This window comes from Castor canadensis, chromosome 2 (assembly GCF_047511655.1).
Source record: "Castor canadensis chromosome 2, mCasCan1.hap1v2, whole genome shotgun sequence".
In the NCBI taxonomy this organism is placed as follows: Eukaryota; Metazoa; Chordata; class Mammalia; order Rodentia; family Castoridae; genus Castor; species Castor canadensis.
Window position 1 is genome coordinate 143,718,977 of NC_133387.1, and position 1,149,679 is coordinate 144,868,655.

A 1,149,679-nucleotide genomic window follows, 5' to 3' on the forward strand; every position below is an offset into this window, starting at 1 on the left:
TTTCATGGAAAAGTTTAAGGAGAGTTGGTATTAGTTCTTATTTAAAGGTCTGATAGAATTCAGCTGAGAATCCATCAGGTTCCGGACTTTTCTTTTTTCGGAGACTCTTTATTTCTGCTTCAATTTCATTTTGTGTTATAAATTATTCAGGTGATTAATATCCCATTGGTTCAATTTTGGATGGTCATAAGTATCTAGAAATTTGTCCATTTTTTCAAGATTTTCAAATTTATTGAAATATAGGTTCGCAAAGTAGTCTCTGATGATTCCCTGAATTTTCATGGTGTTAGTTGTTATTTCTCCTTTTGCATTTCTGATTTTACTGATTTGGGTTTTTTCTCTCCTCATTTTAGTCAGGTTTTCTAGGAGTCTATCAATCTTGTTTATTTTTTCAAAGAACCAACTTTTTGTTTCATTGATTCTTCATATATTATTTTTTTGTTTCTATTTCATTAATTTTGGCCCTTACTTTTATTATTTCTTTCCTCTGCTTGTTTTGGGTTTTGCTTGTCCTTGTTTTCTAGGAGTTTGAGTTGTAGCATTAAGTCACTGATTTGAGGTCTTTGTTTCCTTTTAATATATGCTCTCCTGGCTATAAACTTTCCTCTTAGGACTGCCTTTGCTGAGTCCCATAGGTTCTGTTAGGTTGTGTTTTCATTTTCATTATTTTCCAGGAACCTTTTAATTTCCTCTTTTATTTCATCAATTACCCACTGATCATTGAGAAGTGTGTTGTTCAGCTTCCAATTCTTTGTGTATTTTCTGCTGTTATTTATGTTGTTGAGCTCTAGTTTTAATGCATTGTGATCAGAGAGGATACATGGAATTATTTCTATTTTCTTATATTTGCTGAGGTTTGCTTTGTGCCCTAAGATATGATCAATTTTGGAGAAAGTTCCATAGGCTGCTGAGAAGAATGTATATTGTGCAGATGTTGGATGCACCATTCTGTGGACATCAGCTAGGTCCTTTTGACCTATGGTGTGATATAGTTCTAGAATTTCTTCATTGATTTTTTTTTGGTTGTATGACCTATCTATTGGTGATGGGGGTAATAAATTATCCCAGTACCACTGTGCTTGAGTCTATATATGCTTTTAGGTCCTTCAGAGTATGTTTGATGAAATTAAGTGCATTGACGTTGGGTGCATATAGGTTGGTAATTGTTATTTCTTTTTGTTGTATTTCTCCTTTTATTAGTATGGAGTGTCCTTCTTTATCTTGTTTAATCAATGTAAGTTTGAAGTCTACTTTGTTCAAGATAAGTATTGCTACTCCTGACTGTTTTCAGGGGCCATTGGCTTGGTAAATCTTCTTCCAGCCTTTCACCCAAAGCCAGTGTTTGTTTCTGTCAATGAGACGGGTCTTCTGTAAACAACATATTGTTGGATCTTCCTTTTCAATTGAGTTTGTCAACCTTGTCTTTGATGGGGGAGTTAAGTCCGTTAACATTCTGTGTTAATATTGATAGGTATATGGTGATTCCTGTCATTTAGTTGTTTTTGTTGTTTAAGTGTTTGTGTGCAGTTGAATCAATGTTACTGTTTTATTCCTTGTCTTTTCTTCTCATGGTTTTGTTTGCTTTCATTTCCTGTGTGCAGAATTACTTGGAGAATCTTTTGTAGTGGTGGCTTGGTGGTCACATATTATTTTAGTTTCTGCTAATCATGGAAGACTTTTACTGCTCCATCTATTTTGAATGATAGTTTTGCTGAGGTTTTTCATATCATGGGTCACTTCCTCTTTAACATTGTATATTTTTGTCTTTAATTCATTTATCTCTCTATTTATAGTGTTCTCTTTCACTTTGTTGTTTATTTAGGGCTCCTATGAGTTCATTTATTTGTTTCCGTGTCTCTTGTATTCTTTATTTTTGTTGTCTTGAAATTTCTTGAGTGCATCTTGTACATTTTGGTTAACCATGTCTAGTAACATCTTCGTGAAATTCTCAGTGATTACTTGTAGGATTTCTTCTTTGAGAATGTTCTTGTGGACATTGTTGGGTTCTTTGGCATCATTTATCTTTGTTTTGTTGGAGTCTGGAATTGGGTATCTGTTTACTTCATTTCCCTCTGAGTCTTGTATTAAATTATTTTTGGGGGAAGAATGGTTTCTATCCCTTTTTCTTCTTCCCATCACTCTACTTGGTTCTGTGCAACTATGTTCTTTATAGGCTAGTTTGTGGTCTCAGTCACCTGTTTTCTTTCCCTTGGTTTAATTTTGTTTTGTTGCTGTATTGAGTTTTTAGCTAAGTGTGTGTGTGTGCTAATTCTGTCCCTGTTCTGGGTGTAATTTAGTATTAACTAATTCACAATAATAAAAATAACAACAAAAATAAAAAAAAACCCCAAAGAAATCAATGGGGAGAGGTGAACAAACAACAAGAAACAAAACAAACAAAGTCCAGGTTCAGTAACAATAGAATTTTAGTCTTAGTTTAAGTTCTGGTGTTACTCCTCCAGCATCCAGTCCTGGTGTTGGTATTTAAGCAGAAGCTCTGTCATAGTCTCGCCAGATAGTTGGCCTGTAGGTAGTGTTTTATTTTGTTTTTTTTTTCTGTCTTTCAGTGGCAGTTGCTTTGTAAGCTCCTCCCCCAGTGAGGTGTGGCAACTTAAGCCTGCGTGCTATCCTCAGGTTCAGGACATCAGCTCTGCAGACCACCAGCTGTCCTGCTTTGGAGCTGGCTTTTTGCTGTGCTTGTTTGCTGGGGGCTTGTTTCTTTGCCTCACCCCCTTTCCCTGGGGAAGGTCAGTGATCTGTCAGCTGACCCCCTGCTGTCAGTGTGTTCTGATTGTTCACTGTTTGCTGCTCAACTCTGGAGAACCATCTGTCTTTGGGTGCTGCTCACTGGTCCAGAAATTGAATCCTGTGGTCTGCCAGCTGCCCTACTTCAGGCAGCGTCTTATCACCCACCTGCTGTTGGCCCTTCTGCTTTTCCAGCTGTTTGTTTACTGATAGTTCACGTGGAGATGAGCTCCTTGCTCTTCCCCTCTTCTCCAGTGTGCTTTCAGCAACCCTGCCTCTAGTGTGCTAGTTTTCAGTTTGTTGTTTATTGTTCTTTTTTTTTTTGAAAATGTGGTATCTATACACAATGGAATTTTATGCAGCCATGAAGAAGAACAAAATGTTATCATTTGCTGGTAAATGGATGGAATTGGAGAACATCATTCTGAGTGAGGTTAGCCTGGCTCAAAAAACCAAAAATCGTATGTTCTCCCTCATATGTGGACATTAGATCAAGGGCAAACACAACAAGGGGATTGGACTATAAGCACATGATAAAAGCGAGAGCACACAAGGGAGGGGTGAGGATAGGTAAGACACCTAAAAAACTAGCTAGCATTTGTTGCCCTTAACGCAGAGAAACTAAAGCAGATACCTTAAAGCAACTGAGGCCAATAGGAAAAGGGGAACAGGTACTAGAGAAAAGGTTAGATCAAAAAGAATTAACCTAGAAGGTAACACCCACGCACAGGAAATCAATGTGAGTCAATGCCCTGTATAGCTATCCTTATCTCAACCAGCAAAAACCCTTGTTCCTTCCTATTATTGCTTCTACTCTCTCTACAACAAAATTAGAAATAAGGGCAAAATAGTTTCTGCTGGGTATTGAGGGGGGGGAGAGGGAGGGGGCGGAGTGGGTGGTAAGGGAGGGGGTGGGGGCAGGGGGGGGAGAAATGAACCAAGCCTTGTATGCACATATGAATAATAAAAGAAAAATGAAAAAAACATAAATAAAAAAAAACATTCCTGAAAAGGTTTACAAAGCAGAGTGTGATAGAATATTTCTTTTGGGTTATCTGGATGAGGTAGTGTGTTCCTATTAATAGATCCTCTAAAGGAACATGTTCACATGAATTTTATGATCAACTATAATCCCAAGATTTAATTTTTGTTGCTGAAATAGATTCTTTCTACCTAATTCTTGTACATTTAAATTTCTGAATCAAAGTGTGAGGCTTCAGATTTATCATTGATAAGACTAACTTTGCCAATAGTTTAGCATTCATGACATGGTAGAAATACTTCAAGTTATATGAGATCATTCAGAATTTTAAAATTTATTCATAATACGATAAGAAATGCTGGTCTATATAAGTCTAGTTTTTAGTTGTTTGCTTTTTAAAATAAATCTTCCAATGGTAAAATTAATATACTGAAAGATTCTATATTTGAACCTATCATCAAGTTAAATTTTCTCATTAAATCATATTATTTGGGTATAGTTTTTTAACAACTGTGAATCCAGCTAAATATATTTTTTGTTAAGCCTATGATCTTATACAACAGTGTAATTATAAACTTTATTGCTTGCTTTCTAAAAGATAATAGTGTTTTAAAAAGCCCTGTCAAATATAAAATGACCCAACTCAACAATTTCTGCATGTTATTTTTATTTTTTAAAAGCTCATTAGATTTTTTTATCATAATAATAATTTTAAAAAAACATGTTACCACGTTCCTCCAAAAAGCAGAGCTTTAGGCAATAATGAAAGTGCTCAAACACATGTATGTTGAGATTAAGGGTAAAAAGAAGAGAGAGTGTGCACTGGTGGTTCATGCCTGTAACTCTAGCTACTCAGGAGGCAGAGATCAGGAGAATTGTAGTTTGAAGCCAGCCTGGGCAGGTAGTTCTCAAGACCCTATCTTGAAAACCCTATCACAAAAAAATTGGACTGGTAAAGTGGCTCAAGATGAAGGCCCTGAGTTCAAGTCCCTGTACCACACACACACACAAAAGTGAGGCAATGACACATAAAACACAATGGCTACAAGCAGATCTAGCAGGTTGCACAGTGGGCATATTTGCTTAGCATTCAGTGATGCTCCAGAAAGACTGCATAGAGGAGTTCTACCTCAGAGTAGTTCATGGAAGATTTAAGAGAGAAAGATATCTGCCTACCTGTCTCACTCCTGTTTTACATTAGTCAAGGTTCACCTACACTAACTTCCCATATTCCCATGGACATGCTATCTTATTATTCCAATGTAGTCCTTGTCTGAGTATATTTGTGCCAGCCTGTACATCATTAGGAGTCTTCAAATATTGAGTATGGGATTATACCAGATGTATTATCTTCTTGGGCTGCCATAATAATATACCATCGATCACGAAGCTTAAACAACAGAAATTTATTTCTCATAGTTAAAAAGGCTGGGAAGTCCAAGCTTAAGGTGGTAGCATGGCCTGGTGAGGACTTTCATCCTGGCTTGCAGATGGTAATCTTATTCTAGTTGTGTCCTCATATGGGGGCCAGGGAGAGGGAGAGAGGGAGCAAGGGAGGGCAGGAGAGAGATGTTTCTTCTTATAAAGTCGTAATTCCATCTTTTGTTGGCCATGCCCTTATGACCTCATATTAAGCTTAATTATCTCCCAATGACTGCTTCTTCAAATACCATCACATTGGAAATCAAGAGCTTCAGAATATGAATTTTGAGGGCTCAGAGTTCCCTCTATAGCATCCTTTCCTTTCCTCCCTCCCTCCCATTCATGGCCTTCCTGCATGCAAAATGCATTCATTCCATTCCAATAGTCCCTCACATTTTAACTCAGTCTAGTATCAATTCTAAAGTTCAATATTTCATCTAAATATCATCTAAGTCAGATATGGATGAGGTTGAAGGTATGATTCATCCTGAGGCAAAACAATTCTCCATCTATGAATCTGTGAAGTCAAACAAGTTATGTCCTTCCAAAACACAATGGTGATCAGGCCATGGTAGACATTCTCATTGCAAATGGGAGCAATCAGAAGGAATAAAGGGATGACAGTTTCTAAGGAAATCTACAGTCTAGCAAGGTAAATTCCATTAGCTCTTAGGGCTCAAGAGTATTTCTCTCTGGTTCTGTGCTCTGCTCACCAGGGCCATCAAGATGGTAGAAACACCTCCATGTATTTGCATGGTGGACCTGAACCCTTTGCCCATTATTCATTGGGAAGCAATGAATTGCTAATTATGGAAATTATACAGTCTGTCTAGAGAGCAGCTTTGCAATGCATATCAAAACCCATAAAATATTGTATATCCTTTGATGCAGTATTTCAGATGCTAGCATTATGATAGATAGCATTTATCATAATGATATACATGCACAAAATATTTCAATAGAATAATTCTTATCACAGTTTGTATATTATAATGAAAAAGATGGAACTCCAAATGTCAAAAATCAGAGATTTATGTAGTCATTCAAACTAGCTTGCAGCTGAAATGTGTGACAATACCATACTCAACCATTTAATAGCAAGTAAAATTTTGAGGAATAACAAAAGAACAAATCAGGTTATCAAACAACACTGACACTGAGCTACATGCTCTGTGTGCCATATCCACATATCTTCACCCTCCTATAGCATATTCTTGCTGTAATTGCTAGTATCCACTTTGTGAAATTTTCTTTGTTTATATGCTTAGCAGGCCAGAAGAGCTCAAGAACTTTTCCTTTGGATAAGCACTTAATCAGTGATTGATAGAGGTCTTGTATAAAAACCCCAGGTCTCTCACCCCTTTGTTGAGATGACTTTGAGATCCATGTTTGATATTGGTACCTAATACTACATATTAGGTCAAAGAAAAATGTCAGTAATCCCCCAAAGAATAAATTCTGAAACTATGAGGTAACACCACAAGAAATCAATCAATAAAAGATGGTTAAAGCAAAACAAAACAAAGGAAGACAGGAAAAATAATGTCAAAAATAACTTTAAAAAGGACTTCTAAGAATGCAGCTTAAAGAGGCAAGTAAAATGTGGTAGAGAGGGACAAAAAAGACTTTTCAACTGATATTTTTCTGTATGCAAATTACTTATGGTATGTCTCATTTATAACAATAAATAAATAAACACTTGTAAGTACACATCATTAAAATGTATTCTTTTTTGAAAGAAAAAAGATTCAAAATATAGAAGTTATCCATTTCACTTTAAGAGGTAGATAAATAACAATAATAAAGAATAAAAATGAGAGAAATAATGACACTGAGTAGAGATTAATGAAATGGAAAACAGAAATATTGTCTGAAGAACTGTTTCTTTGAAAAGCCATATCGACAACAAAAATACACAACATCAGTAATGAGGACACATTTATTCAGATAATGAAGAAATGTAAACATTTTAAATGAATACTAACTATACATTCATATCAACAAATTTGAAAATTAGATAAATTTTTTCCCCAAAATAGGAATTCAGATTCAAGAGTAGTTAGAAACTATGAAGACAATCAAAGAGTTCTCCTCACTTCACCCCAACCCGTGAGCATTAGATCTAAATTTGTGGTCAGAAATCCAATCCAATTTCAAGGTATAAAAATTTAAGACCTGTAAGCTATTGTAAAGCATAAATTAATCATTAGAAATTCAACTAATGCATATGGATTAGCAATTCATTCTTGAACCTGGTATGTCACTAGTTTCAAAACTATTGAGGGAAAACACCAAAGTTGAAATTTATCTCACATGTGAACATAGAGACAAAAAATATTAAAAATACCTGTCTAATATAATCTAGCAGAATAGTAAAACAACACTATACTATATTTCAGAGATGCAAAGATGATTCAACATTCAGAAAACTGTAGAGGTAATTCACTTAGTAATTAAGAGGAGAAAATGAGACTGCTGATAAATGGGCCAGTTGGGGAAGTTTGCCATTCATTTCTGAGGCATGTCCTTAGTTACTTAAAAAGCTTAGGTAAGATGTTTAATTTAAAAGAATATTTTATCAGAAATTAACAGTAGAATCATACTTTGTGGAGAAAACAGTATGAATACTCAATAAATTTGGGAAAAGGCAAGACACCTACTCATTACTATTCTGTAATATTGGACTGGAGGACAAAGATACAAAAGGACTGAAGAAAAGCAAATGAACAATAAACACAGGAAAACTTGATCAAAATGTAAAACTTTGATAAAATACAATTTTACCTATCAGATACATCAATAATAATGTTCATTTTTGATTAAATTACTCCCATTAGTTAAGGCCCTCTTACATTTTAGGAGGCCTCCACATCCTGCCCTCCCTCTTTTGGCACCCCAGCTTTTCTATGGATTACTGAAAGCCACCTTTAGACTACTTCTTTGTTAATTTTAGAGCCTCAAGACATTCATTGAAAGTCAATGGTATTCTCTTCTGGAAAAGGCTCTGCAGATGGGAACATTCTGAGTAACTGAAAGAGGGATAGAGTGAAATTGGGAGAGAAGTCTAGTCCTGTGGATGGTCCTATATTTTTTCTTAAGTATCTCAGAATAAATACATCTTGCCAGCGTGAGAACTGATTTCCTTCCCAACAATTAACATACTTTGAATCCTATTTCCTGTAAAATAATAACATTTGCATCCTTTTGCTAAGGTGTTCTTTTGCCCTCCTAATTATGGTTATATTACAAATATTTATTACATGCAACGTTTATTACCTATGACTAGAATGTAGCCCTGGAACTCTACTGAGCACATGACTACACTCCTAGGCAGGCAGGGGAATGTGGAGGAAAATGCAATGCACTCTGACTATCCTTGCCCTGACCATTAAAAAGAAACACAGTCCAGGGCCATTTGGATGGTAGTCGATGGTTCTTTATAACAAAAGGACTAATTTAAACAAAGTGTGGAGTAATCTATTTGAGGATCAGCCTCTGGGTTATCTTTCCTGGACCTGGAGTTGAGTGCTGGACTATGATAACTGCCAGTAGAGTATAAGTGGAGCACACAGAAACCTAAGAACCTTTGCACTCTGCCCCAGCAGGTTCCCTATTTCTGATTAATGTAAAAGACTTTCCTGTTTGGGAAGATTCTCATGTGCAAAAAAATGCACACTTCTTCTTTAAGCCACAAAAGTTTGGGTCAGTTTTGGTTTTGGCCAATCCTTAAAATTACCCATATTGTCTGGAGAGATATGGATAAATTAAAATCTTCAGCTAAAGATTCCATTTTTCAGAGGTGTAGACAAGCTCTTCAAAGTTTTCTATAAAGTTCTCACAAGAAATATTTAAAAATAGTAATAATCCTAAAGATGAAAAAGCAAACTGATAATTCAGCATTTTGGGAGAGAGAGACAGAATCTTCAATCAGGGTCTGATCCTGGATCAGTGTCTGGGATTTAAAGGAATAGTGTTTAAGGTTAAGACTGACCTGCAGTTAAGCAGACTACCACATGGGGACAGCAAACCCTTGAAATCATGAAATGATAGTGCCATTTGCTTTAAAACTGCATGACGCAGATAACATATAATGGATGAGCTACCTAATATATGTGAACAAGCATTCAGATAATAGAATAAAATGCCCACAACTTTGTTTTCTTTTTAAGAAATTTCATGAGTAGAAGAAAACCATTAATATTTCTCTCTATGATGTCATGTCAATGCAAAAGGGAATCCATAGAAACTCTCTTGTGGGCTTAATTACCTTTTCTCTCAATATTAGAGATATGTATTTCCTCCCCTTGAAGCCAGTTATTTAATAATATTTGGGGGTTCTTGTGTGTTTTTCCAAATACTTTATTCTCATGATATTTGTGGTTTTATGAAGATAAATCCTTTTGGTTTCTCATTATAAATACTTTTCCTTCAGTAAAACTGGAAAAATTTTAAGTTCAAGACTTCATAAGTAGTTTTTAGCTTATCAAGCTTCATCCACCAAAAGTATATTCTTCTTACATCTCTCTTTCAAGCATAGATTTCAATCTTTATGTTATATTAACATGCTGAAGTTGGACATGGTGGCACATGGCTGTATTACCATCAAGTCAAGATGCAGGAGTATGGTGAGTTGAATGGCATCCCAGGAAAAGTTAGTGAGACCCTATCTCAAACACAAACAAAAACAAAAACAAAAGCAAATACAAAAGATCTAGTGGCATAGCTCAAATGGTAAAGCACTTGCCCAGCACAAACTAGGTCTTGGGTTCAACCACCAGTACCGCAAAAACATATGACGAGTATGTTTTCAGTCCCCTTAATATGCATTCCACTCCTTTCTACCATAAAGGACACAACTCCTTAATCTTAGATGGGAATGCTACACCTTTTTACTTTTTTCTATTTCCCATTACCCAGAATGGAGATGTTCTGGACCACGTGAAGGAGGACATTGGCCCAATGATGACAGGGCAGCAAAATGGAAAGTCCTTGCCACCAGTTTAACTTCCTAAGACTGGTTATAAGAATAACACACTTCTGCCTTATGTCTTCCACTGGAATGTGAGGCTTTTGTTACAGCAAGTGAGACTATGCTCTCATTAAAGCATTTAATTTTTGGCAGGCAGTAATAAACACTTTGTATTTTCTCACATATAATCTTCACAGTCCATCCATAAGGTGCGCCATTTGGGCTTTCCATCATAAATATGAGTAAACCAGACAGAGGTTTATGAAATGTGACCCAGGCATAGCAGCTACCAGGTGGACTATAGCATTTGCCATGACCCACACTTTCCCTCCACACAGGGATGGTTCCAGACATTCCCTCATTCCTCACATTTATAATCAACCCCAAGGCCTACAAATCATCTTGATAATAGTGTTGGAGTCTTTTCCTTTTTCCCAGCTCTAACACCACATAGTCATTCTCTGCTGGAGGTCTGACTCAGGCAGATCCCTGCCTAGCAAGTAGGAAGTCTTGAGTTCAAACTCCAGTATTGCAAGTCATCCTCATTCCTCCAGTTGACTTCCCACCTGCTCATTGTGTTCTATTCTAATTCCAGTTCATTTTCATTTGGCCTCTAAAATTATCTATCCTCAAATTTGATTGTTCTGTGTTGCCTTTGATTTTCTTCTCAAATTATTTTCAAAGACTTCATTTATTACATGAGTCCTGAATGCCTTATGGCCTTATTTTTATTCTTCTTTCTCTGACAATCACCTCTTCTCCCATTCTCTAGGCTCTGATGACACCCATCAACCTTACACATATATGTCATGTCCAGCCACATTTATGTTCTTTCTTGTCTTGGGGATTTTGTATAGGGCTAGAATGTTTTGTCACATTTTGATCCTACATGGTTGAATCATCCTTCTCCTTCAAGTTCATCTTACATGTGAATTCTGGGAAGCATTCTCTGACCCTTAGTCTAGACTGGCTGATTACTTCCAGAGCAATTTCTGCTCATTTATATTAGATATAATATTCTTTCATATCTTTGACATCTTCCTAACAATACTGAGCAGCTTGCTCTGTTTAACAAAGGAGATTTAAATCGTATGTTCTCCCTCATATGCAGACTTTAGATCAAGGGCAAACACAACAAGGGGATTGGACTTTGAGCACATGATGAGGCAAGAGCACATCAGGGAGGTATGAGGATAGACAAGAAACCCAAAAAAACAAGATAGCATTTGATGTCCTCAATGCAAAGGAACTAATGCAGAAACTTTAAAGCAACAGAGGCCAATAGAAGGGGACCAGGAACTAGAGAAAAGGTTAGTTCGAGAAGAATTAATTTATAATGTAACACATATGTACAGGAAAGCAATGCAAGTAAACTTCCTGTATAGCTATCCTTATCTCAACTAGCAAAAACCCTTGTTCCTTCCTATTATTGCTTATACTCTCTCTTCAACAAAATTAGAGATAAGGGCAAAATAGTTTCTGCCAGGTAGCAAAGGGATAGGGGGGAAGAGGGAGGGGATGGGGATGGGGGAAGGGGGAAGAAATGACCCAAACATTGTATGCACATATGAATAAAATAAAAATTACAAAAAACCTCAGGTTTCTTGAAGAAATATAACATTGACAAGTGAATTTTGAAATTCATGCAGAAATGCAAATAACAACAAACAAACAAAAAACAAAAAAAAGAAATGCAAATAACATAGAAGAGCCAAAGAAATATTGAAAAAGAGGAAACACTTTTATTTTGTAGCCTATTATAAAGTTACATTATAGTAAGTGTAGTATTGACATGAAGACAGAACATTTGTTCATCATAAACTTCAGTAACAAAGGGGATGGTGGAGTGGCTTAAGTGGTAGAGCACCTGCCTACTAAATGTGAGGCCCTGAGTTCAAACCCCAGTACCACAAAAAAATATATATAAAATTCAGTAACAGAGCCTCGTATGTATTTTAAAAGGTGCAAAGTAGAGAAATTAGAGAAATAACAAACTTTGCAGCAAATTGTGATAGAACAATTGGATATGTATTTTCAAGAAAAACTCATCTCAGTCCTTACCTCTCACTTTAAACAAAATTGATCTCAAAATAAATTATAATTACATAAATTATGTACCTAGATATAACAATTTATATAAATAAATTATTTGTACATGTAAAACTTAAAACTATAAAGAAAAGTCTAACCTTGAGTTAGGTAAAGTTTTTAAGATATGACAGTATAAAAACTATAATCTATGAAAATCAAATTGAGAAATTGAGCATTAAATTTTAAAATGGACCTCTTGAAAACACCATTAAAATATGCAAATTTCAGCCAGCGATTCCACTACAATATTGGATAAGAGAGGTGATAGTGACAACCCTTTTCTTGTTATTAATCTTTGGGCATAAGCATTTAGTCTTTCATCATTATACAAAATGGTGTTTTCTGTAACTTTTTGAGATATTTTTCCTACTAAAAATGTTTTCTTTCATTTTTACCTTGCTGAGAGATTTCTTTAGGAATTGATGATAAATTTTATCTGTCCCCCTCTTTTTCCAGTTTCTTAATATGGTGAATTATCTTGACTAATTTTTTAATTAGTCAATACAGTTGGTTGAATAGTTGTCAATATAATTGTCAATATAGTTGGTTGAAATGAGTTAATATGGTTAGTTGAATTTTGCAACCAACCTCTTATTCCCAGGATAAACACAGTTGGTCATAATGTATTTATATTTTTGTATATTGTCGAGTTTAATTTGCTTTGTTTTGTACAGAATATTTGCATAGATGTTTGTAAGTGATATCTATTATTTTTTCTTATATTGTATTTTACGGTTTTGATAAGGAGTAATTTAGCCTCATAAAAGGAGTTAAACATATCTCCTATTCAATTTTATGGAAGAATTGGTAAAGAATTATTATATTTTCTGCAAATGTTGGTATCATTACTTCTTTAAATCAAGAACACAAACAACAATAAATGTTGGCAAGGATGTGGAGGGGAAAGGAACCCTTATGTACTGTTGGTAGGAATGTAAATTAGTACAACTATTATGGAAAACAGTATGAGGGCTCCTCAAAAAGCTAAAAGTAAAACTACCATATGATCTAGCAAAACCAGTCATAGGCATAAATCTAAAGGAATGTAAGTCACTTGCACACTCATGTTTATTATAGCATTTTTCACAATAACCAGACTTTAAAAACAGCCAAGATACCCCACAACTGATGAATAAATTAAGAAAATGTGGTATTTATATATAAATTTTATTCAGCCACAAAGAAGAATGAAATTTTGTCCATATGGGTGGAACCGTAGAACATCATCTTAAGTGTAATTATCCAGGTTCAGAAAGCCAAAATCCTCATTTTCTCTCTCATATGCAGAATATAGACCCAATACAAATACAAGCAATATCACATATACATATAAATATAAACAGAACATGTACCCAAAAGTGGACCGGGTAGATAAGACTAAAGACGGAGGAAAGGAAGGAAAGAAAGATATTGAATAATAATGACTTATGCCACTTCTATGTAGGAACAAGACACAATGAAACACACTGAAAAATTTTGAACACAGGAAGGGGAAAAAGGTGAGGAAGTGCAGCAGGGGAGGGGGTTAGATTGACTTAAGCACAGGTAAAACACCAAGGCAAAAATCTCACTGAAGAACAAACAAAAACCTCAACAATGAAGGACAAGAATGTAAAACAGGCCAGGTGGTAGTGGCTCACATCTGTAATCCCAGCTACTCAAGAGGCAGAGATCAGGAGAATTGCAGTTCGAAGCCAGCCTGGGCAAATACTTTGCAAGACCCTATCTTAAAAAACCCTATCACAACAAAGTTGAGCTGGTGGAGTGCCTCAAAGTGAAGTTCAAACCCCAGTAACTCAATGTTCTTATACATTCCCCAATAGGTAGATGTTTATAATAAAAACATCAGCTAGATTTTAGTGGGCAGTTACTCTCTGTGAGGTGCTATGCAAACTACTTTAATACATTATCTTATTTAATCCTTTTGCTAATCCAAGGGGTTATGTATCATTCGTATTATTCTCATTTTACATAGGATAGCACTGAGGCTTAAATAAGTTATAAACTGCTCCAAGGCTGAGTCTGTCTGACTCCTTTTCCTATGTGCTCCTCCTCTAGGACATATTTTCTTCAAACACAGCATGTTCTGTGCCTTTACTTACGTTGTTGAAATTAGGCTTTGGAAATTGCCTAATTATTTTCTGATAGTACTGGGGATCAAACCCAGGGGCCTTGTGCCCACTAGGCAAGTGCTGTGCAACTGAATTATATCACAAGAGAGAATTACCCAATTAAATACGTCCATAATGTAGATAAGAGAAGAGAGATAAAGGTCAAGGCCACACATCAAAACTCCCAAAATGTCTCCCTAACTATCCTATGTATCCCAAACATATAGGGCCCTCAAAACCTAGCTCTGGTATCCTTCCTTTCAAAGCCTTCCCTGTCCAGCTTAGCTCTCAGTGGTCTCATATTCCTCTGAAACTTAGGTGAAATGCTTATTACTAGTGTCACTCATTTTGGTGCTTTCACACAGACTGTCTTGGCATTTCTTTAATTGCCATGTAACTAATTGATAAAATAATTTCATGTATGCATGACTTCCCTCCCTACATCTATTATAAGCACCTTGACAGAAATTTAAATTATTTCCTCATGTGGCAATTTCACTTCAGTTTCACAAAACTATTAAAAACCTACTGAGGCTAACACAATGTCTTCAAATATAAGTAAGAAAATCTGTAACTTCAAGGAACTTCCTGATGAGCAATGAACATAATTTAAGTGCATAAATTGTTTTTATTTTTTATAAATTATTATTTTAAAAAATAAGAAATTATGCTTCTGCCATAGCTATGAAACTTGAAAAGAAACATCACAATTGATGGGGGGCGCTTTGAGAGGCTGGCTTCTCAGAGGAAGATTCAAGATTGGCTTTGAGACTGAAGGAGTGAATTTAAAAGTATTTAAGGCCATTATTTCTTTTCTAAGTAAGAAATAATGAAGGGAAAGACAAACAGTGGTGAGAGTGGAGAAAAGAACTCTCCCTTCCCTCTCTGTGGGGCCTGTGGTATCTCAGCTAGTGGATTGTAGACCATAGGCTAATTTTGCTGATTTTTCCCCCAATTATAATCTGAATGCTTTTAGATAGATCATGTTTAGCCTTTCTATTCCTTACTGCTGCACATTTTGCCTTGCCTACCTACGCCCTGAAGGTGCTTGAGCTAGGAGACATAGATGCTAAGGTATCTAGGAAGTCAATGTTATGTTAGGGTGAAGAGTTTGCACTGGAGAGTGACACAAGTTTTGAGCTGAGCAGTAATGGGATGGGAGGTACTTATGGGTGACACTCTGGCAGTGGTTTTTAAGACTGATGAGCAGAGAAGTGGGAATCAAGAAAGCAACTTGATTCCTCACAACTCATGTAGTCATTCTTCTCCAGTACAGTAGTTCATCTTCTCCTTTCTTTTTTGAGGCAATGTCTCCCATGTGGGCCAGGGTGGCCTCAAACTCATGATCTACCTGCTTCAGCCTCCTGAGGCAGTGCTGGGATTACAGATGTGTGCTACCCACCTAGCTTCACCAGTAGTTCTTGTGGTCTACATTAACAATTTAGCCCTGTCCTGTGTTCTCCAGCTTTTCTGTGGTGGCATTCTGTACTTAGGCACTAGTAATCTGGGGTCATGTCTGGCACATTTTATGTGTCGCTCAATGCCTATGCATGGCAGGCAACCTGTAGAAAGTTGTTTGGCTGGCACGAAGAGTCAGCACCACTTCCCTAGAATAGGCAGGGGTGATCAGGAAGGGAGATTAATGTATGTGCTGGACCACTTTAGATAGAATAGCTCCCAGATCTGAGTTCACGGCTTCAAGGTGCTTTTATTTTATTTGGGTTTGGTCCCATGTAATGATTATCTGTACTAAATCATTTTTCCTGCTTAACATAAAATATCTTTCATTTTCTTCTCTGACATGCATGATGTGCATGTCTGAATTATTCATGACAGTTTTTAGCTTTTGCTCCTGTCACATTTTGAAATCCAATATTGCACAGAAATTTTGGCAGAAGGTGGAACTAAACTAACTCATCAGTATATAGGAGTCTTTGTCTAATTCAAAGTACAAGTAGCAAACTTCCACTGAGTTGCAGGGAGGCACCTTCTCAATTGAGCCATCCTTAAAAATGTCCCATCACACCTTCAGTGCTATAGTTTCAAAATTAAGTCTTCAAAGACTGCCTTGGTAGTACATAGATCCCTATAGGAATAGTGAACAGGCCTAGCAATCCTGCTGCCTCGTTATTGACCATATTATAAAACCAGAATGTGACAATACTAAGAAAATGCTGCAGACATGGATCAATTTCTTCCCTAAAAAGTCCCAAGTCTCATACTGCTCACATAGCACACTGTCTGGAAAATCAAATGGGTAAAGATTGAGTGTTGTCAATGCCAGGCTTTCTATGTTTCTACTGATTTTTTTATAACATTGTTTTTTAAATAAGCTTGTCCAGATTCCTGGAATTTTCCTTTCTCTCTCTCTTTTACAAAATATGGATAAGAGTGTGGTTATTAACCATTACAGCTACTCACTTATCTCTGTCTCAACCTGTAATTACTTTTTTTTTTGGTAGTACAGGGCCTTACACTTGCTAGGCAAGTGCTCTACCACTTGAGCCACTCTGCCAGCCCTTAAAACCATGCTTTTTTTTTTTTTTTTTTTTTGGTAGCACTAGGGTTTAAACTCAGGGTCTCACATTTGCTCAGCAGGTACTCTGTCGCTTGAATCACTCCACCATGCCCTGGAATTCTTTTTTTATTATATATTTAGTCTTTATGTGATTATAAAAATGCCAATGATAAAACAAAAACAACAGCCAAACACAGAGGTAAGTAAGAGAAGCTTCCTGTGATTTCTCTCCCTAATGATAACTGCTGCCAACTTTCATAGTTGGATGTTCAATGAGTGGGATAGGTATAGATAACTGATTCCAAAGAATCAATAATGGCATTTCTGTAAGTCCGGCTATTACAAGTTCTTCAGGCATCAATGAGCCAGTTCATCCCGTATTCATATTTTCATCTTGTTCTAAGATTCCAAAACTTTACTGGGGTTGTTTCCTAACTCAGTGGCTATCGATGAACTACTTGGAGCTAGAGCTCAGGATGCTCATCTGTGCACTAATTTGAATCAGTGGCTATCGATGAACTACTTGGAGCTAGAGCTCAGGATGCTCATCTGTGCACTAATTTGAATCAGTGGCTATCGATGAACTACTTGGAGCTAGAGCTCAGGATGCTCATCTGTGCACTAATTTGAATCAGTGGCTATCGATGAACTACTTGGAGCTAGAGCTCAGGATGCTCATCTGTGCACTAATTTGAATCAGTGGCTATCGATGAACTACTTGGAGCTAGAGCTCAGGATGCTCATCTGTGCACTAATTTGAATCAGTGGCTAAGAGTACTTGTGGCAACTTACTGAGTCCAAGATCCTAAAGGGAGTCTCTCTCGGTGATTTAAGAAGTCAAAATAAGGTCTGTCTGGTTTAATATGGTAACATACCAAAAATCTAGGTTCAGAAATTATTTTAAGATAGTCATTCAATTTGATTAGATGAATCATGCAAAATATTCCAAAATAATTTAAGAAGTCAAAACAAGGTCTCCCTGGTATAATATAGTAACATAACAAAAATCCAGGTTCAAAAATCATTTTAAGATAGTATTCAATTTGATTAGATGAATCATGCCAAAATATTCCAGTGTTCCACAGGCAGTTTGTCACAGAGCTAGAAAGGACTCTGGTCTCTTTTGTTCTTGCCCTCGCCAATGCCTCCTGCCCCATCAGTCCATTTCATGCCTGTTTCTTCCCAGAATGAGCAGAAGCTCTTGAATCGCAGTCTCAGAGAAAACAGACTCTAGTTTAGGGAGGGTCTTGCTGTGAATTTCAAAGGGCTATGTAGGGCTGATGTTGCCTAAAATCTAGGTCAACATTTATAGAAATTAAAGAAGGAGAACTTTACTTCCTCAGGGACTAGGAAAAACATTGGAAAGAGAAGAGGAATAGATCATCTTTTTACTTTATAAAAATATATCAAGTTAAAATGTATGAATAGAAAAAGATATGACTATTAAGCGTAGATTCGGATGAGGCTTGTACTGTGTACCCTGTGTAAACCATACCCAATGAACAGAGAGAACATGCCCTTCTCTTTGACAGTCCTTTAGATCTTCTGTGACTGGCGATTTCAGTCACTGTGGAATCATTTGTTTGACTGTTCTTGACCTTCATGTTAATGGAATCGTATGGTTTGTTCTCTTTTGTGACTTACGGTGATTTAAAAAATTTATCCTTGTCATAATTATAATTGTGTCATAATTATTTATCTTATAGTATTAAATATGATTGCACTTTATGAATAAATCACATTTGTTTACACATGAAACTTAAAAAAATTTTTTGATTTTATTTGTATCATTTTATTTTCTGGTTGCTGCATTTTCAATCTTTGAACTGAACATAGCTGTGTTTATGGTGACTGTTTGGAAATGAATAATCATTGAAATTTGCAGTCAACTTGGAAACTTCATCTATGCCAACTAGTATTACCTCTGAGCTAACAAACTTTAAATCAAAGCTGTGCTCTCTGAAAAGCCTGGGTGTAGCTGGCAATCATGCTTCATGCTTATGTAGGACTCTACAGTTTACAAAGCACTCTCATACACCATATTTGCTTTTACCTTCATCCACACTCAGGTCTTAAAATAGAGAGTGGGGCTTCTGGACTCTGTTCCTTCCCCTGACATTTCTAATTTTGTGATGTGATGTTTCTTTGCACCTATAAAATTCTCTGTGTGGCCATAAAGGGCTGGCAGAGGTTTCAATGACATCAACCTTGATATCCTCCTAAAAGTTCCTGTTTATAAGCCCATGGGTCTTGTCTGTGCCACTCTTTGTCTGCTTTTGGCCTTTCACACAATACTTTTTAAAAGTTAGGAGTATCTGGAAGCCTCCCTAAAAGATACATGAAAGAGCTGGCTGCTTTAAGTCAAGATATTTTAAATTCACTTTTTTGTCTGAAATCACTTCAGAAAATTAAACAAGGCCCACTGTGTTTTTAAAGAATTACTATGTTTTGTGTATGGAACCAGCCAATAGTGAATCTCTGAAGCAAAGAAGGTGCATGATAAGCCATTTGATAGCTATAGGATGATCTTTAGAAAGTTTGCTGTATTGTGCTATGAACTCTTTGACTTTACCTTTTAACCAATTTTTGCTTGAATAATGGAAACAAATCTGGGTAAGACTTGCCTGGATAAGAGTCCTGTTCAAATTCTCATTATGTGGAAGACATGCCTTACACATTTTGATTTCCTTGTAAAAATATCATATCAAAGAATAAAATCACTTCTTGCAAAGAAAGGAAACTTCCAAGAATTTTAAGTGGATTTAATATTCTTTTGTAATTTTTATATCAAAGGCATATATAGAAAAAGAATTTCTTAATAATTACATATGGACTGCATCAGTAAGAAATTTTTTGCTGAGACATATTTGTACATATTTAAGGAGTAACTGATGATAATTCAATATATGAATGCAATGTTTAATAAACAAGCCAGGGTACTAAACATTTCTACCTCTTCCAATATTAATGATTTTTATGTGTTGAGATTTTTGTACTCTTCCTGTCATTTTGAAATATATCATAGGTTGTTTTAACCAACAGCTACCCTTCTGTGCCAAAGAAGGAAATAATTCCTCCACTCTGTTTTGTTGCGCCTTACTGAAACTTTTACTGCTGCACCTTCCTGCATGTCACACCTCTAGCAGCCACTGTTCTGTTCTGTTCTTCTGACAGATTGACTTAACAGTTTTCACAAATGAGTGAGAATGTGTGGCATCTGTCTTTCTGTGCCTGGCTTATTGTACTTAATAACCCAATTCTATCCATGTTGAAGCATATGACAAAATTTCTTTTTTTATGATTGAATAATATTCCACTATGTCTATGCATCACACATTTTATATTTATTATTTTATTGTATTATTTCATTATGCCACTTTCATACATGTGTATAATGTAGTTTGATCACACTTACTCCTCTATTTTCTCTTACATCCTGTCTTCCCTCCCCCATCCTATTCCACATCTCTAATAGTTCTCCTTTTACTCTGATGTCCTTTTAACTCTCCCTTTAGATTGCATATGAGAGAAAACATGTGAAATTTGTTTTGTGAGATTAACTTATTTCAATTAACAAAATAATTTCCAGTTCCATCCATTTTCCTGAAAATGACATAATTTTGTTCTTCTTTATGACTGAATAAAACTCCTGTGTGTGTGTGTGTGTGTGTGTTTTCTTTATCACCTGGACTGATTCCATACACTAGATATTCAATGCTATAATAAACATGGGGATACATGTATCTCTATACTAAACAGACTTTGGTTTTGGGTGTGTACTGAGAAGTAGTACAGCTGGATCATATGGAAGTTCAATTTTTAATTTTCAAAGAACCTCCATACTTATTTCCACAGTGGCTGCACTAATTTACATTCCCACCAGCAGTGTATAAGGATTCCTTTTCCCCTCAATCCTTACGAACACTGTCAGTTTTTTGTGTTCTTGATAATAACCCTATATCATACTTTATCCATCTGCTGATGGGGATCTGGATTGATTCCATATTTAAGCTATTTTGAATAGTATTACAGAAATATGGGAATGCAGGTGTCTTTTTGGTATAATGATTTTATCTCCTTTGAGCATCTACCCAGCAATGGAATTTCTAGCTCCTGTGGTAGTTCTGATTTTTAGTTTTTGATGAATCTACGTACTGTTTTCCATAATGGCTGAACTAATTTACACTCCCACCAACAGTGTGTAGGAGTTCCCCATCTATGCAACCTTTCCAACACTTATTTTTTTGTCTTTGTGATAATAGGTGTTCTAACTAAGATGAGAGGACATCTTATTTTGTTTTGATTTGCATTTCTCAGGTGACTGGTGAGGTTGAAGATGTTTTTTCATGTACTTATTGGCCATCTGTATGTCTTATTTTGAGAAGTGTCTATTTAGTTTGTTAGCCCATTTTTGTTTTTTATGTTCATCTTTTTGAATTCTTTTTAGAAGTATGTATTAATTGTACAACATGAGGGGGTTTCATGGTGCTACATCCACAGATGCACATAATGTACTTTGATCAAATTCACCACCTCTATTACTCTTTACTGTCCCCTTCTGAGCCTGCTCTCATGCCTTCTCATCTTTCTTGGATTTCTTAAAAAACATGTATTGTTATGACCTTTCATACATGAATACAATACATTTTTATTATATTCTTCCTCTTTCTCCCCCCCACCTCCTGCTTGTTTTCTTTTAAGAGTCCCCCTTTTACGTTCATGTCTTTTGTCTTTAGATCTAGATTCTGCATATGAGAAAAAACGTGGTATTTTGTCTTTCTGATTCTGGCTCATTTCTCTTAATATGATGATCTCTGGTTCCATTCATTTTCCTAAAAATGGCATGATTTAATTTTTCTCCATGGCTCAATAATACTTCATGGTGAATATATACCACATTTTCTTTACTCCTTTATCAGTTGATGGGCATCTAGGCAGATTCTTCAGTTTGGCTATTGTGAGTAGTGCTGTGATGAACATGGGTGTGTAAGTCAGTCCATTATATAGGATTAGAGATAGAGATCTAGTTTCAGTCTTCTATCTGTAGATGTCCAGTTTTTCCAGCATTGTTGGTTGTCTTTTCTCTAACATGTTTTTGGTGCTTTTGCTAAGAATCAGATGATTGTGGCTACATGGGCTTATTTCTGGGTCTTCTATTTTATTCTGTTGGTGTATGTATCTGCTTTATTTCATTTATTAATTTATTTTTCCAATACTATGCTGCTTTTGTTACGGTAGCTCTGTTAGTATAATTTGAAACCAGGTATTGTGATACAATCGCTCCTTTTGATCAGGATGTCTTTGGGTACTCTAGGTCTTTTGTGTTTTCCATTTGAATATTTGGATAGGTTTTTCTTTTTCCATGAAGAAAGTCATTTGAATTTTCATGGATATGGTGTTGAATTTCTAGAATGCTTTTGGTAAAATAAAGTCACTTTTACCATATTAATTCTGCATAGCCATGAATATGGGAGGTCTTTCTATCTTTTAGTATCTTCTTCAATTTTTTTTCTTTATTGTTTTATAGATTTCATTGTAGAGGTCTTTCACATCAGTTAAATTTATTTCTTGAAGAGGTTCTCTTTTCTGTTCCATTGGTCTGCATGTCTGTTTTTACACCAGTACCATCCTGTTTTCTTACTATAGCTTTGTAGTATGTTTTCAAGCCAGGTATTGTGATGCCTCCAGCGTTTTTTTCCCTTTTCAGGAACACTTTGACTATTTGGGATCTTTTGTGGTAAATTTAAGAATTTTGTTTCCTATTTCTTTGAAAAAAGTCAAAAGTATTTTGATGGTGATTATATTGAATCTATAAATGACATTGGGTAGTATTGTCACTTATATAATAATTCTTCCCATCAAATCTTTACATTTTTGGTACTTTCTATAATTCTTTCCTCAGCATCTTATAATTTCCATCATTGAGATCTTTCACTTTCTTGGTATTCCTAAATATTTTGTTTGTACATGTTGTGAATTGAATTGCTTTCTTGACTTCATTTTGCAACAAATTATATTGGTGTATAAAATGCTTTTATTTTTGGTATGTTGATTTTGTATCCCTGCAGTTTTACTGAATGTGTCTGTAAGTTCTAATGTTTTTACAGGGTATTTAGGTTTTCTATGTACACAATCATGCCACCTACAAATATGGACATTTTAACTTGTTCCTATTAACTTTGTATGTCATTTCTTTCTCTTGTCTAAAACTCCCTTTACTACATTGAATTTGAGTGGTGGAAGTGGAAATCCTTGTCTTGTTCCTAATCTTAAAGAAATATTTTCAGCTTTTCCCTGTTCAGTACGATATTGGCTGTGAGTTTTTCATATTTTGCTTTTAGTATTTTGAGGTATGTTCCTTCTATTTCTAATTCACTGAGTTTTTTTTTTAATCTTGAAGGGATGTTGAATCTCGTCAAGTTTCTTTTCTGTGACTACTAAAATATTTATGTTTTTTGTCCTTCATTCTGTTCATGTGTTTGATCACCTATATTGGTTTGCATATGTTGAACCATTCTCCTGTCCCTGGAATGAATCTTACGTGACAATTTTGTATGATCTTTTTATGTAATGTTAAATACAGTTTTCTAGTATTTTGCATCTATGTTTTCCAGGGATAGCGTCTATAGTTTTCTTTATGTTGTATCTTTCTTTGGTTATGGCATCAGGGTAATACTGGCCTCACAAAAAAGTGTTTGGCAGGGTTCCTTCTGTTTTAATCTTTTGGAATAGTTTTAGAAAATTGGAACCCACTTTTCTTTAAATGTTTTCTAGAATTCAGAGGCACAGCCATCAGGTTTTAGAGTTAGATGGGAGATTTTTAAGTATTGCTCAATTTCATTCATGATTAATACTCTGTTTATATTTTCTTATTCTTCTATATGCAAATTGGCAGGGTGTATATCTTCAGGAACTTATCCATTTCTTCCAGGTTTTCTGGTATTTTAGCATGTAATTATTCACAGCATTTTCTTATGATCATTTGTGAGTCTCTGATGGAAGTTGCAATGTCTCCTTTTTCATTTCAGCTTTTATTTATTTGTGTCTCCTCTTTTTTTCCTTTGTTAGTATAGCTAAAGATTTGTTTATTCTTTCAAAAAATCAGCACTTTGTTCCATTGATCTTTTGTATAAGTTTTGTTTTTATTTATTTCTGTTTTGATCATTATTTCTTTCCTTCTACTAATCTTGGATTTGATTTGTCTCTGCTTTTTTAAGTCCTTAAGGTGCATTGTTAGGTGGTTTACTTGAAGTCTTTCTATTTATATTTCAGGTATGCATTTTTGGTTAAAAGCAGAACTGCTTTTGCATAATCCCACAGATTTTCATGTTGTATTGTAATTTTCACTTGTTTCTAGATTTTTAAAAATTTTCTTTGTAATTTCTTCAATTAAGCATTAGTCACTTAAGAGCATGTTATTCTATTTCCACATGTTTGTATACATTCCATTTTTCTTTTGTAGTTTATTTGTTGTTTTATTTCAATCATGGTCTGGGAATATACACAATATGATTTCAGGTTTTTAAAATTTAATTTGTGGCTTAAAATGTGATCTATCCTGGAGAATGTTCCATGCATTGATGAGGAGAATACTTAGTCTCTGCTGCTGATGCAATGTTCTATAAATGTCTGTTATGTGCATTTTCTCTACAGTGTGTTTCAACACAGATGTTTCTTTGTTGCTTTTCTGGTTTATTGATCTGTTGAAGAATGTGGGGTGGTGAAGGCCTCCACTATTATTATACTAAAATCTATCTCTCCCTTAAGAACTAATAGTATTTGCTTTATATATTTGAGTAGTCCCATGTTTGTTGCATACACACACACACACACACACACACACACACACACACACACACATGCACACATATAATTGTTATATCTTATCAATGAATTTCTCCTTTTATCAATATATAATGGCCTTCCTTGTCTGTTTTTACATTTTTTAATGTAAAGTCTTCTTTATCTGATGTGATTATAGCTATTCTTTTTGCTTTTGACTTCCAATTAATGGTTCTTTTTTCAACCCTTCATTTTAGGTCTCTGTGTATCTTTACAGTGAGGTGAGTTTAGAGTAGGCTGCATATTGTTGCCATTATTTTTAATCAATTCAGTTAGTCTGTGTCTTGTGAATGGTGGATTTAGTCCATCTGCATTCAAGATTTTTATTGAGAGGTACGAACTTCCTTCTCTCATTTTGGTAATTGCTGTCTTCCTGTTTTGTATACTGTTTATTTATTTCCACCATTCTCATTTGTTTTGAATGTGATTTCTACTTTTCTGTCATGCTAAAGTTTAAGTCTCTTTTCTTTTTTGTGTGTTTGTTCTTTTAGTTAGTTTTGTGTATTCATGTGTTTTCATGATGTTTTTTATTGTACTTTTGTTTCTAGAGCAGGATTCCCTTAAATATTTTTTGTAGGGTTCACCAGGTAGTGATGAATTCCCTCAGTTTCTGCTTATCTGGAAAGTACTTTACTTTTTCTTAATTTTAGCAGGATAACTTTGTTGGTTATAATACTCTTGAATTTCTTCAGTATTTTAAATACTGAGACTCACAGAGGGCCCAAAGTGTGTCCCTTCCTTAGAGGAAAGAAATCCTATTAAGACCAGCGAATCCCCTAAACTTGATGTAAATTCTGTGATGACCATAGATTCTCCTAAGGTTAGAATTGCTGGTCTCATGCCATGACCAAGGCTGCTGGCACTTTCCCATTAACCTTTTTATTGGCGAGTTACAGCCTTCATCCTTGGGCAGCTTGAGTTGAAGGTGCAAATTGCTCTGTTCATTTCTCTAGGTTGCTTTTCAGACTCTATGTGCTGTTTTCAGTTCTAATCACCTCTTTTCTAGTTTCCATGGTTCTCCCATCCTCCCTCATTCTCTTCAAAATATGGTTTTTCTTTTGTTCCCTTCTCTATGGCACAAGGCATTAGTGTTTGCCCACCTTCACTGTCTATACCTATTTTAAGTATACTGTGGTTCTTGAAAGTAAGTTTGGACAAGTCCTAAAATAAAAAGAAAATAGATACTAGTCATATAATTATATTTTACAATAAATATGTATGGTATAATATAAAGTTTAAATAGGTTTGTCATCCTGCATATATGTGTATATGTAAAGTCACTTTTTGGGAGTGTTGTTGATTGAACACAGGGCCTTGCTCATGCTAGGCAAGTACTTCATCTCTAGTTCTGTATGTATTGTGTGTGTGTGTGTGTGTGTGTGATTTTTCATTATTTTGGGGCCACACAGTTTATCAAGGATGATTTATTTAAATAAAAAAATCCCAAAACCCATGTGGTTACTGTACAAAATTCTGTGAGGTAAGCAGGGCAGGTATTATGTCCGTTTTATGGACAAGGAAGGGTGACCCTGCCCTGTTAAATGGTTAGCAAAGGATGAGGCTGAAATTAAAATACAGGTTCTCTGGGAGATACTTTCCAGTGCTCTCGCTGCTCCCTACAGGGTCTGCAAGTGCCAGACCAGGAGCCATTGGTGAATGGTAATTTTACTCCATTCTGAAAACTAGAAAGCTTTTTGAAAAAAAAAGAAAAGCTGTTTTATAAAGATTGAGGTAACTAGATAGCAAATCAATACTCATACAGAATAATCTATAATAACCAATTACTTCAGTTTCCAAGTAGTTAATGTGTGTTGTGGCAGCTTTGCAATGTTTTCCTGAAGAGCTGAAGAAATAGTCCAATAATGTCTGAGCTGCATGTTTGGTTGTCAAAGAGGATTGCAAGCAGTGTTTTGGAATATAACCTCAGGTCAGCATTTTGTTGACAGCATGAAAGGTTCAGCTCAAGAACCTTCCTGTGAGGTCAGCTGGGTGTTCTCTTGGGACCAAATTCTATCTGTTATCAGGATAACCTGCCCTGCCCTTGAAATGAGAGTGTGTCTAACAGGAATTAACCATGACCTCTTCCTGCTCTCTTTAAAAGCAACTTCTTTGATGTTCTTTGTTTTCAGATTTTTTCTTCCACTGAAATCATCATAAGGGAAGAGTTTGGGAGAGAGCTGTTCTGCTGAGATATTGCAGCAGATAACAGACAAAATGGGATGCAAGGTGGTACTCACTGCCTCCTCCAAGACTATTGCCTCTTATTCCTGTTAGAGAACAGCCAAGTGGATTTCAAGAGGACAATGGTTTTGTTTTCTTTTTTGTTTAATGGAAAAATTATTATTTTTTTATTGTTGTGCTGGGGGATTGCACTGTGGCATTTACAAAGGTTCTTAAAATATATCAAATATATCATACTTGAATTCACCGCCTCCATCATTCTCCTTTACCCTCACCCCTTTTCTGGAATAGTTTCAACAGGCATCATTTTTCCATTTACATTCATGTGTACACAGTATTTGCACCATATTCACCCTCCTACACCCTTTCCCAACCTCCTCCCCCTCCCACTGGTATCAACCCCCCCATGCAGGACCTGTTTTGCCTTCCTGTTCTCCAATTTTGTAAAAGAAAAAAAATTGACATTTTTGCTTGTTTAAGATAGCTATAGGGAGTTTCCTTGTGGCACTTCTATGTATATATGTCAATGACTTTGTTTTAACATGTATGAATAAAAAAAGTGACCTGTGAGAGTTTCAACATGTAAGGCAACATAAAGAAATGTACCAGAGAGGAAAGGAACTTGGAGGGGAAGAGATAGGAACCAATCATTTTTTATATACTGCCCCAACTAATGTCGACCTTGCCAAATGCATCACAGTTGGAGTCATTTTCAGTAGTGTCTGAGCCATAGCAAGGAGATCAGTTCACCAATGAAGGGTTGAATTAATGCTTCTAAGCTTTTCCAGGAAGGTGGCATGGTGTGTGTGTGTGTATGTGTGTATATGTGTATGTGTGTGTGTGTGTGTGTGTGTGGTGTGTGCATTTGTGTGTGTATGTGTGTAAACTTAAATTGGTTTTATGTCTTTTGCTGTAGTGAAAATGTAGAAATGAAACTCATGAAGTAGATCAGTTCTTTATTCAGAGCCTCAGAGAAGCCAGGCCATTTGTAGAGATCACGGCTCACCCAAATTTCCATGGTTAGGGGTGTGTGTGTGAATTCAGGTGTGTGTGAATACTGGGGTTTGAATTCAGGTCTTCATGCTTGCTAGTGGCTTGAGTCACTTCTCCAGCCCTTTTTTATGTTGGATATTTTTGAGATAGGGTCTTGCTTTCATTTCCCAGGCTGGTCTCAAACTGCGATTCTCCTGATCTCTGACTCCTTAGTAGCTAGGATTACAGGTACAAGCCACAGGTGTCCATGGAGATTAGGGAATTTTTAGAGCTGAAAATTGTATTCAAGCCTGTGAAATAGTATCCTAGCCCATGTTGTTAAAATATCATTTAATATTAATTGTGCAAAGGGATTTCATTGTGATAGTTCCATACATGCATGTAATAATTTAATTCGCCCCTCTATTACTCTTTCCTGTCCCTCTCCCTCCTTCTTAATGTTTAATGGGTTTCATTATTTTATTTTTCATACATGCATATAAAGTACTTTGATCATAATGTGCCCCCATTACCCTTTTCTATCACCCTCTGCACCTCCCACTGGTTCTCCCCAAAAACTTCCTGTTTACATTCAGGAAGTTTTTATACTTTTTTTTTGGGTCTAGATTCTGCATATGAGAGAGGATGTGATATCTGTTTTTCAGTCTGCCTTATTTTGCTTAAGATGATCTCTAGATGCATCCATTTTTCTGCAAATGATATTAGTTTGTCCTTTATTGCATAAAAATAACACATATACCACATTTTCTTTATTCATCAGCAAAGTTAAATGATTTATCTTGTATCATAATCATAACTTCTAATTTGAAGACATTTGAAATCAAATTCATGAGAATTTTAGTTCTCATGATGCAACCCAGGCTGACCTCGTCATATGAATTTGAAGTCCTGCTTAGCCATATCTCAATTTCAGCCACTTTAAGTCAGATAAACACAAATGAGAAATATGTAAAGAGCATCATTCAGAGAATGAATCAGGGCTAATAACTTCCTCTAGATCCTCTTTCCTGGTCACAGTTTTGTTGTCCATTGGTGGACATCTGACTTTAGGCAGAAATGAGAGCTTTTAAGCACCTGATTAGAAAGTCCTTATATCAATCCTATTTTATCATGTAAATTTTAATATCTGAAAGCTGAATTTTTGACACTTGTAGAGTCTTGACCAATACATTATTTACTTGGGGAGTACTTAGAGGGCTCACATTCTCCATCTTTCAATGTCATCCCAAGGGGTGAAATATTCTTGCATTAGTTAGGTAAAACCAAAGGATGTTGTTAAAATACAAATATTACCAATAAGGCCCATATATTACACCTCATAATCACTTTAGCATGACTTTTTTTGTGCTGTCTAGGCAGCAATCTCTTTGATCCTCAACAGAAATGTTAGCACAGCTCAGTTTTGAAGAAAAAGGAAGGCCAGAAATGAAAGTGAGAGGAGGTAGGGATAAGACCCCTGGATTTGAGGATGTTCAGAACCTAAATGATTATGGGTAATCAAGCTTTGCACAATGAGTATAAATAATAGATCTGAAGGATGTATGAAGATTAATTAGGATAAGGTATTCAATGTGTGACTTTATTTTATGTTCAGTTACTGGTATTATAATAAAATATTTAACATAACCCAGTGGGTTATGCATCATTTATATTATTCTCATTTTACATAGAGTAGCAACTGAAGCTTAAATAAGTTGTAACTGTTCCAAGGTGTGTCTGTCTGACTCCTTTTCCTATGCTCTCCTTCTCTTGGACATATTTTCCTCACAGTATTTACTGTTTATTTTCACTCATGACAACAAATACTGTTGCTTTTTGCTTTGAAATATCTCCTCTCTATTGGTCATAGGTCTGCATAAAACACATTTTTGGGGTTTTTGGTGTAGTCACAAGCAAAAACCTTAAAGATAACTGTCTTTTTACATCACATTCAAGAGTTACTTTAATTTTCTTAACCCAGAAAGAGATAGCCAAATGCCAATTCAGGTCTATCACATGTCCTTTCATAGAACTGTTGGTAAAGCAATTAAATGCCTAAGTGACAGAAATGATAAATGTTGGTTCCATTATTGCTATTTAATGCAGGCAGACTAAGTGTTTTTCCAAGATTAGATTTTTATGACAAGATTTTTTAAGTCATCATATCATACAGAGCTGTTATTTGTCAAAGAAGCTATATTGGTTTTCAACTGTTGACAGAAATCTCAGAGGAAAAATTCACAGGTTCTACTTTACTTTTAAGAAATGCATAAATATGAACAGTTTTTCTTTTTAAATAGGTTTTGTTTTGGCTTTGAAAGACTCAGACTTCCTAAAAGTATTCTAATATTTGGAATAAGTACATAAAACATTTCAAGGTACTCATTTATCTTCCCTCGCCATACTGAAAACATTTCTAGGCAGAGTCTGAGGGTAACTTTCTCTCTTTCTAGTTTTGCCATTTGCCTTGATGCTGGGTTCTGTGAGGCTATGGGCAGTTCTGGTCCCATGCACAACTGAGTCAAGATGTCCACAGAGTAAGCAAAAATCATCACAGTTGTTAGTGTGATTAATAAGAAAGCATCACAGAGTGAGTCTTTTAGGGTAAAATAGCAGAATACAAGTAGTTTTGCATGACTCAATGAGTGAAAGAGTCAGTACAGCACAGGAGAGAGGGAGAGAGAGAGAGAAACAGTTTTGGGAATCAAGAAAGAGATGACAGGAAAACTAAAGAGCACAGAGAAACAAAAACAACTTAGAGAAAAATAAAAAGCACACTGCCACTCCAACCCTGCTCCCCAAGGTATGGGAGCCCTGAGAGTTCAGCAGCCACAGTGATCACAAGAGATTGGCAGGCTTAACTGAGGAGAAACCCAGGGTTCTTACAAGCTATAAATCCAGTTGCAGGGGTGGGGTGGCAGGGGTTGGTCTGAAAATGGCTCCTCAGATAGATGGAGGAATCCAAATGAGTTTTAGGGAAGAAATCTGTTACATAAGTCATCAGTGTGCTACAACCCGAGACATCTTGAGAATGGCCTTATTGTTATGGGCTGATCTACTCTGGGGATCAAAAAACCAGAACAATCACAATTTGGGGTTCCTGGGTAAAACCCCACTACAGTGACTGTGGGGAATGTGACAGTCATGAAGAGAGGGGGCAGTCTGTCACAGAACTGCTAAGAGGATTGAGCAGCAGAGATTATGGGTTGTGGATGGCATGGTGACCAGTGGCCACACCCTCTGTGGCAAAGAGCAAGATGAGCTGTGTGTGAGATAGGTCTGAGAGCACTGAATCTGAGGCTGGTGAGTGGCTCAGGTCCTATGGCACAGACCTTAGTAGTTTGTTTGATTTCCCCACTGTTGCCACCTCTCTGGGGACACAAATTGAAGGCCTCTGTAGTGAATGAGTGGCCCACATAACTAGAAGCTTGTGGTCCTCCAACACTTGCCATGGCCACTTGCACACATGGTCTCTGGAGGGAGTGAGCTTCTGTCCTGCAATAATACCTCAGAAGTTGGTCAGAGATAGTAGTGGCTCCAGGTGCACACACTAAAAACCTCTGGAGGGAATACAGACTTGCTGTGCCCCTAACTGGACTGGCAAGAGATGTGGGGCTAGACTCAGCCTACACATAGCACAAATCTGGTGAGAGCTGAGAGGAATTGCCACAGGTCTCAGCTGCAGCCTGCTAATTACTCCATAACTGGTGGATTCCAGTATTAGAGGACCTAGAAAGAAGTTTCTCTATCACCTCAGCTAGGAGAAATAGTTGACTTTCTTTTCTTTTCTTTCTTCAGTATGTCTTTCTTACATTTGTCTAACTTTTTTACTTATTTTTATTCTTTAATTGGATTTTTATTTTTTATCTTTTTTCATTTTTAAATTTTTATCTTCTTTTTTCACTCTTCATTTTATTAATTATATTATTATTATTAATTTTATCTTTATTCAGTTTATTTTTTATTATTTTGGCCTCTCTCTCTTTTCTGTTGTTATTTGTTTTGTGGCTATATCATTTTTTGTGTCTATTTTTGTACTGTTACTGCAGTTTGTTTTTCTTTGAGTAGTACCATGGATTGAGTTTCCAAGAGAAGGCTGCTCCCTAAGAAGACACTAACATAAAAGTAAGAGATAGCCATTCTAATTGATGGACAAATCTCAGTATAGAAACACATGAAATATGAAAAAATCAGGAAAACATGACTCCTCCAAAAGTCCATAGTTTTCTAGTAACTGCATCTAAACATATTAAAGTGGATGAAATGCTGGACAAAGAATTTGAAGGCTATTTAAATTTTTCAACACGTTCAAAGAAGATAACAAATTTAACAACAAAAGAATAAGTAATCCTGTTAACACATGATCTGAACAGACACTTCTCAAAAGAACTACAAGTTTCAAATACATGAAAAATGCTCAACATTTAAGGCCATCAGGAAAGGCAAATCAAAACTACATTAAGATTTCATCTCACGCCAGTCAGAAGGACTATCATTAAAAAAAATTGAACAACCAACCACCAATAACAAAAACTAAATACTGGTGAGGATGAGGGGGGAAAAAAGGAACTCTTATTATTGTGGGTAGGAATGTAAATTAGTCCAGCAACTATGGAATTTCCAAAACAAAACTCAAAATCTAGAACTGCCATGTGACCCAGACATACAACTCCCGAGTATGTACCCAAAGGAATCTAAAGCAACATACATAAAATATACGTGTATATCCCTGTTTATCATGGCAATTCAAAAATCCAAGCAATGGAATCAACCCAGATACCCATCAACAGTTGAATGGATAAAGTAAATATGATGTATATCCACAATGAAATATTATTCAGCCATAAAGTAGAATGAAATCAAGTTGCTTTCAGGGAAAATAGATGGAACTTGGGGGCAACATGTTAAACAAAATAAGCCTCACTCATAAAGACAAATATCACATGTTTTCTCCAATATGGATAAACTACAAAAAATGTAAATTAAAATTAGTAGAGGGACTAGTAGGAAAGCCAAGAAGACTGGGGAAGGGGGAAAGAGGAGAAAATAAGAGTGTAGTTGGGAGATTGGATATAATCAAAGCACTGTCTATTCATGTATGAAAATGTCATGTAGTTAAGCCTATTAATATGTATAATTTATATACATTAATAATTACAATAAGAAAGAATATTAGCACGGAGAAAAGTCACAGAGTCCCTCAGGCTTGTAGAAATTGTCAAATCAGCTATATAAGCCTGTCACTTTTCAGATTAGAAAGTGAGATGCAGAGAAATGACAGGACTTATCAGGGTTTTATGGTCATCTGGTGTCAGGTTGTGGTATAGTCTCACTGGCCTTCCTTAAGACAGTTTCTCCATTTTCTCCAGATCCTTTCTACTTCATTCTTTACTTGTTACCCTTCATTCCAGATGGCTCCTGATCTTGACAAATCTTGTTTTGCATCAGTTCTGCCCATTGGGTATATTTACTATGTTCTGCATTCTTTGAGCAGTTTTGTCTTGGACATTCTCTGTTGGAGGATTTTACTTCCTAACTACCTAGAGAAGGTCTCCTCCAGCTCTGATCTTGTTTACTTTTATTCTATTATCACAGTCATGGTCACCACAACTTGTTCAGTTCTATTTTCTTTCAGATACTGTGTATTGACCTACTTTGCTGTGTCTTCTCAGCAGACCAATAGAAGCATCTTCTTCAGCAGCCTTATATTAAGAGTTTCCTGTCAGGGCACTTAACTGCATGAATGAAACAAGACAGATATTTATTGAGTACAATATACATAAAAACATGCTAGAAATTGTCACATATATTACAATTGATTCCCACAGTAATTAAGGTATGGAATTTCATTCATATTGGAGACATTAAATGAATTATTCAAAATGGCTAGAGTTGATTTTGAATCTAGGTGAGACTGACTTGCTCTATCTCACCAGGCTACCTTTGGGTGCTCCAGGGCTCGGGGACTTAGGACTTTTCCTGTCCCGTCTATCATTAGGCTCAGTCCATGAGGGTGAAGTAGGGACCCAGGCTTCATAAATCTAGATTTTTAAACAAACAAAAGTGTCTTTTTTTTCCTCAAAAACAGAGAACAGATAGGTAAAAATGGGTCCCATCTAGGGGTTGGTACCAGTGGGATTAGAGAAGACATAAAGAAAGGGTATAGGAGGATGAATATGGTAGAAATATTATGTACTCAAGTATGAAAATGGACAAATGATATGTGTGGAAATTATTCTACAAATTGGGGGAGGGGAGATAAAGGAGAATGATGGAGGGGGTGAATTTAACAAAAATATATTGTAAGCACTTTTGTAAATGTCACAATGTACCCCCAGTACAACAACAGTATGATAATAAAAATAAAATGACTCTTCCTTACTCTCTGGACTACTTATCTCTTTATCAAATAATGGTAATTTACATCTTTATACAGAGTCAAAATTAAAAATCTAGATCTTCCTTAAGTTTGTATTTTCTCTTCCCTGCTCATCTACTAGAGGGGTTCTGATGAAAACAACACCCCTATTCTAGTCTGCCCTGGGGAGTGTGGGAGGCTGATGCTTTTTGCCTTTATCAAAGACTCACATATTCTTCAACCTCAAGGTTTCATGAAAAATCAAGGTGACATGTGATTTTTCTATGTATTCAGTCCCAAGGGAAAATAATTCACCAACTAGCATAACTGATTAATTTCTCCTTCTAGGGATTGATAGCTCCAAACCTGAACTTGCAAAGCAAGAATTATATTCCTAACCATTGCTTAGGAATGCTCAGTCTCCTCTCTCTCTCTCTCTCTCTCTTTTCTCTCATTCTATATAATGATTCTCCCTATCTTAGCAATATCTTACTCACACACACTATCAGTATGCACTCTTTTCCTTTTAAAAAACACTTCTTTATGTGAAGCTGAAAATTATATAGGTTATAAAATAACTCATCACCTTTCTAATCTTGAGTTCCTGTTTTTCTGAAAAATGGTGAGAGTAAGCTTATATCCTTCGATATATATACTGAAACATATTTCAAGATTCAGTATGTTTATTAAGCTGGTTAAAACACATGAACTGTAATGAGTCACTGTGGTCCTGCTTTGCTCTGTAGATGTTTAAGTAACGGCCTGCCCCTAGCAGCAAAAACATGACTGCCACTGTGCTCTGCAATGAGGCCAGGATATGTCCTCACTTCACTCAGGTTCAACTGGTGCAAAGCCTCCTTCTTTCCACACCCTCTCCATGGACATCACCTTCTCCCTGCAGTCCCCTTACTTGTTTCTTCATCAATCACCAGTTCATTCTTTCTCTACTAAGGTCAATCAAGCAGGGGTCTGCTCTAGACTTTCCCCAACTCCCTGAGACCCAACCTGTCCAGACTCTTAGAGATTTCCTTAGACCACATTCAATTTAATAATCATTTGTTTAGTGATGACCATGTGCAAACCTGTGATGGCTGTTCTTTTTGCATTCCAGGAACCCAGATCCACCAAGGAAAAGTTTTGTGGAAGGAAAAGCCTGGGGTGATTTTAAGAATTCTTCTAATCTTTTAAATAACTTTTCAATATTTTTACTATCCAAATAAAATATTATTTAATAATAAGCCCTGTTCTATAATATAGAAGCCTTATCAAGAAAAATATATACCACAAGTTACTTTAAATAGTTTAAACCTTCCAAACAGGAAAAGAATACACCTATCAATTAGTATAAGCATATGTACTGTATACATTACTGGATTTTTAAAAAGCCAACAGAAAAGACATTTTTACTTTTTAACTTTATTTGAAGTATAACAAACAAACAGAATAAAGAAAAAATTTCCTGGGCAGCTCAATGAATGCTGCAAAGTAAACTCACTTATAACTAAGACAAGGGCATTAATTACACATGTCAATTCTTGGAGGGCCTTTTGGCTCTCACCCTCATCACCAGCCCTCTACCGCTTCTAAAGGAAATAACTATCATTAATTCTCAGTGTCAACTGTTTATGATGTTATAAATTGAAATATAAAATTACAGTTCTTTTGTGACTTGGCAGATTTTATGCAATATTTTTGAGATTATTTAAATGCTTCCATGTAGAGTTCATTTTTTTCTTTCAGGTGACCAACAGTAAGTAGGCGATTGCATGGCTGATTCACATTCGGGTTGTTTATGGTGTTTGGCTACAAAGTCTGTGTGTCAGTGCATACATTCATGTCTGTTAAAAACGTTGCTGGGTCACAGCGTATTGCTGTGTTCAGAGCAGCAGTACCAAGGTGCATACCCACGAGTGCTGTTCTACTGTTTTTCCCACTAGTCATGGTGAAGAGTCTTTGTCTTTCATCATTCTGGAGGGTATGTAATGATAACTCCTGTAAAATTATTTAACACCTTTGTGATTACTCATTGTAGAGCATCTAGGTATTATATGCACTGTCAATTCCAGTTTTTGACCTTATTTCTAGTGGACTGTCTACTTTTTCTTATTATTTGGGAACATTTAATATCACTCTGAGCCATTTCTTAGTTGTATCCTATAAATTTCTTTCCTTTTCTGTTGTATACCAAAATCAGTTAAACATAATTTTTTGATGAAAAGTTCTTATTTTAGGTAGTTGAATTTGCCAATTTTTTTTTCTCTGTAGTATTACTGTTCTTTTTTCTCCTCTCCTCTCCTCTCCTGTCCCTTTCTTTTTTTTCCCAAGACAGAATTCTCCCTAGCATAGGCTGGCCTGGAATTTACTTTGTAGCTAAGTGCTGTGATGTGTACCACCATACCCAGCTTCCTTGTTTCTTTAAGAAACAGTCTTCTGTATGAAAACCACTAAGGTATTCTATGTTATTTAAATATGTGTATATATGTGTATACATTCTTTTCTTTATTATGCTTGTATCATTATTTTGTATCAAGATTAAGGTGAAAAACATTATTTGTAGAATTTCACTTTTTTAAATTCTTTGAAGAGATGTTTAAAGTTGTCATGATTTATTTCTTAAGCTTTCAGTTGAATCATTAACAAAGTCATCTGAACCTCCTTGAATTACTTTAATTATATAGTCTATATGTTATGTTATTCAAATCCTGTTTTGCTTTTTAACTGGCTGAGGTAATATCAGACATAAAGTTACTGTTGGGCTCTTGGCTTTTTTCCCTCGTTGCATGATATTTATCTTTAATGGCTTAATGATAATCTGTTGTATGAATGTTCCAAATGTTGCTTACGTATTTTTTATAGTTGATCTGGCAGACATTGTAGATTGCCTTATCTAATATCCAAACCCAACCTCTTTCTCCCTTTCCTTGCCACAAAAGAGAAAGTAAAGTCCCATTACTCAGTTTCCCAGAATTCCTTGCAGCAAGGCACGGTTATCTGGTTGGTCTGGAGTTGGAGGCAGAGGTCTGCTGATATTATCGCTCTTCTTTCTTACGCCTCAAATAGAAGTATGATGGTTGAAGTTATAGCCACTGTTACAGACAATGAGAAAGGGAATTGTTGAGACCTTACTGTCTTGAGAGGAATTGCTATTAGAGAAATAAGCCTCCTTTTGTTTAAATCACTTGAGTTAAGTTTTATAACTAAAACATTCCTTTCTAAAAGAATTGGATATGTATTTATTCATTTATTTGATTGTAAATACTTTTTTACTAATTTGTAAAATCAGTCTTTATTTTAGAAAACTGATAACATTTACCAAAGTAAAGCAATTAGTATAAATTAATCCCCATAAGCCCATTATGAGACTCAACAGCAATCAACTCATGACTGATCATATCTCATTTAAGTATTCCTCCCCTCCAGACTGTATTATATTGGCAATTATAATACTTCCAAATTTAAATAGTATGTTAGTTATCTAGTGATTTTTTTTATGAATAAAGCCTTTTCTGTTGTATTATTCCTTATAAATGAAATTATTAGGTTAATAAGCGTTTTGGAAAATAGGTTATAAATGACTCCGAAATGGTTGATAATGTCAAAATATTAGATGAGGTCATTGAATATTCATAAATTGATAAAATCAAAATATATTTTCTATATAATAAATACTTTAGAGTGCTTTTATAAACATAATTAAACTATATCCCAGTTTGAGTAAGCTGTAAATCTAACTAATAACATATACAATCCCTTGTAAATGAGTTTTGTATTCTCCAGCTGTCTGTGAGATTAGAATGTGTGCAGATAGCTCAAGAGTGAATAGTGCTTCTGTGTTTCTTAGGAGTTACAGATGAGAAGGATTTACCCATCTCTGAATTCATATCATCAGTATATTCAGTTTTATAATGCACTTCACATTCTTCAAAGATTTGAGAAATCACTGCTCTTTCATGAGCATTGAAAACATGAAGCAAAACTAACATTCACCTACTGCTTAATATTAATATCTTTGACAAAGATAGGGCTCTCATAAAATGTAAAAAATTAAGCATTTCTGAATCTGTAGGTGAGTTTATGTCTAGGAGCCCAATATTTTATTTTAGTTTATTTTTTTGCAATACTGGGGTTTAAATTCAGAGCCTGCACTTGCTAGGCAGGCACTGTACCATTTGAGCCATGCCCCACCCCTCTAGATCAATTAGTCCAGTGTTTTTTCAACTTTGTCATTTCTCTGAGTTTCTTTGGAGCTTGCAAATATTTTGATTTTTGCTTAAAAATGCTCTCGGAAAAATTAAAATTACAATAAACAGATAAAATCAACACATGGACTTAAATATGCTAGTGTGAAATATGACACACTCATGATCTTATCAAGTTAAATTCAGTTGCCAGTGCTTTATAGTTCGGTGGAATCCCTATAACAACACTTCTCCCAGTAATCTCTGTCAATATATTCAAATTAGTTATAAATATGCTTTTGGTTGAAAAACATGGAACTATTAATGTTTCATTTTTAATTTGACTTTCAATTTACATGTGACAAGTGTGAAACATACACTACTGGAGCATATCTGTATTAAACATAATTAAGCAATAAAAAGGCTAGATCTAATAATGGATTATGGTATTTTTGCTGTAGTATTAGCACTAGCTGCTTTGCCCTTCTGGCTCAGTTTAGTAGATTTTTCTGACTTTGCATGCATTATTTGTTTTGCAAAGATGTCACTTGAAAATATTTCTGTGTAAATCAGCATTAAATTCTTGATGGGTACAGGATGCCAGTATGAATATTGTCACAATATTCACTTTTATGATTATTACAATAATAAAATTGATGCTAATACAGGCACATTTTTAAACCCCTGAGCCTTATGGAAAACTGGTTGTTGAATTTCCACTCTGTCCCTCTTTGTTAAAGTAAAACAGGTTATGTTTAGGGCAGGGACCTGCTCAGCTGAAAAATAACTATGATTTCTAAGCTTTGTGAATGTGTAAGGAGTGCCTGCTGGAGACTTGGAGGGGAATCCAGCTTTCCTAATGGAGGAAGTATTTAGTATTCCTTTTTCACCTCCTTCCTAGCATGCCCAGAATGTGAATATGTGGTAGTCATCTGGCACCATTACCATGAATATATAAACCCTAAGGATTATTATTAGAGATACCAAAGATACCCAGGACACTGATGACAGTATGAAACTACTCCATCATGCCAAGATCACCTACCTCCCAACTTCTTGCCTAATGAGAAAAATAACCTTTTATTTGAAAAAGATAAATAAGTTGTTGGGATTTTCTGTTGCATGTAATGACTTAAAATTTGAAAACTACTGAGTCCAGCCTCCTTAATTTGCAGACAAGGTAACTGAGTCCTAATCTCCTCCTCTTTATAAAACCTCATCTAATGTTATTTTTTCATGATGCCTAACATCAGTTGAAACTATATATTTGTTCTCTTTACTCTGTCTTCCACACTAGAATATGAGTTCCATGAGGTTGGACTTGTTTCTTCTTGTCCATTGTTACATCCCTAGAATTTAGAATTTAGAAGACTGTCCCAGAACACAATCAAAGCTCACCGAAGAAATGAATGAGTCAGTGAACGCTTAGAGGGGCTGCAGTGATCAGATCAAGAAAATGGCAAAATTGGGATTGAGGTGTTTCCTCTTGATTAACAGATCTAGAATATTTCACTATACTACAAGATGCTTTGGGAGTTTTTTCAAATCCTTACATAGCAATGATAATTTTCTACAACACATTTTCAGTCCAGCAATTCTACTCACGAGGCCATCATACTCTTGCAACATCATCTGTTCTAGATGGTCCCTTTCACGATGTCATTTTTGCCACTTTTTCCTGAATTTACATGACCAGAAGCTATCTCTTAAATGGCTTTGTATGTAGATCTTTTCCTTGGAATTTCACAAACAATATTACCTATTAAATGTTTTGAAATGCACTGTTATAAAAAAATCCATTTTACCTTACCATCACACTTTATGAGTTTATTTTAACTCAAAATATCCAGCTTGCCTTCATTTTTCTGCTTAACCTTGTTTAAAAATTGTGAGGGATTGATGTTTGCTTTGAAGAATCCCAGATCTTGATCATTGTAGTGCTAGTTGAGAATCTTAAGTCCTTCAATAGCTTATGATAAAAGCTTGACATTGGTATCTAATGATAAAATACAAATGTTCTCATATTGAGTTAACTCTTCCAGCTGTGAGACTCATGCTGGTCAGTTCAGCGTAAGAACTTCTGCATCACTTCCTCCTGCTGGTACTCACAGTCCTAAAAATGCAGCCTGCTCTCCTCTCTGCAGAGATGATGACCACCATCACCATTGTCATCATCATCTTCTAGAGTGACAGTTAGGACTATGGGATTATTTTTAAAGCAGTCATGTTTTAAACATGTTGCTAATAAAATTATTTTAAATGAACAGTGATACTCTAAAGTTAGCAAATGCAGTTTTTAACCTAATTTGTTCTAAAAATCTATTTAAGTTCTTCTACACACACACACGTTTTCCTACTAGCTATAGATATTCTTCAAGAACTCAAACTTTTCCCCAAATAATAACCTAAAAAGAGAGTTTACTTTGAATTCTTCCAATTTCCTAGTAAACAGGAAAAGATTCAAGAGACATCAGCTGCCTGAGGAAGAAGACTTGACAGTGACATTTTTTGATTAATAGGGTTATTTTCCCTCCTTTACTGAGGTAGAGTTGCCAAATAAAATTGTATATATCTAAGTTGTGCAACATGACTTGATATATGTATGTATTGTGTATTGTGAAAGGATTACCATAATTAAGCTTATTAACATACCCATCTCTTCACATAGTTAATTTCTTATGGCAAAACAGTGTCTATTCTCAAATATACAATACATTGTAGTTACCATATTGTACATTAGATCCATAGAACTTATTCATTTTGTAACGACATTCTTTTCCCATCATTTTCCCATCTTCCCACCACATCATCCCTGCAACCAACGTTTTACCCCCTGCTTCGGTGAGTTTGACTTTTGCTTGACTCTGCACATAAGTGAGATCATGTCTTTGTCATGTATATGTGGTTTATTTCACTTAACAAAAATGTCCTCCATGTTTACTCATGTTATTGCAAATGTCAAGATTCATTTCTTTTTATGGCTGAATAATATTCCATTGTGTGTGTGTATTACCACATTTTCTTTACACATTCATCAATTCATAGACACTGCAGGTCTTCTATCTTGGCCAATATAAATAATGCTACATTGTTCATAGCTTAATTTTCTTGAATATTATTAGAAAGCAGTCATTTAATTAGACAAATCTGTTTTCCAGACTCAAAATATTGAGTTACTGCAAAGCTCTACTCTTGGCTTTCTTTGTTCCTCCATAAACACTCCGTGAGAGTTCTGAGACCCCGGGTTTTAAATATCACTTGATCTCCTAAGAACACATCTTCAGTCTTGAACTATCTGATGATCCTCAGATTTGAATATTCAAGTGCTTCCTTTTACTCACTCCTCTTTATGAAAACCTATTAGACATGCTGAGATTGAGATGTTTTAAGTAGAAATCTTAAATTTCTACTTCTACTTCCTCACTGCTTTGCCTAGTCTTCACCATTTCAAGAATGGCCCAACTGAGTTGCCCAAGATCCCAATCAATCAAATTTCTAAACTTTCTTTTTCTCATGTATCCAATCCATTAATAAGTCCTGCCAGTACTTCCTCCAAAATATATCCAAATGACAAGCTGAAATTGTCTGTACTGAGAGACCTTGATCAAACCACTTTTACCTCTCTCTGGACTATTGGAATAGTCTTATAATAGGTCTCCCTAGCTATGCTCTTGTCCTTTTACGGTTCATTCTGTATATAGACAAAGTAATTGTTCCAAAACCTAAATCATATTACTTCTCTCTCTTTCCTAAAGCTCTTCAGTGGCTTAACAGGTCAATTAGAGGAAAATCCAATTCCTGGCCAGGCAAGGTGGTGCACACCTGTAATGCCAACACTTAGGAAGCCGAGGCAGGAGGATTGCAAATTTGAGGTCAACTTGGTCTACCTATATAAGATCCTGTATATAAAATTAAAGAAAGGAGGTGGAGGAGGAGGTGGAGAAGGAGAAGGAGAAATTTAAGTCCTTACAATGGTCTACAAGTCTCTGCCTGATGTGACTTCTGCTTTCCTCTCTGACCACATCTTCTGCCACTCCTCCCCTTCCATCACATTTCTGCAACCTGGGATGTTTTGACTTTTGGTGCTTTAAACACACCATGCTCATTTTTCTCTTGGGACCTTTGTGCTTATCTCCTCTTCTGCTGTGTTTTCCTACACCACCCTCACTTTCAGTACTTAGGACTCAGACCAACATCCCTTCTCAAACAGGTCTCCTCTGATCACATTAACTCCATTAAAAGTCTGTGTATTTGAGCTGTGTATGCAGGTCAATATATCCTGTGGGACTACTACACTTATTTATGTACATATTTACTATCTGCATCCACTGGAATATAAGCCTTTTGAAGTCAAGGGATTTGATAATTGTGCATCCTCAGTGCCTAACAGCCTCTCACGAGAGCATCTGCATATTCACTGTCTTGAATAAGGACCATTACACACACACTTCTTTGTCCTTTTTGACTCTTTAAACCATTCTCCTTCCAAATTAAACTTCTTTTTTCATTAGCATAAATGAATTGTACAAAGGAGTTTCACTGTGATATATATATGCAGATAATGTACTCTGATCAAATTCATGTCATCTATATTGCTTTCTCCTATCCTCCCTCCCTTCTCCCCCTCCTTTGTTAAAGTTTTTGTTGGGTTTCATTAAGCTATTTTCATAGTACATATATTATTCCACTTTGATCCATTTACCCCCCCTCCACACAATTGCCTTCTCCTTCTCCTGCCCCTTTACTGATCTTTCCTCAAAGCAGTCTCCTATGCAATCATGCCATATTATTATACTTTATGGTATAGATTGTGCACATGACTGAAAACATGCAATACTTGGCTTTCTGAGCTTGGCTTATCTCATTCAACATGACAGACTCTAGTTCCATTTTCCTGAAAATGAGATAATTTCATCCATTTTTATTGATGAATGATGCTCCCTTGTGTATATGTACCATATTTTCTTTATCCATTCATCAGTTATTGGGCACCTAGGCTGACTCCATAACTTGGCTATTATGAATAGTGCTGCTATAAACATGGGTGTGCAGGTATCTTTATTGTGTGCTCACTTATATTCCTTCAGATATATGCCCAAGAATGATGTAGTAGGATCATATGGTAATTCTATTTTAACTTTCTTGGGGAAACACTGTACGGGTTTCCATAGTGGTTGCACTAATTTGCTTCTTGAAACATCACCTTCTTGTGTTCAAGAATATACAATAGCTTCCTTAAAAAAAGTCAAGTTACAATCTCCCCTTCCTGAATTTCAAGATAGTAATTCTTTGCACTCATCCTTCTTATACAGCCTTTCCTACAGTGATCCCTTGGCTGGAAGACTGACCTCCATGTCTCAGAAAAATCCCTTTCTAATCTCTTATCTTTGTTGTTATTTTACCCTTTAGAAAGTCCCACTAAAGTCCACATGATTCAAATACCACTTCCCCCAGTAAATACTGCTTCATCCTATAGAAAGCCCTCCCTTTTCTGCCATGTGCATATTAAATTTTATATTGTTATCAGATTGATATAATATATTACTATCCTATTTTCTCTGAATGTAGAGAAGCCCCTGAAAATAGACTGAAACCTCATATAAAATAACCCCTTAATCTTCTACAAAATGCTCCCACAGATAATGTACCTGTTTAATTCATAATGATGTGCCAGAATTATGACATGGATTCAATTCTGAATTACAAGTTTAAATATAATAATTTGTTATTGGCATATAAAATTATATAATTATGTTATTAAATATTATATAATAATTTACTATTAACGATAATATAGCCCAGATTTATTCCAGGATTGAAGATATTAGGTTTATATGACCTGATCTATACAAGTTATGTAAGCTAAAGTATTGTGTTTAGAGTGTAAATGTGAAAGAGATAGAAATATTTTACACCTTCACAGATAAACATGCTCTTACTTTTTGTGAAATGTATGGGCCTTTCAGGTTATTTTATTTTTGTTACTTTTGACAAAAATTATTTATTATAAATAATATAAGAAAGCAAGGGTGATGACAATTGACCTTTGAGCTCATTGGTGGCAACTGACATTTGATCTCATTATCAGGAAAGCAGTAAGATATTGGATATTGGATGTAAAAGGTTGGTTTGTGGGTAAAATCAGTCATACAATTTATCTCAGGAGGATAGCCATAGCACATTTCCAGGGGATTATTACTATATCAAATTGGAAGTGTGGTATTCGTTGAGTTTCTTTTTTTTTTTCAAGGTGAGACATATGCTTATCATCTATGTCAAATTCCCAATTTTTAAATGTTCAAGATATATAGGCCAGATCCACCACCTTGGTTTTTGTACTTTTTCAAAGCTATGTTATTAATTAAATGACCCACAGGAATCCATACTTCATTCTCCCCACTTTATCTTCATTTTCCATAAATGCTTAGTCTCTTTCACCTTTCCAATATTAGTCTTAATAAATTACTAATCGTTGTTTGATTATATTGACAATATAATCAAACTTTTGAGGAGATTCCAAGATGGCGGCTAGAGGGAGGAAGCAGAAAGCGAGCCTCCTATAGTGAAATCTTGGAGAGATGCTGGAGACACACATTGCAGGCAAAATCACCGACAAGAGGCAAAACTTTGACCCCTCCACATCTCCAGCCCGTGCAGAGAATCTCCACTTCACGTTAAACAGAGAAACAAGGAGGGCCCCCCGGCCACCAGTCGCCTACGCCCAGACGGCTTGGGAAGACGTGGACAAGGTGAGTTTTGCGGTACCGCGGTACTCCCACAGACAACCCTGGGCCAGAGCAGCACAGCCCCCTGTACAGACCGACCTCCACCCAGGGAAAAAAGCAGCCATGAAGAAGAACGAAATGTTATCATTCGCTGGTAAATGGATGGAATTGGAGAACATCATTCTGAGTGAGGTTAGCCTGGCCCAAAAGACCAAAAATCATATGTTCTCCTTCATATGTGGACATTAGATCAAGGGCAAACACAACAATGTGATTGGACTTTGAGCACATGATAAAAGCAAGAGCACACAAGGGAGGGGTGAGGATAGGTAAGACACCTAAAAAACTAGCTAGCATTTGTTGCCCTTAACACAAAGAAACTAAAGCAGATACCTTAAAAGCAACTGAGGCCAATAGGAAAAGGGGACCAGGAACTAGAGAAAAGGTGAGATCCAAAAGAATTAACCTAGAAGGTAACACACACGCACAGGAAATTAATGTGAATCAACTCCCTGTATAGCTATCCTTATCTCAACCAGCAGAAACCCTTGTTCCTTCCTATTATTGCTTATACTCTCTCTACAACAAAATTAGAAATATGGGCAAAATAGTTTCTGCTGGGTATTGAGGGGGTGGGGGGAGAGGGAGGGGGCAGAGTGGGTGGTAAGGGAGGGGGTGGGGGCAGGGGGGAGAAATGAACCAAGCCTGTATGTACATATGAATAATAAAATAAAAAAAATTAAAGAAAAAAAAACTTTTGATGACAAAATTAATGTGCACCTCTAGAAAACTTGGAAACTACTAAAAAGTAATAGAATATAAGAATAGTTCTATACATTGCTATAGTTTAATTTATTATTTACTTTATGTAATCAATAGTATATATAATTAATATAATAAAATCATCAGTTTTTAAAACAAAAATTTCACCATGAGCTTAAGAATTCTCGGTACACATCATTTTTTTCTATTTATTCATGTATTCATATGCATATACATTGTTTGGGTCATTTCTCCTACCTGCCACCCCACTCCCTCCCTCTCCCCTCTACCCCCATTGCTTCCAGGCAGAACCTGTTCTGTCCTCTTCTCCAATTTTGTTGAAGAGAAGACATAAGCGTAATAAGAATGACAAGGCGTTTTTGCTAGTTGAGATAAGGATAGCTATACAGAGAGATTCCTACTGTACAGAGAGATTCCTAGCATTGCTTCCATGCACAAGTGTATTACAACCTGAATTGATTCATCTCTACCTGACTTCTTCACTACTTCCAAGTCACCTTCCTATATTGACCTCTGTCACTTTAAGGTTTCTGTGTTAGCTCCTCTGCAGTGGGGACATCAGACACTTTCAAGTTTTGGGTTTCCTACTGATACCCATACCTCCTGTATGTGCTCTCCCCTTATCATGTGATCCAAGTCCAACAACATTACTGCATTTTCCCTAGATCTAATGTCCGCATATGAGGGAGAACATACGATTTTTGGTCTTCTGAGCCTGGCTGACCTTGCTCAGGATGATGTTCTCCAGTTCCATCCATTTACTTGTGAATGATAAGATTTCATTCTTCACGGTTGAGTAAAATTCCATTGTGTATAAATACCACATTTTCTTAATCCGTTTGTCAGTATTGGGGCATCTTAGCTGTTTCCATAACTTGGCTATTGTGAATAGTGCTGCAATAAACATGGGTGTGCAGGTGCTTCTGGAGTAACCTGAGTCTCATTCCTTTAGGTATATTCCCAGGAGTGGGATTGCTGGATCATATGACAGATCTGTTTAGTTATTTAGAAGCCTCCATATTGTTTTCTAAAGTGGTTACACTAGCTAGCATTCCCACCAGCAGTGTATAAGGGTTCCTTTTTCCCCACATCCTTGCCAACACCTGTTGTGGTGGTGTTTTTGATGATGGCTATTCTAACAGGGATGAGTTGGAATCCTAGTATGGTTTTCATATGCATTTCCTTAATGGCCAGAGATGGTAAGCATTTTTTCAGGTGTTTTTTGGCTATTTGAATTTCTTCTTTTAAAAAACTTCTGTTTAGTTCAGTTGCCCATTTCTTTATTGATTCATTAATTTTGGGAGAGTTTAGTTTTTTGAACTTCCTGTATATACTGGTTATCAGTCCTGTGATGTACTGCTGGCAAATGTTTTCTCCCACTCTGTGGGTGGTCTCTTCAGTTTAGAGACCATTTCTTTTGTTGGGCAGAAGCTTTTTAATTTTATGTATTCCCATTTGTCAATCCTTTCTCTTGATTGCTGACCTGCTGGGGTTCTATTCAGGAAGTCCTTGCCTATACCTATTGCTTCCAGAGTATTCCCTGCTCTTTCCTGTACTAACTTTAGTGTTTCAGGTCTGTTATTAAGGTCCTTGATCAATTTTTAGTTGATACTAGTACAGAGTGATAGACATGGATCTAGTTTCAGTTTTTTGGAGGCAGATAATCACTTTTCCCAGCAATTTGTTGAAGAGGCTATCTTTTCTCCATCATATGCCTTTGGCGCCTTTTTCAAAAATAAGGTGGGCATAGCTGTGTGGATTCATATCTGGGTCCTCTATTCTGTTCCACTGGTCTTCATATCTGTTTTTATGCCAGTACCATGCTATTTTTACTGCTATTCTTTTGTAATATAGTTTGAAGTTGGGTATTGTGATAACTACAACATTGCTCTTTTTGCTGAGTATTGCCTTGGGTATTCGCGGTCTATTGTGTTTCCAAATAAACTTTAAGGTAGATTTTTCAATCTTTGTGATGAATGTCATTGGGATTTTGATGGGAATTGCATTAAACATGTATGCTTTTGGTAGTATAGCCATTTTTACTATGTTGATTCTACCAATCCATAAGCATGGGACATCTTTCCATTTTCTGTAGTCCTCCTCGATCTCTTTCTGCAGGGGTTTGTAGTTCTCCTTGTAGAGATCATTCACATCCTTTGTTAAGTTTACTCCTAGGTATTTGATTTTTTTTTTTGAGGCTATTGTAAATGGAATTGTTTCCATATATTCTTTCTTAGTTTGTTCATTGTTGGTGTATAGAAAAACTAATGATTTTTGTAAGTATATTTTGTATCCTGCCACCTTTCTGTAGCTGTTGATGGTGTCTAGGAGTTTTGGGGTAGAGTTTTTCGGGTCTCTAAGATATAGGATCATGTCATCTGCAAACAGGGATATTTTACAGTTTCTTTACCTATTTTTAGTCCTTTTATTTCTTCTTCTGGTCTAATTGCTCTGGGTAGGAATTTCAGGACTATGTTGAATAGGAGTAGGGATAGTGGACACCCTTATCTCATTCCTGATTTTAGGGGAAATGGTTTCAGTTTTTCTCCATTATGTATGATGTTGGCTATAGGTTTGTCATACATAGCCTTTACAATGTTGAGGTACATCCTTCCATTCCTAGTTTTCTTTGAGCTTTTATTATGAAGTTGGATATTATCAAAGGCTTTTTCTGCATCTGTTGAGATGATCAAGTGGTTTTTGTCTTTGCTTCTATTAATGTGCTGTATTAAATTTATAGATTTGCATATGTTGAACCACACCTGCATCCCTGGGATGAGGCCAACTTGGTCATGGTGAATGATATTTTTGATATGTTGTTGGATTCAGTTTTCCATTATTTTCTTGAGGATTTTTGTATCAATGTTCATTAAGGAGATTGGCCTATAGTTCTCCTTTTTGTAGGTGTCTTTGTCTGGTATTGGGATGAGTGCATTGCTGGCTTCATAAAATGAGTTAGACAGTGTTCCTTCCCTTTCTATTGCATGGAAAAGTTTAAGGAGAGTTGGTATTAGTTCTTCTTTAAAGGTCTAGTAGAATTCAGCAGAGAATCCATCAGGTCCTGGACTTTTCTTTTTTGGGAGATTTTATTGCTGCTTCAGTTTCATTTTGTGTTATAGATCTATTCAGGTGATTAATATCCTCTTGGTTCAACTTTGGATAGTCATAAGTATCTGAAAACTTGTCTATTTCTTCAAGATTTTCAAATTTATTAGATTATAGGTTCTCAAAGTAGTCGCTGATGATTTCCTGGGTTTCTGTTGTGTTTATTGTTATCTCCCCTTTTGCCTTTCTGATTTTATTGATTTGGGTTTTTTTCTCTCCTCATTTTATTCAGGTTTGCCAGGGGTCTGTCAATTTTGTTTACTTTTTCAAAGAACTAACATTTTTTTTCATTGATTCTTTGTAATTTTTTGTTGTTATTGTTGTTTCTATTTCATTAGCTTTGGCCCTTATTTTTATTATTTCTCTCCTTCTGCTTATTTTGGGTTTTGCTTGTTCTTGTTTTTGTCGAGTTTGAGATATAGCATTAGGTCATTGATTTGACATCTTTCTGTCCTTTTAATACATGCACTCATGGCTATAAACTTTCCTCTTAGGACTGCCTTTGCTGTGTCCCATAGGTTCTGGTAGGTCGTGTTTTCATTTTCATTAACTTCCAGGAACCTTTTAATTTCCTCTTTTATTTCATCAATGACCCATTGATCATTGAGCAATGTGTTGTTCAAATTCCAATTGTTTGCATTTATTCTACTGTTGTTTTGTTGTTGAGCTCTAGTTTTAATGCACTGTGATTAGAGAGGATGCATGAGGTTATTTCTATTTTCTTATATTTGCTGAGGCTTGCTTTGTGCCCTAAGATATGATCAATTTTGGAGAAAATTCCATGGGCTGCTGAGAAGAATGTATATTGTGTGGAAGTTGGATGAAATGTTCTGTACTATTAGCCAGGTCCATTTGATCTATGGTGTGATTTAGTTCTAGAATTTCTTTCTTGATTTGTTGTTTGGATGACCTATCAATTGGTGATAGGGGGATATTAAAGTATCCTACTACCACTGTGTTGGAGTCTATATATGCTTTTAGGTCCTTCAGAGTACATTTGATGAAATTGGGTGCAGTGATATTGGGTGCATATGGGTTGATAATTGTTATTTCCTTTTGTTGTATGTCCCCTTGTTTATTTTCAGTTTGCTTTTTTTGGGGGGGGAGGTGGTGTCAGTCTGCCTAGGGGGGATATGCTGGTTTATCCTAGGGGTGGCTGGGAGAAAACCATGTGATGTCTCCCAAGCAGGTTTGGAGCCAGCTTCTGGCGGCAGGGCAGCCCTACTATTTTCTCAGTGTAACATGGCATGGAGAAGCTTTCTGCAGGCTAGGGGTTCAGGATGTTGAAGTCTTGTTTCTCCTTACTGTTTTTTTTTTTCTGCCAAGTGTGTCTCCAGAGTCTCAGCAAGGGTTTGGAGCCTCAGAGTTCACTCTGTCTGCTTCTGCACCCTAGTTGCCATCTTGGATCTTGATCTGGTAGTGTCCAAGTTTTTACTTGTATCTTCACTTGTTAAACCATAAATAGATATTGGGCCAGGTACTGATGAAGTAGCAGTAAAACACAATCCCTGCTCTAAGAAAGTCAAAGTCCCAATGGCAAAGGTGGAAGAGCTATTCAAATCTTCCATGATTTTTCCTAAATACTATATGTCATTCATCAGCAGACTTGGTCCTCATTCTAAAATATTGCCTTCATAAGCCCAAGAGGTCCTAAAGGAGAGTATCAGTGGTTATTGACTTCAAACTACTGACACAGCAAATGACATTCATCATATGAAATTGAGTCTCAGCTAATTGGTCACTTAAATAAGAAGAACATTTAAAGCCAAGACTGAGAAGCCATGGAAGTCTGCCTCCTTTTGCAACTCAGCTACTGCCTCATGATTGGTACACATCATTTGCATAGATTTCTGTTGCTTGGAGGCACTATATGTAGCCACTTGCTTATCACTTAGCAATTAGTTCACGTTCATGTTTATCCTCATAATGAATAATATGGCAATGATCATTTTTGTGCCTAAATTTTTGTCTGTATTTTGAACCAGGTACTTAGAAATAGCATAAATGGATGCATATATATGAATATTATAAGCACAAATTTATTTTCAAAAGCATTTTCCAACTTATAATGTCACCAATTTTAAAGTGTATATCTTACTGCATAAAAGTATTTGGACAGTATTATGAAAAAACTTTAAAGGCAATTGATTATTCCCTCCTCTTCTCAAGTTGTTTCTTTTCATCCTATCTAAGCAGACCAGCTTTATTCCTACTTAAAGTGAAAACCATGGATCTAACCCTTTTAGCTTCAAGATTATTCATAGCCATACTCATTCTCATTCCTTTCTACTTGCACCAGTGGCTAATGCACCACATGTGCTTTAGCTGTCTTTGCGTTGTGTCCTCCACCAGTATGCTTTCTCTGCCATGCTGTCTCCAATATTCTAAATACCTCCCGCTCCTTCCTCATAGCTTATAATACTGCTCATTTTCCATTAAATTCTTCTCTCATTTTAGTTTAACCTTCTAATTTTACTCTTATTTATCTTCTTTTTATTATAGCAAGATTTGTTTGAAAGAGTGGTCTTAATTTACTACCTTTTCTTCTCCAACTCCAACACCTCCTTAGCAACAAGATTATTACTCCCCTGGAGTTTTGCTCAGATCACCAGTGATAGAGTATTTGTGAATATGATGGTCTCTGGATTTACTTTACTCATTCTTTACAATCCTTTAGTTCCCCCCCACCAACCCTGATTCCACCTAAGTGTAGGTTCCTGGAGATACTCATATAGATTGGAGAAGGTTACAGCCAAATTTTTACCTCAACAGATACTCTATCTATGGCTAAGAATTGCAGTAGTGGAAGACAGTGAAGGCTTGATGTGATTGGAAAGGAATAATCTATCAGCTAGTGATTGTGGAACACCAGAGCCTCACAGAAATACTTTGGAGCAAAAGAAACTTTACATAGTAGCAGGAAGAATAATTAGGCAGAAGCTGACTGTAATGACAAACAAGAGTTGAAAAAAGAATTGAGACTATCAAGTCTACTTTATTCATTAATTTATTTAATTAACTCATATTAAGTATTTCCTACATGCTAGGAACAGAAAATATAGTGCTTGAAGAGGTAGGTAATTCGCTCTTGATATCAACAGAGTAAAATATTTGTACTCAGAAAAGCCAACACTTAAACAGATTGGCAAAGGGTCTTCAGAGGGTTAGGGAGTCAACAATGTATAGTGACTATAACAGCAAAAGGATCCTGGTAAGAACAGCAGTGGAGGAGGTCAGTTATATTATTTTCAAATAATATGAGGTATGAAGGAAGGAAATAGTATAAAAATTAATGACATCAAAGATGGAAGGAAAAAAAACAGAAGCAGTAGTAGCTTCAATGATTTGATGCAGATAACAAAGAAGATGCAAAGCTGTAATGGGATCTTGATAGAAAGTATCTTTGGAAGAGACCAATGATGATCATATAGGCAACCTAAATATAGAATATGTTTGAAGTGATTAAAAGATAAATCCAGTGCAATCACTTGTATAAATAGTATTCTCTAGCACAGGGGATAAGATATTCATTAAAAAGTTAAATGTGTATGTTAATAATGTAGATAGTAGTCTCTTTTGGAAACTGTAAAGCTATTATAAACTACATGATATCAGATCAACTCAGATTTCAAGATTGCCTTGACCCCAACAGATGTAACACATTATAATTTCCTAGTATAGATACAGGAACTGGGAATATTGTTCTGCAGTCCAAGATTCCCTGATGGAAATCTATTGTAATAAGTCAGAAGCACATCCATCAAATGTCATTTAAAATATTTCAGAGTATAATCTCTACAGAATAAATAATTACCATTCTAATTAAGTTTCCTGAGTTTGAAACCTAGACAGGGGAAAACAAATCCAATGACAGTCTACTTCATTAATTTAAGATTATGATGATATCTCCATGTGGAATTAGATGACCACAGTCTGACCTGACAACTTTGTTCTCTTTGCCAAATCAGTATAATGATAATTCCTATTAATCTCCAACCTGTCTACAATTATCAACCAGTTTACACTCACTGCTGTCAAGTCACACTCTTTAGCAGTGTCTATAGCTTTACAGTAGGCATAAGGAAAGCAGCAGTAGACATGTTCTGGTATTGGGAACTAGAAGGTGTACGGCTTTGTTCAAAACTAGGCTGGGCAGGAAGTCATATGTACTGCCTAATTTGCTGTGAATGAGGAGGTATTTAGTTACTTGGGATCTCTTTGACAGCTGCTTTGATATATGGAATAGTGAAAGAAAAGGAAGATACAAAGTTCTGCCATTTAGATCTTGAAAGCACATTAGAAAAGAATTGCAATGTGAAGTAGAGATGACATTGTGCAATGACAAAAAATGTTTAAAAAACAACAAAACCTTGAACCTCAGCGAGTCTTTAACATGTCTATCACACAAAGCCAGTAATTCTTAACTGGTTGGATGGTTTGTTGCTTAATTAGCTTAGTTGGCCAATTGCAATCCTTAGAATTATGATTTTTAATCTTTTTGAATGTTCAGTACAGAAACCTTGTGGTTGGGAAAATTGAACATTCCTGCTGGAAAGATGGATCTTGTTGGCTTTGTTTCCATTTTGGAATAGTTTCATATGTATCAAATAACTCCAATAATTAGCATTTCAGGAATTTATGGTATCATGGATTTTCTCATTTATAAATGATTTAATATTTTATGTATACAAATTTTTTTCTATAAATAAATACACATCACAACACAGTAATTTGAAGTACAGATATGTAATGAGAGAATTTCATTTTAATTTTTGTCCATATGCAATATTCTCTTGCATTGTACAAAAACAAAAAAGATATCAGTATATAAATAATATCAATAAAATGAGCAAAATCATTTCAGTGTTTGCCGGATTAACTCTAAACTATTTTGTTTGCCTTGAAGTTATGAGGTGCAAAAAGTAGTATTCTATTACTTTTTCAGAAACTAGTATTCTGTTTTGGAAGGTAGTATTCTATTTTGGAGAGCTCAAAATACATTCACAAACTAGGTTATCCTGAACTTTATAGAGAAATCATAAAATCTTGAAATTTTTTTATTCTCAAATAAGACATTCTTTTCACAAACTTTATGTAATTGAGAAAATTCAGGGTCATAAGCATACATTTTAGAGTGAATTTCAGGGTTTAGACCCAGACTCTATGAATTACCACTTATGATACCTTGGGTGGGTTATTTAACCTTTGTGGTATCCAATTTTGCTTAAAGAGTAATTTTAATAATAGTTCCACCCTACAGTGTTGTTTTGAATATTAATTAGACAATGAATAAAACATAATAAGTTTTAGATACTTTAAAAATATCTTTAAGGTAAGTAGTTATTCCAAAGGCCTTGGAATTAAGGCATGTCCAGAGAGGAAATCACCACTAAAAATGGTTCATATTTTTAATTTATTTTTATTAGAATGTATATGTTATATATGGGGGATTCATTGTGACAATTCCAAATAGGCTCTCGCTAGAGGTTAGATCACCTCCACCATCCCTACCCACCTGTGAGTCCCTCCCTGCCAAGAGATTTCATTGTACTATTTTGTATATACATATGAAATCCATTAGATCCCCTCACTTTGATCTCCTCCATTCATACTCCCACCTCTCACAAGTACCCTCCCACACACACACATGCTCTGTAAAAATGGTTCATATTTCTTGGGTAATAAAGGCATCACACATGGAGCCTCCTGCTTTAGAATAGGTATTAAAAATAGAAGGCATGTGGTGCATCCATTGTGGAAAACAGTATGGAGTTTCATTTAACAAATTAAAAATAGAACTACCACATGATTCAATAACCCTGCTACAGGTGTGTACCCAAAGGAAATGAGATCAGTATCTCCTAGAGAGAGTTGTACTTACATGTTTGTTGCACCATTATTCACAGGAGCAAAGATATGGAAATAACCTAAATGCCCATCAACAGGTGAATGTATAAAGAAATGAAAAAAGAAAAAGAATAAACACAAAATAGACTATTATTTCTCCTCAAAATGAAGGAAATCCTGAATTGGATATCTTAAGTGTTCTCATCACACAAAACAAAGGTAACTACATGACATGGTGGACGTGTTAATTAGTTTGATCACAATATATACTTACATTGAAACGTTACATCATATACCTTAAAAATAGAAGATAGGTTACTATCTTGACGTATCAAGCAGATTGAAAGGAGAAATATTGTACAACAAATGTAAATATCTACTTACCACATCTTTGCTAGAGTGAAGTGTTTTGAGGCCAAGGGAAATCTGGACAAACATGAAAAGTTTCTGTAATGGAATTATATGAACAACATCATGACTGCTTTAGGCCTATCAATTCAAGTTTTTGAATTTCAACAAAATTTTATGGTCAATATCCTCTTTAAAAACATCTGCTTAGGTGACATCTGATGATTCTGTGTGGCAACTATTCTCTTCATGTCCAGTTATGCCCCTTCCTGTCCTTTTGCATGTGCATAGATGGAACCGTTCATCAATATGGCCCATTCTTGCCTAGCCAAGAGGTCAGTCAGGGCAATTCAACTTTACTTTGAGGATATTGAATCTTGAGTGAATTGATTAAAATGGTTAATTAAAAAATGGTTATCAGCCATTCTTCCAGATGTTATTAACCAGACCCAGAAGTCTGTGTTTTGTTTTGTTTTTGTTTAATTTATTTATTTGGTTGGGTTTTTTTTTTCACAATTGAGATTTCTAGAGTTATTCTGCTTCTTGCCCTTTCCAAAGTTTGTTTCTGAAATTTTCCTTCAAGTATGTGAGATACCCAATCTCTTTCTAATAATGTCAATGTTTTAAACATAGAGAATCTTTCTGTTTTATGCAAAAAACTACAATCATTAGATATCTACTTTATATAGTGAACACTCCATGATGTTCCCTATTTTTTGGAAGTTGGTATATATTCTTAACTGGTAACACAATGCACTAAAAGACTTAGGTTTAAATTTTTTAACAAATATTTATGATACATGTAATATTTGCAATAAAGGATTGGTATTGTGTGAGCTAATAGAATAGATGCTGTCTGAGATGAAGGAGAAAGAAAGAGGTAGTGCAACTTCAATTTTGCTACAAGTAGTGGACATTAGATCTTGATCAAGTTACTTACCCTGTCTTCTGAACGAGTTTCCTCATCTGTAATAGGAGATAATACCTCTGTTGAAAAGTTACTATACTTAGTGAGTGAGATGATGCTTTTGAAAGTACCTCACAAATAATTTCACTCATGTTAACAATTTTATAAATAATAATTTATTACTATTTAATTAATATTTCATGTCTTTCCTCTTTGCCAGAGAGAAGGGCCATTTTAATTTTCTTTACCACTATTTCTCTAGTCCCAAGCATAATGATCAAAATAAGTGGTGCCAAATAAATATTTATTGAACAAATAAATAAAATAAATGAAAGCAAAACAAGGTCAACATATCCATTTTAGTGATTTTTATCACCCTTGACCTTCAATTTGTTTCTGATTTTGTTCTAGTTATAACTGATTCCTAATATTGATAATGTTTTCAGAAGATATGTATTTTGAATTTTCAGGATTTATTTCAATTAAACTGAGAAAGAAAGAAAGAGAAGTACTAGGGAATTTTTCCCTTTAGAGGTATATACTAGTGCTTTTAGCATAGTGTAAGACTAGGCAGAGTGAGAACACCTGAAATTGTTATGGCTGCTCACTGTTGGGTGCAGACTCATCATCTTCCATGCCACGTGCAGGGCCAGCCACACCCTTGCCACTCAGTGGGGTGCTCTCGTTTGTCCTAGTGTCCTTGTTTGTCCTATTTTTACCCTACTAAGTTCACAGGGAGTTGCAGTGTCACATACACTCAGGCCCTACTGGAAAGTTCCTGTGTAGTGGCACATGAACAAGTCAAAATACATTCTTAGAGTTAACAGGGAACACTTTATTTCAGGGTTCATGCACAAAACACTGGTCAGGATAGAAGCACATGACTTACTGGAGAGAGTTCATTAAGTTAAAAATGTGGTGTGTGAACACCTAGTTCTATACATATTATCAAAAATTCCTATTTAAAAATACCTAAAATGGATTTTTTTAAAACATTGGTTGAATGTTATGGTAAGAATGATATATGCTAATTTTTTGCTTTTAACATTAGTACATTTATTTTATTTTATTTTTTATTACCATATTATTGTTGCACTGGGGGTACATTGTGACAATTATAAAAGTGCTTACAATATATCTTAGTTAAATTTATCCCCTCCACCACTCTCATTTATCCCCCTTCCTGCCTTCTTAGAATATTTTCAAGGTCTCATTTGTTCATTTTCATTTATGGTAATATTTCTACCATATTCACCCTCCTACATCCTTTCTTTATGTCCACCCCCCTCACCAGGACTAAGCTGTTTTATCTCCCTGTCCTTCATTTTTGAAAAAAGACATTTTTGTTTGTTTAAGATAGCTATACATGGGGTTATATTGTATCATTTCCATGTTTATATGTATTATATCCTGAATTGGTTCATTGCCTCCATTTTTCTCCTTTCTTCCTTAGTCCTCTTCTTATCATGAGCTCAACAGGTTTAAACATCCTATCTTCATTTTTATGTAGAATGCACAACAACCATGTTCACCTTCTTTACTTCCTTCTTTTACCCTCCCCGCTCTGGTTAGTGCTTTCCTCTTAGTGTGACCTGTTTTTCATTCTTTTTTTTTTTTCTGTTTTTCATTCTTGTCCTTTGTTATTTAGGTGTCTGTTTGTTGTTCACTTGGATTTTTGCTTGGTATTATACCAGTACATGCATTGTGCTTGAGTCAATATAAGCCCCCAAACTGCACTTCCTCACCCTTTTCTCCTTATCCTGTGTTGTTCAACAGTTTTCAGACTTTTTTCTTATGCCTTGTTCCTACACAGATGAGAAGTATTTCATTATTATATTTGCTATCTTTCTTTCCTTCTTTGTTAATTTTAAAACATTAAAATGTTGAAAATATTAGATATGATTTTATCATTAATACAAACATTTCCAATTATTTGTTCAATATAGACATAAACACATAGTTTGTGTGCATAAGTATATGAAACATATATATATATATATATATATATATAAAACACCATTTTGTTAAAACATATTCATGATAAAAACACTGAAAATCACTCCCAAGGTTGTCAGACTCCTGTTTCCTGAGGACCCAAAGAAAATCACCATCCCTAATTTCCTCTCTGTTCTTTTTGGAATACCAATGTATATAAGCATATTTATATGTACATATTTTTAAATCTAGATTAGAGCACTATCCTGCACAGTGCTTTCTTTTAACCACCTTATCATGAAGATTTTATTTATTCTATGGTAGCACATATTAAATTATAAAATATAAGTTGAAATTCAGTGGAACCCCTGAATCATGAGCCCAGGTCATGATTCTCATGCTAACACAGTCCAACTCCCCCTTTTATAGATAGAGATTCTGAGACTTGTGAAGGTAGTGTAGAAATGAGACTAACGGAGCAGGGAGCAGAACACAAGTATTCTGGTTCTCCATCCTGTGACTACATTACACTTGGAGGTAAGTACACAGAAGCCTGAGTAGAGATTTACATCCAGGGCAAAGAAAAATACTGAAAGGAAGAGGAAAAAATCACAAGGATGATCTATGGTGAGTCATTCACACTGATAAGATGGGTGTGGACATCTTTACTAAAAGTTTTGTCTGGAATGACTTGTACTTCTGATTCCATTACTGATAAAAGTTGGAAGAGATTTTTAGTGCCCTTGGGAATTTTTCTGTGGTTTGGGCTGAGTGAAATGAAATGGTGCTGCAATACTAGCCAGTTAAAACAAGAGAAATTTCATGTTCCTTTCCTCTAGCTGCATAACCTTGATGTGCCAAAGGACTTCCATGAGAGTCTAGGTTGATTCCAGTGAAATTCGTTTTCTCCTTTTCTTTTTTTCTGGTGTTGGGGATCGAACCCAAGGCCTCGCACATGCTAGGCAAGTACCCTGTCACTGAGCCACACTCCAGCCCGATTCCAGTGAAATTTGATCAATTCTGGCCTCAGCAGTGAGGGCCAAGCCACCCAGTTCATCAATGAGAGCTTTGGGTGCTCTTTGCTTTGCATATACATTTTCTATTATTTTTTATCAACTATCTTTTAGGCCAAATGAACACACTCAAGATATCTAAGTAGTATTTGGAGGTACATCTAGCTGCTTCCCCAGAAAACTGCCAAAATTCTCTTCTATGGGTATTTTTCTGAGCTATCTTTAGCATAATTTAAATTTAAATATTACTGTGAATTTAGAGATATGCCATTCTTCTGAAAGAGTACTACTAATGTTAAAAATTAAGACATTAAAAAATTTAATAAAGCCAGTGGATCCTGACTTTGATTTTAATTCTGCAAATATACTTTTAAGTATATGTAAGGATTACATATTAGATATGTTCTAGGTCCCTGTCCTGGACTGTTAGTTCTTCTGTCGCCATTTCCTGAGCTTTCTCACTGCTTACTGTACTGTAAGACTATACTGCTGTGCTACTTCTTCACACTGTAGCATACTAAAAAAATTGTTTAATAAATAAATAAATGGAGAGATGGATTGATGGGATAAATGAATAAAAGTCAATATGTATGGAAAAATACTAATGGAATATTCATTGCGCTTTACATCGGTTTCCTTACTGTACAATGAAGGGAAGGAATGTATTACGTAAGATCATTTTATTTCTTTTACGACGCAAATACATTTTCCCAACATTTTGGTTGCAGTACTATGGAATGAACCTCAGGCCTTGTTCTTGTTGGACAAGCCCTCTTCCACTTGAACCATAACCCCAAGTCCTTTTGTTTTTATTTTGTTTTTGAGACAAGATCTCATTAACCTTGCCTGGGCTGGCCTTGATCACAGGTTCCTTTTGTCTCTGCCTCTCTAATAACTGGGTTTACAGGTGTGCAGCTTCATGCCTGGTTCCAAGTTTCTGTTACATTATAAGATTTCTTATACTTTTGACCTGAAAATCTATAAAATAAGCATCTAAAAATAAAAATTTTAAAAAAATTGGTAAACTGCATGTGGTGGTTAGGGAGACTAGGTCCAATTTAGGAAAGGGATTTAATGGAATAGTTGGAATCCCAGGGCAGGAGCCAATAGCTCAGTTCATTGCTAGCTATACCTAAGCTTGGAAGACAGACTCAGGGGAGCTGATCCCATGACTATCAGACAAGTGTCAGGGTGTGGTGGCAAGGTCTCCAGATCAGTCAGAAATAGTCCAACAAGATTTATTTGAGGACAAGCTGCACAATGAGAATTCTGTGTGTGATTTATCCACAGTAATTCCCCAAACTACTCAATCGTTAATGAAGTTTCTTTCTTTTCTTGAATCCAGGCTGGCCTGGAATGGGAAGGATGGGGAAACAATGGCACTGGGGAAGGAAACTGGGTCCTATCAGTAGTTGAAGGGCTGGGAAATAGAGCTACCTGCATTTGCCAGGACAGAGACTCTTTGTAGTGATGTTAGGAGTCTGTTCCTATTTCAGAATTATGATAGCTGCGTTCTAAAATTGCAGACTACTAGACTTAATTCAGAAATAAAATCCCTATTCCTGAGAACATGTACTTTAAACATCTTCTCAAAGTAATTTTCATGCACTTGAAAAAAGTTTGAGAACCATCAAAAGACAGCATGGTTAAGTGACACATAGAAGTTTGTTAGGAAACTATGTATTCCTAGATTCCACACTAGAGAGGCTGCTGTGTTGCAGCTGAGTGCTGCCAAAGACTCTGCATTTTCACCAAGCAAGTTGGGTCTTTGAGGTAGGTTGTTCACAAGTATACTTTGGGAAATAATGTTACAGATTCTTTGAATGAAGTTAAATAGTGGTAGGAAAACAAAAAGTTCAATGACCAGACTATAATTAGATATTAAGCAAAATTCCTTTTTTATTCATTTATTCTTACAATAGTACAGTTCCAGTGAATTTGTTTAATATTTAAATAGACATGAGGATATTGTGGAAGAAACTTGCTCTTTCTTTTTGCCATACCATTGCCATCTACTAAAATGTAGATTGTAAATCTTCAATAGAATGACTATAGTAGGTTCAATTATGGTATGTGAAGAGTGATTTCATCGGATTGAACCACCATGGATTCTTTAAGAGTTGATTGCACCTGAAACATGCCATCAAACACCTTCCTTGTAGCTGCTTTAGCCTTCAAGTTTGGCAACCAGAGCAAAGTGGGAAGGCACCAGGCTCCCAAAAGAAAGAAAAAGAAAACAGAAATTTGAGTTCTTTTGTTGCCCCCAGGAAGAATGGTAAGTACACTATTTTCTTAATTATTAATTGTCATTTGTTTGAAAACAGCCTCAAATTTGGTGGAGAGATAGGGAACATGAGTACCCCTAAACTCTTAAGAGGAAGTTATGAATTTAGAGAGGTGTAAGTAACAGGTAAACACACCATAGACAGAAATGAGCACATATGTAAGGGTTCCTGACAATCTTCTCTTCCCCCACCTGACCCCACACCACAGACATATACTTTAATCGTTCTGTTATTCTTTCCGTGGAAGATAAGAAAGCAGGACAGGCAAGGCATATTCAAAATGAAAACATTTTTTCAGGCTTGGGACTTCTTGGCTACTTTCATTCATTTTGTTTGAGAAATAGTATTTTTAAAAAATGCTTTTTGTTAGTTTACTTTCTGTTTTGCTGTCCCTAAGTTTTTAGTAACTTAAAACACATTCACCTGTCTGCTCTTAGATAATGTAAAGAATGGGAAATTTTTGTTCAGTGTAGTTTCGTTTAGCGGGTTTTAAAGAAAGTAACATATTCCCAGGGCTGTTGGCAACAGTTGGATCAGAACAATCCAGAAGAGGAAGTAAGACTCTGAGAAGGAAGACTGGGAATATTTGTATAACAACTGCCCCCATGCCTTCCAAGAATCTCCTGCCAGTATTTTATTTGCTTAAAATTTGGATGGCTTTTAAATTGCTTTAATAAGAACACTAGTTGCTCACTTTCAACTCTGACTGGCTTGTTTTGTTTTTGCTTATGAAAAGCCTTCAATTGCGGAAGCAACAGGGACTCAAGTCAGCTGAGTATTGAAGCCCTGTTTGTGCTGCTCTGCCAACTAACCTGCAGCTCCAGGGACAGGTATTTGGCTTCAGGCCCAGTTGTCTCCCTCTGTTGTCAACAAACTGTTTATTTCTCTACTCAGATTACTTTTGTCCCTTTACCCTCTTGTTACAAGTCGTACTTATTAACGGCTCGTTAACAGTCTTTATGGTTTAGGCATAGACATAAACAGATTCTCAACCCATAATCTTTAATAGCTTTTAAATTTTCCCAGGGATTTGATATTTTTTGTCCCTGGCTGGTGAATTTTATTTCATCTGTACTGAGCAAGTCAATGCTGAGCACAGGGACTTCCCTGTCCTTGTAGCTGATAGGACACACTGACTGGGGGTAATGGAGACTGTGCACTCCCACAATCTGATGACTGCTGCTGGGTCCTGCAGGGACTCAGGAATTGGCTCTTTTTCGAGGCAAAACTAGTGGTGGAGTGTTCATGGGAAGGTGCTGCCAGATGCTTCTTCCTGAAAATGCCTGTTATTGGAGAGCCTCTATCCCACACACCATGAAATTTGTCTGGTATACAAGTCATGCTCATGAATTTGGTTGCTGCATTGCATAGAGCTTAAGAGTATTCTTTTTTAAAATAAAGACATGAGCAGTTTTTCTAGTCACAGCGTATGTCTTCCTTCACTGCAGGAGGGAGAAGTGAACAATGGAGTCTTAGTCTTTTCTCTCCTGTCTTTGTTGTGATACATAAGGGTATGGGAAACTATAATTCATGCACACTTAACAATATAGCATCGAAACAAGGGTTTTCTAACTTGCCAACTATTTCTAAAGTTTTGCAAATCTCACATTCTGGTAATGGCACAGTGTAATGGTTACATATATGGGTTTCTGTTTCATTTTCTGACTTTGGACACTTACTCACTATATGACCTTGGGCATGTTATGTAATTATGGTGTCTTAATTTCTTTTTTTTTTAAAATGGAGTTTAATACGAATGCCTAATCTGTGAAGTTGTGAGGATGAACGGAAGTAGAATGTTTGGTGCATCATCAGTGAGCGTGTCAGCCATTGGTACAGAGATTAAGAAAGCCTATTTGTTTCTATAGGAGAACATGAGAATCAGGGCTTTTAGGATGGAGCTTCCCTGGATGGGTAATGAATTATCTCCCTGAATGGAATCAGAGAGGAGTTTTCACAGGATGGGTTCTAGGAGCTGTTTTCAGTCCTGATTTCTAACCAGAATGTAGCTAAGCTCACATACAGTCTGGGTCTGTTGCATGTCCAACCCCAACACCATCAATTGATGAGAAACACACCGTAATATCTTGGAAAGTTGGCACGTTTTTTGTTTTTAATTTGAGATCATATCCAGGTATACTCAAAAGTTGTAAGTCATAGTTTCCAAGAGTAAGGCTAGGAGTCTATAGTACTCACAGTCTTCATTCAAAAGCATAACCCGATAGTTCTTTACACTAAAAGATAGGCTGCACTCTCAAGATAGGTATTCAAGTTTTGGCTCAAAGTGTTCTGCAGTCAGTCTACGAGTACTACTTTATGTAAACTTTCAAATTATTATTTTGATACTAAAACAAAAGTGAAATTTGAATGTTCAGCATGTTCTTGCCACAGTATTATATCGAGTTGCTTTTCTTTTCCATATTTCCTTCTAATACATATCTATGGATAAATATATCTTTGTATGTTAGTAGATATATAATTTTATATGTTTGTTTTTACTCACTGAGTCTTAATTTCTACATCTTATAACAAAATGTTTCATATTTATTCCTCTTAATATGTAAATAACATTCTACTGAATAGCTATGTCTTGTTTTACCATTTCCTTCTTGTTGGTTAGTAAGGTTGCTTCCATATTGTTAGAATAACACTACAACATGTAAGTTTGCATATAATCTGTTGAGCTTCTCTTAGATTCTTTCTCTAGTCATCAATTTAAAAAGTAGTAGTAGTAGTGTATTCATAATTGCCAATTTGATTTTCTTATTTTTATGAAATGTTAGCTCTTTGGTGTCTAAGTCTCTTTAGGAATAACAACCCTAGACATAGAATTTGAAGGAAAATATGTATGACGCATGGCAACTGAAAATGGACAGAGTCTTCCTCAAAAAGATCCATTTATTTTCTCAAAAAATGTTAACTGAGTATTTTGCATGTTCTAGGTACTCTGCTAGATCCTAAGAATAGGACACACAGCAAAAGGACATGATTCTTGTCCTATTAGAGTTTGAATCTGATGAGGGATACAGTTTCATCAAATAATTATATAAACAATAATAAATCATATTTCTGATAATAACTGAAGAAATAAGTTGTACATATGCCAGGAGGAGTCAACTGTGGGGTGTGACCAAGGCAAGAGGCTAAGGATAAACAGGAATTACATTAGAAGGCTGGGGTGTCTTCTATGCATTGGAGAGAGCACTTGAACTGGCCCTGTGCAGAAGAGGAAAGGCTCATTGGAGATGAGGAAAACTTGCATGGGTAGCCACAGCACAGGTGTTAGGTCTTTTAAGTGTGTTTGTGACAGTAAGTCACATTGCTTAAGAATATTTTCTCTGGATGTGAATAGTAGTATTGAGTCAATGTTTTCATTACTTTTTACTCTGAACACTTTTCAGTGCTACTGTAAAAACTGGCTCTAATATTGGTAAAAAGCTTCAAAGCCAGTGATCTATTTTTTCCCATTGGAAATAATATTCCAACTTATAATCAATAAGAAAAAAAAGTAATTGCCATATTATTTATATTGCTCTTTTCAAGGGAGGAAATTCACATCTATGATTTTCGGTCAACAAAAGCCATTTCAATTTCAAAATAATTTCTGAGTCAGGCAAAGCAAATATAAATGCTATGCTTGACATTAAGGTTGGCCAAATCTCTGTAGAGACTCTATATTAGAGATGAAAGGTAGTCAAATTGCTTAAACATCTACTATTCTCTGAGCTCTCCAACCTAATAGCTTCTTCAGTGAGATATCAACTTTCTAAATGTCAGGACAAATTACAGCTATTTATGACTTAATCTTCCATGAGGCAAAAAGGACTGAAGGCCTGGCCTCTCACTCTGGCATGTACATAGTCATGGATGGATTTGTATTACTTTGGGTCCATATAGATGTCTATGATTAGTGGGTGTGTTATGCCACCTCATATTTCATAGTGCTTTAAATTTTCTAAAGTACTTTCATGTTCCTTATACATACTATTAAAAGTCTTGTTTTAAAAATAGAATGGACTTTAAGGGTCATTTGATTTAGAAGTACTTTTAATGGAAAAAGCATAGACATCATATAACATAAGGCAGTATTTGGTAACTGTGATTCTTGAAATTAGTTGGTCACAAAATCAATTTGTTGGGTTGTGACTAGCATTAAAAAGAAATTGAATAGATCAGAATGCAGAAAGAATAATCTTGCTTTCTGAGACTTTTATTTTAGTGGCATTTATGTATATGATTATTTGGTCATACTTAAAAATAAAATGCCATGGTAAAGTAAATAAATGACATTTTGATTTCCAGGGGGAAAGAAAGTGATGAGCTTGGTGAACTGTTCAAACTGCAGTTCTGCAACCTATTAACCAATTGGCTTTGAGGAAATCACAGAGAGTTCCAGAAACACAATCTCCTCACTACTAAACTGAAGCTAGCTAACACCAAATTCATGAATCTGGCTTGAGTAAAAATTGAGGCCATTATCTGTAAAGATTCCCAGGAGATGTTTAATCTATATGAATATTTTTAGAAATACAACCCAGGCTCACACACAAACAAAGGGACAGGACAGTATACAAGTAAGTGGTTGTTTTTATGGATTTTGTTCATGATGAAATGGAAGCCAAAGGGCAAATGACTTGTGCATGACCACTTAACAAGAATGAGTTACAATTACATCCAAGTCTCTTAACTCTCTCATACTGACTTCTATTCCTATCCCTTCCCTTTGGAATTTCTTTCCCTGTTCCAGGTTCTCATCTCCAGGGATTTCTTTCTTTTTATATTAAGCAGAAAACAAATAGAACACCTGGGGGTTCTATTAATCTGACCTCAGACTATCGCTCTTATGGCTTACAAAAAACATCTTTCACTATAAATTATTGACTTATAATACTGAAGAAAGATACTAAATTGAATGTCAGAGAATCAAATTTGAATTTTTAAAATTTTGGTGAGTATGGTTTTAAATGAGAGGTTTTTTTGGCTTTGGTTTTTTTTTTGTTTGTTTTTTTTTTTGCCTTTGGCAGTACTGCAATTTGAATTCAAAGCCTCAAGCTTTGTAGGCAAGTGACCTACCACTTGAGTCGTGCCTCTAGTTCTTTGTGCTTTAGTTTGCCTTTAAAAAATATTAATAATCTTGAAATTTTATTTATTGTTGTACTGGGTGTACACCATGACCTTTACTAAAGTTCTTACAACATACCATAGTTTAATTCACCCCCACCCCATCATTCTCCTTTATCCCCCCTACCCTCCATTACTGGAATAGTTTCACATATAGTTCTGTCTTTTGCTGGGGGTCAGCTTTGGACTATGATTCTCTTAGGGCCACCCTCTGCACTGCTGGAAGCCAAGCTTGCTTTCTGCGATAGGGTCTTTCTAACTTTTTCCCTCAGGCTGTCTTTGAACCATAACCCTCCATTCCTATCTTCTGTGTGGCCAAGATTACTGGCATATGCCACCAAACCTGGCTGACAATTAGTCTTTCTATGCCCTACAGAAAATATTTGACTAGGCTTTAGTTAAGAATTTTTCTACCCTTAATATTTTGAGAATCTATACATAGCTGTAACAAAATATCTGTTACTTACCAGAAGCAATTATCAACAGTGAAATACATGGTGTGAGTTGCAGGTGTCATTTCATAAAGCCATTCTATACACAGTTCAAGAGGTTGTGTCTTTCTTTTTTTTTTTTTTCCTTTTTCTTTTATTATTCATATGTGCATACAAGGCTTGGGTAATTTCTCCCCCCTGCCCCCACCCCCTCCCTTACCACCCACTCCGCCACCTCCCTCTCCCCCCACCAATACCCAGCAGAAACTATTTTGCCCTTATTTCTAATTTTGTTGTAGAGAGAGTATAAGCAATAATAGGAAGGAACAAGGGTTTTTGCTGGTTGAGATAAGGATAGCTTAAAAAGCCATTCTATACACAGTTCAAGAGGTTGTGTCTTTCTATTAAAATATTTCACTCTTGAGTTGGAAGAGGCTTCCCATGAGAACTGATGTGTCCATCTGTGTTTGTTTCTGAATTGCAGCAGGAAAGCCTTCCTCTTGATTGAAATCATAAACTGTCGAACACTGAGTCATGTGATTATTACCACAATAAAAATTTACTTATTTGGTCAAAAGTAAATAAATTCTGCTGATTTCAAAAGTTAATAGTTTCTTCTTTATGAAGGAATGTTGTTTATAAACTGAGGACATATGGCATGTGTGTTTCCAAGCCTGCCTATAACTAAGAATCCCAAGGTGTGATGAGAATTAAGCTAGCAGTAGAAAATTGTGCTTTCACAGCTGTTCTGGGCCAAATATTGAATTAGAGTATTGTTTCAGTCAATAGTTTTTATAAGTGAAAACAGCACTTAGTTTCATGGGGAATGTCGCAGGAAAAAAGAAATTTGTTTGCATTATTCTGCTTTTTCAGAAGAGGGGATAAATGCCACCAAGTGATTAGATTGGGTATTCATAGACTTATATAGTGATTATATTAGATTCTTTTCAGACAGTCAAAGGGAAGATATTTCCCCAAAATAACAGTGAAGGACATCATATTATACCTTTTCATATTACAAAAAAAAATTAAGTGCTCTAATCTATAAAGCGGAGAAAACCACAAGATGCTTTTGTTTGGGGCTATCAAGATTTCAAACCCCAAAAGGTCTGTGTTTGGCATCCCAGCCTCTCCTTCCCAGGAGAGAAGCTTGTTTTCTCTGTGGCAGCTGGCATTTGCCACACACCTGAATTTGGAAGGACATCTGAGGTGAGAAAACATTCATTTTAGATCTTTGATATAAAGCCCCTTAGTCAAGCAATATAGAAATGTTTTTGCATGCTCTATTCTGGCATTTCTTAAACTCCCTGGAATGGCTGTCTAGCCCTTTTGTTTAGATTTTAAGTACCCCGCTCTCTCAGCTGGTAAAATTACAGGCTCTGGGAGTCTGGCTGCCTCATTTAATTTGTGGTGTCGGGAGAAACAATCCCTGGTGCAAATGTGAACACCAGACTATTATTTACCAGTGACCCTGGCTCTGAGCCTAATCTTCAGGTGGCTCTAAAAATTATTTTTTTTTTTACAGAAAGATCTTCCTTGTTTCTATCTCATGAAAAATCTTCATGTCTGACCAGGTGCTTCGTTTCTGTGGCAATTCCTGGCTGGGTCTATAAAATATGGCATCTCAGATGAAGATTCCTTATCTGGCTGCAAGGACGTGGTGCCCTTGAATAGTATGCATTTTGGTCATACCCAGAGGGAAACCCAGAGTGTTTTTAAAAGATACCTGTCTGGGAGTTAGCAAGACACATTGTAAGTAAAAATTGCATGTGACCGGCAACATTACTGTATTATTCATGTTCGTTAAAGCAAGACAGCTTAGTTGTCTTTGTTCACTTTATTGATGAGGAGGAAATGAATCTTGCAAACACATTAAAGCAGAGGTGCTTCTTAAAGGAGGTGGAGGGGCAGTGTCATTACTTTTTAGAGTTTAATATAAAATTGTCATCTTAAAGGGAGGGTCTATATGGAGAGAAAAAATGCATAGGATCTGGAATTGCAAGCCCTATATTTAATAATGGCTTCAGAATTTTAGGGGAAACATTTAACTTTGAGACCTCAGTTTTAGGCCAGTAAAGTAGGCATAATTCCTTTTAGTCTTTTATTCTATGTATCAAAATAAAATTATATGTGCCTCATGTTGTTTGTGTATATTGTAGCATATGATATTATCACTACTAATCCTGTTGGGAGAGGAAAGTCAGAAATAGAGAGTGAGGAAATATAAATACATGTTGTAGCACTGAGGGTATAGCTCAGCATGCATGATCCCCAGTACTGAAAAAAAAGTAAAAAACAAGTATTTAATGTATCTTATGTCCCATGGTAGGTGTTATACATGCACAAAGATAGAGAGATGTAAGATACAGTCCCCGACCTCAAAGAGCTTGTTTGGTAGGGATGATAAGCTTGCCAAAACTATAATTGCAAGGCAATGTAGTAAATGGAATGATTCCCTAGATCCCATAACAGCACCAAAAAGGAAATGAGCAGGTTGGCTTCAGTGAGTCTAGCTATCCCTTCTAGATATCCCTCCTTTGTTGCTTAAAGGATTAGTGAGAGTTCTACCTGCATTCCAGGAATAGAACATTTTAGAGGGTTGGACAAGGAGGAATGAAATGGCAGAACAGGTTGAGATTTGCAACTAAACTTCTGTGTGTAGAATTCTTTCTCTGAGTAAGCACCTTTCCTCTAGAGAAAGGACTGAATCAGATAAGTGGCATTTATTTAACATATACTTACATTGCACTTACTAGGTTACAGGCATAATTTTAAGGATTTTACAAATGTTAATTTGTCTCATCGTCATGACAACCAGGTGATGTAGTTATTATTTTCATGCCTATTTAACTTCAGAGGCAAGTGAGATGTAGAAAGTTTAAGTAGAACTCCCAAGGAGACAAAACTAGTAAGCAGTGGGACCAGGATTCAACCCGGGCTCTGGAGTTCACATTCTTACCCACATTACTGTTCTGCCACTCAGAATTGCTTCCATGTCTTGAAACAATCACTGTGTGAGGGATGAATTGGAGAGTAGGCAAAGCGACAGGCAGGGTGAACTATTGTGTGCAAATGTGTGCAAGAGTCCAGACAAGAAATGATGCATCAGTGAGGTAAGAGAGAAGAAATGGATAGGTTCAAGGATATGTTTGGAGGTAGAATTGACAGTGATTAGCATGCCAATGCTAACAGAGGATCCCAGATTTTAAGGTAGAATATGATTCCATTAACAAGACAGGAAGTGTTAGAGTGAGAATTGGAAGAGAATGACCATGTGATTTTGAGGCAGCTGCGGAATCCGCATGGGGCCATGTACAGAAGAGAGGTGGGTCTATGAAGCTGGAATTCAAAGGAAGGTTTGGAGTGTGATATGTAGTTTGGGGAGCCATCACTAGAAATTGTGGGTATGTATGTGATTGCCCAGGGAAGCTTTAGAAAAAGATTCCTATTGGTTTGATCTAGCTTGCAAATATGGGCAATTGATTTTGCCTCATTTGGAATAAAGTGGGAAGAACAGACTTGGAAGAGTGGGAACAGCTCTTGTGGAGCTTTTAAGAGTAGAAGAATGAGAAGAAGCAGAATAAATTATAGAATGAGCAAAATGGTATGCTTATTGTGCCAGTAATTAGTAGAAATACACTTGTGTAACTAATTAAAGTTTGACAACTTGAGAAAATAGTTTAGAAAATGAAGGGATAAAGCATGTCTATATGTTGAATATTCCAGCATAGAGATAGAATATCTAGCTATAGAAAAATAAAGCTGTGTTTAGATTCTCCTGGTAACATGGTAATATCTGCTTTCAGCTTTATTATGAGAAAATATCACTTTGAGCTCTTGCAGCTGGAATTTACAGTGCAGTGTGGCTTATAGTGAACAGCTTTCTTAGGCAGACCACAGTGTGATTTTGGAGGCTCTGCTGCTCCCACACAGGACTGGGAGGTCTCACTTACTGTTCTGCCAGTTGTGTATAAGCCATCTTAAGGTACACAAGATTCTTTTTGTCAGCAAAAGAACAAATAATTTCAGGAATGTTCATGTCCTATATGATCACTTTGGGAAGTCTCCAGATTGAAAGTTAGCCCCAAAGAAAGTGGTGAGGATTGTGTCATGACAGGAGAGAACAGTTAGGGTTTACTAGGTTTTTCAGGGAGTTTATTTCATTGTGACAAGTTATTTTGAAATGCCAATAAGTAAAAATAGTATCACCAGAGGACATTTTGATCAGTGCATCTACCCTTGGTAATTTTAAAACACCTAATACTAAAATTAAGAATGATAGAGGAAGAAACTATTTTTAATTAGAAAATGTTTAATATTTAGGTAGTGTGTAATGATTCAGCTTAGACATGAATAACTTTTTTTTAAGTGCATGGGAGTGGGAAGGCTTCCAACCTTAAGTTAGGGTTTGCCTTCTTGTACTCACTACTTTTAATATCAACAGAATTTTAAGAGTGAAAACTTCTGTGTATTTGAGAATTTCAAGTGTTGCGGGAAATTATGAGCTGAGATAGGAGTCTCTGAGGCAGATTAGCAGGAAGTAGCATTTATTGTGCCAGCACAGACCCAGTGGACTCGTTTCCAAAGGCTCAGCGCCGAGAACAAGGAGGTCTCACCTTATGTACCTGTGCAAGCAGGTTACAGAAGCAAAAAGCAAAGCTCAACCCACATATGGCTGCATGTGACTTCGTTAGCTATTTCATTCCCCCAGCACTATGTGTTTAAATTCTTTAAGTTTTATCTCTCTGCTTTGCCATCCCCTCCCCATCTTGTCATCAGAACACAGTCTGTTTCTTTTCTGCCCCCACCTATCTTTCCTGCTAAACAAGTACCATGAATTTGGTTATAAACTCTTTAACAGAAAGACTGTCTCTATTATAATATTATCTGGGACTGTACCCATTGCAAAGTTTTAGAAACCAGCCTTTCCCAAGTAGACCACTAAACCATTGTATAAACTGGTTCTACTACTATAGTAAAAGAAAATAAGACAGAATTTCTATGAGAAAAGCATCAAAAAGAAAAATAAATAAAAATGCTAATAGTGATATAGAAGGGGAGAGCTGTGAGATCACTTATTTCAGTTATCTATTACTTTGTAAGAAACTACTCAAAACATAAGTGTTTCAAACAATAATGACTTACTATGCCTCACCATCCTGAGGGTGCCACTGGTGGTCTTCTGCTCTGGCCAGAGTCACTGAGTTGACTCAGTTGGCCACTGGTCTGGGCTGGAATATGCAAGATGACCATTCTTACTTGTCTAGGGCCTGGATACTATCAGCTGATGCACTTCAGTTCTCCTCCAGGGTCTCATATCATCTCTCTCTACATGGCCACTTTCTCTGGCAGGAGATCATGAAATTCCTTACAGCATGGTGATTGAGGGCCAAGAGAACAGGAGTGGATCCTACAACTCCTCTTAGTGTCTAGGCCTGAGCCCACACAAACCCCAGGCTTGGCACCCTATTGCTTAGGCCAACTCAGATTCATAGGAGGGGAATTATCTCTACCTCTTGATGGGAAATAGTCTGTGACTAGAAAGGCTATGACATTGTTGGTGGGACCTTAGAGATAATTGACTGTGTTATTGAAAGATTTTTCTAGAGAAAAGGGCTGCTTTTCCTCCTTCTAGGGCAGTGGTTGACTAAATGCATGGAAAACTGTACATAAGAAACCTACATCAGTTTGCTCGTGCTATGGAAATTTGTTTCTAAGTAGGCTTTGCTGGATTTTATTTATCTGTATCATTACAGAATAATGATAATGTACAGAGTTTTCAAGATTGCAGTTTAGCTTTTTCATTTGGTCCACAAGACATTAGATTCAATTTTGGGGAAACAGCCATGAACAATGTCGACAGAGTTGCTTCCCTTCTACATTTCAGTGCTGACCCCTTAAGAAACTTTTTTTTCAATGTTGAGATTTTTAGAACAAGGAAAATCAAGTTAGATTCAAGCTCAAAGTTGTCAATCTCTGTGGAGAAGTTAGTCGTGTCAAATGAAAAATACGCTCTAGCTATTTTCTAATGGGTTCTTGCTAAATTGAATGCCCTGAATTGAAAAGGACATGTAAGAGGTTTCCCAGGGAGAAACCAGCAGATGACAACTATCTAATGCTATTCAATGATGGTGACTTCTTCTTATGAGGTAAGTTTGCTTCTCAGACAGACAGTTTGTTTTTCCTTGTTTGTTTATTAATTATAAATTTTGCATTACAAAATGTGTGTGTATATAAATTCATTGATTCTTTCTTATTGGTATATATTAAATTGTACATAGTAAGATGTTTCATCATGACACTTTCACATATGTATATAAAGTACTTTGATCATACTCACCCTCTCTGTTATTCTTTCTTATTTCCTCCTCCCTCTTTTCCCTTCCATCTGCCTACTAATCCTCATGTTTCCTTTATCTGTTCATCCATTGATGAATACCTAGGTTGATTCCACAACAAGCATGAGTACACAGGTCTCTCTATTAAGCTGATTTTTATTCTTTTGAGAAGCGGTATGGCTAGATCATATGGGAATTCTATTTTCACTTTTTCTGAGTAACCTCCATAGTGATTCCCATAGTGGCTGCATTGATTTACATTCCTACCAGGAGTGAATAATGGCTCCTCCCTTCCTCTATCCTCACCAGCAGTTGTTGTTAATTGTTTTCTTAGTGATACAATTCTGACTGGGATGAGATACACTCTCAACATAGTTTTGATTTGCATTTCCCCAATGTCTAAGTATATTGAACATTTTTTAATGTATTTGTTGCCCATTTGTACTTAATCATATGAAAAATGTCTGTTCAGTTAATTTGCCATTTCTTGACTGAATTATTCTTTTGATGTTTAATTTTTAAATTCCTTATATATTCTGAATATTAATGTCTTGTCAGATGTATATCTAGCAAAAGTTTTCTCCCATTCTGTAGGCTGCCTCTTCACTCTGTTGATTGGTTTTTGATTCTTTGTTCCTAAACATACATTTTTCCTGGGTGATTCAGGATGATGGGTTGATTGATAGAGCCCTTGACTTCTACAATATAAATCTAGCACATGATTTAAAACTCATTGTTAAGGCAAATAAATCAGGGTAAACACCTCAGTGAGTTTTATGAAAGACTGTGACTCTTAAGAAGAATGAAATTAACAGCTGTGTTTTGATTAAAACTATCCCCTATATTTTCCTAGTATGTCAAATGCCACATATAAGCATGTATGTTTTAAGTTAATTTAAGTCCCTTTTGTTAACCATATTGTGAGTGATTCTTATAGTAGGAATGAAGTAATTTACCAACATGGAGATGAATAATTGAATCATTTGTTAATATCTAGCCCCTTGATCAGGGTCAGTGTGTTTAACCACCTACAATGTGCCCTTCATGTTGCTCTTAGTTTATCATCTAGGTGCTGGGTAAATAATGCTGACCTCTCACATTTAAATGACAGACAGAAATGTTTAAATTGAGAAAAGTATTGATGGATTTTCTTTTATAAATTGTAGTCTGTCCATAATCTTGAGATACAAAACTAAGTGCAATTTGTCTGACTGCAGATGCTCAATAAATACTTGACACTGTTAATGGGAAGACAGATGCATGAGGCAATGCTGTTTCCCTAAGGCAATGAGACAAATCATTTTTCTTCCTGACATTCTCTCTTACCTGGGCTTGCATGACTCCCATCTCTGCTCCTACTCTTCCTACTGACGTAAGCTTTTCTTCTGAGTTCCTTTTCCTGCCTTTTCTTCCTCTGACTTTCCATTAAATTTTGAAGTTCCCTTAACCTCATTTCTATTTTTCCCTTTTCACTCCATGTACTCTTGTCTACTTGTATCATCTTTGACAATAAGCTGGTAACTCCCATCAATATTATTACTGATCCAGGTCTCTTGAAGAAGTTTAAAACCTATTTACTTGACTGTCTCCTAAACATATCCTTCTAATTGTCATGAAGAATTTCACTGTTAAACATGTCAAATATGATCTGGGTGAATATGATTAAAATACATTATATTCATGTATGGAAATATTACAATGAAACCCCTTTGAACAATTAAAATGTGCTAATAAAAAAGAAGAGGATCTCATTATTTTTCCCATCAACCCATCTCCATTCCAGGCTCCAATCACAGTGCTGCCGTCCGTCACTACTTGTACCTTTCACTCTGTCCTCCAACCCAGGAACACAGGCCCCATGCTGACATATGTCCTCCTTCTCCTCTCTTTAGTTTCACAGATGACTCACTCCCATTTGTTATCTTTCCTTAAGATCCTACTTGAATAATCCCCACCTTCCTCTCCAACTCTGAAGCTATTGACATAGTTCAGATCCTCATTATCTCAGCATGGATGATTAAAATACTATCCTAACTGGTCTTTGTCTCTAATATATACTCCGCATTGCCCCATCTCCCCTACTAAGAATTCAACTTAAAGTAAAAATCTCATTCCCAGACTAAGATGTGGCTCAAATGGAAGAAGACCTTCCTAGAAAGCATGAAACCCTGAGTTCAAACCCAGCACCACCAGAAAAAAAAATCTTATTTCTTTATGGTACTTCTTGATACCTTAATATTAACAGTTGTCTCTGAACATTGAAGATGATGTATCAGCAAAGAAAAACTTAAGCATGTTCTCCAATATATGTATATTTATTCACCTAATCATAGACATGCATTACTATGCAAATATATTACAATATAAAAATGCACATGAATAGAAATCAAGGATGAGATTAAAGTAAATGAACTAGCATTTTTAGTGTTTACTTCCCATACTCCAGCACAGGGTACTATAGCACTTGGGATGGGTTTACCCCCTGTGAAGAACTTTTGGTCAATTTCAAAATCTTCACTATATTTCTCTGGTCCAGTCTCCACCACTCTGGCCATTGACCTTAACATGCATCAGCTCTCTGTGCCATGGTCACCCTAAACCACTGAGCTCCCTGACTGCACCATGTAGCTTAGTGCCTCTATGCGTGGGCTCGCTCTTCTTTTTTAAATTGGAGTACCCTCCCCAATATTCTCTGTTTGGTGACAACTTGTTGAATTTTCAAGAATTAGTTCATAAATCTTCTCATCACTGAAATTCTTCCTGAAATTGTACCCAGTAATATTTTTATACAGAGCTTCAGCAAGGACACAAACTTCACTGTACTTGGTTATACCTGTCATTGTCCTCTGATACTTGGCCTTACTCAAATGTAGCAGAGTTCTTCCCTCACTCTATCTCTCTGAATCTTCAGATCCCTAGCACTTAAACATTTTCAGATAATTGTATGTGAATAATAAACACTTTTTAAATGAATTAATACATTTATTTATCCTCTAGTCAGTAGATAACTGAAAGTTCTAGAATAACAAGCAAAATTACCAATCACTGAGGGTCAATTAATTTATATTCATACAGTGGTCATATTTTAAATTTTATTTTCATTAATATGTTTTAATTATACATATTAATGGCATTTAGGGAAATAGTTTAATACATGCAAACCACATGTATTAAATCAAGCTTCTCTTTATCTAATGCCCCTCTTCCTAGTAGGAAATACTCTGGAGTTAGTAGGTATAGGTAAGAACTTTCTCAACGAAACCCCAGCAGCGCAGCAACTAAGAGATAGTATAGATACATGGGACCTCATAAAACTAAAAAGCTTCTGTTCATCAAAAGAAATGGTCTCTAAACTGAAGAGAACACCCACAGAGTGGGAGAAAATATTTGCCAGCTACACATCAGACACAGGACTGATAACCAGAATATATAGGGAACTTAAAAAACTAAATGCTCCCAAAACTAATGAACCAATAAAGAAATGGACATGTGAACTAAACAGAACTTTCTCAAAAGAAGAAATTCAAATGGCCAAAAAACACATGAAAAAATGCTCACCATCTCTAGCAATAAAGGAAATGCAAATTAAAAGCACACTAAGATTCCACCTCACCCCGTTAGAATAGCCATCATTAGCAACACCACCAACAACAGGTGTTGGCGAGGATGCGGGTAAAAAGGAACCCTCTTACACTGTTGGTGGGAATGTAAACTAGTACAACCACTCTGGAAAAAAACTTGGAGGCTACTTAAAAAGCTAAACATTGATCTACCATTTGATCCAGCAATACCACTTTTGGGGATATACCCAAAAGACTGTGACACAGGTTACTCCAGAGGCACCTGCACACCCATGTTTATTGCGGCACTATTCACAATAGCCAAGTTATGGAAACAGCCAAGATGCCCCACCACTGATGAATGGATTAAGAAAATGTGGTATCTATGCACAATGGAATTCTATGCAGCCATGAAGAAGAATGAAATGTTATCATTAGCTGGTAAATGGATGGAATTGGAGAACATCATTCTGAGTGAGGTTAGCCTGGCCCAAAAGACCAAAAATCGTATGTTCTCCCTCATATGTGGACATTAGATCAAGGGCAAGCACAACAATGGGATTGGACTTTGAGCACATGATAAAAGCGAGAGCACACAAGGGAGGGGTGAGGATAGGGAAGACACCTAAAAAATTAGCTAGCATTTGTTGCCCTTAACGCAGAGAAACTAAAGCAGATAACTTAAAAGCAACTGAGGCCAATAGGAAAAGGGGACCAGGAACTAGAGAAAAGGTGAAATCCAAAAGAATTAACCTAGAAGGTAACACCCACGCACAGGAAATTAATGTGAATCAACTCCCTGTATAGCTGTCCTTATCTCAACTAGCAAAAACCCTTGTTCCTTCCTATTATTGCTTCTACTCTCTCTACAACAAAATTAGAAATATGGGCAAAATAGTTTCTGCTGGGTATTGAGGGGGTAGGGGGGAGAGGGAGGGGTCAGAGTGGGTGGTAAGGGAGGGGGTGGGGGCAGGGGGGAGAAATTACCCAAGCCTTGTATGCACATATGAATAATAAAATAATAATAATAAAAAAATTAAAAAAAAATAATGACCCTCTTCCTAATCTCTAGTAATCACCATTCTGTTATTCAGCTCAACTTTTAAAAAAATTCTTAAGTGAAACATAACAGCATAAAAATTATACATATTAGTGGGGTATCATGTTATTTTGGGAGTAGTTCTGGGGATTGACCCCCAAGGCCTTGCTCATGCTAGGCAAGTGCTCTACCACTGAGCTGTACCCCCAGTCCTCCATGTTATATTGCATAATATTTAAATTAGATTAAACACATTTATCTCCTCACATAATTACCTTCTCTTTATAGTGAAAACTTTCAAAATTCTCTCTTGTAGCTTTTAAATATGTGAATTGTTATCTGTATTTACCCTACTGTGCAATAGCACACTAGAATTTCTTGTTCCTTTTAACTGTATCTCAGTAATCATTAATATTCCCCATCTCTCCCCTCTCCCCCTCTCTCTCCCTCTCCTCTAGTAGCCACTGTTCTATAAGAACACCCTTTTAGATTCCACAGATGAATGAGATCTTGCAGAACTAGTCTTTCCATGCTTGGCTTATTTCACTTAACATAATAATCCATCTATGTTGTAGAAAATAACAAGTTTTCATTCTTCCACGACTGATAGTATTACATTATACATATGTAACACAGCTTAAGGAAGTTTTGAGCTTTTCTTAAATATAAGATCCTGTCATCTGCATAAAGTAACAATTGACATTTTGACCCCTTTTTGCAATTTGGATGGCTCTTATTTCTTTCTCTTGCTTAATTGCTCTGGCTAAAATTCCCAGAATTATGTTGAATAAAGGTGGTGAAAGTAGGCATCTATGTCTTGTTCTAAATCTTAGAAAGCTTTCAGTTTTCTCCCATCCAGTATAATGTTAGCTGCTGGCTTATTATAAATGGTTGTTATTTATGATGACCTTGAGATGTGTTCCTGTATGCCTAATTTTTCAGTGTTTTTATGGTAAAGGACTGTTGAATTTTATCAGATACCTTTACTGCATCAATCAAAATGACTGCATAGTTTTTGTCCTTCATCCTGTTGACAAAATATATCAAATTCATTGATTTGTGTATATTAAACTATCTTTCCATTCCTGGGATGAATAATTATGCTGAATGATAATTTTAATGTGCTCTTTGATTCAGTTTGCTATTTTTCCCCATTGAAGATTTTCGCATTTGTGTACATCAAGAATATTGACCTATAGTTTTCGTTTTTCTTATTGTGTCTTTATCTGGTTTAGTTAATGCTATCCTTCTGGCATGTGTTTGGAAGAATTTCTTCATATTCTAGTTTCGGGCATAACTTAAGGAGACTTGGCATTAATCCTTTAAAAATTTAGTAGAATTTAGTGGTGAAGCCATCTGGTCCTGGACTTTTCTTTAATTGTAGACTTTTTATGCCAGATTCAATCTTGTTACTTGTCTGTTTGGATTTTCTCCATGATTCACTCTTACTAAGATGTATATGTCTAGGAATTTGTACATTTCTTCTAGGTTATCAAATTTGCTGACATATAGTTGCTCACAATTGTATCTAATGATCTTTTGTAATTCTGTGTCAACGTTTGTAATGTCTGCCTTTTCATTTATAATTTTGTTTGATTCTTCTCGTTTTCTTAGTCTAGCTAAGGGTTTGCCTTTTTGTTTTTCTTCCCAAAGGACCAACTCTTTGTTTCATTGATCTTGTATTCTTGTTTTAAATCTTCATTTTTTGGAATTTTGCTCTAACCTTCATGATACCTTTCTTCCTATTAATTTGGGATTTGATTTGTTCTTTTTTTTAAATCTAGGTTCTTGAGATTCAGTGATAGGTGTTTTTATTTGAAACCTCTCTACTTTCTTGGATACTGATTGCAGTACTTCCCTCTGGGTGCTGCTTTTGCTGTACTATGTATGTGGTTGTCCATTTTGACTTCATATTTGACTCCCAAATATAAGTAGTACTTGTCTCTGGCTTATTTCACTTAGACATTATTTTAAGTGAATACCCAATATTAGTTGCATCCAATTTGCTGCAAATAACAGGGTTTCATTCTTTTTTATGGTTGAATATATATGTATATTTATGTATATATATGTATATATATGTATACATATATTAAAAATATATATCACATTTTCTTTGTCCATTAATCCATCAAATGGCATTTAGTTGATTCTGTATCCTGACTATTATGAAAAGGGGTACAATAATTCTTGGTGCACATATCTCTTTAATATCTTGACTTCATTACCTTTGATCATATACCTAGAAGTGACATAGCTGAATTTATATGGTAGATCTATTTTTAGTTTTTGAGAACCTTCCAATTTCCATACTATTCTCCATAATGGTTCTACTAATTTACATTCACCTCAATGTGCAAGTGTTTCTTTTTCTTCACATCTTTGCCAGCATGTTTTTTCTTATAATAGGCATTCTAACTAGGGTGAAATAATATCTCGTTGCAGTTTTGATTTGCATATCTCTGGCTGCTGATATTGAGAATTTTTTATATGATAACCATTTTTATTTCTTCTTTTGAGAAGTATCTTCTCAGCTCATTTCCCCATTTTTTAAGTTGGATCCTCTTTTTACCTCCTGTTATTTATTGAGTTCCTAATGTACTTTGGTTATTAATCCTTTGTCAGGTGAATAGTTTGCAAATATTTTTTCCCACTTTGTTTATTGCCTCTTTGCTCTATTGATTGCTTTGCAGAAGACTTTTAGTTTTATGTAATCTCGTTTGTCTATTTTTGCTTTTGCTTCCTGAACTTTTGAGGTTCTATCCAAAAAATCATTACTTGCATCAATGTCTTGAATTGTTTCCCCTGTGTTTTCTGATAGTACCTTCATAGTTTCAGGTCTTAGATCCATTTTTGAGTAGATATTTTAAAACTGGTGAGCAATAGGTCAAGTTTTAATTTTTTGCATGTGGATACCCAGTTTTTCTAGAACCATAAATTGAAAGAGTCTGTCTTTCCTCCAATGCATATTTTTTTTGTCCCTCAGTTGAGAATCCAGGCCTCAGGGGCCTGGATTTATTTCTGAGATGGCTATTCTGTTCTTTTGGTAGTTCTGTGAATCACACTGTTTTAGTTCTATAGTCCTGTAATATTTTGTGAATTGTGATATGATGTCTTCATCTTTGTTCTTTTTATTCATGATTCCTTTAGCTATCCAGAGTCTTTTGTGCTTCCGTATGAATTTTAGGACTGTGTCTTTCTAGCTCTGTGAAGAATTTCATTGGTATTCTGATGAGATTTTGCTTAATCTGCGTATTGCTTTGGGTAGTATGGACATTTTAACAATATTACTTCTTCCAGTACAAGAATGTGGTAAATAGTTCCATTTAAAAAAAATCTTTTTCAATTTATTTTATCAGTGTTTTGTAATTCTCATTGTAGGGGAAATTCACTTCCTTGGTTGAATTTATTCATAGGCATTTTATTTTATTTTGTAGCTGTTGTAAACAGGATTGTGTTCATGATTTCTTTCTCAGCAAATTTGTTTTTATACATTGTTTTTTGTATCATACAACTTTGCTAATTTTTTATTAGTTATAATACTTCTTAGATGCAGCTTTTTTTCCTCCTATATTATAAAATCATATAATCTGAAAACAGGGATAATTTATCTTCATCTTTCCCTACTTATCTGCCTTTCATTTCTTTATTATGCCCAATTGCTTTAAAACTTCCAGAACTATATTGAATAAGAGTGGTGTGAATGAATGCCATTTCCTTGTTTCTGAGCTTAGAGTAAACACTTTCAGCTTCTCCCCAAACAGTTGTGTGTTCATCATATATAAATATAATTATGTTGAGGTAAAATCCTTCTATATCTAATTTGTTCAGGGTTTTATTATCATGAAGGGATGGATGCTGATTTTATCAAATGCCTTTTGTATATTGATTGAAATGGTCATGAGGTTTTTAACCTTCAATCTGTTGATGTGATGTATTACATTTATCAGTTTACATATGTTGAGCCACCCTTGCTTCCCTAGGATAACTCCAACATGATCATCTTGAGTAACCTTTTTATGTGCTATTGCACTTGATTTACTTGTATTTTGTTATGAATTTGAGATCTATGTTCATCAAGAATATTGAGCAGAGTTCTTCTCAGCTATTCCAAATAACTAAAAGGGAAGAAACCCTTCCAAACTCATAATTGAGGCCAGCATTAATGATGAAAAAGAAGGCATTACAACTGATACACTACATTTCTTTTTTTTTTGTCCTGATCTTTATTATTTCTGTCCTTCTGCTGATTTTGGATTTGGTATTTTAGGAATTTAAGATGCACAGTACATTGTTTATTTGAGATCTGTTTGCACGTAATGCTTATTATTATAAATTTCCCTCTTAGTACTGATTTTGCTGCATTGCATAATGTTGGTATGTTTTGTTTCCGTTTTTTATTTAATTCAATTATTTTTTAAAATTTACATTTTGATTTCTTTAATGACCCATTGTTTCTTCATAGTATGAAAAATGAATTTGTACAGTTTTTGAAGTTTCTGTTAACTTATAATTTTATTCCATTTTCTCAGAAAATACATGATATTCTGGTTTTAAAAAATTGTTGAGACTTAGATATATGGGCTATTCTATACAATATTCTATGTGCTGAAGAAATGAGTGTGTATTCTGCAGTTGGTGGATGAAATGTTCTGTAAATGTTAGTCTACTTGACCTATAGTGTAGCTTAACTCTGCTGTTTCTTTGGGATTTTGCTTCTGGATGTTCTGTCCTTTGCTAAAGGTGCAGTATTGTGGTCTCCCACTGCTACTGTTTTTGGCTCCATTGCTCCCTTTAGATCTAATAATGTTTGTTCTATAAAATTGGACTTTTTGTCTTTAGGTACATATACTTTTATTACTATTATTTATTCTTGTTGAATTGATTCCTTGATAATTATGTATTGATTTTCTTTGTTTCTTTTTACAATTTTTGTCTTGTGTTATATGTGTGTGTGTGTGTGTGTGTGCTCTATCACTGAGCTATACTCCCAGACCTACAGTTTTTATTTTTAAATATACTTTGTCTGACATAAGAATAGCTAGTTCCATTTGATTTTGCATTCTGTTTACATGGAATATATTTTTCCATCCTTTCACTTTCAATCTGTCTGTCTTTCATGGTGAAGTGAATTTATTGTAGGTAATGTATCATTGGGCCTTGGTTTTGTAGCCATTTGGCCAATCAATTTCTTCCAGTTGGGCAATTTAGTATATTTACATCAATTTTATCCTGGAGAGTTGTGTTGGAATGTCAGTTCTGTAGGCAATGTTGGCTTTGATTACAGATTAGCATCCTTTCTATAGTTTGTGTGACTATGGGTACAGTGTGTAATTTGGCAGATTTAGAGTCCAGCTTTCCCTGGGGAGTGGCATACCAGAGTAGGGACCCTCTTATGGCACAGGCAAGTATGGTGCACATAGCAATGTACTGTGTGTTCATCTGACAGTGAAATGGATGGGGCCAGCTGAGTGACAGATGTTTCCTCAACCAATGCTATAGCAGGCTCTGCTACTGGCAAGGACCTCTAGCATTGGCAGCCCCAGCAGCAGTGAGGGTGCCTGAAGTATCTGTCCTTAGACCAGTCGGTAGCATGGTTCCATACACGTCATGGGGAGAGTTGACTGGGAGCCACTAACACCTCCTTTAGTGCTCACTAAAGGAGTTCCGATAGTAGCCTGTGCTCAGATATAGCATGGGAACAGGGTTTTTGTGGTAGGTCCTGCTCAACATGATGGGATGGCACGCTCACATCTGGCATGGGGTGGAGGATGCAGTCAGTGGAAAACACATGGGTATCTTCCTTCTGTTCCAGTGCTCACATGAATCTACATGTATCTGAAGTGCCATGATCAATCAGTTATTGAGGTTATCACTCTCTTTCTCCCTCTATTCTGAAACACCTGTCCTTGTAAATACAGCATATAGATTGGGCAAGCATTCTGGGTCACAGTTGTTCTGCTGAACACCAAATTGGATCCTTGAGGATCCATTTCCCCAGACCAGTGTGATGGAATGTCTGTGGGATCCCAGAAATGAAGATATGGAGGGATTTCTGATCCTTAGAGCCATATGAATTCAGACAACAACAATCCTCTCAAGATGGCACCAGTCACTGCAGTCAGGAATCTGTAGAATTGCCTATAGATGCTATGAATGACTTCTCCAGAGCTTCTTCCTTGTGGAGGAGGAGGAGGAGGTGAGTGTCAAGCTATCTTTGAGATCTATTATAGACTTTTAACTAACATTCTCTCCAATTCCTAAAATAGTCTTAGAAGGTGTATGTCTTAATCTATCAGGGTGTTATAACAAAATAACATTGACTGAGCTGAAAACAAACTTAGTCCTCATAGTTCTGGATGCTGAGAAATCCACAGTCATAAATGCTGGCAGACTTAGTGTCTAATGAGAACATGCTTCCTATTCCATCATAAGCCATCTTCCCCCATGTCATCTCATGGGAAGAGGGGTGAGAGAACTGTCTAGGGCCTCCTCTTTCTGTTGTTGTTATAGTACTGGGGTTTGAACTCAGCACCTTGCACTTGCTAGGCACTTGCTGGCGTTCTACCACTCGACCCATGCCTACAATCCTTTTTGCTTTCATTATATTTTAAATGATACATTTTTTCCTAGGCTGGCCCAAACCACGATCCTTCGTATTTATACCTCCCAAGTAGCTGGGATTATAGGTGTGAGCCCCTGTACCAGGCTGTGGGGCCTCTTTTATAAGGACACTAATACATTCATTTATGAAGATTCCATCCCTATGGCCTGATCTCCTCTCCAGGGTCCTGCCTCCAAGTATCATGATATTAGAGGCTAAGAACTGAAAATCTGATTTGTGTGTGTGTGTGTATATATAGTGGGGTCGGGGGAGGCACAGACATTTGGTTAATCATAGTGTTTTTCCTCATTTCTATTTTATATAAAAATGTATTAAGCTACAGTGATGGCAAGAGCTTCCTCAACATTGTCCAGGATGTTTTACTACATTTATTGCTAGTGGTAGCCATTGCCATAATTTCTCGTGTTTTTTTCTTTTTTTTTAAGACTTTTATTCCCTCTACCACTGTTGGGTTTTGTTAGACTGTATCAGTGACTCCTGATGTGAGGAAAAAGGGATCATAGATTTTGAACTTTGTTTACCAAGAACCACCCCATACCAGAAATCATAATACATAGAGGACAATTCTCAGTTGTTAGCTGTATTCCCTTCTGTTCATTTATTTGGAAGATATCAAGTGATTTTTTTTCCCTTTGGTGCCAAGGAAATGAGGCATTTATTTGTTTTTCTTTTCTGCATCTGAATCTAGACCCATAAGTAAACTCTTCTTCTTTTAACTAATGTTTACCTGTCTTTTTCCATCCTTTTGCTTTCAATACACATAGATGGTTATATTTGAAGTTAATTTCTTTTAGGCAGTATATAATTGGCCATGTTTTTAAATTTACTTTTTCTATCTCTATTATATAATTGATTTATTTAGATGACTTACATTTAATAGTATTATTTATATTTAACATAAAAAGGCTTACCTCTGTAACTTTAAGATGGCTCCAGTCTTCTTAATTGTTGTTGTTGTCTCTTAAGAGATCTCAAGAAGGAAAAAAAAATTGTTATTTGGCTCAGGTTTTGAAGTCATTAACACAAAGCCTAGTAGGCTCTAATGAAGGTTCTAAGTTATTATGTGTGGTATTTGAGCAATCAAATGAAACTGTCCATCTTTTATTTCTTATTCCCTAGTTTTTCAAACATAAGTCTAGAGGTTGATTCAAGCCTGAAGTGATAACTTATATGCAGTTGATCAACAATCCATATGGGCTGCCCTGGACTCTTGAATCTATTCCAAGAGTATCCCATTCATCCCGATTGATTTCTGAATTCAGCACTATGACCTAGTGAGAAGGGTGAGTGGAGAGTATTACCTCAAACTCCAAGAGAGCGGTTGTGTCTTTTCTTTTCAACACTGTATTCTTAAGATGTAGCTTAGTGGAACACATGGAAGATATTTGAAGGAATATTTGTCAAATGAATAAACAAACAAAGTAGAACACATTTATTAGTGCTAACCTCAAGAACAGTCCTCCATTCAGTTAGGATACCCTTTCCTAATCTGTCCATAGCCAATCCCCATCCTCCACATCACAGTTTAAAATCCAGTGTCTTATTCCTCATTTGATAACAATATGAGATCTAAATTCAAAAAGGTCCTCAAAGAACAACATTCCGGATAAAACTACACATAAATGAAGATGGGTGTAAAACCTACACATGAAAATTTATTATTAGAAACAATTTTTCCAGCTGAAAGCAGGATACATTAGAGTAAGTGATTTGTTAGTCTTAAAAATCATTTCTTCATAACACATTGCTACAGATGCTAGTTAAATAAAAGAAAAACATTTAAAAGAAAGTTCACTTCTTACATAGCATTTTCTGCATTCTTTCCCAACTTGAAGTAATGTCTTCCTTTCTGGAAATCTTGCAGTCTTTTGTCAGGGATCACTTTTTGCCGCTTATTGCAGAATTTTATTCACATGTTTTATTATGACCCACAAGGCCTCTTATCTGTGTCCTTTTCATGTTATCACAATGAAACATTTCTTTCTTTCTTTCTTTCTTTCTTTTGGCAGTATTGGGGTTTGAACTCGGGGACTTGTGCTTGCGAGCTAGGTACTCTACTGCTTGAGCCACACACCCAGCCTGCCTCTGATACATCTCTTGAACTCATTGAAGGCTCTTGTTCAGTGTCTACTAGCAGAAAATCATGGCTGCTTGTAGTGGTTGCTGCTGCCCTCTGGGAGTCCTTCCATGATGGTGGTGAAGGGTTGTCAAGCTGAACTTTAGCCTTTCCTCCAGAGAAACAGATGGGCAGGAAAATACCTAGGACCAAAATTCCCATGTTATATCTCAATGACTTTGTCTTCAGAAACCTATCATGACATAGATTTTTGAAAGAGACAATCAGTATCTTCTGATTAAAGATTCATCTGTTGTTTTAACTTTATTAGGTACTGGAGACCAACAGGAATTTATTATATTTTATCAACCTAGGGTTTTTTTTTATTTTTATGAGTTCTTAAATTAGTAAAGCTATGAAGGGGTTAGGAAATTGAAATGAATCTAGAAAGGTATGGATATTATTCAGGCGAGTAGATAGCCTTTCAAGCAATGGAAAGGAGAAGAATAAAGGCACATTCCCAATACAGATCATGGTGTGGAGAGATCTGACACCAAAGTGAGAGGCAGGAGAATGATAACAAATGAAGCCAGAGAAATTAATTTCAGAGCCATTCAAAAAGAGCTTGGAATTTATTCTTTATGCAACATAAACCACGAAAGACATTGCCTATTAATTCATTTATAACTATTCTTATCCTAGGCACTGCCCTAGGTGTTAGAGACATAGCAGTTGTCATGACAGAATGCCTTCTGTCAAGGGACTCATACTCTAGTGGGAGGAGCACAGAAATGACTAGGAAATTAAAAGTTAGTGAGAACCTATCTAGAAGCATAGTGGGGCATATCTATAATCATAGTTATATAGGAGGCAAAGATAGAGGATTGCAGCCTAAGGCCAGCCATGGGCCAAAGCATGAGACTCTATCTGAAAAATAACTAAATCAAAAAGGGACAGAGGTATGGCTCAAGGGTTAGAGGGCCTGCCTAGCAAGTGTAAGGCCTGAGTTCAAACCCCAGTTCTTCAAAAAAAAAGAGAGTTACCAATATTTTAGATTGCTTATTCTTGGTTCAGTTTGGAGGATGGCTACAGGCTGTCAAAATCTAAGACACTTTATTTGGGTGAAGTTCTACATTGGACACATTTGGTCATTGTTCTGGGTCACTTCCTACTTGTTGGAAGGGAGATTGGCAGATACTAAAAAAAATTAGCACCCGTTTAGGAATCACTCATTGGAGTAACCAAGAGGTCCACAGAAGTTTCATTTGGACTTGTGTTATGTTCTTTGTTTTACAAGAAAAGTAGACAATAAGTTGCAAATAAATACTTCGTGTAGAATGAATTCTCAAAGATTTTCTGGTTATGGTCTGAAGCACATAGTCATTCTATCCTTTTTCTCCCATAGCACCTGTGTATTTCTCCATGTTTTTTTCTGTGTGGCAATCATCTGGCAGTACTTCCCAGGTTTAGAGGACCAGGAGCACTGTTGACTGAGCTGAATCCTAAGCAGAGGACTTGCTGCACCAACCTGCTGCATCAGAGAGAGTTTTCTGAAAGCCTTTTCCCAGGCTACTTGAGTAGATTGCAAAATGCCAATTCCTGGAGCTCTGAATAAATCCTGATTTATTCAGAGGGCTTGAGAGTTTGCATTTAAAAACCATTCTCAAAAAATTCTTACATAAACTAATTCTGAGAAGCATTAAATGCTTCTCAATATAATGTTAGTTGTTGAGCTGATTTTCAAGAACTTGATTCTCTTTTGAGTGAAGAAGGTATCTTATAATAAATTCATGTTTAACTAACATGATATCTGACCTCAAAAATCTCCACTATCTATTTTTGTCCTTTTCATATTTTTGGAACCACTATCCTCAATGTCAGAAACATAAGCAGGAAGAAGATATAAATGTCAATATGCAGAAAAACACTCTTACCTCAGTACATTATATCCTAATGTATTGGGGGAAAATCCACATTAATCCAGCAAGGAAACTCAAAGTCATCTCTATGGTAACTTCTAAAACTTAAAATACAAAGAAAGAGCTGGGTAATGATGATGCGCTATGGAGAGCTGCCGGGTAATATGTTCCTTTATATTTATGAGTTGTTTAACCTTCACAACAGCCATATGAAGTAGAACATTTTATTCCCACTTTATAGACAGGATATTGAGCTTTGAAAAGGTCAAACAGTTTGCCCAGAGGTCTCTTCAGTTTCTATTTCCTTTTGTTAAGTAGCTTGTCATTTTTTTCCCTTTCCTTTTTTTCCTTTGCTCAAAAAAATATCAGCAACAACAAAAACAGAAGCTAATAAAGGTTCTTGCCTCTGTAGGAGGTTTTGATGTGCACCTGACGCTTAGCAGCTAATTGAATGCTGGTCATTTCCAGTATAATTTTTCAGTGCTCTCTAATTTTGTAGTGATTTCTCGTCTCTAACAAGTGAAGACAGTGATTGAAAAGTAAAAGGTGTGAGCCTACACTCTAGGGTTTTTGTAATGTAATTTTGGATTATATTCAATAGGTCCATCTATAGCATCCATCTGCACAGTAAAGCAGCCAATCCTTCTCTAATATAGGAAACCAACAGGAGAAAGTCAGATTTGATTCTGGATTCTAGTGCTAAGGACACAGAAACAGAGAGTAGCAAGAAATGAGGATGCATTTTTCTCTCAGCTGGGAGAACAAGGTCAGAGTTGGTACTCGGCTAGATACTTTGTTTGAATTAGTAAGAAGCATTTATGTTCAGAAACTTTTAGGAAACCAGCACATGTGAGACAAGTATATTCCTTCATAAATTTATTTCCAAAAGTTTTGGGTCTTCATGTAATAACATTTAAAAATATATTACACATAGAAGTTTATTATATTAATCTGGTGAAAAGACCCCTGGAGTTAATCTCTGTTTTCTAATACTGTGATGGGAACATGAGGAGACTATACCTTTTTTCTGAAGCCTTTCCTAAACTGTAAAATTGGCAAAGCCCCCTCTGCCAAATTTTCTTTAATGACTATTTATATGTCTGTAATAAGCGTAAAAATATCTAATTTGACTCTTAATTGTTGTTCAGCTCAATAAACTTACATGAACAGGAGACTTGGCATGACAAATGTCCTGTCAAGGGTCAACATATAAGCTAAACTGGAGATCCAGGAGCCTAACTTGACTCCTTTCAATACTTACCTGACTTTACATCTATTTATTCTATAAGGGCTTTCTTTGATATTTCACAGAGCCATGTGAATAGCCTCTGTGAAACCATTTGGGGGAGGAAGTTGTCTACTATGTGGGCTGCCTCAGGTGTGCTGGAGACAGATCTAGTTTAACTGTATTACAGAATAATTATTGTTGTGATCCTTTTCATTGTCAAAAGTGGATTGGTTTGCAAAATTATGAGGTCACTTGTAATTCTTCAAGAACACTGTATATTCAGTTGAATGAGTGGTCAACCCTTAAGTTACCTATAAAGAAATCTTCAATTATATAATGTACAGAATTGGAATGGTATAAGTAAAATGTTCAACTTATTCATATTTTGATTAATAAGAGGTAAAAAAGATATTCCTATAAGTATGAGGCAAAGTTCTAGGTAGAGTCACACCTAAACAATATTTTTAAAAGCCCCAAGAACACCCACGGGAGGAGAGGAACAGGCTCAACAATTAGCGTGCAGGACAATGCAGACGAGAAAGCCTCACTGCAAGATTAAGTAACCAGTGCTTTTTAAATTTTTTTTAAGTGACCAGTTATTTCTGGTAGCCTTAGATATCTGCTCTGTGCCTGACTCCAAACCTTGCTGGAACTATACAGTCTCTATAAAACCAAATATAATTCAAAAGTTGTATATGAGAAGAAAAAGAGGGAAAGGGGGAGAGGGGACAGGAAAGGGAGGGAGAGAGAAAAAAGAAGGAAGGCAGGTAGGCAAGAAAGCAAGCAACTGAAGCCTTGCTAACTTGATATTTTAAAAAAATCAGTGACATTTAACTGGAAGAAAAGAGTGCAAAGCTAGTCTCTGGCCCTTTTGAAACACTGGATACTAATTAGGGAAGCGTTAGCCTGTTACAAATTATTGTCACCATAGTACACAGAAGCTTGCATAGCTCATGAGACAAAGTGGCTGAAGCCAAGGTAGCAGAATTTTTGCAATTCTCTTTCAAATAGTTTAAAAATTAGTGATAAACTACTCTCCCTATTCAGAAATATCTTTCTGTAAAGGATCCAGCTAGGTATATGCGTATATGAAAATATCACAATGAAATCCCTTTGTACAATTAACATATGCTAATAAAAAAAGAATCATTTAAAAAAAAAAAAACGAGTGACCCAACTGGAACTTCAACACTGGAGGGCAGTGTTCCTGGATCCTTTCCTCCCATCTTTGCAGCTGTGAAGGCCCTGCCATCTCCTGCTGCAGGGTCTGCCCTGAGATAGAGCACGAAAATAAATCCAAATCCTCTGTTCAGTATTGGGCATGCAGTCTCAACCCCTCCTTCCGCCACAGTACACTTTCAAGTGTCTGCCTTAATACTCAGGGGATAAAGACCACTTTTGTTACAGAAATTATTTTCACGCAATATGACATTCTTTACTTTTAAATGTGAATAACTTTCACTCCTAGAACATTTTCCTTATGTGAACTCAAATCCATCTTGTTGCAAGTTCAGGTGCTTCCTTTGGCTCTGTCTCAGCAGAACTAGAAAGCAGTTGGTCACGAGGATTCCATCTGTGTTCAAGGTGTACTTACCCCAAGCCTCTGTAAATGGAAAACTTTGATGGAAAAGAACAAGTAGAGGTTGTATCAGATGATATGTGCTTCTTGGACTTGTGCATCTACTATCAGATGGTGTGAGACTCTGAGTGATGGGCTGAACTGCTATTCTTTTTTTTAGGGGGGTGGTAGTGGGGTTTGAACTCAGTCTTGTGCTTGCCTGGCAGGTGTGCTCTACCACACTGTTATTGTTAAGCTAAAATGCATAGTAGATAATTCCTTGAGTAGTCATTGTTCAGGAAAGAAAAGGAATAGGGATTCTGCAGACCTTGGACACATGGCCTTGAAGCTATGTGGTCAATGTTGTAATGGTGTACAGAAGTGGAACAAAAACAGGGTGACTAAATAATAAATGTAGCACTGGAGATTAAGATAATCATGTTACTTGTTAGGACAATACTGTCTTCCCTATTGTATATCAAAGGGAATTGATTCATAAGCTTTTAACTTGTTTCTCAGTGTCATATAAAAATAAGTTAGATCTTAAACTAAGAATTCCTAAGTGTAAATAATACTCCTGCTTATCAGTGAACTTTTATTAGCCATTATCAAACATTTGAGCACCAACTAATTAGTCCAGTAGTTCTCAAATTGTATTCCCACTTGAAACACCTTAGGATGTTTTAAAAACTACTGTTTTCCACCTAGCTGCCAAGCTAGACATTCTGATTTAATGGTATGGTGTGATCTGGGCTTGGAATTATCCTTTTAAAAGCTTACCAGATAATTTCAGTGTGTTAACCAAATTGGCACTGACCCAGCACTTGCTTAAGAGCTAGAAGACCAAGGCAAACTGGTACTCTTTAAAACTGCCAATGAAATTGGAGACTCAAAGTCCATCTCTTCTAGTCAAAATAAACATAGAAAACATTTAAGTACCAGAACCCACAATGTTCACAATGTGCAGGGAAGGAATATGAAAAAAATGCTAAATTTTGCAATCTGAGTGTCTTTTTTTTCTGAGAGGTTTAGGGAAGAACATAGCAATGTGAAAAATAAGACTTTTCAAGTGCCTTATATTTCTGTGGAGTGCAAAATGTGAAATGTATGTTCTATGCTCAAAACATTAAAGTAGTAGATGTGATTAGAACAAATTGCTACTGACTTAGCACCTCACAATAGCTATTCTCTGGGGGCAATTTAGGCTTCCTTTTATATCGTACTTCAGACTTTGCTGTAATGAGAGGATTTTGAAAAGCCCTTTGAGAATTTTCCTTTTTCCTCAGATTCATATGGTTAAATGATCAGACATCACATTTTATTTCTATAAAATGTGGAGGACCCCCATTAATTTGATGCAAAGCCGGTACTCTTGAATCCGGGGGGAATGAGAAACTGATAGCTTTCCTTGTAAGTGCATGATGGGTAAGCAGGAAGCTGGGTTGTGTCTCCAGGCAGCTACTGCTTGCTGCTCCAGGTGTCCCCCGAAGAGGTCCCCCAAAGTCAAGGCACATTAGTATTGAATCTCCAGCTGCTGTCCAATGCAACCCCAAGGAATCTTTAGCCTTAGGGATATTCCTGGAATAGCAATATTAAGGCATCACCCAAGAATATTACAAGACAAGCAAAATAAAGATTCTCCTTTTTGGACTTGGCTAAAGCTTGAACAAGTTTGCTCTAAAAATGGATGCATTACAAATTGGGGACAGTTGCTCTGTGTCAGCAACCCGAGGCAATGACTCAGAGGCCTGATGGGTATTTTGATATAATCTGCATGTCCAACAGTATTTGTCATTATTCATGCCACCACACTAGGGATTAATTTTGCATGTGAAGTCATGGGATTAAAGAGGATATGAAGAGATTCTAGGGCTTTGTGATTCCCTGCTAAATTGCTCTAAGTCATGTAGCCTCAACGAGAATCACAAATCTCTCCTTGCTCTCACATTCCCTGGGAGCAGTGTCCGAGCAGAATCCAGAGCTTCTTATTAACTGGCTGGCACATGCTATGTGCAGTTAAGTGTGAATAGACATGTTCCGTGGCTGTAAGGGACACAGCGGCCATGCAAAGACGAGTGGCTCCGAGCTTCAAGTTGACAGAGTACAAGAGGAGCACAGTTCCCCTTAATTCTCTATCCCTTTCACCTTTTTCATTCAACAAAAAGAGCCTGGTTTTCTGACAGTTATGAGTTGAGGGAGGAGTAACTACTGTGGTGTTCACCTACTCCATATGTCCATCAGAAACAGCGTGTTCCATGTCTAGATCTATAATGACACAATACTTGGTGCATTTCCTATTATACCATGGCTTCTTCTTGACTGTACAGTGTTTCTCTTTGAACTGTTATTTGTTAGCCCACCTTTTCACTTAATGTTGGGCATAAGTATGAATTTATTTAGATAGTTCCTGGTAGTTGCCAAGGGAGTAAGTATTGAGTGAATAAAGAACACTAAATCCAGGAGGTTCAAATGTAGTTTGCACAAGTGTGCACACTTAATCAGGCAAGCTGGGTATTCAATTGCACAGCTGCAATTTTGGGTCCCAGTGTTCTTGCTGTTACCATAGTCTCCTTTGACCACGAAGGTGAAATCCTAAATTAGATGTCATGATACCTTTTCACAACTTGCTACTAAGTGAGCTGTCAAGGTCTTGTCTTCCAACTCTAGGCCAGAAATGAAAGTTACGAGTTTGATTTGTCTTTTTAGATGGTGCCCAGAATAAGGGTAGGAAAGAACAGTAAGAGTTCTCTTTAAGGTTTGGCTTATGTTAAGAGAGAGGATATTCTCAGTCTCCAATGGAGAAAATTTATATGAATAATTACAAAATGCTATGTTTATATTTATGTTTCAAAGACATAGTAAATAAACTATATAATTCTAGTCAGGCATGAAATGACTGTGTACAGTTAGCAATCTTTTCACTTGTGTTTCTAATATATGTTCATACTGAAGTCAGGATTAAAGGTCAATGCTAAAGGTCAATGCTAAAGGTCAGCATGACTGAGAAACTAACATATATTCACAGTCCACTTATAATGCTAAAAGGTGAGTGAGCTGACTAACACAACTGAAATTCAACTCATAGTTTTACTTAAGATATTTTGGTGAATATAAGAAGAGAAATAGACTATATACATGTAGATTCTCAAAAGCACCCAAATATCAACACCATTAAATGCAAAGAAATTTCAGACAAGTATATATTTTGAGCGTGAATTACCTAGATAATAATTTCAATTACCTATAGTATTTTCATTCTGTAAACAAAGATGCTAAACTACCTTTGGATATTTTTGCCTTTTTTTGTTCTGCAAAGCTATGAATTTTTCTGATACTCATATGTACATTTTAGCTAGAAAAAATCATAATGAGAAAAGAGCAATCTATAAATAACTTGTAATATTGAACATGATAAATTTAGGAATACAAAACCATAAGAGACAGGGTTAGTAAGAGACACAAATTTTTAGCAGCTGTACTGCTGTTATTTCACTAGAATGGAAGGAAGTAGGAAATAAAAAAAAAAAAGCTTGAAACTGCTCCAGCTAAAATGATGTGGGTAATTAGAGAAATCTCCATTTGGCAAAAACACAGTCAAAGCGACAAGGCTGTTGAAATTCTCTCTCTACAACATTGAAATACATTCAGATAATTCTCTGCAGAAGTTTGGGGCAGTCATGATGTAGTGAAGTGTACATTAAGCTGGTGGCAACAGCTTAATAAAGCATGGAAGGTAGAGTGCACACAGACAAGAGGTAAGCAATTAGTTCCAAAAATCCAGTGGCTTTTTATAAATGCCCAATCACCTTTGTGGTCTAGTGATGCCAAGTCATCTCCTTTGCCTATCCTGATGCCTCCTCATCTTGATCATTTTAACTAGATTTCTCCCATTTAAAACTATGTAAGAATGGGGCTGGGCATCATGGCGCTTGTTTGCTATCCTGCCTACTCAGATGGAGAGGATCATGGTTTGAGGCCAGCCCTGGCAAAAAGTTTGTAAGAACCCATCTCAATCAATGAAAAGCTGGGGATGTGCCTGTTACCCCAGCTGTGTAGAAAGCGTAAATGGGAGGATGGTGGTCCAGGCCTAGCTGGGTATAATTTGAGACCCTATCCAAAAAACTACTAAAATAAAAAGGCTGGGGTGTGGCTCAAATAGTAGAACACCTGCCTAGCAAGCACAAGGCCCTGGGTTCAAACCCCAGTACTTCCACATGTATATATGTATGTCTGCATATATATATATATATATATATATATATATGGATTATTGGTATATTAAACACATATTTGCTATTTATAATGTGGAGGCAGGATATGATGATGTTATATGCTCAGAATGCTGATCTAGAAGAGTCATACATCATCCTGATCCAAACTCCTTAATTATCATGTGATAATGTCTTAAATGGGGTTTGTCCATAAAACACAGGGACAAAGAACAGGATATGGACAAGGATGTCACAGAGATGATAGATTTTGTCAATTAAGTTGTATATGTTGGTAACTGATACAAGTTAGATCCTTGCAGATTGGGGAAAAAAATTAGCCGCTTACAGGCAAGGAAGGAAAATTTATTGAATTTGGGCAAGAGCCCAAAGTCTAGTGGGAGATGAGGAGGTATCAATAAATCCCTCTCTTATGAAGCAAAGTTAATGATTATAACTTGGACTCAAATAATTTGTTTTGGTGAGGAAAGGAGATTGAAGACAATCTTGTTCCTTATTCCCACAGCCCTTTAAAGAGGTAAACAGTGCTAATATGTTCTCATCTATATTACTACAATGTATAAGGACACTACTTACAGGGAATTTTAGACATAGTTTGTCACCTAATGCCCTATCTCCATTCTAGCTAAAAGAGACTTAAAAAAATTGGAGTCAAGTGTGAATAATCAGAACAACCTAATTTTGGATAGTTCTAGAAATAATTACAAAATCCTGTCTTCCCAAAATTTGCTCTCTAAATTTCAAATGGACTCAGTCTCTGGGTTCCACATGACTGCTTAATTTAGATATTCTCTTTCTCCTTGTTTCTTCCGCTGCTCAAGTCAAAGTGGAATGAATACCTGTTTCCACTGTTTCATTTTCAGTATGTCTTGAAGACTTAATGTTACTTTACTTTCTTTCCTTCTTTTTTTTTTTGATGAGGGTTGGGGAGCTGAACTGGCTTTTGAACTACACCCTCATGCTTGCTAGGCAGGAGCTCTACCACTTGAGCCTTGCCCCTAGTCCTTTTGACTACAGTTATTTCTTCTATAGAGTCTCATGTTTTCACCTTGGGCTGGCCTTGGGACTCAATTCTCCTACCTCTGCCTTCCATGTAGCTGTAAGTACAGTTGTGAACTGCCACACTCAGTCCATGTTACTTTATTTTCAATGAGGCAGAGGTCATAATCTGAGGGAAATTAGAAAGTATTCAATGTAAATACTTAAACTAAAGAGGAGCCATACATAGTTCCCTCCTTGGCCAAAGTTATCCCATCTTCTGATGATGGAGTATTGAAAATTTTCAGGTTCTCTGACCCACTCCAGACTCCTCTTGCTGCCTCTGCCTCCTGTCTGATTTCCTACCCTTGCTGAGTTCATGCTAGTGGTCTTCTCAGTTTAAAGCCCCCTGTTGATTCTCCACCTATACCTGTTAGCTTCCTCACAAGAAAACAAAGGTGTTCCCTTTGGTTTTTAAAACTCAAACAAAGATTTCTGATTCTGTTTGATAAGGTATTGTTTGTATTGTTACTTGACAGGGATTTGGTGGTATTGTTTGTGCATTAAATTTCACAACAGAAAACAGATCCAAGTTGCAGTATTAAGGTGGGAAACTCAATAGGTTATAGGTGGTGAGCCATGTTGAGTAGAATAAATTTTATTGCCAAATTTTTCATAAAGTGAATTTCTATTTACATTTTTCCCATGGACTTTATTACAATATCTGAGTTGGGTATCACTGCAATAAAATTAAAGAAGCAAATCTTTACAAATAACATTTTGGAGGAGAAGAAATTGTGACACTTTAATAAATGTAGTGAAGTGGTTAGAAGGCAACATTTAGAACTCCCTGGATAATTATTATTTTTCTCATTCAAAAAAAAAACCTTACAGTTTATACTTAAAAAGAACAGTACAATCACCCTCTTACCCTGGCTTACAGCAGGCATTCAGGAAGGGAACTGTCTCCAGGAAGTTCTGCCATTTTCTCCCATCCCACGAGTGACTGAAGGTCATTGCTATCAGAGCAGAACCAGGTCTGAGGGGATCTCCGCTCTGCTATTGCCATTTTGGGCAACTAAGTGATTCCTCTAACTCTTCCTTTCTTTATCTGTGTAATGGGCTAATGTCTACTTTAGAGGGTGGTTGTGAGACCTGTATGTGGTCCTATGGACTAACCAAGTGTGAAACTCACCACACTCTTTCTTTCCTCTAGCTGGTAAAGTAGGTTTTATAGTATTTCAGGAATAGAGAGCCTATATAATTTTGTATTTTTTTCTTTATTCATTTATTCATATGTGCATACATTGTTTGGGCCATTTCTCCCCTCTACCCCCTCCCTTCTCCCTCTCCCCCATTTTTTGTCTTGTTTAAATTTTAATTAACCTTTTAAGGTCACAAATATACCATGTAATGAAAGGTTTGAAACAAGAGGCCCAAGAACTGTATCCCAGGATATACACACAAACTGTTGAAAATATAGCTTCCTATTTGGAATTACTGTGAATATGGGTTAGTATAATGCAAAGTAAGGATGTAGTCTGGAAATGACACAGATTACTTGTTCAATAGTCAATAAGCTCTCTGGCAGCCTAAATCCCAAAGCATGCAACTCATTGTAATACTCAGACTGCTCATTGTAATGGTTGATGTGTTCATATCGATTTTAACTACTCCTAGCATGCCAGGTTTTTCATCACGTTACATTTGATGTTTTTGTCTCCTTTGCAGTCAATGTGTCTGTCTCTACCCTACTCTGAGCATGCTCAGTTAATTTTCCCTTACGTATCTTCTCTAGATTCACATACTTTTTGTAATAGGCCAAAAATACCATGCAAGTACTACAAATAATTCTTAGGTGATGGCTGAATTATAAAATTACTGGATTGTTTTGGCAGGACAGTTTAGACAGGATCTCACTATGTCACTCAGACTGGCCTTGAACTCATGGTGTAGCCCAGGCTGGCCTTGAACCCATGTTCCTCCTGCCTCAGGCTCTTGAATGCTGGGATTACAGGCATGTATCACCATGTCTGACTAAAACTACAATTTTAACAAGTTTTGTTTACTCTGTGTGTGTGTGTGTGTGTGTGTGTGTGTATTCCTTTATCTATAATGTATAGATGTGCAAAATTCACTTTTTGAGGAACTGCCTAAATTTTGATGTTCCATGGATCTCTTTCCCTCCATCCCTAAAGTTTTGTTGCAGCCATTAGTGAACAAGTCCCTAGAACTCCTTGGGGTTGGGGAGAGGGGACTTCTGTACAATGGAGCATCACCAGTAGAGGAATATTTGCCTCTCCCAAGTGTTGCCCATTTGCCCAGCATATGGCCATGAGTTCCCCAAGGCTTTGGCATTGCCACTCCTTCCCCAGAGAACTCTGCTGTGGCAGCCCTTCTCTCTGAAATGTTTTACCACTTAGCAAATTGTGTTGTTTTCTAACAGGTCTATAGAAGCTGGGGTTCCAGATCTTTTGCCTGAAAACCACTGCCCTCAACTTGTCTTCGTGATGAAGAATGAGTGTATAAATTGGAACTTTAGTGCTTCTTTCTTTTTCTTTTTTTTAAACTGGGGCCTTGGAGACACAGTGCACAGTTGTTAAGAGCAGGTCTAGAATCACAAATAGCAGCACACAATGATTTAAAGTTAGGAAACTATGTTTGTATCCTTATTTTCTAGTTGGGCTACATCTCTAAGTCTTCACTTTTCCCAACAATGAAATGGAGAGAAGTGGAGGTTGTTGAGAGTACATTAAGTTGGTTAATGTAATTATGTAAGTGCCTAGCATAAAATGTTGTTTTTTTTAATTTGGGTGATATTACTGCTGTCACCAAATAGGCTTCCCTGAAATGCCTGCTCACTAGTTTCCTAGTCACCACAAACATGAGATAACTCACTTTATACAAATACATAGTACAACAGAACAATCTGTGTCTCCAATGATACATAAGTGGGAAAACCCACAATCCAACCTCACAAAGCCAAGAATTTCTTCTTGTTTCACATATTTTTTTCTTATCTTTAATACTTCTTTCCATTTCTCCACTTTTATTTATATTTTCAAACTTTAGGAGTTGCTGAGTTATACGTTTCCTCCAAGATCTAGCTCCTCTTTACCTCTTTCAAGTAACTTATGAAAATTGAAGCATGGGTACTATTTGGATTGTTTGTGTTATTTTAAAATTCTGACATTGATGAAAACTATAATCCTAAATCCTTGTTTGAATTTTCTTTAAGCTCTAGCATCTAGCTAATAGCTGACAATGCTAAATGTTTTGCTGTCTTAAGGTACATCATTTTTCCATACAAACAACTTTAATGAGGATATTGACAAATAAATATATGAATCCATAAGTGAGAAATAGAACCAGGTAGCACAGATTTAAAATATTACTTTGTTAATTTTCAGATATTGCTGTTTTAAAATATTTGACTCAGTTACTATTTTTATGTATTCCTTCTCTTGTAAAGTTATGATTTCTTTCAAGTCTCTGAAATTTCTTTCAAGTGTGTATGTAATGTGTGGGTTTTGATGTGCAATTGCCAACCCATTTCCTGCAGAGAACATGTCTGATTGCATAATCATGTCAACAGAGAAATACAATTCCCTTAACTCCAGTGGAAGCCACAGCAAACTTAGTGACTCATCTGTTTCAAAAGCAGATGAACCTATATGGTGCTCACTGTTCCATTTCTGAGTTTCAGTATTCATCCAGTAGCTGTCTGCAAAAAAAAAAAAATTGCATCATTACAGAGAAGAGGGGAATAGATTGGAGCAAATGTCAAGGTTTTTAGTGTCTTTTTTTTCCTTCAGACATAAAATGGAATCACAGAGGTGAGCCTCTGCTCTAATTAATTCTTTCCTTGGTTAGAATGTCAGCCTTCTCCTCACCTTCATCAGAACTATCTAAAGGGAATAGCTAATAAGATTCATCTGTCATCTCTTATATGCAATAAAATTCCTACTCCTTAGAATTCAAAGATAACAAGTTATGCCCACCTGCAAAGAAATTAAAATAGAATATAATAGTGTTGCATTTTTTCACATTGGCTTGTGGAGATAGAAAACCAAAAAACCAAAAAACAAAAAACTGATTTCCCAAAGTGCAAGAGATGGGTTCTATTTTAATGACCCTACTACAGTGGGGTTCTGGCCTTGCAGAGAATTATTGATTATTTATTTATTTGACACATAAAATTGTATGTATCTATCCTGTACAACATGCCTATGGGTTCCACTTTGCTGAGTTCAACTGATCACCAATTGCAATTATTTGGAAAAAACCCTGCATCTGTTATGAATGTGTACAGACATTTTTTGTCATTATTCTATAAATACTGCATAAAAACTGTTTGTCTAGTATTGATATGGTATTGGGTATTATAAATAATTTACAGATGATTTAAAACTATGCATAAGGATGTTCATAGGTTATATGAAATACTGTGCAATTTTCCTTAAGGAATTAGCATCCACAGATTTTGGTGTCTGTAGGAGTCCTGGAACCAATCCCCTTTGGATACCAAATTCCCAGGTGATGACTATTCACATACATTGTGGAGTGGCTACATATAACATATGTATTACCTTACATAGCTCTAATTTTTGTGATGAAAATGCTTAGCAGTCAATCTTAATTTTTTAAAGAATACAATATATTGTCATTTTCTCTAGTTGCTATGTTTAAGATAAATCTCATGAGCTTATTTCTTCTAACTTTAATTGTATATTCTTTGATTGCTACCCCTCAACCTACCTGCACCAATATCCCCAGCATCTGGTAATCCCTGAGATTGTATGAGGTCAAATTTTTTAAATTCTACAAATGAGTCAGATCATGCAATATTTGACTTTTTGTGCCTGGCTTATTACATTTAATGTTATAGGGCCCAGGTTCACCTATGCTGTGCAAATCATAGGATTTCATTACAAAGCACAAAATAGATTACGCCAGCAGGGGGCAAACATTAGCCATGAGAAAGCCTCAGATTTACTTTCTGGTTTATAGAGGCAAACATGAACTTTCACCCTATGTGCAGTCACACACTTTATTTTGGGGGCTTTATCTTAAAAATTTTCAAAACTAAAAATTATTGTAGTTTCTCTATTGTGAGAAGACCCACAACTGCTATCTGCCTAACTCACCAATTATTATACCTAGACATCTGATTTTTTTGTTTGTTTGTTTTGTTTTGCTTTTCTTTGTTTTAAAGCTTTCAAATATGGAGAAAGCAGCTTAGCATAAAGCAATGCATTGATTTTAAGTTTTGAAATAAATCAAGCCTTCCTGGGTTTGAACTGCTAGGCAATATATGACCTGAAGCAAATGCCTTGACTTCCCTGAGTTTCAGTTTCTTCATTAGTGAAGTAGGGATATGGAAGGCTCATACCTCATTGTGTCATGAAGATACCTACCTAAGATAACATGTACAGTGTGTAACCTCTGTATGGTAAACTCCTGATACGTATTACATGTCATTAGCTCTTAGTACAACTCCTGGGAAGGAGTATATTCTAAGAGTAACAATACCTATTACAGGAGCCCTGCAAAGCATAAGTTTGGGAAGGCTCATTACAGGATGGGCTGTGGGACTGAAGGATGGATGCTTGAGGGAGAGTGATGAACATTGCAGGTGGCAGAGATGAAGCTACCATAGCAAGGAGCCAATGACTGAAGTTCACAGTTCACAAACCTAAAATGACTGAGAAATTGTCATGGGAATTGAATGTTATACTTGAGAATGGAAATAAAATAGGCTGGATAGTTTTACAGTCAAGCAATATAATTTACAGTCAAGCAATTGTGTGAGAACAGACAGAGGGATTTTCTGCATCTATTTTTAGCACCCAAGTCCTGCTTAGCAGGATTTGGGGAAGAACATATCTTTTGGAATTTGTCAAATCACAAATAGATACATGTGTCTGGAGAGAAATGGTCTTTACCCATTGTTCATTTATAGCTTGGAGACTTGATATGACCTTGGTAAAGAAAAAAAAATCCTATGGAGTAAAATGAACACCAAGAAATCTCTTGAGAAAAGCCCCCTCTGCCTCTTTAGCCTAAGCGGTGAATTGTGGGGTAACTAAATCAAACCACCTTATAAAAAGACTTTTGAAGCAAATTAACAATTTTGCAATGATGCTTATCAACCTAGTGGAAAGAGTAAGCACGGCTAATCTGTCTCTCTACCTCCCAAATCCTCTGTAGAGGTAGTATTTTAAGTCTAAGAATTACACTTAATACAAACACTATATTTTTGCAGTTATTCATACAGAGCTATCCCTATAGGGAATCTATGAAGACTATGTAAAAATAGCTTTTTAAAAATAATTACTGAGTAGCCCATATTTCTCTGTACTCCAAAGACATGCCATGTATCTCAATAAGGTAAAATAAATTCTAGGGTGAGGCTGAGGTATTCTGAGGTGCTTAAGTCTACATCTAAATACAAACCCAAATTCTTATCTGAGCCAGAGGCTCTCACATTAAACAAAGACTTCACTTTCAAGATTAAAGATGATACATGAAATTACATGCATTTTTAACTCTGGGTAATGTGTTAGAAATAGCATCTCATCTAGAATCAGGTGAAGATTTGACAAGCAGCACAATGACTTATAATCCTCTGGCAACTTGGAGGTTCTGACAGTAGCCTGTGACACTAGAGGGACATGATAGCACAGCTTAAAACCATGTTGTCAGCCACAATCATCACATAGCGTAGGTGCTTAGATGATTTCTGAGTTGCATGCATTTTGTGAAGGCAGCACCCGGCAAAAGACTTTTTCCCCAGTGGTACAGGTGCGTTTTGTCATGTACAACGTAACTGTCATAGCATAGTTGGCATCAAGATTTACCTTTGTGCCAGTGCTAGTGGCTAATTCCTATAATCCTAGCTACTTGGGAAGCTGAGATCAGGAAGATTGTGGTTCAAGGTCAGCCTAGGCAAATAGTTCAAGAGACCCTATCTCAAAAATAATGAGATCAAAATGGATCAGAGGTATGTATGGCTCAAGCAGTAGAGCATCTACTTGGCAAGCACAAAACCCTGAATTCAAACCCCAGTCCCACCCAAAAAAAGAACTGTCTTTGAGAAGTTTGTTAACTATTGTATAAAGCCCCTCCAAAGGCTTGTCTCATCAGTATTTAGAAATAGTTTCTGATATTTTAAAGACTGAAATAGTTTAGGTTATGTTCTGCCCAGTCCCAGACATACATCTTCTAGGTAAGCAAACACAAGTGTGCAGGAAAGCAGTGTGAATGATATGTTTTCTTCTCTAAGTATGCTAATAAACTCCAGAGAGGGGCCAGGAGCAGTGACTCATGCCTGTAATCCCAGTCACTCAGGAGGTGGGGATTGGGAAGATAGTGACTCAAGGTCAGCCTGGGCAACAAGTTAGCAAGACTCCATCTCAACAAAACAAGTCAGGTGTGGTGGTACCTATCTGTAATACCAGCTACATGGGAAACATAGGTAAGAGTATCTCATTCCAGATAAGCTCTCAGGCCGTGGGCCAAAAAGTGAGATTGCCCCTGAAAAATAACCTGGAAAAAAGGTCTGAAGGCATAGCTCAAGTAACAGAGCTATTGCCTAACAAATGCAATGCCCTGAGTTCAAATCCTAGTATCCTCCTTTTGCCCCCCCAAAATATAATTTTTTTATATTGGTTTGGAAATATTGGTACCTTACATTCACACAAGCACAAAATAAATTGACTCCTTTATAGTGTGACCACTAGGCGTAATTACGTTTATTATATAAAATTTTAAGCATTTCAGAGTAGACATGTTATTCTAATGAACTCCCAGGGGCCAATCCACTGATTTCTGTGATTATCAACACATGACCAGTTATCTATACCTCACTTTCCTTCTCCTTGTCTGTATGAATTTTAAAGAAAATTTCAAATATATCATTTTACCTATAAAATATTTCAGTATACATTTTTACAACATTTCAACATTTTAATACAACCTATATAATTTTTCATAATTAGAAATGGTTATATAATCACTGAATATACATTTGAATGTTTAAATTTCCTATTATCTAACAAAATTTTCTTCTTTTTACTTATTTTTTTGCCTAGTACTGGGGATTGATCCCTGGGCTTTCACTCCACCACTTGAGTCATGCCACTTTTGTCTAATTAGCATCCAGATAATAAATGTATTTATGTCCTTCAAATGTACTTTTATCTGTAGGTTTTCCTCTGTACCTCTTCTGCTCTTTCTTTTTAATACTGAAATGTATTTATTGAAGAAACTTGAAGGGTCATTTAGTCTTGTACTTTACAGCATTGTCACACTCTGTATTTTGCCGATGAGATTCCTGTGGTGTAGCTAATATTCTTCTTTTATCTAAATCTTCTATGAATCAGTACTTGCATTTATTGACTTTATTAGGCTCAAGTTCAATTTCCTTTGGCAGGACTGTTTCATAGTTAGCGATATAAGAAGGTATGTGACATCTGGCTATTTTGTGACATTAACAACTACCGATGTTCAATGTTATCATTTTTTTAAATGCTGACCGAACCTCATTTGTATTGGTTATCTGAAGTCCTTAGAGTGCATTCCTCAAGAAGAGATGGCAGGAACAATAGGCCTTTAGTTTCTGTATGTTTATAGCAGGTTGTCTCTTCAAAGTCAAGGTGTCTGAATGTCAAACTCATGACTCATCTTTTCTTCACTTAAATGCCTTCATTTTCCAACCCCATTGCCTCTGGTATAAAACTTGTCAAAAAATCTGAAGACATTCTGACTCTTGCCTCATCAATAACTCTACCTTTTGGTCTAGATGTCCAAACAATTTGCTAACACAAGTCCTGGAGTTACACTTCAAGGATTGGTTTTCCCAGGCACGCAGTATGCCCTCTCATGATAAGATGCTTCGGTTTCTTTTTGTTGTGTTTTGTTTTGCTTAATTTTAGTCAACTTCCCTGAATTAAGGCTTTTACTATCTTTTCTTCTTTGGGGGTCCCCTCATATGTATATTAAATGTTCTTTTCCTAACTTCTTCAGTTGCCATTTTTTATATATAGTCTTTTTACTATTTTACATATTTTTATTTAAACACTTTCTTATTTTCCTTATAATTCTCCTAGAGTGGTATCAGCTGTGTTTATAAACTCTATATTCTTTCATTTCTAAAGTAATTTTGCTTTTATTTCTATTCTTTTCTGAATTCAGTCACCTCATTTCTAGTTTTCCTAATTACAATCTCTATTCAATTTTTATCACCTTTCTTATCTTTTTAACATTTATTTGAAATATTATTTGGTTACCTTTTTATGTGTTTTGTGAATCTGTCTTTATGTTTTCATTTTCTGGAGAAATGCTCTTATATTTCAAATAATTGTTATCTTTTGGTTAACAGTTTCGTATGTGATTTAGATGTGTTCCTTCTCTATTCTTTACTTAAAAAAAAATGACAGACATTTTGCAAATTATCCTGAGCTGAAGAGTATAACCATTGGCCTCAAATAGCCACCATACTGTTTAAAAAAAAATCTTAGAGTTATTTTCATTTTCAAATGTTTTTATTAATGCATAGAGATGTATGGAGTGTTTTGTTGTGACATTTCTATATATATGTACAAAGTACCCCAGCTTGGTTCAGCCTTCCATCATTTCTCCCTCTTTCCCCTTCTTAAAATGACTTCAACAGGTTTCAATGTTCCATATTCACACATGTATTCATCCTCCTTACCCTCTTCATTTACCTCTCTCTCCAACTGGTACCCATATGTTTAAGAGAACACATTTGTTTACTTTTGAGCTAACTGGTTCTCAAGTCTTTCATATTCCTTGTTCTTTCTTTCTACTTTTTCTCTCTAGAAGATGATAACTAGGATCTTATAGCTATTTTGGGATTCAGGGGGTATCTTTTTTTTGTTTGTATCACTTGGTTTTGAACTTAGGGCCTATGGCTTGCTTGCTGGATAGATGCTCTGCCACTTGCGCTACACTCCATCCCTGTCCTTTGCTTATTAGTTACTTTTCAAGTAGGGTCTCCTATTTTTGCCTGAGGCCAGCCTTGGAACCCTAGAGTGCTTGAGTAGCTGGGATTACAGGTGCAAACCAACCCCGTCCCCCACCCAGTGGGGATAGCTTGTCAACTGCTTTTATTTGTTATGTATGGTTTCTGTTGCTGTCCTATTAATCCGTCTAGCCCTTAGAGATGTATCCTTGAAATATTCTTAAAGACAGCTCATCTTACAGATCAAGATGGGGGTGGGTGGGAAGGAGAAGCATAAATCACTTTGAGCTGTTTGGCTTTAATGAAGTATTTATCTTTCTTGGATATAAATAACTATCTGGCATAAGCCAATTTGCTGAAATTAGTTTGGTGGTTTCATATAGTTAGTAAAATATGGAACAGTATTGATTGCAATGCATTGTGCTTTTTCAAAAAATTACTTGTAGATCCTGTAAAGTTTCTGCTCTAAAATAGTGGCTTCATTTTTTTTTTTCTGTGTTAAAACATTTTACATGTTTAACTTCAAAAAACTACTGAGAACTGACTTCCATACCTGGAATTGAATCTATACATTCATCCTGTGCACAGTAGAGAACATATCTGATGGTGAATTAGAATTATTTTCATGGGTTTTAGAGACTTGAATCTGGATACTAAAGGAAAGGTAACCCAATTTACTGCTATCAGATGGTAATTGGGAGAGTAGATGCAATCTACAGTATTACAGAAGCTCATTTCCCTAGACATCTCCAAAGGATTTGGATTGTTCCTATGAGAAATGGTCCTAAATGAATTTTAAAATTTAGCTCACAGTTGCTTTTAGGGGTTCCTGCTATTGAAAGGCTTCTGTCAATCTAAGAGTAAGCCACCAGTAAGAAAAACATAAACACAAAAGATACCACCCTTTTCTTAGGAATGTTCCAGGGAAAACATTCGGACTAAGCAGATACGCCCAGGATTTGAGTGGCAAAGAATAGAGAGTCTCAGTACACTCACTAAAACTGCATGGGAAGAGCTTTTATAATCAAAGCCTATTAGGTAATGACAGCCCATGGAAGCCTTGGATATCAAAAAGAAGCACCAGAAAGACTGTTGAGCTAAGAAAAGACTCCAACTCCTAGGGTTACATGAAGTCCTGCTAGAATATATCCATGAGAAAAAAGTCAGTCTGTCTTTGGTGTGAAATTTGTGTTAGAAGATCTAAATTTCTTAATTCCTTTGTGCTTTGTAGCAAGAATCCAAAGCTGGTGGGCAGCAAACTGGAAGGAGCCCACCTTTTTTTTTTCATTGCTGTTTTGTTTTGCATGCAGATTGTTTTAAACACTGTAAGAATTTACACAAATTTCTAGGTTTTTTTCCCCTATTTTGAGAACAGATTTTATTACATGGGACTCCACTCATTAGGTGGCTACCTGATTAATGAGGGCATGTGCTCTACAACTTCCTACAGTTCCTGTCTCTCTAAATTTTATCACAGTCAACTGACTTTCTACAGACATGGCTTTGACCGTTAAAGGACTTGTGTTTGCATCCTTTGTGCTATAGAATAAAGACAATAAAAGCATTCCAAATACCTGGAATGAGTTTGCATTTCAGAAACTCTGGAGTTCCAGAGATCTCAGCCCCATAGATGGTAGAAGGCACAGCTAGGCAATCATTGCAGGTCATTAAAGAGAGTCAGAGAGCGAAAACTGACTATTGGAAATACCTTAAAGAAACAAGAGCAGGGAGAGAGAATATTTGAAAAAGATGAGGCATCTCTGGTCAGCCTCTGCTCATGCTTGTAAGATGCTCAGGATGGAGGCCATTTCAACATTCTGCCTTCCATTCCAGGCAGGAGCAAGATAAACCAGTTTTTGAATGGTAAAACAGCTTAATACCTCCTTTTGATACCAGCATTTAAAAAACTGTTGAAATAGGAAAAGGGGACCAGGTACTAGAGAAAAGGTTAGATCAAAAAGAATTAACCTAGAAGGTAACACCCACGCACAGGAAATCAATGTGAGTCAATGCCCTGTATAGCCATCCTTATCTCAACAAGCAAAAACCCTTGTCCCTTCCTGTTATTGCTTATATTCTCTCTACAACAAAATTAGAAATAAGGGCAAAATAGTTTCTGCTGGGTATTGAGGGGGGGGAGAGGGAGGGGGCGGAGTGGGTGGTAAGGGAGGGGGTGGGGGCAGGGGGGAGAAATGAACCAAGCCTTGTATGCACATATGAATAATAAAAGAAAAAAAAAAGAAAAAAAAACTGTTGAAAATAGCACAAAATATGCCATTATTACCATTTTTAAGTGTTCAGCACAGAAGTATTAAGTATATCCACATTGTTGTGTTACAGAGCTCTAAAACTTTTCTGTGAGTTTGACTTCCTAACATACCTCATTTAAATGGAATCATATAATATGGTTATTATTTTGTGACTGGGTCATTTCACTTTGCATAACGTCCTCAAGGTCTATCCGTGCTGTAGATTATGACAGAATTTTTCTACTTTTTTATGGCTGAATAATATTCTGTGTATATATTACCTTTTATAAACTCTATCCATATGTTTTGGATTGCTTTCAGCTCTTGGCTTTTGTGAATGATGATGTGGTAAACACGAGTGTACAGATATCTCTGAGATCTCATTTTATTTCTTTTGAATAAATACCCAGAAATGGAATTGCTGAATCATTTGGTCATTTTAGTTTTGAGTTTTTTGAGGAAATTTCTACCTGTTTTTCATAATAGCTGTATCATTTTGCATTTCTACCAACAGTTTACAAATGTTTCAATCTCTCCACATCCTTGCCAACATTTGCTATTTTCTGTGTTATTATTTTTCTAATACTGACCATCATAATGGGTGTGAGATGATATTTTATTGTGATTTTGATTTGTATTTCTTTAGTGATTACTGATGTTAAGCATATATTCATATGCATGTTGGCTATTTGTATATCTCTTTTTTTTATTTTTTGGTGGTACTGGGGATTGAAAGTAGGGTGTCATGCTTGCTTATATCTATTCTTTTGAGAAATATCTATTTGAGTTCTTTGCCCATTTTTAAAAATCAATCATTTTTTGGTAGTCTTTAAATTTTTCTAGATATTAATCTCATCAAATAAAGACCAGTGAACATAATAGAAAACACAGGGGGGAGAAAACCCTCCTATGTATGGTCAAACAAATTTTTGACAAGGCTGCCAAGTCCATGCAATGGAAAAATAACAGTCTGTTCAAGAAGTGGTATTGAGAAAACTGAATATATTTATGCAAAAGAGTAAAACTGGACCCTTACCTTATGCTATATACAAAAATCAACTCAAAATGGATTAAAGACATAAATGTGCAATGTGAAGCAATATAATACCTAACTTAAGTATGTAGTGTAAACTAGAACCCTGAAGAAGACATAGGAGCAAAGACATTGAACTTGACAACGATTTGTTGGCTATAACACCAAAACAGTGCACAAAAAAAGGAAAAATAGACAAAAGGGACATCAAAATTTTAAACGTCTATACAACAAAAGTAATAAGCAAGAAAGTAAACAAGTTAACTAAGAATAGGATAAAATATTGCAGGTAGCAGCATTTTAAATTTAATATAGTATTCACTAATCTAATTTATTTTTAGGAGGAAAGAAAATAATAAAACTTTTTGTTTATCCTCATTTTTCATCATTCCAAATTTCCATGATGGCTTTTTGTTAGCATATATTAATTGCACAAAATAATGGGTTTCACTATGGAACCACTTCACGTTTCATGTGACATTTTTCATAATGCACATAATACACTTTATATATCTGTTTTTGATGTAAGTATTTTAGACTGCTTCAAAGAAAAGCATTCCTGATTTTACCGTGTGCTTATCTGAAGCAGGGTGTTTTTGTTTTTCACAGAACTAGAAGTTGAATTCAGGCCTTATGCTTGCTAGGGAGATGCTCTACTTCTTGAGCCACACTCCAAGCCCCAAACCAGTTATTCTTTTATTTTTTATTATTTTATTAGCACATAATAGTTGCACAGGTGGATAAATTGTGATATTTATATATGTGCTCACAATATATGTTAGATTTACCATCCATCATGCTCCCCTTTTCCCCCCTCCCTCTTCTTAGAACAATTTCAATAGGTCTCATTCTTTTATTGTCATATATAGATGCAAAATACATTCAACATATTCACCCTCATTCCCCTGTCCTTGTGCCCACCCACCTCTCATTGGTACCCACCTCTGGAAAAGACCTATTTTTCTCTCCTACCCTTCATTTTTTAAAATGTATATTGATAGTACAAGGGGATTTTGACTTGGTACTTCAGGCCTATGCATACATATCATGCTTTACTCAAATTAAACTGGGCAATTCAGATCTTTAATACCAAGTAGACAAAGGACATATCTCCATAAATTTTGAATGTGAACAATTTGTGATCAACAAATAATGATTTCATTCAGTCTGCCTGGTGCTTCTGTAGAGCTTATTTTAGTGTTCTTAGAGTCATCAGCACCTGTTGAATAACTCCTGAATGGCTGGCATATTACATTATTCATAATTGTACTTCTTTATCTTCAGAAGAAAGGAAAAGAAGTTATTGTTTTGGGAGAAAGAGAAACCTAAGAATCATTTATTTTTCATTGCTATAGGTATTTTATCTGAGACATTTATGTCTTCTAATATTGAACAAGGTAGCTCAATTTATATAAGAACCTGATTGTCAAGCATCTAGAAATGTTTAGTGGGCATAAACATTTATTGGATGAATATAAAACCATTAAGATTATAGTTTTTATTTTTGTCAAAGTAAATTGAACTTTTTATTTGAACGCCATCAAGAATAGAAAAGGAAACACACATATGTAGTACGTAGTACACACATTTTGAGTACAGAACATATTCACACATAGAACACTGAAGTTCAAGGAAGTCACACAAAAGGAGTAAGGCCATAAAGGTAGAAAGTAACAACAGAACTATGGATCAAAAATAAAGCATTTGGTATTTTAATATTATTTGTATTAAAACTTTTTAAATTTTACCAATGAAAGCACTTGATGTATGACTGTATCTACTATAAGACCTTACAGATATTATTTCATTGGAGTCATCAGCAAGAATATGAATTGGAATTGCTTTTATACCCATTTCACTTTAAGTAAGTGTGCTTAGAGAGTTTAAGAAACTTGACCACGTTAGGAAGACAGTACTTGTTATAACCGAGATTGGAAACCAAGCACCCTGACCTCATTGTCTGAGTTCTCCAGTGTGGTGCTGTATCTCTAAGTCATAGTACCCTCAGTCAACGAAAGTCAAAAGAATAAAAAAAAATTGAAAATTTCACTCAATATTGCTCAAATACTGTGATTTTTCAAACTTTAGAACCTCTTTTCAAATACCTTCATCTGATTCATTGGACTACAGTGCTGACACTAATTTTGCTAAAGGAAATAAAAAATAAGCAGCAGAATGAAAGTCTAGAGGCTGTCGCAGCAAGTAGTACTCAATATCTAATGATCATTGCATAAGCAGAAAGGTTCTGAATGTCTTCTTGAATAATTTCACTCCCTTTAATTAATATTTTTTAAAGAAAACTCACAAATTGTGTCATATATAATGTCAGATTTGTAATGGGACCAGTTTTAAAGTAGAAGGTGGATGCCACATTTTCAATCCAGTCTCCAGTTTTTACTAGTTAGTTCTACATAAGATCAGACACACTGTTCAGCCTCTCTGAGTCTGTTTTATTGCTGTTGTGTGGGGACAATGATAGTAGCACTATAATGTTTTACAGATTTCTAAGAGATAAGTATAAGTTAATAAAAAATGTCATGACTCTTGTAAGGATGCTTAACTTTAGATATTATTATTATTGTGATACTTAAAATTGTTAGACTATGCAGTTAGAAGGTTTGCTTGCCCACATTTGTTGAGGCACCAAGTGAAAAGTAAGGGTGCCATTTGGACCAAGAGACAGAACAAAGGTAATTGGCTATTTAGACACTTGACCCATGCCCTAAACCTCATTAACTATGTGCTTTACTAAGCATACTGTCATGCTTTCAATCTAGCCATTCCCTGAGCATTTGTTGACATACAGATGAATGAACCATGGTCTCTGCCATCATAGAGCTAACAGTCTAGCAAGAAAAGGCAGGAAGATGAGCAAATTAATAGTAAAACTACTTCATAATAAATCAGTGCTACAATAGAGATTTATCATCCTGCTAAGAATGTATAGATAGAGCACTGCCAATAACACTTAGGGAAGCATGACATTCTCATCTTGTAACTGAATTTGTTGAGCCTAAAATTTTACTTCTCAGAACATATAGGTACATTGAAATCTCAAAGTTAAACGATAGAAAATCTGATTCCTCTTTTTGACATTTCAAAAGTCCTTTTTTCTTTTTTTTTTTTTTTGCAGTATTGGGGCTTGAACTCAGGGTCTATACCTTGAGCCATTCCAACAGCCCTTCTTTTGTGAAGGATTTTTCGAGGTAGGGTCTTATGAACTGTTTGCCCAGGCTAGCTTCAAACCATAATCCTCCTGATCTCTGCCTTCTGAGGAGCTAGGATCATAGAAATGAGCCACCTGCACCTGGCTTCTTTCTTTCTTTGAAATAGTGAACATTTATTGTCTCAGTTTGTGTTGGCCATAGATTCAGGAATGGCTTAGCTTGGGGTTTCTGCCTTGGAGTTTCTGGTGCAGCTTCACTCAGAATGTCAAGGGTGGCTGCAGTCACTTGGAAGCTTGAATGTGTTTCCAAGGTCAGCTTCCAAAATGGCTGGTATGGGGAGAAGGGCTCAGTTCCTGTCCTCTGTTCCTGTTCAGGTGCCTACCTCCTTGACAGTTGCTTGGTCAACTAACCTTCTTCAGAGTGAGCAACCTAAGACAGAGTGGGCAGCAAGGAGGTGTGAAGTCTTGTATGATGACATCTTTGCAATTATACACTCTCAGTTCTGCCCAAAGGTAAATCTTTAAGTGACCCTGACTTAAATGGGAAGTTTAACTTCAAAACAGAACAACTTACATGTAGCAAATCTTTCCAAACTGCATTAGATGCACCAAATATTCCCAAATATTTGTTCCCAAATACTTTACCCACTTATATAGAGCTAGAAATATCAACTTTCTATGTTAAAAGTAACTATAAAGCTGGGTGAGGTGGTACAAGCCTGTAATCCCAGTTTCTCAGGATGCAGAGGCAAGAGCATCTCAGTTTGAGGCCAGCCTGGCAAAATTAGGGAGAACCTATCTCAAAAACAAACTAAAAACAAAAAGATTGGGACTGTGGCTGAAGTGGTAGTATACAAGCATGAGACCTTGGTGGGTTCAATCTTCAGCACCACAAAAAAAAGTAGTAGTTGTGATTTTGTCCTCAAGAGTCTTGGCAATGAATCTCTTATACCAATTCATTTGCATAGATACAGAAAGCCAATGACCAGACAGCAGTTTATTTATTTATTTTAAAAGTGAGGTCCAATGATTGCTTACTAATTTCCCAAAATAAAGGGTAAGTCTTCTGGAAAACTCCAAATATGATTCAGTGTGCACAAGACTGTTTTATGATTTTATTCCTTCTCAAGAATTTCCCCATTGCTTAAATTCAAATATATAAGAAGTTAGAGAATTCTTACAAAAGTTCTTATCCATTTGCTTTAGTCAAGTTTTACTACTAATAAATAATGACCAATGACCTAGATTCCTTGCTTTCCCTCCCAAAACATAAATGAAATGAATAATCTGTGATATGGAAGGTAAGTGGTTTCCCGGAGGTTTTACTCTTCCTGAAATTACTGCTGGTGGATTTGGAGAGAAATGATATTATTTAATCACTCTGTAAATTTTGAGGCATATACCTGTACAATAACAAGAATGTAAGTGGAAATTACACATTCCTATCCTGTGTTGTTTAATGTTGCTAATTTGACAATTTGAAAATTGTTTGTGGAAATGGAGTGCATGTTACACATAAGAATATGTAGCATTCTAACTTACTATTATACTCACATTATTGTAATTATGTATTATTCAGAGCAAGTCCTCAGCAGTTGGAAATTACCCATCAAGAGCCAAGTAAGTTCTGTTAGGGATTTCAGTGTCCCTGCAGGTGAATGAAGTCTTAAAGCTCTCTCTGTCACTGTTTCCAGAAGTGACATTTTATTAGCAGCCTGTGTCCCTCAGATACATAATCCCTGCCACTTTCAGAGATGTAAACAATTTCCATTTTGAACTATATCACCAGAATCTGAATCATTAGAGCTACACAGTGCATTCATCAGGACACATTTACCAGGACTGGAGCATCCATGGAACATTGTTTGCTACTATAAGCAAAGACTGATGGTCACTATCCCTGTATGATTTCCTTCATGTAAGTATTTGAATTGAGTAATATTTGCACTACTCTTTTTATTGCACTACATGTACATTCTATACATCACACATAGTTATAATCATTTTACACTTATATTCCTTTTCTAGGTTTAAACATTTAAATCACTGATATTATGTCCCAAGTTACGGAAGACATATATATGCATTGTGCTGGGTGCTCTAGGCTGAAGACAGCGTTAGCATTTTGGTCTGGTTATTTCATACCAAAAAAAAAAAAAAAAGAAGAAGAAGAAGACTGAACGCATGCTCCTTCCTCTATGTACTGATGGACATAGTTCAAAACATTTAGGCTAGACTGAATTTTTCTATATTAAAAAAGTCAAGTTTTGCCCTGTCATGTACTTTTAGATCTAACCAGTTTTCCTTTGCTACTCTCAAGTGCTTGCAGCCAGGGGCAGTAGAGCTTTGTCCTGCCTGCCTTTCCAGTGGAGCACTAAAGGCATAGAACACACTTGCCCCAGTGTTTGCCCCCTGGTGCAGGTCATAAGACCTTGAACAGCTGCTAAAGTCCATTAACAGTCACTTAAGCAGCAGGTTGGGGAAGCTGTGCTGCTATGAGCTCAAGGTGGGGCTGGGAACGCAAATGGAGAGGGCTTAGTTGCCAGTACCTAGAGTATATATTTATGCCCAATTTGGGGACAGTTATATTTTAAATTATGAAATTATTTATTAGTTGTCATATATAGTGGGTAGAATGTTTTGCTAAAAATGTTCTGTCAGACTTAACTGTTCAGTTGGTTGGCAAGTATTATATATCAAATGTTCATGGGCAAGTAGAGAGTTGATCTAACCATTCTCTTCCTTATATGTATTGAAAACTGATATGCAAATCTGAGGACATACATCTTATCCTGTTTAATCTCAGCTACTAGTTGGCTGTTCTTTAGTCTGGGAAATAAATATCCTCCCATTTTCTACAAAGCAAAGGAAATAAACTAAGCCAGTATACCAGAAGCAGCTTAAAACCTACAAATTATTTTTCAAGACTTGAGCTTGTTTAAGGCTCTATTTTAAGAGTCAGTCCTTTTTATATTTGTCTCAACAAGAGGCTTAGAGGATTGAAATATTTAATTGGTGGAAAGTAGGAGCTATTACTCCCCCACCTCCTCTACTCAGCAAAAGAAAAAAAAAAAAAAAGCAAGCAAGCTCATTCAATTCCTAGCCAGATCTTTAAAATGTTAACATCAAGTGGCAAGTCATTATTCCTAAATCAGAAGAAAAACCCTTGAAACACTGTTTCCACCATAAACATATGTATGTGTTTTAAATTCAAATTATTGAGGAATCACCTTCAAGTGGTTTTCCATAACCACTAAATATAAAAAGAATCACCACCACCTGGGAATGAGATGTCACTGTCTCTTTCATCTACATAAGGGGTCCTGTTAGCTGCTTCTTGGTGTCTTATTTGGGAATTGTACTGTGGGCAGTGTATTTGTCATGGTTCCAAGCTATCCCTAAAACAGTCATTATTAAATAAAAGGAATAATTTAATAATTGTCCTTATTATTCTACTAATGCTCCTAACAGAATTGGCCAAAGGATCCTCTCCTAGGTCATCTTCCAGAGATAAAGGAAGGATTAGGCATCCAGGCGTTGCCCAGGGATGCTGCTGCTGTGCCTCACACAGTTGTCAGTGTGGTAGTGACGGCCACACCTGGCAGTGGTCACCGTGCAGCTCCTGTGAGTCAGGGCTGTGGTTCACCCTCACAGAGCTGCTCTGATCAGCTCCAGCGGCAGTAGAGGGAGCCTAGGCTCTCTTGAGGAAGAGGAGACTGGAGGGTCCCTGCTGCATTCTGAGAAGAAGCGGCCGGCTGCAGCCTCCATGTGTGAAGTTCCCAGCACGCACTCAGCTGGGCTGCTCCACACCCTCAATTGTGGATGAGCCCTGGAGCTTGTCAACGAGAAAAAGAGAGAGCGAGAGAGCGAGAGAGAGATCCCATCTTGCTTTCTTAGAGAAAGGGCTGAGGAATGTGCTACCCAAGAAATTTGGCAATGAGAAGAGTGAAAGGCAGTTTTGTGCCAGCAGCTAAGTTGTAAAATTGCTTTGGAGGCTACCCAGGGAGCGCGAAAGAACTGACAAAAGAACAGACACCATTGCAGACCAAAGGCATGCCTGATTGCAAGAGTCGGGTCGCTGGGACGCAGCCTCCGCTCCTGCTCTAACTATGTGTGGCTGAATAAGGAAAAGGAGACTAGAAACACAATTGCAAGTGGTAGTCCTGAAAGGAAAACATATACATCCCAAAAGGAGGGGAGGAACAACCCAGCTGGTGTGCACCCTTTTTTTTTTTTAAAGGAGAATCCCTCAGGTATGTTCTTTCCCCTCTATATGCACTGCCTCATCTGCATGTGATTTTACCTTTGCCTTTTCTTCTTGATTTTTTTTTTTTTTGGCACTTTGAATCACAACCATGGGACTGTCTTAGTGTAATATATGCATTTATAAAAACTCAGCTCTCCTGTGTTTATAATCTATATGATTTTATTGAAGATCAAGTTGTTCTCAATCATTGCTTGCTTTTCAATGCAGAATGTAAATGCTTGTTTAGTTTTCAGTCAACTTCCTGGGGGAATATCTGCATAAGGACAAACAGGGTTGGGATAAAAGCATGGATATTCCCTACTCCGTAGAGTTTTCCTGGGAAAATTAGAGTGAAACAGAGAAGAAAAGTTGAGAGCTTCCGGGAAGGGTTAAAAGCCAAGATGTCATAGACTAGTATTGTGTCATTCAAGTGTTTTTCCAGCTGGGCGTCCGAATCTGGAGCAAATTAAGCTTTCCAATGGTTTTCTTTATCAGTTCTTCAGGATGAAGATCCTGAAGATTTACTTTCAAGAGATGAATTGCTAAGATTGTGTGTTCGGTGGTTCTGTTTTACAACTGTTCTATGATGCTAAAGGAAGCAGTCAAAAAAAATATTCAGTTGCTCCAGCAGCATGAGTAAACCCCAACTTCTGCAATTACATCACCAGTGTATTTGTATAATAAAGAGAAAGACAATTGTGGCAGCAGTAGTTGTGTTGGCTGCCTTAGTACCTAGGCTGATATGACAAATTTTAGCATCAGTTTTCCTTACCAGGCTTTTAGAGAGAAAAAAATGAAAGAGGTGGGAAAGTAACACACATAAAGATTGAGTTATTAAAAGTAGTCTGCATTTCCTTAAAAATTTTACAAATTTATATCATTTGTAATTAATAATAAATGTAGTGCTTTTGGCAAAATCATCTTGCCCTCTTTTACTCTTGAATACTTTATTTCCAGAGGGGGCAAAATTGGCAATAAATTCTATGCACACATATTTAAATGGGCTTTTCCAGAGGAGAGAAATGAGAATGAAAAAGTTTTCTGTACATATGTAAATATTTCATGGATTTTTTTTACTGCTTTGTTAACACAAAGATTTAATGCTAAAGCACTTGACTTTTAATTATTTGTCCTACTTTCTTATGATGTAAAAGTACAAATGGCATAGGGACAAATGAGCTTTAAGTTATCATTTATGTACACTAAAGTAAATCACCAAACTGCTCACTTAAAGCTAAAACCTCATTTTGCCAAATGGCAGCGATCTGGAGTCCTAAGTTGGGCTATACACCAACATCAGGTAATCAATTGCTTCAAAATTCCACACATTGCTATAATAACAATTCAAAATTATGGTAAGTAATTACAGGCAATTCTTAAGATGATTAAGAATGATAGAGGATATACAAAGTAGTAAGCTTGCATTCATCACTCAGAAATAAAAAACACTGTATATTTCTTCTATGTTGACATTTGTATGAGGAAGGTTTTAATAGTTTCTGTAGATGAAGTGTTACACTAATTATGCAACAGTAATTTTATAGAATCCTTTAAGTGATTATTTTTTAAAATAATAAATTGATATAAAATAATATAAAAGGTATTTGAAACATTTACAAATGTGTTTGCCCTTTCAAACTATAAAAGTTGTTTTCAAGCTCCAATTTTGTTAAAGTATTTTCAGTAGAATTGTGGACTTAGATTTGAGGGTAGTTATGGACTTATTTCTTAAGTAGTCAATTATCTGTTATTAGATTTTCATCAAAGAGATTTGGAAACTTCTCCCATAGATCTCCATCACCAAATAGTTGGATCAATCAATGCCCAGGTGAAATCTGAGGCGACTATATGAGATTAGCCTAGAGAAATCACTTTTCATATGCTTATTATTAACCATGTAAATTGTGTTCCTTCCTAGATCCTACAATACTTTCAATGACTGGGAGTCTAAATATCAAGCAGTGAAGTATGTGGTACACAGAACTAGTTGCTTAAGAGCTGTAGGAAGGTGAAAGTGTGGCAATTCCTCTTTCAAAGACAAATTTCCTTAAGCGTATGTGTGTATAGTGTTGAGGGAGTATCAGTAGAGAAGGGATTGTACTTCAATGTCTTTGCCCACTTAGGGAAAACCTGTGTCAGTACAGTTCTGATATGATAATATCTTTTCCCAATGCTCTGAGCACATTCATTTCCATGGACCTTCTCAGCTAATACAATGAAGAAGCCCTACATGAACTCTTTCTCTGGCATTGTGCCACCTGTAAATCATCTTCTAGTTCTAACACTACCAGCTTCTGTTATGCATTCTTTCCATCTCAGCCTTTACCAAATAAGCACATGCTCTAAAATCTTTGAAGATGTAGATACTACCTTGCCTCCTGAGAAAAGCATCTCTGGTTTTCAGATAGGAATTTTAAAAATTTTAAATGCATGCCAAATTTGTTTGTAAAATATACTTTTAAAGATAGAAAGCTATATCAGTACATATTAGCTATATTATAGATTATACCTAATATCAACTTATTTTGTAGTATACATTTAGAATAATGTTACTCAAGCAATAGTTGCAAATTCAAAGAATTAAAATTGAATCTTTTTATTGTTGCTGCAAACCATTTCTGGGTCTTAAATTGTCTGTGTTTGAATTGCAAGGCTCAAATTCTTTCCTAACTTCAAAAAAAGAGGATTTATTAATAACCCTTTCAGTCTGTAGCTTTTGAGTATAAGTACCTGGTTGTGAAATCTCCACAGAGGTCATGAATGCCACACCTGTAGCCTTTCAAGACATAGTTAAAGACAGGAATAAATATTCTAACCTCTAGAGCAAGTCTTCCAGAGAAAATGTTGATATGAAGAAGAAACACTGAATCTTTTTCTCCTTCACTTGCAAAACTTGACCCAAGAGTCCTATGGGTTTCCTATCTCTTGTATATCCTAATTATATTATATGTTTGAGCATTAGCGTACAGAAATTATAATAGTCTTGATAAAAGAAAGATTTTCTATTGCTTCTGCTACATAATTAGAAAAGTATTTTGTAGAAATAAATGCTGGATACCAGGATAAACTCGATACTTTCTATCAGTTATACTCAGGATTTTCAAAGTATTTAAAAAAGGTAACCATAAAAGGTGGGTTTTCTTTTTTTATTATTGTTGTGCTGGGTGGGGGTACATGGTAGCATTTACAAAGGTACTTACAATGTATCAAATACATCATACTTGAACTCACCCCTCCACTGCTCTCCTTCTTTCAAATATTTCTTGTCTCCATTGGACTTGTGTTATCCTACTTTTATTCCTAACACTCAAATCACTACTGGCCAGTGACTCTTGAGAATCTAGGTGCAATATGTGTGTTTGATAAGGGAAAAGTGTGTTGCATGAAAATATCTTATTTCATGTCATTTATAACTGGCAATTACATGCTCCAGAAGCAGCTTTTCTAGGTACATGCAACCTAAAGGGGAAAAAAAGAAGAAAGGAAAAGAACATCTATCAAATAGGGATGATTACTACTTTACAGGTGGGAAGACTTAGGTGTAAGTTGGCATTTTTCTGAGTGGGGCACTGTTGACATCCCAGAACACCCAGAGAAAGAACAAATGTTTTGAGTCATGCCATTGTTAAGTGGTGTGCAATTACAGAAACTTAAAAAAAATTTGCTTTATCAGTGAGAAATCTTAAGTAAAAGTTGCAAGAGAGATAAACCTAGAGAAGTAGTGTTCATATTTCAAAAGCAGTTATATTTTTCTGCTCTCTAATAGAAAACACTGGAATTTATAAGATTCTGGGTCAGTTTCCCACTGGCTAGGAAATTTGGGATTTTTTTTTGTTTGTAAGTCTTAATTTTCTTGTCTGTAAGACAGTGTAGACACTCATGAAGATCCCTTCTAGTTCTGACTCAGGGATTTTTGTTAACAAAATCATTTCCTTTATCTTGTAAAATTAGTATATATTAATTGTTCAAAACAATGGGTTTCATCATAACATCCTCAAACATGTATAAAATGTAATTTGGTCATATTTGAGTCCCCCATTACCTTCTCTTGTCCCCTTTCTCCACTCTTGCTAGTCTCCTTCCTCTTCCCAAAAGTCTGTAGGGTGGAGTTCATATGAAATGCAGTTATGGAATTATTTGGATCTGATTTTCTTTTCCTTAGTCTCTCAGGAAATGAAAAAGCACATGTTTGCCTAATAAACTGAAGAAATAGTATTAATCCTTTTAGAATCCAGTACAAAGTTTGGTACTTTGTTTTCCTTCAGATAATTGGTAAAGTATTGTCTTAATTATAGTCTACACAACTGCACATAATCACCCTCAATATCCAAAGAGAATTGGTTCCAGGATTCCCCCCCAACCCCCCCAGACAGCAACACTCCAAAAATGTTCAAGTTCCTTGCATAAAATACTTTAGCATTTTCATATAACCTAAGTACATCCTTATGCATACCTTGAATCATCTCTAGTTTACTAGTTAATACCTAGTACAATTTAAATTATATGTAAGCAATTGTTACACTAGATTGTTTAGATACAAATAGCAAGAAAAAGTGTGTAGACATTCACTACAGGTGAAAATTTTAAGTATGTTTAATCTATAGTTGGCTGAATCCATGAATGCTGAACCTGTGGATACAGAGTCTGACTGTGCTTGTAGAAGGCCCTTATCTGAGAGTCATGACATAATTGCTTTACTTTGATAGATGGTAAAATGCTGCTTTCAACAAACAAGAAATAAATAATGTTAGAGTATGTAACTGCTCACTTTTTGAGAGTCAGTTTATACATTTTAAAAAATAAAATGTATATAAATACTTATCAGTAGAATAGTTTCCTTACTCTCCCTCCAGCTCTCTTCTTCTCTGGATGGGGACCCTCAGTGAGAATATGTTGAAAAGTAAGGGGTTGTAGGATCTCATAGCTAAGAAGGCAAACTTAACTAGAAAAGCTTTTTAAATCTAAGGAAAATTTATATTTCCCTTTAATTTCAAAGGAGATTTATTCACAGGAGGCAAAATATGTGGAGAGCTTCATAAATGTAAAAATATATAATTCATTACTTTGTAGAAAGTAACCCATATGGATAAGAAAATTGTGTTTAATTAACCAATAAGGTGTCACAATATCATTGGAAGGTGGTTGAGGAACACAGTTGTTCAAATAATAAATGGTAAGAAATATAATACTTAATATATAAATACAGAAAATTGCAAGAATTGCATCCTTTAATTGCTGTGTTCATTTAGCCTTGAGTCACACTCAAGTATTCTTATTCTCTCTCTGGATTCTTTGTCTTAGTGTTCTGAATTTCATCATGGATGGTGCTGTCTCTTTGAATGGATTTTCACTAACACATCCTACCAAGTTGAGATTCAACTCTAGCAGTTTCCCCAAATAGCTCCTCTTCCTCATTTCCTCTTCCTCACAGACTCAAATCTTGACTCATCCTCTCTGCCCTATTCTTCCCAGTGTCTCACAGTCAGTTACTCCCCAGTTCTTATTTTTTCTTTTATAATCATCTGCACCTGCCTTCTTTTCTTTCCCTATCACTACCCTGGTTTGTGTTCTTATCACTTTTGTCTAGAATACTCTCAACTCTTCCAATTGTTTCTCTGTTATGAACCTCTCATCTAAGCATCTGTTCTGCATGAAGCTGCCAAATTCAATGTCCTAAAAAATGTCATGACACATATTGTTCTCTGTTTGAAAATTCCAAAGACACCACACTGTACTTACAATCAAAACTAAAATCCTTTCTGTGGCAAGAAACACCTTTAACTGCCAAGTCCCAGACTGCTTTTTCAGCTTTACTCTTCTTTACTTTTTACCTGATCTCTGCCCAAATTATACAGACTACTCACAAATCCAAACACTGACATGCCGTATAATTACATAGCACTGAATAACTTCTCTAGTTTATTTGTTAATGCATCATATACTTTTTCTCCTATTGTGTTGATCTTCAGTGTTTCTTGTTACGTTTAAAAATAGTCCCAGCTAAAATATAAACCCCTTAAGTACAGTGTATATGCAAACATTGGACAATTACTTAAAATTTCTACATCTTAATTCTTAACTAGAAAGTAATAGCACTATAAAAAATATTGCTTCCACAGAGTCTTTGTGAAGATTAAACGAAATAATATACAGAAGGTATTCAATGAATACCATCCAGAATTAATTGTAGTCATGTTCATGTTTCTAATTATCTGTGTATAGAAAGTGTTTGTTCGTAAATATGGGTTTGATTTTCATATTTTGTGTACTGTAATATTATCAGCTATTAGGGATAAAAATGAGTAAGTGAAAGAGAAAGTCTGGTATACAAAATAGGAAATAACAAAACAAAACCCATGAAAATCAGAAAGAAACTCAAACCTTTACTGTGTCCCAAGATAGTAATGACCTCAGTAGTTACATTTAGGACACACTGGAATAGCTTTGGATGGCCTTTTTTTATGAAATCAAGTGCCCCAATATTCCAGTATAAACTTGTGTGTGCTTTACATAGTATTATGACAGAGATCTCAAAGATTTTATACAGTGCAGCTGATGTGGGTTTCATGAGGACTCTACCACTATAAAATGCTCCAGGTCAAAAGAAGAGTCTGGGCAGCAACCCTGATTTATTCTCTTTGTTCCAAGATCCTGACTTCAGGAAGCACTGGTAACTGAGCAATGGACTTGTGAACATAACCATTGAGTGGCAGAAGAGTTATAGGGATGTGGAGAATGGCCATTTAATAAGGAGCTGTCTACTGAACTTTATCTAGTTCAGAGCTATGACACTCTGGAGGCCCATGTCAACTTGTTATGGTGTTCATCTCCCTCTTCTTGACTGGGGGTTCTGAGACTAAGCACTACTTTATTTTTCCAGTTTGTTTCTTAGAGTAACAGTATTTTTCTCATTGGTTCCATATTCTAATATCCTTCCTTCCTTATACTGATCTAAATTTTCCTGCTTTGTCTTCAGTTGATAATTTAAATTGTAGTCTAAATCTCTCCTATTTTATTTACTCCTACAGCATACCAAACAAGTCCCCATTATTGGTCTCTACCACTATGGCTCCCACTTTGTGGCATCTAGTTCCCAATGGGTACATCAATAGCCAGAGTTATGAAAAGAAATCCAGGGAACCCCTAATGGTCTGCTTTAGTTTTGTGGAAGAAATTCTTAGAACGTCTGTTTATTCCAAAATAGGAGGCCATGTGCATGATTATAGATAGGTACATTCTCCTGTGATATTTTCAATTGATATTTTCATCTCTTGAAAAATGACGAGGAGTCTGAGAAAAATATGTCTTGAATTCTTCCTTTAAGCTTGAAAGGTGACATAATGTCAATTAAGATGGATGAAGTCATAATTTTGTCAGTTCCAGAATCTACTGAGAAAAAACTTGAATGTGGAGTTGTTTTTCTTGTGAATTTCTACATTTTGTACTACTTTCCTCTTGAGCACTTGACACTGTATACCTTGATGAATTTCTCTTATAGTTGGTCTTTATTTCAGGTCCTTCCTGTAGGATATTATTTGCTGACTGTTGTATTCAGAATATAAAGTATATTTCTACAAGAATGAAGAAGACATTTCTTAGAATGCAAAACACTTGAAAAGTATACAAGTTGTGACACAAATTTCAAATTCGAGTAGAACTGTAAAACAATAGACATGGTTTTCAATAATTGTGGAGTATGAAGAAAGTTCTCGTTAAAGTAGTTTTCAGATACTTGTTTTTCAATTGCTTCTTGGTTAATTTGCACATAAATTCTCACTTTCACTTGTAAACTTAATCTTAGTTCAGCTATATGAAACTTCTATAGGACAGATGATTTACTGCACTACTTACTGCCAGATAAAAATGGAACAAAAATCAATGCTTGCTTATATTTTAATGCAAAGAAATTTGTTACTGTATGTCTGGGAAAATTAGGGATAAAGACAACTACCCTGAAATCCAATGGAGAAATACTGTGAACTTATCAGAAATTCAAATGCTAATGAACAATTAATTACAGCAGTTACTTTCAAAAGATGTAAATATAATAGCTATTTATAGGTGGGTATGCTATTAATTGATTAAGACTTGCCATCTTTTGTTTGCAATATTGTACAATAATGATATATATTCATTATAATGGCATAGAAAATTCTCAATTTCCCCTTAGTGCTTTCTCCATTATAAATACTAAATTGTGTTTAACAAAATTGATAATCATATAATAGTATGCTTCATACTTTCTAGTTATTTGAAATTGATAAACAAATACTGTGGATAAGTAGAGGTTTTCTATTCAGTTAAATAATATAATAATAAGGGATGAGGATACAATTCTATTTTGTGTGGTTTGAGAGCTAGTAGAAATGATTCTTCAGAAGGTAATTTAACTCCTATATGGATTAATTCTCAGCATTGAGGGAAATACTCAGGTATGAGATCACATACCTGAATCCAAACACATCCTTAAAAAAGGAATAGAAAGGAGATTGTAATTATGAAAAATTCATCATTTTCCCAGAAAAGTAATTCAAAGCCAGATCCTACTGAAGGGGAACTGGAACTTTGAAAGCAGTGCTTTTTTTATATTCCTCAGTGCCAGCAGGCTTGTCTTAAATACATTTTGCTTAGGGTACTACTGAAATTAGTCTGGGTCTGGAGAACTCAGAAGTTAGCTGTGGAAGAAGATAGGGCAGGAATGTCATGAACAATAGGAGAAAGTCAAGCTTGGATTTGAAACATCACCACAACACAAAATCTACACTGTAGAGATCCCAGCACGCTGAGGTGATGGTGTTTACATTTTCTGTTCTTGCTGTATGCCTTAGGCTATCTAAAAAAAAAATTGTAGTTTTCTGATTGAGGTGTATCTCCAATCACTTGGGCTGCTTTTTTTTTGTTCTAATCTGAGTATTTATAAAACACTTTGAGTCTTAGGGGGTTGCTTCTGGGTTAACTACAGACTGTGAGCAGCTTTTGCAGAAATGAAGTTCAAATTCAGATCAGATGTATCTATGTGGGTTTTATGTATAGTCTCCTGTGTAGAAGACTAAAGGCATGACTTTCCCAACATCTGTCTCTCACCATATAGATGAGTTTGAATTTCTATTGCCTGTCTTGGTCTTCTCTTCTGCTCTTCAGAAGATTGTGAGTTTTATTGAAAACAAATGCGTTTCTTTCAATACAAAGGTAGTTGAATGTTTTCATGGGTTAGGTATAGATACAGAGAGGAAATCTGGTGAATTAAAATGGCTCTAATGGGATACAATACAGTAATTTCTGATTTTTGTCATTAATAAGAAAAACAGTATTTAGTTTTATTTAAGATGACTTTGGACACTTTGCTTCTCCAAAGAAAGGAGTGAACATGAATAGAAAGGGAACCTACATTTAAAAGCTCTTACATCTGTTGGAGGGGGAAAACATGAAAATGAAGGAATGAATTATGAGTCCGTGTTGCAACAGGGATGGTCTGATGAGCAGGAAATGAAAGTACATTCTAAGCAAATGGTAAAGAGATGCCTTAGGTTAGAACAGAGAATATATGGTAAGGAGTAGGGCTATTAGTAGTTCTGAATTTCATGGAGTAGACATCAAACAATCACTTTTTGGTGAAAGGAAAATAGTATTGTTTATTGAAATCTGTTCCTTAAATAACAATCAATTCACTTTGATCTTACAAAGGCAGAAACTATTATGGATTGTTCATCCCGTTCCCCCAATCCTTCTACAGGTCACAATGCATAGCTGGTCCCAATAAGTATCTGTTGGTTCAAAGAATAGTTATAACCTCTTCATAATGCTAGTATGCTTAAAAGCTTTTGAATTCAAATACAGGTTTTTAGCTAGTTACTGTCTTTATCATCATTAGGAACCTACTCTGCATTGACTACTGTACAGGTACGGAAGTTACAAGAGATTGTCTTTTAAATGAGTGGCTTATAGCCAAGTATGGACTCAGTAAAACATTATGAAGTAAATTGAGCTGTTTCTATAATATCAGCATATTGTTCAATACTGTTCAATTTGAAGGGGACTGTTAAATACCTCCCCTTCAAATCATGATCAGATATTTCTTATCTGAACACTGTGGTTCAATTTGCATTTATCAATGAAGGCAAGATTATGCAATCTCAATTACAATCTTGGAAAACTGTCAACAAAATCTGATTAATGAGCACTGCTTAATTGCTTTGAAAAAGACCCAGGTGATCTTTCTTGATTTCTGCCTGAAACAAAAACCTGGTAGGACATTCAGTGATAAAAACAGAAAAAATTAATCCAAATAGTTCCTAAAGATACCACAACATAGCAGTAGCCTTAAATTAGAATTATCATTTCTCACGATTCCCTTATTTTGCCATTTAATTTATATATTTACTCTTTGAAAAGAATAATTTTCTTATTGAACCATGTTCCTGTTTTTTAACTGTTGGATCCAAAACAAAAAATAATCCAGTAATGGTGCACGTGCCTGTTATTCAACACTTGTGAGGCTGTGATGGGAGGACCATGAGTTTGAGGCCAGCCTGGCTCACATAAGGAGTTCCAAGCCAAGCCAGACTACATAGTTGGATCTGTCTCAAAAAATAAACAACAAAACCCAGCCAAATACACACCAGTAAGATTATTTCTACTTTTGTCCAGGTGTTTCTTAATTTGTACAACATATGGAATTTCAAAATATCTCCAAGTTAATATTAACGTTAAATGTCCTAGAGAACTATCTTTTTTTGTTTTCTGGAGAGGTGTGTTAAATGTGTGTGCAAATCAGTACTCACACATTGATGTGCCTTTTTTACAAGCATGGACTTGCTTATACTAATGTGTAACTGGGTTTTTCTTGAAAGCATGGCAGCATGACCGTAAGTCACATTTTAAAGGAGCTCTCCTAGGTGCTGACAGGTAGCACAACCATAGTCTTGCATCTCAGAGTTTTGGCAAAGATTTTTTGCACTGTGCCACAAAGGAAATCAGAGATAGAACAATACTCTATATTCATATTTCTTTCTGTGATCTTGACCTTATTCCTAATCAGGGAAGTGAGGAAGAGGTTAATTGATTAGGGAAAAACTTCCAAAGGGTGAACAGGCTAGCTTGTCCAACAAGCTATGATAACTTTGAATATCTGTTTAGCCTCACATAGCCTTTTTCACCTTAACCTGATTCTCTGTGCTTTTTTCAAAAATTCCTTTCCTATTAAAATATATTTGCTTCCTCATCCTCTTATGTGAGACTCTTTAAAATTTTCTAAACATGCAAATAAATATTCCCAATATCAATAGGTCACCCATAAAAGAAACCATGAATAAAGAATTATAGAGCTTTCAAGTTAACCAAGAAAAGACTAGGGAGAGGAAATGCAGAGCTGGAGTGAAGGAGACTTTCTGTCTTGTCCTCTGCTGGGAAGACACTTTTCACACAACTCCAGCTTCGACTGGTATACTCATATTTATGTATAAATAACATATTGGAGTCACACCTATATGTCATATGATAAAAATTAAATATATTTTGGTTTTTTTCTATTAATAATAGATGAACATATTTTTCTACTTCATATTTCCTTCTTAAAATTTAATTTTTGTTTATATTTTCCCATTACTAGTTTAGGTGGACTCAAATTTTTCCACTACTAAAGTTTGAATTGTTAGAGAGTGAAAAATAACTTAAAGGGAAATAAAGGTGTGTTGGGAGGAGCAAAATAATTTTGCTTATTTAGTAAGCTTTTTAAGGTCAAGATTTTCTATGATTAGAAAAATCTCACCTGTCTTCTTCCCCTCCACATACTAATGCTTTGTTCCAAATATCTCAGAAAAGTAATGAATTTAGGTTGCTTCGGTTATTAACAACTCTAGTCATCATATTCTTCCTTACAAGTTGCAGTAGGTCATCTAAGGCCTGAGTATATTAAACATTTAAGGCACAAAAAAGAGTAAGTAGGACAAAAAAAGTGTACACCAAGGAGGCTAGGGTTTGGTGACAAAATTTATTTCACAAACCTTGAATTTCCAGGGGTAGGTATCTCTGTGCCCCTTAGCTTCCAAAATTCAAACCCATGGGCTAAGAATTCCATTAGTTACTAGTAAGCCTTTCATTTAGGATGGTGTTCCATAATTGCAATATAGCTGGGAGATGGAGAATCTGCCTAGGAGAAATAATTCATAATAAGAATCCATCAAGAATGATTCCTTCAATATTATACAATAATATATCAACAAAGGACCCTATCATTAGAATATTTAGTGTGTTTATTAAATGCTATAATAATGTGGACAACTACAGATTATAATTATTTCTCTGGCATACAAATTTAACTTATATATTTTTCATGCTGTCTAAACATGTTTAAGACTTTGCAGTTTCATAACCTATATTCAGATGTAGGTACTATTATTTTTTAGAATTGTGGTACTGAGATAGGTGGTTAGTTGTGCCAGGCCACAGTTTTTCCTTTCTACAATAGGAATAAGTATGGCACATTTTGTAGAGGATTGTTTTCATGGTTAAATGACATAATTTTTAAATGTTTAGCATGTGCCTCGAACACAGGAAGCAAATATTACATGACAAGTACTATTCTTTGTTACAATTAGCCTGCTCTGCTACTTATGATATGCTGTGAAAATAAACATTTTGTAGTTTTGGAGTCAAACGACCTAAAACTCAAAACTAGGAAATACTCCAGATAAAGAATAAAAAGCTGTAAACTGGCATTTTTGCCAATCCAGGAGCCAAGATTTGTATCAGTTGAAGGCCATTACTAGTGGCTGATTCTGTGGAGTGAGTACCTTAGTCCTAAAGGCATCCATTCCATCCATCCTATGTTCCTCCCAAACCCATATGCCTTGTATGACAAATCAACATTATCCTAGAATATTTCCTTCAAAATTCTGGTTAGTTTATTTTCCAGGGAAACTGTCATAAAGAAGATTTTTAAAATCGACTGAAGTCCCTATAATTGCAGTTGGTCTCAAGGCCAGAAATTATTTCCCCTCCCTTCTAGTACTCCATGCACACCTATGGCTAGTACCTCTGTTGCTCTAGTGGCTTACTTGATGACATGGCAGATTATGACCCCTAAAGAGTCTTAGCATTTGGTCATCTTGCCATTCTTGTCTATTTACAATCAAGTTGGATAAGGGGTTGTAAATATTTTCTTTAGTGGCTTATCTGAATGTGAAGTGAATTCATCTTTGCCCCCTTTGTGTAATCTCTGCCCAATATTCTGCTAATGATCAGAGTCATTCATCCTGCTGTAAGTGATGTCTCAAGATTGCATTTTATTTTACATGTCTCCTAGTAAAAGCAGCCTCTTTCTGGGATCCAGGTCCTCTATAATCACAGAAGACAAAGTTGCGGGGATAGGAAATAAAAGCACTCCAAGTGGGACACTGAGAGTGATAAGTAGGATTATTGCTACTTTCACCCCTTTGTCCTTAGGCCTTTGCACACTATCTACTGGGTATAAGATAGTCACATATTTAGAATACATAATGCATTCAGAATTATGGGACTCCACGTGACCAAGATGTCATTTATAAAGCTGGTGCTTTAAATGTATCTTCAAAGGCTGTTTCTTTGTCAGACTGGAATTCTGTAGGCTTTGATGTGAAGGGACTAGTGGAGTCCCTGGTAACAGACCCAATGCCATACCTCTACTACTGTTTGGTCAACCCCTGGGTCTAAAATGAAATTCTTGTGGGCAGGAAAGGAAAATATGTATCCAGAATTGTGTTTATTCCAATTACCATGAGACTCTGTTCTTTACATTGCAAAAAGTTATCCAGTGTAATCAATGGCTACTCCAAAACTGGTCATTTTCCTTGAGTGGTATCCATGTATCAGGAATGGATCTTGATTGCTGTCAGATTAGATATTTGGCAGCAACAGCAATGCCTAGAGCAATCAGCTTCAGGTGATTCTTATTTTGACAGTTGTCCTCAACTTCCTGATCATCCAATATTTCTTTTGATTTTATAAATTAAATAATATCTGTGAATATAGGAAAAATTCTCCCATATTTAAATTTATAGTACTCTCCATTGACCCAGCACCAACAAAATGCATTCATAAGTACTCTCCCAATTCCTGCTTCTGTATAAATTTTGGCGAGATGCTATAGCTTCTTCAATATATAGTTTCTTTCTTCCTTTAATAGACCATGTGATTCACCAACTGGATTATGCTGTGACTTTACCCTAGTTATTGGACTGGAGATCCAGGGTGATACTTGCAGTAGATTTTTAATAGGGATGAGCAATGTTTCTTTTAAGTAAGACCATATTATCTAGAATCGAGGATGTAGTGCTGGCCCCTGTGAGGGAGGATAGGGTTGTCTTTGTGTCTTAGATGATTCAGTGGAATCTAGGGATTCAAAAATTTCAAGTTAATTAACACAGATATCCCATGACTTTAGTTCTGTTGTTTCCAATTAAGGCCCTGATCTTGGCATAGCCAACCTGCCAAAGTAGAGAATGGAGATATGCTCTCTCATGATTAAGTCCACAACAGTTCCTAACTTTTCCCGCATCTATTATGAGAAGCGAGAATTTATTTATATGGTGACATGGAGGTCTGCTGTCTTTACATTTACCCCTACATTCATTAGTCTTGAATCACTGTCAGCCTTTCATTGTCTTTCTCCACTGTACCAAGGGGTCCCAGGAACAGTTGCACTTTTTCTCAATGCTAATTAATTCTTGTTCTGAATCCTTCAAATACCCAAGATATTTTATGCACTAGTAACTTTCCTTCTACTAGTATTCCAACCATGTCTACACCAGTGAGAATGCTAGTAATTGCACTTCTGTAAAAAGCCACAAGCTACCACTTTCCTACATAGTGTCAGTGATTAGATGTCATACGGATAGAACATCTCATTCACACTCACACGGTCAGTGATCCTTTAGAACCAATTTTCTTAGAATGGGTTCACTGGAAAACAGACTGTGAAACAGAGATATGGGCAGAGCTTCTTTTGAATTATATATAGGGAGATGCTGAATGAAAATGCATTTTCAACAGCAGTCTCAATCAGTTTTACAGAACGCTCAGTTATTGACAGGATCCATGTATTGAAACAAGAGTGCCAGGCATTTGAACCCCATATCCATTAATCATCGAAGGTGGGCTTCCCCAGAGGAGGAGGAAGGACCTCTTGACCATGGACCATTTTCAGAGAATGACTCAGATATGATCCTTCAGTAACCAACACAACACTCTTGGAAGTTGGAGGAATAGTAACAAAATCTTGAGGGGGACATCTGTGTAGAGAACCATAGCTTTGACATATCTTTCCACTTATTCTGAGGGTAGATTTGGATGGGAGACTGAAATGCAAATGTTACAATTGATATTACATTTATTTTAATTCAAGGTGTTTGGAAAGTGTACATTTCCTTCTGTGTCATTTCTTCAAAGTCATGAAAGTATACTCAAAGGAAATTTTCACTAATTAAAAAAAAATCTGCGTGTAAAATAGTTTCTGCTGGGTATTGGTGGGGGGAGAGGGAGGGGGCGGAGTGGGTGGTAAGGGAGGGGGTGGGGGCAGGGGGGAGAAATGAACCAAGCCTTGTATGCACATATAAATAATAAAAGAAAAATGAAAAAAAAATCTGTGGTGTTTTAGAAAACAAGAACATTGAGGTCCTTGGGTGTGAAAGATGGTCTCTAATTTCTCACATCCTTCTTCTAGGTCTTCACTTTATAGCTATACTTGAGGCCTAAGGAAAGGGTCTAGGATGAGTTAGAGGACCAGAAAAACACAAGAGCCTTAATCTTAATGAGATTAAAAAGGAGAAAGAGTTTCCTTCCTTTGTGGGAAGTGGCTTTGGATAAGTAGACATTGTATAATTTTACCCTTGTGGTTGTTAAAGTTACTGTCTTAATGATTTTTTTCTTTAGATTTTCACATCATTTCCTTCATTTCTTTCTATTTTCTCACTTTAATCATGTTGGCACCTAGACTTGCCATAAATCTACTTAACAACTGCATTTGTTGTGATTATTCCCAGATATTCTATAGGTAAAAGTTAACTTACGCTAAGCATGTTTTGTTTTAAAACTAAAATGATTTTAAATGTACATTTTAGTATTCCATAATAATTATATCAGAGTTACTTTTGGTGGCTGTAAGTATTGAGATTTGAACTCAGGGCCTTGCACTTGCTATGCATGTTCTGTATCCCCCGCTCCCCGCCTTTTTTGTTGCTTTAGTTACTTTTCAGGTAGAGTCTTGACGTTTTTCCTAGGGTCAGCCTCAGATCACTATCCTACCTATGGCCTCTTCACATAGCTGGGATGACAAGCATGTACCACCATGTTTAGCTTGTTGAGTGAGATGTGGGCTTTTGCTAACTTTTTGCCCAGGCTAGCCTTGAATCATGATGCTCCTGATTTCTGTCTCCTGAAGTAGAAATTTTCAAAGAATTGAACTGGATATTTGAGTTGTTTATTGGGGCATGTGTTACCTATCATTATATCGAATATACTGACTTTGCTGAGAAAATAAAGACACCTTACTTTTAGGAATTTCAAAATAATTTCTCTTGAGATTTACTTTGAAAGCACTCTGTGATACAGGAATATGATGAAATTACAGCTCTGTTTAGTGACACTAATTTAAATTTCCCATGCATTTATCAAGTAGTTCCAGGATCACTTGAAAATACTGTTCTCAAGGCTACACCCATTTTTGCCTGAGTACTTTGAAACATAAATAATTGACTTTCATCCAAGAATTAGAGAGAATTGCACTGGATCAAATCCTGCAAAAGAGAAGGGAGGTAGGGCATAGTTCTGTCAGCATTTAAGTTCTGGTCTCTTGCCATACTGTGTAACATTTATTAAAATTTAAAATTCTCACTTTTATTATGAACAAGAACACACCTGGGGTTATGACCAGTGAAGTAATAAGAACAGCTAGGAGGTCATAACAATAGTCATATATAAAAATCTGTGTTGAAGATTAAGCAAATTTATTTATTATTTATTTCTGGTACCAGGGTTTGAACTCAGGATTCACACTTGGTAAGTAAGCATTCTGCCACTGGAGTCATACCTCCAGCCCTTTTTGATCTATTTTATCTTTCAGGTAGCATTTTGCTTTTGCCCTTGGCTATCACTGAACTGTGATTCTCCTACCATTACCTCTCATTACACCATTGAGCCTACACAAAATGTTATTTTTTTGTGGATGTTTGTTTTCTAAAAGACGTCAATAACCTCCAGTGAACATTGATGAGGGCCTGAGCTGGGTAGATCTGAGAATGGGAAGGAGGTATGGGGAATGTCAGACCTTGTAAGGAGCATAAGATTTAGACACTTGTTAGGAATGTGTGGCAAATTGAAGAATTATGAATAAGTCCACAGCTCCAGTCTTCATTATTCGGAGAACAATTTTGTTAATAAGTAGTCCAGGTAAACTTTAAAGGACATTGTAAGTATTGGATGAAAATAAATTTGAAAATTTACAAGATGTCTTAAGTGTCAATGAATTCCAAATTAGCAACATTCTCTTTTATGTTTAGGGCTTATTCTTTTATTATTATTATTTATTATTATTATTATGTTTCTCACTAGGATATATTCTTTATAGGGGGGATTCAGGGAGACAATTCTGATTAGACCGATCTTGTACATTATTTACATTTCCCCCCATCGTCTCTCCCACTCAGCCCCCTCCCAACCCCACTTTAAGCAATTGCAAGAGATTATTTAGTTCTGTTTCTATAGGTATATAAAGTCCATCAACCATATACCGTCACCTTAATCTTCTTCCTTATTCCTTAAGAAAATTTCTATACCTTAAGTTTGTGACATTTGAAAAGTATTTTCTGCCTGAATCTTTATAGTTTTAGTCCAGGTTAAATTAATTCTGTACACGAACAGTATAAGCTATTTTCCCGATACCAAATCATTTTTTATTGCATGAATAGGTGTTGAATTTGGCCAAAGGCCTTTTTTTCTTTTTGCATATGAAAGTGAATATTATTGCCCCTTTACTTCTTTTTATATGTTCAATTATATGGTTTATTTCAAGAATTAAATTAGCTTTACTTTCCAGAAATTACTCTTTTTTATATGTTCATTTATATGGTTTGCTTCAAGAATTAAATTAGCTTTACATTCCAGAAATAAACTGTACTTTGTCATGATGAATTGGCCTTTTCACAGATTTTTAGGTTTTATTTGCTTATATTTCATTGAAGATTTTTCTTTTATATTCATAAGGGACCTTAATCTGATTGTTTTGCTTCTTCTGTAATGTTTTTCAAATGTTTTGCAACCATATATTTCTGGTCAGATAAAGCAAGCCAGACAGTGTTCCTTCCTCTATTTTCTGAAAGTTTATATAAAATCAAAATTTTCTTAAAGGTTTGCAAGAATTTTCTCATGAAACGAGCTGCCTAGATCTTTCTTTGTGTGATGGCATCCAGAAAAATTCCTCCTGAGATTTTATAATTTATAGTCCTTGGGAAATTGATAAAATTTATGTATTAACATAAAGTTTGTACAATATTCTCATTCTTTATGCTTATATAATTTTTAGTTATGAACTCTTTCATTTCTCATATGTAATTTGTTTCTCTTTTCATCAGAGAAACAAATTTATTATCTTATTTGTATTATTTTCTTGCTTTCACTTAGTGTGGGTTTAATTTATTCTTCTTTCACAAGCTTCTAAGATCAAAACTTAGAACAAAAGTTTTTATGTCATTTAAAGCTATAACTTGCCATTTAAGCAATGTTTTAGCTAGTTCTCATAAATTTTGATGTTTTAAAAATGAAGTTCAAATTATTGTTATTTTCCCTGTTTCTTTATCGACCCATTAGGTTATTTAGAAGAATGTTTTTAGCTTCAAAATGTCATGGGGGTTGTTTCTAAGTTTATTCTTATAATTGATTGTTAGGGTTTTTTTATGAGCACAATATATGTTCTGCAAAATATCAATCTTTTGACAATTACTGATATTTGTTTTAAGACCTAGTGGTCAGTCTGTCTTATGTAATGGTCTTTTTTGCATGTGAAAAGAATGAGTTCTATGATTTTTGCATGTAATGAGTACATGATATTTTAACATAAAAAATTAGATTAATTCTCTATATTCCTAATTTTAAAGAAAGGCGCATTATTTGAGTGAATAATCCCGAGGAGGAAGTTATAGAGTATACTTCCTAATAGAGTCCCAAAGAATGACTGAATGACCTTTTAAAATATCATAGCAATATCAGAGGCTCAATAACAGCACTTGGTTATAATGAAAGGAGAAAGTTTCCACAAGTCAGGATTACTGGAATTTAGATCTTTGACCTTAATGAAGTCAAATAACATCCCCAAATCGATCTTTTGGGGTCACTGGTCCCCATGACTCCCACTCCTTATAACTAAGCATTCTAACTATTTTAAAAATTGATCAAGATAATATATATGGACATTATTTGAAATCTATGTGTCATAAAATGTAGGTGATTATATTCTACCATAACGTGGCATAAATCTTATTGCTAATTTCAGTCAGATCGTAGTGAAATCAATTTAAAGCTGCATATCACATGATTTTAAAGTGAGTCAGCATTTTTTTGTATACCAAAGCCTTACAAAATCACAGTTAGAAATCAGCCTGAAATTACTAAACCCATGTTTTGCCTTTAAGGATGTGCTTTTGTCATTAGAGTGAATTTATAGACAGGTTAAAAGTAATAAAACTTAGCACAATAAGTGAGCAGCACAAAGAAATGCTTTGTGAACAGATTTTTATTGAGATACTCAAAGTGCTGAACTCTTTAGGTGTTGTTAATTGGACATGTGGACATCTAATCAATATGCCAATTTGCCAGCAATGTTCACAATTTCTAGTTAGAGATGCATGTAGTGTCATTTTAGCATAAGACATTTTTCACTGAAATATTTTATTACATAGGCTACTGTTGTGGAAATATAGTGCAGTCATAAATTTGCATCTTCCCCTTTCAGAATGCATGATAATTCCTACATCTAGGACGGTAATATATTTGTATTAAGCACTAGATAACTCTTTTTACCTTTTTACTCTACTAACATTTAGGTCAAATTCCATTTATGGTTGGGTAGATTAGTGATGGTTCATAATATGTTTTGATACATTTATTTATTGCTTTTTCATTCATATGTTGCTTTTGTTCAATTACGTGGAAATTGAACAACTATTGAAATGTCAGGTACTCTGATAAATTCCTTTAGGGATAACGGGTGCAGAAAGGAGGGGTTATATTACCTCATGTCATATGCCATAATACGTGCAATATAGTATAGTAAAGGTGTGTGGATATTTTGGAGAAGATGTCTGTGATGCTCAGCTGAGGCCCTGACAGAGGGAGGAGTGTGTTAACTCCTGTCTGCATCATCAGGGAGACTTCTGATGGAGATATTTCTTGGCCAGGATTTAAAATGCAGCTTGCCAAATAAAGAATTCGAAATACTCTGTCTTCCTGGGTTGCAACATAGAGAACATTTCGTTAAAGTAAAAGGAGGAGAGCCAGGAGCTGGTGGCTCACTCTTGTAATCCTAGCTACTCAGGAGGCAGAGATCAAGAGGATCGCAGTTCTAAGCCAGCGTAAGCAAATAGTTCATGAGACCCTATCTTGAAAAAAATCTATCACAAATAAGGGTTGGTGGTGTGGCTCAAGGTGTAAGCCCTGAGTTCAAACCCCAGTACCACCAAAAAAAGGATAGGGAGAAAATGGATGTTAATGAACACACCAATGTGCCCTACCAAGAAATATGATAGATATGTTCACTCTTATTACCACGTTAGCTGGCATATCTTACGAGCACCCCTATGAACTAGATAATATCATTTCTGGATAGTATGGAAGAAAAATGAACTTCCTGTTGTGCTAGTCACAGTTTCAGAAATGTTAAAATGTCCAAATATATATCTTTGAATCAGTAAAATACAAAAAATCATTGCATGAGTTTATCTACTCTTTTAGAGTAGATAGTGTTTTAGAAGAAATATCTTTACATTACATATAACACTGCAGACTTTCAAAATTAGTGTGATTATTACTATGCCTGAAAAAGATAGTGAATGGTTTTCCTTAGTCACTGTGGCTGCCCAGCATTTGGGACTAGGGTAAGTGAAGGGTCTACTCAGATGACAATATTAATTAATAATGTTTAACAATGACAATATTAACCAACATGTTTAGTGCTTCTGATGTTCCAAGTACTGCTCTAATCACTTCTAATTTAATCCCTAAAGCAACCTAAGGAATTTAGTACCCTTATTATCTACTTGTCAGATGAGGAAACTGAGGAATAGAAAGGTTAAACAATTTATTCAACGTGTGTGCATGGCAAAGCATGATTTAAATTAGGCTTCCCCTACATCCTCCCTTAGTGATGAATGATGTAGGCTGGAGTTAAGATGGGCTTCAAAATATCATATCCTGCCTACTCATCAGGGAGGAAAATGCTCCTCAATTTAATTGACATTATGTCACTTAAACAGCCTGGTATAGTTTAGCACCCACACAGAGGTTGTTCCAATCCTAGCTCTATCATTGAGTCAGTTACCTGGAATCTCTGAGTCGAACTTTTCTTGTCTTTAAAGTGAAAACAACATGTTGCCTTGTGTAATTTTTTTAAGGGTGCTGATTAATACTCTTAACAAACTGAAGACAGAGTAGACAACTTCTATGGGGTGACAATAGTATATAATACTCCGGAAGCACACAGGAGTGGGTCATTATTCTTACAGAAATATCGGCACCCTGTCTTGGCATAAAGGTATGAGAAACACTAGAAGTAGTTGTGACTTCTGCTCCGTAGTAGTTGTGTTGCTCAGTGGCTTTCCCTTACAAAGCTTACCTCTCTAGTAATAATTCCAACACGTGAACAGTGCTCACAGGATTTACTCTCAGAAATCTCTTTTAAACTCAAAGAACTTTAAAATCTCAGAAAATTATAGAGTTAACAATAGAAACAAGTTAAATTCAAATTATTTGGTGTTAGATCGATCGCACTATCAAAAAATGCTGGAATATAGACAGAAGATGAATGTGATGCCTTTAGAGGAAAGACAGCACAGAACAAGATAAAGAACAGTCCCAACTCTGCTGTGTAAACTCACTCAAGTGTTTTGATCTTTCATGCTGGGCACAAGTTGAGGATTAGCCCTGTTGACACCATATTCCTTGCCCTTTGGGACTCTGTCAAGGGCTGTAACTTGTGTGAAAGCAGTAGGATACTGTGGAATTCCAGACCTGCTGCATTAGTCCAACCTCAGGAGATTTGCTTTTGTGAGTTATGTTCATTGAGTTTATGTGCCAGATTTTGTTGAGAAAAATACAGTGGGTGGGAAGTTGGTGGTGGCTTCAGGGGACAAAAACAAACAATAATAATTTGGACCTGCAAGTATGTTTTTCCAAGTTGCTCATGTGTAAACCAAGGTCCCTGTGCTCTGCGTTCTTTGCAGTAGGCAGAAGTTGCTCAGACTAAAGAAGCCATAGTGCTTATTATCAAGGAGTTGCATTTAAACTGGCAGCAGGGCCAGGCTACACCATGACAACAAGTGGGTCAAGCTGATTCTAGGCTCCTCAGTCTCTCACTTCTGGTCTAGCGTCCTACCTATATCCTTTGGTGGTAGACTCTTTCCATTTTTAGACTCATTCATGTTCCCTTCGCTCTCCCTTTTAGTCTCAAAGAATGTTCACATAAATCACTATTCCAAAGTGTGAAGTGTGTTGTCAGCTTTCAAACATAGGAGTTCCTTGAGTTAGACTTGCATTTTGACAAAGATCAAAACCTTAAATATAGCTCTATTACTAGACACTCCTACAGATTCTTCTTAAGAGAAGAGTTCTTCAAGCACATACATTCACCACCACCTGTTTCCAAAGGCGGGTCCTCCTGGGTGTAGTAGTATAGCATAGTGTTTATGAGAAAGGACTCAGAAGTCAGTCACACTGTGTTGCAATTCTAGTAAACTTCTAAATGCCAAGTTCACCTACTTTAATGCATTTGATAAGGCACATAAAATTATTGATCTGAAAATGTTTTAATTCAATTCTGGTTATGATTTAGCAATGAATGCTGCTTAAAGGTTAATCGACTTCTTTAAGTTCACTATGACATCCAACTTTGGTCATACTAAGTAGTTCTTTCACAAAATGAATTTGTTAAAACTAATACTAGTTTCAGGGTTTTCATACTTGTAGCCCAAATCTGGACCTCAGAGTCAAGGATGTGTTATTAGCTGCATGATCTGAGATACATTTCCAAAAACTCAAAACCTCAGCTTCTTTATCTAGAAAATAATAATACTCATTTTATGCAATTACTATGGGAATGAAATTAGGTAAATTTTATAAAATTGCTTACCCAGTGTTTGTTGTGTAATAAGTAATAATTAAATGTTATTTCTGAGACTTTCTACAACAACATAATACAATATTTTAATGTCCCTCAAAGATTTTCCTCCCAAAACTTTAATTCTTATCCTCAAATTTCATTACTTAATATAATGTGTGCTGTATAATTAAAATGAACACATCTGGAGGGTAAGAATGAGCCTCTGAATTCAAGTAATCAAGAATTAGATGATGGTATCCTGATTCTCTTCCCACCCTCTTACCCATATTGATTTTGCTCTGATCAGAGCTATTTACTTTTTAAACAAATGAACTTCAGGTCTAGTGTAGAGGCCCATGCCTGTAATCATAGTTATTCAGAAGTGGAGGGAGGTAGATCACAGTCCAAACCTGGCACAGGCAAAAGTGTGAGACTCCATCTGAGAAACAAACTAAAAGCAAAAGGGATCAGGTTGTGAGAACTTGCTTAGCAAACGCAAGACTCTGAGTTCAGTCGTCAGCATGAAATCAAAGCTTCAGAGAGACTAGGTATGTGGGTTGGCATCGGTGCATGTACGGCATGTGTCAGTTACCACTGTATTATTCACCTTACATGCAGAGTGAGTAACTGCATAGATTCCAGGACTAAAAGCCAAGCTATACGTTTGCTTCATTTAGCTGTGTAATTTTGTCCCTATCTCTTCAGCTCTTTGAATCTCCTGTCTTCTCAATCCACATAAAAGGCAAAATAATGCCTTCTTTCAGAGTTTCAGGGTGTGTGGGGGAGATTATTGGAATAATTTATATCTCTGGAGTCTAACAAGTGATCACTAAATGCTAGATCAGCTTCCTTCCATATTCTAGCCATTTGTCTTAAATATATATTGGATACACACAGGTACCCCAACCTTCTAGCTGGGAAGGTGACATTACAGTTTTAGGAATTTGTGGCCAAACCATAGACAAGTAAGGAATCATCCTTTTTCCCTTTCCACCTGCTTCTGTAGAATATCCTTATTCTTCATCTCATCCTCCAACCAAGAGGGATTCCTAAGTTGCTTCCCACTTCTACTACCTTAATTTTCACATCAGATAGCTCCCAATTATCTTTTCCCTCCCATTCTCAGTACTAATGATAGGTAATATTTTCTCTGCTGTGCTATGTTCTAGACATTGTTCTAAGTACTTTGCATGCATTAACTCATTTAAACCTTAAAACTATTCTGTGAGCAGGTTCTATTTCTGTCCCACTAATAAACGTACCAGCTAAGGCAGTAGAGAACTTCAGTAACTTTCTCAAAATCACACAGCTGAGATGTCTGAGCTGGGATTTCAATACCAGTAATATGGATCAAGGAACTGTGCTGAAAGACAGGAACCATTAGTGCTTCCTCATAAAATAGAACTTAACTTAGATTTAAAAGTCTGTATTCTGTTTCCATTTTCCTCAAACTCTAGTCCCAATCATAACCACTCCTATCTGCCCAAGGAGATGTTTATCTATGGACATACCACGAATTTCTCTGATGCTTCACTTTTGCTCACACCACTGCTTTTATGAATTGTTTAAGACCCATTTCAGCCACTTCAGGCTTTTTGGAATCTTTATTATTTATCTATTAATTCATGGGCTTATTATTTGTACATTTATTCATTTGCTTATATGTTCATTCATTTATCCAAAAGATACTGTGAGTACATTATGTATCAAACAATGTGAACATTTAAAGTTAAATAGAACATGACCCCTTCTTGTCAAAGGTCATAGGAAAAATATGTCACATAAATAATTATTGTTGCCTTAACAGAGATACATTCAAAGCATTGTGAGAGCACAGACGAGGAAGTGTTAGAATCAAGAAGGTCTGATAATCTGATACTGGGTCTAAGATACATACATATTATATAGATATACACAAGAGACATGTGCACGAGTAGGGAAGGTTAAAGGAATGGAGACAAAAGGAAAAGCATGGAAAAAGGTACATTGTTAAAGAAAATCATCATAATCAAGGAATTGCTATTATTGAACATGCTTGGGACAAATGTGCTTCTAGGAGTGACAGGAATCAGGACTACTAACTTAGTGTTTTAAGTAGGATTTATACATTTTTAAGTGTATTAATTTTAGAGAAATTCAATATTTGAATGAAAGACTAATTTCGTGTTAGGAAGATCTGTTGGTCAGATTTTTGAATTTCTGTGACAAAATACCTGACATAAACAACTTAAGGGAGGAAGGATTTCTTTGGGCTCACAGTTTCGGAGGTTCAATCCATGGTCACTTGGCTCTGGGTTTCTCACTCTATACTTAGGCATATCAGGGCAGTGAGGATGTGTAGAGGAAGAGACTGTTCACTTCATGGCAACCAGGAGGTGGAGCAGAGTAGCAACAAGAAGGGGCTTGGGCAAGATATAGCCCCTATGCACACCGTTGCAATAGCCTACTTCCTCTAATCAGTCCCCACATTCCACAGTTCCACTAACTCCCAATATTCTATTAAAATTTTTAATCCATCAGTGGATTCAGAGCCCTCATGATCTAATTATTGTGTCTAGTAATGCCTCCACAGAAATACCCACTGGTGTTCTTTACTTATCTCCTAGTCCAATCAAATTGACTATCAAGATTAACCATTACAGAAGACATTAATCCAATAACAATAGTCCTGATAAGAAATTATGCCAGTCAGGATCATGTTAGTACTAGGAGGAAATCACATAGTGATCTCGGGTATGGAAATGGGATGTATTATATGGAATCTAGAAAAACTCCTTGATAGATGTTTTGGGAATGTGAACAATTATGATAACATTAATCAAGATTAATAATTGAGAGAAATGACTAGGTATTGGATGGATTTTAATTTGGGCTAACTAGGTAGAGACATTTAGTAAGTGGTTGAAATGTATACCAATTCTTCTACTAAAAAATTTAGTGTGCTAGGTTTAGGATACTTAAAACTATGACACAGTTGTTACTCTTTAAGGGACATAGTGCAATGGAGGGAGGCAGAATTGTAATTGCAACATGAAAGAATTCTAATGACTACTAACTGGGTCACAGGAGAGTGTGGCTGGAAGAGAGAAAAACTCGATTTGGTGAATGAACTCTACAAGGAACAAATGCTTTTAGAGTTTAAGCACAATTTTTACAGATGGGAAAGGCTGGATATGAATGATTTTCCAGTAGAGATAACAGAAGTCACTGAGGTATGAAATAGTGCAGGGCCTTAGTGAGTAACAACCTGTTCCGTGTGGTCGAAATAAGGAGCAAGGGAGTTCATATGTTAAACTGTGAACACATGATCTTGGGTTATTGTTTAGTGGGGCAGGAATGAAGATTGAACTTTCCTGCTCAAACTTTTTCTAACAGTTATTGCCTGGAAAAATACCTCTAAAGTAATACAGGTCAAGAAGTTTAGACATGAAAATATCAGAGGCATTAATAGAATTGCTGTTTTCATTTAAATAAAACACAGGTATTTGTTTCTAGGTTTGGGGAATCTGGGACTTTAAATTGAGTGATTGGCAAAATACTTCTTCCAAAATCGGTTTTAAAATAGTTTATTTACCCTGCTGGTGCCTCACTTTCCAAAGTCTTCTCTTTTAAGGAGAGGTCAAAAATGGGTATAATAAAAACTTTTTGAGCTTAATTCAGGAGTCAAAAATTTCTTTAATTTTTGCTCGTAGAAAACAGTTCCTGGCTTATAATTATGAATGAATACTAAACTAGTTCAGAGAAGAGATATTGTACACTCACAGCTTATGAAATCCAGAAAGACATGGACTTTTTTTAGGTAGCCCTTTTCTCTCCCCCATTGTGTCTCTTGACTTTCTCTTTCACACTCCCCTGGCTCTTGAGAAGGTTGGTTCTTGGCCAGAGCATGTGTTCCCAGGTCCCTGCAGAGCCTGATTGATGTGAAGTTGGCAGGTTTCCAAGTTGGGAGCTGAGAGAATCAGTAGGCTAAAACAATGGCAGTTTATGATGTATTCTTTGGTGAATTAGGTAACTTATTTATCTACCCAAATACATACCTCAAAACCATCAATCGGCTTTTGGCTGTTACTGTTATTCTGAATATTCAATTCAACTTTGAGTACCTGCTATACACCATGCCAGCAAACCAGCAAAACTAATTCATGTAATCCAAGAATGCAGCCATCCTAAAGATTACTTAGTGTGCACTCACTTGCATTTCAATATGCCAGATCACAGAGTGAACTCTAGATAACCAGTTCTTGATGATCTGAATGCTTATTGTATCCATGCTACAGTTTCTTTTTGTGATTTGAGACCTCCATCTCTAATCTGGGTCTTAACTCCCAGGGTAGGTTTTCAGTCATGTGCCACAAGACTGCACTAGCGGACTCAACTAGTTTTGCTGTATCAAGCCACAGATTTTCAAGTTGTGCATGCATCATCTGCAGATCCAAAGATATTTTAGTATTTTTATAAAGCTATATAATCTTAATTTTTTTTTCATTTTTCTTTTATTATTCATATGTGCATACAAGGCTTGGTTTATTTCTCCCCCCTGCCCCCACCCCCTCCCTTACCACCCACTCCACCCCCTCCCGCTCCCCCCCTCAATACCCAGCAGAAACTATTTTGCCCTTATCTCTAATTTTGTTGTAGAGAGAGTATAAGCAATAATAGGAAGGAACAAGGGGTTTTGCTGGTTGAGATAAAGATAGCTATACAGGGCATTGACTCACATTGATTTCCTGTGTGTGGGTGTTACCTTCTAGGTTAATTCTTTTTGATCTAACCTTTTCTCTAGTACCTGGTCCCCTTTTCCTATTGGCCTCAGTTGCTTTAAGGTATCTGCTTTAGTTTCTCTGCATTAAGGGCAACAAATGCTAGCTAGTTTTTTAGGTGTCTTACCTATCCTCACCCCTCCCTTGTGTGCTCTCGCTTTTATCATGTGCTCATAGTCCAATCCCATTGTTGTGTTTGCCCTTGATCTAATGTCCACATATGAGGGAGAACATACGATTTTTGGTTTTTTGAGCCAGGCTAACCTCACTCAGAATGATGTTCTCCAATTCCATCCATTTACCAGCGAATGATAACATTTCGTTCTTCTTCATGGCTGCATAAAATTCCATTGTGTATAGATACCACATTTTCTTAATCCATTCGTCAGTGCTGGGGCATCTTGGCTGTTTCCATAACTTGGCTATTGTGAATAGTGCCGCAATAAACATGGATGTGCAGGTGCCTCTGGAGTAACAGTCTTTTGGGTATATCCCCAAGAGTGGTATTGCTGGATCAAATGGTAGATCGATGTCCAGCTTTTTAAGTAGCCTCCAAATTTTTTTCCAGAGTGGTTGTACTAGTCTACATTCCCACCAACAGTGTAAGAGGGTTCCTTTTTCCCCGCATCCTCGCCAACACCTGTTGGTGGTGGTGTTGCTGATGATGGCTGTTCTAACAGGGGTGAGGTGGAATCTTAGTGTGGTTTTAATTTTTTTCAACTCATGATAGTCCATTGACAAACTTGATGTCTGCCTAAGACCTTTTTGCTCTTGATATGTATTCCTCACGTAAAAACCTATTTATTTTGATTACTTTAGTCACTGTTTAAGAAAGTTACAATCATTGAATAGCTTGAAAAATAAGAGATTGTCCAGACACTGGTGGCTCACTCTTATAATCCTAGCTACTCAAGAGGCAGAGATCAGGAGGATTATGGATCGAAGCCATACCAGGCAAATAGTTATTGAGATCCTATCTTGAAAAAATCCTTCACTAAAAAAGGCTGGTGGAGTGGCTCAAGGTGTAGGTCCTGAGTTCAAACCCCAGCACCACTGAAAAAAGTAAGATTATTTAATTTAGAAGATGTCTTGCATAATAATCTTGGATAATATAAATCTGGTGAATTTTTAAATCTAAGGTAGGGAGAATATACTTAAATGCTTATCTGCCTGTAAATAAATAAGAGTTTAGAAAAGGAAATCAAGTGAAAATGACATTAAGAAGTTTATGTAACTATTTAAATTGTCATTTTATTGATGTTCTTTCAATAATCTTTATTACCTTTTATGACTATCTTAGTTGTGTCTACCCATAAGTGATTTAGGAAAAAGCATTAAAATTTATAAATAAATTTGTATTTAAATTCAGATATTGCCCTGCCCTCTCTGCAGTTTTTCATACATGTATATCATGAATACTTTTGTATTCATGATATGTATGTTAGAAATGGGATAAATTGAGAATTAAATTCTGAAACTCATTTTCAACGTTCATTTCTTTTCAGACTCTGTGTGAAGTTATGTGGAAATGAGAAAGATTCACAAAACCCCTCCTTCAGGAGAGAATGTCTTTGATAAATGCAGCATTGCTTCTGGTTTCCACAGGACATTGACATTGTGGCCTTCCTTTCTATTTTCAATGATTCCCAGAACATCTGAACTGTGATGCTTGCCTCAGATTTACAGATTTTCATCCTAATACCTTGTTTACTTTTTTGGGGCAGAAAAGCTTGCACTAATTGCTCTCCATGGTGGCTAATCTTTTGAAGAGCTTGATTTTACCTTATATACATAAGCTTTGCAAAGGAATGTTTACAAAGAAATCGGGAAATACAACTCAAAAAAAAGAGAATCAGCAGCAGAAAAAGGATCAAGGTTTTCCTATTGCCAGCCAGACCAACCTCCCCAAATTTTCTAATACCTTAAAAAGCACTGTAAAGAAGTTCGCAAAGTGTTCAACTACTCGCAATTTATCTACTGAAGAAGACGAGGCTAACAAAGACTTTTCTCTCTCACCAACATTCAGTTACCGGGTAGCTATTGCCAATGGCCTGCAGAGGAATACTAATGTAACCAGTGGTGAGCGTGAGGATCTACTTCAAGAGTTCTCTTCAATTGAGAGTTCCTACTCAGAATCACTAAATGAACTAAGGAGCAGTACAATAAACCAGGTGGAGTCAGTACACACCATGCCTGTTAGACGCAATAGAAAGAGTTCAAGCAGCCTAGCTCCCTCTGAGGGCAGCTCTGACGGGGAGCGCACTCTACATAGCTTAAAACTAGGCGCTTTACGAAAACTGAGGAAATGGAAGAAGAGTCAAGAGTGTGTGTCCTCAGATTCAGAGTTGAGCACCATGAAGAAAACATGGGGAATTAGAAGCAAGTCTTTGGATAGAACTGCCAGAAACCCAAAGGCAAATGCCCTGGAGCCAGGATTCAGCTCCTCTGGTTGCATTAGTCAAACACATGATGTCATGGAGATGATATTTAAGGAACTTCAGGGAATAAGTCAGATTGAAACAGAACTTTCTGAACTCCGAGGGCATGTCAACGCTCTCAAGCACTCCATTGATGAGATCTCCAGCAGTGTGGAGGTTGTACAAAGTGAAATTGAACAGCTTCGGTCAGGGTTTGTGCAGTCTCGGAGGGAAACCAGAGACATCCATGATTACATTAAACACTTAGGTCATATGGGGAGCAAGGCAAGCCTGAGATTCTTAAATGTGCCTGAAGAAAGATTTGAATATGTTGAAAGTGTCGTGTACCAAATTCTAATAGATAAAATGGGGTTTTCAGATGCACCAAATGCTATTAAAATTGAATTTGCTCAGAGGATAGGACACCAAAGGGACTGCCCAAATGCAAAACCTCGGCCCATACTTGTGTACTTTGAAACCCCTCAGCAAAGGGATTCTGTCTTGAAAAAATCATATAAACTCAAAGGAACTGGCATTGGAATCTCAACAGATATTCTGACTTACGAAATCAGAGAAAGAAAAGAGAAAGGGATACCATCTTCCCAGACATACGAGAGCATGGATATGAAGTTGTCAACTCCAGAGCCTAAAATCAAGAACACTTGGCAGTCACCTGATGACAGTGATGCAGATCTAGAATCTGACCTCAATAGAAACAGCTATGCCATGTTTTCCAAGCCAGAATTTCCAACAAAGGAAAGTACTTCTAGGTCAAGCTCAAAATCACACAGTGCTAGATCTAAGAATAAAAATGCTAATAGCAGCAGGATTTCAAATAAATCAGATTATGATAAAATGTCCTCACAACTGCCAGGATCAAATAACTTGGAAAAGCAAACCACACCCCAATATGCAGAGGCAACACCTCTCTGGCATTCACAAAGTGATTTCTTCACTACCAAACTTAGTCGTTCTGAATCAGATTTTTCCAAACTATGTCAGTCTTACTCAGAAGATTTTTCAGAAAATCAATATTTTACTAGAACTAATGGGAGCTCCCTCTTGTCATCTTCAGACCGGGAACTTTGGCAGAGGAAACAAGAGGGCACACCAACATTATATGACAGTCCTCAGGACAAGCATTTGGATGGGAGTACTCAAGGTGTCCAAGCGCAGAGTGAAATTGAGAATACAGAAACTGTAGACAGTGGAATGAGTAATAGCATGGTTTGTGCATCTGGAGACCGAAGTCATTATAGTGATTCTCAGCTCTCTTTACATGAGGATCTTTCTCCATGGAAGGAATGGACTCAAGTAGAACAAGGGGCTGATTTAGGCTTGGATTCATCTATCCAGGAAGTTTTAGACTATGACACAAACAGTCTATCTGACCAACAGCTAGATGTCTTCAATAAAGACCTAGAAGACTTGGGAAAATGTCACAGTGACTTTCAAGATGACTCTGAAAGCTATGATTTAACCCAAGATGACAATTCATCTCCATGCCCTGGATTGGATAATGAACCACAAGGCCAGTGGGTTGGCCAGTATGATTCTTACCAGGAAGCTAGTTCTAATGATCTATACCAAAACCAAGGCCAGTTGGCCATGATGTATCAAAGTCAAAGTGAACTGCAAAGTGATGATTCAGGGGATGCCCCACCCAAATCTTGGCATAGTCGATTAAGCATTGATCTTTCTGATAAGACTTTCAGCTTCCCCAAATTTGGATCTACCCTACAGAGGGCTAAATCGGCTTTGGAAGTAGTATGGAACAAAAGTACCCAGAGTCTTAGTGGGTACGAGGACAGTGGCTCTTCTTTAATGGGGAGATTCCGGACATTATCTCAGTCAACTGCAAATGAATCAAGTACTACCCTTGACTCTGATGTCTACACAGAGCCCTATTACTACAAAGCAGAGGAAGAAGAGGACTATAGTGAACCAATGGCTGATAATGAAACAGACTACGTTGAAGTGATGGAACAAGTCCTTGCTAAACTAGAAAATAGGACTAGTATTACTGAAACAGATGAACAAATTCAGGAGTATGACCTCCCTTCATATGAAACACCTTATGAAACCCCACAAGATGAGGGTTATGAAGGGCAAGCAGATGATATGGTTAGTGAAGGGGAACTGGAACTCTTAAATGAACCAGCAGCTGAAATGGAGATAAGAGAAGATGAAAACCAAAACATCCCTGAACCACCAGTGGGAATCACAAAGCCAAAGAGAATTCGTCCTTCTTTCAAAGAAGCAGCTTTAAAGGCGTATAGAAAGCAAATGGCAGAATTGGAGGAGAAGATCATGGCTGGAGGTACTTAATGTTTAGATGCTACTTTATGAGCTAATCCTATTTTAACATTAAGTGGTGCTGCTTTAGAGGATGGTCTGCTTTTACTTGGGAGAATTGAGTTTGCATGTTTCCCCTGAGAAATATTTTGTGTTACTCATATAGCTCTCTAACAGGTTGGGCTTGATCATGTAGATCATATTTCAAATACTTCTTATTATCTATTATTATCTAAGCCCAAATTTATCTCCACACACTGTAGACCAAGATTCTCCTGCTAGGTTGACACAAACCCATTAGCAACTTTGATGTATTGATTATCAAGGAAAGAATTGTGAAATAAAGGGTGGTCCCTTCAGACAGCAGCCTGGGGTCTGCTCCTAAATTCTATTAGGTTTATAAGAATGAGAGAAAGGTATAATCTTAAGGAACTTGAGAAAATAGACTCTCAGACTTCACCTGTCCTCCATAAAACAATTTGGAGCTTAATGATTGAAAGAGTTGGGTTCAGAGTCTGCACAGCTAATCCTAAACAGTCCCATGAATGATCACACACTTCCTTGCCAACTGCTGATCCAGCTAAGGGAAAAACAATACATTCAAGACTCCAGATGATGGGTGAGAGGCCAAAAGCCATTCTTTGAGTATCAATTATAGGTTTCCTTTTTAAGAGTGGAGTAGGATTCTCTTCCCCATTATGAAAATGAGAGGAATACCTTATCTAAAATTTCTTCTTAATTGCCAGGGGGAGAAACTTTGGATCGTGTATAAATACATGAGTTTATTGAGATTTTTTAAATTTCTCAACCAAACTTCATCTGCACCCACCCCAATTTTTTATCATTTATTGTATGTATATGTTTATTACTATATTTTAGGATCATTTATTATCTCATTTTCATGAATTATACATTGTCAATGTTTTCCTTGATTGTGCAATTTCATCTTTAACTAAAATATTTACTCTATATGATATTTCACAAAATATATATTTATGTGATTAAGCCTTACCTGCTATTATGGAGTAATATAATAATTTACATAGTCAGTAGTTGATTGTGGCTTCTTTCTCTCAGATAAGACACTCTTCCTATTTGGTTGATATGGGTTGATTAGTGAATAATCAAATACATTTATTGTTTAGCTGTTTCAGGACCTAAGAGAATTAAAATAACAATTAGTTTTCTCTGCTCTAAAAATCCATCTGTAGAAAACAACACAGCCTATGTAATTTATTTAAAAACAACATAAATTGAGGGGACTTGGGGTGCACTGGCTGTGATTTTTTATTTATTTCAGAATGGGAGTAATTCTTTTATCCTTAAGACTGACTGATTTGAAAATGTAAACTACTTAAATGTTATCTAAATATAATTCATGTTAGTATCTGTCTCATATAACAGAAATGTATGATAGAGGTCTTTTCTCTGATGCTCGGTTGATAAGTTCCTGGCAGAGAGCTAGAAGTTTGACATTGTGTTTTATTTGTTGTTGATTCACAGAAGTCTCTCCAAGATAAATTAAGACTAAACGTTATTTTGTGTCTGTGTGTGTGTGTGTGTTTGATGTGATATAACTGATATGTGTTTAATGTCAACTTGTTAGGTATCTGTGGGAACATGATAAATAGAACAGGACCATAAACTTGAGAAAAAAAATGGATCGTCAATTTTAAGAAACAAACTGTGAAGTATATAAATAATGGCTTAAAAAAAGGAGGAAACATGGTTCAACATGGATGAAACTTGAAGACATTATGTGGAGTGAAATAAGCCAGACATAGAAAATAGATTGCGTGTTCTCCCTTGTATGTAAAATTTTAAAGCAAAACAAAAGCACAGTCAGGGCTTAGTGTGGCTAATTAGTAGAGCATTTACCTAGCACGTACAAGGCTTTGGGTCCATCTGCAGCACACACACACACAAAGTAAGTCAAATATATAGAGAGAACAAAACGATGGTTTGCAGGAATGGGGTATACTGGAGGTTGAAAAGATGCGAAATAGCAGATATGTAGGATGAACCAAGCTTAGGGATCTACTGTACACTATAAGGACAATAGTTAATAACAATTAATTGTATTATGGATTTTTGTTAAATGAGAAGACTCTAGCTGTTCTTGACATATGTGTACACACACAAGGATAACTATGTGCGCAGATGAATGTATTGATTTATTTCACTATAATATTTCACTACCTATACATATCTTATTATATTGTGTATTTTAAATATACAAAAAATTTATTAAAAAATTAAATTTAGAGACCGGCCTGGGCAAAAAGTTAGTGAGACCTCTCCATCTCAACAAAAAAGCTGGACATGGTGTCTCTCAAATATAATCCCAGCTTCTGCGTAGGAGAAGTCACTGTCTGGGGCTGACTTTAGGCAAAAACACAATACTCTACCCGAAAAATAACTAAAGCAAAAATGGGTTGCAGGGTGTGGCACAAGTGGTATAGTACCTGCCTAGTAGGTGCTAAGCCCTGAGTTCAAATACCAATACTGCCAAAAATAATTAAAAAATAAAAATTAGCAGGCCTCTACAAAGTAGATTGTTATGGTAATGCCCCTTCAACTAGCTAACAAATTTAGCAGTCCAGTGGTACTTCTTAGAAAACACAAACACACTTAGTTACCCATGTGCCACCAATGTAAGAGTCTAAATCAGAGAAAATAATCTTCTACCATATTCCTGCTACAGTGGACTCAGACCCCTCCACCATCTTGGAACATTACTTGTTGTCATTTTGTGAGCCAACTTTGAATGGGATCTGTTGGATATCATTTGTGCTAAAGGAAATTGGCATACACATCTTTAAGATACTCTCTGGTTGCTGAAAGGCACCAGATTGACTACCCAGGAGGCTGCAGTAGCCTAGATTTTAAAGGCCATCTCAGCTCCCCTTGGCAGCAGTCAGGAAGTTTCCCCATCCTGTGCTACCAATATGCTCCTGAAGAAAGGGCAGCCAAAGAAGGGCATTTTCCAAGCCCTTTCCCTGCTCAGAGCATCCCGTGAGGTGCCAATTGTCAGGATGGTTTTGCCCATGGCCATCTGCTTACTGAGTATTGGGCAAAAGTCCAACATATTTTTCTCTTCTTGTCTACCCAGTCATAGTTAGGTACCAATGCTGTCTGTTCTCTATTACTAACCTGGCCAGATTGGACCATAAATATCTTGATGTAAAACTCTCTGTGGGGTGCTTTTTCTCTGATAGAGCTTTATAAAATAATAACCTCACATACTTGAATTACGTTTTCTAATTCTTCAGGGTCTGAAAGACAAGAAAAGCCTAATGTTTGTAGCTATGGATATTTGATGGTACTATTTCTGAGAACCTTCACTTTGAACAGCATTCCAATAGGGTAAAAGATAGAGTATGTGTGGCCAGAAACTTTCCCATGGGGTTGTTGCTGGGCCCTGCTGAGTGGCACCATTTGTGTAACTAGCCCAAAGTCAGCACTGTGGTAGTTACTATCTGATCCCCTACCTCCAACCCTGTACTACCCACCAATTGGAATTAACTATTGCCTCCTCTTGATGCCCATGCATCTGCCTCCTATGGTCCTGGATTCCACCTTATATTTGTACATTTCTCGTTTTCTCTTCTAAACTGTAATCTAGAGTCAGGAGGTCCTGTTTCCTTCATTGTTTCTCTGCACTGGGTCTAGACCAGTCTTTTATCCAGAGATGGCAATGGGTTCTGAGAACTCAGAAGAAGAGTTAGAGATACAAGCTTTACTCAGCATTATTATATACCAGGAATTTTCCAGGCAGCTTACTTTTTTTTTTTTTTTTACTTCTTTCAACACCACTGTGAATTTGATTCCATTTTTATTCCACTTTACTGGTAAGGAAACTGAGATGCCAAACTTACAGAACTTGCTCAATGTCATATGACTAATTAGGGGATCATTCAGAATTGAATGGATACTTATTGTGGTTATTTGAGTAGCCATATATTTCTTCACTTCAAAGGTTTCTTTATGTTCATGTCTTAAGTTGGGAAAATAAAGCAAAAAAAAGTCTGGGTCATGGCTAAGGTGATAGAGTTCCTGCCTAGCACCAGAGGGCCCTGAGTTCAAATTCTAAAAATAGACAAAAAGGTAGGAGGACTTTGAATGTCTTCTTCATAGGGAATTGATAAATGTTTGACAAGGTAGATATGTTTACCCTGGTTAAAATATTATACAATGTGTATACATAATAAAGTACCTCATGACACTCCATCAGTAAGTAAATATTTAGGTTTTTATTTACCAGTTAAAATTTAATTTAGAGAGCAAACTGGACAGTTCTCCCCATTCTTTAAAGAAAGAGAATTCCAGATACCTTACAACTTAAATACATATAGGTGTTCTTTGTTTTCTGTAAACATAAATATTATAACCTCAAGTGTTCATGTTGTTTGCATGTAGTATATGAGAGAAACACCACATAACATGTAGCAAAACCATCTTTTAATGTTACTACTACATTCTCTTTGATGACACAAAAATTTTCCATATAGTTATTGCATAATTTATTCAATTAGCCCCCTACCATTAGACAGTTAAGTTTCTTACAAACTCACAAATAATAGCCCTATCATCTATTTTTGGGCAATTGAAATAGAATATATCTAAGTTAAATTTATAGGGATGAACTTACAGGGTCAAGGGGTTTGTTCCAGTTTATGAGAGGTAGGAACTCATGAATACCAGGTCAATTTCAAGTATGTCGTTATAATAGCAAATACTCAAAAAATTTCTTAAATAGGTAAGCACTGGCCTTCTCTTTAAGCTGTAAGACTGTACAGTGCCATACTAAGTGGAGATTTCCTTAAATACAAATAAAATCTCATCTTTGTTTTCTCAAGAAAAATGGCATTTCTTGATTACATATACTTGAATATAGTGCAATAACTTTTACTTGGGTTTAACAAAAGAAACAACTGAATGTGAAAATATGATTTTTCCCTCATTTGGCTCAGATAATCTCATCTATGATCAGACTAGTGATTGGCTATTTTATGATGATGTAATCTATACATCTTTAAAAGCTCTTTCTTTTACTTAAGTCTCAGGCTTCATGTCTAAGTAGAATGAAGATTTTGGCTAACTTTTGGAGCCTTACTGTCTCCAATTATGAAGAAGTGCTTCTTAAACTTCATAGTGCGTCTGTGCAGAGTCAAGGTTGAAGTCTGACATTTTAGCAAGCTCCCCCAGTAGTTCTGACACAGGTGCTCATCAGAGCACATTTGAAGCACACTATTAAATGCTGTGCAGAAAATATACTTGCCCAAACAAGATTCCTTAATTTCCTTTTTCTTTTTAAATTGGGAGAGAATCAGTGTAAACAAACATGTTCATGATTTTCTTAATAAACAAATAATGATGTGCCAGCCCTTCAGAGTGGTAGGTTGTTACATTTTGCAGAAAGACTTTACTAATACCTACATATTAAAACACAAAGAAGCAATAGACTTATTCCTTAAAAGGTGTGTGTAGATTGCAAATTGTAGAAATCATGTATTTTAAAAATCCCTTGGAGATTTTGCTTTAGAAATCATTTGGTGCATAGTTTTGCCTACAAATACTTCTGCATCATCCCACATTATATCTGTTTTTGTAAAATTGAGGTTTCCTTCTCTTACTCTTCCTCTCTCTGCATCCCCCTCACCTTTTGACCCTTCCTTAAAACCTCACTACTGATAATAATGGAAGCCAAGTTATTTGCAAAATGTTTCACTAAAATGCAGTGCATGGTTATAATCTTTTGGCCTAGTATTGCTTGTTTTTTAGCACTGTAGAATTGCATATAATGTTAAGTAGCTTTAACTGGCAGTAATAATGGAGTATATTTATGGGGATCCAGCGTGATGTTTTGATCTATATGTACATGGTAGGTAGATTCAGTCAAGTTAATTAATACATTCTTCACCTCACTAGTTTATCTTTAAGATATATTTCTTTAGCAATCTTGAAATTTACAATGCATTATTATTATTATTACAAGGCAAATATGTCTTTAACATACCAATTTCATGTCCTTTGGATATATACCTGAAATGGGATTGGATCAGGTGATGGTTCTATTTTACTTTTACCAAACCTCCATACTGTTTTCCAAGATGGCTATACTTCTTATATTCCCACTAACAGTGTACAAGTGTTCTCTTTTCTACATATCCTTGCAAATATATATATATGTATATTAAACATATATATATATAACATAACTTTTTATGTCAATAACATGCAATATTACATATGAGTTGCAAGGAAGTAAAAAGTAAAAGGTGCTCCCAGGTGCCCTCTGTCCAGGCATCGGTTTGCATTTTTCACCATTCACTTCATCATCCACTCTCTTGAGAGAGACAAGAACATATATTTACAGAGATTATGCCAGATTAATCCTAAATGCTTCATTGTCTCTTTCTTTAAAACAATATTTTGTTTTGCTAGTGTTCTGTGAAAAATATTTTCTTTTTTTAAATTTATATTCATTTATTCACATGTGCATACATTGTTTGGGTCATTGCTCCCCCTATCCTCCATCTCCCCTCCAATTCCCCTCGCTTCCAGGCAGAATCTGTTCTGCCCTTATCTCTAATTTTGTTGGAAAGAAAACAAAAGCAATAATAAGAGAGACAAAGTGTTTTTGCTAGTAGAGGTAAGGATAGCTATACATAGACATTTCTAGCATTGCCTCCATGTACCAATGTGTTACATCCCAAGTTAATTCATCTCTTACTGACTTTTTCACTAGTTCCTGATCCCCTTTTTCATGTTGAGCTCTGTTGCTTTAAAGTTCCTGTATTAGTTCCTCTATAGTAGGAACATCAAATACTTTCATGTTTTGGGTTTCTTACCTATCCCCATACTTCCCGTGAGTGCTCACCCATTATCAAGTGACCCAAGTCTAACTACATTGCTGCATTTGCCCTAGATCTAAAGTCCACACAGGAGGGAGAACATACGATTTTTGGCTTTCTAAGCCTGGCTAACCTCAGAATGATGTTCTCCAGTTCCATCCATTTACTTGCTAATTATAAGATTTCATTCTTCTTCATGGCTGAGTAAAATTCAACAGCAGAAATTTATTTGCTCACAGTTCTGGATGCTAGAAGTCCAAGACCAAGGTTGGCAGGGTTGGTTTCTCCTAAGGTCCCTTGCAAGTAGCTGCCTTCTTGCTGTGTCCTCACATGGACTTCCTGTGGTACCTTTCCTGATGTCTTCTTTGTGTCCAGATTTTTTCTTATAAGGACACCAGTCATATTGAATTAGAAACAATCTTCATGACTTCATTGTAACTTACCACTTTTCCATTTGCATTTCTTTCTTTCTTTTTCTTTTGCTATTGGGTTGTTTGAATTCCTTACATATTTTTGTTATCCCTCTCAGATATCCTCCCAATCATGGATTACCTGCTTATTTCTTTGACTGTACAAAAGGTTTTTTTGTGTTTTGATGGAATCCTAGTTACCTGAGCAGAAGCCCAAGGTGAGGAATGAGTCTCTGAAACCGGTAAAAGCCTTATTATTCCAGTCACATTTGTGGATTTAAGTTCGTCTGCAGACAGAATGATTTGATACTGAGTCCAGGGAAGTCAGAGACCCTAACCTCAAGTAGAACTGTTCCCAGCACTAAACTGACTAATTTAGATTGCCTCCACAGACTACAGAGCTAACTGCAGATTAACTTCTTTATCATGCTTTCTTTCAACCTATGATATGCTTCTGTTAAGGAAAATATATGGTATCAAAACTTGTTAAGCATCTCATTCATCACGTTTGGTTCATGCTGGCTCTCAGCTACTTCCAAAAATGAAAGAAACCTTTAGAGGCTAAAAATGATTGACAGTTGGCAGATTAAAAAATTGTTAGCTGGGCATGGTTGTATATATCTGTAAACTTAGCTACTGGGTCAGGGGATGGGAGGCAGAGACAAGAGGATTGTGAGTTTGAGACCAGACTAGTTAGCAAGGCTGAATCTCAAAATTCAAATAAAAATAAAAGGGCTAGGGGTTTAGTTAAGTGGTAGAGCTCTTGCCTGGCAAGTACAAAGCCTAAACCTCTATCTCGAGTATAGTACAAACAAAACAAACTGTGGTGTGACTCTATAAGCAATACCAAAAGACCCCAAAGATACTTTTAGCAATGTCACTCTGTTTAAATATATCTCTTTCCATCTCACTAGCTTCAACTGTCTTCAATGCCTTCAGCTTATCTTTCACTTTCTCCCTTATTCAACCATGATGATTTAATTAAGGTTAGTCCTGATTTTGATGTATGAAATTTGACATGTATGTACATTTAATGAAGCAGTAATACAAAAACACATACTTTCATCAACTTTCTTACAAACTCATGAGGTTCATAGCTTAATAATGGGTAACATTTTCTGAGTACGTTATTATGTGCCAAATGCTATTCTAAATATTTCTACTATATTAAATTATATAATTTTCATGATAACCCTGTGAAAAAGGTACTGTTATCAACTATATTTTGTTGGTGAGGAATAAACTGGCAATTTACCTACAGAGAGGAAAAAAAGGCAAGAGGAGTAGAGTCAGGATTTAGACTTTGGTGTTATTCTTCAAGATTCTGTATGTCTGAATTCTAGCCTCATTTAAGGTTTCAGAACTTAAGTATTGGTATTCAACTTTATAAGGTGGAGGAAGAGAGGTATCAAAATGCTGATTTTCCCAATAGCCCAAATTTGTCAGCATATGCAGTTACCAACTATTCTCCCCAATCATGGGCCAGCACTCAGGCTCTCAAACCTTTCTCCCCTTATATCTGATACCATCATAGACAACATAATTATCCCGGTGTCACTGTGTAACTTGTGATAAAAAGAACTTGTGACTGCCTATTATAGTGGCAACAAGCAGTAAGAGACTAAATATGATCTTATTTTCCAGACATGTAGGTTAAACTTCCTCTCTTCTTAATGCCTTTTCTAATGCTTATTATAGTGTCTTGTGGAAAGTCCATAGTTTTAGGATTTACATTACTGTTCCTTAGCAATTATGGTTGAAGGCACTCACACACATACACTAAGATAAAAATCTGAATTTACTTACTGCTTAATATATGGCATTTTAATTTCTAAGAGAACTGAATAGGAAATACTCATTAATCAACATTAATTGAAATTCGCTAACATTAATTGAATATTTTTAAATGTTTACAATCATATATGTTGAATCATTATAAAAGTCAATGAGACAGACCATAGTCAATGTATTCTAGTCTCTGTTCCCTCAAAGTAATTACCAGTAGTAATGTAGACTATAAAATGTGATGAGAACGGATGTTGGCCCAAGGGATTCAGAGTCCTCCTGTGGGATTCTCTGTACAAAAGCATACTCTTAGCTACTTGTCCATATTTGTGCTTCTTTTTATTATGATGTTAAAGCACCTATCCTGCAATGCAAATTTCTGGGATGTATCAAAGGTATTTCTCTACTGACTTCTAAAATTAATGCTTCTCAGACTCCAGAATGAATGAAACTCATCTGGGCCACCAATTAAAAATACACATTTCTTGATACAATCTCACTGATTCTGATGCAGGGCTACCCTGGGATCATGTTAAGAATGCTTAATAGTTGATAGCTAATGAGGCATCCAAGTCCCTCTTCTTTTCACTCTCTTGAGTGGTATCATTTGCTCCATTGATGAGTTACCATCGGTGTGCAGATGATCCAAATCCATGACTTTGAGCTGATTTTGCCGCTCCAAAACTATACTGTTGTATACTCTAGTTATTAACTCATGGTCTAGTTCATTCACTATTCAATAAATATTTAATTGCCTGGCTGGATATTTAGTATCTAGTGGTAGTAACAAATCACATTTGGTCTTTGTTATCATTAAGTAGGTGAGATTAGGTTTTTTTTTTTTTAACATTTCATTATTGTATTTGAGTAAATTAATTGAACAAGTGGGCTTCATTGTAACATTTCCATACCTGCATATAATGTACTTTGATCCAATTTACCCCTCCCTTACTTTTTTCCCTCTCCCCCAGCTTTGAGTGGGTTTCATTATGCTATTTTCATGCATATAATGTATTTTTATCATATCAACTATACAAATGTATAATTTTAAACTTTGATTACTGCTATAGAAGTAAATGCAAAGTATTTAAAGAGCCTATTATGGTTTATAGGCTAGAGAAGGCTTCCCTGAGGAAATGATATTAGATGTGAGATCTGAAGAGTAAATACATTGAACTAGGCTGAGAGAAAGGGACAAGACCATTTCATGCAGAGAAAGTGGCATAGGCCAAAGTCTTGTAGCAAAAATAGCTTGACATGACATATTTGAGAATTAAAATAAAGCCCAGTGTGGCTGGAATACAGCAAGCAAGATAGAGAATGGTGTAAGATAAATATGGTGCAATAATCAGAGGCAATTTTTTTACATTTTGGGGATCCTTTGGAGATTTTGGTTTTTTCTCCCAAAAGCCACAGAAAGACATTGAAGAGAATAGCATAATGAGTGGTAGGAGTTACATAAAATAGTTTCCCATGTGGTTGCATAAAATAGATATGTCCTTTTGTCTAATGCTGAGGGCATTTCTTCCACCATGTCCAAATCCTGCTTCTGCTCCTGGTTTCCCTATCTCAATAAATGGCACCACCATCCTTCTCTTTGCTTCTTCTGTCCACACTATACAGTGGATATTTGCCCTTTTTGTTTTGTTTTTTTGGCTGCTCAGTATCTGAGTTCCTTTCTTATCCCTCAGTAAATCATCTCTTAGAGGGAGGTAGCACCCCGTGTTGCACCACAAAGCTAAAGGGAACTAGAAATTCCTTCTCCTCCCCTGCCGCCACTCCTTGAGAAGATGGCAATTCAGTCCCGTGGAGGCACCTGTCCAGGACTTTGAATTTGGAGACACTGATCAAACTAGGGATGAGTAGGAATGATTCATTAGTAGTATAAATGGTTGCAGTTGCCCATTGTTTAGAAACGGGTCAGGCTGAACTGTGGGGAGTCTTGGCTAAGTTCTGTGTCACCTCAAATTCTGTATCTCAACACAGGTTCTCCAAACTCTTAGCTGATTCTATGCTCTACTCAAACTTTTTTTCCCTTTTATTAGCAAAAGTTTTATTATGTGGAGCACACACATCACTTCAAATCCATTCATTTAACAATCCCCAGCAAGTGTGCCTCTTAATTTCATTTCTCATACAGCAAATTCTTTAATCTCCATTCTTTCTTTGCTAGTTCTGATAACTGCTATCTGTAGCCTACACTATTAGGACAACCTTCTAAATTAGTCTTTGTGGAGACGTGCTGAGTTCAGCCCCCCAGTACTAATAAGTAGTCTTCCTGTCTCTGTGCTCTGCTCTCCTTCAATCTGTAAACTTTGTTTATATATATTCCAGAAATGCACATAAATTTGTTGCAAAACTGTAAAAATGTCATATTACTTTTAGGATGGGATCCAAACAAGCAGTGAACCTATGATACTGAAAATATGTTTTCTTGCTCCTGGGAGGTAGATGCAGTGCCTTGTACCTGTGTCACCTTTCCCACTGCCTACCCAAGGCCAACAATGAGTAGCTAAGCATGGTACTTAAGAACAGGGCCTCTGGGCTCAGTCCACAAATTGTATGATCATTAGCAAATTGTTTAACTTCTCTGTGGTTCAGTTTCCTCACTTAAAAATGCAGATAATAGTAGTCAATGTGATAAGAATAAAATACATAAAAACAATATGAGCAGTCAAACCATGACTTGTTTTGATTTTAAACTATTTCTGAGGAATATGAACTGGAAGCCAGATGCTAAATTATCTTCCTATGTATATATCAGTTGAACTAAATTAACCCTCCCAAGTGTATTTTTGGAAGTGATCAATTATTTGATGTTTTTTGGTGATTAGAAACTTTGATAGACTCTAGGCACAGGCATCCTGGTGGAACTGGACACAGTATTAATAGTTATATCTGCTGATGTTTTCATGAAACACAAAAATCATACAACTGCTTGGACACTCTGGCTTGTTAACTGCTTTGCCTTGGGGCAGTATCAACATAGAGAACCACATCCAGCAACATCTACTGAGTGCCTAGAAGTGTGTTAAACTTTAGAGAATGAAAAATCTTTTGATAAAAGATATGGATTCTTTCCTGATACCTTTACCATCTAGTTCAAAGCAATTAAAAATTCTTTCCTGAGCTAATTACATATTATAATTCAATTGTATTTTAAAAATACATTTATTAGTCCCTATCTGTAAGTGTAGCGTGAAGGACATCATGAATATAAGTGGAATACACAGAAGAGAAAATGAAGTAACTGTATGACCAATAGTATTACAATGTAATTATTAACCATTGCTTAGTTATAACCAATTAGTTATTACTAGTCATAAACTGAGAAATAGTTATAAAACACTAGTATTTGTTCAACCCAAAGTATATGACAGTCGAGTACTTTGCATATGTTTTTCTACTGAAGCCTTCACACAACTTCAGGAGGTGCAGTAGATATCTTCTTCAGAACCCCAGTGTGCCCTACTCAACCTTCCTCTGATTTCAGCTGCAGCTGCACAGACCATAGCATACAATCATGCTAAGTTCCATCCTCACTCAAATTTGCACCTTTATCCTTTCAGATTTCTGCTTCTGAGTCTTCCTCTCAGTGTCCCTCATCCAGTAGAGGACAGCAGATAACAACACAAAGGCTACAACTTTCTATCTTTCAGAATTACACACTGGACCTCTGGAGGTCATAGCTGAGTCAAGCCCTGTTTCCTACAGCAGCCACCTCAGTAACACACTCTTATGTTGGATTTTCCTTCTCTGCCTAATTCTCCTTGCCCCTCATTCCTGCTTCCAGGAATATAACATTCCCAAATAAGCATGCCCTTCTCATGTCTTTTTCTCAAGCTTTAATGAATTAAGGCCTGAGGTCATGATTATTAATTTCTTCGTCTCAACAATGAGGTAAAGAACTTTAAGTCATTAAGATTAATTCCACTTACCTAGTTGACTCACCTGAAATAGAGACAGAACTCAAATACCTGCCCCTGCTATTAGTTTTTTATATAATCTCTTGTGAACAATATGAAAGTAATTGTGAAAAAGGCCTAACTAATTGCAATACATATGCATAGATTTGCGAGGACTTAGAAGTGACCTCAGACAATGAGGTCAATTGGATTAGAAACTATTAGTAGTAACAGTAGTAAGTGAGCAGATCCAAATATTTATACATTGAAAAACACTAGAGCAAAATTGGATAAAAGCGAATGGAGATTTCATTACCTTGTTTCACTGATCTTGGTCTATTTGTGCTGCTATGAATAAGAGAACACCTGTACTGCATAATTTATAAGGAACAGAAATTTATTTATCATAGTTCCAAAGGCTGGGAATTCCAAGATAAAGGTATTACCAAATTCAGTTGGATGGTGAGGACTGTTTTCTGCTTCCAAGATGGTACTTTGAACACTGCCCTCAGCAGAGAGGAACATTGGGTGATCACATGGTATAACGGACAGATAGAAAAAGGAGTTAAGCAATTCATTCCATCAACCTCTTTAATAAAGGAATCTAATTTGATCCATGATGGAAGATCCCTGATAGATTAATCATCCCCAAAGATTCCAGTGCTGTTGCATTGGAGATTAAATTTCAATGTGAATTTTAGACGAGGGTAAAAACATCTAAACCATAGAATCTACCTTTTCTCAGTCTTTCACCCCACTCCCAAACTAGGTGGCAATGCTGTGTCTTCCAGTTGTTAGGTATCTGTTAAGCCAGTTGCTATTTTGTCTTTTCCCACCATCCTTCCCATCATTGCTCTGTAGAATGATGCTGATGTTGAGTATACTTGATTTTCAGTTAATAAGCTACATTGCCTGAGGATGTTTGTATCTTATGCTTTTTCTTTTTCCTTGTGGAAGGAGAGATTTTCCTGTTGATAGAGGCATTTTACACATTGGGAAGCTTGAAGGGTGCAGTTTTTGGATGCCAGTGCTTGTCTAGATATCCTGATAGCATATGATTTTAGCAACTGAAGACACATACACCTGAGTTTGAATGAAATAAACTTAGAACAATCTGATGCCTCTACATTTTTAGGTAAAGTGCTGAGAGAGGGACAGGGAGAGAATCAGAACACTAGTTCTGTACAATATTTAGGAAAGGGCACAAGTGTGTGTGCATGCGTGCATAATGACTTAACTGTAGAGGAAGCTGCATGATATTTTTTGAATATAAAAGTTGTACGGGGTATACATTGTGACATTTACATATGTGCTTATATCTTAATTAGATTCACCCCTTCCATAATTCTCCTTCATCCCCTCTCTCCCCCTTCTTAGAACAATTTCAACACAAATACAAAATACATCCACCATATTTGCCTTCCCTCACCCTCTCTGTCTACCTTCTCCCCTCCCACCAATACCTACTCCTGGTCAGGACCTGTTTTACCTGCCTGTCCTTCATTTTAGAGCATACTGATTATTCAGTGGTGTTTCTCCTTGATATTTCAGACATGTATATACCAGGTTTTAATCAGATTAACCCCCTCTATTACCTTCTCTTTCTCTATGGACAATAGTTTTCTTTGATGTCATTTATAGATACAATAGTAATAAGGATCAAATACAGTAAAACTTTGATCTGGTAACATAAAATTAACCTCACTCATGGTCAAGTATGTTACCTATTACATATAATAACATTATTATTGAAACATTATTGTGTGCAAAACTAATTTTCACATATTGTAGATGAACTTTGATGTAAATTTTGTTTTTAACTACACTTGAATTATTCCACAGGTACTTGATCCTTATGGTCTGATGCTTAAATAACTCATAAATGGTTATGGAGTTATTAGAAGAAGGATTTTCTTATGGCAAAGACATGATCCTACATGTCATAAAGTTCAGGGTTAGATGACTGTTATGTTCTGAGTCATATTATACAGTCATGAGTATATTCTTTGATTACTGCACTTCAATTCTGTTGGTAGTTTTGCTTTCTCTGGCACTACTCAATTTTAGTATGTTTAGTATATTTTATTATATTTATTTATATTTAGTATGTTTATTTAGAACAAGGCTGAATAAACATGAAGGATGTTTGGATAGGCCTAGAAGCCAACTTTCCCTACTTCCTGGGTTTCTTCTTTGCAGTGGAAATGCAGACTCAGGTTCAACATGTAAATGACTATGAGTTCTTATTTGTTATACCCTTGAGCACAGATATTAGGTTGTTTTTTTTTTTTCAGCCACTTGAACCACTCAACCAGCTGAGTATTTTCAAGATAGTTTTACTAAACTATTTGTCTGGGCTGTCTTCGAATCACAATCCCTCTGGTCTCTGCCTCTTGGGTTGCTAGGATTACAGGCATGAGCCACCGGTCCCTGGCCAAGATACTAGGTTTTGAAAACTCTTAAAGTATAATGGCAGAAATATATATTTAATGTGGTATTTTTTAGACCCATGGGATTTTAGACTGTAGGAGTCCTTGTAAATCTTTAGGCCAATGCTGTCATTTAACATTTGAGAAATCAGGGTCTGGAGGTCAAATATTTTGTCCAAGATCACACAGGTAAGTGTTCTGGAGAACTTACTAGAAACTGGTTCTCCATATGTGCTTAGCTATAGAAGTAAACACTTACTTGCAATAAAAGGATTGGTAGTTTAAAAATACCTGTTCCTTTAACGATGGCATAAATACAATTAATAAGATTAATAATTGCTCATTTCCTAATTTATAGAAAGACAAATGCAAAATCCTTAATGGTAGAGTGGCTCAAGTAGTAGAATGCCTGTCTAGCCTGCCCTGAGTTTAAACACTAGCACCACCCCTAAAAATACTTAATTTACTTCTGTTTAACAATATTAGATTGCAAATATAAAAATTAAAATTAAAGGATAAGAAAATGTTCAGACACATTTGAAAGAGGTGAAAGACATCATTTCTTTGGATATGTCCTGCTAATTGTCTCCATTTTGATGAGGAGGAAAAAATGAGTCGTTAGTTCATCTTCCCAAATTTCTTATTGTCTTGGCATTGGGGAATTGGAATGGGACTTGGAGAGCATTGACTACAGTTATTCTCCAATATGGATGCTTTCCAAGATCACTTGGGTAAAGTTTTATGTATAAAAGATCTGGATTTTTATACCTAAAGATTCCATTTCGGTATGCCTGGAGAAGGACCTAGAAATACATGTTGATGGTCAAATTCCCCTAAGTTTCTGAAGAATTGCCAAGTTGAAGACCCCCGAATCCCCCATATAACCCAATTCTCTTGTTTCACAGATAAGTAAAACCAGACTCCAAAGAAGTTACATGTCTGGGTCATGGTTGTTTGTCCATATGTCCATCTGTCTGTCTATCTACCTGTCTATCTATCTAACAGCACATGGGGTGTGAAAGAGGAATGTAGCCCCACTTAGGAAATCAACCCAAGTATAAACTTTGTAAAAGATCTCATACTGAGTTGGTTAAGCACATGACACTTACCCTTTCATTTTTTTTTTTTTTTTTTGTGAGCCAAGAAAAGAATTCAACAGCAGTGATCTTTCCAGTATGATCCTGGATTCATAGCCAGATCCTCTATTCTGTACCACTGGTCTTCATATCTGTTTTTGTGCCAGTACCATGCTGTTTTTATTGCTATTGCTTTGTAATATAATTTGAAGTCAGGTATTGTGATACCTTCAGCATTGCTCTTTTTGCTGAGTATTGCTTTGGCTATTTGCGGTCTCTTGTGTTTACAAATGAACTTTAGGGTAGATTTTTCAATCTCTGTGATTAAAGTCATTGGGATTTTGATGGGAATTGCATTAAACATGTAGATTGCTTTTGGTAGTATAGTCATTTTTACTAGGTTGATTCTACCAGTCCATGAGCATGGGAGATCTTTCCACCTTCTGTAGTCTTCCTTACTCTCTTCTTTAGGGGTTTGTAGTTCTCCTTGTAGAGGTCATTCACATCCTTTGTTAAGTTACTCCTAGGTATTTGATTTTTTTTTGAGGCTATTGTAAATGGAATTGTTACATGTATTCCTCAGTTTGTTCATTGTTGGTGTATAGAAAAGCTAATGATTTTTGTAAGTTGATTTTCTATCCTGCTACCTTGCTATAACTGTTTATAGTTTTAGGAGTTTTTGGGTAGAGTTTTTTGGGTCTTTAAGGTATAGGACCATATCATCTGTAAGTAGGGATATTTTGACAGTTTCTTTACCTATTTGTATTCCTTTTATTTCTTCTTATTGCCTAATTGCTCTGGCTAGGAATTCCAGGACTATGTTGAATAGGATTGAGGATAGTGGGCACCCTTGTCTCATTCCTAATTTTAGGGGAAATGGTTTCAGTTTTTCACTGTTAAATATGATGTTGGCTGTAGGTTTGTCATATGTAGCCTTTACAATGTTGAGGTACATTCCTTCTATTCCTAGTTTTCTCAGAGCTTTTATCATGAAGTGATGTTGGATCTTGTTGAAGGCTTTTTCTGCATCTATTGAGATGATCAAGTGTTTTTTGTCTTTGCTTTATTAATGTGCTATATTACATTTATATATTTATGTATGTTGAACCACCCCTGCATCCCTGGAATGAAGGCAACTTGGTAATGGTGGATGATCTTTCTGATGTGTTGTTGATTTCAGTTTGCCATTATTTTATTGAGGATTTTTGCAGCGATGTTCATTAAGGAAATTGGCCTATAGTTCTCCTTTTTGGAGGTGTCTTTGTCTGGTTTTGGGATGAGAGTAATAGTGGCTTCATAAAATGAGTTAGGCAGTGTTCCTTCCCTTTCTAATTCATGGAACAGTTTAAGGAGCGTTGTTATTAGTTCTTATTTAAAAGTCTGATAGAATTCAGCAGAGAATCCATCAGGTCCTGGAACTTTTCCTTTTTGGGAGATCATTATTGCTGCTTTAATTTCATTTTATGTGATAGATCTATTCAGGTGATTAATATCCTCTTGGTTCAGTTTGGATGGTCATAAATATCTAGAAATCCATCCATTTCTTCAAAATTTTCAAATTTATTAGAATATAGGTTCTCAAAGTAGTCTCTGATGATTTCTTGGATTTCTGTGGTATTTGTTGTTATCTCCCCTTTTGCATTTCTTATTTTACTGATTTGGGTTTTTTCTCTCCTCATTTTAGTCAGGTTTGCCAGGGGTCTGTCAATCTTATTTATTTTGTCAAAGAACCAGCTTTTTTGTTTCATTGATTCTTTGTATGTTTTTTTTTGTTTGTTTGTTTCTATTTCATTGATTTCAGCCCTTATTTTTATTATTTCTCTCCTTCTGCTTGTTTTGGGATTTGCTTGTTCTTCTTTTTCTAGGAGTTTGAGATGTAGCATTAGGTCGTTGATTTGAGATCTTTCTGTCCTTTTAACATATGCACTCATGGCTATAAACTTTCCTCTTAGGACTGCCTTGGCTGAGTCCCATAGGTTCCAGTAAGTTTTGTTTTCATTTTCATTAACTTCCATGAACCATTTAACTTCCTGTTTTATTTCATCAATGACCCATTGATCATTGAGCAATGTGTTGTTCAGCTTCCAATTGTTTCCATGTTTTTTTACTGTTGTTTTGTTGTCAAGTTCTAGTTTTAATGCATTGTGATCAGATAGGATACATGAGATTATTTCTGTTTTCTTATATTTTCTGAGGCTTGCTTTGTGCCCTAAGATATGATCAGTTTTGGAGAAGGTTCCATGTGCTGCTGAGAAGAATGTATATTGTGCAGAAGTTGGTTAAAATATTCTGTAGACATCAGCTAGATCCATTTGCTGTATGGTGTGATTTAGTTCTAGAATTTCTTTATTGATTTTTTTGTTTGGATGACCTATCTATTGGTGATAGGGGGTATTAAAGTCTCCCACTACCACTGTGTTGTAGTCTATATATGTTTATAGGTCCTTCAGAGTATGTTTCATGAAATTGTTTGCATTGACATTGGGTGTATATAGGTTGATAATTGTTATTTCCTTTTGGTGTATTTCTCCTTTTATTAGTATGGAGTGTCCTTCTTTATCTTGTTTGATCAATGTAAGTTTGAAATCTACTTTGCCCAAGATAAGTATTGCTACTCCTGCCTATTTTCGGGGGTCATTGGCTTGGTAAATCCTCTTCCAGCCTTTCACCTTCAGCCAGTGCTTATTTCTGTCAATGAGATGGGTTTCCTCTAGGTAGCAGATTATTACATCTTCCTTTTTAATCCACTTGCCAAGCAGTGTCTTTTGATGGGGGAATTAAGTCCACTGACATTCAGTGTTAGTATTGATAGGTATGTGATGATTCCTGTCATTTAGTTGTCTTTGTTGTTTAAGGGTTTGATTGTGTGCAGCTGAATCAATGTTACTCTCTACTTTCTTGTCTTTTCTTCTCCTGTGGATTGGTACTTCCTGCCCTTTCATGGTTTTGTTTGCTTTCACATTCTGTGTACAGAATTCCTTGAAGAATCTTTTGTAGAGGTGGCTTGGTGGTCATATATTGTTTAGTTTCTTCCTATCATGGAAGACTTTTATTGCTCCATCTATTTTGAATGATAGTTTTGCTGGGTAGAATATCCTCAGGTTGAAGTTATTTTTATTCAGTGCCCAGAGTACCTCACTCCATGTTCTTCTTGCTTTTAAGTTTCCATTGAGAAATCTGCTGTGATTTTGATGGGTGTACCTTTGTATGTTATTTGTTTTTTCTCTCTTACAGCCTTCAGTATTCTTTCTCTATTCTCTGTGCTTGTTTTAATGATAATATGTCATGGGAGTAGTTCTATTTTGGTCAAGTCTGTTTGGTGTTCTGGAGGTATCCTGTACCTGAATGGGCATAGTTTTCTCTAGATTTGGGAAATTTCCTGTTATCACTTTGTTGAATATATTATGAATTCCTTTTGCTTGCACCTCTTCCCCTTCTTCAATGCCCATGATTCTCAGGTTTGATCTTTTGATGGAGTCGGTGAGTTCTTGCATATCCCTTTCACAGGTCTTGAGTTGTCTGACTAGCAGTTCTTCAGTTTTTCCTTTATTTTCCATTTCATCTTCAAGTTCTGAGATTCTGTCTTTTGCTTATTCTAGTCTGCTGGAGTGGCCTTCCATTTTGTTTTCTATTTCTGTTTCATTCTTTTTTCTGGTGTTTTCCATATCATGGGTCACTTCCTCTTTAATATTATCAATTTTTGCCCTTAATTCACTTATCTCTCTATTGTGCTCTCTGTTTCACTTTGGTGTTTATTTAGGGCTCCTCTGAGTTCATTTATTTGTTTTTGTGTTTTCTCACATTCTTTATTTTTATTGTCTTAGAGTTTCTTGAGTGCCTCCTGTACGTTTTGGTTAACCATGTCTAGTAACATCTGTATGAAATTTTCATTGATTACTTGCAGGATTTCTTCTTTCAGATGTTCTTGTGGCTTCATTGAGTTCCTTGGTATAGTTTATCTTTGTTTTGTTGGAGTCTGGATCTGGTTTTTCTTCATTTCCCTCTGAATCCTGTGCTCATTTATTTTGTGGGGGAGAATGTTTTCCATCCCTTTTTCATCTTCCCATCATTCTACTTGGTATTGTTTCTGCTCCTGGTCTATGTGTAATTTAGTATTAGCTAATTTACAATAGTAAAACTAACAAAAGCCAAGAAAGAAAGAAATGAAAAAAAAAAAAGAAAGAGAAAAAAAAGGATAACCAAAGAAATCAACAGGGAGGGATGATGTACAATCAACAGTGAACAAGACAAACAAACACTTAAGAAAAAGAAAAAGAAAAAATTCCCAGTTCAGGAACAGTAGAATTTCAGTCTTAGTAGTTCTGGTGTTACTCCTTTAGCATCCAGTCCTGTTTGTCTGCATCTCCTAGGCAGGTTTGGAGCTGGCATTTGGTGATGCTGAAGCCCTCCTGTTTTCTCAGTGTAATGTGGCGTGGAGAAGTTTTTTATAGGTTGGGGGTTCAGGGTTTCAGAGTTTTGTTTCTTCTTTCTGTTTTTTTTTTTTTTTTTGTCAAGTGTGGCTCCAGCAGGAAATTATTCTGTTTGGTCTGTTGAAGGTCTCCCAAGCATTTTTGGAGCTGGCAGCTGGCAGGCTGGTGGGCAAGCAGTGGCAGCCTGGCAGACAGGCAGGGGGTGGCCTGGCAGGGCAGTGGCCTAGTGGGCAGTGGGGCTGCAACAGCATGGGGGTGGCAGCCCACCTGTTCTTTCAGTGTACTGTGGCATGGAGAAGACTTCCATGGGTTAGGGGTTCAGGATGTTGAAGTTTCAGCTATCCCTGGTGCTGTACCTCAGCCAAGTATGTCTCCAGTATCTCAGCAAGATCTCTGATTCACAGAGTTCACACTGTCTGCATCTGTATCCTAGTTGCCATTTTGGATCCTCCATAAAAGACATTAAAGTTAGGAGGGAGACTATAGAGTGAGAGGACCAGTGTAGAAAGAAGTCTGTTTATCTAATTCCTTTAGCCTGCAAGTTGCTATGTCTCAGAAGTCTGAAACTTTTCTTCTCATGACTACTTCAAAATGCCCCTGGAAAAGTGTAAATTACAGTAACCACTTTGCTTTGAATACCAATTTGACAATGATACCAGTTTTAAATGCACATACCCTTCCTCTCATATGAATGGTTTTTCAGATATTCATGTATATGGTTATTCAGCACAGCCTTGTCGTAAGAAATAGTAAATGACCTGAATATCCATAAAGGGGACTTATTGAAATGCATCATAGATTCAGTCTCTATAAAGAATCTCTAAAGAATGATGAATAGACAGATGCTTGAGATATAGTAAGTTGAGAGAAAAAGGTCAAGGTGTAGAACAACATGTCATGTGATTTCACATGTATTAAACACACACATATTTCACTTTATACCCCCCCATATTTTTCTTTTTCAAAATCATAGGTATGTATTGTTTGTATAATAAAAACAAATCAAAATGCTCTAATTATGGTGATGAGAATTTAGAAGCAATTGGTAAACCATAACGGTTAATTAAGCAACTTCATAAAAGCTCATTATATCTTATTGAGACACTGCTCTGATTGGGACGCTCCCTTCAAACTCCACTAACTTTATTCTAATCACTTTAAGTCCAAAGCCCTCTGCAAATGACTGCAGCTTTGTCATTGAAGCTCTGATGGTATTTACAGAGAGATGCCTGTGCCCCACCACCATCACTCAAAGAAGAAAATGGGAGCCAATTTCCACAGGTGATGAGAAATTTTTCATCAGCCAACATGGTAACAACACAAATGAGGATGGATGAGAGCATCATGTTAGGGTGCAAAGAGAATCCAAGATGAAAGTCCAAAAGCAGAGCCACTCAGAGAGGTTTTGCACAGGGGAAGGTAGTAAATCACACAAAGAAGGATTTATGTTTTTAGAGGAAGCCATTGGATTTCAGAAAGAAGTAGGAAAAATGAAGATGTTATAAATTCCTTTGTCTTCAGAAGCAGGTTGGAGGTTTTGTAATCTCAGCCATCTGTACCTAATAAAGAGTAATCATCATGCTAGACCCTTGCAAGCTGAGTTGAACGGTTTCCCTAGAGCACAACCCTTTTCCTTTCTAGGGACACTCTGCTTATCTTCACTCTTGTATTGCTTTTTCCAAAGAGGCTTAGAATTCCGAAATTTGATAAACTAACCAAACGTTTCCCCAGAATCCTAGTATGCCAGAGCTGAAGGGGTTTCAGAGATGACCTTGTTCAGTGATTCTTAAATGGGGGTGCTACTGGTGCTAAAAGGCAAAAGCCAGGGGCATTTCTAATCATCCCATAGTGCACAGGACAGACACTACTGCTCAGAATTCTCTGACTGAAACAGAGAAATCCTGATGTAGTTCAAATTCTTCAAATTCTTCCTCAGGGAAATTACAAGTTTTCTAAAGGCTTTAGGGACTATTTCTCTCTTTTAACACATCCAAAAGCCCTCTCTGTTCTGTAGATGCTTCTTTGGGAAGCACATTTTAATGGGCTCTGGTACTTTCTTTTGCTATCTAAACCCAAAGACCTTTAATATGCTGTTGTATTTTTACCTTATCACTCCTTTAAAGCTATAATCATTTATGTAGTTGTCTTCATAAATGCTACTGTATATGAAATTTTGGACTTTTTCATTGAACATATAGAATTTCTGTATATTATTACTTTGTTTTGTAATCTTCACTTTTCATTTCTTTGAAAAATAACATTGTGTTCTTTCTGATTTATAAAAGTGGTTTGTTTCCTACAAAGAGGATTCAAAATTTAGAAAGGGACAACAAAAGATACTAAAGAATGAACTCTAAACTTCACTATACAGAGAGAACCACTTTATGCTCTTTTTTATTTTTAAGACATTTTGATATATTCCCTTTCAGCCTCATTTTCTTTACACATTCATACATTTTTCTTTCAACAAAATTAAAAACCTAGTTCTTTGTGCTGCTACTATCTTAGTAATGAATCCACGTGGAGCTTTGGTTTCCACATATGTAAAATGAGGGGAGGGAAGGAATTAAGAGACTGTCTGTTTAGGAAACTGTTATCAGTCTTCTCAGTGGCCCTGGTTTAATTATGCCTCTCCAGGTAAGTCCCCTTCCCATCTGGCTTAATCTGGCATTCTTTTTATGGTTTTAGAGAAGTTTGCTATATTATAGTTCCAGTAGCTCAATTGAGAGGATCTCTGTGTAGATTAGGAAAATCATTATGCTAATGAAACTTCTCTTTATTTATGTCACCAGGTCTACTTTGCCCACATAGAAAACAGAACTGCCAAGAAATTGAGTCTGATGTGAAGACTGATTTGTTTGTGCTTACTAAAGGATGTACCATTAAGGGAGACCTGTCCTGTTTACTCTGCTTTGTGATTAAAACATTGTTCCTGAGCCTTGAATGGTTCTGGAAGGGAAATAGCTGTCCTGAGTTTAGCATCACTGCTTCTGTGGATTTTGAGTAGTAGCTACCCTTTTCAGTGTCTGCATATTTTTCAGGATTCCCACTTAGCATGATGTAGTTAAAGTACATGTCCCCACAGGCAGGAAGATAGAGTTGCTCCATTATGAGCCTCTGGGCAAGTAAACCCCTCTCAGTTGTAAGTTGCAGTAATAATAGTATTTTTCTAACTGGGTCATCATGCAAAAATTTTTTTTTCATTTTTCTTTTATTATTCATATGTGCATACAAGGCTTGGTTCATTTCTCCCCCCTGCCCCCACCCCCTCCCTTACCACCCACTCCGCCCCCTCCCTCTCCCCCCCTCAATACCCAGCAGAAACTATTTTGCCCTTATTTCTAATTTTGTTGTAGAGAGAGTAGAAGCAATAATAGGAAGGAACAAGGGTTTTTGCTGGTTGAGATAAGGATAGCTATACAGGGCATTGACTCACATTGATTTCCTGTGTGTGGGTGTTACCTTCTAGGTTAATTCTTTTTGATCTAACCTTTTCTCTAGTACCTGTTCCCCTTTTCCTATTGGCCTCAGTTGCTTTTAAGGTATCTGCTTTAGTTTCTCTGCATTAAGAGCAACAAATGCTAGCTAGTTTTTTAGGTGTCTTACCTATCCTCACCCCTCCCTTGTGTGCTCTCGCTTTTATCATGTGCTCATAGTCCAATCCCCTTGTTGTGTTTGCCCTTGATCTAATGTCCGCATATGAGGGAGAACATACGATTTTTGGTCTTTTGAGCCAGGCTAACCTCACTCAGAATGATGTTCTCCAATTCCATCCATTTACCAGCGAATGATAACATTTTGTTCTTCTTCATGGCTGCATAAAATTCCATTGTGTATAGATACCACATTTTCTTAATCCATTCGTCAGTGCTGGGGCATCTTGGCTGTTTCCATAACTTGGCTATTGTGAATAGTGCCGCAATAAACATGGGTGTGCAGGTGCCTCTGGAGTAACAGTCTTTTGGGTATATCCCCAAGAGTGGTATTGCTGGATCAAATGGTAGATCGATGTCCAGCTTTTTAAGTAGCCTCCAAATTTTTTTCCAGAGTGGTTGTACTAGTCTACATTCCCACCAACAGTGTAAGAGGGTTCCTTTTTCCCCGCATCCTCGCCAACACCTGTTGGTGGTGGTGTTGCTGATGATGGCTATTCTAACAGGGGTGAAGTAGAATCTTAGCGTGGTTTTAATTTGCATTTCCTTTATTGCTAGAGATGGTGAGCATTTTTTCATGTGTTTTCTGGCCATTTGAATTTCTTCTTTTGAGAAAGTTCTGTTATTTCACGTGCCCATTTCTTTATTGGTTCATTAGTTTTGGGAGAATTTAGTTTTTTAAGTTCCCTGTATATTCTGGTTATCAGTCCTTTGTCTGATATATAGTTGGCAAATATTTTCTCCCACTCTGTGGGTGTTCTCTTCTGTTTAGAGACCATGCAAAAATTAAAATATATATTATTTTGCTATTTTAGTAGCTGTTGATTATAGGAAAAGGCAACTTTAAACTCACTTTTATCTTGAAATGAATTTATATCTTGTTATATTAGTATCTTTCTATATTTACATATAGCGGTAGATACCTATTCAATAGTGTAACCCCTACACTGACTTCTAACATTAACAGATTGGTTGGGTCTGTTTTATGGATGTGGTAGTCACTTTAAAAAATATTAGTTGTCCAATTTTTGTAAGACATTTCCATGAATTCATCTGTGTTCTAACACTAGCTATTTTACTTTGGTTGCAAAATGGTTATGTTTCCCACTTGAAGTATTGCTAGGGAGTACATTCATATGGTAAGTTTCTATGTGTTTGTGTGTCATATTAATTTTTTTCTAAATGAAACTAATATATGTGTATTGAAAAATATTGATTAAATACAAGAGAATCTGTATTCACTCACCAAAAATTGGAAGTGTAAAAAAGATGTTTTTTTCCTTAGTCTTTGAAGATAGCTTTTCAGCAAACACCTTCCATTTACCTATGCTATTTTAAAATTAATATTCAATTTATTAGTTATAAATGTTTTAAACACATCTGTTTCTGTATACTTTAAGTTTAACTGGTATGTGTTATTCTATTTAGATATAGTAAATTTTGACAATTGCTTGTTAAAATGAAGAAGGCTATGAATTAATGTTGTATTCTATTTACAAGTTAGAGAAACAATTTTAAACTTTTTTAAAAATTTTAAACTTTTAAAACTACATTTACACATGAAAATATTTGGTTTCTTTTTAAAGACTTCAAGAAATAGAACTTCCCTAAGTTATTAAGTCCTTTCTTTAAAACTTTACAGTGTGAATATCAAATTTCTCTTAAATATCCCAACATTGTTTAGAAACTTAACTAACTTCTCTTTGAAGAACTAAGATCTAAATTCCAAAGTCAAGTAATTATGTTTAAATTTATAGTCCCCAACTCATATGCTAGTTTAATAAATAAGGTTGTCATAAATATTTCTAATATTCTAACTTCCAGGTATAAATTGATTCTATGTTTATAGAAATCTCTTCTTGGAACTTATCACAGTTGTAAGGGATTTGATTTATCCCCTATCCCATCTTATTTAAAGCACTGTTGTCCTCATAGAGGCTACAAATCAATGGGAGATTTGGGGTCCAGACACAGTACTTGATTCTTCCTCTGTTGCTAACCTACAAGTTGACTGCTTTTTATAGTTGCTGCCAGAACAGAGTTCTCATGCAGTTCAATTGTCCTTTCTTGGGTTCCAATTATTGTTATTTAACAATTCTGTCCACTCCCACTGAGTGGTATAATTCTCTTTACTACATGATCAGGTTTTGCACTTATTTGATTTTCTTAATATGATTTAATTCTTTCTCATATGGCTTAAAACATATTTCATTTCCATTCCATCAGGTATTTCACTCACTCAGGCAATACTTTTGAAATCTTGTTTAACTTTATTGCCTGATTTCAGGTTATCAAAGTGTTTTATTCTTTTCATATGGTTCCCAACTGGCAGGGCCACAATGAGATAGAATGACAAGTCAGCGGATACCGCATATCCCTTGGGTCTTTGATTCTGCAGACTAACACTGAAGTCGGGTTAATGGCAGTAAAGAAAAACAACTATCTACAATCTCTCCACACAGGCATTTTACTGTTAAATTTGAGCATAACTGGCTTCCAGTTTCCTAAGACTTGACATGTTTCAGTGATCCACTCTTGAACTCTTTTTTTCTCTTTATACTATTTTCTGAGCAGTTAGTCTCATGGTTTTAAAAGTCAGTTATGTGCAACTTTCATATTTCCCCATGCAGACTTCTTTTCCAAACTCTGTTATGATACAGATATGTTATTTGACTGCTTCACTTAGATGTCAAGAATCTGAGTACTTCTTGAACGCCCACTGACTTGACTTTCTTACCATGTACCTTCACCACGTTCCTCATCACCTCCACCCTATAATTCTGCAACAATCTGTGAAATGATGTTTCTGCTTCTGTCCTTGACATCACCAGTAGTCAGAGTGAGATGCTAATGTTAGTCTATCATCCTCTGTACAAAATTCTATAATGGCCCTGTATTTTACTCTGCAAATATGCCCAAACCCTTATATGCTTTTCCTTCATTATCTCCCCAAATTCGTTCCCTTTTTCCTACTACTGAACCTGCTTATTCTGCTCCAGTCATCTGGATTGATTTTGTTCTTCTACCTCACCAAGTGCATTCCTATGGTTAGGGATCCCAAGCAGAACCTGAGACAACTAGATAACCTTAAAGTGATGGAAGGTTAATATTGTGTGAAAGAGAGGAAATGAGTTAGAAATGTAAAGGAAGCTGATAAAAGGTAATGTTTATGTTGTGGCCAAGTGGGTGCAATCCCACTGAACAAATAACTCTACAACCTTGCTATTTAAAGTGTGGCCTGGGGATCATCTGCATTGGTTTTGCCGAAGAGCTTGTTAAAACATAAATCTCAGGCCCATTCAAGACCTATTGAATCAGAATCCATTTTAACAGAACATCAGGGATTCCTAGACCCAAATTAATATATGAGAAATGTTGCTCTAGGAGACAGCACAGAACTTGCTTCTGAGTTATCCTACCCAAACGTAGGTAGCCAAGGATGTCCATCAGTTAGTTCTGTGGCTAATTGGTCAAATCCTTCTTCCAGGGTCATTAAAGCTTGCACCATGTATTGGCTTGGCATGACCCATGGCCTGAAAATACAGGCCTGCAGGAAGAGAGTCACAGGTGTTTGCAGTAAACTGTCTTCTGGTGCATAGAGGGGAGTATCAATAGCATCTGCTACTGAGCCTTTGTTTCAGCTCTTCTCTGTCTGAAATGTTCTTCCCTAAGGTATTCACTTAGTAAATCCCCACCTCCTCTAAGTCTTTGCTCAAATCTTACTGTCTCAGTGAGGATTACTCTACTTAATTTTGCAAGCTGCATGTACCAACCCAGCATCCCCAATTCCCATTACTCTTCTCTTTCTCTTTTCAATTGTACTTAGCCTTCTAATTCATTTATAATCTACTTAATATGTTGTTTGCCTGCTCCCTTGGAAAGTTAGTTTCCACCAGAGGAGGGAAATTTGCTTTCCTTACTGATAGATAATATATATCATAAAAACTCTTAAATGTCATTTTTATTTGATGTCAAATATTTCTTTGTCTCTACAAATTATAATTAGCATAAACATTCTCATAACATTTGGATTCTTTTCTGTTTTCTCTTTATGATTATAAATAAAGTTGTTATGAGCTTCTCTGTGCATAAATCTGTTTCGTTTTAAATATTATTTTCAAGATAGATTCCTAGAAGACAAAATATTGAAACAACAATTACTGTCAAGGCTCAAGGTGAGCCCATTTCTAGGCATCAAGGTTTAAGTGTGTCATTTCCTGGGTTGATATTGCCACACTGTAGACTTTAATCACACATTTTGCTTAGTCAGTGCTGGAATCCTCACGAAAGCCAAAAGAGAGCCAGTCAAAATGCCAAGCATAGGATCAACAGGATGCCATGTTGGAGACAATCAGGTGTGGATTGGTGCTGCTTTAAGCAAAAGGTCCCCTGTAGTCTTTTGTTCAATATTGTACAATTTAGAATTCTGTCCAGCACTAATTTATTTTGTCTTAAGTTTAACTTCAAGATGAGATTGCAGATCCCATATGCCTGTGTCCATTAAAGCCAAAGGTTTGAAAGCCACAACACTCCTTTAAAATGTCCTTTCTGATTGGCTCACTTGCAGCCCATTACAGCTCTGTAGGACAGATTTCAACACTGCACTTTTCTGTGGAAGTGAAAGACTTAGGCACTACTTGCAGTTGGAAAAAAAAAAAAATTCTTCAGAGTTAAAACTATATGTAAATATTGTAAAATGATAGAAATAAAATGCACATTGTAGGACATTTTCTAAAAAAAAAAAAAAGCTGGGCAAAAGTAGCTCATGCCTATAATCCCAGCTACTCAGGAGGCAGAGATCAGGAGGATCACGGTTCAAAGTCAGTCTGGGCAAATAGTTCTTGAGACCCTATCTTGAAAAAACCCTTCACAAAAATGGGTAGGCTCTGATTTTAAATCCCAGTGCTACAAAAAAAGAAAAAAGAAAAAAGACTCTTGGTAGATATATATAAAAATGTCTTTCACAAATTTTGCACCTATATGTCTCTAACAAGTCATGAATGAATATGCCTGAAACACCATACCATTTCCATCAACCTAAGGCAACACAGCACAGTGGCTAAGAGAATGAATATAGAAATGAGCTGTCTTGAATAATAGCTTTCTGATTTATGTGTTTATGACTTTGGGAAAGTTGCTAACCTTATCTGTACCTCAATTTCTTCATTTGTTAAATGGCAATGATGAAAATAATATTTCTTCCTCCATTTTGTTACTGTGAGAATTAGATTACTTATCATAGATGGGGTAGTAAGATGAGTAGCTGGGTCAAAATAAAAACTAAGTAATTGTTAGCTATTATGATATCAAGATTTTTTTAAATTAATAAGTGGACAAATGGTGCTGTGGTTTTATTTTATTTGTATTTTGAAGCTATGACTTGCAGAAGTTCAGAATTTCTCTTTTCAGAATTTTGCATTTGTATTTTCTCTTTTGAGAATTTTATGTCTTACTAGTTTTTTGTCATTGACTTATATAAAAAAATATTTGGGGCAAATATTTTCCTAACCTTATTTTTACTGTTTAATTATTTATCTTCATAAATTATGTGTTATATGGTAAAATTTTCAATGTGTTATCTTCATTTTTTAAATTTAGATATTCTTCATTCTTCAGATAATTAGATGTTTACCTACATTTAAAATTTTTCATTGTTATTGGTTTACTTCTTGATTCTTTTATTGCTCTATGATGCATTTTGGTGTACTTCAAGAGCTAAGTTCTCACTTGACTTGTATTTTCACAATAGCTTATAGTTTGTGAGAAAAAATTAAGAGCAGAGAAGAAATTGGACCAGTTCTCTAATTGAGGAACCAGAGCTGTGGTGAGTTGAACCTTCTAGGAGAGCTCTTTTTAAAAATGTTTGCAAGAGCTCCATGCTTCTCCTCAGAGGTATACATTTAAGTACATTTAGGTGTACATTTAAGTGTCCCTCAGGACATTTCTAGTTGCAGGGGATTAACTCTAACTCCTTGATAATTGAACTGGTACTACCCAAATAGTTTTAACTTTAGGGTAGGTTCTAAGAGAAGCTGAGGACTAAGTGTTTTCAGATGCACATAAAATATCTGGTTCTATAGGAATAATTTGATATCATCTGATATCAAAGAGACTGTCACTGAGTACAATTCTGGATAATGGAATATTTCTAGCACTTCATCCAGCTGTCCTGGGGGCACACAGCTGTCAGTGGTGAAGAGGATTAGTTGGTAAGATTTATGGAGACTGTAATGCTTCACAACCTGGTCTTGCACATCTCAATTTAGCATGATGGAGCTGGGACTGGCATTCTAAAGAAATCCTGATACTTCAGTAAAGTATTGGGAACCCTAGATCCAAAATAATTACCATAATATTTTTTGTATTTTAAAACCTTTTTTATTTTGAAAATAAAACATTAGATGAATATAAATAAGAATTTATCACTGATAAATTATAATTTAGCATTTAATACAAATTTGTAGGTGAAATCTTGTCAGTAATTTTTCAGTCCCAACACACCTGCAGGTTTAGGTAAATATACTAATACTTCTAGGAAATAAAGTTATCCTTATGAAAGAGGGAAGATACAAATATTGAATATGCAATCAATGAAGGAGAACAGTTTAAATTGAAGTGGTAGACAACAGGAAAACAGTATACACACTCATTATTCATTTGCTTAGTGGTTTGGAAATCATTTAGTAAGCATCTACTCTGCAAAATGTTCAACCTCAAAGTTACCTGGAGTCTATCCAGGTCTTGGCATTAAAGAGCCCACTGGGTACTGCCTATTCTGCCTGGAAACATGGCTGTTCCAAGGGAAAGACATATTGCATGCACTTGGTACAGAACAAAAATTGCTTCATCTCAGAACTCTACTAGAGTTAGCTTTTAATGGATTTATCTTGTGTCTCTGTGGGTTTGGGAATTCTATTTTTAAACATTAAGAGTATAAGTATCTTTTATCTTTTAAAAACATTTGGATATGGAAATTTCTTTTTATGTATATACATAACACTGGAAACAGGCTTGTACAACATATGAATTTAATAAGGAGAACACTATTTAGTAGAGGATTTGAGCAATACTTCACTGCAAGTTTTGGAGATTTTAAGCAAGCAGATCCAGGAAATTATATCACTTCATTCCTTACTCCTAAAATGTGTATGGACTTGGAATTTTAAAGACCAAGTCAAGGCTTATAAGTTCTTTTGAAGCAACCAATTATTCTTTTTTTATTTATATACATGTATACACAGTATTTGCACTACATTTACCGTTCTACACTGTTTCCTCACAGCCCACCCCACTTGTCCCACCCACTCCCTGCCACAGGATCTGTTCTGCCCTCCTGTTCTATGATATTTTTATCTTTTTAAATTGTTTTTATATTTATTCATTGTTGTTGGTCTTGATGCTAGCTATTCTAACAGGAGTGAGGTGGTATCTTAAGTGTGGTTTTTAAAATGTGTTTTTTGGCCATTTAGACATCTCTCTTTGAAAAAGTTCTGTTTAGTTCAGTTGCCCACTTCTTTATTGGTTCATTGATTTGGGGGGAGTTTAGTTTTTTGAGCTCCCTGTATATTCTGGTTATCAGTCCTTTGTCTTATGTATAGCTAGCAAATATTTTCTACCACTCTGTGGGTGGTCTCTTCAATTTAAAGACCATTTCTTTTTTTGTGAAGAAACTTTTTAATTTCATGTAGTCCTATTTGTCCATCCTTTCTCTTAGTTGCTAGACTGCTGGAGCTCTACTGAGGAAGTCCTTGCCTATACACATTGCTTCCAGAGTATACCCTGCTCTTTCCTGTACTAACTTCAAGGTTTTGTGTCTGATATTAAAGTCCTTAATCCACTTTAAGGTGATGCTAGTACAGGGTGACAGGCATGGATCTAGTTTCAATATTCTGCAGGCAGATAACCACTTTTCCCAACAACATTTGTTGAAGAGGCTGTCTTTCTCCATCATATGTTTTTGGCAACTTTGTAAAAAAATAAGATGGGCATAGCTGTGTGGATTCATATCTGGGTCCTCTATTCCAACAGATTATTCTTATTCTGAGGCTAGTCAGGGTGTAGAAATCATAGGACTGGAAGCTTGAAAATTGTCTTCTCTAAGCGATGTTGGGCTTTTTTCCTCCTCTGGCTTTCCTCTTAAGTAGGAGCAAATAAGAATGGGAGAGGAGTCTGTGAACAACCAGCTATTTGGGGTGGCTCACTCGGTTCTTGTCAAGGGAAATCGGATCCTGTTGATGTCACAGATGAATAAGGATCTGGGTATTTTTGATGAGAAGACTTCCAGAACTTATGGTAAATATTATCACTGGAGTTCCCCTATTTTGGTATAGTTTTCCTTCAGGATTTATTTTATCTTTGTTGGGAGTCCTGTTCTCTCCATCTATCCTGTGGGATCACTAACTTAATCTGTATGTTTTTGTCTTCCTAGTTTTATAGATGGCTTTGTTGACTGGTGACACTGTGAGAAGCCATTTTTCTTTGTGTCTTATATCACCAATAACTTAGGCTTCAATTTCAGCGTACTTTAAAAATTGCATATTGAAATATAATTCATATACCATGATATTTACCCTGCTAAAGTATATAGTTCAGTAATTTTTAGTATATTCAGATATGTGCAATCATCACCATGATCTAATTTAAGGGAATTTCATCACTCTAAAAAGAACCTCCACACTTACTAGCAGTCTCTTCCCATTGGCCCCTCCCTCAGTCTCTGGAAACTACTAATGTATATTTTTATCTCTACACAGTTAATTACTTTGGATGTTGTGGAATCCTATAATACATGTGTTTTTTGTATATGACTTCTTTCACATTGCATAAGACTTTGAAGATTAATCCATGTTGGTGCATATATCAGTACTGCAATGCTTTTTATGACAAAATATGACAATTCCATTGTGTGGATATACCAAATTTGTGCATTCTTCAGTTAATGGGCTGATGGATAAATTCATTTCTAATTTTGTACTATTATTAATAACTTTGTTATGAACATTCATATACAGATTTTTATATGGTCATAGGTTTAAAATTCTCTTGATATATATCTAAAGCTGAAATTACTGGGCCATATGGAACTCTGTGTTTAAGTTTTTAAGAAATTCCCAAAGTGACTACAGAATTCTATACTATCAATGTATGAGACTTCACATTTGTCCATATTTTCAACAACTCTTCTTGTTTTCTGACATTTTTTCATTATAGCCCTGCTATTGAGAAAGAAGCAACATCTAACGGCATTTTAAAAGTAAACTGTACTATGTATTTTGACTTCTAACAAGTTTTTCACATAGATGGTGAAATTGTTATTTAGTGAAGCAGAATAACTTATCTACCATCTAACATGTTATATTTTTTTCTGATTTGCATTTCCCTAGTGAATAATGTTTTACATGTGCTTTTTTTTTGCCATCTGTCTATCTTTTTTGGAGCAATATATATTTAAACATGTTACTCTTTTATTTTTCAATTTGGCTATTCACCTTCAAATTGCAGCATTATCAAACTTTTGTGTATTTTAGTTGTAAGTCTTTTATTAAATATATGACTTGAAACCTTTTCTCTCAGTTTGTGGGCTGTCTTCTCACTTTCCTGATAGTGTCCTCTGAAGCACCAAAGGTTTTAATTTTGATTAAGTCTAATTGATCCGCTTTTTTTAAATGACATTTTTTATATCATATCTAAGATCTATTGCGGAAACCAAGGTCATGAAGGTTTACTCATATGTTTTCCTCTAAGAGTTTTATTAAGGACTATTATTCATTTTTAGTTAATTTTCATATGTGGTGTAAAACAGTGGTCCAACTTCATTCTTTTGCATATGAATATCCAGTAATCCAAGCATCATTTTTAAAAAGACCTTCTTTCCTCCATTGAATTCGCTTGGCAACATTGTTGAAAATACAGAATGTTTTTAACTTATATCCTTTCGTTTTTTTTTTTTTCCCAGAACTGTGGTTTGAGCTCAGGGCTTTGTGCTTGCTAGGCAGGTACTCGTCCCCTTGCGCCAGGCCTGCAGGCCCCCCCCCAACACACCCTTTTTTGTGGTACTGGGGCTTGAACTCAGGGCCTATACCTTGAGCCATTCCACCAGCCCTTTTTTGTGAAGGGTTTTTTCAATATAGGGTATTGCAAAGTATTTGCCCAGGCTGGCTTCCAACCACAATCCTCCTGATCTCTGTCTCCTGAGTTGCTGGGATTACAGGTGTGAGCCACCAGTGCTGGGTTCTCCATCCCTTTTTGCTCTGCTTATTTGGAGATATTTTTCCCATGGCCACCCTGTACAATAATTCTTCATCCCATTATGGTGGGATGACATGTGTGCACCACCATTCCCACCTTTTGTCAGTTGAGAAGGAAGCTTGTAAACTTTTTTGCTCTGGCTGCTATGGAACTGCAATCCTGATCTCAGCCTCTCATCTTATGTAGCTAGGATGATAGGTGCATGCCACCACTCCCAGATACTGGTTGAGATGGGGTCTTATGAATTTTATTTTATTTTATCTTTTTGGCCTGCACTCACTTTGAGTCACGATCCTCCTGATCTCACTCTCCCAAGTAGCCAGAATTATAGGCTTGAACCACTGCACACAGCTTAATTTACATGTGTTCTTTAAAAGGCATTCATGGGCAAATTTCTATTTCTTTCCACTTGAATAATATAATTACTTTTTCCAGTATATACTTCAGATACAAGCATTCATACTGATAAATAATATTTTCAGTACACTTCTTCAGAATGTATAGAATATAGAGAACTCTGACCAATGAGAGGCCACAGTGCCTTCCAGCCCACTCCAGCTGAATTGATTATGTGGTGAGTCATGCTTATGGGAGAGGAGCTAGTATAACCAGCTGCTTAGCTGAAATTTGTTTTCCTTAAGCACACACTGAGGATATTTCTGGATAAGAGTAAATTAATGCAGTGAATAAATAATCTCTGGGGAAGTATTTTAAGATTGTGGGAATGTCCCATTTTTCATAAGCCTTCAATGACCAGTTTTGTCATCCATTGAGAATTCTTGCTTGAATTGATAGTGGTTTAAAAATGACAATTTTTCTAATTCAATCAGTCTTTTTATGTTACTAATTATCACTGTTCTATAAATAAGACTTTCTCTTCAAACCTTAAAAAATGCTATTATAGTATCAGTATGAACTATGTATTTGGTATTTTATTTGTTATTATCCATGTCTGTGTTTTTGATGTGTAGTTGTCTCGTTTGTTTTTTTCACCTTCCAATCAATCTTGGAGTTTTCTTTAATAGTTTATAGAGATCTTCACTATTCTTTTTCACTGCTGCATGATACTCCTTTATGGAGTTGTACCATAGTTTAACTCTACCCACTTCTTATAAATGAGTATCTAGATTATTTCTAATAGTTTACTGTACACATAAAAAATAGCATGGTGGATGTGTTTTCTTTTATAAAATGTAGGTCTTCAGGGTAATTGCTAGAAGTAGGAATTTTGGGTCAATGCAAATGTAGATTTGTTGGGCAAATTACCCTCCAGGAATTGGACTTCACTAGTTTTGTATCAGTAGGCATATTTTTCTAGAGCCTCACCAACAATGCATATTTCAAAATTTTGGCCAAGAAACAAATATGACATTTTAATGCAATTTTAATTTATATTTTTCTTATTTATAAGTGAAACATGTATAAAAGTTTGTGTATTTTTGTTTTTGTTTTATCTGCTTTCCTAACAGTTTTTATTTACTCTTTAAGATTATTTTTATGTTGATTATTAGACCTTTTGTTATGATATATGTTGTGAGTTTTTTCTTGCATATTTTTATACTAACTGTGATATTTTTACCATGCAAAATTTCATACTTACATGGTCACTTTTATCAATTATTTATTGATCTAGATTTCAATCATAGTTACATTTTCCTCACACCAGTTTCCTTTTAATGCTTTTATGATTTCATGTATTTCATCTGTCTCTTAATCTATTTGGAATGTATTCTCATGTGTGGTGTAAAGAATAGATCCAATTTCATTATTTTCCACATGACTATCAAGTGTGTCAACACTATTAAAAAGTATATTTTACAACCCTGTGGATTGTAAAAACAATCTTTTTTAACATACTTAAAATCAGTATATTTTGTGTATACTTTTATAGCACACTATAAATCTATAATTTTTTTTCTGAACCTTCTATTTTTCCCACTGCTTAGTTTCTCCATTCGCTATTTCACTATCTTTCAAATATAGGAATTTGCCCATATGTTTCAATATGTAGCAAGGCTAACTACTGACCAAATAGCTCTGGACTTAGGATTTTTCCGTTACTGACTTTCTGTTCTTACTGGGCTTTTCAAAAATATGAATTTTAAACTTGGTTTTGTGACCTCAAATTTTTGCTTGGCATTTTATGGAGATTGCAATCAACATTTATGTATTGAACAGCAAAATTCATGTTTATAATATTGAAGTATACTGTCTTAGAAGAAAGGAAAAGATGAATTTCCATTTGTTAAACTCTATCTTAAATCTTTAATATTTCAGTATTCACATAGTAAATTTTATTTTATGAATTTTTCCATGTCTTGGATTGTAAAGACTGCTTTCCACTTGTCATTTAGAACAATATATTTGCTACAACTTGAGTCTTAAATATCCCCCAAAGGCCCTTGTGTTAAGTAAATGTTTGCCTTCCAGCTTGTTGTTATTGGGAGGTAGTAGAAGAGGTGGGACCCATGGGAAGTCTTTAGGTCACTGGGAACATGACCCTCAAAGGGATTGTGGCACTCCAAAGAATTTCCTTTTTCTTTGCTTTCTAGGTCATGCTGAGATATATTATTCAGATTTCTATCAGTGTGGAAAAAAAAAAAACCTGTGACAATCAACTGAGACAAGAAGGTTAAAGGTTTATTTTGACTCACAATTACAGAAGTTTTAGTTCATAATCAGTTAGCTTTTTGCTTTTGCACCCATAGTGAGGAAATATATAATTGTGGGAGCACACAACAAAGGAAGCTTCATAGCTCATGGTGGCTAGGAAGCAGGGAAAGAAATAGGAAGGGAATGAGTCTTCATATCCCTTTCAAAGTCATCCTCCTAGTGACCTAACTTCCTTCCACTAGGCTCTACTTTCTCAAAGTTACTCCACCTCACAGTACAGCCACAGGTCGGGACCCATAACTTCCATACAAGGGCTTTGGGGGAGAATTCAATATTCAGTTAATAGCATGAGGTAAGCAGTTTTGCTCAGTCACATGCTTCTATGATGACAGTCCCAAAGCAAATAGGGCCACGAACTGGAACCCCAAAATGGTGATCCAAATTCTCTTTTAAGTTTATTATATCTGATGCTGTGACATAGTAACAAAATATGACTAGCATTATCTTTAATATAATTGTTTATTTTGATTTTATATGTCCAGTGATAGAAGCTAGATACTCAGTGATGTGGTTACTAACTAAATAAAAGGATATAGAAAAAGAACTTTAGAAATCCAGTTCACTCTTAAACTCTCTTTCTTAACTGGGATTGTGTTCTGGGACTTTGAGATTCATTGGTATAAAAAATGTAAATGTAAATTCCATCACCAATAGTTAGCCTAACTGTCATGTTCTCTATAAAATTTTTTGGGAGATATGCTTTCCTGCATGCCTATGAGTTGACTGCTTTCTTCTCTACATACCCACTTAACCTGAGTTTTATAGATATATCTATCAAGAATATTAATCTTACTAATTTGCTCTTTAAATCTCTCTCTCTTTGACTATAAGCTTCTTGCAGGCTTGACTATGACTGATTTGTTTTTGTATTCTCTTACCACAATGCATATCCTAGGGCTAAACCCTGCTAAGGGGCCTTTGAATAACTTCATGCAAATAGAATTTTGTGAATAGAATTAAATGTTACGAATCTATAACTTTGTACTGTGAGAATTCCTATATTTTTGCATAACTGAGAAGCTAATATCATTAAAATAGGTGTTAAACATCTACTTCTTATAGTTTACATATGAGAATATGATCCAAATTGGGTAACTTTCTTCATTTCTTAATAACTTCCCATTTTCTACACCAGTTCTACAATGTACCAAATCATTGACTATTTTCAATCATAAGGATATATCACATTATCAACTAGTTAGACATAACACACAAACACACTTTTCTTCTATGCCTTACTGTGTAGAGAATCCAAATGAGAATTTTACTGAGAGAGAGAGAGAGAGAGAGAGAAAGAGAGAGAGAGAGAGAGAGAGATTGAGAGAGAGCACATTGACAAAGACTAGGCATATATAGAATTGAATTTCACATGGTTGACTTTTTTATTCAGTGCTCATAATATCTGCTCCTCGATGTTCCCCAGTGAGTTAGACCAGCTATTATAACATCTGAATTAATCAACTCTGTCCTATGTTGTTTAATATAAGTAATAGATTGTATTGTTTATTCATTTTTATTTTATAATTATAGTCTACAGATGAAAGGAATATTAGAAGTTGAAGTTGGTTATGAAACACATTGCATTACATGAATCACTCTGTCTACAAAGGCAAATTGATATAAGTTCATTAAGGTACAATGCCAGATAATTGACCGATTATAACAAAACACTCATGCCTCATGTCCAAATTTCTTTTTTTTTTTCATTTTTCTTTTATTATTTATATGTGCATACAAGGCTTGGTTCATTTCTCCCCCCTGCCCCCCCCTCCCTTACCCACTCCGCCCCTCCCTCTCCCCCCCCCCAATACCCAGCAGAAACTATTTTGCCCTTATTTCTAATTTTGTTGTAGAGAGAGTAGAAGCAATAATAGGAAGGAGCAAGGGTTTTTGCTGGTTGAGATAAGGATAGCTATACAGGGCATTGACTCACATTGATTTCCTGTGCGTGGGTGTTACCTTCTAGGTTAATTCTTTTTGATCTAACCTTTTCTCTAGTACCTGTTCCCCTTTTCCTATTGGCCTCAGTTGCTTTTAAGGTATCTGCTTTAGTTTCTCTGCGTTAAGGGCAACAAATGCTAGCTAGTTTTTTAGGTGTCTTATCTATCCTCACCCCTCCCTTGTGTGCTCTCGCTTTTATCATGTGCTCATAGTCCAATCCCCTTGTTGTGTTTGCCCTTGATCTAATGTCCACATATGAGGGAGAACATACAATTTTTGGTTTTTTGAGCCAGGCTAACCTCACTCAGAATGATGTTCTCCAATTCCATCCATTTACCAGCGAATGATAACATTTCGTTCTTCTTCATGGCTGCATAAAATTCCATTGTGTATAGATACCACATTTTCTTAATCCATTCGTCAGTGGTGGGATATCTTGGCTGTTTCCATAACTTGGCTATTGTGAATAGTGCCGCAATAAACATGGATGTGCAGGTGCCTCTGGAGTAACAGTCTTTGGGTATTCTTTTTTTGATATGTTCTGCTGCAACCCAACTAAGTGCTATTGTACCAATGTCAGAGATTTATTTGATCTTCAAAACTGATCAACTGAGGAATTTTTATCTGTAACTGTGTCTAGAATAAATGCAAATGTAGAAATTTGGATGTCTTTCTTACTATCAGTATGTACTTTGCAAGTTTTGAGCATACTTCTCTAAGCTAATTGTCTTAAAGAATGAACAAGGATTTTGAAGCATCTTTGCATAGATGGGATATTAGTCAAACTTCAGTGCCATGACAAAATAACTGACAAACAATTTAAAGGATGAGGTATTTATTTTGGTTTAGAGGTTTCTGTCCCTGGTCAACTGACTCCATTGTTCTTAGGCCGTAGCAAGGCAGAAACATCACAGAGAAAGGGCATGGTGGAGGAAAGCTCTTCACCTTGTGGTAGCTAGGAGGCAAAGAGCTGGAGAATGCCTGCACTAGCAGGCTTCCTCCTTCTTCCTTTTAAATTCCATCTGAGTCCCTAACCTGTTGCATGGTGCCACTCACATTCAGAGTAGATGTTCACCCCACCCTCCTTAGTTAATCCTCTCTGGAAATGCCCTCTCAGACATGCCCATAGGTGTATTTTACTAACCTCCTAGGCACTTCGCAATCCAATGAAGTTGATTATCAAGCTTAACAATTACAGGTGGTCTTTAAGGTCTTGTAAGAAATTTATTCCTTCCTATATATATTTTCTAAGAAAACCTTGTAGAGTCTATCTAACAACTAGGTAGATCAGAATTAAGATGAGACTAACAAAAAGTAAAAGATTATGCAACTGAAATATGTCTTCTTCTAGTGGGCATAGTTTATTACTAATACCAACATCCTTTAGGATAACTAAATTATGGAAGAGGAGAATTTCCCAAAAGAACTTTAAGTGAGCTATGAATTGTCTACCCACATCTATCAGACCTTCTCTCCTAGCTTCTGTGACTATTTTTGTAATTTCTTTGACTTCAACGCATGTATGGCCCTTTTGAGGGTAGGCCAAAATGTCATTAAAATTTACATCTTGGGAGTAACCTTCAACTAACAACTAACTTCTCTTGCACTTAGTTGCAATAACTCAAGGTATGATCTGTACAATTTTCCACAGGTGAGCTCCAGTTTCCAATAGAACTAACTTTTCTGAGTTGTCTTACTTTCTTTTTCTGTCTTACTTTCCCTCTCCCCTACCATGGCTTTCTTTCAAATAAAGTAATTATACTTACATCCTATTTCAGAGTCTCATTCTAGGAAAACTGTGTTAAGATGGTGATCAATGCCTGTGATCCCTCAGAATTTGGGTTTCTGGAGGAAAAATAGCACTTTGTTCAGTATATCTTAGTTATATAAACAGAAGAAACATCTTCCCTTTGCTCTTGGAAGCTTGCCAACCTTTTTCTTTGGACCAGAAATTTTTTTCACTAATTGAATTACTTCCTAGGTTCCCTTCATCATAGCAGATCTCTCTCCTTCTCTCTCTCTCCCTCACTTCCCCTCCTTCTCTCCTTCTCTCCCTCTCTCCTCATGCCCTCTCTCCCTTTTTCCCTCTCCCTCATGCCCTCTCTCCCTCTCCTTTCTCTTTTCCTTCCTCCTTCCCTCTAGCATGGTTGGAGCACAAAGACCTCCATAAAATGCTATCAGGAAGTTTATAGCTACATAGGCCTAAGTCCAGATGTTGGGATATTACCTCCATTATTAGTAAAATGATACAGCAAGCCCCTCTAGTCAGGTTTAAGTGGGAAAAAAACAAGACAGCAGAGAACAGAGGATGTGAGCCCTTCACTTAACATAGAGATAGTGTAGAAGAAACAGATTGAATTCTAAAAAAAATTTTCCATGCACAATGATATTGCTCAGTATGAATACAGCCTGAGAAAACTTCTAGAATGCTTTGGAGCTGGGAAGAATTAGGAAAGAAGGAGAAGGATGAGGAAAGTGCGTGAGCAGAGGTTTTCTCACCCTTACCTTCTTATAACAGGTATCAACTAAATCAGGGTCATGGGTATTTTTATCATCATCAGAATATAAAAAATATCCTTATAACTGAAGAAGCCTGAATCATATACCAGGAGCATATTCTTAGGTTATACCAGGATGGAGAGAAACTCAAGATGACTCCATGCATCTTTTACTCCCCTAACCGCTCCCATAGCAGTCACAATTTTTGGTACAGGGTGGTCCCAGAACCAGATTCTAAATTGCCATGATTCTTCCTTCCTGACCCTAACCTCCTTCATTCCCTTTTCCTTGAATTTCAAGCTAGAGGCATAACAAAATACCACTGGAAAAAACAAATAATTTTTTTTGACACCATTATGTTGCTGAATATGTCTTCTCGCTCTTTGGAATATTATTGCCCTTCTATGTGGAAGAGAAATTTAGTATAAAGTAGTGAATCCATCAGGTTTCCCTTGAGGTAAGGCATCATCACCAGGGAGCTTGTTAGTCATGTGAAATTTCAACCCCAACCAAACATTATTGACTAAGAAACTCTGGCAGTTGACCCCAGAAGTCAGTGTTTTATCAAGCCCTTGGGTGATTCTGATTCACCACAAATTCTGAGAACTACTTGTATAATGATTGACAGCTTCAATTATTCGGGACTGAGGCAAGGAGTTCCTGCAGTAGGTTGGTATAAACTATAGCCATTTTTCAGCCCAAACCCTTTGACTGAGAGACAAAACTATAGTTAAAGAAGAAGCTCATTGATCATGATTCAGGAAGTTGGTGAGAGGAAGAAAAAGTCCATCATTTTATCTGAAAAACTCCTGGGGAACTGTGGTGGAGATAGGTTGGGACAAAATGTATAGTTTCAGTTTTCTCCTTTGTGTATGAGAATAGGTATCATCCCAACCCAACATATCTCCTCTGCACTAACTGAAATATCATCAATACAGTTAATAAGAAAACTTTCCTGAGTAGATTAACAAGTATATGGGAAGCTGATTAGTCATAAACATAATGTGAATTAGCTTAATTAACTTTTCTTCTAACCCAGCTGATACACACAAAGAAAATGATAGTTTTGTTTTAGTCAAAGAGTGATTCTAAAGCATGACATACATGAGGTTGAATAGGACATGTCTGGGACTTCTTAGAGGTGTTTATGGTAGGAAGGGGTCATGGGGAAGGATTTGGCAGTTAAAGCCCTTGATGAGCTTGGACACTGTGCCATAAAAAGGAGAGAATTTAAAGTATACCAAGGCAAATAATCATTTTAAATCACATTCCTTTTAGGAGACATCAGCATTTAGTCAAGAATTTTTTTTTAAGCATCCCTATTTATTTTGATCTCACTCAATTTTATTCTCTTGGATCCAGCAGATTTTTGAGTGTACAGAAACAAATTAGTGAAATTATCTTTCAATACCATGGAGTTGGAAAGTTTAAAGGGGATTCTCTTATGGAAGAATTCTAGATACCTAGTAAATGCTAAAAGAATATCTAAACCTTTTAAAACATGACCATTCATACACCATGTCATGTGTGTGAATGCTAGGCTTCCATTGAGTTCCACAAATAATTTTGGTGTATATGCAGAAAAAATGCTAGTGGGATACACAAGAGACTTTGCAAGGTGGGAGACATGAAGGCTTCCTTCCTGGATAATCTGACATTGAAGTGGAGGGGAAAAGAACAGTAAACAAATTGTTGTAGTTAAGCCAGATGGAGATTTCAGGTGACACAAAGGGCACTAGGAGTTTCATAGAACACTAACTGTTTATAGCCACCCATGAATTTCTGAGACATGATCCACTGCCAGGTTAAAAAAAGAGAAAGAAAGGGTAAAAGCTGCATTGCCTTTCTCTACATCTAACTTCTCATTACCTCCTTGCCTTATATTTTCTCCTTCCTTTAGATTCTTCAGGAATACAGCATTTTGTGTCTAATTTTGCTGAAATTACTTTCATAAAGGATGCTTAGCCTATGAAGGTCAGGTACAGAGAATTATTTGGAGGTAGTAACTAAAGAGCTATGGCTACTTCCTGCCACACAGAGACACATAGTTCTATGATCTGGCTGTGATTACATTTCTCACAGTATTTCTGCCTTAAGTAGAATGACTGGCTCTGCATATATGTGGTGAATTTTTGCCAAAACAAAAACAAAACCCAAAAAAACAGCTGGAGGGATGGCTCAAGTTGTAGAGTACCTGTCTCACAAGTGCAAAGCATTGAGGTCAAACCTCAGCACCACAAAAAAAAAATTAGTAAAAAAAACAAAGAAATTTCTACAACCTCAAAGTTGGAGAAAATGTTTATACTTTCTTTATGGGACACCATGGTGAGTTCTTTCCTTATAATACAAGGCTTGCAGGTCCATGACTCAGATTTTCACTATTTCCCTTAGGACCAGCAGAGAGTAATCTGCACTGAATCTGCACCATTTCATTCAACATGCAGGTGGGAGCAGTGAAACAAATGCAGTGTGTCTGATTTCTCAAGGGATGCTGCTAACAAACAGAAGCTCATTCAAAAGAATTAAGTGGAACTCTTCCAAATACATATTAACTCACATTACTCATTTCCCTTCCCCACTTCCAGGCCTTGTCCCTCCTCTGCATTTTATCAGCAGTAACCATCACCAAAAATCTTGTTAAGAGCGATTAAACAGGAACAACTAAAGATAGTGTTCAATTTACTTGCAGAAAACAGGGTTTAACTGGAGAGTTCCCATCTTTCCAAAATCTTAGAGCTTTTAATTTACCATTACTGACCATCACTAAGACTTTCAAAAGTCTTGTATTTATTTCTCAAAAATGGAGAGGGATAAGAGTACTTAAGAAGTGAAGTCTGTGAATAAATTCACTCTGCAAGGATTTCTAGCTGACTAATATTACTTTTGTTATAGATAACTGCCTGGATTGGAGATTCATTCACTCTAGTTTTCATGGTACCTTTGGAATTATGAGCTAATATGTAGGTTTCCAAATTAGATATGCAAACCATACTGTCTTTCTCAGAGCTCTCTTCTGTAGTATACATTTTTGTTGGTCTGCCTAGTCCAGAGCTAACCTTCTAGCATGGATCCAAGAGATACATACAAGGTAAAGTCAAGAAAGTCCTTGGGGGCCAACCTTCCTGACAGTGGCCTGTTTTACCAGCCCTAACAAGGGAGCCAGCTCCAAGATATGTTCTGCAGCTCTGCCTGGGTTTCTGTGAGTTCTGGTTTTTGATTTGCCAACAGTCTCTGGTTTCCTTGGTTCCTCACTCTGATTTCTATATAGCTTTTGCTGCATTGCGTGATCTCTGATTCTAACCCACACTGTTCACCATTTCTTCACTGTTCCATTTTGGATATGAAACTATTTCTCAGTAATGAAGAGCCAGGCGAGGATGATGCAGAATATTGGGCCTGAGATCCTTCTTCAAGTCAGGGCCATGCTGGTCAGCTCCTTTAAGAAATGACTCCCTAATCTCAGAGGTAAGGACTTACTTCTTGCCCACATATTAGTTCATTGCAGATTAGAAGGCTATCTTCCAAGTGAAGATGTGACGATATAGAAGTCTGGGTTTTTCTTTAGGACAGCTTTTCCACCTTGGAGTTCTTCACTTCTAGTTAATGGGAGAAAAACCAGGACCTGAAAGGAACCCTTTTTTTAAAAACATTAGTCTCTTTTTTTTTTTTTTTTGAGGTTTTCAGTTGTCTTTGTGCCATTACATTTTTTTTCATTTATTCATATGTGCATACAATGTTTGGATCATTTTTCCCCCCTACCCCTGCCGCCCCCCTCTGCCTCCTCCCTCTACCCCACCCCCACTCTCCCCTCACCCCCTCTCGTTTCCAGGCAGAAACTGTTCTGCACTTATCTCTAATTTTGTTGAAGAGAAGACATAAGTAATAATAAGAAGGACAAAGCATTTTTGCTAGTTGAGATAAGGATAGCTATACAGGGAGATTCCTTTCATTACTTTCATGTACATATGTGTTACATTCTAAGTTGATTCTTTTCAAGCTGACCTTTTCTCTAGTTTCTGGTCCCCTTCTCCTATTGGCCTCTGTTGCTTTAAAGTTTCTGCATTAGTTCCTTTGCATTGAGGACATCAAATACTATCATAGTTTTGGGTTTCTTACCTATCCCCATACCTCCCTTGTGTGCTCTCGTCTTATCATGTGACCAAAGTCCAATCACCTTGCTGTATTTGTCCTTGGTCTAAAGTCTGCATATAAGGGAGAACATACAATTTTCGGTCTTCTGTCCCTGGCTAACTCACTCAGGATGATGTTCTCCAGTTCCATCAATTTACTTGTGAATGATAAGATTTCATTCTTCATGGATGAGTAGAATTCCATTGTGTATAAATACCACATTTTCTTAATCCATTCGTCAGTGGTGGGGCATCTTGGCTGTTTCCATAACTTGGCTATTGTGTATAGTACTGCAATAAACATGGATGTGCAAGTGCCTCTGGAGTAACCCGTGCCACATTCCTTTGGGTATATCCCCAGGAGTTGTATTGCTGGATCATATGGCAGATCTATGTTTAGATTTTTAAGAAGCCTCCAAATTTTTTTCCAGAGTGGTTGTACTAGTTTGCATTCCCACCAGCAGTATATGACATCACCTGTTGTTGGTGATGTTTCTAATGATGGCTATTCTAACATGTGTGAGGTGGAATCTTAGTGTAGTTTTGATTTGCATTTCCTTTATGGTTAGAGATGGTGAGCTTTTTTTCATATGTTTTTTGGCCATTTGAATTTCTTCTTTTGAGAAAGTTCTGTTTAGTTCACTTGCCCATTTCTTTATTGGTTCATTAATTTTGGGAGCGTTTAGTTACTTAAGTTCCCAGTATATTCTGGTTATCAGTCCTTTGTCTGATGTGTAGCTGGCAAATATTTTCTCCCACTCTGTGGGTGGTCTCTTCAGTTTAGAGTCCATTTCTTTTGTTGTCCGGAAGCTTTTTAGTTTTATGAAGTCCCATTTGTCTATATGTTCTCTTAGTTGCTGGGCTGCTGGGGTTCTATTGAGGAAGTCCTTGCCTATACCTATTACTTCCAAAGTGTTTCCTACTCTTTCCTGTACCAACTTTAGAGTTTGGGATCTGATATTAAGGTCCTTAATCCATTTTCAGTTGATACTAGTACACGGTGATAAACTAGTACACGGATCTAGTTTCAGTTTTTTGCAGATGGCTAACCACTTTTCCCAACAACTTTTGTTGAAGAGGCTGCCTTCTCCATCATATATTTTTAGCACCTTTTTTCTTGAATGATTAACCATACCACAAATGTTACTACCTATTGGAATGAACACATGTAAAATTCTAAAGATCTGAGTTACTTTATCTCAAATTATGATTTTAATACTTCTTGAGTAGTATTAAACAAAGTAGTTTTAAGCCAAGTTCAAAAAACTCTTACTACAATTAGCAAACACTACTCGAGAACAGCTATCAGAAATAGCTTATTTTACTTATGTGGTTAGTGTCAATGAACAACACTTGTGGATTACATAATTTCCTAAGTAAGTAATTATAAATTAAGGTTAAATCTAGGGCTCTCCATGATTCCTATTGTGGTAGTCAGTAGCCTAGCCCCTAACAGGTACAGAATAAAAGTTTTTCTCTGCCCCTGCACTGGATGAGGAATTTCTCCAATGTGAATGTTTGTAATTCTGGGCTTATGTTTAGTTAGTCAGCCCATTTTGTACTCAGAATTCCATGTTCAAATTCAGTGTTACTTGCACACTTGTGTGAAACAGACACAGAGAAAGCGGCTATAGGCAAAAGACTTCCTTCAGTCTCAAGCTTCAACCCTTCCCCAGGTGGTCCAAGGGCTCCTCAGAGCACTCCCTCTTTGAGAAAAATCCTAAATATATGTGAGGCTCAGAGGAGGTCACACATTATACTTTTCATAGGTTATTCTTAGGAAGTTGATGAACAAATTGGCAGACCATTCTTCTCTTCTGAAGAGTAGAAACCAAAACTAAAGCCAGAGGGGCACGTGAGCACTCAAAATTGAGGAACAAGGGTGAAATCCTAGGGTGGTTTGTGCCAAGGTAGCCATCAGATTTTGTCCTGCACAGTATTCTAGGCAGCAGAATCTTCTGCCATGGGGTCAGTGTTGAAGAGAAAAATAGAAAATTGTTTTTGGTTGTTTTAAGTCTAAACAGAATAGTTTTTTCCATGCCAATATGTGGTCTTACCACACTCTGTCTCATGCTTGACTTGTTTTGACAGTCTTTTAGCCTAAAGTCCTTACCTTGATGCTGATGTTTTTCTAGGTAAATGAATATCTTAGGTTATTAAGGCAGTAATTCTTCCCCATACCTCTATTTAGTTCGACTTGATGACTGACTATTTTCTTAATCATGGTTGAGTATTTTGAAAGTAATGTTGCCTCACATAATTACATTTACCTCAAGGAAAATTGGATTGTCTTCCCATAGACAATCCAATATGCCAGTATTTAAAGGGTCCTCTAATCCTTTGCTTTGTCTCCTAAGAGAGCAACTGTATCCCTGAGGTTGTCTTTTGGGGCAATATGTTCTTTGCCTAAGTTTGGATTTTTTATTGCCATATTTAACCAAGGTCTTTATAAGATTGTTAAATATTTGGCTTTCTTTGATTGACTAAAAAATTTGCCCTTTCTCTGGAGGAGTACTCATTGTTTCAGTCAACAAGTCATACTGTGACTTGGCCCCTATAATTCATTTGAATGCTGCTTTAGGTAGTAGCTAAGTGTATACTCTGTACATAAAGCAGAAGAGTAATTGAAAGTTTACACTTTTGACAGGTATACTTTGTGTGCCTTCTGTAGAAAGTAGTAGATAATTCTATAATGAAGTAAATGTTTATAACTCTTTGAAGTTATAAGTGGATACTTAGACTTACTGTCACTAACTTCTGAGCTTGGGTAATTCATAAGTCCTGGAACCTCAGTAGTTCCCTGATTAGAATGAAGGCGATGCTTCCTGTGCTCTGCAGGTGGAATGCTATGAGACATGATGAGGTCAATACAAGTGAAAATACTCATGCAAGAATGGCTATTTCTTTCTCAAAGTAAGGAATTAGAGTAATATATATTACCAAATAAGGTATATATATATACCAAATAAGGTATAAGATGACCTATTAAATTTAAATTTCAGATGAACATCAAATTAATCCTATTTTCTAAATCTAGGGTGCCAATATTGGATTACTTACAAGAATGATTTGTTAGTTTCCAAAGGGAAACAAAATTTCATGTTACTTCTTATCATCTACATTGGTGACAGTTTTCAGGAAGGCCCTTTGGAAGCCACTTGTTTCCATCTTAAAGAAGCCTTGGCTAACCATTCCTAGTGTAGGATTTGTACAACCTGAACAACTCAAATACAACTGAGAAAGATTTGAAGAACAGACTCATGGATACTTTGAAATTGAAGGTAAATTAAAGATCATCTAATTTGCTCCAAGTGGAGATGAAGAGTTAAGTCCAAAGTTGTTAAATGATTAATTGCCATCATAGGGGTAGCTACAGAAGGACCACAAATAGAACTTCCTTCTCCTAACTCACAAGTCAGTGTTTTTCCTGATCTACTATGCTGGGCCTGGGAGCTAAATGCAAACATCTACTTGTGTTTGTAATTAAAGTTTTATTCAAAACACAGTCATATCCATCTTTTCACAGGTTGCTAAAACTCTATAATTGCAAAGTTGAGTGGTTGCAACACAAATTCTATGGTGGGCAAAAACCTATATTTATTAGCTATTTAAAAGCCTGTTAATTGCTACTGAAGGAGGAAGGGTTGTTTTTCCTCATGGTGGTAAGGATTTAACTGGATTTAATCCTCTCATTATCACAGGTAGAACCAAATTAAATGTATAATTTCCTTTTCAAAAACAACAACAAAGTATAAACTGCCCAAAACCATGAATAACAAATTTAGTAATCACCAAATTTACTACAAATCACTGAATTTCAGGAAGGTGCACCAGAATTGTCAGAACTGAGTATTTTTTCTATATTTTCAACTACACAAAGAGGTTGAAATGTTGCCAGATATTTAAGCAGGAAAACAGGACACCAAGGCTTTTCAGGAAGCAATATTTATTAGTGTGCCAGCAGTGGCTCAGCGGATTCATATCCAAAGGCTGAGCCCCAAGAACAAAGAGGCTTTACCTTATATACATTGCAAGAAGTTTACAGAAGCAAGAAGCAAGGTTTAACCTATATGTGGTTGTATGCAGCTCTATCAGCTATTTTGCTCCCAGTGCTATGTGACTTTCACCTTCAGGTTTTTTTAAATTTTAATCTCCTTGGTATGTCATTCCCTCCTTACTGCTACATTATCAGAACACAGACTTGCTTGCTTCTCTTCTGGCTCTCTTCCCAGCTATATTATTCCCTGCTTTGATGCTCAGACCTACATAGGGTCAAACAGTATCATCCTGATTTAGAGGTTTGGGGATCCCTGAGCAGAAAACTAATTAAGATTAACAAAAGGAAAATTCAGAAGAAACTCATCTTTGAAGAGAGAAAGAGATGATTCCTTAACCTTCTGCCTTACATAGACTAGTCAGCTTCTAGAGTGACTAGAACAGAGCTGTCATCCAGTTGTCTGTGGTCCTCTGTTGTTTCCTGGGGAGCAGACTCCTGCCAGAGAAGGGTGCAGGAGTTTCAGAAAGTGATCTTGCAAAGTGAGGCTAGGTCAGGGATGCATTCCCACTCCATAGAAGATAGCTTTACTTGGCAGTGGTGGATCCAAGGAACAATCTCTGCAACTTTAATTGCTGTGGGGAAGACAAAATAACAACAAAAGGGCCCCTTCAATGAAGTTTTAATGGCTGGACATTTTGGTTTTTTTGCCCGGACAGTATCCGTTTTTTGTTTGTTTGTTTTTTCTTACTAACTATTATCAGTGTATATATCCAAGAAAAATGCACGGCTTAAAAAAAGTTAAAAATACCATCTTTAGGTATCAAAGGACATGTCTAGAGCCAGTAAAAATAGTCATCTTGTCTCTATTTAAGTAGAATACCCTGTCTAAAAAATATGAGTTTGTGACTGGAAGGGCTTTAATGTCAGATAGCCACACATGCATAAGAGCCATTTCCTCAATCCTCTCAGCTTTGATTTGTTTTGAGAGGTCTGACACAACCTCTCAAACTTAGACAGCAATCCTCACTTGTCTCCAAACTGCTTGTCTCTGAGTAGTCTCTTCTGAAGATCTTTTTCCCATCTAAGTGCTAACCAAGCCTGACCCTGTTTAGCTTCTGAAACCAGATAGATTGGGTGAGTTCAGGGTTTTCAATTCATTATTTTTTCCCTCATCATGAGGATTTGTTCTTTCCTAGATTTTTGTTTGTTTGGTTGGTTTTGGTCCCACGTTGGGGGGAGGGGAAGTAACGAGCAGATCAGGTGGGAATCAGTGCCAGCTAGACCCTTTTGGCCAAATTTAAGCAACAGAGGCTTAGAAGGGTGGCTCTTAAGCGGTGGGCTTCTAGACAAGGATAATAAAAAACAAAATCTAACAAAAGCAGACATCCAAAAAGCTAACCTGGTTGACACATAAATAGTTATTAGAGTCATTTTCCATGGACTTGATTGTAAATGCCCCCGAACTGTAATGACAAAAACTTAAAAAGAGCCATAGTTAAAATTCTGATGGACAATTTAATAACTAACAGAACAGTATAACAGTACCATTAACTTTTTGTAATATCTAAATTTTGTATTTTAGAAGGTTTGATATACTTGAAAAACATAAATATATTTAATATTTAGGAACCAGCAACAGCATCACAGTTCTACAGAGATTATATAGACCTATTAGTTTAGTTGTTGCTGTTGAAATAAAACCTTAGATTTTCTCATCAGTTAGGGGGTGGAGAACAGTGTCAATGATCTCAAATAGCCCAGTCACAGACACTAAAGGGTACTGACTGTATTAGTATCACTCAAGACAACAGTTGTTTAACCATAATTATGAGGTTATCTAGAAAATTTTATATATTCAATTTTTAAACGAGCTTTTATTTAGTTATGACTCAGTTCCCTCAGCCATCAAAACCCTGACAAAAATCACCAGAGAACACAGATAAATATTTATGGGGACTAAGTGTGGAGTTAGGAAATTTAATAGCCAAGAATCATGGCTCAGATGTTGGTAAGGGATCACATTCCAGTTTGTTGACATTGACAGATGGCTCATGACATACAGTAGTATGTTATGACCTGTAGTCAGTGAAGCCCCCCTAAAATAACAGGCCCAATCTATCCATCCCAGACCAAAAATTCTCTCTGCCCGACATATGGAAGGAGTAGGACTAACACCTCCACTCTGTTGACACCAATAAAAACTATATGTCTTGACCATCAGTGTAGTGCTCCTTTTTGAGTTTTTTTCCTTTATCCTATCTGGAGGGTGCATTTTGGCTTTGTTTTTGTTTTTACTTTGCTTTATAATAAATCTGTCTCAATCCCCATATCAGTACAGCAGTACTCCCAGCACTCAGCTGTCTCTTGTGTCTCTGTGTTTTAATAAACTCTTGTTGTCTTGATAAATTTTTGGATTAACCTGTTGCACCAAAAATTCCTGACAGTTATCTTGACAAAACAAAATCCTTTTTTTAGACAGTATTTTTGTAAATGTTATCAAGAACAATATAATATTTTTAAGACAGCCTTATTGTTATGAGCTTAGAGAATTAAGTTTAGTTTAACATTAGTACATTATATTTTGGCCTTACAAAACCTTTAATGTACCGCTTAGATTTTAGTCACTTACTCATTTACATAAGCATTTATAACATCTATCTTTTTTATGACAACTTACTCTGTACCTTTCTGTATCCCCTGGGGGGCTTTGTCTTTATCCTTCTTTAATTATTATTTTAAAATACTTTTTTTAACCATTTATTTTTAAAAACCGTATCCTTAGTATCTTTTATATATTTTTGTTACTTGTTGAAATGCTCATAAAACTTTTTAACTTAGAGCCTTATATTTGCATGAGAAAACCAAAAAGAAAGCAATCTTAAAATTATTTTTTGTAAAAAAACAATTTACAGATAGCCCATTTGTTAACAGACCCATGTATTATAAGAGAGAATTAAATCCCAGATTTTATTTACAAAAGAATGAAACAGGCTAAGGTCATTTTTTAACTACCCAAATTTCAAGATTCCTGCTGCAGGCTGTGACACAACCTTCCCCCTCCCATTTTCTTTCTCTCTCTCTTTTTTTCCCCTCCTCTGGTCTGAGCCAGAGTGTTAACCTCTGAATGCCTGCATCCTAGTGAGTCCTGACTGAAATAAGTTTGAAAACTGTTTTTCCTAAAAGTAGCAGTAACAATTTTTACATTAACTCTATAATAAGAACTATCCTCAAGATGTTTACATATTCATATGTAAAAAGCTTAAGCAGTTTATAACAGAGCTCTTAACATAAACATCCTGGTTTTTGTTACCTCAAAGATCATATTAACCTTATAACAACAGTTTAAGAACCATTTTGAAGATATTTACATACACACACACACACACACACACACACACACACACACATTTTATAAATTAAGCATGCCAGAAAAAAAAGTGAACTTAAGCATGCATAAGATAAGCTGGAATTCCAGGAGCAAATTAAATTTTGCCCCATGCTTTAAAAAAAAATTTTAAAATACACACACAAACTTAGAGTGCACTCTCAAAAAACCTTTTAAAATCATACCCAGAGGGCTATCTGGTGGAATGGTGGATGAGTCATCTGTTCTCTTGTGATTCCTCCTCTCTGGAACTGAATTTTTGTTATTCATTCCTTAACCTCAGTTGTGGCTATTTTCTGGGAAAAGCTCACCCCCTCAGTACTGGAGAGTTCTTGCATTTTACCCAAAGTGCTTTCTTTTTACTTGTATTGTTTCCCATCCTAGTCTGTCTTGCTGGTGAGAAAACCTGGAAGGTGTTCAACCTCCCTAATTCCCAGATGTATCTCATACACTTTCATCCCATTCCCTAAACCTGAGAGACACAGTTTCTTCCCAGTTAGGGTTACTCGGGGTCCTCTGGGAGGTGATCAGGCTCCCCTTCTGCCCACAGGCAGGCCTATTATTTGAACCCAGGTTCTTACCAGTCTGATGGACAAGGCTCCCAGTTAGTTCCTGAGCCTTCCCTGGGTTCCTTTGTGCAACCAAGACTTGGTCTCCAGCACACTGAGAGGTGAAACCTTCCTTCCGATCAACAGGTCCACTGGTGCCTGGCCAGATGCTCTCAATGAGCTGGGGTGCTAAGTCCCAGTGAAAACATTGTCTCCAAATCCCAGACTGAGCCCCCAGAAATGTTGCAGGATATTTAAGCAGGGAAAAGGGACACCAAGGCTTTTCAGGAAGCAATATTTATCAGCGTACCGGCAGTGGCTCAATGGATTCACATCGAAAGGTTGACCCTTGAGAACAAAGGGTCCTTACCTTCTATACCTTAGCAAGTAGATTACAGAAGCAAGAAGCGAGATTTAATCCATATATGATTGTGTTCAGCCCTGTTGGCTATTTTGCCCCCAGTGCTATGTGACCTTCTTTATGTATAGTTTTTTTAAGTTTTATCTCTCTGCTGTGTCATTTCCCCCCTCCCTGCTACATTATCAGAACACAGACTTGCTTGCTTTTTTTCTGGCCCTCCTTCCTGCTACAAAACTGCATCATTAGAGAATAATAGCTATTAAGAGGTCATTGTGCATAGGGCCTTATGTCTGTCTCAATCACTCTCAACTGAAGTTCAATACATGAGTTTTGTCATCAACATGACAAGTTATGTAACAAAAACACATTAGACTTATTCTGCATTAAATAACTTCAGAAACACAATAGAATAGTCAGTATTTTTACATTTAAATAAGCATGCTTACATATTAAGGTAACCTGTATGTCTATACAAATTAGATGAAAGATAACAGGAAGCAACTCTAAGGTCTTATCTCAGTTTTAGTCCTTTCAGTATGAAAATGTGACCACTGGAAGATATGAATTCCCCTTCAGGTTGAAAGCATTTAAGTACCTCCAGGATGATCATCAGGGAGTTTTAGAGATAAGAACAGGACAAGATGGCTATTAAAGTCCCCTTTTTAGGCTAAGCTTCTCGGATTAACAGTCTTTGACATTTTGGAAGTCTCATTTATAACCTTTTTATCCCAGTCATTGGCACTTATATGGGTAGACATTCATAGCATCACATGCATGTCTGTGAATACTGAACCACTGTACTAGTCTATTAATAGGACTATTTAGAAATTTATTCCAGTCTTCATAAAACAATCTTGAGGACCATGTTCTTGACCAAATTGCTCTGATATAAATACTAAAAGTCACACCTGCTCTATGTTTTGCCAAATTTGCTGCAAATTTTCTTTTTGAAAGCTACAAACATCTTCTTGCCACAGTCCATGTATTTGGTATTTTGGTTGCTTCAGAAGCAAATGAATTTTCAAAGTTATTCAGAAAACCATAGTTGATTTGAAATCACACAAAGTGCAGTAGACCTGTAGTATCCATGGGTGTGTGGCTGCAAGGACACTACCACTGAAGAAAAACTGATTGCTTAGGATGCATAGCATTTTGCAGATGCTTGATTCATTTTTCCCATAATGCTGACCATCTTCCGCTAAAGACATGCTGCCTTTCAAAAATCTCAAATTTCCATTTCATCACTTAAATTAAGTACATTCACTTTTATTTTATCTTAATTTTGGGGCACCATTTGCTATTTTGGGCATTTTCACAAAATTGTAGGCTGGGAAATACTCAGCCAATCATGTGATTTAAAGACAACTGATGATAACACCAGGCTGACTGAGAGTTTCTCTGCATCCACTGTGCTGCATCATAATGCACACATGGGAAGATAAAATTTTTGGTTTTGAATTTATGTATTTATTTTTTTACCATACTTGGTCAAAACCACATGTAATAAATCCATGAATATGGCAGTCTTACAGTACATGGGAAGATAGTGTATTAAGGTATGGTGACAGGTGTGCTTGACCCTGGGAATTCCACAGAAGTATTTGCTTGTTTATCTATAGGTGATGAAGATGATACTAGGTGTAGTCTTAGATCTCCTGTAGGAATCTCTCTCTTTCCTTGACCACAGAAGCAAGGAAGAGAATCTGTGGTTATTGACATCTGTTCTCTGGAATAAACTTTAAACATTATTTCACTTAATCCAGAGAATGAGTTGATTTATTAACCTTCATTTTACAAATGAGGTAACTGATCTTTGAAAACCTGTGTAATAATGTCAAGGTCATATGGTTTGAGGCAATTGAGCTGACATTCTGGCTTAGGTCACTTGGATGGTTTGAGGCAATTGAGCTGACATTCTGGCTTAGGTCACTTGGATTTCAAAGCCCCTATTTGGGTAATCTGAGCACAATGTCTCCCATTGGCAATGAAGAATCCAAGTAACTCAGATTTGAGCTTTTCTGATATAGGCAGCACTAGCTATTTGTAGCGTGTTTCTACATCACTCCAAATGTTTTCATTAAGTCCTTGCTGTGTTGAAGGCACTGAGCCAATTGTTATGGAAATTCAGAGATATTTCACCACCCTCAAGAACCCTCAGGATCTTATAATCTAGTTAGGGAGAAAGGACATAAACACTAAAAATGGAAGGCCGCACATGCTAAGAGCTGACTAAGTAGAGTATCTAAGTGCTACAGGGGTTTAAAGAGCAAGTCACTACCTACTTCATGTAAAATTGGGAGAGAAAGGACTTGAGTCTGAATGTGTATAAGGTCATCAGTTAGTTCAGATTTACAACCCATACATCCCTTTTAGATGACATAACTGTTTGATAAGCCCATACTGTTTTTACTATTTTAAAATTTAGGTCAATTTACATAAAAATCAGATATTTTTCCTCAAAAATTTTATAATATCTGATCCGCACATGTTCACATGCCAAAAATCAAAACCTGTGCTTTCTGTATGCTGCAGCCTGTGCCCTCCCATGGGCTATAGTGGATCTGCTTCTCCACTTACATTTCTTGCTTTGCCTTATAAATGTTTGCCACCATAATCCTGAAATGAGGAAACTGAAACCTAGAGAGGGGAAAGTGCATTTCTAAAGGTTCCAATTAATTAGTAAGAGGTTGGATTAGACCCAAAGATGACAAAATATTAATCTGGTTTACTTTCATAAGTCACACTATCATTCAGGAGCATCAAATCACACATTAGTCGAGACTGTGGAGTTAAAACAGGTAAATAATTCATTATCTAAAGAAACTGTCAAAATATCCCTATTTGCAGATGACATGATCCTATATCTTAAAGACCCCAAAAACTCTACCCAAAAACTCCTAGATACCATAAACAGCTACACAAGGTGGCAAGATACAAAATCAACTTACAAAAATCATTAGCTTTTCTACACACCAATAACAAACAAACTGAGAAAGAATATATGGAATCAATTCCTTTCACAATAGCCTCAAAAAAAATCAAATACCTAGGAATAAACTTAACAAATGATGTGAATGACCTCTACAAGGAAAACTACAGACCCCTGAAGAAAGAGGTCAAGGAAGACTACAGAAGGTGGAAAAATCTCCCATGCTCATGGATTGGTAGAATCAACATAGTAAAAATCGCTATACTACCAAAAGCAATCTACATGTTTAATGCAATTCCCATCAATATCCCAATAACATTCATCACAGAGATTAAAAAATCTACCCTAAAGTTCATTTGTAAACACAAGAGACTGCAAATAGCCAAGGCAATACTCAGCAAAAAGAGCAATGCTGGAAGTATCACAATACCCAACTTCAAACTATATTACAAAGCAATAGCAATAAAAGGAGCATGATACTGTCACAAAACCAGACATGAAGACCAGTGGAACAGAATAGAGGACCCGGATATGAATCCACACAGCTATGCCCACCTTATTTTTGAGAAAGGTGCCAAAAACATACAATGGAGAAAAGATAGCCTCTTTAACAAATGATGCTGGGAAAAGTGGTTATCTGTCTGCAAAAAACTGAAACTAGATCCATGTCTATCACCCTGTACTAGTATCAACTCAAGATGGATCAAGGACCTTAATACTAGACCCAAAACTCTGAAGTTAGTGCAGGAAAGAGCAGGAAACACTCTGGAACTAATAGGTATAGGTAAGGATTTCCTCAATAGAACCACAACAGCTCAGCAACTAAGAGAAAGGATGGACAAATGGGACTTCATAAAATTAAAAAGCTTCTGCAGAACAAAAGAAATGGTCTCTAAACTGAAGAGACCACCCACAGAGTGAAAGAAAATATTTGCCAGCTATATATCAGACAAAGGACTGATAACCAGAATATATAGGGACTTTAAGAAACTAAACTCTCCCAAAATCAATGAACCACTCCTGGGGATATACCCAAAGGAATGTGATTCAGGTTACTCCAGAGGCACCTGCACACCATGTTTATTGCAATGCTATTCACAATAGCCAAGTTATGGAAACAGCCAAGATGCCCCACTACTGACGAATGGATTAAGAAAGTGTGGTATTTATACACAATGGGATTTCACTCAGCGATGAGGAAGAATGAAATCTTATTATTCACTAGTAAATGTATGGAACTGGAGAACATCATTCTGAGAGAGGTTAGCCAGGCTCAGAAGACCAAAAATCATATGTTCTCCCTCATATGCGGACTTTAGATCTAGGGTAAATGCAGCAATGTTGTTGGACTTGGGTCACATGCTAAGGGGAGAGCACATACGGGAGGTATGGGGATAGGCAGGAAACCCAACTTGAAAGTGTTTGATGTCCCCACTGCAGAGGAGCTAACACAGAAACCTTAAAGCGACAGAGATCAATATGGGAAAGTGACCGGAAAGTAGTTAAGAGGTCAGGTAGAGAAGAATCAATTTGGGTTGCAATACTTGTGCATGGAAACAATGCTAGGAATCTCTCTGTATAGATATCCTTACCTCAACTAGCAAAAATGTTATATCTTTTTCATTATTGTTTATGTCTACTCTTCAATAAAATTGGAGAAAAGGGCTGAACAGTTTCTGCCTGGAAGTGGGGCCGGGGGGGCGGAGGAAGGGGGGTCCAGCAGGAGAAATGGTCCAAACAATGTATGCACATATGAGTAAATGAATAATAAAAAAATTCATTATCCACCATTCATGGGTTCAGAAACATTTGGAAACTCAGAATATTTAAACCTTAGAGAGCTAATACTATTCATCCAGCTACTATTATGTAATCAGCCCAGTAGGGTCTAGAGTATCCATTTGATAATTAAACTAGTATTTCTACAATGGAATATATGAACATTACCCTAAGCCACAGAATCAAAGACTATAGAATGCCATAAATTCAGGTCAGATTTTGCAATAAGCTTACAGTAATTTTCTATTGATAAACTTTTAGAATTTCTTAATTGTAGACAGCTATAGATTTTAATATCCTTGTGTCTGAACCTTGTATGTCCTCAGCTTTCTTATCCAAAAATGGAAACAATAACACTTCCTACTTTCTCAAATATATGCAGTAGTGCCCAGAACATTACCTGTATAAATAATGGTCATTGTTATTATTTTTGATTATTGGTGTTTTTGTGTAAAATGTGCATTTCATATCAGATCTTTAGTTTGTTCTTCTGCAGTCACTTCATAAGTGTCCACTTTTAAGCACAAAAAAGTCAAAGAACTCCATACAATCTATTCTGAATAGCTTACCCAAAGAAGGCCTGTGTCAGTAAACAATTGCCTGTGGGCCACATGTGGCCTGCCATCTTTCTGTAGAGATGGAAACTAAGAATGTTATTTATATTCTGAAATTGATAACAAATATCAAAAGAACAGTAAAACATAATGTGCAAACCATAAGAAATTCACATTTCAGTGTACATGCATAAAGTTTGAAACTCAGTCACACCCATTTTGATGTTGTCTGTGATTGTTAAAATGGCACAGATGAATGGATGCAATGGAGACTATGTGTCCTGAAAAGCCTAAGGAATTTATAATCTTGCCAACCCCTGCCCTGACCTACTCCTTGTCACATAGTCCCTGCTGCTCTCAGTGTCTCTGGCTCCTACTTTACTTGTCCTAGCCTTCCAGGCATGGCCTTGCCAAGGAAACCCATTTCACATTATCTGATTTCCTAAGGCAACTTTGGATTTATTTCTACTAGTATCCGGGGTTTCCCTCCTCAATTATAAAATTTGATCCTCTCCATCTTCCCTTGTTACTTCCTCACATACTTTGTATCTTCTAGTTTTCCCAATTCTAGAGTGTAAACCAGGAACTTGATCTATAGCTCATTTGTGGAACAGAGGATGGGCCAAGGTGCCTTTTCTAGGGGATAATGCAGTCTACACTCTCAGTTCTCGTTTCTAGTATGTCTGAGGTGACAAAACCCAGCACAAAATATGTCTCCTGAATCCCTTTTTTAAGAGGTTCAGATGGCCAATAAATACATGAAGAAACGCCCACCTTCCCTGCCTGTAAAAGAGATGCAAATCAAAACTACACTAAGATTTCATCTCACCCAGTTAGGATGGCCATATTCAAAGGCAAAAACAACAAATGCTGGTGAGGATGCGGCAAAACAGGGACCCTTCTACACTGTTGGTGGGAATACAAGTTATTACAACCACTGTGGAAAGCGGTATGGAGATTCCTCAAAAAGTCATATGATCCAGTGACACCACTGCAGGGTATATACATGAAGGAATGTAAGTCAGGATACAAAAGAGAAATCTGTACACCGATGTTCATCACAGCACTATTCAAATAGCCAAGCTATGGAAACAACCCAGATTCCCTACTAGTGATGAAGAAAATGTGGTATATATCTATATCTATCTATATAGATATAGACATATACAGCATAGAGTTTTACTCAACCATAAGAAATAATGACAACATGGGTTTGAATGTAAATGGATGCAAGTGGAGGACATCATGGTAAATGAAGTAAGCCAGGCTCAGGAAGACAAAGGCTGCATGTTTTTCTAATGTGCAGAAGATAGATTCAAAGATAAACATATACACAAAAGCAAACATGGTCATATACAAACTCATATAGAACATGTTTGTAACAGTGGAACTACTCTATGGAACTCGGGAAAGGAGGGACAAGAAAGGAGAATGATAAGCATTAACAATATTGCAAAACATAACATCTGTAAAGGTAGAAGATAAAATATGTACTGAAAGTGGTTGAGAAATGGGGGATGGAAGGTAAAGTGGTAAGGAAGAATAACAGAAGGGGCTGAATGGATTAAAGTAAAGTATACTCTCAGCAGGGATACATCATCTTAGATATTAATAAGGAAAGTCAGAACTATAAATAGGTACAGTGTACAGGGGTACTTGTGGGAGACAGAGTGAACAAAGGAGATTGAGGTAAGGGAATATGGTTGATAGACTTCATATGCCTATATGAAATAGAACAAAGAAGCCTTTTGCAATAGTTTAAAGTGGGGTGGGAAGGGGTCACAGGAGAGAGACAGTGGGAGTGATCTAACCAATGTACAATATAAGCCTATTCGGAATTGTCACAATGAATCTTCCCTGTACAACAAATATATTCCAATAAAAAATTCATAGGAAAATATTTGCTGCATCCTTTTTTTTTAGAATGTGTGTTTTTACCATATTGGTATTTGCCCCATAGTTTACCTGTAGATCTGTATAACTGGTAATAAACAAAAACATAGGGCAACCTGAATCCTCACTGGAGTGCCTAGCAGAAGTCCTGCTAAATGCTGAGGCTGTTACTCAATTCTTACTTAAATGCAGTTAATAGGGCATGAGAACAGAGAAATTGTGTATATTATCCAAAGAGTTGGGGAGTTTGCCATGTTACTATTACATGGGTCTTAATTTGCTCAGACAATACAAGGCCTTTTTATTCTCCCTTTCTTGCAAGCCACTACACTGTCTTTCTTCTTACTGTAGTGATTGTAATCAAAATTCAGCTTGGAGTAGGTGAGGTAAATTGAGAAATGTATTTGAATTATCTAGAAACTCTTAACAGGAGAGCTTTTGTCCTCATTTCTCTTGGGTAATATGAACTTGAGTCTTTCAGAATGATCTATATAAAGGAACATTTTACTACTTGTGGGTGTAATTATGTAACTAAATAATGAATTTACTAACTAAACCTTGACCTTGCCAACAATTTAAACTGGAGTAAATACACATTCTCTTCTTATTCAGATGCGTTAGCAGTTATCTCCTTAAAACACTATCATCAATATGGTATAGACATTGCTTCAACATTTATTAGTAGTCTGAGCTTCAATTTCTATGTCTATAAAATATCTTAATGTTGTAACAGAGTTAGGAAAAGAAGGCATATATAAACTATTTTATTCAGCATATTAGAGTTTTTGAGCTTTCCATAAATGATAATTGTTAGTATTGTTCAAAGCATTAAGTAGTTATTCTGGAATATAGGACTGGATAACTATTTTGTGATTTGCTATCAAAAATAACTCATGGGTAATCTAGATCAATTAAAAGAAGTCTCCAAATATATTTCATTGAGGTGTTCATGTTTGCACATATTTCCTATATAACTGTCTCTAGATATAACAGTGCCAGAATAGAACTTTCAAGTATTAGATACATAAATATGCTAATGCAGTTTTTTTAAACATGAAAGCCAAAGAAGATTTAGAGATCATTCAGTTAACTGCCTTTATTTTATAGATGAGCATTTTTGTAATTTGCTCTACATTACACAGCTTGTACAATGTCCAGTTCAAAACAACTTCTTTTAGAGTTATAGGACCCCTCTCTCCACTGTGTCTAATAGATTCTTATATTTAATTTCTATCTAAATACTTCCCGCCTCTACCACCCCCTCTCATTGGCAAATGTGGAAAACATTCAGGTAAATCATTTTTAAGTGCTTACCATTCTCTGCAAAACACCACATTTATTGAGTGGTTGAAATAGGGTAGGAGACTGCTGATGAAGTAGAGAAAGTGAGTTTCTACTCCTACTTCCTCCACTTCTTCTTCCTAATGAGTTTGCATCAATGTTAGGAAATGGAATTAAAATTGCTGTCATTACCCCTCTACCTCTACTAATCCCAACCCAACCCACAAATCACACACACCTTTAACTCCACTCCCATCTGAGGTTTTGGTTCCAAACCCTGTGGGACTATTTTTTGTTGTAGAGTACAGATAGAAGGGAAAGACACAGAGCTAAACAAATATTTCTACTCTCTTTCTGTGAGAATGGAACTTCATTAGAGTGATTTAGATAAGTGAAACTCACTTTTTAGGATGATACTTACCAATTTTAATGTGTTTTTCTAATCCATAGCATGGACATTTTATCTTCTTGCTTTTGCATAAGAAAACAGTATCTGAGTGCTGAGTGGTTTATCAAGGTCATATGGCTAGTCAGCAGGAAAACTGAATCTCAGGTTCTCATTGTTACGCAACAAGACCAGGATCCTGAGAAAACTGAATCTTTTTCTTCCCTGTATTCTTGGGAAGCAAAGGAAAAGGAGAAAAGGAAGGACTAGCCACCATGAATAAGCTATTTCTTACTGAGTATCTTGCTTAGAAAGTGCTAAATATCCATTTTAATTATGTATGTTTTTCATTATGGGGCATTTTAATGCACTTTTTTACTTGCAAATTGTATTTTTTCAGCAAGATTCTCATTCATAAAACATCTAATTTTGTAATTGGCACAAACAGTTGCCACATTATTGGTCCCATAATATTTAATTAAATTCAATAACAATAATTACAGACCAACATGCTAAGTAAGGAATTGCGACCAAAACAAATAAGCCTGTGTAATTTTCTTTCCGTTACCTTTTTTGTTACAGTTTCTTTTGCACACAGTCTACTCTATTTCTTTAAATTAGTTATACCCACCCAATCAAAATTTTGAGTCCTTTCAAAGATCCTCTTTGCAATTTAATTTTATGAGTTTACAGATTGTCTTTATAACTCAGAAGTAAGGGATGTGTGGGATATTTAATCTTCCTTCCTTCTTAAATAACTTTAATTTAAACTATTGATTTCTGTTTCATGAAATCAACGTTTGATTTCCAGGGTCATGTTTGAACAATTTTCCACTCCTTTTCTATAGTCAGGAGTTTGGGGTCCAAATATGTTCTGTTGTTTCCATGGATGGATTATGTGACTTCTCTGAGCTTTATCGATCAAAATTAAAGAAGTCCTGTGATATTGTGAACTACATATATTTGGTCTATGTTACCATTTTCTGACTTAAAGCCCATACAACCTTGAAATCTCAGAAGTGATATTTTGTACCTCAGAGTGTTTTTCATAGTGAGAAGATGTCTGGTGGCTGGCAACCCCTACATATTTACTTTAATTCTAGATGTGAACTGGTCACAGAAAAGACCAAGATAAGAATGTTGAATTGATTACCAATGGCCAACAGTATAATCAGGCATGCCTATTTAATGAAGTCTACATAAAAACCTAAAATGGCAGGTTTCAGGGTGCTTCCAGATATTTGAACACGTGGAAGTCCCTGGAGCATGGCACACCCAGAGAAGGCAGGGAAACTCTGTGTTCCTTCTCCTATACCTTGCCCTGTGCATCTCTTCCATAAGGCTGTTCATCTGCATCCTTTGTAAATCCTTTGTAATAAACCAGTAACCACAAGTAATTGTCTCCCTGAATTCTGTGAACCAGTCTAGGAAATTTGTCAAACCCAAGAAGGGAGTTGTGGAAACCCCAATTTATACCCTGTCATTCAGAAGTTCCTGAAGCCTAGGTTAGTGATTGACATCTAAAGTGATGAAACTCTCAACCCGTGGCATCTGACACTACCCCCAAGAAGATGGTGTCAAAACTGAATTGAATTAGAGGACATCCAGATGGAGTCCACTGTAGAATCTGCCATAGCTTTGATTGGCTGCTGGTGTGGACAAGTCCCCAAACATTTTGGTGACCATAACAGAGTATTCTGGGTTGGTTGTATTTGGAGGTAACAGTAGGAGAAACTGAGTTTGTTTTTTCTAAAACCTTTACATTCATACCCAATGAGGTTGTAATTCTAGTTTTAGATGTGTATGAAAGCATTCATACATATAATAGGATATGAATATTCAGAATAATATCACTTAGAAACAACCCACTGAACAGTGGAATGGCTAAGTTATAGGACAGTTGTACAGAAATACTCTGCAGCAATTGCTGCCAAAAGGCAATGAATTTCTGGACACATTATTTTGTTGTTAATGCTAAGTGTGTGGGGGAAGGCTTGGGGACCTGGAGGCATGACACAAGTGTACCTATCTAGCAAGTGCAAAATCTTGATTTCAAACCCTAACACCACCAAGAAAACAAACAAACAAACAAACAAAAGCAACAAAACAAAGTAGTGTGGGAGAAGATGCTAGTGACATCTAACTGATAAGAGGCTATGATACTGATGAACATCCTACAGTGCACAAGACAGTCCCCACAACAAAGAAGTATCTGGCCAGAAATATCAGCAGTGTCAGGCTGGGAAAATATCTTCTATCAGTAATTGAAATGATTGAACAACAGCTGCACAAACAACTTGGTTTTTGGGGAAAAAGCCAATCTTTAAGGAATAGATATTGTATGGTTCCACTTACATAATCTAAAAAAAACTGAGTTATAAGACTTGATCATACCAGTTCACATAGTAAAACTAAAAAAGAAAAGCCAGGAAGTGACTAACATTGAAGTTAAGATTGTAGTTACCTTTGATTGGAGGAGTGGGAGAGAGAAATATCTTGATAAGACACAAGTAAGTTTCATGGGTAATATTCTCCCTTAGTTGTGAGGGTGTTTGCTCTTTGAGCTTTTTTTTCTTAAAGTTGTGTGATGAGCTTTTCCATGTGCACAATTAAATATAGTTAATAACTAAAGCAATAAAAAATCATTATGAAACTTTTTTAAGAGATCATCAGATATGTTTAGCCTCTCCTTTTTCTGCATCCCAAGTGGGATGACTTGTTTTAAGAGACTGAATAGAAACAGATGTATTGGTAGTATAGAATACTCCAAAATTATTTTTGCAAAAGGGAGCTATTTCTAAGATTCTCATTAATTATGTTTCCTATTTCCTTAAGGGTCACATGACATGACCAAAATTTTTCAGGTAAAATCATAAAATCACAGCTTCAAGGTCTCTTACAATAAAATGTTCATCCATGGGCCAGGAGTGTAGGAGAGGGGTTTGATAGTCTAATGACAAAGGAAGAGCACAAATCTCTTCTCAGCTGTTGTGCTTGTTTTGTAATTTCTTTAAAGTGAGAGTTAAAAAGATGGGGAGTGGAATTGTTTTTAAAAAAAGGAATCTTAAAATTGTTGAAATGTAACAGTGTACTACCACAGAAACCATTTTATTTGTTGGACATTTGAATTATTACTATTCACCACATATGTACCAGGTGTGCTGCTAATTTTCTACATCAGCCCTTGTCAGTTTCTGGAAGCACTACTTTCCTTTTCTCCCAGGAACATAAAATTGAACTTCAGATAAGTGTCATTCACCTCTTAGTATGTATTTTTCTAATTGTTCCCATTTCAAGTGATCTTTTTTAAAACATAAATTCTACTCCAGAAAGTAGAACTCGATTGAAGTCTGGTTGCCTCTGTATTAAATATTATATTGTTAATTCTTTTGTTTTGGTGGGACTAGGTTTTGAACCCAGGTCTTCATGCTTGCAAAGCAAGCACCATACTATTTAAGCCACACCTCCAAGTCCTATACTGCTAATTTTAACTTCTGCATGTGTATCATTTCTTTTTGTGCTTGGGGATAAGGCTAGAGATCATTTTTTTATAAAATAAAAATGAATCTTAAAATTAGAAATATCTAGTTCATCACTATGGTCTTTTATACTTTGTTTTTAGTAGTAGTAGGATCTGAACTCAGAGCTTGGTACTTGCTAGATAGGAGCCCCCATCTCCCCTTTAAGTCTGCTTTTCATCACATTGATGGCAGATAGGTTGGTAGCTTCCACTTGTTTCAGGGAACTCCTTAGATATAACAGCTCTCTGCATTTTTGCAAAGCTCTATTTATGAGAAAGTTCTTTTCTGTAAAGTTGAAATGTATAATCCTGTATTTTCCATTCATTTCTACCCACTTCATTTAACCCTTATTATGATGTGATTATTTTCATTTCCTTTTTCAGCAATCAGCATATGCTAATTAGTTTATAAATTGCCAAGGATTCCCTAAAGTCCACAGCTGTGCAAGTTACAGGCTTAAATTAGTGTGATGTGCATTATCAGCACAGGTAGATTTCCTGTGCCTAAGCCCTCCGGTTACCACTGAGAGATACCTAGAGAGCAGTTGCCTTAGACAATCTTGTCTGTGTCACAAAGGAGAATTATTATAGATAAGCTAAGAAGCAGATTAAAAACGGCTTTCTGGTTCATGTTTTTCAAGATTACTTTCTGCAGTGGCCCACTTTTATCTCTACCAGGGGCATCCTTGATGAGGAAATTACCAATTACCAATTCTAATCAATTCTTGTTAACCTGTTGGGTGGAAAAGAGTTTCAAAATATTCTCCAAAATTGTTTAGAACAAAATTAGTTAAAATGTAAACCAAAATGGAAAGAATGTAATTTTATTTATAAATAATTACATTCAGTATTCAAGGGCACGTTTATATGTGCTAAAGACACTATTGAAATATGTCCAACTAATACATATATGATGTAGACATCTAGAATATTACATGCACCCTTCATTTTGAAATAGTGTAATATTGCTCTCTGTTAAAATGGGTTTTTATAGTATGTAAGTGCATTATACACACACACATATCTTTTTATGTATTGACAGTAGGAATAATGTAGCAGCAGCTTGTAAACTCCCTCCTTCTCTTTTGTCCTTCATCCAATCATTCTATTTTTCCCAATTCACAGCCTTAATTTCTCAGGCCCCAGGGATCACCTTGAACACACTTCTGCCTGAATTCTTCTCTTTCACTTTGACACAAGTCAGTCTTTCACTCTTAGAAACTGGGCAGAAGGAGAATGTTATTGTGACTTGAAGAAAATCAGTCAAAATGTAATTGCAGAGGCAGTTCTTAACAATAGATGGTTTTAAGTCATTGTGCTGATTTATGGGAACGTTCATCTTTTCCATCAAAGCACTATTACTGCTATGTATTGTGGTTGGTATTGTTTGAATTGAAATTCAGCTGCAGTTTTATTTCTTTTCAGTACTGAGGATTGAACTTAGGGCCTTCCACTTGCTGGACAAGTGTTCTACAATTTGAGCCAATGTCCCTCTTCTGGCCTCCAACTGAGATCTTCCTATCTCTGCTTGCCAAGTATCCCTGATTAGAGGTATATATCACCATGCCAGTTTCAACTGGTTAATCTACTTCTGGATTGTAGCTCTTGTCAGAGTATGCTACTTTCTCTATTTTCTTATGGCTACAGTTAATGTGGGAGTTTGGATCATAGGTTGAGAAGAAAATGACTGACCTCTGTATATCCTTTCATCTCTGATTTTAAGCATGTAGAGAGTATAGACAGTGTCATGTTTACTTTGACCTAGAATTCACACTGCTAGTAATGAATTAGAGATTTGGACATTTTCTGCTTTTTCTTGAATAATTTACTTTTCTTCCAGTGAAGGAGGGTCAAGGAGACAAGTTTTTGAGGAGACAGAGGAACTAATTTCACACTAGGGAAATAAAAGAAAACTTAGGATTGGTCCCCTGTTGACTTTAAAGTCTGATAACTTCAGGAGAGAAAATGAAAATCCAAGGAACTTGATGCTAGGCTTGATAACATCATGGGTGCCCACTGCCAGCATCCTTGTCACAACCCTCTCCTATGCTATATTCCCATGCCTCTCTTTCCTGCCTTCCTTCTGCTCCTGCTTGGAAGTCCAGTTTCTTTTCCATGTGGTTTGTAGATCTGCGTGGGCTCTGATGTTGGGTAAATCACTTATCTTCCCCAGATGGATAATATGGGGTTAACAATACCTACTTTGATTGATTTGTGTGAAAGCTAGTTCTATAAACAGCAGTTTATTATTTGAAATAATGCACCTATGTTTATCATTTTTTTTCTTAGTTTAACAAGGACAAAGGACCTTGGATGTCATAGACTGGGGTTTCCTGGGTTTGGTTGAGATGAAGAGTTGACAGAGAAGCTAGATTTGAAATTCCTCATGTGCAGGTATTAGATAATAGCATTTTTTAGGTTATAACCTTTCCAAGGTTAGAGGAAAAAGTATGTGAGTATTTGTACATGTCATGGAATGTGCATGTGTGTCCATTTGGGAAGAGGTGTTCAACTGAGCGAAAAATACTATAAACTTTTCATATTATTTCATTTTTTCCTAAATTTTAAATTAATTTAGTGAGAGCACTTGTGGCTATTGCTCCTGTATCTTTTTTTTCCCTCCAATCTAAATGCCTGATTTGTTTGATGTACTTCACATTTAGATTCAGACTGGGTCATTAATTTCTGCTGTCTGGAAAGAAAGCCTTAAGATATACCTATAAATCAACTCAACAATACAAATTATCATAGAAAGAGATATAATAAGGGTGTAAATAAAATACTTGAAAATGAGATTTGATTCTGTGTTCCCCAGACTGACTCGTGGGAGTGGGACCAGGACAAATAGTTGGACTTCCAAATGTTCCACTTCAATCCTCAGTGAGATGTGTGACAGAGAAAGTGGATGTCATTGGAGCTCTGACCCATATTACCAGGAAGGACTTTGGCTTCACACAAATAGCCCAGGGCTTACATGTGTTTCCTTTGCTGATCTACAGGAGAACCATGACATTGGTTAAATTTCTTTCTCTGAGGACATGCATCACCTGTAAATGTGAAGTGATTATTTTGTGTTAGCCAAAGGGAATCAGCTCACTGAGAATGGAAGTACTTCAGGATTACAGGGGAGGATGCATTCTGTGTGGACCTTCTCTTGGGGGCCTTTTCAGCCAAGCTGAAGGATTTTTTTCAGATACTGTTTTGCAAACAGATTTGACAGTTATGACTCTGTCATTTCTGTGAAAAACAAAGAAGCGTTGGTGAAAAGTCTTAAGGATGAGGAGTGACAAGTCCTGTCTACCCAAAACCAGGTGTCCAAATTGAAATAAGAAAACAATCAAATGCTTTATAATGCTATGTTATAAACATGTTTCTAAATTCTTTTATTTTTGTAATCTTCACAATAATCTTTGTAAGATATTGATTCCAGTTTACCAAAGATAGCCTAAAGAACGTATATAACTACTCATGTTTAGAAAGTGATAAAATCAGAACTGAAGCCCGTATGCTCCGCCTTAACCACTCATGTTAGATTTAGCCTATTATAAGTTTGTTTCACACACTGATAAACAGTAAAATGTTTGAAAACATCTGAAGGATAGGAGTTACTCATCCCCTTTTTCCATCTGGATGGTGAACTTCTATAGAGATGGAGATAGCACTGCATTTGGGGGCTTCTTATGGAAAGTCTCCTACTGGAAGTCCCTGTTTGGTGCTAACCTCAGATTTAAGCCAGTTTATCTGCTCTGAGGAGCAAGGACCTGGTTCAGTCCCTCCATGACAGAATGTGTGGTAGGACCAGCACATGTCACCAGGGGAATTAATGGTGACATGACTGAGGAACACAAAAATGAATTTGGAGTCTTTGAGCAGAGGGGTGAGAATGATGTTGGTGCTCACTGAGCCTTGACTCTGTGAGCTCTAAAAGTCATCCTAAAATGCCTATGATCACACACCTTGCCACAGAGGCAGCAGAGGAGTCACCTGTGCCCATTCTGAGAAAGGTTCTTCTGAGTTTTTCTGGCTCATGCTGAACTGTTATACAATGCTAGCTGCTTTGTCAGCTTAGGATTTGTATGTGTTCCTCCTGCATCTACTGTTTCCCTAAATTACCCTAATATGACAGACACCTCCTGCTCTTCCCTTGCATTGTCTCACGTGAAAACCTCTCCCAAATTTTGCCCTTCCATCCCATTTTGGGAACTGCTTTTCCTATTTATTGTTCCAGATTGATTTTCAGGTCTTTTCATAGGTTCTAAATCATCAGCTAAAATTTGTAATGGAGCTACTTTAAATTTGTGGGTTGATTTTAGAAGAACTGATACATTTATAAGGATGACTGTTCATTCCTGTTCCATATTTGTATATTTATTGAGGTTTCAACTTCCCCATGAATTTTTCCACTTTCCTGTAACTTTTCTACTTTTTAAATGTAGTTCCTGTATACTAATTGATATATTTATTTCTATAGATTGTATGTTTTTATTACTCCTTTGAATGAGATATTCTTATTTTACCTTTTCTAAATGAATGCTACTATTTATTTAGAAGCTATCAACACACAAATATTTATTTTATAATCTGTCCTACTTCTGAAATCCATTATTAACTCTTACAGTTTTTTGGCTGATAGATTTTTCAGATGATGTACTTTATTGAATTTTTGTTTCAGAGGACTTAAAATTTTCCCTTTGGCTTGGTTCTTGCTACCAGCATTTTCCTGATGATGTTTATTCATGAATTCTATGTGTATTTTTCTTGTTGGAAAACTTGTTATTATGCACCAACAATTTTCCTTGCCTTAGTATTATGTAAAGAACATGGTAACAGCTACTTAAAAGTTTGATGTCAATATTGGCTGATGTTGGATTTAAGTTTACTATAACTCCCTTTTAGGAGCATGGAAAAGAATTATGTCTTTTAAATATTTTCCCTCCACATTCCATGTTTTGAGGTCTTAGTTATGATTTGCCTACCTCACTGGTGGGACATGAAAGCCCAGAACGCTCCTTATCTGAAGCCATGTAGTTTAGGAATTCAAGAATGACAGGGTGTGGCTTTATTGTGTAAAGTATTTAACATGATTTACTTTTATTATAAACTTCTATGATATCCAAATTTGGAATTTATTCATGGGATGACAGGATCACAAAACACACTAATTCATCAAATATTTATAGAGCGCATCTTGTAACTTAAGAATATATCATGCTAGTGATAAAAATATTACCAATATTTTGTAATTACTCTTTCTCACCAGATATCTAAGTCTTTGCATCCATTATTCCACTAAGTCTTAGAACAACACATTGAAGTGAGTGTGTAATCCCTCTTTGTGTCTTGAACATGCTTACTAAATTGCTCAAAGAAATGTACTTAGCATTGGAGCTAGAACTTGGCAAAATCCTTCCTCTTAAGCATCAAGAACACTACCAGTTGTTAGTGATACAAAAGGGTGAAAAGTACTGAATACCTCCAACATGTTTAGAAATCTGTTGTAGAAACTGACATTCAGATAACATATAATAGAATCATAAATATACCGTTTTTTAAAAAAATACACTTTTTTTTTCATTTTTCTTTTATTATTCATATGTGCATACAAGGCTTGGTTCATTTCTCCCCCCTGCCCCCACCCCCTCCCTTACCACCCACTCCGCCCCCTCCCCCTCCCCCCCAATACCCAGCAGAAACTATTTTGCCCTTATTTCTAATTTTGTTGTAGAGAGAATATAAGCAATAACAGGAAGGGACAAGGGTTTTTGCTTGTTGAGATAAGGATGGCTATACAGGGCATTGACTCACATTGATTTCCTGTGCGTGGGTGTTACCTTCTAGGTTAATTCTTTTTGATCTAACCTTTTCTCTAGTACCTGGTCCCCTTTTCCTATTGGCCTCAGTTGCTTTAAGGTATCTGCTTTAGTTTCTCTGCGTTAAGGGCAACAAACGCTAGCTAGTTTTTTAGGTGTCTTACCTATCCTCACCCCTTCCTTGTTGGCTCTCGCTTTTATCATGTGCTCAAAGTCCAATCCCCTTGTTGTGTTTGCCCTTGATCTAATGTCCACATATGAGGGAGAACATACGATTTTTGGTCTTTTGGGCCAGGCTAACCTCACTCAGAATGATGTTCTCCAATTCCATCCATTTACCAGCGAATGATAACATTTCGTTCTTCTTCATGGCTGCATAAAATTCCATTGTGTATAGATACCACATTTTCTTAATCCATTCGTCAGTGCTGGGGCATCTTGGCTGTTTCCATAACTTGGCTATTGTGAATAGTGCCGCAATAAACATGGATGTGCAGGTGCCTCTGGAGTAACAGTCTTTTGGGTATATCCCCAAGAGTGGTATTGCTGGATCAAATGGTAGATCGATGTCCAGCTTTTTAAGTAGCCTCCAAATTTTTTTCCAGAGTGGTTGTACTAGTCTACATTCCCACCAACAGTGTAAGAGGGTTCCTTTTTCCCCCACACCCAATGAGCAAACTGAAAAAGAATGTATGAAAACAATTCCATTTACAATAGCCTAAAAAAAAGTCAAATACCTAGGTGTAAACCTAACAAAAGATGTGAAAGACCTCTACAAGGAAAACTATACACTTCTGAAGAAAGAGATTGAGGAAGACTATAGAAAGTGAAGAGATCTCCCATGCTCATGGATTGGTAGAATCAACATAGTAAAAATGTCGATACTCCCAAAAGTAATCTACATGTTTAATGCAATTCCCATCAAAATTCCAATGACATTCATTAAAGAGATTGAAAAATCTACTGTTAAATTTATATGGAAACACAAGAGGCCACAAATAGCCAAGGCAATACTCAGTCAAAAGAACAATGCAGGAGGTATCACAATACCTGACTTCAAACTATATTACAAAAATACACTGTTAATGGAAGTCTATGTGAGACACAATGGGAACATCAGAGCACAGGAATGATAGCCTTGCATGCATGTCATTGCATATGTATTTTGGCATTACTTCATTGTAAAACTCAACCAAAAAAGGTTTGGTTTGGTTGTTTTATTTTGTTTTGTTTTACTTTGTTTTTGAGACAGAGTCTCACTATGTAACCCAAGCTGGTCTCAAATTCACAGCCCCCCGCCTCAGACTCCTAAGTGCTGGAATTAAAAATATCCACCCAAAATGCTTTAAGTGTGTGTGGGGGGGCTGGGGTTTGAACTCAGGGATTTTGCACTTGCAAAGCAGATGCTCTACTGCTTGAGCCACACCTCCAGTCCACTTTCCTCTGGTTATTTTGGAGATGAGTTCCCAAGAACTGTTTGCCCAGGCTGGCCTGAAACCACCCCCCCTCCTCACCTCAGTGTCTCAAGGATTACGGATGTGAGCCACCAGCACATCTGGAGGTTTTTGAAACTTCCATTTATTTCATGTCAAAGGTAGGGAAAACTTTTCTTTGCTTAGAAGATAAGTGTCTTGGTAATATCTCCTGGTGGAGAAAGATGGAATGACATAATTTGGGCAGAATCTCTTTGCTTCTAAGAGAAATATCCCAGTTTCCTTTAGTTTCCACTCACTCATGACCTGTGATGCAAGGTTCCTTAGAGTCCCTCCCTTTTTGGCATCTCTTCTTATCACTCCTTCTCCCATTTATACTTAAGCTTCTATTATTCACTCCTAAGGCTGTGTGAATCTTTTCTGTTTTGCAAATATAATCAAAGGCTGTTTCCAAACAAAATTTCAGTCAGCCAAATATGCTTAACTACTTATTACTTATTACATAGATAAAATGACTGATAGCATTAATTTTTCACTTTTCCAGGAGCCCTTTAGTTTTATATCCATTTATGTATAGATGACCTAACGAGTTAAACTATTTGTACTTGCTTTGTGGCAGTCTTACTTCTTAAATTTTAGTTCTTTACTTTTGTGTAAAGTTATAGTTTCATGATTAGCAACTAATTAAAAGCATGATTTAGAGTCTTTGTCAAGCTGAATATTAATATTGATCTCTTTAACACTTCAGTGAATAATTTCTGATGGTATGTATGTGTTGCAATTGTCTAGACCTTGCATGATCTGAGAATTCTTGGAGAGCCATATTCAGATTCTTCCTCCTATAATGTAGATATCTTCTGGACCAGATGTGACTTCCCCATGCTGTGACTGACTGTAGGCACATAAATGTTTTATTGAGTTAAAATATTTTTACATCTTTATGGGTACATTGTTGTTCCTCATACATAATTGTATATAATGTTTAATATTCAAATCAAAGTCATAAAGTCCATTTCTTCAAACATCAGTCATTTTGTGTATTGGGATTTTGTACTCTTCCAGGCATTTTGGAATACATCTCATATTGTTTTAACCAATAGTTACTCTACTGTGATAAAGAAGAACTGGAAGTAATTCTACCACTTTAACTGCATTTTGTTGGACCTAATTGAACTTCTTTCCACACCCTCTCCCTGTGGTCCCAATTTCTAGTGATGACTATTCTGTTCTATTCTTCAAGATTGATTTTCCAGTTTCCACAAGTGAGTGAGAACATGTGGTATTTGTCTTTCTAGCTGGGCTTATTTTTCTTCATATAATTGCCTTCAGTTCCATCCATGTTGTTGGACAATAATGCCATTCATTTGATGGTTGAATAATGTTCCATCTTGTATATATCCTGCATTTTTTTAATCCAGTCATCCACTGATAAGCATCGGTGTTGATTCCATGTTTTAGCTATTGTGAATGTTGCTATGTAAATATCTTTTTGATGTAATAATTTCATCTCCTTTAAATATGCACTCTGTAGTAGAATTGCTAGTACTATTTTTAGGGTTTTTTTGTAATTTACTTTTATTTTTATTTTTTGGTGATGTTGGGTTTGACTCAGGGCCTTGCCCTTGCTAGGTAAGCACTCTCCTATGCCTCCAGCCCTTTTTGCTTTAGTTACTTTTCAGATAGGATCTTTTGCTTTTTACTCAGTCTATCCTCAGACCTGCCTACACCTCTGATGTAGCTGGAATATCCATACTGTATGGAATATCCATACTGTATTCCACAGTGATTTTTATCAATTTACACTCCCACCAACAACATACAAGATTTTACTTTTTTTGCATCCTCACTAATGTTTATTTTTTGTCATTTGATACCCATTCTAACTGGGGTGAGGTGACATCGTAGTGTGGTTTTGATCTTCATTTCTTGATGATTCATGCGATTGAGTCTATTTCCTATACTTGCACATCTGAATGTCTTCTTTCAAGAAGTATCTATTTAGTTCTTTAGCCCATTTTAACTGGATTATTTACTTTTTCATGGTAGTCAGCTTTAGTTCCTTCTATATTTCACATATCAATCCATTTTCAGATGAATAGTTCACAAATATTTTCTTTTATTATGTAGGTCGTGTCTTAATAATGTTGATAATTTATGTTGCTGTGTAGAAGCCTGATGAGCTAATGGTTTGAAATAATCCCGTTTTTCTATTTTTAGTTTTGTTTCTTGTGCTTTTGGGGTTCTGTGTAATAAAATCAGTACCTACACTAAGGTCTTGAAGTGTTTCACCGTCTTTTCTTATGGCAATTTCATGTTTTTAGGTTTAACATTAGGTCTTTGATTCATTTTAAGTGATTTTGTATGTATGCTGAGAGTAAGGAATCTAGTTTCATTCTTCTGTATATGTATATTCAATTTTCCCACTGCCATTTATTAAAAAGACTATCTTTTCTCCATTGTATGTTCTTAGCACCTTTGTCAAAAATCATTTGGTGTATGAATGTGGATTAAGTCTTACGTTTCTATTGATGATCTTAGCATTCTAATTTATTTAGTTTTTGCTTATGAATTTCTTTGATTATTCTGGGTCTTTTGTGATTCCATATGACTTTTAGGATTTTTCTTACCATTATGTGTGAAGAAAATTATTGCTATTTTGACGAGGATTACATTGAATCTATAGATTTATTTGTGTATTATTCTCATCATACCAATATCAATTTTCTGATCCATGAACATGAGATATCTTTATTTTTGTGTACTATATAACTTCTTTCATCACTGTTTTGTAATTTTTGTTGTAAAGATCTTTCACTTCCATGGTTATATTTATTGTAAAATACTTAATTTTTTTGTAGTTATTGTGAATGGGATGGTTTTCTTAATTTCTTTTTCAGCAAGTTCATTATCAGTGTATGATATACTACTGATTTTTAAATACTGATTTTGCATCCTGAAATTTTGCTGAATTCGTTAAGCATAAATGATTTAACTTCTTCTTTTCTGAGTTAAATATGCTTCATTTCTCTCTCTTGCCTGATTGTTTTTGGTAAGAGGTAAGTTCTGTATTAAGTATGAGTGATGAAAGTGTGCAATGTTGTCTTGTTCCTGATTTTAGAGGAAGTGCTTCCAGTTTTTCCTTCTTCAGTGTGATATGGACTGTGGGCTTCTCATGTATAGCCTTTATTATTTTAAGATGTTTCCTCTATATGTAATCTATTGTAAGCTCTTATGAAGAGATGTTAAATCTTACCAAATGCTTTTTCTTTATTTATTGAAATACCCATATAACTTTTGTCCTTCATTCTATTGATGGGTTGTATTATATTTATTGATTTCTATGTGTTTAACCATCCTTGCGTCTGTGATATTAATTCCATAATGGTCATAATGTATGACATTTTTGATGTGCTGTTGTATACAGTTTGCTACTAATCAGAACTTTTTTTCTTTTATTCATATGTGCATACAATTATTCAGAACTTTTGCATCACTGACATGGTCTATAGTTTTCTTTTTCTATTGTTGACCTCTTGTCTGGTTTTGGTATCAGGATCATGCTGGCCTTATACAAAAGAGTTTGGAAGAGTTCTTTCCATTTTAATTTTTTAGAATAGCTTAAAATTAATTAGAATTAATTCTTCTTTAAATGTTTAGCAGAATTTTGTCATGAAGCCATCAGGCCCTGGAGATTTTTAGATGGGAGATGTGATGGTTTGGATCTGAAATATCTCTCACATGTTGAAGGTTTGGTCCCCAATATCGGTGTTGAGAGGTGGAGCATTTGGGAGGGGATTGGATCGTGAGAGGTCTAACTTTCCCAAGGTCCCTATTGAGAGATATGAATGAAGCCCAGATTTTGTAAGTAGCTACAGTCCCAAGGCTTCCCTGAATATATGCCCATGTCAATAACACCTTTTCAATTCTTATGAAAAGAAGCAGTCCCATTAAGCTTTATTTTCCAAGAACAATTTGATAACACCTTAAAACACGACAGCATGAGCCATGAATCATCATCAAAATGCTATTTTCTCAATTTAGAGTCTTGTGGTGAACATGAGTAAGTACATAAATTAAAAATCAGCATAATTACTGTGGTAGTTAGGAGACAGCACTTCCCATACTGTAGGAAGCATAATTGACCTATAGATCCACCTGCCATTCTCTGAAATCCATTACTGATTTTTTGCTGAGGACCTGCTTCCTCTGAACTACACCCACTAATGACTGAGCACGATAGAGATGCAAAGGCAGACCTTTTCTGTGTGACATGGAATTCCCTGGATAGACAGCTCTGGCACAGGTATTTTCTAAAGGAATCTGTGTGAGAAAAACACTTCCCCCAAACTTCTTTCCCTCTCTTCTCAATCCAGGGTCAGATTCAGTTATGTGTGGTGTTTTGACAGGATTTGCAGCCTCTCCTAGCTCCCTTTTTATTTTTCTTTATGAAAATTTCTTTTTCTTTATAAATCTCTGTGCAGCTAATGTCATACTGCCATCTGATTCTTGGAGGCCCTGGTCTTATACTACCACCTTTCAAGCTAAGACAGTCTTACTGGTTTGATTTTAAGGCCAAATGGGACTTAAAACTTTGGGCATTTTTTATTGTACTTTGAGGTAACTGTATAATTATGTCTTTAAGCTGGATTCACAGGGAAAACTTTATTTAAAAAACATTATTTTTGTCTCCTACTGTCTCTTCAAATTTGTTTTTGGGATTTGTTCTTTTAAGAATCTTAGATGAAAGTTTGGACAGATTCCATTAATTTTTTGTATAATTCTCAAATAACAAAACATGGCATTTGGATACTTTAGTTCACTAAAGAGTCAAAGGTCTATTAAAGTTTTGGTAGCATCTTTCTCCCTTTCATTAGAGGCCTGTAGAGCTACTCTGAGTTTTAACAGTGTTTAAAGCTGAGCCCTTCTCTTTTGCATTGTTGAGGTGATCTATCTTTGCTGGAGGCCTCTCACTCATGTTCCAATGATACAATCAAATGCAAACTGAAAATGGCTGTTAACCTAAATTCTCTCTAAGCCTTGAAGTATCTACTATATGGCTTCAGTGTCTTTTTGATATGGTGTTTAAGCCCATATTGGTGACCCTCTTGGGTAAAATCTAAAACAACCCCACCTAGACTTTCTCACAGATTATTTTTGTGTCCCTCAGGCATTCCATAGGAAACACTCACATGTCTCTGTCAAGTGAACTATGGGCATGTAGGTTCCCCAACATAGCAGCCTCACTGTCTACCCAGGCAGACAGATTGCTACGGTCTATTGTCCCTTATGTTTCTTAGGCATTGGATCTCTTGAACTCCAGGAGATACCAATCAAGCTTTATATCAGTCCCATTTCGATTAGATTTGAGGGATAAGAAGGCATCAACTTTCTATCTTTCATAGCTTCCGAGTAGCCAATACCCTCTTTATAAAACACTCTCTTTAAAAGTCCTTGAAATTCTAAGCCCCTATTTGATCACTCCAACCTTTTTAATATGCTGAAGGTATTTTTTCTTTTGCATGTCTGACACTATGCAAGTGTAAAAAATGCATTTTTACTTGTTTATGGGTCTTTTTTCTGTCGCAATTTTAAGCAATCTTCTCTGGTTTTATGACTTTGGAATGTGGGATTAATTGGCACCTATTCAAGAGATTGATAGTCAAAACTTGGTCCAAGTATCAGCAGCATCCTCACCTGGGATCTTGAAGAAATGCTGGCTCTCAGGCTCCATGCCAGATCCACTGCTTTTGAACAATTCTGCTTTTGAACCTGATCTCCAGTTGATTTGCATTCAAAGTCTCTTGTTAGAAGCACTAGTTGAAAGCACTAAAATAAACAAATGAAACAGAAGTTAGAATTATAACATTTTAACATTCTGTTACAGTATTTATTTATTTATTCTGCAAATATTTGTTGGCCACTATTAGATACAGGACATGTTAAAAAGGCTTAGTTAGGGTCTTGTACAGAGTTTGAACAAGCTCATAATACAAATGATAAAAATCAAAATGCTAAGAGGGTAATGTAGTTCAGTAGGCTTTAGGAGAGAATTCCTTTTAGGCTAGAGATTCATAAAGGAAATGAATTGAGCTTTGAGACACATATTACATGGCTGTGTGGCATGAAGGAATTGGTATTTTATGAAAAGAAATTTAGCATAAACAAAGGCACAGAGGGCCAAATAATAGGCCAAGGATACAGAGAGTAGTGATATTTGACTGGAAGAGTGGGTAGACAAGGGAAACAGTAAGGAAAATATATTAAGACCTTACATGCTGAGTTAGAGTTTGTATTTCATTTAGAAATGCAGAAAAGCATTTAGAATGGTAGTGTGGAGTGATTCTCCTTAGCAGTTATTCTTAAACTTGCACTAGTATGAAATGGCTTGAGATAGTAACTTAGTTTTGACATTAAAATGAAACTGGAGCAGAAAGCATAAATCTGGAGATGAGACGTTGGATTTTACCAAGTCCTGGGTCACAGGGTTAGTCTCATGATCTTTTGATGCTGTTCATTTCTCTATTTGAAAAAAAAAATGTTTCTGGTAAGCTAAGAAGTATGGCCACAAATACTCCCAGTGGGATTTTAAGAGGGACTCATGCTAAGTATGAAGCCTGTTTTGCAGACATACCAGTTTTTCTGCTCCCCATCACAGCAAAACTGATCTAGTTGCCTAGATTTATTATCTTCAATTGTTTAGTTTTCATGCTATCTTTAATCTGGCCTATGCATATTCGAATATAGTCTCCACTCAGATGCCAGGGTAGTCTTTGGTTGACTCTGCCAGAGAATATGGCAATTCTCTGCTTTAAGGATTTAAAAACAATGTAAAATCTTCATGAACTTTCTGTCATTGCCAAATGTTAGCATGGTCTGCCTCCTGCTTTTCCCTTCAACCTTCTCTCACATTCTTCATCCCTCATTCACTGCACTCTAGGCTTATTGAGACTAACATTGTGAACTGTCGAAACCAATTCTCTATAATAAAAATATATTCATGTTTCAGTCAGACTTTCAAAAAGGCTCAATTAGGATATAGTTTTTCCTTTCTCCACATGTCCCAGTAGAGACAATTTGTTCCTCTTCTGTGTTCTCCTAGTATTGTGATTACAGCTCTGTTCTGACATTGTATCATTCTATAGATATTTATGGAACACCCATTATATATGGACTTTACTTTGTTACTTCCCATTTCTTACTGGGCTTACTTTTCATAATTGTTTTAGTATCCATTTCTACCTTAAAATTAATCTCCATTTTGCTACATTACTATTTGTTAATTGGCTTTGTTCATTTTATCAGTGCATCTCAGAGGTTTTTCTGTGACAGGAGATAGAGGCCTACCTTGTTCTCACTAAAGTATAAGGAAGTCATTTTGTTTTAGTTGTTTTAGTAGAGAACTTGAGAGCTTCGTGTAAGAAGACGATGAGGTGCTGATTAATTACCATGCTTATACTCTGCCTAGCTTGATTACTTTCAGATGCTTTTTTCACTTATTTTTTCTTGAACTTGTGAAGAAATCCAAGCTCTAGTATAATGGATTATTTTGTAGGCAGAAAATTTCAGAGGCACAGCAGTTTAAATAACTCTTTCATCTTTACAACATCTTCTAGGAGTGAACCCTAAACCAGGGGTGGCTCAGTTCTGACTGTAAGTCATCTGCTGCTTCATTTTTCTCTACACATGTCCATGCTCCTTGGTCCAAAAAGAATTTGAAATGATTAATGGTGTCTGCGTATGAGATTGATATTCTTAGCTGATTGATTAACCATCTCTAAAAGGTATTCATCAAAATAACATTGTTAGAATAACTTGCTTGAAAAATAAGCATTGTGAAAACTTATTTATATGTGGAGACTCTGGAATTTTATGACAAAAGTAAGCCTTCCTCCTGTAGAGTCACATTTCATATATGCAAAATGAGAATGGAAGCAAATTAGCCATACCTGTTTAAATTTACACTAACCATTAGAGTATGATTGCTTTTGCTTGTACAGCAGTCTGCAACCAGTCATGAAAGACTGGGCAGAATGGCCAGGAAAAGACCTTTTAGGGGCAGGTGGGCTAAAACACAACACTTTCATGACCCCCTCTTGTAGCATCTTTCCCTTCCTCTTCACTTCCAGGTACTGCAAGATGTCCCAGGTCACCTAGGCCACATTTGTGCACACACATCTATATTCTTTCCAGGAAAAAGGTTGTTAAGTGTTACTTGATATTAGTTTTTATCCTGGTGTATTATAAATAAAAGAAAGGCACAGTAGCAAAGAAGAGATGCATGTCACAAAAATTATACTTGTCAAATTTATAGTATAGCAGACAAATGCACTGTTGAAACTTCCTATAGCTGTATTTTTAAACAGCAGGAAAAAATTTAACCAAGATATTCAATGTTTTATTTTCTGATAATTTGAAAATGATGATGTTTGTAATAGAGATTTCTGTTTGTATCAAATGTCAGAAAGTTTCTAAAAGATGTTTTTCTTCTGTAATACATTGTTTAAGTGGGTCAGTTTGAAATAGTTGGGGATAGAAGATCTTACTGCTTCATGGTCAGTTTTACAACTTTGTAATTTGGAACTAGTTTCTGCATTTTATCCACATAAATAATTCCTTTGCAAGAAGACTTATCTAAGCCTCACTACTACCTTTTCTTTAAGTTAAAGACACTCAAAGATTTTTATTCCTCTTGATGAACTTGTAGAGTTTTTTACTCAGGAAAGGGTAACTTTACCAGAATAGAACCATGATAAGTAATAGCAAGTGCAGATTTCTCATCCCCCAACTTTTTCCTGACTTAGGTTGACTAAACTTTCCATAGCATTTCAGTATAAAAGGCTGTAGCATCTAAGATGGAAGAAAGGCCCTTTTTTTTCCATAGAAAAATCCAGGCCACAGTGACATCTAACTTTTCTCTTGCTCTCACACGATCCACACTAAGCTACTGAACTTTGCAGAGAAAGCAGCAAGCCTTTACATGTGATCTCACTGTAAATCTCTGCCCAGGCAGTTCAACAGGGTGCTCCCTCGGAACTATTGCTTCCTAACACCCCAGAATGGTCATTTCATTCCCTTTCTTCTGTCTTTTAACTTCTGATATTCATGCCCATATTACAAGGAAGTTCTCAAACTTTAATAAGAAAATAGAAACAATCAGATAAGAAGCACATACTCTTTCCATCATTGAATTCCTAAATCTATGTGTGTCTTTACCCAAATATTCACTCAGTTAAAATGGAAAAATAGACTTTGTTTTTCCTTCACTTGCAATCTTTGCACATCCACTCTAATTTTTGAGCATTTTCTCTTAAGTAAAAATGTTAATATATTCCATATTAAATTATCTTTTGGTACTCTTATTAATCCCTCCTTGTTTCTTTTCTCCACTTTGCACAATGTAAGGCTTGTTTGTGTTAATTGTCTCTGTTTCTTCACCTCTTACTCTTTTCCAGGCATGTCTTTCAAGGGTTTTCTAGCACTACCCACTGAAATATTTTCATCAAAGCCAACAATGAACACTACCTTGGCAAGTCTCGGCCTGCATCTCACTCAGCATCTCAGTATAATTTGATAGAATTGACCACTCTCTCCTTAAAAACAAATTTTCTACTTCACAGACACTATATTTACCTGGCTTTTCTATTCAGTGGCCACTCCTTCCCAGGGGTATTTTTAGTTTCTTCTTCCTCCAAATTCTAAAGGGTGACGCAGAAGGGGAGAACACATATGGGAGGAATAGGGAAAGGGAAGGGAAACCTAAAACTTGAATGTGGTTGATGTGCTCACTGTGGAGGAGTGAATCTTAAACTGACAGAGGCCACTATGGGAAGGTGACGGGGAAGTAGTGAAGAGGTCAGGTAGAGTTGAACCAATGTGGGTTGTAATACACATGTACATGGAATCAATGCTAGGAATCTCTCTGTATACCCATCTTTATCTCAAACTAGCAAAACACTATGCCTTTCTTATTATCTCTTATGTTTTCAACACATGAGAGTAAATGCAAAAATGATAAAATTAAAACTAAAAATAAAGGGTGGTGCATTTTTAGAACTGAGACCTTTTCAACTCTCCATTTATATTCTCTCCCTGTTATTTCACCCAGTCTTACGGTTTTTATGTTGGGACGTTATATCTTTAGTTCACATTTCTACTATGAGCTTAATACTTATGTGTACAGTTACCTATGTGGCAAATGATTTATAAATTTCAAACTTAATACTTCTTATTAAAGGAAAAAATGAACTCTCAGTCTTACCAAATGTATAAGGAATCCAGTTAGTATTTCAAAACCTTTCCACTTAGCACTTTCTTCAATCCTATCATCTGATCCATCCTGTCATCTCTGTTGGTGGTCAAGTACATGGGTTTTTAACTTCTCTCCCTGCTTCACTCTTTTTATTCCTTAGCACATTTTCCACACAGCAGGAAGTATAAATTTAACAATACATTTTTGATACATTATAGATAATAAAGTGCATAAATCTTACATGTATACCAAAGTATCTAGCATCCAGATCAATATATGTTCTTAAATCCATTTCAGTACTTTTATAATTTTTAATTTTATAATCTTTTTTAATATAAATTTGTTTTATAGTGAAATTCTTCATCATAATATATGTTTCTTCCTATATAATTATCATAGTATTTTTTTAAAAACTCTTCTTTTGATAACCTCAATATCTGAGTAAATCAATTTCTACTCTTGTTTTTTTTTCTTTTGATTTTTAGTGTTTTGGCTGATAGCACAGGTAGGGAATAAAGTCTAGGTTTCCTGATTTACAGTCTGTTGCTATTTTTACTGCCTCTTTTACTGTTTCTCTGCCTCTCTTACTGCCAGATTGATTTTTACTGGAATAGAAATGTTTCTCTTTGTTTTGTTTTCTTTTTCTGACTGAGAGTCCCTACTCCTTTTCCTATTGTTTATGGCTATACTTTATAAATATTTTAAAAAGCAGGAGAACCTATATTTTTTAAATAAAAATTATTCAAAATTCTATCCTATAGACAAGATAAAAGTGAAATTACTTGAGGTTAAGTGTGAGTGAAATAAAATATGAAATGCCTTCAATTTTTTCTTCCTCAGTGTGTCCCCCACACACATCTTTTTATACTTCTCCTTGGTAACATTAAGACTCAAAGAACAGATTTTGAAAAACACTGATATAGTGAAGCAGTTCAAATTAGTGAACCACTTCCCTTTAGTTAATGCAATTTGCATCACACAGTTCATGCATACACACACACATAAATATCAGCTATTCATTGTTCACAGCATCCTCTGTGAGTTATGTAAGACAAGGAATTTAATAAACCTATACTATAGATGAGAAAACTGAGATTCAAACTGGTTTATCAAATATCTGAATGTCATAAAAGTAAAAAACTAATGAAAGAAAGGATTATAACTTAAAGCCCAGTATTCTTTCTTCCATATTTACATGCATGCATAAAAACTTTGACTAAATCCTTAATGTCATTAACTGGGAGCTAGTTACACAGACTAACCTGCAGATATTTGTATTGCTACATAGAATTTTTTATTATTACTGGTCTTGCAACTCTCAAAGAAGATGTCAAAGGTTTTCCAAAAGTATCTTGAGGGCCTCAGGTCCTCCCTGGAGAATCTTCAAGTGGTAGGCTTTTTTGCTGCTGTAGAACTTGATCAGCATTATCACTCCCAGGATGTACAGAACCGTTTCCTACTCATCTTTTCCCCCTTAAAGCAGGTCTTAAGGCAGGTCTGCAGAACTGTGATTATGCTGTTCATGTAGAAATATGCTATCATTATTTTAGGGAGTGTAGGAGCAAACCAGTCCTCCCTCTGTGTCTCTCCTTATCCAAACTCCCCTCATGCACTGAGAACATGAACCCTAAGAATGGTTGTTCAGTCTTAGGGACTCATGCTTCATGGGAAAAAACCACTGAAGACAATCTGATTGGTCCTCCCAGAGAGCAGCATTCTCTGCTACTATTGTTGCCATGGTACTTGTGTCACTGTCAAAATAAGTAATCCAATGGCCTCATGTCCACGTGTGTCTTGCTGGAAGCCTATTGGTGACTTTAGCAGATTAATAATCCTAGCCATGTTATCCTAAAGGAAGGTGATTCCATGACTCAAGTTCAATCTGACAACTTTTCAGTGGCAAAACCAAAGGAAGAAAGTCACAATGTTTAGTTGAGTAGTTGTTTCATGCCAATTACAGATTTTTAATCCATTCATTACAGCTACACAATACACGTGTATGTGGTAGGGTGTGGGTGTGTGTGAGTGTGTGGGTGTGTGTACAAGTGATAGAGGGAAAGAGATAGAGCTAGAGACAGAGAGACACCTCTATACTGTCACACTTTTCCTTAGGGGTACACCAAGGTGACTAAACACAACCTTCATTACTTTAATATCCAAGCCTTTATATTTTAGACACAAAGCCCATTTTATTTACTCACATAAACTGAGCAATATACCTTCCAGGAAACATTACACCTAGTGATATGAACAGATCATTTAACATTTGCAAAGTGTATTCAAAGTAATCATCTTATTCGAAAGCACAATAGCATTTTTTATCTTATATAGGTTAAAAAGTAAGCAAAACTTCAAGGACAATAAAGGGCATGACCAAGGACACACAGATTTTATATGAAGAATCCATCTGTCTCTTCATTCCCCCACTTTAAATGCTTTAAGAAGTTTTACAAATTATTGACATGAATGTATTCATACATAAACATAGATAAATAATAATGCAATAATTACCCACGCATCTTCCACTAGTTTAAGAAATTAAATATTGCAAGCGAAATTGAACCATTGGTGTCTCTCTTCATCCACCTAATTATTCTGTAACATTCCTTTGAATTTTTATAACATATGTAGGGATTTCCAAGCATTGTCAGTCAATTAACTTTTAGTGGATTATCTTTCATAGTATGTAAATTTTCAAGAAAATATGATAGGCTTTGGAACCAAGATTCCTTTCTTAGTCTATTGACTTTACTATTTGCGAGTTATGTGATGTAGAAAAGTCATTTTGCCTATCCATAATATTAAGTTCTTAATAAAATTAGAGCTAGTAAATTCAACTTTCCCACTGAACTGCCTGCTACAAAGTTTATGTTACACCCATACTTTTCACTACACAATCAATTGAATTCCTTTAAATTTACAGTACTATTTTTCCCTTAAATTATTGATTACCTTGTTCCTTCACTTGTTTAACTTTTCTGACTCTATCATTAATGCTTTTCTACATGCACTGTGAGACCTTCAGACATATTATTTCCTAAACACACCCTTTTAAGACATTGTTGTCAAGCCCTTGGAGTCCTCAAGCCTCAGGCATCAGTCAGAGGTCATTGCTCTGGAAACCTGTGCTATCTGAATCATTTCTCTCCTTGGGATTTACTGGATATCCATTTTTGGACTGGCTCTTACTGCCCTCCTGATACCTGGGTTCTATCCATTGGCTTTGACAGCTTGTTTTCATGGAAGGAGGAACTCTCTGAGAACGAATCTACATAAGACTCACTTTTTAATGTTTCCTTTTTTCTTAGACAATATTCACAGGTGTAAGAGTTTGAGTGTATGATAAGTTTAAAAAATAAACTTTATTGTGTATCATACATAGGATGTCTACAGTAGCTTTTTCTCAGGGTGTAGGGTTGCTGGAGTTTGAACTCAGGGACTCTCACTTGCAAGGCAGGTATTCTACCACTTGAGCCATCCCTCTAGACATTTTTGGCTTCAGTTATTTTGCAGATAGGGTCTTATGTTTTTGTCTGGGGCCAGGCTAAAATCATGATCCTCTTACCTACGGCCTCTCTTGCAGCTGTCTCACAGCTTTGTCACAGCTGTGAACCACTGTGCCCCACTTGTTTGTTGAGATGCGGTCTTGCTAACTTTTTGCCCAGGTTGTCCTTGAACTATGTTCTTCCCAACATAGAAGCTGGGATTATAGACAAAAGCCAACCATGCCTGAACCTCACAGTAACTTTTTTTATTCTGTTCTTAAATTGTCTTTTTCCACTAATAAATCTCTTCATTTCTTCTCTAGGTTTTTCCTTTGACTTGAGATTGGATTAACCTCTAATTTTCTTAACTGTTCTGTTTTCTTAACTTGTCCATTTTTTTCAACGTGTTCTGACTTGTGAACAATAGTTTTATTTCAGCCACCAGATTTTTAATATCAAAGAGTTCTTTCTTATGAAAGATTCATTTTAAGTATCTTATTCATTTTATGATGCGATATAATTTCTAATCTCTCTAAAGAATTGCATTTATGTTTTTCTTAGCTTCTGCTTCCTGACTATTCCATTTATTAACTGTGGTTCAGCAGAGTTCTTTTGTAGTTTAGTTATACCCTCCTTGTCATTTTTTCTTTCATTATCTTGCAATCCTTTTCTCTTCATTCATGTGTGAGAACCAGGCACTGGGAAAGATGACTGGAAGCTCTGTGTATTAGAGTGGGGGTTGATTGATAACTGGGTGGGTTGCACAATGGATGATAGTTTGAATTGTCATTGGTGTATAATTGTGTGTCAAAAGGCATTGAATTGTGGCTTTCTAGGGTATCTTTTCTCTCAGGCTCTTAGTCCAGAGGAAAAGCCCTTCCCCACCCCACTCTCCCCCTGAGGGGCATACACCTGCTTCTGTGGTCCTAGAAGCAGAGTGAGCAGGGGGTTGGAAGTTCAACAGTTCATATATATAGGATTTTATTTAGCTTTTCTATTTTCAGCTCACTTTCAACATTCACTTTCCTCTTGAAGTTTAAAAGGCAGTGACTGCAGCGTGTGCAGGAGTTTATCTTCAGGGCTCAAATAATCCTACTTGTCAGTACAACAGTCTTGTTATATCCCTTGACTCATGAAGCAGATAAAAGGAATGTAGGGATTCCAGTTCTGCAGCACCTATCTTTATTTGAAATCAGAAAGAATTATAAGACCTCTGAGAATCATGCTTATAGAGGCAGGGACTAATATATGTAGAACAGGCTCTGAAGACTAGAAATTGGGCTGCTCAGAGAAGATAATTTCCTTTCTTATAAAAATGAATCATTACTGATGTTCAAGTCCCCTGAAGAGAATAAATATTAAAACAAGAACTCGAAATACCCCAATGACCATCTAAACTACTCTAAACCTTAAAAAAGGCCACGTCAAGTGAGAATAATTTCATGTTAGCTTTAAAAAGTGATTCAGATTTGAGAGTTTGCACAGAATGAGTTGCAAGGAACTTGTTCAGAATAAAAACATGTAAGCATCATTTCACACGCATTTTAGTTCTCTTATTTTTCTTCTTTAGTTTCAGGAGAAAAGCAATCTTCTTTCTTCAAGTAAAGTTCATCCTTTCATTTTATGCTTCATGTGCTACCTCTTGTTTTCAATCTTTCCCACCGAATTTCTCTTTCCTTAGTTATTACTTTCTTGTCTCCCTCCTCCAAAAAGACATTTAATAGATACCTAACCATATGACTCAAGTGTTAACTGGACAAAATAACGAACCAACATGTGTACTAAATGGAAATTGTATTATAGCAAAAATTGAACTAAGAGTAGCACTAGCAGTTGACAGGGGACAAAACAGAAAAATTGCTTTTTTATTTGTTTGTTTCTCCATTTTCAAACTAAAACCCATTTTGCAAAATAGTGGCTGGAAGGGAGGGAGGCAGGAAGAAGAGTCTTGTTCTTGAATGCCCCTACTTTGTGTAATGAAAGTTATTTTAAAAAGGAAGCTGCATTTCTTAAAACAAGTTCTCCACATGAGGTTATTTTACAGGTTGCTATATGGCAGACATTATTTGACCATATTGAAACAAAGTATTTTTATAAGTAGAACAATAGCATAAAGCTGGCATATGCTTTATTACAACACCTATTTAGTGGCCTTAAAATTGTGACTAATATTTTTGAGTTTTTTTTATTTCAAGTCTGGCATTAACAGTTCATTAAATGAAAAAAAACTGCAGTAATTGAGACAGTATAGTTTTGTCACAGAACAGTTAATTGAATTTCAAAATAATTGAAAAAAGAGAGCCCCCAAATGCACATCTCACACACACACACACACACACACACACACACACACGAGTACTTATTTAAAAGAATTAATGGCAAAAAAAATCCAAAACAATAAAGAAAGATGCAACTGATAAAGTTGGTACAACTGGTTTTCCATATAGAAAAATCAGAGAAAATTAGATTTTCCTCCCAAAACACATACTTGGTACAGGACTAGGTTCCTGTTTTTTCATGGGTAAATACTTTCCACTGTATCCCTAGATGAATCAAAGTGTCTTTGTTGCTTCTGTTTTATTACTTTGTTTCATGCACTTACATTTTATGAGTGTACTTACACTGTGTTCCCTTTGCTTTACCTGCGTAGCTCCAGAAAGTTCTAACGTTTCGTGTGTACAGGTCCTCTCATGCGAACTTGCCTTTAGTATAATAGTCCATGAGGAACATTGACATCTGTCTTTGTTTTTCAGTGTTTTATGCCTAGTCCTTAGCTCAGTGCCTACCATGTAAGGGCAAGTGGCAGATACTGAATGAGCCCCTGCAATCGGTTTTGAGTTGCCACATCATTCACAGTGATGGGGAGGTCATGGATGGGTTTTTTTTTTTTTAGCTCAGATATGCATTGAAGTTTTAAAAAATTATGGCACCTAGCATTTGTGTGTTTTTATAGAATTGTGGTATCTGTGGCTCATAGAGTAGACTCTTTCCTTGTTATTTTATTCTTCTTTCTTTTCCAAAGGACTGAAATGAATTTTTAAAACAGAAAATAAAATTCTCATTGTGTTGTGTATCGTTCTCTTGCTTGAAAGCAATCTGTGATTATGTATTATACTTAAAATATAATTTAAATTCTTTAATAGGACATATATGGACTTTCATTTTATGAACTTGATACATATAACCTTCCGTTTATTATAACTTTTTGTTGTTTTATTGAGGCAGGGTCTCTGTGTATGACAGGCTAGCCTCAAACTCATGATTCTCCTTCCTCAGCCTCTCAAGTGTGGGGATTACAGATGTGTACCACCATGCCCAACTTCTTGTAATTCTTTATTGTTGCTCTCCCATGTTTCAGTCCCTAACACTCTACAATCATATAAGGTTCAAATCCTCTTCCCTCTGCAAGAGGGAAACCCACTGATGTATTATCTCTCTCATGAGTGCTTCCCGAACCCTATGTCCTCTCTGAAGAGCAAGGGGTTCTCTTCCCTTTGTTACCATATCAGTTTGATCATGTCTTTCTTAGATTCTTATAATAATGAATTATCCTTGTGACTCATTTTCAAGTTACTATCCCTCAAGTCAAAAGTGAGTAATCAGTGGTATGAGAGATTCCAGTTAAATCTGCATAAAACTGTCATTCAGCATCCGCCTGGTCACATGCAGAATTATGAACGAAACATTCACCATGCCAAAGTGCTTCCTCTGCCCTGGCAAAATGTGATGAATATTGATACCTCGCAAGACAGTTGAAAGAATTGGAGCAGGCAAAATAATTTGCATACTATCTTGCACACAACTGATTCTCTGTACAGAATAATGACAACTCAACCATCTTCTGATTAAAATAATAGCTTTTTTTCTGCACTGTTTTAGCTCTGGAATGATGAATTCAGGCATATTACACATGTTGTAAGAGGCATGTCTTTTGTTTTATCATTTGTTTTTTGAAACAGTCTCACTGTGTAGCTCAGGATAGCCTCAAACTCATGATTCTCCTTCCTCTATGTGCTGAGTACTGGGATTACAGGCTTACACTACCACAACCTGCCAAAAGTCCATAAATAAATTATTTACAAAGAAGGTAGTGAATAATATTATCATCAGTGGGAAATTCATGTTTTCACTGAAGTCCTTAAGAGCATAGAAATTTAAGGGAATTCCTCAGCTCAACAGAAATCAAATGGTTTACAAACTTAGACATCTCTTCAATCAAATTTCTTTTGAAAATATAATAGACATCGTGTTAGCCTTTACATCGCTGAAAACTCATACCTGAGAAAAGCAATTTAGTAGAGGAAAGATTTATTTTAGCTCATTGTTTCCGAGATTTTAGTCCATAGTCCTTGGCACTTTGATTCTGGCCCCATGGCAAGGCAGAAGACCATGGTGGAAGAAGCATGTGGACGATGAGGTCATTCACCTCACAGCAGGCAAGAAGCAGAGAGAAAGGAGGGGACCAGACTCTAGGTATAACCTTTAAAACACACCCCAAGGACATGCTTCCTATAGTTTCCAGAACCTTCCAAAATAGTACCATCAACTGGGGGCCAGGTGTTCAGCACATCATCTTGTAAGGGACTTTTCACATATGAACCAAAACAAGGGTAAAACACCAAAGCAGGAAATACAATACTTTTAACTTTTTTCTTAGAAAATTATATTGATATATGTAGTTATATATCAAGTTTAGAGATGTGTTACTTTTAAATGCTTATTTTTGAGTGGTAAGTAGAAAATGAAAACTCTTTTATAGTTAAAATTCACTATACATACAATGAAACCATACAAGTAAGAGCTAGAAGCATTAAGAAGAAGCTAGTGAAACATCATTAATATATGAAGGAAAACTGAGAATTAGGGAGGTGACATATTACCTGAGATCACATTCAAATTTTCTTCTCAGGGAGGCTCCTTCAAGCACCTCTGCTGGAGCTAATCCTCAGGAGACATACATATAAGCATTCCTATACATTCAGGATTCTAACTGTGTAGGTTCCCATATAGCATGGTTGAATAGAGTAATGTTTACCTATTAAATACTCTATCAGTTCTTTACATTTCAAATAACTAGTTTATGAAATTCTGAGACATTAGCCATGCACAACAACTGGAAGCTGATATTAATCTCATTTATAGGAATAAAAATTATAAATAGATGCAGCTATTTCTAGAATTAATAACATGAAATCACTAAGCTGCCATGATCTGAGAGATGTGATTTCCATGACAAGGGAAATTGTGAGTAGCAATGTAGGGAGTTTTCACCATATAGTTTCTGAGTTTTAACCATAATCTGACTGAGCAAAACAATTGTCCATACAATAAAAGGCAAATCAGCAGGAAACAAAGCCTTTATATGTGTATTTGTCTTTTACACATGCACATTTGTATACATAAGTATGCACATATGTTTGTATAAGTGTATATATATATATTATATATTCATTGCACTACTCCCAGAGTAATTAGAAATTTTGCCTCATGTCATCTTTATTTATTTATATTTTCCAAAGCATTAGTAACTTATAATTGACAAATTAAATTGTATATATTCAGTCTTACAACATAACTTGTTATATGTATACATTGAAATATAATTACTTGATAAAGTTAACAAATTCATCAACAGTCTTAATTACCATTTTTATGTATATTTGTGTATATATGGTATGAGATCTGCTCTCAGCACATTTTGAGAAAACAAAACAGTACTATTAAGTATATTTATGATACTGTGGATTAGATCCCAAGAACTTATTGATTTTATAACTGCAAGTGATATGTTTTGACCCAAAACTCCCCATTCTCCATACTCCCCAAGCCCTAGAAAACATCGGTGCTTACACTGTCTCATCTGCATACTGCTTCAAATAATTCATTTTGATTTGGATTTTACACATAAGTGAGATCATATACAAATTGTCTGATTTAATTTTATTTCTTCCATATGATTTTTTAGCATATAATAGTTGTACAGGGGGATATATTGTGATATTTACATATGTGCTTACAATCTAGGTTAGATTTATCCCTTCCCTCCCCCTTCTTAGAACAATTTCAGCAGGTCTCATTCTTCTATTTTCATATATAGATACAAAACACAGCTACCGTATATACTCTCATTCCCCCTTGTGCCCACTGCTGGGAAAGGTTTATTTTTCACTCTTGCCCTTCGTTTTTTAAAAAAAAATTAAGTGTATATTGATAGTCCAAAGGGATTTTTACCTTAGTACTTCTGGCCTGTATATATTGTTCTTTTATCAAATTAATTCCCTCCCCTCCATTACTTACTCACTCTATCACCATGCTCCCCTTATATTCAACAGTTTATAGTGTATTATATTATATTCATATATACATATGGGTTTCAATATTTTTCATTCTCTAACATTTTCTTTCTCTCTCCTCCCATCCTGTAGCCCCCTCAGACAGACTAATATAATTTTGTTCTTTCTGTGATATGATCATATATATCATGTGACATATATATAACATATATGATCATATGTTTCTATATATGCATTTAACTTTTAGGTCTAGCTTCCACAGATGAGAGAAACCATGCAACCTTTCATTTTTTGAGCCTGGCTTACTTCATTTAACATGAGGTTCTCCAGTTCCATCCATTTACCTGCAAACAACATAATTTCATTCACCTTTATGACTGAATAAAACTCCATTGTGTATGTATACCACATTTTCTTAATCCATTTATCAGTTGTGGGGCATCTTGGCTACTTCCAAAACTTGGCTATTATAAATAGTGCTTCAGTAAACATGGGTGTGCAAGTAGCTCTATCATATCCTAAAGGAAACAGTCACCAGACTGAGAAGATGACCTACACAATGGGAGAAAATCTTTGCCAGCTATACATCTGACAAGGAATTAATACACAGGAAGCTTAAAAAACTAACCTTGAAGAATCAACAGCCCACTGAATAAAAGGGCAAATAAACTGAACAGACAATTCTCAAAAGAAGTACAAATGGCCAATAAACATATGAAGAAATGCTGAACATCCCTGGCCATAAAGGAAATGCAAATCAAAACCACATCAAGATTCCACCTCACCCCAGTCAGAATGGCTATCATCAGTAACACAAACAACAAATATTGGTGATGATGTGGGGGAAAAGGAACACTTCTATACTGCTGGTGAAAATGTAAATTAGTGCAATCACTATGGAAGGCAATATGGTGGTCCTTCAAAAAACTAAAAATAGAACTACCGTATGATCCAGTGATCACATTCCTAGGCATATTTCTTCCTTTTTGACATAGTTCTCTTTATTTCAAAATCTAAACTAACATATATTAACCCTATATATTAATAGGGTTCATTGTGATATTATATACATATATATATACATATATATGCATATAGCATGCACTGGTCAAATCCAATCTTCCTTATTCTACCCAACCACTCTTCCCAATCCTTAGTAATTACTATTCTAATTTCAAGACAGCTCTTTGACCTTTCCCATGTGAGAAAGAATATGCTGTACTTGTGTTTCCATATCTCACTTATTTCAGTTAATATAATGTCCTCTATTTCCATCCATTTTGGTGCAAATGACAGGATTTATGGCTGAATAATACTCTATTGTGTGTGTTCATATATATATATATACACACATATATTATTATATACATATATATATCATATTTTATTTATGCATTGATCCACTTATCCATTTATGGCACCTAGGCTGAATTCACTTCTTAGCTATTGTGAATAGTGCTGCAACAAGCATGGGCATGCAGTTATCTCTTTGATATGCTGCCCTCAATTCCTTTGGATACATACCCACAAGAGTGATAGTTGGGTCATATGATAAGTCTATTTATAGATATTTGGGGAACCTCTAAGCTGTTCTTCTTAATAGCTGTTATATTATACTTTCAAAACCATTTTGTAATAAGATTTCCTTTTTCTCCACTGCCTCACCAGCATTTAGTTTTCATTTGTTTATTGCTGTTGTTTTATTGTTTGATAAGACCAATTCTGCCAGGTGTGAGATGGCATCTCATAGTTTTGATTTGCACTTACTTATGGCTAATGATATTGAGCATTTTCATGTATATTTTAGCTATTTGTTTTTCTTGTTTTTAGAATTGTCTGTTAAGATCATTGCCCATTTTTAATTGGATTTGTTGGGGTTTTTGTTGAGTTTATTGAGTTCATTATGCATTATGGACATTAACCCTATGTAAGATGAATGGATGACAAATATTATTCCCATTAAACAAGCCATATCTTCATTCTGTTGGTTCTTTTCTTTGATGTGCAAAAGGTTTTTAGTTTTTGCTTTTGTTTGCTGTCCTTCTGGGTCCTACCAGAAAATCATCAGCTATACCTAATCATCAGCTATACCAATGTCTTGAAATGTTTCTCCTTTGTTTTCTTCTACTAGTTTCAGTTTTAATTCTTTCATTTGGGCTTTTGATCCATCTCGATTTGAGTTTTGTGCAGAGTGAGAGACAGGAGTCAAGTTTCAATCTGAAGCATGTAGATATCCCCTTCCTGAACACAATTTATTGAACAGACTGTCCTCTCTGTAATGTATGTTTTTAGTACCTTCATCAAGATTCAATTGACTACAGTGTGGGTTTATTTATGGAATTTCTATTCTGTTCCACTGGTCTAGCTCTCTGTTTTGATGACTGTAGCTTTGTAGTATATCTTGAAAACAGTATTGTGATGCCTTCACCTTTTTTTGTTTTGGTTGAAGATTGATTTAGCTATTCAGGGCCTTAAGTACTTACATATGAATTTTAGGATTTCTTTTTCCTAATTCTGTGAAGAACATCATTGGTATTTTGATGAATAATGCATTAAATCTGTAGATTGCATCGGATAATATGGAAATTTTAACAGCATTAATTCTTCCAACCCACAAACATGGGAGATCTTTGGACTTTGTAGTGTCTTCTTCATTCTCTGTTATTGGTATTTAGTAATTTTCATTGCTGAGGTCTTTCACTTCCTTGAGTAAGTTATTCCACAGTATATTGTACTTTTTTGTACCTATTGTGAATAGGATGGCTTTTATGATTTCTTTCCCAGAGAATGTGTTATTAGAATATGGAAAAGCACTGAGTTGGCACATTGATTTTGTTTTCTGCTCCATTCCTGAATTTGTTCATCAGTTCTAATGTCTTTTGGTGAGGTCTTTAGGTTTTTCTGAGTATATAGTCATAGCATCTGAAAATGGTAGTTTCACTTCCTCCCTTTCTATTTGTATGCCTCTATTTCTTTCTCTTGCCTAATTGCTATGGCTACAACTTCTAGTACTATATTGAATATAGTGGTTAGAAGGGGTTGCTTGCAGAGACTCATACCTGTAATCCCCATTACTTGCAAGGCAGAGAGAGGAAGATCATGGTCTGGGACCAGACTGAGCAAAATGTTGGTGAAATCCTATCTCAAATAACAAGCCAGGTATGGTGGTTCATGTCTAATCCCAGCTATGTGAACAGCAGAGGTAATTAGATCATGGTGCCAGGTCAGTCCCAGATGAAGCATGAGATCCTGTCTGAAAAATACTAAACCAAAAGGACCTGGGACCCTGGCTCAAGTGGTAGAATGTTTATCTACCAAGAGTGAAGCCCAGCACTCAAACCCTCATAATGCCAAAATAAATAAACAAACAAATAAATAAATAAGTAAATAAATAAAAAGTATGGTGAGAGTAAATTGTAGATGAAATGTTTTCAACTTTTTCCCATTGAGTATGATGCTGGGTGTGGGTTTGTCATATAAAAACCCTTGTTATGTTGAGGTATGACTCTTCTATATCTAATTTATTCCGAGCTTTTATCATGAAGGGACATTGAATTTTATTAAATGCTTTTTCTGTATCTATTGAAATGATAATGATTTTTATGTTTCATTCTGTTGAGATATGTATGGATTTTAGTGCTTTGTGCACAGTGAATTATCCTTATGTCCCTGGGATGAACCAACTTGGTTAGGTGAATAATCTTTTTTAGGTACTTTTGAATTCACTTTTCTAGTATTTTCTTTAGAGGATCTTTGCATCTGTATTCATCAGGGATATTGGTGTATAGTTTTGTTTTCTGAATGCCCTTGTTTGGCTTTGGAAATAGGGTGGTAATGACTTCACAGAATAAGTTTGCAAAGGTTCTCTCTCTTTTAATTTTTTGTTGTGTTTTGAGAAGACTTGGAGTTAGTTCTTAAGTTTATCATTTGCTAAAACTCACAGTGAAGCCATTCAGTCCTGGGTGTTCAATTTCATCATCTGATATTGGTCTATTCAGGTATTTTATGTCCTAATGGTTCAATTTCAATAGCTCCTGTGTATCGTATAACTGTCTGCCTCACAGGTTTCCTAATTTGTTACTATACAGCTTTTCATAATCCTTAAAGATTTTTGTGTTTCTGTAGTATCAGCTGTATTATCTCCTTTTCATCTCTGGTTTTATTTATTGGGTCTTCCCTCTTTTTACTGCGTTAATCTACTTAAAGGTCATCCTTTTTTTTTTTTACCATTTCAAAAATACAAGTTTTTGATCTTTTGTATTTCCTTATTCTCTATTTCATTTGTTTCTGTTCTGATTTTATTATTTCTTTCCTTCTAATTTTAGGCCTTTTTTCCTTCTCTAAGTATTGAGATGTGCCACTAAATGGTTTATTTGAAAACTTTCTGTCTATTTGTGGGTTGGGATGAACCCAGGGCCTTGTACATGGTAAGCAAGCTTTCAACCAATGAACTACATGCACATCCCCAAATCTGTCTATTTCTTTTCTTTTTCTTTTTTTTTTTTTTTTTGCAGTATTGGGGCTTAAACTCAAGGCCTTTACCTTGAGCCATTCTACCATACCTTTTTTGTGATGGATCTCGCGCGTCGGGCAACCTTGCCCTAGAAACCTAACTGGGGGCGACAGGAGATGAAGAAAAGACAACAGACAGAAGACCAAACATGCATAAAGCTGGGGCCAGGTAGGCTGGGTGCTGTGATGGAGACACACCAGCCCCCCCACCTCCAGTGAGTTTATTATATACAGTGGCAACATGAGGTGGAGAGGCAGTTTTTGGGGGAGGCAATGTGACATTGTAATCCTCGGGAACAAGAGAAACCTGTGACAGGTTCTCTCTGAACGTAAACATCTTAGGAAAAACAACTGAGCTGCATCTTGCCCACTTCTGCAGCTGAGACTGTGTCAATTCAAGTGTGCATCTATTGGGCATAACTATGCTTGCTCCCTTCTGTGGTTTGGGGTGTGCCAAACTCAAACCTGCAGCTTATTTGATACATCTGTCAGCTCTCCACAGTTGGGTATTTTTGAGATAGGGTCTTGTGAACTAATGGCCAGGGCTGGCTTTGAACTGTAATTCTCCTGATCTGTGCCGCCTGAGTAGCTGGGATTAGATGTGAGCCACTGGCACCTGGCTCTTTCTATTTCTTTATCTGGGCACTTACTTGTACAAACTTCCCTACTTAGTGCTTATTCGCCTGTATCTCTTAAGCTGCACATTTTTTCTACTTTAATTTGTTTGAAGAAATTTTTAAGTTTCCCTTTTGATTTTTTTTTAATGATTCATTGTTTGTTTAAAAGTGTATTGTTATTGTGAATAGTGCCGCAATAAACATGGGTGTGCACTAGTCACAATAGCCAAGTTATGGAAACAGCCAAGATGCCCCACCACTGATGAATGGATTAAGAAAATGTGGTATCTATACACAATGGAATTTTATGCAGCCATGAAGAAGAACAAAATGTTATCATTTGCTGGTAAATGGATGGAATTGGAGAACATCATTCTGAGTGAGGTTAGCCTGGCCCAAAAGACCAAAAGTCGTATGTTCTCCCTCATATGTGGACATTAGATCAAGGGCAAACACAACAAGGGGATTGGACTTTGAGCACATGATAAAAGCGAGAGCACACAAGGGAGGGGTGAGGATAGGGAAGACACCTAAAAAATTAGCTAGCATTTGTTGCCCTTAATGCAGAGAAACTAAAGCAGATACCTTAAAAGCAACTGAGGCCAATAGGAAAAGGGGACCAGGAACTAGAGAAAAGGTTAGATCAAAAAGAATTAACCTAGAAGGTAACACACACACACAGGAAATCAATGTGAGTCAATGCCCTGTATAGCTATCCTTATCTCAACCAGCAAAAACCCTTGTTCCTTCCTATTATTGCTTATACTCTCTCTACAACAAAATTAGAGATAAGGGCAAAATAGTTTCTGCTGGGTATTGAGGGGGTAGGGGGGAGAGGGAGGGGGGCAGAGTGGGTGGTAAGGGAGGGGGTGGGGGCAGGGGGGAGAAATGAACCAAGCCTTATATACACATATGAATAATAAAAGAAAAAAAAGTGTATTGTTCAATCTCCATATTTATATATAATTTATGACATTCCTTTTATTGATTTCTTGCTTCATTCCATTGTGATGAAAAAAGATATAAGATATGAATTTTTTTTGAATTTGTAAAGCCATGTTTTGTGACCTATATGGTATATTCTAGAGAAAGTCCATGTGCTATTGAAAAGAATGTGCATTCTACCAGACCTGTTGGGGCACGCCTGTAATCTTAGCACTGGAGAGGCCAAGGCAGAATGATTACTAGATTAAGGCCAGTCTGGACACATAGCAACTCTGAGGCCAGCCTGTGCTATCCTATTTCAAAACAACAACAACAACACACACACACACACACACACACACACACACACACACACAAAGATTATGTGTTCTGCAGCTGTTAGATGGGATGTTTTGTGAATGTCTAAATCTATTTGACCAATATTATTGTTTACCACTAATGTTTCATTGTTGCTTTAGTTGTCTGGATAATATGTCTATTGATGAATGCAGGATGTTGAAATCTCCCACTGTTTTGTGCAGCCTCTCTCTCCATTTACATCTAGTAGTGTTTCCTTTATAAAACTGGGTGCTTCAGCATTTGGTGCATATAGATTTATAATCATTGTACCTTCTTGTTGAATTGATTTTTTGAACATGGTATAGTGATCTTTGTTTCTTCCTATAGTTTTGTCTTAAATGCTTTTTTTTTTATCAGATGTAAATATAACTGCTCCCTTTCGGTTTCTATTCACTTGGAATAACACTATTTTCCTTTCACTTTCAGTCTGTGTGATTTTAATTGGTATATAGATAATACCTCCAATAAAATTCACCTATATCGTGTGTATATGTTTATAACTATACTTATACATATATATTTATACATTGGGTTACATTCATATATATATATGTATATAATCCACTCAGCTAGTCTCTATATTTTAACTCAAGAATTCATTCCAATCAAATTAAAAATGATTATTGATAAAGAGTTACACTTATCATTTTGTTAATTTTTCCTGTATTTGTACTATTCAATATTTTCTTCTGTTGTTTTCTTCCCCTCTTATTCATCCTTGTGGTTTGACCATTTATACCATTTACAATGTTTGATCATTTTCTATTTTCCTTTTGTGTATCTGCTCATATAGTGTTATACTTCCACATGCTTTCATGATGGTAATTATTTTTCTCTCACTTGTTAGGACTCCCCTGGCGTCTTCTGTAGGCAATGGTCATCTTTCCCCTCAGTTTTTGCTTGTCTCAGCAGGGCTTTTTTTCTGTGCATTTCAGAAGGACAGTCTTGGTGGGACACTATTCTGGGGTTTCAGTTATATTGTTCAGGACTTGAAATATGACATCCTATTTCCCCATTGCTTGTTGGATGAAATCTGCTGTTAGTCTAATGGGGAAACCTGTAAATATGAGTTGGTGCTTTTCCCTTGAAGATTTTAGATTTTTTTCTTTGTCTTGTACTTTTGATGATATGATATGATATGATATGATATGATATGATATGATATGATATGGTATGGTGAAGATATTTTCTGGTGATGTCTGCATTTTGTACTACAAGCATCTTGAAATAGATGGTCATAACTTTCTCAAGACAAGGGAAGTTTTTGCTATTATCTCATTAAATAACTTTTCTATGGCCTTCACTTTTTTTCTCTTTGCTCTTAGACATACCAAAATGTGGGGTTTTGGCCATTTGATGGTTTCCCAAAGGTATTGAATGCTCTCTACTTTTTTGTTTTTCCTTTTTTTCATTTTGTGTGATTGGAACATTTCCAAAGACTTGTCTAGAAGTTCAAGCATTCTTTCCTCTGCCCATCTAGTCTATTCTTGAGGGTTTCAACTATTTTTTATTTAGCATATTGAGCTGATTCTAAGATTTCTGTATGGTTTCTTTACAAAATCTTTCTCTTTGATGAATTTCTCATTCATATCCTGCATTGTCTTCCTAATTTCATTTAACTCTGTATCAGTATTGCATTATATCTCATTGAGGTTTGTAAAACTCATTCTTTTAAATAAAATACTAGGCATTTCATCTCTATTGATTTGTGATCTGTTTCAAGAGTTATTCTGTTCCTTTAGAGGCATCAGATTTTCTTTTATCCCCATATTTCCTTTTCTCCTATATTGTTATTTGTACATCTCGTGGTGGATCAAGAAACTCTGCCCTTTGTATTAGATTATTAGATGACCTTCATTTTAGGTGACTTTCTCCTGAAAGTATGCCTCGGTTTGTACATTTGTTATGCAATATTGGCTCTATTTCCAGCTGGGCACTGGAAGGAAGGAAGGAAGGAAGGAAGGAAGGAAGGAAGGAGAGGAGGGAGGAAAGGAGGAAGGAAGGGGTGTAGTCTCCTGATTGCTTCTTTGGTTATAATTAATAAGTTTAGGCACTGTATGTGCCATGGGAGAGTCACAGTTGGATACTCTAGCAACTCAGGCCAGTATGGTGCAGACAACAATAGGTATGGGGAACTCAGTATGTGCTGTGTTATTCCTACAATGAGGTTGGTGTCTTTATCAGGTGATTGGGATTTCCTCAGGCACTGTTGATACTAAATCTACTATTAGCAAGGACCCATGGTGCTGACATCCCCAGCAGCAATGAGGGGACTAAAGCACATATCCTTTAACCAGTAAGTAGGTGGGCACAGATGATGCATAGGAAGAGCCAATGGCACAAACTAAAGCACCTCCTTTGTGGACTGTATACCCAGTCCAAAGAACAGCACATGTTCAGATAAGGTATGGGATTAAGGTGGTAAAAGGAATTGTACCTGTTAGGTGACAGCAGGAACCAGGGTGCTCCTCTTTGCCAGTGACAGTGCATTCCTGGGAGTAAGCCTGTAGCTGGCAACAGGCAAATTCCTCTTAGTAGTGCATCCCCAGTGGGGGGCAGCAGCTGGAACTGGGACTCCCCCTCCCATTCCTCCATCAGGTGTAGCCCAAATCCCAGGAGTGAAGGAACGGCTGTGGCCATGAGGATGCTAAAGTCTCTTTAGCACACCTCTATGCAGATAGTAGTGGGAATTCCAGTGTTCCATGCGTTTAGGCACCTGAGTAGGGTTTGGGGAAAGGGACAGTGGGAACCATGTTGGGCACCAACCTTTAATTATGGCCTGGTGCGAGTCCTCACACAGCTGGCCATGTCCTTGATTCCATAAAGCAAATGTCCTGATCAGGAGACCAGGTTCCTGAGAGTGGCAATCTCTGTTCCCTTCCATGTCACAATACCTGTCATCTGGAGTGCAGGAAATCCACCAGAGTTATGTCGCAGTCACTCTGTTGGGTCAAGTTTGAGTCATGATGCAGTTGCAGTCCACCCAAATCATTGAAGTGCAATGTCTGTGAATTCCCAGAGATTGGAATATGCAGGGGTTTCTGGCCCCTAGACTAGTCCAAACTCAGACAACACTCGCCTAAGCTGGCTCCTGACAATAGCACATTGTAGCACAGGAAGATGATGTGAGATACTATTCCAAAGCAAGGCTACTGTGAAGATTTCAGGTTAATATGTAAGTAGAATGTAAGCCTGTAAAAAACAATGTTCCAGACTGGAATTTAGATGTCTAAATATTACTACAAGTTTTCTGAAACTTTTATTACAATTTTCGCTGTCATCAGCTCTGCATGATAGTGTTTGATTTATGATATCCTCAACAGTCTTGGAAATTATTTTTTGTTTCATTGAAATTAATCTTTATCACATTCCTTGTTAACTTTGTAATCATGATTAGGCATAGTTTTAATAAATTGGATAATTTTTCACACTTAATTAACATTGTTGCATTTTATTTTGGGAATTATCTATTATCTCAATTTTAACATCTCTTCTCGTTCCATACATTTAATAAATATTTGTTTCTATTTGTACTTTATTTTTCTTTGTCTTATATTTAGTTCTCTAATACATATGAGACTTTGTGGCATATGTATGAGACAAGGATACAAATGAATATTATAGATACTTAACTCACTATCAAAGCACTGCTCTCTGACTAGTGATTCTCTTTGTCTCTGATAAAATGTGTTCTTTCTTAGTCATTGAAGTCTGAAGTATAAGAGTATATTTGTTTTATTTGTATTTCATTCACCTTCCCATCTATTATTTTGCCAGGGCATACTATTTTAGATATTATACATTTTTAAAGATTGGCCTCATAGTGCTCCCTTTACAAAATCTTAGATGTCTTTACTTGTATACTAATCCAGTTACACTTGAAATTAGCTTAATTTCAAGTTACAACCTTCCTGCCATTAAGATTCTGATTTTTAAATCTACTAGATAAGAATCTATCCTCTCTATATAGGAAGATGAAATCATATTTTCTTTTATTATTATTTTAGATACTTCCATAAAGTAGTATAGATTATGAAATTTTTCCTTCAACCCTCAGAAAACATTTATTGGTCATCTACTTAATTTCAGGAATGTGGTAGAAAAGAAGAAAACAAGTTTAAAAACTTACTAATTCTGAGGAGCTCAGGTTTCAGGAGAATTGCAGACAAGGAGACAGGAAAAGGATGAAGGGAGCAGAGAATGGTCAGGGTGCAGTGCTTAATACAAGGTCAAAAACTGAATAAAACACTGATTTCCAGTGGAGGGGGTTAGCTTTAGAAGAGTTTTGGAGGATAACAGGCAATTGGTGAAATGAGAAAGGGAGAACAGTTGTTTTAAAGGAAGGAAACAGCAAGTGCAAAGGCGCAGAGCGGTATTTTAATTCTGAAAGAGGAATGGTTAACCACAGGACTGCAATAATCTGAATCTGATTTTCTTTCATGAGGCATTGAGTGTTTCCTTGGCGGGTTATAAAAAGGGTTATAAAAATACCTTTATTTTACATAGGTGTCAAGGGGAGAGTATAGCAGGGAGATAAAGGAGTTGAAGTAAACAAAAAGGATTCATTGGTAATAAGTATGTATTGTATGAGTGAACAAATAGAATATTGAATGAATCAATGTGTTGCCAGAGTTAGCAGCTAAATTGTAATTGATAACCTGGTATGATTATTTTAATCCAGTGGGATGTCTGATATGGAAGACATATGTCAATGGGAAGCAATGAATACAAATTACTCATCAAAAATATTGAATATTTGAAGTCAGCTCTTCTTTCATTATTTTTCCAAATAAGTAATTGTGAATATGTAGAAAATATCTGTTATTATTTTGTTTATGTGTTGATTAGATAGACACTTTAACTATTTTAGCAATCTTTATAATTTTCTAGGTGATTTTGTTTTATTTTGTTTTAGGGATATAAAATAATAAGTCCTGAAAAATAACAGCTTTGTGTCCAGATTTCTAATATTTCTATTGTTTTCTTCTGCTTGTGTGTTAATATATTGACTAGAATTTCCAGAAATAAGTAAATATTATAGTAGAAGAGAGTTTTCTTTTGCTCTTCACAATGGAAATGTGATAACATTTCTCACATAAATTGATGACTCTAAAAATAAGATATTTTTTAATATGTTAAACTTAAGAACGACCCATTACAATCCTATTTTAAGGATGTTTCTAAGAATTACTAGGAAGGTTTGAAATCAAATGACTTTTGGTTACCTATTGAAATTCAGATGCACATTTCTGACTAATAGATGTGTGATCAACTGATGTGTCATATTAAATTAGTCATCCCACAATCTTTAATCACCTTTGAGATAAAACATTCTCAGATATCATATATTATTCTTCTGAAATAATGCTGTTTTAATTGTTTCATTTTATGCAACATTTAAAAATTTTTATGCCTATAACTAAGATTCATCTTTTATTATCTTATAATTGATTTTACTATGATTTATATTTGCAGATATGACTCTGAAAGATCATAAAATTTGTACAAAATATTTACTTGTGATAATCAATCCATGCTTAATGAGTTGAGAAAACTAATATATTGCAGATAGTCATCAGTGAGGATCATTTTTTGCTAAATGTCCTTGGGCAAATTATCTTTCTGAGGCTTACCTGAATAGGAAGGGGTTTGGACTGAACTCCATGGTCACTCCAGCTCTAGCAACCTGCCAGTTTCTATCCATAGAGCTGTCCCTGCAGCTTCATGCTAATAAGCAAAGCAGAAAAAGCTTAAGAGCAGTAGTCCTGTATGAGGTAAAAATGACCATATAGCCTTATGACCCTGGCAGATATGGACTTTCATTTGCAAACAGCAGCAATAATAACAACACTACAACCACACAATATTCTGTTGTCCATCTACTTGAACTCATGAGAAGTTGGCACTGAAAATGGTGACCCTATGATTTATCTTCAATTGCTTTGGAAGACTGGACCAACCACCTCTTGCTGCTTTGTCCAATTCCCCTAAAATGCTGAATCTAAAAGGCACTTAAGTGGAAGTTCTGGAGTCCTTCTGCCATTTACTAGCTTTGTGGTCTTAATCATCACTTAATCCTTTTGGTATCAGCTTTCTTACTTATAAGATGGAATCATTTAATTAAAATTTAGCTCTTAAGTTTTATGAAATGAGAAGCCACAAGCAAACAATCCTGTAATAAAATTAAGTTATATAGTAATTTGAAGTTTACTTTTACAAATATTTGTTTAGTTGATCTTAACAATGTTGACAAGCAATTCAGCAAAGTATCTGTGACCTTCTTTCAAAGTTGGGTTTAGACTGTAGAGAATCTGGTAGTTAGCCCAATGTGCTTAGTAAGTGGCAGAGTCCAAGACTCCTAATTTTTCAACTATGTTCTCCTAATATGTCATGTTTTCTTTCATTAAATCCAGCAATGACCCTAGTATACTTTTCAAGTGTTCTATCACCTTATTCAGCTCTATAAATTATGAGAGCCTATTATAACTATTCCTTTGGGGTTCAGCCTTGAAACTCTGTTCATTTATGACTTTTAGCAATGCAACAATAACACTTTGTTAGTATATATGTTTAAATGTTATCTTGAAAAGTACTCCATCTAACATGTATTCCTTCTTTTCCTGATTCTCTTTCAGATAGCAGTTCTGTGGATGAAAAGGTTTTAAATCATACTTTTTCTTCCCTCCTGAGGGATCTTGTCTTTTGTACATGTTTGTTTGTGACATATTAGACCTGTTTTGGTTGTGAAATGTGCATGTCATCCCAGCTTTCCATTCTTTGGTTGTCCTTTAAGTGTGCCCTAATTTGTTGCATTTATGAAGAGGTCACACCTTGCCAGCTGCGCTTACTTTAGCTTATACCTGCCAATCTAGGGGTCTGCTACGGTCAAACAGCATCTGTTCTTAAGTCTGGCTTAGTCATGACTTTCCTGACTGATTCATGGTCTCCACTGTACATACTGAGTTCTAAGGGCAAATAGTATTTGAAATCTGATGTATTCTCCTAGACTCTGCCAGTGCTTTTGTTTAAATGCTGACAGCTAATTTCGAAACCTCCACTCACAAAACACAGCTTTGACTTGGAGCTGACCCTGCTTAGCATCTGTCATACTAGGTGTTACATGTGTAGTGCAGTTGACCTGTGTCCCAAATTCGCATCCATTTAGCTGTAGTATGCTAAAAACCTGTTTGTTTTGTTTTTTCTTATTCATTTAAGGCTCGAATAGTAAGTGGCACTGATTTGGATGCTTCCAGATCCTCTGCACTCCAGGTGTTTGGAGGGTAAGTACCTTCATAACCTTTCTGATTCATTCCATTTGTCAATAGCACTTGGCTGTGTTCTCAACACATATTTTCAGTGCAAGGTTTTTTCATGATGGTATAATTAAGTAAGCTCACTGTTCCTTTATTTTTGTCACAGTAAAATCGCTTTTATACTGTTTCCTTAAAAATTAATGAGACACATGCTTATGACAAATTTGAATCTGAATGTATATATAATTTCACCATATATACATATATAAAAAAGAAAACTGAAATCGTATAACCAGTTTCATAGATACAATTTTCATAATTGTATTTATGTTACCACAATTAATGCTAAGGTTTGATCTGCTTACTTGCACTTAATGTGTGAACATCTTTTCATGTCAATAATTTAATGAATGTAATCTATACCATTTTTTCCACAGTTTCATAGTAGTGCATATCAAAATATTTAACATTTAGTCACAAAATAATGTATGACGTATTCTCCATGTAAATCACTCAGAAAAGAAGTATCTTCTTCAACGCCCCAAATTACAAATTGATGTCACTTTGACAGGTATATTCACATTACTTTTTCTGTGTGCTTGCATTCATATCTATGTGCATACAAAATCAGTTCTGTATTATGATCCATGTGTGTTTTAACATAAACTGGGCCACAAGCACTAGTTTTAATGCTTACTTTGTACCATGAACTGTTAGAATTGTTTCATATATAATGACTTATTTGATTCTTACAATGGCCTATGAGGTAAGTACTATTTTGACATTCGTTTTAAAAATGAGAAAAATCACTACATGAAACACTTAAAAATGTATTAATACAGTTAGTAAATGGCAAAGTCAGTTTTCCAGCTCAGATAATGTAGTCTCTATAATGTATTGTTTTGGCAACTTGAAGTTTTCTTTCTCTCTTTTCTCCTTTTCATTTCATTTAACAATGTGCCTTGCAAAAATTTACACTTCATTATTTCTAAGTGATGCAGATATTTCAAAGTATTTGTTATAATTATTAGTGTATTTGTCTTAGTTGATACTCAAAATTATTCATAGGTACCATTGTTGTAAATGATGTTGCATGAATGATTCACTAGTTAGATTTTTTCAAAGTATAATTTGTGGAGTAAAGCTTTTACACAGTTTAATAAGCATATACATATATATGCATATATATGTAAGTGTTAAATTTTGAATACAGCTGAATACAATATAAACAGAAGCAAAAATTATATATATAATGTTATAGACATAATTATATGTATGTTGGGGGTTAGTCATAAAGTTTCACTGTTCTATTCTGTTTTATAACATTCTTATTCTTTTAAAATGAATCTTTTGTTAAATATATTCACATGGTCCTTTTTTTAAATGAAACATTTGTAAAATTTAAAGTCTCAACCACATACCACCTAGCCCACTCAGAGCTGTGAGCTTAGCTCCCTCTCCATCACAGGTGGAACTGGAAGATCACTGACTACTCCATCCCTGGTGCTATCCTCAGTAAAAAGCAGGATTTAGGCACATCTCTGTGGGTAGGCCAGTTGTTGGAATACCCAAACTGGTGCTTCCTGGGGCATAGCCACTGCTGTACATTTTGTTTGTTTTTAAGAAATGGGAATATCGTTATTGGCTCCAACCATTTGCAAATTCTTCAGACGGAGCACACCCTTCTGCAAACTGTCTGTTTTAGCTATCCCTGCTTCCTCCTAGACAAAGCACAGCCTGACTTTTGTCTTCCCATTTAGTTTTTCTCCTTTATTCTCTCTTTCTGTGTTAATTCACTAAAATAGTTGCTGTATAGTCTATTTTCATAAACTATAAAATTGAGTAACTGGTTAAAAGTAGACTTGCAAATCAATCTTAAATAGGATGGGAAGATCTGATGGGATGGGGAAAGGGAAAAATGCTTTGAGATAAACAAAATACATGTACTTTGGGTGTGTTTTGCTGTCATTCTGAGGATAGAAAGGATGGGTGTTGGAATGTCCCTGTCCACAATGTGGTACCTGTACATACTATATTAACAGGCATGTTTGACTTTCTTAAAGGACATTAGTAGCAGCTGTAGATCTTGTTTGAAAATCCCATGGATCATTCCTGGTTTTTTGACTCTTGCATTTATATCTCCTTTTTATGATTGTTACTGACCCATGTCTTTTTGGGGAGGTGTAAAAATATTTGAAATAAAAATGTTTACAAATGAAGTTAAGAAGAGTGATTTTGTGTTTCCCTGAATGCTAATTTCCTCTTGAACAACTTGAATAGTGCATCCATATATGAGCCTTCAATTATAAGCTCTTTGGGAAGATTTGTTCATTTTAGTTTTCCTATAAGTATTTAAATATCTTTCTTAATATAATGCAATATGACTATATCACTCTAAATATCCTAACTTCTATTTTTCTAGGAAAACATTTAAAAATAGGGAACAGTTACTCCTTCATGATAGTATGAGTATATTCTTTAGTTTTCTTCCTTCATATTCCCTACTCAGTTCAAAGCCAAGCCTCATTCATCCTTCCTCTTCTTTCTTAATTGTCAATGAAAAAAATAATTTACATCCAGTGAAACTAAATCATGGAGCTGACAATTTTGCTTTCTAATTTTTACTCAGCTTTCTTTACATTTTATGTAAGAGTTGCTGAAAAAGACATGTCAACCTTCATTATTCTTTCACGTCTGCCACCATAAAGATTCAGATAGGCTCTGGTAAAGGAATTGGGAAAGGGAGAGAAAGTGAATTTTTAAAAAAGGGTAAAAGAGAAGACTGGAAGGATGCAGCCTATATGGATTTCATTTTATACATTTGTAAGATTTTGGTAACTTTTGTCATATCTGTAAGCAAAGATTCTACAGAAAGCACACACCAAGACATCACCAGATGTATAACATTGATTGGGAAGAACATTTCAGAGATAAAGTGGAGAAGCACAAGTAGGCAAGGAATGACCATGATATGGATTTAACATTTGTAAAAGGATGGAGGATTAGGTATGAAAAGACTAAACTGAATTCAAGAAAGAAGAGTCGGGCAGATGAACAGAGAGTCCCAGGGAGAAGGCTTCTTGCTGGAAGAGCCCTACATTGGGCCTAAGTGCTCCATTGACTCCACTGTGTTCAGTCACTGGTTGAGAACCATTTCTGTAGACTATGGCCCAGAGGTAAATGCTATAGAGGAACATCAGCTGAAAGCTGCATCAAACTATCATATTCTCACTAGGTTCTCTCTCAGGGACTTCTCCGAGTACCCAGCATCAATTCAATGAAACCACTTTAATAAGTGATAGTGAATAAAGTGACATGAGTAATTTCCCCAACCTTGAATCATCTTCTTAATTAGAGCAGCACTCCTTTGGTTACAAAGAGTTTCATTGGCTGGATTAAGGGAAACATTGATAGGTTTTCTTTTTTTAATTGATACATTGTGTCATTTACAAAAGTTCTTATAATATATCAAATATATCATCCTTGAATTCACCCCCTCCATCATCCTCCTTTATCCCTCCCTACCCCCTTTCTGGAACAGTTTCAACCATTTACATTAACATGTATACAGTATTTGCACCTATTTTATTCTCTTTTCACCTATTTTATTCTCTTTTCATTCCCTAAATACCAGCCTTATTGGCAGCAGAACTAAGGAAATATTATAAAATAGTGATGGAGTTTAGGAAGGACAGTTTGTAAATGGAGAGTCTCATCTTCTTTGTTCCTTTTCTCCACTAGTTATTCAAGTTTTCCTCTGTAGGATTTTTCTCATGGGCACCGATTTATTTTACCTCATATGAAGTAAGGCTTACTCCTTGTCCATGGTCCTGAACCAGACAGAGGCTGTTTTCCTTAATCCCAATAGTCTGGTAATTCCTGTCTTTACCATGACCAAAATTATGGAAACTTGTGTGAAAAGAGGCAGTAGTGAAAGGGGTAAGTAAAAGGCAGAAGAAGAGAAAAATAGAGATATATTATTGAAGGACAGGATGCTAAAGGATTGCAAATAGAAAAAAGAAGCTTCTGTTTTGATCTCATTTTCAAGTGGGAACAATTGCAAGAAAGAGAAAAAGAATTGTGTGCCAAGACTTCCAAGGTTGTTCAGTTATTGTCATGAACAAATAACTTGGTGAATATGAATAAACCAATAACCAAAGTTCTTTATTCTTTTTATTTTATAATTTACCGTATTTACAATAGCATTTTTGTTATTATTGTAGAACCTAACCAGACAGAGTTAGGTCACACACTATATCCATGCAGCTAGTTTAATTTCATATTGATATTTGTAAGATAGCTCTGACATTGCTTTTATATTTCTCTATAATGTTTAGAAGGTTATATACTATCCTCACGTCCTCTTTCTGTTCACTCTTAGTCTTGACTTCTCTACCTAGGGCCTAAAAGCATCCATTTAACATATAAGCTAAGGTTTTTCTTATTTTTCCAGGGCCTCCTAACCTACTTTTGCTCATAGAAACAGTTCTTCTCTTTAGTGGCTGAGAACTTTTTGTTTCAGTTTCTCCTATCTAATTCACAGATCTGATTCTTCCCTTTACCTTCAAGCTAATTTTCCTCTTTTTCAGGGGTCAAAAATTCTCCTCAGCCTACACAATCACTACTTCCACTGCTATAATCCCTTCCCATGGGTCAAGAGCTGACCCTTCACAAACATCCTTGCATGCTCTCTGTCAAGTTTGACAAGTATTAAAAACATGACAGCTCCCACACAATGCAGTTTGTGTCAATCACAGTAGAGGTCACTCTGGAGGAAAATGGGAGTCTTTCCTTTGGCTTTTCAGTCAGTTATTTTATAGAAAAACTTCCTTTCCCTCCAGAGAATTTGATAATAAGTTTTCTATAGATTAAGGTAAAACTGAATTTGAGATTTTTAGTTATTAGAAAGATTTTCAGATGCAATCTGGGCCCACTTTCTCAATTCATCATTGCATAGTATTTTAGTTCCATGTTCATATTTTCTCAACTTAGTTGTATTCACTGCCATCATCTCAACTAAAACTTGGTTTTAGCCCTCAGTGCCTTTTACCTTGGCAACTGCAAACTGAAATTTCTTCAATTCTTTCTTCCCTTTAAATCCAATCACTATACTGTTAAAGATTAATCTCCTCAGAGTACAGTGTTTCCCTACGTAAATGTATTTAATACCTCTTATTTTTCTTCAATTTAATGCATATTTCTTTCTTGTGGATTAGAACATCTTTCTATTAGATTAGAAGTGATTTCTATTTCTCTCTCCTTTTATTATCTCCCCTTTCTGTGTTCCCATTGGTTTGTGTCATTCCTATAGCATATATTAATTGCTTAAGTTACATAAATTTAAAAATATTTTTATCCTCACACTTTAAGGCATTTAAAGGAAGCTGACTTGCTTAAACAATTATAGAAAAACAATTTTTGTCATTTCTAGAATAACAATTGGGGCCAGAAGGTAGTAATGTCAGCTTGAAAGCAGCCTCAAGTGAATGTAGGGAAAGCCCCAACTCTAAGGTGGACTCTGGGGTTGTATCAGGGCTGTTAGTCCTCAGCATCCTGCTTGCAGTATTCCCACAGAGTAGGTACATTAAGTCCTAAACACCAATCACATTTTTACTTCCATTATGTAATAGTATTTATGAATATGAAACCTGAAGATGATTCTGGGTTTCAGGCAAGGGCAACCCCAAATTGTATTCATTACATGAAACTACTCTTCGATTTTTAAAGACAATGGGTTCATTTTTAAGATCTTAAGAATGCATGTGACCTTACATCCACATGAACCCAAGACACAGATGACAGCTTTACTTTAGGGAAGGAAATCACAGTCACCATCAGCTCTGTCAAATTTTCTCCACCCAGTTCCTGACACTGGAGTTTTCTGCAGTTTGTGTGCATAGTACTCATTGGCTGATTATAGGGGCCTGTTGTTCCTTTTATGTATGTGTAGTTGTCAATCAAGAACACATCCAACATGAAATTTGACTTCCCTTGCTTTCTGTGAATCACTAACTCCATCTCTTACATACTTTAAAGAAATCCTAACTCATGTACTTTCAAAAGAGTGTGTTTGGTAAAGCTGTGATGTAAATTGTATCATGCACCCAACTCCCAAGGCTAATCTTTTCTCAGGTAGAAAATTAAGGCCACCAAAGTTAGAATTAAGGCCATATGGTTAAGTGCGGTGCTTCTTCTCCCTCCCTACCCTCTTGACTCCCATTTGACATTTCCTTTCTCATTTCAGGTTCTAACTCAGAAGCATACATACATCTCAACCCAGTGCTAGTCATATTCTGTTTTGACTTTGAACATCATAGGAGGACCCACCTAATACTGCAAACACTGGAGACAATCCAGTCTCAGAAAAATTAAATTCCTAATTAGGAAACCTGAGAAGTATGCTGGTCCTAGTGGTAAATGCTTATAATATCAGGAATCCAGAGGCAGAAGCAGGAGGATCTCGAGTTTGAGGCCAGTCTGGATTACATACTAAAGCCCTGTTCCAAAACAAAGAAAATAAAAAACATATAAAGAAATTAACATCAGAAACAAAACCTCAGAAGAGTATATTTATTGAAGAAAACACCACAGAGAAGCAATACATTTTTCTAATGGCTTCTCTGTCTTCAACTTTCTTACTGAAAATGTGTATATCACTACACAGTTCCAGTACTTTAAAACAGATTCTTATCATGACTTCCACATCACAGGCTTGGCTTAAATTTTTTAGAAAGTCAACGAATTTTAAATACATCACACGGAATCAAGTTTAATTCTCTAATGCTTTGTAGGTATTGTATGAGATTCAGGGAGAACAAACTAAAATCACTGATGTATCCTTCAGGAAAACATGAGTTGAGTAGTCAATCTTAAAACAGAGCCAGTTCAGTAACTGTAGAAAGTAGCATCTGTTATATTGAGCAGAATAATCATCTGTGCTAGAAAACTACCAGCTATTAGCTTAAAAACATTGAATATAACCCCACTAAACAAGACAGAAGTTCTCATAAATACCATGGATCTTAATCCTATTGACTCTTTCTAAAATATAACTGATATGGCTATTGAAGACATGTAACAGATAAAGCATCTTAGGGAAGAAAAAGGAGCACTCAAAATAACTATAGAGTACATTTCTTGAATTTCCCAAGAAAGCATATTTAGATTTTGATTTAGTAAGCAACACCACCAGGGATGCTGAACCTGAAAAAAGAAGGTTCAGAGAAAAATTTTAAGCCCTCTCACAATCTTAAAAGTTTATTTCATCCCACATTAATAGTATATTCTATCCTAATATAATCACCATATGTTAAGTGGTTCTGTGAAACAAACCCCCAAACTTCAGAGGCTTAAAACAATGATTCCAGTAGTCTTATCTACATTCACTCATCTGGAAGGCAGCCAGTTTTCACCTGCCTGGTGGTTGTGTATCACTCATTATCCAACTGTCCAGACCAAGCTTGATCATATGACAGGAAGAGGCTTCTAAGTGACAAGTGAAAGCATATAAAGTCATTCTAATCCAATGCTAGAACCAACACTTGTCACCCTTGCTGCATTCTCTTGTAAAACAAGTCAAAAGCCCAGCTGGGAATCAGGAATGTGAAAATAAACTCTTCCCTCTGTATGGAAGAAATGAATAACTATGTCATTTTTTATGCTAAACATAATTGTGCATATCAGCAAATATTCTTCTAATTACATACTTTCCATACCTTGAAAAATAGGACATTATTTTCTAAGTTTGCCCCTACTTCCAGCATAGCATTCTTTGAATTTAGCATAGTAAAACATAGCAGTTGCTACAAAAACATTAGAATCTTATTTCTGGTTTTTATCCAATTATCTCAATTATAATACAGCATAAAATGTGATTACTTTCCAGATGGGAAAGTATTACTGTGCAAATTTAAAAGAGGAAACATTTTTAATTGGGAGTTATCAGAGCAGACTTCATGGAGAAGTGGCATTGAATAGAAACTTAAACTTGTGATGCAGTTTTGGCCTGTGGATATACAAAAGAAAATGGAGATTAGGAAGTAGTACAAACCTTGAGTTGCTTCGTGGGCAAGAAAATGCATTGGATGTTTTACAGTTTTCACTGTTCAAATCGCTCACAACTTTTATCAAATTTATGAATAGGTATTTCACATCTTTATATTATTACAAATAATGATTTTTACTTTAGTTTTAGATTTATTGCAAGTATATAGAAACATGATTGATTGGTTTTTATTTAGAAACAATTTTTACACATTAATCTTATATTCTGCAACCTTATTTGACTCTCTTAATAATTTTGGGATCACTTTTGTGGATTCCTTAGGGTTTCCTATGTAGACTATAAATAAAGATAGTTTTACTTTTCTCTTTCCAAAAAAAAAAAGAAAGAAAATGCATTGGACAAGGTGTCCGAGCACGTGGAGCAGAGAAGTAGGGTATATGTTTAGAAAGATAATTTGAAAGACTGAATGCCTGACAGAAAATAAGAAGTATTCTATTAATTTTTGAATAATATATCAGTGGGAATACCTGCATCTTGTTAAGATTGACTCAGGTGTTCTGGGAACATAACTATTAAACAATAACTTCTGGGTGGCGCTGACAATGAGAAGCAAGAAGCTAGTGAATTTATATTCCTGAGATTATATAGTTTGTATTAACTAGCAGAGTCATCTGTCAAAAATATGGGAAACATTTTTTAGAAAGGAATTAGTCTCCAGAAGCAAGGGCACTCATGCATAGCAGGCATCTCTTTTGCTTTGAGTACTTTTACACAACTCTGTCAACCATGATAAGCATCACTGTAACCTCTTCTTGTTATCTTGCTGTTTAGACTCTAAGGTGCCAGGTAAGAAAGGCCAAAGCTTGAGATGTGCAGAAGCCATGAGTGCCTGAAGTATATAAGTACAAATCCTTTCACACAATATATCTGCAATATGATCTTTACAAATAAAGATCCTTTGAGGAAATAATACCTGATTCACAGAGTGACAAGCAGAGAACCTCTTGGGTCTTAATGCATTATTTGAAAAATGTGGATAGAAATTATGATCACATTGTATCTAATACAGTCACAGGATCATTTAGTGTTTCTCAACACTTTTTATTCTAGCACAAATAATAGAAAGTGGTAGTTTATGATATGCTATAGAAAAAGTAAGTATTGTGATCAATAGCAGGGTTTTCTTAATGCAGTAAAGTTTTCCAGGCTAAACCAAGGAAAGTTCTGGGAAAACTGAGATCAATTAGTCAACCTACATGGTCTAGGGGACTCTATGCCCCAAGTGATTACTCAAATTTTTCCTTTGATACCAGCATCAGGTAACACATGGGTAGCTCAGTAGAATCTCTCATTTAGAAAGTTAAATTAGGAATGTGCTTCTTTTCCTACACCTCTACTTCTCTGGGGTTTTGCCTTAGAAAATGCATGGATTCAAGCTTGAAAAAGTGATTGCCTACGCCAGGCAGCTACTTGTTATATTTTATTGACAGTAATTGTTTACCTCTTTGTTGCAAACTTTTCCTTCCAATTACTGAAAACTGGAGCCTGGGCAAGGATTTATTTCACTATGTTTGGCAAGAGGACCAACATTTTGTTGCAGTCAAAGCTCAAAAGAGATCTCCCCGCTGCTGAGAAACTCAACACATTAGCCCACCATAGTGTGTCTTATTTATTATACTTTAGCTATTTTATGTTCACCATTGAGCAGGCTACAATATAGCAGTTAGTAAACATGCTGATATAATAATTTCAAAGTTTCTCTAGTATTCAAATTCTATTTAGACCAGCGGAGCAGGGAGAATGAACATAATAAAATTCTGATATAATATTAATATCAATAGATTTGAATAAAAGAAAAAACTAGATGAAAAGGATTGTAACATTTGAATACACAGTTCAATAGCACTGTTAGTTCTATTGCTTTTTTATTAGAGTAAAAGATACAAAGTGTAAGGTCATTTCTTGTGCATATTGTATTTAGCTCAGAAGAAAGTTGAGAGGAAAAGACAATGGAAACTGAAAAGAAAAACTAAGTGGTCCCATGGCTAGAATGTATCTTAGAGATGTTCTGGCATTTATGGCCTAACTTCAGGCAGGAACACATGAATTAGTGGCCCAGTTTGGTAAACCCAAAAGGTATTATTGAAACATAAGTGTTCTAAAGATAGGCTGATGCCAAGGGGAAACATGGGTTTATTTGCCTGTTTTCAAACATGTTTTTCTAACTCCAAACACCTGAAGGATATTTTGGTTCACCATTTTGGTTGCTCATTGTGACAGTGGTACCCTAGAGAAAGTTTAAGAATTGTGAGAAGGCAGAAAAGGCACATGTACCTTCCTCTTTCTTTAAACGTGTATCACTTGCATTTCCTGTCCTCCTTTGAGAAAAATTCATGTTTTACATCATGAGAAGCCTGCAAAGGCATTTTAACAGTGAGTTTCAAAGATCAAATCTTTCTTGTACAAAAACTAAGGTGGAAGGGAAAAGTATGATATGAGTTAGAAAATATGAAATGATAGTCAAATAGAAATGTTGGGTAGACATGGGTGAAGTTGTAGTGATCTGAGATTTAGCTCTACAGTAGTGATAGCTACATGGGAGTAGCATAGAGTGAGTGTAGAAGCCTAGACTGAATGCATAAGACAGGAGATGTTTGTTATACCCCCCTAACAATATATTATACCTTGTTCTTTATATCAAGTAAAAGAAAATTATGGCACATGCTTGTGTCATAGAAATGGTAAGTTATCACTCCAGGATATTGTTAACTTCCTTGTGTTCCAAGAAGTAGCCACTCATCCTCTTTTTTGATTTAAAAGTATAATTCATGAACTTCAGATTTGCTATAAGTTCTGATGTCTGGAAACAAATTCTAGCTAAGCACTTATCCAGCATTATAGCCATGGAAAAACTGCCTTATTTCTCTAAAATTATATTTTATCTGTATAAAGTTATAATTACAATTTCTACCTCATTTGGTTGCTATCCATACTAAATTAATGAACATATGTGAACATTAAACACTGCCTCATAGAAAACACACATTCATTACATGTTGGTCATTAATAACTGGTCCATGTTTTGGAATATCCTTCAGTATCTATCTTCATTAGATTTCTGATAAGTTTTAAAGATAAAACTATATTTTAATAAGAACTGAAGTGCTTATTATAATTAAGAAAAATAACTAAATCTGAACATTGAGATTGAACTGTTAGTCTAAGCAGAGCAAAGACAAACCATGTGGGTGTAGGGGAGCTTTAAACTAAGGCATACGGCTCAGCTAATTCACCTTCAGTGGATTGTTGTGAAAAACTATTTCATCTGTATTTCATCTCCAGGTCATTCTACAAATTAAGTAATAAGCAAGAGCTTTCAGCTGGCCAGTCCGAGCTCAATCAATGGCATCTAGTGCTTGCCAAGGTACACACAGGCAATTTGACAGTCATAGAAGACATCCCGAGACCAGTGACCTTGTCCAGTTAAACACTGGCAAATTTAAATAGTTACAAATTGAATCTTATTTCAATTTCTCTTATAATGTAAATCAATATCTTACCAGTTATTTTAACAAGTTCAGAGTTGTTTTAGTTTTTGTGTTTTGTTGTAGATTGGATACTGCAAACCTTTGGTCAATTATCATTAGAAGTTTGACTTTTTCTGAGCAATGACATATCTGTGTCATTCAGGGATTTGTGATTTTGCTGAAGCACAAATTTAATGTTGGTTATACAACATTCTCACTTCAATGCTTCCTTTCTCTCTAGTAATTAGGAAGTTATATGATATAGGCACATTGTTCATGTTATCTATAAATCTTTGTGTGTGACAAGGGCTTACAGTTCAAGATTTGTTTTTTTCCCTTTTTAGCAGATAATCTATACATATATGTGATTTTAATGAAAAAGCCAAGTATTGTAGTTCATGCCTACAATTGTACCTACTTATGAGGAAAAGATTGGGAGGGTCGAGGTTTGAGATTAATCCTGGCAAACAACTAATGAGATCCCATCTTAACCAATAAAAAGCTGGGAATGGTGTCACTAACCTGTTATCCCACCAATATGGAAAGGGTAAATAGGGGATAGGGATCCAGGCTGGCCTCAGCATAAAACCAAGAGCCTATCTCAAATTCACTAAAGGAAAAAGGGCTAGTGTTTTGGCTCAAGTGGTAGAGTACAAATGCAAAGCCCCAAGTTCAAACCCCAGGACTGCCAAATAAAAAATGGAATTATTTGAGTATCATATTAATAAATCTAATAATTTTCACTTAAAGGTATTAATGATAATAACTAATTCCAAAAGAATTAAGGTGAACATAGGCAAGTAACTACCATATGCTTCCCAGTAACTTGTCTATTTCTCTCTTTGGTTCCCCTCTGGTCTCAACCTCTGTGGATTGCAGAATGTAGAGGCCTGACTATTGGCTTGTGCCACTGTGAGTCATGGATGGGCAGACTAGAAGTTATCCAAAGAGAATATCTGAGCCAGCCTTGTGATCAGAGAGAGAACATTTAAACTATTGTGGACTCATTGTAAGACTTCCTGGCAAGGAGATTTCAAAACTCTGTCTCTCTTAAACATATTCTGGTATTTTATCTACTCAAGATACTGTTTATCAAAACCAGACTCCCACTTTTAAATGAATTTTGGTTATGACTTCTTTCCTTTGAGTCTAGTTCCAGGAAATAGACAGTTCCCCACTATTAATGAGAAAGGTTCTCTCAGTCTTCCTCCATCTCCTTCCATCACCTCAAGGCAAACTAATTTATTTATACATTGGTTAACATGCTTTTTAGTTTGCATTTAACTTATTAGCTTTCTAATTGCTTATGGAAATGTATTTTTAAAAAATAATCTGAGTTTGAAATAGTTCTCTAAGTAATCTGTTATTAAAACAACAAGATTAAACATATGGGAAAAAAATCAAGAAATCAAAGTCACTGAGTTTAACTTTTCAGTCTTTGGTCCATGAATTGATGAGGGAAGAAAACCACAGATGAAATTACTTTGTATTTTAGGATTTTCTTTGACAACAACTCTCTCTGTCTTCTATCGTATAGAGTAGGCTTTATTTCATAACCAGACTCTTATGCAAATTCATAATGATCTCATCTGAGGACTGGGATTGTGTCTGTCAGAATCCACAGAAGTTATTTATCCATAGTCTATGGGCAGTTTAATGTGCTTCTATGTGTCATTTTTATATATCCTTTTCTCACAGAGTTTATAATCCCTTTTGTAATCATAAACGGAGAAATGAACTTGGAAAATAATGTTAGTTGGAATCTGAAAAAATTGTCTTTTCAATAAGCTGGTGTAGAAAAAATATCTAACAGATAATTATATTAGCCCACGTTACTTTGGAAACTATAGAATGAATAAGTCTAAAGATCTAATGTAAAATATGATGAATATACCCACAACATTTTATTGAACTTGCTAAGAAAATAGATTTTCAACGCTCTTACAACCAAAAAAAAGTATTTGAGAGATGATGGATATGTTAATTTGCTTCAATACAGTAACAGTTTCACTATGTGTACCAAAATATGTTTTATGCCTTAAATATATATATATATATATAAAATAAGAAAGAAAAGAAGGGAGGAAGGGAGGGAAAGAAGGAAAGAAGGATGGAGACAGGCAGGCAAGCTGCCTAGAGGTGATGATATTTTAAAAGTTAGACTTTATGTGTAGTTAAAATTTAAATTCTGACCATCTAATAGTACATATACAGTTGAAATAATCTAACATTGTTAATACTGTTTAAAATCTGTCTACACCCTGTCTTTAAAAAATTGGAATAACTATGTAGATGTACAATTTTTTAGTGTGATAAATCATACATAACTAGTCCTTAATCATGAAATGTAAGCCATATTAAAAGCATTGTCTTCATCCTAGAAATAGAAAAATAAATAAAACACCAGTATGACAGTGTTCAAACTAAAACATCAGGGATCATATAAATGAAACAGGTGTAACAAGTGGCTACAGCCTCTATTCTGCCAATACAATTGCATTTCCAAAGCTATTAGCCCCTTGGGAGGCTGCTTTTACTAAATGACTGTGGAATGAGTGTGTTATCAAATTTGAAGTACAATGTCAAATGCTATGGATCAATGTCAACTCTAACTTTAACTTTACTCAGAATGGTCTAGTTTGCATTGAAGGAAGGACTGAAAAAATGAAAATTGTATGGTTTTCAAACATAAAAATAACAGGCATCTCTAGTTTTGGAATAATTTTACTGTAATATGTAATAATTTGATGTTTTAGCTGATAAAGTAATAATTGATTTGCCCTTAGGTTTTGTACCAATGGGTATGATGTACATCTTATCATATTGCTAAATAATTTTGAAAAGAAAATATAAATAGAATAAATCAGAATCATTTGTGAAATTTTATCATCCAGAGATGACTAGCATGTGTGTGAGTGATTTAAAAAAATAACCCATGCTTATTTTAAAATGTCAACCTCAATGAGTGAAATAGGCAAAAAATTCCCTTGGGGACTCTGTTTTCAGTGGTTCATTTCTCACTTACCAAGTATGTGTGTCTACACATATACATGATTTTAATAAGCAGGGAATAATGTTTATTTATTTATTTATTTATATGCTTATAACTATAATTATTTTCCCTTAAAAATTTATTAACAGCTGGTTAAGTGGCTCTAGGGCTAAGAACACCTGCCTAGCAAGCGTGAGGGTCTGGGTTCAAACTACACTGCCACCAAAAAAAGTTAATAACAATGTAGATGTATATTTTGGAAGAGTATGCAAATCAATGAACTGTTAAGCACTGCACGAAGTACTAGTGGCTTAAATTCTATTATGTCATTGAATTGTCACAACAACATAAGATGGTTCCAATTGCTGCAATTTCACAGATGTGAACATTGAGAAGTACAGATGAAATCAAAGGCCACACTGTGAGTAAATGACAGAACCAAGTACTGATCCCAGCATGGTCTTACTTCAGGCCTTGAACACATAGAAATATGGAACATTGTAGATATCGTCAATAAATAAGCCACCATCTTTGGTATGAAACTGTAAAATGTTCAAATATGATGTACCATAATTTATTTACCCAATATTTTATTGTTATGTTTTCAGGAATTTTCTTTCTCATTTTTTAAAAGTAATGTGATTTTAAAATTAGTTCCCCGTTACTAAACATGTACTTATTGAGTCATTAAATTGTCTCCTTGTACTCAACAAAGAATTTTTTTAAAATTCTAAACTAAATTCTAACTAAACCAAGAGGATATTAACCACCTAAACAGATCTATAACATGTAATGAAATTGAAGCAGCAATAAAGAGTCTCCCAAAAAAGAAAAGTCCAGGACCTGATGGATTCTCAGCTGAATTATACCAGACCTCTGAAGAAAAATTAAAACCAATACTCCTTAAACTTTTCCACAAAATAGAAAGGGAAGGAACACTGGCAATACTGAGCAAAAAGAGTAATGTTGGAGGTATCGCAATACCTGACTTCAAACTATACTACAGAGCTATAGCAATAAAAACAGCATGGTACCAGAACAAAAATAGATAGGAAGATCAGTGGAACAGAATAGAGGACCTGGATGTGAATCCACATGTCTATGCCCACCTTATTTTTGACAAAGTTGCCAAAAACATATGATGGAGAAAAGACAGCCTCATGAACAAATGTTGCTGGGAAAAGTGATTATCTGCCTGCAGAAAACTGAAACTAAATCCATGCCTATCACCCTGTACTAGTATCAACTCAAAGTGGATTAAGGACCTTAATATCAGACCTGAAACCTTGCAGTTAGTACAATAAAGAGCAGGAATAGGTATAGGCAAAAACTTCCTCAGTAGAACTCCAGCATCCCAGCAACTAAGAGAAAGGATGGGCAAATGGGACTACATAAAATTAAAAAGCTTCTGTACAACAAAAGAAATGGTCTCTAAATTGAAGAGACCATCCACAGAGTGGGAGAAAATATTTGCTGCTATACAAAGGACTGATAACGAAAATATACAGGGAGCTCGAAAAAGTAAACTCCTCACAAATCAATGAACCAATCAAGAAGTAGGCAATTGAACTAAACAGAACTTTTTCAAAGGAAGAAGTCCAAATGGCCAAAAAGCACATGAATAAATGCTCACCATCCCTGGCCATAAAGGAAATGCAAATCAAATCCACACTAAGATTCCACCACACTCCTTTTAGAATAGCTAGTATCAAGACCAACAACAAAAACAAATGTTGGCGAGGTTGCAGGGCAAAAGGAACCCTCATATGCTGCTGGTGGGAATGTAAGCTAATACAACCACTCTGGAAAACAACATGGAGACTTCTTTAAAAACTGAACATAGATCTGCCATATGATCCAGCAATCCTACTCCTAGGGATATACCCAAAAGAATGCAACTCAGGTTATTCTAAAGGCACCTGTATACCCATGTTTATTGTAGCACTATTCACAATATCCAAGCTATGGAAACAGACAAGATGCCCTACTACCAATGAATGGATTAAGGAAATACACAATGGAATTTTATTCAGCCACAAAGAAGAATGAAATTTTGTTATTCTCAAGTAAATAGATGGAACTAGAGATCATCATCTTAAACAAAGTTAGCCAGACTCAGAAGGCCAAAAATCACATGTTCTCCCTCATATACAGATTATAGACCTAAAACAATTGCAGTAATATTATTGGACATGGGTCACAAACTAAGGGGAGAACATGCATGGGAGGAATGGGGAAAGGGAAGGAAGCCTAAAACTTGAAAGTGGTTGATGTACTCACTGTAGAGGAGTGAATAAAGTAACCTTAAACAGACAGAGGCCACTATGAAAAGGTGACCAGGAAATAATGAAGAAGTCTGGTAGAGATGAACTAATGTGGGTTGCAATACACATTCCATGCTAACATGTGCAAGGAAGCAATGCTAGGAATCTCTCTGAATAGCTATCTTTACCTCAAACTAGCAAAAATGCTATGTCTTTCTTATTATCTCCTATATTTTCTCTTCAACAAAATTGTAGAAGAGGGTGGAACAGGTTCTGCTGGGACGCAGAGGTTGGGGGGAGTGACACAAACAATGTATAGACATGTAAGTAAATGTAAAAACTGATAAAATAAAAGAAAAAAGAAAAATAAAGTATATGAGAAGATGACTGAATAAGGAAAGGAAGGAAAAACAAAGTTTGAGGATATATTATACTTGATTTAAAATATAATACAAAGCAACAATAATCAAAAAATGGTAAACTGGTATAAAAATGAAATACATGTAAAGTAATAGGTCTAAAATTAAATCACATAAATATGGTCAGTTGATTTTCAACAAAGATAGTAAAAGAATCTTTAAAACAAATAGTAATGGAAAAATCAAATATCCAAATTTGAAAGGGAAAAAATGGAAGCATACCCAAAAAGCAGTCATTCAAAGTCTATCTTATACTTAAACATAAAGACTAGAACCAAAAGTTTAAAAATAAATAATTGAAAAGAACACATGAAGGAGTTCTTGTGTTTAGGTCATAAATTCGGATTATGAGAAAAAATTGATCAGGTAGATTTCATCAAAATTCTACTCCAGAACAAACACCATTAAGAAAATAGGCCATGCAGAGAACATTAACAAAACACTTACCTGACAAATAACCTGTGCTCAGAGAATACAAATAAATTCTACAACTCAGTTTCCACAAAAAGTTAGCCCAGAAAAAAATAGGCAATGGATTTCAACAAACACAATAGAGGAACATGTGGAAATGTACAGTAAACACTGAAAAATTGCTCATTGCCAGCCTTCAAGAAAATGCAACTTAGAACCACTCTGAGATACTAACAGACCTCACCAAAATCCCTACAACTAAAACAGCTGATGTACCAGATTTTGTCAAAAGGGTTCAATGACTGGAAGTCTTCTATGAATAAAGGCAGAATTGTTCAGTGGATAGTGAGGTGGATGCATGGATAGATTTGTGATAAACAAGTATAGTAAAATGATAATGACGGAATCCAGGTGATGGGCACAGAGTATCCTCTTACAATTTTTTGGCTTTATTAAACATTGAAATTTTATAAAATGAAATACTTCAAAGTAGATTTTTAAAATTCTTTTTAATGTAGAGCTTTAAAATTCATTTTAATGTATAATCACTTCCTTCATTTCTGCTCCTTAAATGATCCTGACTTTTCACTATTTAGATTACAGTCTCAAAAAATATCACTTACAGGCTTTTGGGATGTCTGTTTATTCAGATTACTGTGATTTTTTTTCAAATCTTGGCAGCTTAAATATGCTTATACAATTTATAATTTTGTGTTAACTTTTACTGTTGAGATTGATGCTGGGTACTGAATATTTTTGGTTCCTCTTTGGGGATTTCATCCCATTTTTATTGTAATTGGTTCTGACTAATACAGGTGTTCTTTGATTTAACAGTTTTCAGCTTCTAACTTGTATATGGTCCAAAAAGAATTAACCTAAGGTGGATAGAGCACCCACAATTTGTTCTTAGACAGCTCAGGAGTGTCTTGCTTCTTTTACTTAATTATAAGTACTGTAACCCCAAAAAGTGTGTTAAATTCAGTCATAATGATATTAAAAAACTAAGAATTTTAGAAAGCAGAGTTCTAGGATTAAGTTGGAAATTGAAAATAAAATCATTAGCAATGAAATTATGGTAAGTGTATATAAGATAATTTTTTTTACAAAACAAACATTTGGAAGAACATGAACAAATCTTGCAACACATGAGTGCTATGTCTCATCAATCAACAGCTTTCCCATAAATTGATAAAAGTGATTAGTGTAACTTCTATTGAAGATTGGATAGGCTAAAGGCCCCAGCCAAATAGATGCAACATCAAAAGAAATGGCAAGGAATGTTTTGCATTTAACACAGATACTAAAAAGTATAACCTGGCAGGCAGCATCAAAGGGGTAGGCATTTGCTTAAAATTTTTAAAAAATTGATGAAAGGCATACTTCCTAAAAAGCCCTAGAGAATGTTTAGGGCACTATATCAGGTAAAACAGATTTCACGGACTTGATGACAAGCTTGTCAAATGGAAATGCATCTAATGTCTATAAGCTAAACTTTCTCTTAGTCACTTTGAGTTTATATACCAGTGGAATTATGAACAGAAGTTCAGGATGCAAGCTCTTCTGAGTATGGGACTTTCTCCACGTAGAAAACGTTTTATTAGTTCTTGCCCACTACTAGCTACCTTAATAAGCTGTCTTGTTGTTCCAGACTTGACTACTGGGGTTTATAGAAAGTATTCTTTATAACCAGTGGTACCCCATGAAACTGAGATGTAAAATTCAGTGCACTTAATATGACCCGGAGGACCTGGGTTACCTCCTCAGCCTTCTTTCAAGCCTTTTATTCCTTCCTTCATGGCACTTGCCCATGATCTAGCCTATGTTAAATAGGACAATTGCACTTTGCCACATTAGGGCTTTAAACCTGCATTCTTCCTGCATTGAATGCTTTTTTTGTAGCACAGCTGTCACCTCTCCTCACTAACTCCTGTTCATAATTTAGGTCTGTGATTATGGGCTCATTTCTTCCAGGAAGGTTTCCCTGGCCCTATAGCTTATAATGTTCCCCTGCTCACTCTCATTGCAGCTGGTGCTTTTTCTTCAGGGAACAGTTTGAGTATCTTTTATGTGATAATGTGTTTGATATCTCTCTCCTTTCCCACAAGGTTGTAAGCTTCGTCACAGCAAGGAAAATATCGGTTTTTACTCATTATATTCCTACCCCTATTATGGTGCATGGTACATAACAGGAACATTTATTTAAAAATTGAACACTATCAAAATGTGTACCTGTTTCTTTCAGATAAGAGTAAGCGCTCACATATTTGTTTGGAAGGAAAGAAGTACTTGTCTCTACTGTGTTATTTGTATCTGATAGTGACCTAATAGATTTCCACTTGACAAGCATTTGTATATGAAAAATGTACAGCATTTTAATGGACTAGAAAATCTTTCTACTAATGGAATTCTTTGGCAGAAAACTACAGAATACTAAGGAGAAAAATGGGAACACCAAAACCATTTAGCTCATAGTACACAAGAGATTATCCACTTCAAGTACTACATTTGCCAAAAGACAAAGATGTACTAACATATAAACAGTACAAATGGAGTATAAATACATAAAATAGGACAATCCATATGTATTTTGGGTTATTTCAGAAGTACCATTATTATTATATATGGTACTGATATTTAAATATCCTTTTTTATATTAAAAAGTAGTGGTATTGTTTTTTGACTTACCTTTTCCCCTAAAATGCCTTCTTTTTCTGAGAAGGAGACAGCAATTCCATCTGAACAGGTTTGTACCTGTTGAACAGGTTCAAGGTTTGTACCTTGAACTTTCTTAGATTTTAGTGACCGTGCTTTGAAGGCAGTGAATTGAGTGATCAGTGATGAATACTTCAGAGGTGATCTCTTTTCAGCCTTTTGTTTGTTTGTTTGATTGGTTTTTGGACAGCAAAACCACTTCTTTTCAAGAATCCCCATTCTTCCACAAATATCTAATGAATAAACTGGCTTATTAGGTGAAATGTTGGATTTGTTTTAAGAGACAGATGGTACCCACAAAATGGAGTTTACAAGGTTTATGAAAGACTACTTATAAAGTGTGAGTAGGAAAGTCACAAAGATGGAGCATAATGAATCGTATGCAATAACGCAAATCTGTTTTGAGTGTACAATTTGATGAATTTTGTCAAATGCACACATTTTGTGTAATTAAAAACCAGTACCAATTAGGATAGTTCCATCATTGCAAAACATTCAGTAATGTCCCTTCCTAACAAGCTCCAAACCCAAGGTTCAGGCAATCACTTTGCAATTACTATAGATTAATTTTGCCTATTCCTGAATTTTCTATAAATGAGACAATACAGTAAGGATTCTTTGAGTCCCTTAGCTCAGCATAATGTTAATAATAGCTATAGTGGCACCTTGCTGTTGCTGAATACTATGCCACCATCGACAATCAGTCCTGCACTGAAACTCACCTGGGTCTTTTCTCCAGATTAGTTTTTCTTTCTTAATTTCCCCAACTTGAGGTTGTGAACATTTTCTTCTGTGGTGTCCTTTAGAAAATTTATAATTTCAGCTCTTATATAAAGACCTGTGATCTATTTATACTTAATTTTCATATATTATAAAGATAAAAGATAAGATTTACTTTGTGATACATGAATATGCAGTTGTTCCTTTACCATGTGTTGAAAAAAAGAGAAATTAACATTTCTCTCATAGAATTATGTTTATACTTTCGTTAAGAATGAGTTGACCTTATATGGATGAGTTAATTTTCTGGAGAACATCCTGTTCACTGACCTATTTATGTTTCTCTATGCCCATATCACTTCACCATTTCTACAGCTTTATACTAAGGCTTCAAAACCAGTAGTGTATTTGTCTAATTTTGTTCTGTTTTAAGATTGCTTAGTAAGCTATTCTATGTCCTTTGAATTTCCACATAGATTTTTATAATTTCTACCAAAAATGCTTGCTGGGGTTATAGTTATAGTTAGGAATGTATTAACACTCTTTTTTTTTCAAGACAGAAATAAGTCAGTTTAATGACAAAACAAAATACCATGTCTCTCAAATGGATTAAGCATGCAAGAAAACATGCAAAAACTGAATATTGGCAAATTTTGATTTCTAAAACAATTAAGTGATGACATTTCCACAACAGTTTTTAGAACATCATAATTTGAACATAAACAAGTTAAAAAGGAGTCAATGTTTATCTTGATTGTGATAGATTTTGTTGTTTATTAATAAAATGTTATTTAATTCCTTTGATTTTTATTCCTGTTACAAATTTGAGACTATAGATTTCACATTTTGATCATTTCTTTTGCCTACTGACTGACTTGATCAGAGATAAGTTTTAAACATTTTTATTAGTGTATAATACTTGTATGGGGTTTCCTTGTGACATCTCCATATATGCATCCAATGTACCCTGGTTTGGTCTATCTTTTCCATTGTTGTCCATCTTCCTCCTTCCCCCTTCTTTTTTTTTATTATTATTATTTTATTATTCATATGTGCATACAAGGCTTGGGTCATTTCTCCCCCCTGCCCCCACCCCCTCCCTTACCACCCACTCCGCCCCCTCCCTCTCCTCCCCCCCCAATACCCAGCAGAAACTATTTTGCCCTTATTTCTAATTTTGTTGTAGAGAGAGTATAAGCAATAATAGGAAGGAACAAGGGTTTTTGCTGGTTGAGATAAGGATAGCTATACAGGGCATTGACTCACATTAATTTCCTGTGCATGGGTGTTACCTTCTAGGTTAATTCTTCTTGAACTAACCTTTTCTCTAGTTCCTGGTCCCCTCTCCTATTGGCCTCAGTTGCTTTTAAGGTATTAACACTCTTGATCAATGACAAGTATGTTGTCGTCCTTAAAATAACTACCATTCTGATCAAAGGATATGCAGTATCTCCCCATTCATTTAGGTTTTCTTCAATTTGCCTCTGCATTTCTTTCATAGTTGCAATTTTACCCACATTTGTTAAATTTATTTTTAAGTATTTTATGGGTTTGAATGCTGTTATAAATTTTTGAAAATTGATTTTCTCATTTTTTGTTTCTCATAATTGGAGATTAAATTTATTTTTAAAATTTTGATCTTATGTTGCCAAAATCATTAGTTTTTATCTTTTTTTTGCCAAATTACATTGAATAGGATCTCCAGCAAAATGCTAACCAGAAGTGATGAGAAGAGACATCCCTGTCCCCATTTTAAGGGAAGATTTCAAGCTTTTGCTATGAAATATGTTAGTAACAGTTTACCCACCAGTAAATTCACTTTTATTCCTAAGAGTTTATTTTCAAAATCATAAATTATGTTTTGTCAAATGTCATTTATGCATCTCTTGTGATCACCTTGTAGGGTTTGCCTTTGACCTCTTCATATTATGAATTAATTGATGGGCCACCAAATGTGTTATCAAACTTGTATTCCTGGGTAAATTCTGCCTGGTCATGATATGTTTTCCTTTTTATGTTTTACTGAATTCAACTTGATAATTTTCTGTACTTTTTTTGTGTCCATGTTCATGAAGGTAATTGATCTCAGGTTTTCTTTCCTACTAATATATTTATTTGGGTTTATTTCTGGGATAATGCTGTTCTCATAAAATAAGTAGGGAAGTATTCTTTATGTTTTGAGTTAAATGATTATAAAGCAAAACACAATTTTCTTTTATACAAATTAAATGTTCTCTAGGAAAATAAATATTTTTATCACTAGTGAGCTGGCCCATTGAGTTAACTCTTAGGTACTTACCAAGAGATTACTCAGAGCAAATATTGCTTTTAATTTTTAATGATACTTTTGCTATTTTAACTCATATCAAAAATATTCAGCAAATGGTTTGGTTCTCCTATGACTTAATCATTGTGTATTATCTTTAGTGTACCATCAAGAAATAAAACTGAAAAGAAGTTGATTAAAACCAACTTGCACTTAGAACATATCAACTTTTTTAAACAGCACAAGTATGATTTTTACCTTATTCCTAAATTCTTAAACAAACAAAACAAAATGAAGAATGGACGATGCACCATCTCCACTAGCCCAAGACCAGTTTCTCCACTATCAAAAGAATGTTCCAATATTACCTTTTCCCCCTGTGAAGTCTGTGTGTAAGTTGTTAAATCAGGCAAGAATAGGGACAGTTCTCTTGACTAAGTTTCACTAAGACACCAATTGTCCCAAGTTCACAAACTTTGAATTTAAACTCATTTAATGGGAGCTTAGTGAGATTCAATTTTGTTTTTGCCAAATCCTGCAAATTCTTCTGCCAAGCCAATATTTGCCAAGTTCAAGTTTTGTTTGACCCCATTTGTTTTATTTGCTCTTGCCAAGCTTTCTTCCCAGTAGTGGCGAGAAGCAGAGTGATCAGACCCTATGTCTTACTCAGCTCTTCAATTCCCCAGGCCTTGGCGAAACCTCATTACTCCAACATTGCAAAACATTTCCTTTCCATGACTTATTTTCTTGCTGCAGCAGAAAGAAAACCATTCATCAGACTTGGCTGAGGAACAAAAGTCTCAAAAGAAGAATAAAAGTTACAAGACCCATGGTAGTCAATCTAGTGTCAACAGCAATAACTTACTTGCTTCAAAAACAGTGAACCAAAGACCTGCAATTTTGAGATTAGTCTTCTCCAGTGCCTTAAGAGTCCTATTTGTTCTGCACTCATGTCGGTTGTTTTTACAAGTTGCTTTAGTCAGAGCCTTGTTCTTTCAGTTAGGCTATTTGTTGTCAATGCTAGTTCATCAACTAAGCTGTCAAAACTCTTCCTTTAGGTTATTCATTTTATAATTATATTTGACAGTGTAATAGCCAGTAGTTTTTTTAACTCCTAAATCTCATTTATCCATAAGCATTTCTCTTTTTGTTTTTGAGGACTTATTTTTAATTTTTTAACATTTTATTAGCATATTTTAGTTATATGGGGTTCGTTGTGACATTTTCATATGTGCTTCTAATATATCTTCATTAGATTCATCCCCTCTGTCATTCTTTCTCATTCCCCTCCCCTTCTTAAAACAATTTCAATCAGTTTCATTGTTCTATTTTTATACAAGTATACAAAATACACTGACCATATTCATTCTCATTTACCCTCTCTGTTCACCCTCTCTCCTCCCACTGATATCCACAGTATATTCATGTGCGAAGTACCACAGTGAAATCTCTTTGAAGAATTAATGTACACTTTAAAAATGAAGGACAGAAATGCAAAGCACTTTTTTAATATGGAATTCTAAGTGCTAACACAAACACAGTATTACTTTCTCAAAACCTAGACCAGTGTATGATACTTTGATATAGCGTTCTCTGACCAACTTGATATAAAATGCATATATTAGGTCAGAGATGTAAGTGCATCTTCATCTGCCTAAAAAATCTGAATATATATATTTGAATCATATCTATATTTTATTGGCTTCAATTTGTTATCAACTTGGGTATTCAAATAAATAGAAAGTGATAGTAGAAGTTGTGTAGGACTTGAATCCACTGACTTAGAAACTTCTATGGAGCAAAAGTTGAGGGAGAGTAGAAAACAGAGGGGGAGATAGAAAGTACAGAAAGAAAATACCACTACATGAGTGTATAGGCACTGTATGGAAGGCATGATTAATCCAAAAATAATCCTAGACTGTGACAAATATAGTTAACCTTACATCTTGAACTTGACCAATTGCAATAGGATATTCGATATTCTCCTTTTGTAAAGAAATGAGGATGGAGAAAGAGTTTTGTTCCCATTAATGCTGTTGTGGTCTAAGAACATTTTTACCACTCTCCAAAGAGACATGCAGAAAGAAAGAAATTTTATAGTTTTTTCATATTGCTCTGGCATAGCCAGTGGGCTCATTTGATTAAATAGGGGTGTGGATCATATGGTAAATGCTTCATATAAACATTATATAATCATGTACAATATTACCACATCCTGATATACCATGGATAAAAAATTCAATTAAAAAAACCTCACCCTTCACTATAATTTGGTTGAAAAGTACTAGTTACAGATGTATTTTTAGTGTCTAAAATAATGTGTCTGTCATATATATGGATTTCTCTGTCTCCATGCCTTAGACAAACCTCCTGCCCTTAAGACTTAGATGTCTACTCTTTAAGCTTTTTTGCTTATAGTTTTTACCATATTCTACTTTATGTAATTATGGATTTAAACATACTGAAATGAATCTGAAGGGTATACAGTTTAAGTTATTTTTAGCCACAGTCTTTAAGGTTTAAGTTTATTGTTTCTCTGTTATATCACATGTCTACTTCTAATGATATCTAAGAATGTGCTTCCTTCTTTTAATGGCATCTCTAAATCACAGTGTGGACAAGTGGGTTCGGGAAGACACGAGTAAATTCCATTTAAAGTACTGGGTTTGTTGACATCCATCAAAGAAACAATATGCCTTTTTAGCTTCTGCATTTTTTGAGGTTTAGGGACTAGCTTACCTTGGCCCTACAAACTATAGATACAATTTATAATATCATCTTAAACCCAGGTTCTCCTCTTGTAATATTCTTTCTATAAATATTATATATCAAAAATTATGCTTTAACAATTATTGGAAGACCTAAGTCATTTGTCATAAAGTTCTTAAGGATTAAGTTATAATTCTAATAACTAATATCCATAATAAGACTAAAGACAAGGAAAAGTATTGTAGCCTATAAAGCTGTCTTTCATGAAAGTCCAACAATGAAGAAGAAGTTTAATATTACAACATGGTACTTTAAAAACACAAGAATGATATGGGTTTGATATCTGATGTCTAAGATATTAGATCTAAAATTAAGTTTTTGGTTTGTTAGGCAGTCATGACTTCCACCTTGTTCTGTGGAACATAATCATTCATAGAAGACAATTTATGATGCTATAAAAGAAGCACAAATGTTACCAATGAAGAATAATCAAATTACAGTGAAGAGCGTTTAATATTATTTATCAAATGAACACTATTAATGTTGAAATTGGTATTATCATACTGTCTTTACACTGGCAGGCTGGATATGTGAATGCATCACCTAACTCTAACTCCCAAATAATATGTTCCTCTGTTACAGAAATCTGAAAAACAAAGGGTTTCAAGGGCATTCTAAAGAAAAAAATCTTTAACCAGACACTGGTGGCTCATTCCTATAATCTTAGCTACTCAGGGGGCAGAGATCAGGATGATCATGGTTCAAAACCACCCCTGGGCAAATAGTTCTTGTGACCCTATCTTGAAAATACACAACACAAAACAGGGCTGGCAGAGTGGCTCAAGTGTTAGAGTGCCTACCTAGTAAGCATGAAGTCTTAAATTCAAACCCCAGAACCAAAAAAAAAAAAAAAAAAGTAAAAAGAAAAATCCTTAAAAGTAACTATACTTAATAATATATACATATATTTTTGAATCATCTATGCATATGTGTAAGAAGTAATATGCTTGAAGAAAATTGACCCTATTTGGGTACAATTCTATAAAATCTGACCATGACTTAGCCCTACCATCAATACTAGTAAGAAATGGTAGAGTTGGAAGTAGTTATGAGACGTGTTTCTATCTATACTCAGATAATGTCCATTGGGCTCTCCTTCAAAAATACCTGAGGAGATCCTTTGTGGCTGAGGATTTTTTCAAGAACTTATATGCAAAAATTGGTGAAGGCAAATTTTCCCAGTCTTTGGGAAAGTCTGTGTGCAACTTACAACATAAGTACAAATATAATCATCAAACAAAATTCAGATATAACTACAGTCATCCTTTGCATTCATGGGTTCTGGATCTATGGTTCAACCAACTGTAAAAGGACAAAGTATTCTACTAAAATATTGTCAAATGTTGTACCAAAAATACTGCCTTAAACAGATACAGGCCTTTTTTTCTTGTCCTTCCCCAAGTAATATAACTATTTATATGGCATTCACATTGTATTAGGTATTATTAGTAATCTAGAGATTATTTAAATTATATGGAAGGATACATAAATTATATTCCAGTACTCTGTCATTTTATATAAAGAGTTTCAGCGTCCAAGGATTTTGATATTTACTGGGGTCCTGGAACCAATCCTAAACAGATGACTCACAAATTTCTCCTCAGTAAGAGGCTAAAGGGAGGCTTGCAAACCAATTCAATAAAAGCAGGATAAAATAAATAGAACCATATTTTTCAACTTTGCTTCTGTGTATAATCTGATAGTATGAAAGCAAGTTTTTAATTTAAATATGATATGATCTCAGATATCATTGTTACATAAAACTTTCTTTGTGCCCCTCCATTTCAATGTTATGCTGTAATGTATAACATAGTCATTACAATGTGTCTATAATTTTTACTATATTTTAACCTCTGAAATATTATTATTTCAGAATAGTATTATTTCCTTCCCAAGAAAGTGATTTTTTATTATCACAGACAAAATCCTATTTCCTTAATTGTATATGGTTAGTATTAAATATTCTCTTTCTTTTTTGTTCTTTTTTTGCTATTTTTTAAAAAATATTTTGTGGTCAATACTCTTACAGGAATTTATTATTCTGAATTTTCTGCTTATGTGAAGTTTCTTTTTGCCTGCTGTTTTTTCTTTTCAGAAAAAAAAAGCCTAGCCAGTTTCCTTCATCTTTTCCTTTATACTTCCACCATGGTGGGGTTTATTTTTAGCAGAAAAATTACAGCTTGTTTTCTACTCTAATGAACCAAGTATTTGGTCACCAACCTTGTTTTTTGAACTATAGAATCCTATCATTATGTGACAAAATGGCTATAAATTACATATGTCAAGTCATTTAAAGCAGATCTATTTTATTTAAAATGGGATTTAAGAACCCCCTCAAAGGAAATAAGTTCTCTTTCTTCCCCTCCCTTTCTCCACATAGTTCACTTAGGTAGAGAAAATACCCAAGTCAGGATATTCTCCACAAGCCCCCACATCAACTCTTGGTTTTCTCATGAATAGATGAAAAATCAAGTTTGTAAGCTATTTACGAGGAATTCCAAAAGATATCACCAAATACACAGAAGAGTAACTCTGAGAGTCTTAAATAACCTCAGTTTTATAAGTATCCCTGAAAAAAAGAGAGTTGTACAAACAGAGAGTGTTAAATGAACAGTAATTCCAAGAGGAACACATCTTTTCAAGGTACAAAAGCCAGAAACCTATTGTTTTCTGCCCTTGGCGTAATTACCATTCCTCAGTATGAATTGGGTTCAGGCTGTACTCACACAGAGGAGAAGTAAACTTAACAAAAATTCTGTGCGGGATTTGCACAATATACTAGAAACATTAGGAGCCCAGAATCCCACTGTTTTCCCCCTAGATGTATTTGTCAAATTTTGGTGCCATGCTGAAAGCCAGGGATCTTTATAGGGAACCATACCCCCATGCATTTAATTAAGGAAATAAAATCCTACTTGAGGAACTGGTGTGCCTTAACCTGCTTTGAGTGTATGACTTGTCTCTGCTCAAGCCAATTACCAAGTTCAGAAGAAACATGAATGGAAGGCCAAAAAGCAAAACTCAGAATCTATAAAGCCTGACTGAATCTTCCATAGCCACTTAGAGATAAGGTGACAGATGCCTATTAATCTCTAAGTCAAAAGCCTTGCACATTCCAGAATAACAAAAAGAAACTGAAATAAACAAATGCTTACTAAAATACCAACCCAGCCAGTAGTCCATCTCACTTTACAATTGAGAAAAAGTAATAAATATTCCCTCCATAGTAAAGTAGAATTAAACGAATCCCTACCAAGGAAAACAAAAAAAAAGCAACCAGAGCTTTTATTTTTCCTTAATACATATAGTACATATAATAAAACATACTGCACGTGTGAATTGGCAGGAAAATGTAACCAGTAACCAAAAGAAAATTAGCAAACAGTAATTCTAGTAAAAGATACAGACATTCAATAACACTATTATTAATATATTAATTTACAGAAATACAGGTATACTTAATATGTGAATATATGGAGACTTTCACCAGAGAACTGATGAAACTAGTTTGCATTCATCTAGTTGCTACAGATCACAACTATGTACTAGACATTTCAAAAAGCTAGAAGAAAGGATTTTGAAGTTTTCATCATAAAGAAATGACAGCTGTTTAAGTAGATGGGGTATGTTTAGTCTGATTTAAATATTATACAATATGTACATGTTTCAAAATATCATGTTCCCCACTCGTGTGTATAATTATTATGATTTTATGCATCAGAGTGTAAGTTAAAAATAAATTTAATCAAAAAACTGCAAGTAGATTCTTTTAAAAAGTTAAAAAAATCTTAAAATGGATGACTTCGTTTTTTCAATGTTATAGTTAGTAGAAAGCAGGCTGTACATTTCCTTCACATATTTTGTCTGTGTTTTGCTTTTTTATGAGTTAACTCATGCTGATAGTAAAGTTGAGAGAATAAGACAGAAGGACATGCACTTGTAATCCCAGCACTCGGGAGGCTAATGCAGAAGGATCACAAGTTTGAGGACAGCCTAAGCTACACAGTAAATTTGAAGCTAGCCTAGGTTACATAGTGAGACCCTGTCTCAAAAATGTTAATAAGAAAGTCGGTCCAAGTACTTTCCTGTGTTGAATAGTTTATTACTATTTATCTGATTTGTTATGCATTTATTTTGTAGTTTAAATTTCTTTCACTGAAGATAGATAGAGAACACAAATTCTGGTATATACTTGACATTTGAAAATTATCTTAAGTCATAGAATAACTTTGTGGAATCAATCAAGTATAGAAACACTGAAATATTTTCTTCTCAATAGTACAGCATACTTCAGAATTCTAAAAACAAACTGATCTCTTAATTATATGTTATATGCTGTAATTTTTCTCAAGGCAAATAAGTTACATTATAATTTTTATATTATAACTGAGAACAAATCCACACCCACTGGGGTGGGGAAAAATTTAAATCTGGATTGTAGTTAAGATGGATCAACGTTCTCTTCATATAAGAACAACTTAATACCTTTGACTTTTTGAGGAAATTTTCATTTATGTAGTTAAGAGAGTGTACCTTAATGCACATGGTTGTTGGTTACAAAATTTTTATGCTTAATAACACACACAAAAAAAGGTTTGCATCATTTTTACACATTAAAGGTCGTATGAACTCATATACATATGCTTCTTAGAGTGATTTTCAAAGCAAAGCAAAAATTCTAAATCTCAGTCTCTCTACTTCTGTCCATCATGACTCCTCTGCCCTCACTCAGACATCTACCCAGTGCACAAAGTGGCACCCCCACCTCTGTTCTTTGCACACATAGCTCTTTAGTCCTCCTCTCCATAACTGAGTAGCCTTGCTCTTTGTACCCCAGCCACTCTGGATTTGGGGTGTTTAAGACCATTTGTCTCTGCTACCTATTCTGTTCAGAACCATCTTCCTGTTTTTCTTGTTGTGTAAACTTCTGTTCATCCAGCAAATCTCAGACCATCCTTCAGGAGAACTTTGTCTTTCCAAATCTCTGTGATAATGACTTTCTTTTGCATTAAGTTCTCCTGGCACTATGTGTATCTCCTTACACCACTCAGTCAGCTGCACTTTTACCTTATTAGTGTGAAAAATTAAGTCTTCTCTCTCTGCTGAATGATGCAGTCTACCGGGATCCAGAAGTCATATTGTTTATTTATCACTGGCTTCCCAACATCCAGTAGAGTACATTTGGTACATAGTAGAACTCAGTAAATGGCTTACATTTATTTAAACTAAGTAAAAACTCATCCTATTTAAAGTTAATTTCAATAGCAGAAGAAAGCCCAAACTGGCCTTGCTTTAGATAAACAAATTTTGTTAAATAATTTTTCAGATGTAATTACATAAAAGTATAAAAAAGTAAACTTTTCTTATTGAGCTCATATGATGGAAAGAAGCAATGATAATTATATAAACTGGAATTATAATTTTATTGTAATAATATATGCAATTTTAATACAATTGCATAAAAATTTTTATGATGACACTAATCTTGTACAGAAAGTTACATTTATTTTTAATTCATTAGATGAGTGCTATTCTGGTAAATTTGCAAACATTATCCTACTGAATTCTCATAAGAGAAACTTTGAATAGGATTCAAAAGGATTGCCTGACTCCAGGGATAAGGATGCTACTGCTGGGTTGTGAATCTGCTGTTGACCATCATTTATGGAACACCTACCATGTGTCAGAAACTCTGCTAAGGGCTTTATGGACTTGCTCTCATTTGAGTCTCATAGCTGGATACATATTACTATCTCATTTATCAGATACCCTCTTTGGGTAATTGCATTTATTGGAAATTTTAAATTGTCATAAATGGGGGGAAATCACTAATGCTTAAGATAGTGCCTTTACCAAATAAGAGGCTTTTTTTTTCCAGGAAGAAATGCAAGATCACTCTTCTATTTTTATAGCTTCCAAATTCTGTATATGCTTCTATCATACTGTTTTGGTAAAATTCCATTAAAAGTTAAAGCTATTGCTTTGAGTGTCGGTTTTAGCTAAATGGTGTTCCAAAAAATTAATTATTACTAGAAATTTGGGATTTTGTACCGAAACTAAACTAACTAAATAAAACAGCAAGGGCCTCCCACTCACTGTTATCAGTACTGATCATCTCTGCTCATATGAGAAGCTCCATTTCTTTGTCTCTCAGGCCAGTGTCTGGGATCAAAGTAGGATGCATAAAAGTGGCTCAAGAGATTCTGTCTTCTTCTCAACCAGAAAACAAACACTCCCTGGGCACACAGGATAAATGAGTTGGAGAAAGTGAGTGTTCAATTTGCCTGTTCATATTCTTCTTAGAGCTTTCTTATAAATTCAAGCTCTTTGATGCTGCCATTTTTTAAAATCCAATTTATTTTAATAGCACTTTCAAGAAAAGCAGCATCTTCATAGCACCAGTTGCCTGCTGAATCTTTAATAACTATTAGGAAAACAAGCTCCATAAGTAGCAAGTACTTCAGTAGAAGTTATTAGAAAATTTCAAGCGTATATTAGGGTGTCTGCAGAGGCAAAAGGAAAGAGACAATTGAAAGAGTTTTATAGACATTTGGGATAAATAGAAACAAGGTATTTAATATAATTTGATTAAAGTTGATTATTTTAAACAAAAGGTTTACTGGTCATGAGTAAATGTTAGTTGGCAAAGTTTATAGGACCGGGTTGAGATTGTATTCATGAATGGGAGAAATGCCTCCAACAACTACTTCTTTGTGGCACTCTTATTCTTTGATGCCACTTGATACCTGTCTCAGAAAAAAAATTCCAATTTTGGAAAGATGCTATTGTAAAGGATAGAATTGATAAATAATTTGGAAAAGTAGAAAATGTTATGCAACATTCCAGGTAAATACTCCTAATTCAGCATTTGTAAAAAGGTTTCAGGGATGGAACTTATGTAAAAAGCTTTCAGGGATGGAATTTATGCTACAAAATTATCTAGCAAGAGAATCCTTTACATGTAGGACAGATATATAGAGTAAGGAAAAAGATCAATCTTTCTATCATTCTGGTCTCTTCCAGTAAACTAACCATATAAATCATTTAATACTCTAAACCCCATTGCTATGAGGACACTGATTCAAATTGGATAATTAGTAATTGGCAAGGCCAGGATTGAAGTCCCAGAATTTACTAACCAGAAAACTATTGCTTTAAAACTTAGGTTTACTTAATCCATTAACAATGAAAACTCAAAAGTTAAAAACAGTTTAAAGTACAGTTGGATTCTGTAATAAATTCAGTCATCTGTGGATTGAATATATCCTGTAAAAATGCATCTGTACTGAACCTGTATACACTTTTTCTCTTTTTTTGTTAGGAACTTTTTATTATTTTTTTTTTATTCACATGTGCATACATTATTTGGGTCATTTCTACCCCCTGCCCCCCTCCCCCATCCTCTTCCCCCTTCTGCCCTCAGTTCCAGGCAGGTCGTGTTCTGCCTTTATCACTAGTTTTGCTGAAGAAAAGAGACAAGCCTAATAAGGAAGACAGTGTTTTTGCTAGTTGAGTTGAGGATAGCTATACAGAAATATTCCTAGCATTGCTTTCGTGTACACGTTATGACCCATGTTGATTCATCTCTAACTGTTCTTTACCCTGGTTACTGATCCCCTTCTCATGATAACCTCTGTTGCTTTAAGGTTTCTGTATGAGTTCTTCTGGAGTGGGGACATCAAACATTTTCATGTTTTGGGTTTTCTACCTATTTCTATATCACCGAAATGTGCTCTCGCCTTATCATGTGATCCACGTCCAACCACATTGCTGCATTTGCCCTAGATCTAAAGTATGCATATGAGGGAAAACATACAATTTTTTGTCTTCTGAGCTTGGCTGACCTCACTCAGATGATGTTCTCTACTTCCATCCATTTACCTGCAAATGATAATATTTCATTCTTCTTCATGACTGAGTAAAATTCCATTGTGTTCAAGTACCACATTTTCTTGATCCATTCATTAGTAGTGGGGCATCTTGGTTATTTCCATAACTTGGCTATTGTGAATAGCACTGCAATAAACATGGGTGTGCAGGTGCCTCTGGAGTAATCCGTGTTGTATTTCTTTGGGCATATCCCCAAGAGTGGGATTGCTGGATCATATGGTAGGTCTATGTTTAGGTTTTTAAGGAGTCTCCAAATTTTTTTCCAGAGTGATTGTACTAGCTTGCATTCACACCAGCAGTATACGAGGGTTCCTTTTTCCCCACATCCTGGCCAAAACCTGTTGTTAGTGGTGTTTTTGACGATGGCTATTCTAACAGGGGTGAGGTGGAATCTTAGTGTGGTTTTGATTTGCATTTCTTTTATGGCTAGAGATGGTGAGCATTTTTTTCATGTGTTTTTTTGCCATTTGAATTTCTCCTTTTGAAAGTTCTGTTTAGTTCAGTTGCCCATTTTTTAATTGGTTCATTGGTTTTAGGAGAGTTTAATTTCTTAAGTTCCCTGTATATTCTGGTTATCAGTCCCTTGTCTGATGTATAGCTGGCAAATATTTTCTCCCACTCTGTGGGTGGTCTCTTCAGTTTACAGACCATTTCTTTTGTTGTGTAGAAGCTTTTTAATTTCATGAAGTCCCATTTGTCCATCCTTTCTCTTAGTTGCTGGGCTGCTTGGGTTCTATTGAGGAAGTCCTTGCCTATACCTATTAGTTCCAGAGTGTTTCCTGCTCCTTCCTTTAGTAACTTCAGAATTTCAGGTCTGATATTTAGGTCCTTGATCCATTTTGAGTTGATACTAGTACAGGGTGATAGATATGGATCTAGTTTCAGTTTCTAGCAGGTGGATAACCATTTTTTCCAGCAACATTTGTTGAAGAGGCTGTCTTTTCTCCATCGTATATTTTTGGCACCTTTGTCAAAAATGAGGTGGGTATAGTTGTGTGGCTTCATATCTGGGTCCTCTATTCTGTTCCACTGGTCTTCATGTCTGTTTTTGTGCCAGTACCATGCTGTTTTTATTGCTATTGCTTTGTATTATAGTTTGAAGTCAGGTATTGTGATACCTCCAGCATTGCTTTTTTTGCTGAGTATTGCCTTGGCTATTCGTGGTCTCTTGTGTTTCCAAATGAACTTTAGAGTAGACTTTTCAATCTCTGTGATGAAAGTCATTGGGATGTTGATGGGAATTGCATTAAACATGTAAATTGCTTTTGGTAGTATAGCCATTTTTACTACGTTGATTCTACTAATCCATGAGCATGGGAGATCTTTCCATCTTCTGTAATTTTCCTCATTCTCTTTCTTCAGGAGTTTGTAGTTCTCTTTATAGAGTTCATTCACATCGTTTGTTAAATTTACTCCTAGGTATTTGATTTTTTTTGAGGCTATTGTGAATGGAATTGTTTTCTTATATTCCTTCTCAGTTTGTTCATTGTTGGTGTATAGAAAAGCTAATGATTTTTGTAGGTTGGTTTTGTATCCTGCCACCTTACTGTAGCTGTTTATGGTGTCTAAGAGTTTTTGGGTGGAGTTTTTTGGGTCTTTAAGGTATAAGATCATGTCATCTGCAAATAAGGATATTTTGACAGTTTCTTTACCTATTTGTATTCCTTTTATTTCTTCTTCTTGCCTAATTTCTCTGGCTAGGAATTCCAGTACTATGTTGAGTAGGACCTTTTTTTTTCTTTTTTTTATTCATTTATTCACATGTGCATACATTGTTTGGGTCATTTCTCCCTCCTACCTCCACCCGCACCCTCTTCCCCCATCTCTTCCAGGCAGAACCTTTTGTACTTTTCTCCAGTTCCATTGAAGAGTAGAAATAAGCAATAATAAGAAAGACACAGCATTTTTGCTAGTTGAGATAAGAACAGCTATACAGAGAGATTCTTAGCATTGCTTTCATGTACAAATGTGTTACAACCCAGGTTGATTCATCTCTAACTGATCTTTACCCTGGTTCCTGATCCCCTTCTCCTGTTGACCTCTGTCACTTTAAGGTTTCTGTATTAATTCCCCTGCAGTGGGTACATCAAATGCTTTCATGTTTTGGGTTTTCTATGTAACCCTGTACCTCCCATATATGTTCTCCTCTTGTCATGTGACCCAAGTCCTACAACATTGCTGTATTTGCCCTAGATCTAAAGTCCACATATGAGGGAGAACATATGATTTTTGGTCTTCTGAGTCTGGCTAACCTCGCTCAGAGTGATGTTCTCCAGTTCCACCCATTTACTTGCAAATGATAAGATTTCATTTTTCTTCATGGGTGAGTAAAATTCCATTGTGTATAAATACCACATTCTTGATCCTTTCCTCTATATACTTTTTCTTGTCATTGTTTCCTAAGCAATACAGTGAGATAGAAATTTAAGTATCATTTACATTCTACTACTAGATATAAATGACCTAGATATGATTTAAAATATACAAAATGATTAATATAAAGTTAAATGCAAATACTGTGCCATTTTATACAAGGGGCTTCAATATGCACAAATTTTGATATCTATGTTGGGAGAGGAGAGGACAGTAGGGTTGGGACTGATCCCCCATAGATACTGAGGGATGTTTGTAATAAGTAAATCTTCCTCTCTCCTCTATTTCTGAACACCCATTCCTTTTGCTTGAAGACTGTCACTGCTTCCATTTTCTTAAGTATCTTGTTAGTGATCCTCATGCACTGCAAGCATTCTTATGTATGTCTTTACGTACTTAAAGCAACAAATGGCAGAATACTACTTACACTATTCTCCCTCTGATTTTTAAAATTTTTAACTTAACATATCATAGAGGTTCTTCTATACCAATACCAATAGAGTTGTCTCAATTGTTCAAAAAGCTATATAATATTCCATTGTATAACTAATACCCATGAAGAATATTTAAATTGTTTTCCATCATATTTTTATTGTTAACAATGTTGTAAGGGCTATATATTTATACATGCCATTTAGTAATACTATTTTAGGTGTATAATAGGTGTATAATTTTGATTTTGACCTGTGTTATATTTAAACCACTTAAAACTTGTTGAAATACCAGGTTTATTGCTATGATTTTTATGCATTTTATTTTTCCACTTTTTATCATCTGTTTTATCCTTTATGTAGTCTGTCTATAATTTATTTTAGTAACTTGGAAAGATGACTTTTAAAACTTATAGTATCCTTATTCTCTATTTTTGAAACATTATCTGTACTTTCCCATGATGAAACAAGTTTATCCCACAGTACTTTGGCCCCTCAAATTTTTCTCCATCACACAAATGTAATTTGGTTATTATACATATACTTCTGTACTTGTACTTGGCTTCAAATACTAACCTTGCTCTTGCTTAGAAAGATAATAAAGAAGTCAAGGTATGCAAGCTAGCTCTCACCTTTTATTTTCCTTCTTCTCCCAGATTTGTCCTCTAGATTATTTTTTCATGGTCAAAGTTAATATTTACATTCTATTCACAATCTTCACATTAATAGTTATTGTTTGTCTTTGTATGACAATTGAAATATTTTAATGTTCTTTTCTAGTCCTTCTTCTGATTTTCCCTTTCATTTTTTTGTTGAAATTCGTTCCCTACTACAATTTCTATGAAAGACTAATGTAACTATATTTCCAGTTTTTAAAATGTTTATTTTATTATCTTTATAATGGAAAAAGAGTTTAACTTGTTTATGCAGGAAAACAAAAGCCATTGTGATTATTTTATGGAGTCTTCAGAAATGTTTTGTTGATTATAGAATTCATGTAATCTAACAGAAAACCACACCCATGCTTACTAAATAGCAGAAAGATGAATTTCACCTTCCAAATCTCACACAAGTGTGTCTACCTGGCAAATCTTAATTTGAAATAAGAACCAAATGAGCCTAAGAAGTAGTTCAGCTTTCCCTCATTTACAGTCCTAGGATAAACACTAGGTTAATGTTAAATACTAATTCATATTAAATTAACCAACTAACAGCACTCAATATCTGGGTGTAAAATTTTGAAGTTATACTTTATTTTTCTCAAAGGACTTATTAACAATTTTGTATGCTGAGTGTTATAGTGAAGGAATCTAAGGAGAATGGCCTCCTTTTTCCCTTTATTGGTGACTTCACATTTCAGCCTATATACTCAAATCATGCTTTGTTTTTAAGTAATTTTAATAAGATATGTAGTGATATTGATTATTATGAGATTTTTTCTTATTTTGAAGCATGCATGTATCTTCAACATGTCATAATCTTTCATTTACTTCTGGAAAAACTAAATTTATGTTTAAATATGTATTATTGATCCTTTACCTTTGAAGAACTGAATATTCATAGATGGGATTTCTTTTTGTTATTCCATATATGCACTTTTATTTTTAATTCTTTTATACATTTAATTTATTTCTGCCTTGATTTGATCAGTCTGGACCTCCTCTCTGTCTATGTTTCCAACTGTATCTATTCTCTTTTGTTCTAGTTCATTTCTATGAGAGTTTTATTTTTCTTTTTAGTTTCCTCTTTTTTTACTTCCATCTACTAGTGATTAATCTGGGAGCAAACTGAACACACATTCTCTAAACTCATGTATGTTTCCTGTGAGACCTTGTTTTATAACAGTAATTGCTTTGTTGTAGTTCTCAAATTATATCTTGAATGTAAGACAATACACTCATCACAATATTCATTCTTGCAAAAGAAACTATACTTCAGAAAAATTCTTTGTCATTTTTTTCTTTTTTCATTTCTCTTGTTTTTGTAGCATCTCTGTGCCTACCTTGTATTAATTTACTATTGTTATTACTCAGTCAATTTTTAGAAGATGAGTTGTTCTTGTATCATATATTAATGGAGGAGTGTCCTTGGCAAGGACAAGTCCTTCACAATCCACAAGCCACACCTGGGGATACAGGACTTTGTATGCATTAAGTCTTTTTATTGTTTCCCCTTCCCAGGCAATGAGGTTAGCATCTGCCAAAATCCTTACTATGTAACCTTTCTCCTTCACTTGAATCTCCAATACTTTATCCCTCAAATTATTAAGTCTGGGTAATTCCTCTACATTTGTGTTTTCCTTGATTTACATTACTGTCATATACTGTCCAGGTTATATCCAAAACATTATTGATTCTCCCACAATAGTATATCTAATTTAGGTCACTGTTCTGTTGGTTTCATCTGAAATTTGTAGCTGTAGAACTACCCTCTCAGTTTCTTGCTGTACCTTATTTTACCTTCTGTGCATCTCTTTCACTCCCCCTCCACCCTCTCTCACAAGCACACATTAAGCTCAAAGGAGGCAATGCTATTTATGTTTATCCATTTCAAAATAGAAACAAACACAAGCAGCTCAAAACTCATACTTTCAGTTATTCTGCTGCTCTACAGTATCAAAGCCCACTGTAATTTTTCTGGTAGTCTATCTGTGATTCATTTTCATCACAAATGAAGCTTCAGGCATCTATAATTTTGGATCTTCTACTTTATAAAATACTAAGTGAGATGATTTTTTAACATGTGGAAAATGAAAAAGTGAAAGATTTGAGCTCCAAGAACTTTTTTTCTTCACAGCTTAGAATTTTCATTCTATTTCATCAAAAAGTCAGATATTCAGCCTGAGATACCATTGATCACTAATAGTTACGCAATATGCCTGGACACCCCAAAACCTCTCTTCTCAAAGAAGCTGGTAAGATAAGGCAGAAGGTTCTTACCATTACACAGTACACATCAGCACCTCCTTACTGAAGAAAGGGCTTTTTTCTTTCAGAATCTTGTTCTTTCTTACTTTTGCCCTAAAGCCCATCACTTTACACCATATTGTTATTCTTTCTCTCGTTTCCTCATCCACTTCTGTTCAGAAATATCCATCTGTGCCAAACAATCTATCAACTTAACTGCCTTTCCAGTCTTTCCACTTGTTTCAACTCAAAAAACCTACAATACATCCTCCTGCCCCGAAGTCTACTCTGCCATTCCTTTTACTCTATTCAAGTAAAGTAACTGAAGAGCCAAGAAATCTGCAATTATTTGCTTCACTTTATTGATAAGGAATTGAAGTAATGTGTGGTAAATGGCCTAGCCTTACCTCAGTAAAAGTTCTTCTCTGAAGAGAAAATTATCTTAGTGTAAAGATTTGCCATTATCTGTGTAGTAGTGATTGCTGAATTTAAAATCTGGATTTGATGTGCATTCCCACTTAAGTGGCCTTTATTTTTAGTGAATTGCTATTGTAAAATAATTCAAGTGACTGCTTTTCAAAAATAGACATTTTTCTTCTTCACTCATACAGAAATTATTTTTTTTTGGAGTCTTACTCTTTCTGTTTCAGTTGCAACTCCTCTTACCCTTTCTTAGAGTTTAAGACCCTGCTAGAGCTTTGTCAAACTCTAACTTTACTCCCTAACAGTATAAATTTTCCACCTGATCTTTCAACATTTAAATACACTCGAATAATGCAATTTGCCAGTGTTTCCATTAGCTTCCTATTAGATATTAAAGTTATTAGATATTTTTCATGGCAAAAGTTATTGATCCATATTTTAATCATGAAATTTTTACAGAGTTAAATAAAAGTACTAACAGAAGTTTTAGGTTTGACACTCAGATTAACTTTTGTAATGAAGAGTGAGGCTTTAAAGTACCTTACTACATTGACTGTCTTGGAAGAAGTTGATAATGTTGTTTGAATATGTCAATTAAAACATAGTAACACAAAACTGTCCCTTAAATTGAGAGTGTCTAAAAGCTGTTTTATTAAATTTAAATGTGAAATCCATGTAAATGCCATGAACAGTACCAATGAAGATGGAGATGGTATGGAAGTGAAATAGAGAAGCTAGGCATAGTAACTCTCACCTGTAATCCCAACTACTAGGGAGGCTGCGATTGGGAAGATGATGGCTTGAGGCCAGCCCCATCAAGGAGTTCAGCATATCCCATTTCAGCCAATAGCTTGGTGCTGTGCCATGCACCTGTCATCCCAGTTACACAGTACACTGGGATTGGAAGGACTACAGATCCAGACCAGCCATACCATCTCAATAGAAAAGAGATGAGTTTGGTGGTATGCATCTGTTATCTTAGCTATGTAAAAAAAAAAGTTAGCTGGATCCTATCTCAAGAAACAAGCTCTGTGTGGTGATTCACACCTGTAATCCCAACTACATTGGAGTAAGAGTTAAGAGAATAGCAGTCCAAGGCCAGCCTGAGGCAAAAGCAAAACGCTATCTGAAAAATAAACTAAAGCAAAAAGAGCTAGGAGCAGTCCTCAGTTGGCAGGCCTTTGTTTTAATATCAAGCAAGGGGCCCAAGTTCAAACCTCAGTACTACCAAAAACAAACAAAAAATGTTTAGATAAAATAATCAGAATAATGGATAATTTTAAAATATAAAACTCTATTCCATTTCTATATTCTGACAATACAGAGTTAGAAATGTAACAATAAAAAAATTCATTACATTAAAAAGAGTATAGTAACAGGGTAGATAGTGGTATTTATCACATTTTGGGGGGGAAAATAACTGAACTCACTTAAAAAAACATAAGTAAATGGATCAATATACTATGTTCATGGATAGGATTGCCCAAACATAAAGGTATCTATTTTCTGTAAACTGATCTGGAGGTTTGATGTAATTACAATTAATAACAAGGTTTTTAGTCACTTGAAATCATCTATAATTTTTATCTAAGACAAAGAGTAAAAATAATTAAGACAGTCCTTTTAAAAGTATCCTAACGTCACATTTTAAAACAGAATAGTATTGGGGAAAGCAAGGGCAGTACTATCATAAAGTTCAGCATGGTGATTACCTCTGAAGAAAAGTGGAGAGAATAAACAGTATTGGAAACAGTATTGGCCAGACAGTAATCTCCCTCAAAAATTAGTGACTTGTAAAGTGACAAGGAAGAAATTCAGTTAAATGAAATTAATGCTGGTGCTTCTGAGAAGTTGACTGGCATAGATTGAAATTGGGTTTATCTAAGGCAACTTTCTCTAGTTGAAGTATTAAGTTGTTTCTTTGAAGGCTGGAGGACATAATTTAACTTTTACAAAGGATTTACTATCTTCAAAGAGAATAAAATATAATGAAATCAATGATTTTATGCTACTAATGCATAATAAATTGTGGATTTGTAGTAAATATTCAATCTTATAAAGGTAACCCTCTTCTTGATGTTATGCAGATCATAAAAACTGAAAAATTACCTTCTTAAAATATTTAGAGATGGCTTTTGTTTTTCTCCTGCAATAGTCTCTCTCCCTTTGCACTGTTCATTTAATATGATTTCCTCCTGCCTAAACAGATCTTCATGGAGCTGCAATCCCTCACCTTCCAATCAACTTAAGTGATCATTTCCATGAAAAGAAGTTATTTTATATAATAGCAAAGGTTTTGAGTTTTTTCCACTGAATTATTCTGACTTCACCTATGCTCCTTGAAGCAGTTTCTAAAAGGAACAGGTTAATAATTGGAACACTAAATCATTCCTGTTTTGAAATTTAAATGGTAGATTATTCCTAGAGCCTGGGCTATGAATCACTGCTTACTGTATTTTAAAACTCTGTCATCTTGGTTCTCCTCCCTTAGACAAAGCAGAACATCCTCACAGCTGGGCAGTAAACCAGGATCAGGTAAAGGAAATGCCTGTTGGATACACTTCTGTCTAGATCAGACAATAAGTCCTGTTAAAGTTATTTGTGGCACTTGTCATGAAGTGTAACGTGTAAATTGGGAGTCTTGTGCTTCTAATAGATATATTTACAGAACATTTAAAGAGGCAATTCTACATGTTATGAAACAATTGCAATTTGGAAATTACAGCAAAGTGAAACTGCAAGTCAAGATCTCTGGGTTTATGAAATTGCTCTGGTAAGATCGCAATTCATGGATGTCAAAAGTCTAAAGTGGTGACCTCGGGTTGTGTTTACAACTCCCAACATAAAGCATTGTGCTGGGTTGTTAAAACATAACCCACTCCTAATGGAAAATAAATCCCAAGATATCTGACATAGCGAGAGTAACTTGGGTCTTAAATTCAGTTTTAGATCTCATAGTCTGAGAAAGGAAGCATTTTTATGTGGTACATTGTGCCAGTTTAAGGTATCAGTGACCCAGTGCTGATGGTGGAAAATTAGAGAAGAGAAAGGGCAGGAGTAGAGCTGCAGAGGAAAATTATTAGGGTAGGGGGAAAAGAAACAACTATGAAAACAGAACTATGACTGCTAGCATTCTACAATTATTCAGGTATTTGAGGGAGTCGGGTAATCCATGTAAGTTAATTACCCAGATAATTGAAGTACCTAGTAAAGATACGTTAATTAATATTTTATTGGGATAATTTTAGTAAGTATCTTAAAAGTGTAGCTTTGCCTTCTTAAACAAGATATTTCAAATATAATTTATTTGTTTTCTTAAAATGACTCAATTTCCATTGTGAATGTCAATCATTACTGTGTAGTCAAGGAAAGGGCTATGAAATCAGACTTCCTGGATTCAAAGCTCTTCTCTGTTTTTGCTAGTTGTATGATTTTGGAACAAGATATATTTAACATCTGAATACTTCAGTATGTTTACCTATTAAGTAAGGATAATAATAGTTTTGTCTCATGAATTTACTATTTGTACTCAATGACTTAATGTGTGTGTATCTATAACAGTACCTGCAGCACAGAATAAGAGCTAATAATAGTTATTATTAAGCAATTCAAGTTTGTTTATTCATCCATCCAGTATTGTAATATTTATTGCACAAGTTCTATCTACAGGTGTTCAAAGCACCTGTCTGTACAGCAAAAACCCCTTATGAGAGTTGAATTTGAGCAGGCAGTGATGAATAAAACATAAGCACAACTAAATTAGATTATGTGTAAAAGTGCCATAAGAACCATAGGAAAGGCAAAGCAAAAATAGAGGGGATTGGGAGTGTTGAGTTGAGGTGAATTTTAGCAGAGGGGAAAGGCAAAGTGCAGGCTGGTATTAAACTGAGTGGCAAGGGTATGTAAGACTGAGTGAAAAAAATATGAGATTTAGACACTGTGGATAGTATGATGTGTATCATATATATGTGATATATGATATTAAACATCACATATAATAAATAAACCTAAGATATAATGCTTTTTGAGTTCTTATATTAGTTTTTCTAGAAAAAGGGAAAATCCCTTTCTGATTCTCTCCTTTGTGCATTATTTTCCTTCTAATACATTTACATTTATCAGTTTTTATCTCAGCAATGAAACAAAAATGCAGGGTCAACAAAGAGAAACAACTTTTTTATGCAATGTGAACCCTTAGTAAACAAGGTGAGTCCCCTAGACTTTGAGAACCTTGTTCTCATCTTCTTAGGTGAGGCTCAGAGCTCTCACTCTAAAGGCAAGTGTCCCTGGGGTACTGCAGCTGGTCTTCAAACACCTCTGCTCCTCACCCTAAATGACACCATTCGGCTATATGGAGACTTAAGTGTCAGAGTGGGGTTTCTAGATAGAAATAGAATCATGGTAGAATAAATCTAGAAACCTAAAGGGGGAAAAGGCATTTGCTAACTCTCCCATTTGAGTACTTATTAACTTTATCTGAAAGATTATAGGCAACCCAGAGCCATAATTCTATACTCCAGTAAGAAGTTAGCCTATATTGTCCAGAGACAGAGTAAAGAGTTTCCTCAGCTGACCTTTACATTTTATGGGGATTTTTATCTACCACCAGCTATTGTTGGTTAAACAGGGATTGTACATTTTGTATTTTTCTTTCAATATGACAGGCAGGACATACTGAAATGTTTTAGAATTGGGATATTGAATTTATATATTACATTGAACTAAGCAAGATAAATGACAGAGGAGACAAAATTGCCTGGCACATATTAAAGAATATTTATTTTATTTAAAGTGTGTATAGACATTATGTTTTACAATTACTTGACTAATATTTTTAATCAGTTTTCTGCCATTTTATAGCTGTATTAACATTAATCAAATTTAATGTTAATTAAATATTTTCTTAACCACAAATTCCTCTTCTGTGATACAGAAATGATAGTTCTCACTTGAAAGGTTATTATGTGTATTACAAAGAATGCTTACACAGAAATAATTAGAATAGTTGATATATAGTCAGAATTCAATAAGTGAAAGACACGTTTATTATAATTTAATCTATTAGGCAAGGAAACTTACTAACCTGTATTTTTATCTAGCAAAACAAATGATGATTTTTATTAGTGATTTTTTGAAAGTTATTTATATCATTTTAATTACTTGTTTGTCCCTAATTAGATGATTAATACTTCCAGTCATGGTCTTGAGCTAGGATTCTGTGGCATAAAGTATTTTTGTACCAAAAAGCAATGGTGTATTATTCTAAGTTACTTCATGATGAGTGATTCAAGCAGCATGATGCAAACCTTCCCCCTTTTGAACTACCTGATATAGCTTTACATATTTTGGTTTTATATAACTCAAAGCTTTATAATTACATACATCATCTTATGTCTTCCTAACAAGTATATATGTCTCTTTAATGTCAATAAATAACTTACTTTATGCTCTCCACGTCAATAACTGTGAAGTGCCTAGTATTCTATCCACTTGCAAGCTGAGAAGTTAGCCAATCACAGTTGCATAGATGCTGGCAGAAGACACCAGATACCTGGGTCAGAGACAAAGGATTCTGTCACTCATGCCACATGAAGAAGCATGAGCTTCATATTTGCATCAATTTCCTTGTCCTCAGTGTCACAGGGTGATGTGGGGGTGGACATGGGTAGGTACAGGATACAGTAGATTTGCATCAGTTTCTAAGCTTGAGAAACTATAATCTTTTAAAAGCAACAAAAGCAAACTTTCTTCATATAGACACTGCATTTATTATACTCATCAGCACACAAAAAAAGAATCTGTCCTCTACTCCAGGGAAGTAGACACTACAAAAGGCTGTAGTGACTCCACTAGGAAGATGTGTAGATAATAAGAGACCTAAGAATTAAGTCTTTCAAAATTCTACAGCATTTAGTAGTCTAAGTATATAGAGTAGGTCCTCAGTCAATGTTCAACTGAATTAACTTGACCAGAGAATTCTCAAAAGTGCACTGAATTGAAGTCATCACTATAAATTACATGACTATTTCTGATTACCTTTACATTGAATTTCCTTTCAATTGGGTTTCTGAGAAATATACTAGCTTTTAAGAACTCAAATATTTCTACAAGATGATATAAAAAGATGCTGAGGGTCCATTTCAATCAAATATAGAAATGAAGAGGAGCAAAAGAAGTGGCAGATTTTAGGAGTTTCTTATTAGGATGTTAGAGTTGTGGTTAGTAGTATGCTGGTAAATATTTTACCACTGGATCTCAAAATCAATAGTTTGTAACATTTGCCTGGTTTCCTAGTATACATTATCCACCTTTGGTATACTGCAGGCTGTTGCTGTGACCTCTCTGAATGTGGAAGTGGGGAAATGTGTATATAGTATACTTCTCCAGAGCCATGGGGCAGCTCCAATGCACCACTAGTTGTGTTGTGCAAAATGGGAGTGATGATGTAAAAAAGGTCATTCCCCAAAGCCTTACCCATTATCTCAATGTTCAACCTCAGTAGGAGGATGCAATGATAGTGGGCTGGGTACTATGATAGTGGGTACATGGAATATCCATCTTTGGCAGATCTCATCTTAGTCAATTTTTCTATAGAAAAAAAATCAAAGGTAATGAGTTTGCTTCACAGCTGTCTAGCCTGTAAGCAGAGGGTCAGATCAGGATGTTAGTTTTCACCACTATAATACTATTATGATCAGAGACAAAGTCTGTTCTTTCCTCATACATTGTCTCCAGGTTGTAAGGTAAGAGCCAGGAGATTACTTCTTATTGGTTTATCTGCTCCTATCACCCAATTATTCTATATGGGATCTTAATTGTTATTGGCTTGAATGCTTTAGCTCACACAGGGAGACAAGATGATTGAGTTATGGCTTGAGGAATGATTATATTTGTGACTTTCACCTGCTGCCTGGTACAAGGTTGCTACTTTTATTGTCTTATTAAAGTGCTTGCAGTTTGTAACACAAGTTGGTATATGTTCTCTTTACTACATTCACCAAGGCAAAATAATCAAAAAAGGTAAGTAACTAATCTTTCATCAGGTCAAACTACTGAAGAAAAATCCATGCGATAGATACTGGGGATGAACACCAGAGAGGTACGCGTCCAAAGGAAAAAATTCAGGTAGATTTTTAGATCATTTTTGTGTTACTGTCTATATTCAGAAATATGCTTGCTTTCAAGTAACCATACTTACATATCACTGGCAGGGTGATTTTTGCATAAATTGAGAGAATCAAATGTGACTCTAGCATCAAAACACATTGAAAGAAGATGGCAAAATTGTGTATGTGAAAAGGTGTTGCTTATAGAGGCTGGAGAAAGCAGAAAAGGTCATCGCTCCACTTCTTTAGTCAGCAAGCCAAATCTTCTAAATATATGTAGCTTGTTTCTCTCCTTTCCTCTCCCCTAATTAGATCTATATTTGTTTTAAATACTGGATTTAAAAAATGTTTCTAGAATACTAGTTTGACTCTGATAGCAGTTGATTGCACATTAAGCTAATCATAGATGGATTTGCCTTTGTTTAAATAGTTAGAATTACTTTTTTGTCGGGTGTGTGTTTTATAAAGCACCATTTCAGTTCCAACAACTGTACCTGAAAACAAATGACATATCCCTCCAGAAGAACAAATAATTCTTATTCTCTACTTAATACTTGATTGCCTTGAGGAGGCAAAATGCCTCTATCTTAAGAACAGGAAGAACAACATTTGAATGAGAGAAATAATGAATTGATTTATTTTCCAATTTTCAGACAATCATACCTGTCACAACAATAATCTTTGTTCTAAACCCTAAGGCAAAAGAAGGAAACTGGGAAAGTCTTTTAATTTCTAATTATTCAAGACGTGTGCATGTCTCTCTGTGTGTGTGTTTTAGTAGAGTGTTTTATAAAGGGGATTTTTCCATTCAATTGTATTTATTTACTAAATAATTGTGTAAAATCCTATACTAAAGATCAAAAGTAAATTGTATATAGTTCTTATTTTGGGGCATCCACAATCTGTGAGGAGTTATATATGAGCTAATAAAAATGAGTGTAGTGGTATCCTGGTGAAATTGGTTTAAGTTTTTAAAGAGCATGCAGTTGAATCTTGTTAGGTTTCTAAGCTTCTGATCATTTGCATAGCCCTGAGTAATCACTCCCTTGAGTACCTTCATAGGTTTCAGACAAAATATTTTGTAGCAGATAATTGTTTTGTAACTTGCCAAGCATAATAGGTAGTTATGCTTGAAACTTTACAAGGTGAGACCTATTCCAAAGGTCCAAGAAGGCTTCTAGCCATAGGAGTCAAGGTCATATATCCCGGAAAGCAAAGGCACAGCTTGATCTACTGAGGGAGAGAAATAACAAAATGGAAATCAGTGGTCAGCAAAAACAAACATGATCATATGTACATTTAGATGTAGAACATATTTGAAGTAGTGGAATTACTCTGTGGCACTTGGGGAAGGAGGGAAAGGAAAAGCAAATGATAAGTCAACAATACTGAAATGCATTACATCTCTGCAGCTAGAAAATATTGTTACATGTACTGAAAACTGTTGAATAATGGCAGGTGGGAGGGAATGGGGTGAGGGAGATTAACAGAAGAGGTTGAACTGACCAAAGTTTATTCACAGCTGGGATACACTGAGAAACCCCTTTGAACATTGACTTTGGAATTTAAAATGACTGTAAAATATGTTCAGTGTGTATGTGTGTGGGGAGGCACTTGCAGGGTGTGGAGGGTGAATGAGTGGAGGAGATGAAGGTGAGGGAATGTGGTTGATGGGCTTCATATATATACGTGAAATAGAGCAATGAACCCCCTTGCAACTGCTTTAAGTGGAGCAGGGAGGGAGCTGCAGGGGGAGGGCAGATAGTGGGGGCAATCGAACCAATGTACAATGTAAGGCTATTGGGGATTGGCACAATGAATCACCCTGTAAATGAATAAATGCTAATGAAAGTGAAAAATATAAATCAGTGGTCAAAAAATTCAAAAATATGGTTGATATTGCAATATTATTCTATCCTTGCATGTTTGAATCAACTGGAATTGTTTCAACACCCATCCCCTGGTTTTCTGTTGATTAAAAACAGTGTGCATTTGCTGCTTTTCTAAAATCAGACTTTATTCTACCCTAAGAATTGCATAATTTCCCTTAATAAGACAACCATGGGAAAACATACAATCAATACTTGACTTGGTTGTCTTCTTTGTGAATTGGGTACTTAATAAGATACAGAGTGAGTTTTCTTCACTCTTCGTTCTTTGTTCTTTGAGAAAAGGGCCTGGACAGCCTTCCTTAGTACCATCTAGGAAATCTAAAACCCTGGGTGTAAAATGTCTTTAGTCTGAGCTAAAAGTCGTGTGAGGTTTTGTGTCCCTATCAACATGGAACTAGGAAACCATAAGAAGAAGCATGCAAGAAATGTCTGAAAATCAGAAGGATGAAGAATGTTTGGTAATCAGTATCTTTATTCTCTGTCTTTAGGTACTACTGATTTTCATTAGTGATAGGAAACACAGTAATTATTAAAAACTTCAGGAGTTTAAATATGATGCATACTTCTAAAGAACAGTATAGTTGAAAGGAGTCTAAGGTTTCTGCTCTAAGAATTGTAGTTTCTTTGCTAGTGGATATTTTATTCTAATTAATGACATTTAAGTAAAGCCTATTAAAGAAGCAGGACCATCATTAACTCTGAATTATTTTATTTTATAAACTGGTATAAATGGGTACCTAAATTTTCAGAAAATTACTCCAAACCAAAGAACATTCATATACACTTTTCATATTTATTACAGTAGTTTAAAAACTAGCACCCTAAAGTGAGACCCTACATAGAATGAGTTTTAATTTAGGGGAAACTCTTTTCAAATAATAATAACCTGTGCTTAATTATGAGAAAGCATGGGAATTGCATTTTTAAAAAAAATTTGTTTTCTGTAATATATGATAATGTCTGAGGGTAATTTTAGGTAAGTAAAACTTTATGGGGTGGGTTGGTGTCTTTTTTTTTTTTTTTTAGTACTGTGGATTGCAGTCAGCACTCGCTAAGCAAATGCTCTAGCCCAGCTGTGGAACTTTTTGATTTACTTCACTTGTCAGCACTTTTTCCTTGTAGTTCTGTTTTTTCAGATAGGGTTTCTCCTTTTCCCCTGGACTGGGCTTGAACATCAGTCCTCCTATCTCTGCCTCAAGAAGCTGGGATTACAGCTATGTAAGACTAGGTCCAGTTCAAAAGCGTTTTTGAAATAGGGAATTGCAAACCCTGTAAAAGACTATACTATCTACTTTATAAACAATTTGTTAAGGAAATGAGCCCTCAAAGGTACAAACTGTAACTGAGTTTCTAGAAGTTAATCCCTGAACAGCTGCTGTTATCCCTAAACATAACAGGAAGCAACCCTTCAGGGGAGTGTTAAAAGCTGTACTTAGGTTTTTGCTTTCTTAACTCATATCAAAAACCTAGGCCTATTTGATTATTTCTTTTGGTATAAAAAAAGATTTTTAATTATTGGAAATATAATTTGTAATCCCCTTTTCCACAAGGACAGTATATATTACATATTCTTCTAATCTCTTTCAAAACTTAAAAATGGCATTAACTTCTCAAAAATAATGTAAAGATGGATAATGAGGTTGTCAGTGCTTTTGAATCCATGTTTCAAAGGATCAAGGGTTTAGGGATTTAAAAAAAAAAGGCCTGTTAAAAGTGTTAAGGAGCATTATGGAGCTTTAAGAGGTCAATTGCCCAAGAAAGGAGAAAGTAATTTAGTACAGTACAAAGTCTCTCTTTGACAACAAGGCCATTTATTCTTTAAAATATTATAGCAGTTTGAATTGGGAATTTTACCAGAGTTCATAAAGTTCAATGGAGGGGTTGAAAAAGAAAGACCCTCATTATGGAATCCATTAAGGAATCAAGGATTACAATAACAGTCTTTTAAACCTTCTCTCCTTTATTTGTCCTCAAGCCCATCATGAAGACCCATGAACTGCCATGGTCTTAAAACTTTGCTGTCTGTCATCATGGTAGTCCCATGGTTAAATTTCTACAGGAAGATAGATATGGATGGATGGTTTTGCTCAAGATGAAATGAAACAGATAAAGCAGAGATGGGGAAATTGGTTAGTAGAAAGTCAATGAATGAATTCCAGGCATAACACAATAAAATTCACAACTAATAAATGTGATCAAACATAAAAGACAGAAATGTAGGGGGGGGAGGGAGGAATGACCTATCATGAAGGAAGATGGACAAGCCTTAGAGCCCTGAGTATTTCTAGCTAGAGGCCATAACTTTCATGTCTTAGATAGACTTTTAAATTCTTTACAGCTCAGTCTCCATATCCCTAAAATATAAGATTGTTGGAAGATATCAGTGTCTTAGGCTGCTTCACTTTACTGCACAGATTAGCTGTTACTTAGTATCTTAGACATGTTTATGAAAATGGAAGTAAAATACAAAACAAAATCAAAAGAATACATTCAAAAAATTTTGCAAGGAGAATAATTGGTTCTGAAATGGATGTATTAGCTTGAAAGTGCTAAAAAGCTAGTAGAGATATTCAAGAACATTTAAAAATTTATTCATAGTTTTTTTTGTGTGTTACAAGCATTCAGCTGAATAGACTTGCCCCTTGCCTACTTCAGTAGAATTACATTATACACAAATTTACTATGTGAAAGTAGAGAAAGCACAAGAGAGGGGAAACAAGACAAAATGAGAAAAAAAAAGACCTTTAAATCAATGAACAATTCAACATGCTAGTTTCCTGTCCTATTAATATGTTAATATATGCCTAGAATGAATGAGATGAAAGATAGGACTATGCTGTCTCCAATTTCAGATTCATTTTCCTTTTATATTTCATATGTGAGAAGTATTACTGTTTTCCACACAACCGTGGCCTCTAAGCATAAGCCAATTGCTTCATCTTGTGCATAACTAAGGAACTAGTGATCACTCCAAAGCAAGAGGAAAGATGGCCATACCACTCTTACTGAGAGATGGCACAGTGGTCTCTATTGTGCTCCTTTCCAAAGAGACCTTCAAGGTTACTTTAGAGAACTATATTCAATGTACAATAAGAAACACATACTACTTTCTGGCCTTGATTACGAAAATACAAGAGTTAATGCAAAGAAGATGAGGGAATCTGGACTGATTAGTACAGGGGAGGAACTTTATTCTTTGAAGTTTATTTCTGTTTTGAGACGAAGCTTAGAAAAATATTTGAGAGCATACAAGTGGTGTTTTTTCAGAGATTAGCTCTAACTGAAAAATGGACTAGATTGGGTCATCTGTATCTTGTATAATGAAAAATAACTGTCTAGTATGGTAGATAATGGTGAGGCAGAGAATGAATTCAACCAAGATGTAGCATCACTCGGGCTAAAGTGCCAACCAAGGATTAGCAGAGGAAAGAAGTCTGGACCAAAGCCAAGTCACAGAGGAAGATAACAGAGCTCAAAATAACACATAAGATGCAATTACAACCTGGCTTTTTGACATCTTTCTTTCATTCTCTATGTATATAGCTACCAGCAAGTTCACATCTGCCAGAGGCACCATTTCTAATCTTTTTCTCAGTGTGGAGGAATGTAACTAACCCTAGATCCACAGTGCACCAGCTTACATTCAACCAGCTTCAATATTGTTCTTGTCTATATAATTCTATGATAAAATAATTGCTACCAATATTATAGAATCTACTTATATGTATTATCTCAATCAATGTCCCCAACAATGCTGAAAGATAAATGTTTACTCTATTTTCCATAGCAGATAACTCGTAGAGGTTTACAAATATTTACTGGACTACTAAATATTAGTGTCTTGTATTTTTTCTTCTGACTAAGTCCTTGCCCACTAACCCTTTTCAGACTGAGGTCTCTGCCTTTATCCCTGATCCTCAGACTTCTGTCTCGCTATTTCCAGATAATATTTACCAGATAAAAATCCTACTGTTAAGACAAAGGCTATGGTTTATTTAATGTCATATCTCTCTGTTGTTCAGACATATTCACTTGTACTTCTACTCTTTGTTTTCCCCTGGTACATGCCAGGGCTAATTCTAGGGAAATAGAGATGAGTAAGATGTATCTTCATTTTTTAAGTATGTATTGTAGTGGAGATATTATTTGTAAACAAATAATAAGGGGCTATGACAGAAGACTTGGGAAAATTGTTCTCAGGCACTTTTTGGCTCCAGTTCAACCAAAAGTAGGACAACCTACTGTCAGTAGCAGGTGCTTACCTTTCAATCTACATAGGAGTTAAGAAGCTTATTGGAGAGGGGCAGGAGCCATGATTTCCTCTTCTCCTCTCTTCTTTCCCCCTAACTTCACACCAAGAGTCTTTGATGTTAAGGTTACAGAGGAAAATACTTGGTCATAATGGTATAGGCAGTATTTACATTAACACATACATCAATGAGTGTTATGCTCAAGTATATTTGAGAGAGATAAGTAGGACTTTAGCTGCTGGGTGAGGGGACCAGTAGAGAGAACACTGGGATAAAAGCAGGTAAGTATAGAATAGCATCATGCTCTAAGATGTTCTTGATGGCTGGAATAAGGAACCAGAAATCAGAAGACATGAAACCTTACTGAGAAGTGAAAATTTTATATCCCATAAACAATAAGAGATATTGAATATGAAAATAACACATTTAGATTTGTGTTTCATAAAAATCATTCTCAAGTCAATGCAAAAACTGGACTGAAAAAAAGCAAAGATGTTAGGTGAGATTTGGAATAGGGCACTAATAGTACCACATGCCCCAAACACCACATTTTAACAATTGAATATTGTAAATTATATGTGAAATGTCTAACATACACTTTTATACATTATAGCAAATTAAGATGCATCTTAGTAACTTATTGTGTCTTTAAAATATTGGCAGTCATGCAACAGTTCTACGAGTTTCTCACCTGCATACTCTCAAGCTTAGTTGAAAGTGTCTAGGGAAAATATTCTCTATTTTGTCTACTTTAACTGGTGGCATACCCAAACAACTGCACTGTCTTAATGTTCCACTTTTAAGAAATAAGTATGATTTAGGAATGATATAGGTCCTGTTTGTTTCATTTAGTGCTTTTGGTTAGATTGAGAGCCTATAAGCATCAAAACTGGCAGCACAACTATCTCCTACTTGGAACAAAAAAGAACAGTAAGGAGATAGGTACTAGTGGCTCACACCTGCAGTCCTAGCTACTTGGGAAGCAGAGATAGGGAAGATTGAGATTGGAGGTTAGCCCAGGCAAAAAGTTTATGAGACTCCCATCTCAACCAATAGCTGGACACAGTGATGAGCACCTGTCATCCCAAGCTATGCAGCAGGCTGAAATTGGGAGGATTTCATTCTAGGCTAGCCTATGTAAAAAACAAGACCCTCTCTTCAAAACAACCAAAGTAAAAAGGGCTGAAGGTATAACTCAAGTAGTAGAGCACCTGCCAGCAAACTCAAAGTTCAAAGTTCAAATCCCATTAATGCCAAGAGAAGACAGTAAGGAGCACTATGTTAAATAACACCAAATCAGTGATGCTCTTATAGCATAGAAGATAGTGATTCAGAAGAGATCCCACACATTCACAATCCTGATTTGAAAAGTAATTCCAAACTACTGCATTCTGAATGAGAAGTGAGAAAATTAAGGAACAATAAATTTTCATATTTCCCTTTTCATATATACATGTAAAAGTGATTAATGATATAAACCTGTGTTATGGATTAAGTCAGTTTAAGAGGACTCTAATTTAAAAGCATGGTACCATAATTTAATTAGATTTTCCATAATAATATGTAAAATAATGCTTTCTTTTGCAACAGATGGTGTGTTAGTTTTGATGAAAAATAGAATGAAAAATCCTTGGGAATTGGTGATTAATCCAATGTGGGGAGTGAATCATGAATTACACAGATACAGAAGATATTCATTCTTGACAATAATAGAAAAAGGGAGGGGAGAAGAAAACTTCTCAAGTAGCTAACAGTCTGCAGGTAGATAGTTAAAGGAAGTATATGATCATCAGCAGGAAAGCTGTGTTCAACGTATGTAAAATATATAATGTACGACAAAAATAGCAAGACACAGTATTGTGTCCTTACCTTCAATAACTAAATAAGTACAAATGATTGTAAAAGTCTAAAACAGAATACAATCGTATCAAGGGAAATGGACTTAGAATGATTTGTTATTATTATTTTACAATGCTTTAATGTTGAATAATGCCAAAATGATTAATTACAGAGTCCTATCCAACAATTGTCTTGAAAACACAGAAATAAGCGCATTCATATTACTTTTCTTTATTTCTATGACTTATTCTTTAATTAATTCAATAACTCTTTGATGAGCAGAGCCCACCATTGTATGATTTCCAATGAGAATTAGCTTGGCTATAAATATCAGTCAATTTGCTGTCAGCCTTAATACCTCTGGAAATAATATATCTTTGTATTCAGAAAGATCCACTTTTTAAAATCTGCTTGATATTTTTCTGTTTTAAAAAATTATCCTTTCTTTGGTTTATAATTATTATCCTCTTAAATCAACAGATAAAATTTTATGAATTGATAATATGTTTTGAGGAATGTATACATTGTGGAATGACAATCTGGCTAATTGACATATGCATTACAACATATATTTGTCATTTTGTGATAAGGACACTTAACATTTACTCTCTTAGCTTTTTTAAGAAAACAATATATTCCCTGCAGTCATCATGTTATACAATAGATCTCTTGAACTTACTCTTCCTATGTAACTGAAATTTTATAACCTTTAACCAGCATCTCTTCCAAAACTCCTCCCCTCTGCCAACTGACCCAATGCCTGGTAACTACCATTCTTCACTCTACTTCTTTGGGATCAACATTTAAAGATTCTAAAAAGCAGTGAAATCATGTGGTATTTGCTTGTTTGGGCCTAGTATAATTTATTTAACATAATTTCATTTAGATCATCCATGTTGCCCCAAATAACAGAATTTCCTTCATTTTAAAGGCTGGGTAGTGTTGCAGTACCACGTTTTCTTTGTTCATGCATCTTTAAGTGGGCAATATGTTGATTTCATTATCTCAACTGTTGTGAAAAATGCTGCAATAAACATAGAAGCATAAGTATTTCTTTGACTTTCTTCAGACATGTACCCAGTAGTGCATTGCTGGGTCATATATTGTAAGATGCATCTTTTAGCTTTGTGAGGAAACTCCGTACTGCTTTCTGTGATAACTGTACTATTTTACATTCCCACCAATGGTTCCTTTTGTTCCCTGCATCCTTACCCAACATTTGTAATCTTTTGTCTTTTGATAATAGCCACTGTAACATATATAAAGTGGTATTCCATTGTGAGTAGCTCACTAATCCCTGATGTTGAGCGTTTTTTCATATATTTACGTGACACTTTTCATGTGATATTCTCCTCATGCCTCTTGAAGTCCTTTTCCAATCTCTATACATTCAGTATGTTATCAGCTGTATTTTGAATAGAAATAATCATCTGTACTTAAGTCAATAAAGTAAGTCTTTCTGTCCTCTACCTAAATATCAGATTTCTTAAAAATTACAGAACACAAGTCATTTAGAGAATCTGTATTGTATTTATTTTCCAACATCGAATGACTGAATCAGAATCAACTTAAATCAGATTTTATTGAACTCAACAATTACTTTTAATATTATTATGAAAAGAAAAAAGAAATAGGAAAATCACTGAAAATATTAAGGTTATCTTACCTAAAATTTAAAATTTTAAAGGTCTCACCCCAAAATGATAAGTGAATGAGGCATTAGATCTCTTAATTAGTTTGATTGAATCATTCTGCATTGTTTATGTCCATCAAAACATCCCATTGCATCCCACAAAAGCACAATTTTGACTTGTCAATTAAAAGCATTAATTAAAAAACTGAGTAGTAGTGGAAATGTTGAATTGGGATGTATTTTGCTTAATTTATCTTGTGAATTTCATGTGATTCTTGGCATTCCTGATATTTCTACTGATCTCCTTTTTATCCCATTAGTAATGCCTGTATTGTAAAGGCTCCTTTCTAGGAAAAACACTTGCATACTGGGGAGGAACCATTTGGGGGAAGATTGGGGCTATTTTTGCAGTGAAGTAGGATTTCTGATCTGAAGATGATACTCTCTTGAAACTGGGCATGGTTGTAAAGCCTGTAATCCCAACTATGCAGGAGGGATAGGTGAAAGAATCATAGTTCACGGTCCAAGGCAAAGCCACAAGATTCTATCAGAAAATAAAGCAAAACAGGAATGGGGGAAGTACAAGACCCTGAGTTCAAACCCTAATAGCACCAAAATAATAGTGATGAAAACAATAGCAGTAATACTCTTAAAATATGTTGGAAGAATACCCAAAATGATAGAGGAACCCTGGCATCAATTAGACAAGGCACTTACTTCCTCCTAGCAAAAACCTAATTTGCTCTTAAGAACATGAGTTTTGAGGTAAGATAAACCTGCAGAGGAAATCAAGCTCTGGCATATAATGGTTCCATGATCCCAGGTCCAGATGCACTGCTTAACTTTAGTTTCATCAGATGTAAAACAGGATTAGTTATGGGCCCCAACTCATGTCACTGTTGTGATTAGGAAATGATCCAGTCCTAAGCAGTTGAGCATGGTGAGCCTAAGAGAATGGTTTGATATCCTGCCCACTGCCATTTTTAGGTAGTCTCTTCCAGGTGATTCTGAACTACTACGTCTCCATTTCTGCATTTATAAAATGAAAGATGTAACTATACTTGTATGTCATAGAAATTTCTTAGAATAAAATGGGGTGATATGAACAAAGTGCTTAGAATAATAAGCATTCTGTCAAGGCTAACTGTAACTGTTAGCAGTGTAACTGGCACCTGGTATGCACCACAGAAATATTAACTATGCTTAGCCAGTTTGTTGGCTATAGTCAGAACCATCTTAATTCAATCAACAACACCAAAAAAGGCTGAAACCAAACAACTTGTTCCTAAAATCAGTCTCAACTTTATTTGCCTGTCTGCTATGAGCAGTTTGGATGACTAGACTACCTCTGACCCTGTTGATTAAGCTTAGTTTCTTCTAGATTTTTACTATTGAGTTTGAACCTGACCTCTTGCCTGGAAAGTCAATGATTTTATTGACTGATATTCCCACTCTATCGTTTTTTAATTTACTCTTTCCCACATCTCTCCTGAAGACTGAAAGACTGCCAATAAATATTACAAAAAATATTTCTGTTTGTGTAGAATTTATCAAGTACTGTTCTATCGATGAAGAGTTGAGGCCAAACACTCCCCACTTCATGAATGCTGGGCAAACGCTCTGCCATTGAGCCACACCTCCAGCCCAGACTGCTTTTTTAAGGTCTAGGCTTGCAATGAAGCTTTGTTATTACTTTATGTATAAGTAGGATCATGAAAATGTATGTTTATATAAACTTATTATAGTAATGATGAAATTGTAAAAGTAAAAGCAAACACAACCTGGTTTTAAAAAATTAAACTCGTTTGTGAAGGTGAAGATGACATTTTCATTGTGTTGCAGTTTTCCAAATTAAAAAACGTAAGTTCAGTGAAAATAAATGGCAAATTCAAGAGAGAGATGCATTTTGGGTACATGTCGTCTAACTTAGGCTCATTATTTCATAATGCTCAGATTTGACCGAGTCCTTGCATCTCTGTGTTCTCACAAGTCAAGCACAGGAAAGAAGGATCAGACTCCAAAAATGCATGTGTGTAACCTATTTCCAAATTTTTGAGTATATGGGATTGGCTCAAGATTCTGGGTACACTTTGAGAATTTGAAATAAGTTTGATGAGAAGGAAAATATAAATAAAAGAAATAAATGGCTTGATAGGTAGAAAATATGCCATTCAATTACATAACGCTTTTCAGTTTATAAAATCCCTTTCTCAGTCATTATCTCAATTGAATGTGTTTCTTTACATAGGTATGAAAGTTACATTATTACAGAGTCAAAACATTTCAAAACACTGGAAGGCATCTAGTTTGAGTGATGTGCAATGTAAAAGGAGGATATTTATTAGCATCCATATTAATAATACTGTGCACATGGGGAGAAAGAAATTTCTTGTAATCATAATCTAACATTTTATCAAATGATACTGACAAAAGCCACAGAAATCCACTTACTTAGATCTCTTCCCATGTATTTGATGTTTTGGATGTGAGAGGGTCAAACAGGAGTTGGTGTGGAGAAACAAGAATACTGGAAGAGGGCAGGAAGGAAACAACAAGTTTCAGTAGTTGGTAGTTGATGTGCTTTTTGCAGATGGTTGTTAGGAAAAAAATAAGTTAATTGCTTTTTCCCCTTTCCCAGCCTGAGGTTTCTTAAAGATCTGGTGAGCATTTAATGTTCTCACCACAAAAAAGATGATAAATTGGGGAGGTGAAACCTGTATTAACTTGATTGAATCTTTCTGCAGTGTGTTCATAGATTGAAACATTGTATTACAGCCCACAACTATATGCACTTATTATTTGTCAACTAAAAATAAATAATAACAAAATGGAAGCTATGAAAAGACAAAGTTATTAGAAGGAAGAGGAGGAGGAGAAATAAGAAGAAGGAAGAAAGGAGAAGAATAAGAAGCCATCAATTCACTTTTGTGAATCAAATTCATAAACTCTGACTCATTGTGATTATTACAGCCCTTTGGCTAGAATTGACCTTATTCTGAGCAATGACAGAAGCCACATTCAACTTTTTTTCCCTTAAAACTAGGTCTCTCTATGTTGTCCAGACTGGCCTCAAACTCCTAGGCTCAATCATTTCTCTGACCTCAGCCTCTCAAATAGCTGAAACTACAGGTGTTTGTCACTACACCTGTCTCATGTATGAGCTTCTTTACTATAAAGTGGTGAACAGGATCTTAAATTTCACCTCACCCCACTGTGTGTGTTGTCTTCCCTTCTTTTCTCTTTCATCTTTATCCATGTTCCACATTTACACTTCTTCCTTATCCTATAACCCCAAAGGAAACTTTTAATTGAGGTACTTGACTATAAGAATAATTTTTCATGATCAACATCCTCCCTATAGACATGCAATGGTTTTAATTGCTAACATTTATTATTGCATTTGATGTCATTTCCAAATATATAAGTTATGGCATTATTACTATCCATATAGTACCATTTTATCTTTATTACTATTTGGATGTTATTATTTTAATGTGAGTTGTATGATGAATGTTGTGATTTGTCCAAAAAAGTAGCCTATGCTACTAAGAAAAATTCAGTAAGACAAGCAGTTGTCTTTTGTTAAGCTAAGCTGCAACTGCATAGAAGGCATCTCTCTGTCAGTGGAAAACTGGACTATAAAAAAGACTGATAGCATATTATTGGTTGTTGTAGCCCCTTGCCCCTTGCAGTGGCAGAGCTGTGCAGCGTCACTGAAAGCCATAAGCTGTGTTGATCACCACGAATAAGTTAACAAGAGGTTTGTAGACTAAGCAGGTACTCAGTGATTTTTAGCAGCTTTTTGGCTGCACTAAAGTTTTAAATGCAAAAAAACACATTAGTATAAAAAAACTGAACTGTACTACATCTATAATATAGCAAGAATCTTCTCTTTCTCTCACCCAGTTTTACTGCACAGAGCTGTGTGTTTAAAAAATATCCTTTTAGATGTTTTCTGTGCATATATAACCACACACACAAATGGGATTGTACTGAATTTATTAATATGCAAGCTTACTGCTTCTACTTAACATATTAGGAGTATGTTTTCATATATGTACTTAAATATTTTCTTAACTTGCTTTGATTATCACATCCTTCCTATAAATCCACTTAACTAATACATTATTGAGGGATGTTTAGGTTACCTACTTTTTTTTTTCTTTTACTATTACAAAACTACCTCAATGACTATCCTTATACAACAAATTATTTTAATCCCTTGCATTTGTCTGTGAAATAAATTCAGGTAAATGGAACTTTCAGGTTCAGAGTAATAATAAATATTTTAATTTCGATCATGGTTCCTTAAAATGCCATTTTGAAGTTGAATCTTGACAGATGCAGTGCACAGCATTTTTTTTTTAATCAAGGTAATTTTGTTACTGTTGCAGACAGGTCAAAGTTTCACTAAAATTTCTTTGGTTCTTTTTCTTTCTGAGAGTATAAACTTCCATATACCTAACAATTTTGATTCTCTTCTCTGTGATACCAATGGAAAAATAATATTCTAACCAGGCCATTTACATTTCAACTCTTGGAGCTGTCTAAGCAAGCAAGTGGTCAGCTGCTGTGGTAGCTAGAGTTTCTCCTTTGCACTGAACAAAGTCCCAAAATCTTGGATCCTTGTTACTTTACAAATTAGTTGAAAACCACAATGTACACTTAGTTTTTTCCAGCCTTCACATGAACAATGGATATTTTTTTTCTTGTAAGGAAGTCATTTTATCCATTAAAATCATTGCTTTTATTCCCTTTTCCAGGGCTGGGCGGGGATTTTATGGTATTGACAGCATGCCAGATCTCCGAAGGAAGAAAACTTTGCCTATTGTACGAGATGTGGTAAGTTACTCCTCTTAAATCTTGCTGGTCACGTGCATTTACTTTTTTCACTATTAAAACGTAACGTTCTTCTCATTAGAATCTAGCCTACAAATATTTGATAGAGCAAAATATATGAGGCCAGATTCTGTCAAGTCTTACTATTTCTTTAAAATGTATTTGATGAAAGAAATAACTCTAACCTCTCAACCACTTTTGATATTAGTTGAAATTACACTTTCAGTTAAAATGACTCTATAATTGAGCCAAGGGGAATCACACAGCATGGTACTGCAACTGGACTTTGATGTATTCAGTGTTGTGAATGACTGCAAGCTTCACTTGCAAAGTTTAAGACTTGCCTGGAACTTCTTCACTTTGACCCCATAGAATTAAATACTTTATAAAGGAAGCAGATAATTTTAATCCACTCTTTATTCTTTTATGTTAAGGTCAATTTTAGCCAAATTAATAAACTCTTCTATCTAAAGAAAACCATGGTTCCCAAGTCATTCAAATTTTTATTAATCCAGAACATGACTCTGAATAACTCACTCTCTTACAATGAAATACTTTAAAGACCACCTAGAAATGCAAAGGATTGATAGTGTGATAGTAGTCTATATAAGATTATTAAGAAAGAAACATCCCGTCAGCATAAAAAATATTTTTCATCATCTAAAATGTTGTTACCCCAGGTATGGTGTCACATGCCTATAATCTGAGCACACAGGAGACTGAGGCAGAAGGATCATGAGTTTGAGACCAGCCTGGGCTACATAGTGAGACCTGTTTCCAAAAAGAAGTTACATTTGTCTATGGGCATGTAGAGTTCTTAATAGTTTATGACATAAAAATGTATTTCCCCAAAGAAATATAAATTTCCTTTTAAGTAACAATGTGCATAATTTTTATACCAGAATCTTTAAATTTTGCTAAAAAAAACCCTTCATCTGAATACCATGACTTTGGTTTCAAATAAGATCTTGCCTTTAAAGATCTCATAGTGGAAAGCATGACATGTCATTGCAGTTGTTCAGATTCCTGTCACTATAGTGTGATATTATTTTAAAGTGTTGGATTAACTTAGCATTGTTCTTATCCTTCCCACCTCTCATGTTTAATTATTGAAACTTTGTTTGCTTTCCCTCTGGAATCTTCAGGCTATGGTAAGTGCTTTTCAATTTATTTGATTTTAATTTGTCAGTCCTCTCAAACATTCACTGCCCTTATTTATAGGGACATGATAGAGAAATAGAGACATGCAAGTTTGAGAAGTTTAGATCCTTCAGGAATTTAACTCTGGAATTTAAGTATGTATACAACAAATGGAAATGGAAGAAAACATAAATTTAGGAACAATTACTTACCAGAGATGAAGAATTATCTTGGGTAAACCCTTAGTAAGCCTTCTGTATGTTGATGCAATAGGGGTGGAAATGGGCATAAGTGGCTTCTTTCCTTGGATGTATGCAAAACTTTATCTGAATGTATGGCTTCATAATCCCAAGGAGATATATTTATGACCAGGTGGGTCTCTAGGGATAACCAGCATTATTCCACTTGGCTTCCCTTCGATGGGATAGCAAATTTAATGTTCCTAGCTGGCACTTCTAATTTCCAAATTTCTTTATAGCATTGCTGAGTTTATTATATCACAAATGTTTTTGGGTAGGAAGCAGATGAAATTGTTCTATTTCACTGGTTTGAAAACTAAAAGGACTTCATCCTTATCACTTATGTTTTCAGCATTAAGCAGGAAAAATTTATCTAGCTATAATGATTCTCAGTAGATAAAATGGGCAACTAGAAGAATATATCCTGGCTAAATATGGGGGAAGGTTCTAAAGGGCACTGAACTACTCAAGATCCAGTGAGCATTAGTTGTGATTCAGGGCCACGATGCAAGTGAAGGAGGCTCAACCTCACAGATAGAGTTCCTGAAGGGATGTGACTATGAGTACCTTGGGGAAGAATAGGTTCCAGAAGCCTCTTGCTAGCTGGGGAATCCTTGGACTGGTCATATACCTTTTGGGGCCTCAGTTTCATCACCTGTAAAACACTAGGGGTTGGGTCTAATGATCGGCAGGATTTTCTCCAGTTTCAATATTGTATAACTTCACATTCCAGATGCACTGAGATTGAAAATGGCAGGTTCCTGTTGACTGAAACATGAACAGTGATAGCCAATATTCTTTTATTTTCATGTTCTAATGAGCAATGTGTACTTTACAACTCCCCCATGTATTAATAAACCATAATTTTGTTTACTTCAGACCCTAGCTGCCCGGAAATCTGGTCTGTCTCTGGCTATGGTGATAAGAACATCACTAAACAATGAGGAACTGGTAGGTGCAGTATCAATTACTAATCATATATTGATCAGAGTCACAGGAACAAAACCATTCTTCTTCAGCTACTCATTTGTAATATTTTTTGCAATGTTCCATGACTAACTTGGAGCATGGGGAAATCCTGGCCCCAATAAAACTTCCCTAGAACCTCAGTTTCACTGTCATACCACTTATCCTCCATTCTTTACATATGCACGCACCTTCTTACCTTTATAAATGTTATTCTGACCTAACTTAGTTGGCCTGTTATTCTCCTCATAGAAAAATTCTAATATTTCACTTCTAAGCTTAAGTTTCACCTCTTTTATGAGGTTTTTCCCAAACATTATCCTCCTTGTCTGATTGAATTATTAGTTTCCTCCTCTGGGCTTTTATAGCATTTAATCATGTTCTCTTTAGTGTAATTTGGTTAGGAGTGAAGGCTGCTAGGTGCGAGTCCCATCTGTGCTACTTAATTAGCACTGTTGTATCCTTCACATTCTACAAGTTCTCTGAATCTGGGTTCCCTCACCTATAAAGTGGGGTAATAAAAAGAACTGAGAGGATTAAGGGAGAGACACAGCATAGGACATAATAAATGATACATATGAGCTCTTATTACTTTTGTTATTATAATTTCTGTGATTATTTTGCATAAACCTTACCATTTAGACTCTGATATTTTTGAGGGTAGTACTCTATCTTGTTTGGTATTCTTGTTAAGAGGTTTCATCCCCATTAGTATACTGTCAGGCATGAGATAGATGCTTTGTAAATTCTTGTTGAATAAAAGAACCATACTGATTAGAAAATACAAGTAGGCTGCAAATATTCAGGCCAGCAATTCTTAAACTTGGCCCATTAGAACACCTGAGGGAGCTTTAAAACATATCGATACCTGGGTCTCCCAGCAATTCTGGCTTAATTGGTTTCAGGTACAGCTTGTACAAAAGGGATTAAAAAAAAAACAAAACAAAACTCGTAGTGTTTGTGCCTTGGATGCTGTGCTGTGGTCACTCCATACTGCACACTCAGATGGGAATTTACTGAGAAAATTTGTCTGTGTCCTTCCTTATAGGAACTAATATGTAGTACCTATCCCAATTTGGGCAACTTTGTCATCTACATAGAATACAAGTTCTGCAAATATTGAATCTCTTATTTTAACTTTGTATACATGACATTTAATGATGAATATTTACCTCTGTGTTCCTCATTGTCATCTTTCATCCAAAAGTCAAGCTTTCCTAGTAACAAGCTTCCCCAATCCAAATGCACACATACCATTCAGCAGTGCGAAAGGATGGAGAATTCATTCATACTGATTGAGCATGTCCATTTGAACATTGAGGGGCTATAGCAAGTTAATACATTTTCTGTTGTACCACAGGATTTAAAAAAAAATAACTGAAGTACATGCCAGTGGCTCAGGCCTGAGACCTGGGCTACATGGAGGCTGAGATCAGGAGGATCACAGTTTGAGTACAATCTGGGCGAAAGTTCATGAGACTCCATCTTGAATATAACCAAAGCAAAATGGACTGGAGGTGTGGCTCAACTAGTAGAGTGCCTTCTTTGCAAGTGCAAAGCCCTGAGTTCAAATTCTAGTCCCACTAAAAAAAAAGAATTAAAAAACAAACAACCCTGACTGCATTCCTGGGGTCTTATTCCTGTCTAGTAGATTTATGCTACTAGGTAACATTTTGAGAATAGTTTAGATACAAATCAATGTTGACTGACATCCTCTGGTATATGAGAACACCCCATCTTACTTGTTGAATCCCCAAAATTTGAAGAAATAAGCAAAATTGAAGTATTTTATTGATAAACTTCTGTACTTTTTCTTTAAAGGTAACACTTGATTTGAACTGTGAATTCTCATTCCTATGAAAAGGAAAGTGATAGAACATAGTGGAATTCTAGTGCATTTTCTGAGGCCCTGAACAGGGACCAGATTCTCACTTTCTGGGTAAATTAGCTATTGATCTACCATTCAGCAACTTAAAAACATCACTTTACTTTTTAAGTTTTAGAAGGCCTAAGTAGAGGACTTTTCTTGCATGTTGGACAGATGAATTAAGTGCTTTAACTCCCCCTCAAATTCACAAAGCCCATTTCCCTGGAGCCCATGTTTCAAAAAGTAAATGAAATATGACATCGGTACAGCAGGCATATTAAATGTCATTCTTGACATGCTGTCGTGTTCAGTCATTACATGGGCAACTAACATGAATGCTGAAGTGAACAATTTCCACACTTTGTTGCTGACAGTCTTCCTAGATATGGAAGCATGAAATTTTTGTCTTTCCATGAAGGAAAATGGCTTGGCCATGTGGGAAATATCAAATAATGGCACTTCAGTTCTAATTAAGGAAATATATGGTAAAAAGCTCAGTCATCTCTTTCAAGGAAGTAAAGAGTGCTATTATCTGAAGACAGATGTCAGCTAGCAATGCCTCCATGAGCATGGATGTCTGCCTGTTTCCTGTGTGGTTGGGGCTTAGATACCTTTCCAGACATTGCTGACACAGAAACCAGCAGGAATGATGCCTTATTTAAAGATTATGTCTTGTTTACAAATATTGCTATTGGTCCTAATATTTTTCTCCTTCATGACACAGTCATGGAGCTCATGTTGGTCTAGCTCCACTATTTATTAGCTCTGAGGCCATGGGATCTCACCTGGTCTTGATTTTCTCATACATTTACTAATTATATAAATATTTGCATCTATATTCATCAGTAAAAATAGCCTGTGGCTTGTTGTATTCTTGAACCATTTTGGCATCACTATTAAACTAGCTTCACACACATACAAAAAAAATGCTGGGAAGCTTTCCTTTTTTGAGCTTCTCTGAGATGGTTTGCATAAGTAAATTGCTGCACCTTGAAGTATGGGCAGAATTTGCCTCTAAAACCATCTGGATATGGTGTATATTTTAAGGGTGGTTATTTGACTACTGAATAAACTTATTTAATGTTATGAAGGCAGAATGTTCTTCAAACGTTCTAGACTCCATTTTGACCACGTATATTTATTTATATTTCCTTCAGAAAGTTGTCTTTTCTCCTTTTCTCTCTCAATTTTTTTTTATTTTTGCAGTACTGGGGTTCTGGTGTATGATGCATACTTGGCAAGCTCTTAACTATGACCCCAGTCCTCTTTTTCTTAACTATTGAATTTAGTAGCCTCAAATTGACTTATAAAAACTTGTGCCATTTAACACTATTAATATTGGTTTATAGTTTTTCTTCCGCAGAATCAGAATTGACTTTGTTGACTCAAATTGTTTCTTCATCTTCCATTTAATTTATTTCTGCGCTTGTTCTGCTAAAATTCATTCTGTACTCTCCTTGTATTCACATTGAAACTGATTTTCTAACTTACAGAGTTGAATCTATAGGATTTTTTATTTTTAATTGTTCTTACTGTACACAAAAAATATTTACACTGTAAATGAAGAGAATAAATAATAGTGTTTATATAGCCATGTATCCATTTTTGACTTGTGGTAAATTAATAGTAAATGCGTTATTTTTAGAATTAACTGTTTGTCACCACACAATTTCCCATGGTTCTATCATGGGCTGTGCTCTCTTATACAAAAGGATAATAGAATGTACTATCTTTATGAAGGACGATTGTTACTCATTTGCTGCATCCTACCCATTGTTCCTGCTTTTTTCATGGCCTCTACCAGAAAACTTACAAAAATTTGTTTTGTGCACAAAATACAAAAATTAGATTTTTCACATTAAAATGGCTGATGTTTACACAAATTTCTTTTCAGATCATGTTCCCTGTTATAAGAAAGCATATCCTGTATTGTGCTATATTTCATTGGCTGAGTCAGTTACTTTATCATTGTTTTGCCCTCTTTCTTTGAACTCTCCCCATAAATTTCTAAGGAAAGTGATATTTAGTACACTTTCAACAATATAAGTAAAATAAAATTAGTTACAATCTTTCATTGATAGGAATAGAGCTTAAAGGTTTTTGTATGTACTTTCTACTACAAAAACTTTTACCTGAGTAATTGTTTAGCTTCTGGAGTCAATCTTACATGATAATTATTGGCACTGAAAGTATGTTTGTTTTTATACTTAGAAAGTTAACCTAATATTGTTCTTCATATTTAAAACAAATTTCAAAATTCACATTGTATCTACTGTTTGACCACAAAGCTCTCTAATGCTCTTGTTCAGAAATAGTAAAATGTATCACTGCAGGGCAGAAAATATATTTCTTTCCTAAAATGTTTTCACCAAGTCCATCCAAATATTCAAAAATTCTAAAAATGAGAGTTATATATTTAAAAAATTTTATCAAAATATGACTTTTGTGGGGTATTGAAAGTACTTGATTTACATGATCCCATGAGGGAAAATCAATTTGGTCTCCAGGTATCATAGTAGAATAAAAAGAGAAAAAGAATATGAAGAATGCAGATAGACAAGCTTTGCTTCTGATATAATCACTAACAGTTATAGATCAGAATAGCAATTTCAAAAACACTAGTCATTGCTTTTGGCTGGAAGTCTGATTACTTTATTTCTCAGGCGGATTTTAGTTTCCTCAAATAGGTACAATAGAATTGACAATTTATTTACTTCCAGTGTCCTAATTCTTCAAAAAGTGAGATACTAGTGCAGCTTATCTTAAATTATTTCTTGCAGAAGAAATTTTTAACCAAATATTTGTGTAGGACATTGAGCACCCTCCCCCTTTGTGTGTTATAGGTTGTACTTGGCTACAAAGTCTTGTCAGAAAGTGGAACTTTCTTTACTCTCGTTTCAACAACTTAAAACACTGTCTGTATACATTAAAAATTGCCTTGTTGGAATCAGTTAAGAAATGTAAAAATAATATTGCCATTGCTAATTTTCTTAATTGCAAACTTTTACATCCTGCTTATATGTGTCAAAAATACTGAAAGAACATCAAACCATGCCTGGCTTTAAAAAATTAAATTGCATAAATTTAATTTTTATTTCTATTTAATAAATCATTTGCTCACTAAGAATGTCCTTTATTATAATTAGAAAGCACATCTTTTAGAAAATAATATATGTTTGTCTTCAAAGACTTTAAAAGTTTGAATACATTTAAGACTAGATTAGCTACAAGTCACTCATATTGCCTAATCTCTCTGTCCTGAGTTCTACTTATAGTAGTTAGGGCTCTGCTTACTTTTGCCACTATCCCCTCCATATGCAGTCATCCCATGAGGGATTGGTTTCAATACCCCATACCAAAATCCAGATGCATAGCATATGCATATAGCCTCTGTAAAAAACCCCATATGCTTTAAGTCATCTCTAGATTATTTATAATACCTACAGCCAAGCAAAACATTGTTTCACTACCTTGATCAGGAGTTTATGACAAAGAAAAAGTACAGACACAATTTTTTTCTGGACTTTTAATCCACGGTTGGAGAACTTAGGGCTGACTATCTGGTTCCAAGTTGTTTACCTTGGCCAGAGACCCTCTCTTGACACATACCCAATCTTATTCTTCCCCTTTAACTAGTACCCTATTACCTATAGCAAATTTCTATCTACCTACTCTGAATGCTACATTAAAGTTCAGAAAAAATCTCCCATTCCTGATAATGAGCCATAGACTTTCATTTTTCCATGGACCCATTCTTTTCTCTGCAGTGCTTTTATTTAATTCTTCTTGATCTAACTCTTGGCTTTATTCTACAAAATTCCTATGTTCTCTGTCCTTTTTATAATCTTTATTGAACTAGTCTAGTTTTGCTGCTGAGAAAGCATCTTCTTTCCCCAAGATGTAGTATTTTTCTGAGATCTTAAAAATTCCATCCAATGAAGTATATACCTTAAATGTGTTCTTATTTTTCAATTAAATAGATTGTTTTATATATTTTCCTTGGCTATTAAGTGTCTCTGTCTCTAAACTGATCATCATTTTATCTTAAACTTTGCTAGAGTAAGGAATGTTTTCAAAGGCCATTAATCTTGAAATAATTTTCAGCTTTGATAAACAAAGTCCCATATCCCAAAGTCTAAAATGAAAAACACTCATACTATCATTTCCTTGGGACTTGGAATATACACACAGTTTAAGGAATTATCTGATGTTTTTCTCATCCAGTTGATTTTCAATATGCTATTAAATTTCCATGTTTCTTTTTTTTTAATTAGCTTCATGTTCCCTTTGCTTAATATGGATCCTGATTTTAACAAAACCAGAGCAAACAAAATATTTTAATGAAACTTTCTCATCTATTAGGGGCTGCCATTTTCTTTTCCTTTAGCATGTGTACTTTTCAGCAAGTGTTATTTACTATTTCTACTGTAACCTAAAGACATATAGAACTATGAATTCAGTAAAAAGAAAATGGGCATACAGGATTAGGTGAAATATAGTAATCATTTATTAAATTTGAGGTATGTGAATAAGTTCATGTTCAAAAACAACCCTTGACCAACTCCACTTTTGAAATTCATAAAAATTCCTTACTTTTCTTGAGTTTAGTAACAGATCATTAAGTCCCAACCAGAACTCCATTGAATTAGAATTACTATTCTTTTTCCTACTAAGATAAACAATTGCCTGATAATTTCTTTCTTTCTTAGATTTCAGCTAGGCCACAATGATATTTTAAGTGCATGCACATACACACACACCCTAGACCCTCAGAGCACACATACAATAGGAGACTCTGTGAGCAGTTGGTAAAAGATCTGTTAAGTCAACAATTCACCCAACTCACTTTAATGATATTGAAGACACTCACTCTCATAGGCAGTCAAGGGGAGGCAAAATTGAATAATGCATGCTCTTAATTCTCAATAGTTCTTTGTATGACAACTTCATTGTGAAATGAAGCCAAGAGATTTACTTGGATCCGACTATTTTATTGAAAAGTGATGGATTCACTTATCTGTATTAACTTTAAATCCCACAATAAACTATATTGCTACTCTGTAGAGTCGCTTGATGTTTAAAGTGCTTTGGATTGCCCAGCAGTAATAAGGATGGACCTGGCCATTTAAAGTTAGAAAAAAAATTACCAAAGCTCAACTCCCTGGTAGGATACCTGCCAACACCACTACCAAATGTATTCTGGGAAAACACAGATTGAGGGAAATGCACCAATGAAGGAATGCAGCTCTTCTACCATTCTAGGAAATTGAAAACAATGAAAAGTTGGTCTCTTCCACCTGTTAGGAAGGTATTCTGAAATGATATTTAAGGATTATTGGTGCAAAATTTAAATGCTTCCCCTTCTCGCATTCCTTATCAGATAGATTCTACAAGATTTATGTACATATCTATTCATTCTGCAGTAGACAGTCATTCCAGAAGCAATGGTAAATAATATTTAAGCACTAAGAAGACAAAGATGATTTAAACTATTGTGTGATTGGGCCTATCCTAGAGAATACAGGGCTACTGGCTAATTGTTCACTGATTTTTATAATCCATCAATAACTTATCATTAGATACTCCTTCCTTGTGCTATTAAAAAGGCTATCCTTTTAAGATATAGATTGCCATGGAAGATCTTCTCTACTACAAGTACTTTCTTAAGAGTTAGGTGACAACATCCTTTGTAAGTAATGGGGTACTAAAAGCAATTCCCTGCAGAATGAATTAGAAAAGAAACATCCTTAGGGACTGGAGAAGGGTGGAGTGTCAGGGAAAGCAGCCCTCAGGGAAGAGATAATGGAGGAAACAGGAAAGGAGTGGGAATGGTTCTAGAGGATTAAGGTCAGCATGAAGAATGCTTTCTATATATTTCACACTTTTACTAAGAGCTAAGGCTAAGGATGGTAATCTAAATTAATGTTTTGAATTAACATTTCTTGAATACCTTTCTCAAGCCAGGAGCTAGACTAAGCTTTGAGCATTGATATGGCAGTAAGTAAAATGTTTGCCATCCTAACTCTCACAGAATTTGTAGTAGAGCAGGACATTGTCAAGTAATTAGAACATAGATTGCTATGGAAGAAGCTGTATGACAGTGGAGCCCAGTCCAGACTGGAAGATTAGGGAACTTTGGGGTTCAAATAACTGAATTGGTTCTCAGGACACTGGGAGAAGAATAAGTAAGCACAGAAATTGTGGTTAATATCATTACTTAGATCACTAATCATGGGGCTGTCTCAAAAATAACACTATTGGAGAAAAATGTTAAAATTCTTCAAATTCACTAACTTGATTTGCATTGGTAACTTCTCTCATCTTCACAGAAAATGCATGTATTCAAGAAGACCTTGCAGGCATTGATCTACCCCATCTCTTCCACTACCCCACACAATTTTGAAGTCTGGACAGCTACGACACCCACCTACTGTTACGAGTGTGAGGGGCTCCTGTGGGGCATTGCACGGCAAGGCATGAAGTGTTTGGAGTGTGGAGTGAAGTGCCACGAAAAGTGTCAGGACCTCCTCAATGCTGACTGTTTGCAGAGTGAGTACTGGGTTAAGCTGCCAAAAGGGTATATGGATCCGGCTTTATGTCATGTGTCTTCAAGCTAGATCTCTTCAACTCTTGATTTCAACCTATCATGCCTGCCTCCCTCCTATGACTGACACAAAAGATACATCTATGTCTGCCAAGTCATATAGTTGATGACATATTCCTATAGTGTTCAAGTAGGCACTGTTGGAATCCTCAAAGTGAGTCCTTGGGTTGACATTGTACTTCCATCAAGTGTAAAACTTTAAAATGACTTCCAGGCTATTTTTGTGCTCATATCTCATAATAGCTCCATGTGGTAAGTGGGACTATGTAGTGTTTCCCAAATTAAGGCTGAGACGCACCCTGCAGTTCCAGCTACTGGGACTCTTTCCCAAGCCTATTTGATGCCTGCCTGACGGAGTGACACTATAGCCCCTGAACAAACCTTGGAATTGGGGATCCTTGGTTTGAATGTTGACAAATGTAACTTACTAGATAGGTGACTGTGATACTATTTTTAGCTTTAAGAGACTTCATTTTCTTCTAATGAATGAATGGGGATAATAATGTTTATCTCCAAGTGTAATTGGTAAGACTGAATGAAATAATCTACACTGAGTCTGACACTCTAAGTGTAGATGTTCAAATATTAATGGCCTCTCTGTTCTTTCACATTTCTCAATAGACATACCCCACTATGATTTTTATTAAAATTTATTTTAATTTTCTGTTTCCAAAACAATCCTTTGTCAGATACTTTAGGTCCAGAAATTCCAAAACATCATAGTCTTAAATGCATACAATTGATTTTTCACAATTATATTTATTTTGGATAATCACTAGAAAGTCATTTTACTGAAGAATCTACTTAATCATGAATAGTTATTTGCAAATGTTATTTTCACATCTGGTGCCCTCTCCATTTCTTGTCTCTATGAACACAGTCAATGCAAGGTACCTGGATTGCCTGAAATTAAGGGAGGAACAAAATGTCAAAATAAAGATGATAGGAAATGTGCCAGCTGGCTTGTTGCAGTTGCAAGTCACAGACATTCTTCAGTTTTCTCTGCTGATTATCATTCTTCTGACACAATCAGATCAGAGTGAAGCTATGTTAAGGATAATACATGCTTTGGGAGTAGGGGAAGAAGTAGTGTCCTTTCTTTGAAAAGTGAAAAGTATATTTATTTAGGAATGATTGCTTAAAAGGAAGAGGGACTGACTCAATGTTACTCATCCACTTTAATTACAAAAATCTCATGATTTAATTAAAATTGTATCCAAGCTTTAAAAAGTGAATTGTAAGCAGGCATCATAGGAAGTAAGCATGTCAGGGAAATAACATCTGAGAAAACAGGAAAAAAAATTACATCTAATAACAAACAGCTTGAATCCTTTAAAGAAAAAAATGATATGTATAATACCTAAGAAATGAGTTCATTCCTATGCTAGTTTTTCACCATTCATTAAACTTTAGAAATATTTTCATAGTCTATTTCCACTTCTTAGCACAGCTTTTATTATTTGATACTGGAAAAAACTTATAATCCAAAATTTTCTTCAAACTATTTATTAAAGTGCACTTACATGTAAATTGGAAGAATCAAAAATAGTGCAGAACAATGAGGATGGATATGTATGCCCCAGGCATGGGGTGTTTCCTTTAGTAATCCCTTCTTTCCTTAAATTCGGCACTCACATTGAAAAGAGAGGTTCTGAAAATGTATGTATTTGATGTCACAACTTTTCACGAGGGCTGTGAATGAAATTCTCCATATAGAAGTAGTGACATTTCTTTAAGAAATTTCTCTTCTTCATTATCTTAAGAAGTTTTCATTAGTGATACCATGTATGAGACATCTCCATGCATTTCAACATTTAAGAAAAGGAAAGAATAAAAAACTAAGAGAAACTAAAGTTGGAAGATGTACTAATTAAGTCTCATATAAATGTAAGAAGATTTTTTTGTGATTTCCTTTTTAACTGGGTATTGGATCTCTGAACACCTCCAGGGAAAGTTTAACACAGTGGTAGGACATTTAATTAATTACTAGAAAATTTTAACTCATATGTTAAAATCTGAACCAAAGTCTGCCTTCTCATAATTTCTGCCCACTAAGTCTTATCTTACCTCTGGAGAATATATTTGATATATTGACTTCCATTTTATACAACAGTTTTTTTTAAATTCTTGAAACACGTAGCTTTCTTTGGGTTACTAGAACCCTCAATATTTTGCTAATCCTTCTCTGAAAGAATTGTGGTCTGTCAAATCACACACAAATATCTGTGATTAATGATCATGCAAATGAAACAGTATGTAACGTTACTTGTAATGATTGGAGTTTCATATTTTATTCTCATGAAGTCTTGGGTTTGTAACTTGCAGACTTTCAGTCATGTGGAATTAGTCCAGGAGATCAAAAATCCCTGTCACTGCTTCTGTGCAGGTTAAAGAGGCATGGAAATGTCTAGTAAGTTTCCCAGCCTCACCTTTTTAAAAATTTATATTTATGATCATATTATTGTACTGGAAGTACACTGTGACATTTACAAAAGTTCTTGAAATATATCTTGTTAAATTCACCCCTTCCATCATTCTTCTTTAACCCTCCCCCCATTCTTAGAATAGTTTCAACAGGTCTTATTTTTCTATTTTCATGCATGAATATATAATATTTCCACAATACACATCCTTTCCTTATATTCCCCCATACTGGTACCCACCCACAGACAAGACCTAGGTTACCTTCCTGTCATCCATTTTTGAAAAAAGACACTTTATTTAAGATATCTATACAAGGAGCTTCATTATGACATTTCCATGTATATTTGTATTGTATCCCAAACTGGTTCATTCCCTCCATTTTTCTGCTTTCTGCCTAAGTCCTTTTCTTATGGTGATTTCAATGAGTTTTAAAAATCTATATTCATTCTTGTATAGAGAGTACATCAACCATTTTAACCTTCTTTACTTTCTCATCCTAATTCTTCTCCAGCTCTTTTACCTGGTGATGGCTCCTACATTCTACAACCTTCCTCACTCCCGGCTGACAGTCAGACAGCCATAGGGTGGCGAGTAAGAATGGAGGAGACCAAAGGGAAAAGCAGAGAAAGGAGAACTGACTTATCCTTCTCCTTCAGTTCCAATCAGTGTCAGCAGCTAGAGTCTACCTGCTTTCCTCTTAATTAGCTCATTTGTGTCCTGTCATTTCAAAGGCATTTCATTATTTTTTTTGGAAAAAGTATAAGGTGTAATAAAATTATAATAAAATCTGATTAGCATATTCTTATTTGCAAATTGGATACTGATTCGTCTGTATTTTCATGTAATCATATTTTATAAACATGATAGTTAAGACAGTCAAATTAGTACATACATTAAGCATCTACTGTGTCTGGGAGCTTTATTCTGGGCTGTCAGAGCTAGGAAGAAACATTATCATTATTTTTCTGCACTCAGTCTTTTCTTCAAAAACATTACTCAGTTGAACAGACATAAGCACTTATCTTGGAAATTTTTGATATTCTACTCTTTTAACAGTTAGCTTAGAAGTAAGATTCTGGACCAGACATGGTGGCACACATCTGTAATCCTAGCACTCAGGAAGCTGAGGAAGAAGGATCGCAAGTTTGAGAATAGCTGGGGCTACATGAGACCCTATCTCAAAATAATATCAGCAGCAGCAGCAACAAAAAGATGTAGTATTCTGTTTAACCACTGCTACAGGGTGAAAACCAGATTCTTTATTTCCTCATAGTTCAGCACACATAAATGTGCTCAAAAGCACTGGTTATGCTCAGTAAGTGGGATGAAGGCACAAGAACCACAATTAAATAAAAGATCATCTTTCCGTGTAAGCAAGAGGAATATGAGATTAGTGGATTGGAGAACCCAAAAAGCTGATTTAACTGAATCCAGAAGATCTAGTGTCTTGTCTAGAAGAATCCAGTGACTGTCACAAGCAATGTTAGAACCCTGCTCCCAGCCTAGTGTTTGTCCCTAACATATGGATCAACATATAAAGTTGGTCCTAGTGAAAAAATGAGTTGTTGAATTTTTATTTCAGTGCTTTTGTACTTTCTTGTTTGGTACCCCTGTCTTTTCAGACATTCTATGTTCCCAGACATTGACTTCCCAAAGGTCTCCGTCATGACTCCTCATGACTTGCCACCCACAGACTACCTAGGAACCCTCAACACCCCGGTCCCTAGTCTTGGCATATAATTGCATTGACAACCATTAGTGTTGCATCATCAACAGCAAAAGAGAAATGAGCTGATAAATCAATCCATAAATAAATACTTAAGTTTGGGTAAAACTAGAATTAGTAATTGTTATCTGGATACAATGGTCAGTCCCAAAGGAATAGACTAATGAGTATTTTCAGGTATCAGGGACCAGCTGCTGAAAAATGAACAGGTAGACAGGCATGCCTTACCTAAAGCCATAAAGGTATTCAGTCACAATGTATATCAATGAATACTTTTAGCATAGTCTTAGCTACTTTAAAAAGTCTGACTTCTAGTCCTGTTGCTACTCGAATTTTTTAAAACCTCCCCAAGCATAACTTTCCTCACATGTGAAGAGAGTTAATAATACTTGTTCATGACCTCCAGCTAAAGGGCACCGGGAACACACTTACAGGTTTTTGAAATTCCTTTTAGTACTCATTACTGTGAGGGAAGCATCTGCCAGGGTGACCCATAGAGCATCTCAGCAAGACAGTGTTAGAAGATAAAGGCTTGCTCTGGATAGGGTATTCTCTGGATGTGAGAACAAGTCTGTGACTTCCTGTCTTTAAAAATCTTATGTAGGGCTAGAGGCATAGCTCAAGTGGTAGGGGGTGTGGCTCAAGTGGTAGAGTGTCTGCCTGCCATCCAGAAAGCCCTGAGTTTAACCCCCCTAGTACCACCAAAAGAAAAGCCTCATGTAGCAAGCATGGCACAGTAGAACAGGCCTGTTGTCCCAGCTACTTGGGCAATGGTTACTCATCTTAGGGAACATTTGGTTTTGGATGGTTTGCACAATGATCTTGTTTTTTTCTGTGCTTAGACAAAATAAAAATGAATTACCTGTCTTCTCACTTTAGCATGCCACAGAATGACTTTATCTGAGGTTGGTATCCTGTGAGATTGTTTATGTCCTACAGAAGGACAACATAACCCTGGGGCAGTGAGCCCCAGGGTAGCTTCCAACAACAGAGTGGACTGGACATGTCTGCTCACTTGCTGATGTCAGAGGCTATTTAAGAAAAAAACAGAAACAGAAAACTTGAGTTTAAAAATCCTATATGTCTGTTACTTTCTTTTCTTTTATTAATAGGATGTGAAGAGATCTATGTAACAAAATGTGATAAGAACAAAAATTTCCTCCTTTCACCTCTCCTTTGCTTTCTCCTTATTTTCTTTACACAGTAAAGATACTCAGAAAATCAAGCACATTTTTATTATTGATTTGTTCCCTTAAAACACATAGGTTTTGACTCCATGGCGAGTGGAAAAAGCTCTAGAAATTGCTGATGAGATATAGTGGCTTTAAGATGTGATTATAGAGTGCACTCCTGACTTTATAGTTTTAATGTCGTCATGTTTCCACACTCACCCTAAAAGTTTGCATTTACCCATAGTTGAATGATTGAACGTGGTGGGATGGTATAGGTAGAGGCACAGGAAAGGTTTGGGTATTTGATTCTGTTTTGGTGGCAGGCCTAGTGACAGTAAAGTCACTTTATAAAAGGTGGTGGTTTCCGGGGAGGGGGCTACCTGCCCACATTGTCCCATTGTCAGTGATGAAGCCACCTACAGAAGTGGGAGATGATAATGATACCATGTGAGATCTATGGGAACTCCTCCAGTTCCCCCTGCTAATCATCAGTCCTTTGTTTGCAAGAAATGTGGCGTGTGTGGCTTTGATTTTACAAGAAAGAGGAGGCGCTGACTTGAAGACTGGAGGAGTTGCAAGTCTGTTCCTTGAAAAGATTGAAGGCATGTTAAAAGAAGAGGGCTGAGGTTATCTTGTTTGTGAAACAACTAATGGAAAGGGTAAATAGTGCCAGCTCCATGCCCACCTACATAACTTCATGGGAAACAAAAACAGACACCCAAAGCAGGCCCACCTACATGATTTTGCTGAGAAAAAAGAAAAGCAATGAAGACTTGTTTCAATGCTGGAGACTCCTATAGAGAAAAAGCAGTGTTCAAGTGCCTCAGTCCTTTGCGTGCCTTCCACGGGTGTTAAGTCTATATTCTTTGGGCGATCTGAAATGCAGGTAAAGGTTGCTCGATGTCAAAAAACAACTTCCTTTTTTAGTTTGGTACTGGGGATTGAACTCAGAGTCTTGTGTGCTCACTAGGCAGGTATTTACCACTTGAGCCACACCTCCAGACCTTTTTGCTTTATTTTTCAAATAGGGACTATGGTTTTTGATCAGGCCTGGACCATGATCCTCTTACCTTCTCCTCCTACATAGCTGAGATATCAGATGCACATGGCCACACCTGGCTTACTTGTTGAGATGGGGTCTCTCTAACTTTTTGTCTGGGCTGGCCTTGAGACATCATCCTCCAGGTCTCTCCCTCTTGAGTAGATAGGATTATAGGCAAAAGCAACCACATCAACCTTCAAAAATTAAAAAAAATTTTCAGTCTTCTAACTCCAATTTCTTTTGTCTTCAAATACATTGTGTGGTTTGGCAAATAGCATAGAGCATGTAGTGTGTGGCCAGCACTGGGCATGGCACCATTCATGGGAGTTTTCAAGGGCTCGTTTCACAGTGATTACCAAGTTCAAGGTCCTAAAATTCCTTGTTAAGATGAAACTCTAGTAGATGGCTCTCTGCACCTTTTAACTTTCTGAAGTCACTATACTTACTTGACTGTTACTGTCCTTATATCCATCATCTCATTTAAGCCTCATGTAACCCTCTTAGGGGAGACACTACCATTGTTCCCTTTTGTTTTACAGATGAGGAATCTAACGCTTAAAGGGAGGAAATAACTAGTTCAAGCCAAAAAGACTAGTATCATAGCTCATTACAGGTGCTATAATAAATTACCATAAACTAGGCAGATGCCATACCACAGCAATTGATTTCTCAGTGTTCTCTAGGTGGGCGCCTAAGACCAAGGTCCTAGCACAGGAAGATTCTTCTGGTTGCCTCTGCTGCTGGCCTCTTGCTAGGTCCACATGTGGTGGAAAAGGGAAAAGAACTTCCCTTGACCTATTTAATGAGAGCACTAGTGCCATTCTTGAGGTTTCTTCCATCATGACCTTCCTACCCTCCAAAGTAGGAAGAGTAGGACCTCCAAATTCTGTCATTTTGGGGATTAGCTTTCAGTATTTGAATTTTAGGGGATATAAATATTCAGAGGATATCAGGTCATAAGTGGAAGTAAAGACTCAAAAATTCAAAATTGCCTCCTTCTATACCTAAAGCTCATTAATTGCTATGCACTTTTGCCTTATTTAGAAGTAGTTTTATTAATGTATCAGTTCCATTTATAGTTGGAGTTATGCCCTTGCTTATGCTGACTGAAACAAAACCAAATTCTGTTTTCTATTGATGGGCACGCAACCTTTGTTTTCTCAGAATTCAAAATTTAAAGCCAAGATCCAGAATTCAAATTCTAAAAAGCAAAAGATATATGAGTCTCCATATATCTTTTCAATGTATATTCAACATTTTACATTGAAGGCATTCTTCTTTCTTCCAGAATCGTGATGTTAGGATCAGAGTTTACAAGAAGCATATAACTCATTAAACTAAATGCAGAGCCAAGTTAAGTGCTCAGCTATAATAATTACTTTATCTTAAGTTCCTCTAAGATATAGTTCGGTTTCTTTATTTATTAACTATGTGCTATTTCCCAAATAGTATTTTAGATACTTGAAATACATATGTAGTAGAGGTTAGCATGCTGGCTAGCTTGGGAACAGACGTACATATGGGTAGGTATTAGACACCTAAGAATGTTTTGAAGCAGTTGCCTGAAACCAGCCATGTTAGGAGTATTTACATCATAGGAATTAGAATCTGCTAATGCTCCAAATCAGGTTTTGGTTGGTTGGTTGTTGGTTATTTATTTGTTTGTTTGTTTTGGTGATACTGGGATTTGAGCTCAAGGCCTCATGCTTCTTAAGCAGGCATTCTTGCCCTTTCAGGCAAGAATGAAGGGCTTGCCTATTCAGCCCTTTTTTGTGATGAGTTTTCTTGAGATAGGGTCTCACAAACTATTTGCCAGGGGCTGACTTCAAAGTGGTCCTCCTAATCTCTGCCTGCTGAGTAGCTAGGATTACAAGTGTGAGCCATAGGTACCTAGCTCAGGTTTCGGTTTTGCTTTTTTTTTTTTGTAACAGAGGAGAGAAAATGTGACTACTGAGTTTAAAAGGCCTCTATTTTCTGTGAAGAGGAGAAACAATCATGTTCTGAGAAGCAAGAATAGTGGGGGTTAGGTGGGTGACATGATGAGAGTAGAAGTGTTTTGGAACAGATAATTAGAAAAATAAATAGGAAGGAAAAGGGACTGGAAACAAGGAAAATATTAAAGTTTTATAGATTAGATGATAAATATATAGATAGATGATTGATAGAGGCGTCATTGGAAAAAACAGTAAAGTTGTAAATTACCATGTAAAGTGGTAAAATGATGAATTTTACATGAAATTGAGATGTTTTGGCTAATAAATAGAAATTAAAGAAAATGAGAGTTCTGGTTAATTGATTGTCCCATTAAATTACATAGAAAGGAATGTTTTCCCTGCCTGGAATAAATTTGCTTTTATCTAAGACTGCATTCTCTTGCAGTTTTGTTGTGCACAATTGTATTGTCTGATCTGTCCATTAAGTGTTTTTAAAAGCAACAATGATACACTTCATTTGAATAATGTATCGTACTTTACAAAGTGCTCTCTCTCTACATTCTCTCTAGTGATCTCAATTACTGTTGTCCTCCGGTTAGCATATTATTGCATTTCAAGGAAGCTACTAGACCATCTACCTTACATTTGGAAGGAAGACTTATATAAATGCAAATTTAAAGTTACCTCTGATTGCTCTGGAAAAAAAACCAGAATAACACTGAGGGAAAATAATAAAACTTAAAGACTGGAAACTCATGACAAATTGCAATTATTTGAGAAATGATTTGATTAGAAATAGGATATGTGAGTTTTATATCAATAGGACAATGGATACTACTTATCAACCAGTGACAAAAATTAAATATGAATGTGTCTGAATCTGAGCTAAAAAAATCCAAGTTAAATCACTTCATTTTCTTTAGAACAAAAATATAAAAGAAATGTAAAATTAAAAACTGTTATTTCTCTAGAAATGACAAATAAAAAGGCTTAAACATAAGTCTCTGTTAACCTGCTCCCCCTAAATCGGCAATTTCAGTATTTAGGTCTGTTTTCTATAGATATTAGAGCTAATAATTTTCTCCAGCGTCAAGGAGAGAGGTGAAAGATTTTTAAGCCTTCCTAATTGTTTTTAAGGGATATGAAGAACAGTCATCAAGGTCAGAGGTTTGAATCCTTTGGATGAAAATCTTTTGACATTTTATGTTGAATTTGGTAATTATTGCTTATGTGAGCAATTGTTGTATAGGTAATAACTGAACTCTTACTTTAAAAAAAATCCAAAATATACTAAATTCTATAGGACTCTAGAATTCTTTCCTGGATCCTTTGGAGCGCTAACACCACAATAATAACAGCTGTTCAGAAATTTCGGGAGAAGGCAGTTCAACATTTTTGTGATACTTCTAACCATTTGAGTATCTTTACCATGGCTGTTATAAAACATACTTCTGAGGCACTTGGAATCTTACATATGTCTTCTAGTCAGCACTGCCCCTTACATTTAATGACTATTCCAAAACTTGAAGCCAAGTATGACCACTGAATAGTGTAGCCTAAGCAAATTATATTGAGTAAAAATTATGTACTATGTAGTTAAAGTATTATTGATAAATTACAAACATGTATTTAATGGTACCTAATACACAAATATGCATCTGCTGTATGGCATGTTTTAACAAGACAAGTAGGGCATTTAGAAGGTTCTTTAAACTTGCATTAACTAGAATTTATTCCTTTTTGTATTCTTTTCACTTAAATGTGGCGTAAGTCCTCAAAGTTTTTTTTTTTTAAAAGGGGTAAAGACAAACAGTCCATTCTTTCTACACTGGAATATTCATCTCTTTTACCTTCTGCTATTTGTGGGCTTAAAGTTATGAATATACTTTTACCACTCTTTAGTAAAAGTATAACAAATGTTATACTTTTAAATAAATTAACATTATAAAATTGTGTGTGAATTTATCATGATTAATAGTAAATAGTTGATCAATTGGAGTCAAAGAATCTTACTTGTAATAGGAATTATGCAGGTAAATTATCTCATTTAATCTTCAGATATTTTTGAGATATTTGGAAGCCTATTTTATACATACAGTATTTCAGAAAAAATATAGTACAACTTGAGTAATGTTTATAGGCACATAATTGGAGCAACTGCACAATTAGTCTAAATAACTTGATTATTTTCACTGTACCTCAGTTTCTTCTTTGACCAAAAAAAAAGTTAGGTTTTAGCAGTGCAGTGTCTACAAACAAAATGACCTTTTTTTTCTCACTTCAAACTCACACAGAATTTATAAGATTTTGTATCATGGTTTATTATTTACTTGCACAGTATTGGACAACCCAGCAGGTCACACTCAAGACTATCTGGCTGATAAGTGTAGAACTTGAAGAACATAAAAGTGGAATATTTTGGAAATGCTTCACTGCCAGAAGGATTTGCAGTGCAAACAAAACTGCCCACAAAGTTGGGAACAATCACAAACAAAACTAAACAAACAAACAAACAAACAAAAAAACAATGTCCTAGAAATAAAATAAAGGTTTTGCATAGAAAATAAGAATTCATCCTGTTTAAAACTATGAATTATACAAGAGAGACTTCAAGCCTGTGGTCTATCAGGAGTTTGTAGGTCATCCAGCCCAATGGTCTCCAAATCTTTTTAAACAGTAAAATCACTTTCATTGTAGGTGAAATTATATCCTATGTTATATAGGATATATAATACATGGAGATAATTTTTTTTAATTTAAAGAAAAATCTTAAATATTTATAGTAAAACCCAATGAGAAAAATAGCTAGATAAATTGGATGAAGGCTAGTGTTTTGTGTTATATAACTAACATTTGATTGTGTATACTTATTGTTTTGTTTGAAATTTTCTTTTAAAAATTCAAGCCAAATGTTTATAGAATTCTTTTTTTATTCCAGTATTAGAACTGAGAGAACTGGGAATCAGGGGGGCCAATTGACTTGCCAGTAATACCCATGAGGACAAATTGTTCTGTATATCAGCATAATGGTTTATTCTCCTGATAGTTTCTAGAGCAGCTACCCTGCTTCCTCAAAATGAAAGCATCCATTGACTCTCATATTTCTCCCTTTTCCTCCCTCTTTTGTACCACCACAAAGTAACTCATACACGTTCACACCACCATTGATTTCTCATTGTAGGAGCAGCAGAAAAGAGTTCCAAGCATGGTGCAGAGGACAAGACTCAGACCATTATTACAGCCATGAAAGAAAGAATGAAGATCAGGGAGAAAAACAGGCCAGAGGTATTTGAAGTAATTCAGGAAATGTTTCAGATTTCTAAAGAAGATTTTGTACAGTACACAAAGGCAGCCAAACAGAGTGTTTTGGATGGCACATCTAAGTGGTCTGCAAAAATAACCATTACAGGTAAAAATAAGTCTTCCTTAAAATGTTTATTCTATACTGAGGTTTTCATGTGTCTCAGAAATCACTGCTAACAATAATTATAGGAAAACTAAGTAGAGTCTTGATCTTCTCAATATTGACAAATTAGCTGCTATTCTAAATTTCTAAAATATATACTAGATAATTGAAGTAATTTCTGTTTTTTACACACTCATCAATACCCCAAAGATTAGAAGACAGTAGCTTGTTGCTGCCTCCCACTGATAGATTACAGGTGTAGCCAATAATTTCTTTAGTGAGCTTTTTTTTTTCAAATGAGAAATAATTTTAGTTAGCATTCACTCAACCCTGGAATCCTTGAGTAAAGACCATTTGAGTTACTTTTTCTATATTATTTCTTTTATTTCTATACTGTTTAATTTTTCCCCTTTTTTGTTATTGTGCTGGGTGGGGGTACATTGTGGCATTTATAAAAGTTCTTGCAATATATCAAATACATCATACATGAGTTCACCCCCATTCTCCTTTATCTTCCCCTCCCCCATTTCTGGAATTGTTTCAATGGATATCGTTTTTCCATTTACATACATGTGTACTCAGTATTTGAGTTTAGTGATAACTAGTAATTGGAACTTTGAAAGTGATTTGTGATGTTAACAGCAAATGCTTATGCATGATGTTGATATCTACCAAGCTTTCTAACTGCCTCATATGGTATTTGCAAAGTAAAATAAAAAAAACTTCTTTTCCTTGGTTGAGTTTTTATTTCTATTAAAAATGAGCAAAGGACTTGAATAGACAATTCTCAAAAGAAGACTTACAACTGACCAACAAGTATATGGAAAATTGTTCAACATCACTAATTATTAGAGATATGCATATTAAAACCACAATGAAATATCACCTCTCACATCTTAGAATGATTACTATAAAAGAGACAAAAGATGTGTTGGTAGGAATGTGAGGACAAGGAACCATTGTCCATTGTTGGTGCAAATATAAATTAATATAGTCATAATGTAAAACAGTATGGAAATTCCTAGAAAATTTCAAAATGGAACTACCATATTTTGAACAGTCCTGGGTATGTATACAAAATAAATGAACTCTCTTTGTTTAAGGATACCTGCACATTTGTGTTTGTTTATAATACTAATTCACAAGATATGAGATCAACCTAAGTGTCTACCAATAGATGAATGTATTAAAAAAAAGTAATAAAAATACACAACAGAACACCATTCAGCCATCAAAAAAGTAGACAGAAATTTTCAGTGTTCGGTGTACTCATTCTTTTATTAAAGACTTTAAATTCCTGCTAGTTGTAAGAATGAAAGCAATGGGGCTGCCTCTGCAGACCTAAGGGACAAAATGATAGCAAGTATTTTCCTTACTTTTTTTGTTTCTGAAAAATCTTTAAATTAAAATGCCTGTTTTTGTTTATTTCAGTTGTTTCTGCACAAGGCTTGCAGGCAAAAGACAAAACAGGCTCAAGTGACCCATATGTTACAGTTCAAGTTGGAAAAAACAAAAGAAGGACTAAAACAATTTTTGGAAACTTGAATCCAGTATGGGATGAAAAGTTTTATTTGTGAGTATATAATGTAAAACTATTACAAATATTAAAATATTTGAGAACTAAGACAGTCAAGTAAAGAATGAAGGTAATAATTATATTTTAATAGCCTCTTCTGCAGAAATTACAAAACAAGTGAAGCCAGTGTTCTAATCTTACTCTTCTCATAATGTATATTATTTATTCTTGAGAAGCAGAATATTTCATCAGAAAAAGATGACCCAGTTGAGGGTGACATTGCAGCAAGGCAAAAGAAAAAAAAGAAGGTTCAAAACATGATCTATAACTTGGGATGACCCAACAGAGCTAGGAATTTACAGGCTTGATTCGGCAATATCTTGACCTCTGGAGATTTGCGACTAATGACAGATGAAAGACTTCCAGCATCACCTAGCCTATCACTTGGGCTAGACTTACACTGGCCTATAGTGATGAAATGTCTGGTGATAACTTTTACAACTTCTCCTTTTCTATGGGGGCATTTATTTTTAAACCTCTTACATCTTACATGTAACAGCAAGAAATCATTTTATTTCAAGGGTTCTTTTCTATCCCTCCTTCTTTTTGGAGACAAAAAAAAAAAACTGACTTCCAATTACTGTTCGGTAGAAAGGGAAAGTTCTATGTGGGTATAAAAGCGTCTTTTTTTCTTTCCTTCTCTCTTTCCAAATATTAATCTCATTCACATGCTAGGTAAACAAACCCAGAACATATGACTTATTTGGGATTTGGTCAATAGCGTTTAGCAAGTAGAGTTTCTTGTTATAAAGGCTGATGAAAGAATGTTAAGAAATGGATTTAGGGAATTAGTTGGGGCCATATAACTATAGAATGAGTTAAGGGATTTGTATGCTTTCTCCCTTCAGAGTGATAAAAGAGACTACTTTAGTAGTCCTTTGTTTTTTAAACAGAAGACAAGAAATCAATTGGTAAATGCAAATTCAGATTTGTACTGGAGTAAAGTAAATGAAAACAGCAGGATAAGAGAAACAAGGGGGAAGGAAGAAAACTACTGCATAACAGGGACCAAGTAATTCAGGAAAGAGACCACTTGTTTTACCATGCAGTCATTCAGACAATATAGCTGGAACTTCCAGTTTTTTAGAAGCTGGAAATCTGAAAGTTTAAAAACAACTTCATAGAAACATAATTGACATAGCATAAAATCTCCATATAGGTGTCCAAGCTGCTAAGTTTTGAAATGTGCATAGCTCTGTGAAATCATCACCAGATGCAAGACAATGAGTATACCCAGGTCCCCTAACAGGTTCTCCATGCCACACTGAAAGTCTCCCCTCCTGACTTCCCTTGTACTAAGACACCGATCTGCGTTCTTGTGCTATGGAATACTTTTCATTTTGTAATTTCTAGAATTGTTTATGATAAGGTATATATTTTCCTTTTGTGTCACTCCAATCACTCAGCACAATTATTTTGGGATCCATCCAAGTTGTAGGCTATTTCAATAATTCATATGATTTTCTCCCCATGTCACATCCCAACTGGTTGTTTCATTTTATTTTGATCCTACAAATGTATAGGAGTTCCAGGTCTAACACAATTTTCCAAATCTTGTTATGACTAGTTTATTAAATCTTAGCCTTTCTAATTGGGGTATAGTGGTATTTTACATAGAGTTTACTCTGTATTTTTGAAATAACTAATAATTTTAATCATTTTTTATGTGTGCTTAGGTGCTATCTGTATTTTTTTGGTTGAGAATCTCTTCAAATATTTTGACTATTTTATAATATTTTGTATTTGTGTAAGTTTTATGATTTGGGGTTTTACATTTAGGTCTACAATATACTTTGAAGTAATTTTTAATGTGGTGCAAGTTATAGACATAGGCCATTTTTACATAGGGATATACAATCGTTTCTTGCCAGTTTTGAAAGCCCAGCCATTTCTATGATAAATTGCTTTTTCACCTTTGATAAAAATCTGCTTTCCATGTACACTTGACTATCTTTCTGAGCTCTTTATTCTTCTCTGTCAATCTATTTATCTGTACTCCAGTACACAGTCTTGATTAATATGATCTTATAATTCTTAAAATATGGCAGTAGTAGCCTTTTTGTTTCAAAGTTATTTTGCCTTTTTAGGATGTTTCAGTTATCCTCATATTAATTTTAGAATTATCTCAACATTTTTTTGCAAAATGAAAACAAAAATCACCTGGTAGAATTTTAATTTCCTTATAGAACTGGCTGAGATTTCCAGTGTGCTGTCAAATGGGAGTGATTAGAGCAAACACGTTAGCCAGGTTAACAGTCTTAAGTGGAAAACACGCCTTTCTTGATTAACTATGATCCTAGCTGTAGCTCTATTGGAGGTCCCTTTTATCCAGTTTGGAAGTCATCTTCTATTCCCAGTGTGCAGTTTAGATGGGAAATGGATGTTGTATTTCATCACATTCTTTTCTGTATCTGTTCAGATGGTCATATGACTCAGATTGCCCATTGAAAAATACTTTTAAAAATCACTCCACTCTCTTTCTATTTTGCATTGTTTTCTATAAAATGTCTTTTGTTCTCCTCATTTTTGTATCTTCCCTTTCCTAGGTGCTTTTAAGATTTTATTTTCTCATGTGTTTTTTGGCCATTTGAATTTCTTCTTTTGAGAAAGTTCTGTTTAGTTTACTTGCCCATTTCTTTATTGGCTCATTAGTTTCGGGAGAATTTAGTTTTTTAAGTTCCCTATATATTCTGGTTATCAGTCCTTTGTCTGATGTGTAGCTGGCAAATGTTTTCTCCCACTCTGTGAGTGGTCTCTTCAGTTTAAAGACCATTTCTTTTATTGAGCAGAAGCTTTTTAGTTTTATGAAGTCCCATTTATCTATGCTATCTCTTAGTTGCTGTGCTGCTGGGGTTCCATTGAGAAAGTTCTTGCCTATACCTACTAACTCCAGAGTATTTCCTACTTTTCCTGTATCAACTTTAGAGTTTGAGGTCTGATATTAAGATCCTTGATCCATTTTGAGTTAATATTGATATAGGGTGATATACATGGATCTAGTTTCAGTTTTTTGCAGATGGCTAACCAGTTTTCCCAGCAGCTTTTGTTGAAGAGGCTACTTTTTCTCCATCATATATTTTTAGCCCCTTTGTCAAAGACAAGTTGGTTATAGTTGTGTGGCTTCATATCCAGGTCCTCTATTCTGTTCCACTGGTCTTCATGTCTGTTTTTGTGCCAGCACCATGCTGTTTTTATTGTTATTGCTTTGTAATATAGTTTGAAGTCAGGTATCGTGATGCCTCCAACATTGTTCTTTTCACTGCGTATTGCCTTGGCTATTTGTGGCCTCTTGTGTTTCCATATAAATTTAATGGTAGATTTTTCAAACTCTTTAATGAATGTCATTGGAATTTTGATGGGAATTGCATTAAACATGTAGATTACTTTTGGGAGTATAGACACTTTTACTATGTTGACCCAAGCATTGTAAGCACATATGAATAATAAAAAAATTTTAAAAAAAGATTTTATTTTCTCTACTCATTTTCATGATTTGACTATGATTTATCAAAGTGTAATTTTCTGGGTATTTCTGGTGCTTAGAATTTGTTAAGCTACTTGAGACTGTGGATCTTTCTGCTCCTCCCACTTTGGAGACTGCAAATACATATATATTAGACCTCTTGAAGATGCTATGTTCTTTTGTTTTTTCTTCCTTTTTTTTTCCTGTTTCACTTGGGGTTATTTGTATTGCTAGGTCCTTAAATTCACTTTTCTTCTAATAATGTCTAATATGTTATAAATCCAAGCCACTTTATTTTTCATATTATTTTATTTCCATTTTAGGAAATTGGAATTGGGTCTTTGCATCCTCTGTTCCTGCTTAATTTTCTGAACCCAGTCAATACTAATAGTAAATATTTTCATGATCCCTACTGCCAATTTGAGCATCTGTGCCCATTCTTGGCCAAGTTTGGTTGGTAGATTTTCTCCTCATTATGTATCATATTTTTCTGCTACATTATATATCTAGTAATTTTAGGTTGGATGCCAGAAATTATAAATATTACCTTGTCACTTACTGGATATTTTGACACCTTATAAATGTCTTTAATCTTGTTTTGGACATAGATAGTTGCATGGAAATACTTTGGTAAATCTTGTTCCTAAAATCTGTTAAATGGGAATAAAATAGAACTCAATCTCGGGCTTATTATGTACTGTGATGGGGGCATAATTAAAGAGTCTTTTGATTCTTTAATGTTCTCTCCTATGTACTCATAAATTATGAGGTTTACTAGTCTGCTCAGTGAAAATTAGCAGTGTTTCTGGTCCTGCATGAGTGCTAGGCACTGTTACCTCTAATTCATTCAATTCATTAATCTAGGTTTGGGTAATGTCATCACACATACTCACTTATTACTCAGCTGATTCTCAATGGGAACTGTCTGCAATTTGTTCAGATCATCTTTCTGTTCAGCTCTCTTCTTTTCTGTGTCCTCTAGCCACTTTGGCCTTCCCAGACTTTCAGCTTTGTCTTTTCAGCTCACAGAGTTAAGGGACTCCACCTGGGCTCCTCTTCCATACACAGGAAAACTCCCTTATAAGGCAGTAAACTGAAATAATCTTATGTTTCACTTTTGTTTTGGTCTCTGTGGGATCACTGTTCTTCATTGACAGATTTCCATTATACTGAAAACAAGTGATTCATATATTTGTTAACTCCATTTATGACTGGAATACAAATTTTATAAATTTGAACTCAGTTGATTAGCAAAAATAAAACAGTATGAGAGCCAAAACAGTGCATGTCAAACAAAACACAACTTCTGGAGATATTTGAACCACAGATTTCCAGTGGCAGTCAGTAAAATAAAACATTCATCTAGAAAATGCAGTTGTGAGTGTTTATCATAGTGTTTTAATCCTGTAAAGAACACTTACCTTTGACAAATGAGCTGAGTAATGATAAGTACATGTACGTGAGGGAACTGTACAAGGCCAAGGTAAGGCCATCAGAAGGCCTAAATATGGCTGGTGGAATTGCTCAAGTGGTAGAGGGCCTGCCTAGCAAGCAAGGAGCCCTGAGTTCAAATCCCAGTCCTACCAATATAAAAAAAAAAAAGAAGAAGACCTAGATATGACAATGACCAGTGCTCAGGTGGGCCAGGAGTAATGCTTGTCCCACCAGACAAGCTAGAAGGCATTATGTCTCATGGTACAAGTGTACCCTGGAATGAACCATTAAAATATGAATTATCTACATTTTAATTGGCAGTTGTTTTATGCTATTTTCTGTTTTTCTATTTATAGGAGGTAACATCTGTACTGGCAATTATAGTTTATATATTTTTAAACAACATTATTGTCAACAAAAGGGAAGTTCAAATTTAAAACCATTGTACCCTGCCATGCATGAAATATGTAGTACAGAATTTATTCCAATAGTTTTCATTTTGTCAAAAGAATATTTGTAACCTGTAAACAAAGTTATGCTCACCATCACTTTCTATGTGCCTCTTTCTATAATATCAAAAATGGATGCCAGAATTTTCATTGACATTAATTATTTTGGTCACCATTTTTTTGAGATCCTGTTCTTATTGTGCAGTTCTAGATTGCTGGTTTCAGAAATACTATGTTGAAGCTTTCTGAGAATGTTTTCAATTGAGCATGAAAATGGAAAGCTTATCTTTCCTTTATGATTAGTTCTTTCTTGCAGGAAGAAATAATATCTTTTTGAAATTATGTGCACACATGTCACAGATTAATTTATCCATGCCTTCCCTTACCCTGATAGGTCTGCCCCATGATGTGGGGCATAAAAATAGAATGTCTTACTAACAGTATAGCTTTATCTTTATTTTGAGGCAACTTCCTTTACTTCCAAGCTTTTTTTTTCTAGTATGAAAAATTAAGACAAGAATTCACACATGACGGAATTGTTATCTTTGTTGATATAATATATAGAAATCTCACAACATGAGCAATTATTAATCATAGGTCACATCCTTTGTGCTGAGTTTCAGAGGTTTGAAGAACAACCAACATGGTGGTAATAACTCTCACGTCATAAAAGTTCCAGCATTGGCTGGGGACTGGTGGCTCACACCTGTAATCCTAGCTACTTGAAAGTCTGAGATAGGGAAGATCTTGGTTTGAAGCTAGGTTGGGAAAATAATTCATGATACACCATCTCCAAAATAATTAGAGCTAAATGGACTAGAGGTGTGGCTCAAATGGTAGAACTCCTGCTTTGTAAGCACAAAGTCCTGAGTTCAAACCTAAGTCCCAACAAAAAAAAGTTTCAACCTCAAAATAGTGAGCCCAAAGGGGCCAATACATGGGAAGCTGTAAAAAGAAAAGAAAATACTTATAAACTAGAATTCAAGGACAAAGAGTGGGGGTGAAAGATCTGAAAGGTTGTTTTGTTCAATTTTCTTATTTTTCTGATGAAAATTAAAGCAGAGATGGTTGACGGTAGAGCCAAGTCTATAAAGAAGCCTCCCGCTGTGAAGTCACATATAAGACACAAGTGGTAATTAGGAAATGTGTTTCTTCTCCATCCAGATACCTCACATGAAAAGGTACCAGTAATATGACCTAGGTAAGCAGACACAAGGCCAGTAAAATGAAAATGAAATTGAAATAATTTTCAACTTTTAAATTTGGTTTAAAAGTTTAACCATCCTTCTTTTAAAGGCACTTTGATGTTCTCCAGAGAATTTTCTGCTAAGTAATTTCAATTTTAATTTTATCTCTCTTACCATAGGTTAAAACAAGAATTGTGAAATTGTGAGCTTAAAAAGACTATTCATGGTGTGTGACTCCAGAATGGGACATTTAGAGTGTTGCAGAGAACACAGACATGACCCGTTAAGGCCTTTCAGAAGCTTGGGTTAGAAGGTGCTAAAAACACAAACCTAATTTCTAAAATAGCACATGAAGTTTTCTGAAGATAATGTAAGCTAAAGTGTGTTGAGGATGATAAAAGTGTTATATAAATCTTGTTATCTTTGCTCTTTGATCCTAATAATTTGACTAGCTGATCATTTCCCAATTGTGACATTCAATTTCACTTTCCTATGATATAGTGTGAAAAATGTTATGCTTATCAGAAACCATTCCATCAGGAGGAAAAGAGAGGGAGTTTCTCTGGTGAGATAGAGAGAGAAAATGACACTGCAGTATGGCCATTTGAATAAGAAATAGCAGAGTTCTGTATGTTGTTATTATGTTTCTTGGTTATCCTATACTTGATACTTGGTTCTTCATTTTGGCTCATTTCTGAAATAAAACAAAATTTTGTGCTGACTGCCTCCTAGAGGGATTATAGATCATAAAGGTGACAGTAAGGATGTATGACTTTTAAAATTGGTATTAACCTTTGGAATAAAGAGTTGTTAACAGGAAGAGTAGGAGTCAACACAATGCTATGGTAGGAGTGCAAGCAAACTCTCATTCATTGTGGTATTGAGAGGGAATGGTAATGACATTCAAACATTCTGTTCATGTAATTGATGGGTGACCAGCTCCACTTTATTTTCTTCATCAGGGATCAATTGAACTCCACCTACCTCTTCTGAATGAAAAAGTGCAAAGCACTATACTAGGTACCATGGAAAGTGTTGACTTAAAGTGTGACTCCAACCGGGCACTGGTGGCTCACACCTGTAATCCTAGCTACTCAGGATGCAGAGATCAGGAGGATCAAGGTTTGAAGCCAGCCCAGACAAATAGTTCTTGAGATCCTATCTCAAAAAAACCCTTCACAAAAATAGAACTAGTGGAGTGGCTCAAGGTGAAGTCCCTGAGTTCAAGCCCCAGTATGACAAAAAAAAAAGTGACTCCATGTTACATCAAAAAGCTATCTATCCTACAAGATTATAAACCTGAGTTCCAAACTGTTCTGGACCTAACATGCTTTATGACTTTCTGGAAGCCCCTTAACCTCTTTGAATCTTGGTTTCATAATGGGAAATGTGTGTGAAAACTATTCTTCACCTTAACTCAATGCAGTTACTGAAAGAGGCAGTGTAACACAAAAGCACTATGAGCTCCCAATACTATGTTTAGAGACATGATTGCCTTGGCCCCTTTGAAGTGTCTGTCAGCCACACTCAGTTTTCAGCTACCCAGCTGTGGTGGCAGACAAAGTACCTCAGGCCCATGAGTCAGGCTGGACCATGTGTTTCTCAGACAGGAATGAATATGAATTAAACATAAACTGTGTTCTATAGGAGATAACTTATTTAACACTACAATTAAATACAAATATCTGCATGGCACAGCAGACTAATATTTTAAAATGACAGCCTGAACACAATCAAGAGATTGATTTATTGCCCTAATTCTGGCACAGTCCCTTCCTGGGCTGCATGGGAAGGAAGCATTTCCTCAGTTGTCTGAGCCACCTTAAAGTGATGGTATCAGCTTCCGCAAGTCATTTGTCGTAGAAGACGGTCCCACAATTATCTAAAGCAGAAAGGAGTTTAGTCACACTTCACAGGATTACAATTTTTGGTGTTTAGTAATCATTGTCTAAATTGGAAATATGTTTAATAATAGGGAGATATAACCAATAATGCCTTTCAGTTACTACATGAGATTGAGCCTTTACTCATCCACACTGTAAAGACAATAGGAAAGGATTTATTTTGTCAGTGCTTTACACGTGAACCAAAGAATTTCCTAAGGAGAGTAAAAAGAGTATGGAAAGAAGCCTGGATTGGGATTCATGAAATATAAACTGAGGGTCACCAAGGAGAATTAATTCACAGTCCATAAACCATGAAATACCAGATCAGAATGCATCCCTAAGGACAACACTGTGATATTCTGCAGGCAGAGATACAGGGTGCCATGAACTTTACTTTGTTTTAAATTGAAACCAAATGGAATCAAAGTCCTGAAAATCTTTACAAAGCAATTGAATTATGAGCAGCAATCCTTGGATCAATAGGGATTATTCTATTCCGCTTGATCAGACAAAAAATAACCATCCACATTTGAACTAGTTCATGGAAAAGGAATTAGGAAGAGAGAGACAGAGAAAGTGAGAGTGTTGGTTGGTTGGTTGGTTGCCATATCAAGTTGACAACCAACTTGATTTGGCAAGCATTTTCTAGAACCCAAATACTAAAATGCCAATCAATCTCTGTTTGGCTCTTTCCTACACCTTTTGGATGTACCCCACGTGTGGGCCAACTATTTCAAAAGTAGAAAGAGAGGATCAACAGACTAGTGTTATTTCTAGCCAAATTAGACGTCTGCAAATTTTTACAGATGCACATCCATATAATATAAAACCCAGCTTCCTTATGATACTTAGTTTTTCATTACCAGCACCATTACCCTTTAGAGAAATAATTCACTGGACGTATGTTTATGTGTGAGGTACTACAGAGGTGCATATGAGAAACAAGGGCTTCTGTCTCATAGCTTTCTTCTGTTTGGAGCAGAGATGATGCTGAGGATGGCATCGGTAGCCAGGGAGAGACAGGAGGAAGCTGGGGGAGAAGTGGGCAGTTTGCTTGGTTCTGCCATTTGATGGTTAGACTTGACAATAGGACTCTAAATAAAGGGTGTTTGTAGCAAGGTAATAGTTGAAGACTGGATAAAAGAAGTTCTAGATATCTAAGCAACTTTTTAGAAAACATTAGTAGCTAAGAAGAAAAATCTAAAACTGAATGTATTATAGATATCATTGTATTATAAACAATGACAACTGTGTGACAATTTACTGTATTTCAAATCCTGTCACACATATGACAATTCACAAGTATCTTATGAAATGCTATTATGGTTGTTCTTATCATTTTTACAACTGAGAAAGTTAAAGCTCAGAGAAGTCAACAAATTTTTTTCTGAGGAATCCATCCAAGAAACAAAGTAAAGACTCACTCATGTTTTCTTTTAACCACAGTGAATGCCCTTTCCACTACATCATTTCTACACTAGTACCAGCTATTCAAAACACCACACAAGAAGAGCCATGGAAATTTAGCACAAAAAGCTCCACATGAGAAAAGAGAAGTGGAGACTGAAATGATGAAGATTGAGCTTCTAGGGATGAAAGCAATGCATAACGTGAGAAGTGCCCTGAGTAGGATAACAGATGATTATATATTGCATAAGAAAAGATTACTGGATTTACAAATTATAACAAGAAAAACATGAAACGAAGCACAGAAAAACAATTTCTAAAAAAAAATAAGCAGAGCAACAAGGAGACAACGTCAAGAAATCTAATAAATGACTAATTGGAGACCCTAAAGGAAAGAAGACAGAGAAGAGTACTGAATTGGAAAAGCAATGATCAAAATTTTCCCAAATTTTGGTCTTTTGGTCCAAATTTTATCAAAATTAGAAACCTACAGACCTAAAACACTCAATGAATGACAAGCATGTGAAACCCAGAAAAACTTACGCGAAGGCACATCATAATCAAAACCAATGAAGAGAAAATCTTGAAATCAACCAGAGGAAAAGGACACATACATATAGGGAAAAAAAGTAATGACAACAGTAGGCCTTTGTAAGTCATGATGTAAGCATTGATACAGTAGGGCAGTTCTTCTAAAATATTTTATAAGATAACCTCTCAAACTAGATTACATATTTCAAGAAACTACTGCCTAAGAACAAAGACAACAAAATAGTTTTTAAAAAACCAAATGCAAAATGAAGGCTTTTCAGATATAAACAGCAGAAAAGTCTCCCTCGCTACATGAATTGTTAAAGGAAGACTCATGCAGTGGAGTGCCCTCTTGGCAAGCCCAATGCACTGAGTTCAAACCCCAGTCCCACCTAAAAGAAGAAAAAGAATTGTTAAAGGAAATCCAAAAAGTGGTAACAAATTAAAATGTAGATACATATAAAGGCATGTAAACAAAATAATGAATGGTGGAAATAGTAACTACATTGCCAATATAACAGACCATTATGTTATTATTTGCATTTATTTTTTAAATTACTAAATATTAAAAAAGAAATAATAGTCTATCCCTATTTATATCACATGTGATCATGTGCTAATGATTGCATGAAGGTCTGGCAGAAATATATTGGAATAGTCTTATGCTGCACACAAAGGATATAATATTTGTGGACTGACTGATAATTTAAAAGTCTATCTTATGAGCTCTAAAGCAACTACTAAAATTGGAAATCAAAAATGTTATAGCTAAGAAGCCAACACAGTTGACAAAATTCAATGTACTCAATAAATACTTGAAAAATTCCAAATGGCTGGGAAAATTAAAACAGTCAGAAAATATACTGAAATCTAACTATGCTGATGTTTACATTAAATATATAACCTCTAAATATTTCAATTAAGAGATAGCGATTCTAAGACTGAGTAAAAAACCAATACCCAACCATATCCTACCTATATAAACACACACTGAATACAAAGACAGTAGGTAAGCTCCTGCAGGTTTGCTGCTCAGACCACGTTACCCAACAACAGTAGAATACACATATCAGATATTTTTAGTTGCACACAGAATATTCACATGTATAGCAAATCAACATATGAAAACATTTTCATGGCATCAAACATTAGGGAAAAGCAAATTAAAACTATAGTGAAAACCATTGTAGCATGGTTGAGTTTTTTTTCTGCTTTTTGGACCTATTTTTTTTCTTTTCAGTAGCTTATCATTTATATCGCATTCTTTATTTCTGTGACTGTTTTAGGGTTTATAGTATGCATCTGTAAATTATCACAGCCTACCAGTGATATACCACTTAATACACAGCATAAGAAACTTGCAATAATACACTTTCAATTGTCTTCTGTAAGTCTTTAGTACATTTCTGTTAGTTGTTAGCAAGGATGTGGAAGGACTCCATATCTACCTCATTACTGGTTAGAATAAAAAAAATGATATAGAACCACTTAAGATACAGTTCTTTAATTTCTTGGAATGAAAGCTTGTGTCTATACAAAGACTAGTTCAGAAATATTCACAGTAGCTTCCTTTGTATTACCTAAAAACTAAAAATAACCCAAAATGTTCATCAATAGGTTAATATATATGTTATTGCATATCCATGGACTGGAATATTACTCAATAATGAAAAATAATGAACTATTGATATATAGAACAAGATGGATGAATCTCAAAATAATTATGCTGAGTATCAGAATTCAAATATCAGTAATTCTTATATGATTTCATTTATATAAAATTATAGAAAAATATAAAATTCAGACTAATATATAATGTAAGAAATCATATTGGTAGCTGCTTAGAGAGTGAGGAAGTGAAAGTAAAAGAGGAAGTGTTTACAAAGAATCCCAAAGAAACTAATGGAAGAGACAGATGTGTTCATTATAATGATCATGATGGTGGGTCCATGGGTGAAAATACCTGTGAAGACCTTCTGAGTTGTACATTTTAAATATGTGCAATTAATGGTGTCAGTCATAGATCAATAAACTGATGAATGAAAAAGTTCTTATAAAAATTAGTTTCATTTACTGTTGGTACAGTCAGAGTCAACATTCCATTAATAATACACATTCTATAAATTCAAGATGATATAGACTTGCTGTTTTTAGTATGTTGGTGATGACAACCACCACCACCATTCTTTGTGTTCTGACAGTTTTTAGTTTACGGTGTTCTTCTGCACATTTTAAACTCTTGTACATCTTAGAGGAAACATGGGGTAACAAGCACTTCCATCCTCACATTTGTAGTAAAGAGAAAAGGAATATCAGATTTTTCTGAAGACATGTGAAAAGCCATAACACCATCCTTTGTCTCCTTATTCTGAGTATTGATTCTCACTAGAGTTCTCAGAGAGGCTAATTAATTCATAGTGATGTTGTAAATTCTTCATAGCCTTCTGATCAATTTCTATATTATTTAAAAGAATGTGCCACATTAGGCACATCTACTTGTATCTACTATTTTCCCCATTACTCTTAAATATTTTTATCATTTTTATATAGACCCTAAAGATTTTCATGTTTTGTGTATGTTAATATTGTTTTCTCATCTAAAGTTTTTGATCATTTTGGGACAGGGGCTTCCTAAAATAGTGTTGGCTACAAAATAAGCCTAAAAAATTGACTTCATGATTATTTTTAACTGAAATTTTCTAAAATGGATTTCTTACCAATGAAAGCATCTTCATTTATTTGCACTATTGCTTCACTCCCCTCTTGTTTGTGTCCCCTTTTACTGTTCCTCCCTGACAGTCTTCTGAGAGTTGCAAAGGCATATCTTTCTTCTCTGTGCACATACTACCTAAACATTAATATTGGTGAACTCAGCTACTGGGTTTTTAATTAACAGCAGTTCCTTGTCCCTTATACCTGGCATCTCTTTTTCTGGTAGGCCCTGAGCCATACACTAGGGGTACAGAAATGAGAGAGTGGCCATGATCAAATACAATGATTAGTCTTATATATATAAATATATATATATATATATATAAGACATATATATAAGACTTATATATATAAATATATATAAGACATATATGTATATATACAACACTTACTATATATATATATATGTGTGTGTGTGTATAGTAAGTGTACAAGTAGTAATCAGAAACTTTTCATTTAGAAAGCATCACTTATCTCAAGTTTTGTGAGTAGCTACTAAACAAGAGCCAGAATCTAGGATAATTATTGAGCAAAGTAGACCACTGCCAAACAGTAGAAAGACCTTAGATTTAGAACACATGTCCCCTCTCTAAGAGCAAAGCCAAATCCTTGATACAAGTTTTTCATCAAAGAAAGAGCAGAGGGGCTGACTGCACCTGCTGAGGGAGAGTCCATGAACTGATCTAATTGGTGCTGATGGCAGCTTCCCAGCCACCCACAGTGTTTGACCTGTGTAAAGAAAAAATATCTTTACCCTACCTTACACCAACACAATGTTACAACAACAGCTCTGAGCTGGGAGAGCCTAAGATGAACTAAAAAGTGTTGAGTACAAAGACCCCAGCATGCATACATGCACACATAAACACACACGTACACATTTTCATTGTTTTTCCCTGAGAACAGTTGTTCCTCTTGTTTTCTGTTATCTGTTTTGCTAGGTTCTCTCTCTTCACAGCAAAATGTACACTAAAGAATTTTCCTGGCCAAAAAGATTTTTATTTTCATTATCTTAATGATTATTATTTTATTTAAACTTATATTTAATCACTTTATATTATCTCAATATTTTAGCCATTAATAAATGCTATTAAATGTTGGTTTTATTACCAGTATTTTAGACTCTTTTAATTTTTAATAATTCTCAAAACAGTTGATAAAATTAGTTTATTCTTCCACATGAGTATCTTAGGAGAAAACATCAGATATGAAATATAAGATTTTGAGGTGTTTATGACCTGCTTCTGGGGCCTAGGTGGGGTACAGGAGAATGGGTGTATCTCATAGTGACTGGTGCGCTTTGCCTTCTGGTATATGGTCTGTTAAAGCACACAGACTTCCCTCTGCCAACTTATATGCCATTGCTTAATCTCCTCTTTTCCTCCTTTTCCTTTTATAAAGCCATGCTGGTAATATAATTTCTTTCTTCTTATTTTTATCATCCTCTATGTCATCAACTTATACAATAAATTTACAATGCCCAAATACCATAAAGAAAAACATTGAAAAACCTTAAATGTGTCTGATGCTCTTTTTTCCTAATGCATATAAATTAATAATCCTTGTTAAATGCAGGTAGGATCCAGGGGTAGTGGCACATGCCTGTAGTCCTATCCCTTGGGAGGCTTAGGTAGGAGGGTTGCAAGTTTGAAGCCAGATTGAGCTATATAGTATGACTCTCAAAAATAAGCAAACAAAGAAATGGGGGTGGAGAGAGTTTCTCTGCATTGTTACTGAGTTTTGAACTTACAAGTTCATCTGCTTGTAATAGAATTAAAAGATAGCAGGGTAAGGAATTTTGAATCAATACCAAGTGAGACACAAGATTGCAATGGAAGTGGGTTACATAATTCATAATAAATCACTAAGAGGAAATATGAAAGTTGAGTGCCTCATAGTATTTCCATTTAGTAGGTCACAGTTGAGGGAATTAAGCTGTAAGTGGGGTTTAATTACTCTTTGAAAGGCTGCCTCAGAATGGCTCTTAGAGAAGGTTTCTGGCTGGTGATTTTCTCAATCAATGCCCTGTCTTTCAGCCTCAGAAGAGATGAGATTATTTACAGTTACTAGAAGACACTTTAAAGTACAATTTTTATTGTAACAGAATATTGCAAAGAATAAAATATAAATTTTTAGTAATTCTACCTATATGTTGACATAGACCATTACAACTAATTTAAATATATGTATACATTTATTCATTTATGTCCAAGATACCTGTCACTAATGTATCTTTTAATAAAATCTGATACAATACTAGGTAAAATATTACAGAATCTTATTTGCTTCACTTAAATATGTAGCTAGAAATTTTACATCTTAATAAGCATGATTTTTAAGGGTTACATTATTTGCAACTGGCTGTTTTCTGATCTATAGTTCCTGTGTGAGACATATTGTAGCTGTTGTATTATGTCTACCTCAACTGTAAATTCAGTTTCCATGTGAACAACTATTTGTTAATCCACTGCATTAGTAATAATCAAAGGATGCACTGGAGAAGGAACTTTTTTTAATCCAATGGAAACTAGCAAGCAGGCTTTATTGAGTTCATTAATTTTATGCGCATCTTTCTAAGAAGAGCAGTCCATCTCAGAATGGGTTAAATGCTGATAAAGTGGGTGATGAGATTATCATAAGAGATACACAGATATATATTTGGGTTATATGTAGAAAACTAAATCTAAAAATATTTTCAGTAAGATCATTTGCAAAGTTGGAATAAATAATTATAAAGAAATTAGTCATTGGATGGCTTCCAAAAGAAAATTAGCCAAATAGCGATTGGCTTTAAAGAGATAGTACACCTGTGGGGCTGGGCATGGTGGCTCATACCTGTAATCTCAGCTTCTCAGGACGGGAAGATAAGAGGATCATATTTCCTGGCCAACTGCAGCAAAAATTTTAAAATACACTAACTCAAAAAAAAAAAAAAAGAAAAGAAACAAGCTGGATGCAGTGGTACACACCTATAACCTCAACTACTCAGGAGGTAGAGGTAGGAAGATAGGAATCCAAGGCCAGCCAAGGCAAAAGCACAAGGCCTTATCTTAAAAATTAAAGCAATTAAAAAAAAAAAAAAGACTAGGGGCATGACTCAAGTGGTAAGGCAAAAGGCCTTGAATTCAAACCCCAGTACTAGAGTGAGTGGGGGGGAGGGGACCTGTGAATTAAACACACACACACACTCCTGAGTCCAGAAAGGAAAATGTGTTTTTTAATTTGGAAAGGAATAAAACACTTTATTCCCACAGGAACCACACCTGTCCTCTCTTTAACAATGAAAATATATAAAATTAGAAATGTGAATCACTCTTAAGAAGGGAATTATTTTTAATTAAAGAAGAACTGCGAAGCAAGTCACTTGGCTCTAAGGGTACTTGTGTTTTTAACCAAGAGCTTGTGCTGTAAAATTCTGATTTTCTATTGGTAAAAATAGCCAAATTCAAAAACTAGTAAACCACAAGTCTTGGCTAGCTAATTAATCACATCAGACATGATTAAATAGATTAAAATCTAGTAAGACTGTACTTTCTCTCTTTAGTATATGTGGTAGATTTTTCTTTTGTATGTAAAGATGTATTTCTTGCTATCAAATTCTGTTTATTATAAAATTCTCATTTCTCTGAAATGCAAACCTTTTTATGTTCATAAAAGTCATGGTTTGTGAAACACATTTTAAATAGTTAAGGAATTCTACAAAACACATAAAATATAAGAAATAATAATCATTCATACATTAAACTTATTTTAACCATTTCAGATATAATCAAGCAATATGAACTTTCTAGGGTTTTTAATTTTTTTCCAGTTGATTCAATTAGAATTATATTCATTTTCTTTAAACCATGAGTGTGGCTTAATCAAAAAAGAGATTCACTGAATTCATTCAACAAGAATTTCAGGTATAGGTCATTTGGAAATAGTACAGTAACTTGATTATTCCATCAGATTTTATTTCATCTTCTTGTTTTCACATTTTTACTAAAGATAGTTCACATCCATGTTCTAGGGAAGTAAACGGAGAAAATAGAGGCGACAGTATCAGAGATCTATGGCCTGTGCATCACTGGCAGAACTTTGCCAAATGTCCTTCCCCAAGTGCAAGGGGTTTCCAAAAATTAAGAAAGGGAAGGAGTATGTTTCAAAGGGTTGTTGCATAAACAAACAGTGACTGCCCCATCTGCCTCTTTTGACTCAATATTTATATGCAACTTTCCTACTCCATGTTTAAATGAACCTCCATCCAAGGTAGGATGCCTACCTCCATCCAAGGTAGGCAATACACTTTACTGTATTTAGCTTAAAGTCCAGAATATTTGGGTGGACTTTCCATAAATTCCAGGATTTTTTTTTTTTTGTTAGTCCTAACCTATGAATTAAAGGCAAGTCAACTTCCTCCAGCATTCTCATGTACGGTAGTAGATAATATGTGAAAACAACTTAAAACTTCTGTTCAGTAGAGGGAAAATGGGAAAAACATGTCAGTTGACACATAGCAAATAAAGTCCTGTTGGATAATTATAGTTCGGACTTTTTGATCCTAGTAGCAGAAGTAACTAGTTGGTTAACCAAATTGGCAGGTCCTGGTAATTCTTCCTGGGATAATTTCTTTTATTCATTTTCCTCCAAATCCTTGGATCTACAGCTACATAGACTCAATGCCTACAGTCAAGGTGGGTGATGTATAAAGTGAAAGTAAATGAAAAGAACTTTAAAGTAACTAAAGGCATTATGTTATCTAAGATAGCCATAAATTGGGGCCATATCAGTAAATCCAGGCAGACACTGTACTTGGAGCTCACTTCCTATTGCTGTGAGTTCAAGGACAAGGAATTATTTCCAGTATAGCTGTAGCTGGACAAACCTGAGGCACAATTGACAATAATGTTTCCTGGCCACTTTACCAGGCTTCCAAGAAATTAATTTTAAGATGGTTTGATGTGTGAATAGCTCTATAAGACTGGAAATTTTAACTCTTAGCTTTTGGCTTCTCTGTTTGAATTCCTTTCCCTTAACTTAGTGGTTGCCTCCTCAGGCCCCACAAAATAATATGCCAGGATGTTCTTTATTCTGATCTTTGTTGCTAGACTCCATCCTTACTGTCATTCTGAGACCTAGGAAAGGAAGGTGCTAGAAAAGTCCCCAGGCCACAATTTATCTTTATTTAAAGTTGCACCTAGAAGCCTCTGCTTATATAGGCACATTTTTGGATACAGAGCAGCCAGCTTTTCTCAATCTTGCAGGGTTCCAAATTATTATATTCTCAGCCAATTTACAAGTCAGGATGCAAGCCAAGTGAACCTCTTTTGGCAGAGCAGTGCTCCCTTCATCTCTGCTTATAGACCTTCTAGCTGGAGTTTAAGGACATCTCTACTGCAGAACATTATTTGAAAGTGACAGATTCTATAAGCACATGCCAACATTCTGAATTTTATCAGACCATTACCACTAAAAAAAAAAGCCTCAGTTGGCAGGTGTTCAGGGCTCCTAGGTATAGCAAGCAATAGTTTGACCAATTCTTCTGCTCTGACATATCAAAATGCACTTAGCTTTCCATCCTGTGATAATTATATTTTCACTGTCCTAACATCTCCAGAGGAAATTCCACATGTTAAGTTTATTGTTTACAACTCCCTTCTTGCTTTAAAATTACTACAATAGCCAGTATTCTCAGCTGCAAATAGTAATGTCCACTCTAGTGGTGAGTTTATGAAGAAAAACATTATTTCATAAGCAATTAGTTTACTAAAGAATTGTTAGCCAGGTGCCAGTGGCTCACACCTGTAATCATAGCTACTCAGGAAGCAGATATCAGGAGGAAAGCGGTTCAAAGCCAGCCCAGGCAAATAGTTCACAAGACCCTATCTCAAAAAACCCTATCACAAAAAGTTGGACTTGTGGAATGGCTCAAGGTGAAGGCCCTGAGTTCAAGCCCCCCAAAAAAATTGTTGGAAAGGTCAAAGCTCAAGTTTCTGAAGCTGTTTTGTAGAAACAATCATGGTGGGTGTTTCTTTGGAGAAAACATCCTTGCCACCATTCATCAAGACTTTTCCCCTCTAGAACTACATACCAGAGATGCTATATTAAAGTAGTAATGCCTCCATCACCATGGTCCCCAAAGGCACAGTTCCCTAGAATATGGCCACTATATGACTCAATTTTGAATTCACAACTTTCTTGACTATAAGACAAATGTGTGGACTTTGCAAAGAAATTTAAGGATGTGGGTTATCCAGGCTGGAGAAGGTGAGGACCAAAAAGAGGATTATGGCCAAATAGAAGCAGAATGCTCAGAGACGATGGGCATCTCTTTGTGATGTCTTTCCTCCACCCCGTCTTACACTACATCTCGCTTTGTATTTTTGTGAGTAAAGCAGGAGAGTTATTTGAGCTATAAAAGTGTAAAGCAGAAGAATCGAGCCCCCAGAGTTGGGAAGCAGGGGTCCCAAGAGAGGGTGTCCCTAAGTATCTGCTTTTATACCCATTACAAAACCCTGTGTAATTCTTGGTTTTTGAAAAAGCAGCTCCCCTGTTCCCTTTACTGTGGGGGCTTAAAAATACAAGGTTATGACAATGAATTTCTACAGGGCAAACCCTGTAGAAATATACATATATATACCATGTATATGTGTATATGCCATTATTGGTTTATGTGGTTTACTGTTTGTATACATATATTTAAACATTGTAAAAGTCTTATCTTTTATAACAAAAATTAAAGCTTCAAAAATTTCTTCAAAATGGGAGACGGATATTCTGGGTTGTTAAGGAGCAGATACTAAAAATGTTACCAGTCTTTACTATCTAGGCTTTGCATTTATTGTGCCTGCTATTTGGAGCTAAAAATATATTAGATCTCTGTCTTCAAGGGATTACATAAACTCTGATGACTTATTTTATAAAACAGAAAAGGGGACATAGTTCAGCATATTTCATGTTTTGAGGGTTAAATTTATTTTCTTTTAATCATTTTCTAAGATTGTAGCAAATAGACAGGTTGCTGGGTTTTTGCTTCTACTTAGATTTTTTTAAGTGAAAAATCTTGGCTATTTTTAATATAAATTTTGGCAAATTGCTCATGTTCTGCCATCCGAATATCCTTGCTACAATAATTCAGGTCTGTATATAGTCATCTGACATTTCAAGGCAACGGCTGTACTAAAACCGCATTGCCTCTGGGACAACTCTTCATGGTTCACAGTAGACTTTGTTAGCTGCTATCAATATTGTATCATGGATTAATCCTTCTCTCCCCACTGTTTTCACCAGGTTGTACTAACAGTTCTCAAAATTAGATTTTTTAATGAGCATATTTCTAAGAATGATGGTGAAACAGTGTAGATTTTTAGTAAATGTTGAAAAGATACATGCTAGAAACTGCCAAGAATATCATTAATAAACATTGGTTCTAACCTCAAAAAGAACTTAGGAAATAACATTATAATAAGAGTTGATGTGAATCAAACACAGGCTCTACCTGTTGGTATGATTAGCAAGAATGTGAACATTTCAAATGCAAACTGATGCGATTCTTTGATTCAAGCATTTGGGTAGGTTTTAAATTTTTGTTTTCTATATTTTTTTACACAAATCTCTCTGGATAGCCCAGGCTGACCTTGAACTCACAATCCTCCTAACTCTGTCTCCCTAGCACTGAGATTACAGACATGCATCATTATGCTTTATATTTGAATCATTTTGACATTGGTAGTGTAATTTCTCAAAATTGAAAACAACTTTTCTTTAGCAAATTTCTGAACAGTGACTACAAAAATATTTCCTTAACAGTTGACATATAACATGGTTTATAAGAGATTTCAATATATAGTAAAAGATGCAAAACACTTGAAATTTTTATGTAAAAGAGCTAGGTACTGAGCTTAGATAATTATCAATGGGTATTACATTTTCAATAATGCCCAATGGGCCATTTTAATTCATGTATATGGTTAGTGTTTAAATCTCTGAGCTACCCTGCTGAATGCCAATAATGTTCTCAAAATGTTTGTGATGCCAAAAATATCCCAGAAGTTGCTGAAATCGTTTGTTCAAAATCACCTGCATTAAGTTAGAGTAGTGGGACTACAGTTTTCACTTAGACATGTCATGCTCCGAATGTTATTCTTATATGTGTGTTGTCTCCCCTCAGTTAATAGGAAAGATATCGTACTGTCAGGAGTTCTTAAATAATTTTTGCTCCATGAACTCATTTTGCAGTTTAGCAAAGATTTTGGATGCCTTTTCAAACTTCAGTGTCCAATGCATAAAATAAAATATATAATCATAAAGAAAATCAATTGTATTGAAATATAGTTTTGATATAGCAATGATAGGCATAAGTAACAGTTCAGATTTCCTGAGGGTGATGTTATATGTAACTCTCTGTAGTTTTATTGGTAACAAAATACTGCTGTGAAATGTTGCCTATATTCAAAGTTGAAAAAAAGATTGCTTTACTTTTTTAGATCCAAGGTCAAGGATTCCTAGAACTCATCCACAAACCACAAGTTCAAGATTCCTGTGCTAGAGGGAATACATGTAAAGAGGAAACTAGAAGACAGGATTGAACATGGCTAACCATTTCAATAAGCTGTGGGAAGAGTGATGCAGAGCAGGTGGCCAGCTGTTTCTCAAAGAATGATTAGTTAGGAGGCAGAGAAGCATAGGGAGAGTGTATACAAAAAACATAAGATCAGGAAAAACTGTAAGTTCTTTGCTTCAACAAAAGGAGGTAGAGGAAATGTGGAAAAGAAGGACAGACTAGAATGTGCAGTTTATTCTTAAAATCAAAACAATTTTACTCTAATACTATTTGATTTAACTAAATCTAATGGAAATACTGGGAGTTATGATTTGGATATGAAATGTCCCCCTAAAAGTCTTCTATGCTGAAGGCTTAGTTTCAAAGCAGTGATGTTATTGAAAGGTGATTAGCTCATGAGGGCACTAATGTGTTATTAGAAAGTTGGGACCTAGTTGGAGGCAGTAGGTCACTGGAGTCACGCCTATGAAGGGTACATCTCATCCCTGGCCTTTTCTCTGCCTCTGTTCCTCACTTCCTCTCTGCTTCTCTCCTTCCCTTCCCTTCCTCCTTCCCTCCCTTCCTACTTCCCTCTCCCTCCTTCTCTCTCTCCCTTTCCTCCCTCCTTCCCATTCTCTCTCTCCTCCTCCCTCCTTTCATTCTTTTCTCTCTCTCCCTCCCTCTCTTCTTCCCTCCCCACCCTTCTCTGCGCTTTCCAGTTGCCATGAGGTGAGCGGCTCTATCATTATGCCCTATCCATTATAATATTCTGCCTCTCCTCAGTCAACCATGGACTAAAACCTCTGATACTATGAGCTAAAACAATCTTTCCTCATTTTACTTGTTTTTCTTACAGATTTTGTTACAGAGATGAGAAACTGACTAACATACTTGGATTGTATTAAGTCTGACTTTTTGCTAGACCCTCATTTTAGACTCTGAAGTCCACTTTCCCAATGCCCATTGCAATAAAATTCTTTTGTTGCTTTTTAAAAAATTTATTATCATAAATTAATTATACAAAGGGGTTTCATAATGATGTTTACAATTTACATATAATGTATTTTGATTAAATTTACCCTGTGTTTCTTTTCTAAATCATCCCCCCTCCCACTAGCTTTACATCTTTGATGATGAATTTCTTGAGCATAGATATTGTTCAAGATAACTGTTAGAAAGATCTCAGACCCACATTTCACTATATCTAATAAAGTTAATAGAAATAGGACAGAATGGGATATAATTTTTCTTTTCTAACATTATTCAAATAATCAAACTTTTCTTCAATGTACCTGCATTGTATATGCACATCTGCAATACCCAGTGGTTGGAATAGGTCAGAGGAAATCCCCTTTATAACAATGCGCCATGCCTTTCTGGATTAGTTAGGTTTACAGTGAATTGCTATCATGAGATGCCATTGAGAGCCATTTTCAGTGGTTGCTAACCCATGCTCATTTTCTTTCAGTGAATGCCATAACTCCACAGATCGAATCAAAGTCAGAGTGTGGGATGAAGATGATGACATTAAATCCAGAGTCAAGCAACATTTCAAAAAGGAATCAGATGATTTTCTAGGACAAACAATTGTAGAAGTCAGAACCCTGAGTGGAGAAATGGATGTCTGGTACAATTTAGGTGATTATTTTTATAACTACTTGAAAACAAGTAAAATTCCAGAATATCTACAGCATCATTATATTCCCCTATATGTAAAAATAACCAATGCCTTTCTGAATCATTCTGTTGGACTTTTAGGTGGTTTAGTTTAATTGGGAAATAAAAGTTATTATTCATTCAGATTTACTGTTATTGAAAGATTACATAAATCTTAGATGAAAAGAAAAAATTCTTTCAAAGAACTAACTGAATGGCTTTTCAGAGAAAAGTATTTCACCAGTCTTAGTTTTCAATTAGCAACATATATCTGAAAAAAATAATGAAGTGAAAAGGTTTGTGGGCATGGCTTAAATAGTAAAACATTGGCTGAGTTAATGCAAGGCCCTGCATTCAAACCCCAGTCCTGCAAAAAAAAAGTATTTAGGATTTCTTTTGAATGATGAGACATAAAAGTAGGCTTTAATTGACAAAGCCAAAAATGCATGTGGCCTTAACAATGATTCTAATAATGAAGATAGTGAGAATATGTTTAATTGGCATAAATTTTCAAAGGAAATTTTATTCTCAAAACAGGAATTAAAGATTTAATATGATTTTTACTAGAGTTGAATAGTAACCTAGAATCTTCTTTAGTATCTTAATGGTAGTAAAAATACATGGGTTGCCTCAGTTTACATAAAGGATATCATCCAAAGATTTATTAATCACAGCCTTTGAAATGTTTTAATCCAGTTTTGAGGGCTGGATGATAATGAATCAGAGGTGTCATAAACCCAGGGTCTGGGAGAATTGCCACTTCGGTTACCACTGTGCTTTAGCAACTTAAAGAGTGCTTTTGACTTTTTTTATAACCTATAAACTTCAAGGAATAGTTGAGAAAGTAAAGGAGAAGTTCTCATAAAGTTAATGAAACTCCAAATTATATGATAATTTAAAGGAAACAGCAGATTTAACAATCCGGACACATGATTCAAGCTAGACTAAGAACTCATTACCAAAATATTTTAAGAAATCTTTCTTAAAGAAGATTGGTACTTCTACATTCCTGAAATAGAACACCATCCCACATCTTTAAATTATTAAGTAATACTATATACGAAAACAGAGATATTGGAGGAGGGAAACTTCAGGCTATTAACTCTGTGCAATATTCACAAATTATATTTTAATTATAAAGGCATATCTATGTGTGGGTTTTTTCTTTTTGTATACTAAGCACATCCTTGAGTTGAGACAACGAAGTTATAAGTCAGAACAGAAATTCCTAAAATTTGTCCTTTTGGCAAGACATGTATGGGTATATTTTGTTTGCTGAGGAACTCAGTGTGTTATTAATAAAATCAGCCCTTCAGCTCTCATGCCAAAACTGTCCTTTTGTCTATGACAGGAAACTATGATGCAACACAATAATGTAAACTTTGCCAGTTTGCCTTTAGTCAGCAATTTTGAGCTGTCATTCTTGGTGTTTAACCTCAGGGAGGAAGAGAGGGAAGGACGGATAAAGAGAGAGAAAAAGAGAGATGGGGTTGGAGAAGGGAAAGAAGAGGAGGGAGATGAGGGAGAGAGGAGAGAAACAGGTTTTAGCTTCCTTAGCTTTGTATAAAATCCCTGTGTGTTCAATCCTCTCAAGTACCACATTTTCATTCTTTGTGCAATTTTCCATCTTCTTCCTCAATTAGAATTCATTTCACCACACAAAGTAGTATTTGGCCAAAACCCTTGGGTATCCATCTAAGTACCCTTCTTATGGATCTGTTGGGATACTAACAGTTAAAAACTGAAGCACCAGTAATGCTCCCCTGGAGCTCTGGAAAGAGGTGGGTGGCTTGAAGATCCTAAGATTTGCGTTGCTGTTGGTGCCAGCAGAGAACTCACTGCAGGCTCAGAACCTGCAGTCTCAGCCAGTAGGAAACACTCTCATGATCTAGCACCAGTAACAGAAAGATCTTTACAACCCAATTACTATGCCATAGGAAGATGAGAAGTCAACAGGCATTCCACAAGAGGCAGTTAGCTTCATGATTTATCTATCTGTTATCTGGCTAAAAATACGGTTTTATTTAGAAAAGGGGCCAATTAAAGAAGTCTCCATCTCTGACTTTGTGTCAATTTATTTAAATCCTAGTTTTCTTTGTGAAATGTGCCAGCCTGCCTGCCTCTGTATATTTTAATCTGTGAAATGGCATCAAACTTAGTTCTCCCACCTACATTCACACTCTAGGAATTTTGTGACTCTGTCCTTATTTTTTTCAAAGCTACTGATCAGTTTACATTGGGCACTTGAGCTCACTCTCTCTCTCTCTCTCTCTTTCTCTCTAAGTCACATTATTTAACTGAATTGATTATAAAGCAGTTCCATTCCAATAACTGATCCAACATTTATAAATAAACAAAAACTATAGACAGAACATAGGTGTTATGAATTATAGTCAATGAAAACTATTTTCATTTTTTTATTGTTGTTAACCAGAACTATGGCCCATCTTTTCAAGTTCAGAATGAAAGAGAAGAAACTAAGCAGTGGGATCATTTAATGACATACTTTCCTACTTGATTTCATACTTCATTTACCTTGCTTTTAACTGCCACACAATTTCTTATGTCAGTGTATAAGTTGATCACATGCACAGACATATCAGAATGGCAAGTCTTCTTGTGGTTGAGTTTCTCTATTTGAAGTATCTCATAAACCACTTGATACAGCAGGCAAATATTTTAAGTTGTGTTTAGGGGAATCATTATAGTTACTTAATCAAATCTGACCTAGAAAAATAGGTTTAGACATGTAAGCTTTTTTATAAAGCTTGTGAGAGCATGAATAAGAAATATGCTCATATGAAAATGACTAACCAAGTACATTTTGTTGTTGTTGTTGCTTTGCCAGAGAAACGGACAGATAAGTCAGCTGTATCTGGGGCCATTCGATTGAAAATCAATGTGGAAATAAAAGGAGAGGAGAAAGTTGCTCCATACCATATACAATATACATGTTTACATGAGGTAAATAAATTGAATTTTATTGAAAATGAAACCTAGAAAAGAAAATGTTCTTTATCATGGATCATAAAACAATCTGAGGTTTAAAAAAACTCATGGAATGGGGTTCGTGTAGTTGTTCCTACTCTACACTGTAGCTGGTGATATGCTGAGGTATCATAAGTCCCACAAATTGACTGGGAAAAGCTTGTCCTTTAATGTTTGTTGAGGACAAGCCCATGAAGCAGGTATTAAAGGGAAGACTCACTGGTTCCTTTGTGCCACAGTATATAGTGTGACAGACCAGTAATCTTGGGCTTCTGTGAGATGCTTTGCTTTGGAGAGGTTACTTAGAGGTGTCACTGAAGAATTTCTTTGAGCAAATGATAATTACCCATATGTCAAAAAGATGTGAAGCTGAGGAATGCCCCTTCTGTCTTCAAAGAGATGAGAGAAAAAAACCTTCCTAGTAGAGATTTAAAAAAAAACACTGGAAAGACAGCTTTGCTTTTTTACATATCATGCATTATAATTTTTTCCTAAATCTGAAAATTTATACCTGTGAATATTTGATACATGTAGATATTTGCACTCCATTTTACTAAACAAGAAATGAGAAAGAGCATTTAGCTATTTATATATTGCACAGTAACTAGGCACAGGACCAAAGATTAATTTCATGACTATAATCTGCTCAGTTACAGCATTCTTTCAAGAAAGGTAATTCTATTTCCAGACCAATGAAAAGAAATTCCTTGAACTGGCATGATGGGGGAACTCTGACCTGAAGGCATAGGCAGAGAAGATTTACACATTATACTTCACTTTTCAAAGTCTTTTTCTCCTGGCTCAAAAACTAGAAAGAGCTGGAATCCAAAAAAAAAAAGTTGTTCAGGTGATCCAAGCTAAATCCATGCAGCAATTTCCAAACTTGTTAAAAGCAAAAATGAATTGAGGGAGTGACTTTTTTCATTACAAAAATTCTCAAACTTTTATTTTCAACCTCAATTCATTGCCCTGACTCTTGCCATTTTGCAGAAAAGCCCATTCATATCATTTACATAACAAATTCCATGCTAACATCACCAATTTCACATTATTCATCCAGGGCACTATAATTTACTCAGAGCCCGTGAATGCAAAATACGTTTACATTAAAGCACTTCTAACTTCCTCTGAAAATTGTTGGGTGTGTACAAAACATTAGAATTACTGATTGTATACAGCCACAGGCAGAAGTAAAAGCAGATTTTGCATAATAAAATGAGCTAAACATTCAAGATGTTCCTATTGCTTTTGGATGCTGATAAAATATTAGAAGTGATGCAGGTATATTTTACTGAAAGTTACACTTAAGTATTTCTAGTCTGTTCTGAGGGAATCACTGAACAATTGAAAACCACTTGCTTTTAGAATCTTTTCCATTACTTGACTGAAGTGAAATCTAATGGCGGAGTGAAAATCCCAGAGGTCAAAGGGGATGAAGCCTGGAAGGTTTTCTTTGATGATGCTTCCCAAGAAATAGTTGATGAATTTGCCATGCGTTACGGGATTGAATCCATTTATCAAGCTATGACGTAAGTACCATAGAACACTTACATGGTCCAAAATCTCTATTGAAATCTAAAGAGAAAAAACATTCATCTCAGTTCTTCTAATTCAAGTGAGACTTATTTAAAAGAGCACCACATTTTACTATGCATGCTTGATACTGAGTACAGCTGTATCTAACCTCTGATCTGTTCTCAAAGCATTGTCCCTTGATTAGCATCCAGCAGCTCCTGGGAACTTAGAAATGCAAATTCTCCACCCACCTGAGACCTACTGAATAAGAAATCTGAGGGTAGAACCCAGCAATTTGTGTTTTATCAAGCTATGCAGGGGACACTTACATACTCTAAAGTTTGAAAACTAACACCTTTTTCGAGATCTGAGGGAACTAAAGCCCTGATGAGACCAAGGTGACACAGCTGGTTAGTGTCAGAGATACATCCAGAGTCATTATAGTGTATTGTCCCAAATATTAGGATAACAGGTCCTTCCTTCGATATTTAAATCAGTAATGGTTATTTCAGTAAAACAGATTTATTTAGCACTTATAGAACCCAAATACTGTAGGAATTGTGGTATTATTACAGGATTAACTTGCACAGTCACCTAACCCTCACTGAGGAGTTTGAGACAGGATTTAGAACTGAGTCATTATTTCTCCATAGCTTACTTTTTAAGATAGGGTCTAAGTTTATAAGCGCATATGTTAGAAGACTTTTCTTTTGTATTAACAACAAGGTCATATTTTTAGGTGAACTGAGTAAATGTTGGCCCAGATAAGCAATTTCTTATGTCTTAGTGATAGATATAAATTGGAACAAAAACAGAGTCATCTTTAAGATTTATTGTTCATAAGACTATTCACAGTTCTAGAGCAGTGTAATTTAAGAATGAATGAGGTTTTTAATTGCTGAGAGAGGAATTGCATGCGTTTTCAGTTTGTAGAATGTGCAGATGCTAAATGATGCAGATATACAGATTCTTAGACATGAAAGGAACTTAAAGGTCAGCCAGTGAAACACCCCTCCTGCATCTGGGACCCAGTTACTAGGTCCCTGGGTCCCTGACTGATGGTCAACATCCTGCTGCTTGCCCACGTCCAGCAGCAGGGCCCGACTTTCTAGGCAATCTATTTTTGCATCTGTTTCATTCCATGCCAAAAGCTATAATTCAGAAGAACACCTAGTATAAAATTTGAGCTCAATTGAAAGGCAACTGTGATTAACAATGTAAAATAAATGAATTATTTTATATACAGAAAGCTAGGTTTTAAAAATCAAAACAGCCTACATCTTGGAAAGAATCCCAGTAAAAAGAAAGAATCAAGTTGAATTTATGCCAAGATACCGCTATGTGCTGATGTCAGTCCTTAATATCTATGTTTTCTACATATTGAGAAGCACAGTCATATTAATGCAGAAAATGGTAGCTATATAATAGTTGAGAACAGGAGAATTAGTCCTCCTTATTTCATTCCATTATATTTTTCTCTCACTTCTAAACCTAAGTAAATGATAAGAATAAAAAAATGACTCATAGTTATTGAGATCAAGTGGCCTAGAGGGAAATTTGGTCTTATCATAGTAATGAAACTCAAATTTACCAAAACCACTGTTCACACTAGATAATAGTCTGAGGCAGGGTTGACATTTTTTTTTCCTATAAAGAGCCAGACAGTAAATATTTTGTAGGTTCTACTGTCCCTCTCACAGTTACTCAGCTCTGCAGTCCTAGTGCAAAGCAATCATAGATATTCAATAAACATATGAGCATGGCTGAGTTCTGATAAAGCTTTCTTTTAGAAAACAAAAATTTTTAGGAACATTTGGCATGAGGGCATGAATTTCCAAACATGAGCCAATGGCATGATAAAGGGACAGCTATATACAAGGAAAATTAATGTCTTCTTTTTTGTAATAAATTGACAGTTTTAATTCAATGATAACTTAATATGGTAAATTATAGCTACTTATAGTTTTGCATTTGTTTTTGATATTGATATTGTATTTATTATAGATTTCTTTCAGCATTGAGTGCTAAACAAGACAGCCATAACATTCCCTCAGCTTGACAAAAAGTTAAAATTCTTTTTGCCTCCTCATCTCTCCCTCATCCAGATCCTTACAATTTCAGATGGACGAACCACAAAGACTCCTGAACCCCCTTTCCATAGAGCATTTACTTTAGAAAGCTTGTAGTTATGAATTCCTTCTATGCCCCTTTGAAATGTTAATCTTTTAAAAAGATCTTACATATTGCAAGAGGCTTAAATTTTTTGCCTGGCCCTATTAACTTTGTCCTGTACAAATTTTGCCTTGACAGTAAAAAATTTTCTACCTTGCCAGAAAAAGAATATATATCTATTGCTCAGCCATCTAATAACATCTAAAAAATATAATACCAACATATATATAGTCTCTTCCTCTACTATTTGTTAGTAATCACTAGTTGTTGGAAATTAACTGCTTTTATACAAAAATGCACATGCACCCATTTTTATATCAGTATGTTAACATAATTATTCCATGGTTATATTTAAGCCAAATAATAGAATGATACAGCTTAGAGGTGCACTTGAATTCTATCTAAGGATTTACTCATTGAAATCTTGAAGAAAAAAGTCATCTCTTTCATTGTTACTTTATAAGAAGTTCTGGATGCCTGAAAGAAACTTAGCACATATTTGTAACTGAATGAATCAGAGGTAGAAATTGTTTATCAGAATTATATTCACTCAACTTCTTCCCACATATCTCTGGATGTCGGAGGTTTTTAACAGCAAATAAAAAAGAAACAAAATGTTTAAGTAAGCTATTATAAGTATCTATTTCAACATCTGTTTTGTATTGAAGTATTTTGAGGCAGACCATATTGATCATTTCACATAATTTGGAAAAGTTTCACATACTAACAAATTTTAGTCTTTCAGAGATAGTTTTTGACCATGCTTTCAAAATGATACTTCTGCAATTGAACTATAACTTGATTCTAAACTATTGCTGGCTAAAGAATAAGTTGGATAAAGGGTAGTTCAGGAACATATCTTCAAATGTAAACTCGTTGACCAGTGAATCAGTATTTTTCCATTTTTTTTTCTTGAAACTTTCTTTGGGGAGCAAAAATAAAACAAAGAAAAAACTTAACAACAGAAAGCCCAGAAAATCAACCAACAAACCAGCACCAACAATAGCAAAAAAATGTATAGCACTACATATTTCAAGCTTATCTCAGAATGTCTTCCTCTCAATTTTAAAAAGCACAAAATCGTGGAGCTCTGTTTCACCTTATTAGTGTAGTAAGGACACCTGTAAGTTCCAGAAGGGACAAAACTGTCTAATTCTTGTGGATTTTCCTAGATACACCATTTAAATATACTCAAGTTGTAGTTTCTTTTTGATACCTAAAGATCTTTTGCTTAGCCAAATCCCCAGGTAACTTTATAATCATCCTCTTAATGACCATTGCTTGGTTTCCTTTAAGTACATTCCCATTTCATTGAAGATGGATTTAGAGGAGAAATAAATAAGGGGAGATATGTATTAAGCCAGTAATTCTGGTAGTGCTTTATTAAAATTTGCTCTTGTGTATTTCTTATCAAGAAAGGGAGCTGCATCTGTTTTGCTGGTAAATAACCTGAACATTAAGTCTGTTTCCTAGCCCTCGAAGGTACCTCCTGCTTACTGTAAATGCACTCCCTTTCACTACAGAGTATTTTCTATGAGAGCACAACATTTTAGTCTTATCTGTTGCATAAAAGTATATCTTTTATTTTGGATCATTCATGAGAATGATAAAGATCACAGTTTTCCTGTTTAAACAAGTGATTGGTCAATGACCTAAAGACACTTGGCAAATGCAAGCATCCATCCAAAATGAAAACAACTTTCAAATTTATGGCAATAAGAATGAGTGTCTGTTCATGTTTTCAAAAGAGCACACTAGTCAACAGATTTTACGTCACGGTGTCATGGCAGACACTGAGAATTTCAGAGTCCTTGATGCCGCTCATGTGTTTGTGCAAACATGTGTATCCCTAATCATGTTCTAACAAAACAATTGTTTGCTTCTGAACACGTGCAGGGAATTTCACATCAAGCATTAAGAATTAAATCATCCTCCAGAAGTGATTTTTATCAAGCAAAAACTGAGAGCTCAATTAATCATTGTTGTATTGTAAAATGAACCCTAAGCTGTCTCAAAATGTGAGACTCAGTTAGACTATGGTCATGCCTCCGTAATACCAAATGAGGGAAATCTTAAGGTCAATTTTTTTGCCTTAATATTCTTAATGAATAATCTGTACTTGGGCATTAACCATCTTAACCAAAATCATCTTTGGGCCAGAACTGTTGGAATACAGCTCATTTTAAACCCAGTCTATTTTAGCTGTTTGAGACATGGGCCTGCTTTTCGAGGAGAGTGCTGCTTAATTAAATCACTTATTCATTTGTGGAATACATATTAAGCATTTTCAACAGATAGTGCCTAGGCACAGAAGATTCAGCAGTGAATAAGAACTCAGGGTCTGGACTTATGGAGTCCACATTCTAGAAGATGAAATTTATTTTCCTACAAACATTTCCTAAGCATATAGATGTGAATACTTATGCGGGATGTCTTAGTCTATAAATGCTCCTATAACAAAATGCTATAAACTAGATGTCCTATAAATTTATTTCTCACACTTGTGGAGGCTATGAGGTTAAGACACTTGCAGATTTGGTGTGTGCTGAGGGTCCTTTTCTGAGTTCATAGATACTTATGTTTTTGTGATGTGCTAAGTTATTTTTCTCAGTTATTTTGTCATATCAATGAAAAGCTAACACACAGGATGAGAGATCTCTCTGTGGCCTCTTTGATAAGGCACTAACATTGCAACCATGAGAGTTGCACCCCATACCTACTCACTTTCCTAAGGTCTTAACTCCTAATGCCATCCATTCAAGGGTAAAATTTCAAGATAGGAATTTTGTGGAGACACAAATACTCAGATTACAGCACAGGCCATTAGGATACAGTAATAAAAGAACTCTTGCCTACAATAGGCTCCCTAATTTAGAGGGAAGACAAAGAAGTTAAATATTTTAAGAAGACAGTATAATAAAGATAGGTTAGGTGATGTATGAGCATGAAAATAGATGCACCAAATCCATACTTGCTTCCTAGGCACTGAAAGGGGGAATTAGAGCAATGGAGGGGCAGTCTGTAGTCCTGCTAAATACTACACCTTTTCAGCATCTCCCTGCCCCATATCCCTCCATAAAACTGCACCAACCTACAGCATCTGTGAGAAGCTGTTGTACTTGCACCTAAGAAGTGATCCATAAGGATTTGAGTCTTTCTCTACTGACAAGAATGAAAACAATATTTACTTATCACTGAAATACATGCCTATCTGAATTTTTGTAGCAAATATTGTTTCAGTTTATTTCTGACATCACAAATGTAAATAGTCTTTCACCTAATTTTTTTATTTTCTTTCATTAGAATCTCTTCCAAGGAACTAAAAATAATTGTCTTCCGATTGCATCTTTCTAAGCATGCTGCTCTTCTGTTCATTAAAAAATAATTATTTGGACGCTTGCGCTTGGGGTGTAGCTAAAGTGGAAGAACACCTGCCCTATCAGTGTGAGGCCCTGAGTTCAAACACCAGAACAACCAAAAAATAGATTTTTTAATCTCTTGAAACAAAGGCGTATCCATCCATTAAAAACCACGAGTTAGTGTGATTATGAACAACTTTTCACATAACAGCATAAAAATTAAATGATTATTACTATTATTTATCTGCCATGATGCTTATAAAACAATAAGAATTTAGGTGAATCCAGATATATAGTTTGATATGCATGTGGCTTTCCAATATTTTGCCAATAATATTTTGAGAACTAAGGGTTATAAGCATTTAGTCATTTCTTCAGCTGAGAACATACCAGTAATTATCTCATTGTTTGTGATTTTTAATTATTTTGCTATTATTTAAATTCACAAATAAATATGTATTTATCACATATAACATGACATTTTTGAGTACATATTACAATATAACATTACCTTGCATAGTTACTATTTTTGTGTTGAAAACATTTCACATCAACTGTCTTAGCATCTTTTAAGAATGAAATAGATTCTGAGTAACTATGTATCGTGTTATACCATAGATTTTCTTGAACTTACTCATCCTCCTATTTTGTGTCCTTTGATCAACGTCTCCTCAAGACCCCCTCCAACCAACAACAACCATTTCAGCCTCTGTGACCACCATTCTACTCTCTAGTTATCTTTTATCAACTATTTCAGATTCCAGATGTGAATGAACAAGATGATGTGGCTTATCTGTTATTAGCTTACCTCATTTCACCCAGTCTTTTCCAGGTTCATCCATGATGTCACAAATGACAGGATTTTTTTTTGACTGAGTGATATTGCACTGTGTATGTGTACATTTTCTTTATTGGTTAATCTCTTGAGGGACTCTTACGTTGATTTTATGGCTTGCCTATTGTGAATAGTGCTGCATGATAGTGCAAATGTCTCTTCAACAAACTGATACCTGTTGAAACTATTCCAGGAAGGGGAGGAGCAGGGATAAAGGAAAATGATGGGGGGGTGAATTCAAATATGGTATATTCGATATATTGTAAGAACTTTTGTAAATGCCACAATGTACCCCCACCCAGTACAGAAATAAAGCCAATTTAGTTAAAAATTGATTTCATATCATTTGATGATACTATATTTTATGTTTTGAAGAATGTCCACATTATTTTCTATGATGGCTTTACTAATTTGTACCAATAGTGCCTTACATTTAAGGCATTGATCTATTTTAAGTTGATTTTTGCATATAGCATGAGAGGAGGAGCTAATTTCATTTTTCTGAGTACGAGTATCCATTTTCTCCAGCATACTTATCTTTTCCCCATTGTGTGTTTTTGGTACTTTTGTCAAAAATGAGTTTGGCTATAGCTGACTGGATCTATCTCTGGGATCACTATTGTGTTCCTTTAGTCTGTATGTCTGTTTTATGCAAATACCATGATTCATTATTCACTATTTAAGTGTCATTTCTGGGAGGGAGGGGGTATTTGTTGTTCTGTCTTTCCCATGGAACTAAAATTCCATTTGTTAGATTGTTTTGACACTAACCCCATTGACTTGCAAAAATGAGTCAAGTGCTTTTAACTTTATTAATCCATTGTTTTTAATCATGTCTTTGGGGGGCGAATGTTAAACCTTTCCAATGATTGCAATGGTACTTTTTGACCTAGGTTTTTTTTGAGGGATTGTTTGCAACAGGAAGGCACTCAGTCATTTTAAACTGCTGGTTGTACTTTTAATCTTGTTCCTACCTTTAGAATAATTTAATAATGGAACTGTTGCCTTTACAAGGAAATGATTTTTGACATAAATGGTTAGAAGAAAGAAAAAGCTTGCCTTGACTGTAGCTGCATGTAAAGACAGGGTATATACAAGCTCAGAGGCATACATTTTGTCAAAATGTGTACTGTGCAGAAGCCCCATAGCTGACAGCTCTGCAAAGAGCAAAGATTGTCTCACGCTGTTTCCCATATCTAGTGTTTTCTTATTCCAAACCTCAGGCTCATGCCTGTAATCTGAGCTACTCAGAAGGCTGAGATCACAAAGATCATGGTTCAAGGCCTGCCCAAGCAAAGAGTTCTTGAGACTCCATCTCAACCAATAAGCTGGACATGGTGGCAAGAGCCTGTCATTCCAGCTACTCTGGAGGTGTAAATAGGAGTTTATCCTCAGGCACAAACTCAAAACTATTCAGAATAACAAAGCCAAAAGGGCTAGAGGTATGGCTCAAGTGGTAGAGTACCTTCCTGGTAAGTGTGAGACCCTGAATTCAAACCCCATTACCTCCAAAAACAAAAAGAAAATGATGCATACAGCTGGACATAACCAACATATCTATATTCAGAGATGAACAGCATGTTTGAGCTTATAAGGATTAGATCTTCTAGTAATCCTTTTATTTTACAAATGGAAAAACTGAATTAAGGAGTGATTAAAAAAGGAAAGAAAAAGGGAACTTTGCTGACCATATCAATAAAGCTTCCAATAGCCACTAATCCTAATTAATGTTTTCCCTTCTTTGAAACTTAAGCCTCCTATTTTTTTCCTCCCAATCATCTAATAAATGTGTACACTGATAAATTCTACTACCTTTATTGTATCAATTGCCTAATCATTTACTATTGAGTATTACAGGTTACAAGTGATTATACAGGTTACAATGTAGAATATTATTTTGGTTTCAAGAGGGACTTTCTTTGATTTACCATGTTCCAATGCATATTTTTGTTTTGTTTTTTAAGAAAAGATGTTTTACCAATCTGGGTAAAGCTTATGCTAATTTGGAGTGACCTGAAAATTCTGTGTCTTTCAGTAACATTTTTTAAAACCAATGTCAAATTGACTTAACATTTAATCATGCCATTCCAACTATTTGTTTAAATCCCAATTCACTAGTTATTTCTTGGGGCATTTTCACAAAAGTTCAAAGAGATAGCAACTAATTCTCAAGTATTGTGTCTATAAACTTTATTTATACTGAGACCAAATTATTCAGAACAAATTAAAGGAGGTCTTGTTAATAATTTTGATCTATTTACCTTTCTCCTCTACAAAACAACAAAAGTTCAGCTAAGCAAAATACCATGTTAATGCTAATTTGATATTGAAACTGATGTAAAAATAGAATGTGAAAAAATATTGCAGAAAAAGAATTGTTGAATTTTTCCTATTGGTCTTGGCTTTTACAGTTTCATCATTCTCATGTCTATATTTTTGCCTTAGGAGGTTATACACCAAGATTTTTCCACTAATATCTTCAAAATTAATTTTTTTTAAACTTCATTTGGTGAAATTTAACTAGCACCTTTTTTTAGCAGTTTTACATTGTTATGGTTTGGATCTTAAATGTGCCCCAAATGCCCTGTGTTGAAGGCTTGGTCCCCAGCCTGTGGCATTATTGAGTTGTGGTGGGACTTTTAGGAGGTGGGGCTTAATGGAAGGAAGTTAAGTCATTGGGGGCATGCTCTTAAATGGAATATTGGGTAGCTCCTCTCACTTTCTTGGTTTCCTGGCTGTTAGCCCATGGTCATCTTTGTTCTCCCATGTGTTTCCATCATGGTGCTCTGCCTTATCACAGAATCAAAGCCACAAGGTCCAGCAGCCATGAGCGACCTTTCCTCCTGTAAGTTGATTTTCAGAGTGATGGAAATCTGATATATATATATATATATACAAATACATATATAATATATAATAATATATATACAAATATATATATAATATATATACAAAGATTTATTTTAGTTAATCAAATAAGAATAAAAATATTGAAATATTTTTATTCTTGTTGGTATTTAAGTTTTCAAAGAGATTTTAACAACAAAAATCAACAATAAGCAAAAGTTGAATTATCAATGTTTAAAATGCATGTTTTATGTTTCTCTGATTAAGGTAAAAAAGCATGCTAATTTTACCATTTCAAAAATATAGCATACAGTGTTAAAATCAGAAAAATCTGTAGATACAATCAGAGATAACACTGTGACCATTTAAGTTCATCCTGCTGTACTTTTTGTTGTTTTGGCTATGTATGTACATGAACATGTTATTCACACTCATGTGCATATGTGTTGGGCTAATAATGTACAGAGATGCTTGCATCCTGCTTGTTTGACAACTTAATGTTTCCTTTGAATGCATATTTTCTGACAACCTGAGTGTTACCAGCATCCATCAGCTGATTTTGGACTGAAAGGCAAGCCCTAAACATTTTCCACTCTTTGGTATGTCTGTATTCAAATGAAGTTCTCTTTTAGACAGCGGAAAAGATATTCACCTGTTCCTATTGGGAAGTTCTATTATTCTGTTGATAGATTCTTCTCTAAGCATGAAAGGAAGAACAATATAGGCAATCTGTGAATTGTCTTGGTAGACCGAGAACATAAAAGATTATATATAATCCCCAGGGTATAGTGTTCCCAGCATTCTTCCAGCCCTCTCTTCTAACCAGCTTCTCATCAATTGCCCATTCCCTATTGCAGTCTTGAGTGTTGTATACTCTTTAGTGGATATAGAATGAGAAGGTGTGGTAAATGGAAACAGCTTTACTGCCTCAGGAGGCTATTATTATGGACGAGGGGTTGATTGACAGCCATTCTGGGAAACAGCCTAGGCCCATATCTCTGATGTGGAGGTAATGGGTCCTAAAAATATCCTCTCTACTCAGGCTAATATTTTAAGAGTTTAGACACTAGCCAGTCATTGATACTTCTCAGTCTACCAAGCTGCCCTCAAATTAGTGAAATTCCTCCCAGATTCTAGGAAATAATTGATTGGTACCTCCCATTTCCAGTGTTGTTATCATTTGACATCATTTTTGGTTTGTTCTTTTTTAAATTTTCCATGGGAGACATTGAAGAGTGATTCATGTGCAGCTAGCTACCTCCCATGACACCCAGAAATCACCTCAGTTAAATATTAATCAGGAATAACATATTTCTGTCAGTTCTCTAAGATGGATGCAAGGCTAATGTTCTGGAAAATTCAAAATACTGCTCTCAGCATACACATGATAAGTAGAGTACTATTAACCTTCAAAGTAGCCATAATCATTATAGCATTACCTGCTATGTACTTTAACAAAGTGTTTACAAAGTAATTGGATATTGTGATAAACTGTCTTACTCAAGGTAACTGAGCACATGTCCTATACTCTTTAACAATATATAAATACCTTTGACTCATATTGTTTTATTTTCATTAAGAAAAACTTATTGGTCAATTTCTGGGTGCAGAAAATCATTCTGCTAAATATAATCTGGATAAAAGGACAGCAAGCATGAACCAAACCAGAAGAAACAGATACCTATGTAATACACCACATTGAAGAGAGAGGGAGGTAGAAGGAAATGCAACCAGAATATTGAAGAGATAGCTGCGTGCTGTGTTCACTGTGGCAGGCAATGTTCTCATTAATCAAGATATAGAACCCACCTGTGTCATTCATCCTACAGTAATAAAATAATATAGTACATATTACCATGTAATATTATTTAACCTTAATGAAATTCTGTCATTTATGACAACTTGGTTGAATCTAGGGGAGATTGTGTTAAGTGAAATGAACTGGGCACCAAAAGATAAATACTGCACAATCTCATTAATATGTAGAATCAAAAAAGTTGAACTCATGAAAGTAAATGGTGGTTATAAGGGATGTGGGAGGGTTGTGGAGATGTTGGTCAAAGGATACAAAATTCCAAGTAGATATAGAAATAAGTTAAATAAATATATTATACAACATGGTGATGATAATAAATAATGATGCACTGTTCTTTTGAAAATAGCTGAGTGTAGATTTTAAGTGCTCTCACCAAGCAAAAGTGGTAAGAATGTGAAAGAATGGATATACTGTCTTGAATGGGCCATTCCACAATGTGTATACACACACACACACATGCACATATCCTTATATATATTTCAAAAAATGTATGTTACAAGTATATATAATTTGAATTTGTTAATTAAAAATAAAGATGGAAAGCAAAATATTACAGCCACTATAGAAAACAGTATGTAGGTTGCCTCCAAAATAAAAATAGAACTATCATATGTCCCAGTAATACCATTACTTGGTATTTATCAAAAGAAATGAAACTAGGGTATCAGAGAGACCTCTAAACTCCTATGTTCATTGCATTGTTGTTCACAATAACCTAAAAATGGAAGCAACCTAAGTGTCCATCAACTGGTGAGTGAATGAAGGAACCATGGTACACATACACCAGGAATAATATTCAGCTATAAAAAGAAAGATAACCTGTCATTTGTGACAACATGGTCAGAACTGGAGATCATTATGCTAAGTGAAATATGGCAGGCATGGAAGGTCAAGTACCTCATGATCTATTCATAAGTTGAATATTAAAATGTTGATTTCATAGAAGTTGAGAGACAGCTAGGGAAGAGTGATAAGTACTAAGTTATAGTTAGATAGCAGAAATTCTAGCACGCTATTGCACTGTAGGATGTCTACAGATAGTGAAACACAGTCTATTTTCAAAACGTTAGCATTAGGATTTTAAATGCCTCCTCCATAAAGAAATGATAAGAATTTATTTATGGTAAAAACATTTCACCATACTTGATATAGAATACTTGATGAACAGCCAAGTATTTAAAGAAAAACCTGAAATTTGTAAGGTTACTTAGTTAACAGCTGTTTTCATGCTGCTCATTATGGGAACAGCAGATTTCGCACCTGTTTTTCACCTGTTTGAGGGCATAATAAATTTTCAGTTATAACATGGTCAAAATCAGGTTTAAACTATTTTTGAGAACGGTTATGTACTAGAGACATACGCAAGGTCTTATATTCTGGAGATCAAGAACAGACAGTATAATTCTGTGGTCATTGAATTATTTGGGCTGCACAGTACTTTGTTCTTCCTTCTAACTGTAGTATATGAAGACTTTAGCTGAGTTGGAAGCAGAGAAGTATTATCTGCATTTCCATCTCCCAAATTAATTTTCTGCTTCTAATGCTTACTCACTCCAATCCAGCTACCTCAGAGTCATTTTTCCAAATTCATTTGTAATACTACTTCCCTCAACAGAAACATCAGTTAATTTTCTGTAGTTCACATGAGAAAGTCAAAACTTCTTAACTAATTACCAATCCATATCTAGCCTTGACTTATTTTACTTTGGCTGTCTCTTGGCACTACCTCACTTTTCTTATTCCCTCTTAGTGAAAACTGTCTCTTTACTAACATTGATCTAGCTAAGGTCACCATGATGTTTGTCAAGTCCAATAATTTCTGTCGTCATTTTAAAGATTCTTATTCTACATTTATCATCAATCATTTTTCCCCCTTCAAACTCCTTATTTCACTGATTCTAGTTTCCTGGTTTTCCCATTTTGTTTGTAAAACTCCTCTGGGATTCCAAAATCACAAATGTCTTAAGGCATTTTCATCATCAATGTATTTAAAAATATCTTACTGTAAATGATAAATATATACAAATTTATCTGTCCAATTTAAAAATTGAAAAAGCAAAATTAAAAAAGATATTGAATTAATTGGACACAATACTTTTTTTTATAACTCCAGTCTTCCTGTACTGCATTCATTATCTCTCAGATGGTTTGTAAGAAGCAAGCAGTGTTCAACAATTATACCATTCTGTATAACTTACAAAAATTATTCCATGAGTCGCTTAAATAATCTGTTTCTCCATGATTTATGCTTGAAGTAACTCTAAGGTGTTGTTGCCTCCTTAAGTACCAAATCTTGCTAGTAGCAGCTAAAAAAATTAAAAACTGAGTAACATGGCTGCATTATGAGGGCACTGATCTTTTTTTTTTTTTTAACTAAGGACAAAACTGTTCATTCTGATTTCCTGCATTTCAGGTGATAAACTTCCAGCTTTTGAGTTTCTTAGCAGTTTATTTTGACAGTTGCCTATGATGTCATTAATGTCTTTTGCCTACTATGTATATAAATATTTTTTCCTTTGCCACCTCCCAAATCATTATACTTAGGCATTGTATTCTTTATAACTCTTTACTTTGATTTCAGTCTAAAAAAGTCTAATTACATGTGAATCATTGAGAAAAAAAAAAACACAAGGACTGTGATGGCTTAGCCCTAGGGTTTTTAAATTTCTTTTAAAAATAGCTTCATATTATTTTTGGTATTCTTAACAGATATTAATTATTTAAAGTTAAGTGAATATTAGTTAAATATATATCATTTATCCTAAAGAAGCAATCACCAATTGCTATCTAACTCAGGGTTAAATTACTTCCATCACGTAACTTTCATGGCATAAACTTATTCTTATTTCTCAAAGATCCTTATTTAAAAACAACCTGCTTCCATTAGCTAGTATCGTGAAAAGTGAGGTGGCAAACTAGCCTAAGATCTAAGAAAAGTCACAGCTAGATGTTATGGCACATGCCTTTAATAGACTCACTCAGGAGATAAAGATTGGGAAGATCTTGCTAGCCTGGGCAAATACTTAGCAAGCGCTCCATCTCAGTTAATAACCCAAGCATGGTGACATGCCCCTGTGATCACAGCTATCCAGGACACTGTAGGCAGGAGTACCACAGTCTGATGATAACCCCCTGCAAAAGCATGAGACTCTACCTGAAAAATAACTAAAAGCAAAAAAGGGTTGAGGGCATAGTTCAAGTGGTAGAATGCCTGCCTAGCAAATGTGAGACCCTTAGATCAAATCCCAAGACCACCAAGAAAGAAAAGAAGGGAAAAGAAAGAAAGGGGAAAGGGAAGGGCAAATATTTTCAGGATTTCATTTATTCTGTGTGTGCCATTGGGGCACTTATTTATTATGTATATACATTCTGTGTCAGTGATCAGTATTACAAAATGCAGAGATGCCTAGATAGGGGATAAATTACTAATATATGAGAGCACAAGAGGATTGGACTATGTATATTGAACATTCTTCCCTCTATGCATATTTTATCTTTCATGTTTATCATAAGCTGTGCTTTCAGTTTCCAAATCTTTTGTTATAGCTCACATGAACAGATTTTCTTGAGAGAAGTCACAGAATTGAACACTTGATGTTTTTGATGTTATAAATGATACTATTATTCAAGATTTAAAAAGAAAGTCTTTAAGCATAAAGCTGGCATGATTCATTCTCTCCTCACTATTCATCTGTTTGTCTAATTAAATTCTGCCTGTGACAAAGTTCTTAGAAAACATAATTGCTTATGGAAGGTTTTCCTTTCTTTTAAAAAGATCACAAATGACTCAAGTCAGAAGTTGACTGGTTCAATCAATGTGTAATGAGAGGAATGCCTTTTGCTCTGATTCAATGCAAAAGAAATGCAATTGTAAGAGAACATTTTGGTTAGATAAAGCATTTCAGAAACTGAAATAAGTGAGAGCACTGTTGGGGGAAGGAAGGGGAACTCCTGAATCATTGCTTTCCCACAGAGAGAAATTCCATTGGAAATTTCACTTTTGCTTTGTGCACACAGTATTCTCACAGTTGAAAGAAACTCTCACAACCCTGTGACAAGGCACAGTCTAATTAAGCCACCTCACACTTGTGAATGAGAAATTTTCAAAAGGCTGAAAATGTTCAATTAGAGATTGTGGGCGTTTTCACCCCTTCTCATAGATGTATTTAATTTCAGGCACTAGAATATATACCATTATGTCAGTTCATTAGCTTCTGTCTTTAAAGTACTTTATGTTTTTTTGTCTTGCAGACACTTTTCATGCCTGTCTTCTAAATACATGTGCCCTGGTGTCCCTGCTGTCATGAGCACTTTGCTGGCTAATATAAATGCTTTTTATGCCCATACCACAGTTTCAACAAATGTACAGGTTTCTGCCTCTGATCGGTTTGCTGCAACCAACTTTGGTGTAAGTATACTTTTTAAACTTTAAATTTTCTACTAACTTATAGGAGTAATATTTTCAAGGGGCTTTGGAGCCAATAAGATTCTTGAATTTTATTGCAGAAGGAGCATCTTAGAGAGTTTCTTAGTATAGTGAACTGCAACTCAAAGTTCATTTGAAATGGTTTTAGTGAAATACCTTTATTTGACACTCAATAGAAATCTTCATTGATTGAATCTCCATAACTGGAATGATCTTTTCCACTGGGGAAAACATAGTTGTAAGAGCACATTCTTTGTGTGTGCTAATTTAGAATTTATCATTTCATATTCACCATTTTTAGATGTAATTCCCTGGTAAGTGTGAGCTTGGCTTTCTTTCCTGAAGCCTGATAGGTCCCATTTGTACCTTCCATTGGTTCCTGTTATTAATGAATAATATCTCTAAGTAGGTGTATAAAGAATCCAAGAGAATTACCTGTACCTAACTGAAGCTGTCTACCTGAAGTATTCAAAGACATTAAGAGTATATTGAAAAGTAGAAATGTAGATATTCTGTCTGTCATACCCATCACTGAAACTCATTCTCTACAAGTGTAATAAAATTAAAATAGTTAATACTGGAAACAGGATATATATAACTGTTACTGCCTGTAAAGCAGTAAGAGTCGAAACTAAAAAAGAATTAATGGAGATAGAAAAGAAAGGCTAGATTACAGAGCTTTCCACAGCATAAACCCAGAAGCATCAACAGCTCTGTGTGTCTTTGGGACATAGCCAGAAAAGGAAGGAGAAAGACACCAGGAAAGAGCCTCGGGTTTCTGACCAGGGCACCTGGGAGGCAGTAATGATATTTAGTAACCCTTTGAGACCAGTGTTTTTATTCTCCTTTTGTTCATGAAGGAAACTATGATCTACTGTTGAAAGTAATTTCTAAACTACTGTGGCTCCTTTTTCCTCTGTACTTCCAATTTGCTTCATTGAGTGAATTTTTGTTTTTGAGTGTCTTGTTAGAAATCAAATTTTGGGGTATGTGTCATGGAAGAGAAACAACTGAGGCACAGCAAGTAAAAGGTTGAAAACCCACTGGGAAAGAAAGCGTGCTGCTGTGTTTACTCTTGTTCTGCCCTTTTCTCCGAAGAAAAATGCACTTGAGTGAGGTATATAAGTTAGAATGAATCAGAGGAACAAGTAACTGCTATTTAATAACAAATCAAAAGAAATATTAATAACAATACTTTTTGAGCTGGGAGTAAAGGGCTTGAGTTTTGACTGTAATTTAGCAAATCTGTTCAGTTTCTCAGTCTGCTTAATGAAGATTGTAAGTATTGCTCTAACATGCTTCTCAAATTTAAGATGAAGATCCAATGAGATATAAAAATGATGATCCAGTGTATAAATGGTGAAAGTGCTAGAATTATATAAAGTATGAAATTCTGTTCCTCCTGCTCCACCTATAGTATAACCAATATTCCATCAGCTACTTTTGTTAAACAAATTGACTTGTAGGACCTGGGATCAAAGAACATTCCTTAGTCAGTTAACAAAATGCTGTTATGACCAAATACCAGATCAGAGAACAGTTTTGTTATAAAATCCTCTTGATAGCAGAACTGGTTGTCTTGGGATTTTACCTGTAACAGAAAGCATTCTGTGTTATGAAGTTGTTTGTTTCTAATACTTGGCCTGTGTACACTGTGGAAAAAAAAGCCAATCTTATGGAACTCTGAGTCTTTCTACCTCTGAGAATGATGTGGTGATATGATTAATATCTGCCATGAAAGCTACCAGGAAAGTTAGATATTATGCTCCTCTGCTGCATGCTGACCCAGAGAAGGGAAAGCAGAATGATTTTAATACATTGTAGGTTTCATGGCCACATGATTTATAACCAACTTCATTTTGTAAGTCAAACATTTTCTTGTAGAATAGGATTTTAAAAAATGAAACACATCTTTAGGCTACAGCTTTATAAATTAGTGATTGGGTTTTTGAATTTGTATTTTTCTCCACCTACTGAAAATAATGCTCCTTGCTGAATCAAACATATTAAGATATCCCTCCTTCACTTTGGAATCCCAAGACTATATTCGTCTGTCTATTGAAGCTGATTCTGTCACGTGGGACCCAGTCACACTATATGGTCCTTTCTCAATGGTATAATCCAGACACATTGAGTCTCCAAAACATAAAGCGGTACAGGAAGCTTTCTTATCTGTGGTATTGTAAAACAATATCACAGATATTGTAAAACAAATCATTAAGAAAATAAAAACATTATTCTAAAAATTCAGACTTTTTATAGACGAATTTTCTTAAAGATATGGTGTGGATGAAAAATGCTCAAGAACAAAGTGGAAAGAATGGACCCAGTCACACTATATGATCCTTTCTCAATGGTATAATCCAGACACATTGAGTCTCCAAAACATAAAGCGGTACAGGAAGCTTTCTTATCTGTGGTATTGTAAAACAATATCACAGATATTGTAAAACAAATCATTAAGAAAATAAAAACATTATTCTAAAAATTCAGACTTTTTATAGACGAATTTTCTTAAAGATATGGTGTGGATGAAAAATGCTCAAGAACAAAGTGGAAAGAATGGAGCCTTTTGTGTAGAAAATGGCAAGCAAAATTTACTGAGGAAAGTGGGTAGAGAAAAACTGCACAGAACTGATTTTTAAAATATGTGATATGAAGAGTAAGGTAAATGATTTGGGGAAAAGGTAGTGTATTACCAACTGACATTTTAGATAACCCAAGTAAGATGGAAAAAGAAATGAGGCCATTGAAATTGGCAAGTAGAATGTCATTTCTAAATGAAGTACTTGAGGTTAAAGATTGGTTTTATGGATTGTTTAATAAGTGGGACAGAGGAATGGTTGAATAAATTAGGATTAATATATTCACTACAATAGAATGCAATCATTAAAAATCCAATTTTAAATGAGAGTTCATATAATTGAACGATACCTGTGTTATAATGATAAGTGAAGAAAGTGCAATAAAACTCTACAAAATAATTCCTCTATTGAAAACACAGAGATATTTAACAATCAAACTAGAAGGCTAATATGCTAAAATGCCAATTATAAAGCAACCGACAATATTATTGGTTGATGTGATTTTATATGTCTTTATACTTAAATTAGAAAAAACTCTGTATTTTTATTGATTTTATAATAAGAACCTGAAAGAATAGTCAAAGTGAGCAAGAAAATAAACTATTATTTCAAGGAACTTCAATGAAAATAGGAACAGAGAGATTGGAAAAAATGAGAAGATTTTGCCATGTAAAAATAGTCCTATTTCTGGGTAGGACTTCATTGGTATTTAATAAGATACACTTAAAATATTTATAAATTGCTAGGAAAAGGGAAGATTGCAAGAATGGGATTGCACATTTATCAAGAGGAGAATGAATGAAGCAATAATGTCCCATAAGATAAAGAAGGTAACACAGTCAAGAGAACAGAAAGAGAGGCTCTTCAGAATGAGAAAGGATGAGTTCTGTTCAGAAATTCAAGAATAGAGAGTGAAAGTCTTTTCAAAAAAGACCAAGTGTTTGATGTAGAAATGAAACTTTGGGGAAGTCATACTCTATTTTCTCAATCTCCTCTATAGTTGTCTGCAAGGACAAGGAAAACTCATAAAACAAAGATTACAATATGGTAGTGAAGTGGAGGAGGGTAGTAAAGGTTTTTATAAGCTATGAAAAAGAATACAAAGAAAGGTCATGTGACAGGAATTTCTAGCAAAGCTAGAGGTGACATTTGATGTTGGACATCATAAATTTGTTGTTACAACAATTCATGGGTTGTGAGATTCTCTCAGAGTTTGTCAACATTCTGATGTTGATGCTGTAAGAGATATGGCAAGTTGTTAAATTGTCTCTGGGCTGAAATTTTGCAGAAAAGATGTTTTTGAGAGATAGGGGGAATTGTAAGAACTTTTGCAAATGTCATAATGCACACCTGATACAAATAATAATAATAATAATAATAAAGAAAGGTAGGGGGATTCCTATATAGATGATGCTGTGAAGAGAAAAGTGATAGCCAGAGGGTCCAGGTTTACTAATTAGCACCACGAGAAGTGTGACTGAGAGTGGTGTAGAAGAAACATAATACATTTCAGTTTAACATTTCAAGGGGAAAATCTCAGTTTTAAGAAATAGTTTTGGGAATGGATTGTTGAACCCTGAATGTAAAGCAATGGTGTGCTAGAAGCTTACAGCTGCTCATGAGAAATGATTTCTAAATTTTCAGGAATATTTTAAGCTGGTTGTTAAACACAGCTATCCTTGAAATTGAACATATTGAGAATATTTTCATCATGTAAATTGACAAATGTTAAATGTTTTTCTTTCAGAGTTTTATCACTGAGTATAACTATAATCTGGAGTCAAGATCAAAGAATCTTTTTTTAAAAAAAAGATTTTTACACTTTATTCTTATGTATGTTCAAAACTTATGAGTCAAATAAGAAAGTACACATAAGACTTTTAGAAAATTGTAAATTGAGGCCCAGAAAACAGTAACATTTTACATTTAAGAAGCATTTTAAAGTTTAGAACATCCTTTGACAGTTATTAATTAATTTGAATTTTAAGCAGTTTATGAGTTTGAGGAAGGGTGTGAGCATCATTTTCCAGATGACAGAACTGAAATTCAAAAAGGTTAAAAGCCTGGTGAAAACAAGGGGATTGGACTATGAGCACATGATAAAAGCGAGAGCACACAAGGGAGGGGTGAGGATAGGTAAAACACCTAAAAAACTAGCTAGCATTTGTTGCCCTTAATGCAGAGAAACTAAAGCAGATACCTTAAAGCAACTGAGGCCAATAGGAAAAGGGGACCAGGAACTAGAGAAAAGGTTAGATCAAAAAGAATTAACCTAGAAGGTAACACCCACGCACAGGAAATCAATGTGAGTCAATGCCCTGTATAGCTATCCTTATCTCAACCAGCAAAAACCCTTGTTCCTTCCTGTTATTGCTTATACTCTCTCTACAACAAAATTAGAGATAAGGGCAAAATAGTTTCTGCTGGGTATTGAGGGGGAGGAGCGGGAGGGAGTGGAGTGGGTTTTAAGGGAGGGGGTGGGGGCAGGGGGGAGAAATGAACCAAGCCTTGTATGCACATATGAATAATAAAAGAAAAATGAAAAAAAAAAAAGCCTGGTGAAAGATCACAAATCACAGGACTAGTCTGTAGAAAAGTAAGCCTGATAGCCCCAAGATTGGTGCTTAAAAATGTTTGCTAATAGGTAAGGAGACCCAGATAAAGTCTCATTAATGTTTTTCTCTACTTCTTTTTTTCCCTTTTATTCTTGTGCTGGGTGGGGGTACACTGTGGCATTTACAAAGATTCTTACAATGTATCAAATACATCGTACTTGAATTTACCTCCTCCACCGTTCTGTTCTCCCCTGATTCCTGGAACAATTTCAACAGGTATCACTTTTGCATTTACATATATGTGGACATATTTGTTTGTACCATATTCGCCCTTCTACCCTTCCACACCATTCCCCCCCTCCCACTGGTGCCAGCCCCCTCTACCCCACCCCCACTCCTCCACTCCTCCAGGACATGTTCTGCTCTCCTGTTCTCCAATTTTGTAGAAAAGAAAAACGGAAAAATTACATTTTTGCTTATTTGAGATAAAGGTAGTTACCTGGGAAGTTTTCTTATGATAGTTCCATGTATATATGTAATATAGCCCCAACTGGTTTATCTCCTCTATTTTTTCTTCATTCTATTTTAGTCCCTTTCTTATGGTGATGGTTCTAGCTAGTTTGAGATTTCTATGTTCGTCTTTTTATGGAAAGTATATCAACCATATTCAAGTTCTTAGTTTCCTTCTTTTACCCTCCCCTTCCCAGTGTGACCTCCTCTTCCCGTGCGTGCCTCCCCTTAGTGTGACCAGTGTTTCATAATATTGCTACATTTGTGTTAAGGACCAAAGAAACTTATTGGAACAAATATCTCTATAGGTATTGGAAAAACTTATAGTAGATCAAAGATTTGAAATAGAAAATTCTATGAAGTGTGGTCAATATTTCAGTTTTTAAGATGTCATGAGGAAATTTAATTAGCGAGTAATCAAAACATACAAATAAGAAATAAATTATTAGTAAGACTGATGTTTATCTAGCTATTTTGTTTTGTTTTTTAGTGCTGGGGATTGAGCCCAGATCTCTCAAATGCTCCACCACTGAGCTATGTTTCTAGCCCTAATGACTCTCTCTTTACCATTATATACATTCTTTGGTCCACTTTTACTTTCAGTACATATTTCTATAATAATTTGTGTAAGTAACTATTACAAGTAATGGAAGGTTAAGTTCTTCCATAAATGTTGACTTTTGTCCTCTGAGCCTTATACTCTAGTTAGATAATCACATAAACATGTGTAAAAATAATTACACATCACTCTCAAAATATGTCTCAAGAGCATTTATGTAGTACTTACAAAAGCTGAGATTAGAAAACAAATGGTTGACTCTCTTCTGGGATTTATGGAAGCTTGGCCAAGGAATGAGGGATATTATTTTCAAAGTCCAAGATATGGTAGAAAAACTACCATAGGCCTAAGAATGTATTTGAGTAAAGACATAAAGAAGTAAAGATGCAAACTAAGTTCAAAACAGTGAGTATAGAGCAGTCTACCAACTGAATAGAGCAGATAGACTAAAAGATAAAGTTTAAGAAGGTCTGAGTTGCTAGGATTGACATCAGATTATTGAGAACCTTTAGTTCTCACTGAGATGTTTGGACTTCTTGATTAATGAGTAGGGTAGAATCTTAGATAATTTCTGACTAAGAAAGATTACTGTGAGTAAATGTTGCAGAGAATAGAGACAGAATATGTATGAGGGGAAGGATTCAGTGGTAGTAATACAAATCATTCTAGCAACTTTCAGTTGAAAGGGACTTAACAGAAAATATCTCATCTACAATATCATTTGAAAGACTGTAAGAAGCTCCAGACATAACAATTCTCAAAAAAATCATAGTGAAATTTATTTTCAAGAGAAATTGTAAGTTTTCTTATAATTGAAAATGTAGGGATCCAGGCATAGTTGTTCATGCCTATAATCCCAGCTATTCAGGAGGCAGAGACCAGCATGGTTTGAGGCCAGCTCAGGCAAAATGTTCACAATACCCTCGTTTCAACAAACAAGTCAGATGTGGATTTTCATCCCAGCTATGCAAGAGGTGTACACAGAAGAAACAGTCTGAGACTAGCCTGGGCAAAAAACAACACCCTATCTGAAAAATAATGCCAAAAAGGGCTGGGAGCATAGCTCACATGATAGAGTACCTGCCTAGCAAGCCCAAGACTCTGAATTCAAACACCAATAACCTCCAAACAAATAATAATTTAAGTCAGTAAATAAATAAATAAGAATGATACTTTATCAGGAAACTTTCTATATTGTCAATGTAACTCTTTTCAAAACCACAAAGCTAGTGAAGAGAGACTGGGAAACAAGTGTCTCTACAACTTGACTTAGCTGCAGAAATAAGCCAATGAGCAGGTAGGGGGGCCTCCAACTTGCCTGCTTCCCAAATATAGTAGTCAGGACACATGTGTCTAACAGACAGAAACAGGGATCATTACAGATTCCCAATGGAAAAGTGTTAGGAAAGTGTGGATGCCATTTAGTGTTCCAGTGTGGGGAGCACAGGGTAGTAAGAAGGAGTGAGTAAATTAGTATGTGGTAGTGAGCACAGGAGCACTGAATGGAAGCTGGCAAAAGGACTGATGTGCTGGTCCTGGTGAGGCAAATGTGGTACTTTATCTAAACAGTGCTTTAGAGACAAAATGGAGTGGTATAGCAAAGGAGAACATGGGTGTGAGAAACATTTCAGAAAAGATTGTTTCTGTATGACATGCCAAATGATTAGTGTGAGCAGAGGCAGATCCAGGTTTACACAGTTTGAGAGGATGTCTTTAAGAGAAGAATACAAGAGTTTCAATAGGAAAGTTGCTATAAAATTAATATTCATGCCAAACACTGTATGCACTACAAAATCCAAAAAATCTATATGATATTTTCCCTAACTGCCTGGCACACTTTTATAATAATTTTCTAATAAGTTTCTACAGTTTTTGACTATAGATTCTTTGATCATTTTTTATATGAAAAAACTTCTGAAATACTTTTATAGAAATACTAAAGGTAATTCAGTCTTTTATCTAGCAGAATTGTTCAAAAATTTTAACTGATAGCTTAGAAAAGTTTATGTTTACAACTCATTGGTAATGCCACATATTTTTGTCCATTTACTCATATGTGCATACATTGTTTGGGCCATCTCTAACCCCTGCCCCACACCATGTTTCTTCCCCCCAACCCCCTCACTTCCAGGCAGAACCTGTTCTGCCCTTTTCTCCAATTTTGTTGAAGAGAAGACATAAACAATAATAAGAAAGACAAAGCATTTTTGCTAGCTGAGATAAGGATAGCTATACAGAGAGATTCCTAGCATTACTTCCAAGCACAAGTATATTACAACCCGAATTGATTCATCTCTACTGACCTCTTCACTGCTTCCCGGTCACCTTCCCAAATTGACCTCTGTCATTTTAAGGTTACTGTATTAAGCTCCTCTGCAGTAGAGACATCAAACACTTTCACTTTCAAATTTTGGGTTTCCTACCTATCCCCATTCCTCCCATATGTGCTCTCCCCTTAGTGTGTGACCCAAATCCAACAACATTGCTGTATTTGCCCTAGATCTAAAGTCCACATATGAGGGAGAACATACAATTTTTGGTCTTCTGAGCCTGGCTAATCTCACTCAGGATGATGTTCTCCAGTTCCATCCATTTACTTGCGAATAATAAGATTTCATTCTTCTTCATGGCTGAGTAAAACTCCATTGTGTATAAATACCACATTTTCTTAATCCACTCATCAGTAGTGGGGCATCTTGGCTGTTTCCATAACTTGGTAATTGTGAATAATGCTGCAGTAAACATGGGTGTGCAGGTGCCTCTGGAGTAACCTGAGTCACATTCCTTTGGGTGTATCCATAGGAGTGGGATTGCTGGATCATATGGCTGATCTATGTTTAGATTTTTAAGAAGCCTCCATATTTTTTTCCAGAGTGGTTGCACTAGCTTGCATTCCCACCAGCAGTGTGCAAGGGTTCCTTTTTCCCCATGTCCTCTCCAACACCCGTTGTTGGTGGTGTTTTTAATGGTATCTATTCTTACAGGGGTGAGGTGGAATCTTAGTGTGGTTTTGATTTGGTAATGCCACATTTTAATGACACTTCTCAAATTTGTTATGCATCTATTATATTTCTTTCATATGTGATGTAAATAAAAATGGCATAGGACAACATTAAATAGGGAAGGACAATTATATTCATTCCTAATGCAATAGAGGAGAGAGACAAGACCTCAGTCTCAACTCCCCTAAAACAAAAGGTGGGAGTGTTTTGAAGGGCTGGGATAAAGTAGAGGGCATACCAAGGACAATGTTAAGGGGAAAGACTGATCAATGGGATATGTCCAGCACATGGAGTTATTACAACTTTACAAGTTGTTTTCTGAGATGGAGACCTGTCCTTGCTTCTTGACATCTATTAAAATTAGGCTCCTACCATTCCAAGGAGGCTGGAAGATAGGCAGGGGGTGTTCTTTCCCTAAGGATTACATTTCAAAGGGATGATGCCCACCTCTTATAGGAAGACATACTTGTGTTATAATGTTATGCTATCTCTGTTAGTATTAGTATTAATTTCAAATCAACCAAAAATGCAAATGTATTTGTAATATGTTCACATGGTGAACATTAATTAAATTACAAAAAATTATTAAAATAAACTAGGCATTATTTCTATTTGAAATATGTGTCTTTAATGAATTGCTGTTAGGGGGTGGGGAGTTACAATTTACTTGTCCATGTGAGAATAATTTTTATTTCTGAAAGTTTTACACAAACCTAAGTTCACATGAATGTATGGACTGGGCCACCCCCGGGAACAATGATGCTGGCCAGGGCCCCAAAGTTTAAGCATTTCATCATTAGCTTCAGTTTAAGTTCATCCCTGCCATTATAGTGTTACAATAAGAAATAAAGGAGCTGAAGAGAAAAGCTGATGTGCAGAGGTGTTGGTGCACTTTTCTTAGGAGAACTTTTCTGTCCGCCGTTCCCAGGATTGTGGGAAAACTTCCTGTGTGTACGCTTGTGTGGGAGCCACTTTCTCTTCCTCAGTGAAAATCTTCCCTCCTCCCGTGGGCCAAACCCAACCCACCAACTGGTTTGCTACGGTCCATAAGCTAAGAATGGTTTATACATTTTTAAATGTTGAAAAGAAAATCTAAAGGAGACTATGATTTTGTGACACACGAAAAATTATATAAAATTCAAAGTTCAGTATCTGTAAGTTAAGTTTCAATGGAAAAACAACCATACCCATTTGTTTACATATTGTCTATAATAGCTATGGTATTATACTGATGTAGTTGAGTAGTTATGACAGCATGTGAAGTCAAAAACATTTACTTTCTAGGTAGTTGTGACCCTTGGTTTCATTATTCTAGCAATACTTAGTATCACTACTTACTAATGCTAACTGTAATGCTTAGTAATATTATCATTGATTGCCCTCCCACAAAACATATGTGGCCTTTTCCTAATCCAAAGAGCTGAATAATTTGGCAGTTCCTGACATTGTTGCATGCTCTTCAGGGAAACCTGTTTTAATCACTCTGTCTTTTGTTACTTCTCAGATCTCTCCATGCAGGCAGTAGGCCACCTCTGTTCTTGCAAAGGCCATCTCACACTAGTTAAATAGAAATATTGTAAATAAAATTACATCTCAAGCTGTCCCTGCTGTTTAAAGATTCTCTTTGAAAATTCAATCAGCAGCACACTTTTAATTTCATATCATCTGATGTTGTTTAGAATTCTGTGACTACAAGCCCAGCAGTTTTCTTCTGGTCTGCTGTTTTCCCAGCATATAAATTTTCCAACTGGGCCCTGAAGACCGAGGTGGAGAGACCATGTGAGATCTGTATCAGTCAGAATTCTACTCAGCTGCATGAAACAGAAACTCAAATAAATAAACTTAACTAAGTGAAAATTTTCCCCATGTAATTTAAAGTCTAAAGGAAAAGCTACTCAGGATTGTAATTTTTTTTTTTGATGTAGGTAGATAGGAGTAGGTATGGGTGGAGCCCCCTCTAGTTTCTGGCTCTACCAGTTTTGTCATTTGTTTAACTTTTAACCTTAGAAGTATGAAATAGGCTCTACCTTCCACCTTCTGTCTGAGTTGAAGTAAGGAAAAGGGAAAAGCACAATGGTTAAAAGGAAAAAGAAACTGAAAGCTGTATTTAACAAAGAATGCTATAGCAAGCACTAATAAAACAAATAACATCTGGCCAAGCATTCTCTTAGAATATTTTCAAATAATTATTCATTGATGATATGATTATTGAAATCATATATATGGCCTGCCCTGGAAGAAAAAAAATGCCTGAGAAGGTAAGGATTTCCTCTGGGGAACATTGGCACTTGAGATTATATTAGTAAGCAACAGTAGAAGAATGGATATTGAGCAGACGGCCAACACAATTGGCCCCAGTGCATTTAACAGGGTCAGTGATCTGGGCCATAGCATGGTTGACCAGTCACTTCAGCTGTCTTGATGATTTGTGCCAATCAAGAGGTCAGATGAAACATCCAGAGATAAAACATGACTCAGACAGACTTTTACAGTCATTCGAATGATTAACTTCACTGTAGCCCTAACCTGAGTATTATAGAGGCTCTTTTATTTATTTTTTGTTTTGATGGCAAGCCATTCCCCCCACATGGATGAAAGTTAGGGAGTTAATAAGAGACTGAATAGGTTGCCTTCTCTCCTGGGAAGATAAGAAAAGAGAGAGTGGAAAAGAAAAAACCTAAGACCTTTAACACACCTGTATTTGTTGGGGGAGAGCGTCATTACCTGCTTAATAAAATTTTATTTTTGTCAATACCTTCCAAAATGCAATTTGGTGTTTATAGAATGTTAATATAGGCAGAGACTTTTCTTGCAATTACTCCCATGTTTCCTCATTCTTCTTTTTTTTTTTTTTACTAAGAAAACTGAAGCTCGGAATAGAGTAGTATCTACCTATAGGGTTTGTGTGTGTGTGTGACTTTAATGTTTCCCCTTGTTTATATTTAATTCACACAATTTCAATCTTACTCTTACTAGCAAAACACTTTATTTTCATTAACTTCCAATACTTCCACCAGGCGGATAGTCCAACATGGACACAGCATCACATGTAGCAGCAACAATCTTGGGGGCTTGATTTTTATATTGCTTTCAGCACTAAGTCATAAACATTTTTTTAAAGCAATTAAATTGTTAAGTCTGTATTTGCTTCCAAAAGGAAAATGCTTATTGAAATTGTTATCACAAAATAACTGCTGTTTCCACTTTCATAGGTAGGAGGTTTTAAAGATCTATAATTTATTTACTGGGGATTTGGAGTATTACACTGTGGCAGAGAGAGGGGTGGGTTGTATTTTCCCTTGCTGACACCTTACATTGCTATGAATGATTACATATAGAGGAGTGCAGTGCCAGTTCATTTGTCTAAATTGTTCCACCAGAAGAACACAGCTAGCTCTCTATGTACTTTGTTAGAACAATTCTACCTTATTCATAACAGTGAGGCAATGTGGTGATTGGGAAGAGGATAGATTTGATGTCACAGAGACCTGAGTTTAAATGACTGCTGTGCTGCATACTACCTATATGATCTTGGACAAGTCACTGACATCTTTGATCCTTCCTTTCTGTAAAGTGGGAACAATAACTCATATAGAATCATTGTGAGGGCTATGTTTAGGGTTGCCTTTTATTTCCATCCTCATGTTTTGTGTTTTCTTGGTACAGAGGGAAAAATTTATAAAACTACTGGACCAGTTGCATAACTCTTTAAGGATTGACCTGTCAAAATATAGAGTAAGTACATTATCTGCCTACAGGTAAACTGTTCAGTTTGCTTCACATGAATTCCTGTCATGCTATAAAATTACTCATTGTGCAAAGGAAATGCAACCATACTGATTCTGGGTCCTGTAAGATCAGAAGTAATCTTGTAGATCTCTCTAGTTGTCAGGTACTGCACAATAACAGCAATACTCTTGGTGTATATGCATTTAGTTTGTGTTTTTAAATATAACCATCATATATAGTGATCCTCAGCTAATTCATGAAGTAGATATATAGCTCAGTTCTCATTTGGGAAATTTACCCCGTGTTACTTAGAGAGGCTGCTGATATTTCCTAAAATTCTGGAATTTCCACTGGAATTTTCTGCTTAACTCTCTCCTCCTAGATCAATATAATATGCTCATTCAAAGCTGTCCAGAGTTCATTGTCAGCATTCTATTATTTTACTTCCAGGTGAAATATATCCACACCCAAATATATTCGTGTATGTATGTACACAAATGTACATAAATATAATTTTAGTTATACAATGTCTTAGTTATAAAAATTAGTTATAAATCTTAGTTACAAAAAAGCTAGTCATAACCATAGCTGTTCTGTTACATCTCATGTTCCTTAATGGTTTAACCTAAACATTCTTATTGGCATATATGCATGTTGTCTCCTTTCATTTTTAATTAGCCTATTATAGGTTCCTTAATTGCATATTTTTGGAAATTGCAAAGCAAATTTTATCAAGGTCACATTGCATGTTGGAACTGAGAAGAGAAATGCAGGGCATGCCAGCCATATAAAAAGATATTTGGGGGCAAGGAGAACCTTGAGGCCACATAACTCACCATCATTTAGGCACCCCAGCCCTCCTTGCATTCATGAGAAATACCTAGAAGTTAGCTGTGGTTTTTCTGATGTCTATTTAGAAACCCAGCTTGAGAACAAATTAATATGAGAAATTTCTCAATGTTGAAAGCATTTCTTTATTCATATATTTTCTTAATTATACCTTCCGTTTCCTGAAAATTCTATTTTTATTATTTATTTGTTTTTTTGATGGTGTAGTCTACCATGGAGCCACACTCCTGGCCCTTTCTGCCTAGTTATTTCCTGAATAGGGTCTTACTGTTTTTTGCCTGGGCTGCCATCCTCCTACTTATGTCTTTTGTATAGCTTGGATTATAATATGTGCCACCATATCTGGCTTGTTTATTGAAATGGACTCTCACTACTATTTTGCCTGGGATGACCTTGAATCACCATCCTCCTGATCTCTGCCTTTTGAGTACCTGGGATTATAGGCATTTGAAGAACCGTCCTTTTAAATGACACATTTCACCAAACCTTACTAAAAGAAATTTTTTGTTGAAATTCACAGTACTTGAAGAGAGACTACATAGTGCAATCTTAATTTTTTTATTTTTACAGATTTCTTTCTAACTAAAAAAGTAAACATATCATGTATACAATGCACAAAGTATTTTTGAAAATAATGTTAACTATCTTTAGAAAATAGTGAAAGATTTTTGGATGCCTTCCCTTCTTTTAGTAGCAAAAACATCTTATGAACAAGATCAGCGGTGTTAATGTCGCAATACTATTGTACAATATTACGAAACCATGAGGTGAATAAAAGGGTACGCATTTCTAAGATGAAGAAGAGAATATTTTCAAACCTTCTAATTACCATACTGTTTTATCATAAAAATGTTTTCAGAGTATTTTAGGAATGTTATGCAAATGTTATGCAGTTTACTTCCTGTGCTCTTTCACAGTAAGCTGGTTTTAGTTTATTTTCCTACTAAGTATTTAAGTCTGGCTACTTTACCCATTTTCTGTTTCTTACTTAACCAGGAAAATTTTCCTGCCAGCAATAGTGAGCGACTGCAAGACCTCAAGTCAACTGTTGACCTGCTAACAAGCATCACCTTTTTTAGGCTGAAGGTATCTCAATCTATTTCTGTCATTGTCTTGGTGTGACATAAGAGCTTTATTCAAGAACAATTCATTTCTTAATAGAGCTGTGTTTTACACTCCTCCTGATCAGTACTGTCCAACCCCAGCAATTAACCCTGAGCTTAATGAATCTTCCAGTGTAAGGTATATTGGAGAAAGAAGTCTGTGGACACTCTGATACACTTGGCTCAAGATATAGTTTTCAATTAAACTTACCTTGAATAAGGCTCTCAAGTAAGTGGGTATGCCACTTTTATAAAGGTCTCAAAGAAAAGCAAGTGGAAATGGAGTTCACTTAGTTAACTCAGCTGTTTTGTGATATTTCATTATAAGACAGGAGGTTACTCTTAGGAACCCAGTGGTGGCAACTTCCATTTTCAGCCTTGGCAGAGTTTATATTGGAATATATTTGATCACTTAGTCCATTGGTATAATTGGCTATTATCTACCAAACATCTGGGTACCTTGTTTCAGATACATCTTCTCTGCTTTAATAGCAAGCTCTCTATATTCATAATTTTGGTCACCAATTCAACCCAAGTCTTTTCAAAAACAGTTCACCAGGCTATGGGCTAAGCATTTTCACTTTCAAAGGATGAAAACATTCTTGGTCAGAATGCACAGGGACAGAAAAAATACATTTTTCTTAGTTGCCCATGACCTTTTTTATTTATTTACTCAAGACATTAAAAATGTATTTTATAATATAAGAGATAGAAAACGAAAACATACTAGTATCAGTGCTCTTTTAGTTTGTTTAAAGTTTGATTAAAGTCATTTGGCATAAATCAGGCTTTCATGGGTAACTGGATAACTAGATTGACATCCATTCTCACCGCCTGGTAGCAGCTGCTCAGGCAGCGTGCAAGAGAACAACAGTGAGACCCAGTAAAGTCTCACTGGGAAGTTGACTCAGATGGACAGGTGATGCCAGCCACTGCCACTGATAAGTGAGGAAATAGGACTGGGGGAAGAGAGTGCCAACACAGTGCTAAGCATCTGCCATGCCTTGGTTACAATCCTCCCAGTACTTAGAAAACACAACATCCTCAAGTGTGTAACTCCCCCTCCCCCACCCTCACTATCCACTGATTACCTTGCTTCTTATTTCACTTAAAATCCTCAAGTGTGTAACTCCCCCTCCCCCACCCTCACTATCCACTGATTACCTTGCTTCTTATTTCACTTAAAATCCTCAAGTGTGTAACTCCCCCTCCCCCACCCTCACTATCCACTGATTACCTTGCTTCTTATTTCACTTAAAATCCTCAAGTGTGTAACTCCCCCTCCCCCACCCTCACTATCCACTGATTACCTTGCTTCTTATTTCACTTAAAAGAAACAGGAGTAAAGAGAAAAGAGTATCCTCAAGTTCCTGCAGCATAATTCTACTACCTACTGCATCTTGTTGCTTATCTGCCTGTGGCCATTGTGTCTTCCTTCTTTTTTATTACAACTAATGGCCCATCTCTTCTAGAAATGACCGTCTCTTCCACCTGTGCAATTATTTCGTCTTTTCTTGTATACTAACACATTGGTCCAGCCATCCTTCCCATTCTGCTGAATTACCAATTTTTCCCTCTCTACTGGTACTGCCCATTACCAAATATGTTTTTAATTTCTCACTCTTTAAAATACTGCCTGACTCCACCTCTTTCTGTAGCTTCTACCCCAGATCCTCTTTGCCCCAGTTCCAAAACTCTTCCAAATCATATTCTACACATTTTCTTTCTGCTTTCTTTCCTCCATTGTCCTTTAAACAAATGTTCTCCTCCAATCATCTTTTGTTCTAATTATAGACAGTAATTCAGTCCTTTTGTTGTAGAGGTCTATTAATTTTGACAAATGTGTAGTTGCATAATCATCACCACAGTAAGATGCAGAACAGTTCTAAAAACCTGCACAAGTGCCTTGTAGTGTCTATTTGTACTCAGTCCTTCTCCACCACCAATGTTCTTTACTTGTAGGTCTGGCTTTTCCAGAGCATCATGTAATTGATCTATGCTACACTATCATAACATGTTAGAGATCCATTAATGTTGTTGAGTGTATCAAGAGCTCACTCTTTTTTGTTGCTGAGTAGTAATTGTATATGCACTACAGATTGTTTATTCATTCACTGACAGACATTTGGGTTGTTTCCAATTTGAGGTTATTACAAATAAAACTTATAAATATGCATGTACAAGTTTATTGTGTAAGCATAACTTTCATTTTCCTTGGGTAAAATCCCCAGCTGCAATGCATAGTTATTGGTGATTCCATCTGTTCTGTGTCTTCTAGTAAAGTTTGTTAGTATTTATTAATTCTCTCTCTCTCTCTCTCTCTCTCTCTCTCTCTCTCTCTCTCTCTCTCTCTCTCTGCCTAACATTGTCTCTTATTGTGAACTTTAAATTTTTCTAAAACTTGATAATGTGGAGCACATTTCCTGGCCTGATTTTGTATCTAAATATCTCTTGTCATGCAGAAATGAATGCTCATTTTCATTAGGTTATTTTCTTATTGTTGATTGTTTTTGACTACTAAAATTAAAAGATAAAACTACATTTATTATGCACATAATATTTTGAAAAATGAATACATTTGAGTAGCTAAACATAGCTAATTAACATGCATTACTTCACAAACTTATTTTTGTGGTGAAAATACTTTAAAATCTATTCTTTTTTGTATTTTTCAAGAATACAATATTCTTGAGTTTTAAGAATTCTTTGCTACCTTCTGGATACAAGCTCTTTTTCAGATATATGCTTTGTTAATATTTTCATGACAGCCATTCTGGCTTGGGGGAAAGGATATTTTCTTGTGGTTTTGATCTATATTTCTTTGATAACTAAAGGTGTTGAGTATTTTTTCATATATTTGGCCATTTGTATTTCTTCTTTTGAGATATGTCCATTGACGTGATCTGCTCATTTTTAAACTGAATTATCTTTTGTTGTGAAGTTTTTAAAAATTTTTTTGTGTCCTAGATATAAGTCCTCATTAGATGAATAGTTTACAAATATTTCCTCCCATATGTAGGTTGTATATTTACTCTGTTAATTGTTTTATTTTGCTACACAGAGCATCTTCATTTGACATAATTCCATTTGCTTTTGTTGCTTGTGTTACAGGGGTTTTATGCAAAAAAACACATCATTTCCTAAACTAATGCCATGAGGTAGCTCCCCGTACTTTCAGGTCTTATTCTTAGGTCTGTTTTGAGTTGATGTTTGTATAAGTTGAGTGGTAAAGGCCAAGTTTCATCCTTCTGCATATGGATATCCAGTTTCCCAGATCATTTACTGAAGAAACTAACCTGTCTACAGTGTGTGATTTTGGTGCCTTTGTTGAGAATCAGTTGGCTGTAGATGCATGAATTTATTTCATTTGGTCTATGTGTCTGTTTTTATGCCAATAAATGTCATCTTGGCTATTAAAGACCTATAGTATGTTTTGAGATCAAGTATTATCATGCATCCAAATTCATGCTTTTTGCTCAAGAATACTGTAACAAATAGAGTCTTTTGTGCTTTCATATAAAATATAGTATTATAGTTTTCTAATTCCATGAAGATTGTAACTGTTAATTTGATAGGTATTATGTTGAATTCATAAATTGCATTGGGCAGTATGGAAATTTTAATAATATAAATTATCCTAATCCATGAACATGAGAGGTCTTTACATTTTTTTGTGTGTCTTCTTCAATTTCTTTGATCACTGTTTTATAATTATTGTAGAGATCTTTCACTTCCTTGGTTGAATTTATTCCTAAATATTTTTGTAGTTATTGAGTAGGATTAATTTTACATTTTCTTTTGCTATAAATCCATTACCAGTGTATAGAAAAGCTACTGATCTTTCTGCTAACTTTGAGCCTACTACTTTACTAAATTTATTTATCAGCTTTAATAGTCTTTAGGTTTTCTACACTTAGGATCATGTCATTTGCACACAGAGATGCTGGGGCTTCCTACTTTCCTATTGGTGTCTTTTATTTCTTAATCTAGCCTAATTGCTCTAAAACTTCCATGATTATGTTGTATAAGAGTGGTGAAAGTGGATATCTTCACCTTCTTCCAGATCTTAGGGAAAACACTTTTCCCCATTCAGTATGATGCTGACTACTGATTTGTCATATGTAGTCCCTATTATACTCAGATGCATTCCTTCTATACTTAATTTGTTCAGAGTTTTTCCATGAAGAGATTTTACCTTTATTGAATACTTTTTCTGTATCTATTGAGATAATCATAGTATTTTTTCCTTCATTCTGATTTGCAGATATTGAACCATCTTTGTATCATTAGCATAAATCACATGTAATCAAGGTAAATAATTTTTTGATGTGTTGCTAGACTCAGTTTGCTAGGATTTTATTAAGAACTTTCATATCCATGTTGATTAGGGTTTTTGCCGTATTATCATTTCCTCCTTCCCTTCCTCCCCGTTTCTTCTCTCTCTTCCTCCCTCCCTCTCTCTCTCTCTCATCTTTGTCTGGTTTTGGTAATGCTGGCCTTGTAGAAAGACTTTGGAAGAGCTACATTCTTTTCAATTTTTGGAATAGTTTGAGAAGAGCTGATGTTATTTCACCTTTAAAAGTTTGGTAAAATTCAGCAACAAGCCCTCTGGTTCTGGATTTTTCATTGTTCAGGTACTTTTTATTACTGACTCAGTCTTACTATTAGTTATTAGTCTGTTCTGCTTTTCTGTTTTTGTGTTTCAATTCTGATAGGCTACATGTGTCCAGAAATTTATTCATTTCTTCTAGGTTTCCAGTTTGTTGCCTTACAGTTTTTCACAAGAGTGAGTCTCTAATGATTCTTTGTATTACAGTTATCACTTATAATGTTTCCTTTTTTATCCCTAATTTCTTTTTAATTTGTGACTTTTTTCTTTACAGTTAGTTGGGTAAAGGTTTGTCAATTTTATTTACATTTTCAAAAAAATTCTGTATTTAACTGATCTTTTGTGTTATTTAGACTCCATTTTCCTTATTTCTGCCCTAATTTTTGTTATTTCTTTCCTTCTATTAATTTTGGATTTGGTTTGTACTTGCTTTTCTATGTCTTTTGTGTGTGTTGTTAAATTACTTATTTGAAATCTTTCTGGGGTTTTTGTTTTATTTTTAATGTAGGTGTTTATTGTTATAAACATCTTTCTTATTAATGTTTGCAAACCCATATAATTTTAGTATATTATATATCCATTTTCATTTGTTTCAAAAATTTTTTAATTCCCTTTTGATTTATTCAATAACCACTGCTTGTTTTAAAGCATTTTGTTCCATTTCCATGTATTTGTACAATTTATAAAATTTGTATTATAGTCTTGAGTTTTATTCCATTATGGTTAGAAAGCAGCATAAAGTAATTAAGATTTTTAAACAATCTTAAAACTTTGTTTGTTGCTTTACATGTGATCTATCCTAGAGAATTTTTCGTGGACTGATGAGAAGACTGTGTATTCTGTAGCTGTTAGATGAAAAGTTATATAACTGTCTAGTTGCTCTGTAGTACGTAGTTGAATTCTGATGTTTCATTGTTGAATTTTTAATTCAGATAATCTGTAAACTCATAAAAGTGGAGTATTGAAATCCCACACTATTACCATATTGGAACTTGTCTTTTCCTTAAGATCTAATGTTTGCTTTAAACTTAAATATATGCTCTTCCATTAGACATGACATTGGGAATTGTCATGTCTTTTGATTGAATTAATACTTTGATCATTAAACAATGACCTTCTTTGTCTCTTTTTTATAGGATTTTACTTAATACCTATTTTATCTGATATAAGTGCAGCTACTTCTGCCCACTTTTGTTTTCGGTTTGTGTGCAATATCTTTTTCTATTCCTTCACTTTCAGTCTGTGTGTCTTTACAGGTGAAGTGAGTTTTTTTAGGGGGTATATCTTAGGTCTTTTTTTCAATACATTCTAACAGTATATATCTTTTCATTGTGTAATTTAATCTGTAATTTGCTATTTTTCTTAATTTGTAAAGACTTACTCTTGCCTTTGCATTAATTTTCTTCTGGTTATTTTAAATATCTTTTGTTCTTTTTATCCTCTTTTGTTGTTTTTGTATTTAGTTGGTTTTCTGTATTGATAAGGTTTGATTCTTTTCTCTTTCTCTTTTGTGTATTTGATCTTCTATTGATTTTTACATTTTATATGTTTTCATGATGGTACTTACCATTCTTGTCTAAATATAGGATTCCCTTAAGCATTTTTTGTAAAGCTAATCAGGTGGTGATAAATGAAAGAAATCTTTTGTTTCTTTTTTTCATTTTCTTAGTGGGACTGGGGTTTGAACTCAGGACTTCTCTCTTGCAAAGCAGGTGCTCTACCTCTGGAGCCACACCTCCAGTCCATTTTGCTCTGGTTATTTTGGAGATGGGTGTCTCATGAACTATTTGCCCATGCTGGCCTTGAACCATGATACCCCAAATCCCAGCCTCCCAAGTAGCTAGAATTACAGGCATGAGGTACCAAATTAAGTTAGGTCATTTTGCTCTTCTAGTCAAAGTGCCAAGTTTTTCCTAATTTAATCAGAACTCAGGTTCTTATAGTAGGCTATATGTTGTTTTCCCCATTTGCATCTTGTCATGATTGTGACTTCATCTACTATTGCTGTCCACTGTATTGATCCTATTTCAGTGACATACTTCCTAACCCTTCTCCACTACTTTTTTCTTTTCAGCATGCATTACTGTGTACCATATTTCACTTGCTTTCTATTTATCTGCCACAATCTAAGCCTGTGGTAAAGAGATCTTGTTCATTGCTGATAGTTGTTCATTGCAATATCACTGTGATCTGACATATAGTAAGCAATAAATATTTGTCAATTGATAAAATACAACTATTTAAATGTTGGTTATTGGTCACCTTAGGTTTTCCTGTTTGAATGTTTACAACTATATACATTATTGATAAGTTGCTATATCAGAAAGTTAAAATGAATATTTCTACATTTAAAAGTTTTCTCAGACCACATTTCTTAAATATAAACAAATCAACTATGGTATATTGTTTAAGTGGTTTTTATTGGATCACAAACATTCTACATGTTTAAGGAAATAATTTATCTCTCAGGTTCTAGAGCTGCAGAGTCCCCCAAAGGCCAGCATGGTGGTGAAAGACTGTGTCAGGGCGTGCCTGGATTCTACATACAAGTACATCTTCGACAATTGCCATGAACTCTATTCCCAGCTAATAGACCCGGTAAGAAAAGATGTATGTGTTTTATGATCTCTACGCTTCTTTCTAATGTATTTTTCAGTAAGTTTATAATGACAGTAAATGGGAAAGCATGCTCATTTAATGTTGTAATAGCTGCAGGTTTGAGAATTTCTATACTGTTTCTTCACATCTGAGCATCACATTCATATACATGAGCTAATTTGCATCTCACAATAACTTTATGTAGTAAAGGCATATATTGTACATATTATTGCTCAGCTCTAGAAGAATGAAGTGATTTGCTAAAAGTCACAAAGTGGCAGATTTGGTTCTACCTGTTAGGATACCAACTTCTGTTGCTGTGTTCTTCCCCTAACTTAAATTGCCTCTCTGATCATTTTACCCCACAAAAGTGATAGATGGGGAAATTTTTATCACAACAGGATAGTAAAATTATTATAATGTTAATTTGTTAGTAAGAATCATGTCGAGGCTATTAAAAAAAACACAGAAGGTAAATGAAGCAGCATCATATACTTGTCACTAGAAAACTAAACATGAACATTTAGCATTATTTGTTCTTCTCTTTATCATTTAAAGACACTAAATATGTGACATAAAATGACATTTCACTTTATATTTCTTCCAAATTCCATCCTTTTTCTTTCCTTTTCACAGAGGTGAACAAAGATGTTATATGAATGAGTTTTATCCTTTCACCTGTGTTCAAAGAACTTGAGTTTTACCTTCTGTGAAGTGCCTATTAATATTTTGATGATTCATTTCTCTTGGCATGCTTCTCTTTTCCTTTTCAATTTGTAGTTATTCTAAAATATACTCCAAATATTTCTGTTTTGTAGCTTATGTGGATTTCATATATCCCCTCTTATAATGTGTCTTTTTTCACTGGAGTTTTTTAATGCACACTATGAGATATAGATCGCTATTACTTCTAGAAAATTGGTATTTGGTGTTGGTATTTTATAATGTGTGAATTGTCTATCCTCCTGTCTGAAGAATGTAGTTTCCATGGAACTTTTCTGGCTCCATAGGCAAGGAAAATTCTAGAAAGCAAAGGTCAGATGAAGGCAGGTAGCACCCCAAACCAAACTGGGTTTCAAGCTAGATTTCATTCTGGGATCACTGATTCCTTTGCCTAATTTGAGGAAAAAAAACAAAAAACTTAAAGCTGGAGTTTGGCATTGTATAAGCAAAACTGTGTATAACCTCATGCTTGTTTATAATTTTAGTTTGTCAACTGCACCACAGATGCTCTAATTTGAAATACATTTTTGGATTCCTGGTGATTAAAGTAGCTCTCACTTGCTCTTTCCCAATGGCTTCCATTGGTCTGTACTCTACTCTCTCTTCCTCCCACAGGCCTTTTCAGTTCTACTTTTTTTTTATATATCATTGTCTTTATTTTACCCAAAAGGTAAAATACAAACTTCTTGTAATATGTAGCCACAGAGTTGAGGCAATGGTGGGCGAAGTGCGGGGTCATTAGATAGAAAGTACTCAGAGGTAACCTCAAGGTACTGGGGGATTCTGGCTAAACCAATCTGACAGAATTCTTGCTGAAGGCAGACCAGGCTGATCAGATATCATCCTGGGGACAAGTAGAGAAAGGAAACTCAAAAGGTCAAAGGATGAGGTGGGGGAAGTTCTGGATTAACTGACGTAAAAGACTTTTACTAAAGTTGGACAATGCAGAAACTAACATGGGACCCCAAAGGTTGAGGCATTGCTAAAAAGAATGCTCAGAAGAATCTGACCAATGTTTGGTCAAAGAAAGAATCTTTTCCAACATGCATACTCAGTGAATGACTCAAGCTGCCAAAGTCATCTGGAACTTCTAACTTAATGTCTTTCTAACACATAAATAATTATCACAAAAATAATCACCTATGAGAAAGTCTCATAGGCAATTCCTATAAAGCAAATGTGCCACTAACAAAAAGCAAATAATTTGTATCACATCAAAATAAATCAAACATAGCTTAGAATTTTCAATTTAGTTTTGAAAAACAAAAAATTTACATAATTTGCGTAGTAAATAGATTGCTTTTTAGTAGCTAGGTCTGTGGATTTCATATGAAATCTTTTCAATGTTTGGAACTAAGCTCTAAGTATAAGAAAAAGATGTTTCCATAAACATTGTTCAAATTTGAAATTCTAATAAAAGTACTCATTGGATCTGAATAATTTAGGGAGCTAATACTCCCTGGAACCATCCTAAAGCCATCTAGGGATAACTCAAGGGTAGAGTGTGATCTTCTGCCACTGGACTACTACAACATTCAAAATAGATCCAAAAAACTTCAAAATACATCCAAAGCCTGGCCACATTTCACTAGCTCCATGTTTCTAACCTGGTCCAAGCTTCCAGTGCTGATCACTTGGTTTGCTACATAACTTCCTCACAGAGGTAAATGCATTCACCCTACCTCTCATTGTCTAGTCTCAGCAAATAACCAGAGTTGTCCTTTAAAAAAGTAAGTCAGATCATATCATTCTTCATAGGAAGCAGTGTCCTGTTCTGTGATGAACTTGGTGCTTGCCTTTTGCCAAGCACTGGGACATGTGGCAGGGTTCTGGGCAATAAGAAATGAAAGTCACTTCTACTCCCAACCCATAAAACCTCTTGAAATATCCTCCAGCTCTCTCTCCTGCTACAGCAATATGAAAGGACAATATTCCAGATGGATGAGCTACCAGATGGAGAAGAGCTGCCCAACTAGTTTTAGACTTTGGATGATTAATTGCATCAAGTCACTGATAGAGATTTATTTGTTACCACAGCATAAACCAGTGTATTTTAACTAGTAAGCCTTGAAATCCATTTCCAATAAGCCACTTAAAGTATTTATAATATATCCATGCAAGGTCTGAGCCCTGACTCTCTTTCCTTACTTCATCTTTACTTTGCATCCTATGATTCAGTACACTAAGCTCCATGAAGTCTTTTCTTACATTATCTTTACCTAAATAGAGTGAGCTTTTCCTTCCTAACCCCTCTCCTCATGGCTAGCTTCAGCCAGCTGACCTTTTCTTCAGAATGCCCTTAACCTCTCTTAGCTAGATTAGATGCTTCTGTTCACTTTTCTCCTAATGCCTGACTGTCACTACCATATACTTGAATGAAACATTGATTGGGTACCCAATATCCGTTTGACCCATCTTGTTCATTGAACTGTGAGTTTCATGTTTGTATCCCAGTGTATAGTGGTGTGCCTGACTCAGAATAGGACTGATAAACAAAGTAATTAGCTAGTAAAGAATAAACTTTATAAAATAGTATTGCCTCTATTAGTTATCTAGAGTCTCCTTCAGTGACTCTAAAGTTTATGGTCAAGAGCATGAACTCTGATATCAAAACCCTGAGTTCAAATCTCAGCTTTATTGCTTAGCTTTGTGACCTCGATGAGCTACTTAGGCCCTTCGTGTCTCAATTTTGTTATGAGGGTATCATATTTAAATTCATGCTACTTCTGTTTTTTTCTGAGTTCTCTCTTGCTTATGTAATGCATGAAACCAAAAATCAAGAATTCTAAGGCTATTAGACACACGACGATTCTAATTATTTAAATGTGGAAGCATACTTTCTCTCTCCAAAGGGATTTTAAAAAAGCCATTTAAAAATGAAAGGTTTGGAATAAAAAAGGAAAATCAATTTGTTAGAAAGTCTGGACACATGGTCTCCTCCCATCTGGTTTAGCACTTATCTTGGCTAAACCACCCACTCAGTGTCCTTCAATTTAGCATAATCAGCTCCTCTGTGTGCATGTAGACAGGTGATTGTTCTCTTGCACAGAGATTCATGAGAAATCAGTCCATAAACTAGGATAGGTATTCATTCAGCAAACATATATTCAACACAGCTATATGCAAGATTTTCATAAATTTGAGGGTAACACAAGGAACAAATGATAATTTCTTGAGAATAAAAATAACTGAGAAAACATTTCAAACAGGTATGAAAATGTTTCAGCTTATCCTCTTCAGGAAGAACATCCATATAAAGGCAAGAGATCTGTCATCTGAAGGTTACTTTAGGAACAATGTCCAGCAGCATGGCAAATTAATTGGATAATCTAAACAGTAATCGTCACCAATCTAGAATACATCTATTTCACTAAAATCAATGAGAAAACCTGTATTTGTGGAAGGGAAGGATAGATAAGACTTCCTTTGTAAATATATTTCTAATGGAATGATCCTGAGCTATTTTCAGATGAATAACTCAGTTCCATGAAAGCCAGTCAATAAAAGAACCTTTTTCAATACACCAAAAAACAAAATGTTTATCAATTGATTTCATCTGTCTTTACCCATGCATACCTGTCCTGACCTAGAAACTTGTTTATATAGATAATCCAAATCAAGACAATGAAAACCGATACACGCTTGATCTAAAGATGCTGCTGTTTTAATTTTAAATGTTTTGGTCACATTAAGTGGTTTATTGAATAACTGTCTAAGAAAAATTTACCAAGATCTCTCTTAACTAAAATACACTTATCCTTTTAACTTTGAAGAACACCTAGGGTGATTTTTTTTTCTAAATCTGATTTTGAATCTAATTGGAAAATTTATAGCTAAACATAAAAAGCAATCAGTCTAAAGTATTTGGCATTCATGTGATAATTTCTTTTGAAATTTTGAAATGACCTTGTTTTGTTACAGCACAGCATGATTGATATATAACTAAGGTGAAAATGTATCATTTAACAAAGAGCGAGGCATTTAAAACCAATAAGAACATTTTCCTGCTTTATTAATTTTTGGAGTTATTGAGAACCATACATGCATGCTTATGAAAAATCACATAATATGCTTAACTTCCTTGTTTCCCTCTCAAATCAAACCGCTTACCTCTTACCTCAGAGGCAATCTCTACTATGAGTTTGATATAAGCTTTCTGATTCATCTTTGTGCACATTTACTTTATTTGTCTACCATCCACTTGTGATATGCTCTTTGTCTCCATCAAATTATGATAAATTATGTTGTAGTGGTAGGCAGTAGAGTTTTATGGTTGCATGTACTAATTCCAGAAACAGACTGTCTAGATGTTACTATTTGAATGAGTTCTTCTATTGTTTTAAAAGCTCAGTAACACTTTTGAGAGCTATCTATGCTGATAATGTAAGTACACTTAGTTTTTTGTATTTAAATTTTTAAGCGATACTTAAGACATTATTTTTAGAGCTGTGTATAGCATAAATATACCACAATTTTATATAAATCATTTTTTTACTATCTCAAACAAGAGAGTAATGAATATCTTTGTGATGTGTACACCTTCTAGTCCATTCTCTCAAAAGACAAGAGAATGACTCCCTTTTCTCCATTTCCCTTTCTACTACAGGAATTGATACTTCATATTGAGCCATCATGTATGATGTGAACAAGAACACCCTTTACTTTTTCACATGTCCTAAGACTTTTTTCATGTCTGATTCTTGAAGTAAACACTGACTTTAATGAAAACAGAAACTCCAGGAATATTATTGAGTTTATAGTTCATAACCTGGTGCCTGACACAGAATAGCAAAAATCAACAAATACCCAAATGGTCTATACTTAGATTCCAACATTTCCCTTAGCTCAAGTTTTTTAAAAACTCTAAATTTCTGGAGCTAAATATGGTGTATTTGTGTAATATTTCAAATCAAGTGCTTAATCTTCAGAAAGCCTCTCAATTGATATGATTTTAACATATGACAAGTAGAGTACTGAGTCATATTTTTATGACTCTTTCTGACTCATTTGATCATATATCAGTGGTGACCACCATTGTAGAACCAAGGAGTATAATCAATATTTCATCAAGTAGTTTTTATTTCCATGTATTCTCACTTTAGAAAGTTTTATTCTTTATCCTTAATTCAAAATGATACCAGACAGAAATTATATGCTTCTTTGTGTTTTAATGCCTTTGATTAACTTGTTGGGAACATATAGTATTTCATTGAAGGTAGTACATTGAGTTACCTCACTCAAAATTTATTCTATCTGTCACACCATGGCTTTTGTACTTACTTGGGAAGTCAGTGGACCTTAAATCTGTTAGTTTTAAAATGTAGTCATTGGTTTAGATATGGGACATTTTAGAAAATCAAATTATACTAAATTCATAAAGAGTTCCTTAAACATAATGAGATGAAAATATACATTTCCTTACAATTGTTTGATATTAGGTTAGTGGTTTCCATATTTCCTTACTACTAAAAATCACCTGGAAATTTCATTGAAATAAATGATCTTATCTACTTCAGAACCAACAAAATAGACTTAAAGACTATCAGAAAAATGTATTTTTAAGAAGTTCTTCAGAGGTGGTACAAACAATGTATACATACATAAGTAAATGTAAAAAAAAAAGAAAAAAATTTTAAGTTCTTCAAATGCTTGCTGATATTAGGCAAGTAGTATAATTTTTTGTATTTCTTTTTTTTATCATTTTACATTTACTCACATGCATATACATTGCCCCCCCAACCCCCTGCTTGGGGACAGAACCTGTCTCACCCTCTTGTTTTCTGATTTTGTTGAAGAGAAAACATAGGAGATGATAAGAAAGACAGTGTTTTTGCTAGTTTAAAATAAAGATAGCTATACAGAGAGATTCCTAGCATTGCTTCCATGCACATGTGTATGGCAACCCACATTAGTTCATCTCTACTAGACCTCTTCACTACTTTCCAGTCCCCTTCCCGTAGTGGCCTCTGCCAGTTTAAGATTACTATATTAACTCCTCTACGGTAAGCAGGTCAACCACATTCAAGTTTTGGGTTTCCTTCCCTTTCCCTACTCCTTTCATGTACGTTCTCTCCTTAGTATGTGACCCATGTCCAAAAATAATACTACTGCATTTGTTTTAGGTCTATAATCCACATATGAGGGAGAACATGTGATTTTTGTCCTTCCAAGCCTGGCTAACTTCGCTTAAGATGATGTTCTCCAGCTCCATCCATTTACTTGCAAATGACAAAATTTCATTCTTTGTGGCTGAATAAAATTTCATTGTATATAAATACCACATTTTCTTAATCCATTTGTCAGTAGTGGGGCATTTGGCTATTTCCATAGCTTTGCTATTATGAATACTGCTGCAATAAACATGGGTGTGCAGGTGCCTTTGGAATAACCTGAGTCCCATTCCTTCAGATATATCCCCAGGAGTGGTATTGCTGGATCATATCTCAGATCTATGTTTAGTTTTCTTTTTTTTAAGAACCCTCCATAATGTTTTCCAAAGAGGTTATACTAGCTTACATTTCCACCAGCAGTGTATGAGGGTTCCTTTTTCCCTGGCATTCTCCCCAACATTTGGTGGTGGTGGTGTTCTTGATGCTAGCTAGTCTAACAGGAGTGAGGTGGAACCTTAGCATGGTTTTGATTTGCATTTCCTTTATGGCCAGAGATGGTGAGCATTTTTTCATGTGTTTTTTGACCATTTGGACTTCTTCCTTTGAAAAAGTTCTGTTTAGTTCAGTTGCCCACTTCTTGATTGGTTCATTGATTTCCCAACCCTCCCCCCACAGGACTCAGGAAAACACTTTATTTTTTTTTATTATTCATATGTTCATACAAGGCTTGGGTCATTTCTCCCCCCTGCCCCCATCCCCTCCCTTACCACCCACTCCACCCCCTCCCTCTCCCCTCCACCCCCTCAATACCCAGCAGAAACTATTTTGCCCTTATCTTTAATTTTGTTGAAGAGAGAGTATAAGCCATAATAGGAAGGAACAAGGGTTTTTGCTAGTTGAGATAAGGACAGCTATACAGGGAGTTGACTCACATTAATTTCCTGTGCATGTGTGTTACATTCTAAGTTAACTTTTTTGGTCAAACCTTTTCTCTAGTTCCTGTCCCCTTTTCCCATTGGCCTCAGTTGCTTTTAAGGTATCTGCTTTACTTTCTCTACGTTAAGGGCAACAAATGCTAGCTAAATTTTTAGGTGTCTTACCTATCCTCACCCCTCCCTTATGTGCTCTCGCTTTTATCATGTGCTCAAAGTCCAATACCCATTGTTGTGTTTGCCCTTGATCTAATGTCCACATATGAGGGAAAACATACAATTTTTGGTCTTTTGGGCAAGGCTAACCTCACTGAGAATGATGTTCTCCAATTGCATCCATTTACCAGCGAATGATAACATTTCGTTCTTCTTCATGGCTGCATAAAATTCCATTGTGTATAGATACCACATTTTCTTAATCCATTCATCAGTGGTGGGGCATCTTGGCTGTTTCCATAACTTGGCTATTGTGAATAGTGCCGCAATAAACATGGATGTGCAGGTGCCTCTGGAGTAACCTGTGTCACAGTCTTTTGGGTATATCCCCAAGAGTGGTATTGCTGGATCAAATGGTAGATCAATGTCTAGCTTTTTTTTTTTTTTCTGGTTTACCACTTTTATTTTATTTTATTTTATTTTATTTTATTATTCATATGTGCATACAAGGCTTGGTTCATTTCTCCCCCCTGCCCCACCCCCTCCCTTACCACCCACTCCACCCCCTCCCTCTACCCCCCACCCCCTCAATACCCAGCAGAAACTATTTTGCCCTTATTTCTAATCTTGTTGTAGAGAGAGTATAAGCAATAACAGGAAGGGACAAGGGTTTTTGCTGGTTGAGATGAGGATAGCTATACAGGGTATTGACTCACATTGATTTCCTGTGCGTGTGTGTTACCTTCTAGGTTAATTCTTTTTGATCTAACCTTTTCTCTAGTACCTGTTCCCCTTTTCCTATTGGCCTCAGTTGCATTTAAGGTATCTGCTTTAGCTTCTCTGCGTTAAGGGCAACAAATGCTAGCTAGTTTTTTAGGTGTCTTATCTATCCTCACCCCTCCCTTGTGTGCTCTCGCTTTTATCATGTGCTCATAGTCCAATCCCCTTGTTGTGTTTGCCCTTGGTCTAATGTCCACATATGAGGGAGAACATACAATTTTTGGTTTTTTGAGCCAGGCTAACCTCACTCAGAATGATGTTCTCCAATTCCATCCATTTACCAGCGAATGATAACATTTCGTTCTTCTTCATGGCTGCATAAAATTCCATTGTGTATAGATACCACATTTTCTTAATCCATTCGTCAGTGGTGGGATATCTTGGCTGTTTCCATAACTTGGCTATTGTGAATAGTGCCGCAATAAACATGGGTGTGCAGGTGCCTCTGGAGTAACAGTCTTTTGGGTATATCCCCAAGAGTGGTATTGCTGGATCAAATGGTAGATCGATGTCTAGCTTTTTAAGTAGCCTCCATATTTTTTTCCAGAGTGGTTGTAGTAGTTTACATTCCCACCAACAGTGTAAGAGGGTTCCTTTTTCCCCGCATCCTCGCCAACACCTGTTGGTGGTGTTGCTATTCTAACAGGGGTGAGGTGGAATCTTAGTGTGGTTTTAATTTGCATTTCCTTTATTGCTAGAGATGGTGAGCATTTTTTCATGTGTTTTTTGGCCATTTGAATTTCTTCTTTTGAGAAAGTTCTGTTTAGTTCACTTGCCCATTTCTTTATTGGTTCATTAGTTTTGGGAGGATTTAGTTTTTTAAGTTCCCTATATATTCTGGTTATCAGTCCTTTGTCTGATGTATAGTTGGCAAATATTTTCTCCCACTCTGTGATTGTTCTCTTCAGTTTACAGACCATTTCTTTTGATGAACAGAAGCTTTTTAGCTTTATGAGGTCCCATTTATCTAAGCTGTCTCTTAGTTGCTGTGCTGCTGGGGTTTCATTGAGAAAGTTCTTACCTATACCTACTAACTCCAGAGTATTTCCTACTCTTTCCTGTATCAACTTTAGAGTTTGGGTCTGATATTAAGATCCTTGATCCATTTTGAGTTAAACTTGGTATAGGGTGATATACATGGATCTAGTTTCAGTTTTTTGCAGACTGCTAACCAGTTTTCCCAGCAGTTTTTGTTGAAGAGGCTGCTATTTCTCCATCGTATATTTTTAGCTCCTTTATCAAAGACAAGTTGGTTATAGCTGTGTGGCTTCATATCTGGGTCCTCTATTCTGTTCCACTGGTCTTCATGTCTGTTTTTGTGCCAGTACCATGCTGTTTTTATTGTTATTGCTTTGTAATATAGTTTGAAGTCAGGTATTGTGATACCTCCTGCATTGTTCTTTTGACTGAATATTGCCTTGGCTATTCGTGGCCTCTTGTGTTTCCATATAAATTTAACAGTAGATTTTTCAATATCTTTAATGAATGTCATTGGAATTTTGATGGGAATTGCATTAAACATGTAGATTACTTTTGAGAGTATTGACATTTTTACTGTTGATTCTACCAATCCATGAACATGGGAGACCTCTCCACTTTCTATAGTCTTCCTCAATCTCTTTCTTCAGAAGTGTATAGTTTTCCTTGTAGAGGTCTTTCACATCTTTTGTTAGGTTTACTCCTAGGTATTTGATATTTTTTGAGGCTATTGTAAATGGAATTGTTCTCATACATTCTTTTTCAGTTTGCTCATTGTTAGTGTATAGAAATGCTGATGATTCTTCTATGTTGATTTTATATCCTGCTACCTTGCTATAGCTATTGATGATGTCTAGAAGCTTCTGAGTAGAGTTTTTTGGGTCTTTAAGGTATAGGATCATGTCGTCTGCAAATAGGGATATTTTGACAGTTTCTTTACCTATTTGTATTCCTTTTATTCCTTCTTCTTGCCTAATTGCTCTGGCTAGGAATTCCAGTACTATGTTGAATAGGAGTGGGGATAGTGGGCATCCTTATCTGGTTCCTGATTTTAGAGGGAATGGTTTCAGTTTTTCTCCATTAAGTATAATGCTGGCTGTAGGTTTGTCATATATAGCTTTTATAATGTTGAGGTACTTTCCTTCTATTCCTAGTTTTCTTAGAGCTTTTATCATGAAATGGTGTTAGATCTTATCAAAGGTTTTTTCTGCATCTATTGAGATGATCAAGTGGTTTTTGTCTTTGCTTCTGTTAATGTGGTTTATTACATTTATTGATTTTCATATGTTGTACCACCCCTGCATCCCTGGGATGAAGCCTACTTGGTCGTGGTGAATAATCTTTTTGATGTGTTGTTGAATTCGGTTTGCCATAATTTTGTTGAGGATTTTTGCGTCAATGTTCTTTAAGGAGATTGGCCTATAGTTCTCCTTTTTGGAGGTGTCTTTGCCTGGTTTGAGTATAAGTGTAATACTGGCCTCATAAAATATGTTTGGCAGTTTTCCTTCCCTTTCTATTTCATGGAACAGTTTAAGGAGGGTTGGTATCAGTTCTTCTTTAAAGGTCTGATAGAATTCAGCAGAGAATCCATCAGGTCCTGGACTTTTCTTTTTGGGGAGACTCTTGATTGCTGCTTCATTTCATTTTATGTTATAGGTCTATTCAGGTGATTAATTTCCTCCTGGTTCAGTTTTGGATGATCATATGTATCTAGAAATCTGTCCATTTCTTTAAGATTTTCAAATTTATTAGAATTTAGGTTCTCAAAGTAGTCTCTGATGATTTCCTGGACTTCCATGGTGTTTGTTGTTATCTCCCCTTTTGCATTCCTGATTCTACTAATTTGGGTTTTTTCTCTCCTCATTTTAGTCAGGTTTGCCAGGGGTCTATCGATCTTGTTTATTTTTTCAAAGAACCAACTTTTTGTTTCATTAATTCTTTGTATGGTTTTTTTGGTTTCTATTTTGTTGATTTCAGCTCTTATTTTTATTATTTCTGTCCTTCTAAAAAGACAGATCTTAACAGTGGTGTGAAAGAATTCCTTGAAATAAATAATACTATGGCAATTAAGATCCAGAGTAGACAATATGGCGGAACAAATTGTGGACCCCACTGGGCAGGGATTTTGTCTGTCATGCTTGGCAATGAATTTTTCATGTACAAAAGAACACTGCACACATCACAGCATTCTACACATGGTAGATATAATACTTGTGATTTTTGTTTATAATGCATATAAATTAAAAGAATAAGACTTTTAATTTATGATTCTACTGCTTACTAATTAGAATTAGCAAAAGTAATCCCTCAGGCACAGATTTTTTTAACCTCTAAAATAAACACAATATCTTTCCTCTTGACTTCAGAGTTGATAGGTTGTAAAATCAAAACGGGATATGTTTCTAACTACCTACTAAATTAGAAATCAGTGAAGAAACATAAATAAGAGAGAAGTACGTAGAAGATAGAACTCAATTTAAAATATCATTATTACTCAGTGATTTCAGAGAAACATAGACCTCAGGTTGAAAGGGGGCAAGTGCAAAATTTTAAAGGAAGTCTGGAACTCTCAACCCCATATGGTATGTTTGGTGCATTTTTTTTAAAAAAAATTACTATTTATAGCCTTCTAGTGTTAGGGTCTGAGAATCCTATTCCTCTGAGAGACAGAGATTCACGCGTGAATGCAATCAACAAAGCAGAGTTTATTGAGCTGGCAAGCCAGGGTCAAGCTCCCACACAGACACACAGGTCCAATTGGGCAGACAAGACCCCGAGCCTCTTTAGGGAAGATCTTATATAGGCCCCTACCGGCCGTTACAGCAAAAGCCCGCACAGTACATAGCCAATGAGTTTGTAACACCACATACATTTCCAGCCTATCCATTTAAGAGTACATTACTTCTTAGCCTATAGATTCAAGGGTCAGTATTCACGCACACGGTTACATTTAGCAAGCAGGCAGGGCACATCTTGCACGTACTTCTAGTCGTCTTTTGCAATCTGCTCACATTCCTCACATTCCTCACATTCCACCTGCACCCATCCTGTTTATCTTATCCTGCACGGGGCATCCTGTGCTGGCTTTACTGGTTTCTGCTATGGGGATCTGCTGGGGCAAAGGGCACATCCTTTCATTCCCCCCTTTTCTTTGGGCTATATTGAGGAATCATTCTCAAGGGGATGAAGAGCCTGGTATTGTTGGCGGAGGTCCAGAAGTTGGACAGTGTTAATTCGGTTTTTGATGAAAGTCACAAGTCGGTTTAGAATACAAGGTCCTATGGTGACCAGTAACAGGAGGATTACTATCGGCCCTGCTAGTGCAGACAGGAGGGTAGCTAACCAAGGGGACTGGTTGAACCAAGATTTGAACCAGCCTTCCCTGGCTTCTCTTTCCCTTTTTCGTTGCTCTAGGCCTTCCCGAAGTTTGGACATAGAGTCGCGAACAACCCCGGTATGGTGGGTGTAAAAGCAACATTCCTCCCCTAGAGCTGCACAGAGGCCACCATTCTTAAGGAACAGTAGGTCCAGTCCCCTCCGGTTCTGGAGGACTACCTCGGATAGGGAAGTTAGGGATTTTTCAAGGTGGCTAATGGATTTTTCAATATGGTCTAGGTCCTCATCGATGGCCGCCCTGAGGGAGGTGAGGCTGGAGTGCTGAGTGGCCAGAGAGGCTATGCTGGTACCTGCCCCTGCCAGGTCTATTCCAAATAGGGTAGCGATGGTTAGGGTGGTAATGGGCTCCCTTTTTGCCCGGGGATGGTCGGACCAGTAAAGAATGGGATATTCAGCTGGATGGTAGAGGATTCTAGGCACCACTATCACCATCAGGCAGAATTCCCGGGAGGCATTAAAGACCGATCCAGCCAAGTGGGGGGTCAGCCCGTTCAGCGAGCACGCACACCAGGCGCCTCCGGCCGGGGTTATCCAATGGGAGGCATTCCAGTTTGGGTGCTCAATTATAGTAGCGCACAATTTTTTATTTCCTTTTGGGACCTGCCCTACACAAGTCCCTTGGCCACTGACCTGAGCCATGGTCAGGCCAGCGGGTTGGGCCTCCCAACCCATTGGAGTGGTGGTGTTGACTACAAAAGAGGAATTGATTCCAATAACCTTGTAGAAAGGGGGCAAAGGGCTGTAGCAAAGCCAGCAAGCCTCAGTTAGATTAGGGGCTATCCTATTCAAGGTCTCAAATGTAGCAAACAGCAAGGTCTCCAGGGGGCTAGGTGGTACAGTGAAGGGAACGGTGGTTGTGGGTTCTGGGGGTGTCGCTTTGGGACTCTGAGAGTCGTTGGGAGTGGTGTTCTGGGGCATCCGGGGAGTTGTGCGTGGAACCAATTTTGCCTCAGACAACTCTGGCTTTAACACAGAATTAGGCTTTAACACGAGATTAGGTCCTATTGTTAGAGTAGAGACTGGTTGTCGCACACGCCGCAAGGTAAAAAGGGCTCCTGGATGATTTGTTTTGTAGAGTCTGACTCCCCAGGATTTACCCAATCCAATTCCCAATTTGTTGCCTTTTTTCCTAAATCAGTGAAATTTATCATAATGGGATTACAATTGGGGGGAGTTGGGCATCCCTTATTTATAGGTCTAGGTTGGTGGTATGTAATACCAGATTGAGAGACTCTACTTAACTGAATAAGGTCCCCCTGTTTGGGGGGTGGCCACCATATGTCCCCTGAGCTCTCACAACCCCATGACTTACAATAATAGTCTGCGATTCCTCCACATTTTTTTCTGTGGTTGGGTTGGGGAGCAGGGCAGACATAGAAGTAACTTTGGCACAAATCCCATTGTCCCCTGCCAGTGAATAAGGCCCTTAAGTCAAAGTATAATTCTGGGAACCAGGTGCTGGGAGGGGTCACCTTGGAGGTCTGGTTAAGAATGTCTCCTGTGGATACATCTACAATCATCCAGGTCAGGTTAAAAGGTTGATGTGGATTTGTATGCCCCAAGCAAGTGGTGGACAGGGTTAGAAAAAGGAATAAGGTTACCGAGGTCCAGTTTGCTGAAGTTTGAGTTTGAAAGAATTGTCCTTGTGGTGGGACACCCTTCTTGTTGGCAGGAAGTCTTCCTTCACAGCTACCGGGTCCGCCGGTCTGATGTGGGTGTAGTGGACCCAGGTGATGATCCCATTCTAGGAGGGCTGTGGAGCATCTGGGGTGTTTTCGTTTTCCGGAGCATCCCGTATCAGCCAGAGCTTGAGTGAATTTGTGGGATGCTGTCGTGCAGTCCAATTTCCCTGCTCCTCCTGAGGATGGAGTGGTGTACCCATGGTGCAATTCCATCGACCTTGAGGGCAGTGGGGGTAGTAAGCAGTACAACATAAGGTCCTTTCCATCTAGGCTCTAGGGTTTTGGACTGATGCCTTTTAACCCATACCATGTCACCCGGGACTATGCCATGTTCCGGAGTCGGGACCCTCTCAGTAGTATGGTATGCTTGAATTAAGGGCCATATTTGTTGTTGCACCTTAGCTAGAGCCTGTAGCATAGTCAGGTAATTTGGAGCCAGATCACCTAGTCCCGGGCTTAAGGTCCTTTGAATGATGGGGGGTGGAGCCCCATACAGGATCTCAAAGGGGGTTAGCCCATGGATATAAGGGGAGTTCTGGACTCGGAAGATGGCCAAGGGAAGGAGTGTCACCCAATCACCACCAGTCTCCAGGGCCAATTTGGCTAAAGTCTCCTTTAGTGTCCTATTCATCCTTTCTACTTGCCCTGAGCTCTGGGGGTTATATTCACAATGTAGTTTCCAATTGGCCCCCATAACCTGGGCTAGTCCCTGCAGGACTTTACTAACAAAAGCTGGACCGTTATCTGACCCAATTGCCTCAGGCACCCCGTACCTGGGTATGATTTCCTCTAGTAAGGCTTTTGCCACTACCTGACTCGTCTCCCTCTTTGTAGGAAATACCTCCACCCAGCCCGAAAAGGTATCTATGAACACTAGCAAATATTTGTACCCAAACTTCCCTGGTTTTACTTTGGTAAAATCCACTTCCCAGCTTCTTCCCGGGGCCCTCCCCCGTTCCCAAATACCTGTGTGGTGCCCCTCCCTTCATCCTGGTTTCATAGCTGTACAGCTAGCACAATCCTCCACAATTTGATGGACGGCCGCGGTCTGGTTTGGAAATCGGAGTTGTGCAGATGTCAGCAAGTCTAGCAAATTTCTCCGCCCCAAGTGGGTGGACTTATGTAAGTTAGCTAACAGGAATCAGCCGAGTTTCTCGGGCAGGATTAGCTTGCCTTCCAAGTCGCTTCTCCATTCATCCTCCCTTTTTCTAGTGAGGGAGTGGGCTCTCATCCAAGTGAAATCCTCCGAGGAGTACTCTGGTCGGGGAGGTAGTGAAGGGAGCTCGGGGACAGGCACATCTATAGCCACGACCACGGAGGGACTCACCATTGCTGCTTTCCTAGCTTCTTGATCCGCCCTGTTGTTACCGACAGCTTCCGGAGTCTTGGCAGACTGATGGTCTGGGACATACATCACTGCCACTGCCTTCGGTTTTTCCACTGCTATTAATAGACGCTGGACTTCGGCCAGGTTTTTTAAGACTTTCCCTTCTGCTGTGCGAAATCCCCTTTCGCGATAGATGGCTCCGTGGACGTGGATGGTACCAAAAGCATAGCGGCTATCGGTGTAGATATTGACTCATTTTCCTTCTGCCCTTTCCAGGGCCTCAGCCAAGGCAATTAATTCTGCCTTTTGGGCTGAGGTTCCGGGTGGGAGGGCGCTGCTCCATACCGTGTTTCCTTCTTGGTCGACCACTGCTGCCCCTGCCCTTCGGACTCCATTTTGGACAAAACTGCTTCCATCAGTGTACCAGTTTAATTTACAGCCGGACAGTGGGGTGTCCTTTAGGTCAACCCATACCTGGGTAACTTCGGAGAGGAGCTCCTTGCAGTCATGGACAGGTGTCTGTAGTTCCTGGTTGGGCAACAGGGTGGCAGGGTTCAGAGTTACAGGATCTGCGAAGGTGATCCAAGGGGAATCCTGCAGGAGCCCCTGGTAGTGGGTGAGCCTGGCATTCGTCATCCATTTCCCAGGGAGTTGTTTAAGGACTCCCTCTACCGGGTTAGGGGCCATGACCCGGAGGGCCTGTCCAAAGGTTAATTTGTCTGCTTCTCTCACTAACATGGCAATGGCCGCTATGATGCGGAGGCAGGGGGGCCATCCTGATGCTACTGCGTCTAATTTCTTGGAAAGATATGCCACGGGTCTCTTCCAGGGACCTAACTGTTGGGCCAGGACTCCTTTGGCTACCCCCTTTTTTTCATCAACAAACAGAGTGAACGATTTTGTGGGGTCTGGTAGGGTCAAGGCAGGGGCCTGGAAAAGGGCGGCCTTTAGCTGGTCAAAGGCCCGCTGTTGTTCCTCTCCCCACCTCCAATCCAGAGCCTCTTTGGTGGCCTCATATAGGGGTCTGGCTATCTCCGCAAATGCCGGAATCCAGAGTCTACAGAACCCTGCGGAGCCCAGGAACTCTCTCACTCCCCTAGTGGATGTGGGGGGTGGAATAGTCAAAATAGTCTGTTTCATGGCATCAGTCAGCCATCTTGCCCCATCTGCGATCCGATAACCCAGATATGTCACTGACCTTTCACAGATGTGGGTCTTCTTGGCACTCGCCCGATATCCCAGCTCACCTAACTCCATTAGCAGGTGTTCAGTAGCCTCACTGCACTCCTCTCGGGTTTCTGCCGCTAACGGTAAGTCATCAACGTACTGTAGTAGAGTGACTTGTGGGTGACTCCGGCGAAAGGGCTCCAGTTCCTGGCTCAGGGCCTCGTTAAACAGGGTGGGAGAATTTTTAAATCCTTGTGGCAGTCTGGTCCAAGTGAGCTGTCTGGTCCGGCCCCCATCCTCTTGCCATTCGAATGCAAATAGCAGCTGGCTGATTTCTGACAATGGAATGCTGAAGAAAGCATCTTTCAAATCAAGGGTTGTATACCATACTTGTGAGGGTGGTAGGTGACTGAGCAAGGTATAGGGATTCGGTACAGTGGGATGAATGTCCTCCGCCCACTCATTTACCTTTCACAGGTCTTGCACAGGCCTATAGTCCCCGCTTCCCGGCTTTTGGACGGGGAGCAGAGGAGTATTCCAGGTGGACCGACAAGGCCGCAGTACTCCTTCCTTTATTAGCCTGTGGATATGAGGGGCTATGCCTCTTCGAGCCTCTTTGGACATAGGATACTGTTTTACCCGAATGGGAAGAGCGGAAGCCTTCAATTGTATAACTACGGGAGGGAGGTGTTTGGCGAGGCCAATTTCCGCAGTCTCTGCCCAGGCCGTGGGAAACCTTTTTAGCCATTGGGCTATGTCCCCTCCTGGCTCCTGTCAGCTCTCAAACAGTCGATATTCATCAGCCAATGATAAGGACAGGACGTGTATTGGGCTCCCCTCCCGATCAGTCACAATTATTTCATCTGGTTCAAAATAGATATGGGCCCCTACTTTGGTGAGCAGGTCTCGTCCGAGCAAGGGAGCAGGGCTCTCAGGGACGACCAGGAAGGAGTGTGTGACCTGGTGTTTTCCTAAGTCTACCTTTCTTTTGGTAGTCCATGAGCATAACTGGGTACCCGTGGCCCCCTGAACGACACTTGTTCGTTCCTTGTTCAAAGGTCCACATGCCTTGTTTAAGACCGAATACTGGGCGCTGGTATCCACCATGAACCCCATCGGCTTCCCCTCCACACATACAGTTACCCAAGACTCGGGGAAGGGGTCCGAGCCCCATCTTCCTCAGTCCTCTTCTCCGGCTAGAAGGACTCTGGCCTGCTCCACTGCTCGTTCCCTTTCCCTGTTACCTCCCGGTCTCCTGCCAAACTCTCTTCTTCCCTTTAACTTAGGGCACTCTCTCTTCCAATGCCCAGTCTCCTTACAGTAAAAACAGTGTTCCTTATCCAGGGTCCTGGCGTAGCCCCCTTCCCTGGGTTGGTCCCGGACACCTGCTAGGAAAATACGGGCCATTTCTCTTTGTTGCTTTCGGTTCTCCTTAGCCTGGAACTCCCTGTCCTCCTTCCTCAATTTCTCCTGGGCCTCCCTGTCTTCCTTTCTCCGCCTTTCCTCCCTTTCTTCTGGAGTTTCCCTTGCGGTAAAGACCTTCTCCGCTATCTGTAACATTTCCCTAATGGTTATCTCCCCTAAGTTTTCCTGTTTATTGAGTTTTCTCCTAATGTCTGGAGCTGCCTGATTAATGAATGAGAATACCACAGCAGACCAGTGGATCACCGCCTCGGGGTCAATAGGGGTGTACTGACGGTATGCCTCATAGAGGCGCTCTAAGAAACCGGCCGGGCTTTCATTTTCCCCTTGGACAACTGCCTTTACCTTTGCAAAGTTGGTGGGCCTCCTAGCGGCCACTCGGAGACCTGCCATAAGAGTCTGGAGGTAGATTCGGAGATGCTCCCTACCTTCTGCGGTCCCAAAATCCCAATCAGGGCGGCGTAGGGGGGAAGGCCTCATCTATGGCCGGTTGGAGGGTTGTGGGTCTCCCGTTGTCCCCCAAGATGTTCTTTCTAGCTTCGTGGAGGATGCGCTCCAGCTCCTCCATCATAAAAAGAGTATTGAGCAGCTGGTGACAGTCGTCCCATGTGGGGCAGTGTGTATGCATGACGGACTCCAGGAGATCTATGAGACACTTGCGGTCTTCCGAAAAGTGTGGGTTCTGCGTCCTCCAGTTATATAGATCACTGGAGGAGAAGGGCCAGTACTGAAACTGTTGCCCCCCTCCCGGTCCTCCTTGGCCTACCGTCCGGACTGGAAATGTGGGGACAGTTTCCTCCCCATGTGTTGATGAGGAGGGCCCATCTTCTCCCTCCCTTTCCCGTACCCCTCGGGGGCGGAGTCTTCGACCCATTCCTCCTCCGGCCGTCGGTCCTGTTGAGGAGGATGAGGAAATTTCCTCCTCCGGAGCACTGGCCTGACCAGGGGGAGTCATGTATGGGGGCAGCCGATCTTCCTCTACCCCCGTGAGGGACGGGTAAAGGGGGGAACTCTCCGGTAAGACCAGGGGTGGTAAAGAGGGTGTCCTATTTTGAGGACTGGTCAGGGAGGGAAGGGGAGGTTTCTCTTCCTCTTTTATGACCAAGGCAGGCGTGACTGGGGTTTTAGCCCCGGGAGCCGAACTGGAGGGGTGAGTCAGAAAAGCTGTTAACCAAGGGGGGGTTCCCCGCTAAATCTTCCCAAACCAAAATGTAGGGGACCTGATCTGGGTGGTCTTGATTGTCTGGTCGGAAAATGACAGCCTTGACCTTAGTGATCAGGTCTAGGGAGAGGGAACCTTGAATGGGCCATCCGACTCAGAAGGTGGGCCATTCTGCAGAACAAAGGGTGTCGAACTTACCTTTCTTAATGACCAGACCCGCATTTAATGCCCTTTTTTTGACTTCTGGAAAGTGAGAGAGAATCAAAGACTTTGGGGTTGCTTGTCCCTCTCCCATTGTGGGATGAGAAGCAACCGCCAGGAGAGATAGAACAAAAAGGGTGAAAGCAACAATAACTCCACACACACAGAACACTATCCACCACTCACTTGGACCGGTCCTTCTCTCACGCTGGTGCACACACCATTTAACCTCCTCACCGTCCAATTTGGATATCAGGCCAAAAGGCATCCACTTGACGGGTGGTCAGTCGACTAGTTCAATTAGTTCTTCACCTGGCGCCAGGATTCCTGAAATGCTCGAGCCCAAATGAGAGGAAAGCTTCTCCCAGCAGGACCTTGTGGTCCCCTTAACGAGATTCCCAGAATGATTCTCCCTGGGGATTGGCCAAATCCCCGCTGCGGCCCAAACGGGAACAATCATCTACCAATTAGTTCCCTCCAAATGAGAATCTCAGACTCTCCCAATGCCTAGGACTTGGAATCACCTCTGCTTTCTCGTGGACGGTCTGCCTTCTCGAAAAAGGGTATCTCGGTGGGACCTCCAAATGTTAGGGTCCGAGAATCCTATTCCTCTGAGAGACAGAGAGTCACGCATGAATGCAATCAACAAAGCAGAGTTTATTGAGCTGGCAAGCCAGGGTCAAGCTCCCACACAGACACACAGGTCCAATTGGGCAGACAAGACCCCGAGCCTCTTTAGGGAAGATCTTATATAGGACCCTACCGGCCGTTACAGCAAAAGCCCGCACAGTACATAGCCAATGAGTTTGTAACACCACATACATTTCCAGCCTATCCATTTAAGAGTACATTACTTCTTAGCCTATAGATTCAAGGGTCAGTATTCGCGCACACGGTTACATTTAGCAAGCAGGCAGGGCACATCTTGCACGTACTTCTAGTCGTCTTTTGCAATCTGCTCACATTCCTCACATTCCTCACATTCCACCTGCACCCATCCTGTTTATCTTATCCTGCACGGGGCATCCTGTGCTGGCTTTACTGGTTTCTGCTATGGGGATCTGCTGGGGCAAAGGGCACATCCTTTCACTAGCAAATACTGTTTCTGTTATCTTTATTACTTTGATTTTTATAGGAATGTATCTAAAATATTTCTTAACAGGGTATATTCTCCTAAGAATATTCCTGTTTAAAATTTTTTTATTCATCAAAAGTAATGTGAATAAAATTGTGTCATCTTAATAAAAAGGGATTTAATATGTTGATTACACACAGGCTCTTTCATTAGAAAAATCTTTTATTTAGTACCAGGTTTCTCCTAAAGAGCTTAACTCTTCAGAGTAGTATCAAATAGAAGGCATAAAAGAAATGATCCAGTGAGCCACCTTTCAGAACATATATGTCTTTTAGCTGTCACTCCTAAGTGGTGTCTGCACACATTCTCAAGTTGGTGGGTAGTAAAAGACAGAATAACCTGCAATAGCCAGTTATCCAATCTTCCCTTCCTATTTCCAGAGCAAGCTAAAAGGTAATGGAATCCTACAAAGAAATGAATTGGCCTCTTTCTCTATTGCCTTGCTGTCTTTATTTTCCTCATATATGATCCATGACTCTCCATAGGTAACTGTCGTAAAGGGTTCAGTTTTCTTACTATTGTTTAAAATAACTTATCAAAAATGCAGCTTGTGTATCTCCTATACTGCTTTTAAAATTTCATTTTGTGAAAAAAATTCTGGTTTTGGGCTATTCCTTTTTGACAGTGGTAAAACTGGCCAAATGCAAGCATTCCAAATTATATAGGAAGGTGGTTTCTGAATTTTATATCTCATATAAGGAAAAGAATATAAAAGCAATTAGTTCATTCATAGATATAATAATTAACATTTGTTGAGCTCTTGTTATGTGCCAGACACTGTAAAGCTACAGGAAAGAGAAATGAGTTACAGTCACCACCATCACAGGACTCACAGTCTAGCCAAGGAGATAGATTAAAACAGTAATTACACCAATAACTAAAACAGTATCACATGCCAGGAAGAGAAAATGCAATGTAGTATTAAAGTATGTAAAGAAGAGCCAGCTTCTTCTGGGAGGTAGGGAAAAGTAGAAGTTAATATAATATGATTTCTGCTGCAGAAGTGTATCCAAAAAAAAAAACAAAAAAAAAAAACCAGGAAAATATTACAAAACAAAATGAAACAATAAATTAATAAAGCATTATCTTGCCTTCATTCAGAATCACAGTATGGTAGGTAGTACTAGGAATACTACAAGCAATACTGTTTTTCATTTCAATTCTATTGTTCATTTAAGCCAAAAGGTAAAGTAGACCCCTTTGGTTGGGCTTTAGGTATCCACAACTTACTAAAACTGTCAGCTAAGTTACCAGTCACCTCTCCTTTGCTAAACCAATGGTCAATTCTCTAACCTCATTTACTCAACCTATCTGTCAATGGTATATACTGCTGGCCACTCTATCTTTCCTAATACACTTTCTATTCTGTTTCTAATTACCATGCTTACCTATTTTCTTTGACCTCACCGGCTGTTCCTTTTTGAAATTTTTGCCAAATTCCCTCCTCTGTCAGGCATTTAAATGTTAGAATCCAGCAAGATTTATTCTTTTATTCTAGCTATACTTAGTGATTTCAGTCCACAAGGAAGTCCCATAACAATCTTAGAAGATAGCAACCTGTTGAAAAACAAGGATTGTATCTGGGCCAAGATGCAGGAACTAGACACTTTTTCTTTAATTCTAGAGATGATTTTCACAAGTTCTACTGAATAGTGGGTTATACTACTTGCCTCACATCAGTAAAGGTCCTTGTTCCATTTTGGCTGGCAGTAGGGATGTTTTAGAAAGAGATAAAGCTTTGAAATAAAGTCCACTTTGATTCAAATAGAGGCTCCTAACAATAAGGAAGTTATTGAGTCTTGGATAAGTTATGCAATTCCTATAAGCCACAATTTCTTCATTTGGAAAAAAGGAATAATAATAATTGCCTGGAAGGATTGCTACAAGGATTAAATGACATTGTGTTTGTGAATGACCTTACTCACAGAGTCATTCTTACAGTACTACTGAAATTGCTGATAGAGCAGGAGTTTGTGTTAGATGTTATGCATGGAAACACAGTTTTTGGTTCAGTGCTCCTTTTACTGATTAGGACTGTTAGCCTTGTAAGGACAGAGATTACAACACACAAAATACAGTTTGCTGGACCCATCAGGGTTCCTCTGAAATGCAAATGTTGTTACTCTCCATCTGTTTGCAAGGCATCTTTCAGGTATTTGAAAGCACTGGAATGTATTCTGTAATTAAACTTGGCAGTCAAGCCCTATCAAAATTGCTACTGCTGGAAATGCACTTCATTGTACTTTCCTTCTTTTTTAGTGGTTCAGCATCTGGCATAGGTTCTTATCATAGTGGTAACAGCAGCAAGGTTGTATAAGCAAATGTAGCATGATCAAGTAAAAGAAAATATCCACTTTCCTTTTGTTCAAGGAAAACACCTTAAGATCAGTGACTCCAAAAGTTTGCAAAAGATTATTACAATATTATCACTTTGTTGTCTACCCTTTCAGAAATAATGCACTTACATACCCATTTATATTTGTATATACAAAATTCATTTGTGTATAGATAGTCAGATACATAGATAAATGCATCACCTCCTTTATACAAATGGTAACATACTATGCATAACTGTACTGAACATTATTTCACTTAATATAGCTTTGAGATATTTTCTCTAATGCATAAAAATAATCTTATTTTTTATGTCTACATGATATGCCTTCTGGATGCCTATTTCACAATTTATTTAACTTGCCTCTGTGGATGGAAATTCAAGTCATTTTAATCTTATGTTATTCTAACCTTATGTTATTATAAATAATACTGAAAAAAATCTTATATATCTACAGATAGATATGTAAAATTTTGTAACTTGTAAAAGAAAACATGGCTATTGGATAGAGTTCCAACAGATGTATTTGATTGATGGGAAAAAGACATATAGATTTGTATTCTCATAGATACTAGCAAATTATTCTTCAGAAAGATTTTATAAGCTTTTAGTTACTCCAGTAATCTGTTAAAATTTCTGTTTCCCACATCTTGTCTATGCATTCTCTTGTACCAAAGTTGTCTATCTTAGTCTATTTGGGCTGCTATTTTAAAAAGAAAAACTTAGACCGGATGTTTAAGAAGCAACAAAATTTTATTTCTTATAGTTCTGTAGGGTAGAAGGACCGTAACTGAGACACTAACAGACTCAGTAACCAGTGAGGCTCGCTCTCTGCTTCCAGATGGAGTCTTCTTGGTGTGTGCTCATGAGATAAAAAGGCAAGGCTGTTCCCACCAACCTCCTTTAAAAGTGCATAATCTCATTGATGAAGACAAAGCTCCCAAGAGTTAATCCCTTTCCTGGGGGCTCTAAATCTTAATCCTTCCACATTAGGTATTAGATTTCAACATAAAAATCTTAGTGTACACTAACATTCAGGCCATTGCAGTTGTTCCTTAAATTTTTTCTTAATATCATAGATGCAAAAAATATTGCTTATGAGTTTCAATGTACATTGATCTTATTGATAAGTTTAAAGATTTTTCATATATCAAAAAAATCCAATGATCAAAGTTTTCTTCACACTTTTATAGATTTATGGTATTTGATGAGTAGGATGTTGAATCTTTATCTTGATAAAAGCTACTAATGTTCTTCCTTTGATTGTGTTTCTGGCAGTTTTTCTTTCTGTTATTTTTATACTGTCAACTGTATCAGTTTACATCTTCTGGTAGTTGTGTCAGATTGGGAATTACCATCCCCAGTTTGAGATTATTTGAAAACCCTTATTTCATTTCTACTAGAATTTTTATAGTTTTTTATGTTTAAGCATAAAACCCACCTGGAATTTATCTTGGTGTATGGAATAATATAAACATTGTCTTAATGTTTTCTGCAGCTTTGGAAATAAAAGTATGAATTATAGCACAGAATCAAACCAACCAATAATGTTTGTGCTTTGCCTTCCATTCATCCTAAAATATAGCCTGAAGTAGTGTAGGAAAACACTTTCTTATTCTCTTCCATTATCCAGCAGGCCTTTCAGTAAATTGGTTTCATGAAATATTAAATTTGAAAATAGTTGTCAAGCTAAGCTTTAGGAGTAAAATGACTTTTTCAATTCTAAATTTATTGCTTGAAATTCCTTTTTAAAAAAAAAGAGAAAAAGAACTAATTTTTAGTACACAGTGTTTTCACTTTATGCTGACAAATTTTTTAAAAGACAAAGCAGACATTGAAAGTTTTCAACAAACTCATTTATTTAAAAAAATAAATAAATAAATAAAAATGAAACCTTTCTCTCTAAACTTAGCATAAAGTAGGCAAATTAGCAGATGTAAATTTTTCAGAAGGAAGTAATTTGAGGAGAAAGTCCCTGAGAAAGTGAGGGTGGAAATATGAAGGAACAATTCTTTCATCCTTTCAGTAAGGTATTCTTTGTTTTTCATGTACACGTACCTCACCCTTAGAATGGCACTTCTTTTACAAAACATATTTTTTAAAAGTGTTATACTTTTCTTGATTTTCATCAAGTCATGTAGGCTGGCTATAGTAATTACAGTGGTACTTGATATCTTTAACTCTTCATAGTTTTAAAGTTTATTCTCACAATTAGTTTAAATGCTGAAAACTTGGCCATGTAAAAATAATGTGGTGGTAGTGTTGGATGTTAGGAGGAAATAGCAGGAAACACAGTCAATACTGATGCGGGGAAGCTCTAAACCCAAATTTTTATATATGTTACTATTAACTCTATGTGACACTCAAATTTGCCAATCCTTGGGTATGTCCCGTTGTTGCATATAAGGCATTAGGCTAGACATTAGCTATGCCAGGGTGAGTGATTCACTTGCCTTCCAAGTTTATTTTCTACTGCAGTGTTCACAAGTGAAGTCAGACCCATAGCATCATCAACTCCTGGGAGCATTTTAGAAATGCACAACCTCAAACCACACCCAGGAGTGCCTGCATCCACAACTCTTGAGGGTGAGGTCCAACAATCTGTGCTTAACAAGCCCTGCAGGTGATCTGATGTTCACTATTTAAAAATCACTGTTCTCCTGTGTGACTCAGACAAGTAAAGGGGGACAGTTAAAATAAGGGAGGGAAAGTGAGAGGGAAAAGACAGGGTTCTTTGAGTCCATAGGAGGCTCAGAATGCTATTGGGGGTGGGGGAGGAAGAGCAATGAAAGGCTTTCAGAATGAACTGACTGCTAAGAAGCCATACAAAGGATAAGGAAGTTAATTAAGAATGGTACGTTAAGGAAAAGAATAAGTGTGCATGGTGGTGATAGCCAGAGAGACTATTCCAATAATGGAAGGAAACACATGTCCAAAATCTCAGAGGTATGAGAAGGTTTGATACTCCCAGATCAGAGAGCGGGAGCAACTCTTACCTACAACAGTGCTAAGCTGATCAGAAGGCCTCATCAAGAATGAGGGTGTCAGAAGGGTGTGGTGGCTCACCTACTTGGAATGAAGAGAACAAGAGGACTTTGGTTTGAGGCCAGCCTCATCAAAAAGTTAATGAGACTCCCATCTCAACAAATTAGCCAAGTGTGGTGGTGCTGTTATCCCAGCCACATGGAAGGTATAGGCAGGAAGATCATGGGTCCAGACCGGTCTAAGCAAAAATATGAGAACCTATTTGAAAAATAATTAAAACAAAAAGGGCTGGAGGGAATGGCTTAAGTGATAGAGTGACTACCTGGTAAGCATGAGGCTCTGAGTTCAAACCAAAAAAAAACCAAAAAAATGGGGGTATCAAAGTCATTTGATACAAATAACAGTGAGCATTGTAAGGACTGCATATGGTTTTCTTTTACTGGTAACAGAAAATGCTGGAAAGTAAAACAAATATTTTGCTAGTCAAGGAATTTGGATTTGTCCAGAAAGAAATGCAGAGCCACTAAGAATTTAAGTAGGAGCTTAGAATGAGTACATAAAGATGGATCTGACTTAATTGGAGGGGCAAGACTGGAAATAAGAAGAACAGCGAATAGGCTATTTGGGGACTTTGACTCCATTAAATTTCCTAATAGAACCAGATTTGTTCTTTCAAAAAGAATTCATTTACAAAAATATGCCCTAGCTCTTTGGTGTAGGTTGAAAACACATACAAAAAGATTAATAACTTCTCTCCTAAGTAATATTTTCAATTTGGGAATCCAGTGCAACTATAGGAGTTTATAGAAAGTAAGGAGAAAATAGGTTAGTTTCAGTATATTAAAAAAAAAAAGTCCAAGAAGAGACACACATTTATGTAAAAATCAAGCTAAAAACTTCATACTTCTCTCATTTTGGCAGAAATTATTTCAACTCAGCATAGGCACACTGGTCATTTAATGCTGATTAGAAACATCAGCTTGACCTTTCCACATCACTGGAGGACAAAAGCATGAGAAAATGAGTTTTGTGCTTAAATAAGGCAGTATGAAAGAAAAAGAAATAAGATCCAGTGGGAGAAAAATAAATGCATGTGTCTTTGTAGTTAAAGATTACAAACCATGACATGTTATCTATTACATGATGTAGCTAGACCCAAGTGAATTAGATGATCACCCAAGCATTAGGCAGAAAAATGACCTGAAATGAAAAGAAAAATTAAATTGCATGAAAATAGTTCAGTTTTTTAAGATAAAAGTCATATTTTATTTGTAAGTAATTACATGGAGAATACTGTGAGAAAGAAAGGCATTAGCTTTCAAAAACAGCCCTGTGTCTCAGAATCGAGCAGAATTCCAATTCAGTGTTCATTTTTTCTTAGACACAGGGGAATTCCTGTGGATGGGATGCCATTTGTACAAATTCAAATTCAATTCAACATTGACTGGTAGGTACTTTTGTAATTTGATTAAGCTGATTACATTTTATACTTCCTATAAGGGAAAGTAAGATTTCAGTGTATCAACACTTTTTATGGGAACAAGCTCATATAAATGTTTAAAAAATCTTCAAAGAAATCTTCATAGAACATAGGTCCCATATTTAAGTTTCATCTCTGATCAGTACAAGTGTAATACAAGGCTGATGGCACTTACTGTGTCCCACTAAATGACTTAAGAGACTTTATTCAATGTAATTGGTATCTAGAAAGTGCTGATAACAAATTTATGTAGTGATTGGATTCTCACTGCTGGATATACAGTATAGATTAACAAACTATGAATGAGTCTAATTGTAGGTAGTATGCTAGGGTCACTGTTGGCTGGACATAAATGAAATCAAACTGGGTCATAACCACTTTGCAGGCTACCACACTTCTATATGTTGATACTGATTCTAACCCCATTTCTGGGGCAGTAGTTCTTGATTGGATTGCAAAGAATCCAGCCCCAGACCTGGCACAACCCCACCACTGTTCTAATCTTGACTGCTATCTCCTCTCCATTGCCTACAGAGGAGCTCCTATTCAGAATTAAATTACTCTTAGATCTGCAGAACTGCAGAACCTGGTCACATGCCTGTGATGTTTGTATGGTTCCCTCATTCCTATACCCTGATCTAATCTGTTTCTCACTTCAGTAGATATAGCCTCCAGTTTGAGACCCTTTCCTCTTCCTCTTCTGGCCAGCTGGTGCACTTCACAGTTCATTGTAGTCACTGGAATTTTTCTCCTTGTTTTCATAGTACCTCGGGGAAAGGTGTTTCTCTGACAAGTGCCTTGTACTCCTTTTTTAAAAACTACTTTCTTAAGGTATGATTGATACTTTTTTAAGAATAGTGCATATTTGATATACATAACAACAAATTTGGGGATAATTCACAGGTATATGTCCATCACCATCAAGCCATTAAACATATCCATCACCTTCCAAAGTTTGATCTTTCTTTGAAAACATATTTCTCTTATATTACTTTGTATTACCTAGGATTCTGGAGCAGCATATAAATCCATATTGATTTATGATTTTACATCTTAGCTATGAATTTGGGGAGGCTCAGTTTCAATGATAGCAGAGTCTGAGTATGGTTACTTCTTATATGACAAAATTTCTAGACTTTCCACCTGTCTAGCTCCTCCAACCCCTCAAAAAGGATCCTGATCCCATAAACAGCACGTTTTGTGAACATTGTAGAAACATTGTTTAGAAATTCTTCAGTTATTCTGTCTTCCTGGAGACTCAGTACCTACACCATTCATCTTATTCGACTGTAAAACTACCATTGCTCGTTCTTTTGTTTTTGGTTTTTTGTAGTCCTGGGGTTTGAACTTTTGCTCTGGTTACTTTGGATATAGAGTCTCCCTTTATGGCCAGGTGGTCTTGAACCACATTCCTCCTATTGGAGGCTTCCTACCATAGCTGGAATGACAGGCATGCACCATCTTGCCCAGCTTTTTTTGTTGAGATGAGGTCTTATAGACTTTTTTGCATGGGCCAGCCAGAAGCGCCATTCTCCCAATCTCAGCCTCCCAAGTAGCTGGGATTGCAGGCATGAGCCACCAGCACCTGGCTCCCACCATTGATTTTTACAAGGGTAATATTACTCTTATAATATATATATATATATATATAATATATATATATATAATTTCTAGTTCCCCTTCTTGGAACTATGTGGAGTAAAGTTAACTTTTTTGATCTCTACAGCACTGTGCGCAGAGTGATCCAAGGAGACCTTGCTACTATTTCATTGCTTCATAGCAGAAAGCAATTTGGGATATTGCTTGAGTGTATTATTTTATGTCCTATTTTTATTAATGATTCCCTTTAACATTAGGCATCTCTCCTTCAGATGCAGAGGCTTTTATTTTTATTTAAAAGCATCTGTGTATTATGATTATTGTTTTTCAGGATTAATTGCTGATGTTTCCTCTACATATAATTTCTGTGATGCATTTTCACCTGCTGTACACCAGATTTTGTTCCATAACATGGCAAAATGTTATAAAGAAGCAGGCAGCTTAGAGTATTTATGTTCAGCCTTTTCAGATTTCCCTTATGGCTTTACAGATGTGGATTTAAATCCTGCTTTGTATTTTGCCTGAGATTTATTTTCCAGCCCAATTTCATACCCCTGGTATAAAAGGCATCTTTATCCAAAAGAGTTCTGTTACATTAGTTTATGTGACTATGAACATACACACATTTATTTATATGCACATGAGCACACACATAACTATTCACTTGTCCCATACCTGGTTCATTTAGCCTACTGTAGTTTTTGTTGTTGTTGTTGTTGTTTTTGGTATCACCAGTTTATAAGGTTTGTGTGCTATAAAATGATGTTTTTTTAAAGTAATGAACTGTTTGGTTCAGGATATTGGTTGTAATTGAGAAAATCAGGATTTTCTAGAAGAATAAAATCTGACACACTGATGGGAAGAGAAAGTTGGTCAGTGATATTTCTATTAAATATCATCTTAGAAAGATGGGATGGTATTTTATTATAGCAGTGTGCCTGAATTATTCAGTTATTTTACAAACATTCATGGAAGATATTTTTCTTCCTTTTCTGAGTCTTTAAAGTACATTTGGACAGCTCTTGTTCATATACTTAGGATGTACTCCATCATCTAGTGTTATAGGAAGGATGGTATACCATCCTTCCTATAACAGAGCAAGATACTATTTTTTGGAGAACCTGTTAGGTCAGAAATTATTGGACACTCACACTACCATCAACTCTCAGGAAACCTGGCTGTCTATCAACAAACCTCACAGAAAAAAGTGACCTTACAATCTTTCAAATTTAATTATTCATAAATCAGCTATTAATGACATGATAATTATTTATTTAAATCCATTTGTATTAAAAGTCTATTTATATTAAAATTTCTCAGAAGCTAGCAGAGCATGAAGTGCCAACAAATTATAAGAAATAGACCCTTCCTCCCCCACCCACACACACCCCCTATCTTGGAAGCCATTCACAGTCCTTCAAATAGAGGGCTCATACTTCTCTCTTGCCTTGACTTTCCTTACAGAGCATTCTCTGCCCTCTGTACTGATAAATGCTAAGCTTCAATACCACCTTTTTATGATGATTTCTTGATAAATATGACAGTAAATAATTTTCTCCACTCTAAATTAATGTGTTAATCTGTTCCAGCTTCATATTATTTTTTGCTCTTCATATTATTACTTTCATATTATTATATTTATTAGTATAAGACTTCTGAGATATTTATTATTATAAGACTTCTCAGCTCACTTGTTATTCCACAGGACCTTTAGAGGAAGGATTTGAGTCTGCTTCATCTTCAAGAATCCTTTTATTTACTCTGTTCACATGCAGTGTGTTGCACACGGTATTAATTAAAAATAAATTTTTAAAGGTTTCTAGATGGAAAAGGAAAATGATTCAACAAATTATGGCACAATAAAAGCTGTTTTATCATCTCCATTTTGTAGCCCTTTCAAGCATCTTGTCTAAGTTAAAATTAGGACACCTGAATTCAGATTGTGGACTGAGCCAAGTTATCTCTGCACAATAGAATTTTCCATGATGATGGAATATTTTATATCTGCACTGTTCAATACCATATGTAGCTGGTAAGTGCCTGAATTAATGCTAGGGAAATCAAAGAAATAAATCCAGTTTAAAAAACCACATTTGGCTGGTGGTTACTGTGGTAGAAAACATGGCTCAGGAACTGAGAGCAATTTATGACATTCACACTGTGAAAAAACAAGAATTCACCTGGACCAGGATTAAAATCTCCTAGAGCTGTGCAGATGCTTGGTTGAGCCTTGAATCCTAAACTCCAGGGCACTTGGCTTGCCTAACTCTTGTGTCAGCCTTTCATTTCTGTGACTATTAACCAGGATTTCTTACTACTGACACTTCACCTGATGCTTTGGAGCCACAGGTGATACTGAGACACCATGACACTCAACGATCATGTTAGCTACAGAAAGGATTGTTCACAAGTCTAACAAAGTGCTTTTTCTGCTTTGACAGAATTTGAACAATGTGTTTTCTTTTGTCCCTTTTCCATAAGTAGTTTCTTAACAATCTGATCTGTTCTTATAATCAGTCATGTCATCTCCTCTGTGAAATGCCTGCTGATGATTTAGATAGTCACTTCTACTGACAGAATTGAGTTTGAACAGTAGATAAACAGTGCAACTTAAACTACTTACTTAACTTTTCTGAGTTTCAGTTTACACCTCTCCCTCCCAACGTGGCAATGCTAACACCTAATTTCATGATCATTTTCTTAAGAACTATTGTGAGTCCCTGTTGTATTCCTGGAATTTGTATTAAATGCAGAAATTCCACTTAGCAAAGAAGATTTGGTGTTTTGTTTCACACTATAGACTCAGTTAAATAATTAGATGAACAATTGTAATACAAGTGTTTATATGATGGCAAAGCTCTTATTTTAGTAACTGAAGCAGAGTTGATGGCCTTTAAATGCTAATTTTATTATCATCCTTCCTAGTATTATTAAGGTTAAAGAATCTGTTTCATAAAATCCAGAGAATGAATAAATTATTATGTCATTTACTGTGTTAACTGTAGAATCATTTCACAATTGATAAAGAAAGAACCTAATGAGGATCACTTCCACCACCAAGTAATAATTGCTCAAGTTTAACTTTAATGGCCTCCAGAATTACACATGAAGAAAAATAACAAATTTTCTCTAGTTACCACAGTTAATAAAATTGAACATCACTATGGTTTTTAATATCCACAGTACAGATATAAACTTTGGGGGTTAAAAGGTTGTTAGCCAAAGAAAAGTTGAATTTTGAATGATAGCAAGACACTAATTGAATGATACAATATTCCATTTCAATTTCATTTTAACATTGGTAGTTTTGAACTGCAGCCATTTAGGGTAAGGAAAATATTGCCTTTGCTGCACCCCTTTCCCTTTCTTATTTGTGTATCACAGCTCAGCATAATGACCACATTTACAATTTACATTGGTAATTGGCTCCTTAGATCACTGTTCCCCAAGCAACACTAAACTCGTAAGTAATGATTCAAGTATTAATAAGAAGCCATACAATTGAAAGAATGCACCACAAATTTTATGTCTACTCAATGAATTGATACATCCATAGGGAAATTGTAGATGGATTCTATTAGCTATAAAATTAAACGTAAAAAATGAAGAAACACAACTTCCTTTTGATTATTGACAAGTGGGTTCTCAGGTTTGAAAGGTCTTTAGTTCCCTTTTCTGGTTTTTGTTTATCACAGTTTCACTGAGTTATTCTTTTACTAGCAGGTGGACAAATAGTGAGAAGAGCTGACACTCAGCTCAGTCAGCTCAGAGGCCTGAAGGCAGCGTGGAGTGTTGCTGAGCAAGAAATCAAAACGGTGTGAGGACCTGGCTGCAATTCCAGCTCCTCATCTTGCTTTCTTCACTATTGCAAAGGAAAATGAATTGACTGTGTTGAAGCCTCTAGCTAGTCAGGGTAGTTCAGTTAGTGTTCAGTGTATTCTGTCCTTGGGCTCTTAAAGATAGTGAATAAATAATAATAGGTGACAATTGTTTCTTATGAGCTCATTGATAATGTCTAATTAACTAATTGTTAGATATTTGATAATAATGAATTGTTCTGCTTGTCTGTGCATTAGCACCGATGTATTTTGGTGCTACACAGAGTTAACATGGCATTTCTACAACACTGAATATTTTCTTAGTGCTTTCATTATCTACTTCCTTCACTCTGTGTGCGCAAGTGGGAAAAACAAAAACACTAGGATGACTTGTTACATCTACTTAGAAAAAATTAGAAATTAACTGGTACTCAAACTGTTGACTGACCCTATTTAGGGTGGCAAGGGAACATTGAATAACAGTTTAGAAAATCAAGGTCCTAGTGACTATCTTTGATAACTCTGACATAAATTTTGGAAACTTGAACCACCCTCAAGTGATTTAGTTCACTATATAACAACAAGAAATACCTCTTAATGAAATGCAGACATCTCAGAGAAGAATAGGACTTGAAATCTAAATCACCTGACCGTGTGCGATCTGACAGTTATATTATGATACGGTAGTGCCTGCCCCCCACCCTTGCTAATTCACATTAAATTGCCTCTGCCTGCATCCTGACTTTCTGTCTGCTTCTGACAAAACAGGAAAATGGTGCATCCTAGTTGATCATTTGGATTTCTAAGTTGACATCTTGTCATGTTTGTATTTATAGATTTCAGGTCAGCACTCAGCTTTCTGGCTTTTTGGACTTCAGAAAGTCTCACCTTCAGATATTATATCAGCATAGTAAAAGTATCCAAATTTCTCACTGACATAAGAATACTAACTTTAAAAAAACCCACAGAATTATAACTAAAAGTTTAAAATATCATTCTTCATTAAACTATAACTTTTTTTTTTTGGTGATGCTGGGGTTTGAGCTCATGCTTGATAGGCAGGTACTCTTATCATTTCAGCCACTCTGCCAGCCTTTTTCTGTATCAGGTATTTTCAAGATAGGGTCTCACAAACTACTTGCCTGGGCTAGCTTCAAACCGTGATCCTCCTGATCTCTGCCTCCTAAGTAGCCAGGATTACAGGCAAGAGCCATCAGCAGCCAGCTAAACTATAACATTTTATTGATCAGTCTTTAAATTTGCAAGCATTTTCTTTTGCTGAGATAAAATTGTATTTATCATGTACAATGATAAATGTAGCTGTGTAATAACAAAATCTAGCTAATTAATGTGTTACCTCACAAAGTTATGATTTTTAATGTTTGGTTTTGTTAGCAGTGCTGGGTATTGAACCCACAGCCTCATGCATATTAGGCAAGCATCCTACCACTGAGTTACATCCCCAGCTTCCATTAGTATTCTACTCTTAGCATTTTTTAAATTCACAACATATTGTTGTTACTATGCTGCACATCAAATATCTTGAACTTATTCCTGCTAGCCAACTGAAAATTTGTACCTTTTAATCAAGATCTTCCCAATTCTCCACACAGTCACTCAGCCCCTGATATTTCCACTCTGCTTACATAAAATCATTATGCTTTTAGATTCCACATTCAAGTGAGATCATGCAGTATTTTGTGCCTAGTTTATTTCATTTAAAATATCTGGAATGATTATCAAGCATTCAGAGTTGCTATGTACATCATAAACTCTTAAGCCCATTCTGTTAATAAAATAGTATGTGCCCACGTTGAATAACTTATCTCAAAACTATTTTGATTGGCCTGACTTATCATCAGTTTATGTTCACTCATCTATTTTGGATTAGAAACTTGAAAAAGTTTTAATGTAATGTAATCAAAGTCTACAGCATTGTGTTTGGTTTTTCTAATCTTATTTAAAAGACTCCTTAATAGTGGTTACCATTGCCTTTTTGTAAAGAAGGAAATCCCATTATTACAACAACATGGACCAATCCAGAAAACATACTTAATGTTATGGGAAATGAGCCAGATGCAGAAGAATGAGTTCCATATTATCTCACTTGTGAAGTATAAAAAAGTCAAATCATAAAAGCAAACATCAAAGTGGTGGTAACCCATGGGTGGGGGTGGGGAGATGCTGGTCAATGGACACAAAAGTTCAGTTCAAGAAGGAGCAAGTCCAAGAGATCTGTAATCAGGTAACTACAGCTAATAGCAATATAGTGGACATTTGAAAATTGCTGAGAGTGAATTTTCAGTGTTCTCACTACAAAAAAAGGTAAATAATGAAGTAATGCATATTTTAAATAGTTTGATTTAACTGTTCTATAGTATATAACCCATATATGGGTTATGATGTTGCTTCACAGGTATACATAATTTCTCCTCAGTTAAATTTTTAATGGAAAGCCATATAAGACATCATCAGTGGGGTCTTTCTTTTTTATACGTATAACTTTATTAATAATAGAGAAGGAATGAATTTTACTTTTCCTTAAAAGCTCAGCTAATTTTTAATCCTTTATATTGTGAAGTATTTCCTAATAAAAATATAATTTATTTACATTTTTTAAAATGTCAATGAGCTGACATGGTATTGCATGCCTGTAATACCAGCATTATGGGGGCTGAAGCAGGAAGATTACAAGTTTGAAACCAACCTGGGCTACATAGGAACACTTTGCCCCCCACCCCAAAAAAAAGGTAATGAAATGAACTCCTAAGTATTTCTAACCAGGTTTACAAAGAGATTACCTGATAACCTCTGTTACCCAGAAATAACCACTCTCCTGAAGCTTGGGTTAATCACTGCTTTGCCTTTCATTATAGTTCTACCACAAACAAATATTTCTTTGTATAGTTTATTATCTGATTTATTTTTAAATGAACAAGATACTGAATATATTCTTCTACAGCATGTTCTTTGGCCTCAGTATTATGTGTTTGAAATTCATTCATGTCATTGTTTGTAACAATTTGTTTTAGTTTGGATTCCTAAATACAGATTCAGATGGGGATAGTTGCTAGCAGAGTGGCTCAAGTTGTAGAACGCTTGCCTAGCAAGTGTTAGGCCCTGAGTTCAAGCCCCAGTGCCACTAAAAAAAAAAAAAAATGACTTCACTTCAGAGGAAGATAATTGCATGTAAGACTCTCTAAAGCAGTACTGTCCTATAGAACCGTACTCAGGGAAGTATTCTATGCCTGCTCTGCTTGATGGGCTATGTATAGCTACTAGCTGCATGCAACTGAAATCTATTTTAAAATGAATTTAAATATCCACATGTACTAGTGGAAGATGATATTGGATAGCAGAGTTCTAGAAAGATTCACCTGTCAGGAAGCAAGAAAATAAGAACTGGCAGAGGTAGAGGCTGCTTCAGCCAACCCTACAGGATGGTCTGGAGCTGGGCTGGCCCTTCCAAGTTCTCACCATTTGAAGCAAAGCAAACAAACTTCAGAATTACAGCATCACCCAGTTATTGGTGCTACCTCCTAGTACATGAGCAACCTTGGGTGAGTCACTTCCTTACCTCTGAGCAATTTCCAGGGAAGAGTATAGCTGTAAGCTGTCGGCAGCCAATATTCCCAGCAGCTATGGGATTGGCACCATGCCTTCAAGAGAGAATTGGAACTGAGCACCACAAAACCAGCTACACTGCTGTCATTCACTTTCTCTTCCCTGTAGGAGTTCCATCACATAAGTAAATCAGAATATCTCAATCCATACATCATGGACAATTGGGTTATTTCTAGGTTGCAGAGGCATGGTCATGGGAAATGATGTTTTTCTCTAAATAGTCCTGCATACCTCCTCCGGTGAAGTAGATGCCTGTGAGTGGGATTACAGAGATGTAGGGTAATTGACATCAGATGCCAGCCGTTTACCCAGTGTTTTCATATTTACAAATTACACACTTTTATTCAATATCTACCTTGTATCAGTTGAGAGGTTTATTCAGAATTCTAATCTACCATGAAGAAGATAAACTTGGAGATTTTAGTTTTTCCCCTGAATAAAGTTTCTAAATAAGTTTTACCTTAAAGCTGTTGACAGAACTCTTAAGTAATCTGCAGTGAGTCATACTCTTGTATAATGCTTTTATACAAGAGTTGAATAGAGACAGAATTCTATACAATAGAACATGGAAAAACCCCATGAAGCAACACAGAAATATAAACTCTTATGTTAAAGGCATATGGAACAGAATTAAGGGGGTTAATTAGTTTGAATTGCTAAAAAAGAGAGTGTGCCTGGCCTAATCAGGTCAGCCTTTCAAAGGGAGGCTTGGAAATTTTTTGAGTTCAGGAAGAATATTCTGATGGACTTAAGGAATCCAGCTTTCATGAATGCTATTAGTTACAAGGAAACTAATTTCACCTACAAAAATGTGAGCTTGCATTGGGATCCTGAGCCACATATGAATCCTAGTCCAAGCCCATTGATTGCAACCTCCTGGGGCTCAGAACAGAGAACCCACTGAAGTTGGGCCTGGACTCCTGACCTGTAGACACTGTGTGACAGCAGATGTGTATTACTTAAAGCTGCTAAAATTGAAATGTTTTGTTATACAGCAATGGAAAGTAAATATACCTGTTAGCAGGAAAATTCCGGTTTTTTTTTTAAATCACAGTACTTTATTTTCTCCATCTAACTATTTCATTTCCTATGGTCTTTTGTATTTAGAGTAAGATACTATTATTTCTATATTATTTAAAACAATTATTAATTCCTTGGAAAGAGAGACTGAATATTCCAATACCTACAGAGGAGTAGCTAATATTAGTGGATGTTTCCATTCAAAGAAAAAACATTCTTTTCCATGGATGAGTATACCTGTAGAAACTCAAGGACTAGAGAGAAATTATTTATGTCAAATTTCAAGGGAAAGTATATAAAAACGATTTTTCCAAAGCGTCTAAAAATACCTAAGCTGAAAAAAAGTAAAGGTTACATACAGTATTTCAGGCTTGCCTTAAGCATAGAAAGGAGTTTTAAGAAGATTATGGTGACTGAAGCATAAGAAAAATATGGGTGACAACTGAAGTATAGCCAGAAAAACAACGTATAAATGTTTAAATTTTATGAAGAACAATGGGGTTGATCAAACTAGCTGCTAAAGCAAACCTAAACTCAAATCTAAGTGGTAAATTTTATTCTCACTCAGGTAAAGTCTATAAAAATCATACTGCTAGATCATCAAGTGGTTTTCTTATTATAGGTTGAATTCTCTAGCCAGAAGAACTATAAAAGGATTGTAGGTAGTTTATGAAATACGATCCCAGGGAGAAAATGTTGAATATACAGAGAAAATGAGATAAGAAAGAAAGAAAACAATAAAGTACTATATTATGAGCTGGTTACTTCCATGGTCATCTGAAATTCCATTCTTCAAACAACTCATTGAGAGAGCACATACAACAGTCCTAAGACTCTTCCTGGTGGAGAATGGAGTGGACTTAATGGTGTCCTCCCAAAAGATTTCTCCACCCAGAACCACAAAATGTGGCCTAATTTGAAATTATGCAATTATTCCTAATTTGCAAATGCAATTAAGTTGAACATCTCAAGATGAGGTCATTCTACTTGAAAGCAGGCTCTAAATTCATTGATAGGTGCTTTGTCAAAGGAGCCAGAAAATGAACATCCACCTAGTCACACAAAGATAGCCATGTGAAGACGGAGGCAGAGATCAGAGTGTACAGTCACACGCTGAAGAATGCCAAGAGCTGCTAGCCGCAGACGCTAGGAGACATTCTCTCTCAGAGCCTCTGGAAAGAACCAACCATGATCAATTTAATTTTAGATTCCTCACCTCCATAGCAATGTTGTTGTAGCTACCAAATTTGTGATGGTATCCCTGGGAAACATACATGAGGAACTAAACTATTGACTCCTCTACTTCTCTTGATCTCACCTGAATGTGACATCACAATGTTATTTTTTAAAGCCTCGAGAAGCAGAGCAAAGAGAGGTTGCAGCAAGTGCTTGATGTGAGATTTTGGCAACATACATAAGAACTACTGCATGAAATGCACTGAAATCGGGTGGCTGAAGGGATGAGATACAGACCAGCAATTGAGGGAAGATTTTGTGTTAAAATGGCATCTTTGCTTCATGTGGCTGTAGCTAGAGTGGCTGGACTGAGCTGGAGGTCCTACTTCCAACATGGTTTCCTCACATGGGTGGCAGGTGACACTGCTGTTGGCTAGATGGTTCTTTTCTACATGACCTCTTCCCAGGCTGCTTGGGCATCCTCACAGTATAAAGGCTGGATTGGAAGAGAAGGTGTTCCAAGAGACAGAAATTGAGAGTTGCCAATTTCTTAAGACTTTGGCCCCAAAACAAGTCTATCTTACTTCTGCCATAGTCTATGGTGAAAGTCAACTATGTTTAAGGGAAGGAAGCAGGCATATTTTTCAACAAAAGGTCTGCCAAAGAATTTGAAGCCATAATTAGCCCTCTACAGTATGTTGCAGCATACACATGAAAAAGGGACAGAATTGGTAAGAAGCTATCAGTCTCTGCTGCAACCTAAAGCCTTTTAAATCTGCTCATCCTGTTATAAAATAACCATGTATTTTATCAACAAGCTACCCACTGATCAACATTTATTGTCTCAATCTGTTTGGGTTGCTATAAAAAAATACATTAGACTGGATAAATTGTAAACTTATAGTTCTGGAGTTAGGGAAGCCAAAGGTAAAGGCAGATTTCACGTCTAATGAGTGACTGTCCTCACAAACAGCACCTGCTACATCCTCACACAGTGGAAAGGGAGAACAAGTTCCCTCAGGTCTCTATCATAGGGCACTAATCACATTCATGAGGGCTCCACCCTCGTGACCTAGTCATCTCCCAAAGTCCTCCACATCTTAATCCTATTGCATTAATGATTAGGTATGAATACACAAAATTGGAGGAGAAAAACATTGAGAAAAGAGTACTTTTGGATAATATTTACCTCTCTGTTAATGTACTTAGTCATATTAACATAGAAATATATATTACAAGAAAACACAAGAACATACAATCAGTTTTTAGGTACAAAATTGCATTGCTTTTTGTATAGCACTCCCTGACAAGGCACGTTTCTATGCTGGTTTACCTGGGGGTGGTGGTTAGAACATTTGGAAACATCTGATATTTACAATATTTTCCTTATGTTGTACTGAAATCTTCTCATTGAAAATTTCATTCACAAGCATTAGTATAATTTTTTTTATCACACAAGACAAATGCCATTTATCTTTCAATCTCTGTTTATATAACAACTCATCATGTATTTGAAGTCAACCATGTTAGTCTTGTGTTTGCTCTCTTTGGTCTAAATATAACTGCTTCTTTTAAAGATGTAATACTTCAAGTGGAAGCAACATCAGGCAGGTGTGCCCTGTTGCATTTTTCATTTTTAAACTGTTTATTTTGTTTAATTAGAAAAAGTAAAACTCATACACTGCTGGTGGGAATGCAAACTAGTACAACCACTCTGGAAAAAAATTGGAGGCCTCTTAAAAAACTAAACATAGATCTCCCATATGATCCAGCAGTACCACTCCTGGGGATATACCCAAAGGAATGCAACACAGGTTACTCCAGAGGCACCTGTACACCCATGTTTATTGAAGCACAATTCACAACTGCCAACTTATGGAAACAGCCAAGATGTCCCGCTAGTGATGAATGGATTAAGAAAATCTGGTATTTATACACAAAGTAATTTTACTCAGCCACAAAGAAGAATGAAATTTTGTCATTTGCAAGTAAATGGATGGAACTGGAGAACATCATCTTAAGCAAAGTTAGCCAGGCTCAGAAGGCCAAAAATCACATGTTCTCCCTCATATGTGGATTATAGACCTAAAACAAACGCAGTAATATTATTGAACATGGGTCACACGCTAAGGGGAGAACGCATACAAGAGGAATAGAGAATGGGAAGGAAACCTAAAACTTGAAAGTGTTTGATGTGCCCACTGTAGAGGAGCAAAAGAGTAATCTTAAATTAAACTGGCAGAGGCCACTATGGGAAGGTGACCCAGAAGTCTGGTAGAGATGAACCAATGTGGGTTGTAATACACTTGTACATGGAAACAACACAAGGAATCTGTCTGTATATCTAACTTTATTTCAAACTAGCAAAAATGCTATGTCTTTCTTATTATCTCTTATGTTTTCTCTTCAACAAAATTGGAGAAGAGGGCAAAACATGTTCTGCCTAGAAGTGAGGGGGTGGGGGAGGGGGTTGGGGGGAAGGGGAAGAGGTGGCCCAGGCAATGTATACACAAATGAATAAATGTATAAACAATAAAAAAAAGCCACAAGGAAAAAAAAGAGTAAACCATTAGTTCATCCATTAAAATATGTTCAAGATGCTTTCACAAGCTTATCTCCTGGAATACTAATAACAACACTGTCGTTTAGCTAGATCATATAAATTTAATAATGTGAGCATATACCTATTATACCAATAAATATTATTAAATGTATCCTGCAAATATATTTGCCAGGGTGTTCAGAAATATACATATGTGTGTGTGCATGTCAATATTAGGAATACAAAGTTTGAGGAGACTAATACCCTGCCCAAATTAATTCAATAAATTGAAAATACAATAGAAGATTCTGATTCCATGTGTATATTTTTCTGTTATAACATGCTGTTTATATAATTTGCATCTTTTGAGGTCCACATTCAAAATTGTGATATTTTATAGTTAAGTAAAGTTTTCTTACCCAGATACAACCTATTCAAATGCATTGAGACATTTAGAGCTGTTAAAAGCCACTTAAAATGTCCAAATACATTTAAATGAAGTTCTGGCAATTTAGATGTCGGGATAACTCTGTTTTATTGAAGCTGAAAAGACCCAGTAAAGATTCTTCAGCTATTTTTTTGCAATGAAAGTGAAATATTCTAATATATGTAAATTCATTGTTTTCCTGCCCAGATCAATGTATTTTTAGTTTTAAATAATTACTCAAGATTGCTAGTTGCTAATTTTCCTGTTGTTTTCAATTAGCAACAGTATATTATTTGAGGACACCAGTAATTTCCCAATGACTGATAATTTAAAAACTAATGTTTTACAAAAGAATCTTGCACTGGAGTTTAGCAACTGCTGGATATTTACCACATAAATATTCCATAAGATGTTCTACTCCTCTTAAAATGAGGTAACTGTGGTACTTGGAAATTTGCAAGTTATAAAAAGTGAAATCAAAGCCTTTTGTTATCACAATGGCATATAAAATCTAGCAAGCTTGTGACAGATACTGGCATCCCAAAGAAATTATGTCACTCTTCTTCCTCAAAAACTGGGGCCTCTTTTTACCCAGTTTTATTACAATCTAATACTGGCTTCTACCTATGAACATGAGGACTTCATAACACCAGTGGCAATTACATAATCCAGAATTCCAGGCAAATATTTTCAATTATTCTGAATTAGCCAGTCTACAACTGGCACTCTAAAATCAGCTATATTTCTAAAAAAAAAAAAAAAACCCAAGTGAATCTGATGTGATGTAGAGGATCCATGCACCAGACTTAGAAAACAACAGCATATTTGAACATAGTCCCAAATTTCACTAAGCAATATTTCTTTCAGATTCTCTACATAAGTTGTAATTCATATTTTCCAAAGGTACATTTTGTATGGATTTTAAAAAGTTACATAATAGACAGGAAAACTGGGACATTGACTTTGACTCAGCTAGCCCTAAAGTTAGGATGCCACTACTTTATCAATAGTAAAAATAAACTAAGATTTATGCACAGGATGACCAAAATGCTAAGGACAATTCACTGTGACCAAGACCGAGCCAATTAGAGAGTTCAGGTGCCCTGCCTCTTTCAGCCTACCTTCCTAAATCTCACACATTCATAGGCAAAGTTTACTTGTTTTAACTTTTAATTTTTAAAAGGTTTACCACATTTTAGTAAGACTCTTTACCATCTTCAATAAGATTCAATGGATAAAGAAGGCATCTTTGACAGTGATGTTAAAGATTAATAGAAACCTTTGAAGTAGGTAGATCAAAGGTGGTGGAGTTGAAAATGGTCTAAGTAAGAGATCCAGTGAACATTGCCAAAAGCAAAACAGAAGTAAAGGGAACTATCCATACCATCTTAAAAAGGAGGCCCCTTTAATATTATTTTTAAAGTGTAGGGAAACATTTTGTGTCATCAATTTAAAAATATGAATTCTTCCATGTAGGAATGGCTCTCACACTTCTGAATTGCTCTGTGACAAATACGTTCATTTGCTCATTTGTGTGTTGACAAACAAAATATGACTGTATTTTCTATTATCTAACTTGAACAATTTTCAATTTCTGGAGAAAGATTATCAGAGTGAGGTAGGCTCTCTTGAGAATATTAAATTTTCAAGGCTTGATTTTCTGGCTTTTCTGACCTTATATGACCTGGGATGGACCACTTTATCTCAGACTTAATTCCCTTATCTGTAGAATGCAGAAATTGCAGAGATACTGTCTGCATAGATATTTTCAGTACTACAATGTGATAAGGAAACAAAGAAAAGAGGTGGTGCTATGGGTAGAGCTAAAATCTGTTGGCAAAAGTTGAGAAGAAATGAGGAAAAAAATGTGTTTATTTAGGCATTGATGTTAACCTTGAATCTCAGTCTTTTGTCTTGTTTGCAAACAGTCTTCTTGATTTCACTTCAGATGCAAGGTCCTGGAATCTAATCTTCTATTTTTGTCTGAGCTGACAAAAAGCAGGGGTTGTATAACTCTCTGTTGGGTGACCAAGGTGCTCACATAAAGTTAATATATTTTGGCAACTCTTTTCCTTTATTTTTTTTTCTTCTTCTATGCAGAAGCCTCCATGAAGTATTTTTATACCCCGCTGTTTTGTTCTTCTGTCCACCCCTTCACACCAAAAGCAGAAATTCATATAATTTTATTTAAGTGTAATCAAGAAAGCTATGGCTTTTGGGGATGTCCAGGACAAGTAATGTTAATGTTGTCATTCTAAACATCATCATATCATTTTGATGGATTTCTGTTTTGGCCAGTTGAGTAGGAAGCTGTGAAAAACTGAGAACTGAACAACCTGGAACTCTTCATTGTGTGCATGTCTGGTTTCTCATACCTCCCACAATTAACAAGATTAAACCAACACTAGTTGGGAGAAGCAGATGAAAGGGCCATGATAATATGAATGATAAGAATTATTAAGTCATTAGGAATATTTTGTATAAAAGGATGCCAAAATTAAAACAATGAAAATTAAGAAAGTTCTAAGCTTAGAGAAAAATCAAATGGAAAAGTACTTGGATGTGGATTGTGCCTATAACTCTGAAACTATTAGATGAGTACTCAACAATTGCGATGGTCAACAGCTCAGAGTGCACAGGGATTTCACACAAGCATCAATAACTTTGTTTTTTGATAGACTTCCTTATTCAAGATATATAATGCAGAGAAAAAATGACTTGGTATTATTAGTTTTCATTAATAATTGTTGTCTGTGTCTATAAATACATAACTAGGTCCTAGAATTGAAACTAAAAGGGAGAAAGTAAGGCTGTACATTTTTAAATGTGATGTACATATTTTTTTATCAGTTAAAAAGGAGAGGTAGAAATTGTGATAACAGTAGTTTATCTTCAAGATGAGGATAATGACATTTGGTTTTAATATTTGGAAATAAATGAAGACCACCCAAGTGAGAACAAAGACTTTTTATTCTGTTCTTGCTATAGCAAGTAAATCAGCCACAATCACTTGCTTTTGGCAAAGACTCAGGCAGGCAAGGAAGTGAGAAAGACTCACAGTGACAAACAGAGAAGGGTATGTCATTGGTAGTTGTTAACATAGAGAAGCTGGCAGTCTACTGAATAGAAGCAGACATCCTCTGTGACTAACGTGACTAGCATATTTGGCTTTCTCTAGTTGGTCTTGAGTTGGAAGTGAGGGAAAAATATGAGGAACTACCAGCCATTGGGCAAGTCACAGACTTTGGTTTGGCTTTTTTGAGTTGATTGCTACAGACAAGATTGTGGCTCAGGGTTCTTTTATAGGTAGTCTAGCTATTATTGTTGTACATCCAATCTTCAAGGCTAAGGTTTGGGCTTTTTATTTGAATTTTAAAATTTTAACTGTTTTCATTTTTGGTGAGGGTTGAACTTAGAATGAGTTAAAAAAATGCTTCTGTTGCTGCTTTTGGAGGTGGTAGAGGTATTGTTAGGTAGTGCTGTCTGAGAAGAAGCAAGAAGGCTAATTCCCCGAATGTCAAGAATGCCCAACAGGTTGCCTTCAGATAGGGAAGGGCGTATAGAGAAATACTCTTCCTCAATCCTCTCTAAAGGCAGAGTAGGCTGATGTCCTCTCTTTCCGTAGCTAATAAACTATCGACATTGATCTCACAAGGACCTTAGATCCCTTGAGTGTCTGAAACTTTATGTTCTGCCTCTTGAACCAATTACAGAATTCCTATTTTTAACCTATGAAGTACTACAGCTAAGATTGCCTTAGCTCACAAGTATGGGGAGGTAAATAACCAACTCAGGGTGAGAGGAAGCTTCCAACACGTTATATAGTTAATGGCTTAATATTAATTTATCTTGCTGTAATTTTATTACATTTTTATATTTTATTTCTTTTTAAATGCTCAGACTCACTCCTATCTCATTTTATTTTCTTAATATCCATAATGTCCTGATTTTTCAAATTCTTACCCCCAATTAATCCTATTCCCAAGAGTTTTTATCGTTGCTTACCTACCTTGAACTAAAGCCATTGGATTACACACAGCACAGCAGTCACCTCTGTATATACACACATAAGCACACAAATTTTGTAAGTTCTTTCCAGAGATTACAGTTTTACATTACCTGCAGAGTCATTTTCCTTGGCTCTCCTAGACCTCAGCTGTAGAGTCCTTCACTGAAGCTCCATTCTTGCCTCCCACTAACATGGTCTGATGCCTAAGAACAAATATCCCGCTGACCACAGTTCCTACCCTTTTGTCTTTCTCATTCCTTACCTCCTTTGGATCTATATCTGACCTTTCTTCCCATTTCTTTTCTTCCATCTTCCAGACCAAAAATATATATTTGCTCCAGCACTTAAGTTATTTTTGACCAACTCAAATCTCTTTCTGCTTTCCTGTGCACTTCAGTAGCAAATCCAAACTTCGAATTCAATAATCAAGAAAATCTGTGATTGTCCAGAGTGGTGTCACTGTAATCTTGGGGACCCACCCTAAGCAGAGCCCTCAAGCTAACTGGCAGTTCCACTATAAGTCCAAATCAAGGCTCTCTCCCATTCCTCATATGTGCCATTTCCAACTATTGCTATTCCTCCTGCACTGTGTCCTGCCACATCTTTTATCAGGATGGAAATTCCTAGCTGTCCTTGCTCACCATCAATAAGAATCACCTCCAACACAGAGAAGAAATCAGTTTCTTCATTTACACCTGAAGCTAATCCTACATGTCCTCTTGGTTCTATCCATTCCTGTTTCAACAGAAGCCTCGACCAGGAAATAGTGAAGAGGTCTGGTAGAGATGAACCAATGTGGGTTACAATTCACAAGTGCATAGAAGCAATGCTAGGAATCTCTCTGTATAGCTATCTTTATCTCAAACTAACAAAAATGTTGTCTTTCTCTTCAACAAAATCAGGGTGGGGGAGGAAAGAGTGGGGAGGTGGCACAAACGATGTATACACATGTAAGTAAATTTAAAAATGATGTAATAAAAGGAAAAAACAAACAAAAAAGAAACCTCTTTTTCCCACTTACACATCTCTTGTGTAAATTTTTGTCCTTTTCTAGCTTTTTATAACCTAAGGTTTTGTTTATGCTCATGTATCTCCTCCCTCTTTGAGAGATCTTATTTACACCATAATCTCTGCTTCCTCATGTAGTCCTAGAATTCTTCTATTTACATCAATACTTCAGAATGAAACTCCTGACTTGTCTACCCTAATTGCCTTCCACAGGGCTCTAATTCATTCCTCCATTTCTCTTTTTCACCAACTTGTCAATGTGTTCTTTCAGTTTTACTTATTAACTCATTCCTTATTTCCCTTCCTCTTCATTAAGCTTCTTCTGATATTGCTACATCATATAAAACATAGGTGTAATCAAATATTTTCATGTCTAATTATCTCTATTTTGTTAAATAAAAAGTCCTTGATGTGACACAGAATCCTTATAGATTTGACTCCTTTGTCTCTCTTTCATCTTTCAAAGTATGTTCAAAGGGACAGTTACCTTGAAGAAAGTTTACAAGATAAAGTGGGGAATAGGAAGAGAATGAAGGACTTGGCCAAGTTCAAATACATTTGAGAATTTAACATTCTAGTGTTAGTCCTTAGAGAAGTGATTCTCAAATGATGCCTGGACCAGCAGCCAGCATAGACATTACTTGAAAGGCTAAGACAGATGCACATACTCTGGCCTCATTATAGGTCTGATGAATCCGGAACTCTGAGAGTGGTGACTAGCAATCTGTGTGTCCACAGACTTTTTCCAAGCAATGGTGATGCACACTTAATTTGAGAATTTTGATCTTAGGCAATGTACTTTAGAATAGTAATGGCTTCAAGAAGTCAGAAAATAACCACTTTAACTATGTTTGAGCAAATGTTGGCATAAGTTGTTTAAGCATGGACCAGATATGTATGTGGTGGTGAATGTGTGGGTGTGATACTCATTAATATCCTGAACACCTAATGTTAAAGAAACACACTTTGCCAAAGGCTGTTTTAACTCATCTTATTAGTAATTTTTCAAATACCTATCTGGAATGTGCTTTTGTATTTAAGTAACCCCAACTTTGCCATCTCTCTGCCCAACCTATATTTGATCAGCTCCTTACAGGAGGTATTTCACAATTATATGCTCACTCAACAAATAGTTGAAATGACACAGAAATATTTTATACCAATGTTCAAACTGTTACATAAGTCCCATTAACATAAAGGCATCAATACTTTTTTGTACATAATGGTTCTCTCTATGTAGTTCATATATTTGATATAATGAAAGTGTATTGTACACATCAGCATGTCTACATTTTTTTTGTAGTGAAATATTCTGTAAACATGACCATTAGATGCTTTCTTCAGCTGACCCTATATTCCACCAACTTTCTACTTACAAAAAATCCTCTTCCCATTATACCCTCACAGATTTTATTTTAAATCTCTTTCCACAATATTCTATTGACAAAATAATTTTAGTCACTATTATAATAACCTCTATAATTGAATTGATTAGATGTCATATCTTCTAAACATATTGCAATTTTTGTTATTATTAATGAGTCTATATTTGTTGTTTTCCTATTATAATAAGTATTAATACATAAGTTTCAGTAAATCCAGAAATGTAAATGTACTCACTACAAATTATCTAAATTTCTTTTTTTTTCATTTATTCACATATACATACATTGTTTGGGCCATTTATCCTCCCTGCCCTCTGCCCCCTCCCTCCCCCCCTGCACTTCCAGGCAGAACCTGTTCTGCCCTTATCTCTAATTTTGTTGAAGAGAAGACATAAGCATAATAAGAAAGACAAAGAGATTTTGCTAGTTGAATTAAGGATAGCTATACAGAGAGATTCCTAGCACTGCTTCCATGTACAAATTTGTTATATACCAAGTTGATTTATCTCTGTCTTTACACTGGTTCCTGATCCCCTTCTCCTGTTGACCTCTGTTGCTTTAAGGTTTCTGTATTAGTTCCTCTGGAGTGGGGACATCAAACGCATTCATGTTTTGCATATTCTACCTATCTCCATACCTCACGTATATGCTCTCCCCTTGTCATGTGACCCAATTCAACAACATTTCTGTATATTCCCTAGATCTAAAGTCCACATATGAGGGAGAACACACAATTTTTGGTCTTCTGAGTCTGGCTGACCTCGCCCAGAATGATGTTCTCCAGTTCCATCCATTTACTTGTGAATAATAAGACTTCATTCTTCTTCATGGCTATGTGAAATCCCTTGTGTAAAATACCACATTTTCTTTTTTTTAAATTTTTTATTTTATTCATATGTGCATACAATGTTTGGGTCATTTCTCCCCCCTTCCCCCAACCCCCCTCACCCCCCCCACTCCCTCCCTCTCTCCCTCTACCCCCTCACTACCCAGCAAAAACTATTTTGCCCTTATCTACCTCAGTTTTCTTGAAATTGTTGAGAGTTGTTTAGTGTCTTAAAATATGATCTGTTTTGGAGAAAGTTCCATGAGCTGCAAAAAAGAATGTATGTTTCCTGGTTGTGAAATCCTCTGTAGATATCAATGATGTCAATTTGGTCTAATGTGTGTAGTAGCTCTGAAGTTTCTTTGTTGATCTTTTGCATGGATGACCTATCTATTGGTGACATTTGGGTATTCAGGTCTCCCATTCTAACTGGGTTAGGGTCTATCTGTGCTCTTAGGTCCATTAGAGTTTTTTTTTTTTAATTTTTATTGTTTTATTATTCATATGTGCATAAAATGCTTGAGTCATTTCTCCCCTGTAACCCCACCCCCTCCCTCACCACCACCACCCCCTGCCCCTTCCCTCTCCCCTCCCCCCTCACTACCCGGCAGAAACTATTTTGCCCTTATCTATAATTTTGTTGAAGAGAGAATATAAGCAATAATAGGAAGGAACAAGGGTTTTTGCTGGTTGAGATAAGGATAGCTATACAGGGAGTTGACTCACATTGATTTCCTGTGCATGTGTGTTACCTTCTAGGTTAATTTTTCTTGCTCTAACCCTTTCTCTAGTTCCTGGTCCCCTTCTCCTATTGGCCTCAGTTGCTTTAAAGTATCTGTTTTATTTTCTCTGTGTTGGGAAATAAACTCTGTGTTGGGCAATAAATGCTATCTAGTTTTTTAGGTGTCTTACCTATCCTCATACTTCTCTTGTGTGCTCTCATTTTATCATGTGATCAAAGTCCAATCTCCTTGTTGTGTTTGCCCTTGATCTAATGTCCACATATGAGGAAGAACATATGATTTTTGGTGTTTTGGGCCAGGCTAACCTCACTCAGAATGATGTTCTCCAATTCCATCCATTTACCAGCGAATGATAACATTTCGTTCTTCTTCATGGCTGCATAAAATTCCATTGTGTATAAATACCACATTTTCTTGATCCATTCGTCAGTGGTGGGGCATCTTGGCTGTTTCCATAACTTGGCTATTATGAATAGTGCTGCAATAAACATGGGTGTGCAGGTGCCTCTGGAGTAACCTGTGTCACAGTCTTTTGGGTATATCCCCAAGAGTGGTATTGCTAGATCATATGGCAGATTTATATTTAGATTTTTAAGAAGCCTCCAAATTTTTTTCCAGAGTGGTTGTACTAGTTTGCATTCCCACCAGCAGTGTATGAAGTTTACTCTTTCTATTGAAACAGTTTAAAAATGAAAAAAGCAACGAGGCACATCTGCCTGACATTGCTTCCATTTGAAGTATTACATCTTTAAAAGAAGCATTTATATTTAGACCAAAGATAGCAAATACAAGACTAACATGGTTGACTTCAAATACATGATGAGTTGTTATATAAAAAGAGATTAAAAGATAAATGGCATTTGTCTTATGTGATAAAAAAAATTATACCAGTACTTGTGACTGAAATTTTTAATTAGAGAAGATTTCAGTACAACATAAGGAAAATATTATAAATATCAGATGTATTTTCCCCACATCCTCACCAATACATGTTGTTGGTGGTGTTTTTGATGATGGCTATTCTAACCAGGGGTGAGATAGAATCTTATTGTGGTTTTGATTTGCAATTCCTTTAAGGCTAGAGATGGTGAGCATTTTTTCATGTGTTTTTTGGCCATTTGAATTTCTTCTTTTGAGAAAGTTATGTTTAGTTCAGTTGCCCATTTCTTTATTGGTTCATTGATTTGGGGAAAGTTTAGTTTCTTAAGCTCCCTGTATTCTGGTTATCAGTTCTTTGTCTGATGTGTAGCTGGCAAATTTTCTCCCATTCTGTGGGTGGTCTCTTTAGTTTAGAGACCACTTCTTTTGTTGTGCAGAAGATTTTTAGTTTTATGAAGTCTCACTTGTCCATCCTTTCTCTTAGTTCCTGGGCTGTTGGGGTTCTACTGAGGAATTCCTTGCCTATACTTATTACTTTCAGAGTGTTTCCTGCTCCTTCCTGTACCAACTTCAGAGTTTTGGGTCTGATATTAAAGTTCTTGATCCATTTTGAGTTGGTACTAGTACAGGATGATAAACATGGATCTAGTTTTTCAGACAGATAACCACTTTTCTCAACAACATTTTTTGAAGAGGCTGTCTTTTCTCCATTGTATGTTTTTAGTGCCGTTATCAAAAATAAGGTGGGCATAGCTGTGTGGATTCATATCCGGGTCAACTATTCTGTTCCACTGGTCTTCATGTCTGTTTTTGTGCCAGTACCATGCTGTTTTTATTGCTATTGCTTTGTAATATAGTTTGAAGTCAGATATTGTGATACATTCAGCATTGCTCTTTTTGCTGAGTATTGCCTTGGCTATTCATGGTCTTTTGTGTTTCCAAATGAACTTTAGGGTAGATTTTTCAATCTCTGTGATGAAATTCATTGTGATTTGATGGGAATTGCATTAAACATGTAGATTGCTTTTAGTAGTATAGCCATTTATACTATGTTGATTCTACTGATCCATGAGCATGGGAGATCTCTCCATCTTCTGTACTCTTCTTTGGACTCTTTCTTCATAGGTTTGTAGTTCTCCTTGTAGAGGTCATTCACATCCTTTAAGTTTACTCCTAGGTATTTGATTTTTTTTAAGGCTATTCTAAATGGAATTGTTTTCATATATTCCTTCTCACTTTGTTCATTGTTGACGTATAGAAAAGCTAATGATTTTTGTGAGTTGATTTTGTATCCTGCCACCTTGCTGTAGCTGTTTACGGGGTCTAGGAGTTTTGCGGTAGTTTTTTGGGTCTTTAAGGTATAGGATCATATATCTGCAAATACAGATATTTTGAAAGTTTCTTTACCTATTTGTATTCATTTTATTTCCTCTTCTTGCTGAATTGCTCTGGCTAGGAATTCCAGTACTATGTTGAATAGGAGTAGAGATAGTGGGCATCCTTGTCTCATTTCTGATTTTAGGGGAAATGGTTTCAGTTTTTCACCATTAAGTATTAGTTGGCTGTAGGTTTGTCATACATAGCCTTTACAATGTTGAGGTACATTCCTTCTAGTCCTAGTTTTCTTAGAGCTTTTATCATGAAGTGGTGTTGGATCTTGTTGAAGGCTTTTTCTGCATCTATTGAGATGATCGAGTGGTTTTTGTCTTTGCTTCTATTAATGTGCTGTATTATAATTATAGATTTGCATATGTTGAACCACCCCTTCATCCCTGGAATGAAACCAACTTGGTCATTATGGATGATCTTGTGATTGTGTTGTTGAATTTAGTTTGCCATTATTTTATTGAGGATTTTTGCATCAATGTTCATTAAGGAAATTGGCCTATAGTTCTTTTTGGAGGTGTCTTTGTCTTGTTTGGGGATGAGAGTAATATTGGCTTCATAAAATGAGTTAGGCAGTGTTCCTTCCCTTTCTATTTCATGGAACAGTTTGAGGAGGGTTGGTATTAGTCCTTCTTTAAAGGTCTGATAGAATTCACCAGAGAATCCATCAGGTCCTAGACTTTTCTTTTTTGGGAGACTCTTTATTGCTGCTTCAATTTCATTTTGTGTTATAGATCTATTCAGGTGATTAATGTCCTCTTGGTTCAATTTTGAATCATCATAAGTATCTAAAACTCGTCCATTTCTTCAAGATTTTCAACTTTATTAGAATATAGGCTCTCAAAATAGTCTCTGATGATTTCCTGGATTTCTGTGGTGTTTGTTGTTATCTCCCCTTTTGCACTTCTGATTTTACTGATTAGGGCTTTTTCCTCATTTTAGTCAGGTTTGCTAGGGGTCTGTCAATCTTATTTATTTTTTAAAGAACCATATTTTTTGTTTCATTTATTCTTTGTATGGATTTTGTTTGTTTGTTTGATTGTATTTCATTGATTTCCGCCCTTATTTTTATTATTTCTCTCTTTTTATTTGTTTTGGGATTGCTTGTTCTTGTTTTCTAGGAGTTTGAGATGTAGCATTAGATCATTAATTTGAGATCTTTCTGATGTTTTAATATATGCACTCATGGCTATAAACTTTCCTCTTAGGACTGCCTTGGCTGTGTCCCAAAGTTTCTGGTAGGTTGTGTTTTCATTTTCATTAACTTCCAGGAACCTTTGAATTTCCTCTTTTATTTCATCAGTGTCCCATTGATCATTGAGAAATGTGTTTTTCAGCTTCCAGTTGTTTGCATGTTTTTTACTGTTGTTTTTGTTGTTGAGTTCTAGTTTTAATGCATTGTGATCAGACAGAATGCATGGGATAATTTCTATTTTCTTATATTTGCTAAGACTTGCTTGGTGCCCTAAAATATGATCAGTTTTGGAGAAGGTTCCTTGAGCTGCTGAGAAGAATGTATATTGTGCAGAAGTTGGATGAAATACTCTGTAGACATCAGCTAGGTCCATTTTATCTATGGTGTGATTTAGTTCTAGGATTTCCTTTTTTGATTTTTTGTTTTGATGAACTATCTATTGGTGATAGGGGAGTATTAAAGTCTTCCACTACCACTGTGTTGGAGTCTATATATGTTTTTAGGTCCTTCAGAATATTTTTGATGAAATTGGATGCATTGACATTGGGTGCATATAAGTTGATAATTGTTTTTTCCTTTTGGTGTATTTCCCCTTTTATTAGTATGGAGTGTCCTTCTTTATCTTTTTTGATCAATGTAGGTTTGAAGTCTACTTTGTTTGAGAGAAGTATTGTTACCCCTACCCATTTTGGGGGGCCATTGGCTTGGTAGATCTTCCAGCCTTTTACTCTAAGCCAGTGCTTGTTTCTGTTGATGAGATGGGTCTCCTGTAGACAACAGATTGTTGGATCTTCCTTTTTAATCCAGTTTGCCAATGGTATCTTTTGATGGGGGAATTAAGTCCAGTTAACATTCAGTATTAGTATTGATAAATATGTGGTGATCCCTGTCCTGTAGTTGTCTTTATTGATTAAGTGTTTGATTATGTTTAGCTGAATCAGTGTTACTCTTTGCTTTCTTGCCTTTTCTTCACCTGTGGTTTGGTACTGCCTGCCCTTTCATGGTTTTGCTTGCTTTCACTTTCTGTGTGCAGAATCCCTTGAAGAATCTTTTGTAGTGGTGTCTTGGTGGTCCTGTATTGTTTTAGTTTCTGCTTATCATGGAAGACTTTTATTGCTCCATCTATTTTGAATGATAGTTTTGCTGGGTAGAGTACCCTAGGATTGAAGTTATTTTCATTCAGTGCCCAGAATACCTCACTCCATGTTCTTCTTGCTTTTAAGGTTTCTGTTGACAAATCTGTTGTCATTTTAATGGGTTTACCTTTGTATGTTATTTGTTTTTTCTCTCTTACAGCCTTCAATTTTCTTTCTCTATTTTCTGTGCTTGTTGTTTTAATCATAATATGTGGTGGGGTAGTTCTGGTTTGGTCAAGTCTGTTTGGTGTCCTGGAGGCTGCCTGTACCTGAATGGGCATAGTTTTCTTGAGATTTGGGACATTTTCTGTCATTATTTTGTTGAATATATTACAAATCCCTTTTTCTTGCTCCTCTTATCCCTCTTCAATGCCATGATTCTCAGGTTTGGTCTTTTGATGGAGTTGGTGAATTCTTGCATATTCTTTTCATAGGTGTTGAGTTGTCTCACTAATAGTTCTTCAGTTTTTCCTTTAATTACCATTTCATCTTCGAGTTCTGAGATTCTGTCTTCTGCTTGTTCTAGTCTGCTGGAGTGGCCTTCCATTTTGTTTTGTATTTCTGTTTCATTCTTTTTTCTGAGGTTTTCCATATCATGGATAACTTCCTGTTTCATATTGTCAATTTTTGTCCTTAATTCATTTTTCTCTCTATGGTGATCTCTGTTTGATTTTGGTGTTTGTTTCGGCCTCCTATGATTTCATTTATTTGTTTTTGTGTCTTCTCATGTTCTTTATTTTTGTTGTCTTGGAATTTAAGTGTCTCCTGTACATTTTGGTTGACCATATCCAGTATCATCTCTATGAACTTCTCATTGATTACTTCCAGGATTTCTTCTTTCAGGTTGTTCTTGTGGGCTTCATTGGGTTGCATGGTATGGTTTATCTGTGTTTTGTTGGAGTCTCGATCTGGGTGTCTGTTTTTTTCATTTCCCTCTGAATCCTGTACTAATTTATTTTGGGGGGAAGAATGGTTTCCATCCTTTTTTCATCTTCCCATCATTCTGCTTCGTACTGTTTCTGTCCCTTGTCTGTGTGTAATTTAGTGTTAGCCAATTTATAATAGTAGAACCAACAGAACCAAGAAGGAAGGAGAAAAAAGAAAAAGAAACAGAAGGAAAAGAAAAAAATGGAGAATCAAAGAAATCAACAGGTAGATATGGTGACAATCAGACACAAACAAGACAAACAAACACTTAAAGAAAAAAGAATTTTTTAAAACGTTCCCTGTTCAGGAACAGTATAATTTCAGTCTTAGTAGTTCTGGTGCTATTCCTTTAGCATCCAGTCCTGTTTGTCTGTGTCTCCTAGGCCAGTTTGGAGCCTGCATCTGGTGGTGTTGGACCCCTCCTGTAGCAGGTGGCAGCTGGTATGCTGGCGGGCTGGCGGGCAGGCAGCAGCCTGGCATTCTGGTGGGCCAGTGGGCGGGCAGCAGTCTGGTGGGTCTGCAGGGCAGTGACCTGTCAGGCCTGAGGACTGTAGGCCTGGCTGTTCTGCAGGGCAGAAGCCTGGAGGGCCCATGGGGCAGAGGCCTGGAGGGCCAGCAAGGTGGAGACCTGGTGGACAACAGTGGTGTGGGGGCTCGCTTGTTCTTTAAATGTATCATGTCATGGAGAGAACTTCCATGGGCTAGGGGTTCAGGGTGCAGAAGTTTCAGCTCTCCCTGGTGTTTTACCTCAGCCAAGTGTGTCTCCCGCATCTCAACAAGGTTCCTGATTCACGGAACTCACACAGTCTGCATCTGTGTCCCAGTCGCCATTTTGGATCTGCCCTAAATTTCTATTACCATTCAGTACCTTAATTTTTCCAAAGCTAAATCCAAATAGTTAGTAGAATTTTAGCATATATTAATAAAATGGGTCTGAACATTTTTAATTCTTAAGAAACTTAGGATAGGTAAGACACCTAAAAAATTAGCTAGCATTTGTTGCCCTTAATGCAGAGAAACTAAAGCAGATACCTTAAAAGCAACTGAGGCCAATAGGAAAAGGGGAACAGGAACTAGAGAAAAGGTTAGATCAAAAAGAATTAACCTAGAAGGTAACACCCACGCACAGGAAATCAATGTGAGTCAATGCCCTGTATTGCCATCCTTATCTCAACCAGCAAAAACCCTTGTTCCTTCCTATTATTGCTTATACTCTCTCTACAACAAAATTAGAAATAAGGGCAAAATAGTTTCTGCTGGGTATTGAGGGGGTGTGGGGGAGAGGGAGGGGGACAGAGTGGGTGGTAAGGGAGGGGGTGGGGGCAGGGGGGAGAAATGAACCAAGCCTTGTATGCACATATGAATAATAAAAGAAAAAAAAATTACCATTAAAAAAAAAGAAACTTAGCAAATATTATAATATACTTGACTATACTATGTATTTTTAAGCATGAAGTCTATTAGAGAATGCCAGATTTGTGCTACTGTATTGTGTTATGTATAAGATTAATGATTCAACATCCAGTTTGGTGTATCCTGATGCAACATTCAGAATTTGATGCAAAAAAATTACATCATCAGTAATCTTCTGATGTCATAAAAAAGAGTAAGGGAAGTACAATACATGATACCTACAAGACTTTGGAATTTATGCATATTCAATTGCTTCTGTCTCTCCTCTTTTCCACATCACTCCTTGCAGAATAAGTGGTGTGATGTTAGACATATCAATTATAGTAATTTCCTTCCATTTAATCACAACACTTAAAGTATGTAAGACAAGTAGTTAGACATGTACACACCATGGTGATTAATGATATCCTAATACAGCCCACTGTCACCATCAGAACTAATTTATTTACAGCCTTCACAACTCACCAGATTGTCCAGATTTCTAAATACTGCACAGAGATATAGAAACCTATTGGGCTTAATATATTGAGTCAATATAATTAGTTTTTCATGGTAATAATAAAATCCTATTCACAAAATTAAAATAAATTTGGTTTAAAATCTCACTTGAATGTCAGCCAACCTGGATATTTGCAAGTCAACTTTTTTCTTCCTAAATATCCACTGATCACCTTGATATTTCTCAGGAATTTGATCATTTTAATGTATCTCTACAAAAATTTTAACATCTGTTGCATTTTGGTCATAGATGTACATCGATAGCTATTGAAAGCAACCTAGAGAAATATGTGCCCCTGAAGGTATATTATATAGTATCTGTGTAGTAGTCTCCAGTAAAAAGTAAATACATTGTGGTGCTATATTTTAACTTAAGTAAGAACAATAATAGGGTTATTATATCCACAAAAATAACCAGAATAATGTATCTTTACATTGAAAAGACTTATACATGTTGACTATGAAATTTATATGTAGGATATTCAAAATTATAGCTGTACTTTGTTAACATCAAAGTGCCTTCAGATCATTCCCAGCCACATTCTGCTTTCTGGGGGTAAGAACTAAATAATTCAAATACCATGGTAAATTGATAAGGGTTGATAGATAATTTAAATAAACAAGAAGAAAGAAAAGAGTAGACCTATAAAATTTTAGTTAGCCAGATAAATTCCTGGGCAGGATGGGAAGCTTCATATAGCAGGTGTGTATTGTAGAATTTTGCATTAATGGTTTGTAACCAGGCATCATAGAGTTCTGCACCCTTTACCATTGTGACATTGAGCAAAATATTTAAAATATCTAGACACAATAAGTTACATATACATGTGTATACACACATAAGCATATCTTTTTGCACAGAAGATTCAATCTCCATCTATGAAAGAAACCATATTAAAAGGATAATTGCCACAATAAAGTTACTAAGGTTATGAATTGCAGTTGTCAGAAGGAGGAGAAACCTTCATTTCAAAACCATATAATGTTTGGTAGAAGCTGAAATAAAAAAAAGAGTGATTAGAAACAAAAGCCTGGCCACTGTGTGTTTATCCTATGGGATGTCATTCAGTGAAGAAAGGAAACTGAGTTTAATGGCTTTCTTCCCATAATCTAAGAAGATTTTTCTTCATAATTATTTTTTCTCTGATCTTCCTATTTGACAGTGACATCTTACTAAAGTCATCCTATTTAACCTTTTCTTTTGCATGTTGCCTGCTGTGTGGGCAGAGTAAGAAACAGGACATTCCTCGGGAAGATCAAGGACCAACTACCAAGAATTTGGATTTTTGGCCACAACTGATTACACTGATGGTCACTATTATTGATGAGGATAAAACTGCCTACACACCTGTCCTCAATCAGTAAGTATACTGTTTTTTGGAAATTAGTGGATATTATTCCACTAATGTTTAAAAAAATGTTCTAAGCACAGCCTATACTGTCATAGCAAGGATAAATTTTTCCAAAATGAACCTGCAGAAAACAGTATTTTTCCACTTTTATCAGTAAATAGCAATTTAGTGATATTATGAATTTTCAGTTTGAACCCCATAGAGTATGATTATTTAGAAACAAAAGCAAATATTTCCTAAAATTTGATTTTTATATGATGGGAATAGCTTCCTTTTTTCTCTCTTTTCATAACTATTCCATTACCTCAAAAGAAAACAAAATGCACTTCCCCCAAAACTTAAAAAAAAGGTTAAAAAGCTAGTATGAAATATGTTCCATTGTGGCTTTTTAATAATAAACCCTTGGCAAAAGTAAACATGCTTTCAAAATTGTTATGTATATTGTATATAACAAAGTTAATGCAATATTTAAAAGAACAAGTTCACTTCTGCAAATTACAAACTATAGTCATGCCTCAAGATAAAGTAGATGGATTAAATTTGTGACTGCTCTAGAAGAATTTTTAAAATCATTGTCTTCTCAAAATGACACTAGCTACAACACCTTGGACAGATTATGTAATTTCACTGGGTTTCAGTTTTCTCTTATGTAAAATAAGAAGACATTTGTTAGTGATGTTCTAGACCCAATTCCACTTTAATGTTGCATACAATGAATATTGAAGCAAAATAACAGACTGTCAAGCAGGCACATGCAATCTAGTTGATGGAGTGTGTGTTCTGACATATTGGCAAGACCCAAAATGATTTGAGCAACAAGGACTGCAGAAGTAGGCAAAACATGAACCAGAGCAGTGGAGAAGTTCCAGACTTGTGCAAAACTAGCTTTGAATATTTCCTGTGCTCTTTGCTGGTCAAGTCAATTAGGGTCAACAATTATGTAAAATTCAAATAAAATTTTAATTACAGGGAAGATAACATATCCCAGCTTTCACTTTTTCCTGCTTCCAGCTACCTGTTTTCTCCTACCTTAAATTATTCCTAATGGTGGAAAAAGTAGTCCTATCTTTAATATGCAACAATTACAACATCACATTTGCATTTCATTTCCTTCTTCTTTCTCCAAATGTAATTCCCCCAACTTTTCTCCCTGATAGTAATTGTTTTTCCTGGTCAACACCTGTACAGATTTTGGTCTTCTGTTCTCTTCCGTTAGGACTGAGTGATCATCTCTCTTAATTAATGACATGTCCTCATCTCAGCCATGCAATCTGGGAAGTCCTTGGTCACACACATCTGTTGCAGTTTTATGGAATAGATTTGTTTTCTTAGTCATTCTTCAGAACTTTCTTAAAGAGAAAGTGGATTTTCTAAAGATTTGGAAAACAACAACTTAGTTGATGATTGTGCCCTGTAGGTTGGAATAGACCATTCAATAAATGACTAATGAACAAAAACATCTGTGTAAAACACAAATTAAATGTTATTTCTTAATATTATGATTGTATTTGATTCAATCATAATATATGTTCTATGATTCAGTTACTCAGATTTTAAGTATATTCTAAAGCTTTACGAAAATCATTCAATTTTGTTCCTCACTTAATTTTTAAATGAACTCATCTGGATATAGAGACATGGTCTTGATGACCAATGTCACATTTATGCATTTGTTTCATTCACATCTGCTTTATTTGCATAATGTATCATCACATTAGACTTCAGTAATCATCTCATTAGCTACTTAAGCTAATGCAGTGTTTACAAAGTAAGAAACTAAGATGGGTTTGCAAATTCTGAGCCCCATCCTAAACGTGGACTCAGGATAAATGAAGTGCCATGGAAGTCAGCAATATGAATAAAGGGTCCCTCGTTTGTTTTATCTACACTGCATGTGAGGGCACAGACCAACCTGTGAAGACATGATGAGCTAAAACAAGATTGGGTTTCATTTTTGAAGGCAATGGCAAGGAAATGAATGATTTTAAAATATAGGGCATTTTAAAATTGATTTCAGTGTAGTCTAGGAATATCAATATAATTTGTTGAATGAAGTTTTCCTCCCTTTATTGTTGTTCTTGGTGGGAGGTACATTGTGACATTTACAAAGGTTCTTACAAAGTATCTAATGTATCATACTTAGAATCACCCCCTCTACCTCTCTCCTTTATGCCCCCTCCCCTGATTCCTGGAATAGTTTCAACAGGTTTCATTTTCGCATTTACATACATGTGTACACATTTTTTGCGCCATATTCATCCTCCTACCCCTTTTTCCCACCACCTCCCCCCTCCCACTGATACCAACCCCTCCCACCCCTGCAGGACCCATTCTGCCCTCCTGTTCTCTGATTTTGTAGGAAAAAAATAAAAGAAGGAGAAAATGACGTTTTTGCTTGTTTGAAATAAAGGTAGCTAGCTAAACAGGGAGTTTCCTTGTGGTGTTTCCATGTATATATGTATTATAACCCTAATTGGTTTATCTCTTCTAATTTTCTTCATTCTACCTTAGTCCCTTTCTTATGGTGGTTTCAGATGGTTTATTATTTCTATATTTATTCTTGTATAGAGACGATATCAACCATATTCAACTTCTTAGTTTCCTTCTTTTACCCTACCTGTCCTGTACATGACCTCCTTAGTGTGCCCCATGTCCCATAAAATTGCTGCATTTGTATTAGGTCTATATTCCACATATGAGACAGTACATGAGGCTTTTGGCCTTCTGAGCCTGGCTAACTTCACTTAAGGTGATGTTCTCCAGTTCCATCCATTTACCTGCAAACAACAAAATTTCATTCTTCTTTGTGGCTGAGTAAAATTCCATTGTATATAAATACCACATTTTCCTAATTCATTGAATGAAATTTTTATTGTTTTTATGAGTGAGAAATCATTGTAGGTTTTTGCTATTTCAAATTTGATGATAAGTTCACATTCCTGTGGAATGTAAACAGGAAGGAAAATATTTTGTTCGATAAGATATAGCCAGGCATATATATTTGTTGAATGAGTAAACAGAGTGAATCCTTATGTATAAGTCAATATCAGTTCTCAGTACTCCATTGACTCACTAATAAAGTATTTCTTTGAACAATATTTTCTCATTTTTTATGAAGTACTTATTAGAAATTTCATTGAAACTGGACAATACTAAGCATTGTTAGTTAAATATAAATGGATTACTTAATGGAACAATATTAAGTATAAATGGAGTAATCCATTTGTACTTAATAGAGACATGTATGTCTCTCTTTAATAGGTTTGATGAGGTCTACTTGAATACAATAAAACTCCATATATTTAAAGCATATTAATTGACTTGTTTTGAGATATGTATCTGTCCACAAAACCTGTCACCACAATCAGGATAATGAGAAATCTGTCACCTGAATAAGTTTCCATGAGCTTTCTAATTCATCTCACCCATTCTCCTACTATCCCTAGACAACCACCAATTTGCTTTCTGATAATGTAAATCAATTTGTAAATTGTATTATCATGTAAATGTAATCATACATTATAAACACTCTCACATGTAGCTTCTTTGATTCATTTCAACTATTTTTTGAGATTAATTCATGTTATTTTAAATTTCTTTTTATTTCTGAGTAATATTTCATTATATGGACATATCATATTTATCATTTCATCTGTTAATCAGCTTTTGGATTTTTTTTAAGATAAGGTTTCTGTGAAGATTTGTTTATAGAAAGTCTTTGAGTAGACCTATTCTTAGTTCAGGTGGTAGGCATGGGTTTAATATTTCTAAAAACTGTCAAAGTGCTTTCCAAAGTAGATGTACCTTAGCAACACTTGACATAACTTGTTTAATCTAAGCCATTCTAAAGCTTATGGTTTTAATATGTACTTTTCTGAAACCTAACAAAGTTTACTGTCTTTTGATGTGCTTACTAGCAATTCATACTTTTAACAAAGTTTCTGTTCAAATCATTTTTCCATTTCCAAGTTGGACTATTTATCTCCATTATTTATAATTGTATTTTAGTTGAAGGTATAGTTAGTTAGATGAGGTTAGTTAGTTATAAATGTATTTTAGATGAAGGTGTGTTGTCAGATACAAATATTGTATTATTCTGTCCTAGCTTGCAACTTTCTTTTCTATTTTTTATTACTGTCCTTTGAATTATAGCATTATCCTTAGTTTAGTAATGGAGTAATCGAATTTATGGATTAGATTCTTTTGGTCTTTTTGTATTCTATTTAAGAAATCCTTGCATTATCCACAGTGACTCTGCAATACTACTGTTTTATTCCAGGGTTCTTACATTAAGATCTATGATTGATTTCCAGTTAACTTTTTGCCTATGATATGACAATATGGTTTCCTTTATATTGTGTTCTAAATATCCAGCTCTACCTGTTGAAAAAAAGTATCCTTTCTCCATTAAATTTCTTTGAAACTTTGTCAAAAATCAATTAACTATATACAGAAGAGTATCTCTTCTCCCATCTCTATGTGGATCATTACACTAATTTCACATTTATTGGTTAAGGTAGTTTTATAATATATCCTGAAATATTAAAGCATAAGTTTGTCAACTTTGTTTATAATTTTAAAAACTGTTTGGCTATTCTAGGTCTTTTGCAACTCCATTAAAATTTTGGATCAGTTTGTCAATTTCTACAAGAAAAATGCTTGTTACAATTTTGATTGAAGTCAATCAATTTGGGGAAAATTAAAACCAAAAAAATACTGAATGTTATGAGCCATTATATAGTATCTGTTTCCGTTTATTAAGACCTTCTTAAATTCTTCAAGACAACATTTGTCATTTTAGTGAACAGGTTTTACATACTATTTGTGAAATTTGTTTCTAAGTATTTGGTATTTTCATTGCTTCTGTAAATTATATTTTATCTCAACTTCCCATTGTGGACTTTATGCACATACACAATTGATTTGATTTTTACTATTCCTCTTATATCATCACACTTTCTAAATTTGCTTCTTTTCTGTAGATTCCTTAGGATTATTTAAATAAATGATCTACTTGACTACAATAAAGACAGCCTAATCATTTATTTCTAATCTGAATGCCCTTTATTACTTTTTTTGCCTTATTCCTCTGGATAGAGTCTCTAGTACAATGTTGACTAAACTAGTAAGTGCAAATATTCTTGACTCACTCCTAATCTTAAGGGGAAAGCATGGATACTTTCACTGTTATATGTGAAAAACTGGTACTAAGTATGATAGCATATGGCTGTAACCCCAGCTACTCAGCTCAGGATAATCTCAGTTTGAAGTCAGTTCAGCCAAAAAAAAAAAAAAGGTAGTGAGACCCAATCTCAACAACTTGGTTTATTATTGTGTTATTAATATTAAGTGTGTTATTTTATACCCATAATCCCAGCTACATGGGAGACATAGTTAGTAGGAGTTCTGAGGCCTACCAGGCAAAAACTACAAGAACTGTTCTGAGAAATAAATAACTAAAGCAAAAAGGGCTGGTGATATAGCTTAAGTGGTCATTTCAGAATCATTTGCCTTATTAGAAACTGCAACATGATATTTTTATAATGTTAGCATTTGCTCAACATTTATTAGTTAGAATTACTTATAAAGAAAAGCTTTCCTTCATTAACTAGGACAACTTTGTTATCCTCTATGAAAGAGATAGGGTAAATACATTATTTTTTCTTTTAACCTAAAACCTTTTTTTATTCTATTCTTTCATTCTGTTCTATTCACTTTTATTATTTTCATTAATAGTCCCATTTAATTTAATAAATAACTATTGAGCACTTGGTATATATGCTAGACACTGTAAAAAGTTGGAATCACAAAGATTTAATTGGGAAGAAAGATTACAGTATTGTACAATATTATCCATGAGTTTGAAACTGGTTAAACACTGTGTTAGCATATTTGTAGGTCATTCTGCGATTAAACCCCTCACCCTCTAGAACATAGTGAAGATAACCTTATGGAGGAAAAATTACACAATAAGAGAAAATAGATTCACTCTCTGGAACAGAATTCAGAAACCCAGAGAATTAATTAGGGCGAGTAGATATTAAAAATTACAAGTTTGGAGATGGCTGTAGTGAGTGATCCAAAATTATGAATAAATCACAATGAAGTATAAACAGAAGCCAAAGTTGGAGAATCGAATGGAGACAGGGATGCTTAGGAGAAAAAGCAGAAATAAGAGCAGCAGAGGATGGTACTGGCAGACGCCTCTAGTGAAGATTCTTCTGGGGTCACTTACTACATTCCCACGACTGCCTCCAACCCTGAAGGAGCTTTGTCCCAAGTTCACTGAGGCCTGGTCTATGGGCTGTTACAGTTCCTGTTAAGCTAAGTTCATCTTTTGTTGGGTTCTGCTGTAACAAGTTGGAAAGGCAGGTTAGTCTTGCTTTGCTTTCACCAAAGATTCTTTACAAAAATCACCTTTGAATTTGTTGTAGTTACCGTAGTTTCTGATTTTTACAGCCAACATGGCTAGCTATCCCCACATGATATTATGTGGGATGACACACATGTTCTAATACAGTCATATTCAGATTGCTATTGAAGTGTGAAGGAATCTGTCAATTTGTATATCAGGAGCTAAACAAGCAGTTCCATTCATATAAGTAATCCATTCTGCAGATCTAGGGTTTACAGTGGGGAGGATGCACAGCCACAAACCCAATCATCTATGCAGCAGAGCTACATGACATCAACTGTATAGAAGAACAGAAAATAAGTAATTTTGAAAGTCTTGATTTACATTAATTATAACCAGTCTGAATTTTGAAATGGATGAATTGTTTCTCTGCAAATTCATCAAACAATATATTTTATGGAAAGGATCAGAAAATCTTTCTAAGTGCACAAAGGACTGTTATAAGAATGCTTACTGAGAATTGTACTAATGCAAACACTTGAGAATTTCAATTTTATAGCTCTCTGCATGTCAAAGAAAACTTTATTCTGGATTTTTCAAGGTTTGTTATGTTTGCAAGAAAATTTAGGCACATGTACATATGTGTGTTATAAATAGCATAACCATCATCATACAGGGAGCCATGAGTACAACCAGACACTACAAGTAACCATTTTTATTATTTAATGTTTAACTTAATCTTTAATTATAATAATACCAGTACCATTATTGCACCCAAATTGCTGATGACAACTCTGAAGTACTGATGGCATTAGATAACTTTCCCAAGGCTATACATCTAATAAGAAGCACATTCAGAATCTACACCCATTACATTAACAAAGGATTAATGATAAGGAAAAGATCCCAGGAGTACCGTAATGGATATTGATCTTCCAGTCCAGCCCAACATTTCTGATGTTTTTATGATTAAATTGGATCTGGTTATGATAATTTGTAACACAATTACAAAATGTTAAAAGTTTGGGGTGATATATATAGTATCCATTGCAATTGGATATAACCAAAAAATAAAACCGTAGGGGCCGGGCACTGGTGGCTCACACCTGTAATCCTAGCTATTCAGGAGACGTAGATTAGGAGCATCACAGTTTGAAGCCATCCCAGGCAAATAGTTCATGAGACCTTATTTTGAAAAACCCGTCACAAACATAGGGCTGGTGGAGTGGCTCAAGGTAAAGGCCTTGAGTTCAAGTCCCAGTAAAAAAAATGTATGAAATGTTTTACAATAGGGAAAATGCTAATGTACATTTTGTAATCATTGACACCCTTAGGAGAAACTCTGAAAGAAATTTCATCTCAGAATTCACTGCTTTTTTCTTGCTTCTCAAGCAATTTGGAGCCATAAAAGTAATCAGTTTTCATCTGTGTATAAGGTACAAGAATGTCAGAACTGAGACTCACATTTGATAATTCAATAGAGCATGGCTAATCTTATTTTATATGTATATCCTCATTTTTTTCTTTTAATTTCTCCTCCCATAAAATAAATCTAATTTTATCACAACCTCCTGAACTTCCTTAATATTTCTCAATAAGATGAATATATAAGAAATAGCTAAAACAAAGAAAAAGCATTCTTAATTATGAAAAAGTTGTTAGCATTAACAATTAAATGAATACATGCTAGCAAACATTTTTATAGTATGAGAAGGCACAGGAAACTGAATGTCTCTTGAATTCTAGCTGTGATACATGACAAGCAGCAGCACAGAACCATTGCTTACTCATTTGTAGCAAGGAGCCCACCATTCTTCAAAGACATGCTTTGCATATCAAAATAATACTTCACACTTAATGGATTCTAATTTTATCTGTTTGACTAATGAATCAGGATTATCAAATTTGTCAGTGGTAAATTATGTTTTCCTTATTTCACTAAGAGGTTTGCAAGATAATAAATTAGTTTATTAAATCATCATGTCTTATAAGACTTGAGGTTTAAAACATTTATGCCTTTGTATTAATTATTGCAAATTAAAAATAGGAGACATTCTCATGCTGGTAGGAAGGACCAGTTATTTCATTAAGCCTCTATAAAATATAGATTAAGTTGAAAATGAAGAAGAGATGGGATTTATTTTTACCTATTTGTTCATTCATTTATTTATTTATTCATTTATTCATTCATTCATAGACAGGTTCTCTCTATGTATCCCTGGCTACACTGAAACTTTCAATCTCTCTACCTCAGCCTCCCCAGTGCTGAGCCATGCCCAACGGGCCTTTACATTAGAGAATTTAATTTTTATAAGGGGAAACCCTCACAAACTCAGATCAGTATAGAAGAGCCAACTTAAATATATATGAAGGAATATGAACATATAATGTATCATGTTTATGGATACTTGTTTTAACTTCTAAGAATATGTAATAGAGGAGAGGTTAGGAGATGGTTGTAGAAAGTTAAAACTTTTTTCAGCCCTGTTGATATCACAGTTTGGAATTCATTCCTAATTAGCATATGAATTGTTAATGTGCCAGTTGGGATTTCTGAAGTTATAAAATCAATTTACTCTGGTAAGTATATAAAATTTTTCCTCTGTAATCAAGTTTATTGCTATTAATCCTATTAACATCTTTTCTGAAGACTAAAATCTACCAGATACAAGCATAAGCTTCCATTAACCGTCTCTGTTGAGTATTTTCTCACTAGAAATTAATAGAATTTGAACAATATTTCCTTTATTTTTAGTTAGAATTGCATATTATCATTAGCAGCAAATATTTATTGAGTGCTCACTCTGTGCTATTGACTATAAAATATTTACATGTAAAATATTTAATCCTCACAACAGTCCAGGAACAATTCCCAAGATACATAATTACTTTCATCCCATTTGACAGATGAGGTAATTGAGCTTTAAAGAGACTACTAATTGCTCTACTGGGCAAATTAGTTCAGTAGCAGAGGGGAAACCAAATCTCCATCTTTTGAAATGAACTGAGGATTTTACTGTTGTGGGTTATACAGAGGAAATAGCCAGAGATGTGTTAAATCATGGAAAACAAACCTCTAGCATATATGTATATGGTGTAGGTTTCATAGCTAGCCCCCCACCCACAAAAAAAGGCAGAAATAGTCAACTGTAAAGTGTGATGGGAGAAAACAACTCCGCTTTTAAATCATGCTTTGGTACTGAGAAAGCAGCACAGATAAATTATATAAAATGTGTGTTCTAAGTGAGATCACATACTTACAAATCTATGATGGAGATTTGAGCACAGTGCAAAAAATATTTATGGGAATATGAATATTTTTTGCCCCTTAAAAAATGGAAACTTATAATAATCCTTATCTAGAACTTGACAAAAATTTATAATATGAGGGAAATGGGGTATCTCTTCTCACTGAGCACTGGTTTTCTTCTTTCACCTCTTGTATTTTGCTCATAATAGTGAATTTTTCTCCCCTTTTTTCACTAAATAGGAAGGAATAAAGAAGTTGTTTGGGAACTGAGAGTTACATAAATAAACACAGGTTACATTCTGACTTCTGGAATTCCATGATCCATACGTAGAGTAATCAAATATGTCTATATAAATATAATATTCTTTGATGAGAAAGAAATGAGAGATGTGCAGGGAGGGAAAATACCTTTTCCTTCTACTTTCCTAAGTTCTCCACTAGATTCCTGTAACAAAAGACAGATTAACAAGAGAGATGCATACAACTTTACTTGCTGTAAATTTTGTGTGACACAGGAGCATTCATGAGGAAATGAAGACTGAAAGAAATGGTTAAATGTGAGTGTTTTTATGGTAGAGTTGATGAAGAATCAAGGCACAAGAGAAATGGAACTGAACAACAAGAGCAAAAAGTATATGCAGGTTTTTTGTTTTTTTACTGCTTAATTCTTTTTTAAAATTCCTTTATTCATATGTGCATACAATGTTTGGACCATTTTTCCCCGCTACACACTGTCCCCTCCTTCTCCTCCTAACCCTCCCCTCCACCCCCCGCGTCCAGACAGAATCTGTTCTGCCCTTATCTCTAATTTTGTTGAAGAGAAGACACAAGCAATTTTTGCTAGTTGAGATAAGGATAGCTATACAGGGCATTGACTCACATTGATTTCCCATGCGTGGGTGTTACCTTCTAGGTTAATTCTTTTTGATCTAACCTTTTCTCGAGTACCTGTTCCCCTTTTCCTATTGGCCTCAGTTGCTTTAAGGTATCTGCTTTAGTTTCTCTGCGTTAAGGGCAACAAATGCTAGCTAGTTTTTTAGGTGTCTTACCTATCCTCACCCCTTACTTGTGTGCTCTCACTTTTATCATGTGCTCATAGTCCAATCCCCTTGTTGTGTTTGCCCTTGATCTAATGTCTGCATATGAGGGAGAACATATGATTTTTGGTGTTTTGGGCCAGGCTAACCTCAGTCAGAATGATGTTCTCCAATTCCATCCATTTACCAGCGAATAATAACATTTCGTTCTTCTTCATGGCTGCATAGAATTCCATTGTGTATAGATACCACATTTTCTTAATCCATTCATCAGTGGTGGGGCATCTTGGCTGTTTCCATAACTTGGCTATTGTGAATAGTGCCGCAATAAACATGGGTGTGCAGGTGCCTCTGGAGAAACCTGTGTCACATTCCTTTTGGTATATCCCCAGGAGTGGGATTGCTGGATCATATGGCAGATCTATGTTTAGATTTTTAAGAAGCCTCCAAATTTTTTCCAGAGTGGTTGCACTAGTTTACATTCCCACCAGCAGTGTATGAAGGTTCTTTTTTCCCCACATCCTCCCCAACACCTGTTGTTAGTGGTGTTTTCGATGATGGCTATTATATCAGGGTGAGGTAGAATCTTAGCGTGGTTTTGATTTTCATTTCCTTTATGACTAGAGATGGTGAGCATTTTTTCATGTGTTTTTGGCCATTTGAATTTCTTCTTTTGAGAAAGTTCTGTTTAGTTCAGTTGCCCATTTCTTTATTGGTTCATGATTTCAGGAGAGTTTAGTTTTTTGAGTACCCTGTATATTCTGGTTATCAGTCCTTTTTCTGATGTATAGCTAGCAAATATTTTTCCCACTCTGTGGGTGATCTCTTCAGTTTAGAGTCCATTTCTTTTGTTGTGCAGAAGCTTTTTAATTTTATAAAATCCCAATTGTCCACCCTTTCTCTTAGTTGCAAGGACTTTCTCAATAGAACCCCACTTCTTTATTGGTTCATTTATTTTGGGAGAGTCTGGTGTTTTGAGCTCCCTGTATATTCTGGTTATCAGTCCTTTGTCTAATGTATAGCCAGCAAGTATTGTATCCCACTCTGTGGGTAGTCTCTTCAGTTTAGAGACCATTTCTTTTGTTGTGCAGAAGCTTTTTAGTTTTATGAAGTCCCATTTGTCCATCCTTTCTCTTAGTTGCTGGGCTGCTGGAGCTCTACTGAGGAAGTCCTTGCCTATACCTATCACTTTCAGAGTGTTTCCTGCTCCTTCCTGTACCAACTTCAGATTTTCCTGTACCAACTTCAGAAGTCCTTGATCCGTTTTGAGTTGATACTAGTACAGGGTGATAAACATGGATCTAGCTTCAGATTTTTGTAGATGGGTAACCACTTTTCCCAATGACATTGGTTAAAGAGGCTGTCTTTTGTTAAAGAGGTTCCATTGAATATTTCTAGCGCCTTTGTCAAAAGTAAGGTGGGCATAGCTGTGTGGATTCATATTCGGTTCCTCTATTCTGTTCCACTGGTCTTCATGTCTGTTTTTGTGCCAGTACCGTGCTGTTTTTATTCCTATTGCTTTGTAATATAGTTTGAAATCAGATATTGTGATACATTCAGCATTGGTCTTTTTGCTGAGAATTGTCTTGGCTATTCATGGACTCTTGTGTTTCCAAATGAATTTCAGTGTAGATTCATCTCTGTGATGAATATCATTGGGTTTTGGTGGGAATTGCATTATATATATAGATTGCTTTTGGTAGTATAGCCATTTTTACTATGTTGATTCTACCAATCCATGAGCATGGGAGATCTCTCCACCTTCTGCAGTCTTCCTTGATCTCTTTCTTCAGAGGTTTGTAGTTCTCCTTGTAGAGGTCATTCACATCCTTTGTTAAGTTTACTCCTAGGTATTTGATTTTTTTGAGGCTATTGTAAATGAAATTGTGTCCATAAATACTTTCTCAATTTGTTCGTTATTGGTGTATAGAAAAGCTAATGATTTTTGTATCCTGTCATTTTGCTGTAGCTATTTATGGTATCTAGGAGTTTTAGGGTAGAGATTTTTGGGTCTTTAAGATATAGGATCATATCATCTGCAAATAGGGATATTTTGACAGTTTCTTCACCTGTTTGTATTCCTTTTATTTCTTCTTCTTGCCTAATTGCTCTGGCTAGGAATTCCAGTACTATGTTGAATAGGAGTGGGAATAGTGAGCACCCTTGTCTCATTCCTGATTTTAGGGGAAATGGTTTCAATTTTTCACCATTAAGCATGATGTTGGCTATAGGTTTGTCATATATAGCCTTATAATGTTGAGGTACATTCCTTCCATTCCTAGTTTTCATAGAGCTTTTATCATGAAGTGGTGTTGGATCTTATCAAAGGATTTTTCTGCATGTATTGAGGTGATAAAGTGGTTTTTGTCTTTGCTTCTATTAATGTGCTGTATTACATTTATAGATTTGCATATGTTGAACCACCCCTGCATCCTTAGGATGAAGCCGACATGGTCATGGTGAATGATCTTTCTGATGTGTTGTTGGATTCAGTTTGCCGTTATTTTATTGAGGAATTTTGCATTGATGTTCATTAAGGAGATTGGCCTATAGTTCTCCTTTTTGGAGGTGTCTTTGTCTGGTCTTGGGATAAGTGTAATACTTGCTTCATAAAATGAGTTAAGCAGTTTTCTTTCATTTTCTATTTCATAGTTCTTGTTTAAAAGTCTGATAGAATTCACCAGAAAATCCATCAGGTCCTAGACTTTTCTTTTTTGGAAGACTCTATTGCTGCTTCAATTTCATTTTGTGTGATAGATCTATTCAGGTGATTAATGTCCTCTTGGTTCAATTTTGGATCATCATAAGTATCTAGAAATCTGTCCATTTCTTCAAGATTTTCAAATTTATTAGAATATAGGTTCTTAAAGTAGTCTCTGATGATTTCCAGGATTTCTGTGGTCTTTGTTGTTATCTCCCCTTTTGCATTTCTGATTTTACTGATTAGGGTTTTTTCTCTCCTCATTTTAGTCATGTTTGCCAGGGGTCTGTCAATCTTATTTATTTCTTAAAAGAACCAATATTTTGTTTCATTGATTCTTTGTGTAGGGTTTTATTTTTTTGTTTCTATTTCATTGATTTCAGCCCTTAATTTTATTATTTCTCTCCTTCTATTTGTTTTGGGATTTGCTTGTTCTTTTTTTTTTAGGAGTTTGAGATGTAGGTCATTGATTTGAGATCATTTTGTCATTTTTATATATGCACTCATGGCTGTAAACTTTTCTCTCAGGACTGCCTTTGCTGTGTCCCATAGGTTCTGGTAGGTTGTATTTTCATTTTCATTAACTTCCATGAAACTTTTAATTTCCTCTTTTATTTCATCAATGACCCATTGATCATTGAGCAATGTGTTGTTCAGCTTCCAACTGTTTGCATGTTCTTTACTACTGTTTTTGTTGTTGAGTTCTAGTTTTAATGCATTGTGATCAGATAGAATGCATGGTATTATTTCAATTTTCTTATATTTGCTGAGGCTTGCTTTGTACCCTAAGATATGATCAATTTTGGAGAAGGTTCCTTGGACTGCTGAGAAGAATGTGTGTTGTGCAGAAGTTGGATGAAATATTCTGTAGACATCGGCTAGGTCCATTTGATCTATGGTGTGATTTAGGTCTAGGATTTCTTTATTGATTTTTTTGTTTGGATGACCTATCTATTGGTGATGGGGGGTATTAAAGTCTCCCACTACCACTGTGTTGGAGTTTATTTAAGTTTTTAGGTCCTTCAGAGTATGTTTGATGAAATTTGGTGCATTGACGTTGGGTGCATATAGGTTGATAATTGTTATTTCCTTTTGGTGTATTTCTCCTTTTATTAGTATGGAGTGTCCTACATTATCTCATTTGATCAATGTAGGTTTGGTCTACTTTGTCCAAGATAAGTATTGATACTCCTGCCTATTTTGGGGGTCCAATTGCTTGGTAGATCTTCCAGTCTTTCACTCTAAGCCAGTGCGTGTTTCTATTGATGAGATGGGTCTTCTGTAGGCAGCAGATTGTTGGATCTTCCTTTTTAATCCAGTTTGCCAAATGGTGTCTTTTGATGGGGGAATTAAGTCCATGAACATTCAGTGTTAGTATTGATAGGTATGTGGTGATTCCTGTCATTTAGTTGTGTTTATATTTTAAGGGTTTGATTATGTGCAGCTAAATCAGTGTTTCTTGCCTTTTCTTCTCCTGTGATTTGGTACTGCCTGCCCTTTCATGGTTTTGTATGCTTTCATTTTCTGTGTCCAGGATTCTTTGAAGAATGCTTTGTAGTGGTGGCTTGGTGGTCCTATATTGTTTTAGTTTCTGCTTATCATGGAAGATTTTTATTTCTCCATCTATTTTGAATGATAGTTTTGCTGGGTAGAGTACCCTAGGATTGAAGTTATTTTCATTCAGTGCCCAGAATACCTCACTCCATGCTCTTCTTGCTTTTAAGGTTTCTATTGAGAAATCTGCTGTCATTTTGATGGATTTACCTTTGTATAGTATTTGTTTTTTCTCTCTTACAGCCTTCAATATTCTTTTTCTATTCTCTGTGCTTGTTTTTTTAATGATAATATGTCATGGGGTAGTTCTATTTTGATCAAGTCTGTTTGGTATCCTGGAGGCTTCCTGTACCTGAATGGGCATAGTTTTCTCTAGACTTGGGAAATTTTCTGTTATTATTTTGTTAAATATATTACGAATTCCTTCTGCATTCACTTCTTCTCCCTCTTCAATGCCCATGATTCTCAGATTTGGTCTTTTGATGGAGTCAGTGAGTTCTTGCATATTCCTTTCACAGATTTTGAGTTGTTTGACTAATAATTCTTCAGTTTTTCCTTTAATTTCCATTTCAACTTCAAGTTCTGAGATTCTGTCTTCTGCTTGTTCTAGTCTGCTAGAGTGGCCTTCCATTTTGTTTTGTATTTCTGTTTCATTTTTTTTCTGATGTTTTCCATATCATGAGTCACTTTCTCTTTAATATTGTCAATTTTTATCCTTAACTCATTTATCTCTCTTTTTATGGTGTTCTCTGTTTCACTTTGGTATTTATTTATGGCTCTTATGAGTTCATTTATTTGTTTTTGTGTCTTCTCATATTCTTTATTTTTGTTGTCTTGGAATTTCTTGAGTGCCTCCTGTACATTTTGATTGACCTTGTCTAGTAACATCTCCATGAAATTCTCAGTGATTACTTGCAGAATTTCTTCTTTCAGGCTGTTCTTGTGGGCTTCGTTGGGTTCCTTGGGATAGTCTATCTTTGTTTTGTTTGAGTCTGGAACTGGGTATCCATTTTCTTCATTTCCCTCTGAATCCTGTATTAATTTTTTTAGGGGGGACTGCCTATCCCTTTTTCATCTTCCTATCATTCTACTTGGTGCTGTTTCTGTTCCTGTTCTGTGTGTAATTTAGTATTAGCTAGCTTACAATAGTTAAAGTAATGAAACCAAGAAAGAAGAAAAATTTAGAAAAAAAAAATAGAGAACCAAAGAAGCAACAGGGAGAGATGGTGTACTAACCAACAGTGAGCAAGACAAGCACTTAGAAAGAGAAGTAAGAAAAAAGAAAAAATTCCAGGTTCAGGAACAATGAAGTTTCAGTCTTATTAGTTCTGGTGTTACTCCTTCAGTATCCAGTCCTAATGTTGGTATTTAGGCAGTAGCTCTGTCATAGTCTCACAAAGCTAGAGACTATGACAGATTTGTGAACCACTATCTGCCCTATTTCGGGCAGCAGATCATCTGCTGCTTAGTGTCAGCCGTCTACTTTTGCAAGCTTTGTTTTGCTGAAAGTTCGCATGGAGAGTTGCCTTCCCTTTCTCTGGTGGAGGGGCTTGTCAGCTAGCTACTGTTGCAGGCTTTGTTTGCTGAAAGCTCAGTAAGATCAGCTAGTTGTCCCTCCCCCCTTCTCTGTTGCGCTCAAACCACCCTGCCCTCTCTGCTGCCTGTCCTTTTCAGTTCCTTGTTTATTATTCAGTTGTTTTTTGTTTTCAGGGTGGGGGTCAGTCTGACCAGGGGGCTATGCTGGTTTATTCCAGAGGTGGCTGTAGGAGTACCGTGTGCCACTTATCTGCTCACCTGTTAGTCTGCGTCTCCCAAGCAGGTTTGGAGTGGGCATCTGGTGGCACAGGAGCCCTCCTGGTTTCTCAGTGTAACGTGGTGTGGAGAAGCTTTGTGTAGGCTGGGGGCTCAGGGTGTCAGAGTTTTGCTTATTCTTGGTGGTTTTTTTCTGCCAAGTGTGGCTCCAGCGTCTCATCAAGATTTTTGATTTATGGAGCTCACGTTGTCTGCTTCCTCCCTCTAGTCACCATCTTATTATCAGTATATGCATGTTTATCTGGGGAAGATGTAGACCACCCATTCACATTCCCCTTGGCCTCACAGTGTCCTCTGCCATAAGAATGTTCCTTCCCTTGGGTGTAAGGGCAATACCTGTCACCTCCCAGGAGTATCTCACCATCTGCTTCAGAAGGTTCAGAAGTCCCTCCTGCACATGGTATTTCTCAAAATTCCTTTAGTTTAAATTTTCAATGTGCCTAGGTGTCATATTTTGGGATAGTATGTTCTGAGGCATGTCAAAAGAAATATTTTACAATGTCAGACTAAATTGACTACAGAGAAAGGAAATTGAAAACTTCCTTAGTTCTGAGCTCTAAAGCAGATGACAGTACAATCATATATGTTAAATCCTGTATCAAGAGTAAAATATTGGGACTGGAGGTATGGTTCAAGTGGTAGAACGCCTGTTTTGCAAGTGTGAAGCCAAGTTCAAGCCCCAGACCACCAAAAAAAAAAAAAAGAGTAAAATGTTGCACAAATTCAAAGTACTATCACAAACTCTTAATATTCAAGGAGGAATGATCTAGTCTATAGTCACTGGTGCTTTTCTTTACCCTTAAAATTCCCTTTGAGTACCATAGGCAGCTTTCCAGGGAGGTAGTACTTGGGCTGTTCATGAAGAGAAAAAAGTAGTTATGGTAATATAGAAATTAAGGAGGAGAATGGGAGAAATGGTCAAAAGATATAGGACATTAGATATAATTAAGAAAACATAAGTTATCTGGGTGGCTAGAGTAGGTAAGTTAGGTGTTAGGGAATGGAGATAAACAATTATTTTTTTTTGGTGGTGAGACTGGGATTTGAACTCATAACTTCATGCTGGCAAAGCAGGTGCTCTACCACTTGAGCCACACCTCCAGTCCATTTTGCTCTGGTTATTTTGGACATGGCCTCTTGTGAACTGTTTGCCCAGGATTGGCCTCAAATCCTGATCCTCCAGATCTCAGCCTCCCAAATAGCTAGGATTACAGGTGTATGTTATCAGTGCCCAGCAAAATAAATTTTAGAATTACATAGTCAGCAGCCAGGATAGCCATGTTAAGGAGTTGAAATTTTTATAAGCTAATGAAAGTGTCACAAGCAATTGATAGTTTTAATATAGTGGTTTGTAATATTATGGCCTTTGTTTATAAAAGATCAATTAGGTGGTGATATAAAGGATGTGTTAGAAGAGTTTTGATGAAGATAAAGAGATAATTGAACAGGACAGTGTGATTCTTGAGGCAAGTGAGGATAAAGCCTTGAGTTAGGGATATAAAAGTAAGAATGGGAAGAGATAGGCAAATTCCTTCAGTGTGCCAAAGGAAAAATGTACAGGTGAGTAAGGAGAGAGAGAGGCTGTGGATTGTGGAAAAGGTTGATAACTACAGTAGTCATCTAGATTCACAGGCTAAATTATAATGTCTTTTATTTAACCAGAATGCATATGAGAAAGAAGCAGAGAAATACTTCCAAAAGTACCAAAACATCATATACAGTTAATAAGTAAAATTTTAAAAATAGACCTGTATTAAGTTAATACAAGTAAGAAACTTTACATTCTTTTTTTAAAGTGAGTAAAATCTGTGTTGAACAATTTAAATAACTTCTACTTATAAACTCCACTAATTGTGCATACTGGTTTCTGCTTTCAAGTTTATATCATATTGTAACTTTTGATTTTATGTATCTATGAATTCCCTTAAAATTTTTTCACTATTATAAATTATACAAAGGACTTTATTGTGATATTTACAACGTTTATATAATTTTTTTCATCATGGGACATCTATTAACTCCACAGGTAATAGTAAGCATAAGTTAAGACCAGCATATCATAGTATACTTAATGTACTATGATGGTGGAAAAATTCTAAGTGATATCTCAGATCCTGTAGACTTTTTTTCTGTACTGAAGTTAATCATAGTAGGATCTAGAACCTAAGATTTACATTTTAAAAGGTATTAATATATAGTGTAGGAAGTTGATAATTTGAACCATAAATATTTTAAGGAACAACAAATAGATTAATACAAAGAAAGAAAGAAAAATTATCTATGAAGACATTTTCAATGCTTTTGAATTATTTTTGGTTGTAGAAAAGAAAGAGTGAAGAAGAAACATGGTTAAGGCCAAAGATTCTATTTCTAATTTTGTTGTGATTTGTTTTATGTTCTAGTTTTCATTTTTATTTTTTCTGAGGTGTTGGGGAATCAAACCTAAGGCTTCATATATGTGAGGCAAGTCCACTGAGTGACCCCCCCCAGCCCTAGTTTACCTTTCTTAGTCCTTAACGTTCCTGATGCTAAAATGAGGATTGTGAAAGTAGCTTTCATGTCTCCTCTAACTATGAGAAGAAGCAACCTTTTGAATATTTACTGCCTTATTATTGTAAGATCTCAAGACTCTAATCCTAACCACCAATTCCTCATTGTCAAATCGAAATAGTAGTAAATAGGATTTGTGAGAAATGTCATTCATTTTTAAAAGAACTGGCATAAACTCTCATTGATTTTGTTTCAAAATAGAAATTTTCATAGCTACAAAAGTAATCATATTTAACTTCCCAGTACTTTATGAAGGAGAAAATAAAGGTTCTAATGTTTTTTGTATTATTTTTGTGAAGAAAAACAATAAAAACTAAATGTAGGGCTGTCAAAGTGGCTCAAGTAGTACACCCCCTGCCTAGTAAGTGTAAGGCCCTGAGTTCAAACCCCACACTGCCAAAAAAATTAAATGTTAAACTTCCTCAACCTAAGCCTTACAAGTTTTCAGTAGTTCGATGTATTTGCTTCTGATATTTCCTGCATAAGAATGATATGTGAAGCATGAAAATTCATCCAATAATGTTCATATTTTATAATCTACAACATGGAATCATATTATATAAATTAATCTGTAACACTGCCTGGCTGACATCTTTGCATGTGGGTTCAAGCACAGGACCTTGCTCTTTTTATAGTGCATATCATCCCACTGTACCATGTAACATCAGAGTGATGTGGTCAGGAGGCACAGCAGAGAAGGCAGTGGGGTCACCCCAGGTATTGGTGTAGCTGGAAGCCTGTGGGAAATCATTAGACACCTAGCAGGAAATTAGGCTTGAAAAAGCCTAACTGTTCATTATTATTTTTACAGTTTCTAGTCTGAGAAGTAAAAACCTTTTCACTATCATTTTAGTTGACATTTCTTTGAACTTTAGGGAGGAGCATCTCTTTCCCTGTGTGGGCTTTTGAATTTTTTCTTTTTAAAATTCATCTCTTTACTACTTTCTCAAACATTCATCTTTTTTCCTGTAGATTTGTGACAGTTCTTATTACTATTACTCCATTGCCTCATATATAAATTGTGTGTATTTTTCCAGTGCATTGTTTTTATTTTAAATGGTGATTTGATTTTGGTTTAAGTGTTGTCATCTTGAGGATTTAAGTGTCCCTGAGAACACTTCAACCACAGTTTTCCAAGAATAAGAATCAGAGTTGACAGTGCTTATATAAGTGATTAAATCCTGAGAGTAACATCTTATTTCTAGATTCTTTGTTTTGAAGTTATCTAATTGAAGCTTCTAGATTAAAGAAAAAAATATTTTAGAAGTCACTTGGATAGTCTTTTATTATGATAATTACAACCATTAACTGGCATGCATAGCTTCTCTTTCACCAGTTAGTCTTTGCCTTTCAAAGTACACACAGATATTACTTTCTTCACCTAACCTCTTTGAATGACCACAGTATTCTCTGCATCTTATACTCTTAGCCTTATTGTGTTCAATAATTTACACTTACAGCTGTAATTTATACATTTTAATGATAACCATGTTTCTCAAGCATCAGAGCCAATAATGATTGTTGTTGTTTCCCTGAAACTTGATATAATAAAACCACTTTGTTTTGCACCACCATCTGTATCTCTTCATCCTGTAATTTCCTTCATGGGACCTATCACAATTTTTAATTGTGTGTGTACTTAATTTTCATTCTCAGCCCTACTAGATCACAAACTTCAGAAAACTGGAAATTATGTCTGTAGGCCCCAAAGTGACCACTCAGAAAAGAGGGATCTGGCCAAGAGATTCTTTATTGCCAGGTGGGAGAGGCAGTGAGCAGAGGGGGGGAGGGCAGAGGCTTAAATACCCCTCAGTGAGACTGGGCATGATCTGATTGGTTAGGATCTTATGGTTCATGCTGATTGGAGGTTGGGGCAGAAGGGAAATTCAAGCTAGACTTGAGGCAAGACCATGACCCTGGGAAGCAGAAGCTTAAAGGTGCAGTAAGAACCAAAACCTGTCAGTGCCATTATTGCCAACATTCCTCCCTTTTTTGTTTGTTAAGGAAGGGGGGCGTTGTGTTCACTCTGGCTTCTTCGAGCTGGCAAGCGGTGGTGTAGGGGAAGGGAGGGTTAGTTGGCAAACAATGTTGGGGTGGTGAGCCTCATAATGGCGTATACCCAGGCTCCAAAAATGAAGATTTCCTCTTCCCTGGAGTTGATGAAGGTCCCTTGCAGCCATAGGTCATAAAGAGTCTTGAGCCAATCCTCCGACCTCCACATGGTGGGTATCAGCCAACTATCCTCATGTAGGAAGCTGAGGAATTGTAGCAGGCATCCTGTAAGGGGGTCTTGATGTTTATAACCTAGTATCCTGGTAGGGTCCATTATAGGTGTCCTCTGGTTGTGCTATCAGGAGTTGGTATCCCTGGAGGTACAACTGGTTACATTTTTGATTAGCAATAGCAGATATGTAGTATGATACAAGGGAGGAAGCTTAAGAATAGGAGAGCAAGAAACATAGGCATTAGGATGGGCATTGGCCAGGAGAACCACTGTGAAATGTTGTTCCCTAGAGGATTCCAAGAGTCCTCCAATTCCCTTCTCCATTTTTCTAATTATTTCTTGAGAGGTGCCACCATTGGGGGAACCCATTGAGCTTGACAGCAGTGGGTGTCATGAGAATGACCAGATGAGGGCTGGTCCATTGAAGTCCCAATGGAGAGGGTAGAAGATTCTTTTTGGAGAACAAGATGCCCTGGTTTAACAGAAAGTGTTATAGAGTGGGGCAGGATCTGGTTTGCATGCTCTCTGAGAAGTTCCCTGAGAAGACAAGTAGTCAGCCAGAGGAGCACGGTCTGTTGGAGGCAAGTTTCCTAAGAGAAATGGGTGGCCATATATTATCTAAGACCCAAATAGGAATAGTAGGAGGAGCATATAAAGTCTGCTCAGGGACTACATACCTAGGGATCTAAATTCTGCAAAATCCTATAACTGCCAGGAAAGCTGTAAGCTGTCTTATAGTATGGGGGTTGGGAAACAGAAGATTGGGTTGATGCATTTATGACTCAGGGAGTGAGTCTGTCCCTTTAAGGCCACACCTAGGTAGGTGACCTGTGGGCGGCAGGGGCTGTCAGGATTTAAATGTAATACTCTTGGCTAAAAGAGAGCTTTAGATCATTATTTTATATAAATTGACACTTTTAAATGTTTGTACCATATTTAGATGAAGTATAACATAACACTGTTACAAGGTGGTCATTTAAGACACATAAGCAAATATGTAAATGAACTCTGATTTAGTAGTACTTAAAGCTTGACAAGATCAGCAGAAAACACAAATAATTTCTTTGATAAAATCTTTCTCTGTAACGGTTTTTTGTAGATGTTACTCAGAGCAGAACAATATTAAGATAACCTTGTTATTTCATAGACAGAGGATTTGATTTTAGTTTGACATGCCCTAAAAATTTTTTGGCAACTCTTAGATTATATTCAACTTTAACTTTATCACACACTGAAGTTTGTATTATACACATTTCAAACTTACTCAGACCTTCATACAACATACTAAACCCTTTGACAGTTTGTCCTTATCCTTCGTAGTTGAAACAATCTTTAGGACAAACCCTTCTTTACAAAATCCCTTCTCATCCAAAAAGCCATTCCTTTTCCTTTAACTTCTCAAAAAATACATTTATTACCTATCCATATCCTTTCCAGTTGTTTACTTTGTAACTTGTATTTTAAAATTAACTTTTATAAGAATTTTAAATTTCTTGTAGGGGCTGGAGCAGCTAATTAGTAGCCCTTATTGCTTTTAGGAATAGGCATAAGACCTCATCGTCCCTCAGGCTTGAGGGGATATTGTTTTGGGTGTGGAAATGGTGAGGGACTTTTGAGTTTTATTTGAATAGGGAGGGCCATCCTGGCTCACCCTATACTCATCTCAGTCCATACTGTGGAATCTCTTTGTTCTTGAAGGAGGGGGCAGCAGAGATAGCTGCCTGAGGAAGGAAAATTTGAGCTTTTAATTGAGACAGTAAATTCTGTCCCAGCAGAGACACTGGAGTTTCAGGTACTATGAGGAAAGAGTGACAGAAGAGGAGGTCTCCCCAAGAGCAGGCCAGAGGCCAGGTAAACTAGAGCTCAGGGGCTGGCTAGATTTGCCCCAAATGATAACTTTTGTCATTGGACCAGGGACCAGGAGAAAAAGGTAAACCAGAGAAATGGTCTCCACTGTCTAGGAGGAAAATGGCCTTTTGTTTTTCTGCCATTATGGCTCCTCAACATTGATGCCAAGAAGTGGGGTGTGGACAGGAGGCTTGGACCCATCAATCCATAGGAGGAGGCACCTCGCCTTCCATCTGGTGATGGGGGGCACTTAGACCTCCAGTGGTTACTCTTGCAGAGGGCAGGGTCCTGTTTGGGGGTGGGGCTCTCTCCTGGGCTGTCCCCCCTTAAGCATTCTCTGCAGAAGTGCCCCTCCTGTCCACCATGGTAGCAAGTTCAAGATACAGGCCCCAGTCGGGTGGGGCCCTCTCTGAGAGCAGCAGTGAGGCCTTGGTGTCTCTTATCTTTTTCTCTCCTGTTAGTAAGGTCCCAGACATACAGACGTAGCCATAAATACAGGCATGGCTAGCTGTGTTACTTGGTTCAATGACTTTTCCCTTCAGCCACAGTCCCAATTTTTTATGAATATCTGGGGCTGACTGTTAGAAATTTATCTTTGAGGAGAACCTCTCTCACCTGTGACTCTGAGTCCACCGTGGTATGCTTTTTGATAGCATCCTTAAGATGCTGTAGAAAGGTAAGAGTATTTTTTTTTAAGTTGTTGCTGTAAAGTAAAATTGTTATTTTACACTGACACCTGACACTCTGAAGAGCAAGTCTCTGAACTGTTCTGGGCCTCATTTGGCCTAGGTTAAACTACGTTTTTCTACTATGAGATGGCTGAAGTGACATTAATGCCACTTATCTTCTTTACCATTTTTTAATTTTTTTAGTAATACTGGGGAATTGAACCCAGGGCTTTGCACATGCTGGACAGTCTCCCATTGAGCTTCTTCCTCAGCCCCAAATATTATTATTATTATTATTTTTACTTCAGCTGTACTGGGCTTGAACTCAGGACTTTATGCTTGTAAAGTGGCACTCTGCTGCTTGAGCCATATAATCATTTCCAACCTGAGCAGCCTGGTCCAGAACCCGTTACTTTTCTAATGAGATAAGAGTCTGGTCTAGTAGAAGCATGATATCCTCTCATGTCAGTTGAAAGGTTTGGATCACAGAGATAAAGGCTTGAATGTATTTGCCTGGGCATCGGTACAGCTGTTCAGATGTTTTCAAATTTCCCTTAGGTCCAATAACTGGAAGGGTACATATGACTTGCCCTCTTCCTACCATTGCCTGTTGAGGAGGGAAGCACTTGTTAAGAGGTTCTGAGTATTGGAGTGGCTTAGAAGGTAGAAATTTATATAGGGGACCTCAGTTTACTTTTTTTACTTTTATAGAAAAGATCTAATTGGAGTATGGTATTGTAATTTAAAGAACCCTGTGAAGGCCACTTCTCTTGGTCACCCAAGGCATACTGAGGCCAACCTCAGTACAAAGCTTCCAATATCTACCAGCCAGAAGACTGGAAGATGCAGGTCCCATCTAGAAAGAACAAAATGTTAGGAACCTGTCTTTTAGCTAACAGCAGGCAACCTCTTTAATAAAAGCTACATTTTTAACAAAGAAATCATTTGTAAAGTTAGAGAAGGGCTTTCAAAGGGCATTTCAGGCCAATAACAGTACCATATGGGACAACTAGTGTTAATATTTGTAGGGAAAAATTTATGTTGAGGCCAAAGGTATAGAAAATTCTATGAGAATTTTAGAAAATTCTCATAGAAAATTCTATGAGAAGTTTAGAGACCACAGTAATGTCCATTTTGCTATTTCTGGAACTATAACCTTGAGCTAACAATTGGCTTACAAGGGCTGGGTCTGATGCCCTGAGGTGTGAGGTGGGGCTAGGAGCAGGACTTATGCAAGGTGCCACTCCCTCCACACACACCTGGGACAAATGACCCTGGCTGCCTAGGCCTGACCCTGCAGCCTGTCACCCTTCCTCCCTTTCTGTGTACTCTGTGTGCATTTATTGTAGGGGAAGTGGTGGTGGGCTACAGCCATCACCATGTGTGGCTGGTGACCCAGGATGTACTGGGTCCTCTCTATGGATTTTCTTAGCTATGGCAGGCGTTTTTGCTGTGTCCAGAAGCCAGCATCCCTGTGCACAGGTGTGCCTGTTTGCTTTTCCTCCTCCCCTTATGGGGGCAGTTACAGCGTGAGCATAGCAGCTGCAGTTTTTTGTAAGCGCTTTTGTAAGGTAGCTGACTTTAAGTTACTTTAGACTGAGAGGCCTGGCAAACTAGTTGGAATAACTTACGTCATAAGGTACCATGTTAGAAGTTTTTCATGGGAGGCAGGGTCCCAGTAAGCCCAGGGAGGGGAAGGCAGACAGAGACAAAGGACATGTGGTGAGACCATGGAGGAGGCAGAAAAAGTGTGTTGACATCTTAGGTAAGGGAGGGGAAGGCAGAGCCTGGAGGCATCACACATGCTTAAGGGATTAGCCATCACTTGTGTCTCTAGGTTGCTCTCATTGATTGGTATTGGCACACTTTCAGCAAAATGAAACCTCCACTCTCTGGTCACTGAATAAATCTGGGCTTTGATCTCAGTCCACAGGAAGGGAGCATAAGCTCTCCCAGAGCTGGAACTGCCTTGATGCCAGAGTTGGCAAGGAGTGGCTTGCTTAACTCCATGACAGGGAAAGTTTTTCAGGAAGATAGGAGGAGATAGGTAGAAACTGGTTTACAGGTTAATAGAATCTGTGCAGGGGAACAGAAAGTATGGAGGGAGGGTTTGAAGTACATGTTTTGGCTTGCAAGTGGTGCAGAGAACTGGATTTAGACGGAGGTATGAAAAGGCTTGGACATAATGGAATCTCTCCCCATTGTCCCGATTGCTCACAGTAGTTATATGTCCCATAAAAGATTGGGATCTAAAGACCCTAAAAGGGGCCAGTGACTTTGGTTGTCTAAAGGGTAAGTGGGCCAGATTTGAGTGCAACAGCAGATTAAATTTTTGGTTTTATATCTGGGGTCAACCCAAGTTGTCTAAATTATTGAGGAGGCATCTCAGTGGGTGTCAGACGGCAAAGAGGAGGAGGCCCCCATGTTGGGACCTGGTCCTGAAAAGGGGTTGGGAGGATATTATGAATCACAGGGCATCCCCATGCAGCTCACATATCCAAGAATGGTACAAGATGCATGAGAAGCAGTCATCATGGCATTCTAGTGGCTTGTAGGGCCAAAAGGACGAGGGGGCTGTAGGTCACCCGGAGCCGAGATTTTCGGAGGGCAGTCTCTGAGACCAAAGTGACAGAAATAGACCCAAGATGAGGCTGATTGAGAAAGAGGTCTTTCCTCTACCATCTGAGCCCCAGAGATGATCAGAAAGGGGGAATGCTGAAACCCCAGAGACACCGAAGGGAGAGACCACAAAGGGAGCCCAATAAGGGACTCACCAAAATGATGTCCACTGTTGAATGAGAGCGAAGGTGATTGAGAGGATGAGTCCTGGCCAGTCACGTCCTCAGGGTGGTTGTGGGGTGAGTCGGAATTGGGGTCCCACCAGGATTAGTGGGGAGACCCGATCCGAGTCATGGCACCAAATGTAGGCCCCAAAGTGACCACCTGGAGAGGAGGGATCTGGCCAAGAGATTCTTTATTGCCGGGTGGGAGAGGGAGTGAGCCGAGAGAGAGAGAGAGAGAGAGAGAGAGAGAGAGAGAGAGGGAGAGAGAGAGAGAGAGGCAGGGGCTTAACTACTCCTCAGTGAGACTCAGCATGATCTGATTGGTTAGGATCTTATGGTTCATGCTGTTTGGAGGTTGAGGCAGAAGGAGAAGTCAAGCTAGACTTGAGGCAGGACCAAGACCCTGGGAAACAGAAGCTTAAGGGTGCAGTAAGAACAGAAACCTATCAGCGCCATTATTGCCAACAATGTCTGTTTTATTTCACAGTATATAATCTGCCTTTTGTATATAATCAGACCTTGTCACATACTAGCATTTCAGTAATAGCTACTTATTAAAAGAACATATGAACAAATAGCATTAACAGCCACTTATATCAACTATCAACTTACTCCATGATTTGTAAATTGATGAAATTTATGGTTTCTTTTCTAAACTATAACATTTTGATTGAAGCCTTTTACATATATATATGTATATGTCTCCTGAATACACTTCCCTGTACACCTTGCCCATGTTTGTCCTCATAAATTTCTTTATACCATTATGGCATATACATGTATCTATTAGAGAAGTCGTTTGGATACATACCAGTACTGTTCCCTTAACATTTTGAAGGCAAAGGATGACAGCATGGGAAGCTACACAGAAAGCAGTAGCTGAAACCTGAGACACTGCATAGACTAATTGAAAAGCAATGCAGGGGGACCTGATAAACACCCCAGACAGACAATTGAGTTGTAAAGATCCTAAGGGAAGTGTGAATAAAATATTGACTTGCTTTGAGGTCATCCCTCCAACCCCAAAACACTGCTACCAGAAGAAAAGCAAATCTTTCCTAGAGGAACACACACTAACACCATCCAGAGACTCAGATTTTATATATCCATTTTCATATGCAGAACTCTTTCATTCTATCAAAATAGTGAGGCATTATGCAATATAAAGGGATGCAGAGATTCAATGTTATAATGATTTATGAATTTAAGAAATTAAGTAACAAAATGAAGAAATTCGGTAGTGGACTGAAAATTACAAAAAGGATCAAATGGAGATTCTGAACTGAAAACTACAACTAACTAAATAAATAACCCAGCCTATGAATTTATCAGTAAGTTAGATATGACTGAAAAGAGAAAGAGTAAACCTAAAGATAGTCCAGGAGAGAATATTCAGAAGGAGCCTCAGGGAAGCAAGAAGTGAAAAGCAAAGGGTCGGTTTGTGTGGGTTCTCTTTATAAAATGAAGTTAGCTTTAATTCTTAGTTTTTTAAGGTTTTTAAAAAACATATGTTATGAATAGAGGTTGAAGTTTGCCAAATATCTTTTCCTTGTAAATTGAGATGATCCTGACTTTTTTTTTCTCTTTAGTCTACTGATAAAGTAAATTTCATTGCTTCATTTTGAATGGTGAATAACTTCATTTTAAGGATGAACACCTTTTGGTAACGATGTATTATCCTTTTTATATATTGTAAGATTGATTACTTTTAGAGGTAGTAGAGTTTGAACTCAGGACCTCATGTTTCTTAGACAGGCACTCTACCACTTGAACCATGCCTCCAATCCTTGATTTGCTTAGTTACTTTTTAAATAAGGTCTCTCTTTTTTTGTCTGGGGCCAGCCTGCAATTCTCCTATCTATGCCTCTCGCATCACTGGGATCAGAGGTGTGTACAATCATGCCCTGTTTGCTGAGGTGGAGTCTCACTAACTTTTGCCAGTGCTGGACATGAATTGCAATTCTCCTAATCTTTGCCTCTTGAGTAGGTGGTGTCACAGGCATGTGCCACCACACCTGGCCACTCTCACTTTATTTTTGATTCACAGAAATTAAAATGATTTATCTATTTTTCTCCTTTATGAGTTCAAAGAACTCTCATTATATCTTACAATTCTACCACTGCATGTATATCATAAAAAATAATATATTGCAAATTGTGCAATATTAGTGTCTATGCATGAATGAAACCTTTAGAAATAAATTATTTGCTTAAATTATTTTATAGCAATAGAATAAAATTTAATACTGGAAAAACTCATTTGTATATTTAGACTTTTCGTGTTTGGTCATAAGAAAGAGTTCGAAGTTTAAATTATTGATAAATGTAAAACTTAACCATTTAAGTTTTAGAGGATCAATTGAAATTGCTACACACATTGGTAGATGACAATCAGTGAGGGAAATGATGAAACACACTCTTCTTTAGTGGAAAGTTGAACTAGAATAGTGATACTCATATCATTGTCTTTCTTGCTTACATGATACTGAGACCATATTTACTTAGGCAGTACTTTCTATCCCATATGCAATTATATTACTCTTTCTGGATTTGGGCTCAGAAACAGATACATATGTCTTTTTAAATTTGTGCATGTATACACACACATGAACATGGATACATGGATACATGCACACATGCACACACACATGCATGCAGTGGATTTTATTGGTGTTATGTGGTATGTACTATTTGGGTTCATCTGACCTATCCTCAAAATTGAGATATAGAGAGATGGAGAATGACAAAACTGAAGAAGCTCCCCAGACATAGCCACAGGGAGCCCAGGGCACCGTTACTTTGGCACTGATATAATAAATTCTGTTTTCCCAGCACCTACTATTTTTTAGCACCACACTGTAATGTGTATCTTCTTCCCTACACATAAAAGACCGTAGAGAGTACATAATGAAAAGCTTATCTGGATTATGAAATAACTACTGTATTGTATATTGTATATGTATTTATGATACTACCATGAAAGAATGTTAGATTTTATCCAATATACCTAGATTTTATATATATATATATATATATATATATATATATATAGAGAGAGAGAGAGAGAGAGAGAGAGAGAGAGAGAGAGAGAGAGAAGTAGTATTTTGTTTTGTTTCCCAGGCTCATTCCTCTTTCTGATACACTACTAAGATGTGTTTTGTGTTTTGTTTTAGGTTTCCTCAAGAACTAAACATGGGAAAAATAAGTGCTGAAATTATGTGGACTCTTTTTGCTCTAGATATGAAATATGCATTAGAAGGTAAGGATACATGTCAATATTTACTAGCTTACATGCTTTAGTTAAACTGTGATTTCATATTCTCAACTTTAAATGTAAGAAATTAATACATTAAAACACAGACTACTGTAATTATCTTAGCTCTAAATCTTATTTCCAAATGGTAGAAGATAAAGTTTCAAAGTATTTAAAAGTTCTAAAGTTAAATATATATATAAAATCAAGATGCCTGTGTTGCAGAATCATAATGAGTATTTCACATGTGCAGTGATGCATAATCCAGGAATAATTTGGACCATACTTGGCAGGTGGATCTTCTATTCCATTGATTTTTGTCTCAATTTTTTGCCAGTACCATGCTATTTTTGTTAGTGTGGCTCTGTAGTATAATTTGAGATATTTGTAGTATAATTTGTAGTATTATTTGAGGTATTATGATACCTCCAGCAATACTCATTTGGTAAGGATTGCTTTAGGTATTTAGGGTCTTTTGTATTTCCATATGAATTTTAGGATTTTTTCCTATTTCTGCAAAAAATGTCATTTTGATAAGGATTGCATTGAATTTGCATATTACTTTTGGTAATACGACCATTTTAACAATATTTATTTCACCAGTCTACAAACATTAGAGATCTTTCTATCTTCTGGTGTCTTATACAGTTTCCTTCTTTATTGCTTCATAGTTTTCATTATAGAGGTCTTTCACTTTTGCTGAATTTTATGCTATGTGGGGTTTTTTGAGGTCATTGTTGCTGTGATTGCTTACATGATTTCTTTTTCAGTGAGTTCATTGTTAGTGTATAGAAAATCTGCTATCTCTTCTGCAATTGGTTTTGTATCTCTCTACTTTGCTGAAAGTACATATACATACATATATATATGTATGTGTATACATCAGATCTAAGAGTCTTTTAGTAGAATCTTTTAAGTATGAGATCATATCATCTACATACAGGGATACTTTAACATCTTCCCTTCCTACTTGTATCTATTTTATTTCCATCTCTTGTATTATTGCTTTGCTAAGTCTTCAAGTACTACATTGAATAAGAGTGGTATTAATAGATTTCATGATTTTAGTTTTTCCCATTCAGTATAATGTTGGTTCTAGGTCTGTCATATGTAGCCTTTGTAATATTGAGGTAAGAGCCTTCTATTCCTAGTTTATTCAGGGCTTTTATCATAAAAGAATGTTGGATTTTATCAAAGGCTTTCTCTGAATTTATTGAGAAGATCACATTTTTTGTGTGTTTTAGTCTATATATGTGTTGTATTACTTTTATTGGTTTGGTTGTTGAACCACCCTTGCATTACTGGAATGAAGTCAACTTGATTTCATTCAAAAATCTTTTTAATCAGTTATTAATGATCTTTGCAATTAATGATCAGTTATTAGTGATCAGTTAAACTATGATCTTTTTAATCACTTATTTAATTCAGTTTGCAAGTAATTTATTGATGATTTTTGTAACTACATTCATAAAAATTATTGGCTTATGGTTTTCCTTTTGGTTGTGTCATCTGATTTAGGTATCAGAGCTATGTTGGCTTTATAAAATGAATTTGGAAGTGTTGGTTCCCTTTCTATTTTGTGGAATAGTTTGAGGAGCATTAGTATTAGTTCCTCTTTAAATATCTGATTGAATTCAGCAATTAATCTGCCCAGTCCTGGCAGCTTTTTGTTGGAAGGGTTTTTTTTCTGTTTTTACAGTTCCAATCTCAGTTCCCATTATTGATCTGTTTGAATTATTTGTATTTTCTTGGTTGAATTTAGGTTGGTCATATGTATATAGCAATGCATCCATTTCTTTAATTTTCCAATTTATTAGAATAGTTTTCAAAATATTCCCTAAGGATCCTCTGATTTCAGTGGCATCTGTTATGATGTCACCTTTTTCATATCTAATTTTATTAGTTTTGGTCTTTCTTTCCATCTTTTGATCGGTTTAGTGGAGTTTGCCGACCTTATTTATTCTTACAAGAGCCAACTCTTTGTTTCATTGATACTTTCTAGTGTTATTTTAGTTTCCATTTTGTTAATTTCCCTTTGATTATTATTTCTTTCCTTCTAATAATTTGGGGATTGGCTTGTTCTTGAAGCATGAAATTAGGTTATTTATTAGAGTTCTCATTGATTTTCTAATGTAGGCATTTGTAGCTATAAACTTCCCTCTTATAAACTTTCATGATATCCCATAGGTTCTGGTAGGTTGTGTTTTCATTTTCACTTGCTTCTAGGAAGTTTCTCATTTCCCATCCTTATTTCTTTAATAATATACTGATCATGCAAAAATGTATTGTTCAGTCTTTAAGATTTTTTTATATTTTCTGTCATTTCTCTTGCTGCTATTTTAGGATTTTATTATAATGTGGTCTGAAAAAATAAGAGAAGTTATTTCAGTTTTCTTGTCTATGTTAAGACTTGCTTTATGTCCTCCTGTTTTGGAGAAAGTTCCATATGTTGCTGAGAAGAATGTGCATTCTGGGGCTGTTGGGAGGGGTAGTCTGCAGATGTTTGTTAAGTTCATTTGATATATAGTGTTCTTTAATTTTGAAGTTTCTTTGTTGGTTATTTTGCCTGAATGACTCATCTGTTGGTGAGAGTAGGGAATTAAAGTCACATTCTATTGCTGCACTGTGTTTTTATGTCCAAAACTGTTTGTTTTATGGAATTGGGTGTGCCAGTGTTCAATGGTTATATGTTGACTACTGTTATATCTTCTTGATGAACTGTTTTATATTTCATAATGTTCAGGATGGTGCTGTATGTTAGTCGAGGGCTGGGCTGGTCAAGGGTCAGTTTTCAGTTTCAGGCTTTGTTCACTTGAGAATCTTCCTTTCTTTGTGTATTGGGAGCTGCTGCTTATCTAAGCTTTTGTAGCCTGAGACTGGACAGGTTCCCACTTACTCCATACATCTTCAAGTTTATGCCACCCAGGGCAACAGGTTTCCATGCCTAGGAATGTCTACTGAAGAAATGAGAGAGTAAGAAAGCAAACAGACCACTAAGTTCTGCACTGGAGAGAATGAAGGGAATACAGCACTCTATTTGCAGGTTTCAGTGCTTTCATGCTTTCACACCTCACCCAGGATTTAACCCCTGCTATGGGAGGAAGGAGGATGGGGAAATTGACCAGTGCAACCTAGGCTCAGAGCTTCCACTCCTGCCTAGAAGCAAACCATACACAGCAGGAAGGCAGCTCCAGAGGCTGAACAATCTGCCAACCACTGGCTGGGAGCTCTGCTTCTATAATGATCCTCAGTCAATAAAGTTCACTCCTTGTCACAGAGGACAGTGGGACTGAACACCCTGCCCTCATTGGCTGAGTTCCCCACTGCTTAAACTTCAGCTGGTCCATATCAAACCCTCTCATCTCCACGGCCATCTTTTATGACCATCCCCCACTCAGACTCCCTGGTAGGTATCCTTAGACTACCTGAGCTGTGATCATTCTTTGTTTTCAGGTCCCCAGAAGTGCTCAGTCTTAAACAATAGGCTCCGTGTCAAGATAATGCCTGCACTCTGAGATATGGGGAGTGATAAAATGGCTTTCTTCTCTAATTCTAGGCAGGAAGAATCACTTCATAACTGGATTTAAGGCTTGCAAGAATGGTGACCTTATCCTACTAGGTCTTCTAGTCTGTTGTCACCAGTGTACCTGGCTTTGCTTGTGTTTATGGCTTCAGCTTCCCCTTATCCCCAGGGAGCTGGGGTTGAATCTGTGGACTGTCTCCTGTTTTTCTTTGCATAGCCTTTCTCTTTCTTCATGTTTTTCAGCTGTCTTGTCACCTCTTTCATGGTTCCTGATGTTCTTCCTTTGTTTTTCTCTTTGGAATATAGTCTAATTTTTGTTAACCTGATTCACCACATTTATGTAGTCAGTCATATGGAGGAAGATTCTAATCTTCCATCTCTGCCCAAGATCTAATCATTGCATTTTGTTGTTCTCACCTGTAAAATGAAAGGTCCATATTGAATCAGATGATGGAGCAATGGACAGGGTAGTTCCTGCCCACGCTCCTGAGGAACTACTTGAAACAATTCTACTAGTACATATTTTTCTGGGCAGTGTCCCTATCTTTGCCTACATAGAAACTACTTGAATATTTTATTTTGTATTATCTTCACTTAAAATAAGTAGTAACTTCAGACACATAAGTATATTTATGCTAAGAAATTTTCAAATGAAGATTTTAAAATAGTTGTAACAATTAAATTAGAAATGTTATAAGAAAAACATCTTCAACTTGATCAGATGCTTACTGATTTTATGTTAATAATTAAATATTCAATACAAAAATGTATCCCAAAATTCTGCTATTATAATAACCAAAAAACAGTCAAAAATGAAGGGGTAATTAATAATTTGTAATTTTCCTAGTCTTTTGCATACAAGAATCTCCTTCTGAAGAAGAATTTTTATTTTTTGCCTTTTTAAAATAGCAGTGTACTGAGGATTCAATTCCTACATATAGAAGTCACCTATTTAACACATATAATACAGTGGTTGTTGAAACAGTCCATATTTTCATAGAGGCATAGTTAAGTAAAGTAAGCAAAAAACTTGGATTATATCTTATGGTTTATACATCTTCTTCCATTAAACTGAATTTGTTTTTTGTTCTAGGATTGCCATTTTTTTTCTTCACCAAATCTTACTAGAAATTCAGCATGTATTTATTTCTTTGAGTTAAATTACAAATGGGACCACACTATACACAGAACCTTAAGCACAAGGCCAGAATACTTACCCATGTTCTACCTGAACATGTAGTATTAACAACTGAGAAGCAACAAAATTTTGCAAGTGGGGAACATAATATAGGGTGCCTAATCACTTTCTCACTATACAACTTTGTGCAATAATCTTTGTACATAACATCTCCAAACATTAGTTTTCTTATCTGTAAAACAGTGGTAGTAGTTCTCAGGTCAGTGTAAGGATTAAATGATACTTTAATGTACTTTGTGAACTCCAAAGTACTATGCTAATGGAAGGAGAATGTTGCAGCAATTATGCAAGGGAAGAAAGAAATGTCAAAGTCTAACATGGCCTCCTTTAAGTGGCCGTAAAGATTTGTTTCCTAAGAGAAAGTTTACAGAGAAATGACAAATCTACTCACTATTTCTTCCCTTTTCCTTTTTGCCCTTTCAATCTGATAGTTGACTTCAAGAAACACATTTTTTAAATCTGGCATTAATTATAATCATTAGAGAGATGTGAGGACTAAGAGTATCTCAGAAAGTGGAAGGCATATACTTAAAAACACTCCTGTGGTGGGCTTTTTTCAACATTGATAGTTAATGTCCTTATTCTGCCTATTTGCCTTATAGAACATTGTTAAAATTAATTGCCTGTGGAGTAGTGCTTCAAGCTCCTGACCTAGAAAGTCTCTGTGTTGTTATTATATAATTTGGGCAACTTAATTCATCTTGTGATTAAAGCTTCTGAGCCTGACTCATGAGCAACCTCTGATGAAGTCAGGTCAACAGAGCATAGCTGGCTAGAATTTATGAACTTGCAGCTTTTTGATGCAGCTCTCTGCTTTATTTCATGAATTCATCAGCTGCTACTAAAGGAATAATCTAATTAAAAAAATAAAACAACTTTTTCCCCAACTTTGCTCAACCTATGTGAGGCAAAATGTTGGGTTTTTTTAGATTTGACATTATTCACCTTACATATTTAATAAACAATAGTTGATTAGATCACTGTGAAGTTGAAACTTGTTGAAGAAAACCATAATAAATTATCTTCCAGATTTGAAAGAAAACATGTGCTTGTTGTGAGAAAAAGGAAGAGAAAACAATGTTCAGATGGAATGTCTCATTTTTTATTCAAATAGAGTTGGTTTTGCAGAATTTCTAAAGAATTTATGCTGAAGATGTATATAAACTTTTCCCTGTAAGGTAGAAATAGGTATTTTGCAGTAATTTAGACCAAGGCTTTTATTAAGACTCTGCTACTTTTTATTCATTTATTGGCTATGATTTGGGGTAACATTAAATTCATTAACTCTCAGTTTCCATATTTGCAAATGAACAAAAGTTGCTACCTTATAAAGTTGTTGAGAGAGAGAGAAACAAATAGATAAACATGGAGGGTGAAGGAGAATCATTTCCTAGCACATATTAAGTACTCAACAAATACTAGTCATTTGGCAGTCTTAAGGATTATAATTTAGTAAACAAGAACATGGGGACAATTTATAATATCAGAATATCCACTTATAAGTGACTGAATTGTTTAACTGGTAATTACAATGGGCTGCAGACATTGCATTTCTCCTCTTGATATCCACCAGACCTGGTTGCCTGGAAATTCTTAAATCTGGACATTTCCTGCTTAACACTTAACTTGTGTAACCTATAGCTGTGTCTTCAAAGTCTTTATAAAGAGCAAATCCTACAAGGTCCCAACATAGTGGCCAGATGATAGGTTAGATCCATAAGAAATCAGGTGCTTTCTAAGCAACAATTCAGTTAAAGGGCATTTGGGATTTTTTAAAACACTGGTGCTTGAACAGATTTGTGACTGAGCTTCAAATTATGTTCTAAAATCAAGTGTAATTTGAGAGTGAGTGAGGTGAGGGAAAGGTGTCTATTGATTTGCCAAATTTACTAAATTCTTAAAGGGATTCTTAAATAAAAATAAATAGTGAAGGCTTACTGGAATTGAATTTAAAAGACTGTTTTACTTAATTAATTTAGGCAGAGATTGAATTAATTGATATATACAAAACACGATTCCCTGGCATTAGTAAAATCTCCTAGATCAATGTTGTTCAAATTTTAGTGTGCACCAGACTCACCTGGGTATCTCATTAAAATGCAGTTTCTGAATCAGTAAACCTGGAGCTGATCTTCTTCATTTCTAATGAATTCTAAAGTGGTGGTAAAGCAACTGGTTGCTATATCACAGGCTTAGTAACAGTGAGTCTCTTAACACTGTAGTTAACAATAAAGATCTCAATTCTAGTTATTCTCTTCTTATGACCCATTGCTCAGGTATTAGTGATGATTCTTAGACTGGCTTCTTAATTTTTTCAGCCTTTCACCATTGCAATATGCACAACTGTTGCTATTAACTTTGTGATCATAGCTTACACACACAGTCTTCTTACTTTTGAAGGTTTACATGTTGAATACCTTCTGAAGATGCTTTACTCCTCTTACTTTTATGTTGAAAGGCTCTCTCAAAACACTGTGACTATTTATTGCCCTTCACTCAAATACAGGTCTCAGGCCACCTAATGAATTTAAGAACATTCCTGTTAGCCTGTGACCACAAATATAATGAGGCTACAAAGGTATGATCTTGCCTTTTTGACCACCTTGATTATACCAAAAAAACGTGATCTGTTGCCTATGAATTTCTCTAGCCTCACTTCTAGTATTCTCATATTTAATGTCTTTCTGGTCAACCTTGTACTTGCTCTACCTTAGACTAATAGTTTCATGAGGGGCATCTATCTGGCTTACCTGCTGATCTTCAGGATTATCATCACACAGTGCTGATTCACAATTGACTTTGATCTTCATCTTTTGGTAGAAAAAATGATTAATTTCTACAGTTAATATTATGTGCCTGAAAACAACTGACTTCTTTTTTTTCCTATTCTATACACTGAAAGTTGTAAGACACTGGTGAAAGAAATTAAATACAATCAAATGAGAAGATACCCTTTTTTCATTAATTGATATTATTAAAATGTTCAGCCTTCAAAAGGTTGCTTATAGGTGCCACCAGATGCCAGCTCCAAATGCCAACTCCAAACCTGCTTGGGAGACATCCAGCAGACCAACAGGTGAGCAAATAAGCAGCATGTGGTATTCCCACAGCCACCATTGGGATAAACCAGCGTAGCCCCCTGGACAGACTGACCCCTCGCCCTGCAAAAAAAAAAAAGTGAATAATAAAAAAGGAACACACAGCAGAGAGGGCAGGGTGTTCTGAGTGCACCAGAGAGGCGGGGAGGGGCAAGGAGCTGATCTCCGCACAAACTTACAGTAAACAAATGCTGGAAAGGCAGACAGGCCAACAGAGGGCAGGTGATAAGCTGCTGCCTGAAATGGGGCAGTTAGTGGTCCACAAAGATCACCTCCTGAGCCAGTGAGCAACATCCAAAGTCAAATGACATTGCAAAACTGAAAAACAATTAGCAAACCAGCATAACACACTGACATCAGTGAGCTGGACAATGGATCTCTCACCTTGCTCCAGAGGAAGGGGGTGAAGCAAAAGCAGGATGGCTGGTGAACCACACAGCTGATCTCCAGAACCTGAAGACAAGTCACATTTCACTGAGGGAGTTGCTGACTAAGCAGCTGCCACTGAAAGACAGGACAAAAAAAAAACTGGTGAGTCTCCCCAACCACCTGAAAGACTAAGACAGAGCTTCTGCTTAAATACTAACACCAGGCATGGATGCTGAAGGTATAACACCAGAACTACTAAGACTGAAATTCTATTGTTCCTAAAACTGGAATTCTTTTATGTGTTTGTTTCTTTGTTTGTTTTGTTCTCTGTTTGTCCACCCTCTCTCCCTGATGATTTCTTTTGTTTTCATTTTTTTTCTCTGTTTCTCTTGCTTGATTTGTTTTGTTAGTTTTACTATTGCAAGTCAGCTAATACTAAATTACACTCAGAACAAAGACAGAAACAGTACCAAGTGGAATCATGGGAAGACAAAAAAGGGATAGAAACCATTCTCTCCCCAAAAATAAATTAATACACGATACAGAGAGAAATGAAGAAAATGGATACCCAGTTCCAGACTCCAACAAAATAAAGATAAACTATGCTAAGGAGCCCAACAAAGCACACAAGAATGGCTGAAAGAAGAAATCCTGCAAGTAATCATTGAGAATTTCATGGAGATGTTACTAGACAAGGTAAACCAAAATGCACAAGGGGCACTCAAGAAATTCCAAGACAACAAAAATAAAGAATATGAGAAGACACAAAAACAAATAAGTGAACTCATAGGAGCCATAAATAAAGCCAAAGTGAAGCAAAGAACACCATAAATAGATAAATTAATTAAGAATGAAAATTGACAATATTAAAGAGGAAATGACCCATGATATGGAAAAACCTCAGAAAAATGAATGAAACAGAAATACAAAACAAGATGGAAGGTCACTCCAGCAGACTAGAACAAGCAGAAGACAGAATTTCAGAACTTGAAGATGAAATGGAAATTAAAGGAAAAACTGAAGAACTATTAGTAAACAACTCAAAAGCTGTGAAAGGAATATGCAAGAACTCACTGATTCCATCAAAAGACCAAACCTGAGAATAATGGGCATTGAAGAAGGAGAAGAGGTGAAAGCAAAAGGAATTCATAATATGTTCAACAAAATAATAGCAGAAAATGTCCCAAATCCAGAGAAAACTATGCCCATTCAGGTACAGGAAGCCTCCAGGACACCAAACAGACTTGACCAAAATAGAACTACTCCATGACATATTATCATTAAAAAAGCAAGCACAGAGAATAGACAAAGAATATTGAAGGCTGTAAGAGAGAAAAAACAAATACCATACAAAGGTAAACCCATCAAAATGACAGCAGATTTCTCAGTGGAAACCTTAAAAGCAAGAAGAGCATAGAGTGAGGTATTCCAGGCACTGAATAAAAATAATGTCAACTCTAGGATACTCTACCCAGCAAAACTATCATTCAAAATACATGGAGCAATAAAGTCTTCCATGATAAGCAGAAACTAAAACAATATATGATCACCAAGCCACCACTACAAAAGATTCTTCAAGGAATTCTGCACACAGAAAATGAAAGCATACAAAACCATGAAAGGACAGGCAGTACCAAACCACAGAAGAAGAAAAGACAAGGAATCAGAGAATAACATTGATTCAGCTGCACACAATCAAACCCTTAAACAACAAACACAACTAAATGACAGGAATCACCACATACCTATCAATACTAACACTGAATGTTAACGGACTTAACCCCCCATCAAAAGACACCATTTGGCAAATTGGTTTAAAAATGAAGATCCAACAATCTGTTGCTTGCAGGAGACCCATCTCATTGGGTCTGGCTTAGGGTAAAAGGCTGGAAATGCTTACCATCTCTAGCCATAAAAGAAATGCAAATCAAAACCACACTAAGATTCCACCTCACCCCTGATAGAATAGCCATCATCAAAAACACCACCAACAACAAGTGTTGGTGAGGATGTCAGGAAAAAGGAACCCTTGTACACTGCTGGTGGGAATGCAAGCTAGCCAACCACTCTGGAAAAAATTACGGAGGCTTCTTAAAAATCTAAACATAGATCTGCCATATGATCCAGCAATCCCACTCCTAGGGATATACTCAAAGCATGTGACATGAGTTACTCCAGAGGTACCTGCACACCTATGTTTATTTCAGCACTATTCACAATAGCTAAGTTATGGAAACAGCCAAGATGCCCTACTACAGATGAATAGGTTAAGAAAATATGGTACTTATACACAACGGAATTTTACTCAGTCATGAAGAAGAATGAAGTCTTATTATTCTCAAGTAAATGGATGGAATTGGAGAACATCATTCTGAGTGAAGTTAGCCAGGCTCAGAAGACCAAAAATCATGTTCTCCCTCATATGGGGACTTTAGATCTAGGGCAAATACAGCAATGTTGTTGGACTCGGGTCACATTATAAGGGGAGAGCACATACGGAGGTATGGGGATAGGTAGGAAACCTAAAACATGAAAGTGTCTGATGTCCCCACTGCAGAGGAGCTAATACAGAAACCTTAAAGTGGCAGAGGTCAATTTGGGAAGGGGATCAGGAACTAGTGAAAAGGTCAGGTAGAGATGAAACATCTTGGGTTGTAACACACTTGTGTATGGAAGCAATGCTGGGAATCTCTCTGTATAGCTATCCTTATTGCAACTAGCAAAAATGCTTTGTCTTTCTTATTATTGCTTAAGTCTTCTCTTCAACAAAATTGGAGAAAAGGGCAGAACAGTTTCTGCCTGGAAGTGAGGGAGGATGGGGAGAGAGGTGGGGTGGGAGAAAGGGGGGAAAATGGCCCAAACAATGTATGCACGTGTGAATAAATGAATAAAAATTTTTTAAAAAATAAGGTTGCTTACAGATTCAGTGCAGTCCCCATCAACAACCCAATGTTATTCTTCAAAGAAATAGAGAAAATAAGCTCAAAATTTGTGTGGCACTACAAAAAACCCTGAATAGCCAAAGCAATCTTGACCAAAAAGAACAAAGCTGGAGCTATTGCACATCCTCATTTTTAAAAATCTACAATATTATACTGATGAAAAAAAAATGGTGCTGGCATAAAGAGGACATACAGACCAGTGGAACAGAATATATAGCCTAGAAATAAACCCACACACATATGGCAATGTAATCTTTAATAAGGGCACCAAGCATACATGATTAGGAAAAGATAGTTTCCTCAACAAATGGTGTTAGGAAAACTGTATATTAACATGAAAAATTATGAAATTAGGTACGTCATTTAAAAGAATCGGCTCAGAATGGATTAAATGCTTAAGCCTAAGACTTGAAACTCTACATGTCTAGAAGAAAATACAGGAACAAAGCTCCTTACTTTAGTCTTTACAATGATTTTTTTATCTGACCACAAAAGTACAGGCAACAAAAGCAATAGCAAGTAAGTTGGACTACATTAAACTAAAAGATTTCTGCACTGAAAGGAGCCATCAACAAAATGAAAAGGAAGTGTATGGAGTAGGAGACGATGTTAGCAAATCACATATCAAATAAAGGGTCAATAACCAGAATATATAAGGAACTCACATTACTCAAGAACAAAAATAAATAACCTAAAAATGGGTAAAGGACCTGAAAACACCCACAAATGACCAACAGGTATATAAAATTGTGCTCAATGTCACTCATCATCAGGGAAATCCAAATCAGAGCCACAACAAGTTATCACCTCACACTTGTTAGGAAAGACTGCTATGAGAAAGACAAGAGATACTTTGGTGAGGGTATGGGGAAAAGAAAACCCTGTGTGCTATTGGTAGCAATGTAAATTGTAGCCATTTTGGAAAATGGAATTATCATCCTAACATCCAGCATCCCCACTTTTGTGTATATATCCCAAGGAGATAAAAATTTATCTCAAAGAGACATACTTTGCTGCCATTATTTATTGCAGCATTATTCACAATAGCCAATATATGGAAGCAATCGAAAGTGCTCATGTACAGATGTGTGCATAAGAAAATACAAATACACATATGCCTATAGAAAGGAATAATATTTAACCATAAAATAAGAAGACTCTACCATTTACAACAACATGAATAAAGCTGAAGGACTTTATTTGGACAATATTTGGAAGACAAATATTGTCTTATTCATATGTGAGATCCAAAAAACTTCAATTTATCTAATTAGAACATAGAATAGTAGGGTGGGGTTGCTGAGGGCAATGGGGAGATATTGGCCAAAGGGTACAATCTTTCAGAAGTAAGATGAAAAAGTTATGAGACTCTATTGTGCCACAGTGACTGTGACTATGACTATAATTAATAGTACTGTTTATATACTTAAAATTTTCTAAGACAGTAGGTCTTAAAAAGTCCTCAGCTGCCCCCCCTTCACACACACAGAGCTTTGACAATATGAAATGATATGTGTGTTACTAACTTGATTGTGGCAGTCATTTCACAATGTGCAAGTATATAATGTCATCACAGTGTACATCTTAAATATATACAATTTTATTTGTCAGTTATACCTCAGTAAAAATGAAAGGAGTGAAAAGGAACATGTCCCTTATAATAGGTTAAAATAGAATAACTGGTACAGATATGTTAACTATATAAGAACACACTGAGAAAGCATGAAAATGATGAAAGTAAGACAAGTTGAATATACAAATTGATATGTAATGACAGTTTTTTAAAAATTGTAGGTAATAGAAAAAGGAGAAGAAATGAAAAATACTTTTCTAGGAAATGAAAGGAAGGAATGCACTAGAGGAAGATGGACTGATGTGGGCTGTCGAATAGCTCAAGTGGTAGAGTACCTGCCTAGCAAGCATAAGGCCCTAAGTTCAAACCCCAGTGCCAAAACAAAAGCAAAGACAGACTAATGCTAAATGGAACACAAAACGCAATGAGAGAAAATGAGGAAGACATTGATGACTCAGCCAAGTTATCATAGAGTTCTTATGTCAAGTCCACCGAATATTCAATAACATAGAGGAAAATGATCTCTATTACAAAAGAACAAAAAACTATTTGTCTAGTCTCCTCTTAAAGAAAAAAAGCAAAAACATATACTACATTCAAACCATCATTTCTTTATTTTGGATTCAAATTCCACCTAAACAAATTTCCTCTAAGGTTTAATTTTCTTTACGTCCTTATTTATTCATTTCAGTTGAATAAAACTCCGTGAATTTTGAAACATTTAATGCTTTTTTGTATCATAATACTGCATAAGCTAAATATTATGAAGGTGGATAATTAACTTTACTAGTTATGTTTTCTTGATTTTTATCAATGTGGGAAAAACAGGATTTCTGTAAAATTTTACACAGCAATATTTTCTATATTTAACTCTTTAGCATGCTTTATATACATTTTAAGGATTAAAATGTTTTGCTACTTTTTAGTAGAATGAACAATCTTAATAGTGACATTTTCAATTTCATGAGCTTGTGAGTTGGTCAAGGAATAGAACCTATTACCTGCGTTTCAGTCCTTAACACTAGCCTGCAAGGTAGTAGTTTCTCAACAAAGACTGGTTGAGTAAAAACCTAGTGTGCTAAAACTGTGATTATGAATATGTATAGGTTATTAACTACATAATTATGAATGACTTTCATCTAGATTAGAATAAGATCTCATTGTCAAGAGTTCCTGTATGTTTTCCAGTCCATTCTATGTCAAAGTACATCGTTTGTGAGTTTAACTGTCCTTGTTGATATTTGGACAACAGCACAGTAATACGTCACTCATCAGAATGCCTTTCATTGGGTGAGCCTTTTAACTTAATCCTCAATCAAAGGCTTTCTAATATATAATAATCTATTTTACATTAGTAAGCAGAGCACACAGAACATATGGTGAAATTCTACTTTTATGAGATGAAGCTAAATTTTACCCATCAAACAGATTTCACAGACTAGCCAATAAAATTCAGCTGTCAGGTAGTACAATATAAAATCTGAAACCATTCCATTAAATCTCCATGTCATTTATTGAGGAAATGGGAATCAGCAAGAGTAGACATTGAGAATCAAGGTAGATAGGTATGCATCAGCCCCACCTTCCTTTAGCTTGTTCTGATTTTATCTTCCCACTCTGCTTGCCTCCTTGAGCACGTGGTATACTCAGGGCTTTCAAGCATATGGAATACACTTAGGTGTTTAGCTCTCTTCTACAAGATTTGACATCAGAATAAGATAGAAATTATTATGATTAAAATCTGGGAAGGGGTGGAAGTGGCAAATAAATCTTGCAAACATTGGTGAGCTGAAAGTGGCCTTGTGAGAATAAATCTAAAAGACTTTAAAACGGAAACTAGAATTGAAGCTGATTACCCTCTGCTTTTCTCCTCCTAAACATATTTTTCAGAAATTCAGGAGGATTGTTGCTTCCTTTCATCTTTACTTTGAAGGCTAACATCAGTGTTAATTCAATTGACCTAAACTGGAACTCGCACAGCCTCTTTTGCACTTAGAGTAGATGCATTTCACAGTTTCCTCCTCTGGCAGTTTCCTTTCATCCTTCCTCCCTTCCTGTACCTTGTAATTAAGTTGAAAGTACTTCTTTTATATTTCTGGAATAGATAGAGAGGGTAATCAATATGGGTAATTAATCTAGAATCATGCTGATGAAAATATTTGGCTTCTAAGTAACAGGAAAGAAAAATAGACATTCAGGAGTGTTTGCAGGGCCATTATTCATCTTAACCTTTAACCATCTACCAGTTCACCTTATCATCTATTTTGGTAAGAGATAATTAAAATATTGCAACCTGAGTAATATATCACATTCCTTTGATAGACATTAGTGTAAGCATGTAATTAACCTTCTTTCTTTGGTCCAATTCAAAAAATAATTGAACAGCACAAACAAGGCTAAGCTAACTTCTCAGACTATGAATGTGGTCTCACTAGCTATGCACAAATCCATTTGTTGAACTCCCCCACTCCCTTGTATGTTCTGAAATTAAGTTTAATGGCTTTTAAATCTGTTTTCCCACAATGGTGAACTTTATCTGAATCTCAGGTAAATGCAAATGAACATATAGCCAGGTGAGCTTGTTTATTAGAGCTAGGAAATAGAGCATTTCTTATTTATGTATTTTTCATTGTTATATGGTCAGTATATAAGTGTTCATAAAGGTCTTGATGGGCATTTTCTCTCTTCCTGAACTCAGACTTAACAAGAAAATTCTAGTTAAAACACACATAATTCTGTGTGTCTATTTGGTTTTGAAACAAAGAATAGTGGGCACTGAAATTCAAGGGTTTGTTTAGCTATGCAGTCTTGTCATTTGTGCCCCTAAGAAACACTGAGCTTTCTTGAATTTTCATTTGACATGGTATTAGAATTTAAATCCCTTGTTCATTCAATTCAGATTCCACGTTGTCATGAGCACACCTAGCCTCTGACTGTTGAGCCTGGAGCTTCTCAAGAGTCAGCACTTTCTTCTTTCTGTCACACATGAGGCCTCAGAGAGAGCAAAGTTGCAGTCAGGGTTCTCCTTTTCTGTCCCAGCTTATAGGATGCCCACTTTAAAGACCTATCAGTTTATTAGCTAATTGCAATAGGCAGGCTTAAAGAGTCAGGAAAGGATAAAGTGAATAGATTACTTCCAGGAGTACCAAAATAGTAAAAGGAGAAACCCTCAGCTCACATGTCTTAAGGGATAGCACATCAGTTACCTACCATAAGGTAACTTATCATTCCAAACCTTAGTGGCTTACAACATAAATAAATATGAATTATCACTCATTGCTTCTGTAGGATAAGAGGTGCTAGCTTAGGGTCTGTCAGAGGTTACAGTCAAGACACCACCAAAGATGCAGTCAATGAACGCTTAAAAAGTTGGAGGGTCCCTCTTTTGGTAGTAGACCCTCATGGCTGTTAGTTAACTATGGGTTGTTGAGGGGAGACCTCAGTTGTTCTCTGCATGGACCTCCTCACAAAGTGTTTGACGGTCTACAAGGCACAGCAGCTACCTTCTCCAAAAATGAGTGGTGCGAAAGAAAGGGCAGATGCTGCTGTATCTTTAATGACCTAACCTGGGAAGCCACACATCATCACTTTTGTAATACCATGTTGGTCACATAGCTCACTGGTCCCATGTGGGAGAGAGCACAGGAGGATGTGAAATCCAAGGCAAGCACAGTTAGCATTTGCCCCTTTGACCACTCCTTTATAAGATTAGCATATTCTTATATTAGGACAAGTTTTGGGGTTTTGTGTTCATTTCAAGCAAAACCAACAATCAATACGGTTAAAGCCAATTTTCTTCCTTTTGCTCTTTCCTCTCAGTCCCTTCTACTCCCACAAGAAAAGGAAGTAAGCATGAACCAACTCTTGAAATTTTACAAAAATAAGCTCTCTTCCAATGTGCTCTTGATAGACTTTCTAATTCTTGTAGCTAAACTCCTTTAGAAAGGAAAGTGTAATTCACAGAGGAAATTAATTCCCACTCCCAGGAAAGGCATTCATTCATCTCTGTGCTCTCTCCATTTCAGAATGGTGGTTTTCCACCCTGACAATACATTAGACTTACCACAGGGTGAGACTGAGTTTTTTAAAAAAACACTTCCTGAGTTTTAACATATGGTACTTGTTAGGTTGTGTTCTGAATGATTTGCAAGTAGTTAACTTATTTAATCCTCATAACAAGCCTATGAAGTAGATATTATTTTGGCCCTTCATGATGGGGAAATTGAGGCACAAAAAGGTTATTTTGCCAAAGCCACACAACAATTGAATAGAGCAGCCAAGATTCCAGGTGATTCTAGTATATTCCATGATTGAGTACTACTACTCTACTGTGAGTTGACTTTTGGAATCCTATTTTGAGGATCAGATGAAATATATCAACACTATTATGACAGTAATACAAATAGAAGTTACATGAAATTGTTGCATATATCCCCGCCCCTGGAAGATGTGTACAAATGTCCCTTACCCATCTGTAGACTTCTTCCAAAGTTCCCAGCCCAGAAGCTTTGCTTGCTGGAACAGTGGTTCTCCCAAGACCAGCAGCATCAACAAAACCTGAAAAGTTGGCAGAAATAGTAATTCTAAGACCCCATCCCAGATCTACTAAATCTGAAGCCCTGCAAATGCATCCAGCATCCCTGTTTTAACAAAACCTCCAAATCAATTTACTATGCATGGAAATTTGAGAAGCAAAGCTAAAGAAAGTGATTTTAAAAGTGACCGGGCCTAGCTTCCTGATTCTTTATAAATATCTCATTACAATTAGCTCATTGTTAGCTAAGTAAAAAGTCTCTTCTGTTAAAACTTGATTTCTTAGATTAAAAATTAACACCAAAAGATTTTCATCCACTGTTATTCATTCAGTTTTAAATTAATATAAACACAAATATCATAAACTCATTCACTGTATTCTCTAAATGCTTGTCCTATATTAGACATAATGCAAGCAAGTTTCTGTGTAACACACCAAAAACAACTAACAAAATAAACATGGTTTTCCCATGAGAAACTTTTATTTTATAATAAATAAATGATTATACAAATAACTATATAATTATAAAATGTATTCAGTAATATGGATGAAAAATATGTCTATTAGAAATGTCAGACTTAAATGTTAAAAATACACCTCTAGAATTCAACTCTTCCACCAAAATTCTATTCCTATTCAAGCTTTTCCAATTACAGGAAATACATGATACCATTTGTATTGGCATCAGACATTATATTTGATGCATTTATTTCTCTTTCCCACCACCCTCAGACAAAAAAAAACAGGTATACATCCATAAATAAGTTCTACCTATTCTACCTCTCAAACATGTCTGGCTCTTACCTTTCTCCCACCTCTGCTTCATCTACCTGGTTCTAGCCACATACCCACTCCATTTGGAAAGCTCTCCTAGTCCCCTGTAGGTTTGCCTGTTTCTACTCTTGCTACCCTATAATCCATTACCTCACAGTATGCAGATTGACATAAATAAATTTAAGTTCAATCAAGACATTCTCTGTATATAAAAGCTTCCAAAGACTTTCCCTTTCAAACTGTGTTATTTTATTTTATTGCCGTGGTTTAGTATGCACAGCATACTCTGGGCGTTACCCATCCATAAAACTCCATTTCGTCAATTTCCCTCTCAGTCATCTCTAACCATATTACCCTCATGCCTGTTCCTCTATTGGGCCAAATTTGCTCACACACCAGAGTGTCCATGCTTGATCTTCTTCCATTCTGAAGCTCTCCCTGTCTCTGCATGGCTGCCTTCTTCCTATCCTTCGGGGCTCAGTTCCCATGTCACCTCCTTTATGGCCCTTTTCCCTAACCATTCCACCCCTTACCAAAACTCTTCCTTTGCCTGAGTCATATGATTTAGCCTAGTTATTTGCTCACATATTTATTAGTTTTTTGAACACTGTTTTTAAATATTTTGATCACAGTCTAAAATCTTTAAAAATACATTTTTTAAATCATACATTGACACATATATACATACATAAGTTGAAAACAAAATTTTTATGAAACATAGATAAGCAAATATCTTGATAAAGATAGGAGTGAAAAGCAACTAGGCTCTATTTCTTCATATCTAAATAATTAATATATAAATATTAAATATATATAAATATATATATATAATAATATAAATAACAGGTACTAGAGAAAAGGTTAGATCAAAAAGAATTAACCTGGAAGGTAACACCCACGCACAGGAAATCAATGTGAGTCAACTCCCTGTATAGCTATCCTTATCTCAACCAGCAAAAACCCTTGTCCCTTCCTGTTATTGCTTATACTCTCTCTACAACAAAATTAGAAATAAGGGCAAAATAGTTTCTGCTGGGTATTGAGGGGGTGGGGGGGAGAGGGAGGGGGTGGAGTGGGTGGTAAGGGAGGGGGTGGGGGCAGGGGGGAGAAATGAACCAAGCCTTGTATGCACATATGAATAATAAAAGAAAAAGAATAAATAAATAAATAAATAAATAAATAAATAAATAAATATGCTGTAAAAGTGTATATGCAGCAAATATATATCTTCATATATTTTAAAAATACAAATATAAATTTAAATTCTGATCATGATGATATCCTGACAGTGGGTTAAAGCTAGTGATTTAATACTGCTCTTAAATATAATCTTCATACACTCAAAAGTTTTAATTGCATTGATAGGGGAATACTCCTATTCAAAATATAGTCATTGAATAATTTTAAAATATACTCTTCAATACAAACTACAAAAGCTACATCCATATATATATTTCTGTATTCATAAATTTGTCAATATAATAGAGCATATACATAACTTGCTCAATAGTCTGGGAATTTGACACAATTTAGGCTCTATTTTGTGTAATGAAAATGTTATAAAATTTTTCTTAGTCTAATTAAGATATTTCTGGTTAATTATCATATCTCTTGAGCAAGGTATTTACATAGAAAATTTAAATATGAAAATCTATAGAAGGTCGTAGTTTCCAGAAAGAAAATATAACAAGAGTGTAATTGAGAAAATAAAACTGTCAATAAAGGTAACTGCAGTTTTCCTGTGTTAACCTTGCAACACAGTACACCAAGCACTTGTGTGCAAAATCTATATTTAAATTGTCTTGCTGTTATTAGTCTTTTACCCAGGTCCCATCTGGGAGAAAGAAGGAGTAAAAAGATAGACAGGAAGTGATAAACCTTAGACTTTTCTTGCTTACAGTATTTTTTAGGAAAAAGTTGAGAATAATAAAAAATGGAAAGTAATTGTTAAAATTAAAAAACTCAATTTGATCAGGAAATAGAAATATTTAAATGCCATAGCCTTAGATACTAATTGCTACTTCACTGCCCCTTGTGGATATTTAATGAAGATAAAATAAATTATTTAGGAACAAATGAACATTATCCAAAATACTTGAACTTTAATTGTAAAACTTGTAAATTTAGTTATCTCCTTATTAAATCAAAGCAGTCACAAGCCCAGGAATGCATACAGATAGATATTCAGAAGTAGCCAAAGAATAAAAATAGCTATGACTGTTTTTATAAGACTTTGGTGAAAAGGCTTTGTCTTTGTTTGGAGATTACTGATTCCCAGCTAGTGAAAATGTTTTGGCAACAAAGGAAAACTGGGAAAGAGATCACAAGTGGAACAATATCAACTTTCCAGAAACTTCCTCCTGACAAGCAGCCCAGGACACCATGTTTTTGCTCTCTATTATATTTGGAGACTTCCCAGGGAATGCTCTGAGGATCAACCCCCTGTTGGTTCTCTTGGGATGATTGTCAGTTGTGCATGCACAAATGTGACTTGGTTACAACTTGAGGAGAAGAGCAAAGGACCGTCTAAAGCCTCTTAGTTTTAGATCAGAGTTTTTCAAGCATAATTGATAACATGCACGTATGTATTCTGCAATTAAGAAACTATTTGAGAAAGACAAGTACCATGTGATCTTACTCATAGGAGGGATAAAAGAAATTTGATTTCATAGAAGTTGGGGAGAGTAGGGGTGAGAGAGGGATAGGGAAAGTTGATCAATGGGTATGAAATTACAGTTAGAGTAAGAAGTTCTTGTAGACTGTTGCACGAAGGTGACTATAGAAAATAGTAATATACTGTATTCAGTAAATCCACCTTATTCACAGATTTATTGCATGTGTTTTTGACCACATACAGTTAAAAATTAAATACCAAAATGAAAACAAAATCCCTTCAAGCACATTATGCAACTCAGTTAATTCAGAGAAGCTCTCAGTTGGTCCCACATTGTCAGTTCTGAGATCTGCTGAGTGTTTCTCTGCCCCAATTTTGTGAAAATACACCTCCCAAAAAGAAATGCTGTCCCAAAAGCAAAGTGATCAAGTAAAAATTTTAGATTTGTTGAAAAGCAGCATGTCATTAGTGGAAGTTGGGTGACGTTACAGAAAAAGTGAATTCTAAACATTCACGCTACAGCTCTGAACTCTATGCTTCTTGAGCAGTTGAAGATTTTCCTCGATGGTGGTCTCCTTGAAACAATGTACCCATGTATACCAAGGGCTATTTTTCAAAAGGACTAAAAGAAAGGATTTTTGAATGTCTTAACCATAATGAAATGATAAATATTTGAGGACATAAATATGCTTGCCCTGATTTGAACAGTATACAATATATCCCTGGATCAAAGCACTCCATGGTAGCATATAGATTTGTACAATTTTTATATGTCAATTTAAAAATAGATTAAGAAATGAGAATACTGTGAAGGACTTATAGAGGAGTAACCTCAGACTCCTATCAATCCTACATCAACAGGTTATTCAGCTTGGCATAAAGAGGTGAATTAAGATTTAAGAAAAGGGTACTTTTTAAAAACAGTAGGAGAGGAAGAGATTAGATCTGTCAGCTGACATAGCTAGAAAGGACAGGGGCTTCCCAGTTCTCTCATGCGGTTGTCAGCAAAATTCAGTTTTTCAAAAGTAATCAGATTGATGGCTTTACATCTCACCTGACAGTTGGATAGTGGCCATCCTTAGTTCACTGACAGCTGGGCTTCACTACTTTTTCAAAATATGCAAGTCAAAGAAAGAATACAGAGTCTGTAAGCAAAAGGAATTCATAGTATTTTGCAATCCAGTAACAGAACTGATAGCTCATAATTTCTGTTTTGTAAGGAAGTCATTAGTCTATACTCAAGGGGAGAGAATTACTGACAGATGTAAATCCCAGTAGGCAGGGATCATTTGATTTATTTTAGAGGCTGTAGAATACACAGAGTTACTTAACAAAGACCACTGGCTTTAGTCAATCAAGATGAGTATAAAATCTCTCTTCACTACTTACCTGTCTTGCAACATTGAACAATTGTCATGTCAACTCTATGCCTTAATTTCTTCCTCTGAAAAATAAGGATTTTTCTATGAGGATTAAATGAGATGCTACATTTAATGTGATTAAAAGATCTGGCACCTTCAGTGGAGGGGGTGAATTCAAATATGATTTATTTGATACATTGTAAGAACCTTTGTAAATGACACAATGTACCTCTACCCAGCACAACAATAAAGGGGGCAAAAAGATCTGTCACCTCACAATAAGTGTTCAATAAATTCTAGCTTTGGTGATGATGCTGCTTAAATTGTCCACTTGAAAGGAAAATTCAGTGATAAAACCTGAGCTGAAAACCATTCCACTAGCTATATTCTAATGCCCAATCTAAATTAATAATCTATATGTTTCATTAAAGACCTAGAAACTCATTTTAATCCCATTACAATATAGGGAATATGTAAAGTATAAAACTTTACTGAATTTCAGAAGATATTACAAGATGATTTCTTCTTTCTCTATTAAAAATGTATAATATTATCTTTCTGGTTAAAAAAAGAAATTAAGGGAATTTTAGAAGATATAAGAAGCACAAAGAATGTTAATACCTCCCAATCTCATTATCCTGAGATTTTTTGTGTATATATACATATATATTACATATATACATACCCACACATAGGTATGCATACATATATATGTATGTTTTCATGCTGTACTTAAGTTTTATATAAATACATCTATGTACTTTCAGTTTATACATGTAAATTTTTAACTTTTACATGATAATTAAAATATTTTTATAGGGAAACATTGCATTAGGTTATATTACATTTTTTATTCTCAACTTTTTTGTCATCCTCATTATTGATTTAATTATTTGTCTAGCAAATATTTGCAGGTTATTTTTTTTAAAATGTATATGTAGTATGTAGTCTAAACCCCTGCATATCTGAAACTATCTCTCCATCAAACTTGAATGAGAAGATGGTCCAGTATACAATTCTTAGGTCATATTTGCTTTCTTCGATAACTCTGTGGAAACTATTGTGCCCATTTTGAATTATAGTGTCAGAGTAGAAGAATGTAAGGCTATAATATTTTTTTCTTTTTACATAACCTATTCTGTTTTGCTTCAGCATAAATGTTAATTAGTTTTTCCCATTTATTTCAAAGGTTGAAAATACGTTGAGGAATTGTTTTCATTGTTAATTTTGCCCAGTATTCCATAGGTTCTTAAATTTGTATACTCAGATATTGCTTCAATTCTGAAGCATCCTTCTATTTTTCTTTGCTTTGATCTGACAAAAATCAAATCATGTCAGTCTTCAGTTCATAAACCTCATGTCACTCAGAATGAAATCCAGAGTCCTTACCTGGAACTAGGAAGGCCTGACACTGTTGCCAGTGGCTCTTTCTCTGGACTCATCTTGCCACTCTCAGCTCATCCCTTACTACAGGCACTCTGACCTCCTAGGAAGTCCTCAACCATGTCAAATGAACTTTTCCCTGGGCTTCCTGTAAACATTCCCGGGCTTGTAGTGCTCTCCCCCTGCCCAGCCACTTCAGTTCTCTAATAAGGAAGGCCTTACTTAAGAGAAAAATGGAATCACCCCAACCCATCATCACTGATATTCCTCTTTGTTTATTGCCCACATCCCCTGTACACTGTAAGCTCCAGGAAGCAGCCTGATCTGTGTTGTCTACTCCAGAAGCCTGAGCATCTAGACAGGTACTTGGCACATGGATTCTGAACAAAAAATTGTATAAGTGGATTCCTCAGTGTAGTTTCCTGGCATTTTGTCCATGACACACGGAAATTGGGCAGATCCCAGGCAGAGTGCCTTTGGTCGCTTGTGTGTTCCCACTCCCTGTTGGTTGGGTGGTTGGTGGATTTAGGACTGATGGGTGTCTGCCTCTTCCTTTACAGATGATGTTTACTTAGGTGCTTCTTTCCTTTCATCTGGTCTCATGTTTTCCATGCCCTATTCCTTAAGGTTTCTTGCCTATGAATGCCATCCTGTTCTGGAATCTAGGCTCTTAAAGTGTTTAATAAGAAGGAAATAAGGCAATTCTCAAAGTGCTTTAGTATATTTTCAAGGTTGTATACCTTTCATCATAATATAAATGTAGAAAATTTTTATTGTTCCAGAAAGAAAACTGTTTGTATTGGCAATCAACCCCCTATTTCTTCACCCCTACTAAAGTCATAGTTTAAAATTATAAAATCTTTTTAAAAAGTAATTATAAATGGAGTGTTATACAAATGTTTTCAACTTTTATGATAAAAACATAGAGAAGCCATGGAAAGCCACAGATTAAAGCATTATATTTCTGAGTGAGGTTAGCCTGGCCCAAAAGACCAAAAATTGTATGTTCTCCCTCATATGTGGACATTAGATCAAGGGCAAACACAACAAGGGGACTGGACTTTGAGCACAAGATAAAAGCGAGAGCACACAAGGGAGGGCTGAGGATAGGTAAGACACCTAAAAAATTAGCTAGCATTTGTTGCCCTTAATGCAGAGAAACTAAAGCAGATACCTTAAAAGCAACTGAGGCCAATAAGGAAAAGGGGAACAGGTACTAGAGAAAAGGTTAGATCAAAAAGAATTAACCTAGAAGGTAACACACACACACAGGAAATTAATGTGAGTCAACTCCCCGTATAGCGATCCTTATCTCAACCAGCAAAAACCCTTGTTCCTTCCTATTATTGCTTATACTCTCTGTACAACAAAATTAGAGAAAAGGGCAAAATAGTTTCTGCTGGGTATCGAGGGGGTGGGGGGAGAGGGAGGGGGTGGAGTGGGTGGTAAGGGAGGGGGTGGGGGCAGGGGGAGAAATGACCCAAGCCTTGTATGCACATATGAATAATAAAATAATAAAAAAAGGAAGAAAAAAAAGCATTATTCCTTTATAAGCCACCCTTATGTTCTATGTCTGTATTTTATTAAATGTTATTACATTATTTAGCTATTTCTCACAAACTACAAAAGGCATTTCTGTATAACTAAACTATAGAAATCATTAATTATGCTTGTTCAGCCTTAAAATATTAGCTATAACTAACATATTTTCCCATCATTTCTCTTTATCAAGTTCATTCACACATAGCATAATACAGGTAGATTACTTCCATTATAAATAGATACTGGTATTTGTGAATAGTCATTCACTTATTATTTCAATTACTTTTTTTCTTAATTGAATTCTATCCAAGTTCATTACTTTCTTATTATTTATGGGAATTTGATATTGAAACATTGAAGGCAATATTTGAAGATGTTGACAGCATTGTTACTTTTTTATTCTTTTAATGTATTTTCAATTGCCTAAAGAGAAATATATCAAGTGACTTTAGAAGAAAGTTTTAGAAAGTGAAAAAGTAATGTATATCTGGAGAAATTATAAGAGATTCAACTTAGATAATAAAATTGAATTTTAATGTACTTTATGTTTTATAGTTAAAGAAAAGCATATAATATACTTAAAAATCTATACTTCTTAGTAAAACACTTCATTACCAAAATAATATGACAAATTGAGAGTATAAACAAGGAAAAATAGTATAATTGTATATTACTTCACTTAAAACATATTTCACACTAAGGTATATTTTTAACCATAAAACAATTTCCAGTCTAATAGTGTGATGACATATTTAATAAGTGAAGTTTCAGATGCAATATTTATTTTTTAAAAATAAAAGTATGTATTCATTCTCTTCTTCTAAGTAATGACTTACCAACTCTTATCCCACTGAGGGTGAGAAAGCAGTATTACATTTTTTTCTCACTTTTCACATTGTGATCAGTCTTAAGCATGTTGGTTAATGCATGACAACCACACCAAACTGGTATCAACTATCAAACTTTTTAGATATATTGTGGTAAAATGTAAATAACTTAAAATTTTATTGTAACTAATCATTGCCTGCTTTTTCATATTGAACCAACTTTTCATCTATGAGTTTAGACATTTTAAATTATGTTAATTGTGCCTATTCATTAGCCTATTAAGCTTCTAACATTCTATGAGGTAAATCAATATTAATATTAGTAACAGAATTTAAGGTTCATAGAGGTTAAATGACTTGTCAAACTGTATTTTCTATGCTCTTTCTTTGAAAAGAATTGTCTTATTTCAATTTGTGCTAACTGAATAAAACTGATTGCATGTCACATTTTCTTTCTACTACATGGAAGCGAGAGCCCATGAGACTAATAACTACATTAAATACTAACACGGGAATTTCAAGAAGTAGAATGAGCCTGCTGGGTGTTGGAGGTCTTTCATTAGTCTATTCTACTGAGAGGTTCTGCATCTGGCAGCTATATTCAAATAGCTAATGTAACTAAGGGAACCATTGGTATATGGGTTAGGATAGACTGTGTTTCTTCCCATGAGAAATTTCAGATGTCATGAAACACATGGCAGATTCTCCTTAGAGAAACCTGGACAGGGGATGATAACAGTATCATTAATAATTTTGCTTCCTACTGCCCTTGCAAACAAAGTAATTTGTTAACTCACTACTCAGAGAGAAACATTGCTGACAGAGTACTAGAGTGGGAGCTTTATTTGGTGAATATTTAGTTTTGTTAAGTTATATACCCAAGAAAAATAATGTATAAAGCAGGTTCCATTCAGATTTATGACATGATCAAATTTCCTGAAATAATAAAAAATTTTGAATCTTAGATCTTCTTGAATATTGGCCTACCATTTTGGGGAATCACCTCTTTTCTACCAATTTTACTACTCTAATCACAAGATATTTATATGCCTAAGGATCCAATGCTTTCCCTCTATGTTCATAGGAGCTCTTAGAATTTACCTCTTTCTGTAATGGCTGAATATCTCGACTATCTAATACAGCATCTAAGATGCTATATCATATCTTGTTAATGTATACTAGTATGTCAATTTTTATTTATCTTAAATGCTAAAGTTTGATGATACGAATTTTCAGTTTTCACCATTTATGTAAGATTCACATTCTATAAAACAGATTTACTTATGGTAAAATATGTGTTACAATCTATGTAATATGAGTTGATTGCAGCTGAGGAAGAAGCTTCAAAGAGTGTTGGTTTTTATGTTCTGTGAATTACTTTCTATGGTTTAGCAGCATTTCCTAGAATTCAGAATGTCCTACAGTTATGGTGACTATATCTTTTAAACATTATAACAGGACAAATGGTCTAAGTAAGAGACAACTTCTATATAAAGTAGAGCAATATATGTGAAATAGAACAACCTTAGAGATTCCAGCCATATGGTCTCCATAGATTGCAGCCATTTGGTCTCCATAGCCATAATGCTACTAAGTATCAAACAGTCATCTTGTAGCTGTAAGTTTAACATTCTACTGCAAAGTACTCTTAAGGTGTCAATTGATGTATAATTTGCATTTAAAAATACACTCTTAACAGTCAAAAAGGATACTCATTTATTTGGCCACTTAATAGGATAATATTTAAATATCTAGTCTGGGCTGGGCTCCAGTGGCTCACATCTGTAATCCTAGCTACTCAGGAGGCAGAAATCAGGAGCATCATGGTTCGAAGCCAGCCCGGGCAAATAGTTTGTGAGATCCTATATTGAAAAAAACCCATCTCAAAAGTAGGGCTGGTGGAGTGGCTCAAGGTGAAGGCCCTGAGTTCAAAACCCCAGAACCACAAAAAAAAAATCTAGTCTGTAGATATTAATGTGCTGAGTACTTGAGGTAAGAAAGACATAGAACCTTTGTCCTTATGTAGCTCATGGTTTGGCCAGGATACAAGTATTAGTCAAATAGTCTCACTTATTTTGATAACTGTTATAAGAGATGACAATATGGTGCCAGAAGACTATTTGAGATGGGTATTTTGTCAGTGTTCCCTAAGGAAGTAAGTATTGAACTGAAATTTCAAGACTAAGCAGAGGCTAACCAGTTGAAAGGGGATAGTAAGTTCTATTTTAATTTAAAAAATTTTAGATCAATAAACGTATAGCAAAATACTTTTCTTTCAGCTAGTGATTTTAAATATTCATTGCTGATCCTGTAAGTCCATAGCCCGTGAAATTTGGAATTTACATCTCTCCATTGGTGGCCTATGACATTGTTTTGTGTATATATGTACTTACTAATTTGGCATGTCTGTTAACATGTCTTTTTTCCTTATTGTAAAATTTGCTTCCTCTTGGACAATTGCTCTTACTGGTCACCACTAAGCCTCAATTATTTTGTTGTTGTTGACAAGTCCCCAGCATATTCCAAAAAAGGAAATGCATGTCCATCTTTAGCTATTTGATTATGCTCATGATATTTTAGTCATGAAACTGTTTCCAGCTGGCAAGTTTGACATACATATTCAGTAGCATCTAAATATTGTTGTTGCATCCATTATATAAGCTGCAAAAAAAACCTTACTCAACAGATGCTTCAAAATTTATAAAACTTGTAATTCACAAAACATTTGGTGTTTTATCATAAAATCTCAGTCTCATCTCTGATTGATTGTTCAAATAACAGCCCTTCCCTTCTTCCATTTATGTTCGTAACAGCACTTCCCTTCTTCTGGTCTATGTGCTTTACTTTTTTTCTGGGCTCCCATAGAATTGGGCCACTTTTCCAAAAGTCAGGCTATGGACAAAGTTCAGTGGTAAGAAAACATTTGTGAAGAACACATGACAGGTTGCACCTAAGACATTTCAGAGAGAGAGATCAGTTAGTCTATTGCAAATAAGACCACTGGTGACAAAGAACATCAGTGACTATTCAAGGTCACACATGTACTACAATACAGTTTAGGATTTGAACCTTTTTCTCCAGAATTTGTCTACCATAGTTTCTATAACACATTTATAGGTTTGTGATCAAAATCAACTTTTGAATTCTATGAAATTAAGAACAGTTTTGAGTTAAGAAACTTATAGACACCTTAAGTTATCACCACGTTTTTGGGTATTGCTCTTATGTACTTCTCTCTGCTACATTCTTTGACTGTCTCAAACTCTCTGTAACTAGCAGAGTTGAGTATGTTCATAAGAGAAGAATGATAAAATAAATTTCAAGTAACCACTAGTTTAGCTCCTCTACAAACCACTTGATGGGGGTCCACTTAAGGAAAGCCAGTAGATTCTCTTAGAAGAAAAAAAAAAGACAAAAGAAAATCTTGGCCATATTACTAGTCCTGCCCCCCACAGGCTTTACAAGGTCAGTTTACCCAGCCTATAGCTGTGGTTCCACAGAAGACCTGACCTACATAAAGTTTGTGACTAACTCCCTCCAAACTCAATTAGTTCCTTATATGTCTCATGATGAACCCAATTCTTCTATGAAAATGTGGATGGAAGGGAATCGCAATATAAAAATACCATCTGTTTGCTTTTCTTGCAGCAAAAATTCCAGCTGAGCTGAGATTTGCACATTGAATTTTTTTATTTCTAAAGTTTTGGTTCACCAAGTGTTAGCATGCATGTTTTTAAAATACAGATTTTAATGGAGGTTGAGCCCTCTACTGTAGTCAATATAAGGAAGGGATCCTCTTTCTACATTCTTGGAATCTGTTTCCCGTCTCTTAAATGATAAAACAGAATATTCTTTTTCCATAAGGAGATAGATATATTCTCTGATTTCATATATAGTTATAATTACTCAAATTCTTGAACTGTTTATGATCTATCTGTTTCAGTTAATCTGTCTAGAGAGCTAATGCTGAGGAAATATTTCTAGTTCCCACCAGGACATCAAGAATTTCTCCTTTCTTCAAAGCTGTCCTTCCTTCTACATTCCTTGCAGTTTGAAAGGGTCTCATTCTGACACCAGTAAATCCGATCCCCAAGTCAGACCGTGTCCTCCTCTTTCCTTTACTCCTTGCTTGCAGAGTCAATGCTCTATTGCTTCCCACTCTTTTATTTTAATTTATTTTTATTATTAGCATATATTAGCTGTACATATGTGCTTATAATGCATCTTAAATTTACCCCTCCAGCACTCTTTCTCTTCCCTGTCTCTCCCTTCTTAGAACAATTTCAATAAGTTTCATTCTTCTATTTTCATATATGAATTTAAAATGTATGCATCATATTTACCCTCCTCACCCTTTCGTTATTCCCTCCCCTCTCCTGCTGTTACCAACCCCCAAAATACCTGTTTTACCTTCCTGTCCTACGTTTTTTAAGTGTATATTTATAGCCCAAGGGAGTTGCACCTTGTCATTTCACACCCATGTATGTTGTGCTTTAATCAGATGCTTCCTCTTTCTTTATCACCATGCTCCCCTGTTATCCAATAGCTTACAGTGTATTATGTTATGTTCATATATAGATGGGAGTTTTCAATATTTTTCATTCTCTGACATGCATTTTCTCTCTCCCACCTCTTGTAGTCCTCTCAGACAGACCAACTAATATAATCTTGTTCTCTCTCACTATATATATGTGTGTGTATGTGTATAAAAGATTATATATGTATTTATGTATCACTTCCCACTCATAACTGTCTTCTTCCCCTCTCTCTTCCTTTCACACCTGTCACTTCACTAGTTCAGAACATACTTTTTTTCCTTAGCATTCTGCTTGGGTGGCAACTGTCTCAAATTGTCTCTCTGCTGCTGCACAAAATCCATTTAAACCTAAAATATCCTTCTTTCCTTTGCTACTGTGAGAAATTGTTCTAAATACAAAACACTTCACTAGGACATCTTGAATATTAAGATGCTTAAATATTAAGCATCTTTAAACACATAACTATCTAAACATTCATGAAAGTGCCATGGATATGCAGGTCTGTTACTGCTGCCAAAAAAGCACTGAGACCTCAGTACCCTTGCCATTCTTCCTTAAATGAGATAAACTAAAGTCTGAGTTAAAATCTCTGGAATGGAAAAAAGAATCTCTCATTCAGAGAACATGAAAACTGATTTCTGAATTGATCATTTTGAATAGATTTATTTGTATCACTCAATCATCATAAAAAATAAAATTTCAAATTAGCTATGATCCTACCACCACAAAAGTGCTACCACTGGAAAAGTACTATTTATGCATGCAGAATTTTATAGAATTATAATTTTATATAGTTACACATACAATTTTTATAATAAGAAGTTTTATGTGATTTATATATAATTATAACATGAACATAAATGTACTTAGTATTTTTACATTTAAATTTTTGGGCATATTGACACAAAGCCTCAGAGTCATTTTAATAGATACAAAATGTGCCACCAAAGCCATAAACTTCAACATTTTAACCACCTCCTATTTTTGTATAAATCAGTATTATGAATAATGCTACAATGAAAATGTTCTTGTATTTTGCTTTTTTCCTCATTTTGTTTATATCTTTAAGCAAATTATCCAGGGTAGAATTACAGAATCAAAGATTAATGCTGTTTGCCTTTTGAAATGTATTGCCAAATTGTTTCCCAGTGTTTTCAATAGTATGCACAGCCACAAGCAATTGATGGGTGACATACGTATTGTGCTTGTTGAAGTTAGTTACTGTCATAGTTATGAAGCAGAACCTCATTGCTTACCTCTGACCTGACATAACTAAGAATTGAACATTTGTTTCATGCTTGTTGATTAATTTAGTTTCTTCCTGTTTGCTTGCTTTTTTTTTTTTTTTTTTTGGTTTATGCTCTTACCCTTAAATTCAGTTTATTGAATACTATTTTAATTTTTAGTTTGTATGGCTTATTTGTAAAATCGAGACTTCAATTTTTAAAACAATTGCTGTGCATATTTTTCTCAAGGCATTTTCCATTTAAGTTGCATTATTCCTGCTGTAAAGGCTTATTATGTTGAATGATCTCTTTGCACTTGTGTTTACTTTTAACTTAAATGTTACCCAGAAAAAACACTTTGTTTTTCTGCAGTTTGATTTGGATATGTGTGATATTAATCCTTTAATCTCTCTGGTCTTCAATTTTAGTATTAAAAGTCCATTTAATAATGCGGGAAATACCATGCATGTTTATGATTATGACAGTTCAATAGAAGAAAAATCGAGAATGCAGAAGAAAAGTATGTAATTTCAACAACCAAGTCCTTGTCTAGGAGATATTGGTTAGAATCCAGTACATAACTGAACAGGCTAGCCTTAGATCACAGTATGGGTATTTCAGCCATAGTTGCAGAAAGGGAGGAAAAGCATAAGACTGACTGTAGTCAGTCTAACAAGGTAGATTGGTGAATGAGGCAGCGGGAGATGTGGACACTAAGTGATCGATTGAGTGGAGAGAGGAAGAGATCTTGGATATTTGAGGAAAGAGAAGAACACTAGTATGAAATAATAAACTTAGGTAATAGGAGACAAAAGTCTTCAGCAAAAATGTAGAGAGCTCTGTCAAGGTTCTTTTCAGCTTTACAATCATCACTTTAAGGTAAGACCAGTCAGCATGGTTACATGTTTTCCCACTGTCAAGGCAGTGCAATACAGTCACAGAATAGGTAAGGAGTGGGGTTTACCTAATTAAGCCCTTGCCAGACGTGTATGATAAAGAGAGGCTGAGTAGTTGAAGTGTTTGTAAAATTGGTATTACAATTGTGGTCTCTAGGCTGTCTACTAGATGAGGCAGAAATAGTTATGAGGGGTGTCATTTATAGAGAGAAATGTGATTTTCTGTAGATCCAGGGGAGAGTGAAATGAAAGGCCAGAGTAAGATACTTTTCAAAGAGCAAAATGCTTGAAATTGAGATTGTGAAGGGAATGCTTTTGTTGGTAAGGACATGATCTAGGATGAGACCACAGAAGGGGACAGCTGAGATAGGACAAAGGACAAGATTATAGGAGGAAAAAGGGGTGAGGCTTGAAGCCAGAGGCCATCTATATAGTTTTTAAAAATCTCTCCTCTTGTCTCCTCTCCTCTCCTCTCCTCTTCTCTTTTCTCTCTCTCTCTCTCTCTCTCTCTCTCTCTGTCTCTACACACACACACACAGACGATGAAGACGGAATTGAGGGTGAAACCAATTAAGCAGTAAGTTACAGAATGTAAATTGACCTTAAATATCAATAGTAATTTCCAGTAACTTTGTGTCTTTTAAGATTTTCACTAACAGTATTTTGAAAGTCGCTGTTTCTCCACATCTTGCTAACACTGTGCATTATCAGTACATTTAATGTTTATCAATCTCCTGAAGAAAAACAATATCTTTGAGTTATAATTTAATAGAGTTGAGTGAGCATCTTTTCCTGTATAGTCATTTGCAATTTCTTTTCTATGCATAATTATTGTCTATTTTTCTGCTAGTGTGTTCATCTATTAATAGATATTCAACAGAAATGTTCCTAGAACAGAGAGCTCCCTTGAGCTATTACTTCTCTTGCGAGTATTTTCCAGTTTTTTGATATATTCATGAAGTATTAATAAATTTTTCATTCTTGAAAGTAAACATTATATTCATGTATTTATTGATTACAGAGATAATATCTAGTTGATAAAACATTAGATTATTGATTAGTTGGATTTGATAAGGTCTTTTTCTTTCTTCTAAAGGATGAAAACTCATTGTTTCTGCACTAAATATATTTTTGAAAATTCCCTAGTGGCTGTAGTTTGCACAAAGAAAAGGACATACCTTAAGTTTAGAAACCTTTTAATCAAAATTTCATTTGAATAATGCTAGAAAAAAGATCCTTAGATTCTTTTTAGTAATCACACACATATAGGAAGTGGTGCTGCTCCAGATAAATTTGGATTGTCCGCTAGAAAATAAAGAGTAAATTAATGGAATCCTGAAGATTGACTATTTTCCTAAGAAAAGGCATTAAGAACTCCTAAATGGAAGGCTATTAAAGGATGGTTTCAAAGACATGCATGCACTGCTTTTCTCTACATCTTAAAACTTCTATAATACCAGGGTTTACAAGTTTGTTTTATTTATTGTCTAGCAACAAATATATTAAAAGCTGATTTGCTATATAATACATTAGAATTTTTCTGTTTCTTGAATCAGTAGTACATATCTGATAGCAGTATTCAGTATCATATAATTTCAAAATCTATTTATGGTATTGTTATCTGTTTGGAGAAATATACCTGTGAGGTATCAGAGCTCAAAAGAAGCAACAAATGAATAAAAGGATACAATGAATAAAATATCAAGAGAATAGGATAAATTCCCAGATTTCACATGAAGTATGTTATTTTGTAATTTCAGACATCTTCATATTATCTTTTTTATTCAAAGGCCGAAAAGATCTTCTTTTATTGTATAGAAATGAACTATAACTCATGGAAAAATGTTGAACTTCTCTTTGCAAACACTAGGAAAGTTACAATAATAAAAGAAATCTCAGGGATATAGTCTGCTTAGAGAAAGGGTTAATAAGAAAACACAAGGAGCCATAGCACAAATTCTTGCTGAGTAAGAGGTCAGTCAGCATGGAATGGTGCTAGCTGGTGATAACTTTATGAATTATGAAAGCTGAAAACCATTTAAATATGATAACTGTGGCTGAAGATAGATGAACTGGGAATTCATTCAAGATGTAGAGAAAATAGCCAATGTGAATGCACAGAGACAGAAATAGTAGATTGATTCCAGAAAGATGGTCAAGCTAGGGTACATTTTATTATTATTATTATTATTATTATTATTATTGTGCTGGGTGGGGGCACATTGGAGTATTTACAAATGTTCTTACAATGTATCAAATACATCATACTTGAATTCACCCCCTCAACTTCCTGGAACAGTTTCAATAGCTATCATTTTTGCATTTACTTACATACATTATTTTCGCCACCTCCCCCCAGTGCCAATCCCCTGCTTCCAGGCAGAACCTGTTCCACTCTCCTGTTCTCTAATTTTGTAAAAGAAAAAAGATAACAAGAAAATTACGCCATTTTTGTTAGTTTAAGATAAAGATACCTGTACAGGGAGATTCCTTGTGTTGATACATGCACATATGTATTACAACCCAAATTGGTTCATCTCTACCAGTCCTCTTCACTACCCCCTCAAGCTAGGGTACTTTAATATGACAGATCTTCAGCTACCATCATTGGGGTACAAAATGAAGATCAGATTTTGGGACTACCTCAGAAATAGAATTATTGAAACAGAGATAACAGATTATAACTAGACAGGGAACATTGCAAGGAATGTAATGTTGGGTGCATTTTATTTTCCCCCGAATACCTTTAAGCCTGGATTATTCCTACAAAACTCAAGGCTTCAATATCAAAAACATCACCTGGGAGTTTGTTGAAAAGACTGATCTCTAGAACCCAGGCTACCGACACAGGCAAGAATGCATTTAAGGGCAACTGAGTGCTGAATCTATGTGTGGAGTTCATTTGTCATTTGGAGAGAAAATGCCAGATGTTGCATCTCTAAAATAAAAAGGCTATATGTGTAATTATTCTTCTTTTGCAAATGCAAACAGGCTACACAAACACACACACACACACACACACACACACACACACACACACGCACACACGCACACACACACACATTTTTATTCCTAAGGAGAGAAGTGACATTTAGTGGAAGAAGGGTTGGGGTTTGGGAATATTGATTTTTCCTATTTGTTATAGCAATCATATTACTTTAGTAATTTGAAAAAATACCTAATGAAATTCAAAAAAGAAAAATAATAAAGATTAATAGCAGCTATGTAAATTAGAAATTAGTAAAGGTGAGAACAAATTAGTGAACGATATTGAAGTGATGATTTGGGAAGCTCAGATCTGATTCTAAAGTAATCAGAAGATCTCTGAATTTCTAGAGTTACTGTATTGTTAGTTATTGGATTTTATTTTTTGTTTGATTGGTTTTCTTATTTTTTTATTTTTGATACAGATTTTCCTATGTAACCCAAGCTGACCTTGAACTCACTAAATAGCCTAGTCTGGCCTGGAACTCTCAGTCCTCCTAACTTCCTCCTGCGTGCTGGAATTACAAGAATGTATCACCAAGTCCAGCTCAGGAGTTCTTGCATTGAACAGCACTAGTCTAGAGAACCAGTTCCAAAACTTACTGTTCATTAGAACCAACTGTTACATTATTCATAATATTCAGATTTCTGGCCCAATCTCAGAGCCTTTTAATGAGAATTTCTGGGTACACAAAACTGGCTAATCAATTTTTAACAAGTAGAAATATAGCTGTGAGTTGGGCATGATAATTTATGTCTGTAATCCTAGCTACTTGGGAAGCAAAGGCAGGAAGATCACAAGTTCAGGCCAGCCCCAGCAAAGTTAGTCAGTGTGTCTATTTTTATGCTAATCCTATGCTGTCCTGATTCCTATACCTTTGAAATATATGTTTGAAATCCTGTAGTGTAATGTCACTAGTTTATTCATTTTGCTTGAAATGTTTTTAGCTATTTGTGGTCTTTTGTGGTTCCATACAAATATTAGTATATTTTTTCTATTACTGTGAAGAATGACATTTGACTTAATGAGAAACTGTGATTCACCTAAGGTCATATGATCATTTAAACAGTATTGGTTCTTCCAATCCATTGACTTGGGATATCTTCACATTTATGTCAACTTCAAGTTATTTCATCAATATTTTGTAATTTTCAGTATATGGATATTTCACCTCCTTAGTTAGACTTATTCTAAATTGCTTTGATGCTGTTGTGAATAGGGTTGTTTTCTTACTTTCTTTTTCAGATAGTTCATTATTAGTATATGGAACCAATACTAACTTTGTGATATCTGTGTCCTGCAACATCAATGAATTCCTAAGAATTTTTTTGATGGAGTCAGAATTTTCTATATATGAAGATCATGCAGTCAACAGTTTCTCTTCCATTTTTCTGTTTTGATGCCGCTTTTGCCTAAGTGATCTGTTTAGGACTTCCAGTGAGTGCTACGTTGAACAAAAAATGCTAAAAATATTTAGGCACCCTTATCACTTCCAAGATCTTAGAGCAAAAACTCTCAACTTTCCACCTCTGAGTTTGACAACAGCTGTGGCTTCTTGTATATGGCCTTTACTGTGTTGTGGTATGTCTTTTCTATACCTAATTTATTGAGGATTTTGTCATGAAATGATTTTTGAATTCTGCCAAATATTTCTCAGTTCTATCGAGGAAATTTTGTATGACTATTGTCCTTCATTCTGTTAATATAATGAATCATTTTTATGATTTTGTGTTTCAACTATAAATCTCTTTATTGTTTGCATCCCAGATAAATCACACTTTATTATGAATGATCCTTTTAATATACTGTTGAATGTAATTTGCTAGTATCTTAATGATAATTTTTAGGTCTATGTTTATCAAGGATTGCCTTATAGTTTTCTTTCTTTTTTTTTTTTTTTTGTAGTGTTTTTGTCTAGGCTTGGTATCATGGTAGTATTGCCCTTATAAAAAGAATTTGGATGTATTCCTCCTCTTCAAGTTTTTGGAATATTTTGAAAAGAATTAGTATTAGATATTCTTTAAATGTTTGATAGAACTCAGCAGTTAAGCCCCCTGTGTATGGACTTTTCTTTGGTGGGGGACTTTTAACTACTGATTCAATCTTCTGGCTTGTTAGTGGTCCATTTCTTCATGACTTAATTTTGTTGTATCTTTCTAGGAATATATTCATTTATTCTAGCTTTTCCAATTTATTGACATATAGTTTTGCCTAGTAATCACTCATGATCTTTTGTAATACCGTAATTAGTTAAAATGTCTCCTCTTTCATTTCTTATTTTATTTGAATATTCTCTTTTTGTCTTATTCCAGCTAAAAGCTTGTCAATTTTGTTCAGTGTTTCACAAACCAATTTTTAATTTTATCATCTTTATTAATACTTATTAGCAAATTTTAATCAAAAAAGGGGTTTCATTGTGATATTTCCATAAATGTGTACAGTATCTTTTGATCAAATTCATCCCCTCTACTACTCTTATCCTCCCTGCCCCTCTTCTTAAAACAGTTTAGGAGTTTCATTATTCATTTTCATACACGTGTAAGAAGTACTTCCATCATGTTCACCTGCCTTCACCTTCTCGTTTTCATCTCCCACTGGTTCCCACCCTCAGATAATCTCCCTATTTTTCACTCATGTCATTCTTTTCTTTTTAAATCTATAGTCTACATGGGAGAAATATGTAATATTTATTTTTCTCAGACTGGCTTTATTTCACTAAATATTATGATCCATTTTCCTTCAAGTGACATTATTTTCTTCTTTATTACTGAGTAATACTCCAGTATGTATATATACAACATTTTCTTTATCCATTCATTGGTTTGGGGGCATCTAGGCTGATGTCATAGTTTAGCAATGTGAATAATTCTGCAATAAACACAGGTTGCAGGGCTGTCTATTGCATGTTGTCTAACATTCCTTCTGATATATGCTCAAAAGTGGTTTAACAGGATTATATGATAGCTCTATTTTCAGTTTTTTGAAGAACCTCTATACTGATTTCAGTGATAATTGCACTAATTTACCTTCCCACAAACAGTGTGTAAGAGTTCATTTCTCCCCCTTCAGCATTGCCTACATTTTTGTTGTTTGTTTTCTTGAAGACTGCCATTCTGACTGGGGTGAGACAGAATCTCATGTTGCTTTGGTTTGCATCTCCATGACAGCTAAGGATGTTAAACATTTCTTCATGTATTTATTGGCCGTTTTTACTACTTTTTTTCAGAACTGTCTGTTCAATTCATTTGCCCATTTATTAATTGGATTACTTGCTCTTTTGGTGCTTAATTTTTGGTGCTCTTTATATATTCTGGAATTAATCCTTGTCCGATGAATAGCTGGCAAAAATTTCTCATATTCTGTGGGTTGTCTTATAAGTATGGTAATTGTTTTTTCCTTGGCTGAGCAGAAGATTTTGAACTTGATACAATTGCATTTGTCAATTCTTGCTCATTTCCTGAGCAATTGGAGTCCTATTCAGAAAGGTGTTACCTATTCCTGTATCTTCAAGAAATTTCCTTTTGTTCTCCTTTATGAGTTTCAGTGTTTCAGAACTTATATTTACATCTCTGATCCATTTTGTATTGATTTTTGTACAGAGTGAGAGAAAAGGTTCTAGTTTCAGTTTTGTACATGTGATATATGGTTTTCCCAATACTATTTGTTGAAGAGGCTGTCTGTTATTCAATACATGTTTTTGTTGTTGTTGATCTTTTTTATTGATTTTTCTAGACTCAATTTAATTCTGCTCTGATCTTTGTTATTTCCATCCTTATACTAACTTTGGGCTTCTTTCTTCTTTTTCTAATTCCTTAAGTGTGTTTCAGGTTTTTTTTAAATTATCGATATATGTATTTATTCCCATAAAATTTCCTTTTAAAACTACTTTTGTGCATCCCATAAGTAGTGGTATGCTGTGTTTCTATTTTCTTGTCTGAAGACATTTCCTAGTTCCTATTTTTAGTCTTTCTTTGACCTAATAGTTGTACAGGAGCATATTGTAGATATTAATTTACATGTTTATTAATTTTCCATGATTCTCCCTGCTGTGATTACTTTCTTGTTTCCTACCATTTTGGTCAGAAAAAATACTTGGTATGATTCAATCTTCTTAAATGCATTAAGACTTTTTCTGTGACCTTATATATGATCTGTTCTGAAGGACATTCAGTGTGAACTTGAGAAGAGTGTGTATTTTGTTGCTTTGAGATGTAATGCTCTGTGCATGTCTATTAGGTCCCTTGGCCTAAAGTGTAGTTGAGAGTTTATTGATTTTCTAACTGGGTGGTGTGTCTATTATTGAAAGGGGGCTGATGAAATTCCCCACTATTATCATATTGCATTTCATTCCAGGTCTCTCTTTAGATCTCTTAATGTTTGCTCTATATATCTAGATGCTCCTGTGTTGGGTATATATCTATTTACAATTGTTCTATCCTTCTGCTGAATTAATGCCTTTACTTCAATATTATGACCTATTATGGATCTTAAATGTCCCCAGTAACCATGTGTTGAAGGCTTAGTCACCAGTCTGTGCTCCTGGGAGACAGTGGAAAGTTTAGGAGACACAGCCTAGTGGAAGGAAGTTAGGCCACTGGGAGTATGTCCCTATAGGGAATACTGAGAACAAGGTTCCTCTTTTCTCTCTCACCTTCCCAGTTATCCTGAGGTGAGCAGGTTTTCCCACCAAGTGTTCCCTGCCATGTTCTGCTTCCACAAAACTACAGAGTCAAGTGGCCATGGACTCTTAACTTCTGAAACCATGAGCCAAAACAAATCTTTCTTCATTCTAAGTTGTCCCAGGGGTTTTGTCCCAGCAATGGAAAGCTGATTAGCATATAACCTTCTTTGTCTCTTTTTATAGTTTTTGATATAGAGACCTTTTCCTGAGATACATATTGCCTCCCCTGTTCTCTTCTGGTTCCCACTTGCATGGAATATATTTTTCCATCCCTTCACTTTCACCTTACAGCTAACGTGAGTCTCTCATAGGCAGCAAACAGTTAGATCTTGGTTTTTTTAATCTGATTAGCCACTTGGCCTTTTGATTGGAAAATATAGTCAATTTATACCCAAAGTAATTATTGATAGCTAAGAAATTACTAGCATCATTTTGTTAATTGTTTTCTGATTGTTTTGTAGATTCTTTGTTTCTTCCTACCTATCTTACTTTATTGCTGTATGGATGGATGACTCACTGTAGTGGTATGCTTTCAACATTTTATCTTTTGTCTACCTATTATAGGCTTTTGCTTTTTGGTTATCCTGGTGCTATGTATGTTTACAATTATTTACTTATTCTGTGATCAAAGGAGACTTATGTACACCTAATCCAAGACCAGTAAGGTAGATTAATAATCTAAGACTACCTCTAGATGCAGTTAGAAAGTTTGGGATGTTGGGTTCCAGTTCCTGTTGGAGTTTAGTTCCTTCAATCCTTGAGGAAACCTAAGCACAAATCTTTTTCTCCAACTCTCTCTCTGCTAAACTATTTGTAGTCAGCTTGAACCCTCTCCTTCTCAGGAGATAGTGCTGGAAGAGGGCCCATTGTATACCTGTGACCCATTTTTCCTGTGATCTAGGACCACTCAAGAATGCAAAGCATATTGACTCCTCATTAAGAAGTCAGTCCCTTGGGTGGGAGCTGTAGAAGTGGTACCAGGTGTATGGACAAGCTCCTTGTAGGAATGATGAATAAATCTGGATTTATAACTGGGATAAACCAGAGAAAAAGCTTCTGAAGTGCCAAGCATCAGCTCAGGCTGCCAGAGAGTTACTCTTTGTCTGCTCTCTGCTCCCTGATGCAAGTTCATTAGAAGCTATGCTGCTGAGTAGCCCCTGGGAAAATGTTTAGGAAACTCTTCCCAGAGAGAAAAAAAATAGGAGATGCATGTTCGAATTTCTTTTCTGCACTGCACCCAGTGAGTATGGCCTGTTTAAAATCATTTATTTGTTCTCTGATAGAGGGAGACTTATGTAGACTTATCCCTTCCACTTGCAGAGTAAGGAGGTTTTTAGGATGTAATCACTCAGATGGAAACTGTAAAAGTTGGGGCTCTCAGTCTGTAGACAGACTTCTTCCAGGAGGTATTAGTAATGCGAATAAGAAGTCATACCATTAAGGAATCACTGGAAGAATGTGTTATAAACTCCTTCCTGGGAGAAACAGAAACTGTGTTTTTTGAGCCCCTTCTCTGAACTGCTACCAGTGGACGAGGTCCCTAGAAATGCTTATGCATAGATAAAAATCACTACTTTTAAATTATTATATAGAAATATATGTACTACTTCCAGTGTTAGTGAGTTAAAAGCCTAACCACAGAGAACCTAGAGTTAGGGTACTATATGAAAGGGCAAACCCAGAAGGTTGGTAAAAACAACACTCCGATCAGAACTATAAACTGCAGATTAATAACAATGATTCTTCTAATTGGAAATTAAAACAAACAAAAATCTTCCTAATCATTAGATAAAAGAGGAAATAAAGCTCAAATTATAGTATTTCTTAAAAAATGATAAAAATGCTACTATATTGCATATGTGTTAAATACTAACCAAAGAAACTACATAAATAAAAAGCAAATATAGCAAGTACTAGCAATCTGTCACACAGCATCAAGACAATAGCCAATTGTAATGCATTGTATTACAAAATAGCTAAAAAGAACATTTTAAATATTCTCATCACAAAGTAATAATAAGTATATGACATGATGGACATGTTATTCAGCCTGTTTTAGTCATTCTGCAATGTATATATCTATCATAATATGATACTGTACACCATAAGTAATCACTATTATTTTTGTCAAATATAAAAATAAAATCAAAAACAAGAAATATTAAAATTTTAACACTCAGAAAATGTCCTATGCATCATATAATTCATTTTATTTGTGTTTAATATTTATATATGCTTATACCTTCTGTGAGAGCAGAAATTTTGTTATTTGGGGGGTGTTAGTAGTATGACATTACTGTATATATACACACTTCTCAAGTACCTAGAAATGGGTCTTTTCAGCTGCCACATAAAGAGAAGTCCTTTTATAAAATACAAATATGTTCATGTGAAAATGTAAGCCATATTATCAACTTAAAAATCCAGAAAAACACAACAAAGTAAACAAAATGAATGTACAAGGGAAAAATAATAAAATTTAAAACATAAACAGATGAGGTTCAGAATAAAAATAAAAAACAAATTTAATTAATAAACCAAAATTATATTTTTGCAAAAAGTTAGCAAAATAGACAACCTATTAATCAATTTAATTAAGAAAAAAGCATAACTGTATCAAATAAGAGATGACACAAAAGATATAGCCACTAAAACATAAGAAAAATTTAAAACTTCATAAGAAACTATTATCTAAAATTCTAGATAAAAAAAATTGAAAAACTTGATGAAATTAATAATTGTCTAGGAAAGTCTAATATGTGAAATTCTTACTAGATAAAAAGCTTAAACTGACCGATTTCCATGGATAAAATGAAGAAATTTATCAATAAAATACTCCAACAATACTATAGACTCCTTCAAGAGTCCTAAATGGTATCAGTAGTGAAATACATAAAATTTGAATAAAAAACCAGATAGTTCCAATGCTCTGCAATTAGTAAAGTTTTCTTCATGAAACAGCATTGTTGCTTACATATGACACTATATTTAACTTTTACTTTACTTGTGTTACCATGACCTTGATTTTTTTAAAGATTCTTTATATAAGTGAATCTAGAGAGCATTTTCTTTCTATAACCTTGCTTATTTCTTTTAGCATGATGTCCTCAAAGTGCATCCATGTTGTTGCAAATGGAAGAATTTCCTTATTTTTAGGAGTGAAATATGTTCTAATATGTGTGTTTTCATTATCCAGTCATTGGTGGATAGACACCTGTTCCCGTGTCTTTAACCATTCATCTGTCAGTGGATGATCACATGTTTCCATATCTTGGCTATTGGAATAAGGCTGCAGTGGACATGGGAATGGAAATATAGCAAGCCTCTCAAAATATGCCACTCAGTCCACCTGTATCATGTGTACTTGGATGTTCACATTTTTAATAGGCATATTTAAGTAATATAGCCCACTTCATTCCAGATTTACAGAATTTATGAGAGTGGGGGTCTGGAATCTACATTTTAACAAGTGGACTAAAGTTTGAGATATTAAAATGACTTTAATTGTGAGAACCATACTCCTTCTTTGTCCTCTGCCCTTTTCTCATGTCTTTCACCAACAGAAGCTCACACACTCCCAGAACATACACACACATTTGCACACTTCCTTCCTTCCTTACTTATTTACTCACTGTCTGGCCAGTTGTTTTCCAGAAATGATCTTCCAAAACTTTTCACACATTGAGTGGTACAGTAGAGTGTGGGCTTAGGATAGGTTAAGAATGAGAACTTTGGCTCTGAATGAACAGCACCTTGACAGCAGATGACTCTGGTTCTTTCCATGCATAGTCACACCTGGCAAGCCACTGAAGGTAGGGAGTAGGTGGGTAGTAAGATAAAAGACATGAGAAGGGAGTCAGGATTATCATTTGGGACATGTTTTTAGATGCTCATAACACATCCAACTGAATTTTCTATGGTAGTTTATAGATCCAGGCTTTCTGGAAATTTCTTCCCAGATTCTGGCCATGATTATTTATCAGTTTTGTTTTCTGGTGGTTATGAAAATATTCATGTCTGTGTCTATTCATTTTTAGTGTAAAATTGATACAGGCAATAATAGGGTCTCCTACACAGATGTTTTAAAGCCATGAGCTTACATCTATCATGCTGGAGCTAAAACAGGCATACACAGAAAGGAAATTCACTTATTAAGCAAAGAAATTATCACTAATGTAAGATAATTACTATTGTCACCAATAAGTTTTAAAATAACCAAATATTTAGGATGTTTTAATTATTTCCAGTCAAAATATAGCCTAAGTGAACCATTTTTCACTTCATCTTCATGACTAAGTAGTTCCATATCCTGTGTAATAAAGAGATGAGGGCAAACTCAGAAAGCTAAGGAAAAATAGCTTAGTTGAAATATACCAAAAAGAGAAATTCATACCTTTTTGTTTTTGTATGTTGCAAATAACTGACAGAAGTCAATTTTTTTTCTAAAAAAAGAGTCACAGACACAGGTTATTTTTAAATAAGCAATGAGAAAATGTACAGGAAATTGCCAGAGTGAAATCCATAAGGATTCAAGTCTTTTAATAAAAACAACTAAACAATGATTTTGCTATAAAAACTCATAAACTTTTGAGAAATACATGGAATGGATTACTTCTGATTGACTTATATGGACTGCATTATGGGAAAATTATTTTTATATTTTATTAACAATTCTTAACATACAGAGAAAACTGAGTATTTAAGATACAACAGTGATTTTCCCCCATGGAAGCTATAAACCAAAAACCTATAGAGCAAGTCCTAGGCTGAACAGATCTTCCATCAATTCATTGACAACTTATTCTACTCCCAGCAAGACTGAGGGGAAAATGATGAGAGGGATGTGACACAAGCTGGATACAACCTTTATATCTTTCTGTCCATCCATTTGTCCCTATATATGTTCACCTATGGTTCTATGCAAAGGAAGTGGGAAGGGGCACAAATTCTCAACTGACATTTCTGTTCTGAGAGGATTTATTTAAGAAGGGAAGAGGTGAGAGGTAAGACCATGTAATGGAAAGATTGGCACCAAGATTAGACCCCCTCTAGACCCCCAGGTCTCACCGTGCCCACGACGATCATCTCTCTTACCACCCAAGTAAGAGAGATTACTTGTTCTACTGCATTAGCAATCTACATTCTCTTTTGCCTTTACCTTTTGATTCCTACTCATCTCTTCTTCAGACAGGAATCAAAGTGTTGTTTTACAAATGTACATTAGATCCAAATCATCCAGTGTTACTCTGTGACCCAGGAGAACTGTCTTTATCATGAGTTACCAGATGCTACACGACCTGTTTCTGCTGCTTTCTGAATTCACCTTGCAACATGGCTTGACCCACCCTGCTTTGGTCACTGTGGTCTGCTTGTATCCCTTTGAATTTGTCAAGCACACTCTTGCTTGAGTGTCTCTTCACTTGTTATATTCTGTACCCACAATGCTATTTCAGGAAATGGCTGCATGGTTTGCTCTCTGACTTCATTAAGCTCTGCTCTCATGTCATCTCATTAGAGACTTTCTGAATACTCTATTTTAAAAAAAAAAAATCATTCTCAGCTTGTCTCCTCTCTTTCCCTGTACTATTTTTTTCCAAAACACTTATCACTATTTCACGTTATGTTATAGTTTTTATTGTCTGCCTCTCCTTACTGTATGATAGGCTCCATGATAGCAGAGACACTGTTTCTGCTTTGTTGTGTTCTCTATATGTAGAATAGACTCTGTTTCACTGCATCATAGCAGAGATTCAATAAATATATGCTACATAAATTAATGAAATCCGTATTTCCATCCTCAGTTCTAAATCTCATGGAAATACTCTGTTCTGCATCTATTTCTAGGATTTGGTGTAAAAATATAAAGTAAGTGAAGTTCATTTTTTAATACCTTCCTTTTTCCTTGATTTGTCAATTAATGGCAGTAGCTCCTTTTAGTGCCTGAGCTTTACCATTATGTTCCAGTCTGCTGACCATCCTTATTTTCAAACACTTTTTCCTTATAACTCTCCATCTCTATTTCCTAGCACCAGGTTATATGGATCTGCCCTTGTATTGCTTCCTGGTTCCCAGGGTCTATGACTCAGACAAGTCATATAGCATTCTTCCATGGAGTGACTGCTTACTCTAAACTTACCGGCATAACTTCGAGGGTTGAATTTTAAGTAGATGTGTCAGAGAGTATACCTATTAGGTATGTCTAGCTCCTACATCATTCCTAGTTCAGTGAATCCAGGAAGCCTTGGTTGGTTTTCTGGGCTTTCACTCAGAGATTAGCAGTACTTATGAGCAGGACTGCCAAGTACTGCTCCCAAGGGTAAGGTTCTTCATTAAAATTTTACTTATCTCTATTTTCCTGGAATTTTTCTAAGACTTGGTTGTCACAAATGTATCATAAAACATATTTTTCTTTTGTAGTACTAGAGATTGAACACAGGGCCTCATGCTTGCTAGGCAAACACTCTACCACTTGAGTACCCAGCCCTATATGTTTTTCTCATACCCTACAAAATGAATGATATTTGTTCCTCTGCAGTCAGTGATTCTTAATGTAATTCTATAATGATTAATGTTTCCTCTTTGCCTATTTTCATTCATGGAAGATTGCCATTAGTACAAAGTATTTTTTCCTAACATGTGATACATGATCATTTTTAAATTTTTATTTCATTACTCCAGCCTTTACCTTGTTAATATCATATTTTACTTTTTTGCAGACAGAAATTTAGGTAATATTTAATCTCTAAAGTGATACTGGTATTATTAGATCTTTATAAGGCTTATCTAAACTGGAAAGTGGTTATTCTTGTTCACCTTATTTTATTTTGCTTGTGCTTACATGGCTTAGCATTTTCAATGTATGAAGGAGAACCCATAATCTCCATCTACATGTTGTCCATATAAATATATAGTACTGTGGATGGATGTCTATGTGTACATATGCATCTGCAATAATCTCACACATTCTGATTTCAGAACCAAATTTCCTGGGTGATTAATTTTTGTGCTTCTGAGCACACAATATATAGGAAAACATCATGTACCTTAGACCCTAACACAGCCTTTTTGTTTTATAGTCCTCCCAGATCTTCCCTATCAAACCCTGAGATGAACACATAAGATGTTCTAGCAAAATTATATGCTATCAGCTATAGGACAAAACAGAGTGTTTACCTAATAAAATGACATTGCAAATTAAAGAATGAAAAAGGACACTGTCATGATGCCAGCTCATGTACCTTCAGCATAAGAATGGGCTAAGTGTACACCATCCCTATCATGAAGCCAATATACAATCATACATTTCTACATTATACATAACACCTCATGTGCAAACACTAACTTCCTAAAAAAAAGTACATTCTTTCCAAGGAATGCTAATAAACACCAGTTAAAGGAAAACAATTACACTCTTCTAAATTATCAGACTTTACCTTGTATGTAATTTGAGTTACATCCAAAGTAACTAGAAGTATGTTTTAAATTGGTTATTGTAATCTCTTATATTGTATTTGTAGACAGTACTTAGCATGCAGCTGTAGTTTATTTGAAATTTCTCCTGTGTAATATGCAGTTGCACATTATGAGAGAAAGAATACATGAGAAAAAATGAATTTTGGATTTTGGAACAATGGCAACTCACGTTTCATAGAGTCATTGAATTGGTAATAACTGGACAGAATATAAGTATGAGACAAGAATATCAGGAAGGCAAAAGTTGCTGTTAGTGTATCTACAAGGCTTATGAATTTAATTCTATAATTATTTTCATCCAGAATCTATATGCTTTCACCTTAACAGGAATTTCACAAGTTTGACCAACTGTTCTTTCATGTAATGATGATCAATTCACAATAGGATTAATGGAAGTTACACTAATAAAATTCCACAGAGACAGCCTGAATACAGATATATGTGTATATATGCATATTAGTCATTTTTTCATTATTAAAACAAAATACCCAAAGCAGGCAAACTTTACAAAGAAACAAGATTTATTTACCTCACAGTTTTAGAGGCTGAGAGTCCAAACAGCATGACCTAGGTTCTGATGAGGGCTCCCATGGCTGTATCACCTCAGAGCAGGGCCACAGGTGTCCATGTGTCTCTAAGGTCTCTCTCCCTCTCCTTCTAAAGGTTTTGATAATTTGCTCCATCCCTAATAACTTTATCTAATCTAATATTTTCCCTAATTCTCACCTGTAATTATCATAGTTGGATTAACTTTACATCCTCATAACACCTCACAATGACGAGTATATTCCAGCACTTGAACCCTCCTGGGACACTAAACAATTTCCAGATCATAGTAGCATAAATATATAGTTTTAAAAAGAAACAGAAGGGCTGGGTGGGGCAGCACAGACTCTAGCCCCAGATGCTTGAGAGACAGAGACAGGAGGATTGCAGTTTAAGTTCACCCCAGGCAAAAATTTTTAAAAAGTCAGCAAGACCAGTCTCTAAAACAACCTTGGATTAAGCCTCTAATCCCAGCTATTTGGGAGGTGGAGATTGGGAGTGTGGGAGGTCATCCTGGACAAAACGTTAGCCAGACCCCATCTCAACAAACAATTCTGGGGTGGTGGCATATATCTGTAATCCCAGCTACCTTGAAAGCATAGGTAGGAGGATTGTGGACCAGACTGACTTGGGCAAAAAGTGAGAGACCCTATCTGGGGGATTAAAAACCTAAAAGCAAAATGGGCTGGTGGGATAGCTCAAGTAGTAGAACACCTACACAGCAAGCCTGAGGATGTCCTAGATTCAAACCTCAGTACCACCACCAACAAAATAAATTCAAGCCAGGGGTGTTGATGCACACCTGTAATTCTATCTATGCAGGAGGCCAAAGTAGAATTGTGATTCAAAGCAAACTTCATAGGTGGACCTCTTTAGAGAATACACCGTTTCTTCACACTTTCTTCTTTTTTTGCACTGTCCTCAAGATCAGAACTCTGTCATAAAATTCCTTAATACATGGCAAATCTCTTGTTAGATTAGCAGAAGGAGCCTAATACATGTTGAGCTGTCAATTACTCTCTCGTTGAATTGGTAAAATGTGAAAACAGCTGTTACTCATCTCCTATTTTGTCCTCAGAGAGCAAGAAGTATCAGTTGGAGGATAGAAACTATGGTTTTACAAACCATTCTGTTAGGAGGAAACTAGTAGTAATTCTTTAGTTTCATTGATTTTTCTTTTCAGCAAAGGGGCTGGTAAAACCCTGAGAGTTTAAGTTATTCTACCACATACATTCTAAGAACCAAAATACCTATTCTCCAAACAAAAATAACAACACACTTAATCTTTGAGAAACATCAGTGGTGTCCTTCCTATCTCTTTTTCATATCCATTTTCACTGCAGAGATTGGAGGTAGGGAAGAAGTGGCCTGGTCAATGTAGCTACAGTAAATTAGAAAGAAGTATTTCTTTCCTGGAACTGTGAAGAAGGAAGGAAGGGAGGAAGGGAGGGAGGGAGGAAGAGAGGGGACTGAAGGGAGGAAGGGAGGGAAGGGAGAAAAGGGAAGGGAAGGAAGGAGGGAGGGAAGGGAGAGAAGGAGGGAAGGAAGGAATGAAGGGGCTGTAGGAGTGTAGGAAGATTGCAGAGCTCAGGAGGATGGGTTTGGGGAGGTCTGTAAATTCTGAGAACACAGAACTCAGGAGAAAAAAACAACTTCTGCAGTTATGGAGATGAAGAGCACAAAGGATGAACAAATTCTGAAGGTCCTATCTGAAAATCTCACTTTTACCTTTTTCCAAAGCTTTGTGAGGGCCACAGATTGGTGAAACCTGTCCTATTATTATACAACATAAATTCAGGGTTCACCCAAACTTATCATCAAAATATTTTAAAACATAATTGAAGATAAGAAATTAGCCAAAGATTTTAATTGGAAACTTAGTTACATAATTTCAGAGTACAGACATGTATGTCTAAAGTGTATCCCTTTCAAGTTAGAAGAAATAGGGCTGGTGGTGTGGCTCAAGTGGTAGAGCGCTTGCCAAGGAAGCATGAGGTCCTGAGTTGGAATCCCAGAACTGAAAAAAAAAAGTTGAAGAAAAATAGATCCTATGTTATATAATATGCTTTCTCTGATGCAAAGTCCTTTCCAAGAACTAAACTAAACTGCTAATCATTTCTCTGTTTAATTGTTCACTTAAAGCCTAAATTTGGGCTAAATTTTTCTCCTCCAAGAGATTATGACATCCTATAAATCAGTGCATCCTGTGATCCTTGTGCTTGCTGTATTGTGTTGAATGACTGTTAATATATCCTCCCTCCTCCCAACTTCGAATACACCTCATGTCAAGAACATGTGACCTTCATTTTGTATTTCTATTGCCTCGCACATGACCTGGTGCAAGATCCCAGGTAAAGATACATTCAATAAACATTTGGAGTATTAAATGAAACTGGGTTGCCCTTTTCTTTGGAGTCTGGTCATAGACAGATACTCCCAGAAGAGGAGAGCCGTTAAGTCAGGCTCATTCTTAACATTTGCAAAGGCAAGAGCATACATGGAGGTCCACAAATCATGAAGTTTATAAACCAAGTTCACAAACTGTTAAATAAAATGTATTCTATCTTTCCACTTCAATGAATATACCCTCATATTGATGTGATAAAAATTATGTTACACCATTTACATTTTAATAGGTTGAAAGTTGGCAAAAGTAAAAGTTAAAAGTTAATTATCAATGTATCTGTTTGGGTCTTCTACTTGGAATGGTAATATTTGGATACTTAACTATATCCATATATCATTATATTTTATATTCATGCATTGCTTAACATTATGATCTCCCATTTTTCTGTCAATAACATGATTTCATTCTTCTTTATGGCTAAGTAAAATTCCATTGTCTATGTACACTTTTTCCTTCATTCATTCATCTGTTCATGAACAAATGGGCACATAATTTGGCTATTATGACTTGGGCTCCCAGTAAAGACAGGTATACAGGTATCTACTTTGTATGCTGATTTAATTTCTTCCAAATATATAAACAGGAGTAGTATCACTGAATAATGTTGTAGTTCAATTTTTCGTTTTTTAAGGAAACTCCAAATTGATTTCCATACTTGCTGTACTAACTTACATTCATAATAACAGAATATAAGTGATCTCTTTTCCCCCACATCCTCACCAGCAGTTTTTTCCCCTGAGTGAGATGAGATGGAACTTCAATGTAGTTTTGATTTGTATTTACCTAATGGCTAAAAATATTGAGCATTTTTTCATACATTTATTGGCCATTTGTCCTTTGTTTCAGAAGTGTCCATTCAGATCATTTGCCCATTTATTGACTGGATTACTTGTTCCTTTGCTGATAACTTTTCTGATTTCCTTACATAGTCTTGGTATAATCTTCTGTCAGATGAATAGCTAGCAAAGACTTTCTCCCATTCTCTTGGTTGTCACTTCTGCTGTACAGAAGCATTTTGATTTGATGTAATTCATTTGTCAGTTCTTGTTTTTATTTCCTGAGCTACTGAAGCCCTAATTCAGAAAATCCTTGCCTTTGCCTATTTCTTGAAGTGTTTCCCCTATGTTTTCCATTAGTTGTTTCAAAGTTTCAGGTCTCATATTAAGGTATTTGATCCATTTTGAGTTGATCTTTGCACAAGATGAGAAAGAGTGATCTGGTTTTAATCTTTTGTGTGTGGATAGCCCCACTGTTGAAGAGCCTTTTATTTCACTTGAGTTTTTGGCACCTTTGTCAAGAATCAAATGGATGCAGGCATGTGGGCTTTTTTCTCAGTCCTCTATTCCATTAGTCTACATGTCTGTTTTCATGCCAATATCATGCTGTTTTTGTTACTATGGTTCTGTATTACAATTTAAAATCAAGTATTGTGGTACTCCAGCACTGCTCTTTTTGCTCAGGAATGCTTTGGCTATTTGGGGTCTTTTGTGCTTCCATATGAATTTTAGGAATTTTTTTCCTAATTTTGTGAAGAATTTCATTCGAATTTTATAGGGGATTGCATTGAATCTGTAAATTATTTTTGATGATATAATCAATTTTAACAACATGTATTCTTCTGATCCATGAACTTGGGAGGTCTTCCCATCTTCTACTGTCTTCTCCATTTCTTTCTTCAATGTTTTATAATTTTCATTGTAGTGATCTTTCACCTCCTTAGTTAGGCTTATTCCTAGGTATGTGTTTTAGAGGCTATTTTAGACAAGATTATTTAACTGATTTATTTCTCAGAAAGTCCATTATTGGTGTATAGAAAGTTCTGATTTTTGTATGTTGGTTGTATATCCAGCTACTTTGAGTGTTTATTAGACACTCTAGTATAGACTTTAGGGACTTTTAAGTACTGGTCATGTCATCTGCAACAAGATAACCTGACTTCTTCCTTTCTTATTTGTGTTGTGTTTTTATTGTTGCTGTTGATTTTGTTGCTACTGTTGTCAGGGGTTTTTTTGTAGTTCAAGGGATTGAACCCAGACTACATGTATACTACATGAACACTCATACCAACTGAGTTACCTTCCCAGCCCATTCATCCTAAATTTCATTTTTTTTCTTGCCTTATTACTCTAGCTAAAATTACAAGTACTATATTAAATAAAATTGGTGAGAGTAGACACCCTTGTCTCAATCCTTATTTTAAAGGAAATGTTTTCAGTTTTTCCTCATTCAGTATGATGCTGTCAATGGGTTTATCATATATAGTCTTTATTATATTGATGTATGATCCATTTATACCTAGCTGTTTCAAGGCTTTTATCATGAAGGGATGTTGAATTTTGTCAAAGGCCTTTTTTATTGAAACAGTCATGTGACTTTTATCTATGATTCTATTTTTGTGCAATATTACATTTATTGATTTGCATTTGTTTAACTGCTCCTACATCCCTGAAATGAAGCTAAGTTGATTGTGGTATATGAGCTTCTTAGTGTACTGTTGAATTTGATTTGTAAGTATTTTATTGAACTTTTTTACAACTGTATTCAGCAAGGATATTGATCTACAGTTTTATTTTTTGTTGTTGTTGTTTTTGTAAGACACACAGGTATTAGGGTAATCCTGGCTTCATAGTATGAGTTTGAAAGCATTTCTTCCCTTTATATTTAATGGAATAGTTTGAGGAGAATAAACATTCTTTAAAAATCTGGTAAAACTTAGTGGTGAATCTATCAGTCATGGACTTTTCTTTGTTGGAAGACTTTTATTACAGCCTCAGTCTCATTTCTTGTTATTGACATGTTTAGTTGTTTTTTAAAATATCTTCTTGGTTCAGTTTTGATAGGTCATACGTGTTTAGAATCTTGTGCCTTTCTAATTTTTGTAATATGCATTTTCAAAATAATCAGAAATGATCCTCTAGATTTCAATGCAATCTATTGTAACATTCCATTTTGCCTCTAATTTTATTAATTTGAGTCTTCTTACTCTTTCTTTTGATGATTTTGGCTTAGAGTTTGTCAACACTGTTTATCTTTTCAAAGAACCAACTCTTTGTTTCATTAATCATTTATATATTTTTAATTTTCCATTTCATTAATTTCCTCTCTGATCATTATTTGAGGTTTGGCTAGTTCCTAATTTTCTAATACTTTGAGATGTATTATTTATTTGAGATTTCTCTGATTTTTTAATATAGCCATAATAACTCTAAACTTCCTCTGAAAACTGTTTTCACTGTATCCATAGATCTACACCATAGATTCTGGTGTAGTATTTACATTTTCATTTGATTATAGGATTTTTTTTTTAATTTCCTGCCTGATTTCCTCAATGACACAGGGTTTGATCAGCAAAACAGGGTCTCACAATGTGAGAAAGATTGTCCTGGTGCTGGTAATCCTCTGCCCCCATCCTGCAGAGTAGCTGGGATTACTTGCACATGACAATTCTATCACTCAGTAGCCATCTAATTGGCTTCATATATATTACATCTAAAAATACCCATCTATTTACTTGAGAGTAATATGAATTATGTAATATTCACCCTACTGATTCAAGAAAAAGCTAAACCAGAACCAAGAAAACTAAGAAAATGTATGCTTATTAACTTGTAAATGACACTTTCTTGTGCAATAATCTATTTTATTTCTGCTATCTGGAGGTAGAACCTGGCAAATTAGTTTGCTGTATCTCTTAAGTGCTTCTATAGTACAAGTTCCGCATTACAAAGCAGCACATGTTTCTGTTGTCAGCAAGTGCACAATTTGAAAACCTTGGTAGCATTTGGATATAGTCACTTTTGTTTATTGGATGTAAAACCAGGATGGTCCAGAATGTTTGGAAAGGGGTGGGCTAGGAGAAATATTTTGGATTTGTTTGTGTTTATAGTTGTAGGCAGAATTAGCCAAGATGTTAGTACTGGGAGAAAACCAGAAATAAACATGCCTCTCCTCTCCAGTCCTTTATGTCCAGTCCTCTATGTTAAGCTGCACTTTTAGAGCAAGAGTGGGAAAAAAATGCCATATATTAGAAAATTCTTCTAAAGAAATATAAAAAAAGCCACAGGGTACAATATAATTTTAGCTGAACTTAAAAGGTGAATAAAAAATTATATGACTTAGAAGTTAGATTTTTTTTCTCTTCTTTTCAACTATCTTAATTCTTTCAGTGTTAAAAGAAAAAAGGCTAGAAATGTGATCTCCCCATTCACAATCCCATATTAACCTGTGATTATGACTCCTACTTTAAATCGTATTTTGTCCATTCTTAGAATTTTAATTCTTTCTACCGCTTTGCATCAGGCTAAAAGTAGCCAAAATATGAAAGGCTCCAGATAAATGGAAAAATTTTGGAGTTTTTGTTCTTTAGCTGCATCAGAATTCTCACCTTTTTCATAAGAGACATTAGAACATTCAAGTTATTCTCCAATACTGCTCAACCTACCTTACTGGGACCTATGATTATTTTTGCATATCGTAAAATTTCAGGAGTGCTCCTAGGACTTTGCCTTCCCCTCTAATACACTATTTTCTTCTTTGTAGAAATACCTAATGATAAATGTAAATTGGAATACAGCAGCATCATTGGCAAACCAAACTGTATTAATTGGTTGATTTTATCGGTTACAGAACATGAGAAGCAACAGTTATGCAAAAGCACCGATTATATGAATTTGCATTTCAAAGTGAAATGGTTTTATAATGAATATGTGCGAGAACTTCCTGCCTTCAAGGATGCTGTTCCTGAGTATTCCTTGTAAGTAGTGATTTTCATCCTCTTCCCCATTTGTTCTCAATTCACAGTTCTGTAACATAGCAGCTGACTTGTGCAGCACTAAAAATCTCTTTATTGTCTTTATTGGAATGCAGACATTTTGTCATAATACTAATGTCAAACGGTTTGCATGCCTTTGAGAACCATATTTAATTGAAACGTGATGAATTTTTCAAGTACGCCTTACTTGGATTTTCAACTCAAAGAGAAAGAACTGTAGAATAGAATATGGTTCATATGATGAAATTATTTCCTATAAAAGTGCTAGAATGCGATTTTTCTTTTAAAAAATGAGTGTTTGATATTGATCTATAATCAGATTTTCCCTTCACTTCAAGGTTATAGCTGTCTTAGAAATTCATATTTCTGAAATAGAGACCATTATTTAACAGTAATACTTTCATTTATTAAATCTTTCTCTATCAAACACACTTGTAATCGCACAGTTATATAGGGAGCAGTCTGCATTTGATGTGATTCAGAATTCTGTTTTATTCTATTAAAAGGGGTCTTCCACATTCCAGGCACTATGCTACGTGGTATATAGAGCCACAGTGCATTAGATAAAGACCTCTTCCTGAAAGGAATTTACACTTAGGAGATATTGATAAGTGCACAAAGTAAGATGAAGCAAAGCAAAATGAAGCATATACAAAGTACAATATAATCTCACAAAACAGAGACAATGGTGTGAGATGTATCTTATTAAAAATAATGCGTTAATATTGAAAATAGTATTGGGCTCCACACAGTATTTACAAATGTGGTAGTATTTATTGTAGACTGAAAAATTGGTTAGATTATGATAAAAAAAAGAGAGAGAAAAGCATTAAGATGGAAATGGGAGTTGTGAGTATAATTACAGAGTTTGGAATATTTTGTTATGGGCCATAGGAAATAGTGTTATTCTAGGAGACTCTCGGGTATTTTAAGAAAATCAGTAGAAAATTGATATATGAAAAGTAGTTTTGAACTACATAATTGTAAATAGATGCTATAAGGCTTGCATTGTGGGAATTCATTAGGCATTGTGGGAATGGAAAAGACAGAAAATGGGAATCAGGGATTTAGAAGGCAATGAGCAATGTAATGATGATGTACTTCCCATGTACAAGTACAAGAAATGGAACAGGATAGTGGGGCAAGTTCAAAATTTATACCATGAAGGAGAGTGAGAAGATGTTGGCCAAATGATTCAAAACTTCAGTTAGAAGGAATAAGTTCAAGAGATCCATTGTATAATATAGTGATTTTAGTTAATAACAGTGAATTGTATTCTTGAAAATGACTAAAAATTAGTCTTATGTTCTCACCACAAAAATCATAAGTATGTAAAGTAACACATAAGTTGTCAATTTTACCATTATTCACATTATACCTATTTCAAAATATGTTTCACATAGTGAATATATACAATTTTGTCAAATAAAATTATTAAAAATAAAATAAAAGCATACACAGTCTAATTTAAAAGGCTGTACTAACATATAGCCTTTTATAGCACTAATATAGGTACTTGAAGTGCGAATGCAAAGGGTAAAAGTATGTGGGTAAGAAATATTACAGATAGAATTTAGAGAATTTGTCACCTAAATATATATGAGGATCAAATAAGAGTTAAACAGGAAATATGTGTTCAGAAATACTTGGTAGTGGTATTATTGATTGGGAATAAGAAAGTAAAATGAAGGAACTTTTTCCAGAAACATCTGCCTCTGACCTGTCTAGGCTTACTACATTAAAATAAAGTCAAACTAATGTGTTTATGGAAGACCAAATCAAATTAAACTGCATCAGAGAGCAACCAAGGCAACCAGGAACTGACAAGTTAAGGTCCCTAGAAAAGAAAAATGTACTGAGGACATCTTCTGTCCATCCTCCCCAACCACATTTATTTATCAAATTTGCAACGTAAGGCTTGGAGGCCAAACAGTGACCAATAGCTCAGAGTCTAGAATAATCTCCCTGGGCTTACCAAACTAGTATTGGTGTCCAGGGTTATGAAGGCTGCTTAGACTTGTGGAACCAAGATCACAGAGAAAAGGAACTCCAGAGACATGAGCACAACACTACAAACTGCTTCCTCCTGGAGGTATGTTCCAATTCCTAATCATCCTATGTGTGGCGATTCAGGTAGAAAAATTCAAGCAGAAACCAGGCACTAAGAGAATTAAGACTAATTGGAGACTTTAGCAGTCTTACTATGCTATACGAACAAAAGTAAGAAGTGAAGTTTTCTAGAAAAGAAGGAATATTTCAAATACCCCAAGCCTTATACATAAGATCCCTGGAGGACCTAAAATTTTATATCCTCCCTGAAGGAAATGATCAAAAAAAGGACCAAAAGTTTTCATAGAAAGAATATAATTGATACTCATCAAAAAATTAAAGGCCACCAGGCAACACTATTGTGTTCACACAATGATTAAATTGCCTTCTGCATTTCTCAGAACATATCCTCATCACTAAGCAACTCATAACTGTACCAGAATAATCTTTGAAAAGATACTATATGGATTTTGTAAATTAATGGAAAACACAAAGCCACAATTCAAGACATTCTGTAAATCCTAAACAGGCTGAATGAAAGGGAAATTGTCTGCAGATACAGCATAAAAACAAAACCAAAGAGAATGAAAAGAATCTTAAAATGTTCTGGCTTCAAGGAATGGATTTAGCCAAAACATAGGGCATAACAAGTCTAAGTAAAAAGATAGAACCAATAATTGAAAGAAAGCTGACACTGCTATGCTCATATCAGATGAACTAGATTTTAAAATAAAAATATTTTGAGAGATAGAAATATTTTATGATGATTAAATTACCATTTTAACAAATGGTTATCAATTCTAAATATATATTGTAATATTGGCAAAGCATAAAGCAAAAATTGCCACAAGTAAAAAGACATATCAACAGATGCACAGCTCTGTTTGGATATTATGCTTCTTCAGGAATGGACTGAAGAATCAGATAATACAGAATAAAATCAGTAATAACAAAGATGTTACTATGAATAACTCATTTAGCAATGTCTATCTCTACACAAAAATCTACATATCTATATTTGATGATCCAGAATTTCCACAATTTTTCAGACTTCATTTTATATACATACACATATATAAAATTTTATAGCCAACAATGACAAAATACATATCGTTACCAAGTACACACAATGCATTTAACAAAATAGACAATCTGGTGGGCCATAAAGAGAGTCTAATGAATTTTAAAGGACTGAAAACAATTCCTGTATATTCTTGGACCATGGTAGAATTAACAAGAAATAAATTTCCAAAAGACGACTAGAAAATCATCAGAGACATTGATGAGAATATTCTAAATAGGTCATGAGCCAAAAAGGAAATCACAAAAATTCCAAAATATTTTAAAATAAGCAGTAATAAAATATGGCATATTGAAATATGAGATCAGCTAAACCAGAAAATAGAGGAAAATTTATAGCTTTAGTTTTATGTATTTGAAATGAAGAAGGGGTAAAAATCAACAAAATAGGTCTCTATGAAGATCTTTGAAAATAGAAAAATAAAAGAAGAAAACAATATGAAAACTTAAGAGAAATTAGCTAACCTAAAAGTTAACCTTTGAAAACTAATAAAATAAAAAAAAATCCTTAGTAAGGCAAATGGGAAAAAAGATAGAGGCAGCACATATTACTAATCATGAAAAAGGACATTTAGCAATTTAGATAAAATGTGTAACTTCCTCTTAAAATAGAACTTACTAAGCTAAGAATAACATAAAATCTGAATAAGCCAGTAGCTATTTTTAAAACTGAATCCTTAATTAAAAGTCATGTCACAAATAAAATCTCTAGCCTACATGGCTCCAAATGGAATTCTTCCAAATGGAAGAATTCTTCCAATTTTAATGAACTATCACCTATTTTGCCAACTTTTCCAGAGAACAAAGGAAAACTTAGACCATTTTTTTTTAAATCTTGCAACTAAAACCTATTGAGAACACAATAAATAAGGATGTATACCCCCTCTTTTCAACCAACTGTATTACTAAGAGATGTTTCAGATGAACTAAATAAAATATACACAACTTCTAAATAGGACAATTATTATAAATAATATAATATTCTCTTCCCCACTGACACACAGAATCAATGCAATCCAAAAAAATAATAATCTAGGTTTATTCAAAATTTAAAGGGCCAAAAATATTCAGACAATCCTGAAGAGGATTTAAAAGCTGGAGAACTATGCCACTTGTTATCAGGACTTCCTAAAAAGATATGGTTACCTTTAGGGGGCGGGAAGAAAGGGAAGAGATGGGGAGAAGGGGGGAGAAATTACCTAAACATTGTATGCACATACGAACAAAAGAAATTAAAAAACATTTTCCTGAGATATGAGATTACAAAACAAAGAAAGAAACAAACAAAAGATATGGTTACCAAAGAGTGTGGAGTTTTAGTAAATGGCACCAGTGAAACAAAGTAGTTCAGAGACAGATTCACACATAATGTCATTCATCGCCTGACTTTGATTAATGATGTCTTTTTAATAAATGGCGCTGTATCAACCTGGCATCCATACGGAAAAAGTATCTTTAAGTTTATCTCAGACCAGTCACAAAAACCAGTTGTAGATTATAGATCATAACTAAGAAGCCAGAGGAAAGCATCATTTAAAGGAGATTGCTGGGAATGTGTAGATGCCAGAAGGAAAAAAATTAAGAAATATTGGAATGGCATGATAGGGCTACAGCACATAGGTTTACTTAAGTAGAGGTTAAAATGTGGAGGGGTTGTAGAGTGGGATTTGGAAACTGAACATATTTGAGGCATTGTGGGAATAGCACAGAGAGTGTGAAGGTAAAAGAGAGGGGAATATATTGATAAACAAAAGGCGAAGATCTCTGAGGAAGCAAAACTGGAAAAAGAAAATGAAAGATTTCTCAACCTAAATTACTTTCATGCAGGAAAGGGGCGACATTCCTGTTAATTATATTCAAATAACGCCATTTGTTGTACTATTATTTTTAGGTGGTTTGAACCTTTTGTCATGCAGTGGCTAGATGAAAATGAAGACTTGTCAATGGAATTCCTTCATGGAGCACTGGGAAGAGACAAAAAAGATGGAGTGAGTTTAAAGTAGTTTAAGATTGCTTATTACCATGACTCCATCACATTGCTTATCTTTAAGTTAGTGGGAAATGTTAGGCTCATTATTATTAGTTCAATTTTGTGTTATTAGTTCAGTTTTGTTTTAATTCCCCAATGACCAAAATAAAGTTAAAACAATTTCAAAGGGCTTATCAGAACCTTAGGGAACTACTTAAATTAAAAGCAAACAAACAAACAAACAAAATCAATCACCACTTTGTCCCAAGATGCTTCTTTACTTCTTGTATCAGTCTCTATAACTTCCCAGGTTTGTACAAAACTTTTTTTGTCCTGGAAACTTTCCAGAATCTCTAGATTAAGAATACACGCTCTCCCTGTCCCTCTGCAGCAATGCAAAATCTTAGGCCAAAACCAGATCACTAAACTACCTCAATGCCTGTGATAGAACAGAAATGTGAAAGAATCCATCTCTTAATTCAGCAATGGGAAAGACAATTAGCAGTAGCTGACCCCATGATATCAGTTCCACTATAATTTCTAGAAAAGTAGTTGAATTATTTGAAAATGAGCAGGCATTTCATTATTGGGAAAATGTAGGTACATTATATAGGAAATTCAATGGTTTATGTGAAATAATGAGTTTCTTTCTACACCTCCCTAATGAGCTTATGGAATTGGTTTTGCCTCCTTTCCCCTCAGTTCCAGCAGACATCTGATCATGCCCTCTTCTCTTGCTCCGTGGTTGATGTCTTTGCTCAGCTTAATCAGAGCTTTGAGATAATTAAGAAACTGGAATGTCCAAATCCTGAAGCACTATCTCACTTAGTGAGAAGATTTGCAAAGGTAGGTTACCTAGATCGCATCTTTTCTGGGACTGTGGCAACCTGAAAAATGTTGTTTTTGTATTATTTGCCTTCTCTGACACCACTTCCCCATTACTGATAGATTCAGTTGTTGGCAAGTTTGTCATCTGATTTCCTATACTTACTATTTCTTTTATGTGGATTTATCATCTTAAAAGCCTGTTTATTGTTAACATTGGTGATGTCATATGTAAATGAAGAGATTCCCATGGATAGCCAAATATTTCCATGTCAAATGTGATACTTTCTGGCTGAAGATAAGCATTGGCATTTCATATTCAAATTGGCAAATAGTCTTCAGCAGACACTATAGTAGACTGAAACACAGAGTGGACTTAGAATCATGAAAATTGGATTCTGATTATAAATCAGCCAATAACTATTATGTGAATTTAGGTGTTTTAATTTACTTTTATGAATTTTTATTATGTGATAGATTGACTTGGGCCAATTATCTCTTATGAGATAATTGGGTTTTTTTCTTCTTAAAATGTAAGACAAATGCTTTCAACTTTGCTAAGAGTTTCGAGGAAAATGTAAGAAATAGAGGAAGCAGGGCTGGGTGTTTGTGGTAGAGTTGCTTACCTAGCATGAATGAGGCACTGGGCTTCATCACCAGCACTGAAAAAAAAAAATCATACCTCCAAAAAATCACATATAATACTCAAGACCACATATCATACACTAATTGGAACATGACAAAGAAAGGGACACAATTCAGCTTCAACTGTTAAGTGGAAGGATATTTGATGAGGACTGAAGTATTGGCTTCATTGTAGGAGTAGGGCTGATGAATGTCTGAAAAGATGAATTTAGGACCTGGTGTTTGGCTCAAGTTGTAGAGCTCCTGCCTTGTAAGTGTGAGACCCTGAGAGTGCAAACCCCAGTACCAGCACCAGAAAGAAAAAAAAAAAGAGAGATGAATTTGGAAAAGTATTCTCAACCAAAGGAATAACCAGAACAAAAGAGCAGGGAAGGCAGAGCATGATAGTCAGGGTAGGGGAAGCAGAAGGACAGGTTGGGAGGATGAAGAAGTGCTCAGATCTTGAAGAATTCTAGTTCACAGTCTACAGAGTTTGCACTTAATTTATTGGTCATTTTAGGAAACACTGAACATTTTGGAGTCTTTAAGCATGGTGGTTACATGACAAACATATTAATTTAGGGGGACTAGGCACATTTCTGCATCTGACTCATCTGAACATAAGTCAGGCTCCATGGGTTGAGGGATGACTGGGGTTTTAGATGTTCATTCAATCAGAGCTTACTGACAGCCTCACTTGCACACCACTTTGAAAGTGTAGTTATGAATATTCATAATCTTTGACCTCAAAAAACTTGTAATGGAGCATCAAAACTGTAAACTCACACAAAATGAATATATACATTTATGTATTTACATGTGTTATGCATGTTAGAAAATAAGAAAATGCCAAAGTCCAGTTTGAATTGTATAGTATCTAAGATCTTGTATTAATTTGTTAGGGATGCCATAACAAAATACATACTGAATATCTCAAATGATAGAAATATATGTTTTTACAGTTCTGAAGGCTGAAAGTCTGAGATCAAGACATCCATAGGTTTAGTTTCTTTTGATGCCTCTCTCCTTAGTTTGCAGAATGTTCACTTTTCTCAGTGTCCTCACATGGACTTTCCTCTGTGCACCTATCTCTGGTGTCTCTGTGCCCAAATTTCCTCTTCTAATAAAAACACCAATCAAATTGGATTAGAACCCAACCTAGAGGCATGATTTTAACTTAATTCTCTCTTTAAATACCCTATCTCCAAATGCAGTCACATTCTGAATTACTGGGGACCAGACAAACTATCTGCCTACCCTCTATTACAACATTTATTTCCCATGAAATATAGTGAAGTGAAGTCTTTATTAGTAAAGTAACTGAAGTAAGCACTTACTTTCTAAGATAAGAGCCCAAAATAGATTATTTAGATCATTCCTATAAAGGATTTTCTTGGTAGTAGGTGATTATAATTTCCCAATGTGGTGAAATCTGCAAAATTATTCTAAAACTTCTGTCTTTTCGTGACTAGCAGCTAAATGTTGGGTAAATGCCAAAAAATAAAAATGAAATGAAACAAGGTCATTAGGAAAACAGTGTTTGAAAAAGTATGTCACATGCTATTCTTAGAATTCTGTACAACTTATAGTGGAAACAGGATAATATTAAAAATGAAAATCTCACAGTTAATGTATTTAGTAATGTACTCTGATAATGGTATGCAATATTATGAAAGTAACTAGAATTTAGTAGCAGAGGAGTCAGGCAGCATGATATGTCAGGTGGAAGACACAGGAGCACTGTGAGAGAAAAGAGGAATGCTGAACTGAGGTCCTGACCCTGGGCTCCAGCCTACTCTCTACCCCTCACCAACTCCAATCTACCTGCACCTGTTAAGTCAGCATAGTAAGCATTCTTACTATGCTGGGTATAGAACCCCACAAACAAGAGCAGAGTACCAAGGAATGGGAGATCACAAAGAACATCCTATGAGAATCACATCCAGGAAAACATACTATCTAAGCAAGAAGAAAGAAGGCTCCTGATGATTTTCTCAGTGCTGATTCAATTTAAAAAAAACAAATTCAATTACGTAAAAATCTTTAATCCATGGAAATTCACTAACATCCAATTCACATCACAGGAAAATAGTGTAGCATCAATAAGAAACATTTTTTGGGAAAGTAGACATGAGTAAGTTACATTGAAAAAGAAATTCTATTTTGTGAGAATGTAAAAATCATGGTGATATTCTTTCTATCTCTCACATTGACTTACAATGCAAAATAAAAAGCAAATTCAATTACATAAATGTTAAAACAAGTAAACATTCAAATCCATTTTACTGGTGTCAGCCTTTTTATCTCCAATTTCTATTTTAATGTTAAAGAAGTATATAAAAATGAGAATTCATAGTTAATATAAGTCACTATTTTCGAAATAACTATTTGGAGTTTGTTTTGTTTTCCATCAAATGTGATCACTAGTATTGAAAACACTACCCATCTCTTTCTAGGACTTAGATTGATTTAATGTCTTAACACAATGTGTGCAGACATTTTGGGATTTACAGGAATAATTTGTTCTTACTACTGAGAATGTGAGACTGAACAAGGTAGCACAGAAAATGCTGCAAACTTCTTATCAGGAACACTCAGAAGCCAAGAGGAATCATGAAGTAGGTACATAGGTAGTGAATATTGCTACAGCTACACTGCTGCTCCTGACAAGAATGGGTAATTTAATTTACAAAAGAGACATGAAGTGATGATATCCTTGATATTTCTTTAAAATAGCACAGATTAATTGAGTCCTGGCTATGTACCTATCTGCCAAATGCTGGAGTTATTATGATGAACAAGACACATCTATTCCTAGTCCTTGTTTTCTGTAACCCCAATAAGAATACATAGAGTATCTCACTTTTCTTTGTGATAACTCCATGAAATGGGTACTATTATCTTCTCTCATTTAAATGATGATACAGACTCAAAATATTTAAAAAATTGAAACAAAGCACCAAACTAGAAATGATACAGAAGCAATGCTTATAACCACTAAGCTGCACTCCCTTTGAAGCCTAATGTGATCAGAAATCATTTAGTACATCGGAGAACAGAATCTCATCATTTCTTTTTACCCTTAATACCAAACCCAGGCATCTGCAGGGGACTTTATCATATGCTAAATGTATTAAAATATAGGACGTGAAGAATTGAAGTTGCTTTTCTTCTGTTGTTGAACTAAAGGACAGTCTTCTTGTGCTCCTTGCACTGCTGTATAAAACATGAATGAAATATGGATCTTGTTCTTAATTTACTCATAAGAATAGTGCAGAAGATGAAATCACTGGATGTGTTAACAGGATATTCAGCCCACTCTTTCTAGCGTGGCATAGGCTTGGGAAACCACAATCTCTTTGTCTGAGTACTTGGTGACCATCCCATTTGATGCCAATGTCAAATCAGAAATGATTGAGGCTAGGAGACATTTTAGTCATTCTACCTAATGCTTTAAGTACAGCGGAGTCACTTGCTTACTTGCAACAATCTTCCTTTCCTGGAGCTCTTTGAATAGCAATTCTTTTGTCACATCCATAAATGAGCCCTCTACTTCTCATGACTATTTCTTCATTTAGACTGTATTTCATTGTGGAACAATATGCAAACATCCCCTGCTAGGCTGTCTGTGGTCTCTCTCTGCACTGTTCTCATTTTTCTAGCCCAGATTTCCCAAAAGACAAAATCATAAGTTAAACTCACACACATAGAAATGCTATCTTCCAGACCTTTCTAAGAACCCCTTTCATCAGCAGGTTCTCTCTGAATGGTTACCTTCACCTGGCATGCATTAGTTAGAATGGCATTCTCAAAGTTTAGCATGCATCAAAACCAACTGGATGCTTGTTTAAAACACAGACTACTGGGACCAACTGTAGAGTTGCTGACAGTAGATCTGGGCTAGGACCAGAGAATTTGCATCTTCAAATTTCCAGGTGCTGTTTATGATACCGTTGATCCCAGAACTGCATTCTGAGAACCAATGAGTTAGGAGACATGTCATAAAAAACTACTTATTTATATTTGCTTTGTTGAATAAAGTAGAATGAACTTGAGCTTGCCTCTAAAACAGGCATTTTCCCTTCTCATTTAAGTACTCTTTGTACATTAGTAAAGAAATCCTAAAGGCTATCGCAGCAGTGTACCTGAAACTCTGATGGGGACATGATTTTAACCTATGTCCAATATGACTGTGCACTTTTCTTTGCCCACAGTTCATCCTGGTTTGCAACCCTTTGGCATTTATAGGCTAGTGGATGTGACCTACCAGTGTTGTTTTTCTCCAAGCAGAAATTCAAGGCACTGGAGTTTTCATATGAAGTAGAGCCAAGTGGTAGACCACGATGGATTCGTTGAGAATGATTATAAATGACTAGATCCCCCTCTCTTCTCCAGAGAAACAAACATAAACAGGCTGTTCCAGCGGTCACTCAGCAGATGTTAGGGGATTTTTGTGCCATCCAAACCTTATCCTGATTAAGTTATAATGCCTGAGATGCAGCAGTAAGATCTAAACACATACAGGAGTATAGTTGTGTGTTTTCATTTTTGCAATAGAGTAAAGTGATTCCTTCAGCTTACAGTGTCATTAAGAAACAGTAAACTGAGAGCAGTATTCATATATACAAATGAATGGGTGCCCCTTAGGAAGCCCAAAGTAATTCAGCATTATGTCTAAAGTAAAATGTGAAGAGCCATATTTAGAAGATATTTCAGTGTGAAAAGCCATCTGTCGCCTGGATTTATTGGTTTGCTGCTCGATAAGATCTTACATTTTTCAAGGCCCAGTGTCCTTGATACAAAATATCAGTTTTACATCTACACACTATCCCTTATTCCAAGTTGCACTGTGATTTTAAAAGTGTATAAAGCAGGTACATAGTCATATTTGGTGGATTCAATTTAGACATTTAAACATTTCTTCTTTGGCTTAGGCTTTGAAATCTCTCTCCCAGCTGATTTTGAGCCTCTAAAAAAATTCAGACAAAGATATTGTACAAAAAAGGAAATAAAAACCTTCTTTTTGCTTTTCCATAAAAAAGGATGACATATTTCTACTGTTATTGTTGCTTCATCTTTTTGAGGAAATATCCACATTTTGGCTTGTGATACTTCAAGCAATGTGTCAAAGCAGCAGTTTGCAAACTCACTGATCTATCTTTACATAACTGCAATAAAATTTAATTAACATGGTTGGTTCATTTTTCTTTGTTTTGCATAATTAATGGAAGCAGAAGTCATTCTTAGGCTCAGAAATAGTTATTAGAGATGCAAAATGTAGGATTTGGATGAAAAGGACAGCAGAAAGGGTGTGAATAAGCAATATTTTAGCAAATAATGCATTAGTAAACAACTTAATAAGTAAGTATTGAGGAGTAGAGATAGCATGACAAAAGTTGAATTTTTAGATTTTAATAGTGGTTTCTGATAGCATGTACTGTGATTCCTTGTCACTGAAAATAGTCAATGCTAAGTAATGTATATAGAAATAATCTGACCCCTCTTATAAATGAGGTATTTAGGAACAATAGAGAAAGTTAAGAAAATGACCACCATCACAAATGTATGATGTGAATAAAGAGTAGACTTTAGACACTAGAACCCATGAGAGAGAATGCAAAGATTAAGTACATATTTAGAAAGGTGGAGGGTGCATTAGAGATTAGCTATTAGCAAAGAGGAGATTGCCACAAATGACCAATGTATCTTCTCAGTACAATTAGGAAATAATTTTGTGATGGATCAAATTGTGTTAAAATAGATTGAATTCATTCTATTTTCATTGTATATCTTCCAAATATACTCAGAACTATGGCAAATTACCATTTACCTATAATAATTTAAGATTCTTCTTTTGACAAAGATACAGATTTAATCACTGTTTATAAGCTCTTCCAGCTAAAAAAGATGCACCTTTGCCCAATTTAACAGTAGCCTAGAGAGTGTATAGGGAAAAAAATTGCATACTTACATGGATATTTTTCGCAATGCTTTGTTTCTTAGACTATCAACAAAGTGTTAGTCCAGTATGCTGCAATCGTGTCAAGTGATTTCAGTTCATATTGTGATAAGGAGAATGTGGTAAGTAAAAATCTGTCTCTACTTTCAAATGTCCCTCAGTTGAGAGTTGTGTTTTCCAATGTTGAGTAAGCAAGGAAATAATTTATTTCTGTTTTTATATGGGATGACAAGAAATATCATAGCATGGTTTGAAAACATCACTACCAGTCTTGTGCTGATTTCAATACAGGATTCACAGGAAGGTTGAAAGTTGCCTTTATCTGGGCTACTTGGAATTTTCTCTGTTGATAGGGAACAAAATGAAGATAAATAAAACACCCCATACTCATAAAATATTGGAGCTAAGAACTAGGAACTTACAAACTAAATGGGTGTTGAACCAACTAGTTTTGTTTGGGCACCAACACTAAAATAAGTATAATTTAGTCTTTTAGTTTTCAAATAAATTGAGAAGAATAGTATGTGAAATGATGCTGGTTCCTACTGTGAATTATTAATATAACGTTTTTATTATGACTGAGGAAATACTTATAAAATCCAAAGCATTATTGTGACTTACTCAGTAAAAGTCATAAAGAGAGGCAGGATAAACTGAAGTTACTTGGAATATAATCAGTGTTATTTTATGATAGAAAGAGAGAGCCTTTTTATTTACCATATGTACTATTAGGAGAAATATATTGCAACACTGTAAGGATTTTTTTTAATGCAACACTGAAAAGAAAAGGTATTTAAAAATGGGTATAAGAATTTTTAAAAGGAAAACAGGTTTTTTAAATTTTTTCCTCTCTGAAAAGTCAGTTTTCACTATCAGGCAAGTTTAAAAGAGAATTCTAAGGAAATCTGCTGCTCTTCTGCTGAAATCCCACTGACCTCTTGCTGACAGCTCATTAAGATAAGTCAGCCCTGATAGTTCTTGAAGGTTCTAGAAGATTCCTCTTTCCCTTAAATTAATATGCTGCCCAGAAGTTTTATTACAACTTCCAGACATTTCAGCAACGATTTCTAACTGCTATTGACCAAAAATACTCAAACATAAGATGGAGTATTGACCTATTGAAGGAAAAAAGATAGCTCATGTCTAAAGGGTTACGTTGGAAATCTGAACAGTGCTTTATAATTTCAGGAAAGATCCTATTTATATTAGGATGATCAAAATGAGTATTCTTACAAGTGGCTATGAAGTACTAATTCTTGTCATTCAGAAAGTAAAATTAGTTTTTATTAATCCCTGCAGACTTCCACACTGGGTGTAGTCATTCTGCATTACAATTCACGTTTAAAACCCTGAGATAAAAATCATAAATTAGTATTTATTTATTTTTCTGTATGTTTCAGATTTTTCAAAATCAATTTTTATAGCTTTTCTAAAGCCCTTACAAATATTAAAGCACAAGAACTTCCTCTTTCCTTAGTTTTTCTTCCCTAATTATTGATATTTTGGCCAGCCATGCTCTTGCTTAAGTACAAAGTGTTATTTTAACTTTTAAAAAAGAAAACCAATTCAATACTTTGTTTATGCTTTCAGTTGAGACAAACTTAAGAAACACTTTTGTCCATTTGTGTGAGTATATATAACTAGTGTTATACGTTTATTTTGAGAATAAAGAGCATTGACATTTATTTTAAATTTCTCAGTATATGTAAGGTAATATATTTATTTCATCTGCAAATTAAGTTAGAAACTTTTAAAGCTAGACAAAGGTAAGCAAAATGTCCATGTCAGAATTTGTGTGTGTGTGTGTATGTGTATATGGATGTTTGAACTCATGGTTATGTACTTGCTAGGTAGGCACTCTGCCATGTGAGTCACACCTCTCACCCTTTTTATGTTAGGTTATGTTTTAGATAGTGACTTGCTTTTTGCCTGGACTGGCCTGGGACCAGATCACCCTACCTTTGTCTCCCACCTACCTAAGATTACAGACAAGTGCCACCATGCCCAGTTTATTTGTTGAGACATTTAGTTGTTGCCAACTTTTTACCCTGGCCGGGCTTGAACTGCAATCCTCCCAATCTCCACCTTCCATATAGCTGGGATTATAAGCATGAGTCATCATGCCTGGCAATATTTTTTTCTATTGAAACATTTTAAATTGGAAGTGGGCTAAAACATTCTTATCCATCTTTCTCACATTCCAAAAGATACAAAAGCATCATTATCTAAATAAGAATTACTTTATTTTGAATTTTTTATCTCTTTCAACTCAGAAACACTTCGGTCATATAGAAATGTCCCTCATCTGAAAAAAAAAAGAAACCTAACTTTCATATTCATCATATTTGAAACGCCTAACCATTCTAGATTGAGATCAAATTAAAAATATAAGAGGAAATAGAAATGTACAAATAGAAGATACAACTTGACTTCAAACATCATTTTATCTTACTAACCTGGACAAGCAACACCACTGAATTAGGTTAATGTTCCCTTTTACAGTGTATTTCTTTCCTTAACTTACTATGGAGTTAGAGTAAAATTGTTTCATGATTAGATTCATTTTGTTCTTAGTAACCCTGTTATTGTCAGAAGTGGTTATATTAAGGCTTGCCCATGGCATTTATTTATGAAGCTAGTACTAGAGTCCAGGTATACATGCTAATAAAGATAGGCTTGAGGTTGGGCATGGTTGCACACACCTGTAATCCCAGTACTCAGGAGGCTGATGCCAGAGAATCAAGAGTTCCAGGCCAGACTGAGCTGTGTAGGGGGACCCTATCTCAAAAAACCAAGGTAATGCATGTAGCTCAGTGGAGAAGCTTTGCCTAGCTTGTGCAGAGGCTTGGATTTGGTCACGATCTCCAGCATCAGAGAAAAAGAAAAAAAAAGAGAGAGAGGCTTGAGTACAATTATCCAATAATTGCAGAAGAGCCAAGCTAACTTGAAGCTGTGGGAAGCCAGTGCTAAAACCCTTCACCCACGTAGCCTTCCTGCTTCTAATGAGTCAAGGTCTTATTTTGACCTTGGTTTCCCTTCTGGTAAGATTGCCCAAATTCAAGCCAATAATATGACCCTATTTTACAGTGAAAATAAATTTATTGGTTCAGTTTATAAACTTTGGATTAAGAGGTTGAATCATCTGAAAATTTCCTTATCTGCTATAGAAAGGAGTAAGAGTAAAATTAAGTAGCTCAGATCACGGCTGGGAAACAGAATCATTTGTGGGACATTCCAATTCATCTTGCAGAATCAGGACCTATAGGGTGAATAAGTTTCAGTTATCTGCATTAAAAATAAAGTATTCAAGTGACTGGAATGAAGGGACAGAATAGAGGTTTAAAATTACTTTCATAATTCAAAGTTAGGATGTGGTCACTTGAAGAGTCAAGTATGGTTTTTCAAAGGTCAGTAATTGTGGTTAAGAATATAATAAAATTTTTCCACTGATGAGAGCTAGCACCTCTCTGACATCCTGCGAGTCCTTTGTGTGACTCTGATTCATTATTGGCTCATTTCCCAGCAACTTGGAAGACATACCCCTTTTCCTTTCTTGGTCTGTTGTCACCGCCTTTGATCTACCAGCTCTTTGGAATCAATATGCAGCAACCATTAAATGATTCTGTAACTATTCCAAATTCTCTTTTTCAATTAGACATTAGTTTCTACTATTCTAAAATCATATCTGATTCTTTCACAAATTTAAAAATCTTTGCATTGTTGTTTCTGCCTCTTTGGCTTCTTGTAACAAGTCAAGAACTATCTTTTAAACGTATATTATATGTAAAGTACTGCGAGTAAGAAAAAGACACAGCAGCATTTTCAGTGTATTTAAAGCTACTTGGTGATACAGTGAACAGCCACTCAAATATAAAGAAATCTAAAACAAGTGCCAAGTGAATGACAGAAAGTCGGAAAGCTCCAACTGAAATGGTAGATACAATTCAAGTAAGCAAAGGGGAAAATGGGAAGAGAAACCTGAATTAGACCTAGAGAATGATGGGAGCTGAATAATACTTTATCTACAGATAAAGAATCCATTAAAGGTGCTTTTCATTTTCTTTTAGTTTTCTTGATTTAGAGTTTTCAGATGGTGTTTTGATTTTAAAACAGTGAACTTGCAGAAGAAGAATTTAATCTATTTTTCTTAAAATAAAATTTTAAAAACAGAATACAGTTAGTTTGCATGCATGAAATGTCATAATGTTAAGGATAAAAGAAACTTTGGAACCAAGGCTCCAATGGTTTATTGTGGCTGTTATTAAATTTAATTCACAATAATCATGATATTTTTCCTTTTCCATACTTAGCTATTAACAACTATAATTTGACCTTACTCATACCTGTAATCCTAGCTACTTGGGAGGCCAAGATCAGGAGGACCACAGTTCAAAGCCAATCCAGTCAAAAAGTTTGTGAGACCCCATCTCAATCACTAGTTGGAACAAGAGCAAAAAGGGTTGGAAGCATGTCTTAAGCAACTGCCTTGCAAGTATGCTGCCATGAATTTGAACCCCAGTACTGCAATAATAATAAAAACGTGATGATAATTTGAAATAGAAGAATTATTGTATTAGCTGCAAGCAATAGGATATTAGCAATAGCTATATGTTACCATTTTTAAGTTAAACTCATTCGATTATTTAAACATATAAAGAATATTCACAATATTCTTATTATTTTCTTTATTTAAAGCCCTGTATCTTGATGAACAATATTCAGCAATTGCGGGTCCAGCTGGAAAAAATGTTTGAATCTATGGGAGGGAAAGAGGTGAGTAGTGTTTTACTTCTGGATTGGACAAACACATATTTAAAGATCATTAGCAAAATACTGCTTTTCTATGGAACATGTCTTAAGTTTCTAAGTTATTTATTAATGAACAGGAAGTGGTAATAATCTAAAATCCCATTAACAATTAAGGTGATTATTATCTACAACAGAATGCTTTAGAAATGGAATGAGAAGAGGGAGATAGCCTTTTGTTATGTATATATAAAGATAGTCATGCATACACAATTATGTATATGTATATATGCTAATGATGTGATAATTACTATAAAATGGATTTTCTTATTGTATGGTACAATGTCATTTTGTGTTCTGAAATATGTTTTGTGGCACTAATGGTTTTGGATATATCAATGGTTTATTTTTCACATCAAGAAAGCTGTGTCAAAACGTGTTTTGTGTTGTCTGTAATGTGTCATGTCTCTGTCCAACATCTTTGGCTTACAATTCCATGAACAGAAGAAGGAAGGAGAAAGATTCTCTTATGAGGTTTGTGATAGTAAGCATCTTACACTTTAGCTGGCTGTTTTTTCCTCCCTACACTTGAAGACCATAGCACTTCCTACTTACTCTCATTTGCTTATTTGGATCAGGCAAAGAGAGAAACATTAGCTGTGCACCTGCCTCTTCCTGCTTGCCAGGGTCTTTTCTTTTTCACAAATGTTTGTGAGCATTTGGGAATTAAAGGACTGAGAAGGTGCTGAGCGTGAGTATCATGAAGTAGGGATTCTCCCAAATCCACCTCCCATCGATGAAACAATCCCAAGGGCAGCTATGTTAAGAAAGTGTGCATATTTCTGCTAAAGATTAATTTATGTACATTACTTACATTATGTGGTGAGAGGCAGAACACATATGTAAAGCTAGGTCAAAATAAATGTCCCTTTTATTTCTAAATTTGTGAGTCTGTCAACTCTTTCTTAATATTGGCTCTTCATGGGTAATGCTTTTGACTCTAAGGAGATATTTGGATGCCCCACAACCACCACCAATGTCTGTTTTCATTTTTAGTTTTAAAAAAAATGGAGTTTCTATTTAGCATCCTACAAATAAGGAGCACTAGAGTACATGTGTAGTGCAAAACATTAAAAAATGAACTTTTATGAGCTGTGCTTCAATTGAAGTCTCAGTTTAATTTGAATAAAACAGGGCCTCATTCCCCAAAGTGGGCTAATGCCTATTGCAAGGTTTGAGGGCAGCAATCTCATTTTAGGATTCACCTACTGAACTAGGGGAACACAAGCAATAGAGGATCATAATTTGAGATTCCCTTTTGAATTTTAGTGATGTTTTATATTCAGACTTTTAAGTCCACTTTAAAGTTTTGAAAGTAGTAAAGAAATTACTGATTTCTTTTGGGAAATCCTATCTCAGAAATTCAGTGAATTTAAAAACCAGAAATCACTTAAGAATGAAGTTATATTTCAAATGTCGTATTTCTAGACACTTCTCCACATGCTATCCTAGTATTTCATACTCTTCTATGTCTGAATTCTCTGTTGGGTAATGTATTGCTGAGATGAGTGTTAGCCAGACAAATCAGAAAAGACAGACCAAACAGACAAATCAGGCCTGGATTCAAGGGAAACTGTACAGGTCGAGTCACCTGCTAACTAAACATGTTGTAAGGCAGCTTGTACATCAGTCAGAAATGGATTCTTATTTCAGATAAAGTTACCAGTTTAAAAATTTACATGTTTCACATAATAAATTTAGTTTCAAATAAGTGACTACTTCAAAACTACTCTATTTACCAGAGAAAATGATGAAGACAGAAAAACAGAGCTTGGAGCTTTCTCCCTTTATAACTCATACAAGGTCTATTTGTAAGTTCCTGCTACACAATTCACATGGAAAATTCAATTAAATAAAGGAGTGCAATAAAATTTAAGGCTTGGCTTCTGACTATGTAATCCATTGGATAACATCAACTCCAGCTTTCCACATTTATATATTTTCATCTCTTCCTCCCTGTATTTTCTTTGTGATCTGTATCTCTTTTCTCCATTTTAATCTCTTGTGTCTTTTTAAGCAGGACTAGTTAGCACCAGCATAGGGATTGATGAAACATTGGGAAAAAAGTAAGACTTGAACCCAAGTACAAGTTGCAGAAGTTAAGCAGAAATAAACTTAATTAATCCAGAATTAGGTTAAAGTCGTTGGTTGTTATATTCATCATACTCGAGGCATCAGAATCTCAAAATAATAGGCAGATTCCCTCCAATGCAGTTGTCTGCATATGCCATTATTTAAATCTTTTCTTTAACTTGGGGCTTTTATAAAGATGAAAAGGGATTTTATTGAGCGTGACAAGATTCACCGTTTCATATGAAAATTACATGCAACACTTGGAACAGACATGTTCATTGGCCTTTTAAAAGTTATACAGTGTGGAACCAGTACTAATTCCCAGTTTCTTTCTCACAGTGGAACTGTTTATAAAACTTTCACTGATATTGCTAAGGGAAACTTTCCAGTTCAGGCCCTATTATTCCTCTTTTAGGAATTTATTACTTTGTCCCCCACCATCTGTGTTGGAATGTGCACATCTTGCTATGAAAATCTAATTAGCAAGTGATTGCTTGTGCATTTGCTCAAAATAATTTTAATTGCTGTGTGTTTCTTCATTGGCTTCTCACGACAGTATTGCTTGCCTCTGACACTATTGCAAAGTGCTGGCCATTTGCAAGCATGGCTGCATGATATTGCAGCTCTCTACCACCGTCACCTGGTCATCGTGTTAGGGCAGCTGCTCTGTATTTACAGGATTAGCCTCTTTTCCCTCTGGAAACAGGACTATTTAAATCTGGGGCTTTTTGGTGGAAAAAATCCATTCTTTGTGTGGAGTCCAGCATGGAAACATTGTCTAACATGATGACAATCTTTCATTATGATATTAACAGTGGCTTCAAAAGTAGTCACTTGAGCAGCTGTCATTAGCAACTGCATGCACAGTGTCCTATGGGCCATGTCAACACAGTTCTTTTCCAATGCTCTATGTAAGAAAAATATATCAAAAGAGAAAAGAAAACCAGTCAAATTTCGTCTCCTATAAAGTGATTTTCCAACATGCTCCCCTGCATATAAATTAAGAGCATATTTTCACGTAAAATTCTGATTCCTCACCAAAAAATAAGTTTCATAAACCATGAGGAAAAAGTAACTGTTATAAATGAGGTCCAGAGTCATTTTTGATGTGCATACAGTGTTGAGAATCGCTGACGAGACAGATAAAATTGCCACCCCGTATTATGATGCAACTTGAGCCAGAAGTGATTCAGTTATACCACTGTCCCTATATGGTGTCACCTGTCTCTCAGTGACAGCAGTCATTACCAGGATGCCACTTCATCCGTTGGTAAGTGATTATTTGCATCCTGTAACAATTCAAATTGCTCAGAAGTAACTCTATGTATGATCTTTGTTTATTTTAGTATCTTAATCACTTCTTTAACTCTGTATATGTGAATTGTAAATAAATATTTAGTTTGTATTCATTTTGTTACAGAAACATATTGGCACAGCCCTTGGAAAGGGCATATGAATATTTTCTTGATCTGCAATCTAATTTGAATAAATACATGAAAAAGAAAGTTGAAGCATCCAAAATTTAATATCTTTTCAGGAAATCATAATATTGGTTTTGAAACTCTACAAAATTTAGTAATTGGCTAGAAAGAATTATGACTTTGCTATATAAGCAAAAAAATGCATTATTTCTTCATACTATTGTGATACAGTCATTTCAAAAGGTAGAATTTATGCTTTTTCCATAGGGCTAATAAGTATTGACAGGACTTCAAACACTAGAAGTTAGTCCTTATTAATATGCTTAGGGGAAAAGAAGTGTTTGTTGAGCTAAATTCTCTCATTTTTTTTAATCACGAAGCAGACCATGGTAATGCGATTTTTACTGATATGTATCAAAAGTGATTGACTCTCCTGACCCATCTCATGGTGCTAAGCATAACTTTCACATATATTTAGGCAGAATAGGGACAAGGAGTCTGAAACATGGTCCCACTGTCCTACATGTGTACATTTTAATGAGCAGCTCAATTCTTTTGTTTTTAAGATGCATATCTAGATCACATTTAATTTCTAATAACAAATTTGATGTGTCAATTAGAAATTGCACTTGACTGCCCAAAAAGTGTGGTATGTAGTTCATTTAAATTCTTTGCAAACATGATAAAAGCAAGAGCACACAAGGGAGGGGTGAGGATAGGTAAGACACCTAAAAAATTAGCTAGCATTTGTTGCCCTTAATGCAGAGAAACTAAAGCAGAACCTTAAAAGCAACTGAGGCCAATAGGAAAAGGGGAGCAGGTACTAGAGAAAAGGTTAGATCAAAAAGAATTAACCTAGAAGGTAACACACACACACAGGAAATCAATGTGAGTCAATGCCCTGTATAGCTATCCTTATCTCAACCAGCAAAAACCCTTGTTCCTTCCTGTTATTGCTTATACTCTCTCTACAACAAAATTAGAAATAAGGGCAAAATAGTTTCTGCTGGGTATTGGGGGGGGAGAGGGAGAGGGCGGAGTGGGTGGTAAGGGAGGGGGTGGGGGCAGGGGGGAGAAATGAACCAAGCCTTGTATGCACATAAGAATAATAAAAGAAAAAGAAAAAATAAAAATAAAAATAAATAAATAAATTCTTTGCAAAATCTAGTAGCCATATGGACTTGGTCATTAGCTAGGCAACCCCACACAGAAATGAACCTCTGTCATCTTCCACTTGGTACTACCCTAGCAACATTATGTGTGCTGAGTCAACCAGGGATTAACACTCACTGCTTTAATGGAAAAAAATGCTCCATGGTGGTAGTTACAATGTGCATCAGAGCCACGAGGTAAGCTTATTACACAGCTGAGCTCCACCCACAGAGTGTTTGATTCAGTAGGTCAAGGGCAGGGCCACAAGATTTGCATTTGTAACAAAATCCCACATAATGCTGATTTTACTGGTTTGGAAACAGTAAGAATTGCTGTTCTATGTTTGTAGAACAGGAACAAGGTAATTAAAAAATAGCACAGAATACCACTTTATCTGTGCATCGCTATTACCAGCCTACTTTCTGTTTTCTTCAATCTTGATTCAATGTGCTTGAGTAGACACTGAGACAGCATATAATAGCTCAGGCATCTATTTGTATGAATGAATACAATAATCCCCAAGATGTAGGTGGCCATTTTGCAGTCTTATACAAAAACCTAGAATTTAAAAAAATTGCACACTTAATGCTGACTGTTATATGTGATCTTATTTAAAGGCTGGCTCAAGCCTGTAATCCTAGCTACTCATGAGGCTGAGATCAGGAGGGTCATGGTTCAATGTCAGCCATGCAGGAGGCATAAATAGGAGGAAGACAGTCCAGGCTAGACTGGGCATAAATTTGAGACCCTATTTGAAAAATAACTAAAGGCACATAGAGCTGGTGATGTGGCTTAAGTGGTAGAGCACCTGCCTAGCAAGTGCCAGGCCCTATGTTTAAACTCCAGTACTGCCAAAAAATATTTAAAAGTAGTATTTTATAATTTTCAAAAAGCAAAGCACTACGTTTAGGTTTGAGATGATCTATCTCATCTTTTTGCTTTAATGTAAATAGAGATATCACTCATAACAAATAAATTAATATGGATCAATCTGATGTTTTTTGTCTTTTTTTGCAACTATGAGATGAACTATAGAATTAAGTAAAATTTAAAGCATGTATTAGATATAGTTAAAACAGACAATTCATTTAGTTACATTGTATCTTGCTTTCAGTTCTAAATTGTCTCCTAAAGCAATTTAAAAACATTGTAAAGTACAAAGGTTAAATATTCATTTTTTGCCTACTTATATTTTATTATATCTGCAGGGGGCAGGAGTTGAGGGAGGAGATAAAAAATTCTTAAATGTCATTAGCCTTATGGAGGTTATAAAGAATAAGAGATTGTAAAACAACAGAGCAAAGATTCCTTTCAGCACTTAGTAAAAGAGACACTCAGAGCCTTATGCCCATGTCTCCCTGGTCCACTTTAAGCATCTCCTCCCCTCAGTACTGACTGCTCTAGGAAAACACAGGTCAGTGCAGGTGGAGAATAAGGACAGAATTCGGTTCTTCATCTTTTCATTTAACACACATATATATTTACTGAGCACTTATTTCATGCTGTAAATTTTATTAAGCACCAGAGATACAATAAGCGCTAAGATACAGATCCTCCCCACAAAAAAATTTAAAGTTCATTTGGTGAGTCATAACAATTAAAAAGGTAAAATAATTTTACCTTTTTAAAATAATTTTCTAAACTTTGAAAAATTCCTCTAACAAAAATCATTATTATGTTGTATCCTTCAATAATCAGAATAAACTCAAACATCTAGGTTCTTATTATATAGATAAAATTCAAAAGTGAGATGTCATTTGACTGCATTAAGTAAGCACAACAAGTTATTTTTAGTTTCATAGCACCTGGTTAGGAGCAGAATTGAATGTCTGAAGTGTTGGCCTTCTATTTGTATAGATATTACCTGGTTTCCTTCTCTTCCTAACCATTTTTTGCAATTAGAGTTAACAAATTGGATTTAATGGAAAATAAGACAATACAAGGACTTAAAAGACAACTTAAATTGAGGGAATTTAATAAATATGACTCACAATCCAGCACTACTACCACATAAAGCTGGGCTTAACAGCTAAGCTTATGAAATTAAGAAAAGGTGCTACCCGAGGAGATTGGGAGGTTCAAGGGCTGCATTCCATGTCAGAATGAAATACAGACCCAGGCAAGTGCAGCTTGTTAACCTTATTCTCCAGAGTATTCTAGAGATCATAGGGTCACTCACATGCTGCCAGGTCTCTTTTTTAGACTAACCTCTCTCTGAACCTTAGAAAACTTAAAGAGAGCAGTTATGTGCCAGGAGGGAGAGAAATAGAGTCACACTTTAGATGCCATTATCTATGCAAATTCCACTTCCTTGTTTTGTCATGATCACCTTGTGTTGCTTATGCCTGCCCTAACACATCATAAATCAGTGCAGTCAACAGCAAAATATGCTTTCTTATTTTTTCCTTTTTTCAATCTATATTATATTTAGGTTTTATTGATACATAATAACTGTACATATTTGTAGAGTTCAATGTGATATTCTGATTCATGTATACATTGTAATGATCAAATTAGGATAATTAGCATATTCATCACCTTAATTTTTTTGTGGTAGTACTGAAGTTTGAACTCAGAGCCTTGTGCCAATACTCCTGTCTGTGCCTCCCTTGTAACTCTGATAACAGGCACACACCACCAATTCCAGCTTTTTATTGAGATGGGAGTCTTATTAACTTTTTGCCCGGCTGGCCTCAAACTGCAATCCTCCAGATGCCTGCCTCTTGAGTAGCTAGGATCACAGGCATGAGCCACCGCACCTGGCTTATCATTTCTTCAAAATCCTCTTTTCTAGTTATTGTGAAATATAATGCAATGTTGTTAATTATATTCACCCCACTGAGCAATAGAACATCAGAACTTACATTGCACCCATTTATCAGCCTCTCCTCTGCCCCCGCCCCATTTCTAAGATTTAACTTCTTAAACCCCATAAGTTCTTCCTTTTCTACTGCTTGACAGAATAGTCCTAAGTCACCTCATGAAACAGTTCTCTGAGAGTATTCTGTCCTCATCACTGAATTCAGTTAATTGAAGGTGTATTCACATTGGTGCAGAGTACTTCATGATGAATGCAGCCAAATGGGAAAACAAGAATAGGCATGGACAAAAAGTCAGTATTCATAGAATAAAATTCTGAAGTATCTCATTTGTTCTGTTTCTACTCTATTCCTACTTGGTACATTTTTACCATTGGTCAGCCATTAGATACAACTAGTAAGCTCTACCTTCCTGTCAAATTATACTTGGGAATTTTTCCTATCTTAATGAACATTTTTTAGAAGGAAATTGCTTCAGAGAAAATAGCTTGTAAATGTGCTGCTATTCTGTGTCCATGCGACTCCAAAACCATAACGTATTATCTGGGGCCTGGTTTTTCTCACCAGTAAAAAGAAGAAAGTTGAACCATGTTCTAAAATTCTGTAGTTATAAGGACAAGAACCCTGTTAGCAACCCATAAATTAGAAGGAAGGTGTATGTGGTGTAGAAGGGAAGAGATGTTTTTAAATAAGAGAGATTGATGTCATGTCACCCAGGTAAGCTGGAAAATGTAGCTCAAGGAAAAATAGTACAGAGAAATTGAAATAGAAAAATCCAAATTTTGCTATATATTCTTTAACTCAAAACTACAGGAACGAGTTTCAAAAGACAAAGCCATCTTTTTTTCCCCTTTAGTTGTCTAGGCTGAAGGAACTAACTTAGCATACCTTTGATTTGAGGCGCAATGACAGAGTCACTGCCTATTCTTTAATTACAACGGGAGACTGCTACTGAGATGGTTCAACTCTTTGAAATCAGAAAGTTAGACGCATGAACTTATACCTGATAATGGATGCTTCCAGCATAACATTCATGCAACTCCGAATGTGATATGGTATATGCCATAGTCTGTCTCTGAATATGGACTATAAGTTCTTGAAGAGCGGTCTCCCCAAACTTTTAAAAGAAGCAAACAATAATAGCAAAACACAGTAGCATTGTTGGCCTGGGACACATTTCTTTACAATAGAAAAAGGACAATGTATTTTATTTCTGATAACATTTTATAGTAACCAAATGGATTTCACAGTTCTACAAAGTGATTTAGAGCATTTCAGGGACATTACCCTAATGCTGGATTCAGTAGGGAATTCTCACAGATCTCTCAATATGAATTGAACTAGTCCTTATAAAAGAGTAGATGCTCATAAATAGAAAAGTTGCAGTGCATTAATCTTTACAAAATAACAGCCCAGATAAGATCATGAGAAATTGCTTGAAATCCTTCCCTAGTGAAAGCTGGCTTAAGTGTTGCTAAGGTCAGACTTGAATTTGTAAAAACAATTCTGGAAACAACAATTAGGAGCCTGAAAAGAGAAACAGTGATGCAACTTGAAGCTGATTATAATGAACTACATGAGAAAAATACTGAATCAGGAAGTGAAGAGGACAGGACAGATGGAGGGAACATTTCAGAAATTATCAATCATATTTGATATCCAAGTAAATATAGACTATGGAAATTAAAGATGACGTTCACATCCCTGCCTTAAACAATTGTATGTCATTAACCAAATCAGAGAAAAGAAGAAAAAAATAAATTCAGGGTGACAAGGTAATAAATTCCATTTTATGCTCTGACTGAGGCATATGTGAACCATGAAAATGGAAAAGTCTCATAGGCACTTGAGAAGATAAACACATGCTGATGCATGTGACCAAGGCTGCAGACAATAGATTTGGGGTTATTTGCATATGGGTGGTAGTTGAAGTCATAGACCTGAATCTGATTGCTCAAGGAAAGAGTATAGAACAAGAAGATGCTTATAAAGATAAAACTGAAGGACACTAATATTAGTATTAATGGGTCTGAGTGGGATAAATAAGGTCACTGAATTTGGCAATTAAGAGATTACTGGGACCTGTGTTGAACAGTTCAATGGTGCATCCAAAGCAGAATTCACACTGAAGGTAACTAATGAATGTGTAAGAGATAAGGGTGTGGACAAGTTTTGTACTTATGTTGTGAGCAGTTTGAAGAACAAGAGAATTCTGAATAGGAATTTCCATATTTCAGAAGTCATACAAATGAGCATACATCTTATCAAAATTTGTGGAATGTAGAAAATTCACTTCTTAGGAAGAAATTTAAGGAAATGAATGGATCAATATAAAAGAAGGTCTAAACACAAGACTCAAATCTTACACTGTTGAACATAAAGGAACATTGTGAAAATCCCAAACCAGACTCGGGAAAATGGCCGTTAGAGAAGATACGGGCCAAATATTAGCTAGATGTCAGAAAGAAGGTAGTTCCAAATAAGTCTGACTTTTCTTTCATTATTTGTTCCCTTTTTTAAAATGTTAACATAAATGCTATTGGAACATATTTATAGGACCTGGAAGCAGAATTAATAATATAGTGAGTCAAGATAAAGACAAAGGGATAGTCAATAAATCAAAATCCAATGGAAGGACCCAAGACCTCAAGTTGAATAGTCTTTCAGGAAACTGAGGCTCTCATTTTCATGGAAATGATGATGAAATTTGCATTTATTAAAGGATTTAATTGAAAAAAATGTTAAAAGAGCTAATGTAAAAATATTAAAGGATTTAATGCAAAAATATTGAAAAGGGTGAACCCACCTGTCAAATTAATAAATCTTGGACCCATTTCCTTGGACAATAAGGACTAGGAAGTGATCTTCCTTCCACTGCTGCATTTCTGTAGATGATAGGATAACAGCACCCTAAAACTGATGAGCTGAACATGAAGCAGGGAGGTCTGGTAACCTATAGAAAAGAAGGAAAATGAGATAGTAATAAATACTATGAAGAAGAAATAAACTTCGTACTAAAGATCTTTAGCTTCTTTTCATGCAAACTCAATTTTATAAGAGTTTGTACTGAGGTATCTTAAGAGTTTCAATGCCACATTGCAACCCACTAGCTATAACTCTAGCAAGAGCTTGAGATCAGTTTAACAACTAATGCTATAAAAGAATGAAAGAACCTATATTCTCATGAGATCCATAGGGAAAACAGCCACACTAGGAAAACAAAACAGAAACACATGCAGAGTTGGTATGGTAACCAAAATTTCTGAACTAAACAAATATCAGGGCAAAATCTGGCAATAAGACAAACATTTGAAGCAAAGACTAACTTGGTATTCCAGAAGATATGGTGGCTAAAGAATAAAAGATTTTAAGAGCAAAAGTGTCCTATTAATAGTCAATGCAAAGTGTCAGTCCAAGAAGAAGCAGCATTCTGATGGTCAGGATTGCTCCTGTGAGGGAAATTTTCATGCTCTGTCTGTCCTCGCTTCCTTCCTAGAACATTTGTTAAAAGCCTAAGCTTGCAGGGCATTGGGACTAGAACAAAGATATAGCTCTGTGGAAGAGAGAGATTTATAAGAAAATGATTTTAAGAGAGCATGATATCCACAACAGTAGGAAAAGACACAATGCAGAGACAAGAGCTGCTAATTGCCTGGAGGAAAGGACAGTGAGGGAAGATTTGCAAAAGTGTGTAATAAGCAAATTGTATTGTAAAGGAAAAGTGACTCTCATGGAAAAAGAACTTAAAAGACTTTTCACTTGCTAGCTACCTCAGATAAGTTATATCACCATAGCTCAACAGTATAAAATATCTCAATGGTATAAAAGTTCAGTTACTACCTGTATAAAATTAAGGCTTATTCTGCTCATTAGAACTACACTTTACCAGCTGTGCATGAGTGGTTCATGCCTATAATCCTAGCTAGTTAGGAGGCTGAGATAGGGAAGATTGCAGTTCCAGGCCAATCAGAGCATAAAAAGTTCATGAGACCCCATCTCAACCAATAGCTGGGCACAATGATGCATATCTATCATCTCAGCTATGTGGGAAGACGAGACGGGGAGGATCCTGGTTCCAGGCCAGCCCAGGACAAAAAAAAAAAAAAAGTCAGCAAGACCCTATTTCAGTGGAAAAAAACTGGGTGTGGTGTTACACAGGAAGCTTAAAATAGGAGAATCATGGTCCAGGCCAACCTGGGCAAAAAGCAAGGCACTTTCTCCAAAATAACCAGAGTAAAAAGGGCTGGAGGTGTGGCTCAAGTGGTAGAGTACCTGCCTCACAAGCACAAAGCTCTCAGTTCAAAACCCAGTACTGTTAAAGCAATAAAAATAATAAGAAAAACTAAAAAGCTATACTTTGCCAGCCTTGAGTTTATAGTTCCCAAACTCTTCATAAAGTCTGGATGAAATCCATTAGGGTAGCTTTAATATAAATTCAGAATTTGACTCATTATCCTTAAATTTTGAGTAAGTATATTCCTTTTTACATGGAACCTTAATTTATTTAGCCAGTCAATACAGTTGTTCAGGTACACGTGCTAATTCGGTTCTAATTTAGAATGAAAGTATAAATTGTGACTTTTGAATTTTTTCTTCTTGCTTTTTACTTTTCATAATAATTTTATATAACAATGAAGTTTGAGTTCAGTTTTATGCTGTACCACTGACATAACTAATCTAATTGGTAAAGATTTATGACAATATTAGGTTGCTTTTATACCTTTCAAAGTAACCAGTAATTTTTAAACTATGCTACTGATAACTTAGGCAATGAGTTCTCACATCCCAATCTATTATTTTCTTAAAACTTTAGAGAGTTTATATGCTCAAATTGTTCCTCAATTTGGGCATATAAAGAAATGCAGAGTTCAAGTATTGGTAATTTTGCTGTCTAACAATATTGTCTTTTAATTAGATAAGTACATTTATGCTTATTATTCTCAAAAACCCTACAAATGACAAGAGACACAGAATTAGCCCCAGAATTACTATGCCTATTATGACAGTATTAGTTATATAAAATAAAAACTAAAAGCAAAAGGATTCACTTTTTTTCGCTTTTTATTCTCCTATGACAGAAGCATTCTGCCTGTACCTCTTTAGAAACAGACATGTCTATCAAAAAATTAAAATTTATCAAATGTTTAAATTGCTGTAGTTTGACAGTTGCAGATTTTCAAGTTAACCAATTATTTGATGAGATATATCTATTTACAAAGTACTTAAGGTAGACTGAACTAATTTTATGGCAAAATAGCATCACTCTTTATCAAATGGTCCGTGTAACCATTTTTATATGACTTTAAAGTTATTATCTGAATCAGTGTGCAAACAAAAGAAATGACCCAAATAATATATGCACATGTGAATAATAATAATAATAATAATAATAAAAACAGATACATGTTTTAAACAAGAAGCAACTCTACCCTGTCTTTGGGGAAAAAAATTAACTCTACTTTCTAAAGCCATTTCCTTGGAGGGGGTGGAGCTGCAGGTAAAGAGCTACCTCTGTGTCTGCAGGGACTGGGGAGCCTGGATAAAACCAAATAGGAGGACTTATCCCTCATTTCCTTTTCCCCGACATTTTTACCCAGGTGAAACAAAGTTAAAGTTGGCATTATGGCAATAACAAGAAATTATAAACATCCAGTTCTCTAGGACTTAAGAGAACACACGTCTTCTTTGTTAAACATTAGGGAGCGATGATATGTTAGGTTGGTTGAGTACCAATCTCAGGATACTTTTATATACATATATGTATGAATGTGCACTACCTCATTATCGTTCTGACTCACCACCCTATAACTGGTTATAGCTGAAGAGAACTCAGAAAGTATAAGACTCGAAGTGTTCTAATTTTCCCATTCTCAGAGAAATCTCTTTGTGTTATGATAGCCTGTGATTTGTAGACAAGAAGAGTGAGACACTAGTTTTAGAGTCAGATAAAAGATACAGAGTCCGGATGACTTATATTGGTGGTAAGTGTGGGATAAAAACTAAGCAATCCTAAAAATTACCTGGATTTGAGTTTCAATTGACACTGATCATTGTTTTGATATAAAAAGTCTCAATGTTTGATTTTCACTTCAATGTTTTTAGTCATGTCAATAAAACCTAGAGCTATCCAGCTACTGAGATATTTAAATAGTATTTCTTGCTAAGAGTATCTTAGTTTCACAATGTTCTCTTGGAGAAATGTAGCACTTAACATCTAGCATAAACTCATTAGGACACTTCTTGGTCCTGGACCACATTCCAGGAGTTTAAACTGATATTGTGTACATTTATTTGATATATTTCTTAGATTCTCTCATTATATAAAACATAACTATAATAAGGTATGCTTTAGTTTGTTTTACTTTCAAAGTTGACATCTCATGTTCTTTTCAATAGTAGAGCAGTTTGTACAAGAATTATACACACTAATGGTAGGAAACTAAATTTCCAAAGGTTCAAAGGAAGGAAGAATTATATCTCCATTTCGGGGACTATTTCCATTTAGCCTTCATGTGAATTTTTCCTCTGCTTGATACAATACATCCACTATAAGATTTTTTTTTATAATCAAAGCCCCGTTTTTTTGCAAAAATACCATTAATATCAGGATCTTTAATTGCAAAAGTACATTCAAGTTATTAGATCAGTAGGTCTATTTATTGTTTGTATTTTTTATAGTACAGGCTATTTCATATTTACTGGCATTATTTTGAGAACAAATCAGGTGAAAAGTGGCCTCTGAAGTTTGCACTGTAAAATCAAGCATCAAAAATAAGTTATCTCAATCTGATTATCTTTGCCCCCAAATCACTCACCAGCTAAGCTCCAAGGTATAAATAATTGAATACTTAAAGAAAATAAAAATAAAATGTTAAACGCTGATTATAAATGATACTTCAGAAAAGAAATCAGCCTGTCATCTCCAGAGAAGCAAGGAAGTACTTAGATAATTTGTTTATCCTATTATATAAAGTTCTAAAGTTGGGAAAATATGAAAATACCTTCCACTAGGCACAACACAGTATTGGTTTAGCATACCTAACTCTATAATCTAAAATGCTCCAAAATCAATTTGTTTTTGAGTCTCATGTTGGTATTTAAAAAGTTTTAAATTTTGGGTCATTTCAGTTTCCAGAATTGTGAGTAGCAAAAGCTAGGCCAGTAAAGTAGGCAAATATTCCAAAATCTGAAAAAATATGAAACACTTCAGGTCCCAAGCATTTTGGATAGGGATACTGAACCTGTTCTCAAATTTTAATTTTATCTGCATTTTTATTTAATCAGGCTATTTGAAATGTATTTTATATATTCAACTACTGTATAACAAATCATGAATAAATTACTAAATTTTCATATTCTACAGAATATTTTTGTCATTCCTTGCATTCCATGGCTATGGCCAATAAAAGCTTGTTCTCTAGCTCTTATTTGTAAGCATGTCATGCAACTCAATTGATTTGTTTCATGTACAAAAACCTTCCTGGTTTCTTCACAAGCTTCTAACCATTGCACAAAACAAGAAGAGGAAAAAAGTGCTTGAACTTTCCATATTACAAGCAAAATGCTTGCAAGAGAAACAAAGGCATGCTTCTCAAAACTCTAAAATAATATTGCTTATGGTCTCTCTGCAGCTAGACCCCGAAGCTAGCACTATTCTAAAAGAGCTTCAAGTTAAACTCAATGGAGTTCTGGATGAGCTCAGCATCACTTATGGTGAAAGGTAAGTGGTTTAAGTAGTTATTATCTAAATAACATTAATAGCTTTGTTTACATCTCAATGCTGTTACTCTGACTGGCTAAATCCATTTAACTTTAAGACCTGATCTAAGAATCATATCCTCTGAAAAGTCTTTCATAAACCCATGGTTTAAAAGTGATGTCAGGCTGCACACTCCCTAGAGCTCTGCACCTCCCCCATCCCACTGACACCCCATCCCCCAGGCAGGACCTGTCCTGCCTGCCTGCTCTCTGTTTCTGTTTTTAAAAATGACATTTTTTTGGTTTAACATAGCTATACAGGGTGTTTCACTATAACATTTCCATGTGTATATGCATTATAACCTGAGTTGGTTCATCTACTCTGTTTTTCTTCTTTCTACTGTATTCCCTTTCTTATGGTGATTTTAAAAGGTTTAAAAATTCTGTATTCATTCTTGTATAGGAAGTACAACAACCATATTCACCTTCTTAACTTCCTTCTTTTACCTTCCCTCTCATGTATGTGACCTCTCCTTAGTGTGACCTCTTCTTCATAATGTTGCTTGTATTTATATTGTAGAACAAAGAGATCTGATTGATACTACCTCATGGGCAGGGGTTTGGAAAATACTGACATACCTACATTTTTTTCTTTTTTTAAAAAAGTCAACTTGGCTTCACTATGAAATAGTGCTAAAGAAATAGAAGTTCACCCTAGATAAACCTTGTTGGGTTCCTATAAGGAAAACTATCATTTCATTGTCAAGTGTTAAAATAGGAAATGAAAAATACATCTTTGAAGAGATTCATTAGTTTAATATGGAATTTGTTCTATTTGGACAATAACGACATCAATTTAACAATATTGACATCAATTAAAACCACGTGTTCAGTTCTCCAATAATACTATTAAGAACTGCACTTAAGGTAGGGACTATCTCTTTGAACACTACTCATCACATATTGTATGCTAGAAAGATTAAAAATTGATAAATATTGTTACTGATACTTTTGATCAAAAAGATTATAAAGATACTTCAAGAGTCATATTTGTTCTCAAGTATAAGAATAAAGCAGAGAAAAGAAAAATCCCATGCTTGACTCTTAGATGTATGTTCTCAATCCCTCCCTTAAACCAAGTGGCACCATCTTTATGGAACCCAACTTCGCAGCTCAGGCACTGAGTTGGAATAGCCTTGCTTTATTGAGCTTAGGGCAGTTGCCCTGCCTCTGCTCCATGTTGTCAGTTGATCTGCATGATTCTGCTTAGCTGGCTTGAATTTTAATCAGCAATTTGAAGGTTCTATTTACCTGGAGTTAGAGAGGTAGAAGTTGTTCCAAAGATGTGGGGGTTCACTGGCTCTGACTTGAGATGACACTTAGTGATTCAATCAGTTCAGATTTGCTTCAGTTCTAGTTATGTTTTAATGTGTGGTCAGCAAAAAGGATGGTTGCCTTCAGCTATGAAGGCAATAAGACAGATTATTTAGCAAAGTTAAGGGGAGAAAAAAGGGGCCAGGAATAGCTAGAAGTGTTCAGAACTTTATGGGAAATAAGATGGCTAAACAGAATAGAAACTAGCATATATATTTAAACTACTTTCTGTAAAATATCTACACCATCTTGATGAGTCAAGTGCTTTTGTTTTGTAGGGAGGAATACTCAGGTTACAAAAGGTAAAATATGAATTCTGATTTGAAAAACTCAGGATAAACTCCAATTATAATGGAAGGAATAATGCCATTAGGAGGGTCCTTGCTTTATTTAGCAAGACCAGATATTTTAGCATAGATAGTAAAACCTAAGACTACACAGGATCCATTTCTTCATTATTTTTTAAATGTAGGAAAGAACTTGGTACTTTGTTCAATTATAGTCATTCAGATTGCTAGAGTAAACAGGCTACATGTCGTGCTTCCCTTATAAGAACAAAAATTATTATATCCTGTTGCTATGATACATCACACACAGGGTGGGTGACATGATCAGTGCGATTGTGTTGCAAAGTCAAAGTAGTAACTTTAATCTGATCCTATTCTTCTTAGATTCTAAATTAGCAAACTAGAGCTTTAGAAATAAGTACATAATTAATTCCAAAAGTCAACTTGATTTTGTGTTATTTAAAAAACACTAATTCTCCTATTTTCAGTTCTTAGGTTGACTTTGTAGTAAATCCAGAACAAAACCACAGATTTGAAACCTGCCTTCTTGAGTTCCTGACTGCTCACAGGTCACCTACCTGGAAATTAATATATTCAAGATGTTCTTACAGATGGATTTAAAAATCTCAAAAACTTGTGCCACTCAGATTCTGCTTATACACATATTTTTTACTTTGGTTTTTGACCTACTATATTTCTTTTACCAGTATGTTTAGTGCCAGAGCTGACTGGATTAAATAAATGAAGAATTCAGAACTATTGCATAGGAATTTCTTTGTGAGTGTTTGGCTCCTTGGATTCCTAAAAAGTCTATGTGACTTTTTTAATGGTGTGACTTTTATTGAAGCTAATAAAGACTTTTTCAACCAAAAAAAAGTGGTTAGAAAAATAAAAGCTTCTTAGGTGAATTACTAAAAATTGATAGAGACAAAAGATTAGTAGAAGACAAAATAGAGACAAAAGGTGAGGTCTAGCTGTTGGTTTACCCTGGACTCAGACAAAAGTAGAATTCCATTTTCCATTGTTCACTGAGAACACTTCTTCCATGAGCCTGATTCAAGCCAAATGGTCAAGGATTTGAATCTGCTGAATGAAAGCTTGGAAGTGCTTATTCCATTGAACCAGATAAATATAAAGAATTAAGAAATGAGCCACATCAGTAGGGGTCACTGAGATCCAAGGATCAGGAAACCAAACACAAAAAGTCTAAAGAGGGGAGAATGGTATGTTAAGCAGTAAAGAAAACCAAGAAGTCAGGAGCCAAAGACTAAGAGAGGCCAAACATAATAGTAGAAGTAGAATCAGGGCTTGAACGTATCCCAAAATCACTGGTCAATGTGTTTGTAAGCCTGCTATTAAAGAGCTAGGAACAAGAAAAATACCCAAGTTGAGATTATTTAAGCCCACTGAAGATTTTTACATACTGGGTGAAACCAAAAACTTTAAAGATGAAATACTTCACAAAGGCTAACCTTTCCATAATGTAAATACTAAAATACAAGTTCTCAGATGTGCTACAAGAACAAGAAGTTGTGCCTGTTTTGTTCATTGATGCATTCTCAGTTATCTAGAATGGTAATGGGCACATATTTTTAAAATATTCATGCAATGCATATATATGAATAAATATATTCTTTTCAATGCATAATACAAGCATTATGTAGTGAAAATTCTTACGCCCCTATATAAAATTTGAGTAATTAATGCATTCGGATATTTTCCAAATAACATTAACTGTGCAGTCATTGTGAGAGAGCAGAATGATACTGGCTTGATTTCAATACTGAAATGAGTAGCCTCCTTCTCCTCATTACCATTCCAATGATTAGACCATTTCCTATCATTCTCCTATGTGGTTTTTCCATGCCTGCAAGTACTGTGTTGCAATTACTCCTATTGTTGGGAATATTAAAATATTTTGTGGAACATCTTAGTAGTGATGCTAAGAGTCTCCACTATTTAAATCTCTTGCTATTTGCCACTGCGTAGGTAAGAACCACCAAAACTGGTGCTGGAGATACAGAGAATGTAGAAAGACAACACAAAAGATTACTCTTCACAGATATATTTGAATCCTTCAAGTGGTGAGGCAATAGACAAGAGGACAGGGATGACCCATTGGTAAATTCAACCAATATTTCCTCTTTAATAGCTTTATGGTGATATCATTGATACACAAAATCGTGTATATTTGAAGTGCACAACTTGATGTTCTGATATATGCCTACATTATGTAGTGATCACCACATCCTCTACAGAGTTGCCATTTGTGTACATGATGAAAATCTAATCTAAGATCTATCCTCTTTGCAATTTTAAATACACTTAGTATTTCTTGACCAATTTCTTTGTATCATGTGTAGCACCTTGTGCCAAGGTGTGGACATGTAGTAATAAGCAAAGTCCCTGCTTTTATGAAGCTTCTATTCTAGTGGGGGGGGAGGTAATAAATAAATTAAATGTGTATAGTGTGTCAAATTATGGACAGTACAGTTAAGAAAAAAAGAAAAATGGTTAGGGAGTGGAGAATGATAGGAATATCATTTCAGTTTGAGTGTTCAAGGAAGACTTCTCTGAGGTGACCTTTGACATATTACCCAAACAAATGAGAGACCAAGAGAGCCATGATAATTTCCATGGCTGAGGGACATAATAGTGGCATTAAGGTAAATACATCCTTAGAGCTTTCCAAGACCACCAAGGAGACGATGGTGTCTGGACTACAGTGAAGCTGAGAATATAGCAGCAAGAGTGTCATCACTGAGATCACCTAACCAGCTTCTCTTGGCTGTTATAGTCCATGAATACTTCTAGATTTTGTTATAATTGGATTTGGAAGCTATTGAAGATTTTTAACAAAGAAGGAACATGATCTGGTATCTATTTTAAAAGGATATCTGTACAAAGTTGAACATAGAGACAATTAGGAAATTATTGCACAAGTTCAGATGAAAGATAGTGATTGGTTGGTCTAGGGGTACATTTTGTAAGTAGTAAGTCCTTAGACTTGGGATACTTTAAAAAAGTTTGCTGATGGCTCTGATGTTGGGTACAAAGGACTCATTAGACTTCCAAATGCAAAGGTTATACAGTTAGTTTAATAAAGTATTCTGAAATTTGGAGTATAAGTCATATCTGCATATGTGAATTGTGAAATTACTGTACAAAGTTGTATGGAAGCCATGTGACCAGTTGTGATTGCTAAGGAAGTGATTGTTGACAGAGAGTGGTCCAAGGATCAATCCCAGAATACTACAATGTAGGGTAGTCAGATAAAATAGAGTTAAATTTGAATTTCACATAAACAGTAAATAATTTTAGTGTATTTCCCCCAATATTATGTGGACGTACTTATACTAAACAATATTTACTGTCTGCAATTCAAATTGGACTAGGCACTCTATTTTTACTCATATTTATGGCAACTCTACTCCAACAGAGGCCAGATAATTGAGGAAGAGCCTCCAGTGAGGCTGGCAGAGAGCAAGAGGGTGTGGAGTCGCAGAAGCCAAGTGAAGAGTAGATCCTGACAGTCTTTCTGGATCAGTCATTTCTCTAAACAATACCCAGAAAAGCATTCCAGCTCTTACTGTCGGAGATGGAGGCTGAATTTGTGCCCACTCACATTGCTTCACCCTGAACAGTAACACTATTGTTTTTCTTGCATGCAAGCATTGCAAGTCAGATTTCATCACAACAAAATGTTTTGTACTTTAAGTTTGAAGACTAGTGAACAAGGGAACTCATATCATTTGAAACACATCAAAGTCCTTAGGGTAGAATTCAAACAGACTCAAGCAAACTGTTTTTTTTATGCTAGAATTTATATTCTTTATTTTCAGTTTCCAGCTTATAATTGAAGAGTGTATAAAGCAGATGAGTTTTGAACTAAATCAAATGAGAGCAAATGGAAATAATGTGTCTAATAAAAACAGTGCAGCAATGGATGCAGAGATTGTGTTAAGACCACTTATGGATTTCTTGGACAAAACGTAAGTTTTCTATCTGGTTTTATCTTTACTGGTTGCCAGAAATTCCTAAATTCTACTGATTAGGTAGAAAAAAAAATGCTCTGTTTCATGTATGACAGCTTTAAAAGGACTTCCATGGAAACAAATTAATTTATTAAGGAATAACTCACTTTTAACTTATTCTATACAGTAAAGGAAAAATGAGAAGAAGTAAATGTTGGTAGCTAGGATGTTGCTATTCTACAGCAAAGAGAGATTTAGAATTCCATTTTCCTCAGATAACATTTTTTTTTGCATTCTCCTGGACGTAGAAAAAGACAGAATTGAGTCCAGAGTATCTGAGTTCACTTCATGTCATGACTTCTGCTGAAGAAGAAAATAACACAAATGTGACTAGAATGAATTCAGCTGAGAGGCAAACAGACAGCTGCCTGACCCAACCAACAGTAACTATTCACTGAATGCCTATTGGCATCAAACCTTATTCCCTATTCCAGGTGTGGAAAGTGATGAGAAAGAGAATCAAATCCTTGGTGCCATGAGGATTTCAATCTTGTAGTGGTGGGAGTGGGTGGGAATGGAGGCCTTAATGACAAAATAAGACAATGTTCTTAAACAAAACGGTTGGATGGTTCATTAGTTGGTTGGTCTGTTTGTATTTTTATTGTTTCTTCTCTGTCCCTGCTCTAGTTTTAGTAAGTTTGAGGTAGAGATCCAAGACACTTATATTTTTAAGCATATCACAATTAGGAATCATTGGTCTAAACAACCAGAGATATGATGTCATGAACAGGGATGCAGGTTGATCATCCCTCATTCAAAAGTCTGAAATCTGTAATGCTCCAAAATCCTACAATTTTTGACTGCTAACATGACTCAAAAAGTTTCAGATTTTCTGGGACTGGGGATGTAGCTCAGTGGTAGAGTACTTGCCTAGAATGTATGAGGCCCTGGGTTTGATCCCCAGCACTTAAAAAAAAAAAAGTGTTTCAGAATTTGGAGCACTTCAGACTTCAGATTTTTGTCTTAAGCATGCACAACTGGTAAAGCCTTTGAAAATACTCCAATGTTTAAAAAACAGTGATAGTCCCAGGCATTTCAGGTGAGGTATCCTCACCCTTTTACTCAAAACCAGAACTCAAAGTAAAAGAGAAAAATAATTTGAAAACCTATGGAAGGACCCATGTCACATATGGCAGATTATGTATGTTATCTTATTTATTGTTGTGGCAAATTTATAACAAAATGCCAAGATTAAAAAGGAATGTAATACTCTTCTTTGAAGACAAAGCCAGTAGTGTTAGTAGGGAGAACCTCTTCTGTACATTTATGACTTCTGTTTTAGTTCCACTTTCCTTTCATTATAATATACTTCATCTATAAGACTAATGTTCTTATCAATTCAGTTTCAATATTTGATAGAAAAAGCAGTCTTATTCTTTGTTCTCTATGGGGAAATCAGTGAATGGGTAGGTGAATAGGCAAGTGTACATAAGAAAGAAGAAAAGAATGATGAAAAATGAAAGGCAGAAAGAGAAAGAATTTTCTTCCTGTCTTTAGTTCCTTAATGCAGACTTTTACCACATTGTTGTCCCTTATTCTTCACATTATATAGTCCCTACACATTCTCTTGAAAATTTTATCTCATAGTTGGGCATGGTGGTACATACCTGTAATCTTGGCACCTGGGAAGCTGAGAAAGGAGAATCATGAATTTGAGGCCAGTCTGGGCTACATAGTGAAACCCAGTGTCAAAAAAACAAACCTGCCCAAAAGAAATTCATTGTGTTACATGACTCTCTTCTTGAACAATACAAAACTGAATCACTATAAGCACGGGCATTTGGTTGTGAATGCAGTGGTAAAGGATGGCAGGAAGGCCTTTCATTTACAGAACTCCAGCCAGTAGTTTGGAGACAAATAATGTTTTAATGGTAAAACTATTTGTTTTATATATTCTGTAACTGAAATTCATGGACCATACAGAAAGTTGAAATAATCCTGACACTTCCAACAGCAGGCTGAGTGACTTTGAATCCATGTTACCACCTGCAAAATAGAGTACAAGAAAAAGTAAGTTGACCCTTATTGTCAGTGCATTTAGATTCTTACTTTACTCAATCCTAATTTTCTACTTGAATTATACTAATTACATTATCATATATGCTACTTTTTAATCATTCTTAGTAGAAAGAGGTTAGACAGAAAAGAATCCATAAGTTTTAAAAATGTGTGAAAGTGACTTATTTACTTAGTTACATACTTTGATGGTTCTGGTGTTTGAACTCAGGGCTTTGTGCTTGATAGGTAAGTGCTCTACCACTTGAGCCATGTCCCATCTCTTTTTGTTTTAGTTATTTTTTCCAATAGGGTCTCACTGTTAAGGCCTGGGCCAGCCTGAACCACTCTGCTCCTATTTGTACTTTCTGCACAACTGGGATATCAGGCAAGTGCCACCATGTCCAACTTTTTTTTTAAATTGGTTGGAATGAGGGGTGGGGAGTCTCACTAATTTTTCCCCTCTAGTCTCAAACTCTGATCCTCCCAATCTCTGCCTCCTGAGCAGCTATGATTATAGATATGAGCCACCATCCTGGGTGACTTAATTTTTGGGTCTTTTTTTTTTTTTTTTTTTTTGGTTCTTGGGCTTGAACTCAGGGCCTATACCTTGAGCCACGCTGCCAACCCTTTTTTTTGTGATGGGTATTTTCAAGGTAGGGTCTCGTGAACTATTTGCCCAGTCTGGCTTCCAACTGCAATCCTCCTGAGTTGCTAGGGTTACAGGCATGAATTGCCAGTGCTTAAAATTTTTTGAAAGAGGTATTATATATGACAAGGAAAATTGCAGAAATTCTCACAACTAATTCAGAATATATTTAAAGCCATGGTTTGGAGGAGATAGTTAAAAAGCCAGATACGTGTCTGTTTTCAAGGGGCTAATTTAGGAGAAGAAATAATAAAGGAACACAAATACACATAAAAAGCATAAAGTGATCTCTCCACACAGTAAGAAGAAATTTCATTTGGGGTAGGTATTTAAAAGTGGATAGGACCTGAATGTGTGGAAATGAGAGCAAAGCATCCCAGGGGGAGAGAAGAGACCTGGGTAAATTTTCATGAAAATGTGATCAATTATATAACAGGAAGTCCTTATTGCCTGTGACATTTGAAATTGTCTGGTTAATTGGTTCTACGTTCAGCTAATCTAGATAGCACAGGTTGTAAAATATATGCTTTTTGGCTGGCAGTATCAAGTTAGTTAACCCTGACTGTATTAAGGAAGCAGTTGCTAGATTTCCCTTTTATTTTCTATTATTTAAAATAAACTCTTGGATGCTGATAGTATTCAAGATGGTTTTGAGAAAATCCCCTCTGAAATCACAATATTTTATAAATGCATAGACTCTCTTTTTGCAGCCTCTCTAAATAAAACATTTCTTCATCAAGATCCCACTGTTCCATAAAATTAACTGTATACTCCATTTCCAACTAGCAGAAACCCCAAGAAGAGCTGCAAACATGTCCCTGATTTTACTCCTTCCAGTCCGAGCAGGGTTATTTAGCATGCCAAGTACGTGAGCTAACCACAAAAGCGATCAATTCTTAAACTCAGCCCATTCGAAAGTGGACCTCACATGTCTACAGCAAAATTGGCAGATTTGTTGTGTCTCAAGTCATTCTAGGACTATCTCTGAGGGTACCCTTTGCTGTTCTGCTGGCTTCTACTCTGTCTATGCCATGAATATTCACCAGCAAGCTAGAAAAGCTACCCCCCAACAGTGGTTTCCAAGCTACCAGAGCTGAAGTTCCATGAGTGTGCCTCAGGGTCTTCATCTACAGGAGGATGTTTTCATGTATTTTTATATATTAGGTTTCAATATAAAATAGTGTTAGTAGAAACACTTCTACATGAAAATATATCTTGGAAATCTGTCTTTTGCATATCACATGCCTTTAAAGAGTAACTGAAATATGACATGATTGTAAAAACAGGGACCATCTGGGGTGGGGAACAGTAGATAGGATGAGAAGGGATATATATATATATATATATATGTATATGTAAAACAATGAAACCCACCAAAATCTATTATAAAGGAGGGGAAAATAAAGAGTGAGTATACATATAATTAGGTTAAAATGAGTAATATAGATGGTGTGAATTTGATGAAGGTACATTCAACACATGTTGTAAATATCACAATGAAACCTCTGTACAATTAACTCATGCTAATAAAAAATTTTTAAAGAGTAGCTTTAAATCTTAATTATTTAAATAGTTGTTATTAATGTTAATTATTGGTGTTAATTATGCATGTCTTTTAGTATGAATAATAGTCAATTCAGCCTGTCGGGACAAGTGCCCAGGTTATCATTTCTGAGCCCAAAAGCAGACAGAACATGAAGGAGAGTCAGTGAGACAGCCCTGAAATGCAGGACCACTCTAGCTCTCAGTGACTATTGCTAAAGGAATCTCAACAAGTCACGTCATGATAGAGCACATTTGACATTTATACATCACTGTGCCTTCAAACATGCTGGGCCTTTTTAGGTGAACATGTTCATCATAGAGAAGGTGGGACTTAGAAAAAGACAGCCTGACTTTGAATCTCACCTTCTAGCTTTACTTCTCTAGGCAAACACCCGAACCTCTCTACCCTATGTTTCATTTCTAACATGGTTATAGTAATATGAGAAGTACCTACAACAGCAGCTTCTAAAGAAGAGGCTGTATAAGGGCTTACACAAATTCTGGGTAATGTCATACAGTTATCTCACCGTGAGAGGAACTTGTAAGGAACAACTTAGGCCTACTCAAATTGGTAAATTTTGGTTCTTGGATGAAATGATATCCCTTTGTCATATTGGTTCACTGCCCAATAGTGATAAAAATGTCCTTCCTTGGTGTTTGTCATAGACCACAAACAAGGGCATTTAGCAGTACCAGGGATGAAGGTGAAAGTTACATACTTTGGGAACCTTGATTTTTGTTGCAGTGAGGAATCTGCCCTCTGCTCCAATACTGGGTGAAAAATATTGGTCTTGCCTTCTTCTTCTTAACCAGTCTGTCAAACCCTAGTAACTAATCTCAGATATTGCCCTTGTCATTTCACATATGAATAAAGACATCCTTTGCCTTTAAATGTATTTTTACTCTGTATGCTTTAAAAGGTGTTTTTCTTAGGGAATAATATAGGAAATAAATTCTCTGATCTCATTTTCTACCAAATACAGTGAATTATCTCATGCATAGTATGATTAAATATTTTTGATATTATATATCTTGTTCAGCAAACAGAACTTAGCCTTTAAAATTATAGAAATTTTTCAGGTATTTGGGTCTTAGTAGTTAATTTGAAATTTCTGATTGAGTTACTTGGTATGTTGATGAGATTTAAAAGTGACTATGTCTAATATTATTTCAGATTAAGTCTCTCAGCAAAAATTTGTGAGAAAACAGTCCTGAAGCGAGTTTTAAAAGAGCTATGGAAACTAGTTCTTAACAAAATAGAAAAGCAAATTGTTCTCCCTCCTCTGACAGATCAAACAGTAAGTATTTAAAGTGTATTTGACTTTCAATATCCCATCTAATTATCCTTTGTTTAAATGAATAGTTTTGATCCAGATGAAATACTAATTAAATCAATTTTAGGGGAAAAAAAGGTTGTAATAATGTGAAAAATGAAAGTTTCTAATATACAATTGCTTTACAATGATTGACCAAATTAAATTTTTCTATCCAAATGAATTTTAAATAGAGTTAATGGCAGCTAACTGGCACATTTGCTTTCCAACGTTCATCTCTTATTAAATGTGTCAAAGTTCAATTTGTAAGTTATATGGTCTACATATATAATTTGTAATTTAATTTTACTGTGAACCTACAGAGAAATAGAATTAGGATAGAAGATAGCCAATGTATTTCTTTCTTACATTTTATAGCTTACAAAGATAGTTCCAACACTGCAATATGGAATCTTTTTCACCTTTCCATTATGCTTTCATCTGTTACCTCCCCACTTGGACATTAATGGAGAAGACATTAGTGGATTTGAAGAACATGGTTGTATCACACACAGCAAAATGAAAGAGAACCAGAAAGCTCAATTGACAGCAAAGTTAGAGGATGGTCAAGTGGCTACACAGAGCCAGACGTTCCCATTCATGTGTCCTTAGGCAAGCAAGAAAAAAAATAACAAGCAATAGTTATGGAGTAATTGATATCTTTTTCCATGACTGAGGAAGATAAGCTCCTACAAATAATGAATAATTATACACTAAACTAAAATGCATATTGACACCATTAATTATGCACACTCAGTCCTTACTTATCTACTGGAATTTTATAAATTATTTTTATACAAAGATGTATGTATTTTAGTTGATTTATTGCCAGTGATCAATAAAATCTAAATTTACTTTAAGTTTTGTTTAATGCAAAAACTACATGCCTTAATTTTATGTAACCCACATGTATGGGTGGCAAATTGCATATATAAATACACAAATACACAAACATACTCTAATGCAGTACATAATACATCTCTGAAACACCAGTTAGGTTTCATGTAATTGAGCCATAGGCGAATGATATCAATATAATCTGGACATTGGACTGGTGTATATATGAATTTCCCTTGGTCAGAAGTTCTGGAATATAATAGAAGTGTAACTTCAGCAGAAAAGGAAAGATCTCTCACCTTGGCTACTGCACAGACCTATTTTAGAGGAAAATAAAGGGAGAGAACCTACACATAGACTCACTCTCCAGAAAGATATACTGCAGAGGATTGCACCCTCGGCAGACTCCCACCCCCTACCCTCTTGATGCTTGGAGCTCCCTCACAATTTTATTCTGCTGCTTTGATTGATTGATTGATTGATTGATTGATTATTGCATTGTTCGGATTTGAAACTCAGGACCTCGCACTTACTCTACTGCTTGAGCCACACCTCCACACCCAGCAATTATTATTTTTGATACTTCTTTGGTAATGAAATTATATAAGTTTTGATGCCCTTGTCCACTGTTATTTTTGACATAAGCCTTAATAGTTTTAGTACACAATTTTTTAAGAATATGAGATATATATCATGTCACAGCAGAAATGTTTCATATAGCATTTCATTCTCTATGTAAGGTCTTTCCTAGTATTGAGATCTCCACATGTGAACCTAACTCATTCAGTCATTCATTCATTTCTTCATTGAATAAATAGTCTTTGTGCTTCTAATACTGGGCACTGTGCTAGGGTCTGGCAATAAAATACGATCAAAATTAGCCATGGTACACGTGAACTAAACAGAACTTTCTCAAAAGAAGAAATTCAAATGGCCAGAAAACACATGAAAAAATGCTCACCATCTCTAGCAATAAAGGAAATGCAAATTAAAACCACACTAAGATTCCACCTCACCCCGGTTAGAATAGCCATCATCAGCAACACCACCAACAACAGGTGTTGGCGAGGATGCGGGGAAAAAGGAACCCTCTTACACTGTTGGTGGGAATGTAGACTAGTACAACCACTCTGGAAAAAAATTTGGAGGCTACTTAAAAAGCTGGACATCGATCTACCATTTGATCCAGCAATACCACTCTTGGGGATACACCTAAAAAAAGACTGTGACACAGGTTACTCCAGAGGCACCTGCACACCCATGTTTATTGCAGCACTATTCACAATAGCCAAGTTATGGAAACAGCCAAGATGCCCCAGCACTGACAAATGGATTAAGAAAATGTGGTATCTATACACAATGGAATTTTATGCAGCCATGAAGAAGAACGAAATGTTATCATTCGCTGGTAAATGGATGGAATTGGAGAACATCATTCTGAGTGAGGTTAGCCTGGCTCAAAAAACCAAAAATCGTATGTTCTCCCTCATATGTGGACATTAGATCAAGGGCAAACACGACAAGGGGATTGGACTATGAGCACATGATAAAAGCGAGAGCACACAAGGGAGGGATGAGGATAGGTAAGACACCTAAAAAACTAGCTAGCATTTGTTGCCCTTAACACAGAGAAACTAAAGCAGATACCTTAAAGCAACTGAGGCCAATAGGAAAAGGGGAACAGGTACTAGAGAAAAGGTTAGATCAAAAAGAATTAACCTAGAAGGTAACACCCACGCACAGGAAATCAATGTGAGTCAATGCCCTGTATAGCTATCCTTATCTCAACCAGCAAAAACCCTTGTTCCTTCCTATTATTGCTTATACTCTCTCTACAACAAAATTAGAAATAAGGGCAAAATAATTTCTGCTGGGTATTGGGGGGGGAGAGGGAGGGGGCGGAGTGGGTGGTAAAGGAGGGGGTGGGGGCAGGGGGGAGAAATGAACCAAGCCTTGTATGCACATATGAATAATAAAAGAAAAATGAAAAAATAAATAAATAAATAAATAAAATAAAAAAATAAAAATGCTGTCTCAAAAAAAAAACCACTTGTTATATTTAAAAAAAAAAATTAGCCATGGTTGTTGTTCTCCAATGACTATATACTCCACAATACAATGGGAATGTAGAAAGTGTTAGTTCAGGATAGCTGATTTTCCTTACTATGAAAATATTCCAAGCTACTAAAGAATTTGGCCAAATTTAGTGCTCTTCCAGTCACATGTACATACCATTCCTCCATCTTTCAATCTAATGTGCTCTGAATGATTTATTCCAGTGTTTTGCTTTTTTTCCTCCAGGGCTTTGAGTCTCTACAGAAAGCCTTTAGCTGAGGGAAAGATTAAGAAGTCAGATTTCTTGATAGATTAGACAGCATTTTAGGAAAAACAGCTTTACCTTTTCCAGTGCTAGTCTTAAATTTCTACAGAGATTTACTTTGGGTGTGTAAAGTGAGGGAGTTGCCTCTGCAAAAACCAATTAAATAAAAGTTTAATCCGTATGGTGCATTAAACAGGTTACATGAGTGCAACCCATTCTCTCAGAAGTGGAACACCTATGAGAACTCTTATGTTGCAGGTATACCCGACTATCTTTGTCCCTTCTTTACAACATACCCATTAAGAGCATGTGACATAACAACCAAAATGCAAGAAGGGATATAAACAAAAGTCTCTATTAGTTACTTTTCCACTCTGCCTAATACTAAATATCTTGAGACTGAGTCTTCTTTTTCTTTTTTCTCTGTGTTTCTAGGGACCTCAGATGATTTTCATTGCAGCTAAAGATCTCGGACAATTATCAAAGTTGAAGGTAATAAAAATAAGGAAACCATTTGCTGGTGAAAAGTAATGAGCTAACTACAGCTCTGCAAGAAGCCATCCTTCTACTAGTAATGGTTTCTAGCATGACAGGATTAAGAAGACATATGTTTGATCTCACAGTCTCTTTAAGAATTTCTTACTTTGTAGTGTAGCCTTCAGCATTATTGTTTCTGGAGCAAATTAGAGAATATATTTTCTTTTATCTACTAAACTGATTTTGTATGGACAAATCAAAATGAACCACTGCATAGAAATCTGGTGAAGTCTAGAGAAGTCTTAAGTCAAAACAAAAACATGATATAGGAAAATGAAACTTGTCAAAGTGGGCATTAACCTTGTCACCATGTTCAACCTCATTATATGTGGGAATTACTTGGAATTTACAAAATGTTGAATTTATACTGGGAAGCTTGTTCTCTATCTCTCTAGAATAGGACCTTGGCTTACTAAAATACAATTTTCATTCTATTTCTACCTACTAGACTATAACTAAGGAGATGGGTTCCAGACACAGGTGACCTTGGTTCAATATTTTCCAAACTATGTGATTTAAGCCAAATCATTTAACCTTTCTGTGTTTTAGCTATGACATTTTGTAAAATGCAGGAAATTTCAACACTTAGTTCACAGAATTGTTGTGAAAATACATAATATTATCTTTGCTTTGTAACTACAAAGAGTGTACTACCTCCTACTTACAAAGAGAGCTACATTCATTTGGCCCCAGCTGGTTTGTATCTACAACACAGAGGAAGAGATAATCAACTTGCATAATAACTGAGGAAAAGATGTGCCTTATCCTATTTCATCACCTATATTATCTCCTTCCTCAGGAAAAAAAAACTAAAATAATCCATCTAGAAAACATAACTGTCACCTAAAATTGTTTCTCACAGGTGTTCAGAGCTGTTGATGGTTAAAAGGAAAGAAAAAGGTAGATATTACTACCAAACTATTGTTTTCAATCATGGATCTCTCTCCCTTTCTTTATTATTTTTATTGTCAGCTTGGGATTTCTGGATTCTACCTTGAGAAATAATTTATACAGTGCCAAAGTTTCTCATGTAAAACCATGAAGATGAAAAAGCATAGATCTCATTGTAAAAAAACTAACCCTGACCATGTGTCTAGCACCTGTGTGATGTTGTCCAGTACACTCCATTTCCCCAGGCTTCTGTTTCATGAATGTTATAACAGCTATAACTGCTTCTGTTTCAAGTGATAGAAACCCAGCTAACATAAGCAAAGAGGGAACTTATTGTTACATGAAATTTTATAGTCCAGGGCTAACTCTAGCTTCCATGATTGCTTGATTAGGGATTCAAACAATGTTTCAAGACCCAGTAACTCACTATCTCTCAACTCTGCTCTTCTTGTTGGATAGATTGCCACAACAAACTTTCCTGCTTGCCTGTAGGATGGTTGTCTCTAGTTTATATCCTTTGAACTTTAAATCTTGTAGAAAAAAACACCCAGCTCAGTGTCAGGCTTCCCATAAAGTCTACTGATACATCATTGGCTCTGAGGGGTTGTTTTTACCACTTCTAAGCCAATCACTATAGCCTGGGAAAATGACATAGGCCAGTTGGCTTTATTCATATATCCAACCCTGAACTGGGGCATGCAGTAAACTCTGTCTAAACTTTATGAACTCAGAGTGAGAGAGAGGTAGGATTCCCAGTGATTACATGCTTTGGGGCTGGAAAATTAAGATACTATAGAAATGTAACACTTTAGCACCCTTTGTAACCTCCTTCCTAACTTTTTGCATTTTGGTGAATTCTCTTTTTTCTTCTCCTTCTCTATTATTTTCTTCCCTTTTTTTTCTTTTTCTTTTTTTTTTTTTTGTGGTATTGGGGTTTTAAACTCAGGGTCTTGTGTTTGCTAGGCAAGCACTCCTTGAACCATGCCCCCAGCCATTTTTTGTTTTTAGTTATTTTTCAGGTAGGGTTCCAGGCTTTTTGTCTGGTCCAGCCTCAGACCATCATCCTCCTACCTATGCCTCCCACACAGCTGAGAGTACAGGTGGGCACCACCATTCCCACTTGCTCTTTGAGATGGGTTCTGAATAACTTTTTTGCCCAAGTTGACTTTGAACCAAGTTGTCACTATCTTTGCTTAGGATTACTGGCATCAGCCACCCCACCCAACTTGGTGAATTCTCTTTTAATTCCTAAAGGTAAACTATGAATAAAATTATCTAAAAGAGTAATTTCCTCAGGGTAGGAGAGTAAAAAAAAAAAGTTATTTCTTCAACATTGAAATAATCTAAATGATTAAAGATAAATCTTGTTGTTCATAGGTAATGAAAAGACAACTTAGTTCTGGACCAGATTATTATTGACCATTGGTTTTCTTTTATTTTTAAATTATTAATCCATTATTGTTTGAGTTACATATCTACAAATCTACAATCTTATACACAATATGGAAACTGCAGCTGGCACAAAGAACTTCACATTTAACAAAGCTCATTGCTCCTATTTTACTAGAATGTTACTTCCTTTTTAAAAATTTTTAAACTGCTTTAAAGGTTTAATATATTAGTTTGAAAGCAAATTTAACCTACAGGAAAGGTATTATTTGAAATAATTATACTGATGAATAATTTCAGAACTCCTACACATATAAATATTAAAAGATGACTACCTTACTTAAAAGAACTCAAGAGCAAGAAAAATAGAGCAATGTGGGGAACTAATTATTTCTCTGCATTTGGGTATGGTTTAGGATTCATTCATTAAACAAGTACTTACATTACTATTTAATGGGATCAATTTATTTGACATAAAAGTAAATTAAATAAGTCTATAAGCCTTTGTAGACTGTTGATACCATATCAAAAATACTTGATGAAATTCACCTCAGACTGAGAGTTGACTATGAGCCTTTTATATGGCCAATAAATCATTGGTGACTTTTTCCAGAGACCCCTTTATTTGAATGAGCTATTGCTAAATTCCAGAAAGTTATTTTGAGCAAGAATTATATTTTTATAGGCTAACATATTTATTAGTCTTTATTAAAAATAATGTGACTACCTTGTAATAATAGTAAAGATTGATGAAACCAGAGAGATTTGCTTAGTATATTTGTATTTACTTGTCATAAAGCATTTCTTCCTGTAATTTAGCAAATATTCCTATTACTCTGTGAGTTTTGATGTGTATTTAATATTGCTGTTTTAAAAAGTATTAAATAAATTCTTATGGTTAAGTTGAAACTCCTGTGTCAAAGGAAGATCATCATGGATCCATGCAACACTACTTCATGTTTGTTTGTTTTTTAACAATATTCAAAGACAATGATTCCACTTAAGGGGATTGAACCCTATGAAATGCCAAAAGAACTACCTTCAATTACCATAAATATATTGAGGGACTAGCAGGTGACAGTTGCCAAGGTAGATCCTGAAAAGTGGAAGAAGTAAGTGAGACATAGATTTGGATTATCTACAGGAAGTCATACCATCCACGAAATAATAGAGTAAGAAAAGGGGCAGAATTGAAGGATGAGCCTCTAGATATGATTACATGAGCTGTGCATTGCACCAAAGTGCTCAGCTAAGGAAGTAAGAGAAGGCCACAATCAAATCCATGTTCTACTTACCAAGCCATGTGTGCTGAATTGAAGCTATACTCTCATTGGAAAAGAGACACTAAAGGCACTGATCTATTAAGCCATGCATTCTCAGAATTGTGTCCACACATGGGACTTTTCCTCTAATTCACACAGAAGCACACACACAAATTGGAATTAAGCAGTCTCTCTCAATCACCTAGTATGGTGTAAGCATATAATAAATAATAAATGTGTGTTAAATGGTGTTTAATATAGTAGTACAACCCTGGGGAGATTGTATCAATTTGTAAGGTCAAGATTTTCTTTAAAAAAAGTTTTCTCTTAGACAAATTTTACTTTTCTTTATTATTTTCTCTAACTTTCCCTAAATAAGCTTTGAGACAGACCTCACTGAACCATTGGAGAAGTCAATAGTAAAATAATGAAATCAGTTATAAAATATTAACATGATTATAAAAGAATGAAAATATCCACAAATTCTGTTAGTTTTTTGGATAACTTCCTGGTAATGAGCAAATAGTTTGGTGGTCTGAGGAAGAGAATTGGGGAAGGGGGACATTACACTTAAAGTAGACTGTCTCGGTAATAATTGTAGAGACTGAAATTCACCCCCTAAATCTCTTCCATGTTTAACATTTCTCAATATGACAGCTTGCAAAGCAAGGAATTAAGATGACAAGGCTTTGACACACATTTTTTCAGGTTTGTCCTCTTTTTTCAACATTAACTTGTGACAATAAAGGCACACCTCTGTAAAAGATCTGTTTTTAAGTGGACATTTAGTATGTCTTCCTCTAACAGAATGGATATTTATTAAATATATGACAAAAATAATCATTTAAATGCATCAATATAAAGAAGATATTTCAAACAGGAAATGTTTGTGTGTGGAAATTCTGCAGAATTTTTGAGAGTAGTTAAATAAGTGAACTGATTATTTTGTAAGCAGCTGTTAACCTGTTTTTCAGGAGCACATGATTCGAGAGGATGCCAAGGGTCTGACGCCAAGACAGTGTGCTATAATGGAGGTGGTCCTGGCTACCATCAAGGTAAGGATATATACCCCCAGAAATGTACCCCTGTCTTAGCATTCCTAGAGTCAGGTACCCCCAAGGTATGTCAGAGATAATTGAATAGATTAAGCCAGCCTATCTCTTTCTTATACTCATGTTACAATGTTTTTATACTTTGTTGCATTGACTTTCTCTAAAAAATGTGTACAAAACTTATGTTGTAATACACATTTTTCACAAAAAGACATATCCCTAAACCCAAGGTAAAAAGGAGGTTTTAGGTTAATAGAATTTGTATTTATGTTTTCTATGCTATTTGAAATTATTTTTAAAATACCAACCTTCTCTCCTTCTAGTCTTTCTTGGTAATATAAAAATTTTATTTTATTTTCTGCTAGAACTAAGAAACCTTGTGCTGTGTGCATTCAAATTTAACAACCAAAGTTTGACCAGAAGTTATTATAGTGTGAGTTAAGTGTGTACAAGTTTCAAGATGTAACTTAGAAGTTCTTTGCTTCATTTTACATTTATGCATATATTTTATATTTATCTATGAACTATATTAAAGTATAAGAAAAACTTATTTACCTTCTAATGCAAACTATGTCCAGTGTTTCTAGTCTTCACTGGAAGAAGCATCTTATTATTCAGGATGTATGAACAGTACAATGAAGAACTGTTGGCTACTATGAGTCATTTGCAGAACACAGAATTCCCATTGGATGGAAACACACATTACAATGGAATTTATAAATGTAGAGTTCTTCCTGAATAACAATTGCATTCCTTCTCAAAACTATCACCAGATAGATTTTGTTTTACACTTTCTGCATTTAAAGTGAGGCTATCTTTGCTGCTGCATTAGTGTTGAAAAACACAAAATGAATGTTATGAGAGATTTTTATGGCACCTTGTGGCAACTGGGGAGCATGAGTATAGGCAGTGAGATTACAGAAATGGAGTTTCAAATGAGGGAGCAAGAATTCTGTCTGGAAATATGGTATGTTGCAAATTTTTTTTATCACGTTCCATATTGAACTCAGGGACTTGCACATGCTCTGCAAGAGAACTATCACTCAGCTATTTTCCAAGAACTTGTTTTTTATTTGTTTATTTTGAGACAGTGTCTTACTACGTAGCCCAGCCTGGCCTCAAACTTGAAATCCTCCTGCTTTTTGCCTCCTGAGTGGTGGGGTTATAAACATGAGCTGCCACACTCAGCACTGCAAAATAATATTAAGGAAAAATGAACAACATAGAAATATAGGGAAAATGCAAAGTTAATTCTCTTCTAAAATTTTAAAAAATTTGAGCAAGAATTGACTTATCTATGGAGTCATAGGAATGCTATTGACTATGTATAGGAAATTCTAGGAAAAGGAAAAAGTTCTAGCGTATACTCCAAAAAAAATAAAGTAAAATTTTTAGAATTTGAATTCAGCCCCCTCATGGATTTTATTAGAACAATGCATGATCTTAGATGAGGAAGTAAAACGTGTTCTATGGAAATGAGTGGCATTCAATGTATTGACCACCTGGCTTCTGCCTCCAACCCCAGAACTTCTCTAATTATTCTTTGTGGGACCACATGACCACCACCTGCAGGCTGAGTTCTCCCCCAAACTGTGAGGCAATCCTGATCTCCAAGTACATCCCCTTGATTCACATTTTGACATCTCAAATACACTTTCATCCCTCTAAGGTGACCTGTGAAAATCTTTTAAATCAGTCTCAATTGCCAGACCCTTACCTTGTTCTATGGGGACAACATGCTATCTGGTATTTCTGATCTAGTAAATGAGCCCATGTCATTGTCTCATTCCTTCAGGACTAATGCTTGACTCTGGTCCTCCTGAGCTGTAATCAGGTCCCAGTTCCCTAATTTCTTTGATGCTAGTTCTTTCTCTAGGGACCTCCAAGTTAGGATGGCTGTGCCTGCCAGGAAATTCTCTTGACCATGTGGTCTACCCATCTGCTAAGTTTCTCACCTGAAATTTGCATGTAGGGCCTCTGTCATCAGTGTGTGAAAGCTGAGACTCCTTTCAGCTTGTCTGCCTCTGATATTTACCCCACTGACCATCCTACCAAGCACTAATTCTGATGTGGTCTACAAAGACATTCAGGAGAAGGAGAAGCACTGCATAACAGAGTTGTAACTTTAAGAAATAAAGATTAATTGTCTGCCTGGAGCCTAGCAAAGAGAGCACCATAACATAGAGACTCATGAGAAAGGTTCTTAGACCAAAGTGGCCAGTACCACAATTCTAATTCCCAATGGCTGCCAAAGAGATGATCCTTAATTCTTCCTTAGCTCACTTCAATCAAATTAGCTAGAAATGAGAAACAGAGAGATGATGAAGGAGAATGCCATAGCAGTAGTTTGTAGAATAAAGACAGAAATAGTGTTTTGCATTTGTCAAATCTTTCTGATGTAATGAGATTACATCACCTGATCCATTGAAACATCTTACATGATAGATAAGTCAAGAATGATCATTCAGATCTGGGGGTATGACTCAACTGGTAGAGCGCCTGCCTAGCAAGTGTTAGTCCCTGAGTTCAAACCCCGTTACTGCCAAAGGAAAAGAAAGAGAGAAAGGAGTTCAAACTCTAAAGGCAGTGTTCTTGGTTCTTTGTCACAATATTTCACTAATGTTAACTATGTTAATTATAATGTAGCAGGCCAAAATGGATAATATTTCTTGAGAGGGATTGCTTCTTTCTATATTAGAATGCCGTATTTCAATTACTTATTTTCTAATTATTTAATAATGTAAATATTTCACTGCTATATAAGCGTAACTATGAAATAGTCTCCAAAAAACTTAAGCCTTAATTGAGCTACAACTATTTTCATACCAGTTGTATGTAGTTTCAATTATAAATCAAGAGTAGATAATATGGCAGAAGCAATAGAAATCATGATTACATGCTGCAGATAAGATTGTTGGGCTTTGACACATTTCATTCACCTGCTAGAGCAGCCAAAGCCATAGCTTTTAAAATTAAAGCAGTAAGGTCACAGCTATGAGACAGATAACCAACAACCTTTTTAGAATGCACAAAGAAATGGAGAATCTAATAGAGGACCTCTATTTTTATTAAGGTGTACTAATTTGACTTTTGAGTCCTAGTCCCCTATCTCATGAATACTCAGAACTACCATGGGATCCCTGAAATGTGGGTTTCTTTCAAAGAGAAACAAGAGCTCTTTTCCCAAAGCAGCTATTCTGACTTGAACTTGAATAAAAAAACTGAAGAAAATTATTCCATCTTGATTAATCCTCAAATTATTTTATGATGCTGTGTGAAGCACACATAAAAATGCTAGCTGTTTTGACTTTCCCCTCCTTTCCAAATTCCTTCAGATCATTCCTTATATGAACCTGATTATTACATGTTACATGACGTGTGTGTGGATGTACTGGACATTAGATAGAGGCAACAAAGAGGTTGTTCTAAAAATAAGAGACGTGGGTTAGGTCTTTCTAGAAATTTCCATTTCTTAGTATGAAGGAGGGAATTTAAATAGGAATTCAAATATAGTTTTGAAGGTTGCTTATTCCCTTATTCAATCCTAGATAACACCTTTCTTTATACTCAAGATTCTAAGAGAATAGCTGAATATGGTTTGAACCACATATTATGCCTCTGAGTTTCTTACCCTGTTATCCAATGTGCAATGTGCTGCTTCTCAGAACCTTCTTTTTTATCACTATAAGTTTAGTTTTTGCATTTAAACTTTCGCTGCTCATGAGAAAGCCAAAATAACCTACTCAGTTTGCAATATTATAATTCAAAATCATTATTTGAAACCTTACTATATGTAGAAAGTACAGTGAATGATGAAGAAATACACAGAGATGAGAGGTCTTGCCTTTTACTCAGGAATAAAAACATGTTACAGTCAATAAAATGAAAGTTTTTTTTTTTTTTGCTGAGGACATAAAGAAGGTGATGAATTTTCTCTGGGTGTGTAGGGTAAAGGCTCCCCAGAGAAGGGTGTTTGGGACTTAGAGGGTGAAGAAAGACAAAACTATGAGAGAATGGCATTGTAGGTCAAAAGAAAAAAGCATATGTGATATGAGAAAAGGTTATCATCAGCCTGAAAATGTCAACTGGTGGTAAGGTAGAGAAATAAAGCATAAATGGCTGAGTATCCCAGGGAACACAAGAGGAACATTGGATTCAAATCAGAATGCTGAGGCTTAAACACCAAGGCAGAGAATCAACTTTAGTATGTCAACAAAGAGACAATACTAAAATATGTTAAGGGAGAAGTAGCATATTCTGTCTGATATATAAAGGAGTTATCTATTTGTAGTGAAATATAATTTTTGAATATCAAATGATTTCTTTAAAAAAAATTCCAGTAATTAAGAGTGCATAATGCTTATACCTAGTTTTCAAAATGAATTATCTGAGTGGATTTGCCAATAGTATAATACAACCATTTGAAGTTAAAAAAAAAAAAGTGTGATGGAAGATTGCTACCAAAATAACCAAAAAGGAAATCCTTCTTGCAAACTTATAAAAAATTAGCTTGTTTCCCGTTAGTAAAATAAATTTTAAAAGATCACTAATATATGACAAATATGAAGAATTTAGAGAATTTTATCGGGATTGTAAAAAGGAATGGCTTGCTAAGCATGTAGACAATATTTATACTGCTATTTTATTTAGCATTACTGTTTTCTTCTCACAAATCACAGCCAAGTCTGAAGTGCTTTATTTTTTGGTTTCATGAAGACTATAAAAAACAGAAAAAAATGTCTCCAGTTATTTTTCAAAATATGAAAATGGTACTTCTTATATAGCTCTTCCACCCCCAAGTCAGATCTAACAGCATTACTCAGCACCTATCCTGATGTGAATGAACCAGTATATTAACGTGTCTAGGATGAAACCTTTATCAATGTCAGAAGATGGATACACATGTAAGTATGAATAAAATATTTGAAATTATGTGGGAAATTATACCATTGGTAAATGCAGCATCAAAATAGCAGGTGATTAAGAGAAAGAAAAAGCTGGGCACTGGTGGTTCACACCTATAATCCTAGCTACTCAGGAGGCAGAGATCAGGAGGATTGCAGTTGGAAGTGAGCTCAGGGAAACAGTTTACAAGACCCTGTCTGAAAAATACCCAACACAACAAAAGCCTGGTGGAGTGGCTCAAGTGATAGAGTACCTGCCTAGCAAGTGTGAGGCCCTGAGTTCAAACTCCAGTACCACCAAAAAGAGAGAGACAGAGAGAGAGAGAAATAATGGTGCTTGTTATTCTCCTATGGGCTAATAATATTACAATACTACTTAGGAATTATTATGAAAAAATAAAATGAGTTATCACATTTAAATCAATCAGATCTTTCCATGTAGGAAACTTTTCACAAATGTTAACTTTCATAGCACCTGAAGACTGACTGGCTGACTCATTTAGAAGAACTGTTTTCCACTGTCACACCCATGATCCCATATATTTTGCTGGAAACCAGTGGGGTTTTTTTCCTCCTTTACTAATAATCTCTTCAATCACCCTGAATAATGCTAACAATTAAATTTGACTCTTTCCCCAAGCAGTGGTTCATGTTCTTGAGGCCTGTCCCTCTGGCCTTTGTGTTTACTGTGTGTGGCATCTTCTCACTATAAGAACACAAACCCCCCTAACATTCTTCAACATTCCTTGAGATGTCCCTTTGGCAAGCAGCTCTGTTCCTTCTCCCGGAGTAGTTTCTAGTCTAGATTAAAAAATGAAAGGGACACGTTGAAAATTAAATAATTTTATTTTTATTCATTGACTTACAAGACAATAGTGTAAGCAATAGATCAGGGTGATTCAAATGCTGATTGCAGGGCACAGATAAAATATGATAAGGTTTTAGAAGATAGAGCTACTGGTAAAACTAAAAGCTGGAGTGATGTTTGAGGATACAGTGGAGTTCTCAGGATGCACAGGAAGTTTTCCTTTGGGGAAGACGCATGAGGATAAACAGAAAAGAAGGATTTTTACCATGGAATGGCACAAAATAAAATGCCTGGGGTCAAAATTAGACCACTGTGTGGACCAGACTGGACCTGAGTGTTTTCATACTGAAGAGGTATAAAATGAGATTGAAGGGAAATGTCTGGGCTGGAAGTACAACCTTTGGGGTCCTCAGTGTAATTAAAAAATAAAAAGACCCACTAGGAATGTGAATAGTGTCATTTTAGAATAAAATCTTATAGAACTATGCAAAATAGATTGCACAGTTCACAATTATAGTTAAAGAGATTAGCTACAGTTATTTTATTGTGAGATAATGAGAGCTATCACCAAGATGGTGGTTACAGAAGGAGAAAGTGAAAGATGGTTAGGAGCAACATAATAAAGCAAGAGTCACTGGAATGTGGCAGTTGGATGTGGGGCAAGAGAATTAAGGAGGCCAGGTTAATTCAGAGGTTTTACTTCAAGGAACATAGAAAGCCAGCATGGTGGCTCATGCTTAAAATCCCAACCACTTAGCAGATAAATAGGGAGGATCACAATTCAGTACCAGCCCAGGCAAAAAGCTAGCAAGACTTCATCTTAATAAATAAGACAGGTTGGTTCATGCCTCTAATCCCAGCTACATCCTACCTACATAGGTAGGAAAGTCACAATCCAAGGTCTATCCAGGCAAAAATAGGAGATCCTTTCTGAAAAAAAAAAAACTAAAAGCAAAAAGAGTTGGGGGTATGGCTCAAGTTGTAGAGTGCCTCCCTAGCAAGTGCAAGACCCTGAGTTCAAACCCCAGTACCACAAAAAAAAGAAAGCAAATGGGAGTAACTGATAAATCAGGTAGAAGAGCTATTTCCCAATTTTCCTGTTGGAGTTAGATATAATGACAGGAACATGGAAATAAATATTCAGTAATCTTCTTAGGACAGAGGCTTATGCTTGGGAGACAAAGCTGGGATATAGTTTTGACAGTTATTCCACCAATGAAATATATTCCCTTGCAAGCAAAAAGATCTCAACCATTGAAAAAGTTCTTCCAGATAGAGTGTTTAATTACATTTTTAACCACCACAGGCAGCAGGGATATTTGTGCTATGATTATGTAAATGAATGGACCAATACTGTGAGAGATTAACTAACCTATGTACCAAATCACATTGTGTAGAAAACAGAACTCCATTTCCCACATGCTATTAAGTAAAGAGCAGACCGTTAAAGAAATGCAAAGGATTCTAGAATCTCAGAATTAGAAACATGACCTAACACCTTGTCACCCTTGCTCATATAGAGATATGCCACCCAGTGTTATTGCCATATGGTCATCTGGTCATCATTGAATACTGGCCGGTGATGGGATCTCAAGTGACAGTTTTGATTTGTAAGATGCACTGTTGAAAAGCCTTTCTTCATGTCAAGCCAAAATCATCTTCTCTGCTACTCCTAGCTATATCTTTGCCCTCATTCTGTCCTTTGAACTACTATAAGATAATTCTAATTCCTTTTCCATGTGACAGCCTTTCTCATTCTGTTCCAAGTAAAATGCAGCTGTTTGTTAAAGTAGGTGACGAAGCGCTGGTTACCAACTTTTTTACACAGATGCCCTCCATGTTTCTAAGAGGAATTGAAGCCTAAGGATGCACCTGATGCCCCAGATGTGTTCTAACCAGTGGAAAATGTTCTTGCTTTATCACACCCTTTGTCTTGGCCTATCTGGCCTATGCATATTAATGCATAATTAGATTTCATTAGATTTGATTGCTACCCCATCACTTAAGTCATCTTGAACTTGAGAGCAAATAAAACCCCATGGTTTTTAAATTTTTCATGTTGTTCAAAGTGAGAAAAATACAAATGCCAGTCCTGAAAGGACCAAGTAGCCAAGGCACAGACCATCTATTTAATGATCTCACCAAGGAAATTGTGGGCCACTTGTGTGCAGAAGAATCAAAAGGTCAATATTCAGAACTGAGTCACTGTGATATTACACCCCTCCATTTTGTTCCAAAATACATAAATGTACCCAAAACAAATGTGGGGCTGGAGACTCCTTCTATAGCCACAGGAGTTTAGTGGCCTCTTGGGGAGAAAGGAAAACAAAGCAACCTCAGCCTGTTGCCCATAGAATACTCTGGAATGCTGAAGAGTGGGCCCACCTACTTGATGGGCTCCATCCAGATCTCTAACAACTGCAGGATCACTAGGTTTGACAGGACAAGAAACAGGTGCATGTCTGCTTTTTGTTTTACTCTGTTAAGGGACATTTTCAGGCTACTTCTTACCTTCCCACTCCTTCCCTGACAACCCCTCTGCCAGTCAGTATATTGCATATCCAGTCATACAAAGTGAAAATACTATAGTGAAATAACGAAAATCTGGAAAATAAATTTCATGTTTTTAAGGCATGTCACCATCCTATACTTTGAAGGAACATGGGTATGAATATTTGCTATGAATGAGATGCTTTCATTTTCTCTTTGCCATTCATTCTGTACATGATGACCCATCATTCTAGAGTGCCAAGACCTTTCTGAAGGTCCTTTGTGCCATCCAATATAATAACTTTAAGCTTGGGTTCACATGATTTCATATGATTCATGATTCACATGATTTCATATGAAAAACATGATTTCTCCTTTGTCTTTCCAAATCCGTGGTAAAAATATCAGCCAGGACATGGCCAAGCATAGAGACACTCATCCAGCTGACATCCTTATTCTTTATAATCTAAACAAACACTTTCTCCATAGTTCCAGCAGAGACTTTGAAGATGCTTTCCTTGAACAAAGAGGAAATGACCTATCCTTATTTATTTTGCCAATTTTTATTTATTTATTTATTTATTTTTGCCACTTGTTACCAGTATAAATAGAGCTTTCAAAGACACCAAACTGGAGGGTCCTAGATAATGATTCAGGTCACATAAACACAATAAGAAACTGAGTGACCATTTTTGTTTAGAACCAGTGGAAAACAATCCACTTTCACATGTAGAAGGGAAACATCAAGAAAGCTTCAAAAACCCCACATTCTCAAATTTTCCTCTAGCATATAATTCCCCTCTACCATGTAATTTCCTTCTAACATATAATTCACTGTAATGAATGGAAATCGACTGAACTATAACAAGCTATGGAGAGTGGAATTTGTTTAATACGTAAGACATTCATTCCCACATCTCAACTCTTCATTTCTTTCCTCTAAGCCTCAGCAAAATAAAAATTCCATTCTCCTGTTCCTTCAGGGCTGCTTGCAGAGAGTCAAAACTGAACGTGAAATCTCTAAATGCCAAGTTTCATGCAATAACCACAGCCCCTTTCTCCTGATTTCCTGTGCCAGAGAAAAATCAGACCACTACCCTTGAGCGCTGTCACCTTGCTTCTGAAGACCAAGTGAAAGGCTTCCATAAAGCAGTGGAGTTTACATGTGCATAACCATAGAAATTATTTCCTTCTCTGCTTGAGTGAGAAGCCAGTGGCAGGTGCTACTTAAGTTCACTGAACAGGCTGCTTTTTTTCTTCCCCACCAAGTAATTTGTTTTCTGTCCTGACACTGCTACCCTACTTCCTGGTTTACTGTCTTACAAGATCTCCTATTACAAAATGCACTCAAAAGACAAAGGCATGGGTTCTGCCCTTACAAATCTTCCGTTCACCAAGTATCCTGCTAGAACCTTTAATGGAAGGACTCCTAAGAATCTGTAGCTGAAAAGGAAGAAGTCAATTGAGATCCTTACCTAAACCCTTAGGCCTAGGGAGAAACCTGGGCTTTATTCAGAACAAACGCCTATCTTTGTTTTTACTTCATGATTAGTCACTGACGTTGCAAGTCATAAGAATAATGCCTTAGTAGAAAAATGTATCTTCCTACAGAATTATTATAAAGGATTCAAAGATAAATACCTAGTTTTTGACTTATAGCTTACCTCCTATTTCCTTTCATGAAGCTTCTAGGTCCTCAAAACATTATCTCAATTATATGAGGTCCAGTCAAAATGTTCTTTCCTGGAGTTTCCCAAATAACATTTGTATCCTCAAAATTGTGGATAAATATTCAGTGACATAGATGCCCCATGGCCAAATAATTTTACAAACCAGATGTATTTTAAAAAAAGTTAGGCAGATTTGTTTTTAACCACAGTGAGTTTAAAGCCTTGTATTACTAAGCATTGTGAATCTCTAAGAAAACAGTATCATCTCCTAATTTTTCTAGGACCTCTACTGCCTAGAGGGAATATGTAGCTTCTAAGCATCACAATTTAATGATGAGAACGGAATAAAAAAATAGCAAACAGTATTTTTTAAAGCTATATCAAAGGGCTATATTGTGAGAATTACAAGTATCCCAATTCTTCCTAGATAGCACTGAGAATCCCAGGGTTTCTCTTGGGAACTCAGTAGAACTGTCCTCTTTGTCTAGTTCCCTGCTGTGAATTATCTAGTGCTTTTTGAAGTTAAAAATAGCAGTACTGAGAAACACCAAAGAATCCACATCTTTTAACTCCTTCAATAGAATTGTTTGCCTCTCCCCATTATTTGTATTGTCAAACAATTTTTCTTACACCTGTAACATATTGTTGGCGTCATTGGTTTACATGCTGGTTATATTTCCCCAAGGCACTAGGTTATAATCCTTTTGAAAGATATCACTGTGCCTCTTTTACATTACATCTTTGGTATCCAGCACAAAGTCTGGCTTATGGAATGGGTTTAATAAATACTTGCTAAGGAGAGAAAGAGAGAATAGGCAGGAAGGCAGACCATACCACCGATACTATCACAGTGACCCAAGGGTCCATGGCCCCCACAAATTAGGGAATAAGAACTGTGGTCATCCTTAAAAATGCTATCACCTGTGTGACTTTATACACACAGTTAAAGAATAAGTTCTAAAAGAGAACATAGATGTGCAGTTATGAAATATGCCAAAGTCGTTACTTAATTCATCAACTAATGAAAGAACCAGTAAGATGCAGTTATAAAAAGGGTCATTGAACTTATCAATTAAAGGGGTGATAAGGAAGATTTTACAACTGGCTAAGAGAAGAATTCTAAGAACAATATGGAAGCAATAAAAAATCTTTAAAAAAATCACAAATTGAGTCAAAACAGATCAATCTACAGAGCAATAATTAGTTGCATTCCACCAGGAGTAATTAATTTGCATTTCTATGAGCAAAAACCATTTACATTATTAGTCTTTTTCTACCTTCATGCCTTTTAAATAGGTCAAAGATGGTAAGTGAAAATAACCAGATGGGTACAGTAAATAGAATACCCCTTAAATCTTTTTGCCCATTTTTTTCTTAGAAATGCAAAAGGGTCATTTTATCATTGTTGTTACCCCCTCCTCAGTTTTATTATAAATTTCTAGAACTTATGCTCAGGTTTGATAAGACTAGGGCTTGTCTGAGAAACACTAACAGAGAGAATGCCTTCTCTTCCAGAGCTTCCTCCTATTCTTGGCTCAGTTTATACACTGCTCTTTTATCTTATGATGAGCATTTCTTCCGATGGCTCCTTGGCTCATTATGTGAACACACCTCCAGAGAATACCCAACTCCTCTTCTAGGTGACACAAAGTCAAGACCAAGCTAAACCTTCATTCCGCAATACTCCCCTTTAATTTTTTCTCCACTATTAATATCATATCATGTTTCTTAAAGAAATTATTATTTTTTTAATCCATCAAAGCACTTGAAACAATTCTGGACTCACAGTCCTCAATAAATACCATCTACATGTAGAAATATTTAAGTATTTTATAAGATAAAAATACAGAACAGTTTTCAATATTATCCATTTTTCTTTGCTGACTGTTTATAACCTTATATAAGCTTTGCCAGAACTCGTGTTTTCATAGTACACTCAGCTAGCATCATCAACAAGTAGAATTTGTACATGACCATAAGTTTTTCTTGGGGAGTTAGACTGCAAATGTATCAATCTTTCTTACAGTTATATTACCATTGCTTGCTTTCTCTGGCTTATATCCTGACTCTCCTCTACATTTTTTTCTTTGAAAGCACACTCAGACGCTTTACAAATGTGCATTTGTAAATGCACATCCCTTTAAATAGATGAGAAACAGATAATTATGACTTTTCAGTTCATTGAATTGTTTTACCTTAGACATCTTTAAGGAGTGGGATATGTAAATTTTTGTTTGCTTGACTTTTTGCTGGTGCTGGGGTTCGAACTCAGAGCCTTAGACTTGCTGAGTATGCACTCTACCACTTGAGCCATGCTTCCGGCCCCAAGGAATGGGATAAAGAGATGACACACCTCCACTTAAAAGAGTGTATCATAATTATTTATAGAGTATCTTCAAAATATTTCATTCTGAGAAAATTATAGATCACAGGGAGGCGTGGTTCCCAATAAATATTCCATTTTCTCTAGCATTTTTAATGCAGGAAGAGACATAGAGAAAACCATTAATCTAACCTTAGCAGAATATTGTAAATATATTATCTAACCATTGTACGTGGCTAGAAACAAATCCATAGTCTTACCACATATTTCTAGACATTCTGCTTTTTAAAAAGACTTCTGTGTGTAACAATATGAAAAACACTAAGATCCCTCAACAACTGTAGTTATTATCATGAACATATATTTTCTCTTTTATCTTATGTACAAATCTGAAATGTGTTGAGTTTGTTGAGTGACAATAGTATAAACAAAAACTCAGTGCTTCCTTATGCTTATCAGACACAAAGGTCAGAGGGTGCTGGATTTCCAAAAAGACTTCTGCTTCATCAGGTTAGCCTGTATCTGCACCATTGTGTGATTACAGGATGGGCAAGATATTTGGTCTAGAATTTCAAACTAGTGTCTACAAATTATGTGACTAGGAGCTAACTTCTCTGTGATATTTTGACAACCCTAGGTATTCTCTGGAAATAGAAGTGAATAACCAAGTTGACAATTGTTACCTAAGCCCATCATTCCATAGAGATTCTGATCATTACATCTTCACTATCCCATTTGTTTAACCAACGCTTTGAGAGGAAAAAGCTTAGACCTCTAAGGATCTCATTTCATGGAAAGCTGAATTAGATGATGATGACTTAGCATTGGATAAATGGTTGTACTGTTTCTTTGTTCCCACCTTATATTGATCACATTGCATTATTTTGGGGGCATTGTTACTAGAATAATAAAGTCCCTCCTCCAGTATTTACTCTTAAATCCCTCACTTATATCACTTTTTTTTTCTTTTTAGCAATACTTTCATGCAGGAGGAAATGGTCTGAAAAAGAATTTCTTGGAGAAAAGCCCAGATCTTCACTCCCTGAGATACGCTCTCAGTCTTTATACCCAAACTACTGATGCCTTGATAAAGAAATTCATAGACACTCAAACCTCACAGAGTAAGTAACACATTCAACCTGAAAATAGGAAAAACCGAACCCTAAACTAAAATTCAACCTCAGAATTATTATAAATAGTATGAATATTTTTCTTCAAGTAAATTGAAGCATAAGTAAGAATGGAGGATTATGATTCATTATGGTTTATTAATTCTCTATTACTCTATTGAAACTACCAGAATTATAATTCATTAATTATAATTGAGGGGAGTAGGAAGTTAATGGATTTTTTTTTTAAGAAAGAAAGTGAGAAAAGCCTCCATTTTCCCCACTCGGTACAATTCTAAAGTGTATTCTACATATACTTCACCTCGTAGTGCCCCTATGAAATGGGGCTCCATCAAGGCAGAGGGCTGCCTTGATAACAAATTTGATTTTAGCTTCCTTATTTTTTCTTTCTCACCTCCTCCCTTCCTTACCAAATGTTTTCTGGGATGTCTCACCAGGTAGACCCTCTCTCCCATGAATGCTTATTTCAGGTTCTACTTCTGGAAGAACCCAAACCCAAGGTACCATTACTAAGAAGCGGGAAGCCTGATTCCAGTACAGCAAGTGCAGATCTAGATTCTGTGCTATTACGTACTATATATAAATCTCCTTGATGATCAGTATAACAACTAATACCTTGAATGAACTTTTCCCCATTACTTGTGGTTTTTTTTCTCATGCTTGTTAAATTAGAAATATGGCACTAATTAATGAAATTCAGCTTTTTTTCTTTTCATTATTTGGAATTTTTCTTTATCATCCTTTCTTTTCTATTTTTTCTTGTTTGTCTGAGTAAGATTAACTAAAGTATATATGAAAAAATCAATTACATTTAATTAAATTATTTCTTTCAATCCTGTTCAAGTTGAAAAATACACTTTCTTTAAAAAATATTTTTATTTGAATACGAAAAGACCTATTGTAGCTTGCTCACTTTCTCATTCTTTACTTCCTCTCCTAACTTCTTTTGCTCCATCCTCTTCAATTTTCCCCTACATTTCTCTCCCTTTGTTTTATTTGTGGAATTGCATCAGATGTCATCTTTTGCTAGTAGTGGGAAAAAAAAGAAAGAAAGAAAAGAAAAAATGTACAGGGTTCTTTAAGCCCATTAGAAATTTATGAACCAGAGTTCAAGTGAGAGCTATCATATTGGAAAAACAGTCTTCTCTCGCTCATTCAAAGCTGGGGAAATAAATCCAAAATGGATGTAGAAGTATTCTTAAATTCTTAAGTGAAACCGAACTCAGTTCATATGGGGAAAAGGTTTATTATTCTGGTGATGTGCTGTAACTCTAAAACACCATCTTCTACTGCCTTCATTTAATAAATATTTACAGAGCCTTTCTTCTAGCCAAGTCTCATGTAACAGGCAATATTCAAAGTTGAATGTGATGTTACCTATACAAGTTGCTGTAATACAGTGGTTCTCAGCAGGGTGATTTTGTCCCTCAGGGGACATTTGGCCATATCTAGAGACTTTCAGTTGTCACATCTATGAGTATTGATCATATTATGGTTATCTTTTAGACTAAGGCCAACCCACAACCTTCAGAAATAAAACAAAAATACCTGGCTCCAAATGTCAACAGTGTGGAGGTTGGAAACCATGATGTAATACAGGCTGAAAATAGAAAAGAAATATAAAATAAGTCAAGTTAGAAGAATGGAAACTTTGGCTTCAGGAGATAGGAAAGGGAGAGAAGTGAGTGAACAGCCTAGGTAATGAAGAAGTAAAAAGAGAAAGGCGTTTTGGATACAGAAGCTGTGTGGGAAGGTGTGCACTTGCACTCTTAACTTCGAAGTCCCCATATGGCAAGCATGTCAAGAGTGTATTGTCATCAGGAAAAGATGTTTATTTTGTTGTTAAAATGAAATTCACCATATCACTACCTATTTTGATCAATAGATGTTGTGAAAAGGGCCTTCGATTTCTCTGCAGAGTTAACACACACAGAAATTCTGTGGTAGTTTTTAGGGCACATCAGTAGAAAGCATTTTAATATTTATAATAATTTTTAGGTGTTCTTCCTTCAAAAGTTGGCTCAGTGGCATAAATTGGGCAGTTAGCTTGAGAATTTGCACTTTTTTGTTTGCTTCTCAAGGATGTGTTACTTACAGTTTTGGAGGCTGCAACAAAGTGCATTTCTTGCATCTTGATTACAGTATTCATCAGGAAAAAATGTTTTTCCGAACAACTATTTCATTATACCAAGAGCTCTTTGACTATTTCATGCAGTAGCAGACAGTGAAAAATGCATAAAACTTTAACGTATTAAGTAGTTTTTTCAATGGCTAACACAATTTGGAATGAAGTACAGAATGATTAATCGCTGTGCCAGTCTGTGTTGTATTGTTTCCTTATCTGAGTTTTTATTACAGCATGAAGAACCTGAGTCACAAAAGCTTTTCACAGAAAAAGAGATGTTTTATGTCTAAGCTACAATTCTCTCACAAAGAAAGAAGAAATTTTAGTTAATGACTATATAAATTAAAACATATGAGCTGAAGTGCTTGTTTCTTTTTTTGCCGCCCCCCCCAACACTTGAATTCAGGACCTTAGGCTTTCTAGGCAAGCACTCTCCCACTTGAGCCATACCCCTAGCCCTTTTGCTCTTCCTTTGTTTAGCTGATAAAGTCTCTTGCTAACTTTGCCTCAGCTGACCTAGGATAAGAATCCTCCTTCCTCCACTTTCTGGGTAGCCATAGACTTGGGCTACCACCACACCTAAGCTTGTTATTGATGTCTCACTAACTTTTGTCTGGGCTGTCCTGGAGCCAGGATTCTCCTTCTCCTCCTCTTGTCATAATAGACATGTATCACCATGCCCAGCCTTTGAGTGGCTTTATTCTATGATTCATCTTCTTTTTTACTTACTTTATGTAAGTAAAATCTTTTAAGTCCCTGCTTATTGAAGTTTCTTGAAATTTAAATCAGATCACTTTGGACATTTTGATAGCTTCTATCCTGCTGAAGTGAAGTCTAATATATTTTAGTTTGAAACAGAAAACACTTAGCTACTGATTCACCTTTTAAATTCTATGAATATATTTCAGTGCAATAGGGATTGGTCACTTTTATTTTTATAGTCATTTTTATAATTTAAGTGGAAAAACACATATTATTTCTGACAATGTCCAGAATAAAGTAGAAAAAGTTTAAATGTCATATTATAAATACCCTTTTGTTCTCAGGAGTAAAATTAGGAAGTCTCTCAAATATAGATATTTGCAGTCATATTGCCTAGAGAGAGCATTATCTCTAATTATGTTCCTACAAATATAAAACAACCATATGCCCAGAACTAGAAGAGAAACCATTTTCTGATATGATTTACTATGGAGAGAGTCTTCTTATCAGTTATGTCAGGGAACTTAGCATTAAAAATATTTAGTTGGCCCAAGAGCTAGCATTAAAATAAAGAAATGAGTTTTGAAGCCAAAGAACCACAACTGAAACTCCAACTGGATGGTCACTTATGGGAGAAAATACTGAGTAATATCTTCAGTTTATATGTTCAAATAATATTAAAATCCCTTTAGCAATTTTCAACTTAATGCTGGTTTGAAAACCTAGTCAGAAGTGGTTTCTTTATTTTAGCTAATAAGCCTTTCTGAAGTAACCAGAGAACTGGCATCTTATCCTAGAGATCTGTCACCTGTTCTGTCCCTGGGGACCATTGGACTAGCTAGAGCTGCCCTCTAAGACTGAAGGTTTGCATTTCTCTAGAGTCACAAGTAGAAAAATGAGAATTTGTGAAGTTTGGCTGTTCAGACGTTGTGTTCACTCTGATGGCATTCCCTTTAGATGAGGCTCTTCAGTGTAAGAAGAAGCTGTATGCAAACAATTTTAATGGGAAGGATGCTGTGATGTGGTTCTGAATAGATTGTCTTCTTTCCCAGACTAGAAATGACAATTGCTAGATAAGGTTGCAGTAACACAGAGCAAACATCTATTGTGTACCACACAACCTCTGTGCTATTCCTCCCAATAATCCTGCAAAATCAGTAACATCGTCCCACCTCTCAAGATTAAGGTATTGAGTCACAAAGAGATGGAGAAACTTGCTGAAGTACTGAGCCCCATGGGTAAGTGGCGGAGACAATGTTCCTTCACTTCCTCACACTCGTTTTCATCAGCAGTGAAACCAGGTGTATTACTATGACTTTCCACAGCCCAGGCTTCCTTTTCCCTAGTTTGAATAATTGGTTGTACTTTCTCCTCTTTACTTTTTAATATGACCAAATCTACCTCGTGTCCAGTAGATAACCTTTAAATTGATACTTTTATTTCTATGTCAGCAACAAACTGCTTCCCCAAACTTCTGACTTCATCCTTTGCTCCTAGCTTTCTCTCATTCTAGTCCTGGTTACTGTTACCAGGCATGCTCAGGAACCAGGACACTTGTGAATATTAACTGGAAGTATTCCCATTGTAAGAATCCAAGTTGGATGTAAGATAATGCATCCTGCTTTCAGGAAACCCTTCTGAATATAGCCTGATTTCATTCCTCTGGTATCTACTTGCTTTTGTTGGTGTGTAGGATATCACTGCTTACTTTCCCTCCCCATCCTACTCTTCTCCATCCTGTTCCCCACTAGCAGAAGTATTCATTTTGTAACACTCCCTGGCACAGTGAGTCATTCTATGGTTGCTAAATTCTCTTCTCTCAGCATGTAAATCCTAAGGAGAAAAGCACTAGGCTTATTTGCCATTGAAATGTAAGTTCTGAGCACATGCAAGATGCAAAGTAGGTGCTTAGCAAATCTTAGAAAAAATGAATGCTATTAAAGGCAGAAATTTTTAAACTGTGTGATGTAACATGGTCCTCATATATAAGTTTATGTGATTATAAATCATAGTATATAACATAGTCTTTATATGTGACTTAATATAATCAAAACCCTTTATTGAAAGTAACTTTATTCATGGTCTTGTGCTAGAAACTGGCACGCCCAAAGAGTGTGTATGTGTGTGTCCTTAGAGAAAAAGATTATAACTTTATGGCTGATACTATTCCTTAATTATCATGTAAGATAGAAGACAGTAAGTGCCATTGAGAGGATATATAAGGTTAGATACAATGAGATTAATTTTTATAGAACTCTTAAAATCATGATAAAAATCATGATTTATTCAGTCCATTATATGAAATGCAAAAATGACTAATTGAAAATGAAGTACACCTCACTGAATGATTCGTTTATCTTTTCATTTGACTCACTTTTCAGAGCTCTTACCCTGTGCCAGGTCAGGCTAGGAGCTAAGTACTAGGTAACATTCAGTGAAAGGCTGTGCTCAATGCCTTCCATTTGCCCCTCCTTGTCTACCTTTCCCTCTTCCCCTGAGGCCAACCTGAGCTGTGTGAATTACAAACCACAGGAGGTTCTATCTGTTTTCCACTTGGTTCAGGCAGAAAGGAGCTCCCCAAATCTGCATAAGAGAGAGGACTAAGGTCAGACATTCATTCACTGTCTGTGCTCCCTCCAGGCATGGTCCCCTCTGGCTGACTGTATCCTTTGACCCTAGTCCTCTCAGTATTGTCTTCTAACTCTCTCCAAATCCCAGTGACCACTTCTGTGCCTCATGCTTTATGGACATGGCAGGGGGCTTCTTTATCCCTGGTAGTTCGCTAGCCCCCCAGCTAAAACTTTGTGAGCATTTGGTTCCTTCAACCACCCAAAATGTCACTTTAATTTGTTTCTGTCTGTTTTCTATTAATACTCTGATTGATATAATGATAAATTTTTATAGCTTTACTCATTTTTCATTTCCATGATGATTTTCTTTCATTTGGGTCACCAAAATTAACATGTTGAAATAAGCAGATCAAGTGTCAGAATGATTCTGTTTACAGTGAAAGAAAACATCAAATTTTAATGACTGAGTTGTCCAGAACAAACACAGGAGTATTGCCATTCCACACTGGGCAGGACATCAACATCCCAGACCCCACTTTCTCATACTGCAGTTTATCTTTCCCAGCATTTCATTTATTCTAGAAATTTGAAATCAGATTGAAACCACTGGGAGCCATTGGTGAACCATTTGTAAAACGTAAGAGTTCAGACCCTCCGTGTAGAATAAGGAGGTGTTTGTGTATGTCATGCAATGGGGAAATTACCATTTTTACTGCATAGTACACTAACATATCCATATTTCCACTGTTTATTCATTCTGGTTTTGGCATGAATACTTGAAAGATTACTTTTTTTTCATAACACTATCCATAATAAATTAACAACTCTATGCACAGGTATTTCTGTGATGCATTTTTTCATTTTCAAAATTGGGTAAGAGCCAGATCTCATTCCTAGGTTATACTAATATTAGTGGTATTAGACTCTCTGTTTTCTGACTTACAGATTTCTCTGTTACTTGCCTCTCAAAAGTTCAAATTGATCAAATTAATTACAAAATTGAATAATGTATGTTTTTACAACAAAATTACTTGACATGACATTACATATGACAATCTCTACAGTACAAAGGTGCCTTTATATACATTTTTTTTCTCACCCAAGCATTAGAATAACCCTGCAAAGTCACACAGAGGTCTTTGAATTATTGGTCTAATATTCCACGTTGCTTCTGGCTGCACTTTTGAGAAAGCCATCACACACAAGAGCAATGGATGCCATTAATGTGATTTGAGCAATAATGCAGTATAGAAAATAGACAGGAGATGAGGCAGGCAGGCAGATGAGCTGGAGCTTGTTGCAAAAATTCAGGTGAGAGATAAGGTGGGTTCGGGTGGTAGGAATAGAGATGGAGAGAAAAGGGCTGACTCAAGATACAGCTTGGCAATACAATAGGTGAGAGCTGCTAAATTAACAAAGATTAGGAAATAAAATTTCTTTTATAGGATTACAAAATAAACAGCAGTTACTTCCTGTGTTAAATTAGTTTTTTTTCCTGCCTTCTTATAATTTTCTGCATTTCAAACTATCCTAAAATGGCTAGGTGTTATACTTTGAATCTTAATTTTCCTGTAAGAAACATGAAGAACACATTTTGCTCTGCAAAGTAAATTAGTTTAATCGATTACCAACATGTAATTAATTCCAAGCAATAAATTTTGAAGTCTTTCAGGGCCTAGCATTTTCATCTCTGGGCTCAAATAAACAGTCCAATTAAAGTTTTTCCTTAGGATTCAAAGGTTCTCAAAATTGCTCTGTGGGTAGGAGAATTGTCTGGATTGGGATCACACATTACACTTACACAAATACATATGTTACATATGTATATTTAATTTAATAACTTAGAAAAGTTATTTAGTGAAATTTACCAGACCATGGTTGTATAGTGTATTATTGATTAATATTAATAAAATTCTAAATTGATGATAAATCATCTGTGTTCAAAACTGCATAATACTTTCTTCAATATCTCTTTTATTGTTGCTGCTTTTGTTTTAGGTCTGGTTAGAAAGTAAAATAAAGGTTACTTTATCAGTTTGTTTGGGAACCTGATAGAAATGTTGACATCAGAAAAACATTCTTCATATCACTGAGTCTGGAAAGCAAAATGCAATACAGTTTCTCTGGACCCACTGAGCCATCATGCCTGTTTTTTTTTTTCATTGAGAACAGGCTTTAGGAGCAAGACGTCAGTCAGTGACATCAACAGAAAACTGCACAGTCTTGCTTCATAACCTATATGTGTCCTTCACAACTAACTTCCAAGAGAAGACTTGCAATGTTTTCTCCTCAATTATCCTCTGGCACTAGAAGTCAAGCCTTGTTATTAGGTGTTTCATTTATCTTAAAAAAATGAGTGTGTACTATGTTAAGTTGTGTAGAAACAGTAAGCCTTGATGTTCAAATGTTGGGAGTCAAGCTTCTATAAACTTCTGGCACAAAACTCTCTGTTTATGGGGAAGAGGCAAGACATGGGTAGACTTGTTAAACAGGGAAACAGGGAGTCTTGTAGGCTTGCAGTCGTGGCCCCAAAATCTGTTCCATCTCTGCCTAGCTGTATAACCTTGGCATAAGTCATTTACCTCTGTAGGTCTCAACTTTCCCATCTGTAAAATGGGTAATGTTTGGTTGCTGGGAGGACTGTAAGTGAGATACTTTGCACACAGCAGTTTCTCAGTAAATATTCATTTTTATGTCATTGTCATCATCATCATCATTAGATGTTCTCTGACTGAAGAAGGTCTCTTTCTACTATGAAATATTTTAAAAGAAAGACATCTTTAGAATGCAGCTCTCCAAGTTAAACAAAAAAAAAGTTAGTAACCATGTGCCTCCTTGTGAGTTGTACCTCCACATTCCTATGAGGCTCTCACAGAGCCTGGGAAACATGCGATCCCTGAATGACTCACATCTGCAGTTTCTTTGAACATGCCATGGTGGTCAAAAAATCAGATATTTATGAAACTACTGTGGTACACAAAAACCTATGCTGGGAGTGAGACATACAGGGCAAATTCTGTGCTCCAAGGAGCTTATAGTGGAGCTAAAATAGCTATGTGAGAAAGAAAAGAGTTGCACAAGGGAGTTATGCTTGATGTCAGATGTGTCTAAAGACCATGTGATACAGGCTTTCAGAAAAAAGGAGAGATCATTACAGGCAGGAGATTCGGGAGTCTTCAGAAAAGAAATGTAGCTCAAAGCAGCCTTTCAAGGATGTGTGAGGTCCATGTAAGGAAAGAAGAAGAGCAGTGCATATCAGTAAGACAAGGAGAGCCAGCTGACAGGACCTTCAGAGTGGAGCAGAGAAGTGCTCCCATTGTCATCACCAGCTTGGGCTGCCATGACAAAATGACACAGACTGGGTGGCTCAAACTCAGAGATATCTCTCTCTCATAGGTCTGGAGGCTGGGAAGTCCATGATCAAAGTGGCAGCCAATTTAGTTTCTGGTTGGGGCTCTCTGCCTGGGACTCATGTCTCTGAGCAGGTGGTAGATGTAATTAAGAGAGAACAAAGTTCAGAAACATTTATTGAATCCTGTGGAGTCAGCACAAGCTCTGAGCAAGGACACGTGGTGAGGGAGAACACACAAAGTCACAGAACAAGGTCCTATTTAAAAGGAAAGGAGTGGCCAAGAAAGAATGTGAACATGAGGTCAGGATAACTTCATGCAATCCTTTGCCATGTAAACACTTTTGTGGCCTTGCACTTCAGAAGGGACATGTGTGTTACTCACCAATTCCTCTGGGTAAATCATTGCACCTGTGAATAAGATCAACTAGCCCAAAATGTGAATTATGAGCATCACTGCAATTACCTTAACCCAGTGTTAGGGCAATTCCTTCAGCACCATCCAAAAGACTTAAAGATGTGCGCCATTTACGTGTACTTAGGGAAAGCATTACCTTATTTAGGGTTTCAGGAACAATAAACTATGGCTTGATAATGTTATTGTACCTCAGAATCATGTGGATGGCTCCTTGGGGAACACAGACGGCAAGACCCCACACTAGAGTTTCTGTCTGGGAGGTCTGGGTAGGGTCTGAGAATTTGCATTTATAACAAGTCCTAAGTACTACTTGATTTGGCTTGTCCAGAGGCCACACTTTGAAAACTGTAGTATGCCTTATGTAGATGGTCTCCTACATGGAGGTCCACCTGTGCTAAATTCAGGTAGCCTATTGGCTGCAACCCATAAACACAAGCAGTTTTGATGTTCTTTAGCAATATGTTTATAGACTGAAGCCTGCGGATAAAAGAAGCCCTTCAAAATCATAATAGCAAAAATAGCCAATAAGAATGTTCTTTTTTTTTTTCCCAAAAGAAAGCATGTGTTTTACAGGCTCAGAAAAAGATCTTGTGAAGGCTATACTAGAGAAAAACAAAAAGCAGAAGCAGAATAAAGGCCTTTGTGAAAGAAAAATGAAAACACTTTCACACTTACCAAGTTGAAGTTCAAGCCTGCATAATTCCCTAACTTTCTTTCTCTTGTCTTAGCTTTCACTGAAAATGGCATTGGCTTCTTACCTGTGATGGAACCTGGCAACTTGATCCCTGCTTATTAGTCTAAAACAAGTGGATTATTTTCTATTGTATTAATTTCAGATTCTGCTCATGTAGAATATTATGTAAATCATTTAAAAAGTCAGGTTCTGTAGAAAGCATCATAGATCTGTTAAAAATATTCTTCTTATCTTAACATTCATTATTAGGTATAAGGTGAGTTACTTGAAACTCAGCTGTACCCCATCACCTTTGCTTTAGTTAAAACTCAACTTTCCCTGTGACCGTTTGGGATATAGCCTATCTGTTCCTCATCCCACAGACCTAACCCAACAGACCCCACAGCAACTAATCAAAAACAACCTAATAGTCAACTCAGGAGTCATGTAAATACATTCAGCAGCTTCGTGTGTGTGTTTTTTAAATGAGACAATCCAAAGGTCCCATAGGAAAGCCTACAGAATTAAAAGTCTTGGACATTAAAAAAGGCCCACAAGTCTTCTCATGAGCACTCCCCACCCACAGGTAGAGTATCCAGACTTCCTGCCAGCACTCCCCAAAGTCTCTGAGATCTATGAGTAATGTTTGTTCCATTTTGTGCATTTTGTTTGACCTCCCCCCACCCTTACTGTGTCTCACCTGAAAGACTTTCCCCTGGTCAGGGCTCTCCCAGGAAGGGGCTATTTTGACGTACAGCCACTCTTAATAGAGAAACCACAATGCCAAATTAAAAAGAAGTTCAAAATTGAAAATCACAGCAGAAAGCTTGACTGTTTACTTACAATATATGCTTGTAATGTAAAATGTGTTTATGAGAGATTGAGAACACACTAGCTCCATTCCAGCTCCAAATTGCATTGCTATCTTGTTGTGTACAGTTATGCCTCGCTTCATTTTATTTTCCACTTGAAGTCATTTCATTCCTTTGGTTTATAAACACCTTGAATTTTCTTTCACTGAAAAGGTGAAGTAACTTGATAGAGTATCCTCCTTAGCAACTATATGCCCAAGCAGAACCAAATTAAACAGAGCAAAACTATAAGTACCATGTCCTACAATATGGTAGGACGTGAGATACAGGAAAGCCTCTGTGAAGAAATTTAAGAGTAGAATAGACAGATAAGCTGGAAATCAAAAAGAAGTCAGTTTTTCTTTCCTTTTGAAGTGATTCAGTTTGGAAATTAGCAGGTAAATGTTATACTCTATTTAGATGGCAAGGTTAATAAACACTTAGCAAACATTATGTTCCAAATGTCCATTATACAAAGCACACTTACAACATCCTGCTTGATCCTCTAGTGATCCAATAAGGAGCAGGAGACATTTTCAGATGAGGAAATTGGGATTCGGGATGATAGTGACTGTGAGAGCCATGTAGATAGTTAAGTAGCAGACCTGGACTAAATCCAAATTTGTGCAGCTATAAGCACAGACCATTTTCCACTAGTCAAAAGAAATCTAATTTTTCCAACATTTAAGTGAATTTTTTTAGTCTAAAATCTTTATTCCTCATCACTCTATTTGTTTTCTGATAGAAGCAACAGAGTAACAATGTAACAATGTCTAATAGAACATTTCATTATTTGTGTGGATATAGTAGTAGCAGAGATAAATGTTTATATAGTGCCTAATATTTACTTGACACTGGAAAGTGTTGGGGAAATATAATTAAAAATAAAATCTCCCAACCCAGAAAACTTCTGTACAAAGGTAGAAAGGAAATAAAAATAAGTACTAAGCCAGAATGTGATGTGGATCACAGGCAACCCACTAAGCAGTTGCAAAGGCAGAAAGCAACTTTACCCTTTTATGCAGCCAGGAAAATGTGATCCATTACATGCTTGTTCTCAAGAAGCCCAAACGTGTCCTCAATAGGAGCTAGCACCCTTTGTCACACATAGTTCTTCCTTAATTCACTTAGAAACTGGGGTAATTATCTATGTTATTAAAAGACTTTATTAAAAGGAAAAATAACTTCATGGCTTTACAAAAGGTGGTAGTTTTGAAACTTGGAGAGAAACACCTGCCAAAGTTTGGCTCTTACTTCCATAGAAACTGAGAAATAGAGGTGCTATCTTCTCCATATATCTCCAGAAAATGGTTTTCAGGTCTCTTAGAAGGATATCTTTGGGTAATAAAACTAATAAGAAACTAATTAACTTTTTAAAAAGGAGAACATACTTAAAAGTTTTCTAAAGTAAATACTCAAAGAAATGGGGATGTTTCTCTTATTTTTCCCAAGGAGACTATATTAGTTATATAGTCAGTAGGGACTGTCAACAAAATACCAAAGACTGGGTGGCTTAAACAATGAATATTTATCTTACAGTTCTGGTGGCTGCAAGTCTAACACTGAGGTGTCAGCACGGTTGGGGTTTAATGAGAACTCTTACTGGCTTATACAGCCACATTTTTTGCTCTGTCCCTTAAGGGTCATTTCTCTATGCACACGAAGAGATCTGAGTGAGTGTCTCCTTGCTCATTAGGACAGATCTATCAGATCAGAGCCCCACCCTTATGACCTCATTTGAACCTACTTACCTCTTTAAAAGAGTCCTGTCTCCAAAAATCTGCATTCGAGTTGTGGATTTCACATGTGAAGTTGTAGACGGGCAGGCATAATTCAGTCTGTAACAAAGAATTTTTAATTTTGTTTCATCTTTGACGAATGCATATTTATGGAGTATCCATAAATGTATATGTGGAATGTCTCCATGCATGTATACATTGTGTAATGATAAAATCAAGGTAATTAGCAAATGTAGTACTTTGAAATTTTCTTTGTGTTGAATACTACTCCATTGTATATTTATGCCACATTTTCTTCACCTGTTGATCCTTTGGGCATGTAGGTCATTTCCATATCTTGACTATTGTGAATATTGCTGCAGGGACAGATGAGTAGTGCTTCCATATTATTGATGTCTCTTCAATGTACTGATTTCATTTACTTTGCACATATGCCCAATAGTTGGATTATTGGCTCATATGGCAGTTCTAAGTTTAATGCCTTAAGGAGCCTCCAGACTTTTTTTCCACAGGAGTTATACTAATTTACATTCCCACCAACAATGTACAAGGGTTTCTTTTTCTCCAAATCCTCATCAGCATTTCTTAGACTGTGGTGAGGGGATCTCTCTTTATGGTTTTGATTTGCATTTCCCTGGTAATTAGTGATATTGAGCATTTTTCATGGGGCTGTTAGACATTTGTATGCTATCTTTTTATCAATATCTCTTATAGCTAATGCTCATTTTAATTGGGATATATGATATATTGCTATTGAGGTTTTGGAGTTCCTTATACATTCAGGTTATCAACCTCTGTCAGATAAATAGTTTAGAAATATTGTCTCCCATTGTATAACCTGGGTTTTTTTTTCTATTGATTGTTTCCTTTGTTATGCAGATTTTAGTTTGATGTGTGAGTCCATTGGTCTGTTTTTCCTTTTGCTGGCCATGCTTTTGAGATTTTATCCAAAAGTTCCTTGCCTAAACTCAATCTCTAGAGCTTTCCTCCTACATTTTCTTGGGTTAGTTGCATAGCTCCAGATCTTACATTTAATTCTTTAACCCATTTTGAGTTGATTTTTATATATGGTGAAAGATAAGGGTCTAATAATTTCATTCTTCTGCATGTGGATATTCAGTTTCTAGCACCATTTATTGAAGAGGCTCTCCTTTCTCCAGTCTGTGTTCTTGGCACCTTTGTTGGAAATTAGTTGGCTGTAATTGCTTGAATTTATTTTTGGATTTGATACACATTTACATTGGTCTCTTATGCCATCACCATGCTTCTTCTTTTCTCTCTCTCTCTCTCTCTCTCTCTCTCTCTCTCTCTCTCTCTCTCTCTCTCCTCTCTCTCTTTTGGTTATTATAGGTTTGTAGCATATTTTGAACTCAGGCAGTATAATGCCTCCTGCCTCAGTCTTAGGATATGACTATTTCAGTTTTTTTGTGGTTCCCTACAATTTTTTATTGCTTCTTCTAGTTGATGAAATCATATCACTGGTATTATGATAGAGACTGTATTAAGTCTATAGATAACTTCGGGTGGTATAGATATTTTTACTCTTGCATTCTATGAACATGGCATTTGTTTCTCTTACCTGTTTGTTTTTTTAGCAATTTCAGTGCCATATTGAGGTAAGAGTAGACATCATTATCATGTACTATATCATAGAGGAAATGCCTTGAGTATAGTTTTCCCAATTTAAGAGGATGTGACCTGTAGGTTTGTCATATATAGCTTTTATTGTATTGAGGTACCTAATTCTATATCTAATCTGAGAGTTTTTATCATGAAAGGATATTGGACTTTGTAAAATCCTTTCATTTCTTCAATATAAATTACCATATTTTTTCCTTTATTTTGTTAATGTGATACTTACTGACTCATGTATGGTGAATGGTCTTCACATCCCTCAGATAAATCCCATTTGATCATGGTGGATGATCTTTTGAATGTGCTGTTTGATTTGGCTCCCTGGTATTTTGTTGATAATTTTTATATCTGTGCTCATCAGTGATATTGATCTATAGTTTTCGTTTCTGTCATCTTTTTCTGATTTTGGTATCATAGTAACACTGGTCTCATAGAATGAGTTTGGAAGTATACTCTCCTTTTTGATTATTTTGGAATTATTTGAGAAGAATTGATACCAGTTCTTCTTTAAATGTTTTGTAGAAGTTAGCAGTGAAGCAACAGATCCTGGTTTTTTTTAATAGATGTTTTATTACTAATTCAATTTCCTCACTCATTTTCAGTCTGTTCATCTTTTCTCTTCATGATTCAATCTTAGTAGGGTGTATCTGTCTAGGAATTTATTCATTTCTTCCAGGTTAACCTCTTTATTGGTGTGTGGAATTGTTCCTAGTAGTCAGAACTCTTTGTGATTGTGTGGTATCCATCATAATGTCTCCTTTTCCATTTCTAACTTTTAGTCTTCTGTCTTAGTCTAGCTAATAGTTTGTCATATTTTATCTTTTCAAAAGATGAAGTCTTCCTTTCATTATCTACTGTGTTTTTCTGGATCTTATTTCACTAATTTCTCTTTTAATCTTTACTTTCCCTTCTACTAATTTTGGGTTGTTCTTGTTCTTGTTTTTCTAGTTCCTTGAGGCAAAAGTGTTAGATTTTTATTTGAGCTCTTTCTTGACATAGTAGTTTATTGCTCTAAAGTTCCCTCTTAGGATTGTTTTTCTGTATCTCATAGGTTTTGATATAATTTTTTCCACTTTTGTCACATTTTGTAACATCTCTGAACTACTTCTTGTTATCAATTTCTACAGTTAACCATAGTGGTGAGAATAGTTACTTGGTGTAATTTTAATCTTAAATTTAAGATTTTTCTGGTGCTCTAAAATGTAATATATTCTGGAAAATGCTTCATTGCAGTTGAGAATAGTGTATATTCTGCAGAATGCTGAACAGAAGTTCTGCAGATATCTGTTAAGTCCATTTGGTTTAGAGTGCAGTTTAAGTTGCCTGTTTCTTTGTTGATTTTCTTACTGGATGATCTTCCTTTGCTGAGAGTAGGGAGTTGAAGTTCCTGTGTTATAGTCTTCTTCCCTTCTGTGTCTATTTGTATTCCCATTTTGTATTTAGGTGCTCCATTGTTGGCTATGTGCATATTTATAATTCTTATGTCATTTTTCTGAATTAACCTTTTTATTATTTTACAATGGCCTTCTGTTTTTCTGTTTTTGACTTAAAAATCTACCTCATGTAAAAATAACTATCCCAGCTTGCTTTTGACTTCCATTTGTACCGAGTATGTTTTTCCATCCCTTTGCTTTGTCTCTGTGTGATTCCTTGCAGACAAAGTGAGACTCTGGTAGGGAACATACGTTTGGGTCTATTTTTTATATGTTCTGCCACTCAAATTGGATAATTTAATCTATTTACATTCAAGACCATTATTGATAGGTACAGCTTCTGCTATTTTGTTGTTTTCTGATTGCTTTATGAATCATTTCTTTCTCTTGTCCACCTTTGTTGTTTGTTGTTTGATGGTTTCCATAGTACTAAGCTTTGATTCTGATTGTGTGTATCTCCTGTTGGTTTTTGGTTTATTTGGTTTTTTGGTGTAGCTTGTCAATGCAAGGGACTTACACAAAGAATGTTATGGTTATAATGGGTTATTCTAAGGTGATAACAATTTACCTTCAGTAAATTCAGACTTTTACCTTCCTCCCATTTACATTTTTCTTGCCTTAATTTACATCTCTTTATTTGGCATTTCCATTTTCCTTTTCTTTTTTGCTGTACTGAGAATTGAACCCAAGGCCTCACACACTTGCTAAGCAAGCAGTCTACCTTTGAGCCACACCCCTAGCCCTTTTGTTTCGTATTTTGTCTTTGAGATAGGGTCTCCTTAACTTTGCCCAGGCTGGTCTCCTACTGATGATCTTTTTGCCTTCATCTCCCAAGTAGCTGGGATAGACCAGAATTTCTTCTTACTGGAGTAACAAGACAAGCTAAGCCCCTATCATCATGGGGAATGTGTTCTGTCAGGGGAGACAAATTATAAACCATCACAATCATGTGATCATTTTTCAGTCACAAGTGATGATCAGTAAAACCTGGCAATGAATGAACACTGTTAGTCAAAGATGAGAAGAGGCCAGTCAGTTCCTGGTTGTCCAGGTAGCAAATTGAGTCTTCCTGAGGATTTGATAAGGAAGAAACTAGAAAGGTAAATGTACAGAAACAGAATTACCTAGCTACTCAGTGATATAACTGAACTGTACAGATTGTTAGGGCCAATCAATAATAATTTAACAACATCCCACTCACCTATTGATTTGTTCATTCACTATACATTTACTTAGTCATAGTTTTACTTTACACACCAACATGACTTGAAATGACCCAGAGAATTTATTTGCTTTCCACATCATTTACTACTCCTATGTATTTTAAGAAACTACTGATTATGATTGAAATTTAGATTTCAATTTCAGATTATTTGATTTTTCACAAATATGTACTCAGTTGAATGGTAGAAATTTTCTCCTCTCAGTGCCATTCAAAAAACCCATGAAACATTATAGGATCTAAAGCTTCCTATATGCTCAAAAACTATTTAGGGAGCAGAGTTCTCTCTGTTCCTTCCCAGTTACTAAAAGCAGCCACCAAACAATTTCTACAGGATGACTCACTCAAAATGACTAAAATAAAAGACACTCAGGACAAAGTGTGTATATGTATGTGTGTATACACACACACAAATATATATGTATATATACATACACACATGTATATGTACATACACATATAAACACACCTATATATATACATATATATGTATGTATATATATATATATGTACACACACACAATATTTTTAATGATTACATAGTGTTATAACTTCCACATTTAGGTGGTCATGTGACAAGTAGTAGAAGGTGGGACTGGTCTCAAACCTTTGTACATCCCACAATCCCTCATTGTTTACTCAGTTTAAAAGCATTTCTGGTAGGATGCGAGCTCTCCACTAGAGTCAGCTGTAACCCAGATCTCCTCCTTAAGCAATCATACTTGAAGGGAGGGTAAGTGAAAATGAGATGATAAAGCACCCCCTCCATCCAGTTCCCTACCTCACTCTGATTCTCTACCTCTATAAGCCCTCTATGTACAAATGACAAGTATCTTTTTACTTCATCCAGATAAAAAAGTAGATTTCCTCATGTATAATATCGATATATTCAACAATCTTTGAATAAGAGTCAAGTTAGTCATACATTAACAGGAACTGAATCACTTTTTTAAGAAAGAAAAGAAATGATGATGATTCACTGTGCATTTTTTTTTCATTCTTACCAGATTTCATAAGAGAATAATTTTGGTCCCAGATGACCAGCTTGGGTGAATCCTTTACGTTCAGAAAGATGGGTTTGGTGCTATGTTCTGTATCAGGCAGAATCAGAAGGTTGAGATTTGTAAATCCTTCATAAGATGTTAGAAAAAGTTAGGATACTTTTCTCTCTCCTCTGGCACTCACATCTATGATCTTCAGGCTCTTTTGGTTGCATGGTGAAGTTCTTGGCCTGTGGAGAGCTCTGCCTCATCTTTCTTCCCTGTGGCTCATTGAAGTAACCACATGAACCCAAAGCATTATTTTCTGAAATACAAAAGAAATAAAAGTATATTTAAATTTGTTTATTTCAACCAATGAATTGAACATTCTTTTGCAAATATGGTCCTATTAATAATTTAAGTCTTTGCTTTGCCATTTATAACTACGTGATGTTGGGTAAGTTAACTTCTCTACGCTTCGTTCCCTCACCTATAAAAAGAAGGTGATAAGAGTTCCCACAGTATGGTTGGTGAGAAGATCAAATGAATTTATATACATATATGTATGTAAATTTATATTTACTTATATAAATACATGTATGAACTCATATATCCTATAGTAATGCCTAGAACATAACAATTATTTTAGAAGCAGATTCTTAATTATAGAATTATTCGTATTGTTTCTGTTGAAATTATATAAGGCAATTATGTTTTCAGCTATTATTTGACCATGAAGGCTACAAGGAAATATATTTCCTTGTACTCAGGCTAAGAGTAGTTATAGTGATAAAATTACATAACATTTTCCCCAGAAATAATTCAAAATTCTTGGGCTGATTCCATTTGTTTCATTGTCAGGCTCATTTGAGCAGACTGAATTTTCCAGTGACTTGCACTGCATGTTGTACAGAAATGCAGCTAGATAATTGAAAATAAATTTTCTATTCATTTTATTAATCACTCAATTTCTTGAAAATGATTAAAGTAACCAACATATTTTCTAAAAGCATGACAAATTCTAAGTATAAAAGTGACTTTGAAATCTTTTAATGATAGAAATTACTTCAGTCATAGTTAGCATGGTGTATTTAGGGCTTGGTTTGAGTACCTGAGGTGAATGAATTGGTAATTTTTGGTAAAACACTCCACATGACTGAGTCTAGCTGAATTGAACAGGGCTTAAGCTACTTAGTTTGAAAATTCAGACCAGAAATATGTGTAAATTCCAGCTCAGAGATTATATTTACCAAAACATTTTATTTTTCTTTCCATATAAATAATATTAATTCCAACTGAGAATCTTTTCTATCAGAAGTGCTACCTTAAAAAGAACCTCTCATGCTAAATATCCCTGCCTATAAATTCGAGATTACCCATGTCCCGTGATGATGTTGTCTGTGGAACCCAACCAATTTGGGTGTTTTTAGTTTCGTGGAATTTTTCTTGAGACATAGCCCAGCTGTTGAACTCGCAATACTCCTACCTCAGCCTCCCAAATGTTGGAATTACAGATGTGCACCACCATACCCAGGTGTGGGGTTTTCTTCATCTGTGAGCTAGGATGGAAATGAGAATATGACAATGAAATTTAAATGACTTCTGGTGCCAGGCTTGCTCTGAGTAGCTGCCCTCTGCAGGGCACGTGTGTAGCAGTGACTGGAGAGGCCTGGTAAGAGTGAACCATAGTCATATTGTGAGATGCTACACAGGCAGGAGGATGGGGAAGCCCAGCCCTGAGGAGGGCAAGAGTGAAGGGCAATAACCATATGCCAGAGGAACTGCGCCAGGTTCCTTAGGAGACAACCTAAAAGATCATCCTCTGTTGTTAGGATGCAGGGTTCTCTGGTAGAGAGAACTTCACCACAACTCCAGGACAGAGCTCCTGCATACATAAGGGCTTCGTCTGAGTGATCCGGCATTAGGGCCCTCTGCTTATGAAACCCAAAGTTATGTCGGGGGAAGACACTGAAGGGGAGGGAAGCTCACTAGGGATGAAGAAGCATCTTGAAGCATTGTGGAAAGACACAGGGAGCCCCATTGTGTGAAATGCAATCATCACAAAAGAATTGGATTCTCATCTTTCCATGGCCTGGAACCCTATTGCCTGACAAATACTAAGACACATACTAAAATATTTTGAGTAAATAAAGTAGTGAATAATGTATTAACATAGGGTGTCAGAGATATCACAGGAGGCTATAGACATTAATGATGATTTTCAAGTGTTAGCAAAACTAATAGAATTTTTATTTTGACTAGTAAAAATGCTATTACATGCAACCAAAAATATAAACCATTTTCCAATTAGATTTAGTTTTCATGAAACATGTAATTTGTTTTTAAACTGCAGGCATTAGATGAATTTCAGGAATGTAGAATTTGTTTATCAGGGTAGAAGTACTGATCATTGGAACTACCTAGTAAAAGAATAAAATACCTTCTCGATAGCAAAGTCCACACGATGTCCAAAAAATGTCAAGCTAATACTTGTCAGCTCTGGGAATGTTACAGAAAGAATAAGAGGAATGTTATAGTTACAATTAGAGGAAGATTTTAACATCTAAGATACATTTTAATTCTAAGATTCTATAATGTCTCTTTGAGATCTTAGAAATTCATAGGAAAACCTGGCCAGTTTCTGAGTACAGAGGCATATCTAAACACAGCTCACCTGATTTGCCTGGATAGAAGCTCTGTTCAGTTAAGCAGAAGGAAGCCCACTGGGAAATGTTCTTTAAGGATTTCTTAAAAAAATTTAATTTATCCTGATTTAGCTGGAGTGCTTTAAAGTTTAATTTGTAAAATCTGAATTCATTTTTTTAACTTTTTAACTGATAGACAAAGCATAAAAGTTATGCATACTGAAAGGGTACCATGTAATTTTTCAACACACGTAACTGTGCAAATCAGATTAAGCACATCTTTTATTTTATTTTATTTTATTTACTTTTTTCTTTTTTTATTAGTATAAAATATTTGTACAGGGGAGATACATTTTGACATTTACACAAGTGCTTATAATGTATCTTAATTAGATTCACCAACTCCATCATGCTCTCTCAACCCCTTTCCCCCTTCTTAGAACAATTTCAACAGGTTTCACTGTTCTATTTTCGCACACTTATATGCAAAATGCAACCACCATATTCTAGACCTATCTTTTGAAACAAAAGCTTTCATACTCTTTCTGACTTTTTTGAACTGTACAGTACATTATTATCTATAGTCACCCTAGTGTGTAATAACATACCAGAACTTCCTTCTATCTAACTGAATCTTTGTACATAGTGACCAACCTACCTCCCTCCTTCTGATGCCCTTGCTCCCATCAGCCGCTGGTCACCGCCATTCTTCTCCCACCTGCTATGAGAGCAACGTTTCAGACAACACATGGGTGAGATCATATGGCATTTGTCTCTCTCTGCCTGGCTTGTTTCACTTAACAGAGTGATCTCTGGTTTTGTGTTGTTGCCAATGACTAGATTTCATTCACTTTATGATGGAATATTATCCTATTTTGTACATATACCACATTTTTTAAATCTATTCCTCAGTTGATGGACATTTGGTTGCTTGTGAATGATGCTACAGTGAACATGGGAATGCATATGTCTCTTCAATAAATGATTTAATTTTCTTTGACTACAGAGCCAGTAGTGTGATTGCTAGTTCTATTTTTAGTTTTGGGGGTTTTTTTAGGACTCTCCATACTGTTTTCCATTATGGATTAATTTACATTCATACCTGCAGTGTATAAGGGTTCCCTTTTCTCATGTCATATAAATGTTAATTTTTCATTTTTTGCCACTACTTTTTATCCTTAGTTTTTTTTTTTTTTTTTGATAATAGTCTTTCTTATTGGGGACAAGTGAAATGTCATTGTAACTTGGATTTGCATTTCCCTGATCATTAGTGACATTGAACATTTTTTCATGCACCTGTTGGACATTTGTCTATCTTTTGAGACATGTTAATTTAGATCTATTGCCCATTTTTAAATTATTTGAGGTATTTTTGCTATTGAGTTTTTGGAGTTCTTCATATGTTTTAGATATCAACTCCCTTGTCAGATGCAGACACAGCAAATATTTTCTTCCTTTCTATGGGTTGCCTCTGTATTCTGTTGCTCTCCTTTGCTGTGCAAAACCTTTTAACTTGAAGTAATTCCATCTCCCTATTTTTCCTTTTCTTTGATGTACTGTTGGTGTCTTTTTCAAAATAAAATTATTGCTTACTCCAATGTCATAATATTTTTTGGGGTTCCATAAAATTTTAGGATTTTTTCTAGTTCTATAAAGAACGTCTTTTGCTTTTTTTTTTTTTTTTTTTTTTTGAGGTACTGGGGCTTGAACTCTGGGCCCTCGAGCCACTCCACTGCCCTATTTTTGTGATTTTGTGATGGATATTTTCAAGATAAGGCCTCATAAACTATTTGCCTGGGCTGTATTCGAACTACAATCTTCCTGATCTCTGTCACCTAAGTAGCTAGGTTTACAGGTGTGAGCCACTGGCACCTAGTTTGTCTTTGACATCTTGATAAGGATTTGCATTGAGGTTTACTAATTATTTGGGAGTAATATGGGCATTTTAACAATGATTCTTTCAATCTACAAACATAGCTTGTCTCTCTACCTTTTTGTGTCTTTTTCAATTTCATCCATCAGTGTTATATAATTTTCATTGTAGAACTATTTCTGTTATTAAATTTATTCCTAGGTTTGTGGAAGTTTTTTTTACTGTTTTTGTTTTTTAGCTGTTGTAAATGAGATTGCTTTCTAAATTTCTATTTAGATAATTTGCTGTTGGAATATAGTTAATACTGTTGTTTGTTTTGTGTCCTGCAACTTTGCTAAATTCATTTATTAGTTCTAAAGGCTATTATTGGTGGAGATTTTGGGTTTTCTATACATAAGGTCATGTCATCTGCAAATGGACATTTTGACTTCCTCTTTCTCATTTTAGATGGCCTGTATTTCGGTCTCTTGACTAGTTGCTCTGGCTATGACTTACAGAATTATGTGCAAAAAAGTGGTGAAAGTGGGAATCCTTGTTACTTTATAGATAGATAGAGTGATAAAGAGGTAGATAGATATAAGCATAATATATATCTTTTATATATACACACACACATATATATATATATACCCCACATATGTATGGATAAAAACATGATATATATATATATATATATATATATATATATATATATATATACCGTTATATGAATATATTTATATACATATATACCATATTTTCTTTATCCACTTATCAGTTGATGGTAACTTAGACTGCCTGCATGATTCAGCTATGATGAATGATGCTGCCATAAACATGGGTGTGCAGGTGTCTCTGTTGTATGCTGACTTACATTCCTTCAGATACAAGCCTAGGCTGTGCTTAGATCTTTATTTCTTCTACCAATATTGAGTTTGGTTTGTTCTTGTTTTTCCAGTTCTTTGAGCTCTTTGTACTTTTTGATGTATGCTTTGGTTGCTATAAGCTTTCCTCTTAGCAATGTTTTTGCTGTATCCCATAGGTCTTATATATTGTGTCTCCATTTTTATTTGTTTCAAGAATTTTTAAATTTTTCTTGTGGATTCCTTCCTTGATAAATTGGTTGTTCTATGATAAACTGACAAATTAACATATATTCACATAGTCTCCAAGGATTTTCTTATTGATTTCTAGTGGGATTTTTTTGTCTTGTGATTTTTTTTGTCTTGATCTGTTTTCAGTTGTTTAAAATTTTTTGATTTGTTCTGTGGGCTGTCAAGTGATCTATCATTGAGAAGGCCTGTGTGCTAATGAGAAAAGTGCATATTCTACAGTTGTTGGAGTGTTATATAAATGTGTATTTGGTCCATTTGGTTTAGGATACAACTTAAGTCTCCTATTTATTGGTTGATTTTTCTGTCTGGATAATCTATCCTTTGCCAAATGTGTAGTTTTGAAGTCCAAACTAATATTGTACTGGAGTCTATGTCTCCTTAAGGTCCATTAATATTGCTTTATATATGAATGATCCTATAGTGGATACACATATATTTGGAATTGTTACTGCTTCTTTCTAAGTTGACCTCTTTAGGATTATTCTTCCTTGTCTTCTTTGACTTCTTCTGATTTAAACTATTTCATGTAGTATGGCTACTCCTCCATTCTTTTTGAAAACATTTGTGTATCATGCTCTATTCCACCCCTTTACTTTCAGCCCATGTGTCCTCTATTGTAAGCAATACACAGTTGGGTCTTGTATTTCTTTTTAATCTATTCAGTCACTCTGTCTTTCAATTGGAGAACTTAGTCTATTTACATTCAAGGTAAGTATTGATAGGTAAGGTCTATATCCATTTTGTAACTTTTCTGTTCTAGTTCTGTTGTAATTCTTTTTATCCTCTCCTATAGTTTCCTTTATTGATTTAGTTCAATAGTATGTTTTGATCCCTTGCTTACTGTTTTCAGTTTGTCTTTTATACTTTGTAGTTACCATAAGGCTTACAATAAAGTCTTTTAATTATGACAAGCTATTTTGAAATGATAGTAACTCAACATGATGATAAAATTAAGAATAGTAGCAAAGAAAGAACAAGAGAAAATATACCAAATAAATTATATATAATAAATACATACATTATATAATGATAAGTACTGAGTGCTGCCAGACACAGTAACTCATGCTTTTAATCACAGCTACTCATGAGGCAGAGATCAGGAGGATCACAATCTGAGGCCAGCTTGGGGAAAATATTCACAAGACCTCCACACAATCTCTATCAGTAGCTGCATGTGGTAGTACATGCCTGTCATCCCAACTATGCAGGAGGCACAGATAGGATTGTGGTCCAGGCCCAGGCAAAATGCGAGACCTTACTTGAATAATAACTAAAACACAAAAAGAGCTAAGGGCTGGGTCAAGTAGTAGAATGCCTGCCTAGCAGGTACAGGCCCTGAGTTCAAATTTGAGCAACACCAAAAAGATGTGTGGTGTTTATTTTATAAAATAAATATATAATTATATAATAAGTATATATAATGTATAATATTACACTTGTACTCCATTTCTCCCCATGGTTTGTTTTTGATATTCAATTTCTGTATTGATTTTCTGTATTGTCTATCTCTTAACATACAGTGTAGTTATTTGTTTTGCATTTTAGTCTTTCAAGATGTGAATATTTTACACACCATGTTTAAAATATCAGCATTCTCAATTTGTCTGCATAGTTATTTTATTTGTTTATTTATGTTTTGAAGTACTGGGGTTTGAACTCAGGACCTACACCTTAAGCCACTCTACCAGCCCCATTTTTTTTTTTTTGTGAAGTTTTTTCAAGATAGGTTCTCATAGAACCATGTGCCTGGGCTGGCTTTGAACCACGATCTCCTGATCTCTGCCTCTTGAGGTGCTAGCATTACAGGCATGAGCCACAGCTCCTAGCAGTGCATGGTTATTCTTACAAGTGAACTTTATACCTTCCTGTGGTATTTTTTTCTCATACATTGGTCTCTTTCAGTTTGAACAACTTTCTTTATATGACAAGTCTGGTGGAAATATGTTCTCTCAGCTTTTATTTGTCTGGAAATGTCTTTGACTCTCCTTAATTTCTAAAGGATAGTTTTGCTGGACCTACTATTCTCAATTGAGGGCTTTTCTCCTTCAGTACTGCAAAACTCTCATGACAATTTCTCCTGGCTTATAAGATTTCAGTGGAGAAGTGTGCCATCAACCCAACGTGTTATTTCTTTTCTCTTGTAGGCTTGAGAATATCTTTATCTGTGACCTTTGAGAGGCTTATTATAACATGCCTTGGTGTAGATTTGGTTGAGTTAAATCTGGTGAGCTTTGACCTTCTCTTACCTAGATAGCTTTATCCTTCTGTAGGTGTGTGAAGGTTTCTGTTGTTATTTCTTTGGGTGAACTTTCTACCCCTTTGGCATGTTCTCAGGTCCTTCTTCAACCTCTGTAACTGGACTATATGATCTTTTAATAATGCTTCAAAATTGTCATAAGCCTTCTTCGTTCCTCTTCATTTGTTTTTCTCTTTTTCTCTACTATCTATATATTTCCAAATATTTGTCTACGAGCTCACTAACTCTTGTATTGGTGTATCCTGCTTTTCATTCCTTCTTTTGTGTTTTTAATTTTGCTGAGCACATTTGTCAGCTCAAGAATTTGTTTCTTTTTTGTTCTCATTTCCTTTTTTCATTTTCTCTATTAGAAAACTGAAGTGTTTCTTTGTGTTTTCTTCAAACTCATTGAGTTTCCTAAAAGCAGCTGTTTTAAATTCTGAGTTCTCTCTCAGGATCACTACCTGGAAGTTTCTAGCATGCTATTTTGAGTATTTGGTGATGTCATGGTTTTCTGAAAGCTCTTGATGCTTATTGGTATACCGTGTCATTTAGACATTGAAGGATTAAGTATTCATTCCAGTGTTCTTAGCCTGATTTTGTTTGTGTCTGCCTCTTCAGAAAGTCTCAGCAGGATGCTTATGTTCTCTGAGCCTGTAGTCACTTCCACTAGTTCAGCACTGGATGTTGGCCAGGTCCAAGTTTTCTAGGAGACTTCAGTTGGTATGTTGTCACTGTTTCAGTCCTAGCAAGCAATTCAAGCCCAGATTTTTTTTCCAGCTACACTGTTAGTGTGTTGTCCCCTCTGCTCCTGCCAAAAAAAAGAAAAAAAAAAAAGGAGTGGACCTAGAAGAGTGTCTGCCCTCCATAAGCCACTCCTTAAGGCTAGGAGGTAGACCCAGATGCCTCCCCTCTGTTACCTTCTGATGGTCAGGCATTGCATGATTCTGCTCTATTGGACAGTTTGTGAGGATGAGCCAGGCCTAGGCTTCTTTGTCATACCTGTGGCTATCAGTGCTACCAAGTTGGGTCACTACAATTTGTCCCACTAAGATTAGCACAACACAGAGGTAGGACTAAGGCTTGCAGTTGGAAGGGTAACACAGATAACTCTTTCCTTCCTGCCTACCTCAATATATCTTTTTTGTTTTGTTATAGTAAAAGCAGGTACTAAGGTGTCTCACTGAATTTTCTTAGTTCTTGTGAAATCAGTTTGCTGGGTGAATAGCTGTTCAAATTGGTGTGTCTGTGGGGAGACAATCACCAGATGATCTTGGCTGCCAATTTATCTGAACCCAGAGTGAATTTCTATTGGTTTGATCATTTGTTTTTGTTTTGGTTTGGTTTTTTTCAAAATTGTTCTTTAGAACATTGTAAGCTCCTAATGTTCATGTAAAAATAATTTATGCAGCATTTGTCATTTATCAGGCACTCAGTAAATGATTGCTCTATTATATTGAGACCCAGGTACTCAAGTATTTTGAAGTAAGAGATTGTTTTCCTTCAAAAATGATGGCAGGGCTATTTGTAGGTGTGTCCATCAGCTTTCTATCACTATGACAAAACACATGAGATAATAAGCTTACAAAGAGAAAAGGTTTATTTTGTCTAGTGATTTCAGTGAGTCAAGTCCATGAGTACTTGGGTCTTTGGCAATGCACATGCTGGATCAAGATTTCTACCATGTGGCATCCAGGGAGCACAGAGAAAGAAATGTGGTAGAGTTCCAATGTTGCTTTCAAGGTCATACCCCCAGGCCTAACTTTTCTTTCCACTAGGCACTCCTAAAATTTCCACCACCTCCTAGTACTGCCTGTCACAGCTTATGGTCAAAGCCTAAAGTGTCCAACACATGGGCCTTTGCAGGACATTCAAAATCCAAAGCAGAGTAGTCAGTTTTGTTCATTTCTGAACCCTGATGCTCAAAAAATATTAAATGAAAATTCTTAACCACCATTGCACTTCTTCCTGCATAATCACTCTCATAAAAACTCATATCTTGCACTAAGAGCAGATTTTAGTTTGCCAAATATATTCATCATATTCGACATCATATTATTTACTCACAAAAACAAAGAGAAAGGTAGATGTTCAAAGAAGTCGAAGAATCACTCAAAGTCCTGTACTAGTGACTAGGATACAATTCTCTCTTTCATCGTCCCATATCCAATATGTTTCTGCTAAATACATGGGTTAATGCCATCCTCAGGGCTAGAGCTCAAAAAAAGATGAAGCCTAGATAATTCCCTCTGCCTTTGGATCCTTTCCCCTTTATTTTGCTTTGACTTTGAATCTCCTACAAACCTACAATGTAATTTGTATTTCCTCAGTATCTCCTTATAATCAATCATTGTCAGCATTTTTATCTTCACATAGTCCAAAAGATAAGGACTTTTCTGTAATTCTAGTCAGACTAAGTTTTTAAAATGAGATTCTACAATGCTACCTGATCACTATGATATAGGCAGTAAAGAACCTCAAAAGCTGGGTACCAGTAGCTCATGCCTGTAATTGTAGCTACTTGAGAGGTTGAGAAGGGGAAGATTGTGGTTTGAGGTCAGCTTGGATAAAAAAATATCTGCAATACCCCATCTCAATGGAAAAAAGCTGGGCATTGTAGCACATGATGTCATCCCAGTGATGGCAGGAAGCTTAAAATAAGAGTATAGTGGTTCAATCTTGGTTTTCTGCCAATCTTGGAAAAAAACAAGACCCAACTCCAAAATAACCAGAAGCATGGCTCAAGCACTAGAATGCCTGCCTCGCAAGTGTGAAGCCCTTAGTTCAAACCTTCGTACTACCCCCCACCAAAAAAAAATCTACCCTCAGGAGAGCAATTGTTCCTATAGCAATCAAATATTTAAACCACTCAAAACATGATTTTCTGCAATGTTTTTTGAGCATTTTCTTTAAGCTTCTGCCATGTTTAGTCACTTACACCAGTGGAAAATCCATCCCACATCTAGACAAATTTTGTCTGGGTATGTATTATGCTTAATTTATCATATGTTCCTATCCTCTGTGGAAATGAAAGGCATCTGTTCCTTTTCTTCTTATTACTTAAAAACTAATTAAAGGTATGGTCTCCTCATATTTGCCTCTCCCCAACCATTACAAGTAAACTTGAAGAAAACAATAAGTATCTAGGCTATTGGAGTTAGAGGCATTGGGAGGATAGCATCTTCTCTTGCTTTTGAAGTACTTGTTTTGATTATTCTTTTAGTGTTTTCCATAGGCAGGTCATAAAATTTGACTTTGATTTTCACTGATGCTGTCAGTAGGAAAAGATGTTAAAGTTTTGGTGATCAGAGAACACAAGACATGTACTGCTTATTATCAGTCTGCTCTCTCACTTTGGGGCACGGTTGAATGGTACAGACCATCTATACCGGCCCCCACAAAGGAGTTATGTCACTGTTGAATTTCACAACAGGCAGAAAGAAGGAAAATCATCCAGGTGCCATCCCAGGGCCACTGTCATTTGCTTAAGACCCTGTTTCCCCTCAAAATGGGGAAGTAAAAGCCCACAAAGGTAAGAAAATAGTAGGAATGGGAATTGCTGATCTCTACAATCTAATACACTGATTTCCAGTCTTCCCCATCCACTGCCAAATCTGAAAACAGGGCTTTTACCCAATCCTGAGATCCCATAGCCTCTACCCCAGTCCTTAGTTTCTGCTCTCCTTACCAGCTCTTTTCTTGACTAGCTTATCCTGGCTTATACTGCTGGCTTACAGCTCTTTTTCCATCAATTAAAGGAGATTAGGTCCTCAATGGTCTCTGAGGACCAAGAAGGCATCCAAAGGAAGCAAACCTGTAGATGGTTTCCATGGAGCTTTCCAGCCCGGAGGTACAGAGGATAACTTTATTTCTGAAACACTTCAATTACCATAATATCTCATTAATACACTACTCAAAGTAATAACCACAATTGTTTCTGATTTTCTATGCAAACAATAGATGAATTTCACTGATCTGAAAGTGAGCAGGAAGTTAGGAACAGGAAAAGATGACTCCCACCACCACCACCCCCTTTCCTTAGAAATGACAGGAACATCCTCAAGAAAAATTTTGACATTTTTCTTTAAGATTGTGTTAACTTTTTACCTTTATTATAAAATACAGAACACATAGCCATAAAAAACAAAGGCAAGGACTACTAAGGACAACAAAGAGAACTTTGCCAGCTATCCCAGGAGATCTTCCATATGGTCTTTCCTGACCGCCACCAAAGGCAACCACTATCCTGACAGTTATAGTAATCTCTTCCTTACATTTCTTTATACAGTAGAACCTTGGTATCTGTGAGTATACTGTTCCACCATTAAGGGAAAACCACACATGCTCAGGGTACATAGATTTTAACACTGTACTGTGGGAGCCTGATTCATTTTTTTCATAACACTACCTGACTTTAGTTAAAGATGTGCCGCTTCTCAACAGATCTCACACTTTCACTTTATCACTAAGTACATTAAATTTACCTTGCTTTATGGGCACTATATGCTTTGGGGAGGCATATTTTCATGAAATTAAGGGCAGGAAAATGCTAAGCAGATCACACAATGATTTAAATGCAACTGTTGATAGCAAGGGACTGAGAGCTTCTCTGCATTAAGCAAGTTAAATAATGTGCATGTGGGAATTAAAAATTTGATTTTGAAATTTTATTTATTTATTTTTTAATCATAGTTGTGTAATAAATTCACAAATAAGGTGGACCTACTGTAGTTTTCATACCCAGGATTGGATCCTTAGAGACTATTCTTTTCTTTTGCCCCCCTTCTTTTTAATTTGATGTCTAAGCCCTTTTAATTTACAGGTTCCTTCCCCATCTCTTTGTTCTCTCTACAGTTTGTCTTTTTGCAGAATGTGATTACTGGATTATAGAGTCTCCAATAGCCTGGAGTTCTGTGATGGTGAACAGACCTAGTATGTATTCAACATATCCCTATGAGTTCCAGAAAATTAGCTGTCAGGTCCAGAACCTTGACTCAAGTTGCATCCCTGAGACCATTGGGAGTATCAGTATGAAGGCTTCATAGGGGTCAGGGTGTTCCTGCTCCTTCTCTGTCCTCCTTGCTTCTCTTCCACATGGACACCGGTTACACAAAGACCTCATGACTACTTATCATCTCCTACATTCTTGAATATACAATTCGAGCACCTATCTTGACATGTGTTTCAATGATGTTTTCCTTGTGTTTTTGGTTTTACTAAGTATTTACTGTGTACTTACTGTCTGTATGTGGATTTGAGAAGATTCAAAAGTGAGCCTGCCATGTCTGGGCTATCTTCCTAGAATTCTGTTAGTGTGATCTCTTTTATCCTGTTGAATGCATTTTTTAAGAGATGGATTCTTGAATTTTTAATGAGGAAAATACTTAGTACTCAGAAAAATCACTTTACTAGCAACTTTTGGAGAGCAGGTTTATTCTCTTATTGAGAGATACTTAATCTGGTTTTTTATCATTCCACAGTTAAATTGCTGCTAGGACCCTGTTTTAGCACTGCATTCATTCTTAGTTTTATACAGAAAATCAATTGAGTTGCTAATAATGTAGTCCAGATCTGTAACCATCCCCCCACCTGAAGCCCCTTCACATGGATACTGACATGAAGTACCTTTATCAAGATAGACCTCCTTGGAAGCTCACTCCCAAGCATGACTTTTTACTACTTGACTTTTAAATGCAGGTTTCAACTGTCTTCATAACCAAATCTAAGAGTTGATTGTCACTTATTCACAAACTCTTCAATCTCCTTGGTCCACAAATGCTTAATATCCAGGCTTTCAGGCCTGTGATCTTCCTGGTGCTTTAACCCTCAAATTATGAGGCCTCCCAAGTAGCTGAGATTATAGGTATAAGCCACTATGCCTGGTGAAATCCAATTCCAATTTTGATTTCAGAAAATAAGAGGCCAGTCCTGTGAAGGCAAAATTCTCCTTCTGTGTTTTTGTCTTTGAAGTCCTCTTTCTTCCTGAGAGCATGTTGATTCTGGCGGCATGAAGTTTCCATCTCAAGTGTCCTGGAGGCCTATAGTTGCCCAGATATGTTGTTATTCTGAGAGGCCATTGAAGAAGAATGTTGTCATAATTGCGTGAAAAAAAAATTTTCTAAATGGAGTCTTCCCTATGTTTAAAAAAATGTAGGCAAAATCCTAATAAGTGGTCTGGACTCAGCCTTATTCACTTTGTTGTAATTTCCTCATCTCCAAACTATGGTGCATTTAGCAAGGGGACCTTTTCAAGTGCTTGCTCCTAGCTAGGGGTTAGGATTTCTGGATTGAAACACCACAACAGCACCCTTGGCTTAGTGAAGCTGGGGAGGGCAGCTGAAGAGTGGCCTTGGCTGCAGGGTGAAGAGAGTCAAACAATCAGTGACTATGTAGCCAGGCATTACCTTTGGTCCTGGTCTGCATCAAACAGCCAAGATCCAAGAAAGGTCAATGTCTGGGATATGGCAGCTTCAACAGGATCACTGAAATTGGTCTTAGAGTTTCAATTCTGGGACCAAGTCCTCTGAAAAGCTCACCCCAGCACCCTGAGCCGATCCTTCACTGGTCAGTTATGTACTCCTCCTTTGCTATCGTTTCACACTGACCCACCGGATTTTAGTTCCCTGTGTACAACTCTGCCCTTCCTTGAGCCTATGAACTCTTTTTGTGTCATGAGCTTATGAAATTTTTGTGTCTTGCTTGGCCGGATCCCATGGGGCTAGCCACATATTTCCCAACCATGGTTGCATACTCAAAAACACCTGCAAAACTTTAAAAAAGTAAAGATGCTGGAGCTCTGCTCCAGAAATGCTGATGTAATTGGCCTGAGATAGGGCCCACATTTATGTTTTAAAATTCCTCAGGCGTTTCTAATATACAGTGAGGGTCATGAATCACCAACCTAAACAATTTTTAGTGTCTGAGATGTAAGTGCCTAGTAAATGTTTGATGGATCCTAATGAATAAATGAATGACTGAGTCCTGGATTCAATACACTAGAATGTAGCTCTGACAAGAAAGAAACTAGCCAAACCCATGGCTCAAATGCTTTGCTAGCAATGTGCTCCTTTTCTTTCTTAACAGGCAAAATTCATGAACATTCTCCCCGGCATAAACATTATTCATGGACATTAGGCAACTGCTGCCTGTAACTCTTGATAACATGTCTTTGCAGACAGGAAGCATAAACTAGGGCCAGCTGTCAGACCCTGGGCAGCACAGTCTGTTTCTGCCACTGTTGAAAAGCAAAAATCATCTGTGTGTGAAAAACACTGCACAGCATTGCTAGGTTCCCTGTTTTATAGGGAAATAAAAATCTGTCTTTGACTAGTGGTTTGCTTTTTTTTTTTAAATCATAAAAGACTATCATTTATTAAGTAAATATTCTGTTTGCAACTGTATTGAGGTCTTCCTACAGTCTACATTACATTTCTCTGAGAGGTGAATCATCTCCTCTGTCTTCAGGACACATCTGAGCAAGAATTCAAGAGTTGGAATTTTATACAGAATAACTGAGAATGTGACATGAGACCCTGTGTAAAGTTTTGCATAGCTTCACAGGCACATTTCGAATTTGAAGAAATTTGTTTTAAAACCAACCTAAAAATTCATGTGTTCCATATTTGATTAGCAGACAATTTCAAAGATTGTATGCCACTAAAAGATAAATGAACCCAGGGAACCATTTATGGAAATCTGAAGGGTTAAACTTGCCATTTTATCAACTTTAAATAAAAACAAACCTCTAAGCCCCAAGGTGCAGAAATGATTGCCAAAGGCTGTAGCTAATAAATGGGAGAGCCAGGATTCAAACCCAGGTCTTTCTGATTATAAAATCAATTTCTTTTAGTAGAGTTATTTATCTATATGTTTTATTCTGCTTCTCTGGAGGTAGGGAACATCACAATGCACTCATTTAGGATTTTTTTTTCTATTTCCCACAAAAGTGGTAGGTTCACTATAATAATAAACAGATGAAGAAATTGTGCTTATTTCATTGAGTCTTAGTCTGTTTTTAAATATCCCAGACTCCAAAATCTTATAGTGCTATGTAATAATTCAATAAATAAAATAGACTAATAAAGGTCAAAAGAAATAGAAAGAGAGTTTTTTAGGTATGGTCTTTATGTTCACAGTGTCCCTGGGAAGTAGAGTCCGTTCTAGTCTCTATTTCTCTTCTGACAAACGTTACTCCTTCTGTCGATTACAATTCCTTTATCTTGTATGCTGTCCTTGCTGAATTATGTCGAATTAGACTAGCTCTTGATAAAAGGTCAGAGCAGTGTATTAGCATGCCCCATTGCTCTTCCTGGAGAGGAATTAATTTGTGCATGTCCACTTCCTGCAGCGTATCTGCTTCAAAGTCACGGCAAGAGTAACATTTTACTCTTTCAACATTAGCTTCTCATTTTTCTGACTTTTTTCAAGGAATTCTGGGCATTAAGTGGCCTCTCAGCCACATGCTTTGAATCTGGGACCCACTGCTGATTACTGATATAATCTTTTGGATTCATTTGCATTGTTATCCAGGACAAAGCTGCTCTCCTTTTTTTCTTTTTTAAATGGCTTTTGATTGCTGCTGCTTGAGCATTCTGCCTGGTGAGCACTGCTGATTGATTACTGGAGGGAAGTCAGCTCTGTCTTCTACCATCACCTATGTACCTATTATCCGATCACTGTGGACACTGCTCCATTTACCCATCAATGCACATTACCAATTTTCCTCGCAACACTGTTCAATTACTTGCTCACACGCTGCATTCAGCAATTTGAACATGGTATCTGCTAGGCAGGGTGGATAACATGCTGGTCAAAATGACTGAGCCACAGTAGTGAAGTGTGTATTCCTGTAGGTGAGGAAAGCAAGGGTTCAGTGTCAATGCAATGATCTTGTCATCTCTACTTTCCAGGTCTCATTGCTGACTTTTTTTCTTTTTGTATATTCACACATTTTAATGCACAATGGTAGCTGCTCATTAAATAATTCAAATAACATGAAAGTGTGTGATGGAAGAGCTACTACAGTCCATCAGCAGCATCTTCATTATATTGTTTTATATTTATCTTCCCAAACTTCAGTCACACATGTGCAAAACTTAGTTTCTTTCTTCCCATGAAAACTGGGTAATATGTATACCATTGTTTTGATTTTTTTGTACCTTGCGTCATCTCTTATATGCAGACTTCCTTCACTCTTTTAGTGTGGATTCATACTATTTCATAAGAAATATGGTGTATTCCCGCATTTTATTACATATAGGTGTCTACTTATTTAATAATTATAAACATGTTAGTTATAGGTCTTCATATATTCAGGCAAGTATTTCTATAAGATAGATTCATAGAAAATAAGTTGTTAGGTCAAGGAGGAGGAATAGTTTAATACTTTAATAAACCATCATCATCATAATAGCTAACTTTCTATACGTGATGTATTTTTATAAGTTCTTTATTGGTAATAACTCTAGTTTTTACAACAATTGAGTGAGGCAGGTACTATTATTCATATTTTACAGAGGAATTGCAGCAAAGACATATTAAGTACCTTGTGCAAGGTCCCAGCTAATACATGATGGAGCCTAGCTGGTTCACAGTCTGTGCTCTTACTTTCTATGCATACTGCTTCATGATGGTACAGCAATCTGTAAAACTTGTTTTCTATCTTAACAATTTTTGATCTTTTACCAATTATCCCACCAACATCTCCAAGTGGATATTAAAATTTAAAGACCAATATGCTTTTTAAAATTTAACATTGAAACTATTTTAACCTTAGTGTAAATTCATGATACAAGAAAATGTGATCTGTAGGGAAGAAGCAGGAATACACAAGGAGGCAGAATGTTAAGTGACAACATGGGTGGTCTGGGTCAGAACACAGCAGGCCAGGCTCCATGTGGTAGTGAATGATGTAGGATGGAGTGACTGCAAAAGGAATGGAGAGATGGCAGAACACAGAGGAATTAATGGAAGGATCGTGGAAAGCAGCCTTATTGGGTAGAGTGAGAAATGATCTTAGGTAAATTTGATGGAGAAATAACTTCTAAAATCTAGCATTAGAGAATCTTTCATTTTCCCTTAGGCAGAAGCCCTTAGTTTAAGGAAGAGAAGTATATTAACAGGATGGGATTTGTATCTTGGGAAATTTAGTCCTGCTGCATTATATAGGATACAGTAGAAGTGGCTGAGAGCAAAGCAATCTCTTGCAAGGTGGCATAAATATCTAGAGATGACATGATATGGGTCTAAACTAAGCAAATAGAAGGAACAGAGAGGCAGGTGTGTAATCCCACTACTTTGGAGGCAGAGATAGGAGGATCAGAGTTTGAGGACAGTGTGGCCAAAAATGTGCGGCCCTATCTGAATCAAAAAGAACTGAGGGCAGGCTCAAGTGGTAGCAAGTAAGAGACCCTGAATTCAAGCCTCAGAGCTATAAAAATTAAAATTAAGAAAAAAATTTAAAAAGACAACAGGATGTACAGATAGAAAGTGAATCAAATAAGCTAGATAAAGAATAATGGATAAGATTCATTTTCTGGCTAGGATTGCCAAATAAAAGCAGGTGACAAATTCCATGGGGTTTATAAAGATGTGAAATTGAATAGTAGAAAGAATAATAAATACCACCAAGTTGGAAGTGGGGAAGTTGAGAACTGGAAGTGCTTTGAGAATATCAATTGATTGTTTGGACTTGAAGTTAAGCTAAGAGGAAAACATCAAGCAAAGAGAGCAATTCGACAGTTAGAAATTATTTGAATAATTAGGGTATGGACTAGAAATACATATTTTAAAGAATTGATAGGATAAACATGGAAGCTGAAACTATAAAATGGAAAAGAGTATAGCAAAGGAGAACAGAGAGCCAAGAATTGAAATTTGTTGGCATCACCTAAAAAAACCAAAAGACAGAGGTGAGACAGAGAGAAGAGAGTAAAGGAAGTCGGGAGGAAAAGGACTGCATGAAGGTAGCCAACCATGTGAAAGCCATAACGTGACAGACAACAAGGAACTGGGATGAATACATTTATAAGTATACATATATATATTTTAAATTTTCATATATGTGTAAAGTTAAAAAGCAATCACTGAAAACTATCAAAATTTCAGAAGACTCCTGCCACAAGATGAGGAAAGATAGAAGTGTAGATATGGACATACATTCAAGAACACTGATGACTAAATGTGAAAAATGAAATAACATCTAAAGTCAGAACATTAATTCATAGATTGGTTAAGTTTTAAAAAATAGTTCCAAGGTAGTCTGGAGGAACTTTCAAGAATCCTTAAAAATTTAGCTGCTTTTTTTTTTTAATCACTTTATCAACTCTTCTGAAATAGTATACATATATATTGTTTCAAACTTCTGCGGTTAGTCTTTACTGATAACTTTTATGTTTCAGGCAATATTAAACTATCTGACATGGTTTTAAAATGTTTTAACTGGATTTCTTTTATTTTTATTATAAAGGTATATATGCATATTGGAAAACAATAGGAAACATAAGTATTAAAAAAGGGAAAGACTTCTCCCAAATTGAGCTTTTCTTATAATTTTATCTCATAACTTGAATATTCCAGATTTATACACAATTATGTAGCCCTTATATTAAGTGTTTCTGCATAAGCATTTCACAGGATATTACTTACTGTTAAATATTATGTTTATAATTGTTATATACACTCACATGGATATTTCACAATTGAGTTCTTGTTTAAGAAGTGCTTACATTTTCTCTTTTTTCAATGATCATTTTAAATAACACAATTTTTATAAAATTTTCTGTATCTAAAATTATATTTTTAATAAAATTCTGCATCTTAATTCTGTCTCTAAAATTCTGATAAATTGAAGAGTTAATTTTTGGTACATGCTCGATGGTAAGGATGTAAAATCAAACTTCTTTCCCTGAAATAGTAGCCAGTTCTCCCAGGACTGTTTACTGAATCATCCTGCTCTTTCTCAATCACTATCCTAAGTACACTGCAATTCTGATAGGGACCATGTGATTCTAATCTATCTGACCATTTATAATCCAGGATCAGACTAATTATTTTTGTTTAACAAACTCCTTTTGTTAAACTCATTTTGTTAAAATGCTTCTTTTAAGTAATTTCTTATTTACTATTTTGTAGGGTTTTTTGGCCATACTGGGGTTTTGAACTAAGGACCTTGGCTTGCTAGGCAGAAGTTCTACCACTTGAGCCAGGCCCTCAGTCCTTTTTATTTTCCACATAGGGTCTTGTGTTTATGCCAGGGCTGGCCAGACTGCAGTGTTCATATTTACACTCTACATAGCTGGGATGACAGGCATGAGCCAACACACTCAGTTTTCACTGGTTGAGGTAGGGTATCACACAAACCTTCGGCCTGGCCTGGAACTGCTATCCTCATGACTGCTGCCTCTCCAGTAGTTAGGATGACAGGTATGAGCAACCACACTGGCTCTGCTCAATAATTTTTTAGTGTTCTTAGGTAATTTACTAAGATGTGCTTTTAATATGCTCTTAGTTGCTATTATCAATGGATTTAAAAATTAGCTTTGGAGGAAAAAGATTCATTTTTTTTCCTGGTACCTAAAAATATTAAAAATTGTGCATATTAATGGTGTATGCTACAGTGTTCAGCACATATATACATTGCATAATGTTTAAATCAGCTCAAATATATCTCCTCAAACATTTTTCAGTTCTCTGTGGTGAACATTTTCAAAATTCTATCTTCTAGCTCTTTGGAGTATACAGTACATTACCTATAAATACCCTTCTATGCAATAGCATACCACAACTTCTTACTCATACCTGACTTTAATTTCTTACCCATTGATCAGACCTTTGCCCACACACCATACTCTTCCTGGCCTCTGGTAACCTCCAAGCTACTCTCAATTTTTATGAGATCAGCGTTTTTAGATTTCACATATGACTGAGGACATGAGATACTGTGTTTTTGTACCTGGCTTATGACACTCAACATCATGATGTCCAGTTCCATCCATGTTGTCCCAAATAACAACATTTCACACATTTTTGGCTGAGTAGCATTCCACTCTGCGTTTGTACCCCACTTTCTCTATCATCAGTCGATGGATCCCTGGGTTGTTTTCATTTCTTGGCTATTGTGAATAGCACTGAAATGTACTTGGGAGTGCAGGTACCTTCTCATTTCCTTCGGATATTTGCCAACTTTGTTGATTATTTCCTTTGCTGTGCAGAAGCATTTTAGTTTTGATGTGATTTCATTTGTCTGCTCTTGTTTCATGTACTTTTGAGCTCTTGTCCAAAATAACCTTTGCCCATCCCAGTGTCCTGAAGCATTTTCCTTTAGTAATTTCTGATCTTATATTTTCTCCCCATTTTGAATTAATTTTTGTAATCATTGAGAAATAACAGCCAAGTTCATTTTTCTGTGTGTGGATATCTAATTGTCCCAGCACCATTTATTGGCAAGATGTCCTTTCTCCACTGTAGGTTCTTCACACCTTTGTTGAAAATCAGTTGCCTATGGACACATGGATTTATATCTAGGCATTCTACTTGCTCCAGTTTGTGTGTCTGTTTTATTGTCAGTTTTATTCTGTTTTAATTACTAGTTTTCAAAGTATATTTTGAAGTCATGTGAATAATGCCTTCTGCTGTTTTTGTTGACAATAGCTTTGGCCGTTCTAGGTTTTGTGTGCATGTGTGGAGTTTCCAATAAATTTTAGGAATGCTTTTTCTAATACTGTGAAGTATTTCTTTTTATTTTGATAGGGATCTCATTGAATCTGTAAATAGTTTTGGGTACTATGAACATTTTAACAGTACTGATTATTCCTATGCAGAATGTTTTTCTACATTTTTGAGGCCTCTTCTGTTTTCTTATTAATGTTTCATAATTTTCATTGGCAATCTTTTACCTCTTGGTTAGATTTATTCCTTAATATTTTAATTTTTGCAGCTATTGTCAATGTGATTTCCTGATTTTGATTTCAGATAATTCACTGTTGGCATATAGCAACACTACAGAATTTTGTAGGTTGACTTTTAATCTTGCAAATTTGCAGAATCATTAATTCTAATAGACTTTGGTATACTTTGAGATTTTTCTATACACAAGATCATGTCATCTGAAAACAGTGACAAGTTTACTTCTTCTAAACTTGTATGCTCTTTATTTCTGTCTCTTCCTGATTCCACTGGCCAAGATTTCCAACACTATGTTGAATAACAGTGGTGAAAGTGGGCATCTGTCTTCTTTAAAAAGAAACATTCTGGGGAACAGCAGGGAGGGAGAAGGGGAGAGAGGGGACAAACAATGTATACACATATAAGTAAATGTAAAAACGATAAAAATAGAAAAAATATTTTAAAATAAAATTAAAAAGATACATTCTATTAGCATATATTAATTATAATTTTACAAGCGTGTTTCATTATGATATTTCCATATATGCATATGATGTATTTTGATCATACCATCCCATCTATTACTTACCCCAAATTTTTTTATAGTTTTAAATGTTTTTCATTACTATACTTCCACACATACTACTTTCTTTTTAATTTTTATTTTATTCATATGTGCATACAATGTTTGGGTCATTTCTCCCCCCTTACCCCACCTCTTCCCTTACCTCCCCCACCCCCTTCCTTTTCCCCCCACCCCCTCGCTACCCAGCAGAAACTATTTTTCCCTTATCTCTAATTTTGTTGAAGAGAGAGTATAAGCAATAATAGGAAGGAACAAGGGTTTTTGCTAGTTGAGATAAGGATAGCTATACAGGGAGTTGACTTGCATTGCTTTCCTGTACATGTGTGTTACCTTCTAAATTAATTTTTCTCAAACTAACCTTTTCTCTAGTTCCTGGTCTCCTTCTCCTATTGGCCTCAGTTGCTTTAAAGTATCTGCTTTAGTTTCTCTGTGTTGAGGGCAACAAATGCTATCTAGTTTTTTGGGTATCTTACCTATCCTCACCCCTCCCTTGTGTGCTCTCGCTTTTATCATGTGCTCATAGTCCAATCCCCTTGTTGTGTTTGCCCTTGATCTAATGTCCGCATATGAGGGAGAACATACGATTTTTGGTCTTTTGGGCCAGGCTAACCTCACTCAGAATAATATTCTCCAGTTCCATCCATTTACCTGGGAATGATAACATTTCATTCTTCTTCATGGCTGCATAAAATTGACAAGGAGAATTGATACTGGTTCTTCTTTGAGTTCATTTTTCTGAGTCTACCTTTCTGAGCCTTTGATCTCAGAAAATGGCCAACATTGAACAATTGACAAACTACAAATTCTCAGTGGGTCTTGTGATATTACACCTTCCCCCCAGAATTTTTCCCTCATCCGTACATCCCAGAATGCCCCAGAGACAGGTTGATGAATAGAAAGAATATGGGATTTAGTGAGGCTATAGAAACAGTAATACTCTGAGACACTTGGAAACCACACACACAGTTATTTTTCAGAGAGATTCATATGCTGACATTGTCTTCCAGCATCATAGTTCTGAGTTTGGTTCATAAGGCAGGAGAAACTGATATGCTTAAGTAATTCCTTAAACAGACAGAAAATTCATGTTCTTGACATATAAGGGAAGTAGCAAAACTGTATCATCTTTCCTAACCTCAGAATACCATATTCAGGAATGCCATGAGCACAAAGAATCCAGGGCAAGAGAAAAGCATCTAAAAATAGTCTGCCTGTTTCTGTTCTTTATAGCTACTGCTTTTCCTTTAGGTTCTATTTTCTTAGAAAGAGAGAGAAAAAGCGCAAGCAGGTGTATGAGTGTGTACTAACTTTTCCCTGTCAACTCATAATCCAACCTGCTACATTGCATATTTAGCTATAAACTGATTGTTATATTTGGCAAGTTCCCATGTTCTGTTCTGGTCCCATTCTGGAAACTCTTAGGATACATTTTATTTTTATTCTATTGTTGTACTGGGGGTACATTGTGACATTTACAAAAATTCTTACAATATCTCACAGCTGAATTCATCCTTCATCATTCTCCTTTATCCCCTCTTTCCTTCCTTCCTGGAACAGTTTCAACAGGTCTCTTCTTTAAACTTTGGTCTGGGATTAACTTTGATGGGAGAACTTTCATCACTGATTCAGTGTTGCTTCTTATTATTGATCTATTCAGATTTTCTGTTCCTTTATGATTCTGTCTCTGTATATGTCTAGGAATTATTTCATTTCTTCCAGATTACCAAATTTGTTGGCATATAGCTTTTCATCTTATCTAAAGATCTTTTGCACTTCTGTGATATCAGTTACTGTGCCTCTTTCATTTCTGGTTTTATTAATCTGAGTCTTTTTCTCCTTCTCTTAGTCTAGCCTAAGGATTTCCCTATTGTTTATATTTTCAGAGAATTAACACTTTGCTCCATTGATCTTGTCTGTTTGTTTTATTGATCTTTTCTGGTTTTTTAGACTGTTTGATTTATTTCTGCTATGAGCTTTAGTATTTTTCTTTTTACTTATTTTGGGTTTGATTTATTATTGAATTTTTTTTTAGTTCCTTTGTGCCAATAGATTATTTATTTGAGATCTTTCTACTTTTAAAAATATGGACATCAATTCCTTTAATATTCTTTCTTAGTACTGTTTTTTCTGTATGCCAAAGATTTTTGTGTTATGACTCCATTTTCATTTGTTTAAAGAAATTTAAATTTTTCCTTCTTGATTCCTGCCTTAATGTACTGATTTTTGAAAGTAAGTTGTTTAATTTCCATTTATTTGTATAGTTTCCAAAGCTTTTGTTACTGTCTTCTAGCCTATTCCATTGTTGTCAGAAAATATATTTGATACAATTACAGGTTTTTTAAAGTTTTGAAATATTTTATATCTGCCATATACTTTATCCTAGATAATATTCCATGTACTGATGAGGAAAAATGTATGTCTGGCAGCTTTGGATGGGATGTTCTGTAGATGTCTGTTTGGTCTAGGCTGTAATTTAACCCTGCCATTTGTTGATTTTTCTGTCTAATATGTCCATTGATAAAACTGTTGTGTTAAAACCTTTAGCTATCACTGTATTGGAGCCCATCTCTCCTTTAGGCCTATCAAATTGCTTTATATATTTGGGTACTCCAATGTGGATATATATAGAATTGTTATTTGCTCTTGCTGAGCTGATACCTGTTCTTACCTCTTTTTAGTGCTTTTGATTTTTTATCAAAATTCCTTTTTTATCTGATCTTTCTTTTTATCAAAAGTCCTTTTTTATCTGATCTTTCTCCTCCCTTTAGATCCTATTTGCATGGAGTGACTTATTTTTTTTCCTTCCCTTTCTGTCTATGTCCATAGGGCAAAGTGTCTTTAAGCGACCTATAATTGGGTCATATTAAAGTCAGTTCAGTCACTCTATAGCATTTAATTGGAGAATTTAATCCACTTACCCTCAAAGTAATTATTGATAGGTAAGCTCTCACTACAGCCATTGTGTAACTTCAATTGTAGTTTTATTGTTTCTTTCTTTTTTTCTACCTTGTCTTGACATATGATAAAGGCTATGTATGAAAAATCTAAAGCCAACATCATACTAAATGGGAATAAACTGAGGCCATTTTCTCCAATGGCAGGAATGAGACAAGGCTGTCCACTTTCCCCACTCTCACTCAATATGGTACTAGAATTCCTAGCCAGAGCAAGAAGACATGAGGAAAAAATAAAAGGAATTTAAATAGGAGAGAAAGAATAAACTACCCTACTTGCAGATGATATGATCTTATACCTAAAAGACTAGAAACCCCACCCAAAAACTCTTAGAAACCATAAACACTCTTGGCAAAGTAGCAGGATACAAAATCAATATAGAAAAATCAGTAGCTTTTCTATAAATCAACAATGAATGGACTGAGAAAGAAATCAGGGAAACAATTCCATTTACAATTGCCTAAAGCAACCTACCTGTTCAATGCAATCCTCATCAAAATTTCAAGGACTTTCATCGAAATAGAAAAATCTTAAGGAAGCACAAAAGACCTCAAATTGCAAAGGCAATTCTGAACAAAAGGATCAATGCTGGAGTATCACAGTACCCATCTTCAAACTATACTACAGAGTCATAGGAATAAAAACTGCATGGCACTGGCACAAAAACATACACAAAGATCATTGGAACAGAAGATCCAGACATAAATCCATGCAGTTACAACCATCTGATTTTCGACAAAAGAGCCCAAAACAAATGGTGGGGAAAGACAGCCTCTTCAACAAATAGTACTGGGAAAACTAGAAATCCATATGTAGGAGATGGAAATTTGATCCTGTCTTTCACTCTAGACCAATATCAATTCCAAGTGGATTAAAGACCTTAACATAAGGCCTGAAACTTTGAAACCACTACAGGAAAGAACAGGGGAAACTGGAACACACAGGCATGGCCAATGATTTCCTGAATAGAACTCCAATAGCCCAGTAATTAAGAGAAAGGATTGACAGATGGAATTGCATGGAACTAAAGGGTTCCTGCACAGCAAACAGTCACTTGACTTAAGACAGTCTACAGAATGGGAGAAAATCTTCACCAGATATTCATTTGATAAGAAACTAATAACCAGAATCTATGGGGAGCTCAAAACACTAAGCTCTCAAGGAATCAACAACCCAATGAAGAAATGGGCAGATGACATAAACAGACAATTTGCAAAGGAAGAGGCAGAAATGACCAATAAATACAACTTCCATAGCCATAAAATAAAGGCAAACCAAAACTGCATTAAGATTTCAAGTACCCCAGATAGAATGGCCATCTTCAAGAACACAAACAAGTATTAGCGAGGATGTGGTGAAACAGGAACCCTTATACACTGTTGGTGGGCATGGAAATTAGTGCAGTCATTTGGTGTATTTTTATTTATTTATTGCAGTATTGGGGTTTGAACTCAGCACCTACACTTTGAGCCACTCCACCAGCCCTTTTTTTGTGATGGGTATTTTCAAGATAGGGTCTCACAAACTATTTGCCTATGCTGGCTTTGAACTGAGATCTTCCTGATCTCTGCCTCCTGAGTAGCTAGGATTACAGGCGTGAGCCACCAGCACCTGGCTTTACTTGGTGTATTTTTAACTCAAGAATTTAATTTTTTTATTGTTTCCATCTCCTTGTTACATTTCTGTTACAGTATTGAATCATTTCTCTGTTTTCTTCAAGTTTCCTCAAAACAGCTGTCTTATTTCTCTGATAGCTTTCCCTTTCTGATTACTATCTGGTCAGTCTCAGGTACCTATTTTGACTGTTAGGTGAAGACATGGTTTCATGAAAGTTCTTGATGCTTGTTTGAGTGCTACATCACCTGGGCAATAAAGGATTAGGTATTATTCTAAGTTTCATATCTGGCTTTGTTTTACCTGTCTTACCAGAAATTCTAAGAACACTGCTTATTTTCTCTAAACCTATAGTCACATCCATTATTTCATCACTAGATGGTGTTTAGGTTCAGATTTGCCAGGAATCTGTTGGTGTATTGATACTATTTCAGCTCTAAAAAATATTCCAAGTGCATGTTTATCCCAAGTTTATGGTTGATGTATTGTTCTAGACAGGAGTGTCTAGAAATAGTCTGTCCCCACAAGCCTCTATCTAGTGTGAAGGTAGACCTGGACACTTCATGCAGTTACTGGCCTATGGTCAGGCACTGTAGGATTCTACTCAGCTCTGAGCTGGGTCATCATAGATGGGCTAACCCTAAGCTCCTGTGTCCCACCCTGAGCCACAGCCTGCCAAGTTCAGTACAATATTGGGGTAGGCCCAAGCCCACAGCAACTAGACATAATTTATGCAAACTAGGAGTCTGAAAGTCTGGGGCTACATGTTTTCTGGAGACAATAGAGCTTCTCCAAAGACCCAACTACAGGAAGGCCTATGGATAGGGACCTTTAAGGTGTGCCCAGTGTTAGGTTTCACCAGCCCAACACTGAGTTCCAGAGTCAAGTCTCAATCTTGCTACTGCCTTACTTGATGGGAACTTAAACCATGCTATGCTGCCCCAAATTAGGCAAACTGAGGCTGATGCTAAACTGGGTCATAACTAAATGTTAGAGTTATAACCACCTCCCAATGTCAAAGGTGTACCAGGGCCCACACCTCAGCTCCAGGTGATAACAGCCAAAACACAAGTCCCTCCTATTTGGGAACAGATCCTTGCCTTGTGGCTGGGCAGTTCTAGATCTCCATCTGTGAGTACTAGGCTGGTCACAGCTATGCTGCCTGAGACTAGGGGATAGGTAGATAACATCTATTGACTAACAAGGCTGGTTCTAAGCTAAGTTGCACCTTAGTCTCACAACAGCAGAGCCTGCGTAGTACCTCAAGGAGAGTGTGCCAAAGCTCCCTTCCAGGCTAGAACTGATGCATGCCATAACTTGTCTTTGTCCCACCAGCACATGGGTCCCTGTCTGATGCCAGAGCTGGTCTAGTGGTTCTATGTGCTCTGACTTGTGTATTGGTCCTCAGTTCTTACCAGGTGTTGGGTCTCACTGTGGCAAGTCTGACACTGGGCTCCAGGTCAAAGCCATGTGCTAATTTCATGCCCTGTTCCACAGTGGGTGGGGTCTTAATCCCAACTCTGATTTCCGAGGCCAGAAGATGGGTGGTAGAGGTAGTCAGTTGTCTTGCCTAACACAGTTCCAATCTGGTATTGAAGGTATTGGCCTGGGGTAGAGTTTGTGGGGTTTCACCATGGCAGGCCTGGCACTGGGTTTCAAATCTAAGATCTGGAATTATCTTTCTCCCCAAAGTGGGCCTCCCTTTTCATACTGGATTGCTTAGAGTTTGGGGTAGAAGTGTAGGCAAGTCTTTCAATACTACCTTCTTCAATAGGTCTTTTTTATTTGTTACAGTAAAAGTAGACACTGTGGTCTCTCACCCGATTCCCTTAGGCCTTGGGAAAATAGTTTGTTGCATCAATAGCTTTTCAACTTGGCCTGCTTGCTTACTCAGCTTCTATCTTGCTGTGCCTTCAAAATGGGTGATTCTGATAGATTTGCAGTAATCCCGTAACTCAATAGGCTAATAAATGGTATCCTTAAGGTATTTTATCAACCCTATACATAGAACTTTCTTCAATTTTAATTAAGCTGGAGCTAATTTCATGGTTTTAGCATATTCTTAATTAGGTATATTTCAGGATATATCTTCTTCTGCTTTGAAAATCATGTTACTTAAAATTATGTAACTATTTGATTTTCTTAATTAAACCTTAAGTAATTCCTCGTTAGTTTTTTATACAAACATATTTTTCAAAAGAGTTAATGCATTTGCAAGAATCATACTCTATTTTCCATTTGTATCACTACCTTCATAAGTATTTACAGACCAGTGCATTGATTCTTATTGCAGTCTTATTTTGTTGTACGTGTTTAAAGGATGATTCTAATGATTTACCTCGTTTCTGTAAAATGGTTCTTATCACATTCAAAAATCATCCTCCAAATCTGTATGATGTGGAACTTTTTATCATGAGTGATCACTGAAACTCATCAGATGCCTCTTCAGAATTTGAGGTCATTTTTGGTGACATTTATTAGTTATACTTTAAACTCAATTTTTCTTGTTGTAAGCCATACTTAGTGAATTTTATTTTGTCAGTATTTCATTTAAAATTTTTGTAGTTCTGTGAAATCTTTTCCTCATGTTGTTATGTTATTATTATCTCAAAGTTACATACATCTAAAATTAATTAGGGTAACGATTGCCATCTTTTCAAGATATAGGAATTGGAAAAGAAAATATCCTTATAAGCAGGCAACATAATGAATTACACTGAAATAAAAAACATTCTATATATAAATGATGAAGAAAAATAAGAGGATGTAACAAATTATTTAACATACAAACCTAGCAACATTCCTTTACACAACAAACACTGTATTAGAACATGAAATAAGAGAACAGTCCATTTTAAAAAGCAATAAAGTCAGCTGTGGCTTAGGTCTGTAATCCAGCACTTCAGAGGCAGAAGCAGGAGGATTGTGTGTTCAAAGACAGCCTGGGCTACATGGTATAAGACCCTGTTTAAAAAAAAAAAGAATAAAAAAGTAGCAATAAGTTTACCTCAGATAAACCTACTAAAATAAATGTAAAATCTCTAGAAAAAAATTGAAAATTTATTGACATAGATGAATAGCCAAATAAACAGAGAGAAATACTATGTCTGGACTCTATTACATTATCAACAAGGTGACATTTTCCAAATTAATCTATAAATTCAATGCATTGTTGACCAAATCCCAAAAGGAGACATATTCAAATCTGTCTTTTGAAAAAAGCTTTGCTACATTATTGCTTTAATTGTTATAGTACATTATTAGAAACACCCTAAATACTAATAAGAGAATGCATGACTATTCATAACTGATATTCTACGAAAGTTTAAAATGAGTGAACTACAGCGATATCTATTTGACAACACAAGAAAATCTTTAAAAAGTATTGAGTGAAAAAAACAAGGTGTAGAATGATATTCAAAGTAACACCATTTATAAACATTTTAAAACCTATTGAATTATAAATAACATCACACTTACAGATTGATAAATAGAAGTATTAAACCTTTCAAGTAAAAGTTCTAAATATATAATAATAATAAAGAGCAAAATCAGGGAAGAATATTCTTGGGTTCAGAGCTATTTCTGTAATATTTTACCTCTTTTAAAAGCTGTCAATCAAGATAAAGATATAAATCCTGGCCATTCAAGAGTTGCAAACTCAGTTCAGCATTTCTATGTATTATTTACAATTGAAATCTTATCTTTTAAACATTATCTCTAACCATTTCTTTACATTTTACAACTTTGTATAGTTGGCAAATACATACTGAAGAGCTGGAGACATGTCTCAAGTGATAGGGCACTTATGTAGCAAGTGCAAAATCCTGAGTTCAATCCTTAGTACTGGCAAAAATAAAACAATAAACAAATTTGTATATATTGAACACCTACTTCCTGCTAGGCACTCTTTTAGCACTAACAAATCCTTTGTGGCATGGCAAAGATCACTCTTGTGGAATTTATGTTTTGGTGGAAAAGAAACTAAAAGCAAGTAATTTACTTCAGAGAAGTGTTTGAATAAAAATCAAACAAGGTGAGGACTGCCCTGCAAGTTCCTGGTGCCCTGGCTGTTTTAACAATACATCCCTAGAGGGGTTTGCGGGAGCATAGTTGTTACATTCCTGTCCTTACTTAACTCCTAACAGACTTAGTAATTGTCATATTTTTCTCTCTCCTTTGATGAAACTTCATATAGTGTCAAAGCCTCAGGTAAATTTTGGATTTATTTTGTAAACATTCTCATCATTTAAAAACTTTTTTCCAAGGTCTCTTTTCTTTCTTCTCTCATGAGCTGAATTGTTGCAAAGCAAATTTTAGAGAAAGCCAACATCTATCAAGTAATTGTCTTTTATATTTGATTGCATAGTTTTTCTGGAAAGGTGGTAACCTGTCCCCATGGTTATTGTATTTCAGGAGAGAATACTTCTGTGTAAAGAAAGTCAGACAAAGATCAATACTCATTTAATTAGTTAAGGAAAATCTCCATTGAGATTCATTATTTAAGCACTGATTACTTATGTAATATTCCAACATTAAAACCAAACCTTTCAAAGACATTTTCTTGTTAAAGAGTTTATCCTCCTTAACACCTGCTCTCCTGTTTAATGCACATATTATTTCTGTGCTTTCACCTTTTTCCTGGAGCTCCTTCATTGTACCAGGTGCAGAAGGAGGCACTGAGAATACAAAGCTAAAATAACACTATCCTTGACCTCAAAAGCTGAAGTCTAATAAATGGGATGTACCTATTTAATACTCACCCGATAGTTATAGTATAATATATTTTCATATTTAAGTGGAGCTAATTCCCAGAGCCATGCATTTTTATAACATGGTGTCTTCAGTCCTGGGTTTAGTTGAAATGTATTAAAAATCTCCTGAGCTCTAAAACCTTTGAAGATGATTTTTGTTTCATTTACACATGAGAAACAACTGACTGTGTTTAAAATTCTGGGATCATAGACTCTATCCTTCAGAACTCTGTAGGCATTGCTTCATTTCCTTCTGAATTTTTTTTATGAGGGTAAATATAATCCAGATGGGATCTTCTCTTTCTTCTTGTATGTTTATTAAAATCTATAGCACATTTTGTCCTTTATCTTTGAAATTTAAACATTTCACCAATTCATATCATGGTTTAGTTTGTACTTCATTAATTTTTCTAAAAGAAATTCATTTTTTATTCTTAAGGTAAGGACTTTTAGCTCAAGAAATTTACTTTTATTATACTTGATTATGGCTCCATATTTTATTCTGGCTTCAGAAACACGATTTCTAAAGATAGCCTTTCTTCTCTGAGTCCTTTTTTACTTGTGTTTTAGAATCTTTTATAGGAAGCCCCTTATTGACTTTATATGCTTAATCATAAGTATTATTTCCTCACAGAGTATACTAAAATCACGGTAAATGAAAGGCACACTCTATTAAGGTGATTATTCAATGGTGTATCATAATCTGATCATAAGCAGGATCTTTTATCCTCAAAAGCTGACCTTCTAAAAGGAGTTCAAATAATCAATTCTTCAGCTTCTTTGCCAATATTGACTCATATAAGCACTACTCATTTCTGACATACTTAGGACCCAATAATGTTGATGACAAAATACACATTCAAGATACCCAGATGGTCCTAGCCTAATTTTTATGAACTTAAATAGACAAGAATATAAAAAGCATACCTGTTACTAAGTTTTCATTAAGGATTCATTAAAATTTGCTAAAGAAATGAATAAAAGCGCTATATTATTTTTTCATATTGACCTCAGTGAGAAATAGAAATATCTTATAGATACATTTTGATATTTTGGAGAAAGCTACCATATGATTGATACATATTTTGTTCAACTTTAAAATTCCTTTGTTCCATTCCATTTTTATTCAAGAATAGAGAGTTGACAGATTGCAGCATACACAAGTGCTGGACAATCATATTTGAGCCAGTAGTGATCCAAGTCTCAAGATGGGAGGGTAAAATGTATGGCACTGTAACACACATCTGACTGAATTAAGCATCTGCTATTGCTTCGGCATCTGCAAAAGCATTATAAATTTTGTGTGCAAATAGTTCTTAGTTTGCACGGTACTAGAGAACTATAAAAATAACTTTGTAGACTGAAACTGCAAAGCAATTTTGATAACTAATGGGAAAATTATGACTCTACTGTGACCTTTGAAAACACTTTGTCAAAAGAAACAAACACCAAACCCCTTACTCTTCCTGTCAGTTATGAGTTCATTGGGAATTGAAAAGGTAGCAAAAGTGGTATTTATCACACTATAACATAAATTATTAGAAACATTAGGAAATAGTTTTTTTTTTTTAAATCTTGCCAAGTGTAGTTTGAACAAGTTTGCTTTTTTTTTTATTCTCAGTGTATAAGGGGGAAATTTCTTCTCTATGCTTTGGAGGGTTTTCTTGCAACTTTCAAAGTTTGGATTATTTACCAATCTGTTGTTTCTGCTTTAAATATAATAACATATCTCTGAGAATAAATGTGAGGTTTAACTCTGATGTAACCTCTGCTAGAATATCTTCATTTCCTATCCTCATTTATGTCAATGACTTCAACTTCACTAAGTTTCTTACCTGTTTACCCAGAGTCTCTCTAAAGGTGGCAGAGTCAACATTCCTGGGGTCAATAATTTTTTCTATTAACTCATTAGCATTCTATGCAAATTTCATTCCAGCATTATCATTTTTTTGCTGCACTTTCATCTTTGCTAGTCAATTTACACTTTTTATTATCCATGTTTGAAAAACAAAACATGGATGTATAATTGAAAATCCAGATTACAAAACAACTGCATGTTTTGTTTATATGTGAACTACAGTGGAAACTACATAGATGCTCAGTTACCAATCACTTATAGACTTTGAAAGAAGTAATGTGATTGGTCCTTGATAATGATGCTCACCTGCTATTGACATAGCAATTTATGGATGAAAGGATATGAAGTTTGTATGTTAAGAAGAAATCATTATGTCCTGCTAACAAATTTAAATGTGTCATTGGAAAACACTTTAAAATATGGGTGCTGAAATTCAGGCATATGGAGACCCTGTGAAGAATAACTAGAAATCCTAAACTAAGTCTGTAACTCTTGGATTTTATCATGACATGGGTGTACAGAGTGGTATCAGTACCACATCATGAAAGTACAAATGCACAGTTCTTTTTTTTTTATATGCATGGGTCATTTCTCCACCCTGACCCCCTCCCCCACCCTTCCCCCCCCCTCCTCAGTGCATAGTTCTAAAGTGATGATCTGAACAGCATCTCTCTGAAGCCATAGCATCAGGATGAACCCTTTGTAACCAGTTGCCTTTACTCACATTCCTAATGCCACTCTTCAGAGTTGTGTCACATTAAGTAGCCATGTCTTGAAACCATCTGTGTGAGCAGTAAGTTTCATACTTTTCTGTTGGAAGAAATTTGTATTTGGGTAGCTTAGTTAATGTTTCCACTCAGGAGATTTCAGGAAAGTGATCCAGCTGAGTACTGCTGAGTACATAAGCTTGGTTTTTAACACCCTCCCATGAATCCTTCAGTGTCTCCTTAAAAATACAGATACAACATACAAGTGAAAGACTGCAGAAAAGGAAATTTGAAAAGGGAGAAACTTACATTCTATTCATTTAAAGACTACCTTTTAAAAAGTTTCAAGCACATTTCATTAGCTATTGTTAAATTTTCTACAAATTTTTATTTAAAAATTTATGTATTAAGGTTATGTGTTAATTGTACATATGATAGAGGATCAGTGTGACATTTCCATACATGCACACAGCATCCACTGATCAAGTTATAACACCTGTTTTGACTCTTGCCTCAATAGTCTTCCCTGTTTCTAGTAATCCCTATTCTAATTCCAAGTCAAATCTTTTGAGATCCAAGATGGTGGTTAGTATAGGAATCAAAATTCCTGAGCTCCATGACTCCAGAAACCACTTCAAGAAGTGGGAGCTACACTTGGAACCAGAATCGAACTGTGCAATATCCTAGACCTATGGAAAGCCTCCCTATGCCCCACCATGTTGAACCCAGTTCCAGAAAGTGTCTGCCTTGAGAAAAGCAGCACACCATTTCTCTCCACCAGCCAGTTCCAAAACTGCCTGTGTAAACCTGCAGATCCAACAGCAGTAGGGCAGCACAGCTGCCAGCTGATGAAAACAACATCAGATCTGATCACCTTGCACAAAGTGGCAGTGAATTTCCTCAGGCTCCAATTGCAACTGTGGACAGAAGGAACCAAATACTGCTCATGAGCCAGTCACCTGGTGAGACAACTTCAGGGCTCCCCCTTGCAATGGATGGCCCATAGACCAAGGAAAGTGGAAAAAAAAAAAGAAAGAAAAAAAACCCTCAATCCATCTCCATCCCAAACTGTCTGACAAAAGGTATAGCAACCTTCCCCAAAAGCCCAGAATATCAAGTGCCAGTACCAGGATTGGAAGTCAAAGAAATAAGTCCAAAACTCTTACTGAACAGACTGAACTTTGTTGTTGCTATATCTGTTTTTATTTCTGTATTATCAACTTCACCATCACTATTTTCTTATCCCTATTCTTATCTCCTTCACTTTCCCTCTTATTCTTGTGCTACAATCCATTGTTCTCCCTCCCAACTACTCTTTCTTCCCCTTCTCATCCACATCTCCCCATCTTTGCCCCCCCATCCTTCCTCAACCTGTCCTCCCTCCTACACACTTACCACCAGCTGACTAGCTTACTGTACCAACCATAAACAACCCTATCCCCCTGCAATCCCTGACACAAGCACCCTCCACTACAACAATGGAAATACATCCAAATACACACAAGGGCCACAAAACCTAGTAGCCGCCATACATTTTCCCCATTCATTCCCCCTCCACCCCCCTCCTTTTAGTACCACCGTTATCAGTTACCCAAGTTTCTGTCTCTAGCCAAACAACCATCCCCCCAACTCCCACTGTTTATAGATACTATAGCCAAGGGGTTTTCAATATAATATGTAAACTGGTCTGGTATTGAACCTGTGAATTCAATATTGATAATTTACACCTCTAGGCCAGGGACAGAAATAGCACATTAACCAAGCTAACAGCTAAGTCAGCCACAACAAATAAATTGAATCAAGGGAAAGAAAATAGGCAATTAAAACCACCAACTAGCCAATCAAGAACATAGTTGCACAGCACCAATTAAAGCAATGGGGAGAAAAAAGAAGGGAAGGAAACCATACTCCTCAAAACAAACAATTCAATAGAGGATTTAGTGGGAAATGAAGAAAATGGATACCCAGTACCTCACCCCCAAGGAAACAATGATAAATGTCACTAATGAGCCCAGTGACACCACAAAAAATCCCTCAAAGAGGAAATCATGGAAGAGGTCACTGAGAAACGCATGGAGAAGATACCGGACACAGTTAACTGGAAAGTACAAGATGCACTTAAGAAATTTTCAAGACACCACAAATAAAGAACTTGAGAAGACACAGAAAACAACTAAATGAACTCAGGGAGGATTTCAACAAACACCAAAGTAAAACAAATCTTTTCATAAAATAGATATGTGAAATAAAGAATGCAACACAAAATATAAAAGAGGAGTGGAACAAATATATGGAAAAAAGAATCAAACAGAAATCCTGGAAATAAAAATTTCCTTTAGTCAAACAAAAAACACAGTGCAAGGTGACCCTAGCAGACTAAAAGAAGTAGAAGACAGAATCTCAGAGCTTGAACATGAAATAGAAATTAAAGAAAAAAACAGAAGAACTCTTAGTCAAACAACCTATCAGTAGTGAAAGGAATATGCAAGAACTCAGTGACTCCATCAAAAGAACAAACCTGAGAATCATGGGCATTGAAGAAGGAAAAGAGGTTAAAGCCAAAGGAATAAAGGAATACGTAATATATTCAATAAAATAATAACAAAAAATTTCCCAAATCTCAAGAAAGATTTGCCTATTCAGTTACAGGAATCCTCCAGGAAACAAAACAGACAACCAAAATCGAACCTCTCCATGGCATGTTATCAGCACTAGCTATATTATCATTACTCGCGCAGAGAACAGAGAAAGAATATTGAAGGCTGTGTAAGAGAAAGAAAAAAACAAATAATAAACATTTTTTATTTATAACATATAAACAAATATAAAAATAAGCCCATCAAAATAATAGATTTCTCAACAGAAACCTTAAAAGCAAGAAGGGCATGGAGTGAGGTATTCCAGGCACTGGAATTCAGAATTGATGGAGGAATAAAAGTCTTCCATGATAAGCAGAAAGTAAAACAATATATGACCACCAAGCCACCACTACAGAAGATTCTACAAGGAATTCTGCACATAGAAGATGAAAGCAAATAAAACCATGAGAGGACAGGAGGTATTAAACCGCAGAAGAAAAGACAAGTAATCAGAGAGTAGCATTGATTTGGCTGCACACAATCAAATCCTTACACAACAAAAATGACTAAATGTCAGGATTCACCACATACCTACCAATATTAACACTGAATGTCAATGGACTCAACTCCCCCATCAAAAGACACCATTTGAGATGTGAGGGCAATCTGGCTGCGACATCTGTCACCCCATTGATCGCCAGGGTTGATTTGGCTGATCTGGCTGGCTAGACGGGTATCCCCTTCCTCCCTCACCACTCCATGTGTGTCCCTCCTGAAGCTGCCCACTCGGTCAAAGAGGACAACCATCCCCAATAGAGGAAGACTGTTCTTCAGTCAAGGGTATATGAGTAGCTGCGCTCCTCTGCTAGAACCTCCAAACAAGCTCTCAAAAGACACCATTCGGCAAACTGGATTAAAAAGGAAGATCCGACAATCTGTTGTTTACAAGAGACCCACCTTATTGCCAAACACTGGCTTAGGGTGAAAAGCTGGAAGAAGATTTACCACATTAATGGCCCTGGAAAACAGGCAGGAGTATCAATACTTATATCAGGCAAAGTAGACTTCAACTAACATTGGTCAAATGAGACACAAAGGTCACTTTGTACTAATAAAAGGGGCAATATATCAAAAGGAAATAACAATTATCAAACTATATGCACACAATGTCAGTGCACCCAACTTCATCAAACATACACTACAGGATTTAAAAGTATGTATAGACTCCAACACAGTGGTATAGGAGACTTTAATGCCCCTCTATCATCAATAGATAGGTCATGTAGACAAAAAATCAACAAAGAAATCCTAGAATTAAATGACATCATAGATCAAATGGACCTAACTGATGTCTACAGAATATTTCATCCAACAGACTGATAACCAGAATATACAGGGAGCTCAAAAAACTAAACTCCCCCAAAATCAATGAACCAATTAAGAAGTGGGCAACTGAACTAAACGGAACTCTTTCAAAGGAAGAATTCTGATTGACCAAAAACACATGAAAAAATTCTCACCATCCCTGGTCATAAAGGAAATGCAAATCAAAACCACACTAAGATTCCACCTCACTCCTGTTCCAATTGCTACCCTCAAGAACACCACCACCAACAAATGTTGGTGAGGATGTAGGGAAAAAGGAACCCTCACACACATTCCACTTTGGAAAACAATATGGAGGCTTCTTTTAAAACTAAAAATAGATCTTCCATATGATCTAGCAATACCACTCCTAGGGATATACCCAAAGAAATGTGACTCAGTTTACTACAAAGGCACCTGCACATCCATGTTTATTGCAGCACTATTCACAATAACCAAGCTATGGAAATAGCCAAGATGCCCCACTACCAATGAATGGTTTAAGAAAATGTGGTATTTATACACATTTTTATTTAGTCACAAAGAAGAATAAAATTTTGTCATTCACAGGTAAATGGATGGAGCTGGAGAACATCATCTTAAGTGACCTTAGGCTCAGAAGGCCAAGACTTGCATGTTCTTCCTCATATGTGGATTATAGACCTAAAACAAATGCAGCAATATTACTGGACACTGGTTATACACTAAAGGGAGACTGCACACAAGAGGGATAGGGAAAGGAAAGGACACCTAAAACTTGAATGTGGATGATATGCTCATTGTAGAGGAGCAAATATAGTAATCTTAAACTGGCAGAGGCCACTAGGGGAAGGAGGCTAGGAAGAAGTGAAGAGGTCAGGTAGAGATGAACCAATGTGGGTTGTAATACACAAGTGCATGGAAACAACACAAAGAATCTCCCTGTATAGCTATCTTTATCTCAAACTAGCAAAAACACCATGTTTTTCTTACTATCATTTATGTTTTTTCTTCAACAAAATTGGAGAACAAGAGGGCAGAATAGGTTCTGCCTGGAGGTGGGGGGAGGGTGGTCCAAATAATGTATACATAGGTAAGTAAATGTAAAAATGATAAAAAAAATCTTTTGACACTTCACATGAGAGAGAGAATGTGTGGTACTTACCTTTCACTGTCTGGTTTATTTCATTTAATGCCCTTCACGTCAATCCATGTTGCTGCAAATGACATTCTTTTTTATGGCTGAATACTCCTTTGTGTATATATACCACATTTTATTTATCCATTCATGTGTTGATGGGCACCTAGTCTGATTCCATGTCTTAGCTATAGTGAATAGTGTCACCATAAACATAGGTATGCAAGTATCTCTTCAGTATGTTAATTTCATTTCCTTTGAATATATATATCCAGAAGAAGGATTGGTGGATCACCTAGTATTTTTAATATTTTCAGGAACTAAAATGTTCTCTGTAATGTCTGTAGTAATTTACATTCCTACCAACAGTGTCTAAGAGGTCCTCTTTCTCCATATCCTTGCCAGCATTTACTTACTTTTTTTTTATCATAACCATTTGAACAGGAAAGAAATGGTATCTCATTGTCATTTTCATCTCCATTTCTTTTTTCACTTTTTCCTTGGTAATATTGAGGTTTGAACTGAGAGCCTTGAGTTTTTGAGGCAGGTGCTGTACTACTTGAGCCATTCCCCCAGGCCTTTTAAGTTTGGGCTATTTTTTTCAGATAGGGTCTCACGTTTTTGCCCAGGCTGGCTTTGGACCACTATCCTCTGATCTCTGCTTCCTGAGTATTTGTGATTACAGACATGAGCCACCCCAACCAGTTTCTTGATGGCTAATGATATTAAGCATTTTTCTCATGTATTTGTTAGCTGTTGCTATTTCTTCCTTTTAGAGAGGAGTATTCTGATCGTTTGCTTGTTTTTATTTGGAATATTTGATTTTGAGTTTTCAGAGTTCCTTGTATATCCTGTAAACTAATCCTTACATAATAAATAGCTGACAAATATTTTCTTCCATTCTGTAGTTTCTTTGGCTATGTCTAAAAACTGGGGGGCACAATGTGTACCAAGGCATAGTGAAGATGCCTCACTGTCTCTGTGGGCCATATAAGAGTGAGAGGATACTGTAGCAGGTCAGGCAGTAGTAGGTGTGAGAAGCTCAGTGTGGCTACACCTACAATGCCAGGTATGGGGGATTTCCTGAGTAGTGATGCTATTCTGTTTCTTGAAAGGGCTTCTGGCACTAGTGGGCCCAGGAGTAGTGATGGGTCTGAAGCACTTAATCTCCAGTGAGTGGTATGAACTTAGATGCTGTTCTAGGAGAGGTGGTGGCAGTATTCACAGTACTCCTAGGGTGGCACTCAAACCCAGTCCTAACAGGTATGTGTGGTCTGACCAGGGATAGGGAAGTGATAGGGCCCATCTGGATGAGATAGCAGCAGAAACCATGGTGCTTCTCTTTGCCACTTCGGTGAAAGCACCTTCCAAGGATAAGGACTAGAGCCATGCAGAGTTACTTAGCTGTGCATGTCCATGGGGACAGGGGGAGAGCTAGGGCTTCCTCTACCTATACTTCATTGTGGAGAGCAGATTATGAGAGCCTATGAGAACAGGGCATAAGCAAGGTGAGATGCAGCTCAACAGTTTTTCCTAAAATGTTTATCTGTAGGCTGAGAATGGCACAGCCCTGGCCATGGAAAAGGGAAATGCAGAACAGCTGTTTCTCCTAAGGTGTTTAGTTGAGAGAAGCAGGAATGCAGGTTTCTTCTGCTACAATGTCATACCCTTCCCTAAGAACTGCTGCTCTACCCTATTTACCACTGGGTATAAAAGACTTGCTGAAGGAGGATAGGGGCTTTTTGCTTTGGGGATTTTGCTTTGGGGGCTTTTGCTTTGAGGCTTTTGCTTTTGGCTTTGACTTTTGGGCTTTTGGCTTTTAGGTGTGGGAGACTTTTGGAAGGGAAAAGGATTGCTGAAGAAAAAAGGATTACTGAAGGAAAATAGATTGCTGAAGGGAAAAGAATTGTTAAAGGGGAATTGCTAAAGATGGGTTGATAGAAAGTCTGCACCAAGAACTTTATACATAGGCTTTAGAAAAGCTAAGCTGAAGAAAAGCTAAAGAGAACATGGGGCAGCACAAGTCTGAGCACCGAGGCTTTAAGAGTTATGCATATGCGGGTTTTAGATGCGATGCTGTTGTTTGCAAGTCTGAGCACCAAGACTTCAAGAAAGCTAAAGAGAGCGCATGGGACAGTGCAAGTCTGAGAAAAGAGGTTTTAAGCAAGGTTTTAAAGAAGACTTTAGAAACAAGGTTTAAAGAACTGTAAAGGAGTAAGGCCTTAAAGAATAAAGATAGAAAAAAGAAACAGAGTAAAAAGAGAACAATAATAGAGAAAAGAAGCAATGAGGGTTGTGCTCAACACACATGGACCCAACTTTCTGTTTGTCTATCTATACTGTGTCCTTTGTGCATCTCCTGTCACAGCACAGTTAGGTTCAGTAGTAACAAGGGAGTGAGAGAAAAAAACTCGCACCATTTCATCAGCTGTAGTACACACTAGGGAGTGTGTCTTTGGCCAAAACTAGACAAAGTTATTCTCTACATGCCCTGCCACCCCAGTTATGTGTCCACTAGGGGGTGAAGTAACAGCTGGCCCCACAGATGTTCAAGGTTCCCTCAGCATGTTCCTGTGGAAGGGCAGCAGGAAGAACTGTTGTGTGTCTTCCTTATCTTGTCTATCACTGGCACCTGTGTGTGGCTTGAGGAGAAAGGTGATGGAAACCACTTGGGAACCTGTCTGCAATCCTCACACTGGTTCAAGTCCACAAAGGGCAAATTCCCCAATTTCCTGGTTCTTGAAGGTAGTGCCTCCCATTCCTCTCTGTCTCACAGTCCCTACACTGCAGGGTACCCAGTGGCCTTGGTTCAAAATCACTCCGCTTGACTAAGTTGGATTCAGAAGGCAGCTACCCCTGAGCCAGTGCAGTGGAATGTCTGTGAGGTCTTAGATGTAGCAATATGCAGGTGTTTGTGGCAATATAATTTCAAGAAATAGCTCCCTTCCTAAGGTAGCTCCTGGCTATAGCAACCTGGGGGTTCACTAGGAGATGATGTGAGATCCTTTTCCAGAGCCAGACTACTGTGTAGATTTCTGACCAAATGGATGATAACCTTGTGAGGATTGCAACACTGTCCAGTACCTAGGGTAGCCAGCATCCATGCTGACACTTTGCTAGGACTCTCTCTTCCACCCTCCCTGACCCCTGCTGTGGAGCAGACAATGGAGTACTTTGTTTCCCTTATTCAGTTATCTCGGGTCTCTGAATCTTACAGCGCTCCCTCTTGCTGATTCTCCTTATCCTCCCATGTTTACTTACCTCAAAACACTGCTATGCACCTATTATTTTTCTGCTTCTCTATGTAGGAGGGAGAGATCAGCATGTCTACTGCATCATCTTGAGCACAGTCAAATTCTTCATAAACAAGAGTACTAAACCCACGTTTGTCATAAATAGAATTTTATATTTACTCCCATCTAAATCTCTTAAATTCTGTAACATAGTTAAGGCCTTTAAATTACCCTGGTGATTTACTTTTTAGAAGAAGAAATGACAACTCCTGATGAGTGCTTTGGTGGAATGTTTTTATAATTTATAAATGTGTTAAAGGAATAATTTGTCTATCATTTGTCTATCATTCTGCCCTAAATGGCAGAATGGTTTCAGGGAAGAAACCAACTGTTGCTAGTTTACACCATACAGAACTTCATGTAAGGTCATCAATAGAGGTTTTAACCATCAACCAGGTTCTGAGCAGACTCTGGTCCTTAATATACCAGAGACAAATACATGAGCTGTATACATTGTGTGAGGTTTAAATCAGGTTAATCGTATCTAACTCAAACATTTAGCATTTCTGAATGATGGAAACTTGCAAAATCCTTTATTCTAGCTTTTTGTGAAATCTAAATTATCATTATCTATAATTACCCTACTGTGCAAGAGCACATCAGAACTTCTTGCTCCTGTCTGTGACTTGTTCCTGTTTGACCCACCTTTCCTTGGGCTCTTGTAACCACCATTTTACTCTCAGCTTCTAGGAAGGCACTATTTTAAAACTCCATGAGTGAGAACATTCGATACTTGTCTTTCTGTGCCTGTTGTATTTCACTTAAAATGATAATCTCCAACCCATGTTGTCACAATGATAGGATTTTATTCTTTTAACACAACTCCATTGTATATATGTGTCATATTGTTCTTACCTACTTATCCACTGGTAGACAGATTTTGGGGGGGACCCTCCACACCATTTTCCATAATTGCTGTACTAATTTACATTTCCACTGACCATATACAAAGGTTCCCTTTTCTCCACATTGTTGCCAGCACTTGTTATCTTTTCTATTTTTGATAATAGCCACAAGCTAGGGGTTTTCTGTGTTACTCACAGGCCTTTGCTTGCTAACTTCGTTTCAATAATACTGTTTTAAAAAAATACATTTCACAGGGGCTTTTTCCATTAGTCATTTGAAGGCTTTTAACAAACTGACATCTTTATTGTACCCAGTTAAGGAAATCATAGTGAACAAAGTAAGGAAAAGTGTAAGAAAACTTGAATCACTCTAAAGTTGTCACATCTGGCCTTTAATATCCATTTAAAAATAAGGAAATGGAAGTTCATGAGGTTTTGATTGTTGATAAGTGAGAGAAGCTTTGTAATTAGGACATTCTAATTCCATTGTCATGAATTTTCATACTGTTTTATAACATTTGAGGCTATCAACTATATAAATAAAGATAATATATAGAAAAATGCAAGAATTTTATAGGAGAAGTATTTAGACAGGGCTTCTTAGAATAATGGAGAAAGGATGTTATAAAAATGTACTTTTTTTCTGATGATAAAATGAAAGTTTTAAAGAATTAGTCCAATGATAATATCATGTACCAGCAGTGCACTTGCAGTAAAAGACAGTCAAAGGCAGTCAAGTCAAAGGTTGGGTTTTGAGATTTGATCCTGCATATAAGAATAATACATATTTTACACAGGCTGAAGGATATTTTTTTCAAAATCTTTGGTTATACCACTCATGTCTGAAAACTTAAGATAATTTTCTGCAGTTCTAAAATATTATCTAGGGACTTTGAAATGCCCTTCAAAGTACTTTCTAACATTTCCACTCCCACATCTATGTTCCATCTATACTGAATTCTGCATTTTCTAGGACACACTATTTTGCTTTATACATCCACATTTATGTACATGGTATTTTCTATGCTCCTTTTGTCTACAAGACAAATTCCAATTCAAACCTCAAGAGCCTCCTCAAGCATTTTCTCCCAGGACACACGCAGTGACAATAGTTGCAAACTAGTGATTGTCTATATTTTAAGCCCTCCCCACCACAAATTATCTCATTGATTCACAAAATATACTATATAATGGGAATACTAGAGTTTAAACTGAGGGCTTTATACTTGCCAGGGAGGTATTCTGCTACAGTTATGAGCAAATCAATCATATTACTAATCAAATTTCCAGCAGGAGTCAGAAGGAATGCCCAAATTGAGATTTTTTTGACAAGAATCCAGTAAAGGAACTATGAATAAAAACATGATATAATAAAGAAGTTCTTAGAGCCCAGAGAGAGGGCTGCTTGAGAGAAATTTTAGTTGCAGGATTCAGCCAGCAAAGGTGGACCTCAGCAAAACAGGTTATTTATTTATTTATTTATTATTTTTTGTTGTTGTTTTTTGGAAGGAAAGGAAGGAAGGAAATACCTGTCCCTTCTTCCTCCTTCTATTCTCTTGCCAGATTTCTCATTGGCCAAACTCAACCAGATCCTAGAGTGCCAGAGCAGATAGGGTAGAAATAAATATAAAGCCAATAAAATTAGCCTAGCCAAGTAAATGTTTCCTTTTTTAGGGGGTATGATTGCATTCCTGCAAATCTCAAAGGATTAAGTGAGAATAATTTGGTTGAATAAAAAATAATGTACATAAATTAGTAGCATTCTAATTACAAGTTATGATGGAAAAAAGTTTACTTTAAATTGGGATAAAAGATCTAGGCATAAACATTTTTTTTAAATTGTGACACATTAAAAATATAAAATGTAATTAACATACACAAATGAAGATTTCAATAATTGCAATATTTACCTATTGTATTCTCAAACAGGAAGTCTCCATATCATAAGGATGTCATCAATTCTGGGGTGATATGAAATTACTTCTCCAAGTAATTATCCACTCTTATGAGCCCAACTTCTACTGTATAGACACCCCTCTTACTGTATCGTGTAACCCAGGTATACTAAGTTAGTTCTTAGCACGATTAGAAAATTATTCAGGTTTTAAAGGCTCCATCCTCATCACAGTGAAGATTTAATTGCTTCAAAGCTCTCCTTTTCTCTCCCCAAGGCAGCCAAAATGGTGGCAGTAGGAGGAAGTGTACCTTTCCTTCTCCTGGGTAGGAAGAAAAGAAAAGACAGATGATGCTTTTGGAATGATAGTAGCGACTTTTAGTGGCAAGCCTTCTATTGGGTCGATGGTAAGGGCTCTTCTAGTTTACTGAGGAGGAAGCAGCTCCATAGAGCACTCTGATATGAGACTTACTTCCAAATAGCTTCTCTGCCAAGGCTCACAAATTGGACACTTCATCCATAGAAGCTTCAGCGGATGCCACACACCACAGTCCTCTGACGTGAATGTCTTTTTGCTCCGGCTTGATAGTCCTTTATAAGACTGCAGTTCACAATCACCTCTGTCATCCCCAGCTCTGGAACTTCAGCTCCCATGATTTTTAGCAGCTATGAATACAGGAAGGTCATCTTAGCAGACTCTGTGGTATGCTTATAACCACTTGACCTTGCTCAATTCAAACTATCTGCCAAAAAGGCAACCAATCAAGTAACAAAATGACTATTTTGCTGGTAAGTTCAAAAGGTTTTCTTCCCTTCAGTAAAAACACAGAATGGCAATCTCTTTTATTTAGGCCCAACATGACCATTTTATACTTACTTTATATTATCAAATAGCTGTGTTTGGGAGAGGGAGGCCCTAGTGATGAACTGGCTCCTATTAGTCGGTACTAATCCTGATGGTTTTCTGAAGTTAAAAACTTGGAGTCATTCAGATCTTTTTATTTTCAACTTTAGGCAGTAGCCATTCATTTTATAAAGGTAAGATTCTATTTAATCTCTCATAACATTGATAAAGAAAGAATTAAGAGCTTGTGTATGTGGAAGATAATGACTTATGATAGATTGTAAGAAAATGAGGGCTCTAGAGACTAATAGAAAAGAATGTGAAGCCTTAACAGAATGATCCCCATCATGTATTTTTAGGGGAAAAGATAAACAGGATGATACACTAATACATTTTATAAACTTACTATACTACAATAACATTTTTATATTTTGGTGCCTACTGTGCATTTCAGGAAAGCAGGTGCTTTACATACCGTCATCCTTGTGTCTCTGGTATGTCATACTATAGAGAAGCTTTTAAAGAAAATCAATGAATAGAGCTTTATTGATGGAGAGTAAAGGAAGGGTTATTAATTAAAATAGCTCATAATTTCTAAAGGCCACATGAAATTGTATCTCAGTGGGCTAAATTATTAGACCCAAGGCTGAAACTTGCATAGTAAACTTATTTCCAAGAAGACACTGTAACCATGAAGTGGAAAATGGAGATGTTCATTAGTAAATGGTCTGAAAGATTTCTGCTTAATTGCAGGTCGCTCCTCCAAAGATGCAGTGGGTCAGATATCTGTTCATGTGGATATCACTGCCACCCCTGGGACTGGGGAGCACAAAGTCACTGTTAAAGGTATATTTGAGTTTCACATATAAACAGCCTATAAGGTCAACAGCAGTAATGATTTGTCATTTTTACTGTGTCTAGTTTTTAAAAATCTTTTAAGATAATGTAAGACATGCTGAGAATGTCTTCAGGAAACATCTAATGATTTAAAGACATGGGTGACTAAATTTCAAAATTGGATATATGTTTTATGGTTGACACCATGAGATGCATGGAAAACACTCTCAATGCATGGATCAACAGTGAAATTTAAGAGCTAATATTTTGCTCAATATAGCCAATTTTTATATCATTATAGACTTGATCACTTTAAATGTCCACTTTGATAAAAACAATGGTCCCTCAATATATTTTTAAATTGTGTCTTTGTGTACTATAGTGAAAGTTATATAAAATACTAAGAAAGGTACAGATAAGTAGACAAGCTTATGTAGTATCTGTGTCCTTCACAATTTTTGAAAACTACTTGGTCAATTTTTTTTTCATTTTATTATAGCACTTAATGAACCTTTTGCATTAGCAATTTTAAGATGAAGAATGAACAAAAGTGTACATATGAGAATGTTCATTTAACATTGTTTGATTCCTTAAATTAGGAAATAGCCCTAATATTTAATAAGAAGGGATTGTAGGATGGGATATCCATGATGAACTTTCAAAAATATAAGCTACTTGTAAGACTATAATACATTGTGATTCCATTTGGTACATAAACTAAATGTGGAAACTATGCACACCAAGTCATTGCCTCTAAGAGGTAAAATTACAGATAATTTTAAACTATTCTCTGTATATTTCCTAAATGTTTCAGGATGAAAAACATGGTTTTACCTAAAGAGGAATGATAACTTGAATAATATTTCAATTATCATCAACTATGTCATTAACAATTCTGCACAGTTTGAACTGAAAAGTGTGTACTCCAGAAAAGGACTTTACTTTGTGTACAATCCCTTGTAATGGAATTAGGGCACTATCAAATGAAAATAGAATCCCTAAATTGTTCTTAAGAAAAGTCCTACATTCCTTACAATTTTCCTTTTTTTGGATTTTAGTGATTGCTATTAATGACCTACACTGGCAGACCACAGCAATGTTCCGACCCTTTGTGGAAGTTTGCATACTGGGACCTAACCTAGGAGACAAGAAGAGAAAACAAGGCACAAAGACAAAAAGCAACACATGGTCACCAAAGTACAATGAAACATTTCAGTTGTAAGTAACAAAACCCAACTCACTTACTCAATCAGACAATAGCTATTCTACAGCTAAGGAAATTAAAGCCCATAGGTTTAGTCATTGAAAATGAAAAAAAGCTGTTTTTAGTTCCCTTTGTGTGTATCAGCAATGTCACAGCAATGTTACAGATATTGGAGACATGTAGTTGAATGTCTCTACTGTCACTGAAGTTGCTTGTTAAAAATGTATCATGGAGTAGCAAATAGCATGCATAAAACTAGTTCTATCCAGAGGATCGTGTAGTAAGTACTATGACTAGTTGCCTCAAGAAGGTGCTCTGGAAAAGTTTGCCAAGCTTGTGACTTTTAATCTAAAACCCCTAAAAATAAAAAACCAGTTCTGTACAAAAGAGTCAAGAACATTTCAGGCCAAGTGAAATTGCAATGACGTTAAGATAGGATCAGGCTGGCATATATAAGAAACACTCTGTGGTGAGATAAAATTAATCTGGGGAGGCTTTTGTAATTCTCAGTTCATTAGGAGGCCCTCTGAAGGTTTTTAGGCAAAGGGACAACCACCAAATTTGTATATTTAATGATTTTGTTGGTCATATAGAGAAGTAATTACAGTGAAGCAACAGCTAACAGGCAGAGATAATACTGAGTAACCCAATCACAGGAACAAAATGGAGTATACTGAATTCCCAGGAACACTGATAATTCAAGAATGGAAGTATATGGAGATTATAAACTATCGTAATGGGAGTTGGGCTATCTTTATTTCCAACACTGATAAAGTGAAAGCTTAATGTGTAGTCATCCACCTTAAAAGGCGCAGTGACATTCCACGAAGGGTTTTGAAACAGCCTATTCAAGGCAGCCTTGCACACACACACACACACACACACACACACAATCATGGTAGTAAAAGCTCTGACCTCATTCTCAACATTTCTGATGTCTATATGTCTGCATTCCATAAAATAGTCTGAGGGATAAAAACAGGAGAGAAAAACACAATAGGAGTCTTCTTTGTGCTACCTTTCCCAAGAACAATGGTCTTTTTGGCCAAAGTCAAGCGGAAACCAGAATGTGAAAACCCGCAACATTGTAGTCCTACAGGGCAATACTACATTGCAAAGTGAAAGAAAAGATGGCATAGATCCAATTTGAGCAGATGGGTGACAACTAGCACTGAATAAAACTATGATGGGCCCTAGGTTTTTGGCAAGAGCACTTGGGTAGATAAGTGACTTATTGAAATTAGAAAACATTCTAAAAATTGCTCAACTTATGTAAAATTTAGATATAATACTATGAACGGCCAAGACCACTATTCTTGGGAAAGTTAGCATTATCCACAAAGACTCCTATCATGTTTTGTTCTTAGATACCCTTTTATTTCAGAGTGTCTCTAAAAATAAGTGTACAGTTTAGTTATCAATGTCATCTGAAAATGGAACTGAGAAACTGGTACTGCTGAAAAATAGGTGAGCATTCATTAGAAAGTCAAGAATATCTGAGAATGAATTGAAATAAGGAGTGAAGAACAACTATTTCCAGTGTATCATCATGCAGCTTTCCTCATTATATGCAGTTCCACATGCACAAGTTGTCTTCGGTTGTCGTTAGTAGAGGCCATCTTCAGCTACCTACTTGAAAAGTCTAAGTGTTGCCATCGGAAAGAATTGGCATTGCAGCACCAGGCTCTGCTGGAGCTCATCTACTCTGGAGATTTGTATCTAATTTAGCATCTGTGCATAGGGCTTGATAATCTATTTCCCTGAGGAGAGGTTCCTAGATACAATAGCGTATCCACAGTCTGAGGAAAAGCAAAGATTATAGTAGCTGATATTGAAACAGCTGATAAATTCTTCTAAAATTATCCATTGCCCTGGCCTAGCTCCCTAACAATCTCTTTATAAATGAGGAGACCTTGCCTATACCAATTAAATACAACAGAATATATTAATTCTCATTCCTATCAATATATGTATTACATTTCCCAGTAATATCTGTAGAAAACAATCTAAATAGACTTTAAAGCATCAGGGTTAAAATATAATGATAATCTATTTGCCACCATAACATTCAAACAGTGAATGCAGTTTTTGACAGTTGAAGTAAACATTTTGATCATATTGTGTTTTTGTTTTCACACAGCATTCTGGGTAATGAAAACCGCCCAGGGGCCTATGAACTTCACCTCTCAGTCAAGGATTACTGTTTTGCCCGGGAAGATCGAATTATTGGAATGACAGTAATTCAACTACAGAACATTGCAGAAAAGGGAAGTTATGGGACATGGTATCCTCTTTTGAAAAGTATCTCTATGGATGAAACTGGTTTGACTATCCTTAGAATACTCTCTCAGAGGACCAGCGATGATGTGGCTAAAGAATTTGTAAGATTAAAATCTGAAACAAGATCTACTGAAGAGAGTGCTTGAAACAAAGCAGCAAGATACCATTTTTGAGAATTCATAAAACTAACTTGTTTGTCTACTGCATGCATGTGAAAATACAGGGGAATGTTTATTTCACTATGTTTCATTGTTTGCCAGTACTCAAGTACAATGTCTACAAGGTATGTAGAAAACTTACTGAACTTTTATACCAATTCTGGTTTTTGGGAAATAATGTTCCATGAAGTGCCAAAATGAGATGTAAAGTGAAATATCAAGACTATCTCTTAAAATGTTATTTAATCTCATTACTAATAAGTCTTTTGAGTTTCTCCATAGTTGACTTTGTTCTATGAGTTCATACAGCCCCATCAGAAAGTACTTATTACTCAAATTCTGTTTTATTTAGACTTACCTCATTGTAGACACCTTACAAACACCGTTTTCTACATAGCCAGAAATGAAGTGACTTCTAGAAAGCATTTGTAATTTTATAGTTGCAGATATATTGTGATGATTTTTGCATACCAATTAAAATAGAAAAGGTGGGAAATATTTTATGCTGATCAGTTTCCAACCTTTCTGAAATATCACTGTGAAGAAATGCTATTAAAGCAAACTTACACAAAGCAATGCTACTTTGTTAACGTTTGATATATTAACAAAACTATGTTCTTTAAAACTGCCAAGGTCACATCACATTTGTTAAAATTTTAAAAAGCGTAAGTTGATGCATCTGCCATGTAGCTTTATGTCTCAGCTTTTTCTTTACCTGTGATAACTATCATTAGTATTTTCCTGCTGACAGTTATGACTATTGCCTTATTTACTTAAATATTTCTTTTAAAGAATATTCAATGATTACACTGAATGCAGCATTACTATATCTTGCATTGGAGCCAAAAGTTATGTCTTTATCTATTTAGTGAAAAATATAAAATAAATGGAAGAAATTGCTTACAATTTTGTAATTTATATGCCCAAACTGTATCAGATACAATAGAAAAACAGAGCTTGGTAACAAAAATGTATCTAGGTTGGTTTTGGATTACGAAATACTTCATGAATATTTGGATTTTTATGATTTGAGTTTTTAGAGTCTGTTCCTAAATACTTGGCTGCAGAACAATACTTTATAATGTAACTTCAGTCATAACTGTTAGTGGACTTCATATATGTGCAGAAACAAAAACCTGTTACATTGACTGTGTTTTATAAACAAGCTGGTCTGTTATAGTAAGAACAGAAGTGATTAATCTCTCTCAGAACCATTCTGCTACTGAATATGAAAACAGACCAGTAAGATAAACTAATTAATGGTAAATTCTTAGGCAATTGCTTTGTTAATGACTTTTCCAAATACCTAGTATGATGCAATCCTCTGGCACATGCATTAATAAATGGATGTATATTGAACTCATGTACCACTACTCATCTTTTGCCTTCTCATTTAATTTATGTAACATCATTTTGTTAGTAGTTATAAAAATACTAGGTTCTTTTTACTATGTGTTTTGTTCTAAGTCTCATTGAAATTTGAGATGCTGATATTGAAAACAAGAAGTAGTGACTTAGGTATTGTTGAACACTCTCACACCGACAAATTATGAAAGGTCCACCCCCAAAACGTTCATCAATAATTGAATTCATTATAGATTTAAAGTGATTGATTTTACAGAATGTTGACAAGCTCCTTAAGAATATATTAATGTCATAATCATGAAAGATTTCAATAAATGGCAGTTCAGAACTGCATTGATCAGGAAAAGAAATTTTAGGCTCAGTATTTTATTAGATTATTCTGTCTTTAAAATATATACTAAAATCAGTATGAGTTAAGTCTACTATCACAAAGCCCCAGTACTAATTTCAAAGTGGTAGAAATACTGCAGACTTCGTTTTTCTCATAAATATTTTTGTGGTCTTGATTCTTACCCAGAATCATAGCTATTCATAGGTTCCCAGTGATTTCTGTCACCTTTAGTAGTCTGGCAATTCCTTCATCTTACTCTACATAAAATGCACAAAGGTGTTATTCATGTACATTAAATTTGGCCAAAGTATTTATAATCTTAATGAAGCATTTACCATTGAAAGGAATTCTGACGAATTACTATTTAAGTAACCATCTGTATCACAACCTACTCATATATTAAATTCACCTTTAAAATGCAGCACATTTTAAAAAAGGTTTCAGGTAAGGTTTAATTTCTCTCAATTGCATAAAGATATCAATGAGCTGAAGGGTACCTTGGATAGTTGTCTGGTTCTCCCTTTACCACTCGCAAGAATTCTTGGGCACATAGGAAAGAAATGGCCTTCCCCTTGTATTACCTATGTCTGTACTCACTCAAGTCTTTTGAAATAGCTGGGTTCGCTCTTTGGCTTCTCAGGCCTCCAAGGTCAAAGATCTCTCTGATTCAGACTTCTAGTGTTTGTTTTACAAAATCAAAAACTAGGAACTGAAGTGGGATGGATGATAAATCCCAATTTGAATATCACATATTTATTGATGTCCATTTCTTTATGATGTGTTTGAAATCAATATACATTTTTGTAATTGCTTTAATGTTACAGTTGAATTAGTATTTTTCTTCCATCTTAATGATACAGACTAATGGGCTCATCTTACAGTTAATGACTTCTTGAAATCAAGTATATTCTGGAAAAATATTTTTAAAGACATGAAAATAATTAGTAGAAGGCATTGTGGTACATAGCTGTAATCCCAGTAGTTGGGACGCTAAGGTTGAAGCAGCCCAGGCTACATAAAAATATCCTCTCTCAGAAAAGCAAAAGAAAGGAGTTATCTATTAAAATCATACCACAATTATTGATGTATACTTCCACATATTGACAAATACACAATCATGTGCATCAAGAAAAAGGATAATTCTATCATGATACCACTTTATTCACACTCAAATTCACAACAATTTTCTCCTAAATCTTCTTATAGTAGTTTTATAGTTTGAAGTTTTGCAATTTTGCCTTTATGATCCATTTTGAGGTTGTCTATCTGGTTCAATATAAGGTGTGAAATTTATTATTAGTTTATAATTATATGCTTGATCAATTAATTTTCATAGAAATGGCTAGTTATTCCAGTATTACATTTGTTTAAAAGACTACTTTCTCCTTTGAATTACCTTTGCACCTTCACCATAAATCATTTGTTAATATATATGAGTCTGTTTCTAAAATCCATTCTTATTCTGTTCTCTTGATCCAATTACTATGACATTATCTATAGGTTTTCTTTTCTCTTATCAGCGTAAAAAAGTTTCCTTCTACTACTACTTGTGAAGAATTTTTTCATGAATGGCAATTATATTTTGTCTAATGCTTTTTCTGCATACATTAAGAAGATCATATAATTTTTCTGCAGTCTGTTAATAGGGTAAACTACTGTGGTTGATTTGTGATTTCAGGGATGAGTCCACTTGGTAATAATATATTGTCCTTAAGATTTTTTCTTGTTATAGTTTGCATCTTGTTTTGTTGTCAGAATATTTATGGACTTCCTAAAACGCATTTTTTCTTTGTGGAATGGGATGTATAAAAGTGATATTAGCCCTTTCTTAAATATTTGCTAGAATTTAACAGTAAAAAATATATAGGCCTAGCTTACTTCTTCACTGGGAGTTTTTAAACAAAACTTCAACTACTCTAACAGATATAAAATAATTTAAAATATCTCATTCTTCTTGGGTGAAGTTCAACTGTGTGTCTTAAGGAATTGCTCTGTTTAATATAATATGTCAAGTTTATGGGCATAAGTTTCTGTAGTGTTTATTATTCATTACTGCCCATTGTATATATGTGGGTTTTTCATCTGTTAATCCATATATTGGTATTTTGTCTATTCATTTCTCAGTGGTTGTAGCTAAGGATTTATCTATTTAATTTTTCAACAACTAGGTTTTATTTAATTAATTACTCTGTTCTTGTGCTTTGAACATCAGTGTCTTCTATTCTGGATCTTTATTATTTTCTTTTATCTCCTTGATTTGAGCTTAATTTTCTCATCTTTTTCTGGTTTATTAAAGTGAGACCTTAGATTATTGGTTTTATTTTTTGCCTTTTCAATATCAACACTTAATGCCACATATTTCCTTAAAAGCACTGCTTAATTTCATCTCACAAATAGTGTTATGCTGTATTTTGTTTTCTATCAACTAAATGTGACTTCTTAGACCAATGGGTTATGCATACGTATCCTGTTAAAATTTCCAAATATTTGAAGGGTTTCAAGGTCTCTTGTTTTTGATTTCCAGTTTGACTCCATTATGGTTAAAGAATATACTTTATATGATTTTAATTCATTCACATTTGGGAAGATTTATTTGACTAATGCTATGAAGAGATAATGTTTCAAATGCACTAAGAATGTGTGTTTTACTGTTGGCTGGGTGTTTTATCAACAAGTCCAGTTGGTCGACAGTATCATTCACATCCTTCAGTATTCTCAAAAATTTTCTGCCCTCTTAGTTTTCTACCAGTTATGGAGAAAAAAGTGTTGAACTAGCCAAACACAATTATGAATCTTCTATTTCTCTTTTAATTTTTGTGGCTAGATATATACACATTAGAATTTACTCTTGGTGATTTTTGCTGTTCTAATATCTCAAGCAACCAACATTGGCAAAGACAGACTATTCAAACCCTGTTTAAAAGTAAGTTATGCCATCATTTTCCTTTTACACTACAGCACATACATGGGGCATATGCTTTTAAATATCCAATTTAGCAATATCTGCCTAGTTCATCTATTTAGCTCATTTGGATAACTAGATATTTTGCTTTCATTCTTAATTGCCCAAATCCTCAGCAAGAAGGCTATAATGACAGTTCCATAATACATCCATCTGTGGTCTCCTTCATGGAAAAGCATTTAAGCTATAAACTTGACAGGCTAATAAACATCCATGTTGTTAGCAACTACAGTGATATTTCCCAAAAATATATGATAAATATTACAAGATCACTTAAAAGTTCATATGGAAGCAAAAGAATAGACGAGGCATATTTGAAGAATGATAGCATACTCATGCCATAAATCAGATTTACTAAAATAATAAAGAAGTAAAGGTTTTGCATGGAAAAAACAAACAGAAAATGAATTTGAACAGGTTCCCTAAAAAGAGACCTATGTTTTTATGGAAATTTGGTATGTCAGATGGGGCAATAAGTATATACAGTAACATACATTTAACAAATGTGTATATTCTATACTGTATGGAAGTAGATAAAACTAAACCTCAATGCACAAATAAAATCTAAACATATTTCACATAAGGGAGTGCAAATATTCAAAATAAATCAACTATCTTTACAACATATAAAGTAAAAAATTTCGTAAACAGAAATTTAAAAAGGAAAGATACTATGAATGTGATCATATTAACAAAGTTTGATGCACAGCCAAACTTAGAAAGACATTTGATACTTGTAATCAATAACAGATTACACTATATTATATGACACAAAATTACATAAATCATTTCACTGGGGGATGGGATTGGCAATATGGCTGGTAGAGGCTTCCATCATTCACCTGCTTTCCACAAAGAAGAACCAAACCAACAAGCATCTAGTTGCAATTTGAGGTGAGTGATCATGGGAGAGTGCTGGAAAACACCAGGAGAAAAAATGGAAACCTGGTAAGATCCAGAGATGAGGAACAACAGCATAGTAAGACACAAAATATCCTAATATCTGACAAGTCCATTCCATAGCCAGGGAAGGGGGAGGCTCACCTTTGAGGGAGAAGGGATGAAATAATTCTAGAAAACTGTCAGCATAGATATCAGCAATTCAAGTTACTAGAAATTTCACAACTCTCACAGATTACAACCTAAACAGCTAAGTACCCAGAAATTGTTGCAGTAGACTGCCTTTGGAAAATGAATTCACATTATCTCCCCAAGAAATGCCATTGTCTGAATTTGGACTGTTCTAAGTGTCAGAAACCCATGCCTATTCTTTCCACTGCACTGACTTAATGTGCAAACCAAACCACCTTGCAAACCAAACTTGACTAACTACAGTGACTCTGACACAAGCCCACTGTGAATGATGCACTGTAGGAGACAAGTGTTGTGACATGGTGGTTAATGTCCTCAAGAATCAGGGATTCACAGGCCTAGCTATTCCCATGTGGTTTCATACTGGTGGGAGGACTCAAGGCAGTTGCCCAACAGGTTCCCATCACCCCTCCCTCCAATGCCATCCATAGGCACCTGCCAATTAACAAGATGGGAAAAAATTGGGGACATGCTGGGGTGGTTTTAACAAAGCCAGAGCTCCTGGGCATGAAGCCCAAGAAAATCTGAAGAGAAACTACTCAGAGATAGCAACATTCTCTTTCTGCTCTCTCCTGTGAATACTTCAACCTGGAGTGATCTAGGTTGGCATAGTGGCAGGAGAAAGGAACAAAACAATTACTGCTACTGTCATGCCCATGCAGTTCCCACCATGGCAACACCTTGACAAGACTGAGTATAATCCCAGCAGAGGGTGAGGTATGATTCCTATTCCTGCCTCTCCTAAGAGAATACAGATATATAGTTGAATTAAATTAGAATGACAATGCAGGATATGAATGAAAAATTGAGCTAAAGATTTTGAAAAAGAATCAAACAGAAATCTTGGAAATGAGGAGCTAAATAAGTGCAATAAAAAATTCACTTGAAGTCCTCAACAGACTCGATCAAGCAGAAGAAAGGATATCAGAGTTTGAAGACAGTCCTTTTGAAAATCACATTTATACAGGAAAAATCAAACTCTCCATCATGAGCATGTCCAAAGGTTAATGAACAAAAATATACTATGTGAAATAATAGTACCAAATTTGCCTACTCTTAGGGGGGAAAAAAAAAGAACAACTACATACAGGATGCATATAGAGTGCAATTAGAGATGACTAGGAAAGATCTTCACCATGACATTCTCAAACTCCTGTCAAAAGTACAAAACAAGACAAAAACTTTTAACATTTACAACAGAAAACCCATAGTCATATATAAGGACAACCCTATTAGACTAACAGCTGATTTCTCAGCAGAAACTCTACAGACCAGGAGGGCATGGAATGACAGACTTCAAATCTTAAAAGACCAACCAAGCTAACTATGCCCAATAAGATTATGCTTCAGAAACAAAGGACAAATAAAGACCTTTCAAAAACATGATCACCAAAGCATTCTTAGAAAACATGCTTAAGGGAATCCTATATTGAGAAGTGAAAGATAACTACTACCATGACAACATGTGATTGTATAAACCCCACTATGAGAGTAGATACACAGAAAGAAAAATAGAAATCAAACCTCAATACAGTAAACCATCATACCACAGATTAAAAAAATATAGAGAGAACAACAAACAATATTCAAAGCAACTAGAAGAAAAAAAAAGGAATAAGTCCTTATCTTTTGGTGATAACTCTAATAAATAAATTCCCAATTAAAGGACCCTGACTGGATTCAAAATACAAAACAACATGCTTCCTGCTTCTAGTGAAGACATACAAAAACAGAAAGTAAAAAGACAAAAAATGTTATTTTAAGAAAATGGAATCCTAAAGTGAGCAGAAGTAGCTATACTTGTATCTGACTAAGACAAAAATTGAAAGAAGAGACAAAGATGGCCACTATATAATAATAAGAATCAATTCATGAAGAAGTAAAAATGATTGTGAATCTATATGCACCTAATGTTGAAGCACTCAATTTTAACAAACCTTTAGATCAAAAGGAAAGATATGCTCCAATATAGTGATAGTGGGAGATTTTTAACCTCACTCTAATCAATGGACAGATCATTCAGACACAAAAACAAAAAGAAACATCTCAGTTAAACTCAACTACAAATCTAATGGATCTAGCAAATATTTTACAGAGCATTCCATCAGTGCATGGAACTTCCTCCAGAATACACAAAATCCATTTCAAAAACACTGAAATCACATCTTGTCTCTTTGCTAACCACAATGGAATGGAATCAGAAGTCAACAATAGAAGAAACTTAGAAATTATACAAATACCTGGAGAGTGAACACCACATATTTTAATGAAGAGTGGAATCATTGCAAAAGTTAGAAGGGAAAATGAAAAATTTCTTGAAAATAATGAAAATTGATTAACAAACATATCAAAGCCTGTGGGATACAGCTAAAGCAGGACTAAAAGGCAACTTTATAGCAATAAGTGCCTACATCAAAAATAGATTTCAAATAAGTAGCCTAATGATGTATCTCAAAGATGTAAACGGGAAAGATAACAAAACAAATATAAAAATTAGTACAAGGGAAGAAATTATAAAGATCAGAGCAGACAATGAAATACAGAGTGATTCAAAGCACAACCGATTGATGAAACAAATAGCTGGCTCTTTGAAAAGATAAAACAAAAGGGATAACTCTTTAGCTAAACTAACCAAGAAGAAAGAGAAAAGACCCAAATAAAATAGAGGAAAAAAAGGTAGACATTACAACCAATACCACAGAAATACAAAGGCTCATTAGAAATTATTCACAAAAACTATATGCAAACAAATTGGAAAACATAGAAAAATTGGACAAATAAAATAGCACAGGATATAAAAAGCATGCACAGACTTGTAACAAGCAATGAGACTGATTCATTAATAAAAAGAAATTCAAGAACCAGATGGCTTCATGACTGAAGAATTGGCATCACTGTTTCTCAAACTATTGCATAAAATTGTCAGAGAGGGAACTCAAATTCATTCTATAAAGCCAGCATTTCCCTGTTACCAAAACCTAATAAACAAAACTCTAGACCAATATCCCTGATGATCATAGATCCAAAAATCCTCAACAAATACTAACAAATTGAATTCCATAGCACATTTAAAATTTCATACACCATGACCTAGTTGGTTTCATTACTTGGATTCAGGCATGGTTCAACCTACACGAACCAAATAATATATTACATAAATAAAAGATAAAAACAATATGATCATCCCAATAGAGGCAAAATCATTTGATAAAATCTAGTATGCCTTCATGATAAAACCTCTGAACAAATTATATATAGAATGATGTGCCCTCAATACAATAAAGGTAATATATGACAAACACACAACCAATATAATACTAAATAGAAAAAGATGAATGCTTTACTCTAAGATCTGCAACAGGATAAGGGTGTACAGTCTCACTTCTCTTATTCCATATGGAATTTTTAATAAGAGCAATTAAGATAAGGAAATAAACGACATACAAATAAAAAAGGAGAAAATCAAATCCCCTATTTGCAGATATTACACAGAAAGGAGCAGGATAAAAAATCAACATATAAAAATCAGTATCTGTTTTATACAATAATAACAAACTTGCTAAGAAATAATGGAAGCATTCCCATTCACAATAACCACAAAATGAAAAAATAAAACACCCACCAAGAAACTTAGCTAAGGAAGTGAAAGAACTCTACAGTGAAAGTTACAAAACACTGAAGAAAGACACGTAAGAGAACACTAAAAGATGGGAATGCCTCTCATGTTCCAGGATTGGAAGAACAAATATTGTTAAAATGTCCATACTACCCAAGCAATCTATAGAGTCAATGCCATACCCAACTAGAGAAAACAACCCTAACATTCATATGAAAGCACAAGAGACCCCAAATAGCCCAAGTAACATTGAGAAAAAAGAACAAAGCTGAAGGTATCACAACATCTAATTTGAAGATATACCACAAAGCCATAGTAGCCAAAACAGCATAGTATTTGCATAAAATATATGCACAGATTAAGGCAACAGAATAGAGAACCCAGAAAAAACCCTGCACATCTAGAACCAACTGATTCTCAACAAAGGAGCCAAAAACACACTTTGGATAAAGGGTAACCTCTTCAACAAATGGTTCTTGGAAAACTGAATATCCACATGCAGAAGATTTAAACTTGATCCCTATCTCTCACCCTGTATAAAAATCAACTCAATTTATCAAAGACATTAATTTAACATCCAAAAGCCTGAAACTACTAGACAAAGTCATAGGGGAAACACTTCAAGATACTGGTAGAGGCAACAATTTTCTGACTATGAATCCAAAAAACACAGAAGAAAATGGCAAAAAAAGACAAATAATATAAAACTAAAGGTATTCTACACAGCAAAAAAAGAAAAATTAAGAGTGGAGTCAGATGTGGTGGGATATGCCTGTAATCCCAGCTACTCAGGAGGCAGGGGTAGGAAGGTTGATGCCAGACAAGGCAAAAATAATGAGACCCTCCTTTAAAAACAAGCTTGGGAAACAATTAAAATCTAAGTTGAGGCAAGGTGGCAGAGGGCCATAAACATACTCCACCAGGTCCCATGAATAAGAGTTTAGATAACAAAGAAGAGCCTACATACAGACAAGTCAAGAAGAGGAAAAACACTGAGAACTTCAAAAAAGTAACAAGATACCTAAAAAATAAAGTGAATCAAAAAGACAATAGAGTAAATCAAGAAAGAGTTTGCAACTCCAGCCCCAGTTCCTCCATTGGGTAGGGGAAACCAAAGCCTTCACCCAAATAGGTTCTCTATTTATGCAAGGAAGTAAAAGAGGAACTAAGACCAACAGATGCACAAATCACAGTGTAGAAATTTAAATATGAAAACCAAGTCAATATCTGCCCTCCAAATTCCCACCACAACTCAATATCTGAATTCAAAGGTAATGAATTGGCCCAAATGAAACAGAATTCAGAAGCTTACTGCTAAAAACTGATCAGTGACCTTGAAGATGATTCAAATAAACAGAAAAATGAAGTTAGGAAGTGAATCCAAGACCTAGTCAAGAAAGTCAGCAACATGAAAGAGAAATTCAGCAAAGAAATAGAAAGTATGAAAAATAATCAAGTAGAAATGACAGAAATTAAAACCTCAAAAAATCAAATTAACACAGTGGATAGTATTGTAAGTAGACAAGATCAAACAGAAGAAAGACTATCAGAGATGGAGGACAACATCTAGGAGTTACTGCATACACAATCACAGATTTAAAAATGAATACATACAGTTACAACATGAAAGAACTGTGGGACATGATCTAAAAACCAAACCTAAGAAATCATGGTGTGGAAGAAGGAGCTGAAATACAAAATGAAGGCACAGGAAATCTATTCAATGAAGTCATTGCAGGAAATTTATCAAATCTAAGTACCAATATAGATACCCATGTACAAGAGGCATTTCAAACCCCAACCAGACATGACCAGAAAGGAAAAACCCCACATCATATCATAATTAAAATACCAAACCTAGACAACAAAGAAAGGATATTAAGAGCTGCAAGAGAAAAACATCAGCTTACATACAAAAGTAAACACATAAGAATCACCTCAGACCTCTCAGCACAAGCCCTAAAGGCCAGGAAAGCTTGATAATAACCAAGAATACTACATCTAGCAACTTTGATAGAGAAATATGAAACTTTCAAGACAAGGACAAGCTAAAGAAGTTCACACCCATCAAGCCTGCATTACAAAGGATACATAAAGGAATAATTCACATGGAAGAGAATGAAAAACAATCACAAAAATGAGAGTTCAGGGAAGAATACATCTCAAAAGGAGCCCATGAGAGCTAAGAAAGCAGCAAACATGATCAACCCAATAAACCAGCAAAACCCAAAGCTGAACAAAGCCAAAAGTAAAGAACAATCAACATAAGACTCAACCTGGAAAAAAAAAAAAAAAAACAGAAACACAGGAATTGGTAAATACCTCTCAATCACAATCCTAAATGTAAATAGACTTACTTCTCAATTAAAACTCACAGATTGTCTGATTGAATCAAAAAGCAAGATCCAACAATTGTTGTCTACAAGAAACAAACATCACTATCAGAGATACATAAACTAAAAGTGAAAGATGGAAAAAAGGTTTTACCAAGCATGCAGAAACCAAAAGCAAGCAGGAACAGCTATTCTCATATCAGACAAAGCAGATTTTATGAAAAAATCAGAAAAGACAGAGATGGTCACGACATGCTAATAAAGAGAACAATCCAGCAAGAAGACATACAATTCTAAATATGCATGCACTGAACATTGGTGCCCCCACGTGCATAAAAAACACACTTCTGAGCTTAAAGGAGCAGGTAGGTCCAGATAGGATAATAGTGGGATATCTCAACACTCTACTCTCATCAATAGGCAGAACATCCAGACAAAAAAATTAAGGAAGATATCCTGGAACTAAATAATACTGTGGACAAAATGGACTTAGCAGACATTTATAGAGTATTTCATATTAGTGCAACAGATTACACACTTCTCTGAGCAAACCATGTAATTTTCTCCAAAACAGATCACATTCTAGGTCATAAAGCAACCTCAACAAATATGAAAAATTGAAATAATCCCTGTAACCTAACAGATCATAATGGAATAAAATTTGAAATCCATAACAGAAAACTATAAAAAAATTCAAACTCAAAGGTCATTGAAGAAATCAGAAAATAAATTTTAAAATTCCTAGATTCAAATGAAAATGAAGACACAACTTACCAGAACCTATGGAATGCAGCAAAGGCACTCTTAAGAGGAAAGTTTATAGCTATGAGCACCCAAATCAGAAAAGAGATCTCAAATAAATAATCTGATGAAAGAAAGAAAGATGGTCTACAATTCATTGATTCTGTCCTGATTTTCATAATATATTTCCAAAAGAACAGTACAATGAATTAATGAAATGAAAAGTTGTTTCTTTGAAAAAAATAAACAAGATTGACAAACCTTTAGCCAAATTAACCAAAAGAAAGGTAAATACCTAAATGAAAATCAGAGATGAAAAAGAGGATATTTACAACAGACACCAATGAAATTCAGAAGATCATACAGGAATATTTTGAAAACCCATACTCCAACAAACTGGAAAGTGAAGAAGAAATTTATGAATTTCTCAATATATATGACTCACCAAAATCAAATCAAGAGGACATTAGCAACTTGAACAGATTGATAGCAATCAAGGAGACTGAGACACTTATAAAGAAACTCCCAAGAAAGAAAAGCCCAGACTCTGATGGATTCATTGCTGAGTTTTACCAGACTTTTAAAAAAATACCAATGCTCCTCAAACTGTTCCATAGAATACAAAAGGAAGAAATACTAACAAACTCATTCCATGAAGCCAGTATGACCCTAATTCCAAAACCAAGTAAAGACACATCAGAAAAGAAAGATACAGGCCAATATTGCTGATGAACATAGATCCAGAAATCTGCAATGAAGTACCTACCAACAACATCTTAAGAAGATCATGTGCCATGATCAAGTAGGTTTCATTCAGATGCAAGGATAGTGCAGTATATGCAAGTCAATCAAAGTAACACAGCATATAAACAGAATCAAGGACAAAACCCACTCCATATCAACAAATGCAGAAAAAAGCCTTTGAAAAACTTCAACATCCTTTCATAATAAAATCTCTGAAAAAACTTGGTACAGAAGGAATATCCTTAATATTATAAAGGTTATATGTGAAAAACCCGTAGCCACCTAAACAGGGAAAACATGAAACCATCTTCCCTAAAACCAGCAATGAGGCCAGGGTGTCCACTCTTCACACTCCTCTTCAATATAGTAATAGAATTTCTAGCCAGAATAGTGACACAGGGAGAAAGAAAGAAAAGGGATCCAAATAGGGAAGGAAGAAGTCAAACTATCCTTATTTGCAGATCATATTGTCTTATGCCTGAAAGAAGAATTCTACCAAAAGCAGACAGGAAGACAAATGGAATACAATAGAAGACTCAGACACAAATCTACACAGCTACATTTGAGTTTTGACAAAGGAGCCCAAAAGATGCATTGAAAAAAAGACAGTCTCTTCAACAAATGGTACTGGGAAAACTGGCTGTTTACCTGTAGAAGGTTGAAAATAGATCCTAATATCTCACCTTCTACTAGTATCAATTCAAAATGGATCAAAGATCTTCATGTAACATCTGAAATGGTGAAATCACTCAAGGAAAAATAGGTAATGCACTGGAACATTCAGGTATAGGTAATAACTTTATCTCTGATAGTTTAGCAGTTAAGAGAAAGAATTGACCAACGGGATTACATGACACTAAAAACTGCACAGTAAAAGAAACAGTCACTAGACTGAAGGGCTAGCCTGCAGAATGGGAGAAAATCTCTGCCAGGTAAACATCTGAAAAAGGTTTAATAACCAGAATATACAGGGAGCTCAAAATCCTCACCCTACAAAGAATGAACAACCCACTGAATAAATAGGCAAACGAACTACATAGACAATTCTCCAAAGAAGTAGAAACAGTCAATAAATACATGAAGAAATGCTTGACGTCCTTGGATATAAAGAAAATTCAAATCAGAACAACATTGAGGTTTCACCTCTCTTCAGGCAGAATGGCTATCACCAATAATGAAAACAGCAACAAATGCAAGCTATGGAGGAAAAGGAATACTTCTATACTGTTGATAGGAACATAAATTAGTGTAACCACTATGGAAAGCAGTATGAAGGCTCCTCAAAAAACTATTAGTAGACCCTCCATACGATCCAGTGAAACCACTCCTGGGCATACACCCGAAGGAACATAGCCAGGAACATAGAGCCACTTGCATACTCACATTTATTGTGGCATTGTTCACAATAACCAGCTTTGGAAATAGTCCAGATGCCCCACAACTAATGAATGGATTTAGAAAACGTGTTATATACACACAATGGAATATTATTCAGTCATAAATAAGAATGAAATTACATTGCTTCCAGATAAATGAATGGAACTGGAGATCATCATGTTAAGCAAAGTAAACCAGGCTCCAAAGTTAACATGCTTTCCCTCATACATGGAAGCTAGATTTATAAGATAAATATATGCATAAATACATATATGATCTTATATACAGATATATAGAGATAGAGAGACAACATGATTGTATTAGGGAGTCTGTCTGAAGGGACTATGGGCAGGTAAGAGCGAAAGACAGATAGTGAAAAAATTGAAACATCTTGCATTTATGTATAATGACAATATAATGCAATGCACTGTAAGTTGTTGAATGATAGGGGACCGGGGCAATAGGGAGAATGTAATAGAGGGAGTTGATATGATTAAAGCCTGATATATACATGTCCAAAATACCAAGGCAACCCCCTTTCCCATGAACAATTAAAATGAAGGACAGGAAGATAAAACAAGTCCTGTCCAGGGATAACTACCAGTTGGGAGGGGAGGATACAAGCAGAGGGTGAAGGAGAGTGAATATAGTGGATATATTCTGTATCCATGTACAAAAATAGAGCAATGACACCTTTTAATATTGTTCTAAGAAGGGGGTAGAAAGGGAACAAAGGAGAACAATGAAGGGATTAATCTAATTAAGATCTATTGTAAGTACATACATAAATGCCATAATGTATCCCCCCATACAATCATTATATGCTATAATTAATTAATTAATTAAAGATCAAAATAGGACAAGCTTGGCATGGTGGTGCATGCCTTAATCTCAGGTACTCAGGAGGCAGACATAGGAGGATCTCAGTCCAAAACTGACATGGGCATAATTGTGGGACCAAATCTGGCAAACAAACTAAAAAGCAAAAGAACTGGTGTGTGGCTCAAGTGGTACAGTGCTTGCAAGTGTGAGGTCCTGAGTTCAATTCCCATACCATGCACACATGCACACACACAAAACAAATCAAGAGTACAGAGGCAACCTTGAAAATGGGAGAAAATATTTTCCAGCTATTTGTCTGCAGAGAGTTAATAACCAGAATATAAAAGAACTCAAAAATATTTTTTAAAAAGTAACCCAGTCAATAAATGGCCTAAAAATCTGAACCTACATGTCTCAAAATACACACAAATGGTCAAGGAATATATAAAAAATGCTCATTCTGTTAGTAATCAGGGAAATACAAATCAAAACCACAATGATACCATTTCACCCTAGTTAGGATGGCTATTAACAAAAGTTAATGCCAGGAAGGAGGCAGAGGACAATAAAGTCTTGGTGGGAATGTAAGTTAGAACAACCACCATGGGAAAAAAAATGGAGGTGCCTCAAAAAACTAAAAATAGATTTGTCATATGAATCATCTATCCCACTCGTGAGTGTATATCCAAAGGAAATGAAGTCAGCATACAAAAGAGATACCTGAAAGCACAAATTTATTGCTGTACTCTCTTCGGTAACTAAGATATGGAATCAACTTACATGCCCATCAACACATGAATAAAGAAAATGTGCTACATACAATGGAGTATTATTTAGCCATAAAGAAAAATGAAATCTTGTCATCTGCAGCTAAGTGGGTGAAACTAGAGGAATAAAATAAACCAGGTAAGGATAAAATAACTTCTCATGTTCTCTTTCATATCTGGAAACTTAAAAAAAAAGTTGCCTGACATAAAATTACAGTATTGATTACTAGGGAATGAGAAGGGTGCTGGGGAGAGAGCAGAGAGAACAAAGGAGGAAGAAGGTATACATTGTTGGTCATAGCATAGTAAGTCCCATTAATACATGCAATTAACAAGTCTCAATAAAGATACTGGAAAAAGAAAATTTGGAGTTACTACGAATTATGAATTCACAGTACACCAATGGCAACAACTATATTTAAAGACATTCAGTCACAATAGAAATAAAAATGCAAAATATCTGATAGCCAAACTAGCAAAAATAATTTTTTATATTTTAAGTTTTAGCATAACATTTCAGTTGACTGGCTCTCGATGCTATGAACAAGATTCAAGAAAGCCATTGCATTATTGAGCTATAATGTAGTAGTCAAAACCAAAATAAAATATGCTTTGGATGCAAAAGATAGCAAGCATTATAATGATGAGGACAGAAATGAGGTGATAATGAGAGCCACTACTGCATTTCAGGAAGGATGATCCTTTGCTATAGGCACTGGCCTGTGCATTATAGGATGCTTAACAGCATGCTGGTCCCTTCCCACTAAACATATGCAAAATCCTTAACTATGATGACCAACATATCTCCTGACTCTGCTACATGTTACCTGTAAGGGAAAAATCACCTCAGCTCTGTGCCATCACTAAATAGGTTATGACCCCAGGTTTGGGATTAACACCTGAGTTTAAATCGCAGTTTCATCAACAGCTTCATGATATTACATAAGTAACTTAAATTTTCTAAGACACAATTTTCTCAACTGTACAATGGTTTTATTATATGACTTATAATGGTACTGATTAAATAACTTAATGCATGCAAAATATTTAGAATAGTGATTAATCAGTACTCAAGTAGTGGTAAGCAATAGCTATTAAGCATTGCTTAAATAAAGCAATGCTTTATTTAAAGCAAACAAAACTAATGATTACAACATGATTGAGCAGCTGAAGGCATAGCTCAAGCAGAAGAGCACCCATCTAGAAAGTATGAGGCCCTGAGTTCAAACCCCAGTACCACCAAAACAAAATTTAAAAAATGAACATGACTGAAAAATAGTTTGCTCTTAAAAAATTACACTGTTATATGACATAAATCATTGTCCGAAAATAAAGTAATAAAATCTAGGGAGAGCTTAGAAACCATATTTTAGAAAAATAAGAAATATATGTGCTGAATTTCCTGACTTACACTTTGACATAAATGTCATGGCATGTGTACACAATAATAATGACTACATATGAATATATGCCAGGAACTACAGCTCTTAATCACTGGTGAAATTTAAAATGGGATATATTTCTTCCAAATCAAGGTAGAAGTAAAAGTCAACAAGTAGTCCAAACAATAAGAGAAACTGAACAGAAATACATGAGATAAAATCAGAAAGCATAAAAGGACTCTAAATGTGACAATTATGACCATAAATGCATAGACGATAAATCCCCCTATACATACACAAGATTAAATCCAAGTTATTTCTTCTTACAAGAACCATACAGAAACACACTTTAAAAAATCAGGTTGGGGGAAACACATATATTAAAAAGTTAGGTTTGTATGAGAAGGTAACATCACCAAGGTGGCTGAGTTAGAGATTCCAGCCTTAGTCCCCTCTCCATATAAAACGAAACAGAAAGCCATCCACAAACCAAAATAGCCCTAAGTGAGCTCAAACAATTAAAGAATTTGCAGCAAACCAATGCAACAAAAAATGGAGACTAAGCATATGGAAAAAATGGCTGGTGTATCTTAGACACCAGGATACAGCTAAAAAGAATGGCACAGGCTATCAGTATCACTGAGCAGCAAGAAGTAACACAGTGTGCAGCAGCCTGCCCCGAGAAGAAAGCAGCATCTTTCATCACTGAGGTACCCAACAGACATTCCTGACAGAAAACTACGCAAGAGAGAGAGAGAGAAAAAGAGAGACAGAGACAGAGAGATACATAACCTTCTCTCACACAGGAAGAAGTTGCTTTTGAGCTTCCTTAGGAAAGGAGCTGCCTCCTCTCCCAACCCTATATGCCCTAACCCTGAGCAGCAGCTGCCCACTACTCAGTCAGTCCTAGTGGCTGCACTGCATATAAGGAGTCCCAATAAGACCAGAAGTGGACTTCTTAACAGAAATATTGCAGAACAGAAGAGATTAGGATATTACATTAAAATGTCTACCCAGAATATTACTCCTTGCAAAACTTTCCTGCAAAAACCAAAGAATAAAGACTTTCTAAGAAAAACAAACACTAAGTGAGTTCATTGCCACCAGACCTGACGTAGGAAATACTAAAGGGTGTTCTCTGAGCTGAAATAAAAGATACTATTAGTAGCATGAAAGTATAAAACTCACTGCTAAGTACATAAATTCAGAATACTCCAGTACTATAATAGTGGTCTATAAAATATCTTTAGAATGAAGATTAATTGACAAACTTTTTTAAATAATAATTTGTCTACAGAATATAAAATGTATAAATTCTGACATCAAAAATACAAAAGGTTGGGGTGGAAGACAAGCAGTAAAATGTTTTAATGCAATCAAAGTAAAATTGTTAATAGTTTCAAATAATCTCTTAACTATAGGAAATTTGTAAGCCTCATGTTAACCATAAAACAAAAACCTTTAAAGGACACACAAGGAATAAAAAGCAATTGAAGAATATGACTAGAGAAAATCAGCTACCATAAAGGAAGAAAGAAAGAAAAATACATAAATAATGCATCAATAGAACAGGGAAAAAACCTAATAAAATTTCCATGGTAAGTCCTTATATACCAATAATTAACTTCAATATAAATAAATTAAATTCTCTAAAGCTATGCAGTGGTTGGATGGATTTTAAAAAGGATTCAAGACCCAACTATATGCTGTCTTCAAGGGGCCCACTTTGCCTGTAAGGACACATACAGACCAAAAGTGAAAAGATGGAAATGATAGTCTATACAAACGGAGATCAAAAGACAGCTGGGGTAGATATACTTACCTCAAGCAAAGTAGTCTTAAAAACCTATGAAGTGAAACAAAGGTCATAACATAAAGTGGGTCAACCATCAAGAGGATATAACATGTAGATATATATGCACCAAATCAGAGCACCTAAATATATAAAGCAAACATTAAAACATGTAAAGGGACAGATAGAGTATAATACAATAATAGCAGAGGACTTCAACACCCGATTTTCAAAATTGGACAGATTATCCAGATTGAAAATCAATAAGGAAGCATTGAACTTGGAATATACTTTTAAAATAGATGAAACTAAAACACCCACAGAAAATTCCATCCAACACAATAGAGAACAAAATAGAGACCCCACAAATAATTCCATGCATTTATTATCAATTAACATTTGACAAAGATGCCAAGAATACACAATAGGGGAAAATTCTCTTTAACAGATGGTGTTATGACAGTGGGGTATGTGTATATACAAGAGACTAGAGCCTTTTAAACAAGCCAGTTCAACACAATTACAGATTTCAACAGAAGATCTGAACATGTAAAACTATTGCAAGAAAACATAGGGGAAAGACTCTATGACACCGATCTGCCAATAATTAAAATAATTATTGGAAGATGAACCCAAAAGCACATGTAACAAAAGTGACAATACACAATAGAATTACATCAAACTTAAAACATCTACACAGCCAAAAATGATCAATAAAGTGAAGGAACAACCTAAAGAATGGGAGAAACTTATATATATAATAATTGGGACTCAAACAATTCAATAGCAAAAACACCAAATAATATGATCAAAAGATCAACAAAGGACCTATACAGATGTTTCTCAAAAACAAAAAGATATACAAATTGTCAAGAGATGGATTTTTTTAAAATGTTTAGCATCACTAATAATGAGGAATATGCAAATTATAACCACAATAGGCTATCACTTCACTCTAGTAAGAATGATTACTATAAAAAAGAATAAAATAACATATACTCCTGAGTATGTAGAGAACAAGGAACCCTTGCACACTGTTGGTGAGAACATAAATTAGTACACCCATTATGGAAAACAGTACGGAGGGTCCTCAAAAAATTTAAAAGAGAACTATCATCTGATCCAGCCATCCTACTACTGGCTGTATATCCAAGGTATGTGAATTAAAGGTGTCCTGACACCCTTGTTCACTGCACCGTTATTCGCAAGAACCAAGATATGGAATCAACCAAAGCCTCCATCAATGGATGAACAGATAGGAAAAATGTGGTACATCCAAATGGTAGGATGATTAAAAAGAAGGAAAAAATGTCATTTGTGACAATAAAAATGAACTTGGTGCATGTTAAGTGAAAAAAGTCAAGAAGAGAAAGACAAATACCACATGATCTTGCTCATATGCAGACCCTAAAAGAGTTGAACGCATTGATGCAAAAATAAAATGGGAGGTACCAGATCCTATGTGGTGGGAACATTGTGAGAGTCTGTTTAAAGGAAACAAAATGTTGGAAGAAGTCCAGGATATCTTTGCACATAATGACTACAGTTAATAGCAATATATTATACACTTGAAAATTGCAGAGTAGATGTCTTTACCACTCCACAAATTTTGTGAGGTAATACATGTTAAATAGTTTGATTAAGCAATTCTACAATGTATACATAAAACAAAAATCATGTTGTAGATTTTATATAAATATATGTATATTATTTCTACTTTTCAATTATGAAATTAAAAACATAACAAATTTTACTAACCAAAAATATAGTCATTTATAATGTAGAGACAGACTTTCCTATAAATTATCTTAAATTCTCCTGAAAATGCTTTTGTGTTTTATAATGAAAACTGAACAAACTAAAATTTTGAGATATGTTATAACTCACATTTAGTCTTGTTCCTGAAGAATTTAGTAGAATGTTATCTTAGTTATTTAACTTTGAAGATTAAATCTAACTTAAAGAATTCAATGTTGTATAACATTTTAAAGATGGCTACATTGTATCAGGAAAATATGAGAATAATGTGAATGGAATTATTAATGCTAAATTAGAATTTAAGACACAAAGCATCAAATGAATCAAAGGAAGTCATGATAATTAAAAGTGCTTTTTAATTCACAAGGACTGGATATTAATAATGAAACCAATTCACTATAAAGGAACTCCTGCAATAACCATGTACTAAAAAAGTCAGAATGTCTAAATTTAACACATAAGTTAAATAGTCATTTGTATGTATTAAGTATGATGTAAGCATAACTTTAATTGGAAACTAACCACAGGGTTGAAGTTTATACAATTGGTCTATGGTGCACCAGATCTCAGAACTAGCATGTGTCTATATATTCATAATATTCCCACTGAGCCACTTTCTGTTTTTTTTTTTTTTCAACATAGATTCAAGATTACTTCGTGAAAAATTCAGGCTAGTTTTTCTTTGGTAATAAGAAAACAATGAATCACACCATCAAACCAAAAACAAATGGAATATTTAAATGGATACTCACTGAAAGAAACAATTTGGTGTAGAATTTATCTGGGTTATCTTAACTAGCAAGGACTGTCAATTTTCCTTTCTAAAACTGGCCGGGAGTAACAGGCAGCAAAAGGAAAAGATGGAAATGAGGGAGGAAACTTTGAGAAAGTCCTTGGGAGAAGGATAAGTAGGTAAAAAGGAGATTGCTACCATTAGGGATTGAAGGCAACTAGAAATGGCAGTGAAAGAATATGCCAAGGAAAGCTTTTAAATGCTGCATATGTAATAGAGTTTAGAAACTGGTAAGAACTCCCAGCTCTGTGAAAGCAATATTAAATCAGGTGTAAATGTGTTGGCCACCAGACAACACTTTGTTCCCCCCCTTCCAAGCTAGAAGAGCTAATATATTACAATCTAAGAACACTGAGTCCCTCCATTGTTGCTTCTGAGAACTGGGAGATGAATTTCTGACCACTAGGCATTGCCTTGGGCACCAGGAGCAAATACTGGGGATCGGTGTCTCTTCAGTGCTGAGACCAGACTCTGTCCTGGTCTGATCGCTCACTTCTTCAGCTCACTGGGGACCGCTAACTATGTTCATTGGAAATTATCTTCTATATTAACTTATAGAAAAGACAGTCCATTTTAAATTCTTCTAATAATTAAAAATTTTCAAAAATATTATCATCATGTATGTACAGAATAACATTCTTTGTACAAAATAACTTCTACATCAAACTTAGCTATCCTTGATGGTTTTGCTGCTTCAATTTTGGTTTGGTTTCTTGGCCTGTCCTAGACTTCATCAACTTTTGGGGGAAGCAATGAAATTTGTTATTTAAAATATGCAAATTTTCAAGGTCAAGATAGTTTTAAATTTTATATTCATTATTGTAATGTATTTTAACCAACTACTTCTATCTACCTTATCATCCTTCTCCCATGAGCTGTTAGTTCTTTTACTCAGTTGTCGTTTGTCTTTATTGGCCTCAATGCTTAATAGCTAATTGCTACCACTGATATGCCAGGCATTATTCTAAGTGTTTTACATGCACAAATTTATTTAATCTCCATAATTCTGTTATAAGGTTGGTATTGTAGCAACCATGACAGAAGTAAGAAAGCAGTGGCTTAGCAAAGTTAAATAAATTACCCAATGTAACAAAGCCATTGACAAAATCAGTATTTAAATTCAGATCATCTGATTCCAACTTTAAAATTCAAGATAAAAACAAACCTTAAAAACAAAGAGGTAAAATGATAGGAAAAAAAACTATCATGAATCAGCAGTAATGTAACTGGGACAGATATTTATTCAAGTTTATGTATACAACAACCTATAAGCCTAGAGTATCAAAGAGAGAAACAAGAAGCATGACCAGACATGCTTCTTCTGATTTTCATCAGAAATTTGCAGATAAAGCCCTCTGAGACATAATAACTTATTGTAACTAATAAGTTATTATAATTGGTTACATGGGGAGAAGTCCTTATCCTACATACGAGGAACATAGGTAGATTATGAATAGAAGCAGAACATTAAAGCAACTCCTAATTGACTACGGCAAACTCAATGCATTCCAAAAAATCAATATACAGTGTTCTCTGACCATATGCAATAAGACATGAATTACAAAAAAAACTTAAAACATACATATTTTGAAATTTAGTATCTTTCCAAACAATTTTTATCTTGTGGAATAAACAATAATAAGCTAAGCAAAGCTTGAGACTGAATTCATAATAAGAAGATCATATGCCATAATTTTCATGTAGACGCAATATATAGGGCTATGGTAGATAATGATCTCCCTTTTATTCAGGGACAATTGTTCCAAGACCCCAATGGATGCCTGAAACCATGGATCATACTGAACCCTTCACATTACATATTTTCCCTAGACATTATGTATGATAAAGTTTCCCTTATAAAATTAGGCACAATAATAAATTGCAGTGGGTAATACTGGAGTTTGAACTCCAGTTTAAACTTGCTGGGCAAGTGCACTGTCACTTGAGCCATGCCCTCAACCCTTTTTCTTCTGTGCTACTTTTCAGGTAGAGTCTTGCATTTTTGCTCAGGCTGACCTCAGACCATTGTCCCCCTACATACAGCTGTAGCCTAGCTGGGATCCCAGGCATGTACCACCATGCCTGGCTTTATTGAATGAGATGGGGTCTTGTTAACTTTTTGCCTAGGCTGACCTGGAACCATGATCCTCCCAAGCTGCGTCTCGACTAACTGGAATTATAGGTGTGAGCCATGACACCCAGCAACAATAAATAATTTTTAAAAAAACAACAAAATCTTACCAGCATAACAACTTTTGTACTTTGAGAGCATTATGAAGTAAAATAATTATTTCTTGAAAACAGGTACTTCAAAACCACTATAGTAGACAGATGGCTGCAAAGTAACTCATGAGAAGGTAGCATATACAGTGGGGATATTCTGGATCAAGGAATAATTCATGTCTCAGGAAAGACAGAGTATGACAATGTGACATTTCATCATGCTACTCAGGATGACTCACAATTTAAACCTTATTTTTCTTGTGTCTTTCTGGAATATTTTTTTACTATTTTTGAACCACAGAAACTGAAGCCATAGAAAATGAAATCACAGATAATAAAGGGAGCTTTGTATTCAATTCCAGAAGTAGGGAGATAAGCAAGAGAGTTGGCAAAAAATAACAGAAGAGAAAGTAATAAAGTTAAGGTAAAAAAATGCAAGTAGAAGTTCTCAGCAAAAGGAAATCCATGTAGAAGTGTAACAAAATTGAAAACTCATTCTATGAAAAGATTAATAAAATAGATCTTTGGCAAGGCTAACCAAGAATAAGAGTGAATATAATGCAGCATGAAATAAAGAAAGGGAGAACTAACTATTGAATAGACAGAAATATAATAATGATAGTGGAATTATGAACAAATACTCCAACAAAAAAGGTGATGTGGATAAGTTCTTAGAAAAATATGAAACTAGTAAAAACAGATACAGAACTTATATAAACTCTTAAATATTTAAAATAATTGAAATTTTTATAAGAAATATATCTTCCAAAAATTTCAGTGGGCATATCAACTGGTGTGGCCACTTGGGAAAGCAATTTGGCAGCATCTATTTTGGATAATGAACTGAACAATCCACTTCTGGGCTTTATTTGCTAAAGATGTCCTCACTCAAATCCAAATGGGGACATGGAACAGCAGTGTTTTGAGAGGTGATGAAACAGTGGCTATCACGGGTGAAGGACAGATAACAGGTGGATGCAACCCACATCTGACTGTGGAACATAAGTGGTAAGGACAGGCAGCATGCACATGGGGCAATGAAGGTAGAGCCACTTGCTGATGTTCTCGAAAGTTTGGACAATAATCTAGAGCACGATATTTATATTCACAAAAATTACACGTATTCTAAGAAAATCACATATTTAAAATTTTTATATATAAAATAAATGAAATGTCCTGGGAGAATTGCAATGGGAGGAGTTGGAGTATACAATGAAATTTGAGGCTGGAGATCAAGAAAAAAACTTTAATCTTTTAGAAAGTAAACATTTGGAAAGAAGACTATTTAGCCTACCATCCATCCATAAATTTCTATTTGAATCATGACATACACCCTAGACATGAGACTCCTATTAGAAGAAAAGTCAAACCGTACCAGCAGTATTTTAATTTTAGGTTCTTAAAAAACTGGTTTAATCAAAAATGTTCTTACTCTTCTATCAGCAAATAGGTTTGCTCTCAAATACTAACTGATTCTAAGTAACATAAAGTTTTATCTTTCCTCAGTCTAATTATTTTGGTAAAATTTTAAATGTCTTCAAAGTTACATCACAAGGATCTGTAGCTTCTTTAAGATTCAGATCAATTGTTCCTCCCCCACTGGCCTTGTCTTTGCAATGTAGCAAAGTCTAGGTACAAAATTCAATCTTTGCTATTACTTCAGTTCATACTGCTACCATAGTTAGCACATCAGATGTCAATGTTATTTGTTAATATTACTTTTAAACTTATTTTTAATCAAATGTTGCTAAAGACATTGGGTATTTTTATCATTTGTTCAAGGAAAAATAAATATTTAGTTGAAGCAGTAAAACAAATTTGAAACACATCTTTCTTTTCAGTCAATGTCCTATTTTATAATACTTTTTCTTCATATGGCCAATCTAAAGGTAGCTATTTGTAAAATACATTTTTAACTTTTTCACTTTCTAGGATTATTTTAGCTACACAAAAACAAAAACTCCCTATAATATGTAAATTAAAGACCATGACTCAGGGATAAATTTAGTAGATTCAGGACAGAGAAAGAAGCACTTTTAGCAAATATTAATTGAATATTTAAAGTATAATTACACTAGATTTTACAAGTGAGAGAAAACATGTTTGTCGTTCTGAGACTGGCTTGTTTCACTTAATATAATGATCTCCATTTCTATCCATTTTACTGTAAATGACATGATTTCATTCTTTTTTATGGCTGAACTCCATTGTGCATATATACCATATTTCTTTATAAATTCATCGATTGACAGACACCTAGGTTGATTCCATAACTTGACTATGAGAAAAAAGAAGACATGAAGTGGTGTGGGGGGTGCTGACAGTGTGGCTCCAGTGGTAGAGCACCTGCCTAGCAAGATTAAAGCCTGGAGTTCAAACCCCAGTGCTGTGAAAAAGAAAGAGAGAGAAAAGAAGGAAGGAAGGAGGGAAAGAAGGAAGGAAGGAACGAAGGAAGAGAGGGAAGGAGGGAGAAAGGGAGGGAGGAAGGGAGGGAGGGAAGGAAGAAAGGAGGAAGGGAGGAAGAAATAATTAGAGTGAATGTTGTCACAAGCTTATTAGACATTCTTCTTTCTGTGCTATCACTTTCAGTGAGAAATCAATAGAACAAAGAGAAGAGAAGGAGAGGGGAAGAGCAGGAAAAACAGATCCCTGAAGTACACTTTGACTCATACCTGCAGTTTCAATTACCATCTGCCCAATTGTAATTCAATTTCCATACCCAAAGGTATCTCACCAGCTCAGATCATTCTTGTAGACCCTATCAACATCCATACACAACTGCTCACCTATATTTCAGCATAAATGGCTGAAGCACTAAATTAAGCATTCATAAAGCTGAACTCAAGATCTTTCCTTCAAGCCTTAAGTCTTTGCTATCATAGTAATAGCCTTCTCTTGGATTTAGCAAGCTGAGATTCTAGGGGCCACATAGGATGCTCTTCCTTACTTCCCACCCTCATCTATGGCCAGGTATGTCTATTTAAGCTTCTAATGTTCTCTCAAGTCCACCTGTCTTTCTCCACACCCAGGAGCACACAACTGTGTGCCTCTTTGGTACTACTACCAAAGCCTCCAAATCTTTCTACTTATATCCACTTTGGCCTCTCCTGCAACTCATTGTGTAGTTTTGAGACCTAGTGTGACCTTTTAAAAAGTCAATCTCATCATGCAAGTACCTCGCTGAAAGCAATACAAAGGCTTCTCACTGTCTTGATAAAAATTAATGTAATACCTCTCCAATATCACATTCTGTGCTTCAACATCTCTGACTTTTTTATTTACATATTTTTATGATTTTATTTATCTTTTTGTGAGAGAGATGTGAGTCTCACTATTATAGCCCAGGCTGCCCTCAAACTCAAGACTAGACGTTCTTTTTGTTCATCAAATGCATCTTCCTTATTCCCCACTTCAGTGTCTTTGCATAGGTTGCTCCCTCTGCCTGGAATTTTTTTCTCCCTGTTCTGTTTTTGCTTTACACTTCCTCTCTGTTGCTTAATTGCTACTCAGCTTTAAGACCCCATCTCTTCTTTAATGAGGAACCTTTATCTGATTCCTCATCATTTGATATAGATTCCTTTTAAAATATCTGATTGTGTAACATAGTTTATTCCACAGTACTAAACTACAGTGGCAATTAATGTATTCATATGAATATTTGGTTAATATCTATTTGCCTGTGTCCTCTCTCAAAATATATACTAGAGGCTCTAAGCAGATAGATTATCTGTGCTTTGCTCTCTATTGTATTCTAACATAATACTTACATGAAGTAGATGCTGAAATAGACATATACAGAGATATAATGTGCAGATGTACACGTTTATTATGTCTGCATGTATAATAAATGGCAAATAAATAAACATTCTAAAATATTAGTGGCTATTGTTGAGTGGTATGATCATAGATATTTTCCCTCTTTTATTTTTCTATGTTTTGCATGTCCTGTAGCTTGGAAACAATAAAAATAACAGTTAGTAAAGGTACGTTTTTTTCTTAAAAGGCACAGAACAATTGGACTTTGCAAGTATATAAGTCAACTTAATTGAATCAATAACTGTCTCTCTCGCTCCTTGATTTTTAACTTTTGAAAAGGTTAAAGCAACCCCTGAAAACTTAACAGACCAAGAAAGGTCACAGAAACTTTTTCTAGTATCATGTGCCTCTCTTAGCCCAGATGTGAACTAGAAACAAGGAACTCCAATCATCATAAAGACCTCCAATATCTTCACATATCCCTTGAGAGCATCATTGTCAAAAAAAGGACTTTTTCAGGGAAATAAGAACCTATAAAGCTTCATTATAATACTTAGACTTCTAGACATCCTGTCTCATTACTTACTGCTTAATAGCTATCTTACTTAAACCTTTTCTAGGGAACTTAATTATTTTATACTAAACATTTTTGGTATGTAAATTCAACAAGTTTATTCTTTTTCTCTCTATGGAGAAATCTTAGCTCTCTCCTGAGCTAAGATTATGACATATGCTTTTCTTTTTTGACCTTCTGCTTCTTACTAAGTACAATGTAGTCTTGCTATAAAATGCATCTATCTTACTCAGTAAATGCTTTTGAGGGGTATGTAAGCAAATATTTGGTATTAGTTTTTAAATTTTGTTTTTAGCCAAGCACTGGCAGCTCATGCTAACAATCCTAGCTACTTGGGAGGCTGAGGTCTGGAGGAATGCAATTCAAGGCCAGCCTAGGAAAAAAGTTAGCAAGACATCCATCTTAACCAATAGCTGAGCACAGTGGTACACACCTGTCGTCCCAAACTATGTGAGAGGCTGAGATTAGGAGGATCCAAGCTAGCTGGAGCAAAAATTTGACATTCCATCTCAGTGAAAAAAAGGCTGAGTGTAGTGGTGCATTCCTGTCATCCCAGCACAGGAAGCATTAAATAGTAGGATCATGATCCAGACAGCTAGACAAAAAAGTGAAACACTTCTACCTTCATCTCAAGCTAAAATGTCATGCCTTTCATTGTATCTTCTCTTTTTTCTCCTACAAAATTGGAGAACAGGAGGGCGGAACAAGTCCTGCCCAGGGGTTGGGCTCACACCAGTGGAAGAGGGGAGGTGTTGGGGCAAGGGGTAGGAGGGTGAATACAGTGCAATAAAATGTGTTCACATTGCATTACAGGTAAGTAAATGCAAATATGATACTTGTGGAAACTATTCCAGGAATTAGGGGAGGGAAGGAGAATGGTTGAGGAGGTGAATTCATGTATGAATTCACGTTATTACTTGATACATTGTAATAACCTGTGCAAGTGCCACAATGTACCTCCACCAATTACAACAATAAAGGAAAAATAAATAAATAAATAAATAAATGCCTTAAAAAAATAACCAAAGCAAAAGGGGCTGAAGATGTGGCTTAAGCAGTAAAGCACCTGCCAAGTAAGCATAAATCCAGAGTTCAAACCCCAGTACTGCCTAAAAGAAGTTTTTAAATGATACATAATAATTGTATGTATTCACATATTACAGTGTGAAACTTAGATACATGTATATACTGGGTAATAATCAAATTAAGGTATTTAGCTTGTCTTAAAAAGCTGGTTACAATGTGGTTGGACTGGGACAACACATATGGGTGATACAGAAATAGGTAGAAAACCCAAAACATGAAAGCATTTGGTGTCCCCACTCCAGAGGAGCTAATACAGAAACTTTAAAGCAACAGAGGTTATCACGAGAAGGGGATCAGAAACCAGGGTAAAGATCAGTTAGAGATGAATCAACATGGGTCATAACATGTGTACACAAAAGCAATGCTAGGAATATTTCTGGATAGCTATCCTTAACTAGCAAAAACACTGTCTTCCTTATTATGCTTCTCTTTTCTTCAACAAAACTAGTGATAAAGGCAGAACAGGACCTGCCTGGAACTGATGGGGGAAGGGGGGAGAGGGTGGGAGGGGGGGCAGGGGGGAGAAATGACCCAAGCAATGTATGCACATGTGAATAAATGAATAATAAAATAATAAATTAAATAAATAAATATAAAAGCTGGTTAATACAATATTTAATCATCTGTGTTGGGGGAATATAGCATCCCACAAGAATGCTTAGTTTCCTTATAAGGTTATAATTTCTTTGGGAAGTTTTACAACCTGTGATTCTTATTATTAAATATGATATGAGTTACTAAAACTGTTTCCAAAATGCCAAAAATTAACATGAATCCTAGCAGAGAGAACTAATTGATTCAAACAAATTTCTTCCCTTTTAAAGCATTATGTTGGAGTAGTATCATTTATACATTTTAATCATTTTATTTTCTTTGTTCTATTAGATAAATTAAAACCTTATCACTTTTGGTTGGTATTTTAAAACCATCTGTACTAAACATCTAATCTCCTTTGTCAGATGAATGAAGATTTATGCTAGGTGGGATTTCCTGTTCCTTTGTTTTGTGGTGGGGATACTTGTTTTAGTCATTTTGGAACATGAGGTACTAAGCTGTTTCTTAAAGCATAAATACATACTTATACTTTTGTTCATAGTTAGAGTTCATTGTAGGGTTTCCTCCTGTTGACAAATAACACAGCATAAGAGAGTGGAGAGGAACCCTGGCATCAGGCAGACCCAAGCTCAGTTCCTTGCTCAGCATTAGTTTTGCCTGAGCAACAATTTTACCTGAGTTCTAATAATGACTTTTGTAAAGTGACTACAATAAACTCACCTATGAATTCATCTTGAGAATTTATTAGAAAAGTAGATGCGATGCCACTGGCAATCAGTAGACATTCAAAGATTAGCCCTCTTCCCCCTTTTATAGAAACTACATTAAATTTTGAGTAACAGTTAAGTAAAGGATTTTATGGGGGTTTTAATAGAGATTTGAATGTGTCAATTTATAGTTTTATGAAGAAATGTTTGGCTTAAACACAGAACAGGAGACAGCCAGTTAGAAATGTTAAAAGAGGAGCATGGTTTAAAGAATATTATGGGATTGGAAACGTCACAAATATACAGGAAATATTGTTGAGGGTGTCCGAGGTGCATAAAGAAAGTGACAGCTTGTAGACAACAGAGCAGGTAGCCACATGGCTTAAGGTCATCTCAGAGAAAAATATCAGGCAATTCTTTCTAGTTTTAAATATCATCTTGCTGGTTGCCATCAAGTTTTTATTGTTTGTTTGGTTTTTTTTTTTACTGTTGAACAGACATGGTAAAAATCTAACAAAACTTTAACAGAATACTAGTAATTGTTCATTTTCTAATTAGTTAAGGTATTCATTGAACAAATGCAAGCCTATTTATTCTCTCATATTGAAAACATTAAGTTTTTTTTGCTGATTCTTACTTTAATGAGTCCTCATGCTCATCAGTGTTTGGCTCTATTTTTTCATACATAATTATTATTTAGAAGGATTGCATAGAAATCTGACACTGCCAGGAAGAGAGTTCAAGACCAGAGATAGATATCCTTTTTAATCACAGAGTATTTTTCTGGATTCATCACTGGGTGAAGAGAACTGAGCTCTTCCCACCAGACAGTCAACTCCCTTTCAGTGTTCACTCCTCCTTGCTGAACTCCTCCCCTGAGGCATTTCATACCTTTCTATCCAATAAATACTATCATCTTTGAAACAAATAAAGCCAGACTGATTTATGAAATCCACAGAGAACACTGATTGTGTCGTTCCTCCTTTTTCAAGAAAGTCTTCCTGACTAGTATGGTGGTACATATCTGTAATCACCGCTACTCAAGAGGCAGAGGTAGAAGAATCACAGTCTTCCAAGTTTGACCTGGGTGAAAGTGTGAGACCCTATCTGAAAAACAAACTAAAATCAAAAGAACTGGGAATGTAGCACAAGTGGTAGAGCACCTGCTTAGCAATCAGAAGGCCCTAAATTCAATCCCTAGTACCATGAATAAAAAAGAGTCTACCATCATTAGTAGTAACTCTGTGAAATTACAGACTGACTTTTGCTCCAGTGTCCTGAAGGCACACTCCTTTTACTACCTGTCACACTGAGTGTCTCAAGGTCCCCTTTTCCTTTAGACAGTGTCTCAAACAGTCAGCCTTCACCTGGGGACACAACTCACTTTTTTTTTAAATTTCAAATTCATTGTTTATTTGATTATTTTTGGTGGTATTAGAGTTTGAACTCAGGGCTTTGCATTTGCAAGATAAGGCACTCTACCTTTTGAGCCACACCTCCAGATGTTATTAACAGTTTTGAATCTTTAACTCCTGCTTACATAAACATAACTTAAGAATTATAACATAATATAGCTGTGTATGTGGCTTATATGTATACTCCCAGCTACTTGAGAAGTGGAGATCTGCAGCTCAAAGCCAGCATGGGCAAAATGTTAGTGAGATCTTATCTCAACAAACAAGCCAGATGTGTTAGCATGTGCCTGTAATCCCAGGTATGTGAGAGGGGAAGGTAGGAAGATCATGGTGCTATGCTAGTCCTGGACAAAAGCACATGACTCTATCTGAAAAAATAGCTAAAGCAAAAAAGGGCTGGGAGTGTGCTTATTTTATAGAGCAGCTATAAGCCTAGCAAATAAGAGGCCCTGATTTCAAATTCTTCCACTGACAAAATAATAAAGTTTTTTTGTCATAGCACAAATACTACATACAGCACAAAAGCTTCGATTATGAAATCATGCATAATGAAAATGCATCAAGAAAAAACACAGTGAGGAAAACGGTTAAATACTACAGTATAAATTAAAAATTAAGTAATTGTTTCACATTACTTTGAACACTGCTGAAACTTAAGCTTTGAAATATATTTTTTTTAAATTATTCATTTATTCACATGTGTGTACATTGTTTGGGTCATTTCTCCCCACTGCCACCCACTCCCACCCTCTCTCCCCCAAACTCCCTTGCTTCCAGGCAGAACCTGTTCTGCCCTTATCTCTAATTTTGTTGAAGAGAAGATATAAGCATAATAAGAAAGACAAAGTGTTTTTGCTAGTTGAGTTAAGGATACCTATACAGAGATATTCCTAGCATTGCTTTCATGTACAAATTGTTACAACCCAAGTTTATTCATCTCTAACTGATCTTTACACTGATTCCTGATCCCCTTCTTGCATAGACCTCTGTCACTTTAAGGTTACTATATTAGCACCTCTGGAGAGGGGATATCAAATGCTTTCATATTTTGGGTTTTCTACCTATCCTTATATGTCCCATATGTGCTCTCCCCTTTTCATGTGACCCAAGTACAACAACATTGCTGTATTTGTCCTAGACCTAAAGTCTGCATATGTGGAGAACATACAATTTTTGGTCTTCTGAGCCTGGCTAACCTTGCTCAGAATGATGTTCTCCAGTTCCATCCATTTACTTGCAAATGATAAGATTTCATTCTTCTTCATGGGTGAGTAAAATTCCATTGTGTATAAATACCACATTTTCTTAATCCATTCATCAGTAGTGGGGCATCTTGGTTGTGTCCATAACATGGCTATTGTGAATAGTACTGCAATGAACATGGGTGTGCAGGTGCCTTTGGAGTAGCCTGTGTTGCATTCTTTTGGGTATATCCCCAGGAGTGGGATTACTGGATCATATGGCAGATTTATGTTTAGATTTTTAAGAAGCCTCCAAATTTTTTTCCAGAGTGGTTGTACCACCTTTTATTCCCACCAGCAGTGGATTAGGGTTCCTTTTTCCCCACATCCTCACCAACACTTGGTGGTGGTAGTGTTTTTGATGATGGCTATTCTAACAGGGTGAGGTTGAATCTTAGTGTGGTTTTGATTTGCATTTCCTTTATGGCCAGGGATGAGGAGAATTTTTTCATGTGTTTTTTGGCCAACTGAATTTCTTCTTTTGAGAAAGTTCTATTTAGTTCAGTTGCCCATTTCTTTATTGGTTCATTGATTTTGGGAGAGTTTAGTTTCTTAAGTTCCCTGTATATTCTGATTATCAGTCCTTTGATGTATAACTGGCAAATATTTTCTCCCACTCTGTGGGTGGTCTCTTTAGTTTAGAGACAATTTTTTTGGTTGTGCAGAACATGTTTAACTTTATGAAGTCCCATTTGTCCATTCTTTCTCTTAGTTGCTGGGCTGCTGGGGTTATATTGAGGAAGTCCTTGCCTATACCTATTAGTTCCAGAGGGTTTCCTGCTCCTTCCTGTACTAACTTCAGTTTGGGGTCTGATATTAAGGTCCTTGATCCATTTTGAGTTGATACTAGTACAGGGTAATAGACATGGACTTAGTTTCAGTTTCTTGCAGATGGATAACCACATTTCCCAGGAACATTTGTTGAAGAGGCTGTCTTTTCTCCATTGCATATTTTTGGCACCTTTGTCAAAAATGAGGTAGGAATAATTGTGTGGATTCATATCCAGGTCCTCTATTCTGTTCCACTGGTCTTCATGTCTGTTTTTGTGCCAGAACCATGCTGTTTTTATTGCTATTGCTTTGTAAAATAGTTTGAAGTTGGGTATTGTGATACCTCCAGCATTGCTCTCTTTGCTGAGTATTACCTTGGCTATTCGCAGTCTCTTGTGTTTCCAAATGAACTTTAGGGTAGATTTTTCAATCTCTGTGATGAAAGTCATTGGGATTTTGATGGGAATTGCATTAAACATGTAAATTGCTTTCGGTAGTATAGCCATTTTTACTATGTTGATTCTACCAATTAATAAGCATGGGAGATCTTTCCATCTTCTGTAGTCTTGCTCAATCTCTTTCTTCCAGGGTTTGTAATTCTCCTTGTAGAGGTCATTCATATCCTTTGTTAAGTTTACTCCTAGGTTTTTTATTTTTTTTGAGGCTATTGTGAATAGAATTGTTTCCATATATTCCTTCACAGTTGGTTCGTTGTGGCTGGGGGAGTGGCTCAAGTGGTAGAGTGCCTGCTTATCAAACTCACTTATTTTTGAATGAGAGAAAAAGAAAGCTTTTGGGGAGCCAAATGTCTTTCAAGCATATCAATGATATTGTAAACATTTATCTGAACTGGTAAAATTAAATCTCCAAGTAGAAATTAGCTTCAAACTCTGTCCTAAGCCTAGAATTCCCTTGCCTTTATCTCTTTTCTTTGCCTAGCTAGCTCCTACTTCCTTCCTTTAATTTAAGCCCAAAGTCTCATTTTTTGTAGGAAATCTTAGTATCTCCCCTGCACCCCTAGCACACATACATAGATACCCCTTTCCTATCTTGGGCACCTGTTTATTTATCCATTTTTTCCTATTAAACACTTTGTTTTGTACCCTAAGGACCTGGAGTAACTCTCAAATGTTCTTAAATGTGTGAACAAACAAACATCAAAATAACAATGGAGAAGCTCCCATGGGAGGTCCTGCTCAGAGGACAGAGCTAAGAAAACCCAAAGATTTGCACTTTTTCTCATCCAAGTCTCATCCAAGTGACCTGGAAAATGTTCTTTCTCTGATAAATGTCATAAGAATCACTATTTAACATGTAGTTATATAAAACTATAATATGAGTCAGATGTTTCAAGAGTTTTATTTCTTTATTATATTTGTGGTTTTGTAGCCAAGTTGCCCATCAAAACCACTAGCTATAGTGTGTGACCTATAGTCCTTTAGGATGATTCATTCTCTCTAGGATGCCAAGTCTAAAAGAGAGTTAAGGAGGTCTCTGGCACTGGTGGCCCAGTTGAGATGGAAGAGTGGAGTTGGGAAAGAAAGAACAACTGGTCTTCTTTCCTTCGTCTTCCAAAGTTCCATGTAACCTGACGTCTCTGTGGTGAGCATTACATATAATAATGTATCTCCCATGTGCTTTGCCATCCTCTTTCCCAATAACAACTTATTTATCATGTTAGATTTTAGTTCCTTAATCATAATATCTATTTTCCTGGAAAAATCTAATCTAATGAATACAATGAATCAATATATTCATGGTACATACCAATTATGAGTTAGCACATGTTATTAAATACTAACTCTTGTTATTTTATGAATAACAATGACTTTGAAATTTTCTTTGTCTTCTTAAGTCATAGTCTTATTGTTTCTATCCTGGAATATGATAAAGGTATTATGTTGGTCTCCACGGACATATTCTGCTTTTTTGGTTTTCCCAGTCCCTCTCAAGGAACTATCTAGAATTCCTATTAAAACTCTTTGCCTAGAATTCAATTCTAGATGAAATATGCCTCTATCCTGGACATAAGCCCATTTTCCATACATTTATTCTTTAATCAAGTGGATCTCACTCCTTTCCTCTACCCCTGACTCATCAGACACTCAACCCTACTCAGTGCCTTTGTTCAAGGTGCTATATTAGCTGGTAACACCCTCTGCAGCCCTCTCTGCTCAACTAAATCATGTATATCCATCAAGATCAATTGCCCATCCACTTGTCTCTGCCTGGTTGGGTCATGGTGGTGGTAAAGGGTAAGGACTTTATAAAAACTGTAGCAGAGCCTAGATGACATTTGGTCTGCATAGAGACCACTGATAGGCTTCCTTCATGGGTATGAGAATGTCTGACCTATGGTCTACATTTTCTGTCCAGCCATTCCTGGTAGCCTCACATTCACACTCTTTTGATAATGTGCTTCAGCATCCAAAGGATGAGGCTTCTCACATACCAGTTTCAGACTCTAAGTTTCATTCCCACTCAACAGTCATGATTCCTGCCTAATGGCAAAGTATTCAAAGTCTAAATCAAATGCACAACAGTGGTTTCAGATCCACAGACTGAAAAAATGATGGAAACTCTGAAATATATATGCATAGGTAATTATTTTCTGAGTAGGACTCCAATTACCTAGGAAATAAGAGCAAGAATTGACAATGGGACTGTATCACATCAAATAGTTTCTGCACATCAAAAGAAACAGTTACCAGAATCAGGAAACAACCTACAGAATGGAAGAAAATTTTCACCAGTTACTCAACAAATAAGGGATTAATATCCAGAATATAAAACTGCTCAAAAAACTAAACAGCAGAACAAATAAGCCAAATAATAAATGAGAAAATGAACTGAATAATCAGTTCTCAAAAGAAGAAATATAAATGGCTGATAAATACATGAAGCAATGTTCAACATACTTGCCCATAAAGGAAACACAAATCAAAACTACACTAAGATTCCATCTCACCCCAGTGAGATTGGCTGTCATCAAGAAAACAACAAGGGGGATATCCAAGATGGTGACTAGGGTACAGAAGCAGAAAGCCTAAGCTGCATGACTCCATAAACCTCCCTGAGACATTGGAACCACACTTGGGTAATTCTGACTGCTTCTAGTCAAAATAATAACTGCCATCACATTACATGCAGAAAAAAATTCAAAGACTGATCTTCAAATCAGCCTTTAATTGTACCTAACAGCTGCCACCTCTGGCACAGCCAGCAAGGCACATCCAGCCCTGGGGAACCCTCCTCCTCTATGGTGGTTTCTCTCTCCTTTTTTTTTTTCTTTTTCCTCCTCTTCTCCTTCCTCCATCAAGCAGAAACAGAGCATCAACCAGAACCAAATTCTGCAACATCCTGACCCCCTAGCCCATGGAAAGCCTCCCCGTGCTGCGTTACACTGAGAAAAGTTGGCACCATTTCTCCTTGCCATCACCACCACCAGCATCTCCAAACCTGCCTGCACATCAATTGGCAGAACAAACAGGTAAGCACCATGCACCAAATGGGACTCCCCCCACCCACTCCCTGGTAACATAAACCAGCGTAGCCCCTGGGCAGACTAAGTCCCCCCCAACAAAACTGAAAAACAAGCAGCAAAATGTACTCAAACATGGACAGCGGAGGGGGTGGGTGGCACACTGAACCTGCTGCAGAGAAAGGGAGTGGGGCAAGGAATTAAACCCTCAGTGCCAAACTCTCAGTGAATAAACACAGGAAAGGTAGCGAAGGCTGAGAGTGGAGGTGGAGTGACAAGCCACCTCCCAAAGCAGAGCAGGTAGTGGATCACAGAGTTGATCTCTTGAACCAGAGGGCAGCATTCAAAACCGAACTGTCCCACCACACTGGGGAGGAGCTGAACAAACATCTGCAGCTGAAGGATAACAAAGTTGTAGGTTGGGGAAAACAACAGCCATGACCATGCTGCACGATCTAGCAAACCTACCTCACCTCACAGTTTCGATTAAACTGGTGGACAGAAAAATGAAACATTACTCACAAGCCAGTCACCTGGTGAGACCACACCAGAGCTTCTACTTATATGCCAAGACCAGGACTGGATGCTGCAGGAGTAACTCCAAAATTTAAACTAAGACTGAAATTCTATTGTTCCTGAACCTGTTTTTTTTAATGTGTGGTTTGTTTGTTTTTTTTTTTGGTTTGTTTGTTTATTATATTATTGTGGGATTTTTGTTTTTATTTTTATTCCTGTTTTTTCCTATATACCATCAACTTCACTATCACTATCTTCTCATCACTCCTCCCAACCCCTTCACTCTCCCTCCTTCTCATGTGCAAAAATCCATTGCTCTCCTTCCCAACTACTCTTTCTGCCCCTTCTCATCCATTCTGCCCCCCTGCCTTCACCTCCCCCTTCTATCCTCCCCCAACCTATCCTGTCACTACACTACTCCTCCCTCCTACACACTCACCATCTGCTGACTAACCTACTGTACCAACTTTACACAACCCCAACCCACTGCAATCCAAGACACAAACACCCTACACTACAACAACAGAAGTACACCCAAACACACACAAAGGCCACGAAACACAGCAGCCCCACATTGCTTCCCCCACTCACCCACCCCACTTCCTGCCTCCCTTTTTAGTGCCATACTAACCAATTTCCCAAATTTCTGTAGCTAGCCTAACAAGCATTACCCCTACACACAACTCCCACTCTTTATAGATAATACCACCAAGAATTCTTCTATATAATATATAAACAACTGGTCAGGCATTGAACCAGTGAATTAGTTATTGCTAAATTACACCTCCAGGCCAGGGACAGAAATACCACACCAACCTAGCTAATAACCAAGACAGTCACAACACAAAATTAAATCAAGGGAAAGAAAACAGGCAAATAAAACCACCAACTAGCCTATCAAGAACCAAGTAGAGTGATCGGAAGAAGGGATGGAAGCCACTCTCCTCAAAAAAATAATTCAATAAAGGATTCAGAGGGAGATAAAGAAAATGGATACGCAGTTCATGACCCCAACAAAACAATGATAAGTGACACTAAGGAACCAACAATGCCCACAAATCACCCTCAAAGGAGAAATCACTGAGAATTTCATGGAGAAAACACTGGACATTGTTAACCAAAATGTACAAGATACACTCAAGAAATTTCAAAACACCAAAAATAAAGAACATGAGAAGACATACAAAAAAATAAATGAACTCAGAGGCAACCTAAACAAATGCCAAAGTGAAACACAGGACATTATAAAAGAGAAATAAATAAATTAAAAATGAAAATAAAAAATATTAAAGAGAAGGTAACCAAAGATATGGAAAACCTCAGAAAAAAGAATCAAACAGAAACACAAAACACAGTGGAAGGCCACTCCAGCAGACTAGAACAAGTGGAAGACAGAATCTCAGAACTCAAAGATAAAATAGAAATTAAAGAAAAAAATGAAGAAATGTTAGTCTATCAGTTCAAGAGATATGAAAAGAATATGCAAGAACTCACTAATTCCATCAAAAGACCAAACCTAAGAATCATGGGTATTGAAGGAGAAGACATCCAAGCAAAAGGGATTCATAATATAGTCCAAAAAATAATAACAGAAAATTCCCCAAATCTCAAGAAAGTTTTACCCATTCAGATACAGGAAGCCTCCAGGACACCAAACAGATGACCAAAATAGAACCTCCCCACAGCATATTATCATTAAAACAACAAGCACAGAGAATAGAGGAAGAATACTGAAGGCCATAAGAAAGAAAAAACAAATAACATATAATGGTAAACCTATCAAAATCACAGCAGATTTCTCAACAGAAACCATAAAAGCAAGAAGGGCATGAGGTGAGGCATTTTGGGCACTGAATGAAAATAACTTCAACCCTAGAATACTCTACCCAGAAAAACTATCATTCAAAATAGATGGAGCAATGAAAATCTTCTATGATAAGCAGAAACTAAAACAATATATGACCACCAAGCCACCACCACAGAAGATTCTTCAAGGAATTCTGCACACAGAAAATGAAAGCAAACAAAACCACAAGAGGACAGGAAGTATCAAACCAAAGGAGAAGAAAAGACAAGGAATCAGATAGTAATATTGATTGAGCTGCACACAATCAAACCCTTAAACAACAAAAGCAATTAAATAGCAGGAATCACCACATACCTATCAATATTAACACTGAATATCAATGGACTCAACTCCCCCATCAAAAGACACTGTTTGGCAAACTTGATTAAAGGAAACCCATCTCATTGACAGGCACCGGCTTAGGGTGAAAGGCTGGAAGAATATTTACCAAGCCAATGGCCCCCCAAAATAGGCAGGAGTAACAATACTTATCTCAGACAAAGTAGACCTCAAACTTACATTGCGCAAATGAGATAAAGAAGGACATTCCATACCAATAAAAGGAGAAATACACCAAAACGAAATAACAATTATCAACCTATATGTACCCAACATCAATGCACATAATTTCATCAATCATAATGTAAAGGACTTAAAAGGACATATAGACTCCAACACAGTGGAAGTGGGAGACTTTAATACACCCATATCACCAATAGATAGGTCATCCAAACAAAAAATCAATAAAGAAATCCTAGAACTAAATCACACCATAGATCAAATGGACTTACTTGATGTCTACAGGATACTTCATCCAACTTCTGCACAATATTCATTCTTCTCAGCAGCTCACAGAACTTTTTCCAAAATTGATCATATCTTAGGGCACAAAACAAGCCTTAGCAAATATAAGAAAACAGAAATAATCCATTGCATTCTATCTGATCACAGTGCATTAAAACTAGAACTCAACAACAACAACAAAACAGCAGAAAACATGCAAACAATTGGAAGCTGAATAACACATTGCTCAATGATCAATGGGTCATTGATGAAATAAAAGAGGAAATTAAAAGGTTCCTGGAACTTAATGAAAATAAAAGCATGATCTACCAGACCATGGTAGGTCTGTATCAGACCTTGGACACAGCCAAGGTTGTGTTTATAGCCATGAGTGCATATATTAAAAGGACAGAAAGATCTCAAATAAATGACCTAATCTTACATCTCAAACTCCATGAAACCCAAAACAAGCAGAAGGAGAAAAATAATAAAAATCAGGGCCAAAATTAATGAAATAGAGACCAAAAAAATCAAACGAAGAATCACCAAAAACAAAAAGGTAATTCTTTGAAAACAATAAACAAGATTGACAAGCCCCTGGCAAATCTAACTAAAATGAGGAGGGAAAAGACCCAAATCAGTAAAATCAGACATGAAAAAGGAGAGATAACAACAAACACCAAGGAAATCATCAGGGACTACTTTGAGAACATATATTCCAAGAAATTTGAAAATCTTGAAGAAATGGACAGATTTCTACATACTTACGACCATCCAAAACTGAACCAAGAGGATGTTAATCACCTAAGCAGATCTGTATCATGGAATGAAATTGAAGCAGCAATAAAAAATCTCCCCCAAAAGAAAAGTTCAGTACCTGACAGATTCTCTGCTAAATTCTATCAGACCTTTAAAGAAGAAGTAATACCAATTCTCCTTAAACTTTTCCATGAAATACAAAGAGAAGGAACACTGCCTAACTCATTCTATGAAGCAGTGTTACACTCATCACAAAATCAGACAAAGACACCTCCAAAAAGGAGAACTATAGGCCAATCTCCTTAGTGAACATTGATGCAAAAAACCGCAATAAAATAATGGTAAACCAAATCCAACAACACATCAGAAAGATCATTTACCATGACCAAGTCGGCTTCATCACAGGGATACAAGGGGGGTTCAACAAATGCAAATCAATAAATGTAATACAGCACATTAATAAAAAAAAGAAAAAAAACCACTTGATCATCTGAATAGATGCAAAAAAAGCCTTTGATAAGATTCAACACCACTTCATGCTAAAAGCTTTATCATAGAATAGGAATAGAAGGAATGTACCTCAACATTATAGAGGCTATGAATGACAAACTTATAGCTAACATCACACTTAATGGAGAAAAACTAAAACCATTTCCCCTAAAATTAGGAACAAGACAAGGGTGTCCACTCTCCTCACTCCTAGTCAACATCCTCCTGGAATTTCTAGCTACAGCAATAAGGCAAGAAGAAGTAATAAAAGGAATACAAACAGGTAAAGAAATTATCAAAGTATTCCTATGTGTAGATGACACAATCCTATACCTCAAAGACCCAAAACCTCTACCCCAAAACTCGTAGACATCATAAATAGCTTCAGCAATGTAGCAGGATACAAAATCAACTTACAAAAATCAGTAGCCTATCTGTACACCAACAATGAACAAACTGAGAAAGAATATAGGAAAACAATTCCATTTACAATAGCCTCAAAAAAAGAATCAAATACCTTGGAGTAAATTTAACAAAGGGTGTGAGTGACCTCTACAAGGAGAATTACAAACCTCTGAAGAGATTAAGGAAGACTACATGATGGTGGAAAGGTCTCCCATGTTCATGAATTGGTTGAATCAACATAGTAAAAATAGCTATACTACCAAAAGCAATCTACACAATCAACACAATTCCCATCAAAATCCCAAAGACATTCATCACAGACATTGAAAAAACTACCCTAAAGTTCATTTGGAAACACAAGAGACTGCAAATAGACAAAGCAATACTCAGCAAAAAGAGCAATCCTCGAGGTATCACAATACCTGACTTCAAACTATACTACAGAGCCATAGCAATAAAACCAGCATGGCACTGGCACAAAAACAGATATGAAGACCAGTGGAACAGAATAGAGGACCTGCCCACCTTATTTTTGACAAAGTTGCCAAAAACATACAATGAAAACTAGATAGCCTCTTCAACACATGTTGCTGGGAAAAGTGGTTATCTGCTTGCAGAAAACTGAAACTAGAACCAGATCTATCACCCTGTGCTAGTATCAACTCAAAGTGGATTAAGGACCTTAATATCAGACCCGAAACTATGAAGTTTGTACAAGAAAGAGCAGGGAATACTCTGGAAGTAATAGGTATAGGCAAAGAATTCTTCAATAGAACTCCAGCAGCCCAGCAACTAAAAGAAAGGATGGACAAATGGGACTACATGAAATTAAAAAGCTTCCGCACAATAAAAGAATTGGTCTCTAAACTGAAGAGACCACCCACAAAGTATGAGAAAATATTCACTGGCTATACATCAGACAAAGGACTGATAACCAATATACAGGAACTCGAAAAACCAAACTCCCAATCCAAATCAATGAACCAAAAACTTGGGCAACAAAACTAAACAGAACTTTTTTAAAGGAAGAAAACCAAATGGCCAAAAAACACATGAAAAAATGCTCACCATCCCTGGCCATAAAGGAAATGCAAATCAAAACCACACTAAGATTCCACCTCACTCCTGTTAGAATAGCTATCATCAAAAACACCACCAACAACAAATGTTGGCAAGTATGCAAGGGAAAAAGGAACCCTCATACACTACTGGTGGCAATGTACGCCTGTACAACCTCCTTGGAAAATATTATGGAGGCTTCTTTAAAAACTAAGCATAGATCTGCCATATGATCCAGCAATCCCACTCCTAGGGAATGAGACTCAAGTTACTCCAGAGGAACCTGCACACCCATGTTTATTACAGCACTATTCACAATAGCCAAGTTATGGAAACAGCCAAGATGCCCCACCACTGACGAATGGATTAAGAAAATGTGGTATTTATACACCATGGAATTTTACTCAGTCATGAAGAAGAATGAAATCATTGCAAGTAAATGGATGGAACTGGAGAACATCTTTTTAAGCGAAGTTAGCCAGGCTCAGAAAGCCAAAAATTGTATGTTCTCCCTCATATGCAGAAAATAGACCTAAAACAAATGCAGTAATATTATTGGACATGGGTCACACACTAAGGAGAGAACACATAGAGGAGGAATAATGAAGGGTAGGAAACCTAAAACTTGAAAGTGGTTGATGTGCCCACTGTAAAGGAGTGAATAAAGTAATCTTAAACTAGCAAAAGTGACTATGAGAAGCTGACTGGAAAGTAGTAAAGAGGTCTGGTAGAGATGAACCAATCTGTGTTGAAATACACATGTGTATGGAAGCAATGCATGGAATCTCTCTGTATAACTATCTTTATCTCAAGCTACCAAAAATGCTATGTCTTTCTTATTATCTCTTATGTTTTCTCTTCAACAAAATTGGAGAAGAGGGCAAGACAGATTCTTCCTGGAAATGAGGGGGATGGAGGAGGGGGACAGGATGGAGAGGTAGCCCAAACAATGTATATGCATATGAATAAATGTAAAAACAATTTAAAAAAAACAGCAAATGCTGGCAAGGATTTGGGGAAGGGAAACTTTATCCACTGTTGATGGGAATGTAAATCAGTATGGAGGTTCCCCCAAAAACTAAAAATAGACCTACCTTATGACCCTGCCATACCATTCTTGGGCACATGTACAAAGGAGTATAAATTAATATACAAGAGAGATACCTGCACACCCATGTTTATTGCAGCTGTCTTCACAATAGCTAAACTGTGGAATCAACTGAGGTGCCCAAGAAAAGGTGAATAAATGTTGTGTGTGTGTGTGTGTGTGTGTGTGTGTGTGTTGGAATATTATTCAGCTATTAAAGAAAATTAAATAATCGTTATTTTTAGGAAAAGTGATGGAACTGGAGATTATCATGATGAATGCGTAAGCCAAATTCAAAGGGCCAAATAATATCACATGTTCTTGCTCATTAGTGGAATATAGACCTAAAATGATAATGATGACAATGACGATGATGATGAGGGACGATATGGAGGCATAAGTATCAGGGAAATGGAGAAAGGAAAGGATGCTGAGGGGTTAAGAAGATGGAAGGATGCTTTCTGTTTACCCATGGAGACTGCATAATGAGACCCACCAAACAGTTTGAACGAAGGCAGAAAGGGATGGGAACATAATGGAGGGATCAACTTGTTCAAGGTACACCATACTCATGTATGGAATTATCACGATGAAACCCCCTGATATTATTAATGTATGATAAGTCAAAAAATAGAAAATAAATTTTTAAAAATCACACTCAATGTTGACTGCAATAAAAAAGAAAATTCAACCACTCATATTTCTGCCTTTCAGAAATAAATACTCTAATATTTGTTTAAAAATGGGTTTCAGAGGAAGCAACATGGTTAAGGCAGCTGGTTTCCACAATTCATGTAGCAGCCCTGTCTATGTAGACTGACAGCTGTCATCTGTAGGGTAGGCAGGAGTCTACCTTCCCCCAGAAAGGTGTCTATGGATCCCATCCAGCTGCCTAATGTAATGTTCTCCGAGAAATGGCCTAAGATTATTATTTGACAGCCAGTTATACTTATATAACAGATTTCAAGGATCTTCTTCATTATGTCAGTGAGTTTTTTTCCTCCTGAATATGCTCGGTCGCTATGTACCTTAGGCAAGTATTTACCTTTTTTCTCCTCTGTTGTACTTTCATCTCTGAAATGGAACATGTGATAATGAGGCATAGCCCTCTTAGGGGCAAATTGTTGTTCTCTCACTCTTTTCTAAGATTGTTATATTAACCAACATCGGCTCTATGCAATCACATCCAATCCTAAACCATGATGGACTCTCCATGACATGTTATCTTGCTGAAGAGTCACTCAACTACCTGGAATGACTACAAAGTTACGCTGTCTATCTGCAATCAACATGTTTCATAGTGTTCCATTTTACCTCTCTGTAAAGACGCAATCTTAACATTACGCTCATGTGCAAGTTAAATCATCCTGGTCTAATTTCTAAGGAGAAAAGACTGACATTTATTTTATATCATTTATTTATTTTATGTAAATAATACTTATTTATATTTATTTTTCATACTAATTACCTTGGCCACTCTATAAGAGAGCTTTTAGCTTTCCAATATAACACTATCTATTCAATGCACTGAAATTCTGTTTGTCTCATCTCCAAAGCTCTTAAGGTTAAATCTTTGGTGTCTGTTTGGGGAGCTTATCATTCCAGTAACTTTCCAGCAAAGTAATTTTATTCACAACTTCCTGAGTGACTACACTGTTTGATGGAAGCACCCAGAGAGTGAAGTTAAATGCCCAATTAAACAGTAGTTTAAGATTAATAAGTGGGATTTCTGTGTCATAACCTACTAAACTTAAAATATTGCAATGCTTTCTCTACTTCTTAAACCAATACATTTCCACAGCAAAGAAGGGTAAGGGATGTATGGACAGCCTGTACAAAAAAAAACAGTTAAGATCTGTATAAATAAATAATATATATTATATCTGGAAGAATCCATTTTATCCTTATTAAATTTTTTGCAAGATAATTCTAAGAATTAAACAGATCTTCCATCATTGCCAGATACCTCTGCTTCTATGAACATACATACATCCACACACCACCTGATTTATGGTAGTAACTAACATCAGCACAGTGCCCTGTCACACATCTTTCACATTTTCACACAGTAGTGAAATAAGTTAATGCTTCCATCTGGATAGATTCTTTGGTAAGAAAAAGGGTACAGTGTAGATTGATCTATGTGGTCCACCCATTATAAAACATATCATACTTGTGCCATTGAACTGGAGAGCTCATTTTTCTCATCGTAATTATTGTTGTTTTAAATAAGAGTATCTGTTGAATTGTAGGTGGAATTTTGTGCACTCAAAATTCCAGGGAATGAGCACTCACATTGACTTAGCACCTGTAGTAATTTAATGTTAGATGCATTGTTATGTCAAAACCTAAAGCAATCATAGGCCATAGATAATTGTGCTTCATTAACAGATTTAGTACATTTCCAAATATTCATTTTGTGTTTTTGATATGTTAGGAATGGTTTTATATGCCACAGATACATCAATGATCTAAACAGAAAGAAACTACTTGCCTTATGGAACTTACATTCTAGTGTAGAAAAATGAGGGCACTGAAGTTCAAACACACTTTGCAACTTGCCCAGGACAATTATGATTTTAAAATGCTTCATGATGTGCAGTTCCAGGAACATCTATTTTAAAGGCACTGAGAATGTCTATTTAAAGGTAGAAAGTACTGGGTCCCATTTCAGAAATATGGAAGGTGGATAAGTCCCCAAGATTATTGGTATTTCTTTTTAAAGAACCTCAGTGATTCCCTTATGCATGGGTATTTTTGATAGCCCTTGAGAAAATAACTGAAGGTATTTAGGGTCATGTTCAAGCTATTCCAGATTTCTATGTCAAAAAAAAAAAAAAACACAGCATATAAAATATATAGAGAGTCAGATGGCAGCTAAATTCCCCACAAACACACCAAGTAGAACAGCCATACATGAACCAAATTAAGAGCTCAGGATTTTGCACTGGAATGTATAGCTGGTCTGGTGAAATCTTAGCACTGAGTAGTTACTATCAGTTCCCATCACCTCTGGGATAGCTCCAGTGCCAGGGGAAGACAGGCAGCCAAGTCAACAAGACTTCTATTCTAGCCAGTATCATCCATGGATGGTTGTAGCAGTCTTAGGTCATGAATCCATCTCACCAATAGGCCACCCATAGCAGTATGTATCTTGATCTTTCCTATGTGTTGCACTGGTAGGCTGTAGGCTGGGAGCTGGGAATGTGATACGACTTGGCAACCTTGATGGCCACAATTATAGGAGCCTGCAGCTGGTCCATCCACAGTAACACTACCCAGAGATGAGCAGAATTCTGTAGTGTCTGGCCATAGGCTAATCACTGTGGTGTGGAAACTGGCTATTCTCTCTAGGTAGCAGTGCTGTGGTTCATTCTGAACAACACAATAGCAATGTATTTAGTACAAATGTAGTTTTGGGTCAACTTCTTGTACTGATACAGAGACAACATGCCAACAGCAAATTCTCAGCATACATGGACCTGAGTACCATCCAGTGATAAAACAGTAAGGATGACTAAAGACTCAGAGAAAATAAGCAGCCTGCCTAGAATACTAGTTCTAGTAATTTCAAAGACTGGTACAACAAAAGCCAGATTAGGAAATCTAGAATGAACACCAAATCCTCAATGCCCAGGATATGTCACATGTCAATTAGTAGTCATTGACAAGAATACTTGTGTAATGTGACCTTATCTAAAAGTGAAAATAGGTGCCAGAAACTGATCAGATGGTAATCAGATGGGAAAACTTAAAGAATTTAAAACAGTTGTTTAATGAAATTCAATAAGCTTGAAGAAAACAGAGAAATGTTTTAATACTCTAACAGACAAACAATAAAGAGAAGCAATTAAAACAATCAAACAGCAATTCTTGTGCTGAAAAATACACTCAGCAAATTTATAAATTTATAAAGCAAGAGAGGCATAGAGAGCAGCATGGATTAAACAGAGGAATTAGTGATCTCAAAGATAGGCTATCTGAACATATACAGCTGAGGGAGAAGAAAAGTGTGGCAGGGAAAGAAGAAATCTTATAGGAACTATGGGAAGGTATTAAAAGAGCAAATATTTAGGTTATTGGAGTTGAAGTAGGACTTGAAAATAACGGAGATAGAAAAGTTGGCCAAAGAAATAGTAACAAAATTTTCCAGCCTAAGTAGGATACAAATATCCAGGTACAGGAAAGTCAAAGGCCACTGGTCATATCTCACTCAACCAAGTTTACCCCAACACACTCTATCATCAATCTCTCAAAAGTGAAAGACAAAAAGAAGACTCTCAAGACTTCAAGACAAAAGAGATACACATAACAATGTCTCAGTTCACTTGACAGCAGACTACTCACAAGAAACCTTATAGTCAGAGAGAGAATGGATTGAGATTTTCATAATACTGAAGGAAAAGAAAGAAAACTGTCAACTGAAAATATCCAGCAAAGTTGTTATCCTTCAGAAATGAAGGAGAGATAAAGACATTACTAGACAAAACAAAGCAAAGAGAATGTATCTCCATCAGAACTATAGGAAATGCAAAAGAAGTCCTTCAAACTAAAAGAAAGAAATGTAAATATGTAAAAACACGGGAAAGCCTAAAAATTCAGTGGTAAGGGTAATGCAGACAAATGCAGAATGCTGTAATATTTTTTAAATGGTATGTAAACTATTCATATCTTTAGTGAGAAGACTTAAATCAATTAAAATAATGACATGAGTATGTTAAGAGATAGGCAATATGGAAAGATAAACTAGAGGGGTCAAGGATATGAATGAGTGGTACAGTATGCGATCACTGTATGTGAGACTTTGAGGTCAATCCTCAATACCATAAAAAAAAAAGAACAAAACTGAAAATTTCAAACATGGGAAGGAATGGAGTACAAGCATAGAGTTTTATTAGTACTATATTTTCTCTATTTTTGCTCTTCTGGTTCTTATCTTTGTAATCACACAAAGTTGATATCACTTCAAAATATCTTGCTGTAATCAAAAGATTTTTGTAGCCAAATGCTCTACCCCTGAGCTACACCCCCGATCAAAAGATTTTTGAAAGTGTTATGGCAATAACAAAGCAAAGTCTATAAGAGACAAGCCAAAAAATAACAAGCAAGAAATCAAAACATACTAATAGAGCAAATTACCTAACCACAAAAAAAGATAACAGAATAATATAGAAAGGAAGAAACTACAATACAACTAGTTATATGATGGCTGTAGTAAGACCTTGGCTACTATTAATTACTTTCAATTACAGGACATAGAGTATCTTGGTGGATTTTTTATAAAAGACCCAATTAAACATTACTTATAAGAAACTCCCTTCACATGTAAGGGCACACAGAAATTGAAAGTGAAGTAGGGAATAAGGTATTCCATACAAATGAAATCTAAAAGAAAGCAGAAGTAGCTCTGTTAGATCAGATAAAATAGACTTTAAATTAAAAGCATTAAAAAAGATAAAGGAGTCAACTCAGCAAGAGAAAATAATTATAAATAGTACCCAAGTTGAAGCACCCAAATAATGTAAAGCAAATATTAATATACCTAAAGGGAGAAATAGACTCAATTACAATAATAGTTGGGGACTTTAACACACAATTTCAGCAGTGCACAGATCCTTCAGACATAAAATCAACCAACAGCCAAGTTATATTGCACCCTGGACCAAATGACAGATGGGTACAGAACTCTCTACCAACAGTTACCAAATACATTCTTCTCATCACACATGGAACTTTCACCAGGATAGATCATACAATATGCCACAAAACAACTCAGTCCAAATTTTTAAAAATTAAAATCCCACCAAGTATCTTTTCTGACCACGATTTAATAAAACTAGAAAACATTAACAAGAAAACTTTGAAAACCATACCAACACATGAAAATTAAGCAACTTAGTTTTGAATAACCAATGAGTCAAGGAAGATATAGAGAAGAAACAAATGCAAATGGAGCCACAACACTTTTGCTGCAAAAGTAGTACTAAGGCAAGTTTACAATAATCCATGTGCACATCAAAACGTAGAAGGATCTCAAACAAGCCTACTGATACATCGCAAAGAACTAGTAAAAAAGAACCAACTAACCCCCAAATTAGTAGAATGAAAGAATTCATGAAGATCTGAGCAGAAATAAATGGATTCTAAAGATACAAATTAAAAGATCAACAAAACAAAGAGCTGGTTCTCCAAAAAGATTAACAAAATAGATAAACCCTCAGGAATACTAAGGAAAAGAAGAGTCATATAAATAAAATAAGAGATGTAAAAGGGATACCATTTGTATTCAAAGGGTCATTAGATATTATTGTGAACAACTATATGCCAACAAATTTGATTACTCAGAAGAAATAGACAAATTCACAGTGACATATAACTTACCGAGGTTGAATGATGATGAAACAAAAAACCTGAACAGACCAATGACCAGTAATAAGGTTAAGTAATAAAAAGTATCCCAACAAAGAAAATCTTAGGACTAGAGTGTTTCACTGTTGAGTTCCACCAAACATTTAAAGAAAATTAATACTATTTCTCCTTAAGTTATTCCTAAAAATTAAAAATCTTATAAGAATATTTTACAAGGCCAGCATCAAAACCTGATAAGGATTAAAAAAATACAGACCAAAATCCTTGATGACCACAGATGTAAAACTCCTCAAAAAATTCTAGTAAACCAGATGGAACTGGAGATCATTGAGTAGAATAAGCCAGCCCCACAAAGACTAGTATATTATACATTCTCTCATTTGTCAAAGCCATGAGAAAACAAAGCAAAAACCCCTGAAGTCATGCAAAGTAAAAGGGGGACTACCAGGAAGGGGTAAGAGAAAGAAGAAAGGGAAGGACAGGAAAGAGTAATAGAGGGGGCAAATATAATTGAAGTATATATATGCATGTATGGAAATGTCACGATGAAAACTTTTACTATGTGCAATTTAATATATGGCACTAAAAAACTCCAAAATTCTAGAAAACAAAATCCAATAGCACACTAAAAAAATGCATGTAAGAATAGTTCAACATATGCAAATCAGTGAACATGATACACTACATCAAAAGAATGAAGGCCAAAAGCCATATGATCACCTCAACAATAGAGGCAGAAAGGACATTTAATAAAACTCCACCTACCTTCATGAGTTAAAAAAAAAAAACTGAACCAATTAGGCATAGAAGAGACATCTTGACGTGATAAAGTTCATTTATAACAAGCCAATAGCTAACATTATGTTGAATGCAAAAAAGCTAAAAGAATTCTAAGATCTAAAACTACACAAGGATATCCACTTATACCACTTTATTCAACACAGGTCTAGAAGATATAGCCAGAGTAATCAGGCAAGAGAAAGAAACAAGGGACATCCAAAACTGGAAAGGTTACCACCAACAGAATGAACAGACAACCTACAAAATGAGAGAAAATATTTGCCAGCTATTCATCTGATGAGGGTTAATATCCAGAATATATAAGGAACTCAAAAACCTTAACAGGAGCAGCAACAATCCCCCCCACTCCCTGCCAAATAAATCCAATTGAAAAATGGGCAAATGATCTGAATAGATACTTCTAAAAAGAAAAAACACTAACAGCCAAGTCTATAAAAAATACTTGGTATCATTAGCTATTAGGGAAATTCTTATCAAAACTATGATAAGATACCTTCTCACTCCAGTTAGAATGGACAATTATCAAAAAGTATGGGAGGAAGGGAGGGTGGGAGGGAGGGAGGAAGGAAGGGGATGGAGGAAGGAAGAGCAGGAGGGAGGAGGAAGGGAGGGAGGAAAGGAAGAGGGAAGAAAGAGGGAAGGAAGAAGGGAAAGAGGGAGGAGGGAGGAAGGGAGAGAAGGAAAGAGAGAGAGAAAGAAAGGAAAGGGAAAGGAAAAAGAAAAAAAAATGCTGCTGAGGAAGTGGAGAAGGAATTCTCATACATAACTGGAATATGTCCTAGTGCAGATACCATGCAGCAGTATGGAGGAAAAAGCTAAAAATGACCTAACATATAAGCCAGCAATTTCACACTGGGTATATATCCAAAGGAAATGGAAACAGTATACAAAAGAGACACCTTTAAGCCTGTGTTTATTGTTGCAAAATTCACAGTAGCTATGACAAGGAATCAGTCTCAGTGTCCATCAGCACATGAATAAAGAAATATGGTATACGTATACAAGGTCTATTATTCACCCATAAAGAAAAAAGAAATCCTGTCATTTGTAACCAGATGCACACAACTGGAGGACATCATGTTAAGAGATAAGCCAAACACTGAAAGACAAGTACTGCATGCTCTGTCTCCTATGTGAAAACTAAAAAGGTTGACCTAATAGAATAGTGATTACGAGTGCTGGGAGGATGGAGGAGGGGATATGATGGATGCATGATCTATTTAATATATGCCTAAGAGCTGTGGTGCATATTAGGCAAAGAATTGACATCTTAACAATTTTTTGGTGGGGTGACTCAAGTGGTCAAGTGCCAGTTTAGCAAGTGCAAGTCCCTAAGCTCAAATCCCAGTACCACCACCAAGCCAAAAAAAAAAAAGTTCAATCGTCTGATATACGAACATCTATGTAGGTCTCCATTAATTTTTCTCTGCAACATTTTATGTTTTCAATGTACATGCTGAGCATGTATTTTGTTCAATGTAACCCCAAGTATTTCCTGATTATTGATGTCATGAGAAGTTGAATTTTTATTTCTGAATTGCTTAATGCCAGACTAGAGAATGCAATTGATTTTTAAAATATTAGATAGCATCCTATAAAATATTAAATGTTATTATGTTTTGTTTTAACTATTAGTCAATTCAAAATATTTTCTAGTTTTCCTCATGGTGTCTTCTTTATCCTATGAGTTATTTAGAAAAATACATGAGTTTTCTGAAATCTGCCTTTTGCTCATTGCACCAAAGTGTCAATCAGTCCAGTGTTAAAGCTCTCTCACACTCTGACCCCAAAATCAGGAATATAGAGAGGCTGAGAGTCCTGAATACTCTAACTTCCCATGTTTAATGAGAGCTGGTAGATTCTATGATTCAATTGAGCCATCCTTTCCTCCACAGTTAGCTTCTTTAAAAACGTGTTAAGTAGGAAATGGGCAACCTATTCCAAAAGGATAAGTGGAGATAAAAGCTTAATAAAGCAGACAAGGAAAACCACAAAGAATAGCAAAACATCTTGGAATAAACAAGTATGGTAGCAAGAAGAAGGAATGGTTATTGGAAACAACTAAAATTTCCTGGAAAGAGCCCTCCAACAGGAGCTGTGGCCTTAGCAAACATATACACCCCATGGCCAAGAAGAAAAGACAAAGGTATAAACACTGACCTCATTCCCCTTTTCCAATTTCCTGATGGAGAACCTTCATTCTACAGAGGTCTTGCTCCTAAAACAAGCAAGATAAAGTGGCAAGCAAATCTGGAGAGGCAGATTGAGACTCTCCAGAGAAAACAGGCTATGAATTTCTATTCATTACATTGCAATCCCTATTGTTGAAATTGCCTGCTTTGCATGAACTGAAGGAGACAGATTCTGTGGGTACTTCTTTTTCACGAAAAACAAAAGATATTCTATTTGCCCTGACATTAACAACACCTGTTTTTCCTGTGTGACTCAGTTCTTAGGGTCCTGTTAAGCCTGGCGGACTGACACAGGATCTGAAATGGAATCCTAAATGACATTTACTCTTCCTCTAAAAGCTGCTTAATTTCAGTCTTTGAGGCTATTCATTTTTCCTGGATTCAATACAGAAAAATGACAGACAATGATAGCCAAACTTCTAAGAAAAACAGTTGGATAACTATATCCAGATTTTTTTTTTAATTTGGAGAATCAGGAAACCGTGGCCTTACTATAGCTGTATGCATGCTACAAATGAAAATAATTCTCAGAAAACTATTAACACACTCAATATGCAGCCACTACTTTTAAGACTTTTTAGAACCTTCCAAACAGCCGCTGGTCAAATATAATGTCCAATCCATTCTGACCACTAACAAATGTGATCCTTTCTGAGAACCACTGGCCAAATGTACAATTAGAAGAGATCTATTTAAAGCTGCTGTAAATCAGGTTTTTCCAGTAATGAGTGTTAATCAACATTGGTTTTTCTTTAAAATGAAAGGGAATTAATTTAACTACCAAGACTTAACTATAGGTATATTTTACAGAAGTCCCATTTCAAACACTTTTATTTGGTGGGGGGGTGTTGTAATGGAGTTTAATAAAAATTAGGAAGAGGGATTACAAAGGGGCATGGTAGGACTAGGTGGAAGCTGGAAGGAGAGGGGAGGGAAGGAGAAGAGAGACTCTTTTTTTCCCAGTGCTTTTAAAACTTATACTAACTTATGGAAGGGAAAGAACCTGGTGAGTCCCAACCAATAATGGATGAATGGGGTGAGGCATGGGTGGTTCCTGGGCCAGGTGAGGGTGGTTTGAGTTGGCCCTAAGCTAGGATGTGAATAAAATACACATTTGCAATTGAAAAGAAGGCCCAGAAAAAGAAAGGAATGTTCAATGTAAAATACAGTATTATTTCATATATGTTCTAAGAGTCTAAGAATTAGGCAGGACTAATTCTTGCCTGCCTCAACTTACCCCTGAGAGACAGGATCCTGAAAAAATCTTTTGGGAGTTGCTAAGGAGACTATTAATACTTGCATTGACTTTAATAACTTAAAAAAAGAACTATTGGGTATTTTGAAAAATATTCTATAACCATGACTATAATTTTCTGGAATGTAAGATTCTCTACTTAGTTTATAAGCTACTATAAACCAGAGCCTGAGAAATCTTTTAGAAGAAATCTTTGAGAAGATGATGACACCCATCACTCCGTATGTCTCATGACCAAGAATCACAGAGATCATAAATGGCCCCAAGACTCAGGGTCAACAGTTATAGTGCCAGGTCACCAAGGTTGAATCATTCTAATGCCAAAAATATAACATTTGAGGTCATATATAAAGCATTGGTCTAACAAAAATATTACCTTTTTTCAAGTATGGATTAAGTGAGCCAAACTGCTCATTTCCTTTTCCAGACTCAACCCATGATTTCAGAGAAGAACTTAACTCTCTGGATGCATTCCCCACATAGATCAAGCCTTTCATCCTAAACAAATAAGTAGACCAACAAACACAGAGCTAGAATTCATACCATGGTCTAACTTCAAAGTCTGAGTTCTCAAGTACCATGCTCTGCTATTTACACTAAGTAAGAAATCATTATTGGTTTTACTTAAAAATATACATGTGGGTATAAATTTCAGTATGCTAGCTCATAACATGCCCCCTAAAAAAGACAATTTATGGAAATATAATAGAGTCAATATAATTTGGAAGCTAGTGATCAAAATTATCAGAGCTAGAGTAATTTAAACAATCAAAGGAATAATACAATCCTACTCACTAACCCTAAGCATAGGACTGTAAGGGTTTTTTGTTTATGTTTTGTTTGTTTTGCTTTGTTTGAGATGGGAAATCTGTATGAATATGGTAGGTAGAATCAATGTTTCATGTAGGTATCTCAGAGTCACTTACCAGTAAATTGTTAGACATGAAATTCAAATGAAAGTTTATTATTGCATGGTGTTTTCTCTTTCTATTATAATGCAATATAGAAGATAAATCACAACACCCCAATTTAGAACACAATTCCCTACATTTTTTTGTAATTCTTAGTAAGCCAATTCCTTGACTTAATGCTAAGTAAGGTCATGAGGAAATAATAGAGGAACTCTGGTTGAAATGCATAAGAGTTTGAGAAACCTGTTTGAAGGAGAGGTAAACATGACATCCAAGAACTATACATGATCTGGATGGAGAAAGGAAGGGAGGGGATCACGATGCACTGTTAGGACAGGTGGTGAAATTTAAAATAGGATCTGTGAGTGGATGATTGCATTGTATTAATGTTGATTTCCTGATTATAATAATTATATTGTATTTATGGGAAAAACTAAAGAACATAGACAACGGAATATTTGGGAAGAATATAAGATGCTGACAGGAAAAATATATGCTTAGAAAAAATTAGCATATGTAATATATATTCTATAGTCATATAAACATATACTATTACAGAAAGATGAAGAACAGGGTAGATGATGAAGCAGATATGGCAGTGAGTAAAGACAAGATGAGAGTAAAAGGATTTTGTATGGTTATCACAACCTTAGTGAACCTTAAACTATTTCAAAATAAATTATGAAAAAGTTATGAGGAATACTTCTGTATAATGATATGGGCTGATCTTCATTGAGTATATTAAATGAAAAATAAGATATAGAACAGTGTTTATTGTGTGTCTTACCATTTGTTATAATATTAGTATTATTACTTTGCAATTATATGTATATTATGGAATAAAACAAATAATTATGCTGATGTTCTAAAGAAATAAGCTATTCAGTTTAAAAAGGGATATTTTAATTAAGTTAAAAACTTGCATTCTTAAATCTGGATTATAAATATCAATATTAATGTATAACTTATTTCTTCCTATATAATATATTTTCTAGTTATGCTCATTGAAATAGTCTAGAAGGAATAAAAACCCAGTAGTAATTAATATCACAATTGCCCAGATTATGGTCTGTAAAAACCAATCAAGTAGAACGAGGACTCCTGAGAGAGGTAGTTAATCCCAGATCTTGGGCAGGGAACATACAAAATGAACCTGGTATAGATCTTTTAATAAGAAAAAATTTAAAAATACTAATAATAGGCTAGTATCAAAGAATAACCAAAGACATTTTCAGAAATCATTGTGGCAAAAAGTAAATATCAGAAAGAATAATGTGTGAGCCGACTTTTGGTCACTATAACAAAATAGCTAAGATAACCAACACAAAGAGAAGTGGCTTATTTTGGCTCACACTTGTGGCGTTCCAGACCATGATCAGTTGGCCCCATTATTCTGGCAAAAGCACACAACAGAGCAAACCAGCTTACATCATGAGCCAGGGAGCAAAGAAAGGAAAAAGGAAGAGTTCTGGGTCCCACAATCTCCTTTAAGTGCACACCTTTAATAACTTAAGGACCTAATACCAGGCCCTATTTTGTAAAGGTTCTACCATCTCTTACTTGTGCTACCCTGGGGACCAAACTTTTAACAGAGGGACCTTCAGGGAACCAAACCATAGTAAATAATGACTGTGATTGATGGAAACATCAAATATATGTGTTAAAAATACATGAACTCATAATGATAGTTTGAGGAGGAAAAAAAAAAACTATTAGTCCCCTTTGGAGTTTGCCAGAGTGCCAGAAATATTAATCTGAAAGCTAATTAATTTAAAGCCAACAAATTAATTCTGAAAGTCAAAAGAATAAGCACCTATCTTGTCTTTCCATATGAATGGTATTTCAGATTGAAGAGAGTTCTTCCTTTCATTCATTGTATGACCTTATATGAGTTTCTTCACCTATCTGGGCACTCTTATCCATTTGTAAATGAAGATGTACACCTCGTACTGATGCTAAGAGGATTAAAATAAACATGAAGCTTCTAGTACAGAGGCTTATCTCCTCTGCTAAGATATTTTTATAATACCTAAGGACAATTAACCTGTTATGTATTTCTTTTGTAGTCACCAGACATCCTCTAATTCATTAGCTTATCATAAAACTTTATCAAGTCAAGGGTCTATGATACACTAAGCACTTGGAGCTGAAGTATAAAGATTAAAACATGCTCCTTGACCCCAAACAACTTTTAATCTAGTACAACAGTTACCTAGTAGAAAGTGGTGAACAGAAATTTTCAGACTGGTATACGTTTCAGGAGGATGTCCAAATGATTCTTTATTACCTTGATTTCCTGTGCTTAAAAAAAGATAGAATCAGTCTTGGTAGAAAATTACTATAAAAATAATAACAGAGTTAAATTAATAACAAAATGACAACGAAAATACATTTAACATTGCTTAGGTTTACAGGTAACAGCATCTCAGGGTCTGTCTGTGTAATCTGCCTGCTGACACACAAGCACTAGTAAGCTACTCGAGTCACATTAACTGAATAAGACAAATGGGATGAGAATGAAGATTAATGAAGACAAATAGCATTTGAAATGGCAAGATCTAATTTGAAGTAAGCTGCCCTAGAGATGACAGCTGAAATTCACTCATACCCCAAAAGTACAGCCAACTGCAATTTATTATGTGCATCAAGTGAATTAGAATCCATGAACCCAGGTGTGTGCTTGTCTTTTGGGGATTTCTTGTAAGCAAGTACGAACTGGATGCAAAAATCTATTCTTCTCTGGGTTGGGAAAATATATATATAATCTCCCTGGCCAGGGAGGAAAAAAGTCCTTGAATAATCACCTGAAACCCAGATATTTGCAACAATTTCAGATGTCAGCTGCAAATAATTTGTGTGGGTCCTAATTTTCTAATTTATAAGATAATAATAGCAACCCCTATATGTTGTAAGTTTTTCAAACCAATAAATCTTACCTGGGTAAAAAGCAAAGCCAAGAATTATGATAGTAGAAACACGTGGAGGCTACACTGTGGGAAGAGGGCTGTGTGGCTTTTCTTTTTAAAGGAAGTGTCAGGCTGCAACATGACAAAAACATATCAGGGACGGTTTTGTGTGCTAAGATTTCAAATTGTGTTTTTTTTCCACTCTATCCTTTCCACACTTATTGTTAAAGGCACAAATATGGGTGACTTGAAAATGCAAACTAACAGGAAAGATAGTATAAGGTTTGAAACCTAAAAGGACAAAAAAGGAAAGAAAAAGTAGGAAGAGAGGAAAACAAGGTAAAGACCCGGCTTTCCTGCTCTGTGTTCTAGAATCCTGGAATTTCCTGACACAGGATAATAATACAAGAAACAAGAAAATCTATAAAACTTCTGAAAGAAGAAAATCACTTGTGATGCTACTTTCAAAAACTTGTATATTCAATGTTTGTTTGTGTTTGTTTTGGCAGTACTGAGGTTTGAACTCAGGTCTTATACTTTCAAGTCAGGTACTCTACTATTTGAGCCACATCCCAGCCCTTTTTGCTTTAGCTATGTTTTAAATAACTAAAGCTGGCCTGAGTTTTTGCCCCAGCCAGCCTGAACTATAATCCTACTATTTGTGCTTTCTTCCCTTGCAGCTAGGTTGGCAAGGCAAATGCTACCATGCCCTGTTTTTATTGAGATATGGATCTTATGAACTTTTCACCTGGGTTTTGATCCTCCCAATATCCATCTCTCAAGTAGCTAGGTTCACAGACAAGAGTCATCATGCCTAGCTTCAATGTTCTTTTTTAATTGGAATTCATCAAGTCCTCATTTGATGAAATAATTCCAATCATTTAATGGACAATTTCTATGGGCCAGATGTGCTAAATGTTTTATATATTAAGTATCTCTAGTATTATGCTTTTATAATCATCCTTTACATACACTAATTTTTATCATTTTGATGTCTTGAAAGGCATTCATCTACATTTTATAAGAAGAAATTAAGGCTTGAAGATGCAACATGTCAAGTCCTCATGATCAGAATCCAGGAATGATGTTCTTTGAGTTCCCTTTTGTATACAATATACAGATCTTTCCACAGCCTTAGACAGTTCAGGAATTAAAACATTTGACATAGCACTGATGATGGCAAACATTAATGTAATTCTGGAAGCCAAAGAAAGAGGAAGAGAAAGTCCACAGAAATTTCTTCTTCATTCTCATTTTTTTAAAAAGAGCTTGTTGTATAAACAATAAAAGCATTATTATGTAATGGAAAATTATGTTGTCAAATTTCCATCCATTAATACAAAGATGGTGCAAAATTATGGTAAGTGAAGAAGGGATTAATGAATGCTAGATGATTTTTCACTTAGAACCAGTGAAAAATTATAAAGGCCCCATTTGTGGATTTAAGAATTAATGTAGGGTCAGTACACAAAATGTTACAGCTAGCTAAAAAACAAATTCACTATGTCTACTGAGGAAAAATGGGAAGGGGAAAGTCCAATATAATTATGTGTTTTAGACTGCCAGAGATGATGAAATGATAAGAAAAAAATAGGCAAGAAGGTGCACATGTTCAGAGCTCAGGACAGGAGAAGAGAAAGAACCAAAAAAGCAGGTAAAATGTGCTCTAATAAAAGCAGGACAGTCACCTGTGGGACATGAAAATCTCAAGAGGGCTTTAGAAAGAATTAAATCTGGTAATGGGTTTATGGTATTTGGGTGGGAGAAAGATAAGAAAAAGTTCATCACATTAAGAATAAGGACAGAAGACTGATTTGGGAGAAAAAGAGAAAGAATATTACCTTTACAGAAAAGTGACCAATTAGCCATACAAAGGAACTATTTGTTTGTGATGTAAATGTGCTTCTTTTTGTCATGACTGGTGTGGTGGTCATGTAATCAGTTATTATCAAAATGGATCAAATTTCTACATAAAGTTACAGAAATATTAATGTAAATAATACCCTGAGAAAGCTGACTTAAAATCAATCCAAGCACAAGAAAAACAGGCCATTGTCACTAGACTGCAAGATTCATAGTGAGATAGAAAGACAGAGGAAAAAGTCAAGAAACAGAATACTAGAATATGAACCACACACAGAAAAAACAAAAAAAGAGTACCTGTAGAAAACTTTAAAGAACAAAACCATCACAAATGGGGAAAACATCCAGAGTGATTTTTCCCTTTTTCTACCAAAATGTCATGCCATCCTCCTATAATAGGAGGATGAATAACACTCATCAGCTGACAAACACACTGGGCTTTGTGAGGCACTGCACACTGGTGCTCAGAAACTAAGGCTCCCTTTTACTTTGTATGTAATACAGATTTCCAGAAAACAAGCCACAAATACAGGTTGCCTAAGTTAGAAGGTGATAATATGTCTATTTCATCCAAGAAAAAAATATATAAAAATATAAAATGTTCCCATCTAGTACAAAAATTGTTGTAGTTAGGGTTGGGAGGGTTCAAGAAAGGCAAAAATGAGAACAACCTAATGGAAATCCAGCTACTACAAATATTTAAACAAATTCAAAGAAACAGAACACACTTCTCCAAAGAAAAGTGAGCCAGTAGTAGTGATAGCAAGGATAGAGGGGGGCAGGGAAGATGCAAAAAGTATGGCTTTTCTGACCATACAGTAGCATTGGATGTTTTTCTCCAAAATATGAGAAATTTTACAGAGATATAAAGCATATAGAATAAACAAGTTTACATGACTTGAGAGCAATTAAAACCATGAAGAATAATAACCTAAGAAAAACTAAAGGAGAAAATCCAAAAAGTTTCAGGAAGAATAAATATTCCAAGTCTCTACCCACAAAAGAAATTATTATACATATATAGTAAACAAAAGTGGAAAATTACAGAAGATAGACCACTCTTAATAAACAGAGTTGTAGTGATTAAAGGAGAAAATGGTTGGGCAAACATAAACATTATACTTATCAAAGTATCTCAGTGAAAAGGGGGTATTAGGTACTACACAGGGGCAGAAAGTATCTGATTGTTTGAGATTCAGTGAAAAATCACAGACCATGACAGAAAAGTGAAGTGTGAAAAACTATCTAAAAGCTACTGATTTAATAGATGGCTTCTTATTCAAGCTCTTTCAAAATAACCTTTGCCCAAAAGGGTACAGACATCTGACTAGTGTGATGATGCATTCCAAGGTTGGATGTGAAAAAAATTAAAGTGAAAGGCAATGGGCTGATCTAGGAGCTCCTGAAAGCCCACAGAAATCCATGGAGTTTCACAATCAATTCACAGAAAGTATTTATCAAAGTTGAGAATAGAAATACTCCTAGTGAACTGAGACAATGGTCAAACAGGGCTAAGATGGCAGATATTTCTCTGGAAACAATCAAAGAAGTAGTTTGTCAGATACATAGGGCTATCCATGCCAGCATAAAATTCAAAAAAGAGTGAAAAGAAAATACAAGTGAACTGGTGAAGCAAAATCAGCAGAGAAGCCAAAAGGAATTATTTTTATCCTTCATTTTCAAAAAGAAATAGAAATAAGTGACACAGAAAGAGAAGAATATTCACAGGTATTTACTAGCTGATAGAAAGTGTGAACATATTCCTGACACCTCTTTTATTCTTGTACAGTAATTGGAAATAGCCAGGGACCATCAGGGTTCCTTTGTATAAGTTATGAGAAACAAGGTCTATTTGACCAGAAGGTCCACCATATATCTAAAAAAGGAAGGCTGGGCAAAATCTATGTAAAATGGTCAAGCCAGATCATTACAACATTTCTCAAATTCCTAAAAATCTATAATTCTAAAGCTGAAAAGGCCCTTGAATTATGATTTTCTCTTTGTAAACCAAATAGGATATTTAGTTTTTGTACCATGAATTAACATATAAGGCCATGAAGACAGGCTAAAAGCTGATGTGTACATGGACAATGAAAGGAGGAATAAATGATACATATAAGCAAACATCCAGAGTTCAGGAATGCTCATTTTATCTAACAGTAAAAAACTACATTTCCAGGAGATTCCAAGATGGCGGCTAGAGGGAGGAAGCAGAAAGCGTGCCTCCTAAAGTAAAATCTTGGCGAGATGCTGGAGATACAGCTTACAGGAAAAACCACCAAGAAGAGGCAAAACTTTGACTCCTCCACACCTCCAGCCCATGCGTAACATTCCCACTCCACGTTAAACAGAGAAACCAGGAGGACTCCTGCACCGCCAGATGCCCAGACCTCTTGGGAAGACACGGACCACAAGGTGAGCTAAGTGGCATGCGGTACTCCCACAGACAACCTTGGGCCAGATCAGCATAGCCCTCTGGACAGCCCTTTTTTCCCACCCAAGGAAAAAAGAAAAAAAAAACTGAATAATAAGCAATAAAAACAAAAAAGACATGTAGCAAAGAAGGCAGGGCGCCCTGAGCATCAAAATGGAGAGGGGTAATTCCTCACAGAACTGTAAATAAACAAGCTGGCCAAGGAGGCAGGAGCTGCAGCACACGCCCAGCAACCAGGAGCAGGAAAGCTCATGAAAGTGGTGGTGGGAGGAAAACTCCACAGGAGAGGGGAAAGGCCCACCTCCCATATGAACTATAAATAAACAAGCCGTCCAGAGAAGGCAGGAGCAGCAGTGGCACCCTGCCTGAGAATGCGGGCGCAGTGTCACCTCTCCCAGTGTGCTTGGAAAGGTGAAAGCTTGTAGCAGTGGCGGTTGTGCCCAGGAGAACTCTACGTAAACAAAGCCTGCAGGGCCAGGTGAGTGTTAAGCTCACTCCTGAGATCTGTATAAATAAAGCCTCCAGCAACAGCAGGCTGACAGCAGTGGGCAGGTGAGCCTCAGCCTCAGATAGCCATTCACAGAACTGTCTCCAGACTCTTGGTTTTTCCTGCCTACCTTTGATGAGACAACAACCGAACTACACCTGCATGCTGAAAAACTTACTGAAACTGTATTGCATTTGAACTTGGGACACTTTGTGGTGTTTTTGTTTTGTTTTGTTTGGTTTGGTTTTTTTCCCCTTTGATGAGACAATGACAGAACTACTTCTGAGACACCATCTCCAGGATTGGAGGCTGAGGGACTAACACCAAAATTATTAAGACTGAAACTTTATTGCATTTGAACTTGGAAATTTTTTAATTTTTTAATTTTTTATTATTTTTATTTATTTTACTTTTATTTTTTTCTCAATTCTCTCTCTGTCTCTCTAATGCCTGTTCAGCTTACTGTTGATTAGTACACTATCTCTCCATTTATATCTTTGAAACTCTTTTTTGTTTGTTTGTTTTGGGTTTTTTTTTTGTTTACTGCTTTTTCCCTCTTTCTTTAACTTCTTTGCTTTCCCTCTCCTCTCACTCTTCCATTCTAAATATCACCATTGTTATTATTACAAGCTAGAAAGTACTTAATTGCACCCCATACAGGGACAGTAACAACACCAAGGGCAATGATGGGAAGACAGAAAAAATAGGGAAACCAGTTTCCTCACAGCAAAAAATTAGTACAGGAACCAGAGGGAAATGAAGAAAACAGATACTCAGATCCGGGCTGCAACAAAATGAAGATAAACTATGGCAAAGAACCCAATGAACCCCACAAGAATAATCTAAAAGAAAAAATAGTACAGATAATCAATGAGAATTTTAAGAGATGATACTGGATATGGTCAAACAAAAGGTACAGGAAACACTCAAGAAATTCCAAGACAACAAAAATAAAGAATTAGAAAAAGCACAAGAAGAAATAAAAGAAACCATAAAAGCACTGTATAAACACCAAAGTGAAACAAAGAACATGATTAATAAAGAGATAAATTAATTCAGGATGAAAATAGACAACATTAAAGAGTAAATGACAGGATATGGAAGACCTCAGAAAAAAGAATGAAACAGACTTGCAAAACAAAATGGAAGGCCGATCCAGCAGAATAGAACAAACAGAAGACAGAATCTCAGAACTTGAAGATGAAATGCTAATTAAAGGAAAAACGAAAGAACTATTAGTTAAACAACTCAAGACCTGTGAAAAGATAATGCAAGAACTCACCGACTCCATCAAAAGACCAAACCTGAGAATCATGGGCATTGATTAAGGAGAAGAGGTGCAAGCAAAGGGAATGCGTAATATATTCAACAAAATTATAACAGAAAATTTCCCAAATCAAGATAAATCTATTCCCATACAGATGCAAAAGGCCTCCAGAACACCAAACAGACCAGACCAGAATAGATCTACCCCATGGCATATTATCATTAAAACAACAAATGCAGAGACCAGAGAAAGAATATCAAAGGCTGTAAGAGAGAAAAAAACAAGTAACATACAAAGGTAAACCCATCAAAATCACAGCAGACTTCTTAACAGAAACATTAAAAGCAAGAAGACCTTGGGGTGAGATCTTCCGGGCACTGAATGAAAATAACTTCAACCCTAGGATACTCTACCCAGCAAAACTATCATTCAAAATAGATGGAGCAATTAAAGTCTTCCATGATAAACAGAAACTAAAACAATATGTGACCACAAAGCCACCACTATAAAAGATTCTTCAAGGGATTCTACACACAAAAAGTGAAACCCAACAAAACCACAAAAAAGGCAGGCAGCACCAAACTACAGGAAAAGAAAAAGCAAGAAAGTAGAGAGTAACCTCCATATAGGTACACACAATCAAACCTTCAAACAACTAAGACAACTAAATGACAGGAATCACAACATACCTGTCAGCACTAACACTTAATGTTAATGGACTTAATTCCCCCATCAAAAGGCACTGTTTGACGAACTGGATTAAAAAGGAAGATCCAACAATTTGTTGCTAACAAGAGACCCATCTAACTGACAGAAATAAGCACAGGCTTAGGATGAAAGGCTGGAAGAAGATTTACCAAGCCAATGGCCCCCAAAAACAGGCAGGAGTAGCAATACTTATCTCTGACAAAGTAGACTTCAAACCTACATTGATCAAACGAGATAAAGAAGGACATTCCATACTAATAAAAGGGGAAATAGACCAAAAGGAAATAACAATTATCAACCTATATGCACCCAATGTCAACACACCCAATTTCATCAAACATACCCTGAAGGACCTAAAAGCATATATTAACGCCAACACAGTGGTTGTGGGAGATTTTAACACCCCATTATCATCAACAGATAGGTCATCTAAACAAAAAATCAATAAAGAAATCCCAGATCTAAAATATACAATAGATCAAATGGACCTAATTGATGTCTACAGAACATTTCATCCAACCTCTACACAATATACATTCTTCTCAGCAGCCCATGGAACCTTCTCCAAAATAGATCATAACCTAGGGCACAAAGCAAGCCTCAGCAAACATAAGAAAATAGAAATTATACCATGCATTCTATCTGATCACAATGCAATAAAACTAGAACTCAACAACAAAAGTAAAGACAAAAAACATGCAAACAGCTGGAAACTAATAACTCTGTGCTTAATAAACAATGGGTCATTGATGGAATAAAAGAGGAAATTAAAAAGGTCCTGGAAGACAATGAATATGAAAACACAACCTACTGGAACCTATGGGACACAGCAAAGGCAGCCCTGAAGGAAAGTTTATAGCCATGAGTGCATATATTAAAAAGACTGAAAGATTCTAAATCAATGATCTAGTGTTACATCTCAAACTCCTAGAAAAACAAGAACAAGCAAATCCCAAATCAACTAAGAGAGAAATAATAAAAATAAGAGCTGAAATCAATGAAATAGAAACCAAAAAAACATACAAAGAATTAATGAAACAAAAAGTTGGCTCTTTGAAACAATAAACAAGAAGAACAGACACCTAGCAAACCTGACTAAAATGTGGAGAAAAAAACCCAAATTAGTAGAATCAGGAATGCAAAAGGGGAGATAACAACAAACACCATGGAGGTCCAGGAAATCATCAGAGACTACTTCGAGAACCTATATTCAAATAAATTCAAAAATCTTAAAGAAATGGATAGATTTCTAGATACATATGACCATCCAAAACTGAACCAAGAGGATATTAATCACCTGAATAGATCTATAACACAAAATGAAATTGAAGCAGCAATCAAGAATCTCCCCCACAAAAAGAGTCCAGGACCTGATGGATTCTCTGCTGAATTCTATCAGACCTTTAAAGAAGAACTGATACCAACCCTCCTTAAACTGTTCCACAAAATAGAAAGGGAAGGAAAACTGCCTAACACATTTTATGAAGCCAGTGTTACACTTATCTCAAAACCAGGCAAAGACACCACCAAAAAGGAGAACTATAAGCCAATCTCCTTAATGAACATTGATGCAAAAATCCTCAATAAAATAATGGCAAACCAAATTCAACAACACATCAAAAAGATCATTCACCACGACCAAGTAGGCTTCATCCCAGGAATGCAGGTGTGGTTCAACATACAAAAATCAATAAATGTAATAAACCACATTAACAGAAGCAAAGACAAAAACCACTTGATCATCTCAGTGATGCGGAAAAAGCCTTTGATAAGATCCAACATTATTTCATGATAAAAGCTCTACAAGGAAAACTATACACTTCTGAAGAAAGAGATTGAGGAAGACTATAGAAAGTGGAGAGATCTCCCATGCTCATGGATTGGTAGAATCAACATAGTAAAAATGTCTATACTCCCAAAAGTAATCTACATGTTTAATGCAATTCCCATCAAAATTCCAATGACATTCATTAAAGAGAATGAAAAATCTACCATTAAATTTATATGGAAACACAAGTGACCAGGAATAGCCAAGACAATACTCAATCAAAAGAACAGTGCTGGAGATATCACGATACCCGACTTCAAACTATATTAGAAAGCAATAACAATAAAAACAGCATGGTATTGGCACAAAAACAGACATAAAGACCAGTGGAACAGAATAGAGGGCCCAGATATGCAGCCACACAACTATAACCAACTTGTCTTTGACAAAGGTGCTAAAAATATATGATGGAGAAAAGACAGCCTCTTCAACAAAATCTGCTAGGAAAACTGGTTAGCAGTCTGCAAAAAACTGAAACTAGATCCATGTATATCACCCTATACCAATATTAACTCAAAATGGATCAAGGATCTTAATATCAGACCACAAACTCTAAAGTTGATACAGGAAAGAGATGGTAATTCTCTGGAATTAATAGGTATAGGCAAGAACTTTCTCAATGGAACCCCAGCAGCACAGCAACTAAGAGATAGCATGGATAAATGGGACTTCATAAAACTAAAAAGCTTCTGCTCAACAAAAGAAATGGTCTCTAAACTACAGAGAACACCCTCAGAGTGGGAGAAAATATTTGCCAGCTACACATCAGACAAAAGACTGATAAGTTCCCAGAATATACTGGGAACTTAAAAAACTAAATTCTCCCAAAATTAATGAACCAATAAAGAAATGGGCAAGTGAACTAAACAGAACTTTCTCAAAAGAAGAAATTCAAATGGCCACAAAACACATGAAAAAATGCTCACCATCTCTAGCAATAAAGGAAATGCAAATTAAAACCACACTAAGATTCCACCTCACCTCTGTTAGAATAGCCATCATTAGCAACACCACTACCAACAGGTGCTGGCAAGGATGTGGGGAAAAAGGAACCCTCTGACACTGCTGTTGGGAATGTAAACTATTACAACCACTCTGGAAAAAAAAGCTAAACATTGATCTACCATACCATCCAGCAATACCAGTCTTGGGGATATACCAAAAAGAATGTGACTCAGGTTATTCCAGAGGCACCCACCACACTCATGTTTATTGCAGCACTATTCACAATAACCAAGTTATAGAAACAGCCAAGGTGACCCACTACTGATGAATGGATTAAGAAAATGTAGTATTTATACACAATGGAATTTTATGCAGCCATGAAGAACTAAATGTTATCATTCACTGGTAAATGGATGGAATTGGAGAACATCATTCTGAGTGAGGTTAGCCTGGCCCAAATGACCAAAAATCATATGTTCTCCCTCATATGTGGACATTAGATCAAGGGCAAACACAACAAGGGGATTGGACTTTGATCACATGATAAAGGGAGAGCACACAATGGAGGTATTAGGATAGGTAAGACACCTAAAAAATTAGTTAGCATTTGTTGCCCTCAGTGCAGAGAAACTAAAGCAGATACTTTAAAGCAACTGAGGCCAATAGAAGGGGACCAGGAACTAGAGAAAAGGTTAGTTCAAGAAGAATTAACGTAGAAGGTAACACACATGCACAGGAAATCAATGCAAGTCAAGTCCCTGTATAGCTATCCTTATCTCAACTAGCAAAACCCTTGGTCCTTCCTATTATTGCTTATACTCTCTCTTCAACAAAATTAGAGATAAGGGCAAAATAGTTTCTGCCAGGTAGCGAGGGGGTAGAGGGGAAGAGGGAGGGGGTGGGGGGATTTAAGGGAGTGGGTGGGGAAGGGGGAAGAAATGACCCAAACATTGTGTGCACATATGAATAAAATAAAAATTTAAAAAACAAAAAAACTACATTTCCTTTTCATCTATCTTTCTTGCTCTGAGTTCTATTTTTATTGTTTGGTTTTCTTTTGTGATATGGATTTTCATTTTGTTCTTTATAAAATCATAAAGAATTGGAATCATTAATCAGTTGTCACCTATTCATGCCCATAAATCTTTAAGCTTTTCACCAAATTTGTACTTTAACTGTTTTCACTTTGTTTTATTTGCTGCAAAATAATTCTGCAGCATTCAGCTTTACTCTACTCTTTTATATGTGACAAGATTAATGAGGTTGAAATTAATCACGCATTGGATTAACATGAAACATTTGGTTTAACCATCAAGTAGATTTGCTGAGCTGGAAATTAATGTTAACGAAATAGTCCAGAGAGGGTTGATGTCAAAAGATACAGTTTCGTTTGTAACTTCTTCATTGTGGCTCTCAAAAGACCCTCGACTAGTATCCTTTTGCATTTCAGGATACTATAGAAAAAGTAAAGTTATAGGAAAGGTTAAAAATTGTTTTTATCTTTTTTTATCACATATTTTCCTTTAATATAAAAGAATCAAGATATTTGGACATATTTGGATTTTAAGCCCATTTCTAAATTTTTTATTCTAATAAGTTTAATTTCACCAATTTAATGTCAAAAATAAGGTAATAAGCATTAATGGTTTTTAAAATACATCAAGTTGTTTCATACTATGAAAAAGCTAGTTAGGAAATGTTCATATGAAAATTATTTCAGAACTTTTCCTTTTTTAGTCTAGAAGACCTAAGACACAATTCAGTAGTATCCAATTTACACCTCAAATCTGGTTTCATACAGGGCTTTATGATCAATATGCTGAAAAATTTTATAGACACACAACAGACATCATAAATTATAAGTCATCTTTTTCAGTTGATAAAATTTTAGAATAGGATTTTAAGAGTCTGATGATCATTTTTCCTTTGATGGATTACCAGAAATAATTACTTAAAATATAATACAATGCTATAGCCATCGATTTTAAAATAATTTGATACCTAATTTTACAACACTGAAAGGAAAACATCTATGAGCCAGAAAGAAAATACTTAGGCTGTCATGGAATTGAAGCCTCAAAGAAGGAAGAATTTTTGGTTCATATCTCCCTGTGTAAGGGGACCAGAGGTACCCTGGCCAAAGACAAAATCACCAAATGCACGTGAGCAACAGAGTGAGGTAACACAACAGGCCAACAGCCTGTCATGGCAGATACAGATACAGAGAACCCCTGAGCACTGCTGTATGCTACATAGCGATTCCACTGTGTGCAGGATTAGTGTTCCCAAATTAGTAAAGAAGTTAGAAGAGATCCCAAATTAGAGTTTAAGCATAGGAATCATCAATCCCAAACTATGTTGTGTATTTCAAAAATAATTGTATAATTTCTCAAGTTACAATGGCTATTTAGTAAGCAAAAGCCTTGATGGGATGGATTCCTATTCTGTGAGACACTAAAAAAAATCTTGAAAAGTAAAATCATGAACTAATTTTTTTTAGATCTGGAAAATCTCTAGGAAAATGAGAGTCAAAGAGAATTGGCAAATCGTCCTCTTCTATCCCTTTGCCTTCATTTTAGTTTTTCCTTTGTTCTCTTTCCTTCCTTTCCATCCTTTCTTTTCTCTTTTGCTCTCTCTCTTTTACTAGCAAAAAAAAAAAAAAAAAAAAAATCCATTCTGGATCACTGGCAGAGCCCAAAGGAAAACTCTCCTCTTGAGTCTCTTCTTCTAGCAGACAGTAGCCATTGCTCTGTTTCTTACAGCCCACACGGATACATATCAAACATCACAAAGAATACTACTTTCACTTGCAAATGTGTCTTTTTGTCAAAAATTTTACAGTAATGAGAAACAGAGGGATCTGGGTTGTAACACATTTGTACGTGGAAGCAATGCTAGGAATCTCTCTGTATAGCTACCCTTAACTAGCAAAAATGCTTTGTCTTTCTTATTATGCTTATGTCTTCTCTTCAACAAAATTAGAGATAAGGGTAAAACAGGTTCTGCCTGGAAGTGAAGCGGGGTGGAGGGGAGAAGGTGTGGGCAGGGAGCAGGGGGGAAGAAGTGACCCAAACAATGTATGCACATGTGAATAAATGAGTTAGAAAAAAGAAAGAAACAGAGGAATCTTTCATAAAGGTCTACTGACTTCCTCCATCTTCTAGATAGCTTCACTCAGAAATACAAGAACACAGACCTAGATTCACACAAAAGGAGTGGGAAGAAACCAGTAGACTGACCTGAAACAACAAAAACAATGATAACCACAAATAGCCCAGTGCTGAATTGCTACATTCTCTCATGAGTGTTAGCTTCTTAGCATCTGGTCCTGTCCATGGTTTTCTATGATTTCAAATCCTCAGTCTCACCACAGGTCCTATTCTGTGTCCATATTTCTCTTCATTCAAAGCTTGTTAAAATGCATCAGCCATGACATGATTCTGTGGTTTCCCAAACAATGTAATATTTGTCAATTGGAGGGGATCCCTTCTGCCTAAGAGTTGATCAGTGATTCTGTGCCAACACACAGTTCCTACAATGAGAGTATACCTTAACTCCTCAGATCACTCTCTAATAGGATTATGCATTCAGAAAAGAATACAGTCTTTTTGCCCAGGTCCTGAAGAGGATGTTTTCTCAATATCCCTAATATGGGATTGGCCAGCTCTTAAAGAGTCCAAAGGTTTTCATAACCTGTTGAATATACATTGAAAGCCACTGGTGTTAAGTGGAGTAGTATGAGTCATTTGGCTAATCCACCAACCTCAGATAACTCAGCTGCATTAAGTGAAGTTACCTGTATTTTAGGTAGTGAGAGATGTTTCTGGCAAGTTGGTTGTCCACATTGTCTAAATCCTGTTATGCTTTTCCTTGGTGTTTCTGAACTAAGTAGTTCCTTGCCTTCCCAGCAAAACTGGAATTTACTACAATATAGGTTTTTCAAGTAAGAATTGATTCAATTTATGTGACTTTAGAAGATACTTGTAATAGGCCAATATAAGCCTGTAATTGATATAAATGAGAAAGTTATCCCACAGTTCTAATTTCAGAGAGCAAAATTATCAGCACAAATCTGGAGCACACCGTATTTTTTCATAATATTGACTGTGCCCTTAGCGCTCTCATATATTCTCATTTCGGCCCCTAATGTTTTGTCACTTTGTTGCTCACAAAGCACATTTGTTTTACTCTTTTTTCTTACAAGACTACCTATGTCTGCTCACAGCAATAAATGTAAAATTGCCAAGCATTACAAAAAAGCACATCTTCTTTTCTAGCAGAAATTTATGGAAAAGTTTAAATCTATGATTTCTCAACCCTCCCAGTTCTAATGTGTTGCTGAGCACTTAGCACTGGGCTGTACACAGCTTGCTTATTCCTGCAAAAGTACAAGGTAAGCTGTCTTGTGTCTTCTTTCACCATCTCATCAGTAATCAGAAGTCTGTGCTCTCACACTTACAGTCCTAGCCCATACCCAGGCCATGGATGTAGGACGCTAGGCAAGTAGAAAGTAGGAAAGCACTTCAGGAGTTTGTGTACATTAAAAAAAATCCTATCCTAAAACACAAAGGCCAAGGCACACACATTTGATCACATGCAATGGACCAGTGTGGGAAGAAAGATTCGAATGACCATACTCTTTTAATCAGGGCCTATCCAAAGAAGCAAAGATGATATTAAATATGCAAAGGTTTTAGTAAAGAAAATGCCTGTGTGGAAGGATATAGGGAGGCAGCCAGGTAAGACTAGGAGAGCCTTCAGACCATGATGACCTAGACAAAGAAAAGATGGAAAGAAAATTGGTGGACACATCTTAGATAGTCATACAATCTCAGAAATCTTCAATAAAGTTTTCAGGAGTTTGGCCAACAAGGGATTTCAGTTCTCCCTGAAACTGGTCTACCTTCTGCACTGCACTCAGTCACTGGCGTCAGTGCAAACACAGCCTTGGATTTTTGAGCAGGACAACCTTATCAATTTACATTCCACATATTAAAGGACAGCATCTGCAAGGCAGGTGCTCATGGCTGTCACACCTACAGAGTTCATCACTACACCACTTTCTAAGCTTCCCTTAGTGCTCTGAGGGGCTGCAATAAAACAGCAAGCTAAAATCAAAAATTAAAATAGCCCCAGGACATCTATAGTCAAGGGCATTGGGAGTATTGGTACCATACTGGCATTGGTCTCTAGACTCAGGAAGCTTCACGAGGAGGGGAACTTAAAAGGGGAAGTATATAGCATTAAATATACAGTTACTTACAATTCTAACTAATTATAATTTGGCATGGTCGCTCAAACTTATAATGCACTATCTTGCCATAAGATTCATTTATTCAATAAATACTTTGTGAGCATCTACTTAAGTCAGACATTGTGCTGCTATACAGTCTTTAGGTAAAGTGACCTACAAAGCTGCTTGACACCATCTCCCTATCAATATTCTGCAGCCTCAAGGATGAGATGGAGATGGAAGCAGCCACAGCAGCCATGCCCTTTGTAGTGAGAATAGGCGGCTTCAGCGCCTTCATTTCAGGAACCAGCACTCTGGACAGTAGGCTGCCAGAAGCAGAAGAAACACCTCAGACTTTGACAGCAGTGGCTTTGAAGAGTATCAGTACCGTAGAAGTCACCAAGAAACTGGTAGATAATGAAAAGAGCTGTTGTTAAGAGATAGTCATGATGCTACCAGAATTTATGAGAGAATAAGTCAACTCATTCTGAGTAGGTGGACCTAAGTTGGAAAAATACAGTTTTTTCTTAGTTATAAATGACATTATTTTTATACCCTAACTGGTAAAATAAAGATAAAATATAGAAAAATATTCATGTAATAAAGTACAGCTAGCAAAATAAGGTTAGTTTTTGCAGGGAATGATACCTATGTACTGAGACACATGTCTCCTACTAGCATAAAGGAATTAATCTACAAGGGATATTCTACAAATCATAATCCTCCTTTTGGGTAATACTTATGATTGGTAACAAGGATATCTTCTAAAGACTCAGTTCTTTGAGGAATATTTAGTTGCATTATAAGACTGACCACTCAAAGAGAAATGAGAACCTCATGATTGTCAATAGAACTCATTCCTATGAGCTAATACATTTGCGCTGGTCTTTCCCACACCAAGCCTAGACTAGGCACATCTAAAGCTGTGTTATCTCATACCCAAGGTGATGACAGACAAGAGGACATATTGTAGCATAAGAAAACATCAGAATGTGTATTTATACTCAAAGCTACAGTTATACTTTTTTACTACAGAATTTTATGTAATATGCAGATAAATGTCACATCTCTGTGCAGATATTTGCTTCATGCCATCTAAAGAGAAACAGGAGGTTCTTCGACACAGAGTAAATGAGAGAGGCACCCTTGCTGTGTTGCTTTAAGTATATTGCAACATATTTTATTATATGCAAAGCTGTTTAAGTGGGTTTTCATTTTATATTATCCATTTTTTTCCAAAGCAAACCACACAAAAAGTGATAGAGCTTTAAAAGTCTGTCAAACCAAATCAGTTTGTATAGAATACTAAGGCAGAGTGAGCAACAAATAAGATTTGATACTTTTCCTACTCTAAATGCAAACCCTTTGTCAGCTTTGAGGCTAACATATCAAGAATCTAATCACATCTGGCAAAAAAGGAGGCTTTATAACCTTGGAGACTTTAGAACATTGTTTGAAATATGGATCTATAGCTACGAGCTTTTTCTCGCTCCCTTGTTATTACCGAACCTAACTGGGCAGTGACAGGTGATGCAGAAAGAACACAGGATAGACAGAAAGTTGGGGCCAGGTGTGTTGGGCACTCAGGTGGAGATGCACAACCCTCATTGCTTCTTTTCTCTATTATTCTCTTCATTTTACTCTGCTTCTCTCTGTCTTTATTCTGTAAGGCCTTACTCCTTTACAGTTCTTTAAAACCTTGCTTCACTATTCTTTAAAATCTCTTTCCTTAGACTCACACTGTCCCACGTTTTCTCTTAGCTGTTCTTTAGCATATTCTCTTTTAAAGTCTTTTCCCCCAGACTTGCACTGTCCCATGATCTCTTTTTAGCTTTCTTAAAGCCTCAGTGCTCAGACGTGCACTATCCCATGTTTTCTGTAGTTTTTCTCTAGCTTAGCTTTTCTAAAGCCTACATATAAAGTTCTCAGTGCAGACTTGCACTGTCCCATGTTCTCTCTTTAGCAATTCCCCTTTAGCAATTCTCCTTCAGCAATTCTTTTCCCTTCAGCAATCCTCCCTTCAGCAATATCCCTTCAGCCATTCATTTTCCCCCTTCAGCAATCTTCCTCCAGCAATCCTTTCTTCCAAAAGCCTCCAACATCCAAAAAGTCAAAAGCCAAAGCCTCGAGTCCTCCTTCAGCGAGTCTGTTATACCCAGGGTAAACAAGGAGGTGGAGCAACAGCTCTGGGGAGTGCTGTGGCATTGTAACAATAGAAACCTGCGATCTACCTCTCTGAAGGTAAACAAGTTAGGAAAAGCAGCTGTTTTGCATTTTCCTCTTTTGTGGCTGGGACTGTGCCAATCTCAGCCTGCAGAAACGTCTTAGGAAAAGCAGCTACTCTGCATCTATATCTTGCCTTATTCTGTGGCTGGGCTGTGCCAAACTCAGCCTACAGAACATTGGGTACAGCTGTGCTTATGTCCAGTTCTCATAGGCTTCTCATAATCTGCTCTCCACAATTCATCATCATTAAAAGCAAACTTTAAGTACACAATGTATACCTCCTTGTGCCTTGAGATATCAGCTAACAATTGTATGAAGCCATTATGATAAACAAACATTGGAAAATTAATCATCCTGAATCTGAACATAAACTGTCAACAAAGTTGCAGCAAGTCACATGATTCTTAATCTAGGATATGACAAAATTTCATGAAATTCAATGAAAAGATAAACAACTTCTTTTGAGATTTATTACTTGACAGTACAAGCCAAAAAGGGCCTCTGCTTTTGGGGCAGCATGTGTACCATTGGAAGCATTTAAAAATAGCTAGAACACCCTGAATTCAACATGTTACTAAAATGCATTTCTCTAGCAGACAGTACTTACAAAGGATGCAAAGATACATTGTGAAAATTTTAAAGAAACAAGTGTAGAGTGAGTTATGTAAGTGTGGAAGGTTTGTTACAAAATGACATGAAATAACTGATATTTCTAACACCATAGCATGCAATATCTACTGTATTTTATTTTCCTGATATCTCAAATGTTGTTTTGTGAAACATTAAATGAACATATGAATACATTCTCAAATGTAAATATGTGCTTTAATTAAAAACATGAAGATTTATTAAAAATGCAACTATAACCACTGATGGATTTGTACTTTAACTATAATCTTTATATGATATAGGGTTAGATTATTCACCTGTTCACTTATTCTAAGGATTATATTCTAAGAATATAATGTTTTATATTCTTTTATCTCAGAGTCAAGCAATTGCAGCAGAAAGGTTATGCCCAAAAAAGTACCAAGTGAAAAAGGGTATCACAATGTGACTTATTGTGCAAAAATTGGAATTATAAAATATAGAGCCTTTAAAATATGTGATAATGAGATGGGGAGAAAGCATTAAAGTTTTGTACACACAGGATATTGCTCATGGCAAAGCACTAAAAAGAGCTGCTTATAAATGAGTTATAATTTATAAGTCAGTTATGCTTTCTTCTTATTCAGAAACCAAATGGTTCTCAATCACTTTTATAAGTGCTATCAAGCATATTTTTAAAAAAATTATATGCACATTTACCTTGTCCTTTTAAGATAAAGGAGATACTTTAACAGTGAATGAGAAAAATAGTTTCTTTTATAAAGAAAGAAAAATTTGGAAATTGATATTTGGAAAGTATTCTGGCATCACATCATTGTGATCCCTAGAATAACCTAAATGTGTTACCTACTTAAAATGCCATATACATTCACTTTTAAAACTTTGGAAAGAGAATAACCTAATCTGATTTCAAAAACTTTCAGAGTTAGTTCTGTGCTAACTTGTTACAAAATGTAAAGGCAGCACTTTCTGACTACTTTATAAAAACAAGTAACTGATTGATTCCAGAGAAAAAAGAAACCTATGACATGGGGAAAATGCCTAATTCTCATTTAAAATTGAAAGATAGAAGTGTATAGTCAAACTGGGAGAGTGGCTTAAGTGGTAGAGTGCCTACCTAGCAAGTGTGAGGTCCTGAGTTCAAACCCTAGTACCACCAGAAATATATAATCAACATGTCTTATCAGAACACACAATGAGGTTTGAAGATTGCTAATCTATATAGACAAATAGGAAATTATCCCTTCCTCTCTCCTTCAAAACTGCTGCCACAGTATGTTTTCTACCTTGCCTTTCTATTTCATTAAATGCTACTGTTAGCTGTTAGTGTTATTTACTCCATAGTAATATCATCTGTATCTCATTTCCACCATATAAAAAAGAATGATTTCCACTGCACCTACATAATCACAGCTCTTGGAATAATCAAATAATATTATAGATATGAAATTGCAGCATACATGGTAAAGTCTGATGCAATCAGAGGTATTAACAGACTACATACAGCTAAACTTCTCAAGCTGGTTGTTTTTAATTCCTAAGCTAAACAGAATAGCAGTTATTCTGCAAGGAGCTGTACACTTGTTGATATTATACTCCTGCTAACTACAGTGTCAAAAGCAGCAGGGGTGGTCACTAAGGGACTGTTCACTCCCCAGTGTAAGAATGGAGAACCTGATTCCCAGGAGCTGATGAGAGACACATGAAGAGAAGACAGGTCTCTGATTTCAGCCCTGTGAGTGGATGTCTCTTTCTACCATGCAAACTTACATGAAGTTTTCACAAGTTATTTGTGAATTTATAACAACCTATTAAGACACTAATAATTTTTAAAATATATACGCTTAATTCCATTTCTATAGTTACAATAGGTGAAATTTCTTCCCCCAGCTCATTTAAGTTATGATTCATGAGTCTTGTTGTAGGCTGAGCATTTAGGTAGAAAATGTTTTAAGACATGTATCATTAGCAATAAGAAATTCCCATAAATATCAAAGCCATGAGAAAAATTAGAGTAGGGAATATATTCATTTTATAGATTCCATGTTATAACATAACATAATTGATAAGTGCTCATATTCACTTTGAAGTGTACAATGAATTCATTATTTTGCTCATGTTTCCTATTCTTCTTGTCTATATACATTGAATGGATCAAATAAAATTCTGCAATATCACTTCATCCAGCTGGCAGATGGCTCAAGTGGTAGAGTGGCTGCTAGGAAAAGAAAGACACAGCAGGAAGTAAAAGATGGAAATGATGGGCAATGGAGTTTAAAAAAAAAACAAACAGGATATCCTCTAAGTGGCCCACTTGACTTGGATTCCTTCCTCCTCCATTCTATCAGTTATGACTAAGAGGTTAGATATCTAAACAGTAAGTTAACAGTGTACTTCAAACGTTGAAAGTCAAGTACCAATAAAAGAAATTCAAACATCACTTCACTGAATAATTATCTATGGACAAAATTAAAAGTATAGTCTATATAAAGATTAGCTGAATAAGTAGTAAATATTTATTAATTTTCTTATACAATATGATTAATAAATTAAGAGAGTAGAGAAAACTAAATTGTGCCATACTCTTATAACCAGAGGAAAGATACTATTAATATCAGTATATATCCTCCCAGGCTATTTATAAAAAATTACCTTATATGATTTTATATTTTACTCTAAATGAAACTACTCATAGAAGAACATTGAGAATTATATCAACAGAGCAGGGCAAGCAGAAATTCAAGCACAAAAGAAAGATTTCATGGCAACTAAAAATAAAACCAATTTGGGCTTTTTGAGCAAAAAAAGAGGCTAAATTTATGATAATAAGTATATCACGGGACAAGAAAACAATAAGCCTACAATAACAGTTTTTACTGTTCAGCAGAATTTAAGGGAGTACTTACAGAGGTTAAAAAAAAAACTAAAGGAACCAATGAGGGAGGCTGAAGGACTGAGTATCTAGCAATAGGAGGGGCCTTTATCACCCTCAAGGATTGAGGGAGCCTTTCAGGAGAGTTTCCCAACAAGAGGGAGAGTTAAAAATAAATACAGCCACTGTAGAAACCATATTAACAAGGCAGAAAGAGTGAGGGAGGAAAGAGTCTTCTGTTATCCATGCTCCAAACAAAACTGTAAATCAGAGAACACAGCACTCAGAAATAAGGGGGGGAAAAGACACAGCATGAAGTAAAAGATAAAGATGATAGAAGATGGGGTTTAAAAAAAGAACAGTATATCTCTAAGTGGTTCACCTAACTTGGATTCTGTCCTTCTCCATTCAGTTATGACTCAGAGGTTAGACATCTAAGCAATACCTGAAAGAGTGCACCTGTAACACCCTGTACCTATTCTTTATAGAAATTATCTCACTATGTATACAGTTAACAGTTCATGTAAAATATTACATAGACTATTCTTGATTTCCTTACATTTTCTGAAATGCTTTCACACTTTTGAAAAAGTCTGATGCTGGCCTAATTCTTTTGCCTTTATGTTACTCATCTTTTCACCTGAAGACCTTGATGTCTTAAAATCTAATCATTTTACTGTGATGTGTTCTGGAGTTGAATGTTCCATATCAATTTTTCTGAGCACCAGGTGGGTACTTTCAATGTATGATTCATGTTTTCATTTCTAGAAAGGTTTGTGCATTAAAGTTTTAACTATTGCTGTGCTCTGTTCATTTTTTCTTCTTTAGGGCATCCAAGTATATGCATGTTGCACCTCCTTTGTTCTAATTCAGCTACTTTTTCTCTGACCATTTCACTTCTGTAACTCATTTTTATTCCTTTAATTTTTTTCCCTTTCCTTCAGGTATACATAATTTAGCAATAATTTCTTAAATAATTTTGTCCTTTTATTCTACTGGTTTCTTTTTTTCATGTGCAAACTCATTTATTTCTTTATTTTTATTTTTACTTTTTTAAAATTTCCTTTATTCATATGTGTATACAATGATTGGGTCATTACCCCCCCCCTTACCCTGCCCCCTCCCTTTCTCCCTACCCTATTCCTCTTGCGCTCACCCCTTCACTTCCAAGCAGATATCTACTAGTTTCTTGATTTCAACCAGTTCTCACTACATTTCTTCTTATTTGGGTCAATTTCTTGCCTCAGTTTTGTATTGTTAATTTAAGGTTTCTATTTTTATATACTCAAATGCATTGAGAACATTTAAACTTTGGAGTATTATGTTACAATTTTCTCCAGGTTTGCAGTGGGTTTTCTATGAGATTTTCATCAGCAGTGAAGCTTTATTTGCATTCTGTAGTGATATCTACCTATCTACCTACATATCTATCTATCCACCCACCTGCTTTTTGCTAGCCCTATTAATTTGGAAAGCATAGTTTGAGTTTTAAAGGACCTACTTCTATTAGTTCTGAAGCTCTGTTCTGTGCAGTTTTTTTATGGATATTGTTGGGATAGGAGCAAGGAAGAATTTAATTGGTAACTCTTATTTGTTTGTTTCTGTAGGATTCTAAATTTTCTGCTCATAATGTCTCCTTTGCCTTTAGTCTCTCATCTGCAAAAAACACCCTTCTCCAGTCCACATCTGATTCTTCCCTACCATGCTCCGCTCAGGCTACACTTCCAGTCCTACACACTTTCAAGCACTTTCCCTATAGCCAAAGATGCAACATATGTTCAGTGTTTTGACTTTTGTTGTTGCACTGTTTCTTTCTGGGATGATTTTTCACTTAAGATCTCTGCTCCCTTCTACCCTCTTTCATGGACTTCCTTAAGCCTCTTTCCCTTTCACTGTAAACACAGGGTCACAGTGGTAAGCACTTGATAGATAATTTGCTGGTATATTTTTTGGTCTTCCTAGGTAATTAGAAAGCTGTGGAGGTCTCTATCTCCTGGTAATGCAGAAAATATAGACCATAGTTTTATTTGGTCTCCTTATTGATTTTATGTTACTTTAGATTCTAGGAGATGCTTGGAACCACATGGGTGTCATTGTTCTCCAAAGTCCCATAATTATTTTAATAAATATTCAAAATATAAATATACACACACACTGAAACCAAATCAAGATGTAAAACTAATTACATGATAAAAATCAAGTAGGGTTGGAGGTGTGGCTCAAGTGGTAAAGCACTTGCCTTGCAAGTACAAAGCCCTGAGTTCAAACCCCAACACCATCAAAAAAAAAAATTAAGTCTCTTACTACAGAACTCTAACCTCTCAATAATCCTTTTCTAAAATCTTGGTACCATTTTGTGAATAAAGTTCCAGAAATACTCAATGAGTAGAGGAAGTTATACTTATATATATTTGATATTTGTGTTTGCTTTTATATATATATATACATATATATATATACATATATGTATTAAAATCATTGTTTCACATATAAAGTATTAAATATATACTTTTATACTAATTTTAAACATAAATATAATATATATGAAGTCTGTATCTTGTTATTCAAATGAAAATATTTTTCATAATTTATAACATTTAGTGCATTTGCTTTTGATGAAATGATTATATTTAAATCTATCATCTTCCTACACACTTTCTTATTGTCTGTTATATGTTTCTTCATCACACCTTTTCTGTCTTTTGGGTTAAGTACACTTTATTATTCCACTTTTCCTATGAACTTATTAGCAACACTTGAAGTAGCATTGGGATATGTCCTTACCATTTTTCAGGGGGAAAGCCTGAAGCATAGAGAAACAAAACTGTCCTAGGTCTCACTGGGAATAATAGTTGAGACATGGTATGTCTGAGCCTAAAACACTATCTAAACCATGATTTCTATCAGGCTCCTGTAGTCAGTATTTCTGAAAGTTCAGTTTCAAGGGCCATATGTTCATAGGACATGCAAATTCTAGGACCTCATCCCTAACCTACTGAACCAAAAACTATGTGATTGGTACCAGGAAATCTGTGTTTTAACAAGATTTTGATAAAGGGTCAAGTTTTGAAGCCACTGTTTGATGAGTAAGTAGGGCTGAAACATCATATTATTGAAAGTATGGCAAAGGGTAGGTTAATTACTCTAGGTTCTGTAAGTCCTCTGTTATATAGAAGTCTGCATGTGTGCACATGTGTGTATGGGCATGTGGGAGTGTAGGTATATAGTACTAGCTAACCTTCCTCCTCCACTATAAATACCTTCAGCATTATTACTGGCTTGCGAAATTATTGGAGACTATTATGAGAGTTAACAATTTGGAAGTACATCTAGCTTACAGTTTTGACATTGTGAGGTCTTGGTCAGCAGCACAGCTGTTGTGTTCTGTTCTAGTCTATTAAATACATGAAGAAGCAGTAGTTGTTGCTCTTTGAAATATTAAATCTTTCATTTGCACAAAATCTGGTAACTTACAGATGTGTCACCTATCATGAACCTCTCAGTTTTGACAGAAGTTTAAGATTTTGCAAAACAGGACAGTAGCATTTTAAAACTGTGAGACAAGAGAGCTGTCACAACATTAATCCCTGACTCCATATATGGCATACCTTGTTAGAAAGGATGATCTGTTCCATCCCAGGTGTTGCCAGGGCAGTTAAATTGCTGAAACAGCCACTTAATCCTCTTTTTTCAATGAATAGAGAATCAATATGAAATAGATTGCAACCAACTTTTGTATTACACAAATAACTGATTTTCATGGAAAATAGATTTTTTCAAAAACCATAGCAGGCATTCTCTTACCTATTTCCACACTGTCCAACCACAATAGAGGCCATTACAAAGCCGCTAATCAACCCAACACATTTCCTCTGTTCCCTAGAGTACACTGCAAAGCAAAATTCACCAAAAAGTCACAGAAAGAGAAAATCCTGCATCTATTACTATTTGAGGCAGGGCTGGAGAACAGGGTTGGTGATGAGAAGTACCCTCATATATCCATCTACCTCTGCTAACTTTTCTTCCAGTCACTTTCATCTGTCATAACCTATGCATCATCATCAAAAAGATAACCAACAGGTACAATTACCTCCATTTTACAAAGAAGAAATTAAGGCCATTGAGGTTTAACAGGCTTAAGTAAAACTATACATTGTGTTAGCACTTGGATTGCAATCCCATTCTCTTTATCATATCTTTTTTAACTGATACTGCCCTGATTCTTACCTCAACTGCTGAGTGACCTACCTAGGAATAGTACACAGCACTTCACTCAATGACTGTGGGGTGATCTTGACTACTGGTTCTTAAAGTGTAGAAAGAGGATAAGATGTATATAATGATGTTGCTGATGTTGCTGTGTTTTCATTCCAATACTGAATGTTGTCAATTGTTTAAGATAGCTACACAGGGAGTTTCATTTTGACATTTTCATAGACAGAAAGATAGATAGATAGATATAGCTATTATAACCCAAATTAGTTCATCCCCTCCATTTCTCCTTTCTACTTTACTCCCATTCTTATGGTGATTTCAACAGATTTTAAAGTTCTATATTCATTCTTGTATAGAAAATACATTGAGCACATTCACCTTCTTTACTTCCTTCTATTACCCTCCCTCTCCCATTAGTGACCTCACCTTGGCATGCCCTGTTTTACATTCTTGTCCTTTCTTGTTTAGTTATCTGTTCATTGTTCACTGGGATTTTTACCTTTGTATTATACCTGTACATGCATTGTACTTAAGTGAATGTAACCCGCTCCACTGCATTTCCTTTCCCTTTCCCTCATTCTGTGTTGTTTAACAGTTTTCAGCATGTTTCCTTGTGTCTTATTCCTACACAGATATCATGTACTTCATTAGACAAGGGTGTCAATCCTCTTCACTCTTATTCAAAATTGTCTTGGAATTCCTAGCCAGAGCAATAAGATAGGAAGAAGAAATCAAAGGAATTCAAATAGGAAAGGAAGACAAACCATCCATATCTGCAGCTCACATGATCATATACCTAAAAGACCTGGAAAACTCCAGCAAAAAATTTCTAGATATCATAAACAGCTTCAGCAAAATAGCAGGATATAAGTCAATTTATGAAAATCATAAATACCAACAATTAACAGATTGAAAAAGAACATGGAAAACAAATCCATTTATAATAGCCTCAAAAAATACCTAGCAAAAAACTTAAAGAAAGTGAAAGACCTCTACAACGAAAACTAAACCACTAGAGAAATAAATCAAAGAAGTCTACAGAAGATGGACAGATCTCCCATGCTCATGGATTGGCAGAATCAATGCTGTGAAAATGACTGTATTACCAAAAGCAATCCCCATTAAAATTCTAATAATGTTTATCTCAGAAATTGAAAAATCAACCTTAAAGTTCATATGGAGGAATTAAACCAAGATGGCAGCTAGAGGTAGGAAGCAGAAAGTGAGCCTCCTATAGTGAAATCGTGGAGAGACACTGGAGACACACTTTGCAGGCATAATCACTGAGAAAAGGCATAACTTTGACCTCTCCATACCACCAGCTGGCACAGAGAATCTCCACTTCACGTTAAGCGGAGAAACGAGGAGGGCCCCCGGGCCGCCAGTGGCCGGCACCCACTGGGAAGACGCAGACCAGGTGAGCTTCGTGGTACTGCGGTTCTCCCACAGACAAGCCTGGGCCAGAGCAGCATAGCCCCCTGGACAGACTGACCTCCACCCAGGGAAAAAAAGAGAAACTGAGTAATAACCAATAAGAACAATTAAGACACACTGGAAAGAGGGTGGGGCGCCCAGAACGCTGAAGATTGGGGGAAGGGAATCCTTCCCGGAACTGTAAATAAACAAGCTGGGCAGGCCAGACAGCCTCTGGCAGGAGCGGGGTGCGTGCCCAGCAACCAGGAGCGGGGAAGCTTGTGAGAGTGGCGGAGGGAGGAAAACTCCACAGGAGAGGAGGGAAGACCCACTTCCCACGTGAACTGTAAACAAATATGGCGGCCGGCAGAAGCAGCAGCACCGCCCAGTAATCAGGAGCAGGAAAGCTTGTGAAAGTGGCAGTGGGAGGAAAACTGCACAGGAGAAGGAGGAAGACCCACCTCCCACATGAACTGTAAATAAACACACAGGCCTGACAACATGGGGGCAGTGTCACCTTTCCCAGTGCTTGGAAAGGGGAAAGCTTGTAGCACAGGCTCCCGCACAGGAGAACTCTGAACAAACAAAGCCTGTGGGACCAGGTGAGTGCTAAGTTCACCCCACAGATCTGAGTAAATAACGCCGCCAGCTACAGCAGGCTGAGAGCAGCAGGCAGGCAAGCCACAGTTGCAGATACCACTCTCAGAACTGTCTCCAGACTCTTTTTTTTTCTTTTTCTCCCTACCTTTGATGAGAGAACAACCGAATTACACCTGCAAGCCAAAAAACTTACTGAAACTGTATTGCATTTGAACTTGCGACACTTGGTGGGGCTTTGTGTGTGTGTGTGTGTGTGTGTGTGAGAGAGAGAGAGAGAGAGAGTGTAGTTTTGTTCTACTTTATGCATACACTTTGATGAGACAACTACAGAACAACATCTGAGGCACCAACTCCAGGACTGGAGATTGAGACCAACACACACATTATTAAGACTGAAACTGCATTGCATATAAACTTGAAAGTTTTTTGTATTTTGTTTTTTTAATTTTCTATTTTCCATTTTATTTTAATTCATTTTTATATATAGATATTTCTTTCATTTACTTATTTTTTTTATCTTTGATTTTCAATCCTCTCTCTGTCTCTCTAATGTCTCAGCTTACTGTCGATTAGTACACTAACACTCCCTGTTTATACCTTTGAAACTCTCTTATCTGATACCTTGTTCTGCTTTCTCCCTCTTGTCTGTATATTTGTTTTCCCATTTTCTTTAACTTCTTGCTTTCCATCTCAGCTCACCCTTCCATTCTAAATATTACCATTGTTATTATTACAAGCTATTAAATACTTAATTGCACACAGTACAGGGACAGTAACAACACCAATGACAATGACGGGAAGACAGAAAAAACAGGGAAAACAGTTTCCCCACAGCAAAAAATTAGTACAGGAACCAGAGGGGAATGAAGAGAACAGAAACTCAGATCCAGACTCCAACAAAATGAAGATAAACTATGCCAAAGGACCCAATGAAGCCACAAGAACAATTTAAAAGAAGACATACTACAGGTACTCAATGAGAATTTTATAGAGATGATTCTGGATAGGGTCAACCAAAATGTACGGGAGACACTCAAGAAATTCGAGGACAACAAAAATAGAGAATTTGAAAAAGCAAAAAAGAAATAAAGGAAACCATAGAAGCACTGTATAAACACCAAAGTGAAAGAGAGAACACAATGAATAAATGGATAAATGAACTCAGGACAAAAATAGACAACATTAAAGAGGAAAACTGCCAGGATATGGAAAACCTCAGAAAAAAGAACGAAACAGAACTGCAAAACAAAACGGAAGGCCAATCCAGCAGAATAGAACAAACAGAAGACAGAATCTCAGAACTTGAAGATGAAATGGTAATTAAAGGAAAAACCAAAGAACTATTAATTAAACAACTCAAGACCTGTGAAAAGAAAATGCAAGAACTCACTGACTCCATCAAAACACCAAACTTGAGAATCATGGGCATCGAAGAAGAAGAGGTGCAAGCGAAGGGAATGCGTAACATATTCAACAAAATAATAACGGAAAATTTCCCAAATCTAGAGAAAGATATTCCCATACAGATGCAAGAGGCCTCCAGGACAACAAACAGACCAGATCAAAATAGAACTACTCCACGACATATCATCATTAAAACAACAAGTTCAGAAACTAAGGAAAGAATATTGAAGGCTGTAAGAGAGAAAAAACAAGTAACATATAAAGGTAAACCCATCAAAATCACAGCAGACTTCTCAACAGAAACATTAAAAGCAAGAAGAGCATGGGGTGAGATCTGCCGGGCACTGAATGAAAATAACTTCAACCACAGGATACTCTACCCAGCAAAGCTATCATTCAAAATAGATGGAGCAATAAAAGTCTTCCATGATAAGCAGAAACTAAAACAATATGTGACCACAAAGCCACCATTACAAAAGATTCTGCAAGGGATCCTGCACACAGAAAGTGACACCCAACTTAACCATGAAAAGGCAGGCAGCACCAAACCACAGGAAAAGAAAAAGCAAGACAGTAGAGAGTAACATCAAGTTAGGTGTACCGTGCATACTATCTGACAACAATGCAGTAAAGGTAGAACTCAACAATAAAAAGTAAAGACAAAAAACATGCAAACAGCTGGAAACTAAATAACTCATTACTTAATGAAGAATGGATCATCGATGAAATAAAAGAGGAAATTAAAAAGTTCCTGGAAGTCAATGAAAATGAAAACAACCTACCGGAACCTATGGGACACAGCTAAGGCAGTCTTGAGAGGAAAGTTTATAGCCATGAGTGCATATATTAAAAAGATTGAAAGATCCCAAATCAATGACCTAATGATACATCTCAAACTCCTAGAAAAACAAGAACAAGCAAATCCCAAAACAAATAGAAGGAGAGAAATAATAAAAATAAGAGCTGAAATCAATGAAATAGAAACCAAAAAAACCATACAAAGAATTAATGAAACAAAAAGTTGGTTCTTTGAAAAAATAAACAAGATCGATAGACCCCTGGCAAACCTGACTAAAATGAGGACAAAAAAAACCCAAATTAGTAGAATTAGGAATGCAAAAGGGGAGATAACAACAAACACCATGGAAGTCCAAGAAATCATCAGAGACTACTTTGAGAACCTATATTCAAATAAATTTGAAAATCTAAAAGAAATGGACAGATTTCTAGATACATATGATCATCCAAAACTGAACCAAGAGTAAATTAATCACCTGAATTGACCTATAACACAAAATGAAATTGAAGCAGCAATCAAGAGTCTCCCCAAAAAGAAAAGTCCAGGACCTGATGGATTCTCTGCTGAATTCTATCAGACCTTTAAAGAAGAACTGATACCAACCCTCCTTAAATTGTTCCATGAAATAGAAAGGGAAGGAAAACTGCCAAACACATTTTATGGAGCCAGTATTACACTTATCCCAAAACCAGGCAAAGACACCTCCAAAAAGGAGAACTATAGGCCAATCTCCTTAATGAACATTGATGCAAAAATCCTCAACAAAATAATGGCAAACCGAATTCAGCAACACATCAAAAAGATTATTCACCATGACCAAGTAGGCTTCATCCCAGGGATGCAGGGGTGGTTCAACATATGAAAATCAATACACATAATAAACCACATTAACAGAAGCAAAGACAAAAAGCACTTGATCATCTCAATAGATGCAGAAAAAGCCTTTGATAAGATCCAACATCATTTCATGATAAAAGCTCTAAGAAAACTAGGAATAGAAGGAAAGTTCCTCAACATTATAAAAGCTATATATGACAAACCTACAGCCAGCATTAGACTTCATGGAGAAAAACTGAAACCATTCCCTCTAAAATCAGGAACCAGACAAGGATGCCCACTATCTCCACTCCTATTCAACACAGTACTGGAATTCCTAGCCAGAGCAATTAGGCAAGAAGAAGGAATAAAAGGAATACAAATAGGTAAAGAAACTGTCAAAATATCCCTATTTGCAGACAACATGATCCTATACCTTAAAGACCCAAAAAACTCTACTCAGAAGCTTCTAGACATCATCAATAGCTATAGCAAGGTAGCAGGATATAAAATCAACATAGAAAAATCATTAGCATTTCTATACACTAACAATGAGCAAACGGAAAAAGAATGTAAGAAAATAATTCCATTTACAATAGCCTCAAAAAAATCAAACACCTAGGTGTAAACCTAACAAAAGATGTGAAAGACCTCTACAAGGAAAACTATACACTTCTGAAGAAAGAGATTGAGGAAGACTATAGAAAGTGGAGAGATCTCCCATGCTCATGGATTGGTAGAATCAACATAGTAAAAATATCGATACTCCCAAAAGTAATCTACATGTTTAACACAATTCCCATCAAAATTCTAGTGACATTCATTAAAGAGATTGAAAAATCTACCATTAAATTTATATGGAAACACAAGAGGCCACGAATAGCCAAGGCAATACTCAGTCAAAAGAACAATGCAGGAGGTATCACAATACCTGACTTCAAACTATATTACAAAGCAATAACAATAAAAACAGCATGGTACTGGCACAAAAACAGACATGAAGACCAGTGGAACAGAATAGAGGACCCAGATATGAAGCCACACAACTATAACCAACTTATCTTTGACAAAGGAGCTAAAAATATACGATGGAGAAATAGCAGCCTCTTCAACAAAAACTGCTGGGAAAACTGGTTGGCAGTCTGCAAAAAACTGAAACTAGATCCATGTATATCACCCTATACCAAGATTAACTCAAAATGGATCAAGGATCTTAATATCAGACCACAAACTCTTAAGTTGATACAGGAAAGAGTAGGAAATACTCTGGAGTTAGTAGGTATAGGTAAGAACTTTCTCAATGAAACCCCAGCAGCACAGCAACTAAGAGATAGCATAGATAAATGGGACCTCATAAAACTAAAAAGCTTCTGTTCATCAAAAGAAATGGTCTCTAAACTGAAGAGAACACCCACAGAGTGGGAGAAAATATATATTTGCCAATTATACATCAGACAAAGGACTGATAACCAGAATATACAGGGAACTTAAAAAACTAAATTCTCCCAAAACTAATGAACCAATAAAGAAATGGGCATGTGATCTAAACAGAACTTTCTCAAAAGAAGAATTCAAATGGCCAGAAAACACATGAAAAAATGCTCACCATCTCTAGCAATAAAGGAAATGCAAATTAAAACCACACTAAGATTCCACCTCACCCCTGTTAGAATAGCCATCATCAGCAACACCACCACCAACAGGTGTTGGCGAGGATGCGGGGAAAAAGGAACCCTCTTCCACTGTTGGTGGGAATGTAGACTAGTACAACCACTCTGGAAAAAAATTTGGAGGCTACTTAAAAAGCTGGACATCGATCTACCATTTGATCCAGCAATACCACTCTTGGGGATATACCCAAAAGACTGTTACTCCAGAGGCACCTGCACACCCATGTTTATTGCGGCACTATTCACAATAGCCAAGTTATGGAAACAGCCAAGATGCCCCAGCACTGACGAATGGATTAAGAAAATGTGGTATCTATACACAATGGAATTTTATGCAGCCATGAAGAAGAACAAAATGTTATCATTCGCTGGTAAATGGATGGAATTGGAGAACATCATTCTGAGTGAGGTTAGCCTGGCTCAAAAAACCAAAAATCGTATGTTCTCCCTCATATGTGGACATTAGATCAAGAGCAAACACAACAAAGGGATTGGACTATGAGCACACGATAAAAGCGAGAGCACACAAGGGTGGGGTGAGGATAGGTAAGACACCTAAAAAACTAGCTAGCATTTGTTGCCCTTAACGCAGAGAAACTAAAGCAGATACCTTAAAGCAACTGAGGCCAATAGGAAAAGGGGAACAGGTACTAGAGAAAAGGTTAGATCAAAAAGAATTAACCTAGAAGGTAACACCCACGCACAGGAAATCAATGTGAGTCAATGCCCTGTATAGCTATCCGTATCTCAACCAGCAAAACCCCTTGTTCCTTCCTATTATTGCTTATACTCTCTCTACAACAAAATTAGAGATAAGGGCAAAATAGTTTCTGCTGGGTTTTGGGGGGGGAGCTGGAGGGGGTGGAGTGGGTGGTAAGGGATTGGGTGGGGGCATGGGGCAGAAATGAACCAAGCCTTGTATGCACATATGAATAATAAAAGAAAAATGAAAAAAAAAATAAAAAAGAACACAAGCAACAACAAATGTTGGTTAGGATATGGGGAAAAAGGAATCCTCATACACTGTTGGTGGGGATATAAAGTAGTACAAACACTGTGGAAAACACTATGGAGGCTTCCAACTGAACAAATAAAGTATATTCACAGTGGGGATACATGGAGAGACCCTTTTGAACATTGAGTTAAGAATTAATAATGAAAGACAGAAAAAATAGGTACAGTATGCGGAGGGGGCATACTTGGAGGAGGAAAAAGATGAATGAGGGAGAGAAATGTGAGGGAATATAGTTGATAGACTTCACACACACACACATATAATAGTACAACGAAACCTCTTACAATTGCTTTAAGTAGAGTGGGAAGGGGGTCGGGGGGAGCTGGTGAGGGAATCTAACCAATGTACAATGTAAGCCTACTTGGAATTGTCACAATGAATCCCCCATGTACAACCAATATATCCTAATAAAAATGAAGAAAAAACCTATAAATAGAACCACCATTTAATACAGCAATACCACTCATAGGGATATACCCAATGGATTGCAAGTCAGGTTACAATAAAGGCACCTGCACACCCATGCTTATTGCAGCATTATTCCCAATAGCCAAGCTATGGTAACAGCCAAGATGCCCCACTACTTACGAATGGATTAAGAAAATGTGGTACTTATATTCAATGGAATTTTATTCAGCCACAAAGAATAAAATTTTGTCACTTGCAGGTCAATGGATGGAAATGGAGAGCATCATCTTAAGTGAAGTTAGCCAGGCTCGAAAGCCTATGGCTACATCATGTTTTCTCTCATATGTGGAATATAGGCCCAATACAAATATAAGCAATATTATAAATGCATAGAAATGAATATAGAACATATATACAAATGTGGGACTGGTAGAGGAGACCAAGGGAGGAGGAAAAGAAAGGAAGTAGGACATTCTTAAAGAATTTCATGTAGCAGAATGGCATGACCTGTGTTGAGTATGCAGTACTGACTAAAAAATAAATCTATTCTAATAGAAGAAGGAAACCTAACAAAGCTGATCAATGGAAGTAGAATGAGTAAAATTAGTGAATCCATGACAAACATATGCATTATCAAAACTTTATGGAGAAACTGGTAAACAGAGGAAGAAACTGCAGAAGAATTACACTGCTTTAAGCAATAAGGTGAAGTGCGCTAAGAACACACTTGGAGTTTGACCTAAGAGACCAGAGTCCACTTGAATTTGAACCAGGTGACACTGTGGCTTAACCTGGCAAACAGAGACCTTATCTTCATGCCAACAAGAACAACAATAACAACATTCAAAGAAATAAACAGTAATTGGAGGCAAAGAAATACACAGACTAATCAGGTACCTCTGGGAAGTCATTATGATAGGGGAGCAAGTGTATAAGTTCATGCAAAACAGTAGCGTCTGGACATACACATCATTTCTGGCAAGAAAATTCAGACTGAGAAATGGGCTCATTATATTTGTGCCCTTGGTAAGTTAGCCTTGGATCAGAACAATTTTAATGCTCATTGCATAAAAGGGTAAGGATTGTTCTCCTTAACTCTTAGCCAGGAAAATTGTACCTGCTCAGTGATAGAAACAGAGATGGAGCCCAGAGAAAACAATCTGCCTTACACTTTAAAAAATTCACTCCAATTTCTACATGAAAACAGATTGAGAGGAAGGTACAAAACTGGGAAGACTCATAGGAGGTTATTAGTTGTCAAAAGGAAAAGAACAGTAGTGTGAACAAAATGGTGATATTGGGAACAAAGAGGAGTAGACAACTGTGAAACAAAGATCAGATTTTTAAAATGCAGGTTCTGATGCAATAGATTGTGAAAGGGGAAGGTAGAAATAAAATATTATTCCTAAATTCCTGGTTTGTAAAACTGATGAGATAATGACTATGCTTACTAAGATAAGAAAACCTGAGGGAAGATATGCCAGGGAGGAAAGAAGGGAATGTGTTAGGTTTGCCTCAACTTAGCATCTTATAGGAAATGTCAACAAAGGCATTGAGGTAAAAAAAAAAGTATGGTACACAGAGGAATACTGTAATAAAAAGATGCCATGGGGAACCATAGGTATATGTATTGTATAAGAGCTTCTTTAACATGTTTGAGCCTCACAAAGGGTTGGGCACAAAGACCTAACCATGCGTTCTCCTGCTGTCTCCAGATATGCTCCACACCTAACAGGAAGCCACCTCCCGCCCCATCCAGATAGGCCCTATCTTCTACACCAGCTGTAATGACTGTACATGACTTGGTCCTCAGCCTAAAGGTTTCACTTCACTGCCAATTTGAAGAATTATTTAAACAAGCCAATCACATTATCTGTGGGAACCATGGGATATCCTACCTTCCTGTTACTACAGAGCCAGTTTCCCACAGCTCCTACTAGTTAACGCTACTCACAATCAGGTATAGTGATGCTATAGCAGAAGCCCAGAAGTAGCTTGAGAGTAAGAGGAAAACCAGTAGGCATAGGACACTAGAAACCAAAATGAAAGACTATTTCAAAAGAAGACAAAAATTACCCTATATGCATGTGGCAACATAAAAGTCATCAATGAATAAGCTTAGAAATTTCAAGAATTAGTAGGACTATAAGTTGTCCTTGAATCAGAACTGGACTGACACAAACAGCAAGTGACACATAAGGAAGTGAAGATAATAGTCTTTTGAGAGATCAGGTGATAAAGGCAAGCAGAGAAATAGTTCAGTTCTGAGATAGGAACCTGGAATAAAAGGAACCTATTTGAATTCTGGTAGGAATAATCCAAGAGAAAAAGCCAGATGCTGCTACAGAAGAATGAATATTCAAAGGAGAAAGGAGCTTACACAGCAGTGGAACAGAGATAAACATGTTGGAGAGACAGGTTTTTGATAAGAGCCAGAACACATCACTCTTGTGAAAGGAAGAAATAAAACATTAAATGTGGATCCTGGGTTTTTTTTTTTTTTTTTGTAGATTTGTTTTTAGGAGGAACATGGGGCTCCTTTCTGATCACTTCCATTTTCCCATTCAAATATAAGGCAAGAATAATGGTAACTGAGTCTACCACTGCAAGAGGAGAGAAGCTAGTATTGAAAAGGCTAAAGGGATGGAGAGCCCATTCGAAAATCACAGGATTCTGATAGTATAGTCACTCTCCATTAAATCACAAATTTAGTAATAACTGCTACAATTCTGGGAGCACCTATAATGACTCCATATATCTCATCTCTTTTCATTTAAACCCCATAACAGTCTTGTGATGTCAAAATCATCTTCTAGTCTTTATACAGGAGGAAATGAAAACTCAGAAAGCTTATGTAATTTGCCAAGCTAGTGACAGGGCACTGAATTGAATTCAGTTCTAGTCAACACAAAACCCATTGCTATTTGCATGTCAGTGTTTCTCAAATTTGGATGGTGCAAACAAACCTTAAAAGAAAACATTCTCCATGGATTACTAGTATCAATTTAAATTAGTTTTTATTTAAACATGCACAAACATAAAATGAAACTCTATACTTACAAGTCTTATGCAGCTGGAAAACCATAAAAATTTATAAGTTAACAACAAAATCCAATAAAATTCCAAATATCATCACAATTTTAAAGTGCTTTGTGATGCTTCGTTAAAACTGAAGTGATTATAGGTTTAACAGTGAAGTGATACATTTTTATGTAGTATGTTTCACACTAGTGTTCTTTTTATTTTGAAGATGAGAGTATAATTTGAGTCACCATCATTACCATTATCTCTACTAACAACAGACTCATTTTAATGAACATTTTTAATACTGAATCATTTGAATGTGCACTTCAAAATATTATATGACAAAAAATAAGAAAATTCTGTGTATTTACTATTCTTACAGCTAAAGAATGATTTTTAATATGATACTCATGAATGTGGCATATGTTTACAATGTGTAGCTACTGTCCTACCTCAGCATGGTATTTAATCACTAGTTACCTAGACAGAGTTCTCTATTACAACTACTCCTATAAAACTTATGTTTGCTAGGCAGGCACTCCTCTACCACTTGAGCCACTCTAACAGCCCTTTTTTGTGAAGGGTTTTTTCCAGATAGGGTCTCAGGAACTGTTTGCCCGGTGCTGGCTTCAAACCACTGTCTTCCTTATCTCTGCTTCCTGAGTAGCTAGGATTACAGGTATGAGCCTTGGTACTTGGCCCCACACAGTTTTAATCCCTTTCCTTTTGATTTCCCAGGAGCTGGTGCTTTGATCCACAAAGTCTCACATTTGTTCTTAGTGATTGCCCCCATTCAGTGTGAGTCCCTCGGCACTGGCTTTATTTGTGCTCCTCCTGTTTAGTCCTCCAGTGCCCTGTCCTCTTTTGGGGTACTCCCTACCTGACTGTCTACTCTTGAGAGGGGTCAAAGTGGACTCCTTTCGTTTTAGACATTTATTGCCTTACTTGCATGCACATTGCATTATATCGCGTCACAGTCTTTGTCTACGGACTTCTGGCTGGGCATGGTGTGTGGGTGCTTTATTTGCCCTATTTGCTTCCCTACATGGTAGGTGGATGATAGGTAAAGGGATTAGATTTCAGAAGCTGGCATTATTCCATTGAAGCTCTGGATTCCTTCACATGAATTTGTTCACTGCCTTTTCTCATGGGATATTCACAAAAATGACTACCCACTTCATGGGGAGTAGCAATTGTCTTGACAGTGGGGAGGATTTCAGAGTCAACCTGGAAGGAGAGGATCTTAAGTTAGGATCTTGAACTCTGCATCATTTGAGTAACTATCTTGTATATGATATTATCACACATTTTCAGATCTACTAAAAAATGAGCTTCACTCCAAGAAACACTGACAAAACTTTTGCAAAAGAATGATATTGTACATAGAATATACATAAAGAAAATGATAATACATGGATCCTTAGTATCTGCCCAGTAGTATATGGGTCTAAGGAGACCACCAATTGAGGAAAAAAACATGAATGTATTCTAAAATTACTCAAACTTATCTATACTATATACAAAGAAGGTTTAAACATCCATAACTAGAAACCATATAAAGTAGGCTACTTTACTATCACAAAAATTACTGCTGTACTCATTAACATTGCTCACCAAAAACTAGATCTTAGTTCATGCCATTTATCTTGAATACCACAGATACTTGATTCATTTTTCCCTTAATACTGCTCAACTTCTGCTAAAGAATGCTACCTTTCAACAAATCTAAAATGTCCACTTGATCACTGCAATTAAGCACATTAGGTGCCCTTTTTGGCTTAAAAGGATTACCATAACTTTTACTTTGCTTTGAGGGCACCATTTGCTTTATGGGAGGCAGATTTTCACAAAATTAAGAGCAGAGAAACACTCAGCAGATCACACAACAATTTAAACATAACTGACAGTAACACAGGACCGAATGAGAACTTCTCCACATCCACTGAGCTGTGTAATGCATGAGGAGAATTTACAAGGTTTTATTTTTGAGATTTCTTCTTATCCGTTTACTTTTGACCACACTTAGTCAAAGCCACAAGTCATAAACCCACAAATAAGATGGATTTCTTACTATATAAGACAATGGAAGAGATGTGGCTAGACAAATGTAAATGCTATATATTCTGACAAGCAGAATAACACTATTAAAACAAGGAAGAAGGCAAGAGGAAAGGTGATTAAGCACACGGATATGAGATGGGATGGGAGCTAAAATGTATTCCTTTGAAGCAATCAGACCAAAGGTCCAAAACACACCAAGCTCAAATATTGAAGAATACAGAAGTTATTATAAAAAGTATCAGTATAAAAGTAACAACTCCAACAAATTTTCAAACCTGCCAATACAAGAGAAATTAAAAATGGAGGGGAGAAAATTCCTCACACAGGGAGAAATACAATAAATACAGCAAAACATTAAAACAAACAGAAAGCATAAATAATATGGCAGAGTTGACTCCATGTTTATTAGCCATAATAATTGGAAATGGGCTTAACTCGATTTTTTTATAAAAGATTTCCAGGTTGATTCTCAAAACAAAATGAAGCTCTATACTAAATATGTGAAACATGTCTAAAACAAAACAATACAGAAAAATTACAAATAAGGGGCAATACACATTGAAAAGCAGTGTTTGCAATACTGACATCAGACACGGTATAATTCATGTCAAAAATAATTTTATTTGTTGCCTGGAAGCAGGGGGTTGGGGGGTGGGGGGGAAGTGGCACAGACAATGTATACACATGTAATTAAATATAAAAATTATAAAATAAAAGGAAAAATAAAAAATAATTTGCTATTTGGGAGGCAGAGATTAAAAAGATGTGGTTGGAAACCAGCCCCCACAAAAAGACAGTAAGACCCCATCTCAATCACTAAAAGCTGGATGTGGTGGTACACGCATGCCATCCCAGCTATGTGGGATGTGTAAACAGGAGAATCACAGGGCAGGCTGCCCAGGCATAAACATGAGACTCTTCCTCAAAAGCAACTGAAGCAAAAAGGTCTGAGGGGTAGGGGGAAGGAGGGCTCAGGTATAGTTCACCTGCCTAGCAAGATCAAAACACTGAGTTAAAAAGCTTTCACACACCACAGTTTGCAATAAGGATATGAACTGTGAATCTTATACACTAAAAAACCCCCAGTGCAACAGTGTTTATAAAGCAGAAAGAACAGACATGCAAAGAGAAGCTGGTAGAAGTACACTTACAAGAAAAGCCTTAAAATGACCCTTAGCCTGACATAGACTAGCAGACAAAATATATAAAAGGTTTAAATGACACCAACAAGATAGACCTCATAAGTATAATTTTATAACCTTAACATGAAAAAATATACTAGTATAAAAATTTTAATTTGTCAGATAAAATATTGTCTGTATTCAAAATGCATGAAATGATGACTTGATATACATACACAATGTACAGTGATTATTACAATCAAACTAACAAGCTAATAACCATTATGCCAAAATTAGATCCCCTGAAATTATTCTAAACCACACAAGAAACATTTATAAAAAATGAATCACAAAGGAAAGTCTCAATTAGTTCCACAAAATAGAATTAATACAGACATTTTAAGCACAATGCAATAAAACTAGCAATTAATGAACAATTTAAAACTCTCCCACCTCAAAAATTAAAAAAAAAAAACCTCTGTTAAACAATTTGTTGAATAAGCAAATACCAAAATGTAGAATTTACAAAATTAATAATAATGGAAATTTTGTACATCAGTCTCTATGGGATAAAATACAATCATTGATCAAAAAAAACTGTGAAGTCTCACATATATAAATTAAAAGAATGAAACTAAGTTAAATCATGAACTCAAAAGAACTGGTAAAAAGAAGAAAAATTGAGAGGGCATAAAAAAAAGAAAATGAGATTTCAAGCCATAGAAAAAGATAATAAAATATTGTTCCCTCAAAATATAAGCATGATAGACAAATTAATAAAAGAGAAGAAAACATTAAGACAACAAATGGCAAGAATAAAGTAATATTTTAATTATAAGGGACTATTTTGCATAACTCTAAGCAAATAATTTTAAAGTCTGAGCCTAGAACTGACCAAGATAACTTTTGCCATGACAGAAATGTCTTCAAATGCACTGTGGATAGAGAGCTTTAGCTATATTTGCCTAGTGAGCACCTAAACATTTACATGTGGTTGATGTGACTGAGATACTGAATTTTTAGTTTTATGCAACTGTAATTAATTTAAAATTGAATGTCTCCACACAGCTAGTAGATACCATACTAGTAGGCATAAAAGTAGATAAAATTGAAATTCTTCCAAGAAAATATTTACTAAACTATGATTTTTTAAAGAAGTCTTAGACAAATTCTGTAGAAGCAATGGAAAAAGTTACAAAACAATTTCAATACCCCCACATTCACACAGAGAGGGGAGGAGAGGGAGAGGGAAGGAGTGAGAGAGAGAGACCTGACAAGGGAAGGGAAATCTCTTCCTTCTAATAAAGGACTCAACAAATTACCACCCATGGCACAAATCCTCCGTAGTCCAGTACATGTGCTAAAAATATTTTAAGATATTAAAAGTAAAAAAAGATAAAATGTGCAACAGAGAATTCATTTGTCCCATAAAGCCTAAAATATTTAGTATGGGCTCTTTACCAAAAACTTTTGCTAGGCAAGGGTGTTACTCAGTGGTAGAGCATTTGCCCCCGCAGACACAAGTCTCTGGGTTCCACCTCCAGCACCAGACCAACAACAACAAAAAAAAGCACGACAAAGTTTGCTAAGCCTGAAATAAAGGAATAATTAAATTTTCAGATCACCACTTGACAATTACTAACATGATAAAAGACACAGTAAAGAAAGTTATCCTAAAATCATAGGCTAAAAGACTGTTAGAAAAAATTTTCATATACTCTTTAATTATCCCCCTCCAGATTTTTATTTATTTATTTTTTTTTAATTTACTTATCTATTTTTTTTCCTTTTTCTTTTATTATTCATATGTGCATACAAGGCTTGGTTCATTTCTCCCCCCCGCCCCCACCCCCTCCCTTACCACCCACTCCGCCCCCTCCCTCTCCCCCCACCCCCTCAATCCCCAGTAGAAACTATTTTGCCCTTATTTCTAATTTTGTTGTAGAGAGAGTATAAGCAATAACAGGAAGGGACAAGGGTTTTTGCTGGTTGCCCCTCCAGATTTTTAATTAATTATAAGGTAGAAACTTAGTTAAAATGAAAAAAAATCAAACTTAGCTTCACTAGTATTAGGGCAAACTAACAGTATGAACTCCCTGATGTGACACAAAGAAAAGAAATGTAATATGTCACCCAAACCTTTTAGTTGTAATCTAATCCAGAGGAGACAATTAGACAAATGTAGTTTGAGGACTATTTCACAAAATGATTGACCTGAGTGCTTAAAAAATGTCAATGTTTACAAAGACAGGAGTGGAAGGATATAGGCTAGCAATGGTCTAGATTAAAGAAGATAAGAAACTTGGCAAAGTCAAGTTTCTCAATAAATTAATAAACTCAATGCTATCCCCTACTGATAAAAAGAATATTTTGGAGCAAGGGGATTGTGTATTACATAAGATTAATTACCAGTGGTGAATGTCTTGCCTGCTAATAGTTGTTACTGTAGTTACATGGGATAGAATACTAATTAGAAGGAAAAAATACCTGCGTTAACTCTAGGTAAATTACCTTAAAATCTGCAATTTACTTCAAGTAGTTCAGCTCCCCAAAACATGTGTGCACACACACGCACACGCAGAAAAGGCAAATGTCAAAATGCTAACAACTGGTAAACTGAGGTAAAGGGTATATAATCTTTATTGCACTATTTTTCAACTTTTTGTGCATTTCAGGTTTTATTAAAAGTTGGAGTGTGTTTAAAGGCATTTATTTACTCAGGATAAACACAGTCCTAAAATTTATTTACTATTTTGATTTCCCACAGTTCTCGAACGTCCTCATACTCTGATCACTTTAGGAGCACAATAAACCTACCTACGGAAGAAAACAAGCCATCAGTGTAAACACTAAAACAAAACATTTTTCCACCAAATAAGAAAAACACATCAGCATTGAACTTATTGGCAAGTGATATTTTTATAAACTGTTATTTTCCTTATCCAAAGGAGCCAATTATTACCTTGTGTCAGCTTCTATGAACAAGGAGCTATAAACAGGCAGAATTTATGTACAATTACCCTGTGTGGCAAATTCTTATACTCTGAATAACATTATGTCAAACGTTAATAAAAGAAGACACAGGAAGAATTTTTCCATAATTTACAAGACAAGAAATCACATTATCTTCTATTACATGATTAAATATTTCAGGAAATACACATTCAAGTTCACAGTTCTAACAGAGAAGTACACAGTATATATATGCAGCCCTATAATTCTTCATCTTTACAATCATTCCAGTCTTAAAAAATGACAAATGGCAACATTTCTGTTCTTAAATAGCACTGTTATTTTGGTTTATCACCCCCCACACACCTTCTCTGAGCTTTAGTTTTCTCATCTATAAAAGGTAGCAACCAAAATGAATTAAGATTTTTGGAACAATAGGTTCAAGAGCTATTTATTCTTCAAAAACAGAGAGGAGATGACAATTTAAAATAATGTTATAAAAATAAAAATTCAATTTGATATAGATGTTACTGATTAGAACTGACTGGTATAGAGAAAGGAAGGGATCCAGAGGACGGTAAATCTGACTGGCCCACCAGTCACTCCCTTCTAGACTAGGGCTCTATGCCCTATCAGGAGGGTCACCTGGGCAGTGGGCCAGCCTCTGAAAGCTCTGGTGAGAGACGACCTCAAGAAGAAGCATGGAGATTAGATAGAGCCATAACATTTCCATTGACTGCCTACGGTCTGGTGTGACTTCTCCATCCACAGCCACCTGAATCCTTTTATGTTGGTGTGGTTATATTGGCATTTTGTTTGATTGTTGGAGTCATATTTGGAATCCAGGTACACAAAGAACTTTAAAAGTCCACTGCAGATAAAAGAGTGAATTCTGAGGAACTAAATTCAAAAATGATGCCAACTGTGAAATTGGGGCTTTAAGAAAAATTTGCTTCAACTGAGGATGTGGAAGCCATCAATGAGGTATGGGTTCATTCAAACACAGGAGCACCAGAAGTGCACAGGCTGTTTGGGAAATTGATTATTCGATTAACTTTCAATTAATGTGAAGGACTTATCAGTCTCTGACTCTTTGCTATTCTAAGGGGTTTTTTTTTTCAAGTTTACTAAATAGTAAGAGTTTCATGAAAATTATAGAATCATTCTTTGATTGCTTTACCTCACGTGGTGCCTCCAACTCATTTTAAACATCATCACCCCTGCACAGGGGTTATAAATATGGGACAAACTGAACACGGGACTAACTCTATACATCTCTGGACATTGACTTTTGGAGGGAGATAAACCTTAAGTATGATCTGTTTCTTATTCTTTGTCCCCAGTTCTCATGAATTCAAATATGGCAAAACCAAAACAAGTTCAAGCAACAGGGATTTTATTAGTTGGGTTCACGGGTTCATTCAACCACCCTTTTACTGTATTTTGTTTTAAATCAAAGCAAATCAAATTAAGATCCATAATATCTACACCTGTCCCTTTTAATAATTCTGTGTTCTTTCAACAGAACTATTACAGCAACATTTCTTTACACACATCTTTTTAAAGAAGTGTCTGAAGCTTGTAACAGACAAGTCATTTAAAAATAAATAAGCATAAGAATTTAGTCCAGGCCTGGTGGACAGGGATACTTCTGTAATCCCAGAATTTGGGAGGAAGAGTCAGGAGGATCACAAGTTCAAGGCCAGCCTGGGCTGCATAGTGAGACCTTGTTGAAAAAAGAAATTAGAATCAGGAATTCTAATCACAACTGAATTTTTCTGAATTGGCAGACACTCTTTGAAATTCTAATTCTACTGTGGAGTAAACCCAGACTGAAACAAAGTATATTGTTTGCAGTATAAATTGTATCCATCTGCCAAGTTTTTAATATTTGATGGCAAGTACTGTTTAATATGGTTATGATCCTGGGAGCTTTCCTTAGCATTCCTCCATTAGATTATATGTACACAGAGCAGTGTTCACAAATTCTGAATGGAAGTGGCATCCATAACTAGCACTGTAAAAAGTCTACATATAGATATATTGTCAGATTGAGAATAAATTTTTTGAATTGATACCTAATTTTTAACCTCTTCTTAAAATAAAATGCCTATGTCATTCCAGCTGATGGGAAGACCATGGTTTGAGGCCAGCCCTGGTAAAAAGTTAGAGAGATCCTATCTCAAAGAGAACAAGTCAGATTTGGTCAAGGTACATTATATGCATATGGTAAATACCACAATAAAATCCCTTTATGCAATTAAGCTATGCTAATAAACAGCTAAATTTTAAGAAAGAGGCCTGACGTCAGGCTCACATGTAATCCTTGATACTTAGGAGGCTAAAATCAGGAGGATCAGGGTTTAAGGCCAGCTGGGACAAAAAAAAACTCATGAGGCTCCATTTCAATCAACAGTTGTGCATAGTGGTCCCTGTCTGTCATCCCTATCTCAGGAGACTGAGTTAGGGAGCATCATAGTTCAAAGCCACACCCTATCTCCAAAATAACCAGCAAAAATGGGCTGGAAGCATGGCTTAAGTGGTAGAATGCCTACCTTACAAGCACAAGGTCCTGAATTTAAAACCCAATAACTCAAAAAAAATGCTTACTTAAATTCTTTGCTTTTAAAAAATAAAGTGGAAATAGTGTATGAATGGACCCATGGTAAGAGCAAAGGGCAGCTCCCTGGGCTGGTTCACAGGTGGTGGTGCACATCACCAATGAGGATTTTGGATACATGTTCTTAAGGCAGGAAAGGGGAACAAAATGTACAGTCATGCCTTACTGAAATTAAACATGGAAGTTTAAGCCTTCCATCTTTTTTCTCTAAGTTCTATATAATTAAGAGCACTTGATTCTATACAATCAAGTGGCAGAAATGGAGGCACACATGAGCTATGTAACATAAAATCTCAGTCAACAAGGACTGCTGAGGTACTGCCACTGTCAAACAATGCAGCAAAGAAAGTAATGAGCCCTGCAGCAACACCCTTGGAGACCAACTGCCATTTGCAAGTCAATTGGCTACTCAAGACCCCTCCTTCCTGAGAAAGCACAGGGATTGAATGAGATAGAAATCTCCACTCATTCCACATGGAACTTCAGCAAACACCTCTGATCAAGGGTTTACAGAGCATTTCATCAAATGGCAGAGCATCCCACACACCCTCACATCAGACAAGACAATGGCTTTACACCAAAAGAAATAAGGAAGTATGCTCATTAACATGAAATTCACCGGCCCTATCACTTACTTCACTATAGAGAAACTGATAACCTAAGAGAGTATTAGAAAGGCCTATGAAAGATGCTCCTGAGGTCCCAGATTTGAGATAATATACTGCTGGCCTGGGACCCCATTCTATAGTATGCAATATGCTTGCTAAATCAATAGCCATTATATCCTAAAGAAAGAATATGTGGGTCTTGGAATCAAGGAACAGAAGCAATAATGGCCCCTCTTACTGTCGCTCCCAGGGACCCATGTGGGGAATGTGTGCCCCTCATTCCCATCAATCTGAGCTTCTTGTGTCCAGAGCTAGCCAAAAAGAGCCAGGGATGAGGGAACCACCATCCTGGCTAGAGTAATTGATCCAGTCATCAGGAACAGAGCTGTTGTGACACATGGGAGTAGTGAACAATACATTTGGCACCTGGGTGATTGGTCTATCTTAGTAGTTCCTCACCTAATTTTAATGACAAACACACAGTTGCCAGTGTCATCACTTAAGAAAAATATAGCGAAGAAGAGAGGAAGGTCTGTACAGCCCATGGAATGAGCCTCCCCAACCAAGAGATGAACCAGCCAAGGATAAAGGGCCATAGAATGGATCACAGAGCTGAGCCTAGTGCCCAGCTGCAGCAGCAGGCGCTGCCATTTCTTCAGAAAAGAGGCCCCCAGGGTCCTAAAGGAGCTACCCCAGAACTGATGTGAGGCAATGGCTCCAAGGGACGTGGATGGACTGTCAGGATACCACACTGCTCAGATCTCCCTCTCCCTTCCCTTCCAGACTGAAGGGCTTATTTCCTCCAGCTGACAGTGATCTCAGTGGAAGAGACTGTCTTTTCTCTAGTTAGCCATTGTGCAATGCCTGTTGACGTGGAGGATAAAGGCCTATCTCCTCTCCCAAAAAAGTAGCAACAATAAAAACCAGCTTCAGAGCTCCCCTTGGATTTAGAGGAGTCCTTCTGACAGTGTCACAGAGCAAATTCGGCCAGTGTCCAACCCAGACTCCTCCCCCTCCACCAGATTTGGACCCAAGATCATTCCCTAATAAACATTCTGTGTATTCATTTCCATCTCAGAGGACTTCCTGGGATAAAACCACCTGCAACAACAATCTTTTTTCCAGTAAACACTTAAGTACCTCCACCAGATTAAAGGGAAAAATACTCAATCTCACTATTTTATGTAGGCCATATGTTTTCTCTATCTTGTAGTTTTTTTCTTTTTCCTCTTAGTACCTTTCTAAGTGCAAAGAAAACTTTTCCCCCTCAAATGTATTTATAGTCTAAGAAGAGCTACCATATATAAGATTATTTTAAACAAATAAGTTATCTTTAATTTCACCAATATGTCCACTTAATGTGACTTGAGAACCAGGACAAACAGGACAGAGAAGATCTGATTTTGGAATATAATATTTGGGTATTTGTGGCAAAGAAATTGCTGAAATTTCATTGTACTTAATTGGCATGCAAACTTAAATGGATCCATTATATCAGAAATCAAGTGAGTTCTACACTACAGATTGTAAGGCCATTTACTTTCTGTTCCTCCTGTTTTCTGGCTCAGTTCATCTCTCTATCTCTGGAATTTGTCCTCAAGCCTGAAATTCCAGCAACTGTGCTCTCCTTCCTATTGCTTATAGCTGAAATCTGCTTGCCAGCTGGATGTCCTAGCTTATATATATATATATAGATATAGATATAGAAATAGATATAGATATAGATATAGATATAGATATAGATATAGATATAGATATAGATATAGATATAGATATAGATATAGATATTTATGCACATTTTTCAAGAGAATCATGGGTGAAGGCATAAATGTTTTTTTCTCTTCCTCCAGCAGCTATCTGCTGATTGACACATCTACTACCTGGTCCTGCAATATCCTGCAGGACCCAGAAACTGCCTTACTTATACTACTCATTTGGGTAACTGCTTTTATTTCTTTTTAATTTTAATAGAGTTGTCACAGCTGGGTTAGGTTCTATCATAAGTCTTTAAGGTAAAAAATAGTATGTTGTTAATATTACTCTTGAAAACTCCATGACAACTTTATATGTACATATATAGTTATATATTAATACATTATATATATTAAAGAAATGCATTGCTGCTGACTTTCCCTCCAGCATTTGCATCAATTACTATGACATATTTTGCCTTCAGAGAAGGGAACACATTGTATAAAAACATTCTGTCTTTAAATACTGAAGTTCTACTTAGCTTAGCAAAACACTGACACTATAAAGGACTGAAGGACTCAAGACCCACTGAGGGAAAGGCCATTCCTGTCACTCACTTCCATAATTTAAATGATTATTTTTCTTTGATCTTTGTTGGTTCGTTTGTATTGGTCATGACATGTAATTTAATTCTTGTAAGTTAAATGCATACATACAATTCGACTTAATAGATTTGACAAGAATAGACTAAACATAAGATCAACTAACCCTAGCAGGCAGCAAGACCTGTAGAAATACAGAATCTTGCTGAAATACTGTCCCCAAAATTATTTCACGTGACTGTTTAAATACTTCCACACTATGTTTCCATTTACATATTTCCACTCAACACATTTCCATCTGCCTAGAAATTTCTATCTACTCCAATTTAATCTCAACCCAGGTCTAGTATACAGATTGCCATTCTGTGTTCATTGATCCCCCCCAGAAATGGTCTTCAGTTCTACTGCCTATTGGATTATAATACAGAAAAGCAACAAATTTGAATTCGCCCAAACATTAGATTTTTACAAATCACATCAACCCTGGCAATGAAGTCTCACCATCCTTCTCTTGGTTCATTAGAGTTGTAATAAAATCTATCCCTGTGGGCAGACTATAAACATCAGAGAAATTAACACAGTCAAACTAATGCAATCACATGTCAATAATTTATAACATGAAGAAATGAATTGTTAAAGCACATTTTAATTATATAAGGCTCATTTTGATACATTACTTATGTGACACTTTAAAATTCACTCAATAATTAATCTGTGAAAATGGTTTGAATAAATTATCACCAGATAGATTATACTAACATCACTTCCTCTCAGTATACATTTTTTTCAGATAAAACCCTTTGTTGCTCTTTCTTTTCCCCATCTCCATCCCCCATTTCAAATAGGCTTTAATAGGTTTCATTATGCCATCTTTGTATATAGACACGTTTTTCTGTTCAAGGAAATATTTATTTTTATTTTATTTTATAATTTTTCATTAACTTACATGTGTATTCATCATTTGTGCCACATCTCACCCCCACTTCCACATACCACCTCTGGGCATAACCTGTTCTGCTCTCTTGTTATCAAATTTTGTTGAAGAAAAAACATAAAAGAAAATATGATAAACATGGTGTTTTTGCAAGTTTGAGATAAAGATAGATATACATGGAGATTCCTTGTGTTGTTTCCATGCACATGTGTATTGCATCCCAAACTGATTCATCTCTGCCAGACCTCTTCACTACTTCCTAGTCCCCTTCCCATAGTGGCCTCTGCCAGTTTAAGATTACTGTATTTGTTCCTATATAGACACATTGCACTTTAATATTACTCACTTGCATCATTCCCTTTCCTTCTCCCCCTTCCCACTCATCGCCTCATACAGTCACACAATTACATTCGTGTTTTATTCAGTATACTAAATAAAAAGTATGCTTCCTCTCAGGATACTTTTCCCTACCTATTGGACATTTGTAAATATATCCCTACATCAAATATATTTATGTCCTCAAATTTAAAAGCTGTGAAACTGTTTTTAAATATATTAGCTCAATGTGTTACCAATGAGAAGACAAATTATTCAGTAAGCAAGTAGCTATCTGAAAGCATTTCTACATGCTTGTGAATTTCATATTTGTATCAAAGGAGCAACAAACGGAAAAGGAGGGTAGTGCTTACAAAGTCAAAGCATATTAAATTTAAGAGTAGGCTGGATGATTTTAGGAGTTTTACAGTTATAAAGATGAGAAACCACATTCCCTTTATGAAAAATAAATGAAATCTCTTGATAATAGCATTAAAATTTTAAAAGGATGTATTTTTTTTCTATCCCTTGTTTTCTGGGAGTCTAAGTTCAGCATGGCCAATGTGGTTTTTGCAACAGTTCTTGTGATTAATCTAGTTGTAAAAGATACAAAATGGATTTCTCCTTTTGACATTCTGTTGTCACCTAATTCTCTACCAAGCTTGTAAATTTGATGGACCACCAAGATTCTGCAATAAAAAAACCTTATTTTTGTATTGTCCATTACAAAGTACTCCCACATGCATCACCCTATCTGATTACCTCAAAACTAATTAATCAAGACAGCTAACATTATCCCTATTTTATAGTTCTTTGTATTCACCCAAGTTCACATCACCTTGATGCTGCAAAGCTTCCAGCCTCATTTTCATTGTTTAAACCACTAACTTCTGCTTGGGTGCCTTAGCACACACTGTCATCTCAGCTACACAGGGAAGCACAAATAGCATTGCAACTCAAGCCAGCCTACACATAAAATAAGACCCTATCTCAAAAACAATCAATGCAAAAAGAACTGTGAGCACAGTCAAGTGGTAGAGCACTTCCCTAGCAAGCACAGGCCATGAGTTCAAGTAGCACAAAAATAAAAACAAAAAATTTTCTGCACAGCAAAGAAATCAATTTTTAAAAAGTAGAGGGACAAGCTAAAAATTGTGAAAATATATTTGCACATCATGTATCTAACAAGGGGTCAGTGTCTAAAATATAAAAGAAACTTACACAATTGAACTAAAAAGTAAATGACCCCATTAACAAATGGACAACCCAAATAGACATATCTCCACAGAAGATGCAATAAATGCAAATGTTTTCAGCATCACTCACCATCTAAGTAATGTAAACCAAACCCACAATGAGATATCACCTCATACCTGTGAAGATGGCTATTATCAAAAAGAGGTAAGTGGTGGTGAGGGTGTGAAAAAGAGAACCCTGGGTGAGGATTCAAGATGGTGGTTAGGGCAGGGAATCAGAATTCCGGAGCTCTGTGATTCCAAAAACTACCTTGAGATATTGGAGCTACACTTGGGTAATTCTGATTTCTTCTAGCCAAAATAATAACTGCCAACACATTAGGTACACATAAAATTCAAGGACTGCCCCTTAAAGCCTTTAATTGCACCTAACAGTTGGGAAAATCCTAGCATGGCACAACCAACAGGGCATATCTGCCCTGGGAAAAAAGCCATGGGCCATTTCTCCTTTTTTTTTTTTTTTTTTTTTTTTTTTTTGTCTTTCAATAAGCAGAACATTGAGCATCAACCTGATCAAACTCTGTGACATCCTGGACCCCTAACCCACTTATGCCTCCCTACACATTGCTGCACCAAAAACAGTCCCAGGAAGTATCTGCCTTGAGAAAAGCAACATGCCATTTCTCCCCACTGGCTGGTTTCAAATCTGCCTACATGAACCTGCAGACCCAACAGGTGAGCAACATGCACCACACACAACTCTCCCTCCCACCCCCCAGGAATATAATCCAGAGCAGCTCCTGAGCAGATAGGACCCCTTCTCCCACTGAATAAAACTGAAAAGCATAAATTGTAATCTAACGGCAACAGCAGGGGTGGGGTGGGATGTTGAACCTGACCCGGAGAACAGGGGTGAGGCAAGAAGCCTAACTCTCAGTGAACGAAAGCAGGAAAAGCAACAAAGGCTGAGAGCAGGGGTGGGGCAACAAGCCAACCTTTCAAAATGAGACCATGGTGGATCGCTGAGCTAGTCTTTCAGAACTGAGAGTGGTACCTAAAATTGAACTGACCCATCTTGATGGAGAAGGAGCTGACCACACAGAATTGCAGCTGTAGGGCAATGCACCTGCCACCTGGTGAAAACAACAACAGATTTGACCACCTTGCACTAATTGGCAGTGAGTTACCTCAGGCCCCAACTGCAACCTGCCCTTTGGATAGAAGGAACCAAATACTGCTCACAAGCCAGTCACCTGGTGAGACCACTTCAGGGCTCCCACTTACAATGGATGGCCCAAAGACCAAGGAAAGTGGGGAGAACAAATGAAGTAAAAATCCCTCCAGCTGTCTCCACCCAAAACTGTCCAACACGAGGGTCAGCACACTTCCCAACAGAGTCCAGAATACCAAGCACCAACACCAGGATTAGACACCAAAGGTATAAGTCCAGAACTTTTACCAAGCAGACTGAACTTTCTGTTGTTACTGTACCTATTTTTTTCTGTATTATTAACTTCACCATCACTATTTTCTTATTCATATTCTTACCCCCTTCACTTTCCCTCCTTTTCTTGTGCTCTAATCCATTGTTCTCCCTCCCAACTATTTTTTCTGCCTCTTCTCATCCACTCTCTGCCCTGTTTTCACCTCCCCCTCCTATCCTTCCACAACCTGTCACCACACTACTCCCCCCTCCTACACACTACCACCCATTGACTAGCCTACCATTCAAACTGCACATATCCCCAAGCTCCTGCAATCCTTGACACACGCACCCTCTACTACAACAGTGGAAATACACCCAAACACACACAAGGGACAAAAAATCCAACAGCCCTCATACTCTTCCACCACCCACCCACCTCTTTTCTGCCCTCACTTTTAGTGCCACCTTTACCAATTACCCAAGTGTCTACCTTTAGCCAAACAACCATTACTCCCCCACAACTCCACTGTTTATAGATATTATCACCAAGGGGTATTATATATAATAGATAAACAACTGGTCTGCCAATGAACCTGTGAATTTGATATTGCTAATTTATACCTCCAGACCAGGGTCAGAAACTTAGCTAAAGCCTAAATTAGTCACAACACAAAAATTAAATCAAGGGAAAAAAAATAGGCAATTAAAACCATCAACTAGTCAATCAAGAACATAGTTGCACAGAACCAAGTGGAGAGATGAGAAGAAGAAGGGATGAAAACAACACTCCACAAAAGAACAATTCAATGGAGGACTTAGTAGGGAATGCAGAAAATAGACACCCACTTTCTGACCCTAACAAAACAATGATAAATGTCTCTACTGAGCCCACTGACACCCACAAAAAAATCCCTTAAAGAGGAAATCATAGAAGAGGTCACTGAGAAACTCATGGAGAACAAACTGGACACAGTTAACCAGAAAGTACAAGATACACTCAAGAAATTTCAAGACACCACAAATAAGGAACTTGAAATAATGAAATGAACTCAGAGAGGACTTCAACAAACAGTAAAATGAAATAAAGGACACTATACAAAGAGAATATATGAAATAAAGAAGACAACATAAAATATAAAAGAGGAGTTGAACAAAGATATGGAAAACCTCAGAAAAAAGAATCAAACAGAAATCCTAAAAATAAAAAGTCCCTTTAGTCAAATAAAAAACACAGTGGAAGGTCACTCTAGCAGACTAGAGGAAGTAGAAGACAGAATCTCAGAGCTTGAAGATAAAACAGAAATTAAAGAAAAAACAAAAGAACCCTTAGTCAAAAAACTCAAAAGCTGTGAAAGGAATAAGCAAGAATTCAGCAACTCCATCAAAAGGCCAAACCTGAGAATCACAGGCATTGAAGAAGGAGAAGAGGTTCAAGCCAAAAGGATATGTAATACATTCAATTAAATAAAATTTCCCAAACCTAGAGAAAGATTTGTCCATCCAGGTACAAGAAGCCTGCAGGACACCAAACAGACTTAACCAAAATACAACTTTTTATGGCATATTAATATTAAACCAACCAGCACAGAGAACAGAGAAAGAATATTGAAAGCTATAAGAGAAAAAACAAATAACATATAAAGGTAAACCCATCAAAATACCAGCAGATTTCTCAAAAGAAATCTTAAAAGCATGGAGTGAGGTATTCCAGGCACTGAATGAGAATAATTTCAGCCCTAGGATCTCTATCCAGCAAAAGTATCATTCAAACATGATGGAGCAATAAAACTCTTCCATGAAGACCAGTGGAACAGAATAGAGGACCCAGATATCAATCCACAGAACTATATCCAGCTTATTTTCAACAAAGTTACTAAAAATATATGATGGAGAAGACAGCCTCTTCAACAAAAACTGCTGGGAAAACTGGTAAGCAGTCTGCAAAAAACTGAAACTAGATCCATGTCTATCACCCTATACCGATATAAACTCAAAATGGATCAAGGATCTTAATATCAGACCCCAAAATCTAAAGTTGATACAGGAAAGAGATGGAAATACTCTGGAATTAATAGTTATAGACAAGGACTTTCTCAATGGAACCCCAGCAGCTAAGCAACTAAGAGAAAGCATAGACAAATGGGACTTCATAAAACTAAAAAGCTTCTGCACAACAAAAGAAATGGTCTCTAAACTGAAGAGGACACCCTCAGAGTGGGAGAAAATATTTGCCAGCTACACATCAGACAAAGGACTGATAACCAGAATATACTGGGAACTCAAAAAACTAAATTCTCCCAAAATTAATGAACCAATAAAGAAATGGGCAAGTGAACTAAACAGAACTTTCTCAAAAGAAGAAATTCAAGTGGCCAAAAAACACATGAAAAAATGTTCACCATCTCTAGCCATAAAGGAAATGCAAATTAAAACTACACTAAGATTCCACCTCACCCCTGTTAGAATAGCCATCATCAGCAACACCACCAACAACAGGTGTTGGCGAGGATGCGGGGAAAAAGGAACCCTCTTACACTGCTGGTGGTAATGTAAACTAGTACAACCACTCTGGAAAAAAATTTGGAGGTTACTTAAGAAGCTAAACATTGATCTACCATATGATCCAGCAATACCACTCTTTGGGATATACCAAAAAGAATGTGACACAGGTTACTCCAGAGGCACCTGCACACCCATGTTTATTGCGGCACTATTCACAATAGCCAAGTTATGGAAACAGCCAAGATGCCCCACCACTGACGAATGGATTAAGAAAATGTGGAATTTATGCACAATGGAATTTTATGCAGCCATGAAGAAGAATGAAATGTTATCATTCACAGGTAAATGAATGGAATTGGAGAACATCATCCTGAGCGAGGTTAGCCAGGCTCAGAAGACCAATAATCATATGTTTTCCCTCATATGTGGACTTTAGATCAAGGACAAACACAGCAAAGTGATTGGACTTTGGTCACATGATAAGGCAAGGACACACAAGGGAGGTATGAGGATAGGTAAGAAACCCAAAAAACATGATAGTATTTGATGTCCTCAATGCAAAGGAACCAATGCAGAAACTTTAAAGCAACAGCGGCCAATAGGAGAAGAGATCAGGAACTACAGAAAAGGTTAGTTTGAGAAGAATCAACTTAGAATGTAACACATATGTACATGGAAGCAATGCTAGGAATCTCCCTGTATAGTTATCCTAATCTCAGCTAGCAAAAATGCTTTGTCCTTCTTATTATTGTTTATATGCTGTCTTCAACAAAATTAGAGATAAGGGCAGAACAGTTTCTGCCTGGAAGCAAGGGGTTGGGGGGGAGAGGGAGAGGGTAGGATAGAAAGGGAGGGAGCGGGGGTAGGGGGAGAAATAACCCAAATATTGTATGCACTTATGAATAAATTTTTAAAAATAAATTAAAATTTAAATAAATAAATGTCTTCCATGATAAGCAGAAATTAAAACAATATATGACCACCAAGCCACCACTACAGAAGAGACTACAAGGAATTCTGCACACAGAAGATAAAAGTAAACAAAACCATGAGAGGACAAGAAGTATTAAACTGCAAGAGAAGAAAAGACAAGTAATAAGTGAGTAGCACTGATTCGGCTGTACACACTCAAATCCCTAAACAATAAAAGCAACTAAATGGCAGAAATCACCATATACCTATCAATATTAACACTGAATATCAATGGACTGAACTCCCCCATCAAAAGATATCATTGGTAAACTGGATTAGAAAGGAAGATCTGACAATCTGTTGTTTACAAGAGACCCACATTATTAACAAAAATAGACACTGGCTTAGGGAAAAAAGCTACAAGATTTACCAAACTAATGGGCCCCCAAAACAGGCAGGAGTAGCAATACATTCATCAGACAAGGTAGACTTTAAAATTAATTGGTCAGACAAGACAAAGGTTACTTCCTACTAATAAAAGGGGCAATACATCAAAAGGAAGTAACAATTATCAACCTATATGCATCCAATGTCAGTGCACCCAGCTTCATCAAACATACACTAAAGGACTTAAAAGCACATATAGACCCCAACACAGTGGTAGTGGGAGACTTTAATACCTGTCTATCACCAATAGATAGGTCATCCAACAAAAAAATTTTTAAATCCTATAACTAAATGACACCATAAATCAAGTGGACCTAACTGATGGCTAAGGAATATTTCATGCAACAATAGTACAATATACATTCTTCTCAGCAACCCATGGAACTTTCTCCAAAACAGAACATATCTTAGAGCACAAAGCAAGCCTCAACAAATATAAGAAAATCGAAATAACCCCCTACATTCTATCCTATCACAATGCAATAACTCAATAACAAAAGCAGACACAGAAAATACACAAAAATCTGGTGGCAAAAGAACACATTGCTCAACAATCAGTGAGTCATAGAAGAAATAAGAGAGGAAATCAAAATAATCCTGTAATTTAATGAAAAAAAAAACTCAACCTGTCAGAACCTATGGGACACAGCAAAGGCAGTCCTAACAGTAAAGTTTATAGCCATGAGTGCATACATTAACAGGACAAAAGATCTCAAATAAACAACCTAATGCTACATTTCAAACTACAAGAAAAACAAGAACAAGGAAAACCCAAAATAAGCCAAAGGAGAGAAGTAATAAAAATAAGGGCCAAAATTAATGAAATAGAGACCAGAAAAACTATAAAAAGAATCAATGAAACAAAATGCTGCTTCTTTTAAAAAAAAATAAACAAGATTGATAAGCCCCTGGCAAATTTGACTAAAATGAGGAGGGAAAAGACCCAAATCAGTAAAATCAGAAAACAAATAGGGGAGATAATGACAAACACCAAGGAAATCTAGGGAATCATCGAGGACTACTTTGAGAACCTATATTTAAATAAATTGGAAAATCTTGAAGAAATAGACAAACTTCTAGATACTTATGACCATTCAAAACTGAAACAAGAGGATATTAACCATCTAAACAGATCTATAACATGGAATGCAATTAAATCAGCAATAGAGTCTCCCAAAAAAGAAAAGTCCAGGACCTGATGGATTCTCTGCTGAATTCTACCAGATCTTTAAAGAAGAACTGATACCAACATTCTTTAAACTTTTCCATGAAATGCAAAGGGAAGGAATACTGCCCTTTGAGTATAGTACTATACTCAGTACTATACTCATCCCAAAACTGGACAAAGACACCTCCAAAAAGGAGAACTATAGGCCAATCTCCTTAATGAACACTGATGCAAAAATCCTCAATAAAATAATGGCAAACCAAATCTAACAACCTGTCAGAAAAGTCATTCACATGGCCAAGTTGGCTTCATCCCAGGCATGCAGGGATGGTTCAACATATGCAAATCATTAAATGTAATATAGCACATTAATAAAGCAAAGACAAAAACTACTTGATATCTCAACAGATGCAGAAAATGCCTTTGATAAGATTCAACACCATTTCATGATTAAAGGCACTAAGGAAATTAAGAATAGAAGGAATGTACCTCAACATTATAAAGGCTATGAATGACAAACCTATAGTCAACGTCATACTTAATGGGAAAAAAATGAAACTGTTTCCTCTAAAGTCAGGATGCCCACTCTCCCCATTCCTATTCAACATAGTTTGGGAATTCCTAGCCAGAGCAATTAGGCAAGAAGAAGAAATGAAAGGAATACAAATGGGTAAAAAAGAAGTCAAACTATCAGTATTCACAGAAGACATGATCTTATACCTCAAAGACCCATAAAACTGCACCAAAGATTCCTAGATAATATAAACAACTTCAGCACAGTAGCAGGATACAAAATCAACTTACAAAAATCAGTTGCCTTTCTATACACCAACAATGAACAAATTGAGAAAAAAATATAGGAAAGCAATTCAATTATAATAGCTTCAAAAAAATCGAATGCCTAGGAATAAACTTAATAAAGGATGTAAATGACCTCTACAAGGAGAACTACAAACTATTGCAGAAAGGGATTAAAGAAGACTACAAAAGGTAGAAAGATCTCCCATGCTCATGGATTGGAAAAATCAACATTGTGAAAATGGCTATACTACCAAAAGCAATCTACAGGTTCAACACTATTCCCATCAAAATCCCATTGATATTCATCACAGAGATTTAAAAATCTACCCTAAAGTTCATTTGGAAATACAAAAGACTGAGAATTGCCAAGGCAATACTGAGCAAAAAGAGGGAGGTATTACAATACCCAATTTCAAACTACACTACAGAGCCATAGCAATAAAAACAGCATGGTTCTGGCATAAAAATAGACATGAAGACTAATGGAACAGAATAGAGGATCCAGATATGAATCCTTGCCCACCTTATTTTTGACAAAGGTGCCAACAACATATGATGGAGAAAAGACAGCCTCTTCAACAAATGTTGCTGGGGAAAGTCATTATCTGCTTGCAGAAAACTGAAACTAGATCCAGGCCTATTGCCCTGTTCTAGTATCAACTCAAAGTGGATTAAGGACCTTAATATCCGACCTGAAACCTTGAAGTTAATACAGGAAAGAGCAGGGAATACACTGGAAACAATAAGTACAGGCAAGGATTACCTCAGTAAAATTCAAGCAGCTTAGCAACTAAGAGAAAGAATGGACAAATGAGACTACATGAAATTAAAAAGCTTCTGCACAACAAAAGAAATGGTCTCTAAATTGAAGTTACTGCCCACAGAATGAGAGAATCTTTGCTAGCTATACATCACACAAAGGACTGATAAGCAGAGTATACAAGGAGCTCAAAAAACTAAACTCTGCCAAAATCAATAAACTAATAAAGAAGTGGGCAAATGAACTAAACAGAACTTTTTCAAAGTAATAAGTCCATATGACCAAAAAACACATGAAAAATGCCCTGGCCATAAAGGAAATGCAAATCAAAACCACACTAAGATTCCACTCACTCCTATTAGAATTGCTACCATAAAGAACACCAGCAACAACAAATGTTGGTGAAGATGCAGGGAAAAAGGAACCCTCATACACTGCTGGTGGGAACGTAAGCTAGTACAACCACTTTGGAAAACAATATGAATGCTTCTTAAAAAACTAAACGTAGATCTGACATATGATCGAGCAATCCTACTCCTAGGGATATAACCAAAGGAATGTGACTTGGGTTATATTCCATAGGCACCTGCACACCCATGTTTATTGCAGCACTGTTCATAATAGCCAAGCTTTGGAAATAGCCAAGATGCCCCACTACCAATGAATGGATTAAAAAATGTGGTATTTATGCAGGATGGAATTTTATTCAGCCACAAAGGAGAATGAAATTTAGTCATTTGCAGGAAAATCAGCTTAAGTGAAGTTAGTCAGGCTCAGAAAGCCAAAAATTGCATGTTCTCCCTCATGTGTAGACTATAGACCTAAAACAAATGCAGTAATACTATTGGACACGAGTCACACACTATGGGGAGAGTACGCCTGGGAGGAATAGGAAAAGTGAAGGAAACCTAAAACTTGAATGTGGTTGATATGCTCACTGTAGAGGAGTGATATAAAGTAATCTTAAACTGGCAGAAGCCACTATGGAATGTGGACTAGGAAGTAGTGAAGAGGTCTGGTATAAATGAACCAATTTGGGTTGTAATATACATGTGCATAGAAGTAACACAAGGAATCTCCCTGTACAGCTAGCTTCATCTCAAAGTAGCAAGAGCTCTATGTTTTTCTTATTAACACTTATGCTTTTTCTTCAACAAAATCAGAGAACAAGAGAGTGGAACAGGTTCTGCCCAGAGGCGGGGGTGGGGAGGAGGGTAGAGGTGGCCAAAACAATGTACACACATATAAGTGAATATAAAAATGATAAAATAAAAATTTAAAAAATTTTGTGGGGGGTATTAGTGGTGGGGGGGTGAACTAAGGAGATTAAGGTGATAGTATATGGTAGATGAACTTCATATACTTGTATGAAACAGAATTAGAAAACCTTTTGCAATTGCTTTAAGTGGGGTGTGGACGGGGCTGGAGGGGAGAGACATGAGGGCAATGTAACAATGTACAATGTAAGTCTAATGGGAATTATGACTACAAAGCTCCCCAGATCATGAATATATCCTAATAAACACTTATTTTTTAAAAAAAGAGAGAGAAGAGTACCCTGGTGCACTGTTGCTGGGAATTAGATTGGTGCAGTCATTTTCAAAAATTGTACAGAAGCTCTTGAAGGAATTAAAAATAGAACTACATTTCACCCAGCATTCTGTCTTCTTATACTTAAGGAAATGAAATTACCACATCATGAAGATATCCATACTCCTTGTTTACTGCAGATTACTCACAGTGGTCACAATATGGTGAATATCACATGTCTATTGATGGAAGAATGGTATACATGTGCCCTAGACTATTATTTGGCCTTAGACAAGAGACTCTGCCATTTACAACAATATGGACGAAGCTGAAGACATTATGCTAAATGAAATAATCCAGACTGAAACAGACAAGTACAGAACAAATTCACTGATAATGGGGAATACCAAAACATACATTGAAGCAAATAAGATGGTGATTGTCAGGGCAAGCTCGGTGAAATGGAAGATGTAGGTCAAAGAGGACAAAGTTAATTTTGTGGTACTGGGGATTGAACTCAGTTCCTCATGCTTGCTAGATAAGTGCTTGACCACTTAAGCCACAGCCCCAGTTCTTTTGCTTCCCATTTATTTTCAAATAAAGTCTTATGTTTTGGCCTGGGATAGTCTTGGCCTGAGATCCTCTGATATCTGCCTCCTGAGTAGCCGGTATGACAGGCATGTCCCACCACACCAACCTTGTTTTTGAAATAGGGTCTCAGTAACTTTTGCCAGGGCTGGCCTTGGACTGTAGACTGTGATCCTATCTCCACCTACTGCATAGCTGGGATTTCAGGTGTATGCCACCATGCCTGATCCACAAAGTTATAGTTATATAGGATGAGTAAGTCTAGAGAGCTAATGTACAGTGTGAGGACCACAGTTAATAATATCGTGCTGAAACTTTATTAAGAGGGTAGATATTAGCTACTTTGTCATCACTAGAAAGGTAACTAAAGGAGATTACATTATAGTAATTACTTCATGATGTGTATGTATACTAAGACATCATTTGTACAACTTAAATTTATATAATAAAAATACCATTCCTATCTATAACTTTGGAAAGTAAAATCATTTTTCATATAAATTGTTATTGATCCAGCATGTAATTTTTATATTGTTTTGCAATAAGTTTAGAAATAATTTAAGCATTTCTCCATGTTATTTTTTTAACACAGTAAATGTCAATAAATATAACACAAAAACAAAATATAAATAAAGATAAAATAAAAACACCTGTCCCGTTCTCCTGAGAGATATTCACAGAATATATTCTAGAGGTCCAAGTAAAATTTCAGGGGAAAAGCCCTAAAATTTGGGTGGTAATAATTACCAAATCAAAAATTGTCTGCCTGTGAATCAACCATTTCATTGCCCTAGGCATTTCTAAACAATAAGCCAATAGACAATCCAAAACTGAAAAAACATCTAATTTTACCCCATTCAAATATGCTGGGTTTGTTCACTAGTCACTGTAAGACTTTTTAGAAACTAGAAGGAGCTCTATGCACTCATAAAGTGCATTCAGTAGTATGACTCTCATTAAAATGTTCCCAAATTTATCTGGGGGCCTCATCATTAAATCGCGATGCAAATGCTCAATAATTTACTAGGGGACTCTTCTGTAGTTACTGTGAATTTGAGTGTGGGTATTAAATGCCAGCTAGTGAGGCAGAAGGGGTTGACTGCAAATCACTTGCCCATCTAATATACCCTGCGTGAAAGCCTCACACCTCATGAACTGATGGATCAGAAGATGATATCATTATTACTTTTCATTTCAATAAAGCATTCTCCAGTTTACTACTGTTCACTAGGGAGAAGTGGAGAGAAAGTAGAATGGGCTAAAATCTCTCAGAGAAAAAAGGCACAGCTAAAGCAAACAGCCAGAGGAGTTTTGGTGGTGAGCTTCCTATACTCTCTCAGACACTCTGAGCCTGTTCCTTCTCACAGAAATCAGCTCTGTTTCTCAGAGGTAGAAGAGGGTAAACTGAGGATAAAGCAACACACAGGAAAGCAGGAAGAGTAAGTTCCAACTCCAGAGGGTCTTTGAAACTGATGTGAAACAAAACCTTAGACAGAAAAAGATCAGCTATGCAATTATAATACTACTAATCCTCCTCCCAGTATTGCCATCTACCCAACTTTTACTATGTGTCATCAACAGGTTAAATCCTTTTCATCTAACCTCAAAAAGAGCCAGGTACTCATGGTTCCTATTTAACCAATGAAGAACTAAAGATTACAAATGACTTAAGTAACTGATTTAAGGTCACTGGGCCAAGGAATATCAGAGATGCTTCATATTTAAAAGAGTTAGTCTTCCCAAGGGACAAAGACGAGACTACAGTGGCCTTGAAGTAAGAATGTTGAGTAGCATTTGGACAAATGGGAATGAGGGTTGTTATAGGAAGAAGAAAGAACACAAGATAGGGACAGGAGAAAACAGACAAGTCACATTTACAATATAACCAGGAAACTAATCAGGCCACTGGAGGATTCATAGTGAAGAATGCTACAAAGTAAGTTGAGGTGATAAATATGTCAAATATATTTGAATACTGGGCTAATTGGAGGCCACTGAATATTTCTGATTGAGGAATCCAACACTTAGTTGGATGACTGTTTTAAGGAGATAAACCAGGCTCATCAGAATTTAGAGCTAGCATGAATTATATAGATCATTTAGTCAAAAACCTTCAATTTAGATGTGAGCTGAGGATTCCCACTCTTTGGTTCTAGGATTAATTTAAAAATCAGGTCAGATGAGGGGTCAGGCATTGTGGTTCATGTCTATAATCCTACCTATATGAAATTCATAAATAGGAGGTTTGTGTTTCGAGGCCAGCCTGGGAAAAAATATTAGTGAGATCTGACCTCATAAAACAAGTCCAGTATGGTAGTGCATACCTTTAATTCCAGTTGTATATAGGAGGAAGAGGTAGAAAGATTGTGGTCATAGGCCAGCCCCATGCAAAAGTAAGACCCTATATGAAAAATAAAACTAAAGCAAAAAGGGCTTGTGGTGTGGCTCAAGGTAGAATGCATACCAAGGAGGCAGAAGGCCCTGAGTGCAAACCCTAGTACTTCCCCCCAGCCAAAACAAAGATAGGTGAGCATTCATACATTTAGCTAAAAATAAAAAGCGATCAGTAACTGCCTTTTAAATATGATCCTTTCAACCAGTTAAGATTTTTCTAACTCAGTGATCTAAAAAAAAAGAAAAGATCCTATCCTTCTGATGGGAACTTCCTAGTGGTATATACTGAGAAACAATGTAAGTTGTACAGTCAGAGCAAATAGGACATAGGGGAAGTACTTGCATGAACTGGCAAGAAGTCATATGCTCTGTGGCACTCATGTTCCCAAGGGGTCCCCAAAACCCCTTGAAGAGCTGTGCATATCTGTTGACCAATGGTGGCTTTCAGCTAATGCTATAAGCTCTGTGAACAAGGAGCAGAGAGAAGACAGATGCTAACATCCCTCCATCAGAACTTCCCCTCTGGCCCTTTCTCATTTCTGACCACTGACTTGGAGAATTTCCTGATATAAAATACTGCGATATGTGCTTATTTGTCTCTGCAGAAGCTGCATGAAATAGCCCCAGCAGTGCTGTGTTCCAAATATGAGATGAGAATTTTTGTTTGTTTCATGTACTGTTTTACTTTCAGGCTGGCCTTAAGGAGCACCTAAATCCTCCCACTAAAAATATTTCTCTGACTCCAGACTTTTTCAAACATGGTGATTCTATTTCTTAAAAGGGTCAAACATGTGAAATATGGTTAGAGAAAAAAGTGACAAAATGACATTGAATAAATACATTTCCTTATGTGAGACAGACAGACACAGATAAGGAAATAAAAATTCTGAAGGCCATCCTCTTCCAAAGCAAGGTAGATTGACTGACTTTAACAATTTTCCCTGTTGAATTCTTTCTCCTAAATCAGTTCCCTCAGACCTTTAAAAAATACTGTAAGAATGGCACATCTTCTAATATGTATGTTCCTCCACGTTTTATATTTTGTTTCTTTTGAAAGAACTTGAACCAATGCTTATTCATTTTTACTCAAGCATTTCTCTTGTTTTGTTTCACATGTCATTGCAAAAGCAAAGCTTGTGTCACTGTTTGACTTTCTAACCAACTAACTTGGTGCCTAAGGATATGTTTTTACTAACTATTAATACACTGAAAAGGTAGACATTTTCACTATGGACACCGCAGAGCCACCATTGTGTGCTGAGGAGAGGTTGCTATGTGTTTCTACATTTACATTCACCCAATTAAATGCTTAGGTTAAAAAGAGCACAGATGTTTTCTATGTTTATTGCAAAACCAAGATTAGAAAGGCTCACTACACCAACTCCATATTTCTCTCTCTTGTCATTTACTTCCTACCACCCTTGGAATCCAAGTCTATCTGTGCTGAACATCTGCTGGTCTCTTATCACTTACCATTTCTTTTTAGTGCTTCAGTTATTTTTAATATCTACCTAGTTTTAATTCTATCATAGCACTACCCTCTCCTCACAAGTGAAATTGCTCCAATCCTTAAATGAGGACCATCTTAACAGACGGTGATCTGTCATTGGTTTTCTTATTTAATTCATACTTTTAAAGACCTTAAAGTCATGGAATTTAATGTGACAACAGACAGCATCATTTCCACCCTTGAGAATTTATCCCAAAGATCAAAAGATACGTGCCCTTCCTGTATACTAAAATAAGTACAATTGATACTAAGCTTTAAAGAGGTCACAAAGCCCATCAATGAGAGATTTTGCCCTGGCTATCTATAAAAATTAACAAAAGTTTTATGATATACCAAAGCCCCATCCGAGGTATAATTTGGTGAAATTAAATAAGGGATTTGTATTCATCTTGTGAGTAAATTGACAGAAAAGTAACATAACCCAGAGAAGCCACTGGACATGGGGGATGGAGGGTGTGACCTGAGCATTCTAGAGAGTTAGAGCAAAACAATTCCCAGTATAAACAAAGGATAGAGTTGCAATATGTATTTCTGCACATATATTTGGGGGATTTCCAAAAATTTCATGAATCCAGAAAAGGATTTCCTCCTGCAATCTAAACTTTGGGGTCTGAAACCATTAGATATTTAAAAGAAGCAACCAAATGTCAAATTTATAAAACAGAAAGACCTGGAGGGACAAATTTAATTACTTCACTTAGAAAAGTACTACACAGAAATAATACTGTATTATGATTATCTCTATATTGTAAAATAAAATTTACTGATCCACACTTCCAATGTTTTCTAACATGCATCGCTATGACTCTTTATATTGATTTTATAACCAAAATAAATATGCTATACTTAAAATTGCATCTATGTCATATATGACATATTACAGATAGATGTACAGGGATAAAATTATTGTCAAGGTTAGAAAAAAGAATAGCCCAAGTCCATTTCAATTTTGGAAAGGTTTAAACTTTAGATGATTAATGTTTATAATTGAGATTACATCTGTTTTAGATCAAAATCTGTACTTTATCTCAAGCAAGTCAATCAGCCTTCCTGCGTTCAAAAAATTAAAAATATTTTTAAATAATTATAATCTCCTTCCTAAATCTGCTCTCCTCCAAAGTAACACTGCATTTCTTTCAACTACTTCTCAGAGAGTATGGGTAAGAGTTCCTTCATATAAGGTTGATATCAACATTTAATATATAAGTATATATATATTAATCAATCTGAATCACTAATCAAAACAGACAGAGGTAGTACACAAGCAGGGTCCTGGGAGCCCCTACTACATTATGGATGACCTCACCAGGCACTAACTCTTGAGAGATAGTCAGCTTTCCCACTGAAAGTGCAAGGATTTCCACAGGGCAATAGGATTGGGGCAGCTACTAATGACCAATCTATAGCAAAGCATCTTGGTATTTTAAGTTAGATTTCTATAACAATTTGCACTGACTGAATATCACTTCTGCCTTCATTTTTTCCTTCCTTCTAAGGTTTCTAGGTTCCTTCTTAGCTGTTGTAATGAGACAGGTATGGTGCAAGATTTTATCTATGAGCCATCTCTAAATATTTGTAAGTGTGAGGACAGCAATAATAAAAGGCATAATACCATAAGAAGAGATAGAGCAAGAAAATTTAACCATCTTTTGGAAGATAGAAAATCTAGAAGTGATAGCTGACTTTATAGACAAGAGAAAGATACTGACTCAGTGGACACTAAAGAAAATGGCAATGACAAATAAGCTGCCTCATCTTCTAGAACCCTGGACATTTTCAGACATAGAAATTCCAGATATCTCTGACATGAGGTATCTCCTGGAAATCTACAATACACTCCTGGACATCATGCAATCAAGTAATTTCCCATTCCTTCCCTGCCACTCTGGGGGAGAAGTGTTTTGTTCTCTGGAGAAATTGAATCTAAGAGCCTAAGGGTCTGGGTCAGGGAATTAAAATAAAAGGCAGAGTGAGGTGCCATTCTAGAAACCAGAGGATTTGCCAAAATGCTAGATCCTGTTCCCTGCCCCACTCCTAATTCAGAGGCATTCACACACAGGTGCTACCTCAGACAGGACTTTGAAGGCTTTATCTCTGGAGAAAACATTGATGAGAACTTAAAATGATACAATTCCTTTGTGAAATGTTTTGGCAGTTTCTTAAAAAGTTAAATACACACTAACAGTTTGATCCAGCCATTCTACTACAAGACCCCAAAGGAAAAGAATGGTCAGAGCAGCACTATTTATAACAGCCCCAAACTGGGACTACCCTGAATGTGCATCAAGAAATGAATGAAAAAGCTGGTGATTCCAAACAATGGACAGCTACTTAACAACAATGGGAAATGAACTATTGATGTAAGCAGCAACATGGATGGATCCCAAAAGTTTTTATAAAAGAAGTACATTCTAGACATATGAGGTGTGGAGAATAAGGAGATGTGGAACAAGCAAAGGATTACACAGGGGCATGAAGAAACTGAGAGGAAAGGATACCGTTGCTATTTTTTATGAAGACATCACAAATATGCAAATATGTCAGAACATTAAATCATAAGTTTTAAATATAAATATTTACTGTGTATTTTAAATATACAAAGTTCTTGTATATCAAATATAACTCAGACAGATGATAGGTAGGCAGGTAGAAAAGTAGATAGATATATGCAAGAATGTAAACATCCCCTTAAGCTTTAAGCCTCTGCATCTTTAAAGTCTCAGTTGATATTTTGAAACTTTACAAACATAGATTGTCCTTTTAAGTCACTAGTGAACAAGAATACTCTCTAAGTCTTTGCCATTATTATTTTTAAATTTAATCATTACAGAATTCATTTTTGTAGTTCTGTTCTTATTTATGCTTTGCTTCAAATTCAAAGCTTTCTAAACAGTGGACATAAATATCTAACAACCATGTATTTAATGCCTTTTAGTATAAAATTTATTGAGAAGTCAAAACATAATGATTTTAAGTACAGAAATGATGGCTATACCTTAACTTATTGTATAAATAACTTCATATTATACAAATCATTATGTCCAAAGTTGCTTTACCTTCACTTGAATGCTTTGGTTCCTTTTTGAATAAGTTCTTAAAGTATGATGTATTTGTTTTATGCCTGGCTTTAAGAAAACACAGGTGCATATTGTTTGATATACTACTTAATCATTACAGCAAGAAAAAGCAAGGATAATTTTATGCTGTTTATTTAGAAAGGGTTGAAATACATCCCCGTGGTTGCAGCACAGTTCAGTTCCTCATCTACTTCATCAACTTCATTTTGAATAATTTGTCTTTGTTTAGATTTGTAAATCATTTTTACCATATGTCCCCCCCACATATATCTTCATCAAAGTTTTACGGGCTTCCTCCAACATGCTCTCCAGTATTATAATTTAACTCAGAGGTTCATATTGGCTGTATATTATAATTATCTATTAAAATACCAGTGTCCAGGTCCAGATAAATGAGTTTTCATGTAATTGTTTCAGGTAGAGCCCCTAAATATTTTCAAAAACATCCTAAGTGATTCTACTGTTCATCCAGGATTGAGAAGCTCTGACTCCCTAATGATTTCTGGGTTCCCCAAACTTCCTTGCACATAAGAATGTTCAAATAAGGTACATTTTTAAAATTCTGAATTCTAAAACCTCAAGACAGATCTCCTGAATCAGGACTTTCATGGAAATAAGTAGAATCAAGATCCCTCGTTTAAGAAACACAGCATCATAGGACCCAAAGGACATCATACTGAATCCCAGGAAATGTGTGGAAGGACAAAGAAAAAGGAAATACACATTGCAATACTCCATCACTCCTCCCTGCCACTCCAGTCCAACCTCCTAACATCAAACTGCAGTTCTACTGCAATATTCTCCCACCAGGTCTTTTGCTTCTGCTCTTGTCAACCAGTCAGATCACGTCCCCGAGATATAAAATAATATCCATAACTCTAAGATAAATACAAAACTTTAACACTGCATTGATGGAAGCCCCCACCTTCTTTCCAGTCTCATTTTAGTCTTAAATGCCTCATATTCCCTCTCTTCTGGCTACAACAGCCTTCTTTCCATCTTCCCAGGCGGCCTCAGTGCCCTCTTGCCAAAGCCATTGACAGGTGCTGAGTTCTCTGCCTGGAAGACTTGTTCACCTTAACTTTATTTGGTTGATGCTTATTCATTCTCCAGAATTCAAGTAACAGCAAACCCTCACATTCCTCTAGCCAAGTCAGATCGCTCAACTTCAAGCATTCTTAGTACCAAGCCCCTCTCTTTCCTTTCTAATTATCACAATTAGAACATTACATTGATAAGTGTGACTTTTATTGTTTTCCCTGTCTCCCTAACACCTATATGATTATGAACTCAGGATATGTTTACTAAAATCAGACTGCCTGGGCTCAAACCCTACCTTATTGTGTGGTGACTCTAGACAAGTAATGTGTCCTTTCAGGCCTCCGTTCTCTTACCTATAAAACAAGACCTTACTAGCAACTACTCCCATTGGCTGGTTTGATGATTATGCTTACATGTAGAATACTTAGCACAGGGTTTTTTGTCTACTACTGTTATTATCATTACTGCTAACAGTATAAAACAATTTGTACAATTCATAGTGCAGTACCAAGAATGGAGGTAGATAGAATAATGGTTCCTATTCCTAGCAACCTGTGAATGTGATACATTATATGGAAGAAGGAATATTGCAGATGTGATTAAGGTTAAAAACCATTAGATGAGATTATTTGGGACTATGAAGTGGGCTCAATCAAACCACACGAGTCCTAAAAAGCAGAGTAAATCAGAAATAAGGAGAGATTCAATGCATGAGTGAAACTCAACCTGCCGTTGGTAGTTTTGAAATGGTAGAAGGATCTAAAATATATAGTCAGTTCTAGAGAATGTTTCATGTGCTGAAGAAAAGAATGTTTATCGTGTAGTTGTTAGATGAAATATTCTGTAAAAATATGCTAAGTCCATTTGATCCATAGTATAGTTTATCTCTGATGCTTCTTTGTGGATTTTTGTCTGGATGATAGTCCCTTGGTGTGAGTATAGTGTTATCATACTGTATCCTAACTCCACCTATCAATCTAACAATATTTGTTTATAGTATTGAGTACTCCGGCATTAGGCCTATATACACTGGCAATTGGTATGTTTTCTTGTCAAACTGATCCCTGATCATTACCTAATGATTTTCTTTGTTCCTTTTTGTCTGTAAGTCTATTTTATCTGATACAATAATAGAAATTCCTACTAACTTTTAGTTTCCCATTTGCACAAAATACTGTTTCCCATCTTGTCACTTTTAGCCTGTAACTCTTCAATGGGGAGGTGAGTATCTTGCTGCACCACGTTGCTGAGTTTGTTTTTATGTCCATTCAGTCAGTCTGTATCTTTTAGTTGAGGGGATTAGTCCATTTACATTAGAGGCTGTCATAGATATGAAAGGTATGTCATCTTGTTAAATTTCTATTTGCAACAATTATCATTTATTTGTTCTATTCTTCCTCATTTTTTGTTAATCCTTGTGGCTTAGTGGCTTATTGTACTGATAAATTGTGATTCTTTCCTATCTCTCTTTTATGTGTCTCCTTTACCAGTAGGTTTTGTACTTTGATATCTTTCCGGATGGAGGACACACTTAAGCATCTTTTATAAAGCCAATCTGGTGGTGATGAATTCCCCAGGTTTTTGCTAATCTTGAAAAATACCTCTTCACTTCTGAAGGACAAGTTCACTGGATATAGTATCTGAGCCAAGGTATACAAGTGGCACTAGAACTGTGAAATCAGCAAGAGAATGGAATTTCAGTCCTATATCCACAAGGGAATAAATTCTATGAATAACCCAAAAGTACAGAAAATTCATTCTCCCCTAACATCTTGATTTCAACTTATGACCATATAAATCCAACAAAACTGTAAGATAACATACTTGCATTGTTTGAAGCTACTGTTTGTAATTTGTTATGGCAACAACAGAAATCTAACACACTGCTGCTAAGTAAATATAAATGATAGATGCCTTTCTGAAATACTGAAAAATAAAATTTTATATATAATCTCACAGTTCACACAAATACTTTTTGGGTTTGATGTTAATTTTCCCACTTTTGAGAAGTAACTATAGCTAAAACTGATCTGCCAAAGGTCACCCAGTTTTTGCTCTGACCTGTCTACTAGTAAGGCTGAAATTTCTTTCTATTACATGGCATCGCTACCCACAAAAGTACTAATTTGACTCATATATGACTTAAGAGTTTGCAAATCACTTTTTATCTATATCATGTCCTCAATTCATCTCCCTGTCAATCTAAAATCTGTGAGCTTTGATGTTTAAGGAAAATTTTATTCAATAAAATGAAAAACACTGATGATAATTTGTGTAAGAAAAACTGAAATTCATTAAACACTTATCACATCCCTGTACTATTCAAAATGCTGTGAGTGTTAATTCATTTAATGTTGATATTAATTTGGTGGTAGTTATTCTAATTAAATTCCCATTGTCATTGTTTGCTCTAGAGCAGGTTTTTCAAAAACCTTTGGGTTTTTTAATTGCTTTCTTTGGTTTTTTGAGGAAGCGGGGGGTACTAGGGACTGAACTCAGGGCCTCACATTTACTAAGCAAGCACTTTACCACCAGAGCCAAACTTCTTCTGCTTCTAGTCTGTTTTTCAGATAGACTTTTGTGCTAACTTTGCCTGGACTGGCCTCAAACTGTAAACCTCCTATCTCAGCCTCCCTAGTAGCTGAAATCACAAACATGCCCCACCACATCCAGAATTTTTTTAAGTTACCATGAATTAATTGTACAAAGAGGTTGCATTGAGTTATTTCTACCCATGCATTGCATGGATACATTATGGTCCTTTCCATTCATAGTGTACTTTGATCAATAGCATCTGGCTAATTTTCTCTGTCTTCTGGGTAGCTGCGGTTATAAGAATGTGCCATCAAACCTGGCCTAGTATTATTAACAATGGCAACAGAAGTAGTCAAATCTGTATATTGTTATACTTTTTGGCTCAGCAATTTAAAACAAATAATAAGAAATAATAGGCTTTTTCATATGCCATGATTCTAACTTTTTCTTTCAGTGAATCATAGCTTGAAAAACACCTTATATTTGCATAATGAAGTGTGATATGTTTGCATGGCAACAGAAGTCTACGGAAGAGATATGTCCCCCAAATAGAAGACTCCCTGGAGAAAAACTTAACTTATAAACGTTTAATCACAGTCTAAGGTGCTAATTGACACAGCTATAATTTCTTTCAGAAAAAATATTTTTATGACTTGACTTAGATACTAAAATGGAAATTAGAAGAGAAAATGAATGCATAATTTTTTGGTATGCATTCAACACTGTATCAAATTGTAGAAATTTTTTAATGCTTTCACACTAATATCATTTTACTTTGGTGCTTCTAACATGAATTTGGGGGTATTTCTATTAATAAGTTTTGAGGTAGTCTATTTGCATGTGTGCATATACAAATAGCCAGGCTGAAAACCTATCAATAGATTTAGGCTGGAGAACAGAGTTACCAATATTAAGTATCAAAAAAGGGCCTTTTTTGGTTGGGAATGTAGATCAATGAGAGAATACTTGCATGTCCAAGACCCTGGGTTCTATCCTTAGCACTGCAATAAATCAATACACACACACACACATGAAGGGGGGGTTATTTTACCCAAAATGTTTTCCACCAATTTTCTCTCTTCCATTATTTTTTATTCAGTGACACTTATTTCCTTGTTTTTATTGCTACTCCTTTTGCCTAATCTGTCTTCTTCCTTTCTGTTCTCAATAAATCACAGCTCAGTGTTCTTTTTTCTCAGTATTCTTGTTTCTATTCTGTACTTAAATGCTATCACTACCACACACTAAAATCATCTAGAATTCAGGGACCAAGAATTCATCATATCTGAATCCCTGGAATCTGTAGCTCCTAGTATACACATAGTAGGTGGCAAACCAAAGCAAAACATTGGTAAAGTAAGTGTTTTGTGGGTGAATTAAAAGTATAAATGTATCTTTCACTCATACTTTCATTCTTTCAACAGAAATCTATCAAGTGCTTCACAGATGTCAAGAAATTGGTGTGTACTAGAGATACAAAGATAATATCATGGCTTTCCTTTAGCAGGTGGCACAGACCTAGGAAAACCTGAGAAGAGAGGATCACACTGTGTGATGAGTTCCTTAATAGATGCCACTATTGTCTTGTTGGTGGAAAGAGTTTATTTAAATCAGTCAATTGATTCCTACCTGTCCCATGACTGGTTGGGACACCTGAATCTCAGGCAACCGTATGTGTCAAGGAAGAATAAAACCCTATATATTCAGGGTAAATATAGAACTATTTACTAAATGCCAGGAACTTTAAATGTTTTACTTTAGAGATCAAAAAAACTTAAAAGACATTAATTATAGAATGAATGACAGTGTTCACCACTACCATGATTGATGATTGATTGATTGCAAGTGGCAATCATGGAAATCATAACACCAAGTAATAATATTGGCTGATTTTTTTCATTTATCACAAGGAGTATTCTTTTTTTCATGAATCAGTTCTCTGAAATTTACTAAAAAGGAGTTTTCTTTCCTTGCAGTTCTAACCTAAAATGAGAAGGAACAGTCTTTTCTATTTATTTTAGAAACAGAATTCTTTTAGATGAAAAGGATGAGGCATAAGCTCTATATTTCAAATATAACTATCCTTTCATAGACTGAATTATAGCATATTAAAATTAGCATCAGAATTAACTCTTGACTACATAGATAAGTTTATTTGTACATGTAATAAAGTGAAAGTGAAGAAAACAAGTGAAGAAATCTTTATTCTATGCTCTGGGTTAATATTATATTTGTCAACAAATATAATATTTATATTTAAGACAAGCTAAGTCTTAAATCAACCAATGAAAGTGACCACCAGCCAGAAGGGAATGGAGTCAATTTCTGTGCCAGATGTTATCACGTTAGTTACCAGGAACAAGAAAGAGGCTATGTCAGAAGAAGTAAGGACATCTCAGCTGAATAACTGGAAGAAGTGAGCACCAACAAACATGACTGCTAGATTACTGGAGATTAGAGGAAGAAACAGTATCAGAGTTTCCCACTCAGTATACAGTCCTGATCCCCTTCTTTTCAGAGTGACACATAATCCTCTTACCTCTGCGCACAACATTTGTGGCTTTATTTTGTTGTTCTCTTGTGGGTGTGAGAGAAGGGATGGATACCTGCCATGTATTTTGAAGTATGGAACGATAATCAATTCTAATATAGATTTTCAAACCATCCCAATGGCTTATCTTCATATTTCTGGGTGTAAGAGTTTTGTTTCTGGTCAAAATGTTCATTGGCATACACTGTATTAGATTCTCTAGAACAGCAGAATGAATAGGAGAGAGGGGGATAGAGAGAGAAATCAGAGAGAGATGAGACAGAAGACAGACAGACAGATGATAGAAAATGTGTGAAATATATGAACAGAAAATTTTATGATGATAATTGGCTCTCACAATTATGGACATTGGGAACTTGTTTATAAACTGGAGACCCAGGAAAGACAGTGGTGTAATTTAATCCAAGTCTGAGGCCTGAGAAAGGAAGCAAAAAGATGTGATAAGGTAAGTCTTGATCCAAATTCAAAGGACTAAGCCTCAGAAATAAATGACCCAAACAATGTATGCACATGTGAATAAATGTAAAAAAAATTAAAAAAAAAAAGAAAAGAAATATCAATGCCTGACAACACAAGAAGATACATGTCTCAGCTCACATTAGTAAGGATGATCTTTACTCAGTCCAAGTCAAATGCTAATCTCTCCAAGGAAACCCTTCACAAACACATCTAAAAACAATGTTTTACCAGCCACCTGGCTATCCCTTAGCCCAGTCAGGTTGACACGCAAACTCAACCATCACATCAACCACATTTGAATTTCCTCATGTCTGTCAAGCCATAGTATAATGCAAGGTTATAAATAACCTATTTTCATTGGAATAAGTATTTTAATTATGCTTCTTATTCTGCTTGTTACTTTGATATGATTTTCAATAAAAGATAGGGATAGAAACTATTTTAGTTCACTATTTTGAAATTCAAACACCCCATTCTGAACACGTTAATTAAGCAACCATTGAACCCATTATACCTGCCTACCTGACACTACAGTTCTTCATGTATTTATGTTACTTCTACTGTATACATTGTTACAGTTTGAAAATGAATCAGCCCCCATCCCAAAGTCTCTTGTATTGAAGGGTTGGTCACCAGCTGATGGCAATATTTTGATGGGTGGTAGAAGCTTCAGGAGATGAGGACTAACTGGAGGCTGTGGGTCACTGCAGGCATGACCTTGGCTGTATTGTGCTGTATTGTGCCCATGCTCCCCTTTTCTCTCTACTGGCTGTCTCAACTTTCTGTAGCGAAACTAAACAAAACTAATACTTAGTTTGGTTGTAGAAGCCATGACAATATACAAGCCAAAATAAAACAGAATAAAGCTATGCACAGTACCCTTAAGGAAGTCCCTATTCACGTGTAGTTATGAGGATCACAGGACTACAACCCGTACCGGAGCATGATGAGGCACACCAGTAATCCTAGATCCTTGGAAGGCACAGATCAGGAGGATCATAGTTCAAGCCTAGACTACACAAAAGTCAGTGAGACCTCCATCTCAACAAACAAGCCAGGTGTGGTGGTGTATGCTCGAATCCCAGCAATATGAGAAGAACAGGTAGAGGAATCATGCTCTAGACCAGTCCAACCATAAAATCATGAGGCCCTACTCAAAAATAACTAAATCAAAAAGGACTGGGAGCCTGACTCAACTGGCAGAGAACTGCCTAGCAAGTACAAGTCCCTGAGTTCACACCCTACTACTACCAAAAAAAAGAATTGTAGATAATGAAATTTTAAATATTTTGCAATAATGTAAATCCAAGAGTAGAAGCATTAGGCATTAGAACTAGGATTCTGTAATGGATTCATATTTTCCTTTGTCTGTTCTTTTATCATAGACCCACTTCCTCCATATGGTGATTCTAACCTTTTCTGAATCAACCTGTCTCTGCTTACAAGCTTCCAACAATGTTTAGGAGTTGTTCTCCTGAGGAAACCAAAATATCATTTTATGGACAGCAACTCTGATTCCTTGGGACAATTATCAGACAGTGCGCATTTTCATTAGAATTCAGTATTTATGACTTCAATACTTCCCCCTATTTCAAATGGCTCTAAATTACCTTCATCAATAAATTAATAAATTATGTCTGTACTTTAGAATTTCTCCCCAGGAGTTTATTAATGCCAAGCCATTTGCCAATAAGCCAGAAATTCAAAAGTTGTCTTGGAACACTTAATTGCTTTGCTAAAGCTTTTAGAGTTACAAGACTCATTCCTTATAGGTTGATATTTCTATGATTAGAAGATAGATTAGCTACATAGATATAAGAGGTATAGGGATAAAGATAGATACACATGATAAAAGCGAGAGCACACAAGGAAGGGGTGAGGATAGGTAAGACACCTAAAAAATTAGCTAGCATGTATTGCCCTCAACGCAGAGAAACTAAAGCAGATACCTTAAAAGCAACTGAGGCCAATAGGAAAAGGGGAACAGGAACTAGAGAAAAGGTAAGATCAAGAAGAATTAACCTAGAAGGTAACACCCATGCACAGGAAATCAATGTGAGTCAATGCCCTGTATAGCTATCCTTATCTCAACCAGCAAAAACCCTTGTTCCTTCCTATTATTGCTTATACTCTCTCAACAACAAAATTAGAGATAAGGGCAAAATAGTTTCTGCTGGGTATTGGGGGGGGAGAGGAAGGGGGCGGAGTGGGTGGTAAGGGAGGGGGTGGGGGCAGGGGGGGAAATGAACCAAGCCTTGTATGCACATATGAATAATAAAAGAAAAATAAATAAATAAATATCAATATATTGTTTATCAGTTTGGTCTAATATTATTTACTAAACTGCCATGTTAATGATCAATATATGAATGATAGGATCTTCTGTGGAAGTATTTGAATTCCTTGAATAACTTGAACTCATCAGCAGGACTAACCATATGAATTCATCTGTTACTCAAATAATATTCTTTTATTGAAATTCAGTGATGATCAATAGGGAGATAAGTGGGTAGTTAGATAGAAACATAGATTAAATCTTGATAAGCGCTTGGGCTCTAGAAACAGAGACTTTAACTGGAATCCCAGCTTTATTATTTGGTAAATATGTAATGTTGGCCATGTTAGTTTTTCTTTCTAAGCTTTAGAATCTCTATTCATAGAGCAGGGGCTCAAGTGGTAAAGTGCCTGCCTAGCAAGTATGAGGCCTTGAGTTCAAAACACTGTCCCCCCCAAAAAAAAAAAAAAACAGAATCCATATCTGAAAAGTAGGTATGATAACAGTACTTACCTCTGAAAGGTACTGTTAGTATTTAATGTACAGTAAATACATAATTCTAGCACATAAAGTACTGAGTAAATGTTAACTCATTCATTAAAAGCATCAAATATTTCCAAATGAAAATCTGCATGAAAGTGTATGATGCTCAGGGCATAGATGATACCCTTCCCCTCCCTGCACTGCTGAAGTAAAGCAAAGTAAAATAAGACTGCACAAATATGTCCTCCAGAAATAAAATGGTCTCTGCTCTCCATAATGTGATCTATTGTCACTTCTAGCAATTCTCATTTCTACCAATCCCAAAGTACTTTATCTCTTACTGTGCCATTCTGTGCTTTGCCTTCAGGTCTTTACAGAGGTAAAGACAATTTATTTCCCCCACCCAACTGCCCCATTCTTAACCTAAAGAATTCCTACAAGTCTTTCAAAACCTAGCTAGTATTTCTCCACTCTACCCCCAACTCTCTTCCTCACCTAAAAAACAGAACCACTCAGTTCCTCTTTATTTTTACCGTAACATTTGTAGATGCCTCTATTACTACAACTATTTCAGAGTTACATGTTAGCTTGACCTGCTGGCCCATGGACTTAACTAAGGTAAGTATTATGTCTTATTTTTCTCTGTACTGCTGGCACATAGCATAGGACCTGGCATCAAATTAGAGGTAAGAAAGTATTGTATTAATAACAATAAAATACAGTGTGTTATAAATGAGTCATGTATGAATCACTGTTTCATGTGATAGAAAGCCCAAAATAACAGTGGTTTTAGCATATTAGAGGTGTTTTTCTCTCTAGTGCCAACATAGCAATCCTACAGTCATTGTTATCAGGATGCAACCTACTTTAAGCTCAGCTACACCATCCCTAGGGTGTAACTCTTAACTTCATGGGTTAAAGTGGAAGCCAGCATTCCAACCACTATTTTAATGCTACATTGTATTCTCTCAGCAGAATGGAAAATGAGAATGAAAGCCATACCCCTAAGTATTTGGAAGAACTACAGAATCCTATGGCTTCGTGGTTGGAAGTTTAGTCACATAACCACACATCCTAAGATATTAGTCAATGGCAGGAGGTAATCGGGCATTTCCAATCAGGTTCCAGCATGAAAGAAAAGTTAGTGAATCTACATTAAAAGCAACTAAGAGGTAATTGCAGACCAATTCAATCACTTATCTTCACATTAGTTAATTACCACATGAAGTGGTTGCACCAGAAGATCTTTAAGATCCCATGCAATTTTTTCTGTTTGTCTGTTATTGTTAAAACAAATCAAAGCTGCAGATGCTAAAAATCATTGTGATGCATTTACCCATAACTTTATGATATTTTTTACTCACAAACATGTGTTTCAAAGGATTTCATCACAAAAATAACATAGAAAAAGTGGACTAAATCAATATTTTACAATAGGAAAATATTTAAAGTAACATTTAAAATATTGACTTTGAAGATTAATATGTAAGCCTATGTCATCAGCCCCCTCATCATCTTCATCAACTTTCCCAAGACATCCTAATGAAGAGAACATACTTGATAAAAACATTACCAAAAGTCAAGTTGTCATTACTAAAAGCCCTTAGTAATTTCTAAATCCCACTGATTATTACCCACTTACAAGATGTTGCCAATCCATCATTGAAAGGGCTCTCCTGTCTCGAAATAGAAAAACTGGTTAAAATATCATTTGGATGGTTTCTTTTCTAGTAAGAAGAAAGTTTAGTCACAACTGAAATTAGCCTGAAAATCTCATCAACCACTTTCAGAGACACAAAGTCTTGTTCAAAATACTACATTTCCCAATGAGAATCATCCATAAATTCCTATAATCTATTTGATCAAAGTCAAACATTTTATTCATCCATACCTGTTTTCTAAACTTTGGGACACTTGTATTTAGGTCATAGAGAATATATTTATTATATCAACTATATTTCAAATACATTCAAATCTCTTTTTAAAAAAGGAAAAAGGGGAACAAGTTCTGAAACATAAAAATAGAAAAGAAAGAAAGACAAAGGGCTGAGATAAGAATGTTAAGTCACATCAGAAACCAATGTTGTCTTGAAACAACAGCTGGTTTTGGACACTGGAGCATTAGGGATTCATAGCCTAGAATAAGAAATTAAGTGCAGGCCTGCCAATTTGTATGACAGGTAGGGGAAGGTGCTGAATCTGAGACCCATGCCTAGAGTCAAGACCTTGGAAGTGGTCACACAATTAAGAAGAGTAAGCTAGAAAACTCCATCTCCCTGTAGCAAATAAAATATGGGAGTAAGCCCATTCTTCTCTGTAACATGTTGTGTAGTAATGTCACTAGCAGGGCATTTAGGTAAGAGGAGATTTCCCTAACAATAGAGGGAAACTGTACTCAATTTTCTAAGCCCAGTGAGACCACAGGGTCTTTGGCTTAGAACAAAATGAATTTTAAAGTAATCCACAAAGGAGGTAAAGAGTAGCAGGCCAGCAGAGATTTGATTAGCATAGAAAGACAAAGCAGGGTGGGTGTAAAGGAAGAAGTGAATAAGCTAGCAGCACCTTCTGACAAGCAGAGTGTGCTAAGGCTCAATGGCCATTTTTCGTTCAAGGGTATTTATGTCCCCTAACTGGGCTGGGGGGTTCCAGTTCAGAAATGTTCTCCTGGATGTGTGCTCTTGTTTTGATACTATCATCCAAACATGGAGACAAAGGTCTGAGTTGGCCTTACAATCAAAGAATCTTGTGGCATGAGTATGTTCTTTGTGGTCTTTTTTTTTTTTTTAAGTGTTTTTCATCATAACAGATTTACAAAAACAAGGCACTTTCTATTCTCAGACCTAATTGCTCATTCAAGGACATTTTATCTCATTTAACATCTAAGACAAAAGGAAGGTAATGGAAAGAATGTTAAGTCTCTTCATTGTTGAACAGTTGATTCAATTCCTTGCTATTCTAGCAACTTTCAACTTCATTTCCTGGTTCTATCTCAGATCCTGAGCCAGACTTCATTTTGTTATGGTTTCTAATTTTTCTGTCACCTTACCATAGCTATCATGCCTCAGAAATAATTAACAATAACAATCTCTCCTTGAAGAATTTGTAAACATAGACCTCTCCTCAAATATTTGTGCAATTCAAATTCACAATATCTGCACAGTACAGAAAACTATGATTTAAAAAATTAAAATGATTCTGAGGTATTAGAAGCAGCCAGGAAGAAAAGTCAGAAGTCTATGAGGAGCTAAAATGACACTATAAATGTCACTAGAGTAATAAGTGTCCTGGACAATTTTAACTGAATATGGAAGACTTTATTCAAGACTATTCTAACTGGGACACTCATTAGGATGAAATCTATACTCAAACCATTCAAACAAAGAGGGAGAACTTTTATGAACTAGGGTGGGGAATTGTAGGATAGTCATTAACTGGCTTTATTCAAAGGAAAAGCAAATTTTCTCCTCTCTTCAGGACAGTAGGTAGTTTTGTTCAGATCAAGGCATTCACTGAAGTTAACCCCTACTCCTCCATAGAGACCAGGAGGTAGGGGCACAGCTGTTCTTGATGATTCCATTTCAAAGCAAAAGGCTCCTGGATCCTTCAGAAAGATGTCCTTCATTGAAAATTGCCTAGGAGGTCTTTAAAAAGATTTATATCTCAAAGAGCAGGGAAAGAATTTACAATTATAAGCTTTTTAAAAGTAAATGCTCTAAAGGAAAAAGAAGTCAGTTAAACTTAGTCAGGAAAAAACCTGCCTAAGGTTCAATCCAGATGAAGGAGGAACGTTAAGATGATGTAGGCCAAGAATTATGGATGAAATTGATACTTTACTTTCCACAAATAAAAAATCAAACAGGCAAATGTTCAAAAAAATACAACATCTAAACCATTCAGTTAGCATTTTGTCTTGGAGAATGTTCATTCATTGCACACACATATAGAGTATTTGTAAATAATTTATCATGTATTAGATCATAAAGCAGTATCAGAAAGTCAGCACTGTAGAGATTGTTTTCTAGTAACAGAGCAATTATCTTAGAAAACCAATATACTTTATTAGTATTGTTTATTATTGTTTTTATGACAATATTTGCCAAGCATCTTCTTGAAAATAAAGGAAAGGATTTGGTAACGATGCTGAGATTTGTAATAGATATCTACATTGATGAGGGTCCATTAATCAAGACTCCTTTACTCAACAGATATTATTTAAGTTGTACAGTGTTCTGGCACATGACATACATCATCTTTCTATGATGAACTATCATTTAACATTATCTTCCCCAACATGAACCCTTGAAAAGAAAGCTAGTATCTTTCCTAGACTACACATAAGAAAATATTGGTTCTTTGAGGTGAACTCTCATATACAATCGATAGGAATATAAATTAGTACAACCATTATGGAAAATAGTATAGAGGTTACACAAAAAATTAAAAACACAAGTATCAGCAATAGATCCAGCTATACCACTTCTGGATATATACCCAAAGGAAAGAAAAATCAGCATGCTACAGAGACATCTGCACTTGCAAGTTTATTGTAACACTCTTCACAATAGCCAAGATATGGAATTAGCCAAGGTATCCGTTAACAGACGAATAGATAAAAATGTGGCATACACAAGAATGGCATATTATTCAGCCATAAAGAAGAATGAAATCCTGTAATTTGCAGGAAAATGGATGGAACAGGAGAACTGGAGTACATCATATGAGGAAAAAATAAGCCAGTTACAAAAAGATAAGTACCCTATATTTTGTCTCATATGTGGAAATTAAACCAAAAAAAACCCAAAACACTATAGAAAATCACCTCAAAGTAGAAAAGGGACTATTACAGAATGGAAAGGGAACAGGGGGAGAAGAGAGAGGGGAGGGGAGGGGAGAGAAGGTAGAAGCAAGGGTGGACACGATCAACGCACAATATTTACAAGTATGGAAATGTCACTGTGAAATCCAACAATTTGTGCACCTAATGTGTTAGTTAAAGAGTTGGTTTTTATTTATTTTTTATTATTTCTGTACTGGGGGTACATTGCAATATTAATACAAATTCTTACAGTATATCATAGCTGAATTCACCCCTCCAAAAAAGTTGGTTCTTAATGAAGGTACCCATCCCCCACCTCCACCCAGTTCACAATCAGACAGAAGAAGGGAACAGAAGACCAATCACTTTCCTTCATTTTTATACAAATATCTAACATTAGAAGTATCTGAATCTTGTCTCCATCACTAGCACAAATGTCTACCGCAGTCAGAAAGCTTTTTCTTGTGCAGACTACAATTGAATTTCTATCAAACGCATCAAGTGACTCTTCTATCCTAGATTCATAACAAGAATGCATCTCTGAAACTCACTTTGAATTAGCTTTAGCCACATGATCAAATCTGAAATAATGAAGTATGTGCAGATGTAATTAAAACTCAGTTTGACCCATAAACTCTGCTGTAAGTTTTCATTTCCTTTCTTTAGCCATTGGCTAAATATACTGATCCGAGGATCAGTAAAAAAGTGAGCCACCTTTGAAAACAGATTTTAAACATTCAGCCAAAAAAACAGTTAAGTATTTGAGGTCGTGGATCTGTTAATTCATTTTATTTAGTTATTCCCTCATACATATATGCCATAACTTCACAATGGAATCCATAAAATGTAAAACTATTACTTGTCAATTAAAATGAAATGAAATTCATTTTGTAAAAAGGAAAAAGAAAACCATGAGGTGCATTTTTGTTTTTTTCCTAAAATTATTACTAAATACATTGTTATACTTCTTAATATCTTTTACATGCCAATTTGGAAGTTAGAAGAAGGAAAAGTCATGTCTCACCTAAACAATTAGGATACTTTCCACTCAGACAAACTCTAATATTTCCCATTTTTTCACTACTAAGAAATTCAAAGTTGACCATTTCTCACTGTAGTGAGAGCTGTAATAATAGATACGTTAAGAAATCTACCTCAGTTCCTCCCAGAATTGGGTAAAACAGCAATTATGAGTGAAATAAATACTAGTCAAGTATGGCTATGCTAATCTAAGTCCTCACCTGAAATGCCTGCCCTTCCTCTCCAGGACTTCTACTCAATCTTGCAAAACCACTTCAAATATCACTGCTATGACTCCATCCCTGAATAATTCAGCTCACTCTGATCTCTTTCCTTTCTGAAACTTTTTTTTTTTCTGAAAAAAAATATCATCTACACAAACATTTCCCAATAGCACTTTTAACATCAAAAAGTCATGATCTCACCATACAGGACATTAGCTGTAACTGAAGTATTCTGTAAGAACTAAAACATCCTTATAGCCATGGAAATGACTCTTTCCTAACTGCACATCTATAGCCTGCAAGAGAGGAAGCACAAGTTTTACCATACTATATAAGTAGCTGATAGAATGTAACAGAAGGAAAATGATCTAATTCTCAGATTCAGAAGAGATTTATAGAAGTCTAATGGCAACTCTGTCACTATGATGTCTTCCTTAGAACCTAGCAAAATTCTGTGTACAAAGTAGGTTCTCAAGTACCTGTAGGGATTCAAAGACTGGTCCAGGAAGAGTAACTCAGGAGGGACTAAAACCAAAGCCTGAGGGTCTTAACTTCCTGCCCAGGAATCTCTTTGCCCTGAATATTTCAGCTAAAATCTCAGCTCAACTTTCTGCATTTTTGACTCTATTTCACCACAGACAGCAAGGGACAGTAAAACAGAATGAACACTGGAGTGCTGGTAGGAAAAAACAAAAAAGTATCCATGAATGTTGGATCTGGCTGGCTGCATGATGCTTGTCATGTTTCCTAATTTTGCTCAACCTCAGCTTCCTACTAAGATGAAACTGAACGTTCCTAACCTCAAAGACTGAGTGAGAAGCAAGAATATTACTTGCAAAGCATATAGTCTTGCACATAAGACCACTCAGCATTTTCCCTCCCCCTTCAAGAGGAATCTAATTCTTCATTCTCACTCCCCCATTTCATCTCTACCCCAGTATCCATAGGTACTCAAATGCATGTCAGTGCTTTGTGGCTGCCTGTCCTGATATATCATTCTTCACTTAAAATTAGAATTTCAGAGGCTATGAACATTTACATATTGGAAACTTATACCACATCAAATCAAGTTAAATCCTCAGTTCAGTATTTTCTTAATTTTATAAAAATGAAGGAGACCCTGCATTGAAAATCACCAAGTTGGATCTGGTTCTACTTCTCAGACAAGGCTAGCAAAACCACAAGAGGTCAAATAGTCATGGAAATAAATCGATTAAAAAATTCAGTAACAGCATGCTAAGATCATACTGTCAGTTGGCAAATACCGAATTTGTTGTCTGTCAGGCGATCACTAGTTCTAAGCACACCCTTCCAGAATGGTCTTTCTAAGTTTCTTTCCACTTAAAACAAGATCTATTCAATAGACATTTGTATTCAAAGATATGTCTTTTTTTTTTTTGACAGTCCATCCTATTGTTTTCTATTCCTAAATTCAACATTATATATATATATATATATATATATATATATATATATATATAGTTAAATCTGTAATTGTTTGAGTTTTATTTCAAGTATTCTTAGTTTATGTGAAATACTGCTCTCTGTACAAATGACTAAATTTTTATTGCCCTCACTAGTAGTCAGTATCTGCTAACTTCATTTGCTAACATTTTCCTCAGGCTGTCAGGATTGACCTTGACAAACTCAGGCCACATGCAGATCTCAGACCCAATCTTTGGCCACAGAAGCTTCCTGCTCATTGAGTAGAAATAATGACCAGGCCAAGATGGACCCATGCATGATATGAGGAGAGAAGGAAACCTTTGTTGTAGACCACTGAGGTTGTTGTGGTGTAATCCATCCTGTCTTGGCTGATACAGAAAGATTTCAATGTATGGTAAAATAAATACTACATGGGGAGAATTCTAGAATTTGAGAGTTCCAGAAATACTTATGAAGAGTTCAATATGGTTATTGCTTAATGTATGTTAAAGAAAAGAATATTAAGCTTGCTGTGTTTGAACCTGCACTTTAAGAAAATATGAATTTCTTATCATATCTATTCCTAGCTCACATATTTTTTTTCTCAAGTTTATCTAGTTACTTTCATTTGTTGCTTTCATTTAAACTCATACACGCAAAAATTGACTCAGTGCTATTTCTTCATTTACAGGTGTGATTTGAGGACTGGATTAAATCCAGACCACCCTGATTTGAATGGCTCTAATAACCAGAGCATTCTACTGATGCTCTTGGGGTATGATGATCATTTCTGTACAAAATATATAAATTCTACTTTTGAAACTGTCTTATGTACCTATGTCTTCTTGATTTAAGGACTAAACTGAATATAATAGAAATGCTACAATTCAAAATTTAGAAACTTTTCTCTGATTAGGTGGGCTCTCCCCAGCCTTCTGTGGCCATTTTCTCACTTTGTAACACATATAAAGTTTGTGATATCTTATAATGGTTTTATTGAAAATGAATGGCCACGTACAGACTAAAGTCATCACTTAAATTTAATTTATAATAAATAAGTCTTTCATTCATATAGTCTGTTATTAGCCACACAGGACTTCCTCAGGATTTTATTTAATTCTATTAACAACTCAGAATAGCTTCATTAAATTCATTTTACAAATGAGGATAGTGAGGCTCCTGCAAAATATGATTTTTCTATAAATTACATTTATTACAATTTTATTTTATTTTTTGTTCAAAATTATTTACATTTTCTTGATATTGCAAAATAATAAATTCTTTTTTTTTTGGTTTTTCTATTTTTTTTATTGTTTTATTATTCATATGTGCATACAAGGCTTGGGTCATTTCTCCACCCTGCCCCCACCCCCTCCCTTACCACCCACTCCACCCCCTCCCTCTCCCCCCCACCCCCTCAATACCCAGCAGAAACTATTTTGCCCTTATCTCTAATTTTGTTGAAGACAGAATATAAGCAATAACAGGAAAGAACAAGGGTTTTCCCTAGTTGAGATAAGGACAGCCAAACAGGGAGTTGACTCACATTAATTTCCTGTGCGTGTGTGTTACCTTCTAGGTTAATTCTTTTTGATCTAACCTTTTCTCGAGTTCCTGGTCCCCTTTTCCTGTTGGCCTCAGTTGCTTTTTAAGGTATCTGCTTTAGTTTCTCTGCATTAAGGGCAACAAATGCTAGCTAATTTTTTAGGTGTCTTACCTATCCTCATCCCTCCCTTGTGTGCTCTTGCTTTTGTCATGTGCTCAAAGTCCAATCCCCTTGTTCTGTTTGCCCTTGATCTAATGTCCGCATATGAGGGAGAACATACAATTTTTGGTCTTTTGGGCCAGGCTAACCTCACTCAGAAAGATGTTCTCCAATTCCGTCCATTTACCTGCAAATGATAACATTTCATTCTTCTTCATGGCTGCATAAAATTCCATTCTGTATAGATAATCCTGATCAGACGGCCTCAGTCCATACTTTGCAGCCCACATTATTGCTTTGGTGACAGACCTTATTCCCACTTTGATATTATTGTGATTCCTGACTAAGGATAAGTCTAGCTACCATATGTTCTTTAGTGAGGTTTTTCTAATTAACATCTCAAATTTGTAGTCTTCTAGGTGTGCTAGATGCTGATAGAGAGAAAAACCCAGGAAACTCCAGCACAGCCCTTGAGCCTCACAACAGAGTTCCAGCTTTTTACTATGACTTATACGGCCCTTTGTCATGATATGACTCTGACCTTAAAATAAGTGAGACATGGTATTCTCTGAACAGATAACCTCCCTCCAGTTCCAATCCTATGCTACAGATTGTAATCCAGTCCTTCTTTCCTTATTTGTAACTCCTTCCCGTTCCAGTAAGAAACTTGGTTCTTCTCAATGAGTTTTTAAAAAATGAACTTTTGATTTTGAAATAATTTCAGATATACATAAAAATTGCAAAGATAGTACAGAATATTTGTGTACCTCTCACCCAGTTTCTCTTAATATGATCATCTTGTGTATAACCTTATTATATTTATCAGAAGTAAAAAAATACCACTGGTACACACGATTAACTAAACTATGGGCATTATTCATAGTTACCATTTTTCCACTGATGTTCTTTTTCTTTTCCAAAATTCAATTTGCGACACTGCATTGCATTTAACCCTGAATATTTTTGACGGTACTCTCCAAATACTACTGATTCCAGATCCTAACAGGAAGTATAGAGCTTATTTTCCATGCCCTTTTGATGTAGGAGAAAAAAAACCAAACCTCGTAACCTTTACAAATAAAACTGAAGTTTGATCTCAGTTTGAAGTAGAAGATGCTAAGAGGTGTTGAGACACAGTACAGAGAAGATGCAATGTGAAATAGGCACTTTTCCCATGAGTAATAACACTTTAAGATCACAATATTCCATCACAGGACATGAACAATGTGAATGGAGGCTTTACTATCATTGAGTATTTTGTTGGGCATATTTTTATTGAATCAATTCCTGTTTTAAAATTGTAGCCACTGAGAAAATAGGATTGGCTCATACAGGCAGGGATTGCTCAGCTCCCAGTAAATTGCAGCTGCCCTTTTCCCTAAAATAAGCCAGTCATGATGCTAGAAATCTTTACAAACATTAAAATCTGACATGGTTATTGTTTTCTTCAATATTGTAGATGAGAAAACTTAGCCATAAAGTACTTGCAAAAGTTTCTCAGGACTTACTAGTAGGCCAGAAGCAGAGAGAGGAGGTATTAACCCAACTTTCCCATTCCAAAGTTATACCCTTCCCATGGTATCACACAGCCATTCTGCATTGTGGAATTGATAAGTATAGCTTGTGTTTATGTCAAAGCACTCATAACTTTCAAAGTGACAAAAATGGGATTATAATCATTTGCAGATATTAATGATTTCTGAATTTGTTTTAAACTTTTCAGATTCTTGCATGCATGGACTTACATATAGGTGAATCCTACTTAGAAGGATCCTACTTAGATACTGCACTTTGAAGAGGCTTTAAGCATGTACTTTGTCCTAAAATATAAACCTCATTGTCCTATGTAATACTATAACAGAGGAGCCTCTATTTTTATATATTGTAAATTTCTAGAAACTTACACAACTGCTGAGATTGAGCAGCAGAGTTAATATTATAAGAGGATTTTTGTTCACAGAATGCTATAAAATATAAGATGCCTACTTGTGTTTTGACTTTTAAACATCATGTTTGAGCACTAATTATAATAATTTTGTTTTAATATCTGTAGGTTTGTTCTTTCTCTTACTAGGGAGTGCACAATTAACTGCTTAAATCTGATGAGCCTCCTGTTGAGAATAAGCATACTTTGCTTCCAGAACATCTAGTGATTTTATCCAATTTTTGTACCATCCATTACCTTCAGAATGGACACTTAACTTCTCTGGTCTCTATTTACTCATCTGTAAAAGGAGATATAAATGTACCTCTGACAGAGTTGCTACAATGATTCAGCAGGACAGTACTTAAAAGCTCATTGAACAGTGGTTCAACGTATTCCTATGTAGTGATACATATAATTTATATACTATATAAATTATTTTTTAAGTCAGTAAGAATTGAGCTTCTTTATAACAACACCCAAGATAACAAACCTTTATTGATTTCTTGTTACATGACATGTTTTACCCAGATACAGTAGAGAAAAGTAACTTGTCTAAGTTGTACAAATAACTAGTGGATCTCTGAATCTGAAATCTATTCCCTTTCACTCTCAACCTGCAACTTTCCTAAGAAAATGAAATCTTTTAACAGCTTCTACAACTTCCCTACTTTCCAGCCCAAACTATTTCTTACTTGCCACTCTCCACCTCTAAGTTCCTTCTCTCTTACCTCGATGTCCTATCCCCTTTCTAAAGGAAGCTTCTTTGCTTTGTAGCTAATTTTTTCCCTTGGAACCTTGTCCCATCAGTCCCCTGCATGATCTCCAGACTTTCTTTTCACCAGCTCCCTCACCTTTCCTCCATGGTTAAACTTGGCATTTTCAACTTTCTAAATTAGCCACGGCAGAGAAGTCATGTTCTAATCCCAGGTCTGCCCTGGCTGTCTTCATTTTAAGAAAGTTCTCAGATTTTTTTTAGCTTAGTTTATTTTTAAAAGTTGTAAAGAACTGGTACGGGCTATTTCACTGTTGAGATTCTGGAACAAGAGTCTCTCTATTCCATTGAAGGCTAGACTACTTTGTTTGTGTCTCTATATCAGCCTGTTCTACATTCTTTGAGTCCTGACTGTCAATTTCATCATATCTCCAGGTTTTCAAATCTTTTCTTAGACAGGGAAAGGTAACTCTAAGTATCCAATTCATTTGTTACATAGAACAGTTTAACTTCTTATCTAAACTTCTCCCATCTGAATTCTGCTTAGAGATAGTGACCTTACCATTCATAACCAAGCAGTTCCCTTAATGTAGCTGCTTAGATCAAATGGTGTTTTCTTCCTAAAGTGTATTCTGTAATTCTCCTTTCCCAGCTGGTTCAAAGTGCAATCAAAGTCAAAACCTGACTTCCATTATTCTGGTGAGTCTGGTGTACTGAATACCCTCCCCCAATCTCCCACAGATAGAGTCATGGGTACCATATTAAATGCTCTCTCTGTCTCTCCATCTTTGCTGGTACACCAGCCTGTACTTGCTGTCTTGGTCTTGCTAATGCCAGTTTAAAGCCTTTATAGCTGTTGCATTCTGTGCTTTGACTTCTGTGATTCTCTTCAGCTCACAAACCCTCATTTTTTTCATCCTTTTCAGGGAGCATCAAACCATATCACGCTCTCCTACTTCTGGCTTTGGCTTCCCTGATAGCCTATCACACTAGAAAGAATTCAGTACCCTTCCACTTTAACATTGCATGCTTTCTTTTCATGAATGTATGTACACAAAGTCTCTTAAACAAAACTACTCCTCTAGCTCATGTTTAGTCCTCCAAAATGTTTTCACAGAAAAATGGCTCACATTTTAAATCCCAGCAAAGGCCAATAAAATGTTCTGAGTATATTCATCCCACAAAAATAGGTTGGATTTGCTTTCTGTTTCTAAGTCACATGTCACAGAGACTTTGCAGCTATAAACACATTTCACCACCTATATTTTGTAGGCAAGTTTCTAGGTAAAACAGTAGGTGTCAACAGAGGTCAAAAACCGTAAACATTCCCTAGAGCTAAAAACATGCCACAGTTCAGAAGCACTTGCATGTGTGACGTCAATAGGTACCTAATGAATCTAATTCTTGACAAGATACATCCCACACTGCAACTGGTCATTTTCCTTTTTTTTTTTTTTTCCTGTTTTTTTTTTGATAAGTCAAAAAACAGTAGTCACTACCCCAACCCTAATGTAGAGGTTTTATAAAAATAAAGATTTTGAAATTGTCATGGTATTTTTTAAGTCTGGTGGAAAATTTCAGTTTGAGATGATCTGACACAAATAAACAAAGCTTTCTCAACTTGAAAACAATTACAAAAGCCAGTGCCTTTTATGTCAGAGAACATTCCGTGTGTGTGTGTGTGTGTGTGTGTGTGTGTGTGTTGTTTTGTTTTTCAGTTCAAACATATAATTCTCAGAGGACAACAATCATGTCTTATACTTCTCTCAGATGCTCTGTAGTTTCTAGCATAAAGTTTGGTCATAGATCATCATGATCCTGTGAGACATCAGCAGACTGGAGGTCAGACCACATGCCTCTTCTGTCTCTAACCTTCTCTCAACCCTGCCACCTCTGCTGTGGCTTGAAGGGAATGGCTGAGAGGACCACTGACCCCTAACATCCTTCTAATTTCTAACTCATGACCTCTTTGACCATGCTCACAGGTAGCAAATAATTAATATTCAGATCCTGGTCTTAAAACTCTAAGGTTGGTACACTTCTTTTGAGTAAATTTAGTAGACCAAGGTTAGCTTTTCAAAAGTGACATAACTCAAAACAGCATAAAATAGTATCAAAAATGAAGGTAGTACCTTGTTACAGCCAGAGGGTTAACTGGGCTTGGGGATTGCATATTACAGCAAAGAATGAACACCAATGAAGGCCAAAGAAATTGAAAAGAAAAACAAAAATGCTTTTGCTCTGGATCACCAGCTTTCTTCATCAGATACTGGCAAGCCTCTTGATGCTGTGTCTCCCAGCCTTACAAATGTTTACTGTGATAGATTCAGCCTACCTGATAATGAAGGGGCAGGGTTGAATGTGTGAATGTCCATATGTCAGCATTCACTGTTTTTAAGTCTAGAACTAGGTCTGTGAATCATCTGGTGTTCTTGCCAAGTTCCATTCTCTTCCTCATCTCTAGAAGAAAAGAAAAAGTTAGTCTGACATAGTAATCAAGCAGTGTGCATAGCAGTACTCTCCCCCTGGAATTTCCATGAAGCTAGTAATCCCAGTTCTCAATCATCTTTATAAACTCTCAAATGTTAAACTATGAAGAAGCCAAATGTTTATTTATCCAGCTACGTGATCAGCACCTGTAAAGTCTGCTTGTTTGCCAACATTATTTTTTTGCAGTATTAGTGTTTGAACTCAAGGCCTATACCTTGAGCCACTCCATCAGTCCTTTTGTGTGTGTGTGAGAGAGAGAGAGAGAGGTTTTTTTTTGAGATATGTTCTCACAAATATTTTGCCTAGGCTGGCTTTGAGCTGCAGTCCTCTTGATCTCTGCCTCCTGAGTAGCTAGGATTATAGGTGTGCACCACTGACACCCATCAACATTGTTCACTTCTAATGTCACTGCCATCCTTGTGACAGCGTTATTAATTATTGGATTTTTCCTTCTCTCACTCCCAAACCTAGCCATTTGATCAATACTCTTAGTTACACCTGTAAGCTGTTTTTTGTAATTCACTGTGCCTTCCTCACTTCCATTCTTGCTCTTCTACTAATCCTATAATACATCTTACCTGGACCATTAAGATGGATTCCTCCCTACCTAGCTAGTCTCTCCATCCTCCAAATCCATTTTACACACAGCTACCTTTGGAATACTGAATATTCTTCCCAAAATTCATATCACAGATCTGCTTAAAGCTTAAGAGATCTTTTTTTATAAATAGTATAACAGGTTCTTGGCCCATATTTCTAAAATATGTTGCCCATAAAATACTAGTTGGGATTGATTAGTTATGATAGCTAATTTTATATGTTAACTTGGTTAAGGTAAGGTATTGACCAGATACTTGGTTTAACTAGATATTTGGTCAAACATTTTTCTAGATGCTTTTAAAAGAAAATTAACAATTTCTTTTAAAAGAAATTAAAATTAAATCAACAGACTTTGAATAAAGCAAATTACCCTTCATTGCATATGTTGGCTTCACTCAATCAGTTGAAGGCCTTAGTGAAATTTAAATAAAGACTGATTTTCTGACCTCCCAAGCAAGAATTCTTCCAGCAAACTGCCTTTGGTCTTGAACCATAGCACTAGTATTTCCCCAGCTATTTAGCCTACTGCCTGCTTTGAAGATTATGGACTTGCAAACCTCCATTGTGTAAACCAATTCCTAGATCAGTCAAACTTCAATCTACCCACTTCTTCCTCCCACTCCTTCCTGTTCTCCATCACCCTCCCACTGGGTCTATTTCTCTGGTGAATCATAATTAGTAAATTATCTTAATGCAAAAAAATCCAGTGGGATTTTTTAATTTTCTGAATACTTCCTGAATGTATTCACGAAGTGCTAGTTTGAAGAAGATAGAACATATTTCTTAGTTGTCAGTCTTCTAAAATCTAGTAATATTCTTCATGCATTCAGAAGCATCAAGTAGCACTAGTTTGTGCCCCCATAATATGAAATGGCTAATGATAGGATGATTGCAGTTTGAGCCAGCTGGGAAAGGAGAATTACAGAATACACTTTAGGAAGAAAACACCATTTGATCTAAGCAGCTACATTAAGGGAACTGCTTGGTTATGAATGGTAAGGTCACTATCTCTAAGCAGAATTCAGATGGGAGAAGTTTAGATAAGAAGTTAAACTGTTCTATGTAACAAATGAATTGGATACTTAGAGTTACCTTTCCCTGTCTAAGAAAAGATTTGAAAACCTGGAGATATGATGAAATTGACAGTCAGGACTCAAAGAATGTAGAACAGGCTGATATAGAGACACAAACAAAGTAGTCTAGCCTTCAATGGAATAGAGAGACTCTTGTTCCAGAATCTCAACAGTGAAATAGCCCGTACCAGTTCTTTACAACTTTTAAAAATAAACTAAGCTAAAAAAAATCTGAGAACTTTCTTAAAATGAAGACAGCCAGGGCAGACCTGGGATTAGAACATGACTTCTCTGCCGTGGCTAATTTAGAAAGTTGAAAATGCCAAGTTTAACCATGGAGGAAAGGTGAGGGAGCTGGTGAAAAGAAAGTCTGGAGATCATGCAGGGGACTGATGGGACAAGGTTCCAAGGGAAAAAATTAGCTACAAAGCAAAGAAGCTTCCTTTAGAAAGGGGATAGGACATCGAGGTAAGAGAGAAGGAACTTAGAGGTGGAGAGTGGCAAGTAAGAAATAGTTTGGGCTGGAAAGTAGGGAAGTTGTAGAAGCTGTTAAAAGATTTCATTTTCTTAGGAAAGTTGCAGGTTGAGAGTGAAAGGGAATAGATTTCAGATTCAGAGATCCACTAGTTATTTGTACAACTTAGACAAGTTACTTTTCTCTACTGTATCTGGGTAAAACATGTCATGTAACAAGAAATCAATAAAGGTTTGTTATCTTGGGTGTTGTTATAAAGAAGCTCAATTCTTACTGACTTAAAAAATAATTTATATAGTATATAAATTATATGTATCACTACATAGGAATACGTTGAACCACTGTTCAATGAGCTTTTAAGTACTGTCCTGCTGAATCATTGTAGCAACTCTGTCAGAGGTACATTTATATCTCCTTTTACAGATGAGTAAATAGAGACCAGAGAAGTTAAGTGTCCATTCTGAAGGTAATGGATGGTACAAAAATTGGATAAAATCACTAGATGTTCTGGAAGCAAAGTATGCTTATTCTCAACAGGAGGCTCATCAGATTTAAGCAGTTAATTGTGCACTCCCTAGTAAGAGAAAGAACAAACCTACAGATATTAAAACAAAATTATTATAATTAGTGCTCAAACATGATGTTTAAAAGTCAAAACACAAGTAGGCATCTTATATTTTATAGCATTCTGTGAACAAAAATCCTCTTATAATATTAACTCTGCTGCTCAATCTCAGCAGTTGTGTAAGTTTCTAGAAATTTACAATATATAAAAATAGAGGCTCCTCTGTTATAGTATTACATAGGACAATGAGGTTTATATTTTAGGACAAAGTACATGCTTAAAGCCTCTTCAAAGTGCAGTATCTAAGTAGGATCCTTCTAAGTAGGATTCACCTATATGTAAGTCCATGCATGCAAGAATCTGAAAAGTTTAAAACAAATTCAGAAATCATTAATATCTGCAAATGATTATAATCCCATTTTTGTCACTTTGAAAGTTATGAGTGCTTTGACATAAACACAAGCTATACTTATCAATTCCACAATGCAGAATGGCTGTGTGATACCATGGGAAGGGTATAACTTTGGAATGGGAAAGTTGGGTTAATACCTCCTCTCTCTGCTTCTGGCCTACTAGTAAGTCCTGAGAAACTTTTGCAAGTACTTTATGGCTAAGTTTTCTCATCTACAATATTGAAGAAAACAATAACCATGTCAGATTTTAATGTTTGTAAAGATTTCTAGCATCATGACTGGCTTATTTTAGGGAAAAGGGCAGCTGCAATTTACTGGGAGCTGAGCAATCCCTGCCTGTATGAGCCAATCCTATTTTCTCAGTGGCTACAATTTTAAAACAGGAATTGATTCAATAAAAATATGCCCAACAAAATACTCAATGATAGTAAAGCCTCCATTCACATTGTTCATGTCCTGTGATGGAATATTGTGATCTTAAAGTGTTATTACTCATGGGAAAAGTGCCTATTTCACATTGCATCTTCTCTGTACTGTGTCTCAACACCTCTTAGCATCTTCTACTTCAAACTGAGATCAAACTTCAGTTTTATTTGTAAAGGTTACGAGGTTTGGTTTTTTTTCTCCTACATCAAAAGGGCATGGAAAATAAGCTCTATACTTCCTGTTAGGATCTGGAATCAGTAGTATTTGGAGAGTACCGTCAAAAATATTCAGGGTTAAATGCAATGCAGTGTCGCAAATTGAATTTTGGAAAAGAAAAAGAACATCAGTGGAAAAATGGTAACTATGAATAATGCCCATAGTTTAGTTAATCGTGTGTACCAGTGGTATTTTTTTACTTCTGATAAATATAATAAGGTTATACACAAGATGATCATATTAAGAGAAACTGGGTGAGAGGTACACAAATATTCTGTACTATCTTTGCAATTTTTATGTATATCTGAAATTATTTCAAAATCAAAAGTTCATTTTTTAAAAACTCATTGAGAAGAACCAAGTTTCTTACTGGAACGGGAAGGAGTTACAAATAAGGAAAGAAGGACTGGATTACAATCTGTAGCATAGGATTGGAACTGGAGGGAGGTTATCTGTTCAGAGAATACCATGTCTCACTTATTTTAAGGTCAGAGTCATATCATGACAAAGGGCCGTATAAGTCATAGTAAAAAGCTGGAACTCTGTTGTGAGGCTCAAGGGCTGTGCTGGAGTTTCCTGGGTTTTTCTCTCTACCAGCATCTAGCACACCTAGAAGACTGCAAATTTGAGATGTTAATTAGAAAAACCTCACTAAAGAACATATGGTAGCTAGACTTATCCTTAGTCAGGAATCACAATAATATCAAAGTGGGAATAAGGTCTGTCACCAAAGCAATAATGTGGGCTGCAAAGTATGGATTGAGGCCATCTGATCAGGGTTGTCAATACACAGAAAATATACAGCAGTGGGCCCACAGGCATCCCGGTAAGGAGGCAGGAGCAAGCTCTTTCATATTAGAGACAGGGCCAGCCAATGCTCAGAATCTCTTGCTCGTGACTGAAAGTCAGGAAGTTTGTTAGGCAAGCCAAAAGCCCCTGGACCAGTGAATCTAGAAACAGGGCACATCAGACAGATGATTTGTTATTCTCAACTGTTGTCCTTTTCAATATATCCTGGAGGTTTCCAACCTAAATCTAGTTCACCCAAGTTATTATGTGAATTCAAGGACATTTCTACTTTCTCAAGGTCAGGTTATTCACACAAGTAAAAATAACAGGTTTGAAGCATCTTAATCTTTGAAGTCCTTTCCATTGATACCCTATAATCCACAGTTGATGTATACATTTGTGAGACCCTGAAAAAAGTTGTGTCCATAACTACACTTGCAGGCACCAACCATTATTTTATCATTTTACCTGTATTAATTCATTTAGTCTCATATGACCCTGTGACGTTGGTGCTTTATTGTCACCATTTTATAGATTAGGATGGCAGAAAGAAGTTAAGGAACTTTTCAAAGGTTATACTGCTAGTGAGATGAGGAGTAAGGAAGCTGAACATGGGTTTGAGTGCACTCAGATTTCAGCTAAGTATTGCAGGCAGATTAATTGGACTTGGTGATGGGTTGGGTATGAAGAGTAAGAGAAAGAGATATCAGATAATTCTGATAACTCCTCACCCTCCTTGCCTACGCTTCCTTCTTTGGCGTGATTTTCCCCAAGATAGAACAATCATAGGAAGTAGCCACCAGCTACTTTTATCTTGTTATTTGTTGATTTCCTAAGTTTCAAAAGGTCAAAGAAAAAGTCTAGATTGTGAAGTTTACTATAAAAGAAAAAGTCCCCTAAACCACCACTCTATTCCTATAAAAAGACACAAAGCACATTGTACACCAAGGGGTGATTCCTCATTACACTGAGATGTTGGCAGAGCTTTGAATAAGAGTCCTCCAAAGAGATTAATGGCTCAATGTCAGCACGGAGCAAGGATGACAAAGAGGTTTCATTCTACATGACATTTCCAAGGCTTGGTAGTGGTGGTGAGAGAATCAGTGATAAAACATCCTGATCAATTAGTAATGTCTGCCAAGGTATGTGGAGGAAGAATGGATACATACATGTCAAGTATTTTTATCTATCTTCGAAAGACAGAATTGTAACAACTGAAACCGTTCAAGCAGAATGTGGACAGCACTATGATAGAGTTTCACTATCATTGAAGCACACATTAATGAAAGCTGCTTGGTCAGTCAGTATTAGTACTTCCTCTGACTCTACCAACAGATGCTAACAGTGGGTGTCATTGACAGTAGGAATGTGGGGTGATTTTATTAATCTTCTTTGTACTTTCACAAGTGGCCTGAATTTCTATAATATAATCATAGGTTATTTTTATAATGCAAAAAAGCCATTTCTGTCTTCAAAAATTAAACATTTAGAGTTAGACCTGATTGAGTAAATATGGAGACAGTAATCAACCCTCAATTTTAAGTATTTTATATTTAATACAGAAGTCTTACCTCTAAGACTTCCCAGAAAATACAATCCCATATACAGGGTATAAGGCCTATACCTCATTTCTGGATGATATTGCCAGGAAAACAAAGGAAGGAAGGAGGGGGAAAGGGGAGGAGGAGAGAGAGAAAGAGAAAGAAGAGAAGAGGGGAGGAGAGAAAAAAAAGAAAAGAAAAGATAGATGCAGGTAGACAAACAATAAACAGAAATTAGTACTAAAAGAGTACCAAAGCAAAAATTTTGCAATGAAACTGTAAGAGAAACACAGATAAGACAGTCAAGTGAGACCTGGGTGCCCTCGCACATTGTCAGGAGAGTAGGAAGAAGCCTGGACTGGGAGGACACCGTGCCCCAGAGAGGGACCCTGGGTCTGGCTCCATTACTGAACCCACTTAATCTTTTTGTGCCTATTTCCTCATCTACAAAACAGGGATTATAACTGCAGTTAGCTCAAAGGGTTGCTGTAAGGATTAAATTAATACAGAATTAATTAATAAAGAATAAAGAATTAATAATAAATTAATTAAATTTATTAATTAATAAAGAATTCATTAATACAAATGAATTCTTAGAACAGTGCCTGGTACACAGAAGAATAAATGCTCAGTATATTTTAGATTTAAAAACAATAATTTGAGAATTAATTTAATAAGTAGATCAATATCCAAAGCTTTTCCTACCTCAAACATCAAAAATACTGTTGTTTCTGTGTTCAGGATAGGACCTAGGAGACAGAGATCAACAACTCTGTCACAAAATAAGAAAGTCTACAAATACTTAAAGCAAAGAATAAACTACATTTGAAACCACCTCAGTCGCAGATTGTTTGCAGCAGTGCTAAATGAATTTATAGGCACTTTATTGAAAGCAAAAAAAAAAAAAATACTGCTAAGAAGCCAGGAAAAGTAGGAGGAATTTAATTGCTCATTAGCCATTATCACTAAATTAAGATGTGTGAAAGAATATTGTTAATTCTTTTTATTTAGATTGCTGTGCTAATTGTTTTAATTTACTTAACACATAACACTATATTGAGAAGGGCATTCACAAGGCTACTCATGACTTGCTCCTGCCCTATTTTTTTCATAATTCATTCAGTTTTCTAACCATTCTTCCTACCACAAAAGGGTTTGATAAAAATCTTTCTGTATGGGGAATAGATACACTTAAATAAATGTTCAAATCAAACTAAAAACTTCTCTGGAGACATAAAAATGTCAGAAAATATGCTAGAACTCCCTTCAGTTTGCAGTTGGTTCTATATTCTTCTTCCTGAAAGCAAATCCAGAAACCTTCCACTAACAAAGAGCTCCAGGTGGATAGAATTGTAGTTGGTGATCTGAGTTCAAGTCTTAGATCAACTTTTATTTGTTATGCGAGTTCAAACAACTTCTCAAACTTTCCCAAGCTCTTTAATAGATTTTTTTTCTCTATCTTAACTATAAGACATAATACATGTGAAAGTAACTGGAAGTGTTGCATAAGCTAAATATTTTGACACCCATCATCTCACCAGAAAACCGAAAAAGACTGAAAGGTAGTGGAAAAATACCACAATTTTGTGAAAGTTCAGAGGAAAAAAGAGCATATGCATGAATAAAAGAGATTACTTTTTTCTTCTTCATTCTACTCATTTCTAAATCACAAGACATGGAGCTAGGAAGTATTTGAAAGGTTTAAGAAATGAGGAGATCTCAGTGGGATTGGCTTTTTCCCTTTCTACCCACATACTCTGGTCTGTAAGTAAATTTCTTCTGTCACCCTGTCTCCACTTTGACTTCCTCCCATTCTCTCTTTTCCCCTTCCCTTCCCTTCATTTTGGATGGAGGCCTTCTGATGCACACTATTTATCTTTGGAGAGTTAACAAGAATTGGATTTGGGGTCAAAGAAGGGAAAGGAAGCAGCTTGCTGGTTAGCTTTCTGGCTGGGGAGGGAAGAAGGAGGGTGGGGAGGAAAGACCTCTTAGTCACTGGACTCGGCCAGATATTTCAAATTGAACAGGAATCAATGCAGTGATACAAGCCACTACCACATTTTAGAAGTACTGGAGGAGTCTGAGTTACAGGAAGTAAGGTGATCTGCCTAATAAGTTACCTTGGCTCACAAATTCGCTGCAAAAGCAGATACTTTTATCTTAACCATGTCATAATATGCTGATTCCTGCTTACTTCTCCCTGACCTTTCTTCTTGAGAAATCAGATGTCTTCATTTCAAGTCCTTATTCTTAAGATTTTAAGGCTGCTTTATTAACTAGAAATAAGGATGCTTTCCTGAATGACAGAATTCATTAAAAAATTTAGCTAGTGTCTATTTTCTTTTTTTCCCATTCATAGTGAGAGGATGAAATGGGAAATGAAATTTGTTTTATTTCTTGTGATTATGTAACTTTCAGTAGGAGATAAGAGCCAGTCTGGTATTGAGACTGGAAATTGTGAGCCAAATTGTTCCTAGATTTGTGAGGTAGTTCACAGGTCAGTGATATTGAAAATATACTTGTGTATCTCTCTGGAGTTCTCATTTCTTCAAGAGTTGTTTCAAAGTAGGCCAAATCATTGAGATTCATCAATTCAACTCACTAATTAGAGACATTTAATTAGTCATTTGAAACAGATGGATTATATATAGTTTTTAACTGTCTTTATGTCTCTTCCCTCACATTCTACTTTATTTTTATATGTGCTAATAGAAATTCTACAGCTTTGAAAATGGGTTGAACCAGCCATGTTAGCTTCTAGTTCACTGTTAGAATGACAAATATGATCATTAAACATAATGGAGTAGATAAAGTTTTCTTAAACATATCCCAGAACACAAAAGCCATAACGAAAGATAGTGATATATTTTACCACATCAGAATTGAGAATTTCAAATCCATTATAAACAAAGTTAAAATAAGTTACAGATTGGAAGAAAATATTTGTAACATAAATAACAGATTATTTTTATCAAGAAAACTCTGCAAATTAAGAAATAGCTAAATTTTTAAAAAAGGGCACAAGATGAGAACAGGAACAAAGAATAGTTCAGATGACAAATAAACAAGTGAAACTATGCTAGTTTTGTTCATCATCTTGGCTAAAATTTAAAAGATTAATAAATACCAAGTCCTGGCAGAGATGTAAAAAAAAAAAAAAAGCATCCTCACTATTTGTTGAGGGAGTGAAAATGTAAATGCTTAAGAAAGAAATTTGTCTTAGCATGTTTTAAATGTATGGTCATTTTGACCCCAAAACACCATATTTTGGCATACATACACTTGTGCTGAGAGATACAATATTTGCTAAGAGATGTTCATTTTAAAATTCATTGTAATGGCTAATGAAAAACAAAACATATACAGGAATGGTTAAGTCAACTACCACAAAATCCATGTACTCATACTATGCAGCATTAAAAAGAAATTGGATCTAGGACATAAAGTTGACTTTTTAAAAAGTAGATTTGCAGAATGTTACACTTAGTTCTATTAGTACTTAAATATACAAAACAGCTATTTCGTATTATTTAAAATGAATGCAGAAAAGATACCTATGACATTGATAATGGTGATTCAATCTAAGAAAAGAACAGAGATTTAAGGGACTGGGAGGGATTGCTCATTTTATTACTCTTGAAATTTTCACAAATAGCATAATAGCCATGAATTAACTTTGTAATTCAAAACAGAGTCTACAAAATACAGCACAAAATTAAAAAGCAACAAAACTATTTCTATATTTATAAGATATAAAAATATTTATCTGATTCTCCTACTCTTCTTTCTCAATGCCCCACATACTTTTCCTTACCAGTCCATCTGGCTCATGTGGGATTTAATTTACAGAGCTTTTCTTAACTGACCCCTAATCAGAAGTTAGCTGATCCCAAATCTGTGTTCATTCCTTTAATATGGCTTTTAATTAATTGTTTTATATTAGAATTGCCTTACCCTTCTTTCCTAAAACAGTACAGTTTCTTCAAGGAAAATCTGTTATTTTCACTTCACATTCACCTTGAGATTTACATATCATTGTTTCAATGATGGGTTCCAGCATCAAGCACATCTAAGTCTGAATCCCTGCTCACTGTTAATTATGCCAGCTTGCTTGGAGGTGCTACTTAGCCTTATTCTTTTTATTATCTGAAGAAATGTAAGAGTCTTTATGCTAAGGATTGTTGTGAGACAGTGCAGACAAACTGCTTAGCAGAGCACCTGGCACCTGCTTGAGTGAGTCTAGCTATTATATTTCTTGTTCTTACTTGGGTTTTTGCTTTACAATAGAACAAAAAGTGGAAAATTAGAAGGAAAAAGCAGATAAATATGTAAGAGAAATCAAATATCAAGAATATAAAAGAAGTTGCTAGAGTTTTGAAAGCATGTTTATCTTTCAGTATAGCTCCACATAGACCAACAGTGCTGGACGTTCAGAGAGAATTACAACACTAGGTAACTATTGCTGCCCTCATTAGCACCAACAGAAAACAGCTAGGATTATGCTTACCCCATTTGCAGAAAGAAGAGAAAATAGTGATAACAGACATTAGAGAGCATTATCATACATTCCCTTAAAAGGGAGACTTACATTGGGGTAGGTTAGTTGTATAAGTTATGATTTCAGCTGATCTCCAGACTACAGAGAAATGGTAAAAAGAAAACAAAAACTACTCTGTATGAAAAGAGAAAGGTGATCCTGGTTGGGAGGTGACCTAAATGAATAACAATAAAAATGAGAGGGCAGAAAAATGAGCAAGATTGTGGACTAGTGAGGAACTCCTTCTGGGATTCTCCCAATATTCCATGAAGTTTACAAGAATCAGAAAATGGGTTGTGTAGCTGAATGTGTTCTGGAAACTGGTGAAGGCTTGGGATCCTGAAACTGGAAAATGAAGGAGATAGAATTTTAGAAATGAGGAGTCCTTGGCTTTTCCCAGCTCTAGATTGGAAAGGTACTAAAATTTTAATTAGAACACATGCAACAGGGTGTCACATCATAAGTATACAATCAGGTGTTCAACATAATATATTTGTGAAAGAGCTTCATTAAAAACAAGTTCAAAATCAATTGGAAAAGGATCAGCACATAAAGGCAAAAGTATGTTTCCCGGACAATTCTCTTGGCGTCATTGCAAAATTCCTACAGAGGAGTAGCAGGCTCAGGATATAATCTGTCAGTCTTCTCAAGACATGACTTTATTCTCACATAACAGCTCACACAGGGAGCAGAGCTGTGCACACAAAAAAGACTTCATATTTCATACGTTGTATGGTTAAGGTGTCTCTGTACATTCCCTTTCATGTGGAGCTGAGCAACACGTGTGTCCTGAAAATCGGTAACACTGAAAGAAATAGACACTGGGATATTAGGACAAGGGGCCTGTGTATCTACAGGGTTCTTCTAATAGCTTCTTTCCAGAAATGACCTCTCAAACCATTCCTGGCCACTTTATTTCCAGATAGCTCACAATGAAAAAAAAAAAAAACCATCAATTCTCTGAGTCATCTTTTCCTGGCCACCTCTGCCTCTGTCCCCAGCAGTTCAGGCTGCCACCATCCATGGAAATGGAGCCAATTTACTGGGCATGGAATACCTTGAGGCTCTGACAGACAGGCCATACCAGAAAGGTATTGAAGCTGTTACTATCCAGATCAATACCAAATGCAACACTTCCCTCAAAAACCAAAGGGCTACCCAAAGACAGGTGTCAGTGCAGAGCCTTATGTCCTGGGAGAGGGGAGCAGGACTTCCTCCTGTCTTTACAACTTCCCTGCTCCCTGCATAGAAAGCAAACTGATGAAGCATTGGCTGAACATTTGCTGTGTACAAGGCATTTTTCCAGGCATTTAGTATATCATCTTATTAAATGCTCACAACCAATGTGAGCAGGGCTTTTGTTCTATGTGAGAGAGAGGGTTGTCCCTTAGGATTCCTTCAATACTGCATAAAGGTACTCCCTGGGGACAGAGGTTTAAACAATCTAGGTGTGTTTGTTAGGGGCACAGGCTCTAAAGGCAGAATGCCCATTTGCAAACCCTTGCTCCACTATTTAGTATGTACAACTTTTGGATATTTACTTAAAATGCCTATACTTCAGCTTTCTTGTTTTTAAAGTTGGAAAATAGTACTTTCATCCTCAGGCTGCTGTAAGCATAAAATGGATTGATACAGGCAAGAGCTGAGCCTGATGAACACAAGTCTGGAGAGAGCCAAGGCCAGGGTCAGCTCCTTGCCTTTGTGACATTGGTGAGGAACAAGTTCCCTATACCACTTTCCCGCCAACCTTGGCGTATTATCAGTATCATTGATGAGGCAGCAATCAGAGTTTCAGGCATCATGAACAGAAATAACATCTGACCAAACTGTTTCCTTCCGTGTTGCTGGTTTTATAACAGAGAGTCTTCCTCAGAAAACTTTTCCAATATTCCTCAGATTACAAGGGAGGTTGGGAAAGCAAGAGTCCAGATTCTCGGGCTATAGTTCAGTTTCTGCTAGCAAAGAAAAAGCACAGCGAGTGTGTAGAATGACTGTTTTTAAACCACTAACAAGGTAAGGAAATCTATTTCCAAAGTTGTTTAGTTGCTTTAGGCCACAGTGCTTAGTACACAGAAGAGTTGGAACTTGTGAACAATTCAGCAGCTGCTGTACCAAAGTACCACAAACTGGATGGAGCTTAAACAACAAAAAGTTATTGTTCCCATTCTAGAGGCAGAAAGTCCAGTGTTAAAATGTCAGCAAGGTTAGTTCCTTCTGAGGACTGAGAGGAATAATCCATTTCATGCCTCTTGCCTAGCTTCTTAAGGTTTACTGGCAACTCTCGCCATTTCTTAACTATACAAATATCACCTTATCTCTGCCTTCATCTGCACATGCATTGTGTGTGTGTGTGTGTGTGTGTGTGTGTGTGTCCATATTTCCTTTTTATTAGGAACCAGTCATAATGATTTAGATGGTTACCTCTATAAACAGCCTGTGTCCAAAAAAGGTCTTATTCTGAAGTACTGACGGTATGGCTCACACGTGTGAATTTAAGAGAAACACAATTTAACTCATAACAAAAGTGAAGCCATTTGAAATGGAGTTCAAAAATCCAGTGTAGATACTCTTGAAAGAAAAAAAGGGGGGGAGGAAAGGATTGTGACATCTTTCTACTTATCTAATTGCTAAGTAATTAATAAAAAAGAGCTAGTTAAGACAAAATCTCTAAGTGTACTACAGGGGAAAAATACAGATTAAATGAGCTCAAAACTAACACTCCTTCAACCTAACTATTAACTATTTTGAGGAGTGAAAAATATGCTTTTTGGTCCCTTGCAGTTTCTTGTCTCTGAAAAGACATGATGCTTTATTCACAATGTAATAATGCTTGGCTTGAGAGAAGTACTTTTATCTGAAACCTTCAGGAAAAGAAAGCATGGAACACACAATCTTATCTTCCTTCTTACTCTACAAGGGAAGAGGTCAAGTATTTAAGAATTCGAAGATGTAATCTGTTAGGAACAAGAGCTTTGGCCTTAATTTAACCCATACATTAGATTACTCTCCCACTAAGCTAAGGCATGTCATTGGACACCAGCCTACTTGGCAAAGACTCAAAGGACTACACTTGGAAAAAAATCAATTCATGTTTTTTAATGTTAAAACTGTTTATAACAGTTAATATTAGATATGTGAAGTAAATCAGTCATAGGACAAACACTGTGTGATTCCTCTTATGTAAGACATCTAAAACAGTCAAAAGTACAGAAACACATATGTTATTTCCCCCAAATGATTTTGAATAGGGTTGGTGCCTTTTTCTTTTTTTCCTAAGTCCTAGGACAACTTTAATACTAAGAATTGGACTTTGAAGTCATGCTGGAAGTCATCTAGAAAAAAATGCTGGCTGGGTATTTGAGGAAGGGGAATTTTTGACTCCATTCATTTCTCCAATATTAAAGTTCTATATTTCCTTTTGCACACATTATAAATTCTGGAGTTTCACACAGTTTGTCAGTTTCATTTAATTTTTCAAAAGTATTACAACTCTATTTTAGATATTTTCATCTATTTTTCCCTTTTAATTATTAATATTTTATATTTTTTTCTTATTTAGTTCTGTCAGATGTCTGTCTATCATATAAATTATTTTAAAGATTCAGCTTGTGGATTTGTTAATCTTCTCGAAGACTTATTGATATTCTTATTCTCTAGTTCAGATTTCTACCTGTTCCTTTTATACTTCCCTCATCTTTACCATTTCTTTCTGTTTGTTTTGTTTCTTTCCTCTAACTTATTGATTGGATGCTTAGTTCACATTATTATCATACATTAAATATCATTAACATTTATCATTAACTCTAAGTAACACTCAATTTTCATTAATTATTTTTCTTATACCTAATGTTATTTTGTAAAATATAATTTTTATAACATCTAGGCTTTTGAAGCTTTTTTTTTTCATTTTTCTTTTATTATTCATATGTGCATACAAGGCTTGGTTCATTTCTCCCCCCTGCCCCCACCCCCTCCCTTACCACCCACTCCTCCCCCTCCCTCTCCCCCCGCCTCAATACCCAGCAGAAACTATTTTGCCCTTTTGAAGCTATTTTTAAAATGACTTTTAATTTTGTCACATTACAGTCACAAAACCTAATCTCTATTATACTGATCTAATAGGAATTGAGTGAAACTTACTCTAGAGTCCTGATTTGTTATCTATTTTTCTAAGTACATTCAATATATGCTCTACTGAAATGCCTCCTGATATTCTAACACTCTAGCCAAAATCCAATCTGTTTCTATAGTGCAAAATTTTAACATTTGTACAAAATAAATACTGTCTTTTTAACACAGTAATTTAGACTTAAAATTGCCACCATTTCAACCCTACCTCTCCTCTACCTGTCTCAAATTTTCACTGGCTTTCAACTGTTGCTAGGACAAAAAACACACATCTTGCATATGCCATAAAGTTTGTCCCTATCTTTGCAGACTTATCTCTTACCCTTCCCCCCTCATGCTTGATACTCCAGCTACAATTCTTTTAGCTCACCTGCACAAGACTTCATCCTTCCATCAATCCTTTGTACCTGATGCTCTCACTGCAAAAAAATTCTCTCTCCAGTTCCCTTTTCATAGTTAACTCATACCTATTCTTCAGATCTCAATTCTGTTCTGTTTTCATGAAATCCTCCAATGACCTCATAGCTAGATCAGCACCTCCTTCCTTTACAAGTACTCATAACACATATTATTCTTTCATCATACTTATTACAGTCTTGTGTATTTAGTTCTGTGATTCTTTAATATACAGTTCTGCAAATTTGTATATGTCAGTAGAACTGGGGTATCTATTTTTGTTCACTGTAATTCTTATTCTCAGTTCCTAACACATTGCCCTTAATAAACACTATTGAATGATAGGTAATCTAGAATGGAAAATTAAACCCAACATTTCCAATTTGTATTTTACATCTTAATTAAATACCAAGAGGAAATTATCTCATATCTCTACTTATCTCTTATTATCTACATTGGGAAAGAATCTAGGAAATACCCCCTCCATATTCCCCACCACCCCAAAGAGGTAGAATAAACAGAAATTCAACATTTAAGAATATATGAAAAATAGTGCACAGATGTTCCAGAAAACATGTTAATTCCATTAGCCCCAGTAATTATGATAGGCATATTCAATACAATGAATAACTGTGGTATATATCCACACAAAACCTTATACACGGACTACTATGCAGATGTAGAAATGGATAAATCTCAAAATGCTGAGCAAAAAAAGTCTGTGTACAAAGGAAGATACACTGTATCACTCCACTTATATAAAGTGCAAGAACAAAATTAATGTGTAGTATTTAAGGATATACATACTGATCAGGATAAAGGAGGAGGAAATTAGCTGATGACTGGGAACTGTCAAATGGCAGGCTTTAGGAGAGGACTAAGATTGTTTTATTTCTTGACACAGAAGTGATTATATGTATAGGTGTTTCCTATGTACACTTTTTCAACTAGGCATTTATGTTTTGTCATTTTTCTGCATGTTTTATTTCACAATGGAGATGTAAATGAAATAGCGATATTAAATGTCAAAATCATTTCTTTTTTTTCTTTTATTATTCATATGTGCATACAAGGCTTGGGTCATTTCTCCCCCCTGCCCCCAACCCCTCCCTTACCACCCACTCCGCCCCCTCCCTCTCTCCCCCACCCCCTCAATACCCAGCAGAAACTATTTTGTCCTTATTCAAAATCATTTCATAATTAAGAGTTATACCCACAAATTCCTCAGATATTCTCTCCTTGGTTAAGAATAGTAAAACAGGGACTGTTGGGGGACACAGAATGAGGGAAGTGTCCCTTGGCTCTCTGCCAGTGCAGACCTCTCAGTGCTTTGCATTTTCCCCCATTCTCTGACACATTTCAGGACACCCCTGGCTTTGGATATTTGATGTCCTTGGAGGTACAAACTGGGGGCTTATTACCAAGTGGTTACTGGCTCAGCCCACAGGCTATAGACTTCTTTGCTGCCACCAGCAGCTCCCAGTACCCAAAGAATGGAAGCTTCTATAATGGCAGAAGCCCAGAAGCCTAGCTTTATGCAGTGGTGACCCAAACTAATAAAGTTGGAGGTGTAAATGGGGCATCACAACAAAAACCAATAAAATTCAGAGTGCCATTAGGGGTATCAGGGTAGATTTCAAAAATAGACTCTAGTAAACTGGAAAACTTAGAAAAAATGAATAAATGTCTAGGCACATAGGACCTACCTAAATTTTTACCCAAGGACATCATTCACTTAAACAGATCTATAATAGGCAATGAGATTGAAGCAGTAATAAAAGTGTCCACTCGCTCTACTCTTATTTTATATAGTGCTTGTATTTCTAGCAGGAACATAAAGCAAAAGAAAGAATAAGTAGCAAAGGAAGAAGTCCAATTATCCCTATTTGTAGATGAAATGATCCCATACTTAAAAGGCCCTAAAGACCATATCAAAAAAACTCTTAGATACAATGAACTCTTTTGGCAAAGTAGTAGGGCACAAAATGAACATTAGAAAATCAATAACTTTTCTATAAACCAATAATGAACAGGCTGACAAAGAAATCAGGAAAACAATCCCATTCACAAAAACCTCAAAACATAATAACATACCTAGGAATAAACTTGAAAGGTGAAAAATCTCTACAAAGAAAACTAAGAATATGTAAGAAAAAGCTTGAAGGCACTAGAAAATGAAAAGACTTCCCACGCTCATGGACAGATGAAATTAATATTGGGAAAATGGCTATGCTTCAAAAGCGACCTACATATTCAATGCAATTCCCATCAAAATTCCAGTGTAATTCTTCACAGAAATAAAAAAGTCAATCCTAAAATTCATAGGAAAGTACAAAAGATCCCAAATAGCCAAAGCAATGCTGGAGGCCTCACAATACCTCACTTCAAATTGTACTACAGAGCCATAATAACAAAAATAACATGGGCACTGGCACAAAAGCATACAAATAGATCAGTTGAATAGAAGACCCAGAAATGAACCCACATAACTACACTACCTGATTTTTGACAAATGAGCCAAAAACATGCATTGGAAAAAAGATGGCCTCTTCAACAAATGAAAACTAGACATTCACATATAGAAGACTGAAGCTAGATAATTCTCTCTCATCCTTTATTAAAAAAACTATTCAAAATGAATGAAAGATCTAAATTTAAGACCTGAAACTTTCAAACTACGACAAAAAAACACTTGAAGATATAGGCATAGGTAACAACTTTCTAAATAAGTCTCCAAAAGCTCAACACGAGCAAGAATTAACAAATGGGATTATATGAAATATAAATGGGATTATATGAAATAAAAAAAAAAGCATCTGAACAGGAAAGGAAACAATTACCAGGATGAATAGACAACCCACAAAATGTAGAAAATCTTCACAAGCTAGTCATTGGACAAAGGATTTATATTCACAATATATAAAAAGCTCAAAAAATTAAACACCCAAAGAAGAAATAATTAAATTATAAATGGGCAAATGAACTGAATAGACTGTTCTCAAAAGAAAAAATACAAATGGCCAATAAACACGTGAAAAATGTTCACTATCCTTAGCCATAAAAGAATTGCATATCAAAATGATGCTGATAGTCCATGCCACCCTAGTTATACTGGCTATCGTGAAGAAAACAAACAACAGCAAATGCTACTGAGGATGTGGAAAAAGGAACCCTCAGGAACTGTTGGTGGAAGCTTAAATTAGAGCAGCCACTATGGAAATTTGTACAGAGGTTCCTCAAAAAACAAAAAATAGAACTTCTATATGATCCTGCTATACTAGTCTTGAGGTTTAGCCAAAAGAATGTAAAGCCAAGGGCTAGGACATGGCTCAAGTGGCAGAGCACTTTATCTGTGAGCATGAGGCCCTGAGTTCAAATTCCAGTACCACACAAAAATAAGTCAACATAAAATAAAGATAATTGTACACCATTGTTACAGTACTATTCACAATATCTCCACTATTGAATCATCTCAGGTACTCATCAACAAATGAGTGAATAAAGAAAATGTGGTACATACACACAATGAAGTACTCAGCAACGAAGAAAATGAATGGAACTGGAGACTTTCATTTTGTGCAAGATAAGCCAACCTCAGAGACAAATATTGCATGTTTTTGCTCACATGTGGAATCTAGACCTAAATAATAACAACAACAACAACAAGACAGAGTTGTTAAAGAAGGATGGTGGGGGGACTAGTGGAAGGAAAGAGTATTATAGTGGTGAGTATTAATTGAAATATACTATTATGAAAATAGCATAATAAAACCTACTAAAAACTGTTTTAAAGGGGGGAGGAGAAGGGGATGTTAAGAAAGAGTAATAGAGGTGGTGAATTTGATCAAAGTGATTTATATTCATGTATGGAAACATGCAATGAAACTGCTTTGTACAATTAATTTACAGTTTACTACAGGCTGAGATTTAGCCCAGTGGTATAACACTGCTTGTTATGTGTAAGGTTCTAGTTCAATCCCCCACATTTAATAAGTAACAAGAAAAACAGGGGCTTCTCTTCCTTTTAAGTACAAGTAAAACAAGTCACCTCTAAGACTACAAAACCAGAAGTTACTAAGAAACAAACACTCTATCACTTATGGGGTTTTCAAAAATCTTAAGTAGCATGTTCTTCCTTGTGCTTTAGTGCTGAGAATTAGTCCTCTCATCTGCTTCTCCATCAAGCTGTTATTTTTTTGGTCCTGCATACCTGTTCAAAATGTGATAGCCTCACATTAATTTTATTTCTAAAAATATCATTGGTATCTCAAAGGCATCTTTGTTCATGCATGCAATTTCTAAGATATTAAGAGAACCAAGAAAAGAATCATAATGAGACAGCCCTAGGCACATCAAGATTGAACAGGGAACAAGTATCATTTCCTGACCCCATATAACCTGTTTGAAAGAGGTTCAGTCGTTTGACTTCAGCATGCTGTTTAGGTTCTACCATCAATGGGGGGGTCAGACAAAAGCTAGGAGTCACAAAGTCAGAGCTTGATGTAAAATTAATAAAAAGTAAAGTAGGTTAAAGGTATACATTTGGTGTGAGAATCTTGTAGCAGAAAACAAGGCAGTTGTCTAGAAGCAGGATGAGAAAGCAGAAGGCATCCTGACCTAGAAATCTAAATGCTTGGGTCCAATCCCAGGCCTCTCAAAAAACAGCCTACACATGACTTTGCACAGATCACATAACATCTCTAAATCTTACTTTTCTTATTTGCAAGAATGTGGGAACAACAGCATTTAGCTTCAGCATTACTATGTGGATTAAATAAGGTTAGTCATCATCGTAAGTGAAGTCAGCCAGGTTCAGAAAGCCAAAGGCCATATGTTTTCTCTCATATGGCATATAGGCCCAATACAAAAACAAGCAATACTATAATTGCCTAGAAAGATAGAGCGTGGAACCAACAGTGGGACTGATATAGGACACCAAGGGAGGAGGAAAAGAAGGAATGAAAGATATTTAATAATAATGAAATACATCACATCTGGACAGGAACAAGATGAAAAAACATGCTAAAAACTGTTAAACAACACAAGACGGGGAAAGGGCAAGGAAGTACAGTGGAGGGAGGTTACATTGACTTAAGGACAATACATGTACAGGCAAAAATCCTACTGACCAATATAAAGACACTTGAATTATGAGAACAAGAATGAAAAACAGGTCAGTATCATTAATGGATAGGTCATGAGGACCAACGGAAAAAAAATCAACAAAGAAACCTTAGTGTTAAACTGCACCATTGATGAAATGAGCTTACCAGACATCTATTCAAGAGTTGCAGAATACACATTCTTTGCAGCAGTCATGAAACTCTCTCTGAAATAGCTCACATTTTAGATAATAAAAACAAGACTTCACAAATTTTATCAGATATAATTGGAATAAAATTAGATGCACCGAGATATACTACAGAAATTATGCAAACATGTGGAAATCAAATGATACACTTTTCAATGATCAGTGGCTCATTGGAGAAAATCTAAAAGTTCCTATAATCAAATAAGAATGAAAATACAATTTATGAGAAACTTTAAGTTATAGCAAAGGTAGTTCTAAGAGGAAAGTTTATAGCAGTTGGTGCCTACATTAAACATTCAAAGAGATAAATAAGCAACCTAAAAATACAACTAAAAGTCTTAAAAAATAAACCAAACCTTAAATAAGTACATGAAGTAAAATAAAGATCAGGGCATAAATTGGTGAAATGGAGAGTAAAATAATACAAAGAATCCATGAAACAAAGAGTTGGTTCTTTGAAAGGAAACAAGATTACAATCCTTCACTAGTCTAATTAAAAGAAAGAGAAGATCCAAAACAGACCTGTTACAAGTAATAAAATTGAGACAGTAATAAAGAATCTAATCTCCCAACAAAGAAAAGCCCAGGACTGCTGAACTCTACCAGAATTTTTTTTAAAGTGCTATTATCAATGCACCTCAAACTAGTCCATAAAAATAGAAAGGGAAGGAATGCTTTCAAATCCATTCTATGAAGGCAAAAGTACCCTGACACCAAAACCAAACAAGGACACAACAAAAAAAATACCGTAGAACAATTTCCCTTATGAACACAGACACAAAAATCCTTAGTAAAATGCTTGCAAACCTAAAGCGCCAATGCATTAGAAAAGATCATATGCCATCATGAAACTGTTTTCATTCTAGAGATGCAAGGATGCTTCAGCACATGAAAAATGACGAATTTAACACAGCACATAAACAGACAAAGGACAAAAATCGCATGATCATCTCAATAGATGTAGAAAAAGTCATTGACAAAATTCAACATTCCTTCATGATAAATGCCATTAACAAAGAAAAGAAGAAAAGGATAATAGAGTGAGAAATATTGAAACACATCGTATCTGTGTAGGAAAAAGACATGATGAAATGCACTGGAAACTGTTGAACAGTACAGGGTGGGAAGAAAAGGGTAAGGAAGAGTACTAGAGGATGTTTGACTGATGAAAATACAATATATTCAAAGATAAAATACCAAGGCAAAACTCCACAGAACAAAGAACAGATGCTAAAACAATGAAAGACAGGAATGTAAAACAGGTCATATCAAAGGGAGGGTAATAGCAGGAGAGGAAGGGTAAATGAAGAGGAAAAAGGAGGGTGAATATGATTGAGGTGCTTTCTATACATGTATAAATATGGAACATAGAAACCTGTTAAAGTCATTTTAAGAAGGGACAAAAGGGAAGAGGGAGAATAATGGAAGGAATAAACCAAACTGGGGTCCAAAATATGTATATCTGGAAATGTCACAACGAAATCCCCTGTAAACTATCATATACAAATATAAACTTCTTCTAAGTCCCTAAAAACTAGGAATAGAAAAAATGTAAAAACTAGGAACATAATGTACCTCAATGTAATAACAGCTATATATGACAAGCTTGTAGCCAACATTATTCTGAATGGGTGAAAAGCTGAAAGCATTTCCTTGAAGTCAGGAATGAGACAAGGTTGTCTTTCTACTCTTATTCAATATACTACTTGAGTTCTTAGCCACAGAAATAGGTAAGAAAAAGAAAGAGATACAAATATATCTAAAGGAAGAAGTCAAATTATCCTTTTCTGCAGATAATATGATCCTATACTTAAAAGTCTCTAGCGAGTTCATGAAAAGACTCCTAGATCTGATAAACAGATAAAATCAACAAACAAAAATGAGTAGCTTTTCTAAATGCCAACGAACATGCTGGTAAAGAAATCAGAAAAATGATCCCATTCATAAGAGCCTCCAAAAAAACAAAAACCACTAGGAATAATCCTAAGCAATGAAACACTATCCCCATCAATTTTCAATGTCATTCTTCACAGAAATGGAAATTTCAATTTTAAAATTTATATTGAAGCACAATAGATCTTGAATAACCGAAGCAATTCTGACCAACAAGAGCAATTCTGAAGCTATCACAGTATCTGAATTCAATTTGTATTACAGTACATTATAACAAAAGCAGTAGGGTACTGGCACAAATGCAGATATGTAGACCAATGTAACATCACACTCAGACATAAACCCACACAGATACAGTCATCTGATATTTGACAAAGGTGACAAAAAATGCTAGGGAAAAAAGAACCTCTTCAACAAATGGTGTTGGAAAAAACTAGATGTCCACATGTAGAAGACTGAAACTAGATCCCTGGCTCTTACCTAGAAACAACTATTAGAGTAAAGAGACAGCCTACATAATGGGAGAAAATCTTTGCCAGCTATCCATTGGACATTAGATTAAAATCTAGAATATATAAAAAACTCAAAAAATAAAACACCAAAATAACAAATAATCCAGTCAATAAATGGTCAAATGAATTAACAGTTCTCAAAATAAGAAGAGCAAATAGCCAATAAATACATGAAAAAAGGTTCATCATCTTTAGTCATGAGGGAAATGCAAACCAACTGAGATTCTGTCTCATTCAATTCAATCAAGAAAACAGACACCACCAAATTCTGGCTAGGGTACAGGGAAAAAGAACCCTTATACACTACTGGTGAGAAAGTAAATTAGTATAACCACTATGGAAATCAGTCTTGAGATTCCTACAAAAACTAAAAATAGAACTACCATACAATCCAGCTATGTTCTCCTGGGAACATATCTGAAAGAAGTGCAAACACACAATAGAGATACTTGCACACCCATGTTTATTGAAACACTGTTCATAAAAACCACCTTATGAAATTAGCCTAAGTTCCCATCAAAGGATTATGAAAGGATAAAGAAAATGTGGCAATATATACAACAGAGTTTTATTCATCCATAAAGAATGAAATTTTGCTATTTGCAGGAAAATGGATATAAATGGTGACCAGACTCAGAATGACAAATATTGTGTTTTCTTTCATGTGGAATCTAGATTTTAAAAAAACAAAGACATGTAAGTAGAAGTGGGACTATTTCCCAAGAAGAATGAGAACAATGGGAAAGAGAGAAGGGAACAAGAGATCATAAAGATGGGAATGAATGTGATAAAAGTATATTATATATATATTTGAAAAGGTCATAATTAAACTCATTAAGCGTACAACCACCCAAAAATTAAATTAAGAAAATGGACCAATGATATGAACAGGCATCTCACCAAAGAAGATATGTAGATGGCAAGTAAGCATATGAAGATATGTTCTATGTTATGTGTCATCAGGGAAATGCAAAGGAAAACAAAGAGCTACCACCTACTGAAATGGTCAGACTCCACTCATACCCCTAGTACTGCCAAGGATGTAAAACAACAGGAACACCCATCTGCTGCTAGTAAGAATGTAAAATGGTGCAGCCAATTTGGAAGACAGTTTTTCAGTTTTTTACAGAACTAAACACACTGTTACTACACAATCTAGGAATCCAAGTTACCTGCCTCTACCCAAATGAGCTAAGAACCCAAATCCACACAAACACCTACAAATAGATGTTTATAGTAGTTTTATTCATAATTGCCCAAACTTGGAAGCAACCAAGAAGCCCTTCAATAGTTGATGAGTAAATAAACTATAGTACATATGGACAATGGAATATTAATCAATGCTGACAAGAAATGAGAAAAACACATGGATGATGCACAAACGCATATTACTAAGTAAACAAGGCAATCTTAAAAGGCTTCATATATGTAATACCAAGTATGTGACATTCTGGAAAAGGCAAAAGTATGGAAACAATGAAAAGATCACAGATTCCCAGGGATGGGGGGTTGGAACAGATGAACAATCAAAGCCCAGAGGAAGTTTAGGGCAGTGAAAATACTCTGTGTGGCACTCTACTGGTGGATAATATTTGTAAGCTCATCAGTTATAATAAATGTACTGCTGTGGTTGGAAGCTGCTGATACTATAGTAGGTTAGCATGTAAGGAGCAAAAAGCCATACAGAAAATCTCTGTCTTCCTCTCAATTTTGCAAGTGAAACAAGCTTCTCTTAAAAAGATAAAGTCTTAAAAACAACAAAGAAATAGTTGACCTACAGAGGACCTGGAATTAAACTGATAGAAATAAAAACATGAGGATACTAGGTAATATCTTCAAAATGCTGAGAAAAAAGTATGATCAACCATGAATTCTATTACTATTTTAACTGGTAATGAATGACAGCAAAATTAAAATATTTTCAGGAAAACAAAGCTAAAAAAAAGTTTGCTAATAAATGAAGGGAATCAGTAAAGACATACTTCAGGAAAAACAAAATTATTAAACTCTGAAAGAACAAACTAAAATAGAAAAGGAAATGGTAAGCAGAAGAATGATAAGCATAAATAAAAACATAGACCATTACAATGCTTATACTGAAGACTAATTGGAGAGATGAAAGAAAAATAAGATGCAACTAAAATATTGGGCAAAAATAACACACACGCTAATCTTTCTCTCATTTAGAAGTCTAAAATAGTTGTTCTATAAGGGCAACCACTCAAATACAAGGTGAAATGTTGACTTTTATTCTGACTCTTTTTAAAACAATCAATGGAAACTCATCAATAATGTAGCAAAGCACAAGAGGCGAGAAACATACATGTTACTCAGATGATAATTTATAAGTAGGCATGCCAAAGTCAAAATTTGAAACTTTATATTCTTTTTGATCAGAGTAATTGGAGGTAGGGGAGGCCTGTGTGGAGTCATATTTCCAGTCATTGCCATGACCTCAGCTGTCCCTACACTGGCCTCTAGAAATTACTGCTAAAATTCTCTGGTTAAATTACACGTGTATTACTTGTACCAATTGCTTTCATGTGGTTTCATAATCAGAAAGTTTCTGAACTTTTTCAAAACATTACTGAGACTGAATGAGGTTTAAAAGAAAACAACTTTGGCGTTAAGTATAGAGCTGCTAACATTTTATTAAGCTGTGACTTTTAAATGGCCATTATTGTTGCATCTTAATCCCATAAAGAGTAAGAAAAGAATCACCCAGCTAGACATGGTGTCATGTGCCTGTAATCCCAATGCCTAAAAGACTGACACAGGAGCACCATGACTTTGAAGCCAGCCTGAGCAACAGAGAGAGTTCAAGGCCAGTCTGGGCTATACTGTGAGACTATCTCAAAAAAAAAAGAATCCTTAAAATGAAAGTGGTTTTTCAAATATCTTTCATTTTTCACCTTCTACCCATGAAATTTTCACTGTAGACATTACTATTCTATAAACTGTATTTTGGCATCAGACTCAACTTTACCAAAGTAACCAAGACTCTTAAGGTTATCCAAATTCACCTAAAAGCTAGCACCAGTCCAGGGGTTTTTTCTACAATATGCTTTCTTTTATGTGTTATAAGGACCTTTTATGAAAGCTACAATCTTATGTTTTGTTTGTTTGTTGCTCTGATTGTTTCTGGTTCTCTCATGGTTCCTCATCTAAATGGTAAAACTATATCATCAAAAATTCTGTTAGCTTGTTCTGTGCACACTATTATTTTATTGATAACCTTACTTTAAAAACCTATGAGTCTTTTGTGTCATGTGCAGAAATAAAATTCCAGAATTTTTAAAACTTAATAAAAATCTATGAGACCAAGCACAGTGGTACATCCCTATATAATCCCACATTTAGAAGGCAGAGCAGGAGGACTTCAAGTTCAAGGCTAGCCTGAGCTACATAGGGAGAGAGAGAGGCCCCATCTCGAGAAAAAATTTATCACACTTTTAACTGATGTGCTGGAACCATAAACCTTTCAAGACAATGTGCCATTTCAATTTTCACAGCACATCATAAAACAGTTACAAGATGTCCTTAAACCAGGAGTTAGGACTTAAGATATCAATCTGAATTACTGTTGATGCTACATTGCTTTGCTTGTCAATAAGGAGTAAGAAAAAGTTCCATTTGTCTCACATTTATCATCTGATACATTTCTATAATCTCTGTTTGCATTGAGGGATAAGATTAATCATCCACTGAAAGCTGTTTAATGTTGCAACCATCATTTAAACTGCTCCCAAATGAGCCAGAAATTCTCTCTATATAGGTTAGGTATCCAATATAGTAACTTAAATCTCTTGATTCCTTATATATTTCAAAGTCTCTAATGAAAGGATTGCAAACTGCAAGAATGACTTTAAACAATAGATTATAATAGTTTTCTAGGAAAGCAATCTAAGACTATGTGCCTCAATCCCTAGCAAACTTGCTTTCCTAAATAATTTACACAGAATCATTTGTAGTTATTTTATTCCACATGAGTAATTCAAGTCTCTTGAGTCATGATTATCACCATCAAGTGCATTTACTAGGTACTTGGTGATTTTACATATGTGTGTGTGTGTGTGTGTGTGTGTGAATATATATACATATATGTTTGTATTTATATGTATATATGTGTGTGTATGTACATATCTATATATATATCTATACATCTATGTGTATATATGTCTATAGATAGATATAGATATCTATATATACATCTGTTATGTGTCCTGTCACAATTACAGTGCTTTCTGAGGTGGAAAGGAATCTCCTCTTTTGTAACTAAAACTGCATATTTGCAATATACTCTTGACAGTAGTAGCATACAACTCACATGGTCACTCATGCCTAAAGACACACATTCAAACAAAAAAAATTTAGGAACAAACTAAAAGTCTATTTAGGGGTTACGCCAATTGTCTTAGAAAGCTCAAACCTTTACAGAAAGATACTCTTGAGTAAAGGAGGGGCATTCAGTAATAAAATCAGGCCCAGTGAAGAGGAAAAACAAAAAAGTGAGTATTTTGTAGGGAGTATGCTTATTGAAAAACTATTCACTTGTCAGTTTAAAAAAGGTGTGTTGTCCTCACATAATCCTTGAGGCAGGCACCTCGGGGCAGGCAACAGGGAGACGAAGATAAAAATCAAAGACTCTACCATTTTCTGTACTATTTACAGGACAATAGCACTTCTACCCCCATTTGGAAGCCAGAAGAAGTTTAGGAAGAGGAAAAACTTTCTTTAAAACTGGGAACAAAGGTACTAGATGGGAAAAAGGACTCAATTCCATCCTCAAATATGAAGAGAAGTTTATAGGTAACATGCCTATGATTGAGTCAGCACTGGAGAGACAAGGAAAACTTATGAGAGACTAACAAGTGAATGAATGTGCTTTGGGCCTCATTATCTAGGTAGCAACTCTACTACACTGAAAAACTTACGGTCCCTCTCGCACTTAACCTTCAAAGTGTGGTGAAGCACACTGCAAACCTCCATTCGCAGTATACACTTGAAACTTACTCTGCACACACAGCCTTCCCCACCAATGTTCGCCAAGTCCAAATTTAAAGGTAGGAAGGCTGGAAAGAGACCTTACCTTCAAGCTTAAGTCACATATTCCAATCTATCAGAAACACTGTACTTTTAAGTGTCACAAAGAATAACTTCCTTTTGGATCATGAAGCCCCTTCTCTAATCCATTGCTTCAAAACCAGAGAGTCCAACAGGTTGTCAGACATCTACTAAATACCTTACAGAGGGTCTGAACTCCACCTCCACCCACACATTGCAGCATTAATAAAAGAATCGTTACAGAGAGATGAAGCAAACACAGCTCAGTAGGGTTTAGGAGGCCTGAATGAAGCGGAAGGTCAGGTTGGAGATGCCTGAGCTACTTCAAGAACAAAGACTCAGACAGATAATTGGAGTCAAAGGGGAGAATCTTCTAAATCAGGAAGACTGAATAGAGTAGGGAGGAGAGGGAAGAGAGGAATGTTAATACTACCCTGTGAAAATCAACCCAAATCTCCATCTTCCCTTATTCCCAATTGAACAGCAGACAAATATAAAAGAGGTGAAAATATTAAGGCTTTTATTTTTTAGCAGTTTCTACTTTGTACTATATTCTTAATATACTTTATATCTCACACTTAATCTGAGGGAAAAAAGATACATAATTATTTTCTAGATTCATCAAAACTGCTTGCACACAGCCTGACAATTAGTTGGTTTAATTTTAAGAACTCTAGTTGTTAAAATATTAATGAGAGTAAAATAATGCTCGCTGCCAGGGTAGACCACAGAGGGCAGGTGGTCAAAACCCTGGCAGGTAGTGAGCCAAATGCACACCTAGATACAAACAAGCAGATGTTCAGTAAAAGTGGAGAGAGAACTCCTGTGACTAGGATAACAGCATATCCCATCCAAGATGGCCACAAAGGCACATGCAAAGATGTGCAGTGACATTTATCTGGAATTTGTGGAGCATCTGTTAGGGAAAGAGTGGTCCCTGCATGAAGATTTCTAAATGCCAACAATCCAGCAGGACTTCATCGAGGTGTAAGTAGAGAGCCTGGCTTTGAGTGAAAGAACTGGCAGTCAGGGGAAAAGGCATCCCTAGACCAGATGGGGACAGAGCCCTGAATGCTAAGTCCCATGGAGGACAGGTAAGAGGGCACAGAAAATCAACATGATCTGCTCCCTCCATGCTTTCCTATTCCCTGTCACCCTTACTTCAGCCTCTTTCTACCACCCTGAACTTTTATCTTCAAACTAATCTCAATTTTGTTCAAATCTCTCCTTTTCCTACAATGCTATCATTTGTTTTCTTATTCTTTGGCCTTGTCAACCTCTAAATTTTTAAGCTTTAGGTCCCAAAATGAACTTATATTTTACTCTACCTGCATTTAAGGAGAAAAGAAAGAAATGAGACAGATTTCAAAGTACAAGTAACAATAAACCATAATTTTGCTAAGCCTACTAGTCAAATTTTTTTAAATTAAAAATTAAATTTAAGACTGCTAGGTAAACAAGATCAAAAAAGGAGAGGAATTATGACAACTAATAATACAGAAATTAAAAGGGTTATAAGAAGCTATGATAAACAACTACATGCCAACAAATTGTACAACCCAGAAGAAATGACAAATTCCTAGATACATATCCTACAAAGAAGGAATCATTTAAAAATAGAAAATCTAACCAAAACAATAACAAGTAAGAAGATTGAGACTGCAACAAACAAACAAACAAAAGTCCCCCATTAAAGAAAAGACCAGGACCAAACACTTCACTGCTGAGTTGTGGAACTATTTTATAAAAACCTAACACTAATTCTTATGGAACTCTTCTTGAAAAAGTGAGGTGAAGGAATACTTTCAAACTAATTTTGTAAGGCCTGAATACCCAGGTACAAAAAGAAAATAAGAAACCTACAAGAGAGGAGTTAATCTGATTAAAGCATTGTGTGTGTGTGTCTATGTGTGTGTGTGTGTCTGTCTGAAATGCAAGGTCACTCCCACCTTGGACTATCAGTATACACTTTCAAAAAATGAAGGCTAGGCAGATAAAACAGGTTGTTTCTGGGGGTGGGTACTAGTGGGATGGGAAAAGGAAAAGGTGAATGAGCATAAGTATGGTAGATTTATCTTGTATTCATACATGAAAATACAAGAATGAAACCTGTTGAAACTGTTCTAAGAAGAGGTGAGGGAGAATAAGGGAGAACAATACAGGGGATGAATCTAACTAAGATATATTATAAGCACATATGTAAATATCACAATTTATCCTCCTGTACAACTGTTATATACTACTAATAAAACAAACATACAAGGGGGAAAAAACCTACACACCAAGATTCCTGATGAACATAGATGAGAAATTTCAAACAAAATACCAGCATGCTGAATTCAACAACTTTATGGGAGTCATCCATCATGATCATGTGGGTTTATCCCTGGGGTGTGAGAATGGTACAAGATATACAAAGCTATAGGTGTGATACACCACAACAAAATGAATAAAAACTGTATGATTGTAGCAATAGATGCAAAATTAGTGTTTGACAAAATTTACCACCCTTTTCATGATTAAAAACTCCCAGTAGGGTGCATACAAAGTGCCTGCATACAATAAGGGCTACATATGCAAATCTGTATCTAACCTCACTATCAGTGGTGAAAAGTTAAAAGCATTTCCATTAAGATCAAGGCCAAGGATCGTCACCCTCCCCACTTCTTTTCAATATAGTACCTGAAGTACCCACCAGAGCAATTAGGCAAGATAAAGAAATAAAAGGCATTCAAATTAGAAAAGTGAGGGGGAAATTACCTCTATCTGCTGATGTTACAATCTTTTATGGAGATAACCTTAAAGACTCCTCCAAAAAGCTGTTAGTTATAATAAATGAGCTTTATAAAATTGCAGGATACACCAAACAGCATACTAAAATCAGTAGCATTTCTACTAATAATGATCTATCTGAAAATGAAATTAAGAAAATAAAATCATTTACAATAGCAACAAAAAGTTAAATACTTAGGTATAAATTTAAACAATGAAGTAAAAGCAGTATACTGAAAATTTTGAAACACAGATGGAGGAAGTTAAAGAAAACACAACAGATACAGAAATATCTCTTGGGTCCATATATTCAGAGAGTCAATACTGTGAAACTCTTCAAACCACCCAGGGCAATCTACAGATTCAATGCAATCCATATCAAATTCCAATGTCACTTTTCACAGAAATAGAAAAGAAAAAACACTTAAGTCCCCATGGGACCAAAAAAGACTTCAGATAGTCAAAGAAATATTGACAACAAAACAAATCTGAAGGAATCACCCTGTTAGATTTCAAAATGTAATCAGAATCAAAACAGCATGACAAAAAACAGACACATCATCAATAGAACTCAATAGAAAACCCAGAAGTGAACTTATGCATTTATGATCAACTGATTTCTGACAAAGGCACCAAGAACACATAATGGTATTTGAATATCTGGATGTCTGCATGCAAAAGAATGTCTAATACCATATACAAAAACCAAAGGAGATTAAGGTAAGGGAATATGGTTGATGGACTTCATATGCTTTTATGAAATAGAACAATGAAACCTCTTCCAATTGATTGAAAGGCAGTCTGATGCAGTTGAAGGGGAGAGATGGCAGGATGAGCTAACCAATGTACAAAATAAGCCTATTTGGAATTGTCACAATGAATTCCCCTGTACAATGAATATATCCTAATAAAAGAAGTAAAAAAAAAAAAACCTCAAAATGGATTAAAGTCATAAATATAAAATCTGAAACTATAAAACTACTGGAAGAAAATGAGAGAAACGCTATAACCTGGATTTAAGTACTTCTTTTTTTTTTTTTTTGGATGAGGAATCAAAAGCACAGGCAGCAAAAGTAAGCATATAAGATGGCATCAAAAGGAAAAGTTTCTGCACAGCAAAGAAAACAATTAACAGAGACATCCTATAAATGAGAGAAAATATTTGTAAGCCATATACCTGATAATGGGTTAATATACAAACTATATAAGAAACTCAACTCAATAGCAAGAAATGATTCTATTTTCAAATCAGCAAAAAAACCTGAATAGACATCTCTCAAAAGAAGACATACAAATGGCCAACAGGTATAAGAAAAAAAATGCTTCCTATTATGATCATTAGAAAACTACAAATTAAAACCCCAATGAAACATGTTACAAAGTTATAATAACAAAAACAAACACCTAGACCAATGGAACAGAATAGAGAATCCAGAAATTAATCCACTTCATACTGCCAAATGATTTTTTTACAATGGCACCAAAAACAAACAGTGAGAAAGGTCAGTCTTCAATAAACAGTGTCAGCAAAACTGGACATACATGTGCCTAAGAACAAAACTAAATCCCTTCCTCTTACTATAAGAAAACTTCAAGGCATCAGTGTAGGCAATGACTTTTTAGACACAACCATTTTCTATAAAAGTAAACATAAGCAGATGGAATCACAGAGGGAGCAAAATTAACAGAAGTAAGAGACAATCTACAAAGTGGGGAGAATATTTCCATACTATTTACCCAAGGGACTAATATTCAGAATACATAAAGAACTCAAAAGACTGGCACCAATAAATAATACAATTTAAAATACAGTGCAAAAAATGTGTCCACATGTATGTAAATGCAAAAATGATACCTGTTGAAACTACTCCAGGAATCAGGGTGGAGGGAGGGGGGTTAAGAGAGAATGGTAGAGGAGGTGAATTCATGTATGATATATTAGATACATTGTAAGAACCTGTGTAAATGTCACAATGTACCCCCACCCAGCACAATAACAAAGGGGAAAAAAATAAATGGGAAAATAATTAAACAGACATTTCTCTTTTAAAAAAAAGACATATAGATGGTCAACAAACAATGAAAAAATACTCTATTTCACTAATCATCATGGAATTTCAAATCAAAACCGCAATGATATATCTCACCATAATTAGAATGACTATCAGCATATGATACTAAACTTAAAAGACCCTAAAGACTCCACCAGAAAACTCTTAGGTCTGATAAACACTTTCAGCAAAGTAGCAAGATACAAAGTCAACATACAAAAATATCAGTAGCTTTTCTATATGTAAATAATGAATAGGATTACAAAAATATCAGGAAAACAATCTCATTCACAAAAGCCTCAAAAAAGAATAAAATACCTAGGCTTAAATTTAACTAAGGAGGTTTGAAACGAGATAGAAGATTTCCTATGTTCATGGATTGGCAAGAAATAATACTGTGAAAATGGCTATACTACCAAAAGCAATCTACAGATTCAATGCAATCCCCATTAAAATTGCAATGATATTCTTCACAGCAATGGAGAAAACAATCCTAAAATTCATGTGAAAGCACAAATGACACTAAACAGCCAAAACAAATGTGAACAAAAGGAGCAGTGCTGGAGGTTATCACAGTACCTGACTTCAAATTATACTGCAGAGCCACAGTAATAAAAGCAGTATGGTACTGGCAGAAAAGCAGACATGTAGACATGTAGAACAGAGGACCCAGAAATGAGCACATGCAACTACAGTCATTTGCTTCTCAACAAAGATCCCAAAAGTATAGATTAAAGACAGCCTCTTCAACAAATGGTGCTAGGAAACTGAATACTCGCATGTAGAACACTGAAACTAGACTATCTCTCATGTTGTACAAAAATCAATTCAAAATGTATCAAAGACCTTAATGTGAAATCTGAAACTTTGAAAGTAGAGGAAATCATAGAGAAAACAGTTGAAGATAAGGCATAGGTAACAAGTTTCTGAATAGGACTCCAATTGCTCAAGAAAGAGGAACAAGAGTTAACAAATGGAATTGCATCAGTGCTTCTGGACATCAAAGGAAACAACTACCAGAATCAAGACAGATATTCAACAGAAAGGGAGAAAAATTTTACCAGCTAGTCATCTGACAAGTGATTGATAATAAGAATATAAAAAGAATTTTAAAAAATAAGTGGACAAATAAACAGTTTTCAAAACAAGTACAACAAATGAGCAATAAATGCATGAAGAAGTACTCAACGTCTTTATCCATAAAGTAAATGCAAATAAAAACATCACTGAGGTTCCATCTCCCCCCAAACAGAATGGCTGTCATCATGAAAACAAAAAAAGCTACCAACAATGCAGGGAACAGTAACCCTTATGTGCTGTTTGCGTGAATGTAAATTAGTACAGAAACTATGGAAATCAGCACAGAGGTTGCTCAAAAAACTAAAACTGAACTGCCATATGATCCTGCTATACCACTGTTGGGCACATCCTGAAGGAAAGTCAGTCAGCATTTCAGAGATACCTGCACACCCAACTCTACCTCAGTACTGTTCACAATAGCCAAGTTATGGAATGACAACCTAGCTGCCCATCAAAAGATGAATGGATACAGAAAATTAGTCAAGATAAGTCAGTCTCAGAAAGACAAATACCATATTTTCTCTCATATGTGGAGTCTAGAGCTAGGGAAAAAAGAACAGAGAAAATTAAAGAAAGAAAAGGGAAAAGGATATGAACTTTGGGTGAGAACCAGTAGAAGGTGGGAGAGGGTAAAGAGAAGGTAAGAATGGAAATATGATCAAAGTACATTGTATACATGTATGAAAAGACCATAATAAAACCCATATAAAAATCTGTAAGAGCATTTTAAGAAGGTATATTGGGAAAGGGAGACTCTAATAGAGGAGGTGAATATGAACAGTGTATTATAGACATGTATAGAAATATCACATTGAAACCCCTCACTTTTTATACTTAATATATACTAATAAAATGGCTATCATTAAAAAGATTAAAAAATAACAAATGCTGTTGGATATGTGGAAAAAGACAAATTCATACATCATTGGTGAGAAGGTAAATCAGTATAGCCATTATGGAAAACAGTATTGAGATTCCTCAAAAAATAAAAGCAGAACTTTCATATGATGCAGCAATCCTACCACTGGGTATGTATCCAAAGGAGATGAATGCTTTATACCAAAAAAATACTTGCTCTCCCATGTTTATTATAGGACTATTCATAACAGTTAAAATATGGATTAACCTAGATGCCCATCAGTGAATGAATAGAAAAAATGTGGTAAATATTCACAATAAAAAATAATAAAGTCCTGTCATTTGCAGCAACAAAGACAGGACTCGACGTCTTTATGTTAGGTGAAATAAGCCAGACACAAAAAGACAAGTATCACCTGTTCTTACTCTTTTGTGGAAACTAGTAAGTCAATCTCACAGATGAATGGAATGATCTAGATAATCATCACCAGAGACTGAGAAGGGCAGACAGAGAAGGAAAGAAATACAATAAGGGGTATGAAAACACACAATGTGGAAATTCATTCTGCTTTTTCTATGGCTCAGTTGGGTAACTACTGATTAAAATAATAAATGTTTCAAAATGACTACAAAAAGTACAAAATTTCCAGCAAAGAAAGTGATTAATGATTAAAGAGCTGGAAATTCTTAATATCTTGATTTGATTATATATGTTTAAATTACTGTAATGTAGCCCATCATAGTGTACAAATATTATGTCTTGATTTTAAAAAATATATGAGATATCACCTCTCACCTGTTAGAATGACTTTTATCAAAAAAAGAAGAAAGGCAAGTGGGAGAAAAGGGAACTCATACATTGGTGAGAATGTAAATTAGTATAGCCATTACAAAAAATGGCATGGAGGTTCCTCAAAAAACTAAACATAGACATGGTGGGGCATGGAGGAGACGAGTCTGTAATCCCAGCACTTGGGAGGCAGTTCCAGTCCTGCCTGGGCTACATAGTAAGACTCTGACTCAAAAAAACCAAAGGGGAAAAACAAAACTAAAAATAGAACTTCCATATGATCTAGTAATCCCACTACTTGACGTGTATCTGAGGGAAATCAGTATGCCAAAGGCATGTCTGCTCTCCCACTTCATTCACAGCAGCCAAGATATGCAACCAACCCAACGGTCCACAGGTGGATTAATGCATAAAGAAATGTCCTGCATGTACACAATACTATTCAGTTTTAAAAGGAAAGGGATCTTATGATTTGTGACACTGTGAATAAATTATGCTGAGTGAAATAAGTCAGGCACAGAAAAACAAACTCCACATCATCCTACCCATATGTGAAATCCAAATATGTCAAATTCAAAAGTAGCAAGTAGAATGATGGCTCCTGGAAAGGGGTGGGACAAGAGGAAAAGGGAATTTGTGGATCAAAGTGTACAAAGTATCAGACAGAAAGGTTTTGAGATCTACTGCACAGCCAAGTGGCTATAAAATACAATGATGTATCGTATATTTCAAAACAAGAGCAAACTGCAAATCTCTCATCATAAAACTGAGGGAGGGGTATGTTAACTAGTTTTATTTACCATTCTGCCTTGTACAGACATATCAAAACATGACATTGTATCCTATAAACATTATGATTTGTTAATTAAAAATATTTCAAGTTCAACCTAGGACTTCCAGGTTGCTGGAGACAATGACAGCCACTTACCTATTTGATTGTCAGTATTTTTCCAGAAAGCAACAGAAAAGCACAAGAAGGGGAAAACAAATGTACACAGAAACCACACGGTCAGCATAATTTAAAGACAGAATGCTGATTTTTCAAACTAACAGAAAAGGGAAAAGTCACCAAGTCTGGTATAAGTCCTAATGTTCCAGCTGCAATGCTTGCCTTACCTTGACGCTTTGCAGTCAGCAAGAGCAGGTTGTAAAACCCTGCCATCCCTGCAGGAGGAAAGCTCATGGAGTGACTTCTGGTACACCTAAAACCACCTCCAGAAGAGCAGGGGCACCTTAGCCTGCCCACACATAATGAACAGCAGAGGTAACGCTAAAGAAAACCTAATTTTCAGCAAAGGCCATGACTACATGACTCATAATTGTATACACCCTATAAATATACAAAATCTATAAGAAATTGACCTGTTACTAGAATGACTGCAACATTTAAAAGATAAGTTCTTCCAAAATATGTGTATAAATTCAATATCACCGCAATAAAAAAAATCTTCTTATAGGTACACACACAAATATATACGTATGCTGAAGATAAAAACCACTTGATCATCTCAATAGATGCAGAAAAAGCCTTTGATAATATTCAACACCACTTCATGATGAAAGCTCTAGGAAAACTAGGAATAGAAAGAATGTACCTCAACATTGTAAAGACTATATATGACAAACCTACAGTCAACATCATACTTAATGTTGAAAAACTGAAACCATTCCCCCTAAAATCCAGAACAAGACAAGGGTGCCCACTATCCCTACTCTTTTTCAACATAGTACTGGAATTTCTAGCCAGAGAAATTAGGCAAGAAGAAGAAATAAAAGGAATACAAATAGGTAAAGAAACTGTCAAAATATCCCTATTTGCAGATGATATGATCCTATACCTTAAAGACCCAAAAAACTCTACCCAAAAACTCTAAGACACCATAAACAGGTATAGCAAGGTGGCAGGATACAAAATCAACCTACAAAAATCATTAGCTTTTCTATACAGCAACAATGAACAAACTGAGCAGTAAACATGGAAACAATTCCATTTACAATAGCCTCAAACAAAATCAAATACCTAGGTGTAAACCTAACAAAAGATGTGAAAGACCTCTACAAGGAAAACTATACACTTCTGAAGAAAGAGATTGAGGAAGACTATAGAAAGTGGAGAGATCTCCCATGCTCATGGATTGGTAGAATCAACATAGTAAAAATGGCTATACTACCAAAAGCAATCTATATGTATAATACAATCTCATCACAGAGATTGAAAAATCTACCCTAAAGTTCATTTGGAAACACAAAAGACCATGAATAGCCAAGGCAATACTCAGCAAAAAGAGCAATGCTGGTGATATCACAATACCTGACTTCAAACTGTATTACAAAGCAATAGCAATAAAAACAGCATGGTACTGGCACAAAAACAGATATGAAGACCAGTGGAACAGAATAGAGAACCCGGATATGAAGCCACACAACTATAACCAACTTGTCTTTGACAAAGGTGCTAAAAATATACGATGGAGAAAAGACAGCCTCTTCAACAAATACTGCTGGGAAAAGTGGTTATCCATCTGCAAGAAACTAAAACTAGATCCATGTCTATCACCCTGTACTAGTATCAACTCGAAATGGATTAAGGACCTTAATATCAGACCCAAAACTCTGACATTAGTACAGGAAGGGAGCAGGAAACACTCTGGAACTAATAGGTATAGGCAAGGAATTCCTCAATAGAACCCCAGCAGCCCAGCAACTAAGAGAAAGAATGGACAAATGGGACCTCATAAAATTAAAAAGCTTCTGCACAACAAAAGAAATGGTCTCTAAACTGAAGAGACCACCCACAGAGTGGGAGAAAATATTTTCTAGCTATATATCAGACAAAGGACTGATAACCAGAACATATAGGGAACTTAAGAAACTAAACTCTCCCAAAATCGATGAACCAATTAAGAAATGGGCAACTGAACTAAATAGAACTTTCTCAAAAGAAGAAATTCAAATGGCCAAAAAACACATGAAAAAATGCTCACCATCTCTAGCCATAAAGGAAATGCAAATCAAAACCACACTAAGATCCCACCTCATCCTTGTTAAAATAGCTGTCATCCAAAACACCACCAACAGGTGTTGGCGAGGATGTGGGGAAAAAGGAACCCTCGTACACTGCTGGTGGGAATGTAAGCTGGTGCAATCACTCTGGAAAAAAATTTGGAGGCTTCTTAAAAATCTAAACATAGATCTGCAATATGATCCAGCAATTCTACTCCTGGGGATATACCCGAAAGAATGTGACACAGGTTACTCCAGAGGCACGTGCACACCCGTTTATTGCAGCACTATTCACAATAGCCAAGTTAAGCAAACAACCAAGATGCCCCACTACTGATGAATGGATCAAGAAAATGTGCTACGTGCACACAATGGAATTTTACTTAGCCATGAAGAAGAATGAAATCTTATCATTTGCAGGTAAATAGATGGAACTGGAGAGCATTATTCTGAGCGAGGTCAGCCAGGCTCAGAAGACCAAAAATCATATGTTCTTCCTTATATGCGGACTTCAGATCTAGGGCAAATGCAGCAATGTGGTTGGACTTGGATCACATGATAAGGTGAGAGCACATTTGGGTGATATAGAAATAGGTAGAAAACCCAAAACATGAAAGCGTTTGATGTCCCCACTCCAGAGGAATTAATACAGAAATCTTAAAGCCACAGAGGTCAACACAAGAAGGGGATCAGGAACTAGTGTAAAGATCAGTTAGAGATGAATCAACCTGGGTTATAACATGTTTGTACATGGAAGCAATGCCAGGAATCTCTCTGTATAGCTGTCCATATCTCAACTAACAAAAATGCTTTGTCTTTCTTATTATTGTTTATTTCTACTCTTCAACAGAACTGGAGAAAAGCGCAGAACAGGTTCTGCCTGGAAGAGAGTGGGGGAGAGGGTAGGGGTGGGGTCAGGAGGGAGAAATGACCCAAACAATGTATACACATGTGAATATATGAATATATATATATATTCATATATATATACATTCATATATATATACATATATATATATGTATGTATATGCTGAATGGGCCTAAAAACAATAATATGGACCTTGAATGAGCCTAAAAACAGTGACACATCAAAAACAATGAGAAGCATTGCAGTTTAGATTTTGGTTACAAGTGCCACTACAAATAATCAGAAGTCCTTGAAAAAATAATTGAATCCATATCTAAGGCTGATGAAATAGAAAATAAGCCTGAAATATCTGGTGGTACCAAAGAGTAAGGAAGTTTTTCAAAAAATGATAGGCTCTTTTGTTAGGAAACAATAACCAACTTGAAGGAGCAACTAATAGCAAATTCTGGGACAGTTTGATCAATGAAATAATGGTAATTTGGGGTTTTAAACTGTAAAACAAAATAAATATCCATGAATCTGTACTGATATAAATAAGTTATTGAATGGATAAATAAATGGGGGAGAAAGTGCAATGATTCCTTACACAAGAGTTCCAAATAGAAGGAATGATGTAAATAGAAAATTACCATTAGGCAAATACACAGTAATAACTGTTGCAGGCAAAATCCACTCATGGATATTAAGATGAGTGGCCAAAAGATGATGAGAAACAGCGTATTTACCATACCTCAAGGAGTCTTTTCAAAGATACTTATTAACCACTTAAGATAAAACAGTAACTTTACAATGAAGAAACCTGATAGTCATCTCCTTAAATCAAGTGAATGAGATATGAAATAGAACAAGATTTGGTAGAAGATCTGTGGGAAATCATCCACTACTTGCCCAAAATTCATTCAAAATATAAAGCTTTTAAAAAAAAGTAACATAAAACTTTTGTTTATCAAGTTTTCTATTAAAATACTGTCAAATAGGCCAAAATTATTAATTTCTAAAAAATATTTCTTGGTGCTTACTCTTTGCCAGGCATTGCCTGGTGAGAGGAATAAGATTGTAAACAAGACAGGGAAGATCTACGTGTATGCTTTGTACACCTATGTTCTTATGGGTCTCTGGGAAAAGAAAAGGAAAAATGTAAACAAGAAACATGAGATAGAAGCAATGGGCCATCAAGCAAACAAAGGGAAGAGCTAATGGAATGCCTCCAACAAGGGAGAAACTTGCCTAAGGATAGGCTGAATACCTACATTTTGCTTACTTCATAATTTTCCTATGGAGACATAAACTCACATCAGCTCCAAATCACTTCTGTTCCTACCAGGTAAATGCTCTGACATTTAAGAGCTTTCATAAATCTCTGTCAAGCAACCACCTGTGAACAGTTCATGTCAACTCTAACTGAAAAGTCCTAGACTGACCCACAGCATCTTGCAATATGAGAATTATGCTAACTTGGCACCATCAAATGTTCACAGCCCAAGGACCGTTTCCTAAGTGATTCTAAAGATTTTATCAACATCTCATCTAAGATTGTAGCACACCCCCCCACACACCCCCACACACACCCCACCCCCGCTCCGCCCAATGCATCTGTGTAATTCAAATAGCCTAATTCTCCAAATGTTGAGTCAAGGCAGTGCCACAATCACATCCAGCAGGGAGTTTCTACTGCATGCATGAAAATGGAAAAAAAATTTTTTTAATTTTTATTTTATTCATATGTGCATACAATGTTTGGGTCATTTCTCCTCCCTTCCTTCCACCCCCTCCCCCCACTTCCTACCTTATCCCTTACCCCTCGCTACCAGGCAGAAACTATTCTGCCCTTATCTCTAATTTTGTTGAAGAGAGAGTATGAGCAATAATAGGAAGGACCAAGGGTTTTTGCTGGTTGAGATAAGGATAGCTATACAGGGAGTTGACTTGCATTGATTTCCTGTGCATGTGTGTTACCTTCTAGGTTAATTCTTCTTGAACTAACCTTTTCTCTAGTTCCTGGTCCCCTTTTCCTATTGGCCTCAGTTGCTTTAAAGTATCTGCTTTAGTTTCTCTGCGTTGAGGGCAACAAATGCTATCTAGTTTTTTGGGTGTCTTACCTATCCTCATACCTTCCTTGTGTGTTCTCACTTTATTATGTGATCAAAGTCCAATCCCCTTGTTGTGTTTGCCCTTGATCTAATGTCCACATATGAGGGAGAACATACGATTTTTGGTCTTTTAGGCCAGGCTAACCTCACTCAGAATAATGTTCTCCAATTCCATCCATTTACATACGAATGCTAACATTTAGTTCTTCTTCATGGCTACATAAAATTCCATTGTGTGTAAATACCACATTTTCTTACTCCATTGGACAGTAGTGGGGCATCTTGGCTGTTTCCATAACTTGGCTATTGTGAATAGTGCTGCAATAAACATGGGTGTGCAGGTGCCTCTGGAGTAACCTGTGTCACAGTCTTTTGGGTATATCCCCAAGAGTGGTATTGCTGGATCATATGGTAGATCAATGTTTAGCAAATTTTTTTCCAGAGTGGTTGTACTAGTTTACATTCCTACCAGCAGTGTAAGAGAATTCCTTTTTCCCCACATCCTCACCAACACCTGTTGTTAGTGGTTAGTGGTGTTGCTAATGACGGCTATCCTAACAGGGGTGAGGTGGAATCTTAGTGTGGTTTTAATTTGCATTTCCTTTATGGCTAGAGATGGTGAGCATTTTTTCATGTGTTTTTGGCCATTTGAATTTCTTCTTTTGAGAAAGTTCTGTTAGTTCACTTGCCCATTTCTTTATTGGTTCATTAATTTTGGGAGAATTTAGTTTTTTGAGTTCCCTATATATTCTGGTTATCAGTCCTTTGTCTGATGTGTAGCTGGCAAATATTTTCTCCTACTGAATGGAAAAAATTTAAAGTCAGGAAATTACTTAAGTCTTTCATTACAAATAAATACATTAATTTTGTGTGTACTGTATTGGCATAGCAATGCTGTGAGCAAGAAGTGAATATTCTTTAAAAATACAACATGACCTAGATGTTCCTAAGCTATACATTACTTACAAGTACAAATAATATGATATTAACAACTATATACCACACTTCCTATCCTTGCTCTCATTTGTTTATGAAAACTGAAAATCTCCCCTTGCTGGGTCAAAGTATTTCATAAGTGTCCCCAGGGTATATGACATACATATGCTGATGTAACAGCTATAGTCGCCCTAAGACAGCTGCCATGACTTCTCTCCTACTCTCCCACAGTGGATGCCCTCTGTACCCTCAGTTTCACAACAGTGTCTGTATTCCCCTGTTGGTGCTCATTACACCCAGAGAATGACAATGTGTCTACAATAATGCTATCTCCTCCATGCCACCATGTCACTATTCTTCAGGTTTCAGAAAGCTATCTACCTAGAAGAAATCAGGAAAATGTTTCTTGTTTTACTCTGCACCATGTTTTCTTAGTAGACCTACACAACCTGCCAAGGTCCACCAGCAAATGTGCACTCAAGAAAATGGCTTGAGGACTAGGGAGGTAGTTCAGTGGTAGAGTGCTTGCTTAGCATAAGGCCCTGGGTTCACTCACCAGGAGAGAAGGACGAGGGCAAAGGGAAGGACAGGAAAAGAAGAAAATTAGGGAAGGAAGGAAATAGCTTGATTTTTTCTCTGATTTTGAATATTTTTGTCTTATAGACTCAAGAAATAAGAAATAAAAAACTGGTGGGGCTGATCATTTTTATCCCCATTCTCATCCTCTCCAGAAGCTGAGAAACATAATATCTTCTTTCTCATTCTGTCAAAAGGAAGGAAAACTATCTCCTTCATATTCACTAGAGTAACACCAGACACCTGCATTCCTGTGCAATTCATCTGGTACCAATCACCAGCCAAGTTACCAGTGTTTCCAGACACTTTCCAAGTATGACTGACTACAAATTATTTGTCACTAGTGTTATTTGATGAAATAGCATCTTATAAACTGCAAGGCATTTTATAAATATTAACTATTGTGATTTTTAATTTGTGATTTCTAATTTGTTGTTCTAATGAGAGTAACTATCAACTCTAGCCCTTCCCTGATGGGACTCCAGAAACTTGGTTATGAATGATTACAGTGTGTTTTCACAGAATACTTCATCCTGGCAAACAGTCTTGTGCCTTGTCCAATCTGTGATCAAGTATCCCTCTATTGTTTACACTTTGTCAGCATGAACAAGAAACTCATGACTCTCATCTGACCTAGCAAGATATCCACTCTTTAGGAGACCCCTGAACAGAAAAGAAGATAGATTCAAGTGTGTTGTTTAGGTGAGACATGGAGGAGGCAACTCACCAAGGCCTGTGAAATGAAACAAGTGATTTATTATTTACAGATCCCAGTAAGAAGAGGGCAAGATGCCTCTTAGGACTAACAGGAAGGGAAATACACATTCAAACAGCAGGTGGAGAGCAAGAAAGAGAGACAAGCCTGTTGGCGGATGCCTATCCTGGAATCTAGGGCATTACCCAATCAAGCTTCACACAGGGAGTTTACAAGAGACAGCTCCACTTAGGTCCCACAGTCCACATGCCCCATGTGGAATTGCACAGATAGAGTCCCTCACAAGCTCACTTGACTCACTGGCATAATACATTTGACTCCAAAGATCTCTGACCAGATGAGCTGTATGGCTCCTTAGTAACTTTTACTAACTCCTGTTTTGCCCTCAGACAGATCCTGGGCCTCTTCCTGCACGATTGTCCCTAAGCCCCTTTGAAAAGTCCAGAATGTACTAGGTTTGATGGAATTAAATCTGCAAAAGTTGAATCCTACCAGGCAAGGTGCACCATTGCCATGAGCAGAAAGTGGGTTCATTTTTGTTCATTCTCAATCATTTTGCAAAATAACAATTCAAGGTTTTACAGACTTTATATAAGATATAATCCTTTGTTAATCCTTTTCCTTCTAAAACAGGAGAAAATCATTTTTTATATCAAGGCTTCTTAGAAAGATTCCATTAACTAGTTACCTACTTGGGAAAAAATAGAGTATGTAGAAATAATCATGACTCATTTGCTTCATTATTTTTGTTTTTCAAAGACCTTTCACATCCATTATCTCATTTTTTTTTTGGCATTACTGGGGTTTGAATTCAGGGCCTCCCACTTACTAGGCAGGCACTCTATCACTTGAGAAATTTTGTCAGCCCTTCATTTATTCTTTATGAACAACTATGCAGTTTTGAACTAAACATGATGAGCCTCCATCTCAGAGTTTAGAGTTGGGTGGACACCATCAAAAGGCTAAGGGATTTCTGTTCTACAGCTAGAAGGGAACTTAGAGATAAACTAACTTCTCAAAACACAAAACCAAATCTCTGAAAGCCTCAGATTTTCCAAAGGTCACACACCTAGTAGAGGCACAGGAAAGGGAGAAGTCAGTTTTATTGTAACTCTGCATTTACTTAAAACCAAAGGGTTCTTCATCCCATTGGCAGAGAATAAATTTGCAGGGTACTTTTATTGGTTACATTTCCTAACTACATGGAAGGTTGATGGAAATGTCTGAACATTCCCATATTATGAGAAGCAGATCTCATTTCCCTCAAAAATGAAAACCTACAAAAATTCTTGCTCTTAAATAGGAATGTCAATCAGCCCGTCATGGAAGATATAGCCAGATCAAATCATAGAAGATGTCCCAGCTTTCACAAGAAAATGCAAATGATGAACTTTAAAAATCTTTGCTGTCTCTTGCCTTAGCATTCATCTAGTACAGACAGGTGAGCTCCCGTAAATAAAACCTCCTCCTGCCAAGCTGATGGATTTTTATTTAGGTTTTTTTTTCACCAATAACATTTTAAGGCTTAAAGATAAATTAACAGGTCATTTTTCTTTCAACAAATTCACAGAACATTCCACATTTCAGGAAATATATTGATCAGAAAAAATGTGACCATGTAACATTTATCTGTTTGGATAGCATGGACCTAAGGTTATGAATTTAATTTAAAAATCAGAGTCTTTGCAATGTCAAAGGGAACCACTATGAAGAACATAGACTCAGTGGCTCCATCACTGACTCTTCATATGAAATTGGAGTCTCAGTTTTCTTGTAAAATAAACCCTTAAGTGCCTTGTCCACAGGAGTCAACTTGATTTGCCTCACCTGGTTCTCCTGCATTAGAAGTGTACTGATATGAGGCTCAGGATAATTGACACTAGTCCTGGTTCTGACCTGAAGGATGTTCTACTTCTCTCTCTGAAATTCTATTCTCTTGAGTATAAATTGAGGGAGAGAAGAAGTGGACCGGGATGCTCTCCCTTGAGGTCCTCCCAACACTAACGCTCTGGGTTGCACATGAGCAGGGCATGCTAAGGATACTAAAGCAGAGCTATTGAGGATAAAGAGAGAAGAGGGCATTCTAGGAAACCTCTACAGCTTCTCACCAGCTGCTCCAGAGTCAATAGATAGCAACAGAATCTTCACAGAATGCTTCTCAGAGGTTTTGGCAAAGACAGCTAAGAAAGGACATTAGCAGTCCTCCCCTTCCTGGGAATCCACAGTGGAGAAAGAGTGTCTCTTTAGGGAGTAACAGCTCTCAGTACAAAAGTACATCCTAAAGGACAAGACTGAAGTAGAAGAGTATGGATTGGGTGATAGAAGTATGGAAGGCGTCGTACTGGAGTTGAAATAAGAAAATAAACGTAAGATGTGAAGACAAATGTGACTTGCATTTTTATGCCACTGACAGAGACTGAGTGACCATTTTGGAATCTCTTTATAGAAAATAATACACTTAAAAGCTCTTTGTTTGAAGCTATTTTCTAATTTAGATTATTGTGGAAGGAAAAATGAGGGACCTCATTGGATTATAGATGACAGGCTATTTTAAGAGGAATTCCCAGAAGTTCCATGATGACTCTTCAGGGACTGAGAGTCCTGTATGGTGAGATGGGTTACTGATACTACTAGGTCATTGGCATCAGCTTTTAAAGAGTTGATTTTTCTCTCCATTTATGAATTATCAGGGTAGCTTCTTTGAGGGAGAACCACACAATGATGATGCCTCCATAGTATTAAAGATGGTGTCATGGAAAGAGTTTGCAGCTAACTGTAATTAGCTGCAAACTACCTGACTAATTAGCACTGCAATTCGCCTCGTAACTCTAGAGTCGTAGTAACTCCTCCCTCTCTCTTGCTGCCTACATCTAATTACCAATTTTGCTCAGTTCTTTTCACATGGCTCTCCAAGTCCTCCCTCCTCTTAAACTACATTCATTATTTCTTACAAGACTACAATGATTTCCTAATCAATTTCTCTATCTCAAGTATAATATTGCTACAAAATCTTCTTTCACTCATTTTATCTTTCACACTCCTGACAAATATGATCATATCACTCTTCTCCTTAAAATCCTTCAGAGGATCCAGACTTTAAGATAAAATTCAAACTCTTAAGTAAAACTTCAATCTAGCTCCTGACTACATATCCAGCCTTAGCTCCCTGCTTTCTCCTCTTAGTGCCCAGAGAAGAATTCAGCACTCATTAAGCACATTTTTAAGTTTAGAATGTGAGAAAAATGAATAAATGAGTGGTTGAAAAAAATCAATGTGTGAATTTTATGAGTCTCTAATTCCTCATTAGAGGAATACCAGGATTAATAATTGACCTCACAAAATCATAACAATCAAGCAAGATAATATGTGAAAATACTTTGTCGAAAGTTCAAATGCCAAAGAATATCTGTTATCCCTTATTGACAAGAAAGTAACAATCACTATTGTATAGTCGACAATTACTATTTACAGTTACTATTAATTATTATTTATTGAAATTACTATTTACAATTACTATTAAAAGCTGTAAAACTGTCAACTCCCTTGGCCCTTACCCTTCCTCTGTACCTGATCTGCCAGTTTCCACCTTTGATATTTTCCCAGGAGCTCTTAATCTGTCTATTTCTAGTCTACAGAGACTTCCTAGAGAAAATTTCAAAAAGAAACTGAATAATTTTGCTGTAAATTTGTGCTTTCCAACTTTAGCTGGATTCTCAGTGCTGCCCAACACTGATCTTTCAATGGTTCCTTTCCCATTCTAAACACCAGCTGTTAATACATTTACCATCTTCCTAAAATCCACCCAATGCCATAGCTCATTTTCAATAAATAACCAAGTCTCAAAATTCACCAAAGCATTCATTTGATTAACTGGCATCTCTTTGATGTCTAGTCTTAAATCCAAGCTCCATTTTCCTTTATACATTTCTCTCAAGATGTCTTTAATCTGTTCCAAGTTTAACCCCTCTACTAATTTAGCAGACATGGTTTAGCCATTTTTTCCCTATGTCTAGTTCCATGTGCTGACCACAAGTTGGCTATTGCCTAAATTTTAATTTTAAAGAGCACATCTTTGTCAAATTCTACTCTCCAACCAAATCAAGATATTTCTACCTGAATTAAATAAAGTGAAATCAGTGTACACAATTTTTTTAAAAACTTACTAATTTACTAAAGCATAAATCTCTAAGTAGAAAAAGGTTCAAGAGTGGTAGTTCAAGCATTTCACTTAGGTGACCCAAGACCTACCTACTCTATTTCTCTGCTGCCATGCACAGCTTCATCTTAATTCTGGATCCCCTTGTGGTTGTAAGTTAGTAACAAGTTGGGACTATGGCTTCCTAATTTGTATATGAGGAGAAGAGAGACCAGCTTCTCCTAAGGTTCTCTGAAGAAGAAAACTTTCCCAAAAGCCTTAGTAAACCTCTTTTCGCATCCCATCAAATCACATGTCCACTTCTGAACCAATTATTGACAAGACAAAATAACTTCAGATCAGTTTATCCCACTACTAGAGCCAAGGGAAATTCTTCAAACCACATCAGTCACCCACAATGGCCATTATACCACCGAAGCTGCCCGCACCCACATGGGCATTCTGCCTTTGGCTGCTCCCTGTGACTCAGTAAATCAGATTTCTTCTAACCTTACCAGGTACCTGTCCTCTCCCCTTGAAGTTCAGTTTTCACAAAGTCTTATAGAGTAAGACTGCACCAATGTCATAACTGCCAATATCCTCCAGAAAGGATATGAATTCTCCACTAAAGTAGGTTTGTCCTAAAGACACTAGCCCGTGTTCTCTTCCGTCATCCTTACCTCTGAATCCCCTCGTATTAGTATAACAAGTAGGACCATCTCCCAAACCTGGGTTGTACCTGACAACTTCATTATCACAGCAGTTTGACTACCTGGGAAGGTAAGCTGGGATAGAGAACAGGCAATACACGGTACTCCTTCAACTTACCTCCCAAGCAGTCACATTTCACCTTCAGACACGAAGCTTTCATGCTGACTATCTCATCGAAATATATGCTCTTCCAGCCTCTTCACTAATCCCCCAAAACTCACAGGCTTACATGCATCCAAAAGCAGACAAGGCATAAAGAAACTTGCAGGTAGAAGTAGGATAGGGTAAGCTTTGGTGAAAGAGAATTTCCAGCAGAAATATACACTCAAGCCTTAGTTTCTCATCTGAAAAGTAGTTAACAGCCAACCCCACATAGTTGAGTTATTTTGATAAGGTGCTTTACAGCTTTTAGTCTCAAGTTTACTCCACTGTAAAATGCTCTGAGTATCAAGTAAGAGTGAGCACAGAGCCAGGCATTGTGGTTCATGCCTGTTACAAACAACCCAGGAGGCAGAAATTGAGAGGATTGCAGTTAGAGGCCAGCCACAACAAAAAGTTGGCAAGACCCTACCTTAACAAACAAATCAGGCATGATGGCACATATCTGTTACCCAGCTACACAGAAGGCAAAGGTAGGAGGATCATTTTTATTTTCTGAGGTACCTCCATACTGTTTTTCACAGTACCTGTCCCAGCCAAAACTTACACCAGTAGTGTACTTGGGTGCTCTTTTCTCCACACACATAATAAGTATTTCTTTCTTGTCTACTTGATAATAGCTGTTCTTACAAATGTAAAGTACTATCCTCATATGTGAAGTAATATCTCATAGTAGTTTTAATTTGCATTTCTCTCATAATTAGTGATGTTGATCGCATTTTCATATATCTATATGCCATTTCTGTCTTCTTTGGAGAAATGTCTGTTTGGATCCTTTGCCCATTATTTTTATTATTTTATTATTCATATGTGCATACAATGTTTGGGTCATTTCTCCCCCCTGCCCCCACCCCCTCCATTACCATCCACTCCCCCCCACCACCTCAATACCCAGCAGAAACTATTTTGCCCTTATTTCTAATTTTGTTGTACAGAGAGTATAAGCAATAATAGGAAGAAACAAGGGTTTTTGCTGGTTGAGCTAAGGATAGCTATACAGGGAGTTGACTCACATTAATTTCCTGTGTGTGTGTTACCTTCTAGGTTTATTCTTTTTGATCTAACATTTTCTCTAGTTCCTGGTCCCCTTTTCCTATTGGCCTCAGTTGCTTTTAAGGTATCTGCTTTAGTTTCTCTGTGTTAAGGGCAACAAATATTAGCTAATTTTTTAGGTGTCTTACCTATCCTCACCCCTCCCTTGTGTGCTCTCGCTTTTATCATGTGCTCAATGTCCAATCCCATTGTTGTGTTTGCCCTTGATTTAATGCCCACATATGAGAGAGAACATACAATTTTTGGTCTTTTGGGCCAGGCTAACCTCACAGAATATGTTCTCCAATTCCATCCATTTACCAGCGAATGATAACATTTCATTCTTCTTCATGGCTGCATAAAATTCCATTGTGTATAGATACCACATTTTCTTAATCCATTCGTCAGTGGTGGGGCATCTTGGCTGTTTCAATAACTTGGCTATTGTGAATAGTGCTGCAATAAACATGGGTGTGCAGGTGCCTCTGGAGTAACCTGTGTCACAGTCTTTTGGGTATATCCCCAAGAGTGGTATTGCTGGATCAAATGGGAAATCAATGTTTAGCTTTTTAAGTAGCCTCCAAATTTTTTTCCAGAGTGGTGTACTAGTTTACATTCCCACCAACAGTGTAAGGGTTCCTTTTTCCCACATCCTCGCCAACACCTTTTGGTGGTGGTGTTGCTAATGATGGCTATTCTAACAGGGGTGAGGTGGAATCTTACTGTGGTTTTAATTTGCATTTCCTTTATTGCTAGAGATGGTGAGCATTTTTTCATGTGTTTTTTGGCCATTTGAATTTCTTCTTTTGAGAAAGTTCTGCTTAGTTCACTTGCCCATTTCTTTTATAATGTTTCATTAGTTTTAGGAGAATTTAGTTTTTTAAGTTCCCTATATATTCTGGTTATCAGTTCTTTGTCTGATGTATAGCTGGGAAATATTTTCTCCCACTCTGTGGGTGTTCTCTTCAGTTTAGAGACCATTTCCTTTGATGAACAGAAGCTTTTTAGTTTTACGAGGTCCCATTTATCTATGCTATCTCTTAGTTGCTGTGCTGCTGGGGTTCCATTGAGAAAGTTCTTGCCTATACCTACTAACTCCAGAGTATTTCCTACTTTTCCTGTATCAACTTTAGAGTTTGTGGTCTGATATTAAGATCCTTGATACATTTTGAGTTAATATTGATATAGGGTGATATACATGGACCTAGTTTCAGTTTTTTGCAGACGGCTAACCAGTTTTCCCAGCAGTTTTTGTTGAAGAGGCTGCTATTTCTCCATCGTATATTTTTAGCTCCTTTGTCAAAGACAAGTTGGTTATAGTTGTGTGGCTTCATATCTGGGTCCTCTATTCTGTTCCACTGGTCTTCATGTCTGTTTTTGTGCCAATACCATGCTGTTTTTATTGCTATTGCTTTGTAATATAGTTTGAAGTCAGGTATCGTGATACCTCCTGCATTGTTCTTTTGACTGAGTATTGCCTTGGCTATTCGTGGCCTCTTGTGTTTCCATATAAATTTCATGGTAGATTTTTCAATCTCTTTAATGAATGTCATTGGAACTTTGATGGGAATTACATTAAACATGTAGATTACTTTTGGGAGTAGAGACATTTTTACTATGTTGACTCTACCAATCCATGAGCATGGGAGATGTCTCCACATTCTATAATCTTCCTCAATCTCTTTCTTCAGAAGTTTATAGTTTTCCTTGTAGAGGTCTTTCACATCTTTTGTTAGGTTTACACCTAGGTATTTGATTTTTTTGAGGCTATTGTAAATGGAATTGTTCTCATACATTCTTTTTCAGCTTGCTCATTGTTAGTGTATAGAAATGCTAATGATTTTTCTATGTTGATTTTATATCCTGCTACCTTGCTATAGCTATTGATGATGTCTAGAAGCTTCTGAGTAGAGTTTTTTGGGTCTTTAAGGTATAGGATCATGTCGTCTGCAAATAGGGATATTTTGACAGTTTCCTTACCTATTTGTATTCCTTTTATTCCTTCTTCTTGCCTAATTGCTCTGGCTAGGAATTCCAGTACTATGCTGAATAGGAGTGGAGATAGTGGGCATCCTTGTCTGGTTCCTGATTTTAGAGGGAATGGTTTCAGTTTTTCTCCATGAAGTCTAATGCTGGCTGTAGGTTTGTCATATATAGCTTTTATAATGTTGAGGAACTTTCCTTCTATTCCTAGTTTTCTTAGAGCTTTTATCATGAAATGGTGTTGGATCTTATCAAAGGCTTTTTCTGCATCTATTGAGATGATCAAGTGCTTTTTGTCTTTGCTTCTGTTAATTTGGCTTATTATGTTTACTGATTTTCGTATGTTGAACCACCCCTGCATCCCTGGGATGAAGCCTACTTGGTCGTGGTGAATAATCTTTTTGATGTGTTGTTGAATTAGGTTTGCCATTATTTTGTTGAGGATTTTTGCATCAATATTCATTAAGGAGATTGGCCTATAGTTCTCCTTTTTGGAGGTGTCTTTGCCTAGTTTTGGGATAAGTGTAATACTGGCTTCATAAAATGTGTTTGGCAGTTTTCATTTTGTGTTAAAATCTCTTCAGGTGATTAATATCCTCTTGGTTCAGTTTTGGATGATCACATGCATCTAGAAATCTGTCCATTTCTTTAAGATTTTCACATTTATTTGAATATAGGTTTTCAAAGTAGTCTCTGATGATTTCCTGGACTTCCATGGTGTTTGTTGTTATCTCCCCTTTTGCAATCCTGATTCTACTAATTTGAGTTTTTTCTCTCCTCATTTTAGTCAGGTTTGTCAGGGGTCTATCGATCTTGTTTATTTTTTCAAAGAACCAACTTTTTGTTTCATTAACTCTTTGTATGGTTTTTTTGGTTTCTATTTCGTTGATTTCAACTCATTTTTATTATTTCTCTCCTTCTATTTGTTTTGGGATTTGCTTGTTCTTGTTTTTCTAGAAGTTTGAGATGTATCATTAGGTCATTGATTTGGGATCTTTCAGTCTTTTTAATATATGCACTCATGGCTATAAACTTTTCTCTCAGGACTGGCTTTGCTGTGTCCCATAGGTTCCAGTAGGTTGTGTTTTCATTTTCATTGACTTCCAGGAACTTTTTAATTTCCTCTTTTATTGCATCGATGATCCATTCTTCATTAAGAAATGAGCTATTCAGTTTCCAGCTCTTTGCATGTTTTTTGTCTTTACTTTTGTTGTTGAGTTCACTTTTACTGCATTGTGATCAGATAGTATGCACGGTATAATTTCTATTTTCTTATATTTGCTAAGACTTGCTTTGTGCCCTAGGATATGATCTATTTTGGAGAAGGTTCCATGGGCTGCTGAGAGGAATGTATATTGTGTAGAAGTTGGATAAAATGTTCTGTAGACATCAAGTAGGTCCATTTGATCTATTGTATATTTTAGATCTAGGATTTCTTTATTGATTTTTTGTTTAGATGACCTATCTATTGATGATAATGGGGTGATAAAGTCTCCCACAACCACTGTGTTGGCATTAATATATGCTTTTAGGTCTTTCAGGGTATGTTTGATGAAATTGGGTGCGTTGACATTGGGTACATACAGGTTGATGATTATTATTTCCTTTTGGTCTATTTCCCCTTTTATTAGTATGGAATGTCCTTCTTTATCTCATTTGATCAATGTAAGGTTGAAGTCAACTTTGTCAGAGATAAATGTTGCTACTCCTGCCTACTTTCGGGGGCCTTGGCTTGGTAAATCTTCTTGCAGGCTTTTCATCCTAAGCCTATGCTTATTTCTGTCAGTGAGATGGGTCTCCTGTAAGCCAGAAATTGTTGGATCTTCCCTTTTAATCCATTTCAACAAGCAGTGCCTTTTGATGGGTGAATTAAGTCCATTAACATTAAGCGTTAGTACTGATAGGTATGTGGTGATTCCTGTCATTTAATTTTCTTACTTGTTTGAAGGTTTGATTGTGTGTACCTAAGTTGAGGTTACTCTCTACTGTCTTGCTTTTTCTTTTCCTGTGGTTTTGTGCTGCCTGTCTTTTCAAATAAGTTGGGTTTCACTTTCTGTGTGCAGAATCCCTTGAAGAATCTTTTGTAGTGGTGGCTTTGTGGTCACATATTGTTTTAGTTTCTGCTTATCATGGAAGACTTTTATTGCTCCATCTATTTTGAATGATAGTTTTGCTGGGTAGAGTATCCTGTGGTTGAAGTTATTTTCATTCAGTGCCAGGAAGATCTCACCCCACGCTCTTCTTGCTGTTAATGTTTCTGCTGAAAAATCTGCTGTGATTTTGATGGGTTTACCTTTGTATGTTACTTGTTTTTTTCTCTCTTACAGCCTTCAATATTCTTTCCTTAGTTTCTGAACTTGTTGTTTAATGATGATATGTCTTGGGGTATTTCTATTTTGATATGGTCTGTTTGGTGTCCTGGATGCCTCTTGCATCTATATGGGAGTATCATTCTCTAGATTTGGGAAATTTTCCATTATTATTTTGTTGAATATATTACACGTTCCCTTTGCTTGCACCTCTTCTCCTTCTTCGATGCCCATGATTCTCAAGTTTGGTCTTTTGATGGAGTCAGTGAGTTCTTGCATTTTCTTTTCACAGGTTTTGAGTTGTTTAATTAATAGTTCTTCAGTTTTTCCTTTAATTACCATTTCATCTTCAAGTTCTGAGATTCTGTCTTCTGTTTGTTCTATTCTACTGGATTGGCCTTCCATTTTGTTTTACAGCTCTGTTTCGTTCTTTTTTCGGAGGTTTTCCATATCCTGGGTGGTTTCCTCTTTAATGTTGTCTATTTTTGTCCTGAGTTCATTTATCTGTTTATTTATCATATTCCCTGTTTCACTTTGGTGTTTATACAGTGCTTCTATGATTTCCTTTATTTCTTCTTTTGCTTTTTCAAATTCTCTATTTTTGTTGTCTTGGAAATTCTTGAGTGTCTCCTGTACATTTTGGTTGACCCTATCCAGTATCACCTCTATAAAATTCTCATCGTGTACCTGTAGTATGTCTTCTTTTAAATTATTCTTGTGGGCTTCATTGGGTCCTTTGGCATAGTTTATCTTCATTGTGTTTGAGTCTGGATCTGAGTATCTGTTTTCTTCATTCCCCTCTGGTTCCTGTACTAATTTTTTGCTGTGGGGAAACTGTTTTCCCTGTTTTTTCTGTCTTCCCGTCATTGTCTTTGGTGTTGTTACTATCCCTGTACTGTGTGCAGTTAAGTATTTTCTAGCTTGTAATAATAACAATGGTAATATTTCGAATGGAAGGGTGAGCAGAGATGGAAAGCAAGAAGTTAAAGAAAAGGGAAAAACAAATAAACAGACAAGAAGGAGAAAACAGAACAAGGAATCAGACAAGAAAGTTTCAAAGGTATAAACAGGGAGCGTTAGTGTACTAATCGACAGTAAGCTGAACAGGCATTAGAGAGACAGAGAGAGGATTGAAAATAAAAAATAAAAAAAATAAAGATAAGAATAAAAATAAAAAAATAAGTAAATGAAATAAAAATCTATATATAAAAATAAAATAAAATGAAAAAAAAAGTTAAAAAAAAATCAAAAAACCAAAAAACCTCCAAGTTCAAATGCAATGAAGTTTCAGTCTTAAAAATTTGGGTGTCCGTCTCTGTCTCCAATCCTGGAGATGGTGCCTCAGATGTTGTTCTGTAGTTGTCTCATCAAAGGGGACACATAAAGTAGAACAAAACTGCACACACACACACAAAAAAAACCCCACCAAGTGTCCCAAGTTCAAATGCAATAGTTTCAGTAAGTTTTTCAGCATGCAGGTGTAATTTGGTTGTTCTCTCATCAAAGGTAGGGAGAAAAAGAGAAAAAAAAAAGAGTCTGGAGACAGTTCTGAGAATGGTATCTGCAGCTGTGGCTTGCCTGCCCACTGCTGTCAGCCTGCTGTTGCTGTAGGCGTTATTTATGCAGATCTCTATGGTGAGCTTTTCACCTACCTGGCCCTGCAGGCTTTGTTTACTCAGAGTTTTCCTGTGCGTGAGCCTCTGCTACAAGCTTTCCCCTTTCAATGCACACTGGGGAAGGTGACACTGCACTTGCTTTCTCAGGCCTTCTGTTTATTTATGGTTCATGTGGCAAGTGGGTCATCCCCCCTCTCCTCTGCAGTTTTCCTCCCACCGCCACTTTTACAAGCTTTCCTGCTCCTGATTACTGGGCAGTGCTGCTGCTGCTGCCAGCCACCATGTTTGTTTACAGCTCATGTGGGAAGTGGGTCTTTCTTCCTCTCCTGCAGAGTTTTCCTCCCTCCGCCACTCTCACAAGCTTTCCTGCTCCTGGTTGCTGGGCGCGCGCCCCTGCTCCCGCCGGAGCCTCTCCTGCCTGCCCAGCTTGTTCATTTACAGTTCCGGGAAGGATTCCCTTCCCCCAATCTTCAGTGCTCAGTGCACCCCACCCTCTTTCCTGCGTGTCTTTATTGTTCTTATTGCTTATTAGTCAGTTTCTCTTTTTTCCCCGGGGTGGAGGTTGGTCTGTCCAGGGGGCTATGCTGCTCTGGCCCAGGGTTGTCTGTGGGAGTACTGTGGTACCGCGAAACTCACCTGGTCCGCGTCTTCCCAAGCCATCTGGGTGTGGGTGTATGGAGGCCCGGGGGCCCTCCTTGTTTCTCCGTTTAACGTGAAGTAAAGATTCTCTGTGCCGGCTGGAGGTGTGGAGGGGTCAAAGTTTTACTTCTTCTCGGTGATTTTGCCTGCAAAGTGTGTCTCCAGCGTCTCTCCAAGATTTCACCGTAGGAGGCTCGCTTTCTGCTTCCTCCCTCTAGCCGCCATCTTGGACTCTCCCTTTGCCCATTTTTTTTTTTTTTTTTCTTTTATTATTCATATGTGCATACAAGGCTTGGTTCATTTCTCCCCCCTGCCCCCACCCCCTCCCTTACCACCCACTCCACCCCCTCCCGCTCCCCCCCCTCAATACCCAGCAGAAACTATTTTCCCCTTATCTCTAATTTTGTTGTAGAGACAGTATAAGCATTAATAGGAAGGAACAAGGGGTTTTGCTGGTTGAGATAAGGATAGCTATACAGGGCATTGACTCACATTGATTTCCTGTGCGTGGGTGTTACCTTCTAGGTTAATTCTTTTTGATCTAACCTTTTCTCTAGTACCTGTTCCCCTTTTCCTATTGGCCTCAGTTGCTTTTAAGGTATCTGCTTTAGTTTCTCTGCATTAAGGGCAACAAATGCTAGCTAGTTTTTTAGGTGTCTTACCTATCCTCACCCCTCCCTTGTGTGCTCTCGCGTTTATGATGTGCTCATAGTCCAATCCACTTGTTGTGTTTGCCCTTGATCTAATGTCCACATATGAGGGAGAACATACGATTTTTGGTCTTTTGGGCCAGGCTAACCTCACTCAGAATGATGTTCTCCAGTTCCATCCATTTACCAGCGAATGATAACATTTCGTTCTTCTTCATGGCTGCATAGAATTCCATTGTGTATAGATACCACATTTTCTTAATCCATTCGTCTGTGCTGGGGCATCTTGGCTGTTTCCATAACTTGGCTATTGTGAATAGTGCCGCAATAAACATGGATGTGCAGGTGCCTCTGGAGTAACAGTCTTTTGGGTATATCCCCAAGAGTGGTATTACTGGATCAAATGGTAGATCGATGTCCAGCTTTTTAAGTAGCCTCCAAATTTTTTTCCAGAGTGGTTGTACTAGTTTACATTCCCACCAACAGTGTAAGAGGGTTCCTTTTTCCCCGCATCCTCGCCAACACCTGTTGTTTCCCTTTGCCCATTTTTTGATCAGGTTTTTTTTTCTTTTATTGAGTTGTAAGAGTTCTTCATGAATTTTGGATATTAACTCTTTATCAGATATGTGGTTTGCAATTTTTTCCCAGTATTTCATTTGCCTTCTTATTTTGTTGCTTGCTTCCTTTGCTATGCAGAAGCTTTTCAGTTTGATATGGAACCAATTATTTATTTTTGCTTTCATAGCTTGAGATTTTGGAGTGGTGTCCAAAAACACAAGGCCTGTGTTCAGGAGCTTTTCCCATATGGTCTCTTCTAGAAATTTTATCAGTTCAGGCTTTAAATTTTTGGTCTTTTGTCCATTTGAGTTATTTTGTGTATGGTATAAGATTAGGATCCAATTTTATTGTTGTATATGTAGAAGTTCAGTTTGTCATTTATTGAAAAGACTATCCATTCACCTTCACTAAGATATGGAAGCAGCCTAAATGTCCATTGATTGATGACAACATAGAGAAAATATGTTATGTATATCACGAAGTTTAATCCCATTTTTAAGAAGGAGATCTACTATTTTCCACAATATCAGTGAACCTAAAAGACATTACAGTAAGTGAAATAACACAGACTGACAAGTATCACACAACCTCACTTATGTGTGGAATGTGGGGTTTTTAAAGAGATAAATACATAGAGACAGAATAAAACTGTCTACAAAGGGTGGCAAGATGAGGAGTATAGGAAGAAAATGAAAAAATGTAAGTAAAAGGGTACAAAAAATATGTTGAATGAAGAATGAATAAGCAATGTAGAAATCTAATCTTTACCATGAGGACTGAAGTTAATAGGAATGTACCTATTAGTGTTTGTTAAGTAGACTTAACTACATGTACCCCAAAAAAGTGTGTGAGATGACATGCTAACCTGTTTCACTATAGTAACCACTTTCCTATCTAATCTATATGTATCCCATAATATGTTGTAAACCTCCAATATACATAAATTTATTTTTTTATAAAAGTCTCTTGGCTTACTTTGCCCTTCAAACTCCAGACCACAGCAGTATTGTTTGGTAATATTTTCTCTCCCCATTCAATATGTCCTCACCACAGCCCTAGTTTCAGTTCCTTCACTACATAACAAAATTTGTCTTTCCTTCATGTCCCTGATAACCTATGCCCAACAGTATTGATTTCTGTCCTAGCTAAGAAAATATTTCTCATTCTACTTAATCATCAGAATGAATCATTTACTCATCCTTGGCCTGTTTCACAGCTTGGGCCATAATGTTTCCATATGAGTAGGGCTAGGAATTTAGGAACAAAAACTAAGAAATAGAAAATAGGGGCGATGTCACAGAGCAATCCACGATGGCTACTCTGATCTTTGTCAATAAGGAAAATGGAGAAGCAGGCTCCCCTGTGGCTCCTAAGAATGGGCTGAAGCCAGGGTCTGGGCCTGTCAAAGCCTTAGATGGCAGAGCTCAGGTTTCAGCACCACAGGTTGGCAAAGTGTTCCGTGTTCCACCAGCCTTACCTAAAGCTGCAAGAAAGGCTTTGGGAACTGTCAACAGAGCCACAGAAAAGTCAGTGAAGACTAACAGGGTTCCCAAGCAGAAAAAACCAAGCTTCACTGCCAAGAAGCTAATGACTGGAAGCAGATTTGTTGGTGGTACATACTTACTGAGAGGAGGGTGCTTGCAAGAGATCACATTGTTGATACTGCTCAGATGACTGAGAAGACTTAAAGCAAAAAGCTCCATTCCTGCCTCTGATGACACCTATCCAGAAATAGAAAAGTTTTTTCCTTTCAATCCTCTAGGTCATATCTTTTGATAATGATTTTGGCCTCTAGTTTCTCTTTGAATTTGTTTCAGCTGTGGCTTGATATGGATATAACATATAATCCCAAACTATAGTAAGACCGAATCTGGATTGCTTTGAGTAAACCTCTCATTCAGGTTTTGCAGGTGACATTTGCAAAGCGTCACCTTAGGTCAGTAGAGGAACAGAAGCAAAAATGTTTGAGCCATTGTTGCCATCCTCAAAAGCTTAGCAGGTAAGGTGTGAGAACAAGTAGGTAGGATTATAGGCATGAGCCACTGGTGTCTAGCTCATTTATAGTTTTTTAAAAATTTCCTGTTTTTTTGTGTGTGTGATTATGTGACTTTATTACTGATCTTTTTCTTAATTTTAAAGAACTCTTTGTGTAAAGAAAATTAACCCAGACTTTCCTCTGGAGTCTCATTTATGGTTTCCTTTAAAATTCAGTGGGTTTAATTGAGTAGTCACATGTGCTCAGTTTCTTTTTGACTTTTAGGTTTTACCAATCTTAAAGAGCAGACTAATTCCCAAGTACTTAGGTTTTAGAGGGCTTTTACTGCTAAAGGACATAGATGAGAACTAGTCTGAGCTTTTGGAAAACAGTTAACCTCATTGAAAGACTTTATATTATGAGCATACTCTTGTTACTGTTAAGAAAAATCAGTTTTGGATAATCTGTAAGAAGTAAGGTACTTGGATTTTAAGAAGAGCTACCAATTAACAGTGGTTGTCAAATTTTTTGGTTGCAGGGCCCTTTTATATACTCCCAAAAATTATCCCAAACAATTTTGCTACTGTGTTCTGTTTGTTTTTCCTGTATTGGAAATTAAGATTGAGAAATTCTAGGACTATTCACTAAAAAATAACTCATTACATTAATGTAAACAGCCTTTTTAAAACATAAAATAACTTTTCCAAAATAAAGTTTAATGACAAAATAAAAGAAAGAAAATAGGGCTTCTCTAAAGTTATTAATTTATTAATTCTTTGAATACATATTTATTGGATTTAGTCTGTGCTAGACACTCTTCAATTCTGAGGGTATCTTAGGAAGCAAGACAGAGTTGATCATTGCTCTCAGTAAATCAGTAAATACACATTTTATCAAAATAGATAATGTTGTGCTGGATAGCACAAAAAGGGAAGTACAAAGTACATGAGTATATGTGACAGAAAGGTGATCAAGGACTGAAAGGAAACACACACACACAGTGATAAGAGATAACTAAAGAACCAACACAAGCTTTGACAGATGGGAATTATAATAGGTGGAATGAAAATCTTACTAGATTAGAACAACAACAGATTGAAGACTATAGGAACAGTTAAAAGTAAACTTGATAACTAAGCACTACAAGTTATCCAAAAGCAGGCATGGAGAGTAATAAAACTGAAAAAACTAAGAGCCTCGATGTTTGGTAGGATCATATCAAGCCATCTAATTTACATGTAATTGGAGCTCCAAAGAGAAAACACAAAAAACATTAACAATTGAATTTCTTCCAAATTTGATGAAAACTATAAATCCTCAGATTTAAGGACCTCAAGGAAACCCAAGCTGAACAATCCCAAAGAAAACAGTAACAAAGCATATTGCAATCAAGTTGCTGAAAACCAGTGATAGAGAAAAAAATCACCAAAGTAAATAGAATGGAACATACTAGGAGAAACAGAATGCTATGCAATAAAGAAGACAATGAATCACTGTTAATGTGCAGAAAGAAAAAGACAGCCACATATACCTTTATTGCTATGAATGAAAAAAATAATCTTTGAACATGAAGACAGATACTTTTGCCAGATAAATAAGAACTGAGATTATCTTTCACAGTCATAGATGTGCTATAAGAAATAGAAAAGAAATTTCTCCAGGAAAAAACAAAATTTCATCAGGTAGAAATTTAGGCCTTCAAAAAAAAAAAAACACAAAGAACAGAACTAGAAATTATTAATGTCACTTACATGTAAACCACATTATCTCTTTAGAAGACAATTGACTTCAGCAAAGTTATAAGAACAGTCAATAAGCAGATAAAAGATGCTTCAATATTATCAGTCATTAGAGAAATTAAATTAAAACCACATTGAGATACCATTATGTATCATCTGAAGTGGCTAAAATTAGTAAGACCAGTTTTACAAGTGGCAAGGGCAATTGTAATTCTCATACCTTGTTGCTGGAAATGTAGAATGGTATAATCCCTTTGCAAAATCTCCAACAATTCTTAAAAAGTGAAATACATACTTAACATATAACCCAGTAAGGTCATTAGATATTTTTTACCCATGAGAAATTAAAACTGTTGTCCACACAAAGGCTTGTATACAATTGTTCATGGAAGCTTTATTCATAATAGACAAATGCTTTAAAAACGATACATTTCAATTAATATCAGATCTTGGAGGCAAAGAAAATGCATGCAACAGAAGTCGCATGCATGAGTTAGTTCATTGCTAGGGGAAACAGAATATGCCTTTGTAAGCCCAAGTTAGGAGATGGAAGGTGTCAATGGTTGCATGATATAAATGCTGCTCAACTATGCTGAACCATGGTTAAAATAGCCAATGAATAATATGTATATTTTACCAGAATTTTTTTAAACCAGGGAGAAAAATCTACATTGGTTTGTACTCACAGCACTCACAGACAAGAATAATACAAGGACAGTGAAAAAAGGAAAAAAAACAATGTTGTTGAGAAAAACAAACCCAGGAATTAAATTTCTATTAAAAATCTAAAACTATCTTGCACACATAGTGTTTCTCAGGTGCACATGTCCATTTTTCTTCTTTTCACTTCATCCTACTCATTAAATACAATGTAACTGTTCAGAATTTCAGTTGAGGAAAAATTCAGATTATCATCCCTGTAGGTTCATGTAGGATGATGCCATTGTATTCAAGCCCCTCCCAAGGCAGGTCTTCCTGGGGTGCATTAAACAGATGCTTTATATTCCTTTTAATGCCCATGGGTCCTTCCCTATTCAAGACAGACTGTCTCTTAACTGATTCTCAAATATTCTTTCCCTGGGCTTTATATCCTTCTTTGTAAATTCTTCGTAAACTTTTGATGACTTATTGTTCTGTCCTGATGTCTCAGTGGTTCCAGATCCTGGGAGTCCTCCACATTTCTTTCCTTCACTAGGTTTAAAACATTCATCAACCAATTTCTAAGTAGCTGATATTTTTAGAGAACACAATGAACAAAAAAAATCCCTGGACCTAATCTTATCATCCGAGTGTCTCCATGACACTTCCTGGAGCATTTCTCTGTACTGATTATGGTTTTCCTTCCCTCCCTGACACATAGATTTTCCTTTCTATTTTTCTTTTTGCTCTAAAATAAGGATAACGGTGGTCTCTCCCTCACAGAGTTGCTGTGCGATTTAGGTCAGACAATATAGATAAAACACTGCTGCTTAGCATATGCAAAGTATTATGTAGGTGCTAATCATTTATGTCAATTAAAACCCTCTTCATCTGGGAAGACAGAGAAACTCTCTCTCACCGTTGTTCAAGGTAGAGGTATTATTTTGACTCATTTTAAGAGTTGTTTCTCATCTTAGGGATGTCCATGAATCAGTCACTATCCCAGGCTTTCTGAAGTCAATACCCTGACAAGTGACGTGAATAAAGTAGGCTTCTTTTCTCACATAATCATCGGATGTTTCAAAAATATCTACAAATTCCTAGCCTATCTGCATGGCCTTACACAAATTATTCAGCACTCAAAGAGCTTCAGATTCCTCACCTCCCAACTGGAGAATAGCACGAGAGGCTTTGGATTAGGGCTTTTCATTAAGTTAAAAATATGGGCAAAGGGGGACAAAAGAGTGATACCAGGAAGGTGTCCCAGTGCAACACACATGCAAAACCATGTATCCATCGAAGAAGAACCAGATGCTCCACATCTCTGGGTCTTACTGATATGTCTAATGCTCTACAAAACTTTTCTTCACAATCCCATTAAACTGAGCTAGACTTTTGAATGACCAGTGAAACATAACTTCAGTGAGCAGCACAGTGGAGATAGTCAACAGAGGATGAAGTTCAACTAAATGTGATGTAGGATGGATTCAAGCTTCAGATCTCTTCTAATTCCAAGAGCACAGAAATCAGTAAAACTCCTTCATGAAGACTGGAACTTAACAGGATCAATAGAAATCTCTTAAGATCTCCATTTTGAGAAGCTTGGGATTCAATCTTTGAAGTATCAGGTTATCAGGTAATGTTTAGGGCTTTTTGTTCAAATTGTGGTGTAACCCAATAGACTCCTGGCTGCCTGTGCTCTAAAGCCTCATCTAAGGAAAGAGGAGCAGGGACTGTGACCCTGGCTAATCTCTAGTTGGGTTTCATGACAAGAGTAATGAACAGGGAAAACTAAATATGAGATAATCCATTTCAAGTCCTGTGTTAATGAAGGAGCTTATAAAGTTTAGGCTTATTTACTGCCTGTTCTAATTATTTATTTCAGGATTCTCTATTGCTCCTCATTCCCAAATGCCTCATGGAAAGGTTCAGCATAACCCGATTCTTCTCTAAAATTGAATTTGTGGAAGAACTGCACCGAGAGGCTCCTATTTTTATGACTCCCTTTTCACTTGCCCTCGGGCAGTTGGTAATATGTTCACCAAACTCAGAAAGCAATGTGGACACACAATCATGTTTTCCAAATCGTAGATGTCTATTTTATGAAAGCTGAATTTTTCTGACTAAAAAGTAATTCTGTTCTAGTGACTCCTGTGGACTACATGTAATGTTATTCTCACTGTTCTTTGTGCAGGACATGTTTAACATAAACCTTTGGTGAGCTCTGTGGAGCTGTGATTACAGATATGGGACATTATCCTATCCACAAAGGAAGGTTTTAAAGTGAAAGAACTTCTAGAATTATTTTGCATGCATAAGAAAACAAGTACATAACACCTCTTCCACTGGACAAAAGCTTACCCCTAACATAACTCCCATATACAAGAATAGAAGAAAAATAAGTTTTGAAATTTTAAATTGAAAAATATATATGAAAACTATCTTTAAAATACCTTAACTAAGATCATAACTAAGGGTTAAAATAAAAGCCTGTTGTCCAAATCAAAGAGCATAAAAGTTGCTGATGGATGCACTGCAGGAACCAGAGTTGTGAAGATTTATCTTCACAAAGAAGGACATCAAAGTGCCCAAATCACAAAGAGCACACAGAGCCTGGAAGCTAGGGAAATAAGTCCTCGGGTTTGCTTCCTTTTATAAGAGAGAAGACTTTCTACTCCAGACCAGATGTTTACACAAGCTTTAAAAAGATGAAATTCATTGTATTGTTCAGTTAACATATACTAGTTTAAAAGAAAGAAAGAAAGAAAGATACTGGTCTGTAACCAGGCAAAATCAGGCTCAGCTGCTCTTTTCCACAATTCGAGGCAAACCCAGTGTAAGTACCAGGCAGGCAGCTCTTGTAATTCTGGCCAAAGATTTTCCCTCGAGTCCCATATAAAACCTTACAAATTTTATTATATAAAATTTAAAGGCAAGACTGTAAACAAAGATGACTCAGGAAGTTACATGCAGAGTCACATAATGACAGCTTTGTGGATTCCTAAGTGAAAGCCATAACCAATGGCAGAGAAAAATCCTTCCTTCAGAAACACAAAAGAATATCCTTGAACAAAAAGAGGAGATGGTAATTAAGAATGAGGCATGTGGCCTCTCCGTATTCATAGATTTCAAAGCAAAAAGCGGGTCTAAAGCTAAGGTTAGCCCATCACTTGAGGATACCTAACTTTAGAGGAGGGAGCAGACTCTACAAGGACTCACCCCATCTTTACATTCCTACTAAAATCATTGTTGGAATTTGTGCCAGAAGAGTAGTCCTTGGAAGAGACATAACCCAAACACAGAGTCATGAAACTATAGTTTTGAGATGCAAAGTATTCAAAATCTCAAGAATGAAGCTACAAGGGGAAAAGAAGGATCACCTGGCTTCACACTAAGCCTCTGAATTGTTGCTTAGGACAATTAGGATTCTAATACAATTCTATGCCAATCTTGAGATATATTTGGTGCACTGGGAAGCACAATAATCAATTTAAGTTCACATATACCATGCAGAGTTAAACAAAGTGGATTTTCATGGTAGGGAAAGTGAACATTGCATGGTAACATTTTTTAAAAAAAATAAAGAGATGTCTTCCACTGAAAATGCAATGGTTTTCCATATTGGAGATTATCAAGTGGTAATGTGAATCAGATTAATCTATGGATGTTATTTTTAAAAAAGTCACATCCCCAAATATGTCTTTGGGATTAAAGTCCAAGAATCTGCATGTTTAGAAACATACAGGTAACCTTAACCTAGGCATAAGGTCCACACTGTGAGAAACATCGCACAGTGTGTTTTCTTATGCATATCAGTCATCCTTCACTGGAGTAGGTCTACCAGGTTTGTCTACATAGCATCACTAAAGTCACTGAAGTCCCCAGAGGGCTCTGTCTTGATACTACATTTTGAGCATGAAAATGCCACAACCTGTACTACAGAAGTAAGCAAAATAGCACTAGACCATGGGGACTGCAAACAACTAGAGAACTGAAAAAACATACTGCACATTTGTTCTATAATAACTATGCTAAAAATCAATAAAATACTCGTTTAAAAGGAAAGTCAGAGTGGAAAGGACTAGAAGACCCAGATATGAATCAAAAACATGATGGAGAAAAGAGGCTCTCTTTTCCCAACATTTGTTGCCTGCAAAACTGGATATCTGCATGCAGAAAATTGAAACTATAACCATGTCTTTCACCCTGTACAAGTATCAACTCAAAGTTGATTAAGGATTTTAATGTAAGATCTGAAAGTTTGAAGCTAGTGCAGGAAAGAGTAGGGAATATACTGGAACTTATAGGAATAGGCAATGACTTCCTAAATACAATTCAAATAGCTCAGCAACTAAGAGAAATGATTGATAAATGAGACTACATAAAATTAGAAAGCTTCTTCACAAAAAAAGAAATCATCACCAAATTGAAGAGGCTGCCCACAGAATGAGAGAAAATCTTTACCAAAATTACATCTGACAAGGATTTGATAACCAAATTATACAGAAAGCTCAAAAAACTAAACTCCCAAAAATCAATGACCCAATGCAGAAATGAACTGAACAGAGCTTTCTCAAAGGAAGAAGTCCAAATGGCTAAAAAACACTTGAAGAAATGTTCAGCATCTCTGACCATAAAGGAAATGCAAGTCAAAACCATGTTAAGATACCACCTTGCCCCTGTTGGAATGGCTATCATCAAGAACACAACAAAAAAGGTTGGTGAGGATGTGGAGGAGGAAAACAGAACCCTCATACACTGCTGGTAGCAATGTAAGTTAATACAATCACTATGAAAACAATATATAGACTCCTCAAAAAACTAAAAATAGAACTGCCATATGATCTAGCAATATCACTCCTAGGGATATACCTGAAGGAATGTAAGTCAGGTTACAACAACAGCACAAGCACACCCATGTTTATTGCAGCATTTATTCACAACAGCTAAGCTATGGAAACAGCCAAGATGCACCACTACTGGTGAATGGATTAAGAAAATGTGGTATTTATACACAATGGAATTTTACTCAGCCACAAAGAATGAATTTTTGTCATTTGCATATAAATGGATGGATCTGGAGAATGTCATCTTAAGTGAAGTTGATCAGGTTCAGAAGGCCAAAAGCCGCATGTTCTCTCTCATACATGGAATATAGTCTTAACACAAATACAGTAATATTATGAAAAACAGGTCACACTAAGGGGAAGTCATATTGGAGAAGAGGAGGGTAAAAGAAGGAAGTTAAGAAGGTGACTATGCTTGATATACTCTCCATACAAGAATGAATATATAATTTTTAAACCTGTTCAAATCACCATAAAAAGGGGACTAAGGTAAAAAAAGAAAAAGAAATGAACCAGTTCAGGTTATAGTACCTATATACATGGAAATGTCACAAAGAAACTCCCTATATTGCTATCTTAAACAATTTTTTTCTTTATTTTCACTTTTTTCTTTTACAAAATTGGAGGGCAGAACAGGTCCTGTCTGGGGAGTTGGGACCGGTGTGAGGGGAGAGGATGTGGGGAAAGAGTATAGGAGGGTGAATATGATGCAAACACTATGTACACATGTATGTAAATGGAAAAATGAGACCTGTTGAAACTATTCCAGGAATACGGGGGAGGAGAGATAAAGGAAAATGATGGAGGGGGTGAGTTCAGAGTGATATATTGTAAGAATTTTTGTAAATGCCACAATGTACCCCCAGAACAACAATTAAAAAGAGAGAAAAAAGAAAAACAAAACCCTAATCCCACCCAAGGATGAGTAAAATAAAATAAAACTACTAAAGAATAAAATAAAAGAGAGGTGAGCCATCAAATCACACAGGCACACTCAAGCAATGTTACAGTCTGAACTCAAGCTCTCTCTCAAAATTCAGGAGGCTAGCTGATGAATTAAATGATGGTAACCATCTTCATGAAACAACCTATACTTCCTAACTTTCTCTACCAGCTATTATCTTTATTCATACACTGCACCAGCTGCCCAGTGGCCCTCTTTTCCACATTTACTGAAACTCATTATACAAATTAGTTTCCCTGTCAGTCAACATCCCTGCTTTTGGCCTGCCCTCTACCCACATAATTTCTCTACTGCTCAAGGCTAATGCCCACCAGCCAACCACTCAATCATGCTCTCACATCTACTGGGCATTTCCAAATCCTGGTCCATTGTTCTACCCACCTAACAAACAATTCCCTCCAGCCCATTTCTGCCATTACTACCTTGGCAGACTAGCATCTTCAGCCCTCAGCCTGGTAACTGCTTCTCAGGGCACAGCTCATCAAATTAGTTTTCTGGTGAAGGTAGGAAGAACAAGTTTATTAAATAGATGTGAGTAGCAAGCATCAGGCTGATGTCAAAGGATTGAGAACAGGACCATCTACAAACATGCATTGAGAAGTACAGTTCTCCCCATCATTATCCCAGAGGTGGGAATAAAAGGTCATGAGTATTCAAGCCTGAGTGAATGGTTTTGCAAGCAAAGATAAATATATCTGATGAATTTTTACTTTCTCATTAATCTACTTCACTAATCCTGTGGAAATCAGCATTGCAAAAGAATATTTCCTGTCAAAAGGAATTCTGTTATTAAAAACTCTATTGTGTAAATCACTTCAGACTGCCTGAGAGTTTCCTGGTTCTAATTAAATCAGCTTAATGGAGGAAATGTGTTACAGAAGGTCATCTGGTTATAACTCTGAACTTTTTTCTCAAGTCCTTTTATTATCCCTCCCATACACCTTCATATTCTAGAGTATTTTTCCTAGCGAACATATTGACATTATTATGTATTAGCTTTACAGATTTTCAAATATTGGAATATAGCTCTCCAACATCATTATCTCTGGAGACTCTAGGTTTTCTTCCACCATTGATCTAATATATCCTCCTTCATCTATTCAAAATCTTATTTCAACAACCATAACTAAAGACAGACCCATTTTTATTCCTAAGGAAAGAAAGAAATGAGCTGAGGTACAGGTGTCCCAGCCAGTTGTTTAACCTGCTGACTAAAATAAGTCAAGAGCAAGAGGTTTAAAATAAGTGGTCTATTTCCTCAAATAAAGAATTCTTCCTAGACTTGAAAGCACATACATCTCTCATTGACCTCCTGTTGCCCTGCTGAGTCCAGCAGCTCACTGAAAAATATGACCCATCATTGCATGGGTTCAAATGTATCTTTGCAAAAACACATTTCCCCAAACCTATATATACAATAAAGAATTCATAGGAAGAACTGTGCTAGCCTGAAATAAGCATTGGTTGCATTTTCTAACATAACAAGAGTTTCAGTTGAATTTATTATACATTCTCTCCAGTGTTGTCACCTGTGTTATTTGCCTATCAGATTGCTATTTATTCTAAAATAGTAATGGTGCAAATGGAATTAGCTCTCACTGGGTTCAATCAGAATTATTTTGCAAAGGACAAAAAAGTCATTTAAACTCACTTAAACACAAAGGGAACTACAATGGTATATGTAATCCAACCCCAAGAACACAGGTTAATGTTGACTCCAAGATCAGTTGGATCCAGTGGCTCAAAGACCATTAAGGCTCTCCCTCCCTCACTCCCTTCTCCCCTTGTCTCTCCTTGGCTTCTCTGGTTGTGCTGGTCTCCTTCCGTCAGGCAGAAAGCACAGCTGCTGACACCTCTGAGACCATGTTGTAAGAATTCACCATCTAAAGAGAAAAATACTCCCCCAAGTTCAACATGATGAACCCCATAAGATAGCCAGAAAGGAGGCATGTGTTCATAGGTAAGAAGGAGGAAGCCACAGGGTTAATGTGATAAAAAAAAATGAGAGAGAAAGAGAGGAGAGAGAGACTGGAACAGGACTGACAGGTTTCTAAAAGGAATAAGAGTGCTGTTACCAAAAGGGTGGGGCAAGGAGTCTGAGGAAGCACGCTGGACAGAGAAAAACCCTCATAGCAAGTCCCTCCGACGTGGGTCAGAAAAATCAGATGCAATTAAATGACAACTAACATCAATTTTCCTGCAATCTTTCCAAAGCTGATACACAGAGAACAAAAGTTTACAATGTGAAAACCTGGAAATATTTTCATGTCTTTCTAACTCTTACTGAGCCCATAAACCACTGCACACTTAAAAGTTATTTTCATAGTTCTTCCACCAAGCCTAAAGAGATTAGGTCTATTTTGCATTAAAAAATTTTTTTAAAACCCTCTGAACATTTGTCCCTAACTCTTAGCAGATCTCCTCTGCTTTTTCTTAGGTGGTATTAGAGAAAGTCATAGTTTGACCAACCAAAAAGTTAGGGTGTTTTTTCACCCTAGTTTTCTATGTTCTAAGTAGTCCTGCATCCTTCATCCATTGCCAGAAAGAAAGGGAAGATGATAGGCTATTACAGAGAGCTTAGAAATGTACATACACCCACCTCGCCCCCAGCACTAGAATTCAGCTCCTAGTACTTCATTCACATTGTCAAATGATGACTTCTTTCCTTCAGCTGTAACCACAGTTGTAACCTACTTAATGATCAATTCTTTATTTTGAAAACAGAGACTTCCATTAACAGTTCTTAACCCAACAACTTCAACTTTACACATAATGTATTGAAAGGTTTTGTAATTCTTTTTCACAAAAAATAACTGAGTAATGAACTGTAATAATTACTTTTTAAAACCATAATTTTAGGGAATAAAATATACTCTTAATACACCTCTTAAGAACACAGCTCTCTTCTGCACAAAACTCACATTTTATCAAGAATAGTTGCTCTCAACTATATACAGGATATATGAAGCTGTAATTATTTGATAAAAGTACTAGGCTTTCTGTAAAAGAACTTGTCCAAAATTGATCCATGATTTTCTCTCTCCAAGGACTGTAATAAAGGAGTGAGAGGGGAATCAAATGCTAGCATCTGTAGCAGGAAGTCTGCCTGTGAAGTTCCTACTTCAAAGTCCTTTGGGAAATTAGTGCCCAGTCTGTAAAATCTGCTGCAAGAACTGAGGAACCAGTGCTATGTGTATAAAGTGAGGAATAAGTGCCTTTACTAGGTGCTGTGGTACACGTCTACAATCCCAACTCCTGGCGAGGCTCAGGCAGGAAAAAAAAATTGGGGCTAAGCTAGATCCCATTCCTAGCATGAAAGAAGCCCTGGGTTCAATGCCCAGCACTACAATAATGGAAAATTTTATAAACCTTCTCCTAAATGACCATAATGAACATGCACCTATTTAAGATAGCTTTTTAAGCTGGGTGCAGTGGCTGATGCCTGTAATCCCAGAAACTCAGGAGACTGAGATTGAGAGAATTGTAGTTCAAGGCCAGCTTAGGCAAAAAGTTAGCAAGACCCCATCTCAACCAACAAAATCCTGGAAGTGGTGGTGCACGCCTATCATCCCAGCCATGTGGAAGGCTTAAATAGGTCCAGGCCACACAGGCAGAAACACAAGATCCTATCTGAAAAATAACTAAACAAAGAGGGCTGAGGTATGGCTCAAATGGTAGAGTACCGCCCTGGCAAGTGTGTGAAGCCCTGATTCAACCCCAGAGAAGACATACTTCTTAAGTGAAAACGTTATTTTACTTGCTTGTGTGTACTGTATTTCAGTCCCAGAAAAACTGCAGAAAAAATGCCCAATATTTTTTAAATGTATAAAATTGAGCTCACTAATGACAGTACAAGGACTTAATTTTAAAAAAAGCTTTTGAAGTTCATTGTGCAAATACTGAAGATGTTTCAAGGAGAATTTACGAGGATCAAAATGAGTCTGTGATGTTTATTTTGTGCAGTAGAAAACTTCATCTCTGTTCTCATGTGTGAAATTCTCCAAAGAATCTCCACATCTATCAAAATAAAGATATTTAAAATGAGGCAGTTCCTAAGGACCCTAAAATATTGTGGTTTTCTAGGACTCTGCTTATTCACTGCTCTTTGTCTCTTAATATTTCAAAGTGTCAAAACAAAAAATAATTTCAATTATTGTTAAAGACTAAAAGGGCCTTTTATCAAGTTTAAGTTTTTATTTCCAACTTCATCAGAAAACACATTAAGTATACTTAATAAAAATGTGGCATCAATGGCTATTTTGTCCATTTTGGTTTATTTACGTAATGTAGAGCCAGAATCATGACTTGGTAAGATACTAGAGACTGAAGGATGTTGGGGAATGGAAGGAGAAGAGGAGGGGGAGAGAAATGGAAGTCTTGCTATATTTACAGAGAGATGGTTTTGAGTTTTACAAATTTACAAAACATTTATCAATTTCTTAATCAATCATTTGATGAGCTACTGAATTAACAAAGTACATCTGTACTTGCACAAAATGATCTCATAAGTTTCCTAAACTAACATAAAATTAATCCCATACTTAAGAAAGTATTTTAATGAAGCCTAACATTTTATATTTTAAAAGAAACACAAAAAAATTGTATAGCTGGAAAATCTCAATTGTAAGGTGAAATTCTCTTGCAAATTACCTTTGCAACAGTAGCTTGTCAAGATAATGCCTAATAAAATGCAGAAAAATACACTATATCAAATCTATCAAATCTGCCAGACAAGATTCTCTTGAGTTTCTGCTGACTAACCACTTAATACTGCACAAGGTTTTATGCTTACTTCAGCATTTGCACCAAATAAATTTAATTCAAGTGACACCAATTACCACTACTTGACTACATAAAGAGACAAGTTCAAATTTCTCCTCCCAAATGCCTGAGAATCCAAGGGAATGCATTGCGCAAGTCTCATATCTCAAAACAAAAATCAAACCGGCATAGCAACCAATGTGTTTCATTGTGCCTGGGCCCTCTTAACTCCACTGACCAATTTTGCTGTTTCTCAGAGTGAGTTCTTCACCTTTCCTGCCTTCCTCAAGGCTCAGCACACCTCCAGAGGCAAAACAGAAATTCTCTGAATCCAGTCTGAGTACCAAAGCAACTCCAGTGAAGATCTACCACAACTGTAAGAGAAGCTGGAATCCAATTTCCAGGGCTTGTCAGAAGAACAACCAGCTGTATGCATCCAAAGGCAGAGTGCCCCTCAGTGCACAACTTCACATCACCAGATGCCCTCACCAATCATCAGTTCTCATCCAGGGAACAGACTACACTGGAGAGTAAATAGGTCCTAGTGGGGCTTTCTAGCCCATTTCCTCCCACAGGGCAGAGCCATATCAGGGAAGAAAATTATGATCAACTTGAAGGCCATCTCTGCCTTCTTGTTCAGTTTTCCCAACACAGTGGTCTCAAAGTCTTACAATCAAGCAATGAAAACAGTAGTAATGAAACAGGGTTTTAGGTATTGTGCTAGTGAGAGTATAACTTGACTCAACCTTTAAGAAAGATGAGAAGGGTCACATCCTGGCTTCCCAACTCTATGATCTCAGGCAAGTTACTTAGACCCTACTTGCCTCTTCAGTAAGATGGGAGCAATATTGGTCCCCTCCCACCAGGCTGATGTCAGGATTATGTGGGTTCAAACAGTTTAGAACAAGGTTGGGCTAGCTAGAGCATTTTGAGATTTTATTCTCTCTGGGAAGAGAAGATTTTATTCTGTCCTCCATTTCCTTTCCATTTGGCAAATCCTAATAACTCATCAGATTCTATCTTGTGTACTCTCTAAGTTCACATGTTAGTCTTAACCCCAAGTATTTCAGAATGTACTATATTGGGAAACAGGACATTTCAAGAGATGATTGAGTTAAGGTGAAGCTATTAAAGCAGGCCTTAATCCAGCCTGGCCAGTGTATTTATGAAAAGAGGAAATTTGGCCACTCATCAGACGAGTGCACACAGCAAAACCATATGGGAATCCAGCTACAGAGTGACCATCTGCAAGCCAACGAGAGGCCGCCAAAGAACCCAAACCTTACAATACCTTGACCTTCTAACTTGTAGCCCCCAGGAATGTGAGAAAATATTTTTTTTTAAAAAGCAAAAGGATGAGATGAGCAATATGTATGTGTTTTGACACAGTAACTCCCCATTGGGGATTTTATCCTTAGGCAACAACCAGAAATTTGATCAAAGTCCTAAGTAAAAGGTTATTAATTAGATTATTATTTATGAGAATAAAAACGGAAGTAATTCTAATGCAGAATTAAATTATTCTAGATCAACAAAATTAAATATAATTAAACATAAAAATATAACTCTGAGCAATATTTGGTATCATGGGAGAATGTAACTGAAAAAATCAGCATACAATATTATGATGGTTCTTTTAAAAATGCATAAACATAATACATATGTACATAAGGTAGTGAATAGAAGAACACACATTAAATTTCTAGTATTCATTATTGTTTCATAATAGGATTAATAGTGGTTTCAATTTGTACATTTACACTTTTTCAGTGTTTTTCCTAGACAGGTTAAATGAATGTGTATGTTAGCTACTTTTCATTGCTATGATGAAATACCTGAAATAAACACTGTAAGGGAAGATCCATTTGTTTTGCTCACAGTTTCAGTCAATGGTTGACTGGCTCCATTACTTTGGGCTTGTGGTGAGGTAGAATATCATGACAGTGGAAGCATGGCAGTGGAAGCATGGCAGAGGTAGCTTCTCACTTCCCACTGGCTAGGAAGGAGAACAAGAGACAGGAATAGGTAGAGTCGTGGGTCAGATACACCCCTATAGGCAAAACCCAGTGACCCAGTTCCTCTAATCAGGCCCCACCTTCCACAGTTACCATCAACCAGGAATCCATTGATTAAGTTAGAGTTCTCATGATCCAATCAGTGATTGGATCCACCAGGTGAGGACCAAGGCTTTAACTCTTGAATCTGCAGGAGGGAAACCAGAAGGTGGGACAGAGAGAATGCAGTTCTTCAAACCTCCCCAAGCAGGGCTTTAGATTCTGTGCTGTTCCTTCTACCACCATTTCCCACTGGAGCTGTCCAACAGCCTCAGTGCATCAGCTCTCAGTTTCATCACAGAGCACTTCATGTAATCCAGGAATTCTACAGGAGACAGACCACTACTAGAGTAACAGCACCAATCACCACTAGGAGGTTATTTTGTCTAAATTAATCCAAAAATGTGAATGTAATAGACCTTCAATGGTACTGTATTAGCCATTCTGTTACATAATCAAAAGCGTAGGGAAGGTAAGTATCCATCTATCACAATATACCTTTTTTGGGATCACAACTACCTTACAGATACCTTACAACTGTCTAATTAGATTTCTGTGCTCTTGACCCAATCCCAGGCTCAGATGGAAGTGTCCAGAAGCTGAGATCTTAAGGGTACAAGTTTGTATCAGACCAGAAAGTCTGTGGTAGGTGCTAACAAGTCATGGCATACCCATGTCAACAAAGCCTATGGAAGCCCCTTGGGGGCTCTTGAAAATAGCACTCCCTGAGATTTCGTGTTCCTTAATCCCTAACCCTCAGCACTACTCCCCAAAAATCTAGGAACAAAATCTTATCCAACAAAAGATGGATAATAGACTAATGAAATGAGAACCTACCAGAAGTCAGTTATGACTGGGTATAGAATACACAATGCTTCCTTCCCTCCATTCATACCAGACTTCCTTACCCTTCCATACCCTTCCATATGGGTTGGTTCTATCCTCAATTAATCCAAATTTTGAGCATGTCTTCAGTGATCCCAGACACTTTAGGGATGTCCATCATGATAATATACTCTAGGCCCTGTACTAAGCTGTGTACTGAAGGGCATACAGATTCCTCTGACCACAAAAGTAATCAAAGCTTGAGTACATCATTTGGACCAGTCACTGATCAAGGCCAACCCCATACAAAATTCTGTAAGGTGAAGTTTATTTCTACTTCTCTGTTCTAGTTAGTTCTTTCTCTTTAATTTTGTACCTTCTCTGCCTTCCTCCACCACAGCCAAGTTGAGCTCAGAGCTCCTTTCGTAAATTCTTGTGAGAAATTCCCCGAGGCATGATTTCTCAAAGTGCCTCTTCCAGAGCATTCTTTGGTTCAATAATTTGGTGAAGCTCTGAGAGCTACATCCTCCTCCAGGAGATTGATAGTGAGCCTTAGCATACTATCAAATGTTACAGTAAAGATTTGTTTAATCCTGCATGTCCAAATACAGTTGATCACAGAACTGGTCACCTGCTCCCATATATGATCCCAATTAGCAGCAAATGCTAGAATTGTGTAGAACATTATCTGGGGTATGTCATTTTAGGACCTAATGATTTCTCTTTCCCAAAAACTCATCAAAGGATGTTATTAAAGAAAATCATAGCTTTCATGTAAACATGAATGCATATATTTTGTTTACCTCATTAACTAATGAAGAAGCCAGTAAGATGGTAGGACTCATTCAAAGAGGAATCTACAAGATCAGACAGATATATAGCAAACAAGAAATTCTCAAATGATTTCACAAATAATTACATTTTGTTGAACAAAATTTTCACTATTATCAGCTTTCTATAATTTTTTTAAACTATAAAATAACTGCCTACAATAAAAGACAGAGATACAGATTTACCTTATGATTCCACCATACCACTCTTGGACATATATCTGAAGGAGTATAGATCAATGTACAAGAAAGATACCTTTATACTCATGTTTATTATAGCTCTTTTCACAGTAGCCAAATTGTAGAAACAGCTGAGGTATCCAAAGAACACACACACACACACACACACACACACACACACACACACACATATATACATATATAACATCTGTGTATGCATATATATACATATATAATATATGTGTGTGTGTATGGTATATATACATGTGCCATGGAATATTACTTAACCAAAAAGAAAAATTTAATTGTGTCATTTGCAAGAAAATGGATAAAACTGGAGATCATCATTCTGAGCAAGATGAGCAAAGCTCAAAAGGCCAAATATTGCATGTTCTTGCTCATTTATGGAACCTAGACCTAAAGTTGTGATGATGATAATAATGAGACACGAATGCATATTGGGGACTGTCTTGGGGGAAATCGGTGGGGGAATGGAGGAAAGGATACTGAGGGGTGAAGAGGATGGAAGTACACTGCATATATACATATGAAGGCAGCATAACGAAACCCACCAAACACTTAGAAAAAGAGGGAATAAAAATTAGTAGAGTAGACAAATATGTTCAAAAATACATTGTACACAGGTATGGAATTATCATGATGAAATCCCATCATATTATTAATATATGCTCTCACAACCTGTATGAGCTCATCCTACTAACCTAACTGGAAGCAACAGGAGATTAAGAAAGGTCAAAAAGATAGAAGATAAACATTCAGAAAGCTGAGGTCCAGTGGGCTGGGCACTCAGATAGAGTCAAACAACACCCAGCAGTGAGTTTATTATATACAGTGGCAAGTAAGGAGGTGGAGCAATGGTTCCTGTGGGGAGCACGACATTGTAGTTATTGGGAAACCAGGAAACTGTGATCACTACTCTCTGGATGTAAACATCTTAGGAAAAGCGGCTGTGCTGCATTTTGCCCTCGCCTCCTTCTGCGGCTGGGGCTGTGCCAACTCAGCCTGCAGATTATTGAGCATAACTGTGCTTGTGTCAAGTTCTCATAGGCTCTCATATTCTGCTCTCCACATATGCTAATTCAAAAATAAAATTTAAAAAGACAGAGATAACCCAGATAGATGAACTAGGCAACAGACTAATATTCCTTTACCTTTTTCATGCTTTTCACATTTTCCTGACAGTTTCTTTCTTTTAAATCCAGAACTTCTGAAGAACCCAAATGAGGAACCACAAATAGGAAGTAGAAAAAAATTAAATGCAGAGCTTCAACAATCTTCAAACTGTACAGTCTGATCGGCTTGATACCTTATTTTCCAAATGACTTATTCCTGTGAAGCCAACACTTCTCCATAGTACCAACATGAGTCAACCCTCTCTTCTCTGGGTTACAATTTTGTGTTTCTTTAATAGCAGGATAACTCCAGACTTCTGAGATTAACATCCCAACATGTTCCAAGCTTGCCTATATTAGCAGGTTCCCTTGAAACATTTCTAGTAATCTACAGATTGCTGCTGTGTGGCCACATGGACTTTTAATAGAAGCTTAAAATAGGGGGAAATATATTTTAGGACTACAGACATCTGTTAACACAGAAGTTCTAATGCGGTGCTGAACAAAATTCTTACTGTGCCATGCACTTGAAGAGAAGGGATACATTTCACAAATCAATCATCACTTTCTCTGAGCGTTCTGAGGGTCCCAGAGACAGACTACATGTGTTGTACTGCCTCCCACTCAGCTGAAGCAGAAACCCCATATGCATAGCTCCTGGTGTTTCAAGTTCCAATTAAGTGCTCATGTTGAATGATGGTTGCCATTTGTTGCCAATGATAGAATATTAACATCATTCTTACCAAATTAAACCCAAGCATTAAATTCCTTGATAAGACTGAATGTGACTTTTGCTTCAGTTAGTATGAAATAGAAGTTCATTAGCTGGGAAATATTTTTTTCTCAGCAAGAAGGCTCTCTTAGATATGTGGTTCTATTATGCTTTTTACAGTTCTTCAAGGTTCCCTTTTAGGCAATAACTTGAATGTCTCCCCTGTAACCACTCCTGTCCCTTCTGAGAATGTCCATCAAAACGTAATGTCTAGTTTATTCCCCTACTATATCTCCAGGGCCTAGCAGAACATTTAGAATGAGTGTAGCATTCATACAAATATTTGCAGGTTAAGTCATGAATGGAAAATTTGTATGTATATACTACAAATAATGGTGGAACCTGAAACTTCACACTCAGAGCTGTTTAAGAATCCCAATTCTCATGTAACAAAGAGCTTCTTTATTGTCCTGTGAAGTCTATAGAACACTGGCTAGGAAGAGACAAGGAAAGGGGCTGGAAATTTTACCCAAAGACAAAGAAAAGAGAAGAAAAACAATCCATGAGAAAATATGTCAAAAACTCTATATCCATTATATCATCTACTATTTTAAGGCTTTTTACTGATTTTTAATAAATCAGTATTATAACATATTAAACATTGGGGAAATGTGTGAAGAAAATGCTAATCTCTTCCCCCATCCTGCCTTATATTTTGAGATAATCAGTAACAATCTATATTCTTCTTGCTTACACAAAATATTTGTCTATTTGTAAAATCTGCATGTTCCATTACTCAGTAGCTTACCCTTTTCCATTCATAGTATTTCATGAGTATTTCTGGTCCTATATTTATGCATATACACAGACAAGAGGAAAAAGGTGGAGCTCCCATGTGTTTCATGAGATTTGCGATTGTACACAGTCAGCTTTTTAATAATCCATGTGTATCAAAAACACAATTTATTCTCTTCTCAAATGCTGCAAAGTTCTACATATAAAAGGGTCAATATATATTTATCATGCTTAGATAATGTTGTTATTCAGTTTTGCTATTTTGTTTACGATATATGATACTGAAAGGCAATTGTACTTCATCAAGCTGTTCTTGTGTATTTGTGGTGGCTTGGTACAAAATGCCCCCTCAAGCTCATGTGTTGAAGCCTTGGTCCTTATCAATGTTCAGAGGTGGGTATTTGGGGAAGTGACTGGATCATGAGGGCTCTGACCTAATCAGTGAGTTCATCCATTGATGGATTTATAATTTGATGACAATGTTGGGAGGTTGGGAGTTAGGTGCCCACCACCCACAACAGAGCAATGGGGACACTGTCTTACTCACTGATCACATTTCAAAGGAATTTCACCCAGGCCCTTTGACTGTAAAACTGGCAAGAGGCTTTTTTTTTTTTAAAGAATATTTACATTGCAAAGATCAAAGGAAGGATTACAATTAGATGTTGCCTGAAATAAATGTTCTAAGAGATCCAGGCTTAGAATCAGCAAGAAGCCTGCATAGAGTTTACTCAGCCTGAGGGCAACACAAGGGCCATCTTGGTCAGAGGTGGTTGGCCTGAGAATTACCTTCTTCTATTTTTTCCACTTCTGAGTCATCCATATGATGATTTGCAAGACTTCTTTAAGATACTCGATACTATGCTTTTATTAACTATGTATCACATATGTTAGTTTGTGTCTTGTCTTTTGATTTACTTTATGGAATTTTTTTTGTAAAAAGCTACTTTTCAAAAAATGCTGATATGGAAAGATGTTTAATATGCCTTAAGGGATGAAAGTAGGGTTGGTGACATAGCTCAGTGGCCGAACACTTGCCTGGCATACACAGGGTCCTGTGTTCAATCTCTAGCACCATAAAAAAAAAAAAAGAAGAACTCTAAGATATACCAAATCAGGACTTATTGCTTTATGCTCTGATGTGCTATTTGAATATATTATTTATGATAGTAATAATTAAGCTTTAATATTTAAAGCTTAATTGCCCAAAGATATACAAAAATTGAGAAACAGAATAAAAATATCCATATGGAAATCCTTCTCAAATCCTTTTTTAAAAGCTGTTTTTAAATTTAATTTACCTAAAGTCATTCAGTATTTTCCCCTTTGAACTACACTTTGTGTGCTGAGGCACTTCTGTATCTAAGGCCATGAAGGTGGCCTCCTATTTTAACTTCTGCTTCCAAATTTAGACTTTCAACATATTCTTGTGTCTGATATAAATGCCTTTGGAATACCATTTGTTATACATCAACTTTTCATAGGTATATTGGCTACTGAAAGGTTTATTCAATTCCACTGACCTACTTGTTTGGACTGTACAAATACCACAATGTCTTATCATAAACCTCAACTAAACAAACTTGACATTTAGTAAGTTAAATCTCAACTTTTTTCCCCCAAACTTTCTTGTCTTCAACTGTTTGTTTAGTTTAACATTTGGTTATTGGGATTTGAATATCCCAAAGAGGAAATACACTGGGATTTATTTTACCACTCAGGTGAGCATGATTGTAATAGAATTATTGTGATAGGGAAAAGTGAACTATGTGTACAAGTGGGAATGGCAATAAGAAGTTCGTGTAAAGGAGGTGACTCAGGAGCCCACCTCTCCTGCATTTTCACTTTGGTGGTCATCCCTCTCCTATCATTCTTCAAGAAGACCTGATTCTTCCCTATATTTCTACACACATCTCTGGAAAGATTCTCTCAAAAAACAAACCAATAATTTGATCCAACATGTAACTTCAACCCAGTTGCAAATTACCACCTAAGAGTGATGGTCATAACTGCTTCCCTGGAAGTACACTTTCTTAGGAATGTTAATTTTCAGATTTTTTAAACACTAACTCTTCTCTAAGTAGCTGTTTCATTAGATAAAATACACTGGGATTCCCTTTGCTTTCACCCTCAGTAACATTTTGCTGCTACCAATTAGCTAATTTCAAATAAAAACATGCAGCAAAAATTATTAAATACTTGCCACATTCTTGTTGCATCAGCTTCTGAAAAGTTCATCTTTGGGCATGCAAAAGTATGCAACAGAAACTATAATTAATAATAGTCAGGAAAAACCCCCTTCATCCCATCTCTAAAAATGGCAATTTTACCTGTTTTTCAGCAATAAACTTTCTTCATATGACCATATTATCTCCGTATAAACCAGATCACCAAGTGATAGGTTTTAACAGCCCCTTGGCTTTGATAAATGAGTATCTTCTCTTCTACATTAGGTTTTACTTCCCCAAATACATTAGCACTTTTAAAAATGAAGACCATATAACTGTGTATTACATTTTTAAAGTGGCATCCATAAATATGAGCTTAGATGAGGTATTTATTCCAAATGCTATTTCAGCATGGTACAATTACAAGACCATAGTTAATGTCATTTTTATTCTGCTTATTTTTGCCTTCCTCTCTAGGGAATGGACAGGATAGTATAAATCTTCCTATAAGACAGATGATAAAATGGACTTTTTGTAACAGAGAAAGAAATTTTCTACTACAGAATTATAAGTGGTAGGATTCCTTGAGCACTCAGAACTAGGTCCTTTTGCTCCTCAAATCCTCTGAGTCACACTTGAAGCACTGTCTGAATTTTTCATTAAAAATTCAAAACCTCAGATTACCCAAAGGTAAAGTTCTACTGCTTATGTGCTAGTAAACAATTACCCATAGTGACATCTTTTTAATTATAATTGACTCATAATTATACAATTAAAAATAGGATTCCCATCTTCAGATACTCATGTTTAAGAGATAACAGCATAGGGGTTAAAAGCAGGAACTCTTGAACCAAACTGCTTTACTTCAAATCCTAATGTTGCCAATTACAAGCTGTTTGTATAAGTCATTTACCCTCCCTGTGCCTCAGTTTCCTCATCTATCAAATGAGCCCAACAGTAAAAAACCTCCTAGAGTTATTACAGTTATAAACATGTATATACATGTACCTAGATAGGTCCTGAAGCATAGAAACCTATAGAAAATTTTTGTTGTTGTTATTAAATAATTAAGGCAATTAATGTTCAATAAAGCATGATTTCTGATAGGAATATTTTTAACAAAATCTAAATGCCCATTAATTATTTAACAAATAATGGACTACTGTACAGCAATCAGTCATTAGAGTAAGAGTGGAATAAATTCAGACATTTAAGGACTCAAACTTATCCATACAATTTTCTAACAAAAGTACTCAAGGATTTAATCCAGCAAATTAAAATTTTAGGATAAAGGAAGACATGGTATCCAAGAAGTTGTAGACATAACCAAAAAGAAGGCAAGGACCAGAAATACTATAAATCATGGTGAAAACTGAATTGTCAACCTAGAAATTTAGATCCAATTGGTCTAGACTAGAACAAGAAGAGGAGTCCCAGAAAAATGTCTTTGAGAAAATAATTTTAACAAAAATCTTATTTAAAATTTAGTGATGAGCTTTAAACCACTATAAAAATGATATTAAAAACCTTAGGGAAAACAAAACCAAGGCATAAATATTATTTTCAAAATTTGAAGCAAGTTATCAATAAATCAGAAAATAACAAGTATAGGCAAGGACATGGAGAAATGGTAAACCATGTTCTGTTAGTAGGAATATAAAATTGTCCACTGTTGTGGAAAAAATATATTGGTTTGCAAAAAATTAGAAATGGAATTATGATATGAGATAGCAATTCAACTTCCCCTAAATTAAAAGTTTTCACATAGCTATTCATACAACTATATTCATAACAGCATTATTCACAACAACTGGAACTCAGAAGTAAATTAAGGGTCCATCAACAGATGTGTGGACAAGCAAAAGGTGGCATATTCAAGTGATTGAATATTATTCAACCTTAAAAAGAAAGGAATTTCTGGCATATGCTACAATATGGATGAACATTCAGGACATTATGCTAAATGAAGTTAGCCAGTCACACAAAAGCAAACAGTAGATACTTCCACATAAGTACGTGGTGTAGTCAAGAGTAATAGAGAAAATAGAATGATGGTTGCCAGGGGCTGAGGACAAGAGAGGAAGAGAACTTATTGTTCAGTGTGTATAGTTTCAGTTTGAGATGATGAAAAGGTATGGAAATGAATGGTGGTGATGATTGTACAACATTATATTTATTACCACTAAACTGTATATTTAAAATGGTTATGGTATGCTTAAAATGTAAATATATGGTATGTGTATTTACCACATTTTTTAAATTGGGGGAAAACTAGGAGAAGAAGAGCAATTTAAATACAAAAAAAAGCAGAAGAAAAGCAACAATATGGAGAAAAACTCAATGTAGAACACAGAAAAACAACACTGAACTTTGATGAAACCAAAGACTGATTCCTTGAGAACAATTTATGAAATTCTAGCCAGAGTGATCTGGTAGAAAAGGAGAAAACACAAATTACCAATATCAGGAATTAGAAAGGCACTACCAATGTAACACATATGTACAGGAAAGCAATGCAAGTAAACTCCCTGTATAGCTAAAACCTTTGGTCCTTCCTATTATTGCTTATACTCTCTCTTCAACAAAATTAGAGATAAGGGCAAAACAGTTTCTGCCTAGTAGTGAGGGGGTGGGGGGTAGAGGGAAGGTATGGGGGGAATGGGAGGGGGGGAAGGGGGAGAAATGACCCAAACATTGTATGCACATATGAATAAAAGAAATTTAAAAAAAAAGAAATGGAAAAACAAAAAAGAAAGAAAGGCACTACCATAAAGTTATGGGTATCCCAATGACAAGGGGGAATATTATGAAAACTCTGTTACAAAATATAACATATTAAATTAAAATTTTAATTCAACTATACAAACTATGGAAATTCACTAAAGAAATAGATAACCTGAATATCTCTATATTCACTACAGAAATTGAAATTATAGATAAAAATTTTCCCATTTTTCCCATAGGTCTAGATGGTTTTATTGGTAGATTCTATCAAACATCTAAGGAATAAATAATATCAAATATACATAAACCCTTCCATAAAGTTGAAGATGAGGCACACTTCCTAACAGATTCTGAGGTGTACAATTTTAATACCAAAAGTAGGCAAAGAAATTAAAAGAAAACTACAAGCACCTTCCATGAGGTTAGCTCAATAAAATTTTACAAATCTAATAATATATAAAATTACAAATTTTCACAACCTAACATGGTATATCATGGGAATGCAAGACTGGTTAAACACTTTTTAAAAATCAATGTAATCTGCTCTATCCAAAGATTAAAGAATAAACACAGCATGACCATCTCAATAGATACAGAAAATGAATTTGATGAAATTCAAGACTGTTCATGATAACACCCAAAAGCTAGAAAAGAACCTCTTCAATGAAATAGATATGTTTTCTCTTATTTGTATTGATTTTAATAAATAAGAGAGTGTGTTTTTCAAAAAAAGAACCTCTTCAAACACAATAAAAAGCATTGACAAAACACCTACTAACAGCTAATCAGTATCTACTTCTACTTAATAGTACAAGACTGAACACCTTACCAAAATTAATCATAGCTATTACTGTCAATGAGCAATGTGAATTTTGTAATCTCACTTACAAATAGCACTAGTGTGATCTTGTCATAAAGGCTGAAAAGTAGATCTATAAACAGAATAGAGAATATGGAAATACATTCACACATATATGGTCAATTGATTTCCAACAATGGTACAAAGGCACATTTAATGGAGAAAGATCAGTCTTTTCAACAAATGGTGATATGACATTTCCATTTTCTCATTTTTAAAAAAAATTTCAATCCTATTCGTAGCACCATGTAGAAACTGGACTTTTCCAACAACAAAAGCATGATCCATAGAAGAAAAAATGATATACTGTAGTTTATTAAAATTAATAGCTTCTGCTCTTCAAAAAGACATTGTTGAGAACATGAAAAATACAAGGCACAAAGTGGGAGAAAACATTTATAAATATTTATAAATCACCTATCTGAAAAAGGACTTGTATCTACAATATAGAAAGACCAATAAACCCATTAAATAAGAAAACAACTTTTACCAAATAAAAAATGAGCAAATTTGGCACCTCATCAAAAAATATATTGTTAAAATGTGAAATAAAAGCATAAAAAGATGTATAACATTATCTGGAAAAACAAATTAGAACCACAATGCATATTAGAATGCAAATTTAAAAGGACAACTTTCAGGAAAGATATATAGCAACTAGAATTTATATGAGGATTTTTACTGGGGATACAAAGTAGTACAACCACATTGGATGACAGTCTGACAACTTGCTGTAAAGTGATTAATGCACTCATTTAAAAAAATCTTAATTTACCAATACAAATGAAAGTGTATGACTGAATAAATACTTATACATGAATTCTCATAGAAGTTTTTGTAATAATGAAGAAATTTCAAAAAATTCAACTATCCTTCAATATGTAAATAAGTCAGCAAACTGGGATACAATCAAAAAATTTCAATAGAAAGGATACAAGATGGAGACTTGGGTAAAGAAGCAGAAAGCCTAACCTCTGTGACTCCAAAACCTACCTGAGAAGTTGGAGCCACACGTGAACCAGGGAAAGCTTCCCCACAACACATTACACTGAGAATATTTGGGGGCTGCCACCACCATCACACTACAGCTGCCACCATTTGCTCCAAACTTGCATGCGAGACATTTGACAGAACAAACAGGATTCAGAGGGAAATGAAGAAAATGGATACCCAGTTCCTGACTCCAGCAAAACAAAGATAAACTACACCAAGGAACCCAGTGATGCCCATAAAAACACCTTCAAAGAATAAATCCTGCAGGTAATCACTGAGAATTTCATGGTAATGATACTAGACACAACTAACCAAAATGTACAAGATGCACTCAAGAAATTTCAAAACACCAAAAATAGACTGGTGGAGTGACTCAAGTGGTAGAGCACCTGCCTAGCAAAACAACAAAAATAAAGAATATGAACAGACACAGAAACAAATAAATGAATTCATAGGAGCCCTAAATAAACACCAAAGTGAAACAGAGAACCCTATAAATAGATAAATGAATTAAAGATGAAAATAGACAATATTAAAGAGGAAATGACCCATGATATGGAAAACCTCAGAAAAAAGAATCAAACAGAAACGCAAAACCCAATGGAAGGCCATCCCAGCAAACAAAAAGAAACAGAAGAGAGAATCTCAGAACTCGCAAGATAAAATAGAAATTAAAGGAAAAACTGAAGAACTGTTAGTCAAACTCAAGACCTGCTAAAGGAATATACAAGAACTCACCAACTCCATGAAAAGACTGAATCTGAGAATCACGGGTACTGAAGAAGGAGAAGAGATCCAAGCAAAAGAGATTCATAATATATTCAACAAAATAATAACAAAAATTCCCCCAAAATAGAGAAAACTGTGCCCATTCAGGTACAGGAAACCTCCAGGGCACCAAACAGACTTGACCAAAATGACATATTATTATTTAAAAAAAACAAGCACATAGAATAAAGAAAGAATACTGAAGGCTGTAAGAGAGAAAAAACAAATAACATACAAAGGTAAACCTATCAAAATCACAGCAGAGTTCTCAATGGAAACTTAAAAGCAAGAAGAGCATGGAGTGAGGTCTTCTGGGAACAGAATGAAAATAACTTCAACCCTAGGATTCTCTACCCAGCAAAACTATTATTCAAAATAGATGGAGCAATAAAAGTCTTCCATAATAAGCAGAAACTAAAACAATATATGACCACCAAGCCACCACTACAAAAGATTCTTCAAAGAATTCTGCACACAGAAAATGGAAGCATACAAAATCATGAAAGGGCAGGCAGTACCAAACCACAGGAGAAGAAAAGGCAAGAAAGTAGAGAGTAACATTGATTCAGCTGCACACAATCAAACCCTTAAAGAACAAAGACAACTAAATGACAGGAATCACCACACACCTATTAATACTAACACGGAATGTTAACAAACTGAATTTACCCATCAGAAGACACCCATTGGCAAACTGGATTAAAAAGAAAGATCCAACAATCTGTTGCTTACAGGAGACCCATCTCACCAACAGAAACAAGCACTGGCTTAGGGTGAAAGAAGATTTACCAACCCAATGGCCCCCGAAAACAGGCAGAAGTAGCAATACTTATCTCTGACAAAGTAGACTTCAAACTTACATTGAGCAAACAAGATAAAGAAGAACATTCCATGCTAATAAAAGGGGAAATAGACCAAAAAAGGAAATAACAATTATAAATCTATATGCACCCAATCTCAGTGCACCCAATTTCATCAAACATACTTTAAAGGACTTAAAAGCACATATAGACTCCAACACAGTGGTAGTGGGAGACCTTAATACCCCCCTATCACCAATAGAAAGGTCATCCAAACAAAACATCAACAAAGAAATTCTACAACTAAATCACACCATCGAACAAATGGACCTTGCTGATGTCTACAGAATATTTCATCCAACTTCTGTACAATATACATTCTTCTCAGCAGCCCATGAAACTTTCTCCAAAATTGATATCTTAGTGCACAAAGCAAGCCTCAGCAAATATAAGAAAACAGAAATAATCTCTTGCATTTTATCTGATCACAATGCATTAAAACTAGAACTCAACAACAAAAAAAAACAGTAGAAAACATGCAAACAGTCAGAAGTTGCACAACACATTGCTCAATGATCAGTGGGTAATGGATCAATAAAAGAGGAAACTAGAAGTTTACTGGAAGTTAATGGAAATGAAAACATGGCTACCAGAACCTATGGGACACAGCAAAGGCAATCCTAAGAGGTATGTTTACAGCCATGAGTGAATATATTAAAAGAACAGAAAGATCTCAAATAGATGACCTAATCTTTCATCTCAAACTCCTAGAAAAACAAGAACAAGCAAAACCCAAAACAAGCAGAAGGAGAGAAATAATAAAAATCTGAGCCGAAATTAATGAAATAGAGACCCAAACAACCATACAAAGAATCAACAAAACAAAAAGCTGGTTCGTTGAAAAAATAAACAAGATTAACAGACCCCTGGCAAATCTGACTAAAATGAGGAAGGGAAAAAACACAAATCAGTAAAATCAGAAACGCAAAAGGTGAGATAATAAAAAACACCACAGAAATCCAGGAAATCATCAGAGACTACTTTGAGAACCTACATTCCATTAAATTTGAAAATCTTGAAGAAATGGACAAATTTCTAGATACTTATGGTCATCCAAAATTGAGCCAAGAGAACATTTATCACCTGAATAGATCTATAACACAAAATGAAATTGAAGCAGCAATAACAAGTCTCCCAAAAAAGAAAAGTCCTGGACCTGATGGATTCTTTGCTGAATTCTGTAAGACCATTAAAGAAGAACTAATATGGATTCCAAGATGGCAGCTAGAGGTAGGAAGCAGAAAGTGACCCTCCTATAGTGAAATCTTGGAGAGATGCTGGAGACACACTTTGCAGGCATAATCACTGAGAAAAGGCATAACTTTGACCCCTCCACATCTCCAGCCAGTGCAGAGAATCTCCACTTCATATTAAACAGAGAAACGAGGAGGGCCCCCAGGGCCGCCAGTGGCCAGCGCCCATATGGCTTGGAAAGACGCGGACCAGGTGAGCTTCGCGGTACCACGGTAGCCCCACAGACAAGCCTGGGCCAGAGCAGCATAGCCCCCTGGACAGACCGACCTCCACCTGGGTAAAAAAGAGAAACTGAGTAATAAGCAATAAGAACAGTTAAGACACGCTGGAAAGAGGGTGGGGCGCCCTGAGAGCTAAAGATTGGGGGAAGGGAATCCTTCCCAGGACTGTAAATAAACAAGCCGGGCGGGCTGGAGAGGCTCTGGTGGGAGCGGGGCTCACACCCAGCAACCAGGAGCAGGGAAGCTTGTGAGAGTGGAGGAGGGAGGAAAATTTCACAGGAGAGGAGGGAAGACCCACTTCCCACGTGAACTGTAAATAAACATGGCGGCTGGCAGGAGCAGCAGCACTGCCCAGTAAGCAGGAGCAGGAAAGCTTCTGAAAGTGGCAGTGGGAGGAAAACTTCAGAGGAGAGGGGGTAAGACCCACCTCCCACAAGAACTGTAAATAAACACACAGGCCTGACAATGCAGCGGCAGTGTCACCTTTCCCAGTGCTTGGAAAGGGGAAAGCCTGTAGCAGAGGCTCATGCACAGGAGAACTCTAAGCAAACAAAGCCTGTGGGACCAGGTGAGTGCTAGCTCACCCCAGAGATCTGCATTAATAATGCCGCCAGCTACAGGCTAAGAGCAGCAGGCAGGCAATCCACAGTTGCAGATACCACTCTCAGAACTGCCTCCAGATGCTTTTTTTTTCTTTTTCTCCCTACCTTTGATGAGAGAACAACCGAATTACACCTGCAAGCCGAAAAACTTACTGAAACTGTATTGCATTTGAACTTGTGACACTTGGTGGGGCTTTGTGTGTGTGTGTGTGTGTGTGTGTGTGTGTGTGTGTGAGTGTGTAGTTTTGTTCTACTTTATGCATCCCCTTTGATGAGACAACTACAGAACAACATCTGAGGCACCAACTCCAGGACTGGAGATTGAGACGGACACCCAAATTATTAAGACTGAAACTGCATTGCATATAAACTTGGAAGTTTTTTGGTTTTTTTTTTAATTTTCTATTTTCCATTTTATTTTAATTCAATTTTATATATAGATATTTCTTTCATTTATTTATTTTTTTTATCTTTGATTTTCAATGCTCTCTCTGTCTCTCTAATGTCTGTTCAGCTTACTGTCAATTAGTACACTAACACTCCCTGTTTATACCTTTGAAACTCTCTTGTCTGATACCTTGTTCTGCTTTCTCCCTCTTGTCTGTATATTTGTTTTCCCCTTTTCTTTAACTTCTTGCTTTCCATCTCAGCTCACTCTTCCATTCTAAATATTACCATTGTTATTATTACAACATAGAAAATACTTAATTGCACACAGTACAGGGACAGTAACAACACCAACGACAATGACGGGAAGACAGAAAAAACAGGGAAACCAGTTTCCCCACAGCAAAAAATTAGTACAGGAACCAGAGGGGAATGAAGAGAACAGAAACTCAGATCCAGACTCCAACAAAATGAAGATAAACTATGCCAAAGGACCCAATGAAGCCCACAAGAATAATTTAAAAGAAGACATACTACAAGTACTCAATGAGAATTTTATAGAGGTGATACTGGATAGGGTCAACCAAAATGTACAGGAGACACTCAAGAAATTCCAAGACAATAAAAATAGAGAATTTTAAAAAGCAAAAGAAGAAATAAATGAAACCATAGAAGCACTGTATAAACACCAAAGTGAAAGAGAGAACACAATGAATAAACGGATAAATGAACTCAGGACAAAAATAGACAACATTAAAGAAGAAAACTGCCAGGATATGGAAAACCTCAGAAAAAAGAACGAAACAGAACTGCAAAACAAAACGGAAGGCCAATCCAGTAGAATAGAACAAACAGAAGACAGAATCTCAGAACTTGAAGATAAAATGGTAATTAAAGGAAAAACCGAAGAACTATTAATTAAACAACTCAAGACCTGTGAAAAGAAAATGCAAGAACTCACTGACTCCATCAAAAGACCAAACTTGAGAATCATGGGCATCGAAGAAGGAGAAGAGGTGCAAGCAAAGGGAATGCGTAATATATTCAACAAAATAATAACGGAAAATTTCCCAAATCTAGAGAAAGATATTCCCATACAAATGCAAGAGGCCTCCAGGACACCAAACAGACCAGATCAAAATAGAACTACTCCATGACATATCATCATTAAAACAACAAGTCCAGAAACTAAGGAAAGAATATAGAAGGCTGTAAGAGAGAAAAAACAAGTAACATACAAAGGTAAACCCATCAAAAGCACAGCAGACTTCTCAACAGAAGCATTAAAAGCAAGAAGAGCATGGGGTGAGATCTTCCAGGCACTGAATGAAAATAACTTCAACCCCAGGATACTCTACCCAGCAAAGCTATCATTCAAAATAGATGGAGCAATAAAAGTCTTCCATGATAAGCAGAAACTAAAACAATATGTGACCACAAAGCCACCATTACAAAAGATTCTGCAAGGGATCCTGCACAAAGAAAGTGACACCCAACTTAACCATGAAAAGGCAGGCAGCACCAAACCACAGGACAAGAAAAAGCAAGACAGTAGAGAGTAACATCAAGTTAGGTACACACAATCAAACCTTCAAACAACTAAGACAACTAAATGGCAGGAATCACCACATACCTATCAGTACTAACGCTTAATGTTAATGGACTTAATTCACCCATCAAAAGACACCGTTTGACAAAATGGATTGAAAAAGAAGATCCAACAATTTGTTGCTTACAGGAGACTCATCTCACCAACAGAAATAAGCATATGCCTAGGATGAAAGGCTGGAAGAAGATTTACCAAGCCAATGGCCCCCAAAAACAGGCAGGAGTAGCAATACTTATCTCTGACAAAGTAGACTTCAAACCTACATTGATCAAACGAGATAAAGAAGGACATTCCATACTAATAAAAGGGGAAATAGACCAAAAGGAAATAATAATCATCAACCTGTATGCACCCAATGTCAACGCACTCAATTTCATCAAACATACCCTGAAAGACCTAAAAGCATATATAAATGCCAACACAGTGGTTGTGGGAGACTTTAACACCCCATTATCATCAATAGATAGGTCATCCAAACAAAAACTCAATAAAGAAATCCAAGATCTAAAATATGCAATAGATCAAATGGACCTAGTAGATGTCTACAGAACATTTCATGCAACCTCTACACAATATACATTCTTCTCAGCAGCCCATGGAACCTTCTCCCAAATAGATCATATCCTAGGGCACAAAGCAAGCCTCAGCAAATATAAGAAAATAGAAATAATACCGTGCATACAATCTGACCACAATGCAGTAAAAGTAGAACTCAACAACAAAAGTAAAGACAAAAAACATGCAAACAGCTGGAAACTAAATAACTCATTACTTAATGAAGAATGGATCATCGGTGCAATAAAAGAGGAAATTAAAAAGTTCCTGGAAGTCAATGAAAATGAAAACACAACCTACCGGAACCTATGCGACACAGCTAAGGCAGTCCTGAGAGGAAAGTTTATAGCCATGAGGGCATATATTAAAAAGAATGAAAGATCCCAAATCAATGACCTAATGATACATTTCAAACTCCTGGAAAAACAAGAACAAGCAAATTCCAAAACAAATAGAAGGAGAGAAATAATAAAAATAAGAGCTGAAATCAACGAAATAGAAACCAAAAAAACCATACAAAGAATTAATGAAACAAAAAGCTGGTTCTTTGAAAAAATAAACAAGATCAATAGACCCCTGGCAAACCTGACTAAAATGAGGACAGAAAAAACCCAAATTAGTAGAATCAGGAATGCAAAAGGGGAGATAACAACAAACACCATGGAAGTCCAGGAAATCATCAGAGACTACTTTGAGAACCTATATTCAAATAAATTTGAAAATCTAAAAGAAATGGACAGATTTCTAGATACATGTGATCAACCAAAACTGAACCAAGAGGAAATTAATCACCTGAATAGACCTATAACACAAAATGAAATTGAAGCAGCAATCAAGAGTCTCCCCAAAAAGAAAAGTCCAGGACATGATGGATTCTCTGCTGAATTCTATCAGACCTTTAAAGAAGAACTGATACCAACCCTCCTTAAACTGTTCCACGAAATAGAAAGGGAAGGAAAACTGCCAAACACATTTTATGAAGCCAGTATTACACTTATCCCAAAACCAGGCAAAGACACCTCCAAAAAGGAGAACTATAGGCCAATCTCCTTAATGAACATTGACACAAAAATCCTCAACAAAATAATGACAAACTGAATTCAGCAACACATCAAAAAGATTATTCACCATGACCAAGTAGACTTCATCACAGGGATGCAGGGGTGGTTCAACATATGAAAATCAATAAACGTAATAAACCACATTAACAGAAGCAAAGACAAAAAACACTTGATCATCTCAATAGATGCAGAAAAAGCCTTTGATAAGATCCAACACCATTTCATGATAAAAGCTCTAAGAAAACTAGGAATAGAAGGAAAGTTCCTCAACATTATAAAAGCTATATATGACAAATCTACAGCCAGCATTATACTTAACGGAGAAAAATTAAAACCATTCCCTCTAAAATCAGGAACCAGACAAGGATGCCCACTATCTCCACTCCTATTCAACATAGTACTGGAATTCCTAGCCAGAGCAATTAGACAAGAAGAAGGAATAAAAAGAATACAAATAGGTAAAGAAACTGTCAAAATATCCCTATTTGCAGATGACATGATCCTATACCTTAAAGACCCAAAAAACTCTACTCAGAAGCTTCTAGAAATCATCAATAGCTATAGCAAGGTAGCAGGATATAAAATCAACATAGATAAATCATAAGCATTTCTATATACTAACAATGAGCAAACGGAAAAAGAATGTATGAAAACAATTCCATTTACAATAGCCTCAAACAAAATCAAATACCTAGGTGTAAACCTAACAAAAGATGTGAAAGACCTCTACAAGGAAAACTATACACTTCTGAAGAAAGAGATTGAGGAAGACTATAGAAAGTGGAGAGATCTCCCATGCTCATGGATTGGTAGAATCAACATAGTAAAAATGTCTCTACTCCCAAAAGTAATCTACATGTTTAATGCAATTCCCATCAAAATTCCAATGACATTCATTAAAGAGACTGAAAAATCTACCATTAAATTTATATGGAAACACAAGAGGCCACGAATAGCCAAGGCAATACTCAGTCAAAAGAACAATGCAGGAGGTATCACAATACCTGACTTCAAACTATATTACAAAGCAATAACAATAAAAACAGCATGGTACTGGCACAAAAACAGACATGAAGACCAGTGGAACAGAATAGAGGACCCAGATATGAAGCCACACAACTCTAAGAAACTTATCTTTGACAAAGGAGCTAAAAATATACGATGGAGAAATAGCAGCCTCTTCAACAAAAACTGCTGGGAAAACTGGTTAGCAGTCTGCAAAAAACTGAAACTAGGTCCATGTATATCACCCTATACCAAGATTAACTCAAAATGGATCAAGGATCTTAATATCAGACCCCAAACTCTTAAGTTGATACAAGAATGAGTAGGAAATACTCTGGAGTTAGTAGGTATAGGTAAGAACTTTCTCAATGAAACCCCAGCAGCACAGCAACTAAGAGATAGCATAGATAAATGGGACCTCATAAAACTAAAAAGTTTCTGTTCATCAAAAGAAATGGTCTCTAAACTGAAGAGAACACGCACAGAGTGGGAGAAAATATTTGCCAGCTACACATCAGACAAAAGACTGATAACCAGAATATACAGGGAACTTAAAAAACTAAATTCTCCCAAAACTAATGAACCAATAAAGAAATGGGCAAGTGAACTAAACAGAACTTTCTCAAAAGAAGAAATTCGAATGGCCAAAAAACACATGAAAAAATGCTCACCATCTCTAGCAATAAAGGAAATGCAAATTAAAACCACGCTAAGATTCCACCTCACCCCTGTTAGAATAGCCATCATCAGCAACACCACCAACAACAGGTGTTGGCGAGGATGCGGGGAAAAAGGAACCCTCTTACACTGTTGGTGGAAATGTAGACTAGTACAACTACTCTGGAAAAAAATTTGGAGGCTACTTAAAAAGCTGGACATCGATCTACCATTTGATCCAGCAATACCACTCTTGGGGATATACCCAAAAGACTGTTACTCCAGAGGCACCTGCACATCCATGTTTATTGTGGCACTATTCACAATAGCCAAGTTATGGAAACAGCCAAGATGCCCCAGCACTGACGAATGGATTAAGAAAATGTGGTATCTATACACAATGGAATTTTATGCAGCCATGAAGAAGAACGAAATGCTATCATTCGCTGGTAAATGGATGGAATTGGAGAACATCATTCTGAGTGACGTTAGCCTAGCCCAAAAGACCAAAAATCATATGTTCTTCCTCATATGTGGACATTAGATCAAGGGCAAATACAACAAGGGGATTGGACTTTGAGCACATGATAAAAGCGAGAGCACACAAGGAAGGGGTGAGGATAGGTAAGACACCTAAAAAACTAGCTAGCATTTGTTGCCCTTACCGCAGAGAAACTAAAGCAGATACCTTAAACCAACTGAGGCCAATAGGAAAAGGGGAACAGGTACTAGAGAAAAGGTCAGATCAAAACGAATTAACCTAGAAGGTAACACCCACGCACAGGAAATCAATGTGAGTCAATGCCCTGTATAGCTATCCTTATCTCAACCAGCAAAAACCCTTGTTCCTTCCTATTATTGCTTATACTCTCTCTACAACAAAATTAGAGATAAGGGCAAAATAGTTTCTGCTGGATATTGGGGGGGGAGAGGGAAGGGGTGCAGTGGGTGGTAAGGGAGGGAGTGGGGGCAGTGGGGAGAAATGAACCAAGCCTTGTATGCACATATGAATAATAAAAGAAAAATGAAAAATAAAAAAAAAAGAACTAATTCCAACCCTCCTTAAACTGTTCCACAAATTAGAAAGGGAAGGAAAACTGCTTAACTCATTTTATAAAGCCAGTATTACACTCATCCCAAAACCAGACAAAGACACCTCCAAAAATGAGAACTATAGGCCCATTTCCTTAATGAACATCAATGTAAAAATCCTCAATAAAACAATGGCAAACTGAATCCTACAACCTATTAGAAAGATCATTCACCACAACCAAGTCGGCTTCATCCTAGGAATGCAGGGGTGGTTCAACAAACATAAATCTATAAATGTAATACAGCACATCAATAGAAGCAAAGACAAAAACCACTTGATCATCTCAATAGATGCAGAAAAAGCCTTTAATGAGATTCAACACCATTCATGACAAAAACTCTAAGAAAACTAGGAATAGAAGGAAAGTACCTCAACATTATAAAGACTATATATGACAAACTTATAGCCAACATTATACTTAATGGAGAAAAACTGAAACCATTCCCCTAAAATCTGGAATGAGACAAGGGTGCCCACTCTCTCCACTCCTATTCAACATAGTTCTGGAGTTCCTAGCCACAGCAATAAGGCAAGAAGAAGAAATATAAGGAATACAAATAGGTAAAGAAACTGTCAAAATATCCCTATTTGCATATGTCATGGTCCTATACCTCAAAGACCAAAAAACTCTCCCCAAAAACTCCTAGTCACCATAAACAGCTATAACAAGGTAGAAGGATATAAAATCAACTTCCAAAAATCATTAGCTTTTCTATACACCAACAATAAACAAATTGAGAAAGAATACATGAAAACAATTCCATTTACAATAGCCTCAAGAAAAATCAATTACCTATGAGTAAACTTAACAAAGAATGTGAATGACCTTTACAAAGAGAATTACAAACCTCTGAAGAAAGAGATTGAGGAAGACTACAGAAGGTTGAAAGATCTTCTTGCTCATGGGTTGGTAGAATCAACATAGTAAAAAAGGCTATACTACTAAAAGCAATCAACATGTTCTCCCTCATATGTAGACTTTAGAACTAAAACAAATGCAGTAATATTATTGGACATGGGTCACTTGCTAAGGGGAGAACACATACAGGAGGAACAGGGAAAGGTGGGAAACCCAAAACTTGAAAGTGTTTGATGTGTCCACTGTACAGGAGCTAATATAGTAACCTTAAACTGACTGAGGTCAATATGGGAAGGTGACTGGGAAGTAGTGAAGAGGTCAGGTACAGATGAGTCAATTCATGTTGTAATACACTTGTGCATGGAAGCAATGCTAGGAATCTCTCTGTATAGCTGTCCTTATCTCAAACTAGCAAAAATGCTACATCTTCTTTATTATTGCTTATGTCTTCTCTTCAACAAAATTAGAGAAGAGTGCAGAACAGGTTCTTCCTGGAAGTGAGGCAGGTGGGAGAAGAGATTGCCCAAACAATGTATGCACATATGAATAAATGAATAAATACCCAAAAAATACAATATTACTTGATAAAGGCAAAACCACTTAACAAAATGAATGAATCTCAAAGTATAATCCTAAGCAAAACTGACCAGAGTCAAAGATAACATATTATATGTTTCTTCTTATGTGAGAGTCTAGAAAAGGCTAACCTGGAGGAATAGTACACATATCGGTGAGTGTCAGTGGCTGGGGGAAGGAGCTGACTAGAAAAGCACAATGAAAAATTATAAGTGATAGAATTATAATTGATTTTTGTTTGGGAGATTAATGAAACTTCTTTATTTTGATTTTGGTTATTATTATGCAAATGTTTGAGTCAGTATAAAACTTACAGAACAGTATATATAAAAGGTGAATGTTTCTATATATAAATTATATGTTAATTTAAAATGAAATGTAACAGAATTGAGAACCAGGATAATTCTCTTGACCTATGTAGTTAGGACATCCTTGTATAGCAGAAGGTCTGTAATTACATAGAAGTCTACATTTCCAGAAGAATCATATCATACTATAAAGTTCTACAGAAAATAAACATAGGAAGTTGTCATATTTTATTGGTTTTTCAGGCTTTAGAATAGACATATGGACAGAATTATTTATTTAAGTTACAGAATATAATATACAAAATTTATCAATCTTGTCTGTTCTTAGTTCAAACTATATTTTTGTGAGAGTTACAAAATGGTACTCCTTTCTCAAGACCCTTGATTAAATAATTATACAAACCCTGTGAAGACTATGAATGAACAGAGCCCCCTGTATTTGCCCACATAACCATCAACAGTTGCCCAAGATAAATTAATATAAAGAATAAAATATGGAAATATCACAATGAAAATCCCTAATTTGTATGATTAATATAAACTAAAAAGGGGGAAGGACTGCTAAAGTTGCACTTTTATACATTTGTCTAGTAGGGGGGTCAAGGTACATCTCAAGTTACCATATCAAGACAAAGAAACTTAAGCTCATAATTTAAAATTAGTTTAGTAAACCAATTAAAAATATGTATTTTAACTAGAATTTGGAAGTTGAATAGAGGTAGATATTACTACATGTGACCTGTTCCTTAAATAGTGTGGGTGTCCACTGACAAAGGTAGAGTGGATGACAGAAATTTTTAGCATTATAAAAACAGCCATCAGAATAAGAAAAACAGAAATGAAAATGAAAACACTCCTGCATATAGGAAAAATAGGATGATGGTATGGTGTTGGATCAAGGGTAATTTTTTTTTCATATCATTCAATATTACTCTTTTTATCAAGAATTCAGATTTTCTTATGATCATTTTAAATAATAGTGCTGCACATTTATGAATATATCTTAGAGTATTTACACAATTTTATAAAAACCACCCCAAACAGGTTTCATCTCCAGTCATAGAATTACAAGTCATTTTTGTCTTATCCTAGCTTTTGCCTATTTTTAGTTTTTGAACTAGTCTGGCATTACTTTTGTATTCTGTCACTTCTTACAAATTCAAATGACTGAACAAGTAAACATCAAAAATTGAGGTGCTAAAAATTTTAAAAAATCAATAGTGAACTTGACTAACCATTCTCTCTGCTTATGTTACAATCTCCCTGTATTCCTGATCAGTAGAACTATACCTAGTACAAGGACCAACCAATGACCCATGTACCAACCAATAACCCAGGACCATTTTACCAGTGCAGACTCTTGTGCATGCTCTTAGTATATGATGGCAGAAAAGGTCAAAGGTTTTCATTACGAAAAAATCTTTACATACACACATCTTTTCTTAGTGGGGTAAGACTACAAACTGGCTGGTAAAGTTATTCCTCCTGTATTAACCCATCTGTGTGGAAACTGTTACATTCATTATGACAAAAATATACAGGTGGACAGATTCTCAGGCCCCTGTGGAAATACTTGACATGTACAATTGATTCATCTGTTTTTCACACATTGTGTTTCTCATATTGGAGGCATTAAATATTTCATTAAGCCAATAAAACCTAGCCCTTACTCTATGGACCATAACCATCTGCTACACATGAATAAAAGGGCTTGTAATCATAAATATCTATCTTTTGTGACTCAGAAGCATTTCTCAAAGACTTGGGAGTTGTTCTCAGGCAGGTAACTATCAAAAGAATAAGACCTCATTCTTCCAGACCCCATGGGAGGACAGAATTCTAATTACCAGCCAACAAACACAGCTGGCCTAGTCTTATTCATACTAACTAACCCTTGGTGCTTTTTACTTCTCTGATGCTGAGCCCCCATGCACTTGCCCTTATTTACTTGCTTTTACTTAACTTTAAAAATCATTAATTCCAGGCAGGTGTGGTGATACATACCTGTAATCCCAGCTACTCATAAGGCAGAGATAAGAGGACTGCAGTTCAAAGCCAGCCTGAGCAAAAGTTAATAAGACCCTATTTCAAAAGCAAGCCAGGAATGGTGGTAAACATCTGTAATCCTAGCTACTCAGGAGGTAAGAGGATGGCATTCCAAGGCTGGCCCAGGCAAAAGCACAAGACCGTATTTAAAATAAACTAAAAGTAAAAGGAGTGGGGACAAGACTCAGTAGTATTAGCACTTGCCAAGAAAGTGGGAAACCTTGAGTTCAATCCCCAGTAGTTCCAAAAAGAAATGATTAATTCTGGAGTCCTACTGCTGAGCTATCTGAGTAGCATTATTGGAGATAAAACTTTGGACATGTGGGTTATAATGCCAACAGTTGCCTAGGTTACTTTTCAAGGACTTTAAGGCCATGCTGAGACCAGCACTTCACTTGGACCTGTCCAAGTGTTTTATAGGAGACCCTTTTATGTCAGGAGATTGAAACCTCCACCCTCAGATCATGATAACTCTGCCATTTCCTAAACATGCATCTCATAAAAAGCCATTAAAATTTATTATGCATGTGCAGACTGGTGATTATTTTACCTCCAGTCTCCTCTCCTCATGCCTTAAGTCACCTGCTTCTTCATCCCATTATATCTCCAAACCTCCTCTTTGGGGAGGCAGATTCGAGATGGGTCTCTCACCTCTACACTTGGCTGCCTTGCAAAGAAACTCTTTTGTGAAAACCTATTGTTCAGTGATTAGTGTATTGTGCAGTGGGCAAAAATGGACCTATTTCAGTAACAAAAGAACTAAGCAAACAAATGAACCAGTGAAAGAATGAAAATAAATGAGTATTTCTCATGTCAGTGCTACATTGCTTTCTTTCTGTGGCCACAGAATTTAAGTAGACTTGCTCTTTCAGCTCCTATAGCACTGATCACCTTTTACATCTTCTAGGAAGAAATCCACCAACAGTGTGTTCAATGAAACTCAGTTCCAATCTCAAATGTGACTCTAATCAAACTGCTAGGAAGTATCTTCACATTTCTTAGTGTCTTGTTCCAGGTGTTGTGTAGAAAATATTTCTAACTGAAATATATGATCCCTTGTATTTCCTCAAGAAAGGTAAATATAAAATAAATATAAAAGATGATTTGTGCTCCTAAAATTTTGCTTAGGGTAACAGAGAAAACACATATATAGCTTGGAAAAGTTAAGCCTCTATAAAGTAACACATAAAAGTAAATAGTTTATAAGTGAATTACATGCCAAAGATACACTGATGGGCAGAAAAATGAGCCACAGTTATAAGCTTCCTGTGTCGGAGACTACTGACAAAATGAAAGTTAATGAAGGGTGTTCTTGCTACAGTGTCTTGGAAATAAAGTGAAAGTTATTATAAATAATAATCTAGAAAGACCTTTTTATTTAGTTCCCAAGAATCCTCAGCAGAACCATAATTCATGCAATGGACAAGATTACAGGGGGCCAGTGTCAGAAGCTACACTAATTCAATGTTGTTAACAGGTCATTTTGCTTATGTTATTTAATCTCCCAAAACAACCTTGTCAGAAAGGTACCGTTTGCCCCATTTTACACTTGAAGAATCAGAGTTTGAGAGTAACATCAGAACCATGCCCAATAGCACACCTCTAGAAAGCAGTAAAACCAGCCATCTTCCTCCACCACCCATGCCTTTCTCACCAAACCACACTCTTGGGTATATGGTGAAAGTGCTTCATCCCCTGGGGACTTTGCCTCCAGTGTAAGTGACCATAGTTCTTTGAATCTAGAAAACCTTATCCTTAACTGGCAATAAACTGGAAACAGTCTAGTTTAAGATTAATCAGCTTAACTTGGCTCCTTAACACCAGTACAGGTGAAACCACTGTACTCATATACAAAATCTCACTTTCCCCATCTACAAAATGTTTGGTATGACAATCACTAAGTACTGTTGCAGTTCTCACCTCCAGGCAAGCCCTCTGGGACAAAGTCCAATGTGTGGTATTGATCATCTACAAAACACTTTCTGAGATGTTTGTCTTGCCAGTATGCACTGACAACACTGATCTGGAAACCCATGACAAACATCATGTAGCCCAAAGCACGAGTTACAGGAGTCAAAAATGTTCCATGGCAGAAGCAGCACTTAGGATTCATTTGTTTTGGAAAGAAAGTGATATAGCACATAAGGTGCCTTATTATGTAAGTAATCTATTGCACAATGAAGTTAATGAAAAATTAATAAACATGCAGATTTCTGGCTTGGCCCACCACCTGCCTAGTATTTATTCTAAAATAACCCAGAGTCTTCAACTGTTTCACATTTCCCTTCACAGCTACAGGTTTAGTTACAGAGGCTATTTTCCAAAGACTGAGCTGTTACATGTTCCCAAAACTAATAAGAATTTGTTTTGGTAGTACTGGGGATTGAATTTAGGACCGCCCACTATCTAGCAAACTGCCCTACACTTGAGTCATCCCTGAGTCCAGGAAATTCCTTTCAATTATGCAAAAAAGTGCGTGAATAATGCATAGAATTTAAAGCTTCTACATTGAATGGTCACTCTAAAAAGTCATGTCTAAATGTGTTGGCAGAGTTGACAGCCCAAAAGAAGAGAGTAAGGGAGATTTTGATGGTGGACTTCATGGGCTGAGATCTTTGTATGATTTTACCCACTAGCAAATTAAAAAATTCCATTCTTCTCTTCTTCTTTTATGATTGTGCTTATGGGGAGCTATAAGCAGAGAACAGAACAAAAGGGGAGATGAAATCAGTGTGGTGCAATACAGTAGGTGTGAACAGGACCAGCCTGGAAAGTGGGAGACCTGGGCTCTAGCCCATTTTCCCCCATTTGCCAGCTTTGTGGCCTTGGCACAATCTTTCTAGGTCTCAATTCTGTCATTTATACAATGAATTGAGTTTTTGATTCCTAAAATCTAATATTCTATCAACTATAAGCATGAAAAAATGCTAGCAATCTCAAATTTATACTTTAAGTACATCCAGACATCCTATTTGTTTCCTAAGGGTCTTAAGTGATGACCCAGCTTTCCTTTTCTTTCCAACACTACTCATTCTCTATAGAAGATTAAGATTCTCTATGTAAAAACAAGCTATGGAGTAATAGAGTCCTACCAGGTTGTGTCACTGAAATTCCTTTTTCCTCCACCCCCTAAAAAAACCCTCAAATCCTTCATTTATTTTTACTGCTAAAATTAGGGGAACTGAATATCTGCTCACAAACATTGCAATGTAAATTCTTAATCTTTTCATAGATATACCCATCTATTGTAAACTCTCCCAGCTCTTGTGGCTTTTTCTCAGGAAAAACATCCCCCACATATATTTCTACTTTACATGAAGACCCAGTCTATCTACCACTCAGTATAAAAAATTATAGTTAGGATAGAATTATAGGTAAATTAACAGGTTGCCTGTCACTCAAAGTAAATCTTTTCTCAAATTCTCCATATAAGGTGACTCCCATACTGGAGTACCACAGCTTTGCCATCCATCAATTATTCTAGGGCTTTCTTCATCGGAAGAGACAATATCTCTGGAAGAAATATTTAAGGACCCTGCCTGGAAAATTAGTGATAATTCTCCAAGAAAAATCTATGTGAACTTAGTAAAATCCTACTTCTAGTAAGCATGAAGTTATTCTAGATAATAGCAATGAATGAGACCTATCTCTTGGCTTTGGAAAATAGGTTTTTCCTCAGAATTTAGAAAATTTTTTCTCCATTTGGCTTACATCATCACCAGTGCCCAGTCCCAGGTAAATGCAGAAAGACACTAACTATCCCTGAGGCCATGCTGCCCTGGCTTGATTCTTACTCTTTTTTTTTGTTTTTCCCTCATCAAATGGCACCATCCTATGCAGAGGTAGACATCAGATGCCAAGAGGATTCCTGGATTAACCCTTTTTACTCATGATTCTTCAAGCACATTCAAGCAGACACTGCTGCTCGGGACTTCCTGAGCATGAACAGCATGACCATCATCTCATGATGGTCCTCCTTTGATGGAGAAAGAATTGCAAGGCTCTATTCTGGATGCTACCATTTTCAAGTAGTTTGGAAGGAGGTTCAGATGACATGCCAATGAAATTTGCAAATAACACAGCTAAAAGCAGAACCCAGGTTCAAAAATCTCCCTCATTATGCCAGAATCATGAACCAAAATCAACAGCAGGAAATTTACCGGTAATGTGTGTAGCTTTATTGGGACTTAAAAAAAGTTACATGCAGCTGTTCATGTTGTGAGAGTGTGCACAGGGGTGCACCTTGAGGAAATTTTGATTAGAATCTTCATATAAACTAACAGTAGAATCCAGCTACTGAAAAAATTGATGTGATCTGGGCTGCAGCCACAGAATTATAATATCCAGATGAAGCAAGGAAATTGCTGTAAGGTAACTTCTAAGGTCAAATGCATACTGTGGTCTCTCTTGGGCTCCACAGTTTTAGAGAATTGACAAGTAGAGGCCATGCAAAGAATAAATCCTGCCTAATCAAGGAACCTAGAAGACATCATCTAGAGATCATCTCAGGGAAATCGGGGTATTTCCTGGAGAAAAGAAGACACACCAAGAATGCTGATGAGTGAAAGATGAATAAGACAGACTGTACTGTTTCAGAAGACAGAACCAAGACCAGAGCAAGAAGTTTCATGGAGATCTATTTCAAGCCAAAATAATTGAAATGCCATATACTCACCATTTGGGGAATTATACCAAAGAATGGACTGCTTTGCAAAGCCCAAAGTTCCCTGGGAAGTATTCAGGTAGAGTCTGAAAGGATCACCCATTGAGAATATTAATCAGCTATTTCATCTGACACACATTTAATATCCAGAATACACAAAGAACTCAGAACACTTAAATTAAAAAAATAAATAGCCAGGCACCAATGGCTTATGCCTATAATCCTAGCTACTTGGGAGGCTGAGATTAGAAGGAACATGGTTCTAGTCCAACCTGGGCAAAAAAGTTTGTAAGACTCTATCTCAGTGGAAAAAGAGGCTGAGCCTGGTGGTTCATACCTGTTATCCCTCCTATGGCAGAAAGTATAAAATAAGATAGATGATTGCAGTTCAGGCCACTGGTCATTTTGAGATGTTATTATCTCAAAAATAACCAGAAAATAAAGATCGATTAGAGGTTTAAGTGGTAGAGTGCCTGACTAGCAAGTGTGAAGTCCTGAATTCAAAGCCTAACACCAGTTTAAAAAAAAAGTCAAACAATCGGAAAATGATCTGACTAGACATGTCTCAAAAGTAGTAAAAATGGCCAATAAGTGCACTAAGAAAAGTTCAATGGTAATTAGCCATCAGGGAAATGCAAATCAAAATTATCATGAGATCCCATCTTGCCTAGTCAGAATGGCTACTATAAAAAAAAAATACTGGTGAGGATGTGAAGAAAGTAATTCTAATGCACTATTGGTGGGAATATAAATTAGTGTAGCCACTATGGAAAACTAAGAACTGCTATATGATCCAGCTATTCTATACCTGGGTATGTATTAGAAGTGAAGTCAGCATACAGAAGCAATACCTGTGTGCCCATGTTTTTTGTGGTGCATTTCACAACAGCCAAGATATGGAATCAGCCTATGTGTCCATCAATAGATGAATAGGTGAAGAAAATATGATTTTATTTATACATACATATAGTGTAATATTACTCAGCCAAAAGAATAAAATATTGTCAATTGCAGTGAAATCGATGGAACTAGAGGACACTGTTAAGTTGAATAAGCAAGACGCAAAAAAACAGATACTGTATGTTCTCTTTCATATACGGAAGCTACAGAAAAAAGTCATTGACCTGAAAGTAAATACAGAACTTTTAAAGTGACAGAGGTCAATATGAGAAGGGGATCAGAAACTAGAAAAAAGGTCAGTTAGAGATGAATCAACTTAGAATGTAACACATTTATATATGGAAGCAATGCTAGGAATCTCCCTGTATAGCTATCCTTATCTCAACTAGCAAAAATGCTTTGTCTTTCTTATTATTGTTTATGCTCTCTCTTCAACAAAATTAGAGATAAGGGCAGAACAGATTCTGCCTGAAAGCGAGCAGGGGGAGAGGGAGGAGGCAGGGGGGGGTAAGGGAGGAGAAATGGCCCAAACAATGAATATACATATGAATAAATGAGAAAAAAATTTTTAAGTAATGATTGCAAGGGACTGGGAAGGGTGCCTGGGTGAGGGGAGGGATGAGGGCAGAAGAGTTGGTTGGATATGATCAACGAATGCCATATGGAAATACCACAGTGAATCCCCATTAATGTTTTTGGCAGGACTGGGGTTTGAACTCAGGGTCTCACGCTTGCTAGGCAGGCGCTCACACTTGAGCCCCTCCCCCAGCCTCTCCATTACTATTTAGAGCCAATATGTGCTCAGCAGTGAGCATTGTCCTAGCGTGCACAAAGCCTTGGATTTAACTCCCAGAGAATGAAAAAGAGTTAATAAAAGTAGATATCAAAATTGGGGGGGGAAAGAATATTTGAAAGGAATTCCTGAACAAGGAAGACATTCAAATTCAGTAATTTTTTTATTGTTGTGTCCAGTGGGGGTACATGGTGGCATTTACAAAAGTTCTTGTAATATATCATTTTTCATCTACAGTTTTGTGACAAAACACAAGAGAAAAAAAAACCCTGAGTTTTATTCCCAGGTCCACAGATTAGTTGGAAGAAAGCCTTTCTTCTAGTTCCACTTTCAACTTGAAATGTGGAAAACCAGGACTTGAAAATGAAGTGACTTACCCAAGCTCACACCATTCTAAAGTAGCAGCTCTAGATAAAAATAAGTCTCTTTGAACTAATACATTGCTGTTTATATTGATACCACTGGCATAAAAAATGGAAAAATACAGGTAGCATTAAGTAAAACAAAGCAGAATATTTTGTATGTGAAAAATATGTATGACCATACATACACCAGAATGGAAAGAAATACTAATAGTTATAGTATAGTGTGGACAGATTAAATGGTTCTTAGTTTCCAAAATTTCAAATGACAATATTTGTGTTGCTGTGACATTACTTTTATAGTGAACAAAATACATAAGGAGAGTTCTTGATTCCCCTTTCAAGGTATCCTAACCCCTTTGGGTGAATTAAGCCTACTTGCTGACAGTGGATGATAGCCAAGAAGAATCTTGTTCCCAAGACAATCTACAGAAGACACACAGTCCCTCCATTCCTCAGGCTTTCCCTTTCATGCAGTGGTGTCACTGCATGACAAGAGAGGCGCTGAGCATTCTTGAACACTAGCTTTGTTTACACTGCCTGCAGCCACCAAAACTGGAGCAAAAACTGATCTGCAGAACCCCCAAAAAATGTGTGCGCTTACTGGCTCCATCTGAGCACTCTTTTCCTTATCACCCTAATGACTTCATTCTTAGTTCATTGCACACAATTCCTCCAAAAATGGAGTTAGTTAGTGCTTTTCCCTGACTAATGTTTATTTGATATGCATGTGGCACCGGTAAGAAGAAGGGACATCATAAATGAAGCTAATGGAAATATTACTCAGGTAGTTCTATCAAGTAAACGCTCTGGTCCCCTTGGTTGGATACCAATTGTTTTCTTAGGTTACCTTGGTGGTCTCCTGGTCTCACCTGAGTCCTCCAATATTTTGCTCAAAAAGACAGCTCCTGTATCTACATATTCAATTTGCTTTGCTTCTTTTCTTAGTTATTTGACACCTGAGTGCTCAGCCCACATGTTACCAATCCATGCAAAGTCTCTCTTCTCCCTACTTCTTCAATCCAAAACACAACAGCCATAGTGCACTAAGTTTTGCTACCAGACTCTTTTCTAGAATGCTCTCTTCAGGCATCACTACCACCTATAATGCACAAGGCTTCCTGATTATCTACACCACCACTGATTACACAACTAATGTCTCCTTACATAAGAGGAGCAAGTAGTACAACATTATTGTTTTGACTTTGAGTGTCTCTTCACAGTATGATCACTTTCTAAGCCTGAATCTAAGTCTTTTTGACCTTAAAAAACAATGGATTTTCTTTCTCATCAACACTATCCAGCACTAACCAACCAGACTTTCTGCTTGCTCTGTGTTGTACATATTGGGTCTGTGGTAGAATGAAAGAAGGGGGAACTAGACTAACAGATGCTCCAGTCCCCTTCTTCCACACACACATAAACCTATGACCCCACAGGCCAGTGCTCCCCACCTGAACCTGACTTTAAGAGACCTTAAGCAGCATTGTTCTGAATCCACTGTGCTAGGGCTTCAGGTTGGTGTCAGGCTGCCTACAGGCCTGTCAGCAGGATAGTGTGTCCACTAAAGTACCATACTGAAAACTCCCTGAAGTCAAAACCATTTATGAAGCTTCCCCAGATATTTTAACAAAATAAATGCCTAATATATCAAGGCTAGTTCCATTTTTTAAGAGAAAATATACAGAAGAAATATTAGCCATGAAATTTCAAATCCAGGAATACCCCATTTAGAACTATCAATGTTATAGTTTGTCAGAGCAGGGCTGGAATAGGCCACCTGCTCTGGTCTGCCACATGGTCTAGTGATGTAGCCCTTGAAACAAACAGGTCACTTCAAGGCACATAGTATCAAAAATCAAAAGCACTGGAACCCCTGAAATGCTTCCAACTGCTGAACAGTAGACTTCACTCTTATCCCAGCTAAAGCAAATCAGTTTTGTTATCTATAAAAAATGCTGCAGAATATAAGATGGTTCATCCCACATCAGTGTGGCTTAAACCTCAATATTTATGCACAGATACTGATTGAATGGGTCAGGACCTGGCTTGGACTGTACATTTCTAAAAAGCTTCTGGGTGATGCTGGTTCTTAGTCAGATTTTAAATAGCAAAGCTCTATCTCATTGTAGACTTCTGTAACAGGAGTCTGTAAGGAACAGAGGGATGACTTTTACTTGGTAATGATGTGGTATAATATAGTACAGTTCCAACAGCCATGGTCCTGTAGTTTTAATGAAGCACCCTCTAGTCACCATGACCTTCACTCAAAATGACTTTCCAACATCATCACAGGGGGATGCCTAGCAATTATGGTAGTAAATAACCAATTTATCATGGCCTGGCCTACCTACTTATTTCCTTGTTCTCCTGCACAAGTCCACATATAACTTCTATACTTTTAAGTCTCAGATGTGAGCTCTGTCTTTCAGTATTTATGAAATAGCCACCCTGGGATATGGGCTTGATGGAGAAAAGGCACAAAGTCTTTGGTTTTTAAAGGAATATTGCTCTGGATAGCCCAGGATTAAGACTGAAGTGAATAAAACTCAGCAATGCTGAGGTAAAAGCCAAAAAATGTCCTTCTATGGGAAATGTCTTAAGATTGTACATAAACTGCTAAAGCTTTGCCCTTTTGGAGGCTACAAAGGCAAAATATTCCCTAAGTAACACTTAAGACAGGGCCTCCAAACTGAATTCTACTATAGCAAAGGACATAGTAAAGACTGACTTAAAAAGTGAGGCAATTATCCCAAACAATAGTCCTAGGAATATTGCAAGAGCATAAATAGATAAATATTAGCTAATATCCACCCCGTGGTAAAATTCTGGTTATTGGCTCTTTGGAGAAAACTGCTACTCTGAAAAGCCACCCAAATAAGAAAGACAGGCAGAGCCCTGCCCAACTCCAACCAGCAGAGCAGGTACCAATATCTCACTTTATGAAGAGGGCTCAAAGAGAGATGACTTGGACCAGGATTAACAGAAACATTGAAGTATTTCTCATGAACTAGAAAGTAAACACAATGCTGACAAGTAAAGGAAAAGCTTCAGTGTGTTGCTAAATGCAACACTAAGACTAAAAACTGGATTTCTAAATGGAAATTGTTTGATGGGAGTGTTTTATTTTATTGAGACAGTGCCTTACTATGTGATTCAGGCTGGCTTCAAACTTGCAATCCTCCAGCCTCAACCTCCTGTGTGCTGAGATTACAAGCATGTAGCATCATGCCCAGCTAGCTAAGAGGACTTCTACTGATGCCATTGGGAAATAAAATGGCATGATGAACCTTCTGTGGCCCTTCAGAAAAATGAAAAGCCAAATGACTAGGAAAATTTGGATTCTACAATGAAACTCTTGGAGCTATTTTTCACTGTCATTCTGAATCAGTCACTGGTGAAGTTTTTTTTAAAAGAAAAAGCAAAACAAAGGAAAATAATGATGTTTCAGTCCTTTCAAAGCTCTGAATCTATCATGGCAATAGAGGAGAAAAGCCTGAGCAAAGCAGGGAAAACTGGACAAATCTGAGACCTTCACCTTCTCTCACTGTAAGTGATGTACCTGTCAGGATAGTACATAGTGATGCTGGGAAAAGACAAATTATGAGAGCTATAAAAACATTAAAACATCAAAGGGTCAGCTGATATTAGCAATGGGAGCACTCCCAGCACAGGTATTTGCAGTTGCTTTTTCAGGACTTACAGTGAAAAGGAGGATGAGATAAAGGTCATGCTTAAGCCTGGTACTTACCTTAGTGTCCCTCACACTGCAGAGCCATTCAAGAAAATGAAACAAGTCAATTTCTTTTCAAACTTCTATTTCTAAGACATATGATGATTTAAGTCAGAAAAAGGTTATCCAAAGGAAATTAGAACAACTCAAACTACAATAATGAACTTTGGGAACTCTGAAATTCTTCCAACACCAACTCTTACAGCTGCTCCAATTCATACATCACCAAAGCTACCAGAATGGCAAGGTATGGTAGTACATGTCTGTAATTCCAGCTACTTGGAGACTGAGATCAAGAGAATCAATTGAGGTATAAGGCCAGCCCACACAAAAAATTAAGATCCCATGTCAACCAACAAACTGGTCAAAGTGGAATATAACTTTAATTCCAGCTACATGGAAAGCATAGGTAGGCAGATCATGGTCCAAGACTGGTCCTGGGCAAAAACAAGAGACCCTACCCAAAAAAGTAACTAAAAGCAATAAAGAGCTGGTGCATGGCTCAAGTGATATAGCACTTGCCTAGCAAATGTGAGGCCCTGATTTCAAACCCCAGTGCTACAAATCAACACCAACAATAGACACCAAAATGCCAAGAGCTATGTGAAAACTACAGGGGAGGGTGAAGAGTTCCAGATAAAGAACTTGACCAAATACTGTGACAAGATCCATTGGCTGAGGTTTTAAAGTCATTTGTAATTTAAAGACAAGGAAATAAACATTGAAAAAGGATGCATAATGGAGAGAAAGGATGAACTAATAAGAAGGATACTTTTGTGGGCATTAATGAGCTAAAACACACATCTTACAGAGTAGATGCTCACTGACTGGAAGGCTTTCAATAAGATATGCATTTGCAATCCCTATCAAAGTCCTAATAACATTCTACACAGAGATAGAAAAAAATCAATCTTAAAATGTATATCAAAATAAAAAAGACCTCAAATAGCCAAAGCAATTTTGAACAAAGAGTCCAATGCTGAAGGTATCACAATATGCGACTTCAAACAATACTACAGAGCAATAAAAATGAAAACAGCATGGTATTGGCACAAAAACAGACATGAAGCCCAATGTGTAAGAATAGAATACACAGACATAAACCCAATCAGTTGGCTAACTGATTATTGACAAAAGAGCCAAAGGACACAATGGAAAAAAGACAGTCTCTTCAACAAATGTTGCTGGGGCAACTGGATATTCACATGTAAGACTGAAAATAGATCCCTGTCTCTCACTGTGTACCAATATCAACTCAAAGTGGATCAAAGACCTTAATACAAAGCATGAAACTTTGAAACAAGTACAAGAGGTAATAGGAAATACACTGGAAAATATAGGCATAAGGAACAACTTCCTAAATAGAACTTCAATGACTCAGCATCTAAGAAAAGAATGAACAAATCAGACTGTATCAAACTAAAAAGCTTCTGCACAGCAAAGGAAACAGTCACTAGACTCAAGAAACAGACCACAGAATGGGAGAAAATCTTTTCCAGCTACTCATCTGATAAGGGACTAACATGTAGAATCCATAGGGAGCTCAAAAAATCTCAACCCCCAAAGAATCTATATCCCAATGAAGAAATGGGCACATGAATTAAATTGGGAATTCTCAAAGGAAAAGGTATAAATAGCCAATAAATACATGAAATGTTCAATTTCCCTGGCTATAAAAGAGATGCAAATCAAAACTACACTAAGATTTCATCTCATTCCAGTTAGAATGACCATCTTTAAGGGCAAAAACAACAAATGTTGGTGAGGATGCAGTGAAACAGGAACCCTAATACACTCTTGGTGGGAATGCAAATTAGTATAAGCATTATGGATAGCAATATGGAGATTCTCAAAAAGCTAAAGACAGAACTTCCATAGGATACAGTAATACTGCTCTTGAGCATAGATCCAAAGGAATGTAAGTCAGGCTACAATAGAGACACCTGCACACCCATTTTTATTGCAACACTGTTCACAACACCCAAGATATGGAAAAAACCCAGATGCCCTACAACTGATGAGTAGGATTAAGAAAATGTGGAATATATAGGTTTGAAGATATATGGATGCAACTGAACATCATGATAAGTGAAGTTAGCCAGGTTCAGAAAGACAAAGGTCACATGTTTTCTCTCATACATGGAAGATAGATCTAAAAAATAAACATATACACAAAACCAAACATGATCATATACAAACTCATGTAAAACATGTTTGTAATAGTGGAACTACTCTATGGAACTCAGGGAAGGAGGGAAAGGAAAAGAGAATGATAGTTAACAATATTGTAAAACATAACATCTGTGAAGGTAGAGGATATAATGATATGTATTGAAAGCTGGTGAAAAATGAGGGGTGAAAGAGAAGGAGTAAGGGAAAGTAATGGAAGGGGTTGAATGGATCAAAGTAAAGTATATTCAGAGAGAACACATCAAGAAACCCCTTTGAACATTGACTTAGAAATGAATAAGGAAAGATAGGACCATAAAATAGGTACAGTATGGGGTGTGCTTGTGGAAGGGGGAGGGTGAACGAAGGAGATTACGGTAAGGGAATATGATTGATGGGTATTGTATACCTATATGAAACAGAATAATGAAACTTCTTGCAATTGCTTGAAATGGGGTGGGGAGGAGGCCAAGGAGGACAGATAGTAAGGGTGATCTACCTATGTACTATATATGCCTATATAGTAAGACCCAGTTCCAAAATTAAATGTTAAACTAAGATTGGTGTAAATTAAGACCAGGTAACATTCTAGGAAACTCATTATTTAGTAGTGAGGACAAAAGGAAGTACTAAAAGGAAGCCATTTAATCAGATCCTGTAGCTCTTACTGTTAGTGGCCCTATATGGTAGTTGACATGCTGTAAAATATCAAATGTGTGATTTGGTATGACAAACCTGCATAATATATTAAATGAAATAATAACAGAAAATTTCCCAAATCTAGAGAAACTATGCCCATTCAGGTACAGGAAGCATCCAAGACACCAAACAGACCTGACCAAAATAGAACTACCCCATGGCATATTATCATTAAATCAACAAGTACAGAGACTAGAGAAAGAATATAGAAGGCTGTAAAAGAGAAAAAACAAATAACATCCAAAGGTAAACCCATCAAAATCACAGCAGACCTCTCAACAGAAACATTAAAAGCAAGAAGAGCATGGAGTGAGGTCTTCCAAGCACTAAATGAAAATAATTTCAATCCTAGGATACTCTACCCAGCAAAACTATCATTCAAAATAGATGGAACAATAAAGGTCTTCCATGATAAGCAGAAATTAAAACAATATATGACCACGAAGCCACCATTACAAAAGATTCTCCAAGGAATTCTGCACACAGAAAATGAAAGCAAACAAAACCATGAAATGACAGGCAATACCAAACCACAGGAGAAGAAAAGGCAAGAAAGTAAAGAGTAACATTGTTTCAGCTGCACATAATCAAACTCTTAATCAACAAAGGCAACTACATGACAGGGATCACCATGTACTTATCAATAATAACACTGAATGTTAATGGACTAAATTCCCCCATCAAAAGACACTGACTAGCAAACTGGATTAAAAAGGAAGATCCAACAATCTGCTGCCTACAGGAGACCCACCTCGTTGACAGAAATAAGCACTGGCTGAGAGTGAAAGGCTGGAAGAAGATTTGCCAAGCCAGTGGTCACTGAAAACAGGCAGGAGTAGCCACACTTATCTCAAACAAAGTAGACTTCAAACGTACATTGATCAAACGAGATAAAGAAGTACACTCCATACTAAAAAAAAGGGGGAAATATACCAAAAGGAAATAACAATTATCAACCTCATGTACCCAACGTCAATGCACCTGATTTCATCAAACATACTCTGAAGGACATAAAAACATACATAAACTCCAACACAGTGATAGTGGGAGACCTTAATACTCCCCTCTCACCAATAGATAGGTCATCCAAACAAAAAATCAATAAAGAAATTCTAGAACTAAACCACAGCATAGATCAAATGGAACCTAGCTGATTTCTACACAATATTTCATCCAACTTCTGCACAATACACATTCTTCTCAGCGGCCCATGGAACCTTACAAAAATTGATCATATCTTAGGGCACAAAGTAAACCTCACCAAACATAAGGAAATAGAAGTAATCCCATGCATTTTATCTGACCACAATGCACTAAAACTAAAATCAACAACAAAAACAGCAGTAAAAAATTTAAAGAATTGGAAGCTGACCAACACATTGCTCAATGATGAATGGGTCATTGATGAAATAAAAAAGGAAATTAAAAGGTTTCTGGAAGTTAATGAAAGTGAAAACATGGCCTATCAGAACCTATGGGACACAGCAAAGGCAGTTCTAAGAGGAAAGTTTATAGCCATGAGTGTATATATTAAAAGGACAGAAAATCTCAAATAAATGACCTAATACTACAGCTCAAACTCCAAGAAAAACAAAAACAAGCAAATCTTAAAACAAGCAGAAGAAGAGAAATAATTAAAATAAGGGCTGAAATCAATGAAATAGAAACCAGAAAAACCATACAAAGGATCAATGAAACAAAAGGCTGGTTCTTTGAAAAAATAAATAAGATTGACAGACCCCTGGCAAACCTGACTAAAATGAGGAAAGAAAAAACTCAAATCAGCAAAATCAGAAATGCAAAAGGGGAGATAACAACAAACACAACGTAAATCCAGGAAATCATCAGAGACTACTTTAAGAACCTATACTCTAATAAATTTGAAAATCTTGAAGAAATGGACAGATTTCTAGAAACTTACAACCACCCAAAACTGAACCAAGAAGATATTAATCACCTTAATAGATCTATAACACAAAAAGAAATTGAAGCAGCAATCAAGGGTCTCCCAAAAAAGAAAAGTCCAGGATCCAGTCCAGCAGTGAATAGATTCACTGCTGAATTCTATCAGATGTTTAAAGAAGAACTAATACCAACTCTCCTTAAACTGTTCCATGAAATAAAAAGGGAAGGAACACTGCCTAACTCATTCTATGAAGCTAATATTACTCTCATCCAAAACCAGACAAAGACACCTCCAAAAAGGAGAATTATAAGCCAATTTCCTTAATGAATGTTGATGCAAAAATCCTTAATAAAATAATGGCAAACTGAACCCAACAACACATAAAAAAATCATACATCATGACCAAGTCAACTTCATAACAGGGATGCAGGGATGGTTCAACATATGCAAATCTATAAATGTAATACAGCACATCAATAGAAGCAAAGACAAAAACAACTTGATCATCTCAATAGACGCAGAAAAAGCCTTCAACAAGATCCAACACCACTTCATGATAAAAGCTCTAAGAAAACTAGGAATAGAAGGAATGTACTTCAACATTGTAAAGGCTATTTATGACAAACCTACAACAAACATCATACCTAATGGTGAAAAACTGAAACCATTCCCCCTAAAATCAGGAATGAGACAATGGTGCACACTATCCCCACTCCTATTCAACATAGTACTGGAATTCTTAGCCAGAGCAATTAGGCAAGAAGAAGAAATAAAAGGAATACAAATAGGTAAAGAAACTGTCAAAACATCCTTATTTGCAGATGATATGATCCTATACCTTAAAGACCTAAAAAACTCCACCCAAAAACTCTTAGACACCATAAACAACTACAGTAAGGTGGCAGGATTCAAAATCAACCTACAAAAATCATTAGCTTTTCTATACACCAACAACAAACAAACTGAAAAGGAATATATGGAAACAATTCCATTCACAATAACCCCCCAAAAAATCAAATACCTATGAGTAAATTTAACAAAAGATGTAAATGAACTCTACAAGGAGAATTACAAACTTCTGAAGAAAGAGATCGAGGAAGATTACAGAAGATGGAAAGATCTTCCATGCTCATAGATCAGTAGAATCAACATAGTAAAAATGGCTATACTAGCAAAAGCAATCTACATATTTAATGCAATTCCCATCAAAATTCCAATGACTTTCATCACAGAGATAGAAAAATCTACTCTAAAGTTCATATGGAAACACAAGACACCATGAATAGCCAAGGTAATACTCAGTAAAAAAAAAGCAATGCTGGAGGTATCACAATACCCAACTTCAAACAATATTACAAAGCAATAGCAATTAAAACAGCATGGTACTGGCATAAAAACAGACATGAAGACCAGTGGAACAGAATAGAAGATCCAAATATGAATCCAACACAACTATACCCAACTCATTTTTGATAAAGGTGCCAAAAATATACAATGGAGAATAGATAGCCTCACCAACAAATGTTGCTGGGAAAAGTGGTTATCCATCTGCAAGAAACTGAAACTAGATCCATGTCTATCACCCTGTACTAGTATCAGCTCAAAATGGATCAAGGACCTAAATATCAGACCTGAAACTCTGAAGTTACTAAAGGAAGAAGCAAGAAACACTCCAGAACTAATAGGTATAGGCAAAGACTTCCTCAATAGTACCCCAGCAGCCCAGCAACTAAGAGAAAGGATGGACAAATGGGACTTCATAAAATTACAAAGCTTCTGCACAACAAAAGAAATGGTCTCTAAACTAAAAAAGACCACCCACAGAGTGGGAAAAAATATTTGCCAGCTATACATCAGACAAGGGATTGATAACCAGAATATACAGGGAACTTACGAAACTAAACTCTCCTAAAATCAATGAACCAATTTAAAAATGGGCAACTGAACTTAATAGAACTTTCTCAAAAGAAGAAATTCAAATAGCCAAAAAACACATGAAAAAATGCTCACCATCTCTAGCCATAAAGGAAATGCAAATCAAAACCACACTAAGATTCCACCTCACCCCTGTTAGAATAGCCATCATCAAAAACACCACCAACAACATGTATTGGTGAGGATGTAGGGAAAAAGGAACCCTAATCCACTGCTGGTGGGAATAAAAGCTGGTACAACCACTCTGGAAAAAAATTTGGAGGCTTCTTAAAAATCTAAACATAGACCTGCCATATGATCCAGCAATCCCACTCCTGGGGATATACCCAAAGGAATGTGACACAGATTACTCCAGAGGCACCTGCACACCCATGTTTATTGAGGCATTATTTACAATAGCCAAGTTATGGAAACAACCAAGATGCCCCACTATTGATCAATGGATCAATAGTGAACTATTGTGATACTTGTACACAATGGAATTTTACTCAGCCATGAAGAAGAATGAAATGTTATCATTTGCAGGTAAATGGATGGAACTAGAGAACATCATTCTGAGTGAGGTCAGCCAAGCTCAGAGGACCAAAAATTGTATATTCTCCCTCATATGTGGACTTTAGATCTAGGGCAAATGCAGCAATGTGGTTGGACTTGAATAACATGATAAGGGGAGAGCATATTTGGGTGATATAGAAATAGGTAGAAAACCCAAAACATGAAAGCATTTGATGTCCCCACTCCGGAGGAGCTAATAAAGAAACCTTAAAGCAACAGAGGTTATCATGAGAAGGGGATCAGTAACCAGGGTAAAGTCCCCTTAGAGATGAATCCACATGGGTCATAACACGTACACACAAAAGCAATGCTAGGAATATTTCTGTATAGCCATCCTCAACTCAACTAGCAGAAACGCTTTGTCTTCCTTATTATGCTTGTCTCTTTTCTTCAACAAAACTAGTGCTAAAGGCAGAACACAACCTGCCTGGAACTGAGGGGTAATGGGGGAGAAGTTGAGGGAGTGTGGCAGGGGGGAGAAATGACCCAAACAATGTATGCACATGTGAATAAAAGAATTTAAAAAAAAAGAAAAAGTCTTTAAAATAGATATCTCTATGGAGAGGATGAGGGGGTTACTTTTTGCTTCAGATACCTTTGTATTTTTTAAATCTATTTTATCCACAACCATATATGTTGCATTTGTAATTTTTAAAAATAAAGAAAAGACTTTAAAACCTCCTCACCAAAAGAAAAAACATACACTTCTTATGAGAGGAATCAAATCTCTCACACCACTCAAAAAAAAAAAAAAGAAGAACACAAACTGCCAAGAATTCTTCAGATTTCCTCATAGTCCAGTGGATCTGATTTTGATGATTGATCTCTCCAGGTGTTGTTAGATCCTTCAGCTATCTGATGTTGAGGTATCAACATGACCCTAACTCCCTCCAAAGGCTTCTGGGTTTCAAGTTCATAGAATAAATTGTACACCAGCTGTCAATTTTTCAAGGGGTATATACAAATCAATTTAAAGACTACTTCCAGGTCTGTAAGAGGTCTTTCTGCATGGACAACATGGCTCTCGACTGCAAGGATTGTTAGTCTCCAGCTGCCACAAATAGTTGTGCCATTAGAAGTTGGTGTCAACCAGAAGGAAAAAGATCACCTCCAAGGAGACCCTTTGCACACAGAACACGAGGATCCAAGATGGCAACTAGGGTGCAGAAGCAGATAGCATGAACCCCATGAATCAAAAACCTTGCTGAGATGCTGGAGCCACACTTGGCAGAAATAAAGCACCAAGGAGAATCAAAACTTCGACACCCTGAACCCCTAGCCTGTAGAAAGCTTCTCCACGCCACATTACACTGAGAACATGTGTGGGCTGCTGCTGCCACCAGCTGCTGGCTCCAAACCTGCTTGGGAGACATTCAGCAGACCAAACAGGTGAGCAAACATGATGCAGTATTCCCCCAGCCACCCCTGAGATAAACCAGCACAGCCCCCTCAGCAGACTGACCCCCCCAACAAAAAAAACTGAACAATAAACAACAAACTGAAATCTAGCACACAGCAGAGGGGGCAGAAACACTGAAAGCACACCAGAGAAGGGGAGAGGAGCAAAGAGCTGATCTCCATGTGAACTATCAGTAAACAAACCACTGGAAAGGCAAGAAGGCTGACAACAGACAGGTGAGAAGCCACTGCCTGAATTAGGGTAGGTAGCAGACCATAAAATTCATCTCCTCAGTCAGTGAGCAACACCCAAAGTCAAATGGCTCTGCAAAATTGAAAAACAAATAGCAAACTATCACAACACACTGACAGCAGGGGGCCAGCAGACAGATCTCTGACCTTGCCCCAGAGAAAGGGGTCAAGGCAAAGAAATAGCCCCCAGTAAAAAAGCACAGCAAAAAGCCAACTCCAAAGCAGAATAGCTGGAGGACTACACCTGATCTTCTGAACCTGAGGACAGCATGCAGGCTTAAGTTGCCACACCTCACTGAGAGAGGAACTGATCAAGCAGCTGCCACTGAAAGACAAAAGAAAAAAAAACACTACCCACAAGCCAACCACCTGGCAAGACTACGACAGAGCTTCTGCTTAAATAGCAACACCAGGACTGGATGCTGGCAGAGTAACACCAGAACTTAAACTAAGACTGAAATTCTATTGTTCCTGAACATGGAGGTTTTTTTGTTTATTTTTTCATCCCTCCCTGTTGATTTCTTTGGATTTTTTTTGTTAGTTTTATTATTGTGAATTAATTAATACTAAATTACACTCAGACCAGGGACAGAACTAGCATATACACACTTAGCTAAAAACCCAAGACAGCCACAAAACAAAATTAAACCAAGGGAAAGAAAGCATGTGAGTGAAACCACCAACTAACCTATCAAGAACATAGTTGAACAGTAACAAGTAGAGAAATGGGAAGAAGAAAAAGGGATGGAATCCATTTTCCCCAAAAAATAATTTAATTCAGGATTCAGAAGGAAATGAAGAAAATGGATACCCAGTTCCCCAACAAAACAAAGATAAATGATGCAAAGGTACCCAACTATGTCCACAAGAAAATCTCAAAGAAGAAATCCTGCAAGTAATCACTGAGAATTTCATGGGGATGTTACTAGACATGGTTAACAAAACATACAAAAGACACTCAAGAAATTTCAAGACACCAAAAATAAAGAATACAAGAAGGCAGAAACAAATAAATGAACTCATAGGAGCTCAAAATAAACACCAAAGTGAAAAACAGTTAGAGAGATACATGAATTAAAGACAAAAATAGACAATATTAAAGAGGAAGTGACCCATGAAATGGAAAACCTCAGAAAAAAGAATGAAACAGAAACACAAAACACATGGAAGACCACTCCAGCAGACAACAACAAGCAAAGACAGAATCTCAGAACTTGAAGATAAAGTGGAAATTAAAGGAAAAACTAAAGAGCTATTAGTCAAACAACACAAGACCTGCGAAAGGAATATGCAAGAACTCACCAACTCCACAAAAAGACCAAACCTGAGAATGATGGGCATTGAAGAAGGAGAAGAGGTGCAAGAAAAAGGGATTCATAATATACTTAATACAATATTAGCAGAAAATTTCCCAAATCTAGAGAAAGTTATGCCCATTCAGGTACAGGAAGCCTCCAGGACACCAAACAGACTTGACCAAAGTAGAACTACCCCATGACATATTATAATTACAACAATAAGAACAGAGAATAAAGAAAGAATATTGAAGGCTGTAAGAGAGAAAAAACAAATAACATACAAAGATAAACCCATCAAAATCACCTCAGATTTCTCAACGAAAATCTTAAATGCAAGAAGCACATGGAGTGAGGTACTGCAGGCACTGAATGAAAATAACTTCAACCCTAGGATACTCTACACAGCAAAACTATCACTCAAAATAGATGGGGCAATAAAAGTCTTCCACAATAAGCATAAACAAAAATATATGACCACCAAGCCACCACTACAAAAGATTCTCCAAGGAATTATGTACACAGAAAATGAAAGCAAAGAAAACCACAGAGGAGAAGCAGTACCAAACCACTGGAGAAGAAAACACAAGGAATCAGAGAGTAACATTGATTCAGCTGCACACAATCAAACCCTTAAATAACAAAAACAACTAAATGACAGGGATCACCACATGCTTATCAATATTAACACCAAATGTTAACAGACTTAATTCCTCCATCAAAAGACACTGTTTGGCAAGTATTACACTCATCCCGAACCAGACAAAGACACATACAAAAAGGAGAACTATAGGCCAATCTCCTTAATGAACATCAATGCAAAAATCTTTAATAAAATAATGGCAAACTGAATCCAACAACATATCAGAAAGATCATTCATCACAACCAAGTTGGCTTCATCCCAAGGATGCAGGGGTAGTTCAACATATACAAATCAATAAATGTAATACAGCACATCAATAGAAGCAAAGACAAAAACCACTTGATCATCTCAATAGATGCAGAAAAAGCCTTTGATAAGATTCAACACCATTTCATGATACAAGCTCTAAGAAAACTAGGAATAGAAGGAATGTACCTCAACACTGTAAAGGCTGTATATGAAAAACCTGTAGTCAACATAATACTTAATGGAGAATAATTGAAACCATATCTCCTAAAATCAGGAAGAACACAAGGATGCCCACTATCCCCACTCCTATTCAACATAGTCCTGGAATTCCTAGCCAGAGCAATAAGGCAAGAAGAAGAAATAAAAGTAACACAAATAGGTAAAGAAACTGTCAAAATATCCCTGTTTGCAGATGATATGATCCCATATCTTAAAGACCCAAAACACTCTACCCAAAAACTCCTAGATACCATAAACAGCTACAGCAAGGTGGCAGTATACAAAATCACCTTACAAAAATCATTAGCTTTTCTATACACCAACAACAAACAAATTGAGAAAGAATATATGGAAATAATTCCATTTAAAATAGCCTCAAAAAAATCAAATACCTAGGAGAAAACCAAGGATGTGAATGACCTCTACAAGGAGAACTACAAACCTCTGAAGAAAGAGATGGAAGAAGACTACAGAAGGTGGAAAGATCTCCCATGCTCATGGATTGGTAGAATCAACATAGTAAAAATGGTTATACTACCAAAAGAAATCTACATGTTTAATGCAGTTCCTCTCAAAAACCCAATGACATTCATCACAGAAATTGAAAAATCTACCCTAAAGTTCATTTGGAAACACACTCAGCAAAAAGAGCAATGCTGGAAGTATCACTATATCCAACTTCAATCTATATTTCAAAGCAATAGCAATAAAAACAGCATGGTACTGGCACAAAAACAGATATGAAGACCATTGGAACAGAATACAGGACCCAGATATGAATCCACACAGCTATGCCCACCTTATTTTTGACAAAGGCGCCAATAACATACAATGGAGAAAAGACACTCTCTTCAACAACTGTTACTGGGAAAAGTGGTTATCTGCCTGCAAAAACCTGAAACTAGATCCATCTTTGAGTTGAGTCCTAGTATCAACTCAAAATGGATGAAGGACCTTAATATCAGACTTAGAAACTCTGAAGTTAGTACAGGAAACAGCAGGGAATACTCTGGAAGCAATAGGTACAGGCAAGGGCTTCCTCAATAGAACCCCAGCAGCTCAGCAACTAAGAGGAAGGATGCTCAAATGGGACTTCATAAAATTAAAAAGCTTCTGCACAACAAACAAAATGGTCTCTAAACTGACGAGACCACCCACAGAGTGGGAGAAAACATTTGCCAGCTATACATCAGACAAAGGACTGATAACCAGGATATACAGGGGGCTCAAAAAACTAAACTCCCCCCAAATCAATGAACCAATAAAGAAATGGGCAACTGAAGTAAATGGAACTTTTTTGAAAGAAGAAATTCAAATGGCCAAAAGAGACATGAAAAAATGCTCATCATCTCTGGCCATAAAGGAAATGCAAATCAAAACCACACTAAGATTCCACCTCACCCCTGTTAGAATAGCTATCATCAAAAACACCACCAACAACAGGTGTTGGCAAGGATATGGGGAAAATGGAATCCTTGTACACTGCTGATGGGAATGCAAACTAGTACAACCATTCTGGAAAACAATATGGAGGCTTCTTAAAAATCTAAATGTAGACCTGCCATATGATCCAGCAATCTCACTCCTAGGGTTATACCCAAAGGAATGTGACTCAGGTTATTCCAGAGGCACCTGCACACCCATGTTTATTGCACAACCATTCACAATAGCCAAGTTATGGAAACAATCAAGATGCCCCACTATTGATGAATGGATCAAGAAAATGTGGTATTAATACACAATGGAATTTTACTCAGCCATGAAGAAGAATGGAATCTTATCATTCACAAGTAAATGGATGGAACTGGAGAACATCATCCTGAGCGAGGTTAGCCAGGCTCAGAAGACCAAAAATCATGTGTTCTCCCTCATATGCAGATTTTAGATCTAGGGCAAATGCAGTAATGTTGTTGGACTTGGGTCACATGCTAAGGGGAGAGCACATACAGGAGTAATGGGGATAGGTAGGAAACCCAAAACTTGAAAGTGTTTGATGTGCTCACTGCAGAGGAGCTAATACAGTAACCTTAAAACGACAGAGGTCACTATGGGAAGTGACCAAGAAGTAGTGAAGAGGTCAGGTAGAGATGAATCAATTCAGGTTGCAATACACTTGTGCATGGAAGCAATGCTAGGAATCCCTCTGTATAGCTATCCTTATCTCAACTAGTAAAAATGCTTTGTCTTTCTTATTATTGCTTATGTTTCTCTTCAACAAAATTGGAGAAAAGGGCAGAACAGGTTCTGCCTGGAAATGAGGCTGGTTGTGGGGAGAGGGAGGTGGCAGGGGTGGGGGGAAAATGGCCCCAACAATATATGCACATATGAATAAATGAATTAATAAAAAATAAAAGAATACTTCCAGACATCTGCTATATCCAAAGTGTGTATCACAAAAAAAATTGGTTTGTGACCACTGGGCAGGAAAGTTTGAAGTACATCAATAATTCAATAAACGATTTATTATTTTCTTTAAAAACACAGCAATGTAGCAAAAGACATTGGATACAGTTAAAGGTATGTCATTTCATCAAGCAGCCATAGCCTGGTAAGCCACTCGCTTTTCGCAGGGATAAATTGCCAAGCTGCTGGACTGCTCATATCATGGAGTGAAGGACCTTCTCCCTCCTTTATGTAATGTAGGGACATCACTTATTTAGCACCTTATTGTGCCTGCTGTTATGGGTTGAGTATGCCCCCCAAAAATGATATGAAGAGTGCTCAGAGGGAGTACAGATCTGCTGATGCCTTAATATCACACATCTAATCTTCATATTCATGAAAGAATAAATATCAGTTTTAGTACACTGCTATAACAACTCAAGAAAACTAATATGGCACACATTTTTGTTTTGCCTCACTTTCTTTATAGAATAATAGGATCACCTATTTTATGACTTCTTTATTGATTATATCTGAAACCGGTTCCTTGTGCTAGACAGGCAAAATTATTTGATCTTTAATATATCTCCCTCCAAAAAGGTTCTCTGTAAGCCCTATGTTTCATCTCCCTTAAACTATTTCTTCCTCTGTTGCTTTGGGATCTTTGCAAGGGCACAAATAGCTGTCCTCTCTTTGTTCGGGCTAGCAAAATTTAGGGTTTAGTACAAAACAACAATAATCTATTTTAACTCCATGTAATAGAGATCAAAGGAGTTTTACTGAAGCCCTTTACTCTCTACTTTAAATAATATTGAGTAAGAATTGATGATTCCCTGCACTGTCCTTCAGCCCTCTACAGGTGATATTTATTCCCTTCTTCAAATGTCAGGCTATTTGGGATACCTCACAGAGCAGAACAAGAAAAATTTCCCCAAGGCCAACATTTGAGATCTCAATTAGTTTCTATTGCAATGAGAACAGGCATTTTAATGTCTTTTGATGACTTTTCCAAGGACAGAAAATACATATACAGATGACAGCTAATTTTAGCTTCTGTTTCTCATACCAAACACTGAGAAGCATTCCCCTACCACCACCATTTTCTACCAACACTATCCAAGGGTCTTCTGGAACATATCAACTACCTTTCTAAGCTATATACCTGTACTACCACACTTAACACCCAACACTGCTTACACCTACCTATTTATATTTATCTTGCATGGGACCTGTATATCCTAAGCTCTTTTCCATAGGTCTAGTGGTTGACACTCAGTTGTCATTTATTAGTTGAATGAATGAACACATGTTCTAATAAACCCATCTCTAATACATTTAGAAAGTTAGAGTCCTGAGCAAGTTTTAGTGAATGGACAACTTTATTGATGGCTTGCACTTGTTATTGTCTTTAGTGACAAAGGAATGCCCTTCCACAGTGGAATGCCTTATTCTTTGCTAGATTTCTTCTCACTTTTGACCTGTGCCTTTTTACTACTTACACAGCAAATCAAACTGGTTTATAGAAGTCCATTTCTGTCACTTTTACTCTATGTCAAGCTCATTCCCCTGAATATAAGATTGCACATACTAAGCCTTTCCCTGAAATTCTAGGCAGCAGGCCAAGTGATATCAACAAATATACAACCAAGCGTCTTGTAGGAGACTTTGTAAGCACTGTGAAAACTTTGAGATGAAAATGTTGCACCCAAGGCACTTTCGATATAGTTACCTTGTGAATATCTGAGTGTCAATAAAAGATTTCAATCAGATGTACAAACAACATCTCTTGAGGCACACAGTCTTTGTCTAAAAAAAGAGTCTCTTTTCTCTTGACTACAATGGTTTAAACTCTTCAAAAGCACACAGGCGCATACAACCCCACCTGTGCCCGTGCTCCATAGCACCAAGGAAGCAGCTCCTCAAGTGACTTAGTGGAATGGAAAAAACAAAACTCTGCCCCATTAACTCTGTAACTTTGACAACTCATTTGTTCTCAGCCTCCATTTCCTCATATGTGAATTGGCAGGATGTTTATCATACAATATCATTTTTAAACAAACAAACTAACATATCCATATAACCAACACAAAGATTTCTACAACTATTCAGTTTCCCTGACATTGAGACTCTTGCCAGTGAGTGTGCATCTTAGTAATCTGCATACGCTGTGGTTATTCACTCCACCATAGCTATAGAACCAAACAGGGGAATCAGCTGAAGAACCTAAAACTGATGAATAAAGAAAATACATGCGTGTGTGTGTGTGTGTGTGTGTGTGTGAATACATATATATATATATGTATATGTATAGCAAAAAAAATATATATATATGCTTATATATACTGATACATATGTATCAGAATAAATGAAACTGGAAAGGATAGTGCTGAATGAGATAAGCCAAGCACAAAAAGCCAAATATCACATGTTCCCACTCATTTCTGGATCCTAGACCTAAAATGACAATGATGATAATAATAGAACATGAATATAAATAGGGGCCTAGGGATGGAAAAGGAAAGAACACTGAGGGTTGAAGAGGATAGGAGAGGATGACTAGCATAAGTAGCCCAACACTTAAAGGTGGGAGGGAAGGGAGGTGAATCTGTCCCAAGTACATATGTATAGAATTATCACAATGAAATCCCCCTGTATTACTAACATAGGCTAATTCAAAACTAACATTAAATTTGAAAAAAAGAAAGGAAATCACCTCTCAAGTGCCTTTGGTACAACTCCATCTACATATGCACAACCCGCAGAAAGAAGCTAAGGATAAAAGATTTCTTCAGATGTTGTTAGTGCGAACAATAAGCCAAGAACTTCCAAGAATAAAGGTCATATCTATCACTGCAGGCAAAATTGAAAAAATCAGCCAATGGTGAGTCTTTACTGCTAGTAAACAATTTTTCTCTGCCTAAGAACTCCATGTTCCTCCCTTTTCCATTTGTATTGCTAAGCAACACCATGTACCCCCAGTTCTATTTTGGGTTCTGCGTTTATAGTCATAGACACCTACAAAGCTGCATCCCACACACTACAGTATTTTTAGGTTTCATTTGTGAGCAGTCATATGTGCTGTCAAGTACCTCAAGTCACAATAATAATGTTTTTTTACCTATGTAGAACTTATCTGTACCAGCAAACATTCATGAACTTTTTTTCTTGTTAATATTATGACTCCTAGGAACTGCTCCATGAGGCTGCCTCTGGCAATATTACTGGGAAGGGAAGCAGCTCCCCAAAGGCCACACAATCACAGGAGGGAAACACTCAGAGCAAAGGCCAGTCTCAAGTTTCCCATCCCTTAGGCAGCTTTGAGTCTTAATGTGCCTCCGTTTGCTTATTTATAAAATATTGAGGTTTGGTTCAACTATATCAGTACTCTGTATCAATAGTTTTCATGATATATAACACCTTGTACCTCTTGAAAAACTTTATTCTGTTTTGTTTTGTTTTTTTCAGTTTCTAGGTGTATCATGGTCTCCTACCAAGGAATTTTGAAAATGGAAGCAAAGAAAATTTTGTATTGTAAAAACTGATTAACATAAATAAGAAGTCATAGAGATAGCATTATTTAGACAAGTCCTCAAAAAATACAGGGTAAAGGATGAAAAGAAGGTATGCTTGGCTCTAAGGATTTATTTTACCCATCATCTCCATCTTCCTGATAACCTTACTAGGTATTTTCTGAGAGTGTTTAGAAAAAGCTACTCACCAAAGATCAATTGTTACAGCATCAGAAGCTCAAAGTACCACAGAATTTTAAAATCATAAGAAACCTCAGAGACCAAGAAGTCTCTGAGGAATAACTAAGGAATATTTCAGAGACAGACAGCCATGGTGATTCAGGATTTGGATGAGTGGGAGGAATGTAGCCTGGAGGCCACACCAGAAGACTCTCTTTCCTAAACAGTCAGAGGAACTATGAAGGAAAGCTTTGGTTAGAGCTGGTAAGAGGAACTAAAAAGAAGCAGAACCCTGAATACCCACACATCTCCAACTTTCCTAGTTTGTATATAGGTTTTTTATTTATATCTTATCTTGTTCCAAAAAAGACTTAAGGCAGTTTACAAAGAGTCATATAATACAGCAAGTTTAAATTAACTTCTAAAGAAAAAAAGAGGCAAAGAAAATGTAAAAATAGGTGTATTGTTTTAGCTCAGATTAGCACTGCAAGCGAATGTAGTTTTATTCATTTTGGAATTGTTGGATTTCAATGCAATGCAGGAAGCATGGTGCTTAGCACAGTGCTTTGGCACGTAAATACTCAATTATAGAAGTTACTCTTCCTGCTATTGTTGGTATTAGTTGTTATAGTCCAAAATTATTTCCTTCTCTTAATTGGATTCTAAAATAGAAGTTAAACTTGTCCCTATAGAAACTGCCTTCTCCAACCTGTTTCCTCTCTTTTCCACTTCCTTTTTGTTGTAACTGTATGAAATAATAAAAATATAATCAGGGTTCGGGGTCTTGGAGTCAGAATCCATACTGTTGGCAATATAACCACTTTCAGCAATGCCATGAAATTGGTAACATTTCTCATCTTCTTTCTTGGCATTCTTTCCTTCCTCTGCTTTTTTTGGCACAGTATAGCCCCTTGTATAGTCTCCTTTACTCTGTTCTACACTACCAATATGAGACATCCCTGTTTTCATGTCAATAGCTTGCTTTGCTGATTGCTAGAGCTTTGTGGTATATTATAAACCATATAGTGTTATGTCTCCAGTATTTTTTGCTTTTTCTCAAGATTACAGTAGTTGTTTGGGGTCTCTTGTACTGCCATATGAATTTTAGAATTATTTTACCTTACTCTATGAAGAATGCATTGGCATTTTGATGGAGATATTGCATTGCATGTGCAAGTATCTCAGTAATTTGGACATTTTTACAACATTAATCCCACCAGTCATGAACATGGGAGTCTTTCCACATGTGTATCCTGTTCTATTTCTTCCAACAGAGTTTTGTCATTTTCATTGAAGAGGTCACAAAGACCAGTAGAACAGAGTCCCCAGAAATATCCTATTCATTTTACAGCCAAACTTACTTTCAACAAAGGAGCCAAAAACATACACTGGAGAAAGGCCAGCCTCTTCAGTAAATTGTACCAGGAAAACTGTATACTCACATCTAAAAGATTGAATCTTGACCACTATCTCCCACTCCACACAAAAATCAACTCAAAATAGATCAAAAACCTAAATGTCAAACATGAAACTGCTAAAAGAAAACTTAGAAACCAATTTAATATGTTACTATAAGCAATGACTTTTTTTTTGATAAAATTCCAAAAACACAGGAAACAAAAGCAAAACTAGAAAAATAGAATTATATCAAACTAAGAGACTACTGCACAGTAAAGGAATCAGTAGTGTAGAAATATAACATATAATGTGAGAAAATATTTACAAACTATTAACCTGACAATGGATTGCTATACAGAATGTGTAAGCAACTCAAAAAATTCAATAACCAAAAAAAATCCATATTTAAAATGAGTGAATAATATGGAAAGATAGCTCTTAAAATAGAAGAGATCAAATGAAAAAAACTTCAACATCATTAGACATCAGGGAAACACAAATCAAAATCACAATGAAGTATCTTGTGATTTGAGTAGTATCAAAAAGACAAAAAGTAGCAAAAGCTGGCAAGGATGTGGAGACAAGAGAACCCTACATACTGTTGGTGGGATGGTGAATTAGTACAACCACCCACCATAGAGAACAGTATGGAGTCTTCTCAAAACACTGAAAACAGGACTACCTTATGATCTTGCCACCCCACTTCTGTGTGCATGTGTCTGTATGTGTATATCTGTGTGTCTGTGTATATGTATGTGTATCTATATTTTCAGAGAAAATTTATGGACATGTTAAAGAGATACACACACTCCCATGCTTACTGTGGCCCTATTCACAATAACTAAGATATGAAATGAACCTTGATGCCTACCAATGGGTGAATTAATTGAGAAAATGATTTGTATTTACATATACATCTATATATGCATACATATGTATATACACAATGGAAGACTATCATTCTTTTATGTCTGAATAATATATAATATGCAGCAAAATGGATAGAACTGAAGGTCATTATATTAAATGAAATAAGCCAGATACAAAGACAAGTAGTGCATATTCTCTTACATATATGAATGCTTACAAAAGGTGATCTAAATGCAGAATACTGATATCTAGACACTTGGAAGAGTAAGAGTGGGGGATAGGGGAATACTGAATGAGTACCAAAACACAGAGTGTTCTATAGCACAGGGGCTGTTTATAATTCACAATAACCTAATGTATATTTTACAAAGATGTGGAAGAGCAGAGCTCAAAGTCTCCAAATAAAAAGTAATAAAGAGATGGAAATGCTAATTACTGATTTGATCAGTACATATTATGTACATGTACTGAAATAGCATGCTGTACCCCATGAGTATGTATAATTTTAAAAATTTATAAGACTATCCTTGCCCTGAAGTATACATAGCTCATACTAGTTTAAAGTCCTATGAGGGCTACATTCTCAACTGCAGCAAAGCCTTAAAATAAATGGATTAAGTTCCTAAAGTGGAAATTTGGTTTTCCTTATGTGAAAGGATATGGGAGGCTTTTTTTTTTAAGAGAAAGGGAGGCAGAAAGGAAACTGTAGGTCATTTTTCATTTTTATTGACTACAGCACAAAGGCAGTGTACCACATGAAAGTATAACCCAAGTACAATTAGTGTCACAAGTGGTATGGTTTCCATTAAAAGAAAAATTGTATTCCTACAATTTTTTAAAGTGAAAATAAGCTTCAAACAATAATAAGAGGCATAACTACCTACATAATAAATGGTCATTTAAAAAAATTATTTAATCCATCTTGGCCATTCTTACCTACTTCTGATGCAATGCTTCCCCACAAATTTTCCCACTCAATCCCAAACAAAAAACATTGCTAAAACCTTCACTTCCTGGCTTCTTCTGTCTCTTAGAGTCTCCTTTTACTCCACTTAAAATCCCCTGCTTTGCCCTAAGTGGTTAGCTCTTTTTACCTATCTATATAATTACCATAAAAAGAACAGTAACCCAGTAGATAGACAGTGAAATTCCTTTAAAAGGGTGGCAAGAAAGGGGAGAAAGAGAACATCTGGCCCTGGCCCAAGATAAAATTGATATTACCACTGAAGAGAAGAAAAGAAGGGATCTAGAAGAGGACCTCCTAGACCAGGACCATATGATTTAGTGTACTTTAGGGGGATGGTGGGAAGGAATGGTGACTAACATTACTAAGGCCTCAATTTCACTTTTAAAAAAATGAAATTCAATGGCAAATAGTTGTAATGTGCAAGGTGCCAGCAGATATGCACCTTAAGGGAGAAGCATTTGTAACAATAATTGAGTGCATATTTTAGGTAATAGAGTCCCACATAACTCCAAGAGCCAAAAGTCCCAAGATCAGCTCTGGAGTTATCATGTATCCTGAAAAGGCTATCTGCACATTCTGAAATTATTTATTCCAGGATTTACTTCCAAAGACACCTTTGACAATAATGCTGTCATTTTACCATACACTTTTTGTTGCCCAGGGCTTCCCTCCTCAGGGTGCATTCTAGTTTTACATCTACAATTAACTCCAAAACCACAACAGATCATTATAGGAGCAAAGTGCGTGTGTCAAGTGCAAAAGTAAATGTCTTATCTTTATTTATTAGACAAGAATATCTTCTAGGGTCACCTGTCATGGTCAAGGGCAAAAAAAGGTCTGTTCTAAGTATATTAGAAATCATTTCACATTATTATAATACCTAGTGATAACCTGATTCTTCTAGACTTAAACGCATGGAAATTTTTCCAAATAGTGCTAGCTTCTGTGTCATTCAGCCATAGGTATCCATAGTTTCTACTTTATTTTCTCAATTTTTCTTTTACTGTCTCACATTATATTTTTGAGGCCCACAGGCCACATAAAGGAAAAAGAATATTCAGTACTAGAATAAAAATCACTCTGATAACTTCACCAAAACATGATGAAGGGGGAAAAAAAATGCAGGATTTAAAAAGAAGTTCAACGACCACTAACATCGACACCAGAGACCTCCAGGAAATAGAGCAATAGCTCTGTAGTTTGATAGCTATTTCTACCTGTAAAGTCATGTCAACATCAACCAATATTGGTTTTCATTTCCAGTTGTATGTAGTAGAGAAGGATATAAAGAACCTTGATTCTGTGGTAACAAGATAAACCCAGATAAAATTAAGTTATCTTTTTCTACAGGTCACCAAAGAGCAATAGAAATTTAAAAAAATGCTGATGGACTAAATTCCAGAAAATAAAAATGTATTCCTAAGTGAGAAAGCAGCAGCAGTTTCCCTACCTGAGAGGAGCCATCTGGAACAGTCAGAGAGCAGGCCTGCTATAGCCTGAGTGGTTTTCAGAGCTGAATAGAGTTTTGGAAGGCAGTACACACTGACAACATGGATTGACATCTGAAACAGCCCAAAATACAAAACAAGTCACTTGACCAAATGTCTCTCTCCACCCTAGAAGCAGTCCCTGATAAAGAGTCATAGCACAGAGAGACGTCATTTAATCATATGCATTCTCACAGAGCCTATGTTCCAGGACCGTGCTATATTTGAATATAAAGGCAGACCAAAAACCCTGATATAACGACTTTCCCAGATTGAAGAGCTACTGGTGGAATAAGAGGTTAGAGTTCTGTTTAACAGGGACAAATTCAGTCTACCTAAAGCTGCCACCTGCCTTAGATCAACTGGACTATAGAAAGAATCACAATGAGCAGCCACCCACCCTAACTACTTCCTAGAGAAGTGCTTTCACTGACAAAATTATCCAGTCACCACTGTTGTATTATATCAAATATTCAGTATACAATAAAAAGGCATAAGATATGGAGAAAAGTAGGAAAAGGTGAACTATAACTAAGAAAAAATCAGTAAAAACTGACCTATACATAACCCAGTCATTGGAATTAGAAGCCAAGAACTTTAAATCAACTTTTAAGAATGTTAAAGAATGTGTAGGAAAATACGAAAATATATGTATATATATGGGTTAGTTAAGAAGACAAGACACAGAAACTGAAAAAATAAAATTCTGGAGCTGAAAAATAAAGCATCTAAAATAAACCCTCATTGGATTCTTCAAAAGCAGATTGAACGCTGCATGTAGAAGGCTGTACTCATTACTGAAAGAGAAGCAAGCACTCCCCTTTGTGGTTATGATCTTGCAACTCTTCTCATTAAGGGTGGAGACTATTTCTATACCCCTTAAATATAAGTTGGATTTGCATCACATTTCACGATTCAGCCATGGTTATGTTAGCTGTAATAAAGAATAAGCTTTGATCTGAGACTAGACCTAAAGACATTGAAGTTTTTACTGTGGCTTCTTGAAATGCTACTTTGAAAGTGCCATACCATGAAGAAGGGTAAGATAAAATATCATGTACAGCCACACTCAACTATTTCAGCTTCCCTGGACCAACCCACCTAGCATGGGTGCTAGGTACAACCAGCAGAAAAATGGGCAGTGAACCCACAGACTTGTGACAAACAATAGCATGCCTTGTTCTAAGCCACTAAGTCTTGGTGTGATTTGCGGCAGTGAAAGATAAATACATGACAGAGGGAAAGAGTGAACTTAACTGGCTCACTAAAAGATACCCAAGCTGCTACTGGACCTTTAAAGAACTAATGCCAACCCTCCTTAAACTTTTCCACAAAATAGCAAGGGAAGGAACTCTGCCGAACTCATTCTATGAAGCCAGTATTACACTTATCCCAAAACCAGACAAGGACACAAGAAGTAGAGATTTTCAGGCCAATCTCTTTAATGAGAATAGATGAAAAGATTCTCAATAAAATATTGGCAAACCAAATTCGACAACACATCAAAAAATCACGCACCATGACACCATGATCAAGTTGGTTTTATCACAGGGATGCAGGGCTGGTTCGACATACACAAATCATTAAATGTAATACAGCATATTAACAGAAGCAAAGACAAAAACCACTTGATCATCTAAATATAGGCAGAAGAAGCCTTCAATAAAATTCAATATCCTTTCATGATTAAAGCTCTGATGCAACTATGAATAGAAGGAATGTACTTCAACATAATAAAGGCTATATATGACAACCCTGTAGCCAACATCATACTTAATGAGGAAAAACTGAAACCATTTCTTTCTAAAGTCAGGAACGAGACAAAGTTTCCACTCTCTCCACTCTTATTCAACATAGTCTTGGAATTCCTAGCCAAAGCATTAAGACAGGAAGAAGAAATAAAAGGAGTATAAATAGGTAAAGAAGTAGTCAAACTAGTGAAAATGACTGTATTACCAAAAGCAATCTACATGTCCATCTCAATTCCTATCAAAATTCCAATGACATTCAGCAGAGATTGAAAAATCAACCCTAAAGTTCATTTGGAAGCACAAAAGACTGCAAATAGCCAAGGCAATACTGCACAAAAAGAGCAACCATGGAGGTATCACAATACCTAACTTCAAACTATACTACAGAGTCATAGCAATAAAAACAGCATGGTACTGGCACAAAAACAGATATGAAGACCAGTGGAACAGAATAGAAGATGCAGATATGAATCCATGTGGCTACAACCACCTGATTTTTGACAAAGGCACCAAAAACATACAATGGGAAAAAGACAGCCTCTTAAAATGTTTCTGGGAAAAGTAGATATCTGCATACAGAAAACAAACAGATCCATGTCTTTCACCCTGTACAGTTATCATCTTAAAGTGGATAAGGACCTTAATATAAGACTTGAAACCTTGAAGTTAGTGCAGAAAATACACTCGAAGCAATAGGTATAGACAATGACTTCCTCAATAAAACTCAAATGGCTCACCAAATAAGAGAAAGGACTGACAAGTGGGACTACATGAAATTAAAAAGCTTCTGCACAAAAGAAATGATTTCTAAATTGAAGAGGCTGCCCACAGAATCTATGTCAGCTATACATCTGACAAGAGATTAATAACCAGAATGTACAGGGAACTCAAAAAACTAAACTCCCAAAAAAATCAATGACCCAATGAAGAAAACAGAGTTTTTCAAAGGAAGAAGTCCTAATGGCTAAAAAAAACAAACACATGAAAAAATGCTCATCATTCCTGGTCATATAGGAAATGCAAATCAAAACCACATTAAGATTCCACCTCACTCCTGTTAGAATGGCTACCATTAAGAATACAAACAACAATAAATGTTGGTGAGGATGTGGGGAAAAAGAAACCCTCACATACTGCTGGTAGGAATGTATATAGTACAACCACTATGGAAAACAGCATAGAGGCTCCTCCAAAAAACTAAAAATAGAACTGCCATATAGAATTGCCATCCAGCAATTCCACTCCTAGGGATATACGTGAAGGAATGTAAGTCAGGTTACAACAAAGGCACCTGCACACCCATGTTTATTGCAGCACTAGTCACAATAACTAAGTTATTGAAACAGCCTAGATTGCCCATTATTGATAAATAGATTAAGAAAATGTGGTATTTATATACAATGAAATTTTATTCAGTCACAAAAAAGAATGCAATTTTGTCATTTGCAGGTAAATGGATGGAACTGGAGAACATCATCCTAAGTGAAGTTAGCCCAACTTGAATCTCAAACATAGGGCCAAATACATCTGGCCAAAAATTACATGAATCTACAAACCCAATTAGCTGGAGAACCACAAGCTAGAGGAGAGAAAATCATACAGAACATCATAGTCAAAATGCTTAAAGATAAAGTGAAAAAAATAAATGATAAAATGAAAATAAATTCTCAAATGGTATTACGGGGGAAAGCCATGTACATACAAAAGCATTACATAAAGGAACACAATTTTTAAAATAAAAAATTAACTTTTAATCAGAAATAATGGGAGCCAGAAGTCAATGCAAAAATATCAAATGAGAAAACATTCCAGAAAAAATATTTACTACATGCATTTACTTCATGTTTGTGTGCTATGGGCATAGTCACACAAATCTGGTTTATATGTCAGATGTAGTGAGGCATAATTTATGTAGCATAAAGCTCACCGATTCATCTTTTTTAGGTATAGCATTTGATGAGTCCACAAGCATAGATTGTACATCCACCACTGCAATCAAAACACCATCACACCAAAAAGCTCCCTCACTACTCTCACAAGCATTCCAGCATAGTCTGATCTCTATCCCGATAGCCCAGTCTTTCCAGAACATCATAAGAATGGAATTATGTATTGTCCCTGTTCAAGCTGCTATGAAAAAATGCCATAGATTGGATGACATAAACATGATTTTTCAGTTATCAGAGGATAAAAAGTCCAAAATCAAGACACTGGAAGATTTGGTGTCTGGTGAGTGCCTTCTTCATAGATCAATGTCCTTTTCCCCTCTAACCTCACATAGAAGGAGCAAGGGAGTTCTCCTTTATCTCTTTTATAACGGCACTAATCCCATGCATGCTCCACCCACTTGACCTAATCAACTCCTAAACACTCACATCCTAAAGCCATCACACTAGGAATCAGGTTTCAACAAAAAAACCGATGAATGGAGGAAGGGGCAAACATTCAGTGGATACTACACCATATGTAATCTTTTATGTTCAGGTTCTCTTTTGATATAATGCATGTGACATTCATGCATTATTGCATATATCAACATTTTAATTATTGAATACAATTCCATTGCATATATGAATCACAATATGTCTATCCCTTGCCAAGTTAAGAAATTAGATTGCTTTGACTTTTTTTTTAATCAATTGTGCATAAGTCTGCTAAGAACATTCATCTACCAAGTCCTTCTGATGACCTGTTTTCCTTTCTCTTGGAGAAATACCTAGGAGTGGAATTTTTATTAGCATAAATTAATTGAATGAAGGGCTCTCATTGTGATATTCGTATACGTGCATATAATATACTTTGATCAAATTCACCCCCTCTATCACTCTTTCTTATCCTCCATCCCTCCTCCCCAGAAGTAGAATTGTTGAATTATGTATTTATGATTTTATTAGCATATAATAGTTCTACAGGGGGATACATTGCGATATCTTCATGTATGTATAAAATGTATCTTAGCTGAACTTACACCTTCCATTGTTCTCCCTTTCACCCCCCTGCCCTCCTTCTTAAAATAATTTCAACAGGTTTCATTCTTCTATTTTCACATATGGATACAAGATACCACCATATGCACCCTCATTCCCCCTTTTCTTGTGCCAACCCCTTCCCACTGGTACACACCCCCAGAAGAGATTTATTTCTGCCTCCTGCTTTTTTTTTGAAAAATGTTTATTTATTTTTTATTGTTTTATTATTCATATGTGCATAATATGCTTGGGTCATTTCTGCTCCATGCCTCCACCCACTCTGCCCCCTCCTTCTCCCCCCAACCCCCTCAATACCCGGCAGAAACTATTTTGCCCTTATCTCTAATTTTGTTGTAGAGAGAGTATAAGCAATAATAGGAAGGAACAAGAGTTTTTGCTGGTTGAGATAAGAATAGCTATACAGGGAGTTGACTCACATTAATTTCCTGTGTGTGTGTGTTACCTTCTAAGTTAATTCTTTTTGATCTAACATTTACTCTAGTTTCTGGTCCCCTTTTCCTATTGGCCTCAGTTGCTTTTGAGGTATCTGCTTTAGTTTCTCTGCATTGAGGGCAACAAATGCTAGCTAATTTTTTAGGTGTCTTACCTATCCTCGCCCCTCCCTTGTGTACTCTCGCTTTTATCATGTGCTCAAAGTCCAATCCCCTTGTTGTGTTTGACCTTGATCTAATGTCTGCATATGAGGGAGAACATATGATTTTTGGTCTTTTGGGCCAGGCTAATCTCACTCCGAATGATGTTCTCCAATTCCATCCATTTACCAGCGAATGATAAACATTTTGTTCTTCTTCTTCATGGCTGCATAAAATTCCATTGTGTATAGATACCACATTTTCTTGATCCATTCGTTAGTAGTGGGGCATCTTGGCTGTTTCCATAACTTGGCTATTGTTAATAGTGCTGCAATAAGCATGGGTGTGCAGGTGCCTCTGGAGTAATCTGTGTCACAGTCTTTTGGGTATATCCCCAAGAGTGGTATTGCTGGATCAAATGGTAGATCAATGTTTAGCTTTTTAAGGAGCCTCCAAATTTTTTTCCAGAGTGGTTATACTAGTTTACATTCCCACCAGCAGTGTAAGAGGGTTCCTTTTTCCCCGCATCTTCACCAACACCTGTTGGTGGTGGTGGTGTTCTAATGATGGCTATTCTAACAGGGGTGAGGTGGAAACTTAGTGTGGTTTTAATTTGCATTTCCTTTATTGCTAGGGATGGTGAGCATTTTTTCATGAGATTTTTGGCCATTTGAATTTCTTCTTTTGAGAAAGTTCTGTTTAGTCCACCTGCCCATTTCTTTATTGGTTCATTAGTTTTGGGAGAATTTAGTTTTTTAAGTTCCCTGTATATTCTGGTTATCAGTCCTTTGTCTGATGTGTAGCTGGCAAATATTTTCTCCCACTCTGTGCGTGTTCTCTTCGGTTTAGAAACCATTTCTTTTGATGAACAGAAACTTTTTAGGTTTATGAGGTCCCATTTATCTATGCTATCTCTTAGTTGCTGTGCTGCTGGGGTTTCATTGAGAAAGTTCTTACCTATATCTACTAACTCCAGAGTATTTCCTACTCTTTCCTGTACCAACTTTAGAGTTTGTGGTCTGATATTAAGATCCTTGATCCATTTTGAGTTAATCTTGGTATAGGGTGATATACATGGATCTAGTTTCAGTTTTTTGCAGACTGCTAACCAGTTTTCCCAGCAGTTTTTGTTGAAGAGGCTGCTATTTCTCCATCGTATATTGTTAGTGCCTTTGTCAAAGACAAGTTGGTTATAGTGTGTGGCTTCATATCTGGGTCCTCTATTCTGTTCCACTGGTCTTCAAGTCTGTTTTTGTGCCAGTACCATGCTGTTTTTATTGTTATTGCTTTGTAATATAGTTTGAAGTCAGGTATTGTGATACCTCCTGCATTGTTCTTTTGACTGAGTACTGCCTTGGCTATTCATGGCCTCTTGTGTTTCCATATAAATTTAATGGTAGATTTTTCAATCTCTTTAATGAATGTCATTGGAATTTTGATGGGAATTGCATTAAACATGTAGATTACTTTTGGGAATAGAGACATTTTTACTATGTTGATTCTACCAATCCATGAACATGGGAGATCTCTCCACTTTCCATAGACTTCCTCAATCTCTTTCTTCAGAAGTTTATAGTTTTCCTTGTAGAGGTCATTCACATCTTTTGTTAGGTTTACACCTAGGTATTTGATTTTTTTTTTTGAGGCTATTGTAAATGGAACTGTTTTCATACATTTTTTTCAGTTTGTTCATTATTAGGGTATAGAAATGCTAATGATTTATCTATGTTGATTTTATATCCTGCTAACTTGCTGTAGCTATTGATGATATCTAGAAGCTTCTGAGTAGAGTTTTTTGGGTCTTGAAGGTGTAGGATCATGTTGTCTGCAAATAGGGATATTTTGACAGTTTCTTTACCTATTTGTATTCTTTTTATTCCTTCTTCTTGCCTAATTGCTCTGGCTAGGAATTCCAGTACTATGTTGAATAGGAGTGGAGATAGTGGGCATCCTTGTCTGGTTCCTGATTTTAGAGGGAATGGTTTCAGTTTTTCTCCATTAAGTATAATGCTGGCTATAGGTTTGTCATATATAACTTTTATAATGTTGAGGTACTTTCCTTCTATTCCTAGTTTTCTTAGAGCTTTTATCATGAAATGGTGTTGGATCTTATCAAAGGCTTTTTCTGCATCTATTGAGATGATCAAGTGGTTTTTGTCTTTGCTTCTGTTAATGTGGTTTATTACGTTTATTGATTTTCGTATGCTGAACCACCCCTGCATCCCTGTGATGAAGCCTACTTGGTTGTGGTGAATAATCTTTTTGATGTGTTGCTGAATTTGGTTTGCCATTATTTTATTGAGGATTTTTCCTCAATAATTGAGATTGGCCTATAGTTCTTTTTGGAGGTGTCTTTGCCTGGTTTTGGGATAAGTGTAATCCTGGCTTCATAAAATGTGTTTGGCAGTTTTCCTTCCCTTTCTATTTCATAGAACAGTGTAAGGAAGGTTGATATCATTTCTTCTTTAATGGTCTGATAGAATTCAGCAGAGAATCCATCAGGTCCTGGACTTTTCTTTTTGGGGAGACTCTTGATTGCTGCTTCAATTTCATTTTGTGTTATAGATCTATTCAGGTGATTAATTTCCTCTTGGTTCAGTTTTGGATGATCATATGTATCTAGAAATCTGTCTATTTCTTTAAGATTTTCAAATTTATCTGAATATAGGTTCTCAAAGTAGTCTCTGATGATTTCCTGGACTTCCATGGTGTTTGTTGTTATCTCCCCTTTTGCACTCCTGATTCTACTAATTTGGGTTTTTTCTCTCCTCATTTTAGTCAGGTTTGCCAGGGGTCTATCGATCTTGTTTATTTTTTCAAAGAACCAACTTTTTGTTTCATTAATTCTTTGTATGGTTTTTTTGGTTTCTATTTCATTGATTTCAGCTCTTATTTTTATTATTTCTCTCCTTCTATTTGTTTTGGGATTTGCTTGTTCTTGTTTTTCTAGGAGTTTGAGATGTGTCATTAAGTCATTGATTTGGGATCTTTCAGTCTTTTTAATATATGCACTCATGGCTATAAACTTTCCTCTCAGGACTGCCTTTGCTGTGTCCCATAGGTTCTGGTAGGTTGTGTTTTCATTTTCATTGACTTCTAGGAACTTTTTAATTTCCTCTTTTATTTCATCAGTGGACAATTGTTCATTAAGTAATGAGTTATTTAGTTTCCAGCTGTTTGCTGTTTTTTGTCTTTACTTTTGTTTTTGAGTTCTAGTTTTAATGCATTGTGATCAGATAGTATGCATGGTATAATTCCTATTTTTTTATATTTGCTGAGACTTGTTTTGTGCCCTAGGATATGATCTATTTTGGAGAAGGTTCCATGGGCGGCTGAGAGAATGTATATTGTGTAGAAGTTGGATGTAATGTTCTGTAGACATCAAGTTGGTCCATTTGCTCTATTGTATATTTTAGATCTTGGATTTCTTTATTGATTTTTTTGTTTGGATGACCTATCTATTAATGATAATGGGGTGTTAAAGTCTCCCACAACCACTGTGTTGGAGTTAAAATATGCTTTTAGGTCTTTCAGGGTATGTTTGATGAAATTGGGTGCATTGACATTGGGTGCATACAGGTTGATAATTATTATTTCCTTTTGGTCTATTTCCCCTTTTATTAGTATGGAATGTCCTTCTTTATCTCATTTGATCAATGTAGTTTTGAAGTCTACTTTGTCAGAGATAAGTATTGCTGCTTCTGCCTGTTTTGGGGGGCCATTGGCTTGGTAAATCTTCTTCCAGCCTTTCATCCTAAGCCTATGCTTAGTTCTATCAGTGAGATGGGTCTCCTGTAAGCAACAAATTGCTGGATCTTCCTTTTAATCCATTTCGTCAAGCAGTGCCTTTTGATGGGTGAATTAAGTCTGTTAACATTAAGTGTTAGTTCTGATAGGTATGTGGTGATTCCTGTCATTTAATTGTCTTAGTTGTTTAAATGTTTGATTGTGTGTACCTAAGTTGAGGTTACTGTGTACTTTCTTGCTTTTTCTTTTCCTGTGGTTTGGTGCTGCCTGTCTTTTCAATTAAGTTGGGTTTCACTTTCTGTGTGCAGAATCCCTTGAAGAATCCTTTGTAGTGTTGGCTTTGTGGTCACATATTGTTTTAGTTTCTGCTTATCATGGAAGACTTTTATTGCTCCATCTATTCTGAATGATAGTTTTGCTGGGTAGAGTATCCTGGTGTTGAAGTTATTTTCATTCAGTGCCCAAAAGGTCTCACCCCAAGCTCTTCTTACTTTTAATGTTTCTGTTGAGAAGTCTGCTGTGATTTTGATGGGTTTACCTTTGTATGTTATTTGTTTTTTCTCTCTTACACCCTTCAATATTCTTTCCCTAGTTTCTGAACTTGTTTTAATGATGACATGTCATGGGGTAGTTCTATTTTGATCTGGTCTGTTTGGTGTCCTGGACTGCCTCCTGCTCTTTATTTTTTTAAGTGTCTACTGATAGTCCAAGGGAGTTTTGCTTTTGTACTTCGGGTCTATATATATCATGCTTTAATCAAATTAACACCTCCCCTCCATTACTTACTCATTATCATGATGCTCCCCTGTACAATTCCTCCTTAACAGCTTACTGTACAGTACATTATGTAATATTCATTCTCTAACATTTCCTTTTTCTCTCCTACCTCCCTAGTCCCCTCAGACAGACTCACTAAAACAATTTTGTTCTCTTTCTCACTCTTATGTATATAATCATATATGTTTATACACACATTTAATTTATAGGTCTAGCTTCCACATATGAGAGAAAACATGTGACCTTTGATTTTTTTTTTGAGCTTGGCTTAATTCGCTTAACATGAAGTTCTCCAGTTCCATCCATTTACTTGCAAACAACATAATTTCATTCTTCTTTATGGCTGAATAAAGTCTATCATGTATATATACCATATTTTCTTAACCTATTCATCAGTTTTGGGGCATCTAGGGTGCGTCCAATACTTAGCTATTGTAAATAGTGCTACAATAAACATGGGTGTGCAAGTGCCTCTTTCATATCCTGGAGTACATTCTTTTGCATATATGCCCAGGAGTGTATTGCATATGGTAATTCTACTTTTAGTTTTTTGAGAGACCTTGATATTGCTCTCCAAAGCAGTTGCACTCATTTATATTCCCACCCACAGTGTAGAAGTGTTCCTCTTCTCCCCATATCCTCACCAGCATTTGTTATTTGTGTTATTGATGATACCCATTTTGACTAGAGTGAGGTAGAATTTCAGTATAGTTTTGATTTGATTTCTTTTATGGCCAAGAACGTTGAGCATTTCTTCATATGATTTTTGGCCATTTGTACTTCTTTTGAGAATTGTCTGTTCAGTTCATTTGTCCATTTATTCACTGGTTTGTTGATTCTTTGTGGGGTTAGGTTTTTTTTGCTCCCTGTATATTCTGGTTATTAACCCCTTGTCAGGTGTATAGCTGCCAAAGATTTTTCTCCCATTCTGTAGGCTGTCTCATAAGTTTGTTGATTGTTTCCTTTGTTGTGCAGAAGCATTTTAGTTTCATGTGGTCTCATTTGTCAATATACTTCGTCTTAATTGCTGAGCTATTTGGAGTTCCATTCATAAACTATTTTTCAAAGTGTTAAACTATTTTGGACTCCTAATAACAAAGAACTCAAACTTCCAGTTGCTCTGAATCCTCTCGACACTTGATGTTTTTATTTTAGCTACTATAATATACATATTGTGGAATTTTGTGGTTTATATTGCAAGTTACTAATGACCACTGATGTTGATCATCATTTAATATGTTTATTTGCCAACCATCTCTTTTTTGTTCAAATTTACTCAGTTTTTATCTGGTTATTTTCTTATTTAAGTCATGTGAATTCTATGGGAAGGTGACCAGGAAGTAGTGAAGAGGTCTGGTAGAGATGAACCAATGTGGGTTGTAATACACATGTGCATAGAACCAATGCTAGGAATCCCTCTGTACAGCTATCTTTATCTCAAGCTAGCAAAAATGTTATGTCTTTCTTATTACCACTTATATCTTCTCTTCAACAAAACTGGAGAAGAGAGAACAGGTTCTGCCTGGAAGCGAGAGGGGTGGGGAGGAGGGGACTAGAGGTAGGGGGGGACAGATGGCCCATACATATTCATAAATGAAAAAACAATTTTTAAAAGTCATGTGAATTACATACATACATACATACACACACACACACACATACACACACACACATCCTAGACACAGGTAAATGTTGTGTAAAGTTTTTTAGTCTATGGCTTTAAATTTGTTCAGTGCCTTTCAAAGAAGTTGATTATTCAGTTTTTCATCACTATAATAAATAGCTGAAATAATCAACTTAAAAAATAGAAAGAGTTTGTTTTTGCTCATGGTTTTAGATGTCCTAGCTCATTGATTGGCCCCATTGTTTTGGGTCTATGGTGACATAGTATATCATGGCAGAAGCTCATCACTGGACAAACACCAGTCACCTCATGGTTAGGAAGCAAAAAGGAAAAGCAAGGGGCCAGGGTCCTACAGTCCTCTTGAGAAGCCTGCCCCCAATGACCACAGGACCCCCCACCTTTCAAAGGTCTCATCATCTTCCAATAGCACCACCCTGTGGACCAACGCTTAACACATGGGCCTTGGGGGACATTGATTTTGATGGATTCCAATTTCTAATTTTTGTTTATGTTTATGCCTTTTGTGCCTTTTAAAAACCTTTCTAGACTCAAGACTATAAAGAGTTTTCTTCCATGTTTTTAAGTACTTTTATAGTGTTAGTTTCACATTTATAGTCTGACTTATTTGCTGTCAAGTTTGTCAGTTATGTATGAGTCAGGTTTGCTTTCTTTTACATATGGATGTTCACTGTTCCAGTGCCAACTCCATTCCTCCTTGTCACTTCTGTCAAAAATCAATTGACCATATTTATGTGGGCCTTATTTTTGGATTCTTTATTTTCTTCTATTGATTTCATATCCACCAATACTATATGGTAGATATGAAACAGTGCCAAGTATGTTGCACTAAGTAAGTTGGGATCAACAAAATTATCTAAATTTTCTACCATGTTTCAAAGAATATTCTAAACATGCTAAAAATCCATTCAGTGTCCACCAAGAGTTTACTAAGTACCTAAGACATTGTGTTAGGCTCTAGGCAAACATATCAATGAATAAAATAGGCCTATACCTTCCCTTGTGGACTTCGGAATCAAATGGGAAGACATTAAAAAGTCCACAAATAAATATGAAATTTCCTACCTCAGTTTATTACCTACCTGGTTGTTACTTTATTTCCATCTGGTTTGCTCTAAAATCTGTCTCCATTGTTATATGTATATATGTATATATAAATTCATTTATACTCACAATGAGAGAGCAACATTAAAAGTTGGCCAAATTTTTACAGAAACATTTTTCTATGCTTTGTGCCACTCCACTTTAGGTAATCCCAGATAATGCATTTGCAGAGTCTGATGTAAATATCATGAATACAGGCTAGTTTCCTACCTTGGTCAGTTGGAAAGCATCTCATTTGCTTAGGAAGAAGCCTGTGACAGTGCACAGTTGTTTGAAAACTAGATTGAAGCATGCAATTTTATTTCAGAGGCTGAGACTGTGTTTGTGTTTGTGAAATCTAGAATATCTAAAAACAATGGGACATTTTTACAGTCATTAAACTTTTGAAAATTGTTCCCTGGAGACTACTCTAGCTACCAAGTGAATAAAAGCTTGGTTAAGACTTCTCCTATATACTACCCTCTTTTAAAGGGATCAGATAATGATGAGAAGGACAAAAGGGACCATTTTAAAATGGGACTGAAACTAGGTGTGGGGGCACATATCCATAAACTCAGTACTTGAGAGGTTGAGACAGGAGCATCTTTAGTTTGAAGCCACCCTGAGCTGCATGGTATGACCTTGTCTCAACAACAACAAAAATGGTCTGATGGAGAAAAAAAATTCTTGTTGGTTCATCCCAATCCTAGACATTAAAATAAACCTTGCTTCCAATCTTAGAAAGAAAACCCATAGAGGTTTTAACTGAACATTTTATACATTAGTCTTGTAATGGTGCTTTTAAATGTCAATGTAGCATGTGAAAGAAAGACTTTGTACAGACAGGTAAAATTTCCATTTCTGCATGATGAAATGTGGTGACACCTCTTCATCTGTAACTTGAAATCAAAATTGTCAGATTTTACTTTTTTATAATTTAAGAAGAGTGAAGTTAGGGGACTAGAAGACTTCTAATTGGCTTCTTCAGATCCATTGATTTAAATGTAACAGTGTGTTGGAATTTTATAGCTAAGATTCTATTTGTGTATATAACTTAACTAATCTGTAAATTGCAATAAATACATTTGCAATTATTAAAAATGTTACATGATAAATAAATAAATATGAAATTTCAAATACTGACAAGTACTACTAAAAATACATCAAATAACAGAATACTACAATACCTAGTAAAGAACACGATACTGTGTATGGTAGACAATACCAGGGTTTGAGTCACCAATATAGCCAATTCTCTTCTCTTTCCAGTCCCATGGGAAAGTTGTATTTCCCCATTTGTTTAAAATTACATGTGACCAGTGCTTTGGCCAATGATGCAGTTTCTAGACAGAGACACTGAAGAACCAGTTCACAATAGTTCACATGATCTTCCCCTGCCTCAGTCATAAGAAGCCTCATGTTGAAATGGCATCAAGGAATGGTGAAGCCTTTCAGACAGAATCTCTGGGTGACAGCTGAATAGAATTCCCTACCAATTTACAAAGGACATATAAAATGTGAAAAATTCATTTTTACCTAAACTGATATTTCAGGGTATAAATACAGAATGATCTAGCCTATTCTGACAGATACAGGGAAGATAGAGTGATTTTTAAGCTAAATTTCAAAAGATAAATAGGGTGTAGGTGAAAAGCAAGGGGAAAGCATTTCAAAAGCTTGAAGCAGTAAAGACATCGATTCCTTTAGCAAAGAAATCCAGGAGGACAGGATAGAGTGAGCAATGGAGGAGGTACTGAGTAGTGGGTAAAGAGGTGGTGTTCAGGTCAGATTGTATGGGATCTTAGGGACAGACTTAGTGTTTCAAATTTTGTTTTAAATATAGTAGAATGCTCTTGAAACTTTTATCTGGTGATATATTATTACATGACAATTATATCTCTTTGGATGCTGTGAGGAGAATGGATTAGGATTGAAAGAAGAAATAGAAGCAAAACAACGCACTTGGAGATTATTTTAGCAATTAACAGGAAATATAATGGCAGAAGGTAATCAAGTGGAAATAGAAGAGTAGATTTTGGAGACAGAATTGGCAATCGTGATATGAAGGGTAGAATAGTGATAGAGAGCAGGAAACTAAGAATGACTCAAATGAGTGGCTTCTAAAGCAGGATGTGTGAAGATGGAGGATCAAGAAAAGAGCTGGTGGAAGACAGGACTCTCTTTTGGACATGTTATATTTGGTAGACCTATAGGACATCCAAAAAGATCAAAGCACAAATCAGCTACATGAATCTAAAGCTAAGAAGAATATTGTCAGCTCAGAAATCAATTTAGCAATCATTGGTATTTCAAGCCTTAGTAACAGACAGTGATAAACAAGGTGGAGATACAAAGTGAGGTAGTTAATCTTGATTATCAACTTCATTGAACTGAAGGGTGCCAAAAGTGCAAAAAGCATCATTTTGTTGTGGCAGCACATAGAACAGGTGTGTCTATGAGGTTATTTTCAGAGATGACAAACTAGGAGGAAAGACCTTCTCCAAATATGGGTGGCATCATCCAATGGACTAGGGTCATGAAAGAAGTAACAGGGAAAGGAGGAGGAAGCCAACAAGCACAGGCATGCCCTTTTCTGCTTCCTGGCTGTCATGAAGTGAACAACTTTGCTCCTGCACACCCTTTCACCATGATGTTCTGCCTAACCATAGCCCAGAAACAATAAGCCAGCCAACCATGGACTGGGCCAAAATAAGTCCACCATCCTCTAAATTGTTTCTTCCAGATATTTGTTATAGTGATAAAAAAAAAAGATGATTAAGCACAAAAAGTGAGTTGAAAAAAGACAATGCTGAGGAATGCCACTTTTAGGGTGTTTTGATAAAAGAGGAGTTAAAATTAAGTAGTAGCTGGAAAGAGGGAGAAAACCAGAGAGAGAAGAAGTGGAATCCAAGAGGCCAATGTTTGAACAAGAGAAAAAGAGTTTAGAAATTTTAAGATCTCTTAAACTTTCTTATTGTGTGATAAGTAGAGGTCACTTCTGACTTTAGCAAAGATAGTCAGGAGTATTAGGAGTGAGTTCCAGACTGGACTGACTTATAGAGTAACTGGAAATGAAGATGGTAATACCAGTAACAGTCTAGTAGAGAAGCTAAATTATAAAGTGTAGAAACACAGGCTAGTTTGCAAGGGAGTAAAATGCCTTTTTTTTGAGACAGGATCTTGCTAAGGAGCCCAGGTTGGCCTAGCTAATTCATGACTCTCCTGCCTCAGCCTCCTGAGTACTGGGATTCTTTAAAGGCATGAACTGCCACACCCAACCCTATAACATTCTTGAAGTGACCAAATTAAAAATGGAAACAGATCGGTATCCAGGGCTTAGAATGAAAAGGTGACTGCTAGGAAATAGCAAAAGAGAGATCTTGGTGATGAAGGAATAGTTCTGCATCTTCATAGCAATGGCAGTTACACGAATATATACTTATGCTTAGATGACAGAACTATGCAACTGTGACAATGTCAAATATGTTTGATATTTCACTATAATTATATAATATGTAACTTTGGGGAAAACTTAGTAAATTATACTTAGGACCTCTTGGTACTAATTTTACAACTTCCTATGAATCTATAATTACTGCTAAATGAACGTTTTTTTAAGCTCACTCTGGCTGCTATATAAGAAGAAAACCTTATATAGGTAGTTGTTATATAAGTTATAAGTATATAAGTTATATAAGTAGTTGCTCATAGCTTTGAATAATGCATAAGTGTACTCAAAAGAACCATTTAGGAGGCCTTGGTAGTCATCCATTCAGGGATGCTGGTGACCTGTACTAAAGTGGTACTAGAGTAATAGAGGTAGTAGAATTTGGTCTTTGTTTTGAGTGTTGATCAATAGGATTTTCTAATGGATTGTAAGAAAGGTATGAGTGAAGGAGAGGCATGGGGATAAAGTCACAGGCTTTTAATGTGAGCAACAGGGTAAATGGAGCTTTCATTCATGTGGGCAGAAAAACAGAAGGAGGAATGGGCAATGGGTAGCAGAAACCATTTTAGCCATGGTAACTGAGGTGTCCATTAGCCATCCAACTTTTTTTTTTGGTGCTGAGGTTTGAACTCAGGGCCTACACCACCAAACTTTTTTTGTGTGTGTAGTAGGTTTTTTCAAGATAGGGTCTCACAAACTATTTGCCCAGGCTGGCTTCAAATAAGCCTAAATGTCCAAAATACACGTGAAAAGTTGTTCACCATCCCTGGCCATAAAAGAAATGCAAATCATAACAACACTAAGATTTTACATCAACTCCTGTTAGAATTTCTACTATCAAGAACACCAAAAACAACAAATTTGGCGAGGATACAGGCAAAAAGGAACACTCATGCACTGCTGGTGGGAATGTAAGCTAGTACAACAACTATGGAAGACAATATGGAGATTTCTTTAAATACTAAACATAGATCTGCCATATGATCTAGCAATCCCACTCATAGGGTCATACCCAAAGGAATGCAACTCAGGTTACTCCAGAGGCACCTGTACACCCATGTTTACTGCAGCACTATTCACAATAACCAAGTTATGAAAACAACCAAGATGCCCCACTACTGATGAATGGATTAAGAAAATGTGGTATTTATACACGATGGGATTTTATTCAGCCACAAAGAAGAGTGAAATTTTGTCATTCACAAGTAAACAGATGGAACTGGAAAACATCATCTTAAGCAAAGTTAGTCAGGCTCAGAAGGCCAAAAATTACATGTTCTCCCTCAAATGCAGATTATAGCCCTAAAACAAATGCAGAAATATTATTGGGCCTGGGTCACACACTCAGGGGAGACCACACATGGGAGGAATAGGGAAAGGGAAGGAAACCTAAAACTTGAATGTGGTTGATGTGCTCACTATAGAGAAGAAAATATAGTAACCTTAAACTGGCAGAGGATACTATGGGGAGAGGACCAGAAAGTAGTGAAGAGGTCTGGTAGAGATGAACCGATATAGGTTGCAATACATATGCGCATGGAAGCAATGCTAGGAATCTCTCTTTATAGCTATCTTTATCTCAAACTAGCAAAAATGCTGTGCTTTTCTATCACTCATGTTTTCTCTTCAACAAAATTGGAGAACAAGAGGGTGGAACTGGAATTGGGGGGTGCAAATAATGTATACACATGTAAGTAAATGTAAAAACAATAAAATAAAATTTAAAAAAAAAAAAAAACCTCGATCTTCCTCATCTCTGCTCTTGAATAACTAGGATTACAACCGACACCCGGTTGCCATCCAGCTTTTGATAGGAGGTAATCTGGAGTTCAGGAGGAAAGTTGGAGCTATAATATAGATGACCTTTACAACTGTAAGTCCCTGTGAGATCATCCAGGTCTATAACTAGATAAGAAATCTAGGGACACAAATTTTTTCTAACTTTATTGAGGTATACCTGACAAATGAATATTATATGCATTTAAAGAATACAAATTGATTTTTGTTATATGTATACCTTTGACATAATCACCACAATCAAGCGAATAACTTTCATCATCTCTATAGTTTTTGTGTATATAGTGTGAATACTTAAGATGTATCCTGTTAGAAAGTTTCAAATATACAATACATTACTGTTAACTGTAATCACAGTGCTGCACATTAGTTCTCCAGAACTTACTTTATATAGCTGAAATGTTGTACCTTTCAAACACCTTTCCCTCCTCCCCACTCTAGTAACCAACATCATATTATCTGCCCCTCCAAGTCTACTTTAGAATCCACATATAAGTGGGTCATGCATCATTTGCTTTTCTATACCTATTTTGCTTCACTTAGCAAAATGTACTCCAGATTTATTCATGTTAGTGAAAATGGCAGTTTCCTCTTTTCTGGGTCTGTATAATACACACATTTTTGATCCATTCATTCATAATGGATATTTAAGTTGGCTCTATGTCTTAGCTATTGTAAGTAACACATAGAGAACAGATAGCTCTTCTGCATATTAATTTTATTTCTTTGAATACATACCTAGAAGTGGGATTACTAATTATAAGTAACTCTCATTTTCTAAGGAATCTCCATATTGTTTTTCTTAATGGCCATACCACTTTACATTCTCACCAATAAAGACATTCCGAAGTTTACATGTTGGGAAAAATAAGTGGGATTCAGAAAATGGAAGCAGAGAAGTAGCCAATGAGGAGGGTAAACTTCCAAGAGTGAGTAGGATGCCAAAAGTCAAGAGAAGAACAGTTTTGTTTTTCAGGGATGGTGGTGATCAGCAGTTTCAGATAATGCTGAGAGACCAATTTAAAATGAGACTGAGAACTGACCATTTGATTTGATAATGAAGAGACCATTAGTAACTTTGTAATGAAGTCTCAGTACAGTGAAGATCCAATTCAATTGATGTGTTCAAGAGAGAACAGGGGCTAAAAAGCACTACTGTAAACAACACTGAAATGTTTGTAAAAGCAGTAGAGAAATGGGGCGGCTATTAGAATAGTGTGCAGAGATCAAATAGAAAGGATTGTTAAGAGGTCTATATTATTATATGCTCTTATTCTGGTGGGAATGGTACATTAGAGGGGAAAGACAGCAAATAGAGAGAGAAAGCACATATAAGACTGAGTCCTAAGGTAAGAAATGGGATGCAGTGGGTTGAGGAAGAAGCAGGCTTTATATGGGAACACTGGATGGTTGCACAGTTCAATGGTACAAATCATACATGTGGATAGATTGTGTGTTTAGGAAGATACAGTATTCTCTTCTAATACTTCTGTTTCTACAGTGAAATAACACCATTAACTGAGAGTATGGAGAAGAAGAGATATTGGTGATAGAGGGAAAGGATAGGTCATAGGCTTTGAGGATAGGAAGGGAGAGTGAATTGGCATAAAAAAATGCCAATAGGACTCTTTGGTAGCACTGAAAGCCCACTTGAGGCACATTTCACTTGTATGAATTTAACATCAGATGAGCAATTTGGTTGTGGGTTATTCTCACCATCTCTTTCAGATGTTTGGGTGCAAGTGTGATATTAGGCAGGGATCAAGTGGGTTTTGGAAAGTAATGTTATGGTATGATATTTGGACAGAATAAAATGGGAATTGAGCTCTTATGAGAGAGCTCCAGGTATTGATGTTATTAGAAGGCTCATCCTAAAGAGTAACCTGGAAGACTAAACAGGATGATTAGAGTGGGACGCTTTCAATTGATACTGATGCCCAGTTATTTGCCATTAATAGTGTCCAGGTGAGGCAGAGATTAAGAGGATCATGGTTTGAGAAGAAGCATCTGAAGTGAAATAGAGGACAGAAATAATAAAAGTTCAAATAATTCACAGGCTATTATGATTGTTCCCCTACATATTGAAATGCTCAAGAATAACAAATGATAACACCAAATGGTCAAGATCAGAAAAGAAACACCCCAGACATATCATAATTAAAATACTCAATACACAGAACAAAGGAGATTACTGAAAGCTGCAAAAGAGAAAAGACAGGTGACACATAAAGGCAAATCCATTAGAAAAACAGATTTCTCAACATCAATTTGTGGGACTTGTGGGAAGGGGACGGTGAATGGAGGAGATGAAGGTAAGAGAATATGGTTGATGAGCTTTATATACATATACAGAATAGAGCAATGAAACCTCTTGCAATTGCTTTAAGTGGGGCAGGGAGGGGTTACAGGGAGGGGAAGATGGTGGGGGCCATCTAACCAATGTACAATTTAAGACTATTCAGAATTGTCACAATGAATCTCTCCTATACAATGAATATATCCTAATAAAAATGAAAAAAAGAACAGCAAGTAGTGGTAAAGACAGTAAACTAAGGCTAAAATTAAAATGTAAAGAAAAGTAACAGATTCATAAGTGACAAGGAGAGTTGAACAATAAGTACTTCAAAAGACCTAACCAAGAGGGTGGAAGGAGCTATGAACCAGGATTAAGAAATAGTATTAATGAGCAAAGAGAATATCAACCAGACCTCCAGGACTTGGAGGACACAGGGCATGACAGGAAATTAAAGGAAGCCACTAGCGAGAGCAACACAGAAATGATTGCCATATGCTGCTTCTTATACCAACCTTCACAGAGGCTTATGCAGACACTCATCATGGAGGAATTCCAAACGATTGGTCACTAGCTATATGAAAGAGCAATGAGGTTGTGAAAATAATACATGGAACAGATAGCACATGTAGTACCTGAAAAGTCTCCCCACATCACAAACCAGGCATTCATCTTCATCCTTCCTTATGGCCATGACAGATTCGTTGTACGTTCACCTGTGGTTGAACATCATGCCAAGAACAAAGTCTCTTAATGTAGCTAAATAGACATTTAAACTAAGTCCCTATGATCCTGTCTTTTGCCCAAAGAATTAGACCACAATTTTAAGCAAAGTTGTTTCTGCCTGTGTGTAACAGTGACTGACCACCTGAATATTAATCCACCTTCGTGCATTTTGGATTACTGTAAGGTTCCAACAGGAAGCAGTAGGAGCTTCAGGGACTGAAGTTATATAAATCACAGCCTGAAGTGGGCGTATTTTAAGACAGTTCATTCTCCTAAGAGCATAAAATGCTGAACCAAGAAAATAGCTTCATTATTCTCGTAGCTTTCCTCTAAGATAGGCAAGGCTGCTATCAAGTATTCCTCAACTAAGAGTTGACATTCAGAGAGGTTATGGCCCCTCAGCCTCTTAGTTTCTGATGAGGTGGCTAATGAGTCAGCCATCTAAACTGAACTCTGTTATAATGACAGTCTGAAAAACAACCTCAGCAAGCTCAGTTCTTTGCCAGGAATAGTGTCTGTACCATAAGCTGCTTTGTAATAATAAGATCAATCAGACATCCTACCTCATCTTATCCCTCCCCAAACATATATCCTCTTATTAGAAAAAATACCATGTACAAGTACGATATATGACCTTACAATATGGTAAAGTCACTTCATCTTCACAGATGTTAAAGCTTACCATGACATTGTCACAGCATCATGAATAACTAACATTTACTGAGAACTGAAACCAGACATTGCTGTAACTGTTTGCATGTATTAACTCTATTAATCTTTACAATAATCATATGATGTAGGCAGGATTGTCATTCCCATTTTATAGATAAGGAAAGTGAGATACAAAGAGGTAAGTTATTCACCAAAGGTTTCAGAGCTAGTTCAGAGGTGAAGTCAGAATTTGAATCTAGTCTTTCTGGCCCAGACTCCATAATTTCAGGCAGTATACCATATAACCTCAAAAACTCACCAACTACATTTGCTAACATCAATCACTCTCTTGTAGCTTCCAGGAAGTATGGTACCACTTTTCAGAGGAAAGAAAGGAAACCGTTCGCTCTAAGACAAGAAATTTCACCTGAAGTAATGCATGACCTGAAAACACCTGCAACTGAGAACAAATTGATTCTCAAAGGAAAATTATCCTCAAGTACAGTGGTTCTGAAAGTTCAATGGTCATGACATTTACTTTCCCAGTTTATTGAAAATGCATTTTCTATGGACCTACCTCCCAGATTAAGGTTCACTGGATGGAGTCCAGGAATTGTCAAATCTTATTATCACCACCTCCAGGCACACCTAATAGAGGTGGTTCCCAGACTACATCATGCAAATGTTGCTCTGGGGGAAGAGCCAATTCAAGTTATGTATGACAAGATGAAGGTCACATGAGATCCCAAAATCTGGACCATAGAGAAAAATGCAAAAGCAAGAACTTTGATATCTTTTAAAATAAAGCACGTGTATAACTTCAAACTATTGCTAGCAAAATGGTAATTAAAACATGTTAGATCATGAACCTGAGAGGAAGAGAAACAGAACATCTGAAGCTCAGATTTCCTGCTTCACCAGCTATACATCTTGGGAAATCGAGTCTCTATTCTTAAATGAGAAGCTATAAACCTATGATCCTGTTATATAATTAGACCAAATATATTTCTTTATTACCACACTAAACCAGAAGAGTGGGCACACACATATTCTTTCTGCCTGGGAAGCACATACAAATCTAAGCAGTCACATTGTCACTATGAAATGAACAAGTAAAAGAGCCTGGGTCCCTAAGGGCATCAAAGGTGCTGTTATGATTTCAATATAAGCCCACAGGCTCATGAGTTGAACTCTTGGTTCCCAGGTGGTGGTGCTATTTTGGGAGATTCTGGAAACTTTAGGAGGTGAGGCCTTGCTGGAAGAAGTAGGTTACTGGGATCATTCATGACTTTGAAGATTATACTGGTCCACAATCCCTTGCTTGCTCTCTTGCTTCCTGTCTACCACGAGGTAAAGAACCTCCTCCATCACACCCTCCAGCTGCTATGATGTTCTCCCCAGCACATGGGGCGAAGCTGAACCCTCTGAAACCATGAGTCAAAATAAAACATTCTTCTATCAAGTTGTTCTCTAAGGTATTTTGATCACAGCACAAAAGTAACTAATTTCAGGGGCCATGCCAACTCTGGGTTATCCATCTCCAGTGGTCTTACTAAAAGTAAATGTATAATCCCCTCCCCCAAATTTAAGCCAGAGTTTTCCAGTTTCTGTTAGACACTAAATGCAATCACTATCTTACACAATAGTATTCTGTGATTTTGCTTTTTGTGCTTGATGTTTTTTCAAATTTAAAGAGATGAAACCCTAGATGCAAAGAACATCCCATTTGTTTCCATCCCTAGATAATTCATGCTATGCTACTAATTCATATTATTAATTCATAGTACTAAAAGTCCTTGCCTGGGGTTCCTAGAATAACTAATTTTAATTTGGGAGAAAATATAGAGAATGAAAATGGTTCTGAAAGATTGAAGAAAAATGCCTAATATGTTTTCTGAAAGTAGTACAGCAATATGTTTACTTCGTTCACCCATGAATTCTATTAATAAGTTATCAAAACCATGATTGGTAGGCACTTACAGAAGTAGTAATCACTGTAAAGCAGTTTGAATTCATTTAAAACAAGTCCTGACAAATTAGTGGCTTTAATAAATAGATTTTTGACACTGATATGCTGTAGATGTGTTGAAGATATTATCCCTGAGTATGATAGAAAAATATGAATTGGCAGTAAATGTAGCTAGGGAGTTGAGTAATGTTGCCCAAAGAAAACTGATTAATGAACAGATGTTTGGGAAATCCAACAGCATCTATATTTTATCAACAGCTGAGGAAAAGATATAAAAGCTATGTTTATCAACTTTGTAGATAAACTATAAGGAATAGCTAATTTATTATATAAAATCAAGGCAATCTCTCAAAGATAGTTAAGATTTTTTTTAAACACTTGCTTTTATGACTAAGAGAATAAAATAGCCAAGAATGCATTGTGAAGCCAAGTTTGATTATAGTTCATGTAAAAGAAGACCAAATTCAAAGTAATTCTCTGTGTTGAAACTTCTAAAGAAGCTAATAAAATGCAAACTAATTTAACAAAAGTGAGATGTTCTAATGGAGATATATTGTGCTGTCAAATATCTTTAATAAAAGTGAAATGCATTCACAAGTCAGCAAATCACATCCAGGCTTTGTGTAGCTTTGTGTTCTGGATCTGTGGGTTACATCATCTAAATCCTACCTGGAACTTCAAGCTCTACACAGATTCTGAGACAAGCATTATCTTAGCACTCCTTTTATTCTTTCTGGGGAAGTAATATAATAGCTTAGTGTGGTAGGATTGACTACAAAGAAGATGCTGTGTTCTTAGCTCCAAGATTTGAAAGGCTATAGGGAGACAGGAACAATTTGTACTGCTTGCAAACAAGGAGAGAAATTATTTCTTCTCACTCTGATTCACAGAGCAAGAAGAATAGGATCCTAGAGCAGAAAGAAGAGCAGAATCATACACTCTAGTTTCCTGCCTACATGGGCTGGTCATTATCAGATCTATTCCTCACCAGTCTGCCTCAGACCCCTACCATCCGCCTTCCAGTTACTGTCAACTAATGAGACACTGGTAGAAGACTAGAGAAAGTTAGAAGGGGAGCTAGATTGTTTCCACTGCTCTTCTAACTCAGCATCTCTGATGATTTTGCCTGTACCATGTCTCCTGCTACCACTGTATAGCTCCTCTCTCTGAAGTTTCAGTTTCCGTTAAGCAATGCTCCATGGTTCTAGATAACACCTTCCTCCCTGCAGCCCAAGATGGCCCTGAGTTTCTGCCATGCCCTGATTGTTACCTTTAGCACTTCTGTCACCTATGTAACCAATTTCCTATATTTAATTGCTTCCATTGAATTGTCTGGCAAGAGTTTGTTTTCTTGCATAAATCCTTAACACGTTGCCCTAACTCAATCATTGTCATTTAAGTGAATGACAGGGTGGATAATGTTCTATTAAAAAATATATACATTGCCCTATGAAAATCTGTGAATTGAGTGGGCAACACATCTTAGTTACGGCTGGGAATTCCAAAGCTGCTACCTCAGAGTTAAGCTGAGTATGGCAAGAGGCATAAAACTAACAAAATTGTACGTCCAGGCCCAAGAAGTTTCATCACCATTCCCTGGGATCCCTGTGGCTGCCAGTGGCATCGCAGAGATGCAAGAAATCCCAAGTACTCTATCTTCCTTTTACTCTTGGACCTTCTAAAATCTGATTTATGCTTTTAAAACCTGCACTAAAACAATTTTCTACAATGGCCTACAGTGATCTGTTTCCATTTCTTTACTTGTTTAAGTGTTCATCCTGCTTGACCACTCCTCAACACTTAACCATTGACAACTACTCTCTCTACCTATGAATTCATGCAGTTTCACCCTCCTTGCTAAACGTAAGGAGTAAGGAATGAGATTGGGTTAGGACAAAGTAGAAAGTAGAAGCTTGTTTGTGTTGTGACAGCTGACTATGATGGTGGTCACAGTCTATTTGGTTTTATACATTTTTTTTAATATTTAGAGTTGCTGGGACCTCTCAGTTTTTGTTTTGTTTTGGGTTTTGTTTGTTTGCTTTTGGTAGTGCTATGGTGTGAACTTCAGGGCTTTGTACTTGCAAAACAGGCTCTCTACTGCTTGAGCTACAACCCAAATCCATTTTGCTTTTGGTATTTTGGAGATGGGGTCTCATGAACTATTTGTCTGGTCTAGCCTTGAACTGCAATCCTCCTGATCTCAGTCTCCCAAGTACCTAGGATTACAGGTATGAGTCAGCAGCATCCAGTGAGTTCTCTTAAGTTTAAAAGTATAGGGGTCATTTATGTCCTTAAGAAAATACAAGTTCAACGACCATAGATTTTGTTGTTGTTTAACTACGAGTGACATATCTTTTTTTTTTTTCATTTTTCTTTTATTATTCATATGTGCATACAAGGCTTGGTTCATTTCTCCCCCCTGCCCCCACCCCCTCCCTTACCACCCACTCCACCCCCTCCCGCTCCCCCCGCCTCAATACCCAGCAGAAACTATTTTGCCCTTATCTCTAATTTTGTTGTAGAGAGAGTATAAGCAACAACAGGAAGGAACAAGGGTTTTTGCTGGTTGAGATAAGGATAGCTATACAGGGCATTGACTCACATTGATTTCCTGTGCATGGGTGTTACCTTCTAGGTTAATTCTTTTTGATCTAACCTTTTCTCTAGTTCCTGGTCCCCTTTTCCTATTGGCCTCAGTTGCTTTAAGGTATCTGCTTTAGTTTCTCTGCATTAAGGGCAACAAATGCTAGCTAGTTTTTTAGGTGTCTTACCTATCCTCACCCCTCCCTTGTGTGCTCTCGCTTTTATCATGAGCTCATAGTCCAATCCCCTTGTTGTGTTTGCCCTTGATCTAATGTCCACATATGAGGGAGAACATACGATTTTTGGTCTTTTGAGCCAGGTTAACCTCACTCAGAATGATGTTCTCCAATTCCATCCATTTACCAGCGAATGATAACATTTCGTTCTTCTTCATGGCTGCATAAAATTCCATTGTGTATAGATACCACATTTTCTTAATCCATTCGTCAGTGCTGGGGCATCTTGGCTGTTTCCATAACTTGGCTATTGTGAATAGTGCCGCAATAAACATGGATGTGCAGGTACCTCTGGAGTAACAGTCTTTTGGGTATATCCCCAAGAGTGGTATTGCTGGATCAAATGGTAGATCGATGTCCAGCTTTTTAAGTAGCCTCCAAATTTTTTTCCAGAGTGGTTGTACTAGTCTACATTCCCACCAACAGTGGAAGAGGGTTCCTTTTTCCCCACATCCTCGCCAACACCTGTTGGTGGTGGTGTTGCTGATGATGGCTATTCTAACAGGGGTGAGGTGGAATCTTAGTGTGGTTTTAATTTGCATTTCCTTTATTGCTAGAGATGGGAGCATTTTTTCATGTGTTTTCTGGCCATTTGAATTTCTTCTTTTGAGAAAGTTCTGTTTAGTTCACCTGCCCATTTCTTTATTGGTTCATTAGTTTTGGGAGAATTTAGTTTTTTAAGTTCCCTGTATATTCTGGTTATCAGTCCTTTGTCTGATGTATAATTGGCAAATATTTTCTCCCACTCTGTGGGTGTTCTCTTCAGTTTAGAGACCATTTCTTTTGATGAACAGAAGCTTTTTAGTTTTATGAGGTCCCATTTATCTATGCTATCTCTTAGTTGCTGTGCTGCTGGGGTTTCATTGAGAAAGTTCTTACCTATACCTACTAACTCCAGAGTATTTCCTACTCTTTCTTGAATCAACTTAAGAGTTTGGGGTCTGATATTAAGATCCTTGATCCATTTTGAGTTAATCTTGGTATAGGGTGATATACATGGATCTAGTTTCAGTTTTTTGCAGACTGCTAACCAGTTTTCCCAGCAGTTTTTGTTGAAGAGGCTGCTATTTCTCCATCGTATATTTTTAGCTCCTTTGTCAAAGATAAGTTGCTCATAGTTGTGTGGCTTCATATCTGGATCCTCTATTCTGTTCCACTGGTCTTCATGTCTGTTTTTGTGCCAGTACCTTGCTGTTTTTATTGTTATTGCTTTGTAATATAGTTTGAAGTCAGGTATTGTGATACCTCCTGCATTGTTCTTTTGACTGAGTATTGCCTTGGCTATTCGTGGCCTCTTGTGTTTCCATATAAATTTCACAGTAGATTTTTCAATCTCTTTAATGAATGTCATTGGAATTTTGATGGGAATTGCATTAAACATGTAGATTACTTTGGGGAGTATCGACATTTTTACTATGTTGATTCTACCAATCCATGAGCATGGGAGATCTCTCCACTTTCTATAGTCTTCCTCAATCTCTTTCTTCAGAAGTGTATAGTTTTCCTTGTAGAGGTCTTTCACATCTTTTGTTAGGTTTACACCTAGGTATTTGATTTTTTTTGAGGCTATTGTAAATGGAATTGTTTTCATACATTCTTTTTCCGTTTGCTCATATACGAGTGACATATCTTATCCTTTCTGGTCAGAATAGGGTTTATTTTAATGAAGTCTAACAGTCTCTCTTCATCAATTAGTTTGGCCTATTTACATATGTTGCAATTATGGGTTACAAGTTTGTATTTATTCCTACCATATGACTGTGTTCCCTATTTAAACTAAGGTTCTTTTCCTCATGCCATTTGTCATTATGTATGAGTACTTTATCTGTAAATATGATCCCAGGGAACAGAGAACCAGGATAAGGCTCTGTAGAATTGGCTGCCAATGGACAGCAGTTGCTCTATCTTGTGAGACACAGATTGCATCTCAAGACCATCTGTGCAGAGGAGCAAATGAGGAATCAGTTACCCAATGGCTTCTAACTACCCCCAGCCAAGTCTAGATGCAACTGAAGTTTCTCATCATCAACACTTGGTCACTGTCATCTGCACAAATTTATTCCCATTCTAAGACAGATCCTCCCTCTGCTGTAGTCCAAAGTATAGAGACTGCCCCTTTTACCAAGCAAAGATTTCTGGTATCTTACTAATCAAGACATATTTCCTGACGTCTGGGTCATATTCACCTGCTTCCACTAACTTAATACAACTATTGAAAGATGCCAGATTTAGCAAATAAAAATAGAATGTCTAGTTAAATACAATTTCAAATAAGCAATGAATATTCATGGTTCATGATTAGTTTGCACCATTGCTGTGAGTCTATGGCAAAACAACAAGAATATGTGGCAGAGCCAAGTTGATCACCTCATGTCAGCCAGGAAGTGGAAAGGGAAAGGGAGGGAAGAGGGGGGAGAGGGCAAGAGAAAGGGCCAAAGACAAGATACAGCCCTAGGGACCTACCTCCTCCAACTAAGCCCAACCTCTGAATGTTTATGACACTTCCCAATAGTGCCATTAAATTACGAATCCATCAGTGAATTTATCCATTGATTATATCAAAGCCATCATGATCCAGTCACCTCTCAATGATTGATTCCACTAGCTGGGGGACCAAGTTTTCATTCCTTGTAGACACTTCATATTTAAACCATGAAAATAACTTTTTAGTATGACTATGCTGCATATAATATTTGGGACATATCTACCTACTAAAAAGTATATCCACCTAGAGGGGGAAAGACATAATTATTTGTATACTGCTGTAAGTCAAAACCACTTATAAAGTCTATATGTATAAAATCTCCCTTGTCTATTACAATATATTTTACTATTAATCAAACATCACCCAAGCTCTTTATTATCTTTAAGATAAAGCTGCAATCTTTAGCTTGCTTTATGAAGCCTATGCTGATTTGGTTCTCCATTCTCCAAGATCATTTCTCACCCAGTCACATTCTCTATAGTTTTATTAGACTGCATGCAGCCTCCTGAACAGATGTGTACACTGCTCTTGTGTGCCCACAGGCTGCCTCCCCCCTAGCCTGCACTTTCCCTGGGCTAACTCCTAAATATTCCCCTAGATGTAGCCTTCTTGCCAATTCTCTTCCCTATCCACAAATCACTCTCTTCAATCCACCAAATCATCTGTCACCTCCAAATGTGTTTAGAGTCAGAACATTACAAGCAGGTACTGCAGCATTTGCTGAATATATTGTTCCTGAGTTTTTAGCCAAAAAACGTAAATTATGCTTAATTCCTACTGTTGATATTGTATTTCCTGAAGAAAGTAAGTACACTTTCCTCTCAGATTTGACTCCTAGCCACCTTGAATTTGTTCACCATTGGCTTCAGTTAACATATTGTTACCCCTGAACTATCATGAACTTGTTCTTTTCCTTCTTTTGCTTCCATGCTGTGCACCTACAGGATAAAATTATCTGCAGGATGAGCATAATGGCAAGGATGGCAGTGAGGGGACATAGTCAACCAGCATAAAAATCATCAGATCACATGGGAGGCAGTAGACAATATAACTCAAACATCACACAGATCTATTGAGAACTTTCAAGAGGAACTATCTCTCTTCTTGAAAATAGAAAATAAGCCAGCTATCCTTGAGCATTTGTTTATCACTACTTTTGTAAAATCCAAGGTGGGCATGTCACTTTCCAAAACCTCCAATGCCAATTTAAGCATCTCTAGAGTTCAAAAGCCAAACCCTGACCACAGCTTTGCATAGAGGGGCAGTGGCAGCCAACAGTGGTTTAGTGGCCCTTTGACTCTCATCCCCTCCTCACCCTGCCTCCTTCAAATTCACAGGAAGTAGTCTGGAGGTGTAGCTCTGTGGCAGAGAGATTGCCTTGAAAGTGTGGGGTTCCATCCACAGAATCTTCCCCTCCTCACTCCCCCAAAAAAAAATCACTGAAGGGAATGTAGGTTAGGACATGGCCTTTGGCCCTTCCCCAACACGCATCAATAGGGAAGTGCCTAAATTAACTAATGTCTGCAGGAGAACATGCCATTAGCTGAAATAGGTGAACACAGCAATGTAACTGAAGCAGATAAGTTAAAAATTACTTTAAAGGAACAAACAATACAGGGTGAGCATAACTTACCTGAAATTTTTGGGACCAGCAGAATTTTTAAAAGAGATTTTTGGATTTTAGAATATTTGTGTGTGAACATATTTTATATTTAGAATATATTTTAGAATATACACACACTTATATATGACATTTTAGGGATAAGACACAAGTTGAAACATGACATTTTACTTACGTTTTATATTACCTTATAATATAACCTGAAGGTAATTTAATACAATATTTTTAATAATTTTGTACGTGAAACAGTGTTTCAGAGTATGGAATTTTCTGCATATAGCATTATGTTAGTGCTCAAAAATCTTTGGATTTTGGAACATTTTGGATTTCAGATTTGGGGATTAAGGCTGTTCAACCTGTATATACCGTCTGAAAGAGAATTAATGCAATTGACTGATTTCAAATAGGCCCAATTAATATTTTTAAGGTGGTAAAGGAAGATACTACATGAATCTAGATTGTTGAAATGTGCATAATTCTCAAAATTATCTATATACTCAATGCCATTCCTGTTAAAATTCCAATGGAATTTTTTACAAAAATAAAAAAAATCCTAAAATTGATATGGAACTAGAGGAGATCCCAAACATCCAAAAACATCTTAAACAAAAATAAAACTGGAGGCATCACACTTGCTGGTTTCAAAATATACTACAAAGCTACAGTGATTAGAGCAGTGTGATTCTGGTAAATAGATCAATTGAACAAAATAAAGAGCACAGAAATGAACTTATCTACTGATGAGCAGATCTTCACAAGGGTGCCAAGAATACACAATGGGGAAAAGTTAACAAATGCTGCTGAGAAAATGGGGTATTTAAGTGCAAAAGAATGAAATTGAACTCTTACCTTACAGAATGCACAAAATAAATTCAAAATGGATTAGAGTTAAATATAAGAAAAATATTTATGAGCTACCTATCTGGTTAATATTCAAGATAATAGCAACTGCCACAACCCAATAACCAAAAACCAAATAACCCAATTAAAAACTGACAAAGGAGCTGGAAATGAAACTCAGTGGTAGAACATGTGTTTAGCATGCATGATTGGTCAGCATCACTAACCAGACAAATGTCAATCAAAACCACAAGAAGATATCACACAAGGAGGTATGATTTATACCCCTTAGGATGTCTGTGTATGTGAGACAGTGAGATAGTATACATGAGAGAGAAGGAGAATGTGAGAGACTGAATGAGGAAGAGGAAGAGATGGAGAGAGGGGGTGGGGGGGAGAGAGAGAGAAATGAAAAAGAATGAATATGACAGAATAAGAATGTGTTGCCCAGAATGTAGAAAGAGTAGAACTCTTGCATAATGTTGGTGGGAGTAAAATGGTACAATCACAAAATATAGTATGGAAGTGTCTCAGAAAATTAAAAATGGAACTACCATATGGTCCAGCAATCACTTTTATGGCAATAATATGCAAATGAATTGAAATCCAGATCTCTAAGTACTGTCAGCATTCCCAGCTCATTGCAGCATTACTCCAACAGCCAAGATACAGAAACAACATAACCAGTCATTGATAGATGAACAGATAGAGAAAAATTAGAATCCTTCAGGAAGATTCCAAGATGGCAGCTAGAGGGAGGAAGCAGAAAGCTTGCTTCCTAAAGTAAAATCTTGAAGAGATGCTGGAGATACACATTACAGGAAAAAGACAGAGAAGAGGCAAAACATTGACTCCTCCACACCCCCACCCCATGCATAGCATCCCTACTTCACGTTAAATGGAAAAGCAGGAGGGCTCCCACACCACCACCAGACACCGGCGCCCAGACCACTTGGGAAGATGCAGACCACAAGGTGAGCTAAGCAGCACATGGTACTCCCACAGACAACCCTGGGCCAGATCAGCATAGCCCCCTGGACAGACCGACCCCCACCCAGGGGAAAAAGAAAGAAAACTGAATAATAAGCAATAACAACAAAAAAGACACATAGCAAAGAGGGCGGGGTGTCCTGAGCACTGAAGGGGGGGAGGGGCAATCCCTCACAGAACTGTAAATAAACAAGCTGGGTGGGCTGGAGAAGGCAGGAGTGGCAGCACAGGCCCAGCAACCAGGAGCAGGAAAGCTTGTAAAAGCGGCGGTGGGAGGAAAACTCCACAGGAGAGGGGGGAAGACCCACTTCCCAATTGAACTGTAAAAAACACACAGGCCTGAGAAAGAGGGTGCAGTGTCACCTCCCCCAGTGTGCTTGGAAAGTGGAAAGCTTGTAACAGTGGCAGTTGTGCCCAGGAGAAATCTAAGTAAACAAAGCCTGCAGGGCCAGGTGAGTGTTAAGCTCCCTCCTGAGATCTGCACAAATAATGCCTCCAGCAACAGCAGGCTGACAGCAGCAGGCAGGTGAGCGTAGCTCAGATAGCCATTCACAGAACTGTCTCCAGACTCTTTTTTCCTTCCTTCCTTTGATGAGACAACAACTGAACTACACCTGCGTGCTGAAAAACTTACTGAAACTGTATTGCATTTGAAATTGGGGCACTAAATGGTTTTGTTTTGTTTGGTTTGGTTTGGTTTGGTTTGGTTTCTTCCCATTTGATGAGACAACAACAGAACTACTTCTCCAGGATTGGAGGCTGAAGGACTAACACCAAAATTATTAAGGCTGAAACTTTATTGCATTTGAACTTGGAGATTTTTTTTCTCAATCCTCTCTCTGTCTCTCTAATGCCTGTTCAGCTTACTGTTGAATACTACACTATCTCTCCCTGTTTATATCTTCGAAACATTGTTTGGTTTTTTTTTACTTGTTTATTTGTTTTTCCCTCTTTCTTAACTTCTTTGCTTCCCCTCTCCTCTCACACTTCCATTCTAAATATCACCATTGTTATTATTACAAGGTAGAAAACACTTAATTGCACACAGTACAGGAACAATAATGGGAAGACAGAAAAAACAGGGAAACCAAGTTTCTCCACAGCAAAAAATTAGTACAGGAACCAGAGGGAAATGATGAAAATAGATACTCAGATCCAGACTCCAACAAAATGAAAATAAATGATGCCAAAGAACCCAACTAAGCCCACAAGAATAATTGAAAAGAAGACATACTACAGGTACTCAATGAGAATATTATAGAGATGATACTGGATATGGTCAACCAAAATGTACAGGAGAAAATCAAGAAACTCCAAGACAACAAAAATAGAGAATTTGAAAAAGCAAAAGAAAAAATAAAGGAAACCATAGAAGCAGTGTATAAACACCAAAGTGAAACAGAGAACATGATTAATAAACAGATAAATGAACTCAGGACAAAAATAGACAACATTAAAGAGGAAACTACACAGGATATGGAAAACATCAGAAAAAAGAATGAAACAGAATTGCAAAACAAAATGGAAGGCCAATCCAGCAGAATAGAACAAACAGAAGACAGAATCTCAGAACTCAAAGATGAAATGGTAATTAAAGGAAAAACCGAAGAACTATTAGTTAAGCAACTCAAAACCTGTGAAAAAAAATGCAAGAACTCAATGACTCCATCAAAAGACCAAACCTGAGAATCATGGGCATTGAAGAAAGAGAAGAGGTGCAAGCAAAAGGAATGCATAATATATTCAACAAATAATAACAGAAAAATTCCCAAATCTAGAGAAATATATTCCCATACAGATGCAAGAGGCCTCCAGAACACCAACGGACCAGACCAAAATAGAATAACCCCATAGTATATTATTATTAAAACAACAAATACAGAGACTTAAGAAAGAATATTGAAGGCTGTAAGAGAGAAAAAAACAAATAACATACAAAGGTAAACCCATCAAAAATCACAGCAGACTTCTCAACAGAAACATTAAAAGCAAGAAGAGCTTGGGGTGAGACCTTTTGGGCACTGAATGAAAATAACTTCAACACCAGGATACTCTACCCAGCAAAACTATCATTCAAAATAGATGGAGCAATAAAAGTCTTCCATGATAAGCAGAAACTAAAACAATATGTGACCACAAAGCCACCACTACAAAAGATTCTTCAAGGGATTCTGCACACAGAAAGTGAAACCCAATATAACCATTAAAGGACAGGCAGCACCAAACCACAGGAAAAGAAAAAGCAAGAAAGTACACAGTAATCTCAACTTAGGTACACACAATCAAACATTCAAACAACTAAGACAAGTAAATGACAGGAATCACCACATACCTATCAGAACTAACACTTAATGTTAACAGACTTAATTCACCCATCAAAAGGCACACCTTGATGAAATGGATTAAAAGGAAGATCCAACAATTTGTTGCTTACAGGAGACCCATCTCACCAACAGAAATAAGCATAGGCTTAGGATGAAAGGCTGGAAGAAGATTTACCAAGCCAATGACCCCCAAAAACAGGCAGGAGTAGCAATACTTATCTCTGGCAAAGTAGACTTCAAACCTACATTGATCAAACAAGATAATGACAGACAACCTATATGCATCCAAGTCAATGCACCGAATTTCATCAAATATACCCTGAAGGACCTAAAAGCATATATTAATTACAACAAAGTAGTTGTGGGAGACTTTAGCACCCCATTATCATCAACAGACAGGTTATCCAAACAAAAAATCAATAAAGGAATCCTAGATCTAAAATATACCATAGATCAAATGGACCTAGTTGATGTCTACAGAACATTTCATCCAACTTCTACACAATATACATTCATCTCAGCAGCCCATGGAAAGTTCTTCAAAATACATCATATCCTAGGGCACAAGTCTAGCAAATATAAGAAGATAGAAATTATACTATGCATTCTATCTGATCACACTGCAATAAAAGTAGAACTCAACAACAAAAGTAAAGACAAAAAACATGCAAAGACCTGGAAACTGAGTAACTCAGTGCTTAATGAGCAATGGATCATTGATGAAATAAAAAAGGAAATTAAAAATTCCTGGAAGTCAATGAAAATGAGAACACAACCTACCAGAACCTATGGGACACAGCAAAGCTAGTCCTGAGAGGAAAGTTTATACCCATGAGGGCATATATTAAAAAGAATGAAAGATCCCAAATCAATGACCTAATGATACATCTCAAACTCCTAGAAAAACAAAAACAAGCAAATCCCAAAACAAATAGAAGGAGAGAAATAATAAAAATAAGAGCTGAAATCAATGAAATGGAAACCAAAAAAACCATACAAAAAATTAATGAAACAAAAAGTTGATTCTTTGAAAAAATAAACAAGATCAACAGACACCTGGCAAACCTGACTAAAATGAGGAGAAAAAAAAAATTAGTAGAATCAGGAATGCAAAAGGGGAGATAACAACAAACACCATGGAAGTCCAGGAAATCATCAGAGACTACTTTGAGAACCTATATTCAAATAAATTTGAAAATCTTAAAGAAACGGATAGATTTCTAAATACATATGATCATCCAAGAGGATATTAATCACCTGAAGAGATGTATAACACAAAATGAAATTGAAGCAGCAATCAAGAGTCTCCCCAAAAAGAAAAGTCCAGGACATGATGCATTCTCTGCTGAATTCTATCAGACCATTAAAGAAGAACTGATACCAAACTTCCTTACTCTGTTCTATGAAATAGAAAGGGAAGGAAAACTGCCTAACACATTTTATGAAACTAGTATTACACTTATCCCAAAACCAGGTAAAGACACCACCAAAAAGGAGAACTATAGGCCAACCTCCTTAATGAACATTGATACAAAAATCCACAATAAAATAATGGCAAACTGAATTCAACAACACATCAAAAAGATCATTCACCACAACCAAGTAGGCTCCATCCCAGAGATGCAAAGGTGGTTCAACATACAAAAATTAATAAACATAATAAACCACATTAACAGAAGCAAAGACAAAAACCACTTCATCATCTCAATAGATGCAGAAAAAGCCTTTGATAAGATCCAACACCATTTCATGATAAAAGCTCTAAGAAAACTAGGAATGGAAGGAAAGTACCTCAACATCATAAAAGCTATATATACAAACCTAGAGCCAGCATTATACTTAATGGAGAAAAACTGAAACCATTCCCTCTAAAATCAGGAACCAGACAAGGATGCCCACTATCTCCACTCCTATTCAACATAGTACTGGAAATCCTAGCCAGAGCAATTAGGCAAGAAGAAGGAATAAAAGGAATACAAATAGGTAAAGAAACTGTCAAAATATCCCTATTTGCAGATGACATGATCCTATACCTTAAAAACCCAAAAACCTCTACTCAAAAGCTCCTAGACACCATCAATAGCTATAGCAAGGTAGCAGGATATAAAATCAACATAGAAAAATCATTAGCATTTCTATACACTAATAATGAACAAACTGAAAAAGAATATATGAAAACAATTCCATTTACAATAGCCTCAAAAAAAATCAAATACCTAGGTGTAAACCTAACAAAGGATGTGAAAGACCTCTACAAGGAAAACTATAAACTTCTAAAGAAAGTGTTTGAGGAAGACTATAGAAAGTGGAGAGATCTCCCATGTTCATGGATTGGTAGAATCAACATAGTAAAAATGTCTATACTCCCCAAAGTAATCTACATGTTTAATGCAATTCCCATCAAAATTCCAATGACATTCTTTAAAGAGACTGAAAAATCTACTGTTAAATTTATATGGAAACACAAGAGGCCACGAATAGCCAAGGCAATACTCAGTCAAAAGAACAGTGCTGGAGGTAGCACAATACCCGACTTTAAACTATATTACAAAGTCATAACAATAAAAACAGCATGGTACTGGCACAAAAACAGACATGAAGAACAGTGGAACAGAATAGAGGACCCAGATATGAAGCCACACAACTATAACCAACTTGTCTTTGACAAAGGCACTAACAATATACGATGGAGAAAAGACAGCCTCTTCAACAAAACTGCTGGGAAAACTGGTTAGCAGTCTGCAAGAAACTGAAACTAGATCCGTGTATATCACCCTATACCAAGATTAACTCAAAATGGATCAAGGATCTTAATATCAGACCTCAAACTCTAAAGTTGGTACAGGAAAGAGTAGGAAATACTCTGGAATTAATAGGTATAGGCAAGAACTTTCTCAATGGAACCCCAGCAGCACAGCAACTAAGAGATAGCATAGGTAAATGGGACCTCAGAAAACCAAAAAGCTTCTGCTCAACAAAAGATATGGTCTCTAAAGTGAAGAGACCACCCATAGAGTGGGAGAAAATATTTCCCACCTACACATCAGAAAAAGGACTGATAACCAGAATATATACAGAACTTAAAAAACTAAATTCTCCCAAAACTAATGAACCAATAAAGAAATGGGCATGTGAACTAAACAGAACTTTCTCAAAAGAAGAAATTCAAATGGCCAAAAAACATATGAAAAAATGCTCACCATCTCTAGCAATAAAGGAAATGCAAATTAAAACAACACTAAGTTTCCTCCTCACCCCTGTTAGAATAGCCATCATTAGCAACACCACCAACAACAGGTGTTGGCGAGGATGCGGGGTAAAAGGAACCCTCTTACACTGTTGGCGGGAATGTAAACTTGTAAAACCACTCTGGAAAAATATTTGGAGGCTACTTAAAAAGCTGGACATCGATCTACCATTTGATCCAGAAATACCACTCTTGGGGATATACCCAAAAGATTGTTACTCCAGGGGCACCTGCACATCCATGTTCATTGCGGCACTATTCACAATAGCCAAGTTATGGAAACAGCCAAGATGTCCCACCACTGACGAATGGATTAAGAAAATGTGGTATCTATACACAATGGAATTTTACGCAGCCATGAAGAAGAACGAAATGTTATCATTCACTGGTAAATGGATGGAATTGGAGAACATCATTCTGAGTGAGGTTAGCCTGGCCCAAAAGACCAAAAATCATATGTTCTCCCTCATATGTGGACTTTAGATCAAGGTCAAACACAACAAGGGGATTGGACTATGAGCACATGATAAAAGCGAGAGCACACAAGGGAGGGGTGAGGATAGGTAAGACACCTAAAAAACTAGCTAGCATTTGTTGCCCTTAATGCAGAGAAACTAAAGCAGATACCTTAAAGCAACTGAGGCCAATAGGAAAAGGGGAACAGGTACTAGAGAAAAGGTTAGATCAAAAAGAATTAACCTAGAAGGTAACACCCACACACAGGAAATCAATGTGAGTCAATGCCCTGTATAGCTATCCTTATCTCAACCAGCAAAAACCCTTGTTCCTTCCTGTTATTGCTTATACTCTCTCTACAACAAAATTAGAAATAAGGGCAAAATAGTTTCTGCTGGGTATTGAGTGGGGGGAAGAAGGAGGGGGCGGAGTGGGTGGTAAGGGAGGGGGTGGGGGCAGCGGGGAAAAATGAACCAAGCCTTGTATGCACATATGAATAATAAAAGAAAAATGGAAAAAAAAAGAATCAATGAAACAAAAAGTTGGTTCTCTGAAAAGATGAACAAGATCAACAAAATGGAGGAGTTAAAAGACCCAAATTTTAAAAATCAGAGATGAAAAAGGGCACATAACCACAAATACTAATGAAAACCAAACAGTCATTAGAGTATTGAAAACTTATATTCAAGTACACTGGAAAATCTAGATGAAATGGATAAATTTCTAGATGCATATAACCAACCAAAATTGAAACAAGAAGCTACCAAACACCTAAACAGTCTTCTTACATACAATGAAATTGAAGCAGTAATAAAGAGTCTCCCTACAAAAAGCCCAGGACCTGATGGATTCATGACCAAATTTTAACAAATCTTTAAAGAAGAACTAATACCAATACTTCTCACACTTCTCCAGGAAATAGAGTGGGAAGGAACACTACCAAAATCATTCTATGAAGCCAGCATTATACTCATTCCAAAACCCAATAAAGACACAACCAGAAAAGAGAATTGTAGGCTAATATCTTTCATAAATATAGATGCAAAGATTCTGAAGAAAATACTGGCAAACAGAATTCAATAATGCATCAATAAGATTATACTCCATGACCAAGTTGGTTTCTTTCCAGGGATACAAGGATGGTTCAACATTTGTAAATCCATAAATGTAATACAGCATATAAGCAGGTGCAAGAACAAAAACCACATGACCCTCTCCATAGACACAGAAAAACCCTTTGACAAAAGTCCAACACCCTTTCACGATAAAAACTCTGAAGAAACTAGGAATAGAAGGAACGTTCTTCAACATAATAAAGGTTATATATGACAAACCTAGAGCCAACATCATACTAAATGGAGAACAACTGAAACAGTTACCATTAAAGTCAGGAATGAGACAGAGCTGTCCACTTTCTCCACTCTATTCAATGTAGTTTTTTAATTCCTAGCCAGAGAAATAAGACAACAGCAGGAAACAAAAGAGATTCAAAAGGTAAGAAAGAAATCAAACTATCCCTATTTGCAGATGACATGATCCTATACCTAAGAAATCCCAAAAATTCTACCAAAAAACTAATAGAAATTATGAACTCTTTCAGTGAAGTAGCAGGATACACAATTAACATACAGAAATAAGTAGCTTTCTTATATACCAACAACAAAAAAACTGAGAAAGAAATCAGGGAAACAACCCCATTTATAATAGCCTCAAAAACAATAAAGTACCTTGGAATAAATTTAACAAAAGGAACCATAGACTTTTTTAATGCAAACTATAAACCACTGAAGAGAGAAGTTGAAGAAGACATCAGAAGATGGAAAGACCTTCCATGCTCATGAATTGGTAGAATCAACATTGTGAAAATGGCCATACTACTAAAAGCAATCCACATGTTCAACACAATCCCTATCAAAATTCCAATGACATTCTGCACAGAAATAGATAAGTCAATATTGAAATACATATGGAAACATAAAAAACTGCAGATAGCAAATGCAATTCTGAGCAAAAAGTCCAATGCTGGGGGCATTACAGTACCCAACTTCAAACTATGAACTACAGAGCCATAATAATAAAAAACATCATGGTATTAACACAAAAACAGACAGGAAGACCAATGTATCAGAATAGAAGACTCAGACATAAACTTATGCATCTACAGCCAACTGATCTTTGACAAAGGAGCTCAAAACACATGATGGAGGAAAGACAACCTCTTCAACAAGTGCTTCTGGGAAAACTGGATATCTACATGTAGAAGACTGAAGCTAGATCCCTGATTTTCACTCTGTACCAAAATCAACTCAAAGTGGATCAGAGACCTTAATATAAGGTCTGAAACTTTGAAACAACTCCAGGAAGCAGTAGGAAATACACTGGAACAGATAAGTATAGGGAACGACTTCCTAAACAGAACTCAAAAGGCTCAGCATCTAAGAGAAACAACAACTGCATCAAACTAAAGAGCTTCTGCACAGCAAGGAATTGGTCACCAGACTCAAGAGACAGCCCATAGATTGGGAGAAAATCTTTGCCAGCTATTCATCTGATAAGGTACTGATATCCAGAATCTACAGGGAACTCAAAAAACTCATCCCACAAAGCATCGACTCCCCAGTGATTAAATGGGCACATGAATTAAATGGAATTCTCAAAGGAATAGGTACAAATGGCCAATAAATACATAAGTGTTCAACTTCTCTGGTTATAAAAGAGATGCAAATCAAAACAACACTTATATTTCATCTCATCCTTGTTAAAATAGCCAGAATCAAGGGTAATAACAACAAGTGCTGGCAAGGATGTGGCAAAACAGGAACCCTTATATACTGTTGGTGGGAATGGAAATTAGTTCAACCACTATAGAAGTCAGTATGGAGATTCCTCAAAAAGCTAAAGATAGAACTGCATATGATCCAGTGATACTGCTCCTGGGCATCTACCCAAAGAAATATAAGACAGTATACAACAAAGACACCTGTACACTGATGTTCATCACAGAATTATTCACAATAACCAAGCTTTGGAAACAACCCAGGTGCCCTATAACTGATGAGTGGGTCAAGAAAATATGCTATAGAAACACAATGGAGTATTACTTAACCATAAGGAATAATGACATGTGGTTTGAAGGCAAATGGATGCAACTGGAGGACATTATATTAAGTGAAGTAAGACAGGCTGAGAAACACAAAACCTGCATGTTTTCTTTCACACATAGAAGATAGATCCAAAGATAAACATATACACAAAAACAAGCGTGATCATACACAAAGTCAGATGTAGAACATGTTTTGCAACAGAGGAACTACTCCATGGAACTTGGAGAAAGAGGGAAAGGAAAAGAGAGTGATAGAATATCACTACTAGCACATACCATGAGATGTGAAGGTAGAGGATATAAGGATGTGTATTGAACACTGTTGAAAAATGGGGGTTGGGAAGTAAAAGGGAAAGAGAAAGTAATGGAAGGGGTTGAACAGACCAAAGTGAAGTATATCCACAGTGGGCATACATTGAGAAACCCCTTTGAACACCAACTTAAATATTAATAATGAAAACCAGGACTATAAAGTAGGTAAAGTAGGTGGGTACTAGTGGGAGGGGAAGTGTAAATGAAGGAGATTAAGGTGACATTATATGGTAGATGGACTTCATATACCTGTGGGAAACAGAACTAAAAAACCTCTTGCAATTGCTTTAAGTGGGGCTGAGAAGGGGTTAAGGGAAGAGATGATGGACAATGTAAATAATGTACAATATATGTCTAGTCAGAATTGTCACTATGAATCTCCCCATATAATGAATATATCATAATAAAAAAAATATTTAAAAATAAAAGAGCGCCTGCCTAGCAAGCATCAGACCCTGAGTTCAAACCTTAGTGCTGCCAAAGGAGGAAGGGAAATCTAAGGCAAAAAGGAGGAAAAATGGAGGGGAAGAACCAATTCAGGATACAACACATCTATACATGGAAATGTCATAATTAAACTCCATGTATAAATATCTTAAACAAAAATATCTTTTTTCCTCAAAAATGTAGGACAGGAAGGAAAAACATGTCCTGTCTGGGAATTGGTACCAGTGGGAAGGGGAAAGAAGAGGTGTAGGAGGGTAAGGTGTAGGAGGAAAAGGTGTAGGAAGGTAAATATGGTGTAAATACTATGTTCTCATGTATGAAAATGGAAAAGTGAGACCTGTCAAAACTATTCTAAGAATGGAGGCAGGGGGATAAAGGAGAATGATGGGTGGGGGTGAATTAAACTAAAGTATATTGTAAGCACTTTTGTAAATGTCACAATGTACCCCCAGTACAATAATATGGCAATAAAAAACTGGTCAATTAAAAAACACTATTAGTCATGAAATAAACAATTCTACAACCATATAACATACATAAGATTTTTTAAATGTCTGGAAATTACTCCAAAATAATCCAGGCAAAGGGAAGTGGGTAATCGGGAAGTTATAGATAAAAATAACCTAGGCCATGAGTTGATTATTAGAGACCTTAGTAATGAGTACAAAAAGTTTATTATAATTTTCTCTCTACTTAACCCAATTTTCTGTTTTGAAATATGTGTGTACAAAATGGAAATTTTAACACACACTCCCAAATAAAAACAGTACACATAAAAAGCACTAGAATTTTTGCCTAAGGGGGTAGAAGGGTCAGGAAAAAGGACAGCAACAACAATAATAAGACTATGTAAGCTTCATAAGATATGTCATCTACTTAATGTTAGCAGCTGGTTTTAAAACCAACACTGATTACTCAGACAGCTAAGCAGGGCTGTACGACAAGCAGTGTAGACACAGCAACATTTAGAGGCATAAGCTTCCATAAACACCAACAAATTTTTCACTTCAGAGAAGTTTTAGATCTGTGAAAGTAAGAGGCAATTTCCATGTGTATCACTTTAATTGGTCATCATTTCTTTCATTTGGCAAAACAAACTAAGATGAAATTTAATGTTGTTCAATGTAAAAAACATTCAGCCCCATGACCTTCCCTATAATAAGACTATATCCAAAGTATCTCCCTTCACACACTGAGTTACTATTACTTTTTAATACTTATTTTTCCAAGTAATTGGCTCATTTTTTCCTTGCACTATGCTCTTCACAGTGTAATATTGAGTATTTGCCCTCTGTTCCTATGTAACTCATCTTTTACATATCTTAAAGTAACTGACAACCAACTTGAAAATATTAGAATAATTGAATAGAAATAATACAATGATATGTTGACTGTTTTTTTTATTTTACCTGCTTTTAACATCTGAGTCTCTAGGCCATGTATATGCTACTCTGTGAAGTAAACTGAACAGTGCATACAATCAGGTTCCTCAGGAGAAGATTTTGTGACTTTACAAATGGAAAGATACAATTAAGAGTACAGTCATCATTTTGACTCTCTTAGCAAAGGTCTTAAACACACACACACACACACACACACACACACACACACACACACACACCACCCCTCTGGGTTCAAAGGAGAGAGGAGGGAGAGGGAATGAGTAGTAAGTAGTGTGATACAAGACTGGAGCAAGGGTGTCTCAAGTCAGCTGTAGGCTTGATCAATTGCAGGTGGCTAGGGCCCCAACATTGATAATTCATTCTTCTAAAAGGAGTTTATTCAAGATCAGCCATATGACCCAGCACTGTGCTAGGTACTGGGAAACAGGGAGAGGAAAAGAGAACAGTGTTCACCCTCCTGGACCTCACATTCTCCCATCAAGAACCACTCAATTTCATTGTTCACATCCTTTTGTGATCTAAAATATGACCGACTGATGTAACAAGAACAATTTATTTTGTGATTGTAGCATGTAAATTAATAAACTAAATGTTTAGAACAGAAAAAAAAAAAGAACCACTCAACTCCCAAAGGAAAGTCACAATAAGGGATCCAGTGGTCCATACGGCACCTTTCTGTGAATGAGAAAACCTTCCCATCAGCAAGTGGAGCTCTGACTTGATTTTAACTACTCCTTGAACTTCAGTTGGACAATTTATATAGTGTGCAATTTATACTAATGGTCACTTTGAGAAACTTGTGTCTAAACTAAGCCTTTAGGGTTAAATTCTGTCTTATTTTGACATAAGATGCAATTTTCAGACTCAGTTATGGGTGTTCAAATTCCACAGTATGTTTCAGCTTTTAGAAGCCTTTATAAAACAAGGGCTCAATATTTTGATATATACTTGTATCTAAACACACATACACATATACATGTATACTCAAATGTATATGCATGTAGAAGCAAGCACTATAGAATTCTTTGAATAAAAGTTTATTCAAGGTATCTTGAGGTCAATGTGTTTTCAGTTTCCAAAAAAAATTACATTCTGCTGTAGACTTTGCCCTAGTTCTTACATTTTTCACTTAACACACTTTTTAAGTTCTCATAATTTAGTTGAATGTACATCTAACTTGTTTCTTCTAACTATAACAAAATAATCCTTGGTTGGTTTGTTTTTCCATTCCCCTAATGATGGATTCTTAGGTTACTACTGATGTCCAATGACCTCCAGCAATGTTATGATGAAGATCCTAATAACATGTGTCCTTCTGAGCTATTTTAGACTGGAATAATCATAAGAGGAAGTAGAAAGTAGATAAAGAAAACAAAGTTTTTAAACCTATGCATAAAAGAATTATATCCAAGTGATGTTACAGGAAATAGTTCTCAAGTTGCCTTTTCATAGTAAGCAAACAAAAGGCTACAAAAATGACTCAAGAAACTGGTGGAGGATGCACTCTCATAGACATGCCACTATTGTTAGGAAAACGCCACACATTGCACACAAAGGAGGCTCACAAGAGGTACCTCATGTCCAAAGTTTAATAAGCAGTCTGGCTGGCCAAGAAGAAAAAATGGCACAGCAGCTTCTCTCAGCAGGTCTGGCCTTAAGTAGCATTTGGGAGAAAGCAAGGACTAGGGACAGACAAAGAGAGGTGGCAGGAGATAAGGGACAGTGGGGCTTTGTCCTGCAAGGGATGAAACCAGCTGTGGCTCAGGCCACAGAATGGTGGCAAGGGGCAGTTCTTATCATTCCCCCATTTTTTGTTTAGTAATGATGAGGGTAGGGACTAAGGATCAACAACTGGGGTGAAGCATCAGTCTCATTAGCTGCTTCCTGCTGGCAGGGGGCATTGTTTGGGACAGGATCCTCAGGCTCCTGTGGCATCCTGGATGGGGCCTTCACAATAGTTTTTTTGGGCAGTTTTGGAGAGGTTGATATACCTGGAGGTACAACTGGTTAAATTTTTGATTAGTAGTAGCAGACATGCAGTATGACACAAGGGAGGAAGCTTAAGAATAGGAGAGCAAGAAATACAGGCATTAGGATGGGCATTGGCCAGGAGAAACACCATGAAATGTTGTTGTCTAGAGGATTTTAAGAGTCCATTCCTTAAGAGGTGCTGCCATTGGGGGATCCCATTGAGCCTGACAGCTGTGGGTGTCATGAGAATGACCAGATGAAGGCTGGTCCATTGAAGTCCCAATGGAGAGGGTAGAAGATCTTTTAGTGGAAAAAGATCCCCTGGTTTAACAGAAATTGTTATAGGCTGGGGGAGGATCTGGTCTGTATGCTCTTTGAGAAGTTCCCTGAGAAGGTTAAGATAAGGCAGGTAGTCAGCCAGAGGAGCAGGGTCTATTGGAGGCAAGTTTTCTAAGAGAAATGGGTGGCCATATATTATTTAAGACCCAAATAGGAATATTAGGAAGAGCATTAAAAGGTGTCTGCTAAGGGACTGCATACCTAGGGATCTAAATTTTGTAAAATCCTATAACTCCCAAGCTTGCTATAAGCTGTCTTATGGTGTGAGGAGAGGGAAACGGAAGATTGTGTTGATTTACTCATGACTCAGGGAGTGAGTCTGTCCCTTTAAGAACACACCTAAGTAGGTGACCTGAGGGAGACATAATTGAGCCTTCTCCTTAGAGACTTTGTATTCCTGGAGACCAGAAAGTTTTAAAAGGGACTCAGTTGTATTGCAGATGAGGGGCTCTGTGGCTCTGCATTGAAGAAGGGTGGCCTCTGGGTAGTGCCAATCTAAGAAGTCATTGGTTAGGGCCTGTCCACAAAGATGAGGGCTGTCTTTAAATTCTTGTGGCAAGACTGACCAGGTTAGTTGTTATGAAGCATTTGTGGGAACTTTAAAGGCAAATAGAGGCTGACTGTCAGGATGAAGGTTAAATGTAACATTTTTGAATAAAAGAGAGATTTAGCTCATCATTTTACATAAACTGACACTTTTAACTCTGTAAATGTTTGTACCATATTTAGATAAGTCTAGATACCAAACTCAATTATAAGGTGGTCATTTAAGAGACTGTTGTATGAGCAAATATATAAATGAACTCTGATTTAGTAGTACTTAAAGTTTGACAAGATAAACAGAAAACACAAATAATTTCTTTGATAAAGTCTTTTTCTGTAATGGTTTTTTGTAGATGTTACTCAGAGCAGAACAATATTAAGATAACCTTGTTATTTTATAGATATAGAGAATTTGATTTTAGTTTGACATGACCCTAAAAATCTTTTAGGCAACTCTTAGATTCCTTTTTAGTTGTTTACTTTGTAACTTGTATTTTAAAATTAACTTTATAAGAATTTTGAATTTATTGTATGGACTGGAGCAACTCATTAGTAGCCCTTGGTGTTCTAAGGAATTTATGATAGGCGTAAGGCCTCATCGTCCCTCAGGCTTGAGGGGATATTGTTTTGGGGGTGGAAACTGTGAGGGACTTTTGAGTTTTATTTGAATAGGGAGGGCTGTCCAGGCTGGCCTATCTTCATCTCATAAGTCCACATTGTGGGATCTATTTGTTTCTAAAGGAGGAGACAGCAGAGATAGCTGGGGGAGGAGAATTTGAGTTTTTAGTTGTGATAGTAAATCTAGTCCCAGCAGGGACATTGGAGTTTCAGGTACTATGAGGAAAGAGTGACAGAAGAGGAGGTCTCCCCAAGAGCAGGCCAGAGGCCAGGTAAACTAGAGCTCTAGGGGTTGGCCAGATTTGCCCTGAAGGATAAGTTTTGTCATTGGACTGGGGGCCAGGAGAGAAAGATAAGACAGAGAAATGAGCTCCACTGCCTAGCCGGAAAATGATCTTTTGCTTTTTTGCCATAATGTCTACCATGAGGCTCCTCAACATCGATGCCAAGAAGTGGAGCATGGACAGGGGGCCGGGACCCATCAATCCATAGGAGGTGGCACCTCACCTTCTATATGGAGATGGTGGGCACTTAGACCTCCAGTGGTTACCTTTGCAGAGAGGGCAGGGTCCCTGTTGGGGGTGGGACTGTCTCCCAGGCTCTCCCCTTAAGCATTCTCTGCAGGAATGTCCCTCTTGTCCATCATGGTAGCAAACTCGAGATGTAGGCCCCAGTCAGGTGGGGGCAGCAATGAGGTCATATCTCTTATCTTTCTCTCTGTTAGTAATGTCCCAGTTATAATATATAGATATGGATAGTTGTATTAGTTGATCTAATGACTTTTCTCCTTTAGCCATAGACTGAGTTTTTTACAAATATTAGGGGCTGACTTAGAAATTTATCTTTGAGGAGAACCTCTCTCACCTGTGACTCTGGGTCCATCATGGTATGTTTTCTGATAGCCTCCTTAAGATGTTGTAGAAAGGTAAGGGGATTTTCTTTTAGGGCATTGCTGTAAAGCAAAGTTGTTATTTTACATTGCTCAGGGCCTCAGTTTCCTCACTTGAAGAATGAGGGATCTGGTCTATGTTAAACACTACTTTTTTAGCCCCAAATTTTTTTTTGTCTTTGGCTGTGCTGAATTTGAACTCAGGGCTTTATGCCTGCAAAGTGGCACTCTACTGCTTGAGTTATATCATTAGTCCCTTTTAGTGTGGATCAGTTAAGGGGACTGTCTGTGCCCCTGTAGGTGGGTGTATTTATTTCCTCATTTCTAAGTGTCACTAGTATTGGGCTTATTGTAAATAGTAATCATTTTTAACCTGAGTGGCCTGAGCCAGAACCCATTGTATTTTTAATGAGATAAGAGTCTGGTCTAGTAGAAGCATAATATCTTTTCATGTTAATTGAAAGGTTTGGATCACAGAGATAAAGGCTTGAATGTATTTGTCTGGGCATCAGTATAGCTGTCCAGATGTTTTTAAACTTTTCTTAGATCTGATAACTGGAAGGGAACATAGATTGGCCCTCTTTCTACCACTATCTGTTGAAGGGGGAAGCACCCATTAGGACGTTTTGAAAATATTGGGGTGGCTTAGAAGGTAGGGCAGAGGGTGGAGCAGTAGGGGTGGGGCCTTGTCATTGATAAGGGGCTTTTCTGGTCCTCCTTTCCATGTTTATCTTGTGGCTTAAAAAGAATGGCCAGCGTTTGAGTATCTAAATAGTAATTGTGGAGCCAATCTGAGATGAAAGAGAATTTGTATGGGGACCTCAGTTTACTTTGTTCCCTTTTATAGAAAAGGTCTAATTGGAGTATGGTATTGTAATTTAAGGAACCCTGTGAAGGCCACTTCTCTTGGTCACCCAAGGCATATTGAGGCCAGACTTCAGTACAAAGCTTTTAACATCTACAAGGCAGAAGTCTGGAAGGTGCAGATCCCATCTAGAAAGAACAAAATGTTAGGATCCTGCCTTTTAGCTAACAGCAGGGAGCCTCTTTAATAAAGGCTACTTTTTTCATAAAGGAATAAATCATGTGTAAAGTTAGAGAAGGGCATTCAGAGGGCATTTTGGGCCAATATTAGTACCATATGGGACAACTGGTGTTAATATTTGGAGGGAAAAAAATTTATGTTGAGGCAAAAAGTATAGAAAATTGTAAATGAGAAGTTTAGAGACCACAGTAATGTGTTATTTTTGGGACTATAACCTTGAGTTAACAATTGGCTTACAAGGGCTGGGTCTGGTGCCAGGTGTGAGGTTGGGGCTAGGAGCAGGGCTTGTGCAAGGCACCACTCCCTCCACATATACCCGGGACAAGCGAGCCTGTCTGCCTAGGCCTGATCCTGTGGCCTGTCGCCCCTCCCCACTTCCTGTGTACTCTGCGCACATTTATTCTAGGAGAAGTGGTGGTGGGCTACAGCCATCGCCACATGTGGCTGGCGGCCCAGGATGTACTGGGTCCTCTCTATGGATTTTCTTAGCTATGGCAGGCGTTTTTGCTGTTCCAGGAGCCAGCATCCCTGTGCACAAGTGTGCCTGTTTGCTTTCCCTCCTCCCCTTGTGGGGGCGGAGTTAGGGCGTTAGCGTGGCAGCTGCAGTTTTGTAAGCGCTTTTGTAAAGCAACTGATTTAAAGTTACTTTAGACTGAGAAGCAAACTAGTTGGAATAACTTAAGTCATAAGGTACCATGTTACAAGTGTTTCGCAGGAGGCAGGGTCCCAGTAAGCCCAGGGAGGGGAGGGCAGACAGAGACAAAGGACATGTGGTGAGACCATGGAGGAAGCAGAAAAGGTGTCCTGACATCTTAGGCAAGGGAGGGGAAGGCAGAGCCTGGAGGCATGACACACGCCTGAGGGATTAGCCACCACCTGTGCCTCTAGGTCACTCCCATTGACTGGTACTGGAACACTTTCAGCAACATGAAACCTCCATTCTCCGGTTGCTGTCTCAGGAAAAAGGGACATTAGACAGGAGGGGGGGAAAGAGAAGCAGTTGTCAGATGCCATAATCAAACAGGACTCCGCCAAGGTAGCATGAGGTGTACAGAATAAACCTGGGGCTTGGTCTCAGCCCACAGGGAGGGGCATGAGCTCCCCTGAGCCGGAATCGCCGTAAGGCCAGAGTTGACGAGGAGTGGCCTATTTAACTCCATGACGAGGAAAGTCCTTCAGGAAGATAGAAAGAGACAAGCAGCGTGAGCAGCACAAGAAGTCTGCTTACATGGGGAAGGAGGAGGTTTGGGAGAGGATTTGGTTTGTTGGCAGGGTTGAAGGAAGGGAAGGTTTTAGAGTCAGGGACGTTAATTGGGGTTTTTATGGCCAGAAGGACTTGGGCAGGGGAGCAAGAGAAGGCTTAGAGCGGAGGTAAGAGAAGCCCTGGACATAGGGAATCTCCTTTCATTTTCCAGTGTGTTCACAGAAGGTGTAGAGATCCCTGAGAACGTTAGTGTTGAGTGTGCCATCAAGTGGCCATTTTGAGTCCAATACCAGTTGGTATTGTGGCCAAGCCTGATTGGAAAGAAAAATGAGTTTTTTTGCCTTTAGATCAGGCGAGAACCATAGGGGCTCAAGGTTGGCCAATAGACTGCCCAGAGGGGTGTCTGAGATCCTGTCCAAGGAAGAATATGGCAGGAGTCCCCCAAGATATTGCTTTCCTGGATGAAACAGAGAAGTGGAAGACCTCAAGGGAACATCTTCACCAAGAAGATCATCCACGCCTCAGGAACCTGGTTCCTGAGCTGATGTGAGTCAGGACCTAGTACTAGGATTTGCCCAAACGAGAGAGAGAAAGAGAGAGAGAGAGAGAGAGAGAGAGAGAGAGAGAGAGAGAGAGAGGGAGAGAGAGATAGCCATGACTCATGACCCGAGGGAACTCACCAAGGGAGGACTGAGGAAATCAACCAGTGATGGGCGTGATGGGAGCACACTGGCCTTGAGGGGGTTCCCTGTGAGTGAGAGTGGTGATGCAGCACTAGTCTGGGGTCAGGGGTCCTGGCAAAGCAGCTCAAATCCCAGTAAGTTTATCCAGGCTTAAGGAAGGCAGCTCCCACCTATGAGGGCCGGAATTTACTGATTGGGAGAGCAAGGTCAATGCCAGAAGCTCACCTGTTCCCAGCCAATGTACCAAAATGTTAGGAAAATGTTGCACATCATACACAAAGGAGGCTCACGAGAGGTATCTCATGTCCAAAGTTTAATAAGCAGGCTGGCTGGCCGAGAAGAAAAAATGGCACAGCAGCTTCTCTCAGCATTTGAGAGAAAGCAAGGTCTAGGGATGGACAAAGAGGGGTGGCAGGAGATAAGGGACAGTGGGGCTTTGTTCTGCAAGGGATGAAACCAGCTGCTGAAGCAAGGTCTAGGGGCAGGCAAAGGAAAGTGGTGGGAGATAAGGAACAGTGGGCTTTGTTCTGCAAAGGGTGAAACCAGCTGCAGCTCAGGCCACAGAATGGTGGCAAGGGGTAGTTCTTATCACCTATAACATCCAGAGACCTTGGACTGATGAAGAAACTGCAAGTATCAGAAAGCTCAGGACAAGACACTTAGTTAAAAGGAAATGGTTTATAAATACGTTAAGCTAACAAATGTTATTTTAGTACCAACTGTGTATCCCACTTCTTATAAAGACACTGGCCATCTGCTTCTTTTAGTTTATATAGTTCTCATTCCAGGATAGTTTGGGGATGATATCAAAGGGAAAAACCTGTTTTCAGTGCTTTAAAAAACAGACAAGAGTTGTTTTCATCAACAGTTCTCAACACTGCTTCATGCTGGCCTTCTTAAGTCAGAAACTCTGGGAGTGAGCATAAATTGGTATTTTTCAAAGCTTCTTGCATAACCCAAATGTGCAGACAGAATTGAGCTAAACACTTTTGGTTAGAAGGAATCACTTGGGTTGTCAATCAGAATATCAGCTGTGAATAACCAAAAACTGCCTCAAACTGGCATCAACAATAAGAACTTAATAGTTCACCCAACTGCAATTCCGCACTGCATACTGACTTCAAATCTCAGCCATAGCTGTCACTTCAAATCTAACTGATGCCTTCAACCTCAGGCTGCCAGCAAGATGGCTGGCAGCATAATAGCTTGCAACCACCTCAACAACTCCTATCCACATCTACACAGTGTGCTTTTTTATAGCAATGAAATCTTTCCCAAAAGCCCCCATGACTATTTGCTCACAGCTCACTGGCCAGGATCATGTTCCAAGCTAGCAAAGAGAATGAAATTAGCCAACATTGATTGAGGCTGATGGTTCTCAAATATGAGTGTATTCTAAAATTACCAAGAGAGCTTGTTAAAACACAGGTCACTGAGCCCTACCCCAGTGTCTCTGATTTAGAAGGCTTGGAGTAGAGTCTAAGTATTGCCATACTGAGCTCCAAGTGGTTTCATGTACTTTAAGAACCTCTGATTTCTACCAATGAGGATCCACCTGTCTAGAATGTGATCAGCTTATCCTAACTGATAAGAAACTGTGTTTATCTACAAACATCTACAAATTTCAGGCATTCCTTCAAATGGTGACCCCTACTTTTACCTTTCCCTTGAATGCCAGCTGAACTTCATGGCTCACTTCTAACAAACAGAATATAGTGGAACAGATGGTATATGACTCAAACCATAGCTTAGAAAAGTCATTGCAGCTGCTATCTCAGTCAGTGTCTCCCTTGAATCACTCACTCCAGAACAAGTCAATGGACATGTCATAAGAACACTCTAAGGAGAGTCCCATGTGGCAAAGAACAGGTGGTCTGGTCAAGAGCCCTGTGAGAAGCCTCCTGAAGAAGCTCCTCCAGCTCTGATCATCATGTGACCAAAACTCTGCCATGGAGATCCTGAGCCAGAAGTTCACAACTCTACAGCTCCTGAATTCCTGACCCACAGAAACTACAAGATTACAAATGTTTATTTTTTAAAACAATAAATTTGTGGGAGGGGGAGGGTAACAAGAGAAGGTAAAGGTGGATGAATATGGTCGATGTGCTTTTATACTTACAAGAAAATAGAGCAATGAAACCTCTTGAAATTGTTTTAAGTAGGGGAAGTGGGATGAGGAAGAGTGGTGGTGGAGGTGAAACTAAGGTATATTATAAGCATATGTAGAAATGTCACAATGAAACCCCCCTGTACAACCAATATATACTAATAAAATGTTTTAAAAAATACTAATTTGGGGTGATATGTTGTGCAGCAACAGAAAATATAACAAAATTGCAAGAAGGAGGAGAGAACCATCTTTCTTGCGTGGGTGTGTGGGCTTTGAATTTAGAACCTTCAGCTTGGTAAACAGGTGCTCTTCCACTTGAGCCACATCCCCAGCCCTTGGGCTGTAATTATTTTTCAGATAGAGCTTTGCTTTTGCCCAGGGCCAGTCTTGGAACATGGTCCCCCTATTTATGCTTCCCATGTAGCTAGGATCACAACTTCAAACCACAGTCCTTCTAATCTCCACCTCCCTTGTAGATAGAATTTTAGGCATGAGCCACAACACCTGACCCAAAAGAAACCATCTTGAGTAATCAACAATGGCTGGTACAGCTTGGTTTGGTTAAGGAAGGTGTAGCATAATAATACATGTGCCCAGGAACTCAGGAAATCCAAAGTGAAATTTGAGGGACAGCAGGACTGAAATGCCTTTCTAGGTCCAAAGAACCTCTAAGAATCTCAGCTTCAGAAGCTCAGGGATCTTTACTACAGTGCTACTCCATCACACTAATGCAACAAATACCTATTCCTTTCTCTTCTTCCTACAGGCTACTCTTGTTCTGTTATCTTTTGTTGCTGCTTGACTCCTTGCTAGTCCCTCCTTCCACTTTGTGCCTCCTTCCAGGGATTCGCAACTCTCATTGCTACTCAAAGTGTGATCTGTAGCCTGGCAGCATCAGCTTCACCTGAGAACCAATCAGAAATGCAGACCATGGGTGCTACCCACACCTACTAACTGAAAGCTAGCATTTAAGTTCAAGTAACGCTGCTCTGTGCCATGACCATAACCATTAGGCTTAAGCTTCCACTGTTCATTGCAGTGGTTCCCAAAGTTTGATGCACCTTATCTGGAATCTTCAAAAAATACCTGTCTGACTCCCACTCAGACATTCTTATTTGATATGTATAACGTAAGCCATAAGAAGTTTTTAAAACTTCCAGGTGAATGGAGAACTGAGTGAGGTTAGCCAGGCTCAGAAGACCAAAAATCATTTGTTCTCCCTCATATGCGGACTTTAGATCTAAGGCAAATGCAGCAATGTGGTTGGACTTGGGTCTCATGACAAGGGGAGATCACATACGGGAGGTATGGGGATAGCTAAGAAACCCAAAACATGAAAGTGTTTGATGTCCCCACTGCAAAGGAACTAATACAGAAACCTTAAAGTGACAGAGATCAATATATATGAGAAGGGGATCAGGAACTAGTGTAAAGGTCAGTTAGAGATGAATCAACTTGGGATGTAACACACTTGGAAGCAATGCTAGGAATCTCTCTATATAGCTATCCTTATCTCAACTAGTGAAAACGCTTTGTCTCCTTTATTATTGCTTATGTCTTCTCTGCAACAAAATTAGAGATAAGGGCAGAACAGGTTCTGCCGGGAAGCAAGGGGAGGGGGGAGCAGGGGGCAGGGGAGAGAAATGGCCCAAACAATGCATGCACATGTGAATAAACAAATAAAAAAACACTTCCAGGTGATTCCAATGTCCAAAAATGTTTGGGAACTACTAACTTACAATCTTTTTTATTTAATTTTTACTGGAATAAGTTGCTCGTACAAAGGGATTTCATGTAATATTTACAACATGCATAATTTGTACTTTGATCACATTTGTCCTGTCTATATTACTCTTTCTTAAGGTTGCAAACTTCTTTTCTTGGTATTTCACAATTATGTTTCAAAGAGAGATTTATTTTCCTATCTTTTTATGTAAAGGGATTATGTGAGCCTTCAACTGCTCCACAGGTTAACTTTTTTGTTTGCTCACATAGGTTCTCACCATGTAGCCCAGACTGGCCTTGAACTTGAGATCCTCCTGCCTCAACCTCCTGATTGCTGGGATTACAGGCACGTACCACTATACCCAGCAAGCTGACTAGACGTAATCTAATAAATTGTGTAGGAAAGGGTATTGCAGGATTATGTGGCCCAAGCATAACCTCTGCTGCTCAGAATGGCTGTGTGGAATGTAGCTTCCTCTGCTGCAATGCTTTTAAGTCTTAATTGCATATTGGAATAATCTGGGGAGGTTTAACAATCTCAGTGCCTAAACCCCCCAAAACAATTAATTCCAAATCTCTGGGCTGAACGTAGGCAACACAACTGTGTTAATCTTCCCATATTCCAATCTATAGCCACCTTTGAAAACTACTTCTGAAATAAACAGTGGCCACAGTAGTGGCCATGTCAGAATAAACAGTATCCCCAAACAAACATGAATCACAATTATGTTGGCTTTACCATCTTGGTTATTTATTTTTAGCCTCAATCCAAAACCCAACTGAGTGAACCAAAGCATCATGTAAGGAAAAGAATGTAGGTTTTTAATCAGAGTTTTAACTCAATGTCTAAGTGGATTGGGGCAAGCGTTAATCATGATAAACTTCAGTTTCCTCACCCATAAAATGGAAACCAACTAACTCAAAGGGTTATAAGAATAATAACACCTGCCTAACAAGGGCAAGGCCCTCAGTTCAAACTCCAGTATCTCCAAAACAAAAGAATGATATTTTTTAATGTCTGTAAAATAGTATAGGTGATCAAATGCATCTTAGACAATGTTCCTCTAGAAATATTATAGGAAGAAATGTGCTAGTTGCTTCTTCTTCCATGATTGAGGGGGTTTTTGTTGTTGTTGTTGGATCGGGGTTTGAACTCAGGGCTTCATGCTTGCAAAGCAGGTACTCTACCACTTGAACCACACCTCCAGTCCATTTTTGCTCTGGTTATTCTGGAAATGGGGTGTCTTTTGAACCACAATCCACTCTACATCAGCCTCCCAGGTAGCTAAGATTACAGGTGTGAGCCACTGGCACAGGCAGAGGCATATTTTTTTGTATATGCCATGGTTTGAATGTGTTTCCCAAATTTCATGTGTTGGAAAGTTAAATCCCAAATTCGTATTTTAATGGTATTTGGAAATGGAGACTTTGGGTGGTAATTAGACAAGGTCATGAGAAGGGGGGTGGCATCAGTGCCTTTGTAAGAATAGGAAAACAGACCCAAGTTAGCACACTTCCTCTGTCTCACTACGCCATGCTCTTCACCATATTATCATGCAGCAAAAAGAACCTCACCAGATGCTGAGAAGATGCCAACAGCATGCTTTTGAACTTTCCAACCTCCATAACTATAAGCCAAATAAACCATTTTCTCTATAAATTACCAAATGTGCAGCTCGGGGTGTGGCTCACTGGTAGAGCATTTGCCTAGCCTGTGCAAGGCCCTGGATTCCATGTCCAGCACCACAAAAAATAAAGAAATTACCTAGTTTGTAGTATTCAGCTGTAGCAATAGAAAGTAGATTAAGATAATATAGTTCTGTAATACAACTCTCCTACCAATTCCATGGGATAGGAATACTGTTATTATTCCAATTTGACATGATAAATATTTTTAAAAACTAAATAATAAGGAACAATGGAACTGGGCACTAATAGTTATAATCATAGCTACTTGGGACTTCGAAGCAAGAAGATTGCAGTTCAAGGTCAGCCTAGGCAAAAAGTTCATGAGCCCTTACCTCATTCAATAGCTGGGTGTAGTGGTATCCTCCTGACATCCCAATGATGACAAAAGCTTAAAATAAGAGGATTACTGTCCAGGCCATCCTGAGCAATGCAAAACCTTATCTCCAAAATAACAAGAGCCAAAATGGCTGGAGGTGTGGCTCAAGCAGTAGAGCACCTGCTTAACAAGTGCAAAGCCCTGAGTTCAAACCCCCATACCATGGCGATAATAATGATGATGATAAACAAAACTGAGATTCGGATAGGCTCTGCAACTCTGAGCCCCAACTTCTTAACCATCCCATTTGATACATTCTCTACTTACCTTTGCCCTTTTCATGAAGTAAAGACAAATGTGCACATGAAGTGAAAATGAGATATTGGGCAGGGCAAGTAATGTGTGTGGCATCCTGGTAATTGTCCTGCTCTTTCTCTTCCCTCAGGCTAAATTGTCACTCACAGCTGGCTCATTCTGTCCTACAGGGTCACAGTGAAATTTTCAAAGGTGATACTGTCAATGCATTTCTGAACAAATCACCAGAATGTGCTTATTCTTTTCATATACAATTCTCACCTACATTAAGCATAACATAGTCTGTACTTTCACAGACTACAGAATGTAAGAGATACAAACCTATAAATAACCATTTCCAATTAACCTTCTCCTGCCTTCCCTGTCTTTTAGTTTGATCCAAGTTATCTTTCCTACAGAAACCAATTACTATTGTCACTTGATTTTTCAGATATATCTTTGCTTGTTTATACTGCATCTGCTATCTTTTTGGAGTTAATTCCTTCAGTCTTCCTTGATAAATTCATTAGCCAGGATGGTTTTCCATTTAAAGGAATTTTATCTGCACTTTTTTGCACCTCTTCAACAACTCATCCTTCAGCAAAAGACACTTGCAGAAAAGATATCCACCAAGACAGATACGGATTGAAAAGTCAAAACTGGAACAAATTCAACCCCTAAATTTAAGTCTAATCCAAGCTGAAGTCTCTGATATTCTGCACTTAGTCTGTCTAATTTCTAGGACTTCTCATTCTTCAGATGTTTTTGTTTTGCTATTTCCTGTCAGAACATAACTATTCCATACTAAAATCCCTTGGCTTTCTGCTAAATACCATAATAGTCTCCCTTTTCTACATTATAATTATACCCCTCTCAATTGGGAGTTCCTACTGTTATACAAGTATGTTTAAATATTTCACATCCTTAAATTTTTTTTTGCTACTGCCCATATTATCTAAAAGTTATCTCATTTTTTGCAAGCCCCCTTGTAATAAAGTTAATCTAAACAGTTGTCTGTAGTCATTCTCTTTACCTCCTCACCTTCTAATATCTCTGAAACCATGAAACAACTCTAAATCAACTGCCATCCCACTACTCCATGGAAACAACTCTCATCAAAATGACCAACTACTTCCTCCTTGCCAGGATCAATGGGCAATTCTCTGCCTTTGTCTTCCTCAATTTCTCACAGCATTCCTCACTGCTGTTAGTATCATCTTCCTAAAATTTATCCTCATCTCAGCTTCTATGACTCCATGGAAGCTCCATATTTTTCTCCTCTACCTAACTTTTGAGTGTTACTCCTTTTTTATTTAATTTTATTTTTATTATCATATTATTGTACTGGGGGTACATTGTGACATTTACAAAAGTGCTTACAATATATCTTAGTGAAATTCACTCCCTCCATCATTCTCTTTATCCACCCTCCCCCCCCACTCAGAATAGTTTCAACAGGTATCATTTTTCCATTTTCATACATGAGTACATAATATTGCTACCATATTCACCCTCTTTCATTCTTTCCTTATGTCCTCCCCACTCCCAGTGGTACCAAACCCCAGACAGGACCTGCTTTACCTTCCTGTCCTTCATTTATGAAGAAAGACGTTTTTGTTTGTTAAACATATCTTTATAGGAAGTTTCATCTGAGTGCTATTCCTTATCCATCTGCCTACTGTATCAAAATCCTCTCCCAAAAGGAGTATCACATGTCACAAGACTCTAAATGCTATCTGTGTACTAAGCATTCTCAAATGTACTTCCCCAACCCTGACTTCTCCCCAAACTCTTTCTAAAACATCAACCAGACTGTCTTTTTCCACTTTGAGCTCCTATAAGCTTTTCTTACTAAGAAAAGCCACTTTACCAAGGCTAGGCTGACCTGATGGATGACCAGAGCCAAAAGCTACTGTTGAGGTAGAATTTATAGTTGAGAGACAATACCAAACACTTCCAAAGCCAGTGCCCATGATTAAATTCCCCCTAAAAATGGACAAATCCTTTAAAAGTGAGTGATTCTTATTCACATGGTATTACTGTTCCTAAATTTCTGTTAGTGTCTTGTTGAATTTCAACTACTTTAATCACTGTTTTCCTAAATAGGAAAGCACAGATTTCCAGAGGAGCAGGTCCAGGGCACTCTCATTTCATCCTATCCAAGTGCTCATAACAAGTTTAAACAAATAACAGGTTTTGTTATCAATGGCCTTAAACTGGCTAAATATTCAGAGTGAGACCTTTATTTGGTTTTGTTTCTCCTAAAAATTATTTTTGAGGCCCAGGGGATATTTTTCAAGCTTCCTTCTTGGAGAAGAAATAAAAAGCACCACTGTCTTTCCCATTTATCTTCCAAATAAATCAGGGGTGAGACAGTAGAAATTTCAAAAGCATAAGGCCATTGGGCAATATTCAAATTCAGGATTACAAGTGTGCAAGATAGGAGCTCCACTCACTATTGTTGCATTATCATTCATGCATGAATTTATAGGCAGAAAAACCAATTATAAAGGGCTGTTAGGACTAGTTTTTGGTTATAAATCATTCTGGCCTGAATTTACTTCCATTTTTTATTTGCTCCTGATTCCTATAAACATGCCTACATCAGTCCTGTTTGGTCTTTGTCTCTGATTTGTCCATTGACTTTGGGCTGCTTGCTCTGTTTTTGCTTTTAAATTATTCTGCTTCCTTATCTTCTTGAGTGTTCTAGTAAGGCTTAAAAGAGAAAGTCTAGTCTATGTTAATTTATAATTAGGTTATTACAGTTGCCTTCACTCATTCATGAACAGTTATCAAATACCTATGTATCAAACCTTATACAACACACTACAGGGAGAAACAAAAATGAAGACAGTTTGTGTTTCAGTTGCAGCCTGGTAAGAAATGTATTAGGAGGCAGAAAGTGGTATATCTGCCTCATAGGTGTTATCAATATTTTGTTGGATGTCACAGCTGGAATCAATAGAGGCAACAGACCACATTCAAGAGAAATAGCTCACCAGGGAACATGATGTAGTACATTCAACTGTCATGCAAGAATATATAGATTAGAGAGCAGAATGGTGCCACAGAACATTTGCTTTTAGGGGAAATGGTAAAGGGAAGAGAAGACTGAATAACTGAAAAATTGGAGCTGCTGGAATGGCTCAAGCAGTAGCACACCTACCTGTCAACTACAGGCCCTGAGTTCAACTCCCATTACCAGCCCCAAAAAAGGAAAGAAAGGAAAATTGCATAGGAAACTATATGCAAGATTGAGAAAATGCATCATTTATTAAACTTTTTATATAAACTATTAAAGTTTATGTAAACTTCATAGGCACAAGTTACACAAGTTTTGTGGGAGATCAACAATCAAGACTTCTCATTTGGCCAATTCTTATCTGAGAAATCCTGGACTCTCCATTCAAAATGAGTTTCTTTTTGAAAGTGTGAAAAGTAGCTACTTCTCTAACAGTAAATGAAGAGCTGGATACCTGAAAATATCAAAACTTTGGGGTAATTGTAGAACCCCAGCTATTTTCCAATAGCTGGAAAGGGAGGATGCTAACCCAGTCAAAAATATAAATCTGAGAAGCCAGATTCCAAGACATTCAAAAGAAAGGTAAGATTGGTTTCAGACTCTGGTGTTCATAAGGGAAACTGACAGACAAAATAGGAGATTTTAAAAATAACTTTTATTATATAGCATCAAATCTTGATTAAATGGTTAAGAAATAAGTATATATTTACTTTTTTTTAATGTAAATAAGGACAGAAGTCTATGTAAGTAGAGACTGGTATAGATGACCAGGAAGTTCTCTAATGAGCTCAGATTTCCTTAAAATGTACAAACTTGAAAATAAGAATCATAAGCAATAAATTATATAAATTAAAAGTCTCAGAATTAGAAAAAGAAATAGTGTATGCTTGGCTAAAGTTTTGTGGCAAACTGAAACTTAATGAAAAATGCGGACCAAGGGTTGAAGAATAAATGTAGAAAGGATGGAAGGAAGCTGCAAAATGAAATGTCTTGAGCAACAGAATAAAGAAACTGATCAGTCAACACTTACAGGCAGGAGAACAAGAGTGAGTGCGTAGGCTTCAGTGACAGCCTCAGCCCTAACACTGCCACCTCTAATGTCTTGAGCCTTCCTCCCCCACCACAGGGTTCTTCACTCCAGGGAGTGGGTTTGGGTGTGTATGCCTGTGATTCCAAGACTCTCATTATCTGATGGATTCTTTTCTTCACCCATCCCAGCAACCACAGCTCTGAGTTTCTTAGGATGTCTTACTCTAGAGTTGTTTAGTGTGAAAGGACAAACACAAATGTAAACTATGCCTTAATTCTGCTTGTTGAAAATAAAGGAAAAGATTTTCTTCCTCTCTTTCTCTGAGCATTTATCTTAGAAAGCTGGGAATTGTAACACGATCTCTTCTCATTGAAATGCATACAAATCTTTTTGAAGACTAGACTGCACTTTTGTTTGTTAGCCTGTGTCTACTTATGACCCGGGAATATTCTTCCCAAGAACTTGGAAAACATATTTTTGAAATGCAACATAAAGAGAGATAGCACCCCTGTTCTAGTTTCTATTAGAGGGTGGGATCCTTGCTCCAAGTTACAGGACTATTTCCTGTCATAAAGAAATTAGAAATTTACTTATTCTCCAGATAAAGTTAATTGAGCTAACATAGATTGTCACTCTATCACCAGGTAAAGTTTGGAAATAAATTATGTGTGACAAATGATGTTGTCAAGTCCCCTTACTAGAGGATCAATTATTGTTTATCTTGAGAATGTGTTTGTAATGGGGCATCTGCTTGTATCTGCTTAACTATATGGGAGATTTCTTTTTGCCTTTTCAATCTCTTAGTGAATTGCCTATGATGCACATTGCATTCTGGTTTGATGCTTATTCAATAACAAAAGTGTTTTCTTTCTCTATTACCTTTGGGAAGATTTCTGGGTTGGGAGAATATTTTGTTCTTATTATATTTCTACAACAAGTGCCAGCCATTCTTTTCCTGCTGACTCATTGAAAATTAACATCTGCAAACTTCAAAACATCTTTCAAGAACACTTTGTGACATGGACAAGTTTATGTCTACTGGGTAAGATGTAAATTCATAATATAGTTACTTTAGGAATATTGCTTTATCAAATCTTAGCAACTGACATTTTTCAATGCTGAATTCGTTACACTTAGACTAAATTTTTTGAGAATAGTTTTTTGCTCATTTGTTTGATTGGTTGGTTCCAAATAAGAAAGGTCAGAATTGACCTTAAATTGAGTTTCTGCCTAAAAAAAAAAAAAATCAGGACCATTTTAATAATTTTGGAATGGCATGTGAAAACTTTCCTAAGTGGACATTTTAGGTATTTCCATACATACACCTGAATACCAAACAGCCACCATCTACATAACTGAACAGTTCTGTGTTCTACTGAAATCATCTTTCTATAACAAAATGTTTCATTAAAGGTCACTGAAACCAAAGAAACCAGTTGGCACCATATTTTCTCCCACCAGCTACTACAAATCAATAGCAATTGGTCTTCGTCAGATATTTATTTGCTGGTAGAAGTGATGTGTTTAATCAAGAGGTAGAAACTAATGGTCATATTGGAGAGTGACTGGCCATCATTATGATACATGGACAAAGGCAAAGCAAATATGGTCACATAGAGATGGAAAGATATTCCTGTATATCTCTTACAAAGAGTTATGGAAGGCTAAGTTCCCTGTGTTCAATAACAAGTATATTTTGCAAACTAAATTGTCAGGGATGTCATTGCAGAATTAAGACAAAGAATACGGATAGCACATAAATCCAACTTTAATTGGGAGTAACTGACTGGAGTGCTATATTAAGGCAGATTGTGAGGTAATGTCATGAGATAGGAGCAGAGTGGCCGCCTATGAGTCACACATTCACCACTCCTAATCTGAGAACTCCTTTCTTACTTCATGCCTTGGTTAGACCTATTGACAGAGTATGGGATACTTGGTCTACAAGAGAAAGCCAAGAACGACTATACCTGATTGGATGGAACATTTTGACATATGTCATAGCACAAAGATGATTGGTAAGTTTTGATCATAAGAACCCAACTCATAAGCCATAATTTGGGAAGGCTAGAAAGGGTCCATCTGTTCAGTTGTTTTCCAAATTTAATATTTGATGGGCTTAGCTTATATAGAAAGAACATATAATTCAACTACATCTAAGAAAGGGGTGAGGAGAGATAAAGAAAGGGGTGAGGAGAGATAAAGAAAGTTGTTGTGATCTCACAACAACCAGAGATCATCTGGAATATTTTGAAGGAGTCATAACTCTCCTGACGGGTTAGTTTTTATTTTTACTTTCAAACACAAAATTTCTAATTTTATTGGATTCCAGATGTGAATGTTATCTTGGAAACTATGAGACACAACTCCTTCATTTTCCAGGAAAGGAAGGGTAAGGCTCAGAAAGTTAACTGTTCAAGGTCATGTAGCTGCTAAGTAGCAAAACCAGGAAGCCCCAGATCCAGAAGAGTCAATTCACTATTAGGTGAGATTGGCCTTCCTTAACTTATTCACCCAGTCTTGAGTTCCTTTCTCTGACAAACCCTTACCTCAGGAAAAGGCCCCACTGGGGCCCTAAACCTGAACTTGGGGGAACAACTTAGGTGATAGTTATGAACAAAACAACCTAGTGGGCTGAACCCCAAGGGCCTTTTCCATGATTCTTGTAAGGATTAGGTAGCTCCCACCCCAACCCTATACTCTCCAGAGATGCCCACTGTCCCATGAAAATGTTGGAGATGATTTCCACTCTGATAAAAGGCTTCATCCACATCACATTCAATTCAAACCCACGAATAGTAGGTATCCCTGAAAAGATCTCCCATTCCTTGAGGCTTTTAGTTAACCAGACCCTCAGTTGTAATTTCCTAGGAGTCCTTATTTCATCCTATTCCTTATTGTTTCAAAGCCTAGAGAAACATAGCACTCATATGACCTTTTATGATTAAGTTTCCTCTTCATTCTTAATGAGGCTAACTAAATTAAATGCTCATAATACAGTGCTTAACTTTTAAAACCTATGAAAAGCAGTTTAGTGGTCAACATTGGAAATCTTGTAGTCTTACTTCTTCCCCAAGACTGAGGGAAATGGTTTTTGGATAAAGATTCACAAAATCTTCTTGGACCAATCTTAGTTTCTCAGCAAGTTGAGGACTCATGGGACTTTGTGCTGTCAGACACATTTCTAAATATGATGAGAAAACAACTCTCTTTGGTCATGTTCTGAGATTGGTCCCCAAGAGACCATTTCATAAACCTTCTGATGCTTTACATTTGGCCAATATGTTTTCTCCTCCAAGTTTGTCTAAGACACAATGCTATGGACCTTTTATCATATTGCCTACGTACAGAACATTCCAGGGCACAGACATGAAAAAGTTGGTTAATATTTCATTAGTACTCCTCAGTTTATGTAGGCAACTAGGACAATCCTGTGATTTGGGGGCATACAATGACACCAAGACCTACACAAATAATATGAGCAGTGTGGATTCTCCTGGAAAGTAAACACTATTAAGATGTCTTGATGGTATTTTTGACAACAAAGTTTCCTCCACCTCCATGAAGCCATCTCAGGTGGGCAACACTCACCAAGAAAATTAACAGAGGCATATTTGCTGCATGGAATTCTCCAGGATACAACAGCCAAGACTAGGGTCCTTTGACCAGGCTTCAGCATTATAGCATCCAAACATCTTATTTTCCTAAGTTCACCCTGAAAGGGTAGAAAGAGCTATAGGAACGCAGTAAAGAATTATAGGAAAACAGTTCGTCTATAGCTGCTAACCGCCAGGAGGCTAATAAACTCTCTGATCTTCCTCATCTTTCAAGGTTGCTTTGAAATCAAGAGACAAGGAAATTTCTTAGAAATCAGGACAGTAGGAAAAGTCTTTTCTTTTGCCCTTGCAGCCCATTAATCAGAGCCCAGGTATTTTACTCCAGAACTGCAAGATATATTGAGGGAAATAACTGACCATTTACTCTTGTTATTTTGTTAAGAAGGCAGCCCCTGAACTATTCTCTATATGCCTGTAAGTCCTGAGAAGCATAACAGAAAAACTACCTAATGTGAGCACCATGAGAAAGCAACCACAACAGAAATAACATCAAGGGTATGTACAAGTCACTAACAGTCTAGAAACAGAAGAAAGAGCACATGAAGCGAGAGAGAGACCCTGCCCCAAGTAAAGACAGCACGGACCAGAAACTGCCCCAAAGAAAAAGGCACATTAAGAACGAGTTCAAAATTGCAAGGAGGTCAGCAAAGACAAAGACACAAAAAACATAACAGAGGGATGCTATGCACTCCTTGCAAGACCCACAGGGAAATGACAGAAGATTAAACATCAAGGTATAGCAGGGAGGAGGGCCAGAAAAGAAACAGACAGGCTGTGTTCTGATGAGACAGGGGGAAGGAATGGCAAAGCAGAGAGATAAAACTTAAAAAATTGAAACCTGAAGGTCACATAGCACTGGGAAAATGAAATAGCCAATAAAGTCATATGCAGCCACATGTGGGTTGAGCTTTGCTTTTTGCTTCTGTAACCTGCTTGCAAGAGTATATAAGGTGAGACCTCTTTATTCTGGGGGCTCAGCCTTTGGACATGAGTCTACTGGGTCTGTGTCGGCACAATAAAACGTTGCTTCCTGCTAAACTGCTTCAATGTTCCGTATCTCAGCTTGAGATTTGCACAACAAAGGTGACTGGACTGCTGCTGGCCTGGCCTTGGCCTTGCCTGACTCAAGGTCCTCATTATCTGTTTGAGAAGGGCTTATATAGCATGTCTAACATGAGATATATTTATTGACATATTTAATTGTTTGAGTGAATTTATTAGTCTTATCTCTATCTCCCAAAAAGAGGTGGGCTTGGTCCCCCTCAGTGGCTGATGGAAATGCACAGCTATAGTTATACATGGAGCCAAGGTTACATCACAGAGAAGGCCTGAATGAAGAGAACTTAACTGATAGGTGGAGTCCCAGATTGCTGCCAATTTTGACACGATTCTTCCCCTCCTTTAAAACAGGGGTCAGTAAACTAGGGGCATGTGGGTCAAATCCAGCTGACTGCTTGATTTTGTAAAAAGTTTTGTCAGTATAGAGCCACACCCTTTATCTCCATACTCTTCGTGGCTGCCTTCTCACTATATTGGCAGGGGTGAGTAGCTGTGTCCATTAGTACATTTATCTCATCACTTGAATCTTCTCTCCTCCTTGCCTTCCCCCTCCCTCCTGGAAGCTAATGTTTAGTCATAGTCAACTCTAGAAAGAATCTGGGTCCCCATCTAAACAGGCATCCTAGAACCCAGCCACCACTAGTAGTATATTCTAGCTTTGTTTTAGAATTTTGGAGAATTTTAGTTGTTACTGTTTTCATCTCATTGGTATTATTTGACTTTTTGTAGCAATTCAAATAATAGCAGAGATATCTAAAGAAAGAGTCAAGAATCTCCCCTCACCTCCACCCTAAGTAAGCAGTGTTAATTTTCCAATCCTTCCACACTTTACTTTTTAAGAAAATCTCTACTATTAAAATAAGATTGAAAGGAGGAAAATTTTAATATCTAATATGCAAAGCACATTAATTCACTCAGGAAATATTTTTAATACCTCTATTCTTCAAGCATTGTGCTAAGTCTAAAGAATCAACATAAAATTCTCCAGGGAAAATATCTGCACATCAAATAATATTTTTTCACAGAATGGTTAATGAGCCCCAATATGCTCAACAAAGTAATGACAAGTTGATTGTAAACACCAGGAAACCAAATCAAGGACAGCAAGGACAGGTGACATTAGACAGTAGGACCATTAAGAAGTAGTTGAAGGCAATCCATTCCCTAGATCTAGAATTAAAAATCAACTCAAAATCCAGGATAAAAACAACAAATCAGTAGGTATCTCATTAGACACTTTGGAAGTCATTAGTCATACTTAGCAAGAAGTCTGGTTCTTTCCTCCAGCAGCTTGGAGAGACTATGCTCCTCCACATCTAAAAGGAAGGAATTACTGCAGCTCTCTTGAGTGACGGGAAATTGGAAATTGAAGTATAAAGCAAAGTTGCCCTTAATTAAAGCACAGAAATAGGGTAAGAGAGTTGGGCACATGACTACTAGAGCTTGGTGCTAAGAAGGTGGGACAGTAAGAAAAAGCAAACATCCAGGTTTCTGGCCTGAGACAGTGGGTAGAAGTGGACAGTGCCACTCACTGAGAGAAAGAATCAGTGTACAACTGAACAGGAGACAGTCCATGGAGAACTCAAACACAAAACATGCTTGAGGGGCCACATGTAGATGGACAGAAGACAGTTGAACGCACAAGTCCGTAACTCTGGAGAGACGTGTACACTGACACTGTAGATTTGCAGTTACTTAGAGAATAATAATTACAGCCAAAGCTTAAATTAGTTGTTACAAAGACAGACTCTATAGCATACTGACTGATAATTTCTGTGATGGCAAAAATGTTTTGTAGGGACTCAGTCCAATACAACAGTCTTCAGACACATGTGGCTCTGGCTACTGAGACTAAAGAACTGAATTTTCTACTTCATTTTTTTTTTATTTTAAATGCTCCTATGTTGCTAATGGCTTCTATATTGGATAGCACAAGTCTTCGGTGGAAAAAAAGTAATACACCCTGACTGGAACCTCAAGAAATATTTTTTATTCATTTATTCATATGTGCATACATTGTTTGGGCCATTTATCTCCCTCTTTCCCCCACCCCCTTGCTTCCAGGCACAACCTGTTCTGCCCTCTTCTCCAATTTTGTTGAGGAGAAGACATAGTGTTTTTGCTAGTTTGAGATAAGGATAGCTACACAGATAGATTCCTAGCATTGCTTCCATGTATATATGTTTTACAACCCAAATTGATTCATCTCTACCAGACCTCTTCACTAATTCCAGTCACCTTCCCATAGTGACCTCTGTTGTTTTAAGGTTACTATAGTAACCCGGATACAGTGGACACATTAAGCATTTTCAAGTTTTGGTTTTCCTATCTTTCCCTATTCCTCCTGTATGTATGTGTTCTCTCCTTAGTGTGTGACCCATGTCCAATAATATTACTGCATTTGTGTTAGATCTGAAGTCCACAGATCAGGGAAAACATACAATTTTTGGCCTTTTGATCCTGGCTAACTTTGCTTAAGATGACGTTCTCCAAAGCAACTGAGGCCAATAGGAGAAGGGGACCAGGAACTAGAGAAAAGGTTAGATCAAAAAGAATTAACCTAGAAGGTAACACACACGCACAGGAAATCAATGTGAGTCAACTCCCTGTATAGCTATCCCTATCTCAACCAGCAAAAACACTTGTTCCTTCCTATTATTGCTTATACTCTCTCTTCAACAAAATTAGAGATAAGGGCAAAATAGTTTCTGCCAGGTAGCGAGGGGGTGTGGGGGAGAGGGAAGGGGTGGAGTGGGTGGTAAGGGACGGGGTGGGGGCAGGGGGGACAAATGACCCAAGCCTTGTATGCACATATGAATATGAATAATAAAACAATAAAAAAAGAATTAACCTAGAAGGTAACACACATGCACAGGAAATCAATGTGAGTCAACTCCCTGTACAGCTATCCTTATCTCAACTAGCAAAAACCCTTGTTCCTTCCTATTATTGCTTATACTCTCTCTTCAACAAAATTAAAGATAAGGGCAAAATAGTTTCTGTCAGGTAGCGAGGGGGTGGGGGGGAGAGAGAGGGGGCAGGGGGGGAGAGAGAGGGGGCAGGGTGGGTGGTAAGGGGAGGGCAGGGGAGAGAAATGACCCAAGCATTGTATGCACATATGAATAATAAAAAAATAAAAATAAATTTTAAAAAAGATGACATTCTCCAGTTCCATCCATTTACTTGCAAATAACAAGATTTCATTCTTCTTCATGACTGAGTAAAAGTCCATTCATCAATAGTGGGACATCTTGGCTGTTTCCATAACTTGGCTATTGTGAATAGTGCTGCAATAAGCATGGATGTGCAGGTGCCTATGGAGTAACCTGAGTCGCATTCCTTTGGGTATATCCCCAAGAGTGGGATTGCTGGTTCATATGGCTGATCTATGTTTAGATTTTTAAGAAGCCTCCATATTGTTTTCCAGAGTGATTGTACTAGCTTGCATTCCCACCAGCAGTGTACAAGGGTTTCTTTTTCCCTACATCCTTGCCAACACCTGTTGTTGGTGGTGTTTTGATGATAGCTATTCTATCAGGGGTGAGGTGGAATTTTAGTGTGTTTGTTTTTTTTTTTTAGCAGATTGACATAGTGCTTTATTTAAGCTGTCTGTACAAAGGAAAATAATGTGCGTCCCTATCATATACGTGTAAAATACTAAGGACATACAGTGTACAAAACAGTTTCTTGTAGGTCTTTCACATCCTTGTGGGTCATATGCTTAAGGAAATGAACAGTTTTAGTAGGACCGACAGTAATAGTAATACAGTTTCTTGGGTTCATAGTTGCGTCTGCTTAAAATCCTTAACCAGATGACTAGATCTTGCACGGATCTAATGAAAGAACTAGCAAGGTCAAGAAATGTCACAAACTATAAAGCTACAGGAAGGTAATTCAATTACCAATTTAGAGGTTTTCTTTTTATTTAAATAAATACTTTACATTGCGTGCTTGCCTGTAACGCACTACCAGGAGCAAGATAGGGAAACTCTACTGTTGACAGTACAAACGGTAGCAGCAAGAGTGTGCACTGAGGTGTGCTGTATAGACCCTGCAGTTAGTGAAGAAGGCCCTTACTTTGTACTCTAGAAGCAAGTGGCCCTGCAAGAACAGTCAGCTTGAAGAAGCTGGAACTCAGGTAAGGGAATGGAAACAATACTGGAATGACGCTATGTAATTAGTGCAGAAAGCCAAGTGGTGAGCAACCTGCCCACAATCCAAGCACAACTGGCCAATTTCTTTCAAGATGGCTGCATTATGACAAGAAGTCAAACTTCACAACAGTTAGCAGGAGCTGGAGTCTGCAAAGTCAGAATTGTATTTGGATAGGATGACTTCCCACCTCCAGAATCCAGAGCTACAGCTATGGGCAACACAGGGAAGTTTCAGAATCTCCCTCTCCACACCTCTGCGTTGTGTCCTACCCCATGCCATGAGTGAGACCTGGGAGTGAAGGAAGGTATCCAAAGCAAAGAACACACCTGTGTGACACTGAGGGAGCCCTGGAAGGATCACTGAGCCCTGAGCGTGGCTGGGAACGGAGGGCCAGCTATTCCTTAATGGCTAGAGATGGTGAGCATTTTTTCATGTGTTTTTTGGCCATTTGGATTTCTTCTTTTGAAAAAGTTCTGTTTAGCTCAGTTGCCCATTTCTTTAATGGTTCATTGATTTGGGGGGAGTTGAGCTCCCTGTATATTCTGTATATATCCCTGTATATTCAGTCCTTTGTCTGATGTATAGCTAGCAAATATTTTTTCCTACTCTGTGGGTAGTCTCTTCAGTTTAGAGACCATTTCTTTTGTTGTGCAGAAGCTTTTTAATTTCATGTAGTCCCATTTGTCCATCCTTTCATCTTAGTTGCTGAGCTGCTGGGGTTCTATTGAGGAAGTCCTTGCCTATACCTATTGCTTCCAGAGTATTCCCTGCTCTTTTCTGTACTAGCTTCTGAGTTTAGGGTCTGATATTAAGGTCCTTGATCCATTTTAAGTTGATACTAGTACAGGATGATAGGCATGGATCTAGTTTCAGTTTTCTGCAGGCAGATAACCACTTTTCCCAGCAACATTTTCCATCATATGTTTTCAGCACCTTTGTCAAAAATAAGGTGAGCATAACTATGTGGATTAATATCTAGCTCCTCTATTCTGTTCCACTGGTCTTCATGTCTGTTTTTTGTGCCAGTACCATGCTGTTTTTATTGCTATTGCTTTGTAATATAGTTTGAAGTCAGATATTGTGATACCTCCAGCATTACTCTTTTTGATGAGTATTGCCTTGGCTATTCATGGTCTCGTGTATTTCTAAATGAACTTTAGGGTGGATTTTTCAATCTCTGTGATGAAAGTCATTGGGATTTTTATGGGAATTTCATTAAACATGTAGATTACTTTTGGGAGTATAGCCATTTTTACTATGTTTATTCTTCCAATCCATGAGCATGGAAGATCTTTCCACTTTCTGTAGTCTTCCTCTGTCTCTTTCTTCAGAGGTTTGTAGTTCTTATAGAGGTCATTTACATCCTTTGTTAAGTTTACACCTAGATATTTGATTTTTCTTGAGGCTATTGTAAATGGAATTGTTTTCTTTCTCAATTTGTTCATTGTTGGTGTATAGAAAAGCTAATGATTTTTGTAAGTTGATTGTGTATCCTGCCACATTGATGAAGTTGTTTATGATGTCTAGGAGTTCTTGGGTAGAGTTTTTTGGTCTTTGAGGTATAGGATCATGTCATCTGCAAATAGGAATATTTTGACAGTTTCTCTACCTATTTGTAGTCCTTTTATTTCTTCTTCTTGCCTTAATTCTGTGGCTAGGAATTCCAGGACTATATTGAATAGGAGTGGGGAGAGTGGGCACCCTTGACTCATTCCTGATTTTAGGAAAATGATTTCAGTTTTTCTCCATTAATTATGATGTTGGCTATAGGTTTGTCGTATTTAGCCTTTTTAATGTTGAGGTACATTCCTTCTATTCCTAGTTTTCTTAGAGCTTTCATCATGAAGTGGTGTTGAATCTTATCAAAGGCTTTTTCTGCATCTATTGAGATGATCAAGCGGTTTTTGTCTTTGCCTCTATTAATGTGCTGTATTACATTTATTGATTTGCATATGTTGAACCACCCCTGTATCCCTGGGATGAAGCCGACTTGGTCATGATAAATGATCTTTCTGATATGTTACTGGATTTGGTTTGCCTTTATTTTCTTGAGGATTTTTGCAGTGATGTTCCTTAAGGAGACTGGCCTATAGTTCTCCTTTTTGGAGGTGTCTTTTTCTGGTTTTGGGTTGAGTGTAATACTTGCTTCATAGAATGAGTTAGGCACTATTCCTTCCCTTTCTATTTCATGGAAAAGTTTAAGGAGAGTTGGTATCAGTTCTTCTTTAAAGGTCTGATAGAATTCAGCAGAGAATCCACCAGGTCCTGGACTTTTCTTTTTTGAGAGATTCTTTGTTGCTGCTTCAATTTCATTTCATGTTATAGATCTATTTGGGTGATTAATATCCTCTTGGTTCAATTTTGATGGTCATAAGTATTTAGAAATTTGTCCATTTCTTCAAGATTTTCAAATTTATTGGAATATAGGCTCTCAAAGTAGTCTCTGATGATTCCCTGGATTTCTGTGGTGTCCATTGCTATCTCCCCTTTTGCATTTCTGATTTTACAGATTTGAGTTTTTTCTCACCTCATTTTAGTCAGATTTGCCACAGGTCTTGTTTATTTTTCAATGAACCAGCTTTTTGTTTCATTGCATTTTTTGGGGGGGGTCTCTATCTCATTAATTTCAGCCCTTATTTTTATTATTTCTCTCCTTCTGCTTGTTTTGGGTTTTGCTTGTTCTTGTTTTTCTAGGAGTTTGAGATGTTCAAGAAATATTGTATGGGTACTCTGCATATGTATGCCATGTGGTTTGCACACATACACTGTGACTATGTCTGTGTGTTAAAATGGAATGGTTTCAACTTCCACTTTCAGCCATGGTGGAGGAATCAAGATCAGACTTACCCTGTGGTGATTAATAGTTTGTATCAACTGGACTGCACCATAAGATCCCCATACAGCTGGGTAAGCATTATTTCTGCTTATGTCTGTGTTTCTGAAAAAGATTGATGTTTGAATTTGTGTGCTGAGTAAGCATTGTCCTCCCCAGTGTGGGTAGCATCAACCAATCCATTGAGGGATGAGTAGAACAAAAAATGTGAAGGAAAGTTGAATTAACTCTGCCTGACTTCTTGAGCTGGCACATTGATCTCCCCTTACCCTCAGCACCCCTCATTCGCAGGCTTTCAGATTCAGACTGCAATCTACCTCACCAGCTCTCCAGCTGCTAGGCCTGCATCACCAGCTTGCCTTGGTCTCTAGCTTGCAGATATTGCAGATAGTAGACTGTGTGACTTCTTAGCCTTCATAATCATGTGACCTGATGTTATAAATCTCTTTATGTACCCACATTTCTGTATATATGTAAAGCAGTTTATCAGTTCACATGTCTATGGAGGCTGACAAGCTCTATGATCTTACATAGGAGAACCCCACTAATGTACCCTCTCACTTGCAAAAACTTTTTTAAAAATAAAAAATGTATAAAATAGCATTTTTTTAAGATATTGGTTTTCAGACAATGAAGGGCAGGAATCCCTGAGAAACAAATGAAGTAACTCTGTGATTGCCCCAACTTATTACTTGGAGAAAGCCTCCAGGCTGTGATACAAAACAAGGGAATACATGAAAACCTTGGCTAGTGCTCTTAGTTTATGAGACAGCTGGGCCAGAGGGACATCTAAAATTTACAAGACAGAGTACCAGAGAGGATCAAGCTGCACACAGAGAGACAGAGACAGTCAGAGACAGAGGCAGAGAGCAAGCACTGTCTGGAGATCTGCAAAGTGTCCCATTGAAATTCAAGCTGAATATTAATCAGCACATGTTTGTAGAGAAACCTTCTGAAGCCATAATTTTAAAAAACTACAAGGGATGGAAGGAACAATTCTTGGGCTCACACAGAGCCAGGAATGGTTCCTGCTTCCACCAACTGGAATGGTACATGTACCAGAGCATCATGCACAGTACTCAGAAGAGTTTGGCCTCATTAATGGGAAAAAATTAGCTCCAAACTTACTCTTCTCAACTGAGCCATTTTTGTCTCCAGGGGGCATTTTGCAATGTCTGCAGATATTTCTTTGTTGTCACAACCACAGAAATGCAACTAGCATCTATTAGGACGAGATCAGAGAGTTAAGTGAACAACCCCCAATGCACAGGATATCCCCCCACACGACAAAGAATTATCCAACCCAAAATTGTCAACAGTGATAAGGTTGAGAAACCCTGCCCTATAGTTTATGTTGCTCCCTTCCTACCTAACAAAGTTTAAAAGCAAGGCCTAAAAGGATCATGACATTTTGAAATAACTGCTTTCTACAACAAAGCTCAGAATATTTAAAAATCTTAAACTACCCATTAACCAAAATTTTAAATTCACAATGCCTGGTATTCAATCAAAGATTCAGGAATATAAATGAGCAGGAAAATAGAATTCATAATGAATAGAAAAAATAAATTTATATTAATAAATAAAACAATAAATTAATAGATAAAGACATTAAAAATAATTATTGAAACGTATTCCATCTGTGGAAGAAACTCAATGAAGGACTGACTATATAAATAGAGCATAGGAGATATTAAAAGATCCAAATAGAATTTCTAAAGATGAAAACTATAATGTCTAAGATTTTAAAAATACCCAGTGGGATTAATAGCAGACACAGGACTAACGGCATGGCTCAAGTGGTAGAGCACTTACTTGTCTATTAAACATGAGGTCCTGAATTCAATCTCCAGTATTGCCAAAAACATTAAAACAGACTAGACACTGAAAAGTTAACATTAGGAAACAGGAAGATACATCATTAGAATATCCAAAAATGAAATACAGAATGAAAAAATCAGCAAACATCAGTAAGCTGTGGAACAACTTCAAGTATCCCAATATACATGCAAATGGAATCCCTAAAGAAGAGAAGATAGCAAGATAAACAGAAAAAAATAGTTGAAGAAATAAATAACAATAGTTTTCCATGTTTGATGAAAGCTATAAACTAACATCTGATAAGTTTGATAATCTCCAGATGAAGAAAATGTTTGTCTCAGTTGTTATAGAATGTCCGAGACTGTGTATGCCAGATACAACTGCCAACCCACCAGTTATAGGTTGAATTGTGTCCCCTACAAGATGCACTGAAGTCCTAATACTCTGTGCCTATGAATATGACTATATTTGGAAATAGGATCTTTCAGATGTAATCAAACTAAAATATAAGGTCATATTCAATTAGAGTGTAATCCAGTATGACTAGTGTCCTTAGAAGAGGAAATAGAGATGAAGATAAAAACATATAGGGAAAAGACATGTAATGACAGAAGCAAAGACTGATCCACCTACAAGCAAGAAATGCCAAAAATTGCTAGCAACACCAGAAACTGAAGAGGAGGTCCTTGTACAGAATCTTCCCAGAGCCCTCTGAGAAAGCATCAACCTGTCAACACCTTGATTTTTTACTCCTGTTTTACACAACTATAAGAGAATAAATTTGTGGTCTTTCAAGCCACCCAGATTATGGTACTTTGTTACAGCAACCCTACAAAACTAATACACCATCTATGCAGAGCATGTAAGAATCAGCCAAAGCTGTTTTTGCCATAGTTGCCCAGTACTCCCTCTACACACACACACCACAGCTTGAGGGTATAAAAGTGTTGAAAGTGAAAAATACAAGACTCGCTTAATATCCCTGGGCCTCAAGCCCCCTCACACACTCAGTGTCTAATAAATGCATCCATGTAAAATGGGACTGTCTTCATGCTCTAAATGACATGTAATTTCTCACACTACAGCCACACACCAGCCCCAAACCCACAAGCTGGACCACTAAGGGATTGGTTCAAAATGACAGGGATTTAAAATTCCTAGGAATTGATCTTCTTACAACATAGCCCTTAAATACAGTAGAAGGACTTGACTGATTTAGCTCCTAGGAGGAGTGTCAGTCACTCAAGGAAAACTAAATTGTTTGTCAGGCAGTGCTGCTGCCAAATGCAGCATTCAAAGGATCTCATAAGGACAGTGCATCCAGCTGACCTCTTCTCCCCCCATACACATCTTAATTCACGCCAGTATGCAATGTAGTGTATCAGAGCACAAAGACCCTTTAATTCTGAAAGGGAATTCAGTCATGAATGTTGAGTACTATGGTGACAAAGACCTTGAGCAGACACAGAAAGGTGGAAGGAGGGAGATCGTGAAGAGAGGCGACAGGTCCTTGACAGCAACTTGGTTTCCTTCATTAGCTATGCATGAGACCTATTTTACATTTCTCTCTCTCTGTCTCTTTCACTCTGTGTGTATGTGTGTGTGTGTGTGTGTGTGTGTGTGTGTGTGTGTAGGAAGACAGGGGTTGTGACTGAATTCCTAGGATTTCCTTGGTTCCAGTGAGTGAAACAAGCCTGAGTATGCAGCTGCAGCTTCAGCAATGACTTGAAGCTGATCCACTGTCTGGTCTATTTTTAGCAATGATGCGCCATGACTTTGCACTCTTCCCTAATATAACTGACAGCAGCAGAATCCCATTGGGAATAGTAACTATAGCTAAAGACTCTCTGCTTCCCAGATCACACCATCTCATGATTCTTTTGAACGAATAATGAAGATTTCTAGACCTCTGAGACATTTTAAATGCTACATATTATTTTCCAGAATTTGAGGGGCAAAAGAAAAAGACTTAATATATCAACATTAACTCTATATGAGGACTTTTAACAAGTCCCTCCAGACACCTTAAAATTCAGAAACTAGGTAAACAAAAGCAACCTAGTTCTAAATCATGATTAATGTTAGCCAGTCCATTAAAAAAATGAAAATGGTGCTGCAGTTGGCATGAATTTATTAGACTCTAAGCCTACTTAAAGCTATAGGACAGTTGGCTGTTAAATAAAATAAGCTAAATAATATTAATGTGCTTTTAAAAAAGGATGCTGAATCACAGATATTATAAGAATCTGTACTAAGATTACTAAGAGGAAATAGTTGCCCTAGCAACTCTAGCTATTCCCTCTTCAGAAATGTCATAGACAAGGTCAGGAATTCCCACTAGAATGTCAAATCTCAAGAGGGGAAGACAGAGAGAGAGACTGACTTCAACTCAATTAAACAATGCAAAGTAATAATTAACAATTGAAAAATGTCTATGAGAATCATAGGTTAATCATGAAGGCTGAAAAATACCTAGAGCCCAAGCCTGTCATTTTATAGACAAGGCAACAAACTGTCTGAGAGCCTAAATGATATGCCAAAGATCATATCCCATGTGAGTGGTATCCCTAGAGTTAATCCCAATCTTCTGACATTTTTTGTTTTGGTTGGGGTTTTGATTTTTTTTTTTTGAGATAGGGTCTCACTGTATATCTCAGGCTGACCTCATCCTCATGATGCTTCTGTCTCAGCCTTCCAAGTGTTGGGATTACAGATGTTAGCCACCACACTTGGCTCAAACCTTCCAATTTCCTGACAATTTTTTTTATTTCCTGAGCTATCTTGGCATTCTTTATGCTAGAGGCTATGGATAATCAAAAAAAAGAAGCCCAATGATAGCCAATCAAGAGTTTATTAGACCTCCTTGCTATAGCCACTCTCTGAGAAAGTACTCTGAACTATGACTTCCTTGTTCCCCATAGAGAACTGAAGTCGGATCACCAGAATCTGAAAACTTTAAAACTGCTTCACCAATGGACCTGGAAGGTAATTAGAGTCCTCCTTGCTGGATCCTCCCACTCAAGGTGTAACTAATAAACTGGGTGCTCTGATAGTTTCAGTGTACTGTATCTCTGGGTGAAGAAAGGCCATGTCTATAAATAGGAGATAAGGAGACTAATCTCAGTTCATTTGTATTTCATTTATTGACCTATGTTCCAATATTACTAAACTGAACACTACACAGTCCCTGTAAACACCTCCTTTATAGATCTTAATTAAATGATAAATAGTTAAATGCAATACGTATTATATCAGAGGTAGGCAATGAGTCTTAATCTGAGGAGATTTTCTGTGTCTGAACATAGAAGTCGATCTTCAGAAAGAGGCAAATTTATCAAAGGACATAACCAACACAGTGAAAAAAATCAATATACAGAATTTTTAAAGGTATAAATAATATCTGATAAGGGATTAATATTGAAAAGATATAAAGTCCTATAAATCAATAACAAAACTAGCTTTAAAACAGACAAAAGTATAATTTTGCATGCATTAGTTAGTTTCATGTATGTGAAATAGTAATTTGAAGGAGGAAAGGCTCATAGTGCTCATAGTTTCAGAGGATTTAGTCCATGGTCACTTGATCCCATATGCTTGGGCAGAATGTCATGGCAGCAGAATATATAGTGGAGGAGACCTGTTTACCTAATTATGCAGACAAGGACCAGCAAGACAGGAAAGGGACAGGGATAAGATACCTCCCAAGGACCCACCCCCTATGACTTACTTTCTCCAGCTAAGTCCTAAAGTTCCCAGAGCCTCCCAAAAGAGTGGCACCAGTGGGGACCAAGCATTCAACTCAAAGAGCCTGTGGGGTACATTTCATATTCCAACCATGACATTCCACCTGGGCTCCCAAAGGCTCTTTGCCATTTCATAATGCAAAATGCTTATTCCATCCCCAAGAGTCCCCAAAGTCTTAACAGCTTTAACATAGTTCAAAAGCCCAACTTCAAAGACCTCTCTGAGATTCAAGGCAACTCTTAGCTACAAGCCCCTGTAAAAATCGAAAGTAAGTTATATACTTTCAACATACAGGGCAGAGTAATTATTATCATTCTAAAAAAAATATGCTTTCTACTGAATACACATTGTTTTGCGGCATTGTAAAGTGAAATAATTGTATGTCAACCATCAAAAGTCAGAAAAACTATCTGTAAATGTAAACCATCTGTAAAAATATCATATTTGCTCAAAACTTTTTGCTATATACACAATTACTTTTTATCATATGAAACATTTTTTTAAAATAGGCAAAGGACTTCAATAGACTTTTCTCCAAAGATGGCCATACAAATGGCCAGCAGTCACATAAAAGGAGGCTCAGAATCACTAGCCAATTAAAGAAATGTAAATAAAAACCACAATGATGCTTTAGAATGGCTACTATTTTTTGTAAAAATGAAAGGTAACAAGCACTGATGAGGATGTAGAGAAATTGGAGCACTGTAAACTATTGATGGGATGTAAAATGGTGCAGCCATTATGAGAAACAGTATAGAGACTCCTCAAAATGTTTAAAATAAAAGTACTATATAACCCAGCAATCCAACCTCTGCATGTATATCTGAAAAAATTGAAAGCAGAGTTGCAAAGAGACTTTGTACACCTATGTTCATAGCAACACTATCCATAAGATGGAAGCAATCTGAGTGTGTATCAGCAGATGAATAGACAAAATGTAGTGCATAAGCACAACAGAACGAAAATACTATATACACTTGTGTGAAAATGGAAAAATATGTTGAAACTATTCCAGGAATTGGGGGAAAGATGACAAAGGAGAATGATGGAGGAGGTGAATTCAAGTATGGTATATTTGATATATTGTAAGAACTTTTGTAAATGCCACAATGTACATCCAGCACGAGTCTTTACTCCCATTTCCTGCATGGGAAGCAAGAAATGTTTCTCCCTTTTTTCCCCCATTTCTTCCTACTTACATCCTGTTATATTAAATTTCTTTCCTAATAAATTTTACTAATACTCTCACTACCAAAAAAAGGTTATGATAGTAAGTTTTATGTTGTGTGTGTTTCCCACATTTAAAAAATAAAGAGCAAAGTGGCACATGTGACTCTCTCAGGAGTGACAAGCAGCTCTTCTTATTTATTCCCATTCTACCATCAAACAAATAAATTTGACCCATAAACTGAGAGTTTATGAGAGTACCAGAAGATGAGCACTGGGAAAGAGATGCTGTCCCGGATGGGGTTGGAAAATCTTCAAGGCTTCCTGTGAACTGGCCATGAAAGAGACTGAGTGTCTTGGGTGGGTGGGAAGGGATACTGTTGGACAATGGGGCCATGAGAACAGCAGAGGCCAGGCCAACAGAGACGTTTGCATCCATGCCCACAGCAGCACATCTGTAAACTTGCCTGAGAGAGATATCTTTCCTAACCATGCCCACAGGCTGAAAGGAACATTGGATAATTGCTACCATGGGACTGTGGGAGACTATAATTTGTTTGTTAGAAGAGACATGATTTTTGCTGGTTTCCTGTGCATTTATTGCACTTCCTTCTGAAGTGCTGTGACCTGCAAGTGGTAGAGTAAGTGTCAGTTTGGGGCAATGGTCAAGGAAAGGGAAAGAACAAGGTCTGGAGAGTCTGAGTTCAGTCGTGTCACTTTCCAAGTAATTTAAACTTTCTGAGACTCAGTATACACTTAAGAAAAATAAGAATTGTAATGCCAACTCGATGGGTTACTCAGAGACAACACGAGGTAATATAGATAAAACTCCTAGCATAGTATTGACTCAGAGCAGCCACCCATTGAATATTGGGTCTCCACAGACTGACAGACAGTCCAACTGGTACAAGTGATGAAGCACCAAGAAAACCACCACAGTTGTCTCAGACACGGTTTTGATTCCATTTAGATATTTCTGAATGTGTGTTCCAGTGAATGTTAATCCCAGAAGATATTAATATATATACACATACTTCTGTGCTTGATCAAAGATGAACCTCTTAAACAGAGTAAAACACGTATCTTTAAAGCGAAGTTCATGGTGTTCCACTGAAAGTCTCTCCAAAGAAGACCTTTTCCTGGGAGGTTTTAAGAAGCCCATTAGTGGGTCAACATTCTACTGAACTAATTTTTTATAAAACATGCTGTAGAAAATGATGACCTGGAGAGTTAGACCTAGAAAACTTACATTAGCCCTATGCTACAGGATCACAGCCCAATATCATCTTTCCAGTAGATGTGCAAATGCATGCCTATGTAGATCAGTACCTTCTTCATCTCCACCATTTACTTTATGGAATCTGTTTGCCATTCCCACCTCATTAGTCAAAAACTGATTCTCCTAAAAATAAGAGAAAGAAAAATGAAGGCAATAAGAACAGCACAATCACCAGAAATCGCACCACTGCATCCGTATTACCATGGAAGACATTTGAATACTATGCAACTTGATTCTTATTACACCTCTGTTCAGCCATGTAGGAAAAATTATAAGATGGATTGATGGGTAGGCAGAAGAACAGGTCTGTTTATATATGTAACTTTATAAAAGACAGTTGTAGGTTAAAAAATTCTTTCAGTTTTTCTTTATGGTTGAAAATTTTCATAATAAAAAGATGAGGGAAAGTATTTTTCCATGGTGTCCCTATTTAAGGACAAAAGATGCTTGTGAATATTTGGGATTTTTTTGTTTTTCCTTTATTGTTGTACTAGGTGAGGGTACATTGTAGCATTTACAGTTGTTCTTACAATGTTAATGAGTAGTAATAAGTTTGTTGGAGCAAAAACTACAAGTCTGTGGTAAACACAGGAACAAGACCAGAGTTTCTGCTCTCACAACTTTTATTGAATATAGAGCTAGAAATTTTACCCAGACCAATTAGGCACAAGAAAGAAATAAAATCCATGTAATTAGAAAAGTATGAATTTGAATCATCCCTGTTTGCATATGTTCAGTACTTAGAAAACTCTAAAGATTCCACACAAAAAAAACCTTAGAACTGACAAATTAAGTAAAGTAGCAGAATCAACATACAAAAATCAGTAGCTTTTCTATAGACAAATAATGAACATGCTAAAAAAAAAAAAGCCAGGAAAACAATCCATTCACAGGACCCTCAAAAATAATATCTAACAATATATGTAACCAAGGGGGTGAAAGAGCTTTAAAATAAAAATGTTAAAACACCAAAGAAAAAGTCTTCATGGATTGAGAGAGTTAATATTCATAAAATGTCCATACCACCAAAAAGAATCTTCAGATTCAATGCAATCACCATGTATCAATGTCTTTCCTCACAGAACTAGGGGGAAAAAATCCTAAAATTTTCATGAAAGCACAAAAGACCACAACTAGATAAAAGAATCCTGAGCAAAAAAAGCAATGCTAGAGACAACACAATACCTGTTTTCAAAATACACTACACAGCCATATAACAAAAACAGGATTGTACTAGCAAAAGAAAACAGACATATAGACCAACAGGACAGAATAGAGAACACAGAAATAAATCCATGCAGCTACAGCCATCTAATCCTTGGCAAAGGTGCCTAAAGCATATGTTGGAGAAAAGACAGCCTCCTCAACATGATACTAGTCCTGGATATCCACATGAAAATGACTGAAACTAGATCCCCATGTCTCATAATGCATAAGAATTAATTCAAAATGGATCAAAGACCTGATGGTACTCAAGGGAAACACTTCAAGATAAGGACACAGGCAATGTTTTCCTGGATAGGACTACAGTGGCTCAGGAAATATTACCAAGAACTAACAGATGGTACTTGCCTGAAAATAGAACAATGAAACTTGTTGAAATAATTTTAAGTAGGGGGAAGGAGATGTGGAAGAATAATGGTGAGGATGAAACTAACCTAGGTACATTGAAAGCATATGTAGAAATGTCACAATGAAACCCCCTGCAATATATGCTAATAAAAACATTTATTAAAAAATTGACAGACGGGAGAGATTCCAAGATGGCGGCTAGAGGGAGGAAGCAGAAAGCGAGCCTCCTATAGTGAAATCTTGGAGAGACGCTGGAGACACACTTTGCAGGCATAATCACTGAGAAAAGGCATAACTTTGACCCCTCCACACCTCCAGCCAGCACAGAGAATCTCCACTTCATGTTAAACAGAGAAACCAGGAGGGCCCATGGGCCGCCAGTCACTGGCGCCAAGACGGCTTGGGATGATGCGGACCAGTTGAGCTTCACGGTACGCGGTACTCCCACAGACAAGCCTGGGCCAGAGCAGCATAGTCCCCTGGACAGACCAACCTCCACCCAGGGGAAAAAAGAGAAACTGAGTAATAAGCAATAAGAGCAATAAAGACATGCAGGAAAGAGGGTGGGGCGCCCTGAGCACTGAAGATTGGGGGAAGGGAATCCTTCCCAGAACTGTAAGTAAACAAGCCGGGCAGGCCGGAGAGCTTCTGGCAGGAGCAGGGGTGCCCGCCCAGCAACCAGGAGCAGGAAAGCTTGTGAGAGTGGCGGAGGGAGGAAAACTCCACAGAAGAGGAGGGAAGACCCACTTCCCACGTGAACTGTAAACAAACATGGTGCCTGGCAGGAGCAGAAGCACCGCCCAGTAATCAGGAGCAGGAAAGCTTGTGAAAGTGGCAGTGGGAGGAAAACTGCCCAGGAGAGAGGGGAAGACCCACCTCCCACATGAACTGTAAATAAACACGCAGGCCTGACAACGCAGGTGCAGTGTCACTTTTCCCAGTGCTTGCAAAGGAGAAAGCTTGTAGCAGAGGCTCACGCACAGGAGAAATCTGAGCAAACAAAGCCTGCAGGGCCGGGTGAGTGCTAAGCTCACCCCTGAGATCTGCATAAATAACGCCTCCAGCAACAGCAGGTTGACAGCAGCGGGCAGGCAAGCCACAGCAGCAGATACCATTCTCAGAACTGTCTCCAGACTCTTTTTTTTTTCTTTATCTCCCTACCTTTGATGAGAGAATGACCAAATTACACCTGCAAGCTGAAAAACTTACTAAAACTGTATTACATTTGAACTTCAGACACTTGATGGGGGTATTTTTGTGCGTGTGTGTGTAGTTTTGTTCTACTTTATGCGTCCCCTTTGATGAGACAACTACAGAACAACATCTGAAGCACCATCTCCAGGACTGGAGACTGAGACGGACACCCAAATTATTAAGACTGAAACTTCATTGCATTTGAACTTGGAGGTTTTTTTGTTTTTTTGGTTTTTTGGGTTTTTGGGTTTTTTTAAATTTTCTATTTTTTCATTTTATTTTAATACATTTTTATATATAGATTTTTCTTCCATTTACCTATTTTTTATTTTTATTCTTATCTTTTTTTTTATTTTTAATTTTCAATCCTCTCTGTCTCTCTAATGTCTGTTCAGCTTACTGTCAATTAGTACACTAAAGCTCCATTTATACCTTTGAAACTTTCTTGTCTGATGCCTTGTTCTGTTTTCTCCTTCCAGTCTGTGCATTTGTTTTTCCCATTTCTTTAACTTCTTGCTTTCCATCTCAGCTCACCCTTCCATTCTAAATATTACCATTGTTATTATTACAAGCTACAAAATACTTAATTGCACACAGTACAGGGACAGTAACAACACCAAAGACAATGATGGGAAGACAGAAAAAACAGAGAAACCAGTTTCCCCACAGCAAAAAATTAGTACAGGAACCAGAGGGGAATGAAGAAAACAGGTACTCAGATTCAGACTCCAAAAAAATGAAGATAAACTATGTCAAAGGACCCAATGAAGCCCACAAGAATAATTTAAAAGAAGACATACTACAGGTACTCAATGAAAATTTTATAGAGATGATACTGGATAGGGTCAACCAAAATGTACAGGACACACTCAAGAAATTCCAAGACAACAAAAATAGAGAATTTGAAAAAGCAAAAGAAGAAATAAAGGAAACCATAGAAGCACTGTATAAACACCAAAGTGAAACAAAGAACATGATGAATAAACAGATAAATGAACTCAGAACAAAAATAAACAACATTAAAGAGGAAAACAGCCAGGATATGGAAAACCTCAGAAAAAAGAATGAAACAGAACTGCAAAACAAAACGGAAGGCCAATCCAGCAAAATAGAACAAACAGAAGACAGAATCTCAGAACTTGAAGATGAAATGGTAATTAAAGGAAAAAACCAAAGAACCATTAATTAAACAACTCAAGACCTGTGAAAAGAAAATGCAACAACTCACCGACTCCATCAAAAGACCAAACTTGAGAATCATGGGCATCGAAGAAGGAGAAGAGGTGCAAGCGAAGGGTATGCATAATATATTTAACAAAATAATAACAGAAAATTTCCCAAATGAAGAGAAAGATATTCCCATACAGATGCAAGAGGCCTCCAGGACACCAAACAGACCAGATCAAAATAGAACTACCCCATGACATATCATCATTAAAACAACAAGTTCAGAAACTAAGGAAAGACTATTGAAGGCTGTAAGAGAGAAAAAACAAGTAACATACAAAGGTAAACCCATCAAAATCACAGCACACTTCTCAACAGAAACATTAAAAGCAAGAAGAGCTTGGGGTGAGATCTTCCGCGCACTGAATGAAAATAACTTCAACCCCAGGATACTCTACCCAGCAAAACTATCATTCAAAATAGATGGAGCAATAAAAGTCTTCCATGATAAGCAGAAACTAAAACAATATGTGACCACAAAGCCACCACTACAAAAGATTCTTCAAGGGATTCTGCACACAGAAAGTGAAACCCAACTTAACAATGAAAAGACAGGCAGCACCAAACCACAGGAAAAGAAAAAGCAAGACAGTAGAGAGTAACCTCAACTTAGGCACACACAATCAAACCTTCAAACAACTAAGACAACTAAATGACAGGAATCACCACATACCTATCAGTACTAACGCTTAATGTTAACAGACTTAATTAACCCATCAAAAGGCACTGCTTGATGAAATGGATTAAAAAGGAAGATCCAACAATTTGTTGCTTACAGGAGACCCATCTCACCGACAGAAATAAGCATAGGCTAAGGATGAAAGGCTGGAAGATGATTTACCAAGCCAATGGCCCCCGAAAACAGACAGGAGTAGCAATACTTATCTCTGACAAAGTAGACTTCAAACCTACATTGATCAAATGAGATAAAGAAGGACATTCCATATTAATAAAAGGGGAAATAGACCAAAAGAAAATAATAATTATCAATGCGTATGTCAACGCACCCAATTTCATCAAAAATACCCTGAGAGACATAAAAGCATATATAAATGCCAACACAGTGGTTGTGGGAGACTTTAACACCCCATTATCATCAATAGATAGCTCATCCAAACAAAAAAATCAATAAAGAAATCCAAGATCTAAAATATGCAATAGGTCAAATGGACCTAGTTGACATCTACAGAATATTTCATCCAACTTCTACACAATATACATTCTTCTCAGCAGCCCAAGGAACCTTCTCCAAAATAGATCATATCCTAGGGCACAAAACAAGTCTCAGCAAATATAAGAAAATAGAAATTATACCGTGCAGGAAAAGTAGAACTCAACAACAAAAGTAAAGACAAAAAACATGCAAAGAGCTGGAAACTGATTAACTCATTAACTGATTAACTCATTACTTGATTAACTGATTAATTAACTCATTACTTAATGAAGAATGCATCATTGATGAAATAAAAGAGGAAATAAAAAAGTTCCTGGAAGTCAATGAAAATGAAAACACAACCTACTGGAACCTATGGGACACAGCCAAGGCAGTCCTGAGAGGAAAGTTTATAGCTATGAGTGCATATATTAATAAGACTGAAAGATCCCAAATCAATGACCTAATGATACATCTCAAACTCCTAGAAAAACAAGAACAAGCAAATCCCAAAACAAATAGAAGGAGAGAAATAATAAAAATAAGAGGTGAAATCAACGAAATAGAAACCAAAAAAACCATACAAAGAATTAATGAAACAAAAAGTTGGTTCTTGGAAAAAATAAACAAGATCGATAGACCCCTGGCAAACCTGACTAAAATGAGGAGAGAAAAAACCCAAATTAGTAGAATCAGGAGTGCAAAAGGGGAGATAACAACAAACACCATGGAAGTCCAGGAAATTATCAGAGACTACTTTGAGAACCTATATTCAAATAAATTTGAAAATCTAAAAGAAATGGACACATTTCTAGATACATATGACCATCCAAAACTGAACCAAGAGGATATTAATCACCTGAAGAGATGTATAACACAAAATGAAATTGAAGCAGCAATCAAGAGTCTCCCCAAAAAGAAAAGTCCAGGACCTGATGGATTCTCTGCTGAATTCTATCAGACCTTTAAAGAAGAACTGATACCAACCCTCCTTAAACTGTTCCACGAAATAGAAAGGGAAGGAAAACTGCCAAACACATTTTATGAAGCCAGTATTACACTTATCCCAAAACCAGGCAAAGACACCTCCAAAAAGGAGAACTATAGGCCAACCTCCTTAATGAACATTGACACAAAAATCCTCAACAAAATAATGGCAAACCAAATTTAGCAACACATCAAAAAGATTATTCACCAGGATTCATCCCAGGGATGCAGGGGTGGTTCAACATACAAAAATCAATAAACGTAATAAACCACATTAACAGAAGCAAAGACAAAAACCACTTGATCATCTCAATAGATGCAGAAAAAGCCTTTGATAAGATCCAACACCATTTCATGATAAAAGCTCTAAGAAAACTAGGAATAGAAGGAAAGTACCTCAACATTATAAAAGCTATATATGACAAACCTACAGCCAGCATTAGACTTCATGGAGAAAAACTGAAACCATTCCCTCTAAAATCAGGAACCAGACAAGGATGCCCACTATCTCCACTCCTATTCAACATAGTAATGGAAATCCTAGCCAGAGCAATTAGGCAAGAAGAAGGAATAAAAGGAATTCAAATAGGTAAAGAAACTGTCAAAATATCCCTATTTGCAGACAACATGATCCTATACCTTAAAGACCCAAAAAACTCTACTCAGAAGCTTCTAGACATCATCAATAGCTATAGCAAGGTAGCAGGATATAAAATCAACATAGAAAAATCATTAGCATTTCTATACACTAACAATGAGCAAACGGAAAAAGAATGTATGAAAACAATTCCATTTACAATAGCCTCAAAAAAAAAAATCAAATACCTAGGTGTAAACCTAACAAAGGATGTGAAAGACCTCTACAAGGAAAACTATACACTTCTGAAGAAAGAGATTGAGGAAGACTATAGAAAGTGGAGAGATCTCCCATGCTCATGGATTAGAATAAACATAGTAAAAATGTCAATACTCCCCAAAGTAATCTACATGTTTAATGCAATTCCCATCAAAATTCCAATGACATTCATTAAAGAGATCGAAAAATCTATCTTGAAATTTATATGGAAACACAGGAAGCCACGAATAGCCAAGGCAATACTCAGTCAAAAGAACAATGCAGGAGGTATCACAATACCTGACTTCAAACTATATTACAAAGCAATAACAATAAAAACAGCATGGTACTGGCACAAAAACAGACATGAAGATGAGTGGAACAGAATAGAGGACCCAGATATGAAGCCACACAACTATAACCAACTTGTCTTTGACAAAGGAGCTAAAAACATACGATGGAGAAATAGCAGCCTCTTCAACAAAAACTGCTGGGAAAACTGGTTAGCAGTCTGCAAAAAACTGAAACTAGATCCATGTATATCACCCTATACCAAGATTAACTCAAAATGGATCAAGGATCTTAATATCAGACCACAAACTCTAAAGTTGATACAGGAAAGAGTAGGAAATATTTTGGAGTTAGTAGGTATAGGTAAGAACTTTCTCAATGGAACCCCAGCAGCACAGCATCTAAGAAATAGCATAGATAAATGGGACCTCATAAAACTAAAAAGCTTCTGTTCATCAAAAGAAATGGTCTTTAAACTGAAGAGAACACCCATAGAGTGGGAGAAAATATTTGCCAACTATACATCAGACAAAGGACTGATAACCAGATTCTATAGGGAAATTAAAAAACTAAATTCTCCCAAAACTAATGAACCAATAAAGAAATTGGCAAGTGAACTAAACAGAACTTTCTCAAAAGAAGAAATTCAAATGGCCAGAAAACACATGAAAAAATGCTCACCATCTCTAGCAATAAAGGAAATGCAAATTAAAACCACGCTAAGATTCCACCTCACCCCTGTTAGAATAGCCATCATCAGCAACACCACCAACAACAGGTGTTGGTGAGGATGCAGGGATAAAGGAACCCTCTTATACTGTTGGTGGGAATGTAAACTAGTACAACCACTCTGGAAAAAAATTTGGAGGCTACTTAAAAAGCTGGACATCGATCTACCATTTGATCCAGCAATACCACTCTTGGGGATATACCCAAAAGACTGTGACACAGGTTACTCCAGAGGCACCTGCACACCCATGTTTATTGCGGCACTATTCACAATAGCCAAGTTATGGAAACAGCCTAGATGCCCCACTACTGACGAATGGATCAAGAAAATATGGTATCTATACACAATGGAATTTTATGCAGCCATGAAGAAGATGAAATGTTATCATTCGCTGGTAAATGGATGGAATTGGAGAACATCATTCTGAGTGAGGTTAGCCTGGCCCAAAAGACCAAGAATCGTATGTTCTCCCTCATATGTGGACATTAGATCAAGGGCAAACACAACAAGGGGATTGGACTTTGAGCACATGATAAAAGCTTTAGCACAAAAGGGAGGGGTGAGGATAGGTAAGACACCTAAAAAACTAGCTAGCATTTGTTGCCCTTAACGCAGAGAAATTAAAGCAGATACCTTAAAAGCAACTGAGGCCAATAGGAAAAGGAGACCAGGAACTAGAGAAAAGGTGAGATCAAAAAGAATTAACCTAGAAGGTAACACACATGCACTGGAAATTAATGTGAGTCAACTCCCTGTATAGCTATCCTTATCTCAACCAGCAAAAACCCTTCTTCCTTCCTATTATTGCTTATACTCTCTCTACAACAAAATTAGAGATAAGGGCAAAATAGTTTCTGCTGGGTATTGAGGGGGTAGTGGGGAGAGGGAGGGGGCGGAGTGGGTGGTAAGGGAGGGGGTGGGGGCAGGGGGGAGAAATGACCCAAGCCTTGTATGCACATATGAATAATAAAAAAATTGACAGATGGAATTACATTGAATTAAAAGGCTTCTTACAGGAAAGAAAACAATTATCAGTGAAGAAACAACCTGCAGAATTGGAGGAAATGTGCCAGCTATTCATCTAACAGAGGATTAATATCCAGAATGTACAAAGAACACAAAAGATTTAAAACAAATGAACAAATAATACAATCTAAGAAATGGGCAAATGATCTGAACAAATGCTTCTTAAGAGAAGTACAAATGCCCAATAAATACAGAGAAAAATGTTTAACATCTTTAGCCATTAAGGAAATGCAAATCAAAACTACATGGAGATTCAAAATGACTATTATCAAGAAAACTAAAATTAACAAATGTTGGTAAGGATGAGGAGAAGAAAAAGGAACCCTTATATGCTGGAAATGGGAATGTAAATTAGTGCGGTCACTATAAATCAGTGTGAAAGTTTCTCAAAAGACTAGAACTACCATATTATCCAGCTCTACCACCCTTGAGTATCTACCTGAAGGAATCAAAGGCAATGCACAAGTAAGGTATCTGTAAACTCGTCTTTATTGTGGCTCTATTCACAATAGCCAAGTTGTAGAATCAGCCTAAGTTCCCATCAACAGATGAACGGATAAACAAAATGTGGTATATATGCACAATCCAGTTTTAATCATCCATAAAGAGGAATGAAATTATGTCATATGCAAGAAAATGGATGGAACTGAAAATGAATGGATGAATTTTATTCATGTTGAACAGACTACAACAGACACAGAAAGACAAGTATCATGTTTTCTCTAATGTGGAACCTTAAAAAAAATGACCTCAAAGTAAAAGAACTATTAGGGGATGAAAAGAGGAAGAGAAGGAGAACAAGAGAAGGTAGAAGGGAGAGTGGATACAATCAAAGCACAATATCAGCACATGTAGAAATGCCATAGTAAACTCATTGATTTGCACCATTAATACGTATTAATAATAGAAAGTTTAAATGCTCACAATTCCATGAGGGAAAAAGGAAATCTTTCACTTTTGACAACTGAATCCTCTTTTTTTGTGGTACCAGGATTTGAACTCAGGACCTCCCAAATACTCTACCCCTAGATCTATACCTTACCCTTTTTGCTTTAGTTATTTTTGCCTGGTTTGATCTGGACCATGATCCTCCTACTCACACCTCCTGCATAGCTGGGATTATGGATGTGTATCACACAGTTTTTTTTTTTTTTTAGATGGGTCCTACTAATTTTTTTCTTAGGTTGGTCTTGAACCTCAATCCTCCCAATCTCCACCTCCTGAGTAGCTAGGATTACAGACATGGCCCAGCTGGCCTGCAGCAACTTCCCCTGAATCTTGTGCTCAGTTATCTGTTCTTGTTTGTAGAAAAACTTCCCGACAGAGTTGTCTGAGCTTGTTTTCATAAATTCCTTTTCCTGTTTCCACTTAGATGCACTGAAATAATGTTTTCCCACATGACCTGACCCAACTTCTCTGCTCAAGGTTACAGGTGACTTCCATGATGCCAATGTGGTGTTCCTCAGTCTTCATCTTTTTGCCCTATCTCTTCCTCCTCAAGCAACTATCTTCCCTTTACTTCCAGAACACAGCACCATCCTGGAATTGCTCCTGCGCACCAGCCCTCCTCCTGAGTGTCCTTGTACACTCCTCTTCTTGATACGGTCCTCTTGGTTCTGCTTTGCCTTCAGAACTCTTCCCCAGTTATCCAGGTGCATTAGGGAATCCTACCCATTCCGCGGAATTTAGATACCATCTGTACTGCCAGCACCTCGCAACTTTATACTCTAGCCAAGACATCTTTTCAGAATGCCATACTCATGCATCTAACCACCTCCTCATAACACATTCATTGGTAGCTACTTGATACCTTAAAAGAGTTCAATATGAAACTCCTGACATTCCTCTAGAAAACTACTTCACTGGCAATCCACCATCTCAGTTGAGAGCCATAGTTGTTCAGGACAAGACTTTTGGCACAATCTTTAACTCCTTTCTGTCTCTCATATCCCATATCCAAACGAGCTACAACAACTGGCTCCTCCATCAAAATGTGTCCAAAATCTGTCCACTTCTCCTTACTGCCACTGCTGTGAGCCTGTTCCACGGCCCCCTTATCTTTTACCTGGATTACACTGAAGTTTCAGAATTACTCTTCCTGCTTCTACCTTTGGCCTCTAAAGTCCACTTGTCAAAGCAACAGCCAGAGTGATCCTTTTAAAATCCACATTAGAAAATGACACATTTTTGCACTCAACTCTGCCATGGTTCCCATCCCTCCCAGAGTAAAACTCAAAGTCTGATAAAGCCTCACATTATGTGTGCCACTGGTTCATTTCGGCCTCACCTCCCGCTGCCTGCCTGGTCACTCACCCTGCTCCAGGTGAGTCCTTGGTGCCACTAAAGGAGGCCCAGCAGGTTCCTTCCTTCAGGCCTTTGTGCTGACTGTTCCCTGCTTGGACTACCTTTCCCAAAGATACCCATAAGGTTTCCCAAAGATACCAACTCCTTCACCTCTCATAGAATGGCTCCTAAATGAGGTCCTCTTTGTCCAGCCTGATGTAAAATTATAATCTTCCCCCATTCACCTGCTACTCCCAAGCCCTGTTAGCTCTGCCTTCAAACTGCAACCACAATCTAGTTCTCTCCCACTCAGCAGTCACCACTCATCTCTATTCTTTACCCACCCTTGTCTCATAATATTTATCATCTTCTAATTTATTATTTCAGCATATTCCTTTTATTTGTTTTGGGTTGAGTATTTTTGAGGCAGGTTCTCACTATGTAGACCAGGCTAGCCTTGAACTCTTTTCTTTATTTCTTTTATTCATATGTGCATACAATGTTTGGGTCATTTCTCCCTCCCTTCCCTCTGCTCCCTCCCTTTCCCCTGCCCTCTCCCTCTCCCCCCTTACCCCCTCACTACCAAGCCTTGAACTCTTAATCCTACTGCCCCAACCTCCCAGGTGCTGGAATTATAGGTGTGTACTACCACACCCAGCAGTTACGTAGTTTGTACATTCATTGCTTTTGCCTTATTTTTTTCTTCCAAAATGCATATGTAATAGGTCAGTAATTTTTTTCTTCTTTGCTTGCTGATACTTCTCAGGTGCCTAAAATAGCGCCTGGCCAGGTGCAGTGGTATATACTTGTAATCCCAGCACTTTGGGAGACAGAGACAGGAGGATCACAAGTTCAAGGCCAATCTAGGGCTACCCAGTGAGTTCAAGGCCAGCCTAAACTACATAGCAAGACCCTACCTCAACAAACCAAGTTAATTAACCAATTTATTAGTGCCTAGCACATACTAGATGCTCAGTAAGTATTTGTTGAACAAATTCATATACATTTTGATATGTGTGCTTTTTGGAGAGGCCTGGTACTGTCTTACAGCACAAGCAGTCAAAACCAAACATACAAGACCTTGTTCTACAATTATTTCTCTACCTATTTACAATACTCCCTTTCCTGCCTTTTCAAAGAAGAATGTCACAAACATTATGGGCGCCCACCTATTAGACATTTAATGCATACCTGTGGCATCTTTCTGCAAGTACCTGAGAGACTCTGCCTGAAGGCTTTCACTGGCCACAGAGATGAACTTTGCTCCTCAGTGTGGACAGGAAGTGTCAAGGAGTTCATACCCCAAGGCAATTCTTCATCACTAGTGGCTGGCAAATTCTTCAGTTTCCTCTAGTCTTAAGTGGGGAAACCTAATATAGCCTTCTTAGTTGCCTACTGTGGTAACCTACTCATTAATACACCTTCACATGGCTTCCTTCTTTTTCCTGGTTCATTTTTCACTTCCTTACTGGTGCTGCCTGGGTTTGCCATCCAACACAACTTCCATGCCTGTTTTTAGGGAGAATTCAAGCAAAACAAATCAATTACAACAATTGCCAAAGTCATGTGCTACACAGCCCCCTAAGTCTTCAAAAAGCTGATCAGAAGCTCTTGTAAGATAGTAAAAACAAAACATAGGAACTCAGAAGCATCTCAAAAACTACCCAATGCAATTTTATTTGCTGGTTTTATGTATATTGTGGTTCCTCACAGTGTTTCTATTAAAAAATAAAATATAATACAGTGGTTTCCCCCTGAAAAAGTACAAAAGTTTAGAAACTGCCAGACTTCACACTCTTTCAGTGGTGTCCAAGGCCTATATTAGGTCTATACAGAGCCATCTATCAACACTTTTGTGAGTGTTAACAAGCATGAAAATTATCTGCATTCAGTTTTGCTATAAAATTTTGACAATGTATCTCGTTGAAGCAACAGAAACTGCTAAAATTGCAAGGTTTCCCAGCAAAGTAAAAATTTATCCATTTGAATTCTTGCAATATCTTCTCACTTGTCTTCACATCAAAACCTAGAGATCCCCACACACACACACACACCAACCAGGCTTCTAGAATGTGGAGTGTCACTCACACCCACAGGACTTGTTTCTTTCCAGTCACTTCTTGCCTAAACTTGAGAGAACGATTACCTGGTTAACAGATGAATGGCTTGAGAGGAAACTTCGCTCCCCTGCCTTTTTTTCCAGGTAGAAATAGGACAAGTACTCATTTATCTTGGGATCTGAATGCTGGTGACTTTCCACTGGGGAGTTGGCATTTCCAACAGTCTTACTGTGCAAGTGAGGCGTGATGTTTATAATAAACTAGACCATGTTTAGCTTGGCTGCAGAGTATTCCAATGTGAACAAAAATACGTTACTCTCCGACCCTCACAGTCTTATTGTTGCTATCTGCTTGAACCCACCAGCCCTGATCCTCATTAAACTCTTCACCCTGACTGTATCAGTCACCCTAAGGATCATCAGATTCCACTCCTCATTGGCCACATTCTAACCCTATTCTTTTCCCTTTGTACCTGTGCCCAACTCCCAAAACTGGGTCACTGCCCTACGTGGACTTCAGCCATTGGCAGAGACCCCTCTACCTCTACGCCTCTGAATGTTCCCTTTATTATCTTTGTGTAACTAAAACCAGTCTCCCCTGAGACCAGCACTTCCCTGAAGCCCACACAATGGAGCCAGTTTATTCCTTCACAACCATCAAAGCACTGGGCTAGGGTTGAGAACGTGCACTCCTTGCTCTTTAGCACCATTTTTACTCCTCTCCCTTTCCTCAAAATGCCCATCTTTGAATCTCAAGTCATCTGAGGACATCACCTACCAGTCCTCATTCTTATGTCACCCAGTGTCTCCCAAGAAACCCCACCTTCTTTCTCACTAATTTTAGCTCTTGGTTCACTGTCATTCTAACACTAATTCTGTTTAAATTTTATTCATTTCAACACACACAGAAATGTTCCTTCCAGTATGCTAGCCAAAATGCTCTTCAATCTCCTCTTCCCTATAATCTTGTCCTCTGTACTACCACACCCACTCACTCCCGTGGGCTTACGCTGGACCTTGTCATTACACATCACTGAAATACTCAGACTCAGCTAACATGTTGATACACTGACAGAATCATGCCTCTGTAATCTGCCTCCTCACCTGCTTAGAAGGATGTACATAGTCCTGTTTGGAGCTAATACCTTCAATTTTACACTGAATTTCATTAGCTTATTCAAGGACTTCACCAGAAATTTCCCCCTCATTAATTTTTCCATCTCTACTGAGTTTTTCTGAACAGAACATGCCATTTTCCCCATCTTAGAAAAAGAAAATCTCAAGTAAGAAAGAGTAATAGAGGTGGTGAATGTGATCAAATATTTGCATGTACAGAAAGGTCATGATGAAATCCTTCACTACATGAAATTTAATATACACCATGAGAAAAAGAAAATCTCTATAATAATTTAGTTTCCCACCAGCTACCAATTTCTTTACCCTTTTGCAATAAAAGTCCCAAAAAGAACTCTAAAATTTCAGTCTCTAATTCCTCTCCCACTCGCTAATAAATCCCCTCAAGTAAGTCAGATCTTCCTGGTCCATGTCACTTTACCAGAACTGCTCTTGGGTAGATCACTGGAACATGGATCACCTCTACTGGACAATTCTTAGACTGTACCTTGCTTTACTTATCAGCATTTAATACAGTTCATCACTCGTCTTTCTGTTTTGGTTTCTTTTTCTTTTTTAATTGTGGTGAAACACGTGTAACATAAAACTTATAATTTTTAACTTACAGTTTAGTGACACTAAGTGATTCACATTGTAGGGTAATGTCACTGCCATTCATCTCTAGAAGTTTTTCATCTCCCCAAACTGAAACTCTGTACCCTTAACCACAAACTCCTATTCCCCTCTTTCAGTAGTCCCACATACACAAACCAGGTCCTGATAACCACCCTTCTACTATAGACCAGCCTGACTACTTTAGGTACCTCATAAATGGAATCATACAATAGTTCACCTTTTATCACTCCTTCTTCCTTGAAAGCTTCACATGATTTTCAGTCTTGAGTCGCCTACCTCACCGTTCTCTCCTTCTCAATCTCCTTTCCTAGCTTCTCCTTTTCTCCATAACCTGTTAGTATTGGAGGGCTCTGGGGCAGAAGTCTCTACTCCATCCTTTGTTACTCCTTTGATAAAAATCAAAGGTACACAGTTTTTGAATATCATTTTCATATCAGTGGCACTCAAATGAGTATCTAATCCAAAAACTTACCTTCAATTCCAGGCTTATATATCCAGCTGCTTCCTTCACATTCCCACATATATGATCCATGTTCAGTTTTAGTATCACTGTTAGCTGAACAGTGATTTAAAATAATACCTATTTGTTATCTAGGTTTCTGTAGGATGGTAGCCTGGGTAGACAGGACTGGGTTCTCTGGATATTATCAGACAAGGTCAAAATCAAGGTACCTACTGGACTGGGCTCTATGTCACTTCCAACTCAGTCAGGTTACTGCAGGAATTCATTTCCTTGCAGCTGTAGTACAGACATCTCTGTACTTTTGCTGGCTGTTAACCAGGGTGTGCTCTCAACTTCTAGGAGGCATTCATATTCCTTGTTATGTAGCACCCTTAATCTCCAAGCCAGCAACAGCATGTCAAAATCTTCTCATGCCCAAATCTTTCTGATTTCCCCTTTCTGCTTTTTTCTACTACCAGTCAAAGAAAATACCAGGCTTCAAAAGGGGTCATGTGATAACAATGGGAGATAGTCCAGAAAAATCCCCCTATTTTAACATTAGCTGATTTGTAACTTTAGTTATATTGGTAAAATTCCTTTGACATTTAGCATATTATAGGAGAGCTATCTCATCATACTCATAATCCCAGGATAAGGTCAGGAAACCTGGGGGTCCTTGTAGAACTCTGCTTAACAAAGTATCTAACTGACATCTCAAACTCAGCAGGTCCAAACTAAACTCCTACTATCTGCCACAAAGCCTGCTTTGTCTTCAACTTTTCCCATCTCAGTTGCTCAGACATCCTACAGTCATCCTGGACCCCTAACTTTATCACATGCTGCATGCAATCTCTCAGCAAATCCTATTAGCTGCATATACAAAATACATCCAGAATGTGACCATTCCTTACCACCTCCACTGTTAATGCCTTTCAAACTATCACCATCTCTTCCTGGATTATACAATAGCACTTCATTGGAATCCTCACTTCTCCCTTTCTTTCCCACCATCTCTGTCCTACACAGCAGCTGTAGGATCTTTTTGAAGCCTTTGTCAAATCATGCTCCCCCTGTCCCCAGCTTGGTTAGATTAAAAGTCAAAATCTTGGGCTGGTGGAGTGGCTCAAGTGGTAGAGCATCTGCCTAGCAAGCATGAAGCTTTGAGTTCAAACCCTAGTACCACCAAAAAAAGAAAGAAAGAAAGAAAAAGAAAAGTTAAAATATTTTTATCCTCCTTCCAAGGTTCTCCATGATCTGTATCTCCTACCTTTGCCTTTTTACTTCATGCCTTTTGACTCTCCCGTCAGTCATTCCATTCTAGTCACTCATGTCCCCTTGTTCTACCTCAAACACACTGAGCATGTTCTACTTCTCAGTTCTCTTCACTGTCTCTTCTCTCTGCCTAGAATGCTTTTTTTTTTCAAATATAAAAAGGGATAACTCAGTAACCCCAAGTCTTTTCCATAATGTCAACTGCTCCATGAGGTCCACCCTGACTATCATATATAGCACTGTGCACAGCCTCCTACATTTCCAATCATCCTTTCTGTATTATATTCCAAATTATTTATCACCTTCTATCATAAAATTTACCTTTACAGCATGACAATTTAATACCTATATGCCCCTCTTCCCCTCTGCACTAAAGTGTTAATTCTAACAGGAAAGAAACCTTTAACAGCTTTGGTCACTGATGTGTCCCAAATGCATAAATACACTATGCCTAGTTCAATTTATAACAGGTGAGTGAGAAAATGCATTAATTACATATGTTATAGATATTTATTCATTTCTGTGGAGTGAGGTGAGGCATGATTAGAAAGAGTGATCTACAAGAAGAGCTTTAAAATTCTATTTTGTGACTATTCTTTAGATTTCACCATTCCCTAGTCAAAATTAATAATAAAAATAATTAAAATTCTTACAAGGAATTCCTCTCATAATTATTTCCCTGTCAGGTTATCTGAATGAGCTAAAGTATACAAAAGCTTCAGATTCAATATCATTCTGTCTTTTCTTCCCATGTCAATTCCCTGATAGGAACTAAGCTGTGTTGTATTTAATAAGGTCCAAAATATAGAAGCAGATCCTTTTTATAACATTTTATTAGCATATATTAGTTATTCAGAGTGGTTTCATTGTGACATTTCCATATGTTTTTATAATGTACCTTGATTAGAATCATCCCTTCCATCATTTTCCCTCATACCCCCTTCTTAAAACAGCCTCAGTGGGTTTCACTGTAGAAGTGGATCAAACTCTTCCCCTGCTAATTGAGCATCTACTGAGACACATATGTACCCCAAATTTTGAATGTCCGCATTTTATGTGACCTTATCCATGTCTTTCAAATGATACTTACTAAGATAACTATACTTGGTTACCTTGAGTCTATGATGTTATTTATCCTTCCCCTGGGTAATAAAAATAACATTTACTGAAACTTTGCTAGATGTCAGGCATTTCATACTTTATATCATACAAACAGTAAGGTAGATATTGTTATTATCATTGTCTTTATTTTTTCAAAATGAGGAATCCCAAGCATGCAAGATTAGGGAATTTCCTACTGTCCAACAAGTAAGTGTAGTTGAGCCAAGACTCATGTCCAAACAACTATATTTCACTCTCACACCCTGTTTAGTAATTTTCCTTTCCCAAAGCTAATTGTCTTCTTTTGATCCCAGCAAAGTCCTTGATAACTATCACCTTGCTTTAGGCAGTGGACAACTTTTTATTGAAGTTGAAGTGTCATGCCATCCTGAAATAAAGTTCTGGAAGGGTATAAAATGGAACGATAGAAACCTAGAATACCGTTTTACCATAGTGGGATCGGGAATCTCTAGGTTCTAGGGAATCTTTTACATTAATAATAGCTTCTATTTTTATTTTTTAAATTCATTTATTCATATGTGCATACATTGTTTGGGCCATTTCTCCCCAAATCCAGGCAGAATCTGTTCTGCCCTTATCTCTAATTTTGTTGAAGAGAAAGTATATATTTTTAATTGGTACATATAAATACATGTTATCTAACTTAAAGTCCATTTATTCATTAAGGAAATATTTGTCAAGTGTTTAATCCGTGCTAAGCTTGCATTGCTAACATTTCCATGAGTCAGAAGACTAGGTAGCATTCTTTTTGCACAAGTGACTTAAGCCAGGCTCAGAAAAGTCACATAATTTGCACACTATCACACCAAGTCACTAAGAGTTCCTAACTCATGGTTATATACCCTATTGTCCAGCCTTTCTGTAAACTATGCTTTTTTCACCAAAATTTTTCAAATAAGTTGTTTTATTTGAAAACAAAAGTCAGCTAGTCTTTGGACATTCTGCCCCTGTTCTGTATAGTCCATAGTTCCTTTATTGTTTAAAAACAGATTTAGCAACAAATAAATAGGCAATGACATATCTCCAACCCTGCCCAACTCAAGAAGATGAAACTCCCACACCACTTAAACCAGGATTGGTTTTGTTTTTCTGTTTGGAGGAAAGTCCCCCTCCTGCAGGGACTCCTTAAGGAACAAAATATCAAGACTCAGGAAGAAAGAGGAAGGAGGGGCAAGAGCATGAAATAAATATTCCTACATGCAAAATTCAAACAAAGCCTGGAGGAAGAAATAACAATCAGCAAGGCCTATAAAAAAGAAATAGCCAATTAGCAAAATTCCCAATAACCCATAAAAACCTGTCCACAGACCCACATTGGCACAGCAACAGTGACATTTCCATTGTTGGTAGGCTGCCTACTGTTTCCCTTAGTAACATACTATTAAACACTTGCTTCTCCTTAAAACAAAAAATAGATTCAGGAAGAAAAAAAATCGCTAGACGGCTCCATGGAGTTGACACCATGACATCATGTTTAGAAGGGAAAAAGATGATAGATAGATGATAGATAGATAGACAGATAGATAGATATTGTCCAATGAAAATAAAAAGAGAAAGGAAACAAAATCTTAAGCAGAGGGGCTAGGAAACACGAATGCCTTTGGCAAACTTCAGAAAACAAATCTCACTTGCTTTGTCTCCCAGCTCAAAGATGTTGGTAGTGTTTTCCTGACTAGACTTCTTGTTTTCCTACCAGGGCATACATTTTGTTTTATTTCACAAACACTTGCCACATACCAGGCAATATTCCAAGTGACTTACAATTACCTTTAGAAGTCACAGAAGTGCTCAAGCATCATTTCAAGCACATCATCATCCTCAGAAGCCTGCAATGTTTCCATTTGCCTCTCAAATTAGAAATGCCTTATCAAGAGTCCCAAACATGAGAATACACCAGAAATTTCATTGAAAAAAATGTGAAATTAAATATAAGTAGAAGGCTCAATGTCTTTATCAGTTGAGTTGACATCCCTCCTCTCCAGCTTGTCATCTCTTCTCTATGCAAGTAAGCAATTTTATTCTTGTTTTTACCAAATTTCCTTCTTTACATCTCAATGCTTTCACATACACAGTATTTCCTCAAAGTCTTTGGGCTCAGTAATTCTCAAAGATCCTTCTTATGGTAGAATCATAAAACAGTTGAGAAACTGAGGCTATTTGAGGTCATCTAGTTCAACTCCTTTAAACATAAGAAAACTAGGACCTCTGGAATTAGAATAATTTTCCCACTAATTCATGGAAGAATAACAACTTGACACTCACTTCCAAAGCTGGGTCATCTTAACAAAGAAAAAATGATGAACAAACTGGAAATTTAATCATAGATAGAAAGACAGATAGATAGATAGATAGATGATAGATAGATAGATGATAGATAGACAGGCAGATAGATATAGATTGATTTTTAACTTGGTCAAAATGGATTCATTCTCATATAAAACTCAGTTTTTGTCGAGGCCATTTGTAATTTCCATTTTCTAAGAATTTCTTTCACTATTCTGGGTAGTGGTATTGACTTCATGCTGTATTTCATATTGATCCAAGAGGACTCTGTTGAGGTCTGCTTTAATCTATAATTTAAAAAGAAATTCTCCAAAGTCATTCCCTGAGAAGTTAATTCCCAGCACCTTACACATTGCCCCTTTACAATCAAATGCCTTACAACATTTGAAGGATGTGCTTTGCTATTTTCCCCATTTCTGCTAAAAGAGAAAAATCATGTTTAAAATAAACATCTGGTCTTTTGAAATATCCTCTCACATTTATATGTACTCAAGTTTTAAGATGTTACAGGTTGACAGTAAAAGGCAAGTTCATTGTAAATCTTTCTCCTTATTCTCTCTTCTTTTAGGTGAGTCCTTTCAGGCTTTTCTTTTTTAAATAACTGTCAATTTGAATTCAGCAATAACATTCCCTCTTGACACAAAGAGCAGCACTGATCACACATTAAGGAAAAGTTGAGCAGGAACATCCAATTTGCTACTCATTAAATGATGAAACTGGATACACTCTGATGAAACTCCATCAAAGAAGCAACAACACCTCTCATTTCCCTGCTCCTGAAACTCATTTGTGGCTACACCAAATTCCCACCTGGTCATAACTCTGTATTTAGCCTATACTCCAGTGGCTGCTACAAGGCTACAAGGCTGCTCAAACACCTCACCATTCCTGCCCTGCTCTCTTTGAACATGCCCCATTCCCAAACACTCCAAACTCTCTACCCTCTCTTCTTACACCTCCTCCCACTTATTCTGTGTATATCTCCATTTCATTTCTCTCTCTATCTCTTCCTCTCTTCCCTTCTCATTCTTATCCCTTCCTTCTCAGCATCATGGTACCACAGAACTAGAACCTAACTTAAGATTCCCTGTAAATGATTGTCCAGTGTGAGTAGTTAGAAATCTGGAAATCGTTTTCCTTTTTGAAGTGGTCTGTGTCTTCCTGAGTCTGTCACCTAGAGGCCCTGGTTCTCAGCCTTCCTGGTGACAAGTAGAAATCCCTCTGCATGTGACAGTCCAGATAGTAGTCACTTTTCCAGACAACTCATCCCATCATAGGCCTTTAAATTCTTTCACTTTTCAGCTCCCCTTGTGACTGTCCCCCTCACCAGAATGTGCACAAACCTCACAGGGATAAAAGCCAGTTTTGCTGGCCCTCTATATGAAAGCATCCACTGTTTAACCTTAGTCACCTTAGCTACCCTTTGTGCCTCTACTATCTGGGCCTTGTAATGTTGGACTTAAAAATGATTTACAAATTACTCTTATCTTGAGTGCTGGGAATATTCTCACAGCAAGACTGAAACTCCTGAAGTCACAGACCCTAATTTATTCCTCTTTTGTGTCATCCATAATAAAGCCTGGCTTACACAGGAACCTTCCCATTGGACGTACTGCTGTCTCATTAGCCAGTTGCTGGCATGTTGGCTCAGAGCCTTAATGACTCCTGGTGTGTATTCTATAAAGGAACAAGGCTCTCTGCTCTGAGGCTGTGGTGAAGAAATCCACTCCTCCCCAAGTCTACTCAGTAAGTTTACATGCATCAGAAGTTTATACACCTGACTCTGTGGTAGAAGGTATTTTTAAAGTTCATGTTCTCTGGCCTTACCACTGGCTTCCTGGAATTTATCCCTCTGGGAGTAGAACCTAGAATTTAACTCCCTTCTCATGAGTCCCATCCAACCTGTCTATTCTCCAATGTTTGGAACCCTCTGGATATCTTCCTGCCAGTAATAAACCCGGGTTCTGTTTGTGAATCATTTCTTTATAGGAAATGATCTTCCCCAACACAGTAGTAGTGATATCCCTACACAGAAGGTTTATAACAAAGGAGAAGGAAATGGATAGGTTAGAGGCAGACAGGGAACCTGAAGAAAGCCTCAGTAAGAAACATTCAGGCACATTATGACAGCAGGAGCAGTGGAGGACCAGGGGACCATTTTCTTCATCCTGACCTCAAGTCACTCTGAAGACAGAAATGGAGACAGAGAAGGCATAGGCAAGGCCACGTAGAGCAGGTTGGTCAAGCAGGTTACAGAGGAAGCACATGGTGCAGCAGATAGTGAGAGGACCTGGGTTCAAATCAGTTTCAGTCCTACTGGCCCCGTGCCCCTGGCCAGGTTCACTTGCCTTGCCCATTAAACATCCATAAGGGAGTTGTGAGGACAAAAGGAGAGAACATCGGAAAACACAGAAGATGTGCCTGATGGATATGATTTTTCTTCCACTGATCCAAGAGGATGCTCTTTCTGTAGACCCCATGTGAAGTACAACTGTGTGTTTCAACATATTCTCCACTGGAATTTTTGTTGGGGGGTGGGTGGTACTGACATTTTAATTCAGGGCCTTGCACTTGCTAGGCAGGTGCTCTACTACTTGAGCCATGCTTCCTGCCCTTTTTGCTTTAGCTATTTTTCAGATAGGGTCTCATGCTTTTTGCCCACAGCCAGCCAAATAGCAATCCTCCTCCCTCCCTCCCATGGAGCTGGGATTACAGCCATGCCCTCCCAGAAACAGTCTTGAGCAACCATATTTAAAAGGATATCAACAACAATTCCAAGATGGCGGCTAGAGGTAGGAAGCAGAAAGCGACCCTCCTATAGTGAAATCTTGGAGAGACGCTGGAGACACACTTTGCAGGCATAATCACCGAGAAAAGGCATAACTTTGACTCCTCCACATCTCCAGCCGGCGCAGAGAATCTCCACTTCACGTTAAACGGAGAACCGAGGAGGCCCCCGGGCCGCCAGTGGCCGGCGCCCATACGGCTTGGGAAGACGCGGACCAGGTGAGCTTCGCGGTACCGCGGTTCCCCCACAGACAAGCCTGGGCCAGAGCAGCATAGCCCCCTGGACAGACTGACCTCCACCCGGGGAAAAAAGAGAAACTGAGTACTAAGCAATAAGAACAGTTAAGACACGCTGGAAAGAGGGTGGGGCGCCCTGAGCGCTGAAGATTGGGGGAAGGGAATCCTTCCCGGGACTGTAAATAAACGAGCCGGGCGGGCCGGAGAGGCTCTGGCGGGAGCGGGGCGCGCCAGCAACCAGGAGCGGGGACGCTTGTGAGAGGAGGGAAGACCCACTTCCCACGTGAACTGTAAATAAACACGCAGGCCTGACAACGCGGGGCAGTGGCACCTTTCCCAGTGCTTGGAAAGGGAAAAGCCTGTAGCAGAGGCCCCCCTCCCCCGCACAGGAGAACTCTGAGCAAACAAAGCCTGTGGGACCAGGTGAGTGCTAAGCTCACCCCAGAGATCTGCATAAATAACGCCGCCAGCTACAGGCTGAGAGCAGCAGGCAGGCAAGCCACAGTTGCAGACATCACTCTCAGAACTGCCTCCAGACGCTTTTTTTTTCTTTTTCTCCCTACCTTTGATGAGAGAACAACCGAATTACACCTGCAAGCTGAAAAACTTACTGAAACTGTATTGCATTTGAACTGGGGACACTTGGTGGGGCTTTTTTTTTTTCTTCTGTGTGTGTGTGTGAGTGTAGTTTTGTTCTACTTTATGCATCCCCTTTGATGAGACAACTACAGAACAACATCTGAGGCACCAACTCCAGGACTGGAGATTGAGACGGACATCCAAATTATTAAGACTGAAATTGCATTGCATATAAACTTGGAAGTTTTTTGGTTTTTTGGGTTTTTTTTGTTTTTTTTAATTTTCTATTTTCCATTTTATTTTAATTCATTTTTATAAATAGATATTACTTTCATATACTTATTTTTTATTTTTTTTATCTTTGATTTTCAATCCTCTCTCTGTCACTCTATTGTCTGTTCAGCTTACTGTCGATTAGTACACTAACACTCCCTGTTTATACCTTTGAAACTCTCTTGTCTGATACCTTGTTCTGCTTTCTCCCTCTTGTCTGTATATTTGTTTTCCCCTTTTCTTTAACTTCTTGCTTTCCATCTCAGCTCACTCTTCCATTCTCAATATTACCATTGTTATTATTACAAGCTAGAAAATACTTAATTACACACAGTACAGGGACAGTAACAACACCAAGGACAATGACAGGAAGACAGAAAAAACAAGGAAACCAGTTTCCCCACAGCAAAAAATTAGTACAGGAACCAGAGGGGAATGAAGAGAACAGAAACTCAGATCCAGACTCCAACAAAATGAAGATAAACTATGCCAAAGGACCCAATGAAGCCTACAAGAATAATTTAAAAGAAGACATACTACAAGTACTCAATGAGAATTTTATAGAGATGATACTGGATAGGGTCAACCAAAATGTACAGGAGACACTCAAGAAATTCCAAGACAATAAAAGTAGAGAATTTGAAAAAGCAAAAGAAGAAATAAAGGAAACCATAGAAGCACTGTATAAACACCAAAATGAAAGAGAGAACACAATGAATAAATGGATAAATGAACTCAGGACAAAAATAGACAACAATAAAGAAGAAAACAGCCAGGATATGGAAAACCTCAGAAAAAAGAATGAAACAGAACTGCAAAACAAAACGGAAGGCCAATCCAGCAGAATAGAACAAACAGAAGACAGAATCTCAGAACTTGAAGATGAAATGGTAATTAAAGGAAAAACTGAAGAACTACTAATTAAACAACTCAAGACCTGTGAAAAGAAAATGCAAGAACTCACCGACTCCATCAAAAGACCAAACTTGAGAATCATGGGCATCGAAGAAGGAGAAGAGGTGCAAGCGAAGGGAATGCGTAATATATTCAACAAAATAATAACGGAAAATTTCCCAAATCTAGAGAAAGATATTCCCATACAAATGCAAGAGGCCTCCAGGACACCAAACAGACCAGATCAAAATAGAACTACTCCACGACATATCATCATTAAAACAACAAATTCAGAAACTAAGGAAAGAATATTGAAGGCTGCAAGAGAGAAAAAACAAGTAACATACAAAGGTAAACCCATCAAAATCACAGCAGACTTCTCAACAGAAACATTAAAAGCAAGAAGAGTGTGGGGTGAGATCTTCCGGGCACTGAATGAAAATAACTTCAACCCCAGGATACTCTACCCAGCAAAGCTATCATTCAAAATAGATGGAGCAATAAAAGTCTTCCATGATAAGCAGAAACTAAAACAATATGTGACCACAAAGCCACCATTACAAAAGATTCTGCAAGGGATCCTGCACACAGAAAGTGACACCCAACTTAACCATGAAAAGGCAGGCAGCACCAAACCACAGGATAAGAAAAAGCAAGACAGTAGAGAGTAACATCAAGTTAGGTACACACAATCAAACCTTCAAACAACTAAGATAACTAAATGGCAGGAATCACCACATACCTATCAGTACTAACACTTAATGTTAATGGACTTAATTCACCCATCAAAAGACACCGTTTGACAAAATGGATTAAAAAAGAAGATCCAACAATTTGTTGCTTACAGGAGACTCATCTCACCGACAGAAATAAGCATATGCTTAGGATGAAAGGCTGGAAGAAGATTTACCAAGCCAATGGCCCCCGAAAACAAGCAGGAGTAGCAATACTTATCTCTGACAAAGTAGACTTCAAACCTACATTGATCAAACGAGATAAAGAAGGACATTCCATACTAATAAAAGGGGAAATAGACCAAAAGGAAATAATAATCATCAATCTGTACGCACCCAATGTCAACGCACCCAATTTCATCAAACATACCCTGAAAGACCTAAAAGCATATATAAACGCCAACACAGTGGTTGTGGGAGACTTTAACACTCCATTATCATCAATAGATAGGTCATCCAAACAAAAACTCAATAAAGAAATCCAAGATCTAAAATATGCAATAGATCAAGTGGACCTAGTAGATGTCTACAGAACATTTCATCCAACCTCTACACAATATACATTCTTCTCAGCAGCCCATGGAACCTTCTCCCAAATAGATCATATCCTAGGGCACAAAGCAAGCCTCAGCAAATATAAGAAAATAGAAATAATACCATGCATACTATCTGACCACAATGCAGTAAAAGTAGAACTCAACAACAAAAGTAAAGACAAAAAACATGCAAACAGCTGGAAACTAAATAACTCATTACTTAATGAAGAATGGATCATCGATGCAATAAAAGAGGAAATTAAAAAGTTCCTAGAAGTCAATGAAAATGAAAACACAACCTACCAGAACCTATGGGACACAGCTAAGGCAGTCTTGAGAGGAAAGTTTATAGCCATGAGTGCATATATTAAAAAGATTGAAAGATCCCAAATCAATGACCTAATGATACATCTCAAACTCCTAGAAAAACAAGAACAAGCAAATCCCAAAACAAATAGAAGGAGAGAAATAATAAAAATAAGAGCTGAAATCAACGAAATAGAAACCAAAAAAACCATACAAAGAATTAATGAAACAAAAAGTTGGTTCTTTGAAAAAATAAACAAGATCGATAGACCCCTGGCAAACCTGACTAAAATGAGGAGAGAAAAAACCCAAATTAGTAGAATCAGGAATGCAAAAGGGGAGATAACAACAAACACCATGGAAGTCCAGGAAATCATCAGAGACTACTTTGAGAACCTATATTCAAATAAATTTGAAAATCTAAAAGAAATGGACAGATTTCTAGATACATATGATCATCCAAAACTGAACCAAGAGGAAATTAATCACCTGAATAGACCTATAACACAAAATGAAATTGAAGCAGCAATCAAGAGTCTCCCCAAAAAGAAAAGTCCAGGACCTGATGGATTCTCTGCTGAATTCTATCAGACCTTTAAAGAAGAACTGATACCAACCCTCCTTAAACTGTTCCATGAAATAGAAAGGGAAGGAAAACTGCCAAACACATTTTATGAAGCCACTATTACACTTATCCCAAAACCAGGCAAAGACACCTCCAAAAAGGAGAACTATAGGCCAATCTCCTTAATGAACATTGATGCAAAAATCCTCAACAAAATAATGGCAAATCGAATTCAGCAACACATCAAAAAGATTATTCACCACGACCAGGTAGGCTTCATCCCAGGGATGCAGGGGTGGTTCAACATACGAAAATCAATAAACGTAATAAACCACATTAACAGAAGCAAAGACAAAAACCACTTGATCATCTCAATAGATGCAGAAAAAGCCTTTGATAAGATCCAACATCATTTCATGATAAAAGCTCTAAGAAAACTAGGAATAGAAGGAAAGTTCCTCAACATTATAAAAGCTATATATGACAAACCTACAGCCAGCATTATACTTAACGGAGAAAAATTAAAACCGTTCCCTCTAAAATCAGGAACCAGACAAGGATGCCCACTATCTCCACTCCTATTCAACATAGTACTGGAATTCCTAGCCAGAGCAATTAGGCAAGAAGAAGGAATAAAAGGAATACAAATAGGTAAAGAAACTGTCAAAATATCCCTATTTGCAGACAACATGATCCTATACCTTAAAGACCCAAAAAACTCTACTCAGAAGCTTCTAGACATCATCAATAGCTATAGCAAGGTAGCAGGATATAAAATCAACATAGAAAAATCATTAGCATTTCTATACACTAACAATGAGCAAACGGAAAAAGAATGTATGAAAACAATTCCATTTACAATAGCCTCAAAAAAAATCAAATACCTAGGTGTAAACCTAACAAAAGATGTGAAAGACCTCTACAAGGAAAACTATACACTTCTGAAGAAAGAGATTGAGGAAGACTATAGAAAGTGGAGAGATCTCCCATGCTCATGGATTGGTAGAATCAACATAGTAAAAATGTCTCTACTCCCAAAAGTAATCTACATGTTTAATGCAATTCCCATCAAAATTCCAATGACATTCATCAAAGAGATTGAAAAATCTACTGTGAAATTTATATGGAAACACAAGAGGCCACGAATAGCCAAGGCAATACTCAGTCAAAAGAACAATGCAGGAGGTATCACAATACCTGACTTCAAACTATATTACAAAGCAATAATAATAAAAACAGCATGGTACTGGCACAAAAACAGACATGAAGACCAGTGGAACAGAATAGAGGATCCAGATATGAAGCCACACAACTATAAGCAACTTATCTTTGACAAAGGAGCTAAAAATATACGATGGAGAAATAGCAGCCTCTTCAACAAAAACTGCTGGGAAAACTGGTTAGCAGTCTGCAAAAAACTGAAACTAGATCCATGTATATCACCCTATACCAAGATTAACTCAAAATGGATCAAGGATCTTAATATCAGACCCCAAACTCTTAAGTTGATACAAGAAAGAATAGGAAATACTCTGGAGTTAGTAGGTATAGGTAAGAACTTTCTCAATGAAACCCCAGCAGCACAGCAACTAAGAGATAGCATAGATAAATGGGACCTCATAAAACTAAAAAGCTTCTGTTCATCAAAAGAAATGGTCTCTAAACTGAAGAGAACACCCACAGAGTGGGAGAAAATATTTGCCAATTATACATCAGACAAAGGACTGATAACCAGAATATACAGGGAACTTAAAAAACTAACTTCTCCCAAAACTAATGAACCAATAAAGAAATGGGCAGGTGAACTAAACAGAACTTTCTCAAAAGAAGAAATTCAAATGGCCAGAAAACACATGAAAAAATGCTCACCATCTCTAGCAATAAAGGAAATGCAAATTAAAACCACACTAAGATTCCACCTCACCCCTGTTAGAATAGCCATCATCAGCAACACCACCAACAACAGGTGTTGGCGAGGATGCGGGGAAAAAGGAACCCTCTTACACTGTTGGTGGGAATGTAGACTAGTACAACCACTCTGGAAAAAAATTTGGAGGCTACTTAAAAAGCTGGACATCGATCTACCATTTGATCCAGCAATACCACTCTTGGGGATATACCCAAAAGACTGTTACTCCAGAGGCACCTGCACACCCATGTTTATTGCGGCACTATTCACAATAGCCAAGTTATGGAAACAGCCAAGATGCCCCAGCACTGACGAATGGATTAAGAAAATGTGGTATCTATACACAATGGAATTTTATGCAGCCATGAAGAAGAACGAAATGTTATCATTCGCTGGTAAATGGATGGAATTGGAGAACATCATTCTGAGTGAGGTTAGCCTGGCTCAAAAAACCAAAAATCGTATGTTCTCCCTCATATGTGGACATTAGATCAAGGGCAAACACAACAAGGGGATTGGACTATGAGCACATGATAAAAGCGAGAGCACACAAGGGAGGGGTGAGGATAGGTAAGACACCTAAAAAACTAGCTAGCATTTGTTGCCCTTAACGCAGAGAAACTAAAGCAGATACCTTAAAGCAACTGAGGCCAATAGGAAAAGGAGACCAGGAACTAGAGAAAAGTTTAGATTAAAAAGAATTAACCTAGAAGGTAACACCCACGCACAGGAAATCAATGTGAGTCAATGCCCTGTATAGCTATCCTTATCTCAACCAGCAAAACCCCTTGTTCCTTCCTATTATTGCTTATACTCTCTCTACAACAAAATTAGAGATAAGGGCAAAATAGTTTCTGCTGGGTATTGAGGGGGGGAGCGGGAGGGGGTGGAGTGGGTGGTAAGGGAGGGGGTGGGGGCAGGGGGGAGAAATAAACCAAGCCTTGTATGCACATATGAATAATAAAAGAAAAATGAAAAAAAATAAATAAATAAAATAAATAAAAGGATATCAAAACAGATGATGACAGCAAAAAAAAGAGGTAAGCTCCAGCACCCAGATTTCTTTACTTTCCTAAGCCTAATATTTACAAATTAAAGAAGTTAAGCATTACAAATCATTTTGAATCTTGTCATTGGGTCAAAGGTTTCATTTAGCCTTTTCCATTTGCTGGCAGCATTCAGACAGCAAGCTTGCCTGGACTGCTTCAACTTACTGCATCCAACACGGCCAATCAAAAGACACTCGCTTGTCTTGTTAGTGTTATCTTGCTACTAAAAGCTTAGTAAAAGCAATAGCTGACTGCATTAAATACTTAGAACACACGATCATTGAGCAAGCCCTTTGCACACATTATCTCATTCAACCCCCTTAACCGTCCTATAAGTTAGATGCTGTTATTTCATCAGCGTACAAATAAGAAAGCTGAAGTTCAAAAGCATTAAATGTGTGATGTAAAGCAACATAACAGGGTCAAAGTAGCACCACAACTCAAATCCAGCTTGAAAATTCACACTCTTAATTCAACTGTTGTACTGTCTCTATGTTCCTCTCTATTTCACCAACAAATCGTTATAGAATACTTCTTACTGAGCACTGTTTTAAGCAAGTTAAAGCATATAAAGATAAGTCAGTCATAGATATTCCTTTAAAGGAGTTTAAAATTTAGTAGGAAAAATATGATAATAATGATGATGATGGTAATTATAGCAAACACATAAAGCATTTATTTTGTCAAACACTGTTCTAAGCACCTTAAATGCCAATATAGTAAAATTTACATAAAGTTTTAAATAAATGAGTTTGAACTTATTTAATCAGTGTAATAAGTCTGTGAGTTGTATACCAATTTTATAGACAAGCAGACTGAGGTACAGAAAGACTACGTATCCTTCACATAGTCCCGCAGCTAACAAGTAGCAGAGCCAGGGTTTGAACATGTGTAGTTAAGCTGTGCACTAAGGATACATATGAATAATCCAAGGGGAACTGTGATGTATGCTTAGAGAGGCACTGGTAAAATTCTGCTACCATTGGAAAAAGAAGAGATTAATTCAGTGGGTGAGCCTAAAACTTATCATGGGGAAAGCTCACCTTGACTGACCTCGAAGAATATGGGACTTTCATGGTCCAGGAAGGGCACTTCAGATAGAAGCACGAGAACAGTGCATGAAAGGAAAATCTCAGTGCAGGTGGGGAACATGAAGGATCATTTGGTTGCAGCATCGGGCTTGCAGGAGTGGGAAATAGATTGGAAGGAAGAAAGGTTATGGTTAGATAGTGGTTAGGATTAGATCTCTTCTCTCTTTGTTTCACTCTCTGGGAAAATCAGTGATTCCCCATCAGCCCAAGCTGACTAAACTTTTCTGTTCTGATCTCTCTCTGTCTTAACACAGGTGGCAACATTCACATCCATCACTTCGTGTCTTTGTTTCTTTAGCTGGCACTGGGTGTGCTGGGCAACCGGCACTGTGGGATATAGTTTAAGAACACAGGCTCAGGGGCCAAATGGACTGGAGTCAACCCTGCTGTGCACTCTTGTTAGCCATATGAGCTTGGCTGCATCATTATTCTATAAAATGGCCTGATGAATGACTTCCTGGTGTTATTCTGAGGAGCAAAGGAGATGATAGGTGATAAAGCACATACTATCTTTCTTGGTTCCTGCACTCAATAAGCATTAAATACCATTATTCTTGTTTTTATCATTATTTTTTCCTTCTTCAGCTGGTTTCCCTCACAAGTTTAATGTGTATCTGCATATGCCTAGGCAATGTACATCAAAACACTTAATAACCAGTATGGCTGAGGCCCTGGCCTCATGACATTGTCATGGTCACATGTGCACTCCGGTACACTACCTAAGACATCAGCCCTGGCAACATGGAAATTTCTGAAAGCAGCCATTGACCTTAAAAGCCCAACTGTTTTCACAAGGAAGTTGTACAGGAAAATTGGACTGATGGTAAATGCAATGAAGAAGTAGTTTATTGTATTGTAAACTGTACAGTAGGGAGTAAGTGGGGAGGAGAACCAACATGGTTATCTTTTAAACACCTACAAGGATCACCTTGAATGAGTAAACATCTAAAACCCCCAAAGAAAGCAACAAGTGTACCTTCTCAGTGTTAAAAATACCTATGGAAGGAATCTGTAGCAAAGACTGTGTAAACTACAATGACGAAATATACCATGAGCCCAGACTGGATAGACAAAGGAATATTTTCTGGGAGGCTATATTAGAACAAAATATTTAAAAGAAGGAGAAAAAAACAGACACTTCTCTAGGGTGGAAAAATAACAATAGAGTTTCCACAAAATTGTATCATTTAGCATTTTTATGAGTGATCTTGAAAGGCAATATAGCCAGATTTGCAGAAGATATTAAGTTCTTCCAGGTAGTAAAATGTTAAGCCAATATGAACATATTATATGAGTTGGGAAAAACTGACATATGAACTTCAATGAGGTATTAAAGATGTTTGTTTAAAGAAAATGAACTCAAATATGCCTATAATAAATTGATGAACTCCAAGTTGTGGCTAGGTAGGGGAAAATCTAAGAATCATTACAGATAAAATATATTTTTATTTCTAAGACAGCAAGTCAATATTCTTGCCTTGATTAAAAGGCCAATAAAGTATTTGAAAAGGCTTAAAAATAATAAAATATTATTCTATGTATACATAAAAACCTACTGTGTGAATCAAGAATACTATGTGCAATTTTTTTGCATCCTATGAAGAACAATATGGCCATAAAAAGTTCAAAAAGAGGAAACCAAAAACACAAGGTATATGGTTAAAATTTTTGGATTGTTTTTGGACCTCAGGTTTAATGCTTAGTTTTAAAATAATACTGTATTACTATAAGCGTGGTGCACAGACCAGTTTTGACTCATCATATACTTTAATTAGGGTCATTCCATCATCAGCATTCTCATCACATCCCTTCTTTATGATTTTTTTTCTTTTTTTTTAAATCTCTTTTTGTTTTGTTTTGTTTTATTATTCATATGTGCATACAAGGCTTGGGTCATTTCTCCCCCCTGCCCCCACCCCCTCCCTTACCACCCACTCCGCCCCCTCCCTCTCCCCCCCACCCCCTCGATACCCAGCAGAAACTATTTTGCCCTTATTTCTAATTTTGTTGAAGAGAGAGTATAAGCAATAATAGGAAGGAACAAAGGTTTTTGCTGGTTGAGATAAGGATAGCTATACAGGGAGCTGACTCACATTGATTTCCTGTGCATGTGTGTTACCTTCTAGGTTAATTCTTCTTCATCTAACCTTTTCTCTAGTTCCTGGTCCCCTATTCCTATTGGCCTCAGTTGCTTTTAAGGTATCTGCTTTAGTTTCTCTGCGTTAAGGGCAACAAATGCTAGCTAATTTTTTAGGTGTCTTACCTATCCTCACCCCTCCCTTGTGTGCTCTCGCTTTTATCATGTGCTCAAAGTCTAATCCCCTTGTTGTGTTTGCCCTTGATCTAACGTCCACATATGAGGGAGAACATACGATTTTTGATCTTTTGGGCCAGGCTAACCTCACTCAGAATGATGTTCTCCAATTCCATCCATTTACCAGCAAATGATAACATTTTGAAGCTTCTAGACATCATCAACAGCCACCTCCTTTATGATTTCTATTCATTTCCAATCTCTACTCCCACCCTCCTTGACATCCATAGGTAGATACCTGAGTGTCTCAACTGGCACTATTGAGACCCTGGACCAAATAATTACTTGTTTGGGAGCTGTCTGTGCATCATAGGATGTTCAGCAGCATCTCTGTCCTCTATCACTAGATACCAGTAACACACTATTGCGAGTTGAATCATGTCCTCTCAAAAAGTTTGTACAAGTCCTAGGTCTTAGTTGGACAAAGGATATTTGCAAATATAGTTCAGATGTAAGTTAAGATGAGGTCATGCTGAACAGAGAGATGCAGATATCTCTTCATGATGACTATTTCACTTCTTTTGCATATAAACACAGAAGTGGGACTACTCAACTCTAGAGTAGTTCTATTTTTAGTTTGGGCGGCACGACGTTCATACTGTTTTCCCACCAACAGTGCCCAAGAGTTCCCTCAGCCTTGCCAACACTTGTTGTCTACCTGTTAGATAACAGCTATCCTTGTTTTAATTTGCATTTCTCTGATGATTAGTGTTGTTGAGCATTTTTTTATATACCTACTGGCCATTTGGAAAGAAGTCAGTTCAGATCCTTTACCCGTTTTCCAATCAAGTTATTTGTGGTTTTGCTATTGAATTGTGTATGCTACTTATATATTTTGATATTAGCCTCCTATCAGATACATGGTTTGCAAATTTTTTCTCACATTCTAAAGTTTGCCTTTTCATTTTGTTGGTAACTACATTATAGCATTATTCATATTGTGATTCCAAGGTACAGAATCATGCATCAACACATTTATTTTGTTTTAAGCCACCTCATTTGAGGTAGTTTATCTTCTTGTTTACATTTACTCATATGTGTATACATTGTTTGGGACACCACCCCACCTCACCCGTTTCCAGGGAGAAACTGTTTGGCCCTCTTGTTCTCCGATTTTGTTGAAGAGAAAACATAAGAGATAATAAGAAAGACATAGCATTTCTGCTAGTTTGAGATAAAGATATCTTTACATAGAAATTCCTAGTGTTGCTTCCATGCACTTGTGTGTTGCAACCCACCTTGGTTCATCTCTGCCAGATCCCTTTACTACTTCCTGGTCCCCTTCCCATAGTGGCCTCTGCCAGTTTAAAATTACTATATTTGCTCCTTTACAGTGAACACATCAACCACATTCAAGTTTTAGGTTTCCTTCCCTTTCCCTGTTCCTCTTGTGCACATACTCCCCTTACTGTGTGACCCATGTCCAATAATATTACTGTATTTGTTTTAGGTCTATAATCTGCATATGAGGGAGAACATGCAATTTTTGGCCTTCTGAGCCTGGCTAATTTCACTTAAGATGACGTTCTCCAGCTCTGTCCATTTATTTGCAAATGACAAAATTTCATTCTTCTTTGTGGCTGAATAAAATTCCATTGTGTATAAATATCACATTTTCTTAATCCATTCATCAGTAGTAGGGCTTCTTGGCTGTTTCCATAGCTTGACTACTGTGAATAATGCTGCAATAAACATGGGTGTACAAGTGCCTTTGGAATAACCTGAGTCACATTCCTTCAGGTATATCCCTAAGAGTGGTATTGCTGGATCATATGGCAGATCTAAGTTTAGTTTTTTAAGAAGCCTCTATATTGTTTTCCAAAGTGGTTGTACTAGATTAATTCCCACCAGCAGTGTATGAGGATTCCTTTTTCCCCCACATCCTCACCAACATTTGTTGGTGGTGGTGTTCTTAATGATAGACATTCTAACAGCGGTGAGGTGGAATCTTAGTGTGCTTTTGATTTGCATTTCCTTTATGTCCAGGGAGGGTGAGCATTTTTTCATGTGTTTTTTGGCCATTTGGATTTCTTTCTTTGAAAAAGTTTTGTTTAGTTCAGTTGCCCACTTCCTTATTGGTTCATTGATTTTGGGGGAGTTTAATTTTTTGAGCTCCCTGTATATTCTGTATATATCCCTGTATATTCAGTCCTTTGTCTATGTATAGCTAGCAAATATTTTCTCCCACTCTGTGGATAGTCTCTTCAATTTAGAGACCATTTCTTTTGTTGTACAGAAGCTTTTTAATTTCATTTAGTCCCATTTATCCATCCTTTCATCTTAGTTGCTGGACTGCTGGAGTTCTACTGAGGAAGTTCTTGCCTATACATATTGCTTCTGGAGTATTCCCTGCTTTTTCCTGTATGAACTGCAAGGTTTCAGGTCTAATATTTGAGGCAGTTTATCTTATGAAACTAATACACATACACACACACACACACACACACACACACTTGCAACAACCAAAATTATCTCCAGACATTCCCTAATGCCTCCTGAGGGACAAAATCAGCCACCCCCCCCACTTTGAGAATCACTAGTATAAGGACATATATAGGCACATGTCTTTTCTATTTTTAGGAGAATTCCTAGGGCAAGGATATTTTCATTTCTAGTTTTTCCCATCTAATTGAATAGAACAGAATCTCTAAGTCTTCCTTTGTACATATCTTCATATATTTATTAGCATTTGTTCTTCCCTACCTATAAAACTCTAATTCAAAACCTTTATCTACTTTTCTATTCTGCCTTTTTCCTATGGGATTTCAAGAGCTCCTTGCATATTCTTGATAGTTATCTCTCATCAGTTTTATATATAACTATCAACTTTTTACCTTAAGGCTTAGGCTTAAAGGTATTAGATGAATGTTCTTTCCATCCCAAAAGTGTTTACCAATGTCTAATTCTATTGCTTTTAAGTTTTTATGAGTTTAATCATCTACAGTTTACCATTATATATGGTAATCGTTAGGAATCCATGTTTTTTTTTTTTCAGATAGTCCCATGCCACTGACCCAACAGTCCCTCCAGTCCCAATGCTTTGTGTGGCTGCCTTTCTCCCGTGTCAGAGTCCCTTCTCTATAATCCTTTGTCTGTGCTCTCCATTCTGTTGTCACTGGTTTTGTTGTCTACTTAGAAGCAACTCCAGACAGTTTTTATTGATATTAGTTAGTGTATATCTTCATATCTGATGAAATAAAGTGCACTGAGGAGGAATATATCTTAAGATTGACTTAGAAATTCAAAACTGACTATTTTGACATATAGATTTAGAATAAGCTTATAGTGTTCTCGAAGTTCTGCTGGAATTTTATGTTAGAATTTCATTTCACCTCTAGATTAATTTGTGCAAAGGAGGCAAAGTTACAATGTTGACATCATCAACCATGGATGGGTGCTTTCCCAACTACTCAGAGTTAAGAAACAAAATATTAAAGGCACTATCTGTGGGAGAGAGGGATGAAGACAAGATGGTTAATGGGTACTGTGATGTAGCTGGATAGAAGGAATAATTTCTAACATTTTTTATCACAGTAGGATAACTATGGTTGACAATAATTAATTAAATATTTCAAAATAGATTGTAGAGAGGATTTGGAATGTTCTCAACACAAAGAAATGATATATGTCTGAGATGACAGATATACCAATTACCTTGATCTGATAGTTACAAATTCTATACAAGTATCAAAATACCACATTGTACCTCAAAAATTATACAATTACTATATATCAATTAAAATATATATTAATAAAAATTAGAAGCTAAAAGTATAAATAAATAAAAGACACCACCTAAGCAATAAAAATGTGATTGAAGAATATATTCTTTTAACCAGGTATGGTGGTACATGTCTGTAATTTCAGCACTCAGGAGGCTGAGGTAAGAGGATCATGAGTTCCAGGCCAGCATGGTGTATATAAGAAGACCTTGCCCCAAAACAAATGTATCCCTCTAAAATGTTTTTGCAAGTCTGATAAACAAAACTTATTATTTCCAACAGAATAGTAATGTGTAGGAATAAATGTAAGTTTGAATGAGCCACCCATAGTCAGTTAAGAGCAAGTGAGCAGATAACAGAGTATGAGTAATGTCACAGAGGAAAATCTTGCCACCTGATACCATGCTCTCTGTTCAACTGTCAGTCAGAATCATGAGTTTCATACATCAAGATTCTGTGGTGTGATTCAGGCAGACTAATGTCATGCAAATAGGAAAGTGTTCCAAGACCATGGGGTCTCAAGCCATATTCATCTAAGGAATGCTGGTTTATTAACTCTGGAAATATAGCTGCAAAAGAACCTGCTTCTTATAAAGAATAAATGTCACTCCTTGATTAGTGGGGGCATTAAAAAGTAGGAATGCTCTCTGACAAAAATCTGTTTGTCTTGTTTCTCCTGTGGAGAAGGAGAGCTCACATTCTGAAAAATTGTTCAGAATCCTGGAACTTATCTCTATCTGTTGTTGTTATTATTTGGGCAACATTGGGTTTGAACTCAGAGCCTCACAGTTGCTAGGCAAGTGCTCTACCACTTGAGCCATACACACAGCCCCCATATCTGTTTTACTACTGCTTATCAGGAGAGATATATTCTTTCCTCCCTTCTTCCCCAACCACTGTAGTTTCAGGAATATAAACCGTGTAGAGTACTTCCGTAGAAAGTTTCCTAACAGTTATTCACAACAATGGACATAATCTCCACTCTTTTCAATTGGTCCTTTGTGCTCCCACTGTATTTTTACATATTTCCCTATTTATCTCACTGAATTTTAGTTAATTATTTAAATTAATTAATATATATAAAATTCATAAAATGACACTGGGCACACAGTAAGAATTATGTAACCATTAGTTATCACTCCTTTTACCCTTGTTAATACTATCATTACTATCTTTATACATGTCTCTCCAGCTAGCACCTGGAATTTCTCAAGGCCTGGAACTGAGGCTCATTCATTTTCATTTCCCTAGAGCTTGGCACAGAATGTGGCATATGACAGGATTTCAAAACGTGTTCATTGGATTAATTAGGGTGGTGAGAGCTGCCTTTTCCAAAGCTGGGACATGAGCCTGACTTTGACTTTTCCAAATGTCTTCATTTTGAACTAAATCTTCATCTACTCTGCCTCTCGACTGTCCTTGAGAGCTGGGTGCTGTAGCCATTGCTAGTGAAATCACCTGTAATAATTGAGCTACACCCAATATATGGTACACAAAGAACACATACCAAATGCTGTATTGGAACTAGTCTATGATAGGAAAGAAACCATTCATTTTTTTTGTTCGCATTTCTGAACAGCCTTTGCCACTGAAATGCAATAGCTTAGTGACTTTGTTTCCAGTAGGAAAATAGTTGAGTATCTGAGGTTACTTCTTTTCCCAAAATCAATTGTGCTTGAGGAAATGGTAGAAGAAATTAATCACATGGACCAAACCAATATCCACTATGCCTTTTTTTAATTTAAGAAGAATTAAATTTTTCTTCCCAATACCAGTCATGTTTATGACCTAACATGTCAGTATATCATGCTTTCAACTGAATCAATTTTCTACTGAAATGAATGTATCGCCCTTCTTTCTCAATTCAATTCCAGGGAACTAGTCTTGAAAAGTTATTCTAAAAAGCAAACTATGTCTTAGAGAGTTCTCATCTACAGACCTAAATTATATTTAGATGAGTTATAAACCTGATCCAGTCTCCCAACCAGAAATTCAGGCTTACACCTGGAAGCAAAGAGGGCTGTCTTGGTACTTGTCAAGAAGTTACACATGCACATTTTCGTCTACCCTAAAAATAATCTGATTTAATTCCTAATTATATAGGGAGACAAGGAAAGCTATGGAGAGCTATAAGCCAGCAAAGTAAGCCAACTTTACTCACATTAACTTTAGCAATTAGCACTTTCCAAACTCTGTTAGGCTCCCATTGACTGCTCAGGGAACATATCTAGGGCCTGGCATCCCTTGGGTCCCAGTCCATATGTTTCCCAGCAAAACAACATGCCCAGGAAATCCCAAAACAGGAGGGGAAGATGGAGCCTTGATTCTTTCAAGTCCTGGCTCTTATCCCAATGCAATAGTCATATTGTCTCCACAGAGAACTTCATCAGCCCACGAGCCTGATGGGATTTCATCTTTCAAGGGGAGAAAGTCTCTTAAGAAACTTGTATAATCATCTCAACCTGTATTTGACTTTTTTACTGCTCAAAAAATATTGACATCTGCGAATAAATATTCCTAATACATAGACATCATAAAGCTTTCAGATTGCTGAGAACTTAAATGCATGTCTGAGTACTCATTGAATTGATTCTATTTGAACTCAGATTTCTCCAGAGCAGATTTTTCCACTCTTCTTGGATCCCTTCTCCACTGTCAAGTATCATCCTGTCCATTCAAATTAGAATATGTATAGCCATCAGGAATGAATAATATCACCCCTTTCTCTCCCTGAAGCTCACCCTATTTCTGCCTTCAACTATATACCCCTTGGAAAAGTGTGTGTGTGTAAGTCACTACCATCCCTTGCAGAGATGCATAGCTCTAGGAACACACAAAAATATAATATTCCTGGAGCTATGCTATTCTTCTAGGGGTGTAGTGGCTTATGATATATGGTTTATACGTGCACATTTTAAAAGCTCAGCGTATTCTGATAACTGGAAATCCCTTCTGGTACATTTGAGCCCTGTGTTTACAAGGGTGAACCCCTAAAGCTGATGCAACTATTTTCATAAAAGTATTTATAGGACTCTGTCCAAGTGCTAATTAATGGAAGCAAATGTACTTTGAGAGATGAAACATAAGAATAGCCTGGAGACTAGGAGACAGCACCCAAGGGGTGACAACATTCTGGTTCTCTGAGCACTGATGTTTTTAGTAGCATAAACAGTTGACATCGTTGGGGACAATGGTGTATCCACAATTGGTCAACATGGAGAGTGATCAGGCTTTCTCAAGCAGCTTTGCATATGTGACCCACAGAGGGGGCTGGAGTAAATATCAGCTGGTCAGCATTTGATGGACTCATTTATATACACATGTGAGACACAGAAATAGGTCCAAGACTCAGAAATAGCTGTGGGAACACATTAAGGTTAATTTCAGGAAAAGTTTCAAAAATCATTGTGATTTGGTAGTATAAATGCATATTTATATAAATTTATTTAATTATAATTATACATCACGTATTATTTATTTTGCATGTGTAATTATAGGCCCATTTTGTCATCACACAAGGAAACATTCAAGTTACATGTAAGTGTTGGGCATCCCCTGGTAGTTTTTTGCAAATACAAATACAAGCAGTACAATATATAGAGAAAGAAAGAATGTATTTCCAAAACTGGGACTGTTAGAGGAGACTAAGGGAGGGGGGAGAGAAGAGAATGGTAGAGTGAATGATATTGAAATATATCACATCTGAGTAGGAATAAGACACAACAAAACATATTGAAAAGTGTTGAATAATACAGGGTAGGAGGAACAGGGTAAGGAATAGTAATGGGGCGGGGGTTAAACCAACAAGATACAAGTGCCTATTTACAGTTAAAATACCATGCAAAACCCCAATGAACAGACACTTAAACAATGCAGGACAGGAATATAAAACAAGACATGTTGAGGGAAGGGTCCTAGAAGGAGGGGATAGTAAATGAAGAGAGCAAAGGAGGGTAAACATGGTTGATATAGTTTCTACACATGCATGAATATGGAACATTAAAACCTGTCAAAGCCATTTTAAGAAGGGGGAATATGGAGAATAATGGAGGGGATGAACCAAACCGGGGTATATTTTATGCATACGTGGAAATGTCATACAAAACACCCTGTGCAACTATTACATACTGATAAAAACTTTAAGAAATAAATTTTTAAAAAAGAGTAATAAAGGGGGGTCCTACACTTAGCAAGGATGCTCACAGGTTTGACCAGCTCTAAGTATCACAAATATGCTGCAAAATATTTCCACTGTCATGTGTACTTAACCCCATATCAATGGTAAGATCATTTGATACATATGTCATAACTTCTCAACACTAAGGAGAAAATTCATAATTTCAGAAGATACTTAAATTAGTCCTAATTGTAATTAATATTGTGATAGAATAGAAAAGGAGACAATAGTTCATGAGCTTGACTTGAAGTGGTATCTTGGGGATTCTTTGGCATGAAATGCAGATCTCTTCTATTGCAATCCATCACAGTGGAGGGATAATATGTCAGAGGATTGTTAGCAAGACTTAAATAATTCAAAAGGGCAAGTCCCTTGGGACATGATAGAAGAATTAAGTTTAACTTTATTTTAAAGCAAGTCATAAAAGTTGCTTTTCAGTCTGACAAGGTGGATGACAAATCCATTTAAAAATCTAACAATTAATCCAGTAGTTTTGATGGCTAACAAAATGATATAGCACAGTCCCAATCTCTCCAGAAAAGCTTTTAGCTATTTACTTTGGGGATGAAAGCCATAACAGAATTAGAGAAACTGGAATCAGAGAAACCAAAAAAAGCTGCTTTTTTAATCCCATGCGGTGATAAGGGTGGACTAAATCCATTGCCAAAAGTCAGCTCAATGGAACCTATCAGCAGTGCCCACCAAGTAATAATAATAACAACAACAATGTAACATAATAACACTCTACTTCTCCAGTTGTCTGGTTGTTGCACTCTAGTGTACAACATTGATGTGATGAAACCTTTCACTTTCACCTACTTCCAACATCCAAAATAAACTATACCTTTGTTTCTGAACTCTTTTTTATTTACTAAAAATCAGAAAAGAGAGAGGGAATGTATCTTATTAGGTATGAACTTATGGTCCCTTTATGAAAAATACTTAAATTTAAAATACCTGATCCTGGATCAGAGGCTTGGCTCAAGCAGTAGAGTACCTGCCTCACAAACACAAAGCCCTGAATTCAAGCCCTAGTACCCTCCCCCCAAAAAAATCCCTAAAATATTTGTTCTGTTACATGCCAGTAGAGATAATAGAAGTGTTGATAGTGGGTAAAGGTAGCTGAAAATGAACTGAAAAAGAGGTAATGAGTTGGAAGAGAAAGAAAAGATAAGTTTTGTTTTAGTCATGCTATGAGCAAGAGTTAGGAAGAAAACCACTAGCAACTGGAGGTATACAAACAGAGTTTATGAAAGAGACTAGAGCCAAAAGTCTGTTTGAAAGTCCTCAGCACAGAGGCTAGTTGAAGACTCTATGAGTAGATAATATTTATCCTCCAGTTATCATAGAATAAAAAAATAGAATCCCAAGTCACCAATTGTGCCTTGGGGACTGCACAGGATGAAGGGGATGACATGGTGTCATGACGCTGATGAACTAATGACAGTATTTCCCATGATGGAAGAAGGTTCTGTATTCACTTGCCCAGCTTTCAAGGTCCAAGAAATTGATTTCTATGGATACCAGATCCTTAGAGTATAGAAATGGAGAGCCAGGAGACCTATGTTCAGAAGTTAATGAGGTGTGAAGAAAAAAATCTTGATTCAAAATAGAACCAAGTAAGGTCCAAAACAAAACAACCAGAAAGGAAAATTTGGAGGAGGAAGGAGAAAGAACTTAAGTCTGAATCAAGCCATGTGGAAAGGTCAAATTTGATTATGACCTTCAGAACAAAATCACAGGTCCTGGGAAGACTGTGGTCATGACCACTGGAGCTGCACTCTCTGGAGGTTATCAGTGAAACCTGCAGTGGTGCCAGACAGTCCAGGCAAGAAGCCCTTGTGCGAATGCAGTGCTGAGGGATTCTCAGTGCCCTGGGCATCATGGCTAAGAGCAGCATCAGCAGCATCAGATAGACTTTAATTCCAGCCACCTACATCTATCTCTATGACTTTGAAATAATTGCCGTATGTGTCTGAGTCTCAGTTTCCTCAAGTACAAAATGGAGCTGACAATGGTGAATACACAACATAATTATAGTAAAAATTTAATGAGAGGTTTTTCCAAGATGGCGACTAGAGGGAGGAAACAGATAGCATGTGTTCCTTAAAGTAAAAATTTTCCTGAGATGCTGGAGACACACCGGAGAGGAAAAACCACCAAGAAGAGGCAAAACTTCGACACCCCTGCACGCCCAGCCCACACATAGCTCCCCCACATCACAGAATATGGGGAAACCAGGAGGGCGCTGCCAGGCACTGGCTTCTAACCCACAGGTGAGCAAGTAAGTAGCACACAGTTCTCCCACAGCCACCCCTGGGAAAATTCAGCATAGCCCCCAGGACAGACTGACCCTCACCCTGCAAAAAAAAAAAAAAAACTGAATAATAAACGAGCAACTGAAGAAAAAGGACACATAGCAAAAAGGGTGGGGTGCCCTGAGCTCCAGAGTAAAGAGGAGTGGCACTTCCCCATACGGCCTGCTCTGCCCGAGTGGGGGAGGGGCACTTCCCCAAACAAACTGTAAATAAATAAGGACTGCAACAGCAACAGGCTGGTAGGGCTGTACACTGGAGAATAGAGAAGGGGCAGGCGTCCAGAAGAACCTTAAATAAGCAAAGCCAGCTGGACTAGGTGAGTGTGATGACTCATCCCTGAGAATTGTAAAAAACTATGAAAACACTGTATAAACACCAAAATGAAACAAATAACACCATAAATAGGAAGATAAATGAACTCAGGAGGAAAATGGACAATATTAAAGAGAAAGTGACCCAGGATATGGAAAACCTCAGAAAAAAAGAATGAAATAGAAATGCAAAACAAAATGGAAGGTCAATCCAGCAGAATAGAACAAGCAGAAGACAGAATCTCAGACTCAAAGATGAAATGATAATTGAAGGAAAAACTGAAGAACTACTAGGTAGACAACTCAAGACCTGTGAAAGGAACATGCAGTAATTCAACGACTCCATCAAAAGACCAAACCTGAGAATCATGGGCATTGAAGAAGGAGAAGAGGTGCAACAAAAGGAATTTGTAATATAGTTAACAAAATAATAACAGAAAATTTCCCAAATCTAGAGAAAAATATGCCAATTCAGGAACAGGAACCTCCAGGACACCAAAGAGACCTGACCAAAATAGAACTACCCCATGACAAATTATCATTAAAACAAGCACAGAGTATAGAGAAAGAATATACAAGGCTGTAAGAAGGAAAAAACAAGTAACTTACAAAGGTAAACCCATCAAAAGCACAGCAGATATCTCGACAGAAACATTAAAAGCAAGAAGAGTGTGGGGTGAGGTCTTCTGGGCACTGAATGAAAATAACTTCAACCCTAGGATACTCTGCCCAGCAAAACTATCATTCAAAATAGATGGAGTAATAAAAGTCTTCCACAATAAACTGAAACTAAAACAAAATATGACCACAAAGCCACCACTACAAAAGATTCTTCAACAGATTCTACACACAGAAAGTGAAAGCCAACATAACTATGAAAGGGAAGGCAGTACCAAACCACAGGAGAAGAAAAGGCAAGAGAGTACAGACTAACATCAATTTAGCTACACACAATCAAACCCTTAAACAACTGAGACAACTAACTGACAGTAATCACCACATACCTATCAATACTAACACTTAATGTTAATGGACTTAATTCCCCCATCAAAAGACACCATTTGACAAACTGGATTACAAAGGAAGATTCAACAATTTGTTGCTTACAAGAGACCCTTCTCATCAATAAAAATAAGCATAGGCTTAGGGTGAAAGGCTGGAAGAAGATTTACCAAGCCAATGGTCCCCAAAAACAGGCAGGAGTAGCAATACTTATCTCTGACAAAGTAGACTTCAAACCTACATTGATCAAACGAGATAAAGAAGGACATTCCATACTAATCAAAGGGGAAATACATCAAAAGGAAATAACAATTATCAAGCTATATGTACCCAATGTCAACGCACCCAATTTCATCAAACATACTCTGAAGGACTTAAAAACATATATAAACTCCAACACAATGGTAGTGGGAGACTTTAATACCCCCCTATCACCAATAGATAGGTCATCAAAACAAAAAATCAATAAAGAACTCCTAGACCTAAAACATACCATAGAGCAAACAGACTTAGTTGATGTCTTCAGAACATTTCATCCAACCTCTACACAATATACACTTTTCTTAGCAGACCATGGAACCTTCTCCAAAATTGATCATATCTTAGGGCACAAAGCAAGCCTCAGCAAATATAAGAAAATAGAAACAATACCATGCACTCTATCTGATCATAATGCATTAAAACTAGAACTCAACAATAAAAATAACAAAAAACATGCAAGCAGCTAGAAACTGAACAAAACATTGCTCAATGACCAATGGGTCATCAATGAAATAAAAGAGGAAATTAAAAGGTTCCAGGAAGTTAATGAAAATGAAAACATGACCTACCGGAACCTATGGGACACAGCAAAGGCAGTCCTGAGAGGAAAGTTTATAGCCATGAGTGCATATATAAAAACGAATGAAAGATCCCAAATCAATGACACAATGCTACATCTCAAACTCCTAGAAAAACAAAAACAAGAAAATCCCAAAACAAACAGAAGGAGAGAAATAATAAAAATAAGAGCTGAAATCAATGAAATAGAAACAAAAAAAAAATACAAAGAATTAGCGAAACAAAAAGTTGGTTCTTTGAAAAAATAAACAAGATCAATACAACCCTGGCAAACCTGACTAAACTGAGGAGAGAAAAAACTCAAATCAGTAAAATCAGGAATGCAAAAGGGGAGATAACAACAAACACCATGGAAGTCCAGGAAATCATCAGAGACTACTTTGAGAACTTATATTCTAATAAATACGAAAATCTTGAAGAAATGGATAGATTTCTAGATACTTACGATCATGCAAAACTGAACCAAGAGGAAATTAATCACCTGAATAGATCTATAACACAAAATGAAATTGAAGCAGCAATCAAGAGTCTCCCTAAAAAGAAAAGTCCAGGACCTGATAGATTCTCTGCTGAATTCTATCAGACTTTTAAAGAAGAACTGATACCAACCCTCCTTAAACTGTTCCATGAAATAAAAAGGGAAGGAAAACTGCCTAATACATTTTATGAAGCCAGTATTACACTTATCCCAAAACCAGGCAAAGACACCACAAAAAGGAGAATTATAGGCCAAGCTCCTTAATGAACACTGATGCAAAAATCCTCAATAAAATAATGGCAAGCTGACTCCAACAACACATCAAAAAGATCATTCACCATGACCAAGTTGGCTTCATCCCAGGGATGCATGGATGGTTCAACATACGCAAATCAATAAATGTAATATACCACATTAACAGAAGCAAAGACAAAAACCACGTGATCATCTCAATAGATGCAGAAGAAGCCTTTGATAAGCTCCAACACCATTTCATGATAAAAGCTCCAAGAAAACTAGGAATAGAAGGAATGTACCTCAATATTATAAAAGCTGTATATGACAAACCTACAGCCAACATTATACTCAATGGGGAAAAACTGAAACCATTCCCTCTAAAATCAGGATGAGACAAGGATGCCCACTATCCCCACTCCTATTCAACATAGTACTGGAATTCCTAGCCAGAGCAATTAGGCAAGAAGAAGAAATAAAAGGAATACAAATAGGTAAAGAAACTGTCAAAATATCCCTATTTGCAGACGACATGATCCTATACCTTAAAGACCCAAAAAACTCTACCCAAAAACAACAGCTATTGCAAGGTGGCAGGATACAAAATCAACTTACAAAAATCATTAGCTTTTCTATACACTAATAATGAACAAAATGAGAAAGAATATATGAAAACAATTCCATATACAATACCTTCAAAAAAAATCAAATACCTAGGAATAAACTTAACAAAAGATGTGAATGACCTCTACAAGGAAAACTACAAACCCCTAAAGAAAGAGATTGAAGAAGACTATAGAAAGTGGACCCAATCACTATATGCACATATGAATAAAGGAAATTTTAAAAAATTGTAATGAGACCATGCTTGGAAGTACTTTGCACACTTCCTAGCACATAGTAACTTCTCAATAAAGCTATAAAAGAGCCTAAGTCTTAGTGATTTTATTTCCCCACACTGCAAACAAAATTCCTCTCAAGGCAGTTTGGGAGAAGTTATTATACTAAGCTCTATAATGTATTGAGCTATTACTTTCATTTTCCAATACTCATGAAGTATTGGAGAGGACAAAAAGCAAAGAACTACCTGTGTCCTTTGTTCTAGTTAACTGATGCTCTACATTGGGAAGCCTGGTGATAAGTATGGGATAGAATAAGTGACAAATTTCCAAAAAGATGTCATTAATACTTTCCAAAATTTTTGGAGCCCATATGAAAATCATATCTGTCTTGGCTAATCATTAGTTCCCAAAAGTAAAAATTTACCATTTGAGTATATCCATGAAGGTTATGAGGAAGAATAACTAAGCCCATTTTACAGGTGGAAAAATTGAGGTTAATGAGGGTATATGATTCTGCCCAACAGCACACAAAGTAATAAGTGCAACTCTTTCTAGAAGCCAGGAACATTTTGAACACCTGTGCTATGTTTAGGAAAACCTTCCAATCACACCTCCCCAAGCTGAACCTAGAAAAATCACTACTGCAATGTCCTCTGAAATTAACATGTGGACATGTGCCCTGGACTCCATGTGAAGCTACGATTCAGAACTTGAGAAATTTAATGCAAAGGATGCTCTGTGAGGAGTCCATTTTTTTTCATTTCTTTGAGTGGTAGCAAAGGTGTCCATATTTAAGGTATTAGGTAATTTTTCAAGGTTACATTTCTGGTACATAAATGGCACTGGTGCTCAGGTAGGTGCTACTAGTCCTACAGAGATGTGATTTTGCACATGGTTCCTTGAAACTCAACCTCAATCCTGCATCACACCACAGACCAATGATTCCATGATCATCTCAATAACCTCTCAAAAACTATTTCTGACTCCTCAGAAAAATTACACTCCTCGTAGTATGCTTCTCAGAACCTTGACTGACTGAATCAATATGTAAACCTAGAAAAGTTTTACTACTCGCAACATAGGGTTTATGCTGGGTAAATTTTAACATCTGATTTTTTTTTCTTCAACAAGAACTGATCTGTTCATGGTACTGGCACAAAAACAGACATGAAGACCAGTGGAACAGAATAGAGGACCCAGATATGAAGCCACACAACTATAACCAACTTGTCTTTGACAAAGGAACTAAAAATATACGATGGAGAAATAGCAGCCTCTTCAACAAAAACTGCTGGGAAAACTGGTTAGCAGTCTGCAAAAAACTGAAACTAGATCCATGTATATCACCCTATACCAAGATTAACTCAAAATGGATCAAGGATCTTAATATCAGACCACAAACTCTTAAGTTGATACAAGAAAGAGTAGGAAATACTCTGGAGTTAGTAGGTATAGGTAAGAACTTTCTCAATGAAACCCCAGCAGCACAGCAACTAAGAGATAGCATAGATAAATGGGACCTCATAAAACTAAAAAGCTTCTGTTCATCAAAAGAAATGGTCTCTAAACTGAAGAGAACACCCACAGAGTGGGAGAAAATATTTGCCAATTATACATCAGACAAAGGACTGATAACCAGAATATACAGGGAACTTAAAAAACTAAATTCTCCCAAAACTAATGAACCAATAAAGAAATGGGCAAGTGAACTAAACAGAACTTTCTCAAAAGAAGAAATTCAAATGGACAGAAAACACATGAAAAAATGCTCACCATCTCTAGCAATAAAGGAAATGCAAATTAAAACCACACTAAGATTCCACCTCACCCCTGTTAGAATAGCCATCATCAGCAACACCACCAACAACAGGTGTTGGCGAGGATGCGGGGAAAAAGGAACCCTCTTACACTGTTGGTGGGAATGTAGACTAGTACAACCACTCTGGAAAAAAATTTGGAGGCTACTTAAAAAGCTAGACATCGATCTACCATTTGATCCAGCAATACCACTCTTGGGGATATACCCAAAAGACTGTTACTCCAGAGGCACCTGCACACCCATGTTTATTGCGGCACTATTCACAATAGCCAAGTTATGGAAACAGCCAAGATGCCCCAGCACTGACGAATGGATTAAGAAAATGTGGTATCTATACACAATGGAATTTTATGCAGCCATGAAGAAGAACAAAATGTTATCATTCGCTGGTAAATGGATGGAATTGGAGAACATCATTCTGAGTGAGGTTAGCCTGGCTCAAAAAACCAAAAATCGTATGTTCTCCCTCATATGTGGACATTAGATCAAGGGCAAACACAACAAGAGGATTGGACTATGAGCACATGATAAAAGCAAGAGCACACAAGGGAGGGGTGAGGATAGGTAAGACACCTAAAAAACTAGCTAGCATTTGTTGCCCTTAACGCAGAGAAACTAAAGCAGATACCTTAAAGCAACTGAGGCCAATAGGAAAAGGGGAACAGGTACTAGAGAAAAGGTTAGATCAAAAAGAATTAACCTAGAAGGTAATACCCACGCACAGGAAATCAATGTGAGTCAATGCCCTGTATAGCTATCCTTATCTCAACCAGCAAAACCCCTTGTTCCTTCCTATTATTGCTTATACTCTCTCTACAACAAAATTAGAGATAAGGGCAAAATAGTTTCTGCTGGGTATTGAGGGGGGGAGCGGGAGGGGGCGGAGTGGGTGGTAAGGGAGGGGGTGGATGCAGGGGGGAGAAATGAACCAAGCCTTGTATGCACATATGAATAATAAAAGAAAAAAGAAAAAAAATATGATGAGAAAGGGAAATTTAAAAAAAATAAATAAATAAAATAAAAAACTGACAAAAAAAAAACTGATCTGTTTATTATTTCAGTGATTACTCTTAATTCACAAGAATATAATAGTCCTGGATAATTCTGAATAAAGTAAGAACTTAGTGTCATTTACTTTGTGTTGGTGTTATGATTTGTCCCTTCTGAAAGTCGTGATGAAATTTAATCCTCATGATGAGATATGAAGCATTGGGACTAGAGGAGACCTTTAAGATGTGACTAAGGCTGTGCCCTATGGAAGGATTAATTCAGTCACATGATGGGTTCATGAGTTACCTCTAGAGTAACCAGGTCTCTTGGGCTCCCTATCTCTTACCATGTGATAAATATACCACCATCTTTGAAATCTGCCAGAAAGAAGGCATTCTTATTCTCCCAATGAATTAAATTGTTCTTTTTTCAATCTGTTGCAGCTATAAGATATATCCTTAAAAATTATTTCCTCACCAAAAATATAATATCCCCAGGATATGAAAACATAAAGTTCTGCACAATAGCCTTTTCCCTGAGAATGAGCCATTGAAAAGACACCTTTATCTTATCAACATCATACTGGATCATTGGGAAAATTAAATTGTATCTCAATGACATCACTTGAAAATACTGGGAAATTTAATTCTAACCACTCTACTACTATCTCCTCAAAAATTTTTCTCTATAGATAACAAGGATATACCCACACAAACAAGTAAAAAAAAAAAGCTCTGTCTGACAGTCTTTAGGAATAGTTAGAAATTTTGTGACCTTATCCTTATCATGTCAGGGAGGCCCAGAACACTTTGTCTGGAGTTCCCATCTATTTTCTTAATTTTATTTTATTGCTTTTACAATTAAAACCCATCAATTCTTGAACCCCAAGTAGAATCAAAGACCCCAGACTTTCTAATCTTTGCAGTGCCTTGTCCACAGTCGTGCTTAACCAGATTACTTCTTTGAACTTCCATCCCCTTCATCCATGCAGGATCCATTCTTCAGTTTGGCATGATCTGGGTGTCATCTTCCAACTACATTTCCCCGAGCTGAAAATGGTGATGTTTGTTTTGCCCCCAGACCAAGGCCCCTGAGTGGCTTATCAATGCCAACTAGTTCCACAATATCCTCTCCACACAAACCAAAAGCACTCTCAGCTACCAAAAGTGAGTTTGAAGCCTCCTCAGAATAACTCTGTCTCTCAAACTATTTTGGGGGGGTTGGACTTGGGTTTGAACTCAGGGCTTCACACTTGAAAAGCAGGTGCTCTACCACATAAGCCACACCTCCAGTCTGTTTTGCTCTGGTTATTTTGGAGATGAGGGGCTCACAAACTATTTGTCCAGGCTAGCCTCAATTGTAATCCTCCTGATCTCAGCCTCCCAAATAGGTGGTATTATAGGCATGAACCACTGGTGCTCAGCTCTCAAACATTTTTAAGTTTTCTACAAATATTATCTAAAATTTAAAATAAATCAAATACCATATCTAAAAGTGAATCAAAACATGGAACAAAATATGGCTTAGATTTCCTCTCATACCTTCACACCCTACAGAGAATCATTAAACAATCCAAAAAGAATAGCATTCCTGGGTAATAGGCTCTGCTGTGCTCTAAGTTTGGGCAAGTTCCTGAACTCAGCTTATTCAGGTGTAAAATAACAAGGCTAAGTTAAACTCTCAAATATTTTGTTCTATTGTATATTATTTGATACAAAAATATGCATTTTGTTTACATTTACCTTTTTCCCAATCTAAGACAAATGGTTATACTCACTGCAGGAAATATATAGGTATTGATCCTGCATATTTACAGATAAGCACTTTGAGGAGGTGACCTGGACTTTTAGGATTTTATCCCATAGTCCTATAACATGAAGAAGCAAGAACCAAAACCCATCTTTTTTAATTTTATTTTATCATTTTTACATTTAAAACCCATCAATTCTCAAGTAGAATGAAAGACCCCAGACTTTCTAATCTTTGCAACACTTTGTCCACAGTGATGCCTAACCAGATTATTTCCTTGAATTTTCCAGAAGTGAGACAGAGTTTTTCACAATCATTCCAAGTGAAAGTTCCAAGTCTTTACCAGTGACTACATCTGGGATGTAGACAGCACAGGATGTAATGACATTCACTCCCCACATTGATCTAACTTCTGCAGCAAGAGGATTGATGCACATTACTACAATGATTTGCTGAACTTCCTAGTCAAAGAAATCAGCTTCTATTTAGGCTGTGGAGTCAAGCACTCACCACTTCTACCTCAAAAGAAGTTTGAGGACTGGAGAGAATATTCAAGTCCCAAAGTAAGTTAACACTGAAATTAGGTTGAAAAATTCTTTAAAAGTAGGGCAATCAAGTTATTTGAAAGGCTCAAGGCATATTCTTTCTGCACTGGCAGACCCCTAAGTGGAAGTGATGGTCTCTGATAGAACAGCATCAAGTTTAACGTTGGCTCTCAAATGGGAGCTGCTAGTCTCCAAAACTACCACCTAGTGAGAATGTGATATTAGCATCACCTTATTTCCACTTTCACTTCCAGACTTCAGTCTTTCTCTCATGCAAAAATCCCTCAACTCATCTCACTCTTCCCCTCAGAAACATCATCATCTGAGGCCTAAACGTTTGGGTCCCCCAAAAATCCATACATCGACCTTAATCCCCAATGTGATGATATTAAGAAATGTGGCCTTTATCAAAGTAAAGAATACTCACAATGGGGATACATCAAAAACCTTTAGAATTGACTTAGAAATTAATGACAAAAGACAGGACTGTAAAATTGGCACAGTGTTGTAGTGGGGGGTACTTGTGGGGGGGAGGGTGAAGGAAGAAGATTAAGGTGAAGGTATATAGTTGTCATATACTTATATTAAATAGAACAATGAAACCTCTTGCAATTGCTTGAAGTGGGATGGGGAGGGGATGGAGGGGGAGAGATGGTAGGGGTGATCTAACCAATGTAAAATATAAGACTATTTGGAATTGTCATAATGAATATATCCTAATAAAAAGAAATTTTAAAACAGAAATGTGGCCTTTGAGAGTTAATTAGATAGTGAACACTCTTGATGTTAGTGCCCAAAATGACCTAACTTACTTCCACTAGGTCCCACTTCCTAAAGGTTCCACCACCTCCATAGCACCACCAGCTGGAGGCCAAGCCTTCCACACACATGCACCGTGAGAGAAATTTAAGATCCAAAATATAACACCAACTTCTAGATTCAGAGTTTACTCAGGCTAGACTCCCTCAGGTATGCTCAGTCTGAAAACCACAGTTAACACTCTCTTTGGTCTTCATACTCTAGATCAGTAAGCTCATCTGCTTTTACTCTCAAATATTCAAGAGGCTGACTCCACATTGAAAACTTAGCTCTCGGTTGCAGCTACCAAAACTTATTATTAAGTAAATAAAAGTTTAAGATGGATTGGTTTTAGAAATAATCTAGCTCAAGTCCCCATCAATTTTCAGATAAGGAGACAGAAACGCAAGAGGTGAAATAACTTGTGAAGGTCACAGAGCTCAATAAGCAGCAAGGTCAGGACCAGCCCCCAAGGCTCTTGGCTTCCTGACACCAAGTTTAATACTCTTTCCTTGATGTCACATCACCTGTACTGGCCAGTCAGTCATGATTGTCACACACAGGAGATTAAAGAGAAAGCTTTTTAATTCTCTAAGTTAGGATATTTTACAATATAAAATATCCCTTAAACATTAGAATATATGATTTGTGGTTTTGTTTTTGTTTTGGCTGTACTGGGGTTTTGAGTCAGGGCCTTATGCTTGCTCGGCAGGCTTTCTACCACTTGAGCCACACCCCTGCCCTTTTTGCTTTATTTTTCAATTAGGATCTCACACTTTTTGCCCAGGGACCAACCTGGTTTGTAATCCTCCTACCTATACCTCTCACATAGCTGGGATTGCAGGCATGTACCACTTTGTTGTTTGTTCTTTCATTTTTTATCAAGCACTTCCTTGTCCAGCTGGAAGAAATAATCCTTAAGTACCAATAATGGAGAGATCATAGAGAATCTATAATAATTGATGAACCTGTAATTGGATACTGGATCCTGAGACTAATTCCCCATGTCAGAAGGGGAATTTTGTTGAAGAGAGGACATAAGCAATAATAAGACAAAGCATTTTTGCTAGTTGAGATAAGGATAGCTATACTTAGTGATTCCTAGCATTGTTTCCATGCACGAGTGTGTTACATCCCAAATTGATTCTTCTCTACTTGACCTTTTCACTACTTCCCAGTCACCTTCCCATATTGACTTGTCGCTTTAAGGTTTCTGTATTAGCTCCTCTGCAGTGGGGACATCAAACACTTTCATGTTTTGGGTTTCCTACCTATCCCCCATACCTCCCATATGTGCTCCCCTTTTAGCATGGGACCCAAGTCTAACAACATTTCTATATTTGCCCCAGATCTAAAGTCCTCATATGAGGGAGAACACATGATTTTTGGTCTTCTGAGCCTGACTAACCTCGCTCAGAATGATGTTCTCCAGTTCCATCCATTTGCTTGAGAATGGTAAGATTTCATTCTTCATGACTGAATAAAACTTCGTTGTGTGTAAATACCACATTTTCTTAATCCACTCGTCAGTAGTAGGGCATCTTGGCTGTTTCCATAACTTGGCTATTGTGAATAGTGCTGCAATAAACATGGGTGTGCAGGTGCCTCTGGAGTAACCTGAGTCGCATTCCTTTGGGTATATCCCCAGGAGTGGGATTACTGGATCATATGGTAGATTTCTGTTTAGATTTTTAAGAAGCCTCCATATTGTTTTCCAGAGTGGTTGCACTAGCTTGCATTCCCACCAGCAGTGTACCAGGGTTCCTTTTTCCCCGCATCCTTGCCAACACCTGTTGGTGGTGTTGTTTTTGATGATGGCTATTCTAATAGGGCTGAGGTGGAATCTTAGTGTGGTTTTGATTTGCCAACTTTATAGCTAGAGATGCTGAGCATTTTTTCATGTGTTTTTTTTTGCCATTTAAATTTCTTCTTTTGAGAAAGTTCTGTTTAGTTCAGTTGCTCATTTCTTTATTGGTTCATTGATTTATAGGGGGTTTACTTTTTTGAGCTCCCTGTATATTCTAGTTATCAGTACTTTGTCTGATGTATACCTGGCAAATATTTTCTCCCACTCTGTGGGTGGTCTCTTCAGTTTACAGACCATTTCTTTTGTTGTGCAGAAGCTTTTTAATTTTATGAAGTCTCATTTGAGCATCCTTTCTCTTAGTTGCTGGGCTTCTAGGGTTCTATTGAGGAAGTCCTTGCCTGTACCTATTGCTTCCAGAGTATTCCCTGATGTTTCCTGTACTAACTTCAGAGTTTCTAATCTGATATTAAGGTCCTTGATCCATTCTGAGTTGATACTAGTATAGGGTGATAAAATGGATCTAGTTTCAGTTTTTTTGCGGGCAGATAACCACTTTTCCCAGCAACATTTGTGGAAGAGACTGTCTTTTCTTCATCATATGTTTTTGTCACCTTTCTCAAAAAATAAGGTAGGCATAGCTGTGTGGATTCATATCCGGGTCCTCTATTCTGTTCAACTGGTCTTCATGTCTGTTTTTGTGCCAGTACCATGCTGCTTTTATTGCTATTGCTGTGTAATATAGTTTGAAGTTAGGTATTGTGATATCTCCAGCATTGCTCTTTTTGCTGAGTATTGCCTTGGCTATTCACTGTCTCTTGTGTTTCCAAATGAACTTTAGGGTAGATTTTTCAATCTCTGTGATGAATGTCATTGGGATTTTGATGGGAATTGCATTAAACATGTAGATTACTTTTGGTAGTATAGACATTTTTACTATGTCGATTCTACCAATCCATGAGCACGGGAGATCTCTCCACCTTCTGTAGTCTTCCTCAATCTCTTTCTCATGGGTTTATAGTTCTCCTTGTAGAGGTCATTCACATCCTTTGTTAAGTTTACTCCTAGGTATTTGATTTTTTTTACGCTATTTAAATGGAATTGTTTCCATATATTCTTTCTCAGTTTTTTCGTTATTGGTGTAGAGAAAAGCTAATAATTTTCATAAGTGGATTTTGTATTCTGCCACCTTATTGTAGCTGTTCATAGTGTCTAGAAGTTTTTGGTAGAGTTTTTTGGGTCTTTAAGTTATAGGATCATATCATCTGCAAATAGGGATATTTTGACAGTTTCTTTACATTTTTGTATTTCTTTTATTTCTTCTTCTTGCATTATTGCTCTGACTAGGAATTCCAGTACTATGTTGAATAGCAGTGGGGCTAGTGGGCACCCTTGTCTCATTCCTGATTTTAGGAGAAATGGTTTCAGTTTTTCTCCATTAAGTATGATGTTGGCTGTAGATTTGTCATATGTAGCCTTCACAATGTCGAGGCACATTCCTTCTATTCCTAGTTTTCTTACAGCTTTTATCATGAAGTGGTGACAAATCTTACCAAGGCTTTTTCAGCATCTATTGAGATGAAGTGGTTTTTGTCTTTGCTTCTGTTAATGTGCTGTATTACATCTATAGATTTGTGTATGTTGAACCACCCCTGCATCCCTGGGATGAAGCCAACTTGGTCATAGTGAATGATCTTTCTGATGTGTTTTGGATTTGGTTTGCCATTATTTTATTGAGGATTTTTGCATCAATGTTTATTTAAAAGATTGGCCTATAGTTCTCCTTTTTGGAGGTGTCTTTGTCTGGTGTTGAGATGAATGTAATACTGGCTTCATAAAATGAGTTAGAAAGTGTTCCTTCCCTTCCTATTTCATGGAACAGTTTAACAAGGGTTGGTATTAGTTCTTCTTTAAAGGTCTGATAGAATTCATCAGAGAATCCATCAGGTCCTGGACTTTTCTTTTTTGGGAAACTCTTTATTGCTGGTTCAATTTCATTTTGTGTTATAGATCTATTCAGGTGATTAATGTCCTCTTGGTTCAATTTGGAAGGTCAGAAGTATCTAGAAATTTGTCCATTTATTCAATATTTTCAATTTATTAAAATACAGTTTCTCAAAGTAGTCTCTGATGATTCCCTAGATTTCCGTGGTGTTTGTTGTTATCTCCCCTTTTGCATTTCTGATTTTACTGATTTGGGTTTTTTTCTCTCCTCATTTTAGTCAGGTTTGCCAGGGGTCTGTCAATCTTATTTATTTTTTCAAAGAACCAGCTTTTTGTTTCATTGATTCTTTATATGGTTTTTTTGGTTTGTTTGTTTCTACTTCATTAATTTTGGCCCTTATTTTTATTATTTCTCTCCTTCTGCTTGTTTTGGGTTTTGTTTGTTCTTGTTTTTCTAGGAGTTTGAGATGTATCATTAGGTTATTGATTTGAGATCTTTCTGTCCTTTTAATATATGCACTCATGGCTATAAACTTTCTTCTTAGGACTGCCTTTACTGTGCCCCATAGATTCCGGTAGGTTGTGTTTTCATTTTCATTAACTTCCAGGAACCTTTTAATTTCCTCTTTTATTTCATCAATGACCCATTGATCATTGAGCAATGTTTGTTCAGCTTCCAATTGTTTGCATGTTTTCTACTGCCGTATTTGTTGTTGAGTTCTAGTTTTAATGCACTATGATCAGATAGAATGCATGGGATTATTTCTATTTTCTTATATTAGCTAAGGTTTGCTTTGTGCCCTAAGATATGATCAATTTTGGAGAAGGTTCCATGGGCTGCTGAGAAGAATGTATATTGTGCAGATGTTGGATGAAATATTCTGTAGACATCAAGTAGGTCCATTTGATCTATGGTGTGATTTAGTTCTAGGATTTCTTTATTGATGTTTTGTTTGGATGACCATTCTATCAGTGATGGGGGGTATTAAGGTCTCCCACTACCACTGTGTTGGAGTCTATATGTGCTTTTAAGTCCTTTAAACTATGTTTGATGAAATTGGGTGCACTGAGATTGGGTGTGTATAGATTTATAATTGTTATTTCCTTTTGGTTTATTTCCCCTTTTATTAGTATGGAGTGTCCTTCTTTATCTTGTTTGATCAATGTAAGTTTGAAGTTTACTTTGTTCGAAATAAATATTGCTACTCCTGCCTGGTTTTGGGGGCCATTGGCTTGGTAAATCTTCTTCCAGCCTTTTACCCTAAGCCAATGCTTGTTTCTGACAATGAGGTAGGTCTCCTATAGGCAACAAATTGTTGGATCTTCCTTTTTAATCCAGTTTGCCAGTGTCTTTGATGGGGGAGTTCGGTCTGTTAACATTCAGTGTTAGTATTGATAGGTATGTGGTGATTCCTGTCATTTAGTGTCTTTGTTGTTTAGGAGTTTGATTGTGTGCAGCTGACTCAATGTTACTCTCTACTTTCTTGTCTTTTCTTCTTCTGTGGTTTAGTACTGCCTGTCCTTTCATGGTTTTGTTGCTTTCATTTTCTGTGTGCAGAATTCCTTGAAGAATCCTTTGTAGTGGTGGTTTGGTGGTCATATATTGTTTTAGTTTCTGCTTATCATGGAAGACTTTTATTGCTCCATCTATTTTGAGTGATAGTTTTGCTGGGTAGAGTATCCTAGGGTTGGAGTTATTTTCATTCAGTGCCTGGAAGACCTCACTCCATGCTCTTCTTTGCTTTTAAGGTTTCCATTGAGAACTCTGCTGTGATTTTGATAGGTTTACCATTGTATGTTATTTGTTTTTTCACTCTTACAGCCCTCAATATTCTTTCTTTAGTCTCTGCACTTGTTTTTTTAATAATAATATGTCATTTTGGTCAAGTCTGTTTGGTGTCCTGGAGATTTGGTGTCCTGTACCTGAATGGGTACAGTTTTCTCTAGATTTGGGGAATTTTCTGTTACTATTTTGTTGAATATATTACAAATTCCTTTTGCTTGCACCTTTTCTCCTTCTTTAATGCCCACCATCTCACGTTTGGGCTTTTGATGATTTGGTGAGTTCTTGCATATTCCTTTCACAGGTCTTGAGTTGTTTGACTAATAGCTCTTCAGTATTTCCTTTAATTTCCATTTCATCTTCAAGTTCTGAGATGCTGTCTTCTGCTTGTTCTAGTAATCTGGAGTGGCTTCCATTGTGATTTGTGTTTCTGTCTCATTCTTTTTCTGAGGTTTTCCATATCATGGGTCACTTCCTCTTTAATATTGTCAATTTTCATCTTTAATTAATTTATCGCTCTATTTATAGTGTTCTCTGTTTCACTTTGGTGTTTATTTAGGGCTTTTATGAGTTCATTTATTTATTTTTGTGTCTTCTCATATTCTTTATTTTTGGTGTCTTAGAATTTCTTGAGTGCCTCTTGTACATTTTGGTTGACCATGTCTAGCAACATCTCCATGAAATTTTCAGTGACTACTTGCAGGATTTCTTCTTTCAGATTGTTCTTGTGGGCTTTGCTACATTCCTTGGCATAGTTTATCTTTGTTTTGTTGGAGTCTTGAACTGGGTATCCATTTTCTCCATTTTCCTCTGAATCCTGTATTAGTTTATTTTGGGTGGAGAATGGTTTCCATCCCTTTTTCATCTTCCCATTGCTCCACTTGGTACTATGTACTATGTTCTTGCTAGGCTATTGGAGGTTTCAGTCACCTGTTTTCTTTCCCTTGGTTTAATTTTGTTTTGTGGGTGTGTTGTGTTTTAGGTTAGTGTATATATGCTCTTTCTGTAGATAACTAACAAAACAAAGAAAGAAAGAAAAAGAAAACCAAATCAATAGGGAGAGGTGGTGGGCAAACAAACAGGAAACAAGACAAACAAATACATAAAAAAAAAATTCCAAGTTCAGGAACAATAGAATTTCAGTGTTAGTAGTTCTGGTGTTACTGCTTCAGTATCCAGTCCTGGTGTTGGTATTTAAGCAGAAGCTCTGTCTTAGTGTTGCCAGGTGGTTGGGGAGACTCACCAGTTTTTTTTCCTATCTTTCAGCACAGCTGCTTAGTCAGCTCCTCCTTCAGTGGGGTATGGCTTGTCCTCATGTTCCAGAGATCAGCTCAGTAGCCCACCAGCTATCTTGCTTTGGAGTTGGGTTTCACTGTGTTGGTTTTGGGGGCTTGCTTCTTTGCCTCACCTCCTTTCTCTGGGGCAAGGTCAGAGATCCATTAGCTGGCCCCCTGCTGTCAGTGTGTTATGATTGTTTGCTGATTGTTTTTCAATTTTGCAATGTTGTTTGACTTTGGATGTTGCTCACTGACTCAGGAGATAAGCTTTGTGGACTGCTCCCTGCCCTATTTCAAGCAGAGGCTTATCACCCACTCACTGTCAGCCCTTCTGCCTTTCCAGTCTTTGTTTACTGAAAGTTCAAGTGGAGATCAGCTCCTTGCCTCTCCCCCCTTCTCCAGTGTGCTTAAAGCATCCCACCCCCTCTGGTGCATGTTCCTTTTTAGTTCCTTGTTTATTATTCAGTTTTGCTTTTTGATTTTTTTTTTTTTTTGCAGGGTGAGGTGTCAGTCTGTCCAGCGGGCTATGCTGGTTTATCCCAGGGGTGGCTGTGGGAATACTGCATGATGCTTATTTGCTCATCTGTTAGTCTGCCGGATGTCTCCCAAGCAGGTTTGGAGCCAGCATCTGGCAGCATGGGAGCCCTCCTGTTTTCTCAGTGTAATGTGACATTGAGAAGCTTTGTACAGGCTGGGGGTTCAGGGTGTCAAAGTTTTGATTCTTCTTGATGTTTTTCTGCCAAGTGTTGCTCCAGCATCTCAGGAAGATTTTTTATTTACAGAGCTCACACTGTCTGCTTCTGCACTCTAGTTGCCATCTTGGATCTTCATGGAGATATTTTTAATAGAATTAAAAATTCTCATATCCACATAGATGTGAGATAGAGAAATATATATGTGCAAATTCCAATCTTGAAAACATCTTTCTGTAGATTAACAAAAGTTTTTTTGTGTTTATTTTTAGCAGCACAGTGTTTCTGTGGAAAGCTGATTGCTATTCAGAAAATGTAATATAGAAGGATTTGAATTCCAATCCTGAAATTTTATAAAATTGTTTAAAATCATAATTTTTATTTGACCTATATGTTCTACAGGTATAATTTTAATGATGTGGAGGCTTTTTAAGAACTTGTGAGACAAAACATCTGATGCTGAGAACTCCATCCCCTCTCTAGACCAAGGATTAGACACTCTAGTAGTAAAGACAGATTGCCTAGATTTTTTAAACTTGCCAAGGCAATTCTGATGCCCATGTAAAATCAATAATCTTTATTTCTTACAGAAATAAAGCCCCAGAGCATAAGGTAGGTAGCCTCTTGTGTTATAACTCTTCTAAAACAACAACAAAGTCCAAAAACTTTTGGCAACTGTCTTGAGCTAAAGATGCTCAAACGTGGCATGGATAGGAACCAGCCCAGATCCACAACAAAACCCACTGTTACTCATATGTGTAATTCAATCACATGGATGAACTTCTTAAAGACATTCTGGTGTCATTAGACATGACATGAGTGTCCTCATTCATGCTTTTCTATTTTACTTTTGTGATAATTTTGTGTGACATTTAGTGTGTCAAAACTACTTGGGGTCCTTCTTTCCTCATCTGTAAAAATTTTTAAAACTTGAATTATTCTTAGGCTGAAATTATGTAATCCCTCCCCAGCTCTTTTTTCCTCATGTGTTCACCAATGATTTACCTCCTGGCCCAAGTTGTGGGGTAAGACCAAATTGAAATAGAAATATTATTGTCACATTTAATCCTTTCAAAAAACCTATGGGGGCAGTTACTATTATGGAAAGTTTGTTTTAACAGCAGTAGTGTTTGAACTCAGAGCCTCATGCTTGCCATACAGGTGCTCTACCATTGGAGCCATGCCTCCAGCCCAGTACTACTATTAATATCATTTACAGATGAGGAATCAGACTCAAAGAGATGAAATAATTTTCCCAAGAAGGCACAGTAGGTGGCAGAACCTAGACTGAACCCAAATATGGCTGATTGCCGATCCCTGTATTCAATTTTATTCCCCTCATGTTTAGAGACTCATATGAAGAGCGGTCTTGCTGAGGACTGCTTCATGCTCACATTATTGGAAATTCAAATAGCTGAGTCTTGAATCAATAAGCTATGACTATTTTGCTTGCACAGAATTGTAACCCTTGGACCCTTACAGAGACTATATTCTCAATGTCCTGTATAGCTATCCTTATCTCAACCAGCAAAAACCCTTGTTCCTTCCTATTGTTGCTTATACTCTCTCTCTACAACAAAATTAGAAATAAGGGCAAAATAGTTTCTGCTGGGTATTGAGGTGGGGGAGAAGGAGGGGGCGGAGTGGGTGGTAAGGGAGAGGGTAGGGGCAGGGGGGAGAAATGAACCAAGCCTTGTATGCATATATGAATAATAAAAGAAAAATGAAAAAAAAAAACAGAGACTATATTCTTCTGTTCCAAACACACACACACACACACACACACACACACACACAATTAGTCAATGCTCAGTCATCAAATGTTTCTGCTGATAGGGGTTCTTAGAAAATCTACTCCACAACCTTTATGACACATAAATGGTGAAACTGAGGCTCAGAGTCTTGCTAACCATCACAAATCTAGCTGGAGGCAGGACTGGAGCCCAATTTTCACCCTGACTCACAGAGTCAGGCATTACCAAGTAGTTTATAGCTGCAAATGATTTTTGAACATGTTCATCAATATTTTAAAGACACTGGTAAAATCCCACTACAAGATTATCATGCAACAAAGCTGTTTCTATATAGCAGAGAATACTTCAAAATCTTAACACTGTGTCCTCCAAAGTCACCTATAACCTTAAGAGGACATGAAAGTCTAAAGATGATTATTTTATTCTGATGTCTCCCACATATTAATAACTTTGCATTTTTGTATTTGTGTGTGTGTGTGTGTTATTCAACATACACAAAAGAATGTGACCAGACTAAACTATATGCAGCTCTTGGTTCTTTGACATAAAAAGCACTCATATTTTACTATCTCTGTTTCTTATAAAACACTCAGATCACTTATAACATAAGGATGAAGAACACTGAGTGTTATGCCTATATGTTATGCCTATCCACAGAATAAATCCTCATACTTGGCTACTTTGGAGTGTCCATGCATATTTCCTACTCAAGAGCAGATTTGTACAATTAACTCACTGAGCACCTAATATATGAGCTTAGTAGCTAGGAGAAGGGAGATGAGCAAAGCAGAGGCCCTTTTCTCATAGAAGTCAGTCTACCAAAAAAAACTGGAATGCACAGAAAGTACACTAGAATTTGACAAATTGTGCACCAAAAACAAATTCAAGATGTGCTGAACCTCACAGGAAGAGCATTTATGTGTGTTTGTGAGTAGACAAGCTTCCAAATGGATATGAGATGTGACATGAGTCTAGAACCATGAACTAGAATTCCCCAGAAGAGAATTCCAGAAAAGTAAACAGCAAGGACCTGAAGTAGAATATGGAATGTTTAGGAACTGAAGTGAGTGAAACATGGACCTGAAAGATGGGCAGGGTCTTTATCATAAAGGGTCTTTCATCCTTGGTGCCTAGGCATCTACTGGTCCTTCTATTCATTGATTTTCCTCGCTCAAGTTCCCCTCCATGTCAAAGTCCCTCTGGCTTCTTGAATAAGTTCAGTAGCCAACCCTTGAGCCTCCACTTTAAGAATTGTTTATCCCCAATGACGTCCATGATCTTGCCTTGCCTTTGCAACAGAAGCAGTCTTCACTCCTCCTTTCTATCTCAAAAAAATCCCACCAACACTGTACCACAGCCTGAACATCCTTACCAACACTTGTTACTTTCTGTCTTTTTATTCTAGCTCTCCTCATTAGTGTGGAGTAAGATCCCATCCTCATTTTCATTGGCATTGCACCAATGCTGACAAGGCTGAGTGTATACTTTTTGCATATGAAAATACAAAAATTTCCTCACCTTGAACTGTAAAAGCACCAAAATGTGTTAAATAGTGTATCTTAAAGTGTACTGACATGTACCCATCATGGAAGACAATATATACGTAATTATATAACAACTGCATTGCCATCGGCTAGCTACAAATGTTATATTTTACAAATAAATATATATTCATTTCAGTTCTGTGATTTTTTTTCCTGTTCTGAAATCAATAGAAATATCTTTTCAGGTGTCTAGGTCAGATCCACAGTCATTCCTATTCAGTGGTAAAACAGGCTATTGGCACTTCAGATAAGATAATAAGAAAAGAAAAAGTATCATCATACTGCTCAAAAGGGAATCTGAGAGCAAAGAGAAAGAACAACCCAGAACCAATACCTTGGCCTCATTCTTTCTGGTTTATTTCTAGTTCCTTAGTGAGGGGAGATTGAAAAGGAATGTTACAATTCAGTATTTCTTATTTTAATGTATTGAATGTCTCCCTACATTATATGCTTCATTGTTTTTGTTTAAAGGAAGGGGGCAAGACAGCAGATTGCTGGCATTCCTATAGTGTAGAGGCCACCAACTACTCCAAAAAAAGGAAGATCAGAGGACACCAAAAGGCACCCATGGGATCCTACAACCAGTGGAAAGAAAAACCCTCTCTGAATCCACAAATAGAGAAACAACTAACCATGGGAAGAATGGGAATAACAACCCACAGCTCAACACTCCCAATCCCCCACCCCTGAAGTTCCCATGCAGCTCCAGGCTCCATTACTCATCAGTAAGTCCCACTGCCTGGCACACACAGGAACTTGGAGCTCCAGACTCCCTCCTAATACACAACCTGCTACCTTCACCCTGAAAGGCCAGGAAAACCAACACCCCTGTATAAGCAGGTCGCATGGCTCCTGTTGCTCCATGGGTAACAGAAGGCATAAGCCAGCAGGTTCTGTTCACCCAGCAACAGTGCCACAGAACTGAGCTCCCTGAAGCCAATGTGGGAGATCGGGCCTGGAACTCCAGCTGCACGCAGGCTATGTTCTCCTAAGCCAGCAGCATCACCACAGGACTAAGCTTCCAGAAGCTCACACAAACCATCAAGACTAAACGAGAAACACCCTCAGACACATCATAATCAAAATACTCAGCACACAGAACAAAGAAAGAATTCTGAAAGCTGCAAAAGAGAAAAGACAAGTCACATATAAAGGCAGACCCATTAGAATAACAGCAGATTTCTCAACTCAAACTGTAAACTCAAGAAGGTCATGGAAAGACATAATCCAGGCCCCAAAAGAAAACAACTGCCAACCCAGACTAAAACTATTCTTCCTAAGTGAAGGAGAAACTAAAAACTTCCACAATAAGGAAAAACTAAAGGAATTTGTGACCACCAAGCCAGCACTTAGAACTTTAGAAGACACTGAAAGAACTTTTACATATAGAAGAAGAAACTAGAGTGAGCTGGGTAGACACAAGAGAGAATAAACCCTTTTGAGCAAGAAGATCCATAAACAAGAAATAGGTAAAACTAAATAACAGGTGAACAAGAATGACTGGAAACAACAGTCACCTCTCAATACTAACACTTAATGTAAATGACCTCAATGCCCCAATCAAGAGATAGAATAGCAAATTAGGTTAAAAAAAAACAAGACCCAACCATATGATGCTTACAAGAGATTCATCTAACTGAAAAAATTAAACACTGGCTTAGCGTCAAAGGATAGAAAAAAGTTTTTCAAGCAAATATACTCCATAAACAAGCAGGAGTAGCTATACTCGTCTCTGACAAAATAGACTTCAAACTAAAATCAATCAGAAGAGACAATGAAGGCCACTTTATATTAATTAAAGGAAAAATTCCTCAAGAGGAAATATCAATTCTTGACATATATGCACCAAATGCAGGGGTACCCATCTACATTTAAAAAGACTCTAATGGACCTAAGAGCAAAGACAAACCCTAACACAGCAAGAATGGGAGACCTGCAACCCCACTGTCACCAATAGATAGGTCATCCAGGCAAAAGATCAACAAAGAAACCTCAGAGCTACTCCACACATTAGATCGAATTGACATAGTCAACATCTACAGAGTATTTCTCCCCACAAACAGGCAATATACATTCTTTTCACACCTCATGGAACTTTCTCCAAAATGGATCATATTTTAGGACACAAAGCAAGTCTCAACAAATTCAAGAAAACTGAAATAATCCCCTGCATATCAGATCACAATGGAATAAAACTACACTTCAACAACAAAAGAAACCCCAGAAAATACTCCATCACATGGAAACTGAACAACACACTGCTAAAAAACCAATAGGTGACCAAAGTCACAAGGGAAGAATTCAGAAAATTCCTAGAATCCAATGAAAATACAACATGCCAGAATCTGTGGGACAGTAAAGTCCATGCTAAGGGGAAAGTTTATAGCTATAAGTGCCTACATTAAAAAACCAGAGAGCTCTCAGATAAACAATCTAGTGATGCACCTTAAGCTTCTAGGAAAATAAGAACAAACCAAACCCAAAACCAGCAGATGGAGAGAAACAGCAAAGATTAGGGCCAAGATAAATGAAATCAAAACCAAATAAAGTATGCAAAGAATCAATGAAACAAAGAGTTGGTTCTTTGAAAAGATTAACAAGATCAACAAACCCTTAGCCAACCTAACAAAACAGAAGAAGGAGAAGACCCAAATTAATAAAATCAAGATGAAAAAGGGGACATAATCACAAATACCAACAAAATCCAGAGAATCATTAGAGAGTACTTTGAAATTTTGTATTCAAGTAAATTGGAAAATCTAGGTGAAATGGACAAATTCCTAGATGCATGCAACCACCCAAAATTGAACTAAGAAGATATTAGCCACTTAAATAGTCCTATTACATGCAATGAAATTGAAACAATAATAGAGTCTCCCTACAAAGAAGAGCCCAGGACCTGATGGATTCACAACCGAATTTTGCTAAACCTTTAAAGAAGAAATAACACCAATACTCCTCAAACTTTTCCAGGAAATAGAAAGGGAAAAAACACTACCAAACTCATTCTATGAAGCCAGCATTATACTCATTCCAAAACCCAAACCAGGAAAGAGAATTATATACCAATATCTTTAATGAATATAGATGCGAAGATTCTCAACAAAATACTGGCAAACAGAATTCAATAACACATCAAAAAGATCATACACCATGACCAAGATCCAGGGATGTAAGAATGGTTCAACATACATAAATCCATAAACATAATGCAGTACATAAACAGATGCAAGGACAAAAACCACATAATCCTCTCAATAGACATAGAAAAAGCCTTTGACAAAATCCAACACTCTTTCATGATAAAAGCTCTAAAGAAACTAGGAATAGAAGGAACATTCCTTAACATAATGAAGGTTATATACGACAAACCTAGAGCCAACATCATATTAAATAGAGAACAACTGAAACCATTCCCCTTAAAATCAGGAAGGAGACAGGATGTCCACTTTCCAAACTCCTGTTCAATATAGTTTTTTAATTCCTAGCCAGAGCAATAAGAAAAGAGCAAGAAACAAAAGAGATTCAAATAGGGAAGGAAAAAGTCAAACTATCCCTATTTACAGATGACATGATCCTATACCTAAGGGACCCCAAAAACTCTACCAAAAAGCTATTAGAAATCATAAACTCTTTCAGCATAGTAGCAGGATACAAAATTAACATACAGAAATCAGTAGCTTTTCTATACACCAACAACACACAGACTGAGAAAGAAATCAGGGAGACAATCCCATTTACAATAGCCTCAAAAACAATAAAGCACCTAGGTATAAATTTAACGAAAGAAACCAGACCTTTTTAATGAAAACTATAAACCACTGAAGAGAGACATGGAAGAAGACTTCAGAAGATGGAAAGACCTTCCATGCTCCTGGACTGGTAGAATCAACATTGTGAAAATGGTCATACTACCAAAAGTAATCCACATGTTCAATGCAATACCTATCAAAATTCCAGTGACATTCTGCACAGAAATAGAAAAGGCAGTCATGAAGTACATATGGAAACACAAAAGACCTCAAATAGCCAAAGCAATTCTGAGCAAAAAGTACAACACTTGAGGCATCACAATACCCTACCTCAAGCTATACTACAAAGCCGTAACAATAAAAACAGCATGGTATTGGGCACAGAAACAGACAAGAAGATCAATGGATCAGAATAGAAGATCCAGATGTAAGTCCACCCATCTATAACCGGCTGATCTTCAACAAAGGAGCCCAAAACACACAAGGGATAAAAGATAGCCTCTTCAACAAATGCTGCTGGGAAAACTGGATATCCACATATAGAAGACTGAAACTAGATCCCTGTCTTTCACCCTACACCAAAATCAATTCAAAGTGGATCAAAGACCTTAATATAAGGTCTGAAACTTTGAAACAACTCCAAGAAGCAGTAGGAAATACGTTTTAACAGATAGGTATAGGGAAAAATTTCCTAAACAGAACTCAAACAGCTCAGCATCTAAGAGAAACAATGAACAAATGAGACTGTATCAAACTAAGAGCCTCTGCACAGCAAAGGAAACAGTCATCAGACTCAAGAGACAGCCTACTGAATGGGAGAAAATCTTTGCCATCCAACAAGGGACTGATATCCAGAATCTACAGGAAACTCAAAAAACTCAGCCCCCAAAGAATCAACACCCCAATGAAGAAATGGGCAAATGAATTAAATAGGAAGAGGTACAAATAGCCAGTAAATACATGAAGAAGTGTTCAACTTCCTTGGTTATAACAGAGACACAAATCAAAACAATACTTAGATTTCATCTCACCCCAGTTAGAATGGCCAGAATCAAGCGTAATAACAGCCACAAATGCTGGCAAAGATATGGTGAAACAGGAACCCTCATACATTGCTGGTGGGAATGAAAATTAGTTCAACCACTATGGAAAACAGTATGGAGAGTCCTCAAAAAAAACTAGAGATAGAACTGCCATACAATCCAGTGAAACTGTTCCTGGGCATCTACCCAAAAGAATGTACAACAGGATACAGTATAGATACATCTACACCAATGTTCATCACAGCACTATTCACAATACCCAAGCTTGGTAACAACCCAGGTGCCCTACAGCTGATGAATGGATCATGAAATTATGGTATATATATACACACACACACACATATATATGTAGTATATGGTAGATGGACTTCATATACCTATATGAAACAAAACTAGAAAACACTTTGCAGTTGCTTTAAGTGGGGTTGAGGGGGAGAGATGATGGGGCAATGTAACTAAAGTACAATATAAGTTTAATCAGAATTGTCACTATGAACCCCCCCACACGTATCGTGAATATATCCTAACAAAAATTTATTTTTAAAAAGTTTTCTTTCAAAAAATCAATTTATTGTTTCCTTAGAAATTCTTTAGTCTTCCTGATGGCCCCATTTTAAAAGCCCCATCCAAAAACTTAGGATTTACTCAACTTCTATGTGCTGTGTTACACATCTGACTGTCATCTCATTTAATCACACAGTTGCCTATACTTGATAGATCTTCAAATAAGACGATTAAGAGTGATTTCAAAAGTTTCATCCATTCAGACTTACCTATTTAGGTGTCTAACATATGATAGATTGATAGATAAACAAATGCATGAGTTATACCCAGAATATCAGGAAGGTTGTTTTCCTATTTCAAAGGTCCCTAGGTAGACTTCCTAGAGGATTAAACTTTCAGCTGAATGTTCTATTCTTCTCAACAGAGTGGTTGGTTGAGTACCAGGAAAACCGACAAAGAATCAAGTCAATTAATTAAAGGCAAAAGCAATTTGAGTCATGGGTGTTCATGATTCTATCAAACTAAAGGACTTAGTGAAGCAGATGAATGGCCTCAGAGGAACATTAGCTCCCCAGGTCAGCCAGCTCTGGTAGCTCAGTGTGAAGGGTGTAAAACTGGCTACTTCTACATTAGCCATTGCATTTTGCAATAACTGCTTCATATCACTAACAAACCAATTTGTTTTCAGTGTCACCTCTTGCACATATGATTTGTGCGAACATACACAAATCATTCGATTTCTCTAGGGCCCAGTTTCCTTATCTGCAAAATGAAGGTGATAATTTTTGTCTCAAAGAATTCTCGTGGATCAAAGGAACTACTAGATATACAAATAAAATGTTTTACATACAGCAAAACCACCACAAAGTCATGGGGTAGTGGTACACAAAGATGGGTATTCCAAAGGCATGGTTGCTCACATCTGTAATCCCAGCTTCTCAAGAAGCAGCAATCAGGAGGATTGAGGTTCAAGGCTAGCCTGGGCAGAATGTGGGTGAGACCCTGTCTCAACACAGTATCCAGGTATGGTGGTTTATGCCTGTTATCCCAGCTATATGGCTACATGGGAAGCCATAGATAAGAGGATTGTGGTCAAGGCTGGCTCTGGGCAAAAACACGAGAGCCTATCTGAAAAAGAACTAAAGCAAAAATGTGCTGGTGTTATGGGAGAGTGGCTGCCTAGCAAGAAGAAGGCCCAAATTTAGACCCCAGCACTGCCACAAAAAAGGGGGGTATTCCTCCAGGGAATCCTTTCATATTCCTTCTCAAAATATAATACCATAGTTAGCTTAGATGTTGAAAATTATCCCATCTCAGGCCGGCAATGTAGCTCAGTGGTAAAGCACTTGCCCAGCATGTGTAAGCCCAAAGTCCCATCCCCCATACAGACAAAAGAAAGAAATAGAAAGAAACAAGCAAACTATACCATCTTAAACCTTTGTTTGACTTTAGCCCATCATCTCATCTTTAGAGTATTGCAGGACTCAAGAAGTCAGCCACCTCACTAACTTCCTTCTGAACCCATTCTTGATGTTTTTCTGGGCCCAGGGAGCTGCACTCAGTTAAGATGTCTGTGAAATTGAGACTTACCCATGGCATTCATTTCTGAAACTTAGTTGTTGCCTGAGCATTTCAGACACCTTGTAGGATCCCAGCCAGCTAACCACTCTTGAGGAATAGAGGAGAAGGTGACAGGGTATTCAAATTCTGCTCTAAGTTTTATGCTGACTGGAATAAAATTAAATTATGCTGTTTTGAAAGACACTGGCTTATTAATACAGCTAACCATGCTTGAGATACTCAGAAGCACCAATCCTGCCATTATTAAAAAGGCTTATGACAATGTAGGCTAATTTTATTTCTGCTTTGATTCAGTGTTGGCCTTTCAGATACAGCCTGAGTCACTTTCATTTGAAATGTTTGTTTACTTGATATTACTTTGCACTATTAATGGAGCATCCACCAGAAGAAAAAGCTCAAGTTCACTTCAGACCTTCAAAGCAATTCCTCATGCTGGAAAGCTCACCATCTCATAGGGATCAAACCTACAAATAACTATAAAAAATAATAAGGGCTAATATAAAGATACTTGTTATGATATTAAGGAAGTAACTAACTCTACCAGAGGAGATAGGACTAGGCTTCAAGTTAACAGACATAAAGCAAGTCTTGAAGAATGAGATAGAAGTTTCTAGACTAACAACACGAAAGGGGCACCATGTTTCAGACTGAGCAAGTGATTCCAAGGCATGCAACTGGATAGGGATGTCAGGGCCAGCTGTGAGTCTGAGCGTTTGAGAATTTATCTAGCTGGCAACGGGAAGTATTTGGTCATTTTTAAACAAGGGAGTGCTAGATTAGATTCAAATGTGTATAATAGCTCTAGTGGCAGGAAAGAGAATAGACAGGACAAGGAAGATACAGAGCCAGTTGAGAGATGAGAATTCAATATTTTTTGAGAATCTGCTGTGTGCCATGATGAAATATGAAATAGACCCTTTCACACTTGCTATCTCAATATTCTCACAGTATTGCATTACTAAAGAATTACAATTTCTCCCCAAGTCACTTTTGAATTCATTCTTAGCTTTTCTTTGGTTCCCCACAGGTAAGTCCCAGGAGGTAGTACTTTGTATATATTCCTTGGTTTGATCTGATTTCTAAGTAGAATCTGTTTCTTTGACTTAGCTGTTGTCTGAGTATTTCATCTGCCTGTAACTAATTGGTCAGCAATACTTTTCTGTTTTTCTTCTGATAGAATCTCAAAATTGCCTCTGTGTTATGTAATCGCTCTACTTAAGACCACACTTGTCACTTGCCTAGACTATTGAAATATCCTAATTTGAGGACAGCATTTGTCTCTACCCTGCTATATTATAATGTGATAGTGGTAAATTTTATTTAACCTCTCCTGCACTTTAGGATACTCCCATACAAAAAGAACTTATTTTCTGATCTCTCTTGAAACTTGTGATGGCCGTGTGACACAACTTTGACATATGAGATATGAACAGACATCTGTAAGATGTGAGGAGATGCAAAGATGGATTTCTGGAAGCTTGTATATTTTGGGGGGGATATACTGGCAGTTGAACTCAAGGCCTCACACTTCTTAGGCACTCTACCACTTGAACCACACCTCCAGTCCAAATATATTTTTATTTTTGCAATTTTATTAATTTTGTTTAACAATAAAAATTGTGTGCATTTATAGGGTGCAATGTGACATTCAACACATGTATACAATAAGGATGATCGGATCAGGATAAATGGCATATCCATTACCTCAGACAGATACTCTTTTATTGGTATCAAGTGATAGCTGTGATATAGTTGATCTGACTGACCCAAGTCCAGCAAGAAGCACCCCAGATTTCTTCTGATATGGAAAATAACACTTCTTTTCTTTTTTTAAAGCAACATTATGGCTCTATTAAAGTTTTCTGTTATTTCTAGCCAAAATCTTATAAAAATGATTCTGCTTATTCATAGCAAGGTCATCAATGACTTCCATGTTCTCAATCCAGTGGTCAATTATTAATTCTCATGTTAAATGACCCAACAGCAGCATATGGCAGGGTTAAATACTTCCCGTTTTTGTAGGTGTGCAGTACTGGTGGGACCAAGTCAGGGCCTCATGCTCTCTATCACTAGAGTGAAGCCTCAGTCCTCTTCCTCCTCTCTGAAATACTCTCTTCACTTGACTTCCACTTTCCAGGCTGCCCACCAGCTCACTGGCTGCTCATTCTCAGTCTTCCTTGATGGTTCCCCCTTATCCCTTAAATGGATCAGTACTGAAATGTCCCAGAGCTCAGTTCTCTTCCCTGTGAAGATTCATTCGCATGCTGGCATTTTATCTCCCATATCTCTCTCTAACCTGTCCCACAATGAATTCTAGACTAACACACACAATCATCCACTTTAGGTCTCTGCTTAGATGTCTAAAATTTCAAATATAATATCCAAAAATGACTCCTGAGCTTCCCCCACCCTCCAAAAAATCTAGACTTCCTAAAACCTACCCAAATTCAGTTGAAGACATTGTTATGCTTCTGGTTGCTCAGTCCAAAAGCATTGGCATCACCTTTCATTCTTCTCTTTCATACTGACACCCAATCCGTCAGCCAATGCTACTGGTTTTACCACAGGGAATTTCCTGAGTCAAGTAATTTCTCACAATCTCTACTTCTACTTCTTTGTTCTGAACACTATGACCTCTTGCCTGGATTTAGTCACCTCCTAACTGAACTTGCTACATCCACCTCTGGCCACCTAAGGCCAAGCCTCAACACAGCAACCAGACTGAAATTTCAAAGCCTACAGTCAAGAAGCACCTCACTCAACATCCCACTGGCTCCTCAGTGTGAGGGGAAGGAAATTTATCTAACTTCTGTGCCATTTAAATCATAAGCTGTTACATCCCTATGTTTGTTTCTTTTTCCTCTGCTTTTATTTTAAACATAAAAGTCATAAAAACATATTAAGTATTCCTTAATCTAGATTCACCCATTCTTAATATTTTCCACATTTCCTTCCCTGTCTCTTGAAATATATGTGGATATACATACATTTTTGTTGATTCATTTGAGTAGATTACAAACCTTATTTTTTACCCATTAAATAATTCAGCATGTATCTCCTATGATAAGGCATTCTCCACATAACTAAAATACAACTGTCTCACTCAGGAAATTTTACCTAAGCACAGTATGACTATTTCATGGACAACCCGTACAAATTTACCCAATTGTCCCACTAAGGTCACTAAAAATATTTTCCAATCCAAGATTTAATCAAGTATTACATACCACATTTAGTTGGCTTTGTTTTTATTTTATTCTATTTTATTTTGATAGTACTGAAGTTTGAACTCAAGGCCTTGCATTCAAATGCTCTAAGCTAGCCCTTAGTTGCCTTTAACACTTTTATTAATATTTTAGTTATTTTTTGTTTTTAATTTTGTTTCTTTTTCCTTTCATGATGACAATACTTTTTAAAAGGCCAAGTTAGTTGTTTTGAAGACCATCCTTAAATTTAGATTTTTTTAATGTGCTCTCATGACTGAATTTTTTAATTTTTTATTATATTATTGCTGTACTGGGGGTACATTGTGACATTTACAAAAGTGCTTACAATATATCTTAGTGAAATTCACTCTCTCCATCATTGTTCTTTAGCCTCCTTCCCCTCCTTCTTAGAATAGTTTCAACAGGTCTCATTTTTCCATTTACATACATGAGTACATAATATTTCTAATACATTCACCCTCCTACACCCTTCCTTATATTGCCCCCTCCCACTGGTACGAACCCCCAGACAGGATCTGTTTTACCTTCCTGTCCTCCATTTTTGAAAAAAAAAAAGACATTTTTGTTTGTTTAATATATCAATATAGAGAGTTTCATTATAACATTTTCATGTATGTATGTATTGAATCCCAAATTGGTTCATTCCCCCAGTTTTCTCCTTTCTGCCTTAGTCCTCTTCTTATGGTGATTCCAACAGGTTTAAAATTTGTATACTCATTCTTATATGAGGTTCATCACCCATATTCACCTTCTTTACTTACTTCTTTTACCCTCCCATTATTGCCCTTCCCTTTGCGTGACCTATTTTTCAGTTTTGTATTGCGTTGTTTAGGTGTCTGTTCATTGGCCAGTGGGATTTTTGCCTTGGTGTTATACCTGTACGTGCATTGTGCTTAAGTCAATGTAACCCCACTCTGATGTACTGCCTCACTTTTTTCTCCCTGACCTGTGTTTAAAAGTTTTCAGCATGTCTCCTTGTGTCATTACACTTACTTCTCTATGACATATTTAGTTAAATAAAATGAATCAAACAAGTACCACAATTCTATCTCTTCCATCTTGGAACCATGCCCTAGCTTTACATCCTAGTCCTTATCCCATTTGGGCCATGGTTGAGCATGGGGTAGACATTTGTGAACTCTCCCAAGTTCACTGTGGGCTCCAGAAAAAAAGAATTAGAAATATTGATAAAACTTGAGATGCCTAAATTGAGACATTTTTTCTACTTCAGGACTATAAAGAAACTTCTGATATAGCATTGCACAGTGATTACCAGGTCACTGAGTTCCTGTATCTACTGTCTAGTTTTGTTTTTGATTAGAAAATTTAGGAGAGATCCAAGATGGCATCTGGGACACAGCCGCAGACCTCCTGAGCTCCCTGAACCAGGGACTTTGCTGAGAGTCTAGAGACATACTTGACTGAGGTAAAGCACCAGGGAGAGCTGAAACATCAGCACTCTGAACCCCTAGTTCATAGAGATGGTTACCATCTCTAGCCATAAAGGAAATGCAAATCAAAACTTTACTAAGATTCCACCTCACTCCTGTTAGAATAGCCATCATCAAAAACACCAACAACAACAGGTGTTGGTGAGGATGTGGAGAAAAAGGAACCCTAGTCCACTGTTGATGGGAATGCAAGCTGGTGCAACCACTCTGGAAAAAAATTTGGAGACTTCTTAAAAATGTAAACATAGACCTGCCATCTGATCCAGCAATCCCACTCTTGGGGATATACCCAAAGGAATGCAACACAGGTTACTCCAGAGGCACCTGCACACCCATGTTTATTGCAGCGCTATTCACAATAGCCAAGTTATGGAAACAACCAAGATGCCCCACTATTGATGAATGGATCAGAAAATGTGGTATTTATACACAATGGAGTTTTACTCAGCCATGAAGAAGAATGAAATCTTATCACTTGCAGGTAAATGGATGGAACTGGAGAACATTATTCTGAGCAAGGTCTGCCAGGCTCAGAAGACCAAAAATCATATGTTCTCCCTCATATGCAGTATTTAGATCTAGGGCAAATGCAGCAATGTGGTTGGACTGGGATCACATGACAAGGGGAGAGCACATACGGGAGATATAGGAATAGGCAGAAAACCCAAAACATGAATGCGTTTGATGTCCTCACTCTAGAGGAACTAATACAGAAACCTTAAAGCAACAGTGGTTACCATGAGCAGGGGATCAGGAACCAATGTAAAGATCATTGAGTTAGAGTTGAAGCAACATAAGTTGTAACACATGGGTACATGGAAGCAATGCTAGGAATCTCTCTGTATAGCTATCCTCAACTCACCTAGCAAAAACGCTTTGTCTTCCTTATTATGCTTGTGTTTTTTCTTCAACAAAATTAGTGATAAGGGCAGAAGGGGACCTGCCTGGAACTGAGGCGGGGAGGGGGGAGAAGATGGGAGGGGGATGGGGGGAGGAATGACCCAAACAATGTATGCACATGTGAATAAATGAATAAAAAAAGAAAATTTAACACATGTACTTCATGAAACAATCCAATGTATACATTAAAAATTAAATCTCTTTCTTTCTCCAAATTGTCCCAATTCAATACTCTGGAAAATCACATTATCAGATTCCTGTGTAGATGTTAAAACTTTCTATTTACAAGTGTAACAAACACCACTCTTGATTTTTAATAATAGAGATCTTCCTGTGTTCACACAAATGTACTTATATCTTTAATAATAACACAGTATTCCATAGAATGAACTGTACTTAATTCAACCACAGGATTTAAATTATGAATCAGGTGCAACTTACAAAATTGATTTCCAATTGAGATAAGTTTTATAATTGGTATTATAAGCAAAGATACAGAACTACCTTTGTATATATCACTGCTGTAAATACTTAGGATAAACTTATGAGTATGAAATTATAAGGTCAAAAAATACATGTGCATCTTTAGCTTTGTCAACTAACATCCATCAGTTTCCAAGAGTTATACCCATTCTTCGCTCATAATGTTTAATGGTTTCTTTGCCTTCCAACACTTAACATTATTAAACATCTAAATGATGTAAATCTGGTAGGTACCACCTTGTTTTGGTTTTCAAGTCTTTAACTGTAATTAATGCTAAATATATTTTAATATTTATATAATCCATTTACATTTATTTCCCTGTGAACTGCCTTCCTACTTTTTGCCTGTGTTTCTAGTGAGTTATTATTTCTACCCTATTAAAACATCTTAGTGCTGCTTTGGCTTGAAATGACTATTAGAGAAAATAGTATCTTTTCTTTCTCAAGAAATATAGGAACTGCTTGAGAATTTAAGCTTTTCCCAATGGATTTATAAAGCCTATATTTTTTAAAGTCACATATTCTATTTTTATCACCACAAGAAAGGCCACAAAGATATATCATACTTTTACATTTTATGAGGTTACCATTTCAAATTTGATAAATCTGACCAGAGTATGGAAAAACTTTCAGCCCATAAATTTAATTCTAAAGTAGACTCCCCTGAATTTTCACTACTCTTCAATTTCCCTGTTCTTTTGGAAAAAATAAATCTTCTTCAAGTCTCTTGTAATTGTTCTTTTTTATTTGATCCTTCAGTCATCAATTCTTGACCATGAAGGAGTTCTTGATTTATGAAGATACTCTATAAAATCTAGGGTGTGGTAGAATCTTTGAGGGTTGTTGAGCTAATGTGTGGATAATGCCACACCTCCTTCACAATGCCTTTTCATCATTCATCTAGATAAGAATTTACAATGATATGAAGTTATGCTCCTCCACTTCCTAGTGATAAAAACATGGGTGCGCCACCATTTTACCCTTATCGTCCACCAGGTAGATGCTTTAATAGCATCTGCTACAGTTTGAATTTATCCCCTCCAAAATTTAGGTGTTACTAATGTGATACTATTAGAAGGTATTGCCTATAGGAGGTGATAAGGTCATAAGGATTCCTCCCATGAGTGGGATTAAGATCCTTATAGAGGCTTTGTGAGCCAGGTATAGTGGTGCACAGCTATATTCCCAGCACTTAGGAGGCTGAGGCAGAAGGATGGAGAGTGTGAGGCCAGCTTGGCTACACAGGAAAACCCTGTCTCAAGAGGAAAAGATAGAAAGAAATGGGAGGGGGATCCACAACTTTCAGGTCTCTTGCCATTCTGCCTTCTGCCATGTGAGACCACAGCAAGAGGCTCTCATCAGACACTAGCTCCATAATCTTGGACTTCTCAGCCTCCAGAATAGTGGGGAAATAAATTTTCTTTATCAATTACCCAGTGTCTGGTATTCTGTTATAGTAGCACAAACAGATTAGACAACATCCAAGACATTTTTTTGCACTTGTGTACTTTGTGTACATGACATTTGCCTGTCTGTCCACCCTAGGAGACTGGAAACCAAGCTGTATTTAATTCATACCTTTATTGAGAGTTCAGTACAGGCTCTGGCACATGATAAATCCTCAGTAAATATATTAAATAAACAAAGAAATGAATAAAGTTGCATCAGTGTCCGCTTATTACCAGTTAACACCAGGCCTGAGGAAACCTTCCCTGCTCTCACCTTATTTAAACTTTTCTCCCACAGACCTTTTTTCTGCAGAAGCGAATGATCTGATCTTTCTGAAAATAATCTAGGAATGCTTTTCAAAACTAATCTACCATTGTTGGATCTCCCTCAGTGATTACTATAAACTAAATTACAGAAAATCTATGCTGAAAGCAACTTCAAAGATGGAATACACTTCTGAACACTTCTCAAAGGGAAGCTGCCCTGTTTTCCCTGGCTAGATAGCTGTGATTTTTCTTTAGCCCAAATGAGGTAACTAATTATATGAAAAATAAATACATAAGTATACAATTGAACATGAAAACTATTAGGAGCTTGGAATTCTCAGAAACCAGGATTCTGGGTTTCCTATCACCTTCTTCCATCCTGCATTGCTGCATTAGTACAGGACAACCTCTATAGCCAGAAAGGCATCAATATGCAGTCCAGCACTAAGAGAGGTGCCACCAAGGGATGCAGAAGCAGCCTTCACTCCCAGCTTAAATTGTTTCTCAATGAAACTATATTTTTTTAAGTTTTTGCTGAATTCTGAACTTAAAATTGTCACAACAGTGATTAGACTGACAGTGAGGCTTGACACCCTTTGAGGAATATAGTTGATTAGAAGCTAAGAGATGAGGAAATCAGTCCACTCACAATGCTGCAAGACTGAGAAGTACCACGGACTCATGGGATTTAAAGTTTGGAGAAAAACATCTCAAAAATAAGGAACCTGGACCAAGAGAGAAAACTGAATCCCAGAGAGGTGCCAGCTTTTCCTAGGTAGGAGTATGGATGGGAGTTAAGGAAATAGAGATGGCTAGTGTTGATTACTCTTTCTAAAAGTTGAGTGTTGAAAGGAAAGAAATCAATTAGGACTAATAAGGACTGGTGTCATAAGGTTCTCACCAATGGAGAAACTATAAACCATCAAGGATTTAGAGTTACAGCTTATAATACCGACACATGAAAGGGTGGTGACAGAATGAATTGCAGAACAACTAATAAAAGTAGTAATAAATAAGCAGTTGGGGTTGCAGTCGTTATATACACAAATTCATTCAGCCTCTATTTTTTGAGATCCTGTAGAATCTTGAGGGAAGAGAACAATAAATCCTAAAGCTATTTATGACCTAATTTTCAAAACCTATGAATATATTACCTTACAGGGCAAAAGAGACTTTGAAGCTGCAATTAAAGATTTTGCAATGGATAGATTATCCCAGATGATCAATGTATACCCAATGTATCTATAAGTGCCTTTACAGAAGTCAGACCAGCAGAGTGAAAGAAGGAGATACAATGATGGAAGTAGCCTTTAGACAAGGGAAAGAAGGGGCCACTAGCCAAAGAATGCAGGCAGCCTAAAAGATGGAAAAAAAGGCAAAGAGAGGGTTTCTACCCTAGAGCCTGCAGAGGAATGTAGCCCTGTTGATTCCTTGATTTTAGAACTTCTGACCTCCAAAACTGCAGTATAAATTTGTTATTTTAAACCACTAAATTTGTGTGATTGGTTACAGCACAATAGGAAAGTAATAAAGAATCTAAAATAGATTATAAAGACTAATTTTCATATTTAATAGACTTTAGCCTAGACCCACAGGAATATGGACAGTGTTAATGTAGAGGTGTTATCTGACCACCACCCTTGATCTTTCACAACTCTGTGGCTTGTGCTCGTTCTTTTCTCTCTCCCACCTACTAGTCTCATTTGCCCTTTTTCCTCCTGTCATATTACTACTCATCCTTCAGAGCCATTCAGATGTTACCACATTGACTATGATTGGCTCTCAGATGGCATCCAGGAACCCTTAAGTCTTTCTCCTTGGTTCCAATTGGACTTACTTGTACTTATGCTACACCATTTTTTTATGGTCTATTATTAATTCTACCTCCCGGCCTCAGTCTACCTACTCCTGCCTCAGTCTTCATAGGAGTGAATGTTAATCCAGTCCCCAATTGTGGACTATTAGCCAGTGTGTTGGCAAAGGGCCTTCTTTTTTTTTTTTAACTGTAGTAAAATGCACACAGCATAAAACTACCATTTAACTTGTTTAGGTATATGTTCAGTAGTATTAGCTATAGTCACATTATTATGCAATCAATTTCTAGAACTTTTTTACCTTGCAAAACTGAAACTCTATACTCATTAAAATTTCTTCATTTTCCCCTCACTATCCCCGCTGGCAACCATCATCCTACCAGCTATTTCTATAAATTTGACTCCTTAAGATACCTCAAATAAGTAAGTCATAAAGTATTTGTCTTCCTGTGACTGACTTATTTCACTCCAGGTTTATCTATGTTGTACAATGTGTCAGAATTTCCTTCCTTTATAAGGCTGAATAATATTCTGTTGTATGTGTAGCCTATGTTTTGTTTATTCATTTACCTGTTGATGGGCACTTGGCTTGCTTCCACTTTCTGGCTATTGTGAATAATGTTTCTAGGAACATGTGTGTGTATAAATATCTCTTTGAATCTCTGCTTTCAATTCTTTTTTGGTATATACCCAGAAATGGAATTGCTGTATCACATAGTTAATTCTGTTTTTTGAAAGAACTCTGTACTGTTGTATATTATGGTTGCACTATTTTTACATTCCCACCAACAGTGCATAAGTGTACCAACTTCTCCACATCTTTTCCAACATTTGCAATTTTTCTTTTTTTCTTTTGTTAGTATTCATCCTAAAGGGTGTGAGGAGATAGCTCTTTGTGGAATCTGGGGGAGGAAGACAGTACTAGGGTTTGAACTCAGGGACTCACACTGGCCAAGCATGTGCTCTACCATTTGAGCCATCCACCAGCTCCTTGTTGTTTTGATTTACAAGGCTCTAATGATAAGTGATGTTAGATATCTTTTCATGTGTTTCTTGACTATTTTATATCACCTTTGGAGAAATGTCTGCTGAAATCCTTTTTACTGAGCTGTTTGGTTTTTCATTGTTGTTATTGGTTATAGGAGTTCTTTGTATATTCTGGATGTTAAACCTATATAATATATATTAAATATATTATTTGCAAAATATTTGCTTCCATTTTACATTTGCCTTTTATTTGGTTGATTGTGTCCTTCGATACACAGACTTTTTTGTTTTGATATAGTTCAAAATATTTATTTTTACTTTTATTTCCTATGCTTTTTTTTTCCCAAGAAACCATTGCCAAATCCAATCTTTCCCCATTATTTCTTCTAAGTATTTGATCACTTTAGGTGTTAGATATATGCCTTTGATTCATTTTGACTTATTTTTATGCAAAGTATACACTAAGGGTCAAACTTGATTCTTTTGCTTGGATATCCAGTTTTCCCAACACAATTTGTTAAACATTCTAAAATTTCTTATTGGCATTTTTTGCCTATGTAACCTACTAGGCATTAAAATATAAGAAGCGCCTTTTTATATATATGCTAAAATCCATAACCAATAAAAAATCAAAATGAGACAGTTAAAAGAAAAATTAGTTCCTTCTGGGAAGAAAAGGCTACAGACAGCTATGAGGCAAAAGCACTAAGAGGGGAAATGTAGCCACAAAATGAAATGTCAGTCTTTACATAAACACAGCCTTGCTAGTGACACAACAACCTCTCATTATCCCCCACTTCATCTCTTTACATTAAAGGGATTATATATTTAATTGGAGGAAAAGTCAACCTGCTAACCAAATAAAGGCAAGAAAAGATTTATCTTAATGTCTAATTACCATTCAGGACCACAATGATTTTGGAACCCATGGAAACATGTCAGATTGATGTTGTTATAATTTGGTGTTGGTTAGACACTATATACCTATTTCTCAGTCATTATAATCTGTTGGTTAAAAGGCTACCTACTTATAACTTGTTTAAAAATTGCAGTGAACTTACTATATTCTAGGATGACCTATAGGATTCATTCATTCTAATTTGGTCTCATTTGTTTCCACTACAACATCATCTGCCTGTGTCCCATATCCGATGTCTCTCACAGGAAAAGTTAAATAATATTTATGATACCATTTGATAAAATTAAATAGATGTATGTGACGTTTTTAGAAAGGTTTGTTTTTACATTTTACAACAAAACTTCTGCCATGCAATTAAACTTCAATTCTGCTGACATTTTATCAGTCCTGAAAACATGCAGGATAAAGAAGGTTTAGAATGGATCAGGGCAGGGTACAAACTGATAATCATTCAGAACACAAATGAGTAGAAACATATGAGTCTGGTAAGCAAACTAGGTAGTTACTAGCTGATAAAATACATTAAAGAAATTAAAATTAATACCCTCTGCAGCCACCATAAAGTTCCGGTACTTCCTTTAAGTTCTAACATAGCACAGACAAATTTCAATCAAGTAAGAAGAGCTTAAGTGCAGAAAATACATGATCAACCCAGTTTTCTCCTTCCTACACCACAGGGCATAACTTTGTGCCATCTGGTGATTATTAGGGGAGAAATCTGCCATCTGCCACTTTTGCTAATACATTGGAGGAGCATAGCTCTGCCCACCCCAGAAGCCCATGGCTCCAACTCATGACTCAGAAGTGTGTGTATGCGTGTGTGTGTGTGTGTGTGTGTGTGTGTGTGTGTCCCACACTTTCAACACCAATGCATGAGATACCTTTCTTACAATGTCTTAAGTGACACAGGAGTTTGTGTTTGGCCAGGTCAGATCAACTCATCCCACAGCAAGACTCTTCCTATCCTGCCTGACCCAAAGCCAAGATACTATTATATACAACCTAAATTTGAGAGACAAAAATTGTAGGGCAGCCATAAAAATAGATTATAAAATGGACACAAATAGATTCAAGATGTATAAAGGATCTGTTTTTCCTCTGTTTTATATCCCCTTCAGGAAGGACAGGACCTAAATCATCCTCAAAAATGTTTCACAGGCTCTTAGAGAAGAATTTTCAAGGTGTCATATTTTTCCTTATGCATGTCAGAAATGCATTTCCTTACAACATTAAAAAGAGCAAGAATAGGGCAGAAAATCATTTCCAAAAGGCTTTGGCTGAGATCCAAACATGAACTATTTGTAGAGTTGAATGGGGTGGGACTTAAGAGGAAAAAACAGGAAATACAACAGACAGAAGTCTTACCCCAACTTAGGTCAGGTCTGCCAGTTTCTCCAATAGCTACATATAATACTGTTTTGTATATATTTATTGAATGAATTATTCTTCTCCATAGAGCTGAATCAGTTGACCAAACATGATGACTCACTCCTACCCACAGAAGTTATGTATAAAAAGAAACTAAAGATTTTTTGAGGGGGTGACATTGGGGTTTGAACTCAGGGCTTTGTGCTTGCTGGGTAAGCACTATACCTCTTGAGCCACACCCCCAGCCCTTTTCCTCTGATTATTTTGAAGATAGGGTCTCACTTTTTGCCCAGGCTAGCTAGCCTGGATGGCAATCCTCCTCTTTTAGGCTTCCTGCAGTCACTGGGATGACAGGCATGTACCATCACACCCAGCTATTGACTGAGATGGGATTTTCACTTTTTGTTCAGGTAAAATGGGATTTCTCTGCATCTCAGCCTCCTAAGTAGGTAGGAATACAGGCATGAGCCACTGGCCCATCAAGAATATTTTTTAATCTCTAAATGACCTACAGCATGACTTTTTTTTTTTACACATCTATCAATCATTTTGTGCCTCTTTTTTTCTTTTATTTTATCATTTATACATTTATTTACATGTGTATACATTGTATACACATGCCTGTTTCAGAGCAGAACCTGTTCTGCCCTCTTGTTCTCTGATTTTGTTGAAGAGAAAACATAAGAGATAATAAGACATAGCACTTTTGCTAGTTTAAGGTAAAGATAGCTACACAGAGAGATTCCTAGCATTGCTTCCATGAACTTGTGTATTACAACCCACATTGATTCATCTCTGCCAGACCTCTTCACTACTTTCTGGTCCCCTTCCCATAGTGGCCTCTGTCAGTTTAAGATTACTGTATTCACTCCTCTACAGGGAGCACATCAACCACATTCAAGTTTTAGGTTTCCTTCCCTTTCCCTAATCCTCTTATACACATTCTCCCCTTAGTGTATAACCCATGTCCAATAATACTACTACATTTCTTTTAGGTGTATAATCCGCATATGAGGGAGGACATGCAATTTTTGGCCTTCTGACTCTAGCTAACTTCACTTAAGATGATGTTCTCCAATTCCATCCATTTACTTGCAAATGATAAAAGTTCATTCTTCTTTGTGGCTAAGAAAATTCCACTGTGTATAAGTACCACATTTTCTTAATTCATTCATCAGTAGTGGGGCATTTTGGCTGTTTCCATAGCTTGGCTACTGTAAATAGTGCTGCAATAAACATGGGTATGCAGGTGCCTTTGGAATAACCTGAGTCATATTCCTTTGGGTATATCCTCAGGAGTAGTATTGCTGGATAATATGGAAGATCTAGGTTTAGTTTTTTGAGAAGCTTCCATATTGCTTTCCAAAGTGGTTGTACAAGCTTACATTCCCACCAGCAGTGTATGAGGGTTCCTTTTTCCCCGCATCCTTGCTATCAGGTGAAGACAGGGGGAGAGAGTGAATGAGAGGGGCAAAAAGAGTAGTTGGGAGGGAGAACAATGGATTGTAACACAGGAGGGAAAGTGGAGGGTAAAAATAGGGATAAAAGAATAGTGATGGTGAAGTTAATAGTACAAGGGGAAAAAACACAATAAAAAATGTCAGGTTCAGGAACCACAAAAAGTTCAGTCTTTCAGTAAAAGTTCTGGAGTTATTCCTTATGTGTCCAATCCTGGTACTGGCATACAAGCAGACACTCTGATGTGGTCTTACCAGGTGACTGGCTTGTGAGTAGTATTTGGTCTTTCTTTTGACAAGATTAGTTGAAATTGTGAGGTCAGGTAAGACTGCCAGCTTGTGCAGGATGGTCAGAGCTGCTGTTTTTGCCAGGCATCAGCCATGTTGCCCTTCATCTTCAGCTCTGTTTGATCAGCTCCTCCCCCAGAAAGGTGGGGCAATTAAGTTTTGAATGCTGCCCTTTGTCCCAGAGATCAGCTCTGGGATCTACCACCTGCCCTGCTTTGGGAGGTTGGCCTGTCTCCCCCAACCCCACTCTAGGCCTTTGTACTTCTCACAACCTCTTCTGGATGCTAGTGGCTCCTCTGGGAGGTTGGCTTGTCACCCCACCCCCACTCTCAGCATTTGCTGCTTTTCCTGAGTTTCACTGAGAGTCAGGCTCCTTGCCCCACTGCCACTCTCCAAAGGCAGGTTCAGCATTCCTCTCCCACCTCCACTGTCAGTGTTAGATTACAGTTTGCTGTTTATGTTTTTCAGTTTTGCTGGGGGGATTCAGTCTGCCCAGGGGCTGTGCTGGATTATTTTCCTGGAGGTGGGTAAGGGAGTCAGGTGTGCTGCATGATACTCACCTGTTTGTTCTGCAGTTTCATGCTGGCAGCTTTGGAGCCAGTTGGCAGGGAGAAATGACATTGCCTTTTTCAGTGCCACACAATGTAGGAGGCTTTCCCCAGCCTAGGGGTCCAGGATGTCACAGACTTTGATTCTGATTGATGCTCTGACTTCTGTTTGTTGGGAGAAAAAAAAAATAAAGAGAAAAGAAAAAAGAGAGAGAGAAATGGCTGGGTTTTTTTTTTTTCCCCAGGGCTGGATATACCTTGCTGGCTGTGCTCCATGGGATTTTCATGGCTATTAGGCACAATTATAAGCTGACTTAAGGTCAGTCTTTGAATTTTATCTGCTCCTAATCTGATGGTGGTTATTATTTTGGCTAGAAGCAATCAGTGTACCCAAGTATAGCTCTGACATCTCAAGGAGGTTTCTGGTGTCACAGAGCTTAGGATTTCTGATTCCCTACCCTAGCCACCATCTTGGATTCCCCATGACTCTATTCTTAAAACATCATTACAGAAGCCTGATCTAGTACAAAGTTCACAGGACTCTGATTGTGAATTTTCAGGCCCTAAACACAATTCTTAATGTAATTGTAAATTTTTGAGCAAGTCACTTAGCTTCTCTGTGCCTCAGTTTCCTCATCTATCAAAGAATCTCTCATACTTGCCCCAATTAGTCTCACATGGTTTTCAGGGAAATTTGTAAAACATTGGTTGTGAATGGAGTGTGTGCATGAACAAAAGCATTAAGTGCTTATCAGTAAGTAATGCAGTATATAATGTCAAACAAGATAAACATTTACCAGGCAAGATTTATAAAACTCTTCTGTAAAATAAAACAGAAGAGCTTCTAGTTCCAATCAAGATGGAATAACAAGGACTGAATTTACCCTATTGCTGGACAACTAAAAAAACTACACAACATATATGAAGCAATTCTCAAGACACTGGATATCAGAAAGCAAGAAACTGTGTTCCCACAGAGACAGGAAAGAAATGGGGTGAGACCTACTATTGCCCCATCTTTACTGCCTAGAGAATTTTTCCAGATATGACATGAGAAGGGGAGCTTAAACAAAACCCACAGGTTCCCCAGAATTGAGGAGAAGAAAGCTGAAAGTCCGGGGAATTCAGAGAAACTGGAATTCATAGGAGAGAGTAGCAGAAATCAGAATTTCACAGAGAAAGGATACTAGAGACACGCAGAGGGTGTCCTCCAATATCCCACCTGAGTATTAATAAACGCACACTTGAGGAAGCTATTTGGCTATTCACCTAAAGTGAGTAGAGGCAACAGTGCTTGTAGCTCACAGAGGGGTGGAAAGATGTCAGTTCTCAAAAGCCACAATGAGAACATTTCAAAAACCCAAGGAATTAAGTCATAGTACAAAGAAAGGTCTCACCTCACTAGAGGGAACATTAATCCTAACTAAATGCAGCTTTAGTCTCACCCAACAAATTTTTTGAAAAGTCTCAAAATATCAAACTATTTCCAAACAGCTGAACTACATCTCAGGAAAAAGTACAAGAATAGAAGCATACAAAAATATCCAGCATATTATGAATTAAAATTCATAATGACTAACATTCAATCAAAAATTACCAATCATAGAAAGAAATAGGAAAATGCATCTTATAATAAGAAAAAGAGCACATTAATCAAAACCAAGAACAGTATCAGTGGAAACCAAACAGGAAGTCTGGATGTCCACACCTTCTCTGCAGTAAGGAGACACATAGCTCCTCCCTCTCCAGCAGGTGTCAAAAGAGGCCTAGTGCACAATAAGGCCTTCACCATTATCTGGCAGCAATGAGGCCACCCTCGCCTTGGTGTCAGAACAGACCACATGGAGAGGTGGAGCTGCTACTTCTGCACAGCATGACAAAGATTCCCCCATCTCTGTGTCATTAGAGGACAAATGGAGAAACTGGAATTCTACCCCCTCTTGACGGTGATAAGTTGGTGCCCTACCCTTCCCCTGTTGGAGAATGTCAGAGGGAGCCAGTTAAAAACAGGTTTAAACAAGGCCCAGAATCTTAATATATGAGTTATATATAGCTCATATATTAAGCTATAAGGGCTTTCTCAAAAATTAAGAATTTCATTGAAATGACTATTCAATGGTATGTCTCTTCAACAAATGGTTTAGAGAAAACTGACTATCTCTAAGCAAAAGAATAAAGGAGGACCGTTCCTTACCTTATACTACATGCCAAAGTTAACTCAAAATAGATCAAAGATCTAATTTAGTTTATTAAGAGCAAAAACTATAAAACTCTTAAAAGAAAACATAATTGAAAACTTCATGACTTTGGAATGTTTTCTTGGATATGACACCAAAAACACAGGAAATAAAAGTAACAACAATTTAAGGTGGTTAATAGTATATGGTTGATGGACATCATATACCTACATGAAATAGAACTAAGAAACCTCTTGCAATTGCTTTAAGTTGGGAAGGCGTTGAGGGGGAGAGACAATGGAGATAATGTAACCAATGTACAATGTAAGTCTAATCAGAATTGTCTCTATGAATCCCCCCTCATATAACGAATATATCCTAATAAAAAGATTTATTTTTTTAATCGCAATAAATTGGAGCACACCAAAATTCAAAACCTATACATCAATCAATAGAGGGAAAAAATGGTGACCTATTAAATGAGAAAAAAATTGCAAATATTTATCTGGATAAAGAGTTAATATCCAGTGATGAGAGAGAGACAGATCAAGATTTTGTTAGTGGGTTTAGTTGAGGGGACTTCAGGTGATGGGAGGGAGAAAGAAGATTTTAGAGAGTGACAAATATTGAAACATTCCATCTATGTGTAAAGATAATATATCATAGTGTATTATAAGTTGTTGAATAATAAGGGAGCATTGTGACAGAGAAAAAGTAATGGGGACACAATATATACATGTTTGAAATGCCAGGCAAAGCCCCCTTAGACTATCAATATACACTTTAAAAAAATGAAGGACAGGAAGGTAAAACAGGACTCTTCTGAGGATGGATACCAGTGGGAGGGTGAGGGCCTAAGGAAAGAGTAAATGAGAGTGAATATGATAGATGTATTTCATATTCATATATGAAAATAGAATGATGAAACTGCTGACATTGTTCTAAGAAGAGGGGAGGGAGGATGAGGGAGAACAATGAGGGGCAAATCTAATTAAGCTATATTGTAAGCATATATATATATCACACTGTAGCTCCCTGTAAAACTATTATTTATGCTAATAAAAAATTTTTAAAGAGTTAATACCCAGAATATATAAAGAACAACTCAACAATAACAAAAAACAAATAATCCAATTTAAAAACAGGCAAAGGACTCATATTTCTTTCAAGATGATATACCAATAGCCAATAAGCACATGAGAAGATGGTCAATGTCACTATTCAAAGGGAAATGACCATCAATGTCATAAACAGATGCTACCTCACACCCATTAGGGTGGCAGCTATCAAAACAACAGAGATTAACAAGTTTTTGTATGGATATGAAAAAATTAGAACCCTTGTACACTACTGGTAAAAATACAAAATGTTACAGCTACTATCAAAAACAGTATAGTGATTCCTCAAACAATTAAATATAGACTACTACATGATATAACAATTCCACTATGAGTCTCAAAGAGATATTTATGCAGCCATATTCATTACAGCATTGTTCACAATAGCCAAGCAGTGGGAAGAAGTCAAGTGTGTGTCAACAGCTAATAAACAAGACAAAACAGATGTGATTTAGCCTTTTAAAGGAAGAAAATTCTGGCACACACTACAACATGAATGAACCTTGATGATTGATTAGGCTAAGAGAATAAGCCAGTTACAAAAAAGATAAATACTGTTTGATTCCATTTATCTAAGTCAAATTTATAGAAACAAAGTAGAATCATAGCACCAGCAGTAGGAGGGTAGGGTGAAATGAGGAGCTATTGTTTAATAGGTAGAGTTTCAGTTTTGCAAAGTGAAAACATTCTGGAGATTGGTTACACCACAATGGAATATACTTTACTACTCTAGTGCACTCTTAAAAATGGCTAAGATGTAGATTTTATGTTGTGTGTATTTTACCACACATAAAAATATTAAAACCATGTTAACTATTGCTATAAACATTCAGGACAGATTTTTGTAACACTTGATATTCCCATCAGCAATGAATGATCCAGTTTCCCCACATCATCTCCAGCATTTTATTGTTGTCACTAGTTTTTCTTTTAATCATCCTAATAAGTAAGTAATGGTCTCTCACCGTGGCTTTATTCAGCTGATGACATGGAACAGCTTCTCATGAGTTCCCCTTGCCATGTTCATATCCTCTCTGGTGAAGTGTGTCTTTGCATCTTTCACCTATTTTCTAATTAGATTGTTTTTCTTGCTACCTATCTTACAAGTGTAACTTCTGGAGAATTCTCAGAAATAAAAGTGTTTATCTATGAACAAGGCAAACATGTAAGTACAAATTAAATTTTAATAGGCAATGTATGATTAAACAAAGAAAAGGATAAAAAGCAAAACTCTACAACAGTTTCTCAATAATGACATATAACTAATACCTGTAGAGATAAATGTATAAATAGTGCCCTGCCCTGCTGAGTCACTTTAAAATGGATCCAGCAGCTTGGCTGTCATCCCTGGTGTGACAGCTCCTGCTCCAGAGGCTCTGCAGGAATCACTTGAGGGGCTAAGCTCAGGGTCAGACTCTAACCCAGGAGCCAACCACATTCTCTATTCAGACATGAGGCTGAGACAAGTTATCAACTGAATTTAAAGAGAACTTTTGTTTCTTTAGACTCCTACTGCCTGCCCCGAGTTCACCAGCAGAACACCACATGTAATTACAATCACAGCTACTAGCATTGCCATAGTTCTTAGTTGATTAAGGGTTTTCTAAAGGAACTTCATCCTCTACAGTCTTATCTAATTGGGTAAAATTAAACTACAATAAAATTAAATTAAATAAATGGATGTTCTATCATTCCAAGGAATGCTACAAATCTAGAAAATAACCATTAAACCTATACCTCATCCTGTTGAATCAATGGAATTCTTGGAAAACAACCTCAATGCCACCAGAGTATCCTACCAGTGCTTAATAGATAGATAGATACATAGATAGACAGATAGATAGATAGATAGATAGATAGATAGATAGATACAGAGATATAGATAGAGATAGAGATAGAGATAGAGATAGATAGATAGATAGATAGATAGATAGATAGATGGATAGATGATAGATAGATAGATAGATAGATATAGATAGATAAATAGATAGATAGATAGATAGATAGATAGATAGATAGATAGATAGATGGATAGATGATAGATAGATAGATAGATAGATATTATATGTTTCAAACCAGGTGTGGTGGTACATACCTGTAAACTCAGCACTTGAAAGCTGAGGCAGGAGGACTGAGAGTTTGAGGACAGCCTGGAATATATAGCAAAACTTTGTCTCAGAAAAAATCAGTTTATTTTTTCCAAAGAAATGCTGAACTTTGTTTGTTTAGTTGACCTCCCAGCCAAGCTAAAGAATTAAGAATAGACTGAAAACTAAAAATATCTTCCATCTCTGTCAGTAGTACTCCTCTGATGTTTTACCAAAGCATGTTCAATTCTTCTTGAGTTCCATCTTGAATGGACAGCTCACACTGTGTCTCAAGAACTGAACTTATCTTTCGTCCTATGTTACCAAGCTTAGGGTACCGAGGACACAACCCCAACACTCGCAGTGGATTTTTATCACTGAAGTTTTTTGTGACCTATTCAAATTCAGCCTATAGTGTTTGACAGCTAGTATCTGAGGCCTTTGTGCTAGAACTCTCTCTTCTTGGTTCAACAAAAAGCTACAGTTTAACCCCACTTTCTTGGCTTTCTAAAGATTTTCTTTCTCTGGTTTGTCATTTTTCATAATCCTCGTCTTCACTACCTCTGTAACCTTAAAGACTACCTTTCATACTCTTTAACCAATCAATAGTCAATAAAGTTTGTCTTTCAAACTTTTAGAAACATGAAGCTTCATCAGGTTCATTTCCTATAATTTTATTTTAAAAAACTGTAACATTTCTACAGTGCTTTCCTTCATCTGCTGAGCACCAACACTGATTGGTACTCAATGAATCAATCATTCAATGATTGGTCAGATGAGATCTCTGCCCTTAGAGGCTCACATCTAAAGGACAGATGTGTCAACTAGGGATTTCAGTTCAATGTAGTCCTTGCTAGGACTCAGCTGTGGGAAAAATGTTTTGAAATTCTAGGCAGGAAACTAGAGAATCTGAAATCCAATAAGGGGATGATTTTAGAAAAGAACAAAGGTAAATAACCAGCTAGGGCAATTCATAAACACATGCAGAGAACTTTTATTGAGCTCCCATGGAATGCAAGATGTTACTGTAAGCACAAAACACCATCAGAATATAGAAGGTCCATTTACACAAGTACGTTTATTTACTCCCTTTACTGAAGGAGACAGACAATTACTAAATATATTTTTAAATGTTAGTAGTCATAAGTACTATGATGAAAATAAAGTGATGTGGTAAAGAGTAATTTGGGGCATTTTATGCTGTGTGGTCAGTAAGAATCTATTTAATTCCAAAGAACTGGCTTTGAGTATCCTGATTTTGTCTCTCATTTCAATACTGTTTGCTAGAGGGCATCTTACAAAGACTGAAGAACATTCAGCAAAAGATTTGATGACATGATTAAAGGCATTTGCTATTAAAAACTCAAAGGAGAGTGTCACAGTCCAGCTGCAGTGGGGACTCCAACTCTGGTCTTGAGTGCTCGAGCAGTGAATAACCACACAGACTCGGGGTTATGCCAGGCAGCAATGGCATAGTTTATTTTCTGAAGAGTGTATTTAAGCAGTGCAGACAAGCAGGAAGGAGTACATGGCAGTCCCCAGGTTTCCCTTGACCTCTGTACTGGGATTGGCTGTCACATTGCTATGGCTACAAGCCCAAGTGCAGAACATTATGTTCTCAGGACCAGGTTTTCCCAGTCCCATGCAGAGAGAGAACTGGGGAGTTCAGCAACTGTCCTCTTGGACTGTTGCAATCTCTCTTAGGGCTGTTGCACAAAAGCTACAGTGACTCCGCTCCTTTCCAAGAGGCTTTGGGGGTCCTGAGGGTTTCCCACAGGAGAGTTAGAAAAACATCTAGACAGTAATGTAAAGCTATATAAACTTAATGGCTGAATCACAGAATTTAAAAAAAACATAATTAAGAATATACTTAGTAATTCTCAAGAGAAAACTAGGAACAGTTTCAGAAGAAATGAGCACTTAATCCTTAGCAAGTGAACAGGAAATCACTGATGCAAGCATCTGTGGATGGTTCCAGAAGTATCCTATGCAGAAACAAGAAGCTTGTGAATATCATTGTTGGGGGGAGGTTCCTAACTTGATATGCAAACAAGCTGAGTATAGTGTTACATGCCTGCATTCCCAGGTATGTGAGAGGCATAGGTAGAAGGATTGCAGACTGAGGCAAGCCCACACAAAAACTCAAGACCCTATCTGAAAAATAACCTAAAGCACAAAGGGATGGGGTATGGCTTAAATGTTAGAGCACTTGCATAACAAACCCCAATACCACAAAAAAGGAGGGAGGTGGAGATGTCAAAATCCTAAAGAAACAGCCAGATGCACTGGCTGAAGTTTTCAGACAACTTTTGCTCTAGAATTGAATGACACCATTGATCAAATGGACCTGGCAGATGCCTACAGAGAATTCCATTCTGCAACAGTACAATACACATTCTTCTCAGCAGCCCATGGAACTTTCTCCAAACAGACCATATTTTAGGTCACAGAGCAAGCTTTAACAAATATAGGAAAACTGAAATAGCATACTGTCTGACCATAACACAACAAAATTAGAACTCAACAACAAAAGAAACAGCAGAAAATACTCAAAAACCTGGAGTCTGAACAACATATTTCTCCATGATCAGTTGGTCATGAAAGAAATAAGGGAGGAAATCAAAAAGTTCCTGGAATTTAATGAAAATTAAAGCACAACCTACCAGAAACTATGGGACACAGCAAAGGCAGAGCTAAGGGGAAAGGTTATAGCCATGAGTGCATATATTAAAAACACAGAAAGGTCTCAAGTAAATAACCTAATGAGCCATCTCAAACTCCTAGAAAAACATGAAAGAGCTAAACCCAAAACTAGCAAAAGGAGAGAAGTAATTAAAACAAAGGCCAAAATCAACAACAGAGACCAAAAAAGCCATACAAAAAATCAATGAAACAAAAACCTGGATCTTTGAAAAAATAAATAAGATTGACAAACCCCTAGCAAATCTGACTAAAATGAGGAGGAAAAAGACCCAAATTAAGGAAATTAGAAACAAGAGCACACAAGGGAGGAGTGAGGATAGGTAAAACACCTAAAAACCTAGATAGTATTTGTTGCCCTCAACACAGAGAAACTAAAGCAGATACTTTAAAGCAACTGAGGCCAATAGGAGAAGGGACCAGGAACTAGAGAAAAGGTTAGATCAAGAAGAATTAACCTAGAAGGTAACACACATGCACAGGAAATTAATGTGAGTCAACTCCCTGTATAGCTATCCTTATCTCAACCAGCAAAAACACTTGTTCCCTCCTATTACTGCTTATACTCTCTCTTCAACAAAATTAGAGATAAGGGCAGAATAGTTTTTGCCGGGTAGCAAGGGGTAAGGGGGGGTAAGGGGTGGTAAGGGAGGGAGAGGGAGGAAGGGGAGAGAAATGACCCAAACATTGTATGCACATAGGAATAAAATAAAAATTTTTAAAAAAAAGAAACAAAAAAAGGAGAGATCACAACAAATACCAAAGAAACCCAGGGAATCATTAGGGACTATTTTGAAAACTGGTACTCAAATTAATTGGAAAATCTAGAAGAAATGGACAGATTTCTAGACATTTTTGACCATCCAATATTGAAGATGTAAAGAAGATATAAATTATCTAAATAGATCTATAATCGTCAATGAAATTGAAGCAGCAATAAATAATCTCCCAAAAAAAGAAAAGTCCAGGACCTGACAGATTCACTGCTGAATTCTACCAGAACTTTAAAGAATTAATACCAGCTCTCCTCAAACTTTTCCATGAAATAAAAAGAGAAGGAACACTGCCAAACTCATTCAATGAGGCTAGTATTACACTCATCCCAAAACCCAACAAGAATACAACAAAAAAAAGAGAATTATAGGCAATCTCTTTAGTGAACTTAGATGCAAAAATCCTCAATAAAAAATGGCAAACCGAATTCAACAATATATCAAAAAGATCATACAGCATGATCAAATTGGTTTCATCCCAGGGATGCAAAGATGATTCAACATACACAAATCATTAAATGTAATACAGCATATTAACAGAAACAAAGACAAAGACCTCATGATCATCTCAACAGATGTATAAAAAGCCTTTGACAAAATTCAACATCCTTTCAGGATAAAAACTGATGAAACTAGAATAGAAGGAATGTACCTCAACATAATAAAACTATATATGACAAGCCCGTAGCCATCATAATACTAAATGTGGAAAAACTGAAACCATTTCCTCTAAAACCAAGAATGAGACAAAGGTGTCCACTCTCTTTACTCTCATTCAAAGTAGTCTTGGAATTCCTAACCAGAACAATAAGTCAAGAAGAAGAAATAAAAGGAATTCAAATAGGAAAGGAAGAACTCAAACAATCCCTATTTGCACATGACATGATCTTATACCTAAAAGACCCAAAAAATTCCTTCAAAAAACTCTTATACATCAGAAACACCTTCAGCAATTTACAAAAATCAATAGCCTTTCTATATAATGAACAAATTCGGAAGGAATATAGGAAAACAATTTGACTTACAATAGCCACAAAAAAAACAAAATACCTAGAAATAAACTTAAAGGAAGTGAATGACCTTTACAATGAAAACTACAAACCACTGAACAAAGACATCAAAGAAGACTGGAGGAGATGGAAAGATCTCCATGCTTATGGACTGGTAGACACAATATTGTGAAAATAGCTAAACTACCAAAAGCAATCTACATGTTCAATGCAATTCCCATCAAAATCTCAATGACATTCATCTCAGAGATTGAAAAAACTACCCTGAAGTTCATTTGGAAGCACAAAAGACTACAAAGAACCAAGGCAATACCAAACAAAAAGAGCAATGCTGGAGGTATCACAAGACCTGACTTCCAACTATACTATAGAGCCATAGCAATAAAAACAGTATGGTACTGGCACAAGTACAGACATGAAGACCAGTGGAACAGAATAGAAGACCTGTATATGAATCCACAAAACTATGCCCACCCAATGTTTTGACAAAGGCACCCAAAACATGATGAAGAAAAGACAGCCTCATCAACAAATGTTGCTGGGAAAAATGGATAGCTACATGCAGAAAACTGAAATTAGATCCATGTTTATCACCCTGTACAAGTGTCAACTCAAATTGGATTAAAGATCTTAATATAAGACCTAAAACCTTGAAGCTAGTGCAGGAAAGAGAAGGAATACACTGAAGGCAATACGTATAGGCAATGACTTCCTAAGTAGAACACAAATGACGTGACAACTAAGAGAAAGGATTGACAAATCGACTACATGAAATTGAAAAGCTTCTGCACAAAAGAAGTAGTCATCAGATTGAAGAGGCTCCCCACAGAATGGGAGAAAATCTTTGCCAACTATACATCTGACAAGGGATTAATAACCAGAATATACAGGGAGCTCAAAAAATTAAACTCCCAAAAAAGTCAATGGCCCAATGAAGAAATGGGCTTTTTCAAAGGAAAAAGTCCAAATGGCTAAAAAACACATGAAAAAATGTTCAACATCCCTGACCATAAAGGAAATGCAAATCAAAACCACATTGAGATTCCACCTCACTCCTGTTAGAATGGTTATCATCAAAAACACAAACAACAAATGTTAGCAAGGATGGGATGAAGGGAAGGAGCCCTCATAAGCTGTTGGTGGGAATGTAAATTAGTACAACCACTATGGAAAACAGTATGGAGGCTCCTCAAAAAACTAAAAATAGAATTTCCATATGATCAGCAATACCTCTCCTAGGGATATACCTGAAGGAATGTAAGTCAGGTTACAATAAAACAACTGCACGCCCATGTTTGTTGCAGCACTATTCACAATAGCTAAGCTATGGAAACAGCAGAGATGCCACACTACTGATGAATGGATTAAGAAAATGTAGTATTTATATACAATGGAATTTTATTCAGCCATAAAGAAAAATGAAATTTTGTTGTTTACAGGTAAATGGATGGAACTGGATAACATCATCTTTTTTTTTTTTTTTTGGTGAAACATCTTCAATTTTTTTGAGAAGAGTTACCACTATTTTGACAAATGGTTCAATCTGCTAGCATAGAGGTCAACCAGCTGCAGCCCATAGCACCAATCTGGCCACAGCCTGTTTTTGAGATAAAGTTTGGAGACAGGGACTTGTTACATAGTCTAGGCTGAACTTCAACTCTCCATCTTCCTGCCTTCACCTCCCAAGTATGTAAATAAATAAATCTTTTTTTTAATGGGTCGTAACACATGGGTACATGAGAGCAATAGTAAGAATCTTTCTGTATAGCTATCCATAACTCAACTAGCAAAAATTCTTTGTCTTTCTTATTATGCTTATGTCTTTACTTCAACAAAATCGGTCACAAGGGCAGAACAGGACCTGCCTGAATCTGAGGTAGGGGGAAGGTAAGGGAGGGGGCAAGGTAGAGAAATGACCCAAACAATGTATGTACATGTGAATAAATGAACAAAAAAATTAAAATAAAATAAAAAGAGAACATCATCTTAAGTGAAGTTAGCCAGGCTCGGAAAGCCAAAGGCTTCATGTTTTCTCTCATATGTGGGATATAGACCAAAAACAATTACAAACAATATTATGAAAAGCAGGTCACACTAAGGGGAGGTCGCATGTGAGAGAAGGAGGGTAAAAGGAGGAAGTTAAGAAGGTGAATATGGTTGATGTACTTCCTATATGAGAATGAATATAGAACTTTTAGACCTGTTGAAATCACCATAAGAAGGGAACTAAGATAGAAAGGAGAAAAATAGAGAAGATGAATCAATTCAGGTTATAATACATATATACATGGAAATGTCACAATGAAACATCCTGTATACCTATCTAAAACAAAAAAAAATTTTTTTTCAAAAACGGAGAACAGGAAAGCAAAACAGGTCCTGTCTGGGGGTAAGTACCAGTGGGAGGGAGGAAGATATAAGGAAAGAATATAGGAGGTAAATATGGTAGAAATATGATGCATACATGTATGTAAGTAGGAAAATGTGATCTATTGGATCTTTTCCAGGAATGCAGGCAGGGAGATAAAGGAGAATGATGGAGGGATGAATTCAACTATGATACATTGTAAGAACTTTTGTAAACATCACAATGTATCCCCAGTACAATAATCATAAAAACAAATTTTTAACAAAATTTTTTAAATGTTTAATTAGCTGGGCATCAGGGGCTCACACCTGCAATCCTAACTACTCAAGAAGCAGAGATTGGGCTGGACTGTGGTTCCAGGCCAGCCCAGGCAAAAGTTTGCAAAACCCTTTCTCAATCAATAGCTCAGCATTGTGGTGTGTGCCTGTCATCCCAACAATGGCAAGCAGCATGAAATAGGAGGATCATGGTCCAGACTGGCCTGGGCAAAAATGAGACTCTATCTCCCTAATAACCGGAGCAAAAATGGCTGATGGAATGCCTCCAGAGGTAGAGCACTTGCCTAGCAAATGCAAAGCCTACTACTGTCCCCCCAATAAAAATTTTATTAAATATACAGTTATCATTTAGAGTTGATTAAATTCAGTGTTTGTGGCCAATTTTATAAAAACATTTGTTAGAAAGTAAGCCCATTTGAAACCACAGTCACAAGACTGGAGATGCAGTCCTGGCAGTCAGCTCCCGGGCTAGCATGGCCGTTGAGGTGCGGCATCGCGGGATCTCCAAGCGGCTGTCCTCGCGCACCTTGCCGGTGTGAGCTGGCGCAGGGCCCTGACCTTGGTGGCCTCCGGCACGGTGTGCATGACGCTGGGCCAGCCCTGCAACTGCAACCTGTTCAAGATGTGTCGCTTCAAAGCCTCCAGAAAGTCGCCATGCATCCGGCCCAGTTCCTCCGGACGCCACACACATACAGGTGTCCTGTGAGTCAGGGGCATCATGGGGAGTCCCAGGCCTCGGGCCCCAGCCAGTGGGCCGCCAGGGGCAGAAGGCAGGCGGCCCCCAACGCCCGACTGGGCAGCCCGTCCATGGTGCGCAGCTGGCGACAAGGGCCCGATCATTCTGAATCGTGCCTTCTGAGCACACATAAAAGCAGAGAGAGAGAGAGCCACTGAGAGGAAAAGCAGGGTGGGGAGCATAGGCAGGCAGAGGGCTGGATGCCCCCTGGATTGTACCAGGCCTGTCGCTCTGCAGCAGCTAATGTCACAGTCTGTGCACTGGCTCCCCACCTGACATTCTCCGTGTTCCAAGGCAGGGAGCTGTGCTTCTGGATCCCTGGAGAGGGAGAGCCATCCAGGAGGGCCTAGACCTGTCAGACTGTGGAGTTGAGGCAATGACCGTTTGACTGTCACTTGGGTCCCTGACACGACTCTGTGGGGCGGGGGGCAGAAGGGAAGGGAGAGGAGAGGGGTCTTAATTTGATGCTTTAACTGATCTCCAACCGTTGACAGGTCATTTGTGCCAGGCGTAGAACTGAAAAAGAGACTTTTCTATCAGGTATGACCTTTTAAGTGGAAACCTGAATTGTTAAATGAGAAGAAAAATGTTGGAATTGGTGCCCTTTGCTGAGGACATTCCTCTAGGGCTGGTTGAAGGGGTGGGATGACCACCACTAGGCAAAAGGATGAGTCTGGAGGAAGAAATGGAGGGGTTCTGGGAATGCTGAGGTAGGTCCTCAGTGGAGTGTGAGGGAGGGGAGTCACTTAGCTGGTCTTGGAGAGATGGGGAAGCCCTTCAGCTGCTTTACAGAAGTTACCACCAGGCCACCAGGGCCAGCCATGGACATGGCCCCTGCCCACTCACTACCTGCCTGCTTGCCCACCCCACATAGCACTTGCAGAAGTGCCTGAACGCACATAATATAGCTCTTGCTGATCTGCGTGGGTCCAGAAGTGGCCCTGGGAAGAGCAATGAATTAGCTCTCCCTCCAGAAGTCAATGTGCCATGAACTATGCAGTGTAAAAGGTTGATCCTCACTAGACGAAACAGGAGTCGTATGACTCTTTTTATATTTTTTATACTTGAAATGAAATACTTTGCTTCTTTTTTAAGTGAATGATTGCTTTTAATGTTTGCACTGATATTCTTGCATGATTAGTCAGTAACTGCCATTTGAAAACAGAAGTTATTCAAAAATATGAATGAATACAGCAAAAAAATGAATACAGTTAAATGTATTATACATAATTTTGGAACCAAAAAGGCCAGTAGATCAGTCTTAATTTTTACTGGATGGTGAAGCTATCTTCTATAAGGTGAATGTTCTGAACAATCCTGTGAGTGGCCTGCCAATATTTCAGAGTATAAATGGATTTTG

The 1,149,679-nt window shown here is 36.3% G+C and overlaps 1 protein-coding gene across 1 annotated transcript; it reads left to right on the forward strand.

Annotated features, from left to right (window-relative positions):
* The first annotated feature begins 146,917 nt into the window (after window positions 1-146,917).
* On the forward strand, window positions 146,918-688,111 carry Unc13c (unc-13 homolog C). The gene is made up of 32 exons (XM_074065986.1): window positions 146,918-149,913; window positions 256,875-256,897; window positions 257,455-257,519; window positions 319,084-319,162; window positions 320,305-320,310; window positions 321,418-321,489; window positions 329,701-329,920; window positions 341,455-341,682; window positions 343,111-343,252; window positions 366,317-366,486; window positions 369,353-369,468; window positions 370,858-371,021; window positions 386,288-386,444; window positions 399,340-399,408; window positions 401,248-401,337; window positions 408,433-408,561; window positions 467,371-467,504; window positions 497,451-497,536; window positions 552,648-552,774; window positions 557,813-557,909; window positions 558,593-558,736; window positions 565,343-565,420; window positions 569,994-570,071; window positions 585,201-585,289; window positions 590,771-590,920; window positions 596,326-596,449; window positions 600,057-600,113; window positions 604,675-604,755; window positions 617,921-618,068; window positions 682,671-682,763; window positions 683,813-683,972; window positions 686,099-688,111. The coding sequence occupies exons 1-32, from the start codon at window positions 146,925-146,927 to the stop codon at window positions 686,382-686,384; spliced, it is 6,651 nt and encodes a 2,216-aa protein (XP_073922087.1). The 5' UTR covers window positions 146,918-146,924; the 3' UTR covers window positions 686,385-688,111.
* The last annotated feature ends 461,568 nt before the right edge of the window (window positions 688,112-1,149,679 follow it).

Excerpts from the sequence above, each read along its gene's own strand:
- Unc13c (XM_074065986.1), top strand. The coding sequence starts at position 146,925 with ATGGTGGCTAATCTTTTGAAGAGCTTGATTTTACCTTATATACATAAG. Across the intron at positions 149,914-256,874 it reads GGAGAAGATCATGGCTGGAG|ATAGCAGTTCTGTGGATGAA; the intron begins GTACTTAATGTT and ends ATTCTCTTTCAG. Across the intron at positions 343,253-366,316 it reads TGGGATGAAAAGTTTTATTT|TGAATGCCATAACTCCACAG; the intron begins GTGAGTATATAA and ends ATTTTCTTTCAG.